General features: G+C 39.5%; 58 protein-coding genes, 2 long non-coding RNA genes and 4 other non-coding genes across 134 annotated transcripts; 30 read left to right on the top strand and 34 right to left on the bottom strand.

Annotated features, from left to right (window-relative positions):
• Positions 1 to 21,881: 21,881 nt before the first annotated feature.
• On the top strand, positions 21,882 to 24,994 carry LOC122405159 (E3 ubiquitin-protein ligase MARCHF3-like). Its single transcript, XM_043409695.1, has 6 exons — positions 21,882 to 21,924; positions 22,024 to 22,206; positions 22,597 to 22,768; positions 23,197 to 23,371; positions 24,513 to 24,703; positions 24,802 to 24,994. Exons 1-6 carry the CDS (start codon positions 21,882 to 21,884, stop codon positions 24,992 to 24,994), a joined length of 957 nt encoding a protein of 318 aa, XP_043265630.1.
• A 9,852-nt stretch (positions 24,995 to 34,846) lies between these two features.
• Positions 34,847 to 34,918, bottom strand: Trnah-gug. The gene has a single exon. It is a non-coding gene; the product is annotated as a tRNA-His (tRNA).
• Positions 34,919 to 50,659: 15,741 nt separating this feature from the next.
• On the bottom strand, positions 50,660 to 99,306 carry LOC122394897. 2 transcript variants are annotated; one of them, XR_006258938.1, is made up of 4 exons: positions 99,025 to 99,306; positions 87,867 to 88,060; positions 51,822 to 51,994; positions 50,660 to 51,746 (listed from the first exon to the last, which is right to left on the bottom strand). It is a non-coding gene; the product is annotated as an uncharacterized LOC122394897 (long non-coding RNA). The 2 variants fall into 2 exon arrangements; XR_006258937.1 differs by having other exon boundaries at positions 50,660 to 51,994.
• Positions 93,526 to 184,547, top strand: LOC122394896 (fibroblast growth factor receptor homolog 1-like). Of its 2 annotated transcripts, XM_043392102.1 has the most exons (11): positions 93,526 to 94,145; positions 158,622 to 158,764; positions 177,575 to 177,931; positions 178,209 to 178,601; positions 179,858 to 180,045; positions 180,636 to 180,771; positions 180,848 to 181,333; positions 181,783 to 182,281; positions 182,354 to 182,494; positions 182,569 to 182,674; positions 182,742 to 184,547. In XM_043392102.1, exons 2-11 carry the CDS (start codon positions 158,680 to 158,682, stop codon positions 182,847 to 182,849), a joined length of 2,499 nt encoding a protein of 832 aa, XP_043248037.1. In that variant the 5' UTR covers positions 93,526 to 94,145; positions 158,622 to 158,679; the 3' UTR covers positions 182,850 to 184,547. The 2 variants fall into 2 exon arrangements, with proteins under 2 accessions (XP_043248037.1, XP_043248036.1); XM_043392101.1 differs by lacking the exons at positions 93,526 to 94,145; positions 158,622 to 158,764 and adding an exon at positions 176,346 to 176,768.
• A 1,005-nt stretch (positions 184,548 to 185,552) lies between these two features.
• Positions 185,553 to 188,076, top strand: LOC122405251 (polycomb group RING finger protein 3). 2 transcript variants are annotated; one of them, XM_043409842.1, is made up of 5 exons: positions 185,553 to 185,730; positions 186,065 to 186,358; positions 186,429 to 186,574; positions 186,650 to 186,793; positions 186,857 to 188,076. In XM_043409842.1, the coding sequence occupies exons 2-5, from the start codon at positions 186,082 to 186,084 to the stop codon at positions 186,980 to 186,982; spliced, it is 693 nt and encodes a 230-aa protein (XP_043265777.1). In that variant the 5' UTR covers positions 185,553 to 185,730; positions 186,065 to 186,081; the 3' UTR covers positions 186,983 to 188,076. The 2 variants fall into 2 exon arrangements, with proteins under 2 accessions (XP_043265777.1, XP_043265778.1); XM_043409843.1 differs by having other exon boundaries at positions 185,561 to 185,652.
• A 946-nt stretch (positions 188,077 to 189,022) lies between these two features.
• Positions 189,023 to 196,949, top strand: LOC122405281 (putative uncharacterized protein DDB_G0287265). 3 transcript variants are annotated; one of them, XM_043409906.1, is made up of 8 exons: positions 189,023 to 189,213; positions 192,163 to 192,309; positions 193,944 to 194,071; positions 194,152 to 194,275; positions 194,343 to 195,276; positions 195,349 to 195,589; positions 195,660 to 195,896; positions 196,064 to 196,949. In XM_043409906.1, the coding sequence occupies exons 1-8, from the start codon at positions 189,134 to 189,136 to the stop codon at positions 196,126 to 196,128; spliced, it is 1,956 nt and encodes a 651-aa protein (XP_043265841.1). In that variant the 5' UTR covers positions 189,023 to 189,133; the 3' UTR covers positions 196,129 to 196,949. The 3 variants fall into 3 exon arrangements, with proteins under 3 accessions (XP_043265841.1, XP_043265842.1, XP_043265843.1); XM_043409907.1 differs by lacking the exons at positions 189,023 to 189,213; positions 192,163 to 192,309 and adding an exon at positions 192,657 to 192,740 and having other exon boundaries at positions 196,064 to 196,946; XM_043409908.1 differs by lacking the exons at positions 189,023 to 189,213; positions 192,163 to 192,309 and adding an exon at positions 193,685 to 193,899 and having other exon boundaries at positions 193,969 to 194,071; positions 196,064 to 196,947.
• A 301-nt stretch (positions 196,950 to 197,250) lies between these two features.
• On the bottom strand, positions 197,251 to 200,157 carry LOC122405280 (signal recognition particle subunit SRP72). Its single transcript, XM_043409905.1, has 8 exons — positions 199,897 to 200,157; positions 199,667 to 199,784; positions 199,319 to 199,574; positions 198,767 to 199,246; positions 198,322 to 198,684; positions 197,914 to 198,218; positions 197,626 to 197,838; positions 197,251 to 197,543 (listed from the first exon to the last, which is right to left on the bottom strand). The coding sequence occupies exons 1-8, from the start codon at positions 199,994 to 199,996 to the stop codon at positions 197,408 to 197,410; spliced, it is 1,971 nt and encodes a 656-aa protein (XP_043265840.1). The 5' UTR covers positions 199,997 to 200,157; the 3' UTR covers positions 197,251 to 197,407.
• Positions 200,158 to 200,976: 819 nt separating this feature from the next.
• On the bottom strand, positions 200,977 to 202,911 carry LOC122405282 (general odorant-binding protein 56a). Its single transcript, XM_043409909.1, has 5 exons — positions 202,756 to 202,911; positions 201,833 to 201,911; positions 201,672 to 201,763; positions 201,282 to 201,387; positions 200,977 to 201,196 (listed from the first exon to the last, which is right to left on the bottom strand). Exons 1-5 carry the CDS (start codon positions 202,801 to 202,803, stop codon positions 201,117 to 201,119), a joined length of 405 nt encoding a protein of 134 aa, XP_043265844.1. The 5' UTR covers positions 202,804 to 202,911; the 3' UTR covers positions 200,977 to 201,116.
• Positions 202,912 to 205,796: 2,885 nt separating this feature from the next.
• LOC122394894 (alpha-1,6-mannosyl-glycoprotein 2-beta-N-acetylglucosaminyltransferase) lies at positions 205,797 to 219,715 on the top strand. Of its 7 annotated transcripts, none has more exons than XM_043392095.1 (9): positions 205,797 to 206,064; positions 206,646 to 206,750; positions 211,103 to 211,387; positions 212,371 to 212,554; positions 212,829 to 213,251; positions 214,615 to 214,924; positions 215,770 to 216,048; positions 217,048 to 217,298; positions 217,549 to 219,715. In XM_043392095.1, exons 3-9 carry the CDS (start codon positions 211,381 to 211,383, stop codon positions 217,775 to 217,777), a joined length of 1,683 nt encoding a protein of 560 aa, XP_043248030.1. In that variant the 5' UTR covers positions 205,797 to 206,064; positions 206,646 to 206,750; positions 211,103 to 211,380; the 3' UTR covers positions 217,778 to 219,715. The 7 variants fall into 7 exon arrangements, with proteins under 7 accessions (XP_043248030.1, XP_043248027.1, XP_043248034.1 ...); XM_043392096.1 differs by lacking the exons at positions 205,797 to 206,064; positions 206,646 to 206,750 and adding exons at positions 207,184 to 207,398; positions 210,262 to 210,797; XM_043392092.1 differs by lacking the exon at positions 206,646 to 206,750.
• LOC122394895 (protein D2-like) lies at positions 219,715 to 221,182 on the bottom strand. Its single transcript, XM_043392100.1, has 5 exons — positions 221,119 to 221,182; positions 220,934 to 221,046; positions 220,743 to 220,863; positions 220,218 to 220,431; positions 219,715 to 220,029 (listed from the first exon to the last, which is right to left on the bottom strand). The coding sequence occupies exons 1-5, from the start codon at positions 221,135 to 221,137 to the stop codon at positions 219,891 to 219,893; spliced, it is 606 nt and encodes a 201-aa protein (XP_043248035.1). The 5' UTR covers positions 221,138 to 221,182; the 3' UTR covers positions 219,715 to 219,890.
• A 633-nt stretch (positions 221,183 to 221,815) lies between these two features.
• LOC122394892 (protein D2-like) lies at positions 221,816 to 223,037 on the bottom strand. Of its 7 annotated transcripts, none has more exons than XM_043392085.1 (3): positions 222,886 to 223,037; positions 222,309 to 222,560; positions 221,816 to 222,229 (listed from the first exon to the last, which is right to left on the bottom strand). In XM_043392085.1, exons 1-3 carry the CDS (start codon positions 222,908 to 222,910, stop codon positions 221,877 to 221,879), a joined length of 630 nt encoding a protein of 209 aa, XP_043248020.1. In that variant the 5' UTR covers positions 222,911 to 223,037; the 3' UTR covers positions 221,816 to 221,876. The 7 variants fall into 7 exon arrangements, with proteins under 7 accessions (XP_043248020.1, XP_043248026.1, XP_043248022.1 ...); XM_043392091.1 differs by having other exon boundaries at positions 222,890 to 223,024; XM_043392087.1 differs by having other exon boundaries at positions 222,791 to 222,918.
• A 2,308-nt stretch (positions 223,038 to 225,345) lies between these two features.
• On the bottom strand, positions 225,346 to 262,701 carry LOC122405222 (M-phase inducer phosphatase-like). 3 transcript variants are annotated; one of them, XM_043409789.1, is made up of 4 exons: positions 262,548 to 262,701; positions 251,112 to 251,157; positions 228,457 to 228,643; positions 225,346 to 226,896 (listed from the first exon to the last, which is right to left on the bottom strand). In XM_043409789.1, the coding sequence occupies exons 1-4, from the start codon at positions 262,684 to 262,686 to the stop codon at positions 225,346 to 225,348; spliced, it is 1,923 nt and encodes a 640-aa protein (XP_043265724.1). In that variant the 5' UTR covers positions 262,687 to 262,701. The 3 variants fall into 3 exon arrangements, with proteins under 3 accessions (XP_043265724.1, XP_043265725.1, XP_043265726.1); XM_043409790.1 differs by lacking the exons at positions 251,112 to 251,157; positions 262,548 to 262,701 and adding an exon at positions 229,751 to 229,858; XM_043409791.1 differs by lacking the exons at positions 251,112 to 251,157; positions 262,548 to 262,701 and adding an exon at positions 228,720 to 229,005.
• A 2,575-nt stretch (positions 262,702 to 265,276) lies between these two features.
• LOC122405221 (regulator of G-protein signaling loco) lies at positions 265,277 to 275,646 on the bottom strand. Of its 6 annotated transcripts, none has more exons than XM_043409784.1 (14): positions 274,514 to 275,646; positions 273,813 to 274,424; positions 272,726 to 273,367; positions 270,631 to 270,741; positions 270,333 to 270,557; positions 270,010 to 270,230; positions 269,738 to 269,930; positions 269,227 to 269,436; positions 267,268 to 267,544; positions 267,023 to 267,171; positions 266,844 to 266,927; positions 266,626 to 266,764; positions 266,444 to 266,535; positions 265,277 to 266,264 (listed from the first exon to the last, which is right to left on the bottom strand). In XM_043409784.1, exons 1-14 carry the CDS (start codon positions 275,153 to 275,155, stop codon positions 265,770 to 265,772), a joined length of 4,092 nt encoding a protein of 1,363 aa, XP_043265719.1. In that variant the 5' UTR covers positions 275,156 to 275,646; the 3' UTR covers positions 265,277 to 265,769. The 6 variants fall into 6 exon arrangements, 4 of the variants coding, with proteins under 4 accessions (XP_043265719.1, XP_043265720.1, XP_043265721.1 ...); XM_043409786.1 differs by having other exon boundaries at positions 266,125 to 266,283; XM_043409785.1 differs by lacking the exon at positions 269,227 to 269,436.
• Positions 275,647 to 276,679: 1,033 nt separating this feature from the next.
• Positions 276,680 to 281,430, top strand: LOC122405563. Its single transcript, XM_043410432.1, has 5 exons — positions 276,680 to 279,523; positions 279,849 to 279,959; positions 280,030 to 280,180; positions 280,295 to 280,939; positions 281,403 to 281,430. Exons 1-4 carry the CDS (start codon positions 277,160 to 277,162, stop codon positions 280,447 to 280,449), a joined length of 2,781 nt encoding a protein of 926 aa, XP_043266367.1. The 5' UTR covers positions 276,680 to 277,159; the 3' UTR covers positions 280,450 to 280,939; positions 281,403 to 281,430.
• LOC122394737 (protein lifeguard 4-like) lies at positions 281,416 to 282,621 on the top strand. The gene is made up of 5 exons (XM_043391834.1): positions 281,416 to 281,556; positions 281,645 to 281,753; positions 281,833 to 281,938; positions 282,012 to 282,163; positions 282,238 to 282,621. The coding sequence occupies exons 1-5, from the start codon at positions 281,436 to 281,438 to the stop codon at positions 282,485 to 282,487; spliced, it is 738 nt and encodes a 245-aa protein (XP_043247769.1). The 5' UTR covers positions 281,416 to 281,435; the 3' UTR covers positions 282,488 to 282,621.
• A 6-nt stretch (positions 282,622 to 282,627) lies between these two features.
• LOC122394738 (60S ribosomal protein L26) lies at positions 282,628 to 283,885 on the bottom strand. The gene is made up of 4 exons (XM_043391835.1): positions 283,779 to 283,885; positions 283,316 to 283,496; positions 283,075 to 283,215; positions 282,628 to 282,817 (listed from the first exon to the last, which is right to left on the bottom strand). The coding sequence occupies exons 2-4, from the start codon at positions 283,481 to 283,483 to the stop codon at positions 282,680 to 282,682; spliced, it is 447 nt and encodes a 148-aa protein (XP_043247770.1). The 5' UTR covers positions 283,484 to 283,496; positions 283,779 to 283,885; the 3' UTR covers positions 282,628 to 282,679.
• A 350-nt stretch (positions 283,886 to 284,235) lies between these two features.
• LOC122405564 lies at positions 284,236 to 290,473 on the top strand. The gene is made up of 4 exons (XM_043391833.1): positions 284,236 to 284,540; positions 285,336 to 285,620; positions 287,534 to 287,799; positions 288,318 to 290,473. Exons 2-4 carry the CDS (start codon positions 285,538 to 285,540, stop codon positions 288,896 to 288,898), a joined length of 930 nt encoding a protein of 309 aa, XP_043247768.1. The 5' UTR covers positions 284,236 to 284,540; positions 285,336 to 285,537; the 3' UTR covers positions 288,899 to 290,473.
• Positions 290,474 to 290,604: 131 nt separating this feature from the next.
• LOC122394739 (V-type proton ATPase subunit e 2-like) lies at positions 290,605 to 291,771 on the top strand. The gene is made up of 4 exons (XM_043391836.1): positions 290,605 to 290,936; positions 291,092 to 291,139; positions 291,221 to 291,308; positions 291,414 to 291,771. Exons 1-4 carry the CDS (start codon positions 290,839 to 290,841, stop codon positions 291,429 to 291,431), a joined length of 252 nt encoding a protein of 83 aa, XP_043247771.1. The 5' UTR covers positions 290,605 to 290,838; the 3' UTR covers positions 291,432 to 291,771.
• Positions 291,772 to 292,039: 268 nt separating this feature from the next.
• On the top strand, positions 292,040 to 325,200 carry LOC122405482 (E3 ubiquitin-protein ligase RMND5A). Of its 6 annotated transcripts, none has more exons than XR_006259772.1 (11): positions 292,040 to 292,270; positions 292,652 to 292,935; positions 293,156 to 293,293; positions 293,369 to 293,667; positions 293,746 to 293,848; positions 293,926 to 294,080; positions 294,185 to 294,367; positions 296,057 to 296,205; positions 302,609 to 302,752; positions 324,521 to 324,674; positions 324,862 to 325,200. XR_006259772.1 is itself a non-coding variant. In XM_043410271.1 (7 exons), the coding sequence occupies exons 1-7, from the start codon at positions 292,135 to 292,137 to the stop codon at positions 294,246 to 294,248; spliced, it is 1,179 nt and encodes a 392-aa protein (XP_043266206.1). In that variant the 5' UTR covers positions 292,040 to 292,134; the 3' UTR covers positions 294,249 to 294,963. The 6 variants fall into 6 exon arrangements, 2 of the variants coding, with proteins under 2 accessions (XP_043266206.1, XP_043266207.1); XR_006259773.1 differs by having other exon boundaries at positions 325,117 to 325,187; XR_006259774.1 differs by lacking the exon at positions 302,609 to 302,752.
• LOC122405481 (synaptic vesicular amine transporter) lies at positions 298,210 to 320,892 on the bottom strand. The gene is made up of 12 exons (XM_043410270.1): positions 320,673 to 320,892; positions 305,403 to 305,558; positions 303,404 to 303,646; positions 303,057 to 303,213; positions 302,572 to 302,714; positions 302,003 to 302,185; positions 301,845 to 301,946; positions 301,427 to 301,601; positions 300,871 to 300,922; positions 300,540 to 300,723; positions 299,595 to 299,728; positions 298,210 to 298,782 (listed from the first exon to the last, which is right to left on the bottom strand). Exons 2-12 carry the CDS (start codon positions 305,515 to 305,517, stop codon positions 298,714 to 298,716), a joined length of 1,557 nt encoding a protein of 518 aa, XP_043266205.1. The 5' UTR covers positions 305,518 to 305,558; positions 320,673 to 320,892; the 3' UTR covers positions 298,210 to 298,713.
• On the top strand, positions 300,269 to 300,339 carry Trnag-gcc. The gene has a single exon. It is a non-coding gene; the product is annotated as a tRNA-Gly (tRNA).
• Trnak-uuu lies at positions 301,163 to 301,235 on the bottom strand. Its single transcript has one exon. It is a non-coding gene; the product is annotated as a tRNA-Lys (tRNA).
• Positions 303,984 to 304,055, top strand: Trnaa-cgc. Its single transcript has one exon. It is a non-coding gene; the product is annotated as a tRNA-Ala (tRNA).
• A 3,999-nt stretch (positions 325,201 to 329,199) lies between the features above and the next one.
• On the top strand, positions 329,200 to 331,928 carry LOC122405484 (retinol-binding protein pinta-like). Its single transcript, XM_043410273.1, has 5 exons — positions 329,200 to 329,561; positions 329,656 to 329,815; positions 330,446 to 330,551; positions 330,840 to 331,209; positions 331,703 to 331,928. Exons 1-5 carry the CDS (start codon positions 329,408 to 329,410, stop codon positions 331,780 to 331,782), a joined length of 870 nt encoding a protein of 289 aa, XP_043266208.1. The 5' UTR covers positions 329,200 to 329,407; the 3' UTR covers positions 331,783 to 331,928.
• Positions 331,929 to 331,968: 40 nt separating this feature from the next.
• On the bottom strand, positions 331,969 to 395,648 carry LOC122405480 (ABC transporter G family member 20). 3 transcript variants are annotated; one of them, XM_043410267.1, is made up of 15 exons: positions 395,544 to 395,648; positions 389,200 to 389,448; positions 343,324 to 343,575; positions 341,967 to 342,281; positions 341,718 to 341,825; positions 337,914 to 338,007; positions 336,594 to 336,761; positions 336,373 to 336,507; positions 336,084 to 336,232; positions 335,237 to 335,444; positions 334,984 to 335,161; positions 334,400 to 334,586; positions 334,062 to 334,327; positions 333,398 to 333,484; positions 331,969 to 333,263 (listed from the first exon to the last, which is right to left on the bottom strand). In XM_043410267.1, exons 2-15 carry the CDS (start codon positions 389,274 to 389,276, stop codon positions 333,049 to 333,051), a joined length of 2,439 nt encoding a protein of 812 aa, XP_043266202.1. In that variant the 5' UTR covers positions 389,277 to 389,448; positions 395,544 to 395,648; the 3' UTR covers positions 331,969 to 333,048. The 3 variants fall into 3 exon arrangements, with proteins under 3 accessions (XP_043266202.1, XP_043266203.1, XP_043266204.1); XM_043410268.1 differs by lacking the exon at positions 395,544 to 395,648 and adding an exon at positions 395,317 to 395,456; XM_043410269.1 differs by lacking the exons at positions 389,200 to 389,448; positions 395,544 to 395,648 and adding an exon at positions 372,847 to 373,261 and having other exon boundaries at positions 331,972 to 333,263.
• A 2,561-nt stretch (positions 395,649 to 398,209) lies between these two features.
• On the bottom strand, positions 398,210 to 399,866 carry LOC122405337 (copper homeostasis protein cutC homolog). Its single transcript, XM_043410008.1, has 3 exons — positions 399,738 to 399,866; positions 399,400 to 399,591; positions 398,210 to 399,297 (listed from the first exon to the last, which is right to left on the bottom strand). Exon 3 carries the CDS (start codon positions 399,295 to 399,297, stop codon positions 398,578 to 398,580), a length of 720 nt encoding a protein of 239 aa, XP_043265943.1. The 5' UTR covers positions 399,400 to 399,591; positions 399,738 to 399,866; the 3' UTR covers positions 398,210 to 398,577.
• Positions 399,867 to 401,240: 1,374 nt separating this feature from the next.
• LOC122405267 lies at positions 401,241 to 403,020 on the top strand. Its single transcript, XR_006259753.1, has 3 exons — positions 401,241 to 401,442; positions 401,525 to 401,666; positions 401,773 to 403,020. It is a non-coding gene; the product is annotated as an uncharacterized LOC122405267 (long non-coding RNA).
• LOC122405265 lies at positions 403,012 to 411,270 on the bottom strand. Of its 3 annotated transcripts, XM_043409867.1 has the most exons (5): positions 409,549 to 411,270; positions 408,244 to 408,446; positions 407,294 to 407,641; positions 405,565 to 405,645; positions 403,012 to 404,863 (listed from the first exon to the last, which is right to left on the bottom strand). In XM_043409867.1, the coding sequence occupies exons 1-5, from the start codon at positions 411,134 to 411,136 to the stop codon at positions 404,663 to 404,665; spliced, it is 2,421 nt and encodes an 806-aa protein (XP_043265802.1). In that variant the 5' UTR covers positions 411,137 to 411,270; the 3' UTR covers positions 403,012 to 404,662. The 3 variants fall into 3 exon arrangements, with proteins under 3 accessions (XP_043265802.1, XP_043265803.1, XP_043265804.1); XM_043409868.1 differs by lacking the exon at positions 405,565 to 405,645; XM_043409869.1 differs by lacking the exons at positions 403,012 to 404,863; positions 405,565 to 405,645 and adding an exon at positions 405,687 to 405,889.
• A 14,237-nt stretch (positions 411,271 to 425,507) lies between these two features.
• Positions 425,508 to 427,094, top strand: LOC122405269 (pupal cuticle protein C1B). Its single transcript, XM_043409872.1, has 2 exons — positions 425,508 to 426,371; positions 426,646 to 427,094. The coding sequence occupies exons 1-2, from the start codon at positions 426,360 to 426,362 to the stop codon at positions 427,066 to 427,068; spliced, it is 435 nt and encodes a 144-aa protein (XP_043265807.1). The 5' UTR covers positions 425,508 to 426,359; the 3' UTR covers positions 427,069 to 427,094.
• A 276-nt stretch (positions 427,095 to 427,370) lies between these two features.
• Positions 427,371 to 429,130, bottom strand: LOC122405290 (pupal cuticle protein C1B-like). 3 transcript variants are annotated; one of them, XM_043409927.1, is made up of 3 exons: positions 429,071 to 429,130; positions 428,437 to 428,773; positions 427,371 to 427,843 (listed from the first exon to the last, which is right to left on the bottom strand). In XM_043409927.1, exons 1-3 carry the CDS (start codon positions 429,077 to 429,079, stop codon positions 427,695 to 427,697), a joined length of 495 nt encoding a protein of 164 aa, XP_043265862.1. In that variant the 5' UTR covers positions 429,080 to 429,130; the 3' UTR covers positions 427,371 to 427,694. The 3 variants fall into 3 exon arrangements, with proteins under 3 accessions (XP_043265862.1, XP_043265863.1, XP_043265864.1); XM_043409928.1 differs by having other exon boundaries at positions 428,581 to 428,773; XM_043409929.1 differs by having other exon boundaries at positions 428,590 to 428,773.
• Positions 429,131 to 431,118: 1,988 nt separating this feature from the next.
• On the bottom strand, positions 431,119 to 434,827 carry LOC122405283. The gene is made up of 12 exons (XM_043409910.1): positions 434,715 to 434,827; positions 434,429 to 434,638; positions 434,181 to 434,366; positions 433,936 to 434,109; positions 433,727 to 433,851; positions 433,116 to 433,618; positions 432,825 to 433,027; positions 432,324 to 432,525; positions 432,043 to 432,249; positions 431,887 to 431,976; positions 431,523 to 431,810; positions 431,119 to 431,436 (listed from the first exon to the last, which is right to left on the bottom strand). The coding sequence occupies exons 1-12, from the start codon at positions 434,766 to 434,768 to the stop codon at positions 431,189 to 431,191; spliced, it is 2,490 nt and encodes an 829-aa protein (XP_043265845.1). The 5' UTR covers positions 434,769 to 434,827; the 3' UTR covers positions 431,119 to 431,188.
• Positions 434,828 to 435,256: 429 nt separating this feature from the next.
• On the top strand, positions 435,257 to 438,516 carry LOC122405216 (PRELI domain-containing protein 1, mitochondrial). The gene is made up of 5 exons (XM_043409779.1): positions 435,257 to 435,393; positions 435,975 to 436,194; positions 436,298 to 436,511; positions 436,594 to 436,842; positions 436,939 to 438,516. Exons 2-5 carry the CDS (start codon positions 436,103 to 436,105, stop codon positions 437,092 to 437,094), a joined length of 711 nt encoding a protein of 236 aa, XP_043265714.1. The 5' UTR covers positions 435,257 to 435,393; positions 435,975 to 436,102; the 3' UTR covers positions 437,095 to 438,516.
• A 1,511-nt stretch (positions 438,517 to 440,027) lies between these two features.
• On the top strand, positions 440,028 to 448,480 carry LOC122405518 (unextended protein). Of its 2 annotated transcripts, none has more exons than XM_043410332.1 (14): positions 440,028 to 440,503; positions 441,178 to 441,469; positions 441,548 to 441,697; positions 441,785 to 441,940; positions 442,028 to 442,216; positions 442,279 to 442,452; positions 443,201 to 443,372; positions 443,482 to 443,673; positions 443,762 to 443,908; positions 443,981 to 444,118; positions 444,217 to 444,489; positions 444,562 to 444,797; positions 444,888 to 445,115; positions 445,193 to 448,480. In XM_043410332.1, the coding sequence occupies exons 1-14, from the start codon at positions 440,049 to 440,051 to the stop codon at positions 445,346 to 445,348; spliced, it is 2,958 nt and encodes a 985-aa protein (XP_043266267.1). In that variant the 5' UTR covers positions 440,028 to 440,048; the 3' UTR covers positions 445,349 to 448,480. The 2 variants fall into 2 exon arrangements, with proteins under 2 accessions (XP_043266267.1, XP_043266266.1); XM_043410331.1 differs by having other exon boundaries at positions 440,040 to 440,503; positions 444,888 to 445,109.
• Positions 448,481 to 449,060: 580 nt separating this feature from the next.
• On the top strand, positions 449,061 to 470,744 carry LOC122405523 (neuropeptide Y receptor type 2-like). 2 transcript variants are annotated; one of them, XR_006259778.1, is made up of 8 exons: positions 449,181 to 449,318; positions 452,205 to 452,621; positions 453,347 to 453,574; positions 454,449 to 454,631; positions 454,727 to 454,924; positions 455,535 to 456,254; positions 458,529 to 458,531; positions 470,730 to 470,744. XR_006259778.1 is itself a non-coding variant. In XM_043410339.1 (7 exons), exons 3-7 carry the CDS (start codon positions 452,517 to 452,519, stop codon positions 456,138 to 456,140), a joined length of 1,320 nt encoding a protein of 439 aa, XP_043266274.1. In that variant the 5' UTR covers positions 449,061 to 449,115; positions 449,206 to 449,318; positions 452,205 to 452,516; the 3' UTR covers positions 456,141 to 456,390. The 2 variants fall into 2 exon arrangements, 1 of the variants encoding a protein (XP_043266274.1); XM_043410339.1 differs by lacking the exons at positions 458,529 to 458,531; positions 470,730 to 470,744 and adding an exon at positions 449,061 to 449,115 and having other exon boundaries at positions 449,206 to 449,318; positions 455,535 to 456,390.
• Positions 456,464 to 458,220, bottom strand: LOC122405521. Its single transcript, XM_043410336.1, has one exon. The coding sequence runs from the start codon at positions 458,157 to 458,159 to the stop codon at positions 456,618 to 456,620; it is 1,542 nt and encodes a 513-aa protein (XP_043266271.1). The 5' UTR covers positions 458,160 to 458,220; the 3' UTR covers positions 456,464 to 456,617.
• On the top strand, positions 458,499 to 465,296 carry LOC122405524 (protein farnesyltransferase subunit beta). Of its 4 annotated transcripts, XM_043410342.1 has the most exons (7): positions 462,800 to 463,045; positions 463,134 to 463,247; positions 463,337 to 463,468; positions 463,538 to 463,776; positions 463,871 to 464,171; positions 464,534 to 464,772; positions 464,837 to 465,295. In XM_043410342.1, exons 2-7 carry the CDS (start codon positions 463,137 to 463,139, stop codon positions 465,021 to 465,023), a joined length of 1,209 nt encoding a protein of 402 aa, XP_043266277.1. In that variant the 5' UTR covers positions 462,800 to 463,045; positions 463,134 to 463,136; the 3' UTR covers positions 465,024 to 465,295. The 4 variants fall into 4 exon arrangements, with proteins under 4 accessions (XP_043266278.1, XP_043266275.1, XP_043266277.1 ...); XM_043410343.1 differs by lacking the exons at positions 462,800 to 463,045; positions 463,134 to 463,247; positions 463,337 to 463,468; ... (2 more) ...; positions 464,534 to 464,772; positions 464,837 to 465,295 and adding exons at positions 458,499 to 458,702; positions 458,792 to 458,923; positions 458,993 to 459,231; ... (1 more) ...; positions 459,989 to 460,213; positions 460,295 to 460,475; XM_043410340.1 differs by lacking the exons at positions 462,800 to 463,045; positions 463,134 to 463,247; positions 463,337 to 463,468; ... (2 more) ...; positions 464,534 to 464,772; positions 464,837 to 465,295 and adding exons at positions 458,586 to 458,702; positions 458,792 to 458,923; positions 458,993 to 459,231; ... (1 more) ...; positions 459,989 to 460,230; positions 460,295 to 460,579.
• LOC122405525 (mitochondrial import inner membrane translocase subunit Tim16-like) lies at positions 460,893 to 461,855 on the top strand. The gene is made up of 2 exons (XM_043410346.1): positions 460,893 to 461,166; positions 461,247 to 461,855. Exon 2 carries the CDS (start codon positions 461,300 to 461,302, stop codon positions 461,699 to 461,701), a length of 402 nt encoding a protein of 133 aa, XP_043266281.1. The 5' UTR covers positions 460,893 to 461,166; positions 461,247 to 461,299; the 3' UTR covers positions 461,702 to 461,855.
• LOC122405520 (exonuclease 3'-5' domain-containing protein 2) lies at positions 462,054 to 469,255 on the bottom strand. The gene is made up of 8 exons (XM_043410334.1): positions 468,955 to 469,255; positions 468,530 to 468,671; positions 468,151 to 468,450; positions 467,937 to 468,061; positions 467,441 to 467,850; positions 466,989 to 467,359; positions 466,721 to 466,912; positions 462,054 to 462,178 (listed from the first exon to the last, which is right to left on the bottom strand). The coding sequence occupies exons 1-8, from the start codon at positions 469,188 to 469,190 to the stop codon at positions 462,161 to 462,163; spliced, it is 1,794 nt and encodes a 597-aa protein (XP_043266269.1). The 5' UTR covers positions 469,191 to 469,255; the 3' UTR covers positions 462,054 to 462,160.
• On the top strand, positions 465,506 to 466,399 carry LOC122405526 (mitochondrial import inner membrane translocase subunit Tim16-like). The gene has a single exon (XM_043410347.1). It carries the CDS (start codon positions 465,842 to 465,844, stop codon positions 466,241 to 466,243), a length of 402 nt encoding a protein of 133 aa, XP_043266282.1. The 5' UTR covers positions 465,506 to 465,841; the 3' UTR covers positions 466,244 to 466,399.
• LOC122405522 (crossover junction endonuclease MUS81) lies at positions 469,969 to 472,743 on the top strand. 2 transcript variants are annotated; one of them, XM_043410338.1, is made up of 5 exons: positions 469,969 to 470,409; positions 470,531 to 471,717; positions 471,802 to 471,915; positions 471,987 to 471,995; positions 472,642 to 472,743. In XM_043410338.1, the coding sequence occupies exons 2-5, from the start codon at positions 470,623 to 470,625 to the stop codon at positions 472,648 to 472,650; spliced, it is 1,227 nt and encodes a 408-aa protein (XP_043266273.1). In that variant the 5' UTR covers positions 469,969 to 470,409; positions 470,531 to 470,622; the 3' UTR covers positions 472,651 to 472,743. The 2 variants fall into 2 exon arrangements, with proteins under 2 accessions (XP_043266273.1, XP_043266272.1); XM_043410337.1 differs by lacking the exon at positions 472,642 to 472,743 and having other exon boundaries at positions 471,987 to 472,447.
• Positions 472,606 to 475,186, bottom strand: LOC122405519. The gene is made up of 8 exons (XM_043410333.1): positions 475,013 to 475,186; positions 474,636 to 474,936; positions 474,393 to 474,546; positions 474,171 to 474,313; positions 473,902 to 474,098; positions 473,438 to 473,828; positions 473,132 to 473,383; positions 472,606 to 473,060 (listed from the first exon to the last, which is right to left on the bottom strand). The coding sequence occupies exons 1-8, from the start codon at positions 475,103 to 475,105 to the stop codon at positions 472,657 to 472,659; spliced, it is 1,935 nt and encodes a 644-aa protein (XP_043266268.1). The 5' UTR covers positions 475,106 to 475,186; the 3' UTR covers positions 472,606 to 472,656.
• Positions 475,187 to 476,177: 991 nt separating this feature from the next.
• On the top strand, positions 476,178 to 477,205 carry LOC122405356 (translation machinery-associated protein 7 homolog). The gene is made up of 2 exons (XM_043410039.1): positions 476,178 to 476,315; positions 476,727 to 477,205. Exon 2 carries the CDS (start codon positions 476,728 to 476,730, stop codon positions 476,920 to 476,922), a length of 195 nt encoding a protein of 64 aa, XP_043265974.1. The 5' UTR covers positions 476,178 to 476,315; position 476,727; the 3' UTR covers positions 476,923 to 477,205.
• Positions 477,206 to 478,159: 954 nt separating this feature from the next.
• On the top strand, positions 478,160 to 542,743 carry LOC122405428. 6 transcript variants are annotated; one of them, XM_043410157.1, is made up of 10 exons: positions 497,139 to 497,679; positions 514,764 to 514,828; positions 532,582 to 532,796; positions 533,609 to 533,829; positions 534,040 to 534,262; positions 535,066 to 535,231; positions 535,460 to 537,986; positions 538,355 to 538,676; positions 540,419 to 540,618; positions 542,400 to 542,699. In XM_043410157.1, the coding sequence occupies exons 3-10, from the start codon at positions 532,584 to 532,586 to the stop codon at positions 542,566 to 542,568; spliced, it is 4,041 nt and encodes a 1,346-aa protein (XP_043266092.1). In that variant the 5' UTR covers positions 497,139 to 497,679; positions 514,764 to 514,828; positions 532,582 to 532,583; the 3' UTR covers positions 542,569 to 542,699. The 6 variants fall into 6 exon arrangements, with proteins under 6 accessions (XP_043266091.1, XP_043266092.1, XP_043266093.1 ...); XM_043410156.1 differs by lacking the exons at positions 497,139 to 497,679; positions 514,764 to 514,828 and adding an exon at positions 478,160 to 478,396; XM_043410158.1 differs by lacking the exon at positions 514,764 to 514,828.
• A 5,397-nt stretch (positions 542,744 to 548,140) lies between these two features.
• LOC122405440 (pyruvate dehydrogenase (acetyl-transferring) kinase, mitochondrial) lies at positions 548,141 to 572,761 on the bottom strand. Its single transcript, XM_043410176.1, has 8 exons — positions 572,384 to 572,761; positions 553,868 to 554,075; positions 553,297 to 553,481; positions 552,399 to 552,563; positions 551,679 to 551,854; positions 551,005 to 551,229; positions 550,128 to 550,351; positions 548,141 to 549,760 (listed from the first exon to the last, which is right to left on the bottom strand). Exons 1-7 carry the CDS (start codon positions 572,484 to 572,486, stop codon positions 550,163 to 550,165), a joined length of 1,251 nt encoding a protein of 416 aa, XP_043266111.1. The 5' UTR covers positions 572,487 to 572,761; the 3' UTR covers positions 548,141 to 549,760; positions 550,128 to 550,162.
• On the top strand, positions 554,655 to 576,995 carry LOC122405444 (protein CDV3 homolog). Of its 3 annotated transcripts, XM_043410189.1 has the most exons (8): positions 554,655 to 555,063; positions 555,112 to 559,069; positions 562,147 to 562,428; positions 562,504 to 562,555; positions 573,648 to 573,833; positions 573,918 to 574,491; positions 575,093 to 575,514; positions 575,601 to 576,995. In XM_043410189.1, exons 6-8 carry the CDS (start codon positions 574,315 to 574,317, stop codon positions 575,737 to 575,739), a joined length of 738 nt encoding a protein of 245 aa, XP_043266124.1. In that variant the 5' UTR covers positions 554,655 to 555,063; positions 555,112 to 559,069; positions 562,147 to 562,428; positions 562,504 to 562,555; positions 573,648 to 573,833; positions 573,918 to 574,314; the 3' UTR covers positions 575,740 to 576,995. The 3 variants fall into 3 exon arrangements, with proteins under 3 accessions (XP_043266124.1, XP_043266123.1, XP_043266126.1); XM_043410188.1 differs by having other exon boundaries at positions 562,147 to 562,555; XM_043410191.1 differs by lacking the exons at positions 554,655 to 555,063; positions 555,112 to 559,069 and adding an exon at positions 559,900 to 560,128 and having other exon boundaries at positions 562,147 to 562,555.
• A 132-nt stretch (positions 576,996 to 577,127) lies between these two features.
• On the bottom strand, positions 577,128 to 580,250 carry LOC122405446 (putative gamma-glutamylcyclotransferase CG2811). 2 transcript variants are annotated; one of them, XM_043410196.1, is made up of 4 exons: positions 579,568 to 580,250; positions 579,073 to 579,222; positions 578,869 to 578,990; positions 577,128 to 578,786 (listed from the first exon to the last, which is right to left on the bottom strand). In XM_043410196.1, the coding sequence occupies exons 1-4, from the start codon at positions 579,775 to 579,777 to the stop codon at positions 578,750 to 578,752; spliced, it is 519 nt and encodes a 172-aa protein (XP_043266131.1). In that variant the 5' UTR covers positions 579,778 to 580,250; the 3' UTR covers positions 577,128 to 578,749. The 2 variants fall into 2 exon arrangements, with proteins under 2 accessions (XP_043266131.1, XP_043266130.1); XM_043410195.1 differs by having other exon boundaries at positions 577,128 to 578,990.
• A 2,493-nt stretch (positions 580,251 to 582,743) lies between these two features.
• LOC122405447 (MIP18 family protein galla-2) lies at positions 582,744 to 585,331 on the bottom strand. 2 transcript variants are annotated; one of them, XM_043410198.1, is made up of 5 exons: positions 585,313 to 585,331; positions 584,135 to 584,259; positions 583,988 to 584,067; positions 583,654 to 583,918; positions 582,744 to 582,872 (listed from the first exon to the last, which is right to left on the bottom strand). In XM_043410198.1, exons 2-5 carry the CDS (start codon positions 584,253 to 584,255, stop codon positions 582,841 to 582,843), a joined length of 498 nt encoding a protein of 165 aa, XP_043266133.1. In that variant the 5' UTR covers positions 584,256 to 584,259; positions 585,313 to 585,331; the 3' UTR covers positions 582,744 to 582,840. The 2 variants fall into 2 exon arrangements, with proteins under 2 accessions (XP_043266133.1, XP_043266132.1); XM_043410197.1 differs by lacking the exon at positions 585,313 to 585,331 and adding an exon at positions 584,340 to 584,516.
• On the top strand, positions 584,687 to 591,891 carry LOC122405425 (HEAT repeat-containing protein 1). The gene is made up of 5 exons (XM_043410147.1): positions 584,687 to 584,750; positions 584,833 to 584,981; positions 585,046 to 589,685; positions 589,754 to 590,971; positions 591,721 to 591,891. The coding sequence occupies exons 2-5, from the start codon at positions 584,840 to 584,842 to the stop codon at positions 591,889 to 591,891; spliced, it is 6,171 nt and encodes a 2,056-aa protein (XP_043266082.1). The 5' UTR covers positions 584,687 to 584,750; positions 584,833 to 584,839.
• Positions 591,892 to 592,483: 592 nt separating this feature from the next.
• Positions 592,484 to 642,677, bottom strand: LOC122405434. The gene is made up of 9 exons (XM_043410171.1): positions 642,087 to 642,677; positions 641,146 to 641,998; positions 632,838 to 632,941; positions 628,243 to 628,419; positions 625,834 to 626,016; positions 625,004 to 625,186; positions 595,808 to 595,990; positions 594,143 to 594,227; positions 592,484 to 592,616 (listed from the first exon to the last, which is right to left on the bottom strand). Exons 2-9 carry the CDS (start codon positions 641,547 to 641,549, stop codon positions 592,547 to 592,549), a joined length of 1,389 nt encoding a protein of 462 aa, XP_043266106.1. The 5' UTR covers positions 641,550 to 641,998; positions 642,087 to 642,677; the 3' UTR covers positions 592,484 to 592,546.
• Positions 642,678 to 657,085: 14,408 nt separating this feature from the next.
• Positions 657,086 to 660,128, bottom strand: LOC122405158 (pancreatic triacylglycerol lipase-like). The gene is made up of 8 exons (XM_043409694.1): positions 660,022 to 660,128; positions 658,930 to 659,019; positions 658,594 to 658,859; positions 658,037 to 658,511; positions 657,705 to 657,956; positions 657,529 to 657,643; positions 657,245 to 657,442; positions 657,086 to 657,155 (listed from the first exon to the last, which is right to left on the bottom strand). Exons 1-8 carry the CDS (start codon positions 660,095 to 660,097, stop codon positions 657,086 to 657,088), a joined length of 1,542 nt encoding a protein of 513 aa, XP_043265629.1. The 5' UTR covers positions 660,098 to 660,128.
• A 263-nt stretch (positions 660,129 to 660,391) lies between these two features.
• On the top strand, positions 660,392 to 665,352 carry LOC122405439 (lipase 3-like). The gene is made up of 9 exons (XM_043410174.1): positions 660,392 to 660,474; positions 662,467 to 662,546; positions 662,789 to 662,987; positions 663,059 to 663,173; positions 663,259 to 663,505; positions 663,826 to 663,984; positions 664,057 to 664,141; positions 664,240 to 664,382; positions 664,465 to 665,352. The coding sequence occupies exons 1-9, from the start codon at positions 660,399 to 660,401 to the stop codon at positions 664,615 to 664,617; spliced, it is 1,257 nt and encodes a 418-aa protein (XP_043266109.1). The 5' UTR covers positions 660,392 to 660,398; the 3' UTR covers positions 664,618 to 665,352.
• A 245-nt stretch (positions 665,353 to 665,597) lies between these two features.
• LOC122405441 (leucine-rich repeat flightless-interacting protein 2) lies at positions 665,598 to 672,298 on the bottom strand. 10 transcript variants are annotated; one of them, XM_043410177.1, is made up of 10 exons: positions 671,676 to 672,298; positions 670,398 to 670,583; positions 669,564 to 669,690; positions 669,307 to 669,446; positions 668,969 to 669,232; positions 668,735 to 668,876; positions 668,500 to 668,625; positions 668,199 to 668,413; positions 667,994 to 668,121; positions 665,598 to 665,730 (listed from the first exon to the last, which is right to left on the bottom strand). In XM_043410177.1, exons 2-9 carry the CDS (start codon positions 670,479 to 670,481, stop codon positions 668,011 to 668,013), a joined length of 1,209 nt encoding a protein of 402 aa, XP_043266112.1. In that variant the 5' UTR covers positions 670,482 to 670,583; positions 671,676 to 672,298; the 3' UTR covers positions 665,598 to 665,730; positions 667,994 to 668,010. The 10 variants fall into 10 exon arrangements, with proteins under 10 accessions (XP_043266112.1, XP_043266114.1, XP_043266115.1 ...); XM_043410179.1 differs by lacking the exon at positions 671,676 to 672,298 and adding an exon at positions 670,648 to 671,154; XM_043410180.1 differs by lacking the exon at positions 670,398 to 670,583 and having other exon boundaries at positions 671,676 to 672,297.
• A 223-nt stretch (positions 672,299 to 672,521) lies between these two features.
• LOC122405438 (uncharacterized protein F54F2.9-like) lies at positions 672,522 to 675,391 on the top strand. Its single transcript, XM_043410173.1, has 7 exons — positions 672,522 to 673,149; positions 673,219 to 673,320; positions 673,387 to 673,605; positions 673,678 to 673,922; positions 674,027 to 674,330; positions 674,402 to 674,620; positions 674,684 to 675,391. The coding sequence occupies exons 1-7, from the start codon at positions 673,003 to 673,005 to the stop codon at positions 674,747 to 674,749; spliced, it is 1,302 nt and encodes a 433-aa protein (XP_043266108.1). The 5' UTR covers positions 672,522 to 673,002; the 3' UTR covers positions 674,750 to 675,391.
• Positions 675,392 to 675,566: 175 nt separating this feature from the next.
• LOC122405430 (ATP-dependent RNA helicase DHX8) lies at positions 675,567 to 680,476 on the bottom strand. 2 transcript variants are annotated; one of them, XM_043410161.1, is made up of 12 exons: positions 680,336 to 680,476; positions 680,085 to 680,266; positions 679,926 to 680,011; positions 679,091 to 679,852; positions 678,775 to 679,016; positions 678,392 to 678,696; positions 677,885 to 678,314; positions 677,065 to 677,814; positions 676,639 to 676,971; positions 676,344 to 676,547; positions 676,094 to 676,274; positions 675,567 to 676,009 (listed from the first exon to the last, which is right to left on the bottom strand). In XM_043410161.1, the coding sequence occupies exons 2-12, from the start codon at positions 680,176 to 680,178 to the stop codon at positions 675,788 to 675,790; spliced, it is 3,609 nt and encodes a 1,202-aa protein (XP_043266096.1). In that variant the 5' UTR covers positions 680,179 to 680,266; positions 680,336 to 680,476; the 3' UTR covers positions 675,567 to 675,787. The 2 variants fall into 2 exon arrangements, with proteins under 2 accessions (XP_043266096.1, XP_043266097.1); XM_043410162.1 differs by having other exon boundaries at positions 680,085 to 680,391.
• A 7,410-nt stretch (positions 680,477 to 687,886) lies between these two features.
• On the bottom strand, positions 687,887 to 694,979 carry LOC122405431 (constitutive coactivator of PPAR-gamma-like protein 1 homolog). Of its 2 annotated transcripts, none has more exons than XM_043410164.1 (16): positions 694,904 to 694,979; positions 693,801 to 694,203; positions 693,559 to 693,731; positions 693,374 to 693,487; positions 693,160 to 693,306; positions 692,658 to 693,024; positions 692,331 to 692,585; positions 691,872 to 692,252; positions 691,660 to 691,798; positions 691,449 to 691,574; positions 691,199 to 691,316; positions 690,834 to 691,134; positions 690,260 to 690,504; positions 690,047 to 690,175; positions 689,732 to 689,832; positions 687,887 to 689,602 (listed from the first exon to the last, which is right to left on the bottom strand). In XM_043410164.1, the coding sequence occupies exons 2-16, from the start codon at positions 694,003 to 694,005 to the stop codon at positions 689,458 to 689,460; spliced, it is 2,946 nt and encodes a 981-aa protein (XP_043266099.1). In that variant the 5' UTR covers positions 694,006 to 694,203; positions 694,904 to 694,979; the 3' UTR covers positions 687,887 to 689,457. The 2 variants fall into 2 exon arrangements, with proteins under 2 accessions (XP_043266099.1, XP_043266100.1); XM_043410165.1 differs by having other exon boundaries at positions 687,887 to 689,599.
• Positions 694,980 to 695,615: 636 nt separating this feature from the next.
• Positions 695,616 to 699,195, bottom strand: LOC122405432 (endoplasmin). 2 transcript variants are annotated; one of them, XM_043410166.1, is made up of 4 exons: positions 699,051 to 699,195; positions 698,869 to 698,955; positions 697,951 to 698,557; positions 695,616 to 697,862 (listed from the first exon to the last, which is right to left on the bottom strand). In XM_043410166.1, exons 1-4 carry the CDS (start codon positions 699,094 to 699,096, stop codon positions 696,224 to 696,226), a joined length of 2,379 nt encoding a protein of 792 aa, XP_043266101.1. In that variant the 5' UTR covers positions 699,097 to 699,195; the 3' UTR covers positions 695,616 to 696,223. The 2 variants fall into 2 exon arrangements, with proteins under 2 accessions (XP_043266101.1, XP_043266102.1); XM_043410167.1 differs by having other exon boundaries at positions 698,869 to 698,980; positions 699,076 to 699,096.
• A 25,879-nt stretch (positions 699,196 to 725,074) lies between these two features.
• On the bottom strand, positions 725,075 to 730,534 carry LOC122405443 (segmentation protein even-skipped). The gene is made up of 3 exons (XM_043410187.1): positions 730,387 to 730,534; positions 727,889 to 728,082; positions 725,075 to 725,839 (listed from the first exon to the last, which is right to left on the bottom strand). Exons 1-3 carry the CDS (start codon positions 730,532 to 730,534, stop codon positions 725,075 to 725,077), a joined length of 1,107 nt encoding a protein of 368 aa, XP_043266122.1.
• A 30,695-nt stretch (positions 730,535 to 761,229) lies between these two features.
• LOC122405445 (coatomer subunit zeta-1) lies at positions 761,230 to 762,680 on the bottom strand. Of its 3 annotated transcripts, XM_043410193.1 has the most exons (6): positions 762,442 to 762,627; positions 761,970 to 762,215; positions 761,759 to 761,892; positions 761,595 to 761,685; positions 761,455 to 761,463; positions 761,316 to 761,363 (listed from the first exon to the last, which is right to left on the bottom strand). In XM_043410193.1, exons 1-6 carry the CDS (start codon positions 762,526 to 762,528, stop codon positions 761,316 to 761,318), a joined length of 615 nt encoding a protein of 204 aa, XP_043266128.1. In that variant the 5' UTR covers positions 762,529 to 762,627. The 3 variants fall into 3 exon arrangements, with proteins under 3 accessions (XP_043266129.1, XP_043266127.1, XP_043266128.1); XM_043410194.1 differs by lacking the exons at positions 761,455 to 761,463; positions 762,442 to 762,627 and adding an exon at positions 762,638 to 762,680 and having other exon boundaries at positions 761,230 to 761,363; XM_043410192.1 differs by lacking the exon at positions 761,455 to 761,463 and having other exon boundaries at positions 761,230 to 761,363.
• A 166-nt stretch (positions 762,681 to 762,846) lies between these two features.
• On the bottom strand, positions 762,847 to 765,511 carry LOC122405437 (sulfide:quinone oxidoreductase, mitochondrial). Its single transcript, XM_043410172.1, has 9 exons — positions 765,278 to 765,511; positions 764,934 to 765,047; positions 764,745 to 764,853; positions 764,402 to 764,626; positions 764,128 to 764,328; positions 763,836 to 764,045; positions 763,578 to 763,764; positions 763,268 to 763,514; positions 762,847 to 763,182 (listed from the first exon to the last, which is right to left on the bottom strand). The coding sequence occupies exons 2-9, from the start codon at positions 765,044 to 765,046 to the stop codon at positions 763,104 to 763,106; spliced, it is 1,371 nt and encodes a 456-aa protein (XP_043266107.1). The 5' UTR covers position 765,047; positions 765,278 to 765,511; the 3' UTR covers positions 762,847 to 763,103.
• A 1,007-nt stretch (positions 765,512 to 766,518) lies between these two features.
• LOC122405427 (cyclin-T) lies at positions 766,519 to 790,983 on the bottom strand. Of its 5 annotated transcripts, none has more exons than XM_043410152.1 (9): positions 789,901 to 790,983; positions 787,560 to 787,770; positions 787,353 to 787,476; positions 785,922 to 785,967; positions 784,226 to 784,316; positions 783,822 to 784,019; positions 780,814 to 783,681; positions 770,704 to 770,804; positions 766,519 to 770,653 (listed from the first exon to the last, which is right to left on the bottom strand). In XM_043410152.1, the coding sequence occupies exons 1-8, from the start codon at positions 790,044 to 790,046 to the stop codon at positions 770,733 to 770,735; spliced, it is 3,756 nt and encodes a 1,251-aa protein (XP_043266087.1). In that variant the 5' UTR covers positions 790,047 to 790,983; the 3' UTR covers positions 766,519 to 770,653; positions 770,704 to 770,732. The 5 variants fall into 5 exon arrangements, with proteins under 5 accessions (XP_043266087.1, XP_043266088.1, XP_043266086.1 ...); XM_043410153.1 differs by having other exon boundaries at positions 770,708 to 770,804; XM_043410151.1 differs by lacking the exon at positions 766,519 to 770,653 and having other exon boundaries at positions 770,677 to 770,804.
• A 184-nt stretch (positions 790,984 to 791,167) lies between these two features.
• Positions 791,168 to 795,250, top strand: LOC122405433 (KAT8 regulatory NSL complex subunit 2). Of its 3 annotated transcripts, none has more exons than XM_043410169.1 (9): positions 791,168 to 791,721; positions 792,230 to 792,481; positions 792,988 to 793,169; positions 793,263 to 793,431; positions 793,897 to 794,191; positions 794,295 to 794,417; positions 794,491 to 794,631; positions 794,719 to 794,961; positions 795,064 to 795,250. In XM_043410169.1, exons 2-9 carry the CDS (start codon positions 792,237 to 792,239, stop codon positions 795,073 to 795,075), a joined length of 1,410 nt encoding a protein of 469 aa, XP_043266104.1. In that variant the 5' UTR covers positions 791,168 to 791,721; positions 792,230 to 792,236; the 3' UTR covers positions 795,076 to 795,250. The 3 variants fall into 3 exon arrangements, with proteins under 3 accessions (XP_043266104.1, XP_043266103.1, XP_043266105.1); XM_043410168.1 differs by having other exon boundaries at positions 791,247 to 791,721; positions 793,897 to 794,197; positions 795,064 to 795,246; XM_043410170.1 differs by lacking the exon at positions 791,168 to 791,721 and having other exon boundaries at positions 792,358 to 792,485; positions 793,897 to 794,197; positions 795,064 to 795,248.
• Positions 795,251 to 795,991: 741 nt separating this feature from the next.
• LOC122405426 lies at positions 795,992 to 895,795 on the bottom strand. Its single transcript, XM_043410148.1, has 24 exons — positions 895,690 to 895,795; positions 866,480 to 866,592; positions 846,131 to 846,551; positions 843,709 to 844,077; positions 842,654 to 843,042; positions 839,793 to 839,999; positions 837,555 to 837,912; positions 834,315 to 834,404; positions 831,741 to 831,954; positions 831,318 to 831,585; positions 830,681 to 831,028; positions 830,114 to 830,237; positions 829,680 to 829,824; positions 803,989 to 804,719; positions 801,884 to 801,948; positions 801,532 to 801,763; positions 801,280 to 801,449; positions 801,000 to 801,203; positions 800,722 to 800,851; positions 800,348 to 800,617; positions 800,099 to 800,275; positions 799,555 to 799,742; positions 799,294 to 799,473; positions 795,992 to 799,153 (listed from the first exon to the last, which is right to left on the bottom strand). Exons 2-23 carry the CDS (start codon positions 866,504 to 866,506, stop codon positions 799,327 to 799,329), a joined length of 5,274 nt encoding a protein of 1,757 aa, XP_043266083.1. The 5' UTR covers positions 866,507 to 866,592; positions 895,690 to 895,795; the 3' UTR covers positions 795,992 to 799,153; positions 799,294 to 799,326.
• Positions 895,796 to 943,158: 47,363 nt separating this feature from the next.
• Positions 943,159 to 947,631, top strand: LOC122405238 (peptidyl-alpha-hydroxyglycine alpha-amidating lyase 1). Its single transcript, XM_043409822.1, has 6 exons — positions 943,159 to 943,408; positions 943,546 to 943,681; positions 943,795 to 944,424; positions 944,601 to 945,011; positions 945,168 to 945,374; positions 947,119 to 947,631. Exons 1-6 carry the CDS (start codon positions 943,313 to 943,315, stop codon positions 947,325 to 947,327), a joined length of 1,689 nt encoding a protein of 562 aa, XP_043265757.1. The 5' UTR covers positions 943,159 to 943,312; the 3' UTR covers positions 947,328 to 947,631.
• Positions 947,632 to 953,600: 5,969 nt separating this feature from the next.
• LOC122405366 (homeobox protein orthopedia-like) lies at positions 953,601 to 994,168 on the bottom strand. The gene is made up of 6 exons (XM_043410050.1): positions 994,021 to 994,168; positions 984,849 to 984,989; positions 984,106 to 984,287; positions 960,392 to 960,569; positions 959,025 to 959,204; positions 953,601 to 953,920 (listed from the first exon to the last, which is right to left on the bottom strand). The coding sequence occupies exons 1-6, from the start codon at positions 994,064 to 994,066 to the stop codon at positions 953,601 to 953,603; spliced, it is 1,047 nt and encodes a 348-aa protein (XP_043265985.1). The 5' UTR covers positions 994,067 to 994,168.
• Positions 994,169 to 994,408: the final 240 nt, after the last annotated feature.

Below are 994,408 nucleotides of genomic sequence, written 5' to 3'. Positions count from 1 at the left end.
TTGCTACACCCCAAGGAGTTGGTTGAAGAAAATTTCACGGGAAAGGAGCCTAGGGAATTTCTGAGAAGCTTGGCTGGTTGTTCTTTGAACGTTGCTGCTGAACTTTTTGTTTTATATATATTTTAGTTGCAATTAGAATTTTTTTTTATGGATGATGAAACGTTGGTAGTAGTGGAAAAAATATTTTGTTATTCGTATTTGAAAAAAAGGGAATAGTTTGAGAAATGATACCTCTGATCAAGATACGAGTGTGCAAATAACATGTGGAGGGGGGATTCACGATAGTTGGGATGTTTGCAGAACGGAATCGTGCCAACTTTCGAAACGATCGATTCTCACACTTTATCCTAGATAAAGTTTCCAGGAATCTGGTGAAACCAGCGCGAAAGTAAAAAGCCGAGATAGAACCGCGAATCAAAATGCATGAGCTTCCTACTCGGTTGAATTCCAGGTGGAAGGAGGACTCGTTAAAGAAAGAAAACGTGTTAGACGAGAGGCAAGAACGATACTAGCCTTATAGACGCAACGGGGAAGCATATAATACGTCGAGAAAAGTGCTGAAAAAGTTGCTCGGCTCACGGAAAGAATTGAAAACGAAACTTTCCGCTTGAATGACCATAACGTTGTTATTGGATAGCCACTTTATCGACAGGGTTCGAAAACAGTTTATCCGGTCGATGATTTTATCGATCGAGTTCCGTCCAAACATTTTTCTAACCTCTTTAGATAGATAGATACGTGAAAAAATATATAATGCGATGGAAATAAGCGTTTATTCATTCTCTCATAGAAAATTACAGTAAATTTTCCAAAATTTAGTCGAATAAATTTTGTACAAATTTGATTAAAAATTACGAACGGGTCATTTTGACTGCTTTGGTAGTTCTAGTATTTTGCAGTCGATTATTATTTCTTAAAGCAAATATTTTTGACAAAACTAAAGAACGTACAACGTGACAGTCGTGGGATCAGCGTTAAATCGAAATGTACACTTACAGGGAGTATTCTTAGCTATGACACGGCCAATAAAGACCAAAAGAAATAATAATCGATAATTAAATGTAACTTTAAAGAGGTTAGAAGAACGCTGGGGGCGGAATTCGATCGGTAAAATCGTCGACGGATAAACGGTTTTCGAGCTCCGCCGGCAAAGTGGCTGCCACTCGTCGAAGCGGCGTCCTCGAGTGCCGAAGTGCATTCCACGGGGTGCCGACAGTCGTGCGAAGTTTCCTCTTCGTGGAAATAAATGAGCCACGTTCGGAATGCCTCGGGGTCCCTCTTTTCCCCGGCTTTCCCAACTCCGTTCCTTCGTCGAGAAACGCTCCTCGTTCTGGGACATGCTTCTCACGAACGGGAACGTTATGTATTTAACATTTCCAATCTCCTCCAATTATTCCTATTCCTGTAACTTTCTTCCCTGGTTTCTTTACTACAGTTCTTTGAAACCGAATCCTACCAATACCAGTTATACTCGTTTCTGCACGTCCTTAACACTTTACCAACCGACAGTCTATCAATTGGCACTCTGGTGTCAATGCTTGACCAGCGGTAGCTTATCAATCGGTTGTCATGAAGCTAAACAATGCTACTGGATTTAATTGCCGTATAATAAGAGTGTATTTAACGTTTCTATAGGTGTTGGAAGGCACACATATTCTAGCCTAACGGTGTAAAGTGTTAAGCATCAAATCCCAAAGCTTCCAGACTATTATAGCCAGCCAGAGTTCCGCGTTCTCGTTTGTCAGCGGCGCCAGCCAGGGGAATCACCAAGGATCGTTAGCCGAATTTTCATCGCACGTCCTCCGATGCGCCCGGCTGTCGCGGCCACTCATTAGGGACGTTTGTCAGTCACCTCTTGGCCCCCTGGCGTCCTCTCCCCGTCATTTTCCAAAGACTATTCTCGCACCCTCATTATGTTTCAGCGACGGTAGCCGAGCTAAAAGGAGCAGAACGCCTCGGACCAGAGGAGCGACGACCCTACCGGCCGCGAAACGTTTGTTTGTCTCCGAGAGGAGGGTCACAGACGCTGCCCAGGATAACGAGGACAACGGAGATTAAGGGAAAGGTCTACGAGCCGCTGGATGTTAATTAGCCGTGCTCCTCGCGCTGGAATAATTGCAACTTCTGGGGATCTTTGATGTTAGCTCTCCGTCGAGTCTCACTTTGGCTGCAGAGGTTCCTTTCAGGGCTGTTGTTTCCTTTGGGCAACGTGCCACCTGCTGAAATGAGTACGAATGAATTTGTTGCCTTTGAAAAATCAATTCCATATATTCTAAAAGATGCAAAATAAATTATTCGACTTGCAATGTAAATTGTTCGACCTGGGTCTGTAAGATATTTTCGTCCCCCACGAGGAAATTAACCGATCTCCTAATTAAGATTCACGCTGCACTGGGGACCTCCGCGCCACCCCGTGGTAAAAAAAGGTACTAGACAAAAATTTTTCGAAGTCACCAGGTTATATTTAAACCCCCGTAATGTAACTACAGAGGGTGGAACTTCCCCTCAGACTCCTCTCGTAATTCTTCTTCGTTACGAACTCTGCAAAGTGAAATATAATTATTGTCGTACGATCGTAATTAAATAATTTACGAAGGAGCATGTGAGTTCGGTATTTTTTAGAAAGCGCGAAGCTGCTAATCGTTAGAGTCGCAGCTGTCCCGTGGATTGGGAGCAATTTTCGATTAATAAGTTCCAGTTATTTCGGTGGCGGTAAAAAGGGGCCAGAACCGAAGGGGAAGAAGAAACGACGATTTCATGGAGTCGGACAAGGAACAGGCCCTTTTCCCGGAATCCACGACCGTCTAAATTCAAACCTGAAGGGCAGACGGGACAAGGTCTTGAACAGACAAACCGTCTACCAGGCTGCTTCGCGACATTAACGCGGTTTCCTTTTTTTCAGCTGGAAGATATCGGGGAAGAGTAGGAACACACGCGCCATCGACTTTTTTAACCTCTTTGGTCGAGCTCGATGGGTGACGCACTCCCGAGACACTTCGTTACATTTTCTGTGTCGTAATTGTATATTTCTACCATGTGAATTCTCCAAATATTAAACAACACCGTATTCGTATTTTTCATAACCTATTTTGTCCAGAAAACGATAGTTTCAGACCGGTTCAGTTGGTAACTAGACTTCGATTCGAGGTTAGGTTTCGAACATTCGGTTGCACTTTGTATCTTTGCACAGTCGTGCAATAAAGACGTTCAATAAAATGGTCTCCTCGGTGCTGTTTAATCGCCGTTCGCGTAAATTATTCTTCAATTTTGCAGTTTTCTTTTTCTAGTCAGCATAGGGAATTTGAGCTTCCTATATGCGAGCGTAAATTGACAGCGACAGAAAACGATTGGACGCGATTTCGCAGGAAGCCGTAAGTTTGCCCCGATGGAAATTACCGTCGAAACAAAAAACACCAGATTTTGATCCGCGGACGTTAATGCTTCTGATTATTAAACGCGTTAACGTTGAGCGTATTTTACGCGGCGATCCGTACTCCTGGCATTCACGGGCATCGACGAACAGTCGTACGGCACTTTTAGTAGTTTCCCTTTTTAATTATGCGAAGAAATGTAATTGCATCGGGGGAAAAGAAATTTTATTCGCCAGTAGCAATCAGAGCCAGGAATTCGTGACAAAAACTGTCCTTTTCGAAGCATTTATTTTTATGGGAGAGAGAAAAGGAACTTTTCCACCACTTTGACGATAAATACCCCGATAATTATTTAAAATCAGTACACCTCGATCGATGCATTAAAAGCAGGACGACCAACCGCGTCGGTAACAATTGGAAAATCGAATGAACTGGACCGCCGAAGACGCACTCGACGAACTAATTTCATTTACGAGCAAAAGACGTGCATCAATTAGGGATTACGTGTAAAATCAAACTGTATTAACGACAGCTAAGCCTTCTTTTCTCTCAGGCTTTCATGTGCCCCTTTGGTTGGTACATTGACTATAAATTCTTTTTTATAATTGCACTTGTGAATATATGTAGATACCTTAAGTAATGGTCAAGTTAAGTACTAGATAAACTGTTTTACCCAGTTACACCCCCTTTTACCTAAAGTACAAGGTAAAAAGTACGACGTATAAGATACGACTACATGTGCTATTGCACTTTCCTACAGTCCTCCGCTGGCCTCTGCTGACCGCTGTTGACCACTCCTGGTACTTCGTGCAAAGTATAACGATTACGATTGGCTACTGCCAACCCCTCCCAGCCTCTGCTGGCCTCTACTGACCACCGCTTATATTTCTGACAACGTATAACGATTACTACTGACTTCTGCCAGCCACCGCTGGTCTCTGCTGACCGCTGTTGACCACTCCTGGTATTTCTGACAACGTATAACGATTACAACTAGCTACTGCTAGCCTCTCCCAGCCTCTGCTGGCCTCTGCTGGCCTCCGCTGACCTCTGCCAGCATGTGCGGGTCTCTGCCTGCCTCCGCTAGCCTCTGCTGACCGCTACTGACCACTCCTCACACTTCTGACAACGTAAAACGATTACAACTTGCTACTGCTTGCCCCTGCTGGTCTCTGCTTGCCACTGCTGCCCTCTGCTAGCCTCTGCTGGCCTCTGCTGACCACTGCTGACCACCCCCGATGCTTCCAACAACGTGTGACGATTACTACTTGTTACTACTTGGCCCTGCAGCCTTCTACTGGCTCCTGATGGCCCCTGCTGACCCCTGCTAGCCACTGCTGACCACTGCTGACCACTGCTAACCGTTGTTATCAACTTCTGACATGATGTATAAGTATTCAAGCCTTGTATAATGTAAATCTATGCCAATAAATGATATAATTTAACAGAATTCTATATGTTATCATTTTTACCTTTCTTTTCCTCTTCAAATCATTGCCTTAGTTTTAAGAGACCGTTTTTCCGGTTAAAATTGGATTCCCAAAGTGTCCAGCTCTCGTACTTGCTGCCAAAATCAAAAATTAAAACTCCTGAAACAGCTGGAAAGACCTGAAACAGCTGGAAAGCCCTGAAACAGCTGGAAAGTCTTGAAACACCTGGGAAATCCTGAAACAGCTGGAAAGTCCTGAAACAGCTTAGAATTTTGGAAATCCCGAACCAGCTGGAAAGTCCTGAAACAATGGGAAAGCCCTGGAACAGCTGGAAAGCCCTGAAACAGCTGGAAAGCCCTGAAACAGCTGGGAAGTCCTGGAATTTCTTGGAAACGCCGAAAATTCTTGGAAACCTTGAATTTTTAGCAAAGTTCTGAGTTTCAGGACTTTTTAGTGGGTTCTGGGAAACCAAGGAGTTTCAGGGAGTCTTATAACTAAGGTAATGATTTGGAGAGGAAAAGAAAGGTTAAAAATGATGAGAACACATAGAATTCTTTGAAATTATATCATTTATTGCCATAGATTTACATTATACAAAGTTTTAATACATATGTAGCATGTCAGAAGTGGTCAGCAGGGGTCAGCGGGGGTCAGCGGGGGTCAGCAGGGGCCAGCAGGGGCCAGCAGGGGCCATCAGGAGCCAGTAGGGGCAAGCAGTAACAAGTAGTAATCGTCATACGTTGTTGGAAGCATCGGGGGTGGTCAGCACAGGTCAGCAAAGGCCAGCGAAGGCCAGCAGTGGCAAGGAGTGGCAAGCAGAGACCAGCAGGGGCAAGCAGTAGCAAGTTGTAATCGTTATACGTTGTCAGAAGCGTGAGGAGTGGTCAGCAGCGGTCAATAGAGGCCAGCGGAGACAGGCAGAGACCTTCACATGCTGGCAGCGGTCAGCAGAAGCCAGCAGAAGCCAGCAGAGACTGGGAGAGGCCTGGCAGTAGCCAGTAGTAACGGTTATACGTTGCCAGATACATCAGAAGTGATATCTGAAATAATATACATATGTAAGCTCATACATAGGAACAATAAAAAGAAATTTCTTTTTTTTCAATGATTAAAATATAATCAGGGGCTCTTGAAACGTGTATTTCCATAAGAAAAATGTCAGGAAATTTTGTTTTCATTATGGGTACTTTGCTTATGCGCGTCTACGTATACAGGACGTAAAGTAAAAATGCCTGGACAGTCGAGAATCTCGGACTCGAGATTCCAAATCGTATGTCGTTGACGGGAGGTCGGGTCTCAGCTGTTCAAGAGCGCGAAGGCAACTGTGAGTTTCTCTCTCGACTCCCACGAGGCGGTCCGAAGTTACTTCGGGCAGCTTCGGTGAATCGAGAAAGAGCGCATGCGTCGGTTTGCCTTCGTCGACTGTCCGAAACTCCACGAGCTCGCGTACGCGTGATCTGGCACAGTGTGAGTAGTGCACTCGGTGGTCAAACTAGGCATCTCCGTGGACCACCCGGTGCAATCATCAGATATCTCTTTGTCTCTCTTAAAAACAGTAAAAAGAACAGAATCTAGAACTCTCCACCTGCGTCGAGATTGTTCAGAGTGGAGTTAGCAACCTTAATCGTCGCTAACAGCAGATTTACGTCCCATTAAATCACGCGGATCGCCGATTCCTAGGACGAATCATCGAATTCCTAGGACGTCCCGCTGCGCGGTGAATCCTTCTAGAACGACCGGACGCCAATCATCGATCCCAGGAAGGTTAGGGACGCTCGCGTCACGTTCCGCGGATCATCGTCCGGAGACCTTATTACTGTCATTATTTTTAACGTTGGCGACAGGAACAGATCGTCAAAGGGATCACGGTGGCTCGTTAAAAAGAAACCGTATCGCGTCCAAAGAAGACCCCTCGGTTTCCAGGAAGGATCATCCGCAATGGAATCGAAAGGGAACTGGCGATGTTTGATCAACATTGCTACCGCAATGTCTTTATTGTATCGCCCCAGGTGGAACGCGACCCTGGATGAAACTGGATCTACGGATTGATTCGCTGATGCTGTTCCGGATGTAGTAGTGACGTTTACTTCGACGAACCTTCGCACGAAGCGTCTTGGTAGGTCTATATTAGGTTTCAGCCAACTCTTCTCTTGTTTAATTCACGGAGCAACCAGAATCGAACGTTCTACTTGCGCATAAATATCGTTTCTACTCTTCGATTTGTGTAGACCGTAGCACGGGTCCTTTGGGTTGCAATTATTGAAGCTACCGTCAACCTTGTTCCATCCAAGAACATCTACGAACGTCGAGGACATCGATATAATACATTTTGATAAACGTACACCCTTTAGATTCCAAATTCAAAGACATTTTTTTTCATATTTCAATCTTTTAGAACATAACCTAAAAAAGAAAGATTCCAATGTTCCAAGAATAATCTCGAGTTGCTTGGGGGTCAGTTCAGGCTGGTCTTAAGACCCAACGTATTTCAAGGAACAATCGTACGTCGGCTTATTCAAAGCGTCTTACGAGGTGGAAATAAAATCGTCGTTTAACAAGCGAACCGAGTGTGTGCAACATAACCGAATGCCAGCGAATACCGATATTCGAACGTGCCTCGATACCCCGTGGCGGCTGATCCTAAAAGCCTCGTGGCGTTCTTTAAATAAAACGCCATGGCTTCGCGCACGTAGCCACAATCGCGGCGAGCGTGCGCCGCTGCCACTGGTCTAAATCCGCTGTCCCGTAAATCATCGCGCGAGAATACTCGTTGCCTTAGGTGCTTTCGAAGGCTTTGCGAGCGAACAAAGTAGCCACGCGTTTCTGTGGTTCGCGATGCACGCGAATTCCTGCACCGATGGTAAACAGACGCTTTGGAGACCTCTGGTGGCCAAATTATGAACTATGGGCACGATTAGACTCTGAACATTTGGTCTTTGACCCCTAGAATTGCTGTCAGAGTCTAGGCAATTTGACTATTGCTGTGTTATTGATAGCAGACTCTTGCGTTAAGAGACATGGCGATTAGATTCTAAACTGTAGTATTGACGAGGGTTAGATGATCCCTGAATTCTTGCATCGATAGAAAACAGACGCTTTGGAGACCTCTGGTGGCCGAATTCTGGACTATGGTTACGATTAGACTCTGAACATTTGGTCTTTGATTCCTAGAATTGCTGTCAGAGTCCAAGCAATTGAACTTTACTATTGCTGTGTTATCGATAGCAGACTCTTGGCGTTAAGAGACTTGATGATTGGATTCTAAACTCTAATATTGATACTAGACTCTTAGCAAATAGATAGACAGACCAGAGTTTTATATTGGTAGACTCTAAGCTATGGTATTGCTACTGTACTCTGGACAATCAAATTACTATTATCAGTAGACTCCAGCTTAGTCCAAATGGACACTAGACTCTAATCCTAGTACCTAATCTTTCATAAATAGACGTTGACTTCTAGGTTAGGTAGCAAATACGGTTACTAAGCCCTATTCATTCGAGCAACGATCTCTATATCAACTCCCGAGCTATTAGTCATCTGGACCGATCGAATCCATCTTTCGACGATGTATAATACGATAAGCTTCCCCGGGATACCCATAATCCGTGTGATTCCCGGAAATGCCATGAAAATTCCAGCGCCTCGAGCGTCGAGGGTCCACAAAGTCGGTCTCTGGTCGCTGAAACGTGCACCAAAGGAGCCCCTAATCCTCTCGGAGGAGTCGAACGCGACGAGAATCCCGGGGGCAGCTAGCTGCACGGTGACAATAATAGTTGAAATAACCACTGGACGATAATACATCACTCGGAGGGGGGTTCGGGGGATCCGAGCATGGCGGAACGCGCTAGGGGCAGTGAACCACGGAATTTATAGTCGTTCGAGGCACTCTGGTCCGCCGACCAGGCTCCCGCGGTCCGATGTCCGAGTTTCCACGTGACGTTTCGGCATCTGAAATAGACGGGACGACGCGCGCGGGCCTCTAAATGCGTCGGGGGCGATAGAGAGCCCCGTCGATGGGAAACGCGTGTGTCACCGTCTGGACGCGCCGTTATGCTTTTCGCGGCGCAACAAACCGGGCCCCGTAACAAACGACGCCGCGAATTTTCGGCCCTCTGGCGGCGAACAAAGGTGCGTCAGACACGAACAACAACAGAGGGGACGAAAATGCCAGCGCGTCGTGCATCCCCCCCCGTCGCCGTAACCCGCGATGATACCGCAAATAGAACCGCCCGGAGGAGACGTCCAACTGTCTGGCGCGACCGCAAAAATAGGATTGTGTCGCTGTTGTCGCGCGTATCGCCATCAGTTACGCGAATCGAGGCTACTGCGTCACCTAAAATTCGCCCGATTCCCATCGTCCCCTTGCACGGTTAGATTAGAAAATGTAAATTTGTTGATGGTTCGCGAGAAGAATACTATTTTTAGGAAATTTGAAAACTCGCCCAAACATTGTCCAATCCCATAGTTAATTCATAGATTCCAAGTAAAACTGACAGAGGGAGACAGTGTGAATTTTTAACAGCGAGAATAGAATTATCTCGCGTTCCCATCTCGGGGGGTTCCCGAAATGGTATCAATCCCGCAAAGCGGTACAAATTTCCATTAACCGTCTCACGGCAAGAAAAGTAAGACTCACCCAGTTACAAAGTACGATCATAGAAACTGGAAAGGAGAGACGGGTGGGAAAAAATCCCGTCCCATGTGTCCATTATTTCTGCTCGTTTCTGCGTGTGCCCGTTGAGCCAACGCTCTCCTTAAACCATCGTACGCGCGGCAGTTACATAAATCACGCAAACACGGGTAAAAATGTTCGACGCGGAATCGAGAGATCCTTACAAGACCGAACCGATCGTCGTCCCTTTTTACACAATGATCGCACATAGTGCCTGGCTAAGCCCCGTCTCCCATTTACTCCTTTTTCACCCAATCTTTTTTCTGCCCTACTGTACTCTCCGTCGGAAGTAAAAAACAACGAATACCTGACAGTTGACCGATTATTGAATGGTAATACGATGAAATTGCAAATACCTCGAGTCGTTAAAGCCGGGAAACCTTGGATTCTATTCTATTCGCGCAGCTACATGTTCCTGTCTGGATCTGAAACAGAACGAGATTGCTGGCTACTTGGGGACGTCAATAATTTTCTTTTCTCGTTCTTGGCGATAACAATTTAAACCATATACATCTTAAGTTCTTCTTTATCGATAGAGGTGGCCAAAAACCATGGTACAAGTTGAAATATGCTAATTGTACAAGGAAAAGTAGTCCGCCATTTTGGAATCTGGAACTCTATCTATAGAGGTCGCCAAAAACCATGGTACAAGTTGAAATATGCTAATTGTACAAGGAAAAGTAGTCCGCCATTTTGGAATCTGGAACTCTATCTATAGAGGTCGCCAAAAACCATGGTACAAGTTGAAATATGCTAATTGTACAAGGAAAAGAAGTCCGCCATTTTGGAACCTGGAACTCTATCTATAGAGGTCGCCAAAAACCATGGTACAAGTTGAAATATGCTAATTGTACAAAAATAAACCCTTCGCCATTGTGTAATCTTGGAGATAGATGCATCGTTTTCGAGATACAACTTTAACATTGATTATTAACGTGTCCCTAACGCTAGATTTACAAAACTCTATTATACTTAAAGGCACAAGTCGATATATGCTAATTGTAAAGGGAAAAGTAGTCCGCCATTTTGGAATCTGGAACTCTATCTATAGAGGTCGCCAAAAACCATGGTACAAGTTGAAATATGCTAATTGTACAAGGAAAAGTAGTCCGCCATTTTGGAATCTTGGAGACAGATGCATCATTTTCGAGATACAACTTTAACATTGATTAATAACGTGTCCCTAACGCTGGATTTACAAAACTCTATTATACTTAAAGACACAAGTCGATATATGCTAATTATAAGAGGAAAAGTCCGCCATTTTGGAATCTGGAACTCCTCTATAGAGGTGGCCAAAAACTATGGTGCAAGTTTAAATATACTGATTATACTTTAAAATTAAATTTACAAAACTCTACTTAAAGCTACAGAACTAATATTACCTATTTATAATTTACATTGACTTGGATAATCTAATTGATGGAAGACTTGCATTTTACGCAATAGTCCGCCATTATAGAATAACGAAACCCTAAAATAGACCTAACCAAAGTTCGTTGGGGCGTCCAGGTGGTACCGAGCGGCGATCGCGGCCAACCTTGGTCCAAAATGGTTTAAAAGCCCAGGTACGAGGCGACACCACGCCGCCCGGAGGCCGTCGTTAGCCCTTTTTGTCCTGAAACTGCATCGAGGCCGACTGCCAGCGAGCGCAGATGCACGTCACTTTACGAGCGGCAGCTTTTTTGCCGTCTGTGTTTGCGTTCGTCGTGTAAACGACACGAGTGCCGTGTCCGACGACACGCGGGTGGCATTTATCGTCGAAGCGGGGCCGTTAGCCCGCGAATAATCCAAATAGTCGGTGATCTTGAGACCCAGAACGCCTACAATGGTCTTACCCAACGATGGATGCCCTTGAAAAACCATGAAAATTAACTCGTCCTTAGAAGAGTCCAAATATTACGTTAAATATAGGTTATCTTAAAAAAAAAAGTCAGATGTCGCTGGGCTGGAAGGTCGACGAAATGTGTAAACCTAACCTCAAAGAATATACAATTTGTTCACGTTCCTTGAGATACGACTTTCGTCGTTTATCGAAACGAAATATTATGTTAAATATAAATAAAGTTGGATGCAAAGGAAGACATCAATATGTAAGTAAACGCAAAGGTTTGATCGAGACTGTTCGGAAATAAACTCTTCCGACGGCTGGGCTGTAAAGTCGATGAATCGATCGAGGAAATCCTACTTCCTATAACACGTACGCGGATCCACGGCGTTCGATCCAATGGTAACGGGTTAATCGATGCACAGCCATTATCAGATCAATATTCCGTTGAAAGCACGGACGTCTAGTAAGCAATTGAATCACGTAAGGCAAGCGCCGTCGCTAATGCTTAAAGCGATCGACGAAAGACCGCGTTGGGTCACGTGGAGGAGCACTTCCTGTTAATGTTCCGTCCGCTGCACCGTGTACTAACAAGACCCCTCCGTGTACCGACCCATCCTGGCTTTGTTACCACTCGGATATTACAACCTAACGCGAGCATCGTAATATTCTTCCGCGTCGACCGTGCAAACCGTTCGCAACGCCATCTTGAATCCCCCGCACGATCACGCTTTTAACGCCTCCCCATAAATAGGTTATGTTTCATTTTCGCGTGTAATGATTCCTCCCATCGTCGAGCGTTGTTTTTAATATAACCATCAATTTACTTTAATCGTTCGTTTCTGATTCGCCACCAAAAAATCGCGCAGACACATCGGGAGCGTCAGTTTCACCGACAAAAAGCTCAACGGGCGATAAAACGGACGTTCAGAATTCAGATGGTTCGTTAAAAGAGGTTAGGCATTCTACGACCGGACAATTCATATGATAATACCGCGGTGAGTTTTTCCGTAAAGGCTCGTCAGATCGTTCCGCGACGTGGAAACTGGTTCTCGATGCGATTTTTGCACGCCTAACCGCGATTTATCTTTACGGTTATGGCCGGCATATTAAATCTTAGACCCGCGCCCCGAGACTTTTCCGAAACGCATACGTATCCCACGGAGCGAAACAGAGGCCGCTTAACGAGCGGAGGTGTGCAAACTGATCGAAATTAAGATGTCAGTCGTGTTTAATCGCATCCTTGAACTTCACCATGTTCTATGGTGGCCAGCAAACGTATTAAAAATCATCCAGAACACAATTTTATTTACCTAAGAAATTAACCTCTTCAGGGACGATTTTTATTCTTTATAATCTGTAGTGAAAATTTTGGTCTATTTATTATTGAGAGTAACTATAATTATAAAGAACTAAACGTCCACATATGTGGACAAGGGTGTGAAGAGGTTATGGGTTAGAGGTAGGTTGAGGTTAGTTTGGTTATGTTTGAAGAAGTTTCACATTGTTTGTGGTAAGTGAATCTCAGTGTTTTCACCTATGAATCATCGAAATAAGTTTCCCAAATAATTTTCGATACATTTTGAACCAGAGATTCTTGACGTCTCTGTAGAAAATAACTGGTTCGTTCAAGACCTCCAATGACGAACGTTTCGAAACCTACTCGATCGTTTAACATCCACGTTATTATCCCTATCATTCTATTATTACACCTGCGCTATAATAAAGATAAAAATGTTCTCGAATCACGTAGTGACGATAAATGAAAAAATGCTGTTCCTGCAGGGAAGAAACAACATCCGAGCGTGGTAACGACGAAAGCATCCGTTCGATTCGCAGTCCCTTTTCTTCGACTGTTCTAACGAGAGCCCCGTGTCGAATGATCTACGAGGGCCGAGATCGAATCGACGGGGCCCTCGTCGTGATCGATAGCCCGTTGACCGAGTGCAACAAGGGACACAAGATCACGGACGGTTCGACTCGTTTTAATTGGTTGTGGTTTGTTAACACGCGGAGCAAGTGTTAGTTTCTGGTCGATCGGCCTTGAAGCCGGCGAACGATCGATCTACGTTCTGCGGGTCCTTTTTCCAGTACGTTCCCGAGGACCGGCGTAATCCTGCCTCACAGGACGAATCCGCTGGCGACTCGTTTCGAATTAATGAAGTAATTCCAGGCTTGTTCTACAGTTCGATTCATTAACAATCCCGGCGACGTGAAATATTCCTTAATAAATTGTGATTAATCGCGCGACGCCGGTCGACCCGTGAAAACATATGTATATCGCTCAGGATACAACTCGTTCACGGGCAGAAAATGGTAAACGCGTGCTACCTCGCATTGACAATCAAATAAGATTTAAACGAGCACGGACATAATTATGCAAAATATTTCTCGCCAATTACAAAGATAAATTTAACAGATTTTAATCTTGCACTAGTCGAGGATCCAATGAACATTTTCATGCGAACTTATTATTTATATTGAATTTTTTCCGAATTACAAAATATTATATACTGTCGTTTATCATCGAGAAAATTGTGTTGTGACAATTTGAGGACCATTATTTTAATGAGATTCCCTACGCATCGTTTGTGAACGGCTCTGTAGAATTTCGTTTCATTTATCATGCTATCTGTGCCATGACGGATAGCCCTTTTATGCAAACCGAAGGAAATTACACATGAAAATGAGTGGTCTCCTGGCGGTCGTAATTACAAGCTTATTGCCGACATATTTGGCTTATCGCGTCGAATTACTAATATGTGTAATTACCACGGGGATTGAGTATTAATCGCGCGTGAAACGCTTGTTCCGTGCCGCTGTGACATTTTTCTCTGCTCTTGTAAGGCTCGACGTATCTCAATCTTGAACCCCGAAGATCCCTCTCGGGGATACGTTCCAAACAAACTGTCCATTTTTATCTGTTCAGGAAATCTTCAGCATGGACATTTTAGCGGATTTTAATGACCACGCGTGTAGTTTATAGGTTATACAGGACGTTCTATGTTCACCGTCGCCATTTTTGTTCCGACGATCTGCCATCTGGCGGGTCTTCCAGTCATCGAACCGTAAAACATTTGACGCGTTCGCGATGTCAGGTGCTTCGCAGGCGTTTATTTTGCGAATATCGCGTTGCAGCTCCTCCGTAACGCTCGTTTCTAATTGAAATCTCGTGTTCCAGCTCCTTTATCTCGCGGGGCGCATCATTCTCGCCAGGCATGCGATGCCAAGCAATCTCGAGCAATCTACAGCTTCGTTCCTCCCCAAATAACTTCCGACATAATCTCGCGCATGCGCGTAGATCGACCGATTCGGAGCTTTAACAAACTCCCTGGGGAGAAACCTAACCACATTAATACAGTACGACATGATTAGAAAAAACAAATCTACCATATAGTAAACCAAATGGAAACCAGAGCGCGCTGTGACGCGATGCTAGCGACATCTATGGCCACCAAATCTAGGCAAAAAGTGAAGTAACTCGGATCATTAGTATCGTAGCTCAAGTTGTAGACAAATGGAGGTCTCAGAGAGTTGTAGGACGAGGTGGAGGGGGTAAAGGACAGCGATATAGGTCTGTATGACGTCATCCGTTCCCCCGTGAGGGAATTCGCCTGGAAACGTTGCCGGCAGCTGCAATATCGCGAGCTTTTAACGATATCCTCGCAGGAATTCGCGTTTTTTCCCCCCCTCCCACTGTCACAGCGACGAGATAAAAGCCTTGAACGGGCACGGATCGTCTTCAGCTAACCTAACCCCCGGCCATTCGGTGGCTACGCTTCTAATTACGGCCAATCATCGTTTTCCACAAGAGAGCAGCCACGGGTGCCTCTCTCGCTGTCATCCCCCTTTTTCCACGTTTCTTTTGCTTTTGCGTTCTTCCTTTTCGGGAGAGGCAATCGGACGGTACCGCGTCCAATTAACCTTGTATTTAGAAAATAAGGACGAGCAATTAGCCGCGGCTGCCCCGCGACGAAGACGCGCGCATTTTTGTCCAGACAGAAACGACGAATAAGGAACAAGAGATACACGTTTTTGTTCGTTATTCGTAGCAGTGCTGCGTTTTCATTTTAACCATCTCGTTCCAGCGACTCTTCGTTCCCCGGAGGAGCAGCGCGCTTTCGATGGATTCGAGGATTTGTAAACCCTTTTACTACACTTTTATTATTATTTTACATGTTATAGATGCAACAAATGCAGTAGTATTTTACTGAGTATTTAATAATAAATTTAATGGACCAATTTTATGAACAGAAATTTAAATAATGAAATTTGTAGAAGGTTCTATTGTTCGAGGGTTGGAAATGGCGTTTTCTCCCCCTTTTCTCTTTCGTGGCTATTCCTGGTGGCGAAACGAATAGCTCGGTTAGCCACGGGGAAGGTGACAGGTGCCGAGTGCTTCTATAAATTGCAATCTCGAAAGAGGAGGAAAACGAGAATGGAAAACGTACCGTGATGCGAGCTATCTTTAGAGGGGTTGCGCCCGTTAAGTAGCTTCTCTACTGACCCTTGTGCACCTACAGGGTGTGGATGAAACAAATGTCAAATTTATCTAAAATTCTTTGAGCATCCTACTCGTTGAGAGAATAAAATATTCAGTAGAGTCGCGTGAAGCGTAATGTGATTCACAGAGGGGGCGTGGCAGCGACAGTGGCTCCACCCACGGACGAGATTGGTGCGCGTAACGACGAGAGGCGGAGTGGGGATAATGCTCCGCCCCCAACAACGACTCTGACCAATTCTGCTCGCGATATACAGTACATTTTAAACTTTTAATCATTTTCTAACATTTTTGGTTGATTAATCCACGTTGATTTCGCGCAGAATGTTCAATAATTTACAATTTCGAATAGAAAAAGGATCAATGATGTAAAGTGAATTTTCAATTGCAAGTAGATACCAGAACGTTTCTTGCACACCCTGTGTATACGAGAATGTTGCAACGCCGGTGTTTGGCGCCTTTTTACGGATTCCCCGTGTCGCGATTCCGGTCATCCGAAGTATGTATTTCGTTTCGGCGGAATTTCACGTCGCGTATCGTCTCGAAGCGTTCGCCGCGGTACTCGAACGCGGGACGTTTACGCGAATTCCGTACGGCTATGTTTAGCACGCGCGTGTCGTTTGGAATCGTAATGCGCCAATAACTGGACCAGCTGAGGCACTTTGACTCCCGTCCAGCGAAGTTCGCGAACTGCGACGTTGATACGCCTCTTCCGATCGCTCTTTATTTCCAACCTTCCGTTATAATTAGACAAAAAAAAAAATGGCCACATCAATGACCAATATTTTTACTCAAAATAGTTGGAGAATCGTTCAAATAAAATTTCTTCGATTCCTTAAGTCAAGGACCTATTCGTAATTCCTAATGAGACTTGTAAAAAATTCATTCAACTGAATTTTTGAAAGTTTACTGTAATTTTCTATAAGAGAATGAATATACATTTATTTTTTCATGTATCTATCGTTTTAATTTCTTTGATACAAATAAATTCACTATAATTGTCGGTAGTTCTAGTATTAAACCTGATTTCCAAAATTTGAGTAGCATATACCAATAATTGATCACAAATACGGATCAGATTCTGGTGGATAACCGTAAGGTGGCGCTTTTAACCTAGAAATCGATAACTATCATCTTGGTTTGAGGTTAGGTGATATTGACTCTACAATCAGGGGGTTAAATTCGTTCATATAACGAGGTAATATTGCACCGTGACCATTATATTGAAAAACACAGCCTAGGAAGAGTTTGTAGATGTAATTAAATCCTATCGTGACTTGGAACCCACAAAATTCATTGAGTAATATAGTTTTATAAAATGATAGGATGGTTGATTTGTGAAAAGACCAGCTGTTTGGGTGGTAAAGGGTCATTCACACCGAAAGATCGATGCTGAATGGGCGCACGTTGGCACTGTTGGCCGAATGGGATCTCGTAGGTAAGTATATCGATTATGAATGGGCTTCCAGGTCCATTCAGCTTGAACGTGACCCAGCCTTGGTCCATCCTCGCCTCGTCTAGGAGGCCCCCCGGTCACTTTCATTCTGCTGTTCGCTTTAAGCTTCTGTTAGAACCACTGCTTCAACAGCAGTGACGCTCTTTTGTCTTTTGAAAAAAAATAGTCGACTAGACGTGCCATTCTTTGCAAAAAAGAAGACCTAGGGATCATATTTTAAAAAAGGAATTTTTAGGATTTTGCACCTTGAAGTACCCCCTCAAAAACATTTGAGGAAACATTGAAATATAATAAAAAAAATAGTCGACTAAACGTGCCCTTTGTAAAAAAGAAGACCAAGTGACCATTTTTTGAAAAAGGAATTTTTTGGATTTTCCACCTTGAAGTACCTCCTCAAAAACATTGTAATATAGTAAAATAAAAATATTCGACTAGACGTCTCCTTTTTTGTAAAAAAGAAGACCTAGGGACCATTTTTTAAAAAAGGAATTTTTAGGATTTTTCACCTTGAAGTACCTCCTCAAAAACATTGTAATATAGTAAAATAAAAATATTCGACTAGACGTCTCCTTTTTTGTAAAAAAGAAGACCTAGGGACCATTTTTTAAAAAAGGAATTTTTAGGATTTTTCACCTTGATGAACGTCTTCAAAAACATTGTAATATAGTAAAATAAAAATATTCGACTAGACGTCTCCTTTTTTGTAAAAAAGACCTAGGGACCATTTTTTAAAAAAGGAATTTTTAGGATTTTTCACCTTGAAGAACCTCTTCAGAAACATTTGAGGAAGTCCTCCAACATGGAGCACACTTCTCCAATTTTGATTCTCAATTATACTTGCTGATATTCCCATCTAAATCCTCAAAGAAGACGTTAAAAACGAGTCGTTGACAGCTGTCATCTGCCAGACGTTACATATCCAAAGAACCAATCAGGGTCTCCGCGGAGCCATATAAGCGTCTCCGCATAAATCCGCCGATCTTCCAATTTGCAGTCGTAGATAACTAAATTGCTTCTGCCAGAAGGATCAAGTCCGTCCTCGACTACAAAACGAAACAATAAACTCGACCCATTTCGCCTAACAATCCCTACATCCTCGATCCTAAATTCTAAATCGAATTCCCTCTGGTCTACTCTTTTTATGCTCGAATAGGACATCGAGAGGACAGGCTGACAAAAAACTAAATCGATCGACCGTCTCGAGACGAAATCGATCGACCTGGTCGAGTCGTAACAGCGGTCTAAAGTCGAGGGATCGCTCGCCACGCAAAAGAGGGGACCACGAGTAGATTAACATCGGGTGTTACGCCACCGAAACGCTTGCCTCACCCCCCCTCGTCCGCGGGGACACCGTAGCGGCGCGGCGATCGCCAACTATTTCCAGACGGATTTAATTAATCTTGAACCAAAAATGTCCAGCGCGAAAATGGCGGACGGTCGGTCAACTCCGCCACCTGGCAGAAATAGCAACACGTAGAAACGACTCTTGACGCAACGAAATAAACTAACCGTAGCCAGCACCTGCTTCCAGCTACGACGCGGTACAATTAAAAATCGTTGCTTTCGGTGGTCCGTTCGAGGGGAATAAGCTTCGTACCAGGATATATTCCGTGATATTCTCCCTGGTACCAACGTTGAATATGCGTACTATGATAGCTCGGTGCAATTACACGCCCACGGTGAAACGTTAACATCCACGATATCGCAGCTCGAAACATCTACCTACACGTTGTAAATATTTTAAACGGCGGTAGATTCTTGGGCACGTCGCCCCTTTAGGCAACATCTGGCTTTATGGTACTCGTAACTTTTAAGCACGCGGTTTTTCCGATCCCGCGAAACACTGCCGGGTAACTGAAATTACTCGTAACCCCTCGCGCAGCACCGTGATCGGCACTTACGACGAGGTAAATATAGTTTATAACTTGGGGATGTTCGAGTTTCTTCGGTTATTATCTCCCCCCCGCCCCCTCACGCGGGGGAACGACTGTTGCAAAACCACTGCAGGGGCTCGTTGTCCGCGCGAAAATGACGATCAAAATTCTTGTTCGTCGATCGAAATAATCCCGAGCGAAACTGTACCGAAGTGGCGTAATTATTGGGGGGGATGTTGGATGTTGTCTACAAAAATGGCTGGCCAACGCGACCGGGTCAACGGAAGTCCGAAAACTGAGCTTCCGAAAATCGGTTGCCAGAGGCCTAATAATAATCGCGGTCGCAGTTAATCCGCGGGACCGGAAACCGATTCCAAAATACATCGCTGTCGAGCAGCGTTTCCCAAACTCCGTGTCCCGACGAGGAAAATGAAATACAGAAATTTTTAATTTTTTGGTCAATTTTATTATTAGTTTTAGTATTGAATCTTGGAACACTTTGCTTTGAATGTTTTCGATTTTAAATGCACGAAAAAATTATTTCATTCGAGACCCAAATGGGGAAATAATTTAGAAATAAATTACTAGATCGATGGAATAAACTGACACATAAGTGATTTTATAAAAAATATTATCACTGGGACCTGGAGATCCCACAAATAATTTAAAATCTAATCTGGGATCGATTGCCTCTCGAGCTCGCCACCAGAGGGCCACGCTCTTCTTGTCTCTCTCGCAAGCGCTCGACCGATGTTTCGTTTGCATATACAGAATGTTCCGTAAATAGTGTAAGAACCGGAAATGTAGCTGAGACGATTCTGAACAACAATTTCCTTTGCAAAAATGTCGCATGGGGCTTCGTTTTTGAATTATCAACGAAAAACACTGACCAATCGCAGGGCCCGCTAGACGAGTCCTCTAGCAGACATGAGACAAAAAACGATTTCCTATCCTCTGCAGAACCACCTTAAACTACAAAATAATTATTTCCTTCAAAATCCAAATGACACGAAATAATTGAGAAAAAAGTCACTATAGACAGAGATGGAATAAAATGACACACATCATAGGTGTTTCTAAAATAAAAACTGGTAAACCCCAGCCTGAAGATGAGTCAAGAATGAAGAATTGAAAAATGAAGAATTGAAGAATGCACTATATTTGAGAAGGTTTTGGGAGACGCTGCGCCAGATTGCGGAAGCGTTTAGCGACTGGTACGCGCGAATCGTCCGTCAGTGTGCACGCACGAGATTTATCGCGGCCACGCGTCGCTGCTTCCTGCTGAAAATTCGCCCGGGCACGCGTCTAATTAGCGTTCCCGGGAGCCCCTTCAATGAGAAACAGGTTTTTCTGGACGCCCATCCGAGCTCCTTCCCCCTCCACCGGGATCTTCTTGGCTCTCAATCGCCTTGAATGAGGACGCGTTCGCCGTTCAACTGGCAAGGTGAAAATTTCGTGAATGAAACCGTTCTTCTACCCTCCGAGTATACGTATATTCATCGAGCTAAAAACGGCAAAATAAAAACGAAAATAAAACCCCGCGTTGGTATAATATTCCCATTAGAAAAAAACATGGATGCGCCAATGTTCTCGATAACGATCCCGCGGAATCGTTTCACGAGATAATTTGCAACATTGTAGCTCATCGTTCGAGGGGGAAACAAGACATTGATATTTAGCCGTATCGTTTTGCAACGATCCACGGCGATAACGATCGCCCGATGCCGCGTAGGTTCGTTCCATTTGTTCGCAGAAGAGTTCTGTATACGTGTCGCGTGATTCTTTTCCGCCTGGAACAACGTCGTTCGATGTCGCGTAACGCCAAGAACTTGCAAATCGAATCTTGTAACGTTCGCTCCCGGGCCGCGGTTGTTTGTAAGAAAACCGGTAATCTCGTCGCGAGTAAGGAAAGCACGACAGAAAATGACGCTGTTAGCATCCGACAGCAGTTAACGTTCGGTTCACCGATAAAACGAAAATAAAGACATCGACGCGTATCGGTTGGCGATCGGCCATTGATCGTCGATCTTGCCGCGAAACGTTTTAATGCCAATCGGCAGATAAAATTTTACGTCGGTTAAAACGTTCGATTCCTTGTTTAATACTCTTTTACTGCTTCATTAATCCTCATTTAATAATACTCTGCCCGAGGAACGTCGAAATACCATAATCATTACTCGAGTCAGTCGTCGAGCAATTTATTTATTCGTCGAATATTTTTCTCGTTTGAATAACGGCGTAATAATTCGAAACGTCTCGAATCAATCGCTAATAAAATGGCCGCGCGCCGAGATAATTGCATGAAAATAACTGTGGAAGCTCAGCGCCATCTCTGTTGCAAGCGTGGACGCGAGCTTTTCGAAACGGTGATCGTCGAAAAGAAACTAAGAAAACATGTCGGTCAGCATTTTTGCAGACGTTCGAAGTTATCGGCATTAATCTCCCCGCAGCAAAAACATACAAGCGCGCAGAAAAAGACGTGTGCACGCGGCTTTATACGGACGAACGTCGGTGCATTCAATTGTCAGAACCCGCGGAGAAGTTCACGGCGCGGAAGATGGATTTATTCGACGCGCCGTGGTAGGTGGAACGCGAGAGAGAAAGAGCGACACGAGTCTCTGGCCCGATGCGCAGCGGGAAATAAAGGAGCGTGGCTCACGATCGCGACAGATAGCGGGGTTGGAGAATTCACGGGGCCTTAGAGCGAGGATAAACCGGCCACGATGATCCTACCACCGTCTTTTTGATGTCAAACGATCAGACCGATGACGATCTCGCGAACGATACAGGTTAGAATGCCGGACCGGACTCGTAGCTGAGCTATACGAGACTACTCTTCGCTCCCCACTCACCGCCTGTTGGCAACCCGAGACCTCGTTCCGTTTCAGATTCGCCCGTCGATAAGTTTCGGCCGTTGGAAAATTTCAACGATGCGCGCGCCGATCTGTCCTTTCGGCTCGAGACGCCCGATTTGAAACCATCCACGGCAGACCAGCCCTTTGGGGTCGAGGACGAGGAGGACGAGAAGCATCGCGAGCAGAACTTGACCGATTCTAAGGGCAACGACGATGGTACCAACTTGACAATATTTTTTAAATACAATCTAATGAGATTCGAAATCTCTTTAGAATATTGACAAAAATGCACATGTTATTCATGACACAGACTGAGATGCTTTACTATTAATATGGTGTCTACTGACCCTCGTACCAATGACTGGTATTTCTCAGGCGTAATTTCTGCTAGTTTACTTGCATGTGGCGGGTTACCTCTCGTACTCGCCACCAGAGGGCCACGCTCTTCTTGTCTTTCTCGTAAGCGTTTGACCGACCCCCCGTTGCTATATATACGCTCCTCGACCGTCTACTCAGTAGGCCTGCTAGGAAGGAGCCTTACTGACGAGTCCACTAGCATAATTTGTAAATCTTCATTCCTCGTATGAAAGAGTGTCTCTTCTTCAGATTCCCGAATCTCTGGAGACATATGCAGAATATGTCACATGGGGAGCCACCCAACAATGGAGGACAATCGAGCTACGCGCGGCAGGCAAAGCCAGGGTATCAGAGGGGTGGAAAGTCGGATATCCAACGCATCGTCCTACGCGTATGTAGGTCCTCTGGTCTCTGCTTGCAAGTGAGCTTTATCATCAATGTTTATTGCAATTTATCAATCACGTGAATGGCATAGTTCACCCTGGAGATAGTTTTCGATCTAGGTTACGCCTAGATTACGCAAAGAGTGCTTGACTTTTCTACAACGATACACTATCGAAAATTGAAATTCGAAATATATTTTCAATTTAATTGAATTTTCAATCTATAAGATTTATATTAGTAACATTTCAGATTTATTCGTAAACAAGCTTGGTCACCTTAGCTTGACCAAATGTCCATTTAAAAAATCCTTTCCCGTTTGGATACAATGTTAAATCGTTGCCTGAGATGGCAAGGATCGCGAGTGGAAACGCGTAGCAATTTGGGTCGACATTCCGACGTGCAAATCGGATCGTTATTGACGTGCATCTCGACTGGATCCTAATACGATTTGATCGAACGTGACAGGTGTCGCGGAACAGTGGCCCTGGTACACGCTGGCTGCCTGGAAAGATGGCTGACAGAATCGGGTCACACTAGGTGCGAGCTCTGCGGATACAAATACGTTACTAAAAGGGTCCCACGTCACAACATCTTCCGTAGTGTCGCTATATGGTTCAATACCGTAATAGTGACCCGGCAAGTAAGAGTCTTATCAGTCTCTGTCAGCTTAAACGAACCACTTTAGCACTCGATCTACCCCTCCCCCCTTCCAAAACAGATAACTCCTATTTCGCTTACGGTTCGACAGACTTCAAAATCGTTTTCCACTCCGGAATACTTGAAACACGATACGTGATCTTCTCTTCCGGCACAGTAAAATCCACGGAACGAGTTTGTTAATATATTCACAGACGAGATATACGAATAGGGGGGTGCCTAATTTTTCGACGAAATTAAAAAATTTCAAATCGTTCTGAAAAAATTATTTTTAGTTGCAGGGGTCAATTACAATCATTTTTGGTCAATAGACATACCCTCGAAATCCTATGCATTTTCGAGAAAAAAATTCGAGTAGATACCGAAATTTTTCGACGAAATTGGAAAATTTCAAATCGTTTTGAAAAAATTATTTTTAGATGCAGTGGTCAATTATAATCATTTTTGGTCAATAGATATACCCCAGAATTCCTATGCATTTTTGAGAAAAAAATTCGAATAGCTTCCGAAATTTTTGGCAAAATTGAAAAATTTCATTTCGTTCTGAAAAAATTATTTTTAGTTACAGGGGTCAATTACGGTTATATTTGGTCAATAGATATACCCTCGAAATCTTACGCGCTTTCGAGAAAAAAATTAGAGTAGATACCGACATCTTTCGACGAAATTGAAAAATTTCAAATCGTTCTGAAAAAATTATATTTAGTTGCAGGAGTCAATTACAATCATTTTTGGTCAATAGACATAACCTTGAAATCCTAACCATTTTCAAGAAAAAAATTCCTCACCGAAAATATAATTTCAAACCCTGAAATGTCACTCCAAAATTCTATTCTTCATAACTTCTGAAGAATTTTCGGATTTTAATGTTTCAAAATGCAAACAACGCGTATTTTAGCGAAGAATATATAGAAATTTTGAGAATGTTCGAAAAGTTGTTCCCTAACCTCTTCTATTCATATACATCGTCTGTGAAATGTCACGTATGTACACGTGACATTGGCCGTCAGTGTAAAGTTCATTAAAAGTTACGAATTTCAAAATTACCGCCATTTTCTTATACCACGAGCACCGTGATATTTTAACAAAAATTTTGAAAGTATTACCATAAAATTCGTTTGTAGATGTTACTGGATATACTCTACTTAGTGGTGACGACCCCATTGGCCCTTTTCTCTTGCTACATTTGCGCGCTAGCCATGACGATGTTGTTGAAGAATGGTTTGCGCGATATACCCTGGATGATCGTCGCCATGTTGCCCACATGTGGTCTAACCCTAGTGGCTTATTGGGGCTGGGTAATAACTTTGGTCAGGTGTGTTGATCCCCCAACCAACGCCATCTAAAACTCGTTATTTACCGTAATCGACGTTCCATCGTATTTAAATAAAACATAATAATTCCGTACACCAGATTGCACGGGCGACGATGGCGTCGTTACTGGAGGAACAACTTCGTGATCCGATTGGTCCCCAATAACGCGATCTCGTCAGATACGAGCCTAAGTTCGGCGTACGTGTCGCTGGATCGCTCGAACGAAGAGATCGACGAAACCGAAGAAACCGAAGAGACGAGTGTCCGCGATACCACGAACGAATCGACTTAAATGCGTTCGCTTATGGCCGCCTCGATCCGTCCGCAGTATTCCCCCGGCTAGATAAGATTTAATTGCAAGTAATTGCATTTAATTAAAAAGCGACTTTAATCGAAGCTGATTGCCGTCCATCAAGGATAATTGATCGCGTCGGTGATCGTAAATTTTCCGCCGTGGCCCTTCCGCGTATGTAAATCGTTTCACGCAATAAATTGAAAATTACGGGTGAAGAGCCGGGATCGTTGGAATTTTTGCGTTTCCTTTTCGCCGGTTTCCAGCGATTATTTACAAGATCGGCGGCCCGTGTCTCGTCGATATCGTTAAGCTCAATTTATTCGAACACTTGTTCTTCCATTTAATTGTACGCCTGTTTAGCAAACGAGTTTCCATCTGGTTGTGTTAATAAATATCTTCATTTTTTTTTTTTTATTGCAAACGTGTCTCGTATTTGTGTATTCATAGACGATTATAATTCTTCTACGACGATCCGGTAGTTAACAATTTTACTTTCAAACGATTTACCTAAGTATCGTCGACAAAGGGGGGAGGGGGAATTGATGAATATTTTTTTTTCCCCCCCCCTCCCACCACCTGTTGCATAATGTATAAGGGCGACGAATGCGAGATCCTGATTCAAACGTCGGCGCAAAAAGAGCAGAAGAGTAGTCGTTACACTGAAGAATGGTGTAAATGCGGGACGGAAGAAAGAGTCGAGGATAAGATAAAAACGAATTAACCGGGTAAACCAGCTCCCAGAAGTCGTTCACGGCGAAAGATCCCGTTGGGTTTCACTTTCGATCGTTAACGAAAGTTATTGGGTACTCAAATGACACATGAGACTGGCTCGTCCGAGAAAGGGAATCATCTTTTATCGTTATTGTACAGCGAATGTCGATTCATTTTCAAAAAACGAAGAGATACGAATTATTATGTTTAAGAGACAGTCCTCTACGAGGCTACCATTTCATTAACACTAGATTTACGGGCACTGATCGCACGTTTATTTATTGATAAATATTCTAGACTTTCGTGTTGACGATTACCTTAAAATACGATTTTTATTTTTATTAGAATATGTATTCGTGCCATTGCATCAATCAAATACAACACAAAAAAAAAAAATTGAGAAATTAAAAAATTAAATTTTAATTTTAATTTAATAATAAAAATTGAATTCGTGACATTGTATCGAACAAATTCGACGTAAGTTGTTGAAAAATATTATTTACGGGTTCTGGAATTTTAAATATGGCGTCTGACAACTGTCAAATTCACGACTAATAAATTTAATGTTAATTCTATTAATAGAAACCTGATATCTACAATTTTTTTATATAGTATATTATTTTTAATAATCGAGTTTAGATATCGAATGAACGTCGATATCCTTCCATTGTAGTCGAAAGTTGTGACTATCGATTGTAATCGACGATCGAAGCTTATGCGTCGGTTGGTTCGCGCAGATCCGAACGCGGGCTATTCAAATGAAATCGACAAAAGAGACATCTGGTGAAATGGGTATCGTGACCGTGCGTGGGTAGTTCAGATCGAATCTCGGGATTGATAGCGATCGCGTGCCAATTCCTCGTGCATCAAAAGCGTCCTTTGATTGCGCTTATCGGGGGATTAGTCCCTTTGGGCCCTTCTCGACGTTCGTCTTCTTTCTTCGCCATTCCTTCTCTCGCCTAACGAGCTGGACAGCGCATTTGTTAACGTCCACTCGCGCACGACGATTTAATTATCCGAGATTGTATCTTCATTCGCTGGTTTCGTCGTATCAAGGTTATTTTAAATAAAGCATTTGAAATTATTAAATAATATTCATATATTTCTGAATCTTCTAAAGTCGTTAAAACAGTTGTAAATATTGTGGGGTTTATTGTCTCCAATACTCGCCACCAGAGGGCCACGCTCTTAGCTTTCTCGCAAGCGCTCGACTGACAAGTCCAGTACCATCCACTCTCCTTTCCTTTCCCATCAGTACCCCCACGACATTCTCGATAATATCATTGTGAATATAAAAATTGTAAAATTATCTACTAGACACCGTCAGAGAAGAATTTAATTTACGTTGAAGCGCGAGTTTCGAGCCTACTTGCATATCAGCGATGGCGGACCAGGTAAGCGTTTTGACCTTTCCCATGAAACGGAACTCAACACCGTTTGAATATTAATCCAGGGGTCGCAGAATCGAAGCAGGAAGCGCCGTGTCGTTAGCATGAATCGGCTCCCGGGATCTAAAAGGTCCTGGAAAGTAACGTGTTTCACGTGCGGTTGCAAAGATAACGATAAGCCCGTTATCTAATGTCGTTTCGTTTCCTGGATGAAAATCGCTATATTATGCAAACGAACTTTCGGTCTTCGGAAATATACACTCGCGCTTATCGGCCCGTCCGCGGATTTCATTAAACAAGACGAAGTAGAGGACGGTTTCAATTCAATATTCGCGTATCGATTTTAAACGATCGAACACCGACGCAGGTGCTCGTCAAGACATTTTTCACGCAGGAACATTTCCATCACCCGGTACATTAACCGTGTCTCCACCTATCGGCGAGTTATCGTACCGCGACCGATCATCGTTATCGCGACGATATTCCCCGTATCGATGGTTAAAGACCGTGGCGAATAGGTCCGAGTGGTACGAATCCTGGCAACGAGTCACGATACGCGCGTCTACGCGCAATTAGGCGAATGTTTATTAAAACGTCGCCGCGCTATCGTCGCTAATTCCATGCGGTACAGGCAGAAAATTGATTTTCTGCCTCCGTCGAGGTTAAGAAGGGGCGAGGGGGGGAGGGGGGCAGAGAAAGAAGGCGTACGAGGCGAAACGAACGCGGCGCATCGGGGCACGCAAGTTACGAAAAATAAACGAGTCGACGCGGCAGTAGGTGGTGCAAATGGAGCAACAGGAGGACCCAAGATGATTGCCACGCGGTTTATTAACCCCTTCTCTTGCCCTTTCTCCGCGCGTAATTTTCCTACGCAGCTGTCCCTTCGAGATAGAAACCGGAAGCGATACGGGGCGGCTCGTTTCAAACGAGAAACATCCACTGCCAATCTACGACTTTCTTTTTCTCGAATCCATGAACAAATTATCATTAAAACTGCACGTGCGTACCAGTTTTCGATAACGCATCTGTCGGGAGGAAAGGTTCTAAATTTCGATGTTGGCGCCAATTTTTGAAAGTACGCAGTTCGGCCAACCGTGGGAAAAATTTTAATGGGGGATTCTAGGGGTTAAAATAAGACAAAAATAAAGAATATCAATTTGTTGATGGAGGCTTCGTTAAAAAGTTATTAATATTTACAGTTCCAACCGTACTGAATTTTTTTCTAGAAAATGGGTAGGATTTCGGGGGTATGTCTATTCACCAAAAATGATTGTAATCGCCCCCCGCAACTGAAAATAATTTTTCCAGAACGATTTGAAATTGTTGAATTTAATTGTTAATAACTTTTTAACGAAGCCTCCATTAACAAATTAGTATTCTTGATTTTCGTCTTATTTTGGCTCCTAGAGTCTCCCATTAAAATTTTTCCCAGAGTTATTAGAACACCCTGTATATGTAGGTTTTGTATTAGATTAGTCTTCGAATTAAAAATATTAAACTTTTGTTATTTAGTTTAGTTTTAATATACTAGATTATATATTTACAATACAGTGTGATTATACGTAATTTACTCCAATCAAAAAAAAACATCCCCAACTCGCGATCAGTTATCGAGGTTAGTATCGTACCAACGCCATCTTTACACCCGAAACCCGTAAATTTCTCGCGTTCCTATCGTCGAGAATAATTCCATTCGTTTAAAATCCGGCCCTACACGCGCGTTGCCCTTGAGCGAGGATTTAAATTTCGCGCGTCGCAGCGACGCCATATTTCAACCCGGCCGTCGGCGCTCGACGCCATTTTTCCCCATCGCGGATTTTTCGCGTTTCCCTTGATTTACGATCGCGCCGCGACCACTGATTGAGCCGTAAATGGTTTTTCGCGCGTGTTATTTATCGTTAAAGGCGTAATAAATCGAGGGCCTCACATTCGACATTAATTATCCCCGCTGGACGCGCTTAATTTTCACGGCTGCTTCTCGTAATCACTCTCGCTTCGATCACCCCGGTAATTGTACCCCCCTCCGCCCCGGTCACGTTTACGTCATTTAAAGCGTAGGCAGCTTATCTGAAATCACGCGTGTAATTGCTATCCGGCGTTATCGAAGGGCGGTCGGGTTTCAAGCGCATCTTTACCACCTCGTAAAACCAGGGTGACACTTTTTCCAACGGTTCCGAGGACCAACGCCTCGTTCGAGCTCGATGTTTCGCGCCTCCCGCGATAACGCTTCGTTTTACGCTCAGTCCTTGCACACACCGCGGTTAATTACTATATCGTCGAGCATTTCGTCGTGGCTCGCCTCGGGCGGTCAGCGACTTTCATCTATTTCGTCGCTCGTCGCGAGTCGTTTCGTTTGAGAATTATCGGTCGCCGCTGGATTGTAATTAGCGGCCAGAGCCCGGCTGGCGAGCCAATTCGAGGAAGCCAGAGATCGAGATCGCTGATATCCGGCTCTTCCCGCGTCGACGACTTTTTCCATCTTGATCCTGTTGATGTTATTTACCGCCCATACCTTGTAAACTTGAGAACTCTTTCTCTTTTTGTGTCCTTCATTAGCACTCAAATACAGATTCACGACGTTTTAGGCTCTGGGGAACAGCCATATTGGAACAGAACTATGACTCTTAACACTTTACCGACCGGTAGCCTATTGATCGACTTTTTACCGACTAACGCATTACCGACCGGTAGCTTATCAATCGGTTGTCATGAAAATAAAAAATATCACTAGATTTAATTACCCTATAATAACGGAAAGAGAACAATATAGTAACCATTGTCGCAAAGTTTCATTTAACATTCCTATAAGTACAAGAAAAAGTAGATATACATATAATCTAGGGTAAATCGGTATCGGTCGGTAAAGTGTTAATAATGGTAATTTACTATGGAATTATAAATTTCTGAACAATTTTGTTCCAGTGTATCGTGGCATTTTTTGGTTGATAGGGTCCAGAACCTGGTCGAATAAAAGTCACCCGATGGGGGCCGTTTATTGGCTGCTCGCCGTCCCTTTATCTCGTTCGACAAGACTCCTAACGAGGGTTAAAAAATACGAGACCGACGGGGCGAGAGCCGCGGATTAGAAATCCCGGATTATTTATGCAGAAATTTCACGCGTTCCTGCTCCTGATTCGATCCTAATCCTCCGAGGATGCCTATCCCGTCGTAAAGTCCGTCCCTCGTCTTTCACGCCCACCCAAACTCCCCACTTGACCAATTTTTATGGGTTTCAGATATCTTGCGACATATTGACCGTATGCTTCGAAGAGGAACTTAAAAACAACGAGGTTTTAATTTATCGAGATGGAAGAACTTAAATCAACCTCGAGGCAATATTGACAGTAATAAAAATATCATTTATAGACTGTCTATAAAAGATGTAGGAGATTCCATTTTATAGCGTCGATGCAAAAAACTCGAACATGGTACAATATGTGCGATCGTCGATGTTTTTATTACGATCTAAAAACGGAATCACGTGTTTCCACCCAATAATTCGTCTCCCCCTTTTCTCTTTTTTACCCTTTCGAAGCTGCCACGGTCGAAAGAGGAGCACAGTTGTCGGCCGTTTTTTCCTCGTCGTCTAGGAGCTAGAACGCCGTCACGTGCCACTCGTGCCAGAAGATCTGGAAGAACCGGATGCATTCGCGGCGATGGCGCGTAAAAGATTCATTTCTTCCTCGCGTCGAATCCACGGGGAAGGATCGGGAAGCTTTAAAAGACCGCCCTTCTATTTTCAATCTGCGGGGTCCTGTTTAAAAGATGGAAAGGAAAAGGAAGGGGGAGAGTAAGGCATCCTAGCAAACCCTATCTCAGACTGGGATATTTGAAGTCTGTCGTGGATCGTATATATGCAGACGGAAGATCGGTCGAGCGCTTGCGAGAGAGCTAAGAGCGTAGCCCTCTGGCGGCGAGAACGAGAGGCAATGGACCCCACAAACTGAACCTTCGATTTTCCATAGAACGTGTTAGAATATTTTTAGCAATAATTCGGGATCGATTAAGGTAGCTCGTGACTTCAGAATCGCCCCCAAAAAATCGCAATAGCGCCATCTATGGCTAATTTTATTATCCATGGGGGAAAGCACACCAAACGTGTCCGCCATTGTGAAATCTGACGCGAGAACAGAAAAAACACCGACCTAACCTAACCCAGTGCTGGGGGAGTCGAGCACTTGTGAGAGAGTTAAAGACGTAGCCCTCTGGAGGCGAGCACGGGAGGCGATGGACCCCACAAACCATAAAACGTGTTACAATATTTTTAGCAATAATTCAGGATCGATTAAAGTGACTGGTAACTTTAGAATCGTCTCAACCAAGCTTTCACCTCAAAAAGATCGCAATAGCGCCATCTATAACTAATTTTATTATCCACGGGACGAAAGCACACCAAACGCGTCCGCCATTGTGAAATCTGACGCGAGAACAGAAAAAACACCGACCTAACCTAACCCAGCGCCGGGGGAATCGAGCGCTTGCGAGAAAGTTAAAGACGTAGCCCTCTGGCGGCGATGGACCCCATAAACCGAACCCTCGACTGTCCATAAAACGCGTTACAATATTTCTAGCAATAATTCAGGATCGATTAAGGTGGCTCGTAACTTCAGAATCGCCCCAAAAAGATCGCAATAGCGCCATCTATGGCTAATTTTATTATCCACGGGACGAAAGCATGCGAAACGCGTCCGCCATTGTGAAATCTGATGCGAGAACAGAAAAAACACCGACCTAACCTAAGCCAACGCCGGGGGAGTCGAGCACCCGACGATGTAACGCGACGGAGAATTGATGGCGGCCGTAGCACGAAAATGATCGCTTGCATTAATTACGATATTTACGGGACGAGGCGTCCGGCGGGGCATCGTTTGTTTATTAATAACCGCGATAAATAAGTATCATAAAGTGATTATAATATCGTGGGTACCGCCAGAAGCGTCCACGGGGCGGGTGGGAGCGGAAGAGGTTAGGGTCGACCGTGGAATAGGGGCCAGAAAGTGATTCGAGAGGCGGGTCGATTTATTGGCTCGCGTGTTGGTAACTGGTGGTGCTTGTTAAACCGCTTTTACAGCCGCACGGACCGCGGCCAGATACCTTTATCATCGACTATAAATTTCGGCAGCGCCGGATAGAAAGGGTCCGGCGTTCATAATTGGCAATAATTCACGTGGTCGCACGAGGAACGAGCCTGTCGATTTTCGGTACGCGGTGTCTACGTACGCCGACGCAGTCGTACGCGTCGTTGAAAAAAAAAACCAAGCCGCTCACGTTGGACAAATTGAGACGTTTGTACGGCGGGTAGATACGTGGATAGACAGATTTATTGACCGGGGTTAGTGACCCTCGTAAAACGTGAAATGACATTGGGTTTTCCGATAGAACTCTCGATCTTGCAGCCGCCATATTGGTTATTCGGACGCTCGAGTCACGTGACGTGTGCATCGAGTGATGCTTTCCCCAGTTATAAATTGTTTCTTCGTCCGTTCGTACAACCGTTTTAATGATAATATTCTCGAGGATAGTAATGGTGTTCATCAAAATCGCAATAAAGCCACGAGTCTGCTATTACATGCCACCGCCATTAGGATAACAATGTTATTACTTGACAACCGTGTAAATTAATTTATTTCGAAATAAATCGCTACGAGGAATCGTTACGCTAACGTACGAGTACTTTGAATGATATATGCATTGCTTCGGGTGGAAAGAAAAACTTAACCATAGTACATATTACACGGACGATAAAAACCACTAATCGCGTTTCGTCTTTCGATCGATAATCTACTCATCAATTACATTCAACCAATCGGAAGTTACAGCACGCCCACTGCCCGTAGTCGCATCTGTGCTAATGTGGACAAGTTTTTTACCCTCTCTCTCTTCGATCATGTTGTACATCCACAATGAAAATAAATATTAATAAGTCATCTCGTAAGTAGACTAGTTTTTATCGTATTTTATATAAACGTACATTGCTCGAGCGATACGTTGGGACATTTTTTGAAAACGGAATTAAAAATTTAGAGACGGAAGACGATCGTTGGAAACTAAAAATAGCGTAAAAAAAGAAACGTGACTTATGGAACGGTCTAATATATTTCTGAAACGATTTGCCGTTGATTTACCGTCCTTTATCGTGACAGTTTTGGAGCAGGACGGTTTTAAGGTACAGAAATATCACAACTATAACCTGGTCCAGTGTCGCGAGGTGAGCGCATGCGCGCGCAACAAGATTGAAAATCGAGTTCCACGAGATAATAACGTATGTTGCTACGCGAACGAAAACGATGGAGCCGTGCCAAGGAACACGCTTTAATGTCCATATTGTATGCGAGGAACGAAGAGACCAATCGACAGCGCAGTATATTTAGAATTTTTCAACGCGTTCCTTCCCCCCGCCGATTCAATTTTCTTTTACGTACCTGTTTTCGTTTAGTGCTCGAACGTCCATTTTGTTTACGTTACGGTCAGCTTCATTTACAGTGACACAGTTTATTTGTCAGAGACACTCCGGTAAATAAAGTAACCACAATTTTCACTAGAAACACCAGTCACGTCGCACAAAACCATAAACCATAAATCACAAGTAAACGTATGAACGACGAAATGTAACGTTTCCTTTTAGCAAGAAACTAATTGCAAATTTATCTGCAAAGTTCTGTTTCTAATTATAGAGTCGGTGAAACACGGAACGTCGAAATAATTATCGGGCGCAGAGGTCTAATAAACGTTTCAGTCCCGTAATACGTTAAAATAAAACTAGCTCGGCATTAAAGTATCGTAATTGCACGTTACCGATGGTTTATACCAACAATTACGCGAAACGAAGTTAAGTTAATCTCTTCCCGCGTCGGAACCACGAGCATAATCGATCCTTGAACCGAAACATGACAATGTCGCGGGGGTCAAGCGTCACTGTGGTGGACGCTGTCTGTGAGAACCGGTGTGCGCGGAAAAATTCGAGAAATTCTAGCTCGCGGTATTATTGGCCCGTCGGGGATACTTAATGAATTTATTGCTGGAGGTTATCTACGGCCAACGTGTAACAGTCAATTTGCATCTTCCCGGGAACGGACTGGCTCCAAGGAATTTTCGCTCGAGTTCCGGGAAACGTTGCAGAGGCCTATGGGAAGGCAAATATTGGACCTGCGAGATTTATCGTTCTCGTGACGAGGACCTACCGCAACGCGCTACACGTTCTACCGAACGTGTCACGTCTTGGTCTACATACAGGGTTGTCCAACAACTACGTCCACCTCGAATATCTCAACAGTTACTCGATTCAGTATTCTGACAGAAATTACACAATTATTGCACTATAGACTCGCAGGAAATTGCGTTCACGAATTGTTCTAACCTATGAACACACACGCGGCGTAATAAAACTTCCCTGCACTGCCACCATCGCGCTGCAGTCGCCGTCGCATCAAATCGCACTTACCGATCATAAAAATACGGAAATAAAAACGAATTAACATATCGTACCCGGGGTCAGTGCATAAAGAATATAATTAACAACGTAAGAATTATTTATTATGAAAATTAGTCCGAAGCACGTTTATTAAATTTGAATGTAAATCGGTAATTTTTGTCGACCGAACCAACGTATAGGTTATGTATTCCGTGTTGAATTATTAATGACTAGAATCAATATTCCCGTCGACTATTGCTGAAGGTTAGCCCGATGCACGTTAAATTCGAGAAAAAAATAAAATCCCCCACCCGTGACAATGTGTACTAATTGACACATTGCCGTGACCAGGATTCGAACCTGGGTTACTACGGCCACAACGTAGGGTCCTAACCACTAGACGATCACGGCTGCTGGAGGATTCGAAAGCAACCCGCTGGATCGTCGATGATCGATCGTAACAGCGGCGGAATTGATCGATCAACCGTGAAAGGCCCCCAACCGTGCATCGTTCTATCGCAAGACGTTCGTAATACGCTGTACACACATATCACGATGCATTAACCTAAAATGCAGGCATATTTGAATCGGATACCACGAATTATCGCCGACAATGTTAATCGTTGTTGGATGAAAAAAGTGGCTCTCGTCTGTGCAAATATTTGATATTTGCTCTCTTTAACATTTATCTCGCCCGTAGCGATCGAAACGATCGTGTTATCTGTTCCGATCTCCGAACTGCTCCCCTTTTGCAAATATTATGAGGGTAAACAGTTTGACCCCCGCGGCAGACAAATGCAATTAACTTTCGCGATTAATTGGCGACCATCGGCAATTAAATAGATCGTAACTAACCACGGCCTACTGGTTTATAGTATAAATTAACATAACCTAACCCGTTAGCGACAGGTATGCAACCGAGGCATTTAAATATCGCATACGGTGTCTAGTTATACAAAAAATTCATTCTACGAACCCATTTGATGGCACGGATGCAGCTAAAAAAGTTGATTCGTTGAAAACATACACTTTCACGCACAGAGAAATCTCCACGAGCGACAATGAACTTAAACTTTGCACGATCTTTCGATTTAAAAATTGATCACAGTAACGAATCACTCTTTTGCAATATTTCTGATAAACAGGTCATTAAAATTACACGATAATCATTTCTGATTAATGCTACAATGCTTGTCAACGTCACAGTGATATCATCTGTAACCTAACCTTCAACTCGAAGAACTTGGTTACAAGATCTAATTAAACACTAAAAGATTCGACAATTGTTGCAATCATGTGCAGAGTTTCCATCGAACGATCGTTGCAAACATTAGAACGAGATTCGTCGACTGTTCGATTGGAGGAATCGGTCGTCACGCGCAACGTTACCAACCCATATTTTGACCCGTTGTTCGGCAGAAGGTGGCAACCCTTCCGCCAGTGCGTCCACGGACTACGTACTCAACGTGTCTTCCTGTCGAAAACCCGATGCGGAAACCTGGTCACGTTTCTGCACGGTGGCTCGTGGATGGGAAAGATAAAAAGAGTCGTAACGGAAAATGTGATCCTACGGAAACACCCCGGAAACGAGCCTAACGGGCGAATCCGATGAACTGACACACGCCACGAGAACAGATTGTCGCCTTTAACTTTGAACCGCGGATGGTATTTTTAGTCGAGTTTCGATATCACACGGTGTATAGCGTTTCAAACTAACGAAGCGTCGACGGATCAGTGCTCTCGACGTCTTTGGTCCCGGCGACAGAATGTTACATAACCTCTTCGTCACGTTCTACAAATTTACGCGACAAGGCGCATTCCGCGAGTAAATAAGAGTTAACGATGAAATCGGTTGCTGTTCGAGCCTTCGAGTACCTTTTGATTAAAATTTCGCAGACGCGATGAACAATCGCGTGACGTTTAACTGCCGGTCGTGGTAATACTAGACAATTTCACGCGACGATGCGCATCAGGACGATTTTTTACACCCCGTAACTTGCGGCCGGGCCCCCCGTTTTCCACCTTTTCTTTTCGCGTACCGTAAAACGCACCGCGCAGAAAAACTCGCTTATCGTGTTCTTCGCGCGAGCGCTTTCGTGTCGTTGCGTCGTTAACGAGTGGGCAGGATGCAGTTTCGCGGTTAAATACGAGCCGATTATGGGCGCGGTATAATATTAATCGGCCAGCCGTGGAAAAGGAGACGAGGGCCGGGCTCTCGCGAGGAGGCCCCTTGTCACTTCCGTCTGTCCAGCGTTGTAAAATTAAGACTAACGCCGCCCGTTTATGGGATTTCGCCTATTCCGCCGTGTCGCTGCGCGCGCAATCGCCGATTTGCTACGTTCCTCCGTAACGATAACCACTTTCCGACGCTAGTCTCTCGTATTTTTTCTTGCCTCGTTCCACGGCCGTTCCGGTTTTCAACCGAGGGGAACCGCGAATCCCGCGTTCTTATTAAGCCAAATGAGCGCCATCTAGTAGTTCGATTTACTTTTCGCTTCAGCGACCGTGCGTCGATTTGCTCCTTCAATTTCGTAGCTTGTCGCGAACCCGGCTTGTTAATTTCGTTATTTTTTTAATTAATCCTATTTTTTGTTGCAGAGTTTTAAAACACACTAACGGCTCAAGATACGTTTCACGAACGATACAAATTATTTCGCATGGAATTCTTTTGACGAAGGTTTTGCATTCCAAACTCACCTGTATCCAGTAATCATCGTCAGTTGTATTCAATAAACATGTATTTTAAATTCGAAATTTAATTGTAAGAAAGACCTGTAGTCTTTTTCAATAAATAATTGTTTTTTTCACTCGTAGAAATTTTATTACCCGATTTCTCAGATAACTGCGCGTTTAGATGCTAAGAGAATAATAAAGGTTTAAACATGTTAATGCGTCTTTTGAGCGTCGGTAGGTATTTCCTTTGCATGTTCACCGGGCTTGTAAACGACACAGATTTTATCCATCGTCTTTAAAAGAAACCGTAAACCAAGATTTAACTTTACGTTAAACTCAACGACGATCAAAGTACGTTGCACATAATTATACGTCTACATGATAAGTGTCACGATCTTGATAAAATTTGTCTCGTAATTTTTTTAATTGTTCTGTCATAAACGTGTGTTTATTTATAAATAAAATTTATCATTGTTTTTGATAGGATTATTACAACTCGTGTTCGAAAGTAAGAACCTGATGATTGAGTGTTCGTTTTTATCAGTATCAACAAATATGCTTCGTGTACGCTTTATCTGTACAGTCGTTTGACATAATGAAAGCAAAGAGATTTGTAATTGCGTATTATGTCGATGGAGACTTAATTTTGACAGCATCGCAAATCGATCGCATCAAAAATGCACCGGTGCCATTAAAACGTGTACGCTGAAATACTAACCTATCGAGGCGTCGCGGTTTAAAATACCAGATAGCGTACGATATTGAAACACTGATATGCTAATGCATCCAGGCATCGAAGCTCGAGATATTAATGACGTTGACGTTGAAACAAGTTAGGTTAGGTTAAGACATCGAGACGCTGATGTAGTAATGTATCGATCCGGAGATACTGACGTACTGCAACATTCAGACACTGACAAATTAATTCAACGAAATTAAAAATCCCGATATATTTACCTGTTGTTACATTGTAAAACACTGGAACGTTGATATATGGAGACTGGGGGGAATGTTCGAGCAGTGAAACGCTAATTTATCGATACACGGATACAATAATTTATCGAGAACTCGGATAAGTACTTAGAGCACGTAAACATTGTCCAACAAAGAGTTTAAATGCCACGAGACTCCTTATCATATTATACCGACACCCACAGCTTGCAAAGAAGCAGAGAATATACAGGGTGTTCGACCAACCCTGGGAAAAATTGTATTGAGGGATTCTAGAGGCCAAAATAATGACGAAAATCAAGAATTCCAATTTGTTGATGGAGGCTTTGTTAAAAAGTTATTAACATTTCAAGTTCCGCCAGTATTGAATTTTTTTCTCGAAAATGCGCAGGATTTCGGGGGTATGTCTATTCACCAAAAATGACTGTAAGCGACCCCCGCGACCGAAAATAATTTTTCCAGAACGATTTGAAATTTTTTTTTCCGTCCAAAAATTTCACATCTCTAGAATTTTTTTCTAGAAAGTGGGTAGGATTTGGGGGATATGTCTATTCATAAAAAATTATTGTAATTGACCCCTGCAACCGAAAATAATTTTTCCATAACGATTTGAAATTTTTTTTTTTCGTCGTTTAGTATTAGATTTTCGGTAAGGAATTTTTTTCTCGAAAGTACGTAGGATTTCGGCGGTATGTGTAATGACTAAAAATGATTGTAATTAACCCCTGCGACCAAAAATAATTTTTTTAGAACGATTTGAAATTTTCGAATTTAATTGTTAATAACTTTTTAACGAAGCCTCCATCGACAAATTTGTATACTTGATTTTCGTCTTATTTTGGCCCCCAGAATCCCTGGTTAAAATTTTTCCCATGGTTGACCGTACACCCTGTATAAGAGAGGTTATGTAACGACTTAAACCGTCCTTTATAACCTAAATCTCTACTATAATAGTTTTTAAGTTCTGATGATGTCTTAAGTTAAGAGACCCCAAGCATTTAAGGAGATATTAAATATTGAATGAACGTAGCAAGAGAAATTGAGATACGAAGCTCGAGAGACCTGGGAATTGGTCTAATTATCTCCTTCGACAATGAGCACCCGCTACGTAAAAGGCTATATGGTAATACGGGCCATTATCACAATTACTTTGGAACGCCACCGTGGAGTTTGAGAGACAAAATTAACAGCTGACCATACTTGGTTTTAATTATCTAATAAATACAGAGTTAATTCAAGTTAAAACGCGAGTGGGAAAGGGACGGTTGTATGGGCAACAGGGCCCGCCGAGGGACACTGCCGTAAACGCTGAGCATAAATCACCGCCGAGGGAAAAATGGCGGGGCGTCCTGTTGGCCAATTAAATTTTCTGCGACCCCTAAGAAGCAGCCACACGGTATCGCCTTGGCCGTTATCAATTAAAACGATCCGCGCATGCGCGAGAGGTTTAATTACACCGAAACGCGTATTTACCGCGTCGCTGAAATATCGTTGCACGAAAATCCATAAATACCTTTAACGATGGACGACGATCCTCGATCGATCACGCTGGATCACGCTTAACCTATTTTGTGAAAAACAAGTTCCTCCATGGAGAATCGTGTCGGATGCGCGCGCAATTCGGGGAACAGTTTAGCTTCAAAGTCAGTTCAACATCGTACATAAATAATAACGAAAGCATCGAGCAGCATATTCAGCTGCTCGATTAAGAACCAAAAAGTATATATGCACCCCGGTGCCGGGAATAGAACACAGTTTCAACGTGGAATTTTTTTCTATTAAAAGCCAGCAGGCTACCCCCGAGCACACGATACAAACGACTCTCTTCCTCTTTCTTAACCCCTTTTTTGTCCAACACGAATGTCTTTCGAGAAACAGAAGCAACGCGCGAGGGTACGCGCAACAAAATCTAATCACGTCCACTTACACCCACAGCGAGTGCGCGAGAGCGTGTCGCTAAGTGCGCCATTACCTCCTCCGAAGGAATCCTCCGTGCGTCTGCGATCATCAGAGCAGCGATCAGTGGAATCGCTGATTCTTGGATTTCCATCCCGACTATACGATTAAGTTGTTAGTTTTTTAACGCGCGTCTCTGGCGTGCCAATCACCACGAACACGATAGCAGCAATCTCAGCTGATGGCACAGCTTTAATGTCGGCGAACGAAAGTCCCATATACGTGGCTGTGGTTGTTCAAATGGCGAGTAAACGTCGACAGAAACGAAATCTTTCCAAACACTGTCCTTATATCGAGGTTCGAGAGATTACCTTGAATCAAGTTCACCGATAAATCAAATTTAATTTATTGACCACCCCGTACACTATAAACACAGGCTTTTAGTGTTCCAAGCTCGAATCTGTAGATCCATCTTTCACGAGAGATAATTGCACCGGTAGTACCAGCGACAGAAGTATCGAGAAGACATGGTTTCCCCTGGAAACGGTGTTAACGATCGTCGTCCAGGCAGCTGCGAGCCAGCGCCGTCTACGAACAGCGATTTAGGCTGGTTAAACGCGATCAGATATGCATCCGGCTCTCTCGAGTCGTCGAGTATCCGCACGCTCGTCGATTCGAATCGTAAAGAGGTGTGATTCGGTCGGGGCGGCTGCCTCGACGCATCTCCTGACACGGTGTTTACACCGCGGCACGAGTAAAACAGTGACCACGTGTAGCCCGCTGACACACAAACATAAGCACGAAACGTAAACGATAATCGACCGGAAAAAGCTCACGCCTGCACGCGTGATACCGTGCAGGAGCACGTGGCGCGGCGATGACCCATTATCCGCGCTTAACAGACTTCTTCGTCCACCGTTCTATTTTTCCAGTCCTTATGACCGCGCTCCCGGTTCGCATATTTTTCTACGCGCGGCTGTTTCGACGGTGCTGCCCCCTTCCGCGCCGTCCTTGGCCAGTTTCTGACCGCCGTAACCGTTCGCGAGCCACGCATCGACCAATGAAAACGTAAATGCAACGAAAGATTGAGAGAAATAACGTCGTTGCAGGTTAGAACTACGTTGACCACTAGTGGACTGTAAACAGGGCGTCCATATTGTGGCGACAGTTCCTACACTCGCCGTCAGGGGGCTACTTGACCGATCGCGATGCATTTTCACATGCATCCACGAAATTGTTAGACCATATATGCGCTCTGTGTTTCAATTTAGACCTTTAAAACCCTGCATAGGCTGCGTAATACCAGCTGGGATGTTAGGTTTCGGAAAATTTCGCTTAATGCTGATCCCAGTCATCTTACATTGTAACCAACGTTGATGTGTGTTATTTGGGGCGTTTTCTTAACGCGTGGTTCGTGTTTCCGGCGAAATTGTCAGTCAATCGCGCGTTTACACGGTTTTTGCCATTCGTCCGGCTACCCCGATAAATAATTAATCGTTTCGAATATTCTCGACGGCGGACGTTGCATTATGATCATTATGAATTATCGCCGGATCGCACGGATACCTTCTATTACGCGACGCAATCGTACAGAGCGTGGAACACGATAATGATATACGAGGCGTCGTAAATCGTCTCCGTTGCCGAAGGCTAACCATCTATTTCTAAGCGTTTATTAGTCCTCTTCCACTTTCGCGATTCAACGCCCTGGCACCTCGGGGCGAATACGCGACACACACGCCGCATTTAACGATCCCTCGTGGCGCTATAGGAATACCGGGGCTAAAAAATGAAGCGCAGAGAATCCGGCAAGAAGTCCGCGCCCCGAGAAAAGTGAAACAGTCACGATCGAAGCCGACGTTAAAAGTGATTTAACGGCGAGTGCCGGGTGAATAAATAATCAACCGCGGAACGTTAAACTCGGCCGGACTCGAACGATATAGAGACCGAGGAAACCGGTAGACGTAGTTCTGTTCAACGTTCGAAGACGTCTTCGAATCGCGATCGCCCGGTCACTTATTTATTTACGACGGTCGGGTTATACGACGTTGCTTCCCCAACTGTCGTCGTTTCTCCCTCGTTAGACGCCCTCCAAATAAAAAGAAATTTAGAAAATGCTTGTTTAAGGACGAGTTTGGATCAGAGACCACACACGTCTACCAAGGAAGATGATCAAATGATATATAAAAGTGCGGATCTTTTTCATGGCGGAGCTCCAGTCCCTTTGTGCCTGGGGAAGAAAAACGTAAATATAAACTTTCTGCGGGAAAAGAAGCGAGCCACGGTTCTTTTTTTGCGTAGCCCTTTCCAAGAACAGCTCGAGGTCGAAGGAAATATTTGATGCGTGTCGAGGATGAGGTGTACAAAGATGCTAGTGTTCGAAACGGGACTGGGCGATCTGGCGACCTCTGGTGTGAAAAATGCGAAGCTTTACGAAAAAGAACAATGATGGGGAAAGTGAGATATTTAAAAATAGTGATTTAATACAGATGACGATAGAGGGCTTTACAAAGAGGCAAAGGTATTTGGAACACTGTAGAAGCTGAAATGGAGGGGGAGATTTTGTGTAAAAGGCGAGGCATGCCATGGAAAAAGGGGGTTGAGGGCTAATCATAGATTGCGCCCGAGCCAGTACGCGATTTTAACGAGTGCCTCTTCTCCGCGCACGGGGCACTGGAGAGAGAGGGGGAGGCGAAGAAAGATCGAGGCTTCTGCAAATTTATTCGATTGCCGGCCACGACTAACTTCCACGATACCCGCATGCGGCCTCCTAACCCCCTATGGCGTTTATTTATCTCGAGTGTAGAGGCCCATCGTCCAATTTGCGCCCGCGCGAACGCACCACTCGTCCAGCACACGCGAACACGAAACCATTTCGCTCGTTACTGCTCCTACTATATCATACCAGATATACTAATCTTTCGTCGGCGACTCTGGGAGACGGTTCTTGGTACTCTTGGCCCTGAGACCCTTTTTAAGCCTGGACACCCTGCCCCCACCCCCTCTTCCTTACTCTTAGCGACCTTTAAATAATGCGGGGCGAATGGCTGATTCCGAACAACCGAGTTAGGTGTTTCTATGCTGTATCAAACTTGACATCCAACAATTGGTAATTCGTTAAACGGAACCCTAGGAAGACCTCTAGGATCGTAACTTTTAGGATCGTAACCTCTAGGATCTTAACCTCTAGGATCTTAAACTCTAGGATCCCAACCTCTAGGATCCTAACTTCTAGAATAAGCATCTAGGATCCTAACCTTTAGGATCGTAACTTTTAGGATCCTAACCTCTAGGTTCCTAACCTTTAGGATCGTAACTTTTAGGATCCTAACCTCTAGGTTCCTAACCTCTAGGATCCTAACCTCTAGAATTCTAACCTCTAGGATCCTAATTTCTAGAATCCTAGCATCTAGGATCCTAACCTCTAGGATCCTAACTTTTAGAATAAGCATCTAGGATCCTAACCTCTAGGATCCTAACCTCTAAAATCCCAAACTCTAGGATCCCAACCTCTAGGATCCTAACCTCTAGAATCCTAACTTCTAAAATCCTAACTTCTAAAATCCTAACCTCTAAGAACCTAACCTCTCATTTTACAGCCATCTAACACTAGTGGTCTAGCATCTAAGCTAAACTCATGACTAGACTGATCTTTATGCAAATTCACATTTTTATTAATAGAATTAATGAAACGGAAGCTTCGCAGAGGGCTGTCTCAACCCCTAAATATAATAATTCGTACTTTAAGTATTTCTTATATTTTTGCATATTAAATGCATTCTGTAGTTTTTTGAGGATTAAAATTTCCCATAAATGCATATACATCCGCAGTCTACTCATGACTTACAACGATGCACAAGCCTTAGAGTATAATACATGCTTTAAAGAACACAGATATCCAAGCAAAGTTTCCGATCCAATATGGCCCAGGATGTCGAACGATGAAGCCCATCATCCCGACCAAAGGCTCTTACACAGATCCCCCCCACTTCGCGTAGCCACGAGAGACTTCCAATACAAGTGACAATCAGACGGGCAATTGTTTCTTCTTTTCAGGAAACACTTGTGGCCGGTATCTATGGGGTCAAGGGTCGTCAACCTCCAGAAACAGCGTGCGCGTCGCTGGACGATAGAGTGATAGTCATTATGTTAAATGGCAATCAGGATAATGCTGTCATCAGCGTTCGTACTAGGCAATAACTATAATGCAGCCATTGCGGGCACTCCCGCGTAATCTGGCCACCGGTTGCACGAGTTTTCATTGGCTACTACCGGGTACCCCGGCTCGATGCGAAAACTCTCGGTCGTAAATATCGCGGCTGGTTATTGCACCCCGTTTAAAAACTGAAACGCGAAACGTTACGCGTTTGCAGAACCTGTTTAAATACCGAGAAACCATTTCAGGGACAACGGCACGACGAATTGGCTAAGGGGATCACGTACTCATGGGACCTAAAAAGTAGAACACTGGAGGTCAGTTCGCGAGGTAACCGGTGCGTTGATGGACGTCCAAGTGGTAAACGCCATTGTTCGTCCGACGATAGTTAGCGTCGCGATGACACAACTGCCCCCAACACTATCTCTGTCACGAATTAATGCAATAGAGTCGAGTTGAGAATGGTTGCTTGCGATGAGAAAGAGGCCTGAACTGCTTTACTCTACAATCGTGGGGGGGGGGGAAGTGTAACGGTCGTGGCTGTCTAAGAAGCTTCGAGCGTACTGACCGTTCCAACCTAACCGTCAAAGAAGGTTCAAGTGTAGCGAATCCGGAGCCTCCAACGTGACCGACAGTTTTCATATACTTTTTCGTACGACTGCAATTTATATACATTTCTTCAACGGTGATATGGGGGAAAGGAGACAACAACGCCATCTTCAGAATTAGTACATCACTAATGAACACAAACATACACGTAGTCACACATAGAACAAAACACGAAATCATAGTCCATTGTCTTACTCAGTAGTTCTTAAATTTTAATTTACTGTATGTAATAAAGTACAAAATACCTATTTATTCAATTAAAATCAACAATTAACCTATGAAATATCTATACTCGTTGATCTGAAAGATCAGTTTTGAGGTTAGACAGTTCATAAACAGTGCTTACGTTGGATTCAAGTTTCATTTCAATAGTGCAAAATTTTAGAACACATAACCTCGCTTAGAAGCGAACTTCGCGTCCATATCGAATTCGTTTCACGTCTCGCGACTTCCACGCTGCGATTATCGGTGCCGGTGCATCTGGAACCGTTTGGCCATAGAAACATACGACGCGTAACCGTACCCCATTTCGCGCTCGCAGGTTGGCAAGAAAAATACTGTTACTCGTTCGTCATTCCACTCGTCTAGGATTCGTGACGACGAACGATGCACCTGCGCAGCGGGGCCGGCTGATCCTAATTGGAAACCGCGAAGATACGCGCGTTCGATAATTCTTAGGTTAGGTTGTACGAAACACACCGTGTATCTTGATGGAACGTTAACGCCGCGTCGGTAAATCCTGTAGGTGATTCCCGGTTAAAGATGTATCAATGTACGCCCCATTCGTCATGATTCCGCCGAGATAGCCACGTTTTAATAGTCGAGCGCGGAAATACTGTGTAGGTGTCCGTATCATTCAATAATCTTGGACATTACGCGACGGAGGCTGAGGGCAAGTCGCGTTCACATCGGCTAGGGACATTAGATCTGTAACTAGGGATTTCGTAGCGACATGGAAATTAAGTTTTACGGAGGATTTTAAAAAACAAATATTATTAGGAATTTATTTGGAACGTATCCTGTCCAAAGATTATATTTTTTCCCCCAACTCTGATCTCGGTTTGAATGGTTCAATTATTGAAAATAATCTCTTGTTTCGACCTCTGAACGCCAGCTGGGTGTTGCGAATGTTACGAGACGCGCATAAATCGTGCTCGTAAAAATGTACGAGGGATACTTCCGGCAACGAGACCGATCGCATCCGGAAACAGCTGCGCGTATTACGTACGAGCGTAACGCGTTACGAGCGATCCTTTCACGGCGATCCACGCGGTTGTGGATCGAGCTGTAATCCACGCTCGATGCGAACGTGGTTAACGGTACCGCTCTCTGTCCGATTAATCTTCATAAATATCGGTTTGATGGACGGTAATAGAATTAGTTAATCGATAGTCCGACACGCGATTAATTCGCTACCCCGAGTGTTCTAGGCCTGTTCCCGGAACGGGAGCTTCTGGATTCCGCCATTTTTCGCTGCCTCCGCGGAGAAAGTCTACCGGAGTCCGATCGAATCTTTCCGTTTTGCGTTCGATGGAAAACGAACGAGGTTAGAGGGGGTAGTTTTCGGGCTCGAAATAGAGTGTTTCTCGCGTTATGGTTTATGGAAAAAGTGCTTCGTATCGTCTCGAGTGTACTTTCTCCAGCGGAGTGCTCGATGCGTAAACAAAGACGCCGGAATTCGAAACGTGCACGTCGACTCGAGTGAAACGGTAATGGCGGAAGCTTCTTAAAGCCTCCTCGAAATATACACTCGTCTTGTGAAAACAGTGACGCATGCCTCGTCGAATCGTGGTCGAATCAATATCCTAGCTGTTCAAGGTTATCCAAGACCGCCATTTAACCTGTCCAACAGATTTCTCCGATGTAATTTAATAACTTAACGCGATAAGAGTCTCGATACTAAAGTATCTTTCGATGATATACTCTTTGAGATACGAATATAGGTTATGTTTCTCGTGTACAGTGTTACCAAAGCTATCGAAATTAACGCCTCGTCGAAACGTGGTCGAATCGACATCCTAGCCGTTTCGTCGACGCAAATATAGGTTATGTTTTTCGTGTGCACTGTTGCCGAAGCTAACGAAATTAAGATTCGAGATCTGATGTGGCACGAATTACGTAACGCGTGACAGTGTAACGATTAATGGCATTACTTACGGTTTATAGTTTCGAACGTCGCTTAGGGGAACCCTTTATAGGTTGGCGGAGTACGCCAGCAGTTGTCAGCCGTGTAATAAGCTAATGTATCGTTCTGGGACGTGAAACGTTGACTAGTAAGTACCGATCGAATCGTCCAACGAATCTCAGCTTCCGATTCGCGATACGGGAGATACATTAAGAGATTTATCAGCATCTTTACGCCGGTCGAGTCTACTTATCCGAGTCTAACCGGGTGGAGGGGGGGGATACGATAAAAGGAGATCGGAATCTGTGGGCTCACAAAGGCGCAGCGGGATCCCGCAGGCAGGTCGGGTGTTTTAGGGGAATGGAGGTATTTAAGTCACGGAGAAATGCTACTTGTAGTACCTACAAAGTAGGAAGGCAGATGAACGAACGGATAAGATTCTTTATTGCCGAGATAGACAGATACAAACAGTTTCACGGCGAGACGGTAACAAGCTACACCCGTTGATCGATGCGAGCGTCTCGCGATGATTTAACTATCCTCGCCGGCGCGCCGCCTAGCGGGGGGAATAAATGCTGAATTACAACGGGTAAGAAGTTATGCGCCGCTCCTAGGTAGGCTTTTCTCTTTTTCCCCCCGCGGGGTAATGCTCTTTATATCCGAGACGCGGTGTATTTATTGCAACGCTGATGCGCCCGAGAGGCTGACGTTAAGTACCCGGGTATAAATAATATTAATAAAGTTGTGCATTAGCGGACAGACCGCGGCGAGGAGCCGTCCCTGGCTCGAGCACGATGAAAACGATTTGGGCTTCGAGGGAATTACCACTCGCGATACGATCAAACTACGTTTTTAACGTTTTTACCATTTCGTACCAAAATCGATTTATCAATTGTCGGTCCATTTATGAGTTAAAATGAATGGATGTAGCTCGGGGACTAAATCAATTCCAGGCATTAAACCTGTTACGTTTCGTCCGACAAATGACGTCTGGTCGATGTTACAGGTTATGATGGGACCAATTTGTCTCGCGCACTCGAATCTCGAAGTATCGCGTGGGTGTGGCGAGAGTATCGGTAAAAGAAAGATCGAACAGCATCGTATTTTACCGAACGATTTCAGCGACTGGTAGCCGACGATCGTAAAAAGTTATATTTAATCCGAAACCGCTACCGAAGCGGCGAGGCTTTACGACTCATCTCGGTCGTTTGATCGAACGATTTACGACTGGCCTAGCCCGGCGTGCCTCGGTCCAACCTTACGGGTCAGGTTAGGTCTCTCTCTTCCGCTCGCCTCGCGTGCCATTGCTTCCCAGTTCGGTTTAATTTCCACCGACGGCGAGGACTATTTAGTCGGGAGAGGGATCGGTTCGTTATCGCGAAACACCGGCGTTGAGAGCGAAATAATGCACCGTGGGCGCAGATAACCGGTTTTACACGCGTGTCAACGATAGTCAAAGCCCCGCCTTAATCATTCTAATGTGTCCCCCACCACGAAACAAACTCGAGTGCTTCTTATTTTGGCAACCGACCCTACCGAAAATTACGATAAGAGGTTAATCGTTCTGCATCTTTTCTTTTGGTGATTTAGTTTAGGGTCCTGCAACAAATGGCGTTTGTAATTTTTTTTATCCTTTTTAAAAATTCTTAACGTTCAATATTCGTCGTGATTTAACGTGAAATTTAATATAATTGTAATGTAGATGATTCAAGAAGAGGTTAATCGTTCTGCATCTTCTCTTTTGGTGATTTAGTTTAGGTTCCTGCAACAAATGGCGTTTGTAATTTTTTTTATCCTTTTTAAAAATTCTTAACGTTCAATATTCGTCGTGATTTAACGTGAAATTTAATATAATTGTAATGTAGATGATTCAAGTAGTATACCGTTGATTTGTCTTCGATTCAAGTCCCGTGCATCCAAGATGGCGGCGATGTTTGGAGGTAACCTGTCTTGCAAGAAAGTTGCAAGGAAGAAACGACGGATTTTCAATGTTTCGAGGCGATTCGCGAGGGGATACTTTGTCAATTTATGGCGCAAGGGACGAGGCACGGTTTAAGCGCATCGATCGCGGTAAATCTCGATCTTTATGGTGAACCGATGCGCGCGCCACGTGCTCTATGGTTATATCCGCCCACTTTCGTCCCCGTCGACATCCGCCCTCTCGCGATACACGCTATTTATTTTCTCGTCTTGGCCCCCACGACGCCCGTCTTTTTTTCCTTCAATCCTCTCCCCTTCTTCTTAACCTCTGCATCCCTTTGGATTTGCGATTGTGTGTCACTGCGTCGGGGAAGTCCGTAACTCATCGAAAACTGCACCGTGTCGCGGTTTACAAAGAAAGTGGTCGTTCCAGGGAAGGGGAGATCTTAAATCAACACTCGAACGATAAATTACAATCGATTCACGTTGTTCTCGATCGTTGGAATATTTTGATAAATTTCTCGATAAACATGGGTTCGCAAGTTTTATGTTAAAAGTAAATAAATTATTTTTAAAAACGTGCAAACTTCAAAAAATTTGTAAGTTTATATTATTATTAAAAAAAAAATTAAAAAATGTGGAAATTGTAAATGTTGGGGCAAAGTTGAGGTTGATTTTGATCGACTGAGTTTTTGAAAACGTATCGATGGAATCGTGGAGGGAAAAAGTAGCAATATCCAGGATCCCAGGATCGCTCGAAGGATCAAAAATGGAGGCAGCCAAAGGATAGCGGACAAATTACAAGTCGGGATCGAGCGGTGCTCACGGGCGTCGATTTATATCGATGCTAACGGGGCGACGGGTGAAGCGTGCATTTGCATAATATGGAGTGCGATCGATTATTTCAATAAACGTAATCTGAACAAGCATTTAGCCGGAACTCCTTCGATCAACGGTAACGACGAAGATCGCGGACCGAGATAGGAAATAATGAGCCCGCGCTTTGAATTTCCGACGATCTCCTTTACATATTCATTGACGCACCCACTTCGCGCCGTTCATTAACGTTTTTATTGCTTTCGAACGACTCGTATTTCGTTTTTCGCTTCTGTTCGCGCGTTTCGATCCTCGAACGACGCGTGCTCCGGCGCATTTCGTCTTTGCGCTTTCAATTAACATATCTTCGATGCTCAACCTTGTTAAACATTGTTATTTATTTTTTATTAACAAATTATTTTGTCAAATTTTCTATTAAACGAGGCTCGACTGGGAAAAGTGGGGGTCTATGGTTTCCTGCACTCGCCACCAGAGGGCCACGCTCTTGACTTTCTCGCAAGCGCTCGACCGTCCTTCCATTGGTATATATACGCTCCCCGACTGAGCACTCAGTTGTCCCAGCATTTAAAGCAGGGACGGGGCAAAATGCTCCCCTTTCCTTTCCCTTTCCATCTCTTTCACAATATTTCACAGAAACTATGGTCAAACCTTTGGTAATTCGAATTTCAAGGGAAGGGAAGAAATCTTCAAATTAATTAGGGAACTCTTTGAAAAAGAGTACTTAGAGAAGACTCGACAGGACAGTTAAAGAGGGTGGATAAGATTCTTCCAGCTACAAAAACTACGGTCGAACCTTGACAATTCAAATCTTAAGGGAGGAAGAAAAAATCTACAAATTATAATAGAAATTTTAACAAATTTTCATAAAACCTCCCAATTACAAAAACTACGATCTCTCAAAAAAAAAGGGAAAAAATCTTTGAAATCATAGTTGATTTCACCAAACTTTGAAATTACAAAATAATTCCTGCGTTTTTACCTTCGTGCCATTGTTATGCAGTGTATGGGGAAATAATTTCTAAAAAAGGCGTGCCCCGCCAGCAGGTCACACGACAGCCACCGGCGTTAGCATTTTCCAGTTTTTTGCCAGGACGACACGCCTGAAAGACAAGCGTTCGCGAAAGGACCTAACAGCTTCCGTTTGTCAGACGACTGCCGCCGGGCAGAGTATGGCGATCGGAGATTATATTCTCTTTCGCGACTGTACTCGCCGCCTAGCACCTCCGTAGGACCTGGACATGTTTTTGTCCCCCCCTTCTATTCCTGATCCCGTCTTCCTTTATTATGACACTCGTGCTTCTTTCGTTTCCACTTCATTAAATCACCCGGCGAACCGTCCAACGAAAAACCCGCGATTTTTCAGCCGAACAACTACGAGCACTGCGCTTCCAATTACGCATCTATTATACCACTGCTCGAAATAATTAGAGGATCGGGTTTCCGGAGACCTCTGGCGGACGGGCATGGAAGAAACACAGGAGCTACCGTGCGTTTTGTACGCTTATAGCCTCGTCGAATGATTCATGGGAATTAAACAGAAGGGTGAATTAGTTTCTCGCAGGGTTGTACGGTAAATCGTTCGTTGAATGTAAATTGCATATGTAATTACTGCACCTGTTCCATTCCGAACATTTCGCGAAGGTATTATGGAAAATCGCGGATTCGTTTAATTCTTAACTCTCCTTACGAGCTCTCAGTTCATAAAAGAGCAAGAACATTCAAGGTTATGCTTATCTAATTACTCCCGCAGGATTGCAAACCTAACCTAACGCGTATCGATACGAGTCCGAAGTCTGAACCGGGTTGCATCATTCCACTCACAATAAAGACGAACTCATCTCAAAATATCACTCGCCAGGTTGCTAATACGGCTACCCGTGAACGCACATAACCTACAAAGTTCTCCTTTTCCGTGCACATTCTAGCATCCACCACTTATATTAAAATCTGTAAGATTCCACCACGTTCCGCTAAATCTAAATTATCATATCCACTCTTCCGATCGTTCCCAGAATCGTTCAGGATTAAAATCTGGATACAAATCGAGAACAGGGTCCGCGAACACGATAAAACTGAAAAGAAGAAAAAAAAAAATAAAAAAAGTAGCAACGCTCGTTTTCTATATTCTCCTCGTTGACTGTACCCACTTTCTAGCACCCTTCTGGGGTCCAGGCACGTTTTTATCTTCCTCTCTCTCTCTCTGTTCCCCCGGTGCACTGTGTTCTCCTTCCACGATGCCACTCACCGGCCCTGATTCCTGCTGGCTCGCCGTTACGCTGTTAAACGAGCGAATCGCCAGTAGCTATCGGCGCGAGCGCATCTGGAAAGAATAAAGTACACGTTACGTAGGGTAAGCAAGCAGTCGTGCAGCAATGCAAGCCGGGTAACGTAGACTGCATAAGTAATAGTGCCTCAACCGCGCTCGGAGACGCTACGTTCCCTATCCACCTCCGTACAGCTAATCCCGGCCATCATCCCTGCTCGGACATTTCCACGACACGATTAGGTTTACGCAAACTCCCGAACAGATGGCTCTGACATCCTCCTCGCGACTTTTCTCGTACTGTTATGCCGTAAGCTACGGAGACTCGTCCAAATAGTTGCAGCGTCACAATGTTAGGACGATTTTGATTGGGAATGGTTCGAGCACTCGGATAAAGATATCAGAATATACTCTGAGGTTTATTCGGAGACTGAACACTAAATCACTAGAAAAATTGATTCTCAAGTTAAGAAATTGGGGGAAATAAATTTGGATAGAATTTGTGAATTTTAACAGGATTACGAAAATAAGAGTCGAAACAAATTTTAGGTTATGTAGATTATAATGGTCTGAAATCAAAATTTTACTTTTCCAGAATATTAGTCGGTTTTGATCTGGCAGCGAAAGTGTTAAAGGAGTCAACAAAAGTTCGTCATCTACTTGGTGTATCAGTTATGACTAATTTTATCGATATGAGTAACACTTCTATGGGGGCTTACGGTGTGACAGTACGATACTGTGGCGTCGCCTCCCGCACTCGCCACCAGAGCGCTACGCTGCTCTTGTCTTTCTCGCAAGCGCTCGACCCACCCCTCCGTTACTATATATGCATTTCTCAATCGACTCCACAATATCTCCTCTTCCTCTCTACAGCGTTGCAATAACGATACGCACTAAAATACCAAGCTATAACACTATCACGACCAGAGACACCTGAAGTACCATATTCTTATCGTAATATCCACGTTCAATTTATCGTACACTAAAACGGAATAGCAGACTTGGCAATAAGGGGGACTCCGTAGATTATAAAGAAAGATTGGTCCCGTAAGTTTGGTCAAAATTTTTGATCGCCAAAAAACTATGTTCATTAAATTTTTCCCCCCCTTACACGGTTAACACATTTCTTTTTCAACCAAGTATCTCCTCGCTAATGGTTATTTTCAAATTCCTAGAGAAGAATTGTATATATATATATTTAATCTAAATCAGTTGCTGATTTTCTGTAATTTATAATTTGTTATCGATATGTGTATTCAGATAATCTCAATGTAGGTATATAGCCTAATTGTATTACGCAATAAAAATAAAAAAAAAAAAAAAAAAATTTGGAGACGACATTGGAAGCCATTGTAACAATAAGAACTGGCGTAGGCAAACTTTTGCGCGTTAGTGTATTTCCCCCGAATGGTCGTCGCGTGTTACGGCGAATTACCATCGACGCGGGAACAAGATATCTCGAGAATCAATGGCATCGAAGTTGGGAGACGCCGGTACAAAGTTATTTTCTGCAACGAGCCGATGCCTCATCCCGCGAGGGGCGCAATAATGACAACGACAGGGCGCCCGGTAGCAGATTATTTCCCCGGGCGGATAAAAATCCCCGGCGAGCGAACGAAAGAACGTCCCGGAGGCGGCGAAACAGGAGCAAACCGAGAGCGCGGAGAACGAGAGAACTCGATCGCGATCCGACAAAATGGTACTCGTGTAATGACAGAAGCAGACAACCAAAAGGACGATTTATTGTTCGAGGGTTTTGGATTAAGCCTCGGTGGAAAAGACGGTTGATAAGATTGTACGGTTTCTTGCGTCGAAACCGAGAGATTTTTGCCAACGAAACCGCGCACGGAATCCTATTACGGTGAAATGAGACTGGCGTTGGTATAATACGATGTTTTGTCGAGCATCCTGTGCAAACGCGAGACCCTCTTGCGGTTATCGATAAACCTACACCGTATTGGATTTTTCAACGCAGTTATTGCTGTCGACAATTTTTCTCGAACAGGAATGCGGATTCATAAAGATTCAGAAATATATTTGATTACAGGAGATCGAAATCTGTCGTTGATTCTCGTAGAACGGTTTCACGCGCATCTGCCTCGCGCAGCGTCCGAGCGACTCCCAGCTGGCGGCGTCACTGGTCATCTACGACCTCCACTCCACCGTACATTGTAACGCTTCGACAGACTGACGCGTGGAGACGCGACAATCGCGGGTAATAATTTTCACGACAGAAATATAATGAGATAGGTATAAACAGTGCGTCGAATCGACTGTTTCCAGCGATGCCACGGTGCAATCAGCCGCGATGCACCGTGATTATCCGTTGCTCGAGATCGCCAGATAATCCGCGAAGCACGCTATAGTAATTCCACGGGGAAAATAATTAAGCGACGGAGGGGGCGTTCTGGACGCGAAACGATTGACGGGTAACGGCGTCTACGTGTATGAATCGCGTTCCCGTGTCAAGTTCTTCCCTGAAACGACCGTGAAACGTTAAGCGTGAAAGCTGGACGTTCCATCGGACGATTATGCCCTTCGTTTCGTCTTTCTTTTTTTTTTTTCACTTTTTGCCGTCCGCGGGGACGATTACACGTATCCCAGCGATACATTTCGTGTTGCAAAATTATCCGTTGCCTTTCGCGACGCGAGAGACGTTACATCGGGGATCGCCGATCGCCGTAAAGACGCTTCGAGATGGGGGAGTCCAGGAGACTGTTTAAGTTGCAAGCAAAATGAAGTCTATTAAGAATGATAATTTTAAACGGCCCTATTAAGTTAAGTAGGGAAAATGGGAATGCACGAGGAGGATAGGCGAATAAATTACGGATCGTACTGTCTGCTGATGGGCCAAGATGGAGGTGGAAAAAGACAGATGGCGCATTAAGAGTGCCTTTTTGGTCGCGGAAAATTTTACTACGATGAAGAGAATGTATTGGGGAGTTAGGGGGCTTGTAAATTAAGTTTTTAACAGACTTTGCGGAGAAAATGAGGGGGCGTAGAAAGGGTAGTGGATTACATTAGAAATTGAATTGCCCCCCAAATCTGTTGTATAACAAAATGGCGGAGGAGTCAAATTAAGTCCGTTAATAGTGATATTTTTTAATAGATCTTGAAGAGGAAATAGGAAAGCATAAAATGGATGGTTAAATTACAAATTATATTGCCTGCTAGGTCCATTATATACCAAAATGGCGGACCAGAGATGGTACGTCGACTTTATAGCGAATTACTGATCGCCGCAAAGATGGCTGAAGATAGTTATGGGGAGTTAAGGAGACTATAAGTTGTAAGCAAAATGGAGTCCATCAGGAATGATAATTTTAAACAGAGCTATTAGTTTAAATAGGGGAAAGTAAGCGTGCACGAAGAGGATAGTCGATTAAATTACATGCTATATTGCCTGGTACTTCTTGCATCGACCAAAATGGCGGAGGAAAAGAGCAACTGAGATTGCATAGATCGTGGCCCATTACGATCGATACTTTCGAGCAAACATTTAAGTAGGAACGACGAGAACCTGTCACGTTGAAATTACTGCAAAATGGCGGGGAAAATCATCGAATGACATACGGGGATCGCGTGTCTCGCGTTGGAGACGGAAAAAGTGGTGCAACAAGCCTTCTACCAAGTACAAAATAACAGTGTTTAAACACCATAACAGAGTCGAAGAGTCAACATTAAGGTAGAAAGAGAAAAACAGTTTATCGAATAATATACTTACGTAAAAGTGAACAGTTGGAGCCACGTTCGTAAGTTACGCTAAAACGATACTAAATTTCTCGATCGAGAGCACTTTGGGGCCAGGTAGTTCCAGGAATTTCAGACGACAGATGACTTAAATGACATCGATAACGTTCGATAAAGAACGATCGGAGGAGGAAGGGTTTTTTTTAATCGGGATTCCCCTAATGGACCCGCGTGGATCATGCTCTCGCGGTATCGCAGGAAACGGACCGCCCCGTGGGACGTATCGCGTCACGAAGACATCATGATTGCAAATTCCGCGCGTGCCATTAATGTACATAGGGCAATTCGTGCGTGATTCCTTTTCACCGTGGCCGTTTCCAGCCATACGGGAAGCATAATTCCGCGGGGCGGGACAATTTTCTAGCGCGCTGGCCCGAACACCGGAACACGCTTCGTATACTCGTTCGAGCCGGCTAGGGTACAGGCCTGCTAGACGCGTACAAGATGGTGGAAATTACTGTTCGCCTCGTAAATCGATGCAACGTGCAATTTGCACCGCGAAACCGACGCTCCTCGCGGTCATAAAGCCCCATTACCGCGTTCTAAGAGACGGCAGATATTAATGCAGGATCCTCCTGGGGCGTACTGCACTCCCGATTTCGCCATTTTGAAACCCCATGGGTATTCTACAACTTCTCCAACTTCGTCCAAAACCGTGTCGAGTCGATTTCTTCTTTCTAAGGCGAAAAAAAAAATTTCAAATCGTTCCCAAAAAATTATTTTCGTGTGCGAGGGTCAATTACAATCATTTTTGGTCATTAGACATATTCTCAAAATCCTACCCACTTTCGAGAAAGAAATTCGTGAAGGTGCCTAAATTTTTCGAAAACAAAAAAAAATTTCAAATCGATCTGAAAAAATTATTTTCGGATCCGGGGATCAATTACAATTATTTTTGGTCAATAGACATAACCCCAAAATCTTACGCACTTTTGAGAAAAAAATTCGACTAGTTAGACAAATTTTTCGAAAAATAAAAGAATTTTAAATCGTTCCGGAAAAATTATTTTCGAATGCGGGGATCAATTACAATCATTTTTGGTCATTAGACATATCCTCAAAATCCTACCCATTTTCGAGAAAAAAATTCGAGAAGGTACCTAAATTTTTCGAAAACAAAAAAAATTTCAAATCGATCTGAAAAAATTATTTTCAGATGCCGGGATCAATTACAATTATTTTTGGTCAATAGACATACCCTCGAAATCTTACGCATTTTCGAGAAAAAAATTCGAGAATGTGTCCAAATTTTTCATCAAAATTAAAAAATTTCGAAACATTCTAAAAAAATTATTTTTCATTGCAGCGGTCAAATACAATTATTTTTTGTGAACAGACATACCCCCGAAATCCTACGTACTTTCGAGAAAAAAATTCTTTACCGAAAATATACCGTGTGGCCAGAAATTTCACGCGTATGTTTAAAGAATCACAACTTCCGGACGGATTGAAGGATTCTAATGATTCAAAATACGAACAATGCGTATTAATGGAGCTCCATAGCCCCGTAAAAATAATTGCAACTTGAATACTTGCCACATATTTCACGAATAAATTGCACGAACGAGACGAAGCAATTTATTTCATGGCAGTTTCCGACATCATTTTTGCAATCACACCGCGTCGGATTAAACCACACGTTTGACAGCTCGACGATGTTATCTAATTAATAAAATCGCATCAACGAAACTATGTGCGATGTACCGACAATTTCGCTTAGATTGTATCTCCGTAAAGGTCGCCCGACTCAAGGTTCCTGTCCTTTTACGACCATACGCGCAGTAACTACGAGTTGGATCAACTCTAATTGCAACTCCAAGCCACGCTAATTACACTTGCAATCGGGGATATATTCTAATTATACCTGAAATCAAAAGCGAAACAACTGCACATCGCGGCAATTATACTTTCAATCATAAGTCGGGATGACCGTCAGTTGGGACTATCCGTAATAACAACCCCGAGTTGAATTAATTACGCGAGCGAGCCTGAATTGCATTAATTACACTCGCGATAATACCTAAAACGACCGCGAAACTAAACGTGCTTGCAACCATGCGCAAAATGAACGCGATAACTGTACACAACGAACATCCCATGGTATATATATCCGCACTACCGTTAAAATAATCGAACATCAATAATAACAACGCGAACATTATCGTGGAGCGAGTTCCTGGAATTAAATTTTAAATCCCAACGAAATTATGCAATGTTTGATGCAATTCCCGTAACTTAAAATTTTATGAACGCTTATCTACCGTGACCGAACCGCCAAGCAAAACCGATACGATTTTTTACGGGAACCGTGAAATCTAATTCTGTTTAATTTATCGATCAACTCGGTATCTACGATCGAGTCGAGCAAAGCAACCGATTTAATCTCTGCCATAACCTGAAATTCCATGAAGCTAATCCTGTGGCTGTCATTTTCTTTTATCTATTTTGTATGCTACTATTATGCAACAATTTGTAAAAGATGGATTTTTAGTTATTTTTGTCGATCGCTGAAAACTAGACACGTCAGTGCTCCGCGAGTCCCAAGTCCCGAATGGCGGGAGATTCAAACGCGATGGACGAGGGGAGGGTGAAGGGTCAGCGGGAGGACCGAACCGCCGACGCGCCTTGGGCCATTTTTATGAATAATTCATACCGTCGCCCGATAATCCGACTTCTCGCGTAAAAATATGAAGAGATAATTAAAGAGTCGTTAAAGAGTATCGACGGCAAATACCCGATGATTAATCGGAAATTACTTAAGTGATGGTTATCGATGGGAGGCAGAGAGTGCCGCTTACGAGGTGTTCTCGCGTAATTCAGGCACCCATCATTTCCTTAAAGGGGCACGATAATACGATACCGGTATTACGGATCTCGTGCTCGTATCGATCAAGACTCACCAATTCCGCTCCCTCGACCGTTCCGGGACTAATAAAAACGAACATAACTTTCGTCTTTATAAAATTGAAAGGAAATTATTGTCAAGTAAAACCTTCCGCTTACGAGCGTGGGGCAAATTTTGTAAAGTTTAGGCCCTCTATTAACGATCGCGCCGTATTAAGAGCGCTGTCATTAAACCTAACCTCAATCACCGTGGCGCTGTTCTCGCGACGAAAATAATTTTGCAGAGTCGGTGAATCGGAACGCCTATAACCGAATTCTAATTGCACGAATCGAGATTTTCCGACCTCGACTGTACAAACACGAGTACAATAAAACATATAAGGTTGGAAGATAATTGCACATTGTAGCAAATATGTTTTACAAATTAGGCGAATCGGTGTTCTCGCGTTCTCGATCAGATATCAGGCCACAGAAAATTACCACTCGAAATTTGCAACGCAGACCGTGCTACGCGGCTTTAATTGGTCGTTGATTTTTGTTATTTTTTTTTCTATTTTGCAACACCGGAATGGAACAAATTACAAACGTTGGGTCTTTGCAAAGCTGACGGAACTAATTCCGCAAATTAAGCAAATTAGCGTTACCAAATTCGCGGCGTCAGTAAAACTGATAGGTCGTACGAATCACGAATTTATAAGCAGCGCGAAAGTAATTATATAGACCGGGCGAATTATCGTTCACGGGGTTTCCAAAGCTGGCGGAACTAATTCCGCGCGTTAGATAAATTAACGCTCCGAACTCGCAGCGCCGCGGCAGAACTGGCTCGACAGATTGGACAAATTGGTTTGACTTCGGCTCTACTGGGAACGAGAGCTCGTTGCTATGGATTTCGCGAAATTACTGTTCCCGCTTTCTAGTTTGTTCGCTTCGAATCTCTTCTTTACACGTTGAACAAAATTCACAAACAGTTTCGAAAAGAGATACTCACTTTCAATGTGGCGACTCGCATGGTCCACGATTGAAACACAAGTTTGCGATGGAAGATTTGAAAATGGCACTTGACGACGCACGAGACACTAAATTTATTAAAATAACTAAACACGTTGAAAGTTTGCAACGTATTAGGAACTATTTTTTCGTATAGAAGAAGTAATGGTCGAAATTGTGAAGAAAGCAGAGGTTAGGCGTGCATGTTACGACAGGAAGGTCGAAACTAACAGTTAGAAATTGGCACTTGACGACGCACGAGACACTAGATTTATTAAAATAATTAAACACGTTGAAAGTTGGCAACGCGTTACGAATTAATTTACCGAACAGAAGAACGATTGAAATTGAGAAGGAAGCAGAGGTTAGGTGTGCACGGTATGACAGGAAGGTCGAGACTAACAGAGGTTACGGAATCAATCTTTGTGTAAACGTTCATCAAACGTTCGCGTAAGGCGAGGCGTGTATCAACAAACAAACCTAACCTTCGCCAGTAATTCCTATTTCTGAGAAGAATGTTATGGTCGATGCCCACTTTAGCTTCCTCGAGGGGACAAGTGTTGCAATCGAACATCATTTACACCCTCTATTAACAAACCAAATATTTTCCATAAAATTATTAACAATGTTCCACTCTAAACTGTTATATTGTCAATTTTATTTAACAATAAAATTAATATACCCTATTGTACAGTGGCGTAGGCAGTGACATCTGTATACAAAAAATGCTATTAATAACACGAAAGTAATGAATTGTTTTCTAGGGGAATAATTAAATAGCGATGCATCATAGTTTGCAAGTATTCTCAACGATCGTAAAGGCGAAACCGTTACACGGATTGCCCGATAGAGTTACACAAAATCTCGCGCGAGGAGTAAATTACCGTCAGTGTATATTTTACGGACATGTTCAGTGGGCCGTCCCACGACAACTACCGCAGATTTACGATGACATTACGTATCCACATTTTTTGTTTCGCGCGAAACACGCCGCGATACGTGTTCTCGCAACCTTACAATCCAATTTTTCCACAAACACTTTCCCCCGAGTAGAACAACCTTCTTAACCCCCTTGTAAATTTACACTTTTTCCTTTCTCTTTTTCTACCCCACATCATACTACGAAATTACTCTTCAGTTACGCGATCGTTCTAAAATTCTATTTTCTTATTACTTGAAGCTTTCTAAAAAACACTCTCGACTAAAATAAAAATGATTCGCGATGAGTTTGAGCACCACTGATCCGGGCCACGTAATTTTAGTCCCTCTTCAATCTTTCGACGCAAAATTTCCCGTCCCCCTAATCAAAACTAGAAGACCCAGCCTCGACCCAAAAACCCCGAGCTCCGATGCTTTTCTAGACTCCCGCGTCCGCCATTTTATTCGAGGAACCGTTGCCCCGCGATGTCCCTGTTACGCGATCCGCGTCGGTGGCGACTCACCGGGCGTTATTTCTGCAATTACTGGCCGCAGAAACGGTGTCCACCGCGGTCCACGAATTCGCTGGCGATAAATCCCCGTCGGGTTGTATTTTATCGGGCCTACGGGCCGCGTAATTTACGAGCGTCCGTGCACCCGGCCGCATTTTTGTCACGCCCCCGACGTTTACGCGCAACCGGGCTCCGAGACGAGCACCCGGTTCCTCTTTCGATCGCAAATCATTCGCTGTTGCTTTAATCGTCATTGTTTTACGGCAAACGCGCCGCTCGCCCCAAACGCCACGAGTGACGCGAGCGATAACTTGGCTCGCGTATTTGCGGAGCCGTGGAAAGACTAGTGCTGCCGTCGTACGATGCGCGCGCACCGTACCTGGGAACTTCTGAGTGCGTGCGCAGCGTCAACCTTTCATTGCACTAATTCTACCTTTATACAAAGTGTTTTAGATTGTTTTGTGTCATTCTAAGCGTCTAGAGATAAGAAAGAAGCGTAATAATACATAAAAATATCTTAACGATGGTGAATTTTTAACAGAGTAGTGAAAGACTGATTAAAATTGAAATGAACGATGGAACAGATGAAATACACGATCTTTCCGTGTGAAACGATATATTACAACTATCGAGGAATAGATCGAGAGGCACAGACGACGTATTAGCGAGCGATAGAATCCCAGAATCTTCGTTTCCATTCATAAGTCACTCAGGGTGATCGAATGAAGACATTCTCGTGCGGCAATAGCCATCGAACGGAGAGATAATACGCCTTCGGTACACGCCGCTTCCTTTACGATTCCAAGCATCGCAATAAACGATTATTACTTCATCCCTGCACTTGTAAGGAATGAGAATCGCTCGGCGGCGCTTCGTGTGTGGCGGCGAATCGATTCGTGTCTCCCCCGAGGCTATTAAAATCGCACGAACGAAACGCGTCTCGCAACAAACAATTCTCAAAGGGACTTCTGATGCTCTATCGAAGTTGTTCTATAGCTATAAAACTCGACGATGCACTTTGCTATACGAATGACGTGGAACTATATTTCATTGCTCTAGAACACCACTAGAGTTCGGAGGCTATAAAGCTAGTAGAGTTCGAATGTCGCTATAAAAGTGTACTGGAACTCTATTCTGCTTCGGGTGTTGCTATAAAATTCAATTATAGCTTGCACTTTGCTATATAAATGACTTGGAACTGTATTTTATTGCTCTAAAACGCCAGTAGAGCACGAAAGTCGCTATAAAAGTGAACTGGAACTCTATTCGACGTCGAGTGTTGCTATAAAACTGAACTGATGCTCTATAGAAATTGCTTTTTAGCTATACAACTCGACAATTGCTTGCACTTTGCTATACAAACGGTTTCTTTCACGACCTGTCGATCCCTCGATAGCCTATCATTTCAACTGGCATGAAAATCGATGCGATTCGCCGCGCTTATTCATCGACCAGACCGCGAAATCCAACAGGGGCGGGGTGCGTGGTCATTTTGAAAAATCGAACCCGCAAACGAAACGACGATCTATATCTCAGCGTTATGTGAGATTTGCATTTAATCGCCGGTATTGCGTCGACTCTCGACGCTATTACCGATCCACGTCTCGAAGAACGCGAACGTTATTAATTACCAGCGGTGGTGATGCGGTGGACGCGTATTAATTGCCACCGCGGGCTATATACACAGCGCTAATCCCCGAGCGTGTAATTAGTAACACTTCGATCGTAATGCACCTTCCAGAGCTATCGTCCTTAGATAACCGTCGTTCGATAAAGTACACGCTGCGGCGAGCCAGCCTAACCGATCATCTATATTCACGGCGTGGCGTAGGTGACAATTACTTGGGCGAAAATTTCATCTACCAGCGAGGCGTAATGTTCCGCCTGGACGTTTCACTTCCGATTTTTACCGTTTCCTAACTACCAGGCTAGGCTACCGCTGCTAGGAATCTGATACGGTGGGTCGAACAGGATTATACGCTCGCCTAATGCTCCATTCGTTTCATATACTCTAATATATGGGCTCTCATAGCAGTCAACTTACGGAATTCTACAGGATTGCAAAATGGAAGTTTGTTTTTAAATGGTGACTTGATAACTGATACTCGAAAACTGACGGTGGAGGAATAATTACACTTCCTGTTAGTTGGCAAGATTGTTGCATCGATAAGATATACTCTAACAATTTAAATGCATGGGGGAGAAACTCGTACCCAAAATGGAGTCTGAATGACGCTATAGAAAGGAACTGGTGCTCTAATAGAGGTAGAATGTAACCATAGAGGTGGACTAGTGCTCTATGGGAGTCTTACTATAGCTATAGCAAGGAACTAGTACTCTGCTATAGTGTCAATGTGGCTATAGAAATGTTCTAGAGCTCTGTAAGACATTGAATGGTGCTATAGCAAGGGTCTAGTACTCTGCTATAGTTTCAATGCTGCTATAGAAACAAAGTACTACTCTCCCCACACTTTGCAACCGATATTACCCAACAACTGAGGCTGATGCAGTAATTATAGACACCTCCCATCACCTGGTAAGATTATTCAAAGATAAGATGGGTGCATCAAGCCTCTTCTGGAGTCCCTGAGACATTGCTAAAGCTACCAAGCTAAGGTGAGTCTCTGATTTGCTATTACATCGAACTAGTCTTGCCAATTGCAAAGATAAGCCTAGGATGACCTGGACCAGCCATCCTGCAAGGTAGATTCTCTTCCCCATTCCCACGTTTGAGTACCTCAGGCACGCAATAGGTGATGAAAAAGGATCCTGATAAGCTCTTCTCGATACTCTGGACAATATAGCTGACATTAGTAAAATTGACAAGTTGTCAGGACGTAGGAGGCCCCCGGGTGCCCTCGGGCGGGCTCGATGCCTTTCGCGGAGCGGACTAAGTCCACCTCGTTAATTGCGGCTTTAATTAGTTACGCCGTGGCGAGGTGTAACGAGCGGTTTGTGAGGGACGCGTCGCAAAAAGGCGGGAATTTGCATAAAAGCGTACCGCGTGTAGGATTCCGTGGGGTGCAATTATGGTGAATTTATTAGGGAAGTGGTCGTCGGGCGTGCGCGTAATGGCCGTTTTCTAAATATAGGACGCCGCGCGGAGCAACGAGAACGGCCTGCCCCGTGGCAGGAAGAGGTGTACGACGAACGTGTCGTAGGAAGGCTTCCTGCAATTCACGGCCCGGAATGAGGTATTCGTATGACGGGACATGTGTCTGCCCTTCCATTGTGATCGACACTACCGCCCTCTCCCCACAGCCCGCCCCGCCTGCTCGTGAGAATCGATCGACCGGTTAATTAAAGGATTTACTTTCGCCACGAGCCGCCATTCATAATCTGGAAGACGTGATACGGGATCGTGATTCGATGCTCACCTGCTTTGGTAATTGAAAGGAGGAAACTGGTTGGTTTTTGGAAGTTTGGTGAGGCTGCTTCCTCTATGGACGAGAGAGGTGAAAATTAACCGAACCGATGGCCTCGAGTGGTTCACTACCCCTCCTCGTCCGATCAATTGTTATTCTATCGGGGGAGTTTCTTGTATTACAAGTTTCTAAATTAATATCTGCTTAGACGTGCACCGAAGTTGTGATCGGGCTATGGGTTGTTACATGTTGTATTTTGGGGGGATACATGATATTTTGGGTATCTTAAAGAATATAGAATTCTCGAGTTTGGAGGAATTATTTTGGAACACGAGGAAGATCATAGAAGCGTTTCGCCTCGCGCCTGCCTCAGACGCTGGGACACTGAGTGGTCAGTCGAGGCGCGTATATATAGCAACGGAGGGGTCGCTCGAGCGCTTGCGAGAGAATCAAGAGCGTGGCCCTCTGGTAGCGAGCACAAGAGGTGACGTCACAACTTGTATGGTAAATTAATTTCATAGTTAATGGTTGAGGATTTTTTTAGTGGAACACTGATGTTATGGGAGTTGTTCCCTTTGCGTGGGATCAAAGATGCTTTTAGTAGCCCCATTCTGAAGGATGAAAGCTGATTTCTAGACCTCAGTATTTAGACCTCTGATTTAAGATTCTAGATTAATGTATGGAAAACTGGTATAGAGGTGGCTATTTTTTTCTTACGATCCGAAAAGAAAGGATACGCAATTAGAATGTGTTTCGAAATCTGCAGTCCGGGCCAACCGCTCACGTGCAACGAAGAGAGTCGCCGCGTACGCGTGGAATAATTAATTAGCGGCGTTCGTTTCGGCAATCGAAAACAAAGATGGACGTTTGTATCCGTCGACTGGCGAGGGCGTCCCGTGCATCTCAATTGCCACCTTCCTGTATCGAAACATTAACGAAAACCATCGTAACTATATCACATCGTGCGCATAAATCCGTCAACGTCCATCGACGACGCGTGATGAAAATTTTTCACTCACCTTTCCGCTCAAAGTGTTTGAAAAATTTCTACGAAGCAAATAGAATAAAAATTTTGCAAAAGATTGCAAAAATTGATACCTGGGGGGAGAAATAAGAACTGGAAGCCACGCGTAGCGCCCCCCCGCGGCCAACGAGGCGAAAATGGCCGCGCATCCGGCGCGACTGATTCCGAATTCCGCGCGATCGCCGCTCGCACGTTGACATCTTGATTTTCGAGTGGCCCTCCGACCCTTTCCACGAACCGATGAATCCTGATTTCCAATTCGAAGGGGTTGACCGTCCGTCGACGTGAGAATCCTGCCGATCTCGACGAAGATCTCCGCGAGATCGTTTTTCTCCATCGCGAGCCAACAGCGAGCAAAGAATGTCCCAAGGACGAATTATATTTAGCCGACGCGGGGACACTGCATCCTACGATGTGATTCATATTGATGCATCGTATTTAATTTCGCCTACTCGCGCCGTCACAAACATCGATTTCAACTCTTGACTTTTCTTCCTTCGAAAAGAAGTAGTCGTGTGCAAGCTTAAACGAAAGATATTTCACGTTTTCTCAAAATGAATCACTGCTCTTTAATGCTATAAGTGATGCTATAGAAAGAAAATGGTACTCTATAGGAGTCTGTAGCTATAGAGTAGCTCTACAGTGGCTCCTACTGTTTGAGTGTCGCTATAGAACTATACTAGTGCTATATTAGACCTCGAAAGTTGCTATAAAAGTGGATACACTGCTCCTTAATACTATAAGTGTTGCTATAGAAAGGAAATGGTGCTCTATAGGACTCTGTAACTACAGAGTAGCTCTACAGTGGCTCCTAATGTTTGAGTGTCGCTATAGAAGTGTACTAGTGCTATATTAGATATCGAACGTTGCTATAAAAGTGTAACACTGCTCTACTAACGCTATAGAACCGATATAGATACCTCTATCTATTAATATGAATGTATACCTCTAGCGACTATAAAAATGGGCTACTGCTCTATTACACTTCATATAGCGCTATAGAAACGAACAATTGCTCTACTAAAGTCTGAACTTAGCTCCAGAATGGAACAGGTTCCCATTCACGATTCTCTACAATACATAATAATAATCCATTCTGTCCACCTCGTCCAAATCGATTTGGACACTGAACTTTTCATCCTGCGAAAAGAAGTAGCCGTGCGTACGTTTAAATGGAAGATGTTTCACGTTTCTTAAGTATTACGGAGTCCCATAATTTGAAATACGACTCCTTTAAAAAGAACGCTTCTGCTCCCGGTCCTTTATGATCGAGAAACTAATATTTCTTGTTTAATGTTTCCTGTCTCTTCCTCGTATTCATTCACAGCGCCAGGAGGGATGTTTGAGAATAATTGAAACGCTGGTCGTTTATGGACTCCTGCTGGACTCATTAAACGAAATTAAATAGGAATTCCTTGTGGCGAGGAATGGTAACCTGGGTCAATGATTGAAATTGCCCGGTTAATATCACGGTACTTACACTCGCTGGGACGTATAATAAATAATAAACGCCCGGAGTCCAGGATCCTACAGGACGTTCCAGAACTAAAGTCACGAACTTAAGAAATTTCTAAAATATTTTTCTACCATTGTTTCTACGGTGTTAAATGATAAATAGAGAGTAGGAAGAAGCATAAATATTCCGTTTAATAATCTTAAGAATTTCTCAGCGTTGCTTGGGATATCTCAAGTACCATTAGTTTCCCCTGTCAGACTTCTCAAACATTTCGACACGCACCTTTGACAAGCTAATAATGACTCGACCGACTAAGGAGGCTCTCTGTTCATGAATCAACTCGGGCTCGCGGGTTTTATCGCGATTATCTCCCAGGAAGTTCCGGCAACGGGTGAAAAATCGACGTGGGCAGTCATCGCTCGCAATAATTATCGCCCTCGCCATTCTATTTCCGTGGTCCTTCTTCCTTCCATCGGCGTGGCCCTTCACGAAGGATTTCGGCGTGGGCGACGCGAGATTTACGACGTATAACGACCTGTCACGATCTTTTAAGGCGCAGCGCGCCTTCGATGCCCGAAACGTTGGAATAAATTCTAAATCTGGCGCGATCCGAGACGTCCTTGGCCCGAGGATCGAGAAAAAATCGCGCGACGGACGCCATTGAACGGTGGCCGGCGTTGGACATATTTTATTTACGCGCTGGAACGTCGATTTAAGGAATTTTGGATTCGAAAAAATTTTTGATTCGATAAATTTTCAAATTTCAAAATTATTTTCTGACACGTACAATGTTAGGTTATGGTAATCATAATTTCATGTGATTGATAGAATTTTTGCATTGACGAAATAACAAATTATAAATGGCTATAAATGTACATATTAGTGCTCTATTAGACGTTGAATATTGCTATAAAAATGAAACACTGCTCTACTAAAATTAGAGTATTCCTAGAAGTATTTCTATCAGTGTATTAATATGTACTGCTCTAGAGACATCTACTAGTGCTCTATTAGTCGTAGAATATTGCTATAAAAATGGAATATACTGCTCTATTGGAGCTAGAGTGCCGATAGAGGTACTTCTATTAGAGTATTAATATGAATGTGTGACTCTAGTGACTCTAGAAATTGGCTACTGCTCTATTACGCTTCAAGTGGTGCTATAGAAATGAACTAATACTCTAGTAATAATTATAAAAAATCTAAAAATCTCAATGGAGAATTTTAACATTATTCACCGGCTTTCCTTGTTAGTTCCAATGTTATGGACTTTTTTATGGACTACTGCTCTATTATACTTCAAGTAGTGTTATAGAAATGAACTAGTACTCTATAAGAGTCTCGCTGTAGCTATAGAAATGAATTAGTACGTTGCTATAGTTTCAATGTGGCTATAGAAATGTACTAGTGCTCTATAAGACGTTGAATGTTGCTATAAAAATGGAAGACTGCTCTACTAAAGTTAGAGCACCAATAGAGGTACTTCTATCAGAGTATTGACATGAGTGTGAAACTCTAGTGACTATAGAAATGGAAACTGCTCTATTACGCTTCAAGTAGTACTATAGAAATGAACTAGTACTCTATAAGAGTCTCTCTGTAGCTATAGAAATGAATTAGTACGCTGCTATAGTTTGAATGTAGCTATAGAAGTGTACTAGTGCTCTATCAGACGAGAAAAATGTATTAATGTCAGTGAACAAAAATACTGCTTGGAATTTTTGCATTGACGAAATAAGAAATTATATGTAAGATTAAATGGAAGATGTTTCACGTTCCTTAAACATAAAACACCACTCATTCATACTATACATGTTGCTATAGAAAGGAAATGGTACTCTATAGGAGTCTGTAGCTATAGAGTAGCTCTACAGTGGCTCCTAATGTTTGAATGTCGCTATAGAAATGTACCTGTGCTATATTAAACCTCGAACGTTGCTATAAAAATGACACACTGCTCTTTCATACTATAAATGTTGCTATATAAAGGTACTACTGCTCTATAGGAGTCTCACTGTAGCTATAGAAATGAATTAGTACTCTGCTATAGCTTCAATGTGGCTATAGAAATGATGTACTGCTCTAGGGTTATCTACTAGTGCTCTATTAGTCGTTGAATGTTGCTATAAAAATGGAATACTGCTCTACTAAAGTTAGAGCACCGATAGAGGTACCTCTATCAGAGTATCAGTATGAATGTATGATACATTCGATGTTAAGTTATACTAATTATCATTTGTTGTAATTAATAGAGTTTAAATCCAGAAAAATGTATTAATGTCAGCGAATAAAAATACCATTTGGAATTTTTAAAAATTCGATATTTTATAAAATAAGAAATTATTTGTCAGTTGGTAAGATTGGTCGCGTTCCAATGGAGGGCCCAGACGCGTCGCGGACCCAAGACGAAAATTACAATGGTAAATGGCTTTGAATACAATGAACAGTCTATGACAGCTTTCAAAATGGCCGACCATCCCGTAATGGAACAGCGAAGACGCCTCCCGGACTACCTTAATTTCGATCGTCATGAATTTAAATCGCCCCTTAACGTCGACTCGGATAAAAAAGAACGCGAAAACGTCCGGCCTTCTACGATTTGCGTTTCGGGTCGTTAGGACCTAATCCTTCCCTCGGTCGTTTAGAGAAACGCTAAGAAAGCGTCGTGGTTTTGCTGAAATCGTTTCTCGAGCCGATTTATTCCGCTCGTCGAAAGGAATGACCAAGCGTTTATCGCGAGGAATTCTTCCTGGACTTCATAGCGGTCGTGAGTTAGGTTAGGTAATTTAGATTTCAATGTCGAGCATCGTCGATATGAAATACGAACGCTTCGACGACGTCCGTGGCTAATCTATTTACATAATATCAAATTAATGCGAGGATCGAACGAAAGTGTAACATCAGGTGTAAAATTAAACGCGTCGAGAAGATCAAACCAACAATTTATTTTTTCTCTCGATTCGCAATCCTCCGCATTCCTCCAGCAACGAGTCGGTAATCGATTTAATATCGATCGTTTAAATTACACACTTGTCCAATTTTCCGATTACATTTAATAACGATAACTCATCGTACAAATCGAGTTTAACGCGAGATAAGATTTCCATTAACTCGAACGTCGCCGGGTACACGTATCGTTTAATAAAAACACTCATTATCCTTGAACTTAATTTTACCTTAAGGCGCCACCATGATTGCGATTTATCGAGTGGTTTCGGTCAGCGAGTCGCGAAAATTCGTCTTAACTCAATGGACTGCTGGCACTGATTCCTCGTTAAGTAAACGCAACGATTATCGTCGAGAATCGTTCCTAAAGCTGCTTTCTAATTACAATTTATTATGTGGTCGCGGTTTATGCGCCGGCTAAATTTCAACGGGAGTTATCCTTGAAATTAAACGCCCCGGCCACCGGAGCCGGCTTTCTAATTACGATTTATTATGTAATTCCCATTAACACGATGCAAAACTACGCTCATTGGTTTACACGATTGGTACACGACTGGCCGACTGTCCGTTGCCACGCTTCCGGCTCGGCACGGAATCGTAGGTGGCGCCCCCGGCGTGCCCCCTCGTCGCTTTTACCAACGGCTTATTCACAACGAAATGAGAAAGGTTACTTTTTCGAGCGCGAAACTAGTTAACGAATAAATTATTATCTCATTACAACAATAAATAATACGATAATAACTGCTTTCGCGAGGGTTAGAAATCGATAACCTTCTTATAATTGAGCCAGCTAAATAATGTACATCGAACAATTAACGTTTCTGAGCATTTAATTACTCCACGCGATTAAAAAACAAATACTATTCCGAGGAAATATATTCAGATCGCGACTGTGGTTCTAATTACTTTATTCTGGGGCAATGATTTTATTTATGTAACGAATAAAACATAGTAGATGTGTATTAGTACTTGTTAGGTTAGAATCTTGCTATAAAAATGTACTGGAACTCTGATCGACTTCGAGTGTTGCTATAAAAGTAAATTATAGCTTGCAATTTGTTATATTAATGACTTGTAACTGTATTTTATTGGTTTAGAACACCAGTAGAGTTCGAAAGTAGTTATAAAAGTGAAGTGGAACTCTATTCGACTTCAAGTATTGCTGTTAAACTCAATATAGCTTGCACTTTGCTATATAAATGACGTGGAATTATATTTTATTGTTCTAGAACGCTAGTAGAGTTCGAAAGTCACTATAAATGTGAACTGGAACTCTATTCGACTTCGAGTGCTGCTATAAAAGTAAATTATAGCTTGCAATTTGTTATATTAATGACTTGTAACTGTATTTTATTGGTTTAGAACACCAGTAGAGTTCGAAAGTAGTTATAAAAGTGAAGTGGAACTCTATTCGACTTCAAGTATTGCTATAAAACTCAATATAGCTTGCACTTTGCTATATAAATGACGTGGAATTATATTTTATTGTTCTAGAACGCTAGTAGAGTTCGAAAGTCACTATAAATGTGAACTGGAACTCTATTCGACTTCGAGTGCTGCTATAAAACTTAATGATAGATTGTATTTTGCTATATAAATGACTTGGAACTGTATTTTATTGCTTTGGAATGCCAGTAGAGCTCGAAAGTCGGTAAAAATTGAACTGGTGCCCTATCGAGGTTGCTCTCTAGCTATAAAACTCCACGATTGCTTGCACTTTGCTATATAAATGACGTAGAATTATGTTTTATTGTTCTAGAACGTCAGTAGAGTTCGCAAGTCGCTATAAAAGTGAACTGGAACTCTATTCGACTTCGAGTGTTGCTATAAAACTTAATGATAGCTTGTATTTTGGTATATAAATGACTTGGAACTGTATTTTATTGCTTTGGAACGCCAGTAGAGCTCGAAAGTCGGTAAAAACTGAACTGGTGCTCTATCGAGGTTGCTCTCTAGCTATAAAACTCCACGATTGCTTGCACTTTGCTATATAAATGACGTAGAATTATATTTTATTGCTCTAGAACGCCAGTAGAGTTCGAAAGTCGCTATAAAAATGTCCTGGAACTCTATTCGACTTCGAGTGCTGCTATAAAACTTAATGATAGGTTGTATTTTGCTATATAAATGACTTGGAACTGTATTTTATTGCTTTGGAACGCCAGTAGAGCTCGAAAGTCGGTAAAAACTGAACTGGTGCTCTATCGAGGTTGCTCTCTAGCTATAAAACTCCACGATTGCTTGCACTTTGCTATATAAATGACGTAGAATTATATTTTATTGCTCTAGAACGCCAGTAGAGTTCGAAAGTCGCTATAAAAATGTCCTGGAACTCTATTCGACTTCGAGTGCTGCTATAAAACTTAATGATAGCTTGTATTTTGCTATATAAATGACTTGGAACTGTATTTTATTGCTTTGGAACGCCAGTAGAGCTCGAAAGTCGGTAAAAATTGAACTGGTGCCCTATCGAGGTTGTTCTCTAGCTATAAAACTCCACGATTGCTTGCACTTTGCTATATAAATGACGTAGAATTATGTTTTATTGTTCTAGAACGTCAGTAGAGTTCGCAAGTCGCTATAAAAGTGAACTGGAACTCTATTCGACTTCGAGTGTTGCTATAAAACTTAATGATAGCTTGTATTTTGGTATATAAATGACTTGGAACTGTATTTTATTGCTTTGGAACGCCAGTAGAGCTCGAAAGTCGGTAAAAACTGAACTGGTGCTCTATCGAGGTTGCTCTCTAGCTATAAAACTCCACGATTGCTTGCACTTTGCTATATAAATGACGTAGAATTATATTTTATTGCTCTAGAACGCCAGTAGAGTTCGAAAGTCGCTATAAAAGTGAACTGGAACTCTATTAGACTTCCAGTTTGCTATAAAACTCAATCATAGCTTGCACTTAGCTATATAAATGACTTGGAACTGTATTTCATTGGTCTAGAACGCCTGTAGAGTTGGAACACCGCTATAAAAGTGAACTATAACTCTATTCGACTTCGAATGTCGCTATAAAATTGAACTGGTGCTCTATCAAAGTTGTTCTCCAGCTATAAAACTCGACAATGCACTTTGCTATACAAATTACGTGGAACTATATTTTAATGCTCTAGATCGCCAGTAGAGCTGAAAAGTCGCTATAAAAATGAAACTCTATATGACTTGGAACATGGTAAACGTCAGAAACAATTCGAGTCTCTGTTATCGTGTTCTCTCGACGAATAATTAACCGAACCTTGCATGTTATTTAATAAATATTCAATGGACGAAAACATGAATAATGTTAATTTATCGGTAGAGTATTCGATGACCGAGTGCCTAATAAGGAATCGAATATATAATGAGCGTGTCGCGGTTCAGCGAGAACACGCGATGAGGTTTGTACGGTAACGCGATCGCTTCGAAAACGATCGAAAGCGTAAAAATTCTGCACGGACAGGCGATCCGCATCTAATTTATCGCGCCACGCGAATCCCTTCGCCTGAACGTTTACGGTACGTACGCGTACGATTACGCGATAAAGCCGAACCGTTGAATTAAAATAAGCACCTCATTGACAGCGCGCGGTAGACACACGGCCGGCCATAACCAACACAATGATTACACATTACCGTCGGTGCCGTAAATCAGGAGAAATTGCAACCTGTTGATCGCGGCGTTCCATCAGCTTGTACTGCGCCTTATTTGTAAGAAACGCGGCCTGACGCGCCGTCTCGAAACAATCCACGAAGCGAAAATTGCGTCCTGTCCGTGGATGGAACGTGGGAAAATACGAAACGACCGATCCGGTAATGGCCGATGTCGCCGTGAGGCGGCGCGACAGATCGATTCCCGTGTCGACTGCTCGTCCCGTCTATCGACACTGGAAACAGCCACGCTTTTAACCGTATCGATAATTACGATCTCGCGACGTTTCCATTGGTTTTAACGCCTCGACTGCCATGGCGTTTCTAACCTACAAATGTAGAACTTCCCCAGATCTCGGAACGAAATAAATAGCTCGATTCTACAGAAGTATCTTTACCATCTTGTAAATACGTCTTATCGCGAAAATTGTTAATCAAGATCTCGTTACGGTTGAAACGAGAAGAGTCAATCGTCTCATTATCTACGATCGTTCCCGACGTAACGTTAGTTTAATCTTCTCGACATCCGCGTGCCAAGTGGCCAGTTCTATCCACCTTTCTTTGCCACAACACTGTGTTTGACATGGCGGTATTGTTGCAACCGTTACGAATCACTTAACCGTACTGTTCGTGTCTAATACTGTCAGTGGACGGGTTGCTAGGTTGATTTATAAAGGCAAGAAACAGGAAGACTTGGAAGGCTTTCACTCCGCGAGTGCAGTTAGTCTAGACGCTCGCGGATGGAACAAGTTGTGGTACTTGATCGATGGATCGTGTTTCTTAAATCTTATTGAACCTACGGCGCTAAATACGATGCAAAGAACTGAACAACTTGTCCGATTGAACGTTACGTATTTGCCAGGAAGTGGAACAACGACTTGTCGATCATAATATTTACTCTTCGCGGGTCCTCATCTTTTATTCACGATTTATACGTTCTTTACGTACGACATTATTGTGCAAATTCAGTACTATAAATACACGAACGTCGAACAAAATAAATGCCACACGAGGTAACCTCAAATTTATGGAATTACTTAAGCAACGAAAAATGTACTGGAGTCCGAATGGAGTCCGAATTTGCTATAGAAATTAACTGATACTCTAGTACAGGTTCGATGTAACTATAGAAATAGACTGTATTTTTCAAACTATAAATGTTGCTATAGAAATTAATTAGTATTCTGCTATAGTTTCAACGTGGCTAGAGAAGTGTACTAGTGCTCTATTAGACGTTGAATGTTGCTATAAAAATGGAACACTGCTCTACTAAAGTTAGAGCACCAATAGAGTAATAAATTTTTGCATTGACGAAATAAAAAATATGTAAGCTTAAATGGAAGATGTTTCATATTTATTAAAAATGAAACACTACTCTTTCACACTATAGATGTTGCTATAGAAAGGAACTAGTACTCCGCTATAGTTTCAATGTGGCTATAGAACTGATGTACTGCTCTGGAGAAATCTACTAGTGCTCTATTAGTCGTCGAATGTTGTTATAAAAATGAAACACTGCTCTTTCATACTATAAACGTTGCTATAGCAAGCAACTAGTACTCTGCTATAGTTTCAACGCTGCTATAGAAGCAAAGTCCTACTTTCCATGACTTTACAACCGATATTACTCTACCAAAGATATTACGATAATGCTCTATCAAAGTTAGAGTGCTGATAGAGGTACTTCTGCCAGAGTATTAACATGAATGTGTAATTCTAGCGGCTATAGAAATGGACTACTGTTGTATTACACTTCAAGTAGGGTTATAGAAGTAGACTAGTGCTCTATAGAAGTCCCACTATAGCTACAGAAACAAACTGGTACTCTGCTATAGTTTCAATGTAGCTATAGAAGTGTACTAGTGCTCTATCAGACGTTGAACGTTGCTATAAAAATGGAATACTGCTCTAAAAAAGTTAGAGCATCGATAGAGGTACTTCTGTCCCATTATTAATATGAATATACAACTCTAGCAGCTATAGAAACGAACTCTACTGAAACATGAATGTAACTCTAGAATGAAACTGGTTCCCATTCACGGTTCCCTACGATCCATAATACTTTCTAGCTTATCCCTTCGTGTCAGGCTGTATTTTATCATCCCGTCTCGCCTTTAGGTTACGTTACAAGTCTAGGATTATTCTGCAGGGCTTTGCCTCGCCCTCTCACCTTGCTCTCTCTGTCAATGTCTCTTGGATTCGTGTTTTTTTATCTGCTCCTGAGATCCTGGGATTGCACACACAAAAAAAAAGTGACAAATAAACGGGTAAATGGCCGCCTACGACTCGAAAAGAATTCCGCACAATCGGTTCCGTCCCGTTCCGGCGCGCGCTCCGCCATTTTCGTACTCCCCTCGCGAACTGGAACAAAGAGCGGTCGTGTGAACTGGGTTAGAGGGTCGCGCCCACGGGTTCCGTCGAAAGGATTCCGTCGATATCCCTGAAAGCAAAAACCGACTCGACGTGTACGTATCGCGCGGCCAGCTAACGAAGGACGAGCCTTTCGAGAGTTTCCATTATTCGCGCGGAGGGCAGATGGTCCTTCGAGGACAGAGAAAGAAGAACTTGTCCCTGGTCGAGCACCGGCGAGGAGGCGACTGTGGAAACGTCGACGACGCGCGATTTAATTGCAAGCTCGCGTCGACTCGCAAACCGGCAACAACTCCGGCGATTAATCGACAGGAAACGGACACGACCGTGTACAAATTGAATCTCATAATCGGCGGGAGAAATATCGCGAAAAAGCGTGACCGGCGCGGGCAGCGAAGCCGAGCGGTTGTTGGAAATTTTTAATCGCCACGAGTACAGGCTGTCTCGTATATTTCGACCGCCATCGCGATTATTAACACGTTACGCGCATTTTAAGATCCTCCGCGAACCGGAGGCGTTCCAAAGTAAATAAACGATAAACATGTCCGGGATAGGTGTCGAGAGTTACACGTTTTATTCTTTATTTCTGCTGACATTTGCTTCAAGCGGACGTGCAACGATTAATATAGTGCTCACTCTCATATCTAAGCTCTATTCGAGCGCTAGAACGATTGTTCGTGTCTATAGCAGCGGTGGAATTCGAATGGAGCACCGATATATTTTTATAGCAACAATGGAACTCGAATGGAGCACCAGTTAGTCTCTATAGAGCACTCTTCTTTAATATTCAAGCTCTAGTGGAGTATTAGAGCGATCATTCGTGTCTATAGCAGCTATGGAACTCGAATAGAGCATGGTATATTTGTATAAGAACATTCTAACTATAGTACGGTAAACCTACACCATGTTAGAGTACTTGTTCCTTCTTATAGCAGCAATGGAACTACAATAGTGGGCCAATTATCCTCTACAGAGCACTCTTCTTTAATATTCAAGCTCTAGTCGAGTATTAGAGCGATCATTCGTGTCTATAGCAGCAATGGAACTCGAATAGAGCACCAGTTAGGCTCTATAACTCTATTCTACTCACTTTTCTGACGTTAATAATGCATCTTACAGACTCGATGAAATTTTAAAAGCCTCTCTCCTATAATTGCACCGAACTTCGACGTGAATTTCGTTTAGTAACACGCGCCGAGGTACGGCGAAATAAAATTTCGGTACGATTCCGATCTTGATTAACAATTAAGGGGAGGAAACGTTGATAGGAACTGTCTGAAACGTTGAGGCGTCCTCGTCCATCTCGGCGGTCGACGAGTATGGTTATCTGGCGCGATCATCGGAGCCCCGGCGTCCCCGACGATGAAAGTGAGGCCGTGTTTCGCAGATACCGGCGACCGTAATCGGCGTTGGTTAACGCTAATTAACAGTGAACTTGACACTGGCGCAGGAGGTCAGCCGGTTGCTCACGAAAGGTAAACGCGCGCGACGTAATCGCACGCGCGTAATTGCACGTGCGTAATTGCGAGCGCACGCGAGCACTCCACCGACTGACGTACGTTCCGTGGCACCGTGCAGTTTCTGTTTCGTTGGCCACGGGTATGCCTCGTACGGCGAGGCATCTTCGACCATGACGCGATAATTGTTCCTGCGCGCTCGTCCGTCCGCGTTCCTCGTACGAGCCACCCGTTAGACATAGATCGAACAATTTCGTTGCATCGTATACTAACCAGTCGACCAACGAGACAGAGACTGGAGGGAAAAGATCAAAGTTCGCGTTGTTAATTACAAGACAAATTCACCTGCCTATCGAAAAAAATACAAAAAATCTCAATGGAGAATTTTAACAAAATTCGAACTGTATTCACTAGGCTTTCCTTGTTAGTTCCACTGTTATGAATTTTTGTATGGACTACTGCTCTATTGCACTTCAAGTAGTGCTATAGAAAGGAACTAGTGCTCTATAGGAGTCTCTGTGTAGCTCTAGAAATGAATACTCTGCTATAGTTTCAATGTGGCTATAGAAATGTACTAGTGCTCTATTAGACATTGAATGTTGCTATAAAAATGAAACACTGCTCTACTAAAATTAGAGTACCCTTAGAGGTACTTCTATCATAATATTAATATGAATATGCAACTCTAATAGCTATAGAAACGAATAATTACTCTACTAAAATTTGAACATAGCTCTAGAAGACTAGAATAAAACTGGTCCCCTTTTACAATTCCCTACAGTCTATAATACTTTCTAGTAAGTCTAGGATTATTTTGCAAAGCTCTCTGTAGCTATAGAACTGAGTTAGAACTCTGCTATAATTTCAATATGGCTTTAGAAATAGAGTACTGCTCTATAGAAATGCTCTAGTGCTCTATTAGTTGTTGAATGTTGCTATAAAACTGGAAAAGTGTACTACTAAAGCTAGAGTGTCCATAGAGGAGCTCCTACCAGAATATTGATATGAATGTGTAACTCTAGTGCCTATAGAAATAGACTACTGCTCTATTACGCTTCAAATAGTGCCATAAAAATGAACTAATACTCTATAGAAGCTTCACTATAGCTATAGAACCGAACTGGCACTCTGCTATAATTTCAATGTGGCTATAGAAATATACTAGTGCTCTAATACATATTGAATGTTGCTATAAAAATGGAACAGTGCTCTACCAAAGTTAGAGCGTCAACAGAGGTGCTTCTACCAGAGTATTAGTACAAATGTGTAATTCTAATAGCTATAGAGACGAGGTATAGATATAGAATTTCGTTCGAACGAATTCTGACGCGTGTTAAAACCATAAATTATTCGTTTGGCAACGAATAGCCCGAGACTCTCTTAAACAAGTTGCGATCTCGGGCTTCCGTTCGCATGTTTTACAAATATTACACGTTTCCTCCGCAACCCGCAGCCTTCCGATCCGAGCACGCTGATTAACCATTTTGCTTAGCCTGTGCAACGAAAGTGAACACCGTATTCAATGGCTGCACGCAAAAAAGCTTTAATTGCACGGAAATGAAATTTAAAAATTCATTAAAGAGTAATCGTACAAATCGCTGGCCGGCCGCTGGTTGAAGTTAACGCTGCTCGTCTGCGCGGGTTAAGAATGCCTGTCCGCCATCTTGAATATTTCGCTAAATTCGTTCTCTCGCGAGCTAACGAAAATATATCGCGATAAAAGGAATAATACTAAATTCCGTCGAGTACAAAAGTAATATTTATCCCTTTGAAATGAAATATTCTTTATTTTTACATTTTTCAAAGACGTTTTAATAATTTTGAAAACTGTAAACTGTAGCTGGAGGAAGCATAGTATGGTTTCGAGGGGGAAAAATGGCGCGATAGAAGAAACCTGACACTGACGGGTGGTTCCAACGATCCGGAGAGAAACTAAGAGGGGAAGAGGTTGGTACGACTGCAACGAGCTCGAACGAAATGTATCCGAGCGATGACAACGTGCTGACGAGCGCCACGCCGCGACAGCTTTATACTTTCGTCGTGTTTTCCCTCGCTACTCACGACCGATTTCCGATTTCTATAAATTATTCGATAAGCGTTCCACCTTCTGGGACAACACCGCGCGAAGAATAATATTTTCCTTGCCTGCTACCGAGCTACACCGGCCCCTTATTTCGTCGCGATGACAAGTATTAGGTTAGGTTCGTCATTCGTGAATAATACAATCGTAAATTCACAGAAGGAAGGTAAACTGTTTTTTAACAAAATCGATCTTGCACTTTCCTTTTTATAATTGTGAATTAATCCTTTATTGAGGTTAAGAAAAATACCAAATTGAATGTTAATATTATATGTGATGAACTTTCTTTGCTTTGGACAGTGACGTGAAGTGGTAATCGGTGTTTCTCACAATTTATTTTCGTTTTCGTTAAAGGGGGAGTAAAAATGGTCATCGATCGGTGGAACCCCAGTCGTCTGATACATTTTTTTGTCGCTGGGACACGGAGGACATTTTTTTGTGAAAGGACCGTGAGGCCAGAGGACGTTTTCCGGCCCGGTGCAGAATCCGAGTCGACAGTTGGACCGATGGAACGCTCCCGCTGTGACTTTTATGGGAAAGATCTTCTTCCGGTGCATTTCCGCGCGGAAGAACACGACACGCCCACGGAATCCCACGCTATACATCGTAGAAATGAAACGAAACTCTCTAGAAATTGTTATCCTTCGAAATAAACACCGTTATTTCAAACTAAATTCAATTTTTAAGTTTTACAAACTCTCTGCTGAAATATAGATAATTGCAAATACTTGAACCGGAGTTAATCGATGAATTAAAGATGGCGTACAAACTGGCAACGAGAGAAATAGTTGATCGTTTTATACTCGACGTTATCAACGTGTGTAAGTCATCTTTAATTCATAAACTATTTTTAAATTAAGTACTTCCAATATTAACATTAACATTTTAAATTGAAAAATCCTCGCTCAAAAATAATTTTTCAGTTTGAAAAAAAAATTGTATAACCTGAACAAGAAAACCGTGAAACGAATGCAATAAATATTAAAAGGTTTCGAATTAAAAGGTAATAATCGAATGTTCTAATAAATCCCTTTAACCAATTAAATTTCGACCGAAGGAAACAAACTAAAAGGGGGAGATTTTATGAAACCCTTCTTTAATTCCCCTAGGCATTAATTAACTATTTATATAAATACAATGTAACGAGGAAACATACAAATCAGGCAACTTGTGACAGAAACCTGCTCGCTAAATTATACGTCAATTAAAAAGGAGGAAGTACACGATTAAGCCTAGCTTCGAAGAAACTGTTAATTAAGTCTCACTATCTAATTAAACCGAAAATAAATTTTCCACGGTTCTGTAGCCGCAGAAACTAATTTTTACCTATATCGTAAATAAATATTTATCAAAATGCATTGCAGATTGCGGGACTGCAAGTACGATGAACCGAAATTGCACCAAGTTATGTAAATTAAATTTCAAAAAAAAAAAAGACGGTCTTTGTTTTTCATCGTCATTGTTGCTAATTGCAACGAACCACTGTTATTAGAACAGAAAACAATTTATTTCGAGCATCAAATTTTTCTTAAATGAATCATTCCTTCGATAAATTTTCAAAAAAAGATACTATTTTTTAAAATTTTTTAAAGGGTTGTTTTCACCCTTAAAATAAAAATGGGGCACGAATTAATTATGTTTAAATTTTTGAATATTTGTGCAAAGTTTTTTATAAACAATCGACGAGTAACGATGTTTGGGGTTTAGTTTTTAAAGTTCTCGTTTTAATTTTATTAATTTTATGATAGATTCGTCCCTGGTTGCATCCTCGTAGGACGCTCGGTCTCCTCAAGAGTATCCTCACGAAGTCCCAAGGACACTCTTTGGCTATCCTCGATCGAGACAACACGAGGAGCCTAGCAGGAGAGTCTCCAACCGGAAGCGATGTATCTCCACGGATATGACTGCTGCATCGCAATCAGACAGAAATTTCGACTCTCCCCCCTGGACCTGGGCCCCTCGAGGGTTGAATTCGAAATTCGTCAGGACACTTCTGGCCCTCTCACGTACCCTTACCATTTCGTTAACCCTGGGACAAGCATGTCAAACTCAAATTGTCTCACCATATTTTACATAATTCTCCATTTTGTTACACGTGAATATAATGCACACACTTAAAAATGTACGCACAAAAATTTTCTGCTCAAAAAAATAAAAATTCCACCATGCACCAATAGGGACTTATTTCGTTGCGTTCATTAAAACCCGCCATTCCAATCTTAATGGAAAGTCTTCAAATTTTAGAAAAATCGATTCCTCCAAAAAAAAAAAAAAAACGCTGAACCGTGTCGACAATTTCACGCAAGAGTAAATCCAACCCCAAAAAAATGAAAATTACCTCGAAGATCTAGTGGGTTACATTTTTAAGCTAGCGTGCATGGTCGAAGGTGTTGATCACGAGGCCCGTACCGTGAAATCGTTTCCGGTTCGAGGCTGGCTGGACCAGTAACGCGGCTGTACATGTGCCCGCGGTTGGCACGGTTTTCCCATGGGGCTCTTATGGGATCCACCTGACCGAGGTGTCCGCTAAGCGCGGGGACGGGTCATTAGCGATGGAAGGAAGCAACGAGGATGACCGGAAACCACGCACGGAGATGTGACTTGCGCGGCTGGGGCCTTCTATCGACAGGGCCGCCCATCGCCGTGCAACGGTCAACAACCGAAGATGCCGCGTGCCCCTCTATTACGACTTCTTTTCCCCTCGATACCTCGATCCCCTTTGCCCGCCACCTATCGATCGCCAGTCACCGATTTCAACATATTTATTTCACCTATCCATCGATTCATTCGTCTACTCACACCTTTGTGTGTCTATTTGTTTATTATTTTACTATTCATTATTCTAGGATCGACTATCTCCTCTTCTCTCTACGGTATACTTGACTACTAATGTTTCATGCTGTAAATATTGCTATAGAAGGTTACTAGTACTCTATTGGAGTCTCACTGTGGCTATAGAAATTAATTAGTACTCTGCTATAATTCAATGTGGCTATAGAAATGCACTAGTGCTTTAGGAGATGTTGAATGTTGCTATAACAATGACACAATGCTCTTTTGTACTATAAATGTTGCTATAGAAAGGTACTAGTACTCTATGGTAGTCTCACTGTAGCTATACAAATGAATTAATACTCTATAGTTTCAATGTGGCTATAGAAATGTACTAGTGCTCTATTAGATGTTGAATGTTGCTATAAATATGACACACTGTTCTCTCATACTATAAATGTTGCTATAGAAAGGTACTAGCATTCTATTAGACGTTAAATGTTGCTATAAAAATGAAACACTGCTCTACTAAAATTAGAGTACCCTTAGAGATACTTCTACCATAGTATTAATATGAATATACAACTCTCTAGTGATTATAGAAACGAATAATTACTGTACTAAAATTTTAACGTAGCTCTAGAATAAAACTAGTTCCCCTTCACAATTCCCTAGAGTCTATAATACTTTCTAGTGAGTCTAGGATTATTTTGCAAAGCTTTGATTCACTCTTTCACTCTTTCCTTGTGTTTATTTATTTATTTTGTTATTTTAGGATAGACAAGTTGAAGAAATTTAATATATACTCGTTCTTGAAAATAATTTCTGTACAATCTATAGATATATTACAAGGATCCAAGAAACCCCGATTTAAATCGACTCTACATTGCGGCGTCAACGGCCAATGAAACGCAACGATTGTTTTCGCAAGTCGGAACATTCGAATCGTTTCCCCGCAGTCGTCGGGGGAGTTTCGGCGGTCAAACGGGCATTTCTCGGAAAGCTGGAGGCGTATTATGACAGCGTTCAACGCGTACGAGTTAAAAAGAGTCCGCGAAACCGGGGTTTTTCACCAGCCCGAATACCTGGAACCGCTGTTTAGTCTGTTATGGCTCTGCTCTCTTCAAAGGGGTATATGTCTCAATTCGAAAGAGTTAATAATAAACGCGTCTGCGCGGCGAATCCGCCGGAAGACTCTCGCTTACGTTCGTACACGTTTTGGAAAAATTATTTCGACGAGTTCGGTGCCGTTTCGTTGCGCAACGCGTTACCTAACCTCTTGGCGTACGATTTAATTTCGTGTAATTTTTTAAACGCATACTATTTAATTTTGTTTAGGCTCGTGAGATAGATTTGTTCTGCAAATACCTCGTGAATGTAAAAATGTGTCGATGACGAGAGCCTCATGATTGTTGTGAAACTTGACAAGAACTCGCGACGAGTCAACTCACGAACTAACCCCATAAACGGAGGATTTACTAGCGCCACCTGTGGAGAAACCTCGAAATGGAAATACTACGTACGGTCAGTCTCGCGGGAAAAAGAACATTTTAATCAATTTATCGCAAGAATACCGCTTGTTGAAGTGGTTTAATTCTTGTTTTGTGTGGAAAGGGGTGCACGATATTTTTGATCCGATTCCAAATTGCAACTCAGTAGCACGTCGCTAGAAATTCTCGTACGCGTCCTCCGATTGTTCCTGAATCCCGTCTAGTCGCTTCAATTACGCGCGTAGTGTCGTCGGCCAGCAACGAGCCACGATTTCGCGGCTCATTAAATCGCAGCCGACAGTATAATCATTGTCGTTCTCTATTACTCGCCTCGGACACGTGCGCCGATCAATCCCGCGAAAATAGCCAACAGTGTCCAGCTGTTTCCATAGACCAACCGAAAATCTAGTGATTTTCCATTCTAAATTAACGTTTCTTTTTATCGTCAAACGTTCAATTATTTTCTGAAACATTCACACGCCATTGATGCTAAATTTTACCAATTAATAAATAGAACACAAAGCCTAGAATATAATGTTGTTATTCTTAATTTTCAACTTAAATTGTGCCCCATCGTTAAGCAACCAAATAAACAACATAGATGGACGCCTCCTAGTTCTATTTTCCGTCGCCAGAGGGCCACGATTCCTTCCGTTTCGCGTTGTTCGTTCCACCTCGCGAAATCGTGGGCGATTTTTCAACATCCGTCAAAACAATCGCGGTCCAACGGTGACTTTTACGCCGTATTTATGAAGAATGAACGTCCAGAGTCGAATTTATCGAGAATACGAACACCGGCGTGGAAATACTCCTGTCACGTAACTTTGGTCGAGTGCATTTCGAAGGGGCGTCGTTTGTCGGATCAAGTATGGCCGAATTTAGATGGGCTCGCGACGGAATTCGCTCGACGAGCGAGAAACAATGTTCTAAATTTACGCGCGGATCTCGCGATCGACCGTTGCCGCGCAACCTTCGATTTTATCGCGCGGCCATTTTCGTCCCAGGAACGAGTCGAGGTTAGGAATGTTCAATCATTATCGTTTTGATGGACTGTTTGACGACCGGGATGGCGCCACCTGTCTGTACAGACATAATTCCGAATAATTTATTGTTTCAAACCATACGCAGCAATGCTAATTGTATTCCAACTTCGTTCGTTGCATTCTTCTGCGTTTCTACCACAATTTTTTCGTAAATATATTTTAACCAAATTCCCTACTTGTGTCGTAGAATTTAATAATTGTTTAAAAACTCTCCATTACGACTTTTGTCTGGTATTTAATTTCAGATATCGTGCAATATTAGCCCATAACTTTAATTATTGCCAGTATTCCGGTTGTACGAACTAGCAATTAGCGAGCAGCGATCAGATGGGCGAATATAGATTAAATCATGCTGAAATTCATGGCGAAAGATATCACGGTTTCCGTAACACTCGAGCGGAACGTCAAGTTAATTTAATATTAATATCGTGCCCGATGGTACGCACGCCAGGAATTGTTAATTAATATCTCCCGCTGCCTTTAAGGTACCGCAAAAATATTTATCGGTAGAAATATCGTCGCGAAGCGGCGCGCGGACCTAATCAACACGATCGCGAGTAATTAAAAGCGAAAGCAACCTGTTTCCCGTGGTCTTAATCACGGACCCTTTACCGTTGACTCGGTCGAAAATAAACAATAATCGCCGGGGTGTTGATTTTTAATGGAAATTGACAAATCGATAATTAATAGTGACTTAATTGCATATTAAGCGGCGTTATCTGCCCCGTCGAGCAATCGAGACCATTTAAATCCACTTTTTATTCCATTTACTTTTTAACTGTCAAGACAATTTACGCGACGAAGATTTATAGAACCGCGATTGATTATTCGTGTAAATTGTACTTTCGTTAGAGTGCGTTTCCTCCAACAATTATTCGGTACGATAATTATTTTTCACTTTGCTATCACTAATTTATCAACGTAAATTTTAACCGATCACAAAGTAATTGATATCGTTTATTCTGATTTTTTTCTTATAAGCAACATATACATTCTGTGTGTTTGTACTCTCCTTATAACTTCTACTATTTTTGTCCGATCTGGATGAAATTTTGTTTACATGTTCTTTGTGTTCCAACGAAAATTATAGGCTATATAATTTGCGAAAATATTAGCAATAATTAACGTACTCGAATAGAGTATTCCAAGAGTGTATATGAATTTTTAAAAATCGTATATCACTCGTTTAAAGATGAATGAAGAAGTTTGAGGAGACAATGATATAGTGTTTTTATTTTTATAGGGAATTTTGTCGAAATCGTAATAGCGAATAAGTTTCATCGACACGGGGGGGGGGCTCTCGGTTCGCGTATTGCAAATGTAATGAGTAATCAGAGCCCAGATGGACACTGCATAGGTTCAGGGGAATTCGTTTCGCAGCGTGTTCCTTGAAGCGATCGCAGGATGCAATTAACAGCGGATGTTGAGCCACTTGAACCGCGAATGGAAAAAGAACCGTGCTGGAAATACAACCGCGAAGTGGCCACTTTGCGTCCCCTCTTCGATAATCGTTTAACATCGAGCCTGCCATTAAACTTTAGAGAAACAGTCACGACCCGTGAGTGAATCTTTCCTGCGGGGAAACAGTACGATTGTACCAACCGTCTGGACTTCTAGGGAATTTTGACCGCGAAAAGAAAAATTCCTAGACGAGAAACACGAACGAAATTTGTGAACATACGTATTGTCGTATCGAAAAAAATTATAGTTTTCCAAATAATTAATATGGGATAATTATAATGATCGTTACGAGTTTCGAACGAACACGAATTTAACTATTATCAGCCACGCAGAGAAATTCCATTGTTTATAACATTAAACATAGAATCGACTTTGGGTGTGGCGTACCGCGAATACGTTTCTGTGCAATAGTACGAGAACGTCGAGTTCCTTGGAAACTTCCGCCATTGCTTCGCCAAACAATCGATCGTTACAATTTACCTTGGACTTTAAATACAATTACAACACTGGCGTTCTGTTTCCAGTTGACTGCTTTCTATTTCTAAACCTAACCCCACGTGCATCCAAAACTTTTCCATTACCAAGTTCAAGCTGAATACAACTGTACAAAAACACTTGTATAATAAAAAAACCTGTATAATAAACTGTATTGTTTATATAATAAATACAATACTAAATGTGTGGATACTATTAGTGGAATAAATAGTGGTAGTAATTTTAAATTCAAACTGCACATAAACACATGCTTTTGATTAATATGTGAATATTTGGATCGCAAAAATTTTTCAATTGGAAACTTGTAAAATAAACTGAAAATCATGGGAAAAATTTTAATGGGAAATTCTAGAGACCAAAATAAGACGAAAATCAAGAATACCAATTTGTTGATGGAGACTTCGTTAAAAAGTTATTAACATTTAAAGTTCCACCCTTACTGAATTTTTTTCCCGAAAATGCGCAAGATTTCGGGGGTATGTCTATTACCCAAAAATGATTGTAATAGACCCCCGCAATCGAAAATAATTTTTCCAAAACGATTTGAAATTTTTCTTTTCCGTCGAAAAATTTCCCACATTCTCGAATTTTTTTCTCGAAAGTGAGTAGGATTTCGAGGGTATGTGTAATGATAAAAAATGATTGTAACAGACCCCCGCAAACGAAAATAATTTTTTTGAAACGATTTGAAATTTTTCTTTTTCGTCCAAAAATTTAGGCGCCTAATTTCGGAAAAGAATTTTTTTCTCGAAAGTGCGTAGGATTTCGAGGGTATGTGTAATGACCAAAAATGATTGTAATAGACCCCCGCAATCGAAAATAATTTTGTCAAAACGATTTGAAATTTTTCTTTTTCGTCCAAAAATTTAGGCGCCTAATTTCGGAAAAGAATTTTTTTCTCGAAAGTGCGTAGGAATTAGAGGGTATGTGTAATGACCAAAAATGATTGTAATCGACCCCCGCAACCGAAAATAATTTTTCCAAAACGATTTGAAATTTTTTTTTTCCGTCGAAAAGTTTCACACTTTCTCGAATTTTTTTTCGAAAATGGATAGGATTTCGGAGGTATGTGTGTTCACCAAAAATGATTGTAATTGACCCCCGCAACCGAAAATAATTTTTCCAGAATGATTTGAAGTTATCGAATTTAATTGTTAATAACTTTTTAACGAAGCCTCTATTAACAAATTGGTATTCTTGATTTTAGTCTTATTTTGGCCTCTAGAATCCCCCATTAAAATTTTTCTGTAAGTAAATGTGTACTGTTAGTGAAATAAATAATAATAGTAATTTTATTAGTAGAATAAATATAGATAAATGAAAAACCTCTAAGTTTCGTGGCGATGGATGACAAAGTGTGAGGCCTTGTAAGGGATCCATGGGGTTCCATGAAGTGTTCCAATGGCGGACGGTTCCCCGTGGCTGGTCCAACGACCGCGTTGATCGTCGCAACGAGGATTCGTTCGAAACGTGCGTGGGCGTACGTACAGATTCTTCAAACCGCAGCCTCTTTCCGTCCCCTGGAAAAATAAGAATCGAAGGAAGTCGCGGGAAGAAACGAGCACCGTGTTCCCGGGAGCGTGAGACAATTCATGGTCGTCGCTCGACGACAGCACCAAGTGCCACCGAGAGTCCCACTGAAAGATTTTCCCTCCCGAAACCCGCCACTCCCCCACTCTACCTTCCCCTCCCCACCGCGGATTCTTCGAACCAATTTTGTTTTCCAACTTCCAGAAACAAAAAATTCACTGCACGAACCGGAGCTTTGAGGTTATGTTAACTCGTCAACAAAGTATCCCTCGTCCATAGAAACTGGAAACATTCATTAACTTTTAACGAATAAACAGAACATCCATGCAAACCCACTAACAATAATTAAAACACCCAGAAAACTTCTTGCAATCATAACCTCTCATATCTACATCAAACTCGTAAAAATCGAAAGTCAAATGCTACTGATTTCACCGTCACATAAATATTTGCAAATAGACACGAATAAAAATTGAAAAAAAATTCAAGGTTTGTTCAGAAAAAAAAATTTTAACTCGATAAATAAAAATGTATAATACGTGTCACGGTTGTTCGAGCCCGAATGCAATGGCGTCGACGCGGACGGTCCCGATCGAAACGGATACGGGCCCCTTTGATCGAAATTGTTTTAAAATGGCGATCAGAGAAATGTCGCGACATATTCGTCTCTGTCAATTTGGAATAAAAGTATCGTCGGAGGAGATGCATTCGCGCGAAGCTGTTCGGTGTCACGTGTCCCGGGGAGCTGCAGCGTTACTATTTATACCGGGCGGGCTAATTCGTTCCTGGTCGTCGTCGAAACGGATTTTAAGGTGTTCCCGATCAGCGACGACGGACGAACCGCCGACGTTGACGAAGAGTGGCTTTATATCAGCTGTTCTTTACCCTCGACGTGTACTAATTAGGTGGATACACCGACGTTGGTGATAATCTTCTTTCCAGGTCGCGTGGGGACGCGTGGATGAGGCATAAGAATGACCCTGAAGGGTATATTTGTTTTCTTTATGAAAATATTTTTAACCATTTCGACAGCTTATGGTTCGGTAGTAATTAGCGACGTGGAAGTAAAAAATTACAAAAATGTCTAGATACCGTAAAAACAGATGGGATATTGTACACGGTTAATTAAATTGCTAAAGATATCGAGTATAATTACTGGTTCGGTGTTTCGTTGATTGAGAATTTTGACATTTATAAAATTACTTTCGCATGTTGCAAGGACAGTTCATAACCTCCCCGAGGACACCGCGGTACGATTCAGATTTAAAACTATTTTAATTGCTATAATATTGGAATAACCAATAAAAATACTCACAATTAAATATTCCAATTATATCGCTGAAACATTCAATTATGAATATTTCTTCACAATGGTAATTGTTGGTACCACATTGCAATAATTAAAACAGCTGTAAAAACTCGAAGGGGATAAAAAGTATCACAATTAATGAAACTCCAAATACCGTAGTAATCGTTGGTTCCATATTACAATAATTAAAACAGCTGTAATTAAGTACCGTAAACATTTTACAGTGATATAATAGAATATTGTGAAAGGGCAAACGGACACCTTGGGTCAGTATTAGCTTAAAACATTCCACAAAATAATTTTCATGTCCTGCAAAAATGATTGTAACATGGAAAAAGTCTGTTCCAAACATTTCTGTTCCCCAAATATTTGTTCTGATACTTTTGTGTCAAAATATCTGTGGACCCAGTGGTTCTAAAGTTTCACAAGTTAGAAAATTCCACAAGATTTCGGTCAGGACCAGAAGAGGAAGAAGGTGGAGATTTTTGGCACCTTTTTTGTTTCGCTGGACTCTTAAAACCAGCTGGAAGTCGTAAGATGGCGGTCAAACAGTATCGAGTGACGCCTAGGTCAGAAGGTTCGCCCTTTTGGCGATTTTTTTAGGTCAACTTTCACCTAATTTATGTTCTCTGGGACTTCCGGTCGAAATCCTTGCCCTTCGCTCTACGAGCACGTCCGTAAAGGTTTCACAATTTTTCTATTTTTCGTTCCACGTTCTTCACTGGCCAATTCAACGATTATAATTTTTTCTAAATACCAAAAGTTTTTCAGGTCGAGGAAATCGGTGAAAACAGCGTGAAATGAGTCGACGGAAGTGAGGATTAGAAAAAAACGTGACTCGATTCGTGATTTTTAACGACACGTTTGCTTTGACGCGACGAACGCCGAAGGAAACTGTTTCCCTTTCGATTCGTCGTGGTCGTAATCGATTCATCGTGGCTCGTCGCAAATTCCACGGACGATTACGGGACGATCGAGAAAACGGGGATCGGTAAAAATGAAAAGAACGAGAAAAAGTGACGTTGAAATTCGTAAATGGTTGATTAGAGGGTTGATATGCTCATTGGTCCTGTGAAACGACGGGATAAATCAAAAGATGGAAAAAGGGTTCGAGAGACTGGACGCCACTCGATTCCTCCGGTGGCTAATGGCGCCCCCTCGATGAAATACGACCGAAATAAGCCAGCGATCGCGCTGCCTTTTAGAACCCCACGGGCCCCGCACTTTGAATTAATGCCTCTATCGCGGGGGCATTAGAAAACTCCCTTTTTTCTCCCCCCACGGCGGCCATAAAGCAAATTCTTCGGCCGGTTACCTCGTAACACGGAGCAATTTCTTTCTACGCGCCTATACGAGACGTCCATAAAGATTCGTTCCGAGTGTTTCCGTTCGAAATAGACGTACGAAGTGTTCTACTTAAAAAGAAACAACTCGAGAGCTGTTGGCAACCGGTGCCCCGATCGTATCGTCTTACGAAACAAAGACAAATTGAAAAGGGTCAAACAAAAATTTATAACGATACTCCACGTGCTTTGCGTTAAATTAATAGTAACAATTATGCAAATAACAGCGTTCTTAATGGGAACCATTTTAGACGAACGCGAAGGTGGATGAAGATTTCTCGCGCCGGACATTAAATATTTTGCAAGACGATCGCCGTAGCAAAGGCGGTAATTTGGACTCCGTGGGTAATCGATACGCGAATGATCGTCGTCGAAAAGGACCGAGTTTACGGTGTAAACAGCTTAGCGACGATCAAATGAATCAAAAGATCGTCCGAGCAAAAAGTCGCGAGAATTTCACCGGGAGCCTAATAATAGGCGTACGTCGAGTCCACAAGTCATCGCGATTAAACCAGTCATCGTTTCTTTCTATAAATAACCGAGGCGGAGAGACACCGGGCACGGTGTGGCAAAAGGGAAGGCGGCTTCGCTTGTGGATCTCCGAGGGACTGGCGTTCGTGGCGCGGCGCGTCTTCCCGTGGCACTGAACGTCTCTCGAGGGGGAAGAGAACCGAAACGGTGGTCGTTGCAACACATGTCCGGAGCGTGTTTCGCCGACGCTGGAAACGCTTCCAGCCGAGCGAGAAAAATAGGGGTTGTTGCGTGCCGTAGGATTCCAGAATTACCTGCTCGCGGCGCGGCGTCGCGAGTTGCACTGTTCCGTTCGCTGGAACGCCGGAACATTCTATGGACGATCGATTGTGGGAAATTAATTCCACGGTACGCCGCTATTTTTTGTACGGAGACAAATTATCTACCGAACACCAAAAATAGAATCACAGTTATTTATTTTGCCGAGAGAAAATAATGGATTCTGCGAATTAATCTCAACGTCTCCGAGCCGTTGGGTTATCTGTGTCACCGACACCATTGTAATTATACCAGATTCTGGAATGGGTCGAACCTTGGAGAAGGTGTCCAATTTCAACGAACACGAGACAAGGGGCACGAGCTCGGACACGATCGATAATCGAGCAAGCGAGACGAGTCCAGCAAACGTAAACAAATGTGACCCTGAATGCGACTTAAGTGTCCTGCGGCAGCCAACTGCAGCCAGAAAATCGCGCGAACGCTTCGTTTTTTTTTTTTCCACTGTCTCGTCTCGTCGACCCAAATATAGACACCGAGCAAAAAATATCGAAATACATAATACTTATTGTCGTTAACCAGTGACCATTTATTTTATTCCTTTCCTCCCGCCAATGTATAGAAATATTATTCGAGCAACGCTGTTTAAATATTGTTGTTTGGTTAAAATTGTTCGATTTGTTGCACGTCGTTGGGAGTCGAGCGCGGTTTCGCGGCAAAACAATATGGCCGGTCATTCCCGTTATTACGCGGAGTCAGTAACCGTGCCGCCAGCGAAACACGAAGCAGTTTTCAAATGATAGGCACCGATAGACACCGACGGTGATTGAATAACGACGGTGTACTCTTGCTCGGGCAAAAGAACACCATACAATTTCCTAACTTTCCCCGATAATTCTTGGTGGAATCTCAATAACCGATTGCTCCTCTGCCGTTTCTTTTTATGGTCGGGACACTGGTGTTCGCGATTCCAACTATCCCTAGCATCGGTACTTTGACTTAGAATCCATCTCAGATATACACCTTTCTGATACAATTCAAGTTTAATTGCTTAAAAAGTCCAATTTTAAATACCTCATCAAACAATAAGATACTCTTCAAACATCCCTAGTAATCCTAGTAATCCAGTTCAAACACAAAAATTCTAGCTATTCGAGTATTAGAAATCAAGAAACAGGTGCCTTCCTGATACGATTCAAGTCCATCTTACATACCTCATCAAACAATAAAATACTCTTCAAACATCCCTAGTACTAGTAATCTACTTCATAATTTATCATCGAACACAAAAATTCTAGCTATTCGAGTATTAGAAATCAAGAAACAGGTGCCTTCCTGATACGATTCAAGTCCATCTTACATACCTCGTCAAACAATAAGCTCCTCACCAAAGGTCCCTGGTATCGGTATCCCATCTCAAGATGCATCGGTAAACGCAAGAATTTCACCCATTCGTACGTTGCAAATCGACAGGGAACGCGCAGTCTGTTATTTGATCCTATCTCAGCTTCCTCGATCTTCCAATTCCAGGGATTCCACGGGAACCCCCCTGCTCAAACATTCCCTCGAACAATATTTCCATATCCCATTACCGTCGGGTCCCGGGACGACCGTGAACGCTCGCGACGAGCGAATCCCGGGCGTCTCGTTCCGCGGCGCGTACGCGGCGAACGACTTTCTTATTACAACATTTCCATTTCCCATTAGCGGCGTAATAAATTCCGCGGAGCGTATCCGTGGCGGAGCCGGCCAGGCCGGCGGGCCGCCGTGGCGCGAAAAGCCCGCGACGGACCACGCACGTGCGCGCACGGGCACGTACCAACCGACCAGCGACGGAGCGAGAGAGAGGGAGAGCGACGGGGGTCCGGTGCGCGTCGAGCGACAGAGTAGGAGAGGTTTCGCCGTCCGCGAGGGTGGCGAGAGTGGGGTACGAGTTTCGCTCACGGTGGTGGGGAGAGGAACTACGTGAGCGGCCAACGGGGGTTGGCGGAGGGAGCCCGTGGACGAGCGGTTATTTCAAGCGACGACTCTTCTGGCACTTCGCCCCGAGCTTTCCTCGAGCGCATCCTCTCGCCTCGAAGCGCGTAGTTGTGTCAGTGTAGCCGCGACGGTAGCCACAGTCAGTCGGTCGGACAGCAAAACGCACGCAATCGGTGCCAGGGTTGCAACGGGAGCATCTATCGAGGTTCGAGGTTCGAGGTCCTGGATATACACCCCGCGGAACAGTGATCGATCGCGGCTGGAGGGAACCTTTTTGGTCAGTGATCGACAGTGTTTGAGTGAAAGGGGAACCCGTCAGGGGGTTGGACAGGTGCTTCTGGTGGTGTTGACACGTGAGCCGAGCCCGCGGTAACAGGTATCCCCGAAGCGTAGTCGGCGCGCCCTAGGATGGGACCGGAGAGGATTTTATAGCGACGCCTGAAATAACAAGGAGGAATACGCGCGCCGGTGAATCAGCTTCCTACCGCGCTAGTGAATTTTCCCTGACAGCGGCCACGCGGTGGGATATTTCTTTTATTTCCCGCGGCGTATCGCCTTCGTGCCTGTTCCCTCTTCGCGCCCGTCCGCCGCAAGGGGGATTGAGAAAAGCCAGAGCCGCCAGAAACCCGCGCGCGGACCGAACGGGGCTTCCCGACACGCCGCGAGGAGCTTTTCTCGGAAAGGAGATCGCGACTGGTGAGTACCGGCAACCGTTGTTAAGCTAAAAACCGCGGGCTGTTTGTTGACCGCATCGCGCGACGCCCGGACCCTTTTCGTTTCACTTTCGACGCGATCAAAGTAGCCAAACACGCCGTCTTCCGTCAACGTATTCGCTACATTTATTTTACTTTGGCGGTCGAACGATGCATAATAGAAGTTCGTTGACTGGAAAGTTCTTCAACTTTTACGCGTGAACAATATTTTCATCTTAAACAAGCGGAAGCTTAATTTAACATTTTATTTTTTTTTTTTGCAACCTCGTCGACATCGAGACGAGTTTCCGATTCATTATTTAAAGCTACGGATGGGAGTAGGATTCTTTTGGTTATTGCTAACTCGTAGGAGATTCTAATCTGCCGAGGGTGGGTTGTTCTACCAATATAATTGTGTCTACGAAGGCGTTGATTCACCGAGGAATCCCTATTGTTGATGATTTGTAGGCTGTAGACGTTCCCTACTAGGAATGTTAGATTTAACGACGGACAAGATTAGTTCTAAATCAGAGAATGATGTACCTATAATTTTGATGTAATCGACGTTCGAATATTTGAATTCTCGATCATTAGGAAATTGTAATTATACTATATTAGAACCAAAAAAAATATATTAAAAAACTGCAGGAGCCCGGAATTTTCAGAGATTAAGATTCCCGATTTCTGCAATAAAAATAACGAATTTTTATACTAGTCGAGCACCTCGATCCCCTTATCGCCAAAGATTTGATGTTTCGATAGTCGAGGCACCGATCGATTAATCATTGTGTACGAGTTCTGAGGGTCGAAATCCAAAAGCAACGATGACTTTTCAATAATCGTAGAATTAAAGTCTCGTTAGAGATTTACGTGAGAATCGATAATTTTCGAAGCACCCCGGCAAGATTTCCCTAAGCGTCGAAGGAGACATCGACGCCGCGAAGAGCGCGTTTCCGGTCCCTGGCCGACCGCTTCCTGTCATCGGATGCGATAACTCGACGAGCCGGGCAAATTTTATTCACGGAATAACACAAATTTCGGATTCGTTCCGTAAACGTGACCTCCCATCGCGTTTTATTTGTAAATCAGAATTATATAAAAGTCATCTATGCATTATAGTAACTCTGTGTCGGCCATTTTTCAAAATTCTTGCTCAAAAATTAAACTTTCCATTTTATTTTTTTCTCATAAAGAATTGAAAGTTTTATCGTACTTGACTCTTAACCTAACCCTTAAACTATACGAAAATATATTTTTAGTCCATTTATCATTATCCTTTATTAAATAGTAGTCCATTATGTAACCATAGTTGGTGTACAGTTATGGTGTTAACTACTATTCAATAAAAAATGAACAAAAAAAATATTTTCGTACAGGTTAAGGATCTTTCCTCGTGTTCCTAAAACTCTAGTACGATAGAACATTTAATTCTTCACGAAAATAATTAAAAAGAAAAATTTTGGGAAATCTTTACGTTCGATGAGATCTTGGTGGATAGTGTAATTGTTAATGCAATATATGCATTGTTTTCGATCGTAATATTTACCTGAAGTTTACACCGGCGAGTTCGATCGGTCTACGAACGAATCTAATGTTCGTATTCGTCGGTTTGGAATGAAATTCGTGACCGACAGTGGAGGCGAAAATTCATGCGTCATTCCCGACAGCGAAACGTACTTAAACTGGCCAACGTTGATTTAATCTTAAACCTCCGTACGGACGTATCGGTTTTGCGAGGCAAATGGTTCGCGGTACCGAGTGCACTTGGCGAGCAAACACTTTGTCATTAATCAATTTCAGATGAATACGCGTCCGCGAGATATCCTGTTTTTCTTTATATCCGTGCGTCGGGTTTTCTGTGGTAACGAGAGGACGACATTTATTATTGCTACAGTCGGTAATCTGATTTGACGCGTACTTAACATGCAAAGTATTCTTTGCAGATACTTGGAAAGGTTCGTTGACGCTCGTTACGACGCGAGCGCCGTCGGTGAAAAAAGGAACGAGGGAACAGAGGCACCGGGGCACTTTTGCAGAAATGTATCTTGATCGATGGCGTTGATATTGCGCTCTCGTCGTCCGAAAAAAAAAACCAACTGAACCGTTTCGAGAGTTCACGGACGAATACCAGCGTGTTTCTCGTTTAATTACAGTCGAACAGGTGAACACTTCCATAATGCGGGTAAACATTTATAAATCACGGAATGATTTATCGCCCGTGGCTATGAATAAAATTAATATTACTTTCGCTCAGAAAATTTTCAATTTCTTCTTTTTTCGACTACGTGCTCGTACCGACTCGTAAGAATATTCTGAATCGTGTTTCTTGGAAAAAATTGATCTCTGTTCTCCGAGTACAGGATATGGCCAGGTTATCTTTGACAGGTTATGTTACGATTCTGTGATTCTAAAATTCGTTCTAACGGAGCTGTTCAATCCACTTTTGCAAGACTCCTTTATCTCCTTCCTCGAACATTCCCAGCTCTGTTTCGCGAAAATAGACACAAGCCTCAAGAATCTTCTGTAAATTCTCTTTCTTACGTCTGCCGTTCGCGTTCCTCGTCTGCAGCGCCAGTCAACGAAACGGCCATCCCATAAACGACCCTATATTATAGCCGAGCTTACGATCTTAAGACCACCGACCGCGCTCTCTACGATCTAGATGCTCCAGTTTCGAGAATCCGAGATGTCTGATTCGAAATTACGATTCCGAACTGTTTTCGATCTCGTCCCCACCCCACCCCCCTTACAGCCCTCGTTCTGGACGGTGAAAAATAATCGAATTCGACGGAGGATTAGAACAAACAAATTTCGGCCCCTCGAGCATTCGCTTTCTCGATCTAGAATCTGGATTAAAGAAGCTTAGCGAGTCGCGTTGCCGAGACGGGAGGGAAGAGATTAAATAAAGCCGGAATAAATTATCCTTCCCCCACTTTTCCATCCCCTTCGATCTTTTTCGCCGCTTGCTTCTCCCCCTCCACTTCTATTCTGGCCAACAGTTACACGAGAATTTAGGGTAATTTCCACGAACTTTTATTCTACGTCTGTTTCTACTCTTTCGATAGCACACTTATCTCACAATTTCATTGCAAACAATTGTTCTAAGGTTTTTTAAGTTTCGAAAACTCGTTTATAATTGTATCTGAAAGGTGTTCATTCTACGATCGTGTATATCCAGTGAATGTTTTCTAGGTTATATTTGACATGTGTTTTTTAGGTTATGTGATCTGTGTATTTCTTTAAGGTTCAATAATTCGTTTTGTAACTAAAAGATATTCATTCTACGATCGTGTATATCTAGTGAATGTTTTCTAGGTTATGTTCGATGTGTGTTTTTTAGGTTATGTGGTCTGTGTATTTCTTTAAGGTTCAATAATTCGTTTTGTAACTGAAAGATATTCATTCTACGATCGTGTATATCTAGTGAATGTTTTCTAGGTTATATTTGACATGTGTTTTTTAGGTTATGTGGTTTGTGTATTTCTTTAAGGTTCTATAATTCGTTTTGTATCTGAAAGATATTCATTCTACGATCGTGTATATCTAGTGAATAGTGAATGTTTTCTAGGTTATATTTGACATATGTTCTTTAGGTTATGTGATCTGTGTATTTTTTTAAGATTCTATAATTCGTTTTCAGTTGTATCTAAAAGATATTAATTTCACGACTGTTTTCTAGGTTATATGGTCTGTGTTCAAACTTACCAATCGCGTAACGTAACCACACTCTAGAGAATCAAGTATAAAATAAAATAATCATACCAATACACGTCTCTTCTTTTCTCCAAACTCTATCACGAAAGATTTGGTAGATCCGACCAGAAAGTTTCCACCCCGATTTAATTTCGAGATGCGTAAAACTGACGTCACGTCGCCATCGGCGTTAGCAGAAACGAACGTCACGGGACGAAGGTTAGGTTGTTCCCGAGCGCAATAACAGTCGTTGTTGAAAATAGCACGAGCAAAAATTCGATCGTGAACGTGGCCCCGTGGGTCCTGGACGTGTCCCCAAGGTGTCCGAAACGATCTCGCAATTGTTTCGCGGGAATGGCGACGGGAACGATGCGTCGCTTCCGGTGTTTACAGGAGCAGAACGCGCAGCGGGGACGGCCCGGGACCCGCGCAAATGATAATATACACGCGAGATGAATTACGCGTACGTTTTCTTCGTAAGTACCTAGGGTGCGCCAGTGATCGCGTGGATCGTAGGTTTCGTTGCTTCCGGTAATACGCGACGGCGACTCGCGCTGCATGAGAGATTAAAGACACGTAGACACCGCGGTGAAAAACCCGCACGAAAACATAAATCACAGCCATAATGAAGTGCTACTTTTTTGCGTCCTTTTGTTTGCTCCAATGAGATTAGCTAGCCTGCAATTTCAACGTCTCTCTCCCCCCTCCCCTTCTCTATTTCGCGCGAGGTAAAAAGCTCTAACGACGACGAGATTTCTCGCTGGCTGTTACGCTGATTGTATTTATCGTTTAGCGTCACCTGCAACACCCGAGTATCAATTTTTAATTCAAGAATAATGCTTCACGCTATTTATACACTTTTTTTTTATTCGAACAATTTCTTTCGTTCGCAAAAATTTTAAGAACATAGCGTGCCCCTATTCCGCGTCGAGAAGTATTAGTATATTAATTTACGAAATCTGCATACGTTCCGCATGGTGTTTTCTTATTAGCATATACCATAAGAGTCTGGTCCGAGACTTTTAATTTAAATATTAAATTACCCCTGCGATTGAGAGGAGCACGTCCGGACTTAATTAGACACCTTAATTCAGAGTCGATGGAAATGTTTCGAACGGTTCGATCCTTCTTGCAATAACGATACTTCTAGAATAAAAGAATAAAAAATGCAATGGAGGATATCTAAGTACCTATCGGATTCTTGTTCGTTGATTCACCGCCAGGCGTCCGTGGGTCCTCCGCGCGGGACCCGCCATTGGTGAAACGGTGTTTCTGATCGAAGCCAGGGACGCACAGTGGAACGCATTGTGCGCCTATTTCCCGCGAGCTTCTCTCTGGATCTTCTTAAATCTCGAGTCCCCCGGTGCCGTCCAAGACAAATCTCTCGCTGTGTCTGGGCTTCGGGGGCGGAGTGTTATTTCACGAACGGGAGCCCCGTAGAAAGAGGAACGGAGACGAAATCGAGTGGTGTCGAGAGGAGACGGTAAGTAAGCTCGTAAGAAACGAGCTACGATTTATTTGACAGATCGCGCCGACCGCGGCCGCTAGAGTGGTTTATTTTATAAGGCCAGATTGCCGGCCTCACTTCGTCGGAATAGAATAATGGACGTTTCTATCCCTCCTTCTACCACCCCGCTATCCCCCTCCTCCTCCTTCCTTCTTTCTGGCCTTCGTCTCGAAAGTCAAGTGCAGTTAAGGACCACTTTTCGTCGGACATGCTGCGCCAGGAGCCTCAGGTCCGCGTCTGCTCCACGTTAAAAGGTGATCTTTCGTGGGAACAATTGCCCTCCGTCCAACGATTCTCCTGTTTCTGAAACACCAAGCATTCGCTATTTACAATCTAGCATTACCTACTGCTTCGACCCGCTTAAAATCGAGGGTTAGGTGTTCTTTGTTCATCCCCTCCAACTCTAACCTCATTCGTTGCCGACCGACCCTCCCTCCCTAGCCACGCCTCCTCCCCCCCCCCCGTTCCTGACAACGAACCAGCTACCCAAGCATCTATCGAGGTTGTACTCTTCCAAGTTTCACTTCTCAGTCCACAATACGATACCTCCGCGATGGTTATCGCGAGTGGAATGCACGTCTGGGAGACAGAGCTTGCAGCGCGACTCGGCTAAAAAGTCCTCGTTCTCTTAATTGATCACGTTCGTTGACACCTCGCCCCGAGTCCTTGTTCGCTTCCTCCATTCGAGGCGATTCTCTTTCTGGCTGTGCGCGCGAGTGGCTGCCTCGTGCCGCGATAAATTACGCCGCTCTCTCCTGACAATTACCGGCGTGGTTAAGCAGCATTAGTGTCGCGTCGATTTGCATTCGTGCTCGTCGGTTTTCCACCGCGGCGGAGCGCATGCGCGCGCCGCGCGAACACCAACCGTCGTGTTGCCATTCCAGCGAGATGATCTAGGAACCCGACTAGCCGCCGTCCCGCGGCCGATTAATTAAACGGAAAAATTCCGATTCCGTGACAGCGCTGCCAACCGACACGGAAACGAACTACTCGTTCGTGAGCGCCACCAGCGAATTCGAAATCACGCTGAAGCGGAGTTTAAATTTAAAATTGTATGTAATTTGAATTTGTATTTCAAATTTAAATGTAATATAAAACAACTTTATTTACAACAACTGTATTTTATCATTTCGATCACATCTGATTTCGATATTATCGAGACATCTTGAGAATTTCTATTATCGCGTCGATTACGGGAATCTTTATGCTAAAAATAATTTTGGTTTACGTATCGAGACGCCGAATGTAAACAAAAAAATTCTTAGATCTCGCTAACGAGTCGACGTTGAATAAAAACGATAGGCTTTCCTTCCTCCGTTTCATTAACGAGGCGAAAAAATAAAACCGCGAAATTCATCTGTTCTAGCGATAAATCAATGAAAAGTAACAGCAAAAACCCGTTCCATTCCGGTAATAAGCTAATGAAAAATAAAAACAAGAGATCGTTCTATCATGGCGATAATCGTCTCGAAGTACTTTTCTTCCCTTTTACCCGATGCATTATGGATTCCTCGTGGCGAATGGCGCGGTCGTATGAACTCATGCAAGAAAATCCGTTTGGTAAAAGTACAGTGCAAAATGGAGGAAATAAAATACTTGAAACGAACGAAACGATTAAAGAAAACTCGACCGTCCCGAACGTCTTAATTAACTCTTACAACGCACAGGCGGGCCCCGTTTCCCATTAACAACTCGCCCCAGCGATCCTTCTTTCGATCCGGTAACACTTCATCGATTATTATATGCGTTATCATTGGTCTCCGGCTCCGGTTACCACGCTCTCAAAGGGTTGGGAATTAGTAATAGTGTTGCGAGAGGAACGAGAACGTCTCTCTCGACGCGCTTTAATCGATCATCGTTTCTTCCTTTTTCTTACTTTTCGAGACGCGCGAATGTATCGCCAAGGTCGTCAGGAGCATAGAGGAAAAAAAAAATTCCCCAGCGAAAAACCATCGATAACGAAGATGTCGATCGAGCCCGGCAATTAATTTCCCAGGAGTTATCGAAGGATTTAATTTATCGATGTCGCGACGATCGTGACACGGTGTTAATATGTATTATTATTTTGTAGCCATCGTGACTTCCATTACTGTGTTAAGCACAGTGTGCTTACATTGGCTGACCGTTCTCGCGGCCGATCTCACGCGTACGTGACTTCAACAGTTGCGTACGCACTTTGATAATTGAAGAAAAATTTGATTGTACGTGCTACAAAATGGTAATTTAACGCTGTCACGGCCGCTGTCATGTATATGCAACTTCATTATTTATGGACGAACCTTGGTAATTGAAGAAAAATTTGATTATACAGGATGTCCGGCCATCCCTGGGAAATTCTTGGGTGATTCTAGTGGCCAAAATAAGACGAAAATCAAGAATATCAATTTGTTGATGGAGTCTTTGTTAAAAAGTTATTGGCGTTTAAAGTTCCGCTCGTACTGAATTTTTTTCTCGAAAATGCGCAGGATTTCGGGAATATGTCTATTCACCGAAAATGGTTGTAATTGACCCCCGCAACGGAAAATAATTTTTCTAAAACGATTTGAAATTTTATTTTCCGTCGAAAAATTTCACACCTCGAATTTTTTTCTCGTAAATGCGCAAGATTTCGGGGGTATGTCTATTTACCAAAAATGATTGTAATTGACCCCTGCAACCGAAAATAATTTTTTCAGAACGATTTGAATCTTTTCAATTTCACCGAAAAATTTCAGCAGCTACCCCCTGTTGATTTTTCTTAAGAATTTGTTTTTCAGTTTTAGTAATTTTATTTGATGCCCTACAGAAAAGTTGTCTAATACTTTTTTGTAGGTATCTGTGAGCCCTACTTCAGAAATAAATTTCAATGAGATACGTTCACTATTGTAGGAGTTATGGCCGTTTGAAAATTGGACCATTTTTATGGGATTTTTCTCTCATTTCACGGGGTTAAGGAACAACTTTTTGAATATTTTTAGAATTTCTACATATTCTTCAACAAAATACGCGTTGCTTGCCGCTTGAAACATTAAAATCCCCCAATCCGTTCAGAAGTTATGACATTTTAAAAATTCCCATGACATTTCGAGGGTGCATTTCTGGCTTCACAGTAGATTTTCGATCAGGAATTTTTTTCTCGAAAATGCGTAGGAATTCGGGGGTATGTCTATTCACCAAAAATGATTGTAATTGATTCCCGCAACCGAAAATAATTTTTTCAGAACGATTTGAAATTTTTTTTTTCCGTCGAAAAATTTCACAACTTTTCGAATTTTTTTCTAGAAAGTGGGTAGGATTTTGAGGGTATGTGTAATGACCAAAAATGATTGTAATTGACCCCTGCAACCACGAATAATTTTTCCAGGACGATTTGAAATTTTGTTTTCCCGTCGAAAAATGTCACACCTTCTCGAATTTTTTTCTAGAAAGTGGGTAGGATATCGGGGGTATGTCTATTCACCAAAAATGATTGTAATTGACTCCTGCAACTAAAAATAATTTTTTTTAGAACAATTTGGAAGTTTTTAATTTTGTCGAAAAATGTTGGGACCTGCTCGAATTTTTTTCTCGAAAATGCGCAGGATTTCGGGGGTATGTCTATTCACCAAAAACGATTGTAATTGACCCCCGCAACCGAAAATATTTTTTCCAGAATGATTTGAAATTGTTGAATTTAATTGTTAATAACATTTTAACGAAGCCTCTATCAACAAATTGGTATTCTTGATTTTCGTCTTATTTTGGCCTCTAGAATCCCTCATTAAAATTTTTCCCAGGTGTGGCCGAACACCTGTATACAATGTGCTGTCACGGCCGCTCTCACGTATATGTGACTTCACTATTCTCGTACGAACTTTGATAATTAAAGAAAAATTTGATTATATGTGCTATCAAATGGTAATTTAACGTTGTCATATCCACTCTCACGTATATGTGACGTCACTATTTTCGAACGAACCTTCCCAACCGAAGAAAAATTTGATTATAGGATAACAATATAACACTCGATTCGCGTTGCCCGTTTAATGGAGTTCCCCATACATAAAAGATTTATCGCGATGGCAGGTACGAGCAATTATTTCTCGTTAAAAAAGCGGAGCCACGACGACGTCTAATTGATTCTGGTCTGGGCGGAAAGATCATTCTCCTGTTAGCATGCGCGGTTTAATCGGGCCCGCGTGTTATTAACATGGTTTCCGGAAGGATAGGGAATCCGGTTCTTTCGCGACGTTCTAATGGCCTGAAAACTGGCGTAATGAACATATTATCGTGGAATCGATTCGTTGCGTGGGCTAATATTTATCTGTAGACGCCTAGTGCTGGCTGCTTCCGCGATGCGTAACGATATCGCTATTGGGGATGAAATACGAAGATGCTAATCGTATCTCGAGATCGGCCGTATCGATTGCAGAGCAAATTGGATCCGACCAGCGGACGGCCGATTTAAAAGTACAAGGCTGCCCGACGAGTCTCGAGTATGAAAAAAACTAGTGTAAACAAGGGATTTATACTGCTGCTGGAACGGTCAAGTTCCCAACGTACGATCGAGGATGCATTAATCTATTTGTACAACGAGCAACAAAAATATATCGTTCCTGTACTACGAGTTATTTTTCAATCAATTTTACACAATTCAAAATTATGAAATATAATTGAATTTTTAATTTAATTCCGTAAAATTAAATTGCACCTGGAGTCTGTGAAAATGTTTACTTTGAAGCTTGCGTGGTTGAATTTTATTTTTTGTTAATTAGCACGGAGCGCCTTGATCTGTCTTTATTCGGAATTAATTCTTGCGCAATAAATTATATGCAACGTTATTTCAGCAGCGCTTGTTCCCGAGAACCGCCATCTTTCTTATTTGTTCTCTCGTTCGTTCGTACATCGCGTAACGATGATTGGTTTTATAATTACGAACAGAAATTAATCGCGAGGCTCGATTTATAAAAATATTTCCGTTTTAAAATCTTGTCGAGCACACGAAATCGAGGGGATCTGCGCGATCAATTTTCTCGGAAGAAATAATTATTTTAGATTGTATTTTAAACGACCGAGTTGCACGTTACAATATTTGTATGTATGGTTGTGGTTTGTTTTATGGAGGTCTGTGAACGTTATTATTATTCCCTCGAGGCGTTTAAAACTTTAATTAATTATTTTGTATTTTGTATATTATTGAAAACTTGTACAGAATCGGGATGATTTATTTGGATGGTGTTGCTTGATTTGTATGTTTCATGAAGTTTGCTGCACTTTATTACGAGTTATAGTGCACTCTAAATCAAAAACAAATGATTATGTAACCGTTCGTACATATTGCCTATTAAGGTCAAGATATGGAAGAGATATTGACACTGTTCGACGGTTAACTCGCAGATAACGTCATCGTTGCATCGACAGTCATCACGGTATTAAGGTTAGAATGCTGAAAAATTGGAATCACCTAGATTAATCGCCGATAAAAAATACCGATAAGTCTACTACGTGCAACTCGAAGGAGTCCGTGTAAATAAACTCACGTGACTCTGACTGTACATCGAACAGAACTAGTGGAATAGCTGTTTGCGAGCGAAACATTATTAACTTTCGTTCTAGCGATTTTTAAATCATTGTTAAAGAAATATAAAAGCAACACAAACTCATGTAAACCTTCAAATAAATTAGAATTCTTCCAATTATTATATTTATTTATTTATTTATTATTATTCATTTATTGATGGGTATTAAACCCTTTAGTACAATGATGTAATATGTAAAGAACTACAGATGTAAAATAAATTAATTTACAATATGTTGCAAGGATAATTTTAGATTTTTTTATGATTGTTTTAGTGTGTACAAAATTTGTACACGTTCATTGCCAGATCAAAACCGTATAATATTCTGCAAAAGTACAATTTCGATTTTAGACCATTGTAATCTGCATAACCTAAAATTTGTTTCAGTACTTATTTTTGTAACCTTGTTGAAATTCACAAATTCTATCCAAATTTATTTCCCTGAACTTGAGAATGAATTTTTCTAGTATCGTAATGGTAAATCTTGTGACTCATGACAGGTGGCGTGGCAGTCGAAGTGTTAACCGTGGAACGTTTATAGCTCGAAAAGAGTCGATTGTTTCGTAGCATTATTAACGTTCTAACGATTTTTAAATAATTGTTAGAGAAATATAAAAGCAACACGAACTCATCGAGACCTTCAGATAAATTAGAATTCTTCCAATTATTATATTTCGTAGCTCCAAGACTCTCCACTTAATAAAAAAAAAATCTCCAAACGAGGTTAATCGTGGAACGTTTGTAACACGAGAAGAGTCGATTGTTTCGTAGAAGAAAAAAAAAAGAAAATGGCGTGCACGTAGGACAGCGGAGGCACGCAGAGGTTAAGGATCCAGAAGAGAGGCATTCACCAGGCTGTCTCAGGGTTATCCGTGTGGATCGTGGCGGAGAGCGAATCGCGTTCACAGCGGGGTCGATCGGATTGGTCGCGGTTAATGAAAACGCGCGACACCCATAGCGTCCCCGGGTCGAACACCGTGGATCGCGTGGGCAGGCTTTTTCTCGACGCCCGTATCTCCGGCGCGGGCGAACAGTGGCTTTCGGTGCTCGTAAATGCATAAATACGGCGCGCGTGCACGCCGGTTATTAATAAATTTCACGGCACCGGCCGTTTATTTCCGACGCTACAAATCTCGCGACGACGCGGTTAATTAAAAAGCCCTCGTCCCCCGGTTCGTCGCGCGCTAAAAACTGGCCTTAATTGATACCCGACGAGGTGCTACCAAGACGAATGGCCCCCTCGCGCCTTGACGATCGACCGCTCGAACTTTCGCGATCCGTCGTCGTTTCGCCCTAAAACTCTATAATTAAAATATCAAATTGTAAAATTAAGTTTGTCGATTTAACGAGATTATCGATACATCGAATCGTCTGTAACTGTTTCGATGTTATCGATGCATCCAAACGTCCGTAACGTTTCGACAGCATCGACGACAGCGCCACTACCGCCCGTATGGGAAGATCGAGCACTAGTCGAGGCTCGCGTAACCGAAACGTCAGTTGGCGATAAAATCGAGACCTACGGGGCGCGCTTTCGCGTCAACGATGACCTTATCGTCTTGAGACGAGCACCGCGGCCGAAAAGATTTTAATAAAGGATAAGCTATCTGGCGGCAGGATCGGGAACGAACTCGCCTTATCTTGATCCGGAGCGGAGCGGCTCGGCTTTACCGGACCGCGAAACGAGAAAACTGTTAAATTAAAATCGGCTCGAATTAACGATTCGTCACGGAGATTACCTTGCCAATCGGAAGAGTATTTTTTAGCAATTCCTTTTTCAGAAATTCGATCACCCACTGCCCGTCTCTTACCACGTAGAATTATATTTCAACACTGGAACTACCAAACCAGTCAAAATGACTCATTCGTAATTTCTAATAAAACTTATAAAAAATTTACTCGACTGAATTTTTGAAAAATCGTAATTTTCTATAAGAGAATATATCTATCGTTTTAATTTCACTATAATTGTTGATACAGATCGAATTTTAACTACGACTCTGCCAGATAAAATATGGTCTTCGCTCGTACTGAACTTTGTCCACGACGAAGCGACTCGATCGTTGTTTTGGCAATGTTTTTTGGCGTTGTGCTTTGATAAATAGTTGAGAGTTATCGGTTGTTTATTCGTTCGACGGCTTTTATATCGTTATTTTCTCGATTAAATAAACACGATCGCCGAGTGTTTGCATTTCCCCGTTTTATTTTTTTCTTTCGTCGAGTTAGATCTTCCGTTCCCACCGGGGATCAAACGAATATATTCGCGCGACGCCGTTGGCAAAAGAAGCAACGGGTGGTTCTGTTCACTTTGTAGACACGTTTTAAAAATATTGATTTTTATCGACGCTACAAATTACGCGGCTGCTACATTTACACGACATTTAACATGTAACATTCGTACTACATACACAGTTTACGAAATAATTGTAGCAAATTTCTCTTCTCGTTTTGTTTAATCTGGAGTCTCTGGTCTGATGTTTTTATTTTTGCGTCCGTCAAGGTCGTTGGAAAGTGAAAAAAGATTCGACGAGGCACGTGACCGCGAGACGACTCAAGGTCCTTTTTCGTTTAACCGGACATCGAAGACCCCTGTGTATCTTTCTCTAACAATATGCTAATACAGCCTGAAACGTATCTGAATTCATCCGTCGAACACAGAATCCCTTTATACGACCAGTGGCTATCGGGCCGTTTCTAAAGCAGAGATAATACTTCGTCGCCATCTTGCCTCGAGTCTAGCTGGACGTTCGAATGCTAATTCAACGTCGATCGTTTTAACGAACCGAATATTGCCAGAACTTTTTAGGTTGGAACCGTGTTATCGACGATAAACGCTTCTGGATATCCCTTTCGAATACTGGGGATTAGGTTTCGAGATTTTCACAAATCTGGTATCAAATCTTTGTCGTATTTTTAAATTTACTTAGTCATTCGGAGATTCCGATCAATTTCACGATTATTATTTTCACTTGCGATGTTTTTATTATAGCTGGGTCAATTATATATCACGTGACAGAAAATGGCCACCTAATAATCACACGATATGTATTAATTATGTTACATTATTAATTATTTACGAGGCAAACATTTACTACAGGCGAAATTTATTCAAATATACTGAATCTTTAGAGGCTAACAATAAGAAAAAGTTTATTATAATTATTTGTAATATGTTTCTGCGATTTCGTTTGGAGGTTAGGTCACATGATAGTGTACATCACGTGACACAAAATGGCTGCCTGACGATAAGACGAAGTTTACTGTAATTATTTGTAACATTTCTACAATTTCGTTTGGAGGTTAGGTCGCGTGACAGTGTGCACTACGCGACACAAAATGGCTGCCCAACGATAAGACGAAGTATACTATAATTATTTGTAAGATTTCTGCAATTTCATTTGGAGGTTAGGTCGCATGACAGTGTGCACTACGCGACACAAAATGGCTGCCCAACGATAAGACGAAGTATACTATAATTATTTGTAAGATTTCTGCAATTTCGTTTGTAGGTTAGGTCACGTGACAGTGCACATCACGTGATACAAAATGGCTGCCTAACGTCCTGACCGTTACGAAAGAAACGAAAGCACATACGGTGTTCTGAAATGAATCGACTGCTTCTCAGGCGATAACAGAATTCGCCATCGTTAAATGCAACATTTCTAAGTCTGTAGCGTAGCAACCTTACGTGAAGCTAAACTGATACAATCTCTAGACGGAAGACCACCTGATACATAAAATATGCCACCTAATGTGCCTCCGATCATCGGACCATGAAGATCCTCTTCGCGAACAACACACGAGTAGCCGCGATAAAACGAATACGACACGTTTTTCGAAATTTAATAAATCTTTCAAAGACGGTAACGGAATTCGCCCACCGCGGTGCAACGTCTCTTAGATGCGATCTGAGCGTGATATAAAAATACGCATCCAATGTTTCTCGGCTCATCAGACCTTGAAGAACGCGCAACGTCCTCGAAGATAATATCTTTTCTAACGTATTCCTCAAACTTGCCAAGACGAGTGCAATCGAAAATGTGTCGAGCCACTCCAGAACGAAACATCTTCGTTGCAACGTCCTCGGAAATGCATCAACCCTACAGAGAAACGCCAACAGCGATAGAATCTCGAGCAGACGGTAGACTTCGCGTTGCAAAAATGGCCATCCAACGTTCCACGGCTCATCAACCTCCCATGTTTTTTTCCCCGACTTATTGCAACGACGGTTAAACGTGAACGTCCTCGAAAATTTATCGAACCTCCGTGCAATTCGTGAGAAGGCCACCTCCCTAGCAGAGTTGCATAGATACGATCTCCCGTACACGGGCAGGCCTACACGGAAAAATGGCCGTCCAATATTCCTCGACCCATCAGTCTCGCGAGATCTTCCCCGTCACATTGTTTGCACAGTAGCGTGAGCTTTAATGTCCTCGAGAATTGATCGCGCCTTTACGGGGTAGCTCAACAGAGCTGCGTAGATACGATCTTCCTAGGCAGGCTACGTGGTAGGAAAATTATTATTACAATGACCTCATAACTTAATACGAGTGCAATTCTCTGTGAAGAATGCTACCAGTGGGCCTAGGTGTATTGTAGCGATATTATCTCACATAGATCTTGGATCTGATATAAAAATGGCTACTAGATGTTCTCCAGGTCATACTTCTATGCATCGATACAAAATGGAGGCCTAGGAATCTAAAAATGGCTACCCAGTGGAGACCTAAAGGCTCCATATAGAATGCTACCTGTGGTTTTAACTGTGTTGCAGTGATATTATCTTACGTAGGCCTTAGATCTGATACAAAAATGGCCACTAGATTGTTCTCCAGGTCATAGTCCTATGCATCGATACAAAATGGAGGCCTAGCAATCTAAAAATGGCTACCCAGTGAAGACCTAAAGTCTCTGTAAAGAATGCTACCAGTGGTCCTAGCTGTGTTGCAGTGATACTATCTCACGTAGGCCTTAGATCTGATATAAAATATAAAAATGGCCACTAGATGTTCTCCAAGTCATGCTTCTATGCATCGATACAATATGGAGGCCTAGCAATCTAAAACGGCTACCCAGTGGAGACCTATAGTCTTCATAAAGAATGCTACCAGTGGTCCTAGGTGTGTTGCAGTGATACTATCTCACGTAGGCCTTAGATCTGATATAAAATATAAAAATGGCCACTAGATGTTCTCCAAGTCATGCTTCTATGCATCGATACAATATGGAGGCCTAGAAATCTAAAAATGGCTACCCAGTGAAGACCTAAAGTCTCTGTAAAGAATGCTACCAGTGGTCCTAGCTGTGTTGCAGTGATATTATCTCACGTAGGCCTCAGATCTGATATAAAATATAAAAATGGCCACTAGATGTTCTCCAAGTCATGCTTCTATGCATCGATACAATATGGAGGCCTAGAAATCTAAAAATGGCTACCCAGTGGAGACCTAAAGTCTCTGTAAAGAATGCTACCAGTGGTCCTAGGTGTGTTGTAGCAATCCAAAGATGGCTATCCAGTACTCTTCGTCTCATTAACCTTCGAAGACCCTAAGTGGCAACGTGCTTTAAAATTTATCGGTCCCACCGAGAGGAATGTTGCAGCACTCGATGCAATCTCGCGTAGACGGTAGACCACACGATAAAAAAATCACCACGCAATGCTTCATCAGCCTTCGAAGTTTTTTCATCGGGCGAGCGTATTGCAACGTCCTCGAATATTCATCGAGACTCTCCCGGTGCTTTTAGCAGAGTTGCATCGATGACGATATAATCTCAGGTTGAGGGTAGACCTCGCGATATAAAAATGGCCGTCCAGTGTACCTTGGTAGCCTTCGGAGACCTTTTTGAGGAACATATCGGAACGATGCACAACGTCGTTTAAAATTTATCGATAACCCGTGATGGTAAACCACGCGACAAAGAAACGACTGATATTTCTCGCCCCGTCAACCTTCGAGGACCTTTGCGGGGAACATGTTGCAACGATGCAAGTCTTTTTTAAAAGTTATCGCTGTATAATAAAATGTTAATGCAACACAGGGTATTGACTGGCGATTTTTGATAAATTTCTTAGACGCTGTATGGAAATGTTGTCTAATACTTTTTTATAGGTATCTGTGAGCCCTACTTCAGAAATAAATTTCAGTGAAATATGCTCACCATTGTGGGAGTTATGGTCGTTTGAAAGTTGGACCATTTTTATGGGGTTTTTTGTACTTTATGGGGTTAACGAACAATTTATGCATCATTCTATGAATTTCTAAATATTCTTTACTGAAATACACGTTGTTTGCTTTTTGAAATTTTGAAATTCAGGGAACCATTTTTGGTCAGATATTATATTCTTAGTAAAGAATTTTTATCTCGAAATTGCGTAGGATTTTGGGGATATATGTATTCACCGAAAGGGATTGTAATTGACCCCTGCAACCAAAAATAATTTTTTTAGAACGATTTGAAAATTTTTAATTTCGTCGAAAAATTGGTCCATCTTCCGGAATTTTTTTCTCGAAAATGTGTGAGATTTCAAGGGTATGTCTATTCACCAAAAATGATTGTAATTGACCCCTGCAACCAAAAATAATTTTTTCAGAATGATTTGAAACTTTTTAATTTCGTCGAAAAGTTGGTCCACCTTCCTGAATTTTTTTCTTGAAAATGCGTAGGAATTCGGAGATATGTCTATTCACCGAAAATGATTGTAATTGACCCCCGCAACCGAAAATAATTTTTCTAGAATGATTTGAAACTTTTTAATTTCGTCGAAAAGTTGGTCCACCTTCCTGAATTTTTTTCTTGAAAATGCGTAGGAATTCGGAGATATGTCTATTCACCGAAAATGATTGTAATTGACCCCCGCAACCGAAAATAATTTTTCCATAATGATTTGAAACTTTTTAATTTCGCCAAAAAATTTCTGCACTTACTGAATTTTTTTCTCGAAAATGTGTATGATTTCGAAGGTACGTCTATTCACCAAAAATGATCATAATTATGCCCCGTAACCAAAAATAATTTTTACTATAACATTCTGCCGTGATACTTGCCACCTAATTCTTGGACGATCTTTTGTGCCAATCGCATTGGAATTTTATCAACCAGAGTATTTTCATTAGATCGAATGTACTTGGCGAGTGCAACGTCCTCGAAAATTTATGGCGTCTTCGAGGTTGTTCGGTTGGGGTGCTTACAACGCCCCGGCGCAGTCCCATCGACGCAATCTCGTATGCAGGGTGGACAGGTTGATATAAAGCGACGTCATGACGCTCTTATTATCATTAGGCGGCATAGAGAATCCCGGCGGATCCGTTAGGACGTAACAGACGTGTGCAACGTCTCGGGTAAATTTATCGAAGGTTCCAACTGGTCCGCGTCGCGCATCGGCGCATGATCTCGTATGCATGGTAGGCCGCGTAATGCAAAGTGGTCGCATAAGGCCCGACGTAAGCGTAGACAGATGACTTCTGAATTGGACGCCGCGTCCACGGAACGTTTTAATTCCCTGACAAACGACTGTCCGTTTTCCTCTCGCCTGCTGTTGGCGATTAATAGACACGTCGCGCGAAAACGTCCAGCTGGCCGGCTCCGGGGGCCCCCGTCGCCTTCCTTTTCGCCTCCCCGATGATTAACGACGTCGATCGACGGTGACAATTACTTTTTCAACCGTCATCGGGCTGTCTTTCGTTCCACGACTATATTTAACGACGCTCAGTACGCCTTTGCGCGACACCGACGCTTTTGTCCGTCGCGTTTGAATAGCGTTCCGCGTTTTGAATGGTAACGCACGGCTAATAGGAACGAAACCGCTATATTCTTTCATTGATTAGCAAATAGCGTGCTCGTTCATCGCGTGACGTTTCTAGTCGTACCCGTCTCGGTGGCAGCTTCCTTAGAACGATCCGCTCGAGCGTTAATCAAACGCTATATCGCTTTTTGTCTTGGATAAAAATGGATTTAACCACTCTTCAGATACGATATATTACATTGGGAAGAATGGTAACTTGATCTCTGATGTTCGTACCCTGGTCGAAGCAACTATTTTGAGGACCCAAAAATTTTGGAAAAAATTCATTTTTTTGATTTTTGCATCCTCGGAAAATTCTAGGTCCAAAGAGTGTATATCGACAAACGGATCGTCGAAATTCGAAAAATTGACTGAGTTATGGGAGTTCGAAGTGGAAGCTTCCTATGCTTTAACACGGAGCGCCCAGACTTTGTAGACGTTTTTCTCGGAACAGTATTTTTTCGAGCCAGTGAGCTAGATATCTCGAGATCCAGCTGGCCGATTTGCTTTAAATTTTGCGTAGCTTCCAAGTATAGGTTTCCCTATCGTATTCTTGTAATTGTTCAAGTTTTCAAAATGGCGTCCCGGTGGCCAATGCTATTCTTGAATAATAGCGATCGATAATATTTCTCTTGCCATCCTTTGGTCGAGGATTATTTTTTTTAGAGCGAGATCGATGGCGAACAATTCTTCTCTTTATTGTTTCAAGAGGAGTCGTCATCTTTCCAAGAATAACCCCGGTGGAAAAGGAACGGGCACTGAATTGACGCGCAGATGTTTGTCTTCTTTTTCCAGCCTCTTAAGGACGACCACGAAAACAAATTCTTCTTAATTTCTCAATCACGAGAAACGTTCCCCGACATTTACAATACGTCCCGTATATTTTCCAAGTTTCAAAATCGTTTAGTACGTAATTTAAAATCGTCTACTCACTGAGAAGATTCCGTGGGAGTGGCCTGAATTTCTCAATCTCGAGAAACAATTCTTAATATTTAAAATATGTCCTGCATATTTTGAAAGTTCCAAAATCGTTTGCTACGTGATTTAAAATTGTCTTGAGAGGATTCGTCTTGTCGATCCACGCTGGTTCTGGACGTAGATCGGGTACGACCGTGGGCGAACAGATTTCCGGAGCCGCGAGTGCGCGCGCAGCCACGCAAGCGTAGACGCGGCGCGGTTTAATTTATCGGTTGAAATCTGAATTCGCTAATTGCCGCGCTGGCTGCGCACCAGAGGCGTGCGTGCGAGACAAAGCGAGCCGGGCAACTAGGAACGAAACGGACCGGCTACCCAGATGCCCAACAAATAATAGAAATAACAAGGAGAACGCTTCCATCGAAAAATATGCACCACCATCAATTTGAATTTGGCGCGAATATTCAAAATGCAAAGAAACGTTTCAGTCAGTGAGTCGATGTCAGATTATTTCTTAAATTAATTAAAGAAATAATAGAAATGATAAGGAGAATGTTTGCATCGAAAAATATGCACCATCTTCAATTTGAATTTGGCGCGAATATTTAAAATACAAAGAAACAATTTTCGATTAATGAGGTGATGTCAGATAATTTCTTAAATTAATTAAAGAAATAATAGAAATGACAAGCAGAACGCTTCCATCGAAAAATGCAAATTTTGTACACACTAAAACAAACGTAAATTAATTTATTTTGTTACATTCACTAAGCGATAATGTTTGACTATGTAAATCCTCATCTGTAGTTCCTTGCATATTATAACTTTGTATTGAAGTTAATAAATGATTAATAATAATAAAAACAAAATATGCACCACCTTCGATTTGAATTTGGCGCGAATATTCAAAACACGAAGAACGAAAAAATTTCGATTCCAAATCTGGTGTTTACACGCCGTTAGAATCAACAAAATTGCAAATCTAATCCCGGGGTTCTATCTTTAATTAATAAGATAACGTCCGGCAATTATTCGTCCCTCGAGAAAATTGTTTAGTCATTACCAGATTAATTGGGTTTATGAGGTCTGCAAATTGCTCACGATAACACGAGCGATCGTTATCTTCGATTAATTCGATCGTGTTCGCCGCGGAAGATTCGTGTTCATCGATACTCGAGAGCACCGTGGACTTGGACACGACTTTGAACTTGACTCTTACAGATTCTGAGTCAGCGATCGCGAGAATCTCTTAAACAAATATATCGTCCAATCTCGGGGGCCTATTATCGTTCACTGGTGTTGTTAGGTCCAGTTTATGGGCGATAATTTTTTGACGAAAAGAAGTTTATTGCTCGGGGGATTAATTCGAGGGGGCCTTACGAAGGTGGATGTTACGGGGCCCCGTTTGAGATCGAAAGGGGCCCCGACCTAGAGCAATCGGGAGCCCGGTTGGCGCGGGGAACGCGTTAAAGCGTGTTAGGAGGTTGTTCGCGGCACGTTCTCGCTACATTTCGTCGCCAGGTGGGCCTCGTCACGCGTGCCTTTCGGCGCGTGCCGCGAGACGAATAATCTCCCAGCGTTCAACCCTTCGAGGGTCGTTTTATGAAGCTCCCACATCGACCTACTACCACCACCAAACAAAACCAACTTGTTCTCCGTGCCTCGTTCGCGTCCTATCTTCGGGGGATACCCGGATTTGTTTGGACAAGTATTATCGTTCACGAGATTCAAAGTGCATCTTGACACCGACAAATCTGCTACAGTTCACTGTTACAGATTTAAAAATTTAAATATATAAATATTTTATTTCGCTAATTTTACTCGTAATTGTTTTGCTTGAATTTTATTGCATGCATGGAATCGACTAGAAGTGATACTGAAATTTTGTTAGACAGAAACCATGTGATCTTGAATTTTGAGTTCAATGCCAAAATTCTTTTTCGAGGATTTTAGACAGAAAACATGTGACCTTGAATTTTAAGTCCAGTGTCAAATTTCTTTTTCAAGGATTTTACACAGAAAACAGGTGACCTTAAAATTTGAGTCCAAGGTCAAATTTCTTTTTCAAGAATTTTAGAAAACATGTGACCTTGAATTTTTAGTCCAATGTCAAATTTCTTTTTCAAGGATTTTAGACAGAAAACAGGCGACCTTAAATTTTGAGTCCAAGGTCAAATTTCTTTTTTTAAGGATTTTAGATAGAAAACATGTGACCTTGAAGTTCGAGTCCAAGGTCAAATTTCTTTTTCAAGGATTTTAGAAAACATGTGACCTTGAATTTTGAGTCCAAGGTCAAATTTCCTTTTCAAAGATTTTAGACAGAAAACAGGTGACCTTGAATTTTGAGTCCAAGGTCAAATGTCTTTTTCAAGGATTTTGAAACATTTTTTTTTCTGTGTAGCTTTGTTTTTTAAAATTTGAATAATAACGACGTGGTTTGGGATAGGAGTGATGATAATAATATTCTGGGTCCTGTTGTTTGGCGAAATGATACACGGGCAACACAGAGGAGAGACTGTTCTTGGCGAAAGGAAAAGGGGGATCCTGAGCGGGGAAAAAATGAAATCGACGATTAAATCAACACGCAGCATGCGAGCCTAAGTACTTCCTCTCGTTACTCGGTGGCCGGGTTGTATTTTTAAAAGCCGTCTGCGGTCTCGTGTACACGAAATCAGTTACATGGTGTAACGCGGCGACAGGATCAAGCGGGACCAACCATTGGAACCGCACCACACGACACACAGTGACGCCAATCCCGAAATAAACTCCAATCGAACTAAAATTTTGTTCCTCTCAATTCGAAAATTCGCGGGACTTTGATTATAGATTCTTGCTTAAAATTAAAATTGTCCTTGTGAATAAATTAAGATTTGATATTTTGATTAGAAAATATTTCGTTCCATAATCAAAGTTTTAATTATTATTTAACGAGTATCGGATAAATAAACGTTTATCTATAATTCGTTGGTCTAATTAGATAAGAAACACGTTCCCATCGCTACGCGTTTAATTCGACAAAGAGATTTTGTCCGATAATAAGCGAACAACGAACGCGATCCGTATTTAGTCGACTATACACGATCGAGGTATCGCGATTAATCGACTTCCTGGTCGACTTTGACCAGACACTGTCCGTCTGCGGTCGCTCGATCGCCGTATCGATTTAGGAACGAGAGAAAACGCCATTACCATTCCCGCTTTAACCTCCTTGGCCCTGAATTTTTTTCCTCGTATAAAAAAACCAATATTCTTTACGTTTGCCTGTTTCGTAAATTATGAAATCATATTCGACTACGAAGAAACTTTCTATCGTTTCGTGTACATATATTTGACTCACAATAATTTATTATCAGCGCGGAGGTACAAAGAATACGAATTAAAAATTCCCGTGTAGGAAGAACGAGGAAACAATGGAGGAAACCGCGCGATCGATCTTTCGCGCGCGATTGTACGACGAAGAAATTTCTCCGGCGATAGATCATCAATATTTATTGTTGTCGGCCACGAGGAACGCCTTATGAAGCTATTTGCGGGCAACGATAATACCGGTCCTTAATAGTCCGATTGCATAATAATGCTGACCGCAGCTGCGGCGTACCGCAAATAAGAGACGCCTCGATGAATTCCCGACGACTCCTTTCCCTCTCGTTCCGCGCCTTTCTCTCCCTAAGGATCTTCCATTCTCGCCAACCAGTCCATTTTTAATCGATTAAAACTCACTCGAAATGGGCTCGATTCGATTACAAAAAAAATCGATTTTACGAAAAATCGCGTTTCGATACAAAATATGTCGATAGTCGATCGAAGAAGATCGATTCGCTTGAAAAGAATCGATTATATACAAAAAATGGCGTTTCGATACATATCTATTTATTTATTTATTTATTTATTTATTATTCATATCGATTATTATCATATCGATTCTTTGAATCGATAGTCGATCGAAGAAGATCAATTCCGTTCCGTGCCTTTCTCTCCTTAAGGATCTTCGATTCTCGCCAACCAGTCCATTTTTAATCGATTAAAACTCACTCGAAATGGGCTCGATTCGATTACAAAAAAAATCGATTTTACGAAAAATCGCGTTTCGATACAAAATATGTCGATAGTCGATCGAAGAAGATCGATTCGCTTGAAAAGAATCGATTATATACAAAAAATGGCGTTTCGATACATATCTATTTATTTATTTATTTATTTATTATTCATATCGATTATTATCATATCGATTCTTTGAATTAATAGTTGATCGAAGAAGATCGATTCACTTGAAAAGAATCGATTGTATAAAAAATGGCGTTTCAATACATATCGATTCTTTGAATCGATAGTCGATCGAAGAAGATCAATTCCGTTCCATGCTTTTCTCTCCTTAAGGATCTTCGATTCTCGCCAACCAGTCGATTTTTAATCGATTCTCACTCGAACTGGACTCGATTCGATTTGAAAAAAATCGATTTTACGAAAAAAATCGCGTTTCGATACATATCTATTTATTTATTTATTATTCCTATCGATTATTATCGATTATTATATCGATTATTATGTCGATTATTATATCGATTCTTTGAATCGATAGTCGACCGAAGAAGATCGATTCGTTTGAAAAGAATCGATTGTATAAAAAATGGCGTTTCGATACATATATCTATTTATTTATTATTCATATCGATTATTATCGATTATTATCATATCGATTCTTTGAATCCATAGTCGATCGAAGAAGATCGATTCGCTTGAAGAGAATCGATTGTATAAGAAATGACAATTTTGGTACAAATAGTCGATTAAAAAAGATCGATTTTCACGAAAGTCTGACGAGAATCCAACGTCTGTGGTTTCTCGTCTGTTATTGGGCGCTGAAATGCGCCGGCTGGCGCATCGTCGATGCCAAAATTCCATTCCGCGAACGCGGAGAAATGAGAAATCTAAAGAGGATGAATCTCGAAATCACTATACTCGTTATTTTTGTATACACCGGCTCGAGTAACGACGGAACGTTGTTACGTTGTCAAGGTATTTGTTTTTGAAGTCTGCCGGCACCGGTCATTACGAGGAGACAAATACAAATGGCTGACAAGATATCCCGCCATTAGGTCCGCGGACGAACTGATACTCTCTTGGTATTTACACCTTATTCTCTATTTTCCGCTACAACTATAATTTGTTTAAGCATAATGGATCGCGCCCGTAAACCGAACGAATAAATATACTCGGTAAACGTTCTAAAGTAAATCGAGCCAAGCGTTGTAAACTGTTTTTGGCTGCGGGGAAATTTCGTTGTTGCACTTTCCTGATACACACGCGTTATTGAAAATAAACGTTTACGATTCACCGTGTGACGTTCGAGCTAAGTGAAAAACCGTTCGTTTTAATATCACTCGAGTACGCAGAATCGAATACGAAAAATTTATTTGTCGGAAAGACGATACGCTGAAACGGTAGATCGTTTAGGGTGACCCTGGAGGAACGTTCAAGGGTCAATTCACGGAACAAACGGAATCGCGAGGCAATTACTCGATCGTCGGAGAGCAGAGGCGAAGTCGAAGGCTCGAAGGAACCTTACGAAGAGAGAGACTGACCAATCACTCGACCTCGTTGCGCTCATTCCGCCAATTACTCGACGACGATGCGTGCTGGATCATGCGCAGAGGACAAAAGGATCCAGTATCGGTCGAGAACAAAGGGAAAGATTTCACGACAGCCTTTTGCTACACTCTGATTCGCATCTGCTCGATATCTAGCTTCGGTTAACAACGTTGATTGCAACCTAACCCAAACTGTCTCCAGACACATGGATCGTAAACCCACAGATTTGAAATTTTATATGAATAATAAGATGCGGTAAGAAACGATGTCCCATCTAGACTCGCGATAAAGGATCTAGAATCCCCGCGGAACGGCTTTTAAGTGAAATTCCAAGCGGCGAATCGGTAATAAACATGCCTCGCGTCGTTAAAATAACGATTAAGCTATTTGCCAGTTCCGAAAGATGCAAAAGCTATCCCAAACAGAGCAAGAGAACGTCTCTTCCCCCCACTCGCTTCGAAAGTTACGCTCGGAATTTCACGCACTTAATCCCGCAGCGTTAACCGCGCTAACTAGTTTTGCATCAACGACTTTGTAGAATACTGATGAAGGAGAAGGATCCCCCGACCGATCCTACGGGGATTTAATCCAACTATCGAAGAACTGGTTAGTTACGTGGTGGAGGTGTTGGGATCCCGTTAAAGAATCAAAGGTACCCCGAACAGGCTCGACTTTGGAATCCTCTTCCTGGTAAATTAATTCAATGGTGGTTAGAGAAAAGTGAAATCCACGTTTAATGTCATCGAGTGCTCGTACTAGTGGGATTAGAGAGATTATACTCTTTGATCGATGTAAATCCTGCAATTTTTAATATAGTTGCACGAACAAAATTCTGGATATTCTTGAAATATAAAACTGGAAGTGTAAATTCAAATTGAATGGGGGAAAATATTTTGTTTTGAGAAAAATTTGTAAGGAGAGGAAATGCTTGTTCAAGTAAGAGATTATACTCTTTGATTCGATGTAACTCTCGCAATTTTTAATATTTTTGCACGAAAAAAATTGTGCATGCTCTCGAAAGATAGAACTATAAGTATGGATACAAATTATATCGAGGGGAAAAGTATTTTGTTTTGAGAAAAATTTGTAAAGAAAGGGAAGATTAAGGTCTAGAATGCTGGTCCAAGTTAGACTAGGGATTATACTCTTTGATTCAACGTAACTCCTGCAATTTTTAATATATTTGCACGAAAAAAATTGTGGACACTCTCGAAACATAGAACTATAAGTATGGATACAAATTAAATCAGGGGGAAAAATATTTTGCTTTGAAAAAAATTTGTAAGATAAGGAAGATTGAGGTCTAGAATACTCGTCCAAATTGGGTTAGAGATTATACTCTTTGATTCGACGTAACTCCTACAATTTTTAATATATTTGCACGAAAAAAATTGTGCATACTCTCGAAACATAGAACTAGAAGTATGGATAAAAATTGAACCGGGGAAAAATATTTTGTTTTGAGAAAAAATTCGTAAGAAAGGGAAGATTTGTGGTCTAGAATGCTGGTCCAAGTTAGACTAGGGATTATACTCTTTGATTCAACATAACTCCTGCAATTTTTAATATATTTGCACGAAAAAAATTGTGGATACTCTCGAAACATAGAACTAAAAGTATGGATACAAATTGAACCGGTGAAAAATATTTTGTTTTGAGAAAAAAATTTGTAAAGAAAGGGAAGATTAAGGTCTAGAATGCTGGTCCAAGTTAGACTAGGGATTATACTCTTTGATTCAACGTAACTCCTGCAATTTTTAATATATTTGCACGAAAAAAATTGTGGACACTCTCGAAACATAGAACTATAAGTATGGATACAAATTAAATGAGGGGGAAAAATATTTTGCTTTGAAAAAAATTTGTAAGATAAGGAAGATTGAGGTCTAGAATACTCGTCCAAATTGGGTTAGAGATTATACTCTTTGATTCGACGTAACTCCTACAATTTTCAATATATTTGCACGAAAAAAATTGTGCATACTCTCGAAACATAGAACTAGAAGTATGGATAAAAATTGAACCGGGGAAAAATATTTTGTTTTGAGAAAAAATTCGTAAGAAAGGGAAGATTTGTGGTCTAGAATGCTGGTCCAAGTTAGACTAGGGATTATACTCTTTGATTCAACGTAACTCCTGCAATTTTTAATATATTTGCACGAAAAAAATTGTGGATACTCTCGAAACATAGAACTAAAAGTATGGATACAAATTGAACCGGTGAAAAATATTTTCTTTTGAGAAAAAAATTTGTAAAGAAAGGGAAGATTAAGGTCTAGAATGCTGGTCCAAGTAAGAGATTATACTCTTTGATTCAACGTAACTCCTACAATTTTTAATATATTTACACAAAAAAAATTGTGGATACTCTCGAAACATAGAGCTGAAAGTATGGATAAAAATTGAATGGGAAAAAAGATGTTGTATTGAAAAAAAATTTGTAAAAAAGGGAAGATTGAGGTCTAGAGTACTCATCCAAGTAAGAGATTGTATTCTTTGATTCGACGTAACTCCCACAATTTTTAATATATTTGCAAGAAAAAAATCGTGCATACTCTCAAAACATAGCACTAAATTTATGGACACAAATTGAACGGGGGAAAAATATTTCGTTTTGAGAAAAAAATTTGTAAAGAAAGGGAAGATTAAGGTGTAAAATACTCATCCAAGTAAGAGATTATACTCTTCGATTCGACATAACTCCCACAATTTTGAATACATTCCCACAAAAAAAATTGTGCATACTCTCGAAACACAGAGTTGAAAGTATGGATACAAATTTTCAAAAAAAAATATTTTCTTTGTAACAAAGCTGAAGATTGAGGTCTATAATGCTCAGTTAAAAACAAAGATGGCGTATGAACGAGTGTTCCGTGTGATTCGAGGGGTGCAATATTTCATCCGCGTGGATCAGAAGAGGATCCCTAGTCAGTTTATTATTAACGGATACGGTTATTAGTTGGACCAAGATATTTCTTCGGTTGTGTCACGGTCGCGAGTCGTTGCGCAGCGGAGCCGCGGTGATAGAAGGCCCCGGCGTTCCTGGAGGGTGCGCACGGGCGACATAAAAAGATAGGTAACAACGTTGCGTTTCCCTGTTCCCCATTAGCATATCCGATTACAGCTCGCAATGCCCGCTGGAACGAGATAATTAGAAAAGATTGCGAGCGTGTATTGCCTTGCGCCGTGTCTGGACAACCGCACCGCGCCTCCGACCGACGCTTCCTCCGCGAACAAGTGAATTATGATCGACAGATACATCTGCGCCGACGAAAGGGAAACGTTCCTACGTCGTTTTTCATCGGTCGATTCATTTTTCACTCGGGTACAACCTCCCTACTCGTGGACCAATAACCTTCCTTTCCTACCTGATTATCAATCTTTATTTATTTATTTATTTATTTATTTCACGGGTAAACACACCCTTCATGAAAAAGTAAACAAATAAAAGGAACACAATTATGAGCAAACTTATCACACGAGGATACATTGTTCTATATTATAAATTTGCAAAAGAAGAAACTATTTCAAGACCAAGTTATTTTTTAACACTAGAACTATCAAAGCATATTCATAATTACAAATTGAAACTGATAAAAAAATTAGTCGAATGAATTTTTAAAATTTTACCATAGTTCTCTATAAGAGTATGAATAAACGCTTATTTGCATTGCATTATACGTTTCTTCGCGTATCTATTGTTTTAATTTCTTTGGTATAAATAAGTGTGCTATAACTGTCGGTATTTTAACAGCGGTGAAATTAAAATTTCCTGTTTAATTTCGTTCGCGAAAAAGAATTAAAATTTCCATTGTATCAGAGTTCTAGGAACACGAAGATGACTATGAAAATATTTTTTCAATCCATTTTTTATTATCTTTTATTAAATAGTAAATAGTTGGTGTGCCATACCATAATAAAAAAATATTTTCGTATAGTTTGAGGGTCTTTCTTCCCGTTACTAAATATCTAGTAGAATAGAATTTTTAAATTCTCGCAAAAAAAATTAAAAATGTGTCATCTATATATAAAAAATTTAAGGGATGATTCTAGGGGCCAAAATAAGACGAAAATCATCCCCCAATTAACAAATTACTACTCCTGATTTGTGTCTCATTTTGGCCTCCAGAATCGTCCCTTAAACTTGTAACTAGTAACTTGTCACTAGAAAGATGCTCTAAAAGAAACGTTAACTAAATCACCAACACCCTAGTAGGCCACAAAAAAAAACAAAATAATTGTTTAGAGCTACCTGGACCACCCGGGGATCAGGTCTTATTCGACCCAACGAATTCGTCCAATCCGATCGATGGTTAATCGTTTGGAATAGACAATAAGCCCCCTCGAATACCTCCCAGAAGCCGGTGCCCCCGTGTTTTCATCAGTTCTGGCGATAAAATCTCGCGTTAGGAGCGTGTTGTCGTTTGGAAAAGGGTAAAGAGTATCAACACCGAACACGGAAAATATGTGTGGTAGCCGTGGCGCGTTATTCGATGCCGATCGAGATTAAGGAGGCGCACGATCTACGACGCAGAACGGTCTCATTATTTCGTGGCAGCGACTTCCACCCTATGCCAGGCGGCTTTAATGATGATTAATGCAAAGCCCGGCTACTTGTTTCATCGTTTTCGAGAACAATCCAAGGATAACGAGGAATGCTCGCGCGGCTTCCTCCGTAAAAGCGTGTGCGCCACGCCGAGCGTATTATCGAGATTCTTCCGACCGGGGTCTTGTGGAAGTTTAACTCTACGCTGGTGCAATCTGCATACGCCATTTTTCATCTCGGAGCCCCCCGACGTTGGAATTTTTACCCCGCTTTGCCGGTGTTTTACGACGCCGCTGATAAAACTGATTACCAGAGATCTCGCGCGTCGGGCATCCGCTCTCTATTCCTACGCTTCAGACACCTAATCTCAATAGTCTTCATTCTTTATGACACAAAAATTCTGATTTATATCGCGTCGAGGGCGTGTATTTACAATCAATGTCCCTTGGAAACTGTTCTTAAGTCTGTAGGATCCATTGCCACTTGTACCCGCCACCAGAGGGCCACGCTCTCGACTTTCTCGCAAGCGCTCGATCAACTACCCGCTATCCACTCTCACGTTAACAGAAACTTCACAGATCTGACTTTAACACTTCGACTGCCATATACAGGGTGTAAACGATAACTTTGGCAAAAATCGTAGGGTAAGTAGAGGTCCCATAGGCAAGTATTTTGAGCATGGGAACCCGTGTCCGGAAATGCACCAGTAAAGAATTACGGCGTTCTTTAATTTTGATCTTTCGCGCCTGATGGGTAGGCAAACTTTTTTTAGTTTATTGTTTCTTGACCATGATTTCATTAAATGTTTACGTTTTTCATCGTAAAACTTTCAATGTTTGTCATCTTTGTCACCTACACGACTGACCCACCTCAAAAGAAACAGTTTCCAGTACGATGGGTTTTCTATCCATCAGGCGCTAAAGTTATCGTTTACACCCTGTATATATGACAGGATTTACCATTAGGATACTAGAAAAATGAATTCTCAAATTAAGACGTTCAGGGAAATAAGTTTGGAATAGAATTTATGAATTTCAACAAGGTTACGATAATAACTGCCGAAACGAATTTTAGGTTATGTAGCTTACAATGGTCTAAAATCAACATTCATGTCCACGTCACTCATGGGTGACAGGATTTATTATTAGGATACTAGAAAAATGAATTCTCGAGTTAAGACGTAAAGAAAAATAACTTTGAATAGAATTAATGAATTTTAACAATTTTACAAAATCAGTATCGAAACAAAATTTAGGTTAGCTTACAATGGTATAAAATCAAAATTTTGCTTTTGCAGAATATTATGCGGTTCTGATCTGCCAGTGAACGTTAAGACGATGTCCAAGTGTCGCCTGGTCAACTAGTCCAACCATTTTCCAGACGACAATAATTCCCCCAGGGCTCCTCGAAACAAAAACAAAAGACTTTAGCTGTTCCTTGTGTTAAAAATGATTTTGGAATAATGAAGCAATCGCGGTTCGCGATGCTCGCTGATTGCGTTCTCCAGGTCGAGTACCAGAACCGCGACGATAATTGTACCCGAAAGATTACGGATAAGCCGAGGGGAGACGTTTTTTTTTCCCCCATTCGAAAGTAACGCGTGGCGTTATCGCTTAGCGGCGTGACGTTTCTCGTGTACAGCTTCCATCGATAAGATCCACAGTCTGGTACCGAAACTTGTTGTACGCGCGGTGTGCATCGACGCCAGTCACCTTATCGCCGGTACACGAGCTGCCCTTCGCGAGATTACATTGTGGCGGGCATGTTCCATGTTTGATTGAAACTGGTTAGCTTCGCTTCAGGCCAGCCTCCTTTCCGAGACCCGACCCTCTCTGCACCTGACTTTCAGAATAATTGCTCTTGAAAAGATACGATCTACGATCGTTGATCGATCGTGTCTGGGTGGTTGGCTTGCTATTTCCTTTTCTATTGAGAGGGGGGGCCCCCCCGGTTCGTCCGTAGACGAAGAAAAGACCGCGGATCCGAGGAGCCGTTCACCTCGACACTGACGGTTTCGCTTGTTGCAACAACGAATAAGCGACACGGGAACGTTTACGCCGCGCTAAAGACCCGACAAACTAATATCGTACGCGATACAATTACGTATAAAGGATCGTGACTGGCGAAAGGATCGTGTACGCTTCGCGGGGACTGACAGGCACCGACGTGCTTTTCGTTCTCGCCTATAGTAATCCCCGTCTTTGGTACAAGCTCTCCGATTTCGCGCCTCTCCGCGCAAATACCGTAATCGCGACGCGATAACGAATAAAACAAACGCGACGTACGAGACACCATCCCGGGGGGGGACTTAAACCCGTCAGCGACGTTGCTCCCTCGTGTCTAGCTGGAAATCCGTGTATAATCGAGCGGGATCCTCTCGGTATGTTTGTCGATCATTTTTATCGGGGATCGTGATTTCTCCTTTCGCGATCCCAACCAATTCGCGATGGACCGTGGTTGTAATGGGATTTGCACCGAACATTCGGTTCAAATTTACATATGTGCACATATAGAGAAACGTTCTGAGTATGATTCGAAGGCTTTACGGAGCCTCGAGAGCCCCGAGTGGTGGCTAGGTTGTTGCTCCTTGGTTTGGGCAATATGGCGGCCAGATAGCATCTCCGCCTTTACGGACAACTCGCTCGACAACCGGTGCATAAGTTCACGTCGACTATTCGTGTGCCTCGTGCTTTGGATCGCTGAATCATCTGCATGAAAGTTTTACTCGGTCGTAGACCATCACTTCTGCCCAGGATGATAGGATCTGATTGGAGATTGTTTGGAAATATGGGGTTCATTTATTTTTAAGTTGCGCTGTAGTAGCTTGGATGTAGTGCTTTGGAACTTTTAGTGAGTTATTTGAGATTCACGATATTTAATTTCAAGTTAAATGATGTGCTTTGGGAGCTTTGATAGCAATAATTTTTTGATGGAATTCCAGGAGCTGAGACTAGTGCTAATTTCAGGTTAAAGTTACAGGGGTTATATCAATGGAGCTGAGACTAGTACTAACTTCAAGTTAGAGTTTAAAGTGGAGTGTAATAATTCTTTTAAAAGAGATAATGTTAAGATACAATCACAAGAAAATGGTGGGTAGAGGGATCCTAATGTCTGAGCTGAGACTAGTGCTAATTTCAAGTTGAAGTTATAGGTTTTATATCAATGGGGCTGAGACTAGTACTAATTTCAAGCTAAAGTTACAGTGGTTATATCAATGGAGGTTATATAATAATTTTGAGACAGAATCTCACTAGGAAATGGAGGTTAGAGGATGGTAACAATGGTATTGAGGCACTGAGACTAGACTAACTTCAAATTAAAGTTTAAAGTGCTGTGATTTCACACCTTTGATAGGAACAATATTGAGATAGAATCCCAAGAGCTCAGACTAATCCTAATTTCAAGTTAAAATGTAAAGTAGTGTGTTTTGATAGCTTTGGTAGCAATAATGTTGAGATAGAATCACTAGGAAATGGAGGTTAGAGGATGGTAACAATGGCACTGAGACTAGAACTAATTTCACAGTTAAAATTAGAGGGATTATAGCAATAGCACTGAGACTAGTACTAATTTTAATTTGAAGCTGAAAGTGATGCCTTTTTGCACCTTTGATAGGAATAATGTTGAGACAGAATGTCACTAGGAAATGGAGGTTAGAAGATGGTAACAATGGCACTGAGACTACAACTAATTTCATAGTGAAAGTTAAAGAGATCATAGCAATGGTACTGAGACTAGTGTTAATTTTAATTTGAAGCTGAAAGTGATGCCTTTTTGTACCTTTGATACGAATAATTTTAAGCCAGAATCTCACTAGGAAATGGAGGTTAGAATATGATAATGATGTACTGAGGTACTGAAACTAGACTAATCTCAAGTTAAACTTTAACGTGTGTTTTCACCCCTTTGATAGGAATAATATTGAGCTAGAGTCCCAAGATCCGAAACTAGTATTTCATTAAAGTTTAAATGATATATTTTGACTAGTTTGATAGAAGTAACGTTGAGATAGAATCCCCCAAGGAAATAGTGGTGTCAGTAAGGAGGGGGTTGAGAGTAGTGCAATTAAGCGGTTCGTAGGGGCAGCTAATCCTGGTCTCGAAGTTTTCGCGATTGAATCGTGCCGCCTCTGCCCCCGGTACCTTTAATGCGGACACGTGAAACCGGTACGTCCTCGCGTGTCGTCTTTACTCATTCAGAGAGAAACCAGTTTTCGTCGCGGTGGTCCGGCTGACACGGTTGATCGCGGTGCAGATAAATAAGCCCTCGTTACGGAAAGGTGACGCGTCCAACGTTGCGTCCGCGACCCACCAGGAACCGGCGAAATTCTTTTGCCCGTGGCGTGCCGGGCGCCGATTGGACGGGACCGCGAATAGAAAAAGAACACGATACGTCGCGTTAATCCGGACGACCGCGAATACGGTGACGAGACGCGCGAATTTAATCGGCTACTTAAGCGACCGGCTACTCCGACCGCTAATGGAGTTATCGGGGATCGAACGAAATGAAAAGTGCTATCGGAATGCGGCTCGTGCCGATTACGGTCTACTTCTTGCCACGTCCCGTTCCGACACCTTTTATTTTACTATTCGACGCTGCTGAAACGACGATTACGCTTCCCTGGATAGAGAAAAATCACCTCCATTTTGTTTCTTTTGGTTCAACTATGGGTGCTCTTTCTATTTTTGGAGTTATTATTTTTCTTCGCCTTTTTTAACACGTTGGCTGCCGTGGTGGTCACCGGTGACCGGCGTAAATGAATCTTGGTAATTGTACTGGTTGTTTGGTTACCTGGAAGACAAAAATCAAGAATACCAATTTGATGATTTAGGCTTCGTTAAAAAGTTATTAACAAAATTATTAATAAAATTTGGCCATCTACTCGAATTTTTTTCTCGAAAGTGCGTGGGATTTCGAGGGTATCTCTATTCACCAAAAATGATTGAAATTGACCCCTGGAATAGAAAATAATTTTCCCAGAACGATTTGAAATTTTTTAATTTTGTTGAAAAATTGGTCCATCTACTCGAATTTTTTTCTCGAAAACGCGTAGGATTTCGAGGGTATGTCTATTCACCAAAAATGATTGAAATTGACCCATGGAATAGAAAATAATTTTTCCAAAACAATTTGAAATTTTTTAATTTTGTTGAAAAATTGGTCCACCTATTCGAATTTTTTTCTTGAAAGTGCGTGGGATTTCGAGGGTATCTCTATTCACCAAAAATGATTGAAATTGACCCCTGGAATAGAAAATAATTTTTCCAGAACGATTTGAAATTTTTTAATTTTGTTGAAAAATTGGTCCATCTACTCGAATTTTTTTCTCGAAATCGCGTAGGATTTCGAACGTATGTCTATTCACCAAAAATGATAGAAATTGACCCCTGGAATAGAAAATAATTTTTCCAGAATGATTTGAAACTTTTTAATTTCGCCCAAAAATTTTTACACTTACTGAATTTTTTTCTCAAAAATGCGTAGGATTTCGAGGGTATGTCTATTCACCAAAAATAATTGTAATTGTCCCCTGCAACTGAAAATAATTTTTCTAGAACGATTTGAAATTTTTTTTTTTTGCCGAAAAATGGTTCGATCGATGTGGAACTTTAAACGTTAATAACTTTTTAACGAAGCCTCAATCAATAAATTGATATTCTTCATTTTCGTCTTATTTTGGCCTCTAGAATCTCCCATTAAAATTTTTCCCAGAGCTGATTTGTCATTGCTATTAAAAATACTACAAAACAACAAGATCCCATTGAACTATTGAAATATTTCTATTTGTGAGGTTATAATTTGAAAAAATATCGAGAATATCCCTTCTAAATATCCCTACAAAATTTCATTTCATGCATGTGACAATACTTGACCAAAAAACAACACAAAACAACTGATCAAGTACCAATAAAACCAACAAAAAAATTCTCAAAGTAAATCTGCTCCGCGAAGAGATTTCATTTCCAAAATGGCGACCGCCCACGATCCGCGTATGGTTTTGTTTCCGGTGTTAAAACGCGTATCCATGAGCCACTTACCAATTTTAAAGTTCCAAAAATACCAAAGGATTTGTTCCCTCGACCGTACGTTATCGATTCGATCGAATAAACGATCCGCGATTTCGGATGTTGATACGATCAATCGCGCAATAATTTCATAACCTGAAATCCGAATTCGCGTTCCGTTTGGATATTTTGATACCTCGCGGGGGCACCACCGGTGATATTTATCGATCCCGTTTCCCGAGTCGATTTCGCGGAAACGTATGCGCGCGCAGGTTCTTCAAATATTTTCTCACGTGCAGCTGTGTGTCCCGTTCCACGCCAGGAATTGGCCGCTTGTTCATTGTGCCCGGCCGCCAAACAAGCGAGTATTGTCGCGCGTACTATGACCGTGAATCGGTCATTGTGCGACGTTACGCCGAGAACCACGGTGCTTATGTCACATGTGGGTTCATTCTAATGTAAAAGACTGATTTTACGGTTCATTGTCGGCGCGATGAGAAAACGAGCCACTGGAACGAGGTCGATTCAACGCGGAGTCGGGGGACTCCCGTTTGGACTGGACTTTGTCCTCGCGGATTTACCAAAATTTCTATAAAATTCAACTCTATTCCCACTTTTTTTTTTTTTTTATTCTAAAAAAGCTTCTACACCGCGCTGTTCACACGATTCGAATTAGTCTCCTTCAGGGGACGGGATAGATGTGTCGTTGAACAATGGGGGGAGGATAATTTTTAAAGAAATCTGTCAAAGAGTGGTACGAAATTCAAAATTTTACTCTACTTAAAATCTCTGTGACAGATTTTCTTCATTTTTCAAAATTAAAATCGTGTTCGTATATTAACCTACTCACGCCCTTGGCCACATATGTGGACGTTTAGTTTCTTTCTTTTTTATAATTATAGTTACTATTAATAATAAATAGACCCCAAAAAAGAAAAAAGAAAAAAGAAGAAAAAAAAATAATAATAATAATAATAATAACCATAACCATAACAATAACAACAGCAGCAACAATGACAATGATAATGATAATGATAGTAGTAATAATAATAATAATAATAAATTTTCATTTTAGTTATGATTTTCACGTTCGATCGATCGAAGCAAAATACGAATTTTGAAGGTTAATTTTATCTATTTTCGAGTACGACGAGTGACTGGGACAGAGGATGACCGATACCAGTGAGACGAGAAGCGTCTGAGAGCGAACGGGGACGGTATTATCGTCGAAACAAAAGCCCATTACGGTAAACCGGGACGGCGATCGGTTGGCAAAATCGGTCGTGGCATTAAATCACAGGTAATGCACGGCCAGGCGATCGCGAGGCAGCGTTTGACAGCGTTAGAAAGATCGCCGCGACAAATGATCACCCGTCCCGGGGCAGGCTATCTCTTCGCCGAGGCTACCAACGTTCGTTTCCTCCGCTTGTAAACGGCTTGTCATCCGCTGACAACAGTATTTGTCTCTGCAGCCCCGATCGGGGAGATTTATACACGTCGGGTGAAGACATGGCCGGTACGTATACAGGGTGTTCGTTAACGCGTGGATGGGCCTCTCGTCGAGTGTGTACACAGACTCGAGGGGACAAGGAAGAGAAGTTCACGCGAGCAGGGCTCTTAAATCACTCCGCCTAGCATCGATTTATAGCGTGTCTCTTGTCCCGTGCTAACAGAAGAAATAGTCGAAATTACCACTTTCGGTTCGTGTGGGTGACCGAACGTGGGTGGCTGTTGCTCGAGACACGCTATCTTCTAATCCCGATTAAAAATCTCGACCAAGCGGTGTTCGTCGCTTGCCCGTGAAACATCGAATTAAACGTTCATAATCGGGTCGATTGTTCGATTATTTTCAATAGGAGGGTAAGCAGGATACCAGGCGCACGGAAGGTCGTAACTAACGTTTCGAAAGAGTGCTGCAGACCTGCTGGCAACCCAGTTCATTACTGTCGTGTATACAGTTGTTTAAGATGTTGCACTTTCTAGTTTAGATAGTATAACATGTACCTCGCTTCGTTGGAGTTCGAACTGGGAGCAACGAGTTTCGTCACCCCAGTGGAACCGGTAGGACCTGGAGTACCAGTCGTTGGCAATTATCGGTCGATTGAGTTCTCTGGATTATCATTTAAGGGGATAGGATCCGTCCTTTGAACGACACCCTTTCATTGGGAGAGTCTCACAAATCTACGGAGTGTCAGAAATCCTGGATGGGTCCCCGTTTATTAAGGGTTATTTAGATTTATACTGGAAATAGTAACGATAACTGCTTTTTTGAGAATACACCAACACTGGTACATACAGGAGACTTTAGGATTGGGTCATATACTAGGATTGTGGATAAAATGACTTTGAATATAATTCACTCTCAGTTCTCTCCGTTTCACAAGGTATGTCTGACTTTCAAGGCGTTTCTGTAGCGACTGACTGAACTCTCAAGTGTCTCAACTCTAAACTCCCAAACTCTTATCTGGTTCTTGTGTAAACATTCACTCTTCCTCAGAACAAGAGTTCCATAAATTATTCATTCACGTTATAGATAAATTTTTGCCTCAGAGTATATTTACTTTTCAATGATATAAAATGTATGCAATTTATTAAATAACTAGCATACCCCGTCTCGGCATCGCCAGACCTTGTGCAAAAGCAATTTATGACCAGACGATCGTCCTGACATATATATCCGCGATAATGCAATTCTCTCGCGAAAAAGTGCTCGAGAAGCTTCGCCACCTGGCGGTAACATCGCAGTACTGCTACGGGCGAGGTATCGCGCGGGCCAAATATGCACATGCGCGCGCAAGTAGACTGTCGTGGTCTGCCAAACAGTCGTACACATGAAATCTTTGCATATAAATTGCATGTTAATAACGCGCTTCTGAGACATGCTACATAGCCTATGTCCGTCCTAGAGTATGCAGGAATAACGTGTCAAAATTTGAGGAAGATCGGTTCAATAGGTCTTGAGTTTTGCGCGAACATAAAAATCGGCTCTCTCTTTATATAATAGTACAGATAATTGACCAACAAAGGTACTAAACGTGATCCAATAATTCGTAGTAGAGGGGACTTTCGAGCAAGGCTCTCTTTGGTATGGACGGGGGTCCGTGGCGGTAACCAATGGGCCCAGAATCCCATAAAATATGAAGTACCCTATAGGCGACAACATTGTCCGAGGCGATAGTAGCGAAAACGAACAGGGGGTTTCATCGTGGTGCGGCGATAATGCTCGCTCGCGAGTGAAAGCCGGATCGTGTCTGGCCATTGTGGCGGGATTTTTAGTTTCGGTGGGTCCTTTCGACGCGAAACTCTACGGTTGATTAGCATAAAACGCCCACCGTTCGCTCCACCGAGCGTTTATCGCGTGCCGAACCCTCGTTCGTGAAGTCATGGCTCGATTAAGCGTTTCTCCCCTTCGGCCCCACCTTCACGCGCCACGATTATCCGCCGTCGCGACGATCACAACAGAATTATGTTTGGCCGCTTGTCCGGGGTTAGGTCTGTTTACGATACTCTCGAAACACGGTGAAAGCGGTCACGCGATCGCCCAACACGGGAAATCGCTACACGTACGATCGAGTACTCTATTTTTGTATTTATTACGAACTATTTCACTGATATATTGTTAGAGAAGAATGTTCACCTTTTTGAGACATCAATTGAAACTTAAAGTACAGTGCCCGCTTTCAAGTGACACTACAGTGGTCGAGAATTTGCTTGAAAGTAGGTTAAGTAGCGATTTTTTATCGATGACTGGGCTTATACTATCAATGTGTAAATGTAAAAGTGGTAATTTTGTTACTAGAATCCGGGGTAAAAATTGTCACTTGAAAGCGGGCATTATTGTACCCCAAACGTGTTTTGTTTAAAAATTCTATATATTCGTTTGGTCTTAATAAATCTAATCTCGTGTTAACACTTTGACTGCCACGCCACCTATGTATGGGTGACAGGATTTACCACTATGATACTAGAAAAATTAATTCTCAAGTTATGACGTCGAGGGATAGAATTTGTGAATTTTAACAAGGTTACAAAAATAAGAAACAAATTTTAGGTTATGTAGCTTACAATGGTCTGAAATCGAAATTTCACTTTTGCTGAATATTACACGGTTTTGATCTAGCAGTGAACATGTTAATCTATGTATATCGCGTGTTTTCTATGGAATATTCAACTAACAATATAAGAACTACAAATGCGCTTGTTGGTAGCGATTTTTAGCGATAAGATCAACTCTAATATAAACACTCGGTTCCTAAAACCTACGACCAAGCAAACAGCAAGTGAGAATATACCATACCTCAAAGATTGATTTTCCTGTCGAAGTTACTTCGCATGGAATTCAACAATATCAGTTTATAGTTGTCCAAACGGGATTCCTGACGATAAACACCGGAGAAGAAACGAAAGTAGCCTCTGAATCGCCACTGTTATCGTACGCGAATGACTAGGTTAGGGTAGCGAGTCGTTAAAGTGACATAATAAATATTATTTTATATCGACTGTAATAAAAGGCTCGTAAACACGCCGTTGTTAGAATTACTCGAGCTCGTTGGGGAGCAACTTTAATAATCCTATCCCGTGTTTCCTCGATCCCGTTTGCGATCACAACCGCCCAGGGACTCCGTGGAAGTGCCACTGGGCACAGATTCGTTACGACGCGAAACAAAGTGGCGCGACTGGTGGCTAATCCTCGAATTAATTCAGACCGTATCGTAGGAATCGCGCGAAAGATTTGGATCGAGTTACCATTAACGAACGCATCGAGAGGAGTATATTTCGATATTTGGTAGTCTCTCGTGACTTTCCAACGTCGGGTAATTCGAGATAAAGGTTGCAAGAGACGTAGACCGGGCATCTGCTGCGCATTATTCGAGACTCGGTTCGTTAGAGGATTTCCTTCGCGGCCAGGGGGGGCCACGTGACACCAGCGAGTTTTCGGTAATGGCGGCTCGGTTCCCTTTCGAACCACCGCCGTTCCAGGAACTTTACCGATCACAGTAAAATAATACGCGCTTTGTGGAAAATCCAAAAGCCGCTCGTGGATTTTATTACCCTTTACTTTATTACGGGCACCTTTTCTCGAGATTTTTGTGGCTTGCGAGGCTCGTAAAGCATTGAGACTTTAGAATTTTTCAATGGGAACATTCATTGTTTTAGTCAACGTATTTACTGGAAATTTCCCAATGGAATCGATTGTAAATTTAATGGTGTGGTAATAAAAAAAAACATACACATTATGTTTTGTAAATTTTGAATTAAAGATAAATTAACACATTCACTGCTACGCCATCCACATATGGGTGACAGGATTTTGTACTATGGAACCAAAACAATTAATTCTCAGGTTGAAATTTTAACCCTTACTAATATGAAGGATAAGCAATACCAAATTAAATTTTGCGAGGTGATTTCTAAAAATAAAAAAATATTCTTATAATTTAATACCTATGAATACCTGTAATTTAAATTTTATTTATATATTTATCTACAAAGGGTTAAAGGAAATAAATTAGAATTGGATTCCTGAATTTTAGCTAAGCCACGAATTGGCAGCCAACCTGTTAAAGAAGATTATTAATGGAAAGTTTTCTGATAAATGGTGCGAGAAGCGAACCGGGCAGGAGACGGTTGGTATCGTCCTGTTTATCTGATCGATTCGAACGGAACTCGCGGAACAACGTTTTCAAAGGGAGTTAAATGAAACCCGGGTGGCGCAAAGCGGCGTACGTTTATCGTCGGCCGATCTCCGCGTGGCATTGTAAATGTGTTCACGTAATTCAAAAAAGTGCGTGTCCGTTTCGTGTCGGGCATATCTCGGCGGTCGGGAGCATGGCCGAGCCGAATGCATCCAACGGAAGTACCTCGTGATTTGCCTGCTACGCCGGAAACGGCGCACGTGCGTCGTCGTTTTTTCTAATTCATTCAGCCGCGTTCCGGGAACCCCGTTCCCGCTGATGCTGGATAATTTTTCTAACAGTAAAACGCCAAAAAAAATAAAAAAAAAAACACGTTAATTTTTCCATGAATCGACTTCGTAACCAAAATAAAATGGCGATCGGAGGAACGTCGCGTGTCCAAGATGGTTGGAAAAAGAAAGTATCTAACCTAACCTAACCTCGTTCCTGGTGATGCTGGATGATGTTTCTAACAGTAAAATGCCATAAAAATTGGAGAAAAACACGTTCATTTTTCCACGAATCGACTTCGTAACCAAAATAAAATGGCGATCGGAGGTACGTCGTGTATCCAAGATGGTTGGAAAAAGAAAGGATCTAACCTAACATAACCTCGTTCCTGCTGATGCTGGATAATTTTTCTAACAGTAAAACGCAAAAAAAAATAAAAAAAAAAACACGTTAATTTTTCCATGAATTGACTTCGAACCAAAATAAAATGGCGATCGAAGAGACGTCGCGTGTCCAAAGCGGTTGGAAAAAGAAAGAACCTAACCTAACCTAATCTAAACCAGACCTAACCTAACCCAACCTAATCTAAATCAGACCTAACCTAACCAGACGTAACCTAACCTAATCTAATCTAAACCAGACCTAACCTAATCTAAACCAGACCTAACCCAACCCAACCCAACCCAACCCAACCCAACCCAACCCAACCCAACCCCGTTTCTGGTGATGCTGGATATTATTTCCAACAATAAGACGCCAAAAAACCTGGAAAAAAACACGTTAATTATTCCATGAATCGACGATCAAATCAAAGGAACCAAAATAAAATGGCGGTCGAAGGGACGTCGCGTATCCAAAGCAGTTATAAAAAGAAAGAACCTAACCTAACCTAACCCCGTTCCTGACAATGCTAGATAATATTTCTAACAGTAAAACGCAACAAAAATAAAAAAAAACGCGTTAATTTTTCCACGAATCGACTTCGAACCAAAATAAAATGACGATGGGAGGGACGTCGCATGTCCAAGGCGTTTGGAAAAGGAAAGGATTGTTTACGGACCGATAATTGCGTGGTTAAGACGTTAAAGGTTCGTTCACCGATTCGTTGCATTGTTCAGCTAGGTCAAGAAGAACGCCAACGCAAGTATTGACAGTTGGCACCTTTCGCAAGGCGACAATACAACTGGTCGTTCGACGCGTGTAATCGCGTTTCACAAACGCGGCTGGGCAGGCGTTGGTGACGATCGTTGCGACAGAAATTGTCCGTGCATCTCCATAAACGTGGACATTCTGTAAACCGAACGTCGTTCGGAAACAATTCTTCGTAAACACGAACATTTTTCCATCTTTATGCAAATCGGTTCTCTGTTTTCGAACAGTCTGTTTCCTTTTGTTAAATATTTGATTTGACAACGATACTTATTCTTAGAACTATGGCATCGATGTTGTAGTCGGTATCCTCTATCTTAGAGAAATGGAAAAGAATCACGATAAACATTGTTTGGTAAACTGATTATTTTTTTAGATACAGCCACTTTTTCATCGAAGAATTACTTCATACAGCAGGTGCAAAACGAACGAATACTGGGGAACGTGGAAGTATATAGAAACAGCACTTCACCAACTGATTCGATAAACTAATATTACGAATACGCGTATCTATTTACATTAGGCGAGAGAAGGTCAGATAAAGTTGTTGGTTGATATACTCAGGCTGTTTTCTATATATCAGAAATAAGAAAAAAATGTTAAAGCAGATCCATAAATGTTTGGTTAAAAAATTGTAACGAAGATACGAACGCTGAAGGAAATTGTAGCTAAATTATTGCCATTAGGGTGCTGGGGCAAAATAGGTCAACGGTGTTTATCTAATTCTTTTAGACGAGCAGTATTTACTACGAGAAATCGCGATCATCGTAACGTATATTAATCATCTACTATTAATACTTCAAAACGTCGTTCGTTCTTATCGATACAAGACCCGATATCGCTAAAGAGCCGAATGTATTATCCTACAAATTTCATATTGATTTTGTTTCATCCAAACGAATGCAATATTAATTCTTCGCGTGCGTGCTCGGTATTAGTATCGATTAGATAAACGTCGTCGACCTAATTCTACTCTGTGTTGCACAGGAAGAACGAGTTTGTTACTTTTTTGCTATTTCTACTTTTCTCGCGTTTCTACTCTTGGAACTTGTTGACACGATAGGAAATTTATCATAAGTTTGTATACCAAAGTAATCTCGCGAGGATGCTAAGAATATTATTATAAGCAACTATGAACGTTGATATATCGAACATCAGACTCGATTCTTATAAACTCAGTAAATTTACTAAACTATAAGTGTAAAACAGAATGAATAAAATGACGTGTACCTGACAATTAAGCAGGTAACAGCTGGTAACGAAGTCACGTAGACGCGACAATGGCTGTTCGAGTCGGTATTTCGAGGGTTTTTCATCGCGCGTAGCAGTGCATTCCTCCCCCACTCCGCGAAACGCACACGAAGCGCGCCCGCGATGAACTGCGACGTCTGGAACGACGCACGTGAACCGAACCGCGTGTAGGACCGATGAATGGAGAGCCAATCACCGATCGGTGGGCGCCAATACCGCGCATGCGCCGAGCCAGGTACGACACGCGGCGGGCCTCGGGCTGTCAGACGAAAACGTGCCGTCGGCAAACAAACATCGCGCGATCCTCTCGACACCACGGTCTCGTGTATCGTTGGCATTCGTGGGCTTCCTCGAGACCCCGGGGTCAAGAGACCGTGTTCTCGGTTCGTCTGTGTGTTCGTACCCGTCCCGTGTCGTGTCTTCTTCTTTTCCCCTCGTTCGTATTTATCCACGGTCGTTCGTGCTCTGTTCTCTCTGCACGTCAATGGACACGCGGATTACGCGTCTGCTCGGTGGCTCGTACGACCACCGTCTGCCCAGGAAACCGTCCATTACGGGGATCGGCGAACGCATGTAGCGGCTAACAAACTGACAGACCGAATCGGGGAAACGTTCTGTGGTGTCTATCCCTTCGCGTCGAGTGCTACGACTGCAGATAATGACAACTCGGAACAATGCAACGGGGCCCGCCGCGGAAAGTCGATAATCGAGATCGGTGAGTAGATCGATCGTTCCAGCCTTTGTCGAACGTTTCAGGGGTAATCGAACGCGTCGAACTATAATATTTAATTCTGTTTACGTTTACTCGTACGTGATTTTAATACATGTGTGAGACTTCGTAACGAGTGGGAGTCATTGCGAAACTTGACACAGTGAACTTATAATAACATCATCAGTTTTCTCAATTTACAAGTGCTGTCGTAAGTGCTTCTAATTAAAACTTTAAAATGTTACAATTGCATGAAAAATTAGAATATTTTTTTGAAACATCAAGAACATTCGAGTCGAGCTTTTTGTCTCATGTCACCGTCCAATTAGCTTTGGCTTTCTCGCAGTCGAAATTATATGCCTTGCTGCAGGAATGTCAAACACACAGTCCCCTCTAATTAGAGTTTGCGACCCGCTTGGTAGTTTCGTTTTCTATTTAACTTTATTATGCAAAGTTTTCTCACTTGTACACCCTCCTGCGTGCTTTTTCAGTGCGTGTTTATGCAAACAGTATCGAATAGTGAAAAACAAAACACTTAAAAATTGATCAAAATATTTGCAATTTTGAGAATAATATTGACTCAAGATTTTATATCAAATTTTGTATTTTGGTGCTGGTACTTAAAAAATTGTAAAATTGTAAATACATGAAATTAATATACAACTGGGTTTCATACTGTTTACTATTATAAAAAATAGTAAATAAAAAAATTCTGTTCTACATTTTGAATTATTTTTTTTTAATGGAATATTTGTTATTTTGTACTACTTTCAAGGTATTAAAAAACTGACAAATATTTTTATACGATTGTTGACAAGAAGTCTGCAATTTTGAGAATAATATTGACTCAAGATTTTATATCTTGTGTTTTGGTGCTGGTGCTTAAAAAATTGAATGTAAAATTGTAAAAAATTATAATAAAATTATTATAAAAAATAGTAAAAAAATCCTGGTCTACATTTTTAACATTTTTTTTTTTAATGGAATATTTGTTATTTTTTTACTACTTTCAAGGTATTAAAAAACTGACAAATATTTTTATACCATTGATGACAAGAAGTCTGCAATTTGAGAACAATATTGACTCAAGATTTTATATCAAATTTTTGTATTTTGGTGCTTGTGCTTAAAAAATTGTAAATACATGAAATTAATATACAATTGGATGCTATTATAAAAAATAGTAAACAAAAAAATCCTGTTCTACATTTTCAATATTTTTTTTTTTAATGTAGTACTTGTTACCTTGTATCACTTTCAAGGTATTAAAAAACTGACAAATATTGTTACACGATCGATGGCTATCAACGTCAGCCAGCGTATCAAACTCGCGGACAACCGAATGTATAATTGCGTACATCTCCACAGATGGTCGTATTTCACAAAATTTAAGTACGTGCCATTGTGTTAAGATTTGCAGCTGTGACGCGCGTACGCGAAACGGTACAGGCGTACCATTCGAAGCGAAAACTGTTCGTAGTTAACGGTTACTCGCGCAGGATGAGAGGTCTCGTGGAAAAGTGTGACTTAATTCAACGGCACTCCCTGGGTTTTCTCGCGCCACTTGATAGTTTCTTATCGTATAACTGGCCACAAGAGGCGAGCAATAAGAACACTTAATAAAACACGCCTCGACGCGAGGGGGAATATCGGAGACGTTCGACTGGAATTCACACTGGTTGGATCAATCAAACAAATCGATTTCACACCGGTTCTACAATTCTCGCATATTTTTCGTGAAAATCGAGAAGACCGTTCTACTATTCGACGTTGGAAAAACTCATTGGCCCGGGTATTAATTAATTTCTTTGGGCCCGGACGATTTTTGCAATTCCATCGTGAAACGGGACAAAAAGATATCCCCGGTTTTCTGTGCCCTATATTACCAGGCTTGTCGTTAATGAGGCCGTGGTGTATAAATTTTCGTCGGTAACGAAGTGATTTTTATTATTTTTCTAATGGGTCCCCAAAAGACATAAGGCGGTCTCTGTTCCGACATTGGGGAAAAAAATGTATCTAGCCGAGCAGATGTTTCTGGGGCGACAGGGGGGGTCCGAGTCACAAAGGCACTTCCCTGAAGAAGGGCCCACGAGGCGCCGCGCCGCTGGCGCGTAAAATGAATTTCAGAACGGGAACGCGAATAGGCACCCGGCGCAAAAAGACGATCGTTACTTCCTAACCCAGACGCCCGATATAGAAATACTATAGGGTGACTAACCGTATTTACATCGACACTGGTCTCCAAAAACTGCAAATTTCATTTTTCAAATGTTAAAACGGGGGTATTAATAATTATTTTATAGATAATAACTATATAACCCAGACCTTGTAAACTGGATCCTCGACCCGTAAATGTAACGCGATTATTATGATTGGAATGTAATTATCAAGTCTCGTTAACGAACACTGATGGCGGAGCTAACTTTCAGATTTCGCAAGTTGCATTTATGGCGGTGAAATTTTGGACGACGATTATTTTGGCCACTCGAGGTCATAGACACGATGACAATAATAATTTGCAATCTATAGTTTCAATGTTACGATTTATCATCGTTGGAAGATTACCTTTTCACATGCACCTTGTTGGTTATTAGTAGACTGCGTATGTTTATGCATTCATGGAAAATTGTAATTCTGAAGAAACTACAGAGAGCACTTAATATGCAAAAATATGAGAAACACTTAAAGTATTTTTATTTTGTGTTAAGACAACCCTCTGCAAAGCTCTCATTTCATTAATTCCATCAATACAAATATGAATTTACATAAAGATCCGCAGTCTAGTTATTAGTGACCACAATTGTGTTACCCGGTGGAACTGATCATATTTAGAGCAATTGGTATACTTAAACTGTGTGTCTTTTACCTTTGTTTTCACAATTGCGTACACTGTGAAAATATCCATTCACCGTTCACTAGTTATTAGTATTTATATTTCGCGGAACGGGTGTTAGGTAACGGCGCATGCGCGAAAGGGTTTAACACGAATCGGCGGTTGTTTGGAAGTCCAGTCTGTCGCGAGGGATTCGCCTTGTTCGGGCGTCCGATGCTCGCCATCTTCGGCGCTTCTCGCGATCATCGGGCGACGATAGAAAATCCCGTGATGTGCATAGCGATACGTTTCGGGAACGTGCCGAGCCTCGCGAGGAGCAAAAGGGAACGCACCGAGAGCCACGTATGTACCTGGAATATTTATATCGCGAACGGAATGCCCGCGGTTTACGATCCAACGTAGCGTCAAACACCAGCGAAAACACGATCGATCTCTAATTTTCCCGATCTCCCGTGCACACTTCTCACAGAAATAATTCTCAGAGAGAATTCTCGCACGGATAATTGTACGATCATAAACAGACTGCGGATGTTTATGCATTTATGGGGAATTTTAATTCTCGAGAAACTACAAATTATTATATTTAAGGGTTGAGACAATCATATACGAAGCTCTCATTTCATTGATTCTATTAATAAAAATATATATATATATATATATTATAAAAACTACAGAATGCACTTAATATGCAAAAATATAAGAAATACTTGAAGCAAGATACAAATTATTATATTTAAGGGTTGAGACAATCATATAAGAAGCTCCCATTTCATTGATTCTATTAATAAAAATATATATATATATATATTATAAAAACTAGAGAATGCACTTAATATGCAAAAATATAAGAAATATTTGAAGCAAGATAGAAATTATTATATTTAGGTGTTAAGACTGCACACTTGGATCGAAGCTCCGTCGTATTTATTTAGCAACAGAGACAATCCATCCACCATAAGGCCATAAGCGCCCTGGACTCCAACCACGACCATTTTTCTATCACGCGCGAAAGCCTTGCCAACTTCCCACGCTCGCTGGTATCAACCTACCCGGAATCTCGACCAATATCTCAGTTCGGGACCGAAATCGACCCGCCTCAAGGGCGATAAACAGTTTCTAAACAGATATCCCGGGGGTCGAGGAGCGCCTGGAGACGTTCGTACCCCCGAAATATCTTATTTCGATGTGCAACGTGGAGAGAGAGAGGAAAAAAAGAGGAACGCGTCGGTGGGTAGCTAAAAAGGGACGCTACGGCCACACCAGCGTGAATAACAAAAGGCTCGTGGAACGTGCACCGCGTCCGAAAGAGATCGAAGGGATCGGTGAACAGGGAAGTGCGCCGCGTGATAGTGGAATATTCATTCCAAGCTCACGATCCTCAACGCGATCGCGCGATGAATTCACCGGCGAATTAAAACGGATAAACACATACGTCTCTTGGGTCTATTGGGATTTCTTGGGGTCTGTTCTGTCCAGGACAGTGACGATCCTGGGTCAATGGCGTCCCTTCTGCCTTCTAGGCGCCACGTGAATATCGATACACCGATCGCTACGTCAAAATAGTCGAATTTTCAATTAGATTATCTGCTTTAGACTAGAAATGTTTTGCAAACGCGAAAACACGCAGTGTCACCGTGCAACGGTTGCACGGTCGCGAGGGTTCCATGTTTCCACAGGGACTTACGCGAGCTGAACGATAACGAGACGAAACGTTATCAAATTTTCTTCGTTCGGTTTACACAGGCACGGTTTATCGTCGCGGCGTTATCGGAGCCAACGGAGCACCTCACGGTTGCAGGTACGCACGGATCGCGCGAGTTCAGCGACTAGATAACGTCTGATAACGTTATCGGCCTAGCGCAAGAACGTTGCCGTAGCCCTTGCACCGCTAGTTCCCTCGGAAGTTCAAGTTCAAGCGCGGTAAACTGCTCTTGGCGCGACTTTGCTCGAGGAAATTAACCCGTTCGGTGGCGGGTGCCGGCTGTTGAACGCCCTAGGTCACGGCCAAATATTTTGGCCGCTCAAGGTCACCCCCCCTAATCCCACATGTCCTCTCAACGAGCCTCAGCTGCCTCGAGACGGGTTAGACTCATAGTCAGAGATGGGTAAAATAATATAGGAACTGTATAATACTGGAGGAACGTGTTAACTTTGAAGTAACAAAAATCACATATTTCTGTTGTTGTAATGGCAAAATATGGAATTTGTTGACTTTGAAGTAACTAAAATCACATGCTTCTGTCGTTGTAATGGCAACATATGGAAACTGTTGACTTCGAAATAACAAAATACATGTTTTTGTTGTCGTCATGGTCAAATTTGGAAATTGTTGAGCGTCGTTTCAGTATAGAATACCTTTGCAAATTATTTGAAAGGCCCTGCTAATTTGTGAAAACATTGTCACCAAAATGTGCAACATTTATATTAAACTAGAGGAACATGTTAACTTTGAAGTAACAAAAATTACATATTTCTGTCGTTTTAATGGCAAAATTTGAAGATTGTTGACTTTGAAGTAACAAAAATCACATCTTTTTGTCGTTGTAATGGCAAAATTTGAAAATTATTGACTTCGAAATAACAAAAATCACAAGTTTCTATCGTTCTAATGACCAAAGGAACATGTTAACTTCGAAGTAACAAAAATCACACGTTTCTGTCGTTGTAATCTCCAAATTTGAAAATTGTTGACTTCGAAATAACAAAAATCCCATCTTTTTGTCGTTGTAATGGCAAAATTTGAAAATTGTTGACTTCGAAATAACAAAAATCCCATCTTTATCATTGTAATGACAAAATTTGAAAATTGTTGACTTCGAAATAACAAAAATCCCATCTTTTTGTCCTTGTAATCTCCAACTTTGAAAATTGTCAATTTTGAAGTAACAAAAATCCCAAGTTTCTATCGTTCTAACCACCAAAGTACCATGTTGATTTCGAAGTAACAAAAACGACACGTTTCTGTCCTTGTAACAACCAAATTTGGAACATGTCGACTTCGAACTAACAAAAATCACAAGATCCTGTCGTCACAATGGTAAAATTTGGAAAAAGTGTGAGCGTGATTTGTTTGGACTCGTAACTCTTCGCGCCATTTTGATCGCTTACGCACCGGGGCGCCTGGTGCGGGTCTGGCTCCCTAATTTAATGCCGGTATTTAGTCTACGGCGTCGAGCACGCGCCGGAAAAGAAATTCTGACCTTATCCGTGGGCCGAAATTTAAAGGCGAGCGTGAAACGACCGTGAACTTAACACCGTTTGCAAGCTGGCCGCTCGAGCACGTTACTCTGCTCTTGTTTTCCTAAGAAGCTTTGTTTCTCCAAAGCGGTACCGTGAAATTTCGATCCACACTACGTTCCCAACATCCGTGATCGAGTTTTTATCAGATTGCATTCCAAGACGAGCTAAATTCCTACTTGAATATAAATTCAAAACTAATCTAAAAGTTCTACGTTTTAGAGGCAATTAAATGGATATTTTAGATAAACGATACGGCGGAAACGGGTCACCTAAAAGCCACCGGGTGACTCACGGAAGGCCGAGACAAATTTTCCACCGGTTACCAACCACTCCTATCGCGAGATACAAACAGAATCCGTCGTTAATATCCAGTATAAAAGCGCTGGTATCGCGAGGGGTTAGAAACATCGCTGTCGTCCGCCTCCCTTTTTATTACCCGAACTCCGCTATTTCCCTTTATTTTATTTAGTTTTTTCTCACGTATTTTACGAGCCACCGGTTAAAAGCATCGTCTAAAACACGCGCGGGAAGCAAAACGCGATCGTCTGTGAAATTCTTGCGGCTCCGAAAGCCTCTTACGGCGTCCATGTTGTTTCTTTGTTCCTCCACCTAATATTATATTAGATATTAGCATCACAGAATATCCACTTGAAATTCCATCAAAAATAAAAATCATTCTCCACGAAAACACTTCCGGTATTCGAGTCCATATATCTAATTTGAAAGCTATTTCGAGATTATAGTTTACGGAGGTGGTTGAACTCGTCTTAACGACAACTGCACTACAGAGAAGTCGAAAATATAGATGACGACCTTCGTTCGTTATAGAAAACATTATATTTTGTTTTAAATTTGTTAAACAGATAATTTTCGATTCTTATTCAAATATTGATCTACGATGCTCCTCGTTGTGAGCTTCTGGGCTTTCGAAACGATCGATTTCTGTGGTTGGATTTCCACGAACGCCCCTGGCCGCGCATTCCGTCGTTAAGTGCACGGTAAATAGGCAACCGCGCCACTGTAAACACCACATCGATGACCATACGGGGTCACTGGAACGCCAAGTTTTATTGTTGGGTGTAAAAGTTAACGCCAAAGGATAATTTAGTGGCTCGTTAAAGCTCGACTGAATAAAACGCGTGGATCCAGGGTGACTCGCGACGATGTTTACATTGAACGCCCTTTATCTGGACAAGCACCAGAAAGTAATCGAAACGCACGTTTGCTCGAACAGTTTACCATTGATCAAATTAAACCAGCTTTGGTGTTGCATTTGTCAAATTGTTTATTGTTCAACGAGAAGCGAAACGAAACTCGGTTACGAGCCGAAAAGAGCATTTATTTTTTTTCCTCGGTGAAATCGAGGGAACGGTCGTGGACCACCCACGCCACGGATGCTGCAAGGTTTCTCCCATGGGATCCCCATGGGGTTAAAAACGGATATACCCCGGTAAGCGGATTACTTTAAGGATCGACACCCTTCCGGGGTATTTTCGGACGAACCTGCGTCAACCTGTTCCCCAAAGCTAATTTGTCGCGACGATCCGTTTCCATATCCGAATCTATTGACTCGACAAGTGGAAAAGGACGCTCATTATATGCTAATGATATTGCTGTTTGCTATCTTGCGACGCGAGTTCTCCTAATGCGGCTGCCTTTCGCTTCCCGACGTTAAACACCGCGATAAATCTCGTTTACGAGGCAACGAGACAGTAACGTAACAGTAAATTTTAAGCTCGAAAGTATAAATAATGCAAATTATACGACATCGGTAGTTTTCGGACCTATAATATTTCCCCCGCAAATTGGCGGCCATTTTTCAATGATATGGACGAAAGCAAAGTTATGGAAACTTCTATTTTTATGTAATTTTTTTTTGATATTGGAATTGCAAATATTTTAGTAACAAGCCACTTGGAATGAAACACTCTGTAATTTGAATCATAATAATACATTAAATAATAATAATATGTTAAATATCAATAATAATATGTTAAATATCTAATAAACTTTTGATCGTGGATCCCATTGTCTTCAAATTCTAAAAATCACAATGCTGAAACCGACTAAAAAAAAGTCAAAGTTGCACCTGGTGGCCATTTTTCAATGATACGAACGAAAAAAAAACAAAATTATAGAAACTCCTAATCCTATATAATTTTTTTTGAAATTGAAATTGCAAATATATTAGTGGCAAGCCACTTGCAATAAAACACTCCATTTTTCCAAAGTGAGACAATCCACGCCATTTTTCAATAATACGAACGAAAGGAAAATTATAGAAACTTCTAATCCTATATATTTTTTTTTTTTTTTATATTGAAATTGCAAATATATTAGTAACACACCACTTGCAATAAAACACTCCCAAACATTAATCATAATAATATATTAAATATCAATAATAATATGTTAAATATCTAATAAACTTTTGATCGTGGGCCCCATTGTGTTCAAATTTTAAAGATCACAATGCTGAAATCGATTTAAAAAAAGTCAGCATTACACCTGGTGGCCATTTTTCAATGATATGAACGAAATCAAAATTATAGAAACTCCTAATCCAATATAATTTTTTTAAAAATTGAAATTGCACATATATTAGTAACACACCACTTGCAATAAAACACTCCCTAACTTTAATCATAATAATATATTAAATATCAATAATAATATGTTAAATATCAATAATAATATATTAAATATCCAATAAGCTTTTAATCATGGACCCCATTGCCTTCAAATGCTAAAGATAACAATGCTGAAACCGACTAAAAAAAAAATTCAGCGTTGCACCTGGTGGCCATTCCTCGGGTTCGTTGAATGGTAACTAGACATTCAAAAACTTTTTTCCCGCCACGGAGAAAATCCCCCGGCGCGGTCACGGTGTGTCCTGGCTGAGAAGTTGCTCTCTAAAGCGACGGAGGCGCGAAAACACACGCACAAAAGGCCCCGGAGCACACCTACGGTCGAGCCAAACCCGCGGAATCATCGGAAGAAAAGATTCGCTAATCGCGGGCAAGCGTTGGCGTGAAATAGTTGACGCGAGCCGGCACGTGCTTCCGGTTTACCGTTCGCCCCGTTCCCCGGGGTTTACTGTGCACGATTTATGGGCCAGTGGGGCCCCTCCAGAAAACCAGACTTCTCCGTTCCGTTTTTCTTCGTTTTTTGGGGGGGCCCCTTTGATCCTGGGACCGACGCGAAATGCCAACGGAACCGACTTCGATCGGATTCTCAAGGGTTGGGACCCAACGAAGGAACCAGGAAAATAAGGCCCAGAAAAGTAATTAGATGTTATTATGTTACGAGTCAAATCAGACTGACTGGAATAAGGATTTTAGATCTCGCGGTTTAATTTTCTTGAGAATTAACAGAACGATAGGTCTTCGAAATGTAGCGAATTTTAAAAAATTTTTAAGTATTAGGGATCGTTCGTTGCAAGCGTTCGAGAGAACAAAAATACAAGAATAAATTATAGAGCTCGAGGACGCTAGGGGATTGAAAATAAAAAAAAAAATGAGACGATCCTGATCGGAGGCGTGGGTAATTTTAATTTCTCGACACGTTCTTTTCAAGTATCGTCGATAAAGTGTACCTTTATATGGACATCGTTTTCACCTCGTCTGAGCGTTTGGAGAGGTAGAACACGTCCGAGGTGGTACTAGAATGTTAATTCGACGACGATAGTTCCAAAGAACGACGGGGAGAAATAATACCGTAGTAGAGAACGCAGGAGATTCGAAGCAGCCAACTACCAATTTCTATCCTAGCTACCAACAACATGGAAACGAAGAAAGGCGCGCAAAATTACTATAATCTCGGAGTGTCTTGGATCTCTTTGTCAGATAAAATTCAAAGTCGTGGATTCGGTAATTTCAATTTAATTTGAAACTTTGCAAGATGAAACGGGTGATCCTGGCTGGTGAACAGATTCTTTAAAAACGTCGTAACCTTAATAAATACCAGGAGAGACGAAAAGTGTCGGCGTCGATCCTGAAATTACTACCTCGACGCCACCGAAACCCCCCTCGACCTACGTCACGATAATTACCGGGTGGTCGAAGACGGTGGAACAGGTTGAAGCAGTTTCATTCAATTTGTCCAGCCCCGGGTATACGCCTTGTCCTAACAGTTGGTCGCTTAAAACCTCCGGAGATATCGAAAGGGGGCGGGTTGCCTTGGAACGATTTCTCGTGTAGAAATGGCCGCCCCGTGCAACGTAAATCACACATTTTGTGGAGGAGTCGCGTGAAAGTCGATTTTACGGGCCCGTTTCGTTCGTTTCGGGGATCGTTTACACGGAAAGAGCATTAGCTTCATTGTTTCGTTAATTGTAGACGGGGGGTTGAAGCTGATAACGCTGCTAATTGCGCCACTATTGGGGTGAAATCTGTTTTTGGGTGCTTGTCGACCGGGATGTCCTGTGGATCGAGCTTAAATCGATCGTATATCGGTGGCTGGGACACTTTAGTGGCGACAGAGGGTCGTTTTAGTGACAAGATGGCGTCCTTGTCTAGCTCGCGAGGACTTCGATCGAGGAAACGAATATTTTAGGATTATCTTATCTTTTAACGAGCTTAAATCGATCCTGTATCGGTTGTTCGAACATTTTACTGATTCTCGAAAGAAAATGGCGTCTGTGAGGGGTCTTAAGAATATGCTAATCAAATATTAAGATTCTTAAAAATCGAGCAGAGATTTTATTAGAATATCTTTGACTCATCCAGGTGGGGCACCGTTGAAAAAAGGATCGTGGTTAAAATTATAACGCACGTTGTTCGGTTTGCAGTAGATAACTATGGTCTTGGTACCGGAGAGACCGAACACGAGTTCGAGAACGACCCTTTCCGATGTGAAACACGATTCTCTGTTCCGATAATGTAAATGATCTTCTGTTTGCAACATGCTGAACGATCTGGTTGACTACATGCAGTGGATGGAAAATATAAATGACCCTATTATGTGGACCAGTGGTTCTTAACCTTTTCTTACCGCGAATCCCCCTAACAGAGCTCGTAGATCCTCCCTCGAAACGACCTTCTTAAATATTAACGTTCGTGGCGTTCGATGAAAAGATTTCTTTTAACTATTAAAGGAGATTAAATGCAATATATTTGTATGCAATTTGAGCTCGTTTGGAGTACGTGGACTGCAAGATATAAGAAGATAAGAACCACTGAAGCGATCGTGTGTCAGCGCCTGCCTTTGCCTTACTACTAGTTCCGCGCGATTATGCTTCGAACAGAAACATAATCGTCGGGGATTCGATGTACATTTCTCCAACTGGTGGAATGAAAAGTTCGTTACTGATATCGGTCTATTACTGCAAAATGGCAAACACGGTCCAGGTCGATCAATTTTTTTTTTTCGCGTCAATCTGATCTCTCGAGTCGTTTAGTATGTCACGGATGGTAGAGTCGCGCCACTTATGCTAATATATTCGCCTGTCAAACGTAAAGGACGGCCAAAGTCTAACACACTGGCGTGGGGGTCACCGGTGACCGGCACTCAAATACTATTTACGATGAAAGAACCGTAAAATTTGTAAAATTGAACGGTGCAAGATAATAAGTATACTATTAAATTGTGAAATATTTCGCCTGCCAACCGTAATGGACGACCAAGTTCGTGTTTAACGTGGGGGTCACCGGTGACCGTCATTGTAAACCAGTTTTGAACATTATTTACAGCGAAAGAACTGCAAAAATTGTAAAATTGAACGGTGTAAGATACTAAGATACTATTGAATTATTAAATATTTCGCCCTTCAACCGTAATGGACGATCAAGCTTGCGTTAAACGTGGGGGTCACCGGTGACCGTCACTGTAAACCTGTTTCAAACATTATTTACAATGAAAAACTCGTAAAATTTGCAAGATTGAACGGTGTAAGATACTAAGTATACTATTGAATTGTGAAATATATCCCCCATCAACCGTAATGGACGACCAAGTTCGCGTTTAACATGGAGGTCACCGGTGACCGTCACTGTAAACCTGTTTCAAACATTATTTACTGTGAAAAACTCGTAAAAATTGTAAAATTGAATGGTGTAAGATAAGTATACTATTGAATTACTAAATATTTCGCCCCTCAATCGTAATGGACGACCAAGTTCGCCTTTAACGTGGGGGTCACCGGTGACCGGCACTGTAAACCTTTTTCAAACATTATTTACAGTGAAAAACTCGTAAAATTTGTAAAATTGAATGGTGTAAGATACTAAGACACTATTGAATTATTAAATATTTCGCCCTTCAACCGTAATGGACGATCAAGTTTGCGTTTAACGTGGGGGTCACCGGTGACCGTCACTGTAAACCTGTTTCAAACATTATTTACAGTGAAAAACTCGTAAAAATTGTAAAATTGAATGGTGTAAGATAAGTATACTATTGAATTATTAAATATTTCTGAACGAATGTCGAGTGAACGTGTTGAGTTTGGAAGGATAGATCGAAGAACGGTTCTCCGAGCATTTCCACGGCCTAATAGTTGTTGTTTCCTGCAACCCCACCCATATTTCGAAAAAGCTGATCTCCAGCCGCGCTTTGGCCGTGAGCCAGGCCCGAAAACGCGTCCGACGAGGACAGGGAACGGCCACGGACGTGCCAAATTGAAATACGGCCCTGAGGTACGGCTTTACGCACGTGCTGCTCAAGAGGGAACAACGGCATAATGCGCCACGAAGACGTCATAAATTTTTATAGACCATAGGCGTGTCGATCGATCGTATATCATTCCTCTCTGCCCGATCCCGTCGAATGAATCGTTGGATTTCGATCCACTGTGTCCCGATCGAACCTTCCAAACGATTTTACGTCGAAGGTGGCTCGATTCTGACCCGTATCTATGGTAGTCTTTCTCGTTCGATTCCTAAATTCTTTTGATTTTGTACATTTTTCAAAAACAGTATTCAATCTCTTTTAACATTTTGTTCTTACGTTGTTTATATAATTTGCAATCTTATTATCTTGTGCACTAACGGGGCTTCTCGTTTATCGAGTAAATAAAACAAAAAATCGTTTTTTATCCGTACAATATTAAGAAATTTGTAGAATATAAAAATTGTAAAAATTGAAACGAAATTAAAGATGAGTAGAGAGTTATATATTATAATAGATTTTCGTGAGATTAATTAATAGCAAGTTGAAGAATATTTGTTACAAGCCCCCCTCGAGATCCTCGCGCGTTAAGATTTATTTTTTCGTCGCCCGGCGATATTTTTGTAAAATCCAGCGTCCACGGGGCCTTCTGGCATATTGTTTTCTTTGAACGTTCCTAACGACGCTCGAAGGTGCGCCCTGACGAGCCCTCCGCGCCCTAAGAAAATACACCGACGCGACCGGAGGAAATTATGAATTCACCAGACGATTAATAACGTTCGTCGGCGGGGGTCGTGAAAAGTCTCACGAATTTTCGAGGAGGTGAGAAATCCCCAGTCACCTGCTCGAACGCGTACGTTTTGCGTCTGGGTCTCCATTTTTTCGGGAAAAAATTCTCTGGAGGTTAGGGGTGCCTGGGGAAAAGGGTCCAGAACGAAGGGGAGGAGTCCGATTTCAGCGTTCGTGGGTCTTTCTGGAAAATATGGTCGCCAGATTGTCTCGAAGCAACACCTACTTCTCGTTTTTTGGTTAATTTCATCGTCAATCTCTCGTATTCCTTCACCCTCATTATTTAACGCTAAAACTACCTATAGTGTACTGATTTCTACTCGAAGAAATGTACAATGCAATGGAAATGAGTGCTTATTTATTTCTCTCATAGAAAATTACTGCAAATTTAAAAAAAATTCAAATTTTTTACTTATTAGAAATTACTAATGATAATTCTAGAATTAATATCCCAAGCTATGTATTCACCAGTATACTATTCATGTGATTATCTCAATCACCATATTTACTAAAAATTCCCCATGGAAATTGGTTGTAAATTTATTGTAAATAATGAAAAAAAAAAATGTTTTGTGTATCGAGTAAACTAAAATTCCAAATTAAAAATGTATCGGTACGATATCGAACTCTAAATTTTTTTAATTTTTAGTGATTTAGGAAAGATCTGGTGATGATTCTGTGTTAGTTAAATGGTGATCGACGCGTTTTTCATGTTGCCCGGTCGATTTACACGTCCTTTCAATTTGTCCGCGCTCGGAGCCGCTATCGAAACGACGCGTGATAAATTCCCGCGGTCGTTAATTGTTGCACAAGGGTGGAATATATTCACGGACGGCCGCTTTGACGCGGCTGGCTGCGTAAATCAGCCGATTTCCTTCGACAAATCTCGGGGAGAGGACCTGCCCATCCCCGAAATTTATGCTAAGCGAACCCCTCGGGTGGTCCACGCTCAAGATCAGCCACTAAATTCGAATTCCTCGAGGGATGACCATCCTATCGTATTATACAACGTCCTTACGACGCTGAATGCTCTACTTCGAACGACAACTTTATTTACACGATGTTCGTTCAACGAGATCAAATTAAACACAGGAAATTAATATGGCTTCAAAACATTTTGTATAAAAAACTTAAAAAACTCCCATTTCTCGTTTGTCACTAAAATGTGCACCTTGCTCTTCTTCAATGAGGTGTTCACCACGTGAAAGTATGCAATTTAACTAGAAAAATCTAGACAAATTGTATGAAAAACACCTTCGAAGTGTAATTGGAATGAAAATAGTTTTGCACCGATTGCATAATATTTTACGACCAAAGTCCATTATTTACGATGCTTCTTCGGGTTATATTTTCTTAGAATTTTTTTTTTAAATTATAAATCGTAATAATCACTGTTTCCAACACAATAATGATCAGGAAATAATCGCAATTTATATTCGTAATGCGACCGTACTATTATCGTTATTAAGATTCAAAACGTTAGAACGGTGAATTAAAATTCTGTTCGAGTCTGTTTGGTCCGCGACAATAAGAGTCACGGATATAGAATATTTCTGGTTGCTTTATCGAGCGTTAAACTTTCGGGTGTCGAATACCTGTACGTAAATAAGATAATGTATTTGATCCTGTCGTACAACGCCTTACTCCATCCATTCCTATCTGATAAGATTAAAGACCTATTCACGATTCGTAACGTTGATCTAACGCGCGACGATCTACGCCTCGCTTCTTTCACCTGTTCGATCGGAGAATCATTGCCCCGGGGTATCTTTAACTAACTGGCCCCGAGTAAATTTATCTCGTGACTTTTCCACTGCTAATTTTAGGCCACTATTAGGCTCTTTAAACGCGACAAATTAATTACGCAATCTTATCTTAATATATATTTTTACGCGGACATCTTCGTTAGGAAGTGTCGAGGATTTTTCTTTTTTTTAATTAAACAACATTTCGAGTTATTTTATTGGGATAAAAAATATTAGAATGTTCGTCGACCCTTTCTTGGTAGAATGTGTATTTTTTTAAGTCGATATACTGTTGGAAAATGTAATTAAAAAATTATTTTCAATTTTGCAATCTTCCAAATATACTTCGATTTTTTCTTTTTAATTGAGCAACATTTCCAACAATTCTGTTATAATAAAAAATATTAGAATGTTCGTCGACCTTTTCTTGGTAGAATGTATATTTTTTTAAGTCGATACACTGTTTGAAAATGTAATTAAAAAATTATTTTCAATATTGCAATCTTCCGAATATACTTCGATTTGTTCTTTTTAATTGAGCAACATTTCCAACAATTCTGTTATAATAAAAAATATTAGAATGTTCGTCGACCCTTTCTTGGTAGAATGTGTATTTTTTTAAGTCGATATACTGTTGGAAAATGTAATTAAAAAATTATTTTCAATTTTGCAATCTTCCAAATATACTTCGATTTTTTCTTTTTAATTGAGCAACATTTCCAACAATTCTGTTATAATAAAAAATATTAGAATGTTCGTCGACCCTTTCTTGGTAGAATGTGTATTTTTTTAAGTCGATACGCTGTTGGAAAGTGTAATTAAAAAATTATTTTCAATTTTGCAATCTTCCAAATATACTTCGATTTTTTCTTTTTAATTGAGCAACATTTCCAACAATTTTGTTATAATAAAAAATAGTAGAATGTTCGTCGACCTTTTCTTCGTAGAATGTGTATTTTTTTAAGTCGATATACTGTTTGAAAATGTAATTAAAAAATTATTTTCAATATCGCAGTTTTCTGAGGATACCGATTAATTTTCCCTTTCGATCGAACAATATTTCATTAAATAATGAAAATCGCGTAAATAAAAAATTACGATAAGTAGAAACAGGGAGTACAAAAGGGTAGATGTCCCCTAATATCGAGCTCAACCTCGATAAGAACGGAATTTCGTTTCGTATCTCGTCGATATATTTACCCGCGTAAATATTCCACCGTTCAAAGGAAAAATTTCCCCCGAAATAAATCGCCTGTTGAATTCGTTGGCGAGATCGAGATTCCGAGAGAAGTTTCGCTCGATTTTTGAACGCCTCGAGCGACAATGACTCACGCGGCCTGTTCCATAAATTGTTATAACGTTACGGGGCATTTTATCCGTGTCGTTTATTATTTACTTTGTCTCTTTTCGCGTTACCGTTCGTGTTGCTAACGATCGGGCCCGAGAACGAAAGGTCGACTCGCTATCGAAATATTTATTCTGGAGTGAAAATTATGAGAAACGAGGCTTGCCGTATTAAAATCGGAAACGTTGGTTGCAGTCATAACAAGCCATTTATTATTCCTATATATAAACCGGAGAGTTTGCCGTCTCGCATCGATCTATTCATAGATATCGATCGTTCGATAAAAAACAAATATACAGGGTGGTCGACCAACCCTGGGAGAAATTTTAATGGGAGATTCTAAAGGCGAAAATCAGTCGAAAATCAAGGATACTAATTCGCTGATTGAGGCTTCGTTAAAAAGTTATAGAAACATTTTCGGTCACACGGTATATTTTCCGTGAAGAATTTTTTTCTAAAAAATACGGAGGAATTCGGGGGAATGTGTAATCACCAAAAATGTTTGTAATCGACCCCTACAACTGAAAATAATTTTTTTAGAACGATTTGAAATTTTTTAATTTTGTCAAAAAATGTTAGCATCTACTCGAATTTTTTTCTCGAAAGTGTGTAAGATTTCGGGGGTATGTATATTGACCAAAAATGTTTGTAACCGAGCCCTATAACGGAAAATAATTTTTTTAGAACGATTTGAATTTTTCTAATTTTGTCGAAAATTTGCCCACTTTTCTGAATTTTTTTCTCCAAAATGCGCAGTATTTCGAGGGTATGTCTATTCACGAAAAATGATTGTAACCGACCCCTACAACTGAAAATAATTTTTTTAGACCAATTTAAAATTTTTTAATTTTGTCGACTTTGTCCACCTACTCGAATTTTTTTCTCGAAAATGCGTAAGATTTCGAGGGTATGTCTATTCATCAGAAATAATTGTAATTGACCCCTACAACTAAAAATAATTTTTTTAGACCAATTTAAAATTTTTTAATTTTGTCGACTTTGTCCACCTACTCGAATTTTTTTCTCGAAAATGCGTAAGATTTCGAGGGTATGTCTATTCACCAGAAATGATTGTAATTGACTCCTGCAACTAAAAATAATTTTTCCAGAATGATTAGAAATTTTTGAATTTAATTTTTTATTAACTTTTTGGTCTCTAGAATCTCCCATTAAAATTGTTCCCAGGTGTGATTGAACACCCTGTATATATGTAATCGAAACGAAAGAACAAATTCCTGAACCGTGAATGTTCAATGGCGTCTAAATATAGCTGGTGAAATTAACCCACGATACGAAATTATTTATTATTTAATAAAAGTATCATTTATCGTCGCTATTTCATATATCACAATTACGAGGCTTGAAAGGTACGTTGGTGAAACAATAGAACATACTGGTTTTGATATACGTTTCACGGTTCTGCTATGAGAGTTCTCCGCGCTCTTGTACCATTTTTAGGCGGTTCAACGTCCACAATTTGCGCGACAGAAATTTACACGCCCATTGAAAACGCTTCGGGCGTACGGTGTAACGGATCCACCGTGGCCACGAGTAGATCTCTTTTCGGTGCTCGACGCCGAGTAAATGTTGGCTTTATGCGTTTCCGGCGTCGTTAATGCGATCTTTATGGAGCCGTTTCAAGGATGATATTATTACGCCAGGCGCAATTTTCGTCGCCACCGGGCGAATATTACTCCCGCCATAATTTTCAATCAGCCTTCGAACTAAAAGTAAACTAGACTGGTTTACTCTGTTGACAACATCGATACGTTGCACTAACAACCACTGGTGAATTGCAACTCGTGTTCCTAGACGCAGGATAGATCGTTCCATTAAAAAAACTTAAACAAATTTATTTAGATAGCGTAATAAGCTTCGAAACCGATCTTAATTCGAAGGAGAGAAGTATCTTAGGGGATACGAAAAATAGAATATCGTCGCGTTCTATTTAAATGTCGCGAAATATGTATATCGGGGACGATCGACGAAACCCTCGAGCGAGGAGCGTAGGATCTTTATAAATAGAGGCGTTTAAAAGTAACCACCGGGGGACCGGTTTACAAGGGTTACCATAAAGTAACATCAGAATCGCGGGCTTGTTCCCGTCGTTTCTTTTCTCGCCCTGTCCGTGAATCGTCATAAATCGGATCGAGAACGAGCGATCGGGGCCACGCGGGACGGCGGCAGAATATTTTACGCTCAGCGCTATCCTGCGCTCGCGACGATCCTCCGTCCCCGTAAAGAATAATAGACGGCCCTAGAAAACACATGGCCGGCACTTGGTCCCGGCACCAGACCCGAATCCGTGCACCAGAACACGTCCGGTGCATCCTCGCGGCTCACTCGACCCCCATAGATCACGGTGCACCATAACCAGCGTGTCCTCTTTGAGCCCATCCTAGTCAGGATCCTCTTACCGTGCGTTCAGATTGCATTTAACATTGTGCAGACGCGCTGCAAAGTCCCTAGTCCTGATAAACTCGAGATCAACGAAGTTAGTGAAAACTAACATGGCTGTCGATCGAAATTATATTTTTTTTTAATTAATTTATCAATATTTACTGAGTCTTTTTCAACGAGTACAGTTTCTACTATACAGGTGCACTGCAAGAGTCTCTATTTTCGATAAATTCAAGGTAAACAAAGCTAGTAAAAAGCAATATGGCGTAGCAAAATCGACGCGATCGAAATTATATTTTTCTCTAATTAATTTGTTAATATTTACCGAGTTTTTTTACAATTAGTACAGTTTAACAACATACAGGTGCTCTGCAGAGTCTCCATTTTTAATAAACTCGAGGTAAACGAAGCTAGTAAAAAGCAATATGGCGTAGCAGTTCGTCTCTAAACTGTTTGGTTAGCAAGCATACGAATGTTTATAATTTTTTATTGTATTATGTGAAGTATTATAATGTATTGAAACACTGCAAAATAATCTTTTCCTTGAGACTCAAATTGCACTAATAATAAAAAAAAAAAATCGCTGTAGATCGAAATTATATTTTTTTCTAATTAATTTGTTAATATTTACCGAGTTTTTTTACAACTAGTACAGTTTAACAACATACGATTGCTCTGCAGAGTCTCCATTTTTAATAAACTCGAGATGAACGAAGCTAGTGTAAAGCAATATGGCGACGCAGAATCGCTGTCGATCGAAATGCAATTTATATATCGTTACGATTAATTTTGTTCCAAAGTAAACAGAAATTATTCGAGTTTAACGCGAGATGGGTTCCCAATCGTTGAAAGGTGGGGGAGTTAATATTTACCAGGTCCCTTTTCACGCGACAGCCATTGAATAAACAAACCGTTCTTGGCTTCTGTTTCAGAATGTCACTCATGCCGCGCTACTAGCTAACCCCGGTACCTGTCGTCGAAGAAGTCGGGATGGCGATCGCAAAATGTCTGATCGTTGGGATACTCCTTATCCTGGAGATCGATCGATCTATCCAAGGGCAGCTGGTTCGACTAGGTAAGAAGCAGAATCTAGTTTTTGCGTTCAAACGCTATTTCAAAACTCTCGTAATAAAATTGATACCAGAATAATATCTAAAAAAAAAAGATACAATTTCATTATACAAGACCTCGTCAGGAGGACCCATTTATATTTATAAATCGTCGAAAAATACTTTCCCTTAATCAATAACGCAAATGCTGAAAGGTAAACAAAGTGTTATATCATTCTAATACATTTCAACGTTAATTGTTGGATTTAAAAACATTTTAATACATTTCAAAATTAAATGTTGGATTTAAAAACATTTTAATACATTTCAAAATTAAATGTTGGATTTAAAAACATTCTAATACATTTCAACATTAATTGTTGGATTTAAAAACATCCAAAAATTAGATTCACCATGATAAATATAAACTGAACTTGATTCTGTTATAGAATTTGTTAGAACTTGTAATTGTTCTTCCAAGTAAATAATAGGAATCAAATATATACAGCATTATATTATTCTAACAAATTCCAACATTAATTGTTGAACTTAAAAACATTCAAAAATTAGAATTACCATGATAAATATAAACTAGAATTAATTCTGTTAGAATTTGTTAGAACTTTTAATCCAAGTAAACGTCGCATGACAAAAGCCAAATCTACACAGCGTTATATTATTCTAACAAATTCTAACATTGATTGTTGGATTTAAAAACATTCAAAAATTAGAATTACCGTGATAAATATAAACTAGAGTATAAACTATAAAAACTCTGTTAAAACGAAGAGTTTATAACGGTTGTTCCAAGTAAACGAGAGTTCCTCGAGCGACAGGAACCCAGGAGCAAAATGGCGGCAGAATTAGAATCGTCGCGATTTCCCCCGGCGTGAAAAAGCGAAAAGAAAAATGGCAACGAAGCAACGAACTCGACGGGCCTTTTTTTAACTTAACTTTCGTGTCTTCCTCGTCCGTTCTCCCGGTGCTAAATTTTTCGAGATTCCCGTCGTTCGCGGGCGAGAAAATGGCGCGCGAAGTTCAAGGAAACGGAAGGGAAACGACGGAGACGGGGATAGACGTTCGCGTGGGATATTTTCGTGGGCAAAAAGTCGAAGGCATCGCGAAAGTTACGAGCAAGGAATGGATGGAACGTGGAGAAAAATACGACTCGAAGGGGCGGGAAAAGCTTGGGAAGATTCGAGAGCGATAAACAATGACTCGATCGCGAGGAATCCTGTCGTTACACTCGCGAAAGTATTTTTAATTTTTAATTTCTGCACTCACCGACATGGTGAACTTGCTCGAGAAAAGGAAACTTCCGTAGTCGAGCGACCAAGGGTGAAATTCTTCAGTGTATCTCCTCTTGACGCCATTTTTTATTTGGTGAACTGGACAGGAACGCTGGAACAGATGCAAATTCATATTTTTATTAATAGAATTAATTAAATGGGAATGCTTGACGCCATTTTTTATTTGGTGAACTGAACAGGAACAAATTCATATTTTTATTAATAAAATTAATCAAATGGGAACTTCATAGAGGGTTGTTTCAACCCCTAAACACAATAAATCTTATATTTTTGCATATCAAGTGGATTCTATAGTTTTCTGAAGATTTAAATTTCTCATAAATGCATAAATAAAACTGATCAAAACTTTGATTCAAATTAACAACTGCAAGTTCAGCAGACGAAAAGAGTGGATATGAAAATGATTGAACAGAAAATAGAAACCTGTTTTCTCGGGGGGGGAGGGGGGGTTAGAATTGTGGAGTGTCCTCTTGGGTGCCTAATCGAGGTTTCGACGTTGGCTCCGGCTGTAAATTACGTGATTGGAAAAAAGCCAAGATTCGTAGGTGAGCAAAGAAACGGGGGGGAGCGGGGGGTTGTTATGGGGGTCCGATCGTTGGCATTTTAAGGCGTAGATTTCTCGAAATTCCGCCACGTAGCTGGGAGGACACTTACGCGAAACGAGTTCTCGTTGTCTTTCACCGCGTCCCGACAATCGGAAAGTCTCTGTCGACGGAGAAACGAGCTGGACAGAAACGTGTCGTTAAAAGAAACGCTCGAGGATAATTGCCAACCCCTGCGGTTTCCTTGCCCATTCAGTCTCACTAAAACTCTAAAAAAGAGGATTTTCTGCCTCTAATGAGAAGATTATTTCAACTCTCTCAACAGCACTGTAATCCTTTAAATTATTGTCTTTCTCTATTATTATATTCAATTATTCACGATTACTGATTAATAGACTGCGAATTTTTACGCATTTATAGGAAATTTTAATTCTCAAAAAATTAGAGAATGCACTTGATATGCAAAAATATGATACTTTGAGGTACGAGTTATTATATTTAGGGGTTGAGCTTCCATTTGATCAATGATCGTGGACTGAGAAGATTTCTCGATTCTCAGAAGTGTCCAACGCGCCTCTAATCGTTAGACAGACGATTCGTGAGCGAATCGAGTATTTTTAAAACTCGTACAAAGCCGAAGGATAGAGGCCAGACAGAAATAAAAGAGCTGCCTTTTGGGGAGGCCCGATGAGAAATCCCATTTATGAGATGTGTCGCCTCCAGAGAAAAATCGTGCCCCTTTATAGGAAATACTTCGAAACGAGAGAACACAAATGCATAAAAATCGTTCCGTTATTATTTCAACATCGTTTCCCGAACGTGGGTCGTTAGTCATAGCGATTAGTCATAAATAAATTCGATTTGGTATCGATCGATGGGTCTCGAATCAAAACTGGAAATCCCTCGTTGAAGTTCAACATCCGGCTATCTAATCTCTCGCCTTTCCTCCGAAACATCGAAACGATATCGTGATCGATGCGAAATCAAAAAATTTTACGCAGAATTGTTTACCTCGCAATTAGGAACGAAATTGCTTATCTCGCGAAATACAAATTAATTTGTCTGCGTCTTACACGTTGCCTTTTATCGACTGTTTAATGTCACCGTTTTTCGGTGAAATCGATCGAAATATTTGTCGATTGGTTCGGTTGATTTCACCATTGTGTAAAAGCGTGGCATCGAAAGATACGATATTGTAAATCGATTGGGAGGCTAACGATTCCATCGAGCTGTCGAAGGACGAACGCGTTGCGTTAGCTTCCATCCGCCATTAACAATTCCATTAAGGTTTCCACGGACAATGGGGAATACGGGTTTTCCAGGAAGACGGTCAAAGTCGAACTTTACGAGACGAACCGATGGAAAACGTTGGGCAAACATCTGGCGAACAGATTCGGGCCCCGTATTAAACGCTTTCTCTAAACGGTATTCCGCTGGATGCCTGCGCGGCGTTCCGTTTGGAATTTCCGGCAATTGCACACGTGCTGTTCTAGCCAAAGTGTACAAACAGCAGAAACCAGCCATTGTCCTCGGAACGGGCCGCCATATAAACTACCCGGCCGTCTTATAATCCCTAAATGGCATAAATCACGGACTCCACGTGTTTACTAACCGTGCAAATCCCCAACATTTTATCCCCCAGACAATCTTCGATCAATTTTTATTCGTTGACTGCCACAATTTTTACTTCAGACAATCCCGTAAACTATTGTTACGAGATTAGAAGTTAGTTTATTATAAGTTAAAGGAATACAAGATAATAATGGGTGGAATTCACACTCTTTTCTCTCTCTTTCGTATCGTTCGTTAGTCTTTCTGATCATGACTGCAGAATTTCGCGAGTTCGTGGCACACGATTCCTAATTCCTAGTTATCGACTAATTATCGATTGTCTCACTATATTCGTTAAAACTTGTTCTTTCATTCTCGTAACCTCACTAAAATTCCTAAATCTTATTCAAAATTTGAGAATGATTATTTCAGTTTCATACTTGAAAATCTTTTCAAAGCGTTTATTTATTATTTGTTATTTATTTATTAACTGGTATTAAACCCTTTAGTACAAAGATGTAATATGCAAGGAACTACAGATGTGGATTTATATAGTCAAAAACATTATCGTTTAGTGAATGTAACAAAACAAATTATTTTACAATATGTTGCAATGATAATTTTAGACTTTCTAATGATTGTAACTTTCAGAGTAAAATAGAAAGTGATTTCTCAAATAACTAGATATGGCACATACAAAGGAAACAATTGAGTAATTGTTGAACACAAAATATGACTTTTGATTAGCTTACTTAGAAACATGATATCTGCAATTCTTCTACTACGCAGTGTTTGGAGATTAGTATTGATAAGTAAGTCGTCATAATTATGAGACTCAAGAGGCATGGGGACTCCCAATATTTCTAGCAACAATACGAAGAAATTTGTATCGAACTCTCTCAATGTCGTTTATGTATGTTTTGTGATAAGTAGACTGCGTATGTTTATGAATTTATGGGAAATTTTAATCCTCAAAAAACTACAGAATTTATTTAATGTGCAAAAATATAAGAAATACTTAAAGTAAGATACGAATTATTATATTTAAAAATGTGAATTTGCATGAAGATCCGCAGTCTAGTGATAAGGAAAGCAAATTCTAGAATTATCGAGTATGAACTCGCGAGAAATCATTTCAGAACCCAAAAAATAACGATTATCAGTCGATTGTATGAAAAGTTTCGCCGAAATCGATGTAATTCGGGGTTTGATATTTATTTTGGTAAGAATTTTGGCGCGTTCGATCGCAAGATCGTCGCCTCCTGACGAAATCTTGGTGGCACGGCGTGTACGCGTTCCCCCCTGGGCAAATCGCGCTCCGCTGCCATCTCTTTCATTGTCCAATTGGTAATATCAGCCGCTATTACCCTGTTGAATACATTTAATAGACAAAAGATTGCCAGAGGCTCTCATTTGAGCGTGTGATCGCGGCCACGGGGACCGCGGCGTGGAAACGCGGCCGCCGAGGTTGAGAATATCATCGACGGTTTGCTAATAACGGGCGAGCCCGGCTGTACATATGGCATTCAATGACCTGGCAATTGGACAATTGAGCTCAATCATAATAATACACATATATCGTCGCAACGCTGGCATTTCGGGCTGTTATCAATAAATTTATTTGCCGGAAAGTAAATTCGACCACCAGCCATCGCGATTCCAACCATTTTCTACCCATTTTCCATCGTCTCTACGAACCAACATCCCCTTCACTGTTTTCGTAAACCATTTCAACAAACAACGATCTAAATAATTAATCGCGATTTCAACAATTTTCTACCGATTTTCCGACGTCTCTACGAACCAACCTCCCCTTCACTGTTTTCGTAAACTATATCAACAAACAACGATGTAAATAATTAATCGCGATACATCGAGGTCATTATAATACACCACGATATAATATGATTAGTAATGCAAATATTATTATATATATATGTTACAGTGAAACACCGAAATCTGGAGAATGTCGACTTTCACCGGTGAATGTCAACATTCACATAGTCGCTTAGTGTATGTCCGAAATATTTGCTAAACACCCTTATTTTTGACTTACACCGGTAAATGTTGACATTCACCATGCACTAATGGTGAGTGTTGAACATGTTGGAGATTTATATTTTCTTCCCCGTAATTCAGTCGCTATAAAACGTCACAAGGGTGACGTAACTTTTTCGCCTCTCTTTCTGAAAGGATCTAACCCAGACCTAACCCAGACCTAACCCAGACCTAATCCAGACCTAATCCAGACCTAACCCAGACCTAACCCAGACCTAACCCAGACCTAACCCAGACTTAATTCAGACCTAACCCAGACCTAACCCAGACCTAACCCAGACCTAACCCAGACCTAACTCAGATCTAACTCAGATCTAATCCAGACCTAACCCAGATCTAACTCAGATCTAATCCAGACCTAACCCAGACCTAACCCAGATCTAGGGTCTGGGTTAGGTCTGGGTTATGTCTTGGTTAGGTCTGGGTTAGGTCTGGATTAGATCTGGGTTAGGTCTGGGTTAGGTCTGGGTTAGGTCTGGGTTATGTCTGGGTTAGGTCTGGGTTAGGTCTGGGTTAGGTCTGGGTTAGGTCTGGAATAAGTCTGAATTAAGTCTGGGTTAGGTCTGGGTTAGGTCTGGGTTAGAAAAAGATCACGATTTACTGCAGTATCCATTTAGTATAAATTAGGGTATCGGAAAAAAAATTAAGAAAACGTTGCTCGCGTTATCAAAGCTTGCATAAGACTGACAAAGCTGATTGACTCCGAGCAGAACAAAGGATTTGGCGGGAGAAAGCCAGTCGCTTGTTTTTTGACTCTTCTGTTTTGGACCTCCACCAGAGCATATCTGTGATTGTCGACACACACCGGAGAGGGTCCGAATGTACAACAATGTAATGAAATATTCGATCTTTCACCGACGTATTTGGTATCTGTTGACATTCACCGGTGAAAGTTGACATTCTCCAATTTCGGTCATCCACGGTAACATATATATATGATCAGTAATGCAAATTTTGTACACACTAAAACAATCATTAGAAAGTCTTAAATTATCCTTGCAGCGTATTGTAAATTAATTTATTTTGTTACATTCACTAAGCGATAATGTTTTTGACTATATAAATCCACATCTGTAGTTCCTTGCATGTTACATCTTCGTACTAAAGGGTTTAATACACGTTAATAAATGAATAATAACAATAATAACGATATTAATACATCCATGTAAACTTTGCGATATATCGATACAATATATCGACGCGATTATCGCAAATAATACCATCGATGCATCACCGCGGCGATACGAACCGAACGATATTAATGCAACGATACAATAATTACATTTTAACGACGCCGGTGCATCAATATAATTGCGATATTCGATGTCGATCGATCGATAGAATAATTAAAATAGAACGACGACGATAGATCGACTTAACCCGTATCTTTGTAACGACATCTATTGCTCGATAATTATTATTCTTTGCAATTTATAAACGTCGTTAATGGATCGATGAAACAATCACGATAGAACGACGTTGGTACACTGGTTGTATATGTTAATAAGGGCGTCGATACACCGATATCAGAATCCTCTCTTTTTCTCTCCAAGCGCGCCATTATTCTCCAGTTGGAGGATTTTAATGTTTCAGGCGGCAAACAACGCGTATTTTGTTGAAGAATATGTAGAAATTCTAAAAATATTCAAAAAGTTGTTCCTTAACCCCGTGAAATGAGAGAAAAATCCCATAAATATGGTCCAATTTCCAAACGGCCATAACTCCTACAATAGTGAACGTATCTCGTTGAAACTTTTTTCTAAAGTAGAGCTCATGGGTATCTACAAAAAAGTATTAGACAACTTTTCCGTAGGGTATCAAATAAAATTACTAAAAATGAAAAACGAATTTATAAGAAAAATCGACAGGGGTTAGGTGCCTAAATTTTTCGGTGAGAAAAAAAAATTTCACATCATCCTGAAAAAATTATTTTCGGTTGCGAGGGTCAATGACAATCACTTTTGGTCAATATACATACCCCCGAAATCTTACACACTTTCGAGAAAAAAATTCGAGTAGGCGGACAAAGTCGACAAAAATTAAAAAATTTCAAATTGATCTAAAAAAATTATTTTTGTTCGCAGGGGTCAATTGTAATCACTTCTGGTGAATAGACATACCCTCGAAATCTTACCCATTTTCGAGAAAAAAATTCGAGTAGGTGGACAAAGTCGACAAAAATTAAAAAATTTCAAATCGTTCTAAAAAAATTATTTTTAGCTGTAAGGGTCGGTTATAATCACCTTTTGTCAATAGACATATCCCCGAAATACTGCGCATTTTGGAGAAAAAAATTCAGAAAAGTGGGCAAATTTTCGACAAAATTAGAAAATTTCAAATCGTTCTAAAAAAATTATTTTTAGTTACGGGGGTCAATGACAATCACTTTTGGTCAATAGACTTACCCTCGAAATCCTACACACTTTCGAGAAAAAAATTCGAGTAGGTCCCAACATTTTTCGACAAAATTAAAAACTTCCAAATCGTTCTAAAAAAATTATTTTCAGTTGTGGGGGTCAATTACAATCATTTTTGGTGAATAGACATACCCCCGAATTCCTGCGCATTTTGGAGAAATTATTCTCCAGTTGTTAAATTATGAAATTCAACGATAAACAAACCCTTTCTTTTTCAAAATTTCACGTGTCTCTTAAGCGTGAATTTTATTTTGACTAAAACACTATATTTGCAAAAGATTTCTGCGACTCTATAAGGATAGAATCAGCCATCTTATCTCATCTTAGAGTCATAGACACGCTAGTGGACCAAAGTAGTCATCAGTTTTGTCGTTCCTTCGAGTTTATACTCGATATCGCGGATTTTACTCCCGTATTTCAGCTTCCAGGACCAAGCAACACGCATAGTTGACCTCGTGGAAAGCTGTTGAAGCTTAATTACGATTGTCTGGGATCGGGCGGAGGCAGCCTGGGGAACCGTGGCTCCGTACGCTCATTAAGATAGCAGCCGGTCTTAAGCACTGTCCCTTAATCTCTCCAAAGGGATCATCCTTTTTAAGGTATAATTATGCAGGCGGTAGCCGTGTGGGTCGTTTTGTACCTGAGTCGAATCTCCCGCCGTCAAATCGCTGAACGTTTCTATCTGTCAGCCCTCGCGTATTCTTTTTTTATTCTTTTCTACCCCGCGTTGCGGTTGTTTTATATCAAACAACGAACCCTTTCGACTGGAATCTTAATTAGAACGTCCGAGAAACGGGACACACGAAGACGCGTCTCTATCTCCTGGCTGGTAATAGACGCATCCAAGTCGACCTGGGAACGTTCGCCGAGCCACCTGATCCAAAACCACGCGATCAAAAGGGCCAATCATAACGGGGCATACGTGTGCACTTTCGACGCTTTTGTTTCCACAAAACCACGCGATATCTCGCTCTTATCGAACGTTATCGATCGTTCATTGTTTTTAAACGCGTCACGCGTGACTCAACGCCCGTCAAGTTCCAGGATTATATTTAAATAAGAACGTTGCTCGAGTAATCGCTCTTAATCCACTCGCCGTCGAACATAATATATCATCCGACGCGTCCAAGTGTGGACAATAATTTTATCGACGGCGACAAAGCGAAGTAACGTCGAGCATTCGCGTTCGAATTTCTTAATCCACTTAAATTCGAATACAGCCCATCGCGGATTATCCTGTCGAAACGCGGAAAATTATTTCCCCGGAGATTAGATGGAAAAGACGGCTAACTTCCTTGGCCCCCGCCAGAGACAGACCTTAAATTACAGCACGATATAATTTCCGGATTGCAAAATCGATACACCGTTCGTAATTAAGCCGGACGTTGAGATTAGCACCGAATATATGGGCAATTATTTCGTCAGAGAGTTAAGCTACCGATCTCGAAGACAAAACCGCTTCTAATATCGTGTTCCCGCTTTGTAGACCCGATACGGGGCTTTGTAATCCAGCCGGTGGCTCCGGTAATCCTCGATCCTGGGACTCGAGCGTGTCGCATCGAAGCGTAGGAAATTATTTCGTCAGAACGATAAGCGACGAGTGATTCCCTTGTCGCTCGAGGATAGAACACAGCCGCGAAGGGGGTTTCGTCGTATCGGGTTTCCACTTTGTAGAATTAATACCATGCATTCAAATCCCGGGTACATCGGAGATCTCTGGATCGGATCGTCGGATTAAGAATCAAAAATCGAGGATCTAAGCGTGGGATCGGCGTAATACGAAACCACGCTGGGCCCATCGAATTCCGTTGCTCTTGTCTCCGAAGTCGAGGTGAAAGATAGCGTCAAACAGAGACAATTTAATCTAAATACTATACAAAGTCGACGACTGTGAATTTGTCTGAAAGCAAACTATCGAGAAATAATTTCCGTATCCTTTAAACAGACGTTAATAATTACCATTTCTGTTGAAATTTATTAAATATACTAAACTGGATTTGTTTAACACGTTGACTGCCAACTTAGAACGATACAATTGTTTACGAGATAAAAACTTCGATTTTAGACAATTGTAAACTACATAACTTAAAACTTAGTACTTATTTTCATAACTTCAGTAAGATTTATGAAGCCTATTAAAATTTATTTTCTTTAACATTTCAACTTGAGAATTAATTGTTTTGGTTCCACTGTTAAACAAGAGCTACGTATTAAAAATATATCGTGGTAGAAGCATCTGTTCGAAGTATGCAGATCGATGCAGCGCGTGAGTACTGTGTATTCCGGAGACTTCAACGCGCGACTTCTGCACAAGCGATGACTTCTCGCCGCAAATCATTTTTTCCACGCAACTTTCGAGCGTTTCTTTCCCCCATTTTAATCTGTTCGCGTCCATTGACTCGTGCACAAGGTGTTCAGGCAGATTCTACGTCTCGAAAGGAAACGAAATCGCTTGGAGAGATACGTTTCTGGTAAATCTACGTGAATGTTCGAGGATGTTTATCATTCGTAAAAATCCTAGCCTCGTTACCCGACGATAAATACCGTGACCAGAAATACCCAGCTCGATTAAAGTCCCCGGTCGCTGGCTAATTACGTCAGGGCGCGGTGTATTCTGCGAGGAACACGTTCGAAGAATCGAAAAAGGAACGTTTCTAGCCGCTGTAATTGAACTGATTTACTTTCTCTCTTTTGTAATTAAAATCTCTTGTTGGTGCTGATTTCAGGCTCCTGTTTGAGAAGGACGCGTGTTATTAGTGTACTCGTAGTATTCAGAATTTGAATTTGCTTTTTGTTACTTTTAATTATTGCACTTGGTCCAAGACTCGAACTGAATGCAGAAAATTTTTAAACAACCATAGAATAATATTTCAACAGCAAATTCAATCATTTGATTGCAACGAATGGTAGGCAACTCGATCATGTATTAACTCAGAGTTAGAGTGGTCGAAGAATCAGGAGCCAAAGATAAAAGGCTACCTTCTGGCTAGGTGCTAAAGGGGTACGCAATTAAAAGGACATAAATCACCGGGCTGTCCTCTAAGTACCTCTCCGATAGGCTCGTTATAATCTCTACTGGTGGCTATTTCCAGAGTCAACCATCTTCGACACAACCTGGTTCGTTCCGTCATGAATAGCCTAACGAACCGGAGAACTTACAACGTTTGCTCCCGTGCGTTTGTTTCTTTGCAATCCTCGTCGATTCCGGAAGCGTTCCAAACAAGCGAGAAAATCGTCATTCGGGGGAAATTATTTCCTTGGCCAATTAACACGTTGGCAAAGAACGAGGAAAACGCGCGAGGAAACCGAGTCCAGGCTACATAGTCGAGGAAGCAATTCGTTCTTGGAGCTTGTTGATGTTAAGAGGCTGGGGTTGCAGAGGTTGGGAATATTTCTGGAGGGCTGTTTACAAAGGCCAACGAATGCTACTTCCAATGGGGAAAAAATTCTTATTCGACGTTAAAACTATCAAAGCAGTCAAAACCACTCATTCGTAATTTCTAATAAAATTTGTAAACAATTTACACATGTCTTCATATTACGAAGAATCTGAATTCTAAAATGTAGTTCCATTTTTCTTGGATCTTCCTATGGAACTAAAAGTTGAGGAAGACACGAAAGTGCACCATTTTTACGTAACTCGAAAGTAAAATTTTTCGCGATAAGGTAGCCCAAGTAATAATTCTTGCTACTTTGTATGGCGTACATTTCCTCTTCGTTTTCGTAACGATGGTAATAAATTGTTCGCGTTCCTCGCAGTGCTTCTCAACCTCCTCAAAGTTTGATTAAAAAATACGTAACAAAGGAACGTTTGATATTTAGATAGAAATAGCGAAGGTTAGAATTTCAGCCAAGTTACATCGTAAACTCGCGTTGTAAACTTGAGGAACCGTGAAGCAAATCGCCGGGAATGGGGGGGGGGCGGTCGATAGGAAAGGAGGAATCTTGTTTCAGAAATAGATGCGTTTCTGGTAAACACAGGTTACGGTTCCCGCGTCGGTTCACGGTGTATTTGAAGAGATTAACGCCAGCTTGGCTAGACCTGGCTAGACCAGCGGATTAAAACGGTTCGTCACGGCGCGTCGACGAAAATGGATTCGTCGTTCGACGCGAACGATCGCTCCGGCCATCGGTTCTCATTACTCGAAGGGAAACGTCAGTTTGCCCCGTTCCCCGGAGTTTCGTGATTAATGAGAAGCTTAATGGCGCGAACTCGCCGAATTAGACGCAGCTCCGACTTTATCAATCCCACGAACACTCGATTATTGTCCTCGGTTCTGCAAAGTGGGCCAGGAATACATTCGAGTTATTTTAACTCCATCAAGGGGCTGTACCAGATGATTTTCGGGAATTTTTTTTAAATGTTTCTAAACTTTAGGTATGTGTTTAGTAACGAATCAAATATTTGGAATAATTTTTTGGTACAAAAATAATCAAAAACAAGCGACTTGTGCTTAAAAAAAAAAGTAGCTCCGCTGCTGCAGAAATAACAAAAATGCTGTTACAGTATAAAGTATTCTCCGTGCCATGAACTAGGATTTTTGAAAAGTATCAAAATCTGACAAAATGGGCAAAGTTTTAATCGTCGATACTTAATGAAGGGGAGATAATGATAATCTAAATGGAATTTTAATATAATATTCTGCAAAAAAAAAAAATTTCATTTTTCAAAAGTACTACACTGGGTATAGCCCCTTAAAGCGGAACGAAATGCTATGCCGTTTCTAAAGATAGCGTCGAGTGCCTGGGAATCGTAGGTTCGCCGTAAACTGTATCGATTTTGATTGTTTCTTTTACGCTTAGCGCCGATGTGCGTAGCATTTCGACCAGTTCCCTCGCGATTACTTTTTGTTCGTCGAGTTTCGTAACGACACCCGGGCAACTTCCAGGTTTCTGGCTCGATCCGAGCCACCCATATTTGTACGCTCGTTATAACAAGGTTTCTGGGTGGCGCAAGGACGTGAGTAATGAGCCCCCCGCTAAAAACCGTTTTGCATTCTAGTTTCTTTTTATCGTCGGATGGCTCTAGAAACCAGCTTCCAGGTTTTCTAGCTTCGCCAATGCGACGATGGTCGATTCGAAGGCGATACCTCGACGCTCGTGATAAATAGCGTGGATCCGTGCAACCAGTTGCATAATCCTGCACAGCGATTCGACCAAGTTTCCGTTTGAACTTTCCACTATAAATCGATGGCTAAGCTCCGAGCCTCTTTTTATCCGTTTCACGCGACGATGGCGGATATTAGAAACCGACTTTCGGATTTGTAGCTCGGTACCCACGGCGACCAGATCCGTACGCTCGTTCGAACAAGCCTCCACGCGTGGTACACGTACACGAGCAATAAATAATGGAGATCTGTTGCAACTACATAGTTGGAGCAGCGGTGGCCGGACACGTGTACCACGATTGTTGAGAACGATTACGAATGGCCGGCCCGTAGGAATATTTTTGGCACGTTCCGCGCCACGGTTCGAGATAATCCATCTTACGGAGTCTCTGCACCTGCAGTTCCCCGGTTTTCGCTTCCAAGATTCCACTTTTGTTCTTCTATTTGCCCTGATCGTAGACGCGAAAGAAAACTTTGTCTTCTAAGCTCGACGGAGGCGTTCAAAATGGCGAATATGTATATGTACAGTTTGTTTTTTTTGTAGCAATTTCTATTTCACGCCCGATTCGAGCCAATTTGTCTCGTCGCGGATTTTCGCGCGTCCGGACAGCTGTGACAGAGTGTCCCGGCACTTTCCTATCGGAGGAACATTTAAAAAAGCCGCCGCTTTCGATCAGATAATGTACGAGTCTATCGTCTCGGTTCATACATTCGCGCAAATTTATGCCACCGATTACGTTACCCGGTCATATCTCTCCTATCACTTTCCTCGGTTGATGGACTCCGTTCGGTATAATCTGCGCGTTTCTACGGTCGTTAAGTATTATAAATACGTAGAGAGAGAGAGAAAAAAAAGGAAATAAATAAATCGACGATATTTCACATCGAAAACTAGTATCGCTTTATGGCGTACAGATAATAAACGCATGAATATGTAAACGGTTACAAATCGATACGATCGCGGCCCCGTTTCCGTTTTGAATCCCGACGCGTTGGTTTATTAGTGAAATTCACCGCTTCCGTGGAACTTGGTATCGTTCTTTCTTGCGCGGATTTTCCAAGATAGCCGCGTTCTAAATTGGTTCCCGCGTCGAAAAATATTTTGAGAACCGGTCACGACCGCCTCGCGGAAGCGTACCCCGGGCAGCCGTGCGAAAACTTTGAAATTAATTTACGATCGGCGCGTGCTGTTCCCGATAAACACCGTCTCGGTACGGTTTTTCAGACGATCGAGAGAGATTTATCGGACGGAATTAATGCCCCGTGCGATCGTTCCGACGCGCCACAATGTTATCGACCGGCATACTCAAACCGCGTGTTAGATAATTACATCGAACAATTCATCGTGCAATATGGCCGCGTAATGCTTCTGCTAAATAAGGTGAAAACGGCCGCTCGTAAATTACCACGGTAACTGTCCTGCTACGATACACGCCTACCTCGCAATGGAAATTAATTGGACTGGGAGGATTTTTATTCTTCCTTTTTATTTTATATTTTTTAATATCGCGGTGTACGTAAATCATTAATAATAGCGGAGAACTTATGACTCGTCAATTTTTTTTTTTTTTCGGACCGTGCAACATAACGTGTTTTACAACTAGGCGACATGCATAGTGTTCTCTTTGTAATAGAGATAGCTGGCTAGAGAGTACTCGAAACTGAGAATATATCTTCAAGAAGAGCTACATTTTAGGTTACTTGTCGATGGAGAATTTCATGTAATTATGAATATCCTCGAGAAAATTATAAAATTTTAAATCATTCTGAAAAAATTATTTTTAGTTGCAGGAGTTTATTACAATCATTTTTGGACAATAGATATACCCCCGAATTCCTGCGCATTTTGGAGAAAAAAATTCAGAAAAGTGGGCAAATTTTTCGGTAAAATTAAAAAATTTCAAAACGTTTTAAAAAAATTATTTTTGGTTGCAGGGGTTAATTACAATCATTTTTGGTCAATAGATATACCCCCGAATTCCTGCGCATTTTGGAGAAAAAAATTCAGAAAGTGGACAAATTTTTCGACGAAATTAAAAAATTTCAAATTGTTCTAAAAAATTATTTTCTGTTCCGGGAGTCAATTACAATCATTTTTGGTGAATAGACATACCCTCGAAATCCTACCCAGTTTCGAGAAAAAAATTCAAGAAGTGGACAAATTTTTCGGCGAAATTAACAAATTTCAAATCGTTTTAAAAAAATTATTTTCGGTTCCGGGGACCAATTACAATCATTTTTGGTGAACAGGCATAACCTTGAAATCCTATCTAGTTTCGAGAAAAAAATTCAAGAAGTGGACAAATTTTTCGGCGAAATTAAAAAATTTCAAATCGTTTTAAAAAAATTATTTTCGGTTCCGGGGACCAATTACAATCATTTTTGGTGAACAGGCATAACCTTGAAATCCTATCTAGTTTCGAGAAAAAAATTCAAGAAGTGGACAAATTTTTCGGCGAAATTAAAAAATTTCAAATCGTTTTAAAAAAATTATTTTCGGTTCCGGGAGTCAATTACAATAATTTTTGGTGAATAGGCATACCCTCAAAATCCTACCCAGTTTCGAGAAAAAAATTCAAGAAATAGACAAATTTTTCGATGAGAAAAAAAAATTTCAAATCGTCCTAAAAAAATTATTTTTAGTTGTAGGAGTCAATTACAATCATTTTTGATGAATACACATACCCCCGAAATCCTACGTATTTTCCAGAAAAAAAATTCTTTACCGAAAACATAATGTGTGGCCCGAAATTCCATGCATATGTTTAAAAAGTCATAGCTCCTGAACGAATTGGACAATTTTAAAGTTTCAGAATGCAAACAACGCGTATTTTGTCTCAGAATATGTAGAAATTCCCTCTTTCCATTCCTCGTAAACATCACGTGGTCCAACTTGCAAAAAAGGCTAGAAAAACGGTCGTTTTTTTATTATTGCCAGCCTATTTTAAGCCCGTTGGACTTCCTGGTCGAAGTAATAACTTCTTAAAATTAATTGCGCGATAATGCAGGAAGCGTCGTGCGGTCTAAAACCAAATAGCGCAAAAGAGGACGTGAGAATGCACGGTCGTTTCGTTCGGGGAGCATTAGCCATTAGCTAATGGCGGGTACATGAATCTCCCTCGTTTGACAACGCGACCGAGCTTCCACGTTTATTTACTCGTGTCTCGGCCGGGACGTGCATCTTTCTTTTTACCGTGCTATTCTGTGGTGGGTCGACTTTCCCTCCTATTTTCTCTTTGTAGTCGCGATCAAAGCGTCTACACACACAAGGGGAAACGAAACGCGTTTAGGATAGTATTCTACCTATTTACACGGTGCACACCAGATCTCTCGAAGCTCGAACTGAACTCCAAAGTTGGTATTGACTCCACCAATAGAAGCTGGAGCCATTTTAATTCCCATCGAAAGAATGTACAGGGCGAGTCAATAAAATTTGAAATATCCTCGTCGTACCGAGTTTGTAAACTCTATAATTTTAGTGTTATTATTGTACGAATATTTTCATTGTAAAAATATAGATTGCCACGCGATACCTCCGAATATATCTTGATTATTATTTCGGTATTCCCGGGCAGCTGGATCATGGCAGATGGCCCACGTGATGTCATACTCGGAGATCGAACTTAAAGCTCCGATACTCGGAGAATCATCGTTCGAATTTGTCTCCGTAAATTTCGAATACCGAATAAGGGATAAACTTTATTCGTAAGGTTTATTTGTTTAACCGTGTTGGCGTGGCTCTCGATCGAAAAGCGTCGGAGGGATCGCGAGCCACGTGGCGGGGCCAGTCCCCGGAAAAAAAAAGAGAAGAACGGAACTCGCGGCAAGAGACAATAAACTCGATCGACTTCCGTCGAGAGAGCTCTCGGGACAATCAGACATTTGTGCACGCGAACGGGAGCTTGAGGATGTTTAAAGACGAGGGAAAAGTGAGCAAAAGACCAAGGGAGATGGAATTGAAGCATTTCGCCGGGGAATCACCGAGACCAGGAAACCGTGGGCGACGTGGAATTCGCTCCGATTGGATGGGCACGCTTGGTATACTTGCTGCGATAGTTACAGAAAACTGCGAATTCTAGACGCCATGATGATTGAGACTGTTTGTCATCTCGTTGGAATTTGTTTTTTTTTATTTAAATTTGCAAGATACTTGTATTTTTAGGGGTCTTGGTGCATCCTTTCAGAGTCAGATATGTTCAGGATACGTAGGACCACTTATGCCTAATTTACAACCACTTAATCTTGAAACTATTGCTTGGTTTAAAAGATATTGACCTAAAACTACAGACGGTGCATCTTAAAAAACGCAATTAACACTTTACCGACCGGTAGCGGTTGATTAATCGGCTATCGGTCGGTAAGCGTTGGTCGGTAAAAAAGTTGATTGATACGCTATCGGTCGGTAAGTGTTGGCCGGTAAAAAAAGTCGATTAATAGGCTATCGGTCGGTAATGTGTTAAAATTGAGACTGACGATACGTGAATTCTATGGAAGAAAATTATAACCCAGACCTCCTATCGAAAAATGTTTTATCATTCAAAGATTGCCCCGTGTTCCGAGCAGTCACGTTTCCCCATTAATTTTTCTAATGGAGTCTGTGGAGGTTTTTCTGTAGGTTTTCGATAATATCGGATATCCGTGTAATATCGGGAGATCGTGAAAGGTGGAGGCTTTCGAAGCGTAATGACGGGACGAGCCATAAGCAGACGAGAGAAGACACCCTCGACGTGCCTCTAAATTTAGTCGGGCGCATTCTGGGGACGGGGAGGAACCGAATCGACCGAGATGATTCCAGATGGAACGTCAAAAGGGACAGTGTCGCGATGCGTTTTTGGCCGTCGTCCAAACGACACCTCCGAAACAGACTTCATGAATGGACGGGAGAACGAGTTTCCTTGGTCGAACGAGAACCATTTTCACGAAAGGAAGGACCCGACGACACGCTGGCGAACGTGGCCGTCGTGTTTTCGTTTCACTGGACCGACTACCGCCTTGATCTCCAAGGTCGGAGTCGCAGTATCGGGGATCGTTCGTTCGATCCAAGGTGTGTTTTGATAAAGTGGAAGCAATTGCTGTCGGTGCTCTCGAGGCTTTCCTCGAAACCAGGATAAAATTATCGCGGGGATTCGCTTAACGTGTAAATTTAACTCTTTCGACGACGAGCTTTGAACCGCGGAGGAATCACAAACACAGAGATTTTGAATTTTCCTTCGAATTGTATGGTCATCGACAGCGAACGAAGTCGATTTTGTTATCCTGCTCGAAATTCGAGTCTCGAAAAATTAGATCGCAGCACGCGTTTACTTTGCGCAATCTTGCTAGCGGTATCCCAAGTACGATTCGCGGAAGAATCGAATTAGAAGATGCAAACACTTGCCAAGGTACAAGCTGGTTCAATTTATCTTCGTGAAGCCCGTGCTCGGGAAACGCGTAGTAAATTATTGTTCTGCGTAGATGGCGGATAAAAATTCGGAGAAGCAATTCTGCGTAACGTGAAATCCATTAAAGTCGCGGTGAAATTCTATTTCGAATTATCCGCGAAGGTATTCAATCTTTGCAGCGTAAAATATTTTACAAAAACATCTCTAGAAACCTTACGAATCTTAAGAGAACAAATTCGTTTTACATAAGTAATTTATTTTTCACAAGTATACTATTTAACTTTGTTTAAATTTGTTTCACGAGTACCTCGTAAATGGAAAACTGTTTCAATTTTAATTTATGAGACTCGATGACAAATCAATCGAATTAAATATCTATAGTATATCTTTTTATGGATTGCTTTGCCAGTCTAAGATTGTTCATTCGATAGTTTGTAAAGATCGAAGGTGTATCTGATTTTGGTTACAGATCTAAATCATCCTGAGGCGGTGGTGGTATCGGTCGGCGAGAAGCTCATCTTACGATGCTCGTCGAGCTCGAACGGAGAAACGACCTGGTACAAGGATGACGAAACGTTCCAGCCGTCGTCGCCCAGAATACGGCTGATGAAGCAGTCCCTGAGATTCAAGTATATCGAACCGGAAGACGCCAGCTCGTACGGTTGTCTGTTCAAATCGAACACGACGGCCGAATGGAGGAACGTCACGATACGAATCGACACGTTGCAAAACGACGGCTACCAGCACGATGTCGACAAGCTGGGAAGCACTCTTGGGGCCCATCGAGCCGAGGAAGAAACGAACGAATTGGAAATCGAAGGGAGAAGTCAGTAATCGAATACTTTTCCAATATCAGATTCAACGGGGACAGCGTGCCCCGGTTAACTGAGGTCACGCTCCATCCGTCACTGTTCAGTTATACGGGAAACCTGAAATTTTCAATAAAATTGTTTCTAATAAAAGTTGCGCGATGTATCCGGTTAGTAATCGTTTCAGTTAACCGGGTAGCGATCGTTTCAGTTAACCGGGTAGCGATCGTTTGTGTCCATTTTCTTGTTTATCGAGAGCTATCTAAATATAGTTTTGGAACGTTTCGTTGGCAGATTTGCCAGAGATCCGATCGCTACACCTGGACAGCGAGACCGTGGACAGTGACTTGGACAACGAAAAGAGCGACAACGAGACGGCCGGTGAGCACAACAATACGGCGCCGGAACGCGCGCCGTCGTTCAATAAGAGCATCGAGATGCCGAACGTGGTGGTGAAGCCGGCGGGTAACATGCTCCGTTTAAGGTGCCCGAGCCTTGGTAATCCAAGGCCAAACATCACCTGGCTGAAGAACAACGAGGAACCGAAGAGAATGCTCGGTACGTTCCTGACCAGCAAGTGGACCTTCAGGCTGGAGGACCTCGTCCCCGAAGACAGCGGGAATTACACCTGCGTGGTCTGCAATTACCTAGGATGCATCAACCGCACCACCAAGGTCGAGATTATAGGTGGGTGGAGCTCCATATCGAATATGCACTCCGAAAAAATATGTGTCCCGAACGATCCTTAACGAAAAGATGAAGCGTGACGATTTAATTTGCGAACGATAGGAAGGTGCTGGGTTGCAACGTAAAAAGTTCCTTTAAAACAGTACTTTTTCTCGTTCTGTGCCTTTTGCACGTTACGACCCAGCGCTTCGCGACATCACCGGGCAATTCCTTGTCCGCGAGCGTTCATCAACGGTGGTCAGAGGTGCATTAAAACCCCGTGACTTGATGAATCTGTAGAACGTTACCCACACAAGCCGTACATCAAGGAGGAGTTCCCGAAGAACGTGACAGCGTTGCTGAACAGCACGGTGACCTTCACGTGTCCGATCGTGTCCGACCTCGAGCCGTACATGCAGTGGCTCAAGGTGTCCGAGTACCCAGGTGACAAGGAGAAGTCCCCGAAAGGGATTTTGGTCCAGGTACAGGCGGCTCGTAACCGCTAAGGTGGTGGAGATTCCTCTCGGCGGATGGTCTTCTCGGGGCGCACTCGATCCCTAACCAAAAGAGCATTCCGATCGTAGACTATTTAGACGAAGGACTCTGGTGACTTCTGGCCGCTTCTCTCGATTAAATACCCTAGTGACTAACGATGGTGGAGGAGCTGACGCTGGAACCGCGCTTACCCTGTATCTTAGAACGTTTCAGGTTGCCTGCTCCCGGACCTCTGCGCGTTCATTTTATCGTTTTCAGTAACATTCGCTCGTCCCGACCGGTGTATTTAACTTGTCTGTATTTTAATGATCCTCCCAGGTGCGGGTCTCCTTAGAATTTCTCTCAGAGGTCTCTTGGAATCAGATTCGTTCCTATAACGTTCACGATTCAACCCCCTGCCTCGAAAGATACGAGAAATTGTGTTATTGCGCAATAGTGCTTTTTGAAGAATCAATTTTTGAAGCTTTCTTCTAATGGCTCCGTTGGCGTCCAGCCAATTGGCAGACTCTGATAGAGCTCTGGTCTTCCGGCGCCTGTGAAAGCGTCTTTGGCCACATTTTCAAACTGAATCGCGGGGCAAGGGGTTGATGAGATCCCTGAGAAGCAGTCCAAAGGCTTTTAGACTGTGACTGGCCTAATTTTGAAGGAGCAAACGATCCCCAGGTCCCAGGGATCTCATTTGATCGTGGAGTGAACGAATATGGTACCAAGCGACGTCTCTTTTTACTTTCTTTTCTTGGAGTCTGGTTAAGAAACGGTGGTTGGGTCTATTTTTCCTGTAGAGAGCGTGAAACACCGTCCGATACTGACCAGGGCACCGAGAAACATGACCGTTCTGATCGGAGGCAACGCAACCATGAACTGCGAGGTGCTATCGGACGCGCATCGTCACCTCGAATGGTATCACGGTTATCACACTTCTTTCGACACTGTCAACAAAACCAATCACAGTTTCCGGGTGGAGGTCAAGGTGGGCACGTAGAACTATTTCACACCGCATGATACGATTCTTCTCTACGCTTATCAGAGCTTTCGCCGTTTATGCTTTTTCTCCTGTCCGTCGAACACCATTATCCTTTGCTTTTTAAATACGATAGATTTCTCAGACAGCTTGCTTTTACTTGGGACCTTGATTCCAATATGAATCTTTGCTTGTTATACCCAACAATTGTTTGTACAATTAATTGGTTGCTCAAGTGTTATCTTATGGGTTCCAATTAATCGAAATCTACCGTATTGCTATTAAACTTGATTTACTCCCACTGTTGCTCCGTATCAGTTTGTATTTCCGTTTGACGAACAGAGAGCGTGTGCATGCGAGTGGAGAGCAATTTCTCGTGCATGTCCTCGAGTGGCCAGTCGATATTCTTTCAAATTAGCCTGTCCAAGCTTGTATCGTTATTTCTTTCACTTTATGAAAACGTGTCAAACTTGCACCGCACAGTATATCTTACGTTGCATCAGTTTCCAAATATTGGAATTTTTTTATGTAAAAAATGGGCAAGTTTGGGTTCGTTTGTTGTTTTCCAACGTTCTCGACGGGCGATGTTTCTGCCACAGGATGGAACGAACGTGCAAAACCCGGAAGTGCTCAAGCTGTACAACGTGACCGAAAGGGACGAGGGTTGGTACACCTGTATCGCCCAAAACACGTTGGGGGAAACGTTCAGCAGCGCCTATTTGCGAGTAGTCGAATGTAAGTACCTGAAGAGTTTGATTTACAAGAAAACGTTGTTCGAGAATTTCGAATTTTGAACAAATATTTCGATCAGCCTTGGACGACAGAGTGCCCATCCCCGCGAAACCGCAGATCCTCGTGAACGTCCTGGCCGCGGTTCTGTTCATCTTCTTCGCCGTGGGCGTCGTGGTGGTCATCTACATATTCCACCGGCTGAAGCGCGAGAAGATGAAGAAGCTGCTGGCGATCGAGACCGCGCGCGCCGCGGTGGTCACGCAATGGACCAAGAAAGTGATCGTCGAGAAGCAGAATCTGGTGAACGCCCAGAACGTTCAGGAGCCATTACTGATGCCGGTGGTAAAAATCGAGAAACAAAAGTCTACTGTGGCCGCTGAGGACAGCAACGGCGGCAGCATATCGGAGTACGAACTCCCGGTGGACAGCGCCTGGGAGCTGCCCAGGGAACACTTGAGTCTCGGGAACACCCTCGGCGAGGGAGCCTTTGGAAAAGTCGTCAGAGCACAGACCAACACTGGGAAACCTGGTATTCCCAACGTGGTGGCTGTCAAAATGTTAAAAGGTACGTTCTACGAAACTTGGACTATCTTCAAACGTTGTCACAAACCACAGACGAGGTATAAGAGCAGACCTTTCACCTTATGCTGTTAGCTAGCTAGTTGACTCCTTGCTTGCTAGGTAGCTCACTGCTTACTAGCTAGCTAGCTCATTCCTTGCTTGCCTAGCTAGCTAGCTGACTCCTTGCTAGCTAGCTCACTCCTTTGCTATACCTAGTTCACTCCTTTGCTAACTAGCTAGGTCACTCCTTTGCTTGCCTAGCTAGCTAGCTGACTCCTTGCTTATCTAGCTAGCTCACTCCTTGCTAGCTAGCTAGCTCACTCCTTACTAGTTTAGCTAGCTCACTCCTTGCTAGCTAGCTACCTCACTCCTTGCTACCCTAGCTATCTCACTGCTTTCAGGAAAAAAATCGATGCTTAAACCCCATATTCCAAATTGATAATTCCTTTGCAGAGGGTCACACGGACGCAGAGATGATGGACCTGGTGTCCGAAATGGAGATGATGAAGATGATCGGGAAGCACGTGAACATAATAAATCTGTTGGGCGCGTGCACGCAAGGAGGACCGCTGTACGTGGTCGTGGAGTTCGCTCCTCACGGGAATCTGAGGGATTTCCTACGAGACCACAGACCGTCCTCTGGATACGAGCCAACGATCGGGCAAGAGGCCAAGGAGAAGAAAACCCTGACGCAAAAGGATTTAGTGTCGTTCGCGTATCAAGTGGCGAGGGGGATGGAGTATCTGGCGAGCAGGCGATGCATCCACAGGGATCTGGCCGCCAGGAACGTCCTGGTCAGCGACGAGTACGTCCTGAAAATCGCTGACTTCGGTCTTGCCAGGGACATTCATTGTCACGACTACTACAGGAAAACGACGGACGGACGGTTGCCGGTTAAGTGGATGGCGCCCGAGGCTCTGTTCCATCGGGTTTACACCACTCAGTCCGACGTGTAAGTGTCTTTTTGATTGTTTCGTCAAGAATGAGAACATCAAAGAGTGTTTCTTTTTTTGTGATGTTACAGATGGTCGTACGGAATTCTGTTGTGGGAGATCATGACGCTGGGTGGCACACCCTATCCGTCCGTACCGTCCGTGGAGAAATTGTTCCAGTTGCTGAGAACTGGTCATCGAATGGAAAAGCCACCATGTTGTTCCATCGAAATGTAAGGAGATTTAATCGAAATTCTTGTGTCGTTATTTAGTTGCTATGTCGTTATCGATAAATAATACGTCACAGATACATGCTGATGAGGGACTGCTGGAGCTATCAGCCCAACGAGAGGCCGATGTTCGGGGAACTGGTCGAAGACCTGGATAGGATACTAACGATCACTGCGAACGAGGTGAGAAATCGTTGAAGTGATTGTTTAAATCATTAAATTTCTGTCTTCTAATCTCGAACGATTTCAGGAGTACCTGGACCTTGGTCTACCGCAATTGGATACACCGCCCTCCAGCCAGGAGTCGAGCGAAGCCTCGGACGACGAGGGAGAGGAGAAATTCCCCTACTTGCTGTGAACTTCTTAGCCCCGAGCGATCGGGCTTCACCGAAGAATGTGTACGATTTTTATTACAACACGAACGTCCATGAGGAACGACGAACGAAAACGAAAGAGGGTCGAGGAAGAACGAAGAAAGTTAATTCAGGAACGCTGGTGTACGGAGGTCGATCGACTGACCCCAGCGAACACGCCAAATAATATAAATCAGTATTGACCTGTTAGCGCGTATTCTGTAGAATTAAGGGACAAAGGCGAAGAAATAACTGTCGATCGAACGAAAAGCAAACTCCGGCCTTCGAGGAGACTGATCTTTTTTTTTTTCTTTTTTTTTTTCATAACGTGGAGAAAACACTGTATTTATTTTCCTGCGTCGTTAAATACACTGGGAGAGCGAGGTTTTCAGAAACAATTGCCGAATTCGTCGTAGACGCGACGAGATCCCTCAGTATTGGAACGTTTATTGTTCCCACGGATATTTTTGTACGTTTCTCAGGTTTCGTGGGTTGTTCGAACGAGGAACGAACCGCCTCGATGAGGTGTAAAAGTGTCCTTTTTACGTCGTCCGATTTTGTACATGTTATCACCGTGCCATTGATAAGTGCCTTGGGGTGAAGAGAACGGAAGCTCGGAGTTCCGGCGCCAGGGCTTTCTTGTAAAAAGAAACGGAAAAAAAGGGGAGAGATACGCGAAGGGAACGGGACGGATTTATTCTCGATGCAAACGTGTTTATAACTAGTCAATTGATGAAACATTGTACGTTTCGCTGTAACATAGTTAAACGATAAATATGTGTATGTTAGGCGTTTTCTACGTGAACGAACTTGAATGGACAACGACCGCGTATTTTACTAGGATTATTTTTATCTTCGTGGAAGGAGCGAACAGTTAGATTCTAAGTGACGGTCGCGAGTCACGGACTCGTTTGGCGTTCTAACGACGCCGGACGGTCCGATTGGACGTTCCTCGCGTCTAATTGGCACCGTCGATGCTCCAATGACACGCGCGCTCGTTGGAGATAGGCGGGCTGACGAAGAGCGTATGTACAGTCGGGAGCGCGAGAGATCTGACCTGGGTGGGCGGGGCCTCCGTCGGCTAGACAGCTCGCCAGTGTAAAATTTGCAATAACGCGAGACCTGTAAACGGCCGTCGCCCATTTGCCAGAGAGAATCGACGCGAACGCTCGTGCTCCCAATACAATTCGAATAATCGTATCGGAAACGACGTGTAATTTTGTACCGAGGCAACGAGAGCATTTTTGCACACGAACAAATTCGATCACATCGTCCACGTTGATGTAGAAGCAACGGATGTATAAATGGTGCATGCGAAAGAGGTGCTTAGCAGTAGATAATTTATTTCCTGTATATTGTTACTTAGGACGTATTTTAGGATCCTTTCTTTTGTATACCTTCAGACCCTAGAAACTCGAACGAAATCGTCGACAATTGTGTAAAATATATATGTGCGATACGTTGGTAGAGAGGAGTGTAATAAACAAACAAACAAAAAAAAAGGAAACGTGCGCCAACCAGAGATTTTTGTATATAGCACCAGACTTGTTTATTTAAAAGTTTCATTTTCTTTTTGTTACCCAGCACCTAAAGGTAGCCAGTAAACCAGCATTTACCAAGGTAGAATGTATGTATAGTTTCTGCGTAAATATTGGATTATTATTGTAACGTGAGTTTCATCTCGAATAAACCATTCGAACTGTACCCACATCATTTAACGTCTCTTGTTTTTCTCTTTTTATTCCCTGCTGTTTTCGATGGGGAGCTATCGTTTAAAATTTCTTTATTTCACGAGTAGCGTAGTTAAAAGTTTTAATACGGAAAAAGATCCGCTTCGGCGATTTCAGTAACCTTAAAACATGTTGTCAAGGTCAATGTTTTGAGTATTTTTAGTTTCAGAGGTAAAAATACTTTTATCTATATCCCCGAAACTAAGGTCAAGCACCTATTTATATTAGCGTATGCCTCGTCGGTGACCTTGACCTTGACCTTGACCTTGACCTATATTATACTCGAATCTATCGACGACCTTTCTCAAACATTAAAAGTATGAAATATACATTTTGTTCGCATAAGTGAAAAATTCAGAACGTTGACCTTGACAACACGTATCTAGGTCATTAAAGTCAGTGTAGTGGAACCTTTTCTACATAACCATACTAAAAGATATACTGATCTAACAATAAATCACTTAATTTTAGATCTTTTACATAATCATGGATTTTTTTTTATTTACCAATTTCCAAAAAATTTATTTATTCAATTAAAAATACTTGTGAAAAGAATCTAAAAACGAGTGCTAATCATAAGTTGTCAACTATACATATACCTTTTCTTTGCAATCAAATTTGACAAACAACTTTGACAGAATTGACATTTGTCGCTTGGTAAATATTTGACTTTTTATTCTTTTTAAACAGTGTCACCAAGAGTTATAACATCGTAACATCGAGTTCTTGAATAATCTAATTATTACCATCGCACTAAATACCATAAATCGAAGCCAATTAAGCGCTAGTGTAAAAAAGTAGGTACACGGCGTATTAAACGAATATAAACGATTAAACAAGCCTACTTGAGAGTATGATTGATCGAAAGAGGATGTCAACCCCGCCCCCTCCCCATTAACACAGAACCGCGTGTCCACAGAAAAGTTGACTAAACAGCAACCGATGGCGCTGGGATCAGTTCGTTTTGTTGTCATCAGCCACATTTACACTAAGTTGTTTTTACCAGGTTTTTAGTGGAACGTTTAATTTTCTATTCTTCCATTTAGCTTCGATTCAACGACAGAAGATGCGAAGGATGGTGCGTACCATTTACACGAAATTTCCTGGCGAATAGCACCAGTGACAGTTGCCGTTGTGTGCTACATTCGACGTTCAGGTTAGAATTCGATAACCCACTTTTTCTGAGTGACCGAATCTGTTTCTTCCTGCCAATCGTCGGTCACTGTATTTTGTTTCGTTCCTCGACGATCAAATGTCGCGTCAGACAGCGTGACAGTACGAAGGGTTTTTATCGAATTCGACTGTTAGAGGGCTTTGACCCTTTTCTGCAATACTGCTCTATCACCGCACTTTTGTTATCAGTTGTCTAACAATTCTCGCAAAACGAAAACACTGCGGATTATCGTGCGTGCTCCGAGTTACAATGTGGAATAATTTTGAAGTAATTTCGTGCCTCTGTAATACAATAGTATTTATGTGGGTTGTCATAGGTAACGACATTTATTAAATGGTGATTACCAGTGCCATGGAGAGAAGAATCAAGTTGAAAACACTGAATAGTCACATAACATGCAAGATATGCAGAGGCTATTTGATAGATGCCACTACTGTCACGGAATGTTTACACACATTTTGCAAAAGCTGCCTGGTGAAACATTTAGAAGAGAAGCACACATGCCCGACATGCCAAATAGTGATACATCAATCGCATCCTCTTCAGTATATAAGCTTCGACAGAACTATGCAAGATATCGTATACAAATTGGTTCCTGACCTTCAAGAGAGTTAGTAATTTTGCTTTTAGAAAAGATGACAAAGCTTGAGAAACATATAACCGAGCGTACTTTCTTTCAGATGAAATTAAAAGGGAGAGGGAATTTTATAGAGCGAGAGGTTTACCTTGCCCGAAAGACATCTTACCGAATGCAGGGGAAGTCGAGGAAGATAAAGCAAGCGCGGACGCGCATGCTGAATCCGACTATCACCGAGCAGACGAACAGGTACGGATACTTGAAATACTGCCTTTGTATTTAAACTATTTTTTCGCGGTATTAATTGATAAACGTTTCTTTCAGGTTAACGTCTGTTTGGAATGTGTAAATACAAATTTAAAGACGTTGAAACGAAGATTCATTAGATGTTCTGCCCAAGCAACTATTACGCATTTGAAAAAGTTTATTGCCAAGAAAGTCCTAAACGGGATGGAAAGATATCGAGATGTAAGTAAAACCTACACAATGGTATAAAAACTTATGACTAATTCGTTAACGCCTCTGTTACAGATTGATATGTTGTGCAATGACGAACTCTTAGGTAAGGACCATACGTTAAAATTTGTTTATGTAACGAGATGGAGGTTCCGGGACCCACCTTTGAGGCTACAATATAGACCACGAATAGACATTTAAGACTAATATTTCTGTGTTCGATACGCGATGAAAAATCACAAAGAATCTGTACCTACTTTATACGTTTCCTAGTTCTATTCATATATTGCCCGTTGTAGTACTTATTTCTGTGTTCGCAGCAAGAACTTGAGAATTGAATTTCGAAGTAGAGATTGGCTTCTCGCGACAAGAAAAGAAAAAAAAAAAATGAAAATGGCTTTAGACTTACATCTTTCTACCGTATCGTCTTAATCAGAATACCAATAGTCATTAGCACAACGTACGTGTAAAAATAGGGATTCCATCATTATACACTTGATTATATTTTCTTTCTATTCATAGCTAGGGTTCCGAATCGTTTGCATACCGTATCATGTGAGTTACATTAACTCGACTCTTCGAATTCGGTGCGTTACTTTTTACGAGTATAGATTTCTCTAACGAATAGTGTAAGTAGTCCAAGAACGCAATGGCGACACTATCAGAAAATGAGGACGTTTCTGTTTAACTTCAGTGTCGCACAACGTGTTTTGTAAACATTTCATTTGCAATGTTGCATCTCGTGACCGTGACGTGATACACCTTGCGTGTTCTTATATCCAATTTGAGTAAATATTTCAAGCATTCTTCGTTACAAAATACAAGAATGCCGGTTAGTGTCTTTTGCGGATGAAGGTTTATTAGTTTTTTCGTAATCGACAACGGGATAAAGTCGCCCTTCTATTCGTAATCCTAAGACGTGAATTGTTTTGATACGTACCCTGATTGTATATAGAATATTTTTGACAGAATTCTGATAACATTGCGCATGGACGCAGCTTTGTATTAGACGAATGAAAGAAAGGAAAAAAAGAGAAACTGGGTCTAGACAACGAGGGTCTAGGCCTCTTTAACTTTGTATGTTTACGCACTGTACACATTCTAATTCGGCCCCGAATTTCTCTCAATACCGGGCTACAAAAGAATTTTATCAGATGTGACATATTTTCTCGAGGGATTTGATAAGGACAACGACGTGTTGAGCGGAACGCGGGGCATTTATCGCTTGTAGTAAATGAACTTGTTTCATCAGACAGTGTAAAGCGAAAAACCGTGTGATTGTATATAAATATTCTAGGGAAATGAAATGAAATCGACTTTACAAAGTAGCAGCATTTCATGAATGCTAGGGCTTGTACGTTGTACACTATGTGTGTATCTCCATAAATTATTAAATAAATATGTTTTGTACAGTATTAATCCAATTTTATTATTCATTGAAAAAAATAATTATAACGAAACTATCTAGAATCCGTGTCTCGGAAATAATCGATATCGATATCAGTGCCTCGCAAATGCTGCGTACTTCGCTTAGATGGTATTTACCGACAGTTAAACATTTAAATGTTATAGAAAATTCATTAAACAATGTTTCGAACCTACGAATTTTCTTTGGTCAATTTTACGAAACATTGGTTATCGAATAGACTTGCTCTCTTATGACTATATAAGGAAATAAAAATTCGTAGAACGTTGGTAGATTATCTAACTGTACGTGGTCACCAAATTAATGGCGGGTCATCGACGGAATATTAATTTCGATCAAATGACTGACACGAATTTTATCACGTAATACCAAATTGAAAAACGTAACCGGTACAGATAAATTCTCGTTACAGCGTTCTTAAAAGTATAATTAATAAACAATACTCACTCGTATGTGACAAAATGTACTCCCGCTCTGGCAAAATGTGCCGCTCAAATTTCGATTTTCCGAATGGTCGTGTATCTCGCACATCTTGAGAGAAAGAGTTTCAAATATGTATTAAACGAATAGTTTACAACCTCGTAAAGACGACAAATAAGCAACAGCAATTTAAATATTAAAACTTACATTAATTTTCTTGATAAATTCGCAGAAAGCACGGGGTCCAGCGTTGCACACAAAATTTCGTACCGAGCACGTTCACCGTTTGAAACACTGCGCATGCGCTAGCGTGGAGCAAGTTGAAACTTGTCCGCGCATGCGCGGTAGACGCTGAAATAGTTAATGGTCAATGCGTGATTACTAGAGACCGTTGCTGCTGTCCAGCAGCACGGCAAGTGCAATTTAGCCGTTTAATTTTCAATGAATTTGATTTGACGAGCCAGTGTTTTCTCATATGTGTGTACTACGTGCAACTTCGCGATTAAATGAGCTTGCAAGACAGCCTTTTTTCCGAAGAGGTGGAGCACGACGTGACTCTGTTTTCAAGGGATAAAAAACGGAAAAGGTAAGAGCTAAACGATCACGTTTCCTAAAGCAACGACGCGCCTTTAAAGGTTAGATCAGTAGCTTTTGTAACGTGTCTCCGAACGTTATTCCCTGCTTTCGGTTTCTGTCAATGTTTACGACGATATAAACCGGGAAGCTTTCCTTACAGAAGCCACTGAACTTGCAATTGCAAAAATGTAAGTCTAAATTATTTGACGTCTGTCATTGGTGTACAAAATAAGATAGCACACGTCGTTAATTAGATAATTTGCGATTGTTCTTAGTTACTTTCCCGAACGTCACACGGCGTGGATGACTTAGGTTATATATATCTGCATCCTTGACATGCAATTATTTGAGTGTTCGAAGACAAATATTACTGCCGTTAGGTTTTCGAATAATAGATAAGACGATACCATACAACCGCCAAAGAACCGTGTAACATGTTATCGACTTCTTTCACGACCTCTGAGTTGCACCGTTATAAATATCTCGGTCCGACGCTAAATGATTAATATCATCGTTTTCCGGACTACGATCGTTGACTCGTGCGTATTTCCGAAGATAGTTCCGTTACGTTACTGGATTCCACGTTTCTTCGTTTTTGACGTGATCCGCGTACTTCGGACGACGACGCTTCTTTTTTATTCATCGTCGAACCTTTCTATTTTTAGCAAACTGCATAACGTTTTGAAAAACATAAAAGAACCGCAAGTCCACTGGCACCTTGCCTGAAGAAAATAAAGAAACATTTCGCGCGTTGATACGTTATCTAATATTACCTTACGAATGTACAAAGCGTAATTATCAATAAGGTAGTCGGGTTTTTGAGTTACGGATATTGGTTAAATACCCTTTCATGGACAAATGAACTTGCATCCGCCGTTGAACGATTAAAGAAAATTTGCACGGAATCCAAAGTTCGATAGAACGTATTATCATTCAGCGACAACAAAAGTTAAATTCCAGTGAAAATATTGTGCAATAATACTCATTTCTTCGATACGACAGTGAGCGATTTACATGCACTGAATACACTTTCCGATTATAATTTCTTTCGTAATCACCAATATACAGATTTCATAACCGTAAATAACGGAACAAATTTTTCCAGGTGTTTCTGTTTTACGAATGCGTACAGATAGGACGCAATTGATGTAAATAAGGTTGAAAGCGGTGTTGTTGCGTGCGATATTGCATAATTACTGAAATCACGCACGAGGGAAACCAAGTTGGTCCGTTTTTGAACAGGTCCTCTGCAACGACGATTGTTAATCTACTGGCTGCGCTGCCCGCTTAGCGTATGTCGTTCACGTATACGCGTGATTACGTGAACCACGCAACGCTTACGCGACTGCGGTCTCTTTTTTTCTTTGTAGTTCAAGGCTCGTTCGTTTGGTCACTCGTTGGACGTAATTAATAAATCGAACTTACTCCACGCGGGGTTGGTCGTTTTTGCTTGTACCGGCGAGTCGATTTCTTTTTCTTCTCAGCTTTCATCCGGGCAAGGGGATGGGTAAAGGGGAAGGATAGAACCGATTTATCGCGCTACACGCTTCGTTCCACCTGAACGGTTAGCATGTAATTTAACTATCGCGTAACGTGGAACATCGGTAAAGGTGAAAATCTATCTCCGGTAATATGAGATCAAATAAATTTTTATTATGGATATATCTTTAAGATACTGTAAAATATTCTGGTAAAATTTGAAACATTAACAATGTTATAGGTAGGTTTAAAAAAATTCTAGGAAAATGTTAAACTTTAATTATTATTATTATAGAGATTAGCTTTCGCGTCCCCTGGATCTGTAAGACACTTTCACTTTCTAAGGGTCGTACCGCCCATTTTAGAGTTGCTTTATATTGAAACAGTTATGGAACTTTTTTAATATGCTCCGTTCAAAGAGTCGAAACGGAACTTGTATAATAAAAGTTCGTATATTGTAAACAACAATGAGAATTTATAAGAAATAAATTCTTGAATAAGAGGGACGGTCATTGCCTGCAAGTAATCTAGTACACCCCCTTATTACAAATTAAAAATAAATAAAGTCTGAGCTTTTAAGTTCTAATGTGTATTGAACAATATATATAAAAACATTTCAATTAATTGCTCTGTAATTTCGATCCCTTTAATTGGGATCTATTCATACGTGTAAAAAAGAAAAAAAAACTTGTCTGTTCCATTCTTTTTCCTTGTTTGTCCTGTCCACTCATGTACAGTCTTTTTCATGCCTCACATAATATACGCCTTTGCTGCGCTATTTCCCGCTAGCTGTGAATAACGTTTCGCCCGTTAAAAGTAACGGTCAGTTTCAGGTAGAATTGTTACGTAAAATTTGTTTAAATTTGTTGGTAGCTTATATTTAGTAAAAATTGGAGTGTACCAGTAGCTGACCATATAAGGCAGTGGTTTTCGATACTTGCTCCGTAAACACCGTTACAAGACATATTCAAATTGTTTTAAAACAGTGACGGAGTAAAAAATACAGCCACAATGGCTGCCCAATGATGGCTTTCTATTGTGAGCATGACCGCCGGTGCCCTTAGTTTTAATTCTTGTTTTTCAGAGGTGTCAACTACTGGTACATGCTCGACCAGTGCTTTCACCTTGATAGCAATTACGCGTGACAAAGAATATGAAAGAAACACGTCCTTATTAACGTAATACTAGATCGAAGATTATAACCTATACGAATGTTACGTGAAATGGTAACGTGACCGTTATTCGGCCGGAATGCGGTCGAAACGCCGGCATTGGGACGCTAAGATAACTCTAAATTCGAGGAAACGAACGAAGGAGAAAGTAAATGTCGCGTTATGTAAAAGTTAGGCCAGCCGGCGTTCATCTGACACAGGATACTGCAGCGTGGCCCGGGGCAAGGCGGTTACGTTCACCGTCGACCGTCCTCAGTCCGGTCTCACTTTCAACGGCGATCGTAACGCGGTTCTTTTCACTTTTGCAGAGTACTCGTCTTTCCACCTGTAAACAACTATCGGAGGTTCATCATACACCAGCTGGTGCAGGATCGTTTCGACGATCTGCACACGTTCTCGATCGGCCAGGGTTCGGCGAGACGGACCGTCGTGTGCTACAAAAGTGACGTGATAAGGTATCGAGACTGTTGTACGTTCATTACGGTGACACTAGATCAACGATAATACAAAACAAGAGTTTATTCATTTTCCCGCTGATACGACCGATCTATCAGCTGTGCAGTGATACTTAACCGCGGCGTATTATGGAAAACCGGCAACACTGTGCCGCGAATGTTCACTAAGAGATCTAGGGAATTCGTTGTTAAAATTAATTTAAACAATTAAGAATCTTCTGAAGCAGTGATGGCAAATCAAGAATCTTTTGCGTGCTTGTATACTAGTAAAGTTAATTAATTACTAGAGTAAAGTGGAAAATATACATATTTCTAATTACAGTCTTTTTTTTTATCTTTAAATGCGTAATACTTGATACTTTTCGCGACCAGCAGCAAACTTGAGTGTTTTTTCTATGATGCGTCGGTATACAGTTAGGTGTGATTGTATGGTAAGTATATGTATATTGTAAGCTTACAATTTGATTATTCAACACATCTAAAGATTTACCGTAACATGTGGTTACGTGATAATATTGATACAAGTTCGATTAATTTGCTATCACTGTTCTAAACTAGATCGTGAGCTCTAGAAGCTTAAAAATCATTGAACTATTGACTGCAAATCTGTTTTCTCCTCCGTCGATAATTCGCTAATACATCGATAGAATTATGGCACTAGGCATTAGTAGTTTTTTATGCAACTTCAAAGATGCACAGTGTATACTGTTAAATTGCTAAAAAAGATTGTAAATATATTTTTCTTTTACATAAAGCTGTTGTCGATGATATCCTGTGGACAAAAAACATGTAAAATTTTCAAAGATTAAGAGAACCCCCAAACTATTCGTATTTAACACAAATAAATGTCGGGACATCCCTAAACACGAAAAATGTGTTCATATACGAAGAACAAACTTTTTTATTCTGATTACTTAGCGACCACAAACAAATTTACTTTTCTCATTTTAATTTATCTTTATAACGAAGATTGTATGCTAAATTTATCGTAAGAAGAACAAATATCAGTCTTGACAGAATTTCGTATCAGTACTGAGTCAAACATTTTAGCCAACCTTAATTATGAAATATATAAAATGAAGTACAGGAACACGAATTTGATTGTTTAATCTGTTCTGGGTTAAATATTTAGTGTAATTTATTTGTCGTCTCGATCAAATAAGATCGAACGTAAATATATTTTATTTCCGATTTTTCTTCAAATTGGGATCTCAAAAATTCCATTTACAACTTAAGAATGATAAAGTGAATGGTTTTTATGTAATTACTGTGTGCACAATTTTTTAATTTCACGTTGTACTGCTTAGAATTTCTGGATCACTTTCGTTCAACTATTTTCCATAAACTACTCAAAAAAGAATGTAAAGTTAAATCATAATTAACATTAGAAACTTATGCAAGTAGAACAAATTGTCAAATATGCGTGAAATTCACAAGCAGTCCTAATGAAACGAATTTACGATTACGAAATGAATTCACGGCGGTGGAATTCTTACGGCGTAGCAGCGGCGAACGAAAGTGAAACTGATCTGCTCAAGGTCACGTAGCGTATTATCCGGATGTGTCGAGAAGACTGCCCAACATTATGAGGTACGCTCGCCTAATGTTAACAAACGTATTAATTTTCTATTAAGGGATCCGAAATTGAATGGTGTGCAGTGTAAATCAAACGTGAAAGTCACTGATACGCTGCTTGAGATGGGCGTTGAAGGACGGCGTTCGCCCTCCGCTTCGCCAGAACGTGTACGAGCCCAGAGGCAAGGTGATTAAAAGACTACCAGGAATTTTATTTCGTCCAACAATGGAACAATAGGGAATAAGCTGTTTCGTTTAATTGTTTAGTAAAGTCAGTGCCAACGGTTGAGATCTATAGGCCACCGGCTGCTAGAAGGGCCAGAAATGAACATCAGACAAACACGGACCAAGTTCAAGTGCATTCGACCATAGATTCATCTTCTACTGTGAAGTAAGATACTAATTTTCCATTCTAATCGTACAGAAATATTTTAACTAATTTTGCTCGTTTCCCTTAGATCTACCCGACAGAAAAGGCCTGATCGTGCAGTCTATGTTCCAAGGCACCGTAGAAGTTTAGAAACCGAAGGAAGTCCCCAGCCCGTAGAATCCACTCGTACTAATCGTATGGTTAAAGACAATTTGAACTCCTCTGTTTCCCACGGACAACCAAAGTCAAACTTAAATCTCAAAGAAACAGATTCTGATGTTCAGACGAACGCGGAATGCGTGAAAAAGAAATCGAATACATGCCCTGACAAATGTCAGAACAATGTAGAGAATGAAACCAGTCAGCATCTTCAAACAGACTTGAAAGATACGATTTCTTCGAGTTCTACAGATGTACCTGTTATGGAAGCTTGTAACGAAGAAAAATCTGAGCAGCTAGACAATGTAAACGAGGATGTGCCAAATGAATCCGACTGCAGTACCGCTCCTGACACGGAATGTGAAAGGACTGATCTATTTCAATCACAGACTGTTGAAGAGGAAGAAATGTCTAATAATTCTAGCGAGGATAAGAATAGTTTAGATACAGTTGAAACGTATGTAAATAGTGAAGTTGATGTTAACGAAGATATAGAAAGGTCTGATAATTATAAGGATAATGTTGTTATAATATCAACGTCAAATAATAACAAGAAGAACGAGGAACACTTAAACAAAGATGAAATAACAAATAAAAAGAATACGCAAATGATACATAGCAATATGGTATCCGACGTTTTAATTATCTCGGATACGGTACAAAAGAAACCGCAACCTGTTAAAAAAGTCACTCCTGTTCCTGTGATACCGCCGGAGAAGAAGGCGAAAAAGATTGAAAGGTCAAAAAGCAAACCAGCGCCACCACCTTCGCCGCCCATTAAAAAGATAAATAGGGACGAATGCGACTGGGATAGTTTGTTCGATGACAACGGTGATTGCTTGGATCCAACGCTCATAGAGGAGGCAAGTATTTACGTAGATATGTTCGATCGAAGGTAAGAAGTGAAAATTGTTTTACAACAACTTCGTGTTTAGTTAACTTCGGCAGTGGGTGACGTTATGATAGAACAACCGAAAAGCGATTACAAATCGTTCACGAAGCACATCGAAGTATCCAGCGACGAATTTGCTCATGTTGTCGAGATATACAATTTCCCGTCAGAGTTTAAGACCAGCGATTTAGCCGCTGTTTTCAGTTCGTTCAAGAACGGCGGTTTCGAGCTGAAGTGGGTAGACGACACGCATTGTCTTGGAGTCTTCAGTAGCCCTCTTGTTGGTAATTAAAAACATATCAAGCTTACGATCATGCCGTAATTAACAAACGCTCAAGGTTGGTGTGTTCTCAGCCGCCGAGGTACTGGCGTCGGATCATCCGTTCGTAAAGACAAGGCCGTTAAGCGAGGCCACAGCCTTGAGTAAAACGAAAGCAAGAAGAAGCGCAGAATTTTTGCAGCCTTACAGAAGTCGTCCAGAAACTTGCGCGGCATTGGCCAGACGATTGGTCACGGGTGCTTTGGGCGTGAAACTAGCCACAGCTAGGCAAGAACGCGAGCACGAGAAGAATGTATTGCGGGAAGCTAAAGGTAAAACACCATTTAATCATTTTTATTCTCTACGTCTACATACAGGATGCAACCGAATAACATGTACAAGTTGACAACTAAGTTTGGCCGCTTGTATATATTATTTGATCCTAACCTCTATAGAAACAGTGATCAGAGCGTATCGAAAAGTAAACATTTTCTTATAGAAAAACGTCGATTAGCTAATAAACAACGAGAGGATGTCTGGGAAGGCATAATACCTGAAAAGTAGCATTATCTGTTGGTAATGTAATATCATTACATTGAAGATTACTTACGTCATGTGTAAGTGTTTCGCGACATTTACATGCATTTGTGCCTTACTCATCTATTTTTCATCTTTGACAAACGCATTTTGTCGAACTGATTTGGCTATTGGTTTTGGGAACACGGAGATGACTTTGCCAATAGATGAGTGCGGCATAACGGAAATACCGTAATGGACATATTTGCTTAGGACTGATAAATGAGTTTTCAGCGCGTTTGTTTATTTTCTACATATATGCATATCACGATTGTCCAGACCAATTGAACGAGCGTGCCTGTTGCACTATTTTCTAACGAAAGGATATCGAGTATTTTAAGCGATATTCAAGATTGGCGATTTAGTCCCTAACACTAGAAAACCTACAAACAGAAGTAGAACATTTTATGATACGGTTATTCTTACCTCGACAGTTGCCTCTGTTATAAATTTATATATATGACGATAAACAATGCTGTGTTGTGCAATGATAATACGAGACAATAAATTTAGAATCGTAGAAAATAATAATACTCTTTACATACAAGCACGCGCGTGCGTGCACATACATCGATTTATTACAGTGATATGTAATCAAAACGTGTGTCTTCACAGAGTGATGAATTCACGGCGTGGAAACTGTATTAAAATATGATGTGGTATTTTATTATTGTCTGTGCAACATAAAATATTGTAGTTGTGAATTATGCCACATATACATATATATATATATATATATATCTGTTATATGAATGTTAAAATCTGACGCACAATCACGATATCTACACGTATTACAGACTTACTAAGAAAAACAAAAACTCAGAACTACAGATTGTATTTTTATATACAATTGTTACCAACAGAGGAATAAAGATATGTATCGCCAAATCCTAGTCAATGTACGCAAGAATTATGTTACCTATATTGTATGTTATATTGCAGAATTTTGTCACTAGCTGGCAAAAGAATTTGACGAAAAAGAAAAGAAATAAAAAAATATTTTATGTACCATACTGTTCGCATATATTTTCAACCCACTTAGGATCCGATTACATGTTAAAACCTAATTCCAGAGATTAAAAATTTATACTAACCGTAGCTTAAAAATGGCAGTATCGTGTGCTGTACATAAAAGGTACATGTATAATTGGAAAAAGTTACTTAATTCGTTAAACAGATAGGTCGCTTGATTACTTACTATTATAGAAGTATAATATATATTTCGTACAATAATTTGTTCAAATGTAATACAAATATGAGTGACTGATTACCATTTGCCGCCCTTCTTTTTCTTTTTCTGTTGAACTTTGCGTTGTTGTTGCCGTGGTCCTGATGTTTCAACTGCCGAGCTATGACGCGGATTGGGTGAAGGTTTTGCGTTCGTAGGCATTTTAGTGATATCGCTGTAACAATTTTAAATTTAGGTTAGATTTGTTTACTTTTTACGACCAAACAGCAACTTGTACGTGTAATTTTAATACGTACTAAAGATCGCTAGCTCCCGCGGCAGCACCCTGAGTACCCTTCATCACAGTATCTCGATTTCTTCTATCGCGTTTCTTTCTAAATCCACTACGTTCGTGTCTAGGCAACCATCGTTCCGGATCAGGTGGAATATTCGGGTCGTAATTTTTAGGCAATTTTCCTTTGCGTTTTCGTTTCTTGCGTTTCTTTTGTGTCACATCGATAGTAGGTTTGCTAAACAACCGATTAGAATGACAGTTAAACTACTTTTAATACGAAAAATTAGTGGTAAAGATGAAAGATACTTACCCAGGAGATGGTTCTATCTTTTTCTTGGCCACTTTGGTACCGATCACCCAGTTACTAGTCTCTAAAGCGTCGATGTCGGTTGTCTCTGAAAGATCATGGAGAGGCGGCAACCGTTTCGATAGAAGTTGCGCTTTTTCCGGGCAAAATTGTACATATGCTACTACTAATTGCGCCAATGTCTTGGTATCTGAAGGCGAAGCATCTACCATTTCTTGTAAAATGTCTGCTGCTACTTTAATTTCTCCTCCCCGTAAATAAAAGTCAGCGGCCTGCCGCCACAACTCTCCCAAGTTAGCAGTAGTCTCCTAAAAACGAGATCAATCGATATCAATCGAAAAAATTAGTACAATCTAATATGGCCATCGTTGAGAAGCTGAAATAATTAATTCGAGTAATAAACGTGCTTACCTTATTTTTCTTATAATAATTTACAGCGTTTTTAAGAGCAACAGATGCTTTCTCGCGGTTATTGTTAGCCATATGTAGAGTTACAAGCGCGCTAACAATACCCGGTAACGATCTATCCCTTTCGTTCAAACTTTCAAGAATATCAATTGCCTCTTGTTTCTCGTCGTGGCTTAACAGTAATTGTACGCAAACGAGTTTCATTGGTAGCTCTTTTTCTCCGATTGCGTGTTGCGTTAATAATTTTGCTGCTTCCTTTGCTTTGCCTTCTTTGCTAAGTTGCATTGCCTTAATGAACATCGCGTCTGCAGCTAGTACAGGATGTTCCTTGGCAAGTTTATTGCAAAGTGACTGACATTGTTCTGCCTATAGATATATGAAATATACATGTGATACAAAACAATAGCAATATGGAAAAATATGCAAGTATTATTGATCAAATTTCTACCTGGTCAGTATATAATGCTAGTAAACACTGATTGTATGCAATGCTTCTCCTTTGTCTAGAAGTTAGTTTATGCTCCAAGCTATCATGGGTAGCACTTTTCATTCTCTTCTTACTATCGAAAACATTTTGATCCCTATTGAGGCACACGAGATTATTGCTTGCAACTGCTACTAAAGCTATGTCATCTGGTTTCACTTTTAAGGCAGAAGTGTATAACGCTTGAGCTTCTTTCTCACGACCTTGGAGCTGAAGGCAGCATCCAAGCTGAACTCTAATAATCCCTAACTCATCTTCTATCTCTTCTTCGGCAACCCCATCTTCCTCCAATCCCTCTTTGCACATTTTTTCCGCCGTTTTAAGCTTTTTCTCCGCTTCTACTAACATAGTTTTGTCTTCTTTGCTACCTTGCGCGATTAAACGGCACGCCGCGTTATACGTCAATTCGTACGTGTCTTCGCGCAACACAGGAACTTCCAATTTCTGTTAAAACAATACGCAAGTGACAATATTTTTATACGTTATTCGAATAACTGTAATTAATCGAGAACTTACAGAATCTTCTATCGTTAAATTCACAGTCACTGCTGCAAGATTTGCTTCCCTTTCATCTTCGTACTCGTCATTAGAATGTTTTATAATGTCTCTGTACACGGAGAAACATTGCTCGTATTTCTCAAGTCTGTACAATATTTGTGCTTTGAGTTCTTTAAGTTTCAGCGAAGGACTCGGAACGTTATCAACTACTTTTAATGATTCGGGCACTTGGTTCAGTCGATACAAGCAATAAGCTTTTTCAAAGTGTAAGTTACTGCAAAAAAGAAGAGTCAATTAATTTCTCGTGGATAAAGAAGAATTTGATAGGGCATTGGTATGAAATATAATGGTAAATGGCAATCATACGTTGCAAGTTTTGGGTTCTTAATGATGAATTGTAGCGCATCGTTAAACTTGGACAATTGTATGCAGCAAACAATTTTGCAATGGAAAGCAGCTTCCTCATCTTGAGAAATGCCTAGAACTGAAATATTTTCGGTTTTAAGTACAGCGCAGTCTTTAGAATGTAGAAAATAGGTTATGTTGACGATACGTTCAGAAAAATCGATTAAATGCGTGGACTCGTAAAAACTCACTCTTATTTGCAGTTTTTAAGGCCCTCTCGTATTCTCCGTTTTGCCCGAATTTATTTAACTCCGCATAAAGAGCAGGAAGATTGCTTTCTTTTGTGGCCATATTGCTTATCTTCCAAACATATTCAACGTGGAACCGATTTGGTTATCGAACATGGAGCATTAGATGAACAATTCAAAAGAAATTACCGCCTACGTGTATGCATTACGACATACTTTTTCGTCATAGCTGAACATTGACGTTTGTTCGAACCGTTTATTCATACTACAATTTATTATTCGCCCAAAGAAAAGTACTGTGCGAATATTATTCGCATATCTTTAATAATTGTTGCTGCTTTCAATTTTAATAAGTGCCGAAAAAGTGTTTGTACATAATCCGAGGTTAGTAGACAATATTAAAATGCCAAAAGAATATTCGATTATACATTTTAAAATTTTTCAAAATTATATCCATATTTTTATTCTTATATCGTAACAATTTTTAATTTAAATTAACGGTTACAATAATGTTTAATAACAAGTATCGTATAAATGATAATTATACATATTTTTCATATGATATTCATTTTTTGGTAGATCAATTAATTGCTGACACATCGACGTTCTTCCCTATCATCGCCCTTTCCTTTAGAAAGGCATCCATAGAATCGTTGCTGTAGAAAATTTTCAGTCCACCCTGGACCACCCTAGATGTAAGAAGATCATGGTGTCAGGTCTACCTGTTGACCAGTTTAGGATAATCACTGGACATTCTACCACTTGCTGACCAATGGTGAGTAGCGATGACCAATGAAATCATTCTTATTTAACAGAAATTTATCCGTTTATTTTATTCTATTGTTTAAACTTAATTCAACTTCATTTAGCCGTATAATAGTATTTATTTTATTAGTATGATTTATCCTCTCTACCCCATACTGGCTACGTCCCTCGTTTTTTGGCCATACGATCGTATAACCTTTCTGTTTATTCTCGAGATAAGTAACATAACCTTTCAAGTTTGGCTACTCTACAAGGGTCTTGTATTCGATACAAACAGAATGGAATTTATAGTTAGGACAAATGAAGGTTTACAGACTATTGCGAATAAATTGTTTATTGAATTTGAAAAATAAATGTAGGTAAATTAATGATGCCAATTAACGATGCCAATAAGTCCACTATGCTATTGTATCGTTCACTCGTATGTTTGCATAACCTTTTTGTCGCGTGTACAAAATTTAGCTCAAGATATTAAAGGTTTTGTTCTCCAAGAAACATTTCACCAAGTTGCCCGCCTTCTCGCAGTCAGTGGCACCGGCTAAAATAACAATTAATTTTATTTAATGATCGTCGGTACCACGACTTACCTAGAATCCGTTTCGTTTCGACGTTTTTCTACTTACTGATGTCTTTGCATTTGTTCAAAACTTCTTCGATCTGCTCGTTGGGAACATCAGCGGGGGCATTTTTTTTGACAACTTCTACGTTAATGGAACCATCCTGCTCCATCTAAAGTAGAATTAAAAATTTAACTTTTGCTGCTCAATAGATTTCTTATTCGACTCGGAATATTTCGCCGTAAGTTTTCGAGGTTTCTTTCGTCCCGTCTCCCCTTATTATGTACAATATTCCCTCTTAGGTTGTCACAATGTCGCGATCGAGCTGCGACAACCTGAGAGGCGGGCAGTCGAAATTCGATCTATCAAATTTTCTGTGTGAACAAATCGCTATAAATCCAATGAAAGAATCGTACGGATCGTTTTGATCCCGTCTCAAATGTTTTTTTAACTTACGATCCCAATCTTCTTCAGTATGCAAGCAGCGAAACATTGAAGTTTGCCCTCGTTCTCCGTGTCATCGCCAGCCAGTGCTTTGTGTATCATTTCTGAAAATTATACGCTAATCTGTGATCTGCCCTTAACTGTTTAACTCATGCACGTTACTTTTTACTCACCAGAGTCGACTTTGGTATCCGCCATGCATTCATCTTTGAACTGGAATAGTTTCTCTTTCTGCTCGTCCGTAATTCCCGCCTAAAAGTTACAAATAAAGTTGTCACTAGTTAAATATTTGATAAAAATTAATTAAATATGTATATTATTTGTTATTTATTGAACAAACTGTACGAAGAAGCAAGGTACAATTAAATACAGGAACAAGTAAATTAAAATGCATTTTATGCCTTGTATTTTTTAATAGATCAATCAATGTTAATTTTATAATCGTTATATAAGGTGTTTCAGAGTGTAGAAACTTTTTTAATGTTAAACCCGCAAAGTAATACCAGAGTCTGTCGATCATTCGCGTGACTCATTGTCGGATGTGTCATTTATTTGTTACAACATAACAAAAATATTTTTTTCACATTTAAAAATTAACCACTACTTTTTGGACGTTTATTGCGAATCAAAGAACATCCCACGGTAGTTAAAATGTTAAATACAGTATAATAGAATGCACCATCTTGATCTTATGAATATCTTGATTTAGTGTACTCTTTGGTTGAGTAATCGATGTGCATAATTAAGCTAATTAGACGAGGAGGAAAATACGGAATAATTACTCATTAGCTACGGAAATTTTTGATGGTTTTAGGTTAAGTAATTGCATAAATCTAAAAATTTAATTATCTCTTAATCACGTAACACGAATTTTTCCTGTAACAATAAGTACCATTTTATGTTATGCAATGCTGTTACTAAAATATCTTAAATGAAAATAAAGTTTAAAAAAAATGTTCGTTTAAATTTAAATATCGTTTAAAAAATATGCTATTTTTGCAGTGTTAATATTGTCAAAGAAATTCGTAGAAAAAGTGGAAAAGGAACAGTGAAAGAATTTAAGGGAAAATAATTGTAAAAATGTTGAAAATGTTACCAGGGCGCTGGCGACGAAGAAGACGAAGAAGATGGCGACGGTCTTCATGGCTGCAGCTCGAGAGAGGAAGTAATGGCGTTCAGCTGGAACAAAGGACAGGTTCGAATGTTCACTGGTATTTGAATGCTCGTATCGTTTATCAAGAGTTTTTATACTTCGAAGTGCAATTGCAATTCCCGTTATCTCGACGCGTGTTCCTCGACTTCTCCTTCCATCGCGATTAACAATAATTACTTTTCTCTTCTGCAGGTAAAGATTTGCCTTCGTGTATCCTCGATGACAAATCACTATAATATTCGATAATTACGTAACAGCCAATAGCAGGATACAGACTAACCCCGTCAACCTTGTTCAATTCCCCATAATCCTTCTTTGTTTCTCCTAACCATCAAGGAAACAATCGGATTAGGGCCACTGTTGGACAAAATGCAATCGACGATTGATCGATCGCTTTGAAATTAGAATTAATAAATACCGTATCGAATTTACAAATTTTTACAATTGTTTGCAAATATCCTACTCGATAAATTGGTACAAGTAACCACCTTCGTCTTTGCGAAATACTTTTCATTTTTGCTTAACCTTAAAATGAAATATTTTTAAGGAAAATCTATAACCAAAGGTCGAGTACGTACTAAATAAAGTGCTCGTAACGACCACTATGACTTGCAAACTTTTTTACGTTCATTTAATTTCCACCGCCTTGGGGGATTTTTGCTGGCTGCAATCGTTGGAATAGTAATATTCGAATAATGAGCTTCAATTGGAAATATTTTAATTAGAATATTCGAGCAGTAATATTTGAGAAATAATAGTCGAATAATAATATTTGAACAACGTTATTCGAATAATTATATTTTAATATAGAGTGATAGATTATCCAAATAATTTTGGCCATAAGTCAAATGCAATTGTGTCGAGGGTGCAGAAACCGACAGCTAAATTTTACTAGGCAGTCGTTAAATTTTTACGTCGGATATCGATTTTGTACTCGATCGAATTGTAAATCACGAAAATGATCGATGGAACTATATCGAATGGCTGTACACCTTATCGTTAATCGTAAAGCGAACAATGCCGGAACGATCGTTAGTCTGACTCGTTAATATCGCCTGGAGAACTTTATCGTTTCGAGTGATACAGTAAATTTTATAGGTTATTATGGAATCTACAATCAGCTTTATTACAATCTTGTCCCTACATGTACATTTTATGTATTCATATGTATAGTCACGTTAATAATATATTTCTTGTGTTGTGAATAATTACTAAAAACATTCGTTTAAATTAGAGTGTGAAACATAGAGATATTTGATAATTTTTTAATTCGTTGCTTGCTGTTCGAATAGATTACAAAATCCGTTCACGGTATAGAGTTACGATAGTCGTACAATAACGACGAATAAACAATTCTAAGTTTGAAACAAAATGTGATTACATAGATATTATTTTTTCCTTGTGTACTTTGCTTCTCGTCGGAGTGTCCCTATCGATAGGCAGTACGACATTCGCGCGTGTATAACCTCACGGTCGTTTAGGCGTGGATTCTAATAGATTTGTAATAATTCTATCTTGAAAATCAAGCGTGATCGACAATCACTTTTGGCATCAGAATCTTCTGAATTATATTCCCATCCATGTTTATCAAAACCATCGGAATCAATAAGTAACCTCTTTTTGCAATATTCAGCAATCGGTAATGCAGTTCACCACTGCATCATGATAACGTAGATCGTAGACACAGGCTGACATCTTAGCCAAGGTTGAGGACTACACCATTGCAATTATCGATTGAGAAATCCTTCGTTGCCGTCGTCAATCAGGATAGCTACTTCTGCTTGAAGTATTTAAAATTTCAACATCCACTCATTTTCTTTTTTTTTTTTTCCCTTTCTGCCTTCCAACGCCATTACAAATCAGGCTTCGTGGCAGCCAGTCTGAGACTAGTCCTTTACGTCACTTTAGGCATGTATTATTCTCCTAAGAAATAATGAAGACATCATTATGTCTTCATTGAAGTCAGTCAGACATAATGATGTCTTCATTACAGTCAAACTCAGTTATAACGAGCACGGAAGTCGCGTGATTATAGCAGTAATGAGCAAACAATCTGATTATAATCTACTTGTATTTGCGTACGGTTCAGTGGCGTAACTAGTCGTACGTGGAAGGCAAACATCAGTTGATTCATATTAATTCGAGTCCTGTAATTATCTTATCAGAGGCTCTCATTAAATAATTCATCATATTAAACGAATAGAAAATTTGATCCATCAAAACCAATAAAAATTGTTACATTATAAGCATTATTTATTTTAGGAGAGGGGTTCCTTAAAAAATGTTGGAAACCATAGCTTTTAAAGCGTCTGATACATTTTGTCCCGCATTTGCTGGTTACATCACTGACATAATTCATATAAAATGCAAATATGCAATGGTGATATTTGTATGCAGTTAAACTTGGTTATAACGAACACGGAAACAACGAGATCACGACTGTAACGAGCAAAAAGCCCTAATGATCGTAATTTACACGTATTACCATACAGTTATTCACTTTCGTAACGATCCTGCTACACGGATGTACCGTACAGTTTTTGTTAAATTCTAGAGTTATCGAAGTGAAAAACTTCCGACGCACAACGCTTTCTAAAAGCATAAACGGTGGGGGGATTCCGGCATTTTATTAGACAGCGCGTTGTACGAGGAATTACGTTATAGGAAATCAGTAGTTAAAATAACTCTGGTGTGTTACAGGAATCGTACGGAAGTGTACAATATTTCAACTGTACAGTGTCGTTGGAAGCAGCCATTATCGACCGAAAAGTGTTCGTTTTACCGACGAGCGACAGCAGCGCCACGTGCGGCGGACGACGAATGGAAAATTTCCGAGGGATGGCAGGCTGGGGAAGATCGATCGCCGCGAATGGAAATCGCAACCCCTGTGAACGCGTGGGGCGTGCAACGTGCAGCGTGGTTACTCGGGTGCGTGGTAAACGCCACGGAAGCAGAGGGTGGGCGGGATCGTGTGCTCGCGCTCGGTTACGATTCGAAGAACGCGCGATCGCAGTTTCGTCGGATGGTCACGCGAGTCGGTGAGCCAAACGCGTGAAGACTAGAAGGCCGCACGCACCGACGGAAGAAAATAGACGAGGGAACGTGCGGCAGCGATGACTCGTCGCTTCTCCCGCCCCGCGGTCCTCGCGAACTACCATGATACGCTCGCCGATACGTGATCAGTCGAGTCGAAGGACGTTTCGCGAACGCGGATTTGCCGATTCCATCAGAGCATCCGGACGGTGGACCTGCGTAAGTAAACGCGTCACGCGTCCAAAGCATACACGACACCGCGAGCCACGAACCCTGCCTACGGGCTCGCGCCCCAGATCGATATTCTACCATCATCCCCGTCGTCCCTTTCTACCATTCGCCAGTTTCTTTTCGTGCAATCGCCCCTCTCGGCCGCGTGCAATTATTCCATTATTCCGATCACACATATACGTATACATCGTTTCGCATATTCCCCGTTCCTCTGTCACGTACTTTCGCCCTCTCCGTCAATCCCCTCCACCACGATCTACGCACGACCCTTTCCTCCTCCGTGGCTCCAGTCAGCAAAAAATCGCCGTGGTTCGAAACCACGAGGCAGATTTTTCGATTCCACCTTGAAAACGATGCGTGACACGCGTCCCAGTCGTTCGCATTTGCGCGTCAAGCGAATTAACCGTCACACGATACGTAACGCAGCTACGCAAACGCTGGTTAGCGGTACGTTTCGCGGTCGATCAGGGACTCTCGGTGTTGTGCTGCTGTTTTACGGTTAGGTTACGTACAGCGCGATTTCGAACTGCTCTTTTACACGAGATCTCCGCTAAAAGGAATGCTCCTAGCCGGGTGGTGTTACCGACGCGGCGTACCGAACGAGGGATGGACGTAGAAGGGACGAAAACGGGACCGTCAAAGGACAGCGACGAACGAGAGGGAAAAGAAGGAAAGTTAGAGTTTGATGATTGCTCGCGGGGCTCCTTGTGTGCTCTCGAGTAGCCTTCCCCTCTTCTTTTCTGTGTCCCTGTTCCCTTGCTCCGCATACCGAGGATATCGCGGTTAGCTTGCTCACGGATATCCGCATTGTTTCGCGTCAACCAGCCAAGTCAGCTGACCTACATTGCACAGGCACACGGAGCAAAATGGTATATCGAGCCACTCGATGCTCGTCTACGGAAAACCACTCGCGATCCCGAGAGACCTTCTCGTCGATGTCGCCTCTTCTCTTCTCTTCTCTTCTCTTCTCCGATTCGTCATCCTACGCCGGGCAGCGTCTCCGCTACCCCTTCCATTCTTCGCTTTCGCGTGATCTTATGTGGACGTTTGTCGCGCGTGTTCCGCCGTCGATCGGTCCGTCGGACTCGGAAACCAGAGTGAGTCTGCTTATTTGCGATAGTTCCGCGATACGAACTGGCGGGACGTTCGACGTGTAATAAAGTAGTGCTCGCGCGTTACGAATATTCGCCGCTCGCTTAGCGCGCCCGGTCGCCCCGTCGTTCAGTTGGAGAACCGCACGCGGAGGCTACGTTCCGTAGCTATCGACAAGATGATCGCTTCTGTGGAATCCTAAATCCGAACGAAAATAACGATACTGACCGGTACGGACGTTTAGAAAAAATTTAAATGATTGCAGCCCGTTTTTCGTTCACGATGCACAATGAGAGTAACAAATGACCGATAAAACGACTAAGTTTGTTTGTCCACCGTGAATGTTTTATTAGCAACGAACAAACGGTTGTTTAGCTTTTATTCGAGCATTTTGTCCAGTGATAGTATGTAGCTTCGAAACGTATGAATTCACTCAGTCACTGTGGTGTGTACAAGCTTATATACTTGCGTCGTTTTTTTTTGCTTCACCGTAGTCAGGTGCAACGATTACCGGCGATCGGCAAAATTTTATTCGAATAATTTACGACCGATAAAATGGTTCGTTCCAAGTTTGTTTGCCGTAAAAATTTCATCTTGCGATTTAAAGTTTTATTTTTTATTTAAACTGTAAACTGAAAATCTCTGTCTGGTGTTGGACGCACAAGGTAAATTATGATAACGTTTCGTAGCGTTGAATTGTTTATTATTGCGTGCAATCTATTTTCACGGGAACTAATATTTAGAATTGGGAAGTATATTATCCAAGTCACCCTGTATATTTATGTGTTACCTATTTCTGGCAAGTAACTAAATAGGTAAGTAACTAAATAAATTCCTGCACTGCGAGGCATGGAGTCAATATGTCGAATACCGTGGAACGATCAATACTAATTGTAAATTGATGGGTAGTAACTATTGTGCCCCAATCATGTAAAACTTTAACTAGCATGTTTGGTAAAGTAACAACTCTATTGATCGATTGTATTAATTCTACCTTTCGGCCTATATCGAAGGCCTACTTCAAGACTTATTCAAAGCTTAACATCATTTATTTCTAAAGGAAATCATGGGGTATTAGAACGTTTAATTTGTTATTTTCCTTTTCTTTTTGGAAATGATTCCAAATGATATATCAATTATATTAAAATTCTTTGTCTATTATTGTATAATAATTTATATTTACAAATTGCTTGAAATAAATGTTTCCAAGTGGGAACACTCTCTTAAAGATCTTGGAGGTAGAGTAGAGGTGATAGGATTAGTCATGGATTAAGAATTTTAATAACGCATTGTATATAAACATAAGTGACACAGCGTGACAAAACTGAAACATAGATTAGATAGATTCATTAAAGGAAACATCGACACAGACATTCTGATTCACGATTCCTTTTGAAAAAAAAAATAATTGTTAATTATTTATAAACGTTGTAAAAATATTGTTCGCGAATTAAGAACGCTGTGGGCTCAGAAAGTTTGGGAACCTCTGCTCTAGCCCATTGTTCTCGAGAGTCCAATCAATGTGCACTTTAGCGAAGCATAATGCTTAGCAATTTTTTCTGCTTATGAACGATTTTTTTAAGAGCAACCCGTCCTTTCAGCCCAAACATAGTTCAAACGACGTCGAACAGCGTGAAGATCGATTTCTGACTCGGGTGTACAATAGCGAATCTGGACGTTCTAAAAACGTGAACGAGGGCTAGCAAAAAAATTGTGCCACGAATTCGAAACTCGTGCAAATTAAAAATAGAAACAGAAATATTCAAGTTTTAACGATCGTTCAACGTTGGCCGATTTAAAATTTAGGTAATGGATTTTTTGGTTAATGGGAGCGGGGGGGGGGGGCTCTTGTATATTTTTTTAAATCTACAACTCTAGAGGTTGTTTCGAATAAGTTTCATCAAAAAATGGTCATACGAATGAATATTCGAAACGACTTATTTTACCTAGTATTAATTATTAAGCAACTGCATTTCCTCGTATTGCGAAATAATTCGAAACGTTCCTGGTATTATCGAACGTGTTCCCCAATCGATGAGTCGGAGGGTAGAAGGACGTATTACAATTGGCGGTGGTCATTGTGCGCAATTATACATATAGTATAATAGTATACAGGGTGTACAGGCACCCCTGGGAAAAATTCTAATGGGAGATTCTAGAGGCCAAAATAAGACGAAAGTCAAGAATATTAATTTCTTAACTCAGGCTTCGTTAAAAAGTTATTAACGTTTAAACTTCCGCCAGTGTTGAATTTTTTTCTCGAAAATCCGCAGGATTTCGGGGGTATGTCTATTCACCAAAAATGATTGTAATTCACCCCCGTAACCAAAAATAATTTTTCCAGAAAGATTTGAAATTTTTTTTTCCCGTCGAAAAATTTCACATATTCTCGAATTTTTTTCTCGAAAGTGAGTAGGATTTCGGGGGTATGTCTATTCACCAAAAATGATTGTAATTCACCCCCGCGGCCGGAAATAATTTTTCCAGATCGATTTGAAATTTTTGAATTTAATTGTTAATAACTTTTTAACGAAGCCTCCATCAACAAATTGGTATTCTTGATTTTCATCTTATTTTGGCCCCTAAAATCCCCCATTAAAATTTTTCGCAGGGTTGGCCGAGCACCCTGCATAAAATTGTATAGTACTAATCTCTTATGATTAGTTCAAAGGATATAATTAGCACAGGAAATTTACACGTGACGCGAAGAATGCTTAGTCACACTGGATGCATTCGAAAAATAAACGATTAAAATTTATCGTAAGCGTTTTTTACGTTACAATAGATCGGAACGATGACCATTAGCATCGGTGCAGAATTGCAGTCTTTGAACAGCTGCATCACGTGCACGTTTTATAATTTCTGGATTCATTCCAGCACGCACCGTAACGATCCTCGGTCTCGTATTATCCGGGTGTCGTTGGTCTTTTTTCTTTGCACGCGTTATCCTTTGATTCTCCATGCTCAGTAAAAAAAAATTCGAACATCGCATTCGTTCTAAAAAAACCGTTTACTTTCAATGACAATTAACGGTATCTAAAAGTGACCTTGAACGACCTTGTGTTATAATCGAAGCTGCTTGGGCGATTCTAGAGGGAAAATAAGCAGACGCGTATCGGCTGGCAAGATAAAACCGAGACTTAAAAATAAAACCGTTTCTTTCGACGAGAATCACGAACGTCCACGAGTCTCCAGTTGGCCAAGACGGTGTCTCCGGCATCCTGGTCGACCCTACCACCCCGATCGATGATGAGGAGAAACGTCGCGGTGATTGCGACCAACGATCGCCGATTAAGGTCAATCACATCGACCATCGGGACGTTTCGTGGTGGCTTTTCGTACAGTTTCGATTCAGCGCCGCTCGACGACAACGCGACCGGTCGTTCTGTCCGTTTCTTCCTCCCACTCCTCCCCTCTTCCGACTTCCTACAAGTCCGCGTGCCGTACTAAAAATAAGTTTAACGTCGAGGCAACGTGTTCCGCGACTGCACAACGCGATGAAAGAAGAAAACCCCGTGAAAAGTAGCTTCCGTCGAACGGATGCAGCCGATTTGCGCGAACCTGGCGCTACGGAACGCCAGAGGCACACTCAGAGTTGCAAATGGCGGGCATGCATATAGCAGAGGGAGGTTCGCAACGAACGATTAATAGAAACGATATTTCACAAAATTTTATCCAGGAAACAAACTTCGTCTTTTTATAGAATATTAAATTCGAAGCTTCGGAAGTCTCCGTGAAGTAAACGCGTTAAATAGTAATTTACAGACGAGAACCAATGTTTGGTTGAATGTGCCAAATAAAGAGCAACGGATGAAATGTTTTTTATACCGACCAATTAAGCATAGTATTCGAAGCGTTGAAGGTTAGGAAAATAAAGCTACCGGGAAAGCGGCGGCGCAACAACCTTGACAGCTGCGTTTATTTTTGTTCGCAGATTTCTCCGAAATGAAGGACCATCGCGTAATCTCGGAATCGAGGTAAGACGATCCGGCATCCCTGGCGATAGGACTCGACGCGACGCGACGGAACGCGTTGTGCGGGCCGCTCGTATTATGATCGATAAACGATGGGCGCCGACAAGATCGTCGATCAACAGTCTCAACAGCTACCGATACGCATAAACGATCATTCACCGGCAAATAAACTGGCAAGAGAGAAGCAACCCAACGCATTGTCAAACTTGTTTCAAAACGGTCGCGTAGGAATGTCAGGATGAGAGGTGAGTCGAGGGAATTTCGTAACTCTCGTCTAAGTTTAAAATCGGGACCGCCAGATGTCACGTAGAGACGTTCAGGCCGCGATTGTCTTCCCGTAGTCGAATTAACCACTCGAATGGATTTACAACTTACGATTATAATTGGTAATTATTTAGAAAAGGGGAGGTTTCACCGATTTTTGTGATTTTTAAATGTGTCGTAGAAATCAACATTTTGAACAACTTTTTTCCTATACATATAACCGCCGCTCATTAGTCGAGATTTTTCTTCAAAAAGATTGCTGCTACTACAATGGATTCTGTCTATATGTATATGCTAGTCGATTTTTTCTTTTATTTGTATTAATCGGCATTACAAACAACGACAAATAATGCATAATGTGTCAAGCTAGTTCTGCATTGATATCGATTAATCGGAAAATAATTTTTCCAGAACGATTTGAAATTTTTTTTTTCCGTCGAAAAATTTCACACATTCTCGAATTTTTTTCTTGAAAATGCGCAGGATTTTGGGTGTATGTCTATTCATAAAAAATGATTGTAATTGACCCCCACAACCGAAAATAATTTTTTTGGAACGATTTGAAAAATTGTTTTTTCGCCGAAAAATTTCAGCACCTATCCGAATTTTTTTCTCGAAAGTGGATAGGATTTCTGGAGTATGTATAATAACTAAAAATAATTGTAATTGACCCCCGCAACCGAAAATAATTTTTCCACAACGATTTGAAATTTTTGAATTTAATTGTTAATAACTTTTTAACGAAGCCCCCATCGACAAATTGGTATTCTTGATTTTCGTCTTATTTTGGCCTCTAAAATCTCCCATTATCATTTTTCTTAGGGGTTACAACGTATTCAAACATCATCGAAATCTGTGAGACTCCCCTTTTCTATGTAATTACCGTAAATTTCGCTACCGATGGAATTAGTTGTTGTCGTGAATTTGTTCGTTCGCGTGAAACTGCATCGTGAAACGTTTGCAGGAGTTGCGCTACTAGGAACGGTAAGATCGGTCCGTGGAACTTTTCTGAGAACGCTCGTTTTCGTATTCCTGGCGACGTTTCTTTGGCTTCAGCTGCACGTGATCAGCCTGACGGGTCGAGACTCGGCTGGCCAGGCCTCGTCGAACGAAACGTTGTTCGCCCTCGTGCCTCAAGAATTGCACAGGTTAGTGGAAAACCGTTCAAATACTATGAAAACAGGCTGAAAGTTTCTCCAAATACCGCATCACCCGGATAACTGAAACAAAAGTGGGCGTTGGACGTTTCAGTTAACCGGGTCGATTGGGTTTTCGATCCAGGAGCCGATCCTTAGTAACTATTAGCAATCTAGTTGGATTTTACATATATTTTTTTAAGATTTCGCCACTGTTGAGTATGATCTGCTTTCTCCTGGATCCGCATCGATGCTCGAACTAACCTATTCGATTCGTCTGTCGCAGATTTCTCAAGGACCGTAGAAACGGTAGCTCGACGACGTCGAATTCGAGCTCGGAGGCTCTGACGGAGTTCGAGATCGCGGAAATTCGGCGCAACATTGAGAAATCGAATGCAGAGCAAAGGGTGTACAACGAGGAGGCGTTCGGGCCCCTGGACATCGACGCCCCCGTGATAGTGGTCCAGGTGCACACGCGTCTCATCTACCTCAGGCACCTGATCGTGTCGTTGGCACAGGCCAAAGGCATCGAGCAGACCCTCCTCGTCTTCAGCCACGACGTCTGGCATCCTGACATCAACTATCTCGTACAGAGCGTCGACTTTTGTCGCGTGATGCAAATATTTTACCCCCACAGCATACAGACGCATCCTCGGACCTTTCCTGGAGAAGACCCCAACGATTGCCCACGAAACATTCGCAAGGAACAGTGAGTATTTTATTTACCTTGTTCATCTATACAACAAACGAATAGACTGTCGCATTGTTCATCCCGAAATTTTGTCTGAAACTACATAACAAGACATTTTTTCTCTTTTGTACCGGATATTATTAAAAAACTCCTTGGGAGATCGATAAAAAATACTGGCATCACTCGTGAGATGACCTGATAACAAACTATCGAGTAATTGGAGACTGCTCGAACGCGTAATAGCGTCACGTCTGAGGCAGGATCTGTTAGATCAGTGTTTCTCAAACTTCGCCTTTCCGTAAACCTAATAAATATAAGAAAATTGTTTAAGCAGTCCTTGGAGTCTAAATACTCGTTTTACAAATATAATTTAAAACTGTTTCTCTGAAGATAGCACCTCCGTTAAATATGTACAAAAGTTATGTCAGTGCTTTCATTTGCGTAAACAGGACTTTAAAGATCAAGGACGCTAAACCTGTATATCTTTTTCATCAAGGCCTTTCGTTTAACATATTTCCACAATGAATAATTGCTCAATGAAAAACGTGCTCGTAGATTATTTGTAGCATTCTACGATGAGCAAACTTTGTCAGGAAAGGTAATGCTCGAAAAGTAGCTGTTGTTTCGTAACTAATTAAACATTTTAACACACTTGTTCGAATTTTAACAGTCTGGTGAGAAACACTGCGGTAGATAAGCCCCGACCGATCGGGTCAACTAACAGTGTTTTCCAAAGCGGGGGCGTAACCCTTGGGGAGTGGGCGTAATGCGTTTCAAATGGGGTGTGAAAGAAAGTGTTTAATTTTTCCGCGACAAGAGGCGAATTAAGAGAGCGACAGAACCTGATTCGATAAAATTAAATGCAAAAAAAAAAGGGTCGATAAAACTGCACCGTAAAATAACACGCGACCGCAGCTCGCTGATCGATTTCCATTATGACCGCAGCTTGCAGGTCGACTCAATTTTTCTCTACACTCGATTCTAACCTATGCTGGCAAGTAGACACGTTCCACGTTTGCCCGACTGACCCTCTATCAAGAATGGGCAAAAAATTAGAATCCATTGACGACAAATGTTTATTTATAATAAGAAATGTTAATCTTCGCTTTCGAGTTGTCTGTTAACGAATAATGGTACCACCGTTGCCGGCACACCCTGTATATTGCGTGTAACGGGTCTCCTTATTAGATTACCTCGATCACCGCACGGACTTCGTTCGTTGCAGGAATGTATAGTCCCGTTTCTTTCGAAATAATCGCGATTCTATCGTATATTCGCCGAATGTTAAATAGGTGTTAAACATACGTTCCACATTGGCGAACGCGACGCACGCCTCTGGCCGTTAACAGCACCTAAACAGTTAAACTTACATTCTTGCCAGAGCGTTGGACCTCGGATGCATAAACGCGAAACATCCGGACCTCTACGGGCACTACCGCGAGGCCAAGTTCACGCAGACGAAGCACCACTGGTGGTGGAAGGCCAATCGCGTGTTCGATCAGCTGTCGATCACGAGGAACCACACCGGTATGGTACTGTTCCTCGAGGAGGATCATTACGTCGCCGAAGACTTTTTACACGTTCTCAGACTGATGGAACGGACCTGCAAGCACAGCTGCGAGCGATGCAACGTCCTGTCCCTGGGCACTTATCTCAAGACGTACAATTACTTCGCCGATTTTAGTCGAAAGGTGAGAATCGCGAATCGATATCGCGTCGCTCGGTCCACGATTTCGAGGCCGTAATCGAACGCGAGATTCACCCATAGATTTATGTAATAGAACGGACGGTCCGTCGGGCGCGTTGAATGCGACGTTTAAACCGCATTGTCGTGCTATCCTTCTCCGTCGATGCATTCAGTTTAGGGGACAGTAGGATAAACAGGGTCACCACCATTGGATTTCTTTATATAATCTTTTATTACAAAGAGAAACGTTAACGTTCGTATTTACATTATCGTGCTTCGTTATTGCATTCGTGGAGTCAGACTTGCGTGGCTGGTGCGATGGAATAAAATCCGATGCTTCTCTCACTGTCCCGACCGTTATATTACCATGCAGCGGAGAACGTATTGCCTGCAGCAGTATCTCTGTTCTTCAGTGTCGTAAACGTCCGCGCGAGAGCGCTCGTTCTACCTATATAACTCTATGGATTCTTCACGTCACGTCCCCACCGGTCGATATCTCGCCTCGATCGCGATCGATATATATATATATATGTATATTTCCATGCCTGTTCGTCGCCATTTTCCCACGTCGTATCGCGGTTTCGACTCGAAAAAGTTGGTCCGTCGAGTCGTTGCGTTCGGCGGCACGATCTCGTTTCATTATCGGTCGTAATTATAGGTAAATGGGTTGGAATAATGGATCGAATCACGGGGTGGCATGCGAGTAGTCGATGGTTATCATGTCGCGTGTAACGCGAGCGCGTGCGAATCGGTCGACGATAGGGTGCGTACCGTCCGTAACGAACAGTGGCTCCATCTCTGAGTGTGAATATCTGTGTGTCGATGTTTCACGCACGCCCCGTCCATTAGTTCCTTGGCGTCAACAGCGCCCTGCAAAAGGAGCTCCTGCGCGGATTTAAGAGGCGGGAAACATCGGGGCAGCTGCCTGCAAGGGTCGAGGGCATCGGCAGCGGAGCATTTCCTAGCAGCAGCGTCGCCACTGGCACGAGCACCGCCGGAAACTCCAGTGCGACCGGTACCGGCACCGGCGGCGCCATTTTAACCGCCAGTCGGAACGCGCTGACGGCGCAACCTGCTCCCGCATGGGCTTTCCAGCTCCTACCCGGTCTCTACAGTCATTATCAAAAGGTTGCCGACATCTTTCGACGATTCCTGTTCGAGAGAGTCACATATCGATCATTGAGACAATATATTTTTAGTTGAAGAGCGACGTAGCTCGTATTAAACAAATTCAACGACAGGGATTGTAGAAAATTTATGTATTTCGGTGCAACAACAATAAGGGCAGATATGTTTTGCGTGTGAATGCAATCTAGAGACAGGCTCATTACAGACATAGCTATTATTGTTGAAGGTAAATGCAAAGATTCGTAGGGGGATTATACGTATAGAGAAACTAAACTCACCGAGGATGGATTTATTATTCTACAGTTAATAATCGGTTCAGATATAATTCTTCCACGGTATAAATTGTTGTAGGGGGAAAGAAACGTACCCGATTAAGGGGAATGCGGTGCTACAAGTAGAATGTGGCTGCGTCGAGTTTACCTTACAAAGGCTGACTATTATGTCTGACCCAATACTACTTGCAAGGAAGGTCTTTCTTTCACGACAGCGTGCACTATACATGGTATAATGGGCTCGATGCAGGAGAGTAATCGCAATCTTGTCGTGAAATCGGCATTTCCAATAACTACTAGACCAGTCGTAAAAAAAACTTGTGTTGGATTCTTTCGACGAGGATCTAGTATTTCTTAGAACAATAATAAAGAAAAGTTGACGTCATATGATTCGTCTCGCGAGATCAGTCCCTACCAATTCGCGCTCACGTCGACCCACAGCCCCCTTCCGAAATTTTCGAAATTCGACAACATGAAAAATTGCCCGGCCAAGCGACTCAATCACTACGATCGCGATCACGATCATCACGCACGTATCGATCGCCCCGCGAAATTATTCCCGTTCCCTCCATCGGAATTGGGCAATATGTATTCCGACGAACGGTTTGCAATTACAATCGCGAATTATTAATCGGGTTACATATTGCCCGACCATGCCCCCCTCTGCTCCCGTCACGGTTCCCCAAGCAACGATAACAAAACTAGACTCGTCGTTTCCGCCCGACAGGCCGAGGTGATCCCTTGGATCTCGAGCAAACACAACATGGGAATGGCATTCAATCGCGTCACGTGGAACAAATTACGAAAGTGCGCCGCGCAGTTCTGCTCGTACGATGACTACAATTGGGACTGGAGTCTGCAACACATCGCGCAAACCTGCGTACCGCCTAGCAAAGGAGCCGGAATCGCGCCGCGCACCGAGTCCGGCTTGATCACGATGATGATGAGGGCGCCTAGGGTCTTCCACATCGGGGAATGGTAAGACGAAGCAATACCAAAATAATAAAATTGATCGGGTTCGGGTATTATTAAGTTTAAAGTCTGAACAGCTAAAAACAATTCTGGCCCCGCTCTGGGACGCTCCAACAACCTGCCCAGAATAGTTCGTTCGATCAACGGGCAGGTGGCGCGTCGAGCTTCTTTTAAAGATGGCTGCATTCGTAATCCGTCGGCCCTATCGAACTGTATTCAGTGGCGGACGTAGGTTTCATAGTGACAATCGTTTCAGTGGTGTTCACCATAAGAAGACCAACTGTGAATCGACCGCCACGATAGCGAAGGTCCAAAACGTACTGAAGGCCGCCCAGGATCATCTGTTTCCTACGCGGTTGACGCTAACCGTGGCCGGCACCGCAAAAAAGACGAAGCTCCGAAAAGGCAACGGCGGTTGGGGGGACGTTCGAGATCATCGACTCTGTTGGAACATTACCGTTTATCCGGATCTGGTTTTGCCTTGAACTTCCGAATCACGATCGGGTCGTGCGGATCCAGTGTCGTTCTCGGGACTCTCTGTCACGGGGAAAAAAGCCTCACCATGCCATACTACGCTACGTCTAACCTAACCTCGCCTCGCCTCGCCACGCGTCGTCTCGCGTCTTGTTTCGTGTCTCGAACGAGAGACTCTCCTTTAACAAGTTCCTTAGTGTCGGCGTGAAACTCCGTCGCGTCGGTCGAAACGATTTTATCGATCGCGCGCGAACGTCTCTAATCATTTTCACCGACAGTATCGTTTTGTCCTTTGCCGCTTGTCGTGTCGCACGATACCCTTAGCATCTTGCAAGTTTCGCGTCCCTCGGCGCAAGTCTGACTAGTCAGCGAGGTTTTGCACACCAATAGAACTTTTAGTAATAAACACAGCATTTATTATTTACCTACCTGAAATCGGAGCTTCTATGGTCCTGACGATGGAAACAGTTTCCAAAGAAAGCGTAAGGTAGCTGCCCTTCACCGCAAGTTTCTGGTTAGTTTGTTGCTTTCTCTGATAATACATATTTCTTGCTTACACACTTTTTATTATACGACCATCCCGTTACTTACGTTTGTACATTGGAAATACTTGTATTCTGTTGCTTTATTTTATGCTTATTTGCAGAATGAAGAGTTTGATTCAAATTTTAAAAAATAGAGAACAGACGTAATTATAATAGAAACGTATATATACATATATGAATAGAGAATATACAGAAGGAAAAAATAATACTTGCACTTTTACAATTTTGCACAGCGTTCTGTACGGAGACAGAGTGAAAAGACTAAGTTTTTATAAATGAGATCTTTATTTGACGGATATGCTCTCTATAAGGAGTCAAGCTGGAACGGCCTTTGACTTCCTCGTACTCTTGTTTATATTTAGTTACCATCCATTTACAATACATACACATGCATACATCATGTGGACCTGTGTGGCTTCTCGTTGATAGTGTCGGCTGACCACTCAAGGGCGGTGTAGGCCCTTGATGCTTACAATACCCATACTTTTCTGTCGCCTGTATAAAATATATGTAGATATATATCTTATGTAATGTTTATGTATTTACGTGTACAGAAAGTTCAGTTTTCTTACATTATTATGGTTTATTGCCAATTTTTGCGACTCATAAATATTAATTAGGTTTAGTAATTACAAAAAGAAATTCAACTTTAATACTCGCATAAAAACCTTTGTATGGTCAGAACGTGCCTTTCTTTGAAGAATTAGTAGATAATAGTAATAATAGTAACGTTCAAACGTAAGTGATAGGAAGGTCGTGTAATAAAAGAAACAGAGAACAAGAGAAATATATATTTTCGAGAAAAGGCCTCAAAACAGGAAACCGAGATTAGGGGTGGCTGTTAAGACTGTTTTGAAATCGAATACAAGCGTCATTGCATCATCTATGTTTTAGCAATGAACCGTATACCCGCAAAGCCATAATCGTTGGCTTCGTTACGTCGAAGCTCTATTATTGTACAAAATCTGATTGTCCCAGTGGAACGTGCGTCGAGGGATGTGGTCCTTGTTAGTACTTACGGTCGTCTTCGTGCCAAGGTTATCGAACGATTCGCACGGCGACGACTCGATTTCGGTCTCGCGATTGTAACCCGACAGGTTAGCGTTCGCGATCGTCGCGGGGATCACGGTGAATCCTTGCTTAGCATATCGTATCGTACTCTAGTCGTCGCACCCAGAACGCGTACCAAGAGATACATCGGAGATTCGATTTTTCTACGAATCGATCGCGCGAGGCGAGCCACACGGGACTCTCGCGCAGGCATCGCTCGCAACGAGACGATTCGGACGAAGAAACGACTCGCGAAACAGAGCCATCCACGAGTCGCTTTCGAAATCTACATAGGGTACATTTTATATTTATAACGACACCAACGAAATAATAAACGGAATCGACCGATTTTCTCGTATCTATCCACCATCCAAGTTTTTATTGTCCCGCTCCACCGTGTCTGTCCGGCAAACTGTACATACACAATGCGTTAATGGTTATGCGTGTCGCGCGTGCAGCAACTGCGCTCGAGTTACCGTTCGTACCACCACCTGTATATAATAGAGTGAAACCGCGGCCCTGCGAGCCCTTAAAATCCCAGAAGCTTCGAGTACTTGGGTACGTTGTCGTCGTATTCCGCGATCATAAAGTTGCCTGCTATCGGGCCCTCCAGACTGTATTTCTCCGCGAACTTCTTTATGGAGAATCGCTTCCGTTGCGGGCCGTCCCTGCAAACATGTCACCCACATGAAATAAAATTTTTGTACTTGCGCGCAGGGCTGTCCCACGCAACTGGGAAAAGTTATAAGCCCAGATACCGTTGATTTTAGTTCCTCAACATCTGCTACTGTGCAAAAAGTCACTTCTCTTTGTATAAACGTGTAAAACAGTGGTTCGACGAGAGAAACGCCTTTACCTGTTGCTCAGTCTTCTCTCGTCGAACGTGATGGATCCTTGATTCTGTTTGTAGACCAGGAAGACGTAACGATGTTTTCCAGATCCCTTCGGTGGCGCTGGTCCAACGTATTCCGCTAGCACCTCCCCCTTCGCAACGTTCTCCTCCGGTATGTTCCCGACCAACCAGTGCCGAAATTCTCGGTTGTAACCTTTTCGCGTGGGAGCGTCGGGGTCTGCGTGCAAAGGTAACGAATCAATGACCGGCCACGAACCGCCACGAAGATGGCCGTGCAAAAGAACAGGTTTCCTCGGCGCAGACCGCGGTGAAAGTCAACAGGCGAGCCGTGATGTAAATAAATGCGAAGATAAATTAAGGTCAAGTCCTGCTCTCTAGTCGAAGCGACTCCGGAGACAGAGATGGGTTAAATTTTTATTCGGATAAAATATGGTTATAGTTTGTCGTTAAAGGGATTCTTTTGGACAATACGATCCGTCATCCGTCGTTCAAATAAATTTTTGACTCTCTCTTGACCAGGGAACTTACCAGTCATCACGAGAGTGTAGAGAACTCCGCCATCGTGTTTGTAATGGATCTCGGGGATCTGTTGCGTGTCTGTCGGCGTTAGTTCATTCCCAAAGTCGACCACTTTGTCTCCGTACTTGACCTGAATCGTACATATTTGTCATTATGCTCGTATCGCGTACGATCCTTTTCGATATCGTAGAAATCGGTACCTCGATTTTTTCGCTGGGCGCCGCGTCTATTATGTCCGGGACGATCTTTGCTCCCTCGAAATCCGATTTAACGTTCGCAGCCGCGACAACGTGGACACCGCAAATAAAAACAACTGAAATCAATCATACACGTTTTTAGTTCACGGTGATGTCGGAACAAATGTTGAAACGTAACATGCACGCACCTATCATAAAATACTTCATTCTCGTTTCGTTATTCGAAGCACGCTCGGGGGACAAGAAACTTCTGATTCGAACGTCAGGGGAGAACAGTTTTATTCTCTGATCTGTCCCCCTCCGTCAATAGTCTGAACATTCGCGACTCCCTCTTTCTCCTTTCTAATCTGTAGCTCTGACAGGGAATTGTTACGCTATAACCGGCACTCTAAGTGAAACCTATAGTAATGAAAACAAAACAGGTGTCAAACCTGTTAATAAATTCAATCCTATCGTGGTATCAAGACTTATGGTTCCTGGATAAATGTAGGCGTCAACGTTTCAGTTTGCATTTTCAGGGTTAAGAAATACCGAAGCCTCATGGTTTCAGGAAGTCCTTTTATAAGATCCATGGTCACCAATTATGCTCAGACACGCTAACCCATCCGGAAGCCATGAATACTAACGCTAACTCCGGCCGTGAAAGTCTCAAATCTCAAACACGAAACAGTAGTTACAGAACAAAAGTTCCTTCTTCCTAAAAAAGATCTGCTAAATCTAACAGAGACTCTCAATGCCCTGAACAAATACTTTAAAAACGTAGAAACTAATTTGCAAACGAACTTGTACTTACAAGCTGAAAGTGCACATGCTTAAGTACACTTTGATATACCAAGCGTGCAGAAACAAGTTTTTAGGGTATAAAGAAAAGAAAGAACTTGTTGGATAAACTAGAAATTTAATAAGACCATCCTTTACAAGAGCTTACATGTGTAATATTAATGTTTTAGGCACCCAGTTGTTTGTAGAGAAGAGGAACGTAGTCGTCAAATTCTGCTTGGTACATGTTCCCAGCAATGGGATCGCCAAGATTGTATTTAGCAGCAAACTTCTTTATAGAGAATTTTGCTCGATCGTCCCCGCTTCTATTGGTAAGACGTTTCTCGTCGAAGGTAAGCTTCCCAGGCTGCTTGTACAAGAGAAATACGTAACGATGAAGCCCAGTGTCCTGGGGAGGGCCAGAGCCGATGTATTCGGAGAGCACTTCCCCTTTAGAGACATCGGAGCCAGGAATGTTTCCTACCAGCCAATGGTGCCACTCGCGAAACGTTGGGGTTTTTCTGCTCGGTGCATCGGGATCTAAAAGAACAGATTGTCCAAGTAACATTTTAACGATAGCTAGCTCAAGAGTGTTTCTAGTTTTGTTGGAAGTACGTACCGGTCATGCAAAGAGTATAATAGGCGTTTGCCTCTGCGGTCCAAGTGACGGTAGGTTGATCCTTGACCTGTGTCGGGGTCAGCACTTTACCAATTTCCACTGAGAGGTTGTTAGGGTACGTGACGCTCAATACATTTTGTGGCACTTTGTCGACCACGTCTGGCACTACGCCGTGAGTTTGAAGTGCTTGAGCCATGGAGGACGCGAGTCGTGTACCAATTTCTATCAGAGGTTTCTTCGCGATCAGTGCAGCTGAAAGCGATATAACAAATGAAAATAGCAGACAAGCACGATAGTTCATATCGATATCGCACATGTACCGAACGCAAAAACAAAAAATTATCGCGAACAGCCCCAGGCACTCGAGGTGAAATCGCGAACGACTGTACGACTTTATTCGCGTGATATCTTACGATCGAATGGCGCAGCGAAGGGAAAGGAAAGAAAATCGGGACGAACGTGAGAAACAAGTTGCGTCGCACGGTAATTGTAATTATTGTGTACGCAACACACTATGCAATTATCCAGAAAACCAACGAACGAACGGCGTGCGTTTCAACAGTTCAATTAGTATTACTTGCGTTTAACAAAAGCTGTGTCATATTTGTACGAATAAAACCAAGCGTAGCGTGCGTAGCACTGCGAAGCCGGTATCCCCGGTATGTAATTTTTATCGCCGGTTCTACAAGGTGTCCCAGATTTTAACGATCGAACGAAAAACCGTTTAGGGCTTTGTTCGAAACTTACGAGAGAAATACCGAGATAGTAACTATGTAGGGGATATAACAATGGCTTGCACAGAGACTAGATGTAAATATTTATATTCGGTTTATCTTTATCTAGCAAGGTGCAGTCGTGACCGAGATAAGCATTTTTTGGGTAGAATCAGAACTAAATCGTAAAGACCGATAGATTTTGAAGAAGTCTAAAATATACAGTTGATCTTTCACACTTTCGAAGATATTCGATTGGGTACGATTTAAATTGGACACCCTGTATATGTACCACGTATCATTAATTCATGCCATTTGAGGGGACTCGAGGGGAACAAATGTTACAGCCAATTCTAGTACTAACCATGCTGAAACAGTAAAATCGCGAGAGTCTGATTTTGCACTTGGTAGAAAGAGTATGGAGTATCTGTGCCTCTTTCTTTATCCAGTGCAAAATGGACTCTCGCAGCTTTGCTGCTTTCTCGTTCAGTATGGTTCGTGCTAAAGTCGACTGTGACAATATCTTGCTTTTCGAGAAACTTCCATAGTACGTTCCACGATAAGATAAAGTTGTACGTAAACATCTTGTCGCGTGATCAAATTATTATTGGTTAATTATATCGACACGATATTCTAACCAAAGATGGCAGTGTCCCACGCAATGGTAAAAAGTTACAATAAAATTATGCTTCCATTATCGTCGTATCGATACGAACGAAACCAGATCGAATTTATCTGGACGTAAATTAAAGTTACGTAACCTCGTGTTACACAATTTTCAAGTTTCAAACTTTATATTGGTAACGGATTTATCGACGAATCGTGAAGCAAAAGGCTTTCTGTTTTGATAAAATTGTTTTTATTTAATGGCAGTTATAGTTTTTCTTTATTATCTAACATCTTTAAGTATAGATTCTTACACACGATATTGCGTACAATTTTTATAAGATTGTAATTTACTACGATAACTCATAACATATGAACGAAGATTTAGGGCAAAAATATTACTTAATCGAAAGCAGATGCCTGAAAGTTCTTTCGGGGGTCATTTACCCCCATAATTTGGACTTTGTTCACCTCGTCTACTCTCTGTAACAATTTTCAAATTCGCGATGCTACAACCACTCAGCAGCATACAAACGAAAAATTACCACCGGAGATATGCAACCCGTTACGCATGCCTGCACGTATACTATCAATTCCTCTTTCCCAAGCACGAATATTTTCGACCCCTTTTCGTAAATAAACACATTAACGATTTATCAAATCAGTACGAATAACTACAAATTGCTCCAAACGATTTAAAGTTAACTTCTTCTTGTCACTCTGATCGCGTATGCATTTAACGAGTAATTTCTGGGTAACGGGCAGGCAGAGTTCAAATTGAAAGAATGAAGTAACGAGAAATGAAAGTTTGTTTCAACTGTACGGAAAGGTATATTATAAACTAAAGAGACATATAACGTACAACCATTTTTATAATACACACATGTATACGTACACGCGTCGTTCGTTCGTTCGTTCGTTCATCTATCACACATTCGTTCATCCATACATATACAAAATGAAATTTGCACATTTAGAATAATTTTAATTCTCTCTTTATAATTGATTTCCCCGCGTCGTATTTAATGTACACAGTCCAAAAATATTCTCTATAAACTTTGGCGATGCAATGCCTCGAAACGGCGGCGACGATGCGAATAATGAAATCACGCGTGTAGAAGATTGCAAAAAAACCGTTACGAACGATTCGTCTCATTCTTTCGCGTTTGCTCCACCCCCGTCCACATCGCCATCGCCGTGAACGGTCGTTGCGCGCGGACAGCGACATCTAGCTACTCGACGATACCTTTTACAGCATACTGCTTCATTTATCCGAACTTTGCTTACCAAAACCAACGATTGTATATACAAATAATGTCGACGAATCTCTAGAACCCTCGAGCCGGGAATTATTTCATAATTTTAAAGACTATGGATACATTTTAGACGGACGTGGATCATTGTTGCATCTTGTAAGAAATAGTGGAAGGACCAATCAGCAAGCTTTTTTAGTTCGGATAACTGAAATTCTGTTGTACATCTAAATTCTCATCCGATCGTCCGTCCGCGCGCAAACCTTCGACGACACTCGTCGACGAAAATAAGCGCTTTTCGTTTCCTTGTACTAGAATTTACTAAGAGAGTAAGCGTACTAGTGCCAGACAAGCTATTTACAACGTAAAGATACAGGAACGATCGCACGAATGCCACTGGCAGAACGATTACCTTCCGCTCGTCTTCGCGAAGCAACGAAAGGGATCTCGAGACAAAACGTGCGATCAAAAACCTAAACGCTTCAGATTGGTTCGCGTCACGCTGGGTGTGATCCTCGATTTCTCGCCCTGCCAGCTTTTGCTCTTGCTTCGAAACTGTCTGAGATCCGCCTCGTTGTCGGGATGTCTCATCGGTCGGTAACCTTGCGGCGTGCACAACAATTTCTGCTCCTTGTAGAACTGCTCGTAACCGCCGTGCAGCAGATAGAGCTCGGGGTAATGCAGAGCAGGATAGTGCTCCTTGTTCCGTTGACGGTCCAAGCTGCGCAGAAACCGCGACAGATTCGGCCCGCGCTCCCACGAGAACTCGCAATGGAACACCAAGACGTTTCTCTTGTTGGTGTCCGGTTGTATCTCGGGCGAGCTCTTCATCGGGTCGAGCAGGATCCGTTCGATGAGATCCTTGCTGTAGAGGTTCTGTGCGCCTTGGATGTGACCGGCGTCGAACTCGTACGGGTACCGACAGTCGACGATCTGGAACGAGCCGATTCGATCCTGGAACTCGCCGCGTATCAGGGCCGCGAGGGTGTCCGTGGAGATCGACTTGAGGTCCTCGTGTTGACCGGTAGCCAACGGCAGAACGCACGGTTTGCTGAAGTCGCCGGTCAGGTCCAGGTCGGTGGTGCTGCGGTGAATGGCGGACTTGATCAGCGCGTGCGTTTCCGTTTTTGTCGCGATCGTCGTGGTGACGGTCTCCGACAGGCTCCTCTGCAGCGGAACGGCCGCGAACCTTGGATTCAAGGCCGGCGTGTCGGTGCTGCTGCATTCCCTGATCGCGTCTAGGAAGCTGGTGCTGGATCTCCTCAACCTTTTGACTAGTTTCGGACTATCGTCCATGGGCGGGGGATCCGGCCGTTTGAACGTCCTGATGGACATCGGGAACAGGGACAGAGCGTTGTTGAGCGCGTTCTCGTCCCCGTACGCGATTCGTCGACGACGGTTCGCGGATAGCGACATCGTCAACGGGCTCCTCTCGTCCGGGCTCAGCTCCGCCGTCGACGTAGCCCCGTTGGGCGAACGAAACAGACACGAGCGTACTTTCGACAGCGACAGGTTCTTACGTGTCTCCGGCTTCTCGCTCTGAAACGACAGCGATCGCCTGAAGTTGCCGGTGCGATTTGTACGAGGGAATTCCGGCGTGCTCGGGCTGCTCGAGTCTATTTTATAGTCAGACGCGTCGGTAAGCGTGACGTTACCGACGATATCGCCGCAGAGTAGGGTGGAGATGCCGTTCGGTAGCTGTGTGGTGTCGTCCAAAGCCTCCATGTCGATCAGGTCGTTGAAACCGTCGTCCATGCTTTCGTAGCCGGACGAGAGGCTCCGGAAGAGGGACGGTCGCGTCATTCGTAATCGCTGCGGCGACGAACGAACCGGCGACTCCATCGGGCTGCGCGACTCGATCGACATTCGACGCGGGGCAACGGCCAAAGGCTCCAAAAACTGAAACCCATCCTGGGGCTTCTCTTCCTTGTCCGGGTAGCTCGCCTCGTATCCGCTGTCCTGACTGTTCGGGTCGCAATCCTCCAGCGGATAGCGACATCTCTTGCCGACCACAGCCTGCATAGAACAATCGAAACGTTAGTAAAATTCTTTGCAACCGGCGATTTATATTATTTCTTTTTCGTAACACGATTTGGTCGGTAGTTGAGGACTTCAACAATTAAGACAAAGATAATGTATAGCTATACAGGGTGTTCGGCCACCCATGAGAATACCCAAGAATACCAATTTGTTGATCGAGGCTTTGTTAAAAATTATTAATAAAATTTGTCTACCTACACGAATTTTTTTCTCGAAACTGCTTAGGATTTCGGGGGTATGTCTATTCACCAAAAATGATTGTAATTGACCCCTGCAACCGAAAATAATTTTTCTAGATCGATTTGAAATATTTTAATTTTGTCGAAAAATTTGTCCACCTACTGGAATTTTTTTCTCGAAACTGCTTAGGATTTCGGGGGTATGTCTATTCACCAAAAATGATTGTAATTGACCCCTGCAACCGAAAATAATTTTTCTAGATCGATTTGAAATATTTTAATTTTGTCGAAAAATTTGTCCACCTACTGGAATTTTTTTCTCGAAACTGCTTAGGATTTCGGGGGTATGTCTATTCACCAAAAATGATTGTAATTGACCCCTGCAAACGAAAATAATTTTTCTAGATCGATTTTAAATCTTTTAATTTTGTCGAAAAATTTGTCCGCCTACTCGAATTTTTTTCTCGAAAGTGCGTAGGAATTCGGGGTTATGTCTATTCACCGAAAATGATTGTAATTGACCCCTGCAACCGAAAATAATTTTTTCAGAACTATTTAAAATATTTTAATTTCGCCGAAAAATTTTCCTGCCCTTATGGAACTTTAATCGTTAATCACTTTTTAACGAAGCCTCAATCAACAAATTGGTATTCTTGATTTTCGTCATATTTTGGTCTCTAGAATCTCCCATTCAAATTTTTCGCAGAGGTAACCGATCACTCTGTATGTTGTCGATGACCTAACCTTAAAAAATGTGCAATAAAAATGCAAACGAATAGATCTACAATAAGAAAATAAAATGGCAGCTGTGTGTGTGTGTGTGTGTGAAAAGCTGAAGCATAATGATCATCGATTTAAACATTTCAATGATGTATCCGGGTGACGGAAATGCCACGACATCCGGTGTCCTATCGCCACGGTACTTGATTATGGAAAATTCGACTCGTCTCGAGTTCAGATCAATCAAAAGATTCGAATCGAACGAGAAACGCTGTATTTCGTCGCCTGTTTCGTTATCTTCGATCTGGTGAATGTCGGAAATAAACCGAATCGAAGAATAGAAAAACAGGTGTATCATTGGTTTGCTTCCTTTCGAAAAGAATAGAACACGAAATAGCCTTATCGAGTCGAAACGGAAAAATGTTAAGAATCTACGTTTAATTTGAATAATAGATGGCGTCTCTGTTTAGTTTTATTTATTTATTGCTGTTAAACGGGTGATACGAGACTATGTATGTAATACAGATGATGTACCTACAATGCATAGTTTGTAAGGTAAAGTAACAAGGGGGGAAACGAGTGAAATCAAATAACGAATCACGATTACACGAAATATCATACGAGTATGAGTACGTACCTTTTGCGGACTGATACCGTGTGGGCTGCAAGAGACATTACTGTTCTCTTTGTCGACAGATGGCGATGCTATCTCCGGACTAGTGGAAAAGCGTCGCGACGTCATGCCGAGAAGTCGTCGCGCCTTCGGTTTGGATTTCACCGTCTGTTCGGGTGTGTTTTTGAATTTGAACGCATTTTTGAAGAGCCTGTAACAACAGACAAGAATAAGCACCATCGAATTTGCAACATGGCTACGCGTGCACGTGCTACGATCAACCTAACCTCGAAAAGTTTGCGCGGGCACCGGTCACACAGAAGTGAAATTGTCTCTCATCACGAGCCGCGATTCGGAACAGAAATCATTCACGAGAAACCGAAACGAACGCGTGTATTTTCCGTATTTATTTTCAGAACCGTTCGATCACACAGGCTACATTATCGCGTACGTTTCGTCGACCCGGAGGCAAACGTCGATTCACCAGTATACCAGTACGTTGACCATAGTCGTTACTTTGGCAAATAAGTTCTTACGCGTCGATATCGAAGGTAAACCCACCACTACCATGAATTCCCCTGAAACTCGTGTCGACGTCGAATAGAGGCTACGAGCGTCAAGTGCTTTTGGCGCCAAAACGCCACTTTGCAAGCGACACGCGGTGCAAACTCGTGTCTCTATTTGGCAAATACTCGTGAATGTGACTGCCGACTTGGGGCGCCTCGTTGCGTGTACCCGAGGAAACAACACGAGCGCGCCAACAGTCAGAGTCGGACAAACTTTATTTTCGAATAAAAAAAAATTAACGATTTTGCATCGTTGGATGGTCAGGGGAAAAAAGATTTTGTAATCGTATTCAGATTTACGGAGTTACTCATAAATCGTGAACGAAAGCTATTTTCTGAATAAATCTACACAATTTTACTCGTTACACGAGAATACAATTTGTCTGCTTTAGAGGGAATGGAGGGAAAACTCGGTTACGAAGTGTTCAGTGAAACGTGTTCAGTGCAACGTCTACTGCTGTTGTGCGATTCAAATATGATTGACCGTGAAACCTTTGGCTCGCGAATCCGAGGAATTCACCAAGCCTCTCGACGATATCGGTAGAATAGCAGAAATTACTCTTGCATCGAACGAGAAACGAGCTCTCTCGGCTCGCGACCGCGACACAGCACGTTTTCTTCTTGATTTTACCCACGCGAGTACGGACGTTGCGGGTCGAATTTCACTGAATCACACAACACGTAGATCCTTGGGAGGGGAACGAAGTGTCTTTAACGAAAGCCGGGAAATATACTCGTTCCCGCGTTAATACCTTGTACATTGGCACACTTCGCACGAATCGGTGACACTTTCCCAAAACATATCAGCGAGATCGTGTGCACGACGCGTCAACGAAAGGAAGGAACGAACGGAACGATTCGTTCCGGCAAATTTTCCTTTTTTTGATAATGATTTTTTTATCGTCTCGTTCACACACGATCTCGTACGGGCGATGGTCGCCACGCGTCTGACCGAGCAGCGAACGAGGTCAGCGTACTTCCCACTTGCCAAACTCGTACAAACTGCTCGATCTGGCGGGAAGAACTGTCTTTATACGAGGCAATAACGTATGGTGGGGGGAAGGGCCGGCCAATCAGGGAGTGAGAAAGGGCCCGCCTAAATCTTCTCAAGCCGGGTAGGGAGAACGGAACGCGGAATCCTCTCTTTAGGGCGCCCGCTATGGGGGGCCCTTTTCAGCCCCTCTGCCGCCGTCTATCGTTACGTCCGTCTCGTTTGTTCGTTCGTTCGCCGATTCGTACGTTCGCGTATCCGCTAGGTGCATATAAAGTGCACGACACAACGCGAAGGTTAGGTTTTAATAACATCGCTATTAGCTCCACCTAACCTCTTACGCACTTGCGCGCGCTCATGTGGCTTTATATTCATGTATCCGGTACCTGTACACTCGAGCAGTAAAGACTTAAATAAATAAATCTAGCCGCGTCTGCTGCACGTCAGCCCCAGAACTTTGCGTCCAACGATCAAAAGCAACGTATACGAGCATTAGGAACAAAATTTCGAATCCAAGCCCCTGGTATCTCTCTCAAGAGGAATGCAAAGATGCATATGGCGGGAAAACAAGTTTCGTAATAACGGAGGTTATGCTCGACGCGAAATAAGTCCCGAAGTAAGTAGTTCTCTTAATCTCCGTTTCTATTGAAACCTTTTCGAATATTAATTCGTCGTGTCCTGCCGATAAACGTCTATGAGCGTTCGGAGTGCACAGACTGTATACTCAGGGCGTGACAAATGTTTCGCACACAGGGTGTGTCTTCTACCGAGAAGTCGTTCGCGATCAAAGGGGTAATTTATGAACCAGGCCTGAGAAAATCTCGTACGAAGTAACATTTCGATTAAAATAATTCTACTATCAGGACGTTGATAAAATTGTTATTTTTAATGTTTTTTTTGTGAAATGAGATGACCACGCGTCGGATAACGTTTAGATTATTATTATTGCCCGGAGAAACAAACACGGGCGCGTATGTATTGCCGGAAGAAATATTTAAGTGCACGATCTTCACCCCCCTCTTCGAGTCTGTCTGTTGCTGTCCGCCTGTCTCGCATACATGCGCGGTCATTCACTGACTACATAGCTCCTCGCTTTCGATACCAGAGCGGAAAAGGTTGCCGACCATAGGAGTTCCTCGCACTGAAAGGGCCCTGCTCTCCGTCTCTCTCCCTCTCCCGGGCCTCTCCTCGTCCCGTCGGTTGATGCACCGACTGTTCCGAAGGATGCAGCACTCTGGGCAGGTACGACTCGGTCCGTTTTTTTCATTCCGCCGATCACAATGCTTCACCTGATCTTTGATACCACCCTCGCATTCTTCGGAGATTTTCACACGGCAGGTACCCCACCCGCCCCTAAGACCAGAGTCTACAAGTGCTTTTGGCGAGCCTCCTCTATCCGATCGACCGGCATGGCGGCCATTTTTTATAACCTATCGAAACTTTTGAGTCTCTCGCGCGACCAACCTTTTCCCCCCTCGATTTGAAAGATAAGAAACCTCAATTGGAAACGATACTTTGTAATCTGGTGTTAGTAATAGCAAAAATTTCATTTAAATAATAGATTTCGAGTAAGATGAACTTAAAGTCGGTGGATTTGTGAAATATTTAATTTTTCATTCTGGAAACAAGGAACGAGGTCTGATGTTAGTAATAGCGAAAATTTTATTTAAATAATAGATTACGGGTAAGATGAACTTAAAGTTGGTTGATTTGTGAAATATTTAATTTTTCATTCTGGAAACAACGAACGAGAAGTTTATTTTATCTAGATAAGAATTTCGGGCATCTCTGGGCCCGATCGCTGAGAGGGGGGGGATCGTGGGTAGGTAACGATAACTCATGAATCAATTTCACGTGATGGGAACATCTTTCGTATCGGTGGAAGATAACAGCGGCCGTTCGCTCAATTCGAGCGTAATCACGCTGTGCTTTCGAACAGCTATAAAAATGACGGGAGAACTCGTCGACGAAAGAGGAGGAACGAGTTATACCAACGGACTTATGTCTGATGGAACGCCGATACGTGCGCTGTTCCCGCCGTCGTTTCTTCGTTTTGGTCGCCCCGGAATATCGAAAATCCAACCAATTAACTGCTCGTAAAATTAATCGGTCAAAGCAGGCGTGGTCCCGTGACAAATTGGGCACCTTTCGGAGTAACGTTTTGAACAGATTTTTGTTTAATTTAGGTAGCAAATTAGCAACGTGTTTAATTCGACCAAAATGGTATAAATATATCAAAATCGAAATTTTATTCGGAATTGATTAAAATAAATTTTTTTTTTTTTACTGTATTTGGTTCGATCGATAAATTCGTCGAGGGTTACGCGAACTTGTACGAGGTTTTCTGCATGATACTGGGTAAACCGAGGAAGAAAGAGGAAAGAAGAAACCGGAAAAGGAAAGAGCGTTATTAAGTTCGGCTTCGAGAGCGTGTCGGTTGAGACGACCGCACGGGTTGCCGTTCAACGTACTCGTCGACTTCGCGTTGTTCCCCGCAAATATTCTCCGCGTACCATTCCGGTTTCAGTAAACGCAACTAAATCAACAAATTCGAATATTCGTGTTAATTTTAACAATCGAAACGACACTTGTTTACAACGTGCAATGATATCAATTTTTTTTAATTTCCAGGGTTAGGTTATGTTTGACTAAACATAACAAATTATATCTTCAATTTGATCGATATTATTTTTACAATATTAAATGTACCTCTCCCATTTATTTTTAAATAATGATTCTATCTCATGGAATTTTATGAATCGCGTTTTACCGTGTTTCCAAGTAGTTGTTATCTCCCCACGTTCAAACGAGTCGAACAAATAGGCTGATGATCGAAGTAACGATCATCGATCGAGCAGAGCGATTCGGGAGGTCGACGTATGATCGCGAAACACTCGCGGGAAGGTGCAACGTGTTACGTGGTGGAAGGTGCGCGTATCTGGCAGCTGCGAACGAGGGGTGGCTGGTACCCCCAATATATGTGGCAGAAAGCAGCTGAGCTACCCCCATGGTATCGCGTTTGTCCGCGTTCGATGCCCTATAGCGAATAATCTTTGCAGTCACCACCGCTGGGAACGACCCGGTGGATCGGTCCTTGTGTTCACTGCTCCCCGTTTACCCCCACCATCCAGCCACCCCAACCCCCAACGTCTCTGTCTGTCACTTTGTCTCCCCCGCGTCTCCTGTTCTTGCTCGAACCGCTCCGAAATTACTGTTATTGAGAATTACCACGCGTTTATTCCGTTCCCTTTACTCTGACGGAGTTTCGGTTACCAGAAACCGGGTCGATATATTCGATGCTCGTTAAAAGGAATTTTGTAATTTGCAATAAATAATTTTTCGTTGCGCATTGGGGTCGATAAGATTCGTATACAGGGTGTTTGTAAAAACAAAACGAAAATCAAGAATATCAATTTTTTGATCGAGGCTTCGTTAAAAAGTTATTAACAAAATTATTTTCAAAAGTTATTAATGAAATTTGACCACCTACACGAATTTTTTTCTCGAAAATGCGTAGAATTTCGAGGGTATGTCTATTCATCAAAAATGATTGTAATTGACCTCTGCAACTGAAAATAATTTTTCCAGAACGATTTGAAATTTTTGAATTTTATCAAAAAATTTGTCCACCTACTCGAATTTTTTTCTCGAAAACGCGTAGGAATTCGGGGGTATATCTATTCACCAAAACTAATTGTAATTGACCCCCGCAACCGAAAATAATTTTTCCAGAACAATTTGAAATTTTTTTTTTCCGTCGAAAAATTTCACACCTTCTCGAATTTTTTTCTCGAAAACGCGTAGGATTTCGGGGGTATATCTATTCACCAAAAATAATTGCAATTAACCCCTGCAACCGAAAATAATTTTTCCAGAATGATTTGAAAGTTTTTAATTTTATCAAAAAATTTGTCCACCTACTCGAATTTTTTTCTCGAAAACGCGTAGGAATTCGGGGGTATATCTATTCACCAAAAATAATTGTAATTGACCCCCGCAAACGAAAATAATTTTTCCAGAACGATTTGAAATTCTTGAATTTTGTCGAAAAATTTGTCCACCTTCTCGAATTTTTTTCTCGAAAACGCGCAGGAATTCGGGGGTATGTCTATTCACAAAAAATGATTGTAATTGACCCCCGCAAACAAACATAATTTTTCCAGAATGACCCAACACCCTCTAATTATAATACATCGATACGATACTTTAACAAACACATGTATCGTACAGTACGATGACACCGAGTAAGGAATGGATGGGACAGCGGATGGGACGGGCATTGGCGGAAGAGTATGAAAGGTTGTCGCGGAAGTTAGGCGTTCTAGGATCTACGACAACGAATTATGTAAATTGTAAAAGGATTCGAACGCGTCGTGTGCGTCGAACAGTCTCCGGCACGAGCGGTTTCTGCTCGACGTCTGGACCATCTTGCGAGGAAACGAGCGGTTTGAACTTATAACGGACCGGGAGGGGGGACACGAAATCGGGCGCGAACGCCCGTGTCCCTACGACTTTGATTTTTCTATAAGAAGGAGTGCAGATGGTCGTAGCCATTGTGATGGTTGGCACGTGCCAACTATGGGTACCCCGATGGTGCACCGCTAAGTGCATATACGCGCGTGTACGTGTAACAGACACTGGCTCTCGACGACTGCGCATACGTCTACGCGCACCGAGCCTCGACGCTACGACGATAGACGCGCGGTGGCTGCTTTCAGTGAGTCGTACGACTATCACTGTTTGGGGATGATCGATTTTTGCAGAAACGTTTATTCGGGAATGAAATGACTGATGGCGAACACGTGTTCGATTCAGGTGCACCGACTACGAGACACGGAAGGTAAATTGAAATGTTATTTCCGAGAAGAAGAAAGACTTAACTTATCTCGCATAACCTAAATGTTTCTCGCTGCAAGTTCCGTCCGTAAAAATTCGTACTCTCGGAAAAATGAGAAACTATTAACCGTTCGAAGTCATCGGTTCAGGATGTACGAAACATTTCTACGACTCGCGGCGCGTTCGTGTGAGTAAATAGGTGCGAGTCGCGGCGCGGTGTCTCCTATTCACGCGACACAGGAGGAAAGGAACGTCGGGGAGACATTTACGTAATGCCTGCCGGAGGGTTCTCAAACATTCGAGTCCCTAGCGCCTTTTAAACAAACGTTTCGCTCGTAGAAGAACCGAACGGCTATCAATTATCGCACGGTTTATTTTTATATCTTCTTATAATCAATTCTGCCTTTAAAGCAATAGAATGAACGCGTTTAACGCGATCGAATAATCGTGGATATTCTTGCTAGATAGTTTTGAACGTATCGTTGATCGCGCGAGGAGGGTCCCCCGTGGGATCGATGACGAAACGTAAGGAAGAACCCCTGACGATGATGACCCCGTAACCGTAAAGTCTGGTAGAGAGCAAGACGGCTTTGCAGCTTCCTAAACGGGATCATCATCTGTTCCTACGGGATCCCCGAAGGGCGTAGAAGACAGCCTGCTCTTACTTACTATTCTTTCCGATACGCGCAGCCGCCGCAGATGCACCGTGCGGGGAGAGACGAAATTTCGCAATATACCCGGGGAAGGAATCGAAAGAAAGACGAGAAGGAGGATAGAAAAATTGCTCGCAACCCCTCGGCCAACAGCCACCAAAAACTCCCCTCCTCTTCTGGATGGGATGGATAGACATGGAAACGAAGGGAAGTCAGAAAAAATAATCACCCTGGGAAGAGGGCTACCCACGGGTTAAAGGGTGGGAAGAGGAATCGCGAGGAGGGGGGAAATCACGAAGGAAGAAGGGTGACGAGAAATTTGGTAAATTCTCTGACACGGGGAACGTGGATTTCCGGATATTCGGATTCTTATGTGAAATTTTGTGGCTCCGTAGAAGATAATTGGCGGGAACGAGCATAGGTGGGTCAAAGTGGCGCGAAACTGTGTTGGGGCTGCCCGATCGATGCGAACGGTTCCTGATTGCTCATTGTTACGAATCGTCCCGTACGTGCGGCCAGCACATCTGCGACACGATGCACGCTGACGAATTTTTCGAAAACTCCCAACCAAAATATCAAGATAGTTTTATGAAACTTCGTATATATATAGTGATAGAATATTGTATTTTCGTCAGCTGTTGATTTTCTAACCTCAAACTCGGGGGTGGAGAATGTCTTTACTATCGATCCAACCGTTGCACGCCACTGAACGCTTTGACAGCCGCTGTCACGCGTACGTGACTTCGTCATATCGATCGCAGCGTCACGTAGACCTCGGGCAGCACGTATCGGCCATTATCACGCATACGTGATCTTATTCTTAACGTATTGTCTCTAACAAAACGATCTTTAAAAATTACTATTCCAATAATAAAAAATAAACAACTGTTTGAAAATAAAGTTGATAACAGAAATATCATAATTATTATATAGTAATTATTAACCTCTCGTCCCAAGTGCTCTAATAATTTTTCCAGGGTGAAATATGCTGAGCATTCCGTTTAAAAAATTCAAGGCGATCTTCGTATCTCGATAAAAAAAGGAAGATAGCAAAGAAAAAATGATTACTATACCGTACGACCCTCATAATGCTATAGAAGCTTTTGTTTGAAACATTTTTTCATGCCGCGTACTCTTTACGAGTAATTGCAGGTGGCCATATGGGGTAACTCACCCTGTGTAACGCGTATTACCGAGCTCCGGAATACCTAACCTCGTTCTCAGGCTCGGCAGTTTCTTTCGAAACGTAAACGTATAGACATTTTGAAAATTCTTTTAACAATTAAAATTTTTTTTTGATTATTGTTTATTGCTGATGTATGACTCGTCTAACCAACAAGATCACGATTTTCTAGATATTTTGTAAATTTATTTAACAATTGACACTTTTCTTTGTTTTTGTTTTTTTGTGGTTGTTTATTAGAGGTATATGACTCATTAGAGAATATGGCGGTGAAAAAAGTAAAATATTGTCTAACCAACAAGATCTCAATTTTCTAGATATTTTGTAAATTTATTTAACAATTAACACTTTTCTTTGTTTTTTTTTTGTTGTTGTTTATTGTTGGTATATGACTCATCGGAGAATATGGCGGTGAAAAAAGTAAAATATTGTCTAACCAACAAGATCACGATTTTCTAGATATTTTGTAAATTTATTTAACAATTAAAATCTTTCTCTGTTTTCTTTTTTTTTTGGTTGTTTATTAGAGGTATATGACTCATTGGAGAATATGGCGGTGAAAAAAGTAAAATATTGTCTAACCAACAAGATCACGATTTTCTAGATATTTTGTAAATTTATTTAACAATTAACACTTTTCTTTGTTTTTATTTTTTTTTTTTTGTTTATTAGAGGTATATGACTCATTGGAGAATATGGCGGTGAAAAAAGTAAAATATTGTCGAACCAACAAGATAACAATTTTCTAGATATTTTGTAAATTTATTTAACAATTAAAACCTTTCTTTGTTTTTATTTATTTTTTTTTGTTTATTAAAGGTATATGATTCATTGGAGAGTATGACGGTGAAAAAAGTGAAATATGCATAGTCTAACCAACGAGATCACGGATTTTAAAAAGTGTGAATTTAATTAAGAAAACGTTTTGGAAACAAGTATCGCCAAAATTGGTACGTATTGGAACTGTTCGACCAATAAATTGCCTTGCCTGTGGACCGAAACAAAGGCCCGTATGGGGAAAGACCAGGTCGTTACGTTTCGTGAGGTCTAGAGTTTCGTAGAACGGTCGACGTGTCGGCAAAATCGAAACAATCGTAAGGATGTCCAACTTGTTCGTAATCAAGCAATATTTGTTAAGGGAAAGGCGAAAACTCGAGCCCTTCACCCCGGATCTCCCTTTGCCCACCGTGTTGTATTCTCACTGGCTCGTTTGGCCCGCGTTTCCACAATGGAAAAAGGTATTCCTACGGATTTTTGTGCGAATTTACAAAAGGCAAGGGGCCCCATGGTGGGCCCTCTGGGTATTAGGCGCCGCCCACCTGTTAAATAGCGCAAATTCCAACACGAAAATGCCCCGAAAGCCCACGAATCAATGCCATTCTTCGAAAGGATGTTTCGCTTTGGCCCTTTCAAACGTCTGACCGCGTGCTTGACAAATACCATTTTATTGCCGAAATTAGGGAACGTTTTGGCCACGCTACGCTTCAACGGAACAATTATCGGCTCGGCTGTTGTGCGATTATTGCAGGGACACCGCGCAATTATGGCCTCGAAACTCTTCCGCGACCGTTTCCATTGTCCCTTCCGCGTTACAATTTTATTACTATCCACGTATAGAAGCCGGGTAATTACCGACAACTGCGAGTTCATCGAAAGGATCAGATATATACGTGTCTCGAGCGAATACAATTTTTAAGTTAGCTCTGAAAACGATCTTCATGAAAAATTGATCCGTTCGATGGACACGAGTGTCTGTAACCAATGATACGTTCGAAGAAAAAACGATTAGAACTCTATTTTATTTCTTTATACGCATAATAAAAATGCTGTAATAATCGTTAAGGCATGTTGGGTTTTAGCAAACCATTTAACCCTTATTCTACCTGATCGCGTACCAAATTGGAGCAATTGTCTCTAAGTAAATTTATATATAAATAGAATTTCATGTATTGTTCCTTGAAATGCCCATTTTGTCTTTATTGTCTTCGTAAGCCCTCCTTTGGATATATCACGCGCTGGCAAAATTTCCCTGATCAACCTAAACGTTCGTTCGATCGTGTTCCTAATCGAACGCATTATGCAATAGTGGGTTAAGGGTTAATCAACTCGTGTAAAAGCAATCGGGAGTACGTTGGCGGCGCGGCGGGTACGCATGCGCGGCGGTACTGTTTGCACGCACGCGCGTATTTACTGGCGCTTGTGGCACGAAATCGCGCACGAAACGGTCGCCTCGAACGACCGCGTTTCTGGGAACGGCGGTGCAACGGTGGCTGTAAAACAGCCAGACCACGGGACGCGGTCAGAGCCTTATCGCGCTCAACCGCAACAGAAATATCGCGACGATATCTTCCTTTCTCCTTCCTCGTCGCGCCGCGACCGTTCCCCACCCAATATCTCCGCATCTTTCCCATTCTCTTATGCCCTCTCTTTTCCACTAATCTTTATTCGCATTATCTGCTGTCTCGCTGCAACCGTGGTCGACGCAGATATCGTCCAGGGGCAGAAAAAACGCGAATAGTTTCCACAGTTGACGACAGGGGACGTGATGAGACAATTTGCAATTCGAAAAGTGTGGCTGGTCGAAACGTATCTTTATCCAGTTGTGTATCTCGTATTTGTCGTTCGAAGTTCGTGCAAATATTTTTTTATTTTCCAAAATTGACGACAGGGAGCCTGACGAGATGATTCGCACTCGAAAAAGTGTGGTTAGTCGAAACGTATCTTTATTTGGTCGCGTATCTCGCGTTCGAAGCTTGTATCTAAGTTAGGATTTCGTAAAGGCGGGAAAAGACGTTATCGTTACGTCACCTGGGGGCACGTGAACGCACGTCGCACTCAGAAATCCGAGCGCGAGCCGGCAGCCGTTTTTAAATCGCTTGCGAGCACGCTTCTTATCTCCAACTGTATGGCACGTGACGTCACGTTGCCACGCAATCGGCACAAGTCTCACGCATCTCTTATTTTTCCGTTGGTACGTGCTTTCGTGAGCGGTGGACCGTGAACGATAGAAAACATGCTCGTCGTCCTCGTCATATTCGATTCATACATAGAAGCGTGCGTTACGTTAAACAAGATTGCTAGAAACGTAGATTCGAACGGTATTTCGCGACAGCGTACAGCGTCGATGGATTAAAGGGAACCGTACGGGTGGCGCGCGCACTGAATATGCGAAACGGACTCGACTTCGTGTCCCGGTCGAAACGAAAAGGTCGTCTCGTGTCCATCGATTATTCACGTTAGAGTAAACCGTATGTAACAGCTGCGCCCGTATAGCGTATCGCGAGACCGAGTGTTAGACAATACGGAGCACGGTGCCCACATGGGGGAGATCGAAAGTGTTATATGGGGGCGTGTAACGCTTCCTACGCATGCACGACAAACTTGAATACGCTCGATCGGACAGCTACGTTACCTTGCAGCCACTATCCAGTATCCCTTCCTGCCTATCTCAATCCCGGGGTGTCAATTTAATGCAAATTAAATTCCTAGAAAATTCTACGTTTCACTACTTATTTACATACACCTAGCGTAGTATATAATATATGATATATAAAAATATATTAATTTTTTATATAATTTTTAAAAATATTATATATTAAATTTGTAGGAAATTCTACGTTTCACTACTTATTTATATACATCTAGCGTCGTACATAATATATAAAAATATATTAATTTTGTATATAATGTATAAAAATATTTTTGTGACTTGCGATTTACTATTATTTTGACACTATAATTACCGACAATTGTAGTGTATTTATTTGTACCAAAAAAATGAAAACACTAGAAATAAGTGTTTATTCATTTTCCTACAGAAAATTGCAATAAATTTTCAAAAATTTAATCAAGTAAATTTTTTTACAAATTTTATTAGAAATTATGACTGCTTTGGTATTTCTGGTGTTAATGAAAATACATTTTATTTTGACTTGTCCCGTATGCACAATGCATATGGTAATACAAAAATATGCAAGGCAACAAAATATTGGAGAGTTTTCTACAAAGGAACATGAGCGCGTAGCTTCGAATGCATAATCGCGAATATCTGAAAAGAAATAATGGATATAGCTTGATCGCCGCGTACACACGTCTCTTTCCCACCGTACCTCTTGGCCCCCTCGTCTGCCGTCGCTATTCGTTCCGTGTCTCGTCCCGTCAATGTTATTGTTGAGGTCGAACTCGCGACGAAAACTCGTAGACAAAAAAAACCGGAGTAGTTGCTTTTGCGTGTATTGTCGACGCTGTTCATAATTCGGTCCTAGTTCTCCCATGGGACCCGACTCGGTAAACGATTCGCCCGGAACGCGAGGAGAAGCAAACGCGAGAAAGACCGCCCTCGAAGATCTCACGGACTTTACGGTAACCTGCTCCCGATAGAATGACCACCCGAGTAACGATAACAGCGCGGTGATCTCTCTCGATTACGATTCACGATTACCACGACCGGTTCTCTCGCACGAGAAGGGTGATTTTACAGGTGTATTTTACCACCTTAGAGGCACTAACAATCTTTTAACAAACGGGGGGACCCACAACGTGAAAACACACGAGACGAACTCTTACGTAACTTTTCACGTATTATAACGATTCAATCTCGAAGTCGAAATAAGAAAAAGTAATTCCAAGAAATGATCTCAACGGTCTTGTTCGACCCACGTAACGTAATCAATACGTGCCATTCGGTTGAAAATCAGGCGCAAGTGTTCGAACACATGCGACAGACTATGATACGGCGTATCACGCGTGTACTCCTATCGAGGCCACGTCAAACACTCGTTGTGAAACGGTGCAGTAATTCAAAGCTGTATCTCGGAAATGAAACAGTTTGGTAACGCATTGTGGCTCGTCCGATGTCGGTTATCTCCAAGAAATAATTCAAAGTTACGAAGAACAGTGACCCCTAGACGTACGGAGTCGCGAGAAACATCAGACGCACTGTTATAATTTTTATTAGGGTTTAGATTTTTACTAAACATCAGATTTTGTAAAGTAAAATAAAAACAATTTATTTGCAACGTTTCGTACATTTTGTACGTTATTGGAAAGTTTCATCGAGATGCGGGGCCTGTGTCGGTCGTAGGACGAATCGATCTCTCGGTGGCGAGACCGGCGCGATTTCGCAGCCGATCCGCGAAACGGTACCAATTACGCGCAACAACGAAGAAGGGAAAACGACGATCGAGCAACGTGCACGGTCAAAGCGCCGACGGTCATTTTCTCCTCGTCCCGCGCAAAGAACGTTGCCCGTTCCCAGGCCGGGAGACTCTTCTCTCCGTCCACCCGAGTAGGAATTTAAATCTCAACGGTCGGTCGTGGTCTTTCATAGTGGGGAGAGGCGACACCGTGGCGAGAGAAAGAGAGGGAGAGAGGTTGCCACCGATGGAACGCCGGTCTCCGGCTCTTTTCTCGATCACGGCCTCGGCCTCGACTTCGCTCCCGGGGCCCGGACGCGGGACCCCAGCCCCCGACCACGGCACCGACGACCCCGACACGGCCACAACCCCGTGGAAAAAAGAGATCCGACGAGCTAACCAACCAACGGACAAGCACCGAGTAGACGCGCATGACCGGGGTACCGAACGACGGGCCAGGGGAACGAACAAACCGCGGGGGACAGCCGAGGGGGAGGTGACAGAGGAGGCGGCGGTGGATAGACGAGGAGAGGGCAACGAGGAACGCATGGGAGAAAGCGGCGAACGCGAAAAAGATAGGGGGGGGCCCGGAGGAAACGCGGCGAAGAAGGACATTCTTGTTTGTAAACAGAAAGGCACGATCGCCCGGCGGTCGATAATGCTCTCCGGGCGTTTAGCGGACGTAGCTCGTCGCGGATAGTCGCCCGTGCCGGATCCAATTCCCTACGAGCGAAACAGAGACGAGACGAACTCTCATCTAGACTGCACACTTTATTAACGAGTCTACTTTTCTTCTGTCTTTCGTAAAAATAACTTCAATCTCGTGTATTTGTTACTCGCGTTTTTATTATCGAACTATTAGACTAAACTAACCTATAAACCAGTAAATTAGTTTAGGGGGGGGGATAACATGAAGTTTTGTGTAACTCTGCTGGCTAGAGACCAGCGACTCGATAGGGTAATCCGATAAAGAGCCAAGGTGCTCCAGGGGAAAGAATTGTAACAGGTGTCCAATTAAGTGCTTTGGAAAGATTTCGGAATAAAAAATGCCGCGGTTAGCAACATCGCGGTGGTGGCGTTCCGACTGGTGTGTTTACGATTTCTAACGGCCTCTCGTTTGAATTTTACGGTTACCACGGCCACCAGCGTGAACGCGTCGCGAGCGCCTACACCAATAACGACGGTGGTATCGAGCCAACGTTCGATCCTTCTCGACCTAGCCTCTCTCTTTCGTCAGTCGCGCGAGAGCACGGCCGCGGTCTGGACGCACGAGCTTCTTGTCCCGCAGCACGGGCAATGTCTCATTGTCAGGGGCCGGACAAGAAGCTCTTTCGTGCTTCTGGCACGAGATTTTCCAACTTCCCGACAAAGAACGTCTACCCATGTTACCGTGCTACTCGAACACCACGGAAGCTTAATGCCCTCCTTAATATCTCCCGCATTCCTCTCCCGGCTTTGGCTCCTTCCGCCGTTCCTTGGGAACGATACGTACGTTTCTTACGAGCCGACGGTTACCCCGGGTTGTACTATTCGCAGAAAGACCTTCCTGGAAAGGTACTCTCTACTTTTTCCGCGTATCCACGTATCGACGATTGTCGTGGGGAAAAAAACAAAATACCAAGGTTCTCGGGTAAGGTAAAATACTTGAACAGGTCTATAAGTATATAGGTACCAGTGTATATAATATTTATTATCATTGATAGTCGTGTTATATCCATTAAAAGAACAATTTTATTCGGTTCCTCAATTATACTCGTTTGTTAATACTCTACATCCTCTTTAATACGAAGTCTGCTATCCCATTCTATCGCACGATAAATTAAACGTGGCAACGGTTTCGGTATAAACGATGACGGGTTAGGTTGGTACGATACGTTTGGCGAAGGCGTAACGGACCAAAACAGGGCACCCGCTAAACGACTTTGCAACGCTTTAAACACTCGTGTGTGCTTTAAGAACAGCTGAATCGAGGTTAGGTTTCTTGTCCTCCCCCGTGTTTCGTAATAAGGTTACATAGGTCTCGAAGCTGAGTTAGAAGTACTTCGCGCATACATATTTAGCAGCAGGTTGTCAATCACCGACGTTGATTTAATTCTTTCCTTTTGAACGTCAGGAATAGATTTTGAAACGCCACGTCGCGTTACATTGTCGACTTTTGTACGGATTTTGTGCTTCTAGTCTAGTTCAGATTATTGTAAAATTTTTTTAATTGGGTAAATATAGTAGAATCGAGCAAACAGTTAACCTAAAAATACGTTGATGGCTTTTTGTCAAGTACATCATTTTGAGGTTAATAACAACAATAATAACGACGATGATAGGAAATCTAGGATGCAACGAGACAGGAGTCGAATGAAATTGCATTCAAATAATAATCAACGCGCAAGATCTTCAGATGTTTGTATCTGGTAAAGAACGTTGGTCGTCTCTGCGCATGAGTTGCACTTGCGTGGCGCGAGCATCGTGAGAATCGCGCGGGAAGATAGACGAAGGAAAAGTAACCGTTCCGACTGGCGTCTCCTGCAACCTGTTCTCGCGTTTGGCGCGTTGATTTCGACGAACGGAGAGAAGCGATCGAACGACGCGACGACACGTCGCCGGCCGGGATCGTCCGATTTGCACCGATGAAAAATTCGCGAACAAACGCAATTCTCGACGAGAACTCGTTTCTCACGGTGGGTTGGTTACCAGGGGAGGATGCGGGAGACCGCGGTGTTCGAAGGTCGCTGGTTCCGATTGCTCCTTTTTACGCGTTACACAAAAGCCCACTCTGGGCCCCGGAGGGCCCCGCGCGGAGATCTCGACACATCGACGCCGATCTGCGACACGAATTTCGTACGGGCGAACGCGCAACGTATGGCGCCGTTCGGAAGGGCGACGAAATACCGTACGGCAATTCCAGCGGATTCGATCGGGAATTCGCGAACTCGCGGTAACGACGACCGCGGGACGAACAACGACGGAGAGCAGCGTAGAGGTAAGCGATGCAGGAAATGAAAGAAAGAGAAAAAAACTAGTTGGAAGGGCGCTGTTGCTGGGGGCACAAATCCGCCGTTAAGAGTCGAGTTAAAACGCCACGAAAGAGTAACGGAGAAACGGAGAAACTGAGAGAACCGAGATACACGAAAGAATAGTGAGGGAACAGGGCGCGGAGAGAAAGATGGGGGGTCGGAACGAACGTTGGTGGGTGGGGAGGGCGTGATAGGAGGACGGCGCGGCGTGGCGCGACGCGGGGTGGGGTACGGCAGAGGGGTGGGGAGGGCGGAGAAGCGAAGATGAAGCGGATGAGGTGACGGGATGACGGGGAGACGAGTGTGGGTAGACATGCAGGCATGCAGACAAACGGGCGCACACAAGCGGGTGGGATGGCCGGGGGAGAAAGAAGAAGCCGAGAGGAAAGAGGAAGTTGCGCAACGGTTAACCGTCGTTGTTGGCGCGACGACGTGTAGCGCGAGATATCGAGAACTGCCCGATTCGGACGAAAACACGCGATTCGTCGGGCGGTGGACAAGCGCCGAACAAAAGGCCGAGAGACGAATAGACGGAAAGGGTGAAACGATAAGACTCGAGACAGACAAAGACCGTAGCTGTTGTAGACCGCGTTCACGAACGAAAAATCCGCCGTGCAGGAGACCGCCTTCGAAACCTCCAACCGGGTATAAAAGAAACGGACGATGGGAAGACCGCAATAAAATTCATCCTTCGAAACGACCCGTCGAGGCGTGCATCCGACCTCTTTCTTTCTCGGCGAGCTACTCGGATTTGGCCCCCCCGTCTCTCCGTGTAGGTACCTGCGCGTGAGTGAACCGAGAAAGACCACGAATAAGAAACCTCCCCCGCTCTACCTGTTCGAAGAAGCTAGGCGCGGGTGGCGTGCTCCTTCGCTTTGATCTCAGCTGACAAAAGAGGAACCACCCGCGACGGTGCCTAATACTGGTCGCGACACTTCCGCGCTTTTCTGCTCGTTCGAGCGGCACCCGTGCGTCAAGATCGCCCCCAGCATACGTTTCGCGCATAGATAAGAGCGTGGGTGCAAAAGAGACAGCCAGGTACCGGGCGTGAACCCGCCCAGGGGGTAGCTACCAGACGACACGGCTCCTCTTACAGGATTGGCAAGCAAATGATTTACGCCCGAACCGGAAACGAGCCCGCTCGTTCCTTCTTCCACCCTCCCCGTTCATTGTTTCTCTTGGCACTCGGCACGACTTTTCATCTCCACGGGTCGGTTTCTCTCCCCGGCGCACATGTTCCCGCCGCGGTCGATCTTAGACAAGAGTTTCTCGGAAAGGAACCGAAGGGACCTGTCGTTGCTTTCCCAAGGGAGTTTCGTTTCATCGTGGACGCGCGTCGGGGGTTTCGGGCCGCGAAACAACATAATAGAAGCGTGGAAAGAAATGAACGAATCGGGTAACGCCGGCAGGTTGAAAAGCCCCGACGGATCATTGACTCGTTTCGCGGAAACGCTCGAAACCGTATCGAGCCGAACGACGCACAGTTTCCCTCCAAAACCGGTCAGCTGATGGGTATTTGCTCGACCAGCTGAGGGGTCGGGACGGGCCGGGACGGGACGGCTCTGCCAGGGGGTAGGCAGACACACGGCCATTTTTAAATCCCTCGTAGCCGCCGATTTAAAAGACCGTGTTTGCTTTCTGCCAGAGCGCCGTCGACCTAGTCGTCCCCACCACCGCCGTCTCCTCGACGCCCCGTCATCCTCGGCTCCTCTGTTCCTTCGTTCCACCGTGCCCCTCTCTTCCCAGGGGGGCAACAGGCTTAACATCCAATGCTTTTTCCCGCGCTCTCTCGCTCCTCTCTCGCCTCGCGGACCGGACCGTCTACGCACTCAGCCCGCGCATCCTTTCCAATCCCGCGTTTTTGCTCCTTATCAAGGCGTCGTTTCACCAAACCGTCCAGTTTCAAATGTGGACCGACATACTGACTCTTTGCGATACTCCCGAAACATATGGGCCAAACCTTGCTATCTTTAACTTTATCGGGACTACCACACACGTATCTACATTAAAGACGTTCGATCGCCTAACCTAGCTTACATCTCCTTCTTCGTATTATCGCTATATATTATAATTATTTTCTATTCAAATCTACCTTGACCGAATAACTCAAAATTGTATATTTAAAAAAATGTTTAGTCGAGAGAACCATCGCCGAAGGGAAATCGTGAAGTGAATTCGAAGATAGGAATTGTATACACAACCGTGTAGATAGTATACTCATCGCGTATCTAAATCAGTCTTATCGCCAACCCCGTGACTGATATTTGAAAAACATCAATGGCATGTGATCCGACCATGGGATGCACAACAAATATTAGTTTAACCTCGGTGATGTAGAAAATTAAAGGACAACGCGAATGAAAAAGCCTCCATACTCCCACGACAAATATTTCGCGTCCAGTTCTGCCAATGGCGTTACTAAAAATAACATTAGCGACAAAAAGTTAATACCGAAATTAAACAGTTTGGACTCTAAATCACTAGATATGCAATTGTTAATTTATTGCATATTTACAATTTTTAATAGCACCCCGTTTGCTAATTTTTTGACTACGCCGTTGGTAACCAAAGTTCCTAACTTCACCGAGCGATCAGCTGACCAGCTAATCTAGGCCCATTATCTCATCAGCTGGTGTATGGCGCCTCCGCCGTTATGTTGGTATTCGTCGGACCGCGGGAAACCTTTGGGAAAGATCCAAGTCGCTACGGGAATCCATCCTACGAACGATTTCGTTAAAATGGCATAACCCTGGAAGCTTAGACGACAATGACAGGTCCCACACAAGAACGGAGCAAAACAGACGGGAAAGAACTCCGACGCGCAGGTTCTTCTCATGGGATCTTTACCGTGGGGATCTCAGGTAAGTAGTGTCCCATTCCCGTGACCGCGGGACACAGGTACTACACAGAGTGGGCATCTTCCCACACCTACCTGAAAGCTTGAAAGCATTCTGATCGAGATCCGACATCTCAGTCTCCATCGATCTCTGCCTCCCTACGCTTTCCTAACCTCCAAAGTACCCGAACGTTACCGACACCCTTGGAAAAAACAAGGGGCTAACGAGCACCAACAGACACAGAGAAACAAAGAGTCGCAAAAACGACCGAAATTCTTGCCCGGGGCAACGATTTCGAACGACAGATAAAATCGTGTTTTACTTATTTTCCGAAGGATTCATATTATTCTATTATTCTGTTCGTTCGGAAATTGAAGAAATTCCGTAGGGAAGATAAAGATTCGTGCAGGACGGACAACGTCGTAACGGAAACGTAGGAAGAATTTCGAAAATGAAAATTCAAAAGAAGAAACGATGGTTTGAAGTACCGTGGCCTGGAGAGAAGCAACGTTTAAAAGAACCCGACAGAGTGGGCGAGAGGAAGGGAGGGGAGAGGGCAGGAACGTTGTCGGCGATCAGCTGAGAAACATTTCGGGAGAAGCTGGTCGGCTCCACCGAGAAACCGGTTAGCCTAGCGTGGGGCATCTTGGCGGGAAACCTCCACCAATGGTAGCCGCGGATTCTTGCTCTCCGTCTGTCTCGGTCACTCTCCCTCGCCCCCCGCCCCCACCCGTCCCGGCTTTCTTAGAAGGAACGCAAAGCATTTGCATTCACGAGGGAGACCACCGCATAGATCCTCGGCCGGGATCGTCCACACGTTTGGTGCGGCGTCGACGCATTCTTACGGCGCGCCTTAACGTTCCGCCGCCTTTTCGAAAAATCGCCAGAAAGCTGCCGCCAACGTCCCGTGGATAACGAAAATAAACATGCTCCGATTTCTGCCCCAAGCTTCGACCATGAACCATTCTGTTACGAGGGAGCTTTTCACGTAAACTTCCGATCAGCAAATTTAAGACCGTACGTCAGTTGTACGACATAACCTATCTTTAACGTCCGTCAAAACGGACGCGAGTCGCATCGTCCGGTATTTTCAATGCTCGTGCGACCTCGGTCCAAGCTGCAGCGCACGGTCCTTTCGTTTCGATTTCCAGCGATGGGACTGTGGATGCGCTACGAACAACACGATGGCATTTCTCGATATTGTTTGTCACCGGTTACGTGGATCGTGTAACATTCCCGGTCGCGAGAGAGAGAACGAAGCATTCGGTTTGATAAGCCGCGACGGGGAAGGGCGAACGCGGAGAGAAAGATTGCTACGAGTTCGTTTGCGTGTGGTCGTTTATGGAAAGGCTGAAAACGCGACGCGACGTACGTATACGTATATAGGAACACGAGACCGCGGATACGTATACAGCACGGAGGCAAAGTGGGCGTTCTTCTCGGTGAGCAGGGATGCGGCGAACTTGGTCGACCGAATCGTTTTGCTCGGTTTTTTAACGGTCGCGTCGCGAGAATGACGAAGAGAAAAATAGACGGAGACGCGTGTATACTTGTACGCGCATATCGACCGTTACGATAGCAACAGTAAGAGAAGAACGAAGATAGGGAAACGGGCGGGACGAAGATCGCGTTGATTCGGTCGTTCTGTTCGTTTCTCTTCTCGCCTGCCTTTTTACCCGTTGCATCTCGATCCACGTTCCACGTCGTGGATACGACCGATCGGAGCTATTTCGAACGCGAAACGCCGGCTTGGCTTTTCACGATTCACCGGCATTCCGGGCGGAAACGGAATTTCTTATCGTGCCCCCCCGTGAAATCGCGCAGCAACGCTTTTAAACCGATGATACCGCTGATAAGATACTAGTGTCGCGTTGATCCGCGCGATGTCGCATCGCCTCGCGTGACTTCGCGCGACTTGGCGTGTTGCTAGGTTGTTTATTCTGCCACGCTTTTTTCTAATGCTCTCGCCTAGATTCGTTCCTTGTTATTTCTCGCTGTTTTATTATACTATTAACGCTTCGCCGACCGCACGCAACAAAATGATTCAGTATATTTATTTCTATAGACGAGAAAAAACCCCCTTAACGTACGTAAAGTGTCTGCTAATGTTATCTGTTAATTTAGGTACCGTGCTATGATATATAACATATGAAGCTTAAATACGCAAAATGTAATCCGAGTATGTGATAAAATGAATGTATGATTGTACGTGAAAAACCCATCAATTAACTTATTAGTATTATTGTTTTTCACGACAGCATTCTAGCTGCACCTATGCTCGTCGGTTATGTACTTCTTGTTTCCTATTCGTGTGTCTACCACTGTAGTTGCATAATAAAGCAGTTAAAGAAAGGCGTTTCCACATTTACGCCCAACAGATCCGTTACTCGGTTGTCAATCGCTCGTGCGGAATTATGAATCTTAATTGGTCGGAATGTGGTCGTTACCGTGGTTCGACGAGAACGTATAGACACATAGAAAGAAACAGAGAGGAAGATCGTTTATCGCGTACGCTGAAATGAGAACCCCTAAGAGCGTTTAATCGACAATATAGCAAAATTACTAGGCGAATTTTACTAAATATTAAATATGTAAAAATCACTCGACTATAAAAATAAAAGGAGACATAAAATCTCGATTTAACGGACTAAATTTTACGATCCTATTAGGTCCCCAAGTACCGCTCGGTTCTTCCACGTGTTATTTTATAATTGGGTGATTTCGCGAAGACTGTATCGATAGAACTATGCCGCCATAACCTAACATCTCTCTGAAAGCGGTGTTAATGTCTCGTCATTACATATTAGAACAAATATAGAGGAATAAATTACAGGTTATGGTGGATGTTGAGAGGCAATAAGAAAAATTTGAAAAATTTAGTAAAATGAGAATGGAATGAAATTGAATGAAATAAAATAAATATGGAGAGGGGGGGAAAACGTCGGACAGAGTTGCGTGGTAGTAGTGGAAGGCGTGCAGAATAGAGAATGCCTAGAAAGGGTGGGGTGCGTTAGTAAAATGCGCGGGAGCAGGTTCAAGCGTGAACCAGAAACGAAACGACGAGAACGAAGGCAAACGAGACTGACACCAGAGACGACGCGGAACCCTGAGCAGGGAGGATAAGTGGCTCTTTCTCGCGACGTTCGATGAATGGAACTAGAAATCATGAATGGGGCTTGACGCGCGGAAAAGACGAACGTTTGTCAACCCATGCTACCCAAAGAAAAGCATCTTACACGCCGCGTTTTGAGAGGGCAGCCTGGTGCTTTTATCAAAATTGACAGAATCATCAATTTTTGTCACGTTTTATTAAAGCACTTAATTTCAAGATTATAACTTATAACCTCACGATTCTATACAATATTTAAATGCGTCTAATGCAAAGAAATAAAATAAATTTAACAAATTCGATCATTGAATTTCAAATTGTTTTTTACAGCATTCGAAGAATGAAAATAAACACTTACCCGTGGTTGATCGCACGTTCTGACCGCGTACAGGAAGGATGAAAATCTGAAATTAAAAGGAAGTAAAATAAAATACGCAGATTTCATGTAAAAAATTTTCTGTAAATAATTACACAGGTTCCACGCTAGGGGTTCTCAGTTTTAACCAGAGACGAGCAAAATTCTTATCTGCAGACTTAATTTTTATCTGTGTACGATTTATCATACTTACGAAATACATTCCGGGCTTCAACGCGTGGTTTTCTTAACCTCATTTACACTCTCTCGAGGACCTAAATATAGCCCCAAATATCGAGATTAGTATACAATATCACATGAATAAAAAAATCTCCGAATGCTCTAATTAAGGAATTTGATCAACAAAATTCACAACCTGAATTATAAAATAAAATTATGGTTATCGTTTAATCGTGATAGAATTAAAATTATTTTTTTTTTATGTGAAATATAATAAATAGAGACCTATTATTCCGATAAAATTGTGCTCGTCTCTGATGTCAACCACTACGAATCATGCAAAGTCCGATATTTCGAGATTCGTAATAAAAATATTTAATCGCTGAAACAACATTATTGTTTTACAACGCGAAGAGACAAACGAATGAAACGCGACGTGACGTTTCGCGCGAGAAACGGTTCGATTGGCGGGCAAAGTCGAAAACCAGTTCCAATAATGAAATCCCGGGGATCCTTGTATGTACGTAACGTTTATACTTTTGGCCAGCTAATTTTCTTGCGTTCGTTCGTCGCCAGCTTAACGGTAATTTCCATACAAAAAAACACACACGAAGATCTAACGAATTTACTTCCTTTTTAACGACGATGGATGAATAAGTACGGTTTAAAAATGTTGCAACAAAAATCAAATTTTTTAATTAGGGACATTTGTTGTCAGTCGATAAAAGTTAGTTTTGTGACTGTAGACACTTGATAGCCAGATTTTGCAATTTAATAGTACTCCATAACCTGGGTTAGGTCTGAGTTAGATACTCCATAACCTAGGTTAGGTCTGGATTAGATACTTCATAACTTGGGTTAGGTCTGGATTAGATACTCCATAACTTGGGTTAGGTCTGGACTAGATACTCCATAATTTAGGTTAGGTCTAGGTTAGATACTCCATAACCTGGGTTAGGTCTGGATTAGATACTCCATAACTTGGGTTAGGTCTAGGTTAGATACTCCATAACTTGGGTTAGGTCTAGGTTACATACTCTATAACCTGGGTTAGGTCTGGATTAGATACTCCATAACTTAGGTTAGGTGTAGGTTAGATACTCCATAACCTGGGTTAGGTCTGGATTAGATACTCCATAACTTAAGTTAGGTCTAGTTTAGATACTCCATAACCTGGGTTAGGTCTGGATTAGATACTCCATAACCTGGGTTAGGTCTGGATTAGATACTCCATAACTTGGGTTAGGTCTGAGTTAGATGCTCTATAACCAGGGTTAGGTCTGGATTAGATACTCCATAACCTGGGTTAGGTCTGGATTAGATACTCCATAACCTGGGTTAGGTCTGGATTAGATACTCCATAACTTAGGTTAGGTCTGAGTTAGATGCTCTATAACCAGGGTTAGGTCTGGATTAGATACTCCATAATTTAGGTTAGGTCTAGGTTAGATACTCCATAACCTGGGTTAGGTCTGGATTAGATACTCCATAACCTGGGTTAGGTCTAGGTTAGATACTCCATAACCTGGGTTAGGTCTGAGTTAGATACTCCATAACCTGGGTTAGGTCTGGATTAGATACTCCATAACCTGGGTTAGGTCTGAATTAGATACTTCATAACTTGGGTTAGGTCTAGTTTAGATACTCCATAACCTGGGTTAGGTCTGGATTAAATACTCCATAACCTGGGTCAGGTCTGGATTAGATACTCCATAACCTGGGTTAGGTCTGAATTAGATACTCCATAACTTAAGTTAGGTCTAGTTTAGATACTCCATAACCTGGGTTAGGTCTGGATTAGATACTCCATAACCTGGGTTAGGTCTGAATTAGATACTCCATAACCTGAGTAAAATATCCTCAACTACCACAAAAGTAAACCATATTTGCCAGAAAAACAGAGTTTAAAAATATTAAAACGATAAAGTCCTCTTGGTCAGTCGACAGAAGTCAGTTCTGTGGGGATGTTTGGTAGCCATCGCTTTTACAATTGAGCCCCATACCTAATAGCCCACACAACTGGCTGACTTTACTCTAGTTGCTTGCAGCGCACGTACGTTGTCGCTTGGCTCGGAAAGTCTGCAGTGCGTAAAATACGCAAAAGAGTCGAAAGGACGAAGGATAAGGCGTATCGCGACAGAGGAAAGTGAAACGTAGGGTCGGTAGAGAACCGGAACGCCTTTCCTCGCTGCGTTCACCGTGAAACGTTTCCGCAGGAAGTTGGTGCAGTCTCTGTGACGGACGTTATTTCGTACGATCTACGTTGCTTTCCACCGGTCCGCCTTCCTCGATCGCACGCGGTCATTTTTATACGCGCCACTGGCACTGATCGAGTCCCGCGGCCAACGAGGTCACGAAAACGAGAGAAAATGAGACCTTTGGTTCGCGACAGTTAAACAACTGCCGACAAATGTCTATATGAGAGCATCAATGCGCGACGATTCTTTATTCCCTCCTACCTGTACGTATTTTATCGACTCACTGTACTTGAAACGCTCGAAACGTTCCAATAGCGGACCACTTAAAAGTTCTAATCTCTCTAACGAATGTATAATAGAGCCCTAATGTATTTAGCGTACTCTTTATTCTAGGGATCTCACTTTTCATATTTTTTTTCTTTCGCTATTTTAATATTCCAAAGCAATTAGGAAAATATATTTAAAAAATTTTACATTTCTTCGTTTGTTTTACCTTTTATTATTGCGATCGCTAAGAATGGTTTCGCTGGGTTATGCAACGCCATGTTGCTCGAATTAGCAGTCAAGAGTTAACACAAATGTGCTAGAAAAGAGAGCCAGAAACTTTCCTTGACTCGAACTAAAGAACCGAGCCCTTCGAGAGATCCCAGAAACAGGTTATGTAATTTGGTACACAGTTACAGGGATAGTTCTACTTTCTTTGGAAAATGTATTGAGTGAGGCTGTTCGAGAATTACATTAATTTCCCACATAATTCAAAAATATTTCTACCATTGATAAAAGTGCTTTAGAATTCTATTCGAATCGAATAATATCTCTATATCTCCTGTACGTTACCGTTTGGCCTATTTCTACGCTCGACTATGGTTACTCGGTGACCGTAACCGTAATCGAAACGTTCAACGTAACCTTGCAATCGTCGAAAGAGGGAGAAGCAGGATGAGAAGCATCGTTGAAGAGAATTTAACGGAAACACATTCTTCAAATTGGAATAAGAATCGAGATTGAAAGACATTCATTAAAATTGCACAGAATAAAGAATAGAAATGCTCTAACGATAATTATTTATTTGTATCGAAGCAAATTACAACGATAGAGACTCGAAGAAACGTATAGATAGTTTACAATTTTTATTCGAACGAATTATTTTGTCCACTTCCGGTAGTTCCAGCGTTAAAAGTAACTTTTTTTTATTTTGTTCAAACGATCGACGGTTCCATCGAATTTTAATAACGGAATCGTCGGAACGCGGTTATCGTCGATCGAAACGATCGTTGGATGCATCATGGCGGTGCGTTGGCGTCGGTTGGGTGCGCCGAGACGAGCCGTGTAAAAAACGCGGTGGTTAAATATATACTGGTAAGGGAGAGAAATCAGGGAGAGGATGGGGAGAGTCTGCGTTAACGACGGTTTGTACGCGAGTACCGGGCGTCGGAATAACCGCCCTCCGGAATCTATTTTAGACGTGAAAAACTGTTCCATAAATACGAATTACAAACGGCCAACGTACGGGCGACAGTCGCCGCGCATCTACCAGACACGGACCAGATTAGAATACAGATGCTGAACGGATGCGCCCGTGATCGCCCCCTCTACGTTAAGAATCGAAACTCACGTATTAACTCTTTCGACTCTCGAGAATTTTTCTCCTCGAACTTGCAACGATTCTTCGAAACGCTTAAAATGGGAGAAATTCGCCAGAATGAACACATTTTACGATGTACGTTGATTCCAGGATGTGGTTAAATAAAGGTTCCTTTTTTTTTGTTAAAAATATAATAGTTTATATATCTTTAAGAAGATTTAAGAAACCCAGTATAAATAAGAAAAGAGGTTATTTGCAAGCAACAAAATCATTTGATATGTTAAAAAAAAAAGTAATTTTGAGTCTTACAATGTTTAAAAATGTCCACGTTGGGGCGTCATATAGTAAACACGTGATATAAACAATTAGTGAACGATGTATAAAATATTGTATACAACCAACAGTGTATAGCACGATGGACGATTTGTAGGTTAAAATATTTTTGAAAAAATATATACTTTAATATTACTTATAATAATAATATTAGTTATCGGACGGTTGCACTGAATCGGCGAGGGCAACCGCCCTAACCTAGACAACACGCCAACGGCGTGCTCATTGAGGTTCAAGAACCGGAGCGTGCCAAAGTGCGGTGTAATTCCAACCGTCCGAATCGATCGTCGAGTTATCAGGCTTCGTCCGCGCCAGAGACGGGGTGAAATTCTGTTGGAACAACTGGCGACGAACGAAACCAACTCGCAAGCAATTAATTCGTGACGTTTGTTAACCTCACTCCACACGATACGAATCATTATTCATTATATTGCTAAGGATTCGTTCTCGTTGCATCTGTCTTTCCAATTTTTGACACGTATCCGTGTACAAGATTCTTACAATCATTTTGTAATCCGAATGTAATTCAACATTCTGTCAAACATCGAATGTTATTATTTGTACGCTCGTCGAGACGTGCCAGCGCACGCGCACTCGACAAATATTTCGACTCGCTTTTCTCCTACATTTTCGCCACACGTCCACCCCGTGGAATTACCATATTTCCGTTTGTACAGCCAGCCGGTCGTTCCGTATATCGCGAAATGAAAAAGCGTTCCGCGACGACAAAAAGTCTCGGAAACGAACCGACCGTTCGGATCCGAGGAGATCGAGTCGCGGACGGGTGTACGGTTCTAGACAGGAAAACAGTGAATCCTACGACAATGTATAATGGCACGAGCCAAGTCGAGGGGTTGGGGTCATAGAACGTTCCAGGGGCACCCCGCTCGTACGTAGGTTCTAATACTTCGCGCGGGGATGGCAAGCGTTCGGCTACACCGTGCCAGGTGGCGACTGTCGTTCCATGTGTGCTCATATGTCTGCCCCCTGAGCCCTTACCTTCCCCTCCCAGGGGTAGACCGACCCCTCTGAATACCAGAGGCACGTTAGCGCCCCATCGTTTCTCGTACGTTCACGCGCGAGTACTCGTCCGCCTAATTACTCCCTTTCTTGGCCTTCTATATCTTCGCGTCGTTGCCGTATTTGCGGAACGAAATTCAATGGCCCCGTACGGGTCAACATGACGACCTAACCTCAATCTAACCTCGTCGCTGTCACTCGTTCAGTCCGTTCGACTATTTCCACGTTGCAAACGTGTGACATTGTTCGAGATACGGATTACGGTAATGGGAATAACATTCGATAGCTATTGTTCCTCTCACCTGTTCAACTTTGCATACGTCGAGGACGAAAGTAGGGTACAACAAGGTATTAGACAATCAAGAGTACGTGTTGTTTCTACCTCGAGTAAAATACAATAGAAAGAAATACAACGATGAGTATAAAATGCAGTAAATAATCGTACAACTTGACAAGTTGAGAGATTGCATTTTTACTCAACGGACACTTATCGATTTCCGGGAAATATCAGTTTACTTTCGTCCCCCCAGTCTTCACTTATCAAGCTTCACCGCGAATATAAAAAAAAAAAGGGAACTCTACGGGAGGGCGCGAGTATCGATCGAGTAACGAGACCGAGCTAACGGGCGCGTGCCGTCCTTGCTAACCGAATATCTGCCGCGGATCGATAGCTTCCAACGACCATCGAAAACGAGTCATTTCTCCGCGAGCGTTATGCTCTTCTATTCTCGGATAATATCAAGAATTTGATCCCTCGTTGCTCGCTGATCGCAGGAAAAAATTTCATTTCGGTGACCGTCTGATGGAAAGAAAACATTCCCGTTGTTTTCTTTGCCTATCTTCGTCCATTGTTTGCGTCGCGTTTTTCCAGCAGACAGGGCGTAACTCGACGCTCGGGACCCACTTCAGGCCGCTATCGAGAACAAAAAAAAACGACGAGGCTCGGAGGGGGGGCCTGCGGACTTCGGACTGCACGTGGTTTTTTCAGGTGTTCGTAAAATTAACTCTTTAATTCCTTAATGGTTATGATTCGAGAAGAATCCCGAACAAAGCATACTTATTTATATAAAGTTCTATTACGGTATTTGTGTAATCGATAGATCGTTGAAGCGGATACTCTGTATATTTTTTAGTCCCGCAACACGATACTCTGTGCTTTCCAAGCGTCTTCGAATTCCGTTCGTTCAACTCGCGCTGAACGTTCTTCCTTTCCACCTCGTTACCGTAGGTAATGGTGAACGAGCGAAAAAGTCGCGCGAACCGAACCGAGCCGAGCATAGCCGAGCCGCCTAGCTGCGCGGCCCGAACACGAACGGAAACTCGTAACCGGAGCCAAGAACCATGGAACGAGAGAACCGTGTATCGTGCGTTCGAGGGCACAGGTGCAACCTACCCCACCGTGACCGCTCGCCACCGACGAAGAATATCATTTTGTCGCGCAGTACGCCCGCCGACTATCGCAAATTACTCGACCGCCTATTCTCGACTGCCATTTTTTTACTTTCCTCGCGACGGTTCATCGACGCCGGGGAAAAAAACTTTGGGGAGGATGACGAATCTATAGCACGCGCGCGACCCAGGCTCGGAATTAGGCGGCACGCAATCGATTGCGCAACGTAATCGCCACGGACTGCGAATACGATTAAAAAATATATTCGTAGAAGTTGATATAGCTCGGACTGTCGGCGATTGTCAGCTGCTCGGAGGATCATATTAATCGACCGCGGGATTACGTATTCTCTATGCCCCGTCTACCGGTTTATCACACGCAGATCGTTACACGCCTATTAATGACGCTACGTTGTTACCTCTCCTCGAGGCCGCCAAAAAACGTATCCTGACAAGGGTGACGCAGGTAGCACGGTCACTTTTGCCTCTGACGAGCCCTCGAAAATTCGACGAAATTAACAACACATATTAATGAACCCAAACGCGTATTTTCGTCGGACACTCACGTTTTCTAATACGACACCGTCGACGGGGCGAAAGAATAGGGAAACGGAAGGGCACGGATGTTAGGAAAGTTCGAGACAGCTGTAAACGGAAGAGAAGATATATTATTCAATTGTATCTGTCGTAGCAGCCATTCCTCCACTACTGTGCGCGGAAGACACGCAATCGGCTGTTTTCTGTCAAATTAATGGCGCGAGACTTTAGTTACAAGGTGTAACCGAAAGGTGTCTAGGAATTTATGATGTATATTTTCTATTGTCATAAAAATGTGTAAATCTTGAATTCGTACAAATATGGATGAAACCTATTATTATTAATAATAAAATTAAATAGGATTTGGGATGTGTAGATAACGAGTATGTGACTTCAGAGTCACAGGGTATTATAGAGTCGAGTTCCCTGTGAATATTGTCCCGAGATTTCTGAAATTAGCTAGCCAAACGTAACGGTAAAAACTGACCCTTGATCGGGCCGGGGCGCATATGGTGCACGGCTGTGCAAAAATCCAAGTTTAGTAGGCAATGACAATAAAACGATTTTCTGGCCGTACGAAGATTCACGTGGCCCATAAACGATTCGTCTGAACCGTAATATAATGTAAATTACTTACTCGCTAAACTACCGAGCACAACTGTGTCGTGAAACGCAACGAACACGTTGTACATGCTATACAGGGTGCAATTAATAATTCAAATTAAAAAAGAAAATTTTGCACCGTTTAATAATTTACTAATTCTCTTTTGCATAATTCAAACTTGGTTTGGAATAGAGTTTCTAGCCCGTCCTAGTTACTAGGTACATACACCCTGTGTACAGTTCGTTATCTTCCACGTGAGCATATTTGTTGTTCAGGGTCATTTCAAGGTCGACATATGGCACGTGGTAAAGTTTCACGCGACTACGTCATTGCATTAACGAATATATGTAATCAAAAATGTGACGAAATTCATGTTGGTTTGTACAACAGCCTCGATGACTGAACGTATAAATGTATAATCGATCAGCTTCGGTGGAGTAGTACGCGCTGAATCGGAAACCGATTTACGTAGAAACGATCGGACATAGTTGTCACGGGATTATTGTTTTATTTGGCAATCCGTCCGTTCTCTTTCCACCCCATGGCCATTTGCCAATTCTTCCTAACGCGCGGAACGTCTAGTGTAGCCGTGTGTACACGCAGCGACGTATGGCGGCGCGTGCATCGGTGCGTAATAAACGATAAAGAACGAAAGGCGATTAAACAAAGGTCACCGTTGAGCAAGTCACACAGCTGCTAACTAGAGTCTCAACGGTACGGTGCTCCGCCGTATCGCGAACTGCGATAAAAGTTCTAACGTGTGTGTACCAAACGCGTTGAAAACCGACACGCCGTTGTTAAAGTTCGCTCTCAAGCGGCGCGAAGTCGCGACCGTCAGCGACATCGAGCGCCGCGACATTTCAATCACAGATGTCGCGTTTCGTCGTGTCGGTCTACCCATTCTTCGCGTTTCGCGAATCGTTTCATCAGTTTCCGTACAAGATATTCGATAATGGGTGTCGTGTTTTCGCGAGGTCACCGCAGATGAGAAAGGCGTAAGAAGAAGAAATGTAGTTTTTCTGGGTCTAAAGGCTGAAGGTGTCCACTACCGGTGGCTTTTACCCTTGCTGGAGTGTTCGAATCTAGAACAAACGTAACGGGGCAAGTACAATCTTACGCGACAGGCAAACCAATGCAAGGGGTGGAAACGAAAGGTCGGTTCGACGCATTGGATAGCGCTCGTTCGTACTTTCCTTCTCCTCGGGCTGTCCTCTCCCTCGATTTTGTATGCTCGGCCCGTAAAACACAACGAGGGGTGGCGAGTGGTCGTGCAGCCGGCACGCGCTCAACGAATTTTTTAACTAACGGATATCGAGTAAACGACAACGCGGGAGAAATCAGGAGCACGATATAACTCGAGTCCATTAGTCACTGGACGCTTAAATCTTTCCGTTCCAACGATCCCATATGGCATCGCGAAGCTAGACTTGAATGTTTATTCTTTTTGACTCGTTAAAAATAAAAGTATTGAGACATCGAGAGAAATTGAAAACAATTTTTTTTCTATGCTTTGACTTGTTAAATAAAAATATAAATGAAACATTTTACAATGAACAGACACAAGTTTATAAGTAGAATCTCAACCCCCTTGTAAGGGTTGCGCTCCCCAACTCAACAACGTTTACAATTCTTATTCAAATAAAAATTTCAAATAACGTACAATAGATAAACAACTAACCATGATTTATTAAATAAAAATTAGTGAAATATTTCATCATAGACGTTAATATATTAATATATATTAATGATATACGTTAATTATATTCCTCATCGGTTAATATTTAATGTCAGTCAATTTATCTATCAATCACTTATACAGGGTGTTCGGCCACCCCTGGGAAAAAGTTATTAACAAAATTATTGTTAAAAATTATTAATAAAATTTGCCCAACTACACGAATTTTTTTCTCGAAAGTGCGTAAGATTTCGAGGGTATGTCTATTCACCAAAAATGATTGTTATTGACCCTTGCAACCAAAAATAATTTTTTTAGACCGTTTTGAAATTTTTTAATTTTGTCAAAAAATTTGCCCACCTTCTCGAATTTTTTTCTCGAAAGTGCGTAGGATTTCGAGGGTATGTCTATTCGCCAAAAATGATTGTTATTGACCCTTGCAACCAAAAATAATTTTTTTAGAACGTTTTGAAATTTTTTAATTTTGTCGAAAAATTTGTCCACCTTCTCGAATTTTTTTCTCGAAAGTGCGTAAAATTTCTGGGGTACGCGTATTCACCAAAAATGATCATAATCGACCCCTACAACTAAAAATAATTTTTTCAGAACGATTCAAAATATTTTAATTTCGTCCCAAAATTTTCCTGCCATTATGGAACTTTGATCGTTAATAACTTTTTAACGAAGCCTCGATCAACAAATTGGTATTCTTGATTTTCGTCTTATTTTGGTCTCTAGAATCTTCCATTAAAATTTTTCCCAGAGGTGATCAGACACCCTGTATATCGAACGCTATAGATGGTCAGCAAAATCGATCGACGATAAACGAATAATCGATGAACGATTGCAAACAATATTCGAACGTCTACCGTTTGTTTCCAGCAATCGATTGACCCGAACGCCAGACTCGTTTGGTCGCCAGGGGGGGGAGGTAAGGAAATTATTCGCCGCGTCGAGGAAAAAAGTCGATTAGTAATTCGGTGTACAACGGTTAAGGGTTACCGAACAGAGCGCATCGTCTTTGAGGATCAGGTTGCGAGACCTGCCTTACCGGCCATACGAGAAATGCTAATACACCAAAACCCCCGGGACCCTCGAGACCTCCGAGACCCCGAACACCTCAAAGACCCCGTCGTGAAACCCTTTACCGTCTCTTCGTTACTTTCTTCTTCCTCTCCCTTCCTTATCCGTTTCGCTTTACTTTGCCTCAAGCCTGGCGTGATTGGTCTCGACAAAATTCTTCGAGCTGTCTTTTGAATTTTAAATTCTTTTCTATCGAAAGCCACTAGCCGACAGCGTTGTGCTACTTGAACCCTTTCGTTCCAAAAAAGAGATGTTTTATAAAAATAGTAACGAATCGTTCATTGTTATCCCCGTTAATCGATCGATAATATTTTGACGAACTTTATTTCCATCTTTCAGAGTTTGCCATTTCTTCTCATCGATCGTAACCCGTTTTAACCGTTCACAGTTTCCTTACAAAAGAATTTTCTATCGTCAACGGTGTAAGCAAGTTATTCTCGTAATAGTATTCAAAGTTTATTCTCGCAGTATTCAAATATCTATAAAATATACGGATACCAGTCTATTGGAATATTCCTAACCTAACATTCGATACTGCATCGTGTGACAGGTTCTACGACCCTTTGTTCAATAATTACAGCTCACAGATTTAACGTAGAAACTGCTTCATAATTGTTTTCGTGTATATTTTTAAACATTTTAAATAGATTTCCATTGTCGTATAGTTGAAAATTGAAAAAATATGTAATTAATGAAATAAAAAAAAGATGTGCTTTGAACGGGGCGCGAACCTGTGTCAAAAGCTTTGCAGCGAATGTTTTATTCTGACGCTCTATCGATATGTAAAATTTGTTACGTAAACGACTCTTGTTGCTCGTTAAGAATTTCCACTAACCTCGGTTCCCTTCGGTTTCATTGTCCCCCGGCGAAAGTGTCGAGTTCATTAATCCGCGAACAATCCCAGAAACCGGTGACACTTGAGAATTATCCGGCAGACTCTCGTCCGTTTCGGCGATGCGCGATAGCACCGTCATCCGTTGAAAACCGGACATCGTGTTTCCCCGCGTTTCGAGTCGAGCTTTTCAATTTATCGCGTTCGAAAACACGCTCGCGCGAAGGCGATATCCGATCCTCCTCGGCCAAGGTAATCGAGCATGAATTTTTCAACGAGTCCCTTCGCGAAGAATCTTGGTCCTCCTTCGTCGCGATAGAAACAAGGAGATAACGAGGCGATGAATATGAACGAGGGTAGAGGAAAGGACTAGTCGCACGCGCGATTCGCAGTATCCGGAAAGCCCCTTTTAGAATTCAACGCTCTTTGTTCGGTTCAAGTGGCTACACGAATCTCGAGACGATCACGATCTTCGCGACTTCTCCCGGTGACCTGCAAGCAATTTGAAGCCAATGTTAGGTAATACGCTTGAGGGATCGTAATTACGATATACAGGGTGTCCGGACAACCCTGGGAAAAATTTTAATAGGGGATTCTATGGGCCAAAATAAGACGAAAATCAAGAATAGCAATTTGTTGATCGAGGCTTCGTTAAAAAGTTATTAACGTTTAAAGTTAAAGTGTGCAGCGTGCACGGTTGCCGTCTCACAGGCGGAACTTTAAACGTTAATAACTTTTTAACGAAGCCTCGATCAACAAATTGGTATTCTTGATTTTCGTCTTATTTTGGTCTCTAGAATCCCCCATTAAAATTTTTCCCAGGTTAGCCGAAAACCCTGTACAGTGAGTGTCGCTTAAAATTGTACACCGTGATGCTTGCTAGATTGTTATTATGCATTTACGCTGAAGATATTTTAGATATAGATACATTAATATGTTTTAATACATAGTGGCTATAAATGAAAAACTTTATCTTGTAACCAAGGAATTGAACATATTCAGAAATAACGTACTGAAATCACCGGTCACTAAAAATCGTGCAAGTTGGTACGACTGTAATTGTTCGGGGGATACCCCATGTTTTTGAAATCTAGTGTTGGTAGCCCTTTGGTTACTTCATCGTTCGAATGTTTTACTAAGCAAACTCCACAAATCAGTGTGTACTGAACGTAAAATAGTAAAAATGAAACAAACTTCTATCGAAGAACGAAACTTGGTTATTTACCACTATAAAAATAAAAAAAGTTACAGTGACATTTCTGAAATTACGAACAGAAGCAGAAGTCAAAAAAGTATTTAGAATTAGTTATTGACTAATATCGATAATAACGATTATCGATGTAATGATTGTCTGTGAGGTAAAAGTAACACATCAATATAACCTCGAACGTAACCGCGAATAACATTTCATGTTCGAACTACCACCGAGAGAAAGTATTTACAAGCATGTTTTTATAATTGATCGTAAAATGTTGCTGCCCTTGTCAGTTCGTCGATATTTCGATACAGAGGACGAGAACAAATATTCCGTTTAATGCAACCTATCACGATATTTCCGAACGATTTAAAGGACAAGCGTGTAAACCTTGGGACACGTGTTTCTTTATATTCCAAGTAATTGCCAAACGTGTAATAATCTTAACAATGAAAGACAACGCGAATCGATTCATCGTGGACTAAATTTTTCGCTGTCGACAGCACTCGTTTTAGATCGAATATACATACGTATTCGTATAACTATCACGTGGCACACAGCTACCAATCCATACGCGATAATTACTATTTGGAACATACGTTATGACAAGTAAATCCGAGAACAGCACAACACAATACGTTCAAGTAAAGGCTTCAAGAAATCAGGTTGCTTCGAACACGTTATGTGGTTAGGTAAGTTTAATCGAATGTTGTAAACATTCAAAATTAGAGGAAAACAAAATTGATCACTGTTCGAAACTACAAATGGAAAGACACAACATCGTTAATTGTCCAATTACTTACATTCCTCCGGGATATCCGCAAAATTTGATGAGCAAAACTACCGAGGCACTTTCAGAAAAGTAATTTCTATCGGTTATACCGTTGATGATTCCTTTTCGACGTGTCAGGGCAATGTGTAAAAAGGAAATGTCAGAAATACAGAGTCAACTACGATAATATCAGGCGAATTGCGTTGACTCGTGTCGAGCTAAGCGATCTTGGTAGCCCGCCGAAAATGTGTTATTAACGCGAACAGCGCCACCTAGGAAAACACGAGAGGCAAAGCGCGAATGAAAACAAATGACGACTGGCCAATAATTAACTGCTTCGTGATTTCTTGATTAGACGATCGTGATAATCGAAATCATTGATCAAGTAATCGTAAACTTGATGTCAAATCAAAAAACATGTTACTTTATAACACATTATTTTTTCAACAAATTGACAATGATTCCTATAAATTAAAAATATGCAGGATCGTTCAGCAGGCTTCTAGCATATTTGGAGGAAAAGAATAAAACGAAACTATTTTATTGCTTGAGTAGAAAGTTAAATCTTTATTTGTAAATAAGTGAAATGAAAACAAAAATTAATCAAAAAATAAATTGTATATTTTTTTTAAATATATTGTATAATTAGTTGCTTATATTATTCATCGAGTGCGATTACCAAGTAATTAGTAATTTTATTTAATAACTAGCTTCATTACACAGTAATCATAATTCAAGGGACAAAGATAAATAGAAAAGGGCTTGCTTGTTGAACGAAGTTTATATAATTTATTTATTTCGCGTAAAATCTCAAACATTTTTTCACCTTTTGCGTGTAACAACATTCATCGAATATAAATTACAATAAAATATACTTATATATCCTGTATAACCAGGAAAGTAACAGCTGTACTGTAAAAAGATCATAAATATTTATCGACTAAGACAATTGCCATATGAATCTCGGTACGGCAGTACGTTGAATGGAAGTAAAAACGAAGGCACTTAGAAAATTTCAAGTAGTACCAGTCAGACGGTGCAAAAATAACGCGAAACCGTAGTCGTAGAATCTGTTTGTCAAATTTCTCACGCCGTATAATTCCTCAAAGTGTATATACGTATATATACGTATATACGCGCAGATATAAAAATATTCTTTTCTTTTTTTTTTTCGAATTTTTCGACGCACATTATATTTCAAATACAGATATAGACCAAGCGAATACCATTGCGGCGAACACATGTGTTCTCCAATATGTTAAAATATATTTTTCCGACTGGATTCAGTCGGGCTCAGGGGAACGGCTCGAGCAGACTTTGGTAAAGATTTCGAAGAAACGATATACCCGGTTTTCGTTGCGTTTGTAACGAGATTTTTCGGTTTTGGCGGAAGTGGCGGAGGCTTCGACAGTTTCACGGCCGACGATGCTTGACTATCGAACGTGTCCAAAACAGTCGCTCTGGAGCGTGATCCGTTCTCCAGAATGGTCCGATCGCCGACCATTATGGTCGTATCTAAAATGAACGATCCATCTTGTGACTTACTCCAAGATTCGTTTCCACCGGCGGACACAACGAATCGTTCGTTGATATTTCCGTTCCTCGATGGTGCCACCGTGTCTTGGCCGTGCCCGTCACAGTTTTGTCGTTCGTTAATCGAGCCGTAAAACTTGGAGTTTGCTTCGCAATTGGCGGACACTATCCTAGGTCTTCGAACCTTGTTCCGATCCGTCGGCTTACCATTTTCCTTGTTCTGATCAGTAATTTCATAGCTTTAAGGGTCGAAACGCAACATGATAAAAGTTTCAGGGATAAAGTATATTTAAAAACGATACGAGGTATGTGTGTCTGCGCGCGTCATTAAATCCCGTATCGTCGTTAAGATACGCGTTTTTATTAATATGCCACGGAGGGATGTGATCATCCGTTTACCTTTAAAAAGTCTGGCAACTCAAAATTGATCTCCGTTCCTCTCTGGTCTTCCAATCTGGATCTTTGCGCTCGTTTCAAACCTTCGTACAGATCTACGAACGTACGTGTTTTCGATTGTTATTATAACTATTATTAGCAACGCGGTAGCAAACCGATTTCTTGATTTAATGTGTATTGTTCACCTTCGCCGTCAAATCTTCCTGGTAACTGCAATTTCACACCGTTCCGCCACTTTGCTATTAAAGGTGGGTGAGACTTGACTGGCTCTTCGGCCGCGTAATCGTTCGGATTACCCTTTTCGCTCGAACATTTGGACTTTCCCTTTAGCATAAATAGGATAAATAACGCTCGTACAGAATCAGAAGAAAATAGCATTACGAAACATCGTGTATCCCGTTACCTTCTTTTTTCCGTGCATCGTAGAATCTCGGAGAAAAAACTTGCTGGGTAGAATGGAGGAACCTTCGGACCGTTGATCGTCCGACTACACGTGAAAGCATAAACAACTTGAAGCATGGGAAAGGTCTAGCCTTCTACGTATTCTTTTCGCTAGTTTCTTAAACATACTCTTTCTATTACCTTACACGAGCCTTCGTTATACTGATATTTACTCGCACCTTTGCCCACTAGGAGCTCCTCGAACACCCTGTTAGTGATCTCGTCCAGAGTGGGTTGACCGTGTAGTACATCGTGCGCGTATTTAACCGTGTGCAATTCCTTTTGAGGATCTGCAACGGGAAAATGTTCTTTCCATCACCATTTCGACTCGATGATATTTCACGATTTCCACGAAACCAGATACAACTAAACTTTAACAACTATACCTTCGTCTTTTACGTTCATCAAAGTTAACCTGGCGGGAGCATCGATAGCTGGCATGTCCATGCAAATACAGTGATTTTCGCTCCATACCGTGATCATGTCCACATTGAAACCGTACTTATTCAGAAGCGGTTTTAGCACTTCCTTAAGGGTCCTCCCTTTGTGCGCGATCACGGTGATCACGCGACGCGAAAATAAGTCTACTTTCAATATCTTCGTCGGAACGACTTCCACTTCTTGGCCGGCCAACACCGCCGATGGATATTTCGCTTCTATCGTCTAAAAGTATAAAAAGAATCTATAACTAACGTTGCATCGAGTCGTCTTCCTAACGTAATGATCGTTATCGGTTACCAATTACCATACTTCACTGCACGTAAAATACACGAATAACTGTAGTATCTGTGCAACTACAAAAGCTGTGTCGAAAATGCATGCACGATACCGTTGTTGTTGCTTTTAGTTTGTTTCAAGAGGAACATATTTTCGACGGCATAACCTCATTCCAAGTAAAGTAGCTTTCAAGATTTCGAAGCAACCTTTTAAAATTTTCTTTGTATTACATACAGATATATGCAATATGCAGATCACAAACGCACGCAAAGAATTTTCTCGTTTACATAATGAATAAATATTTAATCACTTTGTTGTTCTTAGAAAAGTATACCTCGACGACAAATGGCATTCGTGAATCACCAATGATAATTAATCCGTGACTAACGAATCAAATTAATCTAGGCAAAACCATATTTGCTATTCTTATTCCTTATCTGGATAAAGATGAATAATCCAGAGAACCTAAATGATGACAAATGTATTGTTCTATTTAACTATAAAACACTCTCAACATGGAGGAATGGCTTCCTCTCGTACGTTTCACAAGTATACAGAGTTTTCGACTAACCTGGGAAAAATTTTAATGAGAGATTCTATGGGCCAAAATAAGACGAAAATCAAGAATACCAATTTGTTGATCGAGGCTTCGTTAAAAAGTTATTAACGTTTCAAGTTCCGCCTGTGAGACGGGAACCGTGCACGCTGCACACTTTAACTTTAAACGTTAATAACTTTGTAATGAAGCCTTGATCAACAAATTGGTATTCTTGATTTTCGTCTTATTTTGGTCTCTAGAATCTCCCGTTAAAATTTTTCCTCAGTATGTTACGATTGGAACATACTGTAGTCATTATGCTTACCTTGTAAATCAGGTATATCAAGATACGTAACTTTCAGTTTAATCTATCTTCGTTATCTGAAGTCCATAACCTTCTATATTTTCAAGTTTCACTTTCACGAAAGTTGCCAATTAAAAACTATTTCTCAAATAAATTTTAAATGTATTAGTGGTTTAATGTTGTTGCGTTTACATTCCATTTTATGTAACATATACGAATTAAAAAAGACAGTAGATAGACTTTCATTCCTTAGAAATCTTAATAAATCTTGCTTGTACACGTAAGAGGTGATGAACATCCGTTATGGTAAAAAATGTCGCATAAATTTTCTTAAATGTAATTCAGTCTCAATTTGGTTGTAGATAGTCACGCGAATGCACAATAGATTCTGGGTTAAAGTGCACCGTAGTAAAGGGATTAAAACGAACGACGATCACTTGTAAATCTTGAAAACAACTTTGTTCGAAACAAAGGTAAGCCGATCGAAATACGTCCTTCTGCAAACAAACTAAATTTTATCCGAAACCGTTGTTCTCGCGAACCAATAGATTCGGAGAAAATGACGTGAAAGTAATTGAAACGATACAATCTGGTTACATTGAGCGAGCAATTTGATTAGGTAGCAGAAATCTATCTGGAAGAAGAGATTTTGCGGTATGTAGAGCGCAGGAAACCAAGCACGTTCCAGGAATAACGCGAACCCGTGTTAATGAGACAAAAACGATTTTGTTAGTTCCGCATAGTGGTTTCGAAGGATGCGTTAAATAAATACGAGAGAACACAAACCTCGTCTGTGGCTAGGATTAGAACGTCATAGTTAGAGTATCGGAGAGCTCTTTTATCGAGAAGTCGTGTAACCACATCTTTAATACTCTCCGTTTCGCTAGTTGGTACAACCGTAGTCGATCCATCGGGTAATATTACCCGACACAACCCGGTACATTTGGCGCGAACTTCTTTCGTTTCGTTCGACTGTCCTTCGTAGGACGATAAAGACTACAAGTTACACATACAGCAGCTTTGTAGATTCGAAATTAAATGTGTATTTTATAACGCATTACATATTACGTATCGACTATTACTATCTATCTGTTTTTGACGGCGCGTTAACGGTTCTCGCTCGTCTTCAACAAATTTCTTTATCCAATACCAATACTATATAGTAGATTTGCAATGCATACCAAACTAACGTATATCTCGATAAATTAAACGTATAGTAGTCGTCGACTTAAATGCATCGAATAGGATTATTTCACTATCTACATTTACGTAACACGCAGAGCAGGAAGATACTCACATGTTTGTGAAACGATTGCCTCAGGGCCAGATCCCATGACGCTAATGAAGATCTGCTACTAGATATAGAAATACTGTCGTCATTATTATTACCTTCCGCCTCTCTTTTCATAGTCGTGAAACTTTTATATATGGTTTCGCTTCTACTAGGTGTTTTACTGTACTCAGACTCTCCACGATCTTTCGATTTGGACCTACGGACATGTTTTGATATTTAAAATTGAAAGCACTACTTCTTTTTGCTTTTCCTAATATACGACAGATTACCATTACCTATTCTTTCTATTCCATGGAAGAATAGATTTCCTACATCGATCCTCAGCATCTGAATGGCTCTTTTTTAACTTTACGCTAGGTGAACTGGTCAGATTCAGATCACAGTCCACAACACCGATTACAGAACTTCCCGTTTCTATACAATGACGATATAGATCGGACCTTAAGAATCTAGGATAGCTGTCGAATTTCATTAAATTGAAAACCTGCTTTTGAGCCTGAAAATAAACGGTACAACGATCAGTTCCATAATGTAAAGAAAAAGATGGAACGACAACAGAGTAGCGATGGTAAAATGGTGTAAGGAACGTTATCTTCACCTGTAGAAAAAGATTAGTGGGTGCTTCTCCGAGAAGTTCCTGAGTTATTTGACCAGCAGCATGACTGTCGACGTTCACAGGTTCTGCAGCTGTGTTGGACAAGTGACGTTGATAAATTTGATTAGCCAACTTGCGTCTTGTTACAATATCTTTAGTGTCTTTGTATCTCTCGCAGGCTGCCCAAAAGTAGATATTTTCATGACTGAACTCCTTCTTTAAGAACTCCTTTAAAAGAACGATACGTATGAAACGTTTGAGCATAGATTTTAGGTATCGAAAGATGAAATACAATTCTTACCGCAAATGTTTGCAATCCTTTTGGATCTTCCAGTAATTTCTCAAAACCACTGGCCCATGCATGTATACTCTTGCAGTCGGTGTTTTTGTCGCATAATTCTGTACTACCGTGCTGCGTCGAAGAAGCATTAAAAAATTTTACCTCGTTGATTAACATCGTTAACCAGGATTAAACGAGTCATAGGGGGAACGATCGAGCGCGTGCGCGATCACATCGTTACGTATTTTATCTTTAAATATCGTACGTAAATTAGGGAATGGAAAAAGAATAAACGAACATCATACTACTGTTTTTCACTGCGAACGGATCTAATTTGTTCGTTAAAGTCAATAAACTTTAAGTTCCCTCAAGCGTGACACAACGAAGGCGTGCCTACGTTTCGCTTCCTATACTATACATACTAGCTACGTACAAAAAATTTAAAAGGTCGAAATTATATCGGAAAGGTATTGTTTAAAAAAAAATTTAGACCACTGCACGATTTAATTACGAACGGAATTTAAAGTAAACAAAAGAGAAGTAACACGCATGTTTTCTTTCACGATTCTCACCGATTATATCAACCGGACGTCTTCCGTGTGTGCGTACACAGATTTACGTGTCAAAGTATACAAGGGAGACGGGAACAGCGTGAGAACGAAGAATATTCTCACATACTAATAAATAATTTCGAAGTTTCCCGTCTCTTTTTACCGCGTTCGTCGACAATAGACGGTACCCCATATATATATATATCTTTGCGTCGGTTATTTCTTTCGACGTAATATCCATTGGTGAAGGCTCGAACAATTACGTTCTGTCATGATGAGTGACCAACAGGAATTGAAATAATATGACGCTGACTCGTGAAAGATCGAGGAAGAAGAAGTCATCGTTAATTCCTGGAACGATACGAACGTATCGACGTATCGCATCGACTTTGCGTTGTCGATCACTGATCATTGATTGCTTCGTTCGAGTCTCACTTGCCTAACCCGTTCGTAAAGCAACCGAAATGGGCAACCCGTTAAGACGACGAATTAATCTCGAAGCAATTGAAAATTATCGAACGATCGAGAATCTCTACAGAACGCGAGGCAAATATTTTCGCGCGATCTCGATTCAAGGGAACAATATCGACCGTCTTGTGCCCCACGTACCGATTTCACCACGGTGTCCATGTCGTGACCGAAGATCGTGTTCCTTCGTATAGCCCCGCCACGGTCCCATTTATCGCGAGGAATAGTAAAAGATACTTGTACGAAAATAATTGGTTTACGAAGTGATTTTCCTCGAACGGCTCGTAAAGACTGCCGTTGCCCCGAGTCCGTAATAATAAAGGCTCCGCCCAGTTGCAACGATGCACCGTTGACAATTGTGATTCCACACACGGTGTCTGTTCGACTCGGCGGTCAGCCGAGCACAACGTACACGGACACAATCAACACGATCGACCGATCGATTCGACGCGATCGAGCACAGGCAGCACGTACCGCGAACGTTTTGATCAATGAATTCTTCCAAATTACGAGTTCAAAGATCACCGTGCATTAATCAGCACCATCGTAACCGTTACAATCGACGTTACGTTCAACATGTCACTCTCATGTGCACACTGCTACGAGACCATCTACTCGCCCGTACTTCATTTCCTTCTCTCTCTCTCTCTTTCCCTCTCCTACTCAATTTACTCGGTCGGTCGGTCGGTCGGTCGGTCGGTCCGTTCGTTCGTTCCGTCCGTCCATCCGTCGGTAGCTCGCTCACTCGTTCGTGCAAAGCGCAATCTTTCATTCACTCATCCGCTTACTCGATTCCTCTCTTGCATTCTTCCCCTCGCGGCCCAAGGTTTCGTAACCCCAATCGTTTCTCTCGTACATCGTGTCTCTCGCTCCCTCGCACGGCATCCACTACCACTTCATTCTCTCGTTCATTTACCCGTCAGTTCACAAGCACGAACACACGCGCGTGCACGTATTCAGTTTTTAGATTCTTCCTGTTTTTTCTACTTTTTCATTTTCTTTTTTTTTTTCTTTTTACATTTTACTAATATACACGTGTATCGATTAACAGATCATACCGAGTCACGCGTTATGGAAAATCGTAAAGTGGACCTTACCAGACAGGTATCCTGCACACAGGTTCCAATGTTCCGAATCTCTTGTAAACTTCCCCAAGGGCGTGAGTTATCCGATTTATCCGAGTATGTTTGGCAGAGAGGACGAGCATAATCCATACTCGCGTTAAGGTCTTCGAAACTATGCACTAAGGACTTGGAGATACCGGAGAAAACTTTCGGACTGAATTTGTCCCGCGTGTCGGTCTCCGTCGATTCCGCTAATACCGTAAACGCCAATAATCTTTTTGATCTGGCTATAGAATCGTCAGACGTGTCGATCGGATCTTCTATACCGTGCAGCATCGCGGTGGTGCAAACGGACGCGAGGGAACCAACGGACGAACTAACCAACCCCTGCTTAACTGTAGAGGCAGATGGTAATGGACAGGTGGGCAAGTCCCCCCTCTTCGTTCCCTTTTGTACATCGGAATGCATCTCGTGATTCTCTATCGTCGCCGTGTACGTACTTATTCCCTCGCAAAAATCATTAAAAACAACACTTCCACGAGACAATTCCGTATTACTTTTACACGCGTCCGATTCGTTTGTTTCGTTCCAGCATGCGTTAGATACGGCTCGAACCGTCAATCGAAAATCGACGGCCTCGTTACCGTACGTTCTCGACGGATGATCACACGCATCCTGAAAATATATTGCATTCATTTAAGGAAAATTCTTTAAAACGGAACGCCGTAAAAACAATTCATTTGTTTTATTTCCTCTTTTCTTTTTTTTTCTTTTTTTTTCATTTACATATTCGAATAGTTCTCTGCGGTCGTAACGAATTCGCTACAAGTCGACAGAATTTTTCTCGTGACTTTGACGCGTAATGGAACGATAGAACATAACTGGTTTTCTTTCAAAAACTTCAAACTTTGAAAATTTGACACTAACTACGGAAGTACAAATTAAAAAATCTCCCGATTTATTTTGACGTTATTAACACGTTCGTTGCCACGTGTCCCATTCTATTCGTACATAATTAAAAACATGTTCTGCATTTGTGGTTGTCCGATTGAATGGTGGTAGCGAACGTGTTAATTGTAATTTCAACAATTAACCGATACAAACACCGTGATCAACATACCCTGTATTCTGAAACAGGACAGCATCTTCTTCGGGAGACGTTTTGTACGATATTTTGATCTAAATGGCTTGTGCAATCGTCTTTAAAGCCAATTCCAGAATCGCTGTTACTCGAATGAGCAGTAGAAGTACTTATGTTACTCGGCTGCGGGGAAGAAGCATCTTGATGCCTCCGCATTTCGTTATAGGAACTTGCGTCCGTGCCTGCAGAGTCTGATATATACAAAGTTTGTATAGCACCGATAAGGCCATTGCAACTATCAGGAAATTCTTGACACACGTTTAATTCAGATGTTTTGGTGCACGTAAATCCGAATATATTACACGCGCTGGAATGCACTGCATGGTCAATTAATTTATAATAAATTGTAAAAACATGGCATGAGTTCGAAACAATATTTTCTTTATCTTTAACAGACTTAGTCAATATGCCAAAATACTGCTTGTCTTGTTCGGAGAAAGAGTTGCAAAATATTATTCTATAAGACGGATATTCCGCTATAACGCGATTTTCTGAATTGGTAAGCTTTATGTTTGCCACGTGTATAGTTAAGAGCACCGTAGTGGGATTTCTTTTCTCGGCTTTCAATCGTTTGATGCATTTTCTCAAAACCTGGAATTAGAAACACGGAAATTTCTTTCATCTTTGTATTCGTTGTATCAAATTATGTAAGTAAATGTTATACGCGACGTATGCGTTACCTGCATCATACAAGACGGATGCAATTGATTAGGAATGTCAATAGTTCCGAGATACCCAACAACTGTTCTATGTACTATCTTTTCAGAGTCTCTTTTGTGAGAGGCTGGCGGCGGTGGCGGCGGAAGAGGACTAGACATATCCCAACGATAATGTAAGCCGCAATAACTTCCTTGGCTTTGCGATGCGGTCGGTGCTCTCCCTGTTGCGTCAAACATAGCACCGCTTTGCAGGTCCCGCACAACTTTGGCAACTCTACATTGCAATTGTAACGCTCCCATGTTACTCGTACGTGGTTTGTGAGTGTATTTAGGCTTGCAGCGTACTGTTGCAACTCCTTCCTCGTCCGAAGAATCGGAATAATAATTTTCAGCTATTTGTAATCTCAGGATACCCTTGGAACGGCCAATTAATTGTACGACATCGTCGTGTGGTAGTCTACTGACATTGTGACCATTGACAGATACTAAATAATCGCCGGCACGTAATCCAGCATTTTCTGCCGGGCTTCCTGGAACAATGCAACTCAAAATACAAGGTTGCTGTCCCGAGATCGTAAAACCAAATCCTTTCGTTTCACGCAATACCTCCACTATCCTTACGCCGTAATTCACTCTCTTTTTCTTCCTTCTGTTTTGGTGCATTCTTGTGTTTTCTTTTCATCAATTCTCACCGAATCTACCGATAGAATTATCATCGAGCCAACACTTTCATGAACCAGAATATCTCTCGAACCATTCTTGCCTAAATTATAGCCCAACGAATGCTTTCAATTTTTTCGGCCGATAATTGGATATTCGAAAATCAAACGATTTCCCTTTTCCGTTGCACGATCGAGCACGTTGATCATCGATAATTAAATTCCATATAAAATTCGTTGCCGTCCGTTTACACTACGATCGCGACGGCGTTCTTCCTGCGCTCTTGCACCTCTTTCTCCTACACACTATATCACTATCATCGCGAAACTTAAAAACACGCTTTCAAACATTTTTCTGCTGCTGTACGCTTTGCGACATTCCGATGTTAAAATTTTCACTCGTAAATTATCTCGTGTACCCGAGAAGTTGAAGCAATTATAAAATGTTTTGATAGTCACTTTATTCCTTTTCTTCTGCTTCCATCCTTTCACTCCCTCCACTTCTACCTTTCTTTCGTTTACATCATTGTTCGTACCTATATTCATCGATTCACACACTTCCGGTGTATGGATACACGTTTCGACGACAGAAATTCTATCGCGAAGAATTTTCCCTTCTTTGATACCGTATCGCAACAACCATACCGGTGTTACGTACATTAAATACTCTGTAATTTTATGCTTTCTTTTCATTATTTCTACATATCAATGACATAACAAGAAATGCGTGTCTATCGTAAAATTAATCTAACATTTACTTTTCGGATTATTGTAACTTAAGCTCTCAATTGTTTTGTAGTACACATTCGATGTATAAACTTGTTCGTATAATTTGCTTTGAAAAGGTAATGCGAAACGAAACCTGATAAATCTTAATCAACAACTTTCACAACGATCTGCGGCGATTATTACAAGATATTTTATTAAAATTTCATTTGCTCTATTATGCCTCGTTCGATTCCATTAATTGCGACGAGCACGCGTTTCTTCAAATTCAATGGCATACTCATTATTTTACATTAGTCCCAATAACATCAATGGTACTCTAAAATTTACAAGCATTAGGCTTTATTGTTGGTAAGCATTTTAAGAAAGCAGTGTATGTAAAGTGTCGAGCATCGATGATCGACGCGGCATGAACGAAAAGACTAGCAGGGCACCGGTGTCCACCATGACATACAATGTGTTAATTTTAATACACTTCGTGGTACACTCGAAGGTTTCTGTGGCACCCATTTCTAAATCTCTTACTCGTAGCCCCGAAAAAATACAATGTAGGACATTAGAATATACTGGAGAGGCCATATGGCTCCCGTTGAAAAGCATTCTATGTACTATAGTATATTTATTGACGTTTCTTAACGATTAAAACTACGTGATGACAATCGATTGTAACAAGATTGTGTGACAACAGGATATTTCTCATAATAGAATTTATATTTATATAAATCATTTTACAATTGTACATGCGCTGTTAACAAGAGAAAATACATAAAGATATCGAATACATAGGAAATCCTAATAAACCTTCCACTTATCTTGGATACGGGAACTTTCTTTTTTTTTAGGGGGTTGCCTTCCAAAAAGTTTGGAAATCATTGCGCAGTCTTGTTAATACAGTGGACCAATACAATTTCGACCAATCGTAAAGAACATACGCCAATATGGCGGTACAACTTACGACCAATGGGATCCTTACCTATTGGACAGAATTATTTACGTTTACACCTTCGAGTTGCACGGACAATATATTGTATTGTTATGCGTAGAAGTACGCGTGTGCTCGATCGTGTGCGAAGTTTTTCATTTATTGTTTAGAAGTTTGTTTATTGATGTTTCTTTAAAGAAAGGATTTATATTTATTTTTACAGTTCACTTTGATCGGGCATTATAAACGATATATACATGTATACATATATTTCTTAGCTGTTAATGTATATACAAAGAAAGTTAGGTTAAGTCGTTCAAAGTAGTATTGTCAGAAACACAAAGAAAATATTCGTGCACAATGGAGACCGATATAGTTGGCTGGGAAATAGTAACAAATAATGTTGAAAATAGAATGATAAATATGTCTTTGACGCATAAATTGATACCGTACAGAAAATTGAAACGCAGAACTAAAGCGATGAATATTGCAATTAAACAGTACCACAAAATGATAACGTACAACAACTATATTAAAATTAAAACTTCTATACTGCGGAATATATCGGATGATAATCAAACCGACGACAGTGTTACTTTCTCAGATGACGACTACAATAACGTGTACGATTCTAGGTTATCTTTAAAAAGATATATGAGGCGGCGAAGGTCTGCAAGAACCTCAGACGATTCTTACGAAATAGGATATGATGGGGAAGAAAATGATATTTTTCGCGATGCAGTAAATAGAGAAAGAAGTATCAAAAAGTCAAAGAATAAATCTTCAGAAATTGTGAACGTAGGTTGGCAGGATGTCATTAAAAAAAAAAAATGTACCAGTCCACTGTTTTTTGAAAAAGGGTACGTTCAGAAAGACAAGCAACATAATTTAAATATACCTGATAAGAATGCTAAAGATACTACGTATCAAAAGACCAAAGTGTCAGCGAGCGATAAAACATGTATTACAGAGAAAATTATAGATCCACCTGTTAAAGCAATAGATTCAAAAACCATAGCGCACAGTATTACTCCACCAAAGAAAGTAAGAAGAAACAGCATTAAATCAATAAAAAAAACAGATTTAGTAACGAATGAAATCGATGAAAGACTTCAACCGATAGAAAGTTGTTATAAAATATGTGAAAGGAATTCAGCGCAGAAAAGAAAAAAAAAAAATTTAATGCCTCTGTTTGATGACAGTAATGCAACCCAAATTGATAATGATTCTTCTACTAATATAAAAGCGCAGTTAGATCAGAATCAATCTAATTGTTTCACCTCAAAACCAAATATTCAACAGTCTTTGGATGTTGGCAGTACAAATCACCCAAAAGATTCAGGTATTGAAGAAGATACAGAAGAAGAAGTCCCGGTACGTGCAGAGAGAATTCATAAAAAAGGACATAAGAAGATTCAAAAAGCTTGTCAAAGTATGGAAGTTACTTCTAGTTTAGATTGTCGAAATAACTCTGAAGCAAAAACAACTCCTGACGGTAATTTGATGTCCGATGATAACGATGTGTTAGATAATATGATATCAGAGGATCGTGATACATCGGATAAAATGGTATCCAATGATTCTGGTGCATCGGATAAAATGATATCCAATGGTCATGATGTATCAAATGAAATGGTATCTGATTGTCATGACACGTCAAAGGAAGTAGAATCCAATGATCGCAATACACTGGATGAAACGGTATGCGATGTTCATAGCACATCAGAGAATGTAGGATCCAACAATGACAATAGATCGGATAAAATGGTATCTGTTTGTCATAACACATCGGGAGGAGTGGAATCGGATGATCACGATATGTCAGATAAAATGAAATCCAATGACCACGACGCATCAAGTAAAATGGACTCTCAAGATACAACAGTGGTTACAACTGAAATTGTGGATGATGGAAGAAAGCAACAAGACAGTGTACAAAAGCAAACAAGACTGCAACCCAAAGTAACTTCTACAGAAATTATTAATAAAAAGTATAGAATCGTATCATGCAATTCATCGCTGCTGGATGATTGTTCAGATTCCGAATTAAGCATGAAATATGATTCCAATGAAAAATTATCGAAATCTGTGGCAACAGAGAACAGTATGGAAGACAGTATGTCACCTCTGAGCAAGAAACGTTTACAACAATTAAGAAGATTAAATTTAACTATGGACAGCGAGTCTAGCCTCAGCGAAGACGATGACGCGTGTTGCAACACAGAAAATATGAGGGACAAGTTACTCAAACGTTCTGAAGAGTCTTGCAATTCCTCAATCAATGAAGATGAAAATATAAATTTCAGGAGTCCTGTGTTGATCAAATTTGATAAAAGTATAACACGTAGAAATTATAAGCTTAGAAAACATAAAGAGAAAGAAAATTCATGTTCATTTATGGTACACGAGAAACGCGCCAAAAGTAAAAATTTGTCCCACAGTGAAGAATTCGGTCAATCGTTGAAATTTGCAGATTCTAATGATACTTTGACGCAGTGTACGCCTACTCGGAATAAGTCTTGCTCGAAAAACGATCGGCATGAAAGAATTTCAGAAAACTCTTCGACAAATATTATGTACTATTCGGATAAAGAACGCAACAGTTTCAAACAATATTCAACAATTACAGACGAATCGTTACAAGACGATGACGAAGTAAATAAAAATTCAGCAATTGAGAAAGCTGTAAATAAAGATCCAACAGTATGCAGTAGACCATGCAATGTACAAATGACAATTTTGTTTTTTTTTATTTTAAGCTGTGCTACTAAATGGCTCGTAAGTTTTTTTTAGTTGAAAATTGAAACGTCAATATAATAACATAAATAAAGATTGTTGATTGAAAAGTTTTGTCATACAGTCTTTTTTTATATAGCTTTCGAAAAGTCATATAACGAGATACGAGTATGCAATACTCCAATTATCAATTTTTGCAAAAATAATACTAAAAAAAGAGGGCGGTGGGACGAAGAACGACGAATGAAAAACTTATGAGCTATTGTAGTATTTTGTACATCTTCCAGTCCTTTTTCATAGTTCTTCTTTACAGTTACAACAATTAATAGAACGCGATAATTTAGTCTTTGAGACTACTGCACCTTCCATTACATGGGAAGATCTACACAAAGATGAGATCTTTCTTATAGACATTCCTACTAAGGTAAGTGGTTTTTAACTTGTGCTGTTAGAAAAATTTGTATGAACCTAACGCAATAATGTATCGTTTATAGATGTTAAAAAAGCGATTGAAGGGGAAAAAATTAGTCTTAAAAGGAAAGAAATTAAAACTTGGAAAGTACAGATATAAAGTTGCTTACAAAGATATAGATCACATGTCTTGTGTTTTTAATAGTGGTAAATCTCGCAGGCCTTACAAAGCAGGTACATACCGACAAAATTAACAATGTCATTTTAAATCGACATTTTGCTTTTACATATTAAATCCACCGATTCTTGATTTTACATACTGTTTACTATTTTTTTCTTTCTTTTCAGTTAATGTTAAATCAGTGCTGAGAGTTGTAGCGCATGAAAAAATATTTAAAAAACGAAAATTAAGTCAACATGCAAATGAGACAGTAAACTGTGCAGACTATGCGAACTATGCAGATAAATGCCATAAAAAGCATAAATTTAAGAAAAAGCAATAAAAATTCATCAAATAAAGTACACACGTCTCGCGGGCTTAAAAAATAAAATACTCTGATCTTTTAAATAAGAATGATGACTAGAATTCAGCATGAAACATTTAAGAGTTATACGAACCTACTTCATTAGATTTATTCTATTAGTTTTTGTAAATTTTTATTCGAGTAATAAATTAATTTTTTTCGTTCATACGATTTTTGAGAGATTAAATAAATTCGAATATTTATTTAACGAGACAATATTTTTAGTGGGCAGCGTGTAACAAAAACAATTTGTCTAATAAGGAAATTTAATATAATAAGAGTATTTTTAGATAAGAACGCAGTTTTGTGCTTTATGCGTGAAACTAAGGAATAATATTGCTGGAGAGATTATACTACCTGAGACTACTTGCTGTTTGCGAATGGGAAGTTTAAAATGACTAGTCGTCACGTGCAGCCGACCAATGTCGATCGTTGCCGAGTAGTACCGAAGCTATTAAACGAAAATAAGGTAACCAAGTAGCAGCTGTGTTGAATCGAATTTCGCTGTCGAGGCAAAATAAACGTGTATATTATTCTATAGATCGCTGATAACTATTAATTAAAACGATTTACCAAAATATTACGCTCCTATTTTATGTAAATTTCGAAGAATAAAATCTTTAAAGAATAATTCGTGAGTGCTGTCACGAGATATAAAATTATCAAAACGATAACATTAATCCACGATTGATAACAACAGTCAATTGTAATTGTACTTCCTTCTTCCGGAAACCTTTTCGATCGAGTCTTATTCTGATAGTCGGTGTTACGTGTAACGTATAACGTATAATCGATCTCGGCCAGGTCAATTCGTGTACATGCGCATGTAGATTTCGTTCTTGAAAAAACGACCAAGCATTGCTCCTGGTTGTTACTCTGTGCTACTTTTATTTGATTCATTTGATATTTTAGTCTTTTTCTGTCTGTTGAAGACGATTTTAGATACTATTTACAAAGTGGGTTGAATGATGATTACCGATACAAAAAACATGGCTAGTGAATCAGTGAAACTGATTGAAGAAGATGTCGAAGGTGGTGGAAAGGAGCAAGACATGAATGAAATTAATTATATTAACATACGATTAGGTACTTAATTATTCTAATTAATTGAATTCAATGTAGCACAAATAAGATTGCATCCTCGACTTAAATTCTATTGCTACACGTTTCGTAGGTTTTCTTCGAAAGGTATATGGCTTGTTAAGTCTTCAACTTTTGATAACTGTAATGGTATCTACAGTATTTATGGCATTTCAACCCCTTAAGACTTTTCTACAAGAAAAGTAAGAAACTTTTCTATGAGATTTAACACAGACACGCTATGCGGATGAGAAAATTTATTTTTTAATTACACAATTTTAGTCCTTGGACGATAATGTTGTCGTTTATCATGACTATGGGAACTTTAATCGCACTGTACATAAAAAGGAGAGAACATCCAGCGAACTTGATGCTATTGACTTTATTCGTGAGTAATCGAGCCGGTGTTTGTAAAAATCCTTTCGATTCGAAGCAATAATAACTTTTGTTTCACCGTATAGACATTGTCGAAAGCTTACACAGTTGCAATACTGGTGTCGATGTACGAAGTCACTACAGTTCTGCAGGCACTCTTTTTAACATTAACAGTTGTGGTAGGACTGACGATCTACGCGTTTCAGGGCAAGCGACAGCCATCGATCTCAATTTCCGGGTATTTTTCTATTTCTGTTTCTCTATTATTATTAAATTAATCGCAATTCTAAAAATTCCTTGTTACATTTCTAGGTTGTTCATTGGCCTTTGGATCTTATTGCTCGGTGGTTTCATGCAAATATTTCTACAAAATAGCCTACTAGAATTGACACTGGGCATCACCGGGGCGATATTAATGTCCATGTTTATAATATTCGACACTCGTTTGATGATGCATACACTCTCCCCGGAAGAGTACATATTGGCTACTATTAATATTTATCTCGACATAATTAATTTGTTCATGTACGTTCTAAGAATTCTATCGGAGACGTCGCAATAGGCTACAAATTCGTGTATTCTTGTTTCAATTGGTATAAGTTACTTCAATTTTTTAAATAAATAATTTTCAATACAAATTCTGGGTACATCTAAGTTTCGAACGTCTAACATTGTGAATAGTATTAACTATTAAAAATCGAATTGATTTCAATGCTGTTTTTATTGAAATACACAAACGAAATACGATCAAAATTTACGAAGTTTCCATGGCTGCGGTCGAGTCTTCCGTGTATTTTCCCTTGTCCTTACCCAACACCGCGAGTCTGCCTTTACTTCGCCTGTCTATGATCTTTTTGCGATCCTTGTCCATCTTTAATTTTACAATAACAGTCTATAAAAAAGAGAAAATATACATTAGAAGACAGTTCGAACGAATCGTAGCGATGGATAATGTAAAACAGTAGTAGTGTCAGTACCAATTTTTCTGCATTAAAGAGACTAAGCGAAACAAATCCGTCGACACACAGGAAAACCCTGAGTATCGCCGTCATTGTTTAGCTTTGTGTCTCGTTCTACGTGAATGGTTTAGTTCATCATTAATCGGTTATATTTTGAGAGAAATATCGTATGGAAAAGATTGCTTCTTACCTTAGATGGATCGATACCAACGTACACATTAGCACTGTTCGCCTTTTCACGTTGTATTCTTTCTATGTATATGACAAATTTCTTTCTGTACACTTGAACGACTTTGCCTACTTGTTGGCCTTTGTAGTGACCGCGAACAACCTTTGAAAAATAAAACGGAAAACGATTTAAAGAACGCGGTTCTATGAAACGAACTTTTTGCCATCAGGACTGCTCAGAAAAACTAAATAAATTACGCTACCTGAACTTCGTCATCCTTGCGGATCGGCATGTTACGAACATTGTACTTTTGTCGAAGTTCTTTCGAAAGAGGCGCTGACATGAGCCTTCTACGAATGTGGGAAGGCGCTGTGAAGTGCCGTTTTCGATTTTTTCTACGCGAGGATGTAACGAGACGGTTGAACTTCATCGTTGCTGGTTACCTGCGCAAAGAAAGAACGGTCTTTAACATGATTTAATAATCGGCAGCGACAAATTACAATTTCGTGTACACGACAGTTAAATCACGTGGCTGTTTCAAACACAAACAACAAACAGGCTAATTCGTCGATGTTAAAAATACAATTATTATCCGTATTCTAATACAAAAAGAATATTTTAATTCGAACGTCGGAGGACGAGTGGAACGATTCGGGCACAAAATACACCATGGAAACTGCTTATTTAAGTTCGATTGGAACAGATTCCGATTGCCACAAACTCACCGTTTACTGTCGGTACCGCGGTCCCTACCGGAAGAATATTTACACACACATACAAGTACCGGAAAGACATGATTCGACTGTAGTACGTACCATTGGTCAAAGAAGTTCAATGGAAACTGTGCTTGTCGCGTAATCAACGTTTTATTGGTTCCCTATGGAGCCCTGGTTAGGAACGTACCGTAGTTTCAAAGGGAGACATGTTACAATATATAATAACTTGTATTCTGTTTAAGTCACATCATTTTACAGGAATCCATTTCAGCATCTTTTGGAATATACTATAGTCTTGCGATAGAACTACCCCTCGGATTGGGTGGTCGTATACTTAGCCATTAGTCTCCTCTACAATTTGTTCGTTACAGTGGTATAGTTTACGGTATGAAATTTTAAATAAATCTATTCTGATATCAATCTATACGCATATAATAAAAATAAATTATTTCGCGGGAATAATTATCGTAGATTTTCTTGGCTCGGGACGTCGGTGATCGATATAGTGTTTTTCGCATTTTCTCCAGAATCGTCTAGATTCTTTTCATTTTCCCGAGAACAGGAAATTCCCGTTGACGAATACATAGTTCCGATCTTTCCTTTGACGCGACACGACGTAATTATGTTACGGGCTTGTGTCAATTATCGTGAATAGTGGGTAATCGTATAGTTTCGGAGTCGCAGTATTACCGTTTTCCAAGGTCTTGTAAAAATATCGCAGTTATGGAGATACTAAGTTCGCAGGAGGATTCACCGTACCGCAAAAATCGAGTGAGTAAATATTCGATCAGCGTACGCGTTATTTCGTTGAAAGAAACTAATTTTGTTTGTATCGGATACTAAAAGACAGACGTTGTAATACGCAATATCGCAAGTGCAATGGTGCAGTGTTTGTACAGTGTCGTAGAGTTCTTTTTTTTTTTTTTCTAAATTGTTGCTCTTTTCGAAACAAAACAAACTTGATTTTCAACCGTAACTATTTTTCACTTTCCTCGTCCATTTTATTATTGTTTTCATTGGCTGGCGTGCGATCAACTGTTTTCTTTCCGTGTTACAACCATTCGTGTTTAATAATAGTACGGCTGTGTGCGTTGCCTGCACCGAAGCAAAGCGCATAAATAATTATCCTTCCGCGCATAGAGTTTTTGATGCTTATAATCTTTGATACATCGATCCGCGCTGATGTACGACAATTTAATTAATTATAATTCGTCGTTGGTCGTTCGCTTAAATGGAAAACTACCTTCTACTTGAAAGAGTATACAGGGAGATATGAAAATTACGAATAATGACGAGTAGGCAATTTTTTGATTATACGTTGCACGGCAAATGTGAATAATCGCGATGTTTCGAATAATAATATTTATGTTCGCACGTAAAAAGAGAGGTTGAATGTTTTGGGAAACGAACGCAGCGACGTTTTATTATGACATGCACTTGTGTCTGTCCTCTTTTTACGATCGAGCATTTAGTTTGTGCCTGTATCGAATAAACGTCTAAATTTTTACGCGCGCTCGTATACAGACACAAACACGCATGCATGTATCGTTTTTTATTTATGTGTAGGTCGGTAAAACAACAGGCAGGTTGATCTCGTAGAAGAGGATTCGTTCTACCGAAAGCTTCTTGGAAGACACCCTACTAATAATTTTCCAACAGTATTTTGAACTCATGCAACGAGTTACGATCTAACGAAAACAAGTAACCAAATCAAAAGGTAAATAAACCGTCAAATCGCGGAAGAAAGCAACTTTCAGTGAATCACAAAATGGGCTCTACGAGACAGCAAGATAGATCTCTTGGTAGTGGAATATCATTACCGCAGTGGATGAAGGGAAAAGTCGATAATAGGTATGATCTTAAAATCGTCTGTCAAACTCTAGTGTTTGGTTGTTAAATGTTAATTGCGTGACTCTCGTGATATGCTTTGGGAGCCAAACATTAGGACTTGTCTGGAGACACGTATCGTAACGAGCAATGGATTTGAAACCATTTAAAATCATTTTATGTGCTTCTTGTGTACGATGGGCCTGATCCTAAACCTTGACAAATCTTGTTGCGTAGAGGCCCTTTAAGAATTATGGAAAAGAAGCCAAGTTGCGTTACATGTACCTTATTGTTTCGAAAGATATCGCACGATCGAATAATTGATTGTGACCAAGGTCACATATTTGCGACAGCAATTTCATGTCCATGTAGATAAAGTATACTGCGGTTATGTGAAATTCTGTATTCAAAATACTCAAAATAAACTAAAGTGTCAACATTTTCTGGCAATCGACAGTACTTTCCCAGTTATTGCACGATCATAGATGCGTTTTTTTTACTATGGATTGTGCACGTTCAAAACAGTAGACTCTAGTAACGATACGTTATCATCAGTATCTTTATCAATGAATAAATATCGGGAATTTGAACTAATCGCAACGGTAAAAAGCAAGGTCGATCTTCTCAAATGCAGTCGACGGTATCGTGAGTTCATAAATAAGAAAAATCGAGAGCTGTATCGATTTGTTCGCGAAACAATTTCACTCGTGCAAGATCGTCCCTCTTCTGGTACATTCTCGAGCGCGAGAGAATATTTACAGGCGGAATTTGGCCAACGTGACCAAACGGCTCATAGCACGAGCATTGCGGTCGCTATTCTTAGATCTTGGACTCATGACTGTTCGCGGATTCGCCCTCGTGGTTTCGTTGCGGCGTACAACGTTTGTCTTTGCTCTTTCTCCGCTGCTTTTTACAGAGCATGTATATCCGCGATCTATGCAACAAACTGCGATCGAGTAATGTTTTTTTCCCCGGTTGGTCGAGCGCGTGACGTACGCCGTAACGCACGCATCGAGTAAACCGTGTACGTCGAAAATCTCGCAAGTGATCCGAGATCAATTGATCGTGCAATATGTCGAATTAAATTATCCGGACAATGTCCTTGACGTTTGTGGGTTAAGTTGGATATGGAAATCACGTAAGGTAAATGTTACAAATTATCAGCATGTTTGTTTTTTTTACGATCGTCACTTTGAACGATAGAACATTCTCGGTCTTATTGTTTGCCCTACATATGAGAAGATAGAAAATGTCGTGGGGTACAGTATCCTCTGCGTTCGTTAAATTGGTTTCCACTGACGAAAAGCTTCAATAAATTAAAATATCACTCGATATACTGTCGATCGTGGTGAATTATTCGTCCCACTTACCACCACCGTATATGAAATTCAGAATTTAATTTCGTATGTTCTCAAGGAATAAGTTACCGATGTTGTAGTTAGTGTTGTATCAATGCACGAGTGTATCGAAATAACGATAACGTAAAAATTGCTTTTCCAAGCGTTTATGTATGGAATTAAATGAAAATCGTGTATATCTTTTCGAAAAATGAATCCAAGTATTATATCACCAACATCTGACATCTGAATCATCAAAATCGGTTAACACGTTGACTACCACGTTTGTTCGTAGTTATAACCTGAAAAATAAAAGTGTTAAATAATTCAACGATGCATGATTTTATAGCACTTCTAACGACAGTAGCGTTATTTACAATTAATACAGCTGGTCACCGGTGACCACTATGGCGGCCAACGTGTTAACGTTATTTCTAGGTGTCTTTTGACATCTTAATCGCACAGTATAAACAAGTATTTATCATTAAGAATAAATTGATATACGTTGGTTTTATTTATTATTTGTTGTTCGAATAAAGTTTCACAAATTTTAAACACCGTGATCCGAGCAATTTCTATCACGCTTTTTCTTTCATGCAGATTCGACTTCGACGAAAGTACGTTCAGCCCTCCATCTCACGACGACAACTTTTTCTACATACGGTATCCAAAGTCACAGAGTACATTGTCAAACCAGAAAGAGTTTCGGCCAATCGACAAAGTTTTCGGGGAACAAAGCATCGCTTCGTCGACGAATAATGTGAAGTCAGAGCAGCTCGCAACCGACGGGAAGAGAAGTCAGGAAATCGATTTTAGCAAGCATCCCTTGCCTTGTCAACCATTTGTACCGACTTCGACTAGCAAAGGTATCGATTACCGTCGACTGTACGAGATTTCAGCAAAGTCAAGCAGATCGTATCCGCTTCAAAGCGAACATAAAAATTTCGTTAATGGACGAAACATTTGTACGCGAATTTGTTATTCGTGGATCAAATTCGCCCCTTCTGAAACACGATAGAACGATCGTATATCGTCGGTGGGGTGCAATAATAATCTTAAAAATATTTAATCGTTTCGCTGCAAGAGTTACAGAATTTTTTCGAACAACCCTGGCCGCTAGAGGACAGTTACGTCATTATTGAAATATGATCCATCCACGAGGAAATTATTATTAGCACGGTTATATAGACCTCTCAATATTGTACAACTTTATTCAATGAAATTTCTTTGCGCGTCTAAAAATAACTGATATAATTAAGGTTATCAAAGTTATTGCTCCCACCGTGTGCACGAGGTATAATTGCATACGCCGACCGTACGGATACTGGTTAATTTTGTTTTAATTGCGTAACCGCGGTGGCTGAATGTTTCGTGTCGTTTTCAGAAATTCGACATATCTCGAAGACCTGGTCGATCGGAAACGCGAAAGCGAAGTCTCAAGGGATAGACGATGGATTTCACAGCGAGCCAGCGCTTTGCGGAAAATCGATCGTTCACGTAGCTAATCAGATGATGTCCAACAAGTTCCATAAGACGTTTGCGGCCGAGACGGCCGAGGAACCACTGAAGAAGGGCAGCAAGTCTTTGCCGGCTACTCCGTTGGCTTCGCCGATCGGAAGCCCGGACAGCTCGCCGAAGGCTCGTAGACGTTCGAATCGTTACTTCACGGGCCCTTTTCTACCCGATCGCGATAAGTACCATGGCAGTTGGATCTTGGCTAGCATACTGGGACAGTCCAGAGAGATCGTGACCACGAAGATCGACGAGGAAGACGAGACTGGCGTGGACGCGCTTGCACCGCCACCTAGGTCGTTGAGTCGAAAGAAATCCATATCGTCGCAGAATCTCACTTACGTGGGAACCGACGAGAGGTCCACCGAAAAATCGACCGTCTACTCGAAGGTGTTCCAAGCAAAGCCATCGGAGTTAAGGGAAATGAATTTCTGGTCGCCGACATCCATGTGAACCACGTATTTATCCTCCGTACGTTTTAATTTGTCACGAGTCCGTTCTTAGAAGGGATGCTCGAAAGTAACTCGTTCGCGACACTATCCACCGCATTTTTCACGAGATGAACGTTACACAAATGAAAAAGAAAAAAAAGAAAAAGAAAGGAGAAGCAAAACTTTCTGTATTATTCGGTTCTGTCCTTGGAGTGTTTGTGTTGCAACATGTCTTTCGAGCCCGCACGTTACCGTTTTAATTCGCAGCTATTGTAGTTGATATTTTAGCAATGGTATATTCGTTATCGCGCACATAGTCGTCGTTGTTCGGAGAAGTCTCTCGGGCAAGAGCCAATTTACGTAGACGCTTTCGACGTTCGTAGCTATTGTACTATAGACAACTAAAAACGAATGGTCCGCGCGCTGAGAAAATTTCTCAAACTTTGCAGCAGCAACGTCTAATATTCTAATTATTTTATTTAAATAAACGGCGTCGATTACCGCTCGTAGCTAATTGTTTGATTTTATTTAATTTTAGATAATATGAATGGAAGGGAAGAGTATATCATATAGTAAATGTACGTGTTTTTCGTCACATTTGCACAGTATGCGTGGGGAACAGAATGCGTAAAAGAATTGAAAAATGACCAAACGCGTGTAATGACGCGGCTCCGCGATCGATCGTCGTAGAGGAAATTTTGTTTAACGAGAGGCTCGTATACAAGTGAATTGCGTGGGTACCAAAGTCTGGGTGGGATACGTGTGTATGTTTCCTGCAATGTTAGCATATAACATTTGCGAGCTAACTATGAATCCAAAAATACTGGCGTCGGTGTACGCGAGCGGTTGAGCGTTGAAATTTTTTGCATCGATGATCGCTCGCGTGACACAGCTTTTCTACTTTCGAAAACGTAGTAACGACTACGGGAACCGAGCGAAAGTCGCGTTTCTTTGATACAATTGCTACAGCTGGGGCATAGAATTGGATGCTGAAGCGTGTCGCGACAGTGCAGTAATTGAGTCAATATAAAGTCGAGTTTGTGAATAAATACGACACACGAAGTGTTGCTGGGACATCGCGATAGTTCCATACGCGACAGCAGGAACTAGCGAATCGATAAATAAATAATTCGTGTTGCCGCGAAATTGCTCGGTACTATGATCGACGGAAACATACGATTCGCGTATTGTATGAAATTTTCTAAGGAGATAATAAATCAAGGAAGCCTTTCACTCCGTCAGAGTTTTCATTTTGTCGAATCCTGAGGCCAGTGATGGACTTTCGTTGGATTTTCCTGATCATGCGCACTGGAGCGAGCGCCGAGTCCTCACTGTCGTATACACTTAACTAGAATGTAGGGTACCGTTGGATCCCAGGAAGAAACAAAATTTAAGAAAATTACAGGGAAAGAGACAAGTTTTTACGAAGGATAACAGCATAAATGTACAATAAAAAATGGAAAACAATTCATTATTTATTTAGTTTTTACGTGTGCAGCCGATTTATTAAATCTGCAGAAAACCTTACCAGTATTCGAACAAAAATGTTGCACGTAAAAATGAACGTGAAACACGCAAATAAATAAAGTATACAAAATTATATACTTAAAACTAAAAATGTTGGAATTCCCAACAGGCCTCTTACATGCACCCCCTCTTACGCTTAAGATACATCTATGGTAGCGAACGACATATAACTGTGACGTCAGCGTACGCATGCGCAGAAAGGAATGTCGCGAGGGAAAAATCCTACGGAAGTCCATCACTGGTCCACACTGGTTCTCTGTTCAACTTCGATAATCGAAGAACCGCGTATCGTATCTCGTGACTCGCTGGTTCGAGACCTATCGAAACGAGTCACGAATCGTTCACGTGATTCGTGTTTGCATTGGTAAAATTGACTTTTGGTGGGTTTGGTCTGCTTGTAAGAATTTTTGAAGAAATTGTTCAATTGAAGAGAAAATGGGAGCATCGTTGTTACCAGTATTATTTTTTACGGTACTCTGGGGAGTAGTAGGAATCGTTTTACCCATTTTTGTACCAAAGGGCGTAAATCGAGGGTAAGTGGTTCGTTCCTTTTCAACCGACTTGTACGAAGGTTCCGTTTTTCAAATGTTACACGAAAGAATTACCTTGAAATGTCATAAATTTGATCGGAATGTTACTATTGTTATTGACCAGTATCATTGCTTTAAATATACGCCTTTCTTTCCAGAATTCTTCAGGTTATTCTTATGTTGACAGCTTTCACATGTTGGCTATTGTAAGTTGACTAAAACTCGAATAAAGTATTTCAATGGATTTGTAATTCATGCATCTTGCTATATACTATTCTCTTTCGCAGTTGGTTATGTTGCTACATGGCGCAAATGAATCCCCTTATTGGGCCAAAGCTATCTAATGTCACGATACTTATGATGGCTCGCGAATGGGTAAACATTGCTTTCTGTCTTATTTCAAAATTTAATTGCTGCTGTTACTTGTTAGTTTTGTTAAGATGGTCGTACTTTTTTTTATACAGAATACATTTATTACAGAGTAACGTGGAGCTTTAATGGTAATAAAGAGGAACGAAGGAACGATTGTTAAGGGAAAATAATGTTTGTCATAAATATACCAAGTTGTGTCTATAAAATTCAATTATAAATAAAACTATATGGTAGCAATGAAAATCGAACATTTAGGTGCATACTTGCGTACATCAAACATTTTAGGAGAAAATGAACACCATTCGAGTATTAACATTCCGATGATGTAAAATTTAGTTTTATGACAATTATATGATTTAATTTCGCGCGAAACATTAATTTAATATCATACAAAAGAAGTATGTACACCATGTAATATATACAGTAACAAGATTAATAATAAAAACAGTTAACGTTTAGTTGAAATACAGCCGAATCTTATTTCTGTATTATACACAATTCTTTTTATGTCATTTTTTAATGTACGGCCCTTGCTTTAGTTAGCAAATTTCGCATCAAGTTTTCATACTTTTTGTACGTAAAAAGGAATCTGTCGATGTTTAAAGATCGATACAGAACCGAACCCATGTTCATACGTGTGTGCGCCGTGCGCGCGCGCATATTACATTCCCGTACGTATATGCTATATGCGCGTGAAGCATATGACTTTTCTATGGCGCGCGCACGAGATGCAAGTGTGTGCAGCCGCGGGGCCTATATCTTTTACATGTGACTTGTGCGTAAAGCAAAAGTGACAAGTAGTGACGCGATATCACTAAGAAAAACAATAATGGAGGCGTGTAATGCGGTTGAACGTGAAGTTGACAAGGTTTTATTGAAATTCGGTGCGATAAACGAGCATGCAGAGACGGTACTTCGCGATTTGATAAATCACATCGAGGCGTTGAAAAAGGAATTCGAAGAAGGTAAAATAGAAATCTCCGAGCCACTATAACGTCACGTCTCGTTGACACTTTGTCAACGAGAAGAATAAAATCTTGCTGGCTGATGTAGATAGATATTTGCACCAAACGTCGAACGAACTGCAAAAGACTATGCTAACTTTCGTGTCGTAAATGCTGCAATCTACGCAGTCGAGTTATTTTGATCCGTGAAGGATTTAAATCTTTCGTTTCCATCTTGCGATGATTCGTCTAATTCTAACCTCATTCGCTGCAGCTCTCGATAAAAATTTCTCTTCGTGTTCGGAACGCGTTTAGATCGTAGGTATTTCTGAGTTAAGGGAAAAGTAGATACTTAAAATTATTTTACGACAGTGTAATACTGTTGGGATTTCTTTTTATTAGCGCCGCTCGATCATGAACTGACACCAGGTCAAGCCCAAGTGTTGAAAGAAACGATGACAAAGGTTCGTGAAACTGCCCAACGTTTGGCCACCGATCACCGGGAGTTGCACAGTACAGTGTCCAAGGTAGGAAAGGCGATCGATAGAAACTTTACTGCCGACTTTGCGAGTACCAGCAGAGAAGATGTTTTCTCTGGTCCAGAGAAATCACATTTGTTAAATCAAGTCATATGTCAACATTTCTATCGTCACGGCATGTTGGACATTGCAGCAGAGTTAGCTGCGGTAAGTATACAATATTTAAAATATATTTTAGTATACGCAATGTTTTATAGCACGAGGGAATCACTTCAACAATAGATTCTGCATATAAAAACAATAAAAAGATTGTATATAAACATATGTTCTATTTGAGTTTGCCTTTGAACTGTAGCAAGTTGAAAACAAGGAGAAATAGAACATATGTTCAATTGCTTCGATTGTAATTGTCCAATTTCTATGCCAGGAAACAGGAATTAAAACGGATGACGAAACAAAAGAACCGTTCACAGAATTGAACTACATACTCGATTGCTTGAAGCAGAGAGATTTAGAACCTGCGTTGGATTGGGCTAAAAAGCACAGAGAGGCGCTTCTAGCACAGGTACGTAAGGGTTTCTCTACATTATAGAAGTACAATGGTATCTTGTATTTGTCTGACATTGACGTTTCGTTGTAGAATTCTTCTCTGGAATTTAAATTACATAGGTTACATTTTATAAGACTAGTTCAACAAGGTCCTGCGAAACAAACAGAAGCAATAATGTACGCTCGACAAAATCTTACGCAATACGTCGGGCGTCATGGGAAAGAGGTGCAAGCTTTAATGGGCACGCTACTTTATTTGCCAAACGGGATACAATCCTCTCCTTATAGTCATTTGTTAGATCCTACTTTGTGGCTCGATATTCACGACGTGTTTACAAGGGAGGCGTGCACGTTGTTGGGTTTAAGCGTGGACAGTCCTCTTTCTGTGTGGTACGTTATACTCGTTTTGATACAATCGAAATGCTTGCGAACCGTTAGAGAAAAGGAACTTGCGATATTCTGTTGTAGCATTAACGCGGGATGTACTGCGTTGCCCACGCTTTTAAATATTAAACAAGTGATGCAACAGAGGCAAGTAACGGGCGTTTGGAACGGGAAAGACGAGTTGCCGGTAAGCAATTACTGCAAAACGGACGATCGAAAACCTAATCGCGCACTACTCGTATTACTTTCTTTTGTTCCGCACAGATTGAAATAGACTTGGGCAAACAGAGCCGTTACCATTCTGTTTTCGCGTGTCCGATTCTGAGACAACAGAGCACAGAGAATAATCCACCGATGAAACTGGTTTGCGGTCACGTTATCTCGCGAGACGCGCTGAACAAGCTCACCAGTGCAAACAAGTACGTCATTTAGTAAAAAGGATGATAGCGTATTAAAATCGAAAATCGGTACCCGGAAATATAGAGGAAAATAAGCGAAAAAAAAGACACCGATTCTTTTTCAGATTGAAATGCCCGTACTGTCCGGTGGAACAGAACCCAGAGGATGCTAGACTTATATATTTCTAGACTACTGTGATACGACGGTTACGACAGAGATGTTTTGTTAGATCTCTACGGAAACATCACGCTTAAACCAATTTAACTACACACCTACGTCGGAGCATCGTATTCTGTGAATTTTTATGGTAACCATATACTTTATTTTTTCTTATTAGACTGATCCCCCGACCGTACCGTTGACGCGTGAAAAATTGTACGTCGACATGCTCGTCCGTCTAGAGGCAGGTTAATTTTGACATCAATAGCGACGGCAGTTAATCATTTTCACTCCAATTAGTAATGTTCAGTGTCTTTTCGTGATCAAACAATTCAGCGTAATTATATAAGAATTGAAATATGTTAATTTAGTTGTGATTGAGAATGAAATATATGTATATATATACTTACCATATATATATATATATATTTATATTCACGTATGTGCGAGTATGATGATATAATTAAAATCACGTACTAAGTAACGCGTTTTTGTATATACTAATGTTAAATATTGTTAATTACCATTAAAGATGTTCGTAAGGAGAACCATTGACGGTGATACATGACTCATGCAATTTGTATTGGTGTACATACATTATGTATCGATGTGGAATCGCATTTTGCATTTTTTCCGTTCATAACGTAGCGTCTACTTTTCATCCGACCGAAGGGATTCGCGTAACAGTTACCGATGCGTGTCCATTAACGAAATATTTTTCTACCCTGAATATTTAGAGAATAAATAAACAAACTATTATGTATCTATCGTATTAGTGTGTCGTAAATGTAAGTAATATAGCACGCCACGAATGAGACGTTGAACACCATCACGTTGAACACGTACGTTTATTTGGTACACGATATTGAACAGTACACACATGAACATGTCATACTTCTAAGTAACAAGTAACGTCGAGTAACGGTCAATTCGTTAGAACAAAGTCGATCGAAGTAGTGAGGATAAATTCTTTAGATGCGAATCTAAATCGATATTTGGAGCACCGTTCGAACGTCGATATCGATACCGGAAAATAAAATCCACGATTTTCAGACTCGACACGCTCGTTCAAGGATACCCTTTCCAAAATTTACCATCGCATACGTGTACTTTTTTTTTATCCGCGTCCATGCAGTTTTACATACAACACGTATACATGTACGCAACACCATACAATTCGCAATTGCTTATCAACTTTAATAAGGAATACCTTTATTTTCCTCCAAATTTTGCTGTTTTTCAACAACTACACAGGCATTAAGTGTCGGACCCATACACCAGCTGGTTAAATATTTACGTAACAACCATAGGGATACAAGAAAATATCGCGTTCGTAACGTAGTTGCAGATAAAATTATGCGTACGTATGATTAGAATTGGTAAGGGTTAACGTTCGTTTGTTCGTTCTTTTGGCGCCAACTGAATTTTAGTCCTTCTCCCTCGTCCGTCGATCGCGTGTAATCGATCAATCGAGAACGCGCGGTTTATCGACGTGAACGTTATCAATAACGAGAAAACGATCGTTCGCCTTCGTCATCGTTTGCTTATTGTCTGTTCACAATAGCAGCCATCGACGAGTTATTTGCTAAGATTTTGTTTTCAATTGTTTTTTTTTTTTTTTTGTTTTTTTACGCGGTACAAATATACATCGAAAAGCATTGCGCTGGCTGGAGTATACTGGTTCACGATCGAAGCTCGATATCAATATGGCCGCTGAATTCGCGCGCGAAAGTATTAGGAAGCGTATCGGGTCGATGTTATCGACGTATGAGTGAATTATATTGATTTCGCGAATTAACCTGGATGAATGCTATTGTTTGATCGTGCATGTTTGTAGGTGTGTGTGCTCCGACAAGATTCCTAACGACGGAATTGTTTTTGCGGTGATCAACGGTGAACCGTCGTTTCGACGTCGGATTCGCAACTACTTTTTTCGAGAACAGCAATTTGAATAGCAGCGGATCGACCGCGGTGCCATGTATCGTGGTAAGTGTTTCACATTAGGTCTGCAAATTAATTTTCGGCCTTCGGTAACGATAACGTATATTTATGAATAGTCAAATTAGATTTTTGGTATTCGAAATAACCTTCATTAGGAATACGTCACGATCCTCCCTATAAAGAAAAGATGGTTCAAGGAGCAAGTCGCGTAATAGAGAACTCGAAGGAAAAATTGCGTTGTTTGGACAGTCTATCCAAGTCCCTAATTTTTTTATAGGTTATTTAATGCGGAGGCCGAGAATTAATTTGTAGACTTCGTATATTATATCGTACGCACGCGAAAATTTAATCGAAAGACGATAGACGTAGATCCTTCGATTAGCAAAATTGAAGAGAAAAAAGATAGGAAATGGCGAAAATATTCCGCGAATAGAACGAAAAAAAAGCCAGGCGAAGCGTCATCGATTAACGATAAAGTTGACTCGAAAAAGTGGGGGTGTAGCTACATTCTGCTATAATTGCTCCTTAAATACACAATTATGTACGTCCTCTATATTTACAGAAATCTGAACGATCCTTAGCGCGTATACATCTTACGGTACATTACAACGGGGATAGCAATAAATACTACGACGATGCAACGATGGCGAATCGTCGTTTCTTGGTGCGATTCTTTACCCCCTATTAACATGACGACGCTGGTTTCTTTCGAACGTCCGGTTCTGAAAGTCGCTCGAGATTTTCATATTCCCCTCCATGCACACGATGCTTCGCGATTTCCTTAAATGTACACGGACGCGGCGAGCGTTCGTTACGAATTCGCAAATCGAATTGACTCGCGTTATTTACCGGGAGTAGGTGTGTCGTGTGACGCCACCTTGTGGATTTCATCGAATTCGCAACGGAAAGCTGTACGCGTAATATTCCCCAAGCTCGATTTCCAGCTAATTGGTTACAATTTTCTGGCCATTGGAACTAGGATTATCGTTCCCGCGAGAAAAATTTCGTTCCGATGGATCCCTGGCGCTATTCTAACCTATGATATTATATCAGTTAACATACCACAGATTCAAATTTTCTACTACGCTACTCAAATATAATTTCGTTTTATATTTCATATTTACGTATATATTCCACGGTTCGCATGCATTTACTATATCTGCGCAAACGACTCGAAAGAGTTATGTATTAGCACCTTTGTCGAAACATTACGGAAGATGTCGCCCCCTGTCTTATAATATTCACGTACATTTGCAGTAGCTTAGGACCAGAATGAACATACGTACAGACAACTTGGCCTTGGTTCATCGATCGATTAACAGATACAGTACAGTCACCTTATCGTTTAAGGTTATAGAACTCTTTATACGCAATTGTTTCTACTCTACGTATCGAAAGACACACGTACACGATTTTTGGCTACCATGCTTACTGAACTATTACTGAAACGTGAAATACATTTATATCGTTTTAACGAATACTCTTAACTTGTTCGAGATCCAACGCGAACAAACAGAAATTATAGGTTAATCGTTCCCTGGCTAAAGTCTCCCGCCGCGAATTCACACAAAGTTTATCGTATGATTTGCTAATTCCACGAACGCATCGACGCTATCCTATTTACCGTTTATTTCGTATCGAGAGTAAGACGAAAGCTTTTATTTTATACATAGAGAGAGAGACATAATGTCCAGAGAGTATCGGAGTCGGGGCATTTATTTTTTTTTATTACTATTCGTTAATGGTAAATTCGCAAGTTGTTCTTCGACCGTCGCGACTTTGCGTAACATGTTAATATATTTTCTTCTTTATCGATTTTGTTCTTTAAACATTCGAAGAACGCTTCATGATGCCTGATCGCTCTTATGCGCGTGGTTTCCCTGCAGCCATTCAGGGAATCCAAACCAGGCGGTTCTTCGTAACGACGATCATAATTTTGAGAGAATTCTCGTCGCGAACGGCCGAATATTTTACACGGCTTACGGTTCGCAAGCGTACACGAACTACAACGAATGGATACCGACCGAGCACGGTGTTAGAAGCTGCGTATACCAATATGCACTTACTCGATAACATTTTGTCGACGCGTACGACTGTTGAACGCACACACTTATTCTTTCGATCTACCGCTACACGTACATATGTACAATTTCCATTAGCTAAAGAAAACTTTATTATCGTTCGGCGTTACCGCTCGAACGTTTTCAATGGTCGATGAAATTTTACGCGGCATTTCGCACATCACGTTTGCTAATGCGTAATTCGACCGTCGAGGATAAAGAAAAAGTCACGTGATCGTTTCATCTGTTCGTGCCGACGTCTAGTGTTCGTCGAGCGTTCGATATCTCGCGATATAATAATGTTAACGAACACGGAGATTTATCGCCTTACGGTTTCGCTAATAACAACGGAAACAAGTACGGATAACCTATAAACAACGTGTCGTGACACAGGGTGCGTGGGAGATTGCTAATTATATTTAACTCGTTGTTCCATCGTGTTGAGATTGCCAAGTAGGGAAAACTGATGGTCGGGAAGCGGGGGCGGTTTCCTTTACTGTTCCTCTTCCTCGTTCTGGTACGTAACGTAGCGCACAGACGATTTCTCGCCGATTATCAACGACTGAAACGCAACCAATGGTAATCACGCGCGTTAACCTTACCGACGTTTCGCGCTTTCATCGAACCATAGACGAGCTATAGAGTAGACCTCTCACCTAATGTATTTTTTCGGCCCATTTTTATTATCATTTTTATTACCATTTTCGTGTCACTCGCAACATTACCAACAACTTACACAAATGAACACGAGAGAATTTTTTTCTCGAAAGTGCGTAGGATTTCGAGGGTATGTGTAATGATAAAAAATGATTGTAATTGCCCCTGCAATCGAAATTAATTTTTCCAGAGTGATTTGAAATTTTTTGTTTTCCCCGAAAAATTAGGGTTCTTATCCGAATTTTTTTCTCGAAACTGCGTAGGATTTCGGGGGTATGTCTATTCACCAAAAATGATTGTAATTGACCCCCGCAACCAAAAATAATTTTTCCAAAATGATTTGAAACTTTTCAATTTCGCCGAAAAATTTAGGCACCTACCCCTTGTCGATTTTTCTTAAAAATTCATTTTTTATTTTTAGTAATTTTGTTTGACGCCCTACAGAAAAATTGTCTAATACTTTTTTGTAGGTACCCATGGGCTCTACTTCGGAAAAAAGTTTTATTGAAATATATTCACTATTGTAGGTGTTATGGTCGTTTGGAAATTGCGTTTTTTGATGCCCGTAAATGCTAATTCAGTGAATAGTTTCTCAACTGACCGCCATCCAAGAGGTCGCTAAAATCACCTCCGAATTGTGAGGTCGGTATGGCAGTCAGATTGGGTCACGAAAGTCCATACGGTGAAAGGTCAACTCGTATACCTCGAATGAATTACCTTCTTTTCTTCCTTCGTGGGCGGTGCTCTCAAGAAGTACATCAGCGGAGCGTAAATAAAGTTCAGAATAGCGATTCCAAATAACATCCATTCGAAGCCAATAGTGTTGACCAATGTACCGCTCAATGCAGGACCTGAAGAATCGATAGATTTTTATCGAACCGTAAACAGTTCGAGAAAACGAGTAAAAGACTCAATTAATCTCATTCGAACGATCAACTACGACTTAATTGCATTTACTGTTTATTTATTAAAAGCATGTGTTCTTTTTATCTGTTACTTTTCTGTTGTTGATAGAACATTGTACAGATGTACAATTTGGTGTTAGGTCTGGGTTAAGTTTTTCCATTTATAGGTTAGATTTTTTCATGTACAACATTTTAGGATTTATTTGGTATTGTAAATAAAATAGCTTACAGCGACAGTAATTGGGTCTTTTACCCTAGTTGTATATTCGTTAAACATGAGAATAAAATGGGGGTAAATATACTGTGTCCCTTTGCGTTTAAATCAGGGATAAATGCATTTGAATGATTTTCTGATTTAATAACGAAGACGAATAACACTATATTTTATTCATTTTTACGCGAACGGATGATAATATTATTTAAAATTTGAATGTAACGATATTCAAGCAGGTCGAGCTCAAGTCTGTTCACTTCTACTTGCAAGAAGCATCGGTGGTTCAGTGGTAGAATGCTCGCCTGCCACGCGGGCGGCCCGGGTTCGATTCCCGGCCGATGCAATTTCTTTTTTTCCCTTTGAAATGAAATTTTTTAAATCTTTTCGCGTCTATAAATTCCTCTACGATGGACACCGGTTTTATACAATTCTCGGTGATCTTTTAGCATGTAAAATGTAATTGTTTTCAGAGAAGAGGGCACCGATAATTAGATAAATAAATGAAATTAGTAAGTGGGGGGGTAAGTATTGTTGAATACGTACCGATAGCGAAACCTAAACAGAACGCAACGTCGCCTATAGCGTAAACGCTTCCGTAAACGGCGCTGTGCCTTATGTCCACCAGGTACCCTAATTCGGGCATCATGGAACTGTCCACCATGCCTATAGCGAATCCCAAACCTGCGTTAGGCACTATCAAGTGATCGATACTCCTGGCTAACGGTATCTGTGGGCACAGAATGGTCGTATTGTACGAAGGTGGAAAGAATGGGAGCAAAAATGGGCAGAATTATTTTCGAATAGAATTGTTTATATTTTATTTATTGTTCGAAGTTTTGTATACGAGACGAACATCACGTTCGCGAATACTTACACACATCAAACAAATGCCAATGACGACAAGCCCGATCAGGGAGGCTAACCATCTGCAACATAAAAATAATATTAAATAAATCGAAAATCGTGGCTTGAATATTTCTATTTTACCAATTGTCGAGGACATCCCTAGAAAAACTGACATTAGAGTCAACGCGTTAAAAATAAATATTACTTGTATAAATTTTAATCGATTTTAATTTTCACTTTTCGTAATATAAAAAATATCATTTTGTATACATGTGAAATAATGTGGAGAAAAACGCGTTGAAAGGAAAAAAAAAAATTAACGCCCGAACAGGGACTCGAACCCTGGACCCTCAGATTAAAAGTCTGATGCTCTACCGACTGAGCTATCCAGGCGATGAAAGTGACGCTGGTAATGGCTTGTTAGCTATTACAGCGGTACAATGAGCAATCTTATTAATTCATCTAGAGAAAAGTTTTTTAAATGATAGAAATTAGCGAACATTTTCGGTGTGAATGATAAAAAAAAAATATGGAATCTTTTTTTTAAACGAGACGTTATCAAAATCGTTCGATTATTTGCTGACCTGCCCATTCTGTGCCCAAGGGGTCCAAAAAGATTGGTACCGATCAGATAACTGATGCTCGCTGGCAAAAACGTGGCACCCTGTTTCCATCTGCTCGCACCCATCGTGTCCATCATCCAAATCGGAAGACTAGGCTCGAGCATAGCGATACCCATGTTGGCGAACGTAATAGCGCCTGAGCGACGAATTTCCATTAGTTTTTTAAAACAATAATTATTTTATTCTCATTTAACAAGCAACGAATCAACAGTCTTTTGTCTTTTTTTTTTTAAGTTCCCGGCAGAGTTGGGCATTATATTCGCGACTGACGGATAAAAATTTTAGGGTCACATACTCATAAAAAAAGTTACAATTTTAACGAGAAAATCTAAAATTGTTATTTGTTATTTGAATAGGAATTTTGCCCATTTTGACGCACCAGCGGCCAGCACGATGTAGGGATCGGTGACCAGTGCCTTTAAAGATGGCGGATCCGCCTCGGTGTAAATGACGGACGGTTGAAGCACCAGAAGTTGTAGAACTGAAACATTTTCTCTCTGTTAGAGTAGGATTTTTAGGGTGTTAATGGCTACTTACTTCCGTCGCCAAGAGCCAATGCCGATAGTATCAGAAACGGAGCCGATTTTCCCACGAATTCGTACATAACCCCACCAAATGGTGGCCCAATCAGAACCCCGAGGGCCAAACCACCCAGCGCGATGCCCATTGCGTTTCCCCGTTCTTTATCGTCTTGATATCTCTCGGCCAACATACCCATACCTGCAAATAATACATCTCTATTATTACATTCAGTTTTTCAGTTTGCATCTGTTCAGTTTCAATAGTACGTTAAATTTTAATTAGATCGTAGTTAAATGGACCAAAAGAACAGTTCTTCCCCTACTGCTAGCGTCGCCAGCGGGAAAATAGTGAAACACAACTGCTAAACCTGCGCAGGAGCTGTTCTGCGCAGGTGTAGTAGTCGAGTTTCATTGTTTTCCCGCTGGTGGCGCTAGTAGTAGGTGGGCAAGCACTCTCTGGCCCATCGTAGATCCACATTTTTCGCTATGCACACAAATACACATTTCTACTAATGGATGAGGCTTTATTATATCTATATTACTAATTAAAAAGATTTTAGTGCAGATTTTAGTCAGGGAATTTACCTGACACGCTCGAGCATGATGACCCAATGCCTTGCAGGGCCCTCGCCAGGAAAAGAATCCCATAACTTCGCCCGAACGCGAATATCAGCGTGGAGAGGAACATGATGATGAATCCGGTGAACATGGGGATGCTGTAGCCGATTCTGAGAGAACAAACGCGACGATCGATCGAACAACAACGGTAATAAATATTCTCATCAACCCCTTAGCTTACAATTACGTCTCAGAGGCCAAACCTTGGTGTCGCTTTTGGCATTCACAGTTGGAAATTAAATCGTAAGGGTAGGGGTTAACACTTTACCGACCGGTAGCGGTTGATTAATCGGCTATCGGTCGGTAAGCGTTGGTCGGTAAAAAAGTTTATTAATACGCTATCGGTCGGTAAGTGTTGGCCGGTAAAAAAGTCGATTAATAGGCTATCGGTCGGTAATGTGTTAAGAATGCACTTCACAGGGTCTTTTTTCTAGCTATAATAGAGTACTTACTTGTGGGTTAGAGGGCCAACGATGGGATTGGCCAAGAGCTGCACGAAAGCCTTCGAAGCGAACATTATCCCAACCGCCACCGTCTCCTCCAACAACTCGCGATGTCTCTGCTCCTTCTCCTTCATCTCCGCTAAACTACCGTTGTCACCCGAGTTCTCTAAATTGTAGAAACAAACGCGAAGGGGCTTCGTTGGTAAAGGATTTCGAAACTGCAGGCTGATAAAAAAATTGTCAAGTCGAAAGACTCTGAATCATCGATCGTTTACGAAGGGCGTTTGCAGTGGGTTAATCACTATACTGTGGTACTTCTGTGGTTTGCAGAATAATTCAATAATTGAATCTCTTACCGGGAAGGTCGATAGTGGACAGGGTGCTTGGGTATAGAAATTCCAGCTGAGCATCGTTCGATCTGTTCGGGGCGCAAGGACATTTCGGTGTGGTGGTTAGGCTACCGGATGTAGTGATCGCAGGTTTGATCGTGGTAGCCAGCTGAGCAGCGGTCGTTCTTCCAGAGCCACTAGATTCGAGATGCTGGCTCAGGGTCGAGTTAGGATGCTTGATGTCATATAGAAATTCCGGTATAATGGGCACTGCAACGAAAACGATTTAAACGAATCTCCTTTTTTTTTACCATTATTCTCTCTTTCTTTTTCTTTACAGAATTAATTGTAATATTCCTTATTTTAAATTTATTATTCTATATTTTTTATTAATGAACTTAATTATCATGATTATTGTTCCTATAAATTCAATGTTCTTTTTCTTTTCTTCTTTACAGAATTAATTGTAATATTCGTTATTTTAAATTCATTATTCTACGAGTTTAAATAAAATATGCAAATACGCTTTAATTGTTATTAGATCGATAGGAAACACGTAGGTCGGTGATAGGTGAAGTAGCTACTTTGCAAGCTCTGATTTCACCGTGGGGGTGTAACTCAGTGGTAGAGTGTCTGCTTCGCATGCTGAAAGTCCTGGGTTCAAATCCCAGCACCTCCAAACCGAGATCAATTTTTTTTTTTCTCGATTTTCTTTCGCCGTCCGCTGGCTCGACGCGGAGCTATTATTTTCAGAGAAACGAAAATGTTTTTTTTTTTGCAGCTGTCGCTTGCATATATATTTAGAGCGCGCGCTCGCGGCGCCTCGATATTCCCACGAACCTTCGTTTCGATCAGGGAAATTAAAGTTCGACGAAACTAAATGCAACGTGTTCGCGTCTTATTTATTGCAGATGGACAAATGTTTATTTTATATCACGATAAAAAAATGTGAAAATGCAAAGTTTCTAAGCAAATCTATTTAAAAATTATACTAATAGTTACACGTATAAATTCTTTTTTACTCTGTATATTTAATTTATAAAAACGTTTAATTGGAAGTGTTTATTTGGACTTTGAAAGTAATATGTATATGCTTGAATTTCAAATAAGTTTTCTTTTTTAAATATCAACTTTGTTTTAAAAGTCAGGATTGATTTTGAGATAAACAGCTTTCATGGATGAAAATGGGGTCAAAGTAAAATCGAAAACTGTTATTTAATAAAAGATGACAAAATCGTAGAAGAACAGGTTCGAGGGAAAGTGGACGTCGCGTGTAAATGGGAAACGAAGATCCCGGATCGTTTGAACGGTCTCGAGCGCATCTCATGATTCGTTAGCGCGCATAAGGAGTAGCTGTTTCGTATACGCTCCATAAATGTATGACCACTTATCTGGATTGCCGTGAACGCGTTGGACGTCCCCTCGCGTATATTGTGCTCCCGACGTTTCCAGAGGGACCGGCTGTAACGCGTGCCTCGTGAATTAAACATACCGCCGCAACGGTAAAAGAAATCAAAGCACGCCCTGAACACTCCCGCCGAGAGGGAAAAGTTAAAAGCTGGAAAATACGAGTGACCAACACCCCCTCCCAGGTTGCCACTAGCTTTTTCCACGAGCTTCCTTTTAGCATCGCGAACGCGTTCCTTACGGTCCGGGGAGTCCCGATCAGAAATTTGATTGCCGTTGCAAGTGGTTAGGGTTAAAGGGGTGCAGCCCTACCACCACCCACCATGCCCCCCAACTCTGAAATTCTTTCGATCATTCGAATATTCTGTCCCTTCCATGTAAAATATTTATTAGCTTCAAAAGGGTTTTCGAAAAATTTTTTTTTTTTCCATTATTGGAAATGAATATTCCTGGTTTTAGATTTTTTTAAATTTCTTATAGAATGTATTTATTACATTTTTTTATAGAACGTTCTATAAGAGAATTTTAAGACCGATAGGAAGAGGCGAACATTCTCGCTAAATCTATTATTACGAAATGTAGGCTAAAGACGTTCCCACGCGTACAGCGTTCTACTTACCGACCGTAGTTAAAAGCATATTGTCTAAGAGCAGAGCAATGGCGACGATCACGAGAACCAGCCTCCGCGATTCCCGACATCCTTGCAGCCAACTGCTCCATTCTCCGCCACCCATTCTCGCTCTCTGCTTCCTCGATTCCCTTTTCGTCGACTAACCTGCAACGGGAGATCCAACGACAGATCGTTATTAACCTCTTAACGTTCATATTTTTCGGGTCGTTTGAGAATCATCAGTTTTCTTTATTAGACTTGTTTCTAACGAGCTATATAAAAATGTTGTATCTAACGTATGATTTGAAGGAAAATAAATATTGTCATCCCTTAAACCGTCAGATTAAACAAATATCGTTTTTCAAAGCAGCAAGACGTGTACCAATGAATCTGCTTATTATCCAAGCATCAATCCATTGCTCTCGAATCAATTAAATTCAACAGAAATTGCTAAGGAACAGTGTTTACGAGTTCTCCAACTTTAAGAACGGAACCCGTTTAACTGAAGTGTTTCGTAAACCTACCTGAATATTATCCAAGTATCAATTCATTGCTCTCGAATCAATTAAGTTCAACAGAAATTGCTAAGGAACAGTGTTTACGAGTTCTCCAACTTTAAGAACGGAACCCGTTTAACTGAAGTGTTTCGTAAACCTACCTGAATATTATCCAAGTATCAATTCATTGCTCTCGAATCAATTAAGTTCAACAGAAATTGCTAAGGAACAGTGTTTACGAGTTCTCCAACTTTAAGAACGGAACCCGTTTAACTGAAGTGTTTCGTAACCTGCTTATTATTCAAGTATCAATCCATTGTTCTCGAATCAATTAAGTTCAACAGAAATTGCTAAGAAGCAATGTTTACGAATTCTCCACCTTTAAGAACGGAACCCGTTTAACTGAAGTGTTTCGTAACCTGTTTATTATCCAAGCATCAATCCATTGTCCTCGAATCAATTAAATTCAATAGAAATTGCTAAGGAACAGTGTTTACGAGTTCTCCAATTTTAAGAACGGAACCCGTTTAACTGAAGTGTTTCGTAAACCTAGCGTTATATATTTATTATTCAACCGCAAACCGTTGCATTTGATTTAAGATAAAATTTTATTTAATAAGGTGTAGATTCCTTATCGATCTCAAGAAAGAGGGGGAGGGGACGAGGGTGGAAACCGATCGGAGTAAAATGGACAGTGGGGATTGGGTGTATTGTGCCCCGGACGCGACGTTTGCGTCGCTCGCGCGAGAAATCTCGAGGACTATTTTAATTAAAGCGACCTGGTTCGTCCCCAAAGACGATCCCGTCGATTTCTCCGCTGCGTCTCGATCACGTTTCAGCCCTTAAAAGGGATCGAAGGAATGTCTTTCCTCGACCTTGCGAAGAAACGCCGCCATTTCGATCCCGTCGCGGCGATACGCGGAATCGAACTTCCGGACATATTCGACCACTTTTCGTCTTTGTTCGTCGAGATGGAGGACGATCTTTCCATCCCGCGAGCTGGAATCACGACCATAAGACGCAATCATCCGCGATTCTTGCTTTGGAGCGTCGGAGAGACTGCGTTGAAAAATATTAGGTCACGTGGATTGGTAGATTGCGTCTACTAATTCAAGCTGGTTACGTTAAATAAATATCTACTCGTGTTGGTTGCGGGTTCGAGTCTATACGCGTTTAAAAGGGTGTGTAGCGTTACTTCTAGGAGTCGCCACCAGAGGGCTACGCTCTTGTCTCTCTCACAAGCGTTCGACTTTCCATTTCTAGATAGGGTGTTCGGCCACCCCTCGAAAAAATTTTAATGGTAGATTCTAGAGGCCAAAATAAGACGAAAATCAAGAATACCAATTAGTTGGTAGAGGCTTCGTTAAAAAGTTATTAACAATTAAATTCAAAAATTTCAAATCGTTCTGGAAAAATTATTTTCGGCTGTAGGGGTCAATTATAATCATTTTTGGTCATTACACATATCTCAGTAATCCTATCCAGTTTCGAGAAAAAAATTCAAGAAGGTGGTGAAATTTTTCGACAAAATTAAAATATTTCAAATCGTTCTGGAAAAAATATTTTTAGTTGTGGGAGTCAATTATAATTATTTTTGGTGAATAGACATACCCTCGAAATCCTACGCAGTTTCGAGAAAAAAATTCAACAGATGCCTAAATTTTTCGATGAAAATAAAATTTTTCAAACCCTTCCAAAAAAATTATTTTCGGTTGCGGGGGTTAATTGCAATAATTTTTTATGAATACACATACCCTCGAAATCCTACCCACTTTCGAGAAAAAAATTCGAGGTGTGAAATTTTTCGACGGAAAAAAAAAATTTCAAATCGTCTTGGAAAAATTATTTTGCTTTGAAACATCCGAGAGGCTGTGTTAAAAAATATTAGAACATCCAAATGAGCAGATTGTTTATTAATTCAAACTGGCGGTTAAACAAATAGGGAATCTACTTAAAAGGATGTAAAAATGTGCCCCCTAAACTGGATTCTCGTCGTCCATAAGGTCTCGAGGGTTAAATAAATATCATGCAATATTTATAGAAAGGTGTTTTTCGAGTAAAAATGCCCAACTTTCCTACAGTATGAAGAAAAATCGGGAGCGGAAGTGGTGTGTATCGTTCGACGAGCGATCATCGACGTTTCGAGGGCGTATCGTTCGATGCACGGGGCTATAGAATTAACGGCATTAATTAGGCGCTTTTAATGGTATCTGCCATGGTCTCTCGCGCGACCATTCCGCAGCCCATACCCTCACCGCTTCTCTTTTATTCGTAATAACTCGATTACCCGATGCTTTTAGCGCGGCTAATTTTCGCACGCTCCCCGTGAATAGGAAACCATTAAGGCTGTCGGAAGCGACGCTCGACAACGATTCGCCCCCGCCCCCCTGGCCTCCTCTTTCGCCAGCTTATTAAGAAGCGCTTTCTCGATTTTTACGAAACCTACCAAGAACTCTGGATACGACTCGAGCCGTGATATTTTTCGAGAATTTTCGCCGGGTCACGAAAGCCCCGAGGACGCCACCTCGTCAGTTTGCAAGAAGAAGGCCCCAGAATACTGTAATATATCGTTTACAGAATCCGAGTAAAATTCTAAAAGCATTTGGAGTCTCAGTTTTCAAAAAATTCCAGTTCGATTTATTAAACCTCTTGCTACTTACTCGTTGTCGAGTCTCATATATTAAAATGTTTTATTTATTTTTATTTTGTTCAACAGATTTTTTTACATTCACGAGGCATTCGTAAAACAAATCTAGTAATTTCCGTGACCCATTCCAATTTAAACAAAATTAAATAGCGAAGGTTTGGAAAACTGATGTGGACATAAATCGTATGTCGAAAAACTGTATTTCGATAAAGTTTGCTCGGATAAGGTTAAATCCACGGAGGTGAATGGAAGGGTGTTCATTTTATCGAAATTTCTGCGCAGACGTTCGGTGAATTTTTAGCCACCCGAGTGGTCCAGCGGAGAGTAAATTTGTCGATTCGACGAAAGTCCATCGTAAAGATTATATTTGGCAAGGCAGATATTTCCAATATTTCACGTGATGTTTGCGCGCCCCGAGAATAATGCTCCCGCGGGGGTTGGTTTAGCAAGATAAGTCACCTTTGACTTTGGTCTTGCTAGCCCAACTGTACCGTGCACACCCCTCCATCACTCTGCCCGCCAGTTCATCCGTCTAACCACTCGTCCGCTTATCCAACCTTCGGCTATCCCTTGTGGGGTGCGATTCTACGCGCGAGTACACCCACCTTCCTCTCCTGCGAGCTGGAGAACGTTAGACTTTGGAACACGTCCTCAAAACCCGGACAATATTTCTATTTAGAAACAAACGTTAGTCCTCCACTCGTCAAACAGCAACTTAAATTACAATTTCACCATTTTTTTGCATAAGGGGTGTTCCATCAACCCTGGGAAAAATCATAAAAAATCATTCTCTTTAAATAATAATTGATCTATAATTTTTGTAATTAATTTTATTTGTAGTATTTTTTTCAAGATTTTTACAAGTATTTTATTGTATATTTATGTTTGTGGGCACAAAAAATTTGCTTATTCAAAAGCCTGTATGTTATAACATATTGAAAGTAGGACGAGTATACTAGTCTTGGCAGCGAATGGGTTAATATTGGACTTCTTTCGTACACAAGTTTGCACAAGAAAATATAAAACTACGTTTAACACTTTACCGACCGATAGTCGATTAATCAACCGCTATCGGTCGGTAAGCGTTGTCGGTAAAGAAGTCGATCAACCGTCTATCGGTCGGTAAAGTAGTTAATATTTGGGTGGACGCAAAGTAAACAATTTTTCTTTTGTAAACAAGTTTATTTTTAATATCGTAGAATCGTGGTAACTCAAAGATCGAAGTTATGGTTGAGATTGATAAGGCGGCCGGGAGAAGTGGGAGGGAATAAGAGAATCGGCAAGTGCGCGGAGTGGGAAGCAATCAGCATTTTCCTGAAAGCCGGGTCGGTCCCTCGGGTGCGTGCATTATTCTCGGAAAAGACCGGAGAAGATTTTTCTCTTGCCACTCGTCGGCTCCCCGTTACTTTGCTTTTTGCTCCTTCCGTCATGTTTCATTCTCTTATCTGTTCGGTAATTACGACGAAGAATGACCGCGAGCAGTTCCGTTTATCTGCCACGAGAAAAGTCCCTTTACCTGCTCCTATTGCCTTCTATCGCGATCCTTCCTTATACCCTGTCGCCGCGGCTACTTCTACGCTCGTTCGCCCCGAGAATTCAATTTTCGCGACTACATTTTTTCTCCATCGACCGCAGGGAATCGTCGAAAGAGAAACCACCAAAGCAATAAAACTCGTTCCGGCTCCTACAATTTATTTCGATACGATCCTCCCTCGAACTCGTATTTTCCTACAGTCGATAGCTAACTATCGGTATTCTAATTTTATTTCGTCTTGGTGTATTTAAAAATGTCTATCAGCCAAAAAGTTTGCGTAAATTAAATAGAATTTTAACGCATTTTTCTGCTCGATAACCTAGCTGTTGACGCCATATTAAGTCCATCGTTAAAAAGAGAAGAAACAGTACTGTTGAATTTTATACAGCGTACAGAGTTTTCCAACGAAAACAAGGGTGAGACGGGAACGATTGTATAAAAATAGATGGTTTAAAATTATCAATGAATAAATCTGTCCCTAAGTTCGTGCTCGATAAGGTCCCACGGACCATGAAATCGTCGATCGTGCTTGAACGCCGTGGTGAATTTTCGATAAGTCGCGATGGAGGATGAGGGGGGTTGTACGAATGCCTGGAATCGATGTGGCTCGAGTGCGTTATCGAGGGATCGTCGGTGCTGTCGAAAGGGTTTGACACGGTAGTGGTTTTGCGATTGACAGTTTAGCTGGCTCCGCGTTGATGAAGTGACTGCGAATCCAGCAACTCATCCGACCTCGTTATCCCGATTCGATGGACGTGTACGTACGCGTTTCCACCCTCCTCGTTTTTTTTATCCCCGGCAGCGCCCTCCCACGCCCATTTTCCCCGTTACGCTCGTACCAACCGCGATTATATCCCAGATACTGGTGACCGAAGTAGGGAGGGGGTGTGAGTCGAGCTAATAGAAAAATCGTGTCCACCGTCAACCCGCTCGATTTATCTTAGAATCGTGGCGTTTCCCTGCTCTCGACTCGAGTCACCTCCGGTTACAGACAATCCTTTCCGTTCGTCGAAAACCGAGTCGACCCTCGCGACGGCACGTGCCCCCTAACTTTGGAGGGAAAGAGGCTTGGAAAATTTACGGAACCCTTTCCATTCGAATACGAACGAAATAACCGATCGTTGCAAGTAACAAGTAAGTTTTACGCCTCGAAAATCAGATATCGTTAACTGGTTACTGTAATACATGTTATGTCGGGTATATTTAGCTGCATTTAATCCGTAACAATCGTTAAACGAAGATTAAGGTTATCGAATGCAAAACGAGTCGTAGACGATTTAACGTTTCGACGCTGGCGACATCTCGCGTCCGCGATTCGGTTTGTTAACCTTGCAAAAACGCGACGTAGTGTTCGCGAATCGTAACTTTCACGTGGAACGGACACGAGGCACAAGACGTTGGTAAATCACCGGTAAGAATGGTTTTAATACGGTTACAGCGCGCGAAAACCGTTCAGAGGAGTATCCGGCGAGATCGGATTCTCGACAAGTCTCGAAGTTAGTTCGAACTTTGGGAAGCAATTAGCGCCACTGAGACCGAACAGCCGGAACGGGTACGGTTCCGTCTAGTGAATAGGTTAATCGTATCTTTGAGAGATCGAAACTTTAACGCGGTTCACAACCCGTGGGGGCCCCCTCCGTGGATTTACGCGATTAGTCGCGTCAGATCTCTCGAGCGTGCTCGGCTTTGCCCGGTGCGTCGGGCTGGAACGCTAACTAGATTTCGCACCTTTTCAAAACTTTCCACGTCGTCTACAGCTCGTCCCACGCAACAGTTGTGCCGTTTACGGGTGTGTTTACAGCCGAGGAACTAACAGCTAAGGTACAAGCAACCGATCGTTCCACGTCCGCCACTAGTTTACCTTCATCAGTAATATTTACGTTTAGAATATTAGTTTATTGAACATTGTAAACATGTACGAATCAAATGCGTGAACAATAACCGTGTATTATTAACAAAGTTTATACTCTTCGATATCTAGGTTCGGAACCTAACCTGTAATTAAACCAAAGTGTAGGCATCGACTCATAGAGCGCGCTCGTGTCGATCAACGCCATTAACACCATGGAAAATAGGAGCTTCTCGCCTCGTGGAAACTACACACGATTTCAAACGAAACTTTCACGGTTTTTTCAGGAAGGTATTTATGAACTTTTGTTAATTGCTCGGTACTGTTGATTGCAATACTTTCTTGCTGACGTGTACAAAGATAAACGGAATTAATTTAACAGTGTAAATATATGCAAATCAAGTGCGTGAACAATAGGTAGAAAAATAATAGTATATTGCTAACCTATAACTAAACTAAAGTGTAGGCATCGACTCATAGGGCGCGCTCGTGTCGATCAACGCCATTAACACCATGAAAATAGGAGCTTCTCGCCTCGTGGAAACTGCACGCGATTTCAAACGAAACTTTTACGTTTTTTTCCGGAAGGTTTCTATGAACTTTTGTTATTTCGATGCTCGATACTGTTAATTGCTATAATTTCTTGCTGACGTGTACAAAGATAAACGGAATTGATTTAAAAGAAATTTATTTTTCGGTAAATCGACAGATTGGAGTCTTAAAATTAATGAACAGTAAGTCCCAGGTCGATGTCTTTAACAGATAATATTTCAGTTTAATCCTAAGCGCGAACGGTAAGTAATATCGTGCCGTGGGGCACATGCACCACTTAGCTGGAAAAGAGGATTTTCATCGCTGTAGAATTTAGCTTCTCTAATTGGATATTATAAAGGGGAGGATTATTGATCGTAAGCTGAAATCGTGGCATTGCAAAGAACGCGAATTTCGGTGGGAATAAGTGCACCAGAGAAAAGTGGGGAACGATGATAAATAAATTCCTGGTAAAATAGTAGAAATTAATAGAAATTATTTTCATTTTGTGGTCGTCGACGTAATTCTTAAGCTGTACGATCAAATAATGTAATGTACCAAAGAAATTAATAGATAAATAGAAATTAATAGAACTCGAATAAATTAATAGATAAATAGAAATTAATAGAACTCGAATAAATTAATAGATAAATAGAAATTAATAGAACTCGAATAAATGTTTATTAATTCTCTTATAGAAAACTACGGTCGATTTAAAATCCAGTCGAGCGACTTTTTACAATTTTTATCGGAATGTATGCAATTGTTTCGACCATTTCCGGTAGCTGTAGCGTTAAATATGAAACTGGATTTGCGTGGACGTCGGTTTGCAAACGAACCGTACGATTCGACACCGACGAGTACGAGAATAAGCAAGATTGAAAGCGACAGAGCGTGAATGGAGGAGGGCAAAAGTCAGTCGGAGCCCGGGCGTGGAAAAAAAGACACGTTTAAAAGGCAAACTGTTGCTTCGCGCCTCAACAAGTTGGCCGACAAAAGGAAACGATTAGACGGCGAGCGATCGATTCGCTGGCTGGTCGTTTCCGTTGTCCCGTCGAGAGTAAACGATTCGCCAACGATTTACGATAATCGCTGCCCCTCTTTACCCTCGCTGCCCATAGATCACCGATCAATGGTTTTCAGACTTCTTATAAGCCATTTATAGATCCAACCATGTCGATATAAATACGTGGAACGTAACGGCTACGATTGTAAATAAATATTTGTACCTAAATGTTACGGCTATTTATGTTTCACTGATTTCCCAATCAATGGAACAATCAGCTTCGTAGATAATATTAATAGAAATTCAGAATCTTTTCACAATTAACCCTTCGATGTAGGATTCAATTCCAAATAATTTTTAAAATACGATATAATTTTGTTTGAATTTGTTTATACAAGAAAGAATAGATTTGCTTTACGAATACTTAGTGAATATAAGAGAATAGTCAATTTCGTGGATAATATTAATAGAAATATAGAATCTTTTCACAATTAACCCTTCGATGTAGGATTTAATTCCAAATAATTTTTAAAATACGATTTAATTTTGTTTGAATTTGTTTACACAAGAAATGGCCACGAGAAAGTATAGATTTGTTTTAGGAATATTTAGTGAATATAAAAATGTGAAAAACACCCTTCTAGAATCGAATACCTCTCCTCTTTTTTTAGAAAATTGAGAATTTTTCTGTGCAAAAGATTTATGGAGAGGAAATTCTGATTATTTTAGTTAAACATGAAATCGTTTCGACTGGTTTCATTAAACCACCCCTCAGGGGCGCAACCCTTAGTTTGGAAAGCACTGACCTAGATGAAAGGCACTCTTTTCCGTATGTTCGTATTCCGTGGCAGGTTCTCGCGACAGATTATCTTCGCACTGGCACAACGCGACGCAAATATTCCGTCGCGCGGACACGTGACGACAAAGACTGGCGATGTAAATCGTTACAGAGACTCTGGAGCCATCGTATCCGCGAGATAGGCCGATGCACAGTGGGTCAAGTATTTATTAGTAACCGCGGCAATAATAATTTCATTAAAAATAAACGAGGCTTTTTACAATAGAAAACTATTAATTCTTAAGACACTTAATTATTTCAATATACAGGGTGTTCGGTCAACGAAGGGAAAAATTTTAATAAGGAATTCTAGGGGCCAAAACAAGTCGAAAATCAAGAATATTAATTTCTCGACTGAGATTTCGTTAAAAAGTTATTAAAGTTTAAAGTTCCGCCAGTTATGAATTTTTTTCTCGAAAGGGCGTAGAATTTCAGGGGTATGTGTAATGACCAAAAATGATTGTAATTGACCCCCGGAACTAAACATAATTTTTCCAAAACTATTTGTAAATTTCCTTTTCCTTCGAAAAATTTCACATCTTCTCGAATTTTTTTCACGAAAGTGCGTAGGATTTCGGGAGTATGTGTAATGACCAAAAATGATTGTAAGTGACCCCCGCAGCTGAAAATATTTTTTCCACAACGATTTGGAATTTTTTTTTCCGTCGAAATATTTCATACCTTCTCGAATTTTTTTCTCGAAAATGTGCAGGATTTCGGGGGTATGTCTACTCACCAAAAATTATTGTAATTGATCCCTGTAACGGAAAATAATTTTTCCAAAACGATTTGAAAATTTTATTTTCCTTCGAAAAATTTCACATCTTCTCGAATTTTTTTCTCGGAAATGCGCAAGAATTCGGGGGTATGTCTATTCACAAAAAATAATTGTAATTGATCCCCGGAACTAAACATAATTTTTCCAAAACGATTTGAAAATTTTCTTTTCCTTCGAAAAATTTCACATCTTCTCGAATTTTTTTCTCAAAAGTGGGTAGGATTTCGGGGGTATGTCTATTCACCAAAAATGATTGTAATAGACCCCCGGAACTAACCATAATTTTTCCGGAACGATTTGGAATTTTTTAATTTTGTCGAAAAATTTCACAGCTTTTCGAATTTTTTTCTCGAAAGTGCGTAGGATTTCGAGGGTATAGAATAAGAACGAGTTTAAATCCACTGTCGAGGCATTGAAATAAAATTTTTAACACTTGAAGAGTCTGGGTAATCTTTGACCCAATCCACACTTAGTCCACTGGTGATTTTATACACTATCTAGTTGTATCGAGCATTGTACGATTCGGTATCTACTCTCGTTAAAATCCCTAGTGGGACACGTTCGTTATAATCGACACTTTAACTGCGATGTATACATTGGGAGGAAGAGTGAGAACGTTAAGAGCGATCGAGAAACAGTTGAATACTTAATCGTCGGTAACTCATTAGTAATCCGAGACACTCTCGAGTCGCGTGGATATAATGCAGAGGCTCGATCAGAGAACGATTCGAGAAACCAACCAGGATAACTTTGCGAGAGAATTTACACTGTTTGCCCTAAAAATTCATGCATAAAACAAATAAAAATAAAAAGCACACTTGGAGGCTTTCACAGCAAGGATTCAAACATGGTTGCTATTGTATCAGATATTTAAAAGTTATGTGTTATTCATAATTTTTGATAAAACTTGTAAAAAACTTACAAGTACTTACTCGACTGAATTTCGGAAAATTTACCATAATTTTCTATAAGAGAACGAACAAACACTTGTTTCCATTGCATTATACTTGGAGTATCTATTAATTTCTTTGCTAAAAATGAATACACTATAATTGTCGGTGGTTCTAACGTTAGTTGCAAAGGTTACGGGATGTTTAGGTTAGTATATTGTGCAGATTACGTAGTTTCGAGGTTCCCTAGTAAGAAACGAAAGAGTTGACCGTCGAGGCGGAGGACGAAGGGAACTCGATAGCTCCTGGAGGAAAAGACGCCATTCGAGGGAGAAAAATCTTGGTCGTCCGGGGAGACGAATCGTCTGGTAAAAATCGATCGACGCCCGCCTGCATCGGTATTGCGTCAGGGACACCGACGCGACGACGACGGTCCCCTCTTAATTTCGAAGCGACGCTAGCTATCCATGATCCACCGACGCCGTGGAACACGAGGAATGGAAATTGAGGCGCGACATCCGTGAAACGAGCCGATTCAATACAAACAGGAACGCGAAACTAAATTACGCCCTTCGATGCCGTTTAAACGAATTTACGAGATCGTATCCGAGCCTCGTCTACGTCTCCCGGATACTACGATTCTTGTTTCACTGGCAACTATGGCGATCGTTGCAAAATGATATTAGTCACGATTCATTTTTGTAACAACATCTAGAGAAGAATGTTTAAGTAACTGGTTTCTAAACGAAACGATAGCAAGTTATAATATATAGTATTAAAAAAACCCTAATAGGTCTCTTCACTGTGGGGCTTCGTTTTCGAGATATTTTCGGTAAAGAATTTTTTTCTCGAAAGTACGTAGGATTTCGAGGGTGTGTGTATTCACAAAAAATGATTGTAAGTGACCCCCGGAACCAACAATAATTTTTTCAAAACGATTTGAAATTTTTTTTTCAATCAAAAAATTTCACAATTTGGTGAATTTTTTTCTCGAAAATGCGTAGGATTTTGGGGGTATGTTTATTCACCAAATATTATTGTAAGTGACCCCCGGAAACGAAAATAATTTTTTCAGAACGATTTGAAATTTTTTTTTCGTCGAAAAATTTCACAATTTGTCGAATTTTTTTCTCGAAAATGCGTAGGATTTCGTGGGTATGTTTGTTCACCAAAAATGATTGTAATTGACCCCCGTAACCGAATATAATTTTTTCAGAATGATTTGGAATTTTTTAATTTTGTCGCATTTGTCCATCTACTCGAATTTTTTTCTCGAAAATGTGTAGGATTTCGAAGGTATGTCTATTCACCAAAAATGATTGTAATTGACCCCCACAACCGAATATAATTTTTTCAGAATGATTTGGAATTTTTTAATTTTGTCGAATTTGTCCACCTACTCGAATTTTTTTCTCGAAAATGCGTAGGATTTCGAGGGTATGTATATTCACCAAAAATGATTGTAATTGACCCCCACAACTGAAAATAATTTTTGCAGATTGATTTAGAATTTTTTTTTTCGTCGAAAAATACACAACTTGTCGAATTTTTTTCTCGAAAATGCGCAGGATTTCGGGGGTATGTATATTCACCAAAAATGATTGTCAGCGACCCCCGGAACCTAAAATAATTTTTCCAGAACAATTTGAAAATTTCTAATATCCTGTATATGTATAGGGTTTTTTGATACTAGATATATACCATAACTTGCAATTTCGACGACAATAAGGTCCTCTTGCGAGAGTGATCGTGGCAACGCGTTATTAAAAATGAAATGAAAATATGAATCCAATGAAATATTCACGATTTCCAATTTCCACTCTGGAAATAAAGAAAAGACGATCGCAACGTGGAGAAATAACATCGCAAATTGGATCGGAAGTAGAATTTTTAATTCGCCACGGACAAAGGAATTGTCAAAATGGAAACTGAAAGGGAATAGTAAGGGGTGGGAAACGAGGATGGTAGGGGTGAAACGGGTAAAGGTGGTAGGTGGTGGGGTGAAAAGGGGGAGAGGTCCGAAGGAGAAGGAGCCTTCTCGGTTACCGGGTCTGGCGATCGGGTAATCGTATTATAGTCGGTAATTACGAGACCGCTCGCAGTGGTACAGGAGAAGCCTGTAGCTCGGGCAAAGTACCGGGCAGGGTTATGCAGATTGCTTTATAACCTTGTTACCGATCGCTCTATTAACGTCGCGAGCTTGATACCCGGAGACTCCCTTTCGCCAACGGGAAAGGACGCGCGAGAAAAGACGACCCAACGAAACAAATATACCACTTCCTCTTTTCTTGCAGTCGAGTCCTCACTGTCACATTTCTTCCAAAGAGATTCCAGCAACACCTGGTTGTACAAACTCACTGTTAACTCGAGTCCATACTGTTGCAAGTATCCCTAACGCAGATTGGTGCAAGAAATTGAATAGTAGTAGGCTGAGGATAGAGATTCGAGCAAGACTTTGATTCTTTATAACTTGGGGACCTTAAGCTAACCTTTTACACGACTGTTGACCACTTGAATCCATCCCGTTGCAAGTATCCCTAACGCAGATTGGTGCAAGAAACCGAACACAGTGTTTGGATGAGGATAGAGGTTCGAGCAAGACTGATTCTTTATAACTTGGGGACCTCAAGCTAATCTCTTACACGACTGTCGACCAGTTCATCCTGTTGCAAGTATCCCTAACGCAGATTGATGCAAGAAACAGAACACAGTGTTTGGATGAGGATAGAGGCTCGAGCAAGACTCTTTACAACAAGATTCTTTACAACTGGGAGACTTCAAGCTAACCTTTTACACGACTGTTGATCACTCCATCCTATCGCAAGTCACAGATTGGTGCAAGAAATCGAACAGTGGTAGGCTGAAGATAGAGGTTCGAGCAAGATTTTGATTCTTTACAACTTGGGGATCTCAAGCTAAGCTCTTACACGACTGTCTACCACTTGAGTCCATCCTGTTGCAAGTATCCCTAACGCAGATTGCTGCAAGAAATCGAACACTGATAGGCTGAAGATAGAGGCTCGAGCAAGATTTCGATTCTTTACAACTTGGGGATCTCAAACTAACCCCTTACACGACTGTCTACCACTTGAATCCATCCTGTTGCAAGTATCCCTAACGCAGATGGGTGCAAGAAACCGAACACAGTGCTTGGATGAGGATTCTATAGCCTCCAAGTGTGAATATTACACAATAAAATACAGTGACTCATATTTGGAAATACAATACTGCCTCTTTTCTTGCAATCTACTGTAAAATTCCGTACGTGGACGCTTATATCTGACTTTGTTCTTAAGGCTGAACAAACTCGAGTGTATTTTGAATTACATAACAAGTTGAGATCTCAGGAAAAAAGGTGTAATTGTAAAGATCTTTCTCACGAATCTCGTCGAAGCTCGAAGAAAAATGGTGGAACCGTTCGTTTTCTAATCGCGATACGCACAGGCCCCAGAACGATAAATTAACGTTTCCCCGGAATAAAGTTTCTTGTACCATCGCGTTCCGCCATTCTTCCAGCCATCGTTTGTTCTCGACAAGGAGAACGTGGTCGTTGGGCGGTCGAGCGATCTCCAGGGGAAAGACGGACCAGACGATTCGAGGCAGAAGCTGCGAATGACACGCGGAAATGAGGGTACGGTCTCGAGCACGAATTCAAACCCGACGAATCTCGATTACGAACAAGCCGGTCGCGGCGGAAATTCAACGGAAAGGAATCTCTCCTCGAAAGGGCAAGGTTTCGTACCCCGTGACGAGAGCCGGAAAGAAAAGGGCTGAAGCGAGGGAAACGGCAGGAGGATCGAAAAAGGGACGATCTATCGATCGGAGATCGCGTAGCAAACCGATGTGTGCTATTTTCCCTTCTTCGAATTTATCGAAACGGGATGTTTCGATCCTCATTTTCCCAAACCGATAGTGTAACGTTTCTTAGGGTGTTCAGGTACAGTAATATACTCAAGGATATTTTAAAAAAATGTACCTTTTACCAGGGAAAAATAACTATTTCAGTCTACTCGAATTTTCAACTCTTTGATTAATTTTTAGTACAATTTTTAGTCCAAAAAATTTTCTCCCCTAGCAAGACTCGGTATTCTCAACAATTATGGAATAGTTTGAAAGAGAAACGTGTATTGGATCTTGGTATATCAAGGGCTATTTCGAACATTAATCTCGAGAATAGAAAAATGTTCTTTGTATTTTTCCAACGTTGTCAAGGAACTTTCACTCGTACACACTCGGCGAAATTTAAATACAGTTCCACGAAATGGTATACAAAAAATGGACACGTCCTGATAGTAAATCAAAATTGATTATAAAGACGATCGAATGTTAAAATATCTGTTTTTTGAATTAAAAGTAGTCTCAATCAAATATATCGAAAATCCCATCGAGAACTTTGTTTATATCCTTCTCTAAAACTCTTTAAATCGAATCCCACCGTAGTCTTACGATCGAAGAAAAGTGGATAACGTTATTTAAATGCAATCAACTTCCTAGTTCGTAAAACAAAACCAGAAACAGTTCACCGTAAACGTCGACATCGAGAAAACAATTTCCACCGTTCAAAAGAATCTAAAGACCTCCATCGAATAAATTGCCCCGCGAGTGGTTAATTTTCGCGAAAGAAAAAAAAGTCTAGTGGTACCACGTTGATGAAATAATTGGGTGATAACTGGTCGTCGCACAAATCGGGAGCACAAAGTCGTTCTTACCTATGCAGGAAGCGACGAGGCTCGATGGTAGACGGACGATCGTTCGGGAATCGTCGTATCGGTGGCCGACGATGCGATAAACTGGACGACGAGGAGCAGCCGTGCTTCCAGGTGGAAGCGCCGCAGCCGATTGAGAGCGACTAGAGCGGTAAGGGTGCATCTCACCCCGATTTTTCCGGCTCGAGGCCGTCGCACTCTCTGCCATCCGCGTCCGCGTCCGTTGTCCGCGACTCCGGCTCGTTTCTTCGCCCGTCCTCTCTTCTCGATCCTCCCGAAGATCCAGAGCAACGCGGGCAAACCGAAAGCGCATGGTCCATCGCGCCTCCGGATACCCCCACCACTACCACGCAACCCCCGCCCCCTTTTAACGTTTCGACGATCCCTTTCTCACCCTCTTCTCTGCCCTCTGTTCCCACTTACACCACCCCCCTCCCCTCCATCCCTTTAACTTTATCCCTGCGTCCTGGGTCCTGCGACTCCTCGACTTATCGTTCCCATTATTAGCTTGCTAACTAAATTTCGACGCTACTTTGAATATCCGATAGCCTCAAAAACTCCAAATACTCGCTCGATGCAAAATTAATTTTTTTTCATGTTGGTTTATTCGATAGTTTTCATCCTCAAATAGATATTTTTTCGTCATCTTTGAGACTCGTGGAACCGCCTCGCGACTTGTTTTTCACTGAATATTCTTTTCTCGAAGTGGTAGAGATTTTAGAAATCGAAAATATTCGATTGCCTCAAAAACTCGAAATATTGGCTACATGCAAAATTAATTTCTTTATTCGATAGTTTTCACCCTCGAATAACTCTTTCCTCGTCATCCTTGAGGCTCGTGTTATTTGAGCTCGTGGAGCTCCTTTTCGACTTGTTTATCACTGAATATTCTTTTCTCGAAGTGGTAGAGATTTTAATAAATAAAAACTCTCTCGAAAAGATCAATTTTTTATCAACCCAATAGAAACTTATCTCCCCCATTATTAGCTTGCTAACTAAATTTCTGACGCTACTTTGAATATCCGATAGCCTCAAAAATTGGAAATATCGAGCCCATGCAAAATTAATCACGATATTTTGTATACAATTTCGTTCAAAAGTGTTATAACCATACATAAAAAGATTTGAACTCATGGAACCAGCTCTCAGCTTGTTTTTCCACTGAATTTCCAGGCAAATAAAAAATCCTCCGAAAAGATCGTAGTTAATTTTGCAGGAATCTTATGGAAACAGCGAATGTTGGCCTGGCGTAAGAACGATGATCGCACGGAGGCTGTTGGCCTGTAACCAGAATGATCCGAAGATCTTGGAAGCATTGTTATCTACCCCGTGGCAGCCACGCGTTTACCAAAGGCCGTGACTCGGAATTATCAATCCTCTGAACCGTAGAAAATGACCCAAGAGAGAACGTCCTTGCGTGCAATAGTACTCGAGATGGTTTCATTCAAGCACCCTCGACGATACGGAGAATATCGAGGGGGCTAGTCCTTTACCTTTCGTTCGTTGCAATTTTCATTTAACCCTCCAGTGGATTGTTCCATGTTTAAAAATTGTTCGATATATGTCGATGTAATTATTTGATAATTTATGTAATACTCCATTATTTTTTAAACCCTTTAAGGGGTAAGACCGTGAGACTGTAAAAACCTGAAATAAAGCGCTTTTTTTTTGATGGATGGAAAAAGTAAGAGGATAATAATATTCAAGAAGATTAGTAAGTCGTTAAAAATAGTGCAAAATGACGACGTTGGGAAAAAACACACAGTGCAACTGACGCAAATTTGTATCTGGAAAAGAACAAAAAATTTTCTCTTAATCTACATGAGTATAGCTAGAGAAATACTTAGGGGATTTTTGAAACATTAATTTTTGTGTGATTGGCGAGCATTTGAAGTAGAAAATTCAATTTTGTACAAAAAAAGGAGCAATCATTTGTCACTAAATATTGTAAAAATTAATTTATCGAAGATCCCCTATGTATTTCTCTAGCTATACTCATGTAGATTAAGAGAAAATTTTTTATTTTTTTCAATTACACTCAAATTCAAAAGCATCATCATTTTGCACTATTTTGTAATAAACATATTTTTTTTTAACACTTAACGACATGATTAATAACATTCTTGATTATTATTATCTTCTTACTCTTCCATCCATCAAAAAAAAAAACCGCTTTATCTCAGGTTTTTACAGTGGTCTAACCCTTTAAGGTTGATTTCCATTAACCAATTTGGTAAAAATTAACATCGAGTAAAATAATCCAGTCGAGATCGAGAGTCCGCTTAATAAATCCAAATTGATTATAAAGACAATCAAATATTAAATATAGTGGAAGTCTGAATTTTGTTTATATCTTCCTTGGTGGTTCCATCGCGTATTTGCGACAACAATAAAACTCTCGAAATCGTCAAATCCTCCGTTAGTTCATTGTTTTTTAAATGCTTCAAAGTTGATTTCCATTTACCAATTTGGTAAAAATTAACATCGAGAGTTCGCTCAAGGGTTAGACCAGAGAATCTTATCTCTTATCCAGAGGTTATCGTATTTTCCTTTCAATTCTTCCAGTCTACTCCTCGCCCCCTTTTTACGCTACGATGCTTCCACTGTTTCGCCACCCACGAATCCTTCCCCCCTTTCAGAGCATGTGTCGTCGTGGGAAAATGGGGGGTTTCGGGTTGCAAGAACAACTCTACTCAGTGCTGGTTCTGGGGTAAGTGTCAAGAGGTCAAGCTTAGTGTTCTTACCAGAAGGCACCCTTGCCTTCCCCAGATCCTCAAGGAACAGAGTTCCTATTCTTTAAAGAAAGGCAACGTGTCGGGTCGCTTGCCTTTTTCTAACATACCTACGTTTACTTTCGACAAGCAATCCTACCTAACCCAGACCTAACCAAGACCTTTTTTTTTGTTAACGCGGAGGAAATCTTCAAAAAGACACCCTGGCTTTGGGATGCCAGGATAGTGTGGGATTCTTATCCACTAAAACCTCCGCGGTGGCCTTCCTTGGACGTATAGAGGAGAGCTCTGGGAACTGTCGATCCATCCAGTGCCCCTTCACGCCAATGCTCTTGCCCATCTCGGGATCTACCCACTCTTCTCTCTAACAGGTGTCGCACGGACCACTCGTGCTTCGCCCCCTTCCCTGATCGCTTATGTGCAACAGCTACCCAAGCCCCCATAACTTGGGCAGCCCGCGATCCGCGATGATCGCCATCCCCGATGAGGCCCAATGCCGCGTCATCGAAGATGGGGATGAAGGCGCTCTCGCTCACCCAACGCAAGTGAGCAGGATGCTCAGGGGTCGGGAGGCGCCACCGGCCTGTTCCTCCCCCTCCATCTGCCCCTTCCAACTCTTCCTCTGCGATGAGGATCTCCTCTACTCTCTCTTTCTCTTTCCGCGGCCTTCTTCTAGACCTAACCAAGACCTAACCCAGACCTAACCCAGCCATCGATGGGCATCTGGATTGTGTCCTTGCAACCATCCCTCTTAAGTCCCTATCATAAATCGTTTGAAAACGAAATATCGTCGAGCTAATTGTCCTCGAGGTTAAAAATAAGCCGTTGCTAACAGGGTGTTGGCCGTCAGAGGTCCAAAAGTGAAGATCGCGAAAGTTCTTTCGGGATGGATTCGACGAGCGGGGGTAGTTGGATAACCAGTATGGGGGCGTAGAAGCGGTATTCGTCGAGCGAACGCCATTAAGATTACGACACGAGGGATAGCCGCGGAAGAATGAGAGATACCGGACGAGGGGGGTAGCGCGTTTCGAGGTCAGAGGGAACGCGAAACTCTCCAAGAATTCTCGACGCGCGGACTAGGAGCGGGGCTTTATTAAACCGCCTTTTATCACGTTCCAGAAACGGAGCCGAGTCTGTCGTCGTTCCCAGCCTCTTCCATTGCCCGCGTAAATGTCGAGGAAACGCTATCGATCGACGAACCAAGGCCGAACGGGAAGCACCAGTCTTCGACCAAGTCCGTTTCGTCCACCAGGATCCACGTTCGGCACCAGGGGTGAGTAAAATCCACTTTGAACCCACGATCAAACTTGTAATCTACGTAAATAGCGTCTAAACTTGGTCTGCAATCCGATCTTTATTTAAACGTACAATTTTTAGCCACGTTAGATTGCAAAGTTTACTAATTTTCGTCTGCACCGGGTTGTCTCAAAATCGGAGCTCTCTAATTGCTTACTTTCTAGGGAATAATTTCGAGGGTATTTGTTTCTCGAAATCGAATCTTGGCTAGCATAATTAACAGCTGGTCCGAAGCTGGAGATACGGCCGCGAATCGAACCGTTACTTACCACCTGTGGAGTCGAACGAGAAAGCGATATAGAAATTCCAGGCAGGAAGCCGGTTCACTTGTTGATATTAGGAAACTCTAGGGAAAACGCACGAGGTGCAACTTGTTGCTAACGCGGACCGTTTCGTCGATTCTCCAATTCACGTTGCAGGTCTCGCCTCGAAATTCAGGAACACCTGTAGAATCCTCTGGCAAATGGAGCTCGATGGGGACCATAAGCAACCGCAGGACCACACCCAGGCCGAATTTTATTCGCGACCAACGAATGAAAAATGTTTGGATCGAGTGGTCGCGTCGATCTTAACTCTGTAACTATAATACCAAAAGCGCCAATAGGCGTCTGCGTTGCCTTTTCGCGTTTTGCATCAAAATCGTCCGTGGTAAAAGGGTTAAATCGATTCTTGCGCGGGAATCGAAGGTTCTCTCGCGGCGATCGTCGGGAACGAAGGTATCGAGGGTGGAGAAAAACCGTGAAAAATATCCATCAACGGGATAGAGGGAGAGGAAGGATCCTGACCTGTCCACGGCAGACACTCCTCCATCACGGTATACCCATCTTCCGTGTAATTAATTCGAGGAGGTACGGATGGATCGCGAAGGGGAAGATTGCCTCCAGTGGCATCGGCCACTTACCAGCTCTCCTCCTCCTCCCACGACTCGCCATCTTCTTTTCCACGGTTTCGTTCCGTGTATGGTCGGTCAGTAGCGATTATACAGGGTGTTCGGCCACCCCTGAGAAAAATTTACATGAGCAATTCTATAGAGGTTAAAACAAGACGAAAATCAAGAATATTTGTTGATGGAGGCTTCATTCAAAAATTATTAACAATTAAATTCAAACATTTCAAATCGTTCTGGAAAAATTATTTTCGGCTGCGGGGGTCAGTTGCAATCATTTTTGGTCATTAGACATACCCTCGAATTCCTATCCATTTTCGAGAAAAAAAATCGTGCAGGTGCTGGAATTTTTCGGTGAGAAAAAATTTTTCAAATTGTTCTAAAAAAAATATTTTCGGTTGCGGAGGTCGATTATAATCATTTTTGGTCATTAGACATACCCTCGAAATCCTAGGCACTTTCGAGAAAAAAATTCTTTACCGAGAATACAATGTCTGATCAATGTCTGATTCCCCTGAAATTGCATGCGTATGTTTAAAATGTCATAACTTCTGAACGGATTGGAGGATTTTAATGTTTCAAAGCGCAAACAACGCGTATTTTAGTGGAGAATGTGTAGAAATTCTAACAATATTGAAAAAGTTGTTCCTTGACACCGTAAATTGAGAAAAACCCCCCTAAAACTGGTTCAATTTTCAAACAGCCATAACTCCTACAATAATACAGGTATCTCATTGAAATTTTTTCCTGAAGCGGAGGCCATGGGTACCTACAAAAAACTATTAGACAACTTTTCTGTAGAGCGTTAAACAAATTTATTAAAAATGGAAAACAAATTTTTAAGAAAAATCGACAGGGGGTAGCTGCTGAAATTTTTCAGCGAAATTGAAAAGATTCAAATCGTTCTGAAAAAATTATTTTCAGTTGCAAGGATCAATAGCAATCATTTTTGGTGAATAGATATAACCCCGATATCCTACGCAGTTTCGAGAAAAAAATTCAAAAGATGCCTAAATTTTCGGCAAAAAAAAATTTTTTCAAATCGTTCCAAAAAAATTATTTTCGGTTGCGGGAGTTGATTACAATCATTTTTAGTCATTACACATACCCCCGAAATCCTACACACTTTCTAGAAAAAAATTCGAGAAGTTTTGAAATTTTTCGACGGAAAAAAAAATTTCGAATTGTTTTGGAAAAATTATTTTCGATTGCGGGGGTCAATTACAATAACTTTTGGTGAATAGACATACCCCCGAAATCTTGCGCATTTTCGAGAAAAAAATTCCGTACGAGCGGAACTTTAAACATTAATAACTTTTTAACGAAATCTCAGCCGAGAAATTGATATTCTTGATTTTCGTCTTATTTTGGCATCTAGAATCCCTCATTAAAATTTTTTCCAAATATTTGCGTTTTCACCAGACCTGGTACCATTTAGTGTTCCCATTTGGGACGTTTTCTATTAATAATATACAGAATGCACTTAATATGCATAAATATAAGAAATACGCGTGATACGAATTATTGTATTTACGTTTTGGAACGTTCCAAATCGATTCCCTCTTATATCGTCACGAACCCTAAAGACACTTTGAGAGAATTCGCTGTGTCGACTGTCCGAATCTTCCAAAAGAGAAACGACACTAGGGATTCGAGAGAGAACGACTAAGAGATTACAGAAAAACTCACTCGACTCAGAATCTCCGAATAATCCGGGGGACACGTGACTTGCAATAGATAGAAACGCCCATAAGTTTCTTCCAAGAAGCTTTCATCGATTGAAATTCGAACGATTTTTTTATGTATTTGTCTCGTTGAATATCGGAACACCCTGTATAAATTCTACCAGAAAATTTCGAATATCCGTAAAAGACGAGGACCAAAACGCCCGGACGTGATCATCGATAGGGAGGCCAATAGCGTTCCACGGATGCAGCCTCGAGCTGATAACGAGCAAAGTAAACGGCCCCGCGACAAGATGGCCGACTCTGATCGGGAGAATTGCCCTCGTCGAACGTGAACGTGGTTTTCCATCTTCGAGCCAATGCTCGCGAAAAAACGCTGTCTCGCGACTATAGTCGTTCCCAACTATTTTGGTCGATCGTAGACAATCTCCCTTTTATCCTGTCGCAGCGAGCCTGGGCATTTTGTCAATACGCGAGGGTCGATCGACGATCGAGACCTGTAATTTATTTTCGTCCTCGCCCAATATCCCGTAACGAACGTAACCAAAATGTTTGGCTCGGAGACCGGACGAAAGACCAAAAAGAAAATGGAACGCGCTCGGGAAAGAAAATCGATGCCCATCCGGAGCGGTGAATTACATCGAAATCCTTTTTCTCTGCTACTCAGCTTCCTTTCGCGTATTCCCCGCACGAGCCAACTTTGCGTCGGTCAACGTCTTTCTCCCCTTGCACTTCCTAAGAAGACGAAAATTATTGCGTTTTTATTAAATCGTAACTCTCGCCACATTTAGTTTCAACTCTCACAATTGACAGCGTTAGAGTTTAATTTTATTCTGAATCAATAAGGTTGGATTTGACAGTGAAATAGGAAAAAGAGTCTGGAATAGTGTTTCTCAAATTTCTTTTGGTATTTCATGTCCCGAGTTTTATTTGTTAACACTTTACCGACCGGTAGTCTATTAATCGACTTTTTACCGACTAACGCATTACCGACCGGTAGCTTATCAATCGGTTGTCATGAAAATAAAAAATATCACTAGATTTAATTAAAGAGAACGATATAGTAACCACTGTCCTCAAAGTTTCATTTAACACTTTACCGACCGGTAGCGGTTGATTAATCGGCTATCGGTCGGTAAGCGTTGGTCGGTAAAAAAGTTGATTAATACGCTATCGGTCGGTAAGTGTTGGCCGGTAAAAAAGTCGATTAATAGGCTATAGGTCGGTAATGTGTTAACATTCCTATAAGTTCAAGAAAAAGTAGATATATAATCTGGGGTCAATCGGTACCGGTCGGTAAAGTGTTAAAATAGTTGGCGACTTCTTGATTAAACACCTGCTGTTTCCCGTGTGAGGGAACAAACACTTTTCTATGTTTTGGTAATTTTATCAAATTCGATAGTTGGATCACAGACGAGGTATACGAATTGACCTTTCACCTTATGGACTTTTCTAGCCTAATCTTACTGCCATACCAATCTCACAATTCGGAGATGATTTTAGCACAGACATTGTATACAAATTGACCTTTCACCTTATGGACCTTCCTGGCCCAATCTGACTGCCATACCGACCTGAAAATTGAGAGCTGCTTTTAGCGCCCTCTTCTCATGGGTGGCGGGTCAGTTGACAAACTATTTACTGAATTAGTATTGATGAGCAGACAGCTGTAGTGCATCATAATTGGAACAAATTAAAATTCATTTTTTAATCTGTCGGTAACGTTGCAAATGACACGAAAATGGTAATGGGGGTTCGTGACCCCATAAAAACGAGTCGTAAAGAAACACTGGGTGAAAGATCTACTCGTACACCTCGTTTGTGCACGAACTTTCGTACCCTATCCTAACTTTCGTCCGTGATCAAAGTTCATTGCACGAAGTAGACTTCCTGGACGCTCCAGTAGATGTCTCCAATCGGTAGTCGGTACGTGCGTCGTAGATCTCTTAGATCCCTACCGACGTTCGGTGTCAGCGGTTCGCGAAACCAGTGGTCTTCATTTTATCCCAGTTTTTTTTTTTTAATATCGTCTTAAAACAACTCGAATCAAATGTGAAAAGAATCGCGTAGGAAAAATCGTTCTTTGGTATTTCCATTAACGGGTAACAAGTGACCGGAAGCGACCAGTTGCATCGAGCGATGTCAGCGTCAGAGGAATACGTGTGTTTGCTCTCCGCGGAAGAGAAGGCGTACATGGCGGCGCATTTGAACGAAACCGACGACATTAGACCCGTTAAAATTGCCGAACTTCGAGAATACATTATGGAGAACGATGATCTACGCGCGCCTATCGGTATTTGTCGTTCGACCAACTTCCGTCTCTTTCGTTTCCCTTTATTTTTGCTCCTGGAACAAAGACTCCTTGAACAAAGATCTTGTTTTCACAGACGACTTCTCTATTCTGCGTTTTCTGCGAGCCAGCAAGTTCAACGTAGAGAAAGCAAAGTGCAAGCTACGAAATTATTATAAACAGAGGTCAAACCTGCCGGAATGGTACAGCAACAGGGATCCATTTCTGCCGCAGTTGCAAGAACTCTTTGATATCGGGTAATAACAGTATTTCAATTTACGTGCGTCGAATTGCGTGCGCCAACCTCGACTGAACAATTGCATGTATCGTTATCTGTGACTTGGATTCGCGGTCACGTTTCGGATTTGGACACTTTCCCGGGGGTACGAGATCACGTTGACGCCGATAGCGTATCAGCGTCCGATAAGTTTCGACTCCATTCAAAATAAATGGACATTGATATTGCTTTGGTTTCAACGCGACGTCGAGAACGTTTTACGACTTCCATTGTGTTGATTCATGAAACAATTTTATTAACTGTTCTTTCATCAACAATTAAAAACATAAGTATCCTCATATTCAAATATATTTACAAATACATCGTTCGATTTCGAAATATTTCATTACTCGATCACGTTGACGATACTCGAAATACATCGATATCGCGATATATCGATACGTTAACCCCTTAGCTTACAATGGCGTCTCACAGGCCAAACCTAGGTGTCGCTTTTGGCACGCACAGTTGGAAATTAAGGGGTTAACCTGGTCGAAGAGGATGTGAGTTAGGTCTGGGTCCTGTTGATACAAAAAAAAATATATAAAGTCAGGTTAGGTCTGGGTTACGTCTTCATAGGGAATTTCTGCTTTCTGCGTACGATTTTCAGGGTATTCGTACCTTTGAGGAAGCTAGATAACGAGGGAAGAATGGTCGTGATAATACGCGCCGCCGTGCACACCCCCTCGAAACACAAAATGGCCGACATGCTGAAGGTAAGAAGACGATCGAATCCAAAGGGGCGTTCCGCGATTATTTTCCATATATTCAACAAAAGAAAACGTGCTCCTCTCGAGACTAATTGTTAATAGATATTATAATAGGATAGCAAAAATAATTAAGTTCTTTTTTTTTTTGTGGGGAAAATTTTCACCTCGTTGGTTACCTACTAAAAACCCCACGGTGACCCTTCCGTACGATTTGGGAGGATACCGGGGAATCCCTCGAAGCACACTTCCGGTATCCTCCGTGAGTAATTAAGAGGCTTGCATGTTTTGCGCCAGGCGTCGTTGATGGTGTTGGATTTGGCGTTGAGGGACCACGAGTCGGTCACCATTCACGGTATAACGGCCATTTTGGACATCGCCGGGATGAGCTACGAGCACGTGCTCCAATTGCCGCCGAGCGTGATTAAGAATTTGGTCCACGCGTGGCAAGGCTGCTATCCCGTCAGAATTTACTCGTTAGACTTCATCAACGCTCACAGGCTGATAAACACCGTGCTCAACATCTTCAGGAGCTTCATGAACGCCAAGCTGAAGCAGAGGGTGCACATTCACTCTCGCGGTAAATTGAAACTGTACGAAACTCTGCCGATCGACATTCTGCCGGAGGAATATGGCGGCACCAATGGCACTCTGAAGGAATTGAGCGGTACGTCTTCTGTACAGAGGCCAACCCTGGGAAAATTTTAATGGGGGATTCTAGAGACCAAAATAAGACGAAAATGAAGAATAGCAATTTGTTGACCGAGGCTTCGTTAACAAGTTATTAACGTTTAAAGTTGCCCCTGTAGAACGACAATCTCCGAACAGCTGTTGGTGGTTCTCAGTCGGTACGAGGAATTCTACTTACCGACTTATCGACGTTACAGTTTTGTGAGTGAGAACCACTAGCAACTTTAAACGTTAATAACTTTTTAACAAAGCCTTCATCAACAAATCACTATTCTTGATTTTCGTCTTATTTTGGTCTCTGGAATCTCCCATTAAAATTTTTCCCCAGGCCAATTTTTTGATGGCCAAACATTCTGTATATTTCTTAGAGAATTTCTTTGTACTCGTACTAAACGAAGGAGACAAAGGTGACTGCCTCGATAGATGTACACGGACGGATAATTAATTCCGTAGGTTTGATTGGCTTACAGAGTATTGGAAGCGGGCGGTGGAGGAGAACAGTGAGTGGTTCGCCGAGGAGGAAAAGTACAAATTGACATTGATTAAGTAACTAGATTGATTCTAATTTGCGATAACGAGCAATTGCATATGCAGTTGTTCGAGCACTCGCGACGAACTGGTACGCGATGGGCGTCGAAATATTTTGTACGTTTTTTTGTCAAAGTTTTTTTTTATACAAGAAAATTACAAGGAAAATAGAAATGTACACTGTTTCTGTATTTTTTTTTTTTTTTTTTTTTGTTTTTCTTATATGTATAACTATCCTCTCAATATATCCTTTACAGCTTTATTTCTTTTGTATCAAGAGGTCGAGGGAGAAAATTCAACTAGGAAATATAAAGTAAAAATATCGTACAATTTCGAATGATTTTTCGAGCGCGAGCAACGCGAAAACACATCGATAGCGTATAAAACACAACGGCTACGATCGTTTATATAGTACAATATAGTACATTTACGCGTTCTAGAATCGTATTGTACAACGCACGCGTGACAACGTTTGAATCGTATTTGGAAACTTGATCCTCTCAAATTTCCCCGCAACGTGTAGTTTACAATTGGGTGGAATTCGTTTCCACGTTTAATATACATATCTTGCTAAATAAAGAAAAAAAAAAAATTGCACCGCGTGTCGTGTTTACCCATCTTATTTGCGATCGTTAAAATTTAAATATACAACGTTACACTCGAGTCATGGGCAAGCGAGACTGTCTTACGTCTAATCCACTACTCTTTAACTTAACAACATACTACTCTCGATCCCATTTACATTCGGGACGTGTTTACCAGAGCACATTGTACCGGGATACAAGTACGAACGTCTCTCGTTCGTCCCGTTACGCGATTAACACGCACGTCGGATAAAAATGTACACAAAACGGTCGGGAATGGGTGAATCTCGATCGGTAACGACAGATTCCTTGCTTAACCGCGGACAAAGAACTCCGAACAAGACGACGGGTACTTGTCACGTAAAATGGCTATCCATGGTAATAAAATCCATCCCCGAGGATACTCGTTATATTACAGACTTTGAACTAAAAAGAAAGAAAAGAAAGAAAAAGAAGAAGAAAATGATCCCTGAGGATCGGGCACAGCTCTTGCAACCATTCGCGCGTTTCCATTCTTCCACGCAAGAGGGCACTGTTAGGCGAGCGCGCGCAGGGGCGTCACGTGTCCAGACGGTCCACGCACTGTCGAGGAGGTCGTCGTCGAAGCGTTTATCCTCGTTGCTTCGAGTTTTCCATCCCGGTGGCCGACCCTGATCGGATCTCACGTTCTTTGCGGCGGTTCGAACGGCTACGCCCCGCCTCTTCTATCCGCGCTTGAACTTTAGCACCATTATACTTATCGTGAGGAACAGGACTATCCAGACGATGGTCGAGATGAACCCGTTGTAGACGTCCGGCTCCACGATGCTCCAACCGCGGGTGAGCATCGAACGCAGCGACGTTGTGGCCATTGTTAAAGGTAGACCCTGGGATATGTATCGCAGAACCGTCGGCATACCTTCCACCGGCCAGATCACGCCTGCAAAATCAACGTTTACCGTACACTTTTATTTCGAGCATCTTTCACCGGAGCGTAAATCAAGAATGCGTGCGCTACTTTCACTTTTGCCGTTTGACATTTAATAATTCGAATCCGATTTTTTCTATACGTACCGCTCAATAGAAGCGTGGGGTAGAAGCTGCCTAGAGCGAGCTGGATAGCGTTTCTTTCGAGTTCACAGATCGCTGAAATCACGAACCCTGAAAACAGAAAGAAATCCACGTACAAAGATGCCCTCAACGTTCGTTGAAATTGTAGTCGAGCGCTTGCGAGAAAAATTTATTATTTCACAATATTCCGAATTAAAGTTATTTGCGAGTATTAGGACCCTTCCATTGTAAACAATATTGCAACACGTTGTTAAAAGTGTCGGTCACCGGTGACCACCGTGGCAATAAACGCGTTAAAAGTTTTATGAAAATTCGTAAAGCCAAAAACGGTGTTGCGTCGACAGGTATCGAGGGATAAGTTGCGCAAGGACCGTGCTCGATTTTAAAGTGGCGGATCCAGTTTTTTACCGAACGCAGCTGCCAGCAATTACCTGGCCCGTAAACTCGCTTTCGTTCGGCGAAGAAACGAGAACGGATTATAATTAATTTAGTATTTAAACTTTTTTAACATTTTCCCCTTACTTTGCTTACCTGACTCGCGTAAAAATTATGCGTGTTCTAAGGGGGCTTTTCACCTTTATTAAATAAATAAATAATGGCTGGCTTTGCTTGCGCAACGTGTTACGAAGAGCAACGCATCGACGTTGACTTTAAACCGCGAACTCACCGAAGCACATGCCGCAGAGACCTTGAAGGATCGTCAGCACGATCACCCAGCCGATTTCTCCCTTGCATTCGACGCCGAACACGAGGATCATGAAGACTAGCACCAGTGCGGTTTGACCGCACATGACGACGAACTGGGTGATCACGTGAGAGAAGAGGATTTCGCCGGGCGTGACGCCCGCCACCCAGCTTCTGTCCAGCAGACCCTCCATCCTTTCGATGATCAGAACGGACGAGGTCAGGGCCACCGCCAAGAAGAACACGATCCTGAAGAATCGAAACGTTCCCTCTTACGTACGAGCAAACCAACAAACTAGGGATACCTTGTTCTACACTCACGTCAAGATTACTCCCGGTGCCACGAAGTCGGTGAAACTGGGCTCGTTGGTGCCGTAAACTGGATCCTTGAACTGGATCGGGACGTCGGCCAGTTTCGTGTTTTGGTCGCAGGCTGACAAAAGGTCTTTGGCAAAGTCTCTGTACGAATACTGAAGATTTCTAGCTAGCATCAGACCGATCTGCTGATCTGTAAAGACGAAAGCATTGCAGAGTTAAAATATGAAACTCGTGAAATCGACGCTTTACGTAGTGATATTTATTTATTTATTATGCTATAACCCCCTATGGGATTATTAACACAAATTTACATAGAGACGAATCAACTATTAAGTACACATAAGGGGGTAAAAGAAATTAAGTTAGTATACGAGACAGTGTTCATTCCCTCGTACAGAGATGCGCGAAAGACGAAATTTGGGCACCCGGTCATGATTGGCAAGCGCGCGCATCAATCGCGGGCACTGCCGTAGGGCGGCCATCTTTGCAGTCGTCTTCCAACCGCGTGCGGGTACAGTGCTCGTAGTAGCGAGTTGTCTTATCGCGTGGCGTTAGAAACGTGTACTGTCGTCGTAAATTACACTCACTGGACATGTCCAGCCAGACTCTGATTTCGCTCTGCTCCAAAGTCTCGTCGTTGGCGTCCCTTCCTAGCACCATTCTCGCGACCAGAGCGTCCGTGAAGTTCTCGGTGAAATACAACGTTCCCCATGCGTCTCCTTTCCGCACGGCGTCCATCGCCGTGTCAGGATCCGGATAATACACCTGAAAGGCAAATTTAGTTCTCAACGATTCCGTTCAAACGATATAACATGGACCAATTTGTCTCAGAAACTTTACCTTGATCATCGTTTCGTTGTCCAAAAATTTCAGATATCGACAACTCAGGTGCGTGAAGTCGCAGTCCTTCGATATCGGACAGGACATGTTCTCGTAGAACATTTCGTGGTTCACTATCGCCAGTTTCAATCCCGTTGGATCTCTGCCGATTGCCAGGCAAAACAGGATCACTTGCATTACCGGAAGCGCGAAAATGAACAGCATCACTCTGTGGATAGAAGACCAAGCGGTTCGTTATTCTCATTCCGGTTTCCTCTTACAAGGTAAGGGCACGAACTGCTCGTCTTTTTAATGTACTTTTGCAAAATGGTAGTAGTTACCCTTTCGGTATATGCGAAACATTTGGTGTAGATGCTCGACACTTTCTAAGATAGAAATAATTAAAGACAATTATAGCTTAGGTCTGTATAATCCTGATTCATTAGTTTTTGTGTATTTTTGTATCGGAAGAAAATGTGTATCGAGCAGGAGTTCATTGTGTAATAGCGTTGCAATTTCACCAGGGTCTAACGACTGTGCAATGCAAACATTTCTATCTATCGCATAGTAAATATTAATATGCAAAAATATAGGAAACATTTCAAGTAACGTACAAGTTATTGTATTTAGAGATTGAGATAACCTTCTACAAAGCTTCCTTTCAGTAATTCTATTAATAAAAATATAAATTTGCATAAAGATCCACAGTGTACGTTAATTATTTATATCTTAATAAGTGTTGGGTATGTAATATTATATATAGACCAAAAGGGATAGCTTTACTATGATCCTGCAAAAGCATATCAAAGTCAAAGATATGCACTTTGGGTCCATTCTTTGTTAGATACTTTGGTTCCCCTCTGCTCACCCCACGTTTCTCCACATACGCAGAAAGTTCTTTTGCAAGAGCGCCTTCATTTTCCCGGTACTGCTTATCTTGTAACAGTCCGACAAATTCCCGCAATTGTTGCACTCCAGCGTCGAGCTCTTGGCGCCTGACAGTGGTTTCCCGTTCAGCTGTTCCGCAAAAACGTGCATGGTGATTCAGGGGAAAAAAGTCTCGCGTATATCGTGCTTGGTCTTTTTCGTTCGGAATAACCGCGAACGCGAAACTATTCAAGCAGAGAACAGATACGAGAATCTTTACGGTGCCTTACGTCGTAGTGGTTTCCAACGCCATTCGTCGAGTCGTTGATGAGCACTTCCTTGCTCTGATGGAAGTTCAGCCCCACGACGCCAGACTCCTCCGTCACGTAAACGGGCTCGTTCTTCTTGCCCCAGTTCAGGGAAGCCTGTTTCACACATTTTCGAGATTAGATCTTTACGGAAAATACTTGTTCGACGTTTCTCGTTGTCTTTCGAATGGAATAGACGTTACCAGACTAATGTTGTTCGAGATGTTCAATTCCGTGGGCGGTTGAGCGTATTGTCCCTGTTTCCTCGATAGTTTTAGGAAAACCTCCTCGAGAGACGTGCAGTTGTATATCGCGAGTAGAGCCCTGGGAGATTCCTCGGCCAGCAAGCGTCCGCTTCTCATCAAACCGATCTGTCGGTTTTCATTTTTATTAAGCAATTTTTCATGGATCTTTTTGTTTAATATTTATGTTATATATACGTAATAGATGAAATATATTTTTACATTTCAAAATAATATAGTAATTTGGCGGGGATTCGAACTCGCTACCAATGGGGTCGTAGCTAATTGCTCTACCAACTTACCCAATTTTATAAAGTAAATTTAAATAATTCTTTTATTATATGTGTAGCAAAATTTAAATCAAAATATCTTGAAAATGAAGAAGTTTTGATCAGATTTTGAAAATAGGAATATGATTAATTAGCTATTTTATACCAGCGAAGACTTTTTTTTTATTGTTCGTGGAAATTTGAATTTTTTATTGGCGGAAGAGATTTCGTGCATCCGAAACGACGTGCACTCTCTCGTTTCCGGTAACGAGACGAGTCGCGTGTAGCATGTAACAATAAAGTTGTCCGCTTGTACGATACCAGGAGCGTAAGAACGGTAATTAAGGGACGTTGGAAAACAAACAGACTCGTAATTTGCGGGCGACGTAACACTAAAGTGAATCAGCCAAACGGACCAAGAAACAGATTATGAACTCGAATCGACCAGTCATCGTGGCGATGCCTCGAGGTCGATTTGTCGATTCTTCCGACGACCGTTTTACGCGAAAGATCGTTGGAACACGAAGAAAAATGGAATGACGTTGCAACGAACGGTACAAATCGGCCCGATCGATCGTTTCGTAGCAATTAACTCGTAACAGTTTTAAGGTTCTAAAAACAACCTCTGTGTACCGTTTCTCAAACTGTGATTCTTCTTCTGGTTATTCGAAATACCATACCGTTGAATAATGTACGAAGAGAAACCGTGATTGCGTAATTTTAATATGCAATCGTTAACGTAATCGCTCGACTATTATTTCTGTGTGTACGTGTACGTACGTACCCGTGCATGTGAATCGGTTACCGTAATCGCGACGGTTCACAGGGGGTCAGAATTAATTCTTTCCACGTCAAACGTAATTAATCGTTTTCGTTCAAAGTGTTCGTTGAAAATATTCGTAATTATTGGAATATTTATTTTTGTAAATTTATCGATCGCAACGATTTAAGCAGGACTTGTAGCTTTTTTCGTTTGGATAGATTTATCGTTGAAATTGATTATTTTTTTTACCGTGTGCGCCTGTCGAGCCTCTTCGATATAGTGAGTGGTTATGATGACAGTTTTGTTGCCGTCTTTGGTGATTTGGACCAAGTGATTCCAGATACTGAAAAACAAAAATAAAACGTAACGAAAGGATGAGAAAAAATACTGTGTACCGTTATTTGACTATTCCAATTCTCTATCGGTATCTGTGCCTCTGTTTTATCGACAGAGGTGATGTTCTTTTCGTTCATCGTATCGAGATCGACCGAGAAAGTCGGCGAACGAACCGCGGAAGCCATGAATTCACCGCGGTGGCTATTGTTGGACGTAGAAACTTGAATTTCGAGAAACTAACGTGGACCACGAACGGTCGTAAACACCGTCGATCGCTATGAAACCGTGTGCACGCGCAATGACCCAAGGAAGCGCTCTATTCGCTTTCAAACGAGCATAATCGCATCGCGAACTTTCTCGCGGCTAATTAGGCCCCCCCTTTGTCGTCGTTTTACTTTCCAGCAAAAATACGAGATGGTACGGTTTACATGATTTTTCTCGAGAGCAAAACGACGGGGTCTGAACAAAAGAATTTTAAATAATAACCTGCACGGAACTCTTCGTCCAATCTCGCGTAATTATCGTACACTTTTATTCATGGAAATCGCGTGTGTACCGAAAATGCTGGGAGACTCGTTTTCTAGGTTAGGATCGACGCGACTGTCATGGTGGGCACCGGTGACCGGCACCCTGATCGAACTTTGACACTATAATATTCTGCAAGACTCGAGATTTTTACGATCGTGAACTACATAACCTAAAACTTGTACTTATTCTCGTTTCTGAGCTATACAGATTTCCCTCGACGTCTTGAAAATTAATTTATCTAGTTTCATAGTGGACAATCCATTCGTATTTTGGTGACGTGACAGTCTAAGTGTTAATACTTATTTGTTAATAATGTCAGTGTCGTTTGGAATACATACGAAGTGCAAGTGATTTGAAAAAACATGGAGAATATCTGTTCCCAGAGACAGAGAAAACTGCAATAGAACGCGTTAAGATCGAAGCTAGTGCGCATGCGCGAGTCGTAAACAACGATCGGCCGTTGTCGCGTTCGCGTGAATTTGTTAATCCTGTTGCAAAGAGTCGCGAGAGGTGCAGGATGGCTCGATCAAAGTATTTTTCAATCGAAATCGGTGTCGTTAAATCCATTCTACGGCGCGACGTATCGATTGCGAAATTGTTGGGGGGGGGGCACGTCACACGCTGGACGAAGTAGGTTAAGACAACTGCTAAGACGACGTTTTCCACGTTCCACCTTGGCCGATGATAACACAACGGTCGAAGTCCCCCCTCCCCCTCTCTTTTACGATGCAGCTAATTCGAAAGCGAGTCCATTGTAAATTACACGCATCCTTAGTGGTAGCTACGATCGTCGGATGGCGATAGTGAAAAGGAAATTTATCGGTCGTCGTAAACGGCCGGGGCTCGATAAGTGTAAATGTAAATCGCGTACATTCCTGCATCGGGCTCGGATACGATAAAACGACCGTCTAGCGTGCTTTTCAACATTCCTCTCTTTCTCTCACTCCCGTGTAATTGAAAAGCGGCCGGTGCGCAGCCTCGTAATTTCATAATACGAATTTCATTCGACCGACACCGGCCGACAAATATTTACTACGAATAGACTTTTCAGCAATTTCGAAACCTCTTACCAGCTCCTTACTTTCTGCTCTTTAAAATTACTGGGCGTTACGGTCGTAACATAGTACCGGAGTCTAGATCGTCCGGTTAAACCCCCCCTTGTTTTACGATTTGTTTTCGAGCAAATGTGCTGTTTGACGCGGTTGGTGCCGCCATGGTGGTCACCGGTGACCGACACTAATATTTGTGTTGCAATATTGTTTACAATGCAAGAACTCTAATTCTTGTAACATTATAAATAATGCTACTTTGATTTGAAATATTGTAAAATAAATTCACCATTAAATTAGACACGTTGATTGCTACGGTGGTCACCGGTGACCGACACTTTGAACCTACAACGATTGCAATATTTTTACAATGGAAGAAGTCTAATTCTTGTAACATTGTAAATAATGCTGCTTTGAGGTGAAATATTTTAAAATAAGTTCACGATTAAATTATACACGGTGGTCACCGGTGACCGACACTTTGAACTTACAACACGTTGCAATATTCTTACAATGGAAGAAGTCTAATACTTGTAACGTTGTAAATAATGCTGCTTTGAGGTGAAATATTGTAAAATAAATTCACCATTAAATTACACACGTTAATTGCCATGGTGGTCACCGGTGACCGACACTTTGAACCTACAAAGTGTTGCAATATTCTTACAATGGAAGTACCCTAATTCTTGTAACATTGTAAATAATGCTGCTTTGAGGTGAAATATTTTAAAATAAGTTCACGATTAAATTATACACCGGTGGTCACCGGTGACCGACACTTTGAAGCTACAACGATTGCAATATTTTTACAATGGAAGAACTCTAATACTTGTAATATTGTAAATAAAGCTGCTTTGATTTGAAATATTGTAAAATAAATTCACCATTAAATTGCACACGTTGATTGCCACTGGTGGTCACCGGTGACCGACACTTTGAACCTACAAAGTGTTGCAATATTTTTACAATGGAAGAACCCTAATTTTTGTAACATTGAAAATAATGCTGCTTTGATTTGAAATATTGTAAAATAAATTCACCATTAAATTACACACGTTGATTGCCACTGGTGGTCACCGGTGACCGTCATAGTAAAATAACAAATTTACCATTGAACTATCGAATATTTCTAAGTTTCACAATTTGAACAAATATCGAGGACATCTTTGAACAACCTGGCACAATTGTTATAAATAAAATTAACATACTTTAATTTCTATCAAATTTTCCAAGCTATTCCCAAATAATGTATCTGAATATTTCAACGAGTGTTAAAGTCGAGTCATATAGAGGGGCCTCGCCCTTTTCACTTAAAAGGGTGATCGTTTATCGCGAAATTTAATGCTCGTTTAGCGTCTATCGTCGAAATTCCTTGCTTCTTCCTAGTCCTTTCGACGAAACCTTGGCCTTTGTAGAATTTAAATATTTCTCGAACATCGATCCACGATTAATCGCTATCGAAACTGGTTCCACGCCATTTTTGACGGACTTTCGAATTGCTACGTTTCGTCCGCGAATTAATTCGAAGGAGGAGTCGGGAGCTAGAAATAATCGCTACTCGAACACGTGGAATTTTTACACCTTTCGATCGTAACGTTTCGAACCAAAAATGGCGTCTAAATAAAGGAAAGTCTTTTTATTTCGTTAAAAGCGAGGAACAAATAAGTTGCAGAAATAGTTGCAAAATAAAGTGAAAATACTCAATTATTATGCCATTACAGTGCATAATAATCTCAAAAAATAAATATAGAATCAAATATATGATAACGTGACTTATAAACTTTAATGCTATTATTACACTGCGGATTTTTATGCAAATTAATATTTTTCTCAACAGAGTCAATAAAATTGGAGCTTTGTAGAGGCTTTGCATCAACCCCTAAACGCAATAATTAACCCCTAAACGCTTACCATAAGAATATCTCTTACAGTTTTGAATATCAAACGCATTCTATAGTTTTTCGAGAATTAAAATGCATAGAGGTCCATAGTCTAGTTGTAACATCGCGTAATTTTGCATCATAACAAAAATTCTCAGTCGCGAATTAAATGTCTCACTTTCCACGAACGTTCGAATACCGATTTCGATGTATCGAAAACTTCATCTGGAAATATTTGCATAGTCTCAGAGGGAACTCACCTTTGTCTTAGCAACGGATCCACACCAACAGTGGGCTCGTCGAGGATGAGGAGCTCGGGATCGTGCATCAGGGCCACAGCGAAGGACACGCGTCTTTGCTGGCCACCGCTGAACAGCAACAAAATAAGAACAATTCTCACATTAACAAGTATATTCGATCAGAACAATGCGAGACGAAAGATTAGAAAAATGGTAAACGAAAGAGATCTCGAAATTCATTCGCGATTACTTCGTAGCTGTTCGTATTACCTGAGATTCTTCACCAGTCGATTCTGGGAGGGCAGATCCAAGAATTGCAAGAGAAATCGTAGCCTGTCCGCGATCTCCGCGGTGCACATCCCGAATATCCAGCCAAAGTACATCATCGTCTCGCGAATCGTGAACTCTCCGTAAAGGGCGATCTCTTGAGGCATGTAGCCAACCCTTTTTCCTGGAACACCGGATCCTTTCGTGCCCGGTTTGCCTCCTAGGACCCAAATCTCGCCCGAGTTTAATCGTCGTCGACCCACGATGCATGAAAGTAGGGTAGTTTTACCGCATCCGCTGGCGCCTAGCAACCCGTATCTGATCGACAAAATCATTATTACTCCAATTTACTTATTTATCTATTAAAATTCAATCCTAGTTGACGATACACAGGAGAGAAGAGAGTAGGTTCATAGTTGATTACAATTTAACCCTTTGCACTCCAAGAATTCATTTCAATAGAAGCACCCGCTCGAATGCAATCTTTTTACGCCATTTTAAAGAATATTAAAATTTTTTTCCCCCCCGGAGAAATTTATAAATTTCTTCGTTTCGTTAATTAGGTTTGCGTTACTATACGTAAATATTAAATCGAGTTGTGCGTGAATATTACGTGGTGCAAAGGGTCAAACCAAATGCACTTTTTGTACCAATTCGTCCAATATTTTTAACACTAGATTTACGGGTATTGATCGCACGTATATTTATCGATACCTTTCATGTTGACAATTACCTTAAAATTTTCTTTTAATTAGAATCTGTATTCTCGCCATTGCATCGATCAAATCCAACATAAGTTGTTAAAAAATAATATTTACGCGTTCTGCAATTTTAAATATGGAATCAGACATCCGTCGAATTGATGGCTTCCGTAAATCTAGTGTTAATAGTTTGCGATATTGCAAATACGTTTTACAAGCCTCTGCTTTGAGGGTTCATTTCAACCCTTCAACGTGGACGTTAAAAAAAAATGAGAGTCAAATATTGAAAAAAACAGTCGAATTTGTTTTATTCCGGAAATTACGAGCTCGAGCAGAGAATCAGGCGCGCCGTAACGCGTAATCGTTTTACGAACTGGAGGATCGTGGAAGATCGTCACGTTCCACCGATCTTGTTCCTTATAGCTTTCTAAAAAGCTTCGTTCCCCTTTGCTTCTGCCCAATTAACGAGAATTTTAATTTTACAAATTTTAATTGCCTCGATCTTTTTATCCTTGCTTTTGGGGCGCTTGAGTTCACAACGAGAACTCATATTATAGAATCGAAGACATTTCACACGTAACGAGATGAGATAATTGTCGTTGTTGGAGTTTCCTAGCCTTGAAAGCGATAGATGTTGTTAGGTGTCTTTTAAGACTTACATGGATCCCTTGGCCACGGTCATGCTAAGATTCTGTATCACGTGGTTGGGGTTTTTGCTGCTCCCGTACGTTTTGAACGCGTGCCTGACGCTGACCGCTTGCTGGCGATTCCACGCGGGGTTGTTCAACCCCGGTGTCGCCAGTACCGTGCTGGGCGTCATCGTCGCGTCCAGCGTGCTGTCCGAATTGTTCTGCATTGTTCCAAGAGCGTTCGCGTTCACCAGACCGCCTCCGCCGCCTGCTGTCCCGTCACTGGAAACCGGGAAAAGAAAACCTTTATCACGCCTATCCACTTACGGGTCCATTGTTCCCCCCGAACGCTCGAACAAACAGAAACCCGCGAAGAAGAGACCCGGAAAAGCATCGCGTTCCACGCAATTTACACGCACGAAGAGCGTAATATACCCTGATAGATGCCTAGTATATGAGAATTCTCTCATTTCTAAAAATATTCTCAAGTTTCGAATCTCCCTGTTCGTCATTTGCACTTGCAAACACTTTGTTATCCTAATTCGTTGATCTCTGTACACACTAGGATGTTTTAACCCCATTAACGCTCATATTTTTCGGGTCAACCAACGATGGTCAGTTTCCTTTATTGAATTTGTTTCTAAAAACACGGTTTTTGTTAATTACAATGTTATATCTAACGTATAATTTGAAGGAAAAGAAATATTATTTTTCAAAAAGCAGTCAGACTAGGGCATGAAGGTTAAGGGGTTAATCTCACCCTATCTCCTCTATTCCCGTTTTTAGAGCTTTTAAAATCAATTGCATTATACGTTTATTCGAGTATTTATTAATTTTTTTGGTACAGATAAATGCACCATAAGTGTTGGTAGTTGTAATGTTAAATAGAATGGTTAATATCTTTTCCCACGTTTCGACAAAGCATTAAATTTTACGTAAATGGTGTGGGGGGTCCATAGCCTTCAGTACTCGCCGCCAGAGGGCCACGCTCTTGTGTTTCTCGCAAGCGCTCGACCGATTCCCACTATTTTTCATTTTCCATCTCATCGACAGGACTTCTTAAAAGTATTATACTAAATTCCGACTCGTTATTGTGCAGTAAGGGGTATTACAGTTCAGTCGAATTAATTAATCTTATTAATATTAAATTAATATTTATTAATTTTAAATTCGTGTCATCGACGGGGAAATCACGAATATTCATTCGATACAAAAAGTGTCGCGATCCATCGAATCACACGCGGTCCACTCGACCTATCGAATTCAATGATATCGATAGATTTCGATAGATCGCGACGCGGCTCTAAATTCAAAGTCTCGAATACCTCGCGATAGATCGAATCGTGGGTTCCGTTCGACCTATCGAACGTATCGATATCGATAGATTTCGATAGATCGCGACGCGGCCCCATACTCCGGAGCCTTGGATAGCACGCGACCGAGCTCCGGGACAGTCCGGATCGTACGGGTTTAGAAAGAGGGAGCCGTTACGTAAGAAAGCAGCTTTCTTTTCGCTCACGCTCGCCGGTTCATTGGGCAATCTATCGACGTACTGGTATCCGTGAGCCGTTTATACCGCCGACAGAGTCGCAAAGCTGTTCCTGAGGACGCTGGGAATCGTTTCGTTACGACTTCTCCAAGGCCGTTCGGATTCTCATTTCTCCGCCGCAGTTTACACTTTCGCGAGTTTTTTTTCGAACAATTACGGTCTATTTATTTGCACCGAAAGAATTAATAACAGATTCTCGAAGAAATAGTTCTCTTTAGAAAGCTACGGTAAATTCGCAAAAAATCCGGTTCGTAAAACTGAACTTTTTATTAGAAATAACGAATCGTTTTGACCACTTCCAGTAGGTGTGTTGTAACAAAAGATTTCCAACGCGTAACAGTAATAGTAATAGTAATAGTAATAGTAATGGTAGCTAAGAGTCGGAACAGCTGGTCGATGAGATAGCCAGTTCAGTTTTCTCGAACAGTCGCGTAACACTCGATTGTTTTCGGATTAAAGTTTTCTTGGAGGCTGTCTCGATCAGCTGTGGGATCTCGAGGCTCCTGGCGTTGCGTAACGCGCGTATAGATCTCGACGAAGAGGCATCGATCGATAGGAATCGCGGACAGCAAAGGTCGGGGATCTCGGCGTCGATTGGATCGATCGACGGGGAACCGAGCAGCGGCAGCTTTCTCGGTTGTTCCCGCGAATCGAACCGGCTCTCGATCAACGATTCCGTCGCGGTTAAGTAGCGGCTGCGATTGCGCGAAACGCACGAGGAAAAGCCAACACACACGGGGTCCCCGCGTTTCGTAACAGAACCGAGCGGATACACAACCGTCGAAGAAAGCTACGAAGACGTTTCTACCGTCTCCGCTGCCGGGAGAATCATCTTTCCGCCGAGACAAACCTACCATCTAACAGTTTACGCTATAATCGAGAATGTTTCCGGATGGAACGTCCGACAACCTAAAGTTAGGAGCAGCTAGACGCTAGACAACTTGCTCGTTTCCATGGAAGCGTACAATGTTAGTATCGAATAATAGATTTTAATGGGCAGTGCCTTCTTTTACAAACTTATGCAAGTTAAATCGATCAGAGAGTTGTTTTTGAGACGATTAACCGAGAAAAAGAAGTTTGGTTTTAATTTGTCGGCCATCTTGGAAGATGTGTTATTGTAAAGTCGCCATCTTTGAAAGGTCCACCTGATACCTAAACTTATGCAAGTTAAATCGATCAGAGAATTGTCTTTGAGACGATTAACCGAGAAAAAGAACTATCGTTTCAGTTTGTCGGCCATCTTGGAAGATGCGTCCTCGTAAAGTCGCCGTCTTTGAAAGGTCCACCTGATACTTAAACTTATACAGATTAAATCGATCAGAGAATTGTCTTTGGGACGATTAACCGATAAAAAGAACTATCGTTTTAATTTGTCGGCCATCTTGAAAGATGCGTCGTTGTAAAGTCGCCATCTTTGAAAGGTCCACCTAATACCTAAACTTATACGAATTAAATCGATCAGAGAGTTGTCTTTGAGACATGTAACCGAGAAAAAGAAGTATCGTTTTGATTTGTCGGCCATCTTGGAAGATGCGTCGTCGTAAAGTCGCCATCTTTGAAAGATCCATCTGATACGTTTTATTATACGAAACAACGTGAGGCGTTTGCACAAATTATTACAATTTAACGAGCAGTATTCCTTTTTACGAGGATTTTCTTCGAAACGAGTGCCCGAGGAAACAAATAGTTTTAATTTGTCGGCCATCTTGGAAGATGCGATGTCATGAAGTCGCCATCTTTTTTTTACGAACTTATACAACTAAAACAGAGTACAAAATAATAAAATATAGTAACAGACATGTAAATGTAAAAATATTTTTAGTTTTCAATGATGCATTATTAAGTCAGAGAGGACATCTTGTAATATTCAGGCTCCTATTATTTTTGTTGCCTCAAATGTTAAATCTATCGAGAATTGTAATATCACTATCGAGAAGTAGAAATATTTTGAGATCAGAAACAGTAAGAGTTTGCAACGTTGAGAGACTGTACGTAAATCGTTAATAAAAATGATAAATAATCACAGAAAGAACATCGATCTGATTCTATTATATTTGCTGGCGACTTGTTAGGTAATAAATATAACGAAGTTGCAACAGCGTTAGATAATCGCTTAGGTTTAGCTGCTGACACTTATTGTTATTCCGAGTTATTCAGCAAAAAGACCTGATTTTTTTCTCCCATAATGGGCGGAGCAAGGAATCGCAAGTCAGCTATTTAGCACAATGTATGGAAACGAAGGAAAAACAACACCGGAAAGTTTATCGTAATTACACATGGAAATATAAGCTATTAAATGGAACGAGGAGAATCGCTCGATTTATGAAAGGATCTGTAATTTTTTTGTTCAAATTAGTGAATAACAACACAAATACCATTTAAACATTTGAGAAATAGACTTTCCACATTTCTACACCCCTGGGAAACATTTTAATGGGGGATTCTATCGGCCAAAATAAGACGAAAATCAAGAATATCAATTTCTTGAGGCTTCATTAAAAAGTTATTAACAAATTAAATTCAAAACTTTCAAATCATTTTGAAAAAATTAATTCGGTTGCGGGGGTTAATTACAAGCATTTTTGGTGAATAGACATACCCCCGAAATCCTACCCACTTTCGAGAAAAAAATTCGAATAGGTACTGAAATTTTTAGGTGAAATTAGAAAATTTCAAATCATACTAAAAAAATTATATTTAGTTACAGCGGTCAATTACAAGCATTTTTGGTGAATAGACATACCCCTGAAATCCTACCCACTTTCGAGACAAAAATTCGTATAGGTACTGAAATTTTTAGATGAAATTAGAAAATTTCAAATCATACTAAAAAAATTATATTTAGTTACAGCGGTCAATTAAAAGCATTTTTGGTGAATAGACATATCCCCGAATTCCTACCCAGTTTCGAGAAAAAAATTCGAGAAGATGCGAAATTTTTTGACAAAACTGAAAATTTCCAAATCGTTAAAAAAAAATTATTTTCAGTTGCGGGGGTTAATTACAATCATTTGTTATTAATACACATACCCTCGAAATCCTACCCAGTTTCGAGAAAAAAATTCGAGAAGGTGTGAAATTTTTCGACGAAAAAGAAATTTCAAATCGTTTTGGAAAAATTATTTTCGGTTTCGGGGGTCAATTACAATAATTTTTGGTGAGTAGACATACCCTCGAAATCCTACTCACTTTCGAGAAAAAAATTCAGTAAGGGCGTAACTTTAAACGTTAATAACTTTTTAACGAAATCTCAGTCGAGAAATTGGTATTCTTGATTTTCGTCTTATTTTGGCCTCTAGAACCCCCCATTAAAATTTTTCCCAGGGTTGACCTAACACCCTGTATATTTCTGCATCATAGAATTCACATATGAATTAAATAAATCTTGTTTATGTATCGCTAGCCACTCTGAAAAGTGTTCATATAGTATATAAAACGATGCATATCGGTATTTTTCTATTTGCACGTCTGTTACTATATTTTTCCATTACCTTAGTATTTCATAATTCTGTTTTAGCTTCGTAAGTTTGTTAAAAAGGGCCCATTGAAACGTATTAGCCAATAATAATGGTGGTTGGTGCTTAAAAAAGTATCGCGTGTAAAGTTGGGAGGAATCTCGCGTCGCGAAAGCAATTATATCTATCAGGTAGCGAATGGTTCCGTAACGCGGATATCACAGTCGTGCGATAATCAACGACCAGGTATTCGCCGGAGATAGGACACGTGTCTCTCGCGAATCTCAAATAGAAAGGGAAATGTTGTTTTATCGTGTAACCGTAGAAGGTACAAGTACCCGTCTCGCGTAACGTCACAGTTTCTACTTCGCGTTATATCACTAACTTCTACCCGCTTGGCTCCCTGTTTTTCCCTTGCTTGTCCCTCCATCTTGCTCTCGTTAGTTTTTACACGTTATCGTCGATTTTTATTCCTCGGTTTCCGTCACACGGGCTCAAACTTCTCGATGGGTTCCGGATTCTGATGGGTTACGATTTAGTTTCAAACAAACGTACTCCATTGGACTGTTTAATTGGTCGCAGGATAGTTTGTGCAACTTTTATGAGCAAATGTAGTTCAATTTTTGTGAAATTTTATAATTTGTTCCAAAATTGGGGCTGTTTAATTTATCACAGGTTGATTTGTACAATTTTTATAAGCAAATGTAGTTCAATTTTATAATTTATTCCAAAATTGGGGCTGTTTCTTAATCATTCTATTTACACAATTTTGAGATCCAAATATGGAGCAATACCTTGCAGAATAAAATAAAATTTCCTAGATATAATTATTGTATACGAAAAATGACCCCTTGAACACTTTACCTAGAAACCCAATATAATTTTCATTAAAAAAGTTAAAAAGACGCGTTAAATCGCGAGTTTGCAGACTATCGTTAGCCCGTTAACAACAAAATTGTAAGAGATTCGTTCGTGGTTGATCGGTGATAGGCAGAATTCGATAGTGAGCCGCGTAAGTAGATAATGGTAGCAATAGTCGGACACCGAGCCAGCCCGAACTAATTTACGGGTTAGATTACTTAATCCCTCGTCGCGTCACGGCATATTCTCCCCCATCCTCGAATAAACATGATGAACTCTAACAAGCGTGACCGAGGAATCGCGTACGAATTGCACGCTGTCGGGATTTCGTGAAAACGATCAACTCGTACCGCCCGGAACTTTCTACGATTCGTGCTTAACCGTGTTAACGCACGTGCAACTACCGTGAAATAAGAAACGCGAAGGAAATTCAGTTTATCCGCGATTGTATAGCCAAATAGTGTCGACAAATATTTATTTATTTATTTATTTATTTGGGGGACTACTTCAGTCATCGATCGTCGATTTAGATTACGTACAATTTAATTATTAATCGGGAAGAACGTTGAAAATGAATTCACAATTGGAAAACGCTAGATTTGTAGACTTGTAAAGTTGATCGCCGCCATGACAGTTTCGAGCTCGTCGATATGATGGATTACGTACAATTTAATTATTAATCAGGAATAAGAATCGGGAAGAACGTTGAAACTGAATTTATTATTATTATTAAATGAATAATAATAATAATAATAATAATAATAATAACACTGAATTTACGATTGGAAAACTCTAAATTCGTAGGTTTGAAAAGTTGATCGCCGCCATGACAGTTTCGAGCTCGTCGATATGGATTACGTACAATTTAATTATTAATCGGGAATAAGAATCAGGAAGAACGGTGAAACTGAATTTACGATCAGAAAACAGTACATTTGTAGACTTGAAAATATTATTAAATGAATAATAATAATAATAATAATAATAATAATAATAATAATAATAATAAAACTCAATTTACGATTGGAAAATTCTAGATTCGTATATTTGAAAAGTTGATGGTTGCCATCACAGTTTCGAACTCGTCGATATGGATTACATACAATTTAATTATTAATTTGGAATAAAAATCGGGAAGTACGTTGAAACTGAATTTATTATTATTATTAAATGAATAATAATAATAAAACTGAATTTACGATTGGAAAACTCTAGATTAGTATATTTGAAAAGTTGATAGTCGCCATGACAGTTTCGAGATCTTCAATATGATGGATTACGTACAATTTAACTATTAATCAAGAACAAGAATCTGAAAGAACGTTGAAACTGAATTTACACGATCGAAAAACGCTAGATTCATGTGTTTGAAAAGTTGATCGCCGCCATGACAGTTTCTTGCTCATTGATATGGATTACGTAAAATTTAACTATTAATTAGGAATAAGAATCTGAAAGAACGTTGAAACTGAATTTACACGATCGGAAAATACTAGATTAGTATATTTGAAAAGTTGATAGTCGCCATGACAGTTTCGAGATCTTCAATATGATGGATTACGTACAATTTAACTATTAATCAGGAATAAGAATCTGAAAGAACGTTGAAACTGAATTTACACGATCGAAAAACACTAGATTCGTGTGTTTGAAAAGTTGATCGCCGCCATGACAGTTTCTTGCTCATTGATATGGATTACGTAAAATTTAACTATTAATCAGGAATAAGAATCTGAAAGAACGTTGAAACTGAATTTACACGATCGAAAAACGCTAGATTCGTATATATGAAAAGTTGATCGCCGCCATGACAGTTTCAAGATCGTCAATATGATGGATTACGTACAATTTAATTATTAATCAAGAATAAGAATCTGAAAGAACGTTGAAACTGAATTTACACGATCGAAAAACACTTGATTCGTATGTTTGAAAAATTGATCGCCGCCATGACAGTTTCGAGCTCGTCGATATGGATTACGTAAAATTTAATTACTAATCAAGAATAAGAATCTGAAAGAACGTTGAAACTGACTTTACACGATCGAAAAACGCTAGATTCGTGTGTTTGAAAAGTTGATCGCCGCCATGACAGTTTCGAGCACATCGATATGAATTACGTAAAATTTAACTATTAATCGGGAATAAGAATCTGAAAGAACGTTGAAACTGAATTTACACGATCGAAAAACGCTAGATTCGTGTGTTTGAAAAGTTGATCGCCGCCATGAGAGTTTCGAGATCGTCGATCGGTGGACGTAATAACGCTTAGTATTCGAAAATCGACCCCAGAGATGTTCCAGTACCTGGGCGATTGCGCAACCTGGCATTCCAGGGGACGACGTACGCCGAGGACGCGTGTAGAAAGACCCAGAGTGCCACGCGAGCCCGGCTTTTTCTGGGCCATGGTCGGTCAACACTCAAATTCTCCATTCTGCGTTCCTCCATTTTCCCAATCGATCTTTTCTCGGAACGCATTTCACTTTTCTACAACCTCGAAGCAACCATTGGAAATAATATTCGTCACTTCTCCACCGCAACCTGGCATTTCTAATCTTGAACACTGGCGTTGCATAAATCGTACTGCTTTTAATTATAATAAATGCGGTTATATAGAATCGTGAGTGCATATAGGAGTTCACTTTGCTGTTAAATTTCTCAAGCTATTATCTATTGCAAACGAATCGTATAAAATATTAGGTTTTGCAATGCGTTGTTTCGCCAGTTTCACAGTCGTCCACGCGATTAGGCTTTTATATTAATAACCAGTTAAAGATAAGCTGTTGATCGAGTGAGTGCAACACGGATTCCTCAAGTATCTCAGTTTCAATTAGACTATTGAATTTATTGATATTTGAATCTAGATTTTTATAGAACTCGATTAGAAATATTCGTGTTCCATCGATTGTGTTTCAGTTAATTAATTTTTATAATTTCGCAAGGAGATTTAGATTCTTATGCACGTTTCTTCCTGGTATCAATAGATCGAGATTTGCAACAGATCCACTCGATCTTGTATTCGTTTTAGGTCACCATTTTATCGTTCGAAAACTGAGTATTTAAACTTTTCCAACATTTTGTTCCCTCCATTTACCTAATTTGCATTACAATTACCTTCATAGCCTCACTTTGATTATTCCACTACTTTGTACACTAATGGGACTTCCCTCGTTTATCGAATAAATAAAATATTCAAAATCAAAGACACGAGCACCCAATTTTTCCATTTTTTACACGATTATATAACGCTAGAACTACCGGAAGTGGTCAAAGTGATTGGTAACTTCTAATAAAAATTATAAAAAATGTATTCTACCTCAAGGGAACGAGCAAACACTTGTTTCCATTGTACACATAATAATTTTCAATAGTTGCAGCGTTAAATAAACAACGTTGATCCTCGTTTTAAGTACGTGCAACAGAGAAAAGTAGTTTTCTATCATTCTAAGAATTCCATTTAATTTTCCAGGAACGCAAACAATTAATTAGCGTTTGTTCAACGTCGTGCGTGTTTCCTAATCGTCGTACTATCGCGATTGTAATAGTATTACCGCACACACGGTCGTTTCGTGATTGCACTCGAAGCCACGCATCGTCATGCAACGATACCATCTAATCGGGCTTAATAATGAAAAAGCAGGCAGAAACTGTTGGTTTTCCGTTCCGATCGACTTTTGCACGCCCTCGGCCAGCCCACTAATTACTTTTCGAACGCACGTCAAACGAGGCTCGTCCGTTTTGCGAAACCACCACGATGACTAAGTCGAATAGAATTTCTGGAAATCTCGACGTTTCGTTCCCTTTCGATTGGCATCGCTGGGAACTGAGAACGCTTGTGAATATCGCTGCCTTGCCCTCTTTGCATTTTACGCGCGAGACTCTCTTCGATCGTCGATTAAAATTAGATGCGATTATCGCTGCCTGCGTCGAGACACGATTCTATTTTATTTATGGTTTCTGGTTCGACTTACGAAACGAGGAAATAACGAAACCATGTGCACGGAATTCGCTGTACTCGCTGGCTCAGAAATAGCTGGAATTTATTTATTTATTAGCGAGGAAGAAAATTTAAATACACATTTTTGCAAAAAAAAAAAAAAAAAATTCAAAGTTACACAGATCTGGATCTATTGGCATAAGGGAAAAATTGATTAGGGGTGTATTGGTGCCCCAAAGATGACGTAAATTCGATCTACAGGGTGTCCCGTAAATAGTGTAAGAACCGGAAATGGGGGGTAGCTGTGACGATTCTGAACAACAATTTCCTTCGCAAAAATGTCGGATGGAGCTTCGTTTTTGAATTATTAACGAAAAACACCAATCACGGTCAATACGCACGCGTGATCTACTGTATCAATGACCATTTCATCCTTTGTTACCATTCAACTTATCTCGTTTGTTTAGGTTACTTTTATAATTCCTCGTAATAATATTCCTAGCATCGTGTATCTCACTTTGGTGTACTATATGAGCGCAAAAGAGCGGGAAAATCTATCGACTTCAAACTTGATTTTGCAACTGCTTAACACTTTGACGGCCGCTCTCACGTATACGTGACTTCGAGAGCCAGCAGACGTCAGCCACTGTCACGTACGCGTGATCTACTGTCGTACATTCAACTTATCACATTTGTTGAGGATACTTTTATAATTCCTCGTAATAATATTCCTAGCATCGTGTATCTCACTTTGGTGTACTATATGACCACAAAAGAGCGAGAAAATCTATTGACTTTACAACTGCTTAAATTAAATTAATTTGGATTATTCGTACACCTAATATATGGATCGTAAAAAGCATCGAATGGTTAGGTGGATCGTTGTAAAGGTTGAGCGGAACAATCGAGACGATTTGAATGGAGTTGATGGCGGGTCAGCCGCGTTAAATGCCGGTTGGTTCGGTTTTCCTCGGAGCGTGATGGAAAGAAAACGGAGCGCGTTGCAGTTAAGCACCGTGACCGAATCGTTGAAAGCAGCGGGGTTTGCACGGACGTCGCTGACGGCTGCGTTTTCGCGCTCATCGAACGATCCGAAACGGCGTCCTTTCAATTAAACCGAACCTTTTAAATCCCGGAACAACGCGGAGTCCTGCGGTCGATTTTTACGATTTCTCGCCGATCGACCGCGTCGCGTTCCCAAACCACCGTGAAATAGAGTTCTCTTTTTATCCAGCGACTCGAATGGAACTCGAATCGCGATTTCATTTACGATTTCTTCCGTTGAATATTTTTTTCTTCTCTTCTCTTTTCTCGATCGTCGCCGAGATATGTAAAATCGGTTCTTTTGCCGAGTTTCTTTTACGAATCGACGTGACGCGCGTTTCGCGACATCGAGGGACCGATTATACATGATAAATACTTTTTTTTTTTACCACGCGCAACGCGAGCTGCTTTTTATCGAGTCACGATCCGAACGCAAGAAGAGGATCGCCTTAAGGTATCGAAGAGACCATCCCGCGACACGACGATCATCCGTAAACATACGTCGCGTTTCGATTACGCGCTACGACTATCGATCAATCCCGGCGATTTTGATCGACCGTACGATCACGAGCGTCCCATTTACGATCGACCTTGAACAGACTATTGCGAACTTTACCCCCTTTTTTGGCACTGGCTTGCCCACTTGGACGCACGTTTCTCAACGATGCAACGCGTTAAATAATCGAACCTCGTAACAAAGAAATTTAAAAAACAGATCCTCGAAGAAATGAAAATTCTCAAAAATTCAATACAATTTTAGAAATTACTGATCCTTTCGACCAGTTAGGTACTTCCAGCGTTAAATAATCTGTCGTAACTTTAGGCTATCATTTCGTGAAATTTCGTAATCGAAAATGTTGTTAAAGTTGTAACAACCGTGCAATTAAATTTGTGCTTACGAAACGCACTGTTCAATTACGAAATAGAGTGATTTAAAAAATGGACATTGCAGAGTGAAATTCTGAGCACGTAACAATGAAAGTTGAAACGTTGGAATAAATTAGAGGGATGATAATCTGCATTTCGGGTCTGTAAAAGGGGGTGGAGTTGCATCAGTTTTCTGATCGAACCTTAACCTTGGCTTGATTTCGATTCACCGCGTGCAAACGACCAGAGCATGGATTCGAAACGTGACTTGCATTGTCACTGAAAACGTCGGACCAAACAGCTCGAGCTCGTTGGGTTCGACCTTCGTCTTTTCGCAACCTATTCCCTCCTCGTGATCTCCATTTTTTCTATTATACAATATTTCCGTGTCACGACGAATTTCAAAGTTATTGGAAAACATTGCTTCCCATTCGATAACCACGATCAATTTAAACTTTTTTTTTTTTTGCATTTTCTGCTCGAGTTGTTTACTTAATTTTGTATGAAATTAGTAACCTTATTTGTGTTTGAGTATTTTTCATTTTTTAACACTAGATTTATTTATTGATACCTTTCATGTTGACGATTACCTCAAAATACGATTTTTCTTTTAATTAGAATATGTGTATATGCCATTGCATTAATCAAATTCAATATAAGTTGTTAAAAAGTAATATTTACGCAATTTCGTTCTGCAATTTTAAATATGGAATCTGACATCCGTAAAATTGATGGCTTATCTAAATCTAGTTTTAAATAAGTAAAATAATATTTGAGGCGAGCAGTCTCTGGAATCGTTTCAGAAATGTATTTATTTTTTTACCAAATTTCGAAATAGCTTTTTATTAGACCGGTTGATAGCGAGACGCGTTTATAGTAAACTTGTTTACTAGTTTTTTGTCAAGTTTTAAAATAGCTTTTTATTAGACCGGTTTTATCCAACGAGTCTTGCAAATGGCGGAGGGATAGTGTCCATTATTATTTTAGTGTTTTATACTCTGTTTTAGTTCTGTAAGTTTGTAACAAAGAGCATTGATCGTTAAAATTTATTGTTCAAATAATAATAATATACAATTTGCTTTATATCTAGCACTAGAACTGCCAAAAATTATGATGTATTTATTTGTGTTGAAATTATATTGAAATTAATATTTTATATTGAAATTAAAAATCATTCTCTTATAGGAAACTGCAAATTGCAAAAATCCAGTTGGTAAAAGTAAGTTTTTTACCATTTTTATTAGAGGTTAATAATCATTTTGACTGTTTATTCTAGCGTTAAATTCTTTTCGATAAAATTCAGTTTTGGGGCTACTTTTTAGAAAGAAATTTCATTAAAAATTTGACAAAAAGGAATTTTAAGTTTCTTTTCGATAGAAAAATTTACCCCATTTTGGAGCTATTGTTTAGAAAGAAGTTTTATTAGGAATTTGGTAAAATGAATTAAATTCCTTTTGACAGAGAAAATTATCAAGTTTTGGAGCTATTTTTTAAAAAGAAATTTCATCAAGAATTTGGTAAAATGAATTAAATTCCTTTTGACAGAGAAAATTATCAAGTTTTGGAGCTATTTTTTAAAAAGAAATTTCATCAAGAATTTACCAAAATAAATGAAATTTTTTTCAACAGAAAAATTTACCCAGTTTTGGAGCTTTTCTTTAAAAAGAAATTTTATTAAAAATTTGACAAAATCAATTAAATTCTTTTCCACAGAAAAATTTACTCAGTTTTGAAGCTATTCTTTAAAAAGAAATTTCATTACAAATTTGACAAAAACAAATTCCTTTCTTCAATTAAATTCAAATAAAATTCAATAAAATTCCTTTTGCCAGAAAAGTTTACCCAATTTTGGAACTATTTTTTAGACAGAAATTTCATTAAAAATTTGCCAAAATGAATTAAATCCCTTAAAAACAGAAAAATTTACCCAGTTTTGGAGCTTTTCTTTAAAAAGAAATTTCATTACAAATTTGTCAAAAATAAATTCCTTTCTTCAATTAAATTCAAATAAAATTCAAATAAAATTCCTTTCGCCAGAAAAGTTTACCCAATTTTGGAACTATTTTTTAGAAAGAAATTTCATTAAAAATTTGCCAAAATGAATTAAATCCCTTAAAAACAGAAAAATTTACCCAGTTTTGGAGCTATTCTTTAAAAGTAAAGAGTAGCTCCAAAAACCAAAAAGAAATTTCATTAAAAATTTGCCAAAATGAATGAAATTCCTTTCCATAGAAAAATTCACCCAATTTTGAAGCTACTTTTAAACAAAAATTTCATTATTTGCCAAAATCAATTAAATTCTTTTCGACAGAAAAATTTACCCAGTTTTGGAGCTACTCTTTAAAAAGAAATTTCATTACAAATTTGCCAAAAATAAATTCCTTTCTTCAATTAAATTCAAATAAAATTCAATAAAATTCCTTTCGCCAGAAAAGTTTACCCAATTTTGGAACTATTTTTTACAAAGAAATTTAATTAAAAATTTGCCAAAATGAATTAAATCCCTTAGAAACAGAAAAATTTACCCAGTTTTGGAGCTATTCTTTAAAAGTAAAGAGTAGCTCCAAAAACCAAAAAGAAATTTCATTAAAAATTTGACAAAATGAATGAAATTCCTTTCCATAGAAAAATTCACCCAATTTTGAAGCTACTTTTAAACAAAAATTTCATTATTTGCCAAAATCAATTAAATTCTTTTCGACAGAAAAATTTACCCAGTTTTGGAGCTACTCTTTAAAAAGAAATTTCATTACAAATTTGCCAAAAATAAATTCCTTTCTTCAATTAAATTCAAATAAAATTCAAATAAAATTCAATAAAATTCCTTTCGCCAGAAAAGTTTACCCAATTTTGGAACTATTTTTTACAAAGAAATTTAATTAAAAATTTGCCAAAATGAATTAAATCCCTTTGAAACAGAAAAATTTACCCAGTCTTGGATTTAAAATATTAAAAGTAAAGAGTAGCACCAAAACCAAAAAGAAATTTCATTAAAAATTTGCCAAAATGAATGAAATTGCTTTCTACAGAAAAATTTGCCCACTTTTGGAGCTGCTCTTTAAAAAGAAATTTGGTTAAAATTTCCCAAAAATGGGTCAGATGCAGAAGATCGTGAAACGTCGCTGGGAGATGATCTTTTCCAGCAGTTATACAACAGTATCTTTCAGTCAACCTTCCGTGTACGACCCGTTCGCCGAGAAAACATGTTTTTGTCCGAGTTTTTCCCGCCACCTGCGATCAAAGTGCAACGACGACGATCTCTTTGAGAAGGAAAAAAAGTCCCCTCGGTCGTCACGAACAAAAACCATGATGTTATACCACGCGTCGCGAGGCACCGACTTCCTCGAGATGTACTTCGACCCTGACCACCGTCCACGCGTGACCTTCGACCGGATGAAAAGCAAGAAAACCAGTATCGACGCTCCCGTTTGCGTCATCGCGAAACACCTTCGAACGAAAGTTTCGTTAACAGAAACCGAAATTGCCTGAATTATAAATTAGCCTAAAACGTGTGAAATTATTCAAAATATTCGAATCTTTTGTCGGGCAAAAGGAGTTCCATATCTTTCGAGTGTCTCGAAGTGTTCTTAAAGTGTTTCAATAGTCGTTCGAGTCTTGGGACAAAGATCTCTAATGAAAGGAGTTATTTGCGGGGAATAACAGATTATTTATATTGATAATTCGATTAGGTATGCCTAGTCAGCGTGAATGTTGGTTACAAGTGCGCGTGTTTGTAAGATTACCGTGTTCGCGATGGGGGATTTGCAATGTTAATGCGTCGTTACGTTCATTTGTCTCCCGAGTCGTCTAATTGTTCGAGCGAATTTGAATAATATCGTAATTGTTTGTCCAAGTACGCGGTTTCGCTCGACGAGCCGATGCGTATCGAACGGCCATTAGCGCTTTTGCCTCGCCGTTTCAACAGGAAATCGTTTAAACATTCGCAAAACATTGTCTGGAACACGTTTTTTTTTTACCAGCGGAGTTGATTTATCGAGACAAACCGAGCATAACATTGGAATTTTCGATTCCCTTTTTTCGTTTCTAAGAGTCCGGTACAACGGCCATCCGTAGATCGATGAAAAAGATTCTTCCGTCTCGACTCGCGTCGGAACATTAGAGAATTCAGCGAAAGCTACAACCGATTTCGTCTAACTCGTATACGCAAGTCGAAGTGAGAACGGTTTTTGGACGTTTATGGGAACGGTTGCACTTTAGAACGTGACGATAATCGATCAGCCTCGATCGTTTTATGGATCGTGAATCAGACTCGTGCCTCGCGACAAGTCGAGTATAATAATAACGTCGCAGCGATCCGATCGATTATTTATAATTGACATTTTACCGATCCGCGAGGCACGCAGCCTAGCATTAACAACGCGATACTCGCGTTGGAGATTGCTTTTGAAACGATATCAGGTGCAAATTGTAGTACACAGGGTGTTAAAACAAAACCATTCGATATTTATATGGTACATAGCATACACTGTACCGAGTAAAAAAGCTTTAGTAAACATAGATCGTAAAGTCGAACTCCATTTTCGAAATATTTTCAATCATAGTTCGATACCTGTATAGCAAAAGAATTATTTAATTGCATAATACCTACTACTGTTTTCTGCATAAAAAAAATTGTTTTTTTATCCTAATATTCATGTAGTATACACATAATAGATAAAATATATTTTTGCATTTAAAAATAATGAAAAGAAAAAAAGTAACTTGGCGGGGATTCGAACCTGGGATCGACAAACTTTGCCTTAAGAATTTAAATAATTTAAATTGAAATATCTCCTGAACTACTAATTTCTCGACGTTACATAGTCAGTACTTTTTTATAACGACTGTCCAGCTGAATCGATCGATGTATTAAAAAATACCTCGTTCCATTTAAAAAAACAAAGTTGACCTTCGTATGACCTTTACGCGTCCACTCACGGAGAAAATGATAACATCGGAATATGCTCCACTCGATACCATTCAAGCCTCCGCTGAAACATTTTTTTGTTACGAGTAACAATAGCGAGGAAATCAAAGATGTCAAAATCGGGTGAGACACCCTGTATATAAGACAACGGAGAAATTTAAGGACTTCCAGGGGAATAACCAACACGTGTTGCTCTATAGAAAGAGAAACGACAATTTAAGTCTATTCTCCTCGCTGACTTACACCTAGTCCTATTCTTTTATTTACTGTTATCTATCGATCACTTAGATCATCGCACATGCGCCTTTTACACAATCTCCCTCTATATCCTTTCTTCCTCTCGTTTGGGTCTCGATATCCTGACTAGAGGACCTCAATTAATGAAAGTACTCTTTCTTTACATGTTGCGTCAGCACGTGGTTCAAATAATCTCAGATCCCGGAATTATCTTTTAACATAAATAATGCTTTATTTAAATCCAATAAACTTGATCAATACAATAAGAATTTTGACATCGTAGCGTGTTTGGTGAATGGTGAGAGCATCAAAGGGATAGTTGTCGGGCGTAAGTACGGAATGGTTCGGCGACCTCTCGATTACGCGACGCCGTAGCCGCGGACGTGACGCGTGACGCGAAAAAACAGTCGGTCTTGTCATCGAGAAAATCAAGAGAAAGCATTCCGCGGCTCCGGGGCAAGTAAAAGTTAATAATGTTGCAGCTATCGGGACGTCGAGTCGGTTTTCGTGCTCACACGGTAGGGAAAAAATGGGACCCAAGCGTGGAGGCGTCGAGGATCGATCTCGCCTCGATTATTATTGATCGAGGAAAAAAAAGTGTAACGTCGATTATCGATAATATAACGCGGCGGCTGCGTAATCGTTTCGCGATGACGTTTCGAGACTTGCTTGCCCGGCGATCCGGAGTGACACACTTATTAAAACCGCTGGATTAAGCATTTCTTTTCGCGGCCTCGCGGTCCACAGCTGATCGTGACTGGCCACTCTCGTTAAGGAAAGTCGACGCGGATTTACGCTTTTACCGATCATTTCTGTTGCGCATTATGCGCCAGCTTTCCTCGCCACTCCACTCTTTTCCCCGTACTCCCTTTTGTCTCCGTTATTTATTCATTTTTAGTGTTTTTCAATGAGGAACACACGATTGAATTCTTCCTTTTCCGCGAGTCCAAAAGACTTGGATTTTAGACAATTGTAATCTGCATAACTTGAAACTTGTCTTCGGTACTTATTTTCGTAACCACGTTGAACTTCGTCCTATACAAATTTATTTAACATTTCAATTTCAGAATAAATTGTTTTAATTCCATAGTGGTAATATATGGGTGACGTGGCAGTCAAAGTGTTAATGCATCGATCGAGGATTAAGTTTTTGGTAGCTTTGAAACGAGGCAAGTCCCATTGATAGATCATGATAATCAAAATAAGGTTATGAATTTTAATATGAAGTAAACAGTGTGAGGACAAAATGGTGGAAACGTTTAAATATACAGTTTTTAAACGATGCAATAGTGCTTGGAAAAAAGTCCAAGATTAGACAAAGACTATACAGTGAATTTGTCGCTTCGAAATCTGAATTATATTCACGTGAATGGAAAAGGTGTGAATTTTTTAAACGCCAAGGATAACCAGTAGCTTCGAAACGAGGCAAGTCTCAATATTAAAACATGATAATTAAAATAAGGTTACGAATTTTAATGTAGTGAAGAACGTAGAAGTAAACAGTGTGAGGACAAAATGGTGGAAACGTTTAAATATTCAATTTTTGAACGATGCAATAATACTTGTAAAGGAATCCAAAATTAAACAAAGACGATACAATGAATTTGTTGATGCAATGAGTAGCTTCGACGATCATTAAAAATTTTAGTTTAACGAGTTATCGTGCTCGAACAGAACAGAATAGAATAAAGGAGAAAATTTGAAAAAATTAATTAACCATCAAATGAATTTAAGATATTTAACGAATATGGCAAGGGGAGGTTGGCATAAGTTGTTTGTATATGGCGAGAGTGGACGAGTAATATTTCACCATTTTTTAAGAGCTAACACCGTTCCACGAAATATCCGCGCGCGAAACTTATTGGGTCACGCTTTTCCTATGGCGAAACGAGGAAACTTTCCTCGAGAAAGAGATCCGATCTAATTCTCGACAGACGTCGGATCGATAGGCAGAAAAAGTAAGCCAGGAGAAAGAGAGATTATGGATTTCAGTTCGCAATAAGGTCTATCGAATTAGACGATAAGGTTTCGCGTCGTAACCTAGCTTATTAGGCCCGATTACCCTGCTTTTTGCGTTTCTAAGGCTTGTAATACTATTAAATGATACGTTTCAACGATCGATAATAGAAAAATATAGTAACAGACGTGTAAATGCAAAAGTAACGTACATTACACATCCACTGCTCGTAAAATTTGTCTTTCTCAACAATTTCCGCTGTATGTGTATTTGTATAATGCAGAAATATGATTTACAGGATCTCTTATTCTCTATTTTGATTTCTATGTAGGAATGTGGAAAGTCCATTTTTCAAATGTTTAATTGGCCAAGAATAATAGACAATTTGTTCCATTATTTACTAATTCGAATAAAAAGCTTGGCGCTGTGACCCATATACGGGTCATAGACAGTGAACCTGTTGACCCAGACGATGCATCCTAACAGACAGATGTATACATAATTATGATATCATCAAACCTTGTAATTTGTATACAAAAAATCTTGAAAATTTAAACAAACGACCTAAATTAATATAAACGAATAGCAATAATATTACGAAATTCTCAAGAGAAATTACTGATCCAAGAGTTTTCAACTCAGAATCAACAATTGACAGAATTATTCTAGCATGATTCGCCTAGTGATCTACGCGTCGTTCACTAAATTTATACGAACCAAATTAATATAAACGAATAGCGATAATATTACGAAATTCTCAAGAGAAATTACTGATCCAAGAGTTTTCAACTCAGAATCAACAATTGACAGAATTATTCTAGCGCGATTCGCCTAGTGATCGACGCGTCGTTAAAATTCCCGGAGACTTCGACGCCGGCAAGCGCGAGAACAGTACTAGAGAGACACGAACGCAAGGAACTTAACGGAGCCACCAGAAGCGGTGAAAATAATTCGTAATTTCTAATAAAAATTGTAGAAAATAGACACTATTGAATTTTTCTCGCAACTGTCGCGAGCTCTAGCATCAAAGACGCGTTTGTTCGTTCGCGTGTCGCTTTCGCGTAGATTAAAGATTCATTACAGAGAAAATGCAAATGCATCGTTCAAAGATCAGTTTCAAGGTGCTCGAACGATTCGTACGACGCTATTAAATCCAACGATATTAATGTAACGGTGTCACCTTGTTGGCAATTACGGTCAAGTTCGCGGGAGACAACATGTCATTGTCACCTGTCACGATTATCCCAATTTTTACGTCGATTTATGATGCACACTCCGACGCATTGATCCAGAAACCTTTTGTTGCAAAGATCGAGCTTTTTAATTTCCAGTCAAAAATTCCTTCGCGCTTATCTATTCGAGACTGACCGTGTCTCAGTTTGCAAAATTTTATCGCAGATATATTTAAATGCGACGGTTTTTCGTGCGAAATTTCGTCAGACTTTTCCCCCCCCGGTCGTTCGATCGCGCTCGTTTCGTCCTTGTCCGCGTGTCTTCGATCGTGACTGGTCATTGGATAATTAATTTCTCGATCCGTTGATTTTTTTTCGTGTCCCACCGGGTGTTACGCAATTTGCCGATTCGTCGTAAAGTCGCGCGGTTACGCAACGCCGCGTAATTTCGATCGCCCGCGCGCCAGGCCCCACGGATTACGTTTACGATAACACGAAATTACACAACGAACGCGACCAGCTAAATTCCACGCGTGTGTACGTACGATGGGGAGAACGTGTGCCGAAAAGCAAACGAGCCCGGCCTTCCAATTGCCGTTTAGGTTCGGTATTCTCCACGGACTGTCATTGACTTTTACCATCGCGTTCAATGCGTTTTACTTTCTACGACCGTTACGGATCCCGACTAATCGTTACATCGATCGTGCTAAGTTCCACGCGTAATCTGCCACCTCAACTCGATCGACCAAAAACCGTACGCCTTTCCTTTCCCAGCATGGCGCCAAATTCGAATTCCAAATCAATAGAATTCGAGCAAATTGACCCTTTGCTCGATTCAAATTTCATTTATCATAAATTGAATTTAACCCTTTGCACTCCGGAATTATATTTCAATTTTGTTACCAGACCATCCAACGCTTTTAAGTGTTTTATTCGAAGTTTACGTTAACTCAAAAATGGGACAATTTAAACAAATTCAATTAAATATCTGTTTCATTTACACTACTGCTGTATTTTGTAATTTTCAAGTGTATATCTCTTTGATTTGTAATATATAACCCAAAAATAAGTTTTCATACACTTTCAGAATTTTTATTAGAAATTGCTAATAATTTCGACCACTGTTGGTTTGTTCAACGTTCTTCACTCAGATTAAGTGAAAGACAAAATGCAAGATTTATTTATAAAATAAAATACAGCAGTACAACACGTGGTGAGACTCAAGGGACCATTCTACCTTGTGGGCACGAAAAATACATGTTTCTTTGTGATTTTTTTTTTGTGGGCTATTAAAGAGCGATCAATTCCGTGTTTTGTAGATACATTTGTTATATATTTAGCTATATTCACGAATTTTTTCAACGCGTAATATCTATTAATTACGCTGTTTTTGTCGATCAACGAACAACAGTTTTTAGGAACGGCGCCCGACTGCGTATGTGATATCTCGCGAACAAGTTATCCGAAATCCAAAAACCAACGATATTCTCAATATAGATGAGTGTGGTTATAGCATGAACTAGGATCTTTTCGAAAGAACAAAAAATGGCAAAATGGCAGCTATTTTACGAAAAAATACTGAATATTTTCATATATTCAGTGGCCTTTTTGGTAATAAAAGAAAAAGTATTGCAGATATCGCAATTATCTTAGTTCATGCTATAGGCAGACTAGTTCTAAAGATACTGTATAAATTTTCTGCTGATATCTTGAATAGAAAAATGTAGTTTCGAGAAAAACAGCTTTAAAGTTTCGCGTCCAGTTGTTATACCTACGCGTGGTACGTTTCAGCAGGCTATAACTTCGTTAGTTTTTAGAATTTCAATTTAATATTTGGTAGACATATTTTCGAGACTACATACTAAAAGACAATGCAAAAAAAATTCGAGTTTTTAAAATCCCACAAGGTAGAAAGGCCCCTCAAGGGGGTAAATACAGGTAATGCAGAGCGCTGTATACCGACAAAATTTGGCCCAAAATATGGGTACACGAAATAAGAGATTTTGCGCTCATATGAGCAGCTTTTGGGTCGAATGAGGTCTCGTTCGAAAGAGGAGGGTCCAATGCAGCGCTCGCTGGTCAGTATCAAACGAGATTATGTTCACAATTTATTAATATCAGCGTCGAAAGTCGAGAAAAAGAATTGACAAAATACAGCCATAGAATCGAGGTCTTTTTATATTAAGGAGAGTCTAGAAGCCGTGAAAAGGAGAGGGAGGGCACATTTACATGTTCAACAACCACTTCCGGTAGTTCTAGCGCCCACCCATCCGCATCAATAAGCAAAATATTAAATCAAAATAAAAAATCAATCTCTCCATGCTTACAAACAAAAATTAGCGAATAATTTCGTAAAAACAAAGACTAGAGATACCAGGTCCCAAACAATAGCTGAGGAACAAGGTCCTCTGATGGTCGATTTAAAAAAAATCTTATCAGAAATTGCGGAATGGGTGATTTTTGACTCGATGGTGTTAAATTCGTGAGAAGGATTATGGAAAGCGTGAAAAATCGAGCAACGTCGATCGAATCGAAAAGAAAGGCCGGCGACGAAGTGGTTTTACTCTCGAGCGAGGAAGAATCTCACGCGGGATGCTCGGACAATAATTTAACGGCTGACGCCACGCGATCGCTCGCTCGCATTTTCCTTTGTGCGGCGCGCGTGAAAGTATATTTCTCCCCGGGTCTTTCACATCGTGCGCCGATCTAACGTCGTGTTCGCGATTTCTTGGCGAGACGATAATTAACCTTACCAGATTTTATCCGGCCCGTAACGGGATCTGCGTTCTCGCACCCTTGGCGGAGATCGCGCGCCGAGGATTTACGAGATCGCGTGCTCGCTAACCGGCAAACTCCCGGTGAAAAGAAGACGAACTAATTGCAGGGAACACCTATTACAATGGTTTCCCTCTTTATCGAACCGTATTGTGCTCTACGGAGAGAGTCGAGTATGAATTTATGAAGGAAACGCGCTCCAGACTGGATTACTCTTTCGACCTCATTTGAGATTTTTTTTCTCAGTGTTAGGCAGACTGTTTCGTACCAGAGATTTTACAGATATGTTTATCCATCTCACAAGCATGCACGGTATTTTTTTCATGGAAAAATATCAAAAATTGTGGGAGTTGTAGCTTCTTGATGTTCGAAGAATCTAGCGGATCGAGTCAAACGCGCTCCAGACTGGATTACTCTTTCGACCTCTTTTGTGATTTTTTTTCTCAGTGTTAGGCAGACTGTTTCGTACCAGAGATTTTACAGATATGTTTATTCATCTCACAAGCATGCACGGTATTTTTTTCACGGAAAAATATCAAAAATTGTGGGAGTTGTAGCTTCCTGATGTTTGAAGAATCTAGCGGATCGAGTCAAACCGTTTCCAGACTGGGTTACTCTTTCGACCTCTTTTGTGATTTTTTTTCTCAGTGTTAGGCAGACTGTTTCGTACCAGAGATTTTACAGATATGTTTATTCAACTCACAAGCATGCACAGTATTTTTTTCATGGAAAAATATCAAAAATTGTGGGAGTTGTAGCTTCTTGATGTTCGAAGAATCTAGCGGATCGAGTCAAACGCGCTCCAGACTGGATTACTCTTTCGACCTCTTTTGTGATTTTTGTTCTCAGTGTTAGGCAGACTGTTTCGTACCAGAGATTTTACAGATATGTTTATCCATCTCACAAGCATGCACGGTATTTTTTTCATGGAAAAATATCAAAAATTGTGGGAGTTGTAGCTTCTTGATGTTCGAAGAATCTAGCGGATCGAGTCAAACGCGCTCCAGACTGGATTACTCTTTCGACCACTTTTGTGATTTTTTTTCTCAGTGTTAGGCAGACTGTTTCGTACCAGAGATTTTACAGATATGTTTATTCAACTTACAAGCATGCACGGTATTTTTTTCACGGAAAAATATCAAAAATTGTGGGAGTTGTAGCTTCCTGATGTTTGAAGAATCTAGCGGATCGAGTCAAACCGTTTCCAGACTGGGTTACTCTTTCGACCTCTTTTGTGATTTTTTTTCTCAGTGTTAGGCAGACTGTTTCGTACCAGAGATTTTACAGATATGTTTATCCATCTCACAAGCATGCACGGTATTTTTTTCATGGAAAAATATCAAAAATTATGGGAGTTGTAGCTTCTTGATGTTCGAAGAATCTAGCGGATCGAGTCAAACCGTCTCCAGACTGGGTTACTCTTTCGACCTCTTTTGTGATTTTTTTTCTCAGTGTTAGGCAGACTGTTTCGTACCAGAGATTTTACAGATATGTTTGTCCATCTCACAAGCATGCACGGTATTTTTTTCACGGAAAAATATCAAAAATTGTGGGAGTTGTAGCTTCCTGATGTTTGAAGAATCTAGCGGATCGAGTCAAACCGTTTCCAGACTGGGTTACTCTTTCGACCTCTTTTGTGATTTTTTTTCTCAGTGTTAGGCAGACTGTTTCGTACCAGAGATTTTACAGATATGTTTGTCCATCTCACAAGCATGCACGGTATTTTTTTCATGGAAAAATATCAAAAATTGTGGGAGTTGTAGCTTCTTGATGTTCGAAGAATCTAGCGGATCGAGTCAAACGCGCTCCAGACTGGATTACTCTTTCGACCTCTTTTGTGATTTTTTTTCTCAGTGTTAGGCAGACTGTTTCGTACCAGAGATTTTACAGATATGTTTATCCATCTCACAAGCATGCACGGTATTTTTTTCACGGAAAAATATCAAAAATTGTGGGAGTTGTAGCTTCCTGATGTTCAAAGAATCTAGCGGATCGAGTCAAACGCGCTCCAGACTGGATTACTCTTTCGACCTCTTTTGTGATTTTTTTTCTCAGTGTTAGGCAGACTGTTTCGTACCAGAGATTTTACAGATATGTTTGTCCATCTCACAAGCATGCACGGTATTTTTTTCACGGAAAAATATCAAAAATTGTGGGAGTTGTAGCTTCCTGATGTTTGAAGAATCTAGCGGATCGAGTCAAACCGTTTCCAGACTGGGTTACTCTTTCGACCTCTTTTGTGATTTTTTTTCTCAGTGTTAGGCAGACTGTTTCGTACCAGAGATTTTACAGATATGTTTGTCCATCTCACAAGCATGCACAGTATTTTTTTCATGGAAAAATATCAAAAATTGTGGGAGTTGTAGCTTCTTGATGTTCGAAGAATCTAGCGGATCGAGTCAAACCGTCTCCAGACTGGATTACTCTTTCGACCTCTTTTGAGATTTTTTTTCTCAGTGTTAGGCAGACTGTTTCGTACCAGAGATTTTACAGATATGTTTATTCATCTCACAAGCATGCACGGTATTTTTTTCACGGAAAAATATCAAAAATTGTGGGAGTTGTAGCTTCTTGATGTTCGAAGAATCTAGCGGATCGAGTCAAACGCGCTCCAGACTGGATTACTCTTTCGACCACTTTTGTGATTTTTTTTCTCAGTGTTAGGCAGACTGTTTCGTACCAGAGATTTTACAGATATGTTTATTCAACTTACAAGCATGCACGGTATTTTTTTCACGGAAAAATATCAAAAATTGTGGGAGTTGTAGCTTCCTGATGTTCGAAGAATCTAGCGGACGGAATCGACTTGAAATTTGGAGAGAATGTTCAGCAAACACGCCTGGAATCGCTTGGGAGTAGAGATTTCTAAAAATATTGACTTTTACTATTTCGTTTTAATACGCTGAAGACGGGAGGAAGGTCGAAAAGTAGAAATTGGACACTCCAAGTGGCGCCATTCCTTTGCTTATCGAGACTTTGACTTCTCCTTAGTTTCTGCTATAACTACAGCATTTGCAATTAAGATAATTTAACCCCCTCTGTTTCTGATAAACATTGGAACTGTAGAAGTCAATGGAGCACCTTTCTTGGAACAGCCATTAAACATGAAATTGTTACTTCCATACTTTTAATATTTTTTAATGGAAAAAAATACTGTACATGCTTATGAAAGGGTCTACCTAACATTTAAAAAAAATCACGCCTGTTACATCCAATTGTGACTTTGGAAAACACTGTAGATCGAATTTACGTCATCTTTGGGGCACAACCTTCCTTTCCTGTGTTGAAACCAAGATAATAGCGTTATCTTCACTGCTTTTTTAGGTTGAGACGATCTGTTTACGTTTGTCAGATTCTCTTTAACACTAGATTTACGGAAGTCGTAAATTTGACGGATGTCTGATTCCATATTTAACAGAATTGTGACAGAATTTACCACTACGATACTAAAAAAATTAATTCTCAAGTTAAGACGTCGAGGGAAATAAATTTGAATAGAATTTGTGAATTTTAACAAGGTTACGAAAATAAGTACTGAAACAAATTTTAAATTATGTAGTTTACGATGGTTTAGAATCAAAATTGTACTTTTGCAGAATATTATACGGTTTTGATCTGGCAGTGAGCGTGTTAAAATTGCAGAACGCGTAAATATTATTTTTTAACAACTTATATTGAATTTGATCGATGCAATAGTAAGAATACATATTCTAATTAAAAGAAAAATCGTATTTTGAGGTAATCGTCAACATGAAAGGTATCGATAAATATACGAGCGATCAATGGCCGTAAATCTAGTGTTAAACGATTCTTTTCGGCGAAGATACGCCTTTTTGCGTGAAACGGGGATCCTTTAGCTCGATCGTGGAAAATGGCTGGCCGGAAAACGCGTATGTGGAACGCGTGGCCACCAAGAACGCGTTCGATTTCACCGTTCGCGTTCCAGGATTGTCAAAATGCTGCAAATCTCCTTTGCGCGCCGGAGCTTTCTATTCTGCTCGTCGGCGGAAACAGCCGAGTCACGATGAACGCGGATTAAATTCATCTTTTTCGTACGGCCGCCGACGTGTCTATCGAAATTAATTAAACGACGCGCCTCGATCGCTCCCGGTCGCCATTACGTTTACTCGGCTTCCGCCACTTCTCTTTTATTTGCAATTAGAAAATAAAACCATCGACCAGGAATTTCTCTCCAAGGTCCTCGCGATTGCCCAACTTTTACCGTGCATGAGAGATTTGGCCGTCCCGTATGCTCGTTTTCTATCGAAACTCGCAAAACAATATTTAAAACATTTGTTGGAATTTTATGAAAAATCTTGTTTGATTTTTATTTATTTTTTTTATTACTTCTTGGATCTTTTTACGAGCTCTATTTTGCTACAACTGTGTATTTAAACTTTTAAAATTACCTTCGTAATTATTTATTTAATTATAGTTATTTTTATTATCGTGTTCTACTATTAATCGAGTTTCATGCTGCAATTTAAAGGAACATTTTAAACGTATAATGGAATTTTATGAAAAATAGCAAGCTTGTTTGATTTTTATTACTTTTTGGATTTTTTTACGAGCTTTGACACAATATCTATTTATTTCAAATTTGTATACCTTGATGTTAGTATCTTTAGAGTTTAAGAAATCTCCTGGTCTGACAAATTTTCTTTGTTTTCTATTAAATTAGAAATTTTGTTATCGTCAATTTTTTAAATATCGAACGAGACAAACTTATGGGACCACCCTGGGAAAAATTTTAATGGGGGATTCTAGAGGCCAAAATAAGACGAAAATCAAGAATACCAATTTGTTGATGGAGGCTTCGTTAAAAAGTTATTAACATTTAAAGTTCCGCCGGTTACTGAATTTTTTTCTCAAAAATGCGCAGGATTTCGTGGGTATGTCTATTCACCAAAAATTATTGTAATTAACACCTGCAATCGAATATAATTTTTCCAAAATGATTTCAAATTTTTTAATTTACTAAAAAATTTCACCACCTTCCTGAATTTTTTTCTCGAAACTGGGTAGTATTACGAGGGTATGTGTATTAATAAAAAATTATTGTAATTAACCCCTGTAATCGAATATAATTTTTCCAGAACGATTTGAAATTTTTTTTTTCGTCGAAAAATTTAGTCATCTTCTCGAATTTTTTCCTTGAAAACGCGTAGGATTTCGGGGGTATGTCTATTCACCAAAAATTATTGTAATTAACACCTGCAATCGAATATAATTTTTCCAAAAAGATTTGAAAATTTTTAATTTTGCTAAAAAATTTCACCATCTTCATGAATTTTTTTCTTGAAAATGGATAGGATTTCGGGGGTGTGTCTATTTACCAAAAATGATTGTAATCGACCCCCGTAATGGAAAATAATTTTTTTAAAACGATTTGAAATTTTTTTTTCGGTCGAAAAATTTAGTCATCTTCTCGAATTTTTTCCTTGAAAACGCGTAGGATTTCGGGGGTATGTCTATTCACCAAAAATTATTGTAATTAACACCTGCAATCGAATATAATTTTTCCAAAAAGATTTGAAAATTTTTAATTTTGCTAAAAAATTTCACCATCTTCATGAATTTTTTTCTTGAAAATGGATAGGATTTCGGGGGTGTGTCTATTTACCAAAAATGATTGTAATCGACCCCCGTAATGGAAAATAATTTTTTTAAAACGATTTGAAATTTTTTTTTCGGTCGAAAAATTTAGTCATCTTCTCGAATTTTTTCCTTGAAAACGCGTAGGATTTCGGGGGTATGTATATTCACCAAAAATTATTGTAATTGACCCCTGCAATCGAATATAATTTTTCCAAAATGATTTGAAATTTTTTAATTTGCTAAAAAATTTCACCACCTTCTTGAATTTTTTTCTTGAAAATGGATAGGATTTCGAGGGTGTGTTTATTCACCAAAAATTATTGTAATTGACCCCAGCAACCGAATATAATTTTTCCACAACGATTTGGAATTTCTTAATTTAATTGTTAATAACTTTTTAACGAAGCCTCAATTAACAAATCGATATTCTTAATTTTCGTCTTAATACGTTTAAAATTCCCCAGACTGACAAATTTCGTTTGTTCTCTATTAAATTATAAACTTTATCCTCGTCAATTTCAGAACATCGAATCTGATACTCGATTTATTCAACTTTTCATTTCTTTGCGATTACAAAACAAACGAAGAATTTCTCCACGACGTCCTCTCGATTGCCTAATTTTTACCGTGTCTCACAAATTACACAGTGGTGTATAATATAATATCTCTTGCGATATTTTTCTATTATTTTAGTATTATTCCCTAAAAAATAGTACCAATAATGTTGATCTAGATCCTTCCGTGAAGGAGCCACGCGCGATCCCGTGGATCGAACGGGGGATTCACAGGTTACGGAACACCCGACGATTTCGATCGATCGTCGAGCCACGCTGACCGTGTCGATTAAGATCACGATTTAGCCATCGGCGCTTTCGAATTTCCTGCGGCGAGTCCGGCTTTGGTAATATCGCGCTGGTTTCTCGCTTTTCAACGGAAGCGAAGGGAGCACCGGAGCGTTCGACTAATGGTCAGCTTACGCGATCGAACACGTTCTGTTTTCGCCGAACGATCTCGTATATCTCGTATATATCGCGTCAAAAGCGCGTGTTCGTCGATCTTCGAAGACCCTCGATAAGTCATTGCAAACTCAAAGGATCGAAGGATGAGATTTCCCCGTTACGATGGATCCTTCCCACGAGGATCTCGTTTCCCCACCCCCTACGAAACCGCGTACCTTCGACTTGGGCCTTGGACACCTCGTGGAATCCTGTGGTCGGCGATGTCGTGGACGCCCGTTCACGCTTCTTCGTGTCGATCACTAATCCTCTAAGTGTAATCCTGGCAATGGACGGACGTCATCGAGAGTGGACTGTCGACCGGTTCGGGCATCGGTCCTCGGATCGAACTAGCTCACGGAACGGAGCAGCAGAGTGGGCTTTTCTGTGAAAATGTTCACAGAAGCGAGATCTAGGCACAAGCACAACGGCGAGTCGAGGATACGGGGAAGCACCGGAGCGCGTCTCGATCGTCCAGGTGAGGACGCGTTACGCCGAGGAGAGGGCTCTCGTGGTTCGTGACGCGGGTTACGGTTTCGGTGTCGTGTCCACCGCGACTTTCGAGTCCTGACGCGAGACTGAAGCGATCGGAGGCGAGCAGAATCGAGCCCGTGAGTCCGCTCGAGGCTGCCAACGTCATTCTCTCTCTCTCTTTCTCTTCGAGTGGAGTCGCCGTTCCACCACCTCCCTCCCCACCGTGCTCGTTTCGTCTTCGTTCCACCGAACGAGCTTTCTTTATTGCGTTGCCAGAGTCCACAGTGTCTACCTCCACCTGTCGTCCTTCCCGAGTCGGTTCCTCGGTTGTTCGCCGCTCTTCTCAGCGACCCGTGGATCCTCGCCCCTTTCTTCGCGCGATCGTTTTAGGTTACGACGACCATTCGCGAACTTTAAGCCGATTCCGCGAGAATTCCGACGGGTTTCTTCAGGTGATGCGCTCGGGCGGGGGGGAACTCCCCGTTTGCTTTTGTTCGACGAGGAGAATCCGCGGGATCGGAGACACGTTGTTGTTGCGAATGTTTTTAGCTATTGGAAAATCACGTTGAAGTGTATTTTCGTTCGAAGGTTGGGCAGAGCGAATATATTCATTTGCGATAGGCAATTAGTAAATTGATTAGCTACGTTACAAAAATCACCTCCAGTAATGAAACATAGGGTGTTCGAGCATTTCTGGGAAAAGATTTTAATGGGAGATTCTGGAGGCCAAAATAAGACGAAAATCAAGAATATTCATTTCTTGATTGAGGCTTCGTTGAAAAATTATTAAAAAATTAAATTACAAATATTTCAAATCATTTGGGAAAAATTATTTTTAGTTGCGGGGATCAATTACAATTATTTTTGGTCAATAGACATACCCTCAAAATTCTACGCATTTTCGAGAAAAAAATTCAGGAAATGCAGAAATTTTTCGGCGAAATTAAAAAGTTTCAAATCATTCTGGAAAAATTATTTTCTATTCCAGGGGTCAATTTCAATCATTTCTGGTGAATAGACATACCCCCGAAATCCTACGCGTTTTCGAGAAAGAAATTCGAGTAGATGGACCAATTTTTCAACAAAATTAAAAAATTTAAAATTGTTCTGGAAAAATTATTTTCTATTCCAGGGGTTAATTTTAATCATTTTTGGTGAATAGAGGCACCCTCGAAATCCCACGCACTTTCGAGAAAAAAATTCGAATAGGTGGACCAATTTTTCAACAAAATTAAAAAATTCCAAATCATTCTGCAAAAATTATATTCGGTCGTGGGGTTCAATTACAATAATTTTTGGTCATGAGACATACCCTCAATATCTTCCCACTTTCGAGAAAAAAAATTGGGAAAAATGTGCAATTCTTCGACAAAATTAAAAAATTTCAAATCGTTCTAAAAAAATTATTTTTAGTTACAAGGGTCAATTTCAATCATTTTTGGTAAATAGACATACCCCGGAATTCCTATTCATTTTCGAGAAAAAAATTCCTAACCGAAAATATCATGTCTGGCCCAGAAATTGTTCCCCGAAATTTCATCCGCATCTTTAAAACATCATAACTTCTGAACAGATTAGACGATTTTCATTTTTAAAAATGCCAACGACGCGTATTTTAATCAAGAATATGTAGAAATTCGAAAAATATTGGAAAAGTTGCTCCTTAACCACGTAAATTGAGAAAAGCCCCATAAAAATTGTGCTATTTTCCACCAAACTATAACTCCTATAATAGTGAATATATTTCAATGAAACTTTTTTCTGAAGTAGAGCACATGGGTACCTACAATAAAGTATTAGACAATTTTTCTGTAGAGCGTCAAACAAATTCATTAAAAATGAAAAACTAATTTTTAAGAAAAATCGACAGGGGGTAGGTGTCCAAATTTTCCGACGAAGAAAAAAAATTTCAAATCGTCCTGAAAAAATTATTTTCGTTTGGGGGGATCAATTACAATCATTTTTGGTCATGAGAGATACCCTCAAAATCCCACCCTCTTTCGAGAAAAAAAATCGAGAAAGTGTGAAATTTTTCGATAAAATTAAAAAATTTCAAATCGTTCTATAAAAATTATTGCTAGTTACAAGGGTCAATTACAATCATTTTTGATGAATAGACATACCCCCGAATTCCTACCCACTTTCGAGAAAAAAATTCGACTAGGTGGACAAATTTTTCGACAAAATTAAAAAATTTCAAATCGTTCTAAAAAAATTATTGTTAGTTACTAGGGTCAATTACAATCATTTTTGGTGGATAGGAATACCCCCGAAATCCTACTCACTTTCGAGAAAAAAAATTCTTTACCGGAAATATACCGTGTGGCCAGAAATGTTTCCCCAAAATTTCGTTTCATTCGTTTCCTGTTTTGGCCAAGGGTTCTACGAACTCAAGGTGTTTGTTATACAAAGATAAGAGGCAAACCTCTCTTCACTTCGTCGTTTCTTCGCGTTTTTCGATGATCTAAATATTCACACAGTTAAATATTAAAATTTGATGCGATCATTGCCCTACAATTCATAAAACAAAAATCACGTCCGCCTCTTAGGAAGTTTTCCATCCATTCCAAACCGCCTTAAAGTATATATTTCTTGTTGCACGTTATACAGGAGGAATCGAGATCAATTTTTCATGCAAAGCGTCTGGGTCGCGTCATCGCGAGGCGGTGATACGGAAACGTCTGGCCACGTAACGAACGAAGACACGCCGTAACGACACCGATTATTATAATTGCAAAATCTCCGTGGTCGTCCCTACTGCGTTATTCAGCGCGTATTCCCGATTAACATGCATATATTTCGCCCGCCTATAGATCGCGATCGTTCGAATCCACGACTCCGCGATCTTGCGTAACCGTAACGATGCGTCGCGTCGATCATCGACGATCTACGGATTCGATCCACCACGAACTGTCTCTCTCGTCCGTTTAAGACTCGATCGAAGACACGAAACCTTTAAAAAACGTATTCCCAAATTCGTAATCGTTTCACGCGGCCACGAGTGTAACGTGGTCGATTCCTACTTTCTTTTACCGGAAATCGGCAGGTCTGGACGACTATAATTTTCCCAGCAATCGTTTGGACGTTAATGATTGACTACTCGAACTGTCCAAACGGTTCTAGATCATTTATCGTCAACGAACCCGAGAAATATGGCTGAAACGTTTGTGAAAGATACGCGAGTTTCTGTCTGAATCGAAGATGAGCAGAAACTACTCCTTTGACGTACTATTTCCTCAAAGTGTATCTTTAATCTGTAACGAAGCCTCGTGCTAATTAATGAGCCCTTTACTTTGAAAGTGGCGTAAGTCCATTTTCCAAAAAAATCGAGTTACCTTAATAGTTACATTTTTACATGATCTTTTCATTCTGAAGCAACTTGTTACTATTATTTTTACAATCATTAAGATTTTATTTTGAAAGTGGCGTAAGACTAATCGTAGCCATCGAAAGCATATTATTTCTTAAATAACGTTAATTATGCTAACTGGGATGATAAATTCGACACCCTTGGAAACCCAAAAAAACATTATTCTACCATCTGTTGCCCATATTTTTAAATTTAATCCAACACAAACCCTTCAATATCTCGATTTTAACATAGATGGACTTATGCTACTTTCAAAACAAACTGGTCAAATGTGTGTCGCTAATAGTCGAGTTTTGTTCATTTGCATCCCCCAAATTCCCACATTTAGATGTCCTCTAAGGGCCAACAACGATATTATAGTTTCAAAGTGGTTATACAGAACAAAATACACAAACAGAGATAATTACTATCATATGTATTTCGTGAGAAAGTGTGTTTATGTTAGTCATAGGTGGTCCAGTAGAAGAAAAGTCTCCGAAGGGCTATTAACTCGGTGTTTTCTCGTTCCAATTTCTATTACTTAGATCCCAATGATTCCGATTCGCTGTTAACGCGTTTGAAACGGTTTGTCTGGTAAGGCTTCGGTCGTGACAGTGCACGGTTTTTGCAACGTGGAAGCGTTTTTTTTTTTTTTTAGCAATTAGCATCCTTGGCGATCTCACGCGCGTTTCAAGCTCTTTTCGTCCTTGCTCGACGCGTTCAAGGAAAAGAAGCGCGTCACGGTTTTGCTACAATTCTCGCGACTCGCAACTGCGTCAATTCTTACCAACGAATGGTGCTTTAGGCTGATTTTTCATTACGTTTTTTTTTTACTATCGTTCGATAATTATTCGTTACGGTTTTTTAGAATCATTTGATAATTGTGTTGTTTCTCATTTTGGTCACCTTTTCGTAAAGAGTATTTAGTCCAAAAAATAAATAAATAAATCATTGATAGCTTGTAATTGTGTTGTTTCTTATTTTGGTCAGCTTTTCGTAAAAAGTATTTATTCATTCAAAAAATAAATAAATAAATCATTGATAGCTTGTAATTGTGTTGTTTCTCATTTTGGTCACCTTTTCGTAAAGAGTATTTAGTCCAAAAAAGAAATAAATAAATAATTGATAGCTTGTAAACGAATTATAGCTCGATTAACGAATAATTAACAACAATAACAGTGTATTTATTTGTATCGAAGAAATGTATAATGCAATGAAAAGTAATGTTTATTCGTTCCCTTAAAGAAAAGTAGGGTAAATTTTCAAAAATCCAGTCGAGTGGATTTGTAAGAATTTTTGTTAGAAATTACGAATGCCAGTCCATGTTTGTAGCATTTTTATTATCGTCATTTGGTAGCCTTATATCGATTGTCTTCTACTGCTTTGCACAGTAACGAAGCTTCCCCCGTTTATCGAATGAATAAATATAAATCCAACAGTTTCCTTGTGCGTTCCGTGAACATATGCTTCGAGAATAGCTTCGAGACGCCTGAAACGGAAAGTGATTCCATCGAAGCGATGACATTAAGAAGCATCGGTATGTTGGCGAGCGAGAAAGAGAGAGAGAACCGAGAATAGAGAATTCGTCGAAAGTTTTCTACGTTGCTTACCACACACAGTGTTTCGTCCAATGGGCAGAAATAAACAAATTAATATCTATAAATGACTTATCAGTAGCTTAAGATATTCATGAAGATACATACATCGCGATACTTCGTTTTTTGGGGAATTTACTAGTTTGTAATTGAAAATGGTGCTTCAAATCGATGCATTGATTTTTATAAGTTATTCTCGGTAGTGCAATACCTTTCAAACTTACTTTTTTGCAATACTAACAATCTTTTACAATTTTTTGTGAAGTAAAATTAAAAAATTTCAAATCGTTCTGGATAAATTATTTTCAGTAGCGGGGGTTGATTGGAATAATTTTTGGTCAATAGATATACCCCCGAAATCCCACGCAATTTCGAGAAAAAAATTCGAGTAGGTGGACAAAGTCCACAAAATTAAAAAATTCCAAATCATTCTACAAAAATTATATTCGGCTGCGGGGTTCAATTATAATCCTTTTTGGTCAATAGACATACCCTCGAAATCCCACGCAGTTTCGAGAAAAAAATTCGAATATGTGGACAAATTTTTCGACAAAATAAAAAATTTCCAATCGTTCTAAAAAAATTATTGTTAGTTACTAGGATCTATTACAATCATTTTTGGTGAATAGACATACCCTCGAAATCCTACCCATTTTCTAGAAAAAAATTCGTGAATGGGTGAAGTTTTTCGACAAAATTAAAAAATGTCAAATCATTCTGGAAAAATTATTTTCGGGTGTGGGGGTCAATTGTAATCGTTTTTGGTCAATAGACATACCCCCGAAATCCTACCCATTTTCTAGAAAAAAATTCGTGAATGGGTGAAATTTTTCGCCAAAATTAAAAAATTTCAAATCGTTCTAAAAAAATTATCGTTAGTTACTAGGGTCAATTATAATCGTTTTTGGTCAATAGACATACCCCCGAAATCCTACCCATTTTCGAGAAAAAAATTCGTGAATGGGTGGAATTTTTCGACAAAATTATAAAATTTCAAACTGTTTAAAAAAAATTATTTTTAGCTAGAGAGATCAATTACAATCATTTTTGGTGAATAGACACACCACCGAATTCCTACCCATTTTCTAGAAAAAAATTCGTGAATGGGTGGAATTTTTCGTCAAAATTAAAAAATGTTAAATCGTTCGGAAAAAATTATTTTTAGCTAGGGAGGTCATATACAATCATTTTCGGTGAATAGACATATCCTCGAAATCTTATCCACTTTCGAGAAAAAAATTCAGTAGGTGGACAAATTTTTCGACAAAATTCAAAATTTCAAATCGTTCTAAAAAAATTATTTTTAGTTGTAGGGGTCAATTACAATCATTTTTGGTGAATAAACATAACCCCGAAATCCTACCCATTTTCGAGAAAAAAATTCATTACTGGCGGAAGTTTAAATGTTAATAACTTTTCAACGAAGCCTTCATCAACAAATTAGTATTCTTGATTTTCGTCTTATATTTGTATGCAACATTTGATGCACTTTTCATTCTCTTTAAAAAAGTATTAGGAATCCAAATAAACAGTCTGAGGGATCGAAATAAATAAATAAATCTTAGATCGAAAATCAATTACATCGAAATTTGTGATTTTTGTCATGAATTCCCATATGCACGAAACACTGTGTAACAGTATTTTGTAATATTAATTTCCCCATCCAAAACGATGTGCAAATTGCATATTTGACGATAAGGTTTGAAGAGAGCGGAGTTTAAAAAAAAAATTTGTAAAGACAGAAGAGAATGGTGGACAAAGTTTGATCCAGGTCGTGAAACAGCGACCATAACAGTGGTCAAGACGGTCCGTACTTTCCCCGGGATTGCGTAATCCGGCCACGGTCCCTGACGTAATGGAAGACTGATTAAATAACAGGAAATTATGCATATTTTTCTTTGGAAAATTGCTGCGCGCGATTGTACGAATTATCGATAGTCCCCCCCTCTCTCAAACAGTTCGCTCGTTTCTTGCCTTAACGTTTGCACAATTGAACGCGTACGGTTTATCGATCGATCCACAGGCTTGGAACATCGACGCAGAAATGATCTACGGATCAAAGTGGCCCGAGCTATTCGGAGAATTTCGTGTAAATTTCTCTTTCTCCGAACAGAAAGGCAGGAAAGTTCGAATTTGCTCGAGGCGTGAATTTTTTGGAGAGGCCAGCGAAATGATACGCGTATAAAAACTCGCTTAAAATGCAACGGGTGATTCGATCTCGACGCCTAGAAAGGAGAATCGATAATTGGACGATTCTCTATTAACCGTATATCAACCATAAAGCAAAATGCACCTCCGCGAAGGACACGTGCTGATTTAGCCACCTCGAAAAAGTGAAAGCGATCGATCGTTTTCATCGAAAGCGTCTCGATCCTCGATAAAAAAGAACTTAAACGTAAAAATCGCTCGACGATGGTCCGCCATTTTGGAGGAATTCTAGACGCGAAATTGACGGATCGATAAATTGTTAAAAGTTTACTCGACATTGCATTATATATTTCTTCGAGTGCCTATTAATTTCTTTGGTGCAAATAAATACACCGTAAGATGTCGCTCAAGTTCTATCGTTGGAAATAAAATAAAAATATTTCTATCTTTCACACTGTATAATTTCTTTATACTATTTCTATACTGGCTTAATACAAAGAAACAACAAATTGAATGAAAAGCACATTATACTAGTTAAAAAGAGGTGCAATATAAACAAAATAAATAAAATAAGAAGTGTACCCATTGAATTATCGAACAGTTCTATTTTTCTACAATTTCGCTAAATGTATTCATCTGGAAACACATCAAAAAGAGACTGAAAATTGTTGAAATTAAAAATGGCCTCCATAGACACTTTGTCTGGCTTGCAACTCGAAATCGTGACGCATAGTCATCGTTGTAAGGTGTTTCTAAGCATCGTCTATTCTTTAGAAAAATACTCGCACGTATTTGTTGGTTTTTCGTCGAGGCAGAGACATCCGTAGGATGTCGCGAGGCAAACTGGTCGAGCGGCTCCGCGTCTCGCGGTTCGTTCGGTATGCGTGGCCCGTCTAACGCGAACAAATTTTATTCTTATTGTCAGCGGGTTAACCCAACATGGAGGGGAAGGTCCCTGCAAGGTCTCACGGACTCGGTGTCAGCCACCTTCGCCGTTTAAAAGCGAAAGTGTTGTTCGTTTCGGTGCTCGTGCACTCGCTGGGGCCTCGATTTTCATCCTAGTCGCGACCTCTTTACTATTTACCTCCGCCGCGTCACCCCGTTTCATCTTCTTACTCGTCGCGGCGCTTCCTCACGGTCAACCACGTCGGGTCTCCTTTCCTCGACGAGACCTCGATCGAAACCGTGGCTAAAAAAACTCGCTCGATTTAACCCACCGCCCTACAACCACTCCGCCAGAGTTCTTTGCCACCAGTCATCCGCCACTTCGAAACGATTCTCATTGAAAATATCCAATTTTCGATCCAATTACCACCGTCGATGTAAAATATTCCATTTTTAATATAATCACCACCGTCGAAGCGAGAAATTCTATTTCATTTTGAAAACCATTGCACATCATTTGGATCTCGATATAAATAGAAATACACGCAAAAATAAAATACCCGGGGAAAAATTTAAATGGGGGATTCTGGAGACCAAAATAAGACGAAAATCAAAAATACTAATTTGTTGATCGAGGCTTCGTTAAAAAGTTATTAACTTTTAAAGTTAAAGTGTGCAGCATGCACGGTTCCCGTCTCACAGGCGGAACTTCAAACGTTGATAACTTTTTAACGAAGCTTTCATCGAGAAATTTGTATTCTTGATTTTCGACTTATTTTGGCCTCTAGAATCTCCCATTAAAATTTTATGATATGCCATTTTAAATAATAAGAGGCATTGCTTAGAAATGATTTTCTTCGACTGATTCATTTATTTATTACTGTTTTAATTATCTAGTTATAGAAGTGCTTACTCAAAATAATGAATATATTTTTTATTTCAATTTTTCGTTAGAAAGTTTAAAATTATCCTTGCAGTGGATTTTGTGTAAAATTTTTGTTTTCCCTATTTTGATAAATGAATGATAATTCGATCGTTGTAAGTCCCCATTGATTTTCATTCTGTCTTGTACGGTTGATGATCGAAATACAAGCCAGCTCGCGTTTGTGAATTCTGCTGTTATTATCGTAGAAAAATGGCGATTGGCAAAGAGTCGGAAACGGGCACGAGACTTGACAATTTCGTTTGTAAACTTGGTTCAAATAATATAGCGTGACAGTCGATATGGTCAGCCGAGCGTGGCAACCGAGCGTGTGGATCGGTCCCTAACAGTTCATTACGACGTCGATTTTGTAACGGAAGATTTTTACGAGTCGCAAACGACTTTTAAAGTTTATTCGAAAAAATTGATCGACCGAACCAATAATCATCGAACGTTTAAAATGGAAATTGCAAACCACCGGAACGACGACTCGACGAACTTTAATTTCCCAATGAGAGTATTAGAAATAAATTCTATATTTTTAAATTCACCGTATATATACGCTTTCACAAGTCTATCAATATACAAAAAATATATATTTATTAATTCAAATTAAAAATTATTTTAAATATAAAGTTCTTTCGTACAAAAATATTTATACGAAAGACGTAAATTTACGCCTCTGTATTTTTTGTACTACAACACCTTTCACTGTTTTACCAATTGATTCGACATGGAATTGGATAAAAATTGGATATTTTAATTTAGTTGCATTTATTATTCTTTTTAAACCGTAAGAATGATCTCTTAAATCTCCGGGTACTTTTTTGGTTACCAGTCGCAGCGACAGGCATGGCGACGATCGCGCCATCTATGTTGATGGATTCTCCCTAGGACGCGCCGCAGACAAAGGGTTAAACAGCTGAATGTGTATTGCATCTACACACCCAATAGAAAACAATTTTTTGAAGTCTGAAATTTCCGGACGATGCTCTGAGCTATCTTTTATTATTTTATGGAGTAATTTAGTATTTTATCCGTAGGAATTAACGATTGCTTTAATTTTAGGGAAATTTTCATCGCCTTGCAAAGCAATGTGTTACAGAAGTTAGAATAGAATAGTAAAAAAAATTTCTGAAATCTGAGTTTTTCGATCAGTGATGCTCTGTGCGATCTTTTATAATTTTATGAAGTAATTTAGTATTTTATCGCCCTGCAATGCTTCTCCACGTGTTACAGGAGGACTGGTAAAATAGCGAAGAGGAAATATTTGGCTGTCGAACGTTGATGCGAGGAGAAATGGATGGATGGGGCTGTATATTGGGTCGATTTAACCCTGAAACGGTCGTCTCGGGTGAGAAGTACGGTCTGGACGCGAGAAACCACTGCGGGGAGTATCGAGGCGGGTCGCTAAATGCGGCCGAAGGTAAGGTATAGACGTGAAAGCGGTCAGTCCGGCTGCTGCTGGTGTTACATAAATCCCAGGAAGAGCGTTGAGAACGTCGGGGGGCTTGTCTCTGGTTTCGTCGATAATCTCTCGCCCGGGAACAGGGGGTTTTCCCTTCGCGAGCGCCTCTTCGATTCCGTAGAGACCTTGTGCCACTTAACAGGAGACACCGCCCGTGCACGACGCGATGGGTACACGCGAATGAAATTTTTACAGTCGTTCGACGAGCTAAACGTGTACCCCCTTCTTCCCAGAACACCCCTTTTTTATGGTGTTGGCGCCTTCTGCTTCGTTAGTCGAAGGAAAACTAGAAAGATCGTAAGAGACGTTGGTGTTTCTCGTCCTGGAGCCTACTAGTAGACTCGTCAAAGTAAGGCTCCCTAGCAGGCCCTGTCTCTGACGCTGAGACACTGAAAGATCGCTCGAGAAGCGTATATATAGCAACGGAGGGGTCAGTCGAACGCTAGCGAGAGAAACAAGAGCGTAGCCCTCTGGTGACGAGCGTGGGAGGTGATGACAAGACGCAAACGGGTGAACTGTGTTACGTGCAACTGTACTTAAGACTGTGAGTTAGGAAGAGTAAGTTCTAGTAGACTCGATACTTGTGGAACTAATACACCGATCAAATCGATGTTCTTTGACATGGATAAGCTCGCCAGGCCTGTCGATCGAACGTACACGCATGGAGGTAGGAAAGATGAGTTGCTGAAACATCCGTAGACTCGGACCAGAAAGAAAATACCCAAGAGAAAACACGTCCGTTCGTGCAATAGTGGATGGACTTGGTCAAGATGTCGTTTAAGTACCCATCCCCGATGATGACAGCGCTGGTAATTGTGGGTCTGAACCCCCTTGGCGTGGAGCGGCTAGGGAGTAGATTACACGCATTAAGATGTCCTATCATGGTAGGATAGCAAGAGAGAAAACTAACGTTGGTCAGAAGAGGACGAAGCTCCAGGACGACTTTGAGGCTAAGGGTTTTTGTGAGAAACAAGGAGACGTTGATCGACCATTTTTTCTAGAGACTGACACGCCTCGTTATCAGATTTTAAGGTTGGCAAACGCGTGGTAATCGTTAAGAAAATACCGCTACTATTTCTATTGATAATTCTTCCGAAGAATCCAAGTAAAGTTACTACGGTTTTCCAAGTAAAATTATATTCGTGCAATGCGCAATCTGTGCGTTCCTTCTTAACGATTGCCCAGTCGATAGCCATTGTCATGCTAACCAGACACGAGTCGACAATTATGCTAATTCCATCGGGTTCGTATGCGAGTAGAATGTGGCAATGCTTCTCGAAACGTTCGCCAGATGGCTGCGAACGATACCAGATTCTCGCTGCTAACCATCGTTGGTAAACTTGCTTTAATGGGAAAATGTAATTAACTTTTCCAATTACCCAATTTATTTATGAATCGCAAATATTTAAGAATCCTTTTGTCGAAGATTTTTCTTAGAATATTTTTTGGTAATTCCTGTTCGATTTTTGGCATTAAAGAATGTGAAAAAGGTTCGATGAACAGAGACTCGACGACAAGCTGATTAAAAAGCGTTTCTGTTCTTCGTTCGATGCTTTAGAAAACATAGACTTCGGTTCCCCGAAAGAATGGCGAACGTGGCGCCATCTCTCGAGGAGTCTTGGCACTCGGTTCCCCCCATCGACGTTCGAAGGATCGGTACGCAAGGGAGCAACGGAAAAAAAGTGAAAGACACCCTCTAAATACGAATATCAACGACTTAAAAAAAAAACACGTATTTTTTCATAGTGTTATACCAAGTTTCATCAATATTAGAACGTGTAATTAACGCTAGAAAACCACGGTAAATTTGTAAGAATTTTGATTAAAAATTAGGAATCATTTCCACTTCCGTTAGTTGTAGCGTTAAACGCTGTTTAATATTTTTACAATATATCCCATTATTCTTGACGACCATCGAAATCCAAGATATTTGTTAGACTTTTGGCCAGGATTTCTCGAAAATCGACCACCGTGGATCGAGGAGAGATCGATGTCGGAGATTTCCGAGGCCAGGCGGATCGAGGATGCGTCGTCGATCTTTCGACGGTGCCGACGCGTTTGTCCTTTCACCGTGTAGCGATAAAACGACGCGGCCACGGACGAATCTATTCGTCCGCGCCGTAGATCGTCGCGCGGATGCACTTTCACGCGCGATTGCGAACTTGGACGCAAAGTGCGACCGTCGCGCCGCGCAGGCTCTTGCAAAATTTGTTTTGCGCCTCGCGCTGACCGACTTTTCCAATTTTCCACGACTATTTTCGCGACCCTCCCCACCGCGCCTCGGAAAAAAAAAACATTTCCAGCGTGTTTGCTTTCCGCGTTCGATTTCCCTTCTGATCCAGTTCCGCCAGACGGAAATTAACCACGTCGCGTTACGAAAGAACTTAACAAAATTGCGCAATTTACAACGGACACGAAACGGAACGTGGTTGACGAAAAATATTAGGTCGCCCCCATATGTTCGTTTCGAGGCAATGTTTTAAAAATATAATAGAATTTTATGAAAAACGATAAACCTCTACGACGATTCGACAACTCATTTTCCTTTGGCAAAAGCAAAATATTTTAATAAAAATCAAAGAAGTTTTGCGTCAACGATCAAATATTTTTAACTTCTTTGATTTTTATTAATAGAATTAACGAAATGGCAGCTTTGTAGAGATGATATATACATTAGATTGTGAATAAATTATTATATTTTATTTCTCACAAGTAGACTGTGGATCCTTATGCAAATTAAAATTTTTCTTAATACAATTAACAAAATGGCAGCTTTGTAGAGATGATATATACATTAGATTGTGAATAAATTATTATATTTTATTTCTCACAAGTAGACTGTGGATCCTTATAGAAATTAATATTTTTCTTAATACAATTAACAAAATGGCAGCTTTGTAGAGATGATATATAGATTAAATTGTGAATAAATTATTATATTTTATTTCTCACAAGTAGACTGTGGATCCTTATGGAAATTAATATTTTTATAAATACAATTAACAAAATGGCAGCTTTGTAGAGATGATATATAGATTAAATTGTGAATAAATTATTATATTTTATTTCTCACAAGTAGACTGTGGATCCTTATGGAAATTAATATTTTTATAAATACAATTAACAAAATGGCAGCTTTGTAGAGATGATATATAGATTAGATTGTGAATAGATTGTTGTATTTTATTTCTCACAAGTAGACTGTGGATCCTTATGGAAATTAATATTTTTATAAATACAATTAACAAAATGGCAGCTTTGTAGAGATGATATATAGATTAAATTGTGAATAAATTATTATATTTTATTTCTCACAAGTAGACTGTGGATCCTTATGGAAATTAATATTTTTCTTAATACAATTAACAAAATGGCAGCTTTGTAGAGATGATATATAGATTAGATTGTGTATAGATTGTTGTATTTTATTTCTCACAAGTAGACTGGATCCTTATAGAAATTAATATTTTTCTTAATACAATTAACAAAATGGCAGCTTTGTAGAGATGATATATAGATTAAATTGTGAATAGATTGTTGTATTTTATTTCTCACAAGTAGACTGTGGATCCTTATGGAAATTAACATTTTTCTTAATAAAATTAACAAAATGGCAGCTTTGTAGAGATGATATATAGATTAGATTGTGAATAAATTATTATATTTTATTTCTCACAAGTAGACTGTGGATCCTTATAGAAATTAATATTTTTCTTAATAAAATTAAGAAAATGGAAGCTTTGTAGGGGGTTGTCTCGTCCCCTCGATATAGTAATTCCTATCTTCTTTTAAGTATTTCTTACATTTTTGCATATTTACATAAATTGGAAATTTTATTTATTCAATCAGGCTCCAAGGCACTATGAAAAAGATTTCGTTTCGTAGAACCTGTAGCGTGGAAGAGCGTGGAAGATGCACGATTGTAATATCGCGATGAAAAGAAAGGGAATCGAGATCCGCGGATGGGTTAATATACCCGGTGGCGGAGCTGAAAACCGGAATCGAATTTCCATAAAACGGCGATATGTATTCGAGTGGAATTGGTGGGTTTCGTGCACCGGTCACGTTCTTGCAACAGGTTACAAAATCGTCCGGCGCGGATACGTCGCAAAAACTCGCGCGTTTCTTAGCGTCGCGACGGTAAAAATCGGAATCGTTGGTAACGCGAGCTGACGGCCAAGCCCCTCTACGACTCTTATTTACACGGTATTTCTCAAGTCCGTTTCCTCGCGGCGATTCGACGTCGCTAGAAAACTCGTATCTACGTGCACCTTTTAACAACCGGACTTCTTCGAATCTGACGTTCCTAGCAAGATTCGCTTATTTGCCTTTTAATGACCTGGCTAGCACCAAAATGCCAGAGGTCTGAGAAGTTACACTACCTTACTCTACCTTCTTCTAGTTTCGATCAATATTAAATTGAAGGAAATTGAGGATTAATTTTCGATTTTATAAAAAAAAAAAAACATTTCAATATCTTACATAAACTCTTATACAGGGTGTTCAGGCACCGGTGGGAAAAATTTTGATGGGGAATTCTAGAGGCCAAAATAAGACGAAAATCAAGAATATCAATTTTTCGTTTGAGGCTTCGTTAAAAAGTTATTAACAATTAAATTAAAAAATCTCAAATCGTTTTGGAAAAATTATATTCGGTTACGGGGGTCAATTATAATCATTTTTTGCCATTACACATACCCCCGAAATCCTACCCGCTTTCTAGAAAAAAATTCGAGAAGGTACTGAAGTTTTTCGGCGAAAAAAAAATTTTTCAAATCGTTCTGAAAAAATTACTTTCTCTTACAGCGGTCAATTACAATAATTTTTGGTCGTTACACATACCCCCGAAATCCTACTCACTTTCGAGAAAAAAATTCCTTACCGAAAATCTTACTTAAGTGCCTCAATTTTTCGACGAAAAAAAAAAACTTCGAATCGTTCTGGAAAAATTATTCTCGGGTACGGGGTTCAATTATAATAATTTTTGGTGAATAAACCTAACCCCAAAATCTTGCGCACTTTCTAGAAAAAAATTCGAGAAGGTCTGAAATCTTTCGACGGAAAAAAAAAATTTCAAATTGTTCTGAAAAAATTATTTTCAGGTACGGGGTTCAATTATAATAATTTTTGATGAAGAGACATAACCCCGAAATCTTGCACATTTTCGAGAAAAAAATTAAATACTGGTGGAACTTTAAACGTTAATAACTTTTTAACGGAGCCTCCATCAACAAATTGGTATTCTTGATTTTCGTCTTATTTTAACCCCTAGAATCCCCCATTAAAATTTTTCCCACGGGTTATCGAACACCCTGTATGTTTTAAATACAGCTTGATGTTGCAGTACAAAACGAACATACGCGACGACCTAATAAAAAGTACCGTCGTCGTTGGTATTATTTGCTCGCTCCAGCTCTTTTCTGGATCAAACATTTTTCGTCCGTCATGCGATTCACAATAATTTTCAACCTTTTTGCTCGTATACGTGTGTGTGTGTGTGTGTGTGTGCAAGAAACAAACGACGTACGTGAAATTGTCACGGATAAATACGAAAGTGACATCTTGGCGACTGGTTATTTCACGGCTGTTTGGTAAAAAAAAAACATTCCACGATGTTGTAATATAAATCAACGCGTACCCGTTTTACATATAACGATAAAATGGTGTTTCCAGCTATATTTAGTTACTCACTCGGCAGGTAGCCCGTCGCTCCAGCTGAACATCTTCTTGATCTTCTCCCTCTGTTTCGGGTCGGTCTTCGTCTCCATATCGATCCGCGATTCCCACGAGATGATTACGCTCGAACGAGTATCAAAGGGTTTCGTGAACGATCAGATATCCCGATGAGAATTTCCTGGAGCGTCAACGACGATGCATCTTGCCCATTCGTACTCTCCGCCGAGAATGCGTCACGGTGTTCTTCGTACGCGATCGCGATCGCTGGAAAATCGAATAGGATTTTTTGCCATTCCGTTCGATGATAATAATTAATATCTTTGGTAGACGGGAGCGGTATTATCGCGTTTCGTTCCAGATCTGTTAGTCGGTAAGGTTAGTAACTCTCGATCGTCGGGGCGAGCATAGATCATTAACTGCCATTAATCGCCAATCAGTTTCAACCGGTGATCGGTGGAATTTTATTTTCGATCGGTCGTATTTCGAAAACGACGCTCGAACAGTAAAACCTAAAAGCAATTTTAATTCGTTCGATTTTAGACGTTCGAGGAAAATGATTGATGTTTACGCGTCCGGATGATGAGGCTGACGCAGCAAAATCTGGATGAAACATCGTCTCGAGGTTATTCTCATTTAATAATAGCAACAATATTATTATTCTCCCGCGAACTAATTTTAAAACTATTTTTAAAGCACGCAGGACACCGGATAGCATTCATTTTCACATCTTCGTTAGTGGTCTTGGTCATTAGCAAGGCTTTCTAGCAGGCTATGCAAGGATATAGGATAGTTGGTCGAGCGCTTGCGAGAGCGCGAACCCCCCTGGTGGCGAACACGGGAGCTGACGCCACACACATACCACCCCTATCGAATCAGTCTCTAGTTACTTGAAACGAAGGAAAATCTGGACGAAACATCGTCTCAATGCCCTTACCATTTAATAATACCAAGAATATTATTATTTTAACCTTAAAAAATTTTCAGATTATTTTTGTCAGACGCAGACACTCGATAGCATTTATTTCCAACATTAAGTTAGTTTGCAATTAGTTGAAACATCGTCCCAAGGCCCTTTCTATTTAATAATACCAAGAATATTATTATTTTAACCTTAAAAAATTTTCAGATTATTTTTGTCAGACGCAGACACTCGATAGCATTTATTTCCAACATTAAGTTAGTTTGCAATTAGTTGAAACATCGTCCCAAGGCCCTTTCTATTTAATAATACCAAGAATATTATTATTTTAACCTTAAATAATTTTCAAACTATTTTTGTCAAACGCAGATTTATTTTCCCCAGTGGTTTATACCTGCTACGATATTAAGTCTATTTCCAGTTAATTGAAACACCGTCCCAAGGCTCTTTTCATTTAATAATACCAAGAACATTATTATTTTCTCCTAAAAAAATTTGCAAACTATTTTTGTCAGACGCAGACACTCGAAAGCATTTATTTCCAACATTAAGTTAGTTTGCAGTCAATTAAAACATCCTCCCAAGGCCCTTTTCATTTAATAATACCAAGAATATTATTATTTTCTCCTAAAAAAATTTTCAAACTATTTTTGTCAGACGCAGACACCCGATAGCATTTATTTCCGATAATTAGGTTAGTTTGCAGTTAACTGCCAGACTCGTTCAACGGCCGTGGAAGGAAGGAAAAAGGCGAACCAAATTAACGACGCTGTTCCGTAACGTTGACGCAACGCGAAATGTTCGTCAGCCATTATTTGTAGGACTTTCGAGCAGCGTCGATGGCGCGTCGCGATTTACAATGCAAATATTTGCCCGAACGCGCGACGCGAGAGAACGAGTTTCCGTTGTTACGCAGCCGACGGCGTCATACCCCGAAACCAGTAATTTCGCAAAGACACGGAAATATTGGCAAATGTTTCTCGAACGGAATATGGAAATTCAACTGGAATTCGATTCTGGCCCGACGATGGAAACTGGAATCGTTTCAGCAGCGGCTGGTAATCACCGCGCATGCGTGTCGAGGTCGTTACGAAGAAAGCGCGGTGCAGAACGACTCTGACAGTCGAATAGAAGATGGCGTTGGTCCGCCAATATGCGCCACGCTACGAAATTACGTGAAACTAAAAAAGCTGATCGTCTCTGACGCGTCGTGGACCTTGAGAAAACACCGAAACCGAAGATTCCGTCGCGTTATCGTGCGCGAATGTGCACCGGGGATTCCTAGAAATCGTTATTCCTCGAGGAAGCAAGAATTTCGTCACGGTGGCCGGCGATCGAGATCGTCGTCGGTGGAGCGCGGAACATCGTTCGCCAAGTCGCGAAACGGATAGAAAACCGAACAGTCGTGACCAACGGGGCCCGGTTACAGCATCGTAATTTCCTAAAAGTTCGAAGGCGTACTCCGATAGAAAAGAAAAATAAAATTTCCAAGATAATTTATTGACAGAAAGAAGGGTTTGAGTTGCAAAATTATTTGCTCCCGGGATCGTAAGACCACAGTTTGAAAAATAGTGGTTGGGGGTGAAAGTGTCGAGGAAAAGACTCTCCTTTTCTTGGCGAGATTCCTGGCGATCGTTCGCTTTAAATTATTAATGCGGATATCCGTACGTTTATGGGCAATTTTAATATGCAAATGTATAAGAAATATTTTAAGATAGGAATTGTTATATTTTTGGGGTTAAAGCTCCCGTTTCATTGATTTTATTAATAAGATTAAAGATCGAAGTGTGATAAATGAATAAATGAAAAAAATAAAGAAATATGTGAATGATTAATTTGTTATAAATTTAGATACAGTGAAAAGTGTATAAATGGGTTTTTGTCGAGAGGAAAGGAGAGGCGAGTATCGGTTGCCCGAGCTCTGGTTACGCTGCGCTATCGATTGCGTGGGAGTTGGGGAACTGTTAAGCAGCGTGTCTCTGGTTGTGCTCGTAATCGAGGGCCTATTGTGTGTGCCCCCGGCCGGGAAAGAAACGCGGCGACGCGTCGTTGACCGCGTAAGAAAGTAGAGCTTTCATCGGCTCGACCGGAAGCGCCACGAAAATGCTCGCAGGAAGAGGTCGACACTCTCGATCGTTTAATATGCCACGTCAGATTCGCGGTACTGATTAATTAACGCGTCCGGAGGAGACCTTGGTCGGCCCAACGCCCGTTAACGATCACCGCAAAGACAACGAATTAGCGTCCATTTCGTTGCTCTTTGGCCATCATTAACACCGGCTTAACGGAACGACGTCGATTTTACTTATGCGTTCGGCGTTCGAGACTCAACGTCACGGAACGTTCGATTCGGTTAATATAATGATACGAATAATATGCTGTAATTAAAAGAAAAAAACAGCATTTTAATGTAACGTTAAAACGCGCCACGTATCTCCGCGTTGACGTTCATCGATAATTTCCAGTACGTAAATGAAATTTCTGTAAAAAAGTTATCGCATTCCCGGGCACCGCGAAGCGAATCGCGAGTGTTAATCGCGAACGTGTGTATTCGCGTCCTTTGATCGGACACAGAGGTGGCGTAAATCTGGATCGTTTCTTTATCGTGTTCTCCGAGAACAAGACGACTTTACCAGTTGCCATTGGAGAGTGGCCTGTACGTGCCGCTTTACAAACGCAACAGTCTCCGGCTGGAAGCAATAACTTGCCACGGCCTCGCTATCCTTTATCGTGGAAAAATAATACCGCGTCCCGTTCGATTCTATACAGGGTGCTCGGCCAACCCTGGCAAAAATTTTAATGGGTGATTCTAGAGGCCAAAATACGACGAAAATCAAGAATATCAATTTCTTGACAGAGGCGTCGTTAAAAAGTTATTAACAATTAAATTAAACAATTCCAAATCGGTCTGGAAAAATTATTTTCGGTCGAAGGGGTCGATTGCAATCATTTTTTGTGAATAGACGTACTCCCGAAATCCCACGCAGTTTCGAGAAAAAAATTCGAGCAGGTGGACAAATTTTTCGACAAAATTAAAAAATTCCAAATCATTCTGCAAAAATTATATTCGGTCGAGGGGGTCGATTGCAATCATTTTTGGTCAATAGACAAACCCTCGAAATCCCACGCAGTTTTGAGAAAAAAATTCGAGCATGTGGACAAATTTTTCGACAAAATTAAAATTTTCAAATCATTCTGCAAAAATTATTTTCGGTTGCGGGGGTCGATTGCAATCATTATTGGTGAATAGACGTACCCCCGAAATCCCACGCAGTTTCGAGAAAAAAATTCGAGCAGGTGGACAAATTTTTCGACAAAATTAAAATTTTCAAATCATTCTGCAAAAATTATTTTCGGTTGCGGGGGTCGATTGCAATCATTATTGGTGAATAGACGTACCCCCGAAATCCCACGCAGTTTCGAGAAAAAAATTCGAGCAGGTGGACAAATTTTTCGACAAAATTAAAATTTTCAAATCATTCTGCAAAAATTATTTTCGGTTGCGGGGGTCGATTGCAATCATTTTTGGTCAATAGACATACCCCCGAAATCCCACGCAGTTTCGAGAAAAAAATTCGAGTAGGTGGACAAATTTTTCGACAAAATTAAACAATTCCAAATCGGTCTGGAAAAATTATTTTCGGTTGCGGGGGTCAATTATAATAATTTTTGGTGAACAGACATACCCCCGAAATCCTACCCACTTTCTAGAAAAAAATTCGAGAAGGTGTGAAATTTTTCGACGGAAAAAAAAAATTCCAAATCGTTCTGAAAAAATTATGTTCAGTTGCGAGGTTCAATTACAATCATTTTTGGTGAACAGACATAACCCCGAAATCTTGCGCAATTTCGAGAAAAAAATTCAATACGGGTGGAACTTTAAACGTTAATAACTTTTTAACGAAGATTCGATCAACAAATTGGTATTCTTGATTTTCGTTGTATTTTGGCCTCCAGAATCTCCCATTAAAATCTTTCCCAGGGTCAATTACAATCATTTTTGTATATGAATTATAAATGAATATTCTCTATATAAATGAATAATTAAGATTGTAGGCGATTTAATTGCGAACGGTGGATATGCCTCGAGCGAACGTGAAGTTGTACGGAAACAAAGCGAAACAAAGAATCGCTTTGACACGAAGGAACCTCGTTGCCTCGATCTCGTGGCGGATAATTGTCGCGTAGGATTTCATTCCCGTGGCTCGGATAAACCGACGGCTGGAATGGTGTCGGAAATAACACGATCTTCGTACGATTCGAAAGAATACACCGTCTTCTAAATTGACCCGCGTGGCTCCGGTCACCGCACGAATTTATGCAATTTATGCGGTGTCTCGGTGTTATGTGAAAGTGTTGCGTATGCATCGCACGACGAGTTTTCGATTGTTATTCAGCCCGTTCGACAAATTCTTTTCCGTCTCGTGTTACGTAAACAGGTAAAAGTAGTCGGGATTTTGCTTCTCTTTTCGTCGCCGGAAACGATCGCAGACGAACCAAATGTAAGTACCGTTACGCGTAACCTGATCCTCCATATCGCCATTTGCTCGTCTCGCGAACGGACGAAAAGGACAACGTTGCCATTGCCTCTATGTAATTTACCGAGGGATCCAAGGTGCAGCGCGAGATTAAATGGGGAAAATATGTTTGTAGGTCGCTCGAAACTTGCCTGCGAGTCGAGAGCATCGTAAATCACGCGAGTTCATCCGACGGATGACTTTCTCGGTTTTCGAAGCGAAGCGCGTTTTTAAGGCCAAGGAACCAACGTACGTCCCGACCATTTTCACCAATTTCTATTTAGAAACGTCGTCTTTACTTCGTCGAGCTTGTATTCGCAAGTTTCTATTGAAAAAATTCGTCGGAAACAAACGTTCGACAAAATCCGTTTTGACCCGACGCTTTCTAATTTGCTTCCCATCGGTCGGTACGAAAGATCGATGTTCGATATTCGATACGAGTCTCACCGAAAACGGATCGATCCATTGAACATTGTAACGTGCGCGCGGACAAGTATCGTTCGAACTCGCGGACAGATCGGGGAACGCAAAGTCCCTTTCGAAATTTCACGTCCGTGCCTCCGGCGTTGCTTCCTCGAGATTTCGTAAGGCTCGTAACGTATGCAAAATTCGTTGCACGTCGGCCGTGCATCGATGCGAGAAATCTATCGCGCAATCGGCAGACGCGTTTATTTTAAAAACATTGGCCAAGTTTACCTCTGTACCTCTCTCGGTTCGAATTAATCCGCCGATGTTTACGCGCGTTCGTATAAAATAGCACGTGAACTTGTCCCGAATAACACACGCGTGTTTTATCGAACGAACGCGAATTCGAATCGACGGGATCTCGTGTCGACCGAGACGTTCACTGTCCGAGATCTTCCACGCGAAACCGAATGATCGGGTGAAATACGGGAGATTAGGGAAATCTATTTGATGTTTACCGTGTGCGCGTCGTCGTGCACGGAGAGATGGAAGGACGACAGCGGAGTGCATGGATCAGAACGCCCGAGCCGTCTGAACGTCTTCCTCGCACTGACCGCCGCGCGGCCAGAGACGACAGACGAGGACCTCTGGCTGACCAGTCGAGCAACATCGCGCCGCCAACGCACACTCCACGCCAGTGGTTCTCACCGTGACGGTTACAAAATCCACGAAACTTCTTGTTCCCGTCGCCAGAGTGGGGCCGGAGTCGCTTTAATTTGACCGTCGCGTCGATCGTCTTCCGCGTACGAGGAACCCTTGCTTACCGAGATTCACCGACCATTCGCGATCGTAATTCTATTCCGTGTCCGTTACGTACGCCTCCGGTCCAATCGAACGAGACGGATCTTCGACTCGTCGGGAACTGTCGCGGGATAATCTCATCGGTTCTGAATCATCCAACGATCCGTACGCTGTTCTCCGCGACCGCACGGAATAGGCAATCTTGTCTCATGCATAATTTCTAGCACGTAACGCAGATTCCATCTACGTGGACGTACCGTGAAGTCATTACAATTTGAACGCGAATGATAATGGTATGTGATGGGCTTATTGGAATATGTATTTACATTTAACGCGTACGTGTTTATGGTGATACGACTAGAATCGGACGAAACCACGGACCGACTGCATTCTCGCTGGAGCCCAAACGGTTCCTTCGCGTTCGCTACGGTTCCAAATAAAATGTATCTTGGTGTTCGTTGGATCAGTTTTGTTCTTCCGTCTCCTTTTACTTTTCGAAGCAGTCTCCGCCATTTTCTTCTCTTCTCTTTAACCTTATACGACGATTGGAAACTTTTAAGTCGCCAATTAATATTCTCCAGGTTCTATTTATTCGATTTACCCCGTAATAATCTTAATCCGGAGAAATCATCGTCGGGCGCGAGCATTACTTTCGCGTTACTCGCGAGATTCGATGCTTCCTAGATTACAAATCGTGTTTCGCGTTTAGGGGAGGGCTTAAAAATAACGTTGCCGAGCATCGTTCGGCGATCAAGACCCAGTTGCATTTTACACGGAGCCAGCCATTTTAACCGGTGTCGCATGAATTTATTAGCAAACTAGTTGTAGAAAAAAAATGTTTCAGCGAAAGTTGTTGTACGCAGTGTTTACGACTGTTTCCGGTGACGTGCGATTTCCAATTTTTCGTAAAGAGATCGTTTCTCGGATTTATTTATTTATTTACAGTATATCGCCTTCGATGGAAAGAACAAGCGAAATAAAGATTGTACTTTGTACACCGAGAGGCAAAGCCTATCGAGGTCACGCGCCGTGAATAATACAATAATGGACGCTAGACATTAGCAGGGATCTTCTGCTAATTTCTATAATCTGTATGCAAAATTACGTCACGGGGGGAAAAAAAAAAAGAAAAATTGTTGCAAAACGTCGACGATTGATGGATCGATGGTTACGTTACCAAGCATTTTCGTTTTTGTCTCGGCCACCTTCGCGACGATCAGCGATCAAATTTACTCGCAGATGCAACATCGAATTCATTTGTACTTGGTTGACCGTGTTTGCGGATTGAGATTATATCTCTAATAAATTCCCAGCGTTTGCAAACATATTGGAATAGTCGGTGCCAACGCTACCAATAATAATTTATTTTAAAACGGCTTATAGATATTACCACCGATTACTAAAATGGTCGTGTGGCGTCGCCTCCCACGCTCGCCACCAGAGGGATCGCGTTCTCACAAGCGCTCGACTGACCCTTCGGTTGCTATATACAGGGTATCTGGCCAACCGTGGGAAAAATTTTAATGGGGAATTCTAGAGGCCAAAGTAAGACGAAAATCAAGAATACCAATTTGTTGATGGAGGCTTCGTTAAAAAGTTATTAACGTTCAAAGTTCCTCCCGTACTGAATTTTTTCCCCGAAAATGCGCCAGATTTCGGGGGTATGTCCATTCGCCGAAAATGATTGTAATTGACCCCCGCAACCGAAAATAATTTTCCCATAACGATTTGAAATTTTTCTTTTTCGTCAACAAAATTTAATAAGGAATTTTTTTCTCGAAAGTGCGCAGGATTTCGCGGGTATGTGTAATAACCAAGAATGATTATAATTGACCCCCGCAGCCGAAAATAATTTTCCCATAACGATTTGAAATTTTTCTTTTTCGTCAACAAAATTTAATAAGGAATTTTTTTCTCGGAAGTGCGCAGGATTTCGCGGATATGTGTAATAACCAAGAATGATTATAATTGACCCCCGCAGCCGAAAATAATTTTCCCATAACGATTTGAAATTTTTCTTTTTTGTCAACAAAATTTAATAAGGAATTTTTTTCTCGAAAGTGCGTAGGATTTCGAGGGTATGTGTATTCACCAAATATGATTGTAATTGACCCCCGCAGCCGAAAATAATTTTTCCAAAACGATTTGATATTTTCTTTTTCCGTCGAAAAATTTCACACCTTCTCGAATTTTTTTCCAGAAAGTGGGCAGGATTTCGGGGGTATGTCTATTCACCGAAAATGATTGCAATTTACCCCCGCAACCGAAAATAATTTTTCCAGAACGATTTGAGATTTTTGAATTTAATTGTTAATAACTTTTTAACGAAGCCTCCATCGACAAATTGGTATTCTTGATTTTCGTCTTATTTTGGCCTCTGGAATCTGCCGTTAAAATTTTTCTGTCCTACGAATTCTCCGCGTCTTACCCGCAGCGAAGTAACCACGCTACAGTCGTGTACTTATTTTCAAGTCCAAGTATTTTCTCGCGTTTCGAAAATCGTCGACTTCCTTGAGCAAAAATCATACAGATACCCTTCTAATAATATTCCACACGAATAATCGATGCTCGTTAATTATGAAATTTTCTAAAATGCTAGTGCACCAGGTTTCTAACCGAAATGTCAAGAGTGCGTCGTCGGTGTTAAAGGTGTTAGATGATCGATCGTTAGGTGTGAAATTCATCGATTCGTTACGCAAGAAACAGGTCCGCGTGTTTCAGGGCAATATCTCGGTTTAAACATGCATACTATCACGATCGGATCGTTACAACGTCCACCATTTTTCTAACCAACTCGCTGTCGGTCACCATCGCGCAATTCTCCTTGCTCGAGCCAATTTTAATTCTGTTCCCTCCGGCGAAAACCGCCCTCTTCTTAGCGGAAGCGTGGAATTCCTTCGCCCCGGAGACGCTTTTCACTCTCAGAATATTATCCTTAGTAATCCCGGAACCTGGCATAATAATAATCTTATCTCGAGCCCTTTCAACGAGCCGTTTTATCAACTCAAGACCTTCGTCAGCCGTGTCCCTCTGACCGGAAGTTAAGACTCTCTCGAAACCGAGCTTTATCAAGGTGTCCAATGACTTTATGGGGTCGTTGACCTCGTCGAAAGCTCGATGAAATGTAACTGGTAAAGGACCAGCGGCGGACAGAACGCTCTTACAAAATTCTTCGTCGACTTCGTTGTTCGACGTCAACGCCCCGAACACGAAACCGTCTGCGCCGTGATCCTTGAGGATTTTTAGATCTTGTAACATCACGTCCATGTCTTCTTCCGTGTACGCAAAGCCACCGGCGCGTAATCGAAGCATCACGTAGATGGGTACCGGCGAGAAGCTTTTGATTTTTCTTACGAGACCAGGTGTCGGGGTCAAACCACCCTCGGACAAAGATACGCAGACTTCGAGCCTCGTTGCACCACCCTCGATCGCGTTTCGCGCTGATTCGAGGCAGTCGATACAAATTTCCATCTGAATACAGTTTAATGGAAGAGTGTACTGTAGTATATTCGGCCGTTGATACGATATAACATATACGAGCAATTTTTTAAATATTTTTATTCAAGTACTTACCGTTTATTCATAAGATAGATTCATAAGATAAATGAATCGAAAGTTTCCAATGGCGTTGTCAATTTCGCGGCGAAACGCAGAGGAATGAAAGTCACTAGGAATATGTTACTAAGAAGACGCCAAATCGCTGACCTCTGTACACGTGCTTAACGGTACATGTTCTGGTTAGAAAAACGGATCTCTCTTAAATTCCTATAAATATATATTACTTAGTTTTTACATTGAAGTTATTCCTAAAAACAAATGCCGAAACGTTAAAAATCTTAATATTCCCCAAGAATGTCAAATACCGGCACGTGGCATTCAAATAAACGTATTGTTACATAATCAATATTTACCCTCTTTGTTCCTTGTTTCTTGCAAACATTTATTACACGTAATCGTATTTCTATATTAAAAGCACGGCACGTATCGTGGTAAAACCAATCGAGCACGTCAATTGTCAAACGAAGAGCATAGAGTACAGTCACAGAGTAACATACTCGGTGGTAGAGCCGCGCTCGCGATCATTGCGCCACGGAACTGTCGCGGTAGAACCTGAAACAGCTGGAAAGTCCTGAAACAATTGGAAAGTCCTGAAACGGCTTAAAATTTTGGAAACCCCGGGCCAGTTGGAAAGTCCTGAAACAGCTGGAAAGCCCTGAAACAGCTGGAAAGTCCTGGAATTTCTTGGAAACACTGAATTTTTAGCAAAGTTCTGAGTTTCAGGACTTCCGAGGTGTTTCAAGACTTCCTAGTGGGTTCGGGGAAACCAAGAAGTTTCAGGGAGTCTTATAACTAAGGTAATGATTTGAAGAGGAAGAGAAAGGTAAAAAATGATGAGAACACATAGAATTCTTTGAAATTATAACATTTATTGCCATAGATTTACATTTACAAAGTTTTAATACATATATATCATGGCAGAAGTTGCCAATAAAGGTCAGCAGGGGTCAGCAGGGGCCAGCAGGGGTCAGCAGGGGCCAGCAGTGGGATGTAGAGGCATGTAGAGACCAGCAGGAGCAAGCAGTAACACATAGTAATCGTTATACGTTGTCGGAAGTATCAGGAGTGGTCAGCAGCGGTCAGCAGGGGCCAGCAGAGGCCAGCAGAGGGATGTAGAGGCATGTAGTGGCATGTAGAGGCATGTAGAGGCATGTAGAGGCATGTAGAGGCATGTAGAGACCAGCAGGACCAAGCAGTAACTCGTAGTAATTGTTATACGTTGTCGGAAGTATCAGGAGTGGTCAACAGCGGTCAGCAAAGGCGAGCGGAGGGAGGCAGAGGCCAGTAGAGGCCAGCAGAGGCCAGCAGGGGCATGTAAAGATATGTAGAGGCATGTAGAGGAATGTAGAGACCAGCAGGAGCAAGCAGTAATACATAGTAATCGCTATACGTTGTCAGAAGTATGGGGAATGGTCAGCAGCAGTCAGTAGAGGCCGGCGGAGGACTGTAGGAAAATTGAAAAGTACATGTACTCGTACCTTATACATCGTACTTATTACCTTATACTTCAGGTAAAAAGGGTTATAGTAAAGTATAAAATACCTGGGCAGTCGAGACTTGGAATCGTATGCCGTCGACGTGAGGTCGAACTTCAGTTGTCCAAGAGCGAGAAGGCAAATGTGAGCCTTCCTCTCTCGACTCCCACGAAGCGGTCCGAAGTTACTTCGGGCAGCTTCGGAGAATCGAGAAAGAGGGCATGCGTCAGTTTGCCTTTGTCGACTTTCCGAAACTCCACGAGCTCACGTACGCGTATCTGGCATGTGTGCGTGTGCACCCTGCGGTGCTTTTCTGGCATCTCTGGACGTTGCGAACGGTTTGCCGCAATCTAGTAACTAACTTTTCGTAATATACGCGCCGTGGGACCAGAGTGGGGAAACGTACTCCACGCGGACGTTAGTCTGTTACAACTGTGATATTTTACGATTAATGTTTTGTCCATCAAAGATTAGAAATGTCGTATCATTTTGTAATGCTTGGCGTTGGTGTAGCTGCTGCTTTGTATTTCTATTTTGTTAGACATCGTCCTCAAGAGTATTCTCAGCGCGGAAGTTGGAACTAGTAAGCAGCTTAAAAGGGCATGCGATATCGTTAATCGAAACCGATCGTTAATTGTACAAAGACAACATTTTTCTGCCCTCAGCAATGAAAAATATCATAGAAATGACGAGGAATGTCCAATTTGTTATGAGGTCATGAAACCTGGTAATTACATTACCCTGAATTCTTGTAAGCATGTTTTCCATAAAGTTTGTTTCGGCAACCTCATCCAGCAAAGCGCCGAGGTACGTTATAGGAATAGCTTTATTTTACCTTATCTTATGTGTTGTTGAGAATTTATTAATTTCATTTGGTATTTAATTTTATATCGTCGCTTCGAACATTTCATAGGCGAAATGTCCACTCTGCAGGCAACCGATTTCTTGAAGGAATGCTATTTATTATTTGAGCAATAAACATAACGACTTAAAGAATTTTGTAATTTTAAATAATGTTTTGGAGAATATAATTGAAATACTTTAATCATCCTATTATTACAAGAATAACATGACAAGCAATGGTAAAGTTTCATGTAGTATTAAGGACAAATAAAGCAGTAACCTGTCATAAATTGTAAATATGTTTTTCAACACGTTTGATAAGATGCAGAGTATTATTTTGTTAATATAGCCAGACAAATTATTACCTATGCTTGATATTTATTGTGTATAATAACATTCATTGCCTTTCGGACTATAAATATGTAGATCAAAGTAGATCAGATACCAAAGATTCCGCTTGGTATACCATGTAACGTCCATGCCGAAGTATCTCTTAATAGTTAAGGAGCTTTAAGAAAACTAGGGTTATCTAATTGAAATGATGCCAATGTCTGAATCATTTATTTGTAAATAAAGTTCATAGGTATCGTTATTACAATTATAGTAATAATAACAAGTACTTGTTTCTGGTAATTTGTCTTTTCGCCTGTCCTTTGTTCGTTGTAACATGAATTCAGAATGCGTAATAAAATTGCAAAGATATTCTATAGACACAAAGCAACCTGTCTCTTATTTATACAAGAAGGAAGAAGTATTCCTGTCGCTTAACTAGCAATCGTACATATGTCTGCAAAATTGTTTTTCTTTATTTCTTGATCATAATTTAATAACTGCATACAGGAATCCCTTATCGTATCTGATAAAATTTAAATAGCTAGCACAGTTCACTGTTACAAAGGCACAAGTTTCTTTTCTCTTCCAATAGCGGAAATTTATTCAAACGCTCCAGTTCTATCGTCGAACATACTCTGTTGTTATTTACAAGAAACAGCATTCTCCGACCGCTTTGAAATGTTAGCAGTTATATGTGTTTAGTAAGTTGCAATAAATATTTATATTTTTCTTCTCGTATTGTTTTCTAAAAGTAATCTTTAATAAAGAATTCGGATTTATCATTTGGCCTAGGATTTGGAGCCGAATAAACTGTTTGTACATACATTTTTTGTATCCACAGATGCCGGAGAATAATTTTTTAAATAAAACGTGTACAGATTGGAGAACGCCGCATCGAGCTCGACACGCGTACTGAATTGTTGGAATTAAAGACACCCGTGTTCGTAGCATATAAATACATATTCTTACGTACGTTTCTCGAATGCAACTGTTGGGGGGGGGGGGGGTTATGTAAACAATGAAATCGCGCGTTTATAGACGAAACACATTCGCACAGAACTTATAGTCTAGTGGCTTCTAAACTTTGGAGAAGGCGTAGAAGCTTTAAAAATTTGATGAAAATAAGTAGTTTAAAATAATAAATTTTTATGACCAATGTATTAATCTTTCACAGGCACTCTAGGTTTAAATTATAGACTAAAAGCTTGACAAATCTCGAAGGACTTGAAAATAGATTGGACACATTTTGTTCGTGACCCTAGATTACGTGGCAAATTTAAGTTACTACAGAGTTTGCAAGAAAAGTTACATAGCAATGGTATTTTATGTATTCCGTAATTTAATAATACACAAAATATCATTAATATATAAATTTACCTACAGTATACCGGTAGGATCAGGGTTAATAGAAAGAAATTTTAAGTTATTCGCATCTTTATATATTACAAACTTCCCCGACCCACTGGTCTCCTACCCCTTTTGTATCGTAAGACGAAAAGCCCCCAGCTTTGGAAAACACTGGTATAGGCCGAAAGCTATAGGCCAACGATACTCGATATAAAAGGAACTTAAAAAGAAAACATTAAACGATAGCTCGGACAGCAAACACGGTAATCTAGAAAATATACAAAATACGAGTTTCGGTAGGTTTATTGTCGATAGACACTAGGCTACGAGAAATAAATCGCAAGATCTGGCCCGCAGGCGTTTGGCCGAGAGTATATGCGGAGTCGCGGTACAGTACTGCCACGCTTATTGCATAAATCTGAATCATCCCCGGCCACTGTTCACGTTGTTTCAGCTTGAATGGTCGTCCGTTCGAGGAGCCCAAAGGAGAAACTAAATTTCGATTTTAACACGCGGCGTTGGAACTCGGGGAAAGCCATCGGGACTGTAGTATAATATGTAATTTGATTTAATCGCGAGTATAGAGGGCAGTACTGCATTTTCTTTCTTGTCGTCGATCCAAAGAGGATGCTCTTTTGCTTCGTTAAGATACGAGCTCGTATTCGATAGCTCCCTATGCTTCGGTGCAAATTGATTGTTCGTGTGCAATGTCGTTCGCTTGAATAATTACGACGAAGTATAAGCGTAAGCTTGACGCGAGTTTAATTCCCTGGGATTCTTTTTACCAGAAACCGTTATATATGTAACAAAATCTGTACGATTTTTATTATCAATTTAAATGGTCTTGCTAGCGAGACGCTCCAAAGGTGGTTTCATACCGGACACGAAGGAATTCGTAGTTAGGTGCGTTTGTAGCGACTACGGTGCCACGTATCGGCCGAGTTACGAAACTCTCGGCGATCGTTGGTTCGTTCGACGCGCGAGAGTCGCGAGATGTTTCCTTTATGCTTCCCACGAGGTGTATGAACACTCGAACAGCCGTTTTTTTTTTTCTTTTTTCTTTTTCGAGCAAAATGGCCACGCAAACGTTGCCGAAATTCAGTCACCGATCTCGATCCTCTTCCATACGTTGGTAACTGGCGCGATTTCGACACGCGTGTTCCGTTAAGCGATTACGATTTTAGGACGATTACATTTTAAGGCCAACCACGGGCGCTATCGTTTGTTCTCGTTGCGCGAACGTCGCGATGGATCCAGCGGAAACGTAATGGCGGCTCGTCTTACAAATCGACGTCCTCTTGCTTAGCTTTGGGCGCGATCTTCTCGTCGCTCTCGGACTCTTTTACAACGGCGTGGACGTCCGCCACCTCGACCGGCGGCGGTGCCGCTGGGTGCACGGATCCATCATCCTCCGCGATCTCGAAACCGATCGTAGCGCCAATTTTCTGGCTTGCCTGCCTGAACGAGTCCGACAGCATCACCTAGTGCGTCGATCACAGAAATTAATATGGGGAACGAAGCCCAGTGCTAAGTCTCATCGACTATTTTCGACTCGAGAGTGAGCAGCGTTATTACGTTAAACAAAATTTTTAATTAAAAATAAAAGACCGTTTACGACACCTTCGTAGCTTGTACTATATTTTACCAGACTGGATGAAAATTTATTCGATCGAAAGTAATAAACCTACTTAATTTACGATAATATTACCTATAATTGTTGCTATACCTTAGTCATTTTTAAAAAAAAACTCGTCGCACTCTTAGGCCTAAAATACTCTTCTCAGACTTAACGTTGCCCTCTATATTTTCACCCGATATTGTTAGGATCAGATACCTGTTGTATGACTGATACGGTAGGATAAGAAAAACTGACGAACTTGCATGCTTTACCTAACCAAATGGATGGCAATATGTATGTTAAGTTTAAATTATCTGGTCAGAAATCGACACGTAGGTTTAGAAATTAATGCGTAAAATGATCAGCGAAAAGTATATTCGATCGGGGTAGTCAAACATTCTTTTATCAAATATATGCTGGACTATTTTATGCTGTGCCTGCTAATTGGGTGTTAATAACAATACAAAAAGTATATTACAATGTATAGTACTATTAAACACTGTAAATGAGTCTTTTAATACTAAAAATTATTAAAGATATGATTAATAATGTTTTGTGGCGTACCTGTACGACGTTGATGCACATGGACGTGAGTGCCAGCCCGAACACCAGGTATATTATCGAACACATCATGTATATGGGATGCTAGATCAACCAATCAATCAATCTGTTAATGTCTTGCGCGTCAGATTATGCATGAATCCGCATCGGACGGATTTTAATGTCGCTAAGAAAACACGTGCAACTGTGCTGAGTGAGACTTATGCGAAAAGCACGTACGAAATAGTGTATACGGTGATGTACATTTGTTTCTGTTCTTATTTTTTTTTTTTTTTTTTTTACTTTTTTTTTTTTTGTGATGAACGTTTGGTTTTTCAAAGCTTACCATCTGAACGCCACCGTGAAAAAAAAGCAAGGAAAAAAGTTAATTGTACGTCGATAATGCTCACGAGGATATACGGGCACAGGCGAGGTACACCAGTAGACCTTACATCCAACGTAATTTTTCAGCCCATTTTTATGGGGCGTCAGAGCCCCATTACAATAAAATCGTTATGATTTTTTATATATACGCACGAAATTTCGAGGAACCATCTCTGGCCACACATTTGATTTTCGGTAAGGAATTTTTTCCTCGAAAGTGCGTAGGATTTTGGGGGTATGTGTATTCACGAAAAATGATTGTAATTGACCCCCGCAACTGAAAATAATTTTTCTAAAACGATTTGAAAATTTTTAATTTCGCCGAAAAATTTCAGTACCTACTCGAATTTTTTTCTCGAAACTGCGTAGGATTTCGGGGGTATGTGTATTCACAAAAAGTGTTTGTAATTGACCCCCGTAACCAAAAATAACTTTTTCAGAACGATTTGAAATTTTGTTTTCGTCGAAAAATTTAGGCATCTGCTAAATTTATTTTTGATTTCTAATAAATTCATTTGACGCTATACGGGAATGTTGTTTAGTACTTTGTTGTTGGTATCTATGAGCTCTACTTTAGAAATAAATATCAATGAAAGATTCACTATTGTAGAAGACTATTAGAATCACAGCTATTTGGTCCTCGAATCCCCGAAGCTATACGAAGCGCCAGAGCTCATATACAAGGTCACTATGCATTAGTGTGTGTAAGGAGGGGTGGGGGGCAGTTTACCTTTTTCAATCCCTTCCATAGTAAACTCACGTGTATTTACGCACACTACTAATTCAGTGAACAGTTTCTCAACCGACCACCATCCATGAGAAGAGGACGGCTAAAATTACCTCCGAATTTTCCGGTCGGTCGTGGCGATCTGATTGGGCCATGAAAGTCCATATGGTGCAAAGTCTACTCGTATAGCTCGTCTATGATATCGGGAAGGAGGAGTATCGGACATCTCGATCGGATCTGAAGCAAACGCTAATTGCAAACGAAACGCAAAGTTCTTCCAGCGTTCCTCGATACTCGAAGTTTGCGGAACCAAATTGAAATGAAGATGGCTTGAAATTAGTCGGAAAGTTATTGTACCGGTCGCGACCAGAGATGGGCAAAGTTCGAACGTATCTGGAGCAACGAATAAAAGATAAATAACGTCACGTTCGTCGATCGATTGGAAATTCGTCCTCCCGGTCGGTGTTCGTTTGCTCCAACGACGCCTGTTAAGCGTACGAAACACGATCCGTATTTGTTATCCGTCGTTGAGAACTAATTGTCGCTGGTCTCTGGTCGCGACGAAACGATCCGATATCTGAGAGGGGCGCATAAATGAGCACGATAACGGGCGGCGTGCTAATCGTAGAAGACGTTGGTCACCTTTGGCACGTAATCGCCGAAGCCGATAGTGCTCATGGAGATGAAGACGAAGTAGAAGCTCTCGAAGAAGCCCCAGCCCTCCGACAGGCAGAACAGCGTGGCGCCGATGAAGATGTAGCTGAGGAGGATGAAGATGGCCAAAGAGATGGGCAGATTGAACTCGTCGTCGACGGCGAAGGCCGACATAGCTGGCGTGCCAGGCGTGTCAGGAACGTTCCCGTCCAAGTTCAGGACCGTTTGGGACTGTTGCGCTTGTTTCTGCATCTCCTCGATATCCTCCGGATTTATTTGCGACGGCCTCTTGAACGTTGCCAGGTCGTACACCAGTTGGACGCCCTTCATCACTTCCTGCGGTTCACGGTTACAATTGTAGAAGAAAATGAGAGCCAGGTGACAAACAGGGCGGAAAAAAAAAATGGAGAAATTGGGGAAATTCCATTTTATAGCTAGTATGTGATTTTTGTCGAGGAATACTCGAACCTTGGTTAAATAATATTTACTGTACGTAGGAATATCGGCCATTTTGGGGGCAAAATTTTAATGGGAGATTCCGGGGGGCAAAATAAGACGAAAATGAAGAGTAGCGATTTGTTGATCGAGGCTTCGTTAAAAAGTTATTGACGTTCAAAGTTCCGCCTGTGAGACGGCGACCGTGCACGCTGCACATTTGAACTTTAAACGTTGATAACTTTTTAACGAAGCCTCGATTAAAAAATCGCTATTCTTGATTTTCGTCTTATTTTGGTCTCTAGAATCTCCCGTTAAAATTTTTTCCCAGTATGTTACGATTGGAACATCAGGTATATCAAGATACGTAACTTTCAGTTTAATCTATCTTCGTTATCTGAAGTCCATAACCTTCTATATTTTCAAGTTTCACTTTCACGAAAGTTGCCAATTAAAAACTATTTCTCAAATAAATTTTATCAGTCGTTGGAAACTTTTCTTACCTGTACAGGTACAGTTCGACGGACTTTGCGGCAGCTTCCTGTGTAGTACAGCCTTCTGACGAACGCCCAGAGGAACTTTATACCGCGGGTGAACAGTTTGCCGAAGTCAGCCAGTATTATCAGGAACATCGGGATCCCGAAGATCGCGTAAACAATGGTAATGGCCCTTCCGGTGCTGGTACTGGGCGAAATGTGCCCGTATCCTAAAATAAAATCAAGCATCTTTAAAAATTCCATAGGCAGAGCTTCCTAATTCGATCTCGACGCAAGCAAACGACGATTAAAATGTTTTATCGTTAAACGAGTACAATTTTGAATAATCTTGTATGATTTCTAATAAAGAATAAATTAAACGAAGTCTCAGAGATTTCTTGGATCGCTTAAAAATTGTCCACCCCAACGATACTATATTTGTTAATATTATATCGAAATAGTATATTTTACTGTTGCAATACGAGCCAGGAAATATCGTCTTAGTAATAAAAAAAAATGATGATAATTAATTGATAGTATCGAGCGTTCGATCGTTGAGTCGATTTAGACTCGTTAACACCGAAATGGGATAAAAAATAGATTTAGAGGCGGCAAGTGTAGGGTGGGAGTTGGCCTGACTACTATAGCCGCTTCGGTGATACAATTTGGCGGTTGTTTGGCCGTAAACCGATCGCGTCCCGTTTCGGATAACAGATGGTAATTGCCGCGATGTGGCCATTGATCAAAACAAATCTATTTCCGAGTTGACCATCCGCGTGAACAGTTTCGATCAAACGCGATGCATCAAGGTCGATCACGCTAATTATCTAGCAATTAATTGTGACGCTCGTATGTCTCGTTGAAATCAACGACTGGAAATTGAATTCCGGTTAAAGCTGTTCCCGTCGCTTTACCGGCGCCCTTAATTAAATCTCGCGTACGCGAGACCCTTAAAGAATTTATGCAGATTCCTCGAATATTAAAATTCGTGGTTAATATTAACGCGACCGTTCAAGTGCTCGTACTTTCGTGCCATTATATTCCATTTTGTTTTGCCTGTAGGTATTCTTCATAGTATCACGATCGAAAGACGTAACCTATAATTCCCTGTTTCCCGTGAACGTTTTCCCTCGCATTGCAGGGTGCGCGCGCATCGAACACCTAACACCGACAGCGCGCCAGTAGGCAGCCACCAGCATCAGAGCGTAGATGTATTTTGCCTCTCGTAAAATCAATACTGACTTCTCGTAAAACGTTTTTACGGCTACCATATCGACTCCGGATTCCCCCTAAAACTACGGGCATCCTTGTCCCTGTAACGCGTCGTCTCACCGATGGTCGTAATAACGGTCAAGCAGTAGAGGACGGCGTTGAGGAAGGACCAGCTTCTCTGGCCGCTGTACGTCTGCACGCCCGCCTCGTGAGCGGTATGCAACTGTTCCTCGAACTCCATCAGCTTCTTCCGCGCCATGCTTTTCCAATCGTCCTCCCTCAGGTTGTGACTGTAGTTCCACAAACTGTCCAGAAAGTCCCGCTTGACTCTCTTGACCCCGCACTTGTAGAAGGCCTCGAAGGCCCCCTCGGTGAACCGGAAGATAAAGGCACCCAGACCGCAATATATCATCACCAGCATCAGCTCCGACAAGCAACGGTTCCTGAGGCTTCTCATGATCCTAGTCTCCCTAGGGTTCTGCGACACGAAAGCTTTGAATTCCGAGACCACGTCCTTCAGAGCTTTCAGGAAGTCCAGGATGGTGACCTTCTCTGGAGGGTCCGGCTCCGTTGTCACCGGTTGCACCTCGAGCTCTACGGTTTTCTTGCGGAAGAAGGGCAACCAACGGAACCAGGATCTCTTCTCGAGCTTCCCGGACGTCTCGATGGACTTTTCGATGCTTTCCTGCTCGGTGTCCGCGAGGGGCACGCTGAACTTCCTTCGTCTGAGCGTCGACTCCTCCCGAGCGTCCTCGAAAACGTCAGGCGTGTCCGGGTCCAGAATACTCTGCTCTCTTCTCAGGTATTCTCTCTGAGCCTTGGCAAAATCTTCTATGAGAGACTCGTTGCTCAGGGGAATGATCTGTTTCTTGAAATCGGAGGCGGATCTCTTGATGGGCAGCTCCTCGGTCGCCTGCACCGGGAAACTCTCGCTCTTCCTCATTTTCGGATCCTCGTCGGTGTCGTCGGTCTGGCTGTGCCTGATGGACCGTCTCCTCTCCGGTCTCGGTTGCCCGTCCGTTTCCTCGAGCCTCTGTTTGCTCGACCTCTTTTCCCTAGGCGGTCTCTCGACGCCGTCTTTCTTGGCAGCATCGAGGTCACCGACGATCCTCTTCGCGGTGCTCTTTTTCACACCGACTTTTCCGCCTTCGGGCGACTTGGTCCTCCTTTGATGCTTCTCCAGTTTCTCGTCCGCGTCGCTGGAGTCGGTGGACTGACTGAACCGGCCAACCCTCTCCCTCGACTTCTTCTTCGGTCGTCTCTCCAGTTTCCTACGGTCGGTCGTTCCGTCCCCTTCTGTCTCCTTGGTTCTGGCCGGGCCCACCTCGAGCTTCTCCCCCGGCGCACCCTCGTTCTTGGTGTCCCCCAGTTTCGGTTCCTTCCTTACCGGCCGCGCAGCCTCGTCTCGGGCGTCGTTATCACGTGCTTGCGAGCCGCTCGAAACGGAAGCCCCCTCGTCCGCGGCGCTGGCCAACTTGGACGGGCTCCTCTTCTCTTTCCTCGCCACGGTTTCTTCCGTGTTCGGTCTGGCCTCTTGCTCCGCTCTCTCGGCGTCGTCCGCCATCTTCTCCATTCGTGCGCGCCTCGCCTCCTCCTCGTCGTCCGACGTCTCGACCAGCTGCTGGTTCCTCGAGGACGGGTCGGGCGTCTTCTCGCGCCTTCTCGCCGCCGCTTTGCGGCGTCTGTGCACCGTGTAGCTGTCCTCCATCGCGGTGATTGCTGCGGCCGATTGCACCGGTGTCGCGGTACCGGAAGACGAACGTACGCGTGGATTGCACGGTCTGGTGACTGGTCGCCGCGGCGTGCCGACGCGCTACGCTCGCCGCTTTGCCCGATTGCGTCTTTCCTGGCCCCGGTGCAGAGGGACACGCGAGACAGAAATAAAACAGAGGTTGCTCCCACCACCGACGCGACGACGGTCGAGCCCGCTACCAGCGGGACCGGATGGTTTTGCCGCAGCGGGTATCGAGCGTGGCCTGGTGGCCGCCCCGCGCGAATCGCGCGCAACACGGGGGTCGTCGACGCTACGGCGTCGCGGTGCCGCACCTCCAGACGCCGCAACACGTTTCGACGCCGCCATCCCCTCCTGGCTTCTTACTGCTGCAACACCTGCCGGGTCCACCGAAGAGCGTGGCTCTCGGGACTCGTTATCGAGGGGCCAGAAACCAATCGAGAACTTCCATGATTTTAACGCGTGGGGGAGCAAGTGGTCTAAAACCCCGATTTAGTTGATGTTCCCCGACAGGACCATTCCGAGCGAAAGCCACTCGCCTCGCGTTCACGCCGAGGCCTCTCAGACTCTGAACAAGTTGAGTACAGAGTGTGCAACAGAGTTTTCGAAATTAGACAACGAACGAATACATCGAAATATTGATTATTTATTAATATTTATTCATACCAAAGAAATTAATAATAGATAAATGTACACTTCCGGTAGTTGTAGCGTTGAATCAGTTTGTTTGGTGGTCGTAACCATGTGCCAATTCTGTAGCCTAGAACTGTGTTTGGAGGTTAGGACGAAAGTTGGCGATTGAAATTCGAAAGGAAATTTCAAGAAGAAATATAAAACTCGGGAGCCTAAAACACCATCCTTTTCCTTTCGACTGTTGTTCGAATTAAATTTTGTCGATATCTGGTACCCACTTTGTACAGGACTCTAATCGTTTCGTATCACGCTACGCCCCTACGACGCCACGGCAGCAAATCGACGCTTGCGAGCACCCGTCGCGCCCTTTCAACCGTCCCTCGTTGCCATCATCGTTTCTATCCCATAAATTTATCGTCGAATGCTTTCAGCGTACTTCAGTTCTCAATTCCGGCGCTCGGTTTTGTCTTTCTCGTGCACAAACAGTCCGGCCGCGTTCTTTCAACAAGTTCCTTCGCGCATCAAATTTTCAGCATCCCTTTCATACTTTTCGCCGTCTCTCGTTTCAATTTGTGCGTCGCGTTCGATACGTGGAAAAACATGAAACCGGTACCGTACCCATTCCGGAAGTTGACGCAGCTGGTTGTTTAATCCGTCAGCGAGAATTAATTCTTCCGTATAAATCGCGAAACTTTCCAGCGAGAGAACTTACCGTTTAAACAACCCGCGAAAAGGGGGGAGAGAGAGAGAGAGAGAGAGGAACAAAACTGATTTAATACCTCGCTGAATGCCCTTTATTGATCTAATTTCTCTCGTTCGTTTATCGCGCGTGGTAAACACGGAACTTCGTTACAAGTTTCTCTTAGTCCCCGGAGTTTGTTATTTCCCCTCCATTAACATTCGTCCCCAGTCGGCACAAGCATTCCTCTCGAAACATTCTCGATCGTTGGATTGTTAGTTTTTATTCGAAACACAAGTAAAACTGGCAGAGCTTTAGAGAGAAAGCGAGTATTAACACTTTAAGACCGTTGTCCGTCACCACTGATATCGCAGACAAAAGTTAGATACACGAGAAGATGCTACGAATATTATTATAAATGTAACCTCAACAAACGTAATAAGTTGAATGTATGATAAAATGGTGACTGATACCGGTAGATCACGCACACGTGACAGTGGCCAACGTCTACTAGCTCGCGATGTAGTAAAGTTAACCTACAAATACGTGTCGCGATCCCCTGAAACTGTCGGGGCATTTTTTTATTTCAATGGTCAGAAGACCGAAGCTCCGCGAATCTAGAATACAAAGTCGCCAGGGCACGATCTCTAATTCAAAGAGTCCCAATTCGCCGACCTCGCAATTTCCTTTTGTTTTGCATCCGCGACGCCGACGCTAGGCCGGGATATTTTCATTACTCCGTGCAGCGACGTTGCTTTGTCACTTTCGCAGTAAACGAAAAACAGAACGTGCAGCTGGTAATATTCTGAAAAAGAAATTTGTAAGAATGGATACAAAGATTGAATAGACGGTACCGGGCATTTGAAACGTTTCCTTCGTATTTTCGGCCATTTCAATTCATCACGTAGGTACGTATAATCGGTGCCGGTATAAAATGTTTATTTCGTTAAGAAAGAAATTTGATACGCAATTGTTTCCGATCCGTTTTCACGTTTCCATTGTTACACGCCCGTTGAACCAGCCGAGTTCATCGTTGAATATCAGAATCACGATATACAATTTTTGTTCCGGTTTCGGTCATCAAGATACAATTCCATTTGATTCCGATAAATCTGATGCTATCTGACGGAATTTATTTGTCGCCAATATCCCGTGTAACGCAATATTCGAACCTGTTTGAGGTTAGGTTTGCGTGCTCTAAAATTGTTTGTAATAAGCTTTTAATTGTGAATATATGACAGAAAAGAACAATTACGCGATCTATTACTATTACACGAAACACCTATCATCAGTTTCGTTTCGGTTGTTTTATTTGTTCGGTAAACGTAGTAGATCTGTCACACATCACGCACTTATTCATTCCTTTCACCGTTGCCAGCTCTTATTTATTGCACTGCTGGTTTCCATTCAGTCGTCATTCGCACCAACCGATCGGAAACAATTATTACCAACAGAACCGAATAACCCAGAGCAGATAAAAAGAATAACGGAAGAGAAACGCGTTGCTTGGTGAGTTTGGTCGAAAGGTTGGACGAAACGGATTCTAAGATGAGCGAAAATAAAAGTAAAACGTGACAACATATTTTTTTGGACAGCCACCAAAAGTCCCACGCGTTTATGCAGACACGAACTCTCGAAATAAAGCGTCCAGTGGTCGCGTCGGTTTCTGTGTACCAAAAATTAAACAGGCTGTGACTAATTACAATGTTCCTAAACCGATATAGTGATTCATCGTTGGTAGCAGCCCCGGAGGGGATCGAAAGCACATTTACGGTAAACGATTCTACAACTTTTCTATCTCTTACTGTCTTTTGTATTATTAGCTTTAAAGTCGTTCAATGTCACGATATTATTAGGTTGGAACCGTTCGAATAAAATGCAGAAAAAGCGAAGATTATGGTAGAAAGCACAGATACCACGTTGAGCTTTGTAACATCTTCGCTGAAATTTCTCGATATTTCACATTTTTCATAGTTGGAACGCTTACCGTGCATCGTTCGGGATGTCTCGGTAAATCGCGAATATAAAATGCATGAAAGATAAAGGACGAGCGTCGAGAGTGCTCGTAGACGACAATACAGGGTGATTATAGTAACTGGACCAGGCCATTTTGTACGGTTTAACGGCAGTGCATTGATCCTAGGATACGATTTTCTGCCTACTTGCACGATAGCATTTACAAAAACAGAAATAGAACTGTCTGATTTCTTTCCATAAATTAACTTCTATAAACAAGTTTAAAACAGTTTACTAATAGTAATTTTGAATGACGTATACTTTGAATTTATTCCCGAGAGCCTTAACAATAACACGTGTGTGGTATCTTTTTGTCCGGGAGCGTGGTCGTCGCGTAAAATATTACGTTTAACGCGAAACAATAACGTTGAAAATCGCGCGGTAAGTTTGAAACAGAATCGACAGGCGAAACAACGCGAAACGAAGGACGCTTCGCGGACTGGTGGGCAATTTAATTCAGTTCTCGTGCAATCCCTTCTGCGATGATTCTCCGAATAGCTTTCGCTGTTTCCGCGACAGTTATCGTCCCGACGACGCGACACAGTTAACGAACAACCCTCCATTATAGCGGCGAACAAAACGCCCCCCCCTGAGCACATCGAACACCGCTTTATTGCAACACTGAATTACCGTACTTTCTGCTCGATTATTATTTCTAACGTTTCCTAAACAGAAACGATGAATTTTCGTTGGTTTATTTCATTGAAAAATAATTGGAAGATAAAATCAGAAAGCCTCGTTTCTATCGGGAACTATTTACAGATTTCAAATCGATGGTCACTTAGATACCTAACCCTCTTTCTTGAAGCATGCTCGAGAAAAGACACCTTGGTCGTGATTTCGAAAGCCGTGGCGCCTCGTCCTACGGTTCTTCTTTTTCGTTACGTAATGTTTCCGTCCACTAGAAATAGTGTCATGCGTGGGCACATTTTGTCGGCTCTCGAAGAATCTCATGCACGCGCGTAGATTCGTCCTCTTGTATAAGATACGTCTCGTCGAATCTACGCTATACCACCGCTACAATTTTTTAGAGTTTCGTACGTATTAATTAACGATTTCTAAATATTAATTGTATCGCGCAAAACCAGGCGAAAATTAATGAATTACTTTTGTGGCGTCGCCTCCCGTACTCGCCACCAGAGGGCTACGCTCTTATTACTCTCGCAAGCGATCGACTGACCCTCTCACTCTTATAGCCACGATATAGCAAGGTAGTAAACTAAACCTGTAAGGCCCGGCAGAGTGTGTATACTAGGTATTCCGTAGATGCATTTAAATACATTTGTATTATGTTAGTTTTCCAGTTATGCCTTAAGATATGTTTCGAGAGGGAAGTCTCTCGAGGCGAGCTTCCGTAAATATCGATTCGTAAAAGCTACGGGTTCCTGCAGTCTGCTGTGTAAATCAATTTAATGGCATCGGGAACAACCACAGCCTTGTCGAAGGCCTGTATCCGAGCGACGGGACGCGAAAGATGCAAAGGGTGTAGAGGGGAAAGCTCGAAAAAGGATGATCGCCACTTTATCGGAAGCGGCCGTGCTATGTAGGTCACGAATTGGTACATCAAGAGACGGGTAAAGATTTCTCCTGGAAAACAAGGAAAATCGTCTTTGAACCGTGCCTCGCTCTTTGGATATCCAAAGCAAACACCAATTCACGCGTGCTTGCGAATTCCTAGAGAGTACGTGTTGCCTGAATTATGCGATTGTCTGTTTTTAAATATATTTTAAAAAATGATTATTTCTTTCCACTGTAGAGGAATTTAATTTCAGTTAATTGAGAAGTGAAATAAATACATTCTGTATATTGGAGATGTCTGGTACTTTGTTGGTATAATGATTTCAAACTTTATTCTTGGCATTAGATGCATTTTGGCACGCTTCCTACAAACTTCATACATTGTCATACTTTCGCAAATCATACTTTATATTGTTTCAGTACGGATGTATACGACTCCTAATTACATTTTACGTTTATATTTAAGCATTCTAACGTAGAACGTATTTCGAATTATTTGGGGACGTAACAGAGAACGTGTTCCGAATTATTTGGAGGTAACAGAGAACGTATTTCCAATTATTGCTATTCAAATAGACGGCGACACGAACAAAGGGGAGATGTCGGAAAAAATACAAACAACGATCAAAATCTATGACGTACGCGTTAAACACTTTCCCGGGGAAATCAATTTAAAATGAGGTCGAATGCAGTCCGCAGTCTATGAAAGTGGTCGAGTATCGGTCATTCAATTCCTGCGACTGTTATTAGACGCTGAAACTTGATAGAGAGGTATACCTCGTTAATTGTCGTGGTTTCTGCTTCGTTATGTGGACACAGTAATCCCCACCACTCGTCCGTACCTTGCCCGCCCTCACTGTTTTTTACTCGGTCTATAGAGCACCGGAGCACCATTCGAATAATTAAATACTGTATGGTGTCGCCTCTCGTATTCGCCACCAGAGGGCTACGCTCTCTCGCGAGCGTTTCACTGACCCGTTCCTATATACACGCTCCTCCAGTGACCATTTCACACACATGTCCAGTCTCTCGGTTTGCTGGCATGACTTATTGATGGAGTCCATTAGTATGCCTCCAGAGACAACGGTTTCTCGAATATTGGAGTCTCTTACAAATTTTATTTATTTGTTTTTAAGTACGAATTTAAATGCAGAGTCAATAACTTTGCCATGACTTTTTCAGATGACATTAAATTGTTAACACTAGAACTACACCAAACCAGCCAAAATGACCCATTCGTAATTTCTAATAGAACTTGTAAAAAATTTACTCGACTGAATTTTTGAAAATTTATCGTAACTTTCTATTCTTTCTTATTTCTTTGTACAAATAAACACGACTATAATTGTCGATAGTTCTAGTGTTAATGTATAAAAAAGTCCAACGTTATTGTTGAGAGCTTGATATCGTTGGGAAAAACAGACCAAGTGTTTTTCTGAGAATGAAAGAAACCAAAGGATATTGTACAGAAGAAACCCCATAACGTAATCGCGGAAATGGTGTTAAAAGCGATAGTTGATAAATAAACTCGCGCGATACCGTCGAAGATGGCGGATAAATAAATCAGAGTATCGCGGGGTGAATTTTATGTCTGCTATAAATCGAAGTCGAAAGCACTCTCTCCGTTTTTGTTTCATCTTTGTCTTTCGTTATCTCGTAGGAAGTGCGTTGGTGATTTAATGACGACGAGGGTAAAAAAATAATGTCGCCTCGATGACGTCGAGCTTACGAAAATACATCGGGGACGGGCGCGGAAAACAGGATTTCTCGTTTCCAAAGCAAATTATCGTTTCCAGTTCCCGTGAAACGATCGAGCCCATTATTTATATGCTTCTTAAAAATTATTTTATTTTTACTTTTGGACGCTTTGGTGATCCTTGACACGCGTGTATCGTATTTTTACCGGTTATTTAAAGTCCTCCGGTCGGATGAATCAGTTTTGTATTTGCGTTACGCGCGAAATGTTAAAAATCCTTCGTTCTGACTCACCTATGGTGGTGTAAATGGTGCCGCAGTAGAAGACAGCGTTCCAGAAGGTCCATACTTTCTGTCCGTGGTCGGTCACGCCGTGTTTGTAGAATTCGTAAAGAAGTTCCTCGTACTTCATTAATTCGTTCCTGGCACGTCCGTTCCAGAGTTCGGGATCCGACGCCAACACCGTGTCGTTCCAGAGATTTCTAATCTCCGTCAGCGTCATATTCCTGCGACAACAAAAACGGGACAACTGATGCCAACGTCCAAACACGATTGTTTCGTGTATCTCAAAGATACACGCGGATTCTTCGAGAACATTGCTCGAAAAAATTCCAAATTACTCGTTGAAATTCTTCGAGGATCGAAATATGACGTATTTTTGAAGAAATATTGTAACGTGATCCCAACCTTTTCAGATCTAGGCTCAGATATACCGTTCGAGGCCAAAGGAAATCAATTTGCTTTTACATACGTCCAAGTTGCTGCAATTTATCGAAATTTCTTTCGATCGTACGCTACTCCGGATATTTGCAGGAACTGGACGAGCAAACTTTTAAAAGTCATGCACTAGAATGTTAGATGTACGATTAGGTCTAATTAAAAATTCTCCTTACCCTTGACATAAGCACGCAATCGCCTAACTCGTGTATTCGGTTCTGCTTTGTTCGTCTAATGTTTCTTTATTTACGTTAAACGTATTATTTTCTGTTCTCGAAACCAAGTGTAAATATATAAACTATTCTCAGCAAAAGGTTCTATTATTCTCGAGCCGTTTTCCCACCGTTTTTCTATTGCCACGCGTTGTAACACGATTCTCTGTCGATTAATGGTTCTGTGCTTGCAATTTCCGATTGGGAATCGACGAGTTAGATGGCGCTGCGCGCCCATCCCCAAACGAAAGGAAAAAGATTTAGCAGGACTTGCGACCACGCTCATTGCCAAGGCGAGCAGTTGGACCGCGCCACCTTCATTTTTATCGGATCGGTCACGCAAAGGGTAATTTTCTGACGGATAAACGGGAACTAGGCGAATCTCGAGACAAACCTGACCTTCGTTGGCGAGGTCGGTCGATACTGCGAAGAAAATTACGGAAAAATCGATCCGCCGTCTAGCCGTGAAAATGTTTTCGATAGCGTCGAGGTTAGGGCGGAATCAAGGAAAACGTGGACGCTGTTTTATCGATTTCATTTTTGGGTCTCGCGACGCCAGGAACGCGCCTGTGCCATTCCGTTTAATTACCTCGAACGATGCTCGATTTCCACCGACGATTTCTAATTGTAGCGAACTGGACCGCTTCGTAAATATTTCGAGGGCAGCTCGATGTATCAACAGCACCGAGAATTCAAACTTCGTTTCGTACGGTGACCAAAGAAATGATTTGTCGACGCAGCTGGCGCGACCATAGGTTTAAAATTTAAATCGTTATTTAAGCGACAAGAGAAATTATAATTAATTGATACAGATGCAAACTGTGGGATGTAAATTTTTATAATTACCATTTTGATGGCGGTGCTTGCAAATTAACGTTAATTGAAATAGAATTATGCTTCGTAGCGAGGTTAAATAAATAGCGAAAAAAATTATTTAATCGCGTTCGATCGTCGTATTTCGCTACAAAGGGACAAAGACTGTGTCTATGTTTAAAATTAATGAAATTCTGCCTGCATGAATAATTTGTTACTGGCGATGATGACTAAAACGCGACAATATATTACGTATATCTTTTTTGTGGTGTTTCGTGTCCGTTTTAATATGCAGTTCGATCGTTCCACATTTTCCTGTTGGTGTCGCGGATCTGTTTGACGACACGACCAATGGAATATTCTGCACCAGTGGTTCTTAACCCTTTTTCCCCACGAATTCTTTTTTGGGCAGTATAACGGACGACGGAGTGTTTCAATGTTCTCCATTGTCTATTATTTGAATTTTAATAAAGTTGACTAAAGCAAACGAGACTTTTGCATATCGTTATTTCACAGAGCCTCTTTTCTATACAAACGAAAAATATACTTAACGTTTCGTACCAAACAATTAATTTTAACTTCGCATCCTGTTCGATCTATTTAATTCGCTGTGAAGGGAATTAATTACACCGCTTCCATATTCGAACGACATAACCTAAATTCTTGTATTCTGTATCTAAACGAACGTAATATTAATGTCACTACTCTCTGAATTTTTTTCTCGAAACTGCGTAGGATTTCGGGGATATGTCTATTCACCAAAAATGATTGTAATCGACCCCCGCAACCGAATATAATTTTTCCAAAATTATTTGGAATTTTTTAATTTCACCGAAAAATTTCACCACCTTCTTGAATTTTTTTCTTGAAAGTGGATAGGAATTCGGGGGTGTGTCTATCCACCAAAAATAATTGTAATTGACTCCCGCAGCTGAAAATATTTTTTCCAGAACGATTTGGAATTTTTTGTTTTCGCCGAAAAATTTGGGCACTTATTCGAATTTCTTTCTCGAAACTGCGTAGGATTTCGGGGATATGTCTAATCACCAAAAATGTTTGTAATCGATCCCCGCGATCAAAAATAATTTTTCCAGAACGATTTGGAATTTTTTGTTTTCGCCGAAAAATTTGGGCACTTATTCGAATTTCTTTCTCGAAACTGCGTAGGATTTCGGGGATATGTCTAATCACCAAAAATGTTTGTAATTGATCCCCGCAACGAGAAATAATTTTTTCAGAATTTTACGCGGAAAGGGCCCGTGGGGAAAATTAAGAACCACCGGTTTAAACGTTTAACCGTGTGCCACCCACCTCTCTTTCCTGATGTTGTAATGCACAACGTCCTCGTGCCTTCCCTCGATCGTCACGAAAATCATCGCGCCCCCGATACTGTACAAAAGTACGATAACAAATAAGAAAATGTGCGTGAACCACCGTTTGCTCCAGGAACTGACCTACGCACACAAAGTTCGTAACGCGTGAACGTTTGCTCGTCCACCGTCCATCTTGTACGGTGCAACTAATTACAACAACGCGGATATTTATACAGATTCGTATTTTCATCGATAGAACAAGATAGAATGAAACGGAAGTTTTTCAGAGGTTGGTAAATACAGGGTGGTTTGGGTGTACAGGTGTACAGGTATACAGGCGTGCAACTTGTGCACCTTTAAAACTTCCAAAGATGTACTCAAAAAAATTTTGTATTAAAAAATTGCATCGATTTTCATTAGCCCTAAACCTAATAACTAACGAGTAATTTCTGCAAAATTGCGAGGAAACAAAACGATATTACTCATTAATTATCAGGTTTATGGCTATTACCCTTTCAAACCATAGTAGTCTACTCTTTGAAATCATGCAAATTTTTTATACAAAATTTGCATAGACCACCCTGTATGATAATCCGTATCTTAAAGTATTTATTATATTTTTGTATATTAAGAGCGTTCCGTAGTTTTTTCAGAATTAAAGATTCCCATAAATGCATAAATATCCGCAGTCTACTAATTATACATATCACGAGTACCATGGATTCTACAACTTCCGGTAGAAAATAAATGCACAAATTGAGTGTCTCGGGTGTAGTAAAGGCGTAGAGTATCCATACTCGTGACACGTACATAGAGTGCTCGACACTATCGCAAAAATTTAATGTAAGATTCCAGAGACCAAAACAAGACGAAAATCAAGAATACCAATTTGTCGATGGAGGCCTCGTTAAAAAGTTATTAACGTTTAAAGTTACGCCTGTAGGACGGCGATCTGCGTACAGCTGCGCTAGTGGTGCTCACTCATAAAACTGTAAGGCTGTCGATACGTCGGTAAGCAGAGCTCCTCGTACCGAGTGAGAACCACTATCGCAGATCGCCGTTCTACATGCGTGACTTTAATCGTTAATAACTCTTTAACGAAGCCTCGATCAACAAATTACTATTCTTGATTTTCGTCTTATTTTGGCCTCTAGAAGCTCCCATTAGAATTTTTAGCCCATGAATGCTAAACACTCTATACAATTTAGCAACAACTGTGTTCTAGGTTTACGACGACGGACCTTCTCGTACAGCCAGAAGGCGCTCTTCTCCCCGACGCTAAGTCCAGACTTGGTGAGGTCCTTGATGCCTCTGAACTGGCTGAAGACGAACTCGCTAGCCCTGTTCGAGTACATCATCTGGGGCTGGCCGGATACAGGAGTCATGGGTATCGGTGTCTGTCCGTACGGCGTCGACACGTACCCCATACCCGTCTGCGGGTAATACTGTCCAGGCAACGGAAGCTGGATCTTCGGCCTCGGTGGACGCTTCCTGTCGCCCGGTGAGCTCGACATCTTCGCGAAATCGGTTGAGAAACGAGCCTGAAGGAGCTGGCCAACCAATCACTGTCACCGATCTGTTCACTTATCTGTGCGTTTCAGGCCCGTTAACGGAGGACGAGGCAAAACAACCACGATCTCGTGCTCTCTCGTTTCCTCGACAGGGTATCGTTTGTTTCTTCGACCAAGGGTCACCTGGGAAACATTCTTAGCAGACGATACGTTCTCTATCGTGGACTGTGTCGAGAGGAAAACTATCACGATAGCATATCTTGCTGTGGCTCCCAGTCGCGTTGAATGCGAAACTATAACGATTCTTTGGTGTCTTTTAGGATTTGGAGGTCTCTTCCTTGGACAGGGAACAAAGAGGAACGATATTTCTCTGGCTCGTTGACGAATAACGCTCGTGTTAGCTCGATATCTTTGGGGGGGAATTGTTCCTCGATGATCCCTCGATTCCGGGACACGTATTAATAGTTGGACACCGCGCGGAATTTATCGCGATCAGTCCGGGCTCTCCGCTGACTGAGTAATCCAAGATGTTTGGATGAAGAGGTTTCCAGGGGCGAGGAGATGGGGGCTGTTGATATATCGCGTAGTCGTCGCCCTATAATCCGGATTCGAGCGGCTGGAGTTAAATCACGGATCGGTGGCGAACCAGTGGATCTTTCGAAAGCATTTTTGTAACCGCGACGAATATCCGGTAAAAATGGTGATCTCGATCGCCTGGAACTTGCAACTAGTTTTCCTAATTTCAGGGTCTAGAATTGATCCGGCGATTTCCAGCGGGTCGTCAACCCCGAGTCTCGGATAAACAGATCCTCTTGCTTACCAATTCCTAGGATCCAACCAGAGAATAGTAAAGTTCGATAGATCGTAACCCACGGGTGTACCAGTGTAATTTTTAATTGGAACGTTCAGAGGAATACGTTTTTTTCTCTCAGGACTTGTCGCTCGAGGATCACGAGCGTTAAAATTTAGGACAACGATCGAACCATCCCCCGCAGCGTCCCTCTTTCTCACGCAGAATCCCTTTCCGTCGTCAAACGGGTTCCAGAGTCGTCGATCGGTAAGGTTTCGGACCTGTTCCTTCGTTTCTGCACGATCGAAGGAACCTTCGTGGGTCGTTTGATTTTAACGATCAACACGATCGCGTTGCACATCGTCCGCACCAAGGAGAGATACCTCTCGAGAGCTAGGGGACCAGGTGGTCGAGACAGAGTTCCTGGCTCGTCGATAAGTCCGCGACACTGACACAGTTCTCTAATCAGCGACTTTTAAACGGATCTCGACTTGCGGTGTCCTTTTTCTAACGTTGGATTCTTCAGGTTCGCGACGCCTCGATGTTATCTTTCCGCGTCGAAACCGCAAGTTACCGCAGTATTGCCACGAGTGTTCTTTCACCGGCTGTTTGTTAACTTTAAGGAATTATTTGTCGAAAATACGAAGGCGAGAATGGTTGAAACGTTCGAGTACGTGTTCACGGGTACGTGTTCGCGTGCACCGAGTTCCCTTTGAATAATTACCCCCGTTTCTGTCAGCAGGAGAGAGAACACCGAGGGGGTAAGACCGTACGTGCCTTTCGGAAACCTCTGGCGGCGGCGTCGCGACGCCAACTGACTAGGGTTAGGACCGGCGACGGGCGTCGAGGCGTTTCGAAACGGGCGGTACGATCCCCAGGGCCGTACAAACGCGGGATAAACTCCTATTTCTAGCAAAGTTTTCAAACAATAAAAAAAAACTAGTTATTCCTTACTCGAATAGATATTTGTTATTCGAGAATTGACCGACTCAGGGAACGAATTTTTGTTAGTATAATTACATAAGTTATTAATGCGAACCATTTTTCCCCCATGAAATATTTTTTAAAATTATCAAAGAAATGTGTTTGTTACAATATGAATAAATTGTAAAATATTTTTGTACCGTCGAGGTGTTTAGATTGGTTTGGTTCGCACGAGACACCCCTCTGTGCAAGGTCGAGTGGTCCAGCTGACCAGGATATAGACCACGAGTCGTTAAAAAATTTAACAACTTGTATCTCGGTAACGAAGCTTCGGATTTAAATGGCACGAGACTTTATCGATTCCTTTCGAGAAATTGATCCCGAGGAAGGGGCTGTATTTTTATAAACATCCTGTATACGCGTGAAACGCCGTGTCCGTTGGCGAACGATTCAACGACAGTCGTTTCTCCGAATACACGGAACGGCGTGGGCCGGTGCGTTACAAGACGACTATTAACAGCTCACGCATGACATTATTGCGAAATTCCCGTATCATCTTTCCCGCGGTTGACGTCGCCAGACCCGAGGACCATTAACTTCGAACGCTAGTCAAGCTACACTGGATCGTTCTAGTAATTTTCAAAAATAACCGAGCAACAATCGTTTTTAAAATAAGGAAACGAGAATCAAAGTATAGAAAATGAAGAATAAACTGAGGAAGTATCGACACACTTGGTACATCGGTTTGTTTAACGCGTTAGCTGCCAGTTTTCCATGTCCAAATTGAGAAACGTAGAAATATAAACAGTTACCCTTTTAAGTGAAAAAGACCAGTCCCCCCCTATATGACTCGACTTCAACAAGCTACGCTCGTTAAAATATTTAGAATGTTCAGATTCTATATTTGGGAATATCTTGAAAGATTTTATAAAAATTCTATCTTAATTTTATTTATAAGATACCCCCAACATATTTTTCAAATTAAAGTAGCGTTATTCGCAAATATCAGGGTTCTTCCATTATAAACAATAGTGCAACACGTTGTGAGTTCAAAGTGTCGGTCACCGGTGACCACCGTGGCAACCAACGCGTTAAGACGTCCACTAAAATGTTCGAACGATTCTATTTAAATACACGAACGTTCAATGTTTGCTCCTGCACGGTATCTTGATTTTTAATTATTGGAACCGGTGGTGTCGGATTCGTAACAGACACCGTTTGATCTGTTCCGAAACGGATTCGTGGAACAGTCCGAGCCAAAGTGCAGCTGCGACGTTTTGTTCGCCGCTTTGATGTAGGCTCGACCGACATCGCTTTTCGCTGCGACGCGAAAGGGTTGTTTTCTAGATCACGCGACGTGCTCGTGCAAAAAAGAAACGAGCAAACCGTCGCCACGAAACAAGCCTGCGACGCGGAAGATTATTTTTAGCGTCCGGAAGACGCACGGTTAGTCACAAAATTATTGGCACAGATATACGTACATATAACGAATAAACGGCTCTATTGTTTTAACGCGTGTACAACAGATGCGTCTTTGTGCAAAGATTCGCTGAAAACCTGTTGATCGATTCTGTGTATTCGAAACTGTGGGCTCTGCTTTTAACCGAGACACCTAACCTAACCTAACTTGCCGGTTTCTTTCCAACAAACAAAGGGATTTGATTTCCTCGATAATATACGGTCCTGTAACCTAATTTTCGAGTTCTATTTCTATAGGCCAGTTTCTAAATATTATTGCAATATTCGATATCGATTCGGTGGAGAACGAGTCGATCGGTCTATCTCGCAAATCGTCGAGATATCTGGTCGTCGAAAAAGGACAAGCAAAATATTGCGATCGAAACGAGAACATGGGCAAATAAATTAAACGTAATTTCGTGCCATATATGGAGATACAAAGGACTTCGTACGAAGTAAATGGATCGTTTCGAAAGAGGGAATAGCGAGTGTTCGAACGTCTCGTTATCATTAACATCGGTATTCCAGCCAGGAATTTGGCAAGAAGGGTAAGAGAACGGCGTAAATGGATCACGGTCGTTCTTTGCCGCGGCTCGAGTGGCTTTGAATTGTTAGTCCAAGGTCGGAGGGGGGATATAAAAGTTGCCGATTTTGTTGGTCGGGGAAACAAAAAGAAGAGAGCCGGGCGTGGCAGTGAAAAGTACAGGAACGATTGCGTATGTTCATACGGCGAAAGTTTTTCGACACTCGTTCGAAACACGCCCTTGTACCCCACCTGATCCCATCACGGAGTGGCTGGGCCAGGCATCTCGCTAGCCGGGCCCGAGCTATATAAGATTTCGGCTACGAAACGATTGACATGCACTTGCCTTCGTACATCCTCGAAGAATCGACCGATCCAACAGCCCAACCGTCTCACAATGTTCTCGAAGGTAGGTAATTCGATTTATCGGCGGTGTCTGATACAATCGACGAACAAATATCAATCTGTGTAACTTTCAATCTCGAACGGTACATTTTTGTGATCTCTAACAGAGTCAAAGGGTCGATACAGTAATTTTATTGTAATTGTCAGCATTGTTTCGGGAATGTTTATTGGAGATTAGACATTTTTCAAATTAGTACCTTTGCCGTTCGATGCAGCATCTGCGCCAACCTAGGCAACGAGGTTAGAAAGAACATCTGATCGATGGATTTTCTTTTTAGATCGTAATCCTCGCCTGCGCTCTGGCAGTGAGCAACGCCGGTTTATTGGCCCCGATCGCTGGACAGTACAGCTTGGCCACTGGAGCTTTGACGTCTACTTCGGACAACATACTTCGAAGCAGCGGAAATCTGGCGCAGATCGCGACTCAATCGAAAACGATTGCCACTCCGTTCTCGACCAGCAGCAAGTCCGACATCCGTGTGACGAACCCGGCTATCTATGCGCACGCAGCCCCCTTGGCTTATGCTGCGCATGCAGCTCCATTGGCATACGCCGCGCACGGAGCTCCATTGGCGTACGCTGCACAGGCTGCCCCCATCGCTGCACACTCGGGCCCCCTCCTCGGTGTATCCTACTCGCCAGCCGTTGCTGTCTCCCACATGACTTACAGCAGCCCCATCGGCGTCTCTTACTCCTGGTAATAGGCTCTTATCAGATCACCGTTGCTCCTACGACTCGACACGGCAATTCGTTTTACGATGCTGTATTTTTATTATAGTTTCTACTTGAATCTATTTATTAAATACAGTACACACTGAACGTGTAAACAGGTGTTCGATCCTTACCCCCTACCTACGGCTACCAACGAACGTGTTAATGACAATTTAATTCATTAACACTCCGGTCGTGTTTTCATTGTAACCTCGGTACAGCGATACCAAGTTACAGAAAACCTGTTTCAAGCTCATAAAATGCAAAATATCTAACACGTTGCGTACTTGTGTAATTTATTTATATTTTATTGGTAGCTTTTATAAATTTGACAAGCTTTGTGAGAATATTACCGTCGTGCGGTGTAAACGCTGTCGATATTTTGTGGTCCGAGGTGTCGCAAATGAGTATAGTGTAAATTAAGCCGGTAAACTCAGACGTATCGTAACGTTTTCACGTTTATTCGATGTTCGATTATTACATTCTGTGACATGTAGAATCGTTTCCGTCGCAACAACGATCAGTCGTCGTTGTAAACGTAAACGCGTAGTTGGCAGCGTCGAAGAATCAAGTTTCTAATCCTCTCCGACGATCCGTGGTCGTTCTGGCAAAGCCCTTAGAGAACCTTGACTGCTCCTAAACCGTTCAAGGCCAAACCGTTGAGTCCTAGAGGCGACAGACCGGTGGTGAGACCTGATCCAGCGAGCGCAGTGGTCAGTCCAGGCGCAAGGAGCGTAGGCGCAAGAGCAGACGTAACCACAGGTCCTGAAACAATGTAACAATCGTCGTGAGTCAATGTGAACCATCGGGGTTCGAGTAAATGATCGAATAGAACCGAAGAAAAGAAGAACCAGTCAAAACATTAGTGCACATAGTTATCGATTTGTTAAACAATGGTAATTGTAGTCGACGGTGGAACACGAGTTATCGGTGCGAAGGTTAGAAAGTTGGAAGAGTACAGGTTAGAGAAGTGGAATGACAGAAGGGAAGCTGAGAAAAGCGGACCAATAAAATATCGGTTCTAATTCTAATGCGTAGAGGAAGCGTGTCGGCAAGCGATTGCCAAGCGCCCAATTCTCTCAACGACAATCGCGATTAACGTCGTTCGACATCGTCGTGTACGCGGGTGGCGGCGCCACTATGCAGCAGCAAACCGACACATTCCGATATAAAAGAGTGAACAGTGGAGATTAAAGTGTAGTCGATGGGAACAAATACAGCGATCTTCTAAAGCCAGTTTAAAAATATCTGTAAAGCGTTCCTGCGGTTATGGACGCCCATTGTCTTCGTATCCTTTAATTTTCACGAGATTGCTGTACTTGTTCCGCCAATATGGACGGCACCTTGCGATCAGGTACCTGCAAGAGCAGTATTTGCGACCGTGAGTACAGAGGCGGGCACAGCGGTCGCCGTCACGATTCCAGGATTGTTAACGCGCACGTCCGCTTTCCTGACGCTACTGAATGGCGTGTCTACGCTCTTGGCGTAGGCTGAAATGGCACCTAAGTTACCGATACCCCGAATTATGTTAGAGCTGGACGTTGAGATAGTCGGTAGTGCGACCGTGGCCGCAGATAGAGGGAGGGATGCTGCACCCGGCTGCACCGCAAGCGCCGCAGGCGCAGTCGCGAGCAAACCACCGCCGATCACGCCAGCCTGTGCGACCGCCAGCAAACAACCACAGATGATCAAGAACTGGAACAGAAATTTCAAGTTTTTTCTCTCTTTTTCGTTTTGCAAGACTAAAAGTATCGGTATCCAGCTACTAAATAAACTGATTTAAAGAAAGAACTTTGTCGTATTTTCATTATTTTCATTTATGCTAATTAAAATTAGTCCAAACACGACATAAATCAAAGCTACTTTTAATTCACTTAATGTATGCAATGTTGCACGATACGTGTATTTCCAAAATTCCGACACGGTCGAATCAAGAATCGAGATCTTTTCTGAATTTTGCAAACGACGAAACGAAACGGTACTATTACTCACCTTGCACATGATGAAGAGCAGCGGTAGATCCTGTCTTTACAGTTAAGAAGCAAAGTGCAGAAGCGAATTGAATGCATATCGCTAATCTAACAGAGTATTTATACGCGAGCTCTAAGCAACCCTACCTGAACGAGTTTAAATAATTTTTACCCGAAAACTACTTGGTATCGGGTGTCCCCTCGACCAAAGGCGTATAGACGGCTCATAGTGAGCCGACATTGCGACACGTATATACGTGTAACTGGAACGCATTTGATACCCCTAAACTCGAGCGGATTGTCACGCGTTGCTATCATTTTCGACGGAGTTGGGAATTGCATCGAATTAACAATTTACAATTAAAATTGAATAGTAAGGAAAGGAACGTGTGTCGTCTTTCATTAATTTTAGAAAATAAACTGGACAGTTCTATTATCCTATTCTAGTTCCATTTAAATATTCCGTTATATTTTTCTAAGCCTTCCTCGATCATTTAAAGCGGTTAGGCGGAGTCTTTTTGTATTTTTGCAACATTTAGTAACTGCCTCGAGCTTTCGATGGCAGCGCATATCGACAATTGGAGGAACAAAGGACGGAGACACTTTCGCAAAGTTGCTCAACGCGAGTGTATCTCAAATTGCGGCCAATATGTATCGTTATTGAACACGTTATAGGGTTACGGTTTAGCCAACGTACAGGATTACACGATAGATATGCTTTAACCACGGATCGCGGACCGTTTTGTCGTAGATAGTATCAAACCATCGCGAAGACCGTTTCGTATTCGACAGCCTGGACGAGACACTTGGGGTGTGTTGTTTTATCATTTCGTGAATTTCAAACTATCCAGTGTTTTATCGTTGATTACCGCACACATAAAAGTTATCGTTTGTTGTTCTCTTTAAAAATTATTCGTGCTTCTGCGAATGATCGGAGAAGGCCAACTGGATCGCGCCTCGCCTCTGAAAAACAATTAATCTATCCTCTTTGCAGATGCAAATAACCTATATTTTGTAACGAATACATATGCATGAATACAAATAACTATCATTGGACGTTTATTTTTTTGAAGCAGAAATCTTACGCGTATATGTCACGTGTATCAATTTCAACGAAAATTATGAGAAATCGACGAAACTGTAAGATTCCTGTATTCGAGGTTAGACGTAACACCCCTGCAACAGTAATTTTTTACGAATAGTGTGCGGATTCAGTGTTTGAAAAATTCTTAATGTCGATGCGAAATTACGTTAGAACCGTGCAGACAATCTCTCTTTACGACTGGTTTTTTACGACACGCTCATTATGGTTATGACAGTCGTGTCGAAAAAATTGTTCGATTATGGTAAATATTGTTATCCATCGTTTTAACAGATTCGACGTTTATTCGTAGCATTCAAATAGCTACAGAATATTCATAAGTCGAATATTAAAAAAACATTAAAAGAATAGTAATAATGTTGAAAAAAATTGCGATTTTTCAAATCGCTGATCACGATTATAAAACCCGAGATTTGGCCAACTTTTAAGCCCATTGAGCCCGTTGGCCGTTTCGTGGGAATCGCGATATAAATGGAACAGAAGAACGAAGGGGGAGAGATTTGACGTAATTGAGAAGTGAACGGGACCCACGATCGGTTGCACGAGTTACGCAACTGACATTGGCAAACTGTAGCAGTAACGGGGCACGGCCAAGAACTTCGTGATTTCATAAGTATGTTTGCCGGGGGCGAAGGAAAGCATTGTTATTTTTTGGTAAGTTGGTTGACGCGTCTCTTTCGATTTCTGATCCAAGGTTTGGATTTGCGAGAACCAAACCAAAGTCAAAGCACGCATCGAGTGCTTTATCATTATTTCCGATTACACGTGGATATAAATGGGTCTGAAAAATCTAGAGATTACTGGCAGAGTACGGAAAGGAACTTGTAGGTAGTTACATAAAGTCTTCTTTTCTTTTTTTGCTGAAATAAATTGTTTTGATAAAAATCTTAAAGTACTTTGTTTAATAGCTGAAATGCAAGTAACGAAATTTCATATTTCTTTGTGGACGGAAGCATCGAAACTTCAACTTTGCAAAGATCAACATTTTTCTGTAAATTCGCGACCAATGCGTTTAATCGCCGAATAATCGTTTTTGCGTTACTTCTTACTTTGAGTATCATAATTTTTCGATGCTTCCATCACCGATGGGCCGTCCCCGCCACCGATGGACGAACACTGATCCATTTTACGAGTTATTCCGGGGTTTGTTTCCATGCATTCGACCAAAGGTTCCGTCAAATGTGCAATGGACTTTTTGTTCGATGCGTCGTGCGTTTTCTCATGCTGCGATTTCGACATACTTGTATTCAAAGTTGTGCAACTGGTTACAAACTTTTCTAAGATATCTGAAAATTGTACTGTGTAAACGGGATGATCGCCGATTTAAGATCGACGTAATTACGTTCTATACGTATTTCGTAACGCGCATTACCTGTTAAATTCATACTTTCTTCGAACAAACAAATATCATCGTGAGAACTGATGCTGTCTCTACTGAAAAGGTGCTCTCTGATATTGGTCAAATTTCTGGATTCTAACTTATTGTCGATCGTGGATTGATCGGCGAGATCGGTTTTACGCGGTGTTTTGTACATGACCGACCGTTCCGTGCGCATTTCGCGTCCTTTTTTAATGTAAGGTATCAGACACGATAGATTCAATTGACCCCTGGAAACGCTGTTCGCTGTTTGTATGGATAACGGTGATTTGTAATTTTTCACTGGAAAAAAATAAACGGTAAAAGTGTAACGAGGAATGCAACGAATTCTATCTGTATCTGTATCTGCGATGTTTACCTGTATAGGGAGTTCTTATGTAAGTTACAGATTTTTGGTATTGTTCGTAAGACGATCCATAAATCTTAGATGCCAATCGGCAGCTCACGTCTAAAAACGCAAAACCTGTATCAGAACAACGTGAAACGTAAAAGTCGATGTTATAAAGTTAAATACCATGAACAGTATCCCCTTGGCCTTTCCCATTCTTCCCATAATTTGTGCTCATCAGCGATGTATTGTTCATGATGGCGACCAAAGCGGGATGCAATCTTTTGACAACGTTCAAAATTAATTCGCATCGTTTTATTACGCGTAATTGTTGCGGTTCTGTAGCATTGTCCGTCAGAAGTCTTTGCGAAGTGGCATCAGCTTCACATATTGCTTGACGATAAAAACAATTTTAAATGCAACTTTCGTTTCGTTTAAAAAAACGATCGAATATCTAGACCTCTTACCAACTTTAAGTTCTATGAGCATCATTACTGTTTCTCGTTTTACTATATCGCTACCAATATCGTTTATAGTCGTACTTATCTGACGCGACAACGACAATGATCTACGCACGACGCTTTGTACTTGCGTTTGGGTAACGGGTTCTCTGTTATCAAGGCGATTGGACATAATCGAGATACGTTCTTGAAGATCATCTAAAACTACCTAAATAGTATACAATAACATCATAATACTTCATATGTACCATTCTCCCACGAGAAGAAGGCACAGCGTGTTTACATCCCCACTCCTGTTGCAGTCAGCTGACTCACAGGCATTGGTCGAGAACGGTGACGAAGATCGGTGACAGCCAATCAGCGGACTGCGGCAAGAGTGGGGATGTAAACACGCTGTGCCTTCTTCTCGCGGAAGGACGGTATACACATATAACGTGTGTTTAATATCAATAATAAATGTATCTAAATATTAACGGAAGTTACTGTTTCTAAATTTATAGCAAATACCTCGCAGTAGGCTGCCGAATCCATAATTAGATTTATTGCATCCTGTAATCTGTTCGCTTCCAATTGCCACTGTCCGGTTAGAAGTTCTACGTTCGCGCGCATTTCTTTACTTTCTGGATGAAGATAGAAAGTAGTAATAGCTGAAATCAATTCAGTTTCCAATGATTCGAAGCTCGCCAGGCAATTTCGAATTTGGTTGATACCTGAAATAATTTATTATTTTGGCATTCCTAAAGAGATAAATATTCTCGAAAATTGAAAAGTAAGAATACAGTATCAAAATAGACATACGATTTCTATCTTTGCAAGAGGCAATAGCGAATAGTCCAATCTGCATGGATTTGTCTATGATCTGATCGAATTCTTCTATAGCGTTGGTCAAATCGCTCTTGGATCGTTTTTTTGCGTTTAACGAATTGCCGCAGATCTTAAAGATCTTTTTCAAAGCGTTGAATGGATCGCTGAAAACTTCCATGACAAGATTCAGTACCGACACGTTAATTTTACGTTCTAACCTATAAAGGGCATCGTTCAAACTGTTCATGAACAAATTGTTCAATGCCGTATCGCACGACTCGGTCGTCAGCTGAAACTTCAAATTTTCATATTCCGATATAATGAACTGGCAGGTTCCGGTGATCGCTTTGAAGTTATAAGGTTTGCACACTTGCGCGATCGCCATCGCATACGAGAACACGTCTTCTATTCGTAACCACAACTCTTTGCATTCCGGTATTTGCTCTTCCTGCGATTTATTCGGCATTTCCAACAATATATCCAGTACCAAGTCCATTCTAAATGCAAAGCATAGTGGAGAAACTAATGAAAACTCGAACAAAAGTTTGAAACTCAAACTTCGACCGAAAGTTGAAATTGACGAGGTCTGTGCACGTTTTCTTTACCTATATACAAAATGATTTTCTCTCTCGGATATTTCATCTTCGGGTAATGGATCTGGTTCATCCAGTATCTCTATTATCATCTTCAAGCAGAAACAGAGCCTTTCGCAGACATATTTCTTACAATTCTATGCGAACGAAAGCATAAACATCCAATTAGAAAAAAACTTGTATGTATTTTTTAACGTAGATATCGTAAAATGTTCTATTACATAGATGGATGCATTCAGCTGATGCTGCTCTTGTACCAACTGCACTAGCAGTTTAAAGGCAGTGCATAATTGACACGAATACAGTATGATCTTCTCCGCAAGCATACGAGACGATAAGCTTTTTCTATATATTTGTAACGGTCCGAGCAATTCCAAAATTGACGTGCCCAACTCCTAAGAATAGTAAAATTTATCTAAAGCATTCGATCGTACAAGAAACTATCACGAGTAAATATTTTCTCTACCTTGATATTTTGAAAGTGTTCGATTTCATTGGCTTGACCCATTTCGCTGATATAATCCATGCAATCCGTTAATCTCTGCTTCAATGGTAAACACTCTAATTTCTCCAAAGCTTCGAGCGCCAATTTAAATTTTTCAAGCACAGCGCATAAGATCTCTTCTGCGATTTCTTTGTCCACATTTTCAATCTGCAAAATACTTGTAAATGAAAATCTAGGAACAAAGTCCATTCTTATTCCATTAAACGCACCATCTCGTTGACATAATCCAAGGAGCAGAATTCCTCCACTATGCCGGCGATCCTCGATTCCATTTCCTCGTAATCGTTAATCTCTTCCTTCGACAATACCTCAAACTTTTCTCCCAGACATTCCAATCGTTCAAAGAGTGTTGATTTTGTCGATACAGCATCGTTCGCGCAGAGAGAATTCCCTTTAATCAATTCTCTCAATTTATTTACCTACGACATCGAACACGTCACTTTCCATGAAAACGATAATATTCACGAATCGAAAAAATTACAAGAATTCAGTTACTTGTTCTTCTATGGGTATTAAAATTCCTTTTATTTTTTTCGTTTTTACAGGCATTTTGATATGACTGGTCTTTCGTAGAATCGAGCAACGTAGTAGGCTTCGCAACTCGTTGTTGTTTGTAAATAAAATGAAAGTAGTATGGTAGTATGTAACCGGTTTTTTAACCCTCCATAACAATGGAAACCGGCGTCTGTTGAACTCTCACGGTTACGATTCTACCACGCATTACGCACTAAAGTAATCAACAACTATCCGTTTATACTTTTCTTTATTATGTGCAGTCGTTGTATTTACTATTTTTCAACGCATTTGTTTGTACGAAACAAGTTTTCTAAAATAACATAGGGGCTCGTATACTTCGTATCATCTGTGATACAACGTGAGATTCCCACAGTGGGAAAGGAACGAATCCGGTAATATCGACGGTCGAGCAAGTCGTCAAAGCAGTGGCCCATTTAATCAGATAATTTCCAATTCGATTCAAGGGAGACCGTGATAGCATATACGTACATGTGTTATATATACATGCTTCACCGCGTAATCTTACATGGACACTATCGTAGGTACAAACGTGCAGTGAGGATACGTTTAACCGTGTTATTAGTTTATAACGTTTGAGTATATGCATTTACCAGTAATTTTTTGAACAAATCACGTGAATCCACGTGTTTAAGACAAGGTCCGAAATCCGGATATTTCATATTAACGGATCGATAATTCGCATACTCTTGCAATCGTCGTGTGCTTGCACGGTAAATTTTCTGCTAAGATTGTTTTTTGGAGAAATTGTTTTCGGTTCTTCGTGCGTTCACCAGTAATTCCGATCGACGCAATTTACACGTCGAAATGAATAATTCCGTTCGGAAACTGGTTCGTAGTTATCGAATGCGAACAAGGGTTATGTAATTTATCAAATTTCTCTAACGGACGATCGTGTCTATGCAGAATTTTTCGTGGTGATGAATCAGTACGATTCGATTTACTTATCTATATTAGGATTATACTTTCCCCCATTTATAAGTGTGTTATAAGTTCTCGTAATTATTCGTAACAGCCAACTCTGTCGTATGTTTTTGTACTATCTATGTATGAGCTATCTGCAAATGCATGTGTAACGCTGTATCGGTATAACGATTATTTACAATTTTTAGGCTAAATTCTCTATAAGAACATTACTCTTATCTTTTCGATGAATCACAAAATCAAAATGCAAAAACAAATTTTATCAGTAAGTATATTTTTTGGACGTTTTGCTTCCAGGTCGAAGGGCAAGAATTAAATTGATAGAGTAATCTCTGCGTATGGTCGATTTTACATTTAGCGGGACTGGTTTGCAAGTCCTATGTAACCTTGTTCTTGCGTCAGGACAAATTATATAAGCCGGAAAGATGGTTAAACGTTATGAAAACAATATAACCTTCCAGTTCAGTTGGAACCAAGTTGTTCAAGGATTTTGGCAAAGATATCCAAATCCCCACAGGTATATCGCAAGTATAGATTATTTGCTTTCCGACTGTAAGAAATCGTTTAACATTTGGGTAATATTTGTACTAACAAATAAAAAATCAAACTTTTTATTTTAGTCTTCACGTTCTCTCGGAGGACACTGTGTCGAGAGAAATTAAAAACGGAGTGCTCTACACTACACGACTGCTCACAAAGACGAACAGATTACCTAAATGGGGAGAGAGATTTATCAGTAAAAATATTGTAAAAATTGTAGAAGAAAGCATCATGGATCCAAAAACTAAGACACTAACAACTTACACGAGAAACTTAGGTTACACCAAAGTTATGGTAATGCGGCGTTACGCTGTACAGCGATAAGATTTAAGTTTGATTTGAGACTCATGGTTCTCGTATTTTCTTTCTTTCGCAGAGTATCATGGAAAAAGTTGTCTACAGGGTTTGCGATGATAATCCTAACTGGACGGTAGCGCACAGATCTGCATGGATTGACAGCCACGTGTTTGGATTTAGTAGAGCCATCCAAGCGTTCGGATTGGAGAGATTGAAAAAAAATTATAATCTAATGTACACTGGTTTTAATTACGTTTTGGCGCACATGTTTCCACAGACGGCACAATATATGAATCCATCGCTGTCTCAAATGGGCTTTATTCATCGGGTAAGATCGAGACGCAATTTCCTAAAAAGAAAAACATTTCTGTGCCCGTCGACTGCGAAAATATTGCACGCTGTTTGATTATTTTCTTTCTCTTAGCTCGACGAAGGGATAAGATCTACGCTGGCAGAAGACTTCCAACATTCCTTTCAAGGCAAGGCGGAGAAAGTGAAGGACGCTGCGAAGAAGGCCACGGATTTAGCAAAGAAAAAAGCTGGACCGCTTTACGTGGCGTGCCAACCACAGCAGTCGTAAACGATTTAGCGGGCGTAAGAAACGCTGAAGAATATTTTGTTGATAAATAACGATAAATTAAGGGAGGAGAATTTTAAGACTCGACCGAGATTCCCAGCGGTCTTGTACGATGAGGCGCGTATCGTATAGAAACTAGCAGTAACTTTGACAGTCTTTGTATACAGCGATTCTTTCGTTCGTATAATAACTAGGTAGAGCCGACACAACGAAATTGTTAATAAGGATAATTCGGGGTGTAAAATCCATTCACAAGTTCGGATACCTATACAACCTTGCCTCCGCAACGCAAGAGTCGTAGTAAATTGTCGCGTAAAGAGCACTGCTGCGATAGTACTAAATATTATATGTTACAGTACCATTCCTTTCAACTGCCAATCCATTTTTAATTATTAAGAGCTGCATAATATGAGTGAGTAATTTGAGGTATTAAACGTAAAATCATTTTTTCTTCGACGACAATGGTAATTGTTTCACTTCGAGCTACTCTGATTGCATTTTCTCGGTTAAACGGTGTCGGACAAAATTTAATCAAAATTAATTTTGATTTCTCTGACATTGCATTGTTCCTATAGAATAATGAATCGTCAAACTGATCAAATTGTTGATTAAGGTAATAAGCGTGACACCATTGACCAATGATCAATTTAATTAACTAAAAATTCGTCATTTAATAAAAAAAAAGAGCACAATATTAGAAAGGTTAACGTTTAATTTAATTTCAATCGTACATTAATAAATTTGTTATTGCATTGCAAACGATGCGCGTTGCAGCGTGAAATATAGGAGTATTACCAAAGACATTTTTCTGAAAATTTCTACGAATTGAATTCACTAGAATAAATCATGATTCTCGTTGATCGAGTGTTAAGTTTAAAAAAAAAATACGTGAGACTACCTGTGTCACATTTGATTTTTAATGAGACGTGTTGTGCATTTCGCTTTTTGATCGTCGGATCGACGCACCGGTGCGACGATTTAATTTTATCTCTAACGGTTTGTATCGGTATTCGATGCTTGGTACTTAACGACAACTGTGAAATTTGAATTTTACATGCAATTAATGCAAATTTCTTTGGGTTGCGCGTGCAAGTTTTAACAGAATAGTCTCTGCAGTCCCTGTACATAGTAATACATTTGTATAAATGCAGTTGCAAAGAATATATAGCAAATCTATGTTGCACTAAATTGTAATATAATAGAGTCTAATTATAGTCGGCATTGTCCATAAATAGTGCAAAGATCGACGTATCGCATAGACAGAGATATGTATTAGAATACAGAAGAATACATATGTTAAAAAAAAAAACAAGATTTAATATTTATTATTGATGTTTTGCCATAATCGAGACTGGCGCAAACCATACTGGTCAATGACTCCCTCCTTCGCGAAAGCAAATAATCTTTTTTTGTGTCATTAATTTTACAAAAACTAAATTACACGTGAAGTGAGCGTTGTTTTCTTTATTCAAAGCGCGTTTAGTCTTTTTTCATTCGCTTCATTTAGGGGTGCGTTGTGAATAGGTTCTGATTTCTGACTATAGGGGCGTGCACATAGCTATACGCCGCATACCACTGATCTCTACTCTATATTCTATGTATATGCTGTATAGATACTATAGACTTTATAGTGTAGAGATAAGTAGCATAAGCCTGGTCTCAATAAAGTGCATCAGTGAATTTTGATCACATGATAACTTTTGTTTACATATGTAACTTCGTATTCCATGGAACGTACTATACTATATTTAAATATATAGATAAACTTCGACTTCTAATTGATAAAATGAGATTGGATACGTAAACTGATTAGCAATGATTGTAGTTCATTTAGGTAATATGAACAAGGTTTATTGAGGCCATGCATCACACATATATATATATATATATATCTACATACATTCATTATATATATATATATATATATCATTCAGCGAAAAACTTGGTAAACAAAACCACGTGATTTGCAACAGGACCGAAACGACAGAATGTTGTGCCCCGATGTGATACATATTTAATAAAAAATATAAGTTACTATACTTTTAGTATATACGTATGTATAATTACAGTTTTGTGGTAAAGGATAAAAGAAAATACATAAAGATATCAAATAAAGTAATAAAAATAAAAATATATTTATCAACGTATTATACGTTGAACCTACGTATATACATATACTTCCTTTTATCGCAAATCACGTAATTTCGTTTACAGAAGTGTCTTTTCGCTGTAAATTAGTATCTATTGGTATATTTCAATAATTATTGAAAATATCCTTTCCATTATGATGTAGAAAGCCCTTGTCGTTTGATCAAAAACGCCCAACAGATATTAATCAGTTCTAAAATATCAGGTGTCGTAACCCCGAATGGCTTTTTCCAACTATAAAACACATTTAGAATTTTTAGTTCATAATGTAATACCGACGACAGAAAATAACTCACGATCTATCGATGTTTATAAAACATCACATTCTATTACGATTACTAGGGACCTGTTACGAAATCTGTTTAATAGAAAGTCAAGTCAGGTTGAGACACACCTAATGAATCTTCAATACCGATTGCTTAAAAAAAAGTTAAGTTTGTAGGAAACAGTATTTAACATTTGTTAATTATTCTTGAATTGAGAAGCACCCTCTTTTTATGTGCATCACGGGATTACTGTTAATTCTATTCAATATTGGTATAAATACTGCAATTTCTTGTACGAGGGGGTTTTTTAATAGTTTATCGTATTGATATTCACAAGTTTCTATCATTAGTGAAAATGTAACTGCATATACAGATTTGAGTCATACTCTCCCCACTTTCAGATAGTACGATAGCATGTCTTAGGTCTTACGAACAATGGAGAGGATGCATTCGACGTAATACGCATGCGCAGTTTATGAATGCGAGATTATAAATAAAGCATTAGACGACTACCGTGTGAAGTTGTCACGGTGCACTTGTCGCATGATGGCGCAACATGTTGACCGCTCAGGCACACCGGCAGCTCTTTTATTACTTGTTTTTACGATATTCAATTTAGTATACGCTAATGCATTTACAGGAGTGAAAGTATTTAATAATCCGAGAGTGAAATCAGTGAATGTCCTAAGTATAAATCAATCCCACACGCGAGATCACCTGCCCGTTAATTCAGGTTTCTTGATTGAAATTCTTGGCACCGGCCTCGAGCGCAACGTTTTTCTACGCTGGTCACCTACATCCGACAATTGCAATTCAAACAACAAATTGAACGCGATCTGGATTGCGCCGAACGGCAGTCGTGCGATATATGAATTTGTCCAAGTTCCCAATTTTAAGGTTACCACAATCTATTTCTGTCTAAGAATCGTCACCAGATTCGGCGAAACATGGACCAATCTTGGACGCAACTTTACTATCAATCCTCCGTTGCAATCGGAGTAAGTTTTAAATGCTCAATAATGCACCTTTTGCTTAACAGCACCGAACAAAATTCCCTTTACTAATAATAGTTAACCATCTTATGACATGGCATAATTTTTTTTTTTAAAAAGGATAAAAATACCAATATTACTGACAACAAGGAGCTTATTTTATAATATTACAGTTATGCGCATCAAAGTTGTATTATTTCCACGATACGGTGTATTATCAATGAAGAATTCTCTTTATTCGATTAATTTTGTTTATATGCTTAAATGTTAATAATTCAGATATTTTCAGTTAATAGATGGTTTATATACATAAAAAAGATATTTCGACATAACTTTAATTTTATAAAAGCGAAATACATTATTCTGTTATATTTTTAATTTTAATTTGTGGAATGGTGCTGACCTTGACCTAGATATCTATATCTATCTCTATGAATGCAGACAATTAGGAAAATCTATTATAAACACTAGGTTAATAAATTTTTTAAATTAACGAAGATAAAGTACGTCGCGTATAAATTACTGTGAATTTTTTTTTCTAAAATGATAATGCGTTCATTAATTTGGTTATTTAAAAAAACTGGAAAAATTCTCCGACTTCGGTTATTGATTTTATTTTATTTTCGGGTTTAATTAGTAACTTATCCATTTTCTATATTACTCGTGTATTTTATTCTCAGAAAATATTTTCGTACGCGCCGTGCTGACCCACCACCCATTGTCAATGATGATCATAAAAAGTTAATAGCCGAACATCCCTTTAAAGAAGCATTTATCGAAGGCTTGAGAATAGAAACAGCAGCCAAGGATCCCAGTTATAGCAGCGATGGAATTCCCGAGATATTGGCTGGAAGTAAAGTAGTTATAAGATTATTTGGCTTTGGTATCACAGAAGATACTTTGGTCACTTTCACGGACGAACCAGCAGAGAGGGGTTCTATTTGCGATAAAATTAAAAGCAATGAGTTTCTAGTGAGCATTCAATCGTGTTGTTTCTTAATTTCCTGCTTGAGAAGACACGCGCATAAATACTATTTTAAAAATGTGTAGGTAAAGAATGTAAAGAATCATACTGCCACTATTGATGTGATATTGCCGCTTGGGTCCCCGTTTTATGTGTGTGTAAAACAACCGATATATGGGAAAGAAGGTTCAGATCTTCTGCTGTTTAAACATCAAGGTACTGAAACATGGAATACAGTAAGTATTATTTTTCAATTGGAAACCAATTAAATAGCGTTAAAAATCATTTCGTTAAATATGTCTGTTAATAACAATTGTTTACAGATTTATACGTATGAGAAATTTTTGCCACTTTGGCTTGGTATTGTAATTATTCTCATGTGTCTTAGTTTTTCTGCTCTGTTCTCTGGTCTGAACCTGGGATTAATGGCGATGGACAGAACGGAACTGAAAATACTCTGTAATACTGGAACGGAAAAGGTAGTTTTGTTTATGTCGAATAGATTTAATTTTATAATTATAATTGTGTACTAATTTCATAATTCTTTGATCATTGGCACATTGAAGGAAAAACAGTATGCAAGGACGATACAACCAGTGAGGAATCATGGAAATTATCTGCTGTGCTCGATTTTGTTCTCAAACGTTTTGGTGAATTCGATCTTCACTATTTTATTAGATGACTTGACTTCGGGATTAGTTGCTGTTATCTGCTCCACCTTGGCGATTGTAATTTTTGGTGAAATTTCACCGCAGGTACGTATATTTATAAAGATTTATTAAATCGAAATATATTATATAGATGTAATACTTTTCAGGCTATTTGCAGTAGGCATGGATTGTGCATTGGAGCTAAAACGATTTACGTAACAAAATTGACCATGATATTAACATTTCCATTGAGCTATCCTATCAGCAAACTTTTAGACGTTTTACTTGGCGAAGAGATCGGCAACGTGTATAATCGCGAACGTTTGAAGGAACTTGTAAGGGTGAGTAAAACACTCTATCAGTATATTTCATCACTTTCACGATATGTATTTAATATAGTGTTTTTGATTGTAATTTGAAGTGTACATTATCAAACATCTTTCCAAACTTTTACTGTCATGTATCTTATCGGAATGAGCGCGGATAGAGGCAGATAATTATACCGACATCTAAATTCAATCATATGTAGGCAAGATACTGATCTACTGACGTTTGCTTGAAGTTTTCGCAATAAACTTTTCTATAGAGTACATGTTAGATTACTTATCAATGTGAAACTTAAATAAGATAACTTTTCATACTCGTACTGTACTAATTTAAGATGAACTTATCGTTAAAATGTACTTCTGTATGATACAAGTGTATGTACAGCGGACGGCATGAACTTGTCGTGACGTCATAGGTGCACGAGCGCCGTCGACGAAAAAGCGATCCTCGTTCAAACGCCGCGTGTGCGCAGGTATATGCGCAAAAGATTATCGAGCGTTGATTGTTATTACTACTCGGTCAACAAAGTGTTGGATCACAGGGGTGGCGCGTGCATCGTTAAGTGGTTTGTTAAAAACCGGTACAAGATCTTACTTTACGCTACATTCATCGTACGTTAATAAGAGAAATGCATTACAGAATGCAAGTTCTATCTGATGCACAGGTGGAATTTGAACGAGGATCGCTTTTGTGCCATTCGATGTACACGCATATGTATGAACACGAGTAAACAGAAAAATAAATTGTCAATGTTGCTTATAGGTAACAACAGGGTACAATGATTTAGAAAAAGACGAAGTGAACATTATTGCCGGGGCGTTAGAATTACGAAAAAAAACTGTGGCAGATGTAATGACGAAAATTGAAGACGTATACATGTTGGATTACAATGCTATTTTAGATTTTGAAACAGTGTCGGAGATCATGAAATCAGGTACAATACTTTTTATTGTTTGTATACGTATTTACTAAAACGATTGTTTTCGAAACAATTATATTTATATAAATAAATTTTCATAGTGTTTATTATTGTTAATTTTCAGGTTTCTCGCGAATACCAGTATTCGAAGGGGCAAGAACAAACATAGTAACAATGCTTTATATTAAAGATCTTGCGTTTGTTGATCCGGATGATAACATGCCATTGAAAACTTTATGTCAATTTTATAAAAACCAATGCAATTTTATTTTCGAAGATGTTACATTAGACATAATGTTTAAACAGTTTAAAGAAGGTAAATGTTTTTTTTTTAAATAAATGTTATTCGTGTAATATAAGCGTCTTAGTAGTAGACATATAATAAACATACACGCTTATTTTAGGTCATAAAGGTCACATGGCATTTGTTCAAAGAGTAAATAACGAAGGCGAAGGTGATCCATTTTATGAAGTAATAGGATTGGTCACATTGGAAGATGTTATAGAAGAATTGATTCAAGCCGAGATCATGGATGAAACGGATGTTTTCAGTAAGGTTCATCAACAGTTTGAAATAGATATCTTTTACGAATGAAATTTCTACTAAATGTGATTTCCCACAGCGGATAACAAAACTAAACGTAGGAGACAAGCTAAGCATAAAATACAAGATTTTACTGTGTTCGCGGAGAAGAAAGAAAACCAACGTATTCATATATCACCGCAGTTGACATTGGCCATGTTTCAGTATTTGTCTACAAGTAGGAAGAAGTGTTTTGATTTAAGAAAATATGAGATTTATATAAAAATCTATTGTAATACTCTTAAAACACATCTGAGTGTAATGTATAATCCACAGCTGTAGATGCATTTAAGTCCGATACAATATCGGAAACTATTTTACGTCGTTTGCTTAAACAAGATATTATTTATCATATCAAAGTCAAATCGCGTGAAAAGGCGAGAAACGATCCGGTGGCCGTGATCTATCAACAAGGAAAAGCAGTCGATTATTTTGTTTTGATCTTGGAAGGTCGAGTAGAAGTTACAGTCGGCAAAGAGAATATGATGTTTGAAAGCGGCCCGTTTACATATTTCGGTTCCCAAGCGCTTACCGTTAATATAGGAGTTGGTAAGATTCATAACAAATTTTATCCGTTTGATAAAATCTTTACCCGAGTTTCTTGTACATCGTTCTTTTCAGTGGAATCGCCCACTAACACGAATCCTCAAGCAGTGGGGAGCATACAATCGATCAACCTGGATTCTATGTTGCGTTGCACATTTGTTCCAGACTACACGGTCCGTGCAGTAACGGAAGTGTTTTACGTTAAAATCAAAAGATCTCTGTACTTGGCTGCGAAACGAGCTACGCTCCTTGAGAAAAGCCAAAAGGATCCGTTACCCGGTCACGAACAATTCGACGACGAAGTAGAAAAGGTTAATTGTTATGTGAAATTATAAAATTGCAATCTATGAGAATGTTATCGAATTTGTTGCACAAACCTTTTTGTAATTGTTCGTTTTTAGTTACTGCACTCTTTGGACGAGGATGATCGCAGTGTGCCAGAATCTCCGGTGTTACCGATCGATAAGGAAAAAGAGATTAAAAAGGAAAAGGACAGTATTCAATCTCCCGTTCATAGCGCAACTGCTCCGACCTCGCCTGCTCCAGTCAGTGCTAGCCCCGTCACGCATTCGAAGTTCATTTCATCGTATAGCGACCATAACGGCAAACTAAAGAATTCTCCGGTAAAGGTATATAGTTTCATTATTTTTTTACTTTTATCGAAAGTGTAATAGCAGCGAACAATAATTTTATACATATATTTCAGACATCTTCGATAACGAGTCCCACCGATGGGCAAAATAAATTAGATTTGGATACGGAAATTCTTGTCCGTCAAGAAGCAAACAGAGTGATGTCGGTAAAGAAATTAATCGAGGACGAAGAAAGGACGAATCTCCTGCCTAAGCAAGAGGATTCTTAACGTTCGGAGAATAGTCGGCGATGATTAACCATGTCGACGCTATTGGACTTGCAGGTATCAAACAACGAAGAGCAGGAAAAACCTCTATGACATACAATGCTATCATGGCATTATGTACTTAACAAATTACTTAAATATTTATCGCGAAAGAAATCGATAGCCGGTCAATGCGAGTTTTAAGTTTTAAATAGATGGCTCAGAGACTGTCCGCGACATCCTAGTTCTATGAAGTTAGTACGCTCAGGGAAGATTGCCAAATTTACAGACGTTCTCTTATGCATTCAACTCTTCTCATAGTCTACATAAGTACCGTAATACGTAACCAAAACTCAACACATACTTTCACTCAACGAATGTCTTATTTCTGTTTAAGCGCCGCTTTACGAAGCATAATTGTTTTTTTTTTTTTTTTTTCATAGGGAGCGGAGACGCTCATTGAAAGTTGTATATTTTCACTGTCATAGAAAAGTTCATCTTCTATTATTGACCGTAAAATGCACACATATTTTTAACAGTATCTAATTAACACCTGTAAATATCATTTAGTCATGCATGTTTTTTTTTTTTTTTTAAAAAAGCGAATCTTCTGAAACGTGCATTACATTTATAGCAATGAAATACACATCTACATGACATTTTATAACGATCGTGTACCAATGTTATTCGTGTTCTTATGTTCTTTGAAGAACGAAGCAGATTTCGAAAGGATTTAAAAAAGATGGATATCGTCGAGGCGTTGTAATTTTATTTACTGTCGTAGGAACAAAGAACGTATCTGATCGAACGCACGTTGGATGTGTAATAGAAGGAAGGACAAATCGAGAGGAACGGTTTTTTTTTAAAGAAAGTTCAAACGCATTATTTAATCGAGTTTATAAATACGTAGAGGAGACGACGTAGAGGGGGTTTTAAGATATTTGTTTTTTCTTCGGTAATCTCGTTTTCCTTGTGTCGTATTTCTGACACATGTGTGAATAGTGTGAATAGAAATAACGAAATAAATCCCTCATCTTTGTAATCAATAAGACCCTCGGTATATAACTACGGTAGTCCGTTATATTTTTATTCAGTGCCTTAACAAATTATAAAGCTATGTTTAATCGTCTGTAATGAAATGCACTTTAATAGAAAATTAATATAATTTCAATATTAAATTAAAAATAATACGTTCTTTTCGATCGACTCGCCGTTGTTACGATATTGCCGATTAAAATATTTTTTAAATTAAACAGACATTCGTTTGTCATACGCTTTCATACGATATATCATATTTATTACATACGTAGAAGATATACTCGTGTGACGTAAGAATTTAGTCACGTATTTTGAGATGTAACGAAGTGTGCTTTTATTTCTGTTACTTGCTGTCGAAAACAAAAACTAAATTTGCCGATGTAAACTGACGGTCAACGTTTTGTACATATCCTGAGTTTGAAATAGTTGAAGTGCCATTCTTCCGCGAGAAGAAGGCGCCAACGTGTTTACATTCCCACTCCTGTTCCAGTCAGCTGACTCGCAGGCATTGGTCGAGAACAGCCGACGATGATCGGTGACAGCCAATCAGCGGACTGCAGCAAGAGTGGGGATGTAAACACGCTGTGCCTTCTTGCTCGCGGAAGGGCGATAAGAACGAATAGAAATCTCCCTGAATTTGTAATTGTCCCTAATAAAGAGATAATAATTATCTAATAAGATGTTAAATCTGCGAAGTAACGAAATAAGACAAAAAAAAAGAACGTATCGTCGGATTTTTTACGGAAATAATAATCGACTAGCGTACTTAACGTAAGATATATAGAACAAGTTCAACATATAGGATCATTAGAATAGCGGCAAGATCTACAGTTTCTCATTTCAATCATCGCGACCTATCGTTATTTTCACGTAAAATTTAATAGTTAGACTGTTACTGCCATATTTTTTATACTTACCGATTGTTGTTTCGATGTTTGTTTTTAAAAAAAAAAAGAAAAAAATTTCAGAGTAACAAATCGAAAATTCAAAACTGATAACTACCGTCTGCACGAGTATCAGTTGTTCGAAAATCTTGAACGAATATTCAATTTTAAACTGTCGAATTCTACGTATGCATGCTCATATTTCGCGAAAGAGTATATCAATATTAGATTAGCGTAAACTGTAAAAAATCGTTCAGATTTTATTTTTTATATACATATATGTCTATATTTATTGTTTGAACGATTTTAAGTAAACATATATGTTTGCATGTGTTTTGTAGCTTTGTGGAATGTTTTCGTAAATATGAATTAACGCGCGATATAGCTTTAAAATATATTCGTTTTAACATATTGTGTTTACGGTATTCTATATATTGCAAAAAAAAAAAAAATGAACGATCAATGTCAGTATATTTAAATGACATATAATTTCGGATTGCGATACGTACACACGCGGTACAATAGATACATATTATCTATTCTGTAGCATTTATTATTTTTATGCAATTTACTTTATTTTTATTGTTGATTATTTTTTCGTTGTTAATTTACAATAAAAGTTACACGCAACATTTTTGTAGTTCACTTAGTTATTAGATTATTGGTTTAAAACAATCCATCTGTCGCACATGTTGAAATTCATTAATTCTTATAATTTCTCATAGAAACTATAGATGTTATTAACATTTATGTCGATATACTTGTATTCATACAAATCTTAAGTCACCTTTGCGATCGATGTCTTAACTTACAGACGAAATTGTAACAAGAACAAAATTCATATTGTGTTACATTTGCAATGTGATATTTAGTTAACTAATATGTAAGGGCGTGCCGACAAACGAAAGTAGTGCTACATACTGCTTACACCAATACAATTTTTTGCACTGTCAGTTAAATTTCATCAAAACTGTTATCCAAGAGATTATTCGTAATAATTTTTCATATCATTTCCTGACACACGAAAAGGCGAATAAAGGATACGAACGAAGGCATGCATACCAAAAGATTAGCACGTTCAGTGTTGGTGTACAGCAGCGAAAATACCGCACATACTTTCAACAAAATTATACATTCTGTATTATCGTTACTATAGAATCGATGTGTGTCGATAAAAAAAAAAACTGTACATTCGAGAAAAATAGAGTCAAGTACATATACTATATCAACGTATTACTGTATACAAAAAATAAAAGTATAATTTCGTTTTCAATGCGCTAGTTTCTCTTTACTGACCTCGGTCAGACGAACGAGAGGAAATTTTTCGATCGTTGAACGATAAAATCTAATTCTAATCCGGCACCCACCCTATCTAATATTTTTTCGCCCATTCCATAAATACTTTATTATGGTAATACATTATTATGGTAATTATCGATGCGTAAAAAAAATATTTAATATTTTCATGTCGTTTAACATTTATTGTAGTATCGGTTAACGATAAGGTTAACAGTCAATATTATACTGTTATATTTTGAAAAAGGAAACAACGAAGCGCAAACTTGTAAACATTTATGCGAAGTGTATGGCGAGAATATCGTCAAAGGAAGTATGTACCGGAAACGGTCTTTTAATCGGAGGTGGGAATAGATTATAAATTAAACCGGAAAATACATTGTTATATTATGCATGTCGAAAAGGGTAAAAACTTATTAATCAACTTAATACGTAGGAAACTGTGAGAAAATTTTCAAACCTGCGCAGAACAATGCGCGCCATGCGCCGACTAGAAAACTGCTCCCGATGGATGACGGTTACTCGATGCTGGCAGTTAGCGGGTAGCGTCTGCAGGCGTCGGACGCGTTATTCGTAAGTCCGGGAAAACAGTACTTTTGCACGTTGTTATAAAACAATTTTACGAAAATGTTGATACTATTTTCATTCCCTTTTTGTTTTCAGTGCATCAAAACTGTTTAAGGACCTCTGTCTTTATTCGAGACTAAAATTTTCTCAGGTTTATTATTTATAATTGTTTTTGCGTTTGAATACTGGATTTACGCACCGTTTCAAAGGTACGTGCATTTTATACACCTTTTCGAACGTACTTCGCGTAAGTAATTGTACAATTCTTTTGTATAATGGTATAAGATTCGCTTGTATTTTACAAAGGTGTATCGAAAAACAGCATTGAAATTACTGGAACCAGATTAATTTATGTAACGAACGATGACACGTTAAACGGTTTTTATAAGCGTTTAAAGTGAAATTTCCATGTAAATCGTAGATCGCGTTGCGAAGTGAATCGTATTAAGTAAAATGCATAATAGAACGTAGGTAGAAACGAAGAGAAATGCAATGGCCAAGATTCCTTTTTATCGATAATAGATAAAAGAAAACGATTTATGGCGGTGGTTACGGGGAATTAAAACTCGACTATTTTTTATTTGAAGGATCCGAGTCGGGATGGCGATAACGTCGGGCAAACGAACCCAACAACTAGATTCGGTCGTGCAACAGAACTTGTTAACAACAATTTATCGAAGTCGGCTCACCGTTTTCAGGATCGTTACCCGTTCCAACACTCGACGCGACAAAAAAATAATTGTACTTACTCTGGTCATGGACAAAAGTTCTTTGAGAATGAGACGAGAACTTGCGGCGCGGTAATTGCATGAAATGAACGAGAATTTCTGTCTTTGTAGGGTAAAAGCCGCTCCCTCCGGTCATTAGGATATTTCAGTTCCTTCCCTGATGCGAAATTCAACCTCGATCTCCACTTTTTTTTTTCTACAAACAACACCGATGTTCCACCAGTTTTATAAATAACCGAGCATATAAAAAAAAAGAGATGTCTAGTCTCCTCTATCGTATATTTGTCCATTTCCTTATTGCCATTACTATTATTTTTATCGACCGTTTTGCTTCGCCAATCTCCCTACGGGTAAACACAGCTTCGATAATACGTTCTTGATCGACGATGGAAATTCAAAATATCGATTCTCGATTGGAATAAATAATCGACGTGATCGAAGAGAAAGAGGGATCTCGATCGAGTGACCTCATGGTTCGTAAATCTCTTCGAGCAAATTCACGCGCGTAAACGTCGCGAAGGAGACGAGAATTCGTGAAGGAATACGACACCCGTGGTTCCGCGTGAACTCGTCCCGAACGGACCGCCATCGCCGCGCCGCGGCGTCTCAAAGAAGAGAACGCTTTCATCGCTTTTTTTAAATCTAACGAACGTGCTAATCTTCTTCGAGCTGTAAACTCTCGTAAATGTTTTCCCGGCTCTGTCTCGAATTACTGTTCCGTTTATCGGCCCGTTAAAAATAGGAGGCAAGACAATGAAATCGTTTACACGCGAACCGCGAATCGATTCGGCTTGAAAGGCCCGTGGTATATGTACGCTTGGCGTTTCGTAGTGTTTCGCGTAAAATCGAGAACGTTTCAAGGAGGGGGGGGGACATTTTAGAGAAACTATTTTGAAAAGCTCAGCTCGGTTCTTGATTCGATACGACCGATCGAGAGAGCCACGGATGAAGATGGCTCCGCGGTAGGCAATATCCGTTGCGTGTGGCCAAGGTTGACTGAACAAAAGAGAGAGATTCGAACGTGGATGATAAAAAGGCTACCCTTATCTCATTTCGCATCGTTCGTCTCTATCGAGGAATCTCGGCTACGCTAATTGGCACTCGAAATCGATCTACGTACTTGGTCCCCCCAAAAAATATATTAGGCTGGTGCACACCGAATATCGTCGTTCCAGTGGTTCTCAGTGTTTCGTTTCATCCACGACATTCGAAATGCGCCTACAAATCGGAATAGAATATTTAAAACATTCACATGAAATTTCGGGGCAACATTTCTAACCTCACATTATATTTTCGAAGAATTTTTTTCTCGAAAGTGGGTAGGATCCCGGGGGTATGTCTATTCACCAAAAATGATTGTAATTGACCCCCGCAATCGAAAATAATTTTTCCAGAACGATTTGAAATTTTCTTTTCCGTCGAAAAATTTCACACCTTCTCGAATTTTTTTCTCGAAAATGGATAGGATTTCGAAGGTATGTCTATTAACCAAAAATGCTTGTAATTGACCCGCGCAACTAAAAATAATTTTTTTAGAACGATTTAAAATGTCTTAATTTTGTCAAAAAATTTATCTGATTACTGAATTTTTTTCTCGAAACTGGTTAGGAATTCGATGGTATGTCTATTAACCAGAAATGATTGTAATTGACCCCCGCAACCGAATATAATTTTTCCAAAATGATTTGGAATTTTTTAATTTTGTTGTAGAATTTGGTCACCTACTCGAATTTTTTCTGGAAAGTGAGTAGGATTTCGGGGATATGTATATTGACCAAAAGTGATTGCAATTGACCCCCGTAACTGAAAATAATTTTTTTTGAACGATTCGAAAATTTTTAGTTTTGTCGAAAAATTTCGCACCTCGAATTTTTTTCTCGAAAGTGGGTAGGATTTTGGGGGTATTTGTATTCATAAAAAATGATTGTAATTGACCCTCACAGCCAAAAATAATGTTTCAGAATGATTTGAAATTTTTTAAATAATTTTTTTAACGAAGCCAAATTTTAATTTCAGTCAAGTTTTCGTCTTATTTTGGCCTTTAGAATCTCCCATTAAAATTTTTCCCAGGGATGGTCGAACACCCGTTATACACACACACGTTTAAGACATTTCTACCGTTCTAAAATAATTGTAAACCCTCGACATGCTCTAAACTTTTATCGTGGAACGCTATTCATCGTCCCAGCACAATACTTTCGAACATGGTTCATGATAGACACCTGTTACTCCCAACAGTGTATCGCGAGTACAATTTAACGCGATACAGATATCAATAAAGCATTGCGATCGATCGTAACTGACACTAATAGACCGCAAGTTGGTTGTCCAGAAGTTAAATTGCATTAAACGATTCGTCTGTTACAGACTCGATAAGTCCTATCAACCGGATACAGCGGGCGACTAAGCGCCAATATAAAAGCACTGCTAAAATGCCGAGCGTCGTTCGAAGAACGGTCTCGCGGAACAAGAAGCAGTAAAACGGAATCCAATTAAGTAACGAATAGACTCGCGACACACAGCGTTTAATTTCTTCGAAACGATGACGACGAGGTTTAAAAACAAGAAGACGTCGGGATCAAAAATGAATTCATCGAGAAAGCGTGGCGCAACGATTTAAACGATGAGCCCCCGGTAGCTTGTCCTTGGCGCGATAGCGGAACGTCGATGATTTAAACAATGAACTCGTCGTATCTATGGGGCGAAGACGAAGAATGGGGAGCACGATATTACTTCACTTACTACAGTCAATTTGGGAATCGTCAAGGAGCCAGCGCCGTCGAGGTGAGTTTATCGCTATGCAATTCGTTTGTTTCTGTAACATTGTTGTTTCGTCGCGTTGCCGCATAACCGTCGCCACGCGCGAACCTATTAATTAGCCAGCGGCATCGCTCGAAAACTTGTGTCTCATTAGAGATGCGAACAATGCTGCAAATGCGTCCTAGTTTTTGCTTCGTCAGACACGGTTTTTACGACGGCGCGAAACGCGGGGAATAATTACGATCGGCCGTGTTCATCGGAAGTTTTGTTGATGTACGATTCTGCGAATACTCTTAGGTTAGGGTCACACCAGCGTCGAAACGACGCGCGTTTCTATGTTCATCCTTGTCCTTGCGATTTAAGACAGAGAAAACCGGCGTTCCTGTGTCCGCTTTGGTTGTTTTCAATTGCAAGGACAAGATGTCGTTTCAACGCTCGTGTGCCCCCCTCCGCCTTAATGTCGCTGCTGTCGTTCGATTGTCAGTCGGCGGGACGTATTGTTGCAAGCGGCGTGCTGACTTTAGCGGACTACCGACACCTTTGTAATTATGCCGCATTCCGGAGAAGGTGTCGATGTTTTACTTGAGAGGACACGAGACAAGGGGCACGAGCCCCAGACTCGATCTAGACACCGGAACCAGTAACATCGAAATACATTTTATAATCGTTAATCTATGGCTTTCGTTTATTTTGTTCCTTCCCCCGAATCTACGGGTCGTCCTCTATGGAAACAAGTCTCGTGCCCACAGGTGGTGATATTGGCCATTAGCTTCGTTCTAGCGGTTGGTGCCAATTTGGGAATTGCCGGCTGTATACTTAGGTACAAGGAAATGAGAACGCCCACGAACCTGTGCCTGGTGAATTTGGCTGTCGCCGATCTGTTATTTACCGTCGGCGTCCCAGCAATCGCGTACACCAGATTAACGCAGTCTTGGCAACTCGGTGAAACGATCTGCAGATTGCTACCTTATTCACAGGTAAAATTCTACTATAGATCTGTAGATTTTATTTTCTAACCCTTTCTGGACTCGTACAATATAGAGAAAAAAACATTACACGCTTCTTGATCATTAATTTACTGTGTTAATTGATGAAAACCATTGATATTAGACTCTTATCAAAATATGATCGTTTTAATTAGACGAGAACAAAACATCGCGTGTACACGATAATAGGAGCAAGTTGTTGTCATTCGATAAACCTTCCTCCTTCACGGATCAAGGCCGTAATCACGCACGAAGGGCAGGACCTATAAATACGATGCTCCTTTTAATGCGTTCTACGCTCGATTCCTCCTTACGAGAAACAACATACGAATTTAATATGAGCTTACACTTTCCAGCCGTGTACATGCACGTCGAGATAAAAAGATCGAACAAATGCTTCTACTAAATACATTGATTTGAAGGAAAAACTTGTTTACAGATTCGTTTGTTATCTACTTTAGTTTATTACATAACAGAAGCAATAATATATATACATTGATTCACAAAACAATAACAAAAATGTATTTATTGAAGATTTTTAGTAGTAGTCATAATTTTGTTTAGTAGTTAGAAGCATTTGTACTACCATAACCATGCTGTGCCAATAATTATGTCCAGCATTGTAGCGCCCTTCCACGAGAATGAAGGCACACCGTGCTTACATCCCCACTCCTGTTGCATTGTGACAGCCAATCAGCGGACTGCAGCAAGAGTGGGGATATGAACACGCTGTGTCTTCTTCTCGTGGAAGAATGGTGCATATTTCTCTGTCAGCGAAGAAGAGACCAATTTGGAGAGTTTTACAGTAAACTAAACGATCGAATATTGCACCTGAATAACCTGCTGGCTTTCTCATTCCTTATAGTTTGTCTGCGGCTTCGTGCTCCTATGGACATTGACGTTTATATCGATGGACAGACATCGATGCTTAGCGATAGCTCCTTATAGAAGTGCCTTAACGAGGCCCAGAGTTTTAGCGGCTAGTCTCATCACGTGGATCATCGCAGCTTTCGTTTTTCTACCGGTCGTATTTTGGTTTAGACCGAAGGTATAAATATTTCTCCATCTTTACCAACAATTTTAATCGACAGCCGTGCAATTAAAACTAATAAATTACTGTCTAACGTTCGTTAAAATGCGCAGGATATCACGAACGAGTTGACGATCTGCACTTTGGTCTTTCCACGAAACAAGATCGTCAACGTCTCGTTATGCTTCACATTACCGATCATCGTTCTTGCCTGTCTTTTACCTATGGCACTTCTGGTCTATCATTATCAGCGGATCTTCAAAAAAATTCTCGACTCCCGGAGCCGATGGGCCGTTCCATGCGTCACGCAAGTAATTCATTTACAATAAATACCATTTTCTAAATACAGGGTGTTCGGCCAAAAAACATTACTGGAAGATTCTATGAGCCAAAATAAGACGAAAATCAAGAATACCAATTTGTTGATTGAGGCTTCGTTAAAAAGTTATTAACGTTTCAAGTTCCGCCTGTGAGACGGGAACCGTGCACGCTGCACACTTTAACTTTAAACGTTAATAACTTTTTAACGAAGCCTCAATCAACAAATTGGTATTCTTGATTTTCGTCTTATTTTGGTCTCTAGAATCTCCCATTAAAATTTTTTCCCAGGAGTGGCCGAACACCTTGTACGTGTACATACGTTAATTCCTCCTTTCAAGACCTAATCTTTTTCTTCTTTTACGCTTACTGTCAACACTCATTTTTACTGGAAAAATCTCACCGATCCATCGATGATAATTTTATATTGCATGCGATGGTAATACAGTTCGTGATCGAATTCTATCGATCCTGGATTTAGGGCAGCCGTCGAATCCGATTTTTCATATTTGAACGAGGAACTATTGTACTGTATTGTATCTTATAATTAAGCTTCTGTGTCACGGTCGTCTATTTCTAAATGGACGCGATAAATATACCCAGGGATTGGAGAGCGGCGCAACAGGTAGAAGAGACTCCGAGCTATCGGTGGTGGGAACTTTACTACCCTGGGCAGGAAGAAAGTTGTCCACTGCATCGGTGACGGGTCGACAGGGCCGAGCCGGTAGTCTTTCCCAACACGAGGAGATACGACTCCACAAGCATCTTCGAGTTGTACGAATTTTACTACTGAACGTGGTAGCCGTCCTCGTAATGTGGCTTCCGATCACCACGGTGATGCTATTGATTTACGTGGACGGTAGAAGGCCTAACGAGAACACGAATTTTTTCCTGATGTCCCACCATTTTGTCTGGACCTTGATCGTAGCGCAATTGAATACCGTGATCAATCCTCTGCTTTACGGTGTCTTTTCGGAAAACTTTCGTGCCTGTTTCGCGAAACTCTGGCGGCGCGACCTCGATGGTAACGCCAGAAACGCGGAACGCGGTGGGTCCAAGAAAAGCTCCAAGTCGTTAGAAGCTTTTCAGACTAGATTGGGTGGTAACAGAACGCCTAGCAGCTCGAGAAATCAACAAAAACAATCGAAGAAAAGGTCCAGTTGCAGTATAGGTAGCATCGTTGAAGTACCAAATTCGGAAAAGTTATGAGACACCGAAATATCGATCGACCGATGCATCCAAATTTTGTGACTATCGGACAAAGGGCTTGTACGAAATATTATTTATTAACCGTATGAAAATTTCAATGTTAAAAGGATCCACGCCAAATAAGAACGAAACATTAATTTTCTTTTTAAATTATTTTAATTTAAAACTGTATATTTAATTAGATAATAGAAAGTAATACAAAAAATAGTACAAAATTTTATAAACGTGTATTTAACAGGAATAAACTTTGTTTTTAAACAAATTTAACTACGCTTGTTTACGGAATATCGTTTCCATTAACACATTGACTGCCATATATGGGCGACAGAACTTTTAATAGTGGCATTAAAACAATTAATTCTCAAATTGAATCGCGAAAGAAAATAAATTTTAGCGAAGCCAGTTTTGGACTGGCAATCAACGTGTTAAAACGGGGATTCCTTCGTCGCAAGCGTCCAACGTAAATTTTATGCTTTGCTAATTAAATTGTCTTCTTACACTTTTTTTAATTTCAGATAATTTTTTCATATCGATGTTCCGTTCTTTTATCATACTTTCGATCATTTCAATTTTAGAATTTACAAAATCTGTCTTGGCTGATCTTGTTTTTCTCTTCGTATTTTTTTTAGGAGCTATATAATTCTTTATGAGACACCAGGGATATGCTTCCTCTTTAAAAGCAATTAAATCCATTGTAACTTGCAAGAAATTTACTGTGTCGCCTTCGGGTATGTACATATCAACTGTAGTCTCCTGCTCTACTACTTTTTTTATACAATATATATTTTGGCATTCTGATTTTAAATTAAGAACAATCCAACTATTCTTTGGTAGTACATCATCAAAATTTGCAGACAGGAATGATCTATTAGCTATCCTATGTATCAATAGTTTTGGACAAAATTGAACTCTATGCCCATGAGCATATAAACTTATTCTTCTTAATTTATCTTCTTCCGTTATTAATACTTGATTTAATCTATGTAGTTCTTGAGTTCCTTTATAAATCTTATCCATTATAAGATTAGTGCCTTTTAACATGTCAGAATGAAGGTTGATAAGAGTATCATTTTCAGTGGATAATGTTCTTTCCACTGTATCTATAGAAAACTCTATTAGTTGTTTATCCGTGGTCAACCCTACCATTGTTTTCGAATCGTAACATTGCAGGCAAATAAAGCTTTCACCTTGAATGCTCATTCGTTGAATGTTATCGACTAATAATCGTTTTTTTCCATAATATAATTTAGATTTGTCCGAATAAACAAGCAATAACGTATCTTTGGACAATTGGCTAAAATTAGCACAAACGGCTTGTAAGGTTATTCCCAAAAAAATTGTTTCAAAAGTAAGTTTATTATCTTTTGAATGCATAACAATAATATCCATACTAGTGATGAAAAGTAATCCAGCGACCTTAGAATTTGTTTGTACCGGTATAATATCCCTAATAGAATAAATACTACTATATATAATTTCTACAGTTTCATTTACTAACGTTAGAACTCTTTTTCCAATTGCAATTATGCATAAATTTTTTACAGTAGAATCCTTATTTGTTATGGTACTTATAAACTGTTCTGTAGTATTTTTTGTATCCATGGGATAAACGCAGCATAAGTTGATCGAATCGCTTTCCTCTGAAGAAATTTGAAGCAATACTTTACTTGTCATTTTTTGTTTATTATCTAAATAGAGATACTCATTCCTTGGTTTCAATACTTCGTAAAAGACAGTACCTACTCCAATTGCATTCTTACTTAAAATTGCGAATTCCCGGTCTTTCGAAACTTTATATATTCCTCGTGGGGAACAAATTAGAAAAGCTCTACCTTCGAAACACTGTATGTTTTTTATCGATGCCGGAGCTGTCAAAACGTCAAGATGAACGAAATCATTGTTCGCGTATGGAAATATTACAAGCTTGTTCTCGTTCCAACAGAAACAAGTCTTTTCGCCGTAAAATGTATTGAGAATGAAAGCTTTTGGCACGAAGTAATCATTTGTTGTAATATGCATTATTGTTCGTTTGTGATGTTTACCATAATTACTATGACAAAGTCACGGATGACATACGAGCGTCAGGTAGGCAAACGTTAACTGGAAACATTTGTAACATTCTTCCACGAGAAGGCACAACGTGCTTGCTGCAGTCCGCTGATTGGCTGTCACCGATCTTCGTCACCGTTCTCGACCAATGCCTGTGAGTCAGCGGACTGCAACAGGAGTGGGGATGTAAACACGTTGTGCCTTCGCCTCCTGGAAGGACGATACACTATACGAGAAAGAAATCGAGAAAGAGGGCTGCCGCATGCGTCAGTTTGCCTCTATTGACTTTCCGAAACTCTACAAGTTCACGTATGTACGCGTGATCTGGTATAGTGTAAGAGAGTGCCTTCGGTGCACTTCTGACATCTATATTAAGTATTCGCGTGTGTTCAATAGATTATGGGGGACTCAATGGTGCATAAATATAATGATCCTAATCTTAGAAGTTATACCGAAATATTACAAGAGAAGCACGATGACGAAAATAAACAATCCGAATCATCGCTCCTTCAGGCATGTTCTTTTTTATGTCAATAAATACAACCGGTCTGTCTATCTTCCATCTTTTCATCAACATATATGTGTTTACGATTCGATTGCAGACTAGCATAGAAAATAGTGCACTTAAGTTATACAAGTTAAATGAACCCAAAACACATGAACCCACTTTGATGGAAGAAAAACACATAGAACTGTTAAAAGAGTCTATACATCATCTTGATAAAGATTACGAGGCAAGTGCCATTATTTATCATTTTTTAATATAAAATTTATAATTTTATTCTCCTGTGTAATATTTTCAGAAATCCGACTGTAGCAGAACATGGTTATGTTACTGGATTTTACATTCCCTCAATATATTAGATGACCGTTTAGACAACAATGTAAACTTACAAATTGTTGGTTTTTTGGCCAAATGTCAATCACCGAAAGGAGGATTCGGAGGTGGTCCAGGACTACTTCCTCATTTAGGTTCTACTTATACAGCAGTGAATGCATTATGTAGCATTGGTAGTCTTGAAGCATATCAAGTAATTAACAGGTACATACAAATTAAATAAGTAGAATGCCAGACAATCATCTACACTAAAGCTTCATATATATCCTTGAAAAAATTATATGTACATTGATTCCAGGGTAACACTTAAACAGTTTTTATTATCTCAACGACAAGAGGATGGTTCTTTTAGTATGCATGAAGATGGCGAAGTAGACATGAGAGGAGTATATTGTGCACTCGCTGTAGCATCACTGACAAATATATACACTCGCGAATTATTTGAAGATACAGAGAATTTTATACTTAAGTGCCAAACATGGGATGGTGGATTTGGAGGTTACCCTGGAATGGAAGCTCATGGGGGATATACGTACTGTGCGATAGCATCGCTTAGAATGCTTGGAAAACTTGATTACTGTCGTTTGAGACCACTGATGGTATTTACATTGTCTTAAGTTATATAGTATTAACCCCCATTTGTATCAAAAAGGAGAATGAGTCGAGTTACTCAATATTATTTAGTGTAAAATGATCCACAAGTGACAGTCCCTTTAATTATCCATGATGTCAATACTTGGTTGACAAACAGCTTGCATTATCAACGATTGTTCTTTTCAAAACAATTTAACGGATCGCTATACTGCTTTCAGATTGTTCTTCATTCAGTGAAATAACTCTAATTCAGTGCTTGCAGGTTATTTTGCGCTTGTTAATACGGCCCACACGTTGAGCATCGAATACTTATTTTATCTATGCAAATGGTTAAAAAGTCCATTATTTTATTTTTATTTGTTTTCAGAGATGGTTAGCGAACAGACAAATGAGCTTAGAGGGTGGGTTTCAAGGACGTCCTAACAAACCAGTAGACTCTTGCTATTCATTTTGGCAGGGTGCATGTTTTCCAATAATTGACGCAACATTAACGACAAAAGAGTGTACATTAAAATCTGATTATTGGTTGTACGATCAAAAGGCCTTGCAAGAATTTTTAGTATATTGCTGCCAGGATTTTCATGGTGGCATGGTAGATACACCTGAAGAGTACGAAATTCTATTATTGCAGTATATAGTATAACAAAAATACAACATTATATGTCTATTTTAGCAAATCAGATATCTATCATACATGTTATGGGCTTAGCGGATTATCAATTGCACAGATGTCTCCACACCCACTGATTATTGGGACTACTCTCAAAAGTATGTTGAAACTGATTCATCCTTTATATAATTTAGAACATACTTGTGCAACCAGAGCAATAAGTTACTTTAAGCAAAATCCAATATCTTAGTAACTATGTGTTTTATATTTGAAGTGCATTAATAGAGTAACAAGTGTTTCTATTCCATTTATGGGAAAAAAATTGAAAGGGACAGATTCTATTTCACTTCGTATATAAATTTACCAACAAATTGTGAATATAAAGTTACTTATCAATAAAATTAAGAATTACGACAATTCAATCAGAAATTTTTATAATCATACTATACCAACATTTTGTAGAGTATGTGGGAAAATAATGAACTAAATTTTTATTTATTTAATTTCAACCTAACCTATCCTGTTTAAGTATAAAACATCGAAGCAAACACACCGACGCAAAGTAAATTTAACATATAGATAGTTAACAAACTGTATTTACAATTTGGTATTAATAACTGTTATTACGTTCTTTTTAATAGAATTTCATCATCAACGTATATAACATTTCTATTATTAATGAAATCCATATTTGTAGGTTTGTTTCAATTTTTTTTAAATCGAATTGCCTCTAAATAAACTCACATTGTGTCACAACTGTTTGGAATGGTATATTAGAAATATTTTTTTTTAATGAAAATTCGGTTTATGAACTTCCACGAATGTGTTTCACTGCGTTGTATGTAAGTCCAAATGCGTCCGGAAATGCCGAAAGCACGAGCAACACCGTGTTACTATCATGTTGTATAGAAAAAAAACCTTCGTGAAGTTCTAAGGTCAGTAGTGTCATCGTTTTAAAATCTTAAAAAATAAATTCTACAAGGATAAAGCGCATTTTAAAGGTTGAAACTTATAGATAAGGGAATAACATCACGAAAAATTTTGACAATCAAGTTGGAGAAAGAGGTTATGGCGAAATACTTGATACAAATAGTTATAATGGGCACGCGAGTCGTCGGCAAAGCATTTGCACGAGCATTGCAACAAGAAATTGCAGCAAGTCAAGAAGCTGCGCGCAGAGCAGGCGGTGGAAAAAGAGGTGCTCAACATGCAGCAGCTAATTCCAGAACTGGAATTACCTTAGATGAAGCATTACATATACTGAATGTTGAACGACTGGATCAAACAGAAGCTATCGAGCGTAATTATAAGCATCTCATGGAGGTTAATGACAGATCTAAAGGTGGTTCTTTTTATATTCAGTCGAAAATAGTGCGTGCCAAAGAACGTATCGATGAGGAACTAAGTAATCAAAATATTCCTCCCCCAAAAGAAAGTTCTGTACGACAAGATAGCACTAAAGAACTTTAGTTGATGTTTCTGTAGTCTAAATTGAATTATTACATCCTCAAAGTCTGTATATACACATTTAGCGATCTACATTTTAATTATAAATAAATATTATGAAACATGTAATTGATCAAAATTGCCATAACTGTATTTTGTTATTAGCTAAAATATTAAACTGAAGGATATTTTGTTAAATTAGTATATCAGCCTTTATCTTGTATATTACAGTATTTGTATCGACTATAAATCGATCGATCCTACTTTTGAATGGGAAAACAACAGGTTCAGAATAAATAATCACTGGATCTTGTGTATGGTTGTGTGTGTACATATATGTATACATATAAATATTTTATATATGTATATATATATATGCAGATGTTTATATAAATAAATGTTCCTAAGAAACGTATAGATTTATGTGACAGTCTTTCAATACAAGTTCTCGCTCTTATACGAGTCCTTTTATGTATAGATTACTTAAAATTCATTATTCATCTTATATTTAGTTTTTTTATACATTATGCCTATATATCGGAACAACTATGAAACAAGAAGTATAATCATTATTATCCATGGACTGATTATAGTCAAAGTCTAACCGGACTTTGAAATGATAACATAAAACTTAAATGTAAAGTTTCATTTAAATTCATTTAGCTATTTATACTCAATCGTATTAATAATATACATATGTGCACTCATACATGGGACTAATAAAAAAAATTTCTTTTTTTTCAATAATTAAAATATGATCAGGTGGTCTTAAAACGTGTATTTCCGTAAAATAAATTTTACAAAATTTTTTTTCATTATGGGTACTTTGCTTATGTGCGCCTACATAGGTCGGAAAGTAAAAATGCCTGGGCAGTCGAGAATCTCGGCTCGAGAATCCAAATCCTATGCCGTTGACGGGAGGTGGGATTTCAGTTGTTAAGAGCGACAAGGCAAATGTGAGCCTTTCTCTCTCGACTCCCACGAGGCGATCCGAAATTACTTCGGGCAGCTTCGGAGAATCGAGAAAGAGAGCATGCGTCAGTTTGTCTTTGTCGACTTTCCGAAACTCCACGAGCTCACGTACGCGTATCTGGCATGTGCAGTGTGCACCCGACGGTGCTTTTCTGGCATCACTGCTCTATCGACTTTCCGAAACTCTACAAGTTCACGTATGTACGCGTGATTTGGTATAGTTTAAGAGAGTGCCTTCGGTGCACTTCTGACATCTCTGCGATCGTTGCCCCGTATAAAGTTCCGTTATTTATTTATCAAGAATTTTTATGGAATTTTCTAAACCAGTCAAACAAGAAGCCACGCATTTTTACTCGATTTTAATACTACACCGAAGTTAAACTGAAGCGATTTCCAGTACGCAATTACGCATGACTAAAATCTCCGCCCCACCTGACTGTACTAGTCGTGATATTAATATAAAGTATTCGCGTGTGTTCAATAGATTATGGGGGACTCAATGCATAAATATAATGATCCTAATCAAAGAAGTTATACCGAAATATTTCAAGAGAAGCAGGATGACGAAAATAAACAATCCGAATCATCGCTCCTTCAGGCATGTTCTTTTTTATGTCAATAAATACAATCGGTCTGTCTATCTTCCATCTTTTCATCAACTTATATGTGTTTACGTTTCGATTGCAGACTAGCATAGAAAATAAAGCACTTAAGTTATACAAGTTAAATGAACCCAAAACACATCAACCCACTTTGATGAAAGAAAAACACATAAAACTGTTAAAAGAGTCTATACATCATCTTGATAAAGATTACGAGGCAAGTGCCATTATTTATCATTTTTTAATATAAAATTTATAATTTTATTCTCCAGTATAATATTTTCAGAAATCTGATTGTAGCAGAACATGGTTATGTTACTGGATTTTACATTCCCTCAATATATTAGATGCCCGTTTAGACAACAATGTAAACTTACAAATTGTTGGTTTTTTGGCCAAATGTCAATCACGGAAAGGAGGATTCGGAGGTGGTCCAGGACTACTTCCTCATTTAGGTTCTACTTATGCAGCAGTGAATGCATTATGTAGCATTGGTAGTCTTGAAGCATATCAAGTAATTAACAGGTACATACAAATTAAATAAATAGAATGCCAGACAATCATCTACACTAAAGCTTCATATATATCCTTGAAAAAATTATATGTACATTGATTCCAGGGTAACACTTAAAAAGTTTTTATTATCTCGACGACAAGAGGATGGTTCTTTTAGTATGCATGAAGATGGCGAAGTAGACATGAGAGGAGTATATTGTGCACTCGCTGTAGCATCACTGACAAATATATACACTCGCGAATTATTTAAAGATACAGCGAATTTTATACTTAAGTGCCAAACATGGGATGGTGGATTTGGAGGTTACCCTGGAATGGAAGCTCATGGGGGATATACGTACTGTGCGATAACATCGCTTAGAATGCTTGGAGAACTTAAGTACTGTCGTTTGAGACCACTGATGGTATTTACATTGTCTTAAGTTATATAGTATTAACCCCCATTTGTATCAAAAAGGAGAATGAGTCGAGTTACTCAATATTATTTAGTGTAAAATGATCCACAAGTGACAGTCCCTTTAATTATCCATGATGTCAATACTTGGTTGACAAACAGCTTGCATTATCAACGATTGTTCTTTTCAAAACAATTTAACGGATCGCTATACTGCTTTCAGATTGTTCTTCATTCAGTGAAATAACTCTAATTCAGTGCTTGCAGGTTATTTTGCGCTTGTTAATACGGCCCACACGTTGAGCATGGAATACTTATTTTATCTATGCAAATGGTTAAAAAGTCCATTATTTTATTTTTAATTGTTTTCAGAGATGGTTAGTGAACAGACAAATGAGCCTAGAGGGTGGGTTTCAAGGACGTCCTAACAAACCAGTAGACGCTTGTTATTCATTTTGGCAGGGTGCATGTTTTCCAATAATTGACGAAACATTCAGAAACCTATATAAATTAAATTCTGATTATTGGTTGTACGATCAAAAGGCCTTGCAAGAATTTTTACTATTTTGCTGCCAGTTTTTTCATGGTGGCATGGCAGATACACCTGGAGAGTACGAAATTCTATTACTGCAGTATATAGTATAACAAAAATACAACATTTTATGTCTATTTTAGCAAATCAGATATCTATCATACATGTTATGGGCTTAGCGGATTATCAATTGCACAGATGTCTCCACAACCACTGATTATTGGGACTACTCTCCAAAGTATGTTGAAACTGATTCATCCTTTATATAATTTAGAACATACTTGGGCAACCAGAGCAATAAGTTACTTTAAGCAAAATCCAATATCTTAGTAACTATGTGTTTTATATTTGAAGTGCATTAATAGAGTAACAAGTGTTTCTATTCCATTTTTGGGAAAAAAATTGAAAGGGACAGATTCTATTTCACTTCGTATATAAATTTACCAACAAATTGTGAATATAAAGTTACTTATCAATAAAATTAAGAATTACGACAATTCAATCAGAAATTTTTATAATCATACTATACCAACATTTTGTAGAGTATGTGGGAAAATAATGAACTAAATTTTTATTTATTTAATTTCAACCTAACCTATCCTGTTTAAGTATAAAACATCGAAGCAAACACACCGACGCAAAGTAAATTTAACATATAGATAGTTAACAAACTGTATTTACAATTTGGTATTAATAACTGTTATTACGTTCTTTTTAATAGAATTTCATCATCAACGTATATAACATTTCTATTATTAATGAAATCCATATTTGTAGGTTTGTTTCAATTTTTTTTAAATCGAATTGCCTCTAAATAAACTCACATTGTGTCACAACTGTTTGGAATGGAATATTAGAAATATTTTTTTTTAATGAAAATTCGGTTTATGAACTTCCACGAATGTGTTTCACTGCGTTGTATGTAAGTCCAAATGCGTCCGGAAATGCCGAAAGCACGAGCAACACCGTGTTACTATCATGTTGTATAGAAAAAAAACCTTCGTGAAGTTCTAAAGTCAGTGGTGTCATCGTTTGAAAATCTTAAAAAATAAATTCTACAAGGATAAAGCGCATTTTAAAGGTTGAAACTTATAAATAAGGGAATAACATCACGATAAATTTTGACAATCAAGTTGGAGAAAGAGGTTATGGCGAAATACTTGATACAAATAGTTATAATGGGCACGCGAGTCGTCGGCAAAGCATTTGCACGAGCATTGCAACAAGAAATTGCAGCAAGTCAAGAAGCTGCGCGCAGAGCAGGCGGTGGAAAAAGAGGTGCTCAACATGCAGCAGCTAATTCCAGAACTGGAATTACCTTAGATGAAGCATTACATATCCTGAATGTTGAACGACTGGATCAAACAGAAGCTATCGAGCGTAATTATAAGCATCTCATGGAGGTTAATGACAGATCTAAAGGTGGTTCTTTTTATATTCAGTCGAAAATAGTGCGTGCCAAAGAACGTATCGATGAGGAACTAAGTAATCAAAATATTCCTCCCCCAAAAGAAAGTTCTGTACGACAAGATAGCACTAAAGAACTTTAGTTGATGTTTCTGTAGTCTAAATTGAATTATTACATCCTCAAAGTCTGTATATACACATTTAGCGATCTACATTTTAATTATAAATAAATATTATGAAACATGTAATTGATCAAAATTGCCATAACTGTATTTTGTTATTAGCTAAAATATTAAACTGAAGGATATTTTGTTAAAATAGTATATCAGCCTTTATCTTGTATATTACAGTATTTGTATCGACTATAAATCGATCGATCCTACTTTTGAATGGGAAAACAACAGGTTCAGAATAAATAATCACTGGATCTTGTGTATGGTTGTGTGTGTACATATATGTATACATATAAATATTTTATATATGTATATATATATATGCATATGTTTATATAAATAAATGTTCCTAAGAAACGTATAGATTTATGTGACAGTCTTTCAATACAAGTTCTCGCTCTTATACGAGTCCTTTTATGTATAGATTACTTAAAATTCATTATTCACCAAACCAGCCACCTTTGCTTCTTCTGGCTTAATTCTATTTTGTAATTGACGAATGGTTAATCTTTCTTGATTATGACGAACAGACCATAAACTTGGCAAGTATTTTGGTTTCATATTCAAAAGAAAATGTTCCCTCCACATGCGTTCGAATTTTACCAGCCCACCTTCCTTCCTTTGAAAATATTGAACTACCTACGAGGAACGACGTGTAAATATATTTTTCAGTTTGTTATGAAACAGCTGTTCTTTTTAATCTACCAACATATACCTTCAAACCATGAGGTTGACGCTCTGTTTTATCTAGATTAGACTTTGAAATTGTTGTATTTTTTAATTCGTTGTATAATGCATCTAGGAGAATTGGTGTAACTTCTTGACCAGTACATTGTAAAATATAGTGTTCTAGTTCTTTGCAACGTATATCAGGTAATGTTCTTTTTTTTAATGCCTTAACAGCCGAATATAATTTCCACCAATTATTTACATATTTACTGCGTGTATGTGTCGGTGGAGTAGTTAAAGGCACACCACACATGTCTGCTAGCTTTCTTCTGAACTGCAGATCATGGTAATTGCTTAGTTCATGACACGCTGGACATAATAATAACACATCATGCGACTGATGCGCTTTCATCACCACTAAAAAATAATTTTAATTTTTCAATTTTTACTTTTATACGTTTTATAATATATCAATTATGTTTCAGTTTTATAACTCACATGGAAAGTATTTACGATATTCTCTGGGCACAACATTTTTTCTAATAAATTTTTCCGAAGCTCCGCATACTACGCATCGATTGATTTTAACTTGTGTATAATATTGCCCAACTTCTCCTACAGCACGTCCAGAAGGTTCAAATTTTAACCTCACGGTGAATGGTTCCTCCGAAATTACGTCCCCTAATCCTTTATTAATGTACCATTTAGCTTTCTTGTGATCACACGTACACAATACATCTCCATCCGGGGCTTGTAAATAACAATTATAATATAATGGTTTACTTCTTGTAGACATATTGTGTTTATATACATTGTTGTTTTCCTTCAAATCTTGTGTAAACTCTTCAAAATTTTTGATTTTAGCGTTTCTGTGATTAACAGTTGTGTATATCTTTTGATCCTTGAACCTTAAATAAATAATTTTTAAATCTCTATATATCGAAACAACTTTTACAGAAAATTAAATCTCTTCGTATAAGGAATATCTTATTACCTTGTATCGATTATTCCACTAGGTAAATAACGTAATTGCATATTCACATTTTTATTACATATACTTCTAATATAATTTATAAAGTTTTCCCACAAGGAATACTTTTCTTTTATCATTTGCACAATCTAAAAAATATAGAGCAGTTTAAACGTTATTTAATTTATCTTTTATAGAAACTATTAAAATAAGTACGAATTGTTATATTTCTTTTCACCTGGTCATAAATAAGAACAGACGTAATTGCATCGCAAGCAGCATATGCTACTTGTTCGTCGGTAAGAGTGTCAGCATTCCAATTGTTACACCTTACTTCTATTAATTTATCCATTTCCAAGCCTAAATACTGTAAACTCATTGCAGCTAAACTTCTAGGACTTGGCAAATTTGCATGTTCCGCTAATGTTCTTAAATCAAGCGTACCGCCGACTCTGCACCCGTAATCTGATATTATTTTTTGCCCGTCTTCGTAGGAAGCGACTCCAACTTTAAGAATACGTTTACTAGCGAGCAGCTCCTGAAAGAATATTTTTTCCTTCGTAGTTATACGATATTTTGTGTTTATGTCCTTTGTAATTATAGTAAAAACATTGTACTTTTAATTTGTGAGGAACGTATCCAATTTTGCTAATGCGAAACAGGCCGCATACTCCGTTAACTGTAGCAAGCTGAACTAGAGAAACAGGTCCTTCTTTAACCCATTCACAGTCAAAACCCAATATATCATTAGATAAGTTGCTTTAACATAAAACATATTTACATAGAGCTGTGTAGGTAGAGAATATAATTTTAGTTTTTGTATTTTTAATTATTTGTTCTAGCTTAAAATCTGAAAAATCTAAATTTATTATAAACGATATTATAAGAACTATACGAATGGAAAAATAATAAACATGACTAATGTTCCAGGCAGCCGTAGACAAACATAGGATATAGAAAAAATGTAAACATTGTGTTGCCATGTAGTTGATAAACACGACAGACAATGGTGTCAAGGTATACCTCTCAACATACAACTTACCAGCGAATACACTGAATGGCATAGTCACATTTTTCCGGAGTATCCGCCAAAATAATTTTGTCTAATGTAATTTTAAGATCCCTTTTCTTGTCGTCGCTCTTCTTATAATTTTTATTCTTTATAGTTTGGCAAAGATGTTTAACGCTTTGCAGTACATTCTTGCGATATTTAGAGGCCAACAATACAAGGCCCACGGTTACACATACAAGAAACATATTGTTCCTTGCAGGATGCATTAATCGCGAGAATAGGTTCCAATACGCGGACAAAAATTGTTATTAAAAATTCTATGTACAATTTATATTTCTTTGTTTCGAGTTTACTTAAATAAATAAATATATATATATATATATATACACATAAACTTTGTTTGTTTAAGATACAAATACATCGGTAATCGAATATATTAAATAAATAAGTTAATCGCAAATCTACCGTTACGCTTAAATTTGAATTCTAAATCGATTGATCGTAAATAAATAGCCGATAGTTGAAAAATAACAAGGACAAGAAATTCCACGTAAAGTACGCTTTGATTATTATGTTATAGAAGACTTTTGAATAATCGCGCGAAAGGTACATCACGATCTTAATTACAAAGGTTAAATAATTAACCGAACAAGGTTCAAGGAAATCCGTAGCCACTCGGAGAAACGATCAACGCACGGTGCTACAAATCACTACGGATGTGACACACGATCAGGGAGCAAATATACCGGGCCAACATACCGGTCCCATCAGGAAATCTATGGTTGCCGGATGGGTTAGATTTACTCGCGCATGCGTGCCGAAAACATTAACGTATGTACATACGTGTTCCACGTACTGATCTGTATTGTATACGGAACTATAAGGAAAGTGTTTTTGCGGGTCTAACACGCGGCAGCAACAGGTGATACAGATTAGGGCGTTTAAAGTAAGTGAATCGGTATTACTGTTCCTTTAATACGTAAAATTACATGATACATAGTTATTGTACATTTCTTCCTGTTTTAGTCTCTTTATGAGGCTTCTTATTAATCTTTCAAAATGTTTTGGATGATTAAGATAAAACAGGACAGAGATCATACGATATACATTTTCGCTCATAAAAAATACTTTAATGATAATGTTTTTGAGGTACAAAACATAAAAAAATCTAGCCCATTGCCGATAACACCGGTCCAAGTTTAAATTTTATACATGTATGTATGCGTATGGTGTTAAGCTATGTTTAGTTAACGCAAAATGGGTAGGTGGCGTTAGTATACATTACGATGTAGGAAGTTCGCAGTAGGAAGTTTGCACTCCTTCGGGAAGGGTGTCGAGGAACGTTAGGAAGCGTATAGGGAAGTGTGTGGTTAGGTTATTAAAGAATCATTAGAAGAATTATTGTTCAAGAAGAACAATGATGCGTCTTTCGTAGCAGTACAGAAAAGAATGCCACGAAGTGCTCCTCGTGTCCCGGCTTAGTGGGTGAGTTAACAGACCATCTGTTGTGGTTTCTGGTCTCGTATTTAAGGTTAACAGCACTGTTGTATATACAATTTTGATTTTGTTGCTTGGATAATATATATATAATATATAAATATTATAGATATTATTATAGATATATATAATTTGCGAAATTTATTGTTAATAAGAGACAAAATAGTACCTAAATGTTGCAATAAAAAACGGTAATTAAACATGAAAAGGGTGAAACTTAAGCTGAAGAAACCGAATCCATTGTTTGAACTTTGGTTAGAGAAATGGAGGAAACAGGCTGCGTTCAAAAACCCCGATTTACAATATAGTTTCTCGAAAGCGCTCGCTTCTTTGAGAAAATATCCCCTACCGTTAAAGTCTGGAAAAGATTGTATAATATTACAACATTTTGGTAAAAAGTTATGTTTGTTGTTGGATAAAAGACTTGAAAAGCATAAAAGTTTGGAGGATGCCGATGATTTTGTTTGTATAAATTGTAAAGCCAAGAAAGAGCATGTATCTAACGGAGGGCATAAATCGAATGAAAGCGTAGAAAGTCTTAACGAAGACGATACAAATAAACAAATAATTGAACACGAAGACAATTTCGTACCACAAATTCATAACTCTCAGTCTGCAGAATTGATCGATAATAAAAAAAATAGCGAGCAACCGGATGAGTGTTCTCCGAAACAGAAACCTGAGGAAAATGATATTAATATAAAAGAATCAGAAGAAAATTTAAACAAAGTTGGAAGCATCGATGAACGTATATCGAATAAAGGAGAAGACGATGCAACGGATCTTATCAACAATATTCAAAAAGATATTTATTTAAAATCAAATGAATTTGATATAATACTTTTAGTAGATACGCAAGAAATTTCTGGCGGTAAAACAAAACCTCAACACGACGCTACAATAAAGGAATTATCTAAACTCGATATACCGTTTGAGATACGTCATTTAAAGGTTGGAGATTTTGCATGGATTGCCAGATGTAGAGACACGAACAACGAACTGATTCTACCCTATATAGCGGAAAGAAAGAGAATAGACGATTTAAGTGCAAGTATTACGGACGGAAGGTTTCACGAACAGAAGTTTAGATTGAAGCAATCTGGAATTGAACATCTTCTGTATATAATCGAAGAACACGATAAAGCTCAAAGATTAACAATACCACATTCGTCGTTGATACAAGCTTCCGTTAATACTTTAATACAAGATGGATTTTCAGTAAAATATACAGAAAATCATAAAAATTCTATGTTTTATTTGTCTTCGTTAACAAGAATTTTAAATGATGTGTTTAAAGTATGTAACTTCTTCGAAGAAATTTATTATTTCAATTTGAGCAAATAGCGTACTTTTCTCTGAAAAGGGTTACTCTTCTTTTAGGAAAAGAATTTGGTAGGCTCCAAAAAAGAAGAGCTTGTAGAAACGAATGTTTTAAATAGTACTCTTAAACTCATGGAATTTAAAGAGTTTAATAAAGCAGCGTCTAAGCAGAAAGTACGCGCGAAATTTCTATCAGATAACAAAATTAATTAATATTTACGCAACTAACCGTCTTTTTCTTTTAGGTATTTAACGTAAGTCAAATGTTCATTCGTCATCTGCTACAATTAAAAGGGATATCTGTAGACAAAGCTTTTGCAATTGTAGAGCATTATCCAACTCCGCAAATATTGTTTAATGCTTTACAAAAATCCGATTCCAATGGAGATTCGTTGTTATCGAATATTGAGTTTGGAGATAAAAAAGCGTTGCTTGGAGCAGCCATCAGTAAAACAATTTATCGGTTATACACAATGAAAAATCTAAATTGATAAACGATATTTTATACGAATACAGCACAACAAATTATTACTATTAGAATTAGAACAGATATTATGAATTCGTAAACGAACAGCGTATTGAAATATCAATTTTAATTGCAATCAATCAAACATACATTGTTTTAAATAGGTTTATTTTATGCATGGTTGTTTATACACGATATCTATAAATCGTAGTATATCCGGCGAGACTGATTTCTCATTTAAATGAATTTTAATATTTTGATTTAAGTGGATGTTATATACAATTTCTATTAGTTCGCGATAAGTTTAAACAAAAATAGATATTGCAATTAAAAATAATATATTTATACATGTATTTCCTTTTTATGATCGATTCTATAATTAGCCTGTTAATTCTTAGTTCTTGATTAAATAAAATTAAACGTTGTTCTTACAGGTCGTGTAACTGATTTTAGGACTCGGGTGTACGATTGCTGCGTTCGAGTATTTTTTTGTAACGTTCAACTAAGTCACTGATCGAATGTCTGCTATGTTTTTTAGATTCCATTTCTACGGTATCATTGTTGCAATCGTTCTTAATTTCCGTTTCTATTGTTTCGCATATATGCATCATATTAAGATCATTTGGAAGGGCATTTATCACATCCTCCATTTCGGACGAATGTTCATGTTTATCTTCCTCCTCTTCGTTAATCAGTTTCTTCGGAGTAGTAATTTTTATACTAACATCGCAAAGACTTTTCGCAGAAATGTTAACGCTGAGTTCCGAAAGGTCACGTATTTCTTCAATCGCGTTTGAAATTGTAGTCGAGTTCGCTTTCGATGAACACGGTATAGACATTATGCTTGAATTTGCTGTGAAAAAAAGATATAATATTTTTTTATCGAAATATTAAAGTTGCAAAAATAGCATATTATTTACAAACCTGCTTTGTTATTTCTTTTTGTACAAGTAGAAAATAATCGGGAATATTTTTCCGAGTTTTTGAAGGTTGGTAAACGTTTTTTATACGACATTGAAAATGTATGTAAAGATGGTCCCTCGTTGTTCGTGGACAACATCGTATCATCAAAATCAATCCGAGGTGCTAAATTTTGTTTAACTCTCAATGCTGATTCGTGCGAGGTATCATTTTTCTTTAAACGTTCGTACCTCGAAAATAATGGTTTGTGCGTGCCTGAAAAATAATTTTAGATATAGTATCACACATTTAATGTTGTATCAATTTTACCTTCCACTGGAGTAAATTGTACTCTTTTCCGCAGGTCACTCTCTTCGTCGCTACAATCGGTATTAATTTTTATGGTAGGCGATGACATTAAAAGCATACTAGCCCCTGCAGGTAGTACGGTATCGTTGTAAGCCTTTACCGTATTCTTTTCTCGTAAAGTATCTTTTTTCTCCGACAACATTTTTCCGACATCTGACAAATACGTTTCGAAAATATTTGACGCTTTCGTCATATCCTCGCAACTAGCTTCTACTTGCAATAAACAGTCCGAGAAGCTTTCCGGTGGGTTTGATTTCAATTGTCGCAACAATTCAGTTAACAGTAAATTGAATAGTAAAACAAAATTACGAAATACCAATTTGTCATCTTTGTACAATTGGTATAAGATACACTGAAATTTGAAATATTTTTAGTTCTTTGTACTTTGTTAATAATTATTAACAGTTCTATTCGGAGTCTCTTACTTGTATCTCGTGAGAAAATGATTCCGAAATTTCTAAATAATTTATCTTTCGGAATTGGTTTACGTCTGAAATATTCGCATCGCCGCTCCTGTTTGGTATTATGTCGTTTACTTTGCAGCTGAGTTCTTTTGTATTTTTTAAAGTCATATTTTTATTCTTCAGGTAGTACAAACCATCATTTATATGGATCGTCCACACTGAAATTTATAAATAATTATTAAATATACATATTAAAATTAAAACTTCTATACGTACTAACGTACACTAACTTTCTATTGCCTCTTCGTTGTTCGGATCTATAATGTGTTCCTTTATCAACGGATGAACAGGAGCAACGGACGAAAGAGTTGCGAGCAGTTGTTTTTTTTCAAAAATGTTTGTTGTAACGGTACTTAATACTTTCCTCTCGTTCCTGAAAAGTAAAACGATAAGATTACATTTTCAGTAAAAATTATATTTCACATAAACTAAAAAAAAATCATAAGCATTACTCTAATACAGTTTTAGCCTTTGTCATCATTTTTGACAAATTTTTTTGTTTATTTAAAATATTAGCGACAAGTTTTTTATTAGCCTTCTGTAAAAATTTTTTCCCTAAACTTCCTTCGACTGCTACTTGCGGTACAGAAATAATATTATAGGCAGCTATAAGAAATAAAGTACAATTACGACAATACATTAACTGAAGAAAATAAAATTTAAATACAAAATTATTTTCACGGAACATATATTACTTTGCGAAGTAATTAAATATTTTCTTAACGCCACTTGTGACAGTTTCCACATGATGATCGTAAACTTATTTCCACCTGCATGAATCAAATGAGATGCGAGTATGTTTGGAAAACCGATATCTGGATTCTCTGTAGATATAACTTGTAAAAAACTTTTGACGTTGTTACGATATTGTGCTTCTGTCTTTTTACAAACCACTGGCCATTCGCACAGGGTTTTAAAACGTTTTGAATCATATATAGTTAACAAATAATGAGATACGTGTAAGAAACCTGCTGTATTAGGTTTACTGAACATATTCTGGAAATAAAGGAAATTCGTTCAAGAGATTTATAGGAAAATTTTATGAAAGTATCGTACCCAAAGATTCTTATACCTTGCGAAAATATTTCTTAAATTCATCGCTAGGCGAAATTACTTGGGATAGTAAGGACACATTACGTTCAAAAGACGCACTCACAGCCATCATGTTAAAATAAAATTGACGACGATTAACTATAAAGTTAAGTAACGTTAACTGATATAACAATATAGTAAAACAGATTGTTTAGGCAGAAGGTATGTCGATAACTTTATATCGCTTCATATTAACGAGAATCGACCCTTTCACATGATCGGCTATATCGGACTCCGCGAAAACCAGTGAAAACATTTAAACATTTCAAATTTGTGCATAGTTTCTATTCTAATAGAAAGGAAACTAACATATGGGATTATGTACTTCGTTAGACTCGTTTTCACGTAGCAGTAAAATTCATGAAAGTTCTCTGGCCCCTCGTCCCTATATTACGAACAGTTAGTTACTAGATAGCGAGTAACTAGATTGAGGAAAGTTAGTTAATTAATGTAATAGAGTTTAAGCGCACGTAGGATTAAGAAATATAGATTTTATATATTTTTGAAGGGAGCTGGACGTGAAATATTCGCCCGATTGGCACGCCACCCCCCGGAGGAATAATAAACCAAGTGAATCTAGAGAAATCCCTTTTAACAATAGTGTGGTCATTTTCTCCGTGAATGGAGCCAGTCAAGTATTACCAGACCGCTGTCCAGAGAAGTTTTCGATGAATTTTTATTCCCAATTCTTTCGAAAACTTGTATACTGTAACTTATCATTTAAAAAACTCTGATATAAAATTGCAGACTAGATGCAAAATGGATTTTCGTATGAAATGATTTAGGGTACTACGTAGAGACAAAGAGGCTACAGTTTTCATTCAATTAAAAAACAAAAGAATTCCTGTAATATCATTTTCTACCATAATAAGCGTTACGATTGTTCTCCACAGTCTGTTGGTAATGTTACGAGTTACATGAAAATGATAATGGGTCTCTAGAGGCCCAGAGGAATGGATCGAAAAAATGCATCTAATCATCTGTGATTAGATGTAATGTTATTTGCATATTTGTCTGTGATAATGTATAGAGATCAGTGGATTATCATCTGCACAGATTTTTGGTCAAGGAGGTGGCGCCATAGAAATGAAAGATTCTCAATCATTTCCCTATAGGCGGCAGCACGATCTTCATAAGGGTTTAATGTCATGGATGTACAACACAATCTTTGCTCGCATTGTCACATTAGATATCAGTCTGATGCAAAGTATTGAAAGTCTTGACGTATGATATTTTTGCGGTTGTTCGGGAGTCTGATCCGGTATTTTTCACTGTGCTTTAAGGTAAAAGAATTATCGCCATTGTTTAATCTTTGTTATATTAAACAAGAATTGTTTCGATCTAACGCGAACAAAGTATATTACATGTGGTGTTCACATGAATTTCCGAGTGATTATGAATTCTGTGCGTGTTAAATTTATTTAGAATTCGTTCGTTTAAGCGCACAATGTTCCGTTTAATTGTACGAGTGGTACACGTGCTATCGTTTAAGAACCTTTTGCGAAAGTGTCGTTAATACGAGTTTGAAAGAAGATTTATGGGTTATGTTCGTTAGAAACGTGTTGTAGCTTGTTGCTGTTTAGAATTCGGCATTCGATACCAGATGCTCGGATTATCGTTGATTGTAAATTTTTCTCGTTGAAATAAAAGATTCGTTTCGATGATACCGTGTAAAATTAGGAATGTTCTTTTAGAATGTCTGGCCGTGATGGCGGTAAGAAAAAGCCTCTTAAGGCGCCGAAAAAGGATTCAAAAGTTCTGGACGACGAAGACTTAGCGTACAAGCAAAAGCAGAAGGAGCAACAGAAAGCGCTCGCCGAGGCTACGAAAAAAGCCAGCCAAAGGGGCCCACTTGTCACAGGTGGCATAAAGAAATCTGGCAAGAAATGATCCAGCCAAGACTGACGAAAATCACGATCTTTGTACGCGCTATTGTTCTTATCGAGGCATGATTTTGACATCAATTAGTGTACCGACCGAAATATCTTTCGGCCCCTCAATTCTGCGAAATGGTTAACACTTGTAAATAAACGTTCATGAATTAAATTATACAAAAGTACACATTTAATAGACGTTTATGTTTCTCCATTTAATGTACCGATTAAAAACGCTTGGACGATTTAATCGATACATTTTATACGTTCGTGACCGATTCGTTCGTGTATCAGATGTCGACCGCAATAAAACAATAAGAATCTGAACGGGTTTTATAAAAACTAAAACGATCTTCTATTCCGTTATCGTTGATTTGTTACGACCGATCAAAGTCCGCGTCTATAATCGTTGCAATATTCGTGTTTTACGATTGCTTAACGCTAGATTTGTTCTCATTTAACTGACGAATAATAAACCGTTACATCGATTAACCTTGACGCTAAAATACTCTAAAGATTTCGAACGTATCCCGACAATGCAGTCACGCGTATTTAATCGGGATTATTATTGCGCAAGACCTTTGACAAAATATACAGATGTTAAGACTAGCAAATAATGCGGTGTAAATAACATGTATCAATCGATTATTTCGCATATGGATTTCTTAAATCAAGCGTAGGCATATGCCCATTGATGAAACGTGAATTACAGCTGATTGCCATATGATCGACAGCGCCGGCAACTTTAAAAAAATAAATCCCTTTATCGTACCGTCTACGATTCTTTTCGTTCCGTGCACAGCCGATTGTCGTGTACGATGTAAGCGTTATAAAAGAATAATAGAAACGAATTCAGTGTCGTACGTGTTCCGTAAGAATCGTAGTCACAGTTGGTACTGCCAATAAACCGTCAAATAGCAATAACATTAAATTTCGACCGTTATTCCGTTTCCCATTCTTTCACGTTCAAGTCGTAAAGAATACCATTGCGTTGCTCGCAAAGCCGCGACAAGAAATCGCGATAACGAACACGTTTTAATTTCCCGAGGTCGTTGGATCGATTATACATTGTTCCTCGACCAAGAAATACCGTTCCTACTTTCGAGCATTCTGACATAAGAGCCATCGTTCGGTTTTAGGTGGACCTTTGTTCGACATCGCGCTAGCCACCGAGCAGTTACTTTATCGAGCACGGGTTGGCGAGCGTGCTAGCCAGCAGAGAGCTGTCACTGGCTGGGTCAGTTGGCAACAGACCTTCGAGGTGGTCGTGAGTGCTTGTGTCGCTGCAAGTCCCGCACCCGTCAAACATCTCTTTGACGCAAAGGACGATCGAAAAGGGTTTCTCGTGCGTGGGCCTGACGCAGCAAGGACGAGTACGGGTGTGCGTCGTTAGTTCGGAAAAAACCATGGGGTTCGTCAGGATCATTTGACCCACGGGAACGACTCCAGGCTCGGTGGATCGTGCTACCTCGCTTAGATAATATAAATCGGTAAGTAACGAAACGATATTTTTTATTACTTCGAGCTGCGTGACAGTTCGTTCACGGCCTTTCGGTCGAAGGCAGAAAGGGAGATGGACATCCTCTTCTCTTTTTCTCGCTGCGTCCATCGCGTAAATGCTCGGTCTACGTACCCTGGATCGCGTATGCGTGTGTGTGTTGCGTGTAGCCACAAAGGGACACCATGTTATTCACCTGCATTACGGTGTACCATATTGCAAACCTTGTGCTTTTTCTCTGCTCCCTCCACCCTCGGAGGGTTGTGCCGTAACTACTGGCGAGATGATCGAGTGCGATTTCCTGGCCTGACATGTGTGGGTAACACGGTGGCTGTACGAACGTGCCAGTCCCGTACGTGTATCGTGTCGCACGAAAGAAGGAGAGAGAACGAGAGACATTACACTCTGTTTAATGCGTATATCTTGTCCCTCGCCACGCGTACCTCGTCCCGGAGCTTCTCATTCGAATCTCTCTGCTTCGCGCGGAGGGCCCTTTTACGGCCCGTAAAGCTTCTCAACGAATCGACGCGTACAAAACTACGTTGCCCGTGAGTTTCAATATCGCTCTGTAATTAGCGCTGGTGCCAGTTCCAATCTGTACTCTGTATTATAAATCGGTCGGGCATTTAAAGTTCATTTTATTAAAACGGAGCATCTCTACCCACGAGGATATGCTTTGGAGCGAGGTTACGATAATTATGTCTCCCACGAGCAATTAACGGGACGAAAGGTAATTATCAAGAACGGTGTATTTATGCTCTGACAACGGCTTTTCGGAATTTCGGACGAAAGGAGCTTATTATTTGAACAAACGTTACGGGAATTGAAAGGGAAGTTATGTCACGTCGAGAATACCCAATGGATGGTAATATTCAGTTTTCAAGGATAAATATTTGACCGTGTAATCGTCTAGATGCATTTATACGAGATTCTCGGGCAGATATCGAGCATATTAGGTTAGGGTTCGGATCGCACTAATCGTTAATTTTGTGTTCTCGAGTATTTGCACGGAATTCGGTTATTATTCGCGATACAGTGTACTCAATTAGCCGAGTGTGTTGGCACGTTCGACCCCGACTCCTTTAACCGATTGTTACAGATACTTCGAACGCGTAACGGTTACTTTATAACGCGAAATTGTTCGAGTGTATTTGCTACCACTGAACGCCTGTAAAGCGTTGTGTAACGCTCGTCGTTAGTGGATACCCAATTTTCGTCCTGTTTTTACTTGATGCCCTACACGGAAGGAAAGTTTGTATATTTTCGGACGGTATAAATTACAAACGCAGTCGCCGTTAGGCTTCGACCTTCGATCTTGTTTCTTTCGCGAGCGGATCGTGCCGCGGATCTTCCGTTTTCTTGCTAATTTTCTGGATTGATTGCGTCACGCCGGTGACGCGTAAAACTTAGCGATTAAACAGTTCTGTCTGACATAAGAGCCGGGATACGTGGTACACAACGGCTCGCGGGTAATCTTCCATCCGATCGGGTTACCTTTTTTTTTCTTTCTTTTTACGAATCGATAGACGCTCGTCTTTGTGCAAGTTTTCGTGGTTTCCAGGGGGCTCTATATAGCGTTACACTTCGTTACGTCAGACTTCGAAACACGATCAAAGACACGTGCTGGCACACGCAACGCAGCTGAGCACTACGGGCCCCGGAGCATTCATGTTGTAATTACGAAAGAAAATATCACACGTGGAAAGAAAGACGTAGTCATGGTAAGCCGCATCGTCGATTTGCTTCGTTTAATTTTATTTGTTCGTTCACTTTCTATTACGCATTTTCGGATCAGAATATTTTACAAAATTACCCTGGTTGTAAAAAGTTACGAAAAATAATATGGACAGGATCGTTATATTTTTATTAAATAAAACAGGTTGGACCAAGTTTATCGAAGTTAACATTTTTTTCTTTTTGAAGACAATTAATATATTTTTTACATCATAGAATTAACTTGTTTTAAGGACAATTACGATCATGATATAGAATCTATATTATTTGTCGTCGAAAAATATTATCTTTGGTAAAATTGTTAAATAAATATTGGGGAATATTATACAGCTCGGTCACAGTTGGGAAACATTTTAATGGGAGATTCTGGAGACCAAAGTAAGACGAAAATCAAGAATATTAATTTGTTGATGAAGGCTTCGTTAAAAAGTTATTAACGTTTAAAGTTTCGCTCGTATTGAATTTTTTTCTAGAAAGTGGATAGGATTTCGGGGATGGGGCTGTTCACCAAAAATTATTGTAATTGATCCCCGTAACCGAAAATAATTTTTCCAGAACGATTTGAAATTTTTTAATTTTGTCAAAATATTTCACACCTTCTCGAATTTTTTTCTCGAAAGTGGGTAGGATTTCTAGGGTATGTCTGATGACCAAAAATAATTGTAATTGACCCCCGCAACCGAAAATAATTTTTCCAGGACGATTTGAAATTTTTTAATTTTGTCGAAAAATTTCACAACTTCTCGAATTTTTTTCTCGAAACGGGGTAGGATTTCTAGAGTATATTGCACACGACAAAATTAAACCTTTGGACTATTTAATAAAAAAAAAAAACAATTTGTTCGAACCACATGGTACATGATATTGTTACGCTCATCTTATCCGGATTCCAACAACTATAATTCTTTCGTGCTCGTTACGTCACGTGGATGTAAGGCTTGTAAAGATACCAGACTTTACGTAGATCATTTACATGCACATAATTGATACCGAACCAAGGCCGAAATTCAATTATACGGCGAGATTCGAACGTCGTCGTTTGCATAGGAACTCGTACAAGCTTCAACAAGACGGGGTTCGTTATGAACAGAAATCAGAATGAAAAGGAAGCCGCGTGTAGGGGCTACCATTCGACCGGGATTAATCCCGTCTCCGTGTCTAGCATTCGACACAATTAAGATCGCCTCAGTGATTTCTTTAGCTGAAAGGGGGAGGTGAGAGTGGGGGGGGGAGCAGAGTTCTTTTTGTCGCGGATTTTGATGTTTGACAAACACGTGGTTTCTGTGTTTATTTTACTCGAAACTTTCAAGGGTCGTGAAAACGAGTTTAAGCCTTTGGTTTGGTCCGAAAATTTTTACCATCGTAGCTCTCGAAATTTTTATAATTTCGTCTAAAAGCTTCAGTACCTTCTCGAATTTTTTTCTCGAAAATGGATAGGATTTCGGGGGTATGTGCGTTCACCAAAAATGATTGTGATTGAGTACCACAATCAAAAATAATTTTTCCAAAACGATTTGAATTCTTTTTTTCCCTTCGAGAAATTCCACACCTTCTCGAATTTTTTTCTCGAAAGTGCGTAGGATTTCGGGGGTATGTGTAATGACCAAAAATGATTGTAATCGACCTCCGCAACCGAAAATAATTTTTCCAAAACGATTTGAAATGTTTTTTCTCCGTCGAGAAATTTCACACCTTCTCGAATTTTTTTCTCGTAAATGGATAGGATTTCGGAGGTATGTGTGTTCACCAAAAATGATTGTGATTGAGTACCACAATCAAAAATAATTTTTCCAAAACGATTTGAATTCTTTTTTTTCCTTCGAGAAATTTCACACCTTCTCGAATTTTTTTCTCGTAAATGGATAGGATTTCAGGGGTATGTGTGTTCACCAAAAATGATCGCGATCGAGCACCGCGACCAAAAATAATTTTTTCCGAATGATTTCGAAATTTCTTAATTTATATTTTTTAATAACTTTTTAACGAAGCCTCAGTCAATAAATTGGTATTCTTGATTTTCGTCTTATTTTTGCCTCTAGAATCTCCCATTAAAACTTTCCCCAGGGGTGATCGAACACCCTGTATATCTACGGTGTTTTTCAAATAACTGTGATTTACGAACGGCGATGTTTCGCGAGTTGAAACTGGGTCAGAACGGGAGCAGAAGCTACTCGAAATGGTACAAAAAAGCTCGAGAAGGTCGAGGATGCGAGTCAATAATGTGTGGAAACGTTTTAAAGGGAATGGTTGAAAAAAAGTTGATGGAAATCGACTCGATAGTGTGTATCGGTATGTGGCGAGGGCTATTCAAATATGTTACGAACGTGATAGTTTCAAATATGTTACGTGATAGTTTCGGATGTTAGAAAACAAATGACATAAACGATAGAAAATATAAAATACAGTCATTGTTGTATAAAACTTTGCCTTATCAAGATTGTCGGAGAAGCCTTTCTAATTTATTAAATATTACCGTGTTTCTGTTTCCTTATTTTCTTTCAACGAGATATTTATCGTATAGAGTTCGAGAGTTCTAGAAGCTTTTTATTTTTTAGCGTCTAAGACATAACTGATTATTAAATATCAATCGAAAATACACGAGGAACGATAAATAATTTCTGGGAATATTTCACTGGGAATACATAGATCTTTCTACGATTAATACTATGCAATTAATTAATATGATTCATTTATGTATTTCTGTGATTCTATTTACATAGATTAATTTCATATTCGTCCCTATTTATTTCTATCGCGAGCTTTTCTGGATTTATTTTTCCGAATAATTAATTCCCTACGTTGTTAAGAAAAATTCTATACATTTTTTTTCCCCCACATTATACATGTGATTTCCTTGATATCGATGTTCATCCTCAGAAACGAAAGTGAAAGCTCATAACCCACTCGGGACGAGCGTCGTACATTTGCATTGGGCGTAAAACGTACAATGCCCGGTCCCTGTGTGCTTCAAAAGTGATTCTACCTTGAGAGGTGTTATTATCGAAATAATATATTCTAAAAGATTAAAACAAACTACCGCGTAAAGATCCTAGCGAAGGTCTACTTTACGATTTGTTATCGTTACCTACCGGAATATTCAATTACGAAAACAGTGAAAAACTTACGACTAAAATTTTTCGAATCATCCCAAAAGCTAGATTTAGAGACTCCTTGCTCGTCAGTTTCAAATCGTTCGTTCATAGATTCTTTCAGAGTTAAAACGACAAGGTATATTAATGCCTAACAAGGAAGAATCAATAAAGTCAGACTCACCAAAATCAGACAAATCAGAAAACATTTCGATTATCAACGAAATTACTTCACTCCATATAATTAGGTGACACGAATTATAAATTCGTTTCCTAACAGATAATTTACGGATATTTCTACTAATTTAAGACAAATGGAAGTTAGTTTAGGAGCAAATCTAAGATTCTCATTCGTCGATCGTGAACAAAATTTCTCCCCTTCGCAGTTTCAACCCTGAAAGTCTCGACGAATATTTTTTTTGCACCCTGCACCACCAGTGACACATTTAATGGCAGAATAGTTTATAAAAGAACAAACTACCGTGCTTATTTTTAACTTTCGTTAAAAAGTTATTAAAATATATAAATAAAGAAATTTCGAAATCATTCTGAAAAAATTATTTTTGTCGCGGGGCTCGATCGCGATCATTTTTGGTGAACACACATACCCCTGAAATCCTATCCATTTTCGAGAAAAAAATTCGAGAAGGTGTGAAATTTCTCGAAGGAAAAAAAACATTCAAATCGTTTTGGAAAAATTATTTTTGGTTGTGGTACTCAATCGCAATCATTTTTGGTGAACACACATGCCCCCGAAATCCTATCCATTTTCAAGAAAAAAATTCGAGAAGGTGTGAAATTTCTCGAAGGAAAAAAAACATTCAAATCGTTTTGGAAAAATTATTTTTGGTTGTGGTACTCAATCGCAATCATTTTTGGTGAACACACATGCCCCCGAAATCCTATCCATTTTCGAGAAAAAAATTCGAGAAGGTGTGAAATTTCTCGAAGGGGAAAAAAACATTCAAATCGTTTTGGAAAAATTATTTTTGATTGTGGTACTCAATCACAATCATTTTTGGTGAACACACATACCCCCGAAATCCTATCTATTTTCGAGAGAAAAATTCGAGAAGGTACTGAAGTTTTTGGACGAAATTACAAAAATTTCGAGAGCTACGATGCTAAAAATTTTCGGACCAAACCAAAGGCTTAAACTCGTTTTCACGACCCTTGAAAGTTTCGAGTAAAATAAACACAGAAAGAAGTAAACACACCCTGTGCCATCGATGCCCCATTTAAATCGTTAGAGGGTTAATAAGTATCACGAATCCCCCCATAACAGGTGAAATAGACGGTTCGACCTTCCTGGTCCCTTATCAGCTCGCGCAAGATCCAGCTCAGGTTCGTGCATCGGGGGCCCTTTCTCTAGCTCTCGTCTAGCTCCACTAACCCCCTTCCCGCCCTTTCCATTATTCCTCCTCCCCCCCTGCAAGAACGTTCTTTCTTGAGGTCGATTTGTAAAAGTTGTCGAAACGTATACAGCACTTTAACCGCGAGATAAGCCCGAGAGAGCCGGTCGTGTAAACGAGCTGACCCACATTGCCGAAGAACCGTTCGTACCAGCAGGACGCGTACATGCACGTATCCCCGTCGAGCAGTTTCTATACACCGAGAAAACATTCGTGTGTTTCGTGACGACAGAATGCATAAATTGAAAAACCTACTCGCCGCGACCCTTCCGTTACGCCGCTCCGCGAGTTCCCCCCGTGGTTTCCGGGTCGATAACGTGCACGAGGATTTAAAGCTCGACGTTTGACAAATTCTGATTTTTCGACGACGCTGTTAACCCTTTGCGCTCCTACGTCGAGTGCGATTCGACATCAATTTTTATCTCAGGAGGACAGTTTTTCAAGTCCAAACCAAAGAGATGTACACTTGAAAGTTACAAAATACAACAACAGTGTAAATAAAACACTCAAAGGCGTTGGGAGCTGCTGGTAACAAAATTGAAATATACTTCGGGGTGCAAAGGGTTAAAATCGAGGATTTCTTGGACCCTCGAACGTTTCAGCGAATAGCATCGGGATTATTTCGATATTTAGCTTAGCAAATATTTAGGTAGACTTGTTAGGGAACCTCGAAAGCTCGGAGAGCCTTGAAGCTTCGGGGGATCTCGAAGGTTTGTAGATCACGCTGGTCCCGGAAGTCTTTTTCGTCGGCCAGGCGCCGTGTACTCCACGGATTCCGTAATAAAGTGGCAACAGTATCGCGCCTAGTATCCGTCATACTTTTACGATCTTAAAACTAGTACAGCGATGACTCACCGTACTAATCGCACAGACTCGTAAAGTTTCCTTGCACGGGCTCCACTTTCTCGGATGCAAGTAGCACATCCTTCGTGTTTCGTGCACGGTTACCTCAACGTGGCTGCTTTGCTCGCGAGCGCTTTAGAAAAATGGCCGTTCTGTTGTAACGTGTGCGGTTCTCTTTTTTAAAAACTCGCGAAAGAACGCCCACTCGGTCCCTTGGACGGTGGATAACATCGAGATTGTTACGAGCTGCTATTAAATTTCGATCATCCGGGAGGTTGAACTACTACTTTTGCGTTTGTTTATCACTGAAATCGGAGAGATTTTCATTCGAATCGAGGTCGATCGTTAATTTTTTACGTTCGAACAAACACACGCTAAAATGGCCAATATTTCAACCCTAACCCTGTTTTAACGTTCGATAGGTGGTGGATCGAATGCTTGCGAGAAAGGTAGACCGAGCGTGGCCCTCTGCTGGCGAGATGACCCACCAAATCTACTCTCGTTGCCTCGTTCTTATCTCTAAATAATTGTACTCACCTTTTAACAAGATTATCAATTACATCTAAGTCTTTAAAATAAGACTAATATCAAGAGCGACAAGACGAGTGGTTTCGTATTCGAAAAAAAACTAAGATCGAATTAATCTTGGAAAATTGAGAACGTATTTTTTGTTATGTATAAATGAATTTCCTTCGAGACAAGTCTGGCTGCAATACGCTGAATCGTGTTAACGGATAGGGTGGAATTTAAAATTTTTTCCCATCGAAAAATTTCACACCTTCTCGAATTTTTTTCTAGAATATGGGTAGGATTTCAGGGGTATGTCTAATGACCAAAGATACTTGTAATTAACCCCTGCAATCGAAAATAATTTTTTTAGAACGATTTGAAAAATCTTTTTTCGCCAAAAAATTTCACACCTTCTTGAATTTTTTTCTAGAAAGTGGGTAGGATTTCGGGGGTATGTCTAATGACCAAAGATAATTGTAATTGACCCCTGCAACTGAAAATAATTTTTCCAGAACGATTTAAAATTTTTGAATTTTGTCGAAAAATTTCACATCTTCTCGAATTTTTTTCTCGAAAGTGAGCAAGATTTCTAGGGTATGTTTAATGACAAAAAGTGATTGTAATTGCCCTCCGGGACCGAAAATAATTTTTCCAGAACTCTTTGAAATTCTTTAATTTTGTCGAAAAATGTCACATCTTCTCGAATTTTTTTCTCGAAAATGCGCAGGATTTTGGGGGTATGTCTATTCACCAAAAATGATTGCAATTGACCCCTGCAACCGAAAATAATTTTTCTAAAACGATTTGAAGTTTTTTTTTCCGTCGAAAATTTTCACACCTTCTCGAATTTTTTTCTCGAAAGTGCGTAGAATTTCGGGGATACGTGTAATGACCAAAAATAATTGTAATCGACTTCCGCTGTCGAAAATAATTTTTTTAGAACGATTTAAAATTTTTGAATTTAATTGTTAATAACTTTTTAACGAAGCCTCCATGAACAAATTGGTATTCTTGATTTTCGTCTTATTTTGGCCTCTAGAATCCCCCATTAAAATTTTTCCCAGGGGTGACGTGAAAAACAAGACTCCTTGATTACGATTTTGTATTTATTTTATCTTCGCGATAACCGTGAATGATTATTTTAATAATTGTTATTTCGATAAATTTAAATGAGGTTACCTTGGTGACCTTTGGCTGAACTTAGGCCTTGAACTATGGAATTTAAAATGAAACGTCAAACCCGGGTCACTAGGTTTCGGTGACGACAGAGCGTGATTAGCGAGTACACGGTCATGCTCATAAACATGTTAGAGATACGCGCGAGGTCCGCTCGAACGTTAGATCGATAAGATAATCTATCTTCCGACGATCGGTTGCATCGGCGAACGTTCAACAGCGCGTCATTGAATCCAAGATGGAAAGCCAAAGGGAAAATGTATATCATCCGCCGCTTCGAAAGACACGGCGAATAGAGTAATTAGAGCTTGTAATTGCTGTTACATCACGGACAATTGAAACAGCATTACTATTCGTCGGTGGTCATCTTAGACGATGAATCGTCGCCGTGAGACGGCGTTATGGACGTTTGAATCGATTAATAGCCAACTGGTTGTTTGTTGTTCCACGTTCTGCTTCTTAGTTTGGCCGCGTTTATTAAATTCGAAGTCGAATCAAGATCGCGATCGTTTGCTAGAATCGTGCTCGTTATTTTAATTTCTGATAATATCCACAACGTACGTACAGTTTTTATATTAATGCAAACTGACGTAATGTTTAATAATTATCAGTATGCAAGGGTATTTCAATAACGCAGCATGATATTCTGATATTTTAAAACGGCAAAGAAAAAGTATAAGAAATCGATTTTGTTTACACGAGCAATAATAAAAATGGTTGATTACAGAAGTCATTCGTAATTTTTGAATAAAAATTGTAGAAACTTTACTCGACTGGATTTTTGCAAGATCACAATTTTCGATAACGAGAATGGATGAATATTTCCATTGCATTATACTTTTTTTAAGTTTCTATAGTTTTAATTTCTTTGGTCCAAAATAAATACACCATAATTCTTGGTAGTTCTAGTGTTAATATTTCACAACAATAAAGCATGTATTTAGATTCTAACCCAAATTCAAAATTAACTCTTCGGTAAATAAAGAAATGCTTGTTTCTTTTTGAAACGATATTATCGAAAGAATGATTGACGATTCCCGAATCGAAAGCATCGTAAAATAAATTAGGATTTAATCGTGTTTTTTTTTTCGTAATGGGGCCTCTGTTCGCGATTTTTGCCACGGTGAAGGATGTGGAAACGTTCCAGGAAGCAGGAAGCAAAGCCTCCCCGCGAATCGCGGATATTACACTTATCTACGGATTGTTTAAACGCGTCGGCCATCGTGCACTTCGATAACTGTCGGTTTCGCTCGCTTTCACCGCGATTCACTTCCATCTGTTGGGCGATAATTATCGTTAAATCACGGATTCGAGAAAGTCGCGATAAACCGCCGACGGTAATTGGCGGCGCGAGGCCCCCACCGGGCAAAAGACATTTCACTCGGCGATTTTGTAATTCTTATTAAATTTTCGATCCGACGCAATCGCGTGCACGCAATCACGGATATTGAAAACTAGATATTTTGAAGAATCTCTACTCCAGACAATAAAGATTCTCTCCAAATATGATGTAAATTGGTCAAATTTATCTTGCGATATCATGGAAGCCATTTTAAAAAATGGGGGGTAATTATTTGATTTAGCGATTCCTCGCCAATCTCGATGACCTTGAAATACGTTGTCAAGGTCACCGTTATGAAGATTTTTTCTCTATACATAAAATTTTAATGGGAGATTCTAGAGGCCAAAATAAGACGAAGATCAAGAATATTTGTTGATGGAGGCTTTGTTAAAATTTATTTTTAATTAAATATCGTAGCTGAAAGTATATAATAATGATACACAGATTATATGAATCAATTTAATAACATTAAACCGTGTAAGTATTCATCAGAACATACACACACTATTATTTGATCTTTATGACCAAATAAATGCTCGTATATGTAGATCATAAAAGCTCGTTCGAGACTGAGAATCAACCCAGAGTACATTTTACAGCAAAGTTTTGTTCGAGGATAACCGATAAAATAAAATACTTCACCGTACGATCAAAAGAACGGAATAGTTTTTATTAGAAATTTGCCCATCTCTGATATTTTAACGTTAAAACAAAAAAAACAAAGGAAAAATGTCGGTCCTTTTAAGCAGCGCGAATGAGGAGCAAACCAAGACGGTCTTAAAATAAGAATAAGAAGAAGCGAATATTTTTGGCAACGCGTAGCTTCTGGATTTCTATGGAAGCCCCTGGTATCCGTTCTTTCGGTCCACTGACGCACGCATTATTTCTCGAACGGCGAACGAATCTCCGCTAATCTTTATTCGAGGATGTCAACGACCGTACGCCTGGCGCTCGCGATCGTTCCGAAAGACACGACAAAGGAGCATACGTGACTTTCAACGGCTTCGAACAACAAACCTGGAACGACATTTCTTGCCGCGGTCGTTTACGGGACGACGGAACCCGCGCATGCGCGCGCCAGCCGCTCGCGTTGTATCAAAACAACCGCGAAGGGCGTCGAATTCAAAAAACGGGGAGACGTTGAACCCGCGATGTTTTCGACGCGCGCTCGAAATTCAAGGCGATGACTTACGGCTCTTCGACTCTCGAAATAAATCGAACCAGACCTCCCATTCGCGATTCTTTGACATTCATTTATTTATTATACTTCGGAGGAACGATCGTAAATTCGTAAATTCTTAAAGCGAATTTAGAAATATGCGTGCAAAACTATTTGCTTCCACGCGATGATTCCTAATAGACTCAGGTATGGCATCATAATTGCTCTTTTCATTTGTGATTTAAAAGAAAAAAAAAATTCCTCGCCAATTTCGATGACCTCGAAATATGTTGTCGAGGTCACTGTCGTCAAGATTTTTTTTCTCTATACATGTTATGTATACATGTCGGGTTGATTTGGAGATAAAATATTAAACTTTATTCTGTATTATTATTATTATCATCATCATCATTATTATTAACAGAAATTGGAAAAATGTCTGCAATTATATAAAAAAGTGCAGGTATTCTTGTATTAAAATCATGACGATGAATAACAAATAATGTATAATGTGTCAAGAAAATATCGGATAATATCGATAAAGAAAATAGAAATAGAAGATGAATGCGTGGTCGGTATAAGAAAATCTAATCCAGACCTAACCCATTATATTAATTACCACGTAGAATAGTTAGGTTTAACTAAGGTTTGAATCAGACTTTTTACTTACACTCCAGGACAAATAGATCTGATAATTTCTCCTGTTTGGTATTATAAACTGAAAAAAAATGAATATTTTAATATGTCCATATCTATGAACATGCTCATATGTATAATCTACTGAACATCATCGGCAGTATTTACTTGAACAGAAGTCCAGGAACGAAAACTTACGTAAATATTTTGGTCTGGGTTAGGGTTATACCAAGATGGCAGACAATTTCAAATCATTAACGATTTAAAACTACATTTCGAACGAGTGGAAGAATATTAGCCAAAAAAGTATTAAACAATCGTATAAATCTTTGCCAAACGGATCGATTGAAATAATTAGATGCAAAGGAGATTCTACAAAATATTAATCATTAATTTTTATTCATTAAAGTTTCTCGTTAAGTGTGCTATCATTTTGTCCCTTTATATTTTGTCTATAATTCTATTTCTTTAACTATTTCTATTTCTTTTGACTGCGGTGCGTCCTAGGAAGAATCCATCGACATAGATGGCGCGATCGTCGCATGCCTGGCAAGTGGTGACCAAAAAAGTACCCGGAGATTTAAGTGACCATACTTACGGTTTAAAAAAATAATAAATTAGAATATCCAATTTTTATCCAATTCCATATCGAATCAATTGGTAAAACAGTAAAAGGTTTAATAATAAAAAAAATGCAGAGAGCGTAAATTTACGCTTTTCGTATATATTGATAGACTTGTGAAAGCGTATATATACGCCTTTAGCAGTCAAAGGGTGAAATAAAAATAGATAGATAAAGAAAGGTTCATTCATACGTATCAATAAGGGCAGTCTGAAAATATAGAAAAAGCTGAATCTGTAATGCTTGATAAACGGAAATTACAATAATTTGAAAGTGTGCTGTTTGTCCGGGAGTGTAGTCGCGCGTCGATACGGCTAATTAGAAATCGAACCGTTCGAGGGACGCAGTCGAAACGCAAGGTCGCGTTCGCTAATGATGCTCGTGCGTGTGCATGCAATTGCACGTGCAACCGCGGAATCGCAACGGCGATGGTTGCATAATATGCAGGTAACCTAGATCTGCACCCACTGCTTCCCACCCACCGGCCTCGTTACCCCTTTGAGATTCTCTCTTCTCTCCCACCTGTCTCCCGGCCGGTACGGGGGAACCTTTGTCTCGCGTCGAGACGCTCTCCCCGGGTGCCGGGTTCACCGGGAACGGAGAATGCATTTTCGTTTTAATCGTGCCAAGGAGGCCGCTAGCAGTTTTCTGGATCTCGTCGCCCACGGTCGATCTCCGTGGTCGGTTGTCGGCTAATTGGATCGCGGGGCCAACGATGAGCCTTTTAATTACAAGGATTCTCGCTTTTCTCCTCGTCGTAACCCAAAGGGGCGCGATTTCTCGTGAATAGCGCGCGCGTGCGTGTGCGTGTCAGCGAGAGAAAATAAAGGAATATCGTCGCGTAGGTTCGGGGTGCGCGCGGCGTTTAGCAAATACTCGCGTTAATAACTCGTACACGAGGAAAGAAGGTGAAGTGGCCGGGGTAAGGGTGTACGAAGAAAATAAATGAATCCTCGTCGAACCCTTTTTCACCCTACGGGCGAATCGACGTCGTTCCTCGTACCCTCGTCGAGGATATTCGCGAATGTGGAAGGAGCATTGTGTGTCACGACATATCGTGCAACGCGGGCCTATCATTTATTCGCGAGGTGGCGTAAGCCCGGCTCGAAACAGCGTAATTATTCATCGTCCAGACGCCTCGCCGGCACGTGGGATCCTCGAATGAAAATGAGACGTTTTTCCTCGCTCGCGTATCGCGCGATCGAGGCCAAGGGGGACAGATCAACACTTTGCGACGCGTCTCCGCGATCTCCCCCCACGGACGTCTCCAAACTCGAATCGACATTTTTTCGCGCGTTGTTGTTATTATTATTGACCACGTTTCCTTGGGAAAGTTTACGTAGATTCATTTTTGGAAGTGGTACAAGCTTCCCGTACATAGAGATATTTAAAAATTTGCAAAACTATTCACTGGTTACATTTTATCACGTAATGGTGATTGATAAAATTGATGAAGAAAATGAAAGATTTTTTAGATGGAAGCTTAGACCATTTTCAATAGTAACGACTTAAATTTATCTTTTAATTGAAGTTGGCTTTTCTGACAGCAGTGGAGATTGAAAATAGTAGCAATCATCCAGATAATTGTTACTGTGCGTCGATGAGAATAGTTTGTTTGATATATTACGTTACGAAACTTGGTTACATTTTGTTATTCAGACTTTCCCAAGATTTTAATTTAAATATTTTTTTTATTAATCGATAGTCTACTCCATTGATTCTAATGTTGTACTATTGTATTACGAACTCCTTTTTGCCTTGAGCATCTTTTATTTTGGTACAATCCTACTATCACGTGCAATTCATTATCTCCAACTATATTGATATCACACTATCAAATGATTATCAAGAATGACAAACACATATTCTATATATTCCTACGGTCCCAAGATTTGACTAGTATCTATATTTGTGAACATGACTGCTCAATTAGAAGTATTACGCATCTAAAAATAGTAAGATTAATTAGATTGGAGTACATTTTATATTCAGAAAATCGGCGAAATAAAAAGATTTCAAATCGTTCTAAAAAAATTATTTTCAGCTGTGGGGGTTAATTACAATCATTTTTTATGAATAGACATACCCTCGAAATCCTAAGCATTTTTGAGAAAAAAATTCGAGTAGGTGCTGAAATTTTTCGGCAAAATTGAAAAGTTTCAAATGGTTCTAAAAAAATTATTTTCCGTTGTGGGGGCCAATTACAATCATTTTTGGTGAATAGACATACCCTCGAAATCCTACGCATTTTCGAGAAAAAAATTCGAGTAGGTGCTGGAATTTTTCGGCAAAATTGAAAAGTTTCAAATGGTTCTAAAAAAATTATTTTTGTTTGCGGGGGCCAATTACAAGCATTTTTGGTGAATAGGCATACCCTCGAAATCCTAAGCATTTTTGTGAAAAAAATTCGAGAAGATGTGAGATATTTCGGCAAAATTGAACAGTTTCGAATCATTTTGGAAAAATTATTTTCCGTTGCGGGGGCCAATTACAATCATTTTTGGTCAATACACATATCCCAAAAATCCTACGCATTTCCGAGAAAAAAATTCGAGTAGGTGCGAAATTTTTCGGCAAAATTGAAAAATATCAAATCGTTCTAAAAAAATTATCTTTAGTTGTGAGGGCCAAATACAAGCGTTTTTGGTGAATAAACCTACCCTCGAAATCCTACGCATTTTCGAGAAAAAAATTCGATAAGGTATTAAATTTTTCTTCGAAATTAAAAAATTTCAAATCGTTTTAAAAAAATTATTTTTAATTGCGGGGGCCAATTACAATCATTTTTGGTCATTAGACATACCTTCGAATTCCTCCGCATTTTCGAGAAAAAAATTCTTTAGCGAATTTTATTTTTTCAACGAAAGTAATCGATTAAAAAACAATAAAATTTCTGTAATTTCATCTTCCATTTCACTTCCTCTTCTGTTCATTTCTGTAACCTATTGATAACGTCGCGATTGACACTAAAATCGTAATGAGTTTCTAAATTCCTAGAAAAATCGACCGAAAAAGTACTAATTGACTCTAATTGTAAGTTCTACTCGTTGCATCTCGTCCATGCTATTATACACCGTTTGACTTATCTAGCAACGATAGTATAGTCGCTTAACCCGAAAACGCGGCGGGCCGTTTAAACCGAGCGGGTTCAATGGAGCCCATAAATCGGTTAACGATACCTGTCGAGTCGTTTAAATTCACACTGAGATCCGCGATATTCGAACCGATAAGTGCACGCACGAGGATGGCTGCGCGCGCCTGTGGCCAAAGGCAGAACGGATGTAGCGAAAAGAATCCAAAACGACGGCTTTGTATCTCGTTCGGGGCCGTCTCGGATTTCGATATTCCAGTCTACTCTTACAGCGTTGATTATCATCGTGAAACTGGATAGTCCACGACCTCCGCGTGCATTAGAGGTACAAAACAGGTACGGGAACCGTGTCCGTCCATCTGTCGTTATCCACTGTCGCGCGTAACGACTTGCCACGTAGGTGCTTCGGTGCTAGCGATTCGATAACACCGACGGAACACCGTCTTCCGCATCCGTACGCATTGATTTCTTTTTTCGAAACGGTAATATCTGAGCTGTGCATGGTAATCACCCCCAAGCAATGACTCCGGTAATTACCCCGAGGACTACACAAAAATACAAAAAACACAATACTTGACATTTATCTCTCAAAATTTACCAGTACATTCTCAAATATGTATACTTTCAAAAAATGAAGTAAAAAAAAAAAATCGATATTCTTGAGGTCTCATATGGGACTCCCCCCTCAATTTACGAATCTTTCGTAAACATCGAAGCGTTCGGGAAGTTTCTTAAATATGTATGCTTTCATAAAATGAATTAAAAAAAAAATTGATATTCTTAAGGTCTCATATGGGACTGCCCCCTTAATTTACGAATCTTTCGTAAACATCGAAGCGTTCGGGAAGTTTCCGTCGTCGGTTGTAGGTCGGAATAGCGTGTCTGAAACATGTCCGCGTGACGGGAGCTGCACGGCTAGCCGGGATAGCTTCGTCCGTAAACCGTGCACCCCCTTGTGTTACTTCGGCCAGTCGACCCAGTTTCGTGCTTGCACTCCTCAAAAGTGGAACACGGTGGGTCAATCTCGAGGGAACTCTCGATTTTTGCCGAGAACCGGGCTCTCGAAGTGTCTCTCGAGTTTCTTTAAATTAGACTCGAGCTGGCTGGTCGTCGACGCGATCCTCCGTATATCGGGGCTGCACACATTGTTTTTCTCCGTCGAGAAATCGTTGGCCAGAAGCAACGAGAGGGGGGAACCCGGAAATGGAAATGGAAATGGAAATGGTGATCGAAATCGAAGTCGCGGGGATAGATAGGAAAGAGTTCACGAGATCGTGCCTTTTCAGCGAATATACTTTGTTACTTGTTTCCGCGCGGACGTTTCGACGCTGCGAAACAGCGCGAGCCTACCGGAAGCGTAAGTTTATTTTTGGGCGTCGTTGGAAGCGTTCTTTTGGCAGTCCAATAGCGGATAGATTGAAAAGGTACGCGGCGTTGATGTATTTCTAGCGTTTAACGTAGCCTTTTGATTAAACGACGAACGCCCGCCCTTGGATTTTAATTGGACCCCATTTACTGTTAGACGAGAAGTCGATGGCGAAACACGCCGCGTAAAACATTTTCTGGTTTTGTCGTTCGTACGTTCTATGTTCTCGGTTTATTTATATAATGACGCGCGTGTTGGATATTGGAATCAACGATCTTCGGATTGCCCTCCGTTCTTGAAAGTTGCAACGCTGGTTCGGTTCCGATCTGGCTACCGTTCCGCGACCTTTGCCGCACGCGCGATCAATCTGCAGCGTATTAGAAAATTGCTCGATCGCCGCGATTTAATTTTGGGACCCTCTAATCATCCTGGCACTGCTCTTTCGATCCGTCACCTTGACGAAGGTGATACGTTCCGACTGTTACAGCGTTTCGACTTGGCTACGCGTGTATCCGTCTCCTCGCACCCAAATTGCTCGCGCGTCCAGATCGAAATTACAGCAAAGAGCAAAACTGAACGCTTTAATATCAGAAATATTAAATTTGCTTTGAAAAGCCCAAAAATTGTAGATGATACTATTTTGTTTCTTCTGTAATCTACATGCAAATATTGAGTAAAAAATTATTTTTGTTTTTAGGCTTCGTTAATAAGTTATTAACAATTAAATTCGAAAATTTCAAATCGCTCTGGAAAAATTATTTTCGGTTGCGGGGGTCAATTACAATTATATTTGGTCATTAGACATACCCACGAATTCCTACCCATTTTCTAGGAAAAAAATCGAGAATGGGTGAATTTGTCGGTGAAATTAAAAAATTTCAAATCGTTCTAAAAAAATTATTGTCGGTTGCGGGGGTCGGTTACAATCATTTTTGGTGAATAGACATACCCCCGAAATCCTACGCAGTTTCAAGAAAAAAATTCGAGAAGGTCTGAAATTTCTCGACGGAAAAAAAAATTTCAAATCGATCTGAAAAAATTATTTTCAGTTGCAGGGGTTAATTACAATTATATTTGGTCATTAGACATAGCCACGAATTCCTACCCATTTCCTAGAAAAAAATCGAGAAGGTGTGAAATTTTTCGGCGAAAAAAAATTTTTCAAATCGTTCTAAAAAAATTATTTTCGATTGCAGGGGTCAATTACAATTATCTTTGGTCATTAGACATACCATTGAAATCCTACCCATTTTCTAGAAAAAAATTCGAGAAGGTGTGAAATTTTTCGGCGAAAAAAAATTTTTCAAATCGTTCTAAAAAAATTATTTTCGATTGCAGGGGTTAATTACAATTATCTTTGGTCATTAGACATACCCTTGAAATCTTACCCACTTTCGAGAAAAAAATTCGAGAATGGGTGAAATTTGTCGGCGAAGAAAAAATTTTTCAAATCGTTCTAAAAAAATTATTGTCGGTTGCGGGGGTCTATTACAACCATTTTTGGTGAATAGACATATCCCCAAAATCCTGCACATTTTCGAGAAAAAAAATTCACTACGGGTGAAACTTTAAAAGTTAATAACTTTTTAACAAAGCCTCCATCAACAAATTAGTATTCTTGATTTTCGTCTTATTTTGAATTCGAACACCCTATATAAGCATCGATGGACCCGTAAGTCCATTTTACATTCTATAAAGAAGTTTTTAATTATTAAAAAAAGAAAGTTCATCGTTAAGGTCTTCCAATACCTCGTAAAAACACCTTCTACAAAATTCTCTCCTATTTTCGTACGCGTCTTATAGTTCTGTGACTAGCTAACACCTTCGTTTAGAGAAGCATTGCTGGTTTTCTTTTTTTTTTTCCGTGTTATCGTGGTCCCCCGTTTCCTTTTGGACGAAAAATATTTTTAACGATACGTCGTGGCAGGAAAGGCGCGGTTTCGCGAGTTGGTAACAGCCGGTTGTGCCACGGTATCGTTGCACTGTGCCACGCGCTGACACGTGTGCACCGTCGTTGCATCCGCGCTGGTCATTATGCAATCGTTCACGGCGATTTTACGCGCAATTCGCAAGCTCCCGACGACGACGTTCGTGCACGGACGCCACGCGGAAGTCGTGGCCGATTAGTATTACCAGACGATAGGTTTACGGAGATATCTGGCGGCCACGTGATCGAGATATCGCGTGTTTGCCTTTTCAATAACCCGTGCGCTTTCTTCTGCGTCGATACGTTCGAAGACACGGCCAGATTTCTGGGATCGATCTATGGGTTCGTACGAAGCAGCCAGGATGCTGGTATGTAATTTATCGAAGGCTCGATGGACACTTTCGTGTCTCTAATTTTAGATTCACGACGTCGGAGACACGCGGAAGGCCTTTGCTCGTCGTCAGAGACGGACGATAGTTTATTCGAACGGCAAATAACGAATAAAAATCAACGTGTGGCCATTCGTTAGCACGTTAAGATGGTACTGCTGTCTGGATACGTTTTTTAAATATTTTACCAACTATTTCGTTAGTAATTTCAAGGGTAGCTTTTAGTCAGTAAAATAATACATGATTCTCGATTGTTATTTATCGAAAAAATATAACTCCAGTTACTTACAAGATTCATATCGATATTTGTATGCTTTACTCTCCTTTTTATAGTTTTATTTACTAAGTAACTGGCCAGTAGATGTTAAATCGTTTATTCAGGGTAACCCAAGGCAAATAAAACCGAGTGTACCAATTCTTTAGCTCGTAGATCGTAAATACGCATCGAGTTGCTCTCCGATTTACGCAGTTGTTCGTAATTTAAAATCGAGGCAGGCCCCGTCGTTGCGTTGCCATTGATGCAATTTCGATCCGATTTCATAACCGTAACCATATACGTCGCCAGGTACTAATGAATATCTCAATCAGAATCGTAATTAAGTCGTGCAACGTGACGCGCAATAACCGCAGATCAGTCCGCGGAACGCATAATTACACTTGCAAAAAAACGTGCAATGTAATTAACACTAGATTGCCCAAGGAAGTCATTTTGACTGCTTTTTAATTTCACTTAGAAAAACAATTATGTATATAATGACACAATTTCTTAGAATTTTGTGACTTTTTGTACAACATATAAATGCGTTTATTAATAATTGTAGTTACCTCACCCCTCCTTCATTTCCGGTATATATATTATATGTGTTATACCTATATTGCCCAAAAAAGCAGTCATTTTGACTGCTTGGGAAATTTTAAATAATCAAATGACTCTTATTATTGAATTGAGTAAATTTCTTATATGACCAGATCGACTCTGTATTGAAATAACAGTTTTCATTTTTTTTTCGATTACCAACACATGATAACATACAAGTACATGATAAATTGTCGATTTGGGCTTACCTAACCCAGACCTAACCCAGACCTAACCCAGATCTAATCCAGACCTAACCCAGACCTAACCGAGACATTATCCAGACCTAACCCACACCTAACCCAGACCCTAGATCTGGGTTAGGTCTGGATTAGATCTGAGTTAGATCTGAGTTAGATCTGAGTTAGGTCTGGGTTAGGTCTGGATTAGATCTGAGTTAGCTCTGGGTTAGGTCTGGATTAGATCTGAATTAGATCTGGGTTAGATCTGGGTTAGGTCTGGGTTAGGTCTGGGTTAGGTCTGGATTAGTTAATAATCCAAATTATCTTAGACCTAACCCAGATCTAATTCAGATCTAATCCAGACCTAACCCAGAGCTAACCCAGAGCTAACTCAGATCTAATCCAGACCTAACCCAGACCTAACCGAGACATAATCCAGACCTAACCCAGACCCTAGATCTGGGTTAGGTCTGGATTAGATCTGAGTTAGATCTGAGTTAGGTCTGGGTTAGGTCTGGATTAGATCTGAGTTAGCTCTGGGTTAGGTCTGGATTAGATCTGAGTTAGCTCTGGGTTAGGTCTGGATTAGATCTGAATTAGATCTGAATTAGATCTGGGTTAGGTCTGGTTTAGGTCTGGGTTAGGTCTGGATTAGTTAATAATCCAAATTATCTTAACCCTTTGCACTCCTATGTCGAGTGTGATTCGACATCAATTTTGATCTCAGGAGCACCTTCGTCAAGTCTCACTCGACATTCTTTCAAGTCCAAACCAAACAGATATCATACACTTGGAAATTACAAAATACAACAACAGTGTAAATAAAACACTTATTTTAACAGGTAAATTGCAAATAAAACACTTAAAAGCATTGTTCGTCAAGTCCCATTCGACATTTTTTCGAGTCCAAACCAAATCATACACTTGGAAATTACAAAATACAACAACAGTGTAAATGAGACCTAACCCAGACCTAACCCAGACCTAACCCAGACCTAACCCAGATCTATTCCAGACCTAACCCAGATCTAATCCAGATCTAATCCAGACCTAACCCAGACCTAACCTTGACCTATTGATAAATTACAGTTTCTCAATAAGCTAAAGTAGTACTTGTTATTCGAATCTTTATGCAGTGATACTTGTTCTAACAAGTTGTTTATTTTACTTCTGCGCCCTAAATTCATAATATTATACCATAATATTAAAAATTAATTTTTAACAAATTTCTTTACACATTATTTATTCTTTCACGATGCAGTCATTTCGACTGCTTTTGGGCAATATAGGTATATACTAAGTTTCAGTCTTTCTAGTGTTAAAGAAAAATGGAAAATCTTCATTGGTACTTTCAAATATACTCGAGAAGTTGAAAGATCGATGTAAAAAAACAGAAAAGTATCCATTTGTATATTTTGTTAAATTCGTAATATTACGATTCGTGAACCGGGAAACGAAAACGGTTCCGATCGGAGCGCGATAATGCGCGGTTGATCGGATCGAACGAGTTCGCGGGCGCAAGGCCAAGTAATTTATGTGCCGTTTCAAAATCCTTGCATGGCCACTTGCGCTTAACCGAATTACGATAACTGTATCCCCGAGGATCGCGCACGACCCACCAACAAATCCTTTCTCGTCCGTGTCCTTTCACTCGAGCCAGGTGCTACGAATTACGGGACCCGGATAAGTGTAGGCGCTCGCGGGCCATTGCGAACAGAGGCCTCCGCGCAGAAACAACGGCACCCATCGAAACGAGAAACGTTCGATATACAGGGTGGCCCATCAGCCACGATTTAAACACGGAATTTTCAATGGGAACGTTTTCGAATCTAGTTAGTAAAAATTCATAATTTCGATAATTTCTTGTTTTCTTAATCTTTGTAATTACAACGATACCTTACTTACCATCGAGGTATAATTTCTTCGAAGAAAACAGTTTTTTTTTTTTACGAACACTATCGAATAGATTAAAGCAATTACACGTTATGTCATTGTGCACGTGTCTCGTTGTATGTCGGTTATCTAATAACTGCGACAGTCACACGAAACCGGTAGTACAACAATTCGTAAAAAGTCGGATCCAATTACCTGATTTGCTTAATTTTTCATTTTTATCTTGTTACATACTCGATGCTAATCCTGAGATACTTATTTCTATCTATTATTTCCAAGATTCTGCAAACAGAATCTTGCTTTAGTTTTCCTAATATCGCAAAAAAATTTTTATTATCGAATTACTTTTCTTTCTTAATTTTTACAAAATCAATTATCAGCCCTAGTGATCTCTATTCAAAATTTCGCGCGTTTCGAAGGAGCTCGGAAAAGTTCGTTTCGGTCGGTGTTTTTGCGGATCCGGGTGGCAGTTTCCGTTCACTTCCGGGGCGTAATCGTCGCTGGAACAGTTAAATCTGTCGTTCGAACCGTGGATGGTCTTACGAAGGACTTCCGTGTACGCAAACTGCGTGACTTGTCGCGGCTGGTTCGTGTTGGCGAGCATTGCCAACTCTTCTTCCGGGGATATACCTACCGGTCCGACCGATGGATGATCGAACAACGTTTGGAAATACAACGGGGGACCTTTAAATGATTTTCGAGCGGTCGATGCGGCCCGCGATTCCGTGGCACCTGGCTAGAGTGAAAGGACACACGAGCATGAAAAACGTCACGAGCGTGCCGCAATATCGTGACGATTAGCGTTGGCACGATACCAGCTGGAATGTCAAGCTTATAAAGCGACTTTTGGTGGTAAGCATTCCTAGCAGCTGCGGCCGCAGCTTCGATCGAAGCGACCTCGCGCGACAGTTTCAAGGGCTCCCCCCGTTGCTCGAAACCAGCGTACAGGAAAAGCTTCCTCGTGTTCGATGCTGGGTATTGCGACGTCGCGAAACGCTAAGCCCCGGCGGCGTATACGCGATGCGTTGCCAGGCGAAAGCGTAACTCGTCCTGTTAATAGCCAATATGGCCGCCGATAAGATAAAAGTCCCTTCGAATTTCGTGGCCTCGAAAGCCTTGCTTTTCAAGGCTCGACCGCGAGGTAATATTAGAGAAAACATCCGATCGATACGGAACAACTAGAGACCCCGATCGGACAGCCATTTTTAACGACGCTCGTTAATTACCGATATCAACCGATAATGGAATTGCATCGGCGCGTTATCCATCGAGATAAATATCGCGATACTAATTTTTTGTACTCTTGCTCAAAGTACGAAGTCTTGGGAATATTTTAAAATACATTAATTCCGTCTAGGCTATGCTCAAATATGCAAATGTCACGCGGATGACTCTTCGGTATAACTGGCCTCAGAAAATCCATTGGAAGACGGAGATATTTAAAAATTACGTTTAGCAGTGACTTTTATTACGACTTGAAACTTTAAATTGTATTTTTCGCGCTGGTTGACAAACTCGATCAGTTTTAAATATTGGCACACGTGTGAAGTAAACGCCCCTGTATTCAAACGTGCGGTGGTCATATGCAGAATAGCGTGACATTTTAAAACGTAATTTCTTATGTTTATCACCGAGAGTGACGCAAAAAGTGGAGGTCGGAAACGTTATAAATGAATATATGCGACATAAAGAGACTACCTGAACCGACTGAATAATTATCCCCTTGACTACAGTCGTGAACATTTGTTGCATAAAGAGAAAACGTTAAAATAAATAGAATTCTCATTTATCTCCGAGCAGCAGAGATATTAATTTCGGTAATGAAACTATCAGCGATTTATATATCGCACTTTACTCTGTATTGTATGCCTTTTTCAGTTTTAATCGTATCGACGATATTTGCGGAGTCAAATCTGCCTTGACCCATATGTGGGTCAGTGGACAGTAAACATGCCGAGCTTTAAAGTGCCACGTCGAACAATCCGAGCTAAAAATCTCTTATTTCGTTCGATCGTTCTTCAATTCTCTCGCAAGTAGTGTTTCATCGATAGCGGCTGCCCGTATTCACAATGGAGGACTTCTACAGAAAGAGTGCTCGATATTGTACTTTCCTCCAAAAATAATCCCACGGTCAAAGGGTTATAGCGTCTGGCTTTGTTCCCTCAGTGGGAAGCAGAGCGCGAATCGAGCCATATGGCGCGAGAAACGGCAAAGCCATTTTCGTTCCAACCTGGAAATAGACTTTCGATATTTCGCACGTGCGCTCGCCTGCGCCTCGCACACGGCGTCTGCTAAACCGACGGTGGCGCGCACGCGCGGAGAGTCGATCAGCTGTTCGCCGCCATCTTTCGTAGCCAGCTGAGGGCTCGACGCCACGCTCAGCTGACCTCGTCGATGATACGAGCCCCCGGTGTTGCCAGGACCGTGTCTACTCGGGTCTCCGTGGATCCCGATCTCGACATCGATCGTTCGTACACTTTCTATCGATTCCAACGGATACGCTCGTCGAGTTTTATTCCAACGCCGCCTCGGAATTCGTTTCTTCGATCGAAACTTACGAAGACTTAGTTTTCGCGACGTTACAGCGGACACCCACGTACGATCTCTCCACCGTTCGAAGTTCGAGCGGCGTTGTTTATCGAAATAGAAACAAATAAACGAGTCAGGTTCGCAATGTGGGTCGCGTTTCCGTTGCAATCGATTCTTGTACATTCATGGACGGACAGCGATGAAACAAGGTCTCTCCTTTATTTCGGTATAAGTTCATCCTTCCTTCGCGTTCTCTGTTCCCATAGAGAAACTCCTTTCGATTGCCTCATAGATCATACAAAAGTTACACACAGCTCGTGTATTTGCATTTGAAAGGGGCTCGTGAATCGCGTATCCATTGGATATCTGTACGAGATCCGACAGCCATTAATCTCAGGGTAGTAAAAACCTAACGACGGATCAGTTTGTTGCAAACTGAGTACTTTCTGCTATTAACACTAGAAATACCAGAGGGGGGCATGTAACAAATTTCCAAAGACTTATTTATTGGTACTTATGCATCTAGGATTGATGTTTTTATATTTGATTTAACGAGAATACTGGCACGTTAAAGAATTAAACATTGATCGGTTACGATAGTTACGTACATACGTAAGTTTACTTCCCAGAACTCGTGAACTTTCTAAGCTATAATAAATGTATCTTTCTGATACAAAGTAACGCTCGAAACCGATGTGTACATTTCATAATGACCTACGAGTTAGACACTTTTCCATAAAAATTTAACTATATTTTTTATTGCTTATGTTATTCAATTTCTAATGTACAAAATTACTATTATCGTTGAAATCATTTCCCAATCGAAAATTTGGACACGTGGACTCGATGATTCAACGGATGAACAATTTATTTATTCTTAATTTTGCCAGCGTCCGTCTGTTTATTCGGAGTTAACGTTCGTTGCTGTTTCGAGTACGAGGGGCATTCGTGAATTTATTTACGCAAGCTCGGCGCACAGGTCCTTCCTCGACAAAGGCAGACCTCGAGGGGGGGCCGGCTGGAAACGAATAAATTATATTTTCCTGTCATCTGCGATGGCTTTGGGAGGGACAAAAGCGCACCGCGATTGCGAAACGACGTTCCACTCGGGTGGCAGTGGAAATGCCTTGTCTCTGGTCCGCCACTGTTTCCCTCGGAACACGCGACGAGCCTATCCCGGGCAAGGAATAAGGATGTAGAGGAACGACGCGACGCGAGCCCAGTCAATAAGCAGACGCGTGTACGCGAAGTTACTAACCGATCGATAAACATTAGCCTTGACACGATATCCGGAGGACCGGTCGCTCTTTCACCTCGACTCTTTCAGTCGAAGCCAGCGGCGCTGTTCCTTCTCCCGATCGCCGTGAAACCCTTTGGCGTCTACCAGTGCACCCAGCGTACTCGTTTTTTCGTTTCCACTCGGAATTCTTTCTGTCTCGCGATATTTCAGACAGGCTACCGGCGCACAGTGGTCCAGAGCGGTTCTTAACCTTCCACTAAAGATTCAAAGCGAGCTTACATTTCAATCACATGATACAAATGAAGAAAATTATACAGGGTGTTCGATCACACCTGAGAAAAATTTTAATGAGGGATTCAGGAGGCCAAAATAAGAAGAAAATCAAGAATAGCAAATTGTTGATGGACGCTTCGTTAAAAAGTTATTAACAATTCAATTCAAAAATTTCAAATCGTTTTGGAAAAATTATTTTCGGGTGCGCGGGTCAATTACAATCACTTTTTGTCATTAGATATACCCTAGAAATCCTAACCATTTCCGAGAAAAAAATTCGAGAAGGTGTACAACTTTTCGACAAAATTACAAAATTTCAAATCGTTCTGGAAAAATTATTTTCTGTTGCGGGGGTCAATTACAATCACTTTTTGTCATTAGACATATCCTAGAAATTCTACCCATTTTCGAGAAAAAAATTCGAGAAGGTGTGAAATTTTTCGACGGGAAAAAAAAATTACAAATCAATTTGGAAAAATTATTTTCGGTTGCAGGGGTCAATTATAATCATTTCTGGTCATTACACATACCCCCGAATTCCTACGCACTTTCGAGAAAAAAATTCGAGAAGGTGTGCAATTTTTCGACAAAATTGAACAGTTTCAAATCGATTTGAAAAAAATATTTTCAGTTGCGGGGGTCAATTACAATCACTTTTTGTCATTAAATATACCCTAGAAATCCTAACCATTTTCGAGAAAAAAATTCGAGAAGGTCTGAAATTTTTCGATAAAATTAAAAAATTTCAAATCGTTTTGGAAAAATTATATTTAGTTACAGGGGTCAATTACAAGCATTTTTGGTTAACAGACATACCCCCGAAATCCTACCCACTTTCGAGAAAAAAATTCGAGAAGGTTTGAAATTTTTCGAGGGGGAAAAATCAGTTCAAATCGATTTGGAAAAATTATGTTCGATTGCGGGGGTCAATTACAATCATTTTTGGTCATTACACATACCCCAGAAATCTTGCGCATTTTTGAGAGAAAAATTCAGTAGAGGCGGATGAATTTTTTTCTTGAAAGTACGTGGGATTTTGGGGGTATGTATAATGACCAAAAATGATTGTAATTGACCCCCGCAACCGAAAATAATTTTTTTAGAGCGATTTGAAAAATTTGTTTTTCGTCGAAAAATTTCAGGACCTTCCCAATTTTTTTTCCCGAAAGTGGATAGAATTTTGGGGATATGTGTAATGACCAAAAATGATTGAAATTGACCCCGGCAACCGAAAATAATTTTTTTAGAACGATTTGAAAAATTTGTTATTCGCCGAAAAATTTCAGTACCTACCTGATTTTTTTTCTCGAAAGTGGATAGGATTTCTGGGGTATGTGTAAATGACCAAAAATGATTGTAATTAATCCCTGCAACTGAAAATAATTTTTCCAGAACGATTTGAAATTTTTCATTTTCGTCTTATTTTGGCCTCTAGGTTCCCTCATTAAAATTTTTCCCAAGGGGTGGCAGAACACTCTGTATCCATTTAAAAGTAATCTCTACACGTGAAAAGTAACATTGAGTATTGCATTTTTATTAAGAAAGTTTCAGACGAATTTCTAGTTGTAACAGAGAATCTTTTCGAGTGATTATTATTTCGTGGACCATTAAAGATTTAATTCCACCATTGGATAGCGGATCGTAGGTTGAGAAACGCTGGTCCAGAATAGTGCCTTGGCTTTCCCGGTCCTTTCTTCGTTCCCCGGATTCGGGATCGAAGGAAATAAATTCTAGGGAATTTCCGAGATCCGGGGATTTTTTATTTGTTACGCGTAGGGGTTTTGTGGCTGAATCAGAATGTATTTTCATAAAAAATACGTCCAACAATTCGATTAAAATTTCTCGACATTGAAAACACCGCAATCGCCGTGCCATAACAACGCAGAAACTCACAAACAAATAACGATAGCGTTCGCGATAAAAGCGAAAAGTTCGGGCGCGAAGTCAACACGGTGATATTAATGATTGTGTTTTCGAAAGATTATGCACAGAAAAAAGAATCCAACTGTTCAACATTCGTATTTTCGATTTGTTTCCTCGGAATTTGAATGAAAAATAACGCATTACTTTTACGAAGAAAAGCAAATTATCAAGCGATAATCTCTAAATCTCTATAATTTTAGAGAGCTGAATTTAAAACAACGCCTTATTCGCGATTCTCACTTAAATCTATTGTCAATAGGATAGTAATAGGAGATGCACTGTGGTCGAAAGTATAGGCACAGATAACGATAACGAGCAGAAGACTTTATTATATACGGTGAAACACATAATGATCTATTACGTTGTGTCTGGACGCGAACTCGCGACGATCTGATGAACGCACAGCACGGTGCTCGTCCTAAGAACGGTTCGATTTAACAATCGACGATCGCCCTAACCGAAAAGGGACGAAAACCACGACGTGTGCAACGCTGAACCGTTAACGGATTCCGTCTCGTGATATACCACGAACGGTTTCCTGTGACAACAAAATCGGTAAATTATTTATCTCGCGCCGCGAATAAATTCTGGTTCGTTCTCGTCGATAAATCGGGCGGAAAGACGCTCAGCTTACGCGGAAGCCTGGAGCTTTTCGCTCGTACGACGAAAGGGAATTGGCTCTCGCGGGTTGGAGCACGCATGAGAATCGGGCCTGGAAAAGCAATCCGAACGATCGCTGCGGTGATTGTAACTGGCCGTGTTATGTAAACGGGAATCCGGTACGAACGGAAGCTTGAGGTCTCCCCGGTATCTACTCTCACTGTTCGATTACGTCAAACCGTCGATCGGTTCGCTGGCTCGTCACAATTTCGATCCGAAAGACGAGCAACCATGCTCGCGTCGCCATATTCCTCTCGTGGAAAATCACCGGCTGGTTACGAGCCGTTGCAACACCATACAGGTTGCTGTGCAAATTAAGCAGTCGGTGGGTCTCGAAAAAGAAAAAACACACGCCTGAGAGACGATTGCAACCTGGGGGACTCATGAGACCGCTGTGCACCTCGCGCGCGGGAGTCCGGGGCCCTGACCGTGGGGTATTTCAATAATTACGGCAAAAAGTTGGAAAGATTGATTCTTTCCTTATTGGTTTTCAGCGCAAACTGTGGAAACGCGCGATAAAACTCTGTTGGCGAACATAGTTCGCGTGCTTGCTCTTGACGATATTAAACAATTCTATCCATCGAAACAGAGAGATATGTTGACTTCCTTGGAAGAATTTAGTACTTAACTCTACGTTTTGATCCTCCCGTGGTGGAAAAGTCAATTTTAAAATACGAAATTTTAGTGACTAAAAAATAATAACCGAAAGGCATTATCACGCGTCTTGAAAATCAAGGTACAATTTCCGATATTCCATGCAACTTATAACGAAGTGGAAGATACCATATTCAGTTCGTTACAAATCGTCCATACGCATCGACAGCCTCCTGCTCGTTATCGTGCATTCATCGCGCTTGATTCGACCCAGTCCCGATATTAATTTATTCGCGGAACAGCGGCGTACAGATCGGCAAAGAGAAGCTCGTCGATACAAATCGAATCTTTCGTCGTTGCAGCTTTCCCATCGATCCATCGCCTCTGAATCGGTACCAATCAGCTCGAGCGATTTTTCGGCCCCCGGCTCTCTTTGCAGAAATGGCCGCGCCAGTTCCCGCGTGGCAAGCACCGACGAACGCGTCCCGATTCGAGGCGGCACGAGCCACACGCGAGTCTCTCCGATGTCCACCGCGTTTCTGGAAATAGAAATAGAAGCGGCGTGCTCAGGAGGTGGCAAATACTCGAATCGCTGGTGGACGCCTTAGTTTAGACATCGGTTTTTCCTTTCCTGACCGCTCGTGTACACCGATATCCTAGCGGTTAGAGCGTAACACGATACGCGTTTCGGTAGTTTCTGCGACACGGGGTGCTGTCTACTACCAACCCATGGACTCCATTTTGTGCTTACAACCATTCTTAGAAACGAAAACATCGACTTCTTTTTACAAAAATTTCAAATTAAATTCTCCATCGTTCCAAAAACACCATTTTACCTCCCGCTTTCTATGTCCAACGCGATTCGAGTCTCCGAGTCGGTTTAGGGTCAATCCGGGGACTCCCGATGGCCGAGGATTTGCCTGTTCGGTCGAGATTTCACTCGCGGGCTGTTTAATATACATGACTCGGTGTGTGCAACAGCTGCACACGCAAGTCTAACGCTTCTGGAAATAGAAAGTCATTCGCAAGGTGGATGTTAAACTCTTGTGCCATTAGTCGTTCGTATCGTGTCGCCGCGATACTCGCAATTTTTCGATCGAACATTTTCGCGCGTAACGATCGACTCTGTTCGACTCGTGCCTCTTCTCGTTCGAGAGATCCTCCTCGCGCGAGAGATCCTCCTCGCGCAATTCGAGCTTCCGAACAAGCATTCCCGAGTGCATTGTACTTTGTTCCGTCCGTATCTGAGCCTCTCCGCTGTTTGCAGCCGTGGTCAACGTAATAACATCTCGCGAAGATGAAGATTGTATTTTTCTCCGCGCGATACGCGACTCCAACATTCGGTCCCCACCCCCGGAGATACAATAAAAACCGTCGTCCCCGTCGCTCGTACCGATATTGGATGAATTATAGTTGTCACGTACTTTGCTCCCACCGAGCAGGAAAAACTCAATTCTCCTTACGTTGCAACCTTTCCTCGAGAATCTTGGTACGACGATTCGCTCGTCCAGCCATCTTGTTCCTACGCTGTGCAATTCTGCCTTTTTACTCGAACGCTTGTTAAAATGTTATTATTATTATTTTTCATTTCTGCTTGAAAACGATACTGGGGGAGTTTCCACCCTCCCATCAAAAGGATTCTGATCTCTAGTCATATGTTTGCTAACATCTCTGGGGGAAAAAAGTCAAGTACGATACGTTATAATCTCCCAAAAAATTTACGTGTAATATCTTTCAGTTGAAAGAATATGAAAACGGTTTTTTATCGAATACGAATATCGGGAGCTTGAGGTTTGAGAAGCACTGGCGGTGCATAATTAATCGAACGCGTGAAAGTGAGAATTGTTTTGTTAAGGTATTATTCGCAGTCGATACTCGGTGGGCGTTAACTGTTTCAGCGACGGATTGTTCAGAAGCGAGCTGGGAGAAACTGGCCATCAATTCGAACAATTGCGCAAGCGATAATTCGCCCCGCGTTGGTGGGATGTAATATCGTAATGAGCGAAACGTAGTTGGCTGACACCGATGTCTTTCGATCGTTCGGTACTTCGGTTCGCCCTCGAAAACCCACACGGTGCCCGTATGTACATACACTGTGGGCCATAAACTGCATAATGAGATAGCCATTAAGTATTTGATCGCCGTGACAGTGAGAAAATATTATCCGCCCGTTGAAGTTTCCCTGCGTCGTCGGCGTGGCGAATTACGAAAACGGTTAGCGTACCGTTAGCCATTTTATTAAAAAATCGAGAACCCCGCCAACGGTAACCACTTGCAACGAAAGCGACAAGTAAAGATATATAACGATCGTCGAATGTGATTCGGTTGAATCGACAACTTTAAACGAGATTGAAGTATTATAGTTCGTAGCGCAGGATCGAGGGTAGTCTATGGATCTCTTTATACAAGTTCCAGTATCTTAATTGAAGCTGGCGAGCCGTCATTGGCACACAGAGGAGAATCGCTGAGTTTAGAGTATGCTATAAGGGCATCGACTTCAATTCAATCATAAGTTAACAATGTGTTTCGTATTAGTCAGCGAACGCTATGGAGAAGTTGAAAATTCATAAAGCATCGACACAGACACTGGAATTCCCATCACTTTGAATTAATCGAAAAGAAAAATGATCTTCCATTGAGTAGGAAGGAACAGCAAGTAGCTTAATTCGTTTCATATTTTCATAAACGATTCTAGCAGTCGATCGGGTACAGAATCTGCTGTCGCGGCTAAAAATAATACCATTAAGTGCGGTCTCAATTCATTCAATGGTATTGCAATAGCATTGCAACATCTAGAAACGTTTGCACTGTTGCAAATACAATTTCATACTTGGAAATTTGTAATCTTTTATCTGTGACAAGGACTTCAGACGTAAAAAGTAATTATTATACAGGGGTGTTCGAGTACCCCTGGGGAAAATCTTAATGGGAGATTCTGGAGGCCAAAGTAAGACGAAAATCACGGATATCAATTTCTTGACTGAGCCTTCGTTAAAAAGTTATTAACAATTAAATTCAAAAATTTCAAATCGTTCTGGAAAAATTATATTCAATTACAGGGGTCAATTACAAGCATTTTTGGTCAACAGACATACCCCCGAATTCCTAACAAGTTTCTAGAAAAAAATTCGAGAAGATGTGAAATTTTTTGACAAAATTAACAAATTTCAAATCGTTCTGGAAAAATTATATTTAGTTAGAGGGGTCAATTACAATAATTTTTGGTGGATAGACATACCCTTGGAATCTTACCCATTTTCGAGAAAAAAATTCGAGAAGGTATTGGAATTTTTAGAGGAAATTAAAAAATTTCAAATCCTATTCAAAAAATTATATTTAGTTAGAGGGGGCAATTACAAGCATTTTTGGTCAACAGACATACCCCCGAATTCCTAACAAGTTTCTAGAAAAAAATTCGAGAACATGTGAAATTTTTTGACAAAATTAACAAATTTCAAATCGTTCTGGAAAAATTATATTTAGTTACAGGGGTCAATTACAAGCATTTTTGGTCAACAGACATACTCCCGAAATCCTAACCAGTTTCTAGAAAAAAATTCGAGAAGATGTGAAATTTTTTGACAAAATTAAAAAATTTCAAATCGTTTTGGGAAAATTATATTTAGTTACAGGGGCCAATTGCAAGCATTTTTGGTCATTAAACATACCCTCGAAATCCTAACCAGTTTCTAAAAAAAAAATCGAGAAAGTGTGAAATATTTCGACAAAATTAAAAAATTTCAAACCGTTCTGAAAAAATTATATTTAGTTGCAGAGGTCAATTACAAGCATTTTTGGTCAACAGACATACCCTCGAAATCCTACGTATTTTCTAGAAAAAAATTCGAGAAGGTGTGAAATTTTTTGACAAAATTAAAAAATTTCAAATCGTCCTGGAAAAATTATATTTAGTTACAGGAGTCAATTACAAGCATTTTTGGTCAACAGACATACCCTCGAAATCCTACGTATTTTCTAGAAAAAAATTCGAGAAGGTGTGAAATTTTTTGACAAAATTAAAAAATTTCAAATCGTCCTGGAAAAATTATATTTAGTTACAGGAGTCAATTACAAGCATTTTTGGTCAATACACATACCCTCGAAATCGTACGCACTTGCGAGAAAAAAATTGATACACCGGAAAAATCGGTTTGAAAATTAGTACGGACTTAATTCGAAAGCAGTAAATCGTAATAACGAGAACACGATTACGACATACTCAAACAATACCCTCCTATTATTGTGCGACGTCGGGAATTTCAGTTTGATAATAAACCACATATTTATCGAATGCTTGAAATACATCGTAGAAAGAGGGATATTTAATATCAAGAATAACCTTATTGAACTGCTTACATCAACTTCGTACTAGGGAAACGTAATTTAATCTTACTAAAGCATGGAAATAGAATAACTTGTAGATTATTTAAAAAAAATAAAAAGCAACGATTTCTTTTTATAATTATTTTCATTTTATGCGATAAGTTACACATTAACCTCTTCAGGGACAATTTTTTTTTGGTATATTTATTATTGATAGTAAAAAAAAAAAATTAAACGTCCACATATGTGGCCAAGGGTGTGAAGAAGTTAACGAAGTCATTCAAAATAGAAAATAAAAACAATAAAAATGTTTGCCTAAATGTTAATTATAAGTACTTTATTTAAAAAAAAAATTTAATCGCTGGGATATAAAAATAACCCGCGATACCGATAAGTGTTTAAATACTGTAATGTGTTATGTGCAATCTTTCATCTACTGTTTTTCATGTAACTTGACCTTTGTAGTCGATGCGATTTCAAACGTTATTAAAAAGAATGAAAAAGATACTTTCCTTCCTTATAGATCGAAAAGCAAAAAAACACAGATACAAGTCGTTATCGAGGACGCGGTCCCTTATCTCGCAATAACCGACCATCTGGTACCACCGATGACATTCAAGTAATCACGTCGATGATTGTCGTTCACTCAATCGGTATCGTTTATCTTCACATAATCGGCGTTTAAAAAAAAGCATATTTATGCGAGCCGGCGAGAAACCGCTCGAAGGCTGTTTACCAAGTGGATTTAAAGTCCACCGGTGTCGTTCGAATCGCCAGGACGTTTAAATCTGCGTGAATCTTCGCGAATTTCAGAGACGCGATTTTCTTCCGTGTCTGGGAGTCTCGACAAAGGGGTCCGCCCGTTCGAGGGGAAAATGCCCTGGGAAAGCTCGTCGCTGGTCGAATCCCTGAGCCGTTTGAGCGATCCAACCACCGTTTAAATTTAAAGTTGCGTCGGTCAGGCCGAACGGCCGTAACCCAAAAGCGAAATCGCTCGCCCGGTGGCACCAGCTCCGTGAACGCGATCAAAGGAAACGAATCGGGTGTTTTCGAGCAGGGTAATCACGATTTTTGTTCTCCCTTTAATTGCTCCATGTTCGCTTGCACCGTGGCTTCGTAGCGTCGCGACGAAAGGTAAAAGCGATCGTTGTTTGCGTACCGACAAGAAAGCAAATCGCTGTAATTAACTTACACGGGCCTCAGAGCGTCCTGAACGTACAATAAACCTTGGAAGAATAAGTATTCTATCATTCGAAGATTTTACAATAAACGATTCACTTAGTATTAACTTTTCCGTAATTTTTTAATTTTTATTTATTTATTTAACTATATTTGGTATGATAAGAAAGAAAACATAAAATATATACGAACTCAAGACTTGTAAATATGACTGTACATGGTACTAGTGAATACAAGATGAACGAGGTTCAACAAATGGCCGTTCTGCAACCTAACCTTGGACTTATCTAACTTAAAAACGTATGATGGGAGATAAAATGCTGCACGGTTTGAGAAGAAGACGAATACACTACGTTACGGGAAATGGGAAAGAATAAAACAATGAACTGCATGTTTGAAAGGGTTAGGATATTAAAGAACATACAAACGTGGCCAAATTTATGCGAACAATGTAAGATAATTATATTTTTTCGATAAAATAGTTAATTCTTTTGTAAACGTACATTCTAGTAATCTACTTAACATAATATGCCTGTATATCTTCGCGTCGTGTTTTAATTAACTTTTCCATAAATTTCACCTTTGTTCTGAAGGTAATTTTTGCCAGTATAACCACAGTAATCATAAATTTTCTATGGGATTTGCATCAGTATTATCTCTAAATCAGAACCTATGTAATTTCAAATGTAAGTTAATTAGCAAACTGTTGATCCGGTACTTCAATTTCACCAATGATCATATTTAGTCATGGTCTATATGTTGGCCTGGATAGAATTAAAATAGTAGATGGGCACGTAACAAGAGAATGCTTACAATTTGATAGTTTTGGAACAGTATATGAAGATTTATACGAAACCTAGTGTTTGAATTATTCACAGTATGTGGAAATAAATTAGGAAAGAACAAATTAAATAAATGAATGGGAGTATTTGAGGTAAGGACTTAGTAAATAAAACAGAAGAGACAGAATATCAATCTCTGACTTTATTCATTGTACAATACTAAAACAAAATACAAGTTCCTGAAAAGAACATAGAAAATGCAAAAATGGAAAAGGACCAGGAATAAGAAACCTGAGATTTAGAAACCACATTTAATCTTTTAATTTTGGTCAATTATCTACCTCCTTTGCTTATGAATTATATCACTTCCTCAAGTTATGATTTGCAGGCATTCGATGGTCCACAATCTTTCAAAAGAAATCATTGAAATCCCTTCAATATTCTCATTTCTTCTGGGTTGAAAATTAAAAGACAAGACACTCGTTTATAGGTTCTTGAAAAGACATTTATTTAATTGTACAAACTTAATTGTGCACAAAGTTTATGGCTTTATGAAGAATCTGATTCAATCACAGCTGCAATTACTGTTGTTTCTTTGTCACTAATCTGATTCTTTCTTTTTGTTTCAGGTGAGTCACAAACATTGTGTGGAATCAGATCCACAGGTATTTGCTAAAGAAATTGCCCCTCACAGGTATTTATTACAATCACACAATATTATGAAAGAATTATTAGATTATTGTGTTCTCACATCATCAAGCAGGATACACTATTAATTTTGAAAGTAGCATAAGTTATTAGACTGTTCAAACTGCACACTTCTGTACATTCATAAAATTTAATGAGGAACATTCCTAGCAAACGGACCGTTCACCGATCGGGATGAATTATACGCCATTCGATTCGTCTAATTCAGCACATTATTAATATCAATTTCATTATTTGCGGAAATTCGCCATTTTTGTTTAAACTTTGTCGTAAAGTTGCAATGAAAAAGTAAGGTTAAGTATATTTTGACAGGTTCGAACAAACGACTGTCGTTCATGGTGTAAATTATAAATGCCAGATAGTCAAATGCTAATTTGTTAAACATGTATGCATAAAAGTCATTTTTTCATGCACATACTATACAAGACTAGGTCAGGTAGACAGTATGTGCAACAACAGTACAAAAAATATTATCCCTCCCCCCCCGAGGCTCCTAACCTAACCCAAACCTAACTCAGCTACAGATATCTTAAAATTAACATACAATTATGAGGAATGTCGTATCATTATATAACTAAAATTAAATAAAAATACGGTTTTGCAATGGTCTCATTTTATAGGACAAATAATGGTCGACTGGCTGTACGAACCTATCAAAATATACTTAACCTTACTTTTTCATTGCAACTTTCCGAGTTGCATGAAATGCATATTAATAATGTACTAAATCGAACGGTACGTTTGCTAGGAATATACCTATTTTTCAATATAGTAAAATGCGAACGTTTAAATATTCCGATAGGGGAAATGTATGACTCAAGCGACTTTCGCAATAACCGGTGCAATTATTCACAGTACGTCGCCTGCTAAGTCAAATGTTGTCGGTGTACGAATACTTTTGAGCTTAACTGTACGTGTACAACGCTATACAAGAAAGGGTTTAAGCGTCGATGAAAGGGCGACGTTCAGCGGGCTTGTTGTCTCGCAAGCGAACCTTATTCGAGGCGATTTAATTTCCAAGCACCGAGCAGCGAGCAGATGCGTTCGAAATGGTTGCTAGCTCCCGCGATTTTTGTTGTCCCTTTAAATTTGTTGTGTTGTGTCACGTTCGCGGCACGGTTCTGTATTCCTCGTTGCACATGACGAAAGAAAACAAGGTGCAGTCCGGCCGGTGCAGCGGGTTCTAGGTATCCTGAACGGTTAGTACTTTTTTAGGGACGAACTGTTTCGCTGCCTCGGGATGCAATCAATGGAAACGCGCTCCTTGTTGACAGACTCCGTTCCTACGGCCATTATTTTCCCATAAAAGGGGGGTTACATTTTCGCGGCAGGCGGAACGAGAAAGAGGTTTCACCGTTTTGACCGGGCGTATAAAAATACGGCGAACCATTGTCCATTGTTTCGGAGGTATACGAAAAAGGAACGGATTCGATGTTGGCACAATTACCGTTGTCATCGTTGTCGTTACGAAACCGCGTCCCGTTGGAGGGTAGCATTATTATAATTATAAAGGAACACAAGAATACATAACCTCGTTGTCAACGATGTCCCTATGTTAGCAGCTGACTGTACTCGCGATGTGTCCAATTTTCGGATTCCCTGGTCTAGCGTTTCTCCTAAACTATACTAACAAAATTAATAATTAGATTGAGAACCTTAATTGATAACCTTACCATATTTAGTAATGAGTTTTTTTATGAAAATTTTTATGAGAATACAATTTTTTGTGAATACAGAGTTTTACATCTTGCAATATTTAAACATTGTTCTCGAAATGTTCGAAGAAAATAGAATTGGCGCTCCTTTCCTGAAACGAATTAAATCGAAACCATGTAAAAAGAGAATCGAGTATACTGTTATGGTCTAGTAATCAAATAGTCCGCTTTGCATAGAATGTATTATAATTACATTTATGGAAAAGCAGCGACGAATAGAGTGGTATTTACAAAAAAAAACTAAGAATGTAGTAAAATTTACTTTTTTTTTTTTAAATTATAATTTATATCATTCTTCTTACGCAGAATACAGATTCAATTTTATCGAGTCTACGATTCGTATATGCAGGGTGTTCGTCTGGGAAAAATTTTAATGGGGGATTCTAGAGGCTTTGTTAAAAAGTTATTAACGTTTAAAGTTTCGGTGGTTTTGAATTTTTTTCTCGAAAATGCGCAGTATTTCGGGGATATGTCCATTCACCAAAAATGATTGTAAATGACCCCCACGATTGAAGATAATTTTTTTAAAACGATTGGAAATTTTTTAATTTTGTCGAAAATTTCATACCTTCTCGAATTTTTTTCTCGAAAGTGGATAGGATTTCTAGGGTATGTCTAATGATAAAAAGTGATTGTAATTGACCTTCGCAACAGAAAATAATTTTTTCAAAACGATTGGAAGTTTTTTAATTTTGTCGAAAATTTCATACCTTCTCGAATTTTTTTCTCGAAAGTGGATAGGATTTCTAGGGTATGTCTAATGATAAAAAGTGATTGTAATTGACCTTCGCAACAGAAAATAATTTTTTCAAAACGATTGGAAGTTTTTTAATTTTGTCGAAAATTTCATACCTTCTCGAATTTTTTTCTCGAAAGTGGATAGGATTTCTAGGGTATGTCTAATGACAAAAAGTGACTCTAATTGCCCCCCAGAACCGAAAATAATTTTTCCAGGACGATTTGAAATTTTTTAATTTTGTCGAAAATTTCATACCTTCTCGAATTTTTTTCTCGAAAGTGGATAGGATTTCTAGGATATATTTAATGACAAAAAGTGATTATAATTGACCCCGGCAACTGAAAATAATTTTTCCAGAACGGTTGAAAATTTTTTAGTTTTGTCGAAATATTTCACACTTTCTCGAATTTTTTTCTAGAAATTGGGTAGGATTTCTAGGGTATGTCTAATGACAAAAGTGATTGTAATGACCCCCGGAACCGAAAATAATTTTTCCAAGTCGATTTGAAATTTTCGAATTTAATTGTTAATAACTTTTTAACGAAGCCTCGATCAACAAATTGGTATTCTTGATTTTCGTCTTATTTTGGCCTCTAGAATCTCTCTGTAAAATTTTTCCCGGTGGTGGCCGAGCACTCTGTATCTTTATTTTTATTCCAATTTCGAGAAATATTCGTTAAAAATTCTGAATAGTCGCAGACAAATGTGAAATATTCCTGGACTAAAAAGAAGTGTGAGAAACGTTGCCTTATTCTTTGTTGAACATCGTCAATATTACGAGCCAAGCTCTCAAAGTCCTTGTTTTATTAATACATTGGCTATCGGTAAAGTTTTGTGAAAATTTCACTACACAGCAGGCGATTTTAATTATATAAAATCGTTTTAGCGTGTAATAAAAGTCAAAGAATTTCTTTTGCAATTAATAGACCTGGTTGAATTCCATACAAAAGTAATTCGACCTCTATTTCCAGCGCCATTATTCGAAAATAAAAGTAACAGCTATTTCGTTATTTCTCTATTTTCAATATGCCAGAGGAAATAATAATTTACGAAAAGATTTATTATTATTTGCTCAAAACGATGCTCTCTTCGCAAAGGAACAATCCAAGCAGAAGCACAGAATCAACGAACCGGTATCAAAATTCAATGTTAACAATGTTTAAACATTTTCGTGATTCCTTGCAAGTCGTCGACGGTTCCCTCGCGACACGGTCGAGCCATTATTGTTATCGTTGCAATTCGTTTTCGCAATCGGTCGTCGAAACCGCGGAGTAAACTCGTCCCGATTTTAATGCCGCGATCGACACTCCTCTCTGCAATTAGGCCCGAGATCGGCACGATTATTGCCGACTCGGGGGGATTTTTTTTGTCCCGACGACGATATGGCCGTTCGGCGCGAAAAGGACAGCGTCGCAAAAGTGGCCGCCGGTTGCACAATAGCCCGAGTCGCGTGGAATTTATCGTCCGTTGAAAAGGAAAAACGCGGACGGCGCTCCGCAATTTATGTTATCGCGAGGGAAGACGAGATTACCCCGGCCACGAAATTCGCCGCGACGACCGTGAAACCGCGCCGATGGGACGAAACGAGCCACCATATACAGGGTGTAAACGATAACTTTGGCAAAAATCATAGGGTAAGCAGAGGCCCCATAGGGAAGTATTTTGAGTATAGGAACCCGTGCCCGGAAATGCACCAGTAAAAAATTACGGCGATCTTTAACTTCGGTCTTTAGCTCCAGATGGATAGAAAACTGTTTCTTTTGAGGTGGGTCAGTCGCGTAGGTTACAAAGATGACAAACATTGAAAGTTTCACGAGGAACAACGTAAACATTTAACGAAATCATGGTGAAGAAACAATAAACTAAAAAAAGTTTGCTGCAACGTGGATCTATAAATGTATACTCCGAATAAAAAATTAATCCCTCGGCGACAACTTCGAAAAATTATATATTTAAGAATGCATTGTTAACGCTAGATTTACGGAAGTTTGATTCCATATTTAAAATCGCAGAACGCGTAAATATTACTTTTTCAACAACTTACGTTGAATTTGATCGATGCAATGGCACGAATACATATTCCAATTAAAAAAAAAAATCGTATTGTAAGGTAATCGTCAACATGAAAGGTATCAATAAATATGCGATCAATGCCCGTAAATCTAGTGTTAAGTTTTCAATGAAAAATTTTAAATATTGTTCGAACAATGTTTACGTGGGATGTAGATATAAAGAGTTCACGAAAATTGCCAAATCTCGCGACTTCTACGGAGGAATTGAATGAAAAGAAAATGACCGCTGGTACGAGTCGAGCACGATGGCGCATTGTGTCGCATCAGTTCGCTCCTATTCCATCCGTGTCTCGTGCACGGGCTCTACGAGCAATCTAGGAACCCCCATTAGCCGTTCACGAGTGTGGACCCGCCTTAAGAGGTCTCTATCTCCGCTAGAAAGTCGAGAGAGCCTCGTTCTGTTCGCAACTTCTTCCGTGACCCGTGGTGTTTGCCGGAACTGCGGCGAACTGACATCCGCGACGTTCTATCGCTGTCTGGATGGACTCTCGAGGATAACGGATTCCCCGTAGACTCTAATTTTAGAGACCTCTCCGTTCCCATTCCCCCTCCCCAAGGGACACAAACGCTAGAAGTAACCAGCGATAATAAGCAGGATACTCTATGAGATCGCTGCACGCGGAATATCGGGTTTTAAAGGGACTTCAAAGGCACCCAACTTCTCTTTAACCCTTTCGATACGGCGCACGCTGTACCAGCGTTCGATATCGAAGCTATTTGTAACGAAAAAAAATTGCAAAATAGAATGGACGATAAAATATTATCTCGAGAACGACAAAATGGGGGATAACGAAACTCTAATGTTTCTCGTCGCTAGTGACCTAACCCTTTGCACACCTATGTCGAGTCCCACTCGACACTTTTTCAAGTCCAAACCAAGGAGATATATCATACACTTGAAAATTAAAAAGTACAACAACAATGTAAATAAAACAGATATTTAATTGAGCTTGTTTGTTCCTCTATTTGTTTAAATTTTCCCTACTTTTTAGCTAACGTAAATTTCAAGTAAAACACTTAAAAGCGTTGGAAGCTGCTGGTAACAAAATTCAAATATAATTCGAAGTGCAAAAGGTTGATCAATGTCTTCTACTTTTCATCATTTTTGGTTATGACACACGTTCTGAGAGTGCCCAGAATTTTTTTCCCAATAAAAGATAGCAACAATAGTAAAAGTTATTGAAACAAGGTGTTTTAAAGCAGAAAGTGAATATTTCAATTTTAAAGTGTTGCCATCTTTTAAAACACCCTCTATACAGGGTGTTCGGTCAACCCAGGGAAAAATTTTAATGGGAGATTCTAGAAAATCAAGAATACCAATTTGTTGATGGAGGCTTCGTTAAAAAGTTATTAACAATTAAATTCAAAAATTTCAAATCGTTCTGGAAAAATTATTTTCGGTCGCGTGGGTCAATTACAATCATTTTTGGTCAATACAATTACCCCCGAAATCCCACCCACTTTCTAGAAAAAAATTCGAGAATGTTTGAAACTTTTCGACGGAAAAAAAAAATTTCAAATTGTTTTGGAAAAATTATTTTCGGTTGCGGGGGTCAATTACAATAATTTTTGGTGAATAGACATATCTTCGAAATCTTGCGCATTTTCGAGAAAAAAATTCCTGAAGGTGTGAAATTTTTCGACGGAAAAAAAAAATTTCAAATCGTTTTGGAAAAATTATTTTCGGTTGCGGGGGTCAATTACAATCATTTTTTGTGAATAGACATACCCCCGAATTCTTGCGCATTTTCGAGAAAAAAATTCGAGAAGGTGTGAAAATTTCGACGGGGGAAAAAAAAATTTCAAATCGCTTTGGAAAAATTATTTTCGGTTGCGGGGGTCAATTATAATCATTTTTGGTCATTACACATACCCTCGAATTCCTACACGCTTTCGAGAAAAAAATTCGAGTAGGTGGACAAATTGTCGTTCTACAGACCGAACTTTGAACGTTAATAACTTTTTAACGAGGCCTCCATCAACAAATTGGTATTCTTGATTTTCGTCTTATTTTGGCCTCTAGAATCCCCCATTAAAATTTTTCCCAGGGGTGGCCGAACACCCTGTATAAGTACAAAGGGTTGATCAATGTCTTCTGCTTTTCATCATTTCTGGTTTCGACACACGTTCTAAGAGTGCCCAGAATTTTTTTTCCAATAAAAGATAGCAACAATAGTAAAAGTTATTGAAACAAGGTGTTTTTAAAGCAGAAAGTGAATATTTCAATTTTAAAGTGTGGCCATCTTTTAAAATACCCTCTATATATGTTTCAGTAACATTTACAATTGTTACTATTTTTTATTGACAAAAATTGCGAGCATTCTCGGGGCCACGTGTCAACGTGTGACGAGAGTTTCGGGGAAAAATTTGATAGAAAGTGGTCTCTTAGAGGGAATCGGGGCGTTCGTACGGGAATTTTCCACTCTCCACGTGGAATAATTTTTCGAACGAGCCCCATCGACCTTCTCCGGGCCGTTATCATCCTAACGGAGCGTTTTGTCCGCCCTTCGTCGTTTGCGAAAAGGGTCGTCGGTTTCTGCGTCTAGACGCGATCGACCCGGCCCCTCTGATTTCGGGGGAATCGCCATCGCCGAGGATTGAAGAAGCGGCATCGGAGAAAAAGCCGAACGGAAAACAAAGAGGCTCTGATTACGCATGCGAGAACGGAGTACTTAGTCACTGATTAATCGCCCCGGCCCTCGGAGACAAAGCTTACGCGCGACTCAACGACAAGTTATTCAGCTATTTTTGTTTTCCTTATCGCGAGTACGAAACGTATCTCCGTGCACCTTTGCCTCCTAAAACAGTTCAATTATCGTAGATAAGATTCCCTTGCACGGTGTAAAATAGTAAATAATGTGTTCGATCCTAACTGAAAGAGACGTTAACTTGTCCCTTGTCTATTCGAGGTTCGAGGTTCGAGATTTAAATTGTTATCTTCTGCAAGGGCTCGTGTAATTTTCTAATCTATTTTCGATATCGGTAATAATACTGTAGGAGTTTAGTCTAGAGTTTAGAATTCGTTTCGTGCGTTCTTCGTATTGATTGCATTGAACAGCTGAGTGAACTGAATACGTGGACTCTCATTGAATGACTGAATAATTGAACGTTTTATTCGTTTTTGCTCGCGCATTTCTAATAAAAGATTCTTACATTCCTAATCCTATAATACTCGTTTGAAATTTACACTTTTTACTATCAATGTCTACGATTACGTTTATCGATGCAGGAAGCATGACTTGGAAAACACTAATTTTGCAAAATGGAGGACACGAATTGTCCGTCTATTAATGTACTTTTGCAGAATGTTAATATGTAGAATGTTAGGTGTGGATACTCGACACTTTTTAAGATATGAATAATTAAAGTGGGGCAATTAATAAAATATTAGATTCTTACATTCCTAATCCTATAATACTCGTTTGAAATTTACACTTTTTACTATCAATGTCTACGATTACGTTTATCGATGCAGGAAGCATGACTTGGAAAACACTAATTTTGCAAAATGGAGGACACGAATTGTCCGACTATTAATGTACTTTTGCAGAATGTTAATATGTAGAATGTTAGGTGTGGATACTCGACACTTTTTAAGATATGAATAATTAAAGTGGGGCAATTGTAAGTTCTGTGTAACTCCATCGACTGTTCACAGGATTTCTATTAACAGTAGAACTACCAAACCAGTCAAAATGACCCATTCGTAATTTCTAACAAAATTTGTAAAAAATTTATTATTAAATAAATGTTTAATTGTTGTTAGTTTTAGTGTTAATTCAGTTTGTAAATTTTCGAGAATATCATGTAATAGATTGAATTGTACGTTGAGCGTTATTAGACTCCTATTTGGTGCATATTTTCAAAAATACACAAGAACTTATGGACAGAATTATAACATTAAATTGTGCAGTGATATAATACGTAATAACGATACATATCTGCTGATATTATGTCAATTTTCCTACAAGATGAATATTTAATATTCCTGCGAGCAATTTACACTTTAATGCGTTGCTCGCTGGTTGGCTGATGCTGTTTATGGAATAAAGATTGAGCGTCTCGCTACTAGTTTACATTTAACTTACACTTAATTTATGCTCGCGTGGAAGGTAATCAACGAGATTATGTATTACACCCATTAACTGTCTAGTGTGTTACATAGTTCTAGTAGGTGATATAATAACTGAGAAAAGTGGCCAGAGGCAGCATACTCGAGAAGTCCGCATTACAGATAAACAAGCAAATTAGTTGTTTTTTTCGTTTCATTTCCTCAACGTTTTATCTTTGAAAAACTTGCGGGTAAATTCGAGAAACTAACAATGTTATAGAGCTCCTAAAATGTAAAATGTTGAGTAAAGTATGTAACTTTCAGGCAAATAAAATCAATTTCCTTAAAGTTCAATGCCTTGAAAATTATGGGAGTTGAAAAAAGTAATAAAATTGTATAATTTTAAAGTGAACATTACATACACACTCGCAGGATGTATGTGTACGTGCAAGTTTTATGGTCGGAATGATATCTCAGAAATCAATACACCGGACCGACTTGAAATTCGACGCACACGTAAACTACATGCTCCTATATCGTCTAAACTGCGCTAAACTCGATATCGAAACTTCAAAATCAAATTACTCGATAATGCCACGGTCTAACGCAGTGCTATTCGAAATAGCATCGGGAAGGTACAAAACCAAAATTATGCTATTCCTCGTGAGCATAGAACCACGAAGCCAAGCATCTTTTCTTTTTAGAAGAGTCTAACTGTAAGCTATGACTACCAGAATTTTCAATGTTTTTGGATTAAAAGAAATACTGTACACTCTTATCTGTAAAATCTCGTGTTAGAAATAGATTCTACAGGGTGTCCCGTAAATAGTGTAAGAACCGGGAATGGGGGGTAGCTGAGACGATTCTGAACAACAATTTCCTTAGCAAAGATGTCGGATGGGGCTTCGTTTTTGTATTATTAACGAAAAACACTGACCAATCACGACGCTCGGCTATACAAAATTAAAAACTCTAAGAATATATCGTCAACTCGTAAAGTATTATAATTTCAGTGATAATTTTTTAACGTTCCCAGTGAAGAATTCCATGGAGTGACATTTTTAAAAAAAAAATCGCCCCCTAAATTACACCGACTTCCACGCCACCCAATTCGTATCTACCGATTTCGCGAGCGAATAAATAAATCCTGAACGCTGTCTAAGAGGATAATTTCGACGTTACGAGAATAAGTACCGCCATCGAGTGTTCGATCGCGCGAATTTCCGATTGCCCGAAATCGGAACTTTGGTCCCGCGAAACATTCGACCGTTTATTGGCCCGACGGTTAACGCGTTATCGCGTTATCGATCGGCAAATAAATTGCACTTCGCCTGGCGTACGATAAAACGCGCGCAGGGACGGAACCGGGTTGCGCGACGCGTTCCCGCTTATCGTCCGCCGCGGAGAACTCGCGCACAGAAGTTCCCAGTGCCTTTTGTCTCGGGTGACTGTCACTCGATAATCTTTATCGTACCGATACAACGTTTCTCGGTTTATTATACGCGCGATGCATCGAGCTACAGCGAAACCTCGAGCAATTCCCTCCGCAATAGGCGCGGATCGCGATAATTGATAGTCGTTTAACGACTAATTCTGGCTATCTGCTTGTTGGCCCAGTGCCTCCACGCGACGCGAAAAACAACGAAGTTTACGTTCCCCGCGAGCTCGAGGTCGCGTCGTTAGTGGTCATTTCTTTCGAGGTGTCATTGTCTCGAGGCTGTCCCAAAAATTCCCAGCGATCGACGTGAAATTTGGAGGAATAGGAGGAGCAAGAGCTCGAATCACAAATATAAAATCCTAGCTTCGTGTGATCGATGGTTTACGAGATATTCGCGAAAAACTTTCGCTCGAGTTCGTTACTTCCCGCACTCGCCGCCAGAGGGATCGCCCTCTCGCAAGCGCTCCCTGGAGTGCCTCCACGCGACGCGAAAAACGACGAAGTTTACGTTCCCCACGAGCTCGAGGATTCTGCTAACGAGGTCGCGTCGTTAGTGGTCATTTCTTTCGAGGTGTCATTGTCTCGAGGCTGTCCCAAAAACTCCCAGCGATCGACGTGAAATTTGGAGGAATGGGAGGAGCAAGAGCTCGAATCACAAATATAAAATCCTAGCTTTGTATTGTTCGATGGTTTACGAGATATTCGCGAAAAACTTTCGCTCGACTTCGTTACTTCCCGTACTCGCCGCCAGAGGGATCGCTCTCTCGCAAGCGCTCGACTAGGAAGCCTTACGAGTCCACTTAACAGGCCCGTTTCACACATACTTTCTGGCCAGTTTAGTTTCTATAAACGCATCGCGGCGGTCGAAGATCAATCGCTATAACGGGGTGAAGTTGAAGTACAAACTTAGCCAAATGGCAGCCCTCTCAAATCGTGTTAGGATACGAGAAAGCAGAGCTCGTGGATTCTAAATATAAAATTTAATATCGAGACGTTAGGTTGGGTTCGTCTATTTTTCGTTCCGTCTGCGCATTCAGAGTAGAATAGTATATCGCGAGCCAACGTTTTCCGGCCAAGAACAAGTAAAAGACAAACCCCGTTCCTCTTTCGGTCGTAAAATTGAACGCGTTTGGAAAGTAAGTTTATCGGGACCGCGGCGAGAAGTCGGGATGCTGTTCGATTCGAAAGCGACCGAATCTGGACCGATTCGCGACAGCGAGCTCGTTCGAATAATACCGGGCGGCTTGTTTGCCCCGAGCTGGATAATACCGGCGCCAACGAGCCGGTGTTTTCTCAGCTGGACCAGCCGGTGCATTCGCACCGTGCACCGTGCTGCAACCAGAAGCGCATCGCCCTCTCGCGCAGCCTCCCGCGATGTCGCCGCGTGCACGTACCTTCGACCTCCGGCTTTAATTCCCTTGCCTCGGTCCCTTCTTCGACATCTCGTCGAAGGCATTTTATTTATTTATAGACGGAGAAGCAATTGACGCACGGTACGGCCAGAGCCTGAACCCGCGGCGTATGTATGTATTCGTCAGAGATATTAACGAAACACTTGTCGTATTACTTGAAATGATTGGAAAAGATTGAACCATGGAACGTACGATTCGATCGAAACAACAATAATTAATGGTAGAAAAGGTGTATCTTAGAGTTCCGTTCACCCGCAGAAAACGAACTCTTATCTTTGTATAATGAACACCGTGAGTTCGTAGAACCCATGGCCAAAACAAAAAACGAAACACCAGCCATATACAATCGTCACGGGTGAATCTAGCTTCAGCCTGTAATGTAATTCACGGGTGTCTTTGCAAATATAATTTGTACGTCGATGTCGAATAAAATTTGCCCAACCCCCGGGTGTCCCTGTTCTCGTCGAGTCGCGATTCTAGTTAGCCTTGGGCTAGAACGGTACTCCCAGGAATCACGGTCCCGTCGTTGCTCAGCTGTTTACTGGATTCGGAGCAACTAATTATACGGGAAAACTCGGGACAGTCTCCGGCGCTAACGAGATTTCACCAGCGGATTATCGGGTATTCCTGACTACCGGGCAACGCGATTAGAAGCGGTATAAAGCAATTTTTTTGTTCCAAGTAGATCGCTTTAAGGGTTTACACGTACCTGTTCGCTTCGAAAAAATCTATTTCCAGTTCGCTGTATCTTTCCTCGCCGGAATACAAAGTCGTGCAACCATGTTCTAAAAATGTCAGAAACTCAAAAATAACAGCGATCTTAAAAATTAGTAGAGAAAAATCGATAAGAGATCTTATTCGGTGAGAGATTCTCAACTGTAATAACTACGGTACGCGAGTATACAAGCTTCGTACTTCCAAAAATAATTTTTTTTTTTAAGTTTCTAAGACTTCAAACTGATATTTAAGACACCCAAAAAAGTCGTGCAACCATGTTGTAAACATTTCAGAAACTCAAAAATAATAGCTACCTTAAAAATTAGTAGAGAAAAATCGACGAGAGATGGTTTTAATCCAATCTTCGGTGAGAGATTCTCAACTGTAGTAACTAGGGTACGCAAGTATACAGGCTTCGTACTTCCAAAAATAATTTTTTTTTTTAAGTTTCTAAGACTTCAAACTGATATTTAAGACACCCAAAAAAGTCGTGCAACCATGTTCTAAAAATGTCAGAAGCTCAAAAATAATAGCTATGTTAAAAATTTGTAGAGAAAAATCGACAGGAGATCGTTTTAATCCAATCTTCGGCGAGAGATTCTCAACTATAATAACTACGGTGTGCAAGTATACAGGCTTCGTACTTCCAAAAATAATTTTTTTTTTTAAGTTTCTGAGACTTCAAACTGATATCTAAGACACCCAAAAAAAAATTTAATTTTTTCAAAAATTCAGTGTCCCAAACCCTTTAAAATCGAAGGTCAACTATTCCTCTACCCTCCACAAGTGATTGTTCGCTACGCGTTCGGAGGAGGCGCGTATCTTCGAGCAGAGGTTTCCTCCTTAATCCTGGCGTCCCTCGAAGGACTTCGCCGAGGGTTCGAAGTTTTTGCGCATGACACGCGAGTACGATCACCCTCGTGGAGCCCCACAAGCTCTCCCTTCGCACACGGACCCACGACAGGCGCGAAATACGTGTGAGTGCGTAAAGCTTATGCCGCGCAGTTCTTTATTCAAATTCCTCGTGGCTGTCGCACGGGTCGCGGCCCCGGTCCTGTTTCTCCGGCATTTTTCGCGTTTTGTCGACTTTTGCAGTCTCGAGTGTCCTCTGCTCGGCGTCGAATCCACGTGCATCGGCGCGAACTGCATTTCGGAGCAGCTGTGGTGCTTCGGCGCGGTGTCTCGAGTGCGTTTCAAACGATCTCGAATAATTTTCGACTCCTCCCGCGGTAAAATTCCTGCCCTGAAATGTTCGCAGGCCTTGGGAACGTGTTTACTTGAGAATTACTCGGGCAAAGTACAATGAACGTTGCTACGTTGCGCAAGGTACTCTAATAGAATTCGATCCGTGTAACGTAGCTAATGGCTGCTGGTTCCCAATCGATTTTCCTATCGGGGCCTCGTCATTTTTATTTTTCTGGATGCACGGTACAGTCTTATCGACCAAACGGGGGTGTTTTTTTCACGATAACGGCACGCAGCTACCGCTTTATCCAGCGCTGTTCAGGTTCCTTGGAAGCTTTACAGTTTATTTAGCTTCGCGATCTTGGTAGTTGCTTTGGTTTTGTCTGCATAAATAATCTGGATAAAGAAACAGAGAACGGTGTTTTATTTCGAAGAATCGTTGCACCCTCTTTCTCTGAGAAGTTCGTCGAAAATTGTGTTACGTTTTCCGAAAGAATTCTTACAGTTTCCTCCGAGCGCTGCGCCGCGGTTCTCTGCTCGTTGGTTCGAACGATGAAACGCTCGGAGGAAGCCAATCCGGTTCGTCACTTTCGCCGCATATGGCGGTGAGGCAAAGTTATAAATAATGCTCATCGCCCTCCTGCGTATTCACCTTTACATAATGACCGGCGGAAGATGGACGACGAATTCTCGGATCGGATGTCGAGCGAAAAGAAACGAGAAAACCGTACGGAAACCAGGGTGGACGCGACCACGCGTTCGGCCAATATCTCGACGCCGTACAAGTGCAATCTTCGGCTCCTACGAGCTTCGCGTATCTTACATTAGACGAGACGTAACAATTTTTCAGTTCGTTCGTCCGTTTGTAAAAATTCAGTAATTAGATAAATTTTTTAACAAAATTACATTTTAAATCGTTCTGAAAAAATTATTTTTAGTTCCACGGGTTAATTACAAGCATTTTTAGTCAATAGGCATACCCCTGAAATCCTAACCAGTTTCGAGAAAAAAATTCGATAATTATATAAAGTTGACAAAATTAAGACATTTCAAATCGTTTTAAAAAAATTATTTTTAGGTGCGGGGGTCGATTACAATCATTTTTGGTGAATACACATATCTTCGAAATCTTGCGCATTTTCGAGAAAAAAATTCGAGAAGGTGTGAAATTTTTCGGCGGAAAAAAAAATTTCAAATCGTTTTCGAAAAATTATATTTAGTTACAGGGGGCAATTACAAGCATTTTTGGTCAATAGACATACCCCCGAAATCCTACCCACTTTCTAGAAAAAAATTCGAGAAACTGTGTTTATCGACAAAATTCAAAAATTTCAATTCGTTCTGGAAAAATTATGTTTAGTTATAAGGGTCAATTGCAAGCATTTTTGGTCATTACACATATCTCCAAAATCTTACGCACTTTCGAGAAAAAAATTCGAGAAAGTATCAAATTTCTCGACAAAATTAAAAACTTTCAAATCGTTCTGGAAAAATTATATTTAGTTATAGGGATCAGTTACAAGCATTTTTGGTCATTACACATATCCCCAAAATCCTACGCACTTTCGAGAAAAAAATTCGAGAATGTGTGAAATTTTTCGACGAATTTAAAAAATTTCAAATCCTTCTGGAAAAATTATATTTATTTACAGGGGTCAATTATAAGCATTTTTGGTCAACAGACATACCCCCGAAATTCTAACCAGTTTCTAGAAAAAAATTTGAGAAAGTGTGTATTTTTCGTCAAAATTAAAAAATTTCAAATCGTTCTGGAAAAATTATTTTTAATTGCAGGGGTCAATTACAATCATTTTCGGTGAACAGACATACCCCCGAAATCCTACGCATTTTCGAGAAAAAAATTCAGATAAACTCCAAGATTCCAAGATACCTTGCTTTTATTTATAAATTATTTTCTACTCGAAATTTAGTATCAGTGTTTAAGTCTTTATCGATTAATTTTACCACTACGTGTTTGTTAAAAAATTGCAATATTATCGTTTCAAATACAACATTCATTTCTGTTTCTGTTTTGCAAAAATTACCATCTTATGTTATACATATACAGTTACAATGAACGTATAATTTTCCACGCGTTAAAGAAGAAAACGTACAGCGAAAAGCAATATTCTTTTGATCATCCAACGCGAACGGTTCGTCCACGTTTCGTCCGTCAACTTTCTAGTTTTGCTACGCGGCAACGTTTCGTCCGTTTCGAAAATAGCATTTATCTTGGAAATTCGCGCGAGAATACTCAGCCAGCAATGTTTAACATACTTGGTACGAAACCGCTAACCTCAGAAAACACTCGCGCGTCCGCCTAATGTGTTTTCCACCAAAAGTGACGCACGATCTTGGCGCATACGCCGCGACAAGCATTTTAAGCAGCTTGTGTCGGCCCGATTCCCAGCAAAAGCAAATCCCCCCCGAAACGTTCCATTTTTCGAACTCACCGCCGCGTATTTACCGTATTTCGCGAGCCCAGACTTGCCAGAATCGCGCGAGACGATTCCATTTACGCTCGCCCCTCGAGACGATTAATCACGCCGCGACGGTGTCGGTCGAAACACTGAAAAATCGCTTATATTTTAAAGCGACAACGGACAAATCGCGCGCGGCTCATTTTACAAGGAAACCCATAAGGGAGCTATCATTCTCGCACAGCTGATTCAGACACGCGATACAAAGTGTTAAACCCGATCGCTGAGAGCTAATCGCTTCAATGAACGTTCTTCTTTACGCGTTTCCTCGCCTACCGCTGGAAACAATTAAGTGACGAATCGGTGGATAAAGGTATCGGGGCGTACAATGAACGTGACGCGAGCATTCATTCTCGTACGCGGAGGAAAAGTATGGTGACGCGTTTCCGCCTGGAAAGGTCGACTCGAAGAGCAAAGTTCGTTTTCCCGATACAGACGTTGCAAAGAGCCGCGGCTCGATACGAAGCATGATTCCCCGTTACGCGTTCGAGATCGACGATAGCGTGGCCAGTGCGCGAATCGTGCCATTTTTCGGTGCTCGTGGATCGGGTCTCGAAAATGTCGGCGATCCTGATGCACTGCGTTGGAAATTGCTTCCACGGGCGGAAAACTCGCGCAGGTTTGTGCTCGCCCGTCGATTCCCAATCAACAACACCTATTTCCATACCGACTTTTCACCTTTTGTATGCAGGGTGTGCCGCGGGAGAGCTGGTCGCTTTAATATCTTGCCTGCTTTAAATAATCACAGGAAGCGTTGCTGGCAAAAGTTCCCCCTCGTAGGGGACATAATATGGCGGCTACGGTTTCTTCGTGCATGGAGCCGCGGTACAGATTCGAAGGTCATTTCTTTTTTAAAACGCAATGCTCGATTCTACGCGACAGAATTCGATAGGTTGATTATGAGATCGAATCCAAGAGAAAATTATGGCAACCTAACTCGAGAAATATAAAATAAAAAATATATTTATTATTTTGAGTAAGCACTTTTATAACTAGATAATAGAAGATCATTTCTAAGCAACGCCTCTTATTATTTAAAATGGCATATCAAATTGTCATTACATATTGTTTACAGTTTCTATACAGAGTGTTTGGCTACTCTTGAGTAAAATTTTAATGGGGGATTCTAGAGGCTAAAATAAGACGAAAATTAAGAATACTAGTTTGTTGATGGAGGCTTCGTTAAAAAGTTATTAACAATTAAATTCAAGAATTTCAAATCGTTATAAAAAAATTATTTCCGGTTTTGGGGGTCGATTACAATCATTTTTTGTCATTACACATATCCCCGAATTCCTACGCACTTTCTAGGAGAAAATTCGAGATGGTGTGAAAATTTCGACGGGGAAAAAAAATTTCAAATCACTTTGAAAAAATTATGTTCGGTTGCGGGAGTCAATTAGAATCATTTTTTGTGAATAGACATACCCCCGAATTCTTGCGCATTTTCGAGAGAAAAATTCCTGAAGGTGTGAAATTTTTCGAGGGGAAAAAAATGTCGAATCGTTTTGGAAAAATTATGTACGGTTGTGGGGGTCAATTACAATGATTTTTGGTCATTACACATACCCTCGAATTCCTACACGTTTTCGTGAAAAAAATTCGAGTAGGTGGACAAATTGTCGTTCTACAGACCGATCTTTGAACGTTAATAACTTTTTAACGAGGCCTCCATCAACAAATTGGTATTCTTGATTTTCGTCTCATTTTGGCCTCTAGAATCTCCTATTAAAATTTTTCCCAGGGTTGGCCTAACACCCTGTATATTATTTTATAAGAGTTAGAGCCACTTTTATCATATTTTGTGTTGCTTCTTTCTAAGGGTGTTTTAGGAATCGATGAGTTGAAATATTGATTGAAAATGCTTGTTTAGGACTGTGAAAAAAAATCATGTTCGTGACTAACGATAGTGCCATGTTGTCTGTTACAGGTATGCACTGCTTAGGTGCGGTGACAGGAGGCATTCCCAGCCCAAATGGGGTTGGTGGTCGGGGTGGCATTCTTAGCGTGTTCCGAGCCCTTGGAGTCCTTGTGTGCGAAGGGAGGATTCAGGGCCCTCCTCGAGGTTACAGAGAGGGCCCACATTGCGCAGCGCCTATGCAGGCGCCTCCAAATGACCATGCGTGCGTGGAAGACAATTACTTGGTAAAACTAATCCCATAGTAACAATGTTTTGATAGTCGTAGAAGAGCAGTGACTGGAATAACTGTTTTGCTAGGTACTTTAGGGTGGTCTTCATTTATGTACATCTGAATCTTGTATTCCCACCTCTTAGAATAGTTCTACTTCATCAAAAATTAATATCAAATGATGAGCTCCATTGGGAAACGAGAAAACGTGCCCCACTTTCGAAAAAAAAATTCGAATGGGTGTTGAAATTTTGGGGCAAAAAAAAAATTTGTCAAATCGTACTAAAAAAATTATTGTCGCTTGCAGGAGTCTATTACAATCATTTTTGTTCATTACACATACCCTAAAAATCCTACTCACTTTCGAGAAAAAAATTCGAGAAGATGTGAAACTTTTCGACAAAATTAAAAAATTTCAAATCGTTCTGGAAAAATTATATTTAGTTACAGGGGTCAATTACAAGCATTTTTTGTCAACAGACATACCTCCGAAATCCTACCCACTTCCGAGAAAAAAATTCGAGGAAGAGTGAAATTTTTCGATAAAATTCAAAATTTCGAATCATTCTGGAAAAATGATTTTCAGTTACGAGGGTCAATTACAACTATTTTTGGTGAACAGACATACCCCCGAAATCCTACCCATTTTCTAGAAAAAAATTCGAGAAAGTTGAAATTTTTCAACAAAAAAAAAGAATTTCAAATCATTAAAAAAAAATTATTCTCACAATCAAGGACCACCCTAATTTACCTAAACGTAAAAAATGATGGAAAACATCGTCAGAAACGGTGGATTAAAGGTATTTTTCTTTGACGCGATTTGTCCAGTGCGATCGATATCTCGTGCTCGTTCAAGAGATCGCGGACCGTACCGCGGTCGGATCGTTCCTGTGCATCGAGGTGGTGTTGTGCAGCGACTGTCCGTGCGGTTTGGCCAAAGCTGCGACCAAGAACCCGATCTGCACCGTCCCGTCCTTATCAATCTCGCCATGGCAACACGCGTCGGAGATGCTGCTGGAGTACTGGTGTGTCTGCGCCGTTCCCAGCAAGTGAGTGTTATCAGCATCTCTCGTGGGATCGCGTGTCTCTCAAAGAGGAACGCGATGATTGTTGTTTCTCGCGATACCGTATCGAAGCCGCGATAGCTCGTTTCGTAGCGAGATGCCTCGAGCAAATATTTGTCCGGTTCTCGCGACGAGACGCGAGAAACGTTCCTCTGCCTTTTAACAACGACGTCGAACGAACGCCAAATCCCGCAGGAGTCCGGAGACGATGAACTTCTACGGCCTGTACCAGGCGGTTCGTTCACGGCTTCACTTCAGCCAGGTCGCTGCTTGGTGGTCCCGAAGCAACGGCGCCGAACCAAGCTACATCGCGACCAGGGTGGTGCCGTACAACGAGGAAAATCTGATGAAGTTCCGGGAAACACCCGTGGAGCACACCTTCCCTCTGGCTGGCAACGGCGATGGAAATTCGATAAAGGTAGGGGAAACGAGTCTCTGTCATTATTTCGATCCGCTCGCTCGCGCTACTGCACATTATCGTTGGCCTTGGCCGGGAACGAAAAATCTCCGAGCAGAAAGCATCGTGCAAACAACGGAGATTAAATCAGAAATATAAAAAACTCGTTTGAAAACAGACTCAGAAAAATTGAAAAGTAATTTAGATCTTTAGACAATATTTGATTTCGTCTCAATTGTTAATTGTTGCGCTTAAAAAAATATCTAAAGACACACAGATGTAGTGCTCCTCGAGCCATTCATCTTTCTCCCTTGGCATTTTTTCGTAAAAGCATCAATAACGGATCTACGGCCTAAAAACAATCGTCTGGAGTGACTTGTATAGTTTCCAAGATGGCGACGGATGTCTCGTTGTTATCACGGCAAATTCTCGTTAAAAATGGTGTCAAGGGCCGCGATTTGACCGAAAGTCGTTTGATGATCTCTTCAGCAGGATCGGGGTTCGATTACAGTTACGATTCCGTGAATCGATGCAGGCGGATATTCTTCTTAATCGATTCAGCGATTCTTTGGCCGCGGTGAACGTGTTCGACTCGCGGTAAAAGCCGAGGTCAATGTTCCTCACGGGCCGTCCGTGCGATCCGCACGGTGGTTCTCTCGTCCACGTATTCGGTGTACCTTCCACAGTTCTATTCTGGTGGCCGAGGACACTAACGAACGCCTACTTTTAACCGGCAGATGAGTCACATCGGCTACCACCGATCTCGTTCGAGTGCCGTGACTGCATTTAATGGAGCTGAAGAGGATTTCTCGTGTAAATTTTAGGTCACCGTGTGGGCACTGCCGAGGATGGAAGAGATGCCGATTCTCACCTGCCCGCTGCACCCGATCAAAGAGAAGGACGAGGAGGGTGTCGCGAGGGCTTTGACACCCACCAAGGCTATACCGGTGCCCAGCGCTTCGCAGAACCCCGAGGCTCTGGTTTTGCCTGGTAATGAAGGAAATTACAGACGACGAACACGATATTTCGGCGCTCGAGTATCACCTTCGGAATCGATTTCTGCCCCGACCCCTCTTATTCCCGCGTACACCTTTTCCCTTTAGCCTTTTATCCCCGCCGTTCCCAGCGGATCGCGTTATCGTCGTTTGATATCGTGAATCGTGCAAATAAACCCGACCCGAGGCGAACTGATCGAACGAATCTGCTTTTGCGTGACAGCTTTGGTGGACGACCGGCTGCAGACGCCGTGCAACAAGCCCGGTAAGCATCACTGTCGCTGCGAGGAGGAGGACGTCTCGCCGCCGTCGCCGTCGATCCTGCGACCGAACGGCGAGAGGAAACGACGCAGGTCGCTTCCTTGCGGACCCTCTGACGCTACGCCCTGCGTGACCATCCAACCGATGCCTCTGCCGTCCGTGCAGGAGGCAGCCACGCAGGAGTCGAAGATCAGCCAGAGCTCCAGCTACCCGAAGTGCTCGATATCTGCCGAGATTTCGAACAACCGGACCGCGAAGCCTGTGCAGAGCCAGTCGTTCAAGCTGGAGGAGAACGGGATCAGGAACCGCAACAATCTGAACTCCGACAACCTGGAGCGTTGCTTCAAGTCGCAGCTGAGCATCGAGGAGCGCGAGGGGAACGTGGAGAAGCGTTACAAGCGGATGATCGAGGACCCGGAGCCGTCGCAGACGAAGCTGGCGGCCGCAGGCGTGAAGGAGAAGCAGTGCAATCTGGAGAAGGACTCGCAGGGGGGTAGCAAGAAGATCAAGGAACCGGAGGGCAAGTCCGCGGAGAAGAACGGTCTGTTCGAGAACCTGATACCGTTCAACTCCTCGTTGCCGTGGTCGTTCGTCGAGTCGTGGAACAACAGCGCCGCGAACGGGAAGTGCGCGTTCCAGAGCCTACGCGGGAACAAGGACGGGTACTTGAACGACCCGGAGAGAATCTGCAAGCCGGCCGTGTCCAAGGATTCGAGTCTCGCGGTAAACCCGTTCAAGCAACCCAGTCCTTTCCACGAGTCAAATCCAGGCCCGTCGACGAATAATCGGTTGAAGCAGGAGTCGTTGAACTCCGCGTGCATGGTGCATCAGAGCTGCGCGAAACCGTCGAACAAGCTGGCGTTGCCGGGTCAGGAGGCCCTGGAATCGGGCCTGAGCCCCGCGGCGAACAACAGAGGCAGACCCGGGAAGGATCTGAGCCAATTGATGTCGAAGCTGTCGTTCCCCGAGGAGAAGGAGAAGCCGAAGGAGGAAGGTGGATTCTTGGATTGGTTCAGCAAGGTGCCAGGAAGAGTACTGGGTGTCGCGCCCAGCAACGGTTACGTGGACAACAAGGTGAAGGCCACGAATCTGAAGAGCCAGGATCAGCACGGGAACGAGGTCAGATTCAAGAATTGCAACCTGGAGCTGAGTCAGCGGGAGTTCGACGAGGTTCTGGCGGTGCTCAGGGCCAGAACACCGTCGGGACGCAAGAGGACCAGCGTGAAGACATCGAGAAGGCGGGAGAGGTCGGAGAAATCGGTGGAGGACGGGACGGACAGGAAGTACGTGAACCTGGACAACAGCGAGTGCTCGACGAACAACATCGTAAACCATGCGAAGATCTGCGAGGGTTTCGGGCACAAGCTGTGCAGGAAGAACGACCAACAGGCCTTGGACAAGTCCAGTATCAACGAGATCTATGGCAATAAGAATATCTACGATCCGTCGCGTAAACGCGAGAAACTCGACGGCGGCGGGCTGAGCGAGGATCTGCAAGCTGTGAAATGCAATAACGTCGAGAAACGAGCGAATGAGCCGATGGACTGCTTGCAGAACGTCTCGAACAAAGCGGACATACTACTGGGAGCAATCTTACGTACCAGCAGAGAACGAAGAAACCTGCCGGAGGTTTCGAGCGGGACCAAACCCAGGTCCGTCTTGCCGGCGTCCAGCGGCGAAACGGAGAACGATTACGAGAAAGTGGCTCTGGAGCAGAGAACCACCGTGCCATTGGAGGACGAGAAATCATTGCACATGGCGTTGAACAAGAGATTCAACCGGTTGCGGCAGCTGTTCAAGAAGGAGCAAGAGAAGAAGGCGAGCTCGACGACGGAGGACGGTACCCAAGACCTGGTCCAGCAGCCGGTTCAACGTTCGTTCTCTTACAACAACGTACAGCCGAACCTGCACGATCCAAAGAACCTGAGGGTCAGCAAGGCGAAGAGGAGGATCGATTTCTCGAATTTCGCCGCGGTAACGGAGAAGCGCGACGCGTGCACCGATCCGTCGGAGCTTAGTACAAATGGCGCGCACAAAAACTCAAGAATCTATAGTACAAATTACAAGAAGGAAGGCAGCTGTGGACACGATAATCCGGAGTCGTCCAAGTGGCCGAACAGACTGCACAGTACAAACAAAGAGGGTGGCACAGCTGGCCAGGATGCCGGGGAAGAAGAAGCGATCTCGAAACTGCTCAAAGATCCTGCCACCGGTGTCGCGGCGAAGAGCAACGGTTACTCGGTCGCCAAGCCACGAAGCAACGGCCACGCAAAGGACAGCACGGTCGCGGAGGAGGACGAGACCCTCGACAAGATGGTGCCGACCGCGATCGAGCAAGAAAGATTCAGACGGTCCTTGGAAAACGCGGCGTCGATGGTGTTCCACAGCAGGACTGGCCTGCCGTTGACTTCCAGTCCAGCGCCATTGAGAAGGGGCAGCTGTTGCTTCGATTACGATAGCAGCTTGAACTCCGTCTCCTCCAAGAGAAGGTACCACCAGTTTCTTGTCCTTTACCTTAACATCGAGTTGCTGTTGAAGTTCTGTCATCGGTGGAACCCCTAACGTTCGCTACTGTTAACCCCTTTCTTCGTGCTTTAACGAGCCTGACTCGCGATGAAGATTCTGGCCCAAACAAGTCACGATCGTGATTTGGTCACGGTTCTTATAACCTCTGTTACAAAGCAGTTTAACAGATTTATCCTCGTTTTGGCTGCAATGAACAGAACTTGCACGGCAACCTGATCGAATCATCGTACCGTTCGTGTTCGGAGACGGAATGGTCGAAAGCTGATTAGATGGAGGTAGGTGGTTCTTCGTGGAAGGGGACTCTGACGAACCGAGGTTTTTCTTGTTTCAGCGCGCTGTTCGAGCTGAACACACCGCCGAGTCCTGGCGCGGTGTCTTTGGAGGAAACCGACAGGGAGACCGAGAACCAGGGCGAGGGCGAGGAGACCCTGAAGAGACGGTCCACGTCTCGCAGCAGACCTCAGAGCCACGCTCTTCTGGGCAGCTTCGAGGAGTCGGCCTTGAACGGCAGACTCGAACCGGTGTCCACTGTTCACGGTTTCACCGCCGAGCTCGGAGCGAGCGGTTCCTTCTGTCCGAAACATCGAAAGCTTCCGGTCACTGTGTTCTTCTACACGCTCGGTGACAATGACAAAGTTTCCACGCCCTATCTCGTACGTATGCAATCCTCCGACCATCGTCTTTACACGTGTTTCTTTGATTTTTTCTATTAATTATCCGTTAACGAATTGGCAATTTATCCTGTTTTTCTGTTCACCTGATTTTGAAGAATTGTTGCGTTTAATTATCTCGTTCCCGACCAGCGGTTTTGAACCCCTTTGTCCTCGCGGAACCATCGCGAATTCGGGTCAAGTACCACTTTGCCGGAAGGTATCTGGCAATTTATTTATATGGAGACGTTCGCCTCGTTCGTTGTACCAACAACGTGGTGCTCAATGCGGTCGAGCTGAGATACCAGTTTAGAAATCCTAATAGTCGATGGGTACCTTGTTTAGAAAATGGAAGAAAGTCGAACGAGAAAGTGTAGCATGTACCACACGGGGATGACTTGTTGGCTAGGCACGTTGTTGTAAGAAGAAACGAGGAAGATAGTAGGAGAATAGGGTCCTGGGCCTGCTAGTGGGCTAGTTAGTGAGGCAACCCTAGCAGTTTTTAGCTAGAAATATGATTTAGTAATCATAATATTGGGAAATGTTCGTCTGACTGTTGATGCTACTCACGAGACAAGTTTAAGGCTAATTACTTATACTATATGAAGCATAATTGAATCAAGTAATGTGCAAAGGGGGAAGAATATGTGTCAGTGTAGTTTGCTATATGCTTAGGGATACTCAGACGTTAAATAAATACAAGGAATGTATATATGAGAATAGGTCAGTCGAGCACTTGTGAGAGATGTAAAGATCGAGCTTAGCCCTCTGTTGGCGGGTGTGGGAGGCAACTGCGACGTCTGTTCTCACACGTATTGTCATTATTGACTGTGTCGAGCATAACTGCAATTCCATCGCGCAGAAACAGAGCAGGATAGAACCATAATGAACAATATTGGCGTAGCTGTTAGTTCAGGATATTAACCACGAATAGAATGTATTTCTCCCTAATATGGAGATCCTACTGCTACGTAGCATGAATTCTGAGAAGCTAAAAATGGAGTTTTCTGGTGAGAATTAGGCGGTTCAGTTGTACCTAGTCAATAAGTAATCTCTGAACGGTACACCAATAGCTTTTTGGCCCACTTGAGCTTCTTTCTTAAACGTAAGTCTAATGGATCGTGAATATATTAGGCGTATGCAACAATTTTTAGCTCGTTCGTGAAAACTAACGTTGACATTATTAGGAATCTTCAAGAATTTAAGCGAAATCAATATGTGCATCTCGTTATTTGCCAGACAACGAAGAATTCTTACCTAGGACAGAAAGTGGATTAAAACCGGATCACGCGAAGCAATCATAAACGACTTTTATGCATCTAATGGGATATTAAGGGTGTGTTATTTTGCAAAATCGTCCATTTACCGAACGAGGAAGCCGGAAGGTAATTTTCCTGCACAACAATGGGAACATACTGCACTTAACATTTAGCAGAACTATCTTTAACTCGGGTTGGGAAGTGTCCCACATGCGGCACACTTAATCGACTTAGCGTCTTCGTAGTGTCATTTATTCCGATCGATGCAGAATTGTTGAAAAGACAGTACTTTCCAATAAAAAATAAACCAACGATCGATGAAAGATGACTAAAATTGTCGCGTACGCTTAATAGATCGTTAATAAGACTATGACCGCCATTGTTTCGTTTGTTAGAGGGCTATGTTTGTCTATGTTGGGTTGAAAACCGCTGGTCCGGACTATAATCGGGACATTGATCTGAACGAATCCTGTTACTTTTGCGTAGGCACATATTAATTTGGGCAAAAAGGGCTACCAAGTACCAAGAAGCGGTACTATTCAAGTAACGCTTCTCAATCCTTTGGGTACAGTCGTTAAGATGTTCGTAGTACTATACGATCTTTCTGATATGCCGCCACGATCTCATACTTTTTTACGTCAGAGAACACTGCGGGACAAAACGCTACGCTACCTCGTTCATCTTAGGTGCGTACATTCTCTGTTTCCTCTAGAAACGTCGAGCATTTGTCCGTTCCGCGAACTTTGAAATTTTAATTATCCGCGCCAAGAGGGAAAGACCTTTTCCCTCGCGTCGATTAAAATTTTAAAGCTTTCACGACCAGTGTTCCCACCAACGATCCTAGCTTTCTAGCGCAAGCGTCCGTGGGCTTCGAAATCCTCCATTTTGAAACGGGGAAACAACGAAAGGTGCCATCTAGATTATAAATATCGAAGATCGGGGTCTATAATGGCGGGCATTCGCGCTTGGAAGCCACGATTGTTATATTGTCCAACGAATTAGAACCTTTCCTCCATTTTGTGGTATTTACTGGGTGAAAAGATTTCTCGTTCAAATTTAAGTTTATCTCGAAGGAAATGGATGTTGTTTTTTTAAATATATTTTCATTGATTGGGAAAATAATCGTTGGGGCGAGAAACTCTTCGCCCAGCCAATATGGCGGACCAAAGTTACCCGTTGGACAATGTTGATCCTCCTTTTTGCGATAGTGTTTGCACCTTTACGCTTTGTTCGTCGTCCGTTTCGCGGTATTTACTGGGTGGAAAGGTTTCTCGTTAAAATTTCAGTTGATCTTGAAAAAAAGAGATGCTTTTTTTAACCCCTTAACGTTCATGTCCGAGTCTGACTAATTTGAAAAACAGTATTTGTTTGATCCAACGGTTTAAGGGATGATAATATTATACGTTAGATTATTTTTAGAAACAAATCCAATAAAGAAAACTGATCATTGTTGGTTAACCCCAAAAATATGAGTTTGAAGGGGTTAATATATAGGTATATACAGGGTGTCTCAACATGGGTGGTACAAGCAGGAAGAGGATGATTCTAGATGAAAAAACAGATAAAAAATAAAGAATAAAATTTTTTCCATTTGAGGTTTCGTTGACAAGAAAATCAATTCTGAATTGATCTCGATACAAATAGCACCAATATTGTTAGTATTAACATGATGTACTGTGTTACCTTTGATTATGGATTTGAAGTAGATTTAAATGAAAATGAGGCATGTAATTTACTTATTAAACTAACTTGATACATACAAAAATTGTTAAAAATTGCTCACAGTAACAAAATTAGATTTGTATAAACTAATGGATTCTGTATCTTTAATTCTTCAAATACCAAATGATTCTCGCTTGTAATTGAGGAGTACATAAAATAGTCTTCTTATACTCGTTTGTTATAACATGACCCCATAGATAGAAATCAAGGAGTGTTAAATATGGGGTCCATGATTAGTCAAAATTGAATAACATACTAACGAATAAAATTACGATACGTGCTCAGGAAATCATGTCAACATGAGTATACAGAAATACAAAAAACCATAATAAAAGCCTGTATTTCCTGAAAAAAGCTCGATTTTCTGGACAATGAAACCCCAAATAAAATAATTTTATTCTTCATTTTCAATTTGTTTTTTCACATAGAATCACCTCCTCTCCGCTTGTGCACCACCAATAGTGGACCACCCTGTATTTTCATTGAATTTGAAAATAATCGCGAGAAACTGTTCGCCCAGCCAATATGGCGGAACGTAACCGTGTTGTTCCTCCTTGTTGCGCCAGTGTTTGCACCTTTACGCTTTGCTCGTCGTCCATTTTCGCTGTTCAGTCGTGCAACTAACACGTCCCCACCCGTGCTTGATTAATTTCCACCGATCCTGTCGACGCCGCTGATCGCTCCAGACACCGTACGAAGTGGATGGCGCGTTTTTTGTTATTAAAGCCCGACGTCTCCGTTTCAGATTTATGTCCGGCAAGTCGGGCCGTATTTACTTGCACACGGACATCCGTATGATCATTTGCCGGAAGTCGGACGTCGACACGGCGTCCGATTTCGGCTCGGAGCCGCCAAAGGAACTCAGGAGCTACATCCACGGTCCCACCAATCCGAAATTTTCGCCAAGGTGCTGAGCCGCGTGGCTGTTTCCGTGGGGTTGCTGCCAATCGCTCCGCTCGCCTAGTCCCCTTCACGCAGAGGTTTGATCGAGATCGGTATTTGGCGCAGATTTCTCGGGGAAAAAAAAAAAAAAAGAGAAAGATTGTATAAATCGTTCGTTTCTTTTTCTCGCGCGGAGGAGGGGGAACGAAGAGAAACGCCTCTTGATGATGGTGGATCGCGATTATTTGACGGGGAGTCCTCCGACTACCATTTCGATGAGAAGCAGCACCAGCCAACAGTCGAGCGAAGAGCGGACGCAGAATTGGACGAATCGGGGAGGATCGATCGACGAAGGGTCTTTTTCGGGCTTCGCGAGGGCACACTCGCCTTTATCCAAAAATGGTTGTGGAGAACGTCGGGGAGACCTTTGTTCCCGAAAGGAGGAGGCACACGGGGTTCGTAAGAAATGGAATTTTGGGAACGATTTTTTTGAAGCAGCGATATTGTTCTTCGCGGGATAGATTTTGGGAATGGACGTTCGAGTTTGATTTTCGATCGTGTACGCTGATGGATAAGTTTACGGGAAATATTCGTAGTTTGGGGGGCGAGGGAACGCTGTTACTCGTAATTGAGACGCGGAGGAACGTGGTCGACGCACAGTGTGTCGCGTAAATGAGAATTCAGAACAAAATCATAGCTTCCAAACTGGTCAGTTTTCGACTTAAGACCTCTTACACTTTTTTAGAGAAAATACAAAGATGCATCGCGTGGTGCACAAAAATTATACATTTTGGGTTTAAAAAAATCGAATTGATCTTGATTTTTTGTTGCATAAAAAATGTTTTGCTAATTTCTACCGTTGCAATTTATTGTTAAGTAATTGCGGTGTAACTTTTGTTCGAAATGTTTTTTGATTGGCTTGGAGGAAGTGCCTGAAATATGAGTAATGTTCTTCCTTTATTTCTTTTTAATTAAAATATAAAATAGATACAGATACAATGTCTTACCTTGTAAATAAATAAAAGAACATTTTTTATTCGATTCTGATTCGAAGCACGTGTCAGTAATTGCAATAACGTTCTTCAAGTTTCTATTTTAAAATATTTATTATTTTTCCCCCCAAGATTTCTACTTATCAGAAATTCCCCATCTAAGATTCTATTCTTCGGGTTCCATCTTTCCAAGAAAAATTCCCATTATTTTCTGCTCAATTTGCTTTATTTAGCACCAATGTTCTATTATCGTCTCTAAAATACGAATATTTTTTTGTAAACTTTGCATCAGTGTACAGGATCGAAAACGATTTGCCAAGGGTTGTATTTAAGAAGAGAAAGGTGTACGTCGAGGGGGGCATTGAGATCCAAAACACGAGCCGCTTTGTCTCACCCATCAGCTTCCATTTATTCGTTCTTTTTGTTTTGTTTTTGCGGTAATATTATTTATAATACGCTCGAGCAGTTGTCGCGAGTCGTTTCGTTAAAATAAATTTGCGTTTTGTCCGGGGAGCGACATCGAAATGCATAAGATATCGTTTCGCGGGTACCGGTCCGCGATTTCTCGTCTTTCAAATCTTTTGGATTGTTTCCCGCCGCTCAGGGCCGACAGATTTATTCGCGAGCCAGGGGGGTGATCCCCCTCTGGATCCATTGTTGTAAATATAAGTCACGTGTAAAGTGGAAAAATAAGAAATTTTTTAAACGGGATGATGATGTCGTGTGTGTGTGTGTAGCACTCTACGTTTACAAAATGATAAGGAGAAGAAAAAATAAAACTGGAGAAAAATCACAGAGAAGGAAGAAAACGATACACGAGCATAGAAAACGTCAAGAATCGGGTCTCTCGTTGACATTGAACGTCATCCTCGAGCTATTGTACAAAACAAAAACGGAAGAAAACAAAAGAAAAAAAAAAAAAAGAGAAAAAATGTGATCTAGAAGAATCGTTTAAAAGTGTAATTTAAATAGATACCGATTTATCGATTTGTTGATATTTTCAGAAGAAAAAAAAGCGAAAGACGATCAAAGAACGTCGTTTATTTTATTAAAAAAAAAAAATACGCGCGCAACGAGCGAACGAAGGGCGGGACGCAAGGTTTGCGATCAACGAGTGGCTGGATTACGCGACTTTTCCTCCACGAAGAATGCATATGAAACAAACGAGAGAAAAAAAGAGAGAGAAAAAAAAGAAGAAAAAAAAATCATTATTTACACGTATAAACAGAACACAATTTTGTGTCCGTAGCACTGTGATGAATATTTTGATAGACTATAAAGAGTAATTATTATAAAGTATCTATTTGAGTAGCGAATATTGTCCTAGGTTTTAATTAATTAATAATTGTACTAATGTCGTACGAAGAATGTAACCGAGCGTAATTACTAACCGTAAAAAAAAAAGAAAAAAAAAAAATTATACACACACCTTTCGCAGGACACACGAGGGCGCTCATTTATTGTCTCCGTATCGAACGAACGGTTCGTTTCCTTTATTTTTCTACGGGTATCGCGTAAACATTGGTCGTGGCCGGAGAACAAAAATGAAAAACTCTTTTCCGCTCGTATTCGCGCGAGTCTCGTTAAAAATCCAGAGAAGCGAATAAGGATTGAAGGATGAAGTGTCGATTGTCCGAGACGTTGACGGAGACGTGTAGACGTTAAAGGCGCGATTTGTGATCTGTCAAAAGATAGTCTTTCTAACGAGATAACGACGAGGAAACGTTAACGAGGCACGACAAAGAGTTGCCGGTAAAGCGGAGGCCGACCAGCGTCGATAGTTGTTTCGTCAGCCGGGAGATGGCGCGCGAGCAAGCACCACGAGTTCGGAGAGACGACAGTCGTGCGAGCGTTCGCGAAGCGATCGAAATTAAAAAGCATCTTCGACGTTTGCGGAAAAAGAAAAAAAAATTCTTTCTTTTTTTGTAGTATGTGTATTGTACGGCAAGGAAATGTAGAGTGTGTAATCACTGCCATGCTGTATATACATTATAGCATAGGTAAACCGTTGAATAACAACTTAAGGGAATTTTAGCAATAGTCTTTTCTCGCCCGATCGTGGCGATTGTCCCATTCGACCAGAAACAGGAAGCAAAAGCGGGGTACGTTCGAAAAAGTATATTGTCTTTAAATGCGTGAATCTCGCTTACGTTCAGACACCTGGACGACGTGTCTTCTTTCGTTGACATTTATTTCCGTCTGTTCGTATCTATTGTTGAGTGTTAGCGTACGTTTTGCCCGGAGAGCTTTGTATACCTTTCGTCGACCAGCGATGTTAGCAGATTCTCTCGGTTCTGAACGCTGAGAAAACTCCCGCGACGCGTGCAACCTAATTTTCATACGACGATTAAAAAACAAAGAGATAAAAACGATCGAACGAGGCGGACACATTGTGCAATTGAATCAGCGTACTTTTTTGGCAAACTCGAGTAGGCGAGCGATATTGTGTATTTTTGGAATTCTACGAACGATCAACTTGTACCCATGAATCGTACGACGTGCTATAAGAACTTTATTATTATTATTATTGTGATAAACTTTTAAGGTTATACAATGTCCGCGATCAACCGGAAGTCGGAACGCCCGGTGCCAAAAAAAATTTTAGAACGGAAGGGAAAGGGCTTTTTGACGAAGGCTCGAGGGACAAAAACGAACGTTTCGATTTCTTTTAAACGATTTTTTATTCCTTGAACTGATTGGTTTCTATTTTTTAACTGCTCCCCCGGGTTCGTTGTTCGCGATCCTCGGACTACTTTCGTCGATTGGACAAATTTTAGCGAATCGAAACCGTCGTACGATCCGACGACGAGTCTTTGGTTCTTTTTTTATTTTTAATTTTTTTCATCGTCGCGCCGCTACTGCTTTCGAACATTTTAATTCCGTGTCAACGAATCGGCCGCAACCTGATTTGTAAATCGCCGGCCGATCGGTCCGCCCACGAGGATTCACGACGACGAGTTCTCCCGTTCGCCGGCCGATCGACGCGCCAATTCGAGTTTCACTTGTCAGTGCTAGTTTATTAGAACGTTCTGTTGAGTCACCTGAGCACATTGAAACGAACGCCAGGTATGTATATAGGGTAGCGTTATTTTATAAACGAAAATTATTGTTATTGCTAGGACGTACTTTTTATTATTCGGTGAGCGAAGCGTGCGGTGAGAAAGAGGAGTGGAAACATTTGTCGTCGAGCGGTTCACTTATGGTGCGCATGGCCAAACGTAATAAAAGTACAGCAATGCATTACAAACGCCAAGCGTGTGTACGATTTACTTCGTGTGAATTTTTTTTACGTGTTCCATCGAATCCCGTCGACCTGATTTTTGCATGAAATCCAGATTGATCCTTACGAACTACAGATGTATCCTTATTTAACTAGACAAAGCATTCTTATAAATAAGAGTATCTTGAAATTTAGACGCTTAAAATTACAAAATGATAGAGCTAATTGGGTCCTTTTGAATTTTGAAATCTGATGATGGAAGTGTAGCAATTTCCATTATTTTCTATTTTTTAATGTCTGTAGTCAGACAGACGTTTGTTCTAAAAAAATTATTTTCGATTGCAGGGGTCAATTACAATCATTTTTGGTCCATAGAGATACCCCCGAAATCCTAACCATTTTCGAGAAAAAAAATCATCACTGAAGATATGTCTGACCATATACTGACATGTTTCACTGAAAATTAAAAAATTTCACATCATTCTGAAAAAATTATTTTCGGTTGCGGGGGTCAATTTCAATCATTTTTGGTGAATAGACATATCCTCGAAATCCTAACCAGTTTCGAGAAAAAAATTCAGTAATTAGACAAATTTTTTGACAAAATTAAGACATTTCAAAACGTTCTAAAAAAATTATTTTTAGTTGCACGGGTCAATTACAATCATTTTTGGTGAATAGACATACCCTCGAAATCCTAACCAGTTTCGAGAAAAAAATTCAGTAATTAGACAAATTTTTTGACAAAATTAAGACATTTCAAATCGTTCTAAAAAAATTATTTTTAGTTCCACGGGTCAATTACAATCATTTTTGGTGAATAGACATACCCTCGAAATCCTAACCAGTTTCGAGAAAAAAATTCAGTAATTAGACAAATTTTTTGACAAAATTAAGACATTTCAAATCGTTCTAAAAAAATTATTTTTAGTTCCACGGGTCAATTACAAGCATTTTTGGTCAATAGACATACTCCCAAAATCTTGCGCATTTTCGAGAAAAAAATTCAGTAGGGGCGGAACTTTAAACGTTAATAACTTTTTAACAAAGCCTCGATCAACAAATTAGTATCCTTGATTTTCGTCTTATTTTGGCTTCTAGAATCTCCCATTAAAATTTCTCCCAGGGTTAGCCAAACACCCTGTATAAGTATGGCCATAGAACGTATTAAAATAATCATTTTTGTTAGTTTATAATACCAAACAAGAAAAATTATAAGATGTGCTATCTTTTTATCCAGAAGTGTAGTTTGGTTAGATAGACCAAAAAGTAGATTGAACTGTTTTTAATTTACAGAAGCCCAACCTACCATTTAGTTATTTAAATAAAATTCCTATAAATATTAATAGAGATGGTTGTGGATGTCGAATAAGTAGACAGTCGTAGTTATCGTGTAATATATTTATTAACAATTATCTTATAAGAGTTCGCTGGTGCTATGCACACGAATATCTCTACAGTCTGTAATTACAGCTAGAAATTATCGCCTATACAGATAGTGCTCCGATTATTCTAAATATCTAAGATTATATACACGGGGGAACGTACAGAAATTGTTGAAACGAATTTTGTACAGAACCGTCTCCAACATGGCGTCAGGATCGAACAAATATTATTCTCGAACAACGAATACAAATATCAGTTTCCCTCCTAACCTCAACATTTGCTCGCGACTTTGCTGACTTGAATATTGGCTTCAAACGATTCCTTAATACATTTAATTTACAAACGAGTTTACGAACAAATAGCACAGAGGTGTAGCTTACGAATCGATCGAAAATTTGTATTAGTTATTCGCGAATCAGATTTGCCCAAATCGCCGTACAGAGACCAGCCATTCCAATTTATTCTTCTTCTCGTCTTTTCCATTGGTAATCGTGCTCGTGTCCGAACTAACTGAATCTTCGCGCAGATGGCGCTTATTATTCCCTTTTCTTCCTCGATATCCTACTTAAGGTTAGAGACTTAAAAAAATAACTCATCGTTCCAAGGCAGGTACGCGAGTTTTGCATAGTTTCTATTCCCGGTTGCAAACACGCGGAGAAAACAGCAACGTCACCTCCGCTTTCAGACTTTGTAACGTCGATTCACGACGCTGTTCTCCTGCCAACTGCACCGTAAGTGCCTCAGAATACAAATGAATTCGTACGAAAGTATATCGGTTTGTTCACGTGTGTGTCTGTGTGTAAAAGAATTAATCGCGTAGAAATGTTTTTTTCGTTCGGTTTAGTCTTATAAAAATTTCATTACAAACTGTAGGGGGTTAGAGGGAGGTGGAGGGAGTGCTCGTTCGAGAGTCTGTCCGTTCACGGTACATATATACAGTGTTCTCCAAGGAGCGGGCGAAAAGTGTTACCAATAATTGATATTGTTCACTGCTCGGCCAATCTTGTCCTTGGATCTTGCTTCGTCGTTTCTGTAGCTCTCGCGCGTAAGTAATCCATAAATTGTCGTCTCTTTACATCGTTACAATTTCCCTAGCTAGTCAACTAAATTCGCGCGTTAAATCACAGTTCGCATTTCGTGTGCAATTCGTTCTACAAACAATTCTCGCTAAAACCTTCGAACGCGAAGGAAATGCCTTTTACGATCGATCAACTGAAACGCCGATTTAACACTAGAATTACCAAACCCGCTCAAAATGACCCATTCGTAATTTCTGATAAAACGTTTTGTAATAGTCGATAAATCTGAAGTTCTGAAATGCGTAATATTTTCTGGGGCACCATAACATGTCCTGGATGCACCGACGTTTCAAGACTTTCGCTGTTGCGTCGACAATAGCGGCGACGAACAGAGCAACGAAGAATACAGGGCGACCCAAAGTTAGGTTAAATTTCGGATTACCGATTACCATGTGATATGTAGAGTTGTACCGCCATCGCGACCAGTCGTCTACGATTCTCTCGTGAGAAAAATGCGAACTCGATTACGGAGGTCCCGATCGCTGATCGGCTCCTATTTCGTTAGGCTTTGCGACCCAATAGTCGCCCGAGACTCTTTCCGAACCACCTAGATAGAGCCACAAGCAGTTGTCTGGATTAGCAATATGCGATTCGTTCGTTTCGTCGATCGTCGATTATCACTAGATTTAGTTAAAAAACCATTGCCAACACTCTGAAATAACATCTCGAATTTTGCCAAAATTTCTAGGCACTGAAGATCACCAACATCAGATCTCAAATTAAATTTTAGCAAAACTTGACACGTTACTCCGAAATGTATTTCTGGCATAAAAATTAGTTTGAACAGAAAGAAGTGAAACGTTTGAAGATTCAACGGGCTACCGGTTTTTTGCTCCGCCTTTAAACGACTCGATTCAGAATGCAATTTCGAATTTCTAGAAGCAACAAGCTGCAGGAGCTACGTGTGTACTTACATCCCTATTCTTTGGCCGGTAGAGATCAGATATCACTAGCAATTCCTAGCCTCGATTCCTCGCGGAAGCTTGTGCCTCTGCTCGTTGCTCATGCGCAACTGCCTCGTCGCCATTCCACCCCCGCAATGGCTGCTCCAATCAGTAGTGGACACTTGGGTGCGATAGAACTTGGACGAAGTCTTGTTGAAGATTGGCAACAGCTCGTTGGCCTCGTTCGACAGAGCCTGAAGGATCGTTTAAAAACTTGCTTGACAAAGATTTAAGAATGCAATAAGAGGGACGAGCTTACAATTGTTAACAACTATAGGAATACACTTGTTTAGCATCATTTGAAACATTCTATTTGTGTGGTTGAACCTCCACTTTTCTGGTCGAGAGAATATGTAAATTTGTTTGGTGATGTATAGTATACAGGCTGAGTCACCTAACATTTGCATCTCAAATATCTTTATTGTTTTTGAAGATACGTCAAATGTCTTGAGGGCAAAATTGAATGGTACAATCGCTTCACTTGAAGCACAGGGACAAGGGGAGTCAGACGCCCATTTATCTATCTCTCTCCCTTGCTCTCAGTCAGTCCACACGTGTGTGTAACTGTCGCGACGAATAGCGAGCGAGAGATCAATGCATACGTGGGAATACGTGTATCCCTCCTACTTCTCTCGCAGTGAGGCGACTACCAGGAATCCAGGATCGCATCGCGCTCGTAACAAGACATTTGACGTATCTTCAAAAATAACAAAGATATTCGAGATGCAAATGTCAGGTGACTCACCCTGTATATTACTAGCGGAAGTGTCTTGCAAGCATTTAAATAATTTCTTGCATTCGATAAAAGCAATTTAAAATTGACGAATGAAAATAGTACTATACTTGCCTTGAGATACACAATGGCGTCCGTGCCATAACCGTCGCAGCTTTGAAGAACGAGGTCACCGTGGAAGTATCTGGCGTACAATCGAGACACTGGAAGACCGTAACCGTATCCAGCTAGTGGAACGTTGTGGGCGTCGCTTATGCTTGGCCGAGGCGCTGTACTGTACATGTATTTAAACAACTGGTCCATTTGGGAACGCGGAATGCCACCACCTCGGTCGGTCATCTGCAAGAATTATCTTAATAAAAGGATTTGCGGATTACTATCAACGGTTCGCTAATTATCGCCGAATAATAATCCATCAAAATCTTGGAAAATGTTACAAAAATAAGGATCGCAATTAGAGGGAATGGTAGGAGTCTACATCAGTATCTTTCAATAGCCACGTTATTGCGTTTGGACAACCTTGTGGGTGACGTAAGTAGCTTACAAGCGCAGCTGGGTGTAAGATATCCGATGCGTTGATATTGGATATCAATGCTGACGAAAGTTTGGATTCAATTACTACGGGGACAAACAATAATCGATATTGTCGTGGTTATTCATAACTCGTGTATCAAGTAACTGCTCGTAAGAGAGCCACGAAATAATCGATTTTCTTGGAACTTTAATAATCTTTGTTTCTTAGAATGTTTAGAGTTCTGGACATTGTTATCGACCGGTTGCGCAATTACCTTCACGCAGATGTCTTCTTTACCGCGTGACACGATGACCTCTATTGGCGGATAGTCCGACTCTGTGCCATGGTGTTCCATAACCGCTCGCATACTGTTCTTGAACAGTTCGAACAACATGTGGAACAAATGGCTCGGCACGTAAACTATCCTAATGTGGCTACATCGTTCGAGCTCTGAAACGAAAGAGACAGACAACGATGAGATAAACAGTTTTTCTTTTTTTTTTTTATATCGTTTTTGTAATTTTTTAAACGGTACACTGAGACGCAAAAAGTTATCGTCGTGTCAAGAACAGGCTATTTCATCTTCCAAAAAAAAGATTCAGACCTCGCGATAATCTTTATTCTCAACGGTGTACGTTGTTATTATATTTTATTACGAGTCGAATTTAAAGAAATCCACGTTCAAACTTTCCCGTTTACACTGCCACTCAAAAGTGTGGAGCACCCTTCTTTTTTTGTAATAATGAAGCTTTTATTACGGATACCTATCTACATATTTAATTGACAATTGCACGTCCCTGAGTTCAGCAGCCATTTTCAATTGTGATGAAAGGTGCTTTAAACTTTTAAGCGACAGGTGGATATTTTCCTATCTAATCGTGGAATTAAAATGGTACACCGTGACAATGTTTCCCTATACCAACTGCAGAATATTGTTGATGTTATACTACTTACTAGCGATACATATAGTACAATCAACATTTTTCAAACTTGCCGTTATGCTGTTTGACTATCAGTTCCGGGCTAGCCAAATAATATTGATCGCACAACAACCTTGCTTTCTCGTAAGCGTCCTTCACGACGCTGACAACGTCACACGATGGGTCTATGGATCCCACGTGTCTGCTGTGCTCGTTTAGTTCGCTGCCAAACAGCAGGGCTGTAACAAAGAACGTTCCTTGGAATACGATGCAGATCTACAAAGACGAATCTGCATTGTCAGTGATCCGTAACACAATAATGATTCTTATTCGTGGCGCATTCATTTTTCATATAGCGGGGGGGTGAGTTTCGACAACAGCTGATGTTTATGCACAGCAGACATCGTCGAGCCTCGTAGCAGTGATGGACAATCGTGGGAATTTTGGACATGCGCATTGAAACGCATGATCACTGCCGTATACACTTAACTAGAATTCAGGGTACCGTTGGATCCCACTAAGGAACAAAATTTAAGGAAGTTACAGAGAAAGAGACTAAAACAAAAAATTTCCTCGTAATCTACACGAGTATAGCTAGAGAAATATGTAGGGGATCTTCGATAAGTTAATTTTTCTGTGATTGTCGAGCATTTGAAGTAGAATGCCCCTCTTTTCGCGCTAAAGATACATCTATGGCAGAAAGCTAACGCATGCGCAAAGAGGAACCCTACGAGGGAAAATTCTAGTGCGCATGTCCAAAGTTCCCGCGATTGTCCATCACTGCCTCCGGAATCGCCTTTATCTCCCGCCAACAGCCGTAGTCGACAACCAAAAAGGACAGTAAGTGAGAACGAGAAAGAATAAACTACAGTCGAAGAAAATGAATGGAAACGTTCAACTTACGAATCATGTATGGGTCAGGTTTAAGAATCATTACTGTACATAGAGGTTGCACATTGAAATCGAACTTACTGTGTTGATTGATCAGCATTCGAATGGAAATTCGCGACATGAGGAACCTGTCCAAGAAATACTGAATGTTGTTCTCCGTTTGAGAGTCCACGTCGTGAGATTCCTTCAGTTCCAGGACCCCTTGCGCCATCGTTTCCACGATATCCTTGTGTCTGTTCCGGATTTTGACCAACGCTTGGCAGAATCTGCGGGAAAGAACAGGAAGGATCGTTGTTAATCCCCTCCGATTGGAAAAGTAATTATGAAAGTTATACATATACAATGTGTTTGATGAGACCCTCTCCCCTTAATCTTTAACGCGACATGGGCTCTGAGATGGACATAACCTCGAATAATAAACGAACGACGAACAACTGTTCGTACGTTCCTGGTAGAAATGAGAAATTAAAATTTTAGCTACAAAACAAAAACGTGACTGTTCGATCAAATGAAAATCTAACTCTGTTACCGTTACTGTTGCGATTCGATCTTCCTAGGGTGAATGGAAATGGTTTGTTTGCACGAACTGTTTTCAACGAGCGAATTCTAACGTGAATCGTTCAAGAGACTGTTTCTAACGTTGAAGACTCACTTGTCTAAAGTGGTCTCGTTGACTTCAACCTTCTCGAAGAGCACGATATCCTCGAACGAAGTGGCGTATAAATTATTAACTATACCCACACTAGGCATTCTCAGTAAGTTGTCCGGTAGCAGGTGGATCTCCTTCATAATATTGGCCAGCCGGACTGGCAGCTCCTTCCTTAAGAATATAAAAGACTTCCTTTCGCAAGCACTTAGTCCTGAAACATAAAAGGTTTCCTGTAACTACGATTTCACCGTACAAGTGCGGGGCAATCACAATTCTATTCAAATGTACTATAGTAAACGCGTTCTTGTAACAAATAGAAAACAACGATATTGATCGAAGCGTATCGTTCATTCTTATTCTTGAAAAAATAATGTATCGTGAAATATATTAAAAAAAAAAAGGATATATCTCAGGGAGGAGTGTTACATAATTTTATAATTTGAAAGATAAAGAAGTACAAATAGATACCATCAGTTACAATAAAAGTTACGTTGAACGTTTTATAATATACAAGTAAATCAAAAAATTATTATTAAGTAAAAGAAACTATACAGGGGGATTCTAGAGGCCAAAATAAGACGAAAATCAAGAATACCAATTTCTTGATGGAGGCTTCGTTAAAAAGTTATTAACGTTTCAAATTCCGCCTGTGAGACGGGAACCGTGCACGCTGCATACTTTAACTTTAAACGTTAATAACTTTTTAACGAAGCCTCCATCGACAAATTAGTATTCTTGATTTTCGTCTTATTTTGGTCTCTAGAATCTCCCATTAAAATTTTTCCCACGGTTCGTCGAACACCCGGTATATATAAAATTGTAATTGAAATATAATATTGAAACTAGTTTCATAAAATTATTTAGGATCAAAATTAGAATTACAACAGTTAATAAGTTTTCTTCTCTTACGTAAGTATTTTCCGTGCATTCTGTTTCACTTCATATCTTCGTTTTTCCTTGTTTGTAAAACTGGCGTGGAACTACATATGTGTGTAACATTCGACGCGAAAACATTTTGCGAAAGATCGAGAAACAACATACGGTACGCTTGGATGAAGTATCCTTAATATTTAATCCACGTCGGACAGCAGATCGAACTACTACACTATATCTTGGCAATTTCTTTTTTACGATCGCCGACTCAAGAGCAACAACACAACGTTATCTCTCGTGCTTGATATATTTCTTTCCACCAGAAGGTAAACAACGTTATCTCTCGTGCTTGATATATTTCTTTCCACCAGAAGGTAAACATATTTACCAAGAGGGTATTGCACGGTGAAAAATACGATAACGATCGAAAGGTCTTATCGCGACGATTTACGCTCTCGGTAGTCTCGACCATGTTTTGATGACTCGAGGCGACGCAGGAACGTCAAATTTCGCAAACAACGTCTATTACGCAAACTTTCTGCTTTGTTAAAACGAGCAGAACGAATTTACAGGCGGGGAAAAAAAAACTTTTTTTCCGACGAGCGTCGATGGCGATACATTATCTCGGAATACGTTTCTGCGAATCGCGTCTTGTTTTGATACGATCGTTCCAGAAGAACTTTCGGACGTTACGATTTGTTTTTTTCTTCATTTCTATTTTTACTTTTAAAAAATCGTCGGGCGACGCGAACACGTCCTCCGTTCGAACGACACGTATTTCTCTTTGCTCGATTAAATTGAAGAAGAATAGACCCCCACTTTCGACAGCCGTTTATTTCATTATTTCTCGTAGTTTGTTCACGGACGTGCGGCAAACTAGGTCACGCATGAGCCTTCGTCGTGTAACGTGCACGACATCCGTTCTCCGTTTCCTAGCCATCGTTTGTGTCTGGAACGCATCGTTGCGGAGGGCATAACCCTGACTGTATAGATTGATACCGCTTTATCAATCTTCCGAAGCACGGTCGTCGCTATAGTTACTGGCGCCCCGATACAACTTTCAATTTGGCACCCTCGACATATACACAATGACCCATTTAACCATCGCGTCAATAACCGTGTACTGGGATAGCCTTTATCATATTTCGTTAAAAAATTTATACAGTGAAAACTCGATAGATGTCGCTAGTCCGGGTCCGAATCCGAATCCGGATCCGGTCAGGAACACTTATGGAATAGTAGAATCGTTTTTCGAATTTGATTGCAGTTTGCTGACACCTCGAACGTAAAAAGAGGAACTTTTCATTTCTGAAAATATTTCAGTCCGCACAAAATCTGAAATTGCGTGCCAAGACGTGTCAATTTCGAGCGAATGTCTCAGTGAGGTTAGGGAAGGGTACTTAATGGCACCTCCGAAACATGTACGTACTCGTATATTCGCAAGGTCAATGAATAGTACATTTATAGAACAGAGGTAGCTAACGGAACCTCCAATCTCATAAGTGTTGCAGTTTCTGATCACTTACGGAACAGCGGAAGCGTTCCGTTTGAAAATAGCTACCTCCTATTCGGTAAATGCACCCAGCACCTCAAACCGTTGATCGTTGCACAGTTCGCATGTAGGGGGGTCTTCTTTGTCGAAGAGGTATTCGTAGGTCAGTTTAGTATGGCTTATTATGATTCGAGAAATTTTCACTCGATCCAATCTGGATAGAATTCAATTTTACGCTACCAAATATTGACCGATTTATATCGTGTTTGGTCTCGTTTTAATCAGAAAAATCTCCCCCACGTGATAGTAAAATTTTTATTAACAAAGAGTATAAAATAAAAAATTTTCTTTTGTACAGTAGTGTGATCACACAGCAGGGGCATTCAAACGAAGGTGACGAAGGCAATAAAGATTTTTAAAGATAGGCGATACGTCTCCGGTTACATTTAGCCTCGCTGGTTCGAGGGGGGCTCCCCCTAGTGGTGGGGATAAAAGTGTAGCATTTACGGGACAGCTCCTGAGGACATTCATCGAGTTTTCACTGTAATTCTCTTAATCGTATTATTCTTAAAAGAATAACAAACCAAATAATTCTATTTGCAATATTATACGTAATTAATTACATTAGTTTTAACATTCCTCCCATAAAGAATTAGGTAATTCGTTAGTCATTTTTATTTTAAATTTATGTTCATAGATAGCAGTTCTTATTTGGAAGAGATTGGATCATTCCCGTTACGCTTTTATTACTAACTTTAGACGAGTTTGTAAATTGAATGAAACGTGCCACTTTCGTTGCAATCTTCTAATAAAACTAAAAGGTTGTCGTTGTAGATAATTTAATCTTGTTGTAAAGCTAACGACATGCCACAATAAGGCCGTAGACTAAATATGATTTATCACAACTGCGCAATGCAGTATTCGATTGGCACGCAGCGTTCCCAATCGTCAATCGTTGGGGATAATAACCTAAACGTCGTAGTTTTGTTGATCAAATAATCGTAGTTATTTGTAATCCGATTGATGATCTACGATAACGGTTAAGAAATAAATGTACGATGATTACACGGCTTAACGAGTACCGATCATACGGTAATCACGTATTAATTTCTGGACAATTACACCGTAATTACATGGCAATTTATATAATAATTATTCTCTAATTACATAGTTAATATGTAATAATGACATGTTAGCGGTAATAGTAAATTGGTTAGATTATTTCGTCTCAATTTTTACGATAACCTACGAAATTCATTTTCATTGGGATCGTAACATTTCGTTACGTAACAATATTATCACGTAAATTACAGTCGATCCATGGCAGAATTTTTTTTAATTTACTTTCCCTGCTTCTTAAATGCTAATAATTTTATCAATATCTATTTTATCATTTCGTATGGAAAGCTACAGCGAGATATAATAATACGTAATTTATGTAACGTGAATTTCTTTGGTTTTCTCTTTTTTGTCGAAGCGCCCCGATAAGGCGTATCGTTTGGCTTCGCGTAAAGCCAGTCCTGCTCTCAGGATGGAGACTGTGTTTACGTTGGCTGTGTATCAAGATTGAACGACCACTTTCGATATTAAACATCTGTTATGAAATTGAACCAATGTTCGATGGAACAGCCACAATTTCAACAAAATCCAATTCTAGTTTCATAATTGGGAGACTTAATTCATATTTAATACACTCCCTTTGTGGCTAATTTTTTAATTTTCTGTACTTTCATCCACGAACTAGATTATAAAATTTCTCTGTTCATATTAGCTATGTCGGGAAAATTTGAATTTTCGCGTGTTGAGAATGGGATTCAAGATGGCCGCTCGAATGCGTGCGCCTCACTGGGACGACTGTTACACATCTGTACGCACCTATGTGCGGCGTGGCGAGAATCTGTGTCGTAAGGAATCGTTTGGGTAATCAGATGCGTCGAGCACGCGTCGAGTGTCGAGTAAGTGCGAAGTATCGAGGGTGAATTTAATAAACTATTATACCTGAGCCACGAGTGTATTCATGTGGTGATCGTTGAACATAACCCCAATCAACACCTCAACACGCGTTCCAGAACCATTAGCAGTCGTATAAATAATATCTTTGACGTCACTCTTGCCTATTCCCTTAATTGTCTTAAGTTCACTAATAAATCAAAAAATTTGTATTCGTTATCCGTGAATAAACGCTAACCTCAATGTCCTAAAATTAACGTGGTCGTGTAAAATCGTCGATATGTGTTCGCGGTTACGGAAATACGTTGCACGAAGAACAAAAACGTACGATCAAAGGGGGAATATACGTAGGTGCATTGAAACGAACAGAATCGTCGATATTTAATTACAATCGACGAACGCGGAACACGCAAAGGCAGTGAATTGCTAAAAGCGGTCTGTTTTTATCAAACCTCGATTTCTTATTCCGTGTACAATCGTCGGACGATTTCTCATTCATTGGATCGCATGTATCCTTGGGACAATTTTAGAATACGGGAAAAGTGTTGGAAATAATTCATTAGAATTGCTGCAACGATTTTGATCGATCGGAAAACGGTTTCGTGGACACGAACGGTACTTTTACGTCAATTTTTCCAGAGGGCAGGCCTGCACTTTCTGTAACGAGATAAACCGGTGTAGCAGCTGATTCGCTGCCAAGTGCAAATCGGTAACCCAATGATAAATTGCCGTGAAATTGCACGCTGACTTTATCCGCGCCAAGCAGACTGAAGAGAATGGAGGTCTTTCACGCGTAAACGATTTTCCAACGATCAAAGCCTCGATCAGGGGATAGGTTATCCGCAGATGGGATCTTCGTTGAATCACGTATTCGTTCAATACAAAATACGGTAAATTTTATTCGCGGATCTTCTGAATTTTTCGACGAAAAAAAAAAATTTCAAATCGTTCTGGAAAAATTATATTTAGTTACAGGGGTCAATTACAAGCATTTTTGGTTAACAGATATACTACCGAAATCCTACCCACTTTCTAGAAAAAAATTCGATAATGTGTCAAATTTCCCGACAAAATTAAAAAATTTCAAATCGTTCTGGAAAAATTATATTTAGTTACAGGGATCAATTATAAGCATTTTTGGTCAACAGACATACCCCCGAAATCCTAACCAGTTTCTAGAAAAAAATTCGAGTGTGTGTGAATTTTTCGACAAAATTAAAAAATTTCAAATCGTTCTGGAAAAATTATATTTAGTTACACGGGTCAATTACAAGCATTTTTGGTTAACAGATATACTACCGAAATCCTACCCACTTTCTAGAAAAAAATTCGATAATGTGTCAAATTTCCCGACAAAATTAAAAAATTTCAAATCGTTCTGGAAAAATTATATTTAGTTACAGGGATCAATTATAAGCATTTTTGGTCAACAGACATACCCCCGAAATCCTAACCAGTTTCTAGAAAAAAATTCGAGTGTGTGTGAATTTTTCGACAAAATTAAAAAATTTCAAATCGTTCTGGAAAATTTATATTTAGTTACAGGGGTCAATTACAATCATTTTCGGTCAACAGACATACCCCCGAAATCCTGCGCATTTTCGAGAAAAAAATTCGAGTAGATGATAAATTTTTCGGCGAAATTAAAAATTTTCAGATCGCTATAAAAAAATTATATGTAGTTACAGCGGTTAATTACAATCATTTTTTATCAATAGACATACCCCCAAAATCCTGCTCAGTATCGAGAAAAAAATTCGAGTATATTCATCGTTCGTCTCTTCTTTTCTTTTTTTACCAGTGTTGCCAACCCACTTTTAATGACCACCAAATTCTAACAGTTCGATTAAAATTTTGCTCATTTCCGGTTCGAAGGAACCTAGTTCAAATATTTGCAACCGCGATATCAGCGACTATAATGTGTATTATCAGATAAACAGCGGTCCAAGGTAATGGATCAACAAATTGTCATAATTTATATTACATACGCAGTGGACGCGTTCCCAAAATTATATTAATAAGAATTAACGCGTGTATCATACATTGAATAACAAAGTTCGATTATACTCCGAATCGATTTAGCTTTATTTTATATCTTTGTACCGCGGAAGTACCACTCGACAGACGTTTCTTTCGAGAATGAAGTTATTAATATCTTATCGACGGATGACGTCGCGCGTAGTCAAACAGAATACCGTCACCTGTTACGGAAGACAATAAAGTGCATAAAATTGTCTGTCACGTGCAAGAAGCGACGTGCATTTTCTGCTCGAGTCTCGCTGCAAAGATTTCAATGCAAAACAGCATTACGTATTTCCGCACTACCGAGTTAAAATAGGATTTATTTACTTATTCCAAACCGAACAATTCTCGGGGATTTATACGTAATTCGATTCGTCTGATTCAGTACATTATTAATACGCATTTCATTGTTTGCGGAAATTCGTTATTTTTGTTCGAACTTGTCGTAAAGTTGCAGTAAAAATGTAAGGTTAAGTATATTTTGACAGATTCACAGGTAGAAACAAATGACCGTCGTTATTGGGTTCATGGTGTAAATTATAGATCCCAGGTGGTCAAATGCTAATTTGTATGTATGCATAAAAGTCATTTTTTTATGCACATATTATGCAGAAGTAGGTCAAGTGAATAACCCAGACCTAACTCAGCTACAGATGTTCTAAAATTAATGCTATCATACGATTATGAGGAATGTCATATTCTTATATAACTAAAATTAAATAAAAATACTGTCTTGCAATGGTCGATTGGCTGTATAATTTCTGCACAGCAATTGGAAGGGTAGAGAAGATTGTTGAGATTGATGAATCAAGATTTTGTCATATAAAACATCACAGAGGCCATTTGAAAATTAATCACAGCGTCAATTTTGAAGATCCCATTACAGATGGTTATTCAAATTAAATTGAGACCACTTGGAGGCATACCACACATTCTTTAATCTTTTTTATAACATATAATACTATCTGTATTTAAGGGTAACTTCATTGGATACCTGAGCCATTATGTATTTAGTAAATGTACCTAACAGGAAAATGGTGATTTATTCAATGAAATATTAGCAGATATAGCAGAAAGGGTATAGCTGAATAAGGGGGACAAATGTGCCCTTGAATCAAATTTGACATACTATGGATCCATCGACAGAGCATCAGAAAAAAACATTCTGTGCCCTTCATTCAATAAATGTTTAACAAATTAGCATTTGACTTCCTTTGTTTCTACCTGTGAACCTTTCAAAATATACTTTTTTATTGGAACTTTCCAAGTTTAAACAAAAATAACGAATTTCCGCAAATAATGTACTGAATTAGATGAATCGAATGTCGTATAATTAACCCTGATCGGTGAACAGTCCATTTGCTAGAAATATATCCAATTTTGTAATATTTGTAAATTCTAAAATGATTCTTTTAAACTTCTCTTGTAAATCTTTATTTTTATGTACGAAGTTGTTCTTCAATTATCCTAATTGACGTTCGATAGTACCCATTAATATTAAATTCTTGGAGGATAATACCCATTAATATTAAATTCAAAGTATACGATGTCAGGAAGGAAATGTAACAAAACAACTAATTTAATACAATAGCAGCGTATTTATACCAAAACGATAAGAATGTTCGTAAATATTTATAGAGATTAAATTATAAATCGCGGACGAAATTACGTATAGATTGAGATCTTGATTATTTGATATTATCGATTATCACCGAAGACTTGAATCGAAAGGTCGAAAGCTTAAGACATAAAAATGAAGAGTGCATACATGTATGATAAAAAGTTATTCACATTTCTTTTTAATTTAATGGCGCGAGTGTCTCGTATACCAAACTTAACATACCAAATATGACCTTTCTTTGATTATATATATTTAAAAAAATTCAAAATACAATCCTCGAACAGCAGAGCTGTTGGTAACCATTTTTTTTCTCCGCGTTTTTAGATTCGAGGAGCTCGTGAAAGGTCAAATTTTGACCGATACTTTTGTCCTGCTAACAAGAGGGGAGAAAGCAATAAGATTACGACACGTCTGCGGCGAAGCCTCGAAGAAGTCGACGCACTGTTGTCACGGTGTTGTGAAATCAGGTCGACGCGTATTTTAGATCTTTCGTGAAACGCGAAAAGAAAACACTTCCTACGCGATAAGATACGCCGGTGACGCGAAACGATACGATTATTTACGTATTCGCGACGGCCGAGCCTCCCCGGCCTTTGGACTTTAACCGTCTGTGTATTTATATGCATACATAATCGGCGACGTATTCCCGTCCACCGCACCAAAATAGTTTTTTATTTCAAGGTGGTCCGCGGCTACGTTCGGCCATATTGGAAATTCCGGGGAACGCATCCTGGTACGTTCGATGGCGCTAAAATTGTCTGCGGCCAGTTTCTTGTCGCAGGTCGTGTAAAAAGGAATTTGGGTACCAAAGGGCGGCGATCAATAATTTTAATTTATGAAACACGAACATTCATTTGGTTGACGATGCATATTATTATTGCTGAATATACTAGACGCATTGTGCGAAGTGTTCTGAGTCAGACCTGATAATGAACGCTTTTCTTAACGCTTTGACGGCCGCTGTCACGTATACGTGACTTTGGAAGCTAGCAGACGTTGGCCACTGTCACGCATGCGTGATCTACCGTATCAGTCACCCTTTCGACTTATTACATTTGTTGAGGTTTACATTTATAACTCAAAATAATATTCCTAGCATTTTCGTGTATCTCACTTTGATCCATCAATGGTGACGAACAACGGTCTTCGCGCGATACGTGCGGCCATTAAAGCGTTAAGAGTGACAATCTACGTAGATTAGAAATATCACCAAAGGCACTCTATTTCCTTAATGGTAAGATAAATATTTAGCAAATTGACAATTGCAATAAACGTTCGAACGTGAGTGCAACCGATAAAAACAAACTTGGTCTACGATCGCCGATTGTTAGTTTCGTTATCGACGTTGCTCCTTCGAATTGCCAATTAACAATTACTCCGACTGGATACTCGAGTTTTATACGAGTCGTCCTCGTTCGGCAAATAAAATTTTAATTAACGATCACGCGACGGGGCAATAATAAATTGCAACGTGACGATATGAACGATAAAAAGAAAAAAGAAACAGAAATATTATACTCTTCGAAGCAAGTAACGGCAAATAATATGTCACTCGCGCGGAAGCGCGTGACATTAATTTTCTGTGATTTAACTTCTGTTTGATGGGGAAGAGCTTGACCCATATTTTCCGCGTTATTGGGTATAATTAGTGCATTGTAAAGCGGACGAGAGAGACGCAAAATTGCGAATGAAGCTTGACCCAGTGAAGCAAGAAGAATCTGTTCGCTCGCTTTCTGCTTGAACCAAATTATTCTTTTGCTTTTGAAAAAGAATCGCACCTATGTACGATGAAGAATGAAAAGTAAATTTAAATAAAAATGGCCTTCCAACTGTGTTCACCCAGGAGTGATAAATCTGAAGTAATAGCTGCTATAAACAGTTTGTTTGGTTATTATACTTGAGCCTTAAAACAACAGTGGCGTACAGAGATAAGAAGATGCGATTAAACTTTAAAAGTGTATATACCACACGTTGGAATATATGACCTTTACAATGGAATCTCCCTTATCTGTTATATGAACGCTATTATGCGAACAGTATGTTTCCTATTAGAATACTGCATGTAAACATAGACAAAGTATTTAGTTCCTGACGTAACAGTAATCGATCTTGAACCTTTCTGATTCATCATGTTGTATAATAAAGTTGATATCGTGATGCACCTCACCTACTCGCCAACAGAGGGAGACGCTCGATCTGTATCTCTCTCACAAGTGCTCAACCGACCATCTGTTCCTATAAGTACACGTCTCAACCGATTGTTAAATGCCTGCTAAGGTTCCCCTGCTACTGTTCTTTCCTCCTACTATCTCACTCGCTTCGTCTTACGAACAGTAAGTCGCCACAACAATATTATCTCTGGTAGAGCTTGAAAAACAACACGTCCAGACAACCACCCAAGTAACTCTCGTTATTAACGAAACAATATCTTAATTTCCACGATCGAAACGTGTTTGCAAGATTCTGCAGTTCCTGCAGAATACAAGTTTCATTGTAGGTAATTGTGTTTAGCGAGACGAAGGCGCATTCTCGTTCGTATTGCATAAGAACCGAGCATATAAGTGCTCGGTAAAGTGCCGTGTAAGCGAATCTTGAACACCGTAATTATCGTCGATTATCAACATCAAACAAATGTGTTAAAGAGTACGTTTCGTGCCTGCAACGGAAGATGGACGGAATTGAAAGAGTCTTGTGTAAATTCTCTTGAAAAGCCCAACGCTTCGAGAAGGCGTGACGGCCTGGAAAATGAGTTTCCGGGCGGAAGGTCGGGAATCAAAGAACGAGGGCAAATGCATTGATCGATCCCACGGGGAATCTCGAACGAGCACAGAGAAGAGGACACCAAAGCGTTGTTGGATTTTCTAAAATGAGAAAAGCTACGGGGGACTATAAACACATCTGCTCTCAGGAACGAAAGAGGCTCGAGATCCAACCTCGGGGCACTTTGGATCAATTTTCTTCGACAACTAAAAATCACCTACGCTGAGAATTTTCAAGAAAAATATTAGTCTACAATCAAGAGACTCCTGGGTCCATTTAGACCTACGCAAACCTTATTTCAAAATCGTCAAAATCTGATTTTTTTTATCGATGATAATAATAATGAGTGAGTTTGAGAGATTAAATACTTCTTCTGAATACCAGTATAAACTGAATCGTTTTAAACGAATGCAACCCTCAGAGTTTATTGTACTATGAGCTTTTTTGAGGTTAGGTTAGGTCTGGTTTTTTTATCGATGATAATAATAATAAGTGAGTCTGAATAATTAAATATTTCTTCTAAATTTCAATATAAACTGAATCGTTTTAAACGAATGCAACTTTCAGAGTTTATTGTACCATAAGTTTCTTTTTAAAGTTAGGTTAGGTCTGGGTTTTTTATCGATAATAATAATAATAAGTGAGTTTGAGAGATTAAATACTTCTTCTGAATACCAGTATAAACTGAATCGTTTTAAACGAATGCAACTCTCAGAGTTTATTATACTAGGAGTTTCTTTTGAGGTTAGGTTAGGTCTGGTGGGTCTTTTGTCGAGGTTGAAGATTAAAACGACGTGGAGTTAGAATAAAAATTTGATATTTAATTTATTTTGATAGTTATATTGTTTTTAGTTGTGTTTATGTTGGTTATACTTTAAAATGGCCGGTTTTAACTCGAGTTAAGAGGAAATGCAAACTGCATTTACCAGAGTACACTCGTGCTTGAGCGTTAAGTGGTTAATAAAATTCGAGGCCGCGAGTAAGTGCCAAGTTTGTAACTATTTAACAACGATGATAGTATATAATTTTTTGTTCTTGGAACGATAAAACGGTTGATAAAATAAAATGTTTTCACCTTTCTCGAAATAGAGGTTAGAGTGATAGCTAATTTGAAAAGGTTTGGAAATTATTTTTATAGTTTTGTAAAAACTCGCGAATCTTTTGCTTTTACGAAGAACTTATGAATAATTAATGTTTCTTAGTAATTAATTATGTTAATGCCTGGCGTGCAAAGATATTGTGAGCACATAATCAACACGTGAGATATTACACTACATAGTATCAAGTATATCACACATATCGATCATTGTTTTTACGTAACGAATCACGTTGTTCAATAATCGTTAACCAAGATACAAATTATTCCTTATTGAGTTTACAAGTAATGAACGTACGAACATGGTAAAATTGGATACTTGGAAGCCACAAATTAACACCGCCATGTTTGTGAAATAAAAAACATAACCTTGGTCTTACGAATGACGGACATAACCAGTGACATTTCGACCGCGAGCACTTTTAATCAACGCGTACATCATTTTTTTTCATTTTTATTTGATCAACGATTTTGCTCGTCAAAACGAGAACGAGGTTAAATGTATAAAAGGAATTGGCAGGAAGTAAGATAAAATCAAGAGATAAATTGAAAAGGAATTAAGGTATTAAGCCCTTTCGTTCGATTCGAGGTCGATCGATCGATTTTAAGAGAAGGACGAAGGGCTCGTTTCCGTCGCGAACCTGATTCGTCGACAGTGTAAAAACTCGGTCACACTTCCAGCTTGTGGAACTTGCTCGAATCATCGTAATCGTGTTCCTCGAGCGACAAGCAGAGTCGCGAATGCGTGAGGGGTCGCGCGTAGGCGGTAAATAACGTTGTTGTAGAGGGCGTTGGGCCACTCCTGGAAAAAATGGAAGATTCTATAGACCAAAATAAGACGAAAATCAAGAATATCAATTTCTTGACTGCGGCTTCGTTATAAAGTTATTAAAAAATTTCGAAAACCTACCAACTTTCTAGAAACAAATTCGAGAAGATGTGAAATTTTTCGACGAAAAAAAATAATTTCAAATCGTTCTAGAAAAATTATTTTTATTTAGCGGGGTCAATTATAATTATTTTTGGTGAATAGACATACCCTCGAAATCCTAACCAATTTCGAGAAAAAAATTCAACAATTAGATAAATTTTTTGACAAAATTAAGACATTTCAAATCGTTCTAAAAAAATTATTTTTAGATGCACAGGTCAGTTACAAGCATTTTTGGTTAACGGACATACCCTCGAAATCCCAACCAGTTTCGAGAAAAAAATTCAGTTATCAGATAAATTTTTTGACAAAATTAAAACATTTCAAATCGTTCTAAAAAAATTATTTTTAATTGCACGGCTCAATTACAATCATTTTTGGTCAATAGACACACCACCGAAATCCTGCGCATTTTCGAGAAAAAAATTCAGTACTGGCGAAACTTTAAACGTTAATAACTTTTTAACGAAGCCTCCATCAACAAATTGGTATTCTTGGGTTTCGTCTTATTTTGGCCTCTAGAATCTCCCATTATAATTTTTCCCAGATGTGGTCGATCACTCTGTGGTATTTTTCAATCATCATCTGCCTGTTGCACATGATTTAAATTAGTATTACCTAGAACGATCCTCAATTTTCACGACCATGCATATGAATATGTTAATGTCTCAAAACACTGGTTGCAATAACATCCTGTTTCACCTTTGGTTGGCCGTCTGCATTTAGTAATTAACGCCGACCCGTCTGTCGTCTTTATTTGCAAACCAGTAGGTCATACGTGAATCACTTTACGACAAAGCTGTCCGCTATTTACCATAGAAGCCTTTAATTCACTTCCATTCGATTTATTTAGACAGTTGCATTACAACAGTAATGGAAACATAACTATTGGAGATTCAAATATATTAAACATTTTATTTAGGAGCCAATGTAAACATTACAAATATATACCCCCTTTTACAAATCAGCAAAATTAAGTTAAAATATTGTAATTTATATTTTCTGTTCGTCGTAAAAGAAGTTCATACATAAATAAGCGAGGTCAAATATATATTGATGTAAATAAGTTCTTTCAAGTACTTTCTTGTCAGTTTCTTCGATAATATGTAAAAATAGATTTTACGGTCGTTAAACGTTACATAAAATTACGTAGATTTTCCTTTCGCGCGAGAAATTTTCCTTTTCTTTCGTAGCTTATCGTTCCTTGAATGCCAAGGCGCAGAACCACTATCTACAAAAATTGCGGTGAAGCGTTTCCAAACGCTTTTAACCTTTTTTCGCTCTATAATTGTTCAAATATTTCGTTCGAACGACTTGGTAATTGAAAACAGAGTATTAGAAAAAATATTTTGGATTTCCTCGATATTGTTTATCGCGCCAAGACGTGGAAATGTTCGAGCAGGTTGTTCGCGAGGAGGTCAAGGTGAACGTACCAATCGGCTTTGAAACGACGCGCCGTCCCCCGGCGTCGACCGCAGCCATTGGTCCGCGACCGACATTCGCGAAAATAGAGTAGTAAACGCGTTATTATTGCGACTGGAATACTGCCACATTTCCGCGGAATCTTCGTCATAGACGTGGGCGTGTAAACCCTTGGAGTTTAAATTCCCGATAAAATCAGATCCGAATCCGAACGACTCTGACGCAAACCGGTGGACACGATTTAATTAATCTTTCCTGATACACTTCAACAATTTTCGTACACGTTTCCTTTCGACGCATTAAAACAGCTGAACGACCTTTAATCGATTTGATGTACAGACAATGCTCCTATAACGCGGCTAATTGGTTCAGTGTTACAAGAAACTACGCATTTCAAAAATTGTAACGTACATGACTCTTACGAAAAAAAGAGTGTTATTTTGGATGTCTCATTACCGTTTTTTCTTTTCGTCAGTCTTGTATATTACGTTTTTTTAAATGTATAACCCAGACCTTCGATTATTGGGCAAGTTTAGATTTCTCTGAATGAGGATCATACGGTTCAGTCACACCTGGGAAAAATTTTAATGGGAGATTCCAGAAACCAAAATAAGACGAAAATCAAGAATACTAATTTGTTGTTGGAGGCTTCGTTAAAAAGTTATTAACGTTTCAAGTTCCGCCTGTGAGACGGGAACCGTGCACGCTGCACACTTTAACTTTAAACGTTAATAACTTTTTAACGAAGCCTCCATCAAGAAATTGGTATTCTTGATTTTCGTCTTATTTTGGCCTCTAGAATCTCCCAGTACAATTTTTCCCAGTTTAGAGAAATCTAAATTTGCCTACTTGACATTTGTGGAGAAAGGTTTGATTAAATAAATTGATAGCAATTTATCTAGCATTCAGAATGCTCTCAAGGACATATATGCCTTGTTCGTTGTATTTTCTGACGAATTTGGTGCCTTTCACCTTTTAGAGAGCGGTTGTTGGTGGAATTCGTGTGTTATCGGTGACGCAACGCCGAACGCCGAACGGGAATGTGTAAACAGATTGTTTTTACCACCTTTAGCCCTGATTAGACGAAATACGCCACGGGATCGCTTATTTAACAACAGCCTGGTGTGTCATTATCTTGTTTCGCGAACCGTTCCTAACTATTGACAACGCTTCCAATGTCCAATTCGTTTGAAGGACGGGTGTGTCAGCATATTGATGCAGAACGTTTGATAAGCCAGATCGGCACTACCGTCTGCTTTGTGGTGCATGATTCAAATATGAGAACAAAGGCTCTACACGTCGAGCAATATTATTCTTTTACCTGTCAAACAATGGAGGAATTTAACATGCACCATTTTAATTTTAACCTACTTTTAAGAACTTCAGATTCTCGTGTAAAATATTAGATTTGGTGATTCCATGATTTTTGGAGATATAAAAAATTATAGTTGACGGCTTGTTCGTTGTGAAATATATTACTTCGCTCGTGGTAAAATTATCGACCTATTAAACTTGATATTTTATACATATCAATGGTCACTTATAATCTTCCATCCTATGAAAGTAGGTTAAAATCGATAGGGGACAAATTGAGTGCTTCCCTTGTAAGGGACACGTGAACAAAGCGAGCTTTCGCACGATACGTTCGCCGTGGTAACGCGATGTAATTTCGAACCACGCGTTTTTCAACTGTTTGCACGAAGAACGAAAGAATTTTATTATTATATTAAGAATTAAATGATATTTTATTCGTACATTTCTTCTTTATCAAATATAAGTCATCCTCTGATGCAAAGAAGCGAGTCAACAAGTAATATTAACAAAAATATTAATATTAATAAAAAATACACGAATCCCCGTAAGATCTGTGCGTCTTTTTTTGTTTTAAATGTGAACAAGCAGAATATTAGTAATTTTTATTTTTTATCAAGTTGTAATACTCGATGATTACTCTAAAATTAATCGAGGCTAACTCGACGTTCGAGGCCATTAGTTGATTCGTTCGGCGGACGTACTTTATGCATTCAGTCGACGCAGTCAATGAATCAGGTGTGCATCCGTCGTCGAAGCTTCAAAATTAAACATCTGCATCTCGATGTGCAACGATGATACATCATTGCTTTATTTTATTTTGAATCGATTTCTCGCAAAGTTCTGCTCAGAGTTTCTCGAAATAAATTCCAAAATCGTTTGATTCTCGCGACGCGAATTTTTTCATTTAAGTTCACAACGTTAAAAATACTGTTCGCAGACGGTAATAAATTATAAGTAATATCAGATAAATCTGGAATAAAAGTGCCATGCGATTACGCATGGGCAACATTTGTTGCATCAACGGATGCTCTTCATCGGAGGCAAAAATATAGAAATACATCGCGTTGCTCTTTTTTTTACCGTCGATAAGATTGACGTAATTGTTTTTAGTCGATCCAATACGAGTCGTAAATAAATTCAAAAACAGTCGACGTTACTTGATTCTCGCGAATGAATTTTTGGGTTTAAAATGTTGTGTAAAAAATATCCCTTCTGATTAGTATTAAATTTTTAACAAAAATGTCGCTAAATTAAGCGTCGCGACATATACTGAGATACAATGTTGGTGCATATACATACAGGGTTACGAAAAATTTCAAATCGTTCTGGAAAAATTATTTTTAATTGCACGGTTCAATAACAAGCATTTTTGGTCAATAGACATACCATCGAAATCCTAACCAGTTTCGAGAAAAAAATTCGAGAAGGTGTGAAATTTTTCGACGGAAAAAAAATATTTCAAATCGTTCTGGAAAAATTATTTTTATTTTACGGGGTCGACTATAATCATTTTTGGTGAATAGACATACCCTCGAATTCCTAACCAGTTTCGAGAAAAAAATTCAGTAATTAGATGAATTTTTTGACAAAATTAAGACATTTTAAATCGTTCTAAAAAAATTATTTTTAATTGCACGGGTCAATTACAAGCATTTTTGGTCAATAGACATACCCTTGAAATCCTAACCAGTTTTGAGAAAAAAATTCGAGAAGGTGTGAAATTTTTCGACGGAAAAAAAGTTTTTCGAATCGTTTTAAAAAAATTATTTTCGATTGCGGGGGTCAATTATAATCATTTTTGGTCATTACACATACCCCCGAAATTCTACGCATTTTCGAGAAAAAAATTCCTTACATCGCTGAAACGATGCTCACGCTAAAGATGCAACGAGCACCAATAAAACGTCTCCTCGGGTACAACTGCTTTAAAACAATGATATAATATTTTCCGCGGAACGTAATCGTCACGATACTTGAGCGCAAGCGGGGCTGAACAATTGTTCGAGGATTAAATTAACACAGCTGTTACGGGCCTATTGAAAAGTGCAGTGACATTTGAGACTCAATACAAAGAAAATAGAAAGAGCACCGACCTTGCATCTTGCCGAATGTACAATGTACATTGAATGGAACATTTTCGGTTCATACCTTTTTCGTAAATATTCACCATATTTAAAAAGAACAGAATTATAAGTGCAAGAATCACTGCATTTTATAGAAGATGTAAGGTCGTCAAATACGGGTCCTTAATTCTTAAGTTGCAATCTAACTTAAACATAAGATAGAACGACAGAATGCTGGTACACATTTCTCTCGCTATTACATCATTTCCATATGTCTGATATTCTAATCAGAGGGTCTCGATTTTTGCCAATTCTTCGCCCCAACAAGACGTGATCTCATCCAGCGAACGAGATACCGAATAATGCCTCGAACGTATTTCGCCGTGTATCGTCCAACGATTAATGTACGTGACCGTGATGGTTCTCCGGTGAACGGAAGAAGAGCTATATCAACGGTGTCCGCTTTGTTTACGCATACCAACTATTACATCATCCACGCAACCCTGATCAAGAAGGCCGCGAACTACATATAGTCGCGATCACCGTGCAGCACGACGATGTTATCGTTTTCCGATCGACAACGAGACGATACTCGAAACGGCGGATCTCTCGATTTCCCGACACCCGGGACGAGGGAAAAGTCAAAGGGTGACAGGAACGCGGTCACGAGTTTACCATTCGTCACTGTAAACCATCGCGTGAACTAGACAGAGCGGGTTCGATGGCCTCGCGATCGTCGCAACTGCGTTATCGAACGGACACCGAAACCGATAGTTCGGTATCGAGGGTCGACGTTCGATCGATTCGCGTCCCTTTCGAGCGCGATGCGCGTTCACCACCGACGTAAGAAGAAAAAAAGCAAAACAAATTACGAAAGAGCATTCTCGCCTCGGACTCGCGGTAGAGTTGCAGTCGTTCGCCACCAAACGGTGATCACTCTTTCTCGCTCTCCGGTTTCTCTCGTCTCTCACTCACCGAAATCGATGAACTGTTTTATCGAAAGCGGCGAGGGGTTGAACTGCGAGTAAAAGTCCAGCATCTTGCTGATGTTCCCGAGACACTTTGACGTGAGCTTCATTTTGCCGTGCCCCGTAACACATGAACGCCTCTTTTGGCCGCTGGCTCGGTTTCCCCTCGATCCCACAACAGACCCAGGCTGCCTTCGGCCGTTCTTCCTTCGCTACGACACGCACGAAAACTGTCAAGCCTTCTGAAAGGAGAATCTACAGCAGGCAGGTGAAATAGCGCGAAGCTTTTTTGTGTAGTACGTGCACGCGTGGACAGGAGACACCACCGTTCGTTGTGGTTCGTGGCAAGGCTAGACACGATTACTGGCGTTTCGAGAAAGGGATCCCCTATATGTTACCTCACATATGCGCGCGGCTGCGTACCCCATGACGTACGAGAATGTGGAGGCTGCCCGCGGCGCCATTTTCAAAACGCCTCCGTGTACTCGTGACTCCCGGCCGACTGGTGGGAGGTCGTAGATAAGAAACATTGTATCCGAACGAGAGACGTAAAAACAACGTAAAGAGATTAAATCGCTATGATGTTGAGAAACAAAGAGACGTCGATAATAACTAACGCTAATCTATCGACGCTTCCTGGAAACGTGCAAATGCATAGCAATCTATTAATTATCGATAGCCGTTGATAATTATTGGCAAATGTCGATTACCGTCGGTACGCGGGAGATCTCTGACGTGGGCAAAAGGAAAAGGGACGTCAATAATAAGAAATACTAATCTATTTACACTTCTCGGAAATGTAGCGATTAATTCTCGACGTTCGATCGAACGAAATGTAAGATGGAGAAAGTTTGTAACGACTAACTTTTACTCGATTACTGAACGGTATATAATTAACATTTGCAGATTTATGCATGTATGAAAAACGCACGCTAAACGTATGCAAAGATGTGCGCAGATACAAATAGAATATTAATATTACTCCATTACTTTATATTCTGCATGCTTTTTTACACGTACTAAGCCCCACAAAATCCAAAGTATAGTAATCGTGTATGATGTTAGATACGAAATTGTCAATTATCAACAGAATATTTTTATACAATTTTATGGGAGCTGCAAAACGATACTCCTGTCTTTTTAATTTGCAATCGAATCATACATCGTTACAGAATCTGCAAAATGACATTTCACACATATCGATCTAATCCTAACATAAAGTTTTTAAGGAACAGAAAGAAACATTTCATAGACGCTTTATTTTAATGTAGGAAAAAACGAATGCGAGCGAGCAAATTGAAGTCTCGTTTTGTATACCGGAAGTAGCGAAAGACAACGATTGGCGCCACCAGCGGCACGCGAAATATACAATAATCGTGGATCAATTAACCTCTGCATCGTCGCATTCGTTGCACGTGTACTCCTTCCCGTGGTCCTGTGAAATGCAGTGCCAACTGGTAAGTTATTGTAACGCGAGAGCTGTTTTTAGTTTCTTTAAAATGACTCCTCCGGCTCGATAATTTTATAACACGCGACGACAGTTTTAGGTTAGGTGATCCTTGGATTTTTTGCATCTGTCTTCTGCTAGACAGTCAGCGCCACATATTCGGGTCGGTCGTCGTCGAATATCTCGATGTTTTATAAAATCGAAGCAATATACAGGAATAAAATAGAGGTGTTGTCCGGTGGCGCGATTTCTCGTGATATTTTTCACGGTAAAAAGTCATTCCTGCGTGTATTCGGCGCGTATTTGGGAATTCCATTGACTTCAAAGTGATTCCGGCGACTTCCGGCCAAGACAAGCCCATGTGGACAGCAGCAGCAGCAGCAGCGGTGCTTCCGATCATTTCGCGTTGAGGCTCTTACTCGTGTTCCCCTCGTGACAAAAAAAGGTTTTCCAACGGCAACTCGCGCGTGCATCGCGAAAGTCATCGCAGCATGGCTGACCTGGACGATTTCTTCGCGAAAAAGGATCGCAAAAAAGCGAAAGGGAAGAAGTTCACGACCACCGAGGAGATAGCGAAGAAATTGGAGGAGACGGGAAAGCGGTTGGGAAAGTCGAAAACGAAAGATAAACCGTTGAACCCGGAGGGTGAGGAGTCCCAACAGATCGAGGTGAGAATTCTCCTGTTTTGGACGCGTGCTTTCTCGCGTTTTTCTTTAACGTTTTCGTCCACGAGCCGTTCGAGTGCCTCGAATATACCAGATCACCCGTGTGTGGCACAGGCCGCTGCCATATTTGTTCGCGCAAACGTCATTCCTACGATTGCCGAAATTAATCTGCTTACTTAGAGACTGTTTGGAATCTGATATGCTCGATACACGGACGTTGTCGATAGATCGGTTTGTCAGTTACATAATTTGATCGTTATGCGGACGCGAATATTTCGGGTAATAAATCGCCGACGCGGAGCAGCTGTTCGAGATTATTATCACGTACGATTGTTTCCTGTTCTAGCGCGTGTTTTTTCTCGAAAAAATCGGTTCCCGATCAGTGTTCGTTTTTCTTTTGTTACTGCAATGCATATCTCGATCCGGTATTAGGTTATCCTGTAAGTTCTGTCCGCGTATAAAATTCTTTCGATGTTGTTTCAAGATACTTCTTGGTGGCTACCAATTGGTTCAGTTTCTATTCTTATGGAATGACCTAATACGTTCTAACCATGTGCAGAAATCATTGTATCACCGCGTAGGCCTAAAGCATGCTTGTTCATAGGAAGAAGACGAATGGAGGGAATTTGAGGAAGAGAAGAAGGATTATACCGGTTTAAAAATAGGAAACTTGACACTTAACGAGTCTTTGGACGTAGAGTCAGAAGATGAGAAGGGCACAGGAGATAATAGTTCCGACGGTGAGTCCGGGGAAGCCGGTGGTAAACACTCGGGACCATGGAAGAAGCCCGATGTCCCTCCTCCGCAACCTCAAGAAGTAGCAGCGGAAGTAGTCGCGCCACCACCACCTGTTACATCCGGAAGTAGTTATAAGCCACCACACTTAAGGGGTAATCCGACCGTAGTTGCTAATCCAAGACAAAGAGGGAAAAATATTGCTCCTGATATACATAGCGAAGAATATTTCCCGACATTGAACTCCAAGCAGCAACAGGTTGTAGAACCCATTGGACCATGGGGTAGACGGTAAGAATTAACGATATTCCATCCCTGTTAACGTCTAGATTTGTCACGGAACGAAGCCTAATTTACGAACGATACTTTTATTTCAGGAAACGAGACGAAGGTTCGTTCGAAGAAGTGCGTAATAGAGGGGGAAGTAGATCGTACAGTGTGCAGGATTTACAAGCTCAAGCGCCCAAACTTTCTCTGGGTAACAAATACGGTGCCCTCTCGCAAGATCAGAGCTGAAAGCATCTCCCTTGACTCAATCAAATGACAAACAATCAATATTGCGTCATCGCCTCTCTCCGTTTCGTGGCCCAGCTGCGCTATAAAATACGTTTTCTAGGATAGAACGCAACAACAGACGTGTATCATAGTATGCATCACGATCACGTACATGCTCTAGTTTCGAAAGGCCCAGGCTGTAAATCCATTTCGTTCGATAGGAGTCGCCTGTCGCCAAAACCGGACGCATCTCGATTAACGGGAGGTTCAATGTTCTCGCGGAGGTTTATTTTCGTACGAAGACATGCTCAAACATTTAGCACCAATTTTTCTATTTAATTCTTTTTTTTTTTTTTTTCTTTTTTTTAATCTACGCGGATCGTACCGAACAAGGCGCGAGTACGATTCCGCGGGGCGAAGCGGAAGCCGAAACTGGACGATGGAAGAAGAGTTCGCGCGGTCGCAATTTGTTTCGCGCACGGTGCTGTTTTTCATTTAGCGTGTACGCTTTACTACCACGTTCGATCGCTTTCGAAATATCGCAGAAATAGATTAGAACACATGATACTCATAACATGGCAACCACGACAAGAAAAACGAAACGCGTGCACGCGTGCACGCGGGAGAGTAACTTATTAAGTTGAACGATAACGGCGAAAGGGATCGATCGATCGCGATCGAGAGACCTTTCAGAAAATAACGATGAACCTACTTGGGCAGTCTTTTTTTTTTTTTGTTTGAAGGAAATCATTTCGCTCAACAGCAATGTACGTCAACGAACACATGGTCTAGGTGAATTAAGATATATATATGTATAAATATATATGTATATGTTAATTAAAAAGTAACTGAATTCCGGGGCTGGGCTTTGGAACGGCGCAAAACATACAATACGAAGAAATAAAAAAGAAAAATAAAAACGGATATACTGAACAAAAAATATATGCGAATATATATAGATATATATCAGAAAACGAACGAGCACGGAAGCTGAGAAAATTTAAGAGGCGTATACAAAAAGAAACAAGAGAGAGAGAGAAAGTGAGAGACAAACAAACACACACACACACACACCACGCGCGCGCGTATCGAATACAATATATACAAAAGGAAGGACGTATGTACGCTTTTGTTGACGCTTGTTTAATTATTTTTGTTAATTTAGAGATTTCTGTCGCGAGAAAAATGGAAAAAAGGAAACTATAGGAGTTAATAATGGTGGGATTTTCCTGTGTGTGATCAGGAACTCGGGGTGCTAGGCGGTGGTTATTTTTGAATAAAATGAAATGAGAAGGGAACGAGTAAAAAGCTTGAGAAGCAACGCAAGACACGAGCCATATACACAGAAGCGAGGAAGAGAAACAAACGGAGCCTTGTATAGTGAACGATATAAAAAAAAAAAAAAATATGTGATTATTTATAATAAATTTCCTAGGACAACTTACACGAACTGCCTTAAAAGCATTTTAATTTTTGCGAGCCACCCGCAATATGTGTGTCGGTGATTTCGCGGCTAGCTTTCAAACACGCGCGATGAATTTGTATACTCGAGAGGGAGAGAGAGAGAGAGAGAGAGAGAGAGAGAGAGAGAAAGAGAGAGAGTAAAATAGTCGTTTTATCTCGATGATTGGAGAAACGTTTCTTGGGCATTTTCACACAGACCACTTCGAAAAGCTATGCTATTCGGTTGGCCAATTATTTCGTTCATTTTGCAAAGCAAAATACTGCTATATGTTCATTTGTGTAACGCGAGAACTGTGTACATACGTGTAGTGTTGTGCACGATCGATAGATAGGGTTCAACATGATGTTGGAAAACTAAGAGATTAAATAGTAACCGATTTAATGAAAATGTTCTTTTCTTTTTATATTTTTCTTTTAATGAACGAATTGGTTGACCGACCTTCGTAGAACCAGAAATCGATTAGATTTCGCGCAGCTTTCCAGATAAACTGGGTGAGAGGAGGAAAGGGGTCGGCAAGCCCTGATCGTAAATAAGTGATCGAATTTGAGCGAAACGAAGTCATGCAGCGGCATGTGTCTCTCGAACGACACCGCCCCGGAGTCGTCAGGACGACACGTGGGACTTCGCCTGCCTTTTTGTTACAGAATAGATGAAATAAAATAATTTTTATCGCAACTGTTAACCGAGAGAAAGCGATAGAATGACAGAGGAAGCGAGATTGCGCGAAAGAAAGAGAGTAGGATGCAGCGTGGCGAACGATAAACTTAATAAAGAAAAAAGAAGAAAAAAAAAAAAAAATCACACAGAGATGTTCTGGTAACATTCTTCTTTGTTTCATTTCGTACACCTTCGACGACACGCCCGACGTTTTAAGATTTCATTGTGAGAATTGAATAATAAACGTTTTTGCAAGTAACGGTGTACGCGCTGTACTACGTTCGATGGTTCTCATTTTTTTTTTTTTTTATATTTATTCGAGAATAATTGCATAATACACGAGGTAATTTTCAACCGTTGCCGCGGGGTTTTGTCATTTTGTACCTGATGTACATTCCGAGACGCCTTCTCAACGATTAATTTGCTTTATTAAAAATATATCACTTAAATTACTATTCGATAATGTATTAAGAACTTTCGTGGCACATATTCTTATAGTTGATAACACTGTTTCAGGCTCTCGGGCATTTTAACGGTTTCTCGTTACAACCATGAGTTGTAACAAAGGACAGAGAGTTATTCCTTTTATATTTGGTTACTTTTTAGCGTATAATATAAAAAGACTCATACTTGAAAGCTACTAACACCATCAACTATAATTGTATTCGTAGCGATGAAGATACGCGAGTAACATAACCTAACCCTTTGCGATCCTAAAATCTATAAAAGAATTCCGTGATAAAGAATGGTATTCATTTTTGCTATAGATGTATCGGAGTGCAAAGGGTTCAAGTTCAGTAATGTGATGTAATGTAATGCGACGAATGACCCTTTATTGACTACCAACAATGAAAATGTTCACGCACACATGCGACAAGGAAGCAACGAGAATTATGCAAATACGCTTCATCAAAACAAATCTTCGGGCCTTATTGTACTCTCCTCGCTAGAAACAAATATTTCGGGGGAATAATTAACAGGATAATTGAACTTCGCTTCTGTGATCGTACGTGGCCTCGCGGACATACTTCTCGCAATATTTCAGTCCGTGGCTGCCGTCGTTGCTGTAGGAGCTGTACATGGGGCCCTCCAACAAGGACGCCTTGAACTTCGGTAGAAAATATATCCAAACCTTCATCAAAGTACCAACCTGAGAACAGGTACAACGAACAAATTCATTTGCCAGAAACATTTCGTAACAAATGTCACGAATCTACGGGGAGGACGATTACCTCCTCGAAGTTATCGTTCAATTTGATCTTTGCCTCCGGAGCCATCAAAACGTCTGCCTCCGAACGTTGGTAGAATGCTGGATGCTCTTCCAGCTCGTCTAGTTTGTTTAGCATTTTAGTGTCGACGTCGTATATTTCGCCCAGAACATGCTATTTATGTATAGGCATCAAAGAATCTCGAATTAGGGTGACATGTAATTGCATAATAAAAAGATATTTCGATTCCCAGTAGCGAAGATCGAAATATGGGATTCTCGTGTTAGAAAGACAGAACTGCGGAGGTATACGCTCGGTTAAAATTCAAACGATCGATGTTAATTATGGTAAGGAAGAAACATGTTTGTACGTATTTTAAATAACAGTGCCCACCACGAAAAGCAAGAATTTACACCACTGTAGGTACAGATGTGATCGCTATCTGTCATAAACCACGGGGAACGCGTGCATCAGCAACATTATCGACGCTAATATTCCACCAACACGTGCAATACTCACGTGACCAACTCCGGGTTTCTTCAACAGAAACGGTATATTATATTTGGTCGCGATAATTAACGGGTACGGTATCGTGGTTTTTCCAAGTCCCAGAAATTTCGCGTATCCATTCGCGGTGTTCTGTATCAGACTGTTATTAGGCTCCCCTCGTTTCAATGTTCCGTACACGAACACGCGGTACAACGGGTTCTTGAACAGATTCTCGTACATTTTCAATTGTTTCGAGTCATACGCCGATTAAATCAACGAACCGTCTCGAACTTGTCTTTGCATTTAAAAATTTCAACATCGACAACGACGTGTGTCAAATGTCTTCGATATTATTGTAAGATAACAACACCGCATAAGTTTCTCTCGGTTGATACGAGATGGCCGTCCCGAGCCAACCATTCGTTCCGAATACGTCTTTGGGTTATGGCAAACTGGAGTTCATTTGTCGTGCACGTTTAGGAGAGAATAGTTAGTTGCACCAGTAAACGATACACTGAACACGGTTAAATTCTTGCAGAATCGTAGTACAATGTTCCGAGAATCGGTATCGGTTCTCATAAACAATATTATGGATGATGAACAATGACGACACGCCTGATAAAGTTTCACTTTCGTACGTGCTACTTAGTGGCACTAGAGGCAGAGATACCAGACGGAGCCACGGGTGCACCGGGGGACACCTCATTCCACTTTCTCACACCATATCAGATCACGCGTACGTGAGCACGTACGAGTTTCGCAGAGTCGACGAAGGCAAACCGACGCATGCCTTCTTTCTCGATTCTCCAAAGCTGCCCGATGTAATTTCGGACCGCTTCGTGGGTGTCGAGAGAGAATGGCTTACATTTGCCTTCTCGTAACGTGCAATCATATGAAAAAGTTAAATGAGAATAACAATTTTTCGATCTATTACATTTGGCACATCATATACCGCTGTTCGGAACTACTTCTCGACAAGCTTGAGCATTCTGGCCGTCGATAGTGGTATAAGTCCATCATAAAGTAGCATGTACTTTTGAATTTTCTTACAGGCCTGTGCTGACCACTCCTGATAATTCTGACAACGTATAACGATTACTACTGACTTCTGCCTGCCTCTGCTGACCGCTGCTGAACACTCCTCATACTTCTGACAACGTATAACGATTATACCTCGCTACTGCTTGCCACTCCTTGCCACTGCTGGCCTCCACTGGTCTCTACTGGCTTCCGCTGGCCTCTGCTGACCGCTGCTGACCACTCCTCATACTTCTGACAACGTATAACGATTACAACTTGCTACTGCATCCCTCTGCTGGCCTCCACTGGTCTCTACTGGCTTCCGCTGGCCTCTGCTGACCGCTGCTGACCACTCCTCATACTTCTGACAACGAATAACGATTACAACTTGCTACTCCATCCCTCTGCTGTCCTCTACTGGCCCCTGCTGACCACTGCTGACCTCTACTGGCCCCTGCTGACCACTCCTCATACTTCTGACAACGTATAACGATTACAACTTGCTACTGCATCCCTCTGCTGGCCTCCACTGGTCTCTACTGGCTTCCGCTGGCCTCTGCTGACCGCTGCTGACCACTCCTCATACTTCTGACAACGAATAACGATTACAACTTGCTACTCCATCCCTCTGCTGCCCTCTACTGGCCCCTGCTGACCACTGCTGACCTCTACTGGCCCCTGCTGACCACTCCTCATACTTCTGACAACGAATAACGATTACAACTTGCTACTGCATCCCTCTGATGGCCTGTACTGGCCCCTGCTGACCACTGCTGACCTCTACTGGCCCCTGCTGACCACTCCTCATACTTCTGACAACGTATAACGACTACAACTTGCTACTGCATCCCTCTACTGGCCTCTACTGGCCCCTGCTGACCCCTGCTGACCACTGCTGACCCTTGTTAACAACTTCTGCCATTAAAAACATTGTATTATATATTAAAACATTGTATAATGTAAATCTACGGCAATAAATGATATAATTACAAAGAATTCTATGTCTTCTCATCATTTTTTACCTTTCTTTTCCTCTCCAAGTCATTACCTTAGTTATAAGACTCCCTGAGACACTCCTTGGTTTCCCTGAACCCACTAGGAAGTCCTGAAACTCAGAATTTTGCTAAAAATTCAGGTTTTCCAAGAATTTTCGGCGTTTCCAAGAAATTCCAGGGCTTTCCAGCTGTTTCAGGCCTTTCCAGCTGTTTCAGGCTTTTCCAGCTGTTTCAGGACTTTCCAATTGTTTCAGGACTTTCCAGCGGGCCCAAAATTTCAAGGTTTCAGGACTTTTTCGTTGTTTCAGGACCCTTCCAGCTGGTTCCAAAATTCCAAGGTTTCAGGACTTTTTCGTTGTTTCAGGACTTTCCAGCTGTTTCAGGACTTTTCAATTGTTTCAGGACATTCCAGCTGGTTCCAAAATTCCAAGGGTTCAGGACTTTTTCGTTGTTTCAGGGCTTTTTCGTTGTTTCAGGGCTTTTTCGTTGTTTCAGGACTTTTTCGTTGTTTCAGGGTTTTCCAGCGGCTTCAGGACTTTTCAATTGTTTCAGGACTTTCCAGCTGTTTCAGGACTTTCCAATTGTTTCAGGACTTTTAATTTTTGATTTTGGCAGCAAGTACGAGAGCTGGACACTTTGGGAATCCGATTTTAACCGGGAAAACGGTCTCTTAAAACTAAGGCAATGATTTGGAGAGGAAAAGAAAGGTAAAAATGATGAGAACACATAGAATTCTGTTAAATTATATCATTTATTGCCATAGATTTACATTATACAAGGCTTGAATACTTATACATCATGTCAGAAGTATCAGGGGTGGTCAGGGGTGGTCAGGGGTGGTCAGGGGTGGTCAGCAGTGGTCGGCAGGGGTCAGCAAGGGATAGCAGGGGTCAGCAGGGGGCAGCAGAGGCATGCAGAGACCAGGAGGGGCAAGCAGTAACAAGTAGTAATCGTTATACGTTGTCGGAAGCATCAGGAGTGGTCAGCAGTGGTCAGCGGAGATCAGCGGAGGCCAGTGGAGGCCAGTAGTAGCAAGGAGTGGCAAGCAGAGACCAGCAGGGGCAACTATAGCAAGTTGTAATCGTCATACGTTGTCAGAAATATAAGCGGAGGTCAGGAGAGGCCAACAGAGGCTGGGAGAGGCTGACAGTAACCAGTAGTAATCGTAATACGTTGTCGGAAGTATCAGGTGTGGTCAGCAGGGGCCAGCAGAGGCAGGCAGAAGTCCGCACATGCTGACAGAGGTTAGCAGAGGCTGCGAGAGGCTGACAGTAGCCAGTAGTAATGGTTATACGTTGCCAGATATATCAGAAGTGATATCTGAAATAGTATGCATATGCACGCTCATACATAGGAATAATAAAAAAGAAATTTCTCTTTTTTCAATAGTTACACTATGATCAGGGGGTCTTAAAACGTTTATTTCCGTAAGAAAAATTTCACAAAATTTTGTTTTCATCATGGTACTTTGCTTATGCGCGCCTACATAGGTCGGAAAGTAAAAATGCCTGGGCAGTCGTGATTCCAAATCGTATGTCGTTGATGTGAGGTTGGATGTTAGTTGTTCAAGAGCGGGAAGGCAAATGTGAGCCTTCCTCTCTCGACTCTCACGAGGCGGTCCGAAATTACTTCGGGCAGCTTCGGAGAATCGAGAGAGAGGGCATGCGTCAGTTTGCCTTTGTCGACTCTCCGTAACTCCACGAGCTCACGTACGCGTGATCTGGCATGTGTGCTCGGTGCTTTTCTGGCACCTCTGTGCACAGTCACGTGTACGTGAGTTCCACCGTTTCGAGAAAGAAGGTGAATGCGAGGGTTTCTTTCTCGTTCTCGAAATAGTTGAAATCCGACTTACGTCAACCGGCGGCAGAATTCGAGTCTCGACGACGCAAGTCGAATTCCAGCTTCGTGTATAAGAATATATTCTAATTAATCGGAAACATCGTCAAATCGTTTATTATACACGTACAAATATCTTTTGATGGAAGATAAGAGCAAATACATTAAATTTCATTTTCCTGGTCTATTGCACTTGTAGCCTTGTCCAAACCGAATTTCAACCAAGGAAACATTATTCTAACTTGGAGTTAACAAAGTTACTAACATTTCATTCCAATGCACTGATTAATTACTTCAAGCAGATGGCTGTTTTCAAGAGCTGCAGCTACTCTTTCCTTGTCTGCCAGCTGTTTGTTCACTGCTGCTTCCGACGTATGAGTACCTGGTGTAATTTCCACATTAACTTTAAACCTTGATGGTAAAGCTCGCAAAAGTTGTACCCTGATCGATAAACCGATCAATGTTGCCATACTGCAATGCGGTATCGTTGGAGTGAACTGTACATGAACTCTGTTTGCCTTATTGTCGATCTGTAATGAAAAATTTGTGAACTAAATGATGTTGAATATTAAACTGATTAATAATAGGTAATTCATTACCTCTATAAGGCTTTGTTCTACTACATTTAATTCCTCCAGTGTCAGGGGATGTTCAGGATCATTGATGTTTCTAATAAGATCTGTAAATTAAATTTAATGTAAAATCCGATTAAAATCCGAGTCGATCAAACTGTTAAGAAAATATACCGAAGATCTCACGCTCGTCAAACTCGTCCGCTATGTCCTCATCTTCGTCTTTAGCAGTAACTTGTCTTTCATCGATTTTCTTATACAATTTCGGATTAATATTTTCTAAAGCGTCACCCATCTTTCTATTAAAGAGACATTATTACGCTAGATGTAAATAATCAGATACTCTGGTGTTTATATACAATTTTGGAGTTAACCTAACTTCGCGCCAATAACAACGGGCGAAAAGTCTTCTGTCACTATACTTTCGTTAACGAAATTGTCATGTTTTTTGTTTCACATTGTTCGTAAGAAAAAGAGCTTCTAAGAGTTAGACAAAACTGAGTTTTCTGATCGATAGTTTTTTACTTGTAAACGATGGTAATTGATAATGATGATGTACTGCTATTTTCATTGACATTGACAATGCTTTTTATGGAAAATGTACGCGTGCGTAGGAATGGCTGTGTATAGTAGTAGCACGTGTAGTTTTAAAAAAATTAATAATCGGACATACTATAAATAGTTGATATATTTTTGAATACTTTACGTATAAATAATAATACGGGTATTAACTGTAGACACAACCTATTTGGTGCATTTATCGAGAACGAGTACAAGAATATAAAGCGAGGTTATATTCGCATTTCAAGTACCGGTTTTTTGCGTTTAAAACATTTAAAAATTTTTGATACTTAAATAAGTTTTTAATTCAGATCCAGAATGGCTACATCCCTTGCGGAACAATTGAAGAAACTCAGAACACCGCAGACTAGTATCTTGCTACAGGACACAAGACGTGCTAGCTTGTTATTCGATCCAAAAGAAGCTGCTAATTTAGATAGGGAAACAGTTTTGAATATTGGTAAGAGACTGGTTAAGCCATGGATAATCATGTTCGATAACTAAATGCTTAATCTGTTTTATAGGTCAAAATGGGTTACAAGAATTGGGTAAGTTATCGGACCTGTTTTTAGAATTCGAGAGAACACTCTTTGCGCAAAGTTCGCTCAGTCTTGAACGTGCCGTGCAGGATGTTAAAGTGAACAAAAAGTTGGACGGGGAAATTGAAAAGTTTCTGATTCTTTTATCGCCATACTTTTTGCTCAACAATGCTCACAAAGCGCTCGAATGGTTAATACATAGATTTCGTATTCACGAATTTAACAGGGATCAATTTCTACTATTAATTTTACCTTATCACGAGACTCGAATGTTTGTAAGAGCATTGCAGTTATTAAATCTGACGGATGCAGCCGATAAATGGCACTGGTTGAAGCCTCTTCAAAAGCCGGGTGTTCCGCTAGCTACGATATCATTGATCAATCGTCTCAGTTCCGATAACGGTCTTCTAAAACTTATTTGCAATCATGTTATCGTTGCTACAAGAGTGTACTCGAACAGAGCGACTTGTTTAAGTACACTGTACGCATTCTACACCACTTCCATATTAGGGATTATCGATCAGTCACCTACCATGTCGGAAGTTCAAATAAATCACATGTTACCAACAATTTTGAGAGGCCTGGAAAGCCCTATACCTGATTTCACAGCCGGCACTTACATGATTCTGGCGATGCTAATGACCAAAGTGAAATTGAATAACGAAACTACAGAAAAGTTGCTTCCAAAAATGTTTAAGAAAACACATCTGAAGGAGGAGTTAATGGTTTTAATATTTTTCTTGTACAATTCACCGACCTATCGACTGACCACGGTTTCCGATTCTCTCGCAAATCGATTATCGGAGCTGTTTTGGTTCGTCGAGCTTGCGATAAAGCTCCAATCGTCCAACACCAACGTATTAAAATTCATCGTGCCCCTGCTGCAAACCAGCTGCCGTGTGATTTTAAACAACCCGTCAGAAACGACGCGCATTCAGAACATGGTCAGCGAGATATTGACGCGGATAAAACTAGACAACAACGGGGTGGACACCATTTTGTGGAACGTGCTGGAAAAGGAATTCCTCGCGAACAATATATCGAACGAAGCTAGAGATTTTCTGATGCGTTTGTATCAATGCTTCGAGAAAACCTACCCGGAAAGATTCGACGACTATCTGAAAAATCTCATGAAACGCAGCGACACCGACAAAGATTCGAAACTGGCGTTGCAGTTCCTCACATCCTGGCATTTTGGTGCCAAAGATACCCAAGACTCCGTGGGTATACTCGACAGATTGATTCATATTAGCCCGGAGCAAAGAATCATGGCGTTGGAGACCCTAGCAAGAAACAACGTGAAAATCCCGGATAGTTTCAAGGATATGATGACAAGCACGTTGCAAGCTAGATTCAACGACAGTGAAATAAACGTGATCAAAGCGTTGCTGTCCCTTCCCACGAACCGTCTGACAGCTTTGCTTCCTGTGGACATGTTGATCGACGAGTTGAAAGTGCTGCTATCGAGCTGCCATAGTAGCAGTCGGAAAGTGTTAGCGAAACCAGCTCTGAAGATACTGTTGGAACTCTGCGAGGTGGGTGACGACACCAGCGTCTTCATCGCGTCCCTCTCGTACTTGTTCCCAAACGACGACGCAGACGTGAGTATCGCGATGGAGGTTCTGCAGTCGAACTTTGCCAAAAAGAACGCTTACATGCAACACGTGCGAAAGGACTTGGGCAAATCGCCTAACGCGGAGGCAGTCTCGTCAGCAGCTTTTCATAACATACTGAACTGGGAACTGTTACCTCCTACCGAAAGTATATTAAGCGCCATGAAACAACAGATTGCTCACGGCGACGCAGCCACCATGTTCTTCAATCTGATCCTATTGGGATCCGTGTGCAGAGTCCCCGTTGGATTCTTGCAACCTGAAATCGCCAGAGAGGTTATCGAAATGGCTACAGAAATCATCAAGAAGTATCCGCAGGTAAAGATGCTGCAAAATTGTAACAATATAACAGGGAACAATATACAGACTGCTATCGAATTGACTTCTCAAGGAGTGTTGCCTTTGCAAGTAGGTACATACGTTCTGGAAATGGTTCACAGACGTTTGGACTTGAAACTGAACTCGAAGTTCGACTTTGAGAACAATCCCCATCGGAGCAATTTGATTCTTAGGCTGCTGGAAATGTTTTTCGAGGGGATAGAGAACAAGTACTGGCGCAAGCATTATTCTCGTTGCTTGCAGATATTTTTCCAACGACACTTTGCCACGGTTAAAGATCTGATCCAATTTCTGTCTCAACTCTACATAAAACCGGTACAAGTACAAACATCTTTCTACTGTTTGAAGATAACTTTGGTACTTCTTGATCAGTGCAAGTCCCTGCAATGGGCGTTCCAGGACAAAGTATTTGTAACGAACTTGCTAATTTCGCTGGCCAGGGAAAACAACGAGTGTCGAATAGCTGCGTTGGATGTCCTTAAGAAGCTCATGCACACCTTCAACTTGTCAGCAGATACGTTCTCAGCCTTGTTGCAAGAATTGGTGGCTAGGCGATCGGAGATATCGCTGGATCCTGATCAGCTGTCGCTGTCCCTTTACGTTCTACTCTCCCCTGACCCGGATGTATGCGCTCAATTGAAGTCTGACCTAAGAAAAAGTCTCCAACAAGCACAGCAATTTGTGTTCGAGGTTGCCACGGACCCAGAGACTCCGATACACGTTAAGTCCCAACTGTTGGATATTCTGGTTCACGTTAACGGACCAACGATACTCGAGCGACTAGCTCCCCTAGGCCTAGAGCTATTAAAGACCCTGCTCACGGAGTCCAAAAGTAAATCAACCGGTAACGCGTTGAAGAATATACTTCAGAGATTCAACAGCACAACTGTAAAGGTTCTCACTGTTCCTCAAGCATGGCAGCTGTTCGAGGACAGTATAGTAGAGCACAAGGCTGAGATAATGACGGAAACCGGAGTCCTCTATCCACCGAGTGTAATTCTGTTGAAACAGATAGAAGAGACCTTCTTCGAGAGCGCTGGAAAAGTGTCGCCCGGACTCCAGAAGAAGATCCTTGCCAAGCTGGTGGACGTGGTGACCGACAGTAACACGAGCAACGTGATTTCCATAGCCAATAGGGCGATCAGGAGGATCCGTATGAACGCGGAGCTGATAGTGAACGAGTTGCAAACGATGAGGAATCTGAAGAATCTCGAGTTGAACAACGCCATGGTGAAGAACAAGAAACGATTGAACGTGCGTTACATTCCTGATCCAACGATAATCAACAGAAGGGAATGGAAACGCGGGGTAACGCTTCTAGAGTTTGTTCAACAAGCTAACAATATCGAGCATGAGGAATTGCTTTATCCTATCTTGTTCGATTTGCTGAAGATGTGCCTGAGCTTCGAGGAACAGAGCCCCATAGAGTATACCAATCAGTTGTTGCTGTCGACGATTCATCGACTAGCGGTGAGCAAGCTGCCCATACGTGACGCCCATCTGCAGGTGGATCTGATCACTCAGTGCATCAGGACCTCGAGGAATCCTCAGACTCACCATCACGCGTTGCTGGTCTTGGTGGAGCTTTTGAAGATCGTCGACGTGCGCTGCGCTCTTTACACCATCATGCCCATATTCACCTTCATGGGCAGCTCGGTGGTGCGTCAGGATGACGCCTACTCGATACAGATCATCTCCAAGACCATCGAGACAGTGGTGCCCATAATAAACGCGGCTGAGAACGAGACCCACGCGTGCGAGGTTCTGAGAACCTTCATCGTTTCTCTGCCAGACATCCCCGAGCACAGACGGATGCCTCTGTTCGTGAAGCTGTTGCAGCTGCTGGACAATCATTTTCATCTGTACTATCTGCTCACTTTCGAGAGCCACGTTGTGTCCAGAACGATGCGTATCATGAATCAGAAGACGCCTGGCCAGAGACTGGAGTTTGCTCTCCAGGTGTCTCACGAGTTTCCACCTGGCAGACTCGTCCAAGTCTGCGTGAAGCTAGCACAGTTCATGAGGGAGTTGCCAGTCGACATAGAAGAGGATGAAGACCGTAAAGCTGCCATGTCCTTCAAGTACAAGCACATCTTCGACGTGGCCAACAACAATCCCAAACACCTGAGACACTACAAGTACATCCTGGTGCAGTTCGTCAGCAACCTGTTGTCGTCTCCCGATTTTATCAATCGAGTCGCGGAGCTCAAACCCGTCGATGTGAACAACGTGAGACCGTACTACGATCAACTGATCATAGAGTTGATTCTGTTGATCGAGAGCACCTCGAGAAACGCGGACAAACATCAAGGGAAACCGATCGGTAAATATTGGAAGGTTCTTCTGCATCATCTCTACGACGTGCTCGATCTCGTCAACAATTTGTTGCCAAACGGAATCTTTCTGGTTAGCATCAAGCGTCTGATGGAGCACAAGTTGTTGACAGTGAAGAGGAAAGCTCTGGAGCTACTCAACACGCGACTCCAGCAACGGAAGTTCGGCGAGGAGGATTACACGGATTTGCTGAACTTGATCGAGTCCCTGTTGAACGTTATCGATGCACGAGTTAAGTCGGAAACGCAGGAACAGGAAATCGTCCAACAGACTGTTCTGATTACGTTGAAACTGCTAGCTAAATTGTTGGCCACGGAGCATCCTACGGTATTCAAACCGGTAAGAGTTCAGTTATTCAAAAAGAGGCTTTGTCTATGCATTTGTATTATACTGTAAATGTTTTTCAGATCCTGGAGATGACTACTAAACTTTTGAGGACAAAGGAAGGGCCGGTGTTGGGCAGCGCTGCGCTATGCGTTGCAGAATTATGCAGCTCCATGCGCATCTACGCTATACCGTCGCTGAATAAATTCGTTCCAGCGGTTCTGCAGCTGCTGGAGAACCATTGCCATCAAGACGTGCCGGACGTGATAGTTGTCAGTATAGTGAGTGCGTTGCAGAAGATCGTAGACTCTGTAGGAAACTTCTTGTCCCTGTACTTGGACCAATTGCTGTTCGAGCTGGCGAGATTGAACTCTTTGTACACCGACACCGAGCATCCAAAGATCGGCGTTGTGGTGTCGCGTCTGAAGGCGACGACGCAGAAGCTGTCCAGTTGCATATCTCTGCGAGTGTTGTTGCCAGCCGTGAACAGAACTTACGACACGTTGCTCGCGAAAAAGACGTATCAGTGCATACCGGCGCTGATGACTGTCCTGGCAGAGTCCTTCAACAGCGTCCAGCCGGCAGATTTGAGCGCGGCCATTCCGGATCTGGGCATATTCTTCTTGAAGGTTTTGCAATTCCGCGAGGACATTTCTAACGACGAGATGGAAATAGACGACTCGGAGGTGACATTGAGGAACGTGGTGGTCGTGGAGGAGAGCGCCAGCAAAGCGCTGGTCGCGCTTATTTTGAAGCTCAGCGAGGCCACGTTCAGGCCATTTTATTATAAATTGTACGATTGGGCTGCAAGGAATCCACAGTACAAGCAACGAAGCATCACGTTCTATAGACTGTCGGCTAACATAGCAGAGTGCCTGAAGTCGTTGTTCGTCCTCTTCGCTGGTCACTTCCTCAAACACGCGGCTGTGCTGTTGAGCAGCAACAATCCAGCGATCTCGGACGAGCCCCAAGAAATGACTCTTCCCGAGGACTCGAGCAAGATCGAATTGGTGGAAGCCATTTTGCTAACCCTCTATCGGGTGTTCAGTTACGACGCGCGTAACGTAGTGACCCAAGAGAGATTCGAGATATTGTCGCAGCCCATCGTGGATCAGCTCGAGAACACTATGGGGACTAGAGAGGAATACGAGAAGAGGACGAACGAACTTGTAGTGCCTTGCGTCGCCGCCTTCGCCAGCGCCATTCCCGACGATTCTTTGCACAAACAGCTGGTCTACCAAACGTTGCTCAAGACCAGACACGCGAAACCCTACGTCAGAAGCGCAGCACTGAACGCATTGGTGAGTAGAAGTTCGCCGTTACTCAATTCATTTTTTTATTATATGCTTTATTCATTTCCAACAGAGATCGTGATCGTGTTCGTGTTATTTTTAATTACATGTGAAACGAATCGTTTCTTGTACCTTTGAATAGGATTTATTTTCATAAAAAATATATAAACTTTTATTTTTGCGTAATACGCGTGACTCGCGTGGTTTTCAATTTACTTGCCATCGTTGGATGGTGCACGCGAGACTGAGCCAGTGATGGACAGTCTCAGTAGTCTTAACTAGAATTTAGGGCACCGTTGGATCCCAGTAAGGAAGTTACAGGGAAAGAGACAAAAACAAAAAATTTCCTCTTAATCTACACGAGTATAGCTAGAGAAATACGTAGGGGATCTTCGATAAGTTAATTTTTCTGTGATTGGCGAGCATTTGAAGTAGAAAGTTCAATTTTGTACTAAACATGGGAACTCCCAATATGCACCCCTTTTTACGCTAAAGATACGTCTATAGCAGAAAGTTGACGCACGCGCAAAAAGGAATCTCACGAGGGAAAGTTCTAGTGCGCATGTCCAAGATTCCCACGAACGTCCATCACTGGACTGAGCCTCGAATCGAGATGAGAAATAACCAAGCTGTCTCTCTTTTAAGTGATCTGGTGGTTCCCGTATTGTCGCTATAGCAATCGTCGCGCAAACTGGTTTCTCGAGGTCATTCTAATTATACCGCCGTTTTCTATTCGCGATTTTCTTCCGTGAACGCAGGTCGAGATCGTGAGGAAGCTAGGAGAGGATTTCATGCCGCTATTACCAGAGACTATACCATTCCTGGCAGAATTGTTGGAGGACGAGGATGAAGCAACGGAGAAATGTGCGCAGAACGCAGTGCGCACCCTGGAGGAGATTTTAGGGGAACCATTACAGAAGTACTTTTAAACTAACACGTCTAACCACGCCAACGATTGTACATACAAGTGTGATCGATGCAATAAAACAAATTCATTTTTACTCTTTATTTTCATTTACGTTGCCCTCCTACTGTACCGAAGAATAGGTTTTATTTATCAATCCCGATCGATTTAGACATCAAATAGCAGCAGCCGTATTAATAAAACATCCGTTTATTCTTAACTTAGTCACAATTTGGACGAAATATAGAATATATTATTTCCTTACATTATAATACATTACCGTAAATGTGTACGTCAAATTATGGCAGCGCTGAATAGGCGCCCGAGTTCTAACATTGACAGCGAATTTTTACGCGGCAATGATCGCGGTTTATAGTCATTCTTTTTAGAGCGTCCCCCGTTACATTTACGCGCGTGAAAACGTTTCTTTGTCGCGCGATCTATTTCGACGAACATCGCTTTAGAACGAAATTATATAACACGAATTTCGGGGATCCCCGACTTTTCTCGACAGCGATCCCTTCACGACATAACGCTTATGGGGGAATAAAGCGGTCGAGGCCTCTCGACGACCATTTTGGAGATTGATTTCTGATCATCCTCGTAGAAAAATGCAACGTAGGCCTCATCGCTAACGTTCTTGCTGGCACCGTGAACTTGACTGTCGATTCTCGCTCAATTTACACCTGTGGCACCTCTGCTGAATTATGCAAAGCCATCTCCTCGCCGTGTTCTATTGGCGGGAATTTCCTGCAAATCAAATTCGATTTATTAGCTATATTGAAATAAGGATACAAGTAAAAAATTATTGTAATTGAACCCCGCAACTGAAAATAATTTTTTCAGAACGATTTGAAATTTTCTTTTTCCGACGAAAAATTTCACACCTCGAATTTTTTTTCTCGAAAGTGCGTAGGATTTCGGGAATATGTGTAATGACAAAAACTGATTGTAATTGACCCCCGCAACCGAAAATAATTTTTTCAGAACGATTTGAAATTTTTTAATTTTGTCGAAAAATTTCACACCTTCTCGAATTTTTTTCTCGAAAATGCGTAGCATTTCGGTGGTACGTGTATTCACCAAAAATGATTATAATCAACCCCTGCGACTAAATATAATTTTTTCAGAACGATTAGGAATCTTTTTTTTCGCCAAACATTTTAAACACCCTACCCTCTGTCGATTTTTCTTAAAAGTTCGTTTTTGATTTTTAATTATTTTATTTAACGCCCTACAGAAAAGTTGTTCAATACGTTTTTATAGGTAACTATGAACTCCAGTTCAGAAAAAAGTTTCATTCAAATATATTCACTATTGTAGGAGGTATGGACCGTTGAAAATTGGACCATTTTTATGCGGTTTTTCTCACTTTCCGGGGTTGAGAAATAACTTTTCGGCAATTCTTAGAATTTCTACGTATTCTGCACCAAAATACGCGTTGTTTGCTTTTTGCAACATTAAAATCGTCCAACCCGTTCAGAAGTTATGATATTTTAAAGATTCGCATGAAATTTCGGGGGACCATTTCTGGGCCTCACATTAGATTTTCGGTAAAGAATTTTTTTTCTCGAAAATGCGTAGGAATTCGTGGGTATGTCTATTGACCAAAAATGCTTGTAATTGACCCCTGTAACTAAATATATATTTTTTAGTAGGATTTGAAATATTTTAATTTCGTCTAAAAATTCCAATACCTACTCGAATTTTTTTCTCGAAAATGGGTAAGATTTCAAGGGTATGTCTGTCCACCAAAAATTATTGTAATTGACCCCTCTAACTAAGTATACTTTTTCCAGAACGATTTGAAATTTTTTAATTTTGTCGAAAAATTTCACCTCTTCTCGAATTTTTTTCTCGAAAGTGCGTAGGATTTCGGGAATATGTGTAATGACAAAAAATGATTGTAATTGACTCCCGCAACCGAAAATAATTTTTCCGGGACGATTTGAAATTTTTGAATTTAATTGTTAATAACTTTTTAACGAAGCCTCTATCAACAAATTGGCACAATAGATTCTACTTAGCTGCGTCGGAAGTTACTTATGACTCGATCCAATAGTATAAAGCTGAGGAAAACCGAATAGAGTCGTGAAAGTAAAACCTACTGTCTTTTTTTTTGGTTTTTTTGTGTTTTATCATAACTTACATCGTTAGAGTAAATAAGTGATAATAAATCTGTGTTATTACAATAGAAAGCGCCTTTAACCAAATCCAAAATTGTTTTTATTGCGTATTTAAGAAAGAACCAAAAGGGTATCGTGAATTTGACTCACCTCTTTCTATACTGGAAGATAATGTAAACGATGATGGCATTGCCGACGAACAGCAGAGCAATTAGGACGGTCGGCAAGACGACGTCTATGAAACAGAAAGAAAACGTGTTGTTAGTAAAATATCTGACCGCGTGCGAATTTCCATCCTTTGCTTTTACTATTAGTCGTCTCGAGCCACGCCTCCCGAGCGTGGCATAGTGAACTTTGGACAGACGGTGACTAATCGAACGAAGTTTGTCGTTTGCACGATCGTTTCCGTATTGATTGCCCTTTAATCGAGGGTATTTCAATTGCTATTAATAGGGAAATTGTGTTTTTCATTGTGCTGAATCATTGTTGTGACACCAAGGGTTGGACGAAACTCTTTATTTTATTTGCACAATGTTCCATTAGTCTTGGGCCTTTCGAGTCATGAAATGTTAAACCAAGCTTCCAGATTTTTGCTATTTAAGAATCTTTTAGCTTGATTTTGTTGTAAATTTATGCATATTTTATTTGTAAAATGTTTATTCTAGAGAAGACACTATTTCAGGCTGAAAACAGTGGCTCCACCTGCTTCTATTTAAATCGAACTATAAATTGTCATTTCCTTAATCACTCGGTCGGTAATTCATTTCTAGAAATTTCCAAGGGCCCCAACAGACCGTAGATATCTTATTTTAAATATTCGAGATCTGTAAAACGAAATTGGCCGGGGTACGAGTGTTTCATATGCAACAACGTAAATAATGACGAGTGATAAGGAACTGGGAAGCTTGCACAATCATTTTAATACGCGTGATTATCTCGAAACTCAGGACCTTAATTTTAACAAAACAAGGCCAACGGACTGCAATATTCTCGATAATTGTTCCGTAATATTGTCGAGCAAGTGCTCAGCCTTCTTTTGTTCACACTAAAACAACGTATTCGTAATATGATATCTCAAAGAGTCTGAAATTAATTAAATTCCGTAAAAAAACCAGTTAGTTGACGGTGATATGAAAATAAATGAATAATTTTGTAAACAAAAGATATAAAAATATTTAAGTGATCCAATCTTCTTTGGAGTTGCGAATATAATTTTGCATTAGACATACACGGACGATACTCGACGCAGTAATGAAACCAAAAGCTATGTTTAAAAAGCGAAAAAATATAAGTGCAATGAATTGTAGGTTTTTCAACGGCCCATTACATTACGTAATACGTGTACGCAAAGATTTGAACTGTAGTCTCTGAACGTCGACTACATTACGTAACAATTTTTTTCCGAAACAACGCACCCAGTGGTCAAGAATTATTACAAGTTCGTTAATCACACGTGTTATCGTAATAGCAAAACGGTACAACTTTCCACTTCTCTCCACAGAGACATTTCCGTAGAAGTCACGATGTCACAATACACAATTATCATAAAATTTTCATTGATAATCGTTTCACCAATATTACTCGTCATGCACAATTTATCGAAGACGAATTCCAGAGTAGCCGGATCGGCCATAAACAATCGCCCCGGCGCCACTTGTTGTCGAGCATCGACGAAATTCGCGGCACGAATACGCGAACAGTCCTCGATCAAGATAACAACGGGTTGAAGAACGATTCGATTTCGAGCGTCAGGCGGAATTCGAACGATCGATTCGACGAAATTAAATGGAATTTTTTCGAGTCGAATACACTGACCTACAACGTAGTCCGTTTGCTTCATCATCGCTGATTGCGCCGAATCCATAACCTCCCTGGTGCCGACCGCGACTGCGTCCTCGCCCCGTCCGATTCTAACCCCTGTGCCAAGAACGTTGTCCCCGGACAGACTTGACAACTGGTGGTGCTCGTGTTCCGTCTTCAGGATCACCGCTGACGTGGCTGTCGGAAAAGAGCAAACAAAACTGATCAGACACAGACCCCTGGATCCCCAAAATTCTCGTTCGAACAATCTAGAGACTACACTATTCCAGATTATATTTTTCACCCATATTTAAGAAGTTCTGCTTGCTCGAAACCATAGAAATTATCCGCATAAAAGGAATACGTTAATTTCTTTGTACCTTCGTAAAAGGGGAACAAAGCATAAAGTTCAAGTAATACGGTTGCTCGAATAATTTACGGTCTCAAGACAGCGATGAGAAAGCATCGTAAAGATAGGATCGTTTTCCAGAGCTCTCAATACAACCGGAAACAAAACTTGTATGGAACGAAAGTATTCGTGTCTTGAACCGTTACGAGAATACAGGGTGCCTCAGTATCGATGAGCCTGCACGAAAGTATGAATAACTGTTTTCGAAATTATTGAATTTGAATGGAAGTAACTTTAGTATGTCCGCTTTCAACTGTTTCTGCTTGTACGAACGCCTTTAGTAGTCGGGGAATAGTTATGGCGAGTATGGGTTTGCAGTATCGCGCAGCGAGAGAAATAATACATAAAAAGGAAGAACAGAAAGCAAAATTTAACAGAAAAGGGGCTGATAGAAAGAAAAATGATACGTGAAACTAGTTAAAAAGAAAAACAGAACATTATAGGTACGAAGAAGCTACGAAGAATAGAACATTATCCCGGAGTTTTTGAGGTTATGTAAGCACGTGGTCATGGGAGGGAAAAAACCTAGAATCTTTTAGGAATTGTTTCCAATGCAAAACTAGCAATGGAAGATGAAAAGTAAAGGGAACTAACATTAGAAAAATAGGGGGGCAAGAAGGAAGACTACGAAATTAATTAGAAATACAAAGCGTCGAAATTAACCCTACTATTGGAGAAAATGAACAAGATGGGTGTACTGAAGTGAAGGAAATGGAAATTGGAAACGAGAATAATAGATGAATACAGATGTAAAGAAGAGAGAAGAACCGATCTTGTAATAAAAGGGCTAGAAATAAATAACTTGGAAGAAGAGGTTTAAATGAACAAGAAAAGACATCTATATCAATGGTGACCTGACTAAACAAGAAGAAGAAATACAGAAGAAAATAGCAGAAATAGCAGCAGAAGAAAGAACAAAAGGTAATAATGTTAAAATTGCAATGTACATGGTTTACAACTTTATTCCTTAATTCAGTCATACAAACACACCCTAACGTCTCTTGGGGTCTCTCTAACTTTTCAGTCTTCCAACAACCGTTTGAATGTTCCATAATCTCTTTGATATAATTCACACTTTTCTTTCTCCTTGTCCAATTAATAATAAGTTATTTCATAGTTTTGTGTCACCACATCTTGCTCTCACAGTTAGCCATCACTTCTGCCTCTTTTTCCTAGATATTCAGCACAAGTTCTTAGAAACTTGTAGCTACTATTCTATCTAGATTCTGCTATTTTATTTTGTCGTATCTGCTCTTGTGTTCCTATATCTAATTAAATCCTTACAAGAAAGCTTATAGAAATGCATATAAATATATTTGGAATGAATATAACAATGAGGCAGGATTACTGTTTGACAAATAGCTTTGAAACTTCCTGTACGGTCGTTCGCGATAAAAACAGCTTGCCCGTGCAGGATATTCAATTTTTCTCTTTCACGTTCGCTCCGTAATAACACCGTTGGCAACGAAAGGCAGTTTCTTCCCTTTGGCGAGCGGCAATTACGCGGGAATAAACTTTTTTTTCGCGCGTGGTTTTTACGGCGGTCAATTCGCCGAGACCGCGGTTTCCACGGGCAACACGCCGCGCCCTCGAATTCTAAAACGACTTCTGTTTTTAGTAGAATGCCGCGCCCTCGAATACCCGACAATAATATTGGAACAAAACCTCGAACGAGAGTGGAGGTTATAAAACGCGTTTACGATCGGGGGGGATCGGTAGTCCCGCCACTCTGGAAACTCCACTGTCTTATGAACTCCTCGTTCGATGGATTAACGCTCGCGCCGAGATTTATGTTTCCCGCGCAAATAGACCTCTGAGAAGGCAAATGGCGCGTATCGACGAGAGAATTAACGCGTTGGAAAACGGGAATCGCGAATGTAACTATTTTTTTTGTTATTTTCGATTCGTATATAAGGCATTCACTAATTCAACTATACGTATTGATCTGTTTTGAGAATAAATGTACGATGAAATGTTATACGAGTCGATTGCAATGGGGGAAAAAGAAAATGGAGCTTCTTTTGTGAATCAGAATCACTTTGAGGGAGAAAAAGGATAAGAGCTACTTTGATAATATATTCAAAATATGTTGATATTTCTTCTCAACAAAGTAATAAGAACGTGGATCAATTTATTTATAATTGACACGAAGTCCTTCGAATATTTTTCATTTGCGTAAATTTTGTTGATACATAAATCCATCAATTCGTCACCCTTCAGATGAACGTAATTGGAGTCAGATAATCATAAAATAATATAGCACACTTCTATCAGAGAAGCCTTGCTGATACATTGATATAGCTAGTCGTTCGTCCTCGTTGCAAAAAACCATAAACGGAATGCAGCATATCCGCATACTCCTCATTGGAAAAGGATCGTGTAAGCATTTTAATTCAAGGCTGTACAATGCACAGTAGTTATCGATGTTAAGACAAATGGATTATCGAAGGTTTCAAATAGTGGGTACAATTTGAAAAAAAAAAATAACATGATCATTTGCAATGGATTTAAAGCATGATATATCACAGTAAAATGAATTTTAAAATTCATTACTTACAGTATTTGCAGGAATTTAAATCCTAACTTACTATGCCACACGCGTCACCAAACATAATTATCAAAAGCTTATATTTGTAATTATCAGTGAAGTTTCGAAACATTTTTATCGTAGTTTCTGTATCACTTTCTTTTTAGTAAATTTTGATTACTCTTAAAAGATATTCGCTACTAGACACTTCGTTAATAAATGAAACGTATATTGTTGGAGTTTATCCAAACAGACACTTCATTAATATTAATTGCGTATAACATTTAACACACATTAACTATGACAAATCTGTTAATAATAATTAGGTAGTAGATTTATTAGTATTATCGAATAGTACGATTATTTAAGTACCGTAGAAATTTTTAAACAGAATATTGTAGGAATATTGCTAACAATTATCGTTATCATTCGAGGAAAATTCCCTCCAACTCCCACTGGCGTATTTCGATCACGAATGCACAGGACACGTATGTACTTTCTTCGTCTTATGCTCGATATATTGTTGGAGAGAATGAATTCTGTGCATTATATATACTATCGTTCGCATATCAGCGCAACAACACGTCCTTATCGAATCAGAGAACGAAAATATAATTTCATCGTGAAATAATACGATTAAAAATACTTGGAAGAATTATTTGTATTAAACTATTTGCAAAAATTTGGCCATCCCCGGGAAAAATTTTAACGGGAGACTCTAGAGGCCAAAATAAGACGAAAATCGAGAATATCAATTTCTTGTCTGAGGCATCGTTAAAAAGTTATTAACAATTAAATTAAAAAATTTTAAATCGTTCTGGAAAAATTATATTTATTTAGTGGGGTCAATTATAATTATTTTTGGTGAACAGACATAACCCCGAAATCCTGCGCGTTTTCGAGAAAAAAATTCGAGAAGGGGTGAAAATTTTACGACGGAAAAAAAAAATTTCAAATCTTTCTGGAAAAATTATTTTCGGTTACGGGGGTCTATTATAATCATTTTTGGTGAATAGATATAACCTCGAAATCCTGCGCGTTTGCGAGTAAAAAATTCGAGAAGAAGCCTAAATTTTTCGACGGAAAAAAAAAATTTTCAAATCGTTCTGAAAAAATTATTTTCGGTTGCGGGGGTCTATTATAATAATTTTTGGTGAATAGACATATCCCCGAAATCCTGCGCATTTTCGAGAAAAAAATTCGAAAAGGGGTGGAACTTTAAATGTTAATAACTTTTTAACGGAGCCTCCATCAAGAAATTGGTATTCTTGATTTTCGTCTTATTTTGGCCTCTGGAATCCCCTAATCTTTTAAATATTAAATAATTTACGTTTGAAAAAATAATTTAGTTTCACTTTTCTATTTTAAAATCGAATGGAAATTTGTAGCGAGCAAGAAAATCGAATGTTAATTAGTCGATAGAAGATTCGACCAACTCCGAACGTTCGATTCCTTTTCTAGATATCGAGTAAACTCGTTATAAACTTTGACAAATGTACTTTGCTACTACCCGAGCAGCCTTCGCGCATAAATAGATTTTCAATCGCTCTTCGTTTTCCCAGCGTTTAAATGGAAATCCCATTTCAAAGAAACGGAGATGCAAAGTACGCTGGCCGTGATTCAAAGAAATTCAGTTTATTGAACCATTACGTGACTGTGAACTCCATCAAGTTCCGCGACGTCTAATGATTTAATGTCTCGTGGAAACATAACGCGATCAAGGGTTCGAAGTCCACTCGAACGACTCTGCCACATGGTCGCGATTAGGGGGGAGAAAAATGTGAAAAGAAACGTAAAGCTGCGAAAAGAGTTAATTCCATAAACTCGATCGTGTTCCTTTGGCTCTACTTCCGTCGCGAATGGAAGAAAAATGGCACCGCGACGCTACAGAAAACATATAATAATTTTTGGAAACCATTTCTCTTACGAGGATTTCAAATCAAACAAAGTGATCTAACGCGTTAAAATTGTTCTTAATTTCAAGCTGTTGATTTATCCCAGCTAATTTGTCCACGTTCCAACTTTAACGCTTCATTTAATAGCGATCGACCCAGTTGCAGGAATAGTTAATATTATTAGTATCTATAGTTAATCGAAACATCGTATTCTTTAATCTTAATTTAATGATTGCGTCCGTTAAGATTTATGCCAACAAACATAAACGTTATTCTCCACACACGAGTTTTCAATAGTGAATCATCCCTATGGTACGATGGACTTTAAACATACTTTCGATTGGACGACTATCGATCATATATTAATCGACGATGTTCCGTGAAAATAATTTTACCTAAATGCATGTAAATATATGTATATGTATTATGCAATATCCCGATTTATGAAAATATTATACGCCGACCAAACTGATGTTCATAATTCATTCAAACTATTAGCATTCGGAATTTAAAAGACAAACTTTGCAAAGGTTAGCAAATACAGTCTCGTATTTCTGAATGCGCGGAGTTGTTTGAATAATCATGAACGATACTATAAATATGTGGACAGAGATAGAGATAGAGATATTTCGAAAGAATCTTCAAATCATTCTATAAAAATTATTTCCGGTTGCAGGGGTCAATTACAATCATCTTTGGTAAAGTAGAACTATTACGAAATTTCATCTTATCGATCAACAACATCGCGCCATCATCGGCGATAACCATGGAAAAGAAAGAAATAGTCGCGGTCGCGTGAGAATCGAACGATCCGTTATCGCTGCTGAATGTAGGAAGATATTGACGAGGCATACTGATCTGACACGGGTCATCGAGTATCACTGCCCCGTTCTATAATGTATCATTTTCCAATTCGTGATGGAAGCAAGCGAAAAATAAGAAACACTTCGATTCTTTCAATAAACGGTGCATAAATGTTATGGATTACACTTTACACGAACAAAAAACTCACAGCCGCGTGCATCCAGCAGCAAAGTCGATACAAAACAGTCGAAAAATAAATCGTAGGAATTTTATTATATTTTATTTGTTAGGGAAGTGCCTGAATTTTTCGACGAAAAAAAAAGATTTCAAATCGTTCTGGAAAAATTATTTTTGGTCGCGGGGGTCAATTACAATAATTTTTGGTGGACAGACATACCCTTGAAATCTTACCCACTTTCGAGAAAAAAATTCGAGAAGGTATTGGAATTTTTAGACGAAATTAAAAAATTTCAAATCCTACTAAAAAAATTATATTTAGTTAAAGGGGTCAGTTACAATCATTTTTGGTCATTACATATACCCCTGAAATCCTAACCAGTTTCTAGAAAAAAATTCGAGAAAGTGTAAAATTTGTCGACAAAATTAACAAATTTCAAATCGTTCTGGAAAAATTATACTTAGTTAGAGGGGTCAATTACAATAATTTTTGGTGGACAGACATACCCTTGAAATCTTACCCATTTTCGAGAAAAAAATTCGAGAAGGTATTGGAATTTTTAGACGAAATTAAAAAATTTCAAATCCTACTAAAAAAATTATATTTAGATACAGGGGTCAATTACAAGCATTTTTTATGAACAGGCATACCCTCGAATTCCTACGCATTTTCGAGAAAAAAAATTCTTTACCGAAAATCTAATGTGAGGCCCAGAAATGGTCCCCCGAAATTTCATGCGAATCTTTAAAACATCATAACTTCTGAACGGGTTGGACGATTTTAATGTTTCAAAAAGCAAACAACGGGTATTTTGGTGCAGAATACGTAGAAATTCTAAGAATTGCCGAAAAGTTATTTCTCAACCCCGGAAAGTGAGAAAAACCCCATAAAAATGGTCCAACCTTCAACGGTCCATAACTCCTACAATAGTGAATACATTTGAATGAAACTTTTTTCTGAACTGGAGTTCATAGTTACCTATAAAAACGTATTGAACAACTTTTCTGTAGGGCGTTAAATAAAACAATTAAAAATCAAAAACGAACTTTTAAGAAAAATCGACAGAGGGTAGGGTGTTTAAAATGTTTGGCGAAAAAAAAGATTCCTAATCGTTCTGAAAAAATTATATTTAGTCGCAGGGGTTGATTATAATCATTTTTGGTGAATACACTTACCCCCGAAATGCTATGCGTTTTCGAGAAAAAAATTCGACAATATGATAAATAGAACGATTTTAGATTCGTTCGTTAAATTCGTAAATTAACTTTCCTTTAAGTTTTTTCGTAAATTAATATCCGATATTGAGACTGAAATTGTTATAAAATTTCTGATACCCACGAGATCCTCAAATTTCTAAAATGTAAACGATCTACCTATAGATCGTTGAAATCGTTTAGACTTTTTACAAACTGGACATTTTTGTCCACGTTTAAAAATAACGGAAACACTTCAGGCGGATAGAGTTTCCTCTCCATCCTGTATATGTATTAATAAATCAATTATTTCTGTCACGCTGTGTATCAAAGTTTCGAGCGGAGTTCTTCGAAAAAAATGAACATTTTTGCGAGAAAAGATTGTTCAAGAAGTGAAGTACATAACGTCCCTAAAAGATTTAAAATGTCTAAAAGTCTGTTAAAAAAAAAAGTCCAAAAAAAGAAACCATTGCTTAGGTAAAGTAACGTCACGAATAGAGCAATTCATCTAATGTGTTATACACCGAGTGGTAACAATAGCAAAAACAATCGCACGAAGAAATCCGTAAAAATTTCAATAGCACTCCAATAAGTTCTTTCATGGGTTTTTCCCCCCATTCTTCGCGCGAACTTGCGGAAAACCATTCGACGGAACGCTTCATCACAGAGTCTTTGTTCGAGCACTGGTCGCGTGCTAATATCCTTTTTCTTCGAACGGTTGTTTGCCAAGCTTACGTCACGGTCGATGAAATCTCGAGTTTTTAACGTAACAACAAAAGAGATACAACAGCTGTTGCTAAATTTAGGTGTACCTTGCTCTGGAATTGTTTTGATGGTGTCGTGATAAAAAACAGACGACGACCTCGAATGAATTCTTATCTCGGATACGGTAGAAGAACCACGGTAAATATTTGGGATCTTATGTTACCTACTACGTAGACGCTTTGCGTGGACTGGAAACTTCGTCGACTAGATTCCTCGAGGCACCTCGACGGACTGAAACAAGTGTGTTTCGAGTACGTTCGCGAAGGGTCCTTTTGGTCATCGTTCAATCAACTCCAATTGTCGGTAACCCTCTAATCTAGTTAATCCTTGAATAACCGACCAGTCGAGATGCCACTTGCAGGGCTGAACGTTCCCTCGAGTGTGATGCAGAATCGTTTCAAGAAACGGATCCGACCGTGTCGAGCCACGGTTACGCGTCGAACACTGATCAAAAGCCACTCTCGAACGAATCAAAAGATAGACTCGAAGTTTTGAAATAGACACAGGGTGTTAGGCCACCCCTGGGAAAAATTTTAATGGGAGATTCTGGGGGCCAAAATAAGACGAAAATTCAAAAATTTCAAATCGTTCTGGAAAAATTATTATCGGTTGCGGGGGTCTATTACAATCATTTTTGGTTATTACGCATATACCTGAAATCCTATGCACTTTCGAGAAAAAAATTCTTTACTGAAAATCTAATTGCCTAAATTTTTCGACGAAAAAAAGAATTTCAAATCGTTCTGGAAAAATTGTATTTATTTAGTGGGGTCAATTATGATTATTTTTGGTGAGTAGACATACCCCCGAAATCCTATCCACTTTCGAGAAAAAAATTTGAGAAAGTGCTGAAATTTTTCGGCGAAAAAAAAAATTTCAAATCGTTCTAAAAAAATTATTCTCGGTTGCGGGTGTCTATTACAATCATTTTTGGTTATTACGCATATACCTGAAATCCTATGCACTTTCGAGAAGAAAATTCTTTACTGAAAATCTAATTGCCTAAATTTTTCGACGAAAAAAAAAATTTCAAATCGTTCTGGAAAAATTATATTTATTTAGTGGGGTCAATTATGATTATTTTTGGTGAATAGACATATCTCCGAAATTCTACCCGTTTTCTAGAAAAAAATTCGAGAAGATGTGAAATTTTTCGACGGAAAAAAAATATTTCAAATCGTTCTGGAAAAATTATTTTCGGTTGCGGGGGTAAATTACAATAATTTTTGGTTATTACGAATATGCCCAAAATCCTATGTACTTTCGAGAAAAAAATTCTATACTGAAAATCTAATTGCCTAAATTTTTCGACGAAAAAAAGAATTTCAAATCGTTCTGGAAAAATTATATTTATTTAGTGGGATCAATTACAATTATTTTTGGTGAATAGACATATCTCCGAATTCCTGCGCATTTGCGAGAAAAAAATTCAAGAAGATGTCAAATTTTACGACGAAAAAAAAATTTCAAATCGTTCTGGAAAAATTATTGTCGGTTGTGGGGGTCAATTGCAATAATTTTTGGTTATTACGAATATGCCCGAAATCTTGCGCATTTTCGAGAAAAAAATTCAGTACTGGCGGAACTTTAAACGTTAATAATTTTTTAACGAAGCTTTCATCAACAAATTAGTATTCTTGATTTTCCTCTTATTTTGGCCTCTAGAATCCCCCATTAAAATTTTTCCCACGGTTGGCTGAACACCCTGTATTTTAGAATTGCTTTAACCCTTTGCTTTTCAGCGTTTGCATTCAGATTATCCACTGACGAGGGATCAGTATTGATTTTTGAAGATTGCAAAGCTTAAGATAAGTGTAAATTTTAAAAATCTTGCATAGCCTGATATGACGAATAGTAGTGTTTTAATGAATTTTTTTTATTGTTAAAAAGTAACATGATACAGAACGATGGTAGTTCCAGAGATGAATCTGTATAAATACATAAATTGAAAATAAAGAATAAGGTTCTTTTCTTCAGAGCTTCGTTTTCTAGGTAATTGAACAATTTCTTGACGATGCATGCGATCGAATGCTAGTTGCTTTAGCGTGTCTGTCTAGCACTCGCCATTTCTACTTGTGCCAAAGTCCAAGTCGTACTCTATTGCACGCATGCATAATGAATTTTCAAAGTCGATTGTCCAATGTTGTTTAACAAAGAATTACAGACCAAACGAATCGAAATCTAGTGCATAAATGTAGATTCTGAACGGTAAAAAGCCAAGTGCTATTTACGAGTAACAGAGTCTGTAACAGTATAAATGATTACTGTCGTAATGCAGTGGAAGGCAGAAGCACAGAAGCGGCAATAAAAAATAACTGAGAACGAAGAGCGATCGCTGACGAGTTTAAAACCTTTGTGCACAGAAATCCTTTAACCCAGTTTCTTACATTCGTAAAACGAAAATTAAAATTGGTTTCTACGATTCGTATCGCGTACGTTCGTGCAACGTATGAAGATCGTGATCTCTCGATTACGTTGTTTCCTGTTTATCATACAAATAGCATCCACGGTTACTATTACAGTCGTTACTGTTTAACAATGAAAATCACGATGTTATTCTATTTACGATATAAATAGAACTCCAATTGGATATTGTTATATCGTGTAACTGAAAGTTTACTGCTTCTAATATAGCAATATTTAGTTTGACAAAATAAATTTATAATAAGGACGAATGAAAACTAAATTGTATTGCTCGAGGCGATCGAATGTGACGGACGCATCTAAAAAAAGATAAAGATTGAATCGAGACCCGTGTTTATCTCCTTATCGGTTGTTAATCATTTGATAACAGATGTATGACAAAAGGCTCGATATTTGATGTATCTTTCGGCTACGATCCACAAACTTGTCACGTGTTCTACACGGTGGGAACTAAACATTATAATCCAGGAAGATTCAACAAAGCTCACAAAGGCACAGTTGTTTCAATGGAAAATGTAATTACTACAATCGTCGTTATTCTTCGAGCATCATCGTTCGAAAGGCGGCAAAAAGAAACCGACGATCGTTTAACGCAATATAACGCAATAAGGATCGTTCGCTAGAATGGACGCGTTTATGGTCGAGGAAAAGGAGCACCAAATTGCGTCATGTAATTCGTCGCGCGAAACCTAATTTTATAGCGCCAGCCAGCCGTCAAAAAATGGCGGAAAATGTTGATCAAAAGGAGAACGGTAGGGAAATCATTATCGAGATCATGCAGAACTCTCTGCACGTTGCATCAGTCACGTATACCGCGAGTCGATGGAGAATGAGCTCGACGAAAAGTGCAAGGTCGATCGCCTGCACGGGAGATCGATGAATCGTCGATAGAAATTCGAATCGGAAAATTCTACGCGAAAAATTTCACATCTACTCGAATTTTTTTCTCGAAAATGCGCAGGATTTCGGGGGTATGTCTATTGATCGAAAATGATTGTAATTCACCCCTGAAACTAAAAATAATTTTTTTATATCGATCAGAAAATTTTTAATTTCGCCGAAAAATTTCAAATCTACTCGAATTTTTTTCTCGAAAGAGAGTAGGATTTCGGGGGTATGTCTATTGATCGAAAATGATTGTAATTGACCCCTGCAACTAAAAATAATTTTTTTATAGCGATCTGAAAATTTTTAATTTCGCCGAAATATTTCACACTTTCTCGAATTTTTTTCTAGAAAATGCGTAGGATTTCGAGGGTAATTGTAATGACCAAAAATGATTGTAATTGACCCCTGCAACTAGAAATAACTTTTTTATAGCGATCTGAAAATTTTTAATTTCGCCGAAAAATTTCACATCTATTCGAATTTTTTTCTCAAAAGTGGGTAAGATTTCGGGGGTATGTCTATTCACCAAAAATGATTGTAATAGACCCCCGCAACTAAAAATAATTTTTTTATAGTGATTTGAAAATTTTTAATTTCATCGAAAAAGTTCATATCTATTCGAATTTTTTTCTAGAAAGTTAGTAGGCTTTCGGGTGTATGTCTATTGATCGAAAATTATTGTAATTGACCCTTGCAACTAAAAATAATTTTTTTATAGCGATCTGAAAATTTTTAATTTCACCGAAAAATTTCACATCTATTCGAATTTTTTTCTCGAAAATGCGCAGTAATTCGAGGGTATGTCTATTCACAAAAAATGATTGCAATTGACACCCGCAACTGAAAATAATTTTTCCAGACCGATTTGAAATTTTTGAATTTAATTGTTAATAACTTTTTAACGAAGCCTCAGTTAAGAAATTGATATTCTTGATTTTCGTCTTATTTTGGCGTCTAGAATCTCTCATTAGAATTTTTCTCGGGGTTGGTCGAACGCCCAGCATATAAGTGGGAAAGTTTATGAACAATGTATCGATTGTGTAATGTTCGCGAGTTTACGTTTCGACCGGATGCGAAATACAGGGTATAGCCACGTGATTCTACATACGTAACGTGCACGGTGATATATATGTTGTACGAAGTTATAAATAATTTGATTAATATGACCGCTGCACTCTTCTGAAACGTGACGATGTTGAGAACAAAATTCGAAACAATTCGCGAAGTGTTGAAAATAACAAGTTCAACGATCCAAAGCAGTACTCGATTCGGTTTTGATTTTAAAATATTTTGGAACGAAGATCCTAGCGAAATATCTCCAGAATATTTATATTTTTGAACCAATATTTGAAAATTCCTAGAAATATTCATAAATGTGTTTACTTTCGCATAGATTGCCCAGGAAGAAGAAAAAGTGATATAAATAGATCGTAATGAGATGCAGATTATATACGTTCACGCGAAGCGATGAGTAATGGATTATATTTATTTCCAAATGATAATTTTCTCTCCATTTATCATAAAAAAATGAATAATTTACAGACGGTAGTTTACGATACCTAATCGATCAATTAGCCCGACGAAAAAACAAAATTACCTATATACGAAAGATAAAGCAAAACGTTGAATTATCAAATTGTTTGTCACTTATCGCAAACAGAGATATCGTAAGCGTTATTCAATGATAATTTCTCCATAACCAAAATGTAAAAGTATTATAAAATAACAACGTTCTATTCAACGAACAAGGAACAAATTCATTGGACCAAATCACTGACAGTGATAACGGATATCAAATTCATTAGATAATGAAGGTTAAATGTTATTTCTCAAAACTCGATATTCCCCGTCAACGTGACTAAATTCACAGATCTTCGAAGGGAAACAAAAAGTGGGAAAAGCAATTTAGAAAATTTCTAATCTTTCCCAACGAACGAGGGACGCAATTTTAGATTCAATGTCGAGAATCCTGAGGACACTCACTTATCAGGTTCTTGAAGGTGTCTGCGAATATGCGTATCATGGTGAAGAGTCGGCTAGAAGCTCTTTCTCTCGATCCTCCCTTGCATAAAATTCGTCCGTGGCCGCTGTCAGCTGCTACACGCCACCATAACGCGTTCCTGCACGACACTTGCGGTTAAACGCGCAGCTCCTGCTTGTTCCTCGAACTATACTACTATAGCATCAGTGGGCCCGCGTACAAACGACTCAGTCTCTCCCCAAAGCCTCTCCTCTCTCCCGTCCCTCGTTTCACGCGATCCGTGCGCTCATCTTTCTCGTCTTGTCAAAACCGTGACCCGCGATCGCGATCTGTCGCCACTGGTCCTCGCTACGCGAGAATCCACGCAAACCGGAAACCGGAAACAGGAAACAGGTACCGTACAACGATCGACAGTCGTAGCGTCGATATAAAAAATCGATTCCCTCGAATTAGTCGCTCGAGAACAAAAATTTCGTAGATTCGAGGGAATAAAATTTTACTCTCGTATTTCTCGAGCAAATTAATCGTTTCAACGACCCCGAGTCTTCTACTGTTCGATACCGATGACAACGATGAAATGTTCTTGGATCAAAACTGTGATCCCTACGGTAAGAGGATCTTCCGGAAGTTCGAAGGCAACGCGAGTAGCGACGAGAAGCTCGCGGTTGTAGCTCGTCATAGGAAACGAGTAGAGCAGAGGAAACAAACTGAGCGAGATCGTGGCCGTTCCATCGGCTTTATTATCGAGGAACGCGTGGCGGAACAACGCCTCCGACCGTTTGCAACGGGACGACGATGCCCTTTGACCCCCCGGCGAAACGCGAGCGAAAAAAGGAGCGCGATGGAAACGAAAAGAGTCAGCATTAAATTCTAACCGTTATCTCTTATCGCTCGTGTTCGTCCGGTGCATCACTCTGTATCGAGCCCCCCCCCCCACCACCATTTTGAAATCGAGCGGCCTCAGCGCGCGCGGATTACTCGATAGAATAACCGTCGATATCGTTACAAATCGATTACGATGTTTCTTCGAACTACGAAACGAGTGTATTTTTATTTGCCCCGAAATCTTCTGATTGGATGTATTTGGAGAGGCTTGTTTGTGCCTCTTGACCCATCAATCATATTATCGTTTACTTTATTCGAGATTGATATTTATTTTTCACATGCTACATTGCGAGATACTGTATTAAACGGGTGAAATGATTTTTTTAAAAAGATTGAGATGTAAAATAAGATATAATAGTTAATTTTGTAACGAAATTATTACAGTGAGCAGGTGTTGTTTTGTATTAGGCGATTCTTGATATTCACTTAAATTTTTGAATGAATTATCGCGTGTATGTGAGGCTGTGTAGTCTAAAATAATTAAACATGAAGTATTCATTGTGCATTAAACTCAGACTTTCGTTAAACTTTCACAACAATTTAATGGATCGTATAATTTCTAGCGTTGAATATTGTAACAGTTTAATAAGGACTGCAGCAACATTTAGAATTTCGAATAAATATAGTTTTATTAAAATACTTAAATTCCATCCATTTTTCATGGACTTTTTAATTGAATTTTACATTTAACTCGTAAACATTCTTCACAAATTTCGTAAACAAAGTCTTAAATAACTTGAAAGTAAAAAAGTTAACTGACTTTGAGTATCTTTTTCGAAATAACAAAATGGTAAAATATCTATGGGATATTTGTCAGACTCTAGCCGAAAATATTCATTGCAAGACAAAAATTTACTTCATTAAAGTACCAAACAAATTGCCTTGCAATTCTCTGGGAAAGTAGTTTGTATATACAGGGTGTTTAGTTAACCCTGGGAAAAATTTTAATGGGGGATTCTAGAGGCCAAAACAAAAGGAAAATCAAGAATACCAATTTGTTGATGGAGGCTTCGTTAAAAAGTTATTAACGTTTAAAATTTCGTCAGTTCTGAATTTTTTTCTCCAAAATGCGCAAGATTTCGAGGTTACGTCTATTCACCAAAAATGATTGCAATTGATCCCCGCAACCGGAAATAATTTTTCCAAAACGATTTGACATTTTTTCCCCCGTCGAAAATTTCACACCTTCTCGAATTTTTTTCTCGAAAGTGGGTAGGATTTCGGGGTTATGTCTATGGATAAAAAATGATTGTAATTGAACCCTGCAACTAAAAATAATTTTTTTATAGCGATCTGAAAATTTTTAATTTCGCCGAAAAATTTCAAATCTTCTCGAATTTTTTTCTCGAAAGTGAGTAGGATTTCGAGGGTATATCTATCGATCGAAAATGATTGTAATTGACCCCTGCAACTAAAAATAATTTTTTTATAGCGATCTGAAAGTTTTCAATTTCGCCGAAAAATTTGATATCTTCTCGAATTTTTTTCTCGAAAATACGCAGGAATTCGAGGGTATGTCTATTCACCAAAAATGATTGCAATTGACACCCGCAACTAAAAATAATTTTTCCAGAACGATTTGAAATTTTTGAATTTAATTGTTAATAACTTTTTAACGAAGCCTCCATCAACAAATTGGTATTCTTGATTTTCGTCTTATTTTGGCCTCTAGAATCCCCCATTAAAATTTTTCCCAGGGGTGGCCGAACACCATGTATTTAAAAAATGATTTGCAACTAGAAAAAATGTTTCGAAGAAATATCGGATAGAGTCCCATTACAAACACTGCAATCGTTTTATTGCTTTGCATTTTTCTCGAGACACGATTACACTTTCTTAATTACCTATGATGTTTGATAACAGAGAGAAATGAGATACGATAATTGTTTGTGGTGCGCGGAAAGAAAATTCTGCTACAGCTGAAATATTATACGAAGTGAAACGTACTCATCAAAATCAACATTCTACCTTTTTAACGTATAATTAAGCGTCGAAAAAAAACTTTCACTGAAAAGAAACAATTTTAAAAAGAATTCTTACCCCGACGAAAGAAGTTAGTTTAGAAGAAACAGCAAAAATTCCTTAATTAAATTGTGCTGAAATAGATCGATATGTGATCGACGTACTATCATGACGTTGCAGTTGTGCAGGGCATTATGGGCAACGAAGACGACCCTGAGTTAACAACGCCACATGGCCTATCCTTATCCCCCCCTTTCCACGAGTTTATTCGTTCTGCGTTCTTTGTAGGAGAGTTGCTTTCAAGAATGACTCCTGCCACCGAACGAAATCGGCTTAAACTGGTTCGAAGTCGAACAATCGTGAACATTTTCCTATCTCAAAGATGGTGCAGCTGGCTCTATAATTAGTGTCAATACCTCGAACGAAATTTGAAACGCGTTTTCGTGGAACATGTGCCACGAATATGACCTTGTCGCGCGAGAAGACGCGTTGCGTCAAACTGAGGCTCGTCGAAGAATTTAAAGGGGAGCAAAGACAGAGACAAAGAAGAGGCAAAAAAAGGAGAGACGAGTCGACGGCGCGGAACAGCTGTTTCCTTCGATTCGTACAGTTATTTTCCGTACACCCACTGAGCTTTTTGCATCAGATTTATTTCTAGCAACGTTTTCTCTTGCTCGTAAGAAAATTTTCAATACCTGGTCGATGTCGAAGCTGCCCTATTTTACGTTTTTCTCTTTTAGTCCCCCGGTCACGCGTTCCTCCCCGATTCTATCATCTAATTCCGCCTCGAGTCGCTCTTAAGTTGTTCGAACGAACAAAGGGTACGTTGTTTCCTTTGTCCGGGAACTGAAAGCATAAAACGCGATCACGGTGCCCCCGTAAATCGCGTCCAACGGGTCCCCGTGAGACGCCTTTCTCTAAATTATTTCGGCGCTGCTCGGGTTCTGAAATTCAAGGACCGTTGTTCGAATCGAGACACCGTCTTAATTTACTCTTTCCGGGCTCGCTGGGCGAATTATTCGAAAAAAAGTTGCGCCGTTAAAAATACCGTATCCTCGATCCGATCGAACCAGTTTTGCGTCCGATTTAACTCCGACCGTTCGCGACTCGATGGACCATCGCTCGTCAAAAAACTCAGCCTTCAGCACCGTACAAGCGTCCAATCAACGGCCTGCTTCTATTTCGATACCCACGTAGTACAACCGATATTACGTCTTGCTCGGTAAAATGTTCGAAACGTAGCCAATTGCGGTTCTCCAAACGAACAAATTAATTTCTTATTTTTGGGATCTCGTTGCGAACGATTTCACGGACTCTGCCTAAATTTCCTGGTCGGATCAAATTCGTGCCCTCGACGTCAGGCTGACCAACTTCCATCGAAGCGAAACGTAACTCGTTCGGCCAGGACCGTGTTCAGAGTACCTCCGGAACGGTTCCCGTCTCTTTCCCCCTCGATTACGGGAAGATCTGAACGGCTTTATCACCGGGAGAACAAAGATCACGAGTCCTCGATCTCGGAACGGTACATTGTTCCAACAAAGGCGTGTCCCTTTTACGCACCAAGCGAGCCGACTCGATATCGAACACGAAGCCCCAGGCTTCGTGGAGCTGCGGAGACCGCTGGTCTCTCGCCGACTTTATTCCATAGACTTTACTCGAAGTCGTGCGTCACACTCCGTCGTCCAGAAACGCGACGGTCCGCCGTGCAGGCTCGTTTCCCTCGGTACCGGACGCCCGGAGCCTCTGTTTCTCTTCTCCTCACGATATCGCGCGTGCGTCGTGGAGCGTAATCGCGAGGCGTGCGTACGTGAACGTGAAAGACGGTGACACGAGCTCTCCATTGATAAAAAGCTGAGGCGATAAGACGGTAACAGTCGCGTGGTCCCACTATCAGAAACGCCGACGACGACTGGAGGAACCTTCCCTACCTCGGTCGCCGTCGACCAACGCTCGGGAGACCTCAGTGGTGAGGGCAGAGCGACAGAGACGGACGAGAGACCGTACGATGGTGGGGGAATAAACAGGGGCAACGGATGCCCCACCAGGCGCCCCTGTCCCCCCTCCCCGCGCACGACTATTTTCCAGGATGAAAACAAGGTGTCCTCTATCGATTCGATGTGCAATTCGCTGTCTGACGTTCGTTTCGATTTTTATCGTTCTTTTTTCGTGGTTCGAGGGAATCCCAACATTACGATTACGATTTCCCTCGATACTTGGTCTCTTATTAGTTGTTTATTCACAGTATGCAACAAAAATGAGCGCGATTTCTTGATGAAAAATTGCTCGGGCAAAAAAAAAAATTTTTTTAATTTTTATAGGAAACATAGATATAGGTAGACATTTTGGCTTACCAACTCAGTGTTATCTAGGACTCTATGGATCGAAAAAAAGATATCAGAAGTAGAGGTTTATGAATTTACTGGAGGATAAACGCAGGAATTATTACTATTATTGAGTATTATTTTGTGTAGGGCCTACCAGGTTCTTAACGCGGCCCCTGAACATTTGTATGTCACAATTCCTCTTTTTATCTATTTTTAACTCTACCTAGGTCCTTGGTTTTTTTTAACTCATCGTCGACATATATAATTTTGTAACTTGAAGTATAAAAAAACATCTCTGATTTTGATGTCTCGAATGCTTTGTTTCGTTCTTTGTTCGATCTATACGAAACAATACAGTTTTCATTTACTTAAGAAGAATATGTATCGTCACAAACTGTTCTAAATACATTTATTTTGAAAATGTGTACATCATACACAGGGTTTTCGGTGGCGGGGGTCAATTTCAATCATTTTTGGTGAAAAAAATTATCATCAAAAGTTTGTCAAAAATTTTTTAATTTCATCGAATAATTTTAACACTTACTCGAATTTTTTTCTCCAAAATGCGCAAGATTTCGGGGGTATGTCTATTCACCAAAAATGATTGTAATTGACCCCCGCAACCGAAAATAATTTTTCCAAAACGATTTGAAAGCTTTTTTTTCCGTCGAAAAATTAGGCTTCTCGAATTTTTTTCTAGAAAATGGGTAGGATTTTGAGGGTATGTGTAATAACCAAAAATGATTGTAATTGACCCCCGCAGCCGAAAATAATTTTTCCAAAACGATTTGAAATTTTTTTTTTCCCGTTGAAAATTTCACACCTCGATTTTTTTTCTAGAAAATGGGTAGGATTTCGAAGGTATGTGTAATGACCAAAAATGATTGTAATTGACCCCCGCAACCGAAAATAATTTTTTTAGAACGATTTGAAAAATGTATTTTTCGCCGAAAAATTTCAGAATCCCCCATTAAAATTAATCAACCTAACCCAAACCTAACCCAGACACAATAGCCTGTCACTGAATCTTTGCCTCCTAACATGCTCGACCACTTTGCATATTCGCCTGGAGAGTTATTTTCAACTTGTTAATAAATGGTCGATGAAATTATTCTGCGCTACGGTGCTATAAAATATTTCACGGCCACATAAATTATCTTAATTTATGTTTATTACTATTTTATATTCATTTAGTACCTCGTAACAATTTATTATTTCCTGATAGCATAAAAAAAGGAAATAAAAATTATCTACGAAAACAGACTCTAGTCGTGTATTCTACTCTATTCTACTTATTATTATTATATAATTATTAAATATGGCCCATTAAAATTGTTATTTCTCGGACGTTAATCCGGCAAAACGACCGATTCGTCGTGTTGTTCGACCAGGAAAAGGGAGCATTATGTACTTGGTACCAAAAAGTATGCGTATACAGGTTTAGCAGGTTTTCTACGTTCGATCGCACGTTTTCAAAGTTCAACTTGATCGCAGCAGCTGTTCGAACATGTGCAACCGTATCGTTGTTTTATTCTGACGACTCTAAAATTATCTCTGGCGCGGAAGGGGGATAGCAGCGGGTGGGGAGAACGGTGCGCGACGATCCTCCCCACCATCTTGCCCATTCTCCCCTGTGGCGCCCCCACCCGCTCTGCCATTGGACGTAAACGGGTTCCCTCGTTCCTTTCTCCCACGTTTCTCGCTCGCGAACCGCGCGCTCCAGCCCGAAACTGCACGTCCTCTGAATTATGCATTCATTTGGAATGCATGCGGATGCAATGTGTGTCAGTGCTGCTGCAAGCTCGAGCAGCTGTTTCGCGGGAAATTTAGAAAGTACGCTCGTTCCCCGTGCGAACGACCAAATCCACGGAGCGTCGTTAGCGCGCGAACAACGCGCTATTTCGAATCGAGCATCGAAACTTCGTACTCCGAACGCCTCGCGAGGGGGTTGTTTCGAAACAGCAATATGAATTTTTCTCTGTTCAGCGTTTCGAACTATTTATATTTTATAAATATAATGTCAGATATACTATTGATTTACCACTGTGTTCAATTAACTCTAAAAAGAAACACATGTACATATTTGTTTTATTTCAAATTGATCCGTTGCACGAGTACTTTTTACACCGACTGTACGTGTACGGAATAAAGATCTTTTATTATTAGTATTTATTTATTTACGTATACACTGCTTGCAAATGGTTAAAATGCACGCTTTAAATTAATAATACTGTGCATTGTTTTTCGAAGAACACCGTCTCGTAAATAATTAATTACGTGCGCCGCGAATGAAAACAATAGAAACTTTAACTACTTTCGCATAATGCATTTTCGAGACTGAATATTACAATGCCGCTCTTCGGTCGACAGCATACCGCGGTCTAATAATAGCACTCGTGCATACAGGTAAATATGAAGCGTACAACGTGATCGAATGTTTGTTTACATTCCACAATCAGTGTAGCGATTACAAGAGCAGTATATCAGTAATAAGACAAGACACGAAAGTACACGATTAATTCCTTGGAGTAAATTATTTTTTATCGCAGTTGACCTTGAACGACCTTGAACGACCGCAGGTCATTGTACGCATTTTAAAACGCTTTATTGGAAGGCAAGCAAAAACGTCTGCCCCTTTAAAGATCTATTTTTATCTCGAGATTGTTAATGTCGCTCAGAATTTTTAAACGCCAGTGTTTTGTATGATTTTTAACTGGAAAATTGAAACTCAAAACACGAGCTCACGGTATAGTCAGTGTATTTCACTTTCAAATTTTTTTTCTTGTTCATAATACTTTGGATTGGATACATTCATATGATTTACATACACGTAACGATGTTTACTTCTATTCGCATTTCCGTGATTTGTTTTTGTCGCGTCAGTTATTGAACATGAAATGCTAATATATTCAACATTCACTGACCAGGCAGAAAGGTTACCTGTCACAGTCCTAGGAAAAAATTGTACTGGGAGGTTCTAGAGGCCAAAATAAGACGAAAATCAAGAATATCAATTTGTTCATTGAGGCTTCGCTAAAAAGTTATGAAAAAATTAAACTAAAAAATTTCAAACTGTCCTAAAAAAATTATTTTCGGTCGCGGGGGTCAATTTCAATCATTTCTTGTGAATAGACATATCCCCGAAATTCTAACCATTTTCGAGAAAAAAATTCATTACCGAAACTATATTGTCTGACCATAACTGTCTGTTACCCTGATAATTAAAAAGTTCCAAATCTTTCTGAAAAAATTATTTTCGGTCGCGGGGGTTAATTTCAATCGTTCTTTGTGAATAGACATACCCTCGAAATCCTATCCACTTTCTAGAAAAAAATTCGAGAAGTTCTGAAATTTTACGACGGAAAAAAAAAATTTCAAATCGTTCCGAAAAAATTATTTTCGGTTGCAGGGGTCAATTTCAATCATTTTTTGTGAGTACACATAACCCCGAAATTCTACCCACTTTCTAGAAAAAAATTCGAGAAGTTCTGAAATTTTATGACGAAAAAAAAAATTTCTAATGATTCTGAAAAAATTATTTTCGGTCGCGGGGGTCAATTTCAATCATTTTTGGTCATTACACATATCCTCAAAATCCTACGCATTTTCTAGAAAAAAATTCGAGAAGTTCTGAAATTTTACGACGAAAAAAAAAATTTCTAATGATTCTGAAAAAATTATTTTCGGTCGCGGGGGTCAATTTCAATCATTTTTGGTCATTACACGTATCCCCAAAATCCTACGCATTTTCTAGAAAAAAAATCGAGAAGTGGTGGAAGTTTAAACGTTAATAACTTTTTAAAGAAGCCCCAATCAACAAATTAGTATCCTTGATTTTCGTCTTATTTTGGCCCCTAGAATCACCCTGTATATATTCAACGATGAAACCGAATAGAATTATTGCGTAGATGCAAAGCTACCGGATACAACATGTAAACACATTTACATATTAAATCGCGAACAAAAACAAAAATATACTTCGTTTTAATCGCCTCTTCGAGACCAGACACATTCTTCGATGCAAAGTAAAAATTAATCGTGCACGTGATCATCGTCTTCTCGAACCACTTCCTCCCGTTTCCGGAGTAATTTATCAACGTTAAAAAAAATTTACGTCTGTAAACGGTGGACGATACGTTCGGTTTCTGCGATTAGGTTTTAATAGCGAGCTCCCTGGAGAAAGAAAGGTAATAATCACGGCAGCCTCGCTTTTCTTGCGTTCGGTGAAAGCTGAAGAGAAAACTTCTGGATATTCCCGCGGCAAAACTCCGCCGTTCTCCGTGGATTATTAGCGAGATGAATAGAAGGGGCGTACAAAGAACGGAGACACGTCCTCCCCAATCTTCTTTGTCCCGGGCGTGAAAAGCCGCTGAGGATTCGGGGCGACGGACAATTTTTTACCTGGCGCGAGGACACTCGAGCCACGGTCCGTCTCTTCGCCGTGCTTCTTAACAACAGAAACGTCGAGGCTGCATCGCGACGGGAAATCGGTCGATTTTCGCGAGGAAACGGTCGAACCGACAACCTTTGCGCGTAGCAACCGATAATGGACTTTGACGAGGCGGCATTGGGAACTATCTAACGCAGATTTTTATGAAACATCGCATTAAATGATATCTGACCGTAGAGTTAGAGCGAAAATAAATAATTTTGATTATTTCAGTGTGATCGAGAGTGTTGTGAATGATATCGATGGTGATTTCGTTGTGGAAGTTGGCAATGACGATGAGTGAGGGGAATACCAGGTGTATCGAAGAGACAAAGAAGTCACGACAGAACGAGAGAGACCAAGAAGAAAAAAAAGTTTTGAAAAAATAGTTGTTAAGGTTTTTTTTTTTTTTCTGTATGTTATTATAAATAAATCTGTACGTTTTAAGAAAGATATACAACAAGTTATAGGCCCAGATAAGGCGGTTACAGGAAGATTGTAAAAAAACAATAATAAAAAAAAGTCGATGGCGACACGAAAACGAGAGACTAGGAAGAAAGAGAGTTGCATAGTTGTTAAGGTTTTTTGTATGTTATTATAAATAAATCTGTACGTTTTAAAAAAGATATACAACGGAAAGAATGTTTTAATAATTATAATTTATATTAATAAATAAACGGTGTTAAGAATTTTATATTTAATTCGTTTGAAGCTTGTTTATTTAACACTAGATTTACGAAAGCCATCAATTCGACGGATGTCAGATTCCATATTTAAAATTGCAGAACACGTAAATATTATTTTTTAACAACTTTGATGCACTGGCATGAATACATATTCTAATTAAAAGAAAAATCGTATTTTAAGGTAATCGTTAACATGAAAGGTATCAATAAATATGCGTACGATCAATCACCGTAAATTTAGTGTTAAAATCGTTAGCATAAATTTTTAGTTACCCGTTCGAACGGAAGTTTTGTGATATCTCGTCGAGAACGTAGAAAATTATTAAAAGGAACGTATAAATAGGTGTTGTTCGTATGTAAGTAATGGCGAATGTGGGGCATGGAACAATCGGTGAAACGAGGGCGAAAAAGGTCCAGAAAGAGAAAAAAAAAGACCACTTAACCGAGTTCCAACGCCTCGTCAGCATTGGCTGAAAAATGAATACATAATTGGCGAGAAGTATCGCGTCCCGCGATAGTTGTCGGAAGAAGGAAGACATTAAGTGGCGTTAATTAATTCAAGAATTTGCTCGAACGAGAAGGTTCGTGAGGAGGTTTCACCCCGCTGACCCGCGTCGATCACTCTCGATCGAGTTATGCAAGAGCACGCGCGCGGTTTATCGATGGAAAAATGAGAATCGCATCGAGGCAAGAAAAATGACCGATAGGACCGTATAACTGTCGATGATTAATCGTCCTCGCGCGTGTTGCATCTTCTGTTACGACATGGACAGATCAACGAGAAACAATTGTTAACAATAAAACGGTCAGAATCGTTCTAATAATGTTTTATTCATTATCAGAAATATAAAACTTTGTTAGAGCTATGGGGTTTTCTTTATTAAAAAAAACGAACGGAACAACATGCGGCTTCTTAGCACGATTCTTTTATTTGCCTAACAATCGACGATCACACTGCTCCTACATATGTACCTTCAAAGACGCGCGCGAATTACAAAACGCTCGCATCTGCAACAAACTTTAATAAATCGCGATGGATAATTCCTTTTATTTCGACAGAATTCATTCTAGCAATTTCTGTGACTTTAAATTAGAAATTTGAATCCGCCATTTTGGTGGTTTCCCCTCGCACTGGTGTTAAATATAACGCACGACGCGTGAGGTGCAACGCCTCTGTTGAATCTGTCGAGCACGACTGACGTAAATTTTAAACACCAGCGACAGTAATTTTCCACTCGTGAATTGAAATCCATTAACACAAACGAACCTAAAATTTTCGTGAATTCGTGTTATTCGTGAAGAGTAAAGTAGACGTATGCAACGTATGGAATGTTATAGTAATCCTTTGCGGGCGTACCGGGCTATCCAATCGTTGTTGAATTTATTTTTTAGACTTAAAATTTAGTTTAAATTGCACACATTATTTGTAGGATTAAATAAACTAAAAAAATTAATCGATTCTAAAATTCCTAATACTAGATATGTCTTATTTAGTTTCTTAATATTTACAAAATTCATCAACGAAATTATTCGTAAACAGAAAATAAGTATTACTTCCTGACGATCGCAAAAAAAAATATATTGAAGCAAATAGCGTTTAAATTCGACTACCTGTAATATGATTTTATCAGATTCGAACGCTGATGTAACGATAATTTGATATCTTCGAGTTTATGTAATGTTAAGCAATTTTTCTAAACGAATGTTGATTTAATAATTTCAAATAAAATTCATGAATTTTGTGCCTCTTCTCAACGAATTAAAAAATTCGATTATTCACTTAGACTGTAGATAACTTGGCGTTCTTATTGCCAAGTATATTAATATGCTCGATTTCAAACAAATTCTTACTGAATTATTAACACTGGAACTACCGACAATTATAGTGTGTTTATTTGTACCAAAAATATAAAAAGAAATGTATAATGCAATGGAAATAAGTGTCTATATATTCTCTTATAGAAAATTTTTTCAAAAATTCAGTCGAGTGAATTTTTTACAAGTTTTCATATCAGATTCCATATTTAAAATTACGAATGGATCATTTAGACCGATTTGATAGTTCCAGTGTTAATATTAGTTCAATTTCAATGCATCACTTTCTCGAATCAGAAACTTTCCTCCATTTTCGTTAATACCTATCGTTTTACGAGGATCTAGATATTTTCTGTGGTTCCTTAACACGATTACATGCTGATAGAAAACAATCAGTGCTACCAACGTATCGGCACGTTAAGATTCTAAATTCGACCAATGTACAGTTACACACATTGAATCACGTATGTATGTACTCCGACCATAGGCGTATTTTTTCAATCAGAGATAATTGAACAGCATAGACGGCGATCGTCGGTTCAATAAACCATCCTGCACAACAACCGACAAAAACAGTAGACCAGCTCGTCCAGCACACTATATCGTGTACTTATCCAGGCAATGAAAGAAATATTGCATACGCACGAGCGGAGAAAAGAAAAGAAACAACATAGAGGAATGCAATTTCACAGTTCGTCGTGCGTGAAATTACTCTTTCACTTAGCAACGTAAAGCATCGAGAACAATACATTTCTCATTCTTTCTTTCATCGTCTATTCTTACATCCGAGGTTTCGATACATTCGAAGGGCACTTTAACGATAAATAATAATAACGTAATTCATATTGACAGAATTACCTGGCGGTTATCGTGTGGCTGTTACTTTCCCGGGGACGTTTCACGTACTATTTAACGGAGCACCCGATATCACTCGATTATCTAATCGACACCAGCGCGCAGCAAATTTGATAAATTATCGCCGACGAAACGAACCGTACGATAAAATTCGTTACGCGCCCGGTGAATTTCTTCACCAACGATTTATTCGCCGCCCGGACACGTGGCGTCGAGACGGCTGGCGTCGTTACGTGCGCGACGCTGCCGATGTATGGTGCCTTCACGAATACTTCGCCGCCCCGAGATTCTTTCCCTCCGTCTTTTTCTTTCATCCTGTCCCCCTAGCCCCTCCAGTTCACCCAACGTCCCACCATTTAACCGCGATATCCCCCCCCCCACACCCGTCGGTTTTCCCCTTACGAAGACGATGGGCAGCCATGGGTTAACGGGAGGCCCCCCCCTCCCCGAGGGACGTACCGACAACTTCGAGCGCCACGAGCACCATAAATCTCGTCGATGCACGGGACACGACGCGATAAAGCCACATTTTTTATGGAAAACTCGTTGATTTCAAAGACACGCGTCATTGCGAGCCAGGCGTTCACGGTTTTTACGGTTAAAATGAGACGTAATCACGCTCAGGGCCAAAATCCACAGGTGCTTAATTTCTCACAAATAAATTGTAAACAAATAATACAGGTATTAACACTTTGCATGCGGGCAACGTATTTTTACGTTTTTTACAGTCTGTCGTTGGAGCGCGGGTCACGTAAAAATACGTGTTTAGTAGATTTGTGATGGATAACGGATATTTTCGTAATTTCGTAAAAATATCGTTTTCTGTGTTAAAATAATCATACAGTATATATTTAAGTGTAAAATAAAAAAAGTTTCGTTGATAAAAACGAAGTAGTTTTCGATTTACTGTGATTTTACTGAATAACCAAACTTCCCACGATTCACGAAAAAATGGCCGCTGCACGCGTAAGTTGCTGGCGAAGTATACCCGCATGCCAAGTGTTAATAAATGAGAAAAATCGAAACATAGCAAAAGTATTGGAAAATGTTGTTTGTTAACACTAGATTTACGGAAGTCGTCAATTTGACGGATGTCTGATTCCACATTTAAAACTACGGAACGCGTAAATATTATTTTTTAACAACTTATGTTGAATTTGATTGATGCACTGGCATGAATACATATTCTAATTAAAAGAAAAATCGTATTGTAAGGTAATCGTCAACATGAAAGGCATCAATAAATATACGTATGATCAATGCCCCTAAATTTAGTGTTAAAAGAGAAAATATTTGAATTATTTTAATAATGACTTTTTTACGAGAATATATTTGTATTATTATAATGTATATATTCAGATCACGATCTCGAAATGTCTGGGTTAGGTCTGGGTTAGGTCATTAATAGATGAGGAAAATGAAAATATAGGAAAAGTATTGGAAAATCTTGTTTGTTACAAAAGAAAATATTAGTTGAATAATGATTTTTTTTGTGAGAATATATTTGTATTATTATAATATATATACTCAGATCACGATCTCGAAATGTCTGGGTTAGGTCTGGGTTAGGTCATTAATAGATGAGGAAAATGAAAATATAGGAAAAGTATTGGAAAATCTTGTTTGTTACAAAAGAAAATATTATCTGAATTATTTGAATAATGATTTTTTTGTGAGAATATATTTTTATTATTATAATATATATACTCAGATCACGATCTCGAAATGTCTAGGTTAGGTTAGGATTAGGTCATTAACACTAGAACTACCGACAATTATAGTGTGTTTATTTGTATCAAAGAAATTGAAACGATAGTTAGACGATTTATAGAAATAAGTGTTTATATATTTACTTATAGAAAATTACGATAAATTTTTAAAAATTCAGTCGAGTAAATTTTTTACAAATTTTATTAGAAATTACGAATTGGTCATTTTGACTGGTTTGGTAGTTCTAGTGTTAATAGATGAGACAAACCAAAACATAGCAAAAGTATTGGAAAATGTTGTTTTTCAAAAAAAAAAAAAATATTGTTTTACTTATTTGAATAATGATTTTTTTACGTGAATATATCTTTATTTTTATAATATATATATACTCAGATCACGATCTCGAAATGTCTATAATCTATGATAATTAAACGAGGCGAAAAATTCAACAAATTTGAAATGTCTGGGTTAGGTCTGGGTTAGGTCTGAGTTAGGTCTGAGTTAGGTCATTAATAAATGACAAAAATCAAAAAATAGCAAAAGTATTGGAAAATATTGTTTATCAAAAAAAAAAATATTATTTTACTTATTTGAATAATGATTTTTTTTATAAGAATATATTTCTATTATTATAATATATATATATATACTCAGATTACGATCTCGAAATGTCTATAATCTATGATAATTCAACGGGGCCAAAAATTCAACAAATTTGAAACAGAACAAAATTCACAAAAATAAAATTTAACAGTGTCCACAATTAAAAATTTATAATTTATTGAAAAATGTGAGGAACTGTGGCTCGAGGAGACTAGTGGAAAAGTACCGTCCTCGTCAGACCATAAAGAACGCGTTACTTTACGCGCAGCATCTGATTCACAACTTGCAATAAGAGAAATTATTTAAAAGCATGATGTCAATGAGAACGTATCAATTGTTCGTTGCATGCTACAATCGTGCAAGAATTATAAACGTCCTCTCTGACGTAAAGAAATTTTGACTATTACCAAGATACACGAAAAAAAAAATTTTAATTCTTTCATAATCGAAACCTGTTTTTTTCTCAGAGGATCCAAAGAGTCTGCTCTCAATTTCTTCATAAATAAATAATAAGGATGGTTTGAATTTACGAGTAAAAGGGGTTACAAATTTCTACTATTTTTCTTTCAATACCATCAATCTTCACACTTTGACACTGACATCTATGGCGCAACGTCGACTAAAACGTCGTGACAACGCAACTTTTGCTCCTCGCGATGTCAACTGTCGTGACACTAGCAGTTGCTACAGTAAAACTCGTGGCTTAATGTCACGCGAACATGCACGCTTAAGATAACAGTACGAATGCGTGCGTGATGCGGCCATTTTTATTAGAGACAGATAAAACAAAGTCACACTTCCTGTAACCTCTTTCCATGAATGTTTGCACATGACCATCCTCAAACGCTATTTATAGTCGCATAAACTTATATTCTTACCTTTGCAACTTGGTATGGCGACGACGCTCTCGTTCCACTTGCCGTTCTTGCACTCGAGTATCCTTGTTCTTTCTTTGCTGTCAGGGAACACGGTGCCCAATTTGCATAGGAGCGTCCTTGACGTCAGAGTGCCATTCAATACGAAACTTCCGTTCGGCGTCGAGATATCCGGGCAGCCCAAAACTGAAATATTAAAATATCCGTGTCACTCGAGCGTAAACATCACCAGAAACTCGACGCGACCTACATCACGATACCGACTAAACTGAGGCTCTTTATTAAGTCTATTCTATCGCCACAATAACAGCAACATGTGGATTAATTAAGGCCACGTACGCATTTAACAATAATTCAGTCATGGAAAATTCCCCATTTACGTGATCGTTGCAAAAAGTTACAGTTCTCGATCGCGGTTTCAACATGGCGGCGGCCCAGCGCCGTGTTCCGTTCAGTTTCCAACAGCGAATCGCGTGAAATATATTTTCGAGACCCCCAAATGTTATGAAAATGAAGAAAAAATAAATTTTCTCTCCCTAATTGTCGAAAATAAATAAAAATTCTTCAATTTTGTTTTGTTTTGTTTAGTCGTTTCTCGAGTGAAATGGTCAACGATGGACGAACGCTAGTAACAACGAGATATTGAGTTCCGGGCGTGTCGAGTGACGCTGGGTGCTCTGAAAATAATCCCCGCGAATGTTATTTCCAGACGAGTAAAATTCATTGCGTAATCATGGGCGTTTGTCAGTGTTGGGTGTCCGTCGATCTTCGACCATGCGTGCACGGATCTCGTTTCTTCGATTTCGAAAAAAGAATCGCCCGGTCGGGCTGACCTTGATACTGCAGGAAGAATCCCCGAGCCGTGTAAAGGCTCTTCGAGGCGACAAGGTCGAGGGTGATCACGTTCGAATTCGAGACGACCGTGACGCCAGCCGCTGCACCGCAATACTCGAACAGCGTTCTTCCCCTTTCCCGCACCCTGACGACGTCCACGCAGCTTCCGTCCTCCTCCGAGCCTGGAAAAACAGTAAAACTTAATGAACATCCCCCACAATTTACTATATTAACATATATTCACATAATAAACAATTATTAAATTAACACATAATATTCTACAACTCTGTTACCCTTAGGAACTTTTCTATTCTATTCTATTCTATATTTTGTGGGTGCGATACTAGCAGTATAGGTTTCGTGAAAGCACCATTTATCATCTACTTTCTAAATCCTCTACTTGCTAGTTCCACCTGTTTTCTGTTCTTTATTATAGTTATTTCCCTTCTTTCTACTCTTTTAACTCCCTCATCTTCCCCTTTTCCCCTTCTTAACTCTCCCTCTTGGGAACATTAACCCCTTAACGTTCATGCTCGAGTCTGACTGCCTTGAAAAACGATATTTGTTTAATATAACAGCTTAAGGGATAACAACATTTGTTTTCCTACGAATTATGCGTTGGATGCAACATTGTAAGTGACAAAAACCGCATTTTTATGTAGCTTAGAAACAAATCCAATAGAGAACACTGATCATTCTTGGTTAACACAAAATATATGAGCGTTAAAGGGTTAAAATACGCTTTCCAATAGTTAAAATTTTTTAATTTGTTCAATCTCGACCACGTCTTGAACCAGTCAAGCATTTAACACTATTAATACCGGCACTTCACGTATGCTCCTACCAAATGACCCAAAATGACTCAAATGACCAGTTTTTAGCACAACTTGTATTTTTTAATGTAGAGTGAAAATGATAGACAATTTTACAGTGTAAAAATATAGTTTCTTTTGTTGGAATCTGGGTGGTCAAGTAATGTCGAGTAATCCTTTTGTATGATAAGAGTTTATTCAATTACGTTGAACTCACGACGAACTCAGCTATGAAGAATAATAGAATTTGCAATGGAATTTGACTCTGTTGGACGAGACGTTAACACAGACTTCTTGTGCAACTCTGGACCTTGAGGCCCTACTGGGCCTTAGCAATAGTAGGGGAGGAGGACCCTTAGTGACTAACATGCCTTGTGACTAACAGACGATGACGTATCGAGGTTTGGGCCTATTGGTCATCCAACACTTTCATTCAGATAAAATAAGAGTAGAATAATGATGATTTGATGAATAAAAATATAAAATAATAAATGACTGCCACATATGCTCCAGGCAACTTTCAATTACGTTGAACTCACGACGAACTCAACTATGAAGAATAATAGAATTTGCAATGAAAGTTGACTCTCTTGGACAAGACGTTAACACAGACTTCTTGTGCAACTCTGGACCTTGAGGCCCAACTGGGCCTTAGCAATAGTAGGGGAGGAGGACCCATAGACCTAGTGACTAACATGCCTTGTGACTAACAGACGATAACGTATCGAGGTTTGGGCCTATTGGTCATCCAACACTTTCATTCAGATAAAATAAGAGTAGAATAATGATGATTTGATGAATAAAAATATAAAATAATAAATGACTGCCAAATATGCTCCAGGCAACTTTCACGTTTTGATGCTCACAAGACTTTACTGATTTGAATTCGTGAGAAGTCTAGGCATCCCCTTCGGTTATGATTTCATTTATTTTACAATTATAATAAAAAATCCGAGGTTTTGGACCACTTCAGATACCAGTCTGGCAAATACCTGGAGAATGTCTGGAGAATTCTAAACACCTGGAAGTGCCTAAAGCAGTCTCTAGAAGACACTTTACAGCCACAACTGCATTATCTTTCGTTCCAAACGACTTTACAGTTTCAGAATCGAGTCTTCCAGATAATACTGTTACAAATAGATACATAAGACAGACTACAAATTTTTCTCAGAAAATAAACAATAAAAATAGAAGCGGATATTGAAATATTATACGTAGATTTTAGGAAAAGTCGTGAAGTTTAAAGGCGATGCATATAGAGTACGTTGTATACAGGGTGTCCCGTAAATAGTGTAAGAACCGGAAATGGGGGGTAGGTGAGACGATTCTGAACAACAATTTCCTTTGCAAAAATGTCGGATGGGGCTTCGTTTTTGAATTATTAACGAAAAACACTGACCAATCGTATAGGAAATTCTAAGCGAAACTTTGAAAAGGGCGATTTGAAAATGGGGGATGAAACGCGAAACGATTGCACATTCGCGGAAGCTGTCCGTCTCATGATTTTTAAATCGATTCCCCGGGCCGAATCCACTCGACGTGATTAGACGAGATTACCAGGGGGGGTAGACTTAGCCCATCCGGATCGATACTCACCCCGTATATCCAGGTCGTGGAAAGTGAGGAGGATCCTTTGCTCGGGGGCCGATCTGAAGGTCCAACCACACGTGTTCTCCCCGAGATAGTAGAGCGGATATCCCGGTGACTTTATGAAGCCACCGTCGCCGGGGACCACCTTCAGCTCCTCGTTGCAATACTTTCTCACGGCGGTCTCTGAAACAATCCCCCCCCCCCGGGAAAGAACGAATTAAAGAACATCACCATTCGGAATAGGAAAAAAGACATTACGTCGCGTGATCGTGAATATATACTCGTCGTGGATGGCCTCCGGAGAGGAGTCGAAATTATATTTCCACCCCAATGTACGGATGAGTTATCGACGGAGATGGAGGGGGAAGAAGAAGGGTAAATTATCCTTCTGCACGTGAAAATCCCATTTTCTCCGGTTCGATTCCGCCCGATTCAATTACCGCCCAGCTGTCCCCCTCTCGCCCTCCCGTAGGGGTATTGTTGGTAGTGGAAACGCGAAACGACGACACCGTCGACGTCATGAGGACGCGGATCAACATCTGCATCCGTTTCGGTCCATTTGTCGATTTCGAGTGTGACTGTGGGCGCTATTATGCGGTGTCGGGAGTGGGCGAGGGTGTCCTTGCTCCAGTTTTCGCTGGAGGGGGCGGATCGACTCGAGAGCAGGGAACACCTGGAGGGGGTGGACACCGGTTGTAGGGCGTCGAAGGGGTGGCTCAGCCCTTCCCCACGTCTCTACGATGAAAAAGGTGACTCGCTGTTTCTCGATTTTCCTCGATAATGTAACGTTCCCTCCGGAGGGGGGTTGGTCCTTTGTTGCGCGCGGAATTGAAGAGCCGTCGAATCGGTCGAGAATATTACCGTTTCGTCGTTCGCTTTTATGAACGATTATCTTCCGTGATTAAATCATCGATCGAACAGCGAATGAATTACAATTTAAATTCGATTTTTAATACCCCAAGCTTCAATCTTCAAATTCAAACTTTTAATCAATTTATTGGAAAATCTGACTCATCAATCTTCTGGAATAAAATGGCGAATATGAATTGTTAGAATTGGAAATCTCAGGGAAAATTCCAGGGATTTTCTTATATCGATGTTAATATATTCCAAAAAAACTAATTTTTTTAAAATATACAATATACAATTGAGTATTGTAACTTTCATTAAAGAGTTGCAAATTGTTAGAGTTGAAAATCTCAGTAAAAATTCCAGGGATTTTCTTATATCGTTCTTATAATATATCTCGAAAAACTAATTTTTGAAAAATATCCAATATACAATTGAAGATCGTAACTTTCACAAAAGGGTTGCAATTGTAATCGTAATCGAAAGCTATAATTTTATTCGAATTATTTATTTCAACACTTATTTGGCTATGCATTGAACTAGAATGAAATTTAATTAATCTAAAATAAAATGGCGAATATGAATCAACCACTCGTAATCGAAAGCTACAATTTCATTCGAATTATTTATTTCAACACTTATTTGGCTATGCATTGAACTAGAATGAAATTTAATTAATCTAAAATAAAATGGCGAATATGAATCAACCACTCGTAATCGAAAGCTACAATTTCATTCGAATAATTTATTTGAACACTTATTTGGCTATGCATTGAGCTAGAATAAAATTCTAAAATAAAATCTAATTAATCTTCAAGAACAAAATGGCGAATATGAATTAACCACTCGTAATCGAAAGCTACAATTTCATTCGAATAATTTATTTGAACACTTCTTTGTCTATGCATTGAGCTAGAATAAAATCTAATCAATCTTCTAAAATAAAATGGCGAATACGAATCAACCACTCATAATCGAAAACTACAATTCTATTTGAATAATTTATTTGAACACTTCTTTGGCTATGCATTAAGCTAGAATAAGATTCTAAAATAAAATCTAATTAATCTTCAAGAACAAAATGGCGAATATGAATCAACCAATAGTAATCGAAAGCTAAAATTTCATTCGAATAATTTATTTGAACACTTCTTTGTCTATGCATTGAGCTAGAATAAAATTCTAGAATAAAATCTACTTAATCTTCTAAAATAAAATGGCGAATATGAATCAACCACTCGTAATCGAAAGCTAAAATTTCATTCGAATAATTTATTTGAACAGTTATTTGGCTGTGCATTGAGCCACAATAAGATACTTAGTTTAAGCACAGGGGCGTGGATCACCTATTTCTTCCATCGAATCCTCCAGGGTGATACAACCTACCCTTATTTATCACAACCCTACAGTAATTTACGAGCGGGATAAAAAATGCAGCTGGACGGTCAAACGAAATTGAGTGTTTCAAAAATTGTTCGTCACGCTTTGCAAAAAATAAGACCGTTTCTATTTTAATCGAACGCAGATTTTTCTTGAAGTTAAGAATTTCTCTGCGAAAGTTCGTCCTTTTCAGAGGTTTGCATTCATATCGTAGAAACCTTTTCACGATCCCACCGTATACCCCGATGCATAGAAATCACGGATTAGCGTGTCCTTTAGGAATTTCTTCTTTCTGTCGCGTTCGTTATGCGACAGTGTTCCTTTTCCGGAAGACCACGCTGCTATTATGACGCGTTGGACCGAACTTCTGATCCCTCGAAATTGCAGAACGGAACTGCCACGAATCACGCTTTTTCTTTTGATCTAACCTATCCAGCATGATATACGACCTGTGTTTGTATCGAAATATGTCGAATAGGGTCGCGGGAAGACTTCAAAGAGACTTCTTTTCGATTCTAGTAAGTTTCGATGAGGAAATTCGCCATTCGTTGGAAATACAAGTCCATTTGTCTCCATTTTCTATTTCAGTCGATTGGGGAAATGTTGATGACGTTACAATTGCCAATTAGTTAATTTATCAGGCGTTATTCTGTTGGAAAGTATGTTTTTGGTGACGACAAACGGACTGTTGCTTTCGTAAGATTCTGGTAAGTTTCGATGAGAACATTCGCCATTCGTTGGAAATACAAGTCCATTTGTCTCCATTTTCTATTTCAGTCGATTGGGGAAATGTTTGATAACGTTATAATTGCCAATTAGTTAATTTATCAGGCGTTATTCTGGTGGAAAGTATGTTTTTGGTGACGACAAACGGACTGTTGCTTTCGTAAGATTCTGGTAAGTTTCGATGAGAAGATTCGCCATTCGTTGGAAATACAAGTCCATTTGTCTCCATTTTCTATTTCAGTCGATTGGGGAAATGTTTGATAACGTTATAATTGCCAATTAGTTAATTTATCAGGCGTTATTCTGGTAGAAAGTATGGTTTTGGTGACGACAAACGGACTGTTGCTTTCGTAAGATTCTGGTAAGTTTCGATGAGAAGATTCGCCATTCGTTGGAAATACAAGTCCATTTGTCTCCATTTTCTATTTCAGTCGATTGGGGAAATGTTTGATAACGTTATAATTGCCAATTAGTTAATTTATCAGGCGTTATTCTGGTAGAAAGTATGGTTTTGGTGACGACAAACGGACTGTTGCTTTCGTAAGATTCTGGTAAGTTTCGATGAGAAGATTCGCCATTCGTTGGAAATACAAGTCCATTTGTCTCCATTTTCTATTTCAGTCGATTGGGGAAATGTTGATGACGTTATAATTGCCAATTAGTTAATTTATCAGGCGTTATTCTGGTGGAAAGTATGTTTTTGGTGACGACAAACGGACTGTTGCTTTCGTAAGATTCTGGTAAGTTTCGATGAGAAGATTCGCCATTCGTTGGAAATACAAGTCCATTTGTCTCCATTTTCTATTTCAGTCGATTGGGGAAATGTTGATGACGTTACAATTGCCAATTAGTTAATTTATCAGGCGTTATTCTGTTGGAAAGTATGTTTTTGGTGACGACAAACGGACTGTTGCTTTCGTAAGATTCTGGTAAGTTTCGATGAGAACATTCGCCATTCGTTGGAAATACAAGTCCATTTGTCTCCATTTTCTATTTCAGTCGATTGGGGAAATGTTTGATAACGTTATAATTGCCAATTAGTTAATTTATCAGGCGTTATTCTGGTAGAAAGTATGGTTTTGGTGACGACAAACGGACTGTTGCTTTCGTAAGATTCTGGTAAGTTTCGATGAGAAGATTCGCCATTCGTTGGAAATACAAGTCCATTTGTCTCCATTTTCTATTTCAGTCGATTGGGGAAATGTTGATGACGTTACAATTGCCAATTAGTTAATTTATCAGGCGTTATTCTGGTAGAAAGTATGGTTTTTTTTTTAAATCCCTTCGTTTTGAGAATAATTCGTCAACGTCAGACATTTTATTCTGTTGAAAATAGATTTTCTCAACGTTCGATAGCGATCAATTTCACAAGGTAAAGATCGACGAACGTGACACACGCGTTGTTTCGTACGCTCTTCAAGTTCGATCTCGACGACGTATTTGTTTCCCGGCTATCCAGATCGCAGATCGTCGATTGAACACGACTGGGGATCGATTCCCCAACAGGATTCTCTAAATGATTATTCAGAATGTTTCCTGTCTCTCACGTGCTCCCCACTTCTCGTAAATTAGTTATATATCGTCTCACTGAACGAACGTCCAAAGAATTAATTTATGTACTCGTGAATGATTTGATAATCACTTACCGGGAATGCAGGCGTATTTTAACCGCAAAGTAGCTGGTTTCCAGTAAACCGTGCCTGACTGGTCGGTGGTGAAACTGTAGCGGCAATGTTTCTGTCCGGAGCATCTGAAAAACGAAGGAAAACCTGATGGGATCATGAGGAGACCGAAGGGTCAAATGTGCCCCCGAACCGAATTGAACGAACGACGGGTCATTCGATAGCTTATCCAAAAAGAACCTAGTATGCCAATTTTTAACTTGATATCTCGACCGTGGGGGTAGTAATGGGGTGAAAACGAAAATCATGTTTTTCTACAATTTCTCTTGACTTATTGAGTAAAAAAATGTACAAAAATTCAGAGACATTTTGGATACTGGGACACATATTTTGGGAGATTGCTTTATTTTATTTGTAAAACGACATTATTCTTCCTCGATGGTTGGTCGAGTTCAAGAGATCGAAACGATATTGAAATCTAGATTACTCGGAAAACAAAACCTTTTAAAATATAATAAAATTGAGTTTTTACTCGGGATTCAGTTTAAAAAGAAATATCAGTTTAATAGAACTGATTGCATTCTCGACTGATCGTAAACAATGCTCAATATTTTATACACGATCTCGTCTACTCCATAAACATTGTGTAATTGGGTTATAATTCCCGCGGCGAGTAATGTTAGGGCCCGCCGTGGCGCGTCGCTTCGCTCGCTGCTGCGGTGTTTTGTTGCTTGTGGCACGTGTTAAAGATGTAACCGCGTAAAAGTTTATTACTATTATATACTGGTCATTTATATTACTCCATTTGTGTATTCTATAAATATGTAACCTATTTTTTATTGCCTATATCTCAAATAAACTGTGTTCATACAAACTACACGTACACTCTAACCCTACAGCGCCATCACATTGTATTCGGAGTTAAATTCAATGGATTCTTGCTTGAGAGTTGCTTTGAGATCCATTGTCTTTAGCAAGTTCGTAATATTGAAGTACCCTGTCAGAGAATTGAACAAAGTTTCCGAGGATATTCCGAGCAACGCTTGGATATGTCGAGGGGATAAGAAGATCAATGATAATGCGCTTAAATGCTTACACCGAGATCCACGGCTGTTTATTTTGAGCGCCTCTTGCGAAAGTAAACACACGCAGGTTGCTAGAACGCGACAACTCGATACCAACTTAGCAGTGAAGTCGAATGAAAATTTTTGCGAAGCCATTTTATTGTTTCTACGTGCTAAATTTATTCTCGAACTGGGTCTCTCGAATACATTATCTATCTCTGAAATTGATTATAAATATCTTTCATTGTTTCTACAGTGCCACACTCATCTCTGAACTATGTTTCACGCATGCATTATGTCACACTCTAAATATATTGTTTATCTCAGAAATTAATTTAAACCGACTGGACGGATGTTATCGGGAGACAATGTAGGTTGAATGTCAGAGGACATTAGAGCAACGCTGAAATGGAAGCCAGTGTTAAGGGGACAGCCTAGTTTCGAGATAAAAAAAGAGTCGATCTTTTTGTTCATGCTTTTTGAAAATTTCAGATGTTGGAAGTCTTTGAATATTTCAGTTATTTTATTTATGCCGTTTTAATGGAATTTTAATGATTCTAGAGGCCAAAATAAGATGAAAATCAAGAGTACCAATTTGTTGATGGAGGCTTCCTTAAAAAGTTATTAACAATTAAATTCAAAAATTTCAAATCGTTCTGGAAAAAATATTTTCAGTTGCGAGGGTCAATTGCAATCACTTTTGGTCATTACACATACCTTACAAATCCTACCCACTTTCGAGAAAAAAATTCGAGAAGGTGCGACATTTTTCGACAAAACTAAAAATTTTCGAATCGTTCAAAAAAAATTATATTCAGTTGAAAGGGTCAATTGCAATTACTTTTGGTCATTAGACATACCTTAGAAATCCTACCCATTTTCTAGAAAAAAATTCGAGAAGGTGCGACATTTTTCGACAAAACTAAAAATTTTCGAATCGTTAAAAAAAAATTATATTCAGTTGAAAGGGTCAATTGCAATCACTTTTGGTCGTTAGACATACCTTAGAAATTCTATCCACTTTCGAGAAAAAAATTCGAGAAGGTGCGAAAATTTTGGAAGAAAATTAAAATTTTCGAATCGTTAAAAAAAAATTATATTCAGTTGCGAGGGTCAATTGCAATCACTTTTGGTCATTAGACATACCTTAGAAATCCTACCCACTTTCGAGAAAAAAATTCGAGAAGGTGCGAAATTTTTTGACAAAACTAAAAATTTTCGAATCGTTCAAAAAAAATTATATTCAGTTGCATGGGTCAATTGCAATCACTTTTGGTCAATACACATATCCCCAAAATCCTACTCATTTACGAGAAAAAAATTGGAGAAGGTGCTTAAAATTTTTGCGAAAAAAAAATGTCAAATCGCTTTGAAAAAATTATTTTCAGTTGCAGGGGCCAATAGCAATCATTTTTGGTGAATAGACATAACCCCGAAATCCTGCGCATTTTTGAGAAAAAAATTCCATAAGAGCGAAACTTTAAATGTTAATAACTTTTTAACGAAGCCTCCATCAACAAATTGGTATTCTTGATTTTCGTCTTATTTTGGCCTCTAGAATCCCTCATTAAAATTTTTCCCAGGGGTGACCGAACACATAACAATGTATTTCTTAAACAAAATCAATTATTTATACTCGAACAATTTTTTACAGCTCGTTGAAACAAAAGTGAACATACGAAGCTTAAAATTTACATTTTCATCGGTTTAAATCAATAAAAAAGAATTTCAAATATCACTCAGTGTTTGGGACTCCAAACTGGATGGAAAAAACACATCGATTTCCAATGCAACTATTTCATGTATTCATTAAAGTTAGTGGTTACTTCTTGTAGCAAAAACAAACTGAAAAATGTACCCTATTTTCATTGTAAATTTACATATTTTAACCATCGGCCCAATGGAAATAACATTGGCTCCAAAATTGAAAATCTCAATTCGAATAAATTAGAAATCATTTCTGAAAATCATTGCAAAACATTTCGTCCACACTTTAGACTCGTTCGACGTAGAAAATTCACTTTCATCGAGGGGGGACATTCTCGCGAATCGGTGAAGCAATATCTACCCAAAACCATTGCTACCAACCAGCCTGCACCTGCACGCCTGCAGATTATACCGTATTGTAAACGGCGCAACGCAGATTGTATCGATTCCTCGCACCCGCGTCGTCAATTAAATAAGCGACGCCGGTCATTAGGGCGTCTACCGGGCGTCGAAAACGCGGAGCGACAAAGGAGAAATTTGTCGATTGTTTTCAGATCGGGACGATTGTTGCGCGGGGGATCAAAAGTGGCCTGACCGTGGGGGTACAATAGGGGTCGGACTTTCAGCCCTTTTACCAACGCACCTCCACGATATTATCGCGTCGTTCCCCCCGCCGGAAATAAAAGGGAAATAACGTTACGCGAGCCACCCACGCGTCGGAATCCTTTTCAATTTTTTTCTTTTTTTCGAGCCCCAACACTTCCACTCAAACGTTTTTTCGCGAAAAATAGTTTAAACGCGTTTATCTAGATCGCGTGAGAAACAGAATTTTTAATTTTAGAGTAAATCTTTTTAGAGTAAACTTTTAATTTTGAGAATTTTTGGTTTTTAATTGCATTTCTCCAGCAATATAAATTTCTTTGATTTCTATAAAACTGCTATTTACAATATCCATCGACGAAAATCAATAATTCAAAAGTTTACCCCTTTAATGCACATTTTGTAATAGGGAGAAACGTTGGAGGAAAATTTTTGGTTTTTAGTTGCATTTCTCTATCAAAATAAATTTCTTCAACTTCTATAAAATAGCTATTTGCAATATCCATCGAGGAAAATCGATAGAAAGGAAATAATTCAAAAGTTTACCCCTTTAATGCACATTTTGTAATAGGGAGACACGTTGGAGGAGAATTTTTGCTTTTTAATTGCATTTCTCTATCAATATAAATTTCTTCGACTTCTATAAAACAGATATTTGCAATATCCATCGACGAAAATCAATAATTCAAAAGTTTACCCCTTTAATGCACATTTTGTAATAGGGAGAAATGTCAGAGTAAAATTTTTGGTTTTTAGTTGCATTTCTCTATCAAAATAAATTTCTTCGACTTCCATAAACCTGCTATTTTCAATATTCATCTTGGAAAATCGATAGAAAGGAAATAATTAAAAAGTTTACCCCTTTAATACTCATTTTGTAATAGGGAGAAATGTTGGAGGAGAATTTTTGCTTTTTAATTGCATTTCTCTATCAAAATAAATTTCTTCGACTTCTATAAAACAGATATTTGCAATATCCATCGACGAAAATCAATAATTCAAAAGTTTACCCCTTTAGTGCACATTTTGTAATAGGGAGGAACATCAGAGTAAAATTTTTGGTTTTTAGTTGCATTTCTCTATCAAAATAAATTTCTTCGACTTCCATAAACCTGCTATTTTCAATATTCATCTTGGAAAATCGATAGAAAGGAAATAATTAAAAAGTTTACCCCTTTAATACTCATTTTGTAATAGGGAGAAATGTTGGAGGAGAATTTTTGGTTTTTAATTGCATTTCTCTATCAATATAAATTTCTTCGACTTCTATAAAACAGATATTTGCAATATCCATCGACGAAAATCAATAATTCAAAAGTTTACCCCTTTAATGCACATTTTGTAATAGGGAGAAATGTCAGAGTAAAATTTTTGGTTTTTAGTTGCATTTCTCTATCAAAATAAATTTCTTCGACTTCCATAAACCTGCTATTTTCAATATTCATCTTGGAAAATCGATAGAAAGGAAATAATTCAAAAGTTTACCCCTTTAATACTCATTTTGTAATAGGGAGAAATGTTGGAGGAGAATTGTTGGTTTTTAATTGCATTTCTCTATCAAAATAAATTTCTTCGACTTCTATAAAATAGCTATTTGCAATATCCCATCGAGAAAAATCGATAGAAAGGAAATAATTCAAAAGTTTACCCCTTTAATGCACATTTTGTAATAGGGAGAAACGTCAGAGTAAAATTTTTGGTTTTTAATTGCATTTCTCTATCAATATAAATTTCTTCGACTTCTATAAAACAGATATTTACAATATCCATCGACGAAAATCAATAATTCAAAAGTTTACCCCTTTAGTGCACATTTTGTAATAGGGAGAAACTTCGAAGGAGAATTTTTAGTTTTTAATTGCATTTCTCTATCAAAATAAATTTCTTCGACTTCCATAAAACAGCTATTTGCAATATCCCATCGATGAATATCGGTAGAAAAGAAATAATTCAAAAGTTTACCCCTTTAATGCACATATTTGGTGCAGAGTATGGTGTCCGGTATCGCGTGTCATTTTGCGAAAACACGAGACGAGAAAAAAAGTTAAAATCCATTCACCGATCCTTGCGCCAAGACGGAACACGATCCCGAAAGGGTGAGACGGGGTTTCGCCCCCTTTGGCAACGCGGTTGCAACCCCTTATTTGCAAAGTTCATCGAGCTGTGCTCCTTGCTCGCGCGATGCACTCCCTCTGAAAACGATTTCTCCTTCGACGGGCATCGAACGTCGCTCAAAAGGCAATTAAAACCTCACGTACGCTTTGCTGGCGCACATCAAACGACGATTTTGCGTGCCGAGATTTCGCTCCGCCCCCGAAGATACGTCACAAGCCATGAAAAGGGAACGACAAAGGGCCGAACTATGGCGGGGTGGAAAAAATGGCCATTTCTTACCGATACCTAATTCTAATTTCGCGGAATTGCGTTTCAGCTATATTCGCACGATTGTTGCTCGTTCTCCCTCGATACTTTTCCCCGAATGGCGACATTTTCGACAATAGGGGGGCAGGATATAGTATGGTCGCCATCCTCGAATGGGAAAAGTTTTCTAAATATGCTCATGAGGCTTCAATCTCATTCGTTCGGTAATTAATCCATTATAAGCCAGTGTCAAAGCTAAACCACTAATATATTGTGTTTAATTTCACAACCACAAGTGTTGGAAAAATTATAATACTTATATGGGGTACCGTGGATCAACGTGACCGGTTTGTCGGAAAGTATGCCCCTAAATCAAAGCTAAGAAGTTCACAAGACTAATTGATATGGCAAGAGTAAATTTTATGGCTTCTTTACAAACGTGTCAATAAATCGAATATCAGTTCATTAGAATTTCGTCGATCTTTAGCAGTTTCCTATCTAAAATTAACTTTAAATACAAAAACAGTAGGAAGACCATGTACATCAGCTTCTAAAGTATTCACGGACGTAAGATTTCATGGAAAAACGTGAAAAAGGCGATGTCAAGGAGGGGGTTGCAAAGCTAAACCACTAACATATTGTGAAAACTGTACAGTAACACTATATCAAAATTATTTAATAGATTATCATAAGAAAGAAATATATTTTCATTCGTTTTAAATAAATATTTCAATTTATAATTATTTTCAATACTATTTGCAATTCTAATAGCACTAAGTCCCAGCGTCCTACTTACAGAACAGGCCAAAAATTCAAAAATGTGATGGAAAAAATTTTTGGAAATATTTTCTCATTCATGGCAAGATTACCAATAAATCTGAACAAGTGAAATTTTGAAATTTGAAAAGAAAATAATTTGGGCGTTAGTGGGTTAAGCATTAGTCAATACTTTCATATACACATACTATTTGCAATTCTAATATCACCAAATCCCAGGGTCCTACTTATAGAACAGGTCAAAAATTCAAAAATGTGATGGAACAAATTTTTGTAAATATTTTCTTATTCATGGCAAGATTGCCAATAAATCTGAATAAGTGATTTTTTGAAATTTGAAAAGAAAATAATTTGGGTGTTATTGAGTTAAGCATTAGTCAATACTTTCATATACACATACTATTTGCAATTCTAATATCACCAAATCCCCAGCGTCCTACTTATAGAACAGGCCAAAAATTCAAAAATGCGATGGAAAAAATTTTTGGAATATATTTTCTCATTCATGGCAAGGTTATTAACCCCTTAACGTTCATGCCCGAGTCTGACTGCGTTGAAAAACGATATTTGTTTAGTCTAATGGTTTAAGGGTTGATAATATTTGTTTTCCTTCAAATTATACGTTGGATACAACATTGTAATTAACAAAACCCGCAGCTTTAGAAACAAATCCAATAAAGAAAACTGATCATTCTTGGTTAGCCCGAAAAATATGAGCGTTAAGGGGCTAATAAGTCTGAACAAGTGAAATTTTGAAATTTGAAAAAAAAAAATAATTTGGGCGTTAATGGGTTGAGCATTAGTCTCCATTAGAGTCTCGGTACTTTTTGTTTACCGCTTTATTTGTTGTTTGTGAGTCGTTCATTATTTACCCTGCATCCGCGTCGCGCGATGTGAATTAGATCAACGTGCATCGGGAAAAATGGCCGTAGCTACGACCTGTGGATCGCGGGAGCGGTTTTCTAGTTCTGTGGTCTACGGCACCCGGTAACCGAATATTCTTTACTCTCTCCTTTCCTTGCGGATGCCTAGCGGGTGACTCGTGTTACCACTCGGAGGCGGTTATTGTGTCGAAATGTGACGAAAGGCGAAACAAATGCCTGGGGGAGCCCCACAAAACTTTGGCACGCACGACCTAGAGCCTGATCGCTAGACCGCGGATTTTTATGCAAATTCATACATTTATTAATAAAATAAGAGCTTCGTAGAGGGCTCTTTCAACCCCCTAAATACAACAATTCTTATCTTACTTTTTGTTATATTTTTGCATATTAAATGCACAAATGCAGTCTACTGGTAACCAACATCCACGCAACAGCTATTAATTATCATCAAAAAATTATGACTCAATTTTACTTTACTCTACGATACAATCTACTGTTCTACTCTTTCGCGAACGATTGACACGATTATTAAAAAGTGATAACTAGACCTGCGGATGTTTATGCATTCATGGGGAATTTTAATTCTCAAGAAACTACAGAATGCACTTAATATGCAAAAATATAAGAAATACTTAAAGTAAGATACGAATTATTATATTTAAGGGTTGAGACAATCATCTACAAAGCTCCCATTTTATTAATAATATGAATTTGCATAAGTATCCGCAGTCTAGTGATAACACTCGAGCTTTACGCAATCGAATTCGTAACACGTTCTCTGTAACTCTCCTCGAGCAATCTCTGACAGGGCATTCCTTAGAAACACAAACGAAATTCTAAAAAGTCAGACTTCTGGAAGCGTAAATAAAGGGTGCCAGAAGAATGTATTTCTATCTGAATTTCTCTCCGCAATATCGTCAGTTTAAAAACCGAAAATACCTTTTGTTCACCGATCGTCGAATGTCCATGGCCCCGAGATGTTCCTCGTCCGGTTCGTCGATGTAATTCCCCCTGAGCTCCATGCTCCTCGGTGCCAGGCTACCTTCGCCCTTGGACGTCTTCTTCTTCGTAATCTTCCGGGGCTCGTGGCCGCAGACGCGCGTCACGTTCGACAGATACTCCGCCTCGAGGATGAAGATGAACGCCTTCAGGGACCTGCAGGTCAGTCGAACGACGCTGTACGAGCAGTGCTCCTCCTGGACCACCTCCATGTAACCGCCCGGTAGCCTGATGCCCTTCAGAACCTTCACGGACAGCGGCTGGGGGCTCGCGGAGACGTTCGAGCACCTCGCGATCGTCATCAAGAGCAAAAGGCTCGTCAGGGTCGTTGCTCCTGGCGCCATGCTCGTTGATCATCCCAGAGGTCGAAGGAGTCCCCCCTCGAGTACGTCTTAAAATTAGCTTGCTCGATGAGGCCCGGAGGACTCAAGTGCCCCCGATACGCTGCTCCAATTTCCCCCGTCGGTTTCTGCTTCTTGTAACGACGCGGCTTGGTCCTCCAGAGCGTTCCTTGAACGTTCGAGGGCCACTTCGCGCACGGAGGTCGACGATCCTCCGCGTGGGAAGAATCTTTCGCGGGAAACTGCGTTCAATATTTCCTTGGCCAACGCGCTAATTGCACAGGCTACTTCTTTGACCTTTCGTGCAACCGGAAGATAAGCCAATCACTCGATAAAATTACGTTGTATCTTGTGTTTATATGCTTTGCGTTTTTCTTTTAATGCTCGTCAGAGTCACGTTAAAATCTCGTTAAATAATCTTTGAAATATAGTTCTCGTATTTCTTAAAATCTCTAGAATAAAGTTAAGAAACAGTAAATTAACGCGTTGATGATGCACGAGAATTGAAGCTGCTTTTTTTGGATTTGCTCTTCGACTCACCGATTCTCACCGATTCTCACGGATTCTGGTCGTCGCGAGCACCGCCACCGAGCCGGATAAGCGCCGGGATACTGAAGTGAGGCGATTATTTGCCGATGAAAATCGCTCCTCTCTTTATTTTCGGCCAGCGTGCTCGTGGTAGATGTGTTCCTGGCACCCTAGTGTTCCCTCTGCGCGGTTTGTTGCTACGAGGAGACCCTGGTGCGCGATCAATCGGCCACGGCCAAGTTCCAGGCTTCTAGACAACGGCGGATACGCGTCCCCCCCCAAGGACAGGGATTAGAATAGTATCGGGAGCGCGTTCGATTCTCGGCCACCGAGTCACACTCTTGCACGTTTTGTCCACCGTTGACCAATTCGGAATCGCGTGTGTCACGGTTTTTACCTTTATTTTCGGAACGGAAGGCGACGTTTGGGTGCCGGAATAGATCCACGGATACAGGCCAGCCTTCGCTGTCTTCCGGAATCTCTTAACGATCGCAAGTTTGCGAGCTTTTCACTACCTTTGGAATTACACTCCTCGAATGGCTCTTTCGATGGACCAGGTTTTGGTACACGAGAGTTTCTTTTTGACACGAAGTCTTTGAATTTATTTCGACTTTTGATCGATAAATTTATAAAGCTTGGTCAGATTTTTCTATCTTTCGAAATAATAATTTTGAACGTACAAGGCATCGAGGGAAACTCTGAATATTCGGTTGGTTCTTTTTCTCGATTTATTTGCTCAAGATCGAGCGGTGTTTCTTTTATTTTGAGAACAGCCAGGCACCTTTGGTATCAAAATATATCTTCGATCCGAATCGAACTTCCCAAGAATCGAAAATTCTCGCAACACGATCTCGTATTACGTGCACGAGCCTTGGAGTCTACGATCGATCTTTTCAATCGATCTATCCTCGATTTCTTTGGTAAATACTAGGACTTGAAACTTCAATACTGCATCAGTCACTCGAAAGCTTAATTCTAAGGTAATAAATTTCCCCCCTCCCCCCCCCCTATCAGCTTAGTTTACGATTATCTCTTCGCAGAAAATATAAAATGTGCGAGTATTCCGTCATATAAAATATATAAATACGTCCACGGTTCTCGATAAATTATTTTCAAAAAATATAAAATTTGTTTAAACGCGGGTAAACTTTCTGTACAATCGGAACGAGCTCGACGATCACAACCTGGTTGAAAAAAATTTTCCTCGATCTTTTTCTCCTTCGCATCGAACTACTTTCCAAAGGCACGGATCGATTCGCTATTAATCCAATTTCCTATCAGCCGCTGTCGACCAACATTCGCTGGCGTTCCTCCACGATGGCAAACAATTTTAGCCGCGTAAATGCGCGCATTCTGCGTTCAGCTTCCTCTTCGATTTTCGACCAGCGTCGCTGCGAGTTCTTCCAACCGGTAAATCCCCGGTTTGTTTCCCGAGCATCTCCCAGCGTCCTACGCGTAAATCCTCGTTCCGCTCGGGGAGAATAAAAACTTCGCGAAACCGTGTCAACGCGTCCTGCCGCGATAAATCACCCGCGAGAAATGCCCGTTCATCAAGGGTGGTCCTTTTTCATCGCTTTTACGAGGCTACGTAGCCAACGGGAAATCGCAATCTGTCTCCTGTTCGCGAAAATCAGCGAACCGTTCGAAAAACTCGCAAACACATCGCGATGAACGCACACTTAGTCGACATGGTGGTCCAGATCCAGGATTTACTCTTTTATTCGCGAACCACACTTTCGATATTGAAACGCATCATTTTTCACAGAAGTGGATGCTTTAAATTCACGGTAACTTTCGTAATTGGTTTGATACTTTTTCTGTTTTTTTTCACTATCGACAGTGATCGGCTGGGTGCTTTTCAGAAAACTGTAACGTGCACTTTGCGTAGGCGTGTTTTTACCAATATCGTCAGATATTCTATGCACAGATCAGTAGATATAGTTTGACAGTGGCACTGTGGTCGTCGAAATATGTTTTGCAATCGTTTGCACCGCGTTTTGCAAGGAAGAACGCTTGCACCGAGCAGATAAATAACGATCGTAACTTCGCGAACTTGGACTCCACGATCACTGGATTTCCCCGCGAAACAAAAGGGTGGAGAAACAGGGAGCTTTCAGTTTTCCCTCGACACGGTGGACACTGTGCGAGCTTCCCGCCCTTTCGACTCGAAGAGGGAAAAACAGGGAACGTTTCTAGCGGTGGTGAGAGCCAACGGGAATGAAAGGAGCGCGCTGTTTGGCTGCGTGCCCGACACTGAAGAAACACGCACCGTGTTCGCTCCTGTCGAGCATTCGTCGCCGTGTGCCACGAACCGGGCGTGCTGTCACACCGTCCTCGTAACATTGACAGCCTAAACTGCGAATCCTACGAGGCCATCGGCGTCGACACTACCCCCCGGAACTCACTCAACCCCCGCCAGGGTTAGGCAACCATCCGGAAACGGCACGTGTCGGTCGAGCAACTCATTAACCGCCATATTTTTCACGAAATTCTTACGATACTTATCGAAGGATTAAATATAATGTTTGAAACAACGATATAACAGGGTGTTTGGCCAGCCCTGGGAAACATTTTAATGGGATTTTAATGATTCTAGAAGCCAAAATAAGACGGAAATCAAGAATATCAGTTTTTTGTTTGAGGCTCCGTTAAAAAGTTATTAACAATTAAATTAAGAAATTTCTAATCGTTATGGAAAAATTATTGTCGGTTACGGGGGTCAATTACAATCATTTTTGGTCATTACAATTACCCCCGAATTCTTACGCATTTTAAAAAAAAAAATTCGAGAAGATGCCTAAATTTTTCGACGAAAAAGAAAAATTCCAAATCGATGCGGAAAAATTATTTTCGGCTGCGGGGATTAATTATAATCATTTTCGATCATTACACATACCCCCGAATTTCTACGCATTATCACGAAAAAAATTCGAGAAGATGCCTAAATTTTTCGACGAAAAAGAAAAATTGCAAATCGTTCTGAAAAAAATATGTTCGGTTGCGGGGGTGAATTACAATCATTTTTGGTCATTTCACATATCCCCGAAATCCTAAATCAAGAAAAAAATTCGAGAATATCGCTAAATTTTTCGACGAAAAACAAATTATTCAAATTATTCTAAAAAAATTATGCTCGGTTGCAGGCCTCGATGACAATCATTTTTGGTCATTACATACACCCTCGAAATTCTACGCATTTTCAAGAAAAAAATTCGAGAAGGTGTGAAATTTTTCGACAAAATTAAAGAATTTCAAATCGTTCTGGAAAAATTATATTTAGTTACAGGGCTCTATTACAATCACTTTTGGTCATTACACATACCCCCGAAATCCTACGCATTTTCAAGAAAAAAATTCGAGAAGATGCCCAAAATTTTGGGCGAAAAAAAAATTTTTCAATCATTTTAAAAAAATTATTTTTAGTTGCGGGGGTCAATTACAAACATTTTTGGTGAATACACATACTCCTGAAATCCTACGCATTTTCGAGAAAAAAATTCGAGAAGTTGTCAAAATTTTTAGACGAAAAAGTAAAATTTCAAATCGTTACGGAAAAATTATTTTCGGTTGCGGGGGTCAATTACAATCATTTTTGGTCATTACAATTACCCCCGAAATCCTACGCATTTTCAAGAAAAAAATTCGAGAAGCCTAAATTTTTCGACGGAAAAAAAAAGTTTCAAATCGTTTTGGAAAAATTATTTTCGGTTGCGGGGGTCAATTACAATCATTTTTGGTGAATAGACATACCCCCAAAATCCTGCGCATTTCTGAGAAAAAAATTCAGAACTGGCGGAACTTTAAATTGTTAATAACTTTTAGTTTGGCCTCTAAAATCCTCCATTAAAATTTTTCCCAGGGTCTAACACCCTGTATAATGTTTAAAACAACGATACACATTTACTTACAAAAAATTCCGATGTTCCAATTGTTAATTTCTAAAATCTTCATTGTTAATTTCATAATCGATTAATTTGGTCACCCATTGTTTGAAGTTTCAATGTCCTCTTTTACAAACACTCCAATGATTTATGTACAGTAATAAAAACTCAATTAACATAACGAACGAAGGAATTTTAAATTGCAAACATTTATAAGCTTCTCTGAGAAAAAGGACAATTCTAATATTCATTAAAGTAGCATCTTCCATTAAAATGAATTCATAGAGTGCAAAGGGTTAATAGAGATACACTTTCTCTAAAAATGCGCACGACAACGATTGTTGAATTCAAGAAAATAAAAAAAAAAATAGAAAAATTCTCTAAAATGTATCATTAATTTCACGTAATCGGTAAAATTTGACAAAGAATTAAAAAAAATAATATCGATAATAATAATCTGTACAAATGATACACAATTTTCGCAAATAATACCTATTAACGATAATTGAACGAATAAACGAAACGTTTAGCGCTCTCAGCTTGAACTGCGAACGCTACCATTGGCGTAGAACTTCAAAAACTACCTCCCCAACCAGCGATCTCCAACCTCCTCGAAAACAAATTTCCATTAATCCATAAAAAAACATTGCATTCTTTTCACGACACACAGAGAATTACACATCGTGAATGAAAACTGTAGCTCCATAGGGTTCGTAATTCATCGTAAGTTTACGCTCGTAATTGCCTGATCAGGGCGCCCTGAATTAATTCCGAAGTTCCTCGCGAACATCGAGTGGTTGGAGATCCCTGGCCACGGGGGACTACCCCACAACAGCACGTGCACATTTTTCGTGAAGGGTGTCGACGAAACGCTCGCGCGCGCGCCAGGGTGGTTTTCCCTTCTCCGGACCCTCCCCTTTAATCTCTGGCTTGGTTTCTTCCATGGAAGATCGGCCCGTGATTTCGACAGCTGCTCCTTTCGAACTGCAACGCAGTTCTTTCATTTCCACGGTCGAGTTTCTTCGATCAACCCCTCCCCCGGAGGGAAGATCTCTTTTGTCATCGGATGGGCCACGCGAAATTACTTATTTTATCGAACGATTCATTGGACTCCATTTTAAAATTGTTGGAATGTTCAAAATTTAGCGCCATTTAAACGAATTCGTGAGCTCTTATGTTTTCGTTTTTGTATGGTATGCAATGCTATTTTGTAAGAATTAATAAATAAAATACCTTTGTTACTCAAGAAATCTATCAAAAATTGCAGAATTCTTTGGGTCCATCGAACCGTGTTCCAAATCCCCGAATGAAAGAAATTAGATCCACTTGAATTTCGTATCATTTTTTTCAAAATTCAAGGGGAAGGATTTATAAATTTATTTACATTATTCTGTACACTGCTACTCATTAGGTGTAAATACAAATTTCTTTTCTAATTTCTAGATATCTGTAATGTAGAAGACGAGCGTTCTTCGTATCGATCGCGTTGAACTCTTATTATTGTTACAGTTACATGTTTATTTCTTTTGTTCGCGCAATCTTAATAAAAGATTAGATTTTACATTCCTAATCCTACAGTAATAATATGTAGAAGAAGATATATAAAACTTCCATCGCTTCTGTTAAGAATAATTTAATTTTGTTCTTAACACTAGATTTACAGAAGTTTGGTTCCATATTTAAAATTGCAGAACGAAATTGCGTAAATATTATGTTTTAACAACTTATGATAAATTTGATTGATGCAATGGCTTGAATACATATTCTAATTAAAAGAAAAATCGTATTTTTAATAAATTCGTAATCTTCAATATGAAAGGTATCAATAAACGTGCGATCAATGCCCGTAAATCTAGTGTTAAAATCGTTACGTAATATTGGACACTTCGAGGTAATTACAAAAACAAAAAATGATCGTGGATAAATATTTAAAGCTATAAACACACTGTTCCTTATAATAAGAATAGAATTGCTTTGCAGCGTAATTTCGTTATTTTTCGTTGGTTCGTCATGTTCAAATAACGTTCTGTACTCAGTTTTGGTTAAACACGAAACAAGATTTATTTAGCAATAAAGAATACAGCGGTTTGAACACGCGTCTATACACGAACGACAAGACAAGAGAGAAGCACGAAGTGAAGTAAGTAAGGAAGGTAGAGGGGGAAAGCAATAGATGGCGTGTTTGCATGTTCAACATTTTTTATTGTGAATCGCGGAATTAATACACTCATATATTCATTGTATCAATTTTCCCCAGTTCGTGCATGTTATGGAGATTCGTATAGAGAATTTTATCTCGTTTCGTAATGTTATGCGTGTACGATGGTCACCAGCAGTTTCAACGCGTTACGAATACGTTTCACGCTGGTACGGGGCAACAATACACCAAGCTTATCCCGAAATCACGATTTCCACATTTACCCCCGTTCCGATTCCCACATTCGATCCCTCGTTTCTGATCTGAAACCATTGAATCGATTCGCGATCCGGACAGCTGTCGCTTTTGTCCGTCGATGGTTCCACGGCTTTTCCATACGAATCACACCGAGACATTTGTCACCGAATTCTCCATATGCGACTGTCGTAATTGGCCCCACCTTAATGGGACCGTTGAAATCTCCCACATTCTATTGTTGGATTATTCGACGAGTCTTTCAGTCTCTTCGAAAAGAGGAACAATAGAGACCTTGACAATTATCGAAGATGATTCTTCCGACAAAGAAAGACATTAACAATTATTCAGTTTTGTTATAATATAAGTGAATATAACATACAATATAATTAAGGGTGGTATTAATAATTTTAATTAGAATCCTCAACATTCGTTGTATGAATCTTCTTTTTAGAGCTGTTCTTTCGAAGGGGATTGCTATCTACAATTACATTGAATCACTCAACTTAATATACTAAAAGAAAACGCAAAAAAAAGAATTCGATTTTTCAAATCACACAAAATAGAAAGGTTCCTTAATTCGATTTGAGAGTTTGTCGTTATATCGACTGTATTAATTATTTCCCTCACGAAACACGAATGATTTAAAGTGGTTTAGCACACACACGAGGCCCTGACAAAATTAAATGAAACTTAACCGAACTTAACCGTTGGTTGAACATGCAAATCCTGTACGAATACCTTTCACGTCCTTAATTTCCTAACGAGATCTAAGTTGGACAAATGTCCTTGCCTACGAAGATTTCTATCCACGTTTGGAATCATATTACTGTAGTGTCTGAAATAACTCGGTCGTAGTTGGCGTAGTGAATAAATAGTTTAATATTGGTATATGAATTACAAAAGAAAGAATTGGCTCGCCTCGTGGCGATTCCTCGACTCGCTCGCGACACGCTCACTCTCTCGCTGTCCGCCGCGTGGCGCTGCGACTACCCAGGACCGTAACTAGCCGATCCATTACAAACGGTATTTTTCAAAATTATAAAAATCTGCATCCCTATTTTTATCACTTTCGACCATTCGATCAACGTTTTTTTATTCCAAATAATTCAGTAATTAGGTACCTTTACTCTGTTTCTCCCGCCATAAATTCTACAGGAACCAAAATTTATTAACAAAACTCAGCGGACGCAGATTTAAATTGAAAAATGAACGCTCTCGAGATCCCCGAAGTATATTTTTCAGCTGTTCGACCCGACACGAAGCCCGTTAATTGCCTCGTGCTTAATATCGATTAATCGTTCCCCCTGGATACCGATATAAAGCCCATTAATAACAACTGCTATTACGCGATGACAGACGGAAACAAACTTTCATGCGTTCTCGATCCCCCTTCGCCGTCGATGCAGGAAGTATCACCTTGCGAGCGTGTTAAAAAAAAAAAACGAAAAGAAGGAAGACGAATTAAAGATCCAATTTTACTAAATTTCCGCAGAATTTGCGTATCAAACGAGCCGTGACCGGTCGCACATGTCGCTATAATTTTAACAACGCGTGCCCTAAGGGCGTCGTGCCCCATTCGAGGGGTGGATCGGGGCGGAAAAGCCGCAGGGTCGCTCGTGACTGAACACCGGACGCGATTCTTTTCGTTTCACCAGGGAATTGCCTGCGGGACCGTGCGTACAATTCGTTACGCTACTGTTGCTCCACGATCGTCGTTGAAAACGAATGCAACTATTAAATTTAATAGTTCCGTTCGCAGAGGTGGATACCTCTTAACAAAATACCTGATATGTAAAATTTCAAGTCGACGGATGGCCTGTCGATGTACAACGGAGACGAGTAAAGAAGTTTTATGTAAATGGAGATTACGAGCATTTAAGTGTCCTGATAATGATATTTGCTAAGCAAATTTGAGTCCTGCACTATTTGATTTTACGGACATCCGTTGTGGGGACCCATCGATGGACGAGTGTCTACTGTCTTGCCACTCAAGTAACAAGAAGAAGAAGCTCCTTGGGTCCATTGTTCGAGAAGAGGCTCCAGGAGGGCCTCTTCTGCGAGCGATTGGCCCCATTGTTCCTGGCACGTGCATCCTCGCATCTGCGTCGTCCCAGGAAGCTCTTTTCTCCATGGATCTACACCGGTTGTCATCGATCCCCCGGTTGTTCGTGGATCAAGCTGGCCATGGTGATTCGTTCGAGACAGTGGAACGTCTTCGAGGACCAAGCATCTGCCACTTCGTCTCACACGTGTCTTCTGGAGGACGCTTGTTCTGAGGACGAGATGCACCCATTTGGCAGAGCAACTATTCCATATTCCAGTCTCACACTTAGTTTCTTAGGTTCTTAGTTACATTGATTCTTAGTTTTTTGTTTCTCAGTTTCTTAATTTCTTTGTTTGTTGGTTTGTTAGTTTGTTAGTTTTTTTAGTTTCTAATTTTCTTAGTTTCTTAGTTTCTTAGTTCCTTAGATTCTTAGTTTCTTAGTTTCTTAGTTTCTTAGCTTCTTAGTGTCATTGTTTCTTAGTTTCTTCGTTCCTTAATTTCTTAGTTTGTTAAGAAGATCAAATAGGAGACAGTGCTACGTATTTATAAAACATGAATTGTACATTACATCGTGATTCGATAAGGGAAAATATCGATTCATAGAATCTTCCAAGTTTCAAGAGCATCAACAGATCATAGACGATTGAAACACGTAGGGATTGCGTTGGAAGCTTTTAAAAAATTGCGTTGGAAGCACTTTATGACCAGACGATCGTCCTGACATATACATCCGCGATAATGCAATTCTCTCGCGAGAAAGCGCTCGAGAGGCTTCGCCACCTGGCGGTAACATCGCAGTACTGTTACGGGCGAGGTATCGCGCGGGCCGAATACGCGCATGCGCGCGCAAGTAGACTGTCGTACACGTGGTCTGCCAAACAGTCGTACACATGAAATCTTTGCATATAAATTACATGTTAATAACGCGCTTCTGAGACACGCTACATAGCCTATGCCCGTCCTAGAGTATGCAGGAATAACGTGTCAAAATTTGAGGAAGATCGGTTCAATAGATCTTGAGTTTTGCGCGAACATAAAAATAGACGGTATATTTTGAACTGAAATAAAGATCGTCGAGTTGAGAGAGTGTTTGCAGGAACCACCGAAGGATTCCACGAAAGAACATCATCCCCCGGCATCGATCCGTTTCTCGACCGCTATAACTCATCGTCTGCGGTAAAAATACTTTCGTGGAACATCTTCTGCTACGTGCTCGAGCGATTTAACCGTGGTTTACGACAGACAGTAACCCTCGTGGAGATTCCTAACGAGATTATGTATTACGTGTGCCCCCCCCAGTTTGCACGATAATGTTGCGTAAGCCACCCCCGCGATCGAAAGACGGAGTATGTACAGGGTGGTTCGCGGAGAGGGTAACAAATTTGGATAATTGGGTTAAGCAAAATAGATACTGATCTGAGTGTTCGTGTAACTGTATTGGATTGTTTTTTTAGCGAGTGAACGTAGTTTAGTTTAAAAATGAGGAATTAGCTTGGTAAATAAACCTGGAATTTTAACATAGATTTCTGAGAGAATTGTTGGAGTTGCAATCGAAAATTTGAGCTTGAAATATAATCAGTTTTGGTGTTTACACGTTTGCCCAACATTCGTGAATGTAGTGAAACGTTTCATTTGTTTTGTAACGGATATGCCCTTTATACACTGCACTTGCGATCCCGTTGCATTTGGCGAGAAAATTGTTTTTGTTTTAGTTTTCTAGCGCGGTGTTTATACCTCGTAGGAACGTGTTTGATTAAACACAGACGAAAGATTTCGAACGAGAATTTCGGGTTACATAATGTTTACGAAATGACGTGCTGTGCTTCCGAGATTTAGAGTTCCGAACGATGAGAAAATATTAATGCGTGGCCAGAAATGTTTCCCCGAAATTTCACGCGTTTGTTTAAAACATAAATCTTGAACGAATTGGAGGATCTCAGCGTATATTTTTGTGAAGAATACGTAGAAATTTTAAGAATATTGGAAAAGTTGTTCCTTAACACCGTAAAATGAAGAAAACCCTATAAAAATGGTTCAATTTTCAAACGACCATAACTCCTACAATAGTGAATATATTTTAATGAAACTTTTTTCTGGAGTTGGTCTCATGGGTATCTATTAAAAAGTATTATACAACTTTTCTACAGGGTGTCAAACAAAATTACTAAAAATGAAAAGCGAATTTTTAACAAAAATCGACAGGGGGTAAAATGTTTGGCGAAAAAAAATTTCAAATCATTCTAAAAAAATTATTATCGACTGCAGGGGTCAATTACAATCATTTTTGGTCAATAGACATAGCCCCGAAATCCTACCCATTTTCTAGAAAAAAATTCGAGAAGCCTAAATTTTTCGACGGGAAAAAGAAAACTTTCAAATCGTTCTGGAAAAATTATTTTCAGTTGCGGGGGTCAATAATAATCATTTTTAGTCATTACTATTACCTCCGAAATCCTACGCATTTTCAAGAAAAAAAATCGAGAAGATGCCTAAATTTTTTGGCGAAAAAAAATTTTTCAAATCAATCTAAAAAAATTATCTTCCGTTGCAGGGCTCTATTACAATCATTTTTGGTCAATAGACATACCCCCGAAATCTTACCTATTTTCTAGAAAAAAATTCGAGAAGCCTAAATTTTTCGACGGAAAAAAAAACTTTCAAATCGTTCTGGAAAAATTATATTTATTTAGTGGGGTCAATTACAATCATTTTTGGTCAATAGACATACCCCCGAAATCCTACCCATTTTCTAGAAAAAAATTCGAGAATCCTAAATTTTTCGCCGAAATTAAAAAGTTTCGCTTTTCGAAATCGATAAAATTAGCAAAAATATTCAGGGTGTACAGGATTACTATTCCTTGACAATACTGTCTGATATGTAAAGAAAGTATTTTAAATTCGCAACCATTAGCTCGTAGCTAGTTATGCTAGTAATGATAATTACTAAACTAAAAGTAGTATTAGCTAGTAATGGGACTTCGAGACCCCATAAAAATACATTGGGTGAAAGATCTACTCATATACCTAGTCTCTGACAATACTCAAGAATCTTTGATGAATCAATGGGAATCAAAACTAACCTAGCGAAGAAGCTCTATATTTATGATGATCTATGCAAAGGGGATCGCAGCCAATTTGCTAATATTATTCAGTTTTTAATTAATAACTGCATTACCCAGCTGAGAGCGATACGATTATTAATTAAACGTTAAATAATATTACCCAGGTCTCACCACGTGGAGGTTGCTGCGGATGGAGACCCAAAGAGAGATAGATGGGAAGCAATGTTCCTTCGATCTTCTAGTTCAGTTGTACCAAGTAATTATTTCGTTTAAAAAGGGGTGAAGCTATATTGTGGGATACGCGACGCGAAGCTGAACCGTGCAGCAGATCTTCGAATCGAATCGACACTGTCCTTGGTAGATTGATTTCTATTTCTAGAAATCGATCTGTCATGGGCAGACGATCAGATCTTTCAGACAAACTGGACGGTCGATCACATGTTTCGATCGATGAGACAGCGGTGATCGAAGCGAGAAACGAAGGAACGAGAGAACGAGAAGCTACTTGTTTTACAATTACTTGGCAATATTGGGAGACGCATACAACAGAGACTTAAAATTAACGTCGAGTCTGGTCAAGTTAAAACTAAAATTCGGACGATAGAAGGGAACAGAGTTCCTTGGATATTATGATTCAGTTGTACCAAGCAATTATTTCGTTAAAAAAGGGGTGAAGCTATATCGTGAGAGACGCGACGCGACGCTGAACCGTGCAGCGGATCCGAGGATCGAACCTACTGCCCTTGCTAACTAGATCTCTATGGGATAACGGACATTCTCTGCGACTCCAAATCGAAGGTCTCCATTTCTCCACTGCAACCCGCCGGGAGCCCGAAGGACCCGACTCAAGTTGTCTGACATAGAGAGAGTACCTGAAACAGTGTCGACTTCCGCTGGAAGGTATGCGTTTCCGCAGGATACGGAAACTCCACACCTTCCAGCAGAGTACCATTTTCCCTCGATCTAGCTACCTAAGGGAAGGCGATTAGATCTTTCGGACCAGATACACGGCCGATCACACGTTTCAATCGATGAAACAGCGGTGATCGAAGCTAGGAACGAGGGAACGAGCTAGAGAGAAGCTAATTATTGAATAATTGCTGGGTAGGACGCGAAGACACGTGTAACAAAGAAATCTTCGACGTTAATTTTAAGATTCGCGACGAAGCTTAAATCTAATGGACTTAGAATTATATGTCCCTCGGCGGTTGTAACATGTTCCCTCGATGTCCTTGCTATTGATCTGTAATAGACCTAACCTAAAACAAAAACACATATCTATATTAGTATCGTATTAAAGAAACTAAGCAATTAGTGAACTGATGTATCAAAGAATCTGGTGTGGAGTAGATGAGAATATAAGCTGGAGAAGCTACGAAATTTAGAAATATTCATACCTAAATAAATGTACGAAATAGACTCATAACTAGACAGTGAAAATGGTGATAAATCACAAATATCGACAAAACAAAACCAACAAACCAACAAACGAAATAAAGATTCTGAATAATCGAAAACTAATGACGATCTACCTAGAGATCGATTCAACAGATTTTATGCAACAAGTAATTTCTCATTAGGTAAAATTCAATTACGACGTATGTAGTTGAAACGTCGAGACAATTTCACAGATAACGTGGAAAAGAAAGTCCCCAAACAATTGACCAAAGTATCTCCGTAAAACGAGAATTCGAGTAACGACACAAAATTGAAAATCATATTCCCATCGATGTCATGAAAATTCAGGGAATATTGTAGGAAAAAATATGTAAGAGAACCAACACGGTAGTTCATTACCATTTTCACTCGATGTTTATGTCAAAGGTCGAAAAAGACGAAAGAAACATCCGTAATAATGAACAGACGGAGAAAATTCAATTGACACCGTATAATCAAATAAAAGAAACAAACTAATTTTGTACTGATACATATAAATGAGAGGAACGGACTTAATAATACATTTAAATGAGTGGAATGGACTTACTACTTGTTGACACTTAGTTACACGCGGTATAATCAGCACTGGTCAGTAGTGGTCAGTAGTGGTCAGCAATCCCCACGAGTGGTCAGTCTTGGTCACTACTGGTCAGTATTGGTCCCCAGAGCTCGCCAGTAGTCAGCAGTGGTCAGTGGAAGTGGTGCGCAGGCCCACGACGTTCCGCCACGTCCGGCAGCCCAGAGGGGAAAGGGAGAGAGAGAGTTCGTCACCGGCAGATAGCCTCAGGCAGACGAGTAAAGGGGTGGGGATGACCGTCCTTCACGCGTTCACCAATCACTTAACGGTTAACCGTGCCTTCGACCGAACAATGAATATTCTACGCAAAATGGCATTAAAAACAATTATTTATACAACCCACGCTATCGAGCATTATTTTAACTATTGCCTGATGTTAATTAACAATTATTGCAAACAATAGGCATGAAAATATGGAGAAATTCGAGGAGACTGAAAGTTTCTACGAATTTCTGTCGAGAACAAAGGTCGTACATCACGTATTCGTTTCTTCGATCTTCCGTCCTTTATACGATACTTTCTTTTGTATAAGTTCTTTCATTTCTTATCAGTAAATTATACAGGATTCTAACGAAGATACGTAAACTACGTCACTAAAATTTTTGAAATCCTACGCATTTTCGAGAAACAAAATTCTCATCGAGGTTAGCCCAGGAATCTCGCGATTGTAAAAGAAATACAATAAACATTCCAAGCTACCGTTTTTCTTTTGATGCTATGCGAAATACACGCGAGGTATACGAATATCTTATGTACTTTGACGATCCAATCAATCTGACTGCCACTCCGAGTTATATTTTAAATAAACAAGGATTTTCGGTGTTGTTGTCGATTAATAATCTTAATCGATTGGTTACTCCAATGAAATTAATCGATCGATGCTCGATTCTGGACCGTACAGCTTTCATTCCGTTAAAAAAAGCGAGTGTCCTGTCATTGTTAAATTATTACTACGATCGGGCTGTTGTTACATCTAATCTCTATATCTCTGTATCGACTAAACCGTTTTAATCGAAAACTATTTTTATTTCTATGCTGTTTCCTGATCAAGATAATGCCAGGTGTTTCCACAGAGATAGTTTTTATTCAACGAAAAGAAACCTTTTTTTGTACTGAACTGTATTTCAAAACATCTCTCTTACGTGTCGCAAGACGTACTGACCAATCAAGATGGCGCAGCCGTTTGCATCATGGTGGCGCCCTCGCCGATCGACTACGTGGCGCTCTCGATCTACGATCGATCTCAATAAATAATAACTGATTAGTAATTTCACTTTATTTCTTGATAATTTTCACTGTTCGTGCCGAGTATATGCCTGCTATCCCCACTCAGACGCTAAGGAAGTTCATCGTTACTAGTGTCGTCGTCGATGCACTCAATTATGCCAAATCTGGCCGAACTAAATGGGCTTTCGTTCCCAACTGTACAGAGTTGGTATGAACTGCTCGTGAGCCACCAAATCATCACCCTTGGCCTATTATATTATACTCTTTTTTTTTATGCCTTTTTATTTACTATACATCTACGACATGATAAAAGTGATAGAAAGTCTATCGTAACATGTTTATATTCTCGTGAAAAATAACAATTACTCTATAATCATAAAACCGTGCATTATCCTCGTTGTAGAACCACAGATCTTTCCTGGTAATTCACAGCAGTATTTGGAGCACAGTATTCCCATCTATAGAACGTTTAAATAAGAAAATTAATTAAAATTCTACGCGTTCAATTTAACAGACATCGATTTCAGAGAATTGTACGTTTACATGCCTGTTGCCTTTTCTATCTTCAACAGCTAGTTTGCTTATATACAATGTATCTGAAAAATATTTATTAGTGGTTTCATCTGCCTCGTTAACGAGAGTCTGGTACCAAATCTGTGCTTTTATCATCGACTGATTATCAAGCAGTGATTCCTTCGCTGCGATATCGTAGAAAGTCGTCCATTCGTTCCTCCGGTTCGTTAATCTTGAACAGACGTTTTTGCACCACTAATACGTATTCGATCACCGCAATTCTAAACACAATATTTGGTATAAAAACAAATGATTTACGTGCATCGGAGTTTGAAGGTCATCGTTAAATCGCGGTCCGCTATCTTTAAGAACAATATTCCCGATGTTTTTGCAGTTTCTTTGGAGACGATCACCGACGCTCTAAGAGGCTGTCCTAATAAATAATTAAAAAATGAGATGAACAAAAAATTTTAATTTAATTTTTGTTACTATACCGCAAAATGGTCCTTCCTCTCTCGTTGGCAAGTAATAAATCCCCAAGGAACCGCGATTAGCCCTGTAACCCATTTCCTGAGTCCAGAATGCAGATTCCATGGGGAAACACAATCCACTGGCGTAAGAAGTTCTCCCTTGAGGACAGGGCCAGGCAGTGAACTTACAAGACCGATTATCCATACGAACACTCTCCAGGAAGAGCTGCCAGGCTCTCAGATGACTGCACGCAATCTCCTTAGTTAACATATCCTCTAAAACATCATAAACATTATTGTAGCTATAGTAAAAGCAAATGAAATGTTAAATTTGCAATGGGAATAGAGAATAGTACCCTTCAAATGGCTAACAACAACAGAGTTCTTCACGTCGGTGCAACCAGGTTGTTCTCTACCACCGTTGGGGAAGAAGTCAATATGACCAAGCGGTTTCAAAAGTCCAAAACCATCCGCAAAATCCTCAGATCCGTCCGTATGAATCACATCCACAAGTTGAGCGTCGGTGGCATCCAGTTTCCTGGATTTCTCCCTGAGCAAGTGGTTCCTGAAGAACGGGGATGCGGGGTCCAGGCCTGTTATGCGGCCCAGGAGGAAATTCCTCTTCTTTAAGATCTCTGAGGCGCAACCAGCAACGTGGGCGCCGAGGCTGAAGCCAACTATGTGAATCTTTTCAGGGGGAACGCCCAGATTTATTATGTCCAGGAGGACCAAGCCTAATTGTCGACCTACTAACTCGGTGTTTGCCACTGCTGCTGAATACGTTGTCGCGGCGCCTCTTGTCCAGTCCAGTACCAAGACGTTTACGTCTTCCTGGAGGAAATGTTATAATATTTAGGGAAATGGGCAGCTCAATTGACTTTACTTTCCTCTCTGATAGTTAGTAACAAATTACCAAATCCAGTAGACTCTGTACCAGACGAATAGACCCAACGTCACTTCCGCTACCCTTGTAACCGTGTATCACGATTTTCAGAGGCTTCTTTGCATCGAATTGCGATTGCATAATGGTCTTGAAATCCTGGTCGTATCGGAGATACTCGGGGGATTCCCTTTTCTCAGAAGTGTACAATAAGAATCTAGTTTGTATCACGCTGGGATGCTCCGGTGGCCGTTTCAGTGTCAAATAAGGCGGTGGATCAGCAAAACAACCAACATGATCTAAAACGTTCGATATTGTTGACGAGATTATTAGCAAATTTAACCACTATATTTGGTGTAAGTTTGATACCAAAGCATATTTTGGGTTTGAAATCGTCGCGTCCAGGGCCTCCTCTTCTGCGTAGCATTATTACTCTGTTCTTTATTGTTAGAAGTTTTGCTAGAAGATTAAGGACGAAATTCAATGTAAAAAACTTGATTATACAGGGTGGTCGGTCTACCCTGGGAAAAATTGTAATGGGAGATTCTGGGGGTCAAAATAGCACGAAAATCAAGAATACCAATTTGTTGATGGAGGCTTCGATGAAAAGTTATTAACATTCAAAGTTCCGCCCGTACTGAATTTTTTTCTCGAAAGTGAGTAGGATTTCGAGGTTATGTGTGTTCACCAAAAATGATTGTAATTGACACCCCAAACGAACATAATTTTTCCAGAACGGTTTGAAATTTTTCTTTTTCGTCGAAAAATTTTGGCAACTTCTCGAATTTTTTTCTCGAAAATGGGTAGAATTTCGGGGGTATGTGTGTTCACCAAAAATTATTGTAATTGCCCCCCCGCAACTAAAAATAATTTTTTTAGAATGATTTGAAAAATTTTTTTTTCGCCCTAAATTTTGGGCATCTTCTCGAATTTTTTTCTTGAAAATGCGTAGGATTTCGAGGGTATGTGTGTTCACCAAAAATGATTGTAATTGCCCCCCGCAACTAAAAATAATTTTTTTAGAATGATTTGAAAAATTTTTGTTTCGCCCAAAATTTTGAGCATCTTCTCGAATTTTTTTCTCGAAAATGGGTAGAATTTCGGGGGTATGTGTGTTCACCAAAAATTATTGTAATTGCCCCCCCGCAACTAAAAATAATTTTTTTAGAATGATTTGAAAAATTTTTTTTTCGCCCTAAATTTTGGGCATCTTCTCGAATTTTTTTCTCGAAAATGGGTAGGATTTCGGGGGTATGTGTATTCACCAAAAATGATTGTAATTGACCCCTTTAATCGAAAATAATTTTTCCAGAACGATTTGAAATTTTTTAATTTAATTTTTTAATAACTTTTTAGCGAAGCCTCAATCAAAAAATTGATATTCTTGATTTTCGTCTTATTTTGGTCTCCGGAATCTCCCATTGCAATTTTTCAATCGTACAAAGCGTCGTCTTTACGTACCAGAACGTTTGGTTTCTATGCTCGAAGAGGCGAGGAGTATGAAGAAGATCAAACGTTTCATCGATACGAACTGCATCTTTTTACCGAATTTTCGTTGCGTTTGATCTTCAACGGGACCTGTTTCATTCCGCACCTCCTTCTTCTTTATCCTTTTCAACTTTCTTTCTTCTCTTCGCGAGTTGTTGGTTCTTCTTTTTCAATTCAAATATTCCCTCTTCTGACCGTTTCTTTTGCACCTGCTGTACAGTGAAACTGATACTCGAGTCACGGGAAACTCGCTTGGAGGCTCTTTTTGCAATCCACGATTACGACCGAAGACTGTTCATTTATGCAATACATTTTCCGCTTGACAACTCGCGACAACCAATCTACCATTTATGCAGTCTTCGTTCGTCTTAGACTTGGACATCATTCGGATCATGGGAATAATTAACCCTGAAACGATTGCGCAAGGTAGACTTCTATCTGAATTTTTGAATCGTTGATATTAATTACGAAATCGATATAGATTTAAGCCTTTTAGCTTGTATTAATTAGAGAATCCTGTTTGATAATGTTACAGAGTTATCTCACATTTTTATAAATCATGAAAAGAACACAGCCAATAACTCATATATTGGATACTTAATTGGTTGATAATAAAAAGCACTTGGATGAAATAAATTAAGTCTAAAAATGTGTCCACGTTGGTTACTCGTCGAACGAAACGCTTGTGCGCGAATCGCTGAACTTTCCCTCCGTTTCACGACATTCGACATGATGTAATATTGACGGCGTCTTAAAAGAGCGACCAAACCGCTTGCTGCGTGCATAGAATCGCGCAATGCTTTCACTCAGCAGATTATAGCAAATTTTTTGCTAAGCATAAACTGGTAGTTCGCTATTTTATACACCTCAATGTCACACATTCACAATTTTCGATCGATGGTAATTTATTACACGAGATTACAGAATTCTTATTCCATTTTACCATATTTTAATCTATTGTATTTAAATTAAATAAATAAAGCCTTATATTTTCTAAAATTTTAATGGGGGATTCTGGAGACCAAAATAAGACGAAAATCAAGAATATAAATTTCTTGAATGAGGCTTCGTTAATAAGTTAGTAAGTTATTAAAAAATTAAATTAAAAAATTTCAAATCATTCTGAAAAAATTATTTTCAATTACAGGGGTGAATTAGAATCATTTTTGGTCAATAGACATACCCCCGAAATCCTACCCATTTTCTAGAAAAAAATTCGAGAAGCCTAAATTTTTCGACGGGAAAAAAGAATTTCAAATCGTTTTGGAAAAATTATTTTCGGTTACGGGGGTCAATTACAATCACTTTTGGTGAATAGACATACCCCCGAAATCCTACCCATTTTCTAGAAAAAAATTCGAGAAGCCTAAATTTTTCGACGGAAAAAAAGAATTTCAAATCGTTTTGGAAAAATTATTTTCGGTTACGGGGGTCAATTACAATCACTTTTGGTGAATAGACATACCCCCGAAATCCTACCCATTTTCTAGAAAAAAATTCGAGAAGCCTAAATTTTTCGACGGAAAAAAAAAATTTCAAATCGTTTTGGAAAAATTATTTTCGATTGCGGGGGTCAATTACAATCACTTTTGGTGAATATACATACCCCCGAAATCTTGCGCATTTTTGAGAAAAAAATTCAGTTTTGTTGGATCTTTAAACATTAATAACATTTTAACAAAGCCTCCATCAACAAATTGATATTCTTGATTTTCGTCTTATTTTGGCCCCTAGAATCCGCCATTAAAATTTTTCCCACGGATGGCCGAATTTAGTTGCGAAGGACACAAATTATTATTTACAATTTATTGACCAGTTGTTAAAGTTCATAACTTTCGCTATCTACAATCTTTCAGATTCAGAAAAGCCTATCGTGGCGCATGTTTTCGAATCAGTAATCTAATTGAGCAACAAACAAAGCTCAGATATTTCCTCAAGTATCGGGCAGATTTGTATAACAAATCGGCCTGATACCGATCGGGAATTTCACTTCATAATTCCGAACACCTGTTTATTGCAATGTGTGATATAATAAACATTGACGTTCGATAATCACCGAGAGGAAAATACTACATGTTATCTGCAACACGTATTAACATTCACTCACATAGCCCGACAGTTGATAAAATTAATTCTTTTGTCCCAACTGCCAATCCAGATAAGCTTAATTTTTTAAAAGAGTCTTTTGTTGTAAAGACTATAATCGTATCTCTATAATTATCAATAGGGGGATAACATCTTCAATTGGTCTGGTGTTTCCTTGTACAAACTTCTATTTAGATAAGCAACACTTTATATACAGCTGGCGCTATGAAATCGTTTATTTATTCCGAAAGCCACATCATCGCGTAACAATGCTGAGGCTACTTTTCGTTCTCAGTTGCGCCGCGCCGTTGATACTTGGGTTACCTTTTACAGAGTACGAACATGAATCCCTCAACGGTAGCGTCGTCACGTTCGAAGACCTGGATCACCCTAATCGCAACTTACCAACCCCCGTAAGTAAACCTTACCGAGCAGAAAGGTAATCTTTATTCGATTGACTCTACTTTCTGAACATTTTTAAACGTTTGCGTCAAAGTACTCGGTCGATACATAACTCTTTCTTCTTAATTTGGGGTGTGAATGTGAGTGTGCAATCGATTATCTTGTGTAATAAACTTTTTGACAAGAACTCGTGAGAATCATTGCTCTCGTAGCTAGTTTCATCCTACAGTAATGTCTTTTTTTCACTGTCTAGTCGCAACGAGCACAAAAGCTTGGGTACATAGCCGAAACTTATGAGGTCGTTACAGAGGATGGATACATCTTGCAGATGCACAGGATCTTAGGGTCCAAGAAGAGTCCCAAGTCCAATGACAAGCCCCCTGTACTGCTAGTCCACGGACTTCTGGATTGCTCAGCCTCGTGGGTGTTAGCGAGTCCTGAAAAAGGTTTAGGTATGAGAAGGAGAAACAAAATTGTCTGTCTGACAAAAAAAAGACCGCTATCAACATTCTGGGAATTTTAGGTTATATGTTAGCTGATCAGGGATACGATGTATGGATGGGCAACGTACGCGGTAACAGATACTCCCGGAAACACAAGCAATATACTACTGCGGATAAAAACTACTGGATGTTCAGGTATGCATCTTCGAAGAGTAAACTGTTTTCATCTTCGAGTGTTGCTCTTGGGTTCTCCGATTAATGTAAAATATCGCTTATGCAGCTGGCACGAGATAGGGATGTTCGATATTCCAGCGATGATAGATCATGTCTTGAAGGAGACCAAACGGGAGAAGATTCTATACGTGGGTCATAGCCAGGGGAGCACTTCCTTCTTTGTCATGGCGAGCGAACGGCCGGAGTATCAACAGAAACTTGTGGCGTCGTTCAATATGGCGCCGGCGGTTTTCATGTCCCAGGCGACGCACCCTTTCATCTGCTTGTTGTCACCTATTGTCAACGATTTAAATGTATAGTATCCACTGTCTTCTGATACTAGAGTTGGTAATTACCTGTTTCGTGATCTTGGTAGTGGGCTAGCTGGAAGGTCCTTCGACGCACACTCCATCTTGCGGGCAAAATGCCGATATGAGGTTTAATAATGCCCACGCTATATGTCTTCTGACACTAAATCAAAAGAATGTTCATACGGGTTGTTGCAATTGCCTCTATTTAGTTTTTAAAAGTATCTATGACCGAAACATCTCCGTTGTTTGTAATAGTAAATACATCAACTATTTGTTGCTCTTAAAGTGAACGTTTTTCTATAAATATTTTAATTCGTTTATAGGCACTGATGAGTATGATAGGTAAGAACGAGTTCAAGCCATCGGGTCCCTTTATAAGAACGGTGGCGAAAATTATATGCGATGATGATGCTCCTACGCAACCAATTTGCACAAATGTAATGACACTCTTTGGTGGACGTAACGAAAAGGAATTGAACTATGTAATTATCATATTTATTTGATTACTGGCATTTCAATACCCTTTACTTTGATCTAAGGATCTTAATTTGCAGACTCTTCTACCTGACATTGGGCAATATGATCCTGCTGGTGCATCTATCAGACAATTCACACACTATGCACAGTTGCAAACATCTGGTTAGTAACTAACGAATTGATTATAATGGTACAACAATATCTGTAGAGGTGCTTCCATGTAAACTCGAATTACCTGTTAATTATGCATTCTTTTGCAGGGAACTTTGAACAATTCAATTATGGCCCAGTGGATAATATGATAAAGTATGGCAGCATAAACCCTCCTAAGTATGACCTTGCTAGTATCAAAATGCCTGTTTATTTATTCTATGGTAACAATGATGAAATGGTCAGCGTGATGGTTTGTATCTTTCTTTGAAAAAGTACATTGCCGGGAATTCTAGTAATTTTATTTTAAAACGAATTTTACGTGATTCTTGTAGGATTTAAACGAATTGTACAGGAAGCTACCGAACGCTAAGAAATTTTTGGTCCCGTACAAATGGTTTACGCACCTTGATTTCCTTTGGGCTATGAACATTGATACTCTAGTGTATAATAATATGCTTGACCTTATGGCAAAATACAAGATTTGAATCTAACTTTTTAATAAAATGTGATAATAATTGTGCATATACATATAATTGTTTCTATTTACAATTTAACCTGTAAACAAAATACCTACATACACCGTACAACGTCTCAACGATAAAGCTACCGACGCTTACGCCTATCTAATTTTACCAGGAGTTGTTAAAAAGACTTGTTTTTGGAAATAATTATTTGTAGAATCCGAAACGCAATGAGGTCGTATTTCAGCTGTTACAAGAGCAAGAAAGAGAGGGTCACACTCGCGTTCTTTATCAATTTCCCGAAGTTATACGAAGTACCGAGCTAACGTACACGATGCACTCAATTATGCCCACATTGCCTACAATACATTCTTGAATAAACGAACCAATGAGATACTTTCGCAAGTCATGTGGTTGTGTTATTAGAAGTCATCTTTCTATTGAATGAACAATAAATTAATAATTTTAAGTTGCACAAAGAATGTTTCTAACTAAATATACGTTCATTTTAAAATAAAAATTGTAGATAAATGTTGTTACGCTGTTGGGCTTAGTACATATAGCGCCGCGACGGGAATTAACGGAAACTCGATTAATGACCATCGAGTACGCGATCACGTAACTCCATTAAAATTCGAAGCGAGATTCAAAGGAACCAGCGTCTTACAATGTACATCGATCGTGGTCGATCAAGCAGAGAAAGTCAAGGGTCGAGAGAGAAAAGAAGACTTAGAAATACTTGGTTTATTTTTTGAAGGCCGTGTCATGTCGCCTCCTGACGAATTTCTATTTCTGCTAACTCTCGCGAGTATCTTGAAACACAACGAGGCCCTCACGGCACTTCACTTCGCGTTTCCGTTCATTTTCTCCAAGAGGGTCATAAATTTTCTTGAGGGTTGCTTTAACCAGCCGGCTGGCTTCGTTTTCTCTCTGGACTCCCACGCTTTCTCTTACCACGTGTGCCTGATACGAGCATGGCCGCTACCATCCGCCCAGTGATGGACATTCGTGATTCGTGTGACGTCGGCTTACGCACGCGCAGAAAGGAATCTTCCAGTGCGCATGACCAAAATTCCCACGATGCCCATCACTGCTTCCACCTCCACGCAGCTCGCGGGTGGATCAACGATCGATGAACTGCAACCGAAAATAATTTTGTCAGAATGATTTGAAAAATTCTTTTTGTTCGCCAAAAAAATTTCCCGCACCTACCTGAATTTTTTTTCTCGAAAGTGGATAGGATCTCGGGGGTATGCGTGTTCACCAAAAATGATTGTAACTGACCCCCGTAACCGAAAATATTTTTTTCACTATGATTTGGAATCTTTTAATTTCGACGAAAAATTTGTCCACTTGCTGAATTTTTTTCTCAAAAATGCGTAGGATTTCGGGGGTATGTGTAATGACAAAAAATAATTATAATTGACCCCCGCAACCGAAAATAATTTTTCCAGTACGATTTGAAATTTTTCTTTTTCGTCGAAAAATTTAGCCATCTTCTCGAATTTTAGGGGTTCGTTTAAAGTTCATCGAGGGACCTGGCTTTAAATTTTTCTTCTTTTAAAGATTCTTTACTAAACTGTGCATGTGATACTGGCACGTGAATACTTTAGGCTTAGATTTAGATCGGTCTTTGCCACACGTTCCGTGCACAACCAATTTTATGAGATTTTTCATCCAATGCAAAGTTTTTCATAACTTTGCTTATTTTTATTATCGTGTTGTATAAAATATGTTATGTTGTCTTTAGTCTTTTTTTCTGTATTACTTTTATCCAAACTAAAAACATCCCTTTCATCTAACTGTATCGATTCTATTGTTAAAAAATATTTCACGTAATTTTAATATGCGTAATGTCTACTATAATAGAAAACACGACCGATTTATAATAATTATTTCACTGGTATTTTATTAAATCACTTACAATAAAACTTTTTATAGTAATCTCATATAAACATTCTAATTTTTTTAGTCTAAATGACCATACCTTTTGAAACCCTTTTGTATAGATCTGTAATTATATGAATTGTTTTCATAAAAAAACAATCTGTACTCGTATCAACATTAAAACTGCTATTTAATTTAATTAACTAAACGTTTAATGATTCGTTACAAAATCTGACGATAGCTCTTATAGCTAATGATGAGGTAAATAAGTTTATTTTGCTTTATTTTTATTATCATTATTCCTCTTTTCCTTTTATAAGATGTGTTCCCTACTGACAAGATTGTAATGGTTACTTTAGTTTTATATCACATAAAATATATAATGAATTTGTGTTCCAAGAATATTATATAGCTTCAACAATATAGTTTAATTCATTTCCGAATGTACAAAGACCACGCTATCGTACATCGTATTTTTACCTCACGTCTGTCCAAGGAATAAAAAGTCAGTTCTGGAGACAATTCAGTTTGTAAAATGCTATTATTAAAATTGAACACCGACGATCTAGCAATGTAATCAGTCGTAAGTTAAATTTACAAATGTTACTTCAGTTTTCGACACAACTAGACTTATCTTGGCCAAATATACAAATCCCGATATTGATTCATCTTGATATATAACAAATACGTTATAAAATTAAAAATGTTTATTAAATTCCACTGCTCGTATTTCCAATAACGGAAAACGAGCATCATAGGCATCGCTTCTGTTCGATCTCTAATTTTAACTATAACATGATTTTTATAGAAGTTATAAATATCTCGTATCTTTAGAAATATATTTATAAATTATTCGATGTAAAACAAATTACACTTATTTGATATACGCATTTTTTTTGTTGACATGTACATCACGAATTATAAATGGTTTGTCCGTCGTATCGAGAAACACAGGCTCTTTACCGTTTTATTTTTTCATCTTACTTGGATGTTGCCTGTCATTCTCCTTCGTTGTCTTTTTAAACAGAAAGTAAATAGAATGTATGAAAATTATTTATACATTTATGATGTACAGGCCAGCTCGCTTCCCCCAAATAATATACAGAATACGAATCGACTCCATAACTGCTCGCAAAATCATGAAATATTCAACGATTGAAATGCTTCGAGAAGACTGGTATTTCCTTTTTTTCATAAAGAAATGCAGAATAACGGTTAGTAACGAAAAGAACGTATTGAATACAAAACAGTGATTTCCTTTCACAGCAGTTTAGGCTTCACATATAATGCAAGTACAAACATCACAAGTAGCCATTTTTTTGGGACGTCGTACTTACGGTAGTATTGTACATAAAAATCGATTAAAAATCATGTAAAATCATGTAACGATACTATGCATGTTTCACATTCTTTTATAAATAATATTCAAAAGTGTTAAGTAGTATTTTATGTTGAGGCAACATCGGCACACGTTTTGCAGAATAGAAGAAAATGGCAGACTCATTGTACAAACCCAAAAAAGTCGTCCCGTCAAAGCTCCTTCAGAAGAGCCGATTTCGCGTTTTTCAATTTATCCAGTCGCCTTTGCAGATGAGAATTTGCTGTCTCTAACTCCTCCACGCGTCCTTGAGTCTCTCTGACCTGAAAAAGATTTCATAATTTCCGTTCAGAGATATCGCTCGAATTGGATAAACGATAGATGGAGCGCCCATTCTCACTTCTCTTTGTAGTTTTCTTTTTTCAACTTTCAATTCGTCTTCCGCTTTCTCGGACGCCTCTGCCGCCGACTTGTAACGTATTACTTGACTTTCTAGCCTAGCTACTGTCGCTTGTAGCGTAGACATATCTTGCTCAGCTTTTTGTAACTTAAACTTATAGTCGGCCAAAAGTTTATTTGCTTCTCGTTGCACGTCCTCGGAGTCTGATAAACAACCTGTCGGAATAAAACACGACGTCCCGAGAGCAACGATATTTCACGTACGGAGAAATAAGAGCACCGCGTATGGCATAAATATTAACCTAATACTGAACCGGGCGATCTCTCGGATCTAATACGATTTCTGGTCTCCTCTAGTTCCAATCTCAAATGTCGTATTTCATCTTGCAATTCTTTCTTTTCAGAAGCAAATTTTCTCAGCCGGACATCTGTAATATATATTCTGAGATAACGTCCTCTTATTTATATATATGCATATATATATAAACCCCAGAGAAATTAGTGAGATTTGTTTGATCGCACATCGTGAATATGTACCTAACGATCCCTTTCCAGCATTTTGCAATAATTCTGCTGCTTCTGTACTGACTAGTACTCGTCGTCTCGGACGTGGACCATTTTCGATATCGTTATCTTCGTTCTCGCTTTCCTCGTCACCAATAATAACTAAACCATTTTCCTAAAGCAATTTTTAAAAACGCGATGTTCAAAATGCTTACATATTTTATATCGGCTACTGCGAAAACACATTAATTTCTTAACGATACATACTTGTATAAGCGTATCTCTTTCTACTAGTTGTGCATGGCATATATCTAATTCATCCTTCAATCTCTGATTGATTCTTTTTAATTGCTCGGATTCCCGATTCTTCTCACGAAGTTCTCTACGAAGTTGCGCAACTGTCTCTTCCAATTCTTCCAACTTATCTTTCAATAAATCAACTTGGTAAGCATAAGAAGACTTTTCATTGTCTAACTGAGCATTAGCTATCATTGCTTTTCTAAATTTCTCCTCGAACTCCTTCAACTCTAACTGCAAAGAAAGTAGAAACTTTAATAAGAAATATTGTATTTCTTAATTGTAAAACAGAATATTAAAAAGTGTACCCTGAGATCTCTGCTCAATCCAGCATCTTCTAATGAATCTTCAGAAGATCTACGACTGGATTGAAAATTGTTAGAGTTAGTAAGGAGACGCGATGTCCTTACAGAATCGGGAGTTACTCTCATTGTTCTATTAACATCGGCTAGAACATAAAAAAGAAAAAAAATAAATACGTCATACTTTTCCTAAAGAATGTTCTATATCTTTCAACGAAGGGAATATTAATTTTTATAACGTTTCTTGTATCTAAAACAAATACCTGTACACATATCGTAAACTCTGTCCGCATTCTCCTCTGCCTCCTTCTGTTGTCTTTCTAATTCGCGCATCCGTATCTCTCTTGCCTCTGCTCTTGCTTGTCTTCTTGCAGCTAATCTAGCTTCTGCCTGAAAGTATGTATGGAAAATCCATCCTGTTACCAAAAACATATTTTCACATTCAATTCGTTATTAACACATCGATGCATGATGTAAAAACGCTGATAAATATTTTAACATATGGATATTCGTTAAAGTTCACTTGAAAGTGACACGTGTATGTGTAAATACAAAGCCCGATAATTCACTTTGGATACTTACATTCGTTTAATTTTTAATTAATAGGTAAAATATTAAGTATATTAATAACATGTGCATGTGTATGTGCGCGCGTGCGCACACACATACGGATTAAAGAATAACCAAAGTATTAACAATTTTATAGTTTACTTTTAAATATATTTTAACATTAATTTTAGCAGATAAATATATTTTTAATAGACTGCTGTATTATAACTGCTAATACTTTGTTCATTTTTTACATACTCTTACTTTAAGATAAACTTATCACGAATGATGTAATTCCCTACCCCACACAACCATGCATACACATAAGCACCAAGGTCAAGCACATGTACAGCAACATTTATCAATTTAATTTTTGCACATTGATATAATATAAGTCGTTTGACAATACGTGTCTATGTGATCTTTTATAATTAATTTGGCATCTATAATATTAAGAGAAACCTGTATTTTAAGAATTTCACATTTTATTCTATCTTTCTCTATAAATTCTACCATGTTGCTTACTTGTACAAAAAATCAGGCCATACCTCCTTGGCTATCTGATCGAGAGCTTGATCCTCTGCTGAATGTCGCGTGGCAGTCCGCCTACGTCCAGCTATAGCAGATTCCATTCTGTATTCTGTGTTTTAATACACGTTTTTTTCGCTTTGATACCAGCAACTCGCACTAGAAGGATCCGCGTCCCTTACCGCACAAGAAGACAAACCACCACACTAAAGGACAAAGGGACATATGCTAGAGCCAGAAGTTTGCGAGCATGTTTCTAAGCATGATTACCATTAATATGCATAATGAATGATTCGCTGGCACCATCAGATGTATCGTACAAATGGAAAAATTATGTATATAAAGCGTTAACGTTAAAACATTGCGGGAAAACTTATTTGTAACTATATTAACTCTCCGACTGTTATAAGTAGACCATTCAACTTAGTCGTATTATGAGACACCAATAATGCATTACGCAACGGCGATATTTTACACATAGGCTATTAGTTATCGTTTTGCTAACCACAAAACATGTACATTGCACTTAAATATTTCCAGGTACTAATATTAAAGTATGCCGCTATACAGGTTGCAACCATCCAAAAGGATACTATCTTCGGACAAGAAGCGTAAGTATTTAAGAAAGCAGTTTTAAACATATGTTGAATAAAATTTCTTTTATTAAAAATTCGATTTCTCATTCAGTGCCAAGCTAATATCCATTTATTTGGTTACATCGTGTACATAGACGAGTGATTCGCCTTTGTAGTTTAAGGTGAACGAAAAATTGACAATATTTTGCGTTATTTAAAATACATTACGATATTTTAATGAGTAACATTCGAACAAGTCCCGTACTTTCCTATGAATTATAGGTTGACAATACCCGGCGACACGCGATAGTATTCTAGTTAAGGTATAGGAAAATGAATTTAGCACAGGTAAAAACGGTCCCTCGAGTTCTAACGTTACAACGTTATCACGCTAAGAATAACACATTTGTGGTACGGGCCTAATTACGTGTTTGCTTGTACTTGGGTCTATCGCAATCAACGGCGTCCACGATCCTTCCGATTTCGTGTTCGTCGCGCTCATGCACGACACGAATATTCACGGGAACACGAATTCCGAAATAAAAGGTGGTAAAGTTGCATATTCGACGGCGTATATATATGCGTGCATATATGTATACATATTTAATAGACTCGCACACCCACACATCACAGCCGAATACATGCAAATAAGACCTTACTATATCGTCAATCTTTTTTCCAATAGTTTCCCCCGACCCGTATTCCTAGCGAAATGAAACTTACGGATGTAGGAAAAATGCTGTCAGCCAGCGGATAGGTACATCTTTTTCCCAAAGGAACCCGCGTGCGAAAATAAACCGGCGTACACTATAAATACAATCGATGGAAATCGGATGAGTTCGCCACCACGATGACCATCCGCGGGGCAGAGAATTGACGATGCGGCGCCCGTTTAGGGTCGATCACGGTCCATAAAATATAATCGAATACATCTGATGTATCGAGATGCCGTGAATTGTTATGCACGATTAAAATGTTACAATTCCTCTATTGACAGAAGCACGGGAGAATAGTGCGCTGTATCGCACTCGAATATAGCGGAAGACACATTTTTCGATCGAACGAATATATCCTCGGACGGTGATGCATGCGAATGCAAAAACATACACACAGTTCTACGCCGCGCCTCAAATCACCGAAATTGGTGGAGTCATCTGTGTACTTAGGCACGCAACACACTATCTCTGGCACACTTATCGGCAATACTGTCTCTTGCGAATCGTAATCGTTCACTTTGCGTATATATATATATATATATATATCGTCCGTTCTCCGTTACTCGAGTTATTTGAATCGATTTTTATCGACGATTTACATCTGTCTCAATTCGATTTCATCGCTACATGATCGTTATTTTTCTATTATATCACCTGAAATGTACCCTGTTCAAGGAACGAATCTCGACACTTTGACCTTCTTTTTTTTTCGCGTGTATGCATCCATGTACGTATAATGCGTGTGCAGGGCTGACTCTGGTCGGAAGTCGAATAGGTGTCTGTCTAGGGCGCCAAGCTTTAGAAACCGCCCTAGACGCTACTTACTCTTGAGTCGGCCCTGTGTATATTAACTATGCATTCACACGCATATACGATAAAACGCATCCTCGTATAATTGAATTTCCATGTTATTGAGAATTTCAAAGTGGTTCACTCGAGTTTGTAGTGAATTATAATTGTATATTATAGATTATAGAATTTCAATTTTTTCCGTGCGTTGTCGCAATTTAAAAATGGATCTTTAGCCCAATGCAACAGATCATACACAGAGTCACACGGTCACACCACGTTTAAATCGTACTTTTGCTATAGTTAACGCGTCCGATACACACGGCATACGTTTGTAGAACATAACCTCTTCGGGACCTGCGATGTGGCACCTCTCGATTTAACATATTTTAGCCCGCCTCTCGAAAGACAGATCCATTCAAACGAAAGCAATGATCAAGGTGTAGACATTCAGCGGCAACCGTGTCGCAAACAATTAATGTAAACTCGTCGATAGATATGATTGTATATACATAGCGAACCAAAAAAAAAAAAAAAAAAGAAAAATGAGAGTGTCATTAGTAATATTGGGAGTTTTGTCCTTTTTTGACGTGTATAGATTCACGAACGCTTGGGATAATGACGATCTGGAGGTGTTTGACGTTTTCGAGGAAGTCAATCAAAACTTTTATGAAGTGCTCGGTGTCCCACAGGTTTGTCTCTTGTTGTGGTTTCTCTCTGTTTACATCGTTGTTTTTCTTAATTAGAGAAATGTTTTTTAGGCTGCCAATGCCTCGGAGATTAAAAAGGCTTTTAGGCGATTGTCCCTCCAATTGCACCCAGACAAAAATGATGCAGAGGACGCGGAGCAACAGTTCAGAAAAGTACGGCAAAAATTTGTTGCGTTCTGAAACAAAAATAAATGTAAAATATTGTACCTCTGTTTTCAGCTGGTCGCTGTGTATGATATATTGAAAGATCCTGGAAAAAGACAGAGATATGATAATGTACTTATTAACGGATTGCCAAATTGGCGATCGGCTGTATATTATTACCGTCATGTACGGAAAATGGGTCTTGTAGAATTAAGTATGATTTTATTCATAGTTATTACGGTCGGACAATATTTGGTAGCATGGGCTGCATATTTTGAGAAGAGATATACATATGTACGTGAGATACTAATTAAAGAAATAAATGAACATCTAGAGAATTTTATGATGGTTTCATAAATGTTCTAGGAGCAAGTGTTGGGTAGTAAGCTTCAGAAAATGCAGAAAAAGAATAAAAAGGGGAAAATGGACGTCCCGGATTTAGCAGATATTTTGGAAAAGATCCCCACTCCGAGCATGTGGAATACACTTCCGTTTCAACTACCGCGTTGGATAATATCGTTCACATTATCCATCCCTAATCTCATGCGCGCCATGCGCGACGTTTTAGAGGAAAGAAAACGTAGGAAAAAACAGGAAGAGGAAGAAGCATTGTGAGCAAATAAATATCCAATCCGAGGCTCGACTATTATTCTTTCGTCGTTAAACATTTTTCTTTCGTTAGGTGTGCTTAGAATTTTTCTACTTATCATTATAGAGCACAAGAAATTGAACAACCGGAACCGGAACCCGTATCTCGTACCAGAAGACGTAGACCTGGTTTCACGCCGCAAGAGAGAAGCGTTAATAACGTCAAAGATGTTTTAAAGAGGGACTGTGATCAAACGAATCATGTCTATCAGAAGCCCGCTACGTCCGGCGGCGGTTTGTGGACTGACGATGATATATTAGAGTTAATAAAGCTTGTAAAAAAATACCCGAGCGGTACGTCGGAGAGATGGGATAAAATTGCGGATGCTATGAATCGTACAGTCACGGACGTTACATACATGGCGAAGAAGGTTTCTATTTCAATCGAATAATGATCGAGCATTTTAATGGATAGTTTTTATTCTAAATGTGCTTCATTCAGGTAAAAGATGAAAGGTTAAAACCGAGCGTTGCTACGGAAGAAACCGTGGTAGAGGAACGTCCGAAAAAAATAAAAACACGGGTTGAAAATGTTGACAATGTTACCGAATGGAGTCAGGAGCAACAAAAAGCGTTCGAAGCCGCGCTTATAAAATATCCAAAGGGCATGTCTATAGACAGATGGGAAAAAATTGCAAACTGCGTCGAAGGGAAAACGAAGGTATAACATTTATATATTTAATAATTTTTTTTTTTTATGAAATATTGACTATGGTTTTTGTAGGATGAATGCCAAACGAGATATAGACAATTGGTGGAATTTGTAAAGAAGAAGCAACAAACTCAGTAGCCCTGCCATGTACAAGATATGTTCCTTCGGCAAAAAAGTGTAGTCCGTACAATCAAGTCCAAAAATAGTATTCAGTTTATATCTCATGAAAAAAAAACAGAAAAATATTTCATGGCTGTTGTACAACATTTCAGACGGATGAATTACAAATCTCTTAAAGAGTTTCTTACACAGAAACGGAGATTAAATATAATTGCATTACGAGTGATAAAACGTTTATACACGGAAAAAAGAATATTGCTCTTACATAATATTATTATTAAATGTTTCTAGAGAATGTATTTATTTAATAAATTTAATAATTAATTAAGAGAAAAAGACTGACAAAGTATAATGATTGAACACTCTCCTGTTCTTTGCAATCTGTTCAACGAACTATGTACTTTACTTTTTAAAAATTATGAAATATAATACACGAATAATATCATGCCAACGTACGTAACATTTCGCTATAATACTAATGTTAACATATGAATATCATAAACGTTTATACGACTAATTGTATCAAAACGATCGACGTTTAACTCTCAAACCACATTGTCTCTATTCCACTTGTTAAAATAAGTACACATCTCGTGGCACAGAAAAATTCTGTCTTACATATTTTTACAAGTTTTATGAATTCTCTAATTTAGAATAATACATTTACCATAAGGCAGTGATTTTTGTTCATGTATTATCAAATGTAAACATTTCAAAGGCTATAAATTATACAAATAATATAAAATTCCGATATTGTGTCTTATTTATGTTAAAGGATCGTAGATGTTACTAAAAAATTTAGTGTTAGTATAAAGTACTATTATTCATTACGTTCAGTGTGTTTCGCGGTTCTATAAAAGCATTTATTACACTAAAATAAGAACGGTGCAATTCAATTTTGTATCACGCACAAAGCATTAGTATAAGTGAAGATACTATTATCATATTTGTGATTCTAGGTTTCTTTAATGGATTTGCAGTTAATTACATTTATTCGTATTTTTAAAGAATACGAAACTCTGTACAAAACTATTTACAGATTATATAATAAATGTCTTAATTACGTCTTCTGCGAACTCTAGATATTCGCCAAGCATTCGGTTCCTCGTATTTATTATACAATGGCTCAAGTCGTTGGTTCTTTTTGAATTTACTGAGTTTAGTCGGATCACTGAATTTAAAGAACGCCGGTGCAAACTCTACTAACCATTTCGGATCAATAGTCGTTACCTCTCTCATATATTCTTTCGTAGTTTGCACTAATTCGTGATAAATAACCTGTGGTAGAAAAATAAAGAAGACATGTTTATTTTTATTTATATTAATAGTCATATAATTAAACAATTGTAGTTTTAAACTTACCCATTCAGGTTGCCTGTTAAATAGGGCGCTGCTTGGATGAATATAAACAACCTGGCTATCTACCAAAGTTCTGTATCCTTCTTGCGGATCCTTCTTTGCAGCGTTTCTAAAAAAACCTGAGCACACAGCTTTCTGAATCCTTACCGTATTTTTACCAGCAGATACTACGTCCAATTTATGCCTGATAAATAAAATCTCATGAGATTACATTAAATTTGAATAGAGGCAAGTTTAATAAAAGAATAGTTACCTATCCATGATACCTAATAGCTGCTTGCGAACGTCTTGGGCGCGTTTTAAGGTTCTAATTTGTACAAAATTCTCGTAACACCACGCGTTGCTAAACTTATTGTTCCTCCACGAATTGTAAACTGCTAATAAAGTTAAATGATCGCCTTCGGGCTGATTGAATTTTGCTTTCTTTTGATCAGCCAATGCCTGTTTATCCTTTGGTCTAGAAGAAAGTAATACCATTGAAATAAGTAATACCATTTTAATTTAATTTGTAATATCGGAATACTCATGTTTGTCGATGAATCTCTTACCTATAAAAAACGTTCTGAACAGACAACATACTGACGATCGTCAATATTTCGTCGGAGCATTGAAGATGCACGCTCATAATGAGCATCTTCGACAAATTTGGTTCTAAGGGGAACTCTGCCATTCTTCTACCTAACCTTGTTAAAAGACCTTCATTGTCCAATGCACTTAAGCTGTGCAGGGATTCCAAAGCCATAATTAACGATTCCACGGGCGGGGCGTCCATAAAATCGAAATGTAACAAGTCATTGATGCCCATTGTTTTAAGTTGCAACACCGTAGTTGCCAAGTTGGTACGTTGAATTTCCGGGACTGGTGTGGGCAACATTTCATCTCTAAAAAAAGCATGAAACATATCGTACGAATTAAACGATTCTTAAACTTAGATTATGTTACGAGCATACATATTTATCGTCCATGAGAGTTACCTGTAAGCTCTTTCGGTGTAAAGTCTGTAACATTTCCCCGGGCCAGTTCTACCAGCTCTTCCAGCTCTTTGTTTGGCAGCTGCTTGACTGATTGGCGTTACGATAAGACTGTCCATTCCTGTCTTAGAATTGTATACCTTTTGTTTCACAAAGCCTGGATCAACAACATAATAAATGCCGTCGATGGTCAGGCTCGTTTCTGCTATGTTCGTGGCTATCACCACTTTTCTCGAGCCTGGCGGGGCTGGTTCGAATATTCTGGTTTGCATCTCTGAAGGCAGCGCCGAATAAACTGGCAAAATTATAAGTTCCGGTACATCGGGGCCCAGAGACTTCATACGTTCGTATAAAATTTCACAGGCTGTGTCGATCTCCTCCTGACCAGTTAAGAAAAGAAGTATGTCGCCTGGCGGTTCGCGCAGGTGTATTTGCATCACTGTTATGAGCGCTGCGTCCAGATAATCTGTTTCCGGCTCTTTCGTGTACATCACTTCCACTTCGAACGTTCTGCCAGGAATAGTAAAAATGGGCGCCTCGAAGAAGTATTGCGAGAATTTCACGGCATCGAGGGTCGCACTTGTTACGATTAGTTTCAGATCTGGTCGTCTTCCTACTGCCTGTTTCAATAATCCAAACAGAACGTCGGTATGAATCGTACGTTCGTGGGCCTCGTCCAACATTATCACAGAATACGTTTTCAAATCGAGATCCATGAGACATTCTCGAAGTAACATACCGTCAGTCATGTACCTATAATGTTAAAGCGTATTAATATTTAAAATTTGTTCGAAGTAAATGCAAACGTTAATAAACAAATTACTTTATATTAGTCTCTGGACCAGTACAATCCTCGAAACGAATGGTGTAACCCACTTCTTGCCCCAAACGACAACCAAACTCTTCTGCCACCCTTTTGGCAACAGACATGGCGGCGACTCTCCTGGGCTGAGTGCAACCGATCTTCCCGCGTGCAGTGAATCCTGCCTCAGCCAAATACTGTGTAATTTGCGTGGTCTTTCCCGATCCTGTCTCGCCAATTACAATCAAAATTTGATTGTCGGTCACAGCTTTCACTAAATCGTCTCTGAGTTTGTATATCGGTAAGCTCTGACGCTGCTCGAGCAAAGTTAAATTCGTTTTCTTCCCGAAGGATGACTTCTTTCCACCTATCACGTGCTTCTTCCATTCGGGCAAGTCTTGAGTTTGGAGGCCTATTCCACGCATATTTGCCGCCAGAGTCCTACTTTCGGCTGTAAATATCCACAGATATTATTCCATTGTTTTAGACTCAACAAACTTTGCAAGAATATTTTTAAAAATTACTTACCTTCCGGCAACGGATCGATCCAATTTTTATTAAGACCCGTAGGAACAGAATCCATTTCTTGTTCCCTTTGTAACATTTTCTGTTCCCTTCTTTCTTTCGCGAGCGCGCTTTGCATCATAGCAGCCTGCGCTAGAGAACCATCGGGATTTTTTACTATACGAACAGGACTTAAATCTCCAAGAGCTCTTCCGTGCCCGTGCAGAAACGGTGGCTCTTCCTCCACTAATTCGATTTCAACGTCCTCTTCCTCGTCGTCTTCGCGAGGAAGAATCCCGGTTTCCATATCGAATTCTGGCAATTCGCTTCTACAGTGGGGGAAAACAAAATAAAATAACGAAGATCTCGTTATAAAAGCACAATTAAATTTTTTCTTCGAACAATACCTATCGATACACGACGCAGCGAGCATCTGCTTTATTTCCCACTTCTCGGGGGATGATAATCTTTGTACACGTTTCCTGGAACACGTTTCATCCTCATCCCAGTTGCCTTGAAGTTCCAGAAGCGAAGTAGGTCTGTCTGGATTGCGCAAATGTTTTTCGTCTTCTTCGGTTTTAGTGACGGTCACGACTGGATTTAAATCTCTACCAGTCTCCTGATCAACGTCTTTCATGCTCAACGAAACCTGAAATTATTTCATTTGAATTTGATTTTGAATAACAGATGTAGATAAGTTTAGAGTAATGTATTTCTTCGTACCTTTTGTCCGCCGATATTAAGAACTTTCACGAGTACTTTCTGACCTCGAGATACCACGTCACTCGCGCTAGCAACTCGTCCCTCTCTTCTTAATTGCGATATATGAACGAGTCCCTCCCACCTACGTTTCAAGCCTTCCAATTGTATGAAACAACCAAAGGGCACGATATTAGCGACTTTGCCCGAATAAATTTTACCCACTTCTGGATCCATAGAAAGCTCTTCCACGGATCGTGATCTAGACCGATCTGACGCGTGTCTGTTAGAATATTTATCTCTACGATCGCGAGATTTTGTCGTTCTGTCCCGCGACCTCGATCGCTTATGATCTCTCGATCTGTGACGCCGTCTGTCTCTAGATCTCGAACGATCGCGCGATCTTGAATGAGACCTGGATCTATGTCTTCTATCTTTACGATTAGACGACCGTGATCTGTGCCTTCTCTTCTCTCTGGATCTGCTCCTTCTAGAATGCTTGCTTTTTTTCTCATTACTCTCAGGCACTTGGCTTTCCTTTTTGCTCTCGCCACCAGACTTTTTATTCGACGGTGCTAATTCTTCTAAACTTGCCATAGCGCTACTGACTATATCGTCATCTTTGAGACATTCATTTTCCACTTTTGGCTCTTCGTTCGGTAATGCCAATGCAGGGAATTTTTGTGCTAACTCGTCCCGCTTAGTCGCAGGCTTTAACGGCTCTTCCATTGCTTTGGATGGTTTCATGTGTTGTATTATTCTTAATAGATTGGCCATGAACGATTCCTAAAGAAATAATTGAACGTTACGGTGTTTGTGAATACGACAGAAAGCAGACGAAGTTTCAGAAATTACTCACGGAAAACTCTGCACCATTTTCAACCAGAACTTTCTTGAACTTGTCCAAGGTACTATTCTTTTCCGCTAAATGAATTATAAATTCGGCTGTAACGAAAATAATCAAGCGATGAATGATTTAATAAAGATTTAAAAAAAATTTTAAAAATTTATTTCTTACCTAAATCTTTATCGTTTAATCCTAAATGATTCTCCAATTCTGTGCATATTTTTGACACTAATGACAAGTGTTCGAGTTTAGCAACCTCGTCCATTTTTATGGTTCTATTCGAAGAATTAAAATTTTGTGAGTATCGAACCTAGATAATCGCGTTTAGATCAAACGTCGACTAACGACATTTCCTAAAATAAAAAATAGAGAGACGTTTGCAAACGAAAATAACAAAGTTTGTTTACAGTCAACAATCGTACAAAGTGTGATATTTGTTCCACTGCGTCGAATACTGTACGAACGTGTCACTCGTGGCTTCATTTTCTCGTGCAACGAATATTAAATATATTAGTAAGAATCATTTCGTTTATACAACGTAAACAACAAACTCTTCTTAAATCGAAATATTCGCGTACTGCGTGAAACCATAAACTTTAACAAGAGAGCTGTGGAGTCGTAAAGAATTATATTGCAACGCCACGGACTAGGTACAGAATAGATCGAACACTCGATGCATTTTTCTGTCCACCATTTGTACCATTAACTTGCAATCACAATTTTTATTTTTCAATCTAAATACATTTTTATTCTTCAACTTGTACTTTTTAACCATTCTAAAAGTTAATTATGTTTTTACGTTTTTACATTTTTCATATTAATAAGAAATCAGAATCATAGTACTTAAAGTACGTTTTATTTCGACCCCCCTATAACATTCAATTAACTTTTTAATTAATAAAATTGCTTATAAATCAAATTAATCTTTTAGTGAATCTCAAACACCACTGACCTATTTTTCACGAAATTAATTAGCTATAAACAAATATTGAAATTAATAGTTATTTTGATGGTCGTGCTAAAACTTGGTTATGTTTATGGTTCTTTCTTTAAATCCGAAAATATGTCGCGTGAATATTATCAGGAGTCTATAAAATATTATTAAATTCTAAAAGTTCATAATTTAAGCCCAGGAAAAGAGCAATTAGTGAATGATCGAGATATGTGCATCGAGTAATGAAAATGGCGGGAAACGTGTACATTGTATGCCAGATCTTATATAATCTGATATAATATTATCAGGGGTCTATAATATATTATTAAATTCTAAAAGTTCATAATTTAAGCCCAGGAAAAGAGCAATTAGTGAATGATCGAGATATGTGCATCGAGTAATGAAAATGGCGGGAAACGTGTACATTGTATGCCAGATCTTATATAATCTGATATAATATTATCAGGGGTCTATAATATATTATTAAATTCTAAAAGTTCATAATTTAAGCCCAGGAAAAGAGCAATTGGTGAATAATCGAGATATGTACATCGAGTAATGGAAATGGCGGGAAACGTGTACATTGTATGCCAGATCTTATATAATCTGATATAATATTATCAGGGGTCTATAATATATTATTAAATTCTAAAAGTTCATAATTTAAGCCCAGGAAAAGAGCAATTAGTGAATGATCGAGATATGTGCATCGAGTAATGAAAATGGCGGGAAACGAGTTCATCGATGGCGACATTGGTAATATGTATACCTCTTTTAGCATTCTGCGATCCGGATAACTTTTTAGTAGTTACAGTCCCCTTTTACAGATTGCACTAGGTGTTTTATCATTTTTAGCGCAACGATTTAAACAACTACAGCTTCCAATAACCATTTACAACTAATTAATTGCATGAAAAATTGGTAGAAAAGTGGTTAATGAATAATCAAACACTCATACTTTATAAAAGAATTGTAACAAAGTAATTATGGGTCCTGTATTTACTGAAAGGACTATCTTCTCAGAAGTTTGTTTACAACAAATTAAGTCATATATAGGGTGTTCAGTCACCTCTGGAAAAAATTTTAATGGAAGATTCTAGAGGCCAAAATAAGACGAAAATTAAGAATACCAATTTGTTGATCGAGGCTTTGTTAAAAAGTTATTAACGTTTCAAGTTCCGTCTGTAGAATGTTAATAACTTTTTAATGAAGCCTCGATCAACAAATTGGTATTCTTGATTTTCGTCTTATTTTGGTCTCTAGAATCTTCCATTAATATTTTTCTCAAGGGGATTTTAAGAATTACGTTCAATTTTATCACCAGAGTCGATGGAGTGAATAAAGATGAAAATACTTCTTCAAATTACATTTATTTTATATCGATTGTATCGTTAAGGTCATTAACGATTTGTTTTATAATAAAACACGAGTACGGAGCGAATTATTGTGTAGTTTCTTAACATTTTTTTATTAAAGCACAATGATACACAAGTAAACGAAAATGAGTCTAAAATTGATCTTAATAAAACTTTATTTAATTCAACATATTGTAAAAATACTATTCCTACCAACAGAGTTTACAATTTACCAATAAATTGTTTATAAATGTTCCTAACCAATTAACATTTTCAGTTTTCAAAGAAAATATACGTAACCTATATATGGACTGCGAGCAAACTAATTTTTTATAACGTTCAAGTATATGATATAGTCAAACCATTCATGAACATTCTTTGTATCAATAAAATGAACTGTATCGACACAACGATCGGAAATATTTACATTAACCGTTTCAAAGCTTAATACGATCTGCAAAAGGATTAATTTCGAGTATAAAATTTTGTATTTTACAAGTAATGTTACATCGCGGTGTTAAATTCTTTTACAAAATCGATTGATCGAGCAAAGGGAGTAACGTAAAAACTTAAACAAAACTAACGATAAGTAGCACAGCGATAAACGCGTGGGCGTGTGAGATGGAAAATGAATTTAATGACGTAAGATCGGGTGGGTTTTATAGTTCTTTTAATTGTATTCAAGACATGACAACACGTTTCAATAAATCATTATTAACTTTCGAAAATGTCAGCCAACCATCTCCGAGAACCTCTCACACGAACAGCTTTCTTACAGAACTTCACTGAAAGTTTGTTTCCTTTATTTCGAACCGTGCAGCCGTGTGCCCTGCAAAGCTTTTTCTTCTTCGACTCGACAGAGAGTCTGTCGGATCCTTAACCGATCTACTTTGCGTGTGTGTTGTATAATTGCATATTTTTTTTATACAAGATAAACGAAAGTAAATATATATTTAAAAGAAACAAACTTAAAGCATCTGTCATTGGAGAAACTTCTCTGCACGTTGGGATAACGAAAAGAAAATAATTGTTCCTTTCCCCTCCCCTCCCCCAATATGCAACCGTTTAGTTTTCTCTTCCTTTTTGTTCGAAAGAAAAGTACCTTTCAATCGGCAGAGCAGTTGTATTCCAAAGAACAGATTTACAGGAAAATGTCGATGCAATTTGAATACTCTAAATTGTTACAACATCCATTAAAGTGCATTTTGCATTTAATATTTCGAATAATTATTGAATATATTGGTTTCGTTTCTTTCGTAGTATTATAGAGTTGCCACTACATTTATATAATGATTACCTCCTACATTTTTTCCAAATATGTATCCGCTTTAGAAGTACTTTAAATGTGACTTTTTTTTAGCTTTATAATAATTTTTTGGTTGCCTCGTGTTTTCGCCAGCACTGATTCTCTTCCGTTTCCATTTTCATTCTATCTTTTCATACCGCCTGCCCCCTAAATTATTCGATAACATCTGGAATATTTGTTTTTAATTTTCCCTCACGTTTTTTAAACATACGAATACAATTAGTAGATTTCCGCGTTCCGTTATTCTTCTATCGTCCTCTTCTTCATCGATATCGTTTTAAAAAATGTATTATTTTTTTTTTTTCCCGAATTTTCCAACTAGCAAAAGCATAGAATCAGCTCTGCTTGACACTAGACATGAATGGGATATATGTTACAACAGTAAGTTACAATGTAGAATAATCCAACATGAATACATCAATGTGACTTTGTGTTATAGAAAAATGCAAGGACCAAATGGGTCAGGTTGTTCTGTTTTCTCCATCAGCGATTAGTCAACTAATACAGCATACTGTTTTTTGCATAGAAAACCTTACGTCTTATTCTCTTTCAAGTTCTATTGTAATCGTGCATGAATAATATCCAATGATCGATGAATACATTGTTAAATCATTACGCAGCAACAATTTCAACATTGTCGTACCAAGGAACATGTTAGTAATTTCATGCTTGTTGCGTTTTACAGATGTTTCTCTTATCGGTTCAGGCAACAACCTACCCCCACTGATCCGTATAGATAAAAATTAATATGATCGTTGATACCATTATAGCGCATGTACAATTTTCTCTTGTTTACCTTCGCTGTATAGATGCAGCATCTCTCTGTACCACTGTCACACAAATCATTAAAGTGTTCGCTGAAAGATATCCCCCTGCTAAGAACCCATTTGCATTTCATGCGCTACACACGTGATCATCGATTACTTTGTATCGTTACATTACAACAAAACAAGAAAAAAAAAGATATTGAAACGAAAAATAAACATATAATGATTATAAATTGTAACATACAATGGTTATTCTTTGTACGCTCTTGTATTTTAATCATTTACTTTTTTCTTCCTTGTCGCTTCCATTAGCTATGAAAAATAATAGCAGAATATACTTGTTATGTAATATTTAATAAGAATATATAAGGACGGGGCCCACATAAGTTTGCAGCTACATTGATAAGTGTTTTTTTTTTTTTTAATTCATTACGTCTTTTTTTGGTTTTTTAGTTTATTAGATAGTTTTTATTTTTACTGTCTTTGCTACCGTACTTTTAATATATCTTCTTAATAGGTATGCAAGTGAAGAAAGTATGGTAAAAGAAACTTAAAATTTAAATATCGAGCATTACAATAGCAACTTACTATCTCTCTTTCGCTTCAAAGAGCGTTGTTCGTTCTTTGTCGGGTTTGCTATCGAGAAATCTACACGAAGCTAACACGGCACATCTCAAAGAGAAACGAGAAGAAACATTAAACGGTTTTAATGCCCATCGGTTGCGTGCTTCTACGGAGAATACAAGTGAAACAATAATTATAACTCATCGTCGTCGTCGTCGTTATTTTTTTGTGGCAATCATTTAAAACAAATCGTTGAAATTAAATGATCCGCTCCATTTTCTTTTTTATATATATTTTTCTCTATGTATATTTACATATATAGTTGTGATGTTCGCGAAAATACCTAAGGCTCTACTACAAATGTGATTACAAAATCAAACGAAGAACAAAATAATTATAATAAAAGTGAATAGTAAATAATAAAATGTAAAACGAATAACGAAGCAGCGAAGGTTTTCCTCTGTCCACGCGGTGAGAAACGATTATTATTATTATTATTATTATTATATTATTATTATTATTATTATTATTACGTTTCAATTATAGACGCTGCATCGGCATTAGAGTCTGCCCTAACAAAAGGTAATATAAGTATAGCGTTAGATAGCGTTGAGAAAATAAAAAGCAAAAGAACAAAAGAATCGGGGAGCTGATGCCTCGGTTTACAAAATAATAGTTTGCGTATTGGATGTATGTTACGATTAAAGGGAGAAAATAAAAATTAATCGCTTAAATTTACATTTTTTTCTCTCGTCCGACCGTTTCTCACCTATAAGAAGTATTTTTTTTATCGTCGATCCCATCGGCATCGATACACAACGAGGAGTTTAGCGATGTCTTACTTCAAAGTACAATGATTAATTTCTTTTGTTACCACAATAACACACAATTGTTCGAGAAAATCGTTTATAAAATGGGTTTTTTTTACTTTCTAAAATTACACAAGAGAGATTATTCTTGGCTTTTACCCCTTTTTTCTGACGGATAACGTCCTAGCATTGACAAGGTTTTTTTCGTGGGCCCCTATTTTTGCGTTATTTATTTTTAATTTTATTCTTTTTTTGTTTATTTTTTACTCGTCTACTTATTACAACGAAAAAGCAGGCACGAGTCAGGCACGCACCTGTTCTTTATCATCGATCATGTTTACATGCAAGTTTTCATTCATTTTTTTGCCTTTTGTATATATTATACGTTTGCTTTTTGCGATACTTCTGCTCTGTTTTCATTCAATATGGATTTCAGTATTGTTTTCATTTTTTTTTCTTTTTCTTTTTTTATCATCTTCCTTTACATTTCCTCTTTTGTTTCACATTCTTTCCATGATTTGCTTATTCGCGTCGTTTATTTATCAATATTATCATTATTAAATTATTCCTTGTTTGTTTATTTATTGCATTACTCATATCAGTGCAGCAGCAACTGATCATGTTGTGTACATCGTGTGTTTATGTCTTAGTTTTCTTTCATTATTTTTTTGTTTATTTATATTTGCGTTTTCTGGTATTTTGTTCAGGATGATCGATCGATTTCTCACAAAAAAATCTTCTACCCTTGCACGAAAGCGTAGAGTGGGCGTTTTCTTTTTATTCTGGAATATTCTTTTTTTTTTCTTTATATTCATCCGGCAGATTTGAAAAAGTCTGTTTCTAGTTTTAACATTAACATTATACGTTTCTATCATTCGTGTACGATTGACGTCGTTAATTTCGAATGTTCAAAGGAGGTACACGGTGACTCATTTTTTTTCATTTTTACATACATCGGTGCGCTTCGTATATTACTGTACTCGAAAAAACAATGTGTGGATGTTTAAATTGAAAATCATCGAATGATAGCGAATCGTTTATCTACAAACAATAACTCTTCCGTTCACGGGATTTCTTTTCTCCATTCGTTGCGAAAATCTTTTCAAAGCAATTTTCCATTCTTCGAATTACACTTTGGGAAAACTGTATATTATATGCATACGCTTTTTATAGCTTGCAATCGAAGCTGACATTGAGTTACGTTTTTTATCTTCTTTTTTAGCACAAATTCATTTCTCTTATCGTTTTCTGTTTTTCATTCCATTATTTATTTGCAAGCAACTCAGAGAACTCTTCAAGAGCTTCAGAGACAGAAGAATTAATGAGACCACTTTTTTTACACATTAATCACGGATGTCAAACATATTCAACATACCATCATCATCATCCAATGCACTTTTCACCTTTTCTCCCTCACTTTATCCCTTCGCGATTTTAATTACTGGCTTAACGTTTCTCTCTCTCTCTCTCTCTCTCTCCCCCTTGGTTAACCATCACTCAAATTATATAGTTTCTCATTGTCTTAATGCATTTTACGCAATAACAAATCTACAAAAATATAACATTTTTTTATTCTTATCTCTCATTATATTATCTCAATAAATGGTTTTTCTCTCGTTCGCTCGTTCTCTCTTACTCGTTTTTTAATTACTTCTGCATTCAAGACACATCTTCTTTGCCTCATCTTTGCTCTTATTTATCTTTCACATATTTTTTTTTCTTTTTTTTTTTGTTCTTACTTTAATAATCGTGTTCTGTCGTGCTGTCTTGCTTCTCTGTTTTTTTCACTTTTTTTTTTTTTACACATTTTATGTATATCATACTTCACGGATAAAAGAAACTCCCCGCCCTTCGAACTCCAATGATCTTTGGTAGAAAGTCTCTCCGACTATTCTACTCCATAAATAGTATTTTTTTTTTTTTTTTTTCGTTTAACATTATCATTCCTAATCCGACTCACGCGGCGAGTAACGCGGCAATCGGATATCCCTTTATGTACACCAATCACACTGTCGCTTCTAAAGTAACTATTCATATGTACAATTAAACGAGGCATACGTATCCCTTAAAATATGCTACAGAAGGCGCAAACACTTTATTGCAACAATTTCCACGCTGTCATTTCCTATCATTTTTGTCCAAAAACCACAACGAAAACGGGAACTATATTTCTGCAATATTTGTACAGAGAATCGCAACTTTCAAACAATATACAACTTATATCGCCGTTTCCTTTCATGATATAACGAAAACTTTGCGACGAAAATGTAGCATATTTTTAAAGCGATAGTGAGCATATCGCGAGGGCCACTCTTTCAGAGAACCTTGCCCCTTTTTCAATGGTCGGATCACTCTCACAAGCCCCGACGATCCACGGTTACAATTATCGTACGTAAATTTATAATTCGTCCCGAAGTCGCATGCACACATTCTTCTTTTCGACGCAACAGCAAATAAATATATTCGGAGGTTGGAGCTGCGTGCACGGCCGCGCAAAACATTCCCTTTCATCTCTTTAGATGTGCACGCGGCACCGACATCGTATTTAACATTCCACATTTATATATATACATTTGTATGTTTCCTTAAGTTTCTCTCTATCGTTCATACGTCCGCCATTTTCTTTCTCACCGTACAGCGATCCACAGACAAACAATCGATTCTCACTTACTCGTTTACGACGTTCTCCCACATATGAATCCAAATCACACACGCTTACACGCTTACACACACGCACACGTTCATACACACTCGCACGCTTACAGTTTACACATATATAATATGCTATATATCGGGAATCTCTAATCTAAATCATATATAAATATATATTTTACCTATATGAAAAGCATCAGTCTCCATTTGCTAATGAATATCTCAGTATCCTGTCTCGCGTGTTCTTATCTACAAAAAAAAAACCATTAAACTATGCGTAATACAGTGATCGGTCGCGTCGTCGGTCCGTCCGTAACATTCGTTCCGTTAATCTTTCTACAATTCTAGCAGGAGATCAGAGCACTGAGACCGTCAATGCGAGCATTTCATATAATACCGGAAAATATATATTTTCATTGTAAAAAAAATAATCACACTTCTTAAGAATTAAATACTTATTAGCAGCTGACGACAACTTGTTCTCGTTTAGTAAAATTAGCGCACGCATACACTAATCAGTCGAGTTCCATCCCATTGGTGATTCCGAGCGGAGCTGGTGTGACACGCTCGTTTAGCACAAGCACGATTCTGTTTTTACTCCTATTATTTTTTTTACTTTTGCTGTTTTTTTTCTTTTTAAATTCTCTCCTTTTCTTTCCGTTTGTTTGTTTCATTTTTTTTTTTTTTTTATCTTACACACTGAATGGTACGTTTGGCAGTGAGGACATCGTATTGTGTACGTCGGAAACGGGTTTATCCGGTGTAATGTGTTACGTATCTTGGCATCGTTAATGCCGATATCTCCTACATTAGTTTAATTAGTTTGGCCCCATCAGAGCTTTAGACATTATTAAGTGATCTTGCGCGCGACATTTGAACGGTCTTTCCCTTGTGCGAAACGTTCCAACACGATCCAACAAACGAACATTTAGATCTTCGATGCATCCAAGAAAAAAAAAAGGCCGAAAAGAACTCTTCCTTTTTATCTTTTTTTTTCCCCCTCGGTCGTAAAACCGATCCAATCGTCGATACGTATCGGAGCTTTCAGATGTCGCGTGACGCACAATCACCCGTTACACGTATAATAAGATTTTGATTGCAGTCTTGTGTCACATCCGGGAGTGTCTAAAAGTCGATAAAAAGTGATGTATAAATACCTAATTCTCAGCGGCGACCGGGGCAACGAGCGCCGCGTCACCCTGCCCTTTTTCTATCCCTTTGCCGTTCTCCACGGCGTCCTCGAATTGACCTGGCACCGGCAATGCGTCTTTCAGCGCGTTCATGTTTGGAATCGATTCACTGCTGGCAAAAATGTCAATGGTCAATGGTCGTAAGAATGGCCAAACGCTGAGACAAACGGACAATTATACGGAAAATCGAACACTCCAATAACATTTTAAAATTTGCTAAAATTAGACCAGAACCGCTTACTTGTAATCCGGTATTCCATCGACACCGTTACCTCGTCCTCTGCTGTCCTTCTTCTCGCACTCCTTGCTCTTCTTAACGGTAGTTTTCTTTTTGCCAGTTACCTACGAAAACTGGTAGCATTAGTAACAATTCATGGAACGCATAAGTTTGGGGCTACTAACAAAAGGAAGCATTAAACTGGATGTTGATTTACGTTTTGGAACACCTTGTATTTTACACAGCAACAGATGTATAATCTACCATCTTACAAAAGTCAATTCACATCTAAAAGCGAGAGTTGAATGCTTCCTTGTAAGAGGAAATTTATCCTTTCACCTTCATTTGCATTTTCTTTCCACGACCTGCTAATTGCGTACGATTGTTTCCTCGCGTTTGAAATGTAGGCCGACCCATGGGGGTGAAGCCACGTGGAAGACCATACTTGAGACCGCCTATCGACGTCACCTGTAACAGATCCCTCGAGCGATTACGTCAAGTACTTTTAACAGTTGTGAAACGTAATTGTCAATTGATGAGATGTGATCCTACTTGTGGAGGAAGTCGTCCGCGGAGATGTCCTTGAAGGGGCTGAGGCAAACGACCAGGTTGCCCGTAATTGGGACCCCACTGACCTACGACGACTCCAGCTATTTCGAGTTGGCCACCACGTGATGGTATTGGGCGACGCATCAATCCACGCTGTGGTATCGTTCCATTGCCACGGCTGCGTATTAAACCGTCGTTTATCGCGCATCCGGCAGCCAAAATGTTTTGTGGCACCGATACACGGATACCTATTGCAGAAAATAATACCCCAAGTTCGGTATACCAAATACTAATGGGATTAATTTAAAAAGTTCACATGTATCAGCTTCGAGATTCGTGAACTAGGATGAACACATAAAGTCCACGAAGCAACATAGCTGAATTACTCTCCTTCCACTCCGAAAGCATACCACTTAGAGTGTGAATGGTATGCTAAGGTGTTTGGAAGCGAAAATCTAATCTAAAACTAGAAATTAGAGATCCTGTTGTGTACACGAGAAACGGGGATCTCTACTAGAAACGTATTCTACGACTACTATTTCTTAAAACCTTTAATAATGTTTTTGAAAAAACATACTTGGTGCAACAGGCATCGGTGGACGCGCAAAGACAACGTTGATACCCTCCAATATGGCTTTTCTCATTCGTTCAGCTTTCACAACACGATCTATGGGGCCGCTGCAGAGTTCCAGTAAGTTTTTCGCGATCGTGGTACGGGCTAATTTGTGGTGGAATAATTTCCCATCAAAATATAACCACGGGCAGCACATTAACCACGGAATCGGTGCACCGCATGCATCGTTTGCCAAGAGAGCAGTCTCAACACCAGCCATAAATAATGTAGCTAATTGTACTCCACGAGATGTCACTAAGGGAAGCTGTGTAACGAATTTAATGAGTAATCCGGCAAAGGAAATTTTAATTAAAATGTATTTACAGTACCTGAAGATCTTGCAAATACTGAGCATTCATAAGTTCGGGCGAAAATGCTTGTGCAATAAAAGCATCTAGTTCCTGACGGCGGAGAATCTTTATTTTGTTCGAAAACGACATGATGTATCTGGAAAAAAAAGGACAGACACGTTACCCGAAGCGAAAGTTATGTCTTATAATTAAAAAAAAGAAATCTAATCAATGTGAAATAAACAACACAATAAGATCGTCTATAATGTACATTATAAAAACCAATCACCTTAAAACGCAAGCCATGACTAAGAGGTGTTGTGGTACGTAGGAGGTATTCAACATGAGAGGCGTGTCTGACCTCATACAGGTCAAGAATCCTCGCAATCGACGACGTTTGTCGTCTATGCCTGTGCTGAAAGACATTACGTATGAATTTCTTAACACTCTCCTCGACGAGAATTTAAACATCGGCGTCTGGGTAAGCGGAACTAACGTACCCAAACCATAAACGTTGAATCGTAGGAACGCCCCAACCGATTTGTTCTGCCTTCACCAATTCCGGAGTTTGATATGGATTCGATTTGGACCATACCCACTCCTTTATCACAACATCTGGGACTTCGATTTTTTCGCTATCTATCGAACAAATATGAGAGAATTGTAACAAAAATAATTTTCTATGCACGATTTCAGGACTGTTCTTACTTACCACCTTTTTCTTTACTCTTAGCAGCTAAATACATTCGGTGATGTAGATTGAATAATATCGCGTACACCATCTGTCTAATGGGTCTGTAAATGAGATGAATGGATGGAAATTCGCGGTGATTTTCGTCTTCCAAGAGGACCGGTAACTTAATCTCGCCGGCGATGAGAATCTGATAAATGTGAGGCGACATCAATCCTTTCTGATGTCTCTCAGACGCGGTACGCATCACTTCCGGTACAGTGGTAGGAATATTAGTAGTCTTCTCTGCTTGTCTAGCAGAATCGGCCGTCGCATGAGACGGTGATGTAGCGGAAGAACTGCTGCTCGAACTCGACGAACTAATTAAAAGATTGTGTGTACCGTTGACAGCGTGTCCATTACCTAAGTAAAACAATATTTGCTTTATACCGAGAGAATTAACAATTAACGATCATCTTTAATTGTTTGATACCGTCTTACTTTGTTCTTCTTCCGTCCTAACGTTATCGGCGTCTCCGTGACCCTGAATACCCGGTGGATCTATCACAATTTGAGGCGCAGACGTTGCGTTTGCAGTTGCTTGCTTATAAGCGTTCAAGCTCTCGTGTTCACTCTCTACCGTTTCGGACGCGAATCTAGATGTCTCTAAGTTCGAATCACCTTCCGACGTTGAAGGCGTTTCGGATAGATTTGACTGTGGTTGTACTGAGTTTTGTTTCGAGTCCAATTTGTGTACTAAATAATGATATATTTTTATTCGAGCGTCGCTATCGAGGATGCAGGTGCTGGATTAAAGTAGAGCCTTACCTCTGGTTGGTTTCACCGGTTTGTAATGCAAGAATCCTTCTTTAGTTCCGTTTATGTAGTACTGAACCGATTGCCTCAGTTTCGAACACCTCGGATCCGACAAAGATCCAAAAACCTTTTGCGACGCTACATCTAATTCGACGGATGGGAGGTCTTTAACGAAACTGGCGATCGTTTTTATCGTGTTCTCCACGTTAATCTTATTTAAAATAGTGTTAACGTTCAGCTTCTTATAAAAATCAGCCAGATCCTGTTCGGTTAAGATATAATTTCCAAGTAACGCAGCTAGCAAGCATAGCCTATCCGATGGGATGTTTAACGCTTTTAAAAGTTCTGGGAGAACATATTCCTTTGTATCAAGAGAACCCTACGAGTATTTAATTGTCATTAATTTCTTATCCGATACATACCACACATACAGATTTCGTTTTGTTAATTCTAATGATAGATATACATTTTACTTATAGAGATCTGACTGTATTTCCTACATGCAAGCACGTACCTTGTATGTAAGCTTTAATTGTTCGGACGAGAAATATCGCGGAGGATCGAATGCAGCATACTCTGCATCGTCAGCAATCAAACCATTGAAGTTATTCTCTCGACAATAAGCAATTACTTCTTGATGATGATCGTCCATGCTACATAACTGTCGAAACGGAACTTAAGCGATATAATACTGGGATTGAATATTAAAAGAATATGATTCAACTTACAACTGTAACATTCAAATGTCGCAGAGCCATACGTAAACTGGTTCTCAGACATACCGGCGGAGTCCACCATATTTTTGGCGGTGGGGTACCTTTTGTTGAAATATGTTTTAATACCTAGAAAAAGCATCATATAAGAGCGGGCAGGTTTTTGGTATTCCTAAACATCCGAATGGATCTTAACTTACATTGTTCACTTTAATTCGCACTTGTAGCTGATTTTGAATCCAATCTGCGCGTCTAGGAGATTCAAAACATCCATTGAAGAATACGGCCAGTTCCAAGCCTGACATTTCTGTCGCTTGTATGAGGACTGCTAAGAATTGTAACATTCGATTCCATTGTCCTCCACAAGCCCAGTCTGAGGTATAGATCGCTTACTTTAATTTTGTAATTAAATATGTACCAAACGGAGCAAAAGTGTATATACCTGAGAAGTAACCTCCGTATAATCTATCTAAACAGCACTCTCCATCAAGGACTAGTCTTAACTTTCCAGAATACAATTGTGCTTTACCAACACGATTATGTTGTCTCTGTGTAATCGAACGAGCTATTTTCAACAGATCCACGGGTACAGATCCTCCTTGTATGTAGTTGTTATCCAGAAAGATTTGTAAATCTTGAATGCCCATTTTGCCCAAGATTCCGTTTGCGTTATACAGTTACGAGTTAAACTTGTTTGCTTTTTTTTTTTTTTTTATGTTTTTGTATAATGTCACGCTTTTCTTGTTTGTTTATAAGTTGTAGGTGAGAATGTTTACTTAGTGTTTTGCTTTAGATATTTTTTTTACGACATGAAGAAATCTAGTTTCAATTTCAATAATTTCAACCTGCAACAAACATTGTCAGTCAGTCAAGAAAATCATTGAATTTATCATCACAGTGCCCGATAACAAGCTCTTTTACACTTTAGCTTATAAACTAGGCAGAATATATCAAACTATTTGGAAACATCGAACATGTACCAGATCTACTTATTGACAATTATTTGAGAAGAAAAACGACACAAAAAAAACAGATATAAAATATGTTTATCCGTAAATTTGTACAACAACGGTGATTTAGATCCCACGAAAGGGCAGACACTCTCCTTACCATGTATCGTTGATTCGTTAACTCTCGAAAAGATTGACGAACACGCGAGACAACAAAATTTGTCATACTCGGAACAGAAGTATGCCGACGCCATTTATTTTGTTTATATGTGGCCTCCCGATTATCATTGAACAGTTCTTTTCCCTTTCAACGAAACGTTCCGTCCCGTTTCGACGATCGTTACGATGCAAACAAGAACGAGACAACCGGTCGGGGATTTTTTTTCCGTCGTTTCTCGGTTAATAAAACGTGTCCAAGAAAGAGGGGCTGTTTTATAGCCCGGCATGGCGAGAGAGGTCTTCGCTCCTTTGGCATGAAACTTACGCAAAAGAATTCGCGCGGTTTCGTGACCAGTTCTCATTTACGAACGACACCGCGAGAATCCCAGCGGGCTTAGCCTACGTAATTTCGATCCGAGAGCATGACAATACTTACGTTAAATTAGCGATAATCATTGTGGCCCCAAAGAAACACAAAACACACGGGCTTTCAGAGTAGGTGACGTCGGATTCGAAAACGGAAATGAGCGCTCGGCCGTACTCGGATACCTACGCTGTTTGCCCCGGTTCTATAAGAACAGAGCCACCTCATTGGTCGATCGACCGGAATAAAATGCGTTTGCCGGAAACGAATAACTTGGCATTGTTTTGAAAATACAAACCGTAGAAATAATTCGAACAACTTCAAACTTTTGTGCATGTTGAACTGAAGAATAAGGCTTGTTAATAACATTACCTTGAGTATTAAATTTCTTCGTAATATAATGAACAGTAAATTTACTTCTGTCTACAAGTTGTGCAATTTCACTCTATGATTTTCCTTTCTGACACTACTTCACTATTGTTTCCGGTTTCTTGCAATTCATTTTGTTATATTAGTAATATTGAAAATTGTGACCTCTCTCTTAGACTATCAATAAACTCTTCGGGAATCCATAGTCGTCGAAGTATAAATACTTTTGTCAGCTACTTCCGGTACGTTTCAATAAATTTATTGCAAAAACGGTATATGTTATTGAATTATCTTACAATTTTATTTATATAGTCTTAAGCCCGTCCCTTGTTATTTTAAATATTCTTTTCTGAACAAATCAGGGAAACTATTATTAATGTTCTTCGTTTGTAATTTTACGCTAAAAACAAACACGTTACGCGTTATCATTGTTCTATATTTCTCGAAAATGAAAAAGGAATGTACATGTACATACTTTATCGTCAACAACGTTATCGCACATTTTTTTCGTAACAAAAAAACACAGAGAATACAAAAGACAATCGGCAGTAAAACCACGATGATAATGTTACTTCGATAACTTTTTTAATATCCTTTTATACAAATACAGTCATTCGCATCACAAACATACTATATTTATTACGTTCAGTCAGTGATCACTTTGCGTTACTATAAAAATGTGGAAGATCAAATCAAATAAATTATAACAATAATTCGTTACCGAACGTGGAACATATGAGAGCTTACGGATTACGATGACGAACTTAATCAGTGAAATATATGCCACCTTTGCGTACTTTGTTACATCCTTCGGATGTACCATTGCGACAATATTATTACAAAACGCGTTCAATTCTGCAAAGAACCATCGGAAGATACTTCCTTGTTCTCTCTGTACAATTACAACAGTTCGTTTTCGTTTGCAATCGATAATAGTTGCACGACTGAATAAAATTACCACATCACTATACATTGTATAATCATATAGGTATGAAAGTTAGTCTTGCGCGACGTAATTCTTGTTTACAATTCATCGTGTTTATCGTCGTCTTTATCCTCGTCGCTCATGTCCATGTCTATGATCTTCTCGGTTTCTGTTTCAGCGTCCATCGAACCCGATTCCTCGTCTTGTAGTTCCTCTTCTTCTGGCATCTCATCCAGGGGAATGCCTAAAGTTTTTCTCATCAAGCGTTCCACGCTGTCTGTAAAGTCGGCGGTTTCCCTAAGCATGTATCCGGACCGAAGGGTAGCTGTTCTGAACATCATCAGAGCCATATCCTTTGCTGTCTGATCGTTGGTGTCCAATTCTACTCGATGCAGTAGTTCTTTGATAAGAGGATGCTTTGGATTGATCTCCAACATCTTCTTCTGATTCAAGTAGTAAGTCTTTTGTGGATCGTCGCTCTTCTGATGAGCGTTCGAAACCGCCAGCCTTTCCATATTACCGGTCCATCCAAACATGCTGGCGACCAACGCGCACGGGGATTCCGTGAGACGTTCCGACACCTGAGCTTTGCTGATATGATCCTTCAGGATGTCGCTTAGCCACTTGACCAAAGGCTCGTACATGGTTTTCATTTGTTCCATCCTTTCTTTGGCTTTCTCACCCTCGTCTAGCGTGAATCCTTCTTTGGCGACATTCTGGAATTTCTTGCCATCAAATTCGGGCAGAGCGGAAATAGCATACTCGTCGACGGCTTCGGTTAAGTATAGAACTTCGTAGCCCTTCTTGTCCAATCTCTCGACGAACGGAGATTTCTTCACCTCTTCCTTGGAAGCGCCAGCGATGTAGTAAATGTATTGTTGCTTGGACTTCATGCGAGAAACGTAATCGACCAACGATGTCATCCCCTTTTGCATGGAGGAATGGAACATCAAGAGCTTGGACAATCTAGCGCGGTTCTGGGCATCCTCCATCACGCCCAATTTAATGTTTGTGCTGTACTCCTTCCAGAACTTCTCATAATCTTCTCTGGAAATCTTCTTTATCATGTCCAAGACCTTCCTGATCAGCTTCTTCTTGATCACTTTAATGAGCTTATGTTGTTGCAAATTTTCGCGCGAAACATTGAGCGGCAAGTCGTCGCTGTCGACGATACCGCGGATGAAGGACAAGTAATTAGGCATCATATCGGTGAATTTGTCGGTGATAAAGACTCTCCTAACGTATAATTTAATGTTATCTGCTTTGGTGCCGTAGCGGTTGAAGCTATCGCCAGGTTGTACTTTAGGAATGAATAGAAGCGATTTGAAGGTGACTTCACCTTCCGCGATGAAATGAATCTTCGCCAATGGTTCTTGAGTATCTTTCGTCAATGCCTTGTAAAAGTCGTTGTAATCTTTCTCCTCGACTTCGGAAGGTTTCTGGGTCCATATCGGTTTGGAATCATTCAGCAGCTCCCAGTCCCAGACAGTCTTGTCGACTTTCTTGCTTTTCTTCTCCTCCTCCGTGTCCTCTTCTTCCGTTAATGTATCTTCGGTAGATTCATCCTTATCGCTTGCATCTTCATTTACTGGTCTCTCCTCTTCCACTTCCTCGACCTGAATGACTTTACTACCCCAGAGGTATATAGGGAAATTAATAAATTGCGAATACTTCTTTACTAAGTTCCTGATCGTGTCTTCCTCCAAGAAGTCCAGCGCCTCGTCTTTCAAATGAAGGCTGCAATGACGAATAGGTCAGTTACTACTCCAGTTCTGTCAAACCGATGTCCCTGAAATTAATATGTAACAAATATTATTTTGTTTACCTGACAGTTGTTCCTCTTTTCAAGGTGTCTCCCCTTGGATCTTCAACGATACTATAACTGCTGCTATCGGACTGCCAGATATATTGTTTGTCATCGTTGTGTTTAGATGTGACAATTACCATATCGGAGACCAAAAAGGCAGAGTAGAAGCCTACTCCAAACTGACCAATCATATCATTTAGATCCTGAGTGTTCGAAGTATCTTGCATCTTGCCCAAAAATTCAGCCGTACCGGACTTAGCAATGGTTCCAAGATTATTGATTAATTCGTTCTTGGTCATACCAATACCAGAATCAGTTATACTCAATATTTTATTTTCCTTGTCTGACTTTATCCGAATTGCTAACTCAGGGTTACTATCTAGAACATTTCTATCTGTAAGGGATAGCAATCTAATCTTATCCAAAGCATCTGACGCGTTGGATATCAATTCTCTCAGGAAGATATCTTTATTGCGATACAATGAATTTATAATAAGTTTCATTATACGATTGACTTCAGTTTGGAACACAAACTTCTCAGCCTTCTCTCTGAGTTCCTTTATTTGAGCTACATTCAATCCGTCTAGCTTTATAGCCTCTTCTTCCCTCTGAACCACCTGGTCATCTGCAAAAACATTTACTTGCACATTTAGTAACCGAATATAATACAAATATACAGGTGATCTAGCGCTGCTTCTAACAAGTTAAATTATTTTAAAGTATTTCTGAAGTAATTCATTCGTTTGTTCAAAAATCTTAAATAAAGAAGATAAATTTCATTGTAAGCTTCGTAAACGTAAATATAAAATTATTTTTAGTTTTTTGTCTTATCAACAAGGGGGTGTATATCTATTACAACTACTGTTGTCAGATGAAGGTTCCACCATATGTGCATCCGTTTTAAATAACATAGAAATACATAAGAAAACGTGTAACCTGTTCGAGATCCTTCTCGGCTGGCACCCAAATCATTTTCAACGGTTGCAGCATCCTCCTCGATATGATCTTCTGCCCTAACGTATCCTGAACAATAAAAAAATCGACGTAGCTGTACCTCGATTAACGTGTATATGCGAACACTATTCTCTTCGTAATTAGCATTTTTTAATTTAACTTACCCGTTAGAAGGATCAATAACGATACTAATATTAACGCTTTTTTCATCGTTGTCCTCAATAGTTCACAATATCACAAAAAAAAGCGAAAACACTGAAATTAACACCACACGCCTCACTCAGTTGTTTTACACCGACTGTCATACAATCTAACCTGCGACGCTATGTTATAGCGAGAGGGAATCAAGTACGTCGACCAATCACACGAATCCACGCAATGCACATCGACCAATGAAGGACAAGCCGGTTATAATTCGGTCCAAATGTCTTCTTCGCATTGGCGGAAGAATATAACACATGGCTTTACGGTTGTTCCAGAATATTCTTATTCATTCCCTTTACTTTACACAAAATTTATATTAAACACATATTTTAATTGCTTATATTATATATAATAATAGTACGATGTTTAGAATATTGTATAATATTTGATATTGTTACATAAAGTCTATATATACAGACACAGTTATCTACAGATAATAAGTAAGTTTTAATCGAAACAGTCGATAACTAGTCACATCTCGCCTGTGGCGACACTACTGAATGGCGGATTCTTCTGGAACTATTCCTCGATAAACTTGGACGTTCTGCCGTAGATGGCGGTAGAGTCGTTCGTAAAATAGAGCATGTTTTTTATTAAACGAATAAGCTTTGGATTAAATATATTAAATGTATTAAATAATATACATATATTACGCTTAACACGATGTGATACTATGTTTACGAATAAAGAAAGTAGAAATTACAAGTGTAGTGTCGGAAAGTAAAAATTGGCGGTGTTTTACAATGACAGGAATAGAAACGTTTCCTTGACAAACTTCGACATTTTGCCGTTGACGGCAAATACACAAATGCAACTCGTGGTGTTTGCTAATGACTCGCAAAGTGACGTGGATGTAAGTAAATCAATTAAAAGAAAAAGACTATGTTTATTTCGTAAGCATTTCTATCTAAAATAAAAGAGCTCCGAGGGATCTGGTTTTAGAAGAATTTTCGTGCCCAGCGTGGAATCTGTCTCGCGGGTATAGTTTCGATAACTCAATAAGAGGCGGAAGACTGAAACGTAGTTGTGTGTATAGGAGGAGGGCCATTCTCCGTGCGATGCGATTTCCTGCTTGGTTTTCCAACATCCACCTCCTTTCATCCCCGGATCCAGAAGGGTGGAGCAAAAACGAGCGTCCGGAGGGTAATCGGGAGGAAGAATTCCGAGGTATGATACCCCTCTGATTCGTTTTACGACGGTCGTTTCCTCGAATTAGGGCGGGATAAGAAAGAATTCGTGAATCCGCTGATTTCAGCCAATCCTCCTTTATTCTGCTCGCAGAAGGAGGGTCAGTATTGAATGTAGATACATATGATACGAACACGGAAAAATTCAACTACCGTGTCAGTCGCGTACAGGTCGTACCAAAGACGTAGGCTCGAGCATGAATTTTAGGTTATACGACTTATTTCTTCACCTAGAATAACGTGACCTCCATTCTGGTTATATCATTAGTTTTTAAAATTTGTTATTAAAACGTTTTAAGCAAGTCTCAGCTGGAATTGAATTAAAAAAAAAAAAATTAAATGTTTTATTCGGTCTTTAGTCGAGGCACCGTGGATAACCTCTACTATGAATGTTTCAATTCATTTATATTTATGGAACTATCATTTCATTTGACTAATTATTATTTCGTTTAAAATGGAATTGAAGTAATCTGTGAAGGAAAGTATTATGGTCGTATTCGTATCAGTATTTGGGAACAGAATGCTTCTGCTACAGTATTCCTAAACGATGTGCAACTCTTAGAAAAAAAATATCCCAGTCGTCGATGGTGACTTTTGGATGTTTCATTTCCAAGTGTTGGAAAGTGTTAATTCCAGTGGTTGGTCGTATCGCGATACGCGACAGCATGACGTTTGCGACTAATAAACGGAAATCTGACCGTCCACCGACCTAACGCTACGAGCATTCAACGATACAGAGCACCTATGGGCAGCGGCACGTGCTGACATATGGGCTTTAGGGCTTTCCTCGGTATCCAGCGGTCTCTTTGCGGGGGTGGTAAATGGGGTGTCATCGTGTTAAATGGCCCTGATGCCTGCGGATCTATTCAGGGCATGCCTTTACCGTAGACTTCGAACCAATTCTTGCGGCTAATTTCCACCGTTTATACGTTTAATTGCCCTTTCAAGCCACCTGGACTACCCGGAACCGCATAACCTTCGGAACGACTCCATTCGATATAGAATTTCGGATTCTCGCGTTCATTGATTCTTCAAATTCGGTTTTAATACTTTCGAGAGCCCATTGAGCGTCTAATTAGTTACATTAATAAACAAAATACAAAAAAATTATACAGGGTGTTCGGTCAGCACTGGGGAAAAATTGTAATGGGAGATTCTAGAGGTTGAAATAGAACGAAAATCAAGAATATTAATTTGTTGATGGGGGCTTCGTTAAAAAGTTACTAACGTTTAGAGATTCGCCAGTACTGAATTTTTTTTCTCGAAAATGCGCAGGATTTCCGGGGTATGTCTATTCACCTAAAATGATTGCAATTGATCCCCGCGAACGAAAATAATTTTTCCAGATCGATTTGAATTTTTTTTTTCACAGACAAATTTCAGCACATTTCGAATTTTTTTCTCGAAAGTGGGTAGGATTTCGAGGGTATGTCTATTGATAAAAAATGATTGTAATTGACCCCTGCAACTAAAAATAATTTTTTTATAACGATCTGAAAATTTTTAATTTTGCCCCAAAATTTCACATCTACTCGAATTTTTATCTCGAAAATGGGTAGGATTTCGGGGATATGTCTATTCACCAAAAATGATTGCAATTGATCCCCGCGAACGAAAATAATTTTTCCAGATCGATTTGAATTTTTTTTTTCACAGACAAATTTCAGCACATTTCGAATTTTTTTCTCGAAAGTGGGTAGGATTTCGAGGGTATGTCTATTGATAAAAAATGATTGTAATTGACCTCTGCAACTAAAAATAATTTTTTTATAGCGATCTGAAAATTTTTAATTTTGCCCCAAAATTTCACATCTACTCGAATTTTTTTCTCGAAAATGCGCAAGATTTCAGGGGTATGTCTATTCACCAAAAATAATTATAATTGACCCGTGTAACTAAAAATAATTTTTTTATAGTGATCTGAAAATTTTTAATTTTGCCCAAAAATTTCACATCTCCTCGAATTTTTATCTCGAAAATGCGCAAGATTTCAGGGGTATGTCTATTCACCAAAAATAATTATAATTGACCCCTGCAACTAGAAATAATTTTTTTATAACGATTTGAGAATTTTTAATTTCGCCCAAAAGTTTCACATTTACTCGAAGAAGAATTTATTGTTTTTTATAAATAAATTATATTGGCCCATCGAAATTTTTTCTATCGTTGGCTTGGACGAGACTCGTTATTGTTCCACCGAGTTGATAGTTTTTTCGTTACTATTTCTTATTTGGAAAGTGGAATAAAAGACGGTCCGAGCAGAAAGCTCGCAGCTGCGAATCGGGCATCCCCGCGCATCCAACTTTCTACTCCTCATGGAAGTATGATCGGCAATAATGCACAGTACGATCGCGTTCAAACGGTGACCGTGACGAAAGCCAATTTCCCAGCACGGTGCCATTTTCCGGCAGCCTCTTCGGCTTCGCAAGAGCCACCCGCAATCTTTGTCGGCAAACAGGGGCTCGTAAATTACAGTAGGAACGTCTCAATGTTGGTAGGACCCTCGCCTGTCATTGTCTACCAGGCACCGACGTGTTAGACACGCACCCCGAATCTCAGCCGAAATAGCTCTTTCGAACGTTCGTCAGCGACCGATCGAAGGACCGCGTTTCCAATATCAGATATTCATCAAACGCGCCAAACAGACAGTTTCGATCAGCGATTCTAGCAATTTCCATTCCTATTTCACCGGGGGAAAACGATTTTCAAGAGTATCTGAAAATTACCGATTTATCATTAAACAACAGTTTTCCAGAGTATACAGGATGTTCGATCACCCCTGGGAAAAATTTAATGGGGTACTCTTGAGGCCAAAATACGACGAAAATCAAGAATTACAATGTCTTGATGGAGGCTTCGTTAAAAAGTTATTAACATTTAAAGTTCCAACCGTACTGAATTTTTTTCTCGAAAACACGGAGGATTTCGGGGGTATGTTTATTCATCAAAGATGATTGCAATTGACCCCCGGAACCGAAAATAATTTTTCCAGAACGATTTGAAATTTTTTCTTTCCGTCGAAAAATTTCACACCTTCTCGATTTTTTTTCAAGTAAACGGGTAGGATTTCGGGGGTGTGTCTACTCACCAAAAATAATTATAATTGACTCCACTAAATAAATATAATTTTTCCAGAACCATTTGAAATTTTTTTTTTTCGTCGAATTTAGACAATTAGATTTTCAGTAAAGAATTTTTTTCTCGAAAGTGCATAGGATTCCGGGGATGTGCGTAATGACCAAAAATGATTAGAATCGACCCTCGAAACCGAGAATAATTTTTTTAGAACGACATGAAAAACTTTTTCTTATCGAAAAATTTCTGCATCTACCCGATTATTTTTCTCGAAAGTGGGTAGGATTTCAGAGGTATGTGTAATGACCAAAAATGATTGTAATCGACCCTCGAAACCGAGAATAATTTTTCCAGAACGATTTGAAACTTTTTAATTTAATTGTTAATAACTTTTTAACGAAGCCTCAGCCAAGAAATTGATATTGTTGATTTTCGTCTTATTTTGGCCTCTGGAATCTCTCATTAAGATTTTTCCCAGGGTTGGCCGACCACCCTGTATAATATTGATATCGATAAGTAGACTGCGGATCCTTATGCAAATTCATATTTTTATTAATAGAATTAAGGAAATGGAAGCTTTCTAGAGGGTTGTCTCAACCCCTAAACATAATAATTCGTATCTCACGTTAATTATTAACACTATTTCCAAAGCAGTTATATGCATAGAGCTGTTCAAGCCAAAAGGTGTCTATTGTCACCTTTGCAAATGACTAAACTTACAGAATAATTTCAAGCTAAAATCTCAGGTGTCTCTAACGCATTTGGTAGAAGCAATATCAACGATAAAAATTTTAAAATAACTCAAGAAGCTCCAGAACTATTTTTCGAACGACTCAATACAATTTTTGAGCCCCCAAAAAATTCGACAATCAGAAAGCCAAAGAACCACCCTTATCAGGAAATTACTCTCCCTGTTACACTTTTTGAGCTTCTCAATAACTTCTTGTACATTCCAAAATAATCTCACGAGCAATTAAAATAAAAAAAGAGAAAAAAAAGAATTAAACGGTTTATTCGAGGATCCCTGTCTCCAGGTTGATTTCGTAGCTCGAACGATTCATATCGTTCCTTTATCCTTCCTCGGGGCAGATACGTTTCCGGGCGCGCACACAGCGATAACATCCGCGCCCGTACGCTGCCTCAAACATAGGAGCATGTAAGGCTGCGGCGTCGGGACGCAGGTGGCGGCGTTCAAAGCCAATTATGCGAACGCGCCCCGACGTCGGCGTCGTTCTCGCAAATCCCTATCCTCGCATTTAAACCCCCCCCGTGAGAGGGGCGGCGTTCGTGGGGTGCGCGAGAGAGAGAAGTTTAACTTGTCTGCGCTATAACGGATTAACGGGCACGATTTATTCGCAAGTAATTGCTTCCGCCCTTTAATTAACTCGCATTTATTTCACGTAATGGCGACTGCTTGCCAATCCGCGCGCGCGCGCGACCGGAGTTTTCCGACAGACGAGCATCGCGAAAGAAACGCGCACCGTGTAACGTGATTCTGCTTACACTTCGCCCATAAGCGGCCCAAACTTCTCCAAATGGACGAAATTTCCGGTGAAACATGATCTAAGTTCATTCATTTGTACTAAACAATGCGTGTTCCTCCATTAGAAACAGAAAAATATAAGAATATCGTTGGAAAGAGGTATTGAAATTGGAATAAAAAATTGTATGATATTCATTAAATAGATTAACAGATCTAGTAGTAATAGAGACTCAAGGTTTTGTTTTTGAATGGTAAAGGACTATTTCAGAACTCGTGAACATATCGGTTGAGAAGTTCTTTAAATCCATATACGAGGAATATTGAAAAATATCAAACAAGATTAACAGATCCAGTAGTAATACAGATTCCAGGTTATGCTTTTGAAGAGTAAAGAATTATTTCGGAACTCGTGAACATATCGGTTCAGAAATTCTTTAAATCCATATACGAGGAATATTGAAAAATATCAAACAAGATTAACAGATCCAGTAGTAATACAGACTCCAAGTTTTGCTTTTGAAGGGTAAAGAACTATGTCGGAACTCTTGTACATATCGGTTCAGAAACTCTTTAAATCCATATACGAGTAAGAATAACTGGCAGCCATCTTGTCTGTAATATCTTTTTGCACAGTGGGTTTTGCTTTTGGAAGACGAGGGGGCAACTTGGCCGTAGAGTCTTGCCCATGGTATCTGCTTTAAAGGGAGCTCGATCAAAGTCAGAAATATCTTATTCAACGGGAGTATCCGCGGTCCCAGAGTTCCTTAACTGTCGTGACGCGAAAATACGTTACGGAAGTGGCATTATCAATGAACGAGAATCGGGACTCGATCGTCGACGCGGATGCCGGGGAACGGAATCCTCGGTGAACCGGGGACGAGAGACTCACGGTCGCCATTTCGGGAACGATAAAGTATCCCAGGGGTTGACTCTTATCTTTCCTATTATCGATAGTTGGCCGAGGACCAATATGGCCACAGCACCGTCGCCATGGCTACCTCGAATATACTTGTTCCAAGAACGTGGGTCCCATCATCCGCGCTATTATCATGCTTTGCCATAAATAAGCGGCGGCCACCCTTTCGTATTGCCGCAAAACGCTTCTCCCACGCGAAATTCACAAACTCGTTTTCAAAACAACTTGAAACCCAAGAAATACGATATTTAGAGAATCACGATGTTCCAATAATTACTTAATATTTTGTCAGATTATTGGTTAATAATTTTGATTCTTAATGCATCTTGCAAGAACAGCTAAACTGTCTTCTGCGTGGAAACCCCTTTTTATGTAATTTTTATTGTCAGATTATTGATTAATAATTTTGATTCTTAATGCATCTTGCAAGAACAACTAAACTGTTTTTTGCGTGGAACCCCTTTTTATGTAATATTTCTCAGAATACCATCCTTAACCCTTTGCATTTCTATGTCGAGTGTGACATCGATTTTTATCTCAGAAGCTCCTTCGTCAAGTCCAAACCAAACAGATATCATACACTCGAAAATTACAAAATACAACAACAGTGTAAATAACACACTTATTTTTAACAGGTTTCAAATGAATTTTAATTTCAAATGAAACTCTTAAAAGCGTTGGGAGCCGCTGGTAACAAAATTGAAATATAATTCGGAGTGCAAAGGGTTAAATATTAGCTAAATTAATGTTTTTGTATGCGCTGTCTGACCAACAAGACCACATACTTAAAAAAAAAGAAAAAAAAGGATGAATTTGATTTGTAAACAATTGAAGTTGTAGTGCAAGACCTGTATAAGCAAAAGGAATACATGATTGACTGAAAGAAATCTAAAAAATGTTATATCAATTGCTATTACGGAAACGAATAAGAACAATATTTAATCAAGAGTGTTAAGCACTCTGTGTTTAATTGATGGACGAAAGATCCTGTTCTATTTTTGGTATTCGGTCTCTTCGCTCGGGTTTCCAGTGTACAGCTTGTTAATTAGAAATTCCGAACGAAGGAGGACGGAATGTAGCAAATGAAGTTCGAGCGATGTTTACGCGCCTGGCAGACGATTCGGCCATCGCTGTAGTAGATCGATTGCGGGAATCTCTTCCGGGGGTGCTCTTTCAGAAAATGGAAAGGCCGGAGGGCGATGATATCGCTGACGAGAGCCGCCGTATTGGCTGCCACCCAATCCAATTGGGCTGGCATACACCCTCTGAACGAGTGATAACAGTGCGTGCCGCCATCTTGGCTATTATGTGCCCGCGAACGTACGGACCTTCGTTTCATCCCCCACTGTGGGGGATTCACTGGAAGATAAGGAGCCTGCAGTGCCGTAATCGACCTTCCACGTACCCCCAGACTTCCACGAACAAAGCTCTGCAAAACTCTTTACAATTCTTCACACATTTCGAATTTAAAGGGGGACGAGTCAATAATTCGTCAATTTTGTTTGAACGGATATTGACATTACTTTCCAACATAATCTTGCTTTCTTATGCCTCCAAGAAGTATAACTCCGATGACCAGACTGCGGATCTTTATGCAAATTCACATTTTTATTAATAGAATTAATGAAACGGAAAAAATAGACTAAATATAATAATTCGTATCTTACTTTAAGTATTTCTTATATTTTTGCATATTAAATGCGTTCTGTAGTTTTTCGAGGATTAAAATTTCCCATAAATGCATAAACATCCGCAGTCTACTAATGACTATCATAAAACTGAGAAGGAGGAAGTACAGTAGAATTTTATTCCGTCTTCTATGAATCTTGTAAGTGAAATATGTAATTATGAAATGAAGATACATGAAACAGAGGATCGAAGCAAGCCGATAATAGAAAGTATCTGAAGCAAGTATACCGGAAGTGGATACTCGTTGACGAAACACTGACTGAAAGAATCACAACAAACGCCCCGGGAGACGCAGAATAATCTGCAAAATCGAAAAGAGGTCGAAGACGATTCCCAGGAGGCCTTTCACCAGGACGACTGTCACGCCATCGAGATTTCCTCGTCTCGGGATTAGCCATGGCCCACCTCCTGCGCGAGGATACTCGTTATCCTGTAACGACGGCACGTCAAAATATTGTGTCAAGGCCACTTAAGCTTTCATCCTGGAGTTCCATACGAAATTTCGAACTTCGTGCCCGCCACGTGGTCCTTCTACCCCGACGCGCAACATAACCGAGACCAAACGATGTTAAAAACAATCGACAAAACATACTTTTACTGTTTAAATGCACTTTGCTGATGGACAATTTCTACCACGAGTTTTCAACAACTTTCATAGATATCACTGTGTATATTTTAGATTTTGAATAATGTCTCATAAAGCTTGGTGTCGATTTTATATATCAACCCTTTGCACTCCACTGACGTTGATATATTTCATTTATGATAATCTAGAAAATACAAAATTCAATAGTGTTGGTTGTTCATATCAACAAAGACTCTCGAAATGCAAAGGGTCGAAACAAAGCTATAGATAAAATATTATCATTTTTAAAAAATATTTTTCCGTGTAATTTCGTGTACAAAGAAATCGTTTTACTCAAGTTTGGCGATGCTAACAAGGGTTTATTCGACCTAATGTTACCTTCTACGTGGAACGAGAGAAAAGAGGAAGCGCGTAGGGTTCGTCCTTGGGTCCATCGCGTTTCCCAGATCCTTCTAAGGGAAAAGTCTCATGGTGAAACTGGGTTGGTGTGTCGGGAGAGTCGGTCAGCATAAATCTTCTTTTCGTCTGTCGATTTAGGGGACTCGGTCAATATTTCCAAAATATTTAGCAGGCCACCCGCGGAGCAGGCACGCGCCACTTTCGATCCAGCATCCACCCTTCGTTCTCTGCCTCCACTGTCAAAGAAAACTTTCAGCTTAGCAGGTCTCGTGCGCGACGACCTTGACCGGAAACGGCAAAAAGAAAGTTTTATTGGGACATAAATACGTCTTTGGGGGCTCCAAGGAACATTTACGATCCTTTCTCATCGCGCTTTGTCGCGCACTGCTTCCTCCACTCAGCCGGGCTTCCGAATTTTTATTGGCCCCCCTATGTAGCTTCTGTTCTTTATCGAGCGCAATTATTTTTATCGCGACTGATTAAAGCAGGAAATTGGCACGCGATAAAGCTTCGATATCATTCGAGCTGATTCGAGCTACTGTCCAGCGGTCAGTCCAGTTGCAGCCAAGTGGAAAACTCGATACGCGAATATTTCGTTTGATATTTCAAGTATAGGGAAATATCAAAATTGCAAATTGATTTATAGAGCAGGAAGCAACTCTGGCAGAACGGGTGGCTGAGTTATACGCAACTTTCGAGAACATCGGCTCGTAAATCTTGGCGCTGCACTTTCGATTTTAGTGCTGGCTCATTGGGACTTTCGTCTTTCGCCAGAATTAGCGTCAAAAAATATTTTTAAGAGACAGGTAGTCGATGTTATCTAATGAAGGCTTCGACGATATATTTTTAATTTATTATTTAAATATTTCTGTCGATTTCCAGTCTCCCATGTTCTTAAAAATTGCACCGATTTCAGCGAAGACTAGATAAAGCGATTAAGTATAGTATTTCTTTGGTCTTCGTTACAATAACTCATTTAAATTTGATTATCTATAATAATTAAATATATAAAATAATTATTTTGAGAAAACTGACAGTTATTACTAAGGATATGTAATAGTAAGTTTCAATGAATAGAACAGATAATAGAGAATAGAGTCTCCACTTTACAATTCACTAATAATTAATGTATTCATTAATACGAAATCACCGTCTTCAGTTTTCGAAAAGCATCGACAATTATTCGCAGCAATATCCACAATAAATAGACTACCGGCACTGGCTACTTTTTCCCAGGATTTTCCACTGAACTTTCCTCGAAGGACAAGAAAATCTTATTGAAAACTCGAGCTAGCAGTAGGTCATTCGGGTACTAAATCATGCAGTACCTTCGAGACTCCTATCAATCGGTTTACCAAGTTGTATTTTCTTTTATTGACTCCGGTGCCATGTGCCTTTCGACCATTCCTCTGAAGGAAGACTTCCGTAAAAGTAAAAGTGATCCCATAAAATAGAATTACGTAAATCTTGTATTCTTTTCAAAAAATTCAACGAGTTAAAAACCCATTGTTTCGAACCGTTCTATTTGTAGGGGGATAAATCCTATTTAATTGATTATAATTTCCAATAAACGATGAACCAACGATGGTCGTTTGGTTATGGGATTAGTCTCGAGGGATTAGTCCGTCTGCTTTCTTGCATCACGTTGCACCTCGACATCGATTTACTCAGGGTACCCCGTATCGGTTCGTGTTAACGTCCCGGTAATTTTCTCAAGGTCTCGCGAGTCGAAAGAGTAGCCTAACAGTGGTGGAAGGGCGCAAAAGCAAGGGAAGAGGCCGTGGGTCGGTTTGCGTGAGAGCTACCGTGCGTCCAACTTTTCGATGATTTACGGAAGCTCAAGGTAGCATCGTAAAATAATAAACCTTCTATTAGGGCTGCCTCGTTTTCCTGTTGGTCTCCGTAGAGCGCTGTTACGGTTATGCGAACCGAGCGATGCTCGGACGCGACGAAGCTTCACGGTTTCCTGTTATTTATAACGGTTGGAACTAATTCGTCAATCTCGTCGGCAATTCGCGCAGCTACCGAAGCCCTCTGACCAATGAGCGTTCTGTGGACCCTGGACAATGGAGACGTAACATATAATGTTATACATTATGCATAATAACGCACGATTCGTCGACTGCATAAGTCACTGGACAGTTTGCACAGCCATTAAGATTCAGACACAATTTTCCGAAGCAATTCTATTACGCTTTTTTACGTTTTAATCATTTTAAGTTACTACTTTGATTTACAGGGTGTTCGGCCACCCCTGGGTAGTTATCAAAAAATTTCAAATCCTACTGAAAAAATTATTTTTGGTTGCAGGGGTCAATTGCAATCATTTTTGGTGAATAGGAATACCCTCGAAATCCTACGCACTTTCGAGAAAAAAATTCGAGTAGGTGTGAAATTTTTCGGCGAAATTATAAATTTTTCAGATCGTTATAAAAAAATTATTTTTAGTTACAGGGGTCAATTACAATCATTTTTGGTGAATAGGGATTCCCTCGAAATCCTACGCACTTTCGAGAAAAAAATTCGAGTAGATGTGAAATTTTTCGGCGAAATTAAAGATTTTCAGATCGTTATAAAAAAATTATTTTTAGTTACAGGGGTCAATTACAATCATTTTTGGTGAATAGGAATACCCCCGAAATCCTACCCACTTTCGAGAAAAAAATTCGAGGAGATGTGAAATTTTTCGGCGAAATTAAAAAATTTCAAATCATTCTGGAAAAATTATTTTTGGTTGCAGAGGTCAATTACAGTCATTTTTTATCAATAGACATACCTTCGAAATCCTACGCATTTTCGAGAAAAAAATTGCTTACCGAAAATCTAATGTGAGGCCAGAAATGGTTGCCTGATATTTCATTCATATCTTTAAAATATCATAACTCCTGAACTGATTGGACGATTTTAATGTTTCAAAAAGCAAACTACGCGTATTTTGATGGAGAATATGTACAAATCGCAAAAATGTTCGAAAAGTTGATCCTTGACCCCGCAAAATGAGAAAAAACCCCATAAAAATGGTCCAATTTTCAAACGGCCATAACTCCCACAATAGTGACTATATCTGATTAAAATTTTTTTCTGAAGGAGAGTTCATGGGTACCTACAAAAAAGTACTAAACAACTTTTCCGTAGCACGTCAAACAAATTTACTATAAATGAAAAACGAATTATTAAGAAAAATTGACAGGGGGTAGGTGTCCAAATTTTTCGACGAAAAAAAAAAATTTCGAATCGCTCTGAAAAAATTATTTTTAGTTGCAGGGGTCAATTACAATTATTTTTGGTGAATAAACATACCCCTGAAATCTTGCGCATTTTCGAGAAAAAAATTCGAGTAGATGTGAAATTTTTCGGCGAAATTAAAAATTTTCAGATCGTTATAAAAAAATTATTTTTAGTTACAGGGGTCAATTACAATCATTTTTGGTGAATAGGAATACCCTCGAAATCCTACGCACTTTCGAGAAAAAAATTCGAGTAGATGTGAAATTTTTCGGCGAAATTAAAAATTTTCAGATCGTTATAAAAAAATTATTTTTAGTTACAGGGGTCAATTACAATTATTTTTGGTGAATAGACATACCCCCGAAATCCTACGCACTTTCGAGAAAAAAATTCGAGTAGGTGTGAAATTTTTCGGCGAAATTAAAAATTTTCAGATCGTTATAAAAAAATTATTTTTAGTTACAGGGGTCAATTACAATCATTTTTGGTGAATAGGAATACCCTCGAAATCCTACGCACTTTCGAGAAAAAAATTCGAGTAGATGTGAAATTTTTCGGCGAAATTAAAAATTTTCAGATCGTTATAAAAAAATTATTTTTAGTTACAGGGGTCAATTACAATTATTTTTGGTGAATAGACATACCCCTGAAATCTTGCGCATTTTCGAGAAAAAAATTCGAGTATGTGGACAAATTCGACAAAATTAAAAAATTTCAAATCACTCTGGAAAAATTATATTCGCTTGTGGGGGTCAATTTCAATCATTTTTGGTGAATAAACATACCCCCCTAATCCTAGGCATTTTCGAGAAAAAAATTCAGAAAGGACCACAAAGTTTTCGGCGAAATTAAAAAATCTTGAATCGTGAATGAGTTATGTTTCCTTCAAGCGTTGATTTCATTTTATAATTAGTTTTTATTCTACGTTCCTTAAGTATCCAGAGATTTATGGACAAGAATGTACATGCCCATACTGTGGAACATGTGTTCCTTAGTTCTCGAGTTATATGAACAATTAATGTATAACAATTAACCATTTATGGCCTTATGGCGAACTGGACTCTAAATTTATTTATTAACTGAGTCTAAGAAACATTCAAATAGAAAAAATTAAAAAGAAAGAAGTGGATGGATGTTGAAGTGCAAGAAATGAATAAGATTTTTTCGATAGCGATGCATAGAAGTTCAAGTTCAAATTGACTGGTACGTTACATGTATCTTTCGATTACTGGAAGAATTGACCTAACGAGCGAACGATCTCGAGCCTAAGGGATGCGAGAAACGAAGTTTAGCAACCGCAATTAGTGTCTATCTGCGAGATATAAGAGGGAAACGTACGTCGTTCTGGCGACATATAAAGAGGCAAAGTCGCATAAAGCCGTAGATCTCATCAGGACGTGGGTAGATCGTAAAACGTGCCAAAGGGCTTAATCGCGTTCCTCGTGGAAGCTAATAAAGGTTAGAGTAGATGGAGAGAGAAAGAGCAATGTCCTGGGCAATAGGTGAGTTAATTCCATCAAGGGAGACCTGATTCATTATCCAATATCGGACTTCGTAAATCCTGGCTAGGCCAAATAAATTATCGTCCTGAAACCGTCGCGCTGACCTCCCTCACTTTCGAGGATTTTCAATGGACATCTGCGGACACGTTCGAAATCCTCGATCCCATTCCACTCCTCTGTCCAAACATAACAGTGAAATTTAGCCTTTGTTTGCTCGATCCGTTTCACGATTTCGTTTATTCTCGAATTTCTCAATTCATTATTCGAAAAATTTGGATAATATTCGAACTCAATATAATTTCATTTTACCATCTCCATCGATTACTTTTCATCGTTCCCCCCTTTCTCGCGAAACCCTCGATTTTTAATCTAATTTTTAATTCGATGCATCGCGTGAATTCTTTGGACGACACGTCTGAAGTGCACGTTTATCGAGAAATTAGAAACGAGAGGGGACCGTTCGAAACGAAGGGATGCGATTAGGCGAAATCAAAAAGGTACGGGTGAGCGACGAGGAGCATAAATGCATAAACGCATAAACCCATCGCGCAGGCAGGATTTTTCCCCAGAAATTTACGACACCGATTGTACCTGCAGCCCGCAAATGCAACTTCGCACGGAGGAGCCACATTTTCTCTTAATTTCCGGGCGCACTTTACATCTGGAAACGCAAGGACGAACGGAGGTCTACCGCTCCGGCCAATGCGGTAGACCGGAGACGTTCATCTTGGACTTCCGTCGATCTTCGGGCCCCTTATCGTCAATTTACCGTTCGATATTTTAAAATGTGCGAAAAGTATGTACAATATATGCACTTCATTCAGGATGTTCCCAAGTTTCACAAGATGGCGGATCAAAAAATTCATTCGCGGCGTGTGATATCGCTTTTAAAAAATGGCGTATGTTACAAGTGTTTTAAATGTTAAAAGTTATCCGAAATTTATGAAACGTGATATACACCTTCTTTTCGGGGAACTATTCGTTTGTCGTTTCGATTTGAAATATCATTAAAATCGACACTTATTGGCCAAACCAATAGTACGATTTGTCATTGGACGCAATTTGTAAACAGTGGGATAATGAACGTTTGGAAGAAGAATAAAGATCAATATGCATCAGAGAACAGAGTATCTAACATTAAAATACAGTAGAAAAATAGTATTAAGTCCTGAGAAGGTAATAAACAGCGTTAGGATTGTGGTAGTGATAGTAGATTTGAATAGTGTTAGAAATGAATTGAAAATAAATTTCCAAAAATAAGCATGGAACAAAGAAATAATTTTCATCAATCATTAATTTTTCGATCGAAATTACGGTTTACGGAGGATTCGCGTAGACTGTTAACGTTGACGGTTCATTTGGCAAAAGTTTCTCGAAACTGCTTCGTCCCTGTCATATTTCTGACCATACGACAATGGACTTCTGAGGGTGGGTTTTGGTGGACGTTACCGCGTTCCGCAGTCAACGAAGAAAGGACCCCATCCGTGGCCCACGGGGTGACGAAAAGACTACGCAGTAAATCTTCGAATGGTTTTATTTTGGTTTATTATCCGCCGAGCCTTTTCTGTTACCATCCCCCGTCTCTGTCGCGCCTTACGGGCGTTTCTGTGCGCCTCTCAAGAAGGCGAACGAAAACAGCAAAAGGGAAGATCTCTGTCGCTGCTTCGACTCCGATTTTTCCCCTTTATGCGTGTACATTCACCGGACCCGTACCCCGTTTCTCTGTTCCGGAAACTCGTTCCCCAAGTTTCGGTACAACTTCATTGCTTTACGACGCTCCCTCTGTTCCGCGGACGTTTGTTCCTGTAAATTATGTTAACACGTTCATTGCTCAGTCATTTATACACGATATTGGGGATGCACCGCTGTGCAGCGGGGCTATTCGCCTCGAAATGGCGGGAAAGATCATTCTTATTTTGAAAATTAAATTAAAATCAGGTACAATCAATTTTTGTTATACTTCTATAGTCATATACAACCCTAATAATTCCTGAACTCTTACTCAGTAGTTTACCTAAATGAAATTTATCGCATACGTCTCTTATTCGTAAATTTAATTTCAATTTTGATTATAAATATGTCGAAGTTCGAATGTTTTCGTGTGTCCATGCAAATGTATATTGTTTGAGAGTAGCTCGAGGTTCCCACAGGTCGCTAAGATCGAATCGATCAGATTCTCGAATTAATTCCCACAGTCGACATCGCCCGGCGTCGATAATCGATCGACAAAAGGACAGTGTATTCGATGCCTCGCTGACGAATCCGTAGCGAGTAACTCGAAAAGAACGGTCACGGTTTGCGTCGAGAATCGGGTCGCGGATAATATGGCGCGGTTATTTATTGGGCACCCGCTGCATCAGGATTCGCCATGCTCGCCGTTTATGAGGGAAATATTGCCTGAGAGATCGAACGCGTCGATTGATATCGGGGATCGTGCGCGTGAAATCGATTCGTCGACGCAGGTTCCTATTTTATCAGTCGCGCGTTATTTATTGTCTGTAATTTTGTAAAAGAAAATATCAGGAAATTAATTTTGAAAGATTCCACAGCGTGTTGGAAAAAGAAGCACTGTTTACTTAGTGGATAATATTAGTTTTTAGAAATAAGAAAATTTCAGGAAAAAATCCTTATTTCCGCGGGTACAGGCTTTCTATGATTGGTTCCGATGATTCCAAGGATAAACACGGTCGCAAAAAGGTGGCTGTTTTCGTAGGAGGCGAAGTTTTTACATGAAAAAAAGGGTTGAAAAGCGCTTTAAAAAGTCACGGATGAAATGGTTCGCAGGCGTGAACTATCGAACGAGCTTCCCTAATGTCTAAATATTCGAGACCCGTAGCGGTACTCTTTTTTCTGGGTCAAAAAACTGCATCGCGGTGGCTCTGTTAGGAAAAAAAGAAAACAGAAAAAACGGTACAAAAACTGAGGCAAAAACTGAACCTTCCGCAGAAACGGACCGAGGAAGTCTCGGGGGGGAAAGAGTGCACTGCGGAAAGGGTTAACTTCTTCGAACGAACGCTAACTGGACGCTTCATGGGCCTCGTAAAGATGCCCCGTTTTTTTTTCCCGCAGAAAAAAGATCGACGACGCAGCCAAATCGTTAGGTTTGTACCATTTATGGCTGTTACGGGCCGTATAACGCACCCAATGGCTCCTGTTGCCTAACAGACTTCTATGGGGGGTCTTACGATGTAAATCCACCGAATCTACCACCCCCTAGTCCCAATCTCGATTTTGATGACACTTTACTGGTTTGTAAAGCGATCTGAAGTAATGGGTGATTAATTTTTTTAATGAAAATTTTTCTGGGCTCATGAAACACTCCAGTGTGCACAGAGTTAATATTAATTATGAGGAACACATGGCAAAAAGCAAAATAAAGAGGTGTAAAGAGTAAACCATTTTGGGCTGAAATAAAATTCTAGAAAATATAAATTATTCTGAGAGTGATGATAATGCCCAGTAACTATAAACGATTGAAATAGGTGTGGATCATCTGAGACCCAAGGGTACCAATCGTGGGTTAAAATCTAACACATGAACAATCGAACCAATTTGTTTGAAATAATTGAACGATGAACAGAGCTAACATCAAGATGCTTAAATTTTCAAAAAAAAGGGGAGAATCGAAAGACTGTTTAAAGCAGAAATTGAAATCGTTGCTCGGGAGAGTAATTTGATGAAGCTGAACCGTGACAAGGTTTCTGGAAATAGACTTTGTAGGAGAAGATGGACGCCTCGTCATGGTTCAATCAGAGTCTGGAGGGCAAACATCCCTCCCACCCTCCTTTCTCCGAGGAACACCGCAGGACGTCCCGTGGGGTGCTACGCCTCCACGCTTTCACGGCTAACAGGGAGCTCCTTTCAACAGTTTTGACTTTTCAATTAGCCACAGGTTCGCCTTCACCCAAATATTGTGCCTAATGTTCCTTCGTCACGCACCACCCCGACCATTTTCAAACATCACGGCCCGAGTCGAACGAGTTTCAACGCTTCGAATCGATCGCGCCCCTTTTGCGCAGGAACCGTCGCGAATGTTACGCTTCGATGTATCTCGAACCGCGAATCGATACTGGTCAACCCGCGCGATTCAATTTGTGCACTTGGTCAATAAGTTTGTATATTAAGTCACGTGTTTCTTAACTTCCTATGCTTCTCTCATAGCCAACCAGCTTTCTATAGCTAAAGTTATCGTTTAACATTTGGAACTATGGAGATAGAAAAGCTAATTCTCAAGTTGAGACGTTGGGAGAAACAAACTCGGTTAAGATTCACTAATATTAGCAAAGTAACAGAAATAAATATCGAAATAAAAGTTGGGTTACGCATTACTCTGTAATCGTAGCCATTTTTGAGCATTTCACTTTCATCGACGAACGAGCCTGGTTGCAACGTTTCGTGGAAACTTTGTCGAACACTTTTGCCTGGTCCAGGTCCGCCTGGCGTGAAATTTTGGATTCGCCTCGCAAGGGATACGTTCGTTCGGGGGGTTTCTCGTGTTTCGGGTGTAGCTCGTGCGGACATGTAACTTCGTCGTTGTCGGCCACGGGTGGTCTATGGAGACGCGACCAAAGGCTGTCAACATTTCTTTACGCCCGACGAGACAAACTCGATCACGGTTTAAGCTCGCCTTAGAAATTCCGGTTTTCCTTTCCCTGCGGGGACAAAAAAGAAGATGCCCGCCGCGAAGCGCTTCCTGCGGTCGTAACAAAACCCATCGAAGCCACTTACGACCGTCGACGACAAAAAAATTCATGGGCCACGGACACGTTTCACGACGATTACGCCTCGAGTCAACACCCGTGAATCGTTCTGAACAATGGCGGGGTTGATCTAATTGCCAAAACAACGCGTAAGTTTGATTCTATGAAATCTTTCCCTATTAACGTGGATTTCAGTGGAGTTCAGTGGTTTTGAGCGAGTTTTTTGGTCCATTTTTTTTGCGAGGGAACCGTGAAACTTTCTTTCTATCTATTCACCGCCATCTTGGATATAGATACTATTTTTTTAAATTGGAAATTATGAGAATTACACATGTTACGTGTGTTTGAAAGTAGATACGAAAGAAGCGGTCTGGACGGTGTCTGGGATTCCAACCCTGAAACAAAATGGCCTCTTGATTAGTATCCACCGCCATCTTGGATATACATATTATTTTTTTCAATCAAAAATAATGAGAATTACATATGTCACGTGTGTTTGAAAGTAGATACGAAAGAAGCGGTCTGGACGGTGTGTGGGATTCCAAACCTGAAACAAAATGGCCTCTTGATTAGTATCCACTACCATCTTAGATATAGATACTATTTTTTTCGATCAAAAATAACGAGAATCACATATGTTACGTGTGTTTGAAAGTAGATACGAAAGAAGTAGTCTGGACGGTGTCTGGGATTCCAACCCTGAAACAAAATGGCCTCTTGATTAGTATCCAACCTATCCATTACCATCTTAGACTTACCTACTATTTTTTTCAATCAAAAATAATGAAAATTACATACGTCACGTGTGTTTGAAAGTAGATATGAAACCAGCAGTCTGGACGGTGTCTGGGATTCCAACCCTGAAACAAAATGGCCTCTTGATTAGTATCCAACCTATCCATTACCATCTTAGACTTACCTACTATTTTTTTCAATCGAAAATAATGAGAATTACACATGTCACGTGTGTTTGAAAGTAGATACGAAATAAGTGGTCTGGACGGTGTGTGGGCTTCCAAACCTGAAACAAAATGGCCTCTTGATTAGTATCCACTACCATCTTAGATATAGATACTATTTTTTTCGATCAAAAATAACGAGAATCACACATGTCACGTGTGTTTGAAAGTAGATACGAAAGAAGCGGTCTGGACGGTGTTTGGGATTCCAACTCTGAAACAAAATGGCCTCTTGATTAGTATCCAACCTATCCACTGCCATCTTAGATATAGATACTAGTTTTTTCGATCGAAAATAATGAGAATTACACATGTCACGTGTGTTTGAAAGTAGATACGAAATAAGTGGTCTGGACGGTGTGTGGGCTTCCAAACCTGAAACAAAATGGCCTCTTGATTAGTATCCACTACCATCTTAGATATAGATACTATTTTTTTCGATCAAAAATAACGAGAATCACATATGTTACGTGTGTTTGAAAGTAGATACGAAAGAAGTAGTCTGGACGGTGTCTGGGATTCCAACCCTGAAACAAAATGGCCTCTTGATTAGTATCCAACCTATCCATTACCATCTTAGACTTACCTACTATTTTTTTCAATCAAAAATAATGAAAATCACATACGTCACGTGTGTTTGAAAGTAGATATGAAACCAGCAGTCTGGACGGTGTTTCGGGATTCCAACCCTGAAACAAAATGGCCTCTTGATTAGTATAAATACATCTATCGTGTGAACTAGTGGGTATAAAACATTTGGATGATTAAAAAAAGTGACTGAAAACTGAGAATTAGAAGTGGAAGTTTTCTTTCTATTTTGTGTATTGTGCAGCCTTCGAAAATCGCTTAATTAGTATCCAACCTATCCACTACCATCTTAGACTTACCTACTATTTTTTTCAATCAAAAATAATGAAAATCACATACGTCACGTGTGTTTGAAAGTAGATATGAAACCAGCAGTCTGGACGGTGTCTCGGGATTCCAACCCTGAAACAAAATGGCCTCTTGATTAGTATAAATACATCTATCGTGTGAACTAGTGGGTATAAAAGATTTGGATTAAAAAAAATGACTGAAAACTGAGAAATAGAAGTGGAAGTTTTTTTTCTATTTTGTGTAGGGTGCAGCCTTCGAAAACAGCTGAATAGTGGCTATTTATAGTGAAAGATAAAATGAAGGAACCAAGTTCGCCCTTGATTTGAATATTCCTTACGTTTTACGTAAAATTGATCGAAACAGTACATATATGGGCGCTATATCCCATAAATAACGCGTTATTATCGGTATCTGGAGCAGGAAACTATGCTTATTATCTTGACGCAAGGAGGCTGCTCGCAATCTACCCTACGAACAATACTGCAAATAGATTGTTAGCAAGTAGTCGTCTAAATGGCGCTTAATGTCCCGTCAGATAAGATAATGCAATTCCACGATCGACCGTGATTCCTCGAAAAGGTATCTATACTGTCTGAACAGAGGGGCGACGACCCCCCTAAACGGAGGGATCTCGGTGTAATTTTCAAAGGGACGAGCTCGTATATTGGGGGATGATTCCTGTATCGAAGGCATAAATTGGATATTAATATTTGATGAACTAGCCGGGGTCGTAGCTGAATAGCAGAAGAAGAAAATGATCGATCTTGTGATAGCGACTTATCTATATTCGCGAACTCTAGCCCAGGCGAACAAAACGATAAATCACTCTGTAAACTAAACTAGTATCGCGAGAAATTTTCAATCCACACCCGAATAACACGATTTCGCTTCGACAAAAATTACCAGGCGCTGTTTTTTAAAAAAAATATCATTCTTTGTGCTAATAACGATTAACAGTGTTTATTTAAAAATAATTGCCGGGGCAGAAAATTCACGATTACATTGGCAGCTGCAATTGAGGAGACACGATACCTGCCACTCGTAAAATCATAAAATCTCCGTGCCCCGGGGACCGTGGGGGATAGAAAAAATATGGCCGCGCTGATCTACCGTCATAAATATAAAACGAGGCGTTTTGTTGGTGGCCCGTAAAAAAATCATCGAAAAAATTTCGGAAAAAGACCGAATCGAGGCGCACGAAGGTCCGCCGGGGAATTAGAAAATGTTTAAGCGTTATATTATCTGTACGAAAACCTATCGTCGTAAAGCGTTTAGCCTTTTCGAACGGTCAAGTAGTCACTGGGGGTTGTTGCCGCGTTGGATTTTCTCACCTCATTTTTTTCTCCCCCCTCCGTAGCTTCACGTTCCACGGTGCAATAATATTTCGACTGGTTCGTTTTTAAACACGAGCAAAGAGCATAATTTTCTTAACCCTCGAACTCTTTTCCCATCATTTATTTTAGAAAACACCGATGATGTCTTCGAGTCGATACTATCTGGTCGTTTTTTAAGTCTTTGAGTGATTTTTGGTTTAAGTAAATTGTGTTGTATAATTTTCATCGATCCTAGATTCGATCCACGTTAAATTAGTCTGTTTTCGAGTCGATACTATCTGGTCGTTTTTCAAGTCTTTCAGTGATTTTTCGTTTAAGTAAATTGTGTTGTATAATTTTCATCGATCGTAGATTCGATCCACGTTAAATTAGTCTGTTTTCGAGTCGATACTATCTGGTCGTTTTTCAAGTCTTTCAGTGATTTTTGGTTTAAGTAAATCGTGTTGTATAATTTTCATCGATCCTAGATTCGATCCACGTTAAATTAGTAGTCAGTCTGTTTAAAAAATTCGTCTATTATGAATTTTAATCTCACGAGAACCACAGTGAATTTTAGCAGTGTACGAATATTAATTTGATTTGCTCTAAAAATACATAGAATTGATGTATCGACTGTGAGAACATTTTTAAATTGCTACAACCCTCTACCATCCATAGAAAACCGACTTCTTTGACGTAACGTTGAATACTGTTTGCAGAAAGCATTGTTACAAGACATATTAGCGTCGACATGGACGATAATAACAGGCAACGAGGCAAACGACGTATTAGGACGCTATATTTAAACAATCATCCAAATAATCTCCCTAATGGCCATTTCACCCTTTAACCGTATTATTCCGTGGCCCGTGTTTATTTTCCGTGTAGCGTTCGAATAAAGAACCGATCGATTAATTATCTATTCTTTTCACCGACCAGTTTACCGTCGACCGTAATAAAATATTTACCCCGAGTTCCGGCGAGTGACCCAGAATCACCGTTCGCCTACTCGAGGACATAGTTACACACCCCGGTGGTTCCGCACAATACGTACTATCCGTCGATGTCGAACAAAGGGAAGCTAGGGGAATGTAGGTGGCAGTAGATTCATAGTTAAACCTCAATGGGTTCTTAAGCCTGTAACGTTCATACGGAATTATGTCATTTTCCCGGCGAAATCGTTCCAAGAATTAATTGCACCCGGTGCCCCTCCGAAATCCATAGTTCTAGCTATTTACAGTCGACTGAATTTCTATAACACCTAGATTTACCGATAAATATTGATTTATTGTCTTAGTAGAAACACTGATACTGACAGAGTTAAGTAAACAGTTTCTAAAGAACAGTAGTATTTATTAAGAAGACTGTCAAGAGAAACTCTCCATGATACTAATCGAAAATTAGGCTTGCAATCCAGAAAACGAATCACAAGTTAAGTAGCGATGTTTAGGCGAAACATTAGACGTAATTATTCCACATGCATAAAGTGAATATAAGGATTTTATAGTTGCTCAAGAAAAATCCAAGATGGAGGGAGACAATTACTTGAAAGGTGCAACTATTTCTACCACAGTTTTATCATTTAAGTTTGGAAAATAATTTCAAGTTAAAATTTCAAAAAATGCCGACACCATTGGTAAAAATACTGTTAAATTAATGTAAATTGGGATTCTCATTAAAGTATAGAAACATGCATGGAAGTAGTCGAATCGTTCATGGAAGTTCTACCGAAATAAAATAGCTAAAATTTTTTATTCAAAACAAGTAAAGTAACAACTACCAATCGGTCGCAATTGTCATTAATAATTCACCGTCGACAAAACATCCCCTACGTCCCCTGATAAAGGGAATCGGCGACTTTCGCGCGGATGTGTGAAAATGGAGGAAAGGCCCGAGGCTATTACAAACGTCGAAGGGAGGGGAGAGATAAATACAGTGATTGATTCGAAACTCCTGCGAAGCTGGGATTGATGGATGTTGTGTCTTGGGAGAACTGTTAAGAATTTATTTAAGCCATGCATTGAAAATGGACTACGAATATCGTGCAAAATTCCTCTAATAAATGGAAAAAAGAAACAACATTTAGAATTCAGTGTTCTTAATATCAAAATCGAAAGAACAGAAGTTTATAGAAATAGCCTGATAATAGTTACGAGGGTCGATGGGTAACCAAAGTCTCCAATTTTATAAAATATTTTAATGAAACTGATTTAAAAATAAATTGTACTCCAAACGCCCATATTTATATTTATTCCATTCAGAAACATTCTGGTTTACCTACCCTTAATTTACAGGAACTTGAACTTCGACATTCGATGGAAAATGTCGACTTTTCAATATTTCCTTCGACTTTGGAAACAAGCAGACGCCTAATTAACCTCTTCACGCCCTTGACCACATATGTGAATGTTTAGATTTTTTTTTTATAATTATAGTTACTGTCTATAATAAATAGACCCCCAAAAAATCATCCCTGAAGAGCTAAAAACGCTAAAAATTCTATCAAAGATTTTATTACGTTAGAAAACCGAAATGCACGTTTAGACCAACGATTTGAGATCACCAAATGCAGAATAAAATTTGTTTCTGCCCCCCCATTACTCGTGCAACGTTGAAGACCTTGGTTACCAATCGACTTTCTGTTTAAAAAGAAAGTTTAAGAATTTCCTCTGAGAAAGCTGCAGTTGAAAATGGACCTAATGGAGTAATAATTGTAATAGATCGTGTATAGTTCATATATAATATTTATTCTCCGCCTCTATCTTCATATATTCGCACCTCTTTGCGTAGACATATAGATACTTAAGCATAAATATCCACAGTCTAATCGAAATGTCTCGGATATTCGTCGAGCTCTACAAATTCTTACGCAACGGCTACAATAAATTACTTAAAACTCGAATTTTTACTGTACATTTGCTACAACGCTAACATTCTAATCACGGCTTAAGCATATCGACGTCTCTTTACATCCGTATATATATATATATCCTGTACAAATTTCGCGCAGCGATCTCGTTATCGTTATTAACAGGTACAAGGTTCTTTACAACCGACTGACGTATTTACACCGCGAAACGAAATTTTTTTTGTTTTCTTTTTTTTTAGTCCCGACACGATTGGCAGTTCGACTGATTCACTGTGCACGACGGATGTCTCTTACGAGGGACTCTGTACAGTTCTATGTACACGCTTTGACTGGATTTGGAAATCTAACTCTAAACGTCCTCTCACCCACGCTATATGTACACTTACATCTAACACAACAGACGATATACCAAACAATTTACATCCAATTATGATATGTACATCCAACGAGCTACGGGTTCGATCGGCTCTAAAACAATGATTCCCAACCGTCGTGTCGCGAAACAGCTTCTTAGCATCTTTGCGGAGATTATTAAGAACTTTTCGTCTTCGATAACAGTTCATAACACGACCAAACCAGCAGCTAAACTATCAGTAATCTTTGGTCAGGCGACTCCGCGATGCTCAGGCTACAATGATCGACTAAAACAGCGACGAGATCAAGAGCTTGGGGAACATTCGTTCCTGAAACCTTTTCCTCCATTTTCGCGAGGGGGAAATCACAAAAAAAAACGACAAAACAACATTGTATTCCTGTGGGAGTCACTTACAAAGTGCATACGATTTGCAGAGGAAGTAAATTTGATTTGGAGTGCAAAATATGTGGGGTCAACAAAGACTGTGTCAAACGGTCTTTTCGCGCGGAGTAAATCGTGTCGTGTGATTGACCCTTCAGTTGCAATTGACCCACGGAAACCATGCTGTTCAAAGCTCATGGTCGCCTGGACCACGGGCTTGAGACGATGTTGATCCTATCGTGTGTTACGAATGATGCGACTCAGGTTCCGCCAGTAGTCGTTCCCAGAACGAGTCAAAGTGTACGGCTGTCCACGGTCAATAGACAACATTCTTCGCGGTTGATCTTCCTTCGCCCACGAAACGTAGTCGTGAGCTCCAGGAAGGTTAAGAATCACTGCTCCAAGAGAGACTCTCCCTTTGTCGGGGTTCGATCGATTCCAAGCATCCTCCGAATCGTTGCTTTTACGCCCTCTCGGTGATGTCGTTCTTGTAGGGCTGGAAGAGCTTGGGCGGGTCCATCTTGGTCGCCTGTACCACGCTGGGCGTCGAGACGATGCTCCCGTAGGATGTCTTGCTCTCGAAGGCGCCGATCGTTTGAATGGCGGTCGGCAGACCGGCGATGCTGATCCCCGAGGGTAGTTTAATCTGCGCGGAGGGGTGGGTGACAGGTGGCGGGCTGGTCTTGTCGTGCATCTGCTGGCCGTTGTGGTGCGGGTGATGGGGCTGCGTCCCGACGCAGTCGCAGTCGCTGGACGCGTCCGAGTGCACCGGACTGAGCTCGGGCAACAGGGTCGGTCTGTAGGTGGCGGCGGCGCTCGTCGGTTGGTTGTTCACCTGGAAGGCGGTGTTGCCCACAGTGGGAACGCCCAGACCAGGCAAGTGTAGGGGTGGCAGCGAAGGGTGAGGCTGCAGGAGATGAGGGTGAGCCGGATAAGCGGCCGCGGTGCGCGGATGTGGACGATGCAGGGACGACGCGCTGGTGGTGGGCACCGTCGGGTACGGGGTGTACCTGGCGGCGTAATACGCAGCCGCCGCCGCTGCCGGATAACTTGGCGCCAGGTGAGACGGCGGCAGACCCGGTGCGCCGTGGTACGGCGGCGGAGGTAGCGTAGCCGTCGCTGCCGCCAGCAACGTCGCCGCCAGCGTCGGGTCCGTGTACATGGCGTACGGCCACGCCATCGCCATACGCTGACGCTTGTCCTTCATGCGACGGTTTTGGAACCAGACCTGCAATTTTAAAAGAAACCAAACGATTAGCTAAACGAAATATAAAAACGTTTAGATTGGGTCTATCAGGACGTTACACAGTGTTCCAAACTTTATTATTCCCGCGAGTATTGACACGTACAGTGGTGTCTTGATCTATGACGATTGGGAACCTGTACTTTATTACTCCTGCGATGTTATATCGTATTTTTGAAAATTGGAGTGATGCAACATAGTTGTGGGAACCAATACAACTACTGTTTTAATCCTAGGAATTTTGGACTTAAATTATTTTTTTTTGGATTTAAATTATAAAGTTCACGTTAAATTTTTTGTGAGAAACGATTAGTTTGTATTCTGGAATGAAGAAATACGAGAAAACTTGGATCTTCCACAGCTTAACAGATATAGTAGGAACCGTATAATACGAAGGAATACTAATGCTATATGCTATAAATTATAAAGTTCACGACAAATTTTTCGTAAGAAACGATCAGTTTGTATTAATTCTGAAATTAAACCTTGGATCTTCTACAGCTTAACAGATATAGTAGGAACCGTATAATACGAACGAATACTAATGCTATATGCTATAAATTATAAAGTTCACGACAAATTTTTCGTAAGAAACGATCAGTTTGTATTAAATTTGAAATTAAAACTTGGATCTTCTACATCTTAATGAGCAAAGAATATATTTTCGAGCAGTAAAAAATGTAAAGCAAAAAGATTTGAACGAAGCAATGGTCTTCACCAGCACGTGTACGAAGATTTAAAGAAGCATTGAATGGTACTGCTAAAATATTTTAAAACCAACAAAGATGTCCTCGCCACGTTAATTTAATAAACACACTGGGGACTGTTTAAAATTTTTTGCATTGTATTTGCGTCGAATTAGAACCAATTACTGTATTTAAAGCGTACTGCAATCAATTTCGATCGAGACTCATTCGTACTTTACGACTGTAGAGAGTTCGAAGTCGGGAAGGGAAATGGAGTCCGGAGCGTAATGTTTCCGTCGTTTAACACTTCGATCATTTTCATCGGTAAGCGTTTTATAGCTACGGTATATTGTTTACAGCTAGAAGGCCCGTGGCAGTGCGAGATGAGAAATTAAGGGATCCATTAAAGATAAAGGCGGACCGGGGGGAAAACCGTTAATTAAAGTTATTAACACCTCCGACCGGATCGACCGGTCGCGGTCGAAAGATATTAAGAAGTCACGGAAAAAGGATCAAGGGGATCGAGGCGAAGCAAAAACCGAGAAGCTCGTGTTTGCTTTTCGTGATTGACTGTTTGCTCGGTCGAGAAGGAACGAAAAGAATCGACGGGAGTTCTACTCCCCTCCTCCTTTTCTCTCTCTTTGCGAGCTATGATCGCCAATCAAGTATGGCGGTGCGCGCAAAAAAAACCTCCGACCGTTCTCCGCTCGTCCTGCGCGGCTAAAAGCTTCTAATTGACCTGATCGAGCGTCTCCGGCGGACGATTTTTACAACTTCGACCAGATCCGTTTCACTCGTCGAATTTTAATAATTCATCAAGATACAAAGCATCACGCTAATATTTTTGTGGTATTTATCTTCGTAGCCTCTGTTCACAATTTTGCCTCTACTTCAGCGAAAAGTCAACCCTTACTAGGTAACGATTCGTGCTCCAAAATGGCCGCTCGCGAAGGGTTGGAAATGCCCGTAGCGAAACTAATTTTCACAAAAAAAGATACTGAACCGTTCGATGAGCTCTAAAGGAATCTGGTAACGCTAATTTCTTTCACAATGTATCCGCGAACCTCTCACGAAATTACGCAACGAAGAGTGAAATAGCGTTCAAGGCTTTCCCATCTGTTCCCCCGTGACGGTCGATTACCGGCATTAATTAAACAGACCGAGGTGTTAACGGAACACTTTTCTACGCGCGGGTCGGTCGATGAGGTCACTGTTTACTGAACTTTACCGCGACGTGTTTGCCCATCCTCGATAAATATACCGGCGCGATGGCGCGCGGAGAGGATGAAACGGTTTCCTAATTGGAAGGTCGGCGTGATTAGAAGAAAAAAAAAAAGTTTCCACACACCTTGATCGTGGACTCGGGCAGGTGCAGTTGCGCGGCCAATTCGCATCGCCTCGGCCTGCTCACGTAATTCTCCCTGTGAAACTCTTTCTCCAATCGCGAGAGCTGCTCCCTGGTAAAGGCCGTTCTGTACCTTCTGATATTTGGATCCATCGAGGACAACGGTTGCTGTTGCTGTTGATGCGATGGCGACGTTTCTGCAAACAAAATACAATACACGTTAATTCATGATATTCCCAATTATCGAATAATTCCAGTTAATCTTTCCAAAATGGTGTCTGTTCACTCGAGAACACCGTCGATTCGTATTGATGCTACTTGTATACCAGTTTTGTGTGTATCTTTCATTTTCTAACTCAGTGGAAAATTCCAATTATACGCGCCAGAAGTAAACATTGATGATTAAAGATAATTGTCAGTTTACGTAAGAATCTAAAGTTTGTATTCGTTATTCGCGAATGGACCGTCGCAAGTAGGCTGGAGACGACGCGATTTGTCTGAACAAACTGCCTGCAACGGAAGGCGGCTTCGTTCTTGTTTCCGTAACGCGATTACAACGTTGTCGGCCCCCGGAAGCAGCGGGTGATCGCATTTAGGATCGTGTAAACGAGTAGAAAGGACCACCAGCGTTCGCTGGACCTCACCTGGACTTCTTTCGAAAACCCCGGGGAGGCTTGTTCCCTTTAAAAATGATTCTCTTCGGTTCCCCGAACGTAAACTTCGCGTTTCGATCGAATCTCTCGACGTATCGGTAATCTCTTGACTGCTAACTTCTCGATAAAGTCAAAGATAAATAGAAGAAGAAAACAGAGGATCCCTTAAATCGACTTCGAGAAGATCGTTGTGCATCCTAAATATTCACGATCCGGTTCGAACGATTTGCATGCTTCGAACGCGATCTCCAGAAAGGGGGTCCGTCGAACAGTGAAGCGTTTGATTTCGGGAAACGCGCCGGAAAAATGAACCGTTAATTTCTTTTTGAAGTAGGGACAATGGGCTAAGGGTTGCGGGCATAAAACTCGCGATTGACAATTTTCCTCCCCCCCTCCAGCAATAAACGGATCTTCCGGAACGAGCCCTCGGTAATCAGGAAGCAGCCATAAAATAATTACCGCAATAAACAGGCATTTCCACGAAGGGATTGGCCGATTCCCGGCAGTCGTATTTATTTTCACGGTCGTTTTGTGCCGCCTCAATAACCTCTAACTTCGCCCGGTCCCCGATAACTACCCCGTGACTCGAATCGACAGGGTCGACGAGTAATCAATTGGATTAACAGTTCCAAGTCGTTAACCCTCTGATTCTCGAGGCGCAAGTAATTGCCTGCGTATAATGCAATAATTGCGCGAATCTCGCTGGTTTTTCGCGTGGGCGACGCGGTAATTATGGAAAACCCGTTCGTCAATGGTGCACAGTCTTCCGTTCAAGACGTTCATTATTTTGAACGTTCGCACCTCTGATACAATGGACAACATTTCTATAAAAACACCACGATACTTCCGGTAAATATTGATTTATTCTGTAAACTTATAGTAGTTACCCCAAAACCCTATAAGTGTCTTTATTGCGAGTTCTCGAGTTTATAAATGAAAATATTTACTGTTCACGTTGGTTAAGAAATTTAATCAGTGGGAAACATTGTTAATGACCTGAAAAGGGCGATTATTTGAATCGATCGCTTTGAAAATAGTGGAAGGATATTTAACATTTTTTGGGGGTCAGATATTGGATAAAAATTGAATTTAAAATACTGAATATAAATATAATATGAAAACTGTGACTGGGTTCTGTGAATAAACGTCTCTTTCAACGGTTTAACACAGCGAATTCAAATTATTGCAAATACGTCTTTTCGACGGTACGGTGAACGTTTGTATTTTGAAACGCGAAACATCGGGACACAGTAAGTCGTAGATTACATACACAAACATAATTGAGACAATATAGTATGGAAACTCGATATTCCCTGTACGATACAAAGAGACTGCATTTATTTTACTTTTGGACAAAATTGCCTCGAAGGCTTTGAGCGTGAATATTCACGAGTCTTTCAATATTGATCCTATATAATTTGAAATACATTTTGAAAGGGTTGAACATGTGTACATCTTTCTACATGTGTCTGCTATCTTCGATTTTAAGTTCCACGAAAGTAATATAAACAAGCTTATAACGTTTGTAAGAAGTACAGCGCAAAGATGGAGATCTGTGTTAAGAATCTACCTATTACGAGCTGTTCAGTCAAAGAAAGGAATAAGAAACACTTGACGATCTTGTAAAAATTATAAAATTTTATCAACAAGACGATCAAGCTAAGTAAAACCTATCGTTCGAACCACGAGTTCTTTACGCCAAGTTTCAAGTGCTCAAATGCAAGTTTACGAATATAAAGTCACCGTCCGTTATTCGAGATACACTCTATCCATCGTAATCTATCACCAAACCTATTTGCAAACTCTTTTTACAAATAATTCTTGACAACAAGGATCGTCAAAGCTCACCTTTTTCCGGCGTCTTCGACATGTTTCCCGCCGGCGGACTATGCGGCGGGCTGAGCTGATACTGTGGCGGTACCAGATCCACCACGATCGTCTCCTCCTCCCTCTGATCCCTCTGTTGATCCTCAAAGTTCCTTTGAAAGCCCTGCATCCTCGTCAGCTCGGTGAACAGGTCGCACCACTGTTTTCACTGATCCTTTTTTCCCCCCCGAGAACGTTCGTTTACTTTCACTGAACCAAGTCTTGGAGTTCTTGTTAATTTTCACGAAGATGCGCGCACAAGGGGGAAACTCGCTCTTCGCCGCGAACTTCCGGGACTCGTAGACCACGGTTCTTCGTGCCTACAGCGTACCAAAATCTCAACGAGAAGTGCTAACGTGCGACTGAGAGGACGACCTGGTCTACAGAGAATTTATACGACCTTGCCAATCGGTCGAGCGACCATCGTTCCGTCACGCTCGACGATTGGTCGCCGCCTCTGCGCTCGTCCTCCCATTGGCCCGACCAAAACTCCTAGCTCTGCCTATTTTCTCCTTCGCGAATCCCCCCCCCTACCACTCTTCACTTCGCTCCGCGACCATCAGGCTACGAAGAGATGCATTTTTACGAGATGCGCCAACAGCATTAACTTATGCATCGAGCTCGCGGATATTATCCGTCGTTATTTCCTCGCGCAAATTCGCCTCCGACGGCGCTGATCAACTTCGATTTCGTAAGAGGGTGGAGCCTTCGACGACGAAATCCGCGCCGAATTCGATACGCCGGAACGACGCGACGGTTAATTTTTCGTCTATAATGGGTGAAATTGTAGAAAAATTAATTGCCAATTCCGGTATTACGACCCCCGGTTATGGAGACGAAAGATGGAATTAAATATTGGAGCTAGTCTTCCCCCCCGGATATACGATGACTATAATTTCGCAACGGGTGCATTTTGTAGCATTTTCAGAGTGTAAAACGTAATCAAAGATTCATCTTTTGTAGTCCCATTTTGATCATTTTATTGAAAATCTTGAATCTTGGACGCTTTCACCTGGATATTGCCACTATGAAGAAAAGAAAACTGATCCTAAAATAGAGTAAAGGGTAAAGGGTCAAATATGCCCTTGAACGAAATGTGACATACGATCGGTCCATCGATAGAGCATCAAGAAAAAACGTTCTGTGCCAAATTTTAACCATCTATCTTGTTTGGAAGGGTAGTTATTGAGAAAATTCGGATTAACGAATTTCTGCCTCTTTCCCCTATTTAATCGAGTACAAAAATTATGAAAAAAATCTGGCGCATTGCGGTTATTGAGATACGTGTTTGAGAATTTTTTTCCGATTTTTCGATTCCAAATCCTAGGTGTGAAAAATTGAAAACGCAAAAAAAACACAGAAAAATACGAATTTCGTATTGAAGCTTTCGAGGCACTAGATTTCTATAATTACTGTAAATGCGTATTGTCACTGGTTATCTCCCTGAATTTTTTCAGATTTTTTGGTCGGGTCCGCCGCAGTAGCAAAAATCAAAAACCGATTTTTTCGATGTTTTCCGCGTGAAAAAGCATCTTATACTTTGAATTTTTGTATTCTCTTTAATAGATAACGATATTGTATGGTTTTAAAGAGAAAGGAGACATAATATTTAAACTCGATATTTGTGTAATATGTAACTTCAAAGAACTTTCGATCTTTGTTCAGCCATTTTAATATTGGGGTTTAATCTGAAATATATCTGGGGTCCAAATTTTAACACAGAAAAGTGTAAAAAACGAAAGATAAAAACGTCGTTAAGGCGATTCCGAGTTCGACTTTCTATTTCTGTTGCTGTTGCAATAAAATAATTGAAAAGGGAGGAATACACATTCGAAAGTAGCGTTTACGTGGAAAAGTTAGTTACACACGGCAGGTGATGTTCAGGTAGGCCAGGAAGCGTGGCATTGTAGATAAATCGTTAATATTAACCCGTGGAGCATCGAGACCATCGAACACAACGAGCAAATCCTCTTAATGGCAGCTTATTTGCGATTATGTTCGACGCTCACTGTAAACATAATTATCTCCGAATCCGACCGTGAAACTTCGATTTCATCTCGTGACGTTGGAATGGAGAACACAGGAAGAAGCGTCGAAATTACGTGAATTGTAATAATTACTTTATTAACAAGTAGGGCAAAAAAAATAATCTGACGTAAAGTTTGTTGGGCATTAATTACACAATTTAAACGGTTAAAAAATTCTATCCTCACATCAACTCTTTACCAACTGCGTATTGTACTCCAAAACATCTAAAAAAACTTGAATCTATACAACTTCTAAAATACGTAATTTAACATGAAAGTTTTAATATTCATCGTGTCCTATTAAGATCGAAGATTCTTGTAATGTCCTATTATAAATTGCTATTTGATTAGAATAAATTGCGTTTGGAAGAATTTATTTAGAAAACTAATGTACGAACTCGAGATTGCCAAGAGTTTCGAGAATTTGGAGTTTTATTATTCGAATGAAATGGTGCTTAATCTTGCACGGTAAACCGAAGAAGTGTCTGACGGTGAGGACCATTGTGACGAGAACGTCCGAAGATGGGAACATTTTTGTGTCGAAGACTCGGAGCGCAATAACGCCATAAAAAGCAAGGAACTCGGCTCCTACCACCGCCACGGGTATTTCCTTAAAGACCGACTGTCCTCGTAAAAACTCTGCTCTATTTTAAACGACCCTGCGATTGTAAATATTTCTCTCGTCTCTCTTCCTTCTTTTTTTTTGAAACCGTGCAAACAAGCCGAATGGTCCGCTTTCTGGTGTGTCGCCATTCTTATGGAAATAATAGCAACTCGTAACTCGAAAACATTCGAACTCTTACGATCATAAATATGTTCAATTTTTTAAAAAACAGTGTATCGAAATTTGAATTTACCAAGTAATTATTAATTTCAATTGAACAATACATACCGACAAAATGGCCAAAGAATGAAAATTCTATAAACTGTCGACTTAAAATTTAAAATCGTATTTACAAGATTAGAATGTAATTTTATTTTAAGAGGTCTGCGACAAATGTCCTTTTTATTGAGGTCAGATAAAGTTCGAGGGGCCCTCGGTTACGCGTAATTGCCTTTTAAGAAATTAATAAGAAATTTATTGGATACCAAGGAACGAGGTATTCTTATTTTTACGATATTCCAAGAATTCCACACTCCCGTACGGAGCTCATTGTTTGGACAGGTATGAACATTACGCGCAGGTATGCCAAACATTGTTGACCGAAATTAGATTAAACACCATTATCTATTCTTCTTCATATTTTCTCCAACTATTGTCCATCTCGCTAACGATCGGCGAACGTGCTCGCGCGCTACCAATAAATCATACGAAAATTCCACCGGATCCAGGTAGGATAGAGTGGCAATTTCTGCGATACAATGCCGCGCTCAAAATTGGATCAGAGATTGCTAATAATTTTTGCACAACTTCGGACTGTTCGACGTTTACGACGACACCTAAATTCGTACTTAAGGTTAATCTTTAACGAGTCTCTTTCGCGGAGCACGTTTTAATTCGGCGTTAATTCGCTCCGCCGAGCCGCGACCCGTGAAACTGTCATGGCGTCGGTGATCGGTGAGATTTTATACAGGTTTAACGAAAACCAAACTTTATTCGACATTCGAACATCCTTTCAGCGAGATATTCCACGTAGATTTCTGGATTTCTGTTTAATATATAAGTTTTTAGCAATGAAACTTATTTACTGCTGAAGAAATACTCAGACATTAGTGTTAATAGATTTGAAGTTCATAAAAATTAACATTTTTCGTTTTTTCTGTGAACCCTATTTCGAAAAGTTGTAAAACCACATTAGGGGGAATATTCGTTCCGATAGTAGAAATAAAAATTGCATATTGATCTCTTTTCAAGATGGCGGCGCCATCGTTTGGGACACAAAGGCTTTACGAAAGGTATTAATCAGCAATTTGGCAGCAATGTGATTACGTTAGCCTACCCAAATCACTATACTAATAATAATTTCTTTCGTCGAAGCTATACCAAAGGTAGCCCTCTTCTACAGAACGTTAAGAGATTATAGTCTCAATCAAATCATCAAATTAACGTTCAGTTTTCTATTTTGAGTACTAGTCGGGAATAGCAAGGTTTACGTTACCTGGATCGCATTGTATTTTGCATTAGGGTCGCGTTCCAGGTATTTTGGGACTCGAGGCAATAATGATGTATGGCAATATTTGCCCATTTGCTTTGTGGTAGATAAATATGCACCTTCATCGTACAATTTTTTACGTACGATAAAAATACTGTATTTAAAATTATACGATTATACTCTTCAAAGAGACGAAATAATTTTTCTGTATTTTCTAACAAATTTTCTATGATATCTGGCGTATAAAAATATGGCGTCTCTTGACTTCGTCACATTTAGATTTCGATAAACTAATAACGCCGTATTAATTCGAATTAATTTCCGATGAGCTTCTTTCTTTCTACAAAAAAAAAGTTTTACTCAAAACGAGGCGAATCGGTTACCTGGCGGTCTAACGAGACGCCCGAATCTTATTTCGCCTAATTTCGACCTGAAACCGAAACTGGATCAACGGTACCATTCGACGCCATAATTCACTGTCAGGACGGGGCCAACAAACTTATCGACCATTTATTAGGATCCACCATACCGCCTGAAACGGTATCGATCTTTTTTCACCAAAAGATTCCATTTTTCCACAACGCGAGCATTATTTTCGCGCGTCTTTTACGGCGGTGCTGTAACAACATTCCCGTTGAAATACGGCTGGTCGTTAAATCTGGAGCATTTTTTCGACGTTGGAGCGATCGGGAAGAAATGCTTGGGACTTTGAGTTGGTCTAATTTAAAGTGCACGGTCGGTGGACCCGGCAGAGAAACGGTGCTTCGAATGAAATCGCAAAAATGGAATTACGAGGCCGTTATTGCGACGGGTGTCTCGTGGGATTCTTGCGTCACCGTTCCGTCAAACTGTCGGTCGTATTTTCAAATGCTTAACGGTGGCCACCGCGTTCAAGAAATAAGGCTGATCGTCGCGATTCTCTTACGAGACCGGATTTTTAATAAACGCGTTCCTCTGTTAAAAGCACGTGGTTCATCGAAGTGAAATTATTCGATTGTATTTACTGTATTTTGTAATCAGTATACGTACTTCATTAATTGAATGCAAACAACAATATTATCGTGGAATTATGATCAGTGATGTGATTCGTAATTAATAAATCGCTTTCTCTTTAGTGGATTATTACTTGATTCTTGAAAAAGGGGTAGAGAAAACTAGTTTTCTATTCAATTATTATCCGAGTAATTCGACGTAATTGCCTGTGACTGTGTTTATAAGTTCTACAGGGATTCAGAAAGAAAAATAAGATCCTTCGGAAGCAGAATGGATTATGAGTCGACATAAAGTGAGAGAACTCCCATAAAAATGGTCCAATTTCATTGAAATTTATTTACGTAGTAGAGCTCACGGATACTTACAAAAAAGTATTGAACAAAATTTCTGTAGAACGTCAAAGAAATTTATTAAAAATGAAAATTTTAAAGAAGAATCAACAGGAAGTAGCTACAGAAATTCAAAAATTTCAAATCATTCTAAAAAAATTATTTTTAGTGGCAGAGGTCAATTACAATCATTTTTGGTGAATAGGAATACCCTCGAAATTCTACGCATTTTCGAGAAAAAAATTCGAATAAACATGAAATTTTTCAAAGAAATTAAAAATTTTCAGATCGTTAAAAAAAAATTATTTTTAGTTGCAGGGGTCAATTATAATCATGTTTGGTGAATAGACATACCCTCGAAATCCTAAGCACTTTCGAGAAAAAAATTCGAGTAGATGTGAAATTTTGGGGCAAAATTAAAAATTTTCAGATCATTATAAAAAAATTATTTTTAGTTACAGGGGTCAATTACGATCATTTTTGGTGAATAGACTTACCTCTGAATTCCTACCCAGTTTTGAGAAAAAAATTCGAGAATGTGTGACATTTTTCGGCGAAATTAAAAATTTTCAGATCGTTATAAAAAAATTATTTTTAGTTGCAGGAGTTAATTACAATCATTTTTGATTGATAGACATACCCCCGAAATCCCACCCACTTTCGAGAAAAAAATTCCTAACCGAAAATCTAGTGTGAGGCCGCCCGAAAATCTTTAAAACATCATAACTCCTGAACGGATTGGAGGATTTTAATGTTTGAAACGGCAAACAACGCGTACTTTAATGGGGAATACGTAGAAATCGCAAAAATATTCGAAAAGTTGATCCTTGACCCCGCAAAATAAAAAAACCCCCATAAAAATGGTTCAATTTTCAAACGACCATAACTCCTAGAACAGTGAATATATTTCAATGAAATTTTTTTCTGAAGTTGAGTTCATGGGTACCTACAAAAAAGTATTAGACAACATTTCCGAACAGCGTCAAACAAATCGATTAAAAATCGAAAACGAATTTTTAACGAAAATCGACAGGGGTTAGGTGCCTAAATTCTGCTTAAAAAAAAAAATTTCAAATCGCTCTGAAAAAATTATTTTCGGTTGCGGGGGTCAATTATAATCATTTTTGGTGAGTAGACGTACCCCCGAAATTCTACGCATTTTCAAGAAAAAAATTCGAGTAGGTGGACAAATTCGACAAAATTAAAAAATTTCAAATCGCTCTGAAAAAATTATTTTCGGTTGCGGGGGTCAATTATAATCATTTTTGGTGAGTAGACGTACCCCCGAAATTCTACGCATTTTCAAGAAAAAAATTCGAGTAGGTGGACAAATTCGACAAAATTAAAAAATTTCAAATCGCTCTGAAAAAATTATTTTCGGTTGCGGGGGTCAATTATAATCATTTTTGGTGAGTAGACGTACCCCCGAAATTCTACGCATTTTCAAGAAAAAAATTCGAGTAGGTGGACAAATTCGACAAAATTAAAAAATTCCAAATCGCTCTGAAAAAATTATTTTCGGTTGCGAGGATCAATTATAATCATTTTTGATGAGTAGACCTACCCCCGAAATTCTACGCATTTTCAAGAAAAAAATTCATTACCGAAAATATGCGTGGCCAGAAATGTTTCCTCGCTATCGTATGTTTAAAACATCATAATTTCCGAATGGATTGAACGTTTTATTGTTCCAAAATGCATACAACGCGTGTTTTGATGAAGACTATTTTTGAAACTTCTAAGAACGTCGGAGAAATTGTTTTTAACCCCGTAAAGTAACGAAAATGCCGTGCGGTTTCAAAAAGTCACTAAAAGTTCGTAATCTGACGAATTATTTACCTGCAGCGTAAATTAGACATTTTTTCCCGCCGGCGAGGAACGGTTCCGAAGGTGTTAATTCGAGGATTTCGAAGCCGAACGATCGCGCGGCGCAACCGTTTCCCGCGCGCAAACAGATTTCCACCGATATAAAAATTGATGATACCGTAAAACCTCAACCCTTTTCCCCGGAAAACCTTTTCGACATTTTTTTGCAATCTATAATTCGCTCGCGAGAGAACCGTGGAACGTTCAGGAAAGCCTTTCTTTACGACGGAAACTTTCACCCTCGAGGATGCACCAACGATCTAAACAATCGATACTATCTAACAATAAAATGTTTACGACCTTTGAGACACTGGACCTCCTCAAATTTAACGCATATAAATATTTGAAATAATAATCAATTTACTATTGACTATGTTGCAATTTTAAGTTAAGGTTAAAATTGTTTGTTCGTTAATATTCACCCTCGAATTTATATTTCATTATTTATATCTGATCAGTGTTTACTGTTTAGCGATGTTCGAATAATTTTCTTCAGAAGCTAACCGTGATTCGGGTTGCGGATGGTCAAAGAAAAATGGCGGAATAACGCAGTTTTAAACTACAGGGAAACCGGATATAACGGCGGATAGTATTTTTTTCGGAGCTTTTCATTTTTACGCGTATTTTCATGAAGCTACGGGACAATTGGTCCGCGATATTTGTGGAACGGCCGGCGCGCATTTTAAAACGTTTTATGAGTCGCGCGATGTACAGATGAATCTCGGACTTCTATAAATGTCGCTGTCGTTCGACGTCGATGACAAAACAGGTTTCGAGAGGCGATAGTAATATTATGGGAAATTTGGGAGGCCCAAACAGTGTGTAAATCAAAATTTCTCGTATCAAATTTTTTTAAACTATCAAAAATCCTGAATTAAGAATCTTAACCCTCGAGTGGACTCTCAATCTCAATTGTTTCACTTAATGTTGATCTCAAATTGGTAAATGGAAATCAACTTTCCTTTAAATATATCCAGACATCCAAAGACTAATTAAACTCTCAAGTCACACTCTTTCCTATTAAAAATTCTTAACCCTTAAGTGGACTCTCAATCTCAATTGTTTCACTTAATGTTGATCTCAAATTGGTAAATGGAAATCAACTGTTGGCGCGTGGCTTGGGACGCTCCCGGTCTATCGCTGCCGTTAGACTGCCGAAATATGGGCCCCCACCCCTAATTAGGCGGCCAATAGAGACCCAATTATTGCCGATTGACTACGTTGCCAACAGCGGGGATACCGGCTCGCGAGCCGGTATAAATACGCGACGATTTCGCGATCCTGCAGAGATTTATGTGTGCGGAAAGAAAGTGTATCCTGAGAATAAAGTCTATTTAACAAAGTACGAACTGTGGTGAAAATCTTCCTCCTCACCCCTACACAACTTTCCTTTAAATATATTGTAGAAGCTTTGTATTTAATATTTGTGCCACGCTGTAGTTTCGTTCAATGTTAATCTATGTGCAAAAGGGTTGAAAGTGTTTTGTGAAAGATGGACATGATTATAATTTGTGTTGTCAATTAATGTGATTTTAATTTCTGTTGCTAATTAGTAATTTGTGTGTTCCAAATTCGTTTATTATAATTACATGATTTGTACATTTGTTCCTCAAATAAATCCTCTCCGTTAAGTTCTACACTATTTTTTGCAGGAAGTAAAGTCTCGAAGATATCCAGTTTTGTCAAAATTGACAAATTCTAATTTTAGATACAATTTATTAAGAACCTTCTCATCGAGTTACGACGTATGATAATATCGACTATTGGCATTTCTGTCTTATTACGATGTTATAATAATTTCGATCGAACTCGTAAATGGCGGATGAAATCCCTTGGAATTTGGTGCCGACTGTACGATGGCGAGTCCGAGGTAGATAATTGGCGCGAACAGCCGGTGCAGATGCGGTCGCAATCATGTCCCTGATTAAACGGTTTGATTAAACGCCTAATTTACCCGCGTGTACGATGTAACGTTGCTTTATGCGAAATCTATAAAGCCTCGGTCACCCTCGCGCGGAAATAACGCCCGCGCAGACCGGCTCACGGTGTGTGATCAGCCCCGTTTATGTATTTTATGCTCTACCGAATAATGTTAGGCACCTCGTTCAACGTTCCACTCTGATCACCGCGTGTCGACGACCGATAGTTCACGTGCTATCGTTGATAGTTCTCTGCATCCTCCATTTTAAATAATACTCATCGTCTCCATGAAAATACTCGAAATCAAAGTTTCTTAAAATTTCAATTATAATTCTTGATCAAATAAATTCGTGCGTTCTCCAAAGCTAGGAGTATCGTTGATAGTTCTCTGCATCCTCCATTTTAAATAATACTCATCGTCTCTATAAAAACATTCGAAGTCAAAGTTTCTTATAATTTTTGATTAAATAAATTCGTGCATTCTCCAAAAGTAGGAGTATTCGACCATACATGGACGTAGAATGGGATATTCTGAGGTATTTACGAATCTTTTAAAATAAAATTTTCTCTGAAAATAAATGGCCGACAACTAAGATTCAATACCGCGTCGATTATCGTTTAAATATTGTATATTGTAATTATATTCATTATTGCATTGATTGACAATGATTTTTGTTTAAATGTTGTATATTGTATTGAGAAATAATTCAGTTTTAGTTTAGCATTTATGCCCCTCTCTATATAAAATGTAGGCTACGCCATTGGGTCCAAATTATTTCCATTATTTCATTGATTTGCTTTGTTTAAATATAGTATGTTATATTTAAAAAAAACTAAACAGCGATTAAGTTTTAGTCTAGCATCTTTGCCCCTTTTCAGACAAAATTCAGACTACGCCACTGGATCCAAACTATTTCCATTATTTCCTCCGTTCAGAATACATCTATCTACTGATAAACATGCTCTGTTCCCTTCAATGGCGCGTACCACGCCGAAAGAAAATCAGCCAACGCGTATTCGATAGTACGATGGACTTTCTATAAGAATGCCGCCATTTTGGAGAAACGGTGTCCACAGGAAGGACTCCAACAGGGTTAATTTCTCGAACGCTCGGAAGTATTGCGTAAATAGGTGGACGATTACACGGAGAAAAAGGTGTTTCCGGTGGTACGGTTACCGAATACGCGTGGAAACTGTAAATTCGAACTTTTACCGTGGAAAAGGCGGCCAGGCGTTCGATGCGTTCCACCCGTTCGACAGTTACGAACCCATTAGCATGCTCATAAAGCCGCGTTTTGTTAGCCCAATAAAACCTTTCCAGCCGCGCGATACACTAATTTCTGGATATTCGCCGATAATTGGCTTAATTCAACCGTACGCGGCGCGCACGGCCAATAATCTGGAACAACTGACGTACCCCGCGTGCGCGACGCGATACACCCGTACATCAACGCCACCATTGGCGCGGCTAATTCGAAAACTGTTCCGTACGAACGTTATCCGCTTCGTTTTCATTTTTTTTCCCCCCCGCGAACGTCGCTACATTTTTCGGCAAATACGCGTATTATGCTTGGCACTGGTTTTAATTGCTCGTCGATTCGGAGCGTTTTAACGTCGCGTATAATTTCGGTAGGAAATCGATGAACGATGTATACTGTCCCGCAAGAGCTTCGAAACTGGGTACCCAACGAAGGGGGAGACAGCAATTAAACATCCACAGTGGACGAAATTTCTATAAGAATAGAGTGATTTACTGCCAAATTTAATTTATTCTATTTTAGTTTAGTCCCAACTGTCTAACCCTAACCCGGTTAACCAAACCCACGGTAACCCATGATTCTCGAGTCGTAGGATCTAAATGCAGTGGAAAAGTGGGGAATTCTATATAAAAACATTGGGAGGCAATTATAACGGAATTAAAGAGAGAATTTTGTGAGATACTAGTGAAACCAAATTGAGAAATTATTATGGTTTTCTTTTTAATTTCAAGCAACTTTAACCCTTCTTCAAATTATCTTGCATCACATTGTGCAAGAAGCTATCAAGAAGCTGTAATTTTTTAAACAGATAGGAACTAATGGATAGCATTACAAATCTCTACTGTCGACCTTAACAGTATCTACATTAAAAATTTAATTTTTTTAAACAAATTTAAAAGACTGTTATAAATGAGACAAATAAGAAGAGACGAACTATTACTCATTGTCAGTCTGATAAACTATGACTCCTATCACACATTGAACAGTGTAAACACGTTTGCAAAGTTGAACAAACTTTTTTTCTTCTTTTTTTTTTCCTAGAATTCTGCCCAATTGCACTATAGTAAAAAGAAAGATGCAAGTTAGTGTGATATTTCGAATGCTTTGTGAATTTTGTTTCATCCCTTGTGATAACTGCAAGGGAGGCTGCAATCATAATCGACCTCGCATTATAACCGACATGATATATTTACTTTGAATCGTTACATGCCACAAACATTGCTACGCGCATCTGATTTACAACCGGTCAACTCGTTTGCAAATAATAATTGAATCTTTATGGTTCCCCGTGTTTCCAACTCCGGATGCTTGACTCGTAACTCGGGACTGCACCTTTTACGAGATCCGACCTCGTCGGAGGGCGACAAAGAACAGTCCTAGTATCCTTAAGGATCGTCGAAGAGGACATTAGAAATTGCCCAAATTTCGGAAGTGTTTCTTTGTGCCGCTGGCCAGGGTACTTAACGATGCGACGGCTCCTTTAATGGTTTTACGCGTATATTGCACGCCGGCGAATGGCTATAAAATTCTACCTAGAGCAGAGTCCTTGGACCGTTTACCCAACGACAAAGGATACTTCTTCACATCCAACGATATTATTCGAATCTGCCCCAAATTGCCTCGTTTGTTTTTGATAGAAATTAATATCATGGGCAACATGGAGTAGTGTGCACGAATCGAAAGTTGCCAAGTAGCCACAAACGCAACTTTTAACACTATTTCAAATCTGCTTTGATTTAAACTTTCTATCATTTAGAATCTTATATCGTTTTATATCTTTCTGGGATTTTTGTTATTTCACGGTTAATTTTGAGTTCATCCTCCCTTTTTTATTAGGAAAACTTCAAACGCAAGGACTTCAAACAAAGGAAACTTCTTGAGATCCAAGGATGTTATTCGAATCGATCAAATTTCGCGCAGGGCTAATCTAACTGCCCCAATCACCTCGTTTGTTTTTGATAGAAATTAATATTATGGGCAACATGGAGTAGTGTGCACGAATGGTAAGTTGCCAAGTAGCCACAAATGCTACTTTTAACACTATTTCAAATCTGCTTTGATTTAAACTTTCTATCATTTAGAATCTTATATTGTATTATATCTTTCTGGGATTTTTGTTATTCCACGGTTAATTTTGAGTTCATCCTCCCTTTTTTATTAGACTATAGCTAGCTATAAAATTCTACAAACTCTATTTTTAACACTATTTCTATCTGCTTTGATCTAAACTCTTTATCATTTAGAATCTTATATCACCTCGTTTGTTTTTGATAGAAATTAATATTATGGGCAACATGGAGTAGTGTGCACGAATGGTAAGTTGCCAAGTAGCCACAAATGCTACTTTTAACTCTATTTCAAATCTGCTTTGATTTAAACTTTGTATAATTTAGAATCTTATATTGTATTATATCTTTCTGGGATTTTTATTATTCCACGGTTAATTTTGAGTTCATCCTCCCTTTTTTATTAGACTATAGCTAGCTATAAAATTCTACAAACTCTATTTTTAACACTATTTCTATCTGCTTTGATCTAAACTCTTTATCATTTAGAATCTTATATCACCTCGTTTGTTTTTGATAGAAATTAATATTATGGGCAACATGGAGTAGTGTGCACGAATGGTAAGTTGCCAAGTAGCCACAAATGCTACTTTTAACTCTATTTCAAATCTGCTTTGATTTAAACTTTGTATCATTTAGAATCTTATATTGTGTTATATTTTTCTGGGATTTCTGTTATTCCACGGTTAATTTTGAGTTCATCCTCCCTTTTTTATTAGGAAAACTTCAAACACAAGGACTTGAAACAAAGGAAACTTCTTGAGATCCAAGGATATTATTCGAATCGATCAAATTTCGCGCAGGGCTGAACTATCCGCGCCAAATTGCCTCGTTTTTTTTTTTTATTAATAGTTTAAAGTCGCATCAACTACATGGTTATTAGCGACATCGGCACAATTAATAATACTTATAATAACTTATTGAAAAGTCCAGTTTCTCTAAGAAATGAGAGTACGCTCCGCATTTTATGACCGACGAGGTTGTCTTCGAGCTCAGGTTCCAAACTATGTTGTATACGGGTCCTGTCGTATTTGGAGCTCAGGTTCCAAACTATGTTGTATACGGGTCCTGTCGTATTTGGAGCAGTTTATCATGAGGTGTTCAATCGTCATTCTCTCAGAGCACTTATCACATATAGGTGCAGGGTCTCGTGACAATAAGTAAGAGTGAGTCATTCTAGAATGTCCAATCCTTATGCGCGTAAATATCACTTGTTCCCTTCTTGGTGTCATTAATTTCCTTTCTTCAGTAGAGTGATCAAAAAAACTCACAGTGAATCTTGTTTTTGATAGAAATTAATATTTTGGGCAACATAGAGTAGTGTGCACGAATCGAAAGTTGCCAAGTAGCCACAAACGCAACTTTTAACACTATTTCAAATCCGCTTTGATTTAAACTTTCTATCATTTAGAATCTTATATCGTTTTATATCTTTCTGGGATTTTTGTTATTCCTCAGTTAATTTTGATTTCCTCCTTTTCCTTTTTTATTAGACTTGTAGAGGTGTCAGTGCATCGTACGAAAGAGTTTTGATACACAATTAAGTTAGATACGCGCATCAAATGAAAAGAAGCTAACTCCCAAGGATTACACCGACTTTTTCATCGCCGCTGAAACCGAGCCTCCTTATTCGTAAATGAAAAAGGGCCATTCTAACATTTGGGCGGGCCACTCACTTGGTAACCAGCTTATCGCCTCGATAAGGAAAAAAAAATTGAAGGAAATGCTCGCATATGGATATACTTGAAAGGAGTCGCGACTTCTTCGTATTCCCTTGTCATGTACTCTCTGTCACTGCCTTTTGTGCTTGTCTCTCACGGTTCCTGGCTACTCGAAACTCTCGAGTCGGGGGGGGGCGAAAAAATAAGCGACGGGGAAAGGGCGAAACAGAAACGAAATGCACGATTTCACACGTTCCAAGTGACTTTAATGGACTCGGGCACCGGTTGGTGACTCGATAACAGGCTTATTAACCTCCGAAATGCCACGTCTCGTTTTACATTTTCGATACTATCGAACAGGGTGGAGAAATGGTCAAAATTTTAGTAAACTTGCTTCCAAATTTAGCATTCTGTATAAAATGAATCAATTTATTGCGCTTATATGTCCAAAATTTATATGATAATGACTTCGTGGCTCTTCTCATTTCAAGTTATGGCGAACAGAAAACATGGCCGCCCTTTCGGGAATGTAGATCAGTGTTATTGAATATAATATAGAAGAAGTATCGTCAAAATTCGACTATCTTCCAAGTTTGTTATTCTGTATAAAACGATCAATTTATTATACACATTTGTCTAAAATTTATATGAAAATGACTTCGTGGCTCTTCCGATTTCAAGTTACAACGAATAGAAAACATGGCCGTCCTTTCCTGAACGTAGATCAGTGTTATTGAATATAACAGGGAAGAAGTATCGTCAAAATTTGACTAAACTGTCTTTCAAGTTTGTTATTCTGTATAAAACGATCAATTTATTGCGCAAATATGTCCAAAATTTATATGATAATAACTTCGTGGCTCTTCTCATTTCAAGTTATGGCGAACAGAAAACATGGCCGTCCTTTTGGGAATGTAGATCAGTGTTATTGAATATAATATGAAAGAAGTATCGTCAAAATTCGATTAAACTGTCTTTCAAGTTTGTTATTCTGTATAAAACGATCAATTTATTGCGCAAATATGTCCAAAATTTATATGATAATAACTTCGTGGCTCTGATTTCAAGTTTATGGCGAATAGACAATATGGCCGCCCTTTCGCGAACGTAGATCAGTGTTATTGAATATAACAGGGAAGAGGTATCATCAAAATTTGACTAAACTGTCTTCCAAGTTTATTATTCTGTATAAAACGAACAATTTATGATTCCAAGTTATGGCGAATCAATTTGTCACTGCAGGTGGTCACAATAGTGATACACGGATCGAAAACCATTCGATGGAACACGATATTTCGAATGCAAATGGACCAAGGAATTTTTGATTAATTTTGCTGGGGGGAAAAAGTGTCGAAACGACACGGGAGAAAAAAGATGGCCGCTGTCTCGCGGAACGTGGATCGAGGAAACAGCGTGTAAGGTGGCGGTAGCGCGAGCGGCGAGATGAAAGGAACCCACTCGTTCCGAGTTTTTCAGCCGCACGCTTACGAGATCTCATCCGAGACTTGCCCCCGCGGCGAAAACACATTCGAAACGGTGCGTGTGTCGCGTCCACACGAAGGTTGGACTTATTTAGTGCATCGACGCTAATTGGAAAACGCCACAAGAGCCTGGAACTGGAGAACACCCGGTAGCGAGCATAATACACTTTCGGATTTCGCTTTATCAAAGTCGAGGATCCAGATACCCATTTTTTTACAATTAAATAGATGCTACTTAATTTTTACACAGATACAAACTTTTCATTCTTAACGGGTCATACGATTTGAGATAAAAATTATGATTCTATGTAAATAATTCATTGCTTTAGATTATTTGATATTAATTCGAGTCTCTTTTAAACACGACAGAATGTTAATCTGTTTGAGAAACGATGAGAAAACGAATTCGTCGGGACGAGGCAGGAAGAAGTGACGGAATTAGAACGAAATTAGGCGAGCCACTTAGACGTCGGTAGCTCAATCGGGAAACACTTTAAGATCGTGGTACTTTTCTCTTAAGGACCTAATATCCTGCTTCCCCACTTCCTGCTCTTCCTTTTTTTTCTTTTCCACCGAGCGTCAAGTCGAGAAAAAAAAAAAAATTGTTCCCAAACGGGCCACGATTTCGAGTCGCCGTCGTCGCGCGAGTCTTCGTCTCGTTTATCGTGACGAGCAGATGCATCAGAGTGCATCCGCGGCGCGCATCATGGAGGAAACGACTTCTCGAATTTACACGGGACTTCACTTATCACGCTCCCACGAATCACGTCGCGTTCAGTTACTCCAAACTGGAGAATTGTCATCCTTTCGCTTCTAATAGCTTTGCTTATGTTGGAAAAATATTGAAATCGCGTCTAAATTCGCCATCATTTGCTATCTAATTTGTTCTTATATGAGCAGACGTCATTTTTTATTTTCAAAATGACGGTTCAGCCTTTATTTTGCGACTCTATTACAAATCGCTGCCTATGGTCTTGGTTTTGTGTCATTTGATGCTTTAAGTTAGACTTGCAGCGATTTTTGCTTCGAAAAATGATTCCAAGTATGACGAGCCTTTCCGAACCAACTTCAATTTATAGTAATTTTGAATTAATTTCAAATCAAACTCTTGAAGAAAATTTACACTTAAGCATAGTACAATATACTGTTTCCTGCCTAGAAAACTATAATATTGCATCCTTAGCAAGAATTTTAGAGAATTTTAAAATAAAAGAACACTGTTTTAATGCTTCACCACTATGAAACTAGCAAAATGAATTCTCAATGTCGGGGGAAATAAATTTGTATAGGATTCTATACCTTTTAAACTTTCAAAATATTAGTCATCCAGAATATTATACGATTCTGAAGTGAAGTATCTGATACGCCATTGCAAATCGTAAATATCGAATAAAAAAATTCTTTTCAGTTTTCATTCACCTGAGTCTGTAGCAAAAGCCACGAACGAAACGAGTCGCGAGAGCTTGCCGATTCCTCGGTCAAAATTTCTCCAACTATAACTCGAAACTAACGCCGTATCTCCTCATGGCGGCCATCATAACCGGGGCTGGAGAGGCGCGAGGGTGGGCGGAGGTACGACGAAACGGGGAGAATTTATTCCCGAGCATAATACCGAGTTTATAACCGAGTTAGCGAAATCGGCTTCGCTCTCCGCTTATTCCGCAGCCCGGAAATAACGGCGGTACGGGGACGAGGGGCGGAGCGAGGCGGGGGAGTCGCGGCGAGGGTGGCCTGATTAAATTAGGGGATGATCGCGCGAAATTAGAGACATTAAATTCTATGCCGGGCACGGTCGCTCGCGAGCACGTTGTTCCCAGACTTTCCGTCCGATTTTCCACGGCATTCGAGATCCTCGTTAATGGAAAACCTTCGAATCCCGGGTCACTATCGACCCACGCTTATAAGTTCGTTAGAGACGTCAGAGAAGAAATTTTAATCAAAATTATAGAGCTCTGTTCAACACATTGATTGGCAAGTCATCAGAGATTTGCGTTAATGGAGTACCTTAGAAACCCCGGATCACTTTCGACCCACGCTTACAAGCTGGTTAGAGACGTCAGAGAACAAATTTTTATTAAAATTATAGAGCTCTGTTTAACACATTGATTTTCACGTCATTCACATATGATATGATTTTTCATTAAGTAAAAAAATTAATTCTCTAGCTTAGATATTAAAAACAATAAATCTAGATAGAAATTTAGTAAAAATAAATTCTCTAACAAATTGTGACTATATTAGATTCCAATTGTCAACGCGCTAAATAAAGAACTGCAATTTTGTCTTATATTAGACATTAGATTAGATATTAGAAACAATAAATCTAGACAGAAATTTAGTAAAAATAAGTTCTCTAACAAATTGTGACTATATTAGATTCCAATTGTCAACGTGTTAAATGAAGAATTGCAATTTTGTCTTATATTAGACATTAGATTAGATATTAGAAACAATAAATTTAGATAGAAAAGTAAAAATAAGTTCTCTAACAAATTGTGACTATATTAGATTCCAATTGTCAACGTATTAAATGAAAAATTGCAATTTTGTCTTATATTAGACATTAGATTAGATATTAGAAACAATAAATTTAGATAGAAAAGTAAAAATAAGTTCTCTAACAAATTGTGACTATATTATATTCCAATTGTCAACGTGTTAAATGAAGAATTGCAATTTTGTCTTAAATTAGACATTAGATTAGATATTAGAAACAATAAATCTAGACAGAAATTTAGTAAAAATAAGTTCTCTAACAAATTGTGACTATATTAGATTCCAATTGTCAACGTGTTAAATAAAGAATTGCAATTTTGTCTTATATTAGACATTAGATTAGATATTAAAAACAATAAATCTAGATAGAAATTTAGTAAAAATAAGTTCTCTAACAAATTGTGACTATATTAGAATCCAATTGTCAACATGTTAAATGAAGAATTGTAATTTTGTCCTAAATTAGACATTAGATTAGATATTAAAAACAATAAATCTAGATAGAAATTTAGTAAAAATAAGTTCTCTAACAAATTGTAACTATATTAGATTCCAATTGTCAACGTGTTAAACGAAGAATTGCAATTTTGTCTTAAATTAGACAATAGATTAGATATTAAAAACAATAAATCTAGATAGAGATTTAGTAAAAATAAGTTCTCTAACAAATTGTGACTATATTAGATTCCAATTGTCAACGTGTTAAATGAAGAATTGCAATTTTGTCTTATATTAGATTAGATATTAAAAACAATAAATCTAGATAGAAATTTAGTAAAAATAAGTTCTCTAACAAATTGTGACTATATTAGATTCCAATTGTCAACGTGTTAAATGAAGAATTGCAATTTTGTCTTATATTAGACATTAGATTAGATATTAAAAACAATAAATCTAGATAGAAATTTAGTAAAAATAAGTTCTCTAGCAAATTGTGACTATATTAGATTCCAATTGTCAACGTGTTAAATGAAGAATTGCAATTTTGTCTTATATTAGACATTAGATTAGATATTAAAAACAATAAATCTAGATAGAAATTTAGTAAAAATAAGTTCTACGACAAATTGTGACTATATTAGATTCCAATTGTCAACGTATTAAATGAAAAATTGCAATTTTTTCTTATATTAGACATTAGATTAGATATTAAAAACAATAAATCTAGATAGAAATTTAGTAAAAATAAGTTCTCTAACAAATTGTGACTATATTAGAATCCAATTGTCAACATGTTAAATGAAGAATTGTAATTTTGTCCTAAATTAGACATTAGATTAGATATTAAAAACAATAAATCTAGATAGAAATTTAGTAAAAATAAGTTCTCTAACAAATTGTAACTATATTAGATTCCAATTGTCAACGTGTTAAACGAAGAATTGCAATTTTGTCTTAAATTAGACAATAGATTAGATATTAAAAACAATAAATCTAGATAGAGATTTAGTAAAAATAAGTTCTCTAACAAATTGTGACTATATTAGATTCCAATTGTCAACGTGTTAAATGAAGAATTGCAATTTTGTCTTATATTAGATTAGATATTAAAAACAATAAATCTAGATAGAAATTTAGTAAAAATAAGTTCTCTAACAAATTGTGACTATATTAGATTCCAATTGTCAACGTGTTAAATGAAGAATTGCAATTTTGTCTTATATTAGATTAGATATTAAAAACAATAAATCTAGATAGAAATTTAGTAAAAATAAGTTCTCTAACAAATTGTAACTATATTAGATTCCAATTGTCAACGTGTTAAATGAAGAATTGCAATTTTGTCTTATATTAGACATTAGATTAGATATTAAAAACAATAAATCTAGATAGAAATTTAGTAAAAATAAGTTCTCTAGCAAATTGTGACTATATTAGATTCCAATTGTCAACGTGTTAAATGAAGAATTGCAATTTTGTCTTATATTAGACATTAGATTAGATATTAAAAACAATAAATCTAGATAGAAATTTAGTAAAAATAAGTTCTACGACAAATTGTGACTATATTAGATTCCAATTGTCAACGTATTAAATGAAAAATTGCAATTTTTTCTTATATTAGACATTAGATTAGATATTAAAAACAATAAATCTAGATAGAAATTTAGTAAAAATAAGTTCTCTAACAAATTGTGACTATATTAGAATCCAATTGTCAACATGTTAAATGAAGAATTGTAATTTTGTCCTAAATTAGACATTAGATTAGATATTAAAAACAATAAATCTAGATAGAAATTTAGTAAAAATAAGTTCTCTAAAAAATTGTAACTATATTAGATTCCAATTCTAAACGCGTTAAATGAAAAATTGCAATTTTGTCTTATAACAAATTAAGTGCCTGTAACCGTTTTAGAGACGTCGAAATAAATCCTATTAAAATAAAATAATTCTCGAAACGGTGCTAATTCCTCGTTCATTCGTACGTATGTAGTTAAGATGGCGGAACGTTTCGCACAGCGGACGCGCCGATTATGGAAATAAATCGCATCCGAGTAAAAAGTTGATCGCTCGAGGAGGGAAGTGCATCTGGCTGCTGCGAAGGGATAATGCGATTCTCGAGTTGTCGATGCACGAATCCGGTTGGAGTGGACGCGATTGGCCGGCGAAATCGCGAAATGTTTACGACGCGCCGACAGAGAGAGAGAAGCATTTACAGACCGTTCACTGTGAAACAGACCTGCGACATCAGCATGCGAGATCGTTGATGGCACTTCGTCGCTCATTGCACCGCTCGACTTTCGTTTAACGGCTGAGAAGCCTCACGATGCCAATAGTCCTGGGAACTTTTCGTCTGTCGAATTCCACCAAACAATTATTCACAATTTTCGACAAATAATAAGCAATTTCTTTTTCAGGAGAATATTATCCTCGTTGAAACAAAAATCCAAGAGATCGATCGCGATTTTTATTGTTATAATAAGAAAATAAAATGTTATTTCTCTTAAAATTGTTTATAAACTTAACTGTTGGTTGGTGAAACGATAATCGACGAAACCACTATTGTATATTCGCGACACTTTATATACAAAGAAAGACGCGTTCGCTTTGACTGTCGACACAAGACTGTACAGAGAGGTCGACAACGTGTACAGTGCTTGTATAAGACCTAGATGGCACCAATACAATGTCTATTATGTCTATAATAACAGAAATCGCGAGACCCCCATAGTCGAGTTTCCATGTTCCAACGTTAACATTAATTTCTATTATTTTTCTTTTATTTTTTGGAAACTTCGATATCTGGGTTTCCCCTAAGCGAATTAACGATATTGCCGCGGCAGCTCGAATATTCAATCGCAATTACGCGCGTGTAAAAAGTCGGCGACGAACAAAGGCGGATGGAAGAAACGAGGTCGGGATACCTAAGCGTTTGCGCATAGTCGAAAGCGCGGCTACCTAGATTAAGTTACTCTCAGCTTCGGGGATATAGGTAACAGATCGTTAAGGCGGAAGATCGAGAAGCTCTGGCGGTGAAATTACATTTTTTAATTATGGCCGGAGCAAGTTCATAATTGGTGCTCACTACGCGGGGGATGAAACTTATTAGTCGGCAGGGCTTTAGCGTCCTGGGGGGATGTAACATGGCCGGCTTGCGGAAGGATATCTCCTCGCTGCTTCCAGGGACGCGTCGAAATTTCCAACCGGCTCGAAACTTTTGCAAAAAGAAAAAAAAAAAGTCGAACACAATAGTCCCTCGCTAACGTTCGCCATTTTCCCTCGATATTGTTCGCGAAGAACGTTACAAGTTTAATGATTAAATCTTTATACATAGAAGTGATCAAACTTCCTCGAAAAAATGAAATAGAAAGCTCAAAAATAAAAAAAATAAATATACAAGAAGCTAATATCGAATGGAATAAATAGGTTCGATCAAAAGTGAGTTATTGGCAAATCAGCCATTGCTATTTTAAATGTTTATATATAGAAGTGATCAAACTTCTTCGAAAAATTAAAAAGGAAAGTTCAAAAATAAAAAAAATAAATATACAAAAAGCTAATGTCGAATGGACTAAATAGGCTCGATCAAAAGTGGGTTATCGACAAATCAGCCATTGCTATTTTAAATGTTTATATATAGAAGTGATCAAACTTCTTCGAAAAATTGAAAAGGAAAGTTCAAAAATAAAAAAAAAGAAATATACAAGAACCTAATATCGATTGGATTAAATAGGTACGATAAAAAATGCGTTATCGACAAATCAGCCATTGCTATTTCAAACTTTGCAATACGAAAATCATGCAATTTGTAAAAAAAAACATACTTTGATCTGAGTGTTAATCAAACCTAACAAAAATAAGAGTATTACAGTTCCCGAAAACCTCCCCCGATAACTATATTTGAAATTCTATTTTTCCTCTGAGTTTGTTCAACGAGTCTTAATTTTTGCGATAAATAGTCCTAAAAATCGAAAAATTTGGACCTGCACCAAATATTACCGCGCGTATCGTGTCCCGTGCGTTTGTAACTGTGCACGTTCTGCGCAGAATCGCGTGCTCTCGCGCATATACACGGTCGACGAACCGTGCAACAACTACGTGCCCCCGTATATTCCCTGTCTACGAGAAAATGTAGCCACCTAACTCGAGATTAGTGTCGGGGCTGCTGCTACCCTTCTCCTCGCCCGATCTGTCTCACCGCTGTCTGCCATCATTTTTCAAAATATCTTGGAACCTTTATTAGCGCTAAAAAGACGGACGCGGTTGCTCGAGCGGCCAAGACGCTCACCGTTCCGCTGATACAACGTTATCGAACATTCTCGAAACGTATTTCTTCGAAAACTTACGTTTCCTAGCATCGTGCTATCGGAACATTTCGAAATCAACTTGTATCCAACATTTCCAACGGCGGCCATATTGGATAAAAAGCCTTAGTGTCACAGAAACAATTCTGATAAGTTTACTGTTGCACCGAAAACGTTATTGAGTTTCTCGAAACGCATTTTTTCGAAAATTCACGTTTTATAGCATCCTGCTATCGGAACACTTCGTTTTACAGAGGTTGAATCGCGAGATCAACTTGTATCGAGCATTTCCAGCGGCGGCCATATTGGATAAAAGGAATAACTATCACAGAAACGATTTTGACGAGTTTACTGTTGCACCGAAAACGTTATTGAGTTTCTCGAAACGCATTTTATCGAAAATTCACGTTTTATAGCATCCTGCTATCGGAACGTTTCGTTTCACAGAGGTTGAATCGCGAGATCAACTTGTATCGAGCATTCCCAACGGCGGCCATATTGGATAAAAAGACTCACTCTCTATTCTGACAATTTTCCATTGAAACTGCTCAAAAATCTAATAATTCGAATAGCCTGAAGTGTCAGAAACATTTTTCAACAGCTATCGGAACAAACATTGCCGCGAAAACTCCAGAATTAATGCGTTAACCTACTCGAAACGTCGTGGAATATTAAAAGAACTGAATCATTCGTTTTATTCGCGTAAAGTACGAACTTGCACCCGTGGCAGCGTAACAAATCTTTTCCTTCGCTTTTCCCTCTGTTTTTTCCTCAATCTTGCTGCTGCTTCTAGCTCCACGACCACCAGAGAGTAAGATGGGGGTTGGGACTCGTTACAGCGACGCGTGCTGTGTGTCGGTGGGGGCACACGAACGAGTAAATAGACAGGTACTGCACAGAGGGCGCACAAACACACGCGAACGGTCGATGGCTCGGTGAGGGATTCACGGGAGGGGGTTGAAGGGTTGGAAAGGTGGTAGATAGCAATAAGGTGCTGGGCACCGCGCTGTTACGACCCCTGATCTAGTGATGTCGTATATGAGGGAGCAGCTTCGTGCACGTTCGCGTTGAAAATTATAGGAAACGCTCGCAACGTGTTTCATTCGACCTGTCGTTGGAAAATGTGCACGATACAAGCGTACATTTAGGAACTATTTATTATTGTTGTTACTTTTTGGCGCTGTTGGCTTTTTACCGTGTTCCTTTACTTAATACTTTCGAAATTGAGCAAAAACGACACAAACGAACTCACTGCAATAATCGAGCATATTCTTTCGAGGAAGTTATAATGTATAACGTTTTAAATTATAAGGAATAGTCAAAATGAAATCACTGATAGGGGTGAATATGTACCACCCCATTTGGAGGTATTTCAACCCTTGGAGAGGAGGCTTAGACTCTAATTTTGTTGAAAAATAAGGAAGAAATCGTATTTTATAATGTTTTAAATTATAAGGAATAGTCGAAATGAAATCACTGATAGGGGTGAATATGTACCACCCCATTTGGAGGTATTTCAACCCTTGGAGAGGAGGCTTAGAATCGACTCTAATTTTGTTGAAAAATAAGGAAGAAATCGTATTTTATAATGTTTTAAATTATAAGGAATAGTCGAAATGAAATCACTGATAGGGGTGAATATGTACCACCCCTTTTGGAGGTATTTCAACCCTTAGAGAGGAGGCTTAGAATCGACTCTAATTTTGTTGAAAAATAAGGAAGAAATCGTATTTTATAATGTTTTAAATTATAAGGAATAGTCGAAATGAAATCACTGATAGGGGTGAATATGTACCACCCCATTTGGAGGTATTTCAACCCTTGGAGAGGAGACTTAGATCGAATCGAGTCTAATTTTGTTGAAAAATAAGGAAACCACTGTTTGACACTAGGTTTTTAATCGAAACGCGTTTCAGTCCCATCGCTATTTGGTAAAAGGCAATGATAGGTATGAAATTCTAGGGAAACAGCCGGTTAATCGAGTTTATAATTCGTATCGCACGGAAGGGAGTGGGTTCAGGGATATTATGTGCCTCGCAGGACGATTCCTCCGGGGTGTGAAATCTTGAAAGGGGAGTCAGGTGAAAAGAACAGCCGCCGGGGGCCATGATGGCTCTGACCTTTCTCGCTTATCTGCGGGACGAGAGAGAGAGATACCGGGTCAATACTTCTCGGGAGGGTTTCCACGAGGAAAGAGGGGGATCGGTCTCGCCACCCCTCGTTTCTCTGCTCGGCCACGATTGGCGGTGGCAGGAGGCTTGGGTGGTGGTCCTGCGAGGGTGGAAACAAGAGATGGATATTTGATTGTGCGAAACAACCGGAGGACCAGAGTACGCTTATACTCGAATTTCCCAGACACCGTGAATAATACAATTTTTGCTCGAAATGCTGAATTTTTTAAAAACACCTCTTCGTTCGATGTATTCGTCGAGGAAAACACTGTTGGTTCGATATCAGCTTTCTTAAAATAAAATTAGAAAAATACACTCGAAGACTAGGAAATTTGTAATTTAATTACACTGTCTCGAGCGTCGAATTCTTTACCCTGGAAAATAGGTTTGTAAATTAAATCTGATTTCAGTGATAACGATTGATTTTTTTCTGAACGAAACTCGCGGATTACGTTGGAATAAAGGACGCTGAGGACTCACCACACCTCGTTCCGTTCTTGGACGACGATTGGTCCTGACAGACGCTAGACAGGGACGGAGAACCGTAACGCAGGGTTGAATGCGGCGGAGAACGCTGTGGGGCGGCTTCGTGGAATTCCAAGGGTTGAAAACGAGGCGGCTGGAGGTGGAACGAGGATGAAGATTTCGCCCTTGAGCGCGGGGAAGGGTGAGACGCCTCGTGAAACGCCATCATCAAGCATTCATAAGATGTAGCGGCCTGTTTATCAGAGGAACACTTTGCAGTAGATTTCTTGGGAATAACTGGCGAACTTGCCGCGCGAGAGGAGCACTTTCACGGTGGAATCCTTCGGAAAATCGCGACGAAACTTACGATAAATTAGGTGGATTCGTATTTTCGAACAGTTGAAATTAATTAAGAAATTAATGTCTGTACACTGTAAAAGAGATTACAGTCAGAGTATTTGAAACGAATAATCAATATTAAATTTTATGGTTGCTCGACAATATGGCCAGATATTTTTCTTGAATGTGGGTTATTCAGCTCCACAACAATTAAATATTGTAAATAAATATATGGTATGTATATAAAGCTATATAAAAGTTGAATCACACGTGTCGTTACATCATGCGTACCTTAGTGTGTTGATTGATATTTATTTAATTTCTGGATTCCTGGATGAAGCTTTTTATCCAAGAAAAAAACTATTACCACCCAAAGTGGTACACAGCTGTTCCTGCATCTTTTATCCTCCCTTTCAGCAGCTAATGATGTGGGCCGAACGCTGTGCTTACGCGCGCGAACGAAAATATCATCATCGATCAAAATCGACTCGACACACCGGACACCCTTCAATTTCCCTCGTTCAGAGATGATAATCCTGAAACAATTTGAAAAAAGACCATGTTCGATTAACGTTATCCTCAGATTCTAATTGTTTCTATCCAGACTTACTTAGCTGTTAAAAAATCATATCCTTCCACTACGTTTTAAGTCGAAAGCTTCCGGTTTGCAAGGTCAAGTCGCGACTGTGAACAATTACCAGTAATTAACTGGAAAAGGTGTTAAAAAGCTCGTGAAACGATTAATTCCGGGAGATGGACGATGATCTCCGATCGAGTTTAATTCGCGTTTCGCTTTCACCGTTGCCGGGTACGGGCCACGGGAATTCGGGAGCCCCGAATCGCATAAAGTTTCGTTGGCAAATGGCGCAGCATATGTGAATGTAACCCCTCGTACAAAGGAGTATTGTCACCACCCGTGGCTATGCCCGTTTTGTCATTGGAATTTGATGATCCACCGTCCCCCGAGGGCTGGCTACATAAATATTTGCTCGGTAATCCCTTCACGGATCCACTTGCCTCCTCGACAACGTAATCCCCTTTGTTCCAACTTATACACGCCACACCCTTTCGTTTTATCGCTGAGATCGTCAGCGATGCTTCGCAACCTGCGTTTCCGACTCCGACACACGGCAACGACTACTGTATGCGTAATTTTTCAAGATCATAAGTGTAATCCACGTTTATACGTTCGTCGAAAGAACAAGTGACGAAATCTGGATTGGAGTCTAGGAGTTGGGACTTTACGCTCGATTAATTTCATTAACGAGTCGCCAACCCTTTCGGGCCCGGTTTCGATTCGTTCCCCTTGATTCTCTGGGGCGACAGCAGGTAGGGATTACCCCTTTCGACAAGTGCAGGGGATCCCCGCAAAATAATAAACAGGATCGTTACCATATGTAAAGGACGTACATGATGTCACGGTGACAAACCCTGAAACAAATTGCGCCCATCAATTTGATCAATAATATCAGGCGACGTTCGAACGAACCAACGATTCGATGCCCATCTATTGCTCGCGCGAGTCAGAAATAGGCTGCTTCGAATGCTCTTGTAATTGAAGTTGGTTTAGCACCCAAAGCTGAACTTTCTGCGAATCAAATGTATTTATAATAAATTGCTTTCTCAAATGCAATTTTCATCATAAAATGTACACGAATCGACGTTATTAGTAACAACATGTGCTTAGGTACCAGGAGATAACATATGTCAACAAATTCGGTGGATCCTGACATTAATCCCATTTAAAGCAGCGATCCTCTATAATGCAGTGACTTCATCTGTCGCGGCACGAAGTCATCCAGGATGATTAATCGTTCTCGTGTTCCTCTGCAGTATCCTGCTGTCACGATCCCCTGCAAAAAGGTTTTTCTACCGTTAGTTTAATTGTTCCAAGAGTGTGTCGCGTGAAACTTTAACAATAACAGATAGTTCTTTGACCCTGAAAGGCTATTGAAATTAACAATAAGTATCGAGGTTTTTGTCTTGGAAAATGACGCGGATTCGCCGGGGATCATCGATTCCTGAATCAAGGAATCGTGAAACGTTGGACCGAGCGTTGCTCGTGGGAGTTTCCCAACGAACGCAAAGGTCGCAGGATTAATTTGATCGCGAGACCGGGGCGACGATGCCCCGCGTCAAAGTGTCTTCGTTATCAACGTCCTGTTCACCTCTCAGCTGACACGCCATAAATCGCGCATCGACACGCTCCGGCAAAAAAATCGAGCCGAAGCGAGTGGGACCGGCACTGTCCTCTCTTGCAATCTCCAGGAAAATGAACGCCATAAATAAGCACGGTCGGCCAATAATTCCGTCGCGATCGAGCAACAAGAGTTTTTCATCGGTGCAGGTGGAACGGGGGGCTGTGGACGCGGTTCGAAGTAGCGATGGAACCGACTACATGTTCTATTTCATTCCCCGTTATAGTACGATTCCCTCGAAAACTTTTATTCTGCACTGTATTTTTTTACATTTATGTTAAATGGCGAGGGTGGATCGTCCAAGGGTTAGCAAGCAATTAATCGCTCATCCACCATTAAAATGTTATATAGGGTGTACGGGTAACCCTGGGAAAAATTGTAATGGAAGATTCTAGAGGCCAAAATAAGACGAAAATCAAGAATACCAATTTCTCGACTGAGATTTCGTTTAAAAGTTATTAACGTTTAAAGTTCCACCCCTACTGAATTTTTTTTTAGAAAGTGGGTAGAATTTCGGGGGTATGTTTATTGACCAAAAATGATTATAATTGACCCCTGCAAACAAAAATAATTTTTTTAGAACGATTTGAAACTTTTCAATTTTGCCGAAAAATTCTACCAGCTACTCGAATTTTTTTCTCGAAAATGCGTCGGATTTCGAGGGTATATCTATTGACCAAAAATGATTGTAATTGACCCCTGCAACCAAAAATAATTTTTTTAGAACGATTTGAAATTTTTTAATTTTGTCGAAAAATCTCACACCTTCTCGAATTTTTTTCTAAAAATTGGATAGGATTTCAGGGGTAAGTCTATTCACCAAAAGTTATTGTAATTGACCCCTCCAATCGAAAATAATTTTTTCAAAACGATTTTAAACTTTTCAATTTTGCCGAAAAATTCTACCACCTTCTCGAATTTTTTTCTAAAAACTGGGTAGGATTTCAGAGGTAAGTCTATTCACCAAAAATGATTATAATTGACCCCTGCAAACAAAAATAATTTTTTCAAAACGATTTGAAATTTTTAATTTCGCCTCAAAATTTCACATCTACTCGAATTTTTTTCTCGAAAGCGCGTAAGATTTCGGGGGTATGTCTATTCACCAAAAATGGTTGTATTTGACCCCAGAACCTAGGCAGAATTTTTCCAGAACCATTTGAAATTTTTTAAACATACCTATTATATTCGTAGAAAATAATACATTTTGATATAAAGTACGTAATTAATTTCCAAATTATCTATGATTTATAACGTAGAATACACGATAAAGTAAAATTGATCAACGTTGATCTGGAGAAACGAGTGGGTCACACGCGAGTTTATTGGTCCCATCGCTAGCTGCAAGGGCGAAAGCACGATCGCGACGCGGAGGTGGAGGAGATGGTGCCGATGGGGGGGGAGGGTAGGTGGACGCGTTTTGTAATCAAATCTAAAATTCCCAGCGCGGAGGAACCCAATGAAAGAGTAACCAACGGACACAATCGAATCGGGCTACCAGCTTGTCACCTGACTTCAAATAAGCGACCACTGTCCTGCGATTTCTAGGTGGCGTTCGCTGTACGACCTTTAGCTACGTTCCTCCCCCTTAGGTCGACCTCAGATTTCCCCCGAGACCAGGAAAAAAACAACTATCGCGTACCCCTTTCCACGTCGAAGGAGTTGAAATGATGTTCACCGCCTCGGGTCCGGAATTTTTGCGAAAAATTTTTTGTACCGGCGATTGCGTTGAAAATCGTTTAAAAGTTTGGAGAATATTCAGTTTCAACTTACGATCTTTTGCACTTCATTCCTTTGCTGATAGAGAATCGAGAAGCTAACGGAGAAATTAATTGTAATAGAAAGTTAATTTTATTCGTTCGCAATAAAGACACAAAAATGTGAACAAATAAATTGAACCTTAAATATTTAATTTATTCAATTTCTTTTTTATCAATTAAATATACTTTCAGTCAGCACTTATCCATAAGTAAAACTTTATAAGTAACTTCTTAGGTCATTCAATGATGTGCAAGTAACACCATCTATCGTGTAGCTGATTTTTTAGCCCCACATCTAACAACGAGAGGTCGCACTTGTGGGGACGCAGATTTCATTCAAACTTTTTCGCGTAATATTGTAACTGCGTTTATATCACAGTTTCTTTGCTAATTAAATAATGCTAGAGTAGATAAATCTGTATTTTTTATAATTATTTCACGGGAAAAGCTTTCCAATATGACGCTGTATTTATTATAGAAATTCTTCTAACCTTAAAGTGGATTTTATTTTTCATTAAACCCTTATCAGCGTTGGACAAAATACAGTCCTATTATATTTATTGGAATTACTTCTTCAAAGTAATCGCAATACAATTACACGATAATTATCGTGTAATATACATATAAAGGAAATAACGTTAATTGAAAAGGGATTCAAATAATATATTGTAATAAGATAAAAAATAACACGACGATTATGATATTTAGAATCAAGATTATTGCAACTCACATTATTAATTAAGAATGAAAAATTAAATATAGTTTTTTATACTTCATTTTTAATGAACTAAATACAGATTATATAAATATAAATATAAATATACATCAAAAATACTAAATATCATAAAAATAAATGCTATATTTTATACTTTCTCTTCGAAGTATATTGCAAAATTTCTTGGAACCAGAACATTAATACAAAAAAATCAAAATCAAGTATAATAATTGATGGATGATCAGTATTCCAGAAATGTTTACATTTACACTTAAGATAGTGCAAGTTTTATAAAATATTTAATACGATTTCTATGTATAATACTTATTTCAATAAAGACCATTTTAGTTGTTCCTTCGCCGATTGCAGAACCTAGAACAAAAATAAAGTACTTAATAACATACATGAGAGTTAGAAGAAAAAAATTTTAACTATTCTGTCTTCTAATGTTACAAAAACTTACAATCAGAGACTGTGCGAAGAATGTAGAATGATGCATGAACACAAAATAAAGAAATCGAAAGTGTTTCTATGTCACAAACGGACACAAACGTTACTACGACATTAAATTCATCAAACTTGTAACCTAACGCTAACTGTTACCTGTGCAACTGTCTGCTCTCCGAGTGGAATATCATCAGTTCGCAATGCTACCCTCTGAACAACACTGGAAGCATCGGCATCGAGAATAATCCTAAAAAACCAAATTATCAATGGATTTTTCAGTACCGTTTTACAAACGTTATTACTTAATCATTTTTATTTACCCTCCATCACAGATTTCATCCATGGCTAACATAACTATATCTAGGCTATCCAAAACAGCTCTTTTCTCGACGTTCTTTCTTAAAATTTGACTAACCGAGTCGTACAAGCAATTTAAGACGCTCATTAAGATAAGCTGGAACAGAAGTAGCAAAATCTTACTAATGACAAACTTTTCATCAAAGCAGCTGTTTATTTCGGAGTTGCATTTACCTCGTTTTCATGAGAACTTCCCATAACATAAAAAAACAAGTCGACATTACTTCTATAAACACAGGTTAAACCATCTAGCATAATAATTTCTGCGTTTGCTCTATGCGTCTTATTAAAAAGATTCTTTTCGAATGCTTTCTGCTCCTTCGACGTAGAAAACACGTTCTTGTCATAATATTTGGCTAATATTCTGTTACCATCGTTGTCAAGGATGGCCATACCCTTGACAGTATAGAGCGTTGGTTCCTATAGTCATACACGATTCGTATTAAAATAAAGAAAATTTCGAGAAAAAGATTCTTTCCCACGTATGCACCCATGTAGTATACGACTACAATTTTTAATAACCACGCATGCTACGTTAAAGTTACAATAGGTTAAGAAACACCTGCATTTAGTATTATTATCCAACTGAACGACAATAAATGGGAACAAACAGGAAAAGCAAACTTAAAATCAATAGAAATCATACGCGTTGCAGAAAATCGCGATCCTGGTCACTCTGAAGCATCGGAGAGAGGTTATGTTGAACAACTTTCGATGATCCACCACGATTCATGATTACAATTGCACGAGACAATATTTACATCAAGTATATATTATTACGAGGCGTATTTTACTATCAAGTCTGTATAAAAAAAACGTAAGACGCACATTAAAAAACCTACCAATAGCTGGCCATCCATGTTTACGTCAAACTTGACGCGTCGATATCTTTACGGTACTACGTGAATCGTAATGATACTGCGCGAAAATTGATCCGATTGGTCGATAAGACCCGGTGGAAACGAACAGCTTTTCAATGACCGAACGTGTATCTTAATTTTCTCGACCGAAAGAAAAAAGCAATACGATAGTGCGTCAAAAGTCTATTTATTTGCCCTACGCTTATATAGAAATTAACATCATAAGGTTTTGAATACAGGTAATATATGTTTACATACATATATCCCTGTTTTGTTATAAACGTAGAAATTTTAATCACCGACCATTTTTTCACGATTACGTATTTTATAAAATAAATATCTTATGAATAACAGTTATTTATTAGCGATACTAAATAACATTTAAAAAAAAATTATGTACAATGATTTTTTGTTTTTAATATATCTGTTCTACGAAAGCATTTTAATTTTAAACTTTACCAGAAGTTTCTCTTTTTTTTATCATACTTGTATATTTGCGGAAGAATTCCGGTCCATCCCACTTGCCGCTGCGAATTTAAACAATTATTATTAGCAAATCTCGTGTCTCTCTACGTTTGATTAAAGATTTATTAAAAATTATGGAAAATTTACCGTAGCATCAGATGCCAGTAAATAAACGGGAAAAAATATGTCTTAAGCAAATACGTAAAGTAATATTCTCGTCCTTGATTTACTGGAAACGTTTCCAGTGGTTGTAAATTATAATCGAATTCGGCCAAAATGCATTTCCCATAACCAGTAACCAAAGGACAAGACGAATAACCGTTGTAAGCCATAGTCGTAGATTTATTCACCATATCGTTAGTTAGATTATTATATAATACTTTTCCTTGAGCCGCTAAAATAAAAATAAATATTCACGGAAATTCCGTTTCATAGTTTTTACTAAATATTATTGTACCTATCGCAGCCATCGTTTTCGAATTTGGAGAACTCGTACAATCTCCTATTCCATATATATTTGAGTATTTCGTATGACGTAGCGTTTTAGGATCAACTGACAAAAATCCCGCTTCGTTCGTTAATGAAGGGTGCCTTTTCAAAACATCCGGTGGACCCATCGGCGGACATACGTGAAGCAACGAATACTAACCAAGAGTATTTATTATAAATTGCATTATCTTATATGTGTACTTTGTACAGAAAAAGAAAAAGATACCTTCTGTACAACCGTCTCATTTGGTTTATCCAATCTCTGAAACACTGCTTCCCGTGCAGACGTATTTATTTCCACAAGATTCATTTGAAGATTTACTGTAATGTCTCTTTGTCCGCACACATTCCAAAGCGCATCTGCATATTTTTTAACACCGAATATGACCGGTAAGGCCGTGTTATAAACAACCTTTATATTATCACGCACCTTGTGCTTTAAGAAAAATAAGTATCATCTCGATGTACTAAATTTTAGCAACAGGAAGAGAATCAAAATACATATCGTTCATATTTACTTTACGAAAATAATCTTCTGCAAGATACGCAATTTTTTGTGGAGCTCCGGGGCATTTAACTGGGCTATTTGGGAAGGTAAACAAGGCGGTGCCATCCTTGGTTTTTGAAATTGTAGAAAAGACATTCGCAACAGTTTCAGGCCCATATATAGAACAAACTTGCGACGTATGGTCTCGAAGTCCATCTATTAAACCTGGTACCTGATATACACGTGAAATACAAGTAATTTCTATTTCCTAATTGAAAGATGTAAGATATTTTCTCCAACCTCACTTTTTCCCAATGCAATTGCAAGCCTATTGCAACGATCATGTAATTGTATTGCACAGTATCGCCGTTGCTCATAATTATTTCGTTCTGTTCTGGTTCGAATCTCATTACGCTTTCCTGAAACCACTTTGCTTTTTGCGGTAAAACATCTTTCATTGATCTTTTCGAACTTTGAATTGATTTTATACCGCCCCCGATTAAAGTAAATAAAGGTTGATAATAGTGGGCCTAGAAAGTATAACAGTAATTTACATAAAATGATATTCTACGGTGCTTTGTGAAATATTAAGTAATTTTCTACTTTTAAAGTAAGAATTTCAACCGTATTAATAAAAGAAAACTTTACATGGCTTGGCTCTACTACGATAACTTGATTTGGATCCTTAAACCTGTTGGCAAATTTTGCAGCCATACTACAACCTCCGGTACCACCTCCAACTACCAATATTTGGCACCTAGAACATATTGTTTCGTTAATATTAATATGTTTGTTGAATTTTAATACATTCGATTCTTTCTATTTAACATTACTTACGAATGATGAACACCCCTACGTTCATTTTTAATTAACAAGCTCCTCGTGAAAGGTTCAAAGTTGCTGGTGAATAAACGTGATGTAAGATTGTGCAAACACCTAATGTGACTCATTCTGAAATTAGTTGAGATAAAAAAAATCATAAATGTTATTTGAATCTTGTTGCAATTTACTTGTTGCAAAATTACATTCGTGAAAATGGTTCTATTCGATTCTAATAGTAATTGTTCCAAATAATTTTTTACATTGATAAATACTCAAAAAAGAAACAATCGTAATACGTCTATTTTTAATTGTGTAAAACTATGTTGCTTTAAAATATAATAATAAACGTGAAGAAATACCTGATCTTTTTTACACCACTGTCATGTGAATTACGTACAATTACGTATACGACACGTCCGGTAGAAGTGTTTAATGATCGCGGTATTAAAGCACTTTACCGAATCTATGTTGGATCAATCATGCGTAAATATTACGTTATCGGAATCTGGCGTGCAAACTCGAAGGTTCGCGAATACATACTGCACAGTATAAGCAAGCAGCAAGTACTTGGATCTTGGATGATCGGAACGGTATACCTATCTACATTTTTTTAACCGTAAAGTAACACGCAGGCGCAATTTCCAATTTCGTCTCCACGTGTTAAACAATACTGCATACATGCTAAAGAGTTGTCACGAAGTACGAGTTTAATTGTTATACGTGTATAATGTGCATAGAATAGTTCAAAACTTTAGAAGAAATAAGAATTTTCTCTTGAAAGTATTGATTTCTATTAGATTATATGTATAACTTACACATATCACAGGGTGGTCGGCAACCCCTGGGAAAAATTGTAACGAGAGATTCTAGATGCCAAACTAGGGCGAAAAGCAAGAATACCAATTTGTCGATGGAGGCCTTGTTAAAAAGTTATTAACGTTTAAAGTTCCGCCCGTACTGAATTTTTTTTATAAAAAATCGGTAGGATTTCAGGGGTATGTCTGTTGACCAAAAGTGATTGTAATTGACCCCCGCAACCGAAAATAATTTTTTCAGAACGATTTGAAACACGTGAAATTTCAGGGGAATCATTCATTCATGATCAGACATTATATTTCCTGTAACGAATTTTTTTCTCAAAACTGGGTAGGATTTCGGGGGTATGCGTATTCACCAAAAATGTTTGTAATTGACCCCCGCAACCAAAAATAATTTTTTCAAAACGATTTGAAATTTTTTAATAACTTTTTAACGAAGCCTTAGTCAAGAAATTTATATTCTTGATTATTCGTCTTACTTTGGTCTCTAGAATCTTCTTAACTCTCTACTTAAGAGTTTAACTTTAACTTTAAATATTTTGCGTTGCTGTGAATTCGGTCTACACATTATCTTGACTGGATATAGTAAAATAAAGTACAAATGGCGTAATTAAACGTCAGGCATTCGACCAATTCTCCTCGAGACTAGGAAATCTCTAACAGACAAATGTGTATGAATACACGTACGATTAAAAACGAAATAGACGAGCGATAAAGATCGAAGGAACACGGACACGAGAGGTGAAATAACGAAGAATGCGAGATGCTTTGTTTTAGTCATTCTTTTGCTTCTCTCTTTATTGAGGATAACTTTTTTTTTTTTTTTCTTTAACGCTGCCCGAAACTAGGCAAGCTCGTCACGATCCCGAAGATCGTCAGTCGTGAAGAAACACAGAAAGGCATTGCGCGTCTTTTTTTTTTAAATATCTCTTTAAAAATCTAAATACATACGCCGAAAGATAATCCCATTTTTTCACGGTGTAACGATTGCACTTACGATTACAATAATGGATGTGACCACCATCTTTGCGTCGAGAGTAAACCCGTTTAAATACGTTCGATTCAAAGGAACGTGGAAATCGTTTAAAAAAAAAAATATCATCTTTTGAAAGTAACGTTCGCTTATTCGTTTTCCATGTATCAATTCACTTTCGGGCAACGCTTTTTCGCGACTGAGGACTTCCGGGTCGATCGTGTACCCACGATACGCAGCTCGACGGCATGCGAGTTGTGAAATACAAATGCACGAATTGCAAACGATAATAATAATATAATAATAATAATAATAAAAATAATAATAATAAGTATACACTCTCCACGAATCGTCGCTTCTGTTTAAGTCCTTAAGAATAAATTTATTTACATCGCGGACATGGTTCTGTCGGTTAGCTCCTGTTCGCTTTTTGTTTAAAAAAAAAGAAAATTAACTCTTCTAACTATAATCGAGCTTTCTCCCCCGAAGAATGAAACGGAAAAGCGATTTCTTCCAAACGGATGCTCCATTTAAACCTCTCTCTTTTTTGTTTGTTTTTTTTTTTTCGTCGTTTTCAGAAATACAACTAAGTTTCTTTTTCTAACGATTTTTCCAAGCGTGTCCATTTCAAACTTCGAAAAATGTTGGCGATTATAAAAACATTGCCGTTCTAAATACCGTCACGACCAATACCATTCACAATCCTTGTACTCCGTTGTCGCTGAACCGGTTAATGTTTTTTAAACAGTTGTGAGATAGATATACGCATTATCCGCTGACTGAAAACAATTAGCAATAAACGTCGTCTGTACCGCCCAAGCCAAGAGAGAACGCTAAAAAGGTTGGTGTTTCACGAATCGTGTCGATAAATATGAATCGTTAACGTGTCCTAATCTCTATATTTTCTAAGTGGAACTTTCGATTGCTCTCGGCCGCGGGGACATAACGAAAATACATATGGGGCACGGCGCGATAAAACAGTCCCGTCGTTCCATCCATCTATCGTAATAAGAATGAAAAATATTCCCGCGGTATTGTTCGACGAGCGTAACGATTATTTTACCGCGCCGCGGTCGCCTGGACACATTTATTGCTAACGTACCTTTTCGTTGAACGAACGCGTCAAAGGCAATTTTGACATAGTCGATTACGATCCACAATTCTAAGTAACGAAGAATTCGATCATTCGGGTCTTATCGATTAATCAATAAATACATTTTTCTCCGTGCACACGTTTCCCGAGCTCGGCGTAACCCCCGATATGCACAGAAAGAAGAACGACGAAGAGAATAATGGCTACGGTGCGTGAATTCGTTCAAAAGTTTACAAACGACGGATACGTTCACCGTTGTTTATATTTTTTTTCATTTTTTCCTTTTTGCGTCCTTATCGTTACCATTATCATTGTTGGTGTTATTATAATTATCGTTATTAAATGTTATTGATATTAATATTAATATTATTATTATAAGAATGAGAACACGCTGAAACGTTCATGCTCCTCGCTCAGAGATGCACGGTAGAATCTCGATAAATGCAATCGCGTCGATCGCGCGTGTATATCGTTCGTTGCGTTCTGTCGACTATTGGAATGGATGATCGTTTGGCAACGAGTGAGGCTCAAGGGGCAAGAAACAAAGGTGGTGCACTGGCCCCCGGTCGTACGAAATCATACACACATACTGTTTACATTTTCCTTCATACGGGACATCAAGAAATGAAAATGTAATTTTATAAATTTGACTTTCTTTAAACTATTTTCGGTTATACGTGTTTGAATATCACGTTCCATTCGTAAAGAAATTGCATTTCTCGCTTGCACACACATTTTATGAAAATCGACTCGCAATCAGTCTCGCGTAACCGTGGACTACCGGTAGTGACCATAATTATCGAAGGTACATCTTCGTAAATTGGTTACCTCGATCGTTGTATCGATTCGCCATAACGTTCATTATCGAGGTTCTACCGTGACGCAACAAATGCTGGGTACGAAATATTTTCGTGAAAACAGGGCAATAACATTTCTATTCTCGGTACAGTACGCACGGCCGTTCGCGATACGGGATTCTATTATCGATTTTTTTTTTTTTTGTTCACCCCTTAAAAAATAATACCTACGAAGAACAGAATCGAGTATTAACCGTGGTTCGCTAACTACGCGCATGCTTCGTAAGATATTGTAGATGTAATCTCGTCCGCTGTCGCGTACTGTAACTTGTACCACTCGTGTGTATACTTTTGCGTGTGTTTCGTAAACGTGTGATTACGCGTGTGTGTGTGTTTGTGGTGTCCGGGCGTAACGCTATTCTGTGTGTGTGTGTGTTTGCGTGTGTGTGACAGTTGTGTGTGTCGAGTCATTCATTTGGTTTATTTTGGCATACAAAATAATTTTATTTACAGTCTGACGATAATATTAATTATTTTATCTATAGTCCTTTATACTAAATGGCGATAGTATAATTCGAATTACTTACTATATTATGCAGTTTCTCGGCTATGTACATAACAAAAACGGCACGAATAAATATCATTGGACATGGACCATGTTTTTTTTACTGTCTTCTGTGTGCATGATAATTGGTTCGCGCAAACGATTCGCTCGTTAGGGACTCGCGACACTCGAGACTGTTGCCAGCTAATATTTAACGAAGAGTCAATGATGGCGAGTCGCTGAGCTACTATCGATACAGTTAATAATGACGAGACTGTGTATACCGTTATACGTAAATTAAAAATCAATGAATCGTGAACTACATGATAAATTTTTGGCATGATCTGTCCGATTAAAACTGAGTATCAAAATAACACGTTATTAAATGCACAACGAGCGTAAGAAAAAGGGGGAACGAACCACTAAACACGGTGAATGATCGCGTCCTTGTACTTTATCAGCAAAAAAGAATCGTACAAGACACCTCGCGCCTGCGATCTATCGAACGATCAAGACGAACTTGTCTACACACAAACGTACGCATATTACTTTGCTATTCTACGTTCAAAGGGGTCCCTACCTAACGAATCGATCGACGATCAATTTTAATAGTCATGAAGTTGGCGATGCATTGTCTCGCGTTCGTCGATGCAATGAAACGTGGCAGTTTAACGAAATAAGAAATACAAAAAGGCAGCCCTCGAGGCGCAAAACGGTTCGATTCACGGATTCGTCGAAAGAATATGTAAATATAGGTATTTTTTTTTGACTCGAAGAGTATTCGTTTCCTTTACCGTGCTCCTATAACCGATCTGTCGACCTTGAACGATCGTTAGAAATGGTAGCAATTGTAGCGTGCGACGTACACGTTTCCGCGAGCAAACGCGGAACATTCGAAGATCCCGAGGGCCGCAACGATGCTAGACGTGATCTTTCATAAGTTTGAACCGCGTTTTTTTCCCCCACCCCCCCAAAAAAAGGGGAAAACAAAATTCATCCCCTGTGTGTTGCGGATAACAACGAACGACGTGAATGTAAGAAACAAAGTGAAGATCAGTCGCGTGTACCAACGACCAAGGACGAAGTGAAGTTTGCTTTCCTCTTAACTTATCGTGTACCTAATTTGACCTGAGTAAGAATATTATTTTTTTTCCTTCCATTCAGTTCGCAGTCAAAAGCATTATATTGCTGATTGATTTACGTTAAACTTTGGCTAACGTAGAGGCGGTCAAGCACGCGCTTTCTTCGTTGATCTTCGGCGCCAGCAATGGCCGGGAACGAGAGAACAACTTTCCCTCGAAGACGTTGATGGAAGGGAGGCTCGACGGATAATTGGGGAAGATCCGTTTTCTTCTTAATCGTCCGGGACGAGCGCGAGCAAACGAGGATAACGATGAAAGCTGCATTCTCCGATGTCTCGACGCGGTTTTTCAATAAGGACGAAGAAGCGAAGTAAGATGAATCCCTCCATTCAGGCGGATTATCGATCAGGTCACTTCGGAAGGGCTTCCTGCAGATATTTTTTCGTGTTTCTTGTTTTTTTCTTTTTCTTTTGTTTACCGACATCTTCTTCTACCAGTGTCCAAATACTACGTCGTATGAGACTGCTGGGACTGCGACATCTTGCTGGAACTTTTGTGGTGGCTAGACGTGTGCTTTTCCTGAAAATACAAACAGAACTGTGGTACTTCATTCCGAAACGCTTCTAGACTTTAAGAAAGATCATTAATTCGTAATAAACGCCGTTCGAACATTAAACTTGGCTTTGAATTAACGAATCGTTGGATAACATAAAATGTTTCGTGTAAATACCGATCTTAGTTTTGGATCCTCTTCGGTAAATAATGTGTGAAGGTAAAATGTATTATTGGAAGAAGCGGTGCAAGAATAAGTTACTTATAAGTAAATTAAAATTACTACGTTAAGTAAAATTATTTATCTAAAAAGATATTCAAAAATTATTGTCAAAGAATTTATAAATCAAACGTTAATTATATGTTTGTTTAATAAAAGCATAAGTTCTGTTCACCTATTGCAAACATATAATGGTTGTAAATGAAAATAGTAAATAATAGTACTATTGGCCTAGTTTTTCATTTTTGAAAAGATCCTTACACTATTTTTTAGATTAAAATATTGTTTACTGAAGAAAACCCAAAAATTAGAGTCGAGTCATTTAAATAATTAGTTTTCTAACTCTATTTGTGTTGACATTGCATAATCTCTTATGAAAACGTAATTAATTGATGTTGATTTACCCCACCATATGAATTATAAAACTTTCTTTTTGCTTTTCTTCTATTCTACTAAGCTTGTACGACATGAACGATTTATTTTTGAAAAATTAATATTAAAGGAATGGCAATTAAAAAATTGAAACTTTTGTTGCTTACGTCTGTATCCAATTTAAAACATCACGATCGAAAATATATTCTGCAACAATTATTTTCACCAATCTTCATATTTATTAATAAATGTTTTTTTCAGTAAGTGTCTAATCATTTATTTTTTTTATATTAATTAAGAAAATCACAAAAGGTGAGAACGAAATTGTTTTAACACAGATGAATCTTGGCGAGAATAATTACAAAGTTTATTTTTTTTAGCGAATCTATATACCAAACTACGTTAAAAATATATCCACATGTATTCTCATGTATCTTTATGAAAGAATATCGCAACGTGAAGTATAGCTCGACTTAGAATCTCAGTAATTAATGCAAATTAAATGTGTATGTAAAAGTCCCACTTTTTTGTTCTTTCAACTAACTAAATATTGATCTATATGTACAAATTATATTTATTATTTAACTTAACGTTTCGATCTTAAGTCCAGACACGCGCCAAAAGGAAACACCAATGCACAAAAGTGCATAAAATTAGTTGCATAATACGCATCGTCTGATACCATTTAACTTTGACTTATAACATATTTTTCTATTCCCAACCGTTTAGGAGATATAGCCTGTTCCATTTGCGTGGGACACCCTGTATACTAATTCTAAAATGTACTATGTTCTCATAGCCTTCTGTATTAACAAATGCCACATCCCACATCTTTTTAATATTATTAAATTAGTACTTACTCTTCTCTATTTTGTATAATTACTTTACTGATATTTTTTCTGTTTATTTATATTTTTTATCCATTTAAAATAATGTCCGTCCTTTGCAGCGGACCTGCACATAACGTCTAAACGTCGAGTTAAATAATAAATGAAATTTCTTCATAGAAATTGTGCAAACTAATTTCATTATGTAACGAAGCAATTACAAACAAATGTGTATCGTTTAAAAGAAAAACTCAAGTGAAAAAATGAAAATAATCCTTAAACCTAATGGACTGAACAATTAAATCATAATGATTTCGGTCACGGTTTAATGGAATGTTTATTGTTGGACTAATTACTCATAATTACACCGATAAGGTTTAAATCATGAGACCGATAACGTTACGAATAAATTGTTTGTTCGGGCCATCGTGTTTGAAAACTATTTCCATTTCCCCAAACAAGCTTACATCTAAATGATCGTTGAGCGAAAAAATATGGATCAAATAATTCTCGAGTCCCCGAGAAATGTCGTCGAAAAATTAATTTACGCCTAATTTTCTATTTCCCCCCCCCTCACCCACAGTTTCATCGTCAGAACGTAACAAAAAAAGTTACTTTGTCGAAGAAAAACAAAATGAAACGCAAGTTGAAGCGTGCCTGAAAAAACAAAAAAGAAACAGTACGCATGCACACAACACAAAAGCTTTGCTACCGCGCGCATGCCCATGCAAAATTACACGACACATACATTCACGACAAACAACAACGATAACAACAATAGCCGTCGATGTTCAACGATAACAATGGCAAACGATCGTAGTACCCTCCACCAAGCGAATAAAAATCAAATAACATGTGTCTTAATTGGCGTCTCCTGATAACGGAGAACTTATCCTTCATGTATGATGTATATATAAATATATATATATATATATATATATATATATATATAAAATGGATAGACTTTTACACATGATAGTCGTATTACATACTGATAGCTGTGATATAATGTTAGTACACAAAAAGATGCGGCGATGTGGTGTGCGGTATTATATTCTAAATGTAGATATACGTATATATACATATATATATATATAATCTATCTATGTATATATACATATATATGGTGTGTTAAGAAAGAGACAAAATAATCACTAAGGTACTTTTCGTTTCCACAGAACGTTTATTTGCGATGCTTATTTTTTTTTTTTTTTTTCTTGGTCGAACACGTGACGCGTACGATTCCTGTGTATATATGTATATATATATATATATGTGTGTGTATATATATATATATACGTATATGTATATATATAAATGTGGGCTATAACAGTCTAATTTCCACGTAAGCACCTGCGTTTCCAGGATAATGTCAATTCGCGAGAGTTTCCTTGTTGCGTTCGCTAACGTTTCGTCGCGAAATGAAAATTGTCGAAATAAAAAAAACAAATGGCGGTAACGGTGGCCCGTGGATGTTACCTGAACGTTTGGTACCACAAAACGTCGCTCGAGATTTCGTCGATATTCAGGGCACGTCTGTGAAACGCAGATGTTTATCGTGTCCGTGAAACAGGCAACGTACGCGACAAGTGGTTGATATACATTGTGTACAGTTATTGTTGCAGTGTTCGCAATATTACACATCTCTTTTTTTTCTTTTTTTTGTTTTTTTTTCTCGTATTCCTCTTCCGTAGCTCAACGTTCGTAAATGTATCACTCGTATCAATCCGCCAGGTCGCATGCGTGGGTATTATTATCAATATTATTAATGCATATACACACACATATATATATATATACATATAAGCGTGTATATATATGTATATATATGTATATATATATATATATATATATATATCTTTCAATTTTCTCACGATCGGAGAGTACAAAACCTACATAATTTACCTTAGCAATTATTTTGTCTTCGCACGACTGCCACAATTGCACAATTCAACTAGGCCGATTCCGTTCATCTCTCGACAGAAGCCTCTTCCCGTCTATCTTTTACGCATCACGCAGAGGGTAGGGGGGGGGGATATCCTGTTTGCTATCGCAACGACGTTTCGACTAAGGCCAAAGAGGACAAAGGTTCCCCCCCCGGTTTCTCGCTTTAAACCGATTCGGGGAGAACGGCGCGTCGAGTAATCGCTAAAACGAAACGCTCGGGGCACAAAAAGTACATTTCGTCCCGCTCGAACATAAAGAGAAGAAACTCCGTTAACGGAAATACATCGGTCGTCCGTTCTTCCGGAATCGTCTAAACATTTCCCCGTGGCTGGCGCGCCGTTTGTTACAATAAACATTCGCTGTGAGAAAGGCCCACGGTTAGGTTCGTTAAAAGTATAATACGCGCCTTCCGAAAAGTGATCCCTTCCCCCGTGCAAATTTCTATACTCGATTTCGTGTTCTCGTCGTCCGCGAGGGAAAACGATTCTCGAACATGGAACTAAAGTTTTATATAAAAGGAAACAAAAAACAGAGAGAGAAACGAAACGATATAAAATTTTGCACCGGGAAGCTGGAGAATAGGCAACGATCATAGCAATCACACAATACAATGTAATGGTCTAGGTTCGAGATACTACCGCTAATTGTGACAATAATTATAACAATAACAACAATTACATCGACGCGTTATTAACGCTAACGGCGTGATAAATTTTTGTCCGTCGCAATGGCAATCACAATACACGTGTATATGTGTGTGTGTGTGTGTTTGTGTGTGTGTACGTGTATATGTAAATATAAACGCATTCTTAATAGATTATAATATTTTTAATATATTAATCACACTATCTCTCGCTCTCTTTCGATACGTTCCTGAGATAATATCCTTTCTATATCAACGATTATTCTTACTTTGTCGTATATATTGTCAAATACGTGAATATATATATACACACATATATGTATATATATATAAATTAGAATTAAAAAAAAAAAAAAAAGAAAAATATATACGCCCTGCGGTACTCTAAATAAATATAAAAACAAACTGCATACGCTCAAGAGACGCTCGGTGATCAAGCTCGAAGCATTGTACAAGAGAATGTAAAAAATAAAATCTTAGGCAGAGAACTCTTAACTAATTGCTCGAAGATGGACTGTCTCGCTCTACTGGTGTTGCTTGGGCTCCGAACGAAGAATTTCTCGTCAATTCTGCGTGCTTAATGCTAAAGTTTGGTCGTTTCTTAGAATCGTGCTATCAAAACAGTAAGAAACTCAACCGTTCATTATTGTACTCTGTTACGAACTCTTCCCTCGTTCCATTTGCAAAATCGATCGTCGATAACTCCGTCTCTCGACGCGGTAAAAGTTTATTTACGCCGCACGATCGTTCCGACTAACTTCATAAACGTTACGGAAACGCAATGGCGCGGGTAAGTTGAACGAACGACGTGAAACAATACACGCGTTCAACGAAGACGGTGAAAGCGGAGTTACGGAAAGTCGAGGGAACGAAAGAGAATTCGTATGTTTTCAAACAAGAGGCCACACAACTGATCAGACTCCAATGTGGCTCGTGGTAATTCGAAGACGATACACGAACGGTAAAAAAGATATCTAAAGACAAAATTAATGGCCACTACATATATGTATATGCTAACGTCGAAACTGCTTCAGTCGTGTTAAAGTTTGTATACAATGATTCTCGCGGTCGTTCCAATGCCAATTGCCTTCACTATTTTCTTCCTGTACAGTTGTTCTACGTAATTCTATGCCGATGAAACAAAGAATCGAAGACAATCGCATCCAATATTTTGAACTGTCAATCGACACAGTGCAAACTTCACGTTTTACACAGAAAAAAAATATCGTGAGAGTAACCCTTTGCGTTCACTTCGTAGTCCCGCGACGAGAATATTCCCGCTATTTTTATTAGAATTCTATCTCTCTTTAAAAGATGCAACGTCGCGTTAAATTCGTGTTAGTAGCATAATTAAAACGTAACATATGCCGCGAGAAACAACATCGAACAGCAAAGGGTTAACTGGAACGAATTTTGCTAATATATTTAATTCGTGTATAAAATATTGATAAAGTGATATAACGTGTTAAATTTAACAAAATTACATATATATATATATATCTTTACAAACACGTAAACACTTTCGGATTCACATTTGTATTACGCTTATATGCTTTGAGCATTGTCACCATTTTACTATAGAGCCGGCCCGAGAACTAACACGAGACGAGTGTTCGACGGAAGTCGAGATCCCGACTGATTCGAGTCGCTCGGAATAAGCGAGCTCCTCAGATTTTCGGCAACGCTCGGATATGATCGGGATCTGTCGGATTCTTCGAAAGGATGCGCAGCTGATCTGAATGCGTTGTAAAGCGTGATCGCAATTAGCGCTCAAGCAATGTTTATATTAACTTTTAACGTTTATAATAACGTATTTTTTTATAACATCTTTTCTACGATGCACTCCGCCAAAAATCACTAGAATATGAATGGTAAGTTTTATCGTATCGCTTGGCGGGACTATAAAATTTGTGTTTGTAACTCATGTAGTTATCTGTTCGGCATTAAATCTTTAATGCCATAATTAACACATTACTCTTTTGCGCTGCTACGGTGACGTATGCGTAACATGCGTCATAATTTGGTACAAACTCTAAATTGAGAGAAACAAGAACACTTCCAATTTTCAGAAATAGAAAATTCTTGAAGTGCAAAGGGTTGATACTTATTTAACGAGTAATGGATAAACAGTTATTTGTCTTTTATTTGTTACTCGATATTTCTATCTAGATAAGAATTTCCCCCACCTTATCGAGTCGCTTGAGCGCTAATGGAAATCATAACCTAAATCCTTGATTTAGGTTAGGTAGATTTAGATTTTTATCGGCATATCCCGACTGTACCCGAGAGCTACCGAAAACCTAAAAACGGAAACGCGAGATCCCGGTTTCTATTCGAGTCTCGTCTCGAAAATTCGAGACCTCGAACGGCTCTACTACGCTGCATACCATACATTGTTTTTTTTTCGTTTAAGTAACTTTGTAAGTTTTTCTTCTTTTTTTTCTTTTCGTTTATTTTCAGTCGTTAAACCCGTTTGAAATTCTTGATTTCATATAAACATAACGCTCCGCACGCCACCCATTATTCCGAAACCCTTTGCCAGCAAAGGAATTTTTTATGCGAACGAGCTTCGTTCCGTCGTCGAAGTGGCTCTTCGCAGGTTAGCATCTCGGTTTCCCGTTACCGTAAAATATGCGAAGAAGAGAAAGAAACTCGAACCGATTCACTTTTGTTCTCCATTGAGCACTCGTTAATTAAAATTTATCGAAGTTCGACCGTAAGCGCAAAAAACATAGTTACCATTCTGTCTATTTAACTGGCAGTGGTGCGTTACGTGTATCTCGACATTTCCTCCCTTCTTTTAGCAACGGCGCCATTTTACGTTACGAGTTCGCGCGCGTTTTAGAAATACGCAATTCGTTCGCGGCTCCAAACGGAAGGAAAGAAAAACGTTGCCCGCGAAAGGATTCCTTTAAATTTAAGGATCTACCCTGAAAGTATTTCAAACTATAATAATTCTTAATTCGTTAAAGAAGAACTTCTTTAGCCTTTGCAGGTTAATCAAAGCGATCTGTATTCCGTTATCTTCCTACGAATTGTACTTCGTAGCGCGGTTGCTTCTTTTTATATAATATTTTTTTCCTTTTCCAAGATCGCCGAGGATCTCGCGGTTTGATTCTTGAAACAAAGGCTCACACTCATTAACTACTCTAAGGAGATGCGCTACAGGTACAAAGGTAGAAAGATCGAAATGGTAATTTGTAAACACTAGGGGATAGAGATCGTACGTCATGCTGCTACTTCTACCATTCACAAACTGGAGAGGGAAAGATGGGGGGATAGAGGTGAGGTGAAAAGTATGGTCTCAGCCACTTCGGTTTTTCCGTTTTCCGTGTTACTGTTGCCCTTCCTCCTTCTCTGTAGATCGTAAAAAAAAGTTACATACCGCATTTCTACTTTTTTTTCTCTCCATTTAGATATTCTCGCACGAAAGAGAATCTCCGAGCAAAACATCGAGAGGATGGTTTAGTACATATCGATATTGACGAATACCAGGGCAAAGTCTGTTATTTTTCAAGCGTCCAAAAAAAGAAGAAAAGAAAAAAAACGGTATTGCACGACGATGCGAACATACTGGTAGTTATTAACAAATGCGAAAGAAAAGAGACAGACGACAAAGGAGAAACAATGGACCGAGAAGTGGCTGTACAGAAATCCCCGCTTACGTGCAACTGATTTTTTCCCCGCTTGGATGAAACAGAATCGTCCACAACGGTGTTTTCTTTATTCTACTTTCAGCGCGCGAAATTTAAACGTAACCGTCTGAATTAAAATTTTCGTAATTGTTTCTTCGTAAGAGTAATATTAAAGGATCGACGACATTTTATCGACGAAAATTACTCCAAATACAACCTTATTCGAACTACTTGTAACTACATGTTGTTATGATGGTTCTCAAACTGAGTGTTGCGAGATATTTCAAATATTCAAAGGAAACACCCATAAATATTGAAAAACTTTTGTTAAATACTATGATCTCCTGTTCTCTAACAATAAATACTTATTGAATATTAATAAACTGTTAAACTTAACTATTTAATAATTAAACTTAACTTATTAAGTTGTTTAGACTAACTATTTAATAAACGGAACTGTTAGGTATTTCTCCTGGCATAGAGGTGCTGTGATATATTCCTGAGACAGCAAATGCACCGAAAACAAATAATGTTTGAGAACCTCTACGATATTCGAATCGTCTCCGAAACCCTTCGAAGTTTGTGTAATTAAAAATAATTCAAACAAGGTCGTGTTTGGACTCATTTTCGTCGAAAAACACTTGTCAGACCGTTGGTAATATTCTCGCGAAGAATAATTAATAAAGATTTTAGATTCGCTCGTGAATCAAGTTTTTTTTATATAATATTGGTTTAGAAAATCATTTAATGATTTCTAATTTACGAATAAATTTACAAACGGGACATAAACTTAGAAAACTTTGAAAATTATTTTAAACTTTTTTGTAACGATGGTACACAGGTCAACAAATTGTAAACAATAGTTGATATTCTTTACGATTGAGCTATCTACCTATTTATTTATATATATTGTGATAAGAAATAACAGAAAATAGAATTATTTGGCTCTGGTTTGAAAAATCTAAAGCATGATTTATTTAATTCAAGCGTATTAGATTAAAATATGCGTACGTTAAAATAAAGCATACTTTTTTTCTAAATTTTTTATACAAAACTAATAAAATTATGTGGATTTGTATGACTTTGTTAACCCATCATATTATAAAATTACAAATTTATAAAAATAAGAGCTGAAAATACCATATTATTAACGTCGTTTGCGTTTAGTATCCAGCGATAGTCTATTAAAATTATAGATCATATAAAAGGCTGCCGGATATAGAATATAAAAGTTGGCAAAAACGATTCTGGTGATAATGGAGTGATTCAATTGTAATTCTGCAGGTATAAAGTACCTGGTTTTAAAAAAAAGCTAGAACCAATATTTTAACTTTCGTTCTCATAATCAGAGTCATAACAGAAACTAGAATCGATTGCTTGGATAAAGAATATATATGCGGGGGGTGAATGTGAGTGTGTTGTTGTGTAAGTACGCGAGGTGTCAATCGATTGCTATGTCTGAAGTCGGAACCAGTTAAATAAATCAATCGATTGCCAGGTTGCGAAGACGAATGCAGAATGCGTGCAGGTTTTGTCTCAGGGTGTGTGTGTGTATGAGAGATTAGGTGAAGGGGGGCAGAGCAATTGAAGCGAGTGATTAATGCGGAGTGAGCTTGGGCGTGTGAAACGATCATTTTGTGTAATAAACTTTGTTGGATAAAATTCGTGATAATCGTTGCTCTTTTAACCGGCTTGATCCTACATATATATTGACCTGTGTTATCAGAATAGTTTCCCCGTGGCTTGTTCGAACTTCTGTAACCGATTAGAGACGCGTGTGAGCGGGGATCGCTGTGATTCGTTAGGTGCTATGTTGGAAACAACCTCTGAAAGTCCACTACAAGACAGGATTTCCGTACGAATGTTATTCCGGTGGCGGCGGCGGGGGTGGCGAGGAACTAGGAGGTGGTCCGCTCGGCAACGGCGGCGGTGTTTTGGATTCGTGCCGAGCTGACGCGACTGGCATCATTGTTTGACTCTGTCGCATGTTCGGCGGTAAGGATGGCGGCGGCACAGACGTATCGATGGCGCCGTCCGGCGTCATGATGACGTTACCCGCCGGATACATCGAGTACTGCTGCTGGTATTGGGAATAGTACATGACAGGATCGTAGATGTATCCGGCGGGATTGTACATCGAGGGCGGTGGGTAATTGGCGAAGAAGTACGAGTCTGCTTGTGACTGACCAACGTGACAGGTCCTCGAGTACCCTGAGTCGCCGCGCCCGGAGTTTGGATGAGGATGATGGGTATTACGAGCATTGTTACTATTGTAGGTGTCTTGCTGATAGTAGCCGTCGCGCTGGCTGGGAGCACCGTAATGGCCCGCCGATCCTGCTGGTGGTGGACCACGCCCGATATACTGGCGGCCGCCTCTACCGCCTCCACGTACCTTGTTATTGCTGCTTGAACTATAGTGCCTGCCATTCTGCCGTTCGCCCGGTCGGTGTTGTCCGTAGCCCTGCGACATCTGCGATTGCTTCTTCGTCGGTGGTACACTGGTCGTTGGGCTCTCCTTCATGTCGATACGCTCGCGCTTGCGGCTCTCGTTTTGAAATTCCGGGTAGATGGCGCTCGAGCTGTTCGTCGTAGACGAGGCCCCGGAACTCCGCGAGATCGCGTCCGTGCGGATCTTGATCTTCAACGAGCCCTGGACCACGGGCTGGCCGGGCGAATTCGTCACGCTGTCCGTGCCTTTCAACCGTTCTTTCGGTATAATGATCTTGATGCTGGTGTTCTGGGGCGACTTGTTCTTGTCGGTCGTCGCCGCGCCGCTGCCCGTTGTTGATTCTGTGCTCAGGTTCAATTTGTCTTTGGGTATCGTGATCTTGATCGGTACCGTGGACACGATCTCGTCCCCTTTCTCCTTGTCCTTCTCTCGATGCTTCTCCTTGTCTTTGTCTTTGTGTTTGCTCTTGTGTTTCTCCTTGATCTTATCTTTATCTTTGTGCTTGTGCTTCTCCTTTTTCTTTTTCTTCTCGCTCTTGTGATGCTCGGAACGCTTCTCCTCCGCGGGCGCGGGAACCGTTATCGTCGTCGACGTTGGCACGGAAAGTATGGACTCGGCGCTAATTTGTACAGGAACGGAGAGCACGCTTATGTCGACGGTCGAAGCTATCGCTGGCTCGCTGACCGTTGGTAAGGAGAGGCATTGATTTTGTATAGGAATCTGGTGGTCTGAAAGCAATATTGAATGAGATATGGATTGATGCTGTTGTTGTTGTTGTTGCAGATGATGTTGAAATTGCTCCTGACTCGTCTGCTGCGTTGCTATTTGATTGAACGACTGCACACCTTGGAGCAAAGACGGCATCGCTGCCAACGGTTCCTGAAGCAAAGCACTTATACTTTGAGCGGACTTCATCGGCGACAAGTATTCCCCTTTCAGCTGTTGGTGATCCACCCTTTTTGCCGCGTCCGTCTTGTAAGGTTCTTTCTTCATTTGGAATTCCTGAGGATCTTGTTTCACTAAATTCGTGTCTAAACCGTTCGTCAGATTCTGCTGATTCGACAAGACTTGTTGCTGCGTCGTGACGAAGCGTGCCATCGTCGGTTCCGAATCGAACGGTTTTATGAGTTCCGGCGGTTTCATGTCGTTCGCAATTTGCGTGGCTCTGCCATTCGACGACGGATTATCTCTAATCGGTTGTATCAGTTCTGGTACCCTACCGAGCATTTTAACGGCCTCGAAGCTGGACGTGTCCTCGATTTTCACTTTGACTGGCTGCGCGGTTTCGCTGGCGCTGCCCGTGCGATGTCTCTTGTGAGACGTCGTGGAGACGTCGTTGGACGATCGTTTAACCGGCGCCTGGTCCTGCGGCTGCAGGCCCGGCGGGCTCGCGAACGGCGATACTAAATTAAAACCTATCGACGTATCCGGTACGCGTTCTTGTTTAGGAACTTTTGCTGCCGAGGGCGGCGTCTTTTGCTTAGACTTAGGCCTCTGCGAGTGGGATTCCCGAGGCGTCGGCACTTTCTCCGGGCTGAACAACGATTTGTGCTTGCCGGGGGGCGTTTGCAACACGCTCGCCTGAACGTCGGATGAATTTTTCTCCGTGTCGTCATGCCGCGGTCGCTTCTCGGTCTTCGGATCGTCGAGATTGTTCAACGACGCTAAACTCGACGCCTGAGAACTGCCGTTCTTGATCGTGTCTTTCAATATTTGCGACACGCCGTGAGCGGTGTGTTGGCTCGACATCGTCTTGGTGGCGACGGCCTTTTGAACGAGCAACGAGATCGAACCGGAGGAGTTCGGTGATTTCTCCTGCGAGAACGAACCCTGGCCGGTGGTTAGTTTCGCGTCAACCGAGACCACACCGGCGCCAGCTTGTAATTTCTCTGGCTGAGGATATTTAGTGTGATGTGGCGGTTTCTGCATGTTCGAAACATAGGGTACATCGAGGGCGGGTTTCGGTAGAGGTAACGGTTTCTCTATGAGCTTCCTCACCTCCTCGCACCTCTGTTCCAATGTATCGGACTTCCTCTGTCGATCGACTCTCGAAGGGTCCGGATACTTGTACGGTTTTTGCTCGCTATCCTTTCTATGCTCTACAGGCTTATGCCTCGGATCGTACATTCTCTTATCGTGACCCTGATGCTTATTCTCTACTCCGCTTAATCTATGCACGCTATGATTATTATTACTAAGTTTCTCTTGCATGTTTCCATGGGGCATTGGCTCTTGTAGCGCACCGACGTCCGATCTGTGTGCAACGGAATCCGTCAGCAAATTGTCCGAATTGGATTCCTTTGGCGCCACGTGACTGTGCGAATGTATTGTACTGCTGCTACTCGTGCCAGTACTCGAATTATATTCCCTTTGTAACCTCTGCCTGTTAGGATCGCGATTTGGTTCCCTAGCTTGATTACTACTCGAGTGCCTCTGCGGTACCGGTTGTCCAACTTTCACTTCTGGCCTGTGGTGATGATTATGATGAAGCGTCTTCTGTCCAGGCGGTAACGGATGTTTGTTCAGCACGTTTGTACTAGATACAGGTTTATGATGATGCGAATGATGCTTATTTATGTCCGACACGTGAGATTGCACGACTGCCGTTGGAGCAGCTGCCTTTTCCCTTTCTAAACGTTCGCGTTCTTTCTTTTCGCGATACTCTCGGTAATCGACCGGCGGCCTTGTGGACGCGGGTGGAATTTGTTTCTTTTCTTCTTGTTTCTCCGTATGATGAGGTCGACTCGTATGAAACGTAGGTCCACCGTCGGCCGTTGTCGCGGGAGACTGTACTTTACGCGGCTCGGCATCCTGCAGAAAAATAGAACAAAATCTTCCCGTAAATTCTATAAACGCTTTGATCGACGCGTGATAATATAATACAATTGTCTAAAAATTTATTTATTTACTTTATGCTATTCAAAATTTAACGCACAGACAACAATACTCACAAATGGTGAATTCGGTAAACTAGGATGATTGATGCTGGGGCTTTGATTGGCGGATATGCTCATGATTTTTCTCTTTAATCTCGATGGGCATTTATCAAATATATGAAGGAATTCTGCTGTAAGCTCTTGTAAAAGTTCAGAAGTTACGGTCCTATCGACATACCAGAACCAATGCTTCCCTTCTGTACTCTGCGGTATCTGTGTACAAACAGTAATAATATTAGTATTAGTAAATTGTTTGCCTTAACTAGAAATATATTTAACCCCTTGACGCATCGAAACCTTGATATTTCTTTACTTTATACTGTAAAATGAACAAAAGTCGTGCGTTATGGAGTTAAATGAGAAGATCGTCTTTCTGTTTCGCGGAGAATTTTATAGAAACAGTTATTGATGATATATACCTCCCAATTGGACCATTTGCACGCAAGATGTATGCAGAAACAGGCAACTACCGTTGGCTTGTACTGCAGACACATCGTTGTCAAATGTAAACTAAAAAGAAAAAATTACTCTATAAATTGACATGAGTATAATAACATTTTTAACCGTTGTTTGTTAACAAAATATATAACCCAGAGTGTAAAAAAGAACTGTACTATAAAAAAGAAAGTACAAGTTCCATTAAACATGGGTAATATCGGGATAAAACTAGGACGAATTTCTTACGATTCGTTTAAGATGTTTAATTACATCATTTCCAACTATAACTTTCGTTTGTAAATAAAATTTAATTCCAAAGAGTACGTTTCCAAAACAATGACAAATTTTCATATGTATGTAAAAAAAAAAGAAGACAGCACATGTTAATGTAACACATTTTTCGCGATGAGCTACACAAAAATTTTTACCGTATAAATTTTTATTTCATGTAAATGAATTTATAGACGATATTCTTTGTACATAATAATCGTGAATGTAAGCCCTACAACACTCTGTTGTATCGTAACAAATTTACCGAAGTTTGCCCCAACATAATCCCATGATAAAGCGAATAATACTACCATAATGTTATACTACACATAAACTGTAGAACAGAAAACTAAAATTACTGGAATTATTACTAAACACTGATATTCGATGTACTCGAGAGAACGTATTGTTTTTAAGTAAAAAAAATCGTTTTAATTATAAATTTATAGAATTTTTCTTTGAGTGTAAGAATCCCAAAACGTTTTTACAACAACAGAGATAGATTAAGGCTTGATCTACACTATTTGTTCAGTCATAATTATGATCCGTTCAAATATTATTCGATCATCAACGAACGATCGTCTAACGCCAATCAGCGTTTCTGATCAATTCATGTTTCAGATTATCAAACAATATTTGAATTAATTTCCATTCAACTACGACCATATATCATACTGGACTAGCAATGGAAATAAATTTGAATGATATGTCCATTTATTCTCTTTTTTTGTTATTAAATATTTCTGTACATTCGCTCGTTGTTTCGCTGTTTTCGCATTCATTTCATTCACTCTTAATTCGTTTTGTGCATCTACGTTTTAACGATAAGTGTTTGTAAATGTAAAAATAAAAACTGGACAATATACCGTAATGTAAGAGAAAACGATCAGTCCTTAAGAATATTTCATTTACCTTCGATTAAGCAATCCTCATCGTGAACTTAGTTTATGAAATAAACTTCGTTTCGCTTTGGCATACGTTCTCTTTAGAATCAGACATTACCGCGACTGCAACGCAACATTCCTCCCAAAAAGTTACTGTTAACATTTAAACATTCGCATTAGAACTGAGAAAATGTGTGAAATCAAAGTAAACCTTTATGTACCGAATTGAATCTTATATCTCGTTATATTCATGCTTCTGAGATATGATAATTTTCAAAATTTCTCCAACTTACGGAAACCATTTACTAAATTTACACTTTTCCATGCAAAAAACCACATAAAATGATCTTTTCTTCGCAATTGTGTTCCATGTTTACTTTGCTTTCTGATATGAAAATAGGTCAGAATGTTGCGCCAGTGGCTATTGCCTGACAGTCTTAGCTTGGAAATATGCTCCAGCTGGCATCTATTTGACCAGAAGACTGCTAAGAGTAAGAGATACTAGGAAATAATGTGTAGCCACCTGTTAGATGCCATGAAGTATGAAGTCTGGGCTAAGTCCTTGCTCGCTGTAAAAAGAATGCCAAGACTTTAATAGAATTTTATATTTTTAAGTAATACAGTAATGCCCGGCTGCATATGCAAACGTAATACAACGATTGTCTAGATTTTTTATTTAATGTTTTCAGTGACACTGGTACAACCATTTCACGCATTTTGGAGTTACAATCACCCACGTTGTAGCCTGTGTAAAGATTCAAAGTTTTCGATAAATATTCTTGCCATAATTAACTTTAATCTTGATGGTATTTCATCGGTTGAGTAAATGAGGATAGAGATACTGTAAATCGCAATATTTCGTTTCTTACATATAAAGATATTGACTAACATCAAATAAGAAGAAAAACCTATGTTCTTGATAGATAAATAAAACATTGCCAGAATTGATTGTTTAGATAATAATAATTAGATTTTTTACCTTATATAAACTGTCAGATTGTTTCTCACTTGGGATATTAATCCATTATACAAACCACTCACACACACAGAATAAGAATATATATACGTATAATAATGCAAGAACGTAGAACTACCGCGTGGAGGTGATTAACATAATTATCCCTTGCGATCCTGTGTCGAATGAACTCGATAACGTATTTCATTCCTTGAATTTTTTTACTAGTATTATATTTATCTTTTTTTACTGTTACGATTCGATCCAAACATTTGATAATTGGATCATCAATATTTGGAACATAATATGATTAAGATAAGATTAAGTCGATTTGTCTATTAGATAATATAATGTAAAATCCGTCAATGTCAGAAGAAAAATATATACAGGGTGTCTTGTTTAAAAAAATTAGATTGACCTTCAGATTACCTTCACCACTCCACCCACAAGAAAACAATTAGTACTACATGATGATAGCCCATCTTACCAAACAACTTTTGCACGAACGAATAGTACACTGAAGAATTGAATTTTATTACTACAAAAAAGTAATACATATAAGTAGAAATACTGTTGAAATGAAATATCAAAAATGGAATTTTTCCAATAATCCACTGAACGCAATTTTGGAAGGAGAAATTATTGAATACATGGAAGAAGACAAAAGTGAGCCAATTGTGAAAGAATTGAACAATGACCAAGAAAGAAATGGCGATGAGAATGCGGTGCGGTTTTTAAACTTGTTAAACAAGTGTATTTTATATTTTTCAGCGGACGATTTTTGCGTGGTTGAGTAAAATTTCGTTTCTCCATCTCGGACAGATGGAAAACTCCAATCCTAACTTTCTGCATATATTTGAGCACTACTGTATTACCTAAACTTTTGGTACTACTTATGTTTCTTAAACTGTTAAACGTAATTGGAATATACTTTATACAAAATCTGGTATATCTCAACGGAAGTATTGTTAAAAACAATACAAATTTCAATATACATACCTTTAACCAGTTGACAACATCTAACAACATGTGTGTGGGGATGATCAATGGCGACATCAAACCCCAATGTTTGTAGTAGGACATTTTCATTGAAAACCAGATCCTGAGCTTGCTCAAGATATTGCTACAAATCAACAGATATTTCAGTAATAACTATAGTTATCAACAAGTAGAAAAAGATTACTTTTCTGATGGTTTTGATCTTACCTCAGACCTGATGTCAGGTGGGGGCTGATCTCTGTGGAGACACATATGTGCCATTTTGATAACATGTTCTAACTTGCGCGGTTGTTCTTCGACTTTTGCTGCTAAAAATAGTGCTGCCGCGGCAATTGCATTCCTGTGGAAGTGTGACAGCGAATGGAATACGTAGAACCTGTGCATGTACACTATTGCTGTGTTGATACATAACTGTGATCTGTGATTGACTAGTTAAGGAAAATGTCAAATAAACAATGTATTACCTAGTAACATGACAATATCCTTTTTACAGATAAGCGACTACATCATTAATTCAAACTTCAAAGAATTTTTGTGCTATTTTATTACACGTACATCATCATTATCGCTACTTATTAGGATTTATTTAAAACAAACGTATTTCTTTCATCAATTGCACTGTATTGCGCCATGAGTAAAGTTGTTGTAACATAATAGTTTTAAATAAACAAATTATTTATTGAACATAAAATACAGATTGTTGAAAATAACTTGCAACACAGAATCCTTTTTACTTAAATATCAAATAGAATGTATATAACTAATGCATTCATAAGTTTGTTACTTATTCTTAATAGTTACTCTTGTAATACTTCATGAATCGAATATAACACAAAATAAGCAAAAGCATGTAATCAATTTTTAAAGCAAATATGTTCCACATATTGAAATATAGACTTTAAGTTATTACAATACTAAATTAAAAAGAAGACATTGAAGCAGTGAATTTAATTAAGACACAAAACTATTGTGTAACAATTATTTTTGAAGTATTACATTAAATGGTAAGATTAGAAAATAGAGGGAACAGTAGATTATATTTTAAAAAGTTTTATTTAAACTGTAAATTACATGAATATAAAAAATTTGATGAATTAAATCGCATAATGTTGGCGCATACTCTTGCCATTTATTTATTCCTTATTTATCTTAAGATCTTCTCAGTTTATGTTTTTCTTTGTTATACTATCAACAATTTCGTCTTTTAAATTATTTGTTAGCTTAATAAAAAAGAGAATATAAATTAAAACCTCAGAATAACTTACAATAAAAAGAAAATAGAACAATACAAGAGAAATCATCGCGGTATGTAGCAACTACTGATAACGCACTTTGTGTAGTGTACAGAAATTTGATACAAGATATATATATATCATTAAACGCAATAAGAAGCGAACCTACAATTTTCTAAATAAAATTTCGATGAAAGCCGTAATCTCAAGATACACTTATCAATTTTCTATTCAAAATAATTTGAAGAATATGTCCAAGTTCTCTCAACTGGTACAGTAATTAAGATATTTACACATTCAAACATGATCTGAAACATAAAAATGTTAAAGAACGTACAATCGGTTTCTGTATTCTGTATCTTGAAAATATTTCTGAAACATTTCTAAAATAAAAATCTTATGAAATTGTTGCAGTCAATTAGCATAAATGTTATACTCGACTAATAAAACAATACGTGTTAAATACATTAGAGAAAGAGGTTATACTTTTAAAGTTTGTCAAAAAAAAAAAAATGTTAATAATATCAAGTTAGCGCGTTCCTAAACATTGTTTGTCTCGATACAAGTTAACCTATTCTTAACACGACGGTTTAAGATTTTACATATAATTTGTACAGGAAAGAATTGACATTAAATTTTATATAGAGCGAAGGAGAACATCAACGACAAAGAGAATCTTGTTAGCTTGTTAATCATCGAACGTTTTCTATATAAACTTATGATAACATATTCATTGGCAACCTAGATCTATTCTTCATGGAATCATAAGACGTGCGAACAAAGATAAACTGAAAATACAAGAAATTATATACTTGCATAAGGAATATCAGCAGAAACCGTGTCTTTGGTTGGTACTACTGTCAATCTTGGCTTGGCAAACAATGCTGCCTTTCCATGACCCTATTCCCTGTCCTCCTTTTTAGGTAACAAAACTCTGCTCGATATTCTCACTCACCCACGAGATTTTACAAAGAACGCGCGCGTATCGAATAGCACAAAAATTCAAAAATTCATCATGCACTAAAAGGTGTAACGCAAGGAAGTCCAATATGGAGAATCGTAATCATGACGCGTGACCTCCTCTTTCGCACGTCACTCGTGTTTACAACACGTTACGTATTTCGCATTTACTCATAGATCCGAACAATCGTAGAACCATTATGTAAGAATAACACAGTCACATAAATGTGTACGGACGTTTGGAATAATTTAAAAATGTGTTACTGCATAAAATCAGCGAAAAACGATTATGGGGACAGGGGGAAAGGGAGGTTGAGAAACACGCAACGCGAACATGCACTTGTTAAAAAGGATACACCACGAGCCGCTGTCCCATATCCTGAATGAAATTCGCTGCCTGCTGCCGGTAGCTCAGTTCCTTATCCGCGTCGATACCGCATCTTCTGCTCGGCGTGTTTGTAAGCTGTTCTTTCGTAAAGTACCATTTTTCGTCAGCCGCCATTTATATGTACACACAACTCGGTACTAACGATGCGCACTTCACGGCGGTCGCGATGGCGGCGAGCACACAACGCACAACAGCGACACGTTGGAAACTTCACGTCACTACGCTAACCGGAAACTCGATCCGCAGGTTCATACTCGCTGAATTTTTCACTGCGAAGCATAATCGCACGTCGTACGACAGAAAACCGAGTTCCTCTTTAGTTTTTCAACCACGCGACTACTACGACGAACATTTATTCTCTCTCTCCTCTTTTTTTTTTTTATGAATTTCCTACTTTTCGTTTACTTTCGGTTAAATAACTCGCATCTCGCATCGTTGTGCCATTTTAAATCCCGGATATGGTATCTTTTTTTTCTTCGAATCGTTTCGATACGCGGCCAACTTCGCGACACTGCTTTGGAATCGTGCAGGAAATGAAAAATCAACTTCAGAAAATCCTTCAAAGGCTTCAGCACTTTCATATATTTATGAGATTGTCGCAATTTACAGAGGTTCGTGCGGAACTTCGTGATACCGTTAAATGTCGGTTTCGTGGACGTTTTATTGGTTTAAAATATTTTACAAAAACAAAACTTCTATATAATTGTAATAAATTAATAAAGTCGGCTCTTCGATAGTGCATCACAGTAACAAGATTTATTTACGTATACTTTTATGATTTTGTTATAAGGACCGTTGCATTTTTACGTAAACTTTTCTTTACAGCTTCCGTGAATTTTTCACGTAATTTAAAATTCAATCTTAGGTGTATTATAATTTAAAACGCGATATATAGCGCGTTAGGTACACAAAGTGATCGACGATAAGGCGTCAATTGTTGCACGGAAGTATCCTCTGCGTGCATCTTTCTTTTTATTCGTATATTATCGTATTAAGAAGCTTCGAGTTTACGAATTTTTTTGGTAGGCCATGAGGTTGGTTAAGTAAGAAAAGAAAAAGTTAACCCTACTTTAATACCAATTGAAAATAAACCTATCGAGTAATTTTAATCGCGATGACCAAATACAAATTTCTTTCGCATCTTATGTAACGATGTATCGAGAATACTTAACATGTGACGGTTTTACGTACTCGTGAAATTTACCCCATTTCGTTCGATAGCTCTTTTTTAAGTATTGCTTGTCGCTATGTTGCACAAAATGTTGTAATCGCGTTCGCCGTCAACCAGTAACGAACGTGTACTTTTTCTTTTAAATAAACATCGACAATTCTTTATCATGAGCACGTTGCGTTGGTTAACAAAACACGCGTGCGTAACGTTAAAATCAACTTAGTTAACACTTTACAACCAACGTCATAACCTACCTGAACTTTTTCAGTCTACGGTAGGTGGGTATGAATCACGTAGTTTATCAATTAGAACTTTTGAGCTTTAAATTCCCGGAAGTGACGCAATCGTCGTTGAGCTAGTAGTATGTGCACGCAGCCAATATTATCCATGTAGTAGCGTCCCGTTATCTTAGTCCTACCGAAGGACCTAGTGCTGTTTATCGAGTATTTATTATTTAGTCGCATAGAACTTCAGACTTACGGCACCAATCGCCAGTACTTTACGTTTCACTGTACAATTTCTTTTCTCTCGAAGTTTCCAGAAGAACGTTGACGGTGACAAACGTGAATCGGTTGGCACTGTCTTTCCTTCTCGGAAGATTTGATGTAAGAGATCACGGTAAGTTTCTAAAAAATTATCCTTCGTGGCTTTCTGAAGTCCCGCTTGTTTTCTTTTATTCCGATTTTTCACTAAAACCAATCACATGTCCGCATCATTCTTTCGAAATCCGTACATACATCAATGAAACTTCATTCAACATCCCACGTACAAAATGGCGGCGAACTACCACTTGTTACAAATACATATTCCACGATATTTTTGTTCCAAAACGTACATAAAAATTTCAATATATTTAACGCTTTATGTTTAACATAATTTTTTACGTATTAAATATTCAACAACTTGTAAATTATTCCGAAGCGACGGAATTAATGTAATTATGTTGATTTCCGAGGTAACCTGCCGCGCTAAATTTAAAATTGTAAATCGCGTACAGCGTATTTTTAAATTTCTATCATAAAGGGTGTCCTGCATTTTTCCATTCATACTTCGGCAGTGTATTGTACCGGTAAAAAGAGGACTAAAATGTCTATTATAATTGTTATAATTTTTATTCTTTTCATAGGCAAGGTATGTTTCGTATCCCAAAAACAACAATGCCTGTGACTACTACAGTCACAAAGAAACCAAAGCAAACACAGGCTTGTTTATATGCATCATACGAATGTACACAACCTTGTCTCGAAGGATATAATTATTGTTCCAAACATATTCTTGAGGATTCAACTGCGCCATTCAAACAATGTGGCTTTGTTTATAATACTAACGGCAGAAAATGCCAAAACCCAGCACCAAAGTTAGATAGAAGAGATATTTCGTATGTAATGTATTTAAATTTAATGTATTCTTGTAGTATGACAACATTTGAGATTTAGAGCTTTCATAGCCATAGTTAATGTAGTTATTCATGGTTTCCAGATGGATGCTGTGTCTAACAAGGCACAGCTTTTCTATATTTTACATTTACTTGCATCAGATCGTACGAATTACTAGAAATCACTATCAATAAACAATAATAGGGTTTCGTCTAGACTATATTTAATGGGTTCGACACTTAAATGTTACACATCAAGTATTGCTCTTATCAAGATAGAAGTAAATATTTATTTGTACAATTTTAAATACATGCATTTTATTCATGAGCATCGCACGAATATATCTGACCACCTATGGCTATAATGATATGGATCTATTAACCTGTTAAATCTTGTTAAAATTGGTAAAGGCCACAACTGAGACTTCCCTTGTTAGATCCATCCGGGAGCCACGAATACTAATACATCAACATTCGTCAGATTTTATGTAGGAATTTATTTTCAATAGGTATTGTACAGAACACGCAAGGAAAGCTCAAATAGCACGCATAAAGTCAACGTCGCGCCATTCTTTACCGCAAACACCAGAAATGCTCTTACTTAATTTAAGTCATTACGTTAAACCGATCGATTCGAGTACCGAAGATACGGAAGACGATGACGGAAAAGTCAAAGCATTAGATCCGTTCAGTAAGTTTCGACCAAATAACAATATTTTAATTATCACTGGGCATCTTTTAAATCGAGAGAATTAATGTTTTTTTTCTAAAATTTTACTTTCAGCCGAAGTCGATGCGTTTAGAGTAAATGCAAGCGGATGCGATATTTTAGATTATGCAAGTTCTTCGGACAGTGACGTTGAACCCACTGTGGTGAGCGATACTTTAAGAGGAAGTTATTTAGACGACAGCGATAACGACAGTTTATACAGCGCTCAAGAAGATCCCTTAAAGTAAGGATAGGCTTGTGCGCTAATGCTCACAATATTTTATACATTACGATAAATGTCCTTCTGTAGAATACCAGCTAGCATGCTTTGGCTTGAGCAAATCTGTCTAAAAAATTTTATTTTCTATTACACACTATTTTAACACTTTGATGACCGCGAAATTTCGATACAACTGAGGTTTCTCTTGCATTTAACATTTTATAAATAATAAACTGTTACTATACGACGCAAGATTTGTACCGGAACAAATCGGATAAAATCACGTACACGTGATAATGGCCGATAACGGTTCGTTGACGATGTCACGTACACGCGACAGCGGCCTTCAAAGTGTTGATAAAAAGATAACACTCAAGACTTAGACAGTTTTGAACGAAACTTTCAAAACTGCTTACTTGTCTTTCGTAGCTGCTTTATGCGAAAATAAGACACTCATTTCTATTGAATCATTAGTATTAATTTTTTAAGGCATGCCGGGATTTTTACGGCTGAGGAGGTGATATATATTGCACGAGAAAAACTGATCAGGTTACAGTCACTTTATATAGAACAGTTTAGGAGGTTGCAATATACGCTCAAAGAAAAAAGACGAAAGTATTTACACGCTCTTAAAAAAGAAAAAGAAACATTGTGTAGCATACACGATCAACCAAAAGAAACTGCTAAAGAGAAAAAGATTTACGAGAAATTGAAAGCTTTAAATCGATACCATAGACGTAGCGGAGTCGAAGCTATACTGTACAGAAAATCATTAGAACGTAGAGTACAGGTAATGAACGAATATACTATGACTTTACTTTAATTTTAGTAACATTCAGTTTTGATTAAATTAAAAAACTTGGATAAAAATTATGTGTTTGTTGTAGGTGACTGAAGGATCTACACAAAAAATACCTAGTGTATCGAAATGTATCTTTACGGAAGGCGGAGTGAAATGCGGGGAAAGAACTCTTCCTGCCGCGAAACATTGTCGCAAACATATTCTTAAAGTAAGGCTATTTTAATATGAACAAAATCGCAATGTAAAGAATGTGAATTAAAATGATCTTACTGTATTGGCAGGATCAACATCAAGTTTTATTTAAAGCATGCGGAGCAGTACGAGCAGATATAGAATGCCACGAGCCTGTACCTGTAATTTTTGATACAAATTGTGTATTTCATATGAATCTACCAAGCGAATGTAAATTAGAATCGATGAAGGTAAGGGTTTTAAATGACTGTATTATTTCCATTATATTACGTGAATTGAGTTAAACAATATGGTAATAGTAATTCTGTAACAATCAGTTTAAAGAATCCAAACCTGAACCACCGGAAATATCAATAACAGATAGTCAGTCTATGGAAATTGATGTAGTAGGCGAAATTCAAGAAATTGATCCGGATGATGACATGGCTGGATTAATGAGAGAAATGAGCGATGCCGCGCACATAAAACCAGCGTTTAACGAAAGCTTGAACAGCGAAGCTAGCACGGATACTGCGTTTAGTTTGTCAGCCCAGATGAGCGATAGAGATGACCCTGTTTCTGTATGACAAAACATTTCTTTTTTATAATCTCATTACTATATTTCAAACATTAATAGAACGTTAATGTTTATCGTTACATAATTACAATAATTTTATTTGTAGGAGATTGCATGATTCAACGCCGGTAACACACTTTAAAATGTGTTAATTACTTTCATTTATTAAATGTCTACACGCAGAAGGAAATATTTGATATCGGAGGCGCGTATTGTGTGATAATAAAATATACATTAATGTAAATTTATTGTAGAGTATAATTTCCGTTTGTAAATATAGTTCTCTATTTGATTTAAAAAATAAAAAAAACTCATTCGTATTCCTATTGTTCTTTTTATAACGTTTTTCTTTAACTTTATATCCTTATTTTTTAATGTCAAATTTGTAATGCCGTGGTGCGTCAAGAAAACATATTCTACATATACAAAATATACAACTGTAAATATTTTGTATCTAGGATTTTTGATTTTTGTTATGAAAATTTCCTAAATTCAAATTATCAATTTACAATCGTATATTTGTAAAATTTATCGAGTGCTGAAGTTAATAAATCAGGAATGTAGGATATAATTGCAAAGAAAGGAACAAATATACTATCTTAGAGCAATTATCCATAAAAGCATAATTCGGATTTTATTAAAGCATTTAAGGACAGCGTTTTTTTTTTTTTAAATAATAAACTTTAAACAATAAAATATTTCCTCGTATAAAATCAACAGATTTACTATTTCTAGTCTTATTACCGATGAAAAAACAAAATTTTTTTTAGGAAATACATTTAAACACATACTATGTGAAAACTAATTTTTATACTTAGCATTTGAATTTGTACAAACAGCGCAAATCATTTAGCTAATTACACCAGTATTAATATAAGATGCAACTTAAGAAAAAATGTTTGCTTACAAGAATACAACGCTTTTTTTCAATTTTTACATTTTCTGTAAAAAAATACATTGTTATCGATCATAGCATTAATATTAATATACAAACAAAATAAGTGTCATAAGTAACTTACAATAAGTAGATGAGGTTTCACCGTGATTTGGTTGCTTAAATGATACAGTTTTTAAGTAATAGAGAAAATACGTAATACATATTTGCAACGAACTTTCAAGTTCGTTAGAATAATGTCCATACAATGGCGTAGCTAGAAATTATATCACCCGGGGCGGTCTTTGGATATGTCCCTCCCACCCCCAAGAACACAATAAACATAAAGCATTCTTGAACAAAAAGATAGAACAACTAATAAGGAGAATGACAAAATTAAGATACCATGGTTATTTTCAAAGTAAGAAAATTAACTGCAATTTTTATAATGTCATTTTCCTTGCTTTTCGGCTAGTGAAACCTTTAACGACACATTCGAAATCTATTTCGCCTGTCAATTGTTATATTATAGATAGTATGGCAAAATTTCTCAATCACAATGTGCTCATAGTAGATCTTTGACAATTCTTTATAAGTTTTAGTTTAGAAAAATTCCTCTCGCGTCTAGCAATACTAATATCAAGTACTTCTTCTCACCAAGGAAATTTTCCTTATCAATGTAATTGTGAAACAAGGTCATCACATTCTGGTGACCTATGCCACTCAGCAGACCTAATCCATGCTACTTAGCGAAGGCCATCACATCCCGCTGATCTATACTAAATAGAAACCTTAGTCGCTACGAAGTAGGCCCATCATGTTTCGCCGATCTACACTTTGACCCCATCTAAAACCAGATGTATATAAACCCATGTTCCGAAATAAAGACAGATACAGTTTGGCATCCAATATACAAGTTTCGTTATTCTACGCAAATCCTGTAACCACGGTTAGGATTAAAATAATAGAGTATCCAAGAGTCAAAACATTAGTCCCGAACTATTTATACTACAGTTATCATTGCAAGACCTTAACTTAGTTCTTTGCATTTAGTTAATTATCACTAATCACGGAAGGTGATTTTGATCGTGATCTAGTTGAAAAAAAGTTCAATAATAAAAATATTTTTCGGGTCGGACCGCCCCTTCATCCCCTCTAGCTACGCTACTGTGTCCATGATAAATGCAACGGTTTAAAATTATTGTATACAACATTGAGGATAGAAATCTTATTTGAAGCTTGATTTTAGAAAATTCAAAATACTTTTTCAATTCACTTTTTCCCATAGCTATGTATACAATTTTTGTTAATTTACGTAAGTACGGCTAAAAATATTGAGATTTACAGCTATAAATATTTGGATTTTACGTCTCAATCGTATGTTACGGTACGACATGTAATTACTGATTAGAAAATAAATGTAATTTAAAGAAAACGAATCTGGCAATTACAGTGACAATATGAGAATACCTTAAAATTTCAATATATCCAATCATTGTGAATGGTGTATTATCTTTGTACCATCTTTATTTATCTATATTGATATTCGACAAAATCGTTTTGTGCACAAGCATATTTGGAATTAGGTAAAACTAGAACATACTATAGCACTGTCAGTAAACATCTTACTTTATAATTGTTTTCGTTCGCACCGATTGCTAAAATAAAATCTTGTATATGCATCCTTCTTGTAGTATCATAATTAAACATTTTGTGCAAATACATAAAGAATAATTATTATAAAATAACTTGAGATAAACGAGCACCGAAGTTTTGAAAACATTATTGTAAACTCGATAAAATGCAATTGCGTTTGTTTGTTTTTTTTATTTCATATTTTACGGCTTAACTAACGCATACCTACTTCAACTCAAAATGATCTTAAAACATACAGAGCTTTATGTTAATTTCAATAATACAATAATACATTATGGTATTATATGTGTCTGCGATTCAATCAAAAGGTATTTATTTGAAGCCTTGTTTGATTATTGTACTAAGATAAAGAGAATGCAGTTATTATATAAAATATATCACAATTATACTTGGACACTAATAGTCTAGGAACACATATATGTCGTGTGAATGCCAGGCAATTAACAACTAACACGTTCAATCCGGTGCATGATTTTATATATTAATTATTAAGCGGCGTAACCCAATATTGGGCATCAAATTTCGGGTGAAAAATTCAGGTCGATTTCCAAGGCATCACTGTACTTTTATTACTTTCATGATATTTCTATTAGTCCTCGTTAAATTTGCTAATGAGGTAAGTAAAATCTACACCCGGAAATGGGCAACATTGGAGTCAATGTTTTAAAATGTTTTTAATAAATTATAGTTATCATTTTCATGATTACGATTATTTTGTTAATCCTTTCACATTCTGACAGAAATATGAAATAACATCATTCATTTGTGTGTTCTTTTATGTGTTACCTGACATGGTAGACAACGTTTTAACAAGTCTGACCTACCCGTGAGTCATGTCACTCCATTACATACATATATCCTGATCTACACGTTACTCATGCCGGTGTGAACGTGTTAAAAAATAAATACAGATTTTGATTTACGTTATCTCCTAATATAAGATTTAAAATGTTTGAAAGATATTTCCTGGTCTGGAACAACATACAAAAATGGTGTTTGTAAACTTTTTTGGACGGTAATAATTTAAAAACAGATTTTTAACGCCTAAAACTTTCCGGAACTACAGAGAAATAAAATGAATATTCGTTCACTATCCAGACCAGAAAACCTTTTAGAGAATTAGTTACGTGTAATTGAAAAAGCGTGTAATTTAATCAAAGCGATGTCGATCAACTAGTAGTTGCATAGTGTTTTAGTTTTTGTTCGTATTGAATTGATACTAAAACGAATATTTGTATAACGATCTGTTTGGTAATACAAGCACCAAATTTTACAACCAAACGAAACTTAGGACAACTGCATGGCATTTTCACAAATTCATGTGATCTTAGTATGCAAATTATTAAAAACTATTTAGTAAAAATTAATTATATTTACCTATCTTCGTAATGTTTTGTTCCGTGAATTGTAAAATATTGCTTTTTTATATTATTTTAAAAGAACTCAATATGTCACGAATGGTTTCTAACAAGTATACCTCAAATATTGTCGTTGTATTTGAATTATCTAAAATTCTTCGAGTTGCCTATTTCATTCGTTCTTGTGCACAGAGTGTAACATTCTTAATGTTATAAATGTTGCAAAACATTTAGCATTTATTCCTCTGTAGTACCTTCTTAAGTTTTTTGTAACAACAAGTGCATTGCTGTCAACAAGTAATCTTATGCTAGACACATGAAGAAGGAAAAATAAATTGTTTGTATTATAGTAAAAGTAAATGTTGTTTCGGTAAGAATGTACAAATAAAGTTTTATTGACTCGGGCATCGACCCACAAATAGGTCATTAGGAAGTATTGCAAGCTTACCATTGTTTAAAAAAGTTGTCAGTCTTTTTAAATTTAATCACTGAACATATTCTTAAGATCGTGTTCAAAGAACGCTATAATTAACATTATACCAAGGCCACACGATAGCCCTAATGCTTGTAAAATACATTGCCATTGAGAACTGCGTTCCACAGAGTGACTCGTGGATAATTCTGGAATCTGAATAAAATATATTTGCTGATCAGTTTATACTTACAGGAAATTAAATCGGTAAAAAGTTATGAACCGTGTACCACTTACCATGTCCACTAATGCTATATATATAAACATTCCTGCAGCAGCCGCGAACATCCAACTACTTACAGCTGGAGTGCTACCCAGTAACACACCAAATATCATACCAAATAAGCAGAGCACGGAAGATAACAGATTATAAAAGACAGCCTGTTTAGCACTCATGCCAGCTTTTAACAAGACCGCGAAATCACCTATTTAATTAAACACATGTACATCAATACTTTGAATAATATTTAATATTTACTATTTAATCCTAGAACACTGTACTTCATTTTTAGGTACATCACTTTGGGATCCAACGGAGCTTATCGTTAGTTGTACCCTCTCCAATATTTAAATTCAAATTTATAGATTCTATTCTACTAAGTTTTAAACAAAATGGTATACTGAATAAGTTTAAAAAATGTTTGAGTTTTTAATGTTTATATCTTCCGTATTCCAAAGAAATTAATAACTTGTTAGAGAAGCATAGAAACTGCTAGTTCACTAAACCCGAAAGTATGGCATTCTAGAATTTGTATATATTTATATACTTAGTATAATGTACCTATTTCATGAGGTAATTCGTGGCAAAATACTGCTATTGCTGTAGAAAAACCACCTGCAATGTTTGCCGAGAAAGCAGCACCTATAGCCATACCATCTGTAAAATTATGCAAACCATCGCCCATTATTACCATCCAAGCAACACTCGACATAGATTCTGGCGCAGAATGGACATGACCTAAAGAAATTCAAGCATTATATCCCATAATCATTGAAAATAATAAAATCATCGTATATCACTCGATTATACCATGTGAATGAGTATGGCCGTGGTGTTTTGTTTCATGCTCGCGTATAATAACAGTGTAACTTTCTGATTTGTTTAGCGGTACGTCAGCACCATCTGTATTTTTCTTAGTATTTACAATTGTATCTTCTAATCTCCAATCCTCGTGTGATTTTTTCTCCACGTCATTCGTCATAATTTTCGAAACCGAATTACAGTTTGACGTCAAAGGTTTCTCCTCTTCGATGACAGGGGGTCTTTCATGATTATTATGTTGACGATTATGATGATTATCTGAATTGAAAATATAATCATTAATTTTCACAATGTTTAAAATGCAAAATAAAAAATATCAAACGCTTTACTAAAATTCTGAACAAGTTGAAACAGTATTCTACCTTGAGCATCCGTATTAATTTCATCGTAACAATACGGATATGACGAATATTTGTGTTTACAAAGTTTCTCCCCGACAACATTACTGTTCGGCCCGTCTGTCTCTCTCATTACTCTAACACGCGAAGGAAGCTGAAATTATAACAGTTTAATCTCTATTTAAAAACATGTTTGAACTGTATATACACGCGTTATAAATAATAATTTCTAGTTGTGGTTTTGGTGTAAAATAGTTAAACTAAATTTCTCCTCTCAATTGTTATTTAAATGTTATGTTTACCTTATTACGACGTTGTCGACGTTTTCTCCACTCTGCTAACAATGTCAGAGCTTTTTCCGTAAAAAAAAATAATACAAGACCTATCATTGCAACTACTCCTTTCCACATATTCATATTGTGTTGTTCCTTATGATTTATTATGGCATGATCATTGCCATTATCATCGTGAACATGTTCATGATCGTGATCATGCGTCGTCATTGCCTGCAACAGGAATATAATACTGAGCTAACCAACGCCGGTTATTGCGAACTATTAAATCCTTAATATAAAATCTTACATGTGGTAACAAATGAATAAGTGCATCACCGCATAGAGTTCCTACAGCAAGAGCAACTAGAAACTGCAGTAATTGATGATAATAAACTTTACCCATGCAAGGTATAACGGCTACACCAAGTAAACCACAGAGACTGATTATTAGAATACTAATTGTAGAATAGGCCCACACTAAACAACACAATAACATATTTAGCATTGCGCCACGATCAAAACGCTAGAACTTTATTTCTGCCATTTTACAATTCTATACCTTGAACCATATTACGTGTTACATCATCTCCAAAGTATTTATTAACTGTTACTGGTTTATAATTCTCTGGCACAAGAATGCATCCATTTCTTTCTGAACTCGATTCACCTGCTAATTGGTAAACAAGAGCTGGACACACACGTTCAAAAAGCCAACTTGGTAATGTCGAATTATTATTAGTGTAAGGCATATCTCTTGTAACAGTACTTAACAATTCTCTACTATTTAAGCACTGAAATAGCGGGACAGTCATTTATGAAATATATTTAATGATTTAAAAGAAAACAGATCTATTCGATTTTTCTAAATCTAAATAGTAAAATGTAATTTGTATTATTAGAATTTATCTTACCCGTTCCTTTTTAGTTTCATTTTCATATTCCGATAGGCCATTATTTTGTATATTTTTTGATTTATCTATAACAATAGAATTTATGTACATATATAAATGCATGTAGAATATACAATTTCAAGTAATTATAGCGAATAAAAAGCATCATAACATTTTTAACGAACAGAGACATAAAATGCATTGTCTGCAGACTATTTATAGAAATTGTGTTCACCGCAGCAATTTAATATGTCTCCTAGACTTTTGATATGTCTTTATAGAGGAAAAAACATAGCAGGGTACCTATCAACAACAATGTATTAATACTATTAACTATTTATCTACGTGTAAAATAAAATACTTTTTAACGAAAGAAAACTCTGTTAACATATTACTAAGAATGTATCATTTGATACCTTTTGATATAGTTTCAATGCTTGCAAAAACTGTATATGTAGCATGCTGTTATACGTAGCAGATAAATTCCAACTATCTGCATGGAGGATAATGTTACGTAAGATATAATTATTTCAGTGCTGCAGTCTCTTTGCAATCAACAAGGACAGTATCAAATTTTGTTTATTCTTTCTTATATCCAATTATTTCTTTGTAAAGGTACTGTGAACATATTTTAATAGAGATCCGAATAGCAGTTCAATGAAATCAATAAGTAACTTAATGGATCAATTAAACAGAAGTCTGAACCTTCAATTCAAGTTAAATTATTATTATCAAGATGATTCCCAGATTGAATCAAATTAAAAATGTTATTAGACTGTTACACATATTAAAACAGATGTAGATTTATATTTATTATGATTGACAGTTGTTAATTGGTAATTAGAAATGGTATGCCCGTATCAGATATACAATTGATCTTGAAATACATATGTATTATCGTGCAGATATACAAGATAGAACATTTTAAATAGGTCATCTAGATAACTTATTTATATTTGAAGATGGAAAAAAATGTTCGAGACAAAAGTTATTTGGTTTACGAAGGACATAGTTTAACGACGTTTCTGCAATTTCTGATCAATGCTTTAAACACATTTTTAAGTCATCCATTTATTTTTAAGCGAAATGATGTACTTCCTAATTAACTTTTTAATAGAAACTTGAAATTGTTTCTAATATACAAAATACATAAACAAAATCAAGATGTCAGTAACTATGAAACTTGTAATTTTATTACAAACAGTGCATTATTATTTCTGTATTACTATTTCCAATATTAATTCATACATTTTTTTAAATAAATATGAGAAGTATATTCAATAATAATAATTTTAAGGAAATATAGTAAAGTGCACTTGTTCTGTTTAAAAATGAAACTCTTATTGCATGAAGATTCTAAAAATATTACCAAATTTCTATTTATTAGAAGTATGTATGATTAAATTTGAATCAATGAAGATATCAATTACAGAGATAAGATTGTCATAACATGATTGTGATTTACCGTATTAGCAATTGATCTTAATCTGGATAGTGATTAATTCTAATCTCAGGAATGTATGTTTTAATAATAAAAAGTACGATTACTCTTTGTTCTAAGATTAACCAGTTAACTGTTTCTGACCAGTATACTCGTCATGAAAAAAGTGCAAAAGTTCAAATCATCAAAAAATGTTTCCAATGTAAAAAAAGATTCATGCATAAGTAGAGTCATTTATTTCAAGATGGAAGTAAATTCTTTTAAGCACTTTCTTGTTATTTTGTTCTACAATATGTTAAAACAGATGTTGCACTCTAAATATGAAAATTAAATATATTTTGCTTTTGTGTGATAGTTAGAAATTACAAACCTATTACAATAATGATTAGTTTCTTTTTTAAATAAATTTCGTTGCTATTTTGCAATTTTTTTGGTCATCTGATAGTGTGTCATCATAAATGACCCACTAACTAAAAATAGCCAACTACAAATTCTTAAATGTGAACTAGGTATATGAAAATGCAAATTCAGAAATTGTTACATCTGCCCATTGAAACAAAATATGTTTTTTTTTATCTGGCCTATACTAACTTTGGTAAATTTTGAACTATAGGACATTGTATTTATTTTAGACGTCATTGTTAGAAGGTGAATGAGTAAAATAAATGTAAATGTAAAAACTTACCTAATGGATTTTCGTGTTGACTAGTAACAATACTATGATCATCTATTCTAGATATATCTGTTAATAATCTCAGCAATCCCAGCTTCCTTAGTAGCTTCTCGAAACCTTCCACCGTTACACTTTTACCATCGCCATAAGTTTCGAAAATTTTTGTTATGAAGTACTTCTCATCTATTATATCAACATTTCTTTTTCTCCTAACACCATTGATAAGATTTTGATCTTTAACAGATCTTATAAAATTCAATTCTGTGTTGCGACTTATTTCATTTTGGCCTAGTCTCTCTATTATTTCTAAATCTTTCAAAGATGTAGAATTTTCCTCTATTACCGGAATACGATCATCTTGAACATTTTTATTACCTTTCGTATTATAAGTTTTTCTTTTAATATGGGGCTTGTTTATAGCAACTGGTACCAACAAGGTAGACGTTTTATTAGTATTATCAATGTCTAATACATTAGAAAATTTAACAGCACCATTTTTATGAGCACCTAGATTATTTAAATTTGGTTTTCTCATATCCTTCTGCTGTGTTTCTTTCAATTTTATTAGTAACCGAAATGGCTGTAATTGTTTATTAGGATTTCGTAAGTTTTCGGAGTTCACAGAAATACGAGTCGCCTGCCCTGTTGTTGAAAATTCGGTGTGCGCCGAGCAAGGAGTATGCGTAGCACATAAAACACATACCACACAAACTGTGACAAAATGATGCGACATATTGAGTTCTCTGTAAAATAAAATAAAAAATTCCCATTTAATACAATGACACATGATTTTTGTTATATGTCGACGAATTATACATATATCATTTAACAAAATCTACATTACATATTACAATAGACGGTTGATTGTTTGAAAGCCATTATATCAAATGACTGGTAGAATATTATGCTAAAAAGGAAATACTTATCTAGCTAACAATTTTAGTGATAATGAATCCAACGATAGCGGACAATGTCATTGAGTTATTTAAAGAGGAAATTACCGATTGAATGCATAAATTTAATGAAATACGACTCCATTTCAGCGAATAAGTTGTAAATTGCACTTTTGTAGAAACATTATATGTTTTACATTATGCACGAATGATAGATAAGCTTTATGACATGCACCTTTAAAGTCCAATAGTATATTATCATTTTTGAAACATTGTTTTCAATGTTAGTTTATTCATTTCTAAAAATAATTACGAGAAACATATTTCATAACAATAATCTTAAAGAAGTATAAAAAAGTACTGTTGCCGTATTATAATATAAAACTTTTGTTACAAGAAGATACTAAAAATATCACCGAGTTCCTATTTATAAAAAATATGTACGATTAAATTTGGATCAACAGAGATATCAGTTACAGATAAAATAATATCTGAAAGATATCAGTTACAGAGAAATCGGCTACAGATGAAAAAGTTACAGGTAATATTGTAAAAATATTACAGATAAAATGACACGATTGTGAACTACTATATTAGCAATTGATCTAAATTTAAATAGTGATTAATTCTGCTCTCAGGAATATGAATGTTTTTGCAATAGAAAATATAACAGAAAGTAAAATTACTCTTTGCACTGAATTTGTTAGCAAATTTCTGTCAGAAAATTATTCCAATTGTAAAATTAATGTAAATATATCAAATCGTGTAAAATAAAATTCATAAACTTGATAATTACCATATTTGTAAAGCCCTACTATGTATTAACATTTTTTATTTAAGTCGACATTAATATCATGTTATAGATTAATGACGTTTAACTCGATGTTAAAGAAAGAAATTTACAACTAAAAACGTACATAAAAATATGTCCGTATCTTGGAAACTTATTTCATTTATTGCCATACCATATATCCTTGTTTAAAAAGTAGATACATATATTCATTTTATCGTGATTTAAGTACTACCATATATGTAAGTGTAAAGCAGAAGGTATCGCGGGTAAACAACGAATATGTTCACCGAGTATGGTGATTAAAGTCAACGGTACAGACATAATTAATTGCAGTTTGTGAATGGCCGTATAATTCGATAAACAACGAAAAAAACATCTATTCCGCGAAAGCGAATGGAACGTAAACGATTTAAAATGTGTGCTCGGTGTATCATAACCGGAATAGTAAATGTGTTCGATTTCGCGTACGCACCATGAAAAACTGTATTTTTAGCTGTCAAAAAGAGAAAGAGATCCATGGTTGTCGCCCTCCTTTACCCTGCCCCGCTAATACGCGCCCCGTAACAGAATATAGAATTTAGGTTAGAAAGGCAGCCTCTTACTTTAAAATAAAAAAAACGATATGTCAAGATTTGGCTCCGGACCCGGTCGGTTTTTCTCAGCATGCGAAATTCGATAGCGGTCTGCCGGATGATAGAAATATATACGTACTGTCATGTAATTACCTTTATTCGATCAGTGAAACGAAATTCCCGCTAGGAAGTGGCATATGCTAATTGATCGGGACGCGCTCACCAGCTTGCGGAAAGCTCGCGAAGTCCAACGAAAACGTAAGAGGAAGAACCCTTGGACAGCCGTCACTGTCCCCTTTCTTCTCTCCTCAACCGACCACTAAACCAACTAGCCGCGTGTGTGCAACAAGTATACTATGAACATAGTCGACCATTAAAACAGAACGACAAACTCTTAAATAGGATTCGTTCGATTTGTGTTACGCAATCCCCGAAGCCATCGAAGGCGAAGGGAAGGGGCAGCTTAATTGTCATGTTTTAATGATTGAAAATATCAGGTTGGTGCTTGTGATACGTCGTTCTTTGAAGTTCAATTTCGTGCACAATAAACCGAACAAATTAAACGTCGCGTATCGATACGAACTATTCTCGTGAAATTAACCGTATTACGTGGAAATTTATGTAGTATTTAAGATCGTTCGAGATTTACTTGAAAGAACTTGCGAAAATCGATCGACATTCGGTGCACTCTACCGGACGATTTCGGAAGCTCACATTTCTGAGGTTACATATTTCGTTGCGTTGTGTTGTTAGCACTGCTACGTTCTGCGCGATGGACTAAATTAATTTTCGCCGACTAAGCAAAAGATTATCAACGCCGGCTATAAAAACGCGATCAACTGTTACTGTTACGATATCGCGTAAATTTAGGTTTAGTACATATGGCGCTGCGAAGGGAAATAATGGGAACTCGATTAATGACCATTAAATGCGCGATCATGTAACTCCATTAAAATTCGGAGCGAATTGAAACGAACCAGCGTCTTGTAATGTACATCGCTGTTGTATAAGATTAAACGTGGGCGAATCAGCGTTCTTTAGAAATACTTAATTATTGCATAGTCAACAAAAGCAATAACATTCAATCGCGTACGAATTAATCGACAGGAATAACGTATAGTAACGATAAGTTAATAAATATTTTGAAAATGTTTACATTTGCGGTGACAGAGTAAGTTCCTAGCCTGTTTTCTGTATAGTTTATGAACGCTCTATGTTCATGATCTAGTTACCATAGGTTGGCGACACGAGTGTTGCGCCATTTGTACGGGTAATAATATATACTACTCTTCTGCCTAGTGACTAATATGTGTATTGCGTCACGATAGTGAGTTGAAAGAGTATTGTTACGAATATTTAGTAATTTCCTTATATCACCTACACATTTATGGAATGGCTATGCATACAAGATTGGGTGAAATTTTATTATTTTATTGTTAAATTTTATTATTACCTGTTTACCAAATACAATATTTAAATGTCTAATTGATAATGTTATTAGACCTGAAGATCAAAATATGACAGAAGTACAGCCTTTTATCAGAAACAATTTCATCACTGCTCCCAAACTAACAAATAAGTCATCTATTAATTATTCCGTTATAAAATGATTAATACGAGACAATTGAAAAAATCCATTTGGAAATGCTTAACTACAGACGATAACGAAGAACTTGCAAATGCACGAGCGTCGAATGAAAATGTACAGCAAAATGTTTGTGATAAAACGGATGACAAGAGATAGTGGAGTTTATAAAGAACTACCAAATGTATTAACAGAAGCTAATAGTAAGGAATTAAGCCATCCAATTGCCTTTCTGTCTTTATTACATTTAACAAATGAAAAGACATTGAAAATAATTTCTTTACCTGATGTGTCTGAGCTTACTATAGAACAAGATTGAATATAAACGTTTGTACACGTTTTGTACGAGTGTGTTGTATTAATAAAAATACAAAACACTTGTGGTCCATTCATATAAAAGATATTAGTTGCCTATAAAACGTAAATATATTCTTCTTATGGTTAGAAATCTCTATTATATTTTTGGCAAAATCTAATATTACTTTAATATATTTATATTTTTTATATACTTCTTTATTTACCAATATTACTCTGTGACTATACTCTGTACTTTTCACTTCCCGTCAACCGTAATACACATTAACTTGAGACTACATGTACGTTAGTCTAATTAATAAATACTGTCTAATTATTCATGAAAACACCGGTGACCCATGCTTGACACTGCAACACGTATTACTAGTCCCTACGTTTCTTTGAGTAAATACACGGTTTCAAAACACATCGAGCATAATACACATTATCTTTAGACTTATTGAGATTATTATTATAATAACCACAGTAGTGTCTATAGAAGCGACTGCATTTTTGCCCACTTAAATGTCCGTTTAGTTTGTCCGTGATGCTCCTTGTGCATAAGTTGAAGAAAGTATGCCCCATCGGTGGTACATGATTTGTACCAAGTTTATCTTGGAATAGTTTGTCATTTTCAACGCTAGATGGCGCTCATTTTCCGACCTTGTGGCCAACGTCCGTAGCTTTGGCGCTGCACACGATGCCGTTGTTCTTCTTTAAAACAGTCGAGTCAATCATCAAAAACAATTGAGTACTGCCTTCCGTTATTAGCTCTCGACCCGCGCACACGTGTTTTGTAGACAAAGTTCGCTATTACTGTTAATTGTTGATTGTTACTGTTAATTATTGTTGAAAATAAATATTGTGAAAACCACATAAAAGAGCTATAAGGTCGAAAAATAAGCGCCATCTAGCGTTGAAAATAACGAACTATTCCTCGCAAACTTGGGCGTTTTGCTGTAAATGACTGTGCAAATCATGTACCACCGATGGGGCACACCTTCTTCATCTTCTTCACCACAGAAGGAGCATCACGGTGAAACTAAACGATTCACGATGTTTCATTGTGCGGGAGAAGAGAAAAGGTACTTAATAAAATTAAATAGTTTTCTTCGAAACGTCGAAAGAAAAAGAAAAGGGAACGTTTACGTTGCACAGAAGTAAAGGCATTCATTTATTTCATTTCTCCCAAATATTTAGATACACTCACACAAATATATACAGACAACACTGAGCACATTTACAATGTTCCTTCCGATCATTGGTCAATGTAATCAATTAGACATCCACAAGCGAATGTTACAATTGTCTTCGATTAAAATACTTTTAGTCGATCACGAATATCGAGGGGGGCGTAAAAGTCTGCCGTTTGTTTCGCGGTGAGCGTTAAATAAATTATACCTAAACTAATTTATCCAAATAAATTACTTAGGTTACGTAAAAAATATAATCACTTAGGGTATTGATCTATCGTTTAGCCGCGACAAACGACGATAATACTGATCCATCATCAGACGACCCACGGATCCAAAAGAAAAAAACCGTCCAACCGAAATAAATTACCACCGAGCATAAATACGACGAAATTTTTTTATCTACGAATAAATATTCGATATTCCGAATTCTTTTTTTATCTACAGAATGTCTTGGATTACGCAAGTGTAATTATACTTTATTCTGGCGTGCACTCGGATCGCTCACGGCGTCTTTGATCGATCGATGATCCAGAATATTTAATAATAATAATTAATATCAACCTGTATAAATATCATCGTCGGGTAATCGGCTCGTGTACGCGTTTCTCTTAACAGTTAATACAATAAATTACATCTTACATGTAGTTAACGATCACTCGACTCTGACTTCGGCTCAAAAAAATAATCTCTGACGAACGTTGCAATTTGCCGATCCGTCTTACGATAAATCATGCGTAAAGTCGTTAGTTTATGTGCGTTCGGGGGGGGAAAAAATATTTCGTTTATACGAGCACCCGGCCCATCGGGTATTCAGCGATTATGTACAAATATCACGAACGTAGAAAACGATAACGAAAACGCGTAAAAAAAATAGAAGGTCTTGGCGGCGACCGAGCGTGATTATATGCGATCGCAAAAATGCAGAATACGTCATTTGTTTGTTTCACTTGGTCGTCGGTTTCGTCCTAATTCTATCTCGTCGATCATCGGAATAGATCTCCGCCTAATCCGTTCCTGCGATATACTCTCAACGAACAGCGACTGGAATGTACGTTTGTTATCGATTCGAACTGACTTTTAAATATTTTTATACATCGATGGAAGCCCCTGTTGCTTCCTCACCATTTAATCGGGCGATCATTGAACGAATTCTATTATTCTGATTAATCAGTCAATTGTCTTTAATTGTTTAAGGGTTCCCTCTGTAACGTATCGTTCGATCTCACGAAGACATTACACCTCTATGCTACTACATTTCAGCTTAAAAGTTAAGTCCTTTCTTATTCGTGAGAGATCCATTAGTTTCTAGGAATCCTACGGTACTCAAACCCAAATAACACCTTTGTAAAGAATCTCTGAACAACGCTGATCGATTATGTTTTGTAATTATTAGAAAAACAGCCAGAGAAACTGTTTTGCAATCGGTGTTCCGTTCACGCTAACGCTGATCACAGATAACGAAACTCCTCCGACTGTAAAAATCATTTAATTTCGTAGATCCATCACTGAAGTTTATATATTTCTTTCTAATTGGTCATATTTCTTTCGTTGATGTTACGAGTATAATTGAAGAGATGTTTTTTTGTAACTTCGTATTTGGCAGCAATCTCAGTGGGTTGTGACAATTGTATACAGGGTGTTCGGTCATTCCTGGGGATTCTAGAGGCCAAAATAAGACGAAAATCAAGAATATCAATATTTGATGGAGACTTTATTAAAAAGTTATTGACATTTAAAGTTCCGCTCGTATTGAATTTTTTTCTCGAAAATGCGCGGGATTTCGTGGGTATGTCTGTTCACCAAAAATGATTGTAATTGACCCCCGCAACCGAAAATAATTTTTCCAAAACGATTTGAAATTTTTTTTTTATCGAAAAATTTAGACATGTTCTCGAATTTTTTTCTTGAAAATGCGTAGGATTTCGGAGATATGTCTATCAATAAAAAATGATTGTAATTGGCCCCTGCAACTAAATATATTTTTTTTATAACGATTTGAAAATTTTTAATTTCGTCGAATAATTTCACATCTAATCGAATTTTTTTCTCGAAAATGAGCGGGATTTCGGAGGTATGTCTATTCACCAAAATTGATTGTAATTGACCCCCGCAACCGAAAATAATTTTTCCAAAACGATTTGAAATTTTTTTTTTTATCGAAAAATTTAGGCATCTTCTCGAATTTTTTTCTTGAAAATGCGTAGGATTTCGGGGATATGTCCATCAATAAAAAATGATTGAAATGAACCCCTGCAACTAAATATATTTTTTTTATAACGATTTGAAAATTTTTAATTTCGCCGAAAAATTTCCCATCTACTCGAATTTTTTTCTCGAAACTGGGTAGGATTTCGAAGGTATGTCTATCAATCAAAAATGATTGTAATTAACCCCTGCAACTAAATATATTTTTTTTATAACGATCTGAAAATATTGAATTTCGTCGAAAAATTTCCCATCTACTCGAATTTTTTTCTCGAAACTGGGTAGGAATTCGAGGGTATTTGTAATGATAAAAAATGATTGTAATTGAGCCCTGCATCTAAAAATAATTTTTCCAGAACGATTTGAAATTTTTTAATTTAATCAACAAATTGATATTTTTGATTTTTGTCTTATTTTGGTTTCTAGAACCCCGCATTAAAATTTTTTCCCAGAGGTGGCCGAGAACACCCTGTATAACGTCACCTTCTAGCTCGTAACGCTAAATCCTCGTATTTTAAACACGAAAATTGTGGTTCGTTTTGTACTCAGTAGTATGATCAGCAGACTCGATAATACTATCATCTATTTTCTTCACCGACAAGGGATGCTACTACTATTTCTAAATTTAAATGTAACCGCATCCTTTAACATTACATTATTCGTGAGCCTATTCCTACACAGTTTTGTAAATGTTCTGTATTTATGTCGAATTTATATATCATCCTAGACCCCCCTTCTAACTTTCATCAGTTATTCAGACGAGTTTTAAGCTCTCTCTCACTGTTTATACTACTGATACAAACTCCATGAACGGTACTGATACTTTTATTTTTATTCACAAATACCCTTTCGAGCTCTACGAAACTCTGTTCCTGATATTTGCAGTATGCCCCACAATTCGTGTGTAATTCACAGTTCGGGAGCAATTACACCTCGCGGGATGTTCGATCGAAGATTTAGCCTCCGATCAAGATATTAAATTTCGTTAACTAAAATGAGCAAGCAGATTTCACGTTCGAACGATATCGATCCTAAACGAAGTAACAGCTCGTTGTCCAGTTAATTCTGCCGTTTCAGAACTTCGCCTATCCGACTTGAAGCAAATTCTAGGATTCAAATCCGTCGCGTATGTCCAGATAGAAATCGTTTTCGCAGAGTAAATTTGTCACGCTCTCAAACGTTCAAAACAGACGCTTCTTATTCCCATCGTTAGTTAACCCACTTACAAAAAAAAAAACCGTCTCGTTAGGCACGGCTAGTTCTGCGACCCAAACCCGTCGATTATCGTAGAATTAGCTCAGACGTGTGTAATCCTCGATTAAAACATTGCGTCTATCATACAGATCGACGTTCCTTAAATTTACCACAATACATTCGAACACGCGAGAAGACCGATTCATCTTCCAAAATACATCACAGCGACTCTCCTTAGCTTCCAGGATTCTCACCTTAAATCTATTGCCCGTTCAACAGAAAAGAAGTGCGGCTAAACAACACCCTTTCTTCAGGGTCGTTTCAGCAGAACTCCCCAATCAGATACGACACAATGTATACGAGTCGTCGTTTACGTATATAAATAGCAATATTTCCCCTTCCTTTCGAAGACTTTGATATTTGCAACTTAGAATAGAAGCTCTGTTAGTGGTTTCTCAACCGTTAGTTGCGTTTGTTCGAGTTTTTATCCACTGTGTTACGGGAAGGTATCGTCCTTCCACAAGAAAAAGGTCTACGCGTCGCCTTATTCCCATCATAGAGGCTACACAGTAGTCATGCTACATAGTACTATCCAGAGATGACTTGTTGGCTAGGCAACAACAACCTAAACGGGGCAAGGGCAAGGAGAGGAGGTCTACGCGCCGCTTTATTCCCACCATAGAGGCTACATAGTACTATCCAGAGATGACTTGTTGGCTTGGTACCAACAATCTAAACGGGGCTAGGGCAAGCAGAGATGGTCATCGCCTTATTCCCGCCATAGAGGCTCTGACGTTACGCTACATAGTAATAGGGTCTCCACAACCACAAGAGATACACTTTTGTTCTATTCAGGGCTACTATTTTGAGCGTACGGTTGCGCCAATGCCTCTCAGTCTTCTCCTATCCTACTCAGTCCCCATACGTTTCGTTCGCGTTCTTTGTCACGCGATGGAATTGCAGTTGTGAGCGACTCAGCCAATAATGACAATGCGTGTGAGAGCAGGTGTTGCTATTAAGCTATGGCCAATCGGTGTGCCTAGCCATCAAGTCATCGCTGTATAGTACAGCGTGTTTCCATCCCCACTTTTGCTGATCTTCGTCATCCTTTTCGACCATTACCTGTGAGTCAGTAGACAGCAACAGGAGTGGGGATGCAAACACGCTGTGCCTTCTTCTCGTGTAAGAATGGTAATCAGAGTTTTAAAACAGTCATCGTCGTTCTTAATTAACTCAATTTTTGTTTTCTGTTTTACCAGGATTTCGCCAGAATCGCGGCACAAAATGTCCAAGACGAAGTCTGCCAGGCTCGCGTAGGTACATATCAGCTTTCATCCAATAATGTAAGCAAATTACATTGGTCAAACTGTGTGAAACACTGTATTATTGCCGTGTCGATATGTGCTTAAGATAACAAAGCACAATCGCACTCAGGAAGGTAAAGATCAAATAAAACGGAATCACTGGACTCTCTGGGACTCCGCCTCTGCTATAGAGGGTTGCTAGCATGATTTTAGTGTAATCATAGTCTTCAATGGTTGATCGAATCACGTGTTGCCTAACTCCGTCTCTAACACAATTCGAACGCTTACATTTATAACATTCGACTAAGGAAATATATATTTTAAAGCATTTGATATAATATAGTACATGTAACAAAGAGGATGTCTCTGATCTTCCTGGGAAAGTATTCTTTTCTTTGGCAATACAAAGATTATTGGATAAAAGGGTACCTTCCAAAGAAATACGGAGAGGTCGTTGAAATATTCAAGTACCCTGATAACAATGGTGATACACTGGAGATCTCCTTAGTTTCTAATTCATCAGCTGATTAATTAAAAGTAAGATCAGTAAGCAATGCACTTGAGCATAAATGCTCTTACCATTGGGAACATGAGCAATCCTCCATTTGCACGATGCTTGAGAAAGGTTGGAACAATTTCTACACAAGTACACGGCTCACACTCGAATGCCTTAATTATACAAACTACAAAACGCTAGGCCTGGAAGCCTTGAATCTCTGGATACAGCTATCCCTTGGAAAATGGTCGATTGCTATCCTGCACCAGCTATTGGAACTTCCCACTTGGCCCAGTGGACAAGTGGGTTCATGTATTTATACTTGGGGGTGTTAAAAAAACAACGGTAGATCAACTTTCAATTACCCAGTTTGGGTGACTATTAAATGATCTGTTCAGGTGCTTTTGTGAACCACTATTGGCACACGTTTAAGTGTAATTGTAAAAACCCATGTTACAGGTATTACACTCTATCAGATGCTTCAGTTTAATATCTAATTAGTTGAATATCATAACCGTAAACGTTCGACTATTTTTGTCCCCGATCCTATCTGAATCTGAACACAGTGGATGAGCTTATGGTCGCGTGAATTTCGAGCCACTTCGTCTCCAATTTGAACGGATAATAGCTACCTATTAAACGAGGTAACGAGTCGTCGCCCCGTCTTAGAATCGTGTTTATCGTCAGAGAACGTTATCAGAGACTGTCCCGAGGCCAGCTAAGCCAAGTAAGTTCTGGGATTCGTCTTTTGATTGCCAGCAGGGTCGTCTTTCGTAGTGCACGACCATGTCTCTTCCGCGAGGCTGCCGTATCTCTGAACGCCTGGGAACGGTGGTCCCGTGCTCTGCGGCGAATAATAGCCGCCTTTCAGCTGATAGTAATTCCCGGTCTGTTGGTACTGGTACTGATCGCTGGGCAGAATGTTACTGTAGCCGGAATAGGAGCCGTATTGCGAGGAGGAGTACGAGGACGAGTATCCACGTTCGCTCAGGCTTCGATAAGGCCCCGGATGTTGGGGCCTACCCTCTTGTCAAACGGGGGTGCTAACAGCAGCGGTTGTTATGTAATCGATGTCACCGATGCTCTTCACTCTGCGATGTCTTTTGTTCCCGGTGATGGGTCTCGGTGGTAATTGCGGCGGTGGCGGTGAATTGCTGCGCACGCTGCTCATGTATTGGCTGGCCAAACTTCCGGTGTCCGACGACGACGACGGCGAGGCCTTCTCGCTCCTGGGTCGTAGACCAAAGGCTCGACTCAACGATCCCTGTAAAAGGATGCACGCGGTTAGTGTCGTTGGTTGATACATCCGGTACCGTGGATCTCGAGGGGCTGGCGCTACAGTAACCCCCTCGCTCGATCATCAACCCTTAGACAGCAATGGGAGCCATTCCCGCCACTGTTGATGTTTATTCAGTACCAGCGACAAGCTACAGTTACTCCAACTCTTGAACGTTTAATACAAATGGAAAATAAAACATGATTTATTGGAAACATATTTTTTAACAGACTACTTGGTGCAGATTGAACTAATTTTTTGATTATATCGCCATTAATATTGCCCCATTCTGGTATTAATTTTGATTTACATTGATTGATTTACATTGGGTATTTATTATACAGTGTGTTCGGCCACTCCTGGGACAAATTTTAATGGAATTCTAAATTTCAGTGAAACATGTCAATGTACGGTCAGACATTACATTTTCAGTAAGGATTTTTTTTCCCGAAACTGCGTAGGATTTCGAGGTTATGTGTATTGACTAAAAGTGATTGTATTTAACCCCTGCAGCCGAAAATATTTTTTTTAGAACGATTTGAAATTTTTTAATTTCGCCGAAAAATTTCACATCTACTCGAATTTTTTTCTCGAAACTGGGTAGGATTTCGAGGGTATGTCTATTGACTAAAAGTGATTGTAATTGACCCCTGCAGCCAAAACTATTTTTTTTTGAACGATTTGAAATTTTTTAATTTCGCCGAAAAATTTCACATCTACTCGAATTTTTTTCTCGAAAGTGCGTAGGATTTCGGGGGTATGTCTATTGACCAAAAATTATTGCTATTGTCCCCCGCACCTGAAAATAATTTTTGTATAACGATCTGAAAATTTTTAATTTAATCAACAAATTGATATTCTAAAAACTTTTTATTTGCATTGAAATCGTTCGAGCTGGAGAGATATAAACAGTGGTGGGGATGGCTCAGTTTCTTAGATCGCGTGTTACGCTTTTGTCTTGAAGCGAGGAACTATTATAAATTTCCTCGTTCTGGCAATAAGCGAATAGTTCCCTGAAAAAGGACTTACGTTACTTTAATTCATTTTATTGAGGAATTGCGGTTAATATGACGTGATTTATAGTTAATAAATCACTTTCTTCTCAGTGGATTGTTATTTACTTCTTGAAACAATCAAAGGACGTTGTTACAAACGTTCGAACTCCATTTTATTTTGCAATTGTGGTCAGTATGATATGATTTATGTCACACGCCTTTTACCTAGGGAACTATTCAATAAACGAGGGATTACAGTGCTATTTGGCAAACTTGGATACCAAAAGACGCCTGAGGTGACGAAGTATCTGAGATGATGCATCGAAGTGAACGTGTGTCTGAATTGCTAAAGCCTGTAGCATCGAAACATTTCGAAACCAAAGCAACAGCGATGATCCCTGTCACTGTGTGCTCGGAATCGTTTTCTCTACTCTCGTGGATCGAAATTTTGTATTTTGGGTTTCGAAACCGTTTCGTACGATCGAAGACAATGACGGAAGGATAGAGGGATCGATCCTAAGTTGGACGCGACGAAGATGGGGATGCACGTGCAATGACACACCGAGCGTACGATCTCTACGTCCATTGTTCGAAAATGTTTAAAAATTAATTGAGGGACAATTACTTGGAAGCTTTCTAAAGGACACGAAGTATCATTGGCAGCTAAAAAGAACACTTCTAACTACTTGTAGAAATACTGTTTAATCGATCATGGATTCGATATAGATTGCATATGAGTCGAGAAAGTACTCACAAAAATATAATTTAAAAATATTATTGACAATTGATTTTGGAGCTTTATTATTGCGATAAATAGTCAGCGATCTTGGATGGAAATTTACAAACCTTTAACTGTTAAAATATTTTTAATTTAATGATATACTTGATAAATATGAATATCTGAATGTTTTAAAAATGATTTAAAAGATAGCTGGAAATCACAGATAAAGCAATATTTAGATAAAAATTTATTTTATCACTTATGATATAAATGATCAAAAGTTTTAATTTTAGTTTCACTGAAGGCTCTGAAGCATTTATTTGCTCTCATTGCACTTGTCTTTGTCTTTACAAGATCGAAGCGAAGACAAAATGGCGGGAAGAGAAGTATATTTATCAGCTGCCAATGATATGTCACCAGGTTAGAAGATGATTAGTCGCGTTAGAAGTTTATTGCAATCGTTTAACCGTCCATTGAAAAGCAAAAGATAAGATCCAAGATCAGAAGCTTTAGATTTTCATTTTCTTTAAAAAATGAAAAGAACGTTTCAACCAGCGAACATGGAACTGTTTGCGATCAAGCTACAGACAAAACAACGAATAAGCTAGTAATTAGACTGCGGATTTTTATGCTGTTATATATATTTCATATTATTTACTTCTTTTATTTTTGTAACAATTTACGAGAAAGTTCAGTATAATTTAAATTCACGATCAGTACCAATTCACTTAATTAATTAATACAAATTCACCCTTTCGAATATCAAATTTTGGTTGTGTCTTGTGATGTAGAAAGATCATTTTCTGCTTATAAATTAATGTACTTCGCGATAGAAAATCTAGAGAAAATTATTATTATACACCGTCGCGCAAATTACGATGAATAAAACGAGAATAAAATCAGTAAATTCTTCTATGTTTTTTTGCATATTTGAAGATGTTTTAGCTGCATAAAAATCCGCGATCTATCAACGATCAATCGAAAATTGACTAATGAGGAAGATGCTCGGAAAGAAATGGAAAACGAAAGACGACGATAAGCTTTCTGATTTAGTCGTACTCGAAGTATTTAATTTAATAATTAGTATTTTATCAATCCTCATTAGCCAATTTCGTTGTTACTCAAGGCGTTTGAAAAGAAAATTTGGAGTCGCTACTGGTGATGATACTAAAGGAATTTAATAAACATCATTCGTGACATTAATTTTTGTGGTACGCAAGAGAATTATTATAGGCGCATACCTGTGAGCTCTTCCACGACAACTAGTAAAGGACGAAACAAGGTCGATTAAGAACCCACACCCTGAATTCCACATTGAAATCATCAGTTTATATTTACATAATTGCTCGTTATCGTTATAATAGTATTACGTTGCTGAAAATCGAGCGTTCTGTTATATTTTTTTTTTTTTCTTTTGTATCTTTTCATTTTACGCGAATATCCACTACGATTATGTACCCTTAAAAACAGGATACTTTTGATTAACATACATGAAAAAGGAGAAGGTGGTAATCAATTGTTGCTCTTTATGTACAGTGTTTACAGTGTGGCGGTGATACAATCAGCCTTTCCAAGGAAAATATAGGGTAACTAGGAATCGTGATGTTTCGCTCGTAGTTCATCGAGCCTGAATATTAATTATCGGAAACGAGGCAATGATACAGGATAACTTTTTAAAAACGGTTCTAAACTTTGCACCGTTACGATCGATAAACCGAATGAAACCACAAAGTCAACATAGATCTTTATGACGATCCTTTCAAAGTAAATCTTCCATTTCCATAATAAAATTTATCTACAAGCGAATGATCGAATCTTATAATTAGATATTGGAAAAAAGTTCGTGTTGTTTTCTATCAGAGTTGAATTCTTGAATTATTTCTAAAGAACAGCGTGACGATATTGGTATTAAAAGTTTAGACTGGAAAACATTAACACTAATTAATCTTTATCATTTATTCCGATGTTCTCCATACAAAGATAAAGATGGAGTGCAAAAACTTGCTAATTCAGTCTTCTCATAAATCACAACAATAGTTCAGCAATTTAGTATATTTTTAACTTGTTTTCGTTATTCATATAGGCCTCTTTTTATAAATAAAAGACAGGACAAATTCTTCTTCTAATTAGGGGTGATTTTTCTCTCAAGGAAATCTCTATAAATTCAATTGTGAAACGGGGTCAAATTATCACAGTTTTACTCATTGGGCACTAGACAGGAAAGAAAACACCTTATGTAGATAAATACTTGTACACTTAAGCATGCAAATAGTATTCGATTAGTGTTCGTATAGTTAAGTATTTTAACCCTTTTACATCATTGATCCCGAACAAAGGTTAATCAGTTCCTAGTCAGCTACAGCTAACAGCAATGTAAAAAATTAAAAAAAAATTACCGAAAATTACAACTAATCTAACTTGTATCTACTTATACAATTTAATTATCTCTGATCACTCTGAAAGGGCTAATTAGTGGATCTACGTTGACCAAGCAATTGTTTCGAGTTCAGCAAGCACTACGAGCTACGTTTCAAACCATCTTTCAAAAACATCCTGTACACCACTAACACGTCGACTGTCAATTTCGTTGCATTACCCAATGCTATTAGAATTATTAAGTGTTCTATCATCACGAACAATTTTGAAACCCGCTGTAAGTTCCAGATGCCGGTCACCAGTGACCACCAATGCCAGTCGACGTGTTAATCGGTTCATCTTGTGTATTTCGGACGAATAACGCCATAAATCAAGAATAAACAATAACGAAACAGTAAAGAACCATCGTACGATTAGAAACAGAAAGACAAAGGTAAACGTCGTTCGAAAGAAACTATTCCAACGCGAAATAACAAAGAATAAGATTCCGAAAGAGAACTCAACGAGGAAAGCTTGCAGTTTTACGCTGAGTTACAAAGATAAAATACCGATCAAGATGTTTGTTTTTTTCTCATGTTTTTAATTTTACTAACAAGTTAAGCTCGTGTTTCGCGAATGTCTTGGGATCGACTCTCAGTTCCCGCAACTACGAAGAACACCTCGCAGCGTGATCGTTCGCAATGCTCGCTGCGATCATCGAAAGGGAACGTCAGCGGGGGTGGTTTTACAAGATTTACAAGTAGATAATGTAAGTACAGGAAGAGGATTGTACGAATTGTTGCGTTTTTTTCTTTTTCTACATTTTAAGGGCGATACGATTGCACTCGTATCCCCGGAATGTCAGTCTTTCTTTCTTTCTTCAGCCTTCCGAGAGGAAATCCGGACGATTTACACCAACGTCCAATAAGTCGCCCGACATTTTGCTCGTCCATCGTTAAAAACACAAATTAAACGCAATTTTTTTAAGCGACTCTCACATTTAGTGATTTCTTCATTGTACGAGGAAGCAAATTTTGAAGAAAATATTAATATTGGAACGATACAAATCAAAAGATACTAAAAAAAGAGTATTATTTACAGAATTCGTGCTGATACGTTCATGAAATTTTTGTTCGCGAAATAACGTAATAAATAAGTATTTCATTTTATAATTTAATTTGTTAAGTGTCCGGTGATTAATGGACGGAAGTGTATGTCGAATCAAAAGCAATTTCTACGCACAGTACCGCCTCGCTTCTTGCACCAATCTGCGTTAGGGTTACCTGCAAAGGAATCACCCCTATTACTATGTTTCTTCAGCTCGAATTGCAACTATGCAATTGATCCCTTGTCAGCTAGATCTCTTATTATCAACAGTTTTAGCATAGTTATAGCAATTTTAATATCGAGACATTTCAAGTATACACTCACTGACAAAAATTAAGAAACAAAGTAACCTTTTGGAAATTATATTTATATTCTCTGTCTTCTAAGATACATGGGCTGAAACTAAAGCATAAAGAGATTTCACACGTTAACTTAATAGTTAGACAAATAGTCAGGGAACTTTGTGTGAATTTTCTGCCTCAATATTTTGTGCTTTGAATGAATTTTAGAAACTTTCTTACACGAACAAATTTCTCATTCGAGTGGATCATTTGAATCAGAGCAGTTTCGAGAACGAAATTTGGCTCGAACTTGTCGACGCGACATCTGAGCGGACCCGATTCGTTTGCAAGAAGCGAGGCAGTACTGTTTCCCGCGCTTGTCGTACCGACGACGAAAATCTGAACCACGTGTGGACGATATTGTTTCGGTCACACGTGTTTTCGATGCCCGGTACGATCCAAGTCGAGATCCACGAGAATTGCCTAAATTTCAGCGAACCAGCGACCGTTTACGTCGATTTTCGCGTTTCGTTTGCTGGTCGAGTAATTCTGGCGCTTCGCTAAAATCCAGATACTCTCGGTTTTACACGAGGAGACATCTGCGAGAAACTTCGGATACGTGAACAATGTCTCGTCGTTCTGAAAGGTGCTCTAAGATAACGACGAATGCCTACGACGTTTCTACGGAAATTGGAACATGTAAAGTTACGATAGATTGCATTAAATTCGTTAGTCTCCGCGAAACGAGAATGGAAACGTTTCCACGTCCTGTCTGCGCGAGACACGATTATTAGGAAAGACGAAGCGCAATGTTGTCGGCGAAATACTCTGTACAGAAGGGTATTGTTACGGTTTTTAACGCGGAGAAAGTTTAAATTGGAATACTTAAAACCGCTCGAACGGAACAAAAAATTGTTAAATTTCTTTTTTCTATTATACAGTCTCGAAACAGCAAAGACAATAAGATGATCTGTTCCTAGACAAGAGAAAGAAAATTTTTCTTGTACAAATTTTTAAAATAATTCACAAGTAAACGAAAGAAATTTTCCTACGCGGAGGCCAAGAAAAGGAACATTGAAACCAAAAGGATCGCCAAGTTGGACCGATTGGAGACGATTAAAGGAACGTGTTGCGATATTTAACCGTAGAATAACGCAAAGGATATTCGAGAGGGAAGACGATATGTAATCTGAGCACCGACACGAGCAATCAATCGTTTCCCTTACATACTCCCAGAGAACAGTACCCTCGAAATTTCCCCAAAGATGTAAACGGAGCGCAGCGTTGGATGTATTTCCTTGAATTCATGTTAACAGCGGTCGATCTTTGGAGGAAACTTGGAGGAGTTGCGTTTAACCGAGCGCAACGTTAAAAATCGTTAAGAACACCACAATTTGGGGCACCTACGACGACAGAATAAATGTACAGAGACGCAGAGAAAGAAACGATGGATTAATATAGATATAGATACACATACGTATATATATATACATATATACCGAACCTTTTTCAAGTAAAGAAGACTGCAGGTCTGCGACGATCCACAGGATGCAGGGACAATGATCAACGTTAGGTCGAGAGCTCATAGCTCACAGCTTTTAACCCTTATCGTATCGAGATTCGATCGCGGTGTAGTTACGGACGTGCATAATCGTTTTTCAATTCCTGATTCAAGCGTTTGTACAAAATACTAGAAGAAGAACAAACAGCATTATTTCAATCGAGAATATTACGGCCCCTTACAGATCCGTGTTTTCTCGAATATTTCACTCCGATACGCGTTAAATATTTGTCCAACGGCTGCTTTCATTGTTAATTTTATTTATGACATGTTCTTGCTGTTCTTTTTTTTTTTTTACCTATGTCTACAAAGAAATCATGCACTCTTCTCGATAAGGGTTAAGCGTGTTCAGGATGTATCGAGATGGGGGATTCGTTTCTTGGTGGAATATTGCGCGAGCGTTCTTATCTAAGCGATGCCATGCAATCGTGCCAATGAATAATCGATAAATAAAAATGTCAATATGTACAGAAATGAAATGACGAAATATTAACGGCGACGGTAAATCGAGATATGTGCACGACGGAAGAAAATTCATTGCGAACAGTGGCTCGAGTTATGCGTTCGCATCGAAACTCGACTACACAGGCTTTCGTTTCTCGATATGAGAGACGTCGCGGTTCGAGCGACCACTGAAAATGATTTTTCTTGCGCGCGATCGTGTCGTAATGTTCGTCGATGGCTTTCTATGTACGATTTCAAAGTGGTACGCGCCAGTGTTAGTATGGTACCATAACGTGTACGAAGAAAGTCATCTATTATGTGTCTAGTATCGCGAATTAAACGCTACGATATCATTCGAGGCAGATTACTTCCGTATAGAAATTAATTTTTTATTATATTGCGAGTCTCAACACTGTTTTACTATATTTCAAATATTCCTACGAAAAGTACTATATCAGAAATAACTACTGAAATTGTTAATCAAGTAATTGAGAATTATTAGTAGTAGAATAGATTTTTAATTTTTAATTTCACGATTACGTCAATTGTTGAATGGAAGTACCAAAATTAGGAAAATTACGATTTCTCGATAGTTTGGTGCTGGGAATCCTGGAAAATATGTTGGTAATTAAATGTTTAACATTATTCCCTAGCTCGGAATTTGTTGGTTCTTTTGTAGCAACAGAATTAAATATTTCTTCTCCACAATTAAATATTATTACATTTACAAAATATGCTCAGACTATACCAAGGATTTAAGCTGTAATTCGTGTCAAGGTTCCTTTAAAAATCAACTGACCTTTCGAACGATATTTAATTACGAAGACTCTAGATAGCTGATAATTTCACGCGTAAACGTAAATAATTAATAATTGAATTTGAAAATTATTGAATACGCGATTGAATACGATTTGGCAACCGCGTCTGACTATTAATCGCTGTTTCTACTTGCGCCGAAGTTCAAGCCGCACAGTGTTTCAAAACAGCCATTTAATTGCAAAAAAGCGTACAAATAATTGAAGAAAGGTCGAACCGTAATCGAAGGGAGGGTGTATTAAAAGAAATATTTCGAAATCTGTTCTGATCACTTTCATACCACACAGGTCGAGAAATGAAAGACTCGTTTAGTGCTTTGGTACTTTCACTTGGCAATTCCATGTACAGTTACTTCCACCCGTGCACAACAATGATGATAAACGAGAAAAAACTTGGTTCGTTGTTTTGTTGCTTAACAGTTTGCATTTGAATAAATTGAATTCTTTTAAAAATAAAAAATAAGACAAGACAAAAGTTACTTCGTAAATAGAGAAGTAATGAACAACATTTAGTAAAAATAAATAGAAAGTTTCTTTTCATTTACAGTGAACCACAGACACGAGTGGAAAACTGTATCTACAGTTGTGGTCAGTGACGAAAATTTTCCGTTTCGAAAGGGTCGAACGAACTACTCGATGGCTCGAGACACATCCTCGAGTCGAACCGTTTGGGAAAAGCGAGAGAAAGAGCTTTTAGAAGCGATCTGCCAAGAGTAAATCGTACCCCGTGCAAGCTCGAGGAGTAATGTATGGGCAAATAGATAAGAAAGATGGTACCACATCGAGTTCCCGGTGCAGTCGTGTACGGGCCAGGTCTTTAAATCTATACGGTACGTTACCCTGATGCTGGATCTGCGTCTATCGACCGTGCCAGAGTGGTTGGCCGCCATGTGTAGGGCCGATAGGGAGCTCTGATGATGTTGGAGATGCAACGCCCTGCTTCCACGACCGAGGCTACCGCCTGCGCTCACGGTGCTCATCGGACGGCCTCCTGGGGTGCTGTTCCTCGGTACCACCTCCAGCTGACTTCTACACACACGCACACCACGCTTCATGCACGCCTTTCTGCGTACACGCATCCCGACACGCTTATACGCGCACACCTTGGGTGACACCGCGGACACACACACGTTCGTCACGGTTTTGCAGCGAACCCCTCTACCGTTTCGTTATTCGTTTCGCGTGAATCATTATTACTGGCCCCGTGGGCGTTTCGAGTGCCTACTTTGGGAAACAGTGCAAAAGAACTATAGGGGGGGACCGTTTTATCGCTATCGGTGCACGAAAGGGTACCAATAACATACGATTCGATTGAATTTCATAGGGGTTTCCAACGAGAGCGATAGAACTTTCAATTGACATGACCGCCATATTGATTATTCGCTTGTACGAGTCACCTTAAACTTGTAGTCAGTTTACAAGACGCGTTGAAATTATTAAAATTTATTTAGCGATAGCTTTGCTGAGAATCCAAATTTAAGAGTTAGGGTCTTCGTCCTTATGTGATCTAGTCAACTCGAGAATTCAAGCTTGCTGACCAAAAAAATGAAGCTTACTTTTTGGATGGTTTTGTCGAATTTGAGGAGATGCCAATCCTCAGTCAATAAAACTCTTGTACTATTGTGTGAGTGTTGTTTTTTGGCTGATGGAGACATTGGTCCTTATTTTGTTCAAAATGAAGATGCGATTTCATCTTGTCTTCGATGTGAATAGCGTAGATTCGATTTGTCTGAGACGTGGTATATCCTACTCACTCCACCAAACATAATTTCACGTATAATTTTACCGAATGTACATCAAAATAAAATAACGATTACCAGATTATCTCTCCTAGCTTTCATTTTATCTAAATTCAAGGTTCTAACGCTTTCATTGGAAAATTCTATATCAAGAGAAAGTGCTCGACAAAGAAGGTCAAAAAGGGGGCGCAGAGGGATGTTAAAGAATGACCAATTTTTACATCGTTCGGAACTGAATGATTTATACAAGAGATTTAAGAGTGTTACATTTTGCACTCGTTTATAACCACTTGGAAAACACTCTTAAAGCTCTTGTATAAGTCTTTAATTCCCAAGAGACGCAAAAATGGTTCCTCAACATTCTCCTTCATAACTCTTTAGACACCTAAAATTTTAGTAAGACATCGTTCTGTGAGTCCCAAAGTATCATGAAAGTATATTTATTTATGGCAACTGTCGTGGGAATGTTACGAAAAAAAGTAGACAAAGGTGCACCAAAGATCGAATTGGAACTCACCGGCTTCAAACGATTACAACTTTGAAACGAATGCATGCAACATTCGCATGCCTCGATAAGTCTTAAATCGTTTGAAGGTATTCCATGAAATGGTTTTGATGCGAGAGATATCGATTATGAACAACTCCAACAAGTTAAATGAGATCCCTGAATTTATTTCTATAACTCTATTTGTTTCGAATAGTATTAGACGATGACCAGGCTCTATTCTTAAAGTAGACAGTAAGTAGTCCAATCGTAGGGGTTCTTATTAAACTTGTTGAGCTATAAACGTATCGATGATTTCAAAACACGTGTTACCAGGAGACTGCAAATCTTTCGGGACACTATAGCTTTGTACACTGCCAGAGTTTTACACTTTGCAAAACTATAACATTACAGAGTCAGAAACTAAGTATTTTTCAAGTTATTTCCACGAATATTTTAAAGAAATCTATTTTTTGTTGGAACCTGGACGTATCATTAAATAATTTCTACAAATTGTATTACTTTGCATCAACAAAATTTGTGCGTATTCTCGAAAGATGAATAATAAATATCCTTTCGACCAAATTTGTAGAATACTATAACGTCATATTTTTGCACTTATTGAGAATCTACCGGTATAGAAAGTTACAATTAAATGTTCCAAAAGGATATTGCACTCTTCTTATTAGTCCCATTGTTGGTACGATAGATGCCATAGTGTGAAAATGAAGCTTAAGTCTGTTCAGATGCAGAAAAAAAATTAGTCGATAGATGGGGGAACGTTTTCGAATCGAACAGTGGCTCGCTGCAAGTGCTCGACGATAGAACCAGATTTATCATAATGAATATCTAGTTACAACATAAATATACATACACAAGCATTTTGTGCACCATCGATATAGAAGAATGTATATAGTTACTGGACACCAAATGCGCAGGATCGTCCGGTGAAAGATCGACCGAGACGCATCGGGGTCGGCTAGTCAGTCAAATTGGAATAAACATCGAACAGTAAAAAATGTAAATATCAAAGTTGGCAAATCAGAAAAAGATAAAAGGAACCATAAATGCATACTGGTGTGATCCATGGTTAGATACGAGTAAAGAAGAACCTTCTGTTTCCCAAATCGATAATAATCCTTATTTACTTTTCTATCTCGATTAAAAAAAAAAAGAAAGGAATAACAGTCGAAACACGAGTGATCCATCTAATCAGCGACTCTTGCAAGTTCCTACCCCCGACGAGCGGCGGAAGAGAATGATTTAGAAGCTCTAACTTGTTTGGCGATAAGCGTTACTTGAAACGTCGTCAGCAATTTGTCCTCGCGAGGTCCGTGGCCACGGATTACACCAGAATTACTAATATTAACGTGTGCTGTACATAGCGCAGTGCAGTGCAGGCGGCAACTGTGGGCTACGGCTCAGCTATGAGAGACATTACCGATGGATCCGCGATCGAGTGGACTGCAGACCCAGCGAATCGCTGCGGTGCCGAGTACAATGTTTTCGATAATAATTTCATTTGAGTATACTGCATGTTTGTATATGTACATTATGTCGATTGTACTGTACTGTATTTACGTGTGTGTATTCCCGATATATCCAAGTATGGCGTGTGTGTTACGGATGAGTACTTATAATACTCTGGTTGGCAGCGATCTCGCGGCGATCACACGACGTATTGCCACGCTCGAGATCGCTACGGACCAGCGTGTACATTTACCTCTCGATAATTGATCAATTTAATCGTGTATCGACCCTCATCAATTATTCTTGCAATAATCTTGGATTTCACGAGGTCTTTATGGTATGTATGATGTCCAATGTCAATGTCTGTCGGGATGTATCTATATATTTTATATCTTTGTCACTGTAACGAGTAGCCACGTATGCGCGATGACTCGACGGTGTTCGAGAAGCTGAGCTTTGGTACCGAGTCGAACATTGGTGGCTTTGTCGTTCGTTTCCTTCACGTTGAAACGGAACATTAACCCCTTGGCGTACAACGAACGTCTGGGAAACGACATTTTGTTCGTTCGTACGCGATGACGTTTCCAAGACCTCGAGAACTCGCGATCCGTACAATATGGCCGCTCTCTACAGAAGATTCTGCAATAACGTGTATAACAAGCGAAACAACTTGGGTAAAAAAATGTGTAATTCTTCTACGTTTACTAGGATATTTTGAAAAATGTTATAGTTTACAGAACTACTAATGTTACTTGATTATTGTCCATTGATATTGTACATCGATCCTTTTGAATGATGTTCAACGTTAATATTCTGCTGTGTTTTAAAATTTATACCACCTTTCGAGCGAAATTAAATAGCATTGGGTCTTATTTGTACGCCAAGGGGTTGATCGGTAGCCTAAATTTCGCTTAGCCATTTCTGCGCGCGTTGCCGTATTTACACGAACGAATTGCGAATAATTCTTTGCTTAGTTTTGGACTATTTACAACTATCCCGTTTATGGCTCTACCGTTAAAGATGCTTCGAAGTGAAGCGAGAATTTTGATATTGATCTTAATAGTATCGATGCAAGTTACTGTTTTAAGCTCGCCCGTTAGTATTTACAATCCACGAGACCCGAAGTACATCTCGATCGTAAACGTTAACGGATACAGTTTTAACGAGAGACTAAGTAGAAACCCTGAAAAAGTGAGGCCTATTCGCGATTTTATACAATAACAATGTCTTCGAAGCCGAACACTGTTCTGTAAATGCGTGTATCGATCGTTCGCGAATCAAGATCCGAGTAAAAACTCTCCTAAAGATCAGAGACAACCGTTTCGATGATTCTAATGCAACGTAGAAATATTTTTCATCGTGTTTATATAGCGTTTCGCGAGCGCGATAATTGACAATACCTTAGCGAAAATTCCTAAAATACGGTAAAAAAACGAACCGTGATATTCTACGCTTATGCCATCTAAGTATACCGACGTCAGATGGTCATTCTACTGTTGATTACGTACCAAAAATGCAATTCGTTAAAGTTTAATTTGTGCTTCTTTTTTTTTTTTAAATATAATCGTTGCTAAGCCGTGACGTCAGTGTTCGAACGAACACACGAAATCTGTTTTAGGTTAATCAGTTCGTATCAAAATGTATTTTGTCCGAACTTGAAAAGGAACACCGTGGCATCGTTTCAAGAATCTTCTACTAAATATTTTCATTGTTGCAGCTATCGAGAAATTACTCAGTCCTGTGTATCTACGAATGGATAGAAACCGCGATGTGATTAATTAATGCTCGAGTGTTTTCCTTCAAGCAAGGACTGTCGAAACGAAAACTCGATAAACGACGAATCGTGTTTTCGGGGGTTGATCTCGTTATGTCGATTAGTGAGCGTTGTCCAATGTGGCCTCTGGATGATAGTAGACTGAGTACCTTGCTGGAACGACGAGGGCTTCCAGTTCAGCAGTTAGGTGTCGTCTGATCATGTGCTTAGCAGGCGGTATACCCAAGGCTGTTGCCATCGCGTCACCTGTGAATGATGGTTCCAGCACGACGAGGGCACCGTGCACACCCGAATCTATTTTGCAAATTAAACGATTCCCCTATTACTATATACAGCGTCTTTCACTCGACACATTCACTGATTTTTCACCGAGGCGCTAAAAAAATTAATTCTCAAGATTACACGTTAAAGAAAAACAATCTAGATAGGACTATTGAATCTTAACGAGGCTGTAAAAATAAATTCAATGACAAACTACGAGTATGCTAGTTCTCAACTGTCTAGAAACAAAGTGGTCGATTGCTAAATTTAAGAAATTTTCGTTTAAATATAGAAGATTAAAATTAGAAAGAGTCGAACACACCTTTCAAGTTCTCAGCGTATTCGGTTAGATCGATGTTCCTCGCCCACCGGATGAACCTCTGATTCGTCCATACTAAAGGATCCGTGTCGACTTCTTCGCACTGATGTCTTCTAACCGCGAGTGCCTGTCGCGTGAACATGATTGATAACGTTAAACATCTTCGTCATCTATATAGAATATGTAAGAAAAAGGTGGTTTCCTCAAAGAAATTCTGAGGGTAAGTATAAACATTGCGTTGTATATTAAATAATCTAACGTAGTCTTACAAAGACAGAGTAGTAGAGTAGATAGACATAAAAGTATGTAAAATCAATTTCAATAAATTTATATGGGGTGGTACAAAAGGAATAAAAAGACAATTATACACTTTCCAGCAAACATACTTTTTACTCGATTATTAAAAAAATACCAAAAGTAGCAGGTTAAGGTCGTGGATACTTTCCTTGAGAAGACCACCATTTTCTGTAAATCCTGTACAAAACGATCGAACTTCTCCGGGGCTATCGATTACACGCGATTACGTTGCCGACCCGCGTATAACACGCGACGGAAGACAGTTCTTTGTACCTGGCGATCGTAGTTCAGCATTTGCAGCAAGCGAATGCCATGCACGATGCTGGCCTGATGGAATTTTCTGGTCACACCGAGGAGCTTCTCCAGTTCTTTTTTGTTCAGGTTGTCGAGCATCCGAGCGTCCACCATATTGGTAGCGAAGCTTTCGGAATATTGGGCGAGTCCAAGGTCGGGTAACCATTCGGAGCTGACCCATGTATGACCCAGTTGAGCAATGCACGGATATCGAACGAGATTCGGGTGTCGATGCTCCTCGATAGCTAAACGTAATTTCTTTCTGTGAAGGGGGTGTGTCACTCCCAGACCAGCTTCCAATTCTGCGTCATTCAGTTCCAGCAAGACCTAAACAATTTTCATTTGAACGGGGGAAAAACGTATTATATCCATCCATCGATTGGACAATCTGTTTCTAATCGAAAGACAGGATGATAGACGAAAGACACCTTTTACAATTTTCACTAGACGTTATTTCCTGACATTCATTCTGACTTTACATCATTTTCACAGTAAAACCACGGCAGAAGCGTTAAGAGCTAATCCGGTTCACCAACGATACATTTTAGTGGTATTAATTAGGACCACAGACCTATAACTTTACTACAGTTATTTATCAATAGTTATAGCGTCGTACCTTTCCAGATTTAACATTTTCAGCGCATCGTGGGCCATACTGCGGCATACCAAGCGCAACCTCCAACCACGCCAGGACCGTAGGTGCCCTCCATCGTTCCATAGGCACGGACACAGCCTCTCTGAGCAAACGAAGTTTCTCGGCGTAACCTTCCTCGGTGAGCGGGGACCATGATCTGTAGGGATCGAAACCGTCGGAGCCCTCGTTGCTTCCGCTTCCGCCGCTCGAATTGTTCGCCGCCTTTCGATGCCGGGAACGCGCGAACACTCTGAAAATCGTCAAAAAGAAACTGTCTTTCAGCTAGGAATACGTCGCGTTTACGCGAGACACACCGATATTCCAAACAATACGACGACAGTTTCAGGAGCAGCCGACTTTGTTCGCGACCGAGGCTGACGATCCGAGTGATTTTAATCTTCTCACCTCGAAATGGAGCCCCACGTGCCACCGCGAGTCGCGGAGGATCGCGAATGGGCGGCAGGTGCCGCGATAGGTGGATTCTGTTTGTTTCTCCTCGGTTCGGATTCCAACGGGCTCGACAGCTGTTCCACCGATCGCGATAGCGACGAATTGTCCATGGACCTGGAGAACGCGTTCAGGGGCGACAGTGTGGGGCTACAGTCTTTCGGCGTGGTTGCTGCTGAAAACATAAAATTTCGACGATCGTGAACAGCGGAAGGAATGCTCGAAAACTCTGAACAATCTTAAGAGTTTAATATAATTAAGATTTTCAAGATATCCCGCCATTTTTGTGCGCCATTTTATAGATTCGAAGCGTTCCAAACCCCGTCACTGCAACCACTTAACTGTAGATATACAATAATGGGAGTTTTTCCTGTTTACAGAAATAAATAAAATATGGACAACTTAGGCGTGTTTCAAAACCTAGTGTGCCATTTTATTTAATGTATAAAAATATACATTTCCGACTTAGTAAGTTTGCAATGGTATTTCAATGTTTGGGAACTTTGCTATTGCACTGTTCTTGAAATATTAATTCTAATGACAGTTAATGACATTATTATTGCTCATTAAAAATTTAGAGCACATATTTTTAATTATACAGTGTAATTCCAGAAAATTGAATAAAAAAATTGTTTCTATCAAAGGTCTTAATGAGAATCCCCCCTTAAAAGCATAATTACGTTTTCCTTTCAACGTTTTTGTTTTCACATTATGATAAAACACCTAAATGACTGAAATTCTTTAAACATAGTTGCTTATAATTATTTGCAACGTGGGACGTGCAGAATTATAGTTTGAATCATTATTAATGTAGGATGAAGGTATCATAAATCTCGGGTAACCATAATTTTTCGAAGTGTTTCGTTCATTTATAACAGTGGTGCACAACATTTTCGCCAGTGAGTCAAACCAAACGAAGTATCATTTACTGAGAGGCAATTCTCGAATAAAAACGGGAATAAAATAATATAAAAATATATATTTAAACATATAATAAGGTACCTTGCTTTCTATTGGCTTCTCGAGATGAAAGAAGTACACAAGAATTGACTTTGGATCCTAATCTCAAACACACCATGTGATGCAAACGATGTGTTACAAGCTTCTCTCTCAGAAACTAATTAAAACGTCGATTTCTTTTTTTTTTATAAATTAAATAAGGCGTGGGGAACTGATCAACCTTGTTCGAAACAATTATTCTCAAATTACTATTTGAAAAATAGTGTACCATCCAAAATATTTAAATATTATCTTCGCAAAATGTTATTTCAAATTTCGACAACAATTTCTGCCTCATATTTTCCCGGATAAACTTCGCGAAAGTGACTTCGTGCATCTCTGATTTATAGTGTCACGTGACAAAGTACAAAAACAGAAAATCGTACGCGAAACAAAGTTTGTCAAGAATATCTTCAGCGGAACCGTTCGAGATGATTTATTTTGCATCGAACAAAACAAGCAGAAACGAAGAATAGTATTACGATCGCGCACCGTCCTATTATTTATTGCATACACCATTCGAAACGTGTACATTTTCGTTATCGTGTCGCGCTCAACGATTTCCAATCTCGCTCAAAGTACACATATTGCCCGAATGTTGTTACGTTACCGAACAATTCTGGCTGCAACACGTGCATGCACATGCATCGGTCGTACAACAGGCAATTAGCCGATTATTAGGACAAAACCACGACATTAATGGAACCTCGATATTAATTACACCACGACGGCTATCGGTAAATAAATTAATAACACGCAACAGACAATGACAATTCCCTGCAGTCAGTGCCACTGTTTATTCTCGACCAAGTTTTGGTTACTTTCCGCTGGAGCCATGTGAATATGCAAAACAGCGTATTACAAACAAACCCGCGTATTCTCACTTTAGAAACAAAAACATTAAAATATTTACCGACGTAAGAACGGTATGTTTCCCTCGGTTTTGCTTTAAAATGCAAAATTTTATAATATTCACGGTGGTATTATTCCGGTTAAAATGCGTGAAATATAACTTTAACATTTTCAAAACAGAATGTCTACGATTTAATTAGACCTTCTTTCTCTTCGAGAAAAAATGAAGGGCCTCTGTTTATATAAAGTGGAACAACTCGTTTTCCAAGTATTTTCTTAGCACAGAAAACTTAGGAATCAAAAAATTAACGTTATATCAGAACAAATTAAAAATTCAGGCAAATTCATTCGTGAGCTAGTTTCCATGAAATTTGTAATCATTATCCATAAAATTTGCGCCAACTTCTCCTACTAGGGACCAGATTTATCGACGTCTTTCGGAGCAAACATCAAAGAAATGGTTCCTTTCGAAGTACTGACGAGAAGCAGACATTGTTACAAAGACGAACAAATAAATAAAAAATAGAGGCAGAAAAAGAACAGAGAGAGAGATAGGTAGAGGTAAATACACACACGCGGACACACACACACACACAGAAGCACAGGAATCCTCTGGTGGTGGAGGACGATGACGAAGAAACGGAAGGAGACGACGATCAGTGATTATGTTTGGACACTTACACTGGTATATGTGGGATGGTGCAATGGAGGAAACCACGGAGATGCTGTCCATGTCGAGACCGCTTCCCTCGACCGTAATTGTCGGCGTGCCTGCGCGGAAATGTACAATGTAAAAGAAAAAAAAGAAAACTGTTTTTTTTTTTTGTTTTTTACGCTTCGAAATTGTGGATTCGCTCGACGACCTGTGATAGACGTTGCCCCATCCGTACCTGTCCCCCGGATTGACGAACAACGAGAGGTACAGCGGGCGTAAAAAGTTTTGCACGAAAACTGTCAGCGACTCTGTTTATCGCGAAATTTTCGTAACGTATTGGCAGCTGTTGCACGAGGGTCGTCGGAAAACTGACGCTCGTTTAAGTGTAGAAGATTAAATGCGTTTATAGATGGCCAGGCAAGCTTCGTTCGTAGGAATAATTAAATATCGTTGGTGCTTCGTGCTTTCAAAATGGCTGCGAAAATTGAACATCCCACGAATTAGGAAGTACGTTCTGTTAAAAAGTGATTCAACGCTTCAAATGGGTGGTTTTGCACCATTCTGGCTATAGTTCGAACCTAGTTGTAGATGATTATTGTTTTTTTTTTTTGCAAAATTGAAAGAGTTTTTGGGGAGGAAACGATAATTCAAAAGACTATGTAAACTCGTTGGAAAAATTTATCTCGCGTTACGATGTGTGATTATATAGAGAATTATAATCAAAGTTATAAATAAAAGAAACTTTCGAAATATAAATTTAAAGAAACAAGCGAATAAAGAACACTTTTCTGTCTTACAAGCTTATTTTAAGAAGAATATGGTCACCATGCCAAATGCTCCGTGCACAAATCGTGCAAATATACAATAAATAGTGTAATGTGTTTAATAAAAAAATGTATAATTTATGAATACGTGTATTATAACGTGGAGATAGAAATTTCTTGAAAATTTCGTGAAATTCGTGTACGAGATTCGTTGTATTCGTGCTCTCTATTGGCTACGACTATGTTTGCGCTAGGCTAAATCGATCAATCCGTTTTAATGCACGAGCACGTGGAATTGGGTTGAATAATACATGAAGGAAATGCGCTCGATTAGGGCACCACCTACGTTCGACTAACATTCGTGGTTGATGGAAGCCATCAAACTATTTTCGTTCACCGATGTCTCGACGGATGCTCCGTAATGTACTTTAACCGGACGATTAATCTTGGCGCTCGTTGGGTCTAAATGCAAGAATCATACCGACCGGCTTAGACTCGAATGAATAATAATGGCGGTCATATTGTGGGCCAGATAGCTTAATTACATTTCGTAGCAACTTCATTTAGCGAGACAAATTACATTTGAAAGATCGCACTCGAGTCGAATAATACATGGATTGATAAAGAAATGTGCATAGACAGAGAAGAGCATAATTGAATCAAAGATAGTACTATTTTAGAATATTATAACTCATTTCCATACTAATATTCTACTTTTAAAAAAATGTTTCAGTTTGATTTTATTAATTGGTTATAAGATTCTTTTGGTATATTTTGAATAATAGTCTTTTATAATTTTGAAAAAATTATATAAGAGTGTTGTTAAACTAGTTCCTATAACTGTAGATGGTGGGGAATAATATGCATCTTCTAACTAATTTTGTATTTTTTTAGATCTTTAGATCTGGATTTTTTCGAACATTTCTAGAATTGTTAAGTATTCTTCACCAAACTAAGTGTCATTTGCATTTTGAAACATTAAAATCCTCCAATCTGCCCAAAAGTTATGATTTTTAAAACATTTCTGGTCACACAGTATATTTTCGATAAAGAATTTTTTTCTCGAAATTGATTAGGATTTCGAGGGTATGTCTATTCACCAAAAATGATTGTAATTGACCCCCGAAACCAAAAATAATTTTTTTAGAACGATTAAAAATTTTTTTTTTGTCGAATTTAGGCAGCTACCCTGTCGATTTCTCTTAAAGAAGTTTTTCATTTTTAGTAATTTTGTTTGACGCCCTATAGAAAAGTTGTCTAATACTTTTTTGTAGGTAGCCATGAGCTCTAGTTCAGAAAAAAATTCCATTGAAATATATTCACTATTGTAGGAGTTATGGCTGTTTGAAAATTGGATCACTTTTATGGGGGTTTTCTCACTTTACGGGGTTGAGGACCAATCTTATGAATATTTTTGCGATTTCTACATATTCTCCGCTAAAATACGCGTGGTTTGCTTTTTGAAACATTAAAATCCTTCAATCCGTTCAGAAGTTATAACGTTTTAAAGATACGCGTGATATTTTGGAGTGACATTTCTGGCCTGAAATTATATTTTCATTGAGGAATTTTTTTCTCGAAACTGGTTAGGATTTCGAGGGTATGTCTATTCACCAAAAATGATTGTAATTGACCCCCGGAACCAAAAATAATTTTTTTAGAACGATTAAAAATTTTTTTTTCTTCGAGGCACCTACCCTCTGTCAATTTTTCTTTAAAACTTGTTTTTTCATTTTTATTAAATTTGTTTGACGCTCTACGGAAATGCTGTTGATCCTAATCTATCGTGCAGTACGTTCACTTGAATAGACGATTAGATTCTCATCGTGGGAATCGGAACTTAATACATTCATTTACTTATCTGTTATTTGATTATGACATAAGGGTTACACATTTGTATTATTCTGATCTTAATAGAATATTCTTGAATTTAGTTATTCCAATTGCATGTGTAATGATTAAAGAACCTTTCTCTTTAGTTAAATTAACATAATAGCTCGAAGGGAACCCACAGTGGTGTATTTTTGCGAAGTATACCATAAAGTTACGAGGCTTTTATCTACTCTATCTTAGAAGTTAATTATAAGTAGGCTCGTTCAGGAACGCTTACCACCTTAATGGGCAACCCTATGTCGTCCCTCAGCCTTAAAGTTTAACACAATTAAAATGACCATAAAAAGATCAAGAACGAAAATTAATTCCCAGACCCAATGCTTCTCACAGTGGACGATCGTTCAAAGCTAAGTGTAAATTCTTCTCAAGTGACAAGTAAACAATAATAGTTGGGCGTCTAATGCGCTATCCTAAGTCAACCTTACACCACCTCTTAGTCCTCCAGACTAGTGACAATATTAAAACGTTTAAAACCGATAACTAATTCGTAGACCCAATACCTTTCGCAGTGGACGATTGTCCAAAGCGGATTGCAAATTCTGCTTAAATGGCACGTGAAAAAAAAATAGTCGGGTCTTCGGGACGAATGCAATCGGTGGTTATGCTCACCGTCAGTGGTCGAATCCGAGAGATTTCCACCCACGCTGGTGGCACCGCCGCTTTCTCTGTCGCTGGATCCCCGTACGCCGCTGTCCGCGCTGCAACTTCCGCGATCGCCCGCTTGTCCGCCGGAAGAGCCAGCACCTGCCGCATTGCCGACGTTCCCAACAGTCACTCCGAGCTCTGTGCTGCCTAATGGCGGTTGAGAATTCATATGAGGGATGATACCACAGCCGCCGCCGCCGCTGCTGCTTCCGGCGCCCGGTGTCGCAGCCCCATTCACGCTGCCCCTCGGGAACGAGACCAAGGATTCCTGGTCGCTCAAGCAAATACCACCGCCTCCTCGTTCCGCCAATTGACGCTGTAACTGTACCAACATTACCAACGTTATAAATACACATCAACGTTTCTGTTTGCATTCAGGGAATTGCGGATTGTTCGAGTATACATCCATAGACTTATACGGATTGCGAGACCGCGCTGGAGGACCGGAGATTGTCCAAGGTAGAAATCACATTCAACCCGGGTTTGTTTGCAGGCTTTCGAACGAGTCGAGTCAGAGTAGATCCCGGCTCGATCGACTTGAAGTGGTCCGTTTGGCTTGAAACGGTCATCGAAAGATCAAAATGTGGACAAAACTATAACACGCCCCACTCGACTGTCGCTAATCTATAAAAACCGCATAAATCTGGACAATTTTTGAATTTTTCTTAAATTAACGTTATCCTGTATCATTTGTTTACGATTAAATATCTTTTTTCTTTAGAAGCTTTTTTATACCTTCGCCCTGTAAATGAAGATTTTATAAAATTGAAATTTCTTTTAGATTCGCTACATTAGCGAGGAATCACTGTATATACTTAAGAGGAAGAGTAAATGAAAAGGGGTATTCCTGGAGTACCATCGAGATGTAAACGAACAGAGGGGAAAACATTTCCCGGTAATAGGATGTTTCTGATCAGACTGCTGATGGTTACAGTCATTCCGTGAAGCTATATTTGCGTGTATTATCTTGGAAATCTTCTGTCGGAGCGACTTGGTTAACATCAACAATTATAAAGGAAAGAATAGGGATGACCAATACAATTTTCTTCAAAAAAGTGCATCGACTCCTTAAATTAAAGCAGAATGCTTTATCGTTAATGTAATTCTTAATCGTAAGAATAAATTAAAAAAAAAATCAAATTGCCCTTGGTGACGCTTGGTTTTGAAACCAGTTTTGGTTCGAAAGGCCAATGAAGTGGCCAATATATCGGCGGCGAGATTTTATCAATTAGGTTGCGAATTAGTTTCGAACGCGGAAAGTTACAATTTCATCAGCACAGAGATTACTAAAATGAAACTGGAAATGGAAATTTCGCGGCGTGCGTGACTCCCGAGCGCATTCCAAGGCAACCCTCGGGCCATCAGTTTTAAACTCGTTAGCTAGAGCCCCGTTTATGCACAGCGTCGAGAACAATTTGAGGGCTCAAAGCAGAGACTCACCCCTCTCGCGTAATTGCACGTGGGAGCAAAGAAATGCTTCTTACCCAACTGCTCGTTATAACATCATATCGATCGCCAATACTTTGTGGACCCTGCATAAACAACTGCGAGACACCGTTTCTCTTCCTACGATGAATTCACGCCCATCCTTTAAAGCATTCGCTACCGAAAATTCGTTTCTAAAACCTCTGTTTACCTTCCCCATAGAGATCGAACCTTTCTTCATTTGCAAATACAATTCTTTGCTATTTATTTTGCACAAGAAGTTACCAAGAAGTTGCAATGTTTTAGTGGCCAGCACTACAAATCTTTACTGTGGGTTCACAAAGTATAACGTTGTGCGCGACGTCTATCGCGAAGAATGCTATAAATTAGTTCTACGTAACATTTTTTCTCATCCAGATGCACAGAACGTGCAAAGTTTGGTGGAGGAAGTCTGGCGGAGTCTGTACAATTTCAGAAAAGTTTGGTCACAGGTTGCGGTACCAATTTCACCGAGTAGCCCCGTCAGAGATAAAAGTTCGCCGAGTATATGAATTTATCTTCGCTAAAAGCTGAGTAAACGCGTCAAGTAAATACTCCAAGTTCAGGCAACTGGGCGGCCGGAGTAAAACTAAAAAAAATTTTTTAACCCCTGCCCGTGGAACTTCTGGTTGTCCAGGTACTCTTTACAAAACACTTTAACCGGCAGCCCGACGAACAGATTACATTCAGCGAAGTCTCCCTGCGCGCATTGGCAACGTTAACTGTAAAGGGTCTTACCTCTTTTATAGTCGTGTGCGCGTGCGAAAGGGCGGCCTCTTTGTCGGCCAAACTAGCTGCCAGGCTGAGACTTCGATCGGCCTCGTCCCTGGCTGCCCTCAGAAGACTCCAGCGTTCCCTTTCCCGCTCGCGTTCCCGTTCTTCCGATGGTATGCCAACTCCTTGCTGCTGAAGGCGTCCTAAGGTCGCCTCGTTCTCCCGCATCCGCTGTAATCAACGGTCAAAGAGACCCATATCCGGGCAGTAACTCCACCCAAAACCATCACCATCTAACAATGCATGCACGCGCACAAAGTGTGAAAGACTGCTTTGAAACAAAGGCTACCGAGATGATTAAACATTGCGACGGTATTGCAATTACAACCTATTCAAACCCGTGAGGCTGTTCAATTTAACCACACGTATACGCAATGTTGCGAATTTCCATCGAATCGGTGTTACGAGTGAGCTCCTTCGCTCGTTGAAATATGTTCGACCGTCTAACGAGATACAAATGTTCCCTCGTTGATGTTCGCGTTATCCAGAGAGATGTACTATTCCAGGAATTCTTGTCTCTGTTAGGCTTGATCGCATTGCAAGAAACGAACGCTCAAAATAAGCGAAACGTTAGAGAAAAACGTTCGATCAAAGTATATATGTATGTAGCTTTTTTATAAATTGTATGATTTTCGTGTGGTAACTTAACTTAAATATAGTTAAGGCTGATTTGTTAATAACGTTACGCCTTTTAATTGTTTCACATCTTTTTGTGAGTTAAACATCTGGTCTTTATGTATTTTTAAATTTCGTTCTTCTCGTTTTTAAAGAAGCATGGTTAGCTTACACCTACAATTTGTCTTGGAACTCATTTTCAACAGTCTCGTTAAAATTTAATTGATCGTCTTAGCTTCTTGATGAAAAATCATGTCACCCATATGTGGGTCACGTGGCAGTCAACGTGTCAAAGTATCGGTCACCGGTGACCACCACGACAGTAAATGTGTAAACAGTCAATAAAATAAATTGAAAGTGTCCGAGTCGACGTTGAAATTACGTACAGTTACCGATATCATTTCTAAATGCGAACAATTGCAAAAATCTGTAAAACGAGACGCGGTGATTGATTTTTTTTAAGCTCGTTGCCCCTCCTTTTTTCTCCCCAGGTTGTTATTGCCACTCGATTGGCCATGGTAACTCGATGCAGGTGCAATTTGTCGGTTTACAGGTGTCATGTACCTTCGCCTATTAGCCAGCAGGATATCAGCTACGGAGAACTTAATCCACTTATCTTTCCCTCGGGCGCAAGTAACTTCACGCTACGTATAACAGGTGTTGCAGCTGGTTTATCTGCTAAACTTTGGGACAACGAAATTATTGTCGCTTCGACGGATCGGTCAGGTGTTATACGTTCGCGAGTCAACGTTTCGGGGTTAAAAAATATCGGTGGAAACCACGGTCGCGCGTGTTTACGCGCGTTCGAGCGTAAAAGGGCGTCTATGCTCGTGGGAAAACGCGATTATAAAAGTTCAGACGGAGCGGGGACAAAAATATTTTAAATTCTTCTTTCGACGCTTTTGCGCAACGATTTTCGCGGGATTTAATGGATACAGGAAACGGAAGAGCCGTAACAAAATTATAATTCCAACGTATGATAACAAATGTAGATTATATTAAACTTACTGATTGGGGTTAATTGTCATTTATTCGAATATTGATATTTTCATGTATCGATGAATATTTGTCGTGTGAAAAAATGTTTCAAACAAAAATTGCATGTTTTATTATTCCACTTTTTGTATCGAATTACATTCTTCTTGGAGTGAAAAATAAATACGTAAGTTCGAAGTACAATGAACATTAATACTTTAATTATCAGATCAATTTCATTAGCTTCTCTTGTCTCGAGCGCGTTTTCTAGGGTTGGAGAGCTCAGTTACAAATCTACCCTCGTAGAAACGCGTGGCTTCGGGACCTCCGGGAGTCCTGGGGTTAAAATGTCCTGCAGCGTATCTGCGCAGGATGTTATAGAAACGGCAAACAGAGAGATACACGGAGTTATGTATCGAAGTTTGCGATATCGAACAACGGATGTACCCGAGATCGACGAGAATTCCTGTGTGTTTCGCGTTTCTGTTTGAACAGGAGAGAAAGGGGCGCGGGATGCTAAGCCGGGCGGATAAAAAATCATAGAAGCGAAGGTTCCATTTTCTTTTTTTTTTTTTTTTGTACAACGGTGACACGTCGAAGCTCGCTGGTGATGAAGTGGATTACGTACAGCGTGACAAGATGGAGGAGGATAATGCGAGAGAAAATTGCTCTATGGGAGAAAAATTGCCATAAGATTCGGAGCGAAACGTGTTTTCTTGGATGTTGAATTACAGAAAAAATCACGAGGACGTTTTTTTTAGGATGTATATAATTTAATTTCTTAATTTTGTGTTTCATTAAGGAGTAACAATGGTTTTTCTAATTATTCATTGAATGATGTACCTTTGGCAATCTATATTTTGAATACTTTGTTCTATTATGTAAATAGCGAATGCAGATTTTGGATTTCAAATTAACCCTTTTACAAGTCATATTCACCCTTTTCACAAATCCATTAAGCCATTGTTATGAAGATAAAATTGGATGTATAGGTACTATTTCAAAATAAAAATTCAACAAAAAATAATATAAAATACTTATTTGACATCGAAAGTACCAACTGTTCCCCTTTTGAGTGCTATCTTTTTAATTCTTGATCTGTGAAAGAGTTAATTTGGAGTACAGAGCCCGTATAACGGGTGTTTTGTCCAAACCAAGCGTGCTCGCGGATACTACGAGTGCCGAGCGGCCACAGCATGCGTAAAACGTCTGCGTTTGAGAAAGATTTCGCTCACCTGTTCGTAATTTCTTATGAAGTCGCGTAATTCCCGTTCCTTGTCCTCCAGCGTCCCGTAAAGAGCTTTCATTTGATTAAGCAGATCAAACTTCTCGGCCTTGAGCCTCTTTCGATCGGCCTTAAGAGCTTGAAGAGCTTCCTTGGCGTGTTGCAGTTCCATCTCGAGTGCGACGAATCGTGCCTCCTCCTCGAGTGCCGCATCCTCGGAACCAACCTCGCCACGCGCCGCTCCGCTCAGTAACAATCTCCTCAATCTTGCTACTTCTGCCACCAGCCGTTCGTTTTCCAATCGGAGTCTCCTTGTGCTGGCCAGCTCCACGAATCCGCCGCCACCGCTGCTACCGTGGATGTTCGACAGTCTAGACGCCACCAACGGATCGCCAATCCCTGAAGAAACATTCAATAATTTTATTGGAACACGGAACGTTCGTTGGAAGCCATCTTCAAGCCTTCCTTGCTCGGACAAACATTTTATCGGACTACTAACAAGTTAAAGCAGAATAATTTAACCTGACCAACCTTTACATTTGAATATTCCGACATTTTTGCCGAGGAACACTATTCGAATTTTAAAAAAATATTGCATGTGCAATCTTTAAGTATTTATGCAATCCTCGCCTAGTAGGTTTAGTAAATATTAGAAAAATTCACGGAACTCAACGACCTGATAAATTTTAATACCCAGTGTGGAATTAAATAAAGATTTCCTTTTTTATTTCTACTACTCGTGTCAGTAATTCACCCAACACCCAGTAACTTTAGTAAAAAGATCGTTTCTCGAACGTTCTCCAAACAAGACGCTCGGCGAGTCGATTTGTTCTTTTTTTTATCAAACTACGAATTTGCATAAACATCGAGGCCCCCAGTCACGGAGGTTTCCACGTTCGTAAAAAACTCGACTTGCATTCATCTTAAGCCCAGCTACGTTTAATTCCACGGAATCGCAGGAACGTAGGAACGAACGAGTCCGCTGGTAGAACAATCGCAGACAGTGAATGTACGGGAGCGAAGCTGAAAGGGAAGGCTTCCATAATTAAATGCTGGGTTACCCACCCAGGGAATTAACCGGGGACGAGGGTCTGCTGCCCGGGGCTGGTCCAGGTGGTTCATTATCCTCTTCGACCCGCACCTCGCCATCCACCAGATCCTTGTCGATGTCCTTCTCGTGATCGTTCATTTCCTTGCTGGAACGCAGCGAGTCGCGATTCGTCGATATTCGTAATCTCTCCACGCTGGATCGATCGCTGCCGCCGCGGTGAAGGAAGTTGCTTCTGTTTGTGGATCCTCGATCCGGGCTGGCGCTGCCCGATCGCGAGTCCACGCTTCCGCCGGAACCGCCCAATCGTGTTTTTTCCAGGGCCGGGGCGTAAGGACGACGCGCTTTCTCGCTCGGGCTGCGACTTGGCGAGCCATTCCGTTTCTCTGCACCAAAAATTTCATCCTTTTAGTCACAAGGGACGCTAAACTATAATTGTTTATTTCGTTACTTAAACACTTAGTCATTTCTATGTATGTATGTAGCTTCTGTATAAAAATTGATGTGATTTAGAAGCCACTCTGATTGCCAATCGAGCCTCAATTATTTTGGATTTATTTGGTATTAAAAATGGCGTGTAATGTTCAACAGTTCATCATGGTAGTTGTTATTTTGAAGTGATCTATGCCACTGACATTAGGAGTAAAATAACTGGAATAAATATTAAAAAATTGACAAAGCGCCGGTCACCGGTGACCGTCACGCCATTCCACGCGTTAGACGAAATTTCGCAGTTAAATTGTTATGGTACGGGGACGAAAGTATTACATTCGTGTTAAAGTGAAAACACAGTACACCTTGTCGTCCCTAATTTTATTACGCGAACGTCTCAGTTAAGTTTAATCAAAGTGGACTGGTCCCAGGGTCGCCGACGCAATATATCCGGCAAAGTGATTAAATTTCGCGTCTCGCGAGAAGAGATCATGCGTTTAAAAAGTAATGCAATCTCGTACTGGTCAGAGAAGAGAGTCGACAGAGGCTGACAGACGGTACGGCGGGGTTTGGTTGTCCCGGTTCCTACAGAGTGTTACAAGTTGGACAAGGAAATGGTGAGTCATGGCCAGCCGTAAAAGTGGCAGCAAGTAACTACGAGATATAAGGTGCACGGTGTTCCAGGGAATCAAGATAAAGTTTCGACTGTGAGCTACGCGAGAACTCCGGTTTCAAATTATTATATATCGCGGAACTTTCCGCGAAGCTTTGCATACATATGTCCGAAAACACGTGAGAAAGGAACGCATCCGCTGGAAAAGTTGGATCGTGTAAGAACACTTTCGCGCCCGACTGTTCGTATTGTTTCCACGGGATGATGGACGATGAACGATTCCTTCGAATTCTCTCTGTTAAACCTTCGACACCCAGATGATCCAATCGTTATTTCAAAATTATGTGATCGATGTACGGAGTAAGGAAGATACGAGTGAAATCAAATTGAGAAATTGCAAAATCTAATTATTGATATAAAAAGTAGAATATTTGAAGTAATCAAACATAAGTGTGGCTAAACTTACCACGACCGGTCAAATAAACGTTTTTAAACCCATTATCCCACTGTCCCAATGTCTTAGAACGTGTATTAAAAATACTAAAACTTTGAACGCGTGCAGCTCCGAAACTATTAGTGCTTTATTAATTATTGATGCATTGTTAGAAGCGGCAAAGCCTCCCCTTTAAAATGGTTTTTGAATTTTGTCGATCGGACTTTCCGTTTCCGAGATATCGCAATTTATGTAAAAGGCTATTTTTCTTAATTTGACTATCTCTGTCTCCGTCTGACGCGTCGCGCTGGACCTCTTTGTCGCACGTGAGACGTGACTCTCGTGACCTAGTTTCGAGCGTAGTATTTCCAAGAATTTACTACGCACTGTTTACTATTTTCGCGCGCGCGAATTCATTGATCCCAATGAACGTAAACAAACGCTTCGGACCCTTATCTCTCCGTAACTAGCCACCGCATCGACTTGAAACTAAAATCGCTATATCTCCGGAACTAATTGAGCTATCGACTCGTACGTACGCTCGTTTTAAAGGGCATTTCATCCCCTATCTAATGATCATATCACCTACCATCATTTTTGCTATCTTCTATGTTTATTTGGAAATTTACTTTGACGCTACATACCCAAAGACGTTTCAGCAATTTCTACTGATCGTACATCTAGTGTACGACAAAACTGGATCATAAATTGTTCATTTAATTGAAAATTAATTTAAATTTGTATACAGGGTGATTCTTAAAATGCATGCTTTGAAATGAAATAATTTTGTTTTAAATTCTAAATATTAATCTTCAGTTTTCTATTATTCCCTAATTATTTTTTACTATTTCTTGAGTAATACTATCAACATTCTTGCCATCTTTACTCAAAATGGAAGTGTTCACGCAGAAGTTTCGACCACTGTTTTTCAATATATTCTTAATAGTTTTTTTAAACGTACCTATGGGGCTTGCTCGTCGATCTATGGGGCTGGTTCTCTCCTTCCTATCGACCGGGCTGGTTCTCTTATCGATGGGGCTGGCTGATTTGTCGCTGGCCGAGCTTCTCTTTTCCACGGGGCTGCTGCCAGCGCTGAGCCTTTTCCCATCCTCCTGCGATTGTTGTTGCTGAACCTCCGTCGCCTCCTGCGTCCCGGCGTTGCTGTTATTCGTCGCGCTGCCGGTGGCGTTATTGTTGCTGTTGCCACCAGCGGCTGTACTGTTTCCCGCACCGTTATTATTGTTTAGTACCACCGGCAAAGCGCTACGGACATCCCTTAACTCTCCACGGAGCGTGGCGCACTCGCCCCTCGCTCGTTCCAGCTCCCCGTCAAGCCGGGCGCCTGTCGCTGCGTTCTCCTCCACCATCACGCGAAATTTTGCCTGAAAACAGAAATAAAAAACATCGAGGATTTAACGGGAAAGCCCTTCGAGCTCCAGGAGTGTTGAAAATGTACATCGAAAAAGAGGAGAATGCTAATCCTTCACTAATGAGCACGAATTGCGAGCAACCGGCCCCGTTACTGTGAAATACACTTAATTGCTCGAACTTCGTCGTGTACCAACGAAATAGATTTCGAACGAATTCTTTCCAATTGCCATTAGTCGTCGGAACGAAATATAAAAAATAAAACGAAGTGAGAAAATCGTATTCGTACGCTATAACGGTGATTCGTTATACTTGAAAAAAGGATTGTTTTTTATGAATTGTGTTGTCTTTGAAAATGGTATGACTAAATTTTTTTGTATGTTGAGATACTTAAGGGTTTGTATTTAAATTTAAAAAGGAAATTAAATAAAATGAAACTAAACGAAATAAGCTTAAATAAACTAAATGAAAGACAAGACAAAAACTACTTTCTAAATAGAGAAGTAACACAATTGTAATAAACAACATTTGGTAAAACTAAATACATGGAATTCATAAGAAATAAGGATTTTAGTTCCTTTATAGTGAATCACAATTATAGTGTACGAATATGAGCGATCATAAATCTTGGTCACTGACAACAAATTTGACAACTTACAACTTGTTTTCAAATTTCTTAAGAATCATGGTGTCCTTAAATATGAAATTATACGCAGTAATTATAAGATTTTTAATAGATTTCTTAGTGAGTAATAAATAAAAAATCTTAGTGAGAGCAAAAGACACAGAGTCCCGACGAAATGCTTCGCAATTTATCGACACCGATCACACGGGCGAAATTTCGATGGACGTTAATCAAAACTTTTCGCTGAATTTTTATCCCCGGGAATGAAATAATGGACGCGACCCCTTATTTGCTCGACGGACTCACCCTTTTTTTTTCCGTCCCCGAGCGGCGGGGGAAAACGAAGGGGGAAGAGGAAATGAAAGAGATCGGGGGCGAAAGAATGCGCGGAGGAGAAAGTATTGAAAGTTCCATGAAGTTCGGAAACGGCCCGTAATGCCCGTGGCTGGGAACTACACGTTGCGCGCCGACGTTTCGCGAAGTTGGCAACGCGAACAAAATACGCCCGGTGATAAAAGTTTGCTTCGAAGCAAATATTAATAAGCCTACCGCGGTCACGGAACACGAATCTCATTGTACCGCCCTTCCAGCTCTGTCCGAAAAGCTTCTAAAAAGTAGGATCGTACGAGGCTTTTCGATAAGAACGATCGAACTTTCAACCGTCGCCGCTGCCATATTCGTTATTCCGTCGATGGCGAACGCTTATGGTTTCCTTCGAATAAATAGAAAAATATAGGGGAGTTGCTTTCGGTGCACGAATCGCGTGCCAATAATAGGGGAGACCGGGGCTAGAAGTTCCGGGGCTAAGTTGTCACGACGGTTATACCTTTAAGATGAGAAAAGATAGCATTGGGCTTTCAATTATTTTGCAAACATAAACTGATCACGCCACGCTGGCAAGCATTTTAATAGCATCTGTCATGGCGAATTGTATAGTTTCAAACAAGAGTTAGTCACGTATTAAATATAATTATTTAATGTTAATATTGTTTATTGTTCTGTCGTTATAAATTTAATAACATTTACCAACACGTTGTAATAGCATTTATTAGAATATTCGAATATATAAAGTGGCACTTAGTACTATTATTATTTATTTAATCTTAGGATGACTTCCAGTTTACACCTTCACATTTTTCTATATAGTCAGCTATTTCTAATTGCACATGCTTTTAACCCCTTCCATTATTTACCATACAATTTAATAATCTATTAAACTTAAGTGGTACCTAGTACTCGACAGAGGAACACAGAACAAGAAACATAGAACAGCTCCAGAGTAATCTGCGATGGCCAGAAATATAGTTGTTCGCGCACAGTGGAACGTCAGCACAAACTTCATGGACAGATTGAACACTGAATCCAATCTTCGTTTACGTCTTCTAGGCTGACTGCACAAATGCTTTCAGCAGCGTCTTTGTTTTCCTCCTTTACGGCTCCGGCTTATTCCTCTCGCTTGGTTGATTTGCTATCTTCTTCCTTAGATTCCTCTTCCGTCTTCTATCCATTGTATATCTATCCATTGTATACACGTGTTACACATTTACACACGTGCCCGAGTGTTTGCAAATTTTATCGCACCGCGAAACGCTTGCCAGTGAAAGCTGCGTGCTGGAACTTGCCCAATTGGGCATCGAGTGCAACATGGTTGATCCAGATAAAGCCGATTCCCATGAATCATCGTGGAATCCATCGTATGGAATAATGGATCTCTCCTGTTCCAGCAAACGCGGCATTCTGTTCATTGGGATAGGTCAATGATTAGGGAATGTAGCTCTTGCGGTTAGACACGAATGTCGATGAGGCGGACGTTATAGGACCGCCCGAAAGGCATACTGACTGTCATTAATCAGGTCATGTTTGACACTTGACCTTCCTCGGGCAAACAAGACTCGATATCACGAGATATGAAATCCAAGAGCTTGTCAGCGTTAATAATTTCGCCCTGCGACGTTTCGAAGGGTCAATATGATACGTTGATACGATAATAAGGTCTTCGATCCTATGAAACATATCTGGACGCTACTGCATGCAGTCTACGGTCAATTTCGGGTCTTTCCTACCCCTAACACAATAATGATTCTTAAAATGAACCTCATGATTCGTAAGTTGAATACTTCTATCCCTCCTCAACTGGGGAGCATCCTTCATAAAGCCACAGAAGCGTGTAAAGATGACATTTAAAAACGATACGAGCTGGGGCGACGTTCACTTTACGAATCATCGCTGTAATCGAATTGAGAGGTGCAATTCGGTTAAGACGACAGAATGGAAATTGACCGAATTTCGTTGCACGGTCGATCGCGCTCGGACTTTGATCGCAATCATCCTTAAAAACTGATCGCCCTACGGTATGATTGATTGCACTTTCGGTCGGATAAGAAGCGAAGGGAAGGCGGAGGATAAACGAAGAGAAGAGGGAGTCGACGGGCAGCGGTGAGCCACTGTTGGCCAAGTTCCAGGGACACAAAAGGATAGCCTGGGAGGATAAAGGCGTCGCGAACTTGTTGCTTTCCCAGAGGCGCCTTCCATTTTCCCTTCATCGCGAATGCCACGGCGACGAACCGTGCTCACGCCCTCCTCGCGCCCGTGAATCGCATGATCACCGATAAATTTCTCTTGAAGTGCCGGAGTGCCTTTACGCCAAAAGGTTCTGCGTACTGCACGTGACAGGCTTAGCGTCGGTTCGCCTATTAACGCCCAAACACGGAAAGACCATCGTAGACTACGAATCTCTCGCACTTTACCCACGGTACTAACTTCGTCCATATTTTAAAGGTATATTCTATTTTACATCTTACAAAAAATCGAGTCTTTCTCTTAAATTTTCTTGAACAACAGTCGTACCAAATTACGTGAAAACTGTTTCAAACTGCTATGATTATTTTTCGAAGGTCTCCTTGAATTTATGCAACCGAAAAGAGTAAGTGAAACTGATAATGAGTAAAGAAGATATTCGTTAAACAAGGGAATAGACCAGTTATTGATAATTAGCAAACTCTTTAATTATCAATCCCTTCTCCAACGCTTTATCGAGCTTCGTCGAAGCTGGAATACGAGTCTGCAAAGTTTCTAACTGCCTCTCGTAAACACCGTCTGCGCACGATGTTGGAGCCCCGCGATCTTTTCCCGATCTGTGCTCTAATTAATATGTTAAAGCAAACGATTTATTTGCCCGTCGCGGTCTACGGTTTCCCCTCGCGCTTCTCACGCTCGTTGCTCGAGACGTAGCAAAGCCGGGACGTTAATTGCATCGACGAATCTTGTCGAGTAGTTTATCGAAGATCAACGTGAAACTAACAACGAGACGATATCTGCTCGACTATGCGTCCGGATGGCGTCGATACCATCGGGCCACGGCGGTCTACTTGCAACACGGGATGTTTTATTCTCCGTCGTAGATGTAATCTCTGAAACGTTGACCTATATGCTGAACCGAAATACTCCGATAGGCCGGTAACGCGGCACACGTCGTGTGCACATGCTGCGGGGCTATACACACGGCCCTTAAATACATAAAGCATCTAGAGGCATTGTAATGAAGTCGCGGTAAACTAAACTGCGTTTGCATTGCTATTCCTGGCGTACCAACGGTGTATTGTCCGACGCAACGCTGGGGTAGACGCCCAGAAACTCTGGCAAAAATTCAAAGTCCGACGACTCGAAAACTCACGGGTCTCGTCGAAATTACAGTTGACAATATTTCGTAATAGAACCAAAAGCAAATTAATATGTTCAACTGGTCAGTTAAAGATTACCTCGATATTTATTAAATATTGTAAAGGAGCTTTTATTGCCTCGAAAATATAGCAAATTATTTATGTATTTTTAAGCTTTTACTTAAAACTACTTTAAATATACTTATTCAGTTATTGCAAACGTAGTAAAGATTCTTAAAATGAACTCTATATGTGATTCGTAAGTTGAACATCCTCATTTCACCTTAAGAATCACTGCTTATTAAGTGTATTCGCGAATGTAGTACAGTAAAGATTCTTAAATTGAACTCCAGACGTGATTCGTAAATTGAACATTCCCATTTCACCTTAAGAATCATTTCTTATTAAGTGTATTCGCGAATGTAGTACAGTAAAGATTCTTAAATTGAACTCCAGACGTGATTCGTAAATTGAACATTCCCATTTCACTTTAAGAATCATTGCTTATTAAGTGTATTTGCACACGTAGTACAGTAAAGATTCTTAAATTGAACTCCAGACGTGATTCGTAAATTGAACATTCCCATTTCACCTTAAGAATCATTTCTTATTAAGTGTATTCGCGAATGTAGTACAGTAAAGATTCTTAAATTGAACTCCAGACGTGATTCGTAAATTGAACATTCCCATTTCACCTTAAGAATCATTTCTTATTAAGTGTATTCGCGAATGTAGTACAGTAAAGATTCTTAAATTGAACTCCAGACGTGATTCGTAAATTGAACATTCGCATTTCACCTTAAGAATCATTGCTTATTAAGTATATTCGCGAATGTAGTACAGTAAAGATTCTTAAATTGAACTCCAGACGTGATTCGTAAACTGAACATTCCCATTTCACTTTAAGAATCATTTCTTATTAAGTGTATTCGCGAATGTAGTATAGTAAAAATTCTTAAATTGAACTCCAGACGTGATTCGTAAATTGAACATTCCCATTTCACTTTAAGAATCATTTCTTATTAAGTGTATTTGCAAACATAGTATACTAATAATTCTTAAAATGAACTCTCCGAGGATCGTTTAGAAAATGTCTGCCGGAAAATTCGAACTCGAAAACCGGAAGTGGAAACATCCGCCGCTGAAAGCGTTTCCATGAATTACGTCGGAGAGAAGACGATGCAGTAATTATTGAGTTTGCCGTTGCATATGACGCTGGAAAAATAAGACTCGAGGAAAAATGAAGAGGAATAGGAGAGGGGTCCGGGGAGGAGGAATGATGCAGAGAATGAGCATTACGGAACCCACTCGAATTTATGAAATTGCAATTTCAGCCTCCAGTTCCACCGCACCAGGGCAATTTATCTCGCAGTGCAAGGAAGGAAAATAATCCGTTTCCTTATTCCCTTTTGCCGTATTTTCTACCCCCGTGGTGACCGTAACAACCTTCACGAATATCATTCTCGAATGTTTCTTAAACCAACAAATTGGAAGATTCGCGAACCTCGTAATAGAGAATAATGATCGGATCAAAATCGTACGACCGCCCGTAATTCATCCACCTACTTTCCAATTGGCTACTTTCGAATACAGAGATTCTAGCTGGACGCTGCTTCTACTCGTTGCAACAATTAAATTTCGTGTCGTTCAAGTTTTCCTTGCAGAAAATATAATATTTTTCTATCATCAACAAATGAGATATTTAACACTGTTTTAACCAAAGATATTGAAAGATACTTTTAACAATTTTAATTCGAAACTGTTAACTATATAAATACAGATAAAAAAGATAGGGGTCAAATATTTTAATTTTTCATAATCTTATCTAGGTGAAATCAGCCTTTGAAGTGTTTCTCGACAAGGACTGTCACTCTGACTGTAACGGGAAGTTCTGCAACGATCCAAGCAGTGGAAGTTAGATCCTTTATCACTCAGCAATCTTCTTTCTACCTTTCTTTTTGATTCCTTCATGGATTTCCGCCATCTGTTAGTCGTTCTACTTTTTGCCTCTTCGATTGACGCTGATGCCAGTACTCGTCTTTTCTTGCATTCGCCGCTAGTTCGCCGACGCGGCCTCGAAAAGGAAAAGGTTTTTCGTCAAAGTGGTTTGCGGAGTCTGAACACGAGCTAACTTTGACAAATTTTCTTGAGGGAAGCTGGGGGAGATAGGGAGACTTTTGACGAAGTTTCTGGAACTCCAGCAGTTGGGTGAATATTCTCTCAGAAATTGGCGATCTCGAGTGAAAATTAACGTCACTGTGATTGAAAGTAGAAGCAATAACTTTCCGGTTACCGATTTACCCTATTTCATCGTACAGTGTGTGTCAAACAGATGAATTTCGTTTGCTACTCCGTTTACTATTAACTGCAAAATTCCTGGAACCGTTTGCCCCCTTTCTCGTACGTTAATTAAAAACCCTGCAAAATTTTTTTTAAAACAGAACCACAAAGTTGTACAAAATTAACGCTCGCTCTGTAGGTTGGCACCAAAAGCGAAATACTCCCTGAAATAGGTTTCTGTTTTAAAAAACGCGATGAAAGATCCACTTGGTAGTGTGATTATTGTTTAGCGTGTAGGTAGTTATTAAAAAAAAAAATAACTATGATAATAAAAGAAGTTTTAAATCAATCCCCAACGGTGCTAGTTTGGAACGAGTGCCTCGATTTGATGAAATGCATATGGTTTCGGGTGTAGTACGTCAGAAATATCGTTTCACATCTGAACCACAGAAGAATTACGGTCATTCATAGCCGCGGGAGTTTACGGAATTAGTAGCAACGAGCCTGCATGACACGAAACAACAGGAAACGTGGACCGCCATGCTATTTAAATCATACGTCCCTTGTCGTGTTTCTAATGTAGGTCAAACTCAAATTATACACGATAAAGTATTTTAAGATGTAATTTCTACGGTCAGCAGCGAGTCAACTTGAAAACGTGTGCCTTTCGAAAGATTTTCTATTCACGAATATTATGAATTACACTTTTACAAGATGTTTATTAACCATACTATTTGTAATTCTTATTAATTTATTTTCGTGTATCGTATCATATGTATACTCTAATGGGGTTACAATAAAATACTATTATCATTCCCTTGGAAGGAGCAAACAATTTTTCTCAAAGACATATTGTTCTAAAAGAAATAACATCGTTTAAAATTGGTTGACCAACGTTACCAAAATAAATAAATAAGCAAATACGTTGCAACCCAATAATTGGGAATACCGCCATTAACAGATCATTTGCACGTACTAAATTAATGAAAAGACGACAGAGTGTCGCGGAGGCTCGAAAATGGGGAAAATGGCGGCGCCACTTAACACTAGATTGCCCAAGGAAGTCATTTTGACTGCTTTTTAATTTCAATTAGAAAAACAATTATGTATATAACGACACAATTTCTTAGAATTTTGTGACTTTTTGCACAACATATACAATGCGTTTATTAATAATTGTAGTTACCTCCCCCCTTCTCCATTTCCGGTATATATATATGTGTTATACCTATATCGCCCAAAAGCAGTCATTTTGACTGCTTGGGAAATTTTAAATAATCAAATGACTCTTATTATTGAATTGAGTAAATTTCTTATATGACCAGTTCGACTATGTATTGAAATAACAGTTTTCATTTTTTTTCGATTACCAACACATGATAACATACAAGTACATGATAAATTGTCGATTTGGGCGTACCTAACCCAGACCTAACCCAGACATAACCCAGACCTAACCCAGACCTAACCCAGACATAACCCAGACCTAACCCAGACCTAACCCAGACTTAATTCAGACTTATTCCAGACCTAACCCAGACCTAACCCAGACATAACCCAGACCTAACCCAGAACTAACCCAGACTTAATTCAGACTTATTCCAGACCTAACCTAGACCTAACCCAGACCTAACCCAGACATAACCCAGACCTAACCCAGACCTAACCCAGACATAACCCAGACTTAACCCAAACCTAATCCAGACCTAACCCAGACCTAACCCAGATCTAACTCAGACCTAACCCAGACTTAATTCAGACTTATTCCAGACCTAACCCAGACCTAACCCAGACATAACCCAGACCTAACCCAGACCTAACCCAGACCTGACCCAAACCTAACCCAAACCTAATTCAGACCTAACCCAGACCTAACCCAGATCTAACTCAGATCTAACTCAGACCTAACTCAGACCTAATCTGGGTTAGGTCTGGATTAGGTTTGGGTTAGGTTTGGGTCAGGTCTGGGTTAGGTTTGGGTCAGGTCTGGGTTAGGTCTGGGTTAGGTCTGGGTTAGGTTTGATAAATTGCAGTTTCTCAATAAGCTAAAGTAGTACTTGTTATTCGAATCTTTATGCAGTGATACTTGTTCTAACAAGTTGTTTATTTTATTTCTGCGCCCTAAATTCATAATATTATAACATAATATTAAAAATTAATTTTAAACAAATTTCTTTACACATTAGTTAATCTTTCACAATGCAGTCATTTTGACTGCTTTTGGGCAATATAGGTATATACTAAGTTTCAGTCTTTCTAGTGTTAATAGAAGCAATTCGTCAGAATTTTGAGAGTAAGCGTGGCCGGTCGCAATCAATCCAATTAATTCGTCCGGACTTAATCTTTGACGTCGGATCAAAGGGCTTCCCGATGCTCCGCGTTTCTTGCAATTCCAGAAATTACTTTCCTTCGGCTGGCTTTCCCGGTTTCGCGTCGCCGCAAACCCGCTGGTGGGCGCAATTAAAGCGAATCCGAGTTAACGTGTAACTTGGCGCCGTGGATCGCGAAAGGCAACGTCTCGAATCGCGAAAGACGGATTCCGGGGCTGCCCCGAGTGGTTCTCGAAAACAATTAAATCGGGCAGGTACATCTATCGTTAACCCCGTTTCACGAAGCTACGGAGCTCTCTTTTATTACGCGGTCGCAGTTGGCCGCCTCGTAATCGTTACGAAACACCCGTTCACGCCTCTGGTTTCGTTGTTTCTGCCGCCCCTTTGTCATTTTTTTTGCTCGCCCAAAGTTCTATTCGCGCGTTCCTTTTCCGTATTCCTTTTACATGCCGTAAGGTTACAGTACGCGTCCACGTGTAATTATGTCACGGTTTCTGCCGCCGCGACAGTCCCTTTGAACGTGGAAATAAACGAGTCCCTGCTGGTGGCTTTGCTCATTTTTAATGAAAGTAAATGCTCGTAACTTTATAAAAAAAACTACATTGTATAATAACATTTCAATCGAGGATCACCGTCTCCCCGAATTCTACAAATCTACTTATCGACGGAGCCATCTATTCAAAATGGCGATTCATTTCTATGACGAAATTAAGGTTACGTTCTATTTTAACGTCATTGAGATGAAAGCAATTGTTAACACCTCGATCGTCACGTAATTTATATATTAATTAATTCTCAAGTTGAAATGTTAAAGGAAATAAACAAATAACCAGTAATATTAAATAAGTTATGTAGTTTACAATTGTCAGCTTTTATATTTGCAATTTCAGTTTCCAAGTTTTTGTAGAAATCGTTTCTTAAAAAGACTTTATTTTTACGAGAGTTCGTTCGAATCAGGTCTCCGATACGAGCGGTCTTCACCGGGAAACCGGCGTCGCCGTTAGTCCGTGTTTAATTATAGACGCGAACGCATAATTTCGGCCGCGTTAAGTTTATATTCATCTGTCATGCTCCGAAAAGGTTCACTGCACCCGGCATACTACGGCTGATACGCCGCGCTACGCAAATTCGTAATTAATCGTTTACCCTACTAATTCACCGGACAGAATTTTAACACGGCTTTGTCGAAACGCTCGCGTACTCTTTGATCCGCGGCTGTTCGATCGATCCTTTTATCAGAAACTGATTGCGGTAATAACGCGTCAACGTTAATAAAAATTTATTAGAAACCTAATACTTTTGCTCATGCCTCCGGTGAAATCAATTTAAAGAATTTTGAAAATATTTTGTTGCTAGATAATCGAAGTTTGAAGAGGTAAAACTTGAAATACTAGTTTATAAAATTAATATCATTTTATTTGTTGAAAATCAAAAACTACGTATACACTTTTATAATGTTACATCGAAAGGTATTAAACGAAGTCTTCTATTCGTCTTTTTTAAACAAACATATCTTTTTCTATATTTACATAGCATCTAAATGAAAAGTGAAGCAAAATTAGCATTTATTGATTTCTTGAAAAATAGAAGACTTGCACATGGCAACAGAAGCGAGATAAAAATAGATTATTAGAATTTCAAAATAGTTCAGAGGGTTCTAATTTTTAAAAGATTGATATTTGACAGAAATAAACGAGAACTTTGGCTCGATAAGAAGGAACACTGTAATTTTCGACGACTTCGCGTGCCGCCCTCGCGCGTGGCCTCTTTTACGCGACGTTCGCGGTTAAACTCTGCCATATTCAAGCTTCCCCTCAACGAGATCGGGAGAAAAATTCTCGGCTCGGTGAAAGATGCACGTGCATTTGCATACGTACGACGGTATGAAATGTATTATACCAGCAATCGATTTCGCCGCATGCTCGACTCCGCTCGAGAGGCAACCCGGAGAAAGCTAAAGGTGCCATTGTTAACGCTCGTACAAAGTACTGTGCACGGTAAACATATCGGAAAGACTACTGGGTCACGATGTCTGGTAGTTTTAATCAGGCTACGAGTGTATACCCGTTGTAATTCCAACGTGACGTTAATACGTTCTCGTGCATTATCGCAACGACTTCCCCTGCTACGCTATTTGGCGAACTACCCGGGGGAAATGGCATGCTCAAACTCGAGGCTAGCCAAAATGTGTCGTACGATGTTTTCTACCAAACAGTTTCACACAAAATGTCTCGAATATTTTGGTCCATTCGACGCTCTACTAATGAAAGACTAAAATGTTGTGTAAAAGTCCATAAATGTTTTGTTGAGAAGCTGCAAAAGATAAAGGCATGCATACATAGACACATACTCTGATACAAGAAATGCTCCCATAGTTTCAATCGATCGATTAAAATTAGGCTATAAAGTGGAGCTTCGTTTATACAAACCAGTCGAGGGTGGTGCATAGTTTGGTTAATAGAGATCCATCAGCATTCTCATTAGCCCCAAACACACATGGATCGTTTCAAACGGAGCCAGACTCAAACAAAGTTGATTCACAATGTTTTACTCACGCAAATAAAATTGTAGGATTAAAGATTTGAATAAAATTCAATTAAAATTAATTGGGGATGAAGCTTTGGGGCAGAAAATTTTCAAGATGTATTTGCCTCTGTAAATCATCGATTTTAAATTTTGATTAATAAAAATTCTTTCGTTATTTATTTTAGTGTCCCTACGGCTGAACATTCGCTAGGGAATGTGGTATCAACATGACGTATGTTCTGCACATTATGCGTCGAGCGTGAGAATTGCCTTTGATGACGTTTTTCCGAATCGGTGGCCAGTTCGTTCGGCGCACTTAACACCGTTCAATTTTTTCCTTTGGGGAGCATTAAAGGACATTGCTTACAAAGAAAGACCAACGACTCTGGAAAATACGAGGCACGAGGATCGTTGCAGCGTGTGCTGGAAGAAAAATTTTGTGAATTCAGCTTACGCGATTAACCCTCTATACAAATAATTAACGAAAGACAAAATTGTCTAAATGCTTCGTTTCATTCGTTATTATACATATCTGTGTCGTATCTAATAAACATCGAGTCAACCAAATACTTAATTTAAACAAACAAGGATTTTTATTTTTTTAACTAAGTTTCATCGTACCGAAAAATCTGAAAAAATGACACATTAATAACCACAATAAGGCAAACAAACTGTAAAAGTATAAACGTGGTTACTCGATAATTTCAATATAAAATTGGCATTTTTAAACTTTCTTAAAACTTCGACGTGTGCATCTTAAAAAGAACCATTTCGATTGTATAAGAATTTAGGCAGAAGAGAGACCTTCATTTTCGAAATATTGTGTTTCAGATTTTAACTAGTTTTTAGCTATTTGGGGCCATTTTGCGTCGGTGTGTCGAGGTTCGAACAAGAAGCAAACGCGGCGAAACGTTGCTTCTCGAATAAAAATAGAGAAACGTTACGTGGGAAGGCTTCCATTCGAACCGGAAGCTCGTGGTTTTTCGTGGATCATGCGCACCGTTAAACGGGCAATTCGCTGTTTCGCCCGAGTCGGAGGGGATCGCGGAAAAGGGTTCGCGTTTCAAATGCAAATAGGGACACGCCGCTACGCATAAGAGGGCGAACTTAGCACTTTTCAGAGGTGGCCGCCAAGCTTCCAGTTCGATAAAGAGTATAAAAACAATTAAACGCCGCGGCTCAGCTTCCATTGACGTTTCACACGCCGCGATCACGCCAACCCGAACAAACGAGCAACAAATTACACGAGCCGAACGAACCGCGCTCCTCGTAACAAGCTCTCGACGAACCACACTCGACATTTAAACTCAATAATATGCTTTAACTGAAATTTCTATAATTCCTCTAATTAACGATACGAAATTTTTTAATAATTCAAGACGACTCGAATATTATATAAATACACCTGAAATTATTAAACACAATTTTTCACAGAACTTTATCAACGTTACCAATAGAACAATTCATAAATAACTTTTACACTCTCCGAAAATTAACTCCTATTTAGTGCTCGTTAATGTTTCTAATTTTCAAGTTTCAAATTTAAATTTACCGCGATTTAACGCAGTCCAATCTTACTCGCGAAGGTAATCAAAATGGTCGGTTCACCAGAAATTATTCTGATGGTCGAGACAGATAATTCTAATATAATTATTATGATTAGAAAACAGCTGCGCCAATAGTCGAGCTTCTGAGTCAACTACTGCGTAAGGGGGTATTGTTACACTAATTACTGGAATTGATTAGTAGAGCGCAATTAGAAGTTAACGGAATGTGTGCAGGGGTCGGTTCGCTTCAGATTCCGTGTAGCAATCCACTGCGAGGATCAGCGTTTTGAGTGGCTTTTTTACCCTTCGTGGCCTGATTCAGCTCGCCTCGTCGTCGCGGGGGGTGCAGAGGGAGGGTGGGTTGGAGGAAAAAAAAATAGAGAAATGCAAATTTAATTACCGGAGTACTCAGCGCGTCGACGAACACCGACTACGTTTCTCGAGTACAGCCTGCATGACGTTTCGCGAATTTCAGTTTAAATTTATCTTGTCACCATATTCCGCGTGTCCCGGTACACCAGCGTTCGCTTTCGCAAGATCCGCGGTAACGTTGTTATAACACGTATTATGCGAACAAAAAGTAATTCGCGTTAATTGAAGCGACGAGCGTCAGCGTAAATGGTCTAATTACCTTTTTTCCAGGGCACTTCGGTGTTTTTTTTTTCAACCCTGTAACCCCGGGCTTAATGAATCGTTAATTTATACTTATTCGCTTTCTACGGCGAAAACAATTTTTCATAACGTTGGTAATTTTAGACATTCGTACAGACTTGTGTATTTTTACGAGTCTTTAAATATTTAGAGAGCGTCGTGCATGTTTTAGAATTGATTAGAATTCCACGATTGGAAAAAAATATCATTCTGGTGTAATTATTGGAATTGCTATAATAAAATCTAACTTTTTTTTATTATTGTTCTCGTTGAATAGAAGAGACAGGAACAAATATAATTCACTCTAATAGAAATTACTTCGATAAATCTGTAAATATTTAAAGAGCGTATGCAAACAATTTTCTATCGTGTTCACTGTATTCGATCAACGTGTTAGAGATGGAAATATTTTGACAATTGTTCGTGCACTAATTTTAAAATCAGCGTGTTGATTATACACCATTGAGCGATATAAAAATCGAACGATATAAAGGATTTTCGTTGAAATAAAATTGATCGGGACTCCATAGAATTCGTCTTTGCATCTTTTTTTAATTTCAACGCGATTGAAATAACTTATCTCGAATGACCGTGGGAGTGAAGAAGAAAAGGAATGGACACGCTTCTAAAGTTCGTGTGGTTTTTTCCCCCGCGCGTGTGTCCACGTACCGTGGGGGTATTATACGTGCCTTAACACCAACGGTAACGGATTAACCCCCTTTCGATCGCATACAGGGCCGTACACCCAATGCGATTTTCTGTCGCGCGGAAGAAAATGTCATCCATCACTGTTATCTCGGCACCACCCGTTCTGTGTTTCGGAAAAAAAGCTGACAGACGAACAGACGGGATCTGTGTTCCACATAAGCCGATTTGATGGGGGGAAAAGTAGTCGAATCCGCTGTTCTGCGTGTGTATTCCGTTTGAAGCTAGAAATAAGTAGCAGCAGACAGCCACTGGACAGACCAGCGTACGTATCGCTCGATGGGAACGGGAACTGTGAAATAAAACTGAAAAATCTATACATTATACCGCTGGTTTCCTTCACTAATTTTTTTAACACAAAACCATTTAATAACAAGTCAACTGTATAAATAAAAAACAATAATTAAAGCATTCATGTGTTGGAAAGTACTTAAAATTAAATATTTTAAACCATAATATTTAATTCAAAATGATTTTTGTCCTATCGTTTAGCAATTCTCTACGAACAAAAATTGTACGACTTCCAAAGGGTTAAGAAATTCTTTTAACACTCGAAACTACCTTGCGACGATTACAGTAAAATTGAATATAGAATTTTTTGTAAAATTCTCAAAGACTTCGAATCGAACATAATAATTTGATAGATTTGAAGCGTTCCAAGCCTCCTCGCTGGAGGAAAGTTATATTTTTTTTTAAACAGAATCGCTGAACATTTGTTTCTACGTACCCATGATTTCGAGGATGGTCGAAAAACAGCATCACGTTGGAGGGTTTGGGGTTCGAGAACGCGTAGCGGCCGCGGTGAACGAAAAGGGAGCTGAAGAGACGAAGTAGAAGAGAGGATTCACTGTGAAGCATAGCGGGGTACCACTTAGCAGCTCGACAAACACGCCGCACGCTACGCTACCGCGGAAAAAAGGCTGGAAAAGAGGGTGAAACGGATGGAAGAGACGGAGGAGCGTCTCCTGATTTTGCATTTTTCATTTAGTCCATGTCCCCCTTTTGCTCGAGCGCATTGGTAAGTGCGCGTGATTCACGATGCACTCGTTGCAGATCGCTAGTTAGCATAGAAACCAGTAATACAAGACAACAATGCAAACAGAGTTTCATGCAGCATCCGTGCACCAGCGAGTGTACCGAGTCTTTTGTTCGCGGGAATCATTATGCCATTTGAATTTTGGGCGTCAGGATGCGACCTTCCGATGCAACGATATTGAACACACTTCAGAAACGCTGATGCAACGTTCCTTCCACCCCCCACACGTTTCTTCCCTTTTGCGTCTTCTTCCCGAAGAATCTTTTACTTTAAATTTGTCATTTTGTAAATTTGTTGGGCCATCTTTGGGAATTTTTCTCCAGAAAACTATACGATTTTCGAAGTCGAGTGTTTCTTGCATTTTTATTTATTTATCTTTTACCTATATGCATGAATTTTTTTGTTGGGAACAAATAAAAATTGTGGAAGTTATGATTTAAGTAAAATTGATATGATATAAGATTAAGGGGCTTACTATTTTGAGGGTCAAATAAATTAGTTATTTTGGCGAATTTTTTACGAGAAAACTATAAGATTTTCAAGTCGAGTGTTTCTTGCATTTTTATTTATTTATCTTTTACCTATATGCATGAATTTTTTCATTACGAACAAATAAAAATTGTGGAAGTTATGATTTAAGTAAAATTGATATGATATAAGATTAAGGGGCTTACTATTTTGAGGGTCAAATAAATTAGTTATTTTTGCGAATTTTTAACGAGAAAACTATACCATTTTCGAAGACGAGTGTTTCTTGCATTTTTATTTAATTACCTTTTGCCTATATGCATGAATTTTTTCATTACGAACAAATAAAAATTGTGGAAGTTATGATGTTAAGTAAAATTGTTGTATAAGATTAAGGTGGTCTACTATTTTGAGGGTCAAATAAATTAGTTATTTTTGCGAATTTTTTACGAGAAAACTATAAGATTTTCGAAGTCGAGTGTTTCTTGCATTTTTATTTATTTATCTTTCGGCTATATGCATGAATTTTTTCATTACGAACAAATAAAAATTGTGGAAGTTATGATGTTAATTAACATTGTTGTATAAGATTAAGCTGGTCTACTATTTTGAGGGCCAAATAAATAGTTATTTTTGTGAATTTTTTACGAGAAAACTACAAGATTTTCGAAGTCGAGTGTTTCTTGCATTTTTATTTATTTATCTCTCGGCTATATGCATGAATTTTTTCATCACGAACAAATAAAAATTATGAAAGTTATGAAAAGATAACTCCGTTTAATAAAAGATATGCATAAAGATGATTAAAATTTAGAAAGCATAGTTTTTCTGAGTTGCATGGCGCGCCCTTCACTACCAGTGACATTCTCCATCAAATATCAATACATAAGACCGTGCAATAGTTATCAACGTTTCATTTCGCTTTAAACCTTGAATACGGAACCGATATAGCACATTTCTAAAGACTTCCTTCGCGCGTATTGTTTCAGGATTTCAGTCGCGTATTCAGATCAGTGCCGCCGTCATTTCACCATACTTTTTTTTTTTTATCTGTTTTTTACTTTCTTCCCGTCGGTTCCGACTAGCTTCGTCGCCGGTTTGTTATAAAGGCGGGATAAAAAGGTATCGAAATTCAAACGCGACTCGCGTAACAGGACGATCTCGACGCCGAAACGTCGGGAGCGGAATTCACGGGCGGCCGTCATCTTCTTCCGTTAGATACTTTTCAGTGCGCTATTGATCATTCCGCCGTGCACGGTATAAGATTGAAAACGTGTCTGCTCGTGCTGGCGAGCAATTTCCGCCGCGTCCCCGTTTTCGAGCCGGGGACATCTTTTTGTTAATTTCCACGGAACAGTTCGCGCGATTTTACTGCAAACGTGACCAGAAATTTCGAACGCCTTTCGTTAAACAAGGCGAAAGAAACGATAAACGGGTCGGAAGGAAACTGCAAACGTATGTATTGTTGCCCGCACCTGGCTCTGTCTGATTAATTATCGACTAATACTACTGTTAACCCACTTATGGAACAGAATCGGAGGAAATCGCGAGCAATAAACAACCAATCGAATCAACGCAATTCGTTCGATCGAACGTTTAAACTTTGACCTGTTCCATCGTAAAATACAGTTACATTTTAAACGATTTTGAAAAGAATAAATAAGTCAAATGCATTTCTTTGAAACTTGGAAACTTTTGAAACGATTAGATTACCAATTTTGGTAGAATATTTCGGGACGAATCAACCGCCTAAGTCGACCACTTACGATGGCGTTTATCGTCCAAAACGTTCGAAGTTCGACGCGAAATTGCAAATGGCAAATCATAAATAATGAATACGATACTCGTTCCTTCCCATCGAATTTCAACAGCCACGTTCCCATACCTAACTGTCATCGTTAGGTCTAATTTGCGAGCCGTCTATTTAATGGCGTTAATTTCGAAATCACACCGCAACGACCACTGCAGGACGCCATTCACCGGATGATGCGTTTGTCCGGCGTACGATTCGCGAGGTTTGTTAATTACAGAGCACCTACGTCTGTTATTCTTTCGTTTTATTTAATGTTTATTATTCTCGGGGTGTGCAATTCCGCGGAACGGCGGTGAACAACGGGACACGGAAGAAAACGACCGTTCTCGCGTGGAAAAAGGAAACGAAAGAAATTCATTTGCACGCGAAACGACGGTTCATTTCATTCCCGCGGAAAATAATTTCGATATTTAATTAAATCAATAAACTGCATGAATTTCTGTATCCCGTTACAGGTCGTTGGAACTTATCGCGATACGCTGATAATTAAATTGGGGCGTTGAAAGAAACTCGATCACGTGAATTCGGCGATTGGCCCTTCAGACATGGAATCGATTATCAGAATTGACAGGGGTATAATTAAATAATGAAGAACGTATCGATTGCTTGGCTTTTATCGTGAATAACGTATTAGAAAAATATTTTTGTTCCACGATAAAATACACAGTTTTGATTTTATTTTTGTTTGCTATGCGCGTGTCGATATTCAGTTACAAAGTGCTATCTAAAATTAATCGAAAACAAAATGGTCGAAACGCTGTGACAATGAACAGACACATTTGGTTTGGGGTTAGGCGACCGCCAGTTCGAACGTTATGGCGCACCGCATGCTCGAAATTATTATAGAATTTGTATCCCGGTTAGTATTTTCCTTCTGCTTCTTTGACTCGTTTTTTATCTCTACTAAAAGACAATTCACGAGATTAAAAAAGCTCCAGAATTTTCATTATTGACTGTGAAAATTCGGGAAAACATTTCTGGTCACACATTATATTTTCAGTAAAGAATTTTTTTCTTGAAAGTGCGTAGAAATTCAGGGGTATGCCTATTCACCAAAAATGATTGTAATTAACCCCCGCAACAGAAAATAATTTTTCTAGAATGATTTGAAATTTTTTTTTTCGCCGAAAAATTAAGGCACCTACCACTATCGATTTCACTTAAAGATTTGTTTTCCATTTTTAGTAATTTTGTTTGACGCCCTATAGAAAAGTTGTGTAATACTTTTTTGTAGGTAGCCATGAGCTCTACTTCAGAAAAAAGTTCCATTGAAATATATTCACTATTGTAGGAGTTATGTCTGTTTGAAAATTGCACCACTTTTATGGGGTTTTTCTCACTTTACGGGGTTGAGGACCAAAATTATGAATATTTTTGCGATTTCTACATATTCTCCGCTAAAATACGCGTTATTTGCATTTTGAAACATTAAAATCGTCCAATCCGTTCAGAAGTTATGACGTTTTAAACATTCGCATGAAATTTTAGAGTGACATTTTAGGCCATACATTATATTTTCGATTAGGAATTTTTTTCTCGAAAGTGCGTACGATTTCGAGGGTATGTCTATTCACCAAAAATGATTATAATTGCCCCGTGCAACAGAAAATAATTTTTCTAGAATGATTTGAAATTTTTTTTTTCGCCGAAAAATTAAGGCACCTACCCCTATCGATTTCACTTAAAGATTTGTTTTCCATTTTTAGTAATTTTGTTTGACACCCTATAGAAAAGTTGTGTAATACTTTTTTGTAGGTAGCCATGAGCTCTACTTCAGAAAAAAGTTCCATTGAAATATATTCACTATTGTAGGAGTTATGGCTGTTTGAAAATTGGACCACTTTTATGGGGTTTTTCTCACTTTACGGGGTTGAGGACCAAAACTATGAATATTTTTGCTATTTCTACATATTCTCCGCTAAAATACGCGTTATTTGCATTTTGAAACATTAAAATCGTCCAATCCGTTCAGAAGTTATGACGTTTTAAACATTCGCATGAAATTTTAGAGTGACATTTTAGGCCATACATTATATTTTCGATTAGGAATTTTTTTCTCGAAAGTGCGTACGATTTCGAGGGTATGTCTATTCACCAAAAATGATTATAATTGACCCCTGCAATCGAAAATAAGTTTTTTAAACCATTTTGAAATTTTTTAATTTCGTCGAAAAATTGGTCCGCCTACCCTTTGTTATTTTTAATAAATTTGCTTGACAATCTACAGAAATGTTATTAAATACTTTTTTTGTTGGTAACTATGAGTACTCGATGCATGTAAATCTAGAGTCAAAGTGCTCACCTGTGCATCTGCAAGGATGCGTCGCATCAAGGCCAAGGTGGGGTGCGTTGTGAGATCATCTTGAAGGGCAAGTGCTTCACCTTCTTTGTTTAATCGGTTTAGTGTAGTGAGAGCTGAAACAAACCACAACGATGCGAACAAGAATTAGTGGGAATCCAAATTATCGTAAAAGTCATTGATTTCCATTTACCGCGTCGGGTAATTACAATTATTCACCGACTTCTCTATAACGAATACCAGATCGACTCGTAAACTATCTCCTACGTACCTTTTTGTTCATAAATTCATTTATGCAATGAAATCTATTAACGAAACTTTTCAAAATTCGCGTGACAAAAAGTGTGGGCAGAAGCTAGTTTACAAGTTTTGTTCGTTATTGCACATCTCATAGTTCGTGGTTAACGTGGAAAGGCGATTAAAAATTAGATCGAAAGCGGGGAAGAATATTTGTTATGTTGCTTTGGGAAGTTTCCTGTTATTGTGATGGTTAGCTATTAATCATGCAAGAGAAAGTAGGACCTTCCACAATATTCACTACTCATTAGAATAGCTTTCTGCTCTCAACACTTCCTTGTTTTCAACTTCTTCTCAATTCATCTACAATATTTGTACGATGAACAAGTGCCTTAAGCTCGATTAACCATCCACCATTCGTAGAAACACAGGAGATATTAAAAAATACCGAGCTGATTATAGCTATTAATCATGCAAGAGAAAGTAGGACCTTCCACAATATTCACTACTCATTAGAATAGCTTTCTGCTCTCAACACTTCCTTGTTTTCAACTTCTTCTCAATTCATCTACAATATTTGTACGATGAACAAGTGCCTTAAGCTCGATTAACCATCCACCATTCGTAGAAACATAGAAGATATTAAAAAATACCGAGCGTCTAAGTGTTGCGATAAGAATTCCCGTAAAATCTAATTACCGTTGACAAAAGTTTCCAGCGGGTTAAAAGCGGACATTGATCACGATTCCGGGGTGGTGGCAATTCCCAGACTATGGTAAAACTAATTACATTAACGTCGTTCGTGGCACGACACTGCCGGAAACTAATACACGAGCGGAGCTTTGGCATAGCTGGCACGTCCTGTCATTAACCGGGTACATCTGGTGAAATCGGTATCCGGGAAATATCAAGGGATGCGTGCCACTAAGCACGCCGATGCCTTCGCAACCGTAGACAGAGCAGGGGGGGGGGCGGGGAGGGGGCAGGAACCATGGGATTCCAAGCTCGGTTTAAACCGGCCAAGATGGCTGTCTCTTGACTCGTTCATCTCCCATTACCTTCACCGAGTCGTTTCTGCGACGGGATAATTGAATTCTCGGAGCATGGTAGTCGTGGCGCGAAGGTGGAAAGGCCCGAGGGGTGCCAAACTGTTATCGACAAGTTCGTGAGAGAAGCTCGTTTCGGGCTCGGAGACGAACACGCCATCCCTTACCGTCCCGTTCTCCTCTCCTCATCGTTGATATATCGCGTTGGACTTTGAAGTGCGCTTTGATGTACAACGTGCGAGAAATTTCTGGCGATGGCGAAATGGTTCCCTAGGCTCGGTCGAGTCATGGGGGAAGATTTTTAATGTCTCGCGACGATCATCTCGCGATCTTCCTCAAGCTTCCGAGGACCAAGCTGTTCGAAAACGTTCCATAAAGTTAAGTTCAATTTCGAAGGATACTGGGAACAAGCGTTTCCCAGCGTTTGAAAACTCCCACGGGAGTCTTTTTTAATCCATAGATACAACAACATTGTATTCTACAATTAAATCAGGTTACATATAGAGAGGGAGGTTTATTAGTAATTTACTCAAATATGAACCCTTAAATATCTCAATATAAAAAATGGAGTCATGCAAGTATAAAAGACAACTCTACTCATAAGAAACAACCTCTTCTCCATTTATAATGAATTACCATTACAGTGTACGAGTATAAATAGTAACAGTAACTGTATATAAATGGGGGAAGGGCTCGATAATAAAGAATACAAATTACCGTTTAAAAATTCGTTAACTCTCGTAGAACCTGCGCTATCCTCTTTCCACGAGTGCAGTAAAAAATAACTGACAGCGAAACGGAGTATACTATCGAACGCTCGACACCCTCGCTTCCCCGTTCGCCCAATTATTTATTTACATGCCAAGAAGTATTCCCCAAGTTCGTTACTCGAGCAATTTCTGGCGTTCGCGTAATTGCTCGAATTTGAAAATGAATTAAAACAGAGTGTTAAAGGCTCGTCCCGCGCGGCGGCAACGATTTTCTTATCTCGTCGCTTAATTACTGGAGCAACGGAGTTCCTGATGAAAGGACGTAACGGTCGTTTCAAGTGCGAGCGGGATACAAGCTTAACGCAATTACGTTGTGAATTATTTGTTTCGTGGAAAGAGGCGCGAAACGAAATTAGCGAGCATGTTAAGCGAGAGAGATGCACGGGAATGCAGCGGAACTTTGGTGAAAAATTTCCGAGTGGTAAATTTTCGGGAGCAAAACGCGGCTGACGGAGAGGTGAGAATTTAATTTTGGAATGTATCCCGGCGAAATTCGCCTCGTAACGCGCGAACACAAAATGGAATCTTATTTATGCCCTTCAACGCCGCCGACTGACACGGATTCGTGGAAATTTTCTGCGAGATCAATTTTCGAGTATCAGAAAATTGGGTATTATTTAATTTGGTGATTGTTTCGGGGTCGATCGAGTTAAAAAATATACCGATTTACTTAGTTTGGTGCGTCTGTCACCGTGTATTTTTACTTGGGTTAATGTGTTCCCTGAAAAAACCCGATTTTCTCGCGTATGGAAATAATTTTCTATTTTTTCGTAAAATCGATCAATTTTCGAGTATCAGACAATTGGATAGTATTTAATTTGGTGATTGTTTCGGGGTCGATCGAGTTAAAAAATATACCGATTTACTTAGTTTGGTGCGTCTGTCACCGTGTATTTTTACTTGGGTTAATGTGTTCCCTGAAAAAACTCGATTTTCTCGCGTATACATAGAAATAATTTTCTATTTTTTCGTAAAATCGATCAATTTTCGAGTATCAGACAATTGGATAGTATTTAATTTGGTAATTGATTTGGGGTTGTTCGAGTTAAAAAATATACCGATTTACTTAATTTGGCAGGTCTGTCTATCACCGTGTATTTTTACTTGGGTTAATGTATTCCCTGAAAAAACTCGATTTTCTCGCGTATACATAGAAATAATTTTCTATTTTTTCGTAAAATCGATCAATTTTCGAGTATCAGACAATTGGATAGTATTTAATTTGGTAATTGTTTTGGGGTTGTTCGAGTTAAAAAATATACCGATTTACTTAATTTGGCAGGTCTGTCTATTACCGTGTATTTTTACTTGGGTTAATGTGTTCCCTGAAAAAACTCGATTTTCTAGCGTATGGAGATAATTTTGTTCTATTTTTTCGTAGAATCTCGTCACAGGAACCCGTGCGTCGATCGTGTGAGGATTAAAAAATTTCCATGTCACTCTATTATCGGAAACTTTTAAAATAGGCTGGTTGTAAATCCTGGTGCAGCTTGCACGAAAGGCAAACGTAATTATTACAACGCAGCTGCACATTAATTGCGTTATTAGGTTCGATTGCCGGTGACGATACGGTTAGCAGGCCCCTCGACAGATAATATCGAGGAACCTCTAACACCGTTATCCATTCCCAGGCGAACTTTCCTTAATTCTATTACTGCCTCACTGGCACATAACTTCGCGCTGCGTGGGAGTTATTAATACCGGCGAAAAAGCGAAATTCCCATCAGGCCAAACCGGCGATAAATCGACCCGTGGATCCCAGCTACGCGACACCGATGCAGTTTTCGCGAAAACGGATCCATCCTGCTGAAATATTCCGCCTGGATACCGCTGCTTCAAGATTTCCGACCATCGACAGACTCCGGGTACAAAAGGAAACTCTTGAAACTGTAATATGGGATATCAAAGAAAAAGATTCGTAGACTTTGAAGATTCACAGTAGGCGAGAGGGGCAGAAATTTTTAATTAACGATCTTACAGTCAGCTCGTTTTATTATTTAGAAACGTTCTACGAATTGGATCAAAACTCGTTGCAAAGGAATTTTTTAAACGAACGTAAAATATTTATTAAAGGACCGATTGTAGGCAGCTTTAAGTACGTGTAAATTTTTATGCTGAAAGTATTGCACGTCTTGTTAATTCGGATACTGTTGCTTGCATTAGAACTGTTGCTAATAGGTACTTTGGATCTGTTGATTTTTTAAATGTATCTTTTGAGAGATAAAGAATTTTCTATAATTTTTGAATCTATACATGAAGAATTGATAAAATTTTGTAAATCAATGAGGTTTTTGCCTGTAAATAAATAAATAAATAAAAAAATCGTGAGCAAAAGGTGGCCCACGAATAAGTCCAATAGTTTTATTCGTTATTCGAGAATAAAATTGGTCCGACTAGCCTTAGTACTACTACTAATAAATACTGCGCTTTATTGAAAATTTTATAAATCTATTTTGCCCATAAATAAATAAAGTCGTGGGCAGAAGGTGGTCCACGAATAAGTCCACCAGTTTTATTCGTTATTCGAGAATAAAATCTGTGGAGGTCCGCGCAGAAGACGTCTACGTGGACGCGTATAATGGTACGAGGTGTCTCGGATGGCGTGACGCTAAAAATAGCGGGTAAACTGTGATATGCAGAACGAGTTGGCGGAAAGATCGCGATCGCCGCGCGGCCCGTGCATTATTTTCTTTGATACGGTAATACAATCTTCGGGGGTGATTCGATCGGCGGAACGACGACCAGACGCGACCATCCTCCTCGCGGAAATAGGATGTAATCATGCAAAGTGGATTTGGGTTTCCGTGAAGCTCAAACAAGCCTCGAGACGCTGGACGGTCCTCTCCTGGCTTCCTTCGAGATTTCTTTACGGTCAAAGACAACGGTACTCGTAACGAGCACTCTCGAGAGCGAGGCTCGAACGTCTTCGGAGATTTAATTGAAGGATTAACGCAAGAGCCCGAACACCGGTCTAAAGTTAGGAACCGTGCTTTCATCTTTATGGATCCGTTGATAAAAAGACAATCCTTGATATTTCCGCGACGATATCGGTTTTATAGAAAGCTTGGAGTTTCTTGCTAGGAGCGTCGCGAAGACACACGGCGTAGGAGCATCGGGTTACGGTCAGGTATGTGCATTAAAGCACACAGAGGCCTCGCAGCAGACCTGACCGACCCTTCCAGGTGGTATATAGGTCTACGTGCAAACACGCGAGCACGTTAAGTGCGTTTCCAGCGCGAAGTCGCTATAATACCAGCAGGGAACCGCTAAGGGGTTAGGTCTGATATATGGGATAGTCCGATATTATGCGCCTATGCAGCGAAATAGGGGATTCTTTATGGGCCTTCGCAGAAACTGAAGACCTATTCGATATCCCGTTGCCCGAGGCAAATATAGAGAAGGAAAAGAATCCACGGGCGTAAAATTCACGCGAGAGCTTCGCGAGATGAGGTAAATGACCCAGTGGACCGTCCCTATAATAAGAAACGTCGATTCTTTTAATCGGGAAACCATCTACGTTTTTAGGTCCTTTTTTATCAATTTTTAGCGAGGAACTGTACAATCTCCTTTTTTCGAAATAAATGTGCGATTTTTTTATAGTGAAATATTATCCTGGAATCTAGAAGACGAACAAAAAGACGTTTTATGCCGCTTTACACATTTGAAACGAGAAATGAAAATAGATTCTTAGGAGAAGTTTGACTATGATAGGTGTTTAAGGAAATATAGGAACTAATACTTTATTATCAATTTTTTAGTATTTTCATAGTGAAATATTATTCTGGAATCTAGAAGACGAACAAAAAGACGTTTTATGCCGCTGTACACATTTGAAACGAGAAATGAAAATAGATTCTTAGAAGTTTGACTATGATAGGTGTTTAAGGAAATATAGGAACTAATACTTTATTATCAATTTTTTAGTATTTTCATAGTGAAATATTATTCTGGAATCTAGAAGACGAACAAAAAGACGTTTTATGCCGCTTTACACACTTGAAACGAGAAATGAAAATAGATTCTTAGGAGAAGTTTGACTATGATAGGTGTTTAAGGAAATATAGGAACTAATACTTTATTATCAATTTTTTAGTATTTTCATGGACTAAAAAAGCATATGTATTTTCAAGAAACTGTAACGAAATGTCGATTTTTTCAAAGGTTTGTAGTAGAATAATGTATTTCTACGCGTTTCTAGAGAAACTTGATTTTCAAAAGGGTTAGTTTGCAGAGAAAAAACCTGCGTAAAACAGAGGCGTGCCTTGTGATCCGGCTCGGTAAACCTCAGCCATCGTTTCGGTGTTAATTTAGCACCAGCCGCCGTATGAAGTACCAACAACCAATCACCAAAAAAGCCCCGTGTGCACCGAAATAATCCCTGAACCATTTGTTTCTCACCAGACTCACCTTCCTCGAAGGGCTGCGCCCGTTTAGCGAATGCCCTCGAGAAAACTCCGCGCGGCTTCGAGGCCTCCACGCCATTTTCTACGGCTGTGCTCATTTTTCTGAGTGGTCCTTTACGGAGCTTGTATTGCCACGATGCATAAACGGACCATCTGAAATTGACGTTACACTCTAGATCTCTGTTACAAAAAAAAAAAAAGAAAAGAATAAAAAAATTATCATAACACTCGCGAGCTTTGTTTTGGAACCTTTGTCGTTCGGTTCTACGGTAACTGTTTCCCTGGGGTGCTTCAGAGAACGGAAAATGCAATCTTAACCGATCTGGGAGATCTCCCTTATTACGCAATCGCGTAATAAGCGTGAATGTATATTTAAAAAATTTTTTAATTTTAAACAAACGTTTCTCGAAAATTTTCATACATCAAAGAGTTGAGTGAAAAACTGAAAGCAGTGTTTTATCTTTTAAAAATGTCCCGTGAGTTCAAACTATCCTATTATAATTAATTTTTAATCAAATTTTTTTTGAAATTCTATACTTCTGTTATTCCTTAATTATTCCGTAATTTCTTGCTATTTTTGGTCAAAATATTAGCGTTCTTATAAAAATTTCGTTCACTTTAACTACATCCATTCAATTATTACGAGAAAATGTATAAATTTGTACAGTTTTCTCAATAAAGATGGTAGGTGAATAGGAAACTTCATACTTTCGCTTCACACGCTAGAACTGCAATTGCAACAATAGCAGAAAATATTATTATTCATTCTCACGTGCGCGCGTAATTGTTTATTACGCTATAACGAAAGTTTGCAGTTTCGTTATCGTCCCGAGTATATCAGCTCGCCTGCATAACAAAGGAAATATTGCATCACCGGCGGAATCAAGAATATCTATATTAATTAGCGTTCTTTAATTAAATGTAGATTACCTGATTACGGTGCAGAGATTACAACGAAGGATTGCTGGCGATACATCAAAGATTAAAGGCAACAAAGGATAAAGCTCCGCGGAACATCCGAGGCTTTCCCTTTACGAGCACTGAATAAATTGTTATTAAGTTTACCCTCGCGCTATCTAGTAATTATGAAATTTCCATAATCATTTCGAATATTCAACATCAACGGCGTACACAATTTTCTGCAAGAATCGTTTCAACGTTGCATCTCATATTTACTCTGAATAACATTAAGCACGACGCTGTTTATCAAATTGTCATGTTCTTACAACCTGTGGGTAACTCGAGAGACAGTTAAGTCAAATTTGTACATGATTATTTTGAAAACTAATAACATACTGTCAACTAATTTTTGAAAGATTAAAAAATTTTATAAAGGATAAAAATAATCTAATTTAACGATCAGAATAGATACAACGGGTGTAAATAAATGAGGGAAGTTGTAGAACTTTCTTTTCTTATTTTTAAGATTTGCTTTCAAATTTTCGATTTCAGTTACCGGATTAAAAATACTGAATTTTTCTATTATTTTCTAGCGCATCGCCACCCTCCGTGGAACCCGATATTCGATCATAATTTATCATTACACGCAGGAAAGGATGCGCTCGATAAATTCTCGCAGATTTCAACGAAGTTAGCCGTTGATTTATACGCTCTAGCGATTCGAGTAATGGGGGAGATCTATGACGTCCCTGATCCAATGTTGCATTAAATCGCATCGATACAGGGGGGAAATCCAAACCTAAGGGGACATCTACCAATTCACAATAACCTCGCTTAATCAATTGGTCAAGTAATTGCGAACACACGTTTAAGATATTGCGTGTCGGTGTTAGAAACATGTTGCTAAACTGCAGAGGATTTTCTAGAATTTATTCGTCAAAATAACACCCTAAGAACAATCTTCAGTGACAAAGGTATCGAGAGAAGAAAGTAACTAGATTCACCTCGTGCAATCATTTTTCATCGAGGAAGAAACTACTATTGAGGAGGATGAGATACAAAATTACAAGCCACCCTCAGAATTACCGAGTTAAAACAAGATTATTTAATAGTTTCATAAACTAAACGAATATTAGAACAAAGATTCGATTTAAACCAGAGTAACACACTTTTACTCAAGCACAATTGTAAGACACCATCTTTGAAAATGAATATTGTAATAGCAGAGCTCATTTTAACTACGTGGAATTGATGGGGAGCTACAAAGACGAATTGAAAGTAGGAGAAGCCTCCAAACTAGGTTTCACGAACAGACAATGGACACGACTTGGACACGTTTCGATACGAGTCGGTAATTTCGGCCACAACAGAGAACCGAGTGCTGTTGTCACGTTTATTCCAGCCACGATTGTTTCTAACGCGAACGACCCCCCGGAGTTCGATCCAGAAATGGGCATAAACCAATTTGTCGATCCCTTTTGTCACGCGACAGGAGAGCCCAGGGAATGACAGTTTCATCTGCGGAATCATGACGAAACCCTTGTGCAAAACACCGATTTCACCGCCCGCGAATAGTGAAATATGCGCGCCCTGGCGTTTCTAAACCCTGCGAATAAATTTATCGTACTCCAAATCTGTGTATTCGCATCACGACTTACTAAAGGCACAATTTTACGAATAACAGAGATTGTGTTCTTCGATACGATAAAGAAATTTTACAGTAATTCGTCATGTATTACAATTACAGCAATGATTCTTAAAATGAACATCACTATGGGGTTGGTATGATCGTTTTTCGTACAGCAGAGGCGAATTTTCTCATCAGCAGATGCACAGCGATATTGTTGGGAGGGATAGAAATGTTCAATTTGCGAATCACGAGGTTCATTTTACGAATCACGAGGTTCATTTTACGAATCAAAATAATTTATTCTACGCAAGATTTACAACGTTAAAATATAAGAGTGTTAAAAATAAGGAATAGAAGTTTGAAATAAAGTATGATCGAAGATTATTCTTGGCGGTGAACGAAAGAAATGAATACAAGATCGCGATACCATATTAAAATCCAAATATGTATTCGTGAAACGAACGACTCGGTTCGCGAAAGAAGAATCTAGTCAGGAAATTCCATTTTTGCGAAAACGGAGAAAAGCTGGCGGTTTTCCGCGCGGAATCTCGTTTTTGTTGAAGCGTGAAAGATGACTGCGGAATAAGGATCGCGAGCGCGGATACGCCTTCTGTCACGGGTTCCGTTACAAGTTTCGGAAAGAATGATAATTCTTGAAACAGAGCCGTGTCCTTGATTTACGCGAGGGGATGCGAAAACTTGCGAAACGCGAACTTTTGACCGAAGCTGGGCTCGCCAGCTTGCTATGCCGCGTTGAAATTATGCGCTCCTGCGAGCCAGCCCCTGCCTAGGTTTAGGGTTTTTCCAATAAGAGAGAACTTTCGATCGTAGCAGCCGTCATATTTGTTATCTGCTTATTCCACTTTTTTATGGAAAGGAGATAATAATTTCGTTTTAAAAATTGCACGCAGAAACTTTGTACCAAGAAAAATAAATTTAATATTCAGACTATCGCACGCGAATAAAATATTACTTGTGTTAAAGGTCTATCGTGTGTTCAGTTTCGTGTGTGCCAGCGTTATCGAAAATTGGGTCGCCTAAGCGATATTGTATTTCATGTAGAATGTTATCGGATGCGCATCGAAACAAAACAATGACCACCAGATTATCTTTTGCAGCTTCAATTTTATTTCAATTTTATTTCGCCGTACTATCGCTCTTATTGGAAAACTCGTTATTATCCGATGGGTACCCTGTGGCCACTGTATTCGCTAAAGTGCGATTTTTTTTTTTTCAAATTTCGTAGAAAACAAAACGCTCCAATATCGGGGGAACAATGCTAATTTATCGATTCTCCGAGGCGGAAGAAAATTGCGGATTCCACGCGATGCTGGGACAGAAATCTACATCGAAACGTTGCGATGTTGATTCAGTGTAATTCTACGTTTCCGCGCTCCCTGCTCCCTCGGAATAGGAAGGTAATACCGATGTAATTTGTATTTACGACCCTCCACAGACCCATTGTACCGCATTGCTCAACGAGCCACATATCCTTTTAGAAGGCGCATCGATCCACCGACAAAGCAAAGAAAAGAGCCTGGATTCTTGGTGACACAGAACCTTTCCAAAATCCCCCGTCGGTGACACTGATACCGGTTCATTTTATACGTGGAATCTCATTAATGGAAATAGGCTTCGCGTACAGATCAACGAGAACATGATTTATACTAAGGTTTCACCACTATGGCAATCTGGGGCGTTGCAACCTTGGCAGAAGTTGAATTAGAAGTAATACTGTTACAAACGTAATATTTCTGTTTAAGTAACATCGTTAACACGTTGACCGCCATGCCCAAATTTTTCTATGGAAAACAGGAATATTCGACATTGTCCCCAATGTTATTTAAAAGTTTTCTAATATCAGACAACGAAACTATTCATTGTGCTTTGGAGAGAAGAACATAAAATGTAATAGTAAATTATGGTTGCCTTAGAATAAATGGAACCCTAAAACCTAAATTTCTTTTTATAAGAAATCCATCATTGCCCTACTGAACATATAATTTATTATTATAATATATTAAGAGTGCCTCCTGGGTATTCCATTTTAAAAAACCAATTATTTTCTAGTAATGCTTTACATTTTCTCAAAGTAATTAGAAAATTGCTAACAAATAATATTTATGAGTTCTGTAAGATCAAGTATGGAATCTGAAATTAAAAATTTTAGTTAAATCGACGAATCTAATATTAATGGCGAGACGTTTTCTATAAACACATTTCCATTAACATTTGCAGTCTCGCTAGTGTGACTGTGTGTCGCGTTTTAGGGCGCGCGTAGTTAAAGGTTAATGAGATTACGTATAGGTGTAGCATTACAGGGTTAAGCAAAGTTTAACGAAGGCTTACTGTTCGACACGAGTCTCGCGTTATGCAACGGGCAGAAGATCGCTCGCGACATCCAATCGAGTTCCAGGAACTCTCGGAAACTCCGACAGAACTGACACCCGAAGTCCACAAACTTGTTTTCTTTAATCCTGTCATAAGGTCGCGTCAACTACAAGGTTATTAGCGACACAACGTTTCACGATTCCATTATCCATATTTTATCTGACAAGCTTCGTTTTATTAAGTTGTATATCAGCTGGAAGTTTCATTTATTTATTTTTTTTTATATTTTATTTAAGGTCGTATTAACAATTGAGGTCATCGACTACCATCAATAACTTACATATTCTCATTTTAGATCATTTGAGTTCATCTCATTCATTATTAATTGAGCTCGTATAATTTTTAATTTAGTATATTTCTCTACTGTGATAAAAATCATTGCATTCAAATGTAATATGTTTCATACTGAGATAACAGTTTCGATATTTTAGAGCATATTCCTATGTTATTAAGTTTGAATGAGTTAATTTAGTTCAATTTCTTCAAATTCTTCGAGAATTCCTATTTGGTGGTTCTGAGTTTGTTACTATAAAGCAGTGTGTTAGGTTTCTGTATCCAATTTTTAGTTGTTTTCCAATTTCTTTTCCAGGTCTACTCTATTGCTTCATCTGCTCTTTTATTATCAACAATGTGTACATTTTTATTTAGTTCAAATTAAACATATTTGTTGCAATGCCTTCCACAGCTAATAGAACTGATTTCTAATCGATAAAAATATAGAAAAGATTAATTTGTAGTAAAACCAATCCTACTTTGAATAGTTTGTATAGATCAGTTTTTCGTTGCTCGTTTCCTTCTTTATCCAGGGAATCTCTAGATTCCAATCCATTGCATACATTATCCATCGAATTGCAAATAGTTTCGAGAGCATAGACCTAACTTACTAACTTCGACGGAAATAAAAGGCAGCTTGCAAAGAGACCAGGTTGGTTCCTTGTTTCGGCGGTTCAAAGAACATCAGGGCGGTGCACGCGTGCGCGTTCTCCTATTAATATTCATGAGTCGCTGGCAGAATCCGCTTAATTATCGCGGCCATAGACTGTTCTGGTAATCTCACGGGCGTGAAGGTTCCATTTGAATAAATAGAAATGGGTTTTCTTCGGTGTACACGTCTCTTCCGCGGCGTGTTAATTCTTCACGGTTTGACGTATTCCCCTTGTTTGGTATCAGAGAATTCGAAACGATGCTGAACGCTGAATATGCATCAATTTTTTTCTAGCATACTTGATTACGGAGAAGAACGTAAAATAAGATAACAGAGCGACTGTCACAGCGATCGGGCGATTAAGGCCGTTGCACGTCCAACGACACGACGCGAGGACAGTGTCAACGTTCGCATTATTGTACGCGATTCAATTATGTTTGTATACGAAAACATACCGCCGCGATTTATGTAGTATGTTACCGAGGTAAATTAAATTTATATCGAGTTTTATCGAACACGATGCTACGACGAGCTAAAAATACAATAGCGATTTGTGTACCTTATCCTTCGGTAGCGATGGGATGATAAAACAATTTATGTCTAATTGTTAGGGTTCTTAAGAATTTGATGTGATTCACTATAAATGAAAAGAAGTTTGTTTCTTATAGAATTTCGTTGTTTTTGAAACTGATATGAGTCTATTTTTTCGTACATTGAGATATGTAAAGGTTCGTATTTGAGGAAATTATTAATAAAACGTGTCAAAAATAAAAGAAATTTAAGTAAACTAAAATGGAATTAAATAAATTAAAATAAAATTAAATACAAGACAAGATAAAACTATTTCGTAAATAGAGAAGTAACAAATAGACAGAATTCATAGAAAAATAACAATTATAGTGAAACATAGTGCACAAATACGAGTGGATAGTAAGAACTGTATCTACGGTTATCACTTTCGTTACCCACTTTGAAGGTTTTAAATACGAGAACGACCTGCAGTGAAAAGATACGTGTCAAATGACACAATATAAATAAAAATAACATATAATTTCGCGGTAGAAACGGTGTGAAAAGCCTGTGTCCCACTGTTCGAGCATAACATATCGATTTCCTCAGAATGAAACCAAACATCGAAACATTCTTGAGAGTAAACCACCGGGCGGTTTAACAATCGATACAACTGCGTGAAAAGCTTTTGATTGGAGCCGCGTACCTTCGCTTACTCGATAGTTCTCGCGCGTGTGTGTGTGTGTGCGTGGGATAAAAAAAAAAAAAGAAAAGAGTGTGGCGAGCTTTTTACCGGGTCTCCTTTATCCGGCGAGGACCTTTCATCATTGTGGCTCTCTGTTCGCCTCGGATAATCGAAAGCTCATGCGCGACCGAAGAAAAGGAACGCGGTGAGTTCGAATTGAAATAAAGGTGTACCATTAGTCTGTAAAGGCACAGAGGATCCATTCGTGGATGACGTTCTAATAAAAACGTAACGTAATAATTAGCGGCCGCGGCGGTCCCCTAATTAAGGGAAAAACAGAAGGGATAAAAAGGCAACCACCCCCGCTTTAACGGCAAGGTTTAAAACTTCTCTTTCGCGTGTCCCCGTTTCCCGTTTTTTTTTCTTTCTTTATCCCCGGTTTTTCAGTTTCCTTTTCGATTCCTTTCAAGCCGATTGGATTATTCGCGACACCTGATTCTACAAACTTTCTCCGCGGGCGAATTCAATAACGTCGAGCTAAATGTTTCGATGCTGTGTTGATGTTCGTAACCCACTTACGACTCTCAAACGAGCGTGGCATACTCACCGGACGAACTTTCCTTAATTTTCTCGACAATTTGCGCGACAGTTTCTTCTGCCTCGGCCGTGGCCCGAAGGACGCCAGGCGCGTTACTAAAATCACCATGCTTCGTTTGCCTTTAGGGGTAGCTACTCTACTCTATTATTTATTTCGCTGCAAAACTTTGAAAGGAACCTTTGAAAAATATACGTGCAAATCCACTGCTTAAAATCTCTGATCTACTTGACAGATTAGCGCAACACTAAAAAATAATTAAACTTCAAAGGATTTCTGTTTCTATAATTATTGATCTTTCTAACATAATTTTTTTTTGGAATTTTGATACATGGAAAAATATAATAAAATTCAACGCAAAGTAACGGATAAAAATAAAATTAAAAATTCTATAACCATAAATACAAAGTATAATAACAGTAATAATTCGTCTGTACCAAACATGTACACACTAAGAAATTTAGAATGAATAAAAAATGGCAATTGCAAACGTATGAAATTAAAAATAAATATACGTTTCTGATTTATCGAGGTGGCCTAATGCTCGCGATTGGCAGCGTGCTGTTATTAAACTAACCTTGTGCGAGGAAGTAATTTTTCAGTCTGTCGGGCCGGTATGTACAAACATAACTATAAAGATGTCTACCCGATAGGACGGTGCACTTAGGCTCGAAGACGGAATTCACGATCGGGGTACTGTTCTCGATCACCCTGTTTGATTTACGTCGCGCGAGAACAATAAGCGTTGGAACAATCTGTCTCGCTCGAAAGAGCATTCAGGATGAGCCTTAACGGTGAAAGCCGGACCGGAAGGATCGACGATCCGTGACCACCGGCACGACAATGCAAACGGTACCTAAGCCTTTTGCTCGTAGGAAATGTACGGCGACGGTTCTTGATACATACGTGATTTTCAACAACGATTTCGCGAAACGATCTTTGATCCATCGAAACCGACTTTCAGACGTTTCTGTTGATCCTTGCATCCGCAGGATCCAGGTGTATTTACAGCACCAGTCTATTGGTTGATTGCTCTACAAAAACGCAAAATAATTGCACGAGAATTTGTGTGCACTTTCTCGAAATTCTAATGTTCCTGAATGTCTCATTTTAAAATGATTTATAATATTAACTTTATGAATCTTTTTAAATTTTAATTTCTGAACACTCAATTGATACAGTTTCGTGGTTAAAATAAATTTCCTTGATGCTACAAATTGACAAGAGATTTTAATTTTGAAAGGAATCTCGAGAATGAATTAATTAAACACTACAGGGACTGATTAATAACTCTATAAATACACAAGCTGATCACACTAAAATTTGTGTGTACTTTCTCGAAATTCTAATGTACCTGAATGTCTCATTTTAAAATGATTTATAATATTAACTTTATGAATTTTTAAAAATTTTATATTTAATAATTTTATATTTATTAATAAATTTCCTTGATGATAAAAATTGACAGAAGATTTAAATTTCGAAAGGAACCTCGAGGAAAACAGTTCTCTTTCGAAGTTGATCGATTTGGTAAATGAGGAGACCGTGTTGAGAACGTTAAAAATTGTTCGAGAAATAAAGTTTTAAATGGGAATGTATCCTCAACGCGCCAGAAGAAAATGACTCGAACGTGTAACATAGATGATTGAGAGGAACACAGCCACGTATCCATGAATATTTATACCGTGGTTATATCGCGGAGGTAGCAGGCGTTGGAAAAAAAAAAGAAAAACGTAACATCAAACGTTGAATAAAAGACTCCATCCTCTATGGAGGAAGCGGTGACCCAGCGAACGGTTGTATCTTTCAACGGAATCGATATCTTAATTTATTGCTCTCGGCTCCACCTGTCGTTCGTACGCCCCTCGAATTCCACGTTTATTAATGGCAATTATTAATGATACTTATTATTGCCCGTTATTAACGATTACGCGATCGGTAATGTATCGTCATGTATGTACAACCAGCGACCGAATATGAACACACCAACGTTTTCGACGCGTTTAAATCGCTGTTTACTATGCGGCTGTAATGGATGTACGTAAATTCCACGGATATTAAAATGCGCGTACATGGTCTTATTGAATATCAATCGGACCCGTAATCGATGCTGCGTGATTTAAACAACATTTGCAAAAATACAGAAACCATTATCGTCGCCAAATCGTAATTGGAATATCGAGTTTTAATTTTCTTTACCTGTTTCCAGTCTGGCCGCGAAGTTAATGACACGATGAATACACACACTCGCGCATGATTCTAGATACTAGAAAAAGCTAAGAATGTATATATTTAAACATCTAACTTCTTCTCGTATTTTAGTTTCAGACGACAGAAACGTTTCTGAATTTAAAGATTTCTTTGCTTAAGATATCGATTATTCGGATTAGTAGGAAAATATAATAGTTTAACACTTACAAAAGTCTAAATTCCTCGTTTCTTTCATTTCTTTTCGTTAATCTATGACAAATAATAAAGAAACTTTAAACGTGTTTTTCTCAGGACTATTACATATCGAATTATCTATAACAGGTCGATATTATCGATAGATATCGATAATGGTGTCTTCAGTTCAGAACATGGGAAGGTTTTACACTTCCAGTCGCTAATCTCATCACCTTTTAAGAAGGCAGATTGTAGAAAATTTTTCGTGACTAAATAGCTGTTGCGCCGTTGCCACGAAAGCACGGAACACGTTACTGGCGCTCGGATAAGGATAACTTTATAGTTCAAGTTCCTCGCACACTGTCGGAGCTTTATCGTCGTACACTGTAGCGAATGCTCGTTCGCGAGGAGGTGCACTAAATTGCTTCTTAATTGCAAGCTACAGAGTTGCTTATACACACACGGAGGCACGTGTGTGCACGTGTCCCTTTGCCAGCTTGTATACAGGGTGCTTCGTCCAAACAAGGCCAGCTAAATACAGTGAAGAGTAAAATTGAACCAATGAAAGTGTCCTTCTAGAAAACGATAACTTAAGCGTTAATAATAAGAAGTAGGAACAATTTTATTTTCATTATAAATGCTTAAGAAAATAATTTAAGAAAAACCTATTTGTTCTATGATAGTGAACATGTTTATTTACGTGCATCGTCCTCTTCTCTAAATAATAAAAAATACTGAACGTATCTTTAACTCGAAAACACGATGGAACAAGATATATACAATTATATGCAAGAAAGATTGTTAATTTTGGAAACTGTGAACAAAGTAAAGAAGATTGCCTTGTTTAGGAGGAACACCCTGTATAAGGGAGTAAATGAACAAGAGTGAGGGAACGTGTATGCAAATCCGTAGCATCCTTCACTATACTGAAAGCTCACGCGGCCAAAGTTCGATTGTGCTCGTACGATTGCGATTGGTCGACATGAAAGGCGTGGGAGACAAAGCAATTACGTCGTCAGTCTGGATCAAATCTGATACGGTGTTCCGATTATATTGCTCATTTCCTTTATGAAACTGACATTCTAGAAAGCTTGTCACGGATTATGTTTCATTTGGTTAATATCCAGCTCGATAACCCGGGGATTGGATTTCTTCTTCCGAGGTGCTGTCACCGCGGAGAAACTAGAGAAACAAACCGGCACAGTCTGCTAAAAAGGAAAAGCAAACCGGCTACGTTGTTACAGAACTTTCCCTGTATCGGTTTAAAACGTATCGAGTTATCTCGCCTTTGATAAACCTTCAACGAAGTAAACTTCATTTGTCTCTGCTCCAAAAAGTTTAGGAATATTACTATTACCCTTTTATAGGGAATTTATTAGAGAAACTATCTTTTGGGGAGATTCTACCAACCAAAATAAAAATGTTTAAGTTTAAAAATTTTTAAACTTCTATTTTCAACGATTAATAATCCAGATGCAAAGCTTCAAATGCAATTTCGTTATTTCTGATTTTTAATCTATTTTATAAACCACCAAGTTGAAATAATTTTTGTTCTGTAGTATGCTTTCGTAAAAGAAAATCACGGTAATAAATAAATCGCGTATTAAGAATCGGGAACCTATTTGCGTAGAAAGAAAGAGTGAAAGTGATAACCAAAAAAAGAAAAAAATGGACCCGTCTTTAACTTTGTTTTCTGTCTACCTTGTAGGCATGAAAAATACGTGTTCCTTTGTGATTTTTTTTTGCGGGTTATTAAAGAGCGATTAATTCCGGATTTTGTAGATACATTTATTATATATTTAGCTACATTTAAAGAATTTTTGCAACGCATAATATCTATTGATTACGCTGTTTTTGTTGATCATCAAACAACAGTTTTTACGAACGGCACCCGACTGCGTAACGTGATATCTTGCGAACAAGTTATTCGAAATCCTAAAACCAACGATATTCTTAATATAGATGAGTGTGGTTATAGCATGAACTAGGATCTTTTCAAAAAAACAAAAAATGGCAAAATGGCAGCTATTTTACGAAAAAATACTGAATATTTTCATATATTTGGTTGCATTTTTGTTAATAAAAGAAAAAGTATTGCATATATCGCAATTATCCTAGTTCATGCTATAGGGAGACCAGTTCTGAAGATACTGTATAAATTTCATGTTGATATCTTGAATAGTTTTTTAGTTATCACGCACGCAGTGCCGAAAAATGTAGTTTCGAGAAAAACAGCTTTAAAGTTTCACGTCCAATTGTTATACCTGCGCGTGGTACATTTCAGCAGGCTATAACTTCGTTAGTTTCCCGAATTTCAATTTAATATTTGGTTGACATATTTTCGAGACTACATACTAAAGGAAAATGCAAAAAAAAAAAATATCGATTTTCTTAATCCCACAAGGTAGAAAGGCCCCTTAAACCTACGCTTGTAAATGAATTATAATCTGTTCGAGATTTCTAGAGCGATCTCCATATCTAACTCCACTGCTAATATTCCCCAGCGATACGGAAGGTTAGTGAATCGGAATTTAATTTATTAGCAAGCATATACGATCGCCACTCTTGCGACGATTTAATTCAAGACCTATAATTAGATTCGTATGTTTATTAATGAGCTCGCGTGCCGTAGTTCCTGCGCGTATCAGCAAACTTCTGACTTTCGTTTTTCGCACTCGCTAGTCGTTTCTTCAGGAACGAATTTTTCCCTTTTCTCTTTCATCGATCGAGAAAATATATTTTTGCATTTAAATTAATTTACGATGGTTGAGAATATTCAATTTCGAATACGTTTCCATTAAAAAAAAAAAGTTACTCTTAAAATAATTTCGAAAGCTTTCGACGAATAAAGGACAAGTAAAACATTTGTGTTTCCCTTACGAAATCGAGTAATTTTGTTTTAAAACACCCTGTGTAACGCTTCCAGCGCGTAAAAATATTTGTAAAAACAGTGCTCGTTCATCCAGAGCCTCAAAGTGGTTTCTCTGGGAATTTAAGTCGCCTAATACGGATCTAGAAAGAAGAATGGTCCGAAACTGGCGTAATGAGACGTTAGCAATCGCATCGAACGACCGAATTGGTTCGTGCAAGGCGAGTACAGCGTCCGTGCGAACGACTTCCGATCTCTGTGGAACTCGAAACGGAAGATTACCGTCCATCTGGGGACGTCAAACTGCACATACGTGAGCAGCGACTGCAGGAAGCGTCGTGCGTGACGTATGCACAATGATACGCAATATAGTTCACGTTCCACGGCAGTGTCTCTGGTGACTGTGAATATTGCACAAACCTGTTGTACGGGTCTGTCAGGTTGTCACGCTGTTTCGATCTTTTCTATGCTTGATTCCCACTCGAGCTCGAGGGAGTCTCGTGCTGCAACTACCGCGCGGACTATTGCAACGCCAGCTATTACCTTTCTTTCAATTTCTTTTCCCCGATCGTATCAATAGCAACGTAGAAACATTTTAAACGATACATTGTATATTATAATTTCGTATGAATACTATCTTTCGATTAAGTTTGTTCTTTTGAATTGGTCTTAAAGTTGTAATGAAATAATTATTATTATTAAACAACACAGAATTTTCAATTGTTTGTTTCTTTCGAGCGTCATAATTTAGGTCGTGATTTCTATTCTATATAATAATAATTATTATTATACATTTATTTTGTTATCACTATTATTATGCATTTGTATTACTATTATTATTATTATACAAAAATTCGATAGAAATCACGTTTTAAATTATGACGCTCAGAGGAAAGAAACAATTGAAAATTCTGTGTCGTTTAATTATAACTATCGAATTTTTTTAACAGTTTGGTGCTCGAATATCGAAATCGGTACGTCTTTCGGTGCAGGGGAAAAGTATGGCTGGCGCGTCTGTTCGTTACTCACTGTTTCTACTTAAAATGATGTTCGACTTGAATCTATCGCACGCGATTTCATGCAGATTAGTATGAATAAATCTCCCCAAAATCCATTGCAAATATGCAAGTAAATTATTATGTTTCCATAGAAATTTATTAACAGGTTTGATCGTGGTTCTTTGTTTGATAATGCCATGACGAAGTTTCTATGAGAAATATCTTCTTTGTACGTGGGTGTGGATCTGTTAAAACTCCGCGGGAATTGTAGGCAAAGGAAACCGTACGCGAACAAAATTCAGTTTCTCCCTTAAATCGTTTAAAAGGGACAGAAGAAATTTAAATGAAAAACGTCGGGACCATTACTCCGCGACGGAGTAAAAGTCGCACGGTGTTACAAGCTCCATGGAAATTGAAGGATGCCGGTGGAATGGATAACACGACGGTTGCGTCACATTCTCGTTGCGGCATTGAAAACGGGCAAAAGCACCGCGGGCCATTTAAGGTACTTGTGTCTCGACGCGTTCCCGTTTTGTCGTAAAGGTTTCTCTCTCGCGACCGGCTGAAGTTCTCGGGTGAACAAACCATCGTGACACGATTTACGGTGCAAGGTTCTGGCCCGTTTCGACGGAATATCGGCTCTTTTCATCGCCCGACGATTAATCGCTAATTTTATTTTATAGAAATTTCTGCGACCGTTTTCGAAATCCTTTTAATTCGTACGAATCTGTCCCTTCGTAAACAGGAATTAATCCCAGTGTACCATTTAATGACAATATTACTTGGAAAATAAATTGCATATTTAATTTGATTCAAATCCTATGTGTTGAGAAAAACTGTACTTAAATTTACAAGAGAAAATTTATTTAAAATTAATTAAATCAGTTAATGATGATTTGACTATATAAATAAATTACATATTTAATCCAACCCAAATTCTATATGTTTTTCTGAAATACTTAAAAATATTATTTCAAGTAACAGGTTATTTTATTTTATAATTATTCTCATGCTGTGATCACATTTGAAATAATATTATTTGAGAAATAACATAAAATATTCAGACTTTCGAAATTGTTTTTGATGAAAATTCTGGGCCTTGTTTACTACTTTTATTTACAGTCCTTCGGATTATTTATTTGCTTTAAGCAAATTGTTATAAAGATTTCATAAAATAAATCACAGTCCAAGTCTATTTTCAATGGTATTCGATTTTAAAAATTTACAATCCATACAGAATTTAAAATCTGTGGGTTTGTGAGTTTTGTCAAACCCATGTGAAATTTCGTAAGATCGTTTTTCACGTGAAACGACACTATTTCTCCATGATTTTACAAATTCGATCCCACGATACAAAAAGCAGATTACAAAACAGTGATAGCCTCACCGTCCATTGGTATTCTTCGGTCGATTATGATGCAAAGGAGGAATCTCGAATCGGAGATAAATGGACATCACTTTCATAATGGCTGGTAGGTGAATTAAACCAACTAGGCGCGTCAAAATCAGACGCTCTTATTTTCCAGAACCGAGAGACATTCTCGGGAATAAACAATGGATGTAAATCCATTGCGACATCCCTCCGGAGGCCCATGACTGAATATGTATATACCGTTGGCGATCGATATGGAGATAGTCGATTCTCATAAATATTTATCGGGCACAAAAACTTCTGGAACCGGCCGCATCTCGATTTTCCAGTCAGTCGTTTTCTTTATTATTACCGTTACTGTTATAGCCGCTGCGCCCTCTTTCGGTAATGTCGACATACGCAAAGAAAGAAAGAAAAAAAAAAGAAAACCAGAGCGTGTTCTTGTCGGCGCGGGAAACTGTCGACCGAGATTCACTTCGGAACCTATCGATTTTTCGGCGTCGCGTTTCTACCCCGACGCCAGCCGACGCAGCAGTAAATTCTAATAAATATTTATTGCCCGATAAAGTAGCATGCAAATACGTGGTCACGCGGCGGAACCTCGATTATCGAAATACACGTACACGTTAGCCGTGCTCCTTCCGGTCATCCGAGCAGTCGACAACCACCCTCCACCCCTTAATACATCCCCAACCAATTGGGGAGATCTACTTCTTGCATGCAACAAACGTGTCTATATTCACTGTATGAAACTTCAAATCAAAAATAACGCTGGATAAAAATTCATTTTCGAAAGACAGGGTAATAAAAAGAGGGTTAATTTTAGGGGTGTACTGAATATAAACATGAACAGAACACACTGGATAAAAGTTACTTTTCGAAAAATACCCAGGATAATAAAAGAGGGGTGAATTTTAAGGGTATCAAGTATTTAATATGCTGATTGAGGCACACTATGAATATTTTACAAGTACGAACGAATAGAGCAATTGGTGAGACGAACGATGCAAAGTGTTAAAGCTATGCTGACTATAATAGAGATTGACACAAAGGCGACGCAAAAATCGCGATGATTATTCGTGCAATGGCGACGAGATAAAACGGGAAGAAGGATCTGCGAGAGTAAAAATTTAAAAGGGGAAAAAAAGAAAAAGACGCTGAAGGAAGAACTCGCCGGTGAGCATTCCTACGTCCTGAACTATACGAAGGCTAGGCTCATCCGGATCACAAACGTTCCCACGCTGTGAGAATCCACCGTGAACTGCCACCGCTCCTCCTGATGGCGTTTCCACTTCCGTTCGATCGCTTCTTGCGCGTCAGGGTGGGGCATCTATTCGCGAACGAATAAAAATTTTTGGTTCGTTCGAAAGCTACCATTGCGAAAATAAATGAAAACTAATTAAAAGAAAGTCACTGTAGAAAGTGACGCGCAGGTTACTTTGTTTACAGCGGTAAAAGTTTCTCACGCAAATTCATAAAATAAAAAGCTGATGCATCGATAATAACACCTAACATCTAAATAAATCGCATTTATTAGAAATCATTCAGCGCTCCACTTTCCTCTTAATGAAATTAACAAACAAGAAGTCATATAAAATCGCAAAATAATCAGACGATGGAAAAAGGTCGTAAAAATTTTTTTTGTACGATACTTCTTCTTACCACACTTTGCAAAGTGCAAGAAAAAATTCTATCATTACATTTGCAATAACCATTCCCATAAAACTTTTACGATAAAAATTTTAAAATATTCGTTTTACAGGAATATTGTTCGAAAAACTAAATGATTGGAACAGTACAAAACAGAACAAACGTTTCTCTTGGTTCGTGACAAAAAGCACAGCCATTGCAATTTGATTTCTATGGTTTCATCGTCCACCGTTGGGAAACCGTATATTTCGCGACATTTTTTTTAAAAAAGCAATTTCTCGAATTTCATCGGGAACGAATCAGAAAATAATATTTCAGGGCAAGACGCGATACCGTAAAACTTTTCGCTGGTTTCGAACGTTCCGAGTAATTATCTGCTCGAATCTTCGTCCGAAATGAAGCGAATGCAATTTACGTGCGCACTCACTCGTAATCCACGGACAAAGAAGCACTGCTGCGGTAGATATAAAACGAAAAAAGCGGTGGAAACCAATCGTAATACGTTTATCAGCGAAGTCACGTTTACGATGCCCAGGAGTCCGCGGCTGAAACTCGGTCGACGAGAAACAAAATAAAGAAAAACGATGCACCCGTCCCTCTTACTCGGTTTCTCCCGCGCGTGATACCTTACTTACTTCTTTCGATCCTTTTTCTCCTCGTTGCACTTTCTTTTTAGAATGCGCAAAAACTCCAGAAAGTAACAATTTCAATTTTATCAAACAACAAAAATACATTCGTAAGAATATTCATTTCTATATTTTTTGTAAGTTTTATCAACTAGTTGTTGCATTGTTTTATTAATTGTAAGTTTTCCACTAAAGAATAATTTGTAGAAGATCAAATTTATTTTTAGAGTTCCTCTTTTTTATTTCTTACTACGTATCTCGTCACGTTTATGAATATTTTTATAATCGTATTTTTAGGTAGATTGATTTCGAATGCTTCTATTATTTTTTGCATTTCTTTTGTAAAGACTGGAATGATGTATATGTCTTTTTTAAGCATCCTGTACATATTAGTTTGTAACAATTTATTACGGGAACCTCACCGCTGAACTTATACATCCACACAGTGGAGAAGTTAAAGTAGGTCACCTGGATAACTCGTTTATTTTTAAAGATAGAAAAGAATGTTTGTGACAGAAATTGTTTCGTTTATAGTATGACATTTGAAGGTCAGTAATTTTTATTTAACATACCGTTTTATTTACCCTCTAACGGAGTCATTATCCCTCTAACGATACAATGACCTATAGTTCAAGGTCAATCAAGAATATTAAAACAAATGCAATAATTCCAAAATTTATATTTCTACGTTTCAAATTAATTTTAATTCAGATTAATTTATTTTAATTTGTTACAGTGAAATATGGTCGATCGTTCGAGTGTTAAAATTGAATAATATTGCAAAATTTTCGATAACTTTCATCAATACGAATGCTCGGTTGTTCGTTAGTTTCTTCTCAATTTTTTTTTTAGAATTCATTTCCCCGTCTTCAGGATATCTCCCTTTCATTTTATTCACCTTTCCTCCGAGCTCCTTTCAGTTTCATCTAGTTCGAACCTCTTTCCGATCTCCGATCCAGCATCTGTGCCCTCCTTTCTTCTTACTTTTACTCAGCATCCCGTTTCCCTCGTGGTACCCGTCTCTCTTTCGGTGTTCCCGTTTCTGTTTGCTGTCCCGTTCGCTCTCTCGGCCCGATTCCGCGCTATAATATCGCTAGCTCGCTTCCGCTCGACCGGCCCACTTGTAACCCATTGAAACAACGACGATGTGCCGCCGATAGAGCACAGTGAAACTGTAGCGACACAGGCTAAACCGTATCCTTTCCTGCGGATGCAACGCGTATAGTCCGTATACATACCTAGACACATCGCATAGATTGCAAAGGGAACGATACGCCACCCACGCGAACACGTCAACTGCGAAAAGTCTAAAAATTTTTCACGACGAAAAAATCGAATGACGACACGCTTCCCTGAGAAGCAATCTCATTCGAGCAACCATCGCGTAACAATTTATTCGATACGAAATATTATCAAAATCTGGACGAAAGTTACAAGTAAGAGGGGATAATCAGTGGACTCTTATTATGTAAATTCTAAATGGAATTTATATATTTTCTAATTTAAGTTTCAGACACTTCCAGCGTGACCATCCACCTCATCTATCGTCTCTCCATTATTATTCCTTAAATCCTTTAATTTTCTAGTTTGGTGAATTTACAAAATCAAATAAGCGAGAGCATCGGATATACGAGCCATGAAACGTCTGCCCCTAACAATTGGACTCTAAAAAGCCATGGGTTTGAAATAGCTTGAAGATAGCAACAGTAACGTTCGTTTCTTTTCGGTGCAGCGTTGCATAAATAAATGTTAATCGGGTTAACGTCGAAATCGTTGGGAAAAGTCGCCGCGTTTCGTAGCGGATATCGTTACAGGGAGGGAATATTAAATGAAAAATGTCGACCGGCTGCTATTAACACGCTTCCGTTCGTGCATCCACTTGTACCCCATTGAAATAACAACGTGGCACCGAGATAATCGAGTAGGTTACGGTCCTACGCTACGTAGCGAAATTCTCGCCGAACAGAATCGAGGGAGACGCGAATCTACACCGACGATAACGTTCGAAACAACAGAGGGGGAGAGAAAAGAATTGTGCCGACGAAGGCACTCGAACGGCCTGATTCGTACTTCGGAACGCGGCTGTGTCCACTCTGTTGGCTCTGTTCGCTCGAATGTAATATCAGGACTCCTCGAAACGTCGACACGAGGAAAGAAAAGGAAAATACTTCCAACCAATAACGAGAATCGATTGTGGTTCCGTGAGGCGACGTCTCGATTTTCGAGGCTGTAGGGCAACATCACCTTCCGGTACCAACATCACGAACGCGGTGGAGTTGTTAGACTTGGAATTGTAGTCCACGACATGATTGCAAACCGCTGGGATTTTTAGCGTTTTTCAGAATCGATAATAGAACGATGATGCTTAAAATAAGATGTGATTCGTAAATTGAACATTTTTATTCCTCCCAACTTGGAGGATCCTCCTTAGAGCCCAATGAAACGCGAAATACTATGCTTTGTTAAAGACAATAATATAATAGTATACGATGAATGTGTATCGCTAGATGCATTAAATTCTGACTAACTTAAAATAAATAATTACAACAAAAATGTGTATAGCTGTGTGAGCTCTTTCACCGAAGCTTTATAATAGAAAGCTCAAATTGTACAATATAATGTACTTTTGCAAACTTTCAAACGGTTACTCGTGGATGGATAGATACTGAAACTGGGTCTATTTTAGTAGTCACTGTAGCCGTGGAACTGAATAGAAATTCATCTATTATTCCGTCTGTGCGAAAGCTGTCCGATTCCATGACATCGTGCATCGTTTCAGAGCTAACAGTTCTGTCGTTTTTCCGTCATCCAACGGCTTTAGCCGTTCCAAGAAGAAGATTTCTACCTTGAAGTGGAGCGTGAATAATAGCGTTTCACGGAGAAGTATGCTTCACGGTGCAGCGTGAAAATGCATCTAGGCGTAACCAAATCCTCGCGTCGCTTTCGATAATATTCCGCCGTGATACTGTGCAGTTTTCATTTATGCATATAGAAACGGGACGCACAGTTCAGAACACGTAAATGCTCCAACGTATGAAAAAGATCCGAACGATCGGATAATAAAAATTTCATACAAATCTTGCGTCACAGGGAGAAAATTTTATCATTTTCCCCCCCCCCAGTTTCACAATGTTCCGCGAAATGAAATTTAATTCAAAATGAAAGTTTCATCTTTCGCATGAAAATTGTATAATGTGGAAAAACAGTACACGCGAAAGGCCAGTCGAGGCTTTCGTGTTGAAACGTTTTAAAAATTCTGACAAAATTCAGAATATTATATCTGACGCCTAAAAAATGTATTACAATGATAACGTTAGTCACATTATTTATTTTCTTTGTGTATAAAAATGTCAAGAAAAAAGTGCAGAAGGTGAATTTTTCATTATTGTTAAGTCGTAAATATTATTTGTTAGCAATGTATGATTTATAGATTTCAAAAATGTATTATATAAATATCATTAAAGTAACCTGTGAGTAAATTATATGCGATTCTTTGTTTATTAAATTAAATAAATAAACAAAACAAGACGCACGTATGTAATGGATAGTGAATACTGGTTCGATAAAGAATTCTTAATCGAACGTAGAAAGAATTCTCCCCCTGCCCCCCAGTCATTTATCGCCATTCGTTCTTTGCATTGGCCATAATGTAAGAAAATTTCCTTCGTGAATAAATGTTAATAAATCGCGCTCTGCCTCTACGCTCCCCATTCCGAGATTATTCCAGGAATATTTCGCACCGTGCTGAAGATTCTCATTCATGATATTACAACTTGAAACGGGTTTACGATACACGAGTACAAGAACGCCCACGTTTGCACTTCGAGCGCACGTACACGAGTTCCCCGATGAAATAAGGAAACGCAATAACGTAATTTATTTACGAAACAAATGTTGACGAAAGCCCCTAGGAGAAACTGGAACGTTATAAAAGTATGCAAAATATCACAAAAATTCTTTTCCCGAACAAATACACACGTAGTTTAAAACACTACTGAGGCCACTATTTTTCAGGTAAAACTAACTCAACTTAATTGTATAATTCATTATTAATTATCTTCGAGTAAATATTTTACCCATCTTCGGTGTCTTTAGTATGTTGTACTTATTATAATTAGATCTTTATGAAGCACTCCCTCATGGGTAATTTTAAAAACATTTTTTTTTCTATGTTATAAAAAATCTCTGAAGCACCCCTCGAAACGTGTTATTTTTACGTTTCGATTAAATTAAAGAACGATACGTGTTATGTAATATTAACCCTGATCCTATCGAGATTTGATTTTTAATGAGTAAAGTAAGGTTTGTAGGGTTTGTATGTAGTACATGATATATTACTTGTACATAAATTTTTAAAATGTTATTAAAATTCACCTCCCAATAGGATCAGGGTTCAAAGAAAATAGAGCTGTTTTAAAACAGCTACCTGATTGCGAACACCTATAATCTGGATCGTGTTTCAGTTTTCTAAAATCCATAAACTTGAAGAATTCTTAATTAGACAGTTCTTTATCTATAAAATTTGTTTTACGTGTGAAACTTTTTTAATTTTGATGGTAAATTAAACATGATCTCTAATCATTCTTTAGAAACTAGTTTCCATTATTGTACAAAAATATGTACATATATAACCACTCATTAAATTGTAATAAAATGTAAGAAATATAGTGGATCTCAAATACACGTTAATTTTCTGTGCTTCTTGTCATTTGTGCTTCAAAATGTCCGAAAAATTCTTATACCAATATAATTAAAAATGTCTGACAATTAAGGTATACGTAAATTATAATTCAATATAAAATTAAAACAACAATTCCAGTACAATCTCTGCGTATGCATTTTCTTTTTTCCAGTTAAATCATTCGGTTTTTGCTTTAAATAATTCAGATTTAAAAATAATGAAATGCGGTTTCTCGCAATCGGATGGCTGTCTTAAAACGGGCAACCGGAGACGGGCAAAATTCTCATCCGGATAAAAATTTCAAACAATGAAAAACAGTGGCTCGTTAAACAAGGCTAAAAGTTTCAATTATAGAATCGAATATATGACAGCGAACGGATAAAAAATTTAACCGTTTGATCGATTAACCGTCGCGAATGAGTGTCTACACAGTTGGTTTTATTGCTTATCTATTATTCAAATAAAATTTTGCCCAACGCCAGCGCCGGATGATTCGACGTGTAATCTAAAACGCCAATTTAAACGGAGAATTCGACAAACCGCGTAAAAAACCTTGCACCGCGAGCGATGTAACGCCGTTGGCTTCCAGCGAAGATCCGTTAGGAAGATTAATTGGAATCCTCTCTCTCTTCCTCTTTTTAGCTTTTAAAATACACTGCCGCCTCGTAGCGAGTCACGAGACCTTTAAAAGCACCAAACGATCACGAATCTTCGTAAATCCTTTTTTGTGTATCGCACAATACACGCTGAAGAGCCAGAAAGAATGCTTTCGATGAATTTTCGGCTCCTCGTTGGTGATCACAATTTTTTTAAATTGTTATTTCCTTATTGTATTATCGTTTGTTTATACGACAGTAAGAAATAGTAGATCTCCACTTTTCTCGAAATAGAGAAACCGAATTTTGTCCACTAACACATTTGTTCATTGCAATTATGTATTAATAATACAACAACAATATGAAAAGATTTCAGAGAATTTTATGGGCTACAAACTTGTACACTTGTTTCACGACAAACAGAAGCATCGAATTTTTATTATTCCCCAAAATATTTAAATCTCCGTTTGTTAAAATATATTGTGCTAATTTAATATGTAAATGAGCGTTGTAAAGAAATATAAATTAGAAGCATCGTTGATTGGGTTTGTGTCGAAATTGGGAGCATTGTACCCGAATAGATAGCTATCACTGTCACGGAATTGGTGGAGGAAAATACGGATTTCTGTCGCGAACATCGAAAGCATTCCTTGTTGGCAGTGTCTCCAGAAAAATGCAGGGAACAAACTCGATACACTACCCGACGTTGAAGCGTTCGATGGACGCACGGATGAATATCGAAAGAGCGAAGAATCGCGAACGACGGATAAGAAGTAGAACACTCCGAGCACCGGTTCGCAGAGAACTGAGGACGGAAGAGGCTCGAACGACGCGGTCGACCTGTTGGGGCCCTGCACCGGGCCCTCAGTGGTGGGGATAGCCCCAACGTTTCAGCAGCCCTCGAGGTACGACTGGATCGTCGCAGGGCTGCCCGTTGCCTGCTGTCAGAGAACCTAAACGAGTGACTTCTGCACGCAGAGTTATTATCACGTGCACGTTATTATCGTTATTATTTGCCTGGCGTTTTCACTGGCCCCGCGTCCTCGAGGAACCGAACAATAGGAATCGTTTTATATTTTTCAGACCATTGTTAACGCGCTGTCGACCGCTGACGTATCAATTCGTCCGTCATCGCTGGATCGTCTCCGTCCAGAAACGAGAATCCGTGTTTGTGTTTCACGATAGATTTATGGAACTTGTCAATCTGATATATTTCGGGGAGTATTTTTAGAGTCTTATTTTCTTTGATCTTTTTAGAGAGTTTTTTTTATCGAAATTGTATTTCAGGTTGTCACATAATTACTGTAATTCTTAGCTAAAGAGACGATGTTCGAGTGTAAAAGTTAATTTCTTAAAATCAAGAAGTTTTTTTTTAAATAAGTCCTTACAAAAAGGCTCAATCCGACTGCCAGGTCCCCTTAAATCCAACACTTTGAAATTCTTCGGCTCGAACGTTTCGAACGGACGGTAAATTCTTGCAATAGAAAACTAATCGTCTCCGCGTTATTTCGAGGCTCTCTATTTTAACAAACAGATCGCGAATCACCGTCGACCCAACCTGTGATCTTCGTTGCAGCTAATTCCTAACGTCAATACAATATACGTTATCAGTGTCGTGAGATTCTTCTAATTCACGATCCTCTCGAGAGCTCCTCGATCTCCTCGATCCCTCGCCAAGCCTTTATCGCGAGTCGAAAGTGGCGAGGCGCGGTGCCAACCGACGGGGTCGCTCCAGTCAATCCTCTCCCAATAAGCTTCTGAAATTCTGTACCCTCCCGAAAGGAAGCGAAATTCGAAGGCTGGAAGGGAGGAATCCAAGAAGAGGCGGGCGGAAAAGGACGAGAAACGATCGGGAATGGAAGAAGAGCAGAGGAGCCTGGACTTGAATAATGCACGACGCCCGTATATCATCGGTCGGACTGTTCGTGTCATTGGACTTTCGACAACTGGAGGAATCGGCTCACGCGAATTCCTTATCCCTTTCCCCCCGTTGTCTGTCCAACGTCTGTTAGGGAAAAACGATGAGAGAAGGTCTTAATGAAATTTTTCACGAGGCGCGCCCAAACACTTTCGACGTCGGCCATTCGTGACCCAAATAGCGTGTCGAATCGTACGTCCCCGCTAACGAATCGATGTTTAATCACGGGGGTATTCTAATCTAGAATCCATTTGGTCTTTTTAGGGATCTCTTTCAACGTAAATTGCCAACGAATAATATTTACGAGTTCGTAACTGCAAAGGAGTGTTCTACCATAGAACGCAATTTTGTAGTGGTTCTTTGGAATTTTTTTAGGAGAAAAGGTGAAACATTTTTGTATTAAGTTTCGATGCGTATAATTAGGACTATGTTTAAGGAACACCTACAATTTTTTCTACAGAGAAATATTCGATATTTTAGAAATTGTGGTATGTTTAGTCCTTCAAAAAAAGTACCCCTATGGTTGCTACAATTTAAGTTCAAAGAATCTATTTTCTGTGGTAAAAAAAAATAGTAAAAGGTCACGATTCGTTGTGTAAATAGTGGATTTAAATCATGGCAGTGCAAACATTTTATAGAGCGATCAATAATGATAACAATATACTAAAAGATAACTAGGGAATATAGTTTTATTGAGTTTTTTTTAAATATTTGAAAATCCATTGAATTAAATATATTTTCGTACCTCGTTGCGTTTCCAAATTTGTAAACAAAAATGATTTAAAAATAAAGATATCGTTATGACAACCTGAAGGACAGAAACAGCAATCTGAGGATCACGCGTTTTAAAAGTGGAAAAACTGAGACGAGCTTCCTTCCTGTGAAAATATGTTGGGCCACTTCCGCTAATGTGACTGTGCAAAGATAATAGCGCGGAAGCTGTCCAAGTAGAACTTTGTGTTTTAATAGGTTAACGAGTTTCGAGTAAAAATAACATCTTGGCGACGTTTCTGGGTACGTATCGGGTAAAATCGAGCTTCTTCCGCCTATAATATTCCCTGGACAGTAGACAAGAGGCAATAAAGTCTATGCGGTGCATTTAGTAGGACAATAAATATCGATATAGGAGAGAAACACGACAGCGTACCGATGGCTTTGTGAATTTAAGTGCCACGATATTTATGCACCTACAAATTACACGGGAAATGTTCGAAACACCCTCTCTACATACACACGGTATACTAAAATTGATGATCCGTATTATGAATGCATACAACATTCATCAAAATAAGCAAATAATCTAAAACACGAATCTATAGAGGAACATCTTCCAAGGTACAAAGAAAAATTTTATTTTTAAAAAATTCTGATCGGTCTCTCGGTCCACAGGGAATATTTATGTTCGCTGGGATAATAGTGGGCCTCTTTCTGAATAAAAATAATCTTTCTTTCGTTTTATACAAATCTCGAACTGAAAGACATCGCCAGAAATGGGCAAATTCTTTTCAAGAAACAAAGGAATCTGAAATATTACACAATTCTCGTTCTCACATCAACAATAAATGAAAACATAATGAAACTTAGTTTTTTTAAAGGAAATTAATATATATAATATGATCTAAATTTTATTTGATTTTGGTTGAAATAGATCATTTAAATTGTAACTATCGTTTAAATCTAAGTAACTATTAGTATAAAGATAGTCTTGTGAGAATTTATTCAACGTTTCTAGAGAATATCACAGTTCCTTCCCTCTTTATGAGATACGTCCTTTCTGCGTGATAAATACGACAACTAATCCTCTTAAACTTTTCAGGTCTTATTTTAGATGCATAAATCGATAGACAGTGTTTAATCTCACCGTAAATTCGAGAGGTACTATAACTTTCGAAGCGTACGACGCAAGTAAACTCATTATAATTCAACCGTTCCCCAACCTAAGAATCTTATCAATGCTGCAGTTAATTTTATCTTCCGAAACATTTTCTAACAATTTTTTGATTATACGTTATATAACAGCGATTCACTTTGCTCGTACAAAATGAGAAACGTGTATATATAAGGATAGACACGTACACCATCGATGCAAATTAATTTTAAGTTATTACTTTACCGTGTATTTTATAACGATCGTATAAAATTGGAAATAAATACGGAATGAGTATGTAAAATGAAAGAACGATTCGTGGAAAATGTAATAACAAAAAGGTTGGAATGAAATTAATGGAGAAGCCCGAAAAGAAACAAATGAAATTCTCTTATTAATTTGAACGACTGTTTTTAAACGAGAATAATAGAAAAAAAAAAAACTTAATTTTTTGCTAACATTTTGATAAAATTCATTACAACATTTCCTTTGTAATATAGTTAATGAAGTTACTTTCATTTTGTAATTTACAATATTATTTGGGCAAATAAAGATAACGAGTGTCCCCTGTAATTTTTTAACGGTATTTTGTATTTGCACCGAAATGGTTTCCTGGCTAATAAGTTCGGTGGGTATCGTTCGCTTTTACGGGCAGTTGCGATATTTGCTAAATCATTTTCGGTGTGCAGGTGTTCGTCGACCGAAAAGAGGGTTCGGGGCAGTTTTTCACGAATCTTGAACGAGAGACCCACGTGGCCTATCGAGCTTATGGTGGGCCCTGCAGGCAGCAGGTGGTAGCTGTAGATTCACCTGGACCTTTCGGATTTGAGGCGTTTCCGAGTTCATAAATAACAAATTTCCCCCCGCGGTTGTCTTCTGAAAAAATTCCAACTCTCGTTCGCGAGCCTTTGCAACCTATCGATATTAGTCCATTTGCAAAATTTTGTATTTCACCATGGTGTAATTTCATGATAAAATATTGAAATATATAATATTTCGTAATATGATTTGATGTCATAATATTATATGATTTTCAATATTGTACATTTTACAATGTTTTCGTTGTCGTATCGATTAATCTATTAATTACACCAAAAGTAAAGCTTTGAGAATTAATAAGTATTCCTCTGTGTACGCCGTGGATTGAGAAACTTTGAAACGATTTCCATAGAATACGTCTGATTATAAAAATCTACAAAGTTCGGGAATGGTTATTAACCTGCCATGAAATTAAATAAATCCTGAAAAAGTTTCCCCTTTCTGGTTACAAATTGAATCTTACGACGGCCTTCGTGTTCTCTTATTTAATACTTTTCAGCAAGATTTAATAGAATAGGAATTAAGCGTATACTTTACTATTCAAGACTGTTCCCTCAATGTAGGTTATTCCCTTGACGGAATAACCGTCTTTTTTCTGGCAGAAAAAAAATCCTGCTATAAACTCCTTTCATTCGTGCTGCATAATAATTTTTGCAGCCCAAAGTAATTACGGAAACGTCTTCCTTGGCAGGAAAAGGCTCGTCGTGCTTAAACATTCGTTCCTGGACTGGAATTTAACTTGTTTGGACAGCTTCGAAACGTTACAAGGTTCATTGATGTAAAAAACTTTCGTGATTCACGTTTCCAATGTTGGGACGAATACTTCATTTTTATAAATGCACGATTCGTACGTAAATTAATATTTAGAACGATTCAGTTTTTGAAATACGCTGTTAATGTGTTATTAACTAGCGTTCAACGAAAAAGACAAGATTTCGGTGATAAACAGAATCGAAGATAAATCGTTTCAAAGTTGGATTAAAAAAAATGCAAAAATTATGAAGAAATGCTTCGTTTTTATATAATGCTTGTCAAACTTTGCCCGTACATTCGAGAAAATGCATACGACATACCTTAAACTACGCTATATACCAAGAAAAATGAGGTCTCAGGGAGCTCTGCACGATCAATAATACCGAAGATACGAAGTCTTGAAGTAGGCTAAACAATCGTTATTCCCATAACTCGACTTTCATTACACACATACTAGTATCCATAAAAATTCTTAAAATAATTTCAAGACTGAAATCGACAAAAGTTACTTTTAAAATCCAAAGTGAACGATAAGATCCTAAATGCCCGATTAAATAAGTTCGAAATAAAGAAATAAAAAAGATAATTCCGAAATAATAAAAATTGAAATTCGTAACAAAGTAAAAGTATTGGAAAATGTTTTTGATTTTACATTAAATATTCGTGAAAAATTACGTTTTCACGTGTTTCGTTATAAAATAGCGACCCCGTACGTCGCGTAGAGTATAACCATCATGTCGAACATTTTCTAAATAAAATGTCGCCCCGTCTCATTTGAGATTCACGAGAGAATCGTATTTTCCGGGACGTCTCGCGCATATGAGACCGCCTTATCTCCGAAGGAGTCACCGCGTGGGTGGATCGCGAGTGCGTCAAACGTGTCATGTCTTGTTAAACATCTCCGATGTATTCATAGGTGGCGAACTTCCCGGGATCCTGTCGCATTGCCGTGCAAATGTCTAAGCAGATGCACACGAGACCATCGCCACGACGCTCCGGGTCCCCGGTCGCCTCTGGTTTTTACCGTGAAACGACAGCTGTTCCTCGGGCGCCCTGGTAGTATTTGCTATGGAGACGAGACGATAGGTTGTTTTCTGTGACCAACGCTTAACGAGCACATCTGGAGATCGCTGGGCTCCTTCCACAGGGAACCAGACCACGATAATCCCTTAAAATACGAGGGTGAATCGATAATTATCTTATTAATGTTTCTACGTCCAGCAGACTCTTGGTTATCTGCCACCACGAGTCAATATGGCGGATAAAATTAATTAGAGAAAGGCTGTTTAACCGAGATTCAATGTTATTACATAATAATGATGTATAAATAATTTTTCTGATTAATACAGCTTGAAAAACTGAATGATGCTGGGTTTTAGGTGTAGACAGTGTAGAAGGAGTTCTCCTAGTACCTGATACTTAAGGTTTTTTTAAATCATTAAAAAAATATGTAATCATATTTCGTTTATTAAAAATTGGTAATAACTTTGACAAAAAGTTATTAGATGCAAACAATTAATAAGAAAACTTATTCACGTCGTTTAAACAGCGTTTCTCTAATTAATTTTATCTGTCACTTTAACGATTACATTAAGATGAAGTTTCTCTTTTTATTATGATAAATATTCATATTGCTACATTAATCAAAGCCAACATAAATCGTTAACATATAATATATATAAGTCCTGTAACTTGAAGTATGGAATCTGAAACACGAGTTCTGTAAATCTGGCGTTAAAGCGAGCGTGAACAGAATGTATAACCGAATTGGAGAAAGTGGATGAAAACTTTTATTCGCTAAATGCAATTGTAATTTTCAAATAACGGTCAGAGAAGTAAGAAACGTAGAGGCAGAATTGAGATCGGTAGTAACGGTGGAATTGAAATAAAATGGATCGAAACACGACTATAAATGTATGTACCAGAGAGTGCTTACACCTCCGAACAATACGTGTTTTGATGGTTTTAAACGATTTATAGTGGCAGTGAGCGGAACTAGCGATAAACAGGGTGTGGCAGTTAAAACAGGTAACCTGAATAACTCGTTACATGATTAATGGTCGCCATGCGTCGATATTAATTTGAATTTCTACCTAATTTCGTTAAAATATTTAAATTCTGAACACAGTAATAAAATTGTTATGAAAAGCGGAGAAACTAAATGAACGATGGATCGGGTAACAGTTAATTAGAAACGCGAATCGAGCTTCCATTTTGAAAACAGAATCGTTGATATTGAAGATAAGAGTTTATATTTGTTTGCTCGATTTGTCCTCTAACCGTGGATGATTATCAAAGGGTTTATTAAATACTGTTTAACGATATTGAATTCTACGACCGAGCAGACGTATAAATGCTACTCCGATTCGACGAGAAAATTAATTATCCAATAACGGATTAATTTATCTGAAGATAGAAACAAAATAAAGTTCCGAAGCGGACTGATCTCGATATGATTGCGATATTGATTGGGCACGGTCGTTCTTTCTCTTATCGCGTGTTCAAAACACCCCTTCCGACAGATCTAATTGTTTACAGTTCATTTATGCGACTGCAATTTTCACTCAATTATGTTGGAAAGTAAATTTAATTGAACACAAAACGAAACACACGAGTACAAGATCATATATTCTACGCTGATATTATTTATGCTTTGAAATATAGCAAATATAAAACGTAAACACATAATTTAAATTATACGTCTCATTTACATTATGAATAACAAGAGAAATAGAATGACGATGGAATTAGAAAACAAGTTTCAGAAATTAGAAAATTTAGAAACCTCTGAAATTAGAAATTGTAAACCGAGTTTATTAGAAGAGAGTAAAATCACAAAAGAGCGATAATTCAAAAAGAAATGAATGCTTCTTAAATATTCATTTTAACTTAACTAAATCCAAGAATTATTAATTTACTTTCTATATCACGTTTACTGTGCATTTTTCCATACGGTAAACATCTTTAAAAATTATTTTCTTTCCTGTTGCGTGACAATTAACATACTTAAAATATTGCACAGTACGTATACATCAAAGCCATGGAAATTTTATTTGAAATGAAAATTTTAGTTGTCTATATCCAGAATGTTGGTTTACTCGAAATAGTTATATGTATATCAAAAATAAACAAACTATCTTATTATTTCAAAGATAATGGTTACGATCATTTTTTTAAACATATTTTCAGATGATAATAAGAGTGAATTTTGAGAACCCATTTCTATTTTTTTACACATCAAAGTGAATCGTTAATTCTTAAGAAATAACCTTTTAATCTACTAAAATAAAATGACACTACAAAATTACATCGAAGTAAAATGAATTCTTGGAATGCAGAGGGTTAATCATTTTTATTCAATAGCATATTGAAAATATTTTTTAATATTTATTAATATTTTTTAAATCAGATTTACAGAGTTGAATCTTTGCTTAAGGATGCAATTGCGAAAATCGAATCGATTTTTGGCGAAAAAAAAAGAAATTCCGTCATGTCCGTTCCTACCGTCGACGTCACAAAATATTTCCATCGCAGCGCAGGAAATCACGTTTGTCGTATCTCATCCGAAACGCAATATCCTTTGTTCTGTTACTTTGCGTAACTTCAGCGACGCGGCTAGAACCAACGTAACTCTTGAGCGAAATGAAACGAAGGAAAGCAGCGTCGGGAAGAAAGGAAAATGGAAGAGACCGGGAATCCACCGGATATCGTATTTTCTCGCGATGCATTACGCCTAGGCTATGTGTCCACGCTTGCCTGAGTATCTACCTCTCTCTTTCCGTTTCTTCGATTCTCTTTCTTTCCCTCAGACCGTCCTTTGGAGCATCCTGTACCTTCAGCACGAGCAGAAACGAGGTTAGGGAAGAATGACTAAGTGCGCCGAGGGTGGATCATGCGAAGAGGGGACCCGAGGGGCGGATTCGTGCTTTCCTGAAATTTCCCTAAGACTCGTTTAACCTCTTTCCAAGCCTTCGAAGACGCGTCCGATGACGAAAACGTGCAGGGCGGAGGCGCCTAACGTGGCCCAGCAAACGTTAAATCGATATCGATCGAAAGATAATTCATATTCTTGCTTTTAATTACCCTCGAAGTTGAACGAAATTATTCGAGTTTCGTATAGAATTTTAATTGCAAAGTAAACACGAGAAAGATGAACACGAAATGTACAAATCAGTTGGCGAAGCTATTTTTATATCGTTATTATTTACTGCTAACTGAGAGTGTTTTTAAAAATTTGTTTTACTAGAATTACGTTTGAAAAGTATTTCCCTTATGAAAATATTGAAATAATTATTTTTGTAATATTGTTGTACGGTATGCGACGTGTAGTTTATATTATGCAGCAAATGGTGTTTGATAACAAACATTTTTTTGTCCCACTTTTGTATATTTTAATCTTCTGTAAAGTTATCTCGGTCGAGCAGAAAATATTCCCTCCAGAGATCTCTTTACGAAAGTTACAATATTAAAAAGAATCCATGGAAACGTAACTTTTTCATCAGTATTCGGGGCGAAATGTAACGAAATACTTTAATTAGAAACTTGGTAATTTGAAAGACAAAAACTTAGTAAACTACTTCTTGCTTTTATTTCAAATAAAATGTTCTTAGTCCTGCTCCAGTGAACACACGAATAAACAAATCTTTAAAAAAAAAAAGAAAACTATTGTCACGTATTATGTTTGGTAAAGCTCGTGATTATACAAGCAGCTGGAATCACGTTTTCCAAGTTCCTCCGAATTGTTTCGAGTTCGTGCAGCAATCACGGTCGAATTTCCGGCAGAACGAAACTGCTTTCCCGAGCCGATGTTCATTCGTCCGTGTTTTCGAGTCACCTTGTATTCCACGGCGAGGGTGGTCGGAAAATCGAGGGTGGAACAGGGTGACTAACTGCACGAGCACGAGGGGGTGGCTAAGAGTACGCGCTGCGAATACCGACTATCTTTAATACCGAGTGTTCCCCGCGAAATATTCACGCAAACTTCGTTCCTCTATTATGGACCCCTCTTCAGCCCATGTTTCAAATTTATTCGTGTTTTAGGTTTACTTACAACCTCTTTGAATTATATTTGACAAATATTAGTCGACCGAAAACGCGCTAAAACTATTGTAAAATATTATTTATCACAAATACATTTCTAGAGATACCATTAGTTAATTCCGGAGAAAACAGTTATTTACGAAAAAATGGCACAGTAATTACGCAAACATCCTGTATACAAATTTAAATTCATCTTCAATTAAATGAACAATTTATAATCCAGTTTTATCGCACACCGGTCGTATGATATAAATAATAACAGTTGTTATGTTCATCGAATGGAAGATGAAGAGCCCTTTAAAACGAGTGTTCATTTAGGTCTATAGCGTAATTAGTTCCGGAGATGTAACGATTTTTGTTTCGAGTCGATCGCGTGGCTAGTTCCGGAGATACAAGGGTTCGAAGCGTTTGTTTACTTTTCATTGTGACGTCGGCGAGGTCATTGACCGCGTTTAATTTCAGATTGCATACAGTTAATTTAAACACAGTCTTTATGATTGGCACAAAAAATTTCCCTGATTATTTCTATCTATGTTAATATTTTTGCAAATTACTCCAGAGTTATAGAGCTAAACAAACATCGACAATCTTCCACAAACTTCTAACGAAAAGAGAGTAGACAAAATTGCTTCCAAAAGATATTAAAACAGAGAAAAGACTATATTTCCATAAATGAAAATAATAAAATATATTAGTCGGAGTAAAACGCGATATGGTGTTCTTGATTAAACGTGTTAATAACAACGACGCTGACTGGTTCGAAAATGGCAACTAAGCAAAATGGTCTCATAAATTTCTCCTGTTACGGGTTCGCGTCCAACAATATGGCTCTCGGGCATGATCCATCAGGATTGTGTGTATCAACGGTGTTGAATGGAGTCCACGTAACACCCAACACGTGACGAACACACGACCCTTACTCTCTGTCCTACCCCTAGCTCTCTCAGAGTCCCTCGCTCGTCCCTTTGCCAGGAAACTTATCAGCTTCCTTCCAAGTTTCGAATACCTTTCTGTTATTCCATTACTGTCATGAAAGCCATGTTTACACAGGTACCGTCGACGTTACGGAGACTTTAATAACGCTGATGGAATTGTACGGGTCCGTGCAATATATTAAAATCGTTCTCAGGAATTTATTAAACGCGCCCTGCTCGTTCGATCTACTGCTTGTAAAGTAATGGAGAAGGAAACAGAATTCGTGGTTTGTTTGTTCCCGTGAAATGGGCAAACAAGTCGCTACAGAGTCTAGGCATTTTGATCACGGATGGCAATTTTTCAAATCACGGCGCGACAAATCGTAGTATTCGATGAGAGATTTAAAAGTTATTTTATTATAAATCACCCCGGTAAAGTATAGAAAAACGAAAAATGAAGTAATATCAACGAAGTACATATGATTTAACATGGTTGAAAAATTCTGTGAACCGATGGATACTAAAAATGGCTAAAAATAACACGGAAGTTAAAGAGGTGATCGATCGTTTATTTATTTGAACTGTTTTAAAGACCAGTTGATTTGAAACGACGATCATCGGTGACTACCATGGGTAGTTAACGTTATACGAATGCATCGAACAGGTCATTGGTACCAATTATAGTTCGCGAAGATGTATCAATTGTCGAGCGTCACTTGCATTCTTTCCTCGGAACGTGGAACTCGCAAATTGATTTATTAGGCAGAAACTGATGAGCGACTGGACTGCTAGTTTCCGGCGTTACTCTGCAGAAACTAGCCCTACCATTAGCAGCGTGACGCAAGGGACATTCTCATGACTCATTCGATCGGAGTGCAACCCCCTCCTCCCTCCCGTCAACCCCTATAGAAATATGACTCGAAAACAGGGCCAGAATTTAGAGATTACTGGATAATGCCCCCGAACGATCTCAATATTTAGTTTTCGAAAACAGTGTTTGAACAGTGTATGAAAATTTTGTGGAGAACTTCTAAAATTTGTTGGGGATCACGAAAGACCCTAACGTGGCATTATACGGTATTAACAAGTATCGATGGGACAGACGAATGTCTCCAATAATTTTCGAAGATATTGTTCGAAGTGGTTAGACGCTAAAATAACGATTTGATACCTAAATGTATCGATGGTATCGAAACTAGTCTCGGTTAGCGTAGTTCCGTCGTCTCTGCACAGCATCGAGACAATGGTCTCTGAATCCCGCGCAGTGTCCTTGAAACAATGCCGATAGCCGTTCGATATTGGAGTGGCTGTCGCTTGCTTTCGAAACACCCTGTATACGAGGTCACCCCACCGCCAGATATTGATTTAGTATTACGAGAGAGAGAGAGAGAGAAAGAGACTCCTCCACTCCACAACAGAACCATTCTGTCGGTCTCGTTTCTGGCATTCGGTTGGCGTGTTTGCTGCTTTTTCGAAAACGAATTCGACAAAGCCCGTTCACGATCACAATGGCACGTGTTCGCGGCGCTACTTCCGGAATAAGTACTTTGCACCCCACGCCGTACTTTCTTTCTATTTCCACGTCGTCCCCAAGATTTAGTCTACGGTTACCTCGCCTTACAATTGCCCCTCGTTTCGACTCTTTTGCTTAACGTAACTTTTCATACAAAGATGGACCATTGAATTTTTTATTATTACACATTCGAATTTATTATCAAATTATTACGACCTATTTGGATTCATTATTAACCCTTTGCAATCCAATGCAGACAAACATAACACTATAGACTCAAGTTTCATTTATGATAAAATTATTTTTTAATATTTCTCTCGTGAAAAAAAAAAAATAAAAAATAAACCAGCTTCGAAGAAGCTATTAATTCGATACAAGGATAACTCTCGACATGTATTTCCTCGAGTAAGGACAATCGTTCCGATTTGTCGGGTGAAACCGTGCATCCCAGAGAGGATTGAAAAATCCTCAAATTCCCGTGTTCCGCTGGCTGAGCGGAACGAAGAAAAATCGAAGGAAACCTTTTCAATTTCGCGTGCCTTTCTATTCCACGGATTACAGCGGTATCCCGAGCGATGCTCGGGGATGAAACGTACCGCTTGCGCGACAAACGTTTTTTTAAATTCAGGCGCGAATACGCAACCCGAGGCAAACAACCTGAGCTTTCATCCTGTCCACGAGATCCGCGCGTCTGTTTTCAATTTAATATTCCGGTACGTAGATCTCACGGTCGTCTAAGAAAAATGCAGCGTGTTTCGCAAACTCTGTCCCTCGAAACATATTCTATTTTATATATTTTTTAAACTATCTTATTAAAAATCTTATGATTAATATATTTGTAAAAATCTACGGTTTTGATTTTCAATTAAAATAATGTTTTGAGCGACGTGTTAGTTCGTGTGAATCAGAAGAGCCTTTAATGTATAAATACTGAAGCAATCCATTGAATTAGCAATGATACAATTCGAAACGCGTATCAAGCGTAAGTTTAATCGATTAATCTGATATGACGGATCAATCGACCGATTTATTCGTTTTCTGCCGCAAAGCCGATTAAAAGTGCACTCATTCCTATAGTAAAAATTAATCGTGCGATTGGGTTGCGATATAACGTAGTTAAATCGTCGATGCAGTGGTTTCCTAAATATGTCAGAGATACAATTTCGAGTTCGACTATGCCCGTAATTGATTCGCGTAAAAACATTAAGGTTCGTTTGTTCTAAGTGTTTTAAACACGCGCTGCTAGTTTAAAACAAATAACTATTGCAATCAACGTGTCAAATTGTGGAAATTCGAACGCGTCGCACGTTGGGATCGAAGAACTTATAATGGTTATGTAGATGGCGCTGCATGCACATCGTTTCTCACGTTGAGCAACTACATAGAATTTAGGGTTAAGGAATTCTTATCGTATTTACTTACTTATGAACCGAATCTAGGAAATAGTGGATCTCGTATATTTTTCAAGGAAGAAGGGAAATGTGATTTACAGCAGCCGCTTACCTGCAACACACAGAATAAAAAAGTGTTAAATTTAATATAAAGTATCTAACTATTCTGTTTCTCGTCCATTTGATAGAATTTTGAGAACATTCTATCGATTAAACGAAGAATAGCATTAACTATCGATACGATTCTTGGGGCATTAAAAAGGTACAAAATCATCGAAAATACCGCAAGAAATATTTGGGAAAAAAGTGTTAATATCTGGTTAGATCTACCGTTTGATTACATTCGTCAACCTTTGTAATTTGAACGCGGTCTTGTTCAGAAAAGGCTCGTTTAGATCGTAGACTCTCCTTACGAGATGAAAGACTAGAACTCGACAATGCTGAGTATGACCAAGATGACATGTATGGTCTCTTATGGCGTGACTCGAGTCCCTGAGAGGTCGACGAATGCTGAAGAGACCTAGATGCTTACACTACTGCTGTAAAGTTCATTGTAGCTGAGACGTTAAAATCTTGAGGACAAACGCAGAGTATGATTAGATTGTACCAGAAATACTTCTGTTGTACGATTGAATATTTGCATTTGATATTATTTTTAATATTCCTGTTTCAATCCACAAATGTTACATTTACTTTCATCGCGAAATTCTAGAGGTTTCGAGCCTCTGTTGAGCTCGTACGTTCGTGTTTGCACAAACAATTCGCTAAAATCACCGATACAACCTGCAAAGAGTCGAAAAGTCTGTGCCAGCAGGATCGAATTTGCCATTTTTATTTCTTTTTGGCCCAGTATCACAGACAAGCCACAGGAAGAAAGCGTATTTTCGCAGAGACATCGCGTTAAGCTAATTTACTTAGCACCAAACGAGAAAGAAGGCGGATGGTACGCGGGAAAGTCAATTTTCCTGCGTCCGTGAAGAAATGAAAATCCTCGTGAATTTATTAACACCGTGAAACAACGAAATTCGGAGCTACGGGCCGGTGGAAAACGAGACGGTTCGAATGGCGACCATGATTAAGAAGAAAGAACAGGAACAGATGGAGGAAGAAGCTAATCCTTGGATAATCCAAATCGACCGATTACCACTCGCAGGGCTTGAATAGGTCGTTCAACCTTCTCCAACGTTCCAACGGTGGACTACTTTCCAAGATTTATATTTTTGTTAAATTTCTTTCATTTAAAAAAAAAAGTGACAAGAATTTTTATATATAGTATTAAAGAAATAATTGAGGAATACAGAAAGCAGAAAATCAATGTACAGAATTTAAGAAAATTCGTTTGAAAGAAACTAAAGCAATGTTAGCCAGAAAATTTTGAAAGGTGAAAATTATAAAACATTGCAGAAATACTTATCGTGTAATTTTGATAGAATATTTGCACATTTATTCAGATAAATTTTATTTGCAATTGCATGATTTAAAATAAACAACGTAGATAGTGGTCTTAATGTCATCTTTATCAGTTTTGATTACACGTCCCTACGAATTACACGATCCCATTTCCACGAGGCGTGCAATGTATTTTCAGTATCAGATCAGATACTCGTCAAAGCGCATTCAAGGAACCCTCTTTTAATCGTTCTTGGCGAGAAAACAGGCGAAAGCTTCAACCAAGTGGAAATCCAATAACAGATCCTGCGACAGCGATAAATGCCAGCGGCAGTTCCTTGCAGGAGTGACACAACATAAACGAAAATAGAGGCTGGAAATCGGGAAAATCTGGCAAAAGTTTGTCCAACTTGTTTATCGCGGAAAAAGATTACTAACACGAAAAAACTTGTAAATTATTTAAGATAAAATAATAAATCACACTCGTTTCTAATTCTCTGATATCAAATCCCGCCATAAGTTTTAATATATTTAACTAAGGAACCTGAACAGAAAATCAATTCTTGTACGTCAGATTTTGACACTAATTAATTTCTTTTCATCGTGAAACGTGGACAGAACTAAATTATACAAGATGGCCACTTTACAGAAAACTAATATTTCTTGTATGTACATTTTTCTTAAGTGCAATTTATCAAAACGATATAAACAATGATTTATGAAACGACCTGATATTTCACAACACCATCGTTTGAAACTATTAAAAACGACAACTGTTTCGTTCGAGTTGTTATTAAAGTATTATATTATTTGTGGCACAAGGTTTGGCACCGTCGAACGACAAGTTTCCAGTCATTCCAGTTGTTCGAGTAATTGAAAGGAGTATTTCTCGTCGCGGCAACACCTACGGACATTCTTTGGGGACACAAAACGCGAAAGTATTCCTCGCACGGGGGAATGGAAGGAGCGTGTTTCTCGCGCGGGGAACGCGCGTAAAATTGGTTCGACGACGACAAATCGGTGTGACATCCGTCGAAACGTTCCGAAATTGACGTTGAGAATTTCGCGCGGTCCCCGAGCAGGGTTCATTTGCCATGTGAGAGACGTAGAAGACGGGGCAAACGATTTATTATCGACAGGATACCCGTTATTCTACGTCTGCGGTGAAACCAGGCCAAACGTCCGTTATCCGTCGCTCCAATTTTATTCCCAGTAGCGAATCGATCGAAACCGGAGTACGCTTCGATCAGCTAGAATCGCTTCGATCTATGACCAACAATATTATCGAAAACCCGTTCCACCGTCTGATGCCGATTGCCAGCCATCGCTTGTTTGCGATTACGATTCAAGATGAATTCTGGGTTCATTGATCGAGCAGAGTTGTTTCAAAATTCATTTTAAAATTCGCAGTTTGTTAACGTTTGAGCTATAAATCATCATTTATTTTTATTTCTATTCATTTTTGTACAAGTTCATAATAAAGATGTATAATATCAGATGATAAATAGATGATACTATTGATCAATCGACAAATTATGAATTTAACTTGAATTTCTAAAATAATAGACAATTTGAGAAAATTGATGCGTCAAGAAAAGTGTCTTAAAGAAGAAATTATATTTGTTTATTTTTTTAACCTATTATAAAATGAACTCCGTTTTGTCGATCCAATTTCACACGTTTCGCACGATAATTGGACTATATCTACGTGTGAAGGGATAAAACCGAGAAATATAGTCACAGATCTCTGGCCACACATTATATTTTCGATAAAGAATTTTTTTCTTAAAAGTGCGTAGGAATTCAGGGCTACGAAACAGACGAAGATAATTACAACGCGTAGAGAGTGCTCGTAGTGGTTTACCGTGGCGAACGTGGTTCCTGCGTATCACGCAGAAAACGGCGAAGAACGAAGGCGCGCGGAAGGAGAGAAACAGCGAAGCTCAAGTATCCTTTGGTACGCGTTTAATCTCCGAAAAAAAATTCATCGTGATTCCACTTTTAGAGAAACGTCGTGCTCCCCATCTGCACGGCGGAGTACAAAGGGCTCGAGTATTGTTTACCCTGACGTGGGACTAGCTGAGAAGAGGGGTGGAGAAAGAGAATCGCGGAGAATTCGACCTCGCGATAAAGGGATGACAAGGAAGCCTTGCTCGAGTGTCGGAGACTGACTTCACCCCTTTTCATTCCGCGAGCGAAAGGCATGTAAACGAATGAAAATGAGAGGCAAACGAGCGAATCGGTATCAAGGCTGCCACCGGGTGTTGCAGCTTGCCATTGAAAATTAACAAATTCCACGCTGAATGCCAATCATCGAACGAAAACCGTTTCTAAAATCGCCTTGAATAGCACCGGCGGACAAACGGTCCTTAACGACACTGGCTCTTCGCTCTTTTGAAAATTAAATTTTAACTACTTTCCAAAGCTCTTGTAATAAACGTAAATTTATTATTGAGAAATGAAAAATTTCATTTAAAGAAATAATTGTCCGACATATTTGCGTATTAACCCCTTAACGTACAATTTAATTAATTTAATTTTGTTTAAAGTTGTTCGTACATGGAATGGCCACGAGAAAGAACAGATTTGTTTTACGAATGTCTCGTGAATGTAAACATGTGTTGATTTTAATACGTAAGACTCGATGACCAGTAGCCTCATGATTGACTGTCCCAGTTTGTTGCATGACAAATATAATATAAGCAAAACACGAGATAATAACGATTTGATTTTGTACAAGCATCTCGAGAATAATTCGTAAAATGAAAACGACGGTCACGCGACGACAAACAACGAGCTACGTCCGTAAGTCGGCATATCAACGAACAGGAATCCCCGAAGGTGCACCCTCAACGTCACCTTCTGTTATGAATTCACGAACAGCTGGCATCTGAAGCTACAGGTACACGCTTCTTCGAGCGACGAAACCAATACTCGAGTTTAACGTGTCGGAAGCCAACGGACCAAACTGAAAGCAAACTCGAGGGCGACCAGCAGAAGCTGACTGTTGAAATTGAACGCAAACTCGAGGATGAGCATCGCACGGGTCAAGCTTCGGGAAAAGAGCAACTATCCGGTATAACAAAACGCCGTGTCAAGCTTTCGAGCAGATCTCTCGCTTGATTAATGCTCTGGATAACACACGGAAAGCGCAGAGACTTTTTAGGAACAGTAACAATGGAAATAGCTCGATCAAACGTGTAACTGCTTTGCCAATTAATTATAAAATTCAATTTTCCTTTGTGAATTCAGACGAAGCATCAAATTTTGTATGAGAAATATTATTGTAATATTCGTATGCAACTTTTATTGGAAACATTTTTTCGTAAAACAAATACCATGCGGGAAGTTGATCGAATTTTTGTACTTTATGCTTTATTTGCGTAATGCTTTAATAACATGCCGTTTTAATGATTATTTCGACGTAACGTTCATTAATCTTCTTTCCACGTCATTCTGTAAATGTTCGATAGGAATTTTAGTGGGAACTTTGACGTTATACAGGGTGTTAAACTCGATTTTCTCGTAAACGAAACTTCAAACGGAAAAATGTCATTCCTTTTTTTCGACTTATTTTCCACCACCCGTCCGGTAACACCCAATGTAAACGTCAATTACGATCATTAATAGCACGAAACAATTTTAGATCGACTGTAAGAAATGAGAAATAACAGGGTTCAAAGTATTGATGAATATCGTTTATAAAAAGTGCGATGGTCCAAGATGCGATCCCTGAGGTGCGTTTACACGTGAATTCTGATTCGAAGGTTCAAACATTCCGTTTGAACGAAGTTTTCGAGCCCACCTTTGTGGAGAACGCGATGTTAGGTTTCGCCTTTCCATCGTTTCCTTCGATCTTTCGCGTCCTGTCCTCGCGAAGATCCTAAAATTCCCCTCGTTTGCCGTAGGAAGCACGCTTGTGCCCCCCCGTACGAGTCACCTATCGGTAAAAATGCATAGGAAAATGATGGTGACATCAAAGAGAGCCTGACGAAGGTTCCGTCGCCGAGGAAAAAGCACATACAGAATTATTCACACGAAGCTGGGCCACCTATACGTGCACGATACTGCACGTTGCACACAACCGTGGTGTTTAGGCCCGCGTCCACGCGGGACACGAGTGTCCTATAAAGCAACACCTACGTAAACGTTTGTATACGTATGTATGCGTGGGTGGTACGCGAACGTAGGACCGAGGGGAACGAAACGAAATGGTTGGGACGCAGGGTGATTCGAGGTAGGGGTAGTTCAGTTTAGTTTGGGGTCTTGGTTGGGTTCGGAGTCCCTCGACTGCACACCACCATCGTTTCACCACCACCGTCGTTCTACCATCGCCCACAGTCCTACTCCCGCAGGGGCGGAACTCGATAGACTAGGGGGGATGGGGGTTGCTGCTCGTGGATCAATACCACAGAGGGTGGCAGGGCGTAGAGGGGTTGCTACGTGGGTATAGCACTCGCATACGCCTTCTGTCCGATGGAGGGACGAAGACACCGATAACCGGTTGCACGTTGGACGGACGGAAACAGCCCGGAGCCGCCACCCGCGATAGACAAAGAGGAGAGATAAAACGAGCGGAACTGTTGATTCGCTGGAAATACTGGTGGGTTTTCAAGCGATTTTCGCTGGTTTATTAAGAATCGACTCTACGTGGCCCTCGCGTGCGGAACGGGATACGACGAAATCGGTAGTGCCTGGCACTGCTCTTGATCGTATCGAGAACACGTTACGCTTGAAATTAAAGGCTGTTGACACACGATTCACGGATACTTCGATAGTTTATCGGGCTCCATCCAGCGAATCTGGTGCACCGGTTTCGTTTTCTTCCCGCGGATACGAAACACGAAACTTCGACGATGTATCTTTTCGAGCTACTTCGCGATTCCGGGCTCGAAATTCGTTTTCGTCGGTAAACGGTTCCGGAGAACAATTCGGTGTCCTCTTCGAGGTTTCGTCAAAAAATAAATGGTAAATTCGTTGGGAAAATCTCATTTACGAATATCGAATTACGTTTTATCGAATTACGTAATATGCTGCTTTAAAAAATGTGTTAACCTCTGCACTCCAAATTATGTTTGGCTTCTTGGAAAAAATATATTGATACAAATTGAAAGGCAAATTTTTCAATATTCCTCCCCCTTCCCATTGTATGAAACATTACACATATTATTGCTTTGTATTACAAAACTTCAGGAACATTGGGTTATAAAGGGTCAATTGACTCTGATTTAGGAATAAATTTATAAATCAAACAATTAAAATTTTTATTCGTTATGCGTGAATAAAATTTGCCCCACTCTGACTGTTCACAACTCTAACACATTGATTGCCACATTTGGAAGCTAAAAAAATTAATTCTCAAGATTGAATTTCACTCTTGAATTTCAACGAGGCTGTAAAAATAAATTCTACGACAAATTGCGAGTATGCTAGTTTCCAAACATCTAAAACCGAAGTTTCGATTTCGTGGACAATTTGAGATGTTTGGTCTGGCAGTCAAAGTGTCGGAGAAGTGATTATTCCAAATGAAAATGCTTCTTCAATGTTTCTTCCATAAGGGTGAATTAGCACTACACGAAAACTAACATAAACGAACAAAGCAGATGCAATATCGCCCGCAGTAATATACAATACCACCGATGGTCAAACGATGTAACTTTTGCATACACCTAATATAATAACTGGCTAGAGATATTGTTATCACGTATACAGCATGCGTTACTGTCTACAGGGTGTATTACGGTGTATAGGATTACACCCGTAACAAGTTTATTCACGCTAGATTTACGCGCCAACGGCAGAGATATTGCAATATTTGCCACGCGTGTAACCTTTAGCCATTGCATCAGGGGGCAAATATAGACGCCAGTAATTAGCTGTAACAACGAATATAGCTTTCGTTAAGGTCATGATAGCACATTTATAAATTACCGGGGAATAATGTGTCATAATTTTATTGCTCGCGTAAAAATAGCAAATTGCTTCTGATCGAGGGAAGACGAGGTCTTTGTTGAAAGGGAAACTCGCGTACTCGTGCTATCCAGGGTACACTGCCGAAGGGCACGTGTCTCATTACGCATGAACGTTCTTTTAAATGGTCTCGTTCCAACGGAGAGGCTCCTGCGATGTTTTAAAAATTGGAACCGATGGGAACGCGGTACCTAATTCCATAAAATATCTGTCGTAAAATTCATATTTCGCTGCAAATGGTCGGCAGCTCCCTTCGTACAATACAGGAAGGCCTTAAGGGGGTAGTTTAGTCAAGGGTTCTATTTTTTTAATCTTTTTAGGGATCTTTGTTAGAAAATCCTCATGCATACATATTTATTTATGTTTCGCGAACGTTCAAAATTTTTTTATGTGAAAATAATCAAAACTGACTGAACTATGTCATGGAATAAACAAAACAAAATAGTGTGGATTTACTATATACAATTAAAATATTTTAACTTTCGAGCTCGTGCAGCTAAAAAATAGATAAATTCAACCCGATTCGCTGTTTTCAATTTCGATTCCAGATTGGTCGTCCGTCGCGGTGCGCGTTTTCCCAGAAAACGCGAGGAAACCTTTATTTTTCCAAACGTCGAGCAGAAAAATATTAAAGCTCGTACACGGTCCGACGTACGGTGAATACAATCCGGGTGACCATAAAATTGTAGCCATACGATTACGATTGTAGCTTCTTTCTACCGCGTTGGCTGATCCGCTGGGTATTAGCCTTAAGCCGCTTTGCGCGGGTGCGAGAAAGACGGACCGAGCGGTAGACGTAGAGGAGCGAGAGAGACGAAACGTTTCGACGTTAACGAGGAGGGAAAAGAGAACAACGACGAATGGAACAAGAAGAGAGGGCGAGCTTGAAACGACCTGTAGTAGAGTGACGGCAGAATGGGGGATGGTCCTGGGATACCTGTGGCTCCACACGACTATCGCCACGATGCTTTTTTCTCGTCTCCTTTTGTCCACCCTCTTTCCTCCCACCCCCCTTTTTCACTATCCACCCTTTTCCCCCCTCGTCTCTTTTTACCTTTTCACTGCGTCATGCCAGTCGACGCGAGCATTATCGTGGATATCGACCACAGATTCGGCTACTGATAACGAGTTTTCGTACGGCTGAAAATGCACAAAGGGCTCGATCGGCGTACGCGACTTTTCGCCATTTTTCTCGCTAAGCGCATCAGTCGACTGTTAGTCGCTAGAGTTCAACCATTACTGGATATGTCGCGTAATTAGGACAGCTAGTATCTCAAATTTGATAAAAGATAAAAAAAAAGAGGACCCGTCTTCCTTGTTTTATTTTACGAGGCGACAAACTTCTAATTTTTTCATTATGTGAATAGAAAATTGTGTTTTAAAGTTTATTTGGAAAATATCTTCCTCTTTTATGTAACATATTATTTTTAAAGCAAATTTTATCATTTTCATAGCATAGGAGATCAAACAGCTTTGAAAACGAATTTGGCTCAAGTCGATACAGATTATTGTGTTTTTGCTTTTGAAAAGAACAAGCTCGTTCCAGTTTCTGAAATCTGCCTGATATTAGCTAATTGTGACAATAGGGACGATGATTCGTAATTCCGTTTCGACGTAAATGGAAAGAATTCTGAAAATATGAAACATTCGGCTTCGATAGGAATAAAAATGCTGCTCGTTTTTCGCATTATTCATGCATAAATGCTGGTATTACGCGGCCTTTGTGCAAATTCTATGCGCGCATGGTTCGCCACGCTATTTCTTGTCCACGGAAATAACGACTCCCTATTAACTATTTAAATCCGACATTAATTTTTATATACGATATTTATTGCAACCTGACAATAAGCTAGAATATTTTTTTGATAAGCAAATAACGGTTATTGTCGAGAAAATAAATGATAATAAATTTTTGTTAAAATAAAAAATATATTATAAAGAAATGTATCTTAAAATAAATTTTCATTCGTAATTCTAATTTTATTGATAATTTAAATGAAATAAATTTCTTTCGAAGTCTCGAACTTGTATAAAATAATTTTTCTATTAATAGCCGCTGGTTATATGAAGAAATGTTTCGTCGTTAATTCCAAGTTACGCGAAATAAATTTTGATCAACGAATGATTACACGGAATAATTTTTCATTCGTAGTCTCGAGTTATTCTCATTAGTAGTGCCTGGTTCTACGAAATAAATTTTTATTAGTAGTTCTCGGTCGTGTGAAATAATTTCCCCCGGTGAAATTAAGTAAAATTATTCGCGACGTCGTTTTTTCTTTCAGCGCGCGCGACTCATCGTGTGGTCAGTACAAACAAAGAGAGAAAAAAAAAAATGGACACGTGAAATTGAATTTCATCCCAGGCTAACGAATAATTAAATTTTGATATTGTTGAACGTATCTCTATGAGAATATTTGCGATTCGTTGATGATATTTCCCCGATTAAAATATGTTAAAACAGGTAATTCGGACTTATAATTATACGGTATTAAACAGTTTTGAAGGACGATTTCAATAACGTATAATCAAAAATGGTTGGTATGATGTTTGTGCTCATGCTCGTCGTAAAATTTTATTCATTGGTAATACTCTAACGAAGATAAACTGAAATTGTATAAAATTTTAACTTTTATCCGTTAATGGAAATGTGTTTTCGATACGAGATAAAATGTAAACGATCGACTCCCGTGGATTTGTAAAAAAATTCTCGCGAACAAGATGTTTGCGCTTAATGGTAGGCCAAAGGATACTTTCTTCTTTTAGGAGTCTCATAGTCACGAAGAAAACGGGAATTCGGTATCAGGGTTGCATTATTAATATGATCCAACGACGAGAACGAAAAGTTTCATCGCGAGACGCGTTCGTTATTCTTCTCCTCCGACTTATGAAGTTTTAACGATCTCGTCGTTTCGTTCTTTATGCAGTTCGAGCGTTACACTATGAATAAATTCGATCGAGGCTTAATATTCCATCAGCGAGACAAAAGGAAAAATATTGCATCGCGATTTGTGACGCGAGCCGATATCTACTACTCTCTGAAAGAAGACGAGCAAACAGAAATTAATGGAGACGATCATTTTTTTGCCCCCCCATACCGTATCGATCTTGCACTATACCGGAACCGACAATTTCAATTATCTGCAATTTGTTGCATCCTTTCGGTGCACCATCAATTTATAAAAGGTTTATTCATTCGTTTCACTTCCCTTAACAAAATTAATTAACTACCGTACTACATGACATTCTATAATAGATTGAATTCTAACAATTAGAAACACTGTCGATAGATTACCGGTGAGTGTTGATTAATTTTGTAAGAGCATCGATTTTTTTAGTTTTCTCTATGATTTTTTAAATAATATCAATTATTAACCCTTTTCACTGACATACATAATATGTACTGTAATAAAATTTAATTTTAATTATGGTAATACGTACTGAATTTACGAAATATACGTGTAAAATTGTAATTATTGGTATTTATACATTTCTGTGAGAAAAGAAGCATATTTTTTTTTATTGCAAAGGGTCAATACTATTTGCTCAAATTAGATTATATCATTATATCGTCACAATTATGTCCTACTATTTTTGCTATAATTCTCCTGTATCTATTTTCATGCACATCTGTTGTAGAGTGTAATTTTGTTGTACTGTACTGCTTCGTAAAGTGTTCTAAATTGTTACAGAAATAAGGTCTGTTGGAAATCTCCTAGAAGCAAGTCCATAAAACTGGGTTATCAAGTCCCGTGCGCCGGAGTTCAGAGAAAGGACAAAACCTTCGATAAATTAATATTAAATAATTGGTTTGAAACTTGTAATTAATAACTTAAGCCTCGGCGTATCAGAACTGGGTCATCGCTGATCCAATTACATTTAATTTCGTTATAACTTCACGGAAACGCTAACGACCCAGCTACTGGATAGCATTCAGCCAGAATTATAGTCGTCACTGATAACGAAATTTCCACGGTCGTAAAAACAAATTAATTATAAATTACTGAAATTCTCAACAGGTAATAACGATATTGCAAAATTAAATCAACCATATACGAAGTCATTTTCCACAAAACAAGCGATTAAAAATACATTTACGTTCTGTGCTCAAACATTGAATAAAATATTATTTATATTACAATTCCACGTGTGTTTAGTTTTGATTCTCTACAATCTATATAATAAAACGTCGAGACTTCGAATCAGATAGGGTTAATGCAAATTCGACAGAGGACCGATTTTCCATTTTCCAAGCGCCTCAAACATTATTAATACTCGTATACGAATTAAAAGGAAAGAAACGAATGTTCGGGTACTGTTTTGACCCGGAATTTATTCACAGGCGAGGCAGACAGACAGTTTCCAGCCATATATCCTGCACGCGTCGCGGAAAACACATGAACGAGCAAGAAATTAATTACTTTTTTACCGACGACCGCGGCGCGCGCGCGTATTGGTTTACAGCCGACGATCAAAAGCACCAAAAAACGTGCTCGTCGATTCTTCACTCGCCGATCGGAATTACCCCCGAAGCGCGAGGGGAAAAAAAAAACAACTTAAAATTGACCGTGGGGCCATTTTTTCCTGCGATTAAGTCCACCGCAGACTGTTTTGACACGCGACGGGGCAGCGATAAACTTTAGCCGCGATGCAATTTCCGTTTTACAGCTTTTTCACGATCCCCGGAGCGTCGATGCCCGTCGTCTGGCAGCGCTCAAATTTGCGGGTCCGCCCCGGCGAAATTTCCGAAACGGAAAACTTCGTGCAACGGGGTGAACGTACTTTGAACCCTCCATTTAACCCTTTCCACATCCCGACGCTCGAGACTCGCTCCATTCACACGTAATGCTCCCCGAAATTTAAAAAGTTGGCAACCTTGTTGCGGCCACCACGCATGTATTATTATTTAAAGTTTCACATTTTCTCGCCGCTGACGGTAAAAACGAAATATATCGAGAGACAAAGAAATATTCATTCCATTTCAAATTGATTCGTTTTTGTTTTAATTTTATTTATTATTATTATTTTCTCGTTGCTAGTAGTAAAAACCAAATATATTAAGAGCCAAAAAAAGATCGATTCCATTTCAAATTGATTTACTTTTTTTCTAATTTTATCTACGTTAATCGTTTTTCAGTTTTATGTTATTTTATTTAAAATTAATATCTCAGGCCCTTGGAATGGGAATAAAATCGAACGTTTTATTGTTGAAATATTTAAAATTTTACTGCGTGTAATTACAAAGATTCACGTGAATTATTTATTTCAGAACAATTACCAATTCATTAGATACGAAATTCATAATTATGTATGAGCATGATATGAAAATTAGGAAGCTGATTCATATATTTATTCACATAATAATCGTGATAATTTGTAGTACCACCCAGTCCAAAACATTTTTCTGTTACGTATGTGCAACATGATTAATTCTCGAATAAGTCCGATGCAAAACCGAGGCAATAAAGTGCCTCTCGAATGAGAATGGTTTATAATGAAGCCACCATCGATCGACTTCGTAGAGCCTGCCTTCATCACGCCGTAAGGTAAAAATTTAAAAAAGTCGTAAAATTTCAGACCGTCGTAAAACTCGTAAGGAAAAGGAGTTTTCCATCTTTTTCGTCGCCCAGTCTCGCCGCTCCCCTCGTTCCGCCAAAAGAATTATGACGGCCAAACGATCGCCATTCCGTACAGACGATGTTAGAATAATATTAAAATCCAGTCTTTCTTAATTGAAAAGTCTCCCTCGTTTAGTGCTTTATTCCTTCGACTCGAAGAATATATAATTAATCGACTGAGCCAAAGCGTTGCGTCGTTTTCAATGTACCTGCCATATTTATCTATTATTTCTCTGTACTTCTGACTTGAATTAAGTTAAAAAATAGTTTAAGAGTCCAAAATGAAAGGTTTACAAGATATATTTTTTTTTTAAAGACATTTATCTCGCATTTGGTAAATTGATCAATGAACTTAGAATTTACTGATCTTTGAGTTCTATATAGCAACGTACAGATTTCAGCACGCGGTTATTTTTCAATGAGACCGGTCATTAAAAGGTTAAACCCTTCGTAGCCCTTATCGCCCTAATTACTGTTCCACGCTGTTACGCATTATGATTTAGGCAGAGAACACCATTGTCTCGTGTATGACGTAATCGTTATCTTTTAAGAACGAAGGGGTTAAGGGTGGTGATTATGCCTGGCAGGAACAACGCTGATAGATCGTGCCCCCAGGGTGTAAAACACACCCTCCTCTCAAGAGGAGTACAAGTGCTTTCAACGGGTGAACAAGCATGATGCTGCACCGGGCCTAAAGCGCTATCTAGATTCACTATCCCTTTAATTACACCCTCCACGAAAGCCGATGGAGACGGCCTTTTTAATCTTGCCCCGAAAACGGAAACATTGCAATTCAAGCTTTTGAAACAAAATTGCTGCAAGAGAATTTCCCAATGGCCGGAACATCCACTCTCCTCAAACTACTGGTTTTATAATTTAACGCGTTCACTGTCAGAGGACAGTCGATATTTCATTTTTAGACAATCAGATACTACTGAATTCAAAATCTGTTCTAGTATTTATATTATATCCTATTTCTTTAAAGTGATTATAATAAAATTTACCGAAGAGGACGTAAAATGATAATGCAATACTTGCTCGTGGCTTCCTTGTTCAATGCAAAAAATATTGTGTATTTTGTTGGAATATTATTAGTAACTGAGAAATACAGAAAATGATAAAACGACTAAACTAATTTTTTTAAAGCATTGTTCTTATGAGTACCTATTCTAGTATCCAAAATACTTGGTAGAATGTGTGATGTTATTTTTAAATATCTTCGAAATTTATTTAAATGATTTTGACTGCATTCGAGCCATCCTATTTCTCATTGTAAATTCCCTACTGACGCTGAGGATATAATGCCGGATTAATATACAAATTGCAAAGGATGCAGAGGAATGGTCCTGCCAGTGACAGAGGGGGGAAGGATGCAATTGAGAAAATTGCTGGAATATCGGTTTCACCCTCGTATCACTCAGGGATGGCGGAAAACCGGGGTAACGTGGAGGAATCTTCTGGTCTAACGCCGGCTGACACACAACCGCATGCCTCTAAAATAAATATTCACCATATTTGCACGACAGGAATAACGTTGAAAATTTTATAAAAAAGTTTATTGAAATCATTCCTAAAAAATAGTTTTTTTTTCAGAAAACATCCGATAAAACTTTATTTGGCGAACTGTATCTATTAATTTCAAATAATCAACACGATTAGAACTAAAACTCCTTTGGAGTTAATTTTGATGTGTCTTCAAAAACGAAGGTCTCTCATTTCCCATAAATTTAACAAAACTGTCAACTAAAATGGTTATACTATGTATACGAATGATAGTTGATGCAAGGATTAGAAAAAAAAGTTGAATTATTTTAAAGATCCAAACTTTCTAGGACGCGAAGTTAAAAAAGCCTATTTCACGGGTATCGTACGTTCAAGGAAAGCTTTCGGGTTCTGCACGCCATTCGGATTCCCCTCCAACTTCTGCTCGGTTCTGTTATCAGCACTATTCTATCGGAAAAGTTCCGCAATTCGTCGGATTTATCACCCGTTCCCCCTACTTAAGCGATCCCAGCTGCCTTCAAAATTTACTACTGTAATCGTACGCTTTAAATCGTTCCACCAAGACGTTTCGTCTCAATTTCGTTTGAATATCGATCTTTTCGTGAGAGATTATTAGGGACGAAACTTACCAAGAAGGCAGTGTCGTTATCTTTAAGCGTTGCTAACTTGTCCTTGTCGTTATCTTCAACTAGCTGGACTGTCAATTATTTTACGACCTATTAACTCCTTGTCAAGTACTTGGTCGATACTTCGAGCCCTGATAATGGACGCTGCGACGAGCTTCTTGAAAATCATTGATAGCATCTCGACAAGCCTCCTCGGAGGCTTTGACTAGACACAGTATACCAAACTACACACTAAATGACCATTATTGACAAGGAAAATACTTTCATCTTCGATATTATATATACTTATATTTTTGAAAATTATATTTCTTAATTTATACTGCTGAAGTAAAAAGGAATTAAAATTAAAATAGCAGGCAGAGATGCAAATGAAAAAGAAACAGAAAATTCTAATTTTATATGACATGGAAATTTAATCGTCGAATAGAAAGCTAAGCATTGGACTCGATGGTTGTCTATTAGTCGAGTAAAATTTCCATCTCTGACCCCGTGTAGCATCGGTCGTTTCGAACGAAGTAATCAATTCGCTATCACCAAATCGAGGGTTTAATTAACTCGTTCCCGAAACTTCCCCATTGCAAACGACGGCAATACTCGCGAAACAACAGCAAGTTCGTACCGATCCGCTTCTGATGTTATAAGCTCGCTTAACGCGCGATTAGCAGCCGCATGAAACGCCAAGAGGATACGTTAACAACGACGCGAAAACAATCGGTATCAACTCGATGCCAGTTCGGGCGAACGAAATCGAAATCACTCGTCAATGGAAACCGCAAAAATCCCTTAGTCGAGTGAACCGTATTCGTCAGAAATGTTTGGTCAACCGAACTTGCAAAAGAGAGGGATGGTTATTTCCAACAGCGGCGCAGGGCTCGATTCGAGGGGTGCATCGACGAAATGAACCAAATTAGCGTGAATATGCCTCGTCCCTCTGTAACTAGCTATAGCAGTTGAAAACCACTATTTTGATTAACAAATAGTAAAGATAATTTTTATTTTAAACCACGTTAAGTGTTATTCCACCCCTTGTCATAGTAATTTAAAATTTACTCGAAAATCAGGTTCACAATTTATAGTTAAAATATAAGCCTCGATATCAATTCTATTGTATAGTATATATTGTTTATCCGTGATCACTGTATTTTTATTTGCATAATATATGAATAAATAAATTACAATTTAAAATTCAAACAGCTTCCCAATTCGAAATTTACGATAATTTTATCTCTGAACTTGTGGTTTGTAAACGAAGAGTACATAATCTTTCGCTTGAAATTAATATGATGGAATAATTAGACCGGGCATCCTTCGTGCACCGAGTAAATTATATATTACGTTGAATGGCTTGAATATTTTAGAGCAATTATCAAGAACGATAAGTTGGAATTTCTAGAACGACAATACCTCCACTTTAAGACGTCTCAAAAAGAAAAATCGCAATTTAATAGAAATTTAATTTTCCAAGTAACCAAGTTTATATTACCAACAAAACGAACGCAATTTTCACGATAGAATTTACTTAACTTCGTTTAATATTAAAATATTCATTTTAAAACTAAAATTGCTTACGTCTCGAGACGCATGAAACTCTGAATCCCCGAATGAAAATTCGAGGCAGCTTTACGCGGCGTCAAACGTTCCGAAATTAATAAAATAAAATTATGTCCGCGCGGTAATGCTGTCAAACGAATTATTGGAGCGGATGGAACCGCGTCGACGTCGTTTCTAATCTCTGCATAAATTCGGTTTCTGGCCGGCCGGGGGAAAGCTGCGTTTCGACGGGAATTATCGCTCGAATCGTTAATTGGATAGCCGGGAATGGCTGAAGAGGACTCTCGGTTTGTCGGCTTACTTTCGAAGGGTCGTTCAACGGGAAAGCAACCCCCGATCTTGGCGGCGATATTGGCGAACGAACGAGGCCGAGGACAGTCGTGAACACGATTAAGGCCCTTCACCTCCGCGGCGAGAGAAAATATTTTCCCCGGCCAGTCGGTAAACACGACGCTTCGTGACGAGGAAGATTGCCACGGCCTATCCGGGGGGGTAACTTTCGGGAGGATTGTTGGCAAGAGAGACGAGTCCAAAGTGAATCAATGGAAGTTGATTGGCCTCGCCGTGCCACGAGTCCTGGGGGTTGGTCGATTACATGGTCCGTCCTCTAACTGTAGGTTACAACGACACCCGTGATTTTCGGCCGCAACACGACGGGGATGCCAGCCTCAAATTTCGACGTGCACACCGCGACGAAACCATTTTCCATTTCGGAAAATTCGTTCCAACATTTACGCGATACTCCAACCCGATTCGTTTGTAGGAAATAAATATTTTATTTGGCATCGTTTCCGTCGATCACCTTTTCCAATCTACCGTGGATCTTTATTATTTATAATTTAAAGAACTTTCGATCCTTTTTCAACGATTAATCACGATTGAAGGACTCGATAGGGGAGGCATAGAGAGGCAGATTGATCAGGTTTAAAATCGTAGAACTCTTGATAGAAACGAGATAAAGGGATGATTTTTTGTTTAAGTTAAAGCTAACATGTCACCAAATAAGGGAAAAGTAGAATGAATATTATCCGTGCAATTTTTAAACTTGAAATTATGCATTAAACTTTGTCTAAAAATTGGAATTATTCGATTTGTAGTTGAATTTTCTTCTTCGCAAGTTGAACATCGTTTCTTTTAGATTTTGACATGCTGAATTTAAATCTGTTAACAATTTTGGCATTTCAAGATTGTTAGAAAAGAGTGATTATCGTGAAAAAGTCGAAGAAAGTTCAGATTTTTCCCCGTTCGTACATATGCAATATATTTTGTAGATAAGTAATATGAAAATGTGGTAATATATTTCAATGCCTGGAAAGAATTTCCTGATCTAGACTGCCGTTTATTCTCCGCGAAGTTCCTTCGACGAACTACCAATAGCCAAATCGCACGGAACGGAGAAGTCGACGTCAGAATTAATTTTATCGAACGACGAGGTCGAAGAGGTCGATACGAGGGTGATATTTTGTCGGTATATTACACAAAAGAATATTGGAAAGACTAATAGGAGAATTTCGACGCGGATTGCACTTTTATTAAGGGAGGCTTCAGGTTTCTTGTATAATAAAATGAGTAATTTTCAGAAAAGTGAACTTTTAAGCTAAATTTATTATCGCAAAAGTGATGTAACTTTTTAAGCCGACGCTAATTCATTTTGCCGAATAAATTCGATTCAGGCGTGTGTTTCATTCAATTAAAGTACGTTGCTATCGCTGAATTTGTGAGGATTCAATTTCAGTCCGAAGTCTTTGACTCTTATACGGGTTCATAATTTATTCGTTCCGCGTTTCCTCTTTTCGTTCTATTCTCGATTTTAAAAAATGCGACCTCGTTCTTTTCTACGTATCAGATTTCTAATTACAAATTTCTAATTTAAAGAGAAAAGCAGATCAAAAATTCAAAATTTAATATCTTTGGGTATATTAATATTCGTGGACCACTGGTAGATAGTTTGGAGCATACCTACTGTTAGATCTTTGATTACTTAATACTTATAGCTTTTTGAATATTATATCGTAGAAAGAAATATCTAGAAAAAATACAACTTCTAAATGTGTATTTGAGACAACTGGATTTTATCGTTAATGGACTCGATGAATTCAGAATAAAGGTAATTCACTATTCAATCTCTACAGAAATATGAATTACATATGAATTTATATTGATATCTACACTATGTTTATTTTCATCAAAAATTATAGTAAAGTTTAAAAAACTTTTTTCTATCAATAATTTAAATAAAGCTTGTGGCTGATTTACAAGTCCACAAATATAATAAATTTCTTTTCTTTATCTAACATATTGGTGTAAATAATCCGAACGAAACTGAGTTCCCTAAAATTAAATAAGTTACGAAACGTATATTATATGCCTTATTTAGAAAATAGAATTAGGTGTACGATGCTAGAACTTCCACAACATTGATCGCCTTTACGAGACCAATTTCCCAGGTCAACGAGGTTGGATGTAAATATTACATACGCACGCGCTACATTTTCACTAAAATTCACCTGAACTCTCTCATGTGGTGCATGGTAAAAGATGAACGCTCGTTTCGCGGTAACCCATTAAAGTCCACAACGTTAATGAAATCGCTCGTCACTGTTTCGTTCACCGTTAAACAAACTAGAACTAGACTCGCGCAAAATTCTATTCCCAACAACAAAAGGTAACCCGCAAAACCAACGTGTTGCAATTTATTCGAAACGTTTACTCGAAAAATATACCGTGATCTGGAAAACAACAAATCACGTGCCCTAAAAACGAGAATTCTCGTGTCATCGATGCGTTGTGATAAAAGTAACAAAGACCAAAAGAGACTCCGCCAGGAGCGTTGGATGTTATACTCCTGGCTCGCGAAATTATGCGAATGACCTGGCAAAACCAGCATTGCAGAACAAATTTGAAGAGGTGTAGCGCGGAACCGTGAAAAATTCTTGGCCTCTGCTCGCGCTGCCCTGCGCCGGAAACCCTTCGTTGTCGACAATTCACATAATTCGTCGCTGACAGCTCGGATTTGTACAACGCGATACTAATTCCTGGTATTAACATACACTTTGGTGATGTAATTGGATTTTCATATCGGCCTTCAACACGCGTAACTCGGACGACCTCGATTTATGCTAAAGCCAACGTTTTTCGACAGTGATCTCCAAACATTTTGAACGATGCGTCAAACGAAAGGGAAAGATTCTGCACCAGAAATAATTATTTAATCGTGTTAATTGGATACAAATCTAGCTTGATCTTGACAGAAAAAATGACTGACTACTGAAAACTCTTCCATGTTCTATCTCTCTTTTTCACATAATAAATTATCAGATATTTTGTTATTACAAGAATAAACGCTACGACAAAGCTTAAATGAAATAGTATTTAATCGTTCGAAAACAAAATATTGACCTCGATGAAAAATTGAACGAATTTCTAAAATTTTTGGAAAATTCTCTCTCCTAAATTCTGTCTCCCAACGGTTGGAAGATTGCAAAGGTTAAAATTTCTACTTCGCGACGAGTCTCGCGTATCAGTTGAGCTGAAAATATTAGAAATTATCGTCGACGAAAGAAAATGGCCACTCACCGACACTGAGCACGTTCGAGTAAAGGTAATACAGTAGCCATCGGGACCAATGGAAAACTCGGTGCCCGGTCCATATCAACGCGACTGTGATCAACATTTTACCGGACAAAATCGACAACGGACTCGTCTTAAAGGTCGCGTGATCCACGCGTAGAAGATCCACGTACTGGAATGGCCCACATATTAAACAGCGACATAACGCCTACCGCTGCATAATGTGGAACCATTGGGTGAGAGCAAGAGGCGAAAAAGGGGAAGACCCGCTGGAACGAGGAAGAAGGAGACGAAACAACGAGCCCGTATTATTCTCCCCACTCGCGAGCGAATGAATGACGCCATTCGTTAAATTGCGATCAAGATCCGGATGTGTCGAATTCGAAGTGTTTGTGAAGGCTTCAAGAAACGTGGTAATTCAACACCTCTGACACGAATTTCTCAAATTCTTTTCTGGCATGCCTATTCAGTAATAAATCTTGGACACAATTGATTTGCAAAAACATTAACCATGTATGAGTGACAAGGACTGTTCGCTCAGGAGCTAAAAAAATTAATTATTATAATGAAATGTTGAGGAAAATGAGTTTGGATAGGATCCATGAACTTTGTGGTTACAAAAATAAATACTACAAATTTTAAATAAATAAACAAAACATTGCCCCCCTCGTTATTCATATATGGGTGGCATAACTGTTCACTCAAGGGCTAAAAAAATTAATTCCAAATAAGTTCCATGAACTTTGATCGTGGTTAAAAAAATAAACACTGCAAATTTTAAATGAAATAGTGTCCAATTGTCTAAAGATAAAATTTTGATCTGATACAGGATGCAAACCTTCTCATGACCCTGTAATTGAAACCTTGGAAGAATTCTGACCCTTCTAAAGAGTATGAATTTTATAAATACGTCAAATTAATTGAAGGAATGTCCCCACACCGTTTATGGAGAATTATTTCGCGATAGCGTCGCAATCAGGAATGGGAAGGAACGTCGAAAGGCTAGACTCGATGCAGTCGTGTAAGTGAAAAATTATAGACCGATAAGAAGCAGTATAAGAAACACGCGAATAAGAAAAAAACGAAACGTCCGGTACAGAGCAAACATTGCGTGACTTGTGGTTGTAAGTTTATGTCGCGGTTACCGTTTCTCTCTACAGGAACGCACTTTATGGAGGATATTATCGTTCTAATACCCCGCGGAGTCGACTCGTAAAGGACTCCTGGAATCTTCAAGGATCTCCGCCGTCGAAGGAAAACCACAAATTTCGCGTATTCTTTGTTGCCGTCTCTCAGAAATAGAAAGCGACCTGCTTCGCTTACGATCGTTTTCATCCGTGACAGATACAAAGTACATTTACGGGGAATCTTCTCTACTTTATAGGTTGTCGTTCTTCCCTCTGGGATTAACACAGTTCCGAGAAGAATACTATCTTGGCGTGCCCATATCTCAAACGACGCATATTCCCCTCTAATAATTGAAAATGTGCACTTTGTTCGCCATTTATATATGAAATTGAAAGTTTATAGAGAACAATTCGATTCGCAAACGTTAGACTATAATTTTAAACCCAACGTTTCGATCTATTCAGGGACTGCACGATAAAATACGATACCAAATTAGTTATTGATCTATTGACTTACGATTTATTTCCGAATTAGCGTATTCGTTCAGGCCATTTAATGCAACATTGTAATACATTACGGTAGTAATTAAATTCCCTGTAATTATTCCCAAGGACGATGTCCAAATTCGAGAGAATTCGAGCAGGATAAATGAACAATAAAATTAAATTAATGTACAAAAATTATATAGTGATAATAAAGATTAGTGAAAATTATATTATCATTAAATACTTGAAGTATGTTGTAGAAAAATTTCTAGAGTGTGTTGATTCTTTATCCCGTTTTTATAGTGTAAATAAAATAAATTTTTTGAAACGAGCCCACACGCAGACATTAAAAGTTCTGAAAAGTGAAATAAAAAGAAACGATGTTACGTAAGAAAAATTGAAGCATTTTGTCTGGGACTGTAGCGCAAAATACAATAGATATCGCTAATTTATAGCCTTCGACGTTTCAATATTTCCCAGTAATGGACTTCGGAGTTATGGTTGATACAAATACGCAATTACCATGGAAGTGCGAATTTGAAACGCGATATTACCGGAAGATATTTCATGCCACATCGTATAGGTAACACTAGCCACGCGGTTTCACCGCGAATGTGCAGAAAAATCCTAAGCCAAAGATTGATTAGTCCTTGATCGGTTTTCACCAATCTAAAATCAGGGTTTCGCGTTACGCGGGGATCATATGTCGATCGAAACACCACCGAAACCACTGTGAAATAAACCGACACTGGCCTCGAACGAATTTCGGGACGACCTAGAATATCTCCATCAAAGAATTTCCGAATTTTTGACAGTCCTGTGTCGATCGAAAAAATTCACGCGTCGTGGAACAGTAATTTGCAACGTGCCAGTTTTTTAAATGTATAACATCACAAATCCTCTTCGTCGTTTCGAATACAGGACATTATTAACGAACGAAGCGTAATATATTTAGAGTACTAAAGTATTTAAAGGACTATGCATGTTGTTCGATTCATAATTAATATCTGATAATTAACGACGTTTGTAGAACTGTAACTTCGACATTTTAGACTCGACGAGACCAACAAGTGGTTCGTATAATTCGAAGCGTTTGTACTTGAAATGTATGCATAGTTTTGGAAAACGATTTGGAAATGAAAAATTATTCAATGTTTTAATGAAAATGATTCGAAGCGTTGAACAAATTCTGCCGTTCAAATTGCTCACCTAATTACGACTTCGTAGAGTAGGATCCACGGTTGACTATTCCAGATGCTCGTGGTAGTCGGCGATGAGTTCACATTCGCGAAATAAGACACTGTGGTACACAACTACACTGTCCATCGACTTCCGGGACTTCTAAACAGAAAGAAAGAAGCATTTTAATCTCGATAGCGTTAAGACAATCAGTATGCAATAATGTATTTGAAGGTTTCTTACTAATATATAAAGAAACAATCACTATTTACTCTGCTTTTCAGAAATTATATCTATTTAATTGTAGTTAAAATTACTGGAGTATTGGTATACAAAATGAAAGAAATTGTGGAATAAGTTTGACTTTTTAGATGAGATGTGGAAATTAAATGATAAATAAAATAAAATAAATAAATAGGTAAGAGCCAGGTATGAACTTTTTGATTCGTATGAGAATCTTTTCGCGCCTCCAACTACTTCTCTGTTACATTATGGTACATGATTTCATTGCATATTCGTTGCCACAACGGGGGTCGTTGCACTATCAACTCTGTATGCCTTAGTTTTGTCTAGATCCTCGGCTTCTTGATCCTACTTTGCATCACGTGCCAAGTCGAGTGGGATCAGGTACCATTTATCCACTCCAACCGGTTGCGAAGCTGTAATTCAAACCGCTTCGAGGGCCCCCATTGTTAGCGACCAGAGATATCAGTGTCGGTTTGAAGTTAGTGTAAATACTTGTCGTTATTCGGTGGGATCTTGGCAAAAACACACCTGGATCTTAATTCGCACATTTCGCAGACAAAACCTAATTACTACAGTATTCCAACATCGATAAACTCCTACTTGGTTGTAGGAGAACTCCTAATATGTTGCACACACCAAAAAGGATCACTATCACTCTACAAAAGCACATTAGAATCGAAATCAGACTGTTCGTGTTCTTCCCTTGCTAGCATCCGTGAAACGTCGGTTTGATGAAGCTTGAGACAAGAAATCTAAGTCCACCGACACTAATCCAATAGAAAAGTGTCCATTATGAAGTGTAAACTCCGAGAAAAACGTATTTTAAAAGATATGGAGGTCTGTTACCGTCTCGTCAGCCGAAAATACGTCCAATTGTGTAAACCGAATTATTTGACTTGCAAAGTGTGTAAAAAACGATGGAAATTACATTTACTAAAAATATTGAAATGCAACGGAGTTGTTTTAAAATGGACACCGCGGAATCTTTCAGGGTGATCCAGGACGGGACGAAACGAACAGCTTATTTAAACAGCCACGAATATTCAAAGAACTGTTCGATCGAATAAACGTTCGCGAACAAATTGTCGAGGTTCTGTTCGTTACCGATTATGCGAATAGGGATCCTGAATGTGTCTGAGCCCGGTCTGCCCGAGATACGGCGAAGCAACAGACGCTCGGACGCGATTCCGTCGATCTCGACATTTTCTTTTAGCAGAGCGTGCGAAAGGGGATGAAGAATAGGGCGGCATTTAGTCGACCTATTCGTTCGCAACGTCGTAATTCAAGCTACAGAGAGGGTGTCCATTGTCAGCGAAGAAAGATATCAGTGACAGTGAGTTTAGGTACTTAGTCGCGAGTCGCGTATCAAATGAGGGGAGCCATTCGGTGGCTCGGTGATGGGTATTGTCCGTAAATGTGCCTTTTGTACTCCAATTGAACCGCGAATGGATCATCTACGTCGTGGGGAGGGGGAGGAAGAAAAAAAAAACTTCGCATTCCGTGACTTCCTTTGTTTACAAGATACGAACGAGCAAGGAAAATGGATCGGTCGCGGTATCAAGCGAATGCAAAATATCCCCGGTGATTTTAAATAACGCCGTTCGACGAATCGAGTCGAAAACGAGAAAAAATAGCGCCCAACAGCGATGTTTGCCTTTTCTCCAATTCTCCCTCCCCCCACCTTTCCGGTTGCAAGAGCTTCCCAACAAATAGACTTTTCAATTTATCATCGAGAACCGAATTTTAATCCTCGAATGGCGCGCAAAAAGTTCCTCAAAAAACACTTCTCAGCAGGAAGTTTGAACAAAGTTTATGAACCTGTTTGTTTGCGTGTTGCATCACACGGTAAACAAAACAAACATGTTTTCAGTGATTGAAAAATTGCAAAATTTTGTTGACGCAGGAGACGAGCGACGCGTTCAACGATCGAAACGACGATACAAGAAGCCAATGCTGCTTTTAGAAATGAAATCATTCAACAATGGGACAATTTGAAAAGAACCGAAGATGTATTATACGACCTTGGTATAACTAAGAATAAGTGTCATACAAATTCTGTCGCACTTATTTAGAACTTTTAACGCGTTCCTTGCCTCGTGTGTCTTCAATGCCCGTTTCGTTTAACATTTTCGTTGTTTAATGTAAAACTTTCTTGCGTTAAGAAATTAAACTGAATATCATATACATTTAAAATTTTAAAACTTCTCTAATTTTTTAAGGTCAAAAATAGCGTATTCCTTTTAATCCAAGCGCAAAATCTCATTCATCGATTGTGTGTTTAAATCCTTAGAAAATGGGGCCGGAAAGGGTTGAGAAAACTCAGGAATCAGCTATATTACGATCTCCAGCGGGACTTAATACTCCGTAGAGACAATTCTACTTCGGTGGAACGTATAAAAATACACGCGATACAAAATCTCGCGTTTTCAGGCCACACATTCTCACTCTAAATATAATCTTCATCGATAAAACTGGCTAAATTAATTTCGACCGCCACTGTTCGAGCGAAGTGACGCGTGCAGAATAAGGGAATGTGAAATTTGGAAGTTATGGAAGGAATTTAAAGCTCGTTCGATTCAAATATCCTATTTATCTTACTTTAATCCTCTTCGTAATTTATTTCACTGTTTATTATTTCTTCAATAAAAACCTGTTATTAAGAACTGGTACGAACTGTTTCTTAAACGAAGATAAAGTATTGGGGCTACATTTTGATGAAATAATTTTGTCTGCAACACTTGCAAATAATATCTGCTGTTGACCAGTATTATTGTACGTATCTACATCGAATCTGTGTGTACATAAAATGTGCACTGAACGCGAAACTCACGATTAGTCGGTTAGTGACCAATTCGATGTTTAGTTATCGTTAAATCGTCGCCGTCCCTTTTTTCGCGCAACGATAGGGCTTACGCTCACGTAAGGCTGGCCTTTCGACGCGTAATGCACTATTTTCTGCACGACACATGAACGTAGATTAGATTTAACACTATGCCTTTACTCGAAACGAGGTCGACGCAGAAAAATTGTACAAAGATAAACGAATACCGTACCAGCACCGTCTTCGACGTAACAGTCGAACTAAATCGACCGTTTAAAAACGATACTTTTCACCCACGACGGGAGTATTTCATTTTTCATTTTCTTAAAGTATACACCTTTGAAAATACACCAGGATTTGTTTGAACTCGTAAAATTAATTTCATTTTCGTGTGCACGATATCTCAAGTTGTAGTTGACTTGAAATTTCTATACAATCCTCGGCAGACATATTGGATATATCAGTTAACAACGAAACGAAAAAGTCATTCGAAGCCACTTGTTGAACGAGCAAATCGTCGTGTCGATGCTGAAAGCGACTATATTTGAACTCTTATAGCATCAATTATAATTTCATCTTTTATATTAAAATAAATTCAAAAAGGAAATCGCTAAACAGCTCGAAAAAGCAACGACAATTTATATAAATACTTAATGAAGTAACGGAAAGTCCATTGATTCGACAAAATTGGAAAAAGTCACTAAACTGCGGAATTCTTAAGTAAATAAAATAACTGTCGAATACGCGATATTTCCCGGAGTTTTCCAAATATTCGTTCTACGAAATATCCGTGTGCAAAGGATTGATTCGATATCAGTCACGTTGAAAGCGAGACCTTCCTTCGACGTACGTAAACTGTAACATCGAACTTTCACGCCGGAAGTTCGCCACGGAAAACCAATTTAAATCGTGATTCTAGAGCGAAGAATCATCGCGTTCGACGGTACAGTAACTAGCAAGACGAGGACGCAGATTCCTGAGAAAGTTTATAGCGATTATGGTTAAAGATATTAAGGTCGAGCGTAAGGCAACGATTTAACTTTCCCTCGAAACCTTATATTCTCATATGGCATGAACGCCGATCAATATCCTCGAAATAGAACGAATGAGTACACGGTTCATGCTGTACAGAGCAGAAAAGCAACATTTTCCAAGCCTACGTGCACCCTAATATTAACAGACCCTATTATCAGCGACGAGTTGCGCATCGGAGGTATGTATTACGAGAGTGTGAATGAAAACACGGCTCGGTTGCGGATTCTAGGCCTCCTCGTTGCAAATAGTTCAAAGAGAAATATACAGCGTGTTGCCAAAATTGATCAATAAATTTTACAGAATCAAATTAGAAAAGTAAGTTACCTAAGTATAGTTTAACTTCTAATTCTACCATTGTACTTTCGAAAAGTATTTTTTGATACCACTGATAGAATAATGTTAAGAATTTATGACGAAAATGCTATTAATTTACACCAGTACTATTAATAAGTTGTTGGAATCCGTACCAAAATGCTTCTATTATTTACGAATCGAGAATACACACGTCGTTTACGGTTTCTACAACGGGAATGATTCAACTTTTATGAGGAAGTATCAACTGTCATGGCTGAACTCATACGTCCAATTTCACTTGACTTCTGTCTGTGGGAAAGTTTAACAGAAAAAGTAAAATAAAAACAAGAGTGTATAACGATGCGTTCGATCAAACGAAACAGAATAAAAATGAGATTCGTAAAATAATTCAAAACACTCTTCACCAAATTAGAAACAAAATTTGATCAATAAATTATTTATTTCTAGGCACAAAAGTTATTTCGGTTTATCGAATAAATCGTTGGCGATTATCATATCCAATGTTCTCGAAATGCTTGGCTTTCGTTTTACGATTTGTTCGATTATATTGCAACGTTTTAACGTTTTCGAAGTGTAAATAATCGAAAATATTATTTCGAAAGCTCGCAGCAATTTCGAAAAAAATTGCCTGAGCCGCGGCGCTTTGACAGTTGTAATCCGTAGGTTTAACTTCGAGGCTGGCTGGCGCAGTAATTTCTGTATTCGAAATATGACCTGCACGAGGGATCTCTCTTTTTAGGATTTTAAAATATTTCAGTTCTTTGAAAGTCAAACAGTTTTTGTACGTACCTGGCTACCAGCACAGGATGTGCCTTTATTCGCGGTGCAACCAGACAGGAGGTAATTCCTCATGAAAAAAGATAAGTCTAAAAGTGAAAAGAAAATTTCTTTCGTACGGGGCTTCGTTTTCGAGAAAATCGAGTTTAAAAATTGATCGGTTACGCGTACAGTGGGGAGTCGAACATTGGTGCAAGTAGAAATAGCGAGTAATGGACAGACGCGCCAGGCCAAATCATATTCAGTCTCACGCGTATCCGACGAATTTTCAAATTGTCTCGAAAACGAGGCATCGCACGATAAAACTATATTCTACATTTCCGACTAGTAATTCAGTCGTATCATAAATAACGACACACCCAATAAATATTTCATTTCTACATTATAAATAACTTCTAAATTTACTTTAAATACTGCAGTGATTTATTACTCTTGTCTTAATTTACTAGAAAGGTATATTATACATTGTTTAACAGCATTTTTTTCATCTACATATATGCAATGTAATTGTACTTTATAATATGAGCACACTATTACGTAGCTGTCATTTATATTTTTCTGTACTGACCTATATTAAAGAAAGGGGGGCAGATATTTTAGAAGAGTTTCGATCGTTGCTCTGATAGAAAAAGCTGTCTGCGTCGGTTTGTTAATAAGACAAATAAATAATGTTGCCAAAACGAAAAAGACTGTAAGCACATTTATACACTAATGAAATTTTAAATTAATTCAATTTTAAAATACATAAAACGCCTTTATTATATAAATTTACTTGCAGGTCCTACGAGTACTCAAACTTAGATCAGATTAGGGTTGAGATTACTCTTCTCTGAATCTGAAGGAATGCACGAAGACGATACTAAAAATTCTTGTTTCGATTTAGATGTTTCTCTTCAAATTAATAAACGAAACACGAGTATTGAAGATAATGGTAGCATTGACCTCTTCAATGAGCTGATAATACATATAGTAGAACTTTGAGCAGTGGGATTACAGCCCTGTTAAAATACCTGTCCTACATTCCGATATGAATTAAGAAAACATAATACTTTCGATCCGTATTGTACATGAATATTTTGCATTGTTTTAAGCAAATTTTCAAAGAAAAATAAAACTATTTTTACTTTATTTTACGCAAACAGTAAAGCGTAAAAATAGTTAATACAATTTTAGTTTAATTATAACGACTCCTTTTGTCTCGGCTTTGTCACAGTCCTGTCGACACGACGCGTTACCATTGACACCGCGCTACTTGACAGCGGCTACTCAGTTACCCTAACCTCTCGAAACAAATGACAGTAAAACCGGTACCATCCATATTCTGTCAACGATAACGTAATCATTCAAGCCTTCAAAAGCAATAAATTATTTCGCTTGCTCTTGCACAAATAAGTAGAACGAAATTCGAGATTTTGTAAATGAGCACAAAAATGATCAAATTAATTTTAATTCGATACCGCTATAAGAATCATTTACACCCGTATATTAAAATTCTACCAAAGCAGAATCAAAGCTTACGTCTAAAATTTCTTCGAAGAAAGAGATCACGTAATTAACGAAATCGTTATTCGTGGGGTGTTTACCTTTAAATCTTCTGCGTTCGGGTACCCTTAGAGACGGCTCGTCACACACCTGTTTAAATTTCCGTAACGGTTAATTATCCGTTTCTGCGCAACACGAACGCGCCTACACTGTCGCAGCGATTCGACGGTGAATCGCTATCGAGATCTCGATCTTCGACACAACGGCACAACGATCCTTTATTTACGCGTAACGACACTGTCGGTCGCGGCGCGAAATCGGCCGCGGTTCGAAACGCCCCACTTCGACATCGTCGCACGGTCACGTCGTTGAATATCGGCCGACGAAAAGGAAACACAATGGGAAGAGAGAAAGAACGGGGACAGGTATAAACGTACGAACGACGGTTCGAGAAACACCGCGACACTGACGGTTCGAGGTCGTCACGACGACTGGCGGAATCGTCGGCAGAGAGCGACACGACAGCCCCCGGCCGGGTCAACGCATGCGCCCTTCGCACCCCGTGCCCAACCCTATTTACCCAAGACCTCCCTCGCGATCAAGCGTGGCTCCAACTATCTGGCTCGCGATTCTCCAACGTTTTAATATCAAAGTGTCTTCGCGACGATATTTTCCAAACGAAAATGTTCTTCCCTCATCCCCGCGACCACCCATCTTTCTTCGTGTCTACGATCCGGGGTAATCATTGCTTTCGCGTCGACGTATACATTGATAATGACACGATCGATTTACTAGGTTAGCGCTCGCGAAACGTCGCCGTTTCTTCGATTGACTGTCAATGACACCGTAACTTCTTCGATCGTTTTAACGTACCATTTAATTACGCTTCACAAACGTACGCTACTCGAGTTTGTTTAAATTTAATATCTCGTCAATAGTTGAAGTATATTGATTCGAGTGTGTGACGAGCGTAGCCTCGTCAACGTGAAACTTGCCATGAAGGAATTATGACGAATCAGACTCGTTGTTGTATGGCAAGGGGTTTAACCCTTATGTCGATTAATCTTCCCGTAATATCGTAAAGTCGCTTTGGATCCTTGTTTGAACAATTCTACAACGATTTATAGGAAAATGGAAAAATGGAGAAACTGTCGAGTACAAGGACTTCAAATATTTTTATACGTTTGTTCGATTAGAGGAATACCGAGTATAACGATGGTTGCAGTTGAGTCTATTATAAACAATGGCAAAAGAACGTTTTATCAGTTAATTGTAAAAGAATATAAAATGTTTGATAAAAACTATTTGCTTGCTTTCGATGGAAGGCAATTATATCTTATAAATATATTTGCTCCTCGTTAATTAATCGTTGACAATGACTTTCTCCTTTTTCATTTGCATTTCGTTATAGCCATAGGAAGTATTGAATATTGTATGGAACATAGTAACTTCTGTTTCGCACACTTTCGATTACTAATTCTGTAGAAAGATGTCTCGTTATTCGTACGATTGGGAAGCTATAATATACGGTCGTTATTTGTCTTTCTTCTTGTAAATTTAAGTTTAACATTTACATTATATGTATAACTATTTTATCGCAACTCTTAAGCCCCATTTTTTTCATGACTTTCATTCATATTTGTGATACATATAAAAATGACTACAATGTGTATCTCCATAAAAGAGAATTTACTTCTTTTCATTATGGATAACATATGTAAAGTGTCATCATATAACAGGTATGTATTTACGAGAGAATAATGACAATTGACTGAAATGTCACGACGATTTAATTATGGACGGGCCTTTAATAAATTTTGCACCTTGCAAAGCACACACATCAGAACATTGATCCAGAGCGTCTACTATTCGAGAACTACAAACGCAATACTCCACGAGTAAGACCTACTCAACTTTAACAGCAGTCGATAAATATTATAAATAATAATCTGTGACATCACAGACGACGTATACTAGTAGACCTTTCACCTAAATGTATTTTTTCGGCCAGTTTCTCTGGGGGCTCGAGACCCCATTACCATTTCCGTGTCACTCGCAACGTTACCAACAGATTTAGAAATGAACACAGGAGGAAGTGAGACAGAAAATGAAATTACAGAAATTGTAAGGTGACCGGTCTATTCGTATACCTCGTGTGTATTTCGCATAGCATCAAAAGAAAAACGGTAGCTTGGAATGTTTATTGTATTTCTTTTACAATCGCGATTCCTACCTGGGGTAACCTCGACGAGAATTCCTTTTCTCGAAAATGCGTAGGATTTCAAGGATATGTCAGACAAATTCTTTTGAGAACTCTTTGAACTCTCTTTGTTGGTTGTGCATCTTTCATTTGTTGCACTTTCGTTTGTTTCTTTTTCGACCAACGATCGTTGGTCACGGAAGATCTTTGTCACAAATCCTCTATTTTTTATTTTAAATTTTATTTTACGCCGACTAAGCTAAATCGACTGATAAGGACTACGGAACATTGCATATACGTATATCGTATATAAATATTTATTATGTTGTCGTAGATAAAATAGAATGTGCATACGTTTATTTGAAAAGTTACTCACGCGTATTCCATAAAATGTGTAATATGGTCATTCTATACGCAAATGCATGCAATGGTATGAACAGTTGTGACATAAAAGTGATAACAAATGAAAATTTCATACAGTTACTGTCACGAATAATAATATGATAATATAGAAGATCAATTAATTTGTAGACTCTTTATTTTATTTAAAAATATTTCAGCAATTAGTTTGCTTCATAAACATTATTATGTCGCAATTTTTTATAGTTTAATTGTACCCCTATTTATGTATTAATATCTATACTAAAAATCATTCATTACACTAGAAAAAAGGAATGGCTATCGCCCGTGCTTAGAAAAAGAATTATTTTCCACCGCGATAACGTATGTATAACGACGAGACAAAAATTATTGCTTGATTAAGGCCTTTTATCTCGACCATTATATTCGCCTTGCCTTATCTGAGATTTATCGATTTCGTATATTGAAAAATTAAATTACCTAAAAATTGGTAGAAGATCATAAAATAAAATGACAGATATATTACTGATCAAGTAAGTTCTGTATAAAATTGGTGGTAAACAATAATACAGCGCACGTTCACGTATCTCACACAAGGAATATATAAAACGTAACTAATCTTTACAGAAAGTAATCAATACTCGACATAGTAGCATAAAGTAAAAGTTTTGAAATATGTTTCAGAAAGGTGAGTTTAATTCAGTTTCTCAGATACGTTGTGCAATCTTTGTTAGTGGTTCTTTTGGTTTTTAACAAAGACGTGTCTGTGTAGAAATGTTTGGAGTATTATACTTTAAATGTTAGAAAATAATAGTATAGAATGAATCTTCTTTATAGACGCATAATCGAGTTTTGCTAAAGGTATTCGGTCGGATTGCCGTCAGATGGCTATTTATGTTCCCTGTTGCATACGTCTAGCGTCCAGTGAACATACGCGTGGCGTTGGGTGAACGTGATAGATTTGGTATGGCACGTATACCTGCCTTTGATCGCTAATTACTTCAAATTATATTATGAATCGTGATTTTAATTTTCAATTGAAAACAATCTGAATGAAATAAAGCTTGGACGTGAAAGTCTGATGCCTGTGACGTTTAAAAATGATGCATTTACAACATGACATTGCCTGTTGCATTTCTGTTTTATTTATTTTAAGTTTTGCTAACGCCAATTACCAAGATTTTTCTAATTTCGAGGTAAATGAAAACCTTAGACGTATCAATTAAATTACAATCTAAAAATTACTTGTATATGACATAGAGAATTAATAGATTTTAATTATCTGTTAAAATCTGCCTGAATGATAGGATGAATAATATAATTGTTGTTACAGAATGTAGGACCACGCAATAGGGATGACGAATTCAGCGATGATAATGAGAATCCAATACCTTCATTACATGACAATGGGCATATATCACAAAATGCAGTGGATTCTGAGGTACATTCTGTGGATGTGTTAGACAAAAGTATGTAAGAATACTAGATTCTATAGAGAATGTACTTGAATGTATAAGCTTCATCTATTAATGTAAAGATATTAATACAAGTATATGAATATCTTTGTTCTTTTAATATATAGATATCGTATGGGATTCCCACTGGGCTAGTAATTTGAAATTTGGTCAGATATCAGCAGTGTCTATAGATCCAAATGGTAACATAGGAATATTTCACAGAGGTTCAAGAAAATGGGATCAAACTACATTCGATATAAATAATAGATTTAATCCAGATAAGGGGTCGATTCAAGAGAACACTGTAATTCTTTTGGATAAGTCTGGAAAGAAACTGTTAGAATGGGGTGCAAACATGTTTTATTTACCACACGGTTTAACGATTGATTCGTATGGAAATTATTGGATAACTGATGTTGCCTTACATCAGGTTTTTAAATACGATGCTAAAGACATAGCAATGATGAAAAATATGGCAAAATTGAAGAAAAGACAATATAACCAGGAAACAATGTTCCTTGATAATCATAGATTTAATAGTGGGCTAGAAAGTCAAGCTCTTAAGCCATCACTCGCTCTTGGAGATGCTTTTGAGCCTGGAAACAATGAAAGACGATTTTGTAAACCAACAGCAGTTGCTGTACAGAATAATGGTGATTTTTTTGTTAGCGATGGTTATTGCAATTATAGAATCATTAAGTTTAATGCAAAAGGGGAAAGAATTTTACATTGGGGCAGATATTGGAACGGACAAGGTATGCTTGTATTTGTTACGCATTAACAAAGATATCTTAATTTACTAGACTTTATATCCCCAAGTTATGTGCCATTTGGTTCTCCCTTATATTATTTTAAAATTTATGAACGACTTAATTAATAATATAGTACTATAAATTAAGGCACAATATTATTAATGTATTTTAAATTATAGGAAGCATGTATGCACAAAGTCCACCAGTGAATGCATTTTCAACACCACATGCTTTAGCTCTTGCTCCAGAATACAACTTAATTTTTGTTGCTGATAGAGAAAATGGTAGAGTTCTATCTTTCTCCGCGAATAATGGAACATTCCAGAAAGAATATAAGCATCCTACAATTGGTACAAAGATTTACAGCGTGGCTTATGCTAAAGATAAGCTTTATTTGATCAATAGTTCGGAAGGAATTGATAAAGTGCATGCACAAGGCTTTGTTCTTGATGTAAATTCAGGAAATATACTATCCATATTTGAACCAAATCATAATATGGAGAGACCTCATGATATAGCTGTGACTGAAAATGGGTCTGAAATATATATAGTGGATTTGGACTATCACACTGTATTCAGATTTTTGCAAGGTAGGCATTGATAAATAGTTGTAACTCGTTAGAATAAAATATATGGCTACAATAATTATATCAATCATATTATAAATTTGTTCGATCGGACTTGCTTGTAGCAAGATAAAAACACGTAACTAAGAATCTTCGACTATTCATCTATTGTTTTGGCAGGTATAAATGCTTCGATGCAAACTGGTAATTTAGTGATGAAAAATGCTCGTCATGAACTCGCACCTTTAACGGACAGTAACTCTAACAATCCTTCTACTGGAGGTACTACAACAGCAACATTAGTCTTATCCCTTGTTACAGCAGCAGTCATTTTTATTGCCTTCTGTGTAACAATTGCTGCAGTTGTAGCAAGATGTCAAAAAAGAGGTAGATTGTTTCAGTATGATGAATCTGCTGTCGAATTCTCAAAACTAGTCAAATAAGAGTATTCGTTTGACTAATTTTGAGTTGATAAGTAATAGCTGTGCACGCATGTCGATTAGTTTAGTCGAAATTCAGCGTTTGGTAGTAACTTTGTCAGATGTAGTTAATCTTATTGATCTATCATACGCTATTTAACAAAGTGTGACTTCCTAAATAACGAATAAGAAATGGAAGGATGAATGATATTTCGAAACTTTAGATACCGGTCATTTTTTATATAATTTCTGTAATAATTATTAACCTTTTTACTAAAAACAAAATTTTACAAGCTTTTGTACTGGCTTTGCACGTTATTTCATGCACTTTAATGCTGTTTTATCACGTAACAAAAGACATAATATATACATATATAAAATAACTACATGATTATATTTATTTTTGAAGCAAGCAACTAATCTTGAAGAAGTATTTATGAAAGCTATTTTAAAATAAAGCCAGTACACGAGGATTGTATATAAATGTGCATCAAATATGGTTAAAAGGTTGAATATTATTTTGATTATTTTTATTTCGATCACGTTTATATGATTTTTTAATATTGAGATTAATATTTATTTTCCCTATTTTACATGGAGAAATGTTTTAAGTTTTTATACTCTACCAAGAGATTTGATTAGATCATTTGTTCGTGAAGTATGAACGTAAATGTCGCCCTAACTAACATATTTATTCTCGCTTGACAACAATTCAAATAGCAGAATATTTAATAATTTATATACCTATTATGTAAATATTGTTTACAATTTTCTGTGATCGCACAATTGTAAAAATATACTTTATTTATAGTCTTATTTTTGAACTTTGTATTGTATACAAAACTGAAGTACTTCGCAACTAAACTCGGATTTTCCTCCAGATTTTTTACATAATTTTTCGCATGTACTCAGTTTGAAACGTAATATTTTTTATGTTCTACTGCTTGTATAATAATTGATCGTTTATTTATTTTACATGTTCATATCTTGTAAACGAAAATATACGTGTTTTCATTTCAACGGTGTTTTCGGTTATTGCCCCGCGTATTATCCTATTTAGCTTTTAACAACGATCATGTAAGTATTAAATATTATAGTGCACGATGCTTAGAATTACATAGCAGCTAGGTTTAACGTCATTTTACGCAGTTACGTCTTTGCAATGCATTTTGTTTTGTTACCATTAAAAATTAAGGATAAAAATGATAATGGTAAACAAGTCGTTATCGTTGCCAAGTACGAGTGAATTTGAAACCAAGGATGAATACATTCAAATGATTTTATAATTTAAATACATCTAAAGTATTGAATCTACATATTCAATGTTCAAAACAGTTGTATTTAGTGGTGATCAAAGTAAAGTTACTACAGAATTTATAAATTCATGAATTTTATATGGATAATTAAATTTGTAAAAATTTAATCTATATAAATAATCTATACGTTGTTTAAAAGAATGAAATCTGTAACTTTATAAAAAGTATATAAAGGTTATAAATTTATAATCAAATTGATATTACTATGAAGTTATATATTGCTATTAATATTTAAGGAGCAAACATTTAGCTGATTCGACTTCCGAATACAACGTACGAATATTTTTAAGGTGTTCGTCATTCGAATACTCTTTTAAAGTTCATTTTGACCATCCATGTTTGAAATTCGAAATTTTCTACGAAAGATTTTCTAATACCAATTATTTTTACGAACAGGATGCTTATTAATAATGCGAAAAAGAATGCGCTGGGAAGCTGAGAGGCGAGAAAATTTTAAACTATCGAGTCTTTTGGATGGCAGAAGGAGCAAGAGCTTCAAGATATTGGAGAAACGGCCGAACCCAAGAGATTTCAAAAAATTGAACACAGAACCAGAAACATCGGAGGACGAACATCCGGAGAATAGTTTTACGAGGGTTATTTAATGGGATCGATCATTTTTGACATGTTAAGCGTACAATTTTAAAAGTTTTACCTTAAACTCCAATCAGTCAATCTGCTTTTCCGTTTAACCTGACGACCGTTGCTTGCAAATTCAAACGTGGGACGCCATCACTTACTAACTTCACATCTGTATGTTCAAATTGCGAGGTTCTTTGACGTACGCCTCACGATTGTTGCCTTCTAACACAAAAACTATCATGTATCATTCGTTCAATTAAGTATCTGTAGTTATTTTAATTAATGGGAATCAATGTAATTGCATAAATTTACCTGTATTATTCGGAGAAAGAAGCACTGATATCGTCGGTTTCAATTTTGCCATGGACTGGCACGAACTCGTGCGCTTGCGCACTAACCGACTAACCAACCTCAATTAGACACTTGAATCGTCTACCGCGCGGTAAAATTTAAATTTAACACGTTCGCTATGGTAACTTTGTTCATGGATTTTTCATTTTACTCAAGAATTTTATATTTAGCGGTATGGATTAAATACGCACATAGACTTTTCAGTTATTCGCTGTAAATTTCGATAAAAATAGTATTTATAACGATATTTATAATTGTTTGCAATTTAAAACTTTAAACACCATGTTTTCTCGGTGTTCGCTTAATTTTATCTGTTTTCAATTGGTTACTTCGTTCATTAAAACCAATTTATGTATACAGTAATGTTAATATTAATTTCAATTATTCATTGAATATAGATAATAACCATTTCTGCTACTTATCTATTTAATTGTATGTCTAATTGATTGTTTGGTACCACAGTGAACGTGTAAATCAATTCAATTTTACACAAAATACTACTATTGTATGTTTAAAATAATACCTAAAGCCGGAAAAGTATTGAAATGTTTTTCTTGTTGTTGAGAGACGAAATGTACTCAAATACAATATACGATATATGTGTGTATTTAAAAATAATAACTAAGATCGATATGCATTTGCGATTATTCGAGTATCGAATGTGGAGATAATCGCGTGCGCGTGTGCTTTTTAGTATTCGTTATCATGATACTAATAACAATTTTGAAAAACTGCCAATCACTTCTAGTTGTTTTTCTAATAATTATCCATTCATCGGGAAAATATTTAATCAGAAAAATTTATGTGCTTTAAGATTAAAAGTATAACATTGAATTCTTTGATGTTAAAGTCACACAAGTAAAAGTTGAAATTTGGTTGAGAAAATATTAATATATTTTAACACATTTTGTAATCATTTTTTATTTGTACGTCTTGTGTTATATCAAGTAATTTATTTTTCAATGATGTCGGTGTCAGCGTAAATTAATAATCGATATACTGTAAAAGAAAAATACAAAATATCCTGTTAGTTGAAAACATTAAATAAGATGATAATATCGATATATCTAATATATGTTTAAAATTTCAAAGAGATAACTTTAAGGACACTTGTTTCAAAATATTATAACTTACCTGATAATAATGGCCTTGCAAATGATACTTGGAAAGTGACCAAACTTGTGCTATATGTATAGTATACTATTTGTCAATATCTGTTTACAAATTATATTATGTAATTATATATTGTAAATCATTGACATATCCCTTTAGAGATACAAAGAAAAGAACTACAAAATCTATACTTGGTCTCGAACATAATCATACCTTTATCGTTACGATAATATATACACTTGATGCTCCTCACTTCAAGCTTTAAAGATTTAGCATTCGTACGAATGTGTTCGATGAAAACAGTATTTAAATAGTACCTGATGTTGAATTATGTAAGTTCGAATGCATTTTATTCTTCGATGTACATATCTGTTACTTATTTTCGCTCTTCCATCGACTCTTGTGTCCTCATTTTACATCAAAACGATGTCAGTCTATAAGTTAACGTACTTGATTCGTTTATTTTCGAATATTCTGCTACTACTTATATGTGTATTGCCATAAACATGGTATATTTACCCGTGAACATGGAAATGTATATTTTCAAATAAAAATGCGTGTTTGTACTACCGTAAGCATTCAACCGAGACTTTTTATGCGTTCTTCCGGTTGTCGGTGTCGATCAAACCGTTTGGTAATCTATGAGGGGTTTGACTTTTTGATAATGATTTATTTTACACACTTAGTTGTCCTCTATACACAACTATACAACGATAAAAATTAAAATTTTTCTATTTATCACTAATTAAGGTCATCGACGATAATGATCCGTGTTAAAGATACGATAATGTCAGTCCATTCTTTCGTGACACATTCTATCAAGTATGCTTTTCGTTTAATCGGAAACGTACGGGCCCGAAAAGAACGTTCGCGCGGATTATGCGAATGGGGCTGGATCGACGGGATCGTTGTGTCGTCGCGTACGTACGATTCGAGCGATTAAATTCGATCGTCGGCAAACACGACACCTCGCAAGATAATCGATCTTTTAAATGATTTCTATCCGTCCACGCCGGACGATAAATAAATAATTATTATCCTTCGCGCATCCGACGAGAAGTGCGACGCAATTTCGAGGGACGCCTGTGTGTCGTCGTGTTTTACGGGTGTCCGAGCTTATTTAAATATGTATAAAATTGTGCAAGTCAGTAGCGTAGAAAATATGCATCGCGGGAACAATAGAAAGGGAATGAAAGAACGAAGAGCAACCGAGGAGCATGGAATCAAGAGTCGGTTCGAGTACAAATCGTTTCATCCCGAACAGAAATCGCAACCAGCGGGATGAAATATTCCGGGAAAACACATCGTCACCTCGCGGCTATATTATTATTTTTTTTTTTTTTTTGTACATTAAAAATCGTATACGTTTCGTAGTAATACACTGACAATTGCATATCGTTAATTCCATATTTTATCACTAACTGTTACCTAAAACTACCGTAAATTCGTAACTAGAATAATCGACGTATCGTCGTGTACCACGCCGGACCGCTACTGTTATCGCGGTTGGAGTTTCTTGCGATATCGTGTGTACAGCTCGTCGCTGTTAGGGGACAGAAAAGAAAATAAACAGAAAAAGGAACACTGGAACAGCGGGACCCAAAATATCACAATGTCCAAGTATACTCGCGTTCGTTCGACCGTTAATGAGAGATGTTCGCTTACGATATTCGATTATTATTAATGTTAGACGTATACTCTATTTACAAAACTTACGCCTCGGTGTACAACAACAGAACAATCTATATTTATAGCGTCCTAGAAGAGGTTACTTACGAATGCAATATACGGAGCTGCTAACTTGCATTTTAATTACACAAAGTACTGTTCCGTTCATGCAAGACGCGACCGGTACGTATGTACGCTCGCTTGCCTTCTCGAAGCGAGTTGATATTCCTCGTTTCAACACACGCCCCAATTATAGTTCACTTTTCGTCGCCCCGAGAATCGATCCAGTTTAGGTGCTCTAAGTACAAAGCCGAACAAAGAAAGACTAGCTTCTTTTCGCGATTTAACTTATACGACTTGTCGTTTACAGTTATTAAAGCTCAGTACGATCGTTGAACAGTTATTCCGCTTGAACGAGGATCAAGATGATTCAGAACGGGTTCGCGTTTTATACATTATAAAGGTTCGTTTATACCATCGACGAGCAGATCGATTACACTGTCTATGCACGTAGTAGATAGTGTTTTGTTATTGTTTTCATCCAACGTGTCGACATATTTTTCAGTTTCTATATAAAGATTTAGTCATGATAGAAAACAGGATGTCCATCCAATATTTTTTTCATATATTCATCCTATATTTTGTAACATTGTGTTCTCTCACCAATTCTATCAATTTTTCGTTAACATTAGGTTTTATATCTATATATTAATGAATAATTAGAAGTAACGATAAAAAGAACTATCGATACCCGTTTCAACGATGTAATTGTTCTGCTCGGCTCGTCGATGGTATAAACGGACCTTAAAATAGGTGAATGGAAAGAGCCATAAGCAGAACTGAATCGAAGTTTTCCAGAATCGATGTGAATACGAATCGTGTACGTAATGTTACCAAAAATAGCCGTGTAAAAGCAACTGGCCGTCTCGTCGTATGCAAAACTTAATAATATTAATCGTAATCTATAATATCTGACACGCCAATTTTTTCCTATATTTACAATGCCATACATAATACTATATTAACTTGTCGTATACTTTTCGTTACACCGTGCCGCGACGTGTGGATTCGTTATTTGAACGCAGGTTTTGCGCTCGAATCATTCGTTTAGACTTCGGTTAAATAAAGCTCGCAGTTGTCGTCTGTCGTTACAGAGAAAAATTAGATATAATACAAAACATTAACAGGTAATTATACTTGCACCTCATGCACGATTAATACACCAGACAAGTGGACGAAATAAGGGCGAAGTTCATATCGCGTGAAAAGAACTTGTCCATGTCATAGTCAAGCTCTTTCGCGCGGTCTGTTAATTAAATTAATCGTTTCGCTGTATCGGTGAAGCAATTACGTCGGCACTTTTAATCTTCATTATTATGAGGTAACATCAGCATTTTTTAACGATTCAACCATTTTCTTCTAATTTCATTTAGAAACAAGGAATGTACAAAGCAGTAAATATGTTTATATCAATGTGTGTTGTAAAAAGTACAGCAAGTTATCAGTCATAGATGACCATAAATCAACACTTTTTTCCATGGAGACGGTATATTAAAATATTTAATGTCAATGAAACTAGAAACGAATAGTTGTATGTACTAAATTATTTAGTGTCAATGAAACTGGAATTAAATAATTCAGTATTTACAGTTACATATTTTCATTTTCATGGACACTCGTTTAAGAAAGGAAATGTTGACGTTGTCTGTGAATAATAATTATTTACTTTCTTGTACATTCCCTTTCACTTTTTACCGCATTGGTATTCGGTCTTCGGTCCGAGAATAAAATAGTTGAAAAGTTATAAATGTTCGGGATGGCTTTACCTCACGATAAATTATATACACCATGCAATAATTCAAATTTTTGTTTTGTATCTTCGATCGAAATATTACGAATACATGGACCGTAGCAAATCGTCCGACAAAATTAGTGCATTTATACGTTACCGTAAAAGTGGAAGGATAGCGAATGTTTACACTTACTAGCGAGTGTTTATCTTTACTAATTTCACTAATAAGTGTGTACTTTCACTGCTCTGTAATTAATGTTGTTCATTCTGAACATTCACTCCTTTCTATATTCAGGATTGTTGTGTTAACGTTATGATATTCGCATTATGATTATCATTGTACGTGAGAATTGAAATAGTAAATCTTGGTGGATTATTTTCTAAATGGTTGTATTTTCAGTGCCCGTTATTAATAAACAAAAACAATTTAGACCATTGCGTACAAAAAGTAAAGTAGCAAACGCTAGTAGATAAATGATCGTTTAAAACAACATTCACATACGAGACGAATGAAGGTGTACAATCACTGAAACTTCCACATTCACGATGAAGTATATACCAAGTAACCATCGCGTCTTCTCAGCGTTGCACAGCTTTGATGTGACACGAATCCTTTTGAAGGTGTTATCATTCGCGCGTTCGGCTTCCTCGGTTTGCTTTATTTTCAGTGAAAAAGTTTACTTTAATTTTCTGGATACTTGGACTTCATGATCGTATACATCGTCGAAGGAAAAAACGTACTCCGTTCTTGCTAATAGCAACCGAGAACCACTTAAGATGAAAATCTCAGCCTCCGGAGCCAAGAGTACGTCTTCCATTATGAATACAGAAATCGACAAGAATTCGTTGTTGCTGCAGCATCCTTTATCTTTCCCAGAGCTTAGTCAGCCGCTATGCTTGTAAATCGTGTTTCCGGTTTTGATACTATTTCGAACGGAAACCAGATGGATTCTGGTTTCTCGTTAGATTCTAATTGGATGATGCCAATTGCTTCGATCCACGATACCGATACGTCTCGTCTACCGTCTTCCCCTGTTTCTTGAACCGTAACCGAACCCCGGTACCAACACGGAGACACCCCCGACGGACAAAATCTCGTGCCACGACGCTGCCCATCGTTGAAATCGCTGAAAACGGAAGCCGTGCAATCCGGTGTCGCGAACGTAAATGCATGCTTCTCGAGCGACGAACCCGAGCCGAAGGGACTCTATCGTCAACAGTGTCTTCCTCTCTCGTCACGCGTTACTTCGACTCGCTACCCTGCACATTGACCGCTCGGAACCGCTGTCCACGGAGGGGACCACGTCCCTCCGAACTGTTTCCCCGACAGAACTTTATCGTAGAGTCAATACCGGGCGTAATCCGAAGCACCTCAGTAAACGGAATTGTACTGCATGTTGTCGGCGTACTGCGGTTGCCCTGCAGGCGGCGGCGGTTGTGGACTGTACTGCAGCGACGTGTCCGAGGCGCGACGCCTGAGCGCCGCGACGCTGTGGGCGCCTCTCCAATCCGATGCTTCGGTCGCGTTTACATCGGCGGCCACGCAGGAAACACCGCCGCCGCCGCCTCCGCTGCCGGGAGTCGTCCCCGGCGATCCCTGGCCGCAGTTCAAGGCCGAGCCTAACCCGCCACCCTGACCCACGCTCGATCCACCCGGTGGGGAGCCCCGGGACGCCGTCACGTGCACACCTCCTGGAAAACAAGTTCAAACCAGGCTAGACCGATGACGGTTGTAACGCTTCAACTTTCGAACAAGATTACATACGTACGTAAAAACTGTTGCACTTACACGGTAGTGCTTCTATGAACATGTTACCTATTTATCTGGGATTATTGCCTCACAGCTATTTTGTAATATGACAACGAATATCCGAGTTATTAAATAGGAATGGCAAACGGAGAAACGCAACATGGAGATGATACAGTGCGTATAGTTAATATACCAACCCCTTAAAATGTGAGGAATTTGATCTTTTGGAAATAAATTGATACAATAGTACTTTCTATTCCTAGATGGTACTATAAAAATAAGTATTCTGTTCAATTTAAAAAGAGGTTGGATCAGCGTTCTCCCACCTCAGGGATCGTTTCTAAGTAGTCGAGCTATACATACGCGCTAGTCTTCCACACTAATTACTCTCTCCATTATGTTTCTAACCATTGTCATGAGCATCCCCTGAGAATCTGATCTCAAACGATCACCTAAACATAGTCTAATACGAGAAAAATTAAATATGTCTATAGCCTGCGTTGTTATTTTTTTGTCGAACGCGAATATCAACAGACGAACAATAAAACGGACGTTTGTATACGTTTTGCTATTATAAAATCTCAGCTCTCGTCGAACGAAGGTTTGTTTGCGAACGATTGAATTTACAAAGGGTGAATACCAAGTCTTTTTCTTGGAGTTTCGAAGGCGCTGGACGTTATCGCGGATTCAACATTGTTTTTAGCTGCTCGTCGAATAGTCAGGCACGAATCCCTTAGTCAGGTAGCGTAATTTACAGGTGCGATACCGCAGGTGCGGGAGGGAACGTTTCCCTTTCTTCGCAGGAGATATTAATACGGTAGGCTCACAAAGTGCGTGGGGTGCGCTACCGGGTATCGTAAAGTCGTTTCCTCCTCTTCCTACGCCACGTTGGTGGCCTCGTCGAGAGACAACGGGGAAAAGGGATCTTTTTATGGCGGTATCGTGGCGAGAGCACAAGTTTGCGAAGGACTATGGTACCGCCCCTTTTAGCAACCTCTGCGGAAAGAATGGAATAACTAATGGCACCGGTGAGCATCATTTTACAGCGCTTTCCTGGCCAACCTGCTTTTCTACGATTTTCATCGAACACCTCTCATCGCAGAAAAATACGCGCGATTTATTTAATACTCGAAGACAAACGTGTGTAGTCTCGCACGAATTCTACGATCTCTCTTTTAGGAAATCGATGTGTGATAAAAAAAAAGAAGAGAGAGTACAGAAATAAATAAAAATTTAGCAATAACTACAGAACCTGTGAAAAATCGCGTCCCGAAAAATACGATCCCCCGCGAGGAAGAAGAGAATCCTGGATCGTTTTATAAATAGATACTGCATATTCCGCGAGGATGCCCATCAAATCGGTCTGGTCTGTCGTCTCGTGAAACGGTGAACAATTTAAAAAGTAAACCCAGCTTGTGGAACCAGTTCGTTGGCGTATTCTGCTTTCAAAAGCGTCGGGTTCGCGCGCGACTCGAAAATCGTGCATTTTCGGGCACAGTTAATTCACACCTCATAGACGTACGTTTGCCCGTCGGTTGGTGGACGGGGATAAACAAAATAGAACTCCGTAATCGGCACGAAAGCCCGACGTGCCACGGTCGCGCTACCGTTCGATGCTAATCATCATCGAAAACCGATAAATAAGACGTTTCTCTAAAAGGTGTTTGCCCTAGGCATTACCAGCGAGTAAAAGCGGATAACCGACTGCGGCCAAGTCCCGGGGATCGACGATCACCTTAAACCGAGTCCACACGTATGCCGCGGATGGTAAATCGCGGCTGCGGAACGGCAACTTTTTTCCTTTCGGTTGACGCTACCTGCCCCGCGGCGATAATACGTGATAATTGACACCTTGTACGTGTTACGTGTGTACACAGATACGTGTTCGCGTTTCAGACACGCTCACGTTTGCGCATACATTGTGAAACTGTGCTACAACTAAAAGCAGTTTCGCCACCACGGCTGGGTACCCCGTTGAGTTACATCCTTTCGCGTTTAACAATGTTCCACTCGATTCGAGGTCAAACTATCTGCCGTGTCTCGAGTATTTTCTTTAGTTTTGATCGCTCGTTCAACTCTAATTCTGCGAGGAAACGTTTTTCGAAATAATGTTTCTTTATGAGATACAATTTAGAGAGAAATAGAAGATTAATAGAATACGATAGAATGTCGGATTTCATTCGGGATTCAATTGTATGGACTATGTTTCATTTTGTAGTTTCAATCGTGGAAAATCGTTTCAAACAAAATGTTCTATTTTATTTATTGGAAATATAGTTTTTTTGAGGCAAGATTTAATTACTTTCGCTGGTAGAATAAGTTCTTTTTTTATAGCAAAGCTATTAGCCATTGGACTGAAATGAAATCTTGACCAATAATGCAATAACCTTTTGTAAGAATTTTGATCACTCTGAATTTTATCCAGCAGTATTCGGTATATTAGGTATTTATAGAATATATAGCATTAGCGTCAGAGGATATTTGGATTCGCAGTTTTTGAAACTATGTATTGAATTTTCTTTTTCGTAATAAAAGTGTGGTGCACTATATATCGACCATTTATAGAATGTGATTATATCCAGCTTCGAACTACGGTATACCTAAAAATGGTTTCATCATATTGTTTTTTGCGGTTCCAATCGCTTGCCGATTCGATTATCCCTGACGTAAAAATCAATAGAATGTTTTTTTTTTTTTACCGATCTCTCGGCATCTATTTATGATTCGCTGTTGTTCGTTAGAGATATTGCATTTCAATTACCCGCCAGACATTCGAGCAGCTCCATTATAAATGAGCATTCCGGGAGGGAAGAGACGAAAATGACGGAATTCGAAATCGAACGGAATTTGATGATCGTTCCCGCGAACATTCGTGTCGAAAACACTCGTCTTAGAAGTTGTTAACCTCGGAAAACGACGGTGCGCGTATCCCCGTTTGGAATTTAATCCATTTATACTTGTCAATATGCATATGCTGACAGCAGCATCCGAGATGATGTTTTTAAATGTGATCTACCGAAACGAATATAAAAACGGTTAAGTGAGAAAGACACTGGTCAGAAACATTTCTTTAACCGGATTATCGAAATCCCCATTAATTTCTCCTTGAGTCTGGCTCTTTTCTCAAACCTAAGTACTCACGAGGACACGTTTCCATCGATATTCGATGAATTTTTAGATCGGACGCGGAAACAAATATTAGTAAAAAGTTTGACGTCTCTTGAGTCTTAAAATTGGCAGGTGCTATGCGTTCGAAAGATATTTAGAATATTTGCCCCTTGTAAAATAATTACTATAAATAGCTGGGCCTTTACTTTTCTTTTTTTCTTTCTACTTTTCCTAATTTTATTTCGTATATTTGTATTTAGTTCTTTTCTATTTGGACAAGGAGTACCGTCTAATCTTATCTGCTGTTTATTTTTCCATTAGAATTACCTCTGTTCATTAGGTGTAATACATATTCCTTTTGTTTGGATCACTGTTTGGAATTATTATTTTTTCTCGAATAATGTATAGATCTTTTTGTCCCCATACAGAATTATTTTGGATGTTATACCTTGTTATACTTTGAACGTTGTTTTGTCTGTCCATATCATGCTTGATGAAAAAATATTATATTCATGGACTTGTCTCACCTACCATTCGTAGAATTGTATATTGTTTTCCACAGTTACCTGGCAGAAGTTTAGAGTTGGACAAATTTTATTCGCGGATAACAAATTAAAATTGTAGATGCATTCATAAACTAACACAAAACATTCTGCTTGACTAGAAAATCCTTGGACACCCCGTCTATAAATCGGACCGATTGCTCAAACGAAAGGTCGAGACGTTAGCGTTCGATAAATCGAACGACGCTCGTGAACACTAGTTTCTCCGTTTATTGTTTTACTTTTTTAGCATTTTCGAGACTACGGTCTTTCGAAACGTTTGCGCGACGGACAGAATTTCGTGGGACAAAGAATTTCACACACGCCTCGTCTTCGGACAGCTTCGAAGGTACAAGGTCTCTGGATAAGGTGAAGCGTAACTCAACCAAGACAGGTTGCATCGGGATGTTATGGTAAACATACAGCGAAAGATCTCGCACCTAGGTGCGAGACCGGGCTCGAAGTTTGCCTGCGTAAACAGACGAGAGGACGGAGTTTATGTTTCTGTCTCAAATTCCTTACATGCAGGCGCATAACCCCTTCGAGCGATAATGCACCGTAACGTTTAACGACTTCGTCAAAGAGGTACCGGGTTCCTCGATACTGTTTGCACGTCGTCTTTTTTTAGAGGGCCACGGTCCAAAAGTTTGGCAAGACGATTATCGAACCGCCCATAAGCGTCTGCGTTTGTACGCCGCGTTAATATTCGCCTCTTCTCGGATAGAAAATATTCCTCTACTAAAGATCCGTTTTGCAGCCGATACCGTCGGTCCAAATCACGCTTTAAACGCCAACACATAAAATTTTATTATCCTAGGAACACCGCTTTTAACGACTCTTCATGCTACAGAACGTCTGTCGTACTTTCAAACTGCACATCATCGAAACTATTCTTTGTATGCTCGGTCTCCCAATAACACGTAAATACAATCAGCGTACAATTAATCAATATTGTCACGTATTAAAGTTTCTTTAAAATTACTCAACCTATATTTCCTTTACCGATAGAACCGTATTATTCTTAACTGTCGAATATGAAGCACAGTAATGATTCTTTTTCGTACAGTTTTTTAAATGTCATCAAGAGGGATATAAATGTTAAATTTACGAACGTTCATTACTATAAGGGTAAGATTATCGATTAAGCAGAGATTACTGTGATTATCATAATCTGTAATGTTTCAGAAGAACGTTATCTTATAGAGCCTCAACGACTTTGTATATATTAAAGTTTAGTTGTACTAAAAGTCTACTGTGTTACAAAGTCTTTTTCCCCCACCTCGACAACATTCACACGGGTTCGATTTTTCTCTCCGTACTTTGGGAAATTATTTCGAACCTCGATAGACTCGTAATACATTTGCGACTTGTGGTCTACGAGCCAGGATTAACTTACCAAGGGAATTGAGTCCGTAACTAGCTTGATAGACGGTCTGCGACGGACTGCTGATCGGGAGACCAGAATTACCAAGACCCAAGCTCGAGCCGAGGCACCTCGTGCTTTGCTGGCCAAGTTGTCCTAAACTTTGCCCGAAACCGCCCATTTCCATGCCTCCCTGCCCCAATTGTCCGAGACCTGTAAAACAAGCGGTTTCGATTAAACGAGCGACTTTGGCCTAAACGGACGACAAGGGGGTAAAGATGGGATCGATCCAATGATACGCTCATTAATACACGAGTACCAAATCGATATCTTTTAAAGATCGAGTAACATCCGCAATAAGGTGTAGTTAGTACTATTAGACTTGTGAATTGTTCGAATAAATTTTTTAAAGGGCAGAAAAAAACTTTTATCCTAAGAGTATCTTGCGCTTTTGTAAAGTTAGGTCTTTCGACGATAATCGAGCACCCGGTCGAATCCATGTACAACTAAATGTAATTATAATAGTAAATTTGATGAGTTACAAAAATGATAAACTGCATTATTTTCAGTCTCGATGCTACCACGAGCCACGTCCATTCTCGACATACGATACAACGTATCGAACATTCGAACATTTTTGTATATATTAATCTTTCGATCGAGAATAAAAAGGCGCGGATCACGTGACAACATAAGATTTACAATTTGCATACATTCCGACATGTACCTCCAACCATAGAAGACGCAACATGGATAACGAATCTGATTGACGCCACGAAGGGGTTAATATAGTTTGATACGAGAGTACTAATTTCAAACGTAAATGTATCGACGTTACTAAAACTGGTCTCGGTCCCGTTCCTGACCAGGGGCTCGTCGATCAAGTGGCCGCGAAAAAAGGGGTAAAAAGAACCGATACGCGCGTCGTCGAACGACCGTGGAACTGATAATACGCGTGGATAATTAAAGCTGTCCCGGTCGGTGGACGCACGAAATTAAATTAGAAGCGTTCCGCTGTCGAAACTTGGTCTACGTGTTTAAGACACCGTGTCCCTCCCGTAATCGCGCGCGAAACACCGGTAATAAGATTACGTGTACGCGAAATGACGCGAGAAATTGAATATAATTAATGTAAAATCGAGCAATTTGTTACGGTTGAATAACTCGCCCGCTGTTTCGACCCTCGTTCCGAAGAGCATGATACCGCGTTTTACGAGGGCAAATTAATACGATATACTATATATACGTATATATCGCGACCTTGACGTCTTTCAGGGTACAATGAAACCTGATAAACCCTGACCAGCGACTTCCCGTCGACGGATAAACACGGGACTTTTTTCAGGGAATTCGGCTCATTGACATATGCAAATAGGGGATAGGAATCGTTGACGCCTGACCTGTTCCCATTCCCCATCTTTCAGCGGGTCCATGAAACATCCCGGCGGCGCAGAGGTCGGAGCTCATCGGGCCAAACGGAGGCAGACCGTGCGATGGCAGCAACGTGCCCGACGTCCGGAACACTGGCGCCGCCTTCTTCCGCTTCTTCCACTTCGCCCGACGATTTTGAAACCACACCTGCAAAAGTTTCGCTAGCTGAGTTCGGATTTCCTCTTGCCACGACCACTAGAATCTAGCAAGTATGGTAAGTTGGCAATTGGAACAGCACAGGGATCGGGGAAGTAAGCTGTTCGCTTCTATTTCCCACTATTGACGATCTAGAGCAGTGTTTGCCCCCCATAGGGGGGCAGAGGCATTCGAAAATAGACTCCAGTGTTTAAGTTAACCGTATGACGACTCTGAGTTGCTACTCGAGCCGGGTAAATTGAAAGATGACAATGACGTTAAAACTATACCACTAAGTAACAATACTGTTAGCAGGAAAATAGACGAAATGAGTGAAGACATTGAAATACAAGAAAATTCTCGATGCAAATGGATGAATCAACTTTGAGAGACAGTGAGGCTGTATTTATAACTTGCGTAAGATATATTGATAAAGGTGATTTTACTGAAGAAAGCATTAGAAAGCACCACTACAAATATAAAAAATCTTGTGCTGCAGATGGTACTCCTAATCTGATGGGGAAGAAATGCTTAAAATTGATGAAAGATGAGAATACAAAAATGCTTCTTGTGCATTGTGTTATTCACAGGGAAAACCTGATAGCTGAAAACATTTTATCTGTTCTAAATGAAGTACTAAATTTAGTTATAAAGTGTGTCAATGCTATTAAAGCTAATGCCAAATGTGAACGTCTGATCGTGAGACTTATCTTTCATATTGCATGAAAAGATTTATGAAACTATTTGATACTCTTAGTGATTTATTAAGCGACTAATCTGAAACGAAAAATCTGTTGACGGTCGATGGTAAGGCATTTGTGAGTTATTTATTAAATAAACAACTTCAAAGAACAAATAAAACTCTTGTCGATGCAAACACGATGATATTTGGTTTGATTACCTTTATTGAATTATATCAGACATATTTCACAATCAATAGTGCAAACATCAGAGATCACTGATCTTTTTACGAATAAATAAAAATATTAAAAGATATTAATAGAATTTTAATTTTGATAAGTTCCGGGTATCGTGACTTAATAACACAGATGGAAAAAACTCTTACCTAGATGAAAAAAAGTTTCAAATAACTATGAACGATAAATAATTCTTTATAGATAACCCGAAATTAAAAATTTCAATTACAGAATGAAATATTTCACAATGAGCAGATAAATATAAAACTGCTCGATCGAATGAACGACCCGAATGAAATACTATATTGTGTGATCTGTGTATCGATCTCATTGATTATGTATTATACGTATAAAATTTTACTCGTCTCTGGTTTATAAATATTTGTAAAAACGACCTGTTTCAGCATCACGTGTCTCCACATTTTTAGATACATATGAAAATAATAAATATTAAATTTATGATCAAACGATTTAAATTCTACGCAAATTAAAAAAAAAAGAGACAGTTTTAAATGATATTTAAAAAAATTAAAATATAATTCGAAACATCTGCGAAAGCTTCGTCTTGGTGGAAGGGGTCCACGGGAAAGTTTGAAAAATCTCGTTCGGCTATTTTTTTTTTGGCCGACGATTTTTTCACGGTCGCGTGATAGCAAATTCGGACGGAAGACGTTAAGATGTCCCTGGGCGTTACGACAATATCTTCGACCCCACGGCGAGTAGCTATTAGCCGACGTTATGAGCTGTTGATTCTGGCCACGTAGTGGCCCCCTAAGCTGCCCGGGTCCCGGGGACTTGATTTATTGATATCGCATGCAAAGCCCACCCCTGTGTTCTCCGATATATACCCTCGTCCTACATCCCTCCCCACCATTACCCTCCGCCCTGGTGCTCCGACAGGCTACAGTCCCTTTCCTGGCGCGGTAAAGCGCGCTATAGCCATCTCATATGTGCCCATAAATTAGTAGTTTAGCATTAGAGCGCGATGTGCGCTTGCGCCTTCGACGCGCGCGTAACCGCGAGAGCAACAGTGACCACGGTCGCTTCCGGGTTAGGAGCAAACGAGACGGCCGTGCAACCACGGGGGTGGAGACACCCTCTGCTAACATACAGGGATTATACGAATCTAATTGGATATATGGGATTCACAGGCTACAGTGTACTCCAGGTATTGCCGGAAAGCGATCGTCGGATTTCTCCAGCGGAGGCGGTTTATTATGAGCTACTAAGTTTCGAGAGAATGGAAAACTGCTGCCCGTTAGCCATGATGGAGTCGTCTGCGCGCTTCGGGGGTCGTTCGCCGCCACGCAAGGAACGACCAGCGAATCGACTGCGAAATCACCGGTAAAACCGTACACTATCGCCCATAAGTTTAACGCCAAAACGGCTGAAGTTTGCGTCTACCCGATACGACCGTCCGGCGTCGTTTTAATCCGCGATGTTCTTCTCGTTAATTTTCAATCCTTTCAGATTTTGTTTTGTCCACCGTTGCATTGGGTCGTTCGAACGGTTCGTTGCGTATTTTATGCAATATTCGAACTCGGTGCGTTTTTAGAAAATAAATATTATATGCCAGGCCAGGGAGTTTGTTTCAAATAAAATTACACGTCGAAGGAGAGTCACAATATTAAAAATTGGTACAAATTGTTCGTTACTTTTCATCAGTTTAGTTTTCAGTAGTTTGATCAGTTACTCTCGAGTCTAATTATTGTACAAACTGTACAAAATAGCTTCCTTTATTTATTTTCGTAACAGTGCTTGTTTTACCACTTGAATCTATTCAAAAATTTGCATTGTTCGCATTGAGATTACACTTATTGACGGTAGTACAGATCGAGACGAGTGTAAATGAAAAGTTAGATCGACGAAGTATATGAAACGTAATAATAACGTTACTCCTTGACCCGCAGGAATTTTCTGTCGTTCTAATTTTGGGGTGTCCCGTTTCATTTGGCGAAGCTTAGGAACATCTGTCGAGCCTGATGCCTCTCAAGGATGGACGTTCGTGACGAGAGAATGGCATTAGACCTGGATGGTGTTAAGTGCCTTGGGATCGAATCAGTGTCTATAGATATCACACATTGACTTCGATGCATCGTGCTAACGAATTAATACGTTAAGAAAAATTGTTTCGTATCCATCTCCTGCGAGGATCCACGACACTGTGTGTCAAGCAACACAGCAGAGTTTCTTTAATTCCTCGCTATAAATTGAAACATTCCGAATAGATCACTGGCCGTTCTTTGTCTTCGTCATCTGTTTTTTAAATAAAATTGCGACTTAGATTTCTCCGTTTAGTGCTGAAATGGAACGAATCTTTCTGCCCCCCGCGTAACAGGAAGTAGAAATATGCAGAATCTTTTCTCCCCCAGTTCGATCCCTATCGTCTCTCCCGCGATGTCAATGTTTCTTGCGGCGTTCGTGGGTGTGGTTGCACCGATTTCACGGTACAACTACGGCAGAGCTACGGCTAAAAGCCCGTGGATAATTTGCTGTTACACGCCGCGTGAGCATCGACGATGCAAGCCAGAAGAGGGAAAAAGCACAAGGGACTGTCGGAGGCATATATCGCGCATTATCACGTGCTCGCCCCTCACTCTCGCCGTGGCTGATGCAGCCTGCATGCACGTACTGCAGAACTTCCGTTAATTAACGCAGGTGAATGCTAATGACTCCTGTTACGAAATAACTGCACGCAGAACGCGAGCTTTCGTCGACTGCGCGCGATATCGGGAGTCGAGCGTCGGATCACGACCGATTTCTTCGCCCATCGTTGTTACAACGAGTTTTATTTATTTCGAAACTTCCATCCCATGCCCCCAACGATTCCCTTCATCGGGTAGTTCAAAGTTACTTAAACAAGAATATCTTGAACTCAAAATAAAAGAATTCCAAAAACTGTGATTACTAATATCTGGATAGAAGCACAAAATGTTAAGCGACAGTCGAAAGTTTTGAAGAAACTGTTGAGTATATAAATTTTTAACTAATTTTTATTTATTTAGTTGTTATACGGGGTAAAAACCTATCTTTGAAAAGAAAATATGAAATAGAATTGATATCGAGATTTATAATTTAAATATAAATTTTATGATTATCAGGTATGAATAATTTAAATCTTAAGGGAATATAGGAATCCAAGAATTGATTTTATGAACCGTTTAGAACATCCTCTTAACCCATTTATGACTAAAATAAAAATTTGTAACCTCGTGAAAAGTATAAATTCCAATATTTGGACAAGTTTTATGATAACGTAGACATAATCAATACTAATTACTTTATCCACAGAGACTCCCTGTACATACCAATGCGGTAGTGAGTCATTTTCTGAGGAAGAAAATTTTCTATGAATATTTTTTAAAAGGTATGACTCTTGGTTTCTGGAAAAATTTCCATTTTATTTTGCTACATACAGAAATATTTTAGCTCCAGCTCTAAGTTCGAACAGTGAACAGTTCTCCTAACAGAAAACAGTGAAATGGGCAATATCAGCGATCCTTTGTTCGTGGTTTTATTCAACCTGATAAACTATAATAGTATCGCGTTTCCGGTAACGATCGTCGAACGTTTGTGTAAAGCATCGGCACATCGACGAGCATCGATGATCATAGATACCTATGAAATTGTGTTAATTTAAAGTTAATTATGCATATGACGATACGACCCGCGATATGACGAGAATGGAACTATCATTCTCTATGATGACACGCGGACAAAGATGATTCGTCCGAAATGTTCCAGCGCTAATTGCATGCATGCCTGACGTGCTCGATGAATTACCGTTCATTAAATACGTATACCTTAAAAATTCCCTACTATGATCATCGAAAGACGGGCAAATTGATGGTCAGGCTCGATGCTGTTATCGACGTGATTATCAAGCGATTGTAATCTGACAGGAAAATGCAAGATTCGACTAACGAAATTCATTAACTCATTAAGTACCGATGTTCTATTCAGGGGATATTTAGAACACTTTCTATTCGCATTAAAATTCATTCGAACATCACGCGATTTTTGAAGTACAAAGCTGACACTTAAATAAAGCGAACTGTAAATTATTACAGTACATTACGAATGTAAAAATATTATATTTGTTTAGAAAATGGTAATGATTAACCCTGACTCTTTAATTTCTAGATTACCAGATGCATTATCTTTGCCAAAGAATTGGTAATATTTTTCACCCTTAAAAAGACTCTTTTGACGAGGTTATAAGTTTGCATTCTAGTGATTTTTATTAAGCTACGAGCCGACCAAAAGTTTATTTTCTGTTCGTTTTTGCCTTGATAAAAGTTATTATTCTACTTGATTAGGAAATAGTGGAATGTTGTCGAGCGACGTCACGATGCGTTTAAGGGTTAACAAACGTAGAGAAGAGTGTTCGAAAGGCAAAAGGGTGGCAAACGGCTGGATCGAACGCCACGGAACACACCTTTCGATGACTAAGGCGGCTCGACTGATACCTTTCGTGGATATAATACCTCGGTTCGAGACGGGTCGGCCAGTCAATTAGGAACATTGCTTTTTAAAAATTGATCAATCACCGCACGGTGCGGAGGCGCTTGCGCCACGCAGGCAGCTGTTCCCAGGAAGCACCTGGAATCACGGCGAGGGTGGAAGTGAACACAAATGCTCTCAAATAATCAGCATCAGTCGCGATGATCACCGGGGCCGACGTTCGATCAGAATGTACGATCGAATATTCTATCTGAAAATACCGCTTCGTGTTCCTGCATGCGTAAGAGAATGTCTCTCGCTGATTTTATGAGAACGTTTCGCAAACTTTCAGCAGAATTTTAGGGGTGGTTTCAGCACACTGGCGCAATAAAAAGTGTTCTTTAGTACTTAAGCAACGTTTGTTAGAAAACTGATTGTGTAATTAATTTTATTGGATTTCTATTTTTTGGATTCAAGATGACCTATTATATAATTTTATAGTCTTTCTTAAACCATGTTGGTTTATTGAAATTAAGTCGGTAGATCCGTGTATCTTAGTGCAATCAGTAGACTGCGAATTTGTATGCATTTATGGGAAATTTTAATTCTCAAAACACTATAGAATGCACTTAACAACTCTACAAAGATTAATAAATTTCTACTGATAATTTCTGTTTGTTTGTTAAGTAAACTTTAACCATTTGGAAAATTCGACAGACAATAATACATTTTATAAAAAGTTACTATAATGAAATATTTTCATGTTTGAACAGTACGAATTTCCGTTGTTCCAGAGATGACAGTGATTCGATTTCAATTAAACCGCAAAGCGTGATTAATGCAAATGATAATTAAAAACTAAATCTCGCGGTCGATTTAAATTTGGTGTTCTAGAAAATTAAATTTTGTCCTCGATCCGGGACAACGAAACATAAAAAAAAGTCATGATTAAATAAAGAGTCGTCGAAATGTCTAGAACCGAAACCCTGTGGTATTAATAACTCGTGAGTAAATTACAGCCAATAAAGTGTTATCAGACTTGTAACGAAGCGTTAAATTAACGCGAATCAATTCTTTTGGCCAACCAATTCTTCTCTCATCGCCGGAATTGCGTACGATAATACACGCACGGGGGTAATCGTTTATGCAAATTCAATGTCAATTGCGTGGGTGGAGATAGACCGTAGGATAAACTCGTTTCTTGCATCGGCGACGAAAACATAAATCACATTTGTAGCATTTGCTGTAGCAGCGTTGAAGGTAAAGAACAATAGAATACAAAAAGTAATGATTTACGAACTCGTGTTTACCAAAGAATTTATTTATTTGTGAATAAAAAAAATTGATGATTCTATTAAAAAAATATGACTTTCACGTGTAAATAAATCAAATTATGCTTCCCTCTAAGCCATTCAACTTTCATGCGAAACATTTTTCAGTATCGTCTACAGTTTCAATTTATTGATTTTTTCTATAAAAGAATTTCCAAATATCATTTAATATTTATAACCGAGAACAAGACTCGGTGAAGCCTATTTTTTTCTCCCATTTCTCCCTGTTTCCAGCCGCCTTGTACATTTCGTACAGCGATATTCGAAATAGAGGACGGCTAGTTTGTTACGTAGAAATGGCGAAAGCAAGCGACGGAGGGAGAGAAATCCGAGAACCGAGTCTTTCTTTCCATTTCTCTGGGCCAATCGCGAATAGCCCGGTTTAACTCGAGAAAAGAGTTTCCGAGCTTTAGGAGGGCCCGAAGGTGGCTGAAAGGAAGGTTTGGGCAGCCGAGGTTGGGGTTGCCTAAAGGTTAGGGCGAGGTTTAGAAGGTGGAAGAGGCGGCGAGACCTCGTAAAGGGGGTTTCAACGGGCGCTGATATAAATTGAGCTTGCCATCAAGGCAAGCGGCGGGATCTGGCCAAGACCCCAAGATATATAGAAGTAGCTTTCAGCACGCCATTGAAGAATAGTTCGACTCGTTTCGTGGAAAAATGCTCGGAATCGCCGCAAAGCGGGATAACGTTTCTTTTCCGCGACTTTCCACGAGTCGAGAGCGGAAACGTTCCCGCGGATGAAAACTTAATTCATCGTCGTTCTTCCACTTCTGAAGGACAGATTCCCTTCCCGAGCGAATCTCCCTCGGTTACGCGGCTGAGAAAGTAGAACTAGTCGACCGCGAGTCAGACGGTTCTTCAACGAGTACAGTTTTAAATAAGATTATTAGCATAACTATTTGGTAGCAGTGGACGAGTATAAAAGAAACGTTTCAGAGGGTAAGTTACGTCGTACTTCTACAGTGAGTATATATTGTAATTAAATTTGAAATTTCATGAAAGTTTTTACTCAAATGTAAAAAGATCTATGCTTATATAAGAAAAGAGGAAAAATCAAAAATTCAATTTTTACATTTGATTGTTCGTTATTAGAACGTTATATCGAATCTCGATCTCATAAAATGTACCGAAATATAATTATATGTATCGAGAGCAGCCACAATGTTGTTGATTTTGTTACGTTAGCAACATTCTTTTACGTGTGACGGGAGAAAATGGCGATTCGATGGTGGTAGCGGCTAATATATAATGAAAATAAATACTACATAAGTTTGTGCGATGCTACCCTGATTGATGACGGTGGTTGGGCTCCTGTCCGAGGGTGGCAAGACGCATTACCCAGACCGCCTACTGTTTCATGCTGCGTTGCGTCGTCGGGAGGGACATTTTCGTTGGGCCATTAGTGGGTCGTCGTGATCTAACGTCACGCGGAATTAAAATTCGAGGATCACCCTCGCAACTCGTACAACGCCGTTTTCGAAATTAACTTTTCATTCGAATCCCCGCAACCCTACCCAGCGTACTGTTATCGCTCGAAATTTTCTTTTTATTCTGTAAATCGCAATCAAAGTATTCTCAAACCTCGAATTACGTAAAAAAGATAGTCTTCCTTCTTAGAAATTTAATTTTATTCCGAAAGAAAAGTATGAAAATGTGTGCCACATTACGAATGAAATACAGTTCTGATCACGGTACTGGAATGTATTTCGAAATGGCTGCAAGTTATGACTATTTAATGGCAATTATAAGTGGCAAAGAGTGGGGCAAATTGTATCTATATTGCTGCAATTTCCCTTGTCGTTAGCCGCGTTATTTTTGAATGATTCGCGAAACAGCCGTCCGTAGGTATTAACTTTCTGCTATTAATATTTTAATACAACCGAAATCTAAACTATGGTTTAATTTTTATGTGTTTTGTAATCTCTTTAAAATCATTAGTATTTTGAAATTCGGTTTTCTTTTAATTTTTTTAAAGATTCAGTTTTTATTTATTATATATCCAAGCCTTTCTGTCGACAGAAATTGTTTGAAAATTTCTTCGTCAAATTTCTCGTTGCAGTAAACGAAACGGTTCACGGAACTTTGGACAGAAGTTCTCCCAAAGCGTTTAAAAGTGCAACAAACGGAATTACAAAAAAAAAAGTTCTCGCCTGTAAAGCGAGGAGCTACATAAAGGTCGCGAAACAGCCGATAAAATGCAGCTATGCAACTCTCGCATACACCGCGAATCGTGAACTTGATCCATTTATACTTTATTATGGTTTCACGGACGCAATATCGTTGGCTTGGGATACCTGTCGTCAAATTAGTCCGAATTGCTCGTGGAACTGGATTTATCTTCCCGGATAAGTACGATCGCAAAAATCTCTATGGAGCTATAAGTTCACCGCCGAACGATCTATCAATTGTGCATTATCTTGACTTTGTTGAAAACTATATTCTACATTTATTCTATTAAATTTTGTGTAGCACGATAAAAATTCTATACTATATTATGAAAATCTTAAGTTCTAAAAAAAATCACGTTGATTGTCCAAACACGTTGAATTAACTTCTCCGCTGTTCCAAAGTATTACAGCCTCGCAATGACTAGCATAGCAATTTTAAAAAATTTAATAATTCCAATGGTTAATAATACTTTTCGTTTCGTAAAAAGTAAACTAAAATCAAAGTAGACAACAGTGGTGGACATTTAGTCGATGTCTTTTTGCCTGAAAGGTAGACTCGGACGCGAAGGGTTGAAAATCCAGAAAAAATGTTATTTGAACAGTCTAGCGAGAGTGAAGAGCGTGAAACCGGTGATGAAAATCGAGATTCGTAGCGATCGGTTTCACCCCAACGGCCGTGTATTTTCGCGGGTGTGAAATTATTCAGGGCTGGTAGACGTCATAACAAAATGGGCGTTAGATGATGGTCCCTAGGGTGATCGGGGCGACATAGTTTATCCATTGAGAACCCCACAATTCTCTCCTCCGTGCCTAGTCGCATGTGTACACGAGGATGCTCTTCTCTCCGCGCGTTCGTGCGCGCCATTTCGCTGGTTTCGCGTGCAAGTGTGAGCGTGCGTGAGGTAGCCAGCGTGATATTTTTCGGCCCACGACACGTAAGAGCTAATATCGCGGTCTATGCATATTTATACGGCATTAAAAATCACCCCTCCCTTAAAATGCATAGGCTGCTGCATAGCAGACGCGCTGAATCTTCGTCGAGCCGCGTAGGCTGAAGCGTTTGTCACGTCGGGGGTGGGTTTGTAGACGACGCCTCGTTCCCTTTGAACTTTTACTATTTCATTGAGACGTACCCGCATATTTGGAATCTCGCTTTTGCGCGAAAATTTTTATAAACGGAATATTAGTTATTAATGTGTTCACTGTCAGACCAAACCCCTCAAAATTGTCCACGAAAACGAAACTTTGGTTTTAGACTATTGAAAACTAGGCTACCCATAGAACTTACTTTTTACGGTCTTGTTAAAATTCGAGAGTCCTATCTAAATTTATTTTCTTTAATATCTAATCTTGAGAATTAATTTTTTATATTATTTATATAGTATGTGGGTCACGTGACAGTCGATGTGTTAACAGGTTGTGTATTGCTCTCTCTGTCGAATTCAACTTTAATCTAGTAATATAATAACTCGAAGAATTTTTAATACGCGTTCGTGTGATTTTATTTTTGCTTGACTAAACAAAGAATTCTTTTTATTATTTTCCCGGCTGTTGTTTACGCGAACGTCGCTATTTGTCAGGAGTTCTTCGGTATATTTGCAATTTTCAATGTTTTTAGAAATGCATAAAACTGGTTATAAAATTCTGGAAATATGGGTGTATACATTAGAGTTTATAAAAATATCAAGAAGAGTTGTAAGGCATTTGTACTATTAAATTATTTAAAAGGAAACCAGTTAAAAAGTTCTATATGGATCGATATGTGTACAAATATGTATGTTGGTCATTGTTTGTCAGAAAATAATACAGTATTGTCTCTATAGAAGCGACGCTCTCGGGGCTCAACGCTCGGCTATATCGTGGACGAGAAACGATTCTTGATACTTTGTTGACGCCTACTGGAGGCGGCGAGTATAGAAAAGAACAGCGAGCATATGACAAAGAGGGACTGAGCGGCCGAGCATCGCCGAATTTGCTATCGCTTCCTTCGCTTCGGGTCGGCTGTAACGAAACACAGGCGATGTTTATGCGAGCCTATACGAAATCGGTGTTCTAATTCTGACTTCTACCTCTCTTGGTAGAGGTCGCAGAATGAAATACTGATTCTGTATAGGCTCGCGTAAACATCGCCTGTGTTTCGATACAGCCGACGTGGAGTCACTTGAGCGATGCATGCCTTTGATTTCTTATTGCGTTAGTAAATAGGACCTAAATTGTATATCGTATTTGGTGTCATTTTAATCAGAAAAGTGTCACGAATATGTTGATGAAGTTTGAAAAAAGGAAGAACAAAAATAAAGATGAATTTCGTTGTTGATTTAATATTGTATATGTACTAGTTAAATCGTGTCATAACTTCAGTACATATATGTATGTATCGATCGTTTACTGCAATAGTGATATAACCCGAAAAGATATACATAACTTGCGAATTTAAACTGTTTAACCAACTTATTTTACTCTGAGTTGTCTCACGATTTCGGCAAATAAATGATAGGTCAATTAAATTACAATTCCTTTTTTCAGATAAGGATACACTTTAAAGAAAGGTCAAATGTATATTATAATTTATGAAAAACAATAATAAAAATTATGTTGTACTTGATCTTAGTTAAATCAGAAAACTGTCACAGACATGTTAAAAGTTTCAAAACAAGAAAAGGAAAAATAAAAAATTTGTATTATTGCACTAGTGTTGCCTTAGTAATTTGAGCCCGTATCGTATGACAATGTTCGACGACCGACTGTCAAACGCGCCGCTATCTTGGGGAACCGCCCATAGGAAGGCATACTCGCCGATACAGCGAGTGCTTAGTTCTAACGGTACGCAGTGGGGATAAGTAGAGGGGATATGATATTTGCCTATATCGTGGACGAGTTCCGAGCTTATATAGAGAAAATACTGTACAACCAAATATGTTGTTCCGTTTCATATGTGTTCCATTTCGATATGCATTTCACTTATGACCTCTTATTTTTATTTTTCACTTGCAAGGAGAAATTATTATCCGTATAAGATTCAGAGGAAATTGAACCTGGTGACATTTTTCTATATAGATAAGTCTGTATTATAATGGTAACGTTATAATTATAGTTCAAAAGATTTTTTTATAGCTTCACATTTATACATGTGACATTTATGCTGCTACACTCTCCTTATTTTAACGTTCTATACATGGTTTATATTATTTGCGAACTCTTAATATCATAGGATATTTTGAAGACTCGGTGACTACATTTATTTTACTTGTAATTAATGTTGTCTATACAAAATAGAGACGTTTATACAAGGAGGTCGCTGCCTTTTACTTTTCAATTGTATACATTGACGAATTTGTACTTTATTTTGCCAGAATAATTTACTATTGTTTCAGTAATTGTAATTTTATTGTAATATGACAATAAAATTCTTGTCTATTTATCCTGAAAATCAAGGGAAACCCGCGAAGCATTGTCAATAAATTAAAATTAAAAAATTCGTAACGTTTCCACATAAGTTTTAGACTAATATAGTATATTTTACTTTACAATATACAGATTCAATTTCCATCGAGATATAAAAGGACAACTTGTGGAAAACAAAGGATTAATATTACATTACTTGTACTAATAAGCAGGACTAAAATCGAAGATCCAATATGTTTCTAATTATAATGCATCGAACTTGTTCATTACAAAATGCAAGTTTAATCCTAGAAATGGCAGTTTTTATATATTTTAGTAAGTGATAAAATATACCTGCGAGAGTAGTGGCTACATAATTAAGTGTCTAGACTCGAGAATGTTGAACCACGTTTACATTTGTGCTCTCTTAAATTTATGCGTGAATTTTTAGAATTCGATTTAGAACCGCATATAAATAAATAAACCGTCTGCAGCTCGATCTAGAGAAGAAAATAGCGTTTTGAAGCTAGAAGATCGCGATCAGAGTTCGATAATTTAAGTACGCGAAGTTTCCTGATTACTTATTTACACCGTACGTAGAGAGCTTCGACATTTTGTCGGTCGTCTAATATTAGTCTAACGTCTGTTGCGCCCGTGTATTCTTGTTTCCGGTCCAAACAGGACGTCGATTTATTTTTTGCGTATCGTCTCGCTGGTTAGGCGTGCTCGATATTTGTTCGATAGCATTCGTACCGACCAGAAACAACGTGGCAGTGATTTAATACGAAACAGAACAGTGATCGAGAGTGATTCGCGTTGCGACGAGACCTGACGGCGCGTATGTTTGATGCGGCATCGTAAAACACTCGATTGCCGCGTACACGTGTCTGGTTATACGCTGGACGCATCCACGTAAATGATCAGTGATAGTTTACGGGCAGAAATTTTGCAAATGGAAATTGCATATCGATCACAGCTTTCGATACTTGATTCAACGCGGAGGCCATAATTCCATATTAACCTACTGTCGTTTCTGTTTTTTCCCGTGGGGTCTTTTTTTGCTTTCATTGTTTACTACACGCGTTAAGTGGGATCGATCGAACGAGATTTTTCATCGATATACCAAAAAAAAAAGAAACGAATGTTCTCCATGTGAGTAATTAAAAATTGTATTATTTGGCGAAACAGATTCTCGCGGTTAAGGAAGATGTTTTGCACACGACTGTAAAGGTTCCACCTGAGTGATGCTAAGGAAATTCGTCTTTTGATAGAAATACGTTATTTGGAAATCTCCTTTTTTGAACAATCTTGGGCTTTTGTTAAATCGAATAATGGAATTATAAAACGATACAGTCGAAATCTTGATCAACAGTGAAATAACCATTTAAGAACATTGCAGATCTTCTATATAGGTAATTTAAGTTAAAAATTATAATTTAATTTAGAAAAAATTTTGTTCGCCAAATTCGAATTCCATTCAGTGACGATTTTTACAATTCCTGAGTGTAGAAACTAGCTTGCGAGCAAGAACGTAAGATGGTCCGGTTTCAAGCGAGCTCTCGAACTTTTCGACCGAGACACCGAAACCATTTCCCATTTCTCAGGACAACGCAATAACGAACTACATTTACCCCCGGTGCAGTCACTTGTTTGTCCCTCAGGATGGTCGAATGACACCGCCATTCGTCTAGCTCCCGTGGGATACTTTGAAAGCAATACCCAACATTCGCCACCGTGGACCGTCTCCCAGGACGGCATATGTGACTTTTAGCAGTCGAAATGCGCCGCTGCTGGCGCAAACACAGATTCCGACTTCGATCGCCCTCCCTTCTTCGAACGAATCCGGACAATGAGCTCCCAGATAAATTTCCCCGCGCTACCGATACACGGATTTACACCTTCGTGTAATGAAACGGACACACGACCGGATCAAACCTATCAGAAAAATATTCTGTAGATAAATCTGTTCAGGATTAACGAAAATTTATGTAATAATTCTAATAATAGTCTAATAATACTTTGTCCCCTGATCAAGTGTTTATTCAGAGTGAACATTGTTGTTCGAGCTAGAAACCTTTCTGCTCTTCAATTATTTAAAAAAAAAAAATACACAGTTTGAATTTTATTTTCATTTTGTCACGAGACTTTTATTGAAAAATGTATAACATCATATCTTTTTTATTAAAATTCACGAGTATTCAATTTTCATTTAGATTTCAAATTTTCAAAGGGCAATTTATTTATTATTATTATTATTATTATGGAACTCTATTATTTGTACAGTTATTTCAACAATTTCTTGTATTATTCTTGATTTCCATCCATTAACCGTTGTTCGAATAAAATTTTCTGCGCGTTTCTTTGCCCCACTAAAACCGGAAGCACTCTCCACGTTTGCGGAAGAGTTTCGATCTATCGGAGGAACGTTTTCCGTACTCCGCGATCTTATCGTTCGACCAGGTGAATCGTAAAACTGAAAAAGCACGGGTTCGTAAACCGCGGCCGTTTTTCCTTTCATCGGGAGGCTGCATCCATTAGCAGTATTAATTCACGCTTCGGGAAGATCAGGACAGGATAACGGGGAACGGAAGAGCGGGAAAACGAGCGCAGAATGGAATAGGGCAGTTCGGGGACAACGTTTCGCCCCACGGCCAACCCCCGTTCTTTTTTTTTTTATCACGCCGAGCTTTGGCGCAGGTCTGGGCCATAGACGGAAGGTCGTACCCCATAAAATCTCCAGGCAGTAGTAATCGAAAGGACCCTTCAGCCTAGAAACGACCAGTTACCTGAGGCAGTTAAGTTAAATGCCTGTTAGCAGACGTTAACTGCCCGCCGCTATGGGTTCTATTCCGTGGACGATTGCAATTTTAATCGCCTCTTCATTATGATTAAATTTAAATCGGCTGTGTGCAGGTCTAATAAAGCTCGTTCCGCGGCGGCGGCGACCGCTCTGGAAACAGAAAATGTCTCCTGGGCGAATTAAAATACGCGTAATTAAAACCGTAAAGCGCCAATACGTGTTCCCGAAAATAGACTGTCGGCTTTGCGATAAACGTCCAACTGAAAAAAGCTTTTGTCTGCGCGCCGCGGCCGATCAACCCCCCCTCCCCCACCGCGAATGATTGAGCTTCATTCGAAGCATCGAGAACGGTTAATTAATATTCTAGATATGATTGACGGTAAGGTACAACGTGTCGTTCGTTTCTAAAATCGTACATCGCGGAACGAACGACCGTACAACCAAACTGCCGCGCATGTACAAAAAAGCCATTGACCCCTGGTCGCCATGGGGGTTTCGAAGGGGGTGGAGAAAAAATAAAAAGGACCACGGACGCCGCACTCCGCCCGATAGCATTTTTTCCCGCTCTCGCGAGCCCCGCCGAAATTATTTATGACCGTCGAATCGCCGTTTTACCGGCGAATAATTTTCGAATATCGCCGGATTTTCCCCGCCGATGCCTGCATTTTCGCGCGGCGCATGATTTTATTATTTCGAGTAATACTTGTCGGCCGGAGCTCCCAAAATTGTTGGGCCACCCTTTGCTACGGTATTTTGCCAATTGTAAAATATTCGGTTGCCCGAAAACTAATATTAGAATTTTCAGCGAGGAACTGTAATCGTTCGTTATAAATACACAGTTAAACGTGGGGCAATTTTGTCGATCTTATATCTCAAGATCTGATCATCCTTCTTATATCTACGCTATTGGCAAGAAATAATGCTATAAAAGTTCATTCCTTTTTAAATTCTGTAATACCCGTCTAACATGTTTTACCAATTATAAATATTTTAGTCGAAAGGCAAACAAAAGTGTAACAACATTAGAAATAAAATGTTTGATTTTAATCCAATTAAATCCGTCTTCTTTCTAGAGATCAATTTTTTATCCATTTTTGGAATTAAAAACAAGGGACTATGTTTTTAGTCTAATGTTAAGAAATATATAGAATCTTTTCGTGTAAAAATGTTTAAAATTGTTGAAGATACAGTTATTTCAATGGAGTCCCTTTTGTTGGATATCACGATTCCGACTATTTGGAAAAATATAGTACCGAAAAAATCAGATTAAATGTTTCACATAAAGTGTCACATGTTGTGGACACGCTTCTATAACTTTGTTAATTTTGCGAATCCAGGAATACCTACCGGTATTGAAATATTTTCAAGAACATGTACTTTCAGAAAATGAAACAAAAATTAAATCGTTTTTTGGAGGTTGCAGACTAGAATACCTCCTTAAACTGTGCAATCATGACGATAATTTTTGCTCTGTTCCGTAATGCAAGTAAAATGTTACACCTTTTCATTGATAATAATTATTATTTTCAATTGTAGATCTCAATCCTAGCTTGACTCTTACAAATTGAATACCCTCAATCCCAATTTATTCTCAATTTCCTTCTATGCTGTTTATTAAAACGATGCAATATCTTTTTCTTCGCTGTTCTCCGTACACAAAATGCACGATTCACGTTGATGATAAACGATTAAAAAAAAATGTATAAATAGAGTGTATTTATAATCGAAGTAATAAAAGTCGTTCTAATGTAAAATTCATTACAATAATTATTAATAATTAAACGGAGCGAAAGGTCAGAGTGGCGACGCGACGCGTGAATTTTTCAACGATAAAGTCGGCGGTTTTTAATTATTTTATTCCGGTTGATTGAAAGGGGGTTTTAGGAACGAGGAGGAGGAGGAGGGGAAAGAGGAGATTATATCGTGGGACACATGCAAAGCTTCATTATATTTCGGATTATCGCGATAAAAATTCCACCGACTCGGACGACGACCTTGGCCGCGGCTACTCTAAACGAGTGCCGTCCAATTGAAAACGTTATTGCGTTAGAGCATAATTAAATGCCTCGCATAATTTCGGAATCGGCAACGCGGTGCTCAACGCCGAAGTAATTGTTGATTGTAAAGCAGTCCAGGCGATGCGTTATCGTGCAAGCAATATAATAGTTGTTAATTAACAGCAATTAGAGACGGAACGGCAATTACATCTCTTTTCGAGTAGTAATAAATTACAAGAGATCGATAAATCGTAATATTTCATTACGCCGGCCCGAGTATTTTCCTGGTAATTAGAAACTCTCCCGTTCGTCCGTGGGCTGCTCTCTAACTAACGCTATCATCGCATTAAAACGGCCGACGGTTAATTTTTACGCTTCACGCTGTATCCGGTTGGGCTGATCCATTTGAAAAACCTCGCCGCGCTTCCGTTTCCCGACTATTCCGCCCGATTAAAACGTCCCCGATTGCTCGCGCGGCAAAATTTCACGAACTTTGTACACGCCGAACGCGTTCTTCCGACGATCCTTGGTATCGCCAATTACCCGGATGGAGGACATAATTTAATAGCGAGCAGGTTACTCGATTCTAGCTCGAATCGTTTGATTATTTTCGTAACTAGCTACTCTGTGCGCGATGCGGATCTGCATTTATTGCCTCCTTCGTTTAGCGAAATATGTATTTGCTACCGTTTTACATCCCCGTATCTGCTCGTTATCGTTCCAGTACTATCGTTCAGAGTGCAAGCGTTTTGTTTGTATCTCTCTAATGCGAAGTCAAATTTTTTCTACGGGCATTAATTTAATATTTGTTTCACCCAGGGTTTATCAACCCTCTTACGAGTCGCGAACACATAATAGTTGAATGAGCTGCGATCTTTCCTACCTTGGAATAAAAAATTAATTACTTCTAATACATGCAACTAATAACGAATAAAATGAATGTACAACTAAGTTTGAAATTTTTGCCATTAAAATTTTCTCATTCAAAAATCAAATTTACAATTTATAATTAAAGTCTCGATATTAACTTTATTTCATTTTATGCATGTTTCTATATTATATATTGTTTATCTCCAAGCACAATATGTACACTGTAAAACTACTTTTGCTAAAACATAGAATAATCATGGAATAAACATAGATTTCTCTTCGCAAAATGTTTTATTTTCATGTTAACACAAACACTGGAGATTCTACATCACCCTTGAAAATTAGCCTCGAGTGAACATTTTATTTCTGTAACTGTGACATCAACTCCCTTAAATCCACGAGCAAGATTTCAAGAGGACTCTGAAGAAAAACACCATGACTCGAATGTCTACCTTATCGCTATAATTTCTACGTAGCTGTCAAAAATCAGAAAATAAAAAAAAATTGAAAGAATGTACGTTTGCTTCGATCCGTGAAACATCTATTACGGTGCTTGTACGAACTTGACCCATTTATAGTGTTTTCTAGATTTATTTTAAGATCGATACGTTAAAGATTAACGCAAATGTACAGGATGGTGCGGCAATGTGTTAAGAAACAAAGGGAACCGCTTATCCGGTGGAAAGAGATCTTGGGCGCGAGTAGGGAATCGAGTAAAGCCAGTCCCTTCGACGCAGGTAGCCCTGCGTTTCGAACGGGCGTCGCGACGCGGAGAAAGGAGAAAGAGAGATCCCGGTCGGTCGGTGCTCGGGGTGGCTGGTTGCCTAATTGAAAGAGGTTTTCCGTGGGCGAGGGTAGACATCAGAGCGAACGAAGCGTTTCCAAGGAAACCCGGCGGCGGGCTCTCGCGTGGAGAGGGAGTCAGGCACCAATGGGGCTGCTAGGGAAAGGCGCCGGCGCCCAGCGTCGCTATAGTATCGAGCGTCGCTATCAAAGATTTCTTGACTCGCCATGGCGGACTCCCGTTGCTGAATATTTTCAGGAGGGCAGTGCCACCCCCGCTTGCTTGTTTCAGACGATGCCGCGCGCACACGTGGTTCAGCCGCGTCGTGCATTCACTCTGTGTTTCACTGAGAACTGGGAGGGACGCGACCAGGGCGGGGGGACGCATCGCTCACCATCGGTTCTTTCCACCGAATAGTACATTTTTTATTTGGAAAGTTCGAGTACTCGATGTTTGAGAAATTCTTCGTTGCTTACGGTATATTAACGCATCGGCGTCGAACGAGGTATATTTACGTCAATTTTTAACGTATCGATCTTAAAATACATTCAGAAAACGTTGTAGATGAATCAAGCTTTCTTTAAAAACGCTATAACGAATAGACTGCGATATTTATGCATTAATAGGAAATTTGAATTTTCGAAACACTACAGAATGCACTTGATGTGCGAAAATATGAGAAATAGTTAAGGTAGGATACGAATTATTATGTTTAGGGGTTGCGACAACCATCTACAAAGATGATTTTGATGGTTGTATATACTAGGTCGCTCCATAAGTTCGTATCGAGTTTTGTACTAGAAATACAATTTCTTATCAATTCGTTTGCACAGTGAAATTTATTCACACCTTTTCAATATTATTAATAATTTGCAATAGTTTGCGTTGGAGTAAATACTGTATTTTGAGGGAGGATTTCACCCTTTCGACAAGGACACTTTTGTTGAGATGACCATACATCGACAGGTCGAAAATAACACCTCTGCAACACGTTTGCCTCGCTCGTAAGTGCTTTCCCATGTCTAAATCATAGAAATCTTATTTATAATATTTATATAAAAATCCTTCGAATAGCGGAAGAGTTTCTAAAGGGGCGAATGTTTCTAGAAGACACTCTATCAGAAATTGCTGGACACGGAGATGATAGAAGTGAAAATTCTGACACTATTTGACGTAGAGTGTGTGCAACGTGTTTGCTTTCATCGTTGTCATCGAGCGAAACCGAAATAGAAATGGATGAAAAAGAAGAATTTGATCCAATACGAAATAATAAACAATTTGAAGAAGTTGCTGGACTAAAAGTATTCCCAGATGATCCTCAAACTGTTCCGGTGTGACATTTCTATTGGAGATGAGTTATTCGAATATTGTTCGCGAATCTAATCATTGTATAAAAATCCTATTCACATGGATTTAAGTGGGTCGATGTCACAGTTCCAGAAATAAATAAAGTCTCTTCTAATAGTTATGGGACTTGTTGAGAAAAATAAGATACCGACTGGTTCACAAATCCATTTTTTGGCAAAACTATGAGTTTTAAAAACAAGGAATTGAACCACTTTTATGGGGGGTTTCTCACTTTTCGGAGATAAGGACCAATCTTTCGAACGTTCTTAAAATTTCTAAAAATTCTTCGCCAAATTACGCGTCGTTTGCCTTTTGAAACATTAAAATTCTCCAATCCGTTCAGAAGTTATGATTTTTTAAACATTCGCATGAAATTTCAGGGGAATGAATCAATATATGGTCAGACATTGTATTTTCGGTAGGGAATTTTTTTCTCGAAACTGTGTAGCATTTCGGGGGTACGTCTATTCACCAAAAATGATTGTAATTGACCCTTCCAACTGAAAATAATTTTTTTAGAATGATTCGAAAATTTTTCCATATACCTCCTGTCGATTTTTCTTAAAAATTCGGTTTTGATTTTTAATACACACAACCGAGTGCCGTATAATCGGAATTCTACTGTATGTTTACAATTTTTTCCAAAGTAACGAGAAAGATAAGATGCAGGAAACGCGGTTCAAAACTTCTCAAGGCGGCAACGCGTTAATAATCGCGATTCTACGAATTTTTTTTACCAGACTCTTAGCTCTGTAAAAGTCACGTTGAAAAGCTGTTGAGCGTTCGATACAGAAACGATCAAAGACGTTTCGCGGGTTACCGTCGAGGAAATAATAATTCATGTGATAGAATGGACTCCAAACGAGAGGGATGAAACTTTGATCGTTTGGAGAGCGTGGAAACTTTATCGGGCGATAAAAATTCGCTCGACGGATTTCCACGCGATCTGTCTGTGGATTTAATAGAAATTGTGTCTACATCTGGGAATCTAATGTATCCGTGGGATATACCGGGGATATTTGAAGCGGCGGGACAGCGAAGAAAGGGGCGAGTCCGCGCGAAGAAATAAATTGAAAATCTAGAGTGAAATGTTTCCGAACGAGGATTCGTTTCAGGATAAATCGATGTTTGAAATCAGATGAGAACAGAAGAATTATGCCAGATCAAGTATAAAACGAGCGAAAATATTCGAAGAATTAAATTTAGTGACGTCGTTTCTAGTTACTAGGTAGTGTCGTCACTTCCAGTTTGCTGTATTCTCTCAGCGTAACCTACAATTTCTAGAATTGCGAGGAGAAATTAGTTTCGCTTTTAATCTCGGATGATAATTACCGAAAATTTGTTTTGTGCTCGCTTCACCGTCACTACCGTTTCAGATCTTTTATTCTAAAGCAAAATGATTTACTCTTGCGATAAAATTTTAGTTTATATTATAAAATTTAGTAATTAAGAAAAACGTGATGCATCGTAATTTCTGTTCGTTTCTTGAAAATTATTATACAGCTTACAATATCTCCATTATTTACTTCAAAGTAACTTGCAAAGGAATTCACATTTCACCAAGTCATAATATTTTAAAGCTGTTCAAGCGTGTAAAACAGAGAAGGAATACAAAATAATTAGAAAGCAGTGATCATAAAATAATTTCACAAATAAATAAATTTGTTTTATTTAAAAAACTATATACGACTCGGTCCATTTTCATAATAGGTGACCCAACAATACCAGTTTCAGTCGATTAAATCGGTAAATATTAGACGAGATTGGCACACGTTGGAAAAGTCGGTGAATTTTCGCATAATTAGCATACGAGATTCTGTAAAAGCTTGAAGCATATGGCGGCTGCACGTGTGTGTCGACACGGGGAAGAAGACGAGCGAAACTGTTTGATATGCAACGCGACGCCTGGCTTGACTGACGCTTCCAAGTTGCGAATAAAATTTTCATGAATTTCTATTAGCTTCGTTTTTCTAGACGTGCCCCGGAGACTTAAAAAAGCTCCGGCTGACGGCTGAGGGGAACGCGCGAACCAACCCGTCGGCTAAGACCGAGTATCGGCTTTATCAATTTCCACTTTAAAGCGCGGCCAACTTTTCATCTTTAACAACGTTCGGAACGTCGATCATTCCTGGATTCGACGCCAAAAGACGCGATTCTCGATTCCTCTGTTATCGTGTTGCAATTAGAAAATTAACGAATTCGTATTATATTTCCCTTCCACCGAATTCCGTATCTCTCCGCGGGGCGAACAACAGTTTTTACTAAGCGCGAGAGGATATTAAATGCGACTGAAATAAATTATTCATTTGACTAAATTGGTATTTACTCGTTGGACGAAAGGTCGAGGAACTTTAGAAAATATATTCGGCGTTGTCTGGGTATTCTCCATCGTTCACAAGCAAAGATTCATAGATTTCAATGTCTACGATAGAGAAAGTGCGATAATTCAATATTTAACAGCGATATACGTAATATCTACCACGACTCGATTTTAGGTTCATATATAGTAACCTGATTAACGAAACAAATGAAGAAATTTTAAATCGCAAACATTTATAGATTTCTCTGGGGAAAAGGACGAGTTTAATATTCTTTAAAATAGCGTCACAGTATTGCATTCAAGTAACCAGTTATTTCTATTAATATTCAAGACTATACACACGATTTAGTTGATATCATAGTAATAAAGAATCAATATACTGTAATACTAACAGAATTGTATCTATTTGATTCATTAATACTAATGATTTTACTCTTAATTTAATATTATTGAAACGTTAGCCAAAATGTTTTGCTCCGATTTCTCGACTTTGGCCCTACTTGACTTTTCGTTAAGAATTTTAATGGACAAGGTGATCAAAGCTATCTTTGGTCCCTGTAGAATCGAACTGTATGAATTTCTATAATTATTTCGCGAATTAAAGGACATTGTACGGTCATCCGACGACGATCTTTGAATACGCGACGTTGGCAGAGGTGGGGAAAGATTCCGGAAAGTTTTGCGGTTACCTCGTAGCAAACTGGAGTCCACCAAAATTCGAGACCCCGTAGGGTGACGGCTTAGTGCTACTCCAAGTTTCGCTTTAATCCGAAAAGCCACGGTAGGCCGGTGAAATTGATTTCGAGACACTCGCGGGAGCATCTAGTTACGTTTATTAATCCCCCATTGCACGAATTCAAGTTTTTCAAACTCACTGAAGAATTTGTTTCTTGGCCTATAGATGGTCTATAAAAAAAAACCACTTTTTAAAGCTGCAAATAAAAAGATTGTTTCCTATGAAGAATCACGAGTAGATGAAATCAAAAGATTAAAATTTTTTATTCTAAAAGCGTGGAGTGTCACAAAAGTGAATCGACGCCATAGAAGATTTGTTTAGTTCCGTTTCATTAAGGGTTGTTTTATGTATTGTGTATAGTATATGGAAAGTCAAATTGAAATTGTTAGTTTAACGTCTACAAAAAGATTTAGAAAGCTGATTCTAGAGTACAAATTTCTTTGACGACACTTACCTGAACTCGACTTTCTGTGAGACCGATTTTCACAGCGATCTCCTCCCTGAGAAAAATGTCTGGGTAGTGCGTTCTATTGAAACACCTCTCGAGCTCGTTTAATTGGCCTGGCGTGAACCTTGTCCGATGTCGTTTCTGCTTTACAGGCTTGTCATCGCCTGGTCCGAGCCCCGTTGCGTTTCCTGGAACGCGAGTGGTGAATCTTTAATCCTCCGTTTCACGGAATCCATTTGTCTAATTAAGGGGCTTTCCTCGTGTCTCGAATCGGAAACGGGCAATATTTAGAATTTTCTTGCAGAAAAGTACGCTACATATCAAACTGAAAATATTCCCCCTAACTAGTATACTTATGAAGACGCAGCACAAATTTTTTCACGCGATTTACTTTATTAATAATACTCCGACGCTGTAGCAAAAAACTAATCGTAATTGGTTAACGCAACTTCTTATTTTCGTGCGAACTAGAAGAAATTGAAAAACATGGTAGAACTTTGAAGAGATGAAATACATTTTGATACAAGCTTTAAACCTTCGTTTGCATTACAAAAAAAATACTTAGTATATTGAAATAATAAACTTTCTTTTTATTCAAATTTACCAAATTTGTATTCCCGCTATCGTTGTACCATAGTTCTCGAATCAAATCCAGCACCGGCGGAAATTTCGAAATTCGTCCCGACAATGGCGATTGCGGAACGGAGAAAAAAAGACGCGGGAAAATATGAACACGGTAAAACGCTTACCAGCGCCAGGCATGGTCATGATTAATTCTTGATGAATCGTGAGGCCACCGCTGGCGGACAACCCGGTCCCCAAATTCACTCCCAGCACGCCGTCCAACTTCTCGTGCCTCTTCAGGTCCTGCGCATGAAGATCCTTCGTTCCTGCGAACGCGAAACGCGAAGAAAAAAATACGAGCCATTACAGTTTCCTCTTCCTTCTGTCTTTCTCGCTTTTTCGTTTCTTTTTTATTTTTTAAAAATTCCGTCTCCGCCCCCCCCCCCCCTCCTCCCCCTCGGGTCTTGCTCGCTCCCTTTCGCTGCTCTATGTAGTTTAAATTTGTATAGGAGCAGAAGCTGGCCGACCGTCGGCGAGGGGGGCGCGGACCACTTAGCACGAAGGTGCGAGAATCGTCACCGGCCTCCGGCTTCTAGGTGAGCAAACACACGCACGAACGGGGCCCGTCTCGTTGCAGGCACGAACACACGCGTTGCTTGGCCACGGTGGTCGTTGAAAATTTCTCGAGCGTGTGGGAGGCACCGCTGAAACACGCCTGAACGACCACGGGCCCCGTGTATCCGTGGCTGTGATCGCGGCGGCCATCGCGCGTCGTCGAACACGCTTACGCAACCGGGTAAACTAGTTCCAGGCCTGGAGACGGTCTAGGACAGGGGTGGCGAACCTTTTTACGATCGTGCGCCAAAATATTAATGGAACGAGCAAACTGACAGGACGAAATTAGACTCGTCTTGTAACGAGCTCGTGACATTACGATTGTCCCTCGCTAACGTTCGCCACTCTTTCCCTCGATATCGTTCGCGGAGTCGTTCCCCACCAATTCCTGGAACTGCATCGACGAGGTGAACCTTGCCAGCTTTGACCATTCATTGTTCGCGCATGAGACTAACCGTACTTCCCCAAAAACGTTAAAAACAAAGTTTAAAATACGCAAAAGATTGATGGAGGATTGTTGGTGAACTAAAAATTATGTTCGAAGGAATCGATGGACCACGAATTTGATATAAGAATCGTAACGATTTCCATGGACAACCGATTTCTCGGACGCTGTTAATTAGGTTTTGAGCCATGCGTCAAGCGTTATGCAGTTAAAACACGTTGGAACGATAATATATTAACAGCAAGAAATTTTATTGGTTTCATAAATACGACTACCGAACTCGGCAGTTTTGCATCGATATTTTATAATCCGCCCCATTAACTGTGATACATTTCCTGGCGTTTCCAAAATGTTTAATGCAACCACACATGCATAATAACGTTTACAGTCTGGAATTTCAATGGCGGCCGATTGTCCCGGAAATAGTTACACAATTTTCAGTCGCATATTTCCTAGCAGACCGAACGCACGTTGACTTCTGCTATAAGTTATGCAAACACGAATGCAAAATCCGTCCATTTTTATCGGTCCGATATTTCGACCTGCGCTTGCAAGCGTTAATGCAATTTGTATATTTCATGAATATCGACTGGAACACACGCTGTGTGTTTATGTAAATTGTTGTCGTCCGTTTAAGTCAGTGTTTCCCAAACTATGGTTCGTAGATCTTTCGGAGTTCAAAGCTTTAAAAACAAAATTGTCAGAGACAGGCAAATGTTACAATACTTTTACTATAGCGTGCGTTATTAATATGGTTCGAATATGCAATCAATTAAATTTCATTTCATTTTTACTCTTTTAAACATGTTTCCATATTTGACGATATTCTTCGACATGTTTTTAGACTCTTTAAAATATGTACAAAGAAAGAATACGTATCAAGGAAATCAAAATATTATTCTAGAAGAAATAACCATGAATGACTGACTCATTTAGCACACTTTCGATTGCTAATTTTATGGAAAAATGTCTCGTTAGTTATATGTTAGGGAGTTATATATTGGTATTAATAAAAGCTTCTAATGAAAAGTACAAGATAAACGAGAATGTTTATTCGTTATTCGTTAAATAAAAATAGAAATTCATGAATCGATCGAATAAATTGTTATTGTTTGTCATCTGTTGTTCGAATAAAATTTTGCCTGTCTCTGATAAGTAGGTAGTAAGAGCAGAAATATCTATAATATATTATAGAGAAAACTAAAAAGCTAGTGGCCATCTGTCAGTGTCTATTTGGTTCCGTTATGAAGTTGATTAATTTCTAGTTTATCTTTCAGTCCGCATACGACAACATCTGCGTGCTAACAATGTGACAACTTCATCATTTTTCGACGTGTACGAATATACTTTATTTCCTGTTGTATCAGTGTATTATTTTTTGAAACTCCAACCTCATTTATTTATTATATTCGTTTAATATAAAAATAAATGTATTAAATGAGCCAATTAATAAGATTTAGGTTTTATTAAATGCAATTTAACTGTATTAATTAATAGATGTAATGCTTTTCTGCTACAATTTACAGTAGTTGTTTTAGATTAGTCCAAAGCTAGTAGAAACGTTAAATACGAGCTTGTATCCAAGCTTCTCTGTTGTTTTAGATCCGTGAGCACCTTTTTTCGAGTTGAGAGTTGCTATTTTTTTATTTGGAGCATCTCTCAATGTCAAGAAAGAATATAAAGGTGTGTCAGATTTCACGCGGCTGTCGAGTTACAGTCATTTTTATATTCCAATTATGTGCAGTTAACTTCACAGGAAGTGCACGAAATGGCTACCTTTGGCCCAAATGCAAGTCTGGAGATGTCACGTCATAAAGTTTTTCAATCATTCAAATGTTCCAGGCATTTTTGTCGAATTAGCTAGCAGCCTCCTTGTACACGTCGCCTAAGTATTTTCATACAGACAATTGGTGTTGAATAAAGAAACGTTTTTTAGACGCTCCATGAATAGAAATTCGGTAGATTTAAATCAGCGAAACGGACCATGCAATATCCTACGTGTTCGTCCGTTAGAAAGTTGTTTGCTCAAGAAATGTATGACATGTATTTGGCTGAAATGTGACTGTGCATCGACACGCACAAATCACATGTGACTTGCAACGTGTGATGGAGCTCCTTCCAAGAATTCATATAATTGGTTGCTCAAGAAATTGACGCAACATTGACTCGTTAATCTCCCATTATGGAAAACAAAGAGTCCCCTGTTGTATACAAACAGTTTAGTAAACTTAATTGTGCGTGCTCGTTTTCTCGTGGAGGACTATCATACGTTTTATTCGTAGCTGTCACTTAATAAATTAGGCTTTCGAAACATTCCCCGAGAGAACCAACAGAATTGATATTAACAATTTAAGAGCGTCACGTGTTTAGATTACTTTCATTCTTGATTAAGCCTCGTCCGAAATCGAATTTTTCGCTTCGAAAATTCAATGCGTTCGTTATAATATAAATAAAATCTTTTATCCGATGCTATTTCGAGCGTAGTTATTTTCAAGTTGGCGAACAATAGCATTCGATGGGGAAAAGATCGGTGGAAGTATACGATAGGAAAGCCGATGAAGCTTCGAAAGCCGACTGATCGCGATAACACGTCGTAATTGATCGGTGAATAATGGATGACGTGGACTGGAAGTTAAATTAATTAACGAAATAAAAGGATCGTTGAGAGCATCGAGACTTGACGTTCGGGTCGACCTTTCTTTAAAGAAAACGCCACTGTGCGGTCCCCGACCACCGTGCAGCGGGCAAGTTTACTCAATGGAGGCTCCGTATGAATGAACTTTATGACTGGTCTTTATTTCCGTTTTACTTTTATGGCTCTTGATGATTTTATTTCGATTTTACCGGGGAGACCCGGTATTTATGAGCATCCTCGCTCTCGTCCGAAATTCGGTAGGTTCCTTTGATCTCTTCGTTGCGTGTTTTTGTTTCTGCTCGACGGAGGAAACGCTCGGCCAGACGCGTAAATCGGACAGAGACGGCCGCGAGTGAATATTAGATTCTTCCATAAATTTTACAATAACTTTTAACCCGTGACTGCAAAACTCCGGACGAAAAAAAAAAAGATATATATAATAGGAATGCGGGAAATTGAATTGTCGCTGCGCGAGCAACGCCGCGATCCGTGTAATTTAATTCGTCTCGATTGAAATCAATCTGTCGGGGAAAATGCGAATTTTATTTGAAGAACGCGACTAACAGCCAACTATTTGTCCTTTGAGGTTCACTACGCGCAAACATGCAACGTATCCGCGTTGATGTTCTCGAATTTAAAATAAAAATGCCGAGCGCGCGCGGGAATTTAATTCGCTTAATTGCACGGCGTTCGACGGAACATTTATAAACAATGCGAGCACGCCGTTCTGCTCGCGTAAGGATTACCGCCGCGGTCTCTTCTGTGTTTGTTTCGCGGTGTTTTGCCCCTTATTAGCCCAGAGAATGATTGTTTAATCCTATTCCGGCTGATCGGATTATCGGATCCTTTAATCGAATTAAAATGATAAGGACCGAGGCTGCACGGGGCACGTAACGTCGCCGATTATTTTCTTTGTCCTTCTTTCGATCCTACTGCAAACTTTAAGAACGTTTTTAAATTGTGTCGTTCAAGTCTTTGAATAAATATTATTTAAAATTAATTGCGATCATTTTCATTTCGACAGATTTGGAGGTTCGTTTAGACATAAAAGAATCGATTTCTGTATCAATTGCATTTTATAAAATTTTTGGTGAAATCCTCAGGATATTATAGCTTGGAGACCAGAAACAGTTATAGTAGATTAGTTAAACTAACATTTCATTATTTTTATTTTCTACAAGCATGAGATGTTAAAATTGCCTTCGTATAATTTTACGAGAAATTGAAAGATTTCTAAAGGTTACAGGTTCTTGAAAAAATACTAATTTAAAACAGTTTGCCCCATTCGATATTCGAAATCTTAAACACCCGTTCTAATAATAGTATCCGAATACCTGTAAAATAGTCGAATATTGAATTATTCGAATGACCGCAGCCCTAGTTTAATGTCGCGCCGACGAAAATGATTTTAATAACGACACTCACGGTATGCATTGACGGGCGTTTAAAAAGTTCATGATTGACGGGGCCGCCCGCTCGAAAACGTCTGATTAATAAAATCATAAATCACATTACGATTCGGAAACGCCGTGACGGACGCGTTCATTCGCGTTGCGAGTCCGATCGGTGCATTGTCCCACGATGTTGTCAGTGCATCGACGTTGCACCAAATGCAATTAGTCCGCGTAATGAAATTACTCCGATCGCCGTCGGTGTTACTTCGTCGAGAGCCGCGCATTTGCAACAATTATCGTAATCTATGTTTCGTTGACTCGAAGATACGAAAAGAGCCATCGCGAGTGTCGGGACTGGGTGAATATTTTTGGGCAGCTCTAATCATTTACTCATATTTTTAATTAAAAAAGAAGTTGGAAATTGTATTAAAAATTTAAGAATATTTGAAGGGTAGAGAATTCGAAATCCATAAAAATCGAGGGTTAATCGGTCCTTTAATCGGCTCCGTGCGTCGCGCTACGCTCAGTTTCCACCACTGGCAACATCCCAACTCTAAATCGTTCCTTAACTTCTCGCCTAATGTAATCAGTGTTGAGGTAATTAAGGTCATCAAACTCGAGAAGCGGTTTCCTTGAGCGAGAGAGAAGCGGACGGTCTCGACACCACGTGTTATCGGTGCAAACTTTTTTCTTTTGTACAAACTTTTCCCTTTTTGTTTCGCGAGCATTCGACTTCCACTGGAAAACTAAACAAATATTCATGCTTGATACGCATAGCATATGATTTCCGTAAAATTTTTAACCGTAAGTAGATAGGAATTCTGTGCACCTTTTGAAATCGAAGTCATTGGCGACTGTTTGATCGGTAAAATATTAATAAAATATATTCATTTTTAAGTATCATTCAAATTCGGTAGTTGAATACTTTCTGTAAACATTTCGAACACCACATATCCAGCACAACGATTAAAATTAAACTTTAATTACCATTTCGTAAGTTATTTGTTTCTTGAAAAGAATTATCAAATTATGAATGTTGAAATTATTTCTTAAACACGGCAGAACGCGCGCCGACGGTTCGCGTACAACTTGAAATTTTGTGACAAAACTAAATAATGTAATAAATATTTTATTTTAATATTTATATTGTGCATGGTTAATAATTTGACGCATAACATAACAAGCTGAAAATGTTTCGTAAATATAATTGCTTAACCATGAAATATAACCACGAATTAGAATGTCGCTAGCAAAAGCGACAGTCGTGTACGTTTTAACAAATTTTTATGTCGGTATTACATAAATTGTTCTTTCATAATTAACAACATTTTAAACACAGATTACCGCGTTATTTGCGCACTTTCAGCAGCTTCGGGTTACGTTACTCTTGAAATGTTCGCGAAAGAAGATTTTTGCGCGTGAAACGTAAAATAATCGTCGCTTCTGAATATTTAGCGACGACAAATTTTCAATTTTGATGTAAATCGCGAGTAGTCCAAGTAAATAGTTACCTTCTGCCAAGCTGCAATTACGTTTCTTGTTTAAGAAACTTAATTAGCCATTTATGATCGCGTTAACTGACGAATTTAAGAATCGACAAGTGCAACAAATTTTACAAAACCAACACAGCCCCAATTACGTGACTTTTCAAAGGTACGATCTGTCAAATGTAACAATAATTATTCTAATCGTTAACAGAAGTAAGTGCTTGTCTCTAATCAACTTTATCGTTTACCGTCGCTACAAAACGAACGTTCAATGTTTGTGTAAATCATTTAATATTTTCACCAAATAAAAAATATATTTCTCGATCTTCTGGAACTTTGCCCTTACACACATTTGGACGGTGTTTGATAAAAAGACACGGGTTGTTTTCTCAAAAAGTGAATAGTCGGAACGACGAGCAATATTTATATATTTGAGTGGAATATTGTAGAAATAACAAAACAGAGAGGACTGTACAAATCCAGCATCAATCTCTAGCACCAAACTCCATCGATCAACAATGAAAAACGTCTATCACCTCTACTATCCACGTTCAAATCTAATCAAAACCTCGACGTGTTTCGGCGACTAGTAAACAATTCGAGTGACGACTATCGCTTAAATATATCAGTGTTGTATCATAGGAAGGGCAAAAGATATACGAATTCGGATCCAGTCGAATTTAATTTTCTTCATCAGTAGAACATTACGTTTCACAACGTTCTATTTCAAAGTATGTGCCCATTAAATAACTAAACATTTATATGTGAATATTATACAGTTATAACCATGACTAATTGCACAATATTCGACTTTCATTTAAAATTCGGATTCAATTTCTGTTGTCCAAGTTCGTGTGCAATGAATACAATGATTTTCGGCCAATAATGTATAATTGTAACTATGATTAGCCATTGAATATTTGACTGGTCCATTTTTAAAACTTTATTAGTATTTCAAATTCAGATTTAATTTATAACAGCTTCTTCGATCATCACAGAAAAGCTTCCAATACTCGATTTTCAAGCTCGTATAAAATAAAGAATAGAATATTTTTCCAGGAATATTCCACGATTATAATCACAACTGATAACTACATGCTTGATTTGTACTTTTCGATCCTTAATTAGAGTTGTGCAGCCCTAGGTATTAAGAGAAACTTCCAATAGAAAACAAATTAGGTTCTAAAAAATGTTATAGTGTCGTTAATTTTAAGGATCGAAGATTTTGAAAATACTCCGGCTATCTCGATCGACGCACAAGAACGTCCGTCGCTATCAACATCCCCTATTCGTACTCGATTAAAAATTTAATGATCTTCAGCAAACAGTGAATTGTTACAGACATTTCCCTTGTACAAATTGCGGTAAGAACAGTTAAGAAGTATCTGAACAAATTTGTTCTGAAACTTTCTTATCCGACAACCTAGGACGTCTACCAACAATCGCTTTTCAAACCCATATCAAATAAAAATTAGTTCATTTTTCTGTGAATAAGGCACAACAATAGTGACGATTGGATACTTGACTTGTGGTTTATTCAAAGTTTTTGAAGATTTGATCAAAATCAGAACATCTTTCACTAAATAGGGCACAACTATAATCACGATTAACCATTGATTACAATAACGTCCATGGACATTCCTTCATTAGTGTTAGATTAAAAACTCAACGATCTTCAGACTCACACATCCCTTTTATGCAAATCACAATAGAACAGCGAAGGAGGATATATAGAAATTTAGTATTAATTACTTCGGTTGAACACATTTTGATAAGAAACAGCTTCGAACGGAAGGGAATTAGAGATCATCTAAATCAGCGGTCGGCAACCTTTTTTGATCGTGGGTTACATTTAGTAAACAATAACCTTCTAGCAAAATTCGTGGGTCCGGTAGTATTTCATAACGCATTAGCAAAGTTAAAATTAGGAAAGTAACAGCAAACATAAAGGTTTATTAAAAGGATTATTCCTGAATTAAAACTGATAGCAATCTTTCTTCGTTATACTTGATGACTATATTGGTATCTGGATATTTAACTCTGTATTAGGTCATTTGCAAGCGGATTAATCGCAGCTAGAGTCAAACATCACTTCTATAAGCAAGATATATAAATACTAGATGTAAATATAAAGCTAAATTCTGTTCAAGACAAAAGCACCAGTAGTGGACAGGTTAAGGCTCTCGTCTCAGAAAGAAACAACTTCATTTTCTTTACTTATTCGCGTAATCACTGGACAAGTCACAGACCATTATCAATCTAGGTGGTTACGATCATGCAAAAACGCGATAAAGTCATCCAATTCGTTCCTAAACAATTTGTTTCAGCAATTTACACATTAAAAGAAGTTGCAGTAGTAGACACTTTTTGTTCCGAATAGCGAATGCTCGCGAAAAGCGCTAAGAAAGTAGGCAGCAATGCATGTTATTAGAACACTAGTTGAACGATACCAGAATAAGAAGAAGAAGCTACCGTTTCTTTCCGTCGTGCACTTTCCCCAGCAACGTTACAACCCGCCAAGCTTGTACATCGTGAAAATGAACCACCGTCGTGACCAGAAACTTCTACGATTTTCCAAAAACTGTTCACTACTGTCGCACTGTCGGCTACTGGTGCAATTACCTTCTACGTTAGTTATCACTGTCATCGCGTTCGTTGTTCTCCATGGCTCTTTTTCGAACGAGAGTATACAGTCGTTGCGGCGTCGTTGGTGACAGGTTGCCGACCACCGATCGAAATCTTGCGAGGCGATCGTTCTCGGATCGTACGGCCGATACTTACCGGAAATACCGTGTATGGAACCGGCGGCAGAGATGTTGTTGAGCATGCCGTTTCCCGGGGAGCGTAACCCCGACACAGAGAACGCGGTACCGGAAACCCGCGTGTCACCGCGAATGTCACCCTCGATAGAATCGGTTTCCGGACCGTACACCACCTGGGGGATACTGCGATTTACCGTGGATTTAGGCGCGACAGTATACTCGAGACGCAACCGAGGAACGGCCTGTGTGCCTCGTCAAGGCAAACAGTGGACTGCCTGGCTGCCATATCCGAGCTCCCCCACCTTCCGCCGATCGGCGCGGGTGTAAACTATCTCTCTCTCTCTCTATCTCTCGCTTCAACGCGAACCACCCTCCGTCGCGTCTTCCTCGTCGGGAGCGTGGTTCGT

This window comes from Colletes gigas, unplaced genomic scaffold, assembly GCF_013123115.1.
Source record: "Colletes gigas isolate AHSC1104 unplaced genomic scaffold, ASM1312311v1 Colletes_gigas_Sc00004, whole genome shotgun sequence".
Classification (NCBI taxonomy): domain Eukaryota; kingdom Metazoa; phylum Arthropoda; class Insecta; order Hymenoptera; family Colletidae; genus Colletes; species Colletes gigas.
Note: the sequence above shows the minus strand (reverse complement) of the source record. Positions and strands in the feature narration are given on the sequence as shown.

What these genes read in the sequence shown, in the direction of transcription:
- LOC122405159 (XM_043409695.1), top strand. Translation starts at nt 21,882, where the DNA reads ATGTCAAACGATCAGACCGATGACGATCTCGCGAACGATACAG. An exon ending in CGATCTCGCGAACGATACAG is followed by an intron (nt 21,925 to 22,023) that starts GTTAGAATGCCG and finishes GTTCCGTTTCAG; the next exon opens with ATTCGCCCGTCGATAAGTTT. An exon ending in TTCTAAGGGCAACGACGATG is followed by an intron (nt 22,207 to 22,596) that starts GTACCAACTTGA and finishes TCTCTTCTTCAG; the next exon opens with ATTCCCGAATCTCTGGAGAC.
- LOC122394896 (XM_043392101.1), top strand. Translation starts at nt 176,510, where the DNA reads ATGATTCCAGATGGAACGTCAAAAGGGACAGTGTCGCGATGCGTTTTT. An exon ending in GATCGTTCGTTCGATCCAAG is followed by an intron (nt 176,769 to 177,574) that starts GTGTGTTTTGAT and finishes TTTTGGTTACAG; the next exon opens with ATCTAAATCATCCTGAGGCG. An exon ending in TAACGATCACTGCGAACGAG is followed by an intron (nt 182,675 to 182,741) that starts GTGAGAAATCGT and finishes GAACGATTTCAG; the next exon opens with GAGTACCTGGACCTTGGTCT.
- LOC122405251 (XM_043409842.1), top strand. Translation starts at nt 186,082, where the DNA reads ATGGTGATTACCAGTGCCATGGAGAGAAGAATCAAGTTGAAAACACTG. An exon ending in GGTTCCTGACCTTCAAGAGA is followed by an intron (nt 186,359 to 186,428) that starts GTTAGTAATTTT and finishes ACTTTCTTTCAG; the next exon opens with ATGAAATTAAAAGGGAGAGG. An exon ending in ATCACCGAGCAGACGAACAG is followed by an intron (nt 186,575 to 186,649) that starts GTACGGATACTT and finishes CGTTTCTTTCAG; the next exon opens with GTTAACGTCTGTTTGGAATG.
- LOC122405281 (XM_043409906.1), top strand. Translation starts at nt 189,134, where the DNA reads ATGAGCTTGCAAGACAGCCTTTTTTCCGAAGAGGTGGAGCACGACGTG. An exon ending in TGTACGAGCCCAGAGGCAAG is followed by an intron (nt 194,072 to 194,151) that starts GTGATTAAAAGA and finishes TTAATTGTTTAG; the next exon opens with TAAAGTCAGTGCCAACGGTT. An exon ending in CTTCAGTAGCCCTCTTGTTG is followed by an intron (nt 195,590 to 195,659) that starts GTAATTAAAAAC and finishes GTGTGTTCTCAG; the next exon opens with CCGCCGAGGTACTGGCGTCG.
- LOC122405280 (XM_043409905.1), bottom strand. Translation starts at nt 199,996, where the DNA reads ATGGCCACAAAAGAAAGCAATCTTCCTGCTCTTTATGCGGAGTTAAAT. An exon ending in ATTTAACGATAGAAGATTCT is followed by an intron (nt 199,247 to 199,318) that starts GTAAGTTCTCGA and finishes TTGTTTTAACAG; the next exon opens with AAATTGGAAGTTCCTGTGTT. An exon ending in AAGATAGAACCATCTCCTGG is followed by an intron (nt 197,839 to 197,913) that starts GTAAGTATCTTT and finishes TCGGTTGTTTAG; the next exon opens with CAAACCTACTATCGATGTGA.
- LOC122405282 (XM_043409909.1), bottom strand. Translation starts at nt 202,803, where the DNA reads ATGAAGACCGTCGCCATCTTCTTCGTCTTCTTCGTCGCCAGCGCCCTG. An exon ending in TCTTCGTCGCCAGCGCCCTG is followed by an intron (nt 201,912 to 202,755) that starts GTAACATTTTCA and finishes TGTAACTTTTAG; the next exon opens with GCGGGAATTACGGACGAGCA. An exon ending in GGATACCAAAGTCGACTCTG is followed by an intron (nt 201,764 to 201,832) that starts GTGAGTAAAAAG and finishes TATAATTTTCAG; the next exon opens with AAATGATACACAAAGCACTG.
- LOC122394894 (XM_043392092.1), top strand. An exon ending in GTGCCTCAAGAATTGCACAG is followed by an intron (nt 212,555 to 212,828) that starts GTTAGTGGAAAA and finishes CGTCTGTCGCAG; the next exon opens with ATTTCTCAAGGACCGTAGAA. An exon ending in CGAAACATTCGCAAGGAACA is followed by an intron (nt 213,252 to 214,614) that starts GTGAGTATTTTA and finishes CATTCTTGCCAG; the next exon opens with AGCGTTGGACCTCGGATGCA.
- LOC122394895 (XM_043392100.1), bottom strand. An exon ending in CGCCCAGCGAAAAAATCGAG is followed by an intron (nt 220,864 to 220,933) that starts GTACCGATTTCT and finishes TGTACGATTCAG; the next exon opens with GTCAAGTACGGAGACAAAGT. An exon ending in GAGAGAAGACTGAGCAACAG is followed by an intron (nt 220,030 to 220,217) that starts GTAAAGGCGTTT and finishes ACATGTTTGCAG; the next exon opens with GGACGGCCCGCAACGGAAGC.
- LOC122394892 (XM_043392085.1), bottom strand. Translation starts at nt 222,910, where the DNA reads ATGACACAGCTTTTGTTAAACGCAA. An exon ending in ACAGCTTTTGTTAAACGCAA is followed by an intron (nt 222,561 to 222,885) that starts GTAATACTAATT and finishes TATCGCTTTCAG; the next exon opens with CTGCACTGATCGCGAAGAAA. An exon ending in TTATACTCTTTGCATGACCG is followed by an intron (nt 222,230 to 222,308) that starts GTACGTACTTCC and finishes CTGTTCTTTTAG; the next exon opens with ATCCCGATGCACCGAGCAGA.
- LOC122405222 (XM_043409789.1), bottom strand. Translation starts at nt 262,686, where the DNA reads ATGACGGTGCTATCGCGCATCGCCGAAACGGACGAGAGTCTGCCGGAT. An exon ending in GAACGTGCGATCAACCACGG is followed by an intron (nt 228,644 to 251,111) that starts GTAAGTGTTTAT and finishes CTGTTGTTACAG; the next exon opens with GCTCTTCAAAAATGCGTTCA. An exon ending in ACGGTATCAGTCCGCAAAAG is followed by an intron (nt 226,897 to 228,456) that starts GTACGTACTCAT and finishes TGTTCTATGCAG; the next exon opens with GCTGTGGTCGGCAAGAGATG.
- LOC122405221 (XM_043409784.1), bottom strand. Translation starts at nt 275,155, where the DNA reads ATGCACCAAAACAGAAGGAAGAAAAAGAGAGTGAATTACGGCGTAAGG. An exon ending in GTGTGCAGGATACCTGTCTG is followed by an intron (nt 270,742 to 272,725) that starts GTAAGGTCCACT and finishes TCTTCGACGCAG; the next exon opens with CACGGTAGTACAGAATTATG. An exon ending in TAATCCTAGCCACAGACGAG is followed by an intron (nt 267,545 to 269,226) that starts GTTTGTGTTCTC and finishes TTATACTTTTAG; the next exon opens with ACGATAGAAGCGAAATATCC.
- LOC122405563 (XM_043410432.1), top strand. Translation starts at nt 277,160, where the DNA reads ATGGAGACCGATATAGTTGGCTGGGAAATAGTAACAAATAATGTTGAA. An exon ending in TTATAGACATTCCTACTAAG is followed by an intron (nt 279,960 to 280,029) that starts GTAAGTGGTTTT and finishes TATCGTTTATAG; the next exon opens with ATGTTAAAAAAGCGATTGAA. An exon ending in TCGCAGGCCTTACAAAGCAG is followed by an intron (nt 280,181 to 280,294) that starts GTACATACCGAC and finishes CTTTCTTTTCAG; the next exon opens with TTAATGTTAAATCAGTGCTG.
- LOC122394737 (XM_043391834.1), top strand. Translation starts at nt 281,436, where the DNA reads ATGATGATTACCGATACAAAAAACATGGCTAGTGAATCAGTGAAACTG. An exon ending in AAGACTTTTCTACAAGAAAA is followed by an intron (nt 281,754 to 281,832) that starts GTAAGAAACTTT and finishes ACACAATTTTAG; the next exon opens with TCCTTGGACGATAATGTTGT. An exon ending in TGATGCTATTGACTTTATTC is followed by an intron (nt 281,939 to 282,011) that starts GTGAGTAATCGA and finishes TTCACCGTATAG; the next exon opens with ACATTGTCGAAAGCTTACAC.
- LOC122394738 (XM_043391835.1), bottom strand. Translation starts at nt 283,483, where the DNA reads ATGAAGTTCAACCGTCTCGTTACATCCTCGCGTAGAAAAAATCGAAAA. An exon ending in GCAAGGATGACGAAGTTCAG is followed by an intron (nt 283,216 to 283,315) that starts GTAGCGTAATTT and finishes TATTTTTCAAAG; the next exon opens with GTTGTTCGCGGTCACTACAA. An exon ending in TTGGTATCGATCCATCTAAG is followed by an intron (nt 282,818 to 283,074) that starts GTAAGAAGCAAT and finishes TCTTTTTTATAG; the next exon opens with ACTGTTATTGTAAAATTAAA.
- LOC122405564 (XM_043391833.1), top strand. Translation starts at nt 285,538, where the DNA reads ATGGGCTCTACGAGACAGCAAGATAGATCTCTTGGTAGTGGAATATCA. An exon ending in AAGGGAAAAGTCGATAATAG is followed by an intron (nt 285,621 to 287,533) that starts GTATGATCTTAA and finishes TCTTTCATGCAG; the next exon opens with ATTCGACTTCGACGAAAGTA. An exon ending in ACCGACTTCGACTAGCAAAG is followed by an intron (nt 287,800 to 288,317) that starts GTATCGATTACC and finishes TGTCGTTTTCAG; the next exon opens with AAATTCGACATATCTCGAAG.
- LOC122394739 (XM_043391836.1), top strand. Translation starts at nt 290,839, where the DNA reads ATGGGAGCATCGTTGTTACCAGTATTATTTTTTACGGTACTCTGGGGA. An exon ending in CCAAAGGGCGTAAATCGAGG is followed by an intron (nt 290,937 to 291,091) that starts GTAAGTGGTTCG and finishes CTTTCTTTCCAG; the next exon opens with AATTCTTCAGGTTATTCTTA. An exon ending in GCTTTCACATGTTGGCTATT is followed by an intron (nt 291,140 to 291,220) that starts GTAAGTTGACTA and finishes TCTCTTTCGCAG; the next exon opens with TTGGTTATGTTGCTACATGG.
- LOC122405482 (XM_043410271.1), top strand. Translation starts at nt 292,135, where the DNA reads ATGGAGGCGTGTAATGCGGTTGAACGTGAAGTTGACAAGGTTTTATTG. An exon ending in GAAAAAGGAATTCGAAGAAG is followed by an intron (nt 292,271 to 292,651) that starts GTAAAATAGAAA and finishes TCTTTTTATTAG; the next exon opens with CGCCGCTCGATCATGAACTG. An exon ending in AAGCTCACCAGTGCAAACAA is followed by an intron (nt 294,081 to 294,184) that starts GTACGTCATTTA and finishes ATTCTTTTTCAG; the next exon opens with ATTGAAATGCCCGTACTGTC.
- LOC122405481 (XM_043410270.1), bottom strand. Translation starts at nt 305,517, where the DNA reads ATGGGTGGCGGAGAATGGAGCAGTTGGCTGCAAGGATGTCGGGAATCG. An exon ending in GTCCACTATCGACCTTCCCG is followed by an intron (nt 303,214 to 303,403) that starts GTAAGAGATTCA and finishes TCTACAATTTAG; the next exon opens with AGAACTCGGGTGACAACGGT. An exon ending in CTGTTTAGGTTTCGCTATCG is followed by an intron (nt 299,729 to 300,539) that starts GTACGTATTCAA and finishes TCGATTCTTCAG; the next exon opens with GTCCTGCATTGAGCGGTACA.
- LOC122405484 (XM_043410273.1), top strand. Translation starts at nt 329,408, where the DNA reads ATGTCAGCGTCAGAGGAATACGTGTGTTTGCTCTCCGCGGAAGAGAAG. An exon ending in TGATCTACGCGCGCCTATCG is followed by an intron (nt 329,562 to 329,655) that starts GTATTTGTCGTT and finishes TTGTTTTCACAG; the next exon opens with ACGACTTCTCTATTCTGCGT. An exon ending in CAAGAACTCTTTGATATCGG is followed by an intron (nt 329,816 to 330,445) that starts GTAATAACAGTA and finishes TACGATTTTCAG; the next exon opens with GGTATTCGTACCTTTGAGGA.
- LOC122405480 (XM_043410267.1), bottom strand. Translation starts at nt 389,276, where the DNA reads ATGGAGACGAAGACCGACCCGAAACAGAGGGAGAAGATCAAGAAGATG. An exon ending in AGTCTGGCTGGACATGTCCA is followed by an intron (nt 334,587 to 334,983) that starts GTGAGTGTAATT and finishes TCGTCTTTACAG; the next exon opens with ATCAGCAGATCGGTCTGATG. An exon ending in GCACCGGGAGTAATCTTGAC is followed by an intron (nt 334,328 to 334,399) that starts GTGAGTGTAGAA and finishes TCGATTCTTCAG; the next exon opens with GATCGTGTTCTTCTTGGCGG.
- LOC122405337 (XM_043410008.1), bottom strand. Translation starts at nt 399,297, where the DNA reads ATGGAAATTTGTATCGACTGCCTCGAATCAGCGCGAAACGCGATCGAG.
- LOC122405265 (XM_043409867.1), bottom strand. Translation starts at nt 411,136, where the DNA reads ATGGAGGACAGCTACACGGTGCACAGACGCCGCAAAGCGGCGGCGAGA. An exon ending in TCGGCGATTACGTGCCAAAG is followed by an intron (nt 405,646 to 407,293) that starts GTGACCAACGTC and finishes TGGTTGATCTAG; the next exon opens with CATCCCATATACATGATGTG. An exon ending in TGTGCATCAACGTCGTACAG is followed by an intron (nt 404,864 to 405,564) that starts GTACGCCACAAA and finishes TCGACGCACTAG; the next exon opens with GTGATGCTGTCGGACTCGTT.
- LOC122405290 (XM_043409927.1), bottom strand. An exon ending in CGCAAATACTGCTCTTGCAG is followed by an intron (nt 427,844 to 428,436) that starts GTACCTGATCGC and finishes ACATTGTTTCAG; the next exon opens with GACCTGTGGTTACGTCTGCT.
- LOC122405283 (XM_043409910.1), bottom strand. Translation starts at nt 434,768, where the DNA reads ATGCCTGTAAAAACGAAAAAAATAAAAGGAATTTTAATACCCATAGAA. An exon ending in GAAAATCATTTTGTATATAG is followed by an intron (nt 433,619 to 433,726) that starts GTAAAGAAAACG and finishes CTTTGCATTTAG; the next exon opens with AATGGACTTGGTACTGGATA. An exon ending in CATAAGAACTCCCTATACAG is followed by an intron (nt 431,811 to 431,886) that starts GTAAACATCGCA and finishes ATTTTTTTCCAG; the next exon opens with TGAAAAATTACAAATCACCG.
- LOC122405216 (XM_043409779.1), top strand. Translation starts at nt 436,103, where the DNA reads ATGGTTAAACGTTATGAAAACAATATAACCTTCCAGTTCAGTTGGAAC. An exon ending in AGATATCCAAATCCCCACAG is followed by an intron (nt 436,195 to 436,297) that starts GTATATCGCAAG and finishes TTTTTATTTTAG; the next exon opens with TCTTCACGTTCTCTCGGAGG. An exon ending in TAGGTTACACCAAAGTTATG is followed by an intron (nt 436,512 to 436,593) that starts GTAATGCGGCGT and finishes TTTCTTTCGCAG; the next exon opens with AGTATCATGGAAAAAGTTGT.
- LOC122405518 (XM_043410332.1), top strand. Translation starts at nt 440,049, where the DNA reads ATGATGGCGCAACATGTTGACCGCTCAGGCACACCGGCAGCTCTTTTA. An exon ending in GTCGGAGATCATGAAATCAG is followed by an intron (nt 443,373 to 443,481) that starts GTACAATACTTT and finishes GTTAATTTTCAG; the next exon opens with GTTTCTCGCGAATACCAGTA. An exon ending in GGATGAAACGGATGTTTTCA is followed by an intron (nt 443,909 to 443,980) that starts GTAAGGTTCATC and finishes GATTTCCCACAG; the next exon opens with CGGATAACAAAACTAAACGT.
- LOC122405523 (XM_043410339.1), top strand. Translation starts at nt 452,517, where the DNA reads ATGAACTCGTCGTATCTATGGGGCGAAGACGAAGAATGGGGAGCACGA. An exon ending in AAGGAGCCAGCGCCGTCGAG is followed by an intron (nt 452,622 to 453,346) that starts GTGAGTTTATCG and finishes TCGTGCCCACAG; the next exon opens with GTGGTGATATTGGCCATTAG. An exon ending in GATTGCTACCTTATTCACAG is followed by an intron (nt 453,575 to 454,448) that starts GTAAAATTCTAC and finishes CATTCCTTATAG; the next exon opens with TTTGTCTGCGGCTTCGTGCT.
- LOC122405521 (XM_043410336.1), bottom strand. Translation starts at nt 458,159, where the DNA reads ATGCATATTACAACAAATGATTACTTCGTGCCAAAAGCTTTCATTCTC.
- LOC122405524 (XM_043410340.1), top strand. Translation starts at nt 458,589, where the DNA reads ATGGGGGACTCAATGGTGCATAAATATAATGATCCTAATCTTAGAAGT. An exon ending in GCATATCAAGTAATTAACAG is followed by an intron (nt 459,232 to 459,325) that starts GTACATACAAAT and finishes CATTGATTCCAG; the next exon opens with GGTAACACTTAAACAGTTTT. An exon ending in ATGGTAGATACACCTGAAGA is followed by an intron (nt 460,231 to 460,294) that starts GTACGAAATTCT and finishes TGTCTATTTTAG; the next exon opens with CAAATCAGATATCTATCATA.
- LOC122405525 (XM_043410346.1), top strand. Translation starts at nt 461,300, where the DNA reads ATGGCGAAATACTTGATACAAATAGTTATAATGGGCACGCGAGTCGTC.
- LOC122405526 (XM_043410347.1), top strand. Translation starts at nt 465,842, where the DNA reads ATGGCGAAATACTTGATACAAATAGTTATAATGGGCACGCGAGTCGTC.
- LOC122405520 (XM_043410334.1), bottom strand. Translation starts at nt 469,190, where the DNA reads ATGCATCCTGCAAGGAACAATATGTTTCTTGTATGTGTAACCGTGGGC. An exon ending in GCCATTCAGTGTATTCGCTG is followed by an intron (nt 468,672 to 468,954) that starts GTAAGTTGTATG and finishes TTTATGTTAAAG; the next exon opens with CAACTTATCTAATGATATAT. An exon ending in CTGTTCTTATTTATGACCAG is followed by an intron (nt 468,062 to 468,150) that starts GTGAAAAGAAAT and finishes TATATTTTTTAG; the next exon opens with ATTGTGCAAATGATAAAAGA.
- LOC122405522 (XM_043410337.1), top strand. Translation starts at nt 470,623, where the DNA reads ATGAAAAGGGTGAAACTTAAGCTGAAGAAACCGAATCCATTGTTTGAA. An exon ending in TTTTAAATGATGTGTTTAAA is followed by an intron (nt 471,718 to 471,801) that starts GTATGTAACTTC and finishes CTCTTCTTTTAG; the next exon opens with GAAAAGAATTTGGTAGGCTC. An exon ending in AAGCAGCGTCTAAGCAGAAA is followed by an intron (nt 471,916 to 471,986) that starts GTACGCGCGAAA and finishes TTTTTCTTTTAG; the next exon opens with GTATTTAACGTAAGTCAAAT.
- LOC122405519 (XM_043410333.1), bottom strand. Translation starts at nt 475,105, where the DNA reads ATGATGGCTGTGAGTGCGTCTTTTGAACGTAATGTGTCCTTACTATCC. An exon ending in TTAAGAAATATTTTCGCAAG is followed by an intron (nt 474,937 to 475,012) that starts GTATAAGAATCT and finishes CTTTATTTCCAG; the next exon opens with AATATGTTCAGTAAACCTAA. An exon ending in AAAAAGAAATAACAAAGCAG is followed by an intron (nt 473,061 to 473,131) that starts GTTTGTAAATAA and finishes TTTTTTTCACAG; the next exon opens with CAAATTCAAGCATAATGTCT.
- LOC122405356 (XM_043410039.1), top strand. Translation starts at nt 476,728, where the DNA reads ATGTCTGGCCGTGATGGCGGTAAGAAAAAGCCTCTTAAGGCGCCGAAA.
- LOC122405428 (XM_043410155.1), top strand. Translation starts at nt 531,210, where the DNA reads ATGTCGGCGATCCTGATGCACTGCGTTGGAAATTGCTTCCACGGGCGG. An exon ending in CGAGGCTCTGGTTTTGCCTG is followed by an intron (nt 535,232 to 535,459) that starts GTAATGAAGGAA and finishes TTTGCGTGACAG; the next exon opens with CTTTGGTGGACGACCGGCTG. An exon ending in CGCTACCTCGTTCATCTTAG is followed by an intron (nt 540,619 to 542,399) that starts GTGCGTACATTC and finishes TCTCCGTTTCAG; the next exon opens with ATTTATGTCCGGCAAGTCGG.
- LOC122405440 (XM_043410176.1), bottom strand. Translation starts at nt 572,486, where the DNA reads ATGAAGCTCACGTCAAAGTGTCTCGGGAACATCAGCAAGATGCTGGAC. An exon ending in GATAGTCAAACAGCATAACG is followed by an intron (nt 551,855 to 552,398) that starts GCAAGTTTGAAA and finishes CTTTCGTTTCAG; the next exon opens with AGCTCGAACGATGTAGCCAC. An exon ending in AAGAAGACATCTGCGTGAAG is followed by an intron (nt 551,230 to 551,678) that starts GTAATTGCGCAA and finishes TAATTCTTGCAG; the next exon opens with ATGACCGACCGAGGTGGTGG.
- LOC122405444 (XM_043410189.1), top strand. Translation starts at nt 574,315, where the DNA reads ATGGCTGACCTGGACGATTTCTTCGCGAAAAAGGATCGCAAAAAAGCG. An exon ending in AGGAGTCCCAACAGATCGAG is followed by an intron (nt 574,492 to 575,092) that starts GTGAGAATTCTC and finishes GCTTGTTCATAG; the next exon opens with GAAGAAGACGAATGGAGGGA. An exon ending in ATTGGACCATGGGGTAGACG is followed by an intron (nt 575,515 to 575,600) that starts GTAAGAATTAAC and finishes CTTTTATTTCAG; the next exon opens with GAAACGAGACGAAGGTTCGT.
- LOC122405446 (XM_043410195.1), bottom strand. Translation starts at nt 579,777, where the DNA reads ATGTACGAGAATCTGTTCAAGAACCCGTTGTACCGCGTGTTCGTGTAC. An exon ending in AGAAACCCGGAGTTGGTCAC is followed by an intron (nt 579,223 to 579,567) that starts GTGAGTATTGCA and finishes ATACATAAATAG; the next exon opens with CATGTTCTGGGCGAAATATA. An exon ending in TGAACGATAACTTCGAGGAG is followed by an intron (nt 578,991 to 579,072) that starts GTAATCGTCCTC and finishes ACCTGTTCTCAG; the next exon opens with GTTGGTACTTTGATGAAGGT.
- LOC122405447 (XM_043410198.1), bottom strand. Translation starts at nt 584,255, where the DNA reads ATGGGTGACGCTTTAGAAAATATTAATCCGAAATTGTATAAGAAAATC. An exon ending in TAGAACAAAGCCTTATAGAG is followed by an intron (nt 583,919 to 583,987) that starts GTAATGAATTAC and finishes TTTTCATTACAG; the next exon opens with ATCGACAATAAGGCAAACAG. An exon ending in TCAGTGCATTGGAATGAAAT is followed by an intron (nt 582,873 to 583,653) that starts GTTAGTAACTTT and finishes ATACTATTTCAG; the next exon opens with ATATCACTTCTGATATATCT.
- LOC122405425 (XM_043410147.1), top strand. Translation starts at nt 584,840, where the DNA reads ATGGCTACATCCCTTGCGGAACAATTGAAGAAACTCAGAACACCGCAG. An exon ending in ATCCTACGGTATTCAAACCG is followed by an intron (nt 589,686 to 589,753) that starts GTAAGAGTTCAG and finishes AATGTTTTTCAG; the next exon opens with ATCCTGGAGATGACTACTAA. An exon ending in GCGCAGCACTGAACGCATTG is followed by an intron (nt 590,972 to 591,720) that starts GTGAGTAGAAGT and finishes CCGTGAACGCAG; the next exon opens with GTCGAGATCGTGAGGAAGCT.
- LOC122405434 (XM_043410171.1), bottom strand. Translation starts at nt 641,549, where the DNA reads ATGGCGCCAGGAGCAACGACCCTGACGAGCCTTTTGCTCTTGATGACG. An exon ending in CGACGATCGGTGAACAAAAG is followed by an intron (nt 632,942 to 641,145) that starts GTATTTTCGGTT and finishes TTCGTTTTTCAG; the next exon opens with ATGCTCCGGACAGAAACATT. An exon ending in ATCTTCCAGTATAGAAAGAG is followed by an intron (nt 592,617 to 594,142) that starts GTGAGTCAAATT and finishes TTTGATTTGCAG; the next exon opens with GAAATTCCCGCCAATAGAAC.
- LOC122405158 (XM_043409694.1), bottom strand. Translation starts at nt 660,097, where the DNA reads ATGCAGTTCGTATCGATGAAACGTTTGATCTTCTTCATACTCCTCGCC. An exon ending in ACCTTCAAACTCCGATGCAC is followed by an intron (nt 657,443 to 657,528) that starts GTAAATCATTTG and finishes CGTCTGTTCAAG; the next exon opens with ATTAACGAACCGGAGGAACG. An exon ending in GAAGATAGAAAAGGCAACAG is followed by an intron (nt 657,156 to 657,244) that starts GCATGTAAACGT and finishes AACGTTCTATAG; the next exon opens with ATGGGAATACTGTGCTCCAA.
- LOC122405439 (XM_043410174.1), top strand. Translation starts at nt 660,399, where the DNA reads ATGCAGTCTTCGTTCGTCTTAGACTTGGACATCATTCGGATCATGGGA. An exon ending in GAGTCCTGAAAAAGGTTTAG is followed by an intron (nt 662,988 to 663,058) that starts GTATGAGAAGGA and finishes TGGGAATTTTAG; the next exon opens with GTTATATGTTAGCTGATCAG. An exon ending in ATGAAATGGTCAGCGTGATG is followed by an intron (nt 664,383 to 664,464) that starts GTTTGTATCTTT and finishes TGATTCTTGTAG; the next exon opens with GATTTAAACGAATTGTACAG.
- LOC122405441 (XM_043410177.1), bottom strand. Translation starts at nt 670,481, where the DNA reads ATGGAATCTGCTATAGCTGGACGTAGGCGGACTGCCACGCGACATTCA. An exon ending in TCGATCAGATAGCCAAGGAG is followed by an intron (nt 669,691 to 670,397) that starts GTATGGCCTGAT and finishes ACATACTTTCAG; the next exon opens with GCAGAAGCTAGATTAGCTGC. An exon ending in TGCTGGAAAGGGATCGTTAG is followed by an intron (nt 668,626 to 668,734) that starts GTACATATTCAC and finishes TATATATTACAG; the next exon opens with ATGTCCGGCTGAGAAAATTT.
- LOC122405438 (XM_043410173.1), top strand. Translation starts at nt 673,003, where the DNA reads ATGAGAGTGTCATTAGTAATATTGGGAGTTTTGTCCTTTTTTGACGTG. An exon ending in TTACATACATGGCGAAGAAG is followed by an intron (nt 674,331 to 674,401) that starts GTTTCTATTTCA and finishes TGCTTCATTCAG; the next exon opens with GTAAAAGATGAAAGGTTAAA. An exon ending in GCGTCGAAGGGAAAACGAAG is followed by an intron (nt 674,621 to 674,683) that starts GTATAACATTTA and finishes TGGTTTTTGTAG; the next exon opens with GATGAATGCCAAACGAGATA.
- LOC122405430 (XM_043410161.1), bottom strand. Translation starts at nt 680,178, where the DNA reads ATGGACGAGGTTGCTAAACTCGAACACTTGTCATTAGTGTCAAAAATA. An exon ending in TTAATATCGGCGGACAAAAG is followed by an intron (nt 679,017 to 679,090) that starts GTACGAAGAAAT and finishes AAATAATTTCAG; the next exon opens with GTTTCGTTGAGCATGAAAGA. An exon ending in GCTGCGTCGTGTATCGATAG is followed by an intron (nt 678,697 to 678,774) that starts GTATTGTTCGAA and finishes CCCCCACTGTAG; the next exon opens with AAGCGAATTGCCAGAATTCG.
- LOC122405431 (XM_043410164.1), bottom strand. Translation starts at nt 694,005, where the DNA reads ATGGGCATTCAAGATTTACAAATCTTTCTGGATAACAACTACATACAA. An exon ending in TAGGACGGAAGAAGAACAAA is followed by an intron (nt 692,253 to 692,330) that starts GTAAGACGGTAT and finishes TGTTTTACTTAG; the next exon opens with GTAATGGACACGCTGTCAAC. An exon ending in AGTATTTGCAAGATCTTCAG is followed by an intron (nt 691,135 to 691,198) that starts GTACTGTAAATA and finishes TTCGTTACACAG; the next exon opens with CTTCCCTTAGTGACATCTCG.
- LOC122405432 (XM_043410166.1), bottom strand. Translation starts at nt 699,096, where the DNA reads ATGAAAAAAGCGTTAATATTAGTATCGTTATTGATCCTTCTAACGG. An exon ending in CCGAGAAGGATCTCGAACAG is followed by an intron (nt 698,558 to 698,868) that starts GTTACACGTTTT and finishes ATGTTTTTGCAG; the next exon opens with ATGACCAGGTGGTTCAGAGG. An exon ending in AAAAGAGGAACAACTGTCAG is followed by an intron (nt 697,863 to 697,950) that starts GTAAACAAAATA and finishes TCGTCATTGCAG; the next exon opens with CCTTCATTTGAAAGACGAGG.
- LOC122405443 (XM_043410187.1), bottom strand. Translation starts at nt 730,534, where the DNA reads ATGCAGGGCTTTCAAAGGAACTTTGAGGATCAACAGAGGGATCAGAGG. An exon ending in GTCGAAGACGCCGGAAAAAG is followed by an intron (nt 728,083 to 730,386) that starts GTGAGCTTTGAC and finishes TTTTGTTTGCAG; the next exon opens with AAACGTCGCCATCGCATCAA. An exon ending in TGCCCGAGTCCACGATCAAG is followed by an intron (nt 725,840 to 727,888) that starts GTGTGTGGAAAC and finishes TTAAAATTGCAG; the next exon opens with GTCTGGTTCCAAAACCGTCG.
- LOC122405445 (XM_043410193.1), bottom strand. Translation starts at nt 762,528, where the DNA reads ATGAATCGTGGTGGATCATCGAAAGTTGTTCAACATAACCTCTCTCCG. An exon ending in ATCGCGATTTTCTGCAACGC is followed by an intron (nt 762,216 to 762,441) that starts GTATGATTTCTA and finishes GTATGACTATAG; the next exon opens with GAACCAACGCTCTATACTGT. An exon ending in GATGAAATCTGTGATGGAGG is followed by an intron (nt 761,686 to 761,758) that starts GTAAATAAAAAT and finishes TTGGTTTTTTAG; the next exon opens with GATTATTCTCGATGCCGATG.
- LOC122405437 (XM_043410172.1), bottom strand. Translation starts at nt 765,046, where the DNA reads ATGAGTCACATTAGGTGTTTGCACAATCTTACATCACGTTTATTCACC. An exon ending in TGCAATTGCATTGGGAAAAA is followed by an intron (nt 764,329 to 764,401) that starts GTGAGGTTGGAG and finishes CGTGTATATCAG; the next exon opens with GTACCAGGTTTAATAGATGG. An exon ending in GAAAACGATGGCTGCGATAG is followed by an intron (nt 763,515 to 763,577) that starts GTACAATAATAT and finishes TTTTTATTTTAG; the next exon opens with CGGCTCAAGGAAAAGTATTA.
- LOC122405427 (XM_043410150.1), bottom strand. Translation starts at nt 790,046, where the DNA reads ATGGCGGCTGACGAAAAATGGTACTTTACGAAAGAACAGCTTACAAAC. An exon ending in ATGGGACAGCGGCTCGTGGT is followed by an intron (nt 787,771 to 789,900) that starts GTATCCTTTTTA and finishes AGTCAATCACAG; the next exon opens with ATCACAGTTATGTATCAACA. An exon ending in CACCTGACATCAGGTCTGAG is followed by an intron (nt 787,477 to 787,559) that starts GTAAGATCAAAA and finishes GTTGATTTGTAG; the next exon opens with CAATATCTTGAGCAAGCTCA.
- LOC122405433 (XM_043410168.1), top strand. Translation starts at nt 792,237, where the DNA reads ATGTTTCGTATCCCAAAAACAACAATGCCTGTGACTACTACAGTCACA. An exon ending in GCTCAAGAAGATCCCTTAAA is followed by an intron (nt 793,432 to 793,896) that starts GTAAGGATAGGC and finishes TAATTTTTTAAG; the next exon opens with GCATGCCGGGATTTTTACGG. An exon ending in CATTAGAACGTAGAGTACAG is followed by an intron (nt 794,198 to 794,294) that starts GTAATGAACGAA and finishes TGTTTGTTGTAG; the next exon opens with GTGACTGAAGGATCTACACA.
- LOC122405426 (XM_043410148.1), bottom strand. Translation starts at nt 866,506, where the DNA reads ATGCGACGCATCCTTGCAGATGCACAG. An exon ending in TGCTGAACTACGATCGCCAG is followed by an intron (nt 830,238 to 830,680) that starts GTACAAAGAACT and finishes TTCACGCGACAG; the next exon opens with GCACTCGCGGTTAGAAGACA. An exon ending in TTATTCATTTGTTACCACAT is followed by an intron (nt 801,204 to 801,279) that starts GTAAGATTTTAT and finishes TTCCTGTTGCAG; the next exon opens with GCAATGACGACGCATGATCA.
- LOC122405238 (XM_043409822.1), top strand. Translation starts at nt 943,313, where the DNA reads ATGATGCATTTACAACATGACATTGCCTGTTGCATTTCTGTTTTATTT. An exon ending in AAGATTTTTCTAATTTCGAG is followed by an intron (nt 943,409 to 943,545) that starts GTAAATGAAAAC and finishes TTGTTGTTACAG; the next exon opens with AATGTAGGACCACGCAATAG. An exon ending in TGTATTCAGATTTTTGCAAG is followed by an intron (nt 945,012 to 945,167) that starts GTAGGCATTGAT and finishes TTGTTTTGGCAG; the next exon opens with GTATAAATGCTTCGATGCAA.
- LOC122405366 (XM_043410050.1), bottom strand. Translation starts at nt 994,066, where the DNA reads ATGCTCAACAACATCTCTGCCGCCGGTTCCATACACGGTATTTCCG. An exon ending in CATGACCATGCCTGGCGCTG is followed by an intron (nt 984,288 to 984,848) that starts GTAAGCGTTTTA and finishes CTCGCGTTCCAG; the next exon opens with GAAACGCAACGGGGCTCGGA. An exon ending in TCACAGAAAGTCGAGTTCAG is followed by an intron (nt 960,570 to 984,105) that starts GTAAGTGTCGTC and finishes AAACTTTTGCAG; the next exon opens with GTGTGGTTTCAAAATCGTCG.